The 1153433-nt window shown below is 35.0% G+C and overlaps 2 protein-coding genes across 6 annotated transcripts; both read left to right on the top strand.

Moving 5' to 3' along the window:
* The first annotated feature begins 66909 nt into the window (after positions 1-66909).
* On the top strand, positions 66910-593057 carry LOC150098167 (CREB-regulated transcription coactivator 1-like). Of its 5 annotated transcripts, none has more exons than XM_090405999.1 (15): positions 66910-67022; positions 93803-93910; positions 125744-125830; positions 173014-173133; positions 219305-219369; positions 264425-264513; positions 301836-301903; positions 319005-319063; positions 350844-351109; positions 355938-356173; positions 438116-438265; positions 463939-464151; positions 472077-472419; positions 522027-522104; positions 590621-593057. In XM_090405999.1, exons 1-15 carry the CDS (start codon positions 66912-66914, stop codon positions 590851-590853), a joined length of 2226 nt encoding a protein of 741 aa, XP_090262125.1. In that variant the 5' UTR covers positions 66910-66911; the 3' UTR covers positions 590854-593057. The 5 variants fall into 5 exon arrangements, with proteins under 5 accessions (XP_090262125.1, XP_090262126.1, XP_090262127.1 ...); XM_090406000.1 differs by having other exon boundaries at positions 355938-356125; XM_090406004.1 differs by lacking the exon at positions 66910-67022 and adding an exon at positions 67723-67806.
* Positions 593058-630674: 37617 nt separating this feature from the next.
* Positions 630675-631607, top strand: LOC150098168 (zinc finger BED domain-containing protein 5-like). Its single transcript, XM_090406273.1, has 2 exons — positions 630675-631043; positions 631158-631607. Exons 1-2 carry the CDS (start codon positions 630675-630677, stop codon positions 631605-631607), a joined length of 819 nt encoding a protein of 272 aa, XP_090262399.1.
* Positions 631608-1153433: the final 521826 nt, after the last annotated feature.

Raw genomic sequence — 1153433 nt, forward strand, 5'->3', positions numbered from 1 at the left:
CATTTCTTATAAGTTGAACTCAGTAATTTACTTTGTCAAATAATAATGATAACATGTTTTTTGATTGTAACTTGTGCACAAAGAAGTTCGATCTAATCTAATGCTGGTTGATTCATTTAAAAAATCTGTAATGCTGTTTGTCCGGAAAATTTGTTTAATATATTTTTCTTGTTTCTTTTGAAGTGAACAGCCTTGGAAAACAAGTAGTCATTAGCTGCATAGGGGTGAAAGAGGGGATGAGAGTGGTTAATCCGCTTGGGATCTTTGAAGGCTTCTGGTTCGCGTGGCCACTTTTTTATGTGAAGGTCCATATTTCATTTTGCAGACCTTTCGTAAGGCCTAAATCACTCTGTTAGTTACTTCTCATAAAGACAATCTCTTCCGTGTACTAGTAATAACTTAGATAAAAGTTCGTGTTCTACAAAAATGCTCATTAATAATTTCCTTGTAATTCACAACTAATTTTTATTTAATTAGAATACACTTTTCGATTGTAGGTTCCTTACCTTGGCTGTTATGGCCATGTATGCTTGCAACAGTTGTGCTCATCCCCGTTTCATAGAACTCATCAACATTTATTTTGACTGTCCATTATTCTTATTTCTATATTTGCCACTGGCAATTTTCCAGTTGATAATTTCGTACGTTTATTTGACGTGTATGAGTGCAAATTTCCTAACTTGGAGTTGAGTTGTTGACATTTTAGACATTGTAATCACTCAAAAAAACTGACGTTAAGTGTAGAATAATCCATAATTAAATACTTCGGTTACACAGCAGAACATATTTTATCGGAGTCATCTGGGAAATATTAGATTTAATATTGAATCAAATGCTTCTAATCCTATTCTATAATAATATGTAAAACTCGGCGGTGTATTTGAACTTGTGTTATGATTATCCACATCAAAGGAGTTTACCAATATAGTCAAAACGTTAGGTATAATGGTTTATAAGGTGCCGAGAAGGATACTGATGAATGATAATAGCGGTACTGTTAAGGTTTCATGAGGGAGAGGAGTAGGGCCGACTCTAAGTTTAGGCACAAGAGGCACCGGCCTAGGGACGCAATGGCTTTGAGGCGCCAACATCGTAAAAAAAAAGTAATGGTATTAAAGAGGACTAGAGAGTAGAAGCGTTGGTGGTACGAGCAGTTCCCCCCAAAAATATACGCACTTTTTTGGCAATAACTACAAACTGCTTTTAACAATGAAGAATTTTATTATGTCTTGTCTTACAATGCGTTGATAAAACTGGCCTAGAGGGGCCACATACCCTCGAGCCGGCACTGGAGAGGAGTTTGTGAATGAGCAAAACTTTTATATATAATCTTTATATATAAAAGTTTCATTGATTTATTGTAAAATTAGGTTTCGATCAATCCATGGGACTAGGAAGCTGAAATTTTGCAAGGGAGCTTTTAAAATGCGAGAAAAATAAAATAAAACTTCTAAAGTTTTTGCATTTAAGTAACCTTCAAATTTTATGAATTTTCTAATATTCTTTTCATCTCGAAAACGATCCAAGATATCGGGATTAAACTTTTTTTTTTTTTTTTTTTTTTGTAAAGTTTAAAACGAATAAACGTCATCCTTAGGCTATTTCTGTGCCGGTTTCAAGAAAATGTAATTCAAAATGGGGGAAAGAATGACATTTTTCGAAAATATAAGAACCTGCTCTTACGAAAGATGCATAGAAGTCTGCATTCCTCTAAAAATTATTCATATCGGCTAAGCCGAATAAGAGAAAATCGAGTTCAAAAGGTTCAGCAGTCCTGTAAAGTTTCCCTTGCGATCACCAAGTTTTCCTTTCGTTTTCTACCAAGAGAACGGGAAGAACACTTGAGTATGCATGCGTCTTTATAGCATGTGCATCCACGATGGAGAATCACCGTAAGTATCGACAATATATCCTCTGTTGGAAAGACATAGGTTAGAATCCCCATAGAATACGAAGAAACTTTATAAGTGCTTCTAAACTGCAGTTGAGTTAGCAGGTCTTATAAGGAGGTGGAAGGGGGGGCCTCTCATTGCGCCAAACAGACAAATTCCCCTAAAGAGAATACATGTAATTAACAGACATAATACACTAGCCTCATAGACTTAGTTGCTTCGGCTGTAATTCCAAACAAAAAGGACAAATCCCATTGTACTGGAATATTGCGCGTAGTAACAATACGCAATTTTAAGGTTTCATATTCAGCTTCCCAATTACCAATATCAGCGATGGCGAACTTATCGGATGTATGCAAAAGTAGTGCGCAGGGCAAAGTTTGTTGGCACTCCTCCGAAATATGTAAAGAGCAAGGGTCTGTATTTTAAAGTTTCATGTTTTTAAAGAGAAAACCGTATTAAGATATTCTATAAGGTTTTTATTCTATAAACCCATAACGTTTCCAACACTGAGATTTGTACTATTAGTTGCTAAAGCTTACGTTATGTATCTCATCTTCCTTTTAGATGAGATAAGATACATAACGTAAGCTTTAGCAACTAATAGTAAAAATCTCAAAGTTGGAAATGTACGCTAACGTACCAATTTCCAAAATATAGGGTTAAAAGAGTTTTGCTTATTCTCTATAAAGAATGATAAGGCCCCTAAGGATTAAAAAAAAACAAAAAAACAGTTCTTTATTTTAATATATTTTGTTTCATTATATCTTATTGGTCTATCCTTAGGACCATTAAAGAGTTATCTAATGAATACTGTACTCGTATTTTTTCCTGAATACAATTCTTTAGTTTTTCCAATGAATATCTTTTGAGCTGAGTATGTCAAGCATGTTTCCATTGTTTATTGAATTTCAAAAATGCTAATTGTATGTCAGTATTTACTTCTCATTGTTTATTGTAAATATGTTTTGTATTTATTTTGTTCAGCAGAGATTTCAGTATTTGTTTGGTATTCGAATACACGATTTCAGAATCAGATCATCATTTCGCTGATGCTCAGCCAAGCTTATATCTAATCAAGCTTAGACTCAAAACACTATGGAGATGTTAGACTCTTTCCCTTTGTCACAAAAACCAGAACTCTCTTTCCCCTAATTTATGGACGATCCCTTGTCAGTTCTTATACCACTGCTACTGTTACAAACCTTAAGATAACTAGGTCTTCGTGCCAGAAAAAGTCGAATAAATATCGCTGCTTCTAGGAGTTCTTCACTGAGAATTTGAATAAAATGAATAAATAATGCCACTAATTAATTTTTTTAATTCTCCAAAGGGAGTAGGTGGAACTATTTTAGTCCTAACTTCTGGAAATTGCTGAAAACTGAGCACATATCTATCGATTATTTTAAAGGAATGGAGAGAGAGAATGTAGACAACCTCTGCCATCTCGTGATCCTAATGTTAGTCTGAAATAGAGTAAGTTTTACGATCGATTTTTCTTGAGTTAAAAGCCTTAGCTCCTTGGAGGGAAAAAACCTACTTGTCTGTGCCGAAGATCGAGTAATTCAGAAACAACCGGCTGAAAAGACAACTAGAAAAAAAAAAAAAATTTTCTAGTTGACCACTAGAATCAAATTTGTAACAGCGTTTCTTGTGGCTGTCTTGCATGAGAATAGCATAAAACTGATAATATAAAAATAGCATTTATATGAATAAATTGAGTTTGTTTGCTTGGCTTAAACAAAACTTAGAGCAGAGATAAAATTAAAAAAAAAAAAAATGTGCATTCAGTATGCACAGAACTTCACTGCATTGCGCTATAGCAGAGTAATATCTGTGCAAAACTGAACTGAGCAAATTAATTCTCTCTCTCTCTCTCTCTCACACACACACACACACTCACTCACACTCACACGAACACTGAATTATAATTCATCAGCAATCTTTCCATTTTTCTCTCTACTTCAGAGTCCAGCGAAGCATCTAAAATAAGTTAATTAAACTCAGTTATAAATGCCGTAACCTCCCCCCTTTCCAGTCTGTCCGCATTAGTAAAATGAACACTGGTTTTTTAAATACAAATGATAATAAAAGCAAGTTACTATTTATAATCTGAATTTTTCTCATTTCCCTTGGTTCAGGATCTAATTATGAAACTTTTAAACAAAATTTTTAGCTGATTTTTAATTTTCGGGGAATTTATGATCCGACTCACTGATTCTTTACATATTTAAAGTTCCCACTTTAATATATTTTAACTATCATATCTGGTTAAATATTTTATTAAATACGACTTAAAATTCTAATTAAAATTATTTGCAGAAAACATTTTGTCGTAAATGTTGTTCTTGGTTGCTATTACAGACGAAGCAGCTAAGGCTATGAATCTAATCTACAATAAATAATTAAAATAACAACGAACAGATCAATAAGCAAGCATAAAACATTTTTGTTTACATTATAAATAGTGATTAAAATCATTCGAAATCATCATGTGCTTTATTAGCACCACAGAAACTATAATATTCTCTTTTCTCATCGCAGTTAGTTTACAACTCTTTTCAACTAACCTTGCGGAGGAAAGTCCCGTACGTATTAGCAAACGGAAACTAGTCTCTAGACAGAAGTACTCCAGGGAGAGTACGAACGTCCTAAAATTTTAATTCATTGTTGCACAAAGGAACACGCCTGTATATAGATCTACAGCTACGCCCATATCTCGATGCAAGTGCCTCGTTTGGTAATAATGGCAATGTTTTGTAATCACACGGCAAACACTTTAGGTAGTGTTTTTATTTTGCTATTTAATTCAGGATTACCTTTAATAATGTTATTATCAAATATATATTTATAAATTTGCATTTTATTAATTTAATCATATTTTTATTTTTCATTTTTTTTTTCTTTTTGCAATAAATTATTCTGTCTGTAGATATATGTATAAATGTCTGATGCTGTTTACGTATTTATATTTTAATTAATTATTTGCTTCTCTAATGGGGCACTTACACTTCCAATGGATTGTTAATGATCATGCAATAATTAGAGCAGTGATGAAACAGCCGAGGTAATTCATTATTTATTACTTAGTTCTTTATTCTGTGCAAAGCATAGGAAACAAACAGGCTGTATAAAAGGAAATTTGCGCACGAAAATATGCTGAAACGTGATGATAAATCACCTTATAGCAATTGTTCGCATTCTGCCTCTTGGATACTTCTCATGAAGGAAGCACGATATCATGCGTCTGACAATTTATGATAATTTGCAACTCTTTGAGTTTTCGTATTAACTTTCGGTATGTCACTTTAATTAGGAACCGGAAGTAGATCGATTTTCTTGTTGTGGGTTGAGAAGAAGAGTTTTAACAATAAAATCTCGCAGCTCGATGTCGGAGAGACTACTTTTAGCATCAAGTTTCAAATCTGGTGAAATGGAGAATATGTGTAGTTGAAATATTTGTTCCGATGTGTATTCTGACACAAATATAAAATTTAGAAGGAACAAATTTAGCATTCTGTCTTTCAGGATTGCTCTATGGGATTCGTAAATTCTTTTCTAGTGTGGCAGATTAGATTCAACTGCGTGGCACGCAATATTTATTTTATTCTTGATTGCCTTACAGACGAAACAACTAAGATTTTGAAGCCAGTGTAACATGTCTGCTGAACGCATGTCTTGTGTTGACTAGTTTGCCTGTTTTGTAGGATAAAAAACCCGAGTTTCACGGAGGAAAAGGCCCTTCCACCTAGTATGAAAACTGGCTGGCCCACCATCAGTTTAAAAGACCTTCTGAGATTCAGACACAGTCTTTCCAACCACATGGCATCGTTAATATCAATAAATTAACATCGCTACTTTTCTACTACCAATAGGAAATGGAGAAATCCAGTTAGTCCTAGCACTTATCATAAAGATTTCGACGCGCTCTAAGTGTTTTGTGTACGGTGCATAGGCAGTGAGGAACTCTCAACGAATTATCCTATTTGGATAGGGTAATTCATAACATTTGATAAGCTTTATAAGCCTTTTGTTATAGACAAAAGAATTTTTTAAAATCTTACTTGTTAAAAGGACATACTGTACTTCATATAATTCAATCATCTGAAATACCAAACAACAGGAGTACAAAAATTGTAAAGGGAACACGATTAGCGTCACTAAATTCCACCAAGCTTTTTTTTGGCATTGGGTGTTTTCATTGAGTTTAAGAAACTTATAAACAACTCACTAAAATCATTCCAAGGGAAGTGGATGAACAAAAGTTTACTTAAGGATCGAAAGCTTTCTATAGAAAAAAAAAATCACTTTTATTTGAAACTTACCAGAGCACATTTTATTATTTTTATCCTTCATGAGCAAAACGAATAACGTGAAATCTCATTTCTTCTCACTATCAACATCAATGGACAGAAAACTCATAGAATAAGGATTATTATTAATGATTTGATGTTTATGATATATGAATGCATGTTATGTATAAAAAAAATTGACGTATGAATGAACCAGCCTCCTATAAACACACTTCTTTTAAAAAAAATCTACTTGGATTTATTCACGGTAAGACTAATTGATTCCTAAGGAAATGGATGGAACTGTTTTTAGTATATTCGATGAAATATTCTAAAAATAACTTGGTGTATTTTCTCCATATGACTTCGTGTAGTCACTTTTGCCATTAGTCATATATATATAGATTCTGCGCAGATGCAATAGATAGTTGATACTGTGTTGTGCACATGCTTCTATTTCTTTATCATGTACTAGCAGGAATATGTAGTAACAAGTCTTGCACAATTTGAGGTTACGTACGCTGATTATGAAAACTACTACTCCCCTCCTTCTCATCACAAATTCTTCAAAAAATATCGTATTTAACTAATCGAATAAAATCTTTAATATAGTATTGTATTTTATTTGTTGTTGTTGTTGTTGTATTAGGGTATGGAGGCGCTTAGCATATTAGCTATAGAACATTCTAGACAGAAATAGGATCAACGGCAAATGGCGTGAGTGATTGGAAGACTAAGACGTATCAGTGAATATCGTTTTTTGTTGGAGCACATCGTTTTTGTTTTAATAAATCGAATGTGTAGACACAAGGAATGCATTGCTTGAGGAGGTAGTGAGTTCACCGACAGTAAATGAATTTAAGGAGTCGTACGACACAATTTTTGGTTTCTAAAGCATCCCCCCCCCCCCTTTCTAACAGTCTTTCGACTCGATGGAAGTCCTGGCGACTAATAATAACAACGAAATTATGTGAATTCCTCCCCCTCAAAAAAATATAATTTTTGCAAATTTGCTCTTCAAATGCAAGCCTCGTGAAAATTTTGGATTTGTAGACCTGCGCAATAGATGGATTGTTCCTCCATGGGAAAAGCAATAGTTTCTTTGCACCAAGAAATCAGGGAGAAAAAAAAGTCTGAATTTTCAGTTATATATTTAATTATAACACGCATTAATTTTTTGAAATGTTAGTAATAATATAGTAAATTGTATTAATAAAATAGTAATGTTAAACTGTAGTGTAATATTTCTCAGTTTTTCTTCCCTAATATTTGACAGTTGTCCTCTCCCTCAACTGAAGTCTGTATTCGCGATTGTGGGTGTGTAGCGAAGTTACGCTTTTGTATCCATTTAAACAGTTTGTCGATTACACTTACAATACTTTTATTCTCTTGAAGGGTAAGGTAATATAGGTTTCAGAAGACCAGCGTTGAAGCTACCGTACAGCGAAACGTCCTGCAACGAGATGAACCCATGAGCTCATATTGGGTTACAGCTTGTATTTCATTTCAAAATGTGCACGACCATTGTATCATAAAAAAAAATAAAATAAACTAATCCTGGAATGCATTTTCTAGTTTCCTTAAATAAGGGAAAACAGCATTTTTTTAAAAGATGTTATTAATCCTGATATAACTAGATAAGGATTAATAACATCTTTTTTTAAAAAATATAGACATACTGTAGTTTGTCTGATCTTAGATTATTTTTTTTAATAATAAAATACTAATCCTTGTTTTATTTAAATATGAAAACATAACGCAGAGAACTACGACAGCGATGCAAAGTAACACAGAATTATAACATTTCAATGAATTGGAGCAACATATTGCGATTCATGTCGCAGATTTGTCAGGAAAACAAGTAGCCATTGCGTCAAAATCAATAACATAACGAAACATGCCTTCATAGAAAAAAAAAAAAAAAAAAAAAAAGTAGAATTTCAACCAGAATGCGTGATGGTAATTTCTGCGCATACTTCTTACAAGGGGTTATGGATAGGCATATCCTCTACAATTAGTAAATTAATGCGACTAGAAACCACGAACCAGTTTCCGTGTTAAAAAAAACATTAACATTAACAAGCTATTAATTGAAAATAATTCAGGCAATAGCAGAACCATACCAGAATTATCATGAAAGAGTAATGGTTAATAGAAAGAGGACTGAGAGCTTTCCTATTTCTACTTACGCTTTCAGACTCGTGGGGAATGGGTACGGAATAACTCTTGAAGATTCGATAGGCCAAACCTCATATAAACGATCTCTGCTTTGCATATGAGGTGTTTAATCGAGCAACATTCAGACTGTCCAAAATCACCTGGAGAAATGCAGCACTCGATTGGATTGGCAGCCAGCAGTAGTAAAAACTATAGTCCTAAGAAATGGAATAGAAAAGCATCAAGATTAACGACCACACCCTTGTAAAAAGCGAACGATTTTCAGTACTTTTGTTCCTACATCCAAACTGTTCAATAGAGAAAACAAAGCACATAATTCTTTATTTCCATAAAAGCGTAACTAATATCTGAAAATCCAAACTATTAACCACAAAGACCGAAATTCGTCTGTTTAAAAAAAAAATAATAAAACAAGCGCTATCAAGCCATATTTACATATAGTTTTCAAACATTGAACGTCACTATTTAACGCGCATTTAATACCATGCCTTCGATCAATATTAGGATATACATGGCAAGATCATTCCTAATACTATCATTCTTGAAGAAATCTAGCAAAGATCTCTAATAGAAACAATTCAGAGAAGTCAGCTGTGGTAGTTGGAATAGCAACTTACACCCCCCTCACTTATGTTGAAGCATTCTTGTCCTTCCTCAATCTCCAACATAAGTTGGAGATTGAGGAAGGACAAGAATCTCCAACATAAGTTGGAGATTCTTGTCCTTCCTCAATTGGAGGAATTAAGTTGGAATAGCAACTTGGGGGAGTAAGTTGGAATAGCAACTTACACCCCCCCCCCTCACTTATGTTGAAGCATTCTTGTCCTTCCTCAATCTCCAACATAAGTTGGAGATTGAGGAAGGACAAGAATCTCCAACATAAGTTGGAGAATTCTTGTCCTTCCTCAATTGTCCTTCCTCAATTGTCCTTTCTCAACTTCCTCAGTTGGAGATTCTTGGCCTTCCTCAATCTCCAACATAAGTTGGAGATTGAGGAAGGCCAAGACAGTTTTTGACAATGCATAAGTAAACATTCGATGAGATGTGTGCACCATCTGACGCTTTCCAGTCGCATATAAATTAAAGTTTATCTCCATGATTAGTAGTAACAGTAGTTATATGCATCTGTGTATATTTCCTTATTCATGCCTGAATAAACTATGATGCTGAATGTATTGAACTGGAAGTCAATAAAAACTACTGATACGACGAAGCAGCTATTGGATTGATGAAAAGCGATGTTGTGTATACTGAGGAGAAAAGCTAATTTTTCTGAGTGATAATCGAGTTGAAAGTAAAGTATAATTAATCGAAAAAGCATTAAGTGTAGTTTTTTTTAAAACGAATAACCAATTGCCGTAAGCAGTCTGTAAGCAATATATGAACATATCAAGCTCGATTCAGGTGATTCTCATCGTTTGTAAATGATTTCTGTGCTAATTGACAGCACAGTCACAATATTGGCCGGGAGGTTGGAAAGACCTAGGTTTTCACTTGATGAAAGTGAATTAGTTGGTCTCATATCGGGTGGCAGGGTTTTCCACTACATAAAACAGACACACCGACATGAAGATATACGTGATTGACAGAAAATAATACACTTGTACTATACACAACCCTTGGTACTCTCTCTCTCGGCAATTCGTTGGTTGGCTTTTCGAGAATATAAAGAACGTGAACAATGTCTCCGCTGTAATTAAGACGGGGGTTCGAATCCCACTGCAGAATGGATGTTTGTGAACGTCTGGAAGTAGGAGAAGAATTTGGTCACTCAGTGAGAGCTCGCGTGTTTTCTTGAAGTTGACCTAACCCTCGATTTACACGATTTCAGTTTTGCATGGTCCGAAAAAATGCTACAAATTTTGGTTTAACACGGTTTAAGAATAACAAAAAATATGTGTTATATTAAAAAGCTATGCAGGTGCCCTATACCATTGTTATGGGTTTTGTACTCATCAGTAGCGTACAAAATGAGTATCTTACACCAGTTGTTATTGGACTGTTAGGATAACAATTCGAACGCACGTGTCTGCCAGACGTGCATGCAGTTTTTAGATGTAATAATTAAGCTGTGAAATACTGTATTATATTCTATACAATGTGGATTTTCTATTGTGCTATTTCTATTGTGTACTATTGTGTTATTAACGTAAATTATTTGAAAAATATGAGACGATTGTTCAGGCATTGCTGTACAGCAGTAGTTCTTAACCGGTGTTCCCAGGAATACTCGTGTTCCGCGAACTGGTTGCAAGTGTTCTTCCGGTGAAAGATGTCACATGACACAGTTCTGAGTGTAATTGGCTACTCTGATCCTAACAACTGAAAACTGCTATTGCAGGATATATTATATCTACACATTGTTTTTTGCATAGAGAATCCTTATTTCCAAAAACACTACTGGCAATATTAAAACCTGTACTGACCAAGTTGTAAATGTGGAAAATTATATCAAGTCAAGACCTTTAAAAGCACACCTTTTTAAAAAACTTTGCATATCAATGAAAGCCAAGTACGAATCTTTTGCTTTTCCACTGAAATAAGATGGTTATCCAATCTTATTTCTATGTCAGCTTTTCATAAAAAAGTATCTCTTTGGAAAAACCGCATATCAGAAAAAAATACAATAGATATATTTCCGTCGCTCAATAATAAAAATGTCGAGGGAATTATTTCCGTTATAAGAACAATTAACAATATTGGAAGAAAATATTTCAAGTTACTTTCCTTCCTTAAATACACACAATTATGACTGGATACGAAATCCATTTGGCACAGTTAATACATCGAGTTGTGAATTTTCGTCACAAGAAATTAGTTACCTTGTCAACGGATCGTACTCTAAAAATGAAATTCTCTGAAATAACTCTTGAAGAATTTGGGATTTTTTGTTCAAGCCGAATACCCAGCTCTCTCCACAGGGGCACTGAAAATTTGGTTAGTTTTCAACATCATATTTGTGTAAGCTCAGTTTCTCAATATTAACCAATATAAAAACTAAAAAGCGTGAAAGACTTGCTAATATAGGCAAAGAGATGAGGGTAGCTATATCACATATTAGACCTGATATTGCTGAAATCTGCAAAAGCCTACACTGAAGTATCGCATTAAAATAAGTTCCATTTTTTTTATAAAAGGCAAGTCCATGCATATTTTTATTGTTAGTTTTATGATTCTAATGCTTCTGGTGTTCCCCAAATTTTTCTTATAATCGAAAGTGTTCCATCACTTCGAAAATGTTAAGAACTACTGCTATACAGCATATACTGTACCGTATCTTTAATTACAAATTGTTAAAATGAAAACATTTGTTCAGTTTTACAGCGCGTTTTATTATCCTTAAATGTTTGTTGTTGTGAATTAAAATAAAACATTATATATCAATATATAAAGATCATTTTGGCCTGTTAGTACTGGCCGAATTGGTTTTTGTGCAGAATCGAAACTAAACAAACGAATTCTTCTAGACCAGAAGCAGAAGAGAACTTTGTTTGGAACAATACAGAAAAATATAATCACGTGTTAGATATTTTATTGCTCTACACTTATCAATAGTAAAATTACGGATGAATTAAATCTGACAATCCAACTGCCATCTTTCTCTGTTAAATTTTTTTCCTTTAAATAAATTTGGTCTGGATCTTATAGGATCCAGACCAAATTTTAATGTTATGTTTCTCATAACATAACATTAAACAGAAAATAACACTAAAGACCAAAGTATAGCATTATTATAAAATGCGTAGATTTTTTTTTCTTTCATTATATAAATTCTGGATAAATACCTCAAATAAAAAAAATTAAAAAAAATAAAAAAAACACTTGAAATCGTAATTTAGCAGGTGAGCTATTTTTAAAAAAATAGTTATTTTGAAGCGTCTTCTCTTTCGAGAAATAATAGCAATTTTATTTTTATACATGCCAATTTTACCTCAAGAATCTTTTCCGGGGGGGGGGCTAAGTGGGGACGGAATAGCAATATCATTTGTAAATGAACAATCTTAGACCTTGCACATGGATGACAGCAGTGGTATGGTTTTCATCAATTATTTTGCATAGCGACATATCTGACCGACATATGAAGCTTTTAGGTAAAGGGTGGGGAATATTCAGCCTTCTGTGTCTAGTGAACAGTTTTTTTTTTTTTTTTTTTTGCATACTTGTCTAATCTGGAATGGATGTGGATAATAAAATTGATATACTTTATTATGTCTAAGTAAATTTATTAAATTTCAAATTTTTTTGAAAAAATCATACGATCATTTCTTTATGTATTAAAAAAGTTTTGTTTGTTGTCGAGAAGAAAATCTGTTTCATGGCAGTCTAACGTATTCGGTTCTGCTTGAGTTTCGAACGACATTTGTAATAATCAGTGACCTTGGCGGCCATAAATAATGTTACTGTTGCATATCTCTGAAAAATATCAAGACATATCAAGGAACAAACTTGAGCAGAGGCGTAGCTAGAGGGGGAACGGTAGGGGCGGTCCTCCCCGGGCGGCACTTTGAACATTTTTGAACTTTTGCAGTTAATTCTAAAATACAGTCTCGAGAACTCAGTTCCAACTATTGTAATACTACTGCGAATTTTCCTCACAATTGCTGTAAGTGTTGTGAGAGGAGTTTTTCTAAATAAAATTGATTAAGAATTGCCTACATTGCTATGAAATAGACTTCGACAATGTCATCGACGATTTTGCTAACAGAAAAGCCAGAAAAATAACATTTTAGAATGTTGAAATTAAAGTTTTGCTTCAAAAATAAACATAATATTTTAATTTATTTCCCTATGCGTCATTTTGACTTTTTGTGGTATTTTTGGTGTGTATTGAGAGGGACGGCAAAAGCTCTAGATACACCACTGAACTTGCGGCATTACACCTTTCCCTGGATTCTGAATATAAGTTAAAAATATTCTATTTAAATTCTAGAATAAAAGTAACAGCAAAAAAAAAAAAAAAAAGTAATAACATTCGAGATCCAGATAGAGAGAAAACCTTGGAAATTTCTTGAAGTTGTACAAGTGAACCAAGAGTTGCAATGTACAAATTTGTTGTGCATTTCGTCCATGCGTGGCATGAAAACAATTATTCCAATGAACTTGCCAATCGACTTATAAACAGCTGGAACAGGATCTTGAAGGATACATGGAAATCATCATAAATACAGATGATACACCACTAGTTCTTTCAGGTATTCGGAAACACTATACTGCAGACGGAATTTTCCTAATATGGAAAAAAGATGGTGCTTTTTCCACAAATAGCTGGTAAATGATGCCAAAGGAATATACGCGCTGTAAGGACATGAAAATAATAATAATTATCCAAACTTGTTCAAATTAATTTTTTAGGCCACCTTATTCGTAATGTTACAATTAAAAAAAGTCCTTAGCCCATCCAAAGTACTAATGTACTATACCTTGACAATCTTTCGTGAGTGAGATTCACAAAATAAAATAAAATAAATAAATAAATAAATAAAAATAAAAATTCAGTATATTTCATCTTTCTAACTATTTGCATTTAAAAGAAGCCTTACATCTCTCGTATTCAGCACTGTATCGCAAGATCCTTAAATCGATTTTTATAGCGCTGTTTTTCTCGCTTCGTCAGTTCCAATCCATGTGGATTTAAGATTTTTTATTTAGTGGATACAAATTCTTCGTGTAACATATATTGACTATCATTAGTTTTATCGTCGCTATCATTACCATTCATTTCCTTACTGGAAACAGACCTTCGTTGTCACCTCAGGTGGTTCACCGGAAGTTGACACGCGTCCTTGGTGAACGTAATGGAATAACAGATGCAACTTATATTTTCTAGTAGTATTTTATTGCTGCACTTCTTTCAATTTTCGTTGCGATGCGATGGCGAGATAGTTTCGAAGAGACGATGAAATCCTCCCTGATTATATATTTGTTTCCTTTTTTTTCTTTCCCCCCGCCTCCCCTTCTCTTTATTTTTATTGTTTATTTTAATTACGTAGATGAAGAGCAGCGTTATGATTTTAGTCATGTATACCTCTTGACCTCAGCTTTTAAGTATTCTGTCTGTCGCCTTCATCCATAAAATTGGAATTCCAAATTTTATGGCAGGAGTTCAAGTGCTATTTTAATGTGTGCGTTGTGTTTGCAAATTGTTATTTTCGTATGAACAAAATGCCAGAAATGTTAGATATATACCTACATGCACTGTTTACTTAAAGATTTCACGCCCATAACATTTTAATTTCTTTCAAAACAAAATCCTTCTAGCCTATCCCATGATTATCATACCAACATTTAACTCATTGAGCTAGTCAATGTTTAAGATGAGTTTATAAGTGTATTTAATTTCTTGAATAAAATTCGTTGTCATTTTTGGCATAATACACAACGTAATTATGACTAGCTGGCTCTAATCACACGGTCAACAGCCTGAGATTAAAATGAAGCTAAGTGTCAAGGTGACCTTGAGTTCAAAAGGCTCATAATGGTTAACTAATTTCTGTATATAATAGTGTTGTTTGGTCCAGACGGATGTGACGTAACGTTTCCATGACAACAAATTCTGCTTTCAACAGGATGCATATTGTTAGTTTGCATTCGAGTCAAACTTAGGCTACATAATTTTTTTTTATTTTTAACTTTCATGTTTTCTTGATATTTTAGCTCGCTGTGCGCGTCAAGGGTCAGTTATTAATAGGGTATGTTTTGATAAATTCGATACTGCATAAGAAGTTATCCTTTCTGGATAACTCTTTTTTTTTATAGTACTGCTTAATAAACTAAAGAAGCTATACAAACTTGCCGAGAGTAGACTTTTACAAATCATCATGTCTTATGCGGGATTCGATGCACCCTTTGTAGTACATATCTGTGGTAATCAATAACCTTGACCACCTAAATTACGAAGACTGGCGAATTTTTTATTTAAATTCTCCACATGTTTCGCTACTCGAATATATAATAACTTTATAAGTCCTTATCTAGTTGAGATAATCATAAGCATTGATGCTTTAGTGATCTTGAACCTATAGCATTCGAGAATTTCTTAGCTGTTTGGAGGTTACTGTGTAATAAGCGTAGACAACTATAATTCGTTTATATATTAAACTAAATTGAAGAATTATACGCATTCAGTCGAATGTTGGCACACACCATGTTTCCTCGTCATAAGACTGCTTTCTTCTGCCTGAAGAGTCGTATCAGAAGTGTGGATGAATCATTCCAATTAAAGGGTGGTACTTGTAAATTACTACCACTGTTGCCCCTTTGAAATAGCATTCCTTCGGGATTATAAGCTGCAGACACTGAGTCCATTTCATTATGTGGAACTTAACAACGTATAATAACGAGCTGGTTCCATGTTTTGTTCTGTCATTTTTTTTAAAAATTATAATTTAAATGCTATATCTGTGGATTGAGGATCGGCAGAAGATTAATACGAAAAAAAATTAAGAATTTTTGTGAATTCCATCTGTGAAAGGTCGTAAACTTGTATGTTGGTGTCATAGGCTTCACGGTACTTAAGATGATCTCACGGATTATCCTAGAGACCAAAACATAGCACTTTTATAAGCTACTTCAGACCTCCAGTAAGCAGGGAAACGGTTTCACACTGAGATATGAACTCCATCTTTCTCCTAAAGACCCTTGTCGCAGTAGGCTTCTAACTCACGAGCTGATGGTTGGTGAGCGGAAGCGCTGTATACTCTGCCAACTAGGCTGGTATCTTACTAATCTTCCTTCATTTCCTATGAGAATTTTTTTTTTCTTCCTCTCACAAAACAGAAAACTGGCCAGAAAAACACATGTCGTTAACAGTCACAATATACTATTAATATAGCTTTATTTGCTCCGGCCATAACTCCAGATATCCAATAGTCTTCTCTCAATGGTCTGTCGCGTGCACTGGCAACTGGATTCATAAATCCCTTAATGATTATCACGATTAGGTAGAATAGCTGGTATCAATAATAGTTTGGTTGGAAAGACTGGATTTGAATCTTGTCTATTAGAAGGTGAAGAACATTTAGAAGGTTTTTTTCCCACTGAAGGTGAGATAGCCAGTCTAATACAGAAAGGGTGTGTGTGTGTGGGGGGGGGCTATCCTCTCGAAAACTTGGGTTTTTCATCTTGCAAAATGGGAAGATTAACCAGAAGAACACAAGCAATTAGCAAATATAAAACACTGGCCTCATAGCTTTAGTTGTGTCAGCCATAATTCCAAAACAATAGATCAGTTAATCCTATGTGCAAATAATTGCGTTTATTGTCTGACTTGTTTGTTTTTCTTGTGGAATGAAAAAGTTTTTTTTTTTTTTTAGAAGAAATAAATATCCTCTCCGCGACCGTATGAGACACTAACTCATTTTAAAGTTAATTTTAACTTATTTTTACTGATTTTTTTAGCGTAAGTTATTATAGTGGTGGCCGACATTTTTTGCCAGATAGGATGCCGCAGTTTACAAAGCTCATTCTATTTACTATATAGCTAAATTATTCAGCAAATTATTCTAAATATAAGCTGTTCATGTACTGACAAGCGGAGAAACGGAGAGCATAAAAAAAAAGTGTATTCGACTGTTCTGTTATTCAGAATAATAAGAATAATTTATTCTTGTAAGTGATATCATCGGATAAATTCAGAACTGTTTTTAGGTGTTTTTTGCAAAATTCACAAGCACACGTTTTTCTTGGTTTTCTTGCCAGATTTATTATTATTATTAAAATTCATTATTTGAAATCCTTAAAAAATTGCGAACCATATCCATTTTTATTGACAAAATTAGGCCAAATAAAAGTATGTCTACAGTTACATATGGTAATAATTACTCTAGGCAGTTCGCAGGTAATCATTGTGATAACTAAAGATGCCACTATACAATCCTGCTCTTACACAGAGGATCTTTTTTATGATTCCCAGTAGTATGGGTAGCACTTTGAACCAGATCAAGATAAGATAAAGAATCGTGACGTGAATGTTTGTTGTTATCAGATGTAGATAAGTGACGTCATTTGTTAGTTGTAAATAAGTGACGTCATTGTTTTGAATGGAATACGGAGATATATTAGTGGATAAGGAATTGTGCTGCGATTGGTGGGACACTTTGAAGCAAATCAAGATAAGATAAGGAATCGTGACATGAATGTTTGTTGTTATAGAGTTTGGAATGTTTGGAATTTCGCTGGGGCCCTCGTCTGTCAGGGACATCACGTGGTGTATTTGGTTCGCCTATAGCATTGTGGTTGTATTTAGAGATAAGAATCGTGACGTTATGTGTTTGGAAATTTCTGGGGAACATATGTCTCTCTGTGATATCACATGGTGTTTTGGTTTGGCTATGGAATTGTGGGCGATGTTTTTGAGATAAGATATCTTGGAATTTTCCCAGGGTGACACACCTCCGTCATTGTCATCATGTTTTGTGTTTGGTTGTCTATAGATGGCTGTACTAATTTTCCAATACAGTTTGAGGAATTTCTTTCCTGTTTCTTAGAGTAGAGTAGAGTAGAGTCTAGTGGTGGCCTTGTTTCGAGCTCTTCTGAATAATTTAATTATATGCTGATGTCACTCAAACACACACTTTTTTTACCTCATAGCTCATCCGTATTTTCTTCTATATTCATATTCTAATTCAAATTCGTATTTTATTCATAATTCATCCGAATATTTTGATTTGTCTAAAATTAAGATCTTTAAATTCAATAAATAAACAAATCATGTGTGAATTCACGGTGCTTTCAAAAGTGATCTTACTTAAACATACATAACACATCAACGACACTGTTTGTTCTTTTCAGTTTACATATTTATTTCGCAGATATTATTTACAATGCAATATGCAGAAATAGGAATTTACAGATATCACCAATGCATATGGTGTTTTTCTTGTCGTAACATTTCTTTGATGAGGCATGTTTGATTGTCTGTTTTTAATACTGCTTCCCAGATGATTATGGCAATTTCCGCATACACTAATATTAGCAGTACTGCTATAAAAGCAAGTATTTGCCACTTTTGCAATGGTTCTTGATTTTCACCTGCAAAAAAAAAAATCATTGATAGTAATGGAAAAGTTAGCAGATTACTATAATCCTAATACAGTAGTTAGTTTTGGAAGTATCAAAGCTTTACAGAAACATACAAATTTGCCACATGAAACCATGATAAGTTGGTTAGCCACACAGCCTACTTATGTGAGACATAAACTCATTAGAAGAAAGTTTAAACGCAATCAAATCAATCTCCCGACACTTTTACACACTTTTCAATGTGATTTGGCAGATATGTCATCCCATGCAAAAGAGAATGGTGGTGTGTGTTTCCTTCTTGTATGCATTGATGGTTTTTCCCGATTTGCGTGGGTTCGAACACTGAAGAGGAAATCAGCAGACGCTGTTGTTAATGCTTTCGAGTCTATTTTTAAAGAGGAAGTGCCATGTTGCATAAACACTAATCAAGGAAAAGAGTTTTGCAACAAGAAAGTTCGTGCATTGTTTAAGAACCATAATATTTTATTTCTGCATGACCAGGAGCGAAATGAAAGCACCCATTGCAGAAAGATTTATCAGAACATTGAAAACAAAGATCTACAAATGGATGACGTATACCTAAAAGTAAAAGTTATACGAAGGTTTTGCCGACCCTTGTACATACTTATAACCTCACACCACACCGCACTATCGGTATGGCTCCTTCGGACGTTAACCTTCACAACGAGGATCGTGTTTGGAAATATTTGTACGGAACCCAAGAGGAGACTACTAAACCAAAATTTCAAGTAGGTAATAGTGTGGTTTTAAGTGGTGATACCCACAAATTTAGAAAAGGGTATTGGGGTAACTGGACACGAGAATTGTTCACTATTGCTCAAGTTATTAATAGAAACCCTGTAGTATATAGAGTTCGCAGTCAGGACGGAGAGATAGTGGACGGAACTTTCTATGATCCTCAACTGCAAAAGGCTGATATACCCAATGAACTTCCGGAAGACGTGTATCTAATCGAACAAGTACTTAAACACCGCAAACAGAAAGGAAAGCTTCAGTATTTTGTTAAGTGGCTCGGTTATCCCTCATGTTTTACACTAAAATGTTTCCTACAAACACGCAAACGAAATTTCAAGTGGAATTACCACACGAGATCAGACTTAAAGGTAAATGGGAAGTTGCTCTTGCCGAAATTCATCTTCTGGGAGAATTTAATAACATCGATTCCGGTTACGATGAGTTTCATATGATACGTGCAGTAGGAGGAGGAGTCAACAATATCGACGACAACAACAACATCACAGGAAATAAAGTTTTCGAAAAGTCTAAAGAAGGATTTTACAAAGTGTACAAGATTCCCCATGGCAGTTACAATTCACCCTCTGAACTTCTTCAAGCAGTGTTTGATGTGAGTTCTGTGATTACTGGAAAAAAGAACCCAAACAACACCATTTCTCTGACAGTCCCAAAAGATTACAACTTGTTTCCCAAGGAGGCCTCGGGTTTGGGCCTTCTACTGGGTTTTAATCAGATTGGTGTTAAACTGAAAGGTACAATCACAGGGAAATATCCAGTTGATATAAAGAGGGATGTAGCCTCATATTTTGTTTATTCTGATTTAATCCATTGTTACGAGTTGTTCAGTGCAGCACCAAGTGTTTCTTCGTTTTTGCTCAACCTGATTATTATACGTTACGAAAACAAACATTTCAGTCAATTAGCATTGAAATTCGTTCTGACAGCGGCGAGTTGTTCTACTTTCGTGGCGGCAAGACAATAGTTAAATTACAGTTCCAACAAGTGAAGGATGGCTGGTTATCTTAGATATTACACAATGCAGGCAGATGGGACTCAAATATTCACGGGGTCCCCAATACAGTATGGGTAAGGATTAGGTAGCATTTTCAGAAGTGCCTTCTCCTTTCTAAGTCCACTTTTAAAACCTGCAGCTCAATTTGTCGGTCGTCAAGCCTTAAAAGCCGGTCAGCATATAATAGGAGATGTATTGGAAGGGGTACCTGTACGTCGAGCCTTTATAAACAGAGCATCAGAAGCTGGGAAAACTATTACTGAAAAGGCTCAGAGCCGATTACTTCAGAGAGGTCAAGGAAGCAAGAAGAAAAAAACGAATACTAAAAAGCGCAAGCGAGATGACATCTTTTGCTGAGGATATGATGTCAGAATTAGATCTTTTTTTCCACCCTCGTGTCAACATGTGTGTGGAAACAAGTTCTTATGTCACCTACCAACCAATATCCAGTACTAACAGTGGAGGTCCTGTGGAGTTTTACATACCAGGTACATCTGAAGAATACTTGGATTTGGGAAAATCCTACGTGTTCGTGTGCGCATCACTCACAATGATGGTAAACCTATCGAAGATTCTTCAGTTGGTGTTGTGAATAATTTTTTCCATTACCTGTTCAGTCAAATTGACTTTTTTCTCCAAGATAAACTAGTGAATGTGGCATCAGACACGTATCCTTATAGGGCTTATATTGAAAATCTACTAAATTATGACAGACATGCTAAAAACAGTCAACCGACAAATGAACTATTTGTTAAAGATGATGTGGTTAATGTTAGTGATATGTTTACCAAAAGTGAATGTGGAATGCGTAGATGACAAGCTCGAATTAACCCGAAAAGTATCGAAATGCTTGGGCGAATACACGCTGACATCATGCATCAAGACCGGTACTTGATCATCAACGTTACTGTTCGTGTTCGTATGGTTCGCAGTTCTCCCGAATTTTGTTTACTGACTGCAAATGCTGATTTTAAGGCTAAAGTGCAAACTGAAGAGGTTACACTTTTTATCCGCAAAGTCGAAATAAATCCGAAGATTCAACTGGCTCATCTGTCTGTGTTATACAAGTCAAACATGGTATATCTCATCAATCATGTGCAAGTGTCTTATTTTTCGATTCCCAAGGGTATGAAAGATGCCACACGAGACAATCTGTATCTAGGTGAAATACCATCTAGATTAATTATTGGACTGGTCGCTAGTGATGGATTTAATGGCACTTTCAACAGAAATCCATTTAATTTTCATTATTTCAATCTGAATTTTCTTGAAGTGACAGCTGACGGTATTCAATATCCCTCACAACCTTTGACGCCGAACTTCAAAGAAAGGCATTACAGCAGATGTTACATGTCACTGTTCACATCACTAGGTAAATGGAACAGAGACTGTGGTAATGACATTTCTTATGAGGAATACGTAAAGTGAAACGTTCTCTATGGATTTGACTTATCGCCAGATCAAAAAGCCGTTGCCCCCCATGTCAGTCTATTAAGAAGAGGAAGTGTGCCACTCAAAGTCAAATTTCCTCAACCTCTTCCTGAAAACATCACAGTGGTTCTTTATGCAGAATTTGAGTGTACGTTATCCGTAACAAAGGATCATTCTGTGTTACTGGACTATGAACACTGAACAATTAGTAAGCATACTAGAGTCAGAACCCACCACAAGAAAAGTGGGTTTAGGAGTTTGTGCTCGTGATGAATTGCCACAACAGTCGATGTTCGTCGTGAACACAGATCCGACCTGGTTGCCAGGACAACATTGGCAAGCTATCTATATTAAAGACAAACATGGTGATTTTTTCGATAGCTTCGGTCGTCCACCCGAAAACGATATTGTTAACTTTTTGAACATCAACACTAATAAATGGCATTATAATTATGTAGCTGTACAAGCCAAGGAATCTGTCGCGTGTGGTTTGCATTGTGCATATTTTTTAATATTGAGATGTCGTGGTCTTTCTATGCAAAATATTATTAGCAAATGTTATTCTAAGGATTTGTGGTTAAATGATATTGTAGTAACTTATGCTGTTACAGATCATTTACTGAAAATAAAAAAAAAATTAAAAAATTTGTTTTTTTCACCTACCATTTTTTCTACACCAGTTTCTTATTCCCACGCAGCTTTCGGGGAGATAAAAACACGAATTTGGTACTCCTCCTTCGAGCTCTCTTGCGGGCAGGGATTGGAGTGGAAGCATTTTCCTCACTGGGACTGGCTGACGTTGATGGTTGATGGGAATGGTTCTGGGTATTTATTCGGTTTGTGCAGTGAAGGTTCTGGACGTGGCAGTCTATGTTCCTGTTGCTCTCCTTCTGTGCGAGCCAATTGGTTTTTCAAACCTAAATACTTTTGCAGAACATTTAAATATGCTTTTACTTATTCATCTGCGTGTTTATTTCTTATTTTTAAAATGACACTCATTTCATCATCTAGTGTGTACAGTTCACGCTCCTCTGGTGATTGGAGTAGTGTAAATTTTTTAAACATATTGATTTTCTAATAAGTGAACTCAATAAAGGAACAATGATACTGCCTAATAATGGGAACAGTGCTCCCCCGTGTTGTAAAACAGTTTTCTTCTAGTAATGAAGGGAAGCGATTTGTTACTTAGTGCTCTTATAATTTTTTTTTTCCTTCGTAGGCGTGACTTCTGATTATGTTTTAGTGGAATATTTCCACATAAATCATTTTTACAGATTTCACAGAGTGTGGCGATTTGGCTGGAAGTGCAGTGTTTTAAAGCATCATTTGCTTGTTTGGGAGAGGAATGAGATAAGTACTTGATGAGATATTCATAGCGTTTGAGTCTATCAGCCATTCAGGGATAAACACTATATTGGGTTCTTCTCCTGGCAAAATCCGTGACGTTAAGCGTAAAATATCAGGTGTTTCCTGTCTAAAGTCTAAAACTAAATATGAGTGGGGTTCGCGTGTTGCATCTTTATAAATCTGAACTAACACGTTCATTTGTCCTGGAAATACTTGGGAAGCTAAATGAGAAAACTGCAAAGAGTCTCGGGGATTTTTAAAAGCAATAACATAATGGCTATTGAGAGAAATTGTACGAAAATGTGTACCTTTACAGAATAAATTGTGTGTCAGTAGAATGACACAGGTTACGGTGATGTGAACCTTTTACGAAAACATCAGCTATTTCCGTGCTGGCCTTAACCTGGTGAAACAAATAATCGATTATGAGTACATTTCTCACATTAGAATCAAATTCAGGTAACTTCAAACCATTCACGAATTCTATGTTAGTAATTTCTTTTAAATCTATCCTGATTTTCACTGTAACAGTAAACGATTCGCTCCGGTGGTGGTTTGATTAGTTGATTACAATGTTCTATGAGAAACAACACGAATGTTGTTTTTCTGACTGAGTAGCTCCCGAAATAATGCAGGTAAATGGATGAATGAACATATCGAAAATGATAACATAATTAGACTGTGATTATTTTTATACAATCAGAGATCATGTAAAAACAAATAGATACTTGGTTTTAATATCAAAAAATCTCCCCATCAAGATTTTTTTTTATTTTTATCACAGTCACCATGTAATCATGCCAAGACGAATTTTTTCTTTTTAAATTCTAAGAAAGAAAAAAAAAAGAAGCTATTGTGGAATAATAATAACAACAATGATGTGAAAACTGTACAAGAGAAGGGCGACACTGCAAATTATCGTGTTGGGAAACAATCATGGATTTTTACCTACCAGGTAGAATGCTGTATAGTTTTCTGTCCCATAGATGGCATCTTTTGCTTATGGGGTATGTGAGTGTAAGCAATTATCCTTTAAAATACCCATAGGGAAAAGTGCATGTGTCTGTTAACACTATGCGCTTCGCAAAAGTGTATCCAAATCTTTTTGTTACGGAGGTCGTTTTGAGTTGACAGCTCCATTTGTCTCTATGGACAGAAAATGGTACAGGAATTTGGATGTTTTGTGGCTCACCCCTTACTGCTGCTATCATAGATTCCTGATTAATCTCAGTGGCCGCACGAGAATTTAAAGTAATGCCTTTGCATTTGGTCACAATCTTCCCCCCCCCCCCACCACCCTACGTTCTGTAGGAATAAGATTTGGGGCCTGTGGTAACAAACTCAACTATAAAGTCACCATCAAGTTCGTCGCCTAGCTCCCCAAGGTAGTGGACGGTGAGTAATCGCCCGGCTTTTCACTGAAAATGACAGAATCAGCATCTTTGTATAAAAGCCGTCTTTGAAAAGGTTCCATGACCTCATATAACTTTATCCTACCGTAGGTAGCTACAAATGAGGAGTAGACAGCATTCCCTTTCCTATTTTCAGGCTCACTGCCTTCAGTAGGAGAGTAGGCAAACATCATCTGCTCTTCTGAAACTAACCTGGCATTTTGGATAACTTTACTGTTATCTAAAAAAAGTTCTACGAGGTCTTCATAAGAGGAAATCACCTGGGTCTGAGTTCTTAATATTCTCATGCCAAGCCTTCCCCATAGAGAATTCAAACAAAGCTTAGCAAGTGAACATTTACCAGGGTTTTTACTAATGTGTTCACTATTTAACATAACACCTTCCCTTAGCAAAAACTCGTCCAGATAAGCCTGTCGGTTTTGACCTTCAAGCCATCCAAATGCTTCCTGTTTCAGCTTCAGAAAGGTATCAATGTAGTGAACAAATAAGTTTTCTTCCCCTTCAAATTTTTGAGAAAAATGCCACCCTCGTAAAATTCTATAACTTTATAACCTCGAGCACGTGCTAAATCTAATTCTGGAGTGCACCAATAACCTGTAAAAGATCGGTCAGTATGAGAGCAATGGGGCCATTTTGGAAGCACACTTTCCACATAGGGGGAAGATTAAATTTTCGGTAACTGTGATGGGCAAAACCGGTAAAAAGAGATCGGTAGGTGCTTCCACTTTTGCATGGCAAATACCAAAGTATACCCCAGGAGAATAGTCGAAATTATCGAGAATAACTTCGGGATGCCCCATAGGAAATACTTAGTATTTCATTACCCATGGATAAAGGCTATTGAAGTCCAAATAGCGAATAACCTCCCCTTCTGACTGAATTTTCTGATACATTTTGTAGCATTCAACATGCAACCATGGTGTATTAAAAAAAAAAAAAACCGCTATACCACACATATATATATATATATATATATATATTTTTTTTAATTGTTGGGTTCTCAATAGCTTATCTGTAGAGCATCTTGACAGAGTACCTAACAATTCATACTCCCACGCACTCTTTTCATTGAAGATGCATTGCTATTTCTTTTTTAAATCCTCTTCCCCACTAACACGTATATCTACTTAGTCATTATTCTCTAAAAATGACCAATTAAAACGAAACTGGTTCGCTGCTCCACACCACTTTGCCACTTATTGATGCAAAATAAAAAGTCGTTAACTATAATTGCGCACTACTACAGGAAATATTCCTGCGTGCGTCGTTTTATAGATGTACTCCGAATCTCTTGTTTTAGAGGCAACAGTAAAGAGGCCAGACAAAACAGGAATTTCATGTACACATGGATTTGTACACGAAAATAATTACCAGAATTTAGAGACGAAAATCGCACATTTTTTGCTTGTATTAAACTTCTTTATCAGGAGCTTTAAAATGACATATTTCTTACATTTATGAAGCCAATGGAGTTAGCAATAAGCAAACGCATCCTGCATACTTACCATGTTTGATCGATCTCTGTGCTGCCTGCATTTAGCTGTAAAGAGAGCCACTTGCTATTCATAATAATATTGTTAGTCGCAAAGGGCTAGGTTTGTCGCTATTCGTGTGACGCAGCAGTTTTTAATTTTAACTTCCCTCTATCATCTTGCACACATGCCTTTTAGGCGTTTTTTTCTTTCTTTTTTTCTTTCTTTTTTTTGTGTGTATTAATTCAAAAACATATTGCAGTTTTATTAGACTAGTGAATTCATAACTAGTGCTTTTAGTAGCCGATTTAAATGTACTTTTTGCTTATAGCATTTTACACCATCAGTGCTGGTACAAACAATAAAAACGATAAAAGCATTGCTGGCGTAGCGGGCTACATTAGTAAACAAAGTAATCCCGGGAGAGAGACGTTAGTAAAAGTCAAGTGTAACGAAGTATTGCCTATAACGACATTTTTTATTTTATTCTTTTTTAAATGCATGATTCATGCAATAATGTAAATATAGAAATATTCATCGGTTAGTAATAAAAGCCCTGTTTCATTATTTCCGCTATAATGTATTCTTTTCATTATATCCTGCATTCTGTCCTTTTCCGCATTTGCGCAAAATATTCATCTGCCTATTTGGCACAGTTGCTATTTAATAATTATTAAATGAATAATTTTATTTTAGATTCGGCTACTATTTGAAATTCTGAATTGATTGAGATTTGATTTCAAAATTTCTCTATTACCGCCGTTTACAAGGAAGGAAGAATAAAACCTTTAATATACACATAATTTTAATAAAAAAAATAAGCCTAAATAACTGTTTGGTTTTATTAAGATTAGAATTAAATCTGAAGTTGGTTAGGAAGAAATGTTTTATGAGTCTATAGCGCATTAACTGTCCGACTTGACGTTATCAAGAAGGTTCGAACAAACTGACTTATAAGCTATCTAGGTTAAATTTTCAAATTATTATACTTATGAATTAACGATCATTGCTTAACCAACTGGTTCCACACAGGGGCGCGCCAGTAGTGTCCGGCGCCTTTGTGCAAACTTAGTTGGCGCCCCTATACCCCTTCCCCCAATAAAAAATCACTTTATAAAAACGTATTAGTGAGTAAAAATGAAATACGAAATATATTAATTATAAGTTTATTGAACAAAAAGCAGAAATTACAAAAAAAAAAAAATGTATTAAAAACAATAAACATACAAGAAGGGTACAAAAACAATAAAAATAATTTGGAAAAAAATAAAGTAAATAAATAATAAAATAAATAAAGAATATAGTAACTTACAAGTATATTAAATAAGAACATATTAAACATTATTGGATAAAGAAATAGTTAAATAAATATTTAAACAGAAAGAAAAATCACTTAGTGAATTGAACTTTTCTAGTTTTCATTAATGAAAATTCTCGAGTAATATCATGTATATCAAGTTGATCCAAAATATCTGACTCTGTTGATATAATGGCAAGATTTGAAAGTCTGTCTTGTACCATTGTGGAGCACAAGTAGTTTTTAATAATTTTAAGTTTAGGACCGTTCCGCAGATGCTACAGATACCGGTAACGACAAAAGAATCGAAGAGCAATTGGAAAGTTTGGATAAACTGTGATTAAGTCGTTTGAATAAATATACTGAATTATCTGAAATATATCGTTTTTAAAATTAGAAATAAATGGTTGACAGTGTAAAATTTCTTCGCATAAATCGCCTGCGTCAATGTCTGAATGATTCCCATGTGTTAATTTTTGTCATAACTTTTTACAACAAGATAATAAATATTCTTTATTTTGTGAAGAACTTAACAAATACAAAAACTGAAATGAATTCATATGTTCTTTTAATAAAGTAAATCTTTCCTGCAAAGATTGTAATGTTTGATCTATTATGCAGAGAAAAAAAAATTACTTTGAATGAAATTTTAGGATCTACTATATTTTCATGTTCGTAATCAAATTGTGTTGTCTTTTTACGTCGCCTTAGTGGTCTACTATTCTACTCTACTACAAAATACAGACTCTGCGTCAAATTTTGCTGCAATTAATTTTGAGCTTTCTACAATTTCTTTGAAAGTTTCATCAGACCTAAAATCATTTAAAAATTGATTTAGATCATTCAATGCATCTAAAGCAAGTTGGAGATTCATAGATGAAGACTGCAGTATTTTGCTTACAAAATTCACTTTATTTAAAATATCATATCAAATCTTTGGCGCCTTTACTATCTTGGCGCCTGTGTACGTCGCACACATTGCACATATGGCCGACGCGCCCCTGGTTCCACACAGAGAGCGGAGTAAAACAGGGATGCAATCTGTCACCAAACCTGTTCAATCTTACACTGGAAGAAGCCACCAATAAGGCATTAAACAATGAAGACTCCGGAATCAAAATATATGGGGAAAATGTGACAAATTTAAAATTTGCAGACGAAATTGCATTATTTGCAAGCACAGAAGAAAATCTACAGCGAATTTCTGATAAAATAAAGGAGTGTATAAAATCTGGATTAAACATAAATATAGACAAAACAAAAATTATGCAAATAGGAAAAAGAAGCACCAATCTGAAAATTGAAATTGATAGTAAGAATCTAGAGCAGGTAGAAAACTTCACCTACCTTGAAGGAGTTATTGAGTACAATGGTGAAATTATAAAAGATATAAACAGATGAATCAGTTAAGCATCTTAAACTTTTGGACGACTTAATAAAATATGGAAGTCAAGAGACACCAAACAAGTAACAAAATTAAGAATCTATGAAACAATGGTCCTCCAAATACTCCTCGCTGGAAGTGAATGCTGGAATCTCAAAAAGGCTCAAAAGAAAACATTATTAGTTACTGAAATGGGTTGGCTAAGAAGATTACTTGGAGTATCTCTGCTGGATCGACTAAGAAACGAAGACATAAGGAAACGACTAAAACAAGAAATAACAATAATAGACAAAATCCAAGAAAGAAGACTGCGATGGTTTGGCCATGTGACCAGAATGGAAACAGAAAGGCTACAATCTAAAGCTCTGAATACAACGATGGAAGGTAAAAGATCCAAAGGATGGCACAGAATTAGATGGATAGACAAAATAAAAGAGCACCTGAAAACCAAATCACAACAAGCGACACTAAACTGGACAATTGTTCAGACTCTCCCGGGACAGACAGAAGTGGAAAGAGTTCATTCGGCCTCATCATCATCCACATAGATGATGGAAGAGAGAAGAAGAAGATTATACTTTACCTCCAATAGGTCTTAGGATTCATCGCGGTGAGTCCATGCAAAAGTCAAGGGGAAGATAGCAATAATTTGTCCATGTTTTGAGCCATAGCAATTATAGAAGTGAGAGTGTTAGCATATGGTTGCACCTCTGACACTGATGATGTCCAAATACTATTACTGCATTTTCTATCTAGCAAAGGTGCAGAATCTATAACGCTCTAAGGATGTGTGTAGTGTGGGGCATGTGTGTGTGTGTGTGTGTGGAGGAGGAGGAGGAAGAGGTATATCTAATATTAATAATATGTATAAGAGGTACTTTTATAATATTGGAAACAATGACTAGCCCCTAATCCATAACACTATATATTATTATTGTCTGAAAATATTTCGAATTTGACTGATTGAGCTTAGAGCGGTCTTTCTTTGGGCTGCCTAGCCTAGCACTATGGATGTAAACATCAATTTCTACAGGCTTCATAGGTTCCCAATCATAGTAATTGCTTTTAAAGTTATATACATGGGCGTCCACAGAAAATTTTCCAAGGGGTGGGGGAATGCTTGGAGACAAATAATTACATCAATAATTAATTATTATTATTTTTTTTTCACAAGTAGATCCAAGGGGGGGGGTCAAATGTCCCGTTTGTCCCCCCTCTGCGGACGCCCATGGTTATATACTTAATCTTTTTTCATTTATTGATGAGCTGTAATTATGAGTTACATGATACATACTCTAATTTCTTGCTTTTTATATATTTTATTTATTTTTTAACTAGTGAAGCAGTGGTAGCAGAAATTTATGGAAAGGGATTGTTCAAAATTTATCGACCTAATCGATGTTTTATTGGTCTATATTGAGCAACTGATTTCACTTTCACAAACCTATATACTCAGTACCATATTTATACATAGAACGGTGCAAATTGTGAAAAGGGCCGAATCATAAGTTTTCATTTAAACAGTATTCTTTCCATTGGCACACCCAGAGGGGAGGCCAAAGGCCCTGAGTCCCCCCCCCCAAAGAAAATGGAAAAATACTAGAAAATTTTCCAAAAATCTTTTCCTAATTAAAATTCTTTTTTTTTCCCCTTTTCATTTCTGTTGTGTCGTGTCTTCTATTTCTATACTACTCACGAATTAGCGATCATTGCAGATGCTTAGTCATAGGTCGTATGCGATGCGTAGTGTATATTCTCAAATCGTCTACTCAACTGTCTCCCCCCCCCCCCCCAAGAGATTAACCTTTTGTGGCTACTGATTCTTTCATTCTAGTAATTGTAAATATATTTAATAAGCATTTTAAATTATAGAATAAAATTCACTAAAATGTATTACTTTATGTCCAATGAACAGCTTTATTTGTGATAAAAAAAACAATCCGAAAATTGATTCCTCCTCTTGCAGTCAGAAATTAAATTTTCCCTTCCCATACTACTGGCAATTCATGATACGTAGCCTCTCAACTGTTTTGTTTGTGTGTTTACAGAGTAATCGCCTTGAATTAATGCTGGCAATTAGCGGCTTTTCGCTAAAGGTTTCGTCTGCTTTTATTGAGTGTTGGCCTCGAATTTGAATAGTATTTAGTTATTATTATTATTATTATTATTATTATTATTATTATTATTATTTTAATCAGTGATGAATATACTTGAAAGCTTGTTCTCTGGGTTTAATTGATCGATATTATTTACACTATTTTATAACATTCTAGCGATTCATTATACTTTTTCCATAAAACCTCAACCGTTTATGAATTCCTGAGTGTACATGCCTACTTCGTAGGATGTGTATTTTGTTTACAAATAGGATAGGACTTTTTGGTTTTTAGTGCAATAATTTTTTTCACACTATAGGGGAGAAGAGAAATACACTACCCTGCACATGTTCTGAATTCATTTTTAGTCAGCTATACTAATATTATTATTGTTATTATTATTATTATTATTATTATTGTTCCGGGCAACTCCAATGAGTCGACAGATTCATCGAGGGAGGTCCTAACATCATGTCAAGAACAACTATTCGACATTCACACAGTATCTATCATACCTTGCCTTGAACTCATTCACGGTCGTAGCACCCACAACAGACTCTGGAAGCTTATTCCACTCATTCACTACTCTCCAAGTAAAAAACCTAGCTCTAACACCCTTGTCAACCACGCTCTTGCCCAGCTTCCATTCATGGCCCCTAGTCCTCCCACCACCAGTCATATTTTCAAAAATATCTTCTGGATCAATCTTATAGAAACCCTTCAGTAATTTGAATGTCTCAATCATATCACCCCTCCTTCGCTTATCGACCAATTTCTGCAACCCACAAATCTTCAACCTATTCTCATAAGGTTCATTCCACAGACCTGCTATCATCTTGGTCACTCGTCTCTAGATCCTCTCCACTTCCTCCCCTTCACGAAGAAACCCTGGTGCCCATAACTGGGCACAGTAGTCCAGATGGGGGTCTTATCAAGGCTCGATACAGAGGAACAACAACTTGTTTGTCACTGCATGTTAAAGTATTTTTCAGAAGCCAAGTGATTTGGCGAGCTGTTTTAGTCACTTTTGCAATGTTTTCCCTAAACTTCAATTCCCCATCCACCAACACTCCCAAATCCCTGGCCTCATCAATCTCCTGGAGTACGGTACCACCAATGCGATATACTGCTGCTATTCTTTTCACCCCAAAGTGCATAACCTTACACTTTGGCACATTAAATTGACATCCATTTTTCCTAGCCCAGTCCTCCAAACTATCCAAATCATCCTGTAAAATTTTGACATCCTGTGCACTCATAATTGCTCTACCCAACTTTGCATCATCAGCAAACAAGTGAATACTTCCTCTCAAATCCTTTCCTATATCATTGATGAACAAATTGAAAAGCAGTGGTCCAAGAACAGAGCCCTGTGGCACTCCACTAGTCACAAGCCGTCTTTTAGACTCCACTCCTGAATAAACCACTATCTGGTATCTCTCCTTCAGCCACCCTCCTATCCATCTCAACAACCCTATATCTATCCCCATCTGCTCCAGTTTACTGATTAGGGTTCCATGTGGTATCCTATCAAAAGCCTTGGCAAGGTCCAGTAGTATCACTGTAAACCCATTACCCCTATCTAGTTCAGCCGTCACTGTGTTATAAAACGTGAGCAAGTTACTGAGGCATGATCTACCCTTCACAAAACCATGTTTTCCCCCATACAATATCCCATTTTCATCTATCCAATCCTGTATTCTTTTCTTGACTAATTTCTCTAAGACCCTGACAATGATTCTTGATATGCTAATCGGTCGGTAATTTACAACAACAGTCTTGGAACCACCTTTATGCAGTGGAACTATTTTCCCCTCTTTCCATCCCCTCGGGACTAACCCAGACCCGAGACTCAAATTAAACAAAATGGTCAAGGGTACTGACAATTCTTTAGCTGCTTCTCGTTGCAATTCCCCCATACAATATCCCATTTTCATCTATCCAATCCTGTATTCTTTTCTTGACTAATTTCTCTAAGACCCTGACAATGATTCTTGATATGCTTATCGGTCGGTAATTTACAACAACAGTCTTGGAACCACCTTTATGCAGTGGAACTATTTTCCCCTCTTTCCATCCCCTCGGGACTAACCCAGACCCGAGACTCAAATTAAACAAAATGGTCAAGGGTACTGACAATTCTTTAGCTGCTTCTCGTACAACACGAGCTGGTATACCATCCAATCCCACAGATGTATTGACATTGAGGTTATGCAATAGACTACTCACCTCCACTTCATTCACCACAATTGCCGTATAATCTACTGGTTTATTCGTTTCTGCAATGTCACCACCTGGATGATATATTCTTGCAAAGTGCTCACTCAGTACCTCAACTATATCAACTGATTCAGTTACCTCCCTACCATCGGCATTCTTTAAAATCATTCTGCCATGTACATTTTTCCTTTTACTTGCTACATATCTAAAAAACTGTTTAGGATTCTCTTTAGCCTGCATGGCCAATGTTCTTTCGTAATCCTTTTTTGCTTTTCTTACCACACTCGTCACCCTTCTGGCCTGCGCTTTATACCGTTCGTGTGCCTGCCGGTCACCTTTCTCCTTAAATTCCCTCCATAGTTGTTTCTTTTTTTGCAGCTCAAGTTTAATGGTGTTATTCATCCATTTAACCCCTAGTTGATTTATTATTCGGACTCTAGGTATACAGTCAGCCATTGCTTCATGCAAACACTTCTTAACTACCTCCCATGCACTCTCGACTTCTAGTCCTTGCAGTTGTACATGCCATGGCACTGAACCAATCAAACTCCTAAGCTTATCATACTTTCCAGCCCGATAATTCCACATGTACCCTGTCTTAATTGAAAATTCGACACCTTTAGCCACCTCCCAAGTCAAGACCCTATGATCACTCTCACCGATTGGTGGCAATGTGGTCATATTTGTTACAGCCAAATCCTCAGACTCTCTCTGACCCCTAGTATTTTCCATTACATGCTGTTGCAGATAGTTATCCCTTAATAACCGCATAAAATCCAATTCCTTCCTCCCGTGTGTTCTCTCCTCACTCCAATCAGTGCGACCATAGTTGAAATCTCCCATAATAATCACCCTCCTTCCACTCATTTCTTCTATTTGCTTGTGCATACTGTCACCACCATATTTTCCATCACCTATAGCAGCACCCAATTGTATATTTAGTTCTGCTACCCACAATCTCACACCAAATGGCCTCAAATGTGCTATTTTCTGTATCCTGCAATTCAACTTCTATTCTCCTTGGCTGCAGCTCATCAGCTATCATCAACAATACTCCTCCTCCCATTTTATTCTCCCTGTCATTCCTGAACACCTATACCCATCACATTCAATCCCACTAGCTATATCATCTACAGTCAGCCATGTTTCACTAATACCAATAACCTGTGGTCTGGAAGTGCCAACCATGGCCAAAAACTCTTCCTTCTTGTTCCTAATACTCCTAGCATTAGTGTACATGAATTTAAGATCCCCATTACCCCCAACCGTACCTTGATGCCTTATATTAACTATCCCACACTGATTTGTTGTCCTTATTTGCTCGGGCATATTATATTCATTCTTACATTCAATTGCCTCCCTAAGGACTGTATATCTACTCCCCCCCTTAATAAATCTAGTTTCCCTGAATTTACACATCCACCACATTCAGCAACACTTTCTCAAGTCTTCTTACACCGTATCCATTCAAATGCAAGCCATCCATCTTATATAGATCCTTTCGCCCATCGAACTCACTACACACGTCCACAAATTCCACACCACTCGTCATACATAACCCACGCATAAAGTCATTCGCAATTATGGCCCTCCTTTTAAACATTTCACTGTCATACCGTGGCAAAAGACTAATCATTCTAACTCTCTCACTCTTTTCTTTTGCTACCTCAAATAATTCATTCAGGTCTTCTATCATTTCCATTTTGTCTCCTTTCAATATTAACTGTGAACTGAACATTTCTAACATTGTCTAAAATAACATTCCAACTCAATGGTTTATGCGATCCTCGCTTGTTAGTATTTGTTGTCTTCACTGATATAACCAACATTTTTCATTTTCTCTGAAAAGTTGTATTTTTGAACATTTGGTATTGGTTGGGATTACGACCATATAAGTTTGGTAGATTATGTCTGTTGATTGGTTGGGTTCACCAACAGATTTGTCTGTTTTGAAGAAAGAAATCTCTTGCTGACTCCACATGACACCTGCAAACTCACCTTCAGCTGATAAACCCTTAATAAGTTTTCTCGTTTCCTAGGCAGGATTTGAACCCAGATATTTTCAGAAGAGGAAATGTCCCGACGTCCTCATTGCAAAAAATGAGGTACTGTCAATTTGAGAATTCTACGTTTTTCTTATGTGCAAGAAAGCCCATGAATCTGGAAGACACCTTGTCTTTTTCTTTTTTTTTTTTTTTCATTCACAAGCAGCTGATGCATGCCTTGATACACTGAGGTTGAACTCACACCAGACAATCAACTGGAGCTATTTCGGACATGTACAGTAATATGTCGAGGATTCTCGTAATGTCAAAACTTCACGTTTTCCTGATCTCAAAAATGAATTCGCTGTCTCACTTCGTTAACTGATCTTGTTTCGAAGAATGATCCAACACACCGTTTCCTTCACGCTACAGATATTTAGTAGAAGAGAAAACTTCAGAAATCTATTGGTTTAGATTACATTTAAGTTTTATATAGATTTTTTTTTATGTATTCAAGAGCTTTTTGCCCTCCCTGTATGAAGAAAAAAAAATTTCATTATGTCTCTCGCCCTAGTCTAAGCTCTAATCCAAGTATTACGCTTTGCAACTAGAATGGTAACACCGAGTAATGATCTATCTATTTATCTCTGGATAATCCTCAACTTGTTGGTAAATTTTTAGTCAAAGTTCATGTTTCACTTTCATATGTAATGACCGGAAGTATACAACTGTCGAATATTTTCTTTTAAGACAGATTGGGATGCTTCCCTTGAGTACTTCATGGTGTTTTCCAAAGGCTGTCTAACCAAGTTAAATTCTACCTATATAATTTCTTCTTTACAGTCACCCTCTACTGTGATATTTTGTCTTAGGTAAACATAGGAAATTACTATTAATTTCCTGGTGTTCCCTACTGGCTTTTTTGGTAATGCATTTATTATACATTATTTTTATTTTGTCTTTATTTATATTAAATCCTTTCTATTTTACTTTCTGCATTCAATTCACTGATAATAATTTAGGTGAAATGGCATCTCCTTGTGTAATTCCCTTTTATAATAGAACTTGTATCTCATTTAAAAATGTAATAAGTATAAAAAAAACTGTAAAGTATGAATCTTGAACATTCATTGAAACTGGAAAAGGATTTGGTATAGTCCTGCTGTGCAGAAAAAAAGAAAAAAAAAAGCCTCTTTGCGGTGTGATTTACTAACCCTTGAATGATAATACATTACCTCAAACTACATTGGGCGCTCGACTGTTGGACAGTGCACTCAAGGGAACTTCCAGCACTTAATGTTACCAAACAGGAAATATTTCTGTCAATCGTCGTGTACCCAACATAGATCTGATACAGTGTATTAATAAATTATATATTAATGTCTTTTTAATGGAGGTTCACGACATGTTTCGAACATACTTAAATATTCAGTTGAATGAATTAACAGCCAAGCGCTTACATCATTAAGTAATACAGGTTGCAGAAATACCACCTAATCTATTGTATAATATTCGACAATTAATGAGGGTTTTTTATCATTTTTATCTGTCGTTAAAAGTATCTTTATAATAATATAATTGCAATTAAAATGAGACAGTAAAAGTTTGTATACTTTAATAATGCTTATTATGTGCGGGGTCGGATTTAAGGTCTTTCTGACCCCTAATTCATAACTATCAAGAAGCGCTTCTACTGAGTAAATTTTAGGTTTAACAGCTTTTCGGAGGCCCTTGTAATGATGTGAGCCCCACCTAAGCTGTAGCTTGTCTAGCTTATGCGTAAATCCGGCCGTGTTACTATGGTTATTAAAATGTGGTCAATTAAAGCTATTTTATGGAAGTTTTTTCACTTGGCTATGCTACTAATTATACAGGGTGGCCATAAATTAACTTTCCATCTCTGGAGATATCTGTAGCTAAAACTAATACACGAAATGAGACCACATTTTATATTGAGACTTTCGAAAGCATGGGGAGATGAATCCGCTAAAAAAAAAAAAAAGATTTAGTACCAAACGTCGCCGATAGGGCGAATTTTTGGCGCTGGCGGAGCCGAAAGCAGTCAAATATTTGCAGTAAACGCAGGTAAAAAGGATTATGCAAATTTTACTGTGCGTAGGTGACAGCAGCGCCACCAATTCCATTTAAAAGGGACTGGGAACCTTCAGGCAGTTATTCGAATGACTGACGAATTGTGCTCAACATCCTACCTTGCCTTAGCGTGCTTTGCTTGTTAAGTTGTTTTACTTTAAACAGTGCAATGCTGTAGCGGCCCTTCGGGAATTTAGAAGGCTTCATAACCTGCATTTTACGCCAGCATTTCAGTAATGAGAGGGTTATCAGTCAGTTCTTTCCAACGGCATGGCTGCCTCGATCCCTGGACAAAATTCCATGTGACTTTTGGATGTGGGGGTATTTGAAATCCGTTGTGTATGTTGGTGGCGTTCCCAACTTGCATGTCTTGAAAGAGAACATAAAACGGGCTGTTATGAACATCCAATCCGACTCCTTACGCTCAGCTGTAGAGCATGTCGCACACCGGATGCAATTTGTTGTACACAAGAAAGGTCAGCGCATTGAAAATCGTGTACGTGGTCCAGGGGACCCTGATTCTGATGAATAAAACATTATTTCCTGTGAGTTCAATCACTGCATTAATTTCTGTCTCTCCCGCAAGTTGTTGTTTTAGTTTAAATATTATTATTCTTATTATCATTGTAACGCGCCACATATCCAGCTGGAATGAGTGACGCGGCTGTCGTTTACACTGTCGAAATGTCATCATTCCATTTTATCTGCCTTTAATGTAATTATCCGCTTGTGTTTGGATTCCTACACGTTTTATCAAAGAATTCTCTAATTTTTCTCCAAATTAGAGAATTCTTAGGTAAAACGTGTAGGAATTCTTAACCAAGCAAGATTCTCCGCATCTTGGAGCCATGTCCTGTAAGGATCTAAGAAAGGAATTTATGCTCAGAGGAATATACTTATGTATATTCTAGGGGTCAGAGAGTGCTTGACCTAGTAATTACATCTGAGGATTTGGCTGTAACAAATATGACCACATTGCCACCAATCGGTGAGAGTGATCATAGGGTCTTAACTTGGGAGGTGGCTAAAGGTGTAGAATTTTCAATTAAGACAGGGTACATGTGGAATTATCGGGCTGGAAAGTATGACAAGCTTAGGAGTTTGATTGGTTCAGTGCCATGGCATGTACAACTGCAAGGACTAGAAGTTGATAGTGCATGGGAGGTAGTTAAGAAGTGCTTGCATGAAGCAATGGCTGACTGTATACCTAGAGTCCGAATAATAAATCAAGTAGGGGTTAAATGAATGAATAACACCATTAAGCTTGAGTTGCAAAAAAAGAAACAACTATGGAGGGAATTTAAGGAGAAGGGTGACCGGCAGGCACATGAACGGTATAAAGCGCAGGCCAGAAGGGTGACGAGTGTGGTAAGAAAAGCAAAAAAGGATTACGAAAGAACATTGGCCATGCAGGCTAAAGAGAATCCTAAACAGTTTTTTAGATATGTAGCAAGTAAAAGGAAAAATGTACATGGCAGATTGATTTTAAAGAATGCCGATGGTAGGGAGGTAACTGAATCAGTTGAGATAGTTGAGTTACTGAGTGAGCACTTTGCAAAAGTATATCATCAAGGTGGTGACATTGCAGAAACGAATAAACCAGTAGATTATACGGGAATTGTGGTTAATGAAGTGGAGGTGAGTAGTCTATTGCATAACCTCAATGTCAATACATCTGTGGGATTGGATGGTATACCAGCTCGTGTTGTACGAGAAGCAGCTAAAGAATTGTCAGTACCCTTGACCATTTTGTTTAATTTGAGTCTCGGGTCTGGGTTAGTCCCGAGCGGGTGGAAAGAGGGGAAAATAGTTCCACTGCATAAAGGTGGTTCCAAGACTGCTGTTGTAAATTACCGACCGATTAGCATATCAGGAATCATTGTAAAGGTCTTAGAGAAAATAGTCAAAAGGAAAATACAAGATTGGATTGAAGAAAATGGGATACTGTATCGGGGACAGCATGGTTTTGTGAAGGGTAGGTCATGCCTCAGTAACTTGCTCACGTATTATAACACAGTGACGGCTGAACTGGATAAGGGTAATGGGTTTACGGTGATTCTACTGGACCTTGCCAAGGCCTTTGACAGGATTCCACATGGAATTCTACTCAGTAAATTGCAGCATATGGGAATGGACATAGGGTTGGTGAGATGGATGGGAGGGTGGTTGACGGAGAGATATCAGAGAGTGGTTTACTCGGGAGTAGAGTCCACAAGACGGCCTGTGACTAGTGGTGTGCCACAAGGATCTGTTCTTGGACCAATGCTGTTTAATTTGTTCATAAATGATATAGGAAATGATCTGAGAGGAACAGTTCATTTGTTTGCAGATGATGCGAAGTTGGGTAGGGCAATAGTGAATGCAGATGACGTCAAAATTTTGCAGGATGATTTGGATAGATTGGAGGTCTGGGCTAAGGAGAATGGATGTCAGTTTAATGTGGCAAAATGTAAGGTTATGCATTTTGGGGTGAAAAGATTGGAGGCAGTTTACTGCATTGGTGGAACCCTGCTCCAGGAAATTGATGAGGCACAAGATTTAGGAGTGTTGGTGGATAGGGAATTGAAATTTAGGGGACACATTGCAAAAGTGACCAAAACAGCTCATCAAATCACTTGGTTGCTGAAGAATACGTTGACAAGCAGAGACAAGCAGGTTATTGTTCCTCTCTATCGAGCCTTGATAAGACCCCATCTAGACTACTGTGCTCAGATTTGGTCACCTAGGTTTCTTCTTGATGGGGAGGATGTGGAGAGGATCCAGAGGCGAGTGACCAAGATGATAGCAGGACTGTGGAATGAACCGTATGAGAACAGGTTGAGGATTTGTGGGTTGCAAAAATTGGTTGATAGGCGGAGGAGGGGAGATATGATTGAGACATTCAAATTACTGAAGGGTTTCTATAAAATTAATTCAGAAGATATTTTTGAGAACAGGGCTGGTTGTGAGAGGACTAGGGGACATCCATGGAAACTGGGCAAAAGTGTGGTTAGTAAAGGTGTTAGAGCTGGGTTCTTTACTTTTAGAGTAGTGAATGAGTGGAATGCGTTCCCTGAGTCTGTAGTGGATGCTGTGACAGTGAATGAGTTTAAGGCGAGGTATGATAGATACTGTGTGAATGTCAGATAGTTGTTATGAATATGATTTGGGGCCTCCCTCGATGAGTCTAATGACTCCCTGGAGTTGCCCGTAATAATAGTAATAATAATAATAATAGTATATTGCTTGTTCACCTCGGAGTACTAAAAATAAAGTTAAACTTTTATCTCCCCTCCCTGTTTTATTCAGACCTCATCTCTTGTGATTTCACATTTACTAGAAAAGCAACAGGAAAGAGGAACGATTTTGATATGCAATTGAATATTACACAACAGCTGCATACTATTTCAAATCAGACTCGCCCTCCAAAAATACTTCGAAGGCTATAACACAAAGTCCCATGTGCATTAATTTTCCTACCAAAAAATAAAAAAACGAATCAATTCCTGACATTTCAGTGCCTAACAAATCCTTGATTTTCGCTATGCACTTTCAGAACATACATCTCTAGAATATTTGGTTTCAAAAGTTAACATAGTTGACATATTAAACCAAGTGTTGATAAACGGGCGCAAGTATAATCCTCAACCAAAGCGGCAGCCAGTTCTTGTAATGATGTTGGTATCATTTAACATCGACGTTCTGCCTCTTTCCAAAGATGATCCATGTAGTTTGGCTTCAGTCTCTGTGCAAGCCGATCTAACTTTCTCTCTCTCTTATTTAAAAAAATAAATAAATAAATAAAATAAAATAACAATAACAATATAATAAAAATATCGCCAGCAATTATGAAGTATTGACGGAATAGGGTGATGAGTTGTGCCCGGAGAAAAAGGGAAAATAACAGGAACTAATCTCAGAGTTATTGCTCTGCAGCAGTCGAGACCCCCCCCCCTTTGCTAAGTCATTGCAATATAACATGGTGCTGTATCATGTTGACAAGCAACGCGAGGTTTCCCACCAAACAGATAAGCAGAACCGATTACATAGATAGCACGGAATGTGAATGAAATTTTTAGCCATCATTTTTCAGGACTACGAAAAGGATGAGAATCCAAGTCCGATAAATAACGTTTTCCCGACGTTCACTACACCCAAATACGTTCATTCTGATTAGAAAAGTGTGATTTATCACTCTATGCTAGGGCTTTCTGATATCCTTTCGTCTAATCATGGCAGTATTAGCAAATATTGTTTGGGATTAGTAATAGGCTCGTATGTAGCAGTCTCAATGGAAACCGAAGCTGTGGAGTTCTGTACATAATATTCTGGCCCAAACCTCTGTATATATGACGTCTTAAATTCATTGCTGCGAGAATTCCATAACGTACAGCTAGTCTCAAGAGCTCAGTCGGTTTCAAAGATTCCGTGTGGGATATTCGAAGAATTTTTTCATCAGGGCTTTTAACTGGAGGTGAGATAGTCGGCATCAGTCGGAGGTGGAAGCTTTTCATCCCGGAAATATGGACGTTTCGTTTCGCAACCAGGTAAACTGACCAGTACAATACACGCAAATGATAGACAAAAACACATTATAACCAATAGCTTTATAAGGATTTCATAAGATTTTCTTAAGATGGTGCTTATCTATCGGTATGGACCTCACGGCTTTTGTGTCATAAGTTAAGTAATGTAATCAGATCATGTGCTTTGCTTCAATTTATTTCAGTTATTTGGCCAATATATTTCCATCATTTAAGGATGGAAATCTGATGGTCTAAGCTGCATTTGGACTCTGTTTTAATTCTTCTGTAATTGCCAGCATTGAACGCTTTTTCTCTACATCGTATGTTCTTTGAAGCGGATTTCTCCAGATCGACCCGTTTGTCCAACATGCATAGAAACTTTTTTACACTCCTGGTCGCTTGAGAGGAGAGTGAAGCTATTTTGGTAATCCTACCATCATGAAATTTTTTGTAGTTGATTGAAGGCAACTTTTAAGTTTTAAGCGTATCGCTTGAGTATTTTTGCTATTTTATCTGCAATATTTTTAGGGTAGAGAGAAGAAAAGACTGAAATGAAAAAAATTTATTATTAAAAACAGATAAAACATGTTTTTATAACAAACAGAAGATTTAATAAAAGATCCTTTGTAATTGGCCAAAGGAGATCAAAGCACAAATTACTTTAAAATACTATAATCCCACGTATTTATGCTGTCTTCAAAATTCACAAGGAGAGTGTTCTGCTTAGATCTATGGATGCTAGGCAGTCGCTTACCAGCCTTTCAAGAGGAGACGTCATACTAATATCAAAAGATATTTTTTCCACCGAACACTGTCAGACTCTTCAAACACTGCCTGGAAAACATTTTCTTCACGTTTTAAAACCTTTACTATGAACAAATACAAGGCCTAGTCATGGGAGCGTCAGACTACGAGGACTATTTGTTCAAATGACTTTAATGACATATTCGTCAAATGTGGAGAAAAATGTTCATGAAGTCATTTGAACAAACAGCCCTCAATAGTTATAATACTAAACCTAGTCTTTCACTTAGGTGCGTGGATGCTACTTCATCATGTGACCAGGGTTCGAAGAATCCTGGTCACATGATGGGCACTATAAAACACTCAAAAATCAGAGCATTCGCAATATTCAGAAATGACAACAAAATGCAACAAGCAATTTTGTTGTCACTTCGGAGTACATCTGCATATCCTACAGATGTACTCCGAAAATGGCTACAATCTTAAAATAATACATAACATCAAAAATAGGCCATTACGTATTCCAATGAATATATAAAAGAGAAGAACAGCTACAAAAGTGTCGTTTCTTTACCTTACATTAAAAACCTTACAGATAAAAGGCAAAAACATTCAAGCAATATAACTTAAAAGTTGCCTTCACGCAGCTCCAAACAGTGATCATAGTAGTAAGATCTCCAAAATACATCATTCTCTTCTTCAACGACCAGAAGTGTACAAAATTTTCTGTGCATGCAACATCTGTTGTGTTGGACAAACAGGTTAGTCAGGCTAAATCTGCCTCAGCAAAATGTTGAGAAAATGTGAGCACATAAATCAGAATTGGAGTTTCACACTACGGAAGAAATACATTAATACTATACGTTGAATTCAACAACTACGAGTATGTTCACAGATTTAAAGAAACTGCCGAAATGCTTCCGTGTCCAATCAATATAGTAAAAGATGTCATCATATACTTGCTTTGGTTTAAGATCTGGTATGATTAAGCTTTGATTAAAGATTCGTAACTCTTAAGCTAGAGACATATATCAGAGACCTTAATTAGTTATAAATTAAGCCATGGCCGACGTTGGGCATCGTGTCGGATCAAAGCGCTACGAGGCCGATATCTCAATGCTACATTCAGCACGTAGTTTAAGTTAATTTACTATGTAACAATTGTTCATTTAGAACTCATTCTTTTAATATAGGATGGCCCATGTCGTAGAAATGGCTCTTTGCGAAGTAACTGCATATGTTGTTTTAACATCACCAGATTTTGTTTTATTAATTATGAAAAACCGCATCATGTAAATGCCTTCAGTTTTCTGCTTCACAAAGATGGTCCCTTTGTACTGAATGTATGTCATCTAAGGTTACTTGTGGCGGAATGAACACAGATATTAACACTGTGTTCTCATAACCTTAATTCGTAGGAATTATGATAATCCCGATATCATCAACATGGCCAATAACCAAAGGGGGAATTGGAATGCAATGTTTTCATCAACATGAAACATAGTATCAAATAACCCGTAAATATCTTTTCCAGTCCTGTATACATTGCTTCACAGCTCAATATATACATCATATCATCCGAAATTTTCTATATATATCTATATAAAAAAACAAAACAAAAACACAATCACTGATGAAGGTTTTCAGTTAAGATCATCAAGATCACAGTAATTTTACTGTAATACCAACTCTCATCTAAATGATTTCATCAAGATCACAGTAATTTTACTGTAATACCAACTCTCATCTAAATGATTTCATCAAGATCACAGTAATTTTACTGTAATACCAATTCTCATCTAAATGATTTCTGCTAACCATAAGCGTTACCAGTGCTAAAAAAATGAATTGTCATGTATCCGAATGTTTATCAACTGGTACGTATTCATTGTCAACCACCAACAAGTTACCTCACTCCACTGGGAATGGTGTTAATGTCTGTTTTACCACCTTGAACATTGCTGTGCACTTTTCGTTTCCATCTTCAAAAGAAACCATGACAATGTAAACACATGCTATGGTCGCTATATTTAAAGAATGTTGTTGCTAATCACAATTACTGGCATGTTCTTAAACTGTATTTTGTATTCGTATCAGTAACGTTCTTTCGAGTAATTCCACACTTTTTTAAAATTAATTAGCACGTCATTCGGTACCTTCCCCTTATCAACGTTTTTCTCGATGATCCTCCTGGACGGTATTCAGTACGAATACTGTCTAGAGGAGGCGAAGAATCTTTGAGGACTTTTGATCTGCAAATAAAATATGCAAACTAGCCCCTTCTCATACGGAGGTCACAGGAATTTTCATTTTGAAAAACTGAGTTTTTCTTCCGAAAAAAAAAAAAAAGCTGCAAGAACATACTCAGTAATAAGCGTAATGCATTATCCTCATATACATGGTTGCTTCTGACGTATAACAATATGGTTACTCGTTCCTTCAATCAGTTCGGTTGATCTACTTGGCTTCACAGAACATTCAGACCGTGTAAAGTATTGTCAGCTAAATGTAATACATTTGTCAGTTAAATGCAAATTTTAGCTGAGAAATGTATATTTTAAGGCAGTCTAATGGGCAAATATTTGTTTCTATTCAACAATAATTAAAATAGTCGTGTTAGTAATGTTTGTAGAGATATAGCATTCCACTAGCACCAATCACAGAACTAGACTGCCAAGCATGATCTTAAGGCTCGTGTCTTTTTCTTGAATCATAAATATAAAATGGGAATATTAATTAGCAGGTTCATATTTTATTTATAGATTTTACAAAAGCATATGACAGCATTCACGGAGAAGGTTTTTAGGAAGTATTATATGACCTGGGAATACCTTATAAGATAATACGTTTAATCAGAATTTGCACCGTCAGCCGAAGCATGGTATTGGTTAATGAAATTAGACCTGAAAACTTTTATAGGACCTATATATTAAGACAGGATTAAAGCAAGGAGATGCCTTTTCGCCTATCCTTTTTAATTTAGCTAAAGAGAAATGTATTCGAGAAACATTAACAGAACAGTAAGATTAGAATATGTAGATGATATATGTCTGAATAGAGAAAATACTGAACATTTGGAAACAATTAAAGAAAACTCCAAGCTGCTGCTGAAAAACTAGGATTGCAAATCAATCATTATGAAACTGAATATTTAAAATTATGCAAAAATCAAGTGAAGGGTAAAACGACAAGTTTACCATCGATAACCAGAAATTTAAAAGTGCCACTTCCTTCAAATATCTTGGAAGATTGATTACTTGAGATAATAAAATTAGTATAGAAATACAGTCTAGAATATATGCTTCACTTAATCTTATCATTCACTACACCATTTATGCCTTCCTAAATTCTCTCAAACAGAATAAAACAAAAATATACACGAAAATCATTCAACATATTGTTTTATATGGAGAAGAAACCTGGGGCATAATAAAGATGCAAATGCTAAAAGCTGTGCGGATTTTTGAAAATAAAATCCTCAAAAAAGTCTATGGATCTGTAAGAGATAATACAATAATTGAATGGAGAAGAAGACATAATCAAGCACTGTATGAACTCTACAGATATCCACTTCTATCTGATTAAATCAGAGCTTGAAGATTGAGATTTCTTGGGCGCTTGGAAAGAATGGGTAAAGAGAGAATGGCTTAACAAGCATTCAAGATGAGGCCTAATGGAAAACGACCTAGAAGAAGACCGCAGCGCTGGAGATAGCCGAGATGGAAATCCTAAACTGGACTTAAAGAGCTCAACATAAAAACCGAAACGGAGGAAGTTCGGACTTGCAGCAAACTAAGGAAAAAGAAGTATAAAGACAAGACGTCCAGGCAATAAATAAAGATATGAGGTACGTTACTGTTCTTTTATCAACAATATATCGGTTTCGGTTTTTTTTTCTACCATATTCTAAAAATCATAAAAATTAACTTTCTATTAGTTTCCATTTAACATAATGAATACGTTTAGTTTATTTTATTTTTTATTTTTTTGTCAACAGAAATAAATCCTGAGATTAGCAAAAGCTTTAACATCATGCAACCAGCGTGCTATAATTTTAGTAGAATACTGGCCATACCAAATCATGAGCTATCATATTCTAGAGAGATAAACCAAGGGGTCCGACAGGGATGCCCCCTCTCAGCAACTCTCTTTAATATTTACCTAAATGAAATAATAATAAAATGGAATAAAAATTTCCATCAAAGAATTAAACTTTCTCCTACTGTGAACATTACCTACCATTTACCTACACTCTACTTTTTTGCAGACGACCAAATAATAATTACAAATTCTGAAGATAACTTACAGAAAGCTATTTTAGATCTAAATGAGATAGCCAAAGATTATGGTAAGATAATATCAACAGAAAAATCAAAAACTATGGCCTTTAAAGGACAAGATGCAGCAAGAACTAAAATAGTAATAGATAATAAGATCTTAGAACAGGTGAATTCATTTAACTACCTAGGATGTATGATCACATATGAAAATGAAAAAGATATAAACGTAAAAATTGCAAAATATTTAAAAATAACAGGTGTAATTAACTCCATATTTAAACCAAACCTAGTTCAAAAACAAACCAGATTAAAATTATACAATACATTAGCCCTACCAGTTCTATTGTATGGAAGTGAAATCTGGACAATAAAACAAAAAGACAAACGAAGATTAATAACAGCAGAAAAGAAGTTTATGAGAAAAACTGCTAAGTATACTCTGTTCGATCACAATAGAAACGAAGAAATTATGATAGAATTAAACCAATAGTCAGTAATAGAAAAAATTAAAAAAATAAGCATAAATGGATGGAACACGTTCAAAGAATGAAAATAGAAAGATTACCAAAGCAAACCTTAAAGTACAAGCCATTAAGAAAAAGAAAATCAGGACGTCCTCTTAAAAGATTCAACGATTGACTTCTAAGGCCGGAACAGGCTACGCTAGGGCTAAATCCTTGATATGCAAGATGATGGTACTGGCCATACCAAAGTGTGATATTATTGCCTTATCAGTTTATTGATAAGGGAATCAATTCCGTGATTATGAGTTATAAATTTCACGCTTTCTGTTATACACTAAACGCTTCTTCTGTAGGTTCCGAAGTTGGCTGATTTCTGGAGCAGGCAAGTAGGGATCTTTTGGAAATGGAAACTCGGGTTTCTCTCGCTCTCTCTTGCCGATTAACCTATTCTAAGAATACATATGTTTTAAATATAAATGTGTTTACAAGAAGGCTTAGTGTGGTGTGGGAGAGTAATGACCTCCTGAATACGGGGCCTCCGTGAAAGTGGCATATAATAATAAATTTCTAATCCTTTTATTCTTCTAAGGAAGTAAGCAGGAGAGCCATTGGTCCTAAATTTTGAAAAGAGGTTTACAGTCAGTATGCCAGTATGCAGTCTTCACTTTTAGTGAGCTCAAGCTATTAATGGGTGAAAGATTTCTGGCGGAAGGAAGAGTATTACGACAACTTCCGCTGTCTGGCAGTCCTAAACCCTGACACTCGTACTATTGTCGGTAATAGTACGAGTTCTAAGGTCGATTTTTTATTTATTTATTTTTTTTGAGCTTTTGGGTTAAAATTCGGAGTTTCTGGGAACCAAAAAATGTACTTGCTCGTGTCAAAGATCGACCCACTCGGAAACTAGCCAAAGGAAGGTCCAGAAAAAAGTTTCTTCAGTTGACGAAAATCGAGCGCCGTGGAAGAAAACATTTTCCAGCTACACACACGTAATAGTAATTGATTTATAAAATATTTAAAATCGTCCTTTTAGCGCAGCCTGTAGTGACGATTCCCTTTGCATAGAAAGATTTGGGTCTTTACTATAGCTAAACAATTGCTGATTCATGTAAGTTTGATTTATAAAGCTTTTTAATTGCAACTGATGTTACGCTGAGGTCGCAGGGTATTTCTCTAGGAAACGCGGGTTTTGTTGGCGTACAAACATGATAAAACATCCAGTCGTATCGGATTGCTGTAGTATGATTAATTACCGTACTGGGATTCAAATCAAATTAAAAAAAAAAAAAAAAACTATTATATGACAGTAACAGGCAAATTTGGCTTAATACATAAAGTAAGAAAGAGCGATTTTCCTGCCTCGCAAGTATTTTTCGAAATTGAATTAGAACTGAATATTCAAATTTCATCAATAAGCACTGATCAATTTTGAAATTGTCTGAATTGCTTCTGACAGTTGGAAAACAACATGAATCATTTGCTGATTCATATATCATTATATTCGATCACCAGCTCCAACTTAACCAGACTGTGTAATTCCATCACAGTGAATAGGCTACATCTTTCATTATTTTCCAAGACTCTTAAGAGTTAATAAGACACCAATATAACACGAATTGAGATGATTAAAAGTATTTGCCTTGCGGCCTGGTTCGCCGCGTGGATTACATATCCTCTCCAACCAAGATTTGTTGGTTCGAATTGGATATGAATGTTTATAAATGCCTTGAGATGGTTGATAAATTTCAGTGTCCAGTATGAGACCACCCTGCTTATCGGCTTCGAAGTATCTTGAAAATGCTCCATTTTTTTTTTTTTTTCTAGAGCAAAGATTGCGGATTGCTTTGATGCTAAAGTAAAATAAGTTGAAAACTTTTTTATGGGGTGAAATCCATATAAATTCAGCATAAGAATTAACTCACATTTCTACAAACCTTACATTTTTATTATTCTAGTAAAATGTTATTTAAGAAAAACAAAGCCAATTATTTCAAATACTTGGACACTGTAGAATGTGCCTTTATTTGGTTTGTGGCACTTGGTATGCTACCACACACTAAAACTTCACTTCCATGAAGGCATTTATGATTCACTGCGCATTTTCTGAAGGTATTTTCATGATGTTCTGATAAACTGGTTCCATTCTTGTATGTTCCATAAAGACTAAGTGCATCAACAGCTACTTGTGAACATCTATCTACATTCCAGATTCAACCTACTGAACCAACTTCTTTTCCTATTCTTTTCATTCTAGCCTCACTTTGTCTTCCCCTAAGACTTCAAACCTTCAGCTTTTTGAGAAACATTAACAGATTCATCCTTTCTCCATAACCCCTTACTCAAGGCAACACTGACATGCTATAGGTTTGTAATCTTTCGGGTATGGAACTGATATCTGTAACATCATCCTTTAATATCCCTCTCTTCAAACATGAAAATAAAGGATATTCAGAGATCAAGTAAGCGTGTTGTCTGAATTGATAAAACCAATGTCTTTCATTTTCCTCTTGAAAGAGGTTTCATCTATGTTCTGCTTAACAACAATATGATAGTGAGAAGGAGTGTCATGTTATTAGAATCCAAAATCACAACCATAAATTTTCTAAGGCAGTGTTTCTCAACCGGTGGTCCGCAGGCAGACTAAAATTAATTAAATAAATATATATTTTTTAATTATCCAAACAAAACAAATTAAAATTGAATAAGTAAGTAAAAATTATTGAAATCAAATGGAACCTTCAAAAATCCAACAAATAGCTCCAGAATGTTCAAAGGCGGAAGCAATAAAACTATTGTTTTTCGCTTCGCCCTTCTTTTATTATTCGTCATTCTGCCGCAAAATTTGCAGATGCAGAATGAAGAATAATAATAAAAGAGGGATAAAGTGAAAAACAATATAGTTTCATTGCTTCCGCCTTCCCTTGCTGTTTTGTCAGATTTGAAGTGAACATGTGTTATCAACATTTCAACCAATTGCTTGTTGTGTATAGATTTTTATTATTGAAGGTTTCCTTCAGCCAAGGCTCAATATATCTTCAGAAGTGCTAAGTTGATACTTGAACAAAGTGTGTCGTGAGTTAACCCCAGTGTATTTATATATTTTTCGGAAACGTTTTTTTTAATAATGGAAAAGTGACTTAAAACTAGGACTTTGAAAAGAAGAGCAAATGGAACAGGTAATGCTAACACTAATTGTAATACACGTGTTGTAACGGCCAGTAAATCTGATACTATTAAAGAAGAAGAAATAAGCAATTCAAAGAAAAAATACGGTAGGAAATATAACAGTACATATTTGGAATTCGGGTTTACTTGGTGTGGAGATGAAAGAGAACAGAAACCTCAATGTGTTTTGTGTTATGAAGTGTTGTCGAACGAGTGCATGAAACCTGCGAAACTCGGACGACATTTAGAAACTAAACGTTGTGATGTGAAAAATAAGCCAATTGAATTTTTTCAGCGACGCTTAGGGACATTAAACCATGGGAAAGATATAGTTTCGGCCATGGGTTCCATTAATAGCAAAGCACTGGAAGCAACCTATCTCTTAAGTTTGCGCATAGCTAAAACAGGGAAACCTCATTCTACTGGGGAAAATGTATTACTTCCAGCTATAAAAGATGTGGTAAAAACTATGTTTGTAAACAAGTTACTAAAAGATGTTGATTTGATTCCTCTCTCAAATGACACTGTCGGTCGCAGAATTAATTATATGGCAGGTGACATAGAATCTCAGTTAATTGAAAGAGTTAAGAGCCCTTATTATGCGTTACAAATAGACGAGACTACTGATGTTACAAATGATGTGCAATTAATATGCTACGTAAGATATGCGCATAATAACAACATTCATGATGATATTCTGTTTTGTAGAACTTTGTCATCCCGAACAACTGGAGAAGAAATATTTCACACTCTTAATAATTACATATTATTACACAAAGGGATCCAGTTGGAAAAATGTATAGGCTTCTGTTCGGATGGAGCTCGCGCTCTTACAGGCAGGCAGGCAGGCATAGTGGGGTTGCTTCTAAAGTCAAAGAAGTAGCTCCGGATATGAATTGGGTGCATTGTTTCATACATAGGGAAGCGTTGGCCTCCAAAGGAATGCCACCAGAATTTAAAACTGTGCTATACAATGCTGTCAAGCTGGTTAATTTTATTAAAGTTCGACCGTTAAATAACAGATTATTTTCAGTACTCTGCGATGAAATGGGCAGTGAATATACACAACTTTTGCTTCGTTCTGAAATTCACTGGCTTTCCAATGGCAAAGTACTAACAAGGTCATTTCAATTAAGGCACGAAGTTTTATTATTTGTAAATGAACGTCATTCTAATTTTGCATCATTCCTTGTTGACGAAGTATGGTCATTGGTTATCAACACTATCCTATATTTCAGACATTTTTTCGAAATTAAATGAACTAAATCTATCCCTTCAGGGAAATTTTTTAACTGTTCTTGTTGCCCCCGACAAAATAAAGGCATTCGAACTGGTTTTATGGATTAATTATGTAAAAGACAGACAATTTGCACCTTTTCCAACATTGGAATCCTTTTTAGTGAAAATAATATTTTTGTCGATTCTAAGTTTGTGGAAAAGATTTGTGACCACCTCAAAAATCTGAAACAGAATTTTGAAACATATTTTCCGAATAACTTTTATAACAAATTTCTGTGGGTTCGCGATCCATTTCAGGCTTACAGTCACGAGAACGATCTTTCGTTATCGAAAAAAAAAAAAACAAAAAAAAAACCAGTTAATTGAGCTTTCAAGTAACAGTAGGCTTAAGATGCAATTCTGTGATCTTGGTTTTGCTCGATTTTGGATCTCGTCTTCAGTGAGAAGTGAATTTCCGGAATTATCTGAAGAAGCATTGAAAATCGTACTGCAGTTTTCTATCTTTGTGAGAAAGGATTTTCATCGCTCCTTCAAATAAAAACAAAATACAGAAATCGTCTTTGTGTGTGTGTGTGTGCCGATCTTCGACTGAAGTTGACCAATATTGAGCCAGATACCCAGCAACTCTGCAAGGGTCGAAAAGCTCAACCATTTCATTAAAAGTAAGTAGTAACATAATTATATAATCTTATTTATTTGTTTAATAAAAATTAAAACTTTGTTCAATGATGATACACTTTTAATCGTTTACATCCAATTTAATTAATTATGTAGCCATATCTTTCAAAACATGCTTTTAGATTTATTATATTATAAATGGCAGTTTTTCCGAAATGTTGGTAATTCCTACATGGGTTTAAAAAAAAAAATACAAAAAATCAAAACGACGTATAGGGAAATAAATAAAAAAAAAATAGTATGTTTATTTTTGAAGTAAAACTTTAATTCCAACATTTTAAAATGTTATTTTTCTTGCTTTTCTGTTCGCAAAATCGTCGATCACATTGTCGAAGTTTATTTCATCACTCAGTTGCTGTTTTATAGACAGTAAGGCAAGATTTCATAAACGCCAAAAAAGGTGCCGCCAGGGGCGGATCTTCCCCTAGCTACGCCTCTGTAACTTAGTGGTCCGCAGAATTGTTTTAGGCATTTTACTGGTCCTTGGGCTTAGAAAGTTTGAGAAACGCTGGTCTAAGGTATCATTCGCCTCTGGTAATATCTGGAATAACATTTCTCTACTGCTGTTGAGTGAAAGAAGAGTAGGATCTAGAATTTCATTCAAGCAAACTAACCCTCTAAAACTGATTCAGGAAAATGAGCAACGTGAACATGCAAATAGTTCTTAACAATATACACACACAGTTGAGAAGGAGTTACTATTTTATTCAAGAAATACTGAGTTTCTTTTGATTTCTTCAAAATGCATTCACAGGAACATCACGATTATCTTTAGTAAAGGCGTATAATAATTGGTAGCTTCGTAGAAGTGGCGTTTGTACTCAATGGCGCTAGACCGCACGCAAAAAGGATTTGGTGGTTCAAATCTAGTCGACGACTAGAGAAAATTTTTTAAAGCCTTTTTTTCGACCGGTTCCCGAGTTAGTCGATCTCTGGCACTGGCTAGCGGTTTTTTTTTCTCCCGGAAACTCTGATGTTTCGTCCCGAAACTCAAAAAAATCAACCGTCGAACCCACCCTATTTTCAGACATTAAAAATATTGTGTTAGGGTTAGGGACCACGAGATGGCAACACTAGCTTGACGCCTTCTTCACTGTATACTGATGAATCAGTGACAGCCTTGAGTCAGCTATCTCTCTGATTGGCTACCAGTGGAGATTGAACTGCCCACTCAGTCTCCAAAAAGTTAGATAGGGTAAACGCTCCCCCCCCCACTCCCTATACGGGAACAAATAGGCGTTAGCTGATTAGCTTAATTATTATATGCCTTCAGGCATATAATAATTATGCGCCTTAGAGGTTAATTGTTTTCATTATTCGCTGCAGGAGCATATTATTTTTCAGTTGTAGAGATCCCCTAAGAGTCATTAGAGGATTGATGTTTATTATTTACTATTTTAAAACTAATGTATTTGTTTCTCTAAGATGAAAAGGCGGAGTTCCTTTAGCTCTAACATTTTTACAGCGCAGTTCGGTTTTTTAGTCATTAAATCTATTTTTAATATATATATATATATATATATATATATATATTAAATATGCGGTTAAAAAAAAAAAAACAGTTTCCAGGAGGAAAATCCTACTTGCCCATACCAAAGATCGATTAACTCGGAAACTTGCTAAAGATAGACTTGGAGAAAATAAGAATGTTGTCACCTACTAGAATGAACCTATTACACCAGTTTTTTAAACATTTATCTTGTGAGACAAGTACACTGATTAGATATTATTTCATTTCAGATATATAAATTTAGAGGATATAGGTATTTCTATATACTAAAAGATATACAAGGTGTAAAGTGGTATATTAGAAATATGAGAATACAAGAGATAAAAAAGAGGATAAAGAAGTGTGCGTAAGTGTTCAATAAAAATATAAACAAGTCATAAAGTAACAACATGACGAAAATACAGTAGCGAACAAATTAATCCAATCCGAACACTCGCATTCTAAAGAAAAATTTAAACCTCGCAAGAAAATAAGCATACAAATTAAACTTCAACTTTACATAATAATTTATAAGTGCTCTTCTGTTCCTAATAAGTTCATTAATTCGCTTAAACATGGACTCTACGAATGCAGAATCTTTGTATCAATTTAATCTTCCAAGTATTTTTTTCACCATGGTCACAAATCTTCTATTGCGTTAATGGCAGGAGAGTTACATGGCTACTGGAGCAATTGAATGTTGTGATTTTTGAGGAACACTTTCACTTTTTTTTTTTTTAACTGTGGCATCGAGGGAGATCCCATTGGAAGATGAATTCTTTGTCTTTCTAATATTTTTAGGTGTTGGTCACTTTTCATCATATCTTCAATAGGCACAAGTGATCCTGGACTATCATGTGTAAAACAACCTCAGAACATCTTTTTAGCTGAGTGTTTAGGAGAGCTTGTTGAAAATGAGCGGAAGAAGTCTCAGCCACTGATTTGCGAACATAGGATACTTGCTCTCCTTGGACAAAGAAATGGCTGTCATCTAAGAAATGACTTTCTTCCATTTCTCAACAGTCCAATCTTTGTACACGGAGCCTCTTTTTCTCCATAGCCATCGTCAACATTTGTTTCTTTTTTGGTCTGTGGGCAGTCTCACTGCTTCGAACGATCTTCGACAGACTCTCATGTCAGAAACATTAATTTCATTAGCTGTCAAATCTCCATTTAAGTCTACAGCAGACAATCTTGGAATCATTTTGCTTTTCCTAACTAGCAAAAGATCTTGAGTAAGTGTAGTTTTCCTTTTTCGTCAGGACAAAAGATACCTTCTTCCTAAACCTCTTTAAAATCACATTAGCAGTATCAAAATTAACACCACACTCATTGGCAATTTGTCTTTGGGTCATGGATGTGTACTGAGAAAGATAACATATTTTTGAACACTGTACATTTTATAGCTACATAAAATGAATAAAACACTACGAATGTCAACTTGTTTACATTATTAAAAACGCACAACACTATTAATAAGCATCACAGAGACAATTAAAACAGATGAAATACGCGGCACTCAACCACAATAGTACCAAAACCGAAATCAAAATTATTGTGAACTGAAACAAAAACCAAAAAATTTGACGAAAATTCGGCTTCTTTGGATAACTCGGAAACTTGAGGAACTGTAAATATCTAAAATTAAAAAGGGAAAGAAAAAAGTTGACCTCATTCTATGATTATACAGTGTCTATATTTTCAATTTTTTAAATAGTGGGTGCTCATGTAGCCTATGGAAATGGCATTTATGTCCATAATGATAAACTGCTTGAAGAAAGACTGTTCGATTCTAGTTTCCATCTACAGGAGTGTTTTCTAAACTTTTCTGAGCTGGCTTCTGTTTATCTTTGGCATGGATAAGTAAGGTTTTTCTCGAGGAACTTGTTAACTCTCATCTCAAAAACTCGCCTATAGAATTCACAAGGTTGCAAACAACAGAACTACGGTTAGAGTTAGAGCCAAGAGACAGTGGCGCTTATCTCTCGCTATCTCTCCTCCAAAAGCCTCAATTCAGTGATAGCTTATGCTCACTGTTATTAAAGACTTGAAGGATTGCAACTGGCTGCTAATATATCTCAATACTTAGCTAAAAGAGTTATGCTTACGCCCTCCTGGGAATAAAAGGACTTAAGGGATTTATTTATTTTTTAATTTTGTAACCGTAGAATACCATAAATACTTTCAGTTTATTGCATAAATCCACGCAAGCCAAAAATCGCCATGGCCCACAAATTGTCTATTGCGTTAATGTCAGGAGAATTAAGTGGCTACTGAAGCAATCGGATGTTGTGATTTTTGAGCAACACTTTCCTCAAAAATCAGTAGAGATGAACTAATCGCTATGGCCACATCAAAGTCAGACCCCAAAAATTTATGCCTACCCCCCAAAAGCAAGTAAGCAAATGAATATTCATGCAATCAATATTTAATCGCATTATTAAATTGCAAAGTATGCTTGTTGGATGTGATAGCACTAAGCTACACTGCTTGAAAAGAAGTCAACAGACACCCACACAGTCAAGGTGCATCGCGCCATGTACTAGTCACATGTTTGTAGCTGGGATGAATTGGAGGAATATGATGCTCTAAAGTCAGTGCAACAGTCTTCAGGTGAAATAGCTGCGAGAAGGAAACTGACGGAATTTGAAAGAGGGATTGTGAGTGGATGCCATGTTGCAGGTCTATCTGTTCTGCAAATTGTTGACAAATTAGGCCATCCTAGTTCAACAATCAGTGATGCCATACTGAGATGGAAGTGCATGGAGTCAACTGCAAGTGCTACCCGCAGTGGACGATTCACCACACTCACCGAACGTGACCACAGGTTGCTACTTAGGATAATATTTGCGTATATGAAAACCGTCATTCTTAGGCCGACACGTTGAATACAAAACTCTGGGGATCGATTGGAACGCAAATCTGCACAAAATCATGTAGAACAGAGGCTCACAACATGGATTTCGATGGTAGGACAGCAATATAAAACCACACATTATCCGAACTAACATGCAGCATCGTCTTTAGTGGTACAAAGAGCATTCCACGTTCCTTTGCGTCCACAGAGGAACGTAAAAACTTGGATAGCTGTGTTATGTAGCGAAAAATTACGCCTCACTCTTTACCGAGCGGATAGGTTGGTGTGGAAGATGCCTGCTGAACATCTCTTACCAGAGTGCATAATCCCAACTCTGAAATTCGGAGCTGGCGGTGTTATGTATATCCTGTTTTTTCTGATTTGACTGCGGACCTATTTGTCTAGACACGAACATTGAACTCCGAGGTATCTGAACATTCTGGACAATACAAAGCGTTTCTACAGAACTGACCATTGTCTCTTTCAACAAGATAATACACCATGCCATAAGGCTGCTGCTGTAACCGAGTGGTTGTAGAAATGAACATCACCACACTTAACTGGCCTCCAAGGAGCCATGATCTCAACCCAATGAACATCTATAGGATGAACTGGTGAACAGACATCCCAGGAATTACAGGAATGTAATGAATTCCTGGACAACAGTCTTCATTAAATAGAATTCATTAAATGCTTAGAAGAAGAATAGTCCAAATCCCCATTGATCAATATCGTACTTGTGAAAGTATGTCCCGTAGGATTGCTGCAGTCATCGCAACGAATGAAGGTCCTACATCTTATTCAACATGACAATTTTATCAAAATCAACGAACGCCTGATTCACTAAAATTTAATTTAATATAAAATATTACAATTTATGATATTTGAGTATAGACATTAAAATATTTTATGAATTCCTGTATAATTAAAATTATTAATTAAAAACATGTATTCATATTTTTAATTAATATTTATTATTATTTATTAAGGTGGTCAGGTTCGAGGAGTATACGAATTTTGACTCCTTACTTAAGAGACACGCTGCATGTTCAGATGTGCAATATACCCAGATAATCAAAATAAATAAATAACATTTAGTTATTTATTTGAATTTATTTAAATTATTTAATTTAATTAATTTAAATTTAAAATACAGAATATGAAATTTCATCATCATCCTAAAAGTGAATTCAAAAGCATTATTCAATTAAAATTTAGGCTGATGATGAACCTAAATTTTAATTTAATAATAAATCCACAACTAGTAAAATTGCAGAATATGAAATTTCATCATCATCCTAAAACTGAATTTAAAAGCATTATTAAATTAAAATTTAAGTTCATCATCAGCCTAAATTTTAATTGAATAATGCTTTTGAATTCACTTTTAGGATGATGATGAAATTTCATATTCTGCAATTTTTACTGTCCACTATTATTATTATTATTATTCGTGACACCTCCAAGGTGGTCCGAAGACTCATCGCGGGAAGACGCCTACAACTGTCTCAACCACTACACCGAACCTCCAATACGAATCGACGTCATCTACCGCCCACCTCCACCACTACCACAACTAGTATTTTTTGTCTGTAAATTGCGTGTGTTCTGAAGGGCCGATTTATCTGTATGCGTAATGAAAAACCCGAGTTTATTATTCCGGGAGAAAATATCTGCTACATACGTAGGAGATCGGCTAACTCACCTTCGATTGAAATCGTCCAGATAAAGATTCCTCCCGTCGCGACGAGAATCAAACTTAGGCCTATTCCAATGGAAGGGCGCAATGTACCGTTGTTCTTCCAATTGCGCTACGGAGGCGCGTAATTTAAACTCTGTCAAACAGTTATTGGTTATTAATATTAACATTATTATTAGTATGCTTAAGATTATGAAGAGAGACCTCCATGGAGTCAGGGATAATACACATACTACACGCATGTGTATTATGTGTATAATGAATTTATTATACACATAATATTATCTTGAATTCATTCAAACTGCTCATGGCTTGAAATCGTGGGGGTGCCGCTACTTTCGAAATAACATACACCCTGTAAGTACAGTGTATACGTGTTTGGATAAAATATCAAAATTATGGTAAAGATTAAACATGAAAAAATATTGTTTATTATCGATAAAATTATACAGTTTAGTATAATTCAAAATTACTTACAAATTACTATAACAAATGTTATGTCTTTAATTGTAATGTCCAAATATTTAAGGAGACGGAGTAAACACGATAAACACTACGAACACTTTACTACTGGTGCAAAGTGCACATAAACAACCAGTAGCGCGCCAAGGGTATTTGTCGCCTGGGTGCAAACTTTTATCGGTCGCCCATTAAAAAAATAACTAAAAGAAATTGCATGTAGTATTTGTCAACGTTGCTGCCCCGGTGCAGTGCACCCTCGGGTTGGCGCGGCACTGTAAACAACAGTGGAACTGCGCGACGACAGTGCCGCATTATGCTAATAGCTCGCATCTCATTATGACATGCACATGCTTGCGCGCGCAGCAATGTGAGACTATGGAAAACGCAGTGCTGCTAGCGTCCTTAGCCCTCCTAAGGGCTACACGATGGATTTTTATTATTTTTTTTGTTAAATAAGAGAATTGAATAGGATTGTTAGTGATAAAATTAAATATTACAAGCAAATATAAATAAATAAATTAATAAATATATTTATATATATATATAGAGAGAGAGCCTGTGTAGCTCAGTGGATGTGGCGTTTGCATACCACCGCGCTTGGCCGCACGAAGGAAGGCTTGGTTTCGAGTTAGTCGGCGACTAGAGGAAATTTTTCTAAGCCTTTTTTCGACCGGTTCCCGAGTTAGTCGATCTCTGGCACGGGCAAGCAGGTTTTTCCTCCCGGAAACTAGGGTTTTTCGTCCTGTAAACTCAAGAAAATCGACCGTAGAACCCACATTATTTCAGACATTTAAAAAAAATATATTGTTAGGGTTAGGGACCACGAGATGGCGGCACATTTGAGCCGTCTCTCTTCACTGCGTACCGCTTAATTAGTGATAGCCGTGGGCCATCTGTCTCTGATTGGGTACCAGTGGAGATTGAACTGCCCACTCAGTCTCCAAAAGTTAGATAGGGCTAAATGGCCTCGCCTCGCCTACTCCCGTATACGGGAATAAAAAGGCGTTAGCTGATTTTTTTTAATATATATATATATATAGATAGATAAATTAGGGTTGTTGCAGTTCCACAGAGTCTATGCATGAGCTTCCCCTGTTGAAACTGCTTGCACACACAACATCCAATGGCAATCCATTCCAATCACGCACCACCCTATGACAAAAAAAATCTAGCCCTCACCCCCCCTTCTCAGGGGCATTTATTCCCACTTTCCACGGATGCTCTCTTGTCCTTTCTCCATCATTCATAAATTGAAAAATTCCATCAATTGAATGAGGTCATGCATGAAACTTCTGAAAGGGTCATGCAGTTGACTGCATGACCCTTTCTAAGTCTAAATCATATCACCCCCCCTCTTTCTCCTATTTGCTAGTGTCTGCAGTCTACAAATTCTCAATCTCTCTTCATACATAATCTGTCATCTTTGCTAGATGGACCCTGAACTTCAACTTCTTATTTACTAACACTCCGAGATCTCTGGCCTGATCAGTTTTTTCTAGAACACTCCCACTAATATAAAGGGACATTGGCTACCTAATCACACCAGAGTGCATGGCTTTATCTTTAATGACATTGAACTGACATCCATTTTCCCAAGCCAAAATTCCAGCCTATTAAAATTATTCTGCAAGTACTGCATATCAGCCTCATTCTTGCTTGCATACCTCATATCCTTCCCACTATCATTAATGAACACATTGAATAACACTGATCCTTGTGGTACACCACAAGTTACCATAAATTTTGCAGACTCCATATAACACTTTATGATATATATCAGTCAGCTATCCTATTATTCTCGCTAATATTTTGAAATCCAAATCCATATTCTCCAATTTATGCAACAGTCCTCGATGGTGTATTCTTTCAAAATCCTTAGCAAAATCCAAAAGTATCATGATGTATACATTTCCCTTGTGTAGCCCAAAGGCAACATGTTTAGAGAATGTGAGAAAGTTGCTAATACATGACTTTTCGTTTGTAAACCCATGCTGTTCATTGCAAAGTAGAGCTTTTCTGTCAACCCATTTCTGAATGTGAGCCCTGACTTACTTTTCCAAAATCTTCATCACCACCACTACTGAAATACTGATTGGTCGATTGTTGGAAACATCGCTCTTTGCACTACCCTTGAGCAATGCGATTACCATTATTTTTTTCCACTCCTGTAGAATCTTCCTGTTCTATGACTCAACTCATTAGTTGAACAACCTCTTCTTCATGTGTCACCCTCTCATCATTTGCTTTCAGTAGAGTTATTCCTTCATATTTATTCTTTCTTTTAATTTTGGTATAACGGTAGAATTCTTCGGGGTTATCATTAGCTTGCAGAGCCAGATTCTTTTCATATTCAGACTTAATTTACCATACATCAGTTGTGACTCTTTTGGCCTGTTGTTTATAATTTTTATAACGGATATCATCCTTCTGCACACGTTATTCCTTTCACATCATCATTTTCTTACGAATTTCTTGCCTGATAAAATTACACACCCATTTGACTCCTACACAATTTATACTTCGAACTTTCGGGATACATTCTGATATTGCATTATTTAAGCATTTTTAAAATTCTTCCCATGCACTGTCGATATTCTTCCCATCTAGCAACCGATAAAATTACGCTGAGCTCATTATACTCCTCAGATGGTCATAATTTCCTGCTTTGTAGTTCAGCATGTAATAATCTTTTCTGAATGGAACATTCATAAATCTAGCTACTTCTCACTGTACTGCATGATCACTGTCACCAACCGGAGGCATAATAGTTACATTTTTAACTGAAACACCCTCTGACACTACAAATAAATCTAACATTCTTTGACCTCGAATTCGTTCTGTTTCATGCTGCTTGAAGAAGCTGTCTCATAACAGCTCACTAAATTCAGCTTCATTCGATGGTGAGTTAGCCGATCTCATACGGAGGTAGCAGGGTTTTTTCTCCCGGAAACTCGGGTTTTTCATCCCGCATACATACAAATAGGCCCTTCAGAACACACGCAATTTACAGACAAAAATCACTAGTTGTGGTAGTGTTGGAGGTGGGCGGTAGATGGCGTTGATTCGTAGTAGAGGTAAGATGTAGAGACAGTTGAAGATGTCCTCCCGCGATGAGTCTTCGGACTCCTTGGAGGTATCAGGAATAATAATAATAATAATAATAATAATAATTCTTTTCATACGATTTTCCTGCTACCCAGTCAATGCTTGGATTATTAAAGTCCTCCATTATGATTATTCTTTTCGCGTCCATCGTCTTTATTTAGTGATTCATTTCTTCATCACTAGGAACCGATCCACGAAGTCTGTAACAACTTTTGATCTTGTTAGATTCCACCTCATACCAGATTGCTTCAAACTCACTGTCACATAAAAGAACTGTTACTTGTATTACAGTCATAATATTAATGGAGTTGGAAGACATTCACTGGAATGACAGATTTGTCATAATTTTGAAGAAAAATTACTTCTATGTTCTTTTTGCGTATAGCAGTGATTGTTAATGAGGCCCAAATGTGTGATTAAGGATTTTAATCTGTTCCCCTTCTTGAAGAACATTATTAAAAAAAATTGATCTCTTTATTCATTTATGTTTTTTTTTTTTTTTTTTTTTTTTTTTTTTTTTTGGCTAACCTGTGTAGCTCAGTGGATGTGGTTGCACACCACCGCGCTTGGCCGCACGAAGGAAGGCTTGGTTTCGAGTTAGTCGGCGACTAGAGGAAATTTTTCTAAGCCTTTTTTCGACCGGTTCCCGAGTTAGTCGATCTCTGGCACGGGCAAGCAGGTTTTTCCTCCCGGAAACTCGGGTTTTTCGTCCTGTAAACTCAAGAAAATCGACCGTAGAACCCACATTATTTCAGACATTAAATATATTGTGTTAGGGTTAGGGACCACGAGATGGCGGCACATTTGAGCCGTCTCTCTTCACTGCGTACCGCTTAATTAGTGATAGCTTTGGGCCATCTGTCTCTGATTGGGTACCAGTGGAGATTGAACTGCCCACCCAGTCTCCAAAAGTTAGATAGGGCTAAATGGCCTCGCCTACTCCCGTATACGGGAATAAAAAAGGCGTTAGCTGATTTGTTTTTTTTTATGTTTTTTGGCTCGACGTACATCGATACTGTGAAGTATCGATGTACTTTGAACTTCCAACTCCACCACCAGACTTATTCATCTGATTTGAAGTTTGTAATATGGATCACTGCTTTCTAACTCTCTGCTATCTACTCATGGCAAGGTGTGTATCTCAAAATCAAAATGTGGGGATGAAATAGATGCTTGTGCATCTATTTCACCTTTTGTAAATTAGCTTGGAGTTTGAATACTCAATGTTCTGGTACTCACAGGTCTTCTTTAAAGAATCGATCGATGCAAGACAGAAGAAAAACTTAGTTGTTTATACTCGTTTCAGTTAGTTAATATACATTATCTGACTGTTTCTTTGGTTTCTTTTTGCCATCACCTATCCATCTTTTAAAAATATAAACAAATAATTGACTGCGAATTCTCGAATAGTTTCCCAATTTCAGGAACTGTTGATGACTAACACAACAGCTTATTGAAAAGTCTGTTAATTTTTAACCAGCACCTATTTTCAGTATGTCATAGAAATAGGCATTTAGTGTGCATTGATTTGTTTGCATATCTTATTGTACGATGTCTTGCCATTGATGTAGTGTTCAAGTAAAATGGCATTGCCACGTAAGTTTTGGATTTATACATAATGTCATAATTTATACATGTCAGTATACATAATGTATATTGACTTTCACTACAATGATTCTAAAGAGAACTTCCTGCTTTAGCAAACTAAGTTTTGTGTGCAGATTATTCTTTATATGGAAGCTTGGTTGGGTTGGTTTTGCTAAGGATATGAAAGAGATGTGTTTTGCTTGTAAACTGAGTATTACCTTGTCACTTTCTTGCTTTTGCGGGTCGAAACCTCCAACGAGTTTCGACCTGCATTCTGAGATTCCTCTCAGAATATGTAAGATTCAGAGAGAAAAAGTCCTGCTGGAGACCGGAGAACTCACTCTTAGTTGAAAGCACCTAGAAATGTTTCTCTTATATGATAATCGATCAAAGGGTGTCATTGCTACCGACTGTGCTAAAACCGCTTACAAGGAAATATTCTCATGAGTCATGTTTTTGTTTTTGCTTTCATTTTTCGAATATAATGAGCCGAATAGAAATTCTTGATTTGTGTAAGTTACTACTGCACTAAATTAATAAAAAATCTTTCATATTCCAAGATTTATATATCCTAATAAAGTAAATAGGCTCTGTAGAAGATAACAATATTGTTTGCGGAGCAGCATAAATTGTAAACTTAACTACACCCCCCATCCCCTTGGAAACATGCATGTAAAGTAATTTTTATTAGAAGATGAGTGAATGGAGTTCCACACTACTCGAGAAGAAACAAAACAAAATAAAAACCCTTCACACTTTCCATGGAAGTATGGTATAATCTCATAACAATAGCTACGATTGTTATTTCTAACATAGCTATTTTATGGGATCCCCATACTCTAAGAGTCTTGTAGCTCAGCTGATTTAGATCGATGCCGCCTTTTGGTTGGATAGACCTGTGTTCAAATCTCATCTAGGAGGTGAGGAATCATTACCAGGGCATTTCAGATGAAGGAAAGTTAGCCAGACTCATGCGGAAGAGGAGCGATCATTTCCCCTCCCCACCCTGGAAACTCTGGTGTTTCATCTCGAAAAACAGCAAACCTGCCATGATACACACACAGCTTACAGACATAAAAAAACAGACACAGAGAAGATTAATTGCTCTATCATAAGCACGACTGTGCGATTTTAGCACAGTGATAAGAAGGTAAGTTACTTTGCTGTGACAGGTCATTGAGTCTAAATGGAAGATGGGATGGAACCATACTGCCATTGGAAAGAACCAGGCTGGCATGCGCATACCAGCCAAGTTCTGTGCCAATAAACATATGGCCTAAAATTTTCTTCTTTGGGATAACTTTCCTAAAGAATCCAAAAATATCCGATTACATGATATATATACTTTTATGCAGCACTTTTGTATTTTTGACAATATAGAAGCATAATATACTAGAACCTTTTCTGGATGGAGACCATCTACTTACACAGATAACCTGTGTAAGTAGATGTGATATGAAAAATAATCTTTGAACCACTGAGATTATATTAAAAGTATAGTCCCTGTGGTTCAGAAATAAAAAAGAAATTAAAAAAGTAAATCAGCTAACACCTTTTATTCCCTTATAGGGAGTAGGCGAGGCCTTTTAACCCCTTCTAGCCTTTGGAGACTCAGTGGGAAGTTCAATCTCCACCGGCAGCCAATCAGAGATAGCTGGCCTACGTCTATCTCTAATTAAATACGTCACCAGTGAAGAGACGGGAAAGCAAGTGCTGCCATCTCTTGGTACCTAACCCTAACAGGATATGGTACTATCTGAAATAATGTGGGTTATACAGTCGATATTCTTGAGTTTTCGGGAGAAAAAACCCGCTTGCTCGTTCCAGAGATCGACTAACTCGGGAACTGGCTGAAGATAGATTTATGAGAAGTTCCTCCAGTTTGGCGGAACCTCCAGTTAAGGCGCTTGCAACCTTAGTGCAGAGGTTGCAAGCGCCCTTCCACTGAGCTACATAGATCTCTAAAGAAATTAAATTAAATACTTGATATTTTTTTGAACACTGGATTTTATAATAATTCTTTTCTCTCAAGTTCTCTCCCACAGAATCTAATGCCTGAAGAGTAAAACATCCCTAGATTTTTCAAACTTTCAAAATTAGAATATATAAAACGAAGACGATCGCAAAACGATACAATGTTTGGCCATATAAAAAATTCCGCAAACATCTTTTATTCTCCATAGGGAGCAGGAAAGGCCGTTTCAGCTTTATCTAATTTTTGAAGCCTGAGAAGCAAGCAGACACTGCCATCAGAGATAACTGGCTCAAAACTATCACTTATTATTCTCGTAAGCCGCATCCGTGACGGGAAGCAGAGTAGGCATAATATTATTTTCAAAAATAATTTTTTATGAAATAGAAATTATTATATAAATAACGTTTGGGCATTGTACTATAAGCACTTCAATGAAACTACGCGTTTTGCAGAAGCGATAATATGTAGCTGTTCCAGCAAAAGACTGTTTGGATAATAATGAAGAGATATCCAGTGCATGCCTTCTTATCGTATGGCATTTAAGTAAGTATACGCGAATAAAGCTATTCGCATGTACTTAATTGTAACACTGATTCAGGCCCATGTGATTATCTTTGGATCCAAGATAACCACCCAGACCTTAAGACCTGATTTGATTATATCATCTCCTGAATGTAATGAGTGGTGAAACCACTATTTTTCGGCCACTCTTCTCTGTAATACGCTTTCACTGTATCCTGGGCTCTCTGTTTGACTCCTTCTTCTTCTTATTATTATTATTTGTCCGCTCCACCACTAGTATTTCCACAGACAATCGCAAACATCCATGCCCACGGTGGGATTCGAACCACAGCCTCTTGACTGGAGAGCGGACACGCTAACTACTTGGCCAGCCAGGCTGGGCAAAAACCGCTTGCCCCTGCCAGAGATCGACTAACTCGGGAATCGGTCGAAAAAAGGTTTTGAAAAATTTCCTCTAGTCGCCGACTAGATTCGAAACGAAGTCTTCCTTCGTGTGGTTAAGCGCCATGGTGTGCAAACACCACATCCACTGAGCTACACAGGCTCCTCAACCAATGGTTATGGTAGTATAACAGTGGAATGGCTATCAGCTACAAAATTCAGGCTTGCAAGAATTCGTGATATGATAGCTAGCTCACTGTGGACCACAAGTCTTCATTTGTGATATGCTAAGTTTATGTTGTAGTTGTCATGTGGGAATTGTAAGCGGTATTGCATCACAGAACCATTCCCGTTGCTCTTCTCACTTCTGCCTTTTGTAGAGATCGCGTAAGGATGACATTTTCTGTGCTGCTTCATGGTGGAACTTAGATGGTAAAGGGATATAAAGGAGGATGCGAATAACATTATTACTTTTAATTTTGATCCATCGTTTACTGAATTACAATTTTGTTTATTGAGCAATTGAACAGTATAGGTTAAAAATAAGACCTTTGATCTTGTTCGGTAATGTTAAAATGGAAGATAAATAATCACATCTGATTCTCATTATTTTTAGTTCACTGTCTAAAAGTGTGAAAGGAATTGCTGTGATAAGAAATGTGTCATCACTTTTTTGGAATGAACTTCCTTCAATGCATACTTTAAATTTCGATTATTGTATTTTTGAGTACTAACCTTGTTCGAGACAGATTTTGAGAGGTCTCTTCAATAACGCGCCACCAAACGGAAGTATTTGTTGTTTCAATGGACATTGAATAAAAAAAAATATACATATACTGGGATATAGAGTATGCAGTTAACTAACTGATCTACTATGGCGAATCCAAGGAAGTTTAGTGAGAAAATCGCCCTTCACAACCAAAAGCAAGCTGAAGAAACGGCTGCTTTTGAGCAAATCATGAGGGAAGTTATAGGTGCCACAAGGGTGAGTTCGTCTATAAATAATCCTTGATCAGTGTAGGTAGCAGCGGTTGAAATCGTTGAGTAGTGTTGATTATCAACACTGCATATAGCGAATAATCGTTTTGAGCTGCTGTCATGTTGTATGTACGATGCGTGCAAACTGAGAGGTAGCTTTTATTCTCTCCTTAATTACGTAGAGTTCGGAATTAATTAATAAATTCGATGATAGTGGAGTTGTGAATACCATCTGCAACACTGTTTTGTTCTGTCATTGATGAAGAAACATCTCCTCTGTACGTACGCTGGAAACATTTGATCATGTTTACGTTTCTCCTAAGGGATACCTGTTGTGATGAATCTTGCATATCTAGATTTCTGCATCAAATATTGCAGAAAAGAGGGGAGACTTCTGCCTTTAATCAGATGATTTAACTAATACTAAAACATGTTTTTAGTATTTTCAGCATGGCCATTAAAAAAGAAACCACAATACATCATATTTTTGTAGATATTTTCTTACGAATACTCATCATTTGACAATATTCAAGAACTGCATCTTAGTATTGTATATGAAAATATAATAAGCGTATTCCATGGAACTGAAAATAAACATCCCATGAGAGAGAAAGCAAGAGATGAATCGCGCGTGTTTCGAAACATTTAGCAGTACACTTCATTATGCTTCGATTTTAAATGTTTATATATGTAAACTATATGTGTAAAAATATATATGTAAAATGTATGTTTTATTTTGCTATTTACATTTAAATATACAAGATGTGCGCCGACACTGACAACATTTTATGGTAACAACAGAAATCTACCTGTAATGGCATATATGTAATATAGTTGTAATTTTTTTCAAAAATTTCACGGGAAGCGACGAAGTAATTTGATGTTTTTTGAACTTCGTTGTTATTTGTAGATTTGCTGAATTAAGTAGGCGCATAAGAATTTTAAGGATAGCATTCCCCTCAACCATCTTTATTATAACTGCATTCTTAAATGAAATTTCCCACAGGTAGAAGTTTGGATTTAGAATGTTGACAGATCAGTATTATTGGTCAAAATGTCAGAGAGTTCAGTAGGGATTTCTGTGAGATATTCAAAGGAATTTTGATTGTTCTGTTGTTGAGGGAAATTATTTTTTATGTACATTATTAATTACAAGGCTGATAAACTCCATCCTCTATGATCATAAGCATATCTCTTTACTCAATTTTCATGTGCTGCAAGAATTATTTTTGCAAGGCTCCCAAATAACTTTTTATGAATTATTCTTAGATAAAAGCAAACTGATTTTACAGGTGTGTTTATTTCTAATTCATACAGTTAAGGACTATTTAGGAATTTTATATAATAAAACTAGGGTGACAGTCATTTCATTTCAAATTCAAAACCCTTACATGAAATTAAGCAGAAACAGTATTTTTCATAGCTTGTATTTCTATTTGACTTTAATATGTATATAGACACTTAAAATATGAAAGAAATGATTTTCATTAATGTTTTCAGTGATGGATAGACATTCTGATTTAAAATATTTTCTGTTATCTTCTAGATGTAAAAGTAAAGTTCATACTGGTACAAATGAATGATAATTCAGTGCTGATGACAAATATATATAAAATATCTACAAATTATTTAAAAAAAAAAAAATCAAATCTGTGACAGAACATTATTAGGAACTGCATGTTAGGGAAAAAAAGTAGGAAAAGATCTAGTTCAGAATTATTAGTTTGTAAGATATATTTCAAATCCATTACTTTAGCATAGTTATTATATTTATTCAAATATTATCAGCCGTAAGTTGTGCCATATGTTTCAAACAAATGCCATGCATTAAAAAAAATGATATATTCCATGTTTTCATTTAAATATTTGTCATTTCACTGTTTTATTTATATACCTATTGAAATGGTAGTATATTTGTGGGCCTGACCAAGTGTAATGTGACTAAGTGACCAAGGTAATAGCATACCTGTTCTCCAACAAAAAGGCTGTGAGTTTCAGTGGATGTAGACATTTTGTGAATGTCAAGGTTTTAGATGAATTTCATTGACCAGTGGGAGATCATGTTGTTTTGCCTTGTTTACTGAAAATCTAAAATGGCTTCAAAAAGTTTGATCAGGGGTTCCTGTATTATTGTTATTATTTTACTGATCTCCATGGAGTCATATGACTCAACTTATCTAACTCTTATCCCACTCACTCCGCAACTTATTATGGGCGGAATTTACATAAAGAAACAAGAAAATAAAAAATTACCATTTCCCTCTTCTCTCTTTTGGATTAAAAATGTTAGACCATTAATTACTGGCATTATTATTGATTTAGAACTTACAGTTTTTTTGTAGAAGTTACTATTTTCAATAATTATTTCATCAAGGTTAGTTTCATTGATATTGATAATTGTCAAAGAAATTCCCATGTACCAGTTCGCCTGAACTTGTTGCTGAAATTATATGTAATAATTTAGAAAATCATATGAAATAATGATCTTCTACTTTTGAGATATTTGGGGTAAATCTATAAGCATTCTGGGCTGATGAAATACTTCAATTCTGTTTTTTTTTTCTCTAAATGTTTAGTTTGAGATTATGCATAAAATTTTATATTATTATGCAGCAATATTTGGTGATGAGATTATTATTATTCCTAAGAGCGACCAACTTCCAGGGAGTCAGGGACTCATCGAGGGAGGTCACATACTACATGCCCCATTTGTCATACTTATTCTTGAATTCATTCACACTGCTTGCACACACAATATTTGATGGCAATCCGTTCCAGTCATGCACCATTCTATGAGAGAAAAATGTAGATCTCACTCCTTTTTTGACAGCGTTAATTCTCAGCTTCCAAGGATGCCCTCTCATCCTTTCCCCACCTTCTATAAAATGAAAAATTCCATCAACTAAAATCCTGTGTGACCTTTTCAGAAGTTGGTAAGTCTCACTCACATTATTCTTCTTTTTCCTGTTTGCTATTGTCTGCAGTCTAAATATTCTCAGTATCTTCATAATCACTATTTCTCAATTATTATATCATTAACACTCTCTCTATTGTATCAGAATCACAACAGAAACCAGGAGACCAGATCTGTGCACAATGGTCCAAGTGAGGTCTTACCAAGGTCTTATAAAGAGTCAAAATGACATACTTATCTTTATATGTCAAAGTTCATCTCAATTATCCTCAAGTTGTATTTGCAATCTTTGCTACATGGCCCTTGAACTTCAACTTATAGCAATCCCACCAATATAATACAATATTGGATACCTAATCACACCAAAGTGCATGACTTACTTTGGCGTGATTAGGTATCCATTTACTGACACTGAACTGACATCCATTTTCCCATGCCTACAATTCCAGCCTATTCTAATCATTCTGCAAGTACTGGATATCACCCACATTCTTGATTATCCTATCCATCATCAGCAAATAACTGTAAACACCTGTCAAATCCTTTCCATTGTCATTAATGTACAGATTGAATAACAGTGGACAAAGGACTGATCTTTGTGGTACACCACTAGTTACCCTTAAATTTTGCAGACTCATATCCCCCATATACCACTTTTTGATATCTGTCAGTTAAGCATCCTCTTATTCACACTAATATTTTATAATACAATCCCATCTTCTTCATTTTATGTAATAGTTTTCCATGCTGTATTCTGTCAAAAGCCTTAGCAAAATCCAAAAGTTTCATGGTGTATGTATCCATTTCCCTTGTCTAGCCCAATGATAACATGTTTAGAGAATATGAACCAAGTTGTAAAACATGACTTTCCTTTATAAACTCATGCTGTTCATTGCAAAGTAGAGATTCTCTGTCAATCCATTTCTTAATGCAAGCCCTAACCAACTTTTCCAAAATCTTCACCTCCCTCCTGAGATACTGACTGGTCAGTAGTTGGATACATTGGTCTTTGCACCACCCTTGTGCAGTGGAATTATCATGCATTCTTTCCACTCCTGCAGAATCTTCCCAGTTCTGAGACTCAGTTTATATAGCTTGGTCAAAGGAATAGCCAGTTCAGTTGAAAACTCTTTTAGCATTTGTGCTGATATTCCATCAGTTCCTATCGCTGAATTCTTATTCAGTTTGTGCAACAGCTTTAATACCTCCTCCTCGCACACCTGAGTTTCTTGATCCAGTGAAGAGGTAGCATAGAACCTTTTGGCATTAGTTTAGTCCTACAACTCTTGTATAGATTACCAAATGTCCTCTCATTATTCCACAAACTATAACTATCCACAGTATGCCTCTTCAGAAATTTTACCAGAAGGATATCAAGAAAAATACTCAGTAGTCATGATACCAATAAGTCTCCTGGTCCTGGTGGTTCACCAGAACTTATACCTGTATATTGTACTATCTCTTCAGGCTGTCATTCTCATCTGGTATCTGTCCTGCATTTTGAAAGCAAGCTTTTATTCAGCCAGTTTCAAAAAAAAAAAAAAAAAAAAAGTTAACCATCATACTTTTGTCCTATTTCTTTAACTGCTCTCAAACATAATGGAAAAGGTCATCAACAGGCAACTGCTTCACTACTTAGAGACACCTGCCAATTACTAGTGATCATCAATATGAATTGTCATTCTCATTTCACAACAGATCTCCTAGCCAACCTCACCCACCTTTGCACACAAGCCTTGGAAAAGTTTGGAGAAACTCAAATGGTGGTTCTTGATATTTCCAAGTCATTTGATTGAATCTGGCATCATGGCTGTATTACCTAGCTACTATCTTATGATATTCCTTCTTCCCTTTGTGAATGGATTGACAACTTTCTTGCTAGTCGTTCATTGTGGGTAATGGTGGATGATTATTTTCATCAGATTTTTCAATCAGCGCTGGTGTGCCTCAGTGCTCTTATGATTTCACCTACCCTCTTTCTTCTATATATCAGTGATCTTCTCTCTTTGTCATCCAATCCTATTCACAGCTCTGTTGATGACTCTTTACTCCTCTTTCTCATTTTCCAAACTTTGTAGTGTTCAGGTGATTCATGTTTAAGGAATACTTTAAACATTTACCTCCTTATCATTCTCAGTTGGTGATGAGGATAGCATGGTGAATTTTAATGGTACCAAAACACATTTCTGTCTCATTTCCTGGAAAAGAGATCATGCTTCACTCTCTCCCTCACTTTTGACCTCATTTTGCTCTCCAACCAGAATCGTTTTCTCTTCTTGGGTTGACCTTCACATCTAGCCTGTCATGGCACAAGCACATCAGATCCATATCCTCTTCTGCTTTCAAAAAGCTTGGTATTCTTTTTTGTTCTTGACAATCCTTCTCTCCTGCTCAATTCCTGATACTATAAAGTTCCAATCCACCTGACCCTAGAATATTGTTTCCATATTTTGGCTGGCGCACCTAGGACCTCCCTCAGAATACTTGACTGTATTCAGAAGAAATCAATCTGCTTAATTGATGGCACCACTCTCACTGATTCTCTCCAATCACTTACCCATAGATGCACTGTTGTCAATGGAATAAATAATTACTTTCATCAAAAAACACATTTCATCCTGATTACATAGAACTTTTTTAGGTGTAAAAACAATAATTAGTAGACAAACAGTAAATTAACAAGGTGACAATCACCATAGAGCTATTTCATATTCCAGTGATGCAATGTTGCATTGTTGTGCATGCCTATGCATTCATTTATATGTGTTTGACTAGCTTTGTCTAGTCTCACTGCCAAGGCATCTTGTGGGTCAGCCTGAAGTGAGGACATATGATGAAAAAGCCAAGGGCTCAATTCATTGGTATTCTGTATCTCTGATGTGTTCTTCAACTTGTTACTTAATAGATTTTTTTGTCTGTCCATTCACACCATATTCAGTAAACATTTAGATCTTTTAGTGGACCATGTTGAGGTTTTACAGATTGGAGTAGTGATCTCATCATGATAAAGATGGTGAATACTTTTTTGAATTATATATACATACATAAAAACCTTGCAAACCTTGCCTTATCACAAAAGTCAGGATATCATTCAATTAGCAGCCTGGAAAAATGAGAGGTGGCATGTTCATTTACTTTTCTTAGATAAGACTTGATGCAATCAGAATGAAAAAATGTTTTCAGTTGTTTTTTGCACACAAATTGCTTTACTTTTGATTTCCCCTTAATATATTAATATCGTGATGAACCCCTTTGATATGATCAAACCAGTGCACTTTTATTATGCCATAGAGTTGATATTGATCATTCTGTGAATCACATCCATGAAATATCACAACTTTGTGGTATACAAGTGCCATTTGCAGACTACCTGGTTTTCCTTTTTTTTCCCCCCCAGTCATTTTCAACTGTAGGTGACTTTCTAGGCGTTGCCCACAAAGTATTCCTGATGAGATTTTTACAGGGTAGTTCACCATTGCTTTCCCCAACCTTCCAAGTTTTATCTGGACTCAGGACTGGCATATGGCTGGGATGTATTCATGACTGTAATCCATATGTGTTCACAGGGCCAGTTTGCCTGTTCTGGGGAACAAAAAACCCAAGTTTCTGGGTGAACCTCTCCCACCTACATATGAAACCACTAACTCACCTTTAGTCAAAAGAGACCAGATAAAGGTTCCTCACATCACTGATGGGAGTCAAACCCAGGTCTTTCCTAACAAAGGGCTTCGTCTATACTTACTGAGCTACGGAGGCTCTCTGCAGACTAAGGATTAAGTAATTTATAAAATCTGCTCTAAAAACTACATGGGAAACATTTTCAAACCATAACTTCCAATAAGCAGAATTGTTGTCTTGTGTCACACCAAGTCATAAAATTTTTCTCTTGGGTAAAGATATTCACAAATATCCATGCTCACAAATGTTCTGTTTTATTAACACATCATCAAATTCCTGCCATGTACCTTCAAGGGGTGTACAGGATATGATATTACTACATGAAAAATTTATATCATTACTAACGTCCTATCTATAATTTTCCTCCAAATCAGTCTGTTACTTGTCAAGACTCCAACATTATCAGATCCTATATTTCTATTGTCTAAGGCATTTTGTACCATATCAATCCACCTATATCTTAGTCTTCCTATGGGTTGTTTTGCTGCCAATCTGGCAGAGAACACTTGCTTTGCTAATCTTTCTTCGCCCATTCTGTTTAAGTGACCATACCACCTGAGATTAGCCCTGCTAATGTTTTCCTGGATGCTGACAATGTCAAAGTTCTTTTCTAATATTCTCGTTTTTTAATATGATATTGCCATTGATGCCATCTGTTCATGCCTCTAATCTTTCTCAGGACTCTGCAGTCTCTAGTCTTTGGTCAAGTGTTTTCCTTCTGACCCAGCTCTCAGATCCATAAGTTAAAACTGGTTTGAACACTGTCTTGTATACAGTTAATTTAGTGTTCTGACTAATTTCTCTCTTATTCCTTATGAATTTATTCAATTGACTTCCTATCATACCAGCTTTGTTGATTCTGTTGTCTATTTCCATATTTAATTTACCATCTTCACTAAAAATCATGCCTAAGTAGCTGAAACGTTTTACTTGTTCCACAAGGTCTCCGTTCACAACGCAGTTGACATTTTCAACGATTATGCCTATTTTCATTGTCTTTGTCTTTTTATTGCTGACCTTCATACCATATCTTTTACAACAGTTATTCAATTTAGTCAGGGAATCTTGCATACTTGTTGCAGATTTATTTAGAAGTATAACATCATCTCCATAAAGCAAAGAGCTGACATTAATATCTCCAATTTTGATATCATGTTTAATACCACTTTCCTTCATAATGTGATCCATAAAGATAATGAATAACAGAGCAGATAATGTACATCCTTGTCTCACACCAGATTTAACATTAAACCATCTTCCTGTACTTCCTTCAATTCTAACTGCTGACTTACAACTCAAATAAAGACTAAGTATTGCTTGATATAATGTCCCATTGACACCATATAACTGTAGCGTATTGAATAGCCTCTCTCTCTTGGCACCTTGTCATATGCCTTTTCCAGATCGACAAAACTTAAACACAGATCTTTGTTATATTCCCATGGTTTCATTTTTTTATTTTATTAACACTGTATCAGTAAATCAAAATATGCAATTTTGACAAAGAAAATCTTTTTTTTTTTTTTTAAATTAATGTCATCACACTTTCACTAAACAAGGCACAACAATTCCTCAGTTATTCAACTATAGCAAGAAATAAGGAATATAGGTGAAAAAGGTGTGGAAGTGTTATGGCAAATTATTAATGGAATTTATGAGGCTCAAGAATTACCAGAGGAGTTTAGAAGAACAATTTTTATTCCCATTCCAAAAAAGATAGGAGTTTTGGACTGTAACAATTTTAGAACAATAAGTCTTATAACTCACACACAGCAAAAATTCTGGCACAAATAATTTTGGAGAGAATTAAGAGTAAAATAGAAAAAGAAATGAATGAGGATCATTTTGGATTCTGAACCAACAGAGGAACTAGAGAGGCTATAACTTGTCTAAGAATTATTGGGAAGAAAATACTAAACCATGGTGGAAAGTTGTTTTTGGGATTTCTAGAATTTGAAAAGGCATTTGATACAGTGAAACAAAAAGGCTTTTTGACATTCTAGAAAATATTGATATTAACTCTTATGACTTGGAAATTTTAAAGAGATTATATTGGACACAAACAGCATCATTATGTGTTAATGGAGAGGAAACAGGAGAATTCCCAGTGGAGAGAGGAGTTAGACAAGGATGCAAGTTATCGCCATTATTGTTTAACTTTTATATTGAAGAAATGCTCAGAAAGGCACTTGAGGATATAGAATTAAGATATGCGGATGATGTAGCGGTGATGGCAGAAAGTGAAAATGGATTACAAAAAATTCTTCAAAGAATTGAAAACTCCTGTAAAGAGTACGGACTAAGGATTAACACAAAGAAGACCAAGATAATGATAATGGGCAGAAAAATAGGAGATAATGTAAAGATAAGATGTGGAGGAAAGATTTTAGAAGAAGTGGAAAGATTTCAATATTTAGGTAGCTGGATCTCAGAGAAAGGAACTTCAGAGTTGGACATTAGAAATAGAATAGGCAAAGCTAAATCGGCATTTATGGAAATGAAGAGAATGTTAATAAACAAGAATATTAAAATAGGTGTTAAAGTTGGAATAGTTAATGCAACAGTTTGGAGTATTGCAAGTTATGGAAGTGAGTCATGGACACTCAGAAAGAGAGATATGGAAAGAATTAATGCATTGGAAATGTGGTGTTATAGAAAGATGGAAAAGATTAGCTATACAGAGAGAATATTAAATTAAGAAGTTTTAAGAAGAGTTGGGATGGAAAGAACACTGCTCAAGAATATTATGCAAAGAAAGACCAGATTTGCAGGACATCTTCTGAGAGGTTCTTCAGGACACCTGACAAGAACTATATTACAAGGGAAAGTTGAGGGAAAGAGAAGACATGGAAGACCAACTAGAGAGTAGTTCAATGACATCGTGGAATGGGCTGGTTTAAGATTGATGGAGGTGACAGACCGATAAAAATGGAGAAGAGCTGCTCATCTGCTGCAACCCTCTTGCTAGAGGATGCTACCGATGACGACGAAGGTTTGGATAATTGAGAGACCACTGTAAATCAGAATTTGTTTAAATTTTTTGAAATGTTTAGTTTTTGAATACAATTTACATTTTTCAAAAAAGGGAAACTTTTTTTGAACAGGTGTAAAAAAAATGGTTTCTTTTATTAATTATGAAAAAAATTAAGTTTTTATAAAAGTTTCTACTGAATTAATAAAACACATATGTCATTAATATATGTCACATCATAATTACAACAGCCAAAAGTTTTCTGAAGATTTTCACAGTTATTTTGACTGGCGTTTCTTTTTGTATTGAGGCATCTGTATTGAGCCAGCACGTAGAGATGCCAAGGTGTTTGTCTGGTGCCAGTGATCTCAGACAAGCTTCATATTGTAGTCCTGAAGTTCCATTTTTGGTCTCTTGATTAGGGCACTTGGCTTATATAATCCTTAGCCTACCCACAGTATTAATGTAGAATATGTTTAAAGCTTTAATGAATGCAATTCACATATGGGATTGGAATGGCTATGATGATACTAGATAATCCTAACCATTCTCCAGCACTCTTGATCTTTTCCTCACCACTAGTTCTTTTAGGTGTACTGGGATGTTGTTTGATCTCTGGGCATTTCAGGCCACAGTCTAGTGTGGATTTCTTCTGTGGATCAGCTTTCTGGTAGATTATTGATAATGAAAAATATTTTCCTAGGCACAAAAATAAAAATACTTTATTCTTGTAGTAAATCAGTTCTTTTATATTGATGTGAACTATTGTTCGTTTTAAAGGAAATACAAAGAAGGTACAAAATTCATTAACAAATATCCATGAATATTGTGGCCTCAAATCATGTCTGAAGATCTTTTGGAAAAGAATACATCAGTAAAAAGTTAACCTGGAAATCAGAAAATTACATTTCAGGTAGATTGGAAAGAACATGAAAACATCTGTCATTGAGCTCTAGAACAGAATCCACAAGGAAAAAGAAAGCCTGGCCATCCTAAAAATGCATGGAGTCGATGGACTTTTAATGGAATGTGAAAAGAGTTGCTGAACTAAGACAAATGGTGATAATGAAGAGATGGAAAGCATTCACAAATCCCAGTGTTCCTGATGGAAATTGGGAACAACAAAGACTGGATCAGTATCCACTTAGCTACTATCATCGACACGTTGTGAGGCATTAAAAACAAGCCAAGTGGATGCTTATAATACCCGATTAATAAGAGGTTTGGGATTTCTGTGCTTAATTTCATCAGTTGAATTATTTTCAATATTCTGATCAAAACGTTTTCATTGAATACATCATTGAACCAATTGTTATGAGTAGAGAAAGACATATTCCACTTTTAATCTTTCATCTCTTATTTAAGCCAGCATTTAAGAAGTGTGCCGAGGCTGTACAGGAGTTTATCAAGCATATCACAGTTAGCTCTCATTGAAATCTCCATCTTCCATTTCTGCTTTTACTCATATTGTTGCAAGCATATTATCAAGACAATCAGAAATGATATTGAACAGACTTAGAGCAGAAAATGTGCATCATTTTGTTCAGGTTGATTAATTTCTTATCTATCACCTCTTTAGTTCTGCTGCTTGCCTTTTCTATAAATATATCCATGTTACAGACAAAAACACTGTTGGTGGTGTGTTGGGTGGCAGATGGCATTGATGGTAGTTGTGTGTAGTAAGAGAATTAAGTAGTAGTAGTAGTGGAGATGGATGTGTGTAGTGGAATGGAGTGCCCTCCCACAATGAGTCCTTGGAGGTGTCACATAATAATAGTAATAATAAAAAAAAAACAAAATTGGCATTGGCAATTCTCACCACAACTGCTTCTATCTGTTAATACATGAACTTTGGTTATAAAACACTCTTCTATGCTCACAGAACAAATACTTCATTCATTTCACCACGTTTTATGTGTTTCCTTCATAATGTTGACAAATTTCTTTTTCCTGCTCAGTTATCTATCCATCCAGGTTACTAATGTACTAGAAGATTAAACAGTCTTTCATTTGTGATTACTTTTTAAAAAAAAAACATAAAAGAAAAAAATGTATTCCTAAAAGTATGAATTTCACTTCAAAGGATATTTTCTGCAAATTATTGGTATACCAAAATGACTAGCACACTATTTTCCAAAAATTGTGTTAAGATTACTGAAAAATCCAACTACACAAAGTTGTATCTGAATTTTACAAGTGCAACATATATGAGAAACATGTATTTATTTAAGTGCATATGTGTATGCATATTTTTGTGTATTGTATACATTTTAATGTGGTGTTTTATGCAGTTGAACCCAGTTTATGCAGTGTGTCCATATATTAGTGGGTGTGTATTTGTGTGCTTGTGTTATGTACTTGGTCTGTATTTTGTTTGTGTACATTGATGTCAGTATTTGTTCTGTGCATGTAGTTTTTATTTTTGTGCTGTGTGTTTGTGTATTTCTACTTTGTGCATGTGTGTATTTTAGTGTGTTGTATAATCTGTATATATGTATGTCAATATTTATATTCCCTGTATGTGTGTGTGTTGTTATGTGCCATATTCATTTCTGTGTGTGGCGTTGGTATACACGTGTGTTTGTATTTTTGTGGGTTGTTTGTGTGTGTATTTTTGTGTATGCATGTTTTTTTTATATGGCTCCCACCCACAAAAGGTTATATGCAAACCTATAGTACATTTGTACCTTGGGTGGCCTAAGGAATTTTTTAAAATCAATTTTATACATATATTTGTATTTCTAGACCATGAATGCATCATGGTCTAGAAATCCTGTTCTAGAGACCAAACATGGAACTTTTTCAACCACTTCATGCCTCCAATGAGTGGAGGTGGTGGTCTCACACTGGGCAATGAAATTCATCTCCCATCGAAATGACAATCACAAACATCAATGCCCATGACAGGATTCGAACCCACAGCCTGTTGGTTGGAGAGCAGATATGCTAACTCGGCCATCTGTAAGCTGTGTGTGTGTGTGTGTGTGTGTGTGTGTGTGTGTGTGTGTTGTGTGTGCATGTGTATTTTTGCCATACTGTCAGAAATCTCTGACATTATGGTAAAATATGGTATACCTTATATTCAGAATATCTAGTGTTATTATTTTATTTTTTTTTTTTGTGGAGCAGCATTCACAGTTACTTTTGTCCTGTTCTTATCTAGCATTATAGGAATGCAAAGTGGGATGATATCGATGTTTTCTGTGTGCTGTGTTCAGCTAGGTTGAACTTCTGTTTAAAGTCTTTTGATTCAAATAGTCGCATCAAATGCAGCGCACTGAATGCATCATTAAAACGTTTCTTATAGCATGGAATTATTCACTTTATCATTTGAAATTCTCATGCATTATCTAATCCTCAGTTCCCCAAAAAGTGCCAGGACTATTTACTAAAATAATCAAGTAGAAGAATTATCAATATATCATCTACAACTAATTTTAAAAGCTAAAAGAAAAACTTGCATTATTTCCAAATGTTAGTTATGTTCTATGGTTACTTTCCTGTTGTAACCTTTTTCAACTCTGCTTCCACTTCTTTGCATGTGGATGGTTGGTTCTCTCTATTTTATGATTTTAAAATATGGTAATGTGATATTGTTATTTGTAATTGTTAAAGTTAAAAACAAAAATAAATTTAACTGGAAATTTTTAAGTGACTAGCAGTCTACTCTCTAACAGGTTGTGGGTTCAAATCTCATTTAGGTGGTAGTAGATTATCATTGTCTGGTGTAAGATTACTGCTCTGTTTATTGGGGTCTGATATATGGTATAAGAAAAGTGCTACGTTTTGATATCTAGAGCAGGATTTCTGGATTATCTAACCATTAGATTACTCCCACCCACCCACAATGAAACGTGCCTATGACTGTAAAGTCCTCTCTAGGTAGTGCACCCCTATCATATTTATTTAAATTTGGTTGATTTCTGAGTGCCACCAGATTCCAAAAACAGGTTTCTTTTTTAATTATACTGTGATGCATAGTGGTTTGCTTCCAGAAGAATCTGTAAGTGATACCTACAAGACTAGCTTGACCATATTGATGATTGCAGATGTAATTTTTGTGTTTATCTAAATGGATGGCAGCTGATCTACCTGTCTGTTTGAAGTTGCCAGTTTGCAGGAACAGGGTACTTTATATAATCCAGGCACTGAGAGAGAAAGAGGAGTTAATCTTTGGTAGAATGGATAAAGGTAGCAAGTTTCTTGTGGGGCTTATAAGCTGTGTAGAGGTTGCACTTTTTTAAAGATCTGGCTATATTTCAAAGGCATTTCTGAAATCCAATGGCCATAATCTTTACAGAATTAAAAAAAATAATCTTTCCCCAATCCTTGACCATCCCTTCAGAAGGATTTGGTCAATCTGGTCTTGCAGACCATGTATTGGATACCATTTACATGATCTTCTGGAAGAAAACCACAGTAAATTTAAAAAGGAAAGACTGTTTTTGGAATCTGTAGCTGCACTCAGAAATAACTGAATTTAAACAAATACAAGTGCAAAATTTTCCCAAAATTTGGAGAACATTAATTGTTAGAGGTCCCAATTTACAAATGCCCATAGAGGGCTCACCGCCTAGATAGGACTTATAGCCACGTTTCATTTAGTATTGTGTTGTCTTTGTGTGCGTGTGTGTTACGTGTTATTTGTACTCCCTGACGATTCTTAGTGACCAAGATGGAAATATTGGAGGCATTAAAAATAGGTTTTAATCCTTTCTTAGCACTATCACTACTACACTAAACCCCTCCAACATAATGTCCTCACAGCACTTATGCCTTAATATAAGTCTACAAAGTTTTGTAATATTTTGGCAACTTATTCTCAGATAACATGGTTCATGTAGAATGGAAAATTTTTCTTTCTTTTGTTGCAATGGTTGGAGATGGTAAATAATTATGTATAATAATAATATAATAATTTCAGGATACTTTTGGAAAATATCTATTTTATATTTAATCAGAATTTGTTTAATGTGCTGTGCATTTAGCAGATATTGGCTCTTCTTAATAAGTTTTTGTTACCATGGTTTTGTGAAGGTTAATGTGCTGATTTTTTTCCTAATATCTGCTTGTGAATACAGTCATCCCTCGACTTGTGTCTGTTCAAAGATACGCCCATGATCCCATAAGGAAATAAATAACATTTTTGACTATACTTTTGAACAAGGCACAAACAAGTGTAAAGTAAAAAGGTTTCTATTTAGCAACACTGCATCATGCACAGTGGCAGCAGCGCATTCACCAGCAACCTCCCTTGGCATTCTTCATGTGTCTTCAACGGTTCCTCTGTTGATTTTGTGTTTGAGAAATAGGTTGTGTATTTATCGTTAAATATTTTGCGATGTTTTTTCAACATGGCCAATCAAAAACCTAGTGAAGAATCACAGAAAAAGAGGTGAGCAATTGATCTTGAAATGAAATTGCAAGTTATAAAGCAACATGAAGCTGGTAAGCCTGTCAATGTGATTGCACATTACTTCGGATGGTCTCATTCTACAGTGACAATCATTTTGAAAAATAAGGATAAAATCATAGAGACTGTGAAAAGATCTGTTTCCATTAAATTGACGATAGTGACGAAGCAACGACAAGCCCTATCGGTGATATGGAAAAGCTACTTGCATCATGGAGAGAGGATCTGAACCAAAAACGTATATCCCTTGACATTATGGCCATAACCGCTAAGGCACTAAGTTTCTTCAACATGTTGAAGGAGAAAGCAAGGCCTGATTACAACTATGAATTCAACACTTCTTCCAGTTGGTTCATTTGAAATTCAAGCAGTGTTTTGTGCTGCATAATGTGAAAATGTGTGGTGAATCTGCAAGTGCCGATGAGAAGGCTGCCAAGGAATTTGTGGAAAAATTGAATAAAATTATTACGGTGGAAAATTATTCCACAGTATATTTTTAATATGGATAAGACCTCCTTGTTTTGGGGGGAAAAAAAAAATGCCTGAGTGGACATTCATCCACAAAAAGCTAAAATCTATGCCTGTTTCAAAGCTTTTAAAGACCACATGACTATTCTGTTAGGTTGCAATGTGGCTGAATATAAGCTGTAATCATTTGTGATATGGCACAGTGAGAATTCACGAGCCTTCATAAACATTAGGAAGCATACTCTTCCAGTTCATTATCGTAGATGACTCAAAAATTGTTTGCAGATGTCTTAATCAAACTGTTATGTGAGTGAAATGGAAAGCTATTGTGTGAAAGAAAATGTAGAGTACAAAATTTCATTAATTCTAGGATGATCATCTGTCTTACATTGATGATCTTCACCATAAGTTCAATGTCATGTTTGTCCCTCCAAACATTGCTTCATTGATCCAACTGATAGATCAGGGAGTTCTTGCAGTTTTTAAGGCTTATTAAACACTATATGGAGGACTTTTTTCACAAGCCATTTCTGCCATTGAAGGAAATGACCAGACTCATGCAATTCTGGAAAGCATTCCATCTTTATCATGCTATGAAAAATATTGCTATGGCTTGGGACGAAATGACCTCTCAATGTATTGAGGGGAATAAGACATTAAAACAGTTTATGCATGATTTTGAAAGTTCTGAAAAAAAATGAAGACCTTGAGTGAAGAAATAGCATGGCTAGCAAACAATCTGAATCTTGAAGTGAATGATGATGACATAATTTAGTTCATAAGAGTTGAATTATGTCATTCACTGTGTTGCAAAAGAGGAAGAAAGAGAAAAGAAAGAGGGGAAAAGAGAAAGAAGAGGTAGTTGAACAATTCACAGTGAAGGGTCTTGCAAATGTTCTCTGCAGTTAACAATGTTCTCAAAATGGTTGACGACATGGACCCCAATGTTGAACGCTACATGCTATTAAAAAGGAAAGTATATGATGCATTTGCTTGCTATAAACTAATTTATGATTAAACGAAGAAGAGGAATAAGCAAAGCACATTGGACATTTTCATAAAAAAAAAAAAAAAAGCAGAAGAGCTGCAGCCTGGTCCTTCACATAGGAAAGGTAATGAAGATGCGACTGTGGAGGAAGATTTGGATGATTATTCTCCTGTTTTATAATAGCAGTAACTTTTATAAGGTTTAAAAATTAAACCTTATAAAAGGTTTAATTTTTAGACAGGACGTTCCATCCAGCAGGACGTAAGTTGGTCGGAGACCGACTTGTGTCCTGCCAGATGGAACAGAATCTCAACATAAGTCAAGGGATGACTATCTGGTTAACTAGTATACTTATAAGGCAAGGCTGTCCATTGTTTGAATAAGAAAGGAAAGGCTAGCAATTATTCCTTTCATTTTTCAATATAAATGATAAAATTTACAGATAGTTGCAGTTCTAAAAAGGATTCTGAATTTCCTACATGACACGAAGAGAATGTTTTCATCGTATAATACTGTATAATGGTAAATTACCTACGTCCAGCATTATGTTGGCTGAAATATAAGCTCTTCATTGTCTCAAAAGTAATACAAATCTTATTAATCTAAAAGCAGACAGTGCTGTATTAGTGCAATCAGTATGAAAGAAACAATCAGAAAATTTTATTTCTTTTTGATAGTACAACCTACGAACTCATTGGAATTTGATCAAGACCACTCGAACAGTTTAAATGCATTGCTGGATGAAATCACAAGCTGCAATGTTCATATATTAAAGACAATTAAGAATCCATTACGGAAGAACATATTTCTACAGGTTACCCAGTTGTTGGTTCTTTTAGGAAGGGAATGACAGCTTAGTAAATTATTTTGGGTATTATATCATCTATTTCCTATTCCAAAATCAGATCACTCCAAGTTGTTTGCTGCATAATGAAATGAGACTGAAGTGAAGGAACTAAGCAAGGCTTAAATCATAAATTGTACCATTTGGTTTGTTTAATTGAGTCTCTTTGGGGTTGATGGTCTTAGGATGAGTTTTTCCCTGATATGCAGTTTTATGCATCCATGTTTGGATACATTAAACATAAAATGGATTGAGGTTAGAATAGCTTTTCAAGTTGAAGGCTCTTCAAGGAAAAGTGTTTTGCTTCTGTGAAGCAATGTGACTTTTTTTCTAGAAGATTCTGTTGCAGGTTTGCAAGTTCTGAGCAGCAGTGATGTGGTGTTGAATTTAGTGTTTGTGTTCAACAATTCTGTTGTTGGTCAAGCAGGATAGATTGCATCTGCAGGGTACTTCATAGGTACTATGCAGATCTAGGTATTGTAACTGTGATGAATGAATAAGGGATCCACCACCATCCCATATTTCCTTGGCACTTCAGAAAAATTGGCAAAAATCCTGAAAAAAAAAAAATCTGCCTCACGTGAATCTTGGAGACTCATCCTCATCTCAGTGGCAGAACACATTCAATTAAGCCCACTAGATGGTGCAGTTTAGAACTTCTAGTTTTGCTTTGTTTCTTCTCTTTAGTCTTGCTTACTCGTGCAGTGCTTGCAAGCATGTATCTTTACCTGTGCTGTTTCTGATATTGATGCCAAATTGACTTTGGTGAGAAATAGGAAACAGAAACGAAATAATTTTAGTTATTATATTTAGTTATTTCAAAGGCTTTTGATAGATTGCTGCGTGCGCGCGCGCACACACACACACACACACACACACACAAAATAACTAAATTGAAATAGATTGGATAAGAGACTAAATTAGAGTAGAATAGGTGATTGATTGGCTGTCAGGTAGATATCAGCAAGTTGTGTATAGCAGTGTTATCCCAAAAGGAAAATCACTGATGGTGTGATGCATGGGTCTGTTTTGGGACTATTATTGTTTAACTTGTTTGCTAATGTTATTGGGACATGCTTAATTGGAGATGTGCAGATGATGCAAAGTTGGGAGGAACTTTTTGGAGTAGAGCAGATGTTGTGGTGCCTAACAGAAGGATCTGAATAGATTGTGAGTGGACAAGCGAATAGAGCTGACAGTTTAATATTGCAGAGTACAAAGTCTTGAAATTTGGCAGGCAAAGATGGAGATGCAGAGTATGCAGTTAATGATGTCGTGTTGTTTAAGGAAATTGACCATAGACTAGTTAATAACTAGAAATATTTAATTATTACTTCCTATATTTTGCCAGAATTAAATCGGCATCTTCAGAGATTAATACACTGGTATCAGACACATGCACGCAGGCACATTTCAGTAAAAAAGATGGAACAGGAGAAAGACAGGATGAACCTAAAGTCCTATAATTATGCCACTTTGGCTGGGTGTTCTTGGCTGTTTGGTTGACTGTCTGCCATATTAGGATTTCACATATGAGAGGCAATTTGATACAGCCATATTTGTTTAGGTTGGGATATTTGGTAAGAACTGCAGCAGATTCAAGGAAAAGCCTCTCGAATTTAAATTTGCTTCGGTCGAGTAAAATGGCCTTTTTCCCAGTGGATTCTGTGCTCAGTATCCAGGGCATGGTCTGCTAATCCTGAGTAGCCATAGTGGTGGAAATGGATGTAATCCTGTTGCTCTGATATATGGATATTGGCTGTCCTACCTGTTTGACCATAGTATGAACGGTTGCAGCTGCAGGGTACCTGGTACACTCCAGATAAATCCAGAGGTTGTAGCTGGTCTTTGGAGGATGTTTTGGACGATCCCCTTAGACATCTCGAATGCATCGACTGCCAAGGAATTTGCAAAAGTAGAAATTCGGCACATCAAAATGTTGTGAAACCTAATAAAAAATTTACCAATGCCTCCAAGACTGCCCAAAAACAACGTTGTTAATCTGTCCAACACTATCCTCAAAACAGATGCCATCAATGCACTCAGTTGGGACCAAAACCTCATTATTGCATCCAGACATGTAGTGACTAGAGATTTCATGATCCACATCGAGTGTGGAATCTACAACCTATTCTCCAGTGAAGCTGATAGTATTAGGTTTGATGTCACCGACGTGCTATCACAGGCAAAACCTCCTGCAAGCAACCTGCACAACAAAGAATGCAAAGCCCTTGTATATCTCAGAAATAACAAAAATAAAAATAAAATAATAATAATAATCCTGAAAGTGGACAAGGGCAATACTACTGTCATTTTAAATTGCACAGATTATAATATAAAAAAAAAATGACCGCCCTTCTTAAAGACCAATCCACCCACTGCCAACTAAATTATGACCCCACCTACACACAGATGACAACCATTTATAGACTGTTAAAAATGTCACTTTCTGGCCAGAAGATGTGGCCAACAAACTAAAACCCTGCAGTAGAATTCATTGCCTGAGAGTAAGGCAAGCTTGGAAACTATGAATAAGTTTAAGGCATTCATTTTCGAAATTATGGATTTTACAACCGTGTTATAATTAACTCTTTTTATTATCCTGACGTTTCGATTTTCATATCAAGATCATCATCTAGAGCATACACAAATATACAAGACAAGCTGAGTTACATTAAAAACCATAAGCTAGAGAAACAGTGATTTGATCACATGCTATTCTACTGGCATGACCTCTAGTGGAAAAAAAAAATTATAAATTACATCAAGCTAGATTTAATTTAAAATAACATGAATAAACATTTTTTCTTTTAGATAGTTTTCTTTCAGTAACAGTGATATCCTATTTTTAATATTACAGTTGTTATTGTTATCAGGGTGAAGCTGGTCTTTCTGATCATGCCCTTGAACACCTTACATAGAATTGACTGGAAAAGCACTAGTTGTCTACATCACACCAAAACATGGTATGAATGCAAATTGAAGGAAGCCTGTGAGATCATTATCAACCACCCCAATCTGAACAAAAATGAAGGTCTAAAAATCCCATACATATGGAAGGCATATATTTGACCCACAGAAACCTTCTTCTCTAAGAACAACTATAAACAGTACTGTAGTAAATCCAGGATCCTAAATCAAAAATAACAATTGTAATACTAAAAATAGGATATCACTGTTACTGAAAGTAAACTATCTAAAAGAAAAAATGTTTATTCATGCTATCTTAAATTAAATCTAGCTTGATGTAATTTATAAATAATTTTTTTTTTTTTTTTTTTTTTCACTAAAGGTCATGCCAGTAGAATAACATGTGATCAAATCATTGTTTCTCTAGCTTACGGTTTGTAAGGTAACTCAGCTTGTCTTGTATATTTGTGTATGCTCAAGATGATGATTTTGATATGAAGATCGAAACATTAGGATAATAAAAAGAGGTAATTATAACACGGTTGTAAAATCCAAAATTTCGAAAATGAATGCTGATCACCGTGTAACACTAAAAGAAAAGTTTAAGGCATATTCAAGTGCATATATTTTCTCTGAGGTTTCCACTAGATTTTAATGTATTCATTATGCACTTGGGTTATTTTAGTTGGAATAACAAAATATATAGAAATGTCAAAGGTTTGGCATGAAAAATGTTGGTTTGCTATGTAGTTGGTTATTTACCCCTTTATACTTATAATCCAGAAATCTCCAAATAACAACTATTTTCAACTATACATCCTGTTATCAATTAGCTGCACTTGCATTGTTGAAACTGTGTTTGCCACTTTGTCTCTCTCTCCCTTCCTGAAGAAGTTTTTCTGATGGAGAATCTGTGCAGTTTCCTTGAGATAATTAACAGTTTCTGTCTTTAGGTAAAATTTTCATTGTAGAAAGAAAAAGGATAATTGACTAGTTGATGGAAGTTTTTTCCACTTGGCTATGCTACCAATTATATATTTGGTTTAATCCTTTATCCAAGTGTAAGCAAACAAAGTTTGCACGTGAAGTATTTTCAGGACTCGGGCAACTCGTGGTGAAGGTGGAGTAAAAATGCATAGCATTATACATGTCCACAAGGAGATGTGCTGTGCATTATGGGAGATACTAAGGCAAGTGATCAGAACTTACTCCACCTTTACCATGAGTTGCCCCAGTCCTTAAAATACTTCAGGCACAAACACTGTTTGCTTACACTTGGATAAAGGATTAAACCAAATATATAATTGATAATTGGCTAGCCTTCATATGTTCTTATTTGAACAAACAAATTATGATCTTAGTACATCACAAGCCTACCTTCACAGACTGATATTCTCCTCCCCCTAAAAGAATCAGATCATCCTTCACACACAAAATGATGGTATTGTTAATGTTGTTAAACAGATTCTGCACCATTTGCAGCACAGATTGAGCTTTACTGCATAGAACTCTGTATACATCAAAATGAGTATTTTTTTAAAATTATCTGAAGAATAATAGATAAATAGGTATCATCATAGCTATGCCTCCAATAAAAAGACTTCCCTATCTGCAAATATCAGGTATTTCAGAATGAGTTTGTGTGATTGAGAAAGTTCAAGTTGTCCACTCCTATAAACTTTGCAACAAGTTACCCAATTATTATTTTTTTATTTTTGTCTTCCAAGAGATAGACACACAGGTTCCCTATCTCTGCCTAATGCATATCCTGTGTCATGTGTGAATATAACCTTTTCATATTTTGGCCAGACAGGCCATTTAATAAGATAAGAGGATTAATTAAAATGAAGTCTACATTTGCTGCATCAAACCTCAGAAATCTAAACTGGCTCAGCATTGATGTTGAAACTGAAGAAATGTGAATGGTTATTCAAAGAAAGTTCAGAGGCCTTCTATATTATCCCAACATAAATTATGACAGCAGGTTAAAAGTTTAGGAGATAGCAGTGAAACTGTTTGCTATGTGAAGGAAACGTTGTTGTCACATTGTTTCTGGCATTTGGTACTTGACCTGGAAATGATAGCCAGATGTTGAGTTATTCATCTTTAATTCCTAGTATTGTCTTTCATTTTGCAATATTTCTCTCTTTATTAAATTATCACTAAACTAACTTCGTATTTTTGCTGTAAATATAACGATATTTATATTGTTTATGGATATTCATTTCTGTCATACAGAAATGAATATCCATAAACATTATTTTGGGGACTTTTTACTTCTTTTACAATTGTTTTTAAAGCATTTTTGATATATTTAGAGATTTTTTTTGGTGGGATTTTTTTTTTTAAGTGCAGTGACTGGAATTTTTTTTTTACTGCTTACTGTGGTTACAGGTAAAATAATGGTAAATTTGAAGGGAAGGGTCATGCAGCAGGAAAGGAGAAAAGGAGTTGGGGGTCACCACTCCCACATAGGGAATGTTCAGACTCCAAGTGTGACATCAGACAGCAACCCCCCCCCCCCTTCAAGCTGCCGTACTTGGACTCCCTCTAGGCAAAAATAGGCAGCAACGGTATTGTTTCCTGATGATGCAAACCAATAATCATGCTGCTAATGCAAAGGGTAATTTTGCATTAGCAGCATGATTATTGGTTTTTTTGCATTAGCAGCATTAATCAAGGCAATAATAGAAAGGTTGAAGGATGATTTAAATAGGCTGACAATGTTGTTCCCTCCAAGATGTGCTTGTGCACACCAGTCAAAATTTTGCGCACACAGTTAATAGGCATGTGTGCCCAAAATTTTTGCTTTCAGAATTTCTAATTTACAGTCAATTTTTGAACATACCATAAAAACAAATTATATGATAAATCATATTTGGCATTTATTTTTAGTAATTTCTCCAATTGTCTGCACTCCAAATATTACTCTTAATCCATTTCAACTTAATACACTCTAATTAGTAACCTTTAGCCTCCACCATGTGTGAGTGAACTTATGCTGATGTCAGCAAGTGGCAGAGGCATATTTGTTTGAGTGTTTCCTAGACAGTACAATTCACTTGAACTGTACAAACAAATGGATATTTTTGTAGCTATGCAGATTTAAATGAATCAGTTTTGTGCTCACAGTTTTACAGGTTATAGCTAGACGAAACAAGGGCAATATCAATATGAGAAATATTACACTAGCAGTTTTAGTGCATTAAACCCTCAAAATGCAGCCATCAGAATTAAAGTGCACATGTTTAGTCTGAGAGTGGAAACTAGTGCAGAAAATGTTTTTCATGTGCACATGGGTCAGCAAAAATTGGAGAGCATTGGAGTTCAGATGACATATTGCTAAGGTGGTCAAGATAGCTCATAGGATTACTTGATTATTGAAGAATACACTAAAAAGCAAAGACAAGGAAGTTATCATTCATCCTCTTTATAAGGCCTTGATATGACCATATCTAGATTACTGTTCTCAGGTTTGATCACCATGATTTCCTGGAGATGAGGAAGTGGTGGAGATGATCCAGAGATGAGTGACCAAAATGTGGGTAGTCTGTGGAATGTTTCTGATGGTAGATTGAATATTTGTGCAAAAGTTGGCTGATAGGTGAACAAGAGGGGACGTGATAGAAATATTCCTATAAAATCCATTTAATAAAGTTATTAAATGGATTTTATAGGACTGATGCAGAGGAAATATTCAGCACTTAGCTAGAGAAGGCAGAAGGGGAAATTGAGTAAGAGTATGTTAATAAGGGAGTGAGAAAAATATTTTTTTTCATGTTGAGAGTAATGAATGAGTGGAATGGGTTGCCAGAATCTCTGAGCGCTTTGTCAGTCATTAGGTTCAAGGAGAGGTACAATAGATATTGTGTAGCTGACATGAGTCACCTGCGATGAGTCTTCAGACTCCACAAAGGTACTTGTGTAATAATAGTAATAATCATAAGTGATATGCTTAGCTCTTATTATTTATCTCCCTTTTTTTTGAATTTCATTTTAATTCTTGGTCATTTACACCAACAGAAATTTTTAGGAAAAAATCACTTTATTAAAATGAGAGAGGATACATATTCATTTAATTTATATATCAAACAAGCAGACCAATATGTGGTTTGAAACTTTAAATGTCTCAAGCTATAGTTTACATGTAACCTTCAACATGATTATCTTGGTGTTTCATTACTTAAAAAATGTGAACTTTGCAGAGTATATATATTTGTCTTTTAATATTGTTTTTGATTAAGGATTTCACTTGCCTTACAGCACTGTTTTAAACTCTTGGCTGTCAAGAGTTTAAAGAGAGAGAGAGAGAGAGAGAGAGAGAGAGAGAGAGAGAGATCAGGCTGACAACAAGAATGTCGGTGCATCCTATTCCTGAGATTTTTATTATTATTATTATTTTTTAATATCATTGAGTAATGCAAATCATAAACAGTGAACCTACTAAGATTCTGTATCTGATTGGATAGTGGATGTTAAAGAGAGTGAGCCTGCCTCTATACCTTAGTCATTAATGATGCTGTCCTTTGGTTGGAAAGACCTAGGTCCAGATCTTGTCAAGAACATGTCAAGAATCTTTATATGGGCTTTTTGGCCAAAGGTTGAGTTTGCTGGTAGTCTCATATTTAGGTGATTCAGTTTTCTCTTCCCTTAAAACAGACAAAATTGTCAAAGAGAATACATGCAATTTATGGACCAAATTTCATTACAGCCAGTAGCAGTATATTAGTTTAATAACATAGCATTGCACCTGTCCATTTGGTGGCTGTTGTATCGTCATACACCAAATACATGGTAAAACTTGGTGAATGTTCTTTGGAATTTTATATACCAAGTAGAGAAAAAAAGAAGTTTGAGTGATATATACTTAAAATTAATTTTGTTTATTGATATTTTCACTGCTGAGAAAATAAAGTCACCAAACTCTCCTTATTGACTTATTTACAATTTTCCTTTATAATTTAGTTAAAAAAATATGCAAAACTTTAGGCAAATCGTTTTCAAATTAAACATAATTAAGTTTAATTATGTTTTCTTGAAAATCTTGTTTAGTGTTTTTATACAATACTTGAATGTATGGCACCATCCATCATTCTTTCAAAATTTAGCCATCGTGTGAGATTTTTCAAAATAGAAATATATGATTAGAGCAACACAACATTTGTCAGATATCTGCTCCCCCTCCTGATGAAGTGTTTGAATATACACAGCATTACCTAGTGGAATTTTTATTTTCTTGGTGCAGGTAGAACTAGAATGGAAAGTGTCTTCTTTTCAATCTGAGTGGTTGACCACCATATGATCACACATCCGACCAACCATACATCTTATTTTAGTGATTGGTTTATGAACGTTTTCAACACCCTCTGTTACAAGAGTCTGTTAAAAATCTGTAATTATTTTTTTTACCATGTTTTAACTTTGTACAATGTCTAAAAAAAACAACTGTGTACTACTTCGAGGCCTTATCCTTAACACAAACATTCAGCAGAAGTCATCCTGACTTGTGAACTGCTCTCACATTCTTATTTGTATTCTGTTACACATTAGGCTTTATTGTTGGCTGATTGGTCTATCCATCTCCTTTCCCCTTTCCTGATGGTTTGCAATTTTCATGACTTCTGGTTAGCATTCAGAATTTTTTACTATTACATGCTACACATATTACTACTATCCCTTGGAAGACTTGGACCATGTGGTACATTACTGGTGTGATTTCTTCTGCTATTTGCAGCAGTATAGATATTTTCCTCTAGATAGCACATGTAGACAGAGAAATGCTTGTGTTGAATTGAATTATATTCGTAATAGTTATCAGCACATGCCTGTAAAATTCAAATATGTTTAAAAGATGTTTTGGCAAAGATTTTTTTTAATGCAAAAGCCCTGCTGCTTGAGAATACACCAAATTTAGAAGTGAAAAGATTAATTTTATTAAACGCAGTTTTTGAGTTTTAATTCTTTTGGTTAAAAAGATTTTTATAATTTTCAGTATTTTACTACTTGGTATTTAGGCATAATAAAATTCTCCATTACAAATAATATTAGACATAAATAACTAATTGTTGGAAGTTTTTCCACTTGGTTATACTATAAATTAATTTCTTGATATCTTTAATTTATAGTATAACCAAGTGGAAAAAGTTTCAAACAACTTTCTCTAATCCAGAGTATTTTAATAGTAAGGTGTGACACCTTTTGGCTACTCATATATGAAAATATGACTTTTGCATTACTTCAACCTTAGTATCACCTCTGGGTCTGGCTCCCACTGGTGAGACCTCAATGAAGGTCGAAACCGGTCTTGGTAGTGACCCTTCTCATAATGCATAGTATTATACATGTTTGCAAGATGTGGTTTGCATTATGGGATACTAAAGCAAGCGATGTGAAGTCATTAGCTTCTTTATATGAGTTGTCCAGTCCTGAAAATAGTTCAGGCACAAACTTGTTTACTTATGCTTGGATAAAGGATTAAACCAAGTATATAATTTCTTGGTATCTTTAATTTATATATAACTAATATTATTATTTGAATATTTATATGTCACTGGAACATTAATTTTTGCTGGCTGACATATTTTCTTGTAACTTATTTTAGGGAGCATACCAAAAACATCATTTACATATTACTCAGTCATTGGGATCATACCGAGGAGGGTCATTGCCTAATGTTAATCAGATCGGCAATAATAGCATCGATTTGCAGGTATGTAATAACCATTAATATTTAGTGGATAACTCTTGGAACAAATAAAGTGTATCTGGAAAGATCAAAATTTTTATAAGATTTTTCTTCATTTTTTAACTTTTCTCTTTCATGCTTCATTTTATTCTTTTTTTCACATATTTTAAATGAAATTAATTATTATTATTATTTTAGAATTTTCTTAACCTTAGCATTATATTATCACCTTCTTTTCCAAGGCACATCAAATTAGCTCGACTACATTAAAGTTCCCATTCTAATAATTCCCAGACATTTCCTTCATGGATGATAAGAAAATTTCTTCATTTGCTTATTAAAAAGACAGTTAGGTAAGAGTAGGGTTCTTCTGGTGTACATCAGTACAGTATGAGTACTTTTGTTTCCTAAAAATGCTATTAAATAATAATTATTATTATTAAAACTTCCATGGAGTCAAGACTCATTGGAAGACTGTGTGTAACAGTGGGAGGTCCCACTGTTACACACAGTTTATCATACCATGCCTTAAATATGTTCACTGTCTCTGTACTCACCACAGTCTTAGGCAATGCATTCCAACCACTCCTGACTTTCCATGTAAAAATTTGCTCCTCACCTCCTTGTTCGCACTTTCCTTATATATCTTCCAGGGACGACCTCTTGTTCTCTCCCTATTTTCACCAATTCTATACAAAAACCTACCCCCACATTAATCTTGTAATAACACCTTATATGTCTCAATCATATCCCCTCTCATCCTCCTCCTCCTATCCACCAATTTCTGCAGATTGCATTTTTTCAATCTGTCTTCATACTCAACATTTCAGAGACCAGAAAACACCTTAGTCAATCATCTCTGGACCTTTTCTAATACATCTTCATCTTTTTGAAAGTCAGATGACCAAATCTGCACACACTAATCTATATGTAGCCTGAACAAAGCCTTATACAAGGGAACCAGAACATCCTTACTTCTACAAGTCAGTGTCCTCAACATCATTCCCATTATCCATTGTGTCGTCCTCAAAATTTTAACAATATGTCCCCAGAATTTTAGGTCCTTGTTCACAATCACTCCCAGATCTCTCATCTCCTCTACCTCTTCCAAGATATTTCCACTGATTATGTACTCTACATCCCATCTCTGCTTCCCAAATTTCAAAACCTTACATTTTGCAATATTGGATTGATATTCCCACTCATTTACCCATTCAACTAGTGTGTTCAAGTCCTCTTGCAAAGCTACAGCATCTGCTGTACTCCTGATAGCTCTCCCCAACTTTGCATCATTTGCAAACAGCTTCATATCACCATTCAGACTTTTCCAATATCATTATATACATATTAAACAGCAATTGATTAAAACAGACCCTTAGGGAACCCCCATTAGTAACTTTCCTCCATAGACTTCTCGCTGAAACGTATCAGACAGCCAATCTCCAATCCCACCAATTTCTCTTATTCATTATAAATTTATATCTTTGAATCCCCATCATTCCAGCTTTGTTTATTTTGTTGTGTATTTCTATATTTAATTTGCTATCTGTGATAAAAAAATTGTGACCCACAAGCTTGAAAGTATTTGTGTAGGTTCTCCATTCAGGATGCAATTGATATTTTCCACGTTTCTGTCTATTTTATTATTATGCATGACCTCCAGAGAGTCGGGGACTCATCAAGGGCAGCCACAGATCACCCATACCAGCTGTCATACCTTTACTTGAATTCATTAATGCTAACTGTATTCATAACCTCCAGAGTAAATCCATTCCAATCCTGCACTCTATGAGATAAAAACCTGTATGATCCTTTCAGAAGTTTGTAAGTCTCAATCATATCACCTCTCTTTCTCCTGTTTGAAAATTTGTGGACTGCAGACACTAGCAGTCAGTCTTCATAATCTGTATTGCCCAATCCCAATATGATTTTTAATACCTTCCTTTGCATTCTTCTTCTCCTCAAGGATTAGGCATTTGTCTGTTTCAGCTTCACTGGTCATCTTTCCATCTTACAGATGGTCTTCCCCTCTCTCTCTCTCCCTCCCCCCCATCCCTCCCATATTTATCCACCTCTTTTGGTAGATGATTTCTTTCCATCCTAAATAGATGCTCTTTCCATTTCTCTTTCTATATTCCTTGATCTTTTAATTTAGGTTGAAGGAGGAGGGGAAAAGTTTCTCCTTCATCCCTGTTATAGTTCGCCCACCGATTAGAGATCCCTCGACACTTCTGCGCATGTCAGAAAAAGGCGAATCCATTCCGATAATAGGGTAATCAATCTGTCTTCTGGGATGAGTTTGTTTATTATTACAGGTCGGAAAATTTAGCTTTTCTTTTACGAACATTGCTGTTTTTAAAGTGTAACTATTTTATTTGTGTAACAGTTGGAAAAATGTGTGTAGAGTATTAACAAAATTAAAAAAGGTATAGCATAAAACAAAAATTTAACTAACTTTATTTTTAAGAAAGTTTTCTATAAAATAAAAATAATTATGCAGAAAAACCGCAATTTTTTCAAATGAACTTAGATATTCTAAACTTACAATTGAGAGAACTGAGACACTTTAATGTTCTAAACCAATTAATTATTTATGACTTGTGACTCTTTTAACAAACCCATGCAAAAAAAAATGTTGGAAAAAAAATACCATTATCAAATCCTTTTAATCTTCAGAGTCATCTGAATCGGTGTCCGAATCGCCATCACTTTCACTTAAACCGATCACCAAAGGTTCGCATAATTCTTCGATAATTCCGTCTCTGTCCCAATACATATTTTCCAATGAGGTGACATGAGAGCAATATTTTCCCCAGTTTTGAACTGTAATACTTTCAATCGCCTGTTCTGAAAGCTCAAAAAGTTTCGAGATGTCAATATTCCCAGTTACGTTGCGATGGCAAATGAAACTTTTCACTTCTGCCCAAACATACTCAATAGCATTAATATCGCAATGATATGGTGGTAGCCTCAAAGCTAGAAATCCAGGCTCTTTGAACATCGTGTCGAATTTAAAGAGTTTAGTTGCGGGAGTTTCTTTTGACTAAATTAAGCAATTCAATTTTTCGCATATCTGGGTAATGAGAAATGTTATTTGCAGAGAGCCAATCCATAGGAACTTGCTTCTTATTAGACCAATTTGGAACTTTGTTTAATTGAATAGAGTGATATGAAACGTTATCAATTATAACAACAGCATTTTCAGGAAGGTTTGGAATTAGTTTTTCTTCTGCCCACTTTTTGAAGATCGTAGAATTCATTTGCCCATGGTAATCTCCAGTAGTTGAATTGGCTTTGTATAGTAAGTTTGAATTCAGTAAAAAGCCCATTTCTCCACCCGCACACAAAATTATTATGCGCCACGAGGCATTTCTGGTTTGTAGCACTCCACGTTCTTCTTCAGACTTCCAACGTTTTCCATAAGTTAAGTTACTATCATTCCAAGTTTCATCTAGATACACAATCGGTCTTTTCTCCTCCCTGAAACGTCTTATTGCTCTCAAATGCTGCGTTCTAGATAAAACAATGTCACTTCGCTCCATGATAAGTTTCCTTTTATTCTGGGACTTTTTAAAACAAAATCTGATTTCATGAAATATAAGTATTTTCCTTAAAGTTTCTCGTTTCCAAGGAAAATTAATTTTTTCTTTAAGCACAGGAATCAGTTTCGGAACAGTTGGCACTCTTTTCTCGACCGCGTAAAATTCGTGAATAGTTCTTCTTATAACGTCTACATCAACATCATTCAAAGCTACGGTTTCGATGGTTTTCTTTTTCTGATGCTTTTTTTAGAAGATTTAAATTTTGGCTTACCTTGACCTTTTGATTCCCTACGAATTCTTTTAACAGTCGACCCCGATACGCCGCACTTGCACGTTTTATGACTTGAGAAATGGGAACAAGGAGACAGCTTTCTGACGATTCTTTTTCACAGAATATTCAGTATTCTTTTGCAAGAGCTACTGAAACGTTTAACAACAGAACTTGTTGACTGTACTGGATCCGTCATACAAATTACTAATAAAAAGAAAAGCGACAACAAAAATCAAGCTAGTACTAGTACAGCGACAGACAAGAAAGTACGTGATTTTGCATGTTGGCGACCAGTTCATACATCTTTCATTTCTTTCTCCCCTTCAGCATGAATCGATTATTCTTGGGAAAATGCCAAGGTGAGACCTACAAACGGTGGGCGAACTATACTACTGTATTGTGGAACAGTCTTCCCCTGATGTGCTTCCCAAGAAATACAATATACAGGCTTTTAAATCAGTGTAAACAAGTTTCCCAACCCACCATCCATACACAGTACTAATATACTATAGATCAGTGGTTCTCAACCTTTTTCCACTTGTGTACCCCTTTTAAACCCATTTCTATAAATTGGACCCCCTTGTTTTTAAAATAGCTGTTTTTAAATACTGACACTTTTGTTCAGTGCCTATCTTATTGTAAAATAGTGGAAATGAGGTAATGAGTTGGGAAAGGAAAATTACTACACTAAAAGTACAAACCACAGATTTAATTTTACAATATTTGTAACACAGAAATAAGTATAGCCTCATGTTCATCATCAAATTCCTGCCATGTACCCTCAAGGGGTGTACAGGATATGATAGTACTACATGAAAAAAATTACATCATTATTAATTTCCTACCTACAATTTTTCTCCAAATCAGTCTGTTACTTGTCAAGACTCCAACATTATCAGATCTTATATTTCTATTGTCTAAGGCACTTTGTACCGTATCAATCCACCTATATCTTGTTCTTCCTCTGGGTCGTTTTGCTGCCAACCTGGCAGAGAACACTTGTTTTGCTAATCTTTCCTCGTCCATTCTGTTTAAGTGACCATACCACCTGAGATTAGCTCTGCTAACGCATTCCTGGATGCTGACAATGTCAAGTTCTTTCCTAATATCCTCGTTTTTAATATGATATTGCCATTTATGGCATCTGTTCACGTCTCTAATCTTTCTCAGGACTCTCATATCTGCGGTCTCTAGTCTTTGGTCAAGTGTTTTACTTCTGACCCAGCTCTCAGATCCATAAGTTAAAACTGGTTTGAACACTGTCTTGTAAACAGCTAATTTAGTGTTCCGACTAATTTCTCTTTTATTCCATATGAATTTATTCAATTGACTTCCTACCATACCAGCTTTGTTGATTCTGTTGTCTATTTTCATATTTAATTTACCATCTTCACTAAAAATCATGCCTAAGTAGCTGAAATGTTTTGCTTGTTCCACAGGTTCTCCATTCACAACACAGTTGACATTTTCAATGATTCTGCCTATTTTCATTGTCTTTGTCTTTTTATTGCTGACCTTCATACCATATCTCTTACAACAGCTATTCAATTTAGTCAGAGAATCTTGCAGACTTGTAGCGGATTTATTTAGAAGTATAACATCATCCGCATAAAGCAAGGAGCTGACATTAACATCTCCAATTTTGATATCATGTTTAATACCACTTTCCTTCATAATGTGATCCATATAGATAATGAATAACAGAGGGGATAATGTACATCCTTGTCTCACACCACATTTAACATTAAACCATCTTCCTCTACTTCCTTCAGTTCTAACTGCTGACTTACAACTCAAATAAAGACTAAGTATTGCTTGATATAATGCCCCATTCACACCATATAACTGCAGCGTATTGAATAGCTTCTCCCTTGGCACCTTGTCATATGCCTTTTCAAAATCGACAAAACTTAAATACAGATCTTTGTTATATTCCCGTGCTTTCTCGACTATTTGTCGTAAAGTGAAGATCTGATACTGACAGTCTCTGTTTGGCCTGAATCCAGCTTGTTCTTCACCAAGCTTTTCTTCCACAATTCTTCTCAACCGTTTCTCAAGTATACTTGCATAGATCTTGCCAGGAACACTCAGTAGGGAAATACCTCTATAATTCTCGCATGCAGTTTTATTTCCCTTTTTATATATGGGTACTATGAGAGCTCTACTCCAATCATTGGGAATTCGTCCCTCTGTCCAGGCTTTCTGAACTATGCAGTGCAGCCACTGTAAGACTCTTATACCACCATACTTCAGCATTTCTGGTCGAATATCATCTACTCCTGCTGCCTTTCCACATTTCAAGCCTTTGATGGCTTTTTCTACTTCAAGTATGGATATGTATTCCTGACTGCATGCCTGGTTATTGTTTTTTACCACTGTGCTGTCATCACTGCTTGTTTCATTTAGCAGTTTTTCAAAGTAATTACTCCATACTTCAAGGATATCTTTTTCTCCCATTTTCATGTCACCTTTATCATCTCTAACTCCTTTTACAGCACTCTTTTCTCCATTCCTAAACTTCTTTAACAACCTCAAAAATATTTTGCCACCTTCTTGATATTTATTTTCTATATTTCCAAAGTCTTCCCATGACTTTTTTTTAGCTAGTTTTACACAGTGTTTAGTATTCTTGCATTTGTCTCTGTATTCTCTAAGAGCACAAGCTGACTTATTTGACAGGAACTTTTGATATGCTTTCTTCTTTTCCTTCACTGCCTCTTTAACTTCCTGAGTCCACCAGGGAGTTCTGATTTTTTTATCCTTACAGACAACCTCACCACATGCCTCTCTGGCAAAATCAATCAATGTTTTCTTCAGAGTTTGCCACTGAATCTCCAAGGTTTGATTCCTGTTCTCAAACTCTTTCATTTTTTCTTCAATAATCCTTGTGTATTTTAGTCTACAGTTCACATCTGAGATTTGCTCAACTTTTATTCGCTTTAAAACTTTCTTACATGTTATTCTTTTCGATATGAAATTCAGTTTTATCCTGCTCAAGACTAAATAGTGATCATTTCCAATTTCAAATCCTCTGTACACTCTGGTGTCCTGCACCAGGGAGAAAACATCATTATCAACAATAACATAGTCAATGAGACTTTTCTTATTCCTGGCCTCTTCTCTCCATGTGAATTTGTGCACATTTTTATGTTGGAACATGGTGTTAGTAATAACATGTCCTGAGCAGAAATCCAACAGATATTTGCCATTATTATTAGCTTTGCTCTTTTCTCCAAGTTTTCCCAAAATATTTTTGTATGTCTGACAATCATTTCCTACTCTGCTATTTAGATCCCCAACAAGGACCAACTTTTCATTTTTCACTGTGTCAGTTGCTTTTTCTAAAGCCTGAAAAAATTCCTCCACTTTTATCTTAGTAGAACCTTCTGTGGGACCATAGGCACAAATAAGTCTCACTGTCCAGTTCCCCGTTCTCATATTTGACCACATTACTCTACTTGAGACTGACTGCCATTCAAGAAGATTAACCTTGTATTTTGTGTTGAATACTATGGCTACTCCTTCTTTTCCTTGATTGTCATTGCCTGAATATAACATTTTGTATTTATTGCTCAGAAAGATCTCATCAGTTTTGGTCTTTTTTGTTTCAGTCACTCCTATTATGTCGATCTAGTACTTATCTAATTCCTCAGCTAGCTCCATTTCTTTGCCATTCAGGCTTCTTACATTGATAGTACCGATCTTTAACTCTGGTGATGTTGAGTTGGGTTTTTTTTCCAGATTTGTTCCAGTAGCTAACTTTTCGCTGTTCGCCCTGGTTCCCTGGTGAAAACAATGGGGGCCTTGTTTAACTGGGCGACGCCCCAGCCGGCATGAAATTTTGTCATGTTGTACCATCATTTTTTATTTTGGTTTAACCAATAAGAATACAATTTGGTCGGCTAAATCCCAAATTGCCAGCCAATCCTCGTTCGTTCAGTATCCAAGTAGATACCCAACAGGGTGCACCACGAGAAGGTGAGGATTGGACATTAGATCAGAAGCCCTGGTTGCTTCTTCACATTCCTTGAAAGGCTATGTGGAGGTCTCCTCTCAGTTATACAGCTTTGACCTTTAAGCACCCCCTCATGTTAAATATTGATAATGATGATCAAGTATTTGACAAACTTTTGATTTATTATTATTAATCATTTATTTGTGTTATCTGAAAAGTCTGTTATAATCGGTATATAGATCACCAGCCGATTGAAACATTGGTGAGATCGTTGAGCTTGCTTTGATGCACTTAGTTAGTTGAAGCTTTGTTATTGCAAAGGTCATTTCTAAGTAACATGCGATTGTTTTGGAAAGGAGGATGGGTGACAAAAGTGATGCATGAGCTGTGCATAATGTTTGGTAGAAGAGTGGTTTGGGGTGGGGTTTATAGCCACGACCTCACCAATGATCATTCACTGATCTGAGCTAGTTTTGAAGTGTCTCCATTAGCGGTGATTCAAATGTAACATTTATTGTTCCATAACTAATGTTTTGCATTTTGTTTACTTTACTTGTTTTTCTGCCATTACTGAATATTTTTTGTGTACCCCTGAATGGTTCAGCATGTACTCCTGTGGGAGGGTACGCGTACCACCAGTTGGGAACTCATGTTATAGATTGATTAATCAACCTCTCATGTATCGCTCAACATAAAAATTGCTATCAAAAATCTCATTTCTGCAGCTTGTATTTTTCTTTCATCTTTCTTTTCAACAATCCATATTTCTGAACCATATTATTATTATTATTTGACACCTCCAGGGAGTTCTAAGACTCATCGAGGGAGGGCACCTACTTTACAACTCTCCCCGTCTCCACCACTCAACCTCGTCCACAAACCGCCTCATCTACACCAACGCTATGTGCTGTCCACCATCACCACTATTATTTTCACAGATAATCACAAACATCCATGTCCACGATGGGATTCGAACCCACAGCCTTTTGACTACAGAGCAGATACGCTAACCACTCAGCCAACCAGGTGATAGAGTGGAAGTGGCCATTACTGAATAAAATTTTAGTTGAGTTTCTATTGCTTTTTTAATTCAGTATCCTTTTAATTGTTCCATAGATTTTTTGAAATTTCTTTATTTTTTTCATCTATATCTTTATCTTTTAGATATATTATTATTAAGAGAGACCTCTAGGGAGTCAGGGACTCATCAAGGGATTATTATGCAGCTTAAATTATTACTGTCACCTGTTCGTTTATTTTATTTTCTATGATGTGTTTTTGATCTAGCATCGTCTTGACCTTTAAGTGCAATGACTTTTATTTTCTTTTGTGAAATTTTTAATCATTAACACCCTTAAAATCAGCGCTACAACAATTTGCTCTAACCAGCAAGCCCTGAAACAAGAACTAAAAATCATCAGCGACACATTCATAAATAATGGCTATAACAAAAATACTATTAATAAAGTACTCCATAAAACAACAACAAAAACGAATCTAGATTACAGTAAAACCATAGCCATCCCATACATTAAAGGGTTATCATAAAAAATCAACAGACTCCTACAACATTATAACCTCAATGCAACCTTTAAACCACCTACTAAACTTAAAATCATATTCAACTCCTCTAAGGATCCTCTCCTCCCATTAGCACATCCTGGAGTCTATTGCATCCGCTGCACCTGTAACTTACCGTACATTGGTGAAACAGGATGGACAATCCCTATACGCAAGAAAGAACACATTAGACACATTAAATATAACCATTATGGTGAAGCAGGCCTCTCAGACCATGCGCTCAACACCTTACACCAAATCAACTGGAAAAGCACCCGCTCTTTACACCACACAAAAACCTGGTATGAAAGGAAATTTAAGGAAGCCTGTGAAATCCTGATAAACCACCCAAATATCAACAACAAAGATGGCATGAAAATTCCAATGATCTGGATGGCACACATTCAGTCTATAATTAATATATAAGATCCAGCATAAGTCAGGACTCTAGCCAATCTTCAGCTAGTATTAGAAACCATTCCATACCAACTGGCTGGAATGTACAAGTATAATCATGATGTTAATATATGTATATAGATAGATACTTGTTGTTGCGCCCAATGTATTTCTACAACCAACAGATAGCACTAATAATAGGATTCTAGCGTTGATGTATAATTTTTTTATTTTATTTTTATTTTTTTTTCACCAGAGGTCAGGCCAACAATTGTTGTAGTGGTTGGTCAGTATCTTTAACAAACCAGTTTGGTTGTAGTATAGCCTGTTTCCTGTGTATAGTTTTATGCTCCAGAAGATGACCTTGACATAAAGGGCGAAATGTCGAATGTAGATTTTAGTTATATTAAACTAAAGTTTTTATTCAAACACGGTAGTTGTCTCCATAATTTTCAAAAATGCATTCGGATCACCGTGTAAGCTTAAAAGAAAGGATTTAAATTGTATTGTTGGCTTATTTTGTTTAATTCGTAAACTGATTTTTGAAGGTTATCTTCATTGTCTTGTAATGTAATCTGATCATCTGCATACAGCATTGTATTGACAGCAATGCTTCTGGTTAATTGGATACCTGGTTTTATTGTTGTTTTTCCATATTTTAATCGATCAATATATATATATATAATATATATATATATATATATATATTTTAAATATTGTTGGAGATGAGCTACATCCCTCTCTGACACCCTGATTTATTTCACTCTCTTCTGTTAATTTATTACCTAAGTGTAACTGTATTTTTGTATCTTTATATAAACTTTGTATAGCTTGTATTCCATAGTTTTCCTGTGTATATTTTATCAAAACCTTTCTCGTAATCTATAAAGGCCATATGAGCCTCTAACTCTAAATTCTTGTCTTTTTTTCCATAATTTGTTTTAACACATAAATATTATCTATACATGATCTTCCATGTCTGAAAATATTCTGTTCTTCTGAGAGTAAATTGTTTGCAATATTTCTAAGTCTTTTATTGAGGATTTTACTGTAAATTTTGTATTAAAATTTTGCAATGTGTATTTAATAAATACAGGTTACAAAATTTTAATTATTATAATAAATACTTATTGCTCTGTATTTTCCACAGTCATCTCTGTGTCCTTTCTTAAATATAGATACAATCTTAAGTTTTAACCAATCTGATGGAACCTCACATTTCGTTTGACAGTTATTGATTAATTTTAAGAACCTTATTAAAAATCTTATTAGAGATGATGATGCTGATCCATCAGAAAGTAATGACATTATTACCCCAAACCTTTTACAATGCTCACTTGAAATAGCTGGTACCACAGAACAGAAACAAGACAAAATTTTTGAAGAAACGAAGGGAAATGAAACAATCAAATAAGCTACAGAATAAAATTGAATGCATTGAATTGTGCAGAATGATCAGAAAACGTATCATGCAAGAAATGAGAAAATTCAGTTGTAAATTCATACAACAAACAATTAAAAACAACCAGTCTCAAAAAAGCCAAACAGCAATTGATGAAAAGCAATAAACAGATGGTTGACAAGATGGGACCATAACCAGAGATAGATATGCTATAGCAAAAAGAATTGAAGAATTTTACTCAGTATTATATTAAGATGATGGATTAAATGATGAAGAAGAAGACAACTATGAAATAGCTAACGTACCACAGATTTTACCAGAAGTTATATGGAGCATCCAAAGCTTGCAAAATGGAAAAGCTGCAGATGAGGATGGAGTTATAGCTGAACTTCAGAAAGCAGGTGGAGAAATGATCTACAAAATCTTCAGACATCAGGCAAAACTATTTACCTGATGTCTGAAGAAAAATGATGTACCAAGAACATGGAAGAAGGCTGTCTTAATTCTGATACATAAAAATGGTGAAGTAGAAGACTTGATGAACTACCGATCCATCAGTCTACTATTGGTGATTTACAAAGTGTTTACAAAATTTTGTCTTGGCTTATAGGCTTTGCATAACTCTAGACCTAGCACAACAATTAGCCCAATGGACTATATTCAAGTTGCACAACAGATTATTGAATGGTATAATGAATATCAGTTAGCATTATGTCTTGATTTTATTGATTACGAGAAAGCAGTTGATTCAGTAAAAATTTGTGCAATACTTAAAGCATTACGAAACCAACAAATGAAGGAGTCATATGTTAGGACCATCAGATCAGCATACACCAATGCCACAGCAGCAATTCATTTCAATAGAAACATCTCTGTTGTAGAAATACAGAGAGGTAAGACAATGTGGCACAGTATCTCCAATATTATTCATTGCGTGCCTAGAAGAAATATTCAAACTTCTTGATTAGGAAGGGAAAAGTCTGAAGATAAATGAAAGATATTTAAACCATTTATGCTTTACAGACCTTTTGGGCATGCCACTAGTGACTTTCCTCTTCTGGGATATCACTCCCCTCCATACTTGTTCATACCAATCAGACAGCCAATCTCCAATCCAATGCACTAATCTGTTATCTAACCCCCATCTGTTCCAATTTAACTACAGTTTGTCATGTGGTAATCTATTGAAAGCCTTTGCAAAATCTAAATATACCACTGTATATGCATCCCCAATTTGTCACCTTGTTATAATATTAAGCAGATTGCTAAAACATGATCTTCCTTTAGCAAACTCATGCTGTCCATTAAAGAGAATTCTACTGCTGTCCACCAGTTCTGAATCCTTGTCTTCACTAGTTTCTACAACACCTTGACCACAACTCCAGACAAGCAGATCGGCCAATAATTTGAAGCTTTGGTCTTATCACCTCCTTTATGAAGCAGAACAATTTTGCCATCTTTCCTTTCTTTTGGGACCTGGGCTAATCTAAGACTCATGTTAAAAATGTATGTTAAAGGTATTGTTAACTTCCTGGAACATTCCCTTAAGCCATGCGATGTATACCATCAAATCCCATGCCCTTGTTGACATCAAGTTTATTCAATTCTTCATATACCTCCTGCTCACTCACCATCAGAGATTCCTCCCCAATTCCCACTGATCTCAAGTTCTGCATTATGTTATAATCACAAGTATGGAATACTTTAATGAACTGCTCATTTAACATCTCTACTATATCCTCCTCAGTGTTTATTATTTTTCCATTATCACTGACCAATATCATCCTCCCATAATCATTCTACTTCTACTGGCCTCATATAGAAAAAACTGTAGGATTTCTTTTAGCATCATTTGCTAACAGCTGCTCATACTGCACTTTTGCTATCCTTATTGAGTGAGTCACCTTCTTTACTTGTTCTTTGTACCTTCATATAGCTGATTATCTCCACTCATCTTGTGCTGCCCTTTTTTTTCCACATTGCACACTTCACCTCTTCAGTCATTCATTTTACACCTACCTTATTTAATCTCCCAACCTTTCGAATACACTAAGTCATTGCCTCTGCTAGATAATTCTTGAGTAGAGATTAATCAGTATTGATTTCCTTTCAGTGCAATTCCTCATTCTGTGATATCACTGCATGCTACCTCCTGAGTTTGTCATAATCACCTGCCTTGTAGTTCCACATATAACTCTTTCTCACAGAAGTTCTGATATGGCTGGTCATCACTTGGGTCATGACCAGCTATATGGTCATGGTCAATTTCACCAACTGGAGGAAGATGTGACTCTTTATTTACATTTTCTGATGAGATAATCAAATCCAAGGCCCTCGATCCACGTGCGGCCTCTGTTACATACTGCTTAAGGTAGTTATCCCTTAAAAACTGAAGAAATTCATTCTCTTTGGTTCCTGATGCCATCTCTTCATTCCAGTCTATTGAAATTGCTCATAATGATCACCCTTTTCTTATTAGCCAAACCAATTTTTCTCAACCTTTCCTTCTCGCTGCCTTCCACATTACCAGTTCTATAACAATGCTGCACTAAACATTTCATCCTGTCCATCTCCACTTCACACTGTACTACTTCAAAACCACTATCAGTATTTGCTCCTGGCATCTCCACTCTAGATGGGCACAACTCCTCTGCCATCATCAATAACACTCCTCCTCCATTTTTGCTTTGTCTCTCTTTGTGAAAGACTACATATCTGTCCATCTCTATTCCTGTCAGAAATTCATCCTCATTCAACCATGTCTCACTTATACCAACAATTTTTGGGCAAATGAACTGTTTCCAATTTACAATTTCATTCCCTTTCTCCCAAATACTTCTAGCATTTGTAAACAATACACACTAGCTCATTTCTGTTTCTATAACAAGTCCCACTAACTCCATTTCTTGGACATCATTCCTCTGCACTCTCTCATGCTCTTGCAGCAACAGTTTCTCCAACTGACTCACACCAAATCGATTCAAATGTAGCCCATCTTGTACATCTATCTGTCTCTCAAACTCATCTTACACATTCACAAAAATGAACTCCTTTCTCCTCACACAACTCTGCTAGCATACTATTCATAATATTCCTTCGCCTTTTCAACTCATCATTATCATACCCTAGGCAACATTCTGACTACCTTACCCACCACACTGTTATCTTTCATTCTCCTTAACAGTTTCATGACAACCTTCTTTACATTCTTGTTACCAGTCAAATCATTTGTGCCAGCTACCACTACCAACTGTTTTGTTTGCTTACTCCTCTTGTTTAATTCTTTATCCAGGTGTAAGCAAACAAAATTTGTGTATGAAGTATCTTCACAACCAGATTACTTGTGTATATAGAGGCTAATCATTTCACGTTAATTGCTTTATTATTCCACAGTGCAAAGCATTGTGGATACAATGTTGGTTACATTTGGATAAAGGATTAAGCAAGAATGTAATTTCTTTGCTTCTTTAATTTATTCTATAACCAAGTGGGGGGAAAAAACTTTATAACATTATTATTATTACTACGTAACACCTCCAGGGAGTCCAAAGACTCATCGAGGGAGGGCACCTACTCTACAACTTTATCTCCACCACTCAATCCAAGAACTACAATGAACCACAGCTACCATCATCTTCACCAATGCCATCTACCTCCCATCATCACTAGTATTTTCACATAAAAATCACAAACATCCATGCCTGCAGTGGGATTCGAACCTTCAGCCTCTTGGCTGGAGAGTGGGTATGCTGACCACTCGACCAACCAGGCCGGCTGTACTTCTTACTGTACATTCTTCCTAATTTGTGCTATTTTGTGAGAATTAACTTACAACCATCAGTTAAATGTCGCTATCTCCTGTTAGTGATATAACGAGATTTAATAAGCATCTTTATTCATTCTCCTTCCTCTATGTATTTCATGAATTTTTTCTGAATACCTTCAGTTCTTTTCAAATTAGTTAAAAATTTGAAGAATCAAAATCTTAAACTATAATCTGTGATTGACCATTTACATTAAAAAATATACACTGCTTAGAAAGAAGTCAACAGACATCATAGTGTGAGGAACAAACAGCTATGGTACCCACCTTAATAAGATGTAAGACTTCCTTTCACTGCGATGACTGAAGCAATCTTACGGAGCATACTTTCCATAAGTATTCATATGATCAATGTGAATTTTTAACTATTCTTCCTGTAGGCATGTAATGATGTCCTGGACTGTTGTAGGGCAGACATCCCCTGACCTCACTCAAAGCCCCAGTTCATTCTACAAGTGTTTAACAGGGTTGGGATTAGGGCTTTGTAGAAGCCAGTCAAGTGTGGTGACATTCATGTCTAAAACCACACAGTTACAGCAGCAGCCTTATGACACAGTGCATTGTCTTGCTGAAAGAGACAATGGTCAGTTCCATAGAAACATCACAAAGTAGGAAGCATTGCATTGCCCAGAATGTTCAGATACTTCTCGGAGTTCAGTGTTCGTGGCACCACAAAGAGAGGGCAGAGGCCAAACCAGGAAAACAATGACAATACCATCACAATTCTGCTTCTGAATTTCATAGTTAGGTTTATGCACTCTGGTAAACATTCAACAGACATCTGCCAGACCCACACTCATCCATCTGCTTGGTAGAGAGTGTAGCATAATTCATTGTTCTATTACACCAGTGCTTCCCAAACTTCTGGATGTCAGGGCCCCCTTTGCAAATATATATATATATATAGCGACTAGAAGAAATTTTTCTAAGCCTTTTTTCGACCGGTTCCTGAGTTAGTCGATCTCTGGCATGGGCAAGAGCGGGTTATTTCTCCCGGAAACTTGGGTTTTTCGTCCTGTAAACTCAAGAAAATTGACCGTAGAACCCACGTTACTTCAGACATTAAATATATTGTGTTAGGATTAGGAACCACGAGATGGCAGCACTTGTTGACCTTCTCTATTCACTGCATGCTGTTTAATTAGTAATAGCCTTGGGCCAGCTATCTCTGTTTGGCTGCCAGTGGAGATTGAACTGCCCACTCAGTCTCCAAAAGTTAGATAGGGCTAAACGGCCTAGCCTACTCCCTATAAGGGAATAAAAAGGTGTTAGCTGATTTTGATTTAGCTGATATATATATATATATATATATATATATAACCCATGAATGAGAGATTACAAAACCTGTAGCATCAGTGACTTGTGGGCAAAACCCTGACATAAATTTTCTAACTACTAATGAAGATATACACTCTTACTTCCAACCTTATTGGTTGCAAAATTATTTAAGATATCAATAATTAATTTCTTGGATGACATTATACAATAAAATCCTTCCTTTCAAGGCTTGCAAAACGAAATTCCTTTTTACCATAGTTGTGTTATTCAGAATAATTCCCAAGAAGTATGTTTAATTCATTATTACCTGTTTTGCATCTGTTTCTGTTGTTACTTTTAGCTCTTTTATCATATCCTCGAATTTAACTTTTATGAAATTCTACTGCTGAATTTTGAACTTTATTTCTGAGTCTTTCCAAATTGGTTATAGCAATTTTTTAGTTAATCAATTCTGAAAATTTATAGTTGATTTACATAAGAGGATGTCTGCATGGATTATACATCTGCATTTGCATTGACATCGACTCCATGCGTACTTTGTATTTAGGCTTAAGTGATGGTTCAAACATTTTTTTTTTTTTTTTTTTTTTTTTTTGTTTAATGGAATGAGGATAGCACAGGGAATGAATTAAATGATGGTTTAATGACTCCAGTATTTTGTCTCACGCAGAGGCATCATTGCTGATATGACAGAACAGTTGTGATGTGTACAATACAAGCAACAAAAAACACCAGAAAGAATTCGGTGTAAAGCTTTAAAAGCCAGTGAAAGGTAACGTATCGTGGCAGGTAGCCTTGATTGGTAGGCAGAGGTTTAAGAATTATGGTTTTCCATATGTGGAGTATCTGATGACCATGATTCAGATACACCACATTTTTATTTTTTTTTTTAGGTGACTTATGTATTAAGCAGTCTTAATAAAAGAATCGGAAAGAAATAGGGTAATTAAATGTATATTCCCCCCCCCCCCCCATTTAGTGTAATGTAATAGTTTGTTTTAATACTCAGTTGTTAAAATTTAATTTATCATTATAAGTAAATTCGCTTGTCTTTCTCTCCATAAAAAGAATAAAGAATTGATGTTAATAAATCATTTGTAAAATGTAATTGTTAAAATGAATTGTAGCTTTAGTTTATTTTGTGAAGTATTGCCAACTTTGGCAGCATTTTGTAATGGTGATAGGAGACAAAATGTGGAGTTGACTATACATAGTGAAAGTACTGTACTACATTTTGGTTAATACCAATAGTTTCAAGCTCCTTCGTGCATGTGGAGATTGAAGAGCAGTGTAGACTGTGAGGAAACATAGCTGGGTAACATGGTTGTATAGCCATATTGACAGAAGAAAGAGTTATAGGAACATATTTGTAGACTTGTAGATTTATCTGCAAGTATTGATTTCTTTCAACAAGGTTATTTCAATTAAGTCATGAAGTTTTATTGTTTGTATATGAACATAATTCTGATTTTGCATCACTCCTTGTTCACGAAGCATGGTTATCAACACTAATCTATCTTTCAGACATTTTTTTAGAAATTAAATGAATTAAATCTCTCCCTTCAAGGAAATTCTTTAACTGTTCTTGATGCCTACAACATAATAAAGGCATTTGAGAAAAAAAACTGGTGTTTTGGATTAGTTATGTAAAAAAGGATTCAAAAGTTGTTTATGTTGTGATAAAATATACAGTAGCTCAACTTTGGAAGGAGCTAGTTTTAGTACTAGCTTTCTTTTATTATTATTTATTTCTTCTCTTCTTCATGTAGCTTCCTCAGTGAGAGGGTGCAGCACCATGTCCTTCCAGTTCTCTCTGTTGGTGGCTTTCCTTTTTGTTTCTGCATAGCCATGTGATCCTGTCCTTTGTTTTTTGCCTCTTGATCCTTTTCTCATAATTTTTCCTTCTAAAACTGTATTAAATTTTCTTAATTTTAGCTTTAAATTCTTACCTTGTGTGTGTGTGTGTTTTTAATTTGTTATTGTTAAAGCTTATGATTGTTATCTTTAGTGAATATCCCTATTACTTGATATAATTTCTCACATTTGCTTTCAACCTTTCAGCTCTGTGGCCACTACTTAAATTGCTCACGTGTGCAAAACTTGGTAGACAAAGAAATTTGCTCATGGCCAGAGCCAAATTTCTTTGATACAAATCTGGAATTAACTCCATGTCAGAATATGGAAAAATTTGTTTGTTAAAGCTGCGCCATCCAAATTCTTAGGAGAATCTTCCTTGTCAGGGAGTTAACACTCAGAATGACACACTATTCGATAATTAAAATTAAAATTAAAACAAGCAATTAAAATTCCCAATTACAAAGACTTCGTATATTTTTACTCTTACTGCAGTCGATATCATGTCTCTGCTTAAAAATATTCCCTTTAATACTTAGTGATATAACATCACACGGCTTGTTCTGTTTTTAAATGATCTATTGTTAGTATTCCATCTATTTTTTTTTTAAAACTGTTCTTGTAGTGCCACTGAAGATGGTCTGCTATTCCAGACTAAATATTTGGTTAATTAAATATCTTTCTTGTGCTTACGTACTTATATTATTCAATTCTTACTCAGAGCTAAGACAATCTACCAGTTGATTAAATACTAAAGTCCTGGTTCAGTTTTGTAAGCCCAGTCGCTGAGCATATCTGTACATTATTGCACACTAACTGTTTCTTGCATACAAAGGAATTGAAAAGTTTCTACATTACCAAGCATCAGGATCTCTCTTGCCCTTTTTCTCGATCTTCCGAAAAATTCACAAGGCTTGTTACCCTCTCTTATGGTCAGTTGTCTTCAGGTAGGACAAACTAGTGATTACGATCACCAATCACCTTTTCCGATGTGGGCGAAGCTGCTCTGCCAGGTTCGGTCCAATTGGTTCCACATGCTGATCGGTTTGTGCTGGCTTTTCCGCTGTACCGATGATTATGCACTGCACTGGATCACTGTCTGGCCACATGGTTGCCACTGGACATCGTTCCTTTCGACGGCTTTCACACAATTTATCCGGGAACGACTCGAACAGGAATCCTGAACAAAAAAAAGACCCTGAGTTGGCGTCGCCAAGCTCTCTCTCTCTCTCTCTCTCTATATATATATATATATCCTTTCTGAGCTGTTCTCCCTCTTACGTCACTCTTTTCTGGCTGGCATTTAAAATGATTGCACTTGGTACCGTTCTCTCCTCATTGTGTTCTCCACACGCGCAACTTAGACCTCGCGTGCGTGACCGCCTGGGGTCATTTCTTTAAGCCGATTAGCTCATTGTATACTTAGATTTAACTTTCTCATGTTAACATAACTTTCACTAAAATTCAAACCCTTATCGGTTTTACAAGGACACTTAACATTATAATACATAGGAGAATTTACAATTAAATGATTATCTCTTTACTTCTGTCAACAATTTCACTTATACTTATATACAAGCATTTTCTCCAGGAATTTTTGTGCCTGTTAAATCTGAATGAAATATTTTACAATATAATAAACCTTTCATTCAAGATTTAACAACTGTTAGTATCCTCTGTCCTGCTGAACCTCTCAGTAGAACATCTGTATTTGTCACATGTTCTGTCCATGGGATTTTCAGAGCTCTCCTATAGCACCACATTTCATAGGCCATTATCTGGCCTATGAAATCCAGGTATCACTTCCATATGTGAAAATTGGCCACACTAATATTCTTATCATTATTTTCTTTGTCTCAATACTCACAGAACTTCTGAGCAGATCTTTATTTTTCCAGAATGCATCTTTAGTTATGGCTGTTCTTATTTTTATATCTTTATCTTGCTTTCCATCTGCAGTAAAGTAGGTGCCTAAATATTTGTATTCTGTTGTATGTTCAATTTTCATATTGTTTATGAATATTTCTGGCTCGGATCTGCTTTCTTTTGAGATTTCATAAATTTGGTCTTTTTTTGCATTTATATCTAATCCAAATTCTTTACCTTCTTCAATTAGTAGCTGCAGTAATTTGATTAATTTGTTTTTGTTTTCTGCTATTAGAATGGTATCATCAGCATATCTAAGATTGTTGTGTTTTATACCATTGATACTAATTTTTAATAATACTAAATTCCTATTTTTTGTTTTTCAATCTTTTTCATCACTGTCTCACTATAGATATTAAATAGATTTGGTGAAAGGATACAACCTTGTCTAACTATTCTTTTTATTTTCACTACAGAAGTCTCATTGTTAAACAGCTGAATTTTCTGTTTGGTGTAAATCATTTTTTATAATCTTACATACATGATCTTCTATGTCTAATTTATCTAATATATTGAACATTTTATTATGTTTTACCTGGTCAAAAGCCTTCTCAAAGTCTATGAAGCATATGTAAATGTTCCTATTTCTTTCAAGTGATCTTTCTATTAATATTTTTAGTTCCAGGATAGCATTAATCATTTCCTTCTGAAGCCTTTCTGTTGTTCACTGAATTCACCGCTTATGGCTCTTTCAATTTGTTTGTTAACAATGGTTAAAATAATTTTCGATGCATGGGATATTAGGCTCACAGTTCTGTAATCCTCACAATTTTGTGCATTATGTTTCTTTGGAATTGGTATGCAGATAGATGTTGTAAAAACTTCAGGTAATTGTATTGTTTTATAGATGTCCTGAATGGATTCCACTAAATAGTTGTTATTATTGCCAGTCAAAGCTTTCAGCAGCTCAGCCGGAATATTATCATACCCAGGGGATTTATTATTAGGAAGATTCTTGATTACGTGTTCTGCCTCCTTTCTTGTGGGTAGAATGGTATCTGTTGTTACGTTTAACTTAAGGTGTCATGAATCATCTAACACGTTACCATTATTATCGTCATCATCATAGAGGTCTGATAAGTACTCCACCCATCTTCCGTTTACTTTTCCTTATCAATGAGTATGTTTCCATCTTTGTCCTTGATGTTATTAGACTGTGTACGTTTTGTTTTTCCATTAAGTTCTTTCACCTTCAGGAATGCTTCTCTGGTTTTGTTCCTGTTTTGTAATTCTTCTATCTCAGTGCACTGCCTGTTTATCCAGTTTTCTTTCAATCTTTTACATAACTGTTTGATTCTTTTATCCAAAGTTTTATACCTTAACCTTTCTTCTTCATTTGCTCCTCTTTTCCATGTTCTTTCATCAATAAGGTTGATTTCCTCTTGAGTTATCCATGGTTTTTTCTTTCTTCTTATTTATCGATGTGGTTTTTAGCAGATGTTATGATAGTTGCTTGTAGTCTATTCTACTGAGAGGGTTCATTTTCATTTTGCAGCTGTTCAGACAGCAGTTCTGAAATATTTTCATTGAATTTTGATTTTATTATTGGATTTTGTACCATTTTGTTCCATTTGACTTCTTTTAAATTTTATTGTTTTCAGGCAAATATTCATCTTCATTAAGACCAGTCTATGATCAGATCCACAGTCAGCACTTGGCATCAGCTTTGAGTTCCGTATTCCATTGAAGTAACGTTTACTTCAATGGAATTACTACAATATAGTCTAATTGATTTTTGTATCTTCCATCTGGACTTTTCCATGTGTAATGTGCTGTTGGTTTTTGCTCAAAATAAGTGTTAGTTATGATGAGACTGTGCTTGTTACAGAAATCGATCAGCTTTTATCCTCTCTCATTCCGAATTCCTAGTCCAAATGGACCCACGTGTGTAGATGTTCTCTTTGATTCAACTTTTGCTTTCCAGTCACCCATAACACAAATAACTCGATTTTTCTTGCTTCCAACTTCCTTTATACACCATTCAATTTCATCATACATGATATCTATTTCTGCTTCCTCGTTCTGTTCTGTAGGAGCATATACTTGAATGATCAGCATATCTCTAGGTTTAGATTTCACTAGAATTGCCATTACTCTATCTGATTTTTTGATTATATGGATAGTGTTTTTATTAGTTTTCTTCTCTACAATAAATGCTACACCTCTTCTTGATATTTCACCACCTGACGTATATATTTTATATTTATTTTTATCTTATTTATTTATATTTCATATATTTTTTATATTTTATTATTATTATATTATTACTGTGAAGGGATGTTGGGCAGCAGCTACACGTGTTCCAACGGACTTAATATTAGTGCATATTAGTACTGTCCTTATTCCTCTGTACTCAGATGCAGTTAATTTTAGTTTTAATACTAAGTACTAACATGCACTCACACTAAGTCCGTTGGAACAATAATAGCTGCTGCCCAGCATCCCTTCACAATAATGATAAAATAATAATAAATAATAATAAAATATAAAAAATATATAAAATATAAATTAAAATAATAATAAAAGAAAGCTAGTACTAAAACTTGATCTTTCCAAAGTTGAGCTACTGTATATTTTTTCACAACATAAACAACCTTTGAATCCTTGGTCTAGATTATTTTCTGGTGGTTGTACAACAGTTGAAAGAAATCAATGCTTTGCACTTATTAACATTAAAATTGCAACTTACTCCTTTTTTCTGAGCTAAAAGTCTAAAGGAAGTTAACATCACTCCTTATAATTTTTTCCAGTGGTGTATCAGCAAATATCCAAAGATCCCCATTAATCCATACGAAAATATCATTAACAAACAGAACCTTGGTGCACACCACTGGTTACTTTTCTTATCTAGGACATGCATATCTTGCTGGAATCATTCAGAGATCAACCTCCAGTCCACTGAACCAATCTACTATTCGTTATCCATTATTTTTTATCTCCATTTTCCTCAGCTTGGATACCATCTTGTCATGCGGCAATCTTTCCAATACTTGTGCAGAGTTCAAGAATATCACTGTGTATGAATCTCCATTATTATTATTACATGACATCTCCAAGGACACGTTGCGGGAGGGAACTCTACTCCACTCTGCTACACATCTGTCTCCCCCCACCACTTAATTCTCCTACTACACACAACTACCATCAATGCCATCTACCACCAATCACCACCACCAACAGTATTTTTTGTCTGTAAATTGCGTGTGTTCTGAAGTCCAATTTTCCTGTACACAGGATGAAAAACCTGAGTTTCTGGGAGAAAAATCCTGCCACCTCCATGTGAGATCAGCTAACTCTCCTTCAAGTGAAAAAGTCCATATAAAGATTCCTCTCATAATGATGAGAATCAATCTTAGGCCTTCAAACTAAGGGTGCAATATACCATTGTTCTTCCAGTTGCTACAGAGGCGCTTAACACAACACATTAATCACAAGAATAATAAAATACAAGTAGGTGGTCATTTAAACCTACTCTTTACAAACTAACAAAAGTATTAACAAAATTTAATAAATTGAAAAATCTGGGTCAATCCCTGATCAATTCCTTTGTCATCCCAGTAGAGTACATAAAGGCTGGCATCTGATGAGCGAGATATTTATGCGACTAGTTAACCAGCACAAAATTTTTCATTTCCTTCACATCATTATTTACATCAGTACAATATAGAACTCATAATTTTTCAGTAAATAATTTCACTATGTTCTCTGCCATGACTACTTAATACTCTTCTACTTAATTTATCATTCACCAATGTCACCCTCCCGCAATTACTCTACTCTTGCTTGTTGCGTAGCAGAAGAAATCCCATTCATTTTGATTAGCTTAACTGGCAGTTTTCTCTCATATTAAACTTTCCTCTTTCTTTACCGTGCTTGACATCTTTTAAGCCTGTACCTTATTTAGATCAGATGTATGATTGTTCGGCAGTGATCATACATCTGATCACTGCGACTGTCTTGCATCGCAACTATAACATCTTCTTCTTTTCCTGCACTGCTTGCCTATTTATTTGCCATAGTCTTGGTATGCAGTTGTACACTGTTTGTGCCAGATGCATTTTAATCAGTTCAACATCTTTTCATCACAATTCACCTCCTATAATTATAATTCCATACATACATCCCTGCTTACATTTACCCTTCTCTGCATGACCAGGGAAACTGATTGTTTACTAGCTGGCCACAGTGTTGATAACTTCATTAAGGATGTCACTAAATCCAGCATTCTAAACATCTTGTTGCTTTAGTCACATGCTACTCAAGTAGGTCATCTCTCAGAAACAACAAATCCTTGTTTCTGAGAGATGACCCTCCTTGTTTCCATAACTATCTCTTCTTTCTATTCCACATGTGATAATTAAAATGTCTCTAATTAGGATTATCTTCCTTTTACATGGACAACATGTTTATCTAAACATATCTATATTCTCAGGTCTATAACATTCTATTAATTTCAACCTCACATCGAATAACCTCATATTTTCCTCCATTCTTAGCAAACAGTTCCTCTACTATCATTAACAGTATGCCCCCCCATTTCCTTTCTTCTTCCTTTATCCTTCTGCTATATTGTGTCTCTATTTCTGTTTTCACTAATATATCATCATTTATCTTTGGGCACACTGATTGAGTCAATGCAGCTAAACTCAGCTTCTTCCAACCTGACTGCACTAGTTTCCCTGTTCTTTACTTAGAGATTTTCATTCACATCCTTGTCAACCTTACTCTCATGCATTTTATTTTCTGCCACTAATCATTTTCTCATCCTTGTATCAGTATTATGCCTGTCGTTCCATAATGTTCTTCTCAGTCTCTCTCTCTGATCTTTAGCTGCACTCACTTTATCTTAATTCTGTGCTTCTTGGAAAACAGCAGTTACTCCAAATGTCCAAACTCAACAGCAAACTAGATTGCTCCATTCATTAATACACTGTACACACTTTGCATCACACAGCTCAGCTGTCTTGCTATTGATTATTTCTGTTCTTCTCAGCTCGCTTATCATACCTGGGCAACATGTGAAAAACTTTCCTGACAATACTACTATTCTTCACCTCACATAACTTACTGAAATCCCTTTCTGCATTCTTTCACCTTCTAAGTCATTTATATTCACAACTACCACTAGCTAATGGTCTTTTCATTCCTTCCATGCAATGTCTTAGTAAATCTGTTATCTGTAAATCTTTTATGTACCCAGTTATTTACCACACTTGTAATTGAATCCCCATGAAATGCCACATAAATATCCTGTTACATTTACTTTTTAGTAACTTCTCACTTGTATAATTCAGTGGATTCTTCAGACATTGTTTCAGTTTCCCCATTTACTTCATTTCATTCTTCATTTTTTTATCACCTCTTGCCTAAGTCTTTTCATTACTATCATTATTAGCATTTTAATCTGTTTTTTTTTTTTGGTCATTTTTGATCATGCTATTTTCTCAGTTTTCAAATGCCCCAGTCTTTAATTTATTCTTGCAGTCCAGAAAGGAACCTTTTACATTTTGTAATGTGTACATAAAACAATCTTTGCAGCATATCCACTAGGAACTAGTACAAAACTCAGTCTTCAATTGAAGCTTTGTACATCACTGACTTATGCTGCCTTACAGATGCCATTTGTGAAATATCACCTATCAGTGGTAAATCAAAACAAATACCAGCAAAATTTAAATGTGCTAAATACTACATGGAATTCCTGACAAATAAGTGAGAATAATAAATGAAATGTGTAAAAGAAGTAAAAATTGTGTTATTGCATAGCAAACATAGGAAATGTTAGAGATAAGGATTGGCATGAAACAGGGGTGTGTAATGTATGGTTTACTGTTTAATTTAACATAGTCATTGATTGGATTATGAGAAAAGTGGAAGATCTAAATTGTCATAATTTTGATATAATCAAAATAAACTGATATGTAAGCAAAATTGGAAACATTGTATAAAATACTGAAAAAGTTTATCTTAAAATGATTATGATTAAAACAAAAGTTATTTGAACAGTAAATGCCACAAAGAAATTAAAATTAATTAATATTATTATTATTATTAAGAAAGACCTCCAGTCAGGGACTCATCAAGGAACACCACATATTATCTGCATCAGATATCATACCTGTTCTTGAATTCATTTACACTACTTGCACACACACCACATCCAATGGCAGTCCATTCCAGTCATGCAACACTCTGAGAGAAAAAAATCTAACCCTTATCCCCCCCCTTTTTTTTTTTGACAGAATTCATTCCCAACTTCCAAGGATGCCCTCGAGTCCTTTCCCCACCCTCCATAAAAAGAAAAATTCCACCTGCTGAAATCCTGTATGACCCTTTCAGAAGTTCGTAAGTCTCAATCATGTCATTCCTCTTTCTCCTGTTTGTTAGTGTCTGCAATATACAAATTCTCATCTCTGGCTTAATCAGTATTCCACAATCCTGATATCATGATGATTAATGATATAATTTTTAGCACTCTTCTTTGCACACTCTCTCTTTCTCTCTACTGTATCAGAATCACCATGACCTGCATGCAGTAGTCTAATCTTATCAAGGTCATATAAAGAGGCAAAAATGAATTATCTTTACATGACAAAGTTTGTTTTAGCATTTCAATTATCTCTGAGTTGTATTTGCAGTCTTTAATACATAACCCTTGAACTTTAATTTCCTATCTGCTAAAACTCAAGATTCTTAGCCTGGTCAGTTTCTTCTAGCATAATCCCACTGATATAATATGACATTAGATATTTCATTACACTAAAGTGTGTGACTTCACATTTGGTAATTAATCACACTCCTGATTAATCTTTGCATAATCAATAAATAGCTGTATAGTGCATATCAATTCCTTCCCAGTGTCATCATTAATGTATAGATTGAATAACAATAGACCGAGACTGATCATTATGTTACACCACTGGTTACCTTGAATCTTACAGATTCATCCCCATGTACACCTTTTTGATATCTGTCAGTCAGCCATTCTCTTATTCATGCCAATATTTTATGGTCCAATCCCATATTTTCCAATTTATGCAAGTCTTCCATGTTGTAATCTGTCAGAATTATTAGTGAAATCCAAAAATGTCATGGTGTATCCATTCCCCTTGTCTAATTCAACAGCAACATTATTATAGAATGTGAGCAAGTTGCTGAAACATGACTTCCCTTAGTAAACCCATCTGTTCATTGCAAAGTATAGTTTCTCTGTCAACCCATTTCTGTATGTGATCCCAAACCAATGCTTCCAAAATCTTCACCCTCCATAGATACTAATAGGCAATAGTTGGATACATAAGACTTTGCACCACCCTTGTGCAATGGAATTACCATGCATTCTTTCCAGTATTGTGGAATCTTCCTGTTTTGAGAATCAAATTATCTAGCTATTTTAGCTGAACACTCTTTTAGCATCTGTGCTGATATCCCATCATTTCATATCGCAGAAGTCTTATTCAGTTTGTGCAACAGCTCTAGTACCTAGTCTTCATACACCTGACCTGATTTTCTTCATCCAGTGAAAAGGTAGCAGTGAGCTCAATGTTGTATCACCAGGATGATAGTTTTTAGTAAAATGACCACTCATTAGTTGAACAATCCTTTGCATCTGTCACCAACATACTATCTGCATTTAGTAGAGTTATTCTTTCATATTCATTCTTTTACTTACAGCATTGCAATAGAATTTTTTTGTGTTGCCTTTAGATCTTTCTTCTCATACTCAGACTTAGCTTTCCATACAAGAGTTGTAACTCTTCTAGCCTTCTCCTTATTTTAATAACTGACATTGTGTTTATGATGACAACTGACATGATGTGGAAGGTATTCCTTCCATATCATATTTTTCTTATGAATCTTTTGCTTGATAAGATTATGCATCCATTTCACTCATACTGTGTTTATTTTTTTTGAACTGTATGGAAACATTGCAATCTTGCATCATTTAAGTATTTTTTTAAAAGCTTTACATTCACTGTCCATATCCTTCCCATCCAACACCTGATACCATGATGCAAAACACAGCCTACTCTTCAGGTGGTCATTATTTTCTGCTTTGTAGTTCAGCATGTAACCTTTTCTGAATGAAAAATGCATAAATTTAGCCACTTTTTAACTCAGTACCACATGATCACTGTCACCAACAGGAGGCAGAATAGTTACATCTTTATCTGAAATCCCCTTTAACATTATAATCAGATCTAACACTCTTTAACCTAAGTTCCTTCTGCTACATGCTGCTTGAGGAAGTTGTCTTGCAACAGTTCATTATATTCAGTTTCATTCTTCTCGTGAGATTTCACAGCTACTTAATCAACGTTTGGATAATTAAAGTCTCTCATTATGATTATTTCTTTCTTTTAAGGTTACATGGTGATCAGCATTCATATTTATAAATTTAGGGACACAAAAACACACGTGTTTAACCGATTATTTTATTAATTACTAATAAAATAAAACTTGACGTTTCGACCCCTGTATCGAGGTCATCATTGAAAGGATACAAGTGTATAAGGAACCAAGCTACGTGCTCTAGCCCTGTATACCGGTAAAATAAATCTATGTAGTTTAATCCTTTTCCCTAGCCTGACCTCTAGTGATAAAAAAAAAATAAATAAATAATTTAAAAAAATAAATAAAATAAAATAATTAAAAAAAATAAATAAATACAACTACAATAAACTTCTAAAGTCCTCATGTATTAATATTCCTCTGGATTTGCACAGTTCTGATTGTTATAATATGATTTCTTTCAGTTGCTGTTGAATGTTATAAACACTTCACCAAGTTGTCTTCTTGTAGTGGGATTTTTTTATGACTAGTTTAGGTTGTTATACAGGTTGTAGATGTGTCCTCCACATTCTTGAAATGGTTAGGCCATCATTTTTGTTGAGATTTGGGTTGTGTTTGAGCATTTCACATGACTTTTTAAATTGTCTCTCAAACCAGGTCTTGTGCAGTGTAGGGACTTGGTATTTTTCCAATCAATTCTGTGGTATGTTTGGAGTGCATGGTCAGAAAGGCCGGTTTTTCCAAAATGGAGGTATTTATTGTGTCGTTTGTGTTCGTCTTGTCTGATTGGGATAGTTCGCCTGTTTCCCCTATGTATGGTATGTTACATGTGCATTGTATTTTGTATATCCCTGGGCGGGTTAGGTGTGGAAGAGGATCTTTAGAAGAACTGAGTAGGTGTCTTAACTTATTTGGGGGTTTAAAGGTGGTTTTAATGTTGTATTTGCATAGTGTTCTGTCTATTTTTTTCAGAAATGCCTCTAACATAAGGAATGGCAATAGCATTCCTGAAATTTTTTTTTGTTCTTACTGGTATCTTTATGGAGGATCTTGTGAATAGTTTTTTTACTGTATCCATTTTTTATAAATGTTTGGTTGATGATCTTGTATTCCTGGTTTAGAGCTTGTTCATTAGAACAAATAGTTAGAGCTCTGTGTTTAAGGGTGCTTATGACACCCAGTTTTTGTGTTGGGTGGTGGTAAGAATTTTTGTGTATGTATTGGCCTGTGTGTGTAGGTTTGCGGTAAACTGAGAAGAAGAGACAGCCAGAGGGAAGACATATGACAAGTGTGTCTAGGAAAGGAAGAGAGTTGTTTTTTTCCATTTCAATGGTGAATTGGATACATTTGTGTTGTTTGTTTAGGTGGCTAAGGAATGTATTTATATCTTTGCTGCCGTGGGGCCAAATGGCGAAAATATCGTCGACCTATCTGAGCCAAATTTTAGGCTTTAGACATGCTGTCTCTAGAGCACATTGCTCAAAGTCTTCCATATAAAAGTTAGCTATTGGGGGAGAAAGTGGTGAACCCATGGCTGTACCTTCTTTTTGAAGGTAAAAATTGTTTTGCCACATGAAATATCCGGAGCGGAGTACGTGGGCAAAGAGGGCCATGATGTCATGTGGAAATATGTTCTGTAGGAGCAAGATCGTGTCATTGATTGGGACGTTGGTGAAAAGGGAAGTTATGTCAAAGCTGACTAATAAATCTTGGTCGTTGAGTGTAATGTTTTTAATTTTATTAATGAAATATGTATTTTTTATGTAGGAAGGGGACTGACCTACCAATTTCTTGAGTGTGGCTGCTAATTTTTTGGCTAAGGTGATAATTTGGGCTGTCAATTCCTTCAACAATCGGACGTAGTGGTGTGCCTCGTTTGTGTATTTTTGGCAGGCCATAAATTCTGGGCACATGGGCATAATAAGGTATTAATTTTTAGGACCCATTTACAACCTGTATAACAACCTAAAGTAGCCATAGAAAAATCCCACTACAAGAAGACAACCTGGTGAAGTATTTGTAACATTCAACAGCAACTGAAAGAAATCATATTATAACAATCAGGACTGTACAAATCCAGAAGAATATTAATACATGAGGACTTGAGCAGTTTATTGTAGTTGTATTTATTTATTTTTATATTTATTTTTTATTTTTTATATTTATTTTTTATTTATTTATTTATTTTTTATCACTAGAGGTCAGGCTAGGGAAAAGGATAAATTAACTACGTAGATTTAGTTTACCGGTATACAGGGCTAGAGCATGTAGCTTGGATCCTTATACACTTGTATCCTTCCGATGATGACCTCGATACAAGGGTCGAAATGTCAAGTTTTATTTTATTAGTAATTAATAAAATAATCTGTGCAACACGTGTGTTTTTATGTCCCTAAATTTATAAATATGAATTATGATTATTTGTTTTTCACCCATCCTTATTTGATAATGCATTTCTTTGTCACTAGCAATTGATCCACTAGGTCTGTAACAACACTCCAATGTATTTGGTCTTGTTAAACTGTACCTCACTTTGGATGCTTGAAACTCACTGCTACATGAAAAACTGTTACTAGTATTGCAGTCATTGGTTTCAACTCTGTTATGTCATCTAATATCATTAGATGACATGCTATTCAGAAACTGGTAGTTTAGTTACATATATAGTTTAGTTACATAACTCCTGACTCTTAGACTATTCTATCACTTTCTTTTAGTTATGTTTCTGTGTGTCCGTGCCTTTTTTTTTTTTTTTTTCAAATAAACATAGTTCTGTTGGACTGGCTTCCATCATTTCTTCCATTTGCTCTGTATTTAAAAAAAAAAAATTCTGGTCAGCATGCATTTACTGTTTATCATCCACCTACTGAACTATCTCTTGTGCTTTTCTTTCCTGTTTACTTATATCCTCTGGAAGAGTTTTTCATTCTATTTACCCTATGGACTACAATATGCAGTTGCTCTCAAAACACATCCATACATTCCATCTTTCCTCTTATCTGCTACTTGCCCATACCTAACTAGCACACAAATAGGTTTTGCACCTACCATGTAGTGTTAATGTTATATATATATATATATATAACTTGCATTTCAGATATTATAATTTATTTGCTTTGTTTTATTTATTTATTTTGCTATCATAAAGAATCGTAAAAAAAAGCTATAAAATATGTTGGCATTCGGACTGTGTCACTATATTTTCTATAAATGTAATTTCTTTTTTCTGTTATTGCTACTGCCTAGGAAAGTAAACTGAAGGATTATTGAGTACACTTTGTGTGTGGTTGAGTAGAAGCAGATGTTGTATTAAGGAATATTATAGAAACTATCCCTTATATCAGAGCAGTCTCCTGCTTAATAATGAACCATGGTGCAGTAGATTAAATGCTTGATTTTTAAAAATTGTTTTTATCTGGTCTTCTGCAGTTTAATGCACTTCATCCTAAAAGCAAAATAGATTTTAACATTTCTGTATTTTAGAAGAAAAGTTTAACACCATGTAGGAAACAAGATTTTCTTACGTTATAATAGTTATTTATTTTTTATTTGCTTTAGGAGCAGTATAATAGTGGCTTTCCATCAAATATGGACAACTCTTCTTTCCATAATCTCCTGAAGTTGAGTGATTTCTGTTCGCCAGAGGTAGGGAGGCTAATCATTTCATTGTAGATGTCATCCAGGACAAGTTTTTTTCTTTTTTTTTCCCCCTGCACTTTCATTGTCTAAATGTCACCTTCTTTGTAAAAATTTAAAAAGGTGTTGGTATTTTTTGCTGTCATGGCATGGTTGTTTCCTGTCTGGTTGGTAAATGAAGTAAAACAAAAAAGCATTTTCCATACATATCATTCTTGTTTTGAAATGTTTTTTGAAAAAAAAAGAAAAGAAAAAATTATAGCCAGTGTGTGCTCATTTTTTTAAAATTTTTTTTTATTATTATTAAACTTCAGTACTTGTGAGTTGGTAATTCTACCCAAATATTGTGACATGGAATATATACATTTTACTAATAAAGTAGGGTGGTTATGATTTTTGCATACTGTAATTCTTTTTTAAAGAGAACAGAAATTCATATGTTCAGGTATTTGTAATAAGATATTTTTTCCTTTGAAATTTGAGTGCGCAGTAATAATTTAATTCTTCAATTTAATTAGAAATGGCTAAAAAAATTAAAATTAGGGGCCATTAGTTATAATTTTTTTGAGTTACTTTATTTACAAATCAGTTTTTTTTTTTTTACTTTAAAAAAGAATTCCTTCCCCTTTTTTCTTCATTATAAAGGCAGTGTAAAATGATTTTAGCATACAGATTTTTTTTTTCTTCTGTTTACAGATAAATATTTATAGTTTGCTTATGTTAAATTAATTTGATTGAAACTATTCTTTTTGTATAATTTTTAACAATTTAAATATCTTACAGACATGTCTATATGAACAATTTTCATTAATTTTGGATTTGTTTTTGTTTACCTTGTCTACTTATACTACAACTTACACTGATTTCAGAATCTTGAAGTTTAGGCTTTCTTTTGAAAAATCATGTTTAGTTGTTGTATAGACTTGCATCTACCCTGTTATGCTGTAATCATCAAGAAGTTTGCCCTTTTTATATTTTGGATTCATGTTTCTTCCCAAATGGAGTTTGTGCTTTTAATAGTTGTTCTAGTTATTTTTATCATAGGGGAATAAGGGACAGTTTTCTATAATATATTTATATATCTTTTTCATTTATAAAAAAAATCAAGTGGTTCTTACTGGATTGCACAGATCAGTTAAGAGGAGAATTATGCTTTTTATTCTTTTAACACTGATATAAAGGGTTTGCTGCCTTAAGAATAGAATGTCAGCATTTCTGTATTTCTTTTAGTTCAGTTTAGTCAGCAGTTTTGAGGAAAATATGAATATGAGTGTTTAGTATAAATTTAATTAGTTTCATTTATTGTTTTGATTACTTCAACAAATTAAATTGGACTTAATATTTTTAGATGCATTTTTCAAATGCATAAGCACATTAATAGGTGCTTCAGGTAAGAAAAATATCTGCTTAAATTTCCTTACCCCTTCAGAAAGCAGCTAACAAATTTGGGAAGTATAGATTAGGTAATATTTATCATTAATTTACTAATAATTCTAAAGGAATGATCCTGCTAGTATGAGTGACCAAGTAGATAGCATTGCCACTCTCCAGCCAACATGCCATGAGTTTGATTCACACTGTACAATTGATATTTGTGCATCTTTAGGTGGTAGATGATTTTTGTCACCCATGTGAATTACCTAACCTTAGCCTACCCATAAAACTAAATATATGACAGGATTATGATCTTTTTTGAATGTAGTTGAGATAAAAAAAAAGTGAAGTACAACACATCAATCTATAAAGTATTCAGATATAATGTTAATATGTTCTTCTTTATTCCCATGCTTCCACCCATCTCTATAACACGCCTTTTCGATTTGTAAAAATGCGGTATAGCCTAATATACTGAAATTTAATATTCTAAAAATATTCTAAACACTTCCTGTTCTTGTACTGTCACTCTTCTGTTCTTTTTCCTATTGTTATTGAACATAACTCTTAACTTCCGATGAAATACACTAATGAGATACAATACTCATTGAACAATTCCACTTTATCTTCAGCAGATGTGACTTGTATTCCATCTCCACTAAGGTCTTTTATATTCATTATTTCTTCTATTAGCAATGTAATTGCAGAATTCTCTAGGGTTTTGTTTATTCATGTGTCAGTTTCTCTTTCCTCACTATACCTACCTAGCATGCACCTTATATTTCTCATGCTGTTGATGAGATATTCCGTTCTTTATATCTCCTTCATAACATTTCTTAAAAGCTCCTGCATAATTCCATTATCATCCATTTCATCTCCTTACTTTATTTATTGTTCTAACCTTAGGAATGCCATTTGACACTGCCTTAAGTAACTCATTCTGTACCCAGTCCCAGTTACCTCTGATTTCTCTGATCAGGGTACTGTATGTCACCAATCTGGTTACTTAATTTATCATAGTCCCATGCTCTGCAATTCCATATATCTTTCTTGCTATTAAGCTTATACCTGCCTAGCCATTCCTAGTGTCAAAACAACATGATCACTCTCCCCAGTCAGTGGCATCATAGTGACATCTGTTATTACTGTATATGAGACAGTATTATTAAATCCAACACTTGTGTTCCACATGCTCATAAGGTAGTTATCCCTAAGTAACTCAAGGAATTCAATCTCCTTACTTGTACGTTATTTCCTCTGTCCATTCCATGCTTTCATAGTTAGTCACCCTCCTGCTCCTAGTTCATCTGCAGTCCAGTCCCATTCTTCAGAACATTTCAGAATCATCAATCCTCTGCATTTCCTGGCCTGTAGTAACACTCCACTAAATATCTAAAATTTTTGTTTACCTCAACCTCACATCAGATGGCCTCAAAGCTATTTTCATTACTGCTTTCTTCAAGTTCCATATGGAGAGGACACAACTCTTACGACATCATCAGTAATGCCCCACCTCCTCTTTTATCTTTTCTGTTTTATCTTTTTTTGAAAATAATAAACCATGGTTTTCTATTCCTATGAGTACATCATCTTCATCTCACACTAATAATCATCTTTATCTCACACTAGAATTGGTGTGAGATAAATAAAAACTAGACAGTTCCACATGTCTAGTTTTTATTTTTCTTTATCTCACAAACTATGGCTACAGGAGAGTATGTAGCCATAGTTTTCATTTCCCCAACTATGGCTATATGCTCTCCTCCTGTCATCAACAATCTCTTCAGTTTTATGCTACTGCTCTTAGTTATTTTCACTTATGAATGGCTCAAGAGATGACAATAGTTGGCAATACTTGACTGAAGAGTAGACTCTTAGTAGTAAATTAATACTTAATCATAAGAAGTTTAATATAGCATTAGTTTTTGTGTTTTTAAGCCATGACATTTTTTATACTTAACATATCCATGTTCATCAGTATCCCCCACCCACAAGATATTCCTATTAATAATAAGTATTACATTGAAATTTTATGATCATCCAGTAATATGCCTAGCTTTTAATTTAAAAGACATGATGGTTTTTGGTGGTTTTTTCCCCTTTCAATTGTTTCTGACCCTATGTGATTTTGTAGGCATTGCTCACAAAGTCTTCTTGGTGAGATTTTTTGCAGGGTAGTTCACCATTGCTTCCCTCCCCCCAATTTTATCCGGGCTTGGGACCAGCATATGGCTAGGACATATTCATGACTTTAATCCATGTGTGTTCACTGGGCCAGTTTGCCTGTTCTGTATTAGACCGGCTAACTCACCTTTCATCGAAAGAGACCAGATAAAGGTTTCTCACGTCACTGATGGGAGAAACCTTTATCTGGTCTTTCTGACCAGGTTTATCTGGTCTTTACACCCAGGTCTTTCCGACCAAAGGGCTTTGTCTATACTGACTGAGCTACGGAGACTCTTAATTCAAAGACAGAAACATAAATTAACAGTGGCAGTGAATGACAATGCATTTCCAAATGTATTTTTGACCTTCTTCATAAGCTGGCTTATAATTAATGTTCTTTTACTTTTTTTTTTACTGTATTATTTAAGAGAGAAGCCTCTGATTATGCTATATATTTGTCAGTTTATTTATAGTATTTTATTAAGGTTCTACTGACTTAATCACAATTTTGCTGTGAATTAAAAGTCAGAAAACAGTTGGCACTATTTGGAACTTGTTGATTCTCTTCAGAATCAATGAATTCAAACCCAAAATGCTTGCGGCATCAGATGTTGGAAGTTATAAAAGATTATGATCATTACACTTAAAAGGTTTCATTGAAAATGGTTACAGTGCACTTGATTCCATTCATTGCTAAAATCTCATACTGGAATAATTGAATGCAATATGTTAAATAGAAATAGGGGATTTTTTTTTTTATGTGGTTCCTGCCCATGAAAGGTTATTTGCAAACCTATAGTCCATTTATGTTATGGGGGAGGAACTTAGGATATTCTCCCCCATTTTTATCAATTTTATATATTTTTTGTATTTTTATTTATTTTTTATATAGTCTAGAAATCCTGCTCTAAAGACCAAACAGAACTTATTCAAGCCACTTTAAGTTTCTAATAAGCAGGATATTAAAGATCCAACCTTATTTCTAACCTGAATATATGTAGAAAAATTATGAAAGTTTCAAAAATTTCATCCAGTTCAAAATAGATGTCAGCCCAGTGAATCTTTTATCAAAAGCACTAATGGACAACTGGACAGCACTTGTTCTTTTAAGTAGTGAAAGCTAAGGCATCTCTGATGCCAAGGATTGTATTCTCATACTCTGATCAAAATTTTGAAACTGTCAAAGTTTCTATAAGATTGGATCTTTAATATCTCCTGTTTCTATTTAATTTATATTACTGAAATGAAGCCGCTCGGCTCTTTCTATCATAATATATTATATTTGAGATCCCATTGATCCTATTTATGATAACTAACATGTTTGCAACAGAATTGCCAGATTGTTGGAACTGTAACAAAGCACAAATAAAAGGTGATTATATAGACCGGGGTCGGCGGGCCGCATGAGGCCCCAAAGTACATTTTTGGGGGCCTATAAAAGCTTGACCATACTTATATGGCATGTGGCTATATGTTGAATTATTCAAATAATACATTTTATAATATAAATAATAAATTAAAAATAATTTTATACCTATACTTCGTGATATCGCTGTGCAACTTGGTGTGAGTCAGCCTTGTGAGTCATTTTGAGTGGGATAACAAAGGCGAATCATCTGACGATAACCAAGATTTTGGCACACATTAAAGAACCCATTTTAGTTAAAAAAAAAGTCCAAAAATTTATAGATGCTTACCAAAAAAAGCAGGGAGACACACATATTATGATGCATAGTCGGCATACATAGGAAAAATTAACAAACTCATATTTTATATTTTTTATATTTATATATTTTTTATACTTTCAGATACCCTAAAAGAATATTTTGTAAATAAAGTACATTTAGCTACAATTTCCCATTTTCCCTATGTATGACAACTTTTGGGACACTGTATATTACTTTGTTTTTTACGTGATAATTTTTCATAGAGTTTCATTTTCATTTTTGTTTCATATCTCGCACTCTAATTATTTCTGTTTTTTAAAATTGATAAAATAAGTATTTTTTTCACTCAATTAAACAAATTTATCACATAATTAAACACTTGCAGCCCGATTATTGAAAATAAAAGTTGAATTTGGCCTGCAAGTCTGAAAAGATTGCCGACCTCTGATATAGACCTTTTGAAGAATATCTTTGAGTGCTTTTTTTTTGAAGAATGATTATCATGTTATTTTGCTAATGTCATTTTACTCTTTGCATTGTAAATGAAAGATATTTTTGAATGATGATGGGTTCTTAAGTATATTATGTTTAATTATTCCCTAAACAGAACAGCCCATATTTTGAGCAGATATCGTTTTCACAGGATATCATAATTGCTTTGTAACTTTGATGTCTAGGATAATGCTACAAGTGTGCTGAGTTTCTACTTGCCATTTGGAACTATTAAATTTGAAGTAGTGTTGTTGGGTCAGGTTCATTAAGTGTGAAGAATAATCTCAGCTGTAATACAGAGTATTACATCTGAGATTATGTGGTTGTGGTTAATTGGTTTTAATTAACCTCCCCTCCCAACAATATGGGATTATAAAAACCCTATATAAGAGGTCAAAATGAATCAGTTCAGATAACAATGACCTAACTACTGAACTTAACCATAATCCTTAACACCTTCTTAGCCAGTGGCCCCAAAAATCCAAAAAATATTAAAACCAGTTAAACCCTCCCCCCTTCCTCTTTAGCAGAGATTACTCTAAATCTATCACCATTCCATATATCTGGGGTACATCCGAAAAACTAACAGAAATCCTAAGAAATATGACCTCGCAACTAGTTACAAACCACATAAGAAATTGGCATCTCTTATCTGCTCCACCAAAGACCAGCCACTTTCCTTAGACCTACCTGGAGTATACCAGGTCCCTTGCAGTTGCAAACTATCCTATTTCATCCAAACAGACAGTGCAACCAATATCAGGATATCCGGACACAAGGACTTCATCCAGTTCCACCAAGACATCCACTCAGGACATACTGCCCATGCATTAAGGTGAAAAGGGGCTCACAGCTATTGTATCATCATCATATTCCAAATAAATAAATAATAGAATAACTATTTTTTCTTTGGTACTTTCTGATATGGGTGAATAGATCTCTGTCATTGTTGATTCTGAATGATCTTTCTGCAAACTTTGTTATTACCATTTGTTCATTTATTGCTTTGTACCTTAATAATACTTTTCTGTCTCTTTACTGAGAAGAATTCTGGTCACTGTTTCATGCTTTTACTTTTTCCCCAGATATCATGATTCTTCCACTTGTTATCTCCTGAAAAGTACATCTCTGCTAAATAAAGATGTAGCATGAGTATTGCTCCATCTCTTCGCAAAGCAAGTATTACTTTTCAGGACTCAAAGTATGAATACTTCATTTTATTGCACTTATTTCAGTGGCTGATTTGTTGATCCATCCCTGATTGTTCATTTGAATATGCCTACCTTGGTTATCTAAGATTAGTCTCTTAGATCTGTAGTGACTTCTGCAGATTTCTATGGAAATTCAGTATTGGCAGATTGCACTCTTTCACATAGGATAACTAGAAGACACCGGTATTACATAGACGTTGCTATAGATCTTAAAAACTATTTTTAGAATTGGCATCAGCTATGAAGCACTCCCTCAACAAGTATAGCTGCAGTCATTTGCCAAAAATCTAGGAGACAGCCATTCTCAGGCCATACAGCCTGACTTCTCCAAACTAATTTTATGGTTATCTGGCCTATAAAGGGCACCATGTTAGGACATTTTATTTTCAGTTACAATTTGAATTGTTTCTACAAGGATTTATTTAAGTGCTGGGTGCTTGTCACAGTTGTAATTTGTCCTCTGAAGATGCTAGGTAGAAAACTATTAAATAATTGGTAAGTTCAGTAAATTATTTTAATGAATATAATAAAATCGTATAATCTGCCTTATATCATCTCTACTATGAATTCATGCGCTTTTATGAATAACCAGCAACACATAAACCTTTCTGTATGTGTGAGTACCAGAGTTGGCTGAAGTTTTTTTTCCTTTTTTTTTCTATTTTTATTAATTTTATATTTTTTATTTAGTTTTTACATTATCTTACAATTCCTTCTCTAGAGACTAACATGTAACGTTTACAAGGACTTCAGGCCTTCAATATAGGGGTGGGTTGGTCTCCCAATCTGGTGATAATGCATTTCTCACCTAAAGACAGCTACATCCATGTGCATAGCAAGATTCCAATCCTCAGTCTGTTGGTTGAAGAATTAATATGCTAATCACTTGGCCAATCAAGCCACCAAATCAGTTGCAGCATATTCTGCCAGACTGTGCCTGGAGGTAGGGGAGAGGAGTGGTATGCAGAATATGAAAGACACTGTTTATGCCATTCTGAGGCAAGGAGACTGGTCACTCTCTGTTTAGATGACTTGTCCAAGAGATCTCCTCTCACTGCATGTCCCCACTTCTGCCTTTTCCTGTTTCCATATTAAACCATGAAAAGTACAAGTGATCATAGTTTTACTGCAGTTGAACAAACCAGATATTCTAACAAAAAAAACCTTTCATATCTACTTTGCCATCTGCTGCATAAATGATAGACATCACCAGTTACAGACTTCCAAAATGAGACTTTTTTTTTGCCAGAAACGCAAACTGTAGCTACAACTACAGTCTATCCCAACTGTCCAAATTGCATTTTGCATGATTTCTTTTGCCACATAGTTGGCACCCTTTGTGAGATATTCAGTACTATTTGTCAGAGAATGTCAAATTTAGAATCATGTATTTGACCTCCTGTGTGTAAAGGTCCCTGCCCTTTCAGCAACATTTATCTGCTTTATTTACTGCTTTTTACATTATAGAAACCTCTGACCCCTTCAACTTCTTCTCCCTGAAGATTGACTTTCTGTAATCTAGTTACCCAAATATAAAGTTAACTTTCTAGATGACCTCACTTTCCACAACGCCATGTGTTTTCATTTTCACCAGCTAAGCTATCAGAGATACAGAAGTAGCTTTAAGCAGCAATCTAATGCTAATTGACCATTTCTGTCAACCTGAATACTACAACCCTTTCCTCTCTTCTAATGGCCTTGATTTTTATGAGAGGAGAGATGACCTCTGAAAGAGATCACCTCTCAAAACTTGCATAATCTTGTGCAAGTTTTCTTTCCACAAAATGACCCTTTCAACCTTTTGTCTTTTGGGACTGCAAAGGGTAAAAAATAGGATGCCTCCAGAAATTTTACTATTCTTTTCCATGGTCAGACTAATGCTTCCATTCTTCTGTTCATCCAAGCATCAGCTCTGAGTGAGTTACAAAATTATTCTCCCTGGCATTGAAGGCTTTCATTTCCCATTTTATAGAAAATTCCTTCCCACTTTCCAGACCATGTTTTAATAGCAAGCATACTAAGGCATTTCAGGAACAAAATTCATAAAGCAGGTGACTTGCAACAAGAACTTAAGCTTCATACTCAGCCTACATTGAAGCATGAAACAAATGCAAATCAGCCATTGGTAAAGCTAAATCTAACTTTGAAAGGGCTATCAGCAGGCAACCATGTTCTGTTTAAATGGCAGTTATTCCTTCTGATCGCTTGCAAAGGCTTTGGATGCAACTTCTACCTTTGTTATTCAGGTGATGCTACTGCTATTCATCTAACATTAAAGTCAGACACTGTAGCAGTAATAGTAAAAAAGAATGATGCCATGGAGATCAGCTCTCCCTAGCATCATTCTTCTTTCTTTTTTTTTTTTTTTTTTCAACATAGATAAGGCAGATCATCTTTTATCATATTAAAAAACACCAGAAGAATCTCAACCTAGATACCAAAAAAGCCTTCTGATATGATAGTATGAATAATATATCATCTTTACCTCTTTTATACTTAGCTGGTACTTATGTATTGAAGCAAGTATACATTATCCAACCTAAGTATACATTATCCAACCTAAGTATACATTATCCAACCTATTCCGATAAAGGGAGATAAGTCTGCTTCAAAACTACCTTTCCATTGCTCTCACCTTAGTCTTCTTCCTAATATTGAAGAAGGTCATCAACAGTCACCATCTTCACTAGAGTCCCATCAGTTAATCAGTGACCACCAGTATGATTCTTTCAGATCCATGGAAAATATCTTAGCCTATATCATCCACCTCTGGGCTTGTGCTGTGAAAAGGTTTGGAGACGTATGCTTTTGTCTGCCATCAAGGATTGGTCAGTAAATGATCTCATTTGGTTTACCTTTTGCCCTCTGTAATTAGTCACCCAATTTTTTCTCTAGTGTTATCCACTGCATATTATTGTGTATGGCTTCCTGTCTTCAAGCTTCTCTACTAAGGCAGAGGAATGCCTTAGGGCTTTTTCTGCAATTCACGAATGACCCACTCTCAGGGACCAATAATTCAATCCATAGTTTTACTGATGGCACTATTTTCCTCTTTCTTATTAAACAAATCCTGCAGTATACAAACATCCCATGTTTCAAGATCTTCTACAGCCTTAAATACTGATCTCCATGCCATTGTTCATTGGGATGAGAATAACCTTTGGTGTCTTGCCTTCTTTCCCACAACAAGGAATTTAAACTACCTTTCCCTTATCTTCAGTAATACTTATTACCTGCACAGGATCAGCTCTCTCTCTTTGGAAGTGCATTTACTTCTGGCCTTTCTTGAATTACATAAACATCTCTCAACAATAGCTTTCTCAGCCTGTAAACAAAAAAACTAGATACCTGGTTTTGCTCAAGATTCTATTTTTCACCTGGTACTAATTCTATGTCAATCCCAGGTCTACCATTTTTAGAATACTCTTTGCATGTTTGAGCGGTGTACCAAAATCTCCTTTAAAATTCTTAATGATCTTTGGGGAAGAGTAATTGAACTGATAAATGATTCTTTTCTATTTACTTATTCCAGCTGTCTTTTCTTTTCTTTTCTTTTCTTCAGGTACTTCCATGGATGCTGTTTCACAAAACTGGCATCCATCGTTTTTAGCTTTTTCATTAAATCTGTTAATATGTGAACAGCAGCAGCCCAATTTCCCTTTAAAGTCCAATTGCAAAAACACCAAACCTACTTCTCTTGAATTTCATCTACTTATATCCGGTAAGTGTTCAGCACAGAGTGTTTCCTAACAACTATGTTTTGCAACAACAACTTTACCCTCCATATTTTCAAGAAAAATGGCAATAGGTTCCCAGCCCTATATCAATCCCCTATATTACCTTATTTATATCAGTCCCACACTTCTTGTGTGTTGGATTGTGATATATAAACATTTTGTGGAGAGGTTATTATAAACATATGTGCTATCAGGAAGGGTAATATATTTTGGAGACCTTACTTTAGAGACCAAACATATTACTTTTTCAAGCCACTTCAGGGTCTCCAGTAAGCAGAGTAATCATCTTACACTGAGTCATCATTCACCTAAAGATATTTGCAAACATTCATGTCACTTTGGTATTCAAACTCCTGGTGTTGGTTGGAGAGCAGAAACAATACTTATTCAGCATATAGGTTGACCTTTAATACTTTAATTTATTATACCTGGAGAGTTTAAATTGCCATCTAATAAATGCAGTATACTGTAAAGATATTATTGGTGTCATCACGTAATCCTAAATTCATGTTCATTCTATTGTTGCCCTTCTACGTCTTTATAGTCTTTGTCAATAATTGCCATTTCTTCATCATCCAAAATTAGTTCCATAAAAGGGCCACAAGCAATACTTATGACCTTAATTTTTGGAATTGATTTTTAAAAGATTCCATCTACCTTTTAAGTGAAACATTCCCTCAATATTTTCTTGTTTACTGAGTTTATTTTGCTTTGTTTATTGTAAATATGTCTTATATTTCTTTGTTAAGCTGCTATCCCTGTTTTCATTTGGCATTTGAGTGTTATCTTAGAGTAAGACATATTGGCATGTTAATACCCAAATTTCTTTAAACTATCATTTGGATAACGATCTGAAAATCAAGACTTGAACCTTCACGACTAATTAAATTCCTATGTTGTGAATAGTTGAATTAACTCTAATCATTAGGTAGTAAAGTAACATTTATCTAATAACCCACATTCCTTTAAAAAATGGAAAAAGAAAACTGAAGGCCTTTTAATAGACTAGATTAGTTATTATTCATATGCAGATTTATTTGTTTACAGATTGTGTATCAGAAAAAATAAATGTGCATTAAGGAATATATTTTTAAAACGAGAGAACTTTTTCTTTTAATTCAGCATATTTTTAGATCTTCTCTCTAAGATCTTTCCCCCTCTATTAACACATGATATTATCAAATGAGAACATTCATTCTCAAGAGCATTATGTAATTTATAGATGTAGCCTTAATTAATTTCAGTAAAGTAAGCGGTATCTGAAAGGAAGAAATATGAACAGCAAGACATAATCAACCTCCAAAATTATTATATATGTATATGCTTTCACTGTATTGTTCTTAAATGTTTTTGTCTTTCATAAGTTAGCTTATTAAGTAGACACAATGTAAAAAATCAAAAAAATTCAATGTTGAAGGTGACTATAGTGAAAAGTTTTGGATTGATCTAAAATAACATTTATGTTGCCTTCATGATGATGTTGGATATTGATGTAAATAACATTTGTAATAAAAAATAGTAGCTTGTGGATGCAAAATATGTCATGTTAAAATGCTTTAATGCAAAATTATATGCTGGTTTTCTGTGTAAGATCATTTGTAGTTTTCAGATTGGTAACACTTTGGTAACAGTGTAACTCTTGAAACCCTTCAGCTTATTTAACCTATGGCCAGGCAAGGTTTTGTTGGCTAGTTATTTAGATTATCCCAAAGCATTTTTATGAACTTGAATGTATTATGCATGTTTAATTGCCAGGTTTGCATATTTTGTGGGATGAAAAAACTCGAGTTTCTTAGAATAAAAAAAAAATTATGCATCCACCATGTTTCAGACCACCTCACCTTTAGTTCGATAGCTCTCATAAATGTGGGAAGCTTTCAGTATTAAGACCACATTTTAAGGTAAATAACGGGGGGGGATCATTAGTTTTAAATTTGCTGCTAACACCTGTCTCTGTAGGCATAAGTTAGAAGTTTCAGATATTACTACTACTTCTGCTACTTTCTGACTGTCTGATAGTTATCAGTAGGTTGTGTATGGGGAGTGATATCCCAGAAGAAGAAAGTCACTAGTGGTGTGCTATAGGGGTCTGTTTTTTCACTTAATTTGCATGTAAATGACATTGAAAATGGCTTAAATTGTGATATACAGTTGTGTGGCAGAATGATTATCCATGAATGATAGCAACATTTCCTCCCTGAGTGGATGGAATATGATAAAACTGTTAAACATTTATTTTATTTCTTTAAATATACAGCCAAAAGGATTTAATCTGGCAATTTATATTAATTTAATGAAGAATATAACCGCTGTTTTGAACTGTTTGTTCTCATCAGAGACCAGGCAGAAACCTTAAGGGTGTGAAAACTTTCTGTTTAATACTATAGCAATCCCATCTCACAAAGTCACAGCTGTTAGGCCAGTAAAATCTAAAAGCACTAAAAGATGAATATACCTGGGCAGAGTTCATGTGTGTTTTAAGTAGTGCATACTAAGGCAACTCAACTGCCAAAGGATACATAATAAGCTTTCTGGTAAATTTTGAAACTTTTTAAGTTTCTCTGTCTGATTATGACAAGAATGGATACTTAAGATTCTTCATTAAGTTCATCTCATTTATATTTTTAAAATGAAATTTCAACCAAAAGAGGAAAGCTTTCAAAGTACATTAGTACTGTTGGTGGGCTAATAGTTGGATAATCCAGAAATCTTGCTCTAGAGAGCAGATCAATCATTTTAGGCCTGCCATATGCAGAGTGGTATTACTCTGGATGATGAAATTTATCTATCATCTAAAAATCACAAGTCAAACTATTTTCTACCAAAAAAAATTGATAAAATGATTTGATATTATATGAAAATATTATAAATGCATATAGTGCTCATGCTAAAAACTATCAAATTGCTGTGATAACCAATAACATGACTAGACCAGACTGCTATTGCAAAATGCACCTTATCTCTGATCTGTAGCAGACAATAAAAAAAAAAGTATGTCTAGTGCTTGCTTGCTTGCTTTCTAATGCATTTGATATCAAGAAATGAATTTATACAAGTGTTTAACTGGTTCACACCAAGCAATAAATACTGATACAAATCTCATCACTTTTACTTCACAAACTATTTTGCTTACTTATTTTAAAATTATTATTTATTACTCTTACATAATGAATTATATACAATGCAGATGAGCTTTTGAGGAAAGAGGACTAATGCTAGTGTATTATTAACACATAATATTAGATTACTTACATGGGGGGGGATGAAAACAACCTTTTTATTCATAAAAGTTTTGTCTGGTATATCATATTCATCTTCAGATGAAACCATGTGCATATATTAAAGAAGTATTAATGGTGCAGACATGATAAATTATACTTTGCCAGAAATTATATTCTTTAAGTGTATTCAACCAAAGTTTGCATGTGAAGTAATTTCACAACTAGGTTGCTTGTATATTAGACTGTTGACTTCACATCGATTGTCTCAATATCCTATAATGCAAAGCACATAGCTTTTGGGCAGCTTTGCATTATGGGAAGGGTCACTGCTCATACCAAATTTTACCTTTATTGAGATCTCATTCAGTGGGAGCTAGACCCAGAAAAATACCAGTATTAACTGCTAGCTGTTTTACCATAATGGATTGATTGGAAGTGTCCCTTATCTCTTTGTCAGATCTGCAAAAAAATTGCTGGATTAAGAATGATTATTGAGCCATTATGGATTATTGGCAGTAACTTTTTTTTTAAGTGGATTTTTTGGGATGTTTGTTTTGAGATAATTGTTTGTTATAGTATGCCTCTAGGTAGTAGACTATAACAGACTCTGGGTATTATTGAGCCTCTGCCTTGCCCATTTTGGGCTTTTGGCAGTGGGTTTAACAAATTAACCATTCATTATGGGTTTGGGACATTTGTGTTTTGCAGGGTTATGCTCACTGCAGTCTACTGCTTGGCAGATTAATAGGTTAAGGAAGATACCAAGATTGAATTAATGCAGATGTCATCTGTTTTCTTTATACAGTTATCAAAGAGGTATATGATATGCCTTATTATTAAAATACTCTGGACCTGAGATAGTTATAGAAAGTTTTTTTAGTTGGTTATAAAGGAAATTATGCTTGCAAAGAAGATATATTCTTTTTAAATCCTTTACCTAAGTGTAAGCAAACAAAGATTTCATGAGAAGTATATTCATTACTAGGCTATGTATAGGAGCTGTTGACTTCATATCAGTTACCTCAGTATTACATAAATACACTTCCGTTTCTAGGTCTGACTTTCACTGATGAGACCTTAGTAACGGTCGAAACTAGTTGGGGTAGTGATCCTTCCAATAATACAAAGCAGTCTACATATTTAAAAGAAGATGTGCTTTGCATTATGGGATACTGAGGCAACTGATATGAAATCGACATCCTCTATATACGAGTAACCCAGTTGTGAAGATACTTCCTGCAAACTTTGTGTTGCTATTATTGTTTTTTAATTAAAGTAATTATTAGATCTTATACTGGTTTTACTGCCTTACAGACTTATTTTATTTTTTTATTTATCGATGTACTGGCAAAGTGTGCATGCTAATATATATATATATATATATATCAAATCTATCAGAATTGACTGAGTTGTTTACCTAGATCAATATACTTTAAATACCTTTTTACCAAACTCTTTTTTAGACTGTATACTATGTCATTTTTTTATATCTTTTACTATACCTCATTAAGACTTCCTTAATAATTAGACTGTGCTGCTCCAGTAAAACTTATAATTGCATGCTTGCAATGTAAAGTTTTTTTGCTTGATTACAAAGTAAATGATATTATTATTATTACTTAACACCTCCAGGGAGTTCAAAGACTCATCGAGGGAGGGCACCTACTCTACAACTCTGTCTCCACTAATCCACCAACTGCAACTACCTTCATCATTTACACCAACGGCATCTACCACCACCACCACTAGTATTTTCACAGACAATCACGAACATCCATGCCCATGGTGTGATTAGAACCCACAGCCTTTTGGCTGGAGATCAGATATGCTAACCACTTGGCCAACCAGCCTGTCTTATTTATCTAAAATCTTACTTACATAAGATTTTAGATGTACAAAAGAAACAACCAAGGGGCAACTATTATAGAATATATACAAGTCTGTTGATTTGAAATTATGTCCATCTCCATCTGTTCACTGATCCACAGATGCCGCATGGTCACTTCAATGCTTTTTGATGTGCCACACCAGGCCTTGCCATGTAGTCCTGTTGTATGCTTTTGTGGAGGCTTCAACTCTCTGAAGATCAGTCACTCCACACACACACACCATCCATCCATCTCATTGACGATCTACCTCCCTTCCTCTTTTCCAGGACCTTTACTTTCTATTACTGTTCTGAGAAGTCCTCCTTCCATCCTTTCAATGTGTCCAAAATATTTTAACTTTCTTCTGTCAATATCCTTAAGGAGCCTTAAAGTCTACTGATCTTTTCTAATACACACTCATTTGTGTGCCTTTCAGTATATGATATCCTCAGCAGCCTTCTGTAACACTACATCTCAAAAGCAGCTATCCTTTTCTTATCTGATTTCTTTAGGTTCCAAGTCTCACATCCATAAGTCGCTGTTGGAAAAACAACTGCATCCAAAATCCTCAACTTTGTTCCCATGGAGATAGAGCTATCCCTCCAGATTTTAGAAAAGTCTCTGACTGTTGTTTTAGCCATTCCTAATCTTCTTCTGACATCTTCTAACAGCAATTCTTCACATTAATAATGGATCTCAGGTACTCAAACTTGCTGACTTCCTCACTTCTTTCTCCATTAAGGTACACTTGTTTCTCAAGAGCTTCCCTTTTTGAATTTCTTTTGAGAACCATATCTAGCTATAGCCGGGATACATTCTAATAATTGATACTAGGATTTATATTTAAGCGTATGGGATCTAATGCTGTTTCCAAAGATTCCAAAATTCTTCTCTGCTGTGTTATAACAACAGTGTAACAGTTCAAACTTAGTCCATAAGACTCGATGTGTATCTGTTGCGTCGTCTTGTGGTTCAGCTGAAGAGAGTACGTGTGAAGACAGAGTTGAGGCTTCAGCCCTTTGGTATTCAGTATCTCTGATATGTTCTTCAATGCATTGTTCAATAGATTTTTCAGTCTTTTCATAGTATGGTTTCATGCACCATAGTCAATTATCATCATCAGCCATTGTCAATCCAATGCTAGATGAAGGCCTTTCCAAGATTACTCCAAAATTGTCTGTCCATGGCTATCTTTTTCCACATCACCCCTGCAAATCTGATGAATATCATCAATCCACCGTGATTTAGGTTGGCGTTGTGGTTATTTTTCCTCTCATGCATTGTTAATCCAATCTAGTACTTCTTTTGTCTATCGTTGATCTTGTCTTTAAGCAATATGCCCAGCCCATTGCCACTTCAGATGTTTCACTCTTCCTATGACGTCCGAGACTTTGGGTTTGATTTCTTATCCACATATTCCTTTTGTGATCCAGTCTTGTGATACCAAGTATACTTCTTTCCATACTAAATTGTGTTCCTCTTAAATTTTTGAATTTCCTTTGCATCTAGTGTCCATATGTCAATATAGGAAGAATACATTGGTTAAAAACTTTTCTCTTAGGCATAATGGTAGTTGACTTTTGAATATTGAATGTAAATTTACAAATGCTTTCCACCCAAGCATTGTGCGTCTGTTAATTTTGTCCATGATATTTTGTTCCATTGATATCTGTTGTCCTAAGTATATGCAATGATCTACCTGTTTAATTTCATTATTGGCAATACACACCTGGATATTTTGGAAGGACATGTCAAGGTTTTAAGGATCAAAGTAGTGATCTCATCTTAACCCCCCAACTGGCCACGACGTCTATAGACGTCGAGCTAAATCTGGATACGAAGCTCTAAAACCCATTGAATAACATGGATAAGAAGTGCAATTTGGTGTCACTATTTCATCCACATTGGCCGGTAGGGAGGTTAATAAAGAAGAGAATGAATGCTCTATTGATTTTATGTTTTTAAAGAATTTTTGCAAGTGTACACATACACACGTGCACATTTTGCTGCACCTTATTAAGATTTCATTTATAATTAAACTGAACTGTGCTACTTCACTACAGCTATTTCACATCTGCATTGTTAATCCTTCTGTTGCTTTTCAATTTTCATAATTGAAGTTTCCTACTCATCATTAAAAAAATTATCAATACATTTTTTTTTTTTTTTTTTTGCTTAAGCAATCAATTGTGATTTAGTAATGAGACAGTTTGTGTTTCAGTTTTAAGTTTCTATTTAAACAAAACATGGTTTTCTGTCTTTTTTTTTTCTGACAGTGCCATGAAGGATATCTCCTTCATGGCACTGTCAGAAAAAAAAAAGTACAGCAACTCTAAAATGTAGAATTTAAAAATCTGGAATCCACCAGATCTGGAAACCTTATTACACTTCCACGGTATTTCCAGTCTGTTAAGATTCTTCCTTCTGCATCCCTTTGGATATTACAGAATGACCGAAGGAGGAGGGGGTGGGTGGGAGGAAGAATGATAACTCATACTCCAGCCCTGTTAAATCTTTCAAAACTTCCATAAGAAAGAAGTGGATATCTATCTATTAAAGTGTTTATATCTTTATATCTGCAGAAGTATGTTTCTTGGAGAAACAAAAATCTGATATTATGGTGTAACATAAGTTTCCATGTAGTTTCTTATTTAATTTGCCTCTGGAATCCTTGTACATTTAATGAGGCAATGCAGAAAGGAACAGGCTGCACAAAATTGCTCCTTGACTATGATTAGTCAAGGAGCAATTGTGTAGCCTGCTTCTTATTAACTGTTTTACAGTTGCTTTTTCATTATTTTATTTTCATGTCTATCATTCTTGATTTGGAATTTAGTAGTTTTTTTTTTTTTTTTTTTTTCATGTAGATGATAATCGTACGTAGAAAACTTTATTTTTTCTTTAATTGTATCTCTTGCTTTCCCTTTATTAGTATGAGATGGTTTTTCATAGTCCATAAACTCGTCTGAGCCTGAAGAGTCTTCATTTGACAATTCACAACCTTCTCCATCTTTACATTGTCTTCTTGCTTTTCTGTTTCTTCTCCAGTTTCATGATTTGCATTTTGTCTTGTATCTGTTCAGCTGTTATTGGTAATTTCAACTGATGTTGTTCCATCCTTATATGATTGGGAAAGTGGCTCCTCAGTTCTGGAATTTGGGTGGGTGGGGGGAAGACTGATGAAAGATCAGAGATAGATGAATTAGTAGTATTGAAGCTGTTAATACTACTAATTCATCTACCTCTGTTAGAAGGGCTTGACTCAAATAATACAACAGTTGGACTGAATGCAATATCAGTATGAGTGCTCAAGGAATGTACAAAACAAATGACCTCTAACCTGGTTGTTCAACTTCAGTTTCAGCAATGCAAGATTCCTAATGAGCAGAAGGAGTAGAAGATAATTTCATTATACAAAAGTGGAGATAAGACAGATGCAGTGGATTATAGATCAGTTAGTATCTTTGGTGTGATTATCAAGTTATTAGAAAGGCTTGGTTAGAAATCAATGCCAGCAGACAACAGTGGGATTCTCTGTAGAGGACAGCATGGTTTTGTTAAAGGTAGTTCAGCCTTTATAGTGTGCTCAGGTTCTATAATAGGTAACAGCCAAGTTGGATAAGGGGAATGGATATCACACAGTACTTCTAGGTTTTGTTAAGGCATTTGACTGTCTTCCATATTGAAGGTTGTTAATACAAGCACTTAGGGATGGGTTGCAAAATAAACTTTTGATATGGGTTGAAGAGTGATTGACCAGCAGATATCAGAAAGTGATGTATTGTGGTGAAGAGTCTATGAGGAGGGGGGGGGGGTGATCAGTGTGCTACAGAGTTTTTTACTTAGGCCTTTATTTGACATGTATATTAAGGATATTTGAGTGGGCTATGAGTATGATGTTTGGTTATTTAATGGTGATGCTAACTAATAAGGAATGTAGTTGACACGGAATCCTGTAGGCAAATGAAAGTTATTTGAGTTTTCCCAAATGTAAGTTATGCATTTTGAATGATGGACATACAGTCAAAGTATTATATTAATGTAAAATTGTTGGAAATAGTCAGAAAGCGAGAAACTTGGAGGTTATTGTGGACTGTGAGTTTAGGAGTCGCACTGTTAAGGTGATAAGTCATTGCATTGGATAACAATACTGATAAAAAGTGCAAACTTACAGAATATAAGTTATGTTCAGTATATTCCATGTATCTTAAGAGATGGATTGAGTTAAGTTGGTTGTTTAAAATTTTTAAACATCATAGAATAGATATTTATTTTTTGATCCTTTAAAAATTAATGGTCAAAGAATATATATTTGTGTTAAGTTATTGTGTGAGTTTGATTTGAAAATTTTGTTTGATGTAGTATATGTAGGTGGTCTGAAAAGTTCTTGGCCTCGACCATAGATAGCAACACCATTGGCAAGATTTTTTTTTTTTCTAAGTTGGTACGTCTCTCATAAGCATCCATGTGAAATTGCAAGTCATTCTATCAAGTAGTTTGTTTTATACAGCTGTCTCAAGCAAAAGTGTTGTCTATATCCCTTGAAATGGATAAAATTGAGTATCGTGCGGTTATAAAATTCTTTGTAAAGGAATGTTTAACTCCAAAAGAAATTCATTCGAAGTTCATAAAAGTTTATGGACACTCTTCTCCTTAGTTTTCAACAATTAGGAAATGGGCTGCAGAGTTTAAATGTGGCCATACCAGCCTCGAAGATGATCCACGTGAAGAACGTCCTAAAGTATAACAATGCTAGAAATCATTGATCAAGTGCACAATATGGTATTGGATGACCGGCGAGTCAAAGTGCGTGAAATTGCTGAGACTATAGGCATTTCAAAAGAACGTGTAGGATATATTTTGCACGAAGAATTGCAAATGAAAAAGATTTGTGCAAGATGGGTGCCATTGCTTGCTCACAACAAGCGTTTTAACAAGAATAAAACTGATTTTTTGTGCATTGATTTATTACTATGGATGAGACTTGGATTCACCATTACACGCCAGAATCCAAACAGCAGTCAAAACAGTGGACAGAAGCCAGTTGTTCAGCGCCAAAGAAGACAAAGCCAGTTCCATCAGCAGGAAAGGTCATGGCATTGGTGTTTTGGGATGCTAAAGGTATTTTGTATATTATCTTGAAAAAGGTAAAACAAAACCGGGGGAATATTATTCCAATCTTTTAACCAGACTAGACGAAAAAATTTGTGAGAAAAGACCCGGTTTGCAAGAAAAAAATTATCTTTCATCGGGACAATGCACCTGCCCACAAAGTTGTTTTGGCAACATAAAAATTAAGGGATCTGCACTATAAATTTTTGGAACATCCACCCTATTCCCTCTAACTTCTGTCTGTTCCCAAAACTAAAACTCTTCCTTGCTGGTCAGTGTTTTTCTTCGAATCAAGAGGTGATTGCAGCTTTAGAGGGGTATTTTGCAGATCTTATTGAGAACAGCTATAGGGAAGGCATAATGGCACTGGAGCATCACTGGAATAAATGTATTAGTCTTAAGGGAGATTATGTTGAAAAATAAAAATAATTTTGAAATTAAATTCGTTTTTTCATTGTTAAGTCGAGAACTTTTCAGACCACGCTCATATATATATTTGGTGACTGAATACTATATGGGAAATAGGAGATAGTGGTGCTAGAATTTGCTAGATATGCATGGTAAGATTGAAGCAGATTGAGGAACAGAAATTCAAGTGAGCAAATGAGGTGGTAAATTTTCCATAAGCAAAATCAGTTTTTGTATGAATTATTTCATGATTTTGTTTTTGTATGTTTTTTTTTTGACATCTTCTCTTAATTAGCTTCTCCAATTTGGAGGTTAGTAATCATGGTACGCCAGTGTCCATTCCTCTGCTATCCTTTTAATCTCATAATAGTTCTTGTTACCCATTCATTTCTTTAAATAATTAATCCAAGAATTTCTTGGTCTACCAGGAGATTTTCCATCTAACTTTTCCTCCATTATTTCCAGAGACATTTTTCTACTATTGTTTCCCACAACTTTGGTACCTTTCATTAGTTTCTTCTTCATTCCAATAAATCTACAGTGCTCACCTGAAGCACTACATCTCAAAGGCCGGCAATATTCAGATTATGGATTTTGTGATGTCTATGTCTGACATCCATAATTCAGTGTGTGTGTCATACATAGGATTTTATTATTCTCTTATTTTAGTATGTTTATTTATTCTTGACGGCATTAGTAATTTATTATTCCAGAATGCTTCGTTTGCTTTAGCTGTTTTTGATTTTATTTCTGTAGCTGTTGTTCCATCTTCTGTAATAATTATGCCTAAAATATTATAAGCCTTAAAATTTTGTATGAATCCCATCAATTATATTAATATTTGTTTTGTTGATGTTTTTTACTATGTTTGGATTTAGCTGTATTTAATATGAAATCCATGCAATAGTCATACATAAATCATCTATTTATGTTGTGTATAAATCATATTATTTTTCTGTAATCATTTAATTCATGATTAGAAGGGTTCATAAAAATTTCTGCTTTGGTGTAGGTACTCTTCTTGAGAGATCTTTCTTTATATAGGCAGTTGAATAAAGGTTAATACAGCCTCTAGATTCCAAAAACTTATGGGAAGTGTGAGGAAAAAAAAAGTTATTGCTTAATGCTGATGATGTTAGACTCACAAATAGCAGCTATCCTTTTGAATGCCAATATCACAAAAAATAGTTTAAACTGCTCTGGAAAGAGTCTCTTAAACTAATTTAATACAAATATAATTATCCTCAGAGCAGTTTATAAAGGGAATGCATCAGAAATAATGAATACAAAGCAAAATTACTGATCTTCTGTCCCACTCCTCCACTTAAAAATGGGTATTAATTTTTCTGATCTACTCATAGGCAAACAGTGATTTTTATCAACCAGTTAATTGATAAAATCAATAACAACTGCTTGACTGGTTTGAGAAATTGAAAGAAAAAAGTAAAATCTGTTATATGGTTTGTTAGAGATGTAGAGTTGGCAGGACCTTGCTCATTACCAGATCACGAGGCTTATTTAATCCATTTGAGGCTTTGTAGCATAATTCACAACACCAAAAGAACAAACTAAATAACATAATTATTTTGTTGCAAATATTTTATTGGTTTTTGAACAGCATCTCCTCATTTCAAACAGTATATCACAATACACATGCAGTAACAATCAGTTATTAATTATTGATATAAATTATATTGATTATAAATTAATTATAATTTAAAATTGTAATGGAGAAAAAAGAAAGGAAGTAAGGTTCTAATTTGATGTCCTCTGCTGTTGAATAAAAGAAGTGTTAAGTTAGAGGGAGTCTTAATTTTCACATGTTCACTTAAAATGACTACTATCTTGGAAGACATTTTAAGACCAACTTTCTTGAACTTTAAATATAAATTTTTAATTATGCATTTTTAAAAAAAATTAAATCTTCAACTTGTAAATGAGAATTCATAGTCCTCTACCTCTTCTTGCCACCTTAAATTAATGAGGATAAATTTCAGGCAGTTGAAACATAAATATATGACTTTCTTCAAAATATAGTCACAGAAATATATATCATCATCATCAGTTTCTAATATGTATGTTCAAGAGGCATACAGGATACTAACAGTACTCTGTGATTAAGTTTACATGATTGCTAATATTCTGCAACTATTTCTCTCCAAATTAGTCTTTCACTTGTCAGCTCTCCAGTATGTCATATATTATATTTCTGTTTTCTAGGACACTTCTAACTGCATCAATCCACCTAGATGAAGCATCAAGTTTTGTTAACTTTTCTCTCTCTCATTCCGTTTATGTAACCATACTACCTTAGATAAATTCTCGTAGACAAGCTTATACGTTGGTTATGCATTACTAAATCACTTAAGGAATTGACAACGTAGATAAGAATATAAATTAAATTACACTTTAATAAATAATTAAAAGAAACACATGTATTAACCACAGTGAAAATTATAATTGTAAATATTTCATCCTAAGTATCTTAGGACATCATCAGTACAGTAGTTTTAAACAGTAATAGGAATAACATACAGTTAGGGCGCATGATTACAGTAGAATCTCATTAAACATACATAACGTGCTACAGAAGTAAAAAAAAAAAAAAAAAAAATATTTAACACAATTTAACAAAATCATTTAACACAATTATTTAACACTATTTAGACATTAAACGTGCATGTTATGCACGTTTAATGAGATTCTATTGTAATCATGCGTCCTAACTGTATGTTATTCCTATTATTGTTTAAAACTACTGTACTGATGATGTCCTAAGATACTTAGGATGAAATATTTTCAATTAAATAATTTTCACTGTGATTAATACGTGTGTTTCTTTTAATTATGATCGCACCACACGTTTCGTTATTTAAAAAACTTTAATAAATATTTCCGATATTTTGGCAACGTCACGTTGCCATCTTTAAAAGGAACTTACAAAAAGGCACGTGCACGTAGGTACTACAACACAGTAACTGAGAATGAAGTAATGAAGCTATTGTTCTCCTAAAAGCCCTGCTGGTGCCCCCCCCCCCCCCCCACCCAGCAGGCTAAGTAGGTGTTCTTGGCCGTTGGGCTGAAGGTCTGCTGATATAAGCCTTTCAAATTTGGGGCAGTCTCATACAACCAAATTTGTTGAGGTTTGGAGAGTTTTTTAGGGCTGAGGCTGATTCCATGAATAGTCTTTCGAATTTGTATTTGCTACGGTGTATTACTGTAGCTTTCTTTTGCCGTATTCTGTGGCGTGTATTCAGAGCATGGTCTGCAAGACTAGAGTGGCTGTACTTGTGAAACTGGATGTAGTCCTTGTGTTCAGAAATTCTGATATTTGTTGTCCTGCCTGTTTGGCAAAAGTAAGACAGTTTACAGTTGCAAGGGCCTGGTACACACCAGGTAGGTCTAGGGGAAGTGATTGGTCTTGAGTGGAGCAGACAAGGAAAACCAATTTTCTGTATGGTCTGTAACAGGAGGTCAAGTCATGTTTTTTTAAAATTTTGGTAATTTTTTTTCGAGGTGCCTTGGATGTAGGAAATGGTGATGGATTTAGAGTAATCCTTGTTGTGAAGGGGGGGGGGGTTTGTTGGTTTCAATATTTTTGGATTTTTTTTTTGGGGAAGTAGCCATTGGCTGAGAAAGTGTTGAGGATGTGATTTAGTTCAGTGTTTAGGGCCTTGTCGTTAGAGCAGATTAGCTTAGCCCTGTCGTATAGTGTTTTCACCACTCCATATTGTTGTGAGGGGGGTGGTATTGTTGGTGAATGTACATGCCTGTATGGGTGTGTTTTCTATAAACTGAGAAAACCAAGGTTCCATCAGGGTGGCGGGTGACTAGTGTGTCTAGGAAAGGGAGGCTGTTGTTTTCCTCTTTTTCCAGAGTTAACTTGATTCTGGGGTGTTGGTTGTTTAAGTGTGTTAAGAAGGTGAGGAGTGTATCAGAACCATGTGGCCAAATAGCGAACATATCATCCACGTAGCAAAGCCATATGGTCGGTTTTTGTGGGGCAGAGGCTAGGGCTTTTTCTTCAAAGGTCTCAATAAAGAAATTGGCCCAAGGTGGGGAGAGTGGTGAACCCATGGCTGGCACCTCTATTTGTTTGTAGAATTTTCCCTGCCAAATGAAATAGCCTGAGTTCATTGTGAACTGAAATAGGGATGAGATATCAGGAGAAAATTTAGCTTGGATTAGCTCTAAAATTTTCTTGAGTGGGACATTTGTGAATAAGGAGGAGAAGTCAAAGCTGACCATTATGTCAGCATGTTGGAGTTTAAGGTTTTCTATGCTGGCTTTGAAGTGGGCTGAGTTTTTTGTGTGTGATGGTGTGTTGCCAGTATAGTGTGTGAGCGCTTTGGTCAAATGTTTAGCTAATTTGTATGTGGGGGAATCAATGCCATCCACTATGGGATGTAATGGCACATTTTCTTTATGTATTTTTGGGAGTCCATAAATACAGGGGGGGGGTATAGAGTTAAACGGTTTTAATCTGTTAGTAACTTCTACAGCCAAGAAGTGACTTTTTTAAGGAACCTGTGAAGTTTTGTGATTTATGAGTTGGTGGGATTGTATTTGATAGGGAGGTAAGTAGCCCGATCTAATAGAAGAGCATTAAGCTTACCTGTGTAGTCCTTTTGGTTAAGTACTACAGTTGCATTTCCCTTATCCGCTTTGGTGATAACTATTTCTTTATTTTTCCTCATTTTGTGCAGAGCTTTATATTCCTTATTGGATATGTTGGTTTTTGGTAGTCTTGCTTTGGAGAGGACAGAAGCTACATCCAGTCTTACACTGTTGACAATTTGATTTGGAAGGTGGCAGATTCTGTGTTCGATCTGGATCATAATATCCTCACTAAGTATTTTTCTGGGAGCAGTGGCAAAGTGGCCACGTGAAAGCACGTTGAGTGCTTCAGGGTGACTGAAGAAAGGTTGATTACGGTGTTAGTAGGAAGTTTAGGATTGACGGTAGAGTTCTTTTTTAATTTTTCGAATTTTTTGATCTGTCGACCTCGTATTTTTTCAAATTCTTTGTCTGCTGTGGTACACGAGATTTCATGTAAAATTGACCAAAGCTCGTGATTTAAAGTATACGAAAGCTCTTCTTCAAGAGCACGAATAGCTTTGTTAATGTCAGCTAAGAGAAACCGCGTGGCGGTGATTTGTTCCCAAAGCAAAGCGAAGCTGTCGTGGTTATAGATACAGAGAGCCTTTTGTGAAACAAAACGGTGCTTGAATTTTACACACTTTGGGATTACCTGATTATCACAGCAGCGTTTTAGGAAAGTTAGACAATTTAATTGTCTAGATAACTTCAACTTCATTTTACCGTATTGGCGTGCCTTCTGTGCTATGGCATCTCCGTGGATAATGGTAATTCTCGTAGACAAGCTTATATGTTGGTTATTCATTACTAAATCACTTAAGGAATTGACAACGTAGATAAGAATATAAATTAAATTACACTTTAATAAATAATTAAAAGAAACACATGTATTAACCACAGTGAAAATTATAATTGTAAATATTTCATCCTAAGTATCTTAGGACATTAAAATTGTCTTCCCTTATCCGCTCCACTAAAGACCAACACTTCCCCTAGCCCTACCTGGTGTATACCAGGTCCTTTGTAAACTGTCTTACTTTGGCCAAACAGGCAGGACAACGAATATCAGAATTTCTGAACACAAGGACTACATCCGGTTTCACAAGTACAGCCACTCTAGTCTTGCAGACCATGCTCTGGATACACGCCACAGAATACGGTGGAAGAAAGCTACAGTAATACACCGTAGCAAATACAAATTCGAAAGACTATTCATGGAATCAGCCTCAGCCCTAAGAAACTCTCCAAACCTCAACAAATTTGGTTGCATGAAAATGCCCCAAATTTGGGAGGCTTATATCAGCAGACCTTCAGCTCAGCGGCCAAGAACACCTACTTAGCCCACTAGGGGACAGCACCATCAGGACATTTAGGAAAACAATAACTTCATCACTTTATTCTGAGTTACTGTGTTGTAGTGCCTACGTGCACGTGCCTCTTTTTGCAAGTTCCTTTTGAAGATGGCAATGTGACGTTGCTGAAATATCGGAAATATTTATTAAAGTGTAATTTAATTTATATTCTTATCTACGTTGTCAATTCCTTAAGTGATTTAGTAATACCTTTGATAAGCTCTACTCACACTTCCCTGAATGCTAACATTATCAAGTTCCTTCCTAATATAATTTTTAATATGGTTCTACCATTAATACCATTTGTTCACTCTTAATTTTTCTCTGAACCCTCATATCTGTGTTTTTCAGCCTTTGATCAAGTGTTTTATTTCTAACCCAGCTCCCAAATCTTCAAATTGGTTTGAACACTGATTTACATACAGCTAGTTTAGTGTTTTGTCTAATTTTTCTTATATTCCATTTGAATTTATTTAGCTGGTTCCTTACCAAACTAGATTTGCTTATTCTGTTATCTATTTCTATATTTATTTTGCCATCTAAAAATTGTGTCTAATTATCTGAAATGTTTTACTTGTTTTATCGGTTCTCCATTCAAATTGCATTTGACATTTCTGTGTTCTTTCCTGTTTCATAGTCTTTTTATTAATGATTTTCATACCAAATTTATTACCATAGTTATTCTTTATAGTTATGGAATCCTGCGGACTTATACTTGATTTATTTAAGAGTATATGATCATCTGCATGAAGTAAACAGCTGAAATTAACATCTCCATAAAGCTTAGAAATAACTTGACGAATTGGAATATAAGCCATAAGAATTAAATAAACTTTATTATTATTATTATTTTTATTATCAACAGACCGCCATGGAGTCAAGAGACACATTGTGGGAGATCCCACTCTAGCACAGCTCATCATACCTTGACTTAAATGCATTCACTGTCACTGCACTCGCCACACTCTCAGGCAGTACATTCCAATCACCCACCACTCTACATGAAAAAAATCTGCTCCTCACCCCCCCCTCACACCCACCTAATACAGCTTCCAGGGATAGCCTCTCATTCCCCTCGCTGTCTCCTGATATTCTATGAAAAATCTCATCCACGCTAATCTGGTAATTATCCCTTACCAACTTATATGTCTCGATCATGTCTCCCTTCTTCCTTTGATCCACTAGGCTCTGTAATTTGCATTCTCTTAATCTGTCCTCATATTCCACATTCCAGAGACCAGAAATCAGTTTAGTCAATTGTCTCTGAACCATCTCCAACATCTTATCTACCTTTTGAAATCCTGGTGACCAAATCACAGTAATCCATATTTGGCCTGATCAAAGTCTTATACAATGGAATCAAAACATTCTTACTTCTGCACATCATTCTCATAATCTGCTGTGTCCTCACAATTTTAGCAAAATATCTACTAAATTTCAAGTCTCTATCCACCACAGCCCTGAAATCCTTCATCTCATCCAAAACATCCCCACCAATCCTATACTATACATCCCATTGTTGCTTCCCAAATTTTAAAAACTTACACTTTGCAATATTAAACTGATATTCCCACACACTTGCCCATTTGTCTACTTAGGTCCTCTTTCAAAACTACACCATCTACTTTACTTCTCATAACTCTCCCCAGCTTTGCATCATCTGCAAACAACTGTAATAAATTTAGTTTAATTCTTTATCCAAGTGTATATGCAAACAAAGTTTGCTCCTGAAGTATCTTCAGGACTGAGGAAACTCGTAAAGGTGGACCAAGCTCTCATCATTCCTTTTCTTAGTATCTCCCATAATGCAAAGCACTATAGTGCTTTATATATTTCAGGTGCAAACTTTGTTTACATACACTTGGATAAAGGATTAAACTAAATTTATTATAGTCTAACCAAGTGTGTGTGGGGGGGAAAACTTCTAACATCTTCAAATCTAGAGTAGCTTAATAATAAAGTGAGACACCTTTTGGCAACTTGTATAGGTAAAGATGACTTCTCCATGCTTCCATCTTAGTATCACCACCTCTCGGTGTGGCTCCCACTTTTCTCTTCTCTAGAAAAGTACTATTTCCCATTGAAGTACTGCATCATTGATTAAATATATATTTTTTTAATTAATGATCTCTTGTTCAAGTTATTTTATTATTATTATTACATGACACCTCCAAGGAGTCCAGAGACTCATCACAGGAGGACACTACTCCACTACACACACATCTAATTGTCCAACTGTTTAATTACACATAATTACTATCATTGCTTGTTCTGAAGGCCGATTTGCTTATACGCAGGTTGAAAAACATGAGTTCCCAGCATGAGAACTTAGGTCTTTTCCAATCGAAGAGTATGATATACTGTCATTCTTTCAGTTGCACTGTGAAGGTGCTATTATGTGGAAGTAATTTTTAATTAATGATCTCTTGTTAATTAAAGTTACTTTATTAGACCTTGTCACTCTGTCACGTACGTGTAGTTCACGTTTTCATTGTTGAATCTTCATGTTTGTTCTAGTTTAATGTGAAAGTCATGTTGAAGATACTCCTTAGCATTAGGGAGAAAATTCTGTGCTAATAAAAATTACATAAGTAAAATCCATATTATGTTTATTTAATTAACATCTCCTGTTAGCAGGCCTAATGCTACTTTCTTTCATAATGTGATCCATATAGATGAATAGCAGCACAGACCTGCAGAATTCTTAGGATGAATATGTACAACAACTAAAAATCACAGGTCAAAATCTAAGTCTCACTGCAAACACTTCAGAGCTGAGATAAAAAATAAAATATGTTATCTATCAAACACATGCAGTATGCAGTTTGTTGTTTATCATATAGCTTGTATGTGGTTGATAGCATTGTAAAAATGTAGTGTACAGAAAGGCTCTTAAATGTCAGATATCCTAGTTCCTATTTGGACTGTCATACAAACAAACTACTTTGCTAGACTCTTTGAAGAGATGAGGCTGGTGGTTGTTTCTTAGCTAAGGTGTAGAAACTGAAGACCAATCTGCATTATAATTTTCTATGAAGTGCCCATAGCAGCTTTTGCTTAACTTTCAGAAATCACACTACTAACTTGGAATCAATTTGCACTGAGAGGAAAACAAGATCTACACAACTATGTAGCAAATTTTATACCTCCTGAAGTTTAGGATCAAATCAGATATGCTTTTAACATAAAACTTCACCATAGAAAAAGTGCTCTAAGAATTTGATAACTAAAAAAAATTGGCCATCTATATATGAAAAGGTCTAAACAATATCGAGTTGTCTATACCAAAGGAAAAATGTCGTTATCCACCTTGCTAAACATGATATAAATGACATGTACAGTTGACAATGCAAATTCCTGTAGCAATACACCTGTGTTCATAATGTCACACAACCATAACTAATCATGTTAACACAGCTTGTGAGGTACTCGATGATGTAATCATTGTCGTATTACTGGTGGTCAGTTGGTGCTGCTTTAGTTTAGTATTTGCAGCAAGATAAACCAATATTACATAAATATTACACTGGTGAAAGTTTTTATACAAATATAATTGTATAAATAGGCAAGCGTGCACTGTAATTTAGATGAACATATTTTTTACTATCAAAATTTGTCAGCACACCTATCTCTCTCATAGCACACCATCTGAGAGACACTGATTTAAATCATATAGAAACATTGATTTTAAGTGAGATATTTGGTTTCGGAAATAATACTCTAGCATTCCAAATATTGATATTATGACAGGCACGAAGAAAGCAACAAAATGTTATCATATAACAAAATCAAATGATGCTTGAAGCAGCAGCCATCCTTTTATAAATGCCACTGTCCTGAAAAGTAGTAACTGCATTGGTGCAAGAAACTATTAAAAAAAAAAAAGAACCAGCATAATATAAACATGATTGTTCTTAGAGTGATTAAAGGGAATTTAGTAACCAAAACAGCACAGTCTACAACTCTAAAATTGCTACCCTTTTATGGACTCCTTCTCTACTTCATATTGAACAGGATTGTTTGCTCTACTCATAGGAAAAAGAAATGACTTAGCAGTAACATGATTGGTGGTACTGATGACTAAAAAAAAATCTCTTCATTGAGGATGCACAGTTATTTCTACATTTTGTGGTTTATAAAAAATTAACACAGCTGACATTGCCACTCTGTCTTATAGCGAATACGTGAATTTTCCTATTTTTAGAGGTACCTGCAGCATAGTAAAATTATTAGAAGAATACGTAAGACCACAGTAATAACTTATTAATTAATAAGGTACAGATATTTCATACTAAAACTAATAGTACATCTTCAGTGTCACACAAACAGTTATAGAAATGGAATGCAAGTAATGAACATTCGGTGGATCACTTATTAAAATACAATTGTTGCCATGTGCTAGGAAATGATAGAAAATAATAATTAATATTTAAGATTATTGGTTACATAAAATAAAAGTCTCCCAGACCGTCGAGAGAGAGACAATCATTTTGGTTTAAATTCGTTTTAAAAGTACCAGTTGATTCCCATATGTTCCTATCAACAGAATTTCCTCTTTATTGCCTTCTACAAAAGATAAACTGTCATCTCTATCTTTGGCTGGCGTTTACCAAATACCATATGAATGCGATGTTTCTTATTTTGGACAAACTGGCCGTTCTGTGGAAAAAAGAATTAAAGAACATCAATATTATATTGAATACAATAAACCTTAGAAGTCTGGTATAGCACAACACAGTATTAACACTATTCATAATATCCAGTGAGATAAAGCTATTCTCCTCCATAGATGTAGATCCAAATATGAACGCCTTTTAAAAGAAAGTTGTGAAGCTATTTTACACCGAACCAAATTTAAACCGAAATGATTGTCTCTCGAAAATCTGGGAGACTTTTATTTTATGTAATCAATAAAAAAATCAGTTATCTTAAATATTAATTAACTATTATTTTCTATCATTTCCTAGCACGTGGCAACAATTGTATTTTAATAGGTGATCCACCGAATGTTCTTTACTTGTATTCCATTCATATAACTGTTTGTGTGACACTGAAGTTTGTGTACTATTAGTTTTAGTATGAAATATCTGTACCTTTTTAATTAAAAAGTTATTACTGTGGTCTTACGTGTTCTTCTAATAATAATAATAATGAATTTTCATACTTGCTGGTCCTAGCGAAAACTGTAGAATTACATTGGCTTTACACTTTCAGTAAAATTTCTTCTTGTTGCATTAAAAAAAAAAAATCATGCAAACCAATCTGACATACTAGCTCGTTTGGATGCAGTATCATTATTTGTCAATGTATAGTAGAAGGAGCTATTTCTCATAGTTGTAGAAATTTTTTTGCCTTATTTACAATATATATTATACTAGATAAGAAATTATATTCTTTTTTTAATCCTCTACTCAAGCTTGAGCATAAGAATGAAGTAACTTTGTGACTAGAGCACTTGGGTATAGAGGCTCTTGACTTCACATGGGAGGGTTTACTACCCAGACTGGTTTCGACCTTTATTTAGGTTTCATCAGTGGATGTCAGATATATTGTAACCAAGGTTAAATTAATTCAGCAATCATGTTTTCCATATACAAGTAGAAAAATGTGTTTCATCATATTATCAAATACTCTGAATGAGAGAGAGATAGTTATGAAAAGTTTCTGTGCTTATTTACAATGTATATTATGATTGACAAGGAATTATATTGTTTTAATTAAAACATAATTCCTCAAATTCTCAAATTTTAATTAAAACAAAAAAATTAAAAGATTATACAGAAATTGTGATGAATGAAGTGGAGGTGAGTAGTCTATTGCATAACCTCAATGTCAATACATCTGTGGGATTGGATGGTATACCAGCTTGTGTCATACGTGAAGCGGCTGAAGAATTGTCAGTACCCTTGACCATTTTGTTTAATTTGAGTCTCGGGTCTGGGTTAGTCCCGAGGGGGTGGAAAGAGGGGAAAATAGTTCCACTGCATAAAGGTGGTTCCAAGACTGCTGTTGTAAATTACCAACCGATTAGCATATCAGGAATCATTGTCAAGGTCTTAGAGAAATTAGTCAAGAAAAAAGAATACAGGATTGGATAGATGAAAATAGGATATTGTATGGGGGACAACATGGTTTTGTGAAGGGTAGATCATGCCTCAGTAACTTGCTCACGTTTTATAACACAGTGACCGCTGAACTGGATAAGGGTAATGGGTTTACAGTGATTCTACTGGACCTTGCAAAGGCCTTTGACACATGGAACTCTAATCAGTAAACTGGAGCAGATGGGGATGGATATAGGGTTAGTGAGATGGATAGGAGGGTGGTTGATGGAGAAATACCAGAGAGCAGTTTATTCAGGAGTTTAGTCCAAAAGACGGCTTGTGACTAGTGGTGTGCTGCAGGGCTCTGTCCTTGGACCACTACTTTTCAATTTGTTCATCAATGATATAGGAAAGGATCTGAGAGGAAGTGTTCACTTGTTTGCTGATGATGCAAAGTTGGGTAGAGCAATTGTGAGTGCACAGGATGTCAAAATTTTACATTGGATAGTTTGGAGAACTGGGCTAGGGAAAATGGATGTCAATTTAATGTGGCAAAGTGTAAGGTTATGCATTTTGGGGTGAAAAGAATAGCAGCAGTATATCATTGGTGGAACTGTACTCCAGGAGATTGATGAGGCCAGGGATTTGGGAGTGTTGGTGGATAGGGAATTGAAGTTTAGGGGGCACATTGCAAAAGTGGCTAAATCAGCTCATCAAATCACTTGGCTTCTGAAAAATACTTTAACAAGCAGAGACAAACAAGTTATTGTTCCTCTGTATCGAGCCTTGGTAAGACCCCATCTAGACTACTGTGCCCAGATATGGGTGCCAGGGTTTCTTCTTGATGGGGAGGAGGTGGAAAGGATCCAGAGACGAGTGACCGAGATGATAGCAGGTCTGTGGAATGAACCTTATGAGAACAGGTTGAAGATTTGTGGGTTGCAAAAATTGGTCGATAGGTAGAAAAGGGGTGATATGATTGAGACATTCAAATTACTGAAGGGTTTCTATAAGATTAATTCAGAAGATATTTTTGAGAATAGGACTGGTGGTGGGAGGACTAGGGGACCATACATGGAAGCTGGGCAAGAATGTGGTTAGCAGGGGTGTTAGAGCTAGGTTTTTTACTTGGAGAGTGGTAAATGAGTGGAATAAGCTGCCAGAGTCTGTTGCGGGTGCTACGACTGTGACTGAGTTCAAGGCGAGGTATGATAGATACTGTGTGAATGTCGAATAGTTGTTTTTGACATGATGTTAGGGCCTCCCTCGATGAGTCTGTAGACTCCTTGGAGTTGCCCGGAATAATAATAATAATCCTATTTGCAAGTGTAAGTATATTTGGTTACAATGTATAATATATTTTTTGCTACCAAGCAGAAAAACTGTCCACAACTATCTTTCATCCATTATTTATCAAGTCTGTACAATTACATCCCTTCAGTGTAACCTGCCATGTTCTGCACTTGTTTCCAAATTTGTGGTAGCTGTTGGATACCACCATCAGATTGTTGGTGGTATCCAACAGCAATAGCATGACCTACTGCTTTATGAACCTCTTGCACATCATGAAACCACAAACCTCTGAGGGGTTCTTTCATTTTGAGGAACAAGCCAAAGTTGTAAGGACTCATATTTGGTGAATACAGAGGATTTTCCAATACTTCCCATTGTCACCTCTGACTAATTGCAACACATGACATTATGCATTGTCATACAACAAACATGGTGGAGAATCCATGAAAAAATGTGGTCACTTTCTCCTTAAAGCAGACACAAATAGTGCTCCAGAAATCGTTGATGGTACTATGTGTTAGCAGTTTGCCTTTGTGGCACAGCATGATGAAGAATGAAACCTTGAACATCATAAGCGACTATCAGCATGACTTTAACTTTGCTGGGTTCCTGGAGAAGTTTTTTTGGACAGGATGATCCCGAATGGGCCATTTGTTGGATTGTCTCCTCAGTTCAGGCTCATAAGCTCTTGTCCAAGTTTCATCATTTTCTAAGATATGATTCAGGAATGCATCCCCTTCAGTTTTGTATCGTTCCAGATGGAGGCCACTAACTGCATTTTTGCATCTCAGTCAAGTGATGTGGAACCAAATGAGCTGAAATTTTGCACATACTGAGCTTCTCTTTTAGGATGTCCAAACACTTGGGTGGTTTGTTCCATTTTCCTGGGCTAACTGCATTCAGTCCATCGCCATTCAACCGTGAGGAGTTCCCAAACAAGCTCAAAATGTTCATCTGAAATGGCAGGTCAACTGCACAGTGATTATCATCCGGGTGATCTTGCCATGCATGAAATGCACTGACCCATTTTGCAACAGTCCAGTACAGTAGAGCACTGTCACCACAGGATTCCCTAAGGCCATGATAACAGCTACTTGCAGTTTAAATCTATAGTTATATATATATATATATATATATAGTTATAAATCTATCCAACTACAAACATAATCATATAGAAAGCTTCTACTTCGAGTAAATACTTGAAGTTATTACTTTGCTATATGTTCCAAAAGTAGACATCGTAACTAGTACAGAAAGAACTTCCAAAAATTTGTGTCAGTATTAAATATTATCATCATCAGTTTCCTGATATGTATCCTTGAGGGGTGTTCAGGTTACTATGATAGCACCGCATGATTAAATTTATATTATTACTAATCTCCTGTCAACAATTTTCCTACAAATTAGTCAATTACTTGTCAGCACTACAATATTGTTGTATCTAACATTTCGTTGTTCTAAGGCACTTCTTACTGAAACAATTCATCTATTGGTCTTCTGGATGTTTTTCTTGGCATCAAACGTCTGCTTTGCCAATCTTTCCTCTTCCATTCTATTTAAGTGCCCATACCACCTTAGATTAGTGTGCCCTGTTTACACATTATTGAATTTGAACAATGCCAATTTCCTTCCTAATGTCATCATTTTTAATATGATTCTGCCATTGATGCCATCTGTTCAAGCCCCTAATTTTTCTAAGTACTCTTATAGCTGTGGTCTCTAATCGTTGATCTGTTTTATTTCTAACCACCCAACTCTCAAATTCATAACTTAAAACTGGTTTGAACACTGTCTGCTAGTTAGTGTTTTGGATAATTTCTCTTTTATTCCATACAAATTTATTCAACTGGCTTTCCACCATACCAATTTTGCTTATTCTGTTGTGTGTTTCCAAATTTAATTTGCCATCTTCACTAAAAACTGTGCCTAAATAGCTGAGTGCCTAAAACCTTTTTGGTGCTGAACACTCTCTTGAAGTTGCTTTAACCAATGTTGGATACCATTATCTGAAGGTGAATGTTTTCCATACTGAGTTCTGTAATGGTGCTGCATTGTGATAATGGACTTTGTTTTGAAAACCCAAAGTACTCACATTGCTTTTTCTTGAACAGTCACCATTTTGAAGTATGATGTCATATTATCTTCCAGACATCAATGCAGCAAGTTCAGTATTGCGAAATAAAACTTTTTGAGTTACACTTTCATATTCTGTAAGCAGTTTTATTTTGTTGTTTCTGGTTTGAAAATTATAGGCCACAGAGACCCCGACAATTCTCTCTCTCTGTCTATATATATATATTTATAGAATATATATATATATATATATATATATATATATATATATATATATATATATATAGAATATAAATATGGCCAGACTTGCTGGCCGAGTGGTTAGCATGTCTGCTCTCCAGTCAAGAGGCCGAGGGTTTGACCCCCCCCCCCCCCATGGGCATGGATGTTTGTGATTGTCTGTGGAAATGCTAGTGGTAGTGGTCAGCAGTAGATGGCGTTGGTGTAGTTGTGATTGTGAGTGGTGAAAGCAGAGTTGTAGAGTAGATGCCCTCCCTCAATGAGTCTTTGGACTCCCTGGAGGTGACAAATAATAATAATATTTACCTCTTTTGATTCCATCACTCTGATTTTCAGTTTCTTTTCTTTAAATGTTGATTTTTCTCTAGTCCAGCCACCATGATAGTGAGATCATCTTTTCTGGAGATAGTAATCTTGACAGCTCCAGTTGTCTTACCTTTTCTAACTGCATTGATAATTTATATAACAGGTATACGTGCTGTGGCAATTGCTGTCACTGAACATTCTCCCATAAATAGTTCACATTCCAACTGGATATCATATAATCCTGACACCACTCCCAGACATTCTTGATTTTGTTGTCACCAGTAGTGTACACCATAGTGTATACTACTACTACTTTCATGGAGCAACTCTCACACAGCCACTTTTGTAATGGTTGTTAGAATGACAATTTGGATGAATTCAGATTTCTGTACCTCATTTCTTAGTGGGATTACTGTTTGTTGTCATCTTATTCAGATATTTTCACTGAACTCATTCCTAAAATAATTCTTACCTACAGGGAATTGTTTATTTCCATTGTACTTTAAATTATCAACCTAATTGTAAGTCCAGTTCTCCAAGAAATGTACCAAGACTGTTCAAGAGAGAACTTGAGCATATCGCAATTTACTTTCAGCAAAATTTCTGCTCTGTGTTAAAGGAAGTTATAAGAACATCTGAAACTGATTTTTAAAAGATGAAAGCAGGATTTTTGCATCATATCCAAATGTAGTTGTGCTTGTGGTTTTGCCGAAACTATTACTACATGAATGTATCTATGACATTGTACCCATAGAGGCGGAAAATCAGTTTACTGGCTTCTTACATTTCTTTGAATTTTTTCATTGATGATCTCAGTAAATGGCCTTCTACCATTCCACACTTGTAAGATTTACCTTTTGTTGTTTCAGTGTTATTTGTGCCATAAGGTTTAACAAATTAATATAACACAAGGAAAAGCATGAATAATATATTTAATAGTCAAATATTTCAACCTGAAAATTACAAATCATCATCAGTGGCATCAGGCAGTTTGAATACAAAGTAAAACATGAACAGTTGGTTATTTAAAATAGTAAGAGCTGCATGATGTTACACATAGAACAACACAAATGGATAACATTATAAGGTTTAATGGAATAAACAAAACACAAATAATTAAATGCACATTTAATCAATCCTGTATTTCATGTCACTGAGAAATCTTCAGAGAAACAATATTAAAATTGTAAACAACACACACAGACACACACATGCACAAAACAAGTGTAAAAGATTAGACTGAAAGCCTAAAGTGCTAAAAAGGGCACCGTCTGGTGCAATTGGTTAGCCTGTTGGGTGGGAGACCTAAGAATTAGTTTTTCCAAATCATGGGAAGTGTGGCCTAGGTCAGAACTTAGACTAGGGTGAGAGACATTTTATCATCCATTAAAAGGTCCAAATGGCAATGGGCAGGTCATATTACAAGAAGTAACACTCAAAAAATGCACAAAGTTGATATCTGAATGGTATCCTAAAGATGGAAGGAGTGCGACAGGAAGACCGAGATGGTGGAAGGAACAGGTTAAAGAGATTGCTGGAACTCGGTGGCATAGAAAGGATCAAGATAGGACTAAATGGACTTTGGAGTAGGCCTTTGCCCAGCATTATAACAGAAAATGGGTGAAGAAGAAAAGATGAAAATAAAAGTAGTCATCCAGGAAGAGTTACAACTATTGTATGTAAAGCAACATCTGAGTATGAAAAGAAACTGGCTCTTCAAGCTAAAAACAACACAAAAGAATTCTGTTGTTATGCTGCAAGTAAAAGAAAGAATGTGTATGAAAGAACAACTCTACTGAGTGCAGATGATGACGGAGAAGAGACTGTTCAACTGATCAGTGTCCATTTTACTAAACTGCTAAAAGCTGTCAACCGAGTGTATGCAACATTACAGCCTCTTCTTCACTGGATGTCGAAACTCAGGTATAAGAGTAGGTTCTAGGACTGTTGCACAAACTGAATAAGAATTTGGCAATGGGGGCTGATGAAATCAGCACAAAGCTGAGTGTTCAGCTGAACTGGGCTGTTCCTTTGACCAGGCTGTATAATTTGGGTCTCAGAAGAGGGATGATTCTACAGGAGTGGAAAGAACACGATAACCCCATTGTGCAAGTGTGGTGTAAAGACTGATGTCCAGCTATCAACCTATCAGTATCTCTGGAGCAGTAGTAAATATTTTGGAGAAGTTGGGAAGAGCTCACATACAGAAATAGGTTGACAGAGAATCTATAATTTGCAAACAGTATGGATTTACTAAGGGAGAGTTATGTTTGAGTAATGAGCTTATGTTTTGCAATGCTGTTACAGTTGAATTAGGCAAGGATGGATACACCATGAAAATTTTGGATTTTACTAAGGCTTTTGGATACTGACAGGATACAGCATAGAAGGCTGTTTGCTTAAGTTGGAGGATAGGAGATTGGATTATAAAATATTAGCCTGGATAAGAGGATGGCTGGCTGATGACATCAAAAAATGGGTATATATGTGGGGATGTGAATTTGCACGATTAAGCTGAGCAGTGGTATATCACTGTTTGAGCACATTACTCAAACAGTGGTATATCACTGTTTGAGAACTGACTGCAGCAAAGATGGGCAGAATGATCGGGAATGTGGCTAATATGCAGTACTTAGAGTGATTTGAATAAGTGGAATTGTGGGCATTTGAAAATGTCTGTCAGTTCATTGTTAGTAATCTAAAGTCATGCACTTTATAATGAAGTATCCAGTTTATATTAGAGTTCATACTTCATATATTGGTTGGATTATGCTAGAAGAAACTGTTCAGGATAAGGATCCTGGTTTTTTTGCAAATATGAAGTTGAAGTTCAGAACAGAGATTTCAGATACAACTCAAAGGATTATTGCATTGCTAAGCAAACCTTAATATGTAAGATAAGGAAGACTTTTTGTCTGTTTACATGTCCTTGATACAACCTCACTTGGATTATTATGTGAGGGTTTTGGTCTCCTGGTTTCTGTGATGATGCTAATTAAGATGGCATCAGGATTGTGGAATACAGATTATGAAGACAGATTGAGAATTTATGGGCTGTGAAAATGTCAAAAGCAAATAGGAGAAAGAGGGATGTATGATTGAGATTTACAAATTTCTGAAAGGGTCATATGATACCAGTAGATGGAATTTTTTATTTTATGGAGGTGGCGGGGGGGGGGGGGGGGAGGGACATCCATGGAAGTTAAGAATGAATACCATCAAGAAGGGAATGAGAGCAAACTTTTTCACGATTGACATGAAAAATCTTTTTTCATGAGGGGTCAAATCACATGAGTGATTTGACTCCTCATGAATTTTGTTGCCCATTTAAGACCACTGTTCTGCTTACTGGAAACCTGAAGCTTGCAAAGTTTCATATTTGGTCTCTATAGTAGGATTTCTGTTGTTTAAAAATAAGTAATACAAAAAATAATATAAAAATTAATAAAAATAGAAAAAAATCCTTAACTTATCCACAGTACTAATGTGCAATAGGTTTATAATCCTTCATGGATGAGAGCAACTTAAAATATCATGAAGTGTATGCTCTTTACTCAAATCTTTTCTGTTATCTCCTGTTTGACATTTTGATGGTATCCACTAAAGATAAACCTGATGCATTTAACTAAGCAAATTATCTTTTCCCCTCAAATTCTTTCTTGTCTATGAATAATTTTAAAGTCCTGTGTCTCTTCTTTTCTATAAGTACTTCCTTTTTTTTTTTTTTTTTTTTTTTAACTTCCAAAATGGTCCAATACATAAAATGAACACTCATGCAAAGACAACTAGCACCTTCCATACATCTGAAATTTGAGCTTTTGCTAAATTCTTCCCACAGACAATTTACAGATATGCATTATGTGATATTCTATGATCTTGCAGGCGTAGACTTCTGTGGCTAATTGGTTCAAAAGACATATTTCGGTGATTACATAACATTTTTTTATTATTCCGTTATACAATATACTGAAATAATAGTTCCTGACAAGTTTCGTAAATCGTATGATTTACATCTTCAGGGATAAATAGTATAACTTAAAGTTTAAACAAGAGAAATTAATAAATACAAATCATAACCATCTGGCTATTCATAAACTCAAATAACAGAATGCAGATATAAAACGTTATTGACGTTGAATAATACTGGACGATGTCAGGTGTTCTTGTTCTCGTTCATACAGTCCGAGCTCAGATTGAGGTAGAATTTTTATTAGAGCTGACCACACTTGATGGAGAAATAAATCTTGATTTTTATTGCATTGGGTTGGGTTTTTTTATTAGCATATTAGCAGCTTCTTTAAATTTTCTTATGTAGCAGTTGTTTTTTATGTATGACATTGTCATTTTTTGCCACAGTACATCGTGTCCAGTGGAAGTGGTATGGAAAGCAAATACCCCTTTTTTGCTTTCTATAAAGTTAGACTCCTGGTTTTTTAAGAGGATGAGGTGGTTTTGGTGGATGTAGGAATCTTGAGTTTTTTTCATAGGAAGGAAGGCTACTTTTATGTTGTGTTTGTTCATTAATTTAGCTAGCTTATCTGTAACATTTTTGATATAAGGAAGTGAGATTGTCTTATTGTCCTGTTTTATCCTGTTTTATTGTGTTGTTAGTTGGAGGCATTTTAAGGATTCTCTTGATGGTTTTTGTTTCATACCCATTCTTTTTGAGGATTTGTGTTAAGTATTTTAGTTCTTCATTGCATCTTTCTTGTGTGCTGGAGATATCGTATGCTTTGTCTCAAAGAGTTTTAATTAAGCTTTTTTTTTTTTTTTGTGAAGGGTGGTGGTGGTGTGAGACTGCATTTAGAAATCTTCCTTTGTTGATCAGCTTCCTATATACTGAGAAGGAGAGTTTATTTTCTTCATTAACTTCTAATAGAATATCTAGAAAAGGAAGTTTTCTATTTTCTTCTTGTTCTAAAATGAATTTTATGGCGTTGTGCAAATTGTTGAGATAATCTTTAAAATTCATAATCTTTAAAGTTCATCTGTTGTTCCATTCTATATGATGAAAATATCGTCTACCGGTGATAATAATGAACCCATGACCAGTCCTTCTTTTTGTTCCCAGATTCTGTCTTGATAGGTGATAAAAAGTATTGTTTATACAATGTTTAAAAAGATCTAAGATATCCAGAGGGAAGAGGTCTTCTAGGAGATTCAAAATTTCTTGTCTCGGGATGTTTGTAAACAAGCTGATAATGTCTAGACTTGCTAAGATGTCTGATGGACCAATATGTATATCTTTCACTTTTTCTATGAAACGTGTACTGTTTTTCCTATATGATGCGAGATCATGTTGGTGAGGTATTTCGCCAAGTTGGAAGTCAGTGAATCTCTTCCATCTAATATTGGTCTTCTTGGTATCAAAGAATGTTTTGATTGTAGGTATCCATCCAGAGAGGCACTTTTTTTATGAGATCATTTGTTTTTTTGTGTGTATACCAAGTCGGATGTCTGTCTAAGGGTTTGTAGGTGTTTGTATCCTCCAGGAGACTTCATTTTATTATCGTATTCTGTAACATTTAAAACGACATATAATAAAATTAGTTTAATCCTTTATCCAAGTGTGAGCAAACAAAGTTTGCGCCTGAAGTATCTTCAGGACTAGGGTAAGGTGATACTACACCAGGGCAACTCGTTGCAAAGGTGGAGAAAGCTATCAACACTCCTATCTCAGTATCTCCTATAATGCAAAACACATCTCCTTGTGGATATGTCTAATGTTATGCATTAAAGGAAGGGCCACTACCCAGACTAGTTTCGACCTTTATTGAGGTCTCTTCAGTGGGAGCCAGGCCCTAGTGGAAATACCAGGCAGAAGCATTCGCAGGTCATCTCCACCTATAGGAGTTGCCAAATGGTGTGCCACCCTTTTTTAATAAATTACTCTGGATTAGAGAAAGATGTTGAAAGTTTATTTTTTCACTTGGTTAGAGGCCTGGCTGTGTTATATTTGGTGTGTGTGGTCTGATAGGCCTATTTTACCATAGTGGAGGTATGTTATTTGCCATTTGTGTTCATCTTTCTGATTGGGATGGTGTGTCCTGTTTCTCCTATGTAAGATAGATTACAGGTACATTGAATTTTGTAAATCCCTGGGGGGTAAGGTATGGAAGAGGATCTTTGGAGGAGCTAATTAAATTTCTTAATTTTGCCGGAGGTTTGAAGGTTGCCTTGATGTTGTATTTAAGTAGTGTTCTATCTATTTTTTCTGAAACCCTAATGTAGGGTATGGCATTCTTGTAATATTTTTTGCTTTTAATGGCAATTTTATGGATGATCTTGTGAACTGTTTTTTTATTGTAGCCATTTTTTTACAAATGTTTGGTTAATGATTTCAAATTCTTGGTTCAGAGCTTGTTCATTGGAGCAAATCGTTAAGGCTCTGTGTTTGAGGGTGCTGATGACTCCTAGTTTTTGTGTTGGATGGTGGTATGAATTTTTATGTATTGGCCTGCGTGTGTAGGTTTGCGGTAGACAATGAAGGAGAGGCAGCCTGAGGGAAGACGTGTGATGAGTTTATATGTGTGTAGAAAAGGAAGAGAGTCGTTTTCAATTTCAATGGCGAATTGGATATGTTTGTGTTGTTTGTTCAGGTGGCTTAGGAATATATTTAATGTTTCACAGCCATGGGGTCAAATGTTGAAAATATCATCAACATATCTGAGCCAGACTTTAGGTTTTAGGCTGGCCAAATTTAGAGCTCGTTGCTCTAAGTCTTCCATGTAAAAGTTGGCTATTGGGAGAGAAAGTGGTGAGCCTATGGCCATACCTTCTTTTTGTAGGTAAAAATTATTTTGCCACACGAAATACCCAGAGCAGAGTATGTGGACAAAGAGGGCCATGATATTGAGTTGAAATATATTTTGTAAAAGAAGAATAGTATCATTGATCAGGACATTAGTGAAAAGGGCAGTTATGTCAAAGCTGACTAATAAATCTTTGTTGTTGAATGTGCTGTTTCTAATCTTGTTTATGAAGTGTTGTGTATTTTTTATGAAGGGGAATGAACTACCAGCTCCTTGAGTGTGGCCATTAATTTTTTGGCTAAGTGATAATTAGGGCTGTCGATTCCTTCAACTATCGGTTGTAGTGCCGTGTTTGTTTTGTGTATTTTTGTCAAGCCATAAATTTTGGGAGCATGGTCATAGTGTGGTATAAGTTTTTTGGTTGTTTCCTCTGGCCATGTGATCACTGATATGATTAATTCGGTTGTTTTCTTTTTGATACGGTTTGTAGGGTTGTAATTCACAATTTGATATATGTTGTGGTTGAATACCAGTAGGTTCATTTTTTCCAGGTATGCCATCTGATCAAGGACAACGCTATCATTGCCTTTATCTGCTTTTGTAATCACGATGTCTTGGTTAATTTTTAGGGATTTAAGGGCCAATTTTTCTGTTCTGGTTAGGTTGCAACTTAGTTGTTTATTAGAGTTATACATAATTTGTACGATGTTTCCATTTGTATTTTGTTGGCTAATTTGGAGGGAAGGAATTTTAGACCTCTTTCAATGTGATAAATAAAATCTAATTTGTTAACTGACCTTCGCGTAGTTCAGGCCTTTCTCCAGAAGCAAGAGTTCCCCAGTGTTAAATTTGTAGCTGGATCTGTTGATCACTTGGCCGTGGTCCGTTGGTTGCTTTTAACTTCACTCGTAGGTGATTGGCTGCTCCTTGTATCGTTGGTTTGTAATTGACTGTACCTCTGGATATGGCTTCTGGATTGTCTGTTGCTTTCTTGTTGTTTTAGTGCTTGAAACTTTGCTATTAATTTTTCTTTGTTCTTAAGTAACATGTGCTTTGTTGAGTTGTCTGTAATCCTCTCTAGAATATCCCAAATATCAGGATTTAAGTAGCTCGACAGCTCTGATTTTGTTGTAAAACTCTGGCTTGAGTAACTGCTAAATTTTTGCAGGCCTCGTGGATCTGTTCTCTAAACGAAGCTTTTTCCAAACAGGCTTAAATAAGGATTTTATGGAGGATCTTGTGAAAGAACTAAGTTCCTTCACAGCACCAAAACCTGGTTTGAAAGAAAATTTGAAGAAGCTTGTGAAATTCTGAAACATCATCCAAATCTGAACAAAAATGATGGATTAATTATTCCAAGAATATGGAGGACCCATCTTCAACCCATATAGCAACCAGAACAACCCTAGACAGAAGAAAATCTCAATACGAAAGGACTAGAAATTGTTTAATGTAGTTCCGGTTTTTTTTTCCTCACCAGAGGTCAGGCTAGGATAAATGATTAACAAACATTTAGATTCATTTTACTCTTGTATAGTGCAGCGTCATGTAGCTTGCATATTTACATATGTATGTTTTCCTGACGATGACTTCAATACAGAGGTCGAAACTTCAATTCTTATTTGCTTAATGTTAAGTAAAGTAATTATTCTAACACGTGTGTTGTGTCTCCATAAATTCTTTACTATGAATGCTGACCACTGTGTAACCTTAAAAGAAAGAATTTATCTCTGTTCTTTATAACTTTCAGGTCTCTTGCTTTGACTACTTGTAGCAAATTCCATTAATGTAATATTCTGTCTGCAGTGTTCTCTGCCTGAAATTCATACATGACCTTATGCTTGGCAATGTTGAACTGATATTCATTCTCATTTTCCCATATAACCACATTAACTGCAGAGATTCAATATAATATATGTTCTTATCAGCATCATTAGCAAATAAGTGAATATTACCCTCTCTCATTAGTATACAAGTTAAATAATGGCCATCAGTATCCTATGTCACATCACTGATCACTTCTCTCCACTTTCTGATATGTCAGTAAGCTACTTGCAAATCCATGTTAGAAGTTTATTTTACATACTCATTCCATCTGAGTTTGTATAATAACTTTGCATGTAGAACCCTGTCAAATGCCTTGGCACAATCCTGCAGTTGCATGGTATATTCATTCCTCTTACCCGTAATCTGTTATACTGTGTTATAGCATGTGAGCATGTCCAGAGTGTCTATCTACCCACCTTTGGATGCAATTCTTGACTGGCCTCTCCAGTGTCTTGATGACCACACTAGAGATAAGATCTATAGTTCATTGCATGAACCCTAGCCCCCCCTCTCATATAATGGAATTATCTCGTTCTTCCACTTATTAGGAATCATACATGTTCTGAGACTCAAGTCGAACAACTAGGTCAGGGGTATTGCTAACTCTCATGCACATTTTCAGCACCTGTATCTATCTCATTCCATCAGACCATTCGAATCAAGCTCTCCATTACTCATCCTAATTCATCCACTACCTGTAATTTTTGTCCAGTTCCAGAGAGCTAATGGGTATGCCCAGAATGTATACCCTACTAAAGTGAACACTTAGCAACTCAACTATTTGTAGTATATATCTGACCATTTGCTACTATAAGGTTATTCATCCATGGCCATTCTTCCTTTTACTTTATACCATGGTAAGAAAAGCAAAATAATCTGATTTTGCTTTTCTTACTGTGGCTGTTATACTCCCGAGCCTCATCATCGCTGTTCTCATGATATCCAATCCACCAAATGTTTATTCAGCTCATGCTTCAAAGTGTTATTTATCCATTTAACGCCCATGTTATTCTCTTTACTAACTATGGGATTTAGTCAGATATCGCTTCCTTTACCTTTTGACTACTTTCCATGCATCATTTAATTTCTCTACCATGGCGTTTCTATTTTTAGGTAATTCACTATGAGTAGATTTTTAGATTAACTTAATAAATAGCCAGGTTTTAGACATTTTTTATTAACACTAGAGAAACATTAGGAGAAATAAATCTAGTATTGATATAAAGTCTATGAGTTAAAATCTGGTTATTTATTAACAGTTTCTATGCCAAGACACTACCTCAGGTTGGTATTTTAGTTTGTTATAATCACTTGCCTTATAGTTAAAGCTGTCACAATCATTGTCACTTCCCTGGTGAAAAGTTCAGCTTTGGTGATATGTTGCAGTGCAGTAACTCATTCTTGGGTTCAAGGTTGTGAAATTATTATTTTATTTTTTGATTGATTTCAGAGTGCACTGAACAGCTTGGAGGATATGAAACAAGGAAGAGAAGCTCTTGACAGGGTTCCCAGGGAACGAGGGCGGCATGCATCGCCACACCAGAATCGGAGATTTCCATTTGATAAGAGGGTATGGAAAAAGTTTTTAATTTTTGCGTTATAGTGCACGTTATTGTTTCAAAGCTGTTATATCTTCTTCTCAGAGTTCAGAATGGCAATTTTATGTTAAAGTCAGATATTTCTATTATTTAGTAACTGATCATTTGATTTCTGGTATTGACACTACATATTTAGTAACAAGAGCCTAGTTTTATTAAAACAAACAAACAAACAAAAAAAAACATAATTTTATAAATAAGAATTACACCATCAGGAGCAAAGGAGCAAAAAACTAAAAAAGAATAATTTAGTTTTTCTCTTAATAATTGCATCTAATCATTCTTTCTAGTTTTTTAGAATTACACCATCAGGAGCAAAGGAGCAAAAAACTAAAAAAGAATAATTTAGTTTTTCTCTTAATAATTGCATCTAATCATTCTTTCTAGTTTTTTTTAATCTATTAATACAAAACTGTTCCTGATGATATAAGTCCAATGACTTACGAAATTAGTCTAGTTTTTATTATTTTAATACAACTGAGTTTGTTACTAAATATTTGGTCTCTCTCTATATAGACAGTTGAATGAACAGCATTTTATATTGTTTTGGTTTACACTTTTTTGCCTTTTCTTTTTGTGACAGGGTGATGATAAGCTACAAGTAATTGTTTCTTATAATTTAGAAGTAATAAAAATATTTTTTGAAATAGTTATATATAACATTCAGCTTTCACTGTAGCAAATTCTTAATAAGGGGGGGGGACTTGAAAAGTTTGCTGCAGTTATTTCAGAAAAGTCTTTCTCTTCCAGTCCACCCATATAGGGTCAGTATCTCAGGAATGATTACACTCAGCAGTACTGACATCCAGTGTAGTAAGAAGAAAATCTGTACATATTTGTCAGCCTATGTAATTTCTGCCTACTTGAGTGAGCTACTTGCCACACAACTCCAGTATACATCATACTTGCTTTCATTATGATATATACTGGAGGTGAATGGAACTTTCATATTCAAATTGCTGTAATTGTTTGTAGTATTCATATATGGGGGGGAAAACTCCTAAAGATTAGTATTGTAAAACCTAATTATATTAAATTAAATATATACAAGCCATTTTGCTAGTGTTATTGAGGCATTTGACACACAATCCCCCCCCGCCTCTAGCTCAGTTGGAACAATCTAGGTTGCTCTTCTTTTGAAAAGACCTGAATTCAAATCCTGTGTATATGAAGAAACTTTATAAGAGTTTTTCAACTGGATATGAGGTAGCCAGTCTTGTGGAATGGAAAGGTTTCCCCCCCCCCCCCACACACACACCAGAAATTTAGGGTTTTCATATTGCTAAATACACACACAATTAACAGCCATCATACAGTGGCTTTGTTTGTTTGTTTTGGATTTATATCCAAAGCAACTAAGGCTCTGAGATTAGTGTACTATTTCTGCAAATTGCATCTGTTCTTTGTCTGTTTATCTATTTTTGTCAGAAGATAAATCTAAGTTTTCTGGGAGGGGAAACCCTGCCACCTCCATATGAAATTGTCTGAGAATATGCGGCTCCATATGAGAATTTTTGGGTCATTCCAATAGATCTCCTGGAATCCTTTGGACAGTACACCCTACTAATTGAAACTCCATGTTTTACAATACCAGGTTTCTTATCTTGGAGAAACCGAATGTAATCCATATGTCCGACCTGTCTAGTTAAAATAGGAGAGATTGCAGGAGTATGGAATCTGGTATTCTCCCAGTCAAGCTAAGTAAGGAGGTTTATCTTTCATGGAAGGTAGAATATTCCAGGAGGGAGAATGAACAGGGTGAATGAGGCACTGAATATGAGAAGCAAGCGAGTGGTTGTGGTTGGGACGAATGATTTGGTTGGGCATAGACAGAGAATGTGAGATTGGATATCAAGTGATTATTGAAAGAGTGAAAGAAAACAGTGTAGTAGGAATGGTAGTTTGTGTGTTGCCTATGTATGAAAATGGTGAGGTCTGGCAGAGAGCAGAGATCTTGAAGGGAATGTTAGGGGAAATGTGTGAAGAGAAAGGAGTGCATTTTGTGAATGTGTGGATCAAATTTGAGGGATGAATGGAACCGTATAGGAGTGATGGACTGCATCTGAATGGTTTTGGAATAAGTTATTTGGAAAAGTTGGAAGGAAACATGAGTGATGCAAACAAGGTATCAGTGGAAATCAAAGATGATCTGAATGAGCTGGAAATTGGACTAGGTGAGACTGAGGTAGTTGTGAATGGAGAAGAGAATGTGAGAACAGAAATGCAAGTTGGATAGGGAAATGCAGTGGGCCAGGGAGATCAGGGAGATGTAGTATAATGAGAGTGGATTCTGAAAGTGGTAATGAATGTATGTATGCAGATGGTCAGCATAGGAATGGAATGGTCAAGAATACACAGGAAGGTTGGGTTTGGGGCTATGTGGGGCAGAAGATTGAGCAGACAGGAGTAGGTGAGAGTCATAGATTGGGGGCAGTATGAGTAAGACTAATTATAGACTAAAAATGAATTGTCATATTTATTTATGAATACTACCAGTATCAGAAATAAGGGAGATGAAATTGTTGCAATAGAAAAGGCAAGAAGATAGGGGGGCTACTGATGATAGCAGGGGAATTATGTCTGCACAAGGTTGAGATACAAGGAGAAAAAAGTGGCAGTGGTTTTAAAGAAGTATGGTGTGAAGTGGAGGTTGATGGAATGAGATATTTGGTGGGGTGTTGCTGTAGGCCAGGAAATGTGGTAGGTGGAGACAAAGAAATGTATAGGCAACTTGGCTTATCGAGCAAGCAAAGGGCGATCGTTATGAGTGATTTCAACTATGTTAATATTGATTGGAATGAAGAAATAGCATCAGGGAATAAGAAGAAGAAAGAATTTCTTGAGTTCTTAAGGGACAGCAATCTTAGGCAGTATGTAATGGAGAGCACATGAGTGTTAAGAATCTGATCTGGTTATATCATCAGAGGATGTGATTGTGAATGGAGTTTCTGATCTTCTCCCAATTGGTGAGAGTGACTATGAAGTGATCATCTGGGTTGCAGCCAGTCACATGAGAACTTCTATAAGAAAAAAAGAGATATATGGGGAATTACAAAGCTGGTGATTATGGAAAGCTTAGGAGATGACTGGGAGCTATAGCATGGAAAGAGAAGTTGAGTAGGAAGGATATAGATGTTGCATGGGCATTAATCAAGAGCTATTTAACAGCAGCAATGTCTGAATATATCCCAAAAAAGACTTAAACACAGTAGGAGCAAAATGGATGAATGAAAAGATTAAGCATAAAATCTGGAAGAAGGCACTGTGGAAGTAACAGAAGATGAATGTTGGTAAAGATCAGCTGTATGAAGAGTAGAAAGAGCAGGCTAAGAAGGTAACTTGGTTGGTAAAGGCAGCAAAAGTGCAGTATGAGAAGAAGTTAGCCAGTCTAGAAAGAAATATCCCAAGTTCTTTCGATATGTGGCCAGTAGAAAGGAAAATGAATATAGAAGGATGATGTTATTGGATGACACTGGCAGATTGATAACCAGTGCCTTAGATATATTTGAATTATTCAAGTATCAATTTATTGTGTATTTCATCCTTGTAATGGCAATATCAGGAGAAGCTGGAGTGTAGAAAATATGGCAGAGAAGGGACTGATGGTGAATGAGCAGAAAGTATATGAGGAACTTGATATTTATTAACAATCAGATTTGACAGTATACTGTGACATGTCTTGAGGAAATCTGTATGGAATTAGTGGCACCTTTGGCACAACTCTTTAACATGAGTCTTGCAATAGGGCAAGTCCAAAAGGAGTGGAAGGTGGGAAAAATTATTCCACTTCACAAAGTGAGGGATAAGGCTACAAATTATAGACCAGTGTGTGTCTGGGGTCGCTGTTAAGGTATTAGAGAAGTTGGTGAGGAGTGGATTGATAATAGCAGCATTCTTTATGATGGTTATAGATAGACTGCCACATGACGAGCTAGTGGCTAAAATGAACAAATGAGATTAGATAACAGACCAGTAAGTTGGATAGCTTATTAGCTGTCAGACAAGTATCATCAGGTACTTGTCTGACAGAGGAGTGGTATCTCAAAAGAGGAAAGTCACTAGTAAGGTGCTGCAGGGAATCTGTTTTGGGACAATTATTGTTTAACTTGTACATTAATGGCATTGGGACTGGCTTAACATGAGTCTTGCAATGGGGTAAGTCCAAAAGGAGTGGAAGTGACATGAATGTACATGAATGCTAGGAGTATCAGAAACAAAGGGGTAGAGTTTGTTGCCTTAGTCAAAATGTTGTGACCTCAGATTGTAGGTATTAGTGAGACCTGGCTATCAGAATCAGACCTACTAACTGGTATCGAGTGTTATGGGTACAGTATTTTTAGGAAGGATGGAGAGGAGAGGGCATGCTGCTAATGATATCAGATGACTTAAACCCAGTTAGAGTTGAGACCTATGATTGTAGAAATACTACTAACAATATTTCATTGTGGCAGTAAGTTTGAAGCCATCTGGTGTGAGGTGAAATCTAACAAGACAAATTACGTAGTGGGGTGTTGTTACAGATCTGGTGGATCGGTTGCTAGTGATGAAGAAATGCATCACCAAATAGAAAAGATGAGCGTGAAAAGAGTAATCATAACGGGTGACTTTTAATTATCCAAATACTGATTGAGTAGCAGTAGAATCTCATGAGAAGAATGAAAATGCATTTATTGAGCTGTTGCGGGACAACTTCCTTAAGCAGCATGTGACAGAAGGAACTCGAGGTTAAAGAGTGTTAGATTTGATTATAGTGTCAGAGAGCATATCAGTTAAAGACGTAACTATTCTGCCTCCAGTCAGTGACAGTGATCATGAAGTACTCACTTGGAAAGTGACTAAGTTTATGACTATTTCATTCAGAAAAGGTTGCATGTTGAGTTCACTGGAATGGGATCGGTTGCTGGATGGAAAGAATATTGACAGTGCATAGGAAGCATTTAAACAATACTTAAATGATGCGATATCAAAATGTGTCCCAAGAGTTCAAAGAATAAATAGAGTAGGAGTCAAATGGATATGTAATCTTATTAAGCCAGAGATTTGTAAGAAAAGGACGTTGTGGAAGGAATACCGTGTGCATAAGGGTGATGTCCATTATAAGCAGCAGGCTAGAATAGTCACAATTGTTGTACAGAAAGCAAAGTCTGAGTATGAAAAGAAACTGGCTCTGCATGCTAAAGACAACCCACAAGAGAATATGAAAGAATAACTCTTCTAAATCCAGATGGCAAGAGGGGTTACAGATGCAGAAGAGGTTATTCAGTTAAGGAGTGTCCATTTCATTAAAAGCTATCAACCTGGTGATGCAGCAGTGAGCTCACTGTTACCTCTTCACTAGATGAAGAAATGCAGGTGTGAGACTGAGGTATTAGAGCTGTTGCACACATTGAATAAGAATTCAGCAATAGGGACTGATGGAATATCAGCATGTGTGCTAAAAGAGTGTTCAGCTGAAGTGGCCATTCCTTTGACGAGGATGTTTAACATGAGTCTCAGAACAGGGAAGATTCCGCAGGAATGGAAGGAATGTATGGAAATTCCATTGCATAAGGGCTGTGCAAAGACCGATGTATCCAACTATCGACCAATTAGTTCTCAGGAGTGGTGGTGAAGATTTTGGAAAAATTGGTTAGGGCCCGCATTCAGAAATGGGTTGACAGTGAATCTCTACTTTGCAATGAACAACATGGGTTTACTAAGGGAGGGTCATGTTTTAGCAAATTGCTCACATTCTATAACAATGTTACCATTGAACTAGACAAGGGGAATGGATACACCATGATACTTTTGGATTTGCTAAGGCTTTTGACAGAATACAGCATGGAAGACTGTTGCATAAATTGGAGAAAATGGGTTTGGGTTATACAATATTAACATGGATAAGAGGATGGCTGACTGACAGATATCAAAAAGTGGTATACAGGGGGATCTGAGCCTGCAAGGTTTAAGGTGATCAGTGCTTGGTCCACTGTTATTCAATCTGTACATTAATGATATTGGGAAGATTTGACAAGCGACACAGTTATTTGCTGATGATGCAAAGATAGGTAGGGTAATCAGGAATGCTGCTGATATGCAGTCTTTGCAGAATGATTTGAATAGGCTGGAATTGTGGGCATGGGAAAATGGGTGTTAGTTCAATGTCAGTAAATGAAAGTCATTCACTCCTCGGCATGATTACATATCCAATGTCATATTATATTGGTGGGATTAGGCTAGAAGAAACTGATGAGGCTAGGGATCTTGGAGTGTTAATAGATAGGAAGTTGAAGTTCATCGGCCATGTGGAAAAGTTTGCAAATACAACTCAAAAGATAATTGCAATGCTGAAACGAACGTTCACATGTAAAGATAAGGATGTCATTTTGCCTCTTTACAAAGCCTTGATAAGACCTCACTTGGACTATTGTGCACAGGTCTGGTCTCCTGGTTTCCATTGTGATTCTGATATATTGGAGAGAGTACAAAGAGAGTACTTCATACTGATTATGAAGACAGATTGAGAATTTGTAGACTGCAGACATTAGCAAACAGGAGAAAGAGGTGGTGATATGATTGATCCTTTCAAACTTCTGAAAGGATCATAAAGAATTTTGATTGATAGAATTTTTCAATTTATGGAGGGTTGGGAAAGGATGAAAGGGCATCCTTGGAAGCTGAGAATGAAGGGTGTAAGGGTTAGATTTTTCTCTCAGAGGATAGTGCATGTTTGGAATGGATTGCCTTTGGATGTTTTGAGTGCAAACAGTGTGAATGAATTCAAGAATAAGCATGATAGCTGGTGTGTGTGTGTAGTATGTGGTCTCCCTTGATGAATTTCTGACTTCCTGGAGGTCTTTCTTAATAATAATAATTAACGGGAGATGTGCAGTTGTTCACCGATGATGCAAAGTTGGGAAGGGCTATGAGAAGTGGAGTAGTTGTGGGCTTGCAGGAGGATCTGAATAGGCTACTATGTGAGTGGGCAGATGAGTAGAGCTGTCAATTTAATGTTGTGAAGTGCAAGGTTTTGAAATTTAGTAGGCAGGGTTCAGATGTGGAGTATACAATTGATAGAAAAATTTTGGGGGAAGTAGAGCAGAGACGAGTGTCAACTATCAGGAGTGATAGTTAACAGACACTTGAAGTTTAGGTACTACATCGCTAAAGTTGTAAGAACATCCCAATGGGATGTTCTTATGATCAGTAAGATCATACATTATGAGGAGAACATTGACATGCAGAAGAAAAGAGGTTATGGTACCCTTGTGTAAGGCTTTTAACAGGCCACATATTTTTGGTCACCTGGTTTTCAGGGGAATGAGGATGTACTTTAGAGAAGGTCCAGAGAAGGTTTACTCTCAGGTTTATGGAATGTCAGATATGAGGAAAGATTGATGGAATATAATTTACAGACCTTTTTGAATAGACAAAGAAAAGGGGATATGATTGAGACATATATGAGGATTGTTTGAAAAGTTTGGTAAATTTTCAATAGATGGCAACACAATTCATTCATTCATACTAGTGTCAGCATGTATCATCTTTTTCATAACCCCTGGCAAAACTTTAGCCACATGTGACGTGTAGTTCTCGTTTGGCAAACATTTAAAATGATCATGTTTGCATTTTTCATAAAAATAGAGAAAATTGAGTTTCGTGCAGTGATAAAACACTTTTATTTGAAGAAGTGGATGGCCAGGCAGATCAAAGCCGAGTTAGATGCAGTTCATGGCGACTCTGCACCAACATTAAAGACACTTTATTTTTGGATAAATGAGTTTAAATGTGGTCCTAAGTCCATCAAAGATGAAGCACTCTCCAGATGCCCAACTGAGGTCACCACGAAGGAAATGATTGACAAAACCCATGTATCGTTATGGAAGACCGCCGAGTGAAAGTGCATGAGATTGCTGAGATTGTAGGCATCTCAACTGAATGGGTGTATAATATCCTTCACAAAATATTGCACATGAAAAAGCTGTGTGCACGATGATGCCATGATTGTCGACTGTCAATCAAAAATGCATGCGAAAAGACATTTCAAGTGTTTGGTGACGTTTAATCGCAATTAGCAGGATTTTTTGCATCGATTCGTGACTGTTGAGGAAACTTGGATCTGCCACTACACATCGGAGTCCAAGCAGCAGTCAAAACAATGGACAATGCCTGGTGAAAAACCATCGAAAAAAGCCAAGACCGTTTTGTCAGCTAGGAAGATGATGGCTACTGTTTCTTGGGATTTCCAAGGAATTATCATGATAGACTACTGTATTTTTTGATTGATAACACACACCTAATGTATAACGTGCACCCCCAACATTTTCATCACTCCTTTTGCTGTATAGATAATGCGCATGCGCCAACTAGTGGTAGAGTTAGGAAGTACAGACAGAGAACAGAGGAATTCTTTAAAAACACGTGCGTTGCTAGTAGCAGTGGTTGACATGGAAGACAGAAGTACTTTTCGGAGAAAATCCTCCACAGCGCAGTTCAAGTTTGAAGTGGTAGAAGTAGCAAAGGAAAAAGGGAATCGTGAAGCTGGTAGATTGTTCAGTGTTGGAGAAAGTAGTGTTCATGAATGGTGAAAGGCTGAAACAGTCCTGAAATGTTTACATATGAAAACATGCTATGAGATTTTGAAGGTGCTTGTGGCCAACCATAGGAAAAAAAACTGTTTGATTGGGTGTTAGTGAAAGAGCTAAAGGTATGAGAATATCTACTGTCCGTGTGTTGCAGGAATTGAAAAGAATTGCGCAAAACGATAATATAACCGATTTCAAGACCTACCCATATTGGTTTTTGAATTTATGAAGAGAAACAATTTAAGTGTGTGCTCCTCCACTAGTGTTGGACAAAATTTACCGTGCAACTGGGTAGCAAAAGTAGCTAAATTTCATTTCTTTCTGAAAGAAAACTTGTGTAGGGTTGATGCTTGTCACTTTGGGAATATGGATGAAGTTCCCATAAGTTTTGCCATGTCTAGTTCTAGGACTGTGAATCTGAAGGGAGCAAAAGAGGTTTCAGTTGCTACAATACGGCACGAAAGGTCTAACTTTACTGTGGTTCTCTGCGTAACTTGAGATGGTTCCAAACTGTCACCGATGGTGATTTTCAAAAGAAAGACTGTTCCAAAAGGTCGCGATTCCAAAGGTATTATTGTTAATGATAAAGGTTGGATAAATTCCGAGGTTATGAAATTTTGGTTGGAGAATGTGTGGCAAAAGAGAAAAATGGCATTTTTCAACCCATAATCTTTGTTAGTGTTGGATTCATGTAGGGCACATTACAGCAGAAGTTAAACAATTGTAAGTATTCCAAATTGGCCGTCATTCCAGGTGGTTTAACAAAAAAACTTCAACCCCTTGATCTTGCAGTGAATAAAACATTCAAAGACAATTTGCAGTCTAAGTGGGAAGACTGGATGATGAATGACATCCATGAATATAACAAAACAGGGAAGATGAAAAGAACATCATATAAAGATATAGTTATGTGGATTGTAGAAAGTTTGGCTGCTGTAAGTGAAAATTGTGTTAGAAATGGTTTCATTAAAGCACAAGGGAATGCAGTGGTGTCTGGTGACAATGATTATGAAGCTGAAGAAATACTAAACGAAATTTTTAATGCAATTGATTCTTTCAATATTTAGTCTGAAGAATTTTTTGGATTTGAATAGTGTAATGTTCAATAAATATTAAGTAATACTTTTACCTTAGTTTTGTTATTACATTTACCTCTCATACCTTTCAAATGTATACTGTGCATATTCATTTTTAACGAATTTAGACTTTTTTGTATAGATAATTATAGATAATTGAATGGATATGCAGACATCAGTGAGACAGATGAGTGTAAGAATGTATATAATGTACCCGAGCCAGCACTAAGGACAAAAAATGGGAATGGGTCATTTAGAATAACGTATCAATATAGGGGTGGGACTAAGGGATCACATTTCATGTATACTAATGCCAGGAGTATTAGGAACAAGAAGGAAGAATTTTTGGCCTTGATTGGCTCTTCCTGGCCACAGGTTATTGGCATTAGTGAAACATGGCTGACGGAAGAAGATATAGTTAGTGGGATAGAATGTGTAGGTTATAGTGTGTTTAGGAGGGACAGAGAGAATAAAACGGGGGGAGGGGTATTGTTGATGATAGCTGATGAACTGCAGCCAAGGAGAATTGAAGTTGTATCGCAGGATAGTGAAAGGAGCTCATTTGAGGCTATTTGGTGCGAGATTGAGACTGCAGAATAAAATATACAGTTGGGTGCTGCTATAGACCAGGTGATGGAATAGATGGTGGAGATAATATGCATAGGGAAATTAATGAAATGAGTGGAAGGAGGGTAATTATTATGGGGGATTTCAACTATGGTAACATTGATTGGAAGGAGGAGAGGACACATGTGTGGAAGGAAAAGGATTTTATTCAATTATTAAGGGATAACTATCTGAGACAGCATGTAATTGAAAATACTAGGGGTGTGAGAGTGCTTGACCTGGTAATAGCATCTGAGAATTTGACTGTAACAAATATGACCATGTTGCCACCTATTAGTGAGAGTGATCATAAGGTCTTGACCTGGGAAGTGGCTAAAGGTGTGGAATTTTCGATTTAGACAGGGTATATGTGGAATTACCGTGCTGGCAAGTATGACAAGCTGAGGAGATTGCTTGGATCAGTGCCATGGCATGTACAACTGCAAGGGCTGGACGTTGATAGAGCATGGGAAGTGGTCAAGGAGCATTTACATGAGGTTATGGCTGATTGTATACCTAGGGTCCAAATAGTAAAACAAGTAGGGGTTAAATGGATGAATAACACCATTAAGCTTGAGCTGCAAAGAAAGAAACAACTATGGAGGGAATTTAAAGAAAGGGGTGACCTGCAGGCACATGAACAGTATAAAGTGCAGGCCAGAAAGGTAACAAGTGTGGTAAAAAAAGCAAAAGCGGATTATGAAAGGAAACTAGCTTTGCAAGCAAAAGAGAATCCAAAACAGTTCTTTCAATATGCTGCAAGCAAGAAAAAAACTGTACACGGCAAAATGATTTTAAGGAATGACGATGGTAAGGAGGTCACTGAATCAGTCGATATAGTGGAGTTACTGAGCGCGCACTTTGCAAAAGCATATCATCCAGGTGGTGACATTGAAAAAATAAAGGAACCATTAGTTTATACGGGAATAGTGATGAATGAAGTGGAGGTGACTAGTCTATTACAGAACCTTAATGTGAACACATCTGTGGGATTGGATGGTATACCGGCACGGGTCTTGCATGAAGCGGCTAAAGAATTATCAGTGCTCTTGACCATGTTGTTTAATCTGAGTGTCAGGTCTTGCTTAGTCCCGAAGGTGTGGAAAGAGGGGAAAATAGTTTCACTGCATACAGGAGGATCCAAGACTACGGTTGCAAATTACTGACCGATCAGCATATCAGGAGTCGTTGTCAAGGTCTTAGAGAAAGTAGTTAAGGGGAAAATACAGCAATGGATTGATGAAAACGAGATACTGTACAGGGGACAGCATGGCTTTGTGAAGGGTAGATCATGCTTCAGTAACTTGCTCAAGTTTTATAACAAGGTGACGGCTGAACTGGATAAGGGAAATGGGTTTACAGTGATACTGCTGGACCTGGCAAAGGCGTTTGACAGGATACCACATGGAATACTAATCCGTAAACTACAACATATGGTAATGGATATAGGGTTGGTGAGATGGATAGGTGGTTTGTTGATGGAGAGATATTAAAGAGTGGTTTATTCAGGAGTAGAGTCCAAAAGACGGCCTGTGACTAGTGGTGTGCCGCAGGGTTCTGTTCTTGGACCACTGCTGTTTAATCTGTTCATTAACGATATAGGGAAGGATCTGAGTGGAACAATTCATTTGTTCGCTGATGATGCAAAGTTTGCAAAGTTGGGTAGGGCAATAGTGAAAGCAGAAGATGTCAAAGTCTTGCTGGATGACTTAGATTGGAGTTCTGGGCTAAGGAGAATGGATGTCAATTTAATGTGACAAAATGTAAGGTTATGCATTTTGGGGTGAAAAGATTAGCAGCAGTATACCACATTGGTGGAACTGTACTCCAAGAGATTGATGAGGCCAGGGACTTGGGAGTGTTGGTGGATAAGGAGATGAAGTTTAGGGAGCACGTTGCAAAAGTAGCTAAATCAGCTCATCAACTCACTTGGTTGTTGAAAAATACCTTGACGAGCAGAGACAAGCAAGTTATTGTACCTCTGTTCCGAGCCTTGATAAGACCTCATCTCGATTACTGTGCCCAGATTTGGTTACCTTGGTTCCTTCTTGATGGGGAGGAGGTGGAGAGGATCCAGAGGCGAGTGACTAAGATGATAACAGGTCTATGGAATGAACCATATGAGAACAGGTTGAAGATTTGTGGGTTGCAGAAACTAGTTGATAGGCGGAGGAGGGGAGATATGATTGAGACATTCAAATTGCTAAAGGGATTCTATAGGATTAATTCAGAGGATATTTTTGAGATCAGGACTGGTGGTGGGAGAGCTAGGGGACACCTATGGAAGCTGGGCAAGAGTGTGGTTAGCAGTGGTGTTAGAGCTGGGTTCTTTACTTTTAGAGTGGTAAATGAGTGGAATAAGCTGCCAGAGTCTGTTGTGGGTGCTATGACGGTGAACGAGTTCAAGACAAGGTATGATAGATACTGTGAGAATGTAATCACATAGTTGTGTGGACATGATGTTTAGGGCCTCCCTTGATGAGTCCAAGGACTCCTGGAGTCGCCCGAAATAATAATAATAATAATAATAATAATAATAATAATAATAATGCACGCGGTATCTATCGAAAAATACGGTATTTGATAAAGGGTAAGGAAATTCTTTTGATATCAGATAATTAGCTATTAGGAATAGAATAATTATCTTAGAAGTAACTGGTAATTAGCTTAAGGAATTAACAATGCATGTAACGGATATTAATTAAAGCAAACTTTAATGAATGCCTTCAATATTTCGGCAACGTAACGTTGCCATCTTCAGGAACATACAAATATGGTATGTGCACGCAGGCACTAACAAAAGCAAATGAGGAAGAAGGCAAGAAACTAATATTGTTCCTAAAGTCCTAATGGTGCCCTCTAGTGGGCTAATTTGCTTGTTTTGACCGTTGGGCTGAAGTTCTTATAATGTAGGCTTCCCAAATTTGAGGTAGTTTCATGCACCCAAATTTGTTGAGGTTTGGAACGTTTTTTAGAGCTGCTGATGATTCCATGAATAATCTTTCATACTTGAACTTGCTGCAGTGTATTATTTTAGTTTTCTTCCAACAAATTATAAGGCATGGTTTGTCAGCCCAGAGTGGCTGTACTGGTGATGTAGTCTTTGTGTTCTGAAATCCTGATATTCGTAGTACAGCCACTCTGGGCTGGCAGACCATGCCTTAGATACCTGCCATAGAATTCATTGAAAGAAAACTAAAATAATACACCACAGCAAGTTCAAGTATGAAAGATTATTCATGGAATCATCAGCAGCTCTAAAAAACGTTTCAAACTTCAACAAATTTGGGTGCATGAAACTACCCCAAATTTGGGAAGCCTACATTATGAGAACTTCAGCCCAATGGCCAAGACAACCCAATTAGCCTGCTAAGGGGCACCATTAGGACTTTAGGAACAATATTAGTTTCTTGCCTTCTTCCTCATTTGCTTTTGTAAGTGCCTGTGTGCACATACCATATTTGTATGTTCTTGAAGATGGCAACATGACATTGCCAAAATATTGAAGGTATTCATTAAAGTTTGCTTTAATTAATATCCATTATATGCGTTGTTAATTCCTTAAGCTAATTACCAGTTATGTGTTACCAACGTATAAGCCTTGCTACAAGTGTCTAAGATGTGTTGTTATTTGGATGGAATCTCTTGAATCTTTAAGACAAGAATTAAAATGTATTATCTTTAATACATCTTAATTCTTGTCTGAGAACAGATTTTGCATGTGAGCTGTTCTTGTCAGTAGAACAGATCACATCCCTCTTGGGTAAAGGTCTTGACACGTATGGTAAAGGTCTTGATATTTCCAGATTTGTGTGAAGGATAGTAACTTTGTTTTATTTTGCTGACATAAATTTTATCCTAGGAAAGAGGTTATCAATTTTGATCTAAATCAGTTATGTGAATAAATAATACAGAATGAATGTGTAGATTTATTTAGAAGAATTTAACATAATATTTTGACATGTATCAATATGCGTACCATCATTATAAGAAGTATCAATGTAAAAGTGAAATTGACAGAAGAATTACTCCTTTATTGAAGTAATTGGTGTTACCGAAACAAAGAAGAAAAAAAACTGGTGAAATTCTACTAAATAATAATTAGAAGAAGTTAGACCCAGCCAGAAAGGAATAGGAAAGAATAGCTATAGTCTTCAACACCAAACATGAGAATAATTTTCTGGATAAGTAGAGTAATGTGGACAAACATCAAAATGAGGAATTACTTGATGATACTTAATTTTAGCCTATACTCATATAGAGGATTCAGCTGAGGAGGAAGTGGAGGAATTATTTCAGTTATTAGAAAAAGCAAACATAATGAATATGGAAACATTCGTCCTAATTGGAATTCTAAACAGTAGAGTAGAAAACGAACACCAAACATATAGAAATATGTTGAAAAAAAGAACTACGCTGTTGGATTTGTGTTTAAACTTGAACTAATCTTTACTAAAATCATGTTCCAGCATGCAGATTTACACAAATTCACAAAGAGAGAAGACAAAAGAAATCAGAAAGTTTTCATTAAAATAAAACTTGCTTTCATTACTGGATTTCTCATAGAAATATATGAGGAATTACACGAGACTTAATTTTGCCTATACTCATACAGAGGATTCAGCTGAGGGTTATTTATAACTATTATTTTTGAGGAAATTACAACATGCGTTGAATATTCATTATAATAACTTTAATTAATACTTTCAATATTTTGACAAAGTCAAATTGCCATCATCAGGGAGCACAGAATAATGATGTGCATACAGGCACTAACACTGGGATGTTCTTGACCATTGGGCCGGAGATCTGAGAATGAGCTATTTCCTAATTTGGGGTAGTTTCATCACCCAAATTTGTTGAAGTTTGGAAGGTTTTTCAGAACCAAGCCAGATTTGTTTTTTGAATGTACTCCAGATGTTTCGAATGGTGATAGATTTTGTGTCATCTTATGTTCTGGAGATGGGGAGGGAGAGTTTGTGTTATGGGATTTCAACATTTTTTGGATTTGGTAGGGATTGTAGCCACTGGTAAGCTTGCCTCCCTACTTCCTTTAGAGTATGATCCCACAACATGCAGACCAGAACACTTCAGAGGGTCCTTAAAAAGGTCACCTCTTGGCATGTGGAAGTCACTAGTAAACCAAAACCATATAACTCTAACCCCCCTTCCCCAGATATACAAACTACAAAAAATCCATAAACAAAATGCCCCATTATGTCATGTCCCATTGTGGATGTTACTGATTTACCCACATACAAATTAGCCAAAGTGATCTCACAATATATGACCACATTCCTTCACACATAAAAAAACAGCCCATTTTAATGCCAGTAGAGAAAACTTTACACTTCAGTATACTGACATAATGGTTAGTTTTGATATCTCCTCTTTATCTATTGCATCCGACCTAAAGACATCTTAGATCTTATCCATCTATTTTCTCCCAATATCTCAGCCCTGTTTCAGTTCACTATGAGCTCTTTCTATTTCGTTTGGCAAGGAAATTGTATAGAGAGATGGAGGGACAGCCATGGGGAACCCATGGCTGTCCCTCAACCCATGGCCAACTACTTCATGGACACCTTCGAATAATAAGCTTTGAACTCTGCCCCGCAGCAACCCACTGTTTGGCTATGCTAAATTAGATAATGTTTTCCAATTGACCATATTATTATTATTATCATTATTAGACATCTCCAGGAAGTCCAAGGGCTCATCGAGGGGGGGGGGGGGACTTGCTCTACAACTCTGTCTCTGCCACTCAATCCACCAACTGACCGTAACTACACCAACGGCATCTACTGCCAACCACCACCACTAGTATTTCCAAAGACAATCGCAAACATCCATGCCACCCATGACAGGATTCAAGCCCGCCTTTTATGGCTGGAGAGCGGATATGCTAACCACTCGGCCAGCAAGGCTGGCCTAGAATATCTGAAATGATAGCCATAAAATGTGACAAAAACTCAATAAATGTCCACTGGCTCTACATAATCTCTGAGAGTTGGAAGCTCCATAATATAAAAATTAGGTCATGACTCCGAACAATAGGAAATAACACAGATACACCAAAGACAGAAACACCAAGCAGGCATGACATAGCTTCCACTTCCCTCTGAAGACGACGCACTGTCGAAATGGCTCACACTCCATTACTCCCACCCCTGATCTTATCCTTCCCCTTCCTCCAAAAATTTCTATTTTCAAACCCCCTCCCAAAGTATTCTCTGCCCACCTTTAATAAAAAAAAAAAAAAAAAAAAAAAACCATGTTTTTCAAAAAGTTCACATACCCCTTGCCTCACCAATATAGAATATAGAATCACACCTACTCAGCTCTTCCCTTCATCCTGGCATCACCTTTTATGGCCGATATGTGGATGATATTCTATGCATTGGAGAACCAACGTGCATCACCACTTTACAAGCATCCCTTAATGACTTCAGCAACAGACTGAAATTAACCATAGAAACAGAACAGGATAAATCCATCAATTTCCTAAACCTTGCATTAGTTAGTACAAACAACAAAAATAGCCACAAAAATATTCCACAAACCCACACATATCAAAAACTACCTCCACTTTAACTCGTACCATCCCTATTTTATTAAGAAATGAATCATCCTAGCACAGTTTATAAGTTTTTGACTACATGCAGTTATCTCATCACAGAAATAAAGAAATTAACACAGATTTTTCAAAAGCGAAATAACATAACTCATCTAATAACTTACATCAACAGAATAGCTAAACCCATCAAAACAAACAACCAAAACAAACTTCCCAACACAAAAAAAATCATCAAATTGCTATATGTGCAGAACACATACAAAGCCTACAAATATATTTTAAAACACACCGACTATAAGCTGGTGTTCGCCATGAACCAAAAATTGGCAACACTTCTAAAACCTAAAAAAATCTCACACACACACACACACACACACACACACACACACACACACACACACACACACACACACACACAAAGAAATATTAGAACACAACAATGTGGTTTACAAATTTCCTTGCCAAAAAGATTGTGATGTCACCTACACAGGTTCTGTTATCAGATCTTTATGGGCAAGAATACTTCCATGACTGCAACATCCCTATTCCAGAACATTTAAACAATAAAAAATGCCACAACCAAAAGAAAAACAGAATACAAAGTACTGGGAAAACAGAAATAGCAGTCCACACCCTTGAACAGAAACATACCTTTCAAATTGACACAGCTATAATAATAGCTATAATTATTATTATTATTACTACTACTACTACTACTTGAACCTCCAGGGAGTCCAAAGAGTCATTGAGAGAGGGCATCTACTCTAGAAGATTCAGTCTTCACCACTCCACCAACCGCAACTACCTTCATCATCTACACCAACACCATTTTCCACCGACGACCACCATTAGCATTTTCATAGACAATCACAAACATCCATGCCTACAGCTAGATTCGAACCCACTGCCTTTTGGCTGGAGAGCAGATACACTAACCACTTAGCCAACCAGGCTGGCTGAACACCAACAACAAAACTGTTTTGTTGGTGTAGCTATACAAGAAAATGAAACAATGCTTAGAATATCTGAAATGATAGCCATAAAATGTGACAAAAACTCAATAAATGTCCACTGGCCCTACATAATCTCAGAGTTGGAAGCTCCATAACGTAAAAATTAGGTCATGACTCTGAACAATAGGAAATAACACAGATACACCAAAGACAGAAACACCAAGCCGGCATGACATAGCCTCCACTTCCCCCACAAGCTCTGAAGATGGTGCACTGTCAAAATGGCTCACATTCTGTTACTCCCACCCCTGATCTTATCCCATCATATCTTTTCCCTTCCCCAAAAAATTTCTATTTTCATCCCCCTTCCAAAGTATTCTCTTCCCACCTTTAATAATAATAAAAAAAAAACCCGTGTTTTTCAAAAAGTTTACATACCCCTTGCCTCACCAATAATTCTCCCACATCTCTCCCCAACTTTTTCCAACCTTCCTTCCTTTAACAGCAGATGAATGTATATATTGCCACATGTTGTAATGCCACTGAATAAGAAAACAGCCAGCAACATCCTACAAGGTATGTCTGAATTTTTCCTCCCGTATATTCATATATCTGTCTATATAAAACATCAGTAATGCCCTAAAATTTGAGTAAAAAGCCAATGACATTATAAAGGGACACTTCTAAGCAAAAATAGGCTAAATCGCCATAAAAATAAAATTTTTAGGATGATTTGGATAGATTGACAGACCAGATAAAGGAGAATGGATGTCAGTTTAATGTGGCAAAATGTAGAATTATGGATTTTGGGATGGAAAGATTACCAGCTGTATACCACATTAGTGGAACTGTACTCCAGGAAATTGACGAAGCCAGAGACTTGGAAGTGTTAGTAGATAGGGAGTTAAAGTTTAGGGGGCACATTACAAAAGTGGCTAAAACAGCTCATCGAGCCTTGATAAGACCCCCATCTTGACTACTGTGTGCAGATCTGGGCGCCATGGATTCTTGGTGATGAGGAAGAGGTGGAGAGGATCCAGAGGCGAGTGACCAAGATGGCAGGAGGTCTATGGAATGAACCTTGCGAGAACAGGTTGAAGATTTGTGGGTTACAGAAACTGGTTGATAGGCAGAAAAGGGGTGATATGATTAAGACATACAAATTATTGAGGGATTTTTACAGTTTTAATTCAGAGGAAATTTTTCAGAAGGAGTGTTGGTGGGAGAACTAGAGGCCATTCATGGAAACTGAGTAAGAGTGTTGTTAGCAAGGATGTTAGAACTAGGTTTTTTGCTTAGAGAGTAGTAAGTGAGTGGAATAGGTTGCCAGAGTCTGTTGTGGGTGCCATGACTGTGAATAAGTTGAAAGCAATGTATGATAGATACTGCAAAAACGTTGGATAGTTTTTGACATGATGTTTATGTCCACCCCCTCCCTCGATGAGTCTAAGGACTCCTTGGAGTTGTCCATATTAATAATAATAATAAACCTGGTGTGAGACAAAGGTATACATTGTCTTCACAGTTAATTATTATCATCTGCATGGATCACATTATGAATTGGCATTAAGCATGATATCAAAATTGATAATGCTAATCTTAGCTCTTTTTACCTTATGCAGTTGATAAATAAATCCACTGCAATTCTTCAGAATTCCTTATAAAATAGAATAACTGCTCTAATAAATTTGGTATGAAAATAGGTTATGAACATTTGGTATGAAAATAGGTTATGAACATTTGGTATGAAAATAAAAAGATGAACCATGAAAATAGGCAGGAACTCAGCTGCTGCTTGAGTGGGAAATGTATTCTTTTGTTTTATCTTGCTAAATCTCTGAAGTTCTTTGTTGCATGTATCAGTGTCTTCCACTCTTTTCTGTCTTGCATGCTTCCTGTCCAGAATTCCCATCTCAGCTAAGTTTTTTTGGATGTTATCCTCACAATGTTGCTTTAGTCTTTTTCTAGGTTGCTTTCCATCAGGCTCATCTTGAATAGAAAACCTATAGAACAAGTAAAACATTTCAGCTATTTATTCACAATTTTTAATAAAAATGGCAAATTAAATATAGAAATAGACAACAGAATAAGCAATTGTTGGTTTAGGAGTTATATTGGAGTTGGTTTAGGAGTTATACTGGTTTAAACACTATACAAGACAGTGTTCAAACCAGTATACTGATGTGAGACATGGGTTAGAAATAGAATAGTTGATCAAAGATTGAGGGTCCACAGATATGAGAATTCCAAGAAAAGTTAGGGAGTGAACAGATATCATCAATGGCAGAATTTTTATTAAAAATGAAGATGTGAGGAAGTAACTTGCTATTGCTAGCATTTAGGCATGTGTAAGCAGAACTAATCCAAAGGGGGGGGGGGGATATAGTCACTTTAACAGAGTGGGAGAGAAAAATTAGCAATACAGGTTTTCCATGTCAAGAAAGGAAGAAAGGAACAAGATCTAGGTGGATTGATAAATTTAGAAGTGCTTTAGAAGACAGAAATATAACATTTGACAGATATTGGAGTCCTGACAGATCGCAGACTAATTTGTGGAAAATTGGAGTTAGTAACATTGCAGAGTAATCCTGTACATACAAGGAATTTGATGGTGGTGTTTAGTTGAAAAAAATTGTGTTTATCACAGTTACCCAAAAGTTGCAGAATATATGAAACATTTTTGCTTTTTATTTGGATCATACCCACAAAAGGCTAATACTTATTTCTCTTATTACTGTGATTGGCCTAAGGTTTAGATAACCCAGAAACCATGTTCTAGGGACCAAACATTAAACTTTTTTCAAGCTGTTTCAGCTCTCTAAGAATCAGGGTTGTAGTCTTCCACTGGCCACTGAATTTCATTTATCACTTCATTAATTAGAAGTACTATGTTTATAAACTATAGGGATTTTCAATAATCCATTTGAATTAGAAAATTGATCTGCTGGCTAGTTACCTGTAGAATCTAATTACAGATTTGGTTAACCAGCCTTTTCCAGAATTTATGCTTTATGTATTTACGTACAGTTTGTATGCTAATGAATTTAAGGACTGGTAAGTTGAAGGTCTGGTTGTAAGGGTTTTGTTAATGGTAGATCATCATCATTATTATTTTATTATTATTATTATTATTATTATTATTTGTGACACCTCCAAGGAGTCCGAAGACTCATCACGGGGAGGATACCTACTGTACAACTCTCCGTCTCCATCACTACACCAAACCTCTACTACCAGCCATCTACATCAATGGCATCCACTGGCCGCCACCACCACAACTAGTATTTTTTGTCTATAAATTGATTGAGTGTGTTCTGAAGGGCCGATTTGTCTGTATGCGGGATGAAAAACCTGAATTTCCGGGAGAAAAAACCCTGTTATCTTAGAGCAATATTTTATGCCCATATGAATGTTGGAGCATTCAATGGGGAAGAAAATCTAAAAAATTAAAAATTATGAAATAATTAAGTAAAAGAGATTTTTGTTTCCATAAATTATTTTAATGTCTGTAAGATGGTAGGAATTTTTTTTTTTTTCACTTGGTTAGACTATAATAAATTTAATTTAATCCTTTATCCAAGTGTAAGCAAACAAAGGTTGCACCTGAAGTATCTTCAGGACTGAGGCAACTCGTGGTAAAGGGACCAAGCTCTCATCACTCCTTGTCTTAGTATCTCCCATAATGCAAAGCACGTCTGGCTCCCACTGACGAGACCTCAATAAAGGTTGAAACTGGTCTGGGTTTAATGCATAGCATTATACATGTGTGCAAGAAGATGTGCTTTGCATTATGGGAGATACTAAGACAAGGAGTAATGAGAGCTTGGTCCACCTTTACGAGTTGCCTCAGTCCTGAAGATACTTCAGGTGCAAACTTTGTTTGCTTACAATTGGATAAAAGATTAAATTAAATTTATTATAGTCTGTAAGATGGCTATACATATTAGGAATACTATAGAAATATTTTACTTTAAAATCAGAAATTATATCATCTTATGAATGTTTAATTTTTTTTTTTAACCACTGAGTGAGCATACATTATTTTCATTATATCAAAGAAGTGAAGGTAAAAATTGACTTAATATTTTCATTTCTTAAAATTTCTAATGTTTTTTTTTTAATCCTCAAATAACATTAATTCTGTTTATTTTGTATAATAAATTTAGTTTAATCCTTTATCCAAGTGTGAGCAAACAGAGTTTGCGCCTGAAAGTATCTTCAGGACTGTGTTAGGAACGAGTTGCCCTAGTGGTACAACACTAGGGCAACTCGTTGCAAAGGTGGAGCAAGATACCAGCACTCCTATTTCAGTATCTCCTATAATGCAAAACACATCTCCTTGCGGATATGTCTAATGTTATGCATTAAGGGAAGGGCCACTACCCAGACTAGTTTCGACCTTTATTGAGGTCTCTTCAGTGGGAGCCAAGCCCAAGTGGAGATATCAGGCAGAAGCATTAGCAGGTCATCTCTACCTATAGGAATTGCCAATTGGTGTGCCACCCTTTTTTAATAATTTACTCTGGATTTAGAGAAAGATTGGCTCCCACTGAAGAGACCTCAATAAAGGTCGAAACTAGTCTGGGTAGTGGCCCTTCCCTTAATGCATAACATTAGACATATCTGCAAGGAGATGTGTTTTGCATTATAGGAGATACTGAGATAGTAGCTTGCTCCACCTTTGCAACGAGGTGCCCTAGTGTTGTACCACCTTAACCCAGTCCTGAAGATACTTTCAGGTGCAAACTTGGTTTGCTCACACTTGGATAAAGGATTAAACTAAATTTATTATACTCTAACCAAGTGAAAAATAAACTTTCAACATCTGTTTATTTTGAGAGAAATCACTAGTATAAATTCTGAATCATCGACAGAACATCAACAATTAAAAGAAAAAAAAATTCAACATGAAAACAAAAAAAATGAATAAAGCATTGTATTTGTTTGTGGACTGTTATTAAGCATTCTCAGGGATGTTGTTTCTGGTATATTAAAGATTCAACTGTTTACACATAAGAATAAAGTATAGAACTAGTGTGCTATAAAGGAAATAAAAATGATGAAAAGAAATGCTTTGTGGAAAGGAAACAGTGATAATCAGTTAAATCATGAGGGAGGAAAATTAAGGTGAAGGCCCTATATCAAATTAAAAAATTGCAAAGCAGTTTTTTAATTTGAGATTGAAACTTTCAGGAATAGTTTAAACACGGATTTGTAATTTTGAGGTTTTACAGATATCTTAAATGTCGATGCGCTACATATTGTGCCTATATGAATGTTGGATATTCAATTGGGAAGAAAATCTAAAAGATTAAAAATTATGAACTAATTAAGTAAAAAAGGAATAATATTAATAAAATAAAAATATGACAAAACTGAAATAAGGGTTGGGCTGCAGACTTAGAAAAATTAAATTTCATGAATAAAGTGATCTAGTTGTGAAATGAGTGAACAGAAATAAAGGAAAAATAATAAATGGAGTAAAAAAAAGAAGATAAAGAGAAAAAGAAAAAAAAAAAGAGGTGAGCACTTATTTTGTAGAAAGGGGAGTGATTTTTCCTCATCTTAAGGAGTGAAATAAAAGTTGTATGTTTTGCAAAAAAGGATCAAACCAATATGAGTTAGGAATTTTTGGAAAAATGAGTGCTCTAAAGAGGGATTGCTGTGTAAATTTTTTGGTTTTGCAGGACTGGGCAGGACTATTATTATTCCCTTATAAATATTAGAGCATTCAGAGAAGAAGGAAAAAGTGTAATGGTTTAAAATTCACTAATTAGAAGTCTGAATAAAGTAAATTAAATAGCGAAAATAGCTTTGTACCATTTTAGGCAAGATTCTTGTTTGGGTATATACCATCCCTAGACAAGTACTATTTTGTCTCCCTAAATTCAAGAAAATATGTAAAATAAAATAAAAAAGTTATGTTTTTATGGTTGAGATATAATTTTGCCATCATCCAAACTTGCTGCACCTGGACATTGCTTTTAAATGGCAATAGTTTTTGTCAGTAGCGTGTTTAGCTAGTTTGGAATTGGTCATATTTAATAATTTCAGTATAATAATTTCAAAATTTTATTTTGAGTTGTAAGTTATCAGTTAGAATTAAAGGAGGTACTGGAAGATGGTTTGATATAAATTAGGTGTGAGATAAGGGTATGCATTATTCATCTATAAGGATCACATTACAAAGGAAAATAGCATTTGGCATATTGAAATTTGAGATTTCACTGGGCCAAAGCTTTTTTTAGCAGTGTAAGTAGTTTATTTTAGATGGTGAGGCCTCAGTGAAGCTTTTGATTAATGAAATTAACTTTCTGCCCATTTTGCCTTATGCAGCAGTTTGGAGACAAACAAAAAGGAACATACGTGGAAATGAAAATTTTAAGAACAATGTTGGCATAAACAAGGAAAAAATAGAATAAGAAATATGGGCATTCAGAATGTGCTGAGAGTAAGTGTTAATTTAAATATTTGGAAGTGCAGCTTGAAATGGAATAGTTTGGACATAGTGATTCCAAGAAGAATGTACAAAATGAAAATTAATGGGAAAATGCCAAGAGGAAAAACCACAGGAAACATGGAGAGATTAGATAAGAGATTAAAAAAAAAGAAAAGAAAAAAGGGAATGGTTCCCATATTTTTTCTTCATGAAGAAGAAAGAAAGGATGCGTTTTGATACACCCAACATGACAGTTTCTTCTGGAGCAATTATTTTTTTAATTAATTTATTTTTATTTTATTTTTTCCCTGTAGAATTTTATCATTTTATTATTATTATTATGAGAACCCTCTAGGGAATCTGGCACTCATCAAGGGAGGCCAGATATCACCAGTTGTAGTGTTTCTTGAATTCATTTACTGCTTTCACTCATCATTTTCAAAAGCAGTTCATTCGAATCATGCACTGCTTTTAATGTGGGAAGTTGATGTCAGATAATGGTTGGTAATTTTAAATAAGAATTCATCACATAGATGGTCCCCATTAAGAAACTACTGGATGAATAAAATATCTAGAATTGGTTAGAATTAGAAAATGACTGGGAAAGCCAAAACACCTCTACTGCTTTTGCTTTCTCCATCTGTTGCTATTTACCTTCACTTACCTGTTGGCCTAATCCTCTCTTTTATACTTATATGGATCAAGCTCTTTTACTTGAGGTTGTAATTCTATCTATTATAATGCCTCAATTACAAAAGCTTGCTCATGGATTTCTTTACTGGGTTATTCCAGGTGAAATCAGTATGAGCCTGAAGCTGCATCATTTTTTGATGCAAGTTATTTTATCACCCTATCTTTTACATGGAAGAAAATATTTTTTTGATTTTTTTCCTGACATCTTGTTAATTATGGCAGCCATTTTTATTCTTTTATATAGAACACTAGTGCTGAGTGTGGGAAAGCAGATAAAAAGAAAGAAAAAATTTGTTAATGAGTTTTGAATAGTTGAGATTGTAATTTGGGGGAAGACAGAAAGAAACGCTGTTCAGATAGGGATATATGTGGTGAAGTTGTCTGCAAGTATGGTGGATGTTAAATGGATCTTGCTCTTACAATTCTGGTAGAAGTGGAGGAATGAAAGTGGTTATTTCGACAGAGCATTTAATGTGAAAGTAATACTTGTAGAACAAGGGAGAAATTGAATGTTTGTAAGAGAGTGGCCATCAGTTAATCTGACTGCCTTCTTCTGAATAGTATTATGCAATGCTAATTGAGGTTTTGGGTGCACAATCCCAAATGTGTGAGAAGTATTCCATTTTAGTGTGGAGATGGGATTTATAAAGTATTAGTAGTTGTATGCTTTGGAGTCTAAGTGGCAAACTCTGAACAACACATTGATTAATTCAGATAGGGAGATATGTGGTGAAGTTGTCTGCAAGTATAGAAAAATAAGAACACCATTGTGGGCACAAAAAGTTAAAGAAGCAGTCCTGGAAAAGAAGAAACAGTTACATACCAACAGTTACTAGCAAATAAGTCAACAGATGTCCTAAAAGAATACAGAGAAAAATGTAAGAAACTATGCTATGTATAAAAGTAGCCAAACAAAAGTAATGGGATCACTTTGGTAAGAATATGGAAAATATCAGTTAGGTGGCAAAATGTTCTGGAGGCTACTGAAAAAGCTGAGAAATGGAGAAAAAAGTACTGAAGATAAGGATATCCTGGATGTCTGGAGTAATTACTTTGAAAGACTGTTAAACCAAGCAGTGATAGAACCATATTAGAAAATTTTCAAGAGGAATGCAAAGAGGAGTACATATCAGTACTTGAGATAGAAAAAGCTGTCGAAAACTTGAAATGCAGAAAGGCAGCTTGAATAGATGATATTCAACCAGAAATGCTTAAGTATGGGGGTATAAAAGTTTTACAGTGGCTACACTGCATAATTTAGAAGGCCTGGTCAGAATGTCAAATCCCCGATGATTGGAGCAGAGCTCTCATAGTACCTATTTATAAAAAAGGGAATAAAGCTGAATGTGAGAATACACAGAGGAATTTCTCTACTAAGTGTTCCAGGTAAGATTTATGCAAGCATACTTGAGATCGAGGAAGATTGTGAAAGAGAAACTTGGAGAAGAACAAGCTGGATTCAGGCCAAATAGAGGTTGTCAAGATTCAGATTTTAATTTTAAGACAAATAGTTGAGAAATCATGGGGATATGACAAGGATCTGTATTAAGTTTTGTATATCTGGCAAAGTCATATAACAAGTTGCCCAGAGAAAAGCTTTTCAAAACACTACAATTATATGGGGTGTTGATTAATTTTAATGGTATTGATGAGAACAAAAACTGATAAGAAAATAACTATTTATTAACTTATTGCTTATATTTCATTGGTATTCAATCCAGCATTTTCAGAGCACAAAAACAGTTTGTCACAGTACACGAGACAACAACAATCCAGTATAACAATGGAGCTAATTTGAACAATTGTATACAACACAAGTATGCTTGCATAAATCTTACCTGGAACACTTAGTAGAGAAATTCCTCTATGTATTCTCACATTCAGCTTTATTCCCTTTTTTATAAATAGGTACTATGAGAGCTCTGCTCCAATCATTGGGAATTTGACATTCTGACCAGGCCCTTTTAATTAGGCGTCATCTATGTTGAAGGGGGGGGGGAAAGACAGAAAGTGGGTATTAATTAGGTCTTAAAGATGACTGTCTCCCAAATCCTTGACAAATTTATACAGCCATACTTGTTGAGGTTTAGAGTATGTTTCAAGGCTTTTGTTGATTCCAAGAACAATCTCTCTCCCTCTCTGATTTATAAAAGCTTCTCTGCAGTACTTTTGTTTTTTTCCAATTGATCCTGTGTGCAGGAGTATCCAAGGCTTTCCATAGTGATAGTGCCAGATGTATTTTTTTATGTTCACCGAGGCAGATGTCCACAGTTCTTCCTGTCTGTCCATAGTAAGCTTGATCATATGAACAGGGCACTTCATAGACTCCTTGATGTGATAAAGAAGAGATTCTGTCCTTGGGTGAACAGATGAGAGTTTCAAATTTGACATATGGTTTAAGTACAGTGCATAGTTCATGTTTATTAAGCACTCTAGATATCTTTTCAGATGTGCCTTGAATATATGGGATGGTGACAGTTTTGTTGTAGTCTTCTATTGTAGACAGTGGGGGAGGGATTTCTGGAGAGCATTTAGTATTATGTCTTTCTTATGGGGATTATAGCCGTTGGCTAAGAAGGTGTGACATAAGTGAGTGAGTTCAGCAGTGAGAGCATTGTCATTGGAACAAATTGCTCTAGCTCTGTATACCATACTGTTGGGATGGGTGATGGTGTGATTGTTTCTGCAAATATCTCCCTATGTGTTTGGGCTTTCTATAAACTGAAAATGATAAGGAACCATCTGGAAGATGTGTGATTAGTGTATCCAGTAAGGGCAGAAGTCACTAGCTTCAGTTCAATTGTAAAGTGAATTTTTGGTGTTTGCTATTTAAATGTGCAAAGAATGTATCCAGTGTGCCTTGGGCCATGTGGCCAGATAGCAAGCACATCATCAACATAGCATAGCCAAAGCCTTGGTTTGAGAGTGGCTGTATTGATAGCTAGCTTTTCTAAGTGTTCTATGTAGAAGTTGGCTAAATCGGGAGAGCCCATTGCTGTCCTATCTAATGGTCCCATCCAATCTAATTTCCCAGCAATGGGCATCCCTTCCCCACATTATATGGGGGTGAATGGAACATTATACAGAGCAATACATAGACTATATTTAAGTTGTCAGTCAGCAGTTAGAATTGAAGGAAATGCAGGAAGATGGTATAATATAAAATCATAGGTTTCTTCCAAGACAAGGATGCACATTTTCTCTACTCTTATTCATTATCTATATGGATCACATTATGAAAGAAAGTGGCATTAAGCCTGATATTAGTATTGGAGATGTCAAACTTAGCTTTTTGCTTTATTCAGATAATGTTGTACTCCTAAACACATCTAGTGCAAGTCTCCAGGATTCTGTAACTAAATTGAATAATAGTTGTAACAAATATGGCATGAAAAGCAGCAATAAAAAGACCAAACTATGAAAATAGTCAGGAGCATAGAAAACTTCAGCTGCATTTTGAATGGAGATCCTATAGAACAAGTAAAATATTTCAACTATTTATGTACAGGTTTTAGTGAAGATGGCAAATTAAATCTGGAAATAGACAATAGAATAAGCAAAGCAATATGGAATAAGAGCGAAATTAGTGAAAACACTGAATTAGCAGTATACAAGACAGTATTCAAATCAGTTTTAAGTTATGGATCTGAGAAGTTGGGTTAGAAATAAAACACTTGATCGAAGACTGGAGGCCACAGATATGAGGGTTCTGAGAAAAATTAGGGGAGTAAACTGATGGCATCAATGGCAAAATCATATTAAAAATGAAGATATTAGAAAGGAACTTGACATTATTAGCATTCAAGAATGTGTCAGCAGAGCTAACCTAAGATGGTACTGCCACTTAAATAGAATGGATGAAGAAAGATTAGCACAACAGGTGTTTGATGCCAAGATGACAGGAAAGAGACCCAGAGAAAGACCAAGGTCTAGGTAGATTGATTGTTAGAAGTGCCTTAAAAGCACAAAATGTTACATGTAACAATATTGGAGTTCCCACAGGTAATAGACTGATTTGGAGGAAAATTGTTGGTAGGACTAATAATAATAATGTGAACTTAATTATGTAGTGCTGTCATAGTAACCTGAATATCCATTTACGGGTACAGGAGATTGATGATAATAGTAGTTATATAAATGAAAAGTAGTTTCTTGTGTAGAAACAGAATTTTTTGGTGACTGCAGAAGCTGTGGCTGAGATACATTTGCGCCAGGAAAGATGGAGTGAAAGTCATTCCAAGAAGAGATACCCGATCATGATTTGATATCTGAGTGTTATCAGAAAATTGGTGTTTTAGTAGCATTGAATTCACAAAGCTATCCTCACCCCCATTGAAGAATAGTGAGGAGATCAGAATTTCAGGCTTTTGTTATAGAGTGACTTGAGACTTTTGATGATTGGGCACTAGAAAGTTGGTCAAATGAGAAGGAAGAGGGAGTGTACTGTTATCATCATAACTATGGATAGGATTTAAAGTCAGTGGGAGTAGGCCATTTATGTACAGGAGAAAGAGAGTGGGTGAAAGTACAGTGCCCTTGGGTACTCTTGCATTGGTGGAGAAATCTAGCAAGAGGAAGCCATCTATATCATGTGTTGAGAAACCAGAGAGGAAGCTGGTGATCCATTTGCAAAAGGTTGAAGGCAGACCATAGATGGTAGTTTTCTGAGCAGACCTGTAACAGACCTGATCAAATGCCTTAGAAGTGTCTAGAGCAGTGGTCGGCAACCTTTTTAATAAGAGGGGCGCAATACTGCGGTCGCCATGACACTCGCATGCGCTGTGTTGCCGACTCCTTCTGATTTAAATAATTAAACTTAAAATTACAATTGGCATGAATGGTTTTGAAATGTCTTTCTATATTACTTTTTTTTTTAGAAATAGCCACACTATTATTGCATAATAAACAAATACATTTGCCATTATGATTGATAAAGCAAGGTGCTCACATCTGATCTGAGAGATACATGCTGATTGCGAACATGAATATTCTTTTTGTATTCATTTTTTATTTTTATGATATTTTATATTCATTCATTTGTGACAAAAATATGTTGTAAAAGCGAGGTAAATAAAATAATGTTAAAATTTGAAATCTAATTTTTCTTAAAAACAACTAATCATAGATTATTAAAACACTTAAGGAATTGAACAACATAGTTAAGAATATAAATTAAATTATACTTTAATAGATATTTCGGCAACATCACATTGCCATCTTCTAAAGGAACTTACAAAAAAAAAAAGGCACGTGCACGTAGGCACTACAACACAGCAGTAACTGGGAATGAAGAGATGAAGCTATTGTTCTCCTAAAAGTCCTGATGCTGCCCTCTAGCAGGCTAAGTAGGTGTTCTTGGCTGTTGGGCTGAAGGTCTGCTGATGTTAGCCTCCCAAATTTGGGGCAGTCGCATACAACCAAATTTGTTGAGGTTTGGAGAATTTCTTAGGGCTGAGGCTTCCATAAATAGTCTTTCAAATTTGTATTTGCTATGGTGTATGCATCAGGACTTTTAGGAGAACAATAGCTTCATCTCTTCATTCCCAGTTACTGTGTTGTAGTGCCTACGTGCACGTGCCTTTTTTTGTAAGTTCCTTTAGAAGATGGCAACGTGACGTTGCCGAAATATCGGAAATATTTATTAAAGTATAATTTAATTTATATTCTTAACTACGTTGTTCAATTCCTTAAGTGTTTTAATAATGCATAACCAACGTATAAGCCTATCTATGAGAATCAACTAATCATAGAATTTCTAAGCCTGAAAAAATGCCTGTGTCATGAGCCCTCCGTAATTTTCAAATTTGATATTGCACTCTTCATATTAAAAAAGATTGCTGACCTCTGCAAGATGTGCTTTACATTTATGGAAAATACTAAGGAAAGAGGTCTGGAGCTTGCTCCACCTTTACTAAGAGTTGCCCATAAGGCACTATTTATGCTTGCATCTGCCAAAACTTTTAGTTTCGTTATATTCGGCACGAAATTCTTGTAGTTTCTATATTCGGCTATGAAATAATGTTGGATTCAATATTCACTTAATTTGTACCATCATGTATTATATTTGCAGTGTTTTTTCTTTATGTTTTCTTGCATTTTAGCACATACTAGTAATGAATGTATCTCTCAGATATACTGCGATCTACACTGCAAAATTACTGCTGCGAGCTCCAAAGCAATTTACAATAATTTCTCTGAGGGCGCACTAAAAATTCACTGCAGGTGCCATGGTGCCGCTGGCACTGCGTTGCTGACCTCTGGTTTAGAGCAACCATGTGAGTTTCTTCAAACCTTTTCATTTGAGTCTAGAGATGGGTAATGAATGCTGGATCATTTGTGGATCAAGAGTGGAAGAATTCATGTTGTCAGTCACTAATTAGTTGGTGGACCTCCATGTGGTGCAGAAAGTTGGTTGTTTATGATATCTTTCATAGTTTATGAGAGAATGGAAGTGAGAAGAATTGGATGGTTGTTTGTTGGATGACTTAGAAGATTTAAGAAGCATTATAGGATAGGTGGTAATTTCAAATGAGTTTTAACACAATAGATTGTATGCAATTTAAACCAGATGTTCACATCCAAGTTATTCAAGATTCTTCTGGTTTCTTTCTGGTGGAAAACTGGAGATCTGAAATGAGTAGCTCTTGTTGGAGTGTATGTATGTATGTATGTGTGTGTGTGGGGGGGGACTTTGCCATGGTAATCATTGCAAGAACTGTAAGAGAGGAGTGATGCCCAATAGATTAGGCCTTATCTTTGGGTGATATGGTAATAGTACCCTCTAGATGCAAGAGGGATGAAAGTATTGAGTGGCCACAATGCATCTGATAGTGTTGGCTAGGAACCGGAATGATCGACTGCCATTAGAATGGGAGGCAAGATTGTGGCATTTGGTTTGCCTTTTCAGAATCAGATATTGATTTTGCAGTTGTTTCAAGCTGCAGTATAGCTGAGTGTGAAGCTGAAGTTTTAGTCTCAAACCATTAACGATATGCTGATTTTTTTTTATTTTTATACATTACCTTGCAACAGTTACTGGAGAACCAAGACTAGGATACTGGAAATTTTTGGTGGCGTGGTGGATTAAAGGCTGTCATTCCAGTTTTAATTATTTATTTTATTGAGTCCAATCAGGATAATTGAAGCAATAGTCAGACCATGAAGGGACTTGTAGAAGTCACAGAGGTTTTCCTATTCGGCACCCTGTAATCCTGGAGGACATGAGACTTGAAAATGGATTGTTGGTTGTGTAGTAAAGTGTAGGAAACTTGGATTAGGATGTGATTTGAGTTACCAAGAGGAGAACTGACATTCATGGTGTATTTAGAAGGGGAAGGTGGCTTGTTGGGAAGATTTCAAGGACATTAGCAAGATTGTGGGAGGTATTTTGGTAAGAAGATGGACTGTTTGTGTTAGGTTGTTGCTAATGGAAATATGTCCACATCCATGCCTGCTTGATCAGTGGAACTGGAGAAGGAAAGCTAATTTGAGTTATTGAAATTGAAGTCCCCCAAGGAAGATGATCTTATTATTTGTGTATTTTGACTGCAAAACATCAACCTTTAAAGATAACCACTCTGGCCTCTTCGAGTACTTATCTGAATTTGGGGGAATAATAGACACATCTAATAAATGCAACATCAGTTGGATTTAATTTGAACTGAAAAATTGGAAGGGGGATTCAAGGTTTTGTATTCTGTGACATGAAATGTTATTTTTTATTAATAATAAGAAAATTCACAATCCAAATAACAAACATTAATAAACTTTGTGAGGATTATTAATGTTTGTTTTTCTGGTTGGATTTCTGTTGCTTGTTTTTGATTGGATTTTTATTGTTTCTAATGTTTTTTGAGGGAGATTCCGTGATCCCCAATATAATCATATTTCACTGTATGTCATTGTATGTGAAGAGGAGAGTTAAACAATGAGTGAGAGCATGCAATGGGAGTTGAAAGATTTGCCGGTATATACCACGCACACAGAGGAAAGTATCTTCTGACCATGCATGGCTTCAGAAGTTCCCTTTAGTTCCCTTTACATACCAACCATATTTGGACTCCATCCAGGCATGACCTGCAGGAAAGACATGCATGAAAGACTTGCAGTTAACCACCCAATCTGTTTTCTGACTGTGCACGACCTCAGCAGTTTCCCTTTACATACCAACTGTTATCAGATTGGCTCTATTTTTTATTCTCTATAAAGATTGTTTTTATACTCCAAGCGTTTATTTATTTATGCAAGGGTTCAATTCCAATTGGTGCAATGACTTTAACTATTTCTTTTAGAATCCGGAAAATCACTGACTCAAGACCAAATAAAAAAATACATATATTTAATGAAACTAAAACAATATATACACTTTAAATAAAATTACATAACTACAAAATACTGGATCTAAGGCCTTCTAAAATAAATCTACACTTTAGAGAGTTTCTTATCCAAAAATATTAAATATCATTCATTCTCTGACTCATTCAAATATTGAATTGTTTAGCATATACTTAATCACATCTACCAGACTAAACATGTTTTCACAATAATAAAAAATGTTAATCAGAGTAGGTTTCTTTGTTGAACCTTTTCTGAAAATATAATCATTTTCTTCTTCTTTTCCATGGGATCCTTTCTTATCACCCTTATGTAGCATACAATCGTTTTTTGGTGTCGAGGCTAGCTGGTGAACGGACATGCTATCGGAGAGCTCCTGAGAGATTTGTGTTTTTTGTTGATTTATTGGTGTTTTGGATTCAATTTAATGGACTTAAGTGTTTAATTTTGGTATATTATTGGAGCTTTATTAGCGTGGTTAGTGTACTAAAGTGTTTTATAACATAATCCATGTCGGGAAGTCGCTGCTAGATGAATTCGTAATGTGTAGTGTTCGTGCAAGCTCCAGATAAGATAAGTATCATTTTCAGTAATCGATACAAATTACTTAATATTGTGTAGTTTTGTTTTGTTTGCCTTGAGTATTTTAGTGCGTCTATTTTTGGTGTGTTATAACGTATAATTTGACAAAACACGTTACAGATAAGTATTGCACCGGTGCGAAGGAAAATGGCGGCCAGTAATGAAGGTTCGCCATCGTTATCAAAGAATGGTAGCATAAAAGAAATGAGTCAGTGTACTAGCTGTGAAATATACGCTTTGTGGAGTGCGGTCGGAGTGTGGTTAGATGATAATAAAGGATTGAATCTGTGTAGAAAATGTAGGGAGAATGTGGAATTGAAGTGTATTTCGGATCGTGAGTGTGATATTTTTGTCAACCTTCAAAATGAAGGAAATAGGGATATGACAAGAAACGGCAAGGTTGTACATGAAAATTGTGAGAGTGTGAATGATAGTATAAATGGTTTCTCAGAGAACAAAAAAGATGAGATAGATGCATTGAGTGAGATCACGTTGTTGAATAGTGCGATAGAAAGAGCAAAACAGCAGCTAAAAATGCATGAACAAAAGTAGACTGAATGAACCAACCAATAATAAAAGGTATGACAGGAAAAATAGACGTATGAATGTGAACATGAACAAAATGAAGGATAGAGTGCTGTATGGAGACTCGTTAGTACGAGGTGTGTTAGTAGAGGATTTGACAAAATCGTACCAACCTGGTGCGACCATAAAGGACGTAACTGCGTCTATTAGAGAGCAAAAGGAAAGGGTGAAAGAAATGATTGTTGTGGCAGGTACGAATGATTTGAAAGGAGATAAAATGGAAATGATAGAAGACCTGAATGAATTGTTTGAGGTAGCAAAAGAAAAGAGTGAGAGAGTTAGAATGATTAGTCTTTTGCCACGGTATGACAGTGAAATGTTTAAAAGGAGGGCTATAATTGCAAATGACTTTATGCGTGGGTTATGTATGACGAGTGGTGTGGAATTTGTGGATGTGTGGAGTGAGTTTGATGGGCGAAAGGATCTATATAAGATGGATGGCTTGCATTTGAATGGTTACGGTGTAAGAAGACTTGAGAAAGTGTTGCTGAATGTAGTGGATGTGCAAATTCAGGGAAACTAGATTTGTTAGGGGGGGGGAGTAGAGATACAGTCCTTATGGAGGCAGTTGAATGTAAGAATGAATATAATATGCCAGAGCAAATAAGGACAACAAATCTGAGTGGGATAGTTAATATAAGGCATCAAGGTAGGGTTGGGGCTAATTGGGGTCTTAAATTCATGTACACTAATACTAGGAGTATTAGGAACAAGAGGGAAGAGTTTTTGGCCATGGTTGGCACTTCCAGACCACAGGTTATAGGTATTAGTGAAACATGGCTGACTGTAGATGATATAACTAGTGGGATTGAATGTGATGGGTATAGTGTGTTCAGGAATGACAGAGAGAATAAAACGGGGGGAGGAGTATTGTTGATGATAGCTGATGAACTCCAGCCAAGGAGAATAGAAGTTGAATTGCAGGATAGAGAAAAGAGCACATTTGAGGCCATTTGGTGTGAGATTGTGGCTAGCAGAACTAAATATACAATTGGGTGCTGCTATAGACCAGGTGATGGAAAAGATGGTGGTGACAGTATGCACAAGCAAATAGAAGAAATGGGTGGAAGGAGGGTGATTATTATGGGAGATTTCAACTATGGTCGCATTGATTGGAGTGAGGAGATGACACACGGGAGGAAGGAACTGGATTTTATGCGGTTATTAAGGGATAACTATCTGCGACAGCATGTAATGGAAAATACTAGGGGTCAGAGAGTGCTTGACCTAGTAATTACATCTGAGGATTTGACTGTAACAAATATGACCACATTGCCACCAATCGGTGAGAGTGATCATAGGGTCTTAACTTGGGAGGTGGCTAAAGGTGTAGAATTTTCAATTAAGACAGGGTACATGTGGAATTATCGGGCTGGAAAGTATGACAAGCTTAGGAGTTTGATTGGTTCAGTGCCATGGCATGTACAACTGCAAGGACTAGAAGTTGATAGTGCATGGGAGGTAGTTAAGAAGTGCTTGCATGAAGCAATGGCTGACTGTATACCTAGAGTCCGAATAATAAATCAAGTAGGGGTTAAATGGATGAATAACACCATTAAGCTTGAGTTGCAAAAAAAGAAACAACTATGGAGGGAATTTAAGGAGAAGGGTGACCGGCAGGCACATGAACGGTATAAAGCGCAGGCTAGAAGGGTGACGAGTGTGGTAAGAAAAGCAAAAAAGGATTACGAAAGAACATTGGCCATGCAGGCTAAAGAGAATCCTAAACAGTTTTTTAGATATGTAGCAAGTAAAAGGAAAAATGTACATGGCAGATTGATTTTAAAGAATGCCGATGGTAGGGAGGTAACTGAATCAGTTGAGATAGTTGAGTTACTGAGTGAGCACTTTGCAAAAGTATATCATCCAGGTGGTGACATTGCAGAAACGAATAAACCAGTAGATTATACGGGAATTGTGGTTAATGAAGTGGAGGTGAGTAGTCTATTGCATAACCTCAATGTCAATACATCTGTGGGATTGGATGGTATACCAGCTCGTGTTGTACGAGAAGCAGCTAAAGAATTGTCTGTACCCTTGACCATTTTGTTTAATTTGAGTCTCGGATCTGGGTTAGTCCCGAGCGGGTGGAAAGAGGGGAAAATAGTTCCACTGCATAAAGGTGGTTCCAAGACTGCTGTTGTAAATTACCGACCGATTAGCATATCAGGAATCATTGTCAAGGTCTTACAGAAAATAGTCAAGAGGAAAATACAAGATTGGATAGAAGAAAATGGGATACTGTATCGGGGACAGCATGGTTTTGTGAAGGGTAGGTCATGCCTCAGTAACTTGCTCACGTATTATAACACAGTGACGGCTGAACTGGATAAGGGTAAGGGGTTTACGGTGATTCTACTGGACCTTGCCAAGGCCTTTGACAGGATTCCACATGGAATTCTAATCAGTAAATTGCAGCATATGGGAATGGACATAGGGTTGGTGAGATGGATAGGAGGGTGGTTGACGGAGAGATATCAGAGAGTGGTTTACTCGGGAGTAGAGTCCACAAGACAGCCTGTGACTAGTGGTGTGCCACAAGGATCTGTTCTTGGACCACTGCTGTTTAATTTGTTCATAAATGATATAGGAAATGACCTGAGAGGAACAGTTCATTTGTTTGCGGATGATGCGAATTTGGGTAGGGCAATAGTGAATGCAGATGACGTAAAAATTTTGCAGGATGATTTGGATAGATTGGAGGTCTGGGCTAAGGAGAATGGATGTCAGTTTAATGTGGCAAAATGTAAGGTTATGCATTTTGGGGTGAAAAGATTGGCGGCAGTTTACTGCATTGGTGGAACCGTGCTCCAGGAAATTGATGAGGCACGAGATTTAAGAGTGTTGGTAGATAAGGAATTGAAATTTAGGGGACACATTGCAAAAGTGACCAAAACAGCTCATCAAATCACTTGGTTGCTGAAGAATACGTTGACAAGCAGAGACAAGCAGGTTATTGTTCCTCTGTATCGAGCCTTGATAAGACCCCATCTAGACTACTGTGCTCAGATTTGGTCACCTAGGTTTCTTCTTGATGGGGAGGAGTTGGAGAGGATCCAGAGGCGAGTGACCAAGATGATAGCAGGTCTGTGGAATGAACCGTATGAGAACAGGTTGAGGATTTGTGGGTTGCAAAAATTGGTTGATAGGCGGAGGAGGGGAGATATGATTGAGACATTCAAATTACTGAAGGGTTTCTATAAAATTAATTCAGAAGATATTTTTGAGAACAGGGCTGGTTGTGGGAGGACTAGGGGACATCCATGGAAACTGGGCAAAAGTGTGGTTAGTAAAGGTATTAGAGCTGGGTTCTTTACTTTTAGAGTAGTGAATGAGTGGAATGCGCTCCCTGTGTCTGTGGTGGATGCTGTGACAGTGAATGAGTTTAAGGCGAGGTATGATAGATACTGTATGAATGTCAAATAGTTGTGATGAATATGATTTGGGGCCTCCCTCGATGAGTCTAATCACTCCCTGGAGTTGCCCGTAATAATAGTAATAGTAATAATACAATATTATTCCCTCCTGTCTCGCTCAAGTATAAATATTCTTACCTTGTGCAGTTCAATTTGACGAACAATTTACTAATTTTTGTACTGGAGAAAGAAATAGAAATTTCTTCTACTACTTCATAAACAACAGATCTAAGTAGAGCTCTTCATGCTAAGCCACTTTATAGTTTCAAATTTCACTAATTGCTTTTTCCATAGTAATCCAGCACCCTTAAGACAGAGAATGAAATTTTCCATTCAGCGTTTCCTTGAACATTCAATTAGAATGCCTGCTACAATATCTTCTTTTATTTACTAAATATTTGTTGACAGTGATCAGTATGTATTTTTGACCACAAAATTAATAAGATAACTGAACTGGAATTTTATTGGTCAGAGTTTGATATAATTAGTAACCAACTAGTTTTGCCACATTAACTAGTGGCTTCATCTGGGTTTTTGATGAACATACAAATATAAACCTAAAACAACAAGCTTTCATTATAAATCAGTACATAACTGTAAAGATATTGAATGCATAGGAACCGTTATACAATATGAATATGTGGAGTGTGGATGCTGGCACATGGTCAGTCATTGTTCAGCAGGTGTGCCCTATAGTTAGCCGTGAAATTAAACTCTGGTGTGTTGAGAGATCTTTAAGTGATTTCCAAATGTCACAAAGGATCATCCCTTGGTTTTTGTTCAGGGTACTGTGTGAATGGAATATCGGTCTTGTGTATTTTTGGCGATCCATATAAATGGAGTTAACTTCTGAATCAACTTATGTTTTTGAAAAAAATGTAGGAACAACAATATCATTGCGAATTTTTTAAGAAGTTTTTAAGAGTCTTGAAAGTCTTTTTAAGTCTAGAAGAGCTAGATCTATTTGAAAACGTCATTAGCAATGTTGCACGAAAGAATACAATACACAAGGTATGCCCTAAACCAGGTTAATTCTTCGTGCCTTGATTTACACTGCATTATATCTAACAGCATAGATGCTCACCTATGGTCCTATCTAGACAGCATGATAAATGATACGTACAGTAGAACTTACCGAAGTAGCAAGAGCAGACATATCAAAAAATTTAATGCTTTATTTATGAGAAGAGTTTTAATTCGAGAGCTAGCCTTCCTGATAATAAGGTGGTTTTTAACTTTTCAGATCACAATTTAACACCTGCAGAAGTGAGCATCCTAAAAAGTTTCAATTTTGCAGCCGACCAGAGCACATACCTAAATTAGATATTATGTGTAACGTCAAAAAGGCCCTTTACTTTTTACCTGAACCTGTTGCAAATGATATTAGATTAAAGACTGCGATTCTTCTCTCGTCATCCTAAAAGGAACATTAGCTCCTTAGAAAAAATAGCACTGTCTAATTTAAAGAAGAATAAAGATATCATAATACTTAAGGCTGACAAAGGCGTTCTATCGTTATCTTGAATACGAGGGATTATGTGTCAAAAATTTCAATTTTGATTTCCGACAAATCTACTTACTATCAATTAGATTCTGATCCTACTTGGATGAACCATGTAGAAACCAACAACCTTCTATATAACATGACTATATGGCCCATGGATCTAAAGAAAAAAAACTAAAATCCATGCATCTGTTAACTCCACATTTATATGGATTGCCGAAAGTACACGACCGATATTCCTTTTTGACCGATTATGGATGGTATCAACTCACCAACTTAACTTATCAAAACGTCTTGCTCTTCTACTAAAGGCACACATTACACACACAGATGCATATATCAGAAATACACAACACTTTGTAGAGAAGCTAAGAGAAATCTCCATCTCAAGAACAGACATTCTAGCTAGTTTAGATGTTGTCATTATTTACAAATGTCCCGGTGAACGAAGTTATAGTTCTTGTAAATAATCTGTTTCTTCAAGATATCTCCCAACTCTATAAACAATGTTTCAACTCAAATTTTTTCTGATGGAATAGTAAAATCTACAAACAACTTTCGGGCCTTGCAATAGGAATCCCTCTATCTCCTCCCTGTGTGGACTTGTTCGTGGAAGAGTTCGAAAATGACATCTTGTTATGCACACATCCCATTCAGTGCCACCCTGGGTGGCTGAGTGGTTAGCATCTCCACGCTCAAACCAACAGGTCATGGGTTTGAATCCTGCTCTGGGCATGGATGTTCATGATTGTCTTTAGGTGATAGAAGAATTTCATCATCCAGTGTGAGATCACTTCCCTGCTTATCGGAGGTCAGAAGCAGCTTGAAAAAGTTCCATGTTTGGTCTCTAAAGCACATTTCCAGAATCATGTGAAAAATGAACACACACACACACACACACACAATAAAAGTAGAAAAAGAATCCTAGTCCACCCATAATATGAATATACTATAGGTTTATGACACATTTCAAAAAAAAAAAGCTAACGCCTTTAAATTTTTTTTTTATTTTTTTTATTTTTTTAAAATTTTTATTCTCGTATAGGGAGTAGGCAAGGCCGATTCAGCCCTATCTAATGTTTTGGAGACTGAATGGGAATTCAGTCTCCACTGGTACCCAATCAGAGATAGCTGGTCCAAGGCTATCACTAAGTAAGCGGCACTCAGTGAAGAGAGACAGCTCAACAACCGCCATCTCGTGGTCCCTAACCTAAACACAGTATATTTGATGTCTGAAATAATGTGGGTTCTACAGTCGATTTTTTTGAGTTTACGGGACGAAAAACCAGAGTTTCCAGGAGGAAAAAACCCACTTGATTGTGCCAGAGATTGACTAACTTGGGAACCAGTCGAAAAAAGGCTTAGAAAAATTTCCTCTACTCGCCGAGATTCGAAAGCAAGTCTTCCTTCATGTGGTCAAGCCCTGTGGTGTGTAAATGCCACATCCGCTGAGCTACACAGGCTTTAGTGGTTGACACACAGAATGATAAGAAAATAATATTTAGTAACTTATTTGCTGATATTTCACTGGTATTATATCCAGCATATAGAGTACAAAAACAGTTTGTAACAGTTCGCAAAACAACAACGATTTGGTATAACAGTGGGACTAGTTTAAAAAAAAATGTAACGAACATAAGGTGGCTGCCATAGATGGCACCTAAGTAAGTGCCATCAAAAAGAGAGAAAACAAAATTAATTATATCTTAAAATGACTGTCTCCCAGATTTTTGGTAATTTATGCAGCCATACTTGTTGAGGTTTGGAGTATGTTTTAAAAGCTTCTGTTGATTCCAAAAACAATCTCTCTGACTTATAATGACTTCTATGTAGCACTTTTGTTTTCTTCCAATTGATCCTGTGTGAAGTGGTATCCAAGATCTGCTAGACCAGGCTTACTATGGACATCTGCCTTGGTGAATAGTCAGGTCTGCTAGATCTGACTTGCCATAATGATAGTGGCAAGTCAGATTCACCAAGGCAGATGTCCTTAGTAAGCCTGGTCACAAGAACAGGGCACTTCATAAACTCCTGAATGTGATAAAGAAGAGAATTTGTCTTTAGGTGAATGGATGAGAGTTGACAATTTGACATAAGATTTAAATACGTGCATAACTGATATTTATTGAGCACTCTAGATATCTTTTCAGATATGCCTTGAATGTATGGAATGGTAACAATTTTGCTGCAGTCTTGTGTGATATTCAGTGGAGGGGGATTTCAGGGGAGCATTTAGTATTTTTTCTATCCTATGGAGATGATAACCATTGGCTAAGAAGGTGTGACGTAAGTGAGTGAGTTCAGCAGTAAGAGCATTGTCATTGAAATAAATAGCTTTAGCTCTGTGAGTTAGTGTTTTTAGGATATCGCACTGTTGAGCTGGATGATAGTGTGACTGTTTGTGCAAATATCTCCCCGTATGTCTGGATTTTCTGTAAATAGAAAAATATAAATGAATTAAACTCATTCATTGACAAAGCACTCACAACCACCTTTGGCAACCCATTCAACACCATCCTGTCACATGTATGGAAAAAAAGTGTTCTGTGTCAATCATATAAAACCCCTTTAATAATCTAAATCCTTCTATCATGTCTCCTCTTTTTCACCTATCAGCTAATTTTTAAAGCCTTCAGACCATCAATATATTCTCATAGTGAGCATTCCATAGACCTGCCACAATCTTTGTCACTTGCCTCTAGCTCCTTCATTCCCACTTCTTCATTCCCATGGAATTTGGGTGTCCAGATTTGCATGCAGTAGTTCAGATGTGTCATTATTAAAGCCTTATATAGGGGAACAATAACTTCTCTATCCCTGCTTGTTAATGTGATCTGATACACTGTTTTGGCTGTCTTCTCAATATGCCCTTTGAACTTGAATTCACTGTCCACAATCACCCCCATCCCCCAAGTCCCTGACCTCATCAGTTTCTTGCAGTTCAGTTTCATCAGTATATAGTACACATCTTGTGATCTCTTCTTCCCAAAGTGCATCACCTTACACTTGGCCACATTAAACTGGCAGCCATTTATCTTTGTCTGTACTGCTAGTTGATTGAAGTCTTCTGCTGGATCTCTACATCATCTTTATTTATCATCACTTGTCCAGTTTACATCATCAGCAAACAAGTTAATATTTCATATATCATTGATGTACAAAATAAACAACACAGGACCAAGTATTGGGCTCTGCTGTGGTACACCACTGGTCACCTGTAATATCAGCCACCCACTAATTTAAATCACCAGATTCATATCTATTTCCATTTTATCCAATTTATGCAACAGAGTTTTATGGGAAATCCTGTCAAATGACTGCAAAGTCTAGCAATGCCACTCAGTAGCCATTTCTCTTATCCAACTTTGTCACTTGATTATGAAAAAGTAAGCAAATTACTAAGGCAGGATCTATCCTCCATTAAACCATTTTGTCCCTTATAGAGTACCATATTCCTCTCTACCCAGTCCTGAATCCTTTCACCAATACCTTAAGCACCACTCCTGAGATGCTGATTGGCCTATAATTTGCTGCTTCTGTCTTGGAGCCTCCTTTAATAGGTGTGACTATTTTGTCTTCCTTCCACTCCATTGGTACCTTCCCGTATGGAGGCTTAAGTTACACAGCTCAGTCAGAGGAGTAACTTAAGATATGCATATAATCCCATGGCTATGTTTGCATTGAGGTTCTGCAATATTTTAAACCTCTTTTCTCCCATCAGCCAATGTCACATCTGACAATGGCATAACATTACCATCTAGATTTTACACCTCTGCAAAAATGCTCTCTTTCAACTATTTGGTTTGGTTCTGTTACCTCCTCACTATCAATACTTTTTAAAGTCATCCTTCATAGTCATTCCTCCTTTTATTTGCCACATAGCAAAAGAACTCTTTAGGATTTCTTTTAACCCGATCAGCTAGGTTCCTCTCATAATTAACTTTGGCTTTCCTTACCATACAGGTAACCCTTCTTGGCTGTGCTTTGTACTGCTCACAGACATGCTGGTTTTTTAAAATATTCCCTCCACAACTCTTTCTTTGACTGCAATTCCTACTTAATGATGCTATTTATTTATCTAACTCCTACTTGATTTATCCTTCTGACTCTGGCTATACGTTCTGATACTGCTTTCTTCAAACATGCTTTGATCACCTTCCATGCACCACCATTTCATAATTGTCATAATCACCTGCTTTGTAATTCCACATGTATCCTTTCTTAATAGATAATTCTGCCTGTTCTGCAATCTCCCCCTCCAGATCAGGACTACAAGATCGCTTTCCTCAAGTGGAGGCAGCATATCTAGATTGGTTACTATTACATTTTCTGATACTATGATCAGGTCTGGCACTCTCGAACCTTGTGTTCCCTCCATTGCATGTTGCGTCATGTATTTATCTCTCAGCAGTTGTATAAATTCCATTTCCTTCCCTCTGTGATCATTGCTTTTTTTTTTAAATCTCCCCATAGTTGAAATCTCCCATTATAATTACTTGACCTGCACTTATTGTGCTAATTTGCTGATGCATGAAATTACATTCTCCCTTATAACACCCCCCCCCCCCCATGCATTATAGCAACAATCAGTTGCATTTTCATCCTGTTGGTCTCTATCTCACACAGTCTCAAATGAACTGCCCACTGAATCCCTTTCCTCCTGATGTACTCTGTTTAGCTTCTATTCATTTGCTGTCATTAGTAAAACCCCTCCTCCCATCTTGATATGCGAGCGATATGCAAGCTCCATATCGCTTGCATTCTATTCTTATGACCATATCATCCTTGATCAACTAAGTCTCACTAATGCATATTTTTGGCCAAGTGGAGCTAACCAATGCTGCAATCATGCAGTGGAAATTTCTCATGGCACCAATTGTTTTGCACATTGGTGCCATGAGAAAAAACAATACATCATATAATAAAATGAAAATAAATGCTTTAGAAACCACAAAATTAAGCACATTCATTACCTTTACATTTAATCAAACAAACACTCGTAAATATAATAATGGAAAATTAATGAGTTTATTATTGCTAAATACTTTGAAAAAGAGCTTATCTTTTAATAATGAAAATTGCACCTTTTGCCCTCTCATTTCTTTCTTTTATTTTTATTCTTTCATTTCGAAGTCAGATTACTAATTCAAGCCAGGTAATTTTTCCAACTTCACAACTCTTCCTTTTTTTTTTTTGGTTGCCTTTTTTATTTTTATTTATTTATTTTTTGATTCTTCCTTTTTTTAAGTACATTTTGAGAAATGGCTAGGTACTTTTTACTTTTGCCACTTGTGTTAAAGTGGTAAAAGAACATTATATAAGAACATTAATGGACCGATTAATTTCAGCTGAAACAATAAATATTTGTTTAAATTGATAGATTTGATCTTTTAGAGTTCAACTAAGATTTTTCATGTTTTTTCAGTTTTATTTTAAATGGGACCATTTCAGCAACAGTATTAGGCAAAATGTTAAAGATTAATAGAACTTAATCATAATAGACCCTTAGTCTGTTACAGACTATACACAGACTTTCTCACAGATGCTATGTTTATGCCTAATTTTTCTGTAGGTATTTTCATGGTTGTTTGAGTTCTTGTATGTTGTTAATATTCTATTATAGTTGAGTAGTGAGGTTTATAATGTAATAAACCACTTTGTTGAGATGGAATCTATTAAAATTTGTTAATTAGGATCTCTACTAAGATTTTTGACATTTTAATTTTTGTTTAGATTCTACCATTTTTATGTGCAAAATTATTAAAAACTGTATCAATATGTTATGAATGATACTAAAACTCATGCACACAACTGGATGTGGCTGTAGATTCATTCATAATGATAACAAATTCTTTATCAAATAAGAATGATATTGCAAAATTTGCCTTTTATTTCTTCATTTCACTTTGCATTTGCCTAATCTCTTGCCTCATTTTTACCAACTCGGCTTTCAAATTTTGTGTCCTTTTTTCACTATCATTCACTCTCACGCAATCGCACACACACTTGCTCACCATCAATCCTGCTTGCCACTCTACTGTTAATTGCATTCTGTTTTTCAACATCATTTTTGCCCGCTTTATCATCATTCGAAACTTTTTTTCTTGATGTTGTTTCCACACACTCTCTGAACATTCACACAATCTTCAACTGCCATGTCAGTTATGATGCCATCTACTCATAATTAAACTCATATTTAAGTAACGGCTATTTTAGCCAGTTTTTGTTTAGGAGTGTCCCTTATATTTAATACATTGGCTAACATAAGTATACAACATAAGTATAAAAAAAAAGATCTTTCTTTTTTATTCTGCCATAATTGCTTTCTATACTCGCCCGTAATGCCCTAAAATATATATATACCCCTTTTTGAGTTATGTTAGCCAATGTATTAAATATAAGGGACACTCCTAAACAAAAACTGGCTAAAATAGCCGTTAATTATATTAATAGTATTTAAGAGGAGTAGCATGGGAATTTCCCAGAAACTATACTTAACTCATATTTAAGTAATTCAGAATATCACATTTCCTACATACATCGAAAAAGTAAAATTACTAATGGGATTCTGATAAATTTGTATAATATTCCTTCAGCTTGCATGCATAGAACATTGGCACACTCTTGGTAAACATTTCACCAATAAAAAAAAAATAATAATAATAAAAAAAAAAAATTTCCGAAGCATCCAAATTCGATTTTTTTTTTAAATTTTAATTTTGGTTCTTCTGGTTGACAGAAAATTATATTGCAGGTTTAGTTAATTAGAAATATAAACGAATATAGAATCCCTGAAGTACCTTAATTTCAATAGGTGGATGTATCTCCTTATGGTTCTTCATCATTTTTATCCCCACCTCTGGATACAAGTTGGAGAAGGTAAGAATATATTATGTATTTAAATTATATATATTTAACATTTGTCTATTAACTTATTGTTCCCTTTGCCAGGTAAAAAAAAAGATCTTTTTTTTTGATCCTTTTTTTTTACCTGACAAAGGTAAAAAAAAAGGATCAGAATTATGTACTTTGGTTTTTTGTTTAGCTAGATTGATTAAATAATATTGCACTATTGGTTACAGTAGGAAAACTAGAATAAGGATTTATATTTAGAAATTTTTAACAGTTGTATAAGTAGTTATTCTCAAGTTTCTTAAATCCATAAAAATGTGAGGAAGTGGTGAAGTATACTTAACACATGTAAATATATCCAGCTTTATAGCTATAAAGCAGAATCAGATTGTTTTCTTCCCAATCTGTGATTGGCTTATAATTTTCATTCACTACTGTCATGACAGAGTTACATTTTGCTCAGAATGGTGGCCTCACTTAACTACAAAACATGTTCAAAGATGCTGATTTAGTTATTACTTTATCTGTTAAAATTTTATCTGTTGGGTCCTTACGTGTGAGGTTCATTTTTGCCAACCTATAGTATGTTACTTATTACATATGGGAAAATAATGATGTTTATAATTGATAAAGCACCTGTTCAGTGTCTTCATTTTTCTTGCTCTTTTGTGAGTATTATACTTAGAGGCTCCATTTTGTAGTTTTATTTGCTATTCATATTTCTTGAATTTTGTTTTTAAAATTACCTGCTTTTTGTGTTTTATTTAGTGATTTTATTAAGCACATTTTGGTTTTGATGATAAAAATAAGCCAGACAGAATTCAGCTTTCTATCATAGTTCAGTATTTATATATTGAATTTCTCAGTATGTAATTAACCAAAGCTACAAATTTTAGTAGTCTAGTGAGTGTATATGGTTTAGCATTATGGTGACATAAGGTTTATGACTGGTGATTTCAGATATTAAATATTTTTTTTTTTAATAGTTCTTTTCAAAAACTTACAATACAGAATGATATGTCATTCTCTTATCTTCATCATTTGTGGTGTTTGATGATCTAGTCTGATTTAAAGTATATTTGTATATTTTCATTTTGCTAACCCATCTTCTAAGTTGCTGATATCAATACCATATACTTTGAATAACTTGAGATGAATTTTCATATACTTTACATTTTGTGATTTAACTAGGAAAACTTATGATAATTTTTGGTAGACTGGTTATTGTTAACAATTTCAACAGAAAACAATTTTGGGATATATATATATATATATATATCTTCTTGTGCCTTATCCCATCTATTTGGGGTCAGCCCTTGTGAGGCCTCTTTTTCCGTTCTTTCCTGTCTTGTGCCATTTCTTCAGTTGCTCCACACTCTTCTCACCACTTCTCTCCATGTCTTTCTCTATCTATCTCTTCCCATCCACATTCAGATCCATAGTCCTATTTAAACTTTCAGCTGCTGAGCCCTGTTCAACATGTCCAAACCATCTTAACCTGTTTTTCCTCCCATTTTTTTCGACTACTACCACTCCCAAACTACCTCTGATAAATTTATTTCTAATTTTATCCTTTCTCATTACTCCACACATCCACCTTAACATTCTGATCTCTGCCACATTCATTCTTTGCTCATGTATTTTCTTTACAGCCCAACATGGCTTGTCTCGACTTTAACCATCTAGTGCTAATTCTACCAGTCACATCTTCATCAGTCTTTCTGTACCACTGAACCTAAATACCCAAACTTTTCTTTCTCCTCCAAAATGTAATTTTCGATCATTACTGAGGTATTCTCTTCATCATTTCTTTCTCCACTAAAACAGCACCCCATATATTCTGTTTTTGTCCTACTCAGTCTTAATCCGTTACATTCCAAGGCCTTCCTTCACTCTTCCAATGAATTAACCCTCTCTCTCTCTCTTGCATGCTCAATCAAAACATGACATTGTTTGCAAACATCATACACCATGGTGCTTCTCGCTGCATCAATTCAGTAAGATCGTCTAATATCAATGGAAACAAATATGGGCTAAATGGTGATTCCTGGTGTAGCCTAATTCTCACTAGGAAATATTCATTTTCACCATAGGAACTTCTTATAGACGTTACCACCTCATTGTACATATCTTGAATGGTGCAGATATAGTTAAATGGAACTGATTTTCGTTGAAGTTCTTTCCAGAGCACTTCTCTAGGGACTGTATTGTATGCTTTCTCAAGATCTATGAATATCATGTGCGAGTCTTTTCTTCTTTCTCTATACTTCAACATTAGTTGTTGTATGCAAAAAATTGGTTCAGTTGTTGACCTTTCAGGCATAAAGCCAAACTGATATTCTAATATTGAAGTTTCCATCCTAATTCTTTTCTCTATAACTTTCTCCCAAATCTTCATCATATGTGGTGGCAGCTCATCCATAAGGGCTGCACTGAATGCAGCTCCAGCGTTTAGTATACTAGCCAGTACTACTCGCTAGTAAAGTCAATCTTTTAATATTCATTGCAGCCCTGCAACCCTTATGGACAAGCCACCACTGATCGTATGCCTCATGAGCTTGATACCTCTGTAGTTTGTACAATCTTGAATATTTCTTTATTTTTATAAATTTGTATCAAGTAACTTTGTCTTCAAGAATCTGGCATCTTTCCTTCTTTTAATATTCTATTAAAAAGTTCAACCAGCCAATCAATTCCTGTGTTTCCCATTATCTTCCAAACTTTTGCCAGGCTCCATCTGGCCGTAAAGCCTTGAGGTTTCATTTTCTTTAAGGCTGCCTCTACTTCAAGTGCTGACACTTTGTTAATTACTCCCATATTAGTTATTTCATGTCCCACTTGTTCTCTTGGAAACTCCTCATTCATTAATTTTTTTTTTATTAATCATTAATTATTAATTATTAATCAAGTGTTCATTAAAATAGTTTTCCCCATCTACTTTTTACATCATCTCCCCTGTTAGGGTTTTCTAGTTTTCATCTTTGATGCATTTAACATGTTGGATGTCCCTTATTTATCTTTCTCTTGCTTTTGCCAGCCTATATATATATATATATATATATATATATATATATCCTTTTCTCCCTCCTGGGTTTCTAGTCTATTATATAATCCATCAAGCTTGTTGAACTTTGCTTCACTGATGGCCTTTTTGGATTTCTTCTTAACCATTTTATGTATTTCAAAATCTGTCTCATTTTTAGTTCTATGTAATTGCTCTTTAATTGCCTCTGGAAACAGCCTCACTCCACCCACCACGATAAAATCACTTAAAACAAATCCGAACTTAGTAATAAGAGCCGATAAAGGAAAGCCACCGTTATTTTAAACCATACCACTTATGTAGAAAAAACGAATCTGCTGGTCTCTGATAATAACACATACCAATTAGTTAACTACAACCCAACCAATAGAATAAAAAACAAAACAGAGAAACTACTTAAGTCAATTACCACATGGCCCAAAGATACGGTTAAAAAACTATATCCGCACTATGCGCACTCCCCAAGAATTTACGGGCTACTGAAAATTCACAAAGAAAACACACCACTAAGACCTACAGTTGAAGGAATTGATAGCTCGCTGTATCACTTAGCCAAAAAATTAGCAACAACACTCAAGGAGTTGGTAGGTCATTCCTCCTCCTCCTATATCAAAAAACACACAACACTTCATAAACATCATCAAAGACATTACATTAGAAAAAGATGATTTATTAGTCAGTTTTGACGTCTTTGCCCTCTTTACGAATGTCCTAATCAATGACACAATCCTTCTCCTACAGAACAAATTCCCTCCAGATATCATGGCGCTCTTTGTGCATATATTACGTTCTGGTTATTTTGTATGGCAAAACGCCTTCTACCTACAAAAAAAGAAGGCACAGCCATGGGCTCACCATTATCATCCCCATTGCTAACTTTTACATGGAACATTTTGAGCAACTTGCTTTAGGTTCCTCCCCTCTAAAACCCAAAGTCTAGCTTAGATAAGTTGATAATGTTTTCTCAATCTGGTCCCATGGCCGCCAGACATTAGACACATTCCTTAGCCACCTAAACAAACAACACAAACGTATACAGTTCACAATTGAGATTGAAAAACATTGAAAATCTATTACAAAGAATATATATATATATATATATATATATATATATAATTTTTTTTGCAGTAAAATAAATAAACTAAGTATTGATGAAAAGCCAAACGACTATTTTTCTGGCGAGGCTGATAAGTTAAGGGGATAAAAATCCCTTATTGTTTTTCAGCCAGTAAGCGAAACTAAGATCGAAAACTACGATCTGAACGTTTCATGCCGACAAACTGTCAGCGGATCCAAGCGTAAGTGACCACTTGGTAGTGCCACACCAAGGCAACTCGTTGCAAAGGTGGAGCAAGATCCCTCACTATTCTTGATATTTTCTCATAATGTAAAAACACACAGCTCCTAGGAGATGTAGTACTGCTTTACATAGTACTGCTTTACATCGTATAGCGAAAGTATGTAAGTTCTCTTCACTTAAACTCTGATATTCTAGGTCTAGCTACTCACTGATGAGACCTCAAAAAAGGTTGAAACCGGTCTGGGTAGTGACCTCTCTTCATAATGTAAAGCAGTACTACATCTCCTAGGAGCTGTGTATTTTTACATTATGAGAAAATATCAAGAATAGTGAGGGAGCTTGCTCCACCTTTGCAACGAGTTGCCTTGGTGTGGCACTACCAAGTGGTCACTTACGCTTGGATCTGCTGACAGTTCGTCGGCATGAAACGTTCAGATCGTAGTTTCCGATCTTCGTTCCGCTTACTGGCTGAAAAACAATAAGGGATTTTTATCCCCTTAACTTAAACTAAGTATTGTTTAGGATTTTATAAGGCAGCAGAATACATTATGCTCACTCACACAGACAGGTAAAATTTCATACATTAATAATATAACTACTAACATGGAATATTGAATAGAAGCAAGATCACTCTCACACACTAATAACTTCAGTACTATAAACACAATACTATTTTTAAACTCTGAGTTCAGAATCTTGCATTGGAGGGATTTTACTCTATCGTGGCTATCTTTGTGTGTGTGTGTGTGGGGTACTCCATACATATGCATGAATTTATGCAATCACATCATGATCTGTATTTAAGTTTTGTAGACTTGCAAAATTCATATGACAAGGTGCCAAGAGAAAGGCTATTCAAAACGTTACAGATATATGGTATCAATGGGGCATTATATCAAGCAATATTTAGTCTTTATTTAAGTTGTAAGGTCAGCAATTAGAATCGAAGGAAGTATAGGAAGATGGTTTAATGTTAAATCTGGTGTTAGACATGGATGTACATTTTCCTCTCTGTTATTCATTATCTATATGGATCACATTGTGAAGGAAAGTGGTATTAAACCTGATATCAAAATTGGAGATGTTAATCTCAGCTGTTTACTTTATGCATATGATGTTATACCTCTAAATAAATCCAGTACAAGTTTGCAAGAGTCGCTGACTAAATTGAATAACTATTGTAATAAATTTGATATGAAAATCAGCAACGACAAGACAAAGACAATGAAAATCGACAGAAACATAGAATATATCAACTGCATTGTGAATGTGGGGAACCTATTGAACAAGTAAAACATTTCAGCTTCTTAGGCACAATTTTTAGTGAAGATGGTGAATTGAATATGGAAATAGACAACAGAATCAACAAAGCTGGTATGGTAGGCAGTCAACTGAATAAATTTATATGGAATAAGAGAGAAATTAACAAAACACTAAATTAGCTGTATACAAGACAGTGTTCAAGCCAGTTTTAACTTATGAATCTGAGAGCTGGGTTAGAAATAAAACACTTGACCAAAGACTAGAGATTGCAGATATGAGAGTCCTGAGAAAGATTAGGGGTGAACAGATGGCATCAATGGCCATATCATATTAAAAACGAGGATATTAGGAAATAACTTGACATTGTTAGTATCCAGGAATGTGTTAGCAGAACTAATCTCAGGTGGTATAGTCACTTAAACAGAATGGGAGAGGAAAGATTAGCAAAAAAAGATTTCCTGACAACCTTCTTTGCCAGGTTGTCAGGAAAAAGACACAGAGGAAGACCAAGATATAGGTGGATTGATACAGTAAAAAAGCACCTTAGAAGACAGAAATATAAGATCTGATAATGTTGGAGTCATGACATGTAACAGATTGATTTTTGGATGAAAACTGTAAATAGGAAGTTAGTGGTGATGTAAGTTTTTCATGTAGTGCTATCATATCCTGTACACCTCTTGAGGATATATGTCAGGTATTTGATGATAATGACATCATTCTCGAATCATGACATCTTCCCAGCATCAGAATGGTGTCTTGGGTGAATTTTGATCATTTTGCAGCCTGGTTTGTTGGTAAAGATGTTTGCGAATGAATTGTAGTAGGTGAATTTCATTGCCCACTGTGAGATTATTACCTTGCTTATTTGAATACTGGAAATTATTTGAAAGTGCCATATTTAGTTCTAGAGCTAGAGTTCTCAATTATAATTAGGAATATAATTCTTACTGCTCTTATGGCATTCTAATCTATACTATATAAGTACAGCATTTCATGGTAAGATAGGTTGAGGTAGGGATATCAGCTATTTAAGACCAAAACCTGATTACACATTATTGCACCACCTTCTTACTAACTTCCACAACAGCATAGCTAGGATTTTAGCACTGTTGACAGATTTATAGCCAAGTGTATAATGCCTTGTATATAATGTCTTGTTATAAGGCTTGTTATAATGTCACATTATAACAAGCCTTGTATAATGTGACAATTATGATACTTGTAAAATATCCTGCCACTGACACCATTCTGATGCTGGGACCATTAGCAACTTCTCCGAGTGCTGAAGCCTTCCTACTCCACTGTTTCTTCAGATGTTGTTATGGCTAATTGTATGTAGCAATATAAAATAACTGTGCATAACTTATATCTATTTCATGTTTTTGTTACATACTGATATGGTAGGGACAATTAATTTATATGGAATAAGAAGCAGATTAGTCAAAGCACCAAAGCAACTATATGCAAGACAGTGTTCAAGCTGATTTTAACTTATGGGTCGAAAAGTTGGGTTAAAAATAAAACATTTAGTCAAAGATTGGAGACCACAGATATGAGAGTTCTGAGAAAACTTAGGGGAGTGAATAGCTGGCATTAGTGGCAGTCGTATTAAAAATGGAGATAATAGGAAGGGAAGATAATAGGAACTTAGTTGGCATTAAGGAATGTCTGAGAAGAATCTCAGATGTATGGTCACTTAAACAGAACGAGAGAGAGAGGAAAGGTTAACAAAACAGGTGTTCAATATCAGGTGATAAACCCAGAGGAAAACCAAGATTAGGTGGATTTATACAGTTCGAAGTGCTGGGAAGACCAAAATGTAAGGTATGGGAATGTTGGAGTCCTGACAGATAACAGACTAATTTGGAGGAAGATTGTGGTAAGAAGTTAGTAATGTAAACTTGTCATTGTAAGTGCTATCACAATATCCTAATATATCCTTTAAGGATACATAAGGAATTTTATAACTTTCTTAATAAGAAACGAGAAAAATTTTCGAACTTCTCTCATACTTTAAACAGTATATTTAAAAAAAAATTACATTACTGAATTGCTGATGCTATCCTGCAAATAAATAAATAAATATCTATCTATATCTATCTATATATATAAAGATAATAGGAACTTAGTTGGCAGTAAAGAATGTGTGAGCAGAATCTCAGGTGTATGGTCACTAAAACAGAACAAGAGAAAGGTACCTGATGCTGGACCATGCCTTACTTCATGTAATATACATCCGTTATATTATCTGTAGCCTTGTCCCTCCTCTTCCTTCCTTGTTTGTTTCTTTCTTCTCTTCTTGCTCCTTCCCCCAAGTGCTATTAGAGTATTCAAGGGCTAGGGGTGAATCTTTCCTATTTTGCTGTGTTATTTCGTCTTATGCAAACAGGGTAGTGCTAACAGGGCATTACCAAACAATGTAACATGGTCAGGTCATCAAACAATGGTCATACCACATCGTTCATCGTGCGGGTTACCAAGGGACGTGTTTGGGTTTTAGGCAGAGGGACCTGTTCGAAAAATATGTTACAGCTCCCTTAGACACCACTCCTCAGTACTCTGCTAGAGAAAACCCCATTAATAGGCCCACTACCTATTTGGGGAGGTGTTTAGGGGGAGTGCAAAGAAATAGTTCTGCAAAAGAATGGAAATGGCAACGACAACGGCACCAGACTATGGCTTTAGGCAACTGGAACATCTTCTCTGTGACAGAGAAGGAACTGGTTGAGGAAGCCAAGTGCTACCAACTAGATTTAGTCGGGCTTTCTTTGACCAGGAGGAGAGGCTCTGGAACTGTTGACCTGGATGAGGGGTGGAAGCTTTACTACTCTGGTGTGAGCCTGACAATGTCTGCAAGCCCCCGGATGTCAGACTGTGTTGCTGATTGGATCCCATTGGGGGGACGGGTGTGTGTGTTAAGGCTCCAGATGAAAAACCACAACTTGGTTGTGGTGCAAGCCTATGCACCTAATCTGGACTCAGAATACTCTGCCTTCCTAGAGGAAGTGGATGCTGCTTTTGACAGGGTGGCAGACATGGAATCAGTCCTGCTAATGGGAGACCTCAATGCACATGTTGGAACAGATGACCAGACGTGGAGGGGTGTGGTTGGGAAGAACGAAGACCCTGTCCTTAATGCAAATAGGTTGAAATTATTGGACTTCTGCTGTACTAACAGTTTGTCCATAATGAATACCTTCTTCCAGTACCGAGAAGTCCATAGGTATACCTGGTACAGGGATACACTTGGACAAAGGTCTTTGATTGACTTATTTATAGTCTCAGCAGACCTATTTTCCTCAATGCTGGACATTCATGTGAAGAGAGGGGCAGAACTGTCAACTGATCACCACCTTGTTTGTCTGCACTCTACGGCTTCAGAAACCAGATGCTACCATCAACGCTGGTAGGCCTAAGCAGCTATACCACGTGAAATGGGAGGCAATGGAAAATTAGGCTGTCAGGAAGAATTTTGCAGATGACATTTCCTCCAGGTTCACAGGTTCAGAGAGATTCTGAAGCATACTGCAGATGTTGAAGAGGAGTGGGAGCTGTTCAGAACTGCTGTCACTGCCTCTGCACTCTCATGCTGTGGCAGAAAGCGGCTCGGTGTGGCGACGGGCAGTGAGAAAAGGACACCTTGGTGGAACCAAGAGGTCCAAAAAGCTGTCCAGACAAAAAAGGAGGCCTATCTAACATGGCTTAGGGTCAGGTCACCTGAGATGCATTTCTGGTACACTGAGGCATGAAAAGCTGCTGCTCAGGCAGTAAAGACAGCAAAGCAGAAAGCTTGGGAATCCTTTGGAGAAAGATTGGACTCATCCTATGCAAATACAAACAAAGTATTCTGGCAGACCATCTGCCGCCATTAAGGCAATTAAGGCCTCTGATGGTGCACTTTTAACAACCGAGAAGGATATCCTCCACAGATGGAGGGAATACTTTGAGAGCCTTCTTAACCCAGATGATCCAGCAGTTGTGGACATCCAAGAGACTAGTCTCACAGCAGAAGAGGTCCATTTAGCAATAAAATCGGTAAAATCAGGCAAGGCTGCTGGTGATGATGAAATTCGGACTGAAATGCTAAAAGCCTTAAATAGAGACACCGTTCTTTGGCTTACTCGAGTGTGTCAGGCTGCTTGGATATCTGGGCGAGCACCAAAGCAATGGCAGACAGGCATAATAATACCAGTCTTCAAGAAGGGAGACCAGAGAGATTGCAGCAACTATTGTGGCATCTTTCTGCTCAGCCTGCCCGGGAAAGTATATGCTAAGTGCTTGGAAAGAAGGTGCAGGAGCATAGTTGAGTCAAAGTTACAGGAAGAACAATGTAGTTTTGTCCTGGTAGAAGCACAACTGACCAAATCTTCACTTTAAGGCAAGTCTTCGAGAAATCTTGAGAATATGCCAAGAATGTCTACACATGTTTTGTGGACTTGGAGAAGGCATATGACCGGGTTCCTCGGGATGAGCGTTGGCAATTAGTATAGGAGTATGGAATGGATGGCCAACTATTAGCTGCCATCAAGTCCCCGTATGAATGCCTGGAGTTTTGTGTCAGGATAAAGAGCACAAAGTCTGAACTTTTCACAGTCTCCGTTGACCTCCACCAAGGGTGTGTTCTGTCACCCCTCCTTTTTATAACATTTATGGACTGGATTGATAGGCACAGCCGAGGCAGTGAGTGTGTCAGAATTGGAAGATGTAGCATTGGACGTCTGCTTTTTGCAGATGACTTAGTTCTGCTTAGCTCTTCCACAGATGACCTCTAGCGGACCATGGATAGGTTTGTAGCTGTTTGTGCAGATGCTGGAATGAAGATCAGTGTGTCCAAAACTGAAACATTTGTGGTCTCAAGACAACCATTCCAGTGCACTCTACATGTGAGTGGAGTCCCACTGAGGCAGGTGGAGAAGTTTAAATACCTTACAGGGGTGAATGCTGGTCTTGAAATTCATGCTTGCTCTTGTTATCATTCAGGGAATGAGAGGTGTGATTGAAGTCTGATTAACGGAATAATGAATTACTGACCATTTAAAACTATGTACAGGTAACCCTCGTATAACGCAGATGTTAGGTTCCGCAGAAATGCCGCGTTATATGAATTGCGTTATGCGAGCCTCAGATCACATAGAAAAAAGTAGGGTTATGTTCCGAAATATTTTTTTTAAAATTATATAAACAATAATGACATATCCAACAAAAAATATTTTTATTTAATTCAGGTAATTTATGTAAGTTAAGAAAACATATAAACTATGAAACAAATACATAGTATAAAAGTATAAAAATTACAAATTGTACATAAACTTCATTGCACATAATGCATAAATGTTTTAGGCAAAATAAAATAGTGCATATTTTAATCTTTCATAGCACGAGGATTTGGGGATTGGTTAATAAACACTGGTTTTGTCATGTGATCACCTGATGCATTACTACAAAACAATAGAGTAATTCTATCTTTGGAAACTTTGAATCAAGGAGCTGATCTTTCATTCTTCGAAATATAGGTGCGTTTTTGCATTTTTTCCCCGCAATATAACCTGGATTCATCCACATTGAACGCCTGGTCTGCACTATAAATGTTTATGAACTTTGAGAGCTTTTTGTTTAATAAAATTTTCATCCATAGGAATTTTCTTTTGAGGTGCAATCTTTTATCGAAATCATTAGAAATTTCTCCATTTTTCCATTAGAATATCACATACACGAGGAACGTGCTTTGCACTTATCGTTGACCCAGCAATAAACACTCTCTTGGATTTTATGTTCATTTTGTTTGCTTGTTCGAATTGTTGATTCATTTTAATTTAAAGTCCCTGCAAAAACTCCTGGTTTTTCTCCATTTTTCAACCGATCAAAGATTTTGAATTTTTTTCTTCGAGAGAAATTAATTTTGTTTTCAGTGTTGGTTTTCTCTTTCATTGCAGTTTGTGGCCATTACTATAAAAATAATTTTTTTACACAAAAAAGCAAGCATTACATATTGTATATAATTCACCAGGAAATAAAGTGCTCAACTTGAGATGAACACACTTATGATTTTTAATCTACTTTCCTGGCAGAAACGAGGACAATTTTTAACAATAAACGTTTTATACTAAACAATTGAGGTACATGCATGCTAAAGAATATTTCTCCTAATATAAATTCGCTACTTATAATTACATGTGGGATGCAGGTAGACACAAATTTAGCGAAGATAAAATTTGATTTTTAAGTCGTGCGGTGAAAAACATGAAAAGATAAAGGGCTATACAATTTGTAGACTGCGTTGTATAAGTACCGCATTCAACAAGGGTTACTACAATTTTAGACCACGTTATATTGAAACCGCGTTGTACAAGTACTGCGTTATATGAGGGTTACCTGTATTTAGAAATTTATGCTTAATCATACAAATACAACATTTATTTTACAAATGATATTCTATCTTTTTCAATTCAGCTACTTGAATACAAATTCAACCCTACGATTCTTTTTTATGACCTGGTCAGTAACATCGTCATAAAAAATTGGTTGTAACTTAATTTTCCCAAGCAACATGCACACTTGTAAAGGCTGGCTGAAGCTCACTGGCTAGAGACACTTTGACTGCATATGGCCTGTGTTTAAGCAACAGGGTGAGATAATGTGGAGAGAGTGGAAATGGCTATGTGCACGCATGAAATCACAGTGCTGAAGCGAGGACCTGGATGCTCCCACAACCGAGCAAGCCAAGGTAGCTTGACTAGCGTCGGCCTTCGATACACAACGCAAAGCTCAATTATTGCCGCGCAAGCTTAAAACGTCTTCTGCCTACAAAAATAAAATCCTAAATAGAATGCTTATAAATGCATGCTTTTATTAACAAATAAATATTACTTCTTTCTCAGTTAATGAGCTTGCACAGCAAGCATGGAGAATTCTCCACTGATACCTTGGGTCCATATTCATGAGTGATGGAAAGTGGGACATTGAGCTAGATCCTTGGATTGGCTCAGCATGCACAATATTGCAGGAGTTTAGCCGTTCGGTAGTATTGAAGTGGGAGTTAAGCCAGAAGGCAAAGCTGGCTGTCTTCAATACAGTCTTTGTCCCCATCCTCACCTATGGTCATGAGAGTTGAGTAAATGACTGAAAGAATGCAGACACAAATCCAAGTGGCTGAAATGAGGTTCCTTCAAGGGGTTGCGGGGTGGGCTGACATGACTCAACAGAGTCAGAAGCTCTGCAATTCGGGAAAACCTCAATACTCAACCATTGGTTCTCTGTGTTGAGAGATCACAGTTATGTTGGTACTGGCACCTGGTCAGAATGCCACAAGAAAGGCTCCCCCAGCAGTCCCTCTTTGCCAAGCCAGAGGGTGGGAGGTCACGTGGAAGGCCAAGGACTCGCTGGATAGATTATATCCAAAACCTTGGGTTGACACATTTGGGAGTCCCACCAGAACACCTGAGCTTGGTGGCGGAGGATCGTGACCATTGGAAGTTCCTCTTGCAGCTGCTGCCCCCACAACCCAATTAGGAAAGGTGGGCCTTGAAGATGTATGTATATAAATAAAAGCTAAAAACTTTTTCACTGATAATGTTGGAGTCTTGACAAGTAACAGACTGATTTTGAGGAAAATTGTAGATAGGAAGTTAGTAATGATGTAATTTTTTCATGTAGTACTGTCATATCCTGTACACCCCTTGAGGGTACATGGCAGGAATTTGATGATGATGATGAACTTTTTCACTCCATGAAAAACAAAAACTTACTGTCTTTTAGAGTTGGAGATGAAACTGAGAAGACTTTAATTAGGAAAGCAGAAGGGCAGAAATGACATGCAATGTAATTAATCTAAATCTCTTTTTAATAAACTAGATGGATCACTATGGATTTTGAAAAATCCATAGTAATCCATAGGATTGTAAGACAGGATTTTGTAGCAATCTAAAGTGGCCGGTGTAAAATAACAAATACTATTATCATGTATTGTGAAGTTATATATTTTTCATTTATGACTAAGAGTTAAGGAAAATCTTCCTTAATTCTGTATATATACCCTAAGTGGGTGTATATGATACCACAAGAGTAGTACATAATTAAGCTCACATTATTACTAGCTTCCTGTCAATAAGTACATTCCAAAGATCAGTTCTTTATCATATCTCTGCTATTGCCATTGCTTATGTTTCATTCTTCTAAGTTATTACTAACTGCATCAGTCCACCTAATTTTGGTCTTCACTTGAGTTTTCCTTGCCATCCTCTTATTGAAAACTGCTTTATTTATTTAGGGATTTATAGGTTTATGTAGAAATACAACATAATTTGCATAATAGAAAGTACTGAGATTAATTATCTTCTGTTTGAATATCAGGTTTAATGTCACTTTTCTTAGTAATGTGATCCATATAGATGATGAATAACATTGGAGATAAAGTGTACCCTTGTCTAGAAGTATCTAATTTTACCTCAAACCACTTTACTTGAGATCCTTAAATTCTAAATGGTGACTTACAACTCCAATATAGGTGGTAGATTGTTCAGTTGTTCAGTCCAAAAATAGAAAGTCAACCAGATTAGTTGGCATAAATACAAAGCTTTGGAACTATGGCAGAGAATATTTACATCACAGATTCTTAAAATTAATAAATAACTGTCAAAGGAAATGGGAGGTTCTATCAGATTGGTTAAAAGCTAAGGTTATATTTAAGAAATATATATATATTTCTTAAATATACTCTATATTTAAGAAAGGAAACAGAGATGATTGTGTAAATTACAGAGGAATAAGTTTATTAATTACAGGCTACAAAATGTATAGTAAAATCCCCAATAAAAGACTTAGAAATATTGTAAACAATCTACTATCAGAAGAACAGAATAGCTTTAGACACAGAAGATCATGTATAGACAATATTTATGTGTTAAAACAAATTATTGAAAGAAGACACGAATTTAATTTACAAGAAAGCTTTTGATAAAATACACAGAAAAAAACTATGGAATATAATGAAAAAACAAAGATATCCATTATATTTTGTACAAGCTATACAAAGTTTATATATACAAAAATACAGTTTGTTAATAAATTAACAGAAGAGTTTGAAATAAATCAGATTGTGACTCAGACCGGGATGTAGTTTTTGATCAGATTATTAAAATATGGAAAACAACAATAAAACCAGGTATACAGTTAACCAGAAGAACTGTTATCAATACATTGCTGTATGCAGATGATCAGATTATGTTACAAGACAATGAAGATGACCTTCGAAAATCAGTTTATGAATTAAACAAAATAAATCAACAATACAATTTAAAAATGTCACAAAAGAAAACAAAAGTAATGGCATTTAAAGGTTGAGATCATGTTAGATCAAAATTAGTTATAGAAAATAAAATAATAGAACAGATGACACTAATTATTTAGGGTGCATAATAACATATCTAAACGATCAAGATATAGATGAAAAAATCAAGAAATTTCAGAAAATCTGTGGACTAATTTAAAACACTGAATAAATGAAGACAAGAAACTCAACTAAGATTGTACAGAGTAATGGCTACTCCCACTCTATTATAGGGTTCAGAAACATGGACTGTTGAAAAGAAAGATGAAAGTAAAATACAAGCTGAGAGATGAGATTTTTAAGAGCAATAAAGGGATGCACAAAATTGGACCATATAAGAAATGAAGACATCCGAAAAGAACTAGATATAAATGAAAAGGTCAAGGAATATAGAGAGAAATGGAAAGAACATCTATTGAAAGATACCAGCTACCAGAAGAAGTGGATAGATGTAAACCAAAGGGAGGGGGAAGAGAGAGAGAGAGAGAGAGAGAGAGAGAGAGAGAGAGAGAGAGAAAAATACCAGTGGCAAGATAGAAAGACCAGTAAAGCTGGAACAGGCAAATCCTTGAAAGAGAAGAAGATTGTTCAGTACAGTTTTCCACATATACCATATGAGTGTAGCATTTGAACAGCTTTTCTCTTGGCACATTATCATAGGCCTTGCTAGATCTACAACCTTAAATACAGATCTTGTTATATTCTCATGATTTCCTGACTATTTCTCTTCACATAAAAAAAGCTGATCACAATGACTGAACTTAACTTATTCTTCTCCATGTTTTCTTCCCAAATTTTTCATAGCCACTTACACATGCTTGCATTTACCAAGAACATTCAGTAAGGCAATTCTCAGTTTTTTATTTTTATTTTCATTGTGTAGATTGCTACTATGAGCTCCATTCCAATAATCTGAAATTTGATCTTCTGATTATGCAGTGTGGAACTTTTATATCTATCATAACTGAGCATTTCTGATTGAATATCATCTATTCCAGCTGCCCTTCCATATTTCAGGTTTTCGATGGTTTTTTCAAGTACTGATATGTATATTGCATCCAAAAAAGTTCATGCAGTCTTTCATAATAAAAATTAAACAACTGTAGAGATTTTCATAAAATGTTTTATTCTTTAAAATAAGGACCTTCACAATCTACAACTCTTTTCCAATGAGATACAAGTTTTATGGGAAGTTTTTGGTATTGAGATCACATTGTAATAAATAAGGAGTTTATTAAAAAATAAGCCATTTAAACCTGACACGTTTCATGCGTTGTAAGACCTACATCATCAGGGGGTAAGGGTACATAAAGTTTTACACAAAAAGTCTCTTAATTATACGAGATGTTTTTGATAACTTCCCACCTGTTAAATATTAACAAATGAATACAAACGATAAATTCATTAATGTATGCATGTTGAAACGTTGCTAGTTGTAATGTTCTGTGATATCACACATGCTATATTATTGTTATTATTATCTGAGACCTGCAGGGAGTCAAGGACTCCCAAACCATCTGTCATGCCTTCCCTTAAATTCATTCACACTGGATGCACTCACTACCCCCTAAAGGCAAACTATTCCACTCACTCATTCACTGCTCTCTGGGAGAAAAACCTAACTCTTACCCCTTTCTTGACTGTGAACAAACTTAACTTCCATGGATGCTCCCATGTTCTCTCCCCACCTTCGATATAACAAATTTCATCAGATGATATCCTATAACATTCATTCAAAAGTTTATAGACCTTTATCCTTTCACCCTTCTTTCTCCTGTTAACCAGAATCTGTAATCCACATACTCACAATCTGTCCTCATAATCTAAATCCCATAATCTGGATATAATCATTGTAACTCTTCTTTGCACCCTTTCCACAGCTTCTTTATCCCTTGGAACCCAAGAGACCAAATCTGCAACAATAATTGAGGTGTGTTCTTATCGAAACCTTATAGAGGCAAAATGACTTCCTTGTTCTTACATGTGTTAAATATTTACTTTTTTTCAATAATATTTACTTCCTTGATGAGTTTACCTCTCTACAATAACTACGAGACTTACAAAATTTCCTTGACCTAATATCTGTATCATTTCTTACGTGTTCATTCTATGAGGAAAGTAAATTCTATATCTCTAGCTGATTCCTAATTTTACTCACGTGCTTTCCCTGACTGTTAAAGGTTATTCCTTGCTAAAAGAAGCGAATCCTCTAATTTCTTTCTGGGGCCGTCTCCTCTTCAGATATTGGCAAATTTATTTTTTAAAGCTGCACCAGCCAATATCTTAGAATAGAGGGGACTCTTATTCAGGGAGACCTTTCCAGACTTTTGGTGCACATTGGTGAATAAATTTAGTGCTTAAACTCATAAATTAAATGCTTTACTGTGGCTAAGTAAATTCTGGTTTGCAGTCGTAACCTCTATAACAACATGTTATACCTTTCTGTCAATCCCCCCCCCACTATGGTTCAGATTAATGAGTGGCAGTTTTGATTCATATCAGAGGCACAACTCAGGTATAGAAGAAAAAACATATTTATTGGAATCTAAAGACATATACACTTAGACCAATATCACTTTCAATCAGTTCAATGACATGCTAAACCAAACTGTATAAAACTGATTAATACTCTAATGCATGAACAATAAATCCTTATTTTAAGTTGGAGATTAAACACACATAATATACACATTATACATTTCTAATCAATATTCTACCTACTATGTTAGTCTTGCACATTAAACTAGTCACAATCATCTACAATCATTCGAGACAATTTGTCTTATGGAGATTAGCACTGCTAAATAATCACTTAAAGTTCTTAAATACTGTCCATACTCGATTATTACACTACAATGATCTTTCCCTTTTACCGACTGGGTAATTATACAACAAAATCTGTACTTTACCATTTCTTGGGCAAGATCTCCAGGTCCGTCTGAACTGTCCTCCTTTGTTTGAATTACCTCTTAATACTTCCATAAGCCTGCGTCCACGTGGTGGGTTACTATGGTCATCAGATTAAGCTATGCTCTGCACCTGGTGTTTTTCCCTCGTCTATTCTTGATCTGTTTCAGACCATCATCATTTCTACTGCCAGTTCTGGTATACGTCCGCGATATTATTCCATCGGAACTTTCAGCGAAGGAGCGAAGACAGCATATGCCGACACTCATGCTTTCGTACAAGCAGAAATTCAGACATCGAAGGGAAAGGCGCACTGTCTGATATCGTACTATCACCAAGAAACACCATCAGGAACTTCCGGTCCACGGGAGAAGTCGAATTATCATCATCCAGCAAAATAGGCAAAAAAAGCCTTGAGAAAGGGGTGCAAGCCCTTTTTATTCTCCCTTCACTTCCCCCCCCCCCTTTTTAGCACCCTTTTATTAGCTGTGATAGCGCCCTCTTACTTTTTGTGATCTTTTTCCCGCCCGCTACTTTCTTCGTCCGTGGGAATTTCGGCACATCACGAGATCTCTAGCAGCGTCTTTTGGGAAATGAATGTGCGTCACTTTCCAAGATTGCCAATGCCTCAGGCCCACCGGTGACATTTGGACTGTTGTTTGCATCTAATTTACCCATTCATTGTATACATGATGCATTCATATAATACCAATTTATACACAAAATTCTTTACATGGTATTATAATTCTACTAAAAGGAGGTAATTCTATTTCTATTTACAGTTAGTACTTTATTTCTTCTGCTTGAGGACAAGTTTTTTCTCTCAGCTGATTTTTATGACTTGTTAAATCCTGAATGAATTGTTTCCTTTTAAAGGTTCTTCATTCAGGATGTAACACATGTCAAGGTTTGCTTCAACATCGCAATTATCCTCTGAGTTGTATTTGCAACTTTTGCTATGTGACCTTTAAACTTCATGTTCCTCTCCACCAATATGCCAAGCTCCCTTGCCTCCTCAGTTTCTTGTAGCGTAACCCCATATAATATGCCACTGGAAGTCTAATTACACCAAAGTGCATAACTTTACACTCACTAACATTAAACTGATAGTCATTTTCGTTTGCCTAAATTTCCAGCCTATTCAAATCATTTTATAAGCTGAATATCAGTAGTATCCCTGATTGCCCTATCTTCTCATCATCAGCAAACAATTATGCATCTGATGTGAGACCTTGCCTGATGTCATTAATGTATAGATTGAATAATAATGGTCCAAGAATTGAATCCTTAGGTACACTACTAGTCACCTTAAATCTGGCAGATTCACACCCACTGTATACCAGTTTTTGATATCTGTCTGTCAACCATCACCTGATCTTGGTCAAGAGTTTATATTCCAATCCCATATTCTCCAGTTTATGCAACAGTCTTTTGTGTGGTATCCTATCATATGCCTTAGAAAAATTCAATATTATCATAGTGTATCCATTTCCTTTATCCAACATGGCCGTAACATTTTTATAAAATATGAGCAAATTGCTAAAACATGACCTTCCTTTAGTAAACCCATGCTGCTCTTTGTAGAGTATAGCATGTTTGTCTACCCATTTCTGTATACGAGTTCTTACCAACTTCTCTAAAATCTTCACTACTACCCAAGAGATACTGATAGGTCGGTAGTTAGAAGCATCGGTTTTTACACCACCTTTGTATAATGGAACTATCATACATTCCTTCCATTCCTGTGGTATCATTCCTGAGCTGAGACTCAAGTTATACAAACATGAAAGGCCTAGCAATTTGGCTGAGCATTCCTTTAGCAAACACGCTGATATTCCATCTGTCCCTATAGAGAAATTCTTATCCTGGTAATGCAACAGCTCTTCAACTTCATTTTCATGAACTTCTAACTCATAGCTGACAATCTCCTTAGCTTCTGACATTTGTGTACCATCTGCATTCAATAAAGTTATTCTTCCACATTCATTCTTTCTTTTGCTTGCAACATAACGATAAAATTCTTTTGGATTGCCTTTGGCTTGTATGGCCAATTTCTTTTCATACTCAGATTTAGCATTCTGCACAATACTTGTTACTTTTCTGGCCTGTGCTTTATATATTTCATAACTCTTCTCACTCTTATTCTTACAATATTCTTTCCACATCTTCTTCTTCTTGTGGATCTCTTGCTTAATAAGGTTGCACATCCATTTCACTCCCAAACTATTTATTCTTCGAACACAGGGATACATTCAGATACTGCCTTATTTAAGCACTTTTTCAAAGATTCCCATGTAGTAACTGATACCATGGGACCAAAGATAGTATTCTCTTAAGTCGATTATACCTGTTTCAATCGAATCATCAATACAATTAAATACTTCCCAAGAAAGCACATCATGATGACTGTCATCAATTGGTGGTAAAATAGCCATGTTCTTAACAGAGACTCACTTCTGACGTTATGAGCAAATCCAATACTCTTTGACCTAGAGTTCCTTTTTTCACATGCTGCTTGAGAAAGTTGTCTCGCAACAATTCAATAAATTCCTCTTCTTTCTTATCATGAGATGTCCCTTCTACTCATTTAATGTTTGGAAAATTAAAGTCACTCATTTGGTACCCATATGGCTAAATTGGTGGTGCATTTCTTCATCCCCTGCAATTGAGCTGCCAGATCTGTAGCAACACCCATATTTCATTCTGTTAACCTCCACTTCACACCAGATATCCTAGGTCTGTGGCAGTTAAATATTCCAACATGCATACAGTAACGAATTTATCATTTGTATTCCGGTTTTATTAATGTGCTGGCAATAAGTTTGTCCATATTTGGCTGTAGTCATGAAAATTTTTTCATATAAAGGTAAAAATGTAATTCTTCCTTAGATTTTGGAAATCAGTGTATTTGATTGATTAATTTAAGGTTTTAATTTAATATTTCTTTGGGTTGATCACTCGAATAGTACTTTCAGAGGACAAATCTGATTAGTGTTTTGGCATTTAAAAAGACAACACACAAAAATGGAATCATAGATATATTTTTCTGTAAGATGATAAATATGTTTAAGTAATCCTGGTGTTTGGTATATTTGACACGCACAATTCTAAGCTTTATTAAGCTGTATTCCACACTCTGATTATTTAATCTCTTTCAACTTGTAAGAATGATTCAAGGTCAGAATTAGAAGAGAGCTCAAGATCAAGTGAGTTCTCTCTTCATTAGAAATCGATGAAGGGGAGTAGTAGGATTAATAATTTGTTAGCTTATTGTTAAACATTTTACTCAGGAAACAAGATATGTAGCAAACTCTTCATTACATTAACACGACTGGTAGGGAGGAACAAAAACTGCATACAAATAGTGATTTAAGTTCAATCAAAAGTTGCCCCTGATTGATAAGCAAATATACACCTCTGAATGAAAAAAAATTAGAATAATCAATGAAAATGTGTTGAATGATTTGCAGTTCTAATGTATTGCATAGAAAATAATTATCACCAAATATGAATTAGCATAATCTAAATTTATGTTCTTTATAGATTATTTAACCATGTAAACACATAAAAATGTAATATAAATTATTATTATTATTATTATTATTATTATAAGAAAACTTGGAGCAGGTATTATTTCTGGAAAACTTCCATGTTACTCATCTAAATAAATATTAATTTTTATGGCTATTTTGTCTATTTTTGTTTAGGAGCACCCCTTTTTATAATGTCATTGGTCTTTTACTCAATTTTTAGGGCATTACTGATGTTTTAAAGATATAGATATATGAAGAATATAAGGAAAGAATAATTTTGGACATACCTTTGTAGGATGTTTCTGGTTGTCATCTTATTGATGACATTGATGAATATTCTTCATATATCTATATCTTTAAAACATCAGTAATGCCCTAAAAATTGAGCCAATGGCATTATAAAAAGCATTACTCCTAAACCAAAAATAGGCAAAATAACCATAAAAATTAATATAAGAAAACTGTTATTTGAAAACATTCACAAAATTAGAATAATTTTTAATGTTCAAATGTTCAAAAATTTTAACGTTGTGGTTCAAAATATTAGAATAATGCAAAAATAAATGCACTGAAATTACACTCAAAGAGAAACATAATAATTAGTACTTTTTTTGCATCCCCCTTAGCTTTTATGACTGTTCGTAAATGGTTGGGCATATTATTTACTAGCAGTTCAGTCTTTTTTTTTTTATCAGAACATTCTCATATGGTCTGCAGACTAGAAAGAAGTTCATTTTTATCTCTTTTGGTAGCTTTTTAACAATGTTTCTTCATAATTCCCCACAAATTCTCAGTGGGATTTAAATCTCATGACTTTGCTAGCCAAAGAATTGCATTGATTTGCCTTTCTTTGAACCATCTATAGTGGTCTTGGAAGTGTGAATACAAGAAGCTGAATCTTGCTGAAAAAGGAAATCGCCATCAGGTGAATCTTCCAATGCTGGTAACATAAAGTGCTCAAGAATTTCTTGATACACTCTGCAATTGACTCTTTCTTATACAATACACAGCCTACCTGGACCTTCTGTGGTCATAAAAGCTCATAACCATGACAGAAGTTACAAATTTTGCCGAACGTTTCATGCATTTTTTATCAAATGCTTCTTTCTTAAGATGCCAAACATGTATCCCTTGATGACCATAGGACATATACAAAACATACTTGCATCGCTAAAAAGTACCTTTTTCCAGTCCTCTTGACCCCACAAAGATCTTTGCTTACACCATTGCACTCTAGCTGCCTTTTTGCTTGGAAGTCATAAGCAGCTTCGTCTTAGGCAGATGTGATTTAAAACCCAATTTGTGAAGTCATATCAATGTTGTAGATTTACACATTCACACCTAGTTTTTCCCATCTCCTTTGAAAATACCTTACAGTTCAGAAGCAGTTTTTTTTTCATGATATTCTTCAATCTCCCCTCACCTCTTGATGTAGTTATTACCTTTCGACTGCTACTGCAGCAGTTATTTTGAAAACTCCGGTTATTAGAATACTGTCTCAATACTCTATTCATGCTTGCTTGAGAACATTTCAATTCATTAGCTTTAAACTGTTGAGTTTGGCCTTTTTTGTGTAGAGATGCCATATGAAACTTCTTTGCTTCCGATATGTCACTCGTTTGACCCATGTTTAGCAAATGATTAACTGAAATCTGTGCACAAATGATTCTTCACACACGAGTCAGTCCTGCATCTACTGAAGTATATGCTGTTTCTATGCTCTTGTCAAAACCAATTGGAAAAATTTTAAATATTCTAATATTTTGTACCAGGTTAAAAATTATTCTACTTTTGTGAATGTTTTCAAATAACAGTTTTCTTGTAATTTATATTACATTTTTATGTGTTTACATGGTTATATAATCTACAAAGTACGTAGATTTATATGATGCTACTAATTCATATTTGGTAATCATTGTTTTCTATGCAATAAATTAGAATTGCAAATTTGATTTGGAGGTGTATATACATGTCTATATATACTATATTAATCTGTACACTGATATCATGATTGCAAGTTTGTTGCAGATTATTTTCCCCTCTTCCTAACCTTGGCCCTTTTCATGACTTATGGGAGGTCAAAATGTGGTCAATAGGCATAGCAGTAAAATACAGAAGTTCTGAAAACTGCACATTACAAGTGTATATGATGCGTAAAATTTAGTTGGGGTGGGGAGAGAGAGGATTCATTAAAACCCTGCTCTAGTAGCTCACTAATGCTTACAGTAGCCATGAAGTGGCTTTTAAAGTTTTTCATCAAAAGCTGGATTTCTGAATTATTTAACCTTTATCCCACTCATGGTAGGAAATATGCTGGTATATAACCTTTCATTGGTGGGAAGACACGAAAACAAACAAACAAGCAAACAAACAAAAAAAGCTTCTGGAGATGACTTATCCTACCCATGGGTAGATTCAATTGAAATGCATGGATAATGAAATAGAAAATAGATCTTCCAGAAATAGTTCACGAATAATTTTGCATTCAAAGTTAAGGACTGGCTTTCCAGCAGTCAATACTACTCTCTCGTTATAAGACAAGATCTACAGCTCTGAAAATTGACTCTTGACAGCAGGAATATTAGTGTTGTCAGTTTCCAAACTTAGAAAAGTGCTTTTGTCCAACTAGTGGAACAAAGCATCACCAGAAACTTTTGAAATTTCTAGGTAGAAAGGAACACTGTATTTAAGATAGCGTACACGTTAGACATTGTAAATAACTTAAAATGAGAGTATTATAGCACAAATATTTTGTACTGAAATTAACAGTGCATCATCATTGTGCTGAACAAACAAGCAATTCAAGGACATAGAATACAAGATAAATAAAAACAATCGGCTAACCAATGAAATGGTTGCCATCTGCTGGAAAGATAAACACACACACACACACACACAATTTATGTATCAGGAGTGAATGTTCCGATGTGCTAGGTGTGCGGTGCTTACCTAATTGTTTCCTGTCTTGGCATGATTCCTAAAATTAAACACAATATATTATTGTTTCATGAAGAGGACACTTTTCGACACGTAAGCATTGTATCACATTTGCATTAATATCCTGGGTGTGCGGTCACAAATACTGACACCTTTGAGCCCTTTAAACAGACATGCAGATGGCGCAGTGTGTCAAATTCTTAGTGTTCCAGTGGTTTTAAACAGCCCAGAAGGCAAGGCAGGGTATTCCCTTAGACAATAGCACCAAGAAGTAGTGGCTGTGATTAGTTATTGTATGAAGCAGTTCAATTGAACATTGTCGGGAGTCACTGTTTTTGTTTTCTGAGTTTCATCTGTTTTACGTGTGTGAAGTGTCAACCAACGTGTTTATGACACCAATATAGACATGTTTTTAATATATATTTATAATTTATATAAGTAATTTATAACTTTTTTGCCCATATTTACAATGGGAGACAGTGTTGATGTTTTACTGAATGTATGTCCCATTTTCTGCCAGAGTTTTCGCGGATTGTATGATTATAGTTGAATGAGGTTGGATTTGTATATAATAACTAAGTAAAAAGAATTATTTCAGCCTTTCTTTGCTTCAATCCAGAAAAATAAATTCCAAGTGATTGCTTTTTTCTAATTAGTGTGTGTATTATGTTGCTGCATTTTAAAAAAAATTCAATTATTCATGTCTCACTATAGTATTTGCCAATGATAATCTAATCTCACCATGAAGCGTAACCCCTTTCTTCTCCTCACATAAACAGCATGCGTGAAGCATTGCAATTGTTCATTTGATCATTATGCTTTCCATATTTAAAATCATATTAATTGATAAATTAAAGTATTCAAAGTTATCCTATAATTAATTGCATTGGATCAATGAAGATGAGCTCTGATGTGCTATTTACTCTGAAAACTTTCATACATCAATAAAAATGCAATCATACAGTCAACGTAATTTTATAGTGCGGGTTGCATAAGCAACAGGACAGTACACCCAACCTAAATGGGCATTCTATGCCACTGATATATATATATATATATATATATATATATATATATATATAAAAAATAATTTCTGATATTTATGTTGGATGGGAATCTTCCAAACTTTCAAGGGGGGAAAAAAGATAACCATTCTGATTCAAACTAGCTATATGTAAAGGGGCTTGAGAACTTTTTTTTTTTTGAAGAGATGTTCATATTTAGAACTGCTTCCTTCTATGGAGAAGATGAGCCTCATTCCAAAGGATGCTGTGTTTGGTATCTGTACCATGTTGTTCAAGACTAGACTTTTGAAGTTTAAGATGTTCAGTGTGGTATCGATGTTTGCTAATTCTTTTCTATTTTTTTTGGTCAGTCCAGATCATTTATCAATAATCCCACACATTTTCTTGAAAAAAAAAAAATGAAGACTATTTTAGTGCAACTTCTGATATTTAGTCAGCTTTCACATTGTTTCTTTATTTACTACCATATTCTTGGCTGACGCTTTTTTGCCTTCTATACGATTTCCCTCTTTAGATGGAACTCAAAAACTGTTTCTCACCACTAGAAAAATCTTGAAGAAAAAGACAGTGACATAACAAAATTAACAGGAGAATTACCAAAATGCCAGATGGAAGTGGGCACAAAGATAGAAAGCAAAGAAACTAAAAAAACCTGATAAAAAAGCTTTCAGAAGAGACCATAGTGCTCATGCAGAAATGAAGAAATATGAAGCTCAACAAAGAAAAATCTATCATCTGCAGTAGAGTATGTTGAACTTTGCAAGACTGTACAAAAGTATATTACAGAGAACATTAGAAAATGCAACTGTGAGCTTATTCAGAAAACAGTTGAGGATAACTACAGCTTGCATCAACTCAGAAATGTTAGGAAGCAAATAATTGCCCTTAAAAATGAAGTTACTGAAAATAGAACATTTTGAAGATTGTTGCAGAATTGTGGAAAACTGTACACTAAAGATGATAATGGTACAGTAAAATCATACCTGAGGGAGAAAAAAGCACCATGTCTTTCCTGTAATTTACAAAGTGTTCATGGGAGTGCTTTCACACCACCTGGAGAAAGTGCTTTCATTTGCTCAGCCACATGAACAAGCAGCGTCAGAACCATAGATCACATAGAAGTACTGAGAACTAATACAGACTCCCACTCTGCATGGCATTCATTGACTATGAGAAAGCATTTGATTCTATAAGAACATTGGCAGTCATTAACTCCTTGAAGTCTTGCTCCATAGATGACAGCTAGGTTAGAATTATCACCAATATTTATGAGAATGCTACAACAACATTCAGGCTTTTTGAAGACACAAAGCCGGTCAAAATTGGGAAAGGAGTACACCAAGGTGACACCATATCATGAAAGCATTTTTAATGCAACACTACAATGTTTTTCTAGCAATGAATTGGGAAGGCAGAGGAATCAAAATTAACGGAGGCAGCCTTACCCATTTTCTTTTGTTGATGATGGCAATTTTCTCATGGACTAATTAGCAGTCATGGCCCTTCTTCTCAACTCTGTCTTATCATACTGAGGCAGCATGCTCACAATTTTTACTTCCTTATTCATTTTTGCTTCTTGCAACAACTCTTTTATATCTTCTCTCATTGCTTATTTCTTCCCTTTCAAATCATATGTTCCTGCCATAACAATTATTTCTTTCACTTCTCCCTTTTTGCAAACTAGCAGCATCACTAACATCCCTGATTTTCACAAATGGGAAGCATGCTTTCATCACTTTCTCATTAATTTTACTTCCCGTCATTGAATCTCCATACAATACAGTGTCCTTATTTGCATTTTTTTGCACTTTCATACTTCCTGAATTCAAATTATCTTTCATTCTTCCACCTGCCTTTATCACATAATAACCATTTTTCCATTCGCTCTAGTTCCTGTTTTGACCTGTGAAGAATGAAATGTAAATGCGTTATTTCACTCCTTACTGTAACTTCATCAGCCACTTCTTTCATGCTGTCATTCCGAGCACTATCATTCACTACTTCTGCATTTGCTAGATCACTTTCGCTAGCTTTCCTTACATCATTGACATTCGTTAATTCATTTTCCCATTTTCTGCATGATGTGCATTTCTTGCACTGGCACACTAAACATTTATGACAAATTCTCTCTCTCTTCAGTCACACTTTTGTACCACAACTCGTTCACTCTCTCAGCAATGCATACATAGAACATACACTACATTGTACAAGTTCCTCATGCTAAACCTAGCCACCATTTTACTTGTATGAATCGCTGGCTTGTATTAAAATACTTTCTTAAACAATATCCTGTATTAAATGCCACAAACAAACACACATGCATTCAACTTTAGTCTAAAATAAGTGAGATATAACTAAAAATAATTATTAAAATTACTAATTTCTTAAAGTCTTATCTGTAGAACATATGCAACACACAGCTTATGCTCTACACTACACCAGCATCAGCAATGATATCCTTAATGATATGATAAATCCTAAATGAAGTAGCCAATATGGATCTTCTTCTGATTCTTTCTCATCTTTCTGACGATGGGGTCCCCTATGTAGAAATCTTTGCCATCTGGTTCTATCTGGGCCATTTGTCATCTCCTTCTTAAGCTTGATAATTGTGACATTTCATTCAATGATATTGTGTTTGTGTGTGTGTGTGGGGGGGGGAGACATTTTTCAGTAAACTGTCAGAAAAAGGGGCATATTGGAAAATGGAGAGGTGCATCAGTGCTCACTATGATATGATTATTTAAAACTGTTATTATTTAATCCCCCTCCCCAAAAAACAACAACAACAACGATATGATGTTATCAAAACCCTTGTCAGCAGACCCTCCAACCTCTATTCTACCCAGGCTTCTTTTACAACTGAACTCTTCCTTATTTGACAGACTGTCTAATAGTTACAATGCCAAAAATACCAACAGATTAATTGTTCCTCACTTCCCTCTCAGTATACAGACTATAGTAATGCCATCATTGTTCTATATATATCTGGGGTACTTCAGATATTGAAATAGTCAGAACTCTAAAAACATAATCCCTGCACTGTATTCAAATCTCATCTGTAGCTGGCTACCATTCTCCTGAGGATTGGGTTCCTTCTCTCTCTCTGCTTTAGGTGTTTACAAGGCTTCTTATTCTTGCAACTTATCATATTATGGTCAAGCTGGGTGATTTGCTAACATATTCCCTGAAGAACTTAAGAAATACATTCTGCCATAACTTGGTCAGTCAGGTCTAGCTGACCATGCCTGAGATATGTTACAAAAAAAAAAAAAAAAAAAAAAAAGTTTGTATTTTGTGGCATAGCCCCCCCCCCCCCGTTTGATTCTTTGCAACATATCCCAGACATGGTCACTAGACTTTTTTTTTAGAATCAGCAGCAAATTTAAAGAACTAACCAAGTCTCAATAAATATGGGCATGTTCAACTTGCTAAGATTTGGGAACCTTTAATTCTTAGGCCTCCCACTCAATAGCGAAGGCTAGCCAACAGCACCCATAGAGGCTACCCTTCATAAGAGTTTTGGCTTTGTCTAATTTCCCCCTTATTTTTTTGTGTTTTTACAAATTTAATATTGTATCCCTGATGATGTGTCAGTGACAGATATAGTCGATTAAACTTGTATTTAATTATTTATCTGTGCTATATACATTCCATTAAACCGACTAATGAGTTTAAACCACCACATCAGCTTAAATAGCCATTTAGAAGTTATACTTGTGTGTTTTGTCCAAATTACAAAATCCCAGGAGTAGTAATTAAAGCCTCTGGAAATGTTAATTAAATCAACTAATCCAGAACCATTTAAGATTCTCCAGCTCCATCAAGGGAACTGTCCATAATAAATTTAGTTTAATACTTTATCCAAGTGTGAGCAAACAAAGTTTGCACCTGAAAATATCTTCAGGACTGGGGGTAAGGTAGTACAACACCGGGTAACTCGTAGCAAAGGTGGATCAGGCTCAAACTTTGTTTGCTCACACTTAGATAAAGAATTAAACTAAATTTATTATAGTCTAATCAAGTGAAAAATAAACTTTCACCAAGGGAACTGTCCCTTAACTGTCTGCATCATTTTTTAAGCTTGATTTGTAATGTATATTAAAAAATATTTCTGTGTTAGAACTTTACATTGCAGTTCCATCTATGCAACATTTTATGCTGCATGGATGGAACTGCAGTGTAAGGAATTATTTTGGGAATTTATGGGTAATGATGGACAGAGTTGGATTTTGGACAGAGGACATTTGTAAATCTTAGCAAGTTATCTCAAATGATCACTGGAAAGTTAAGACACTGACAAACATATGATGATAGGAAGTTATTCTTCTTCTTTATAGAATTTTGATACAATACCATATATGGACTGTTTACATAGATTTGGTTGTGGAAGCAATAGGAAGATTCAGAAGCAAGTGACCAAAATGATGACTGGTTTATGGAGTGCTCCTTATGTGGACACCTCTGTAGACTAAAAGTTTATGGGTTGCAAAGTTTAGCTAATGGACAGAAATGTAGGGATATGATAGAAACGTGTGAGTAAAGGAATTTTATTAAGTAGATGAAGAAAATTTTCTTGTATATGACTGGATGGAAGTGAACAAGAAGTCAAACATATGATGATAGGTGTTGAGAATGAAGCTCAATTATGTGAACTTAAATATGTTCAGTTTACCCTTGAACAACACAGGGGCTAGGGGCACCGACCCCCTGCACAGTCAAAAATCATCCATGTATAAATATTGACTCCCCAAAAACTTAACTACTAATAGCCTGCTGACCAGAAGCCTTACCGTAACACAAACAGTCGATTAACACATATTTTGTAGGTATATGTATACTGTATTCTTACAATAAAGTAATCTAGAGAAAAGAAAATGTTATTAAGAAAATCATAAGAAAGAGAAAATACATTTACAGGTACTGCAATGTATTTAACGATATCGTAAGTTTACGTCATCTATTTACAAGGTGAAATGCCTATCTGTCATTACCTACATCAATATTGTCTTATATGATACAAAACATTGTATCATGTTATGCATAATACTAACACTAGACATCAAAAATTAAAAGACAGTGCGAAAAAGAAATTCATATTTATTTACGGGTATAATGATTCATGTATTGATAACGATGAAACAGCAATAGGATTATTTTATGGTAGCCTAGCCTATACACTAATGAATGAATCATTATAAAATTTGTATGCTAATTAATTAAATTTAACTAATTAATGGTTAATTTTTTGCAGTTATGATTTAATATTGCATCTTTACGTTTGTTTACATTTCTTTACTGCGAATGTCACTATGTACATTCTGTAAGTGTTTGTGTGCATAAATTTTGATAAATTTTAACTTTTTGTAATAGATTTGTGTTTATATTTTATGGTAGTAAATTATAAAATAGACTACTATCTACATATGAGATGTGGCTATTAAATAACAAATTTACAAGTGTGTACAATTGTAAAACTTAATTGTTATCCCCTTCAACATGCTCCCCTCATCTATCTTACACCGCTGCATATGTATTTTCCATTGTTGGAAGCAGTGCTGCAAGTCGTTATGTGTTATCTCCTTCAGTAGTGCTGCCGTTTTCTCCTTTACCTCATCCACTGACTGAAAATGGGTGTCCTTCAATGAGGATTTCAACTTTGGAAAAAGTTAAACGTCGCATGGCGTTAAGTCCAGTGAGTAAGGTGGATGGTCCAACACTGGGGTCTTCTTATCAGCCAGATACTGCTTTACAGACCATGCACTGTGGGTTGGAGCATTGTCCTGATGGAAAATCCAAGTATTGTTCTTCCACAGATCAGGTCTCTTCCTCCTCACTTGTACTCTCAGCTTGGCCAGAACCTCAAGGCAATGATGTTGGTTAACTGTCTTACCTTCTGGTGCCCATTCAACCATTATCATGCCATTGATATAAAAAAAAAAAAAAAACGATCAGCATTGCATTCAGTTTTTGATTTGCTTATTCTTGCTTTTTTCATTCTTGGTGGCGTGGGAGTTTTCCAGTGCATCGATTGTCTCTTTGTTTCTGGATTGTACTGGAAAATCCACGTCTCATCACATGTGATGATCTTTTCCTGCAAGTCTGGCTCTGCTGTTTCCTATTTTTAATCGGTGGACGAGGTAAAGGAGAAAATGACCGCTACTGAAGCAGATATCACCTGATGACTTGCAGCACTCCTTCCAACAATGGAAAATTCGTATGCAATGGTGTATAGATAGAGGAGGGGAGTATGTTCAAGGGGATAACAATTAAGTTGCAATTGTAATAATAAGCCACATTTTTGCAACCGGTCTCATTATTTAATAGCCACACCTCGTATATTTTATGCATTCATGACATTCCTTTTTCTTATTTTTTTCGGTATTTCTAAGCTACGCATAGAAATATTGAAGTGAGTTTTTGCAAATTGTCGCAAATTTCCAAAAATGTTTCAATATATTTATTGAAACAAATCCATGTATACATGCACCCATGCAGTTCAAACCTGTGTTGTTTCAAGGGTCAACTGTATATTCAGTAGCCACAAATGAAACATGAATAAAACTGACAAACAAAGAATGATTAATCAAATGGACTATAGATTTTCAAGAATTAAGGAATAAAATTTTGAAACTAATGATTATTTAAATTTAAAATTAACTAAAACAACTAAAGTATGTATAGAACTAACAACATAACGTTGTTCTGGCTGTTTCATGGGGGATCCTTGTGAGATGATAAACATAACAGATATTAGGTGATCTTTATGATAATGCATAGCAAAACTTCTTTTTTGCTATGCATTATGAGAAAAGTCACTAGGAAGACCAGTTTCAACTTTTATTAAGATCTCATCAGTTGAAGCCAGGAAGATACTGAATACTCGTATGTAGAAAACATGTAATTTCCATATATAAGTACAGGTAACCCTCGTATAACGCGGTTTCGATATAATGCGGTCTACAAATTGCAGTAACCCTTGTTCAACGCTGTACTTATACAACACGGTCTACAAATTGTACTAACCCTTTTTTCACCCCGCGAATTAAAAATCAAATTTTATTTTCGTTAAATTTGCATCCACCTGTATTGCGCATGTAGTTATAAGTAGCGAATTTATATTAGGGGAAATATCCTTTAGCATGCATGCACATCAATTGTTTACCGTATAAAGTGTTCAATGTTAAAAATTGTGTTCGTTTTCTGCCAGGAAAGCGTATTAAAATTCATAAGTGTGTTAATCTCAAGCTGAGCACTTTATTATCTGGTGAGTTACATACAATATGTAGCGCTTTTTTATGTAAAAGTTTTATTTTTATAATAATGACCACTTAGAAGGCTTTTGCGATATGATTGAAAACGAAATTAGTGAATTAATTGATGGGAAGATAGATTTAAATTAGGAGGAACTGGTACAATTAATAGATAACATCGAACCAAAAGGCGGGGAAAGTTCTGCCGAAGATTCTGATTGTGATGAGTCCGTTAAAGAATTCAGTTTAAAGAAATTAGCAGGATTGGACTTGGCAAGAAAGTTATTTTACGGATAATGATCCCTCAATGGAGCGCTCCGGAAAATTCACGAGACAATTAGATATTAGTTTAGCTCCATATTATGAACTTAATAAAAAATTGCAGCATAGTGGTAAGGAAGGTCTTATTACTGACTACTTGATAATAAACCAGCCGAAGTATGCAATGAGAATTATACAAATGATGTCCATGAGATTTCAAGTGGTGACGACATCCAGCCACTTGTCAATAAAGAACATCTACGAAATGTTCATTTTGAAGACAGTGATGATGATTAAAATATACACTTTATTTTAGTTTGCCGAAAACATTTATGCATTATGTGCAATGAAGTTTACGTAAAATTTATAATTTTATAAGTTTATGCTACGTATTTGTTTCATAGTTTGTGTTTTCTTAACTTACATGAATTACTTGAAGTAAATAAAAATATATTTTGTTGAGTATGTCATTACTGTTTATATAATTAAAAAAAAAAAAAAAAACAATTTCGGAACATAACCCCACTTTTTCTATGTGATGTAAGTCTCGCATAACGCGATTTATATAACACGGCATTTCTATGGAACCTAACATCCACATTATACGAGGGTTACCTGCAGTTAAATAGTGTATCAGAATACTTTTAAAATACTCTGAATCAGAAATAGGAATATACACATCCAAAAAGCTTTACATTATGGGATAGGCAATTAATATGAAGTCACCAGCCTCTATTTGCAAGTAGTCTAGTCATACAAATACTTCACATAGAAATGTAGTTTGATTATGCTTGGAGATAGGATTAGAAGAAGAATATAATTTCTTATCTGTTTTGAATTACTTGATAATATCCAAGCAAAAAATCTGAAACATTCTTATTAAATATTGTAGGACAAGCATTGATTTTTAGCCAAGTTTCTTTGATTTACATTTATTATATGACGTAACACTTACATGCACACATTTAAACTGTGTAATGGAGAACCTGGTTGAGGGGAATAAATGAATGGTGACTAATTGTGTAATGGGAGATAGAAAAAAAAATTACAGTAAACCTCTACTTTACAATTGGATCTTTTTATGATGACTTCACATCACTTGTCTAAGTAGATGTGAAGTCATTCGTCTCTATATATGAGTTGACCAGTTGTGGAGTTACTTCGCATGCAAACTTTGTTTGCTTACACCTGGATAAAAGATTAAACCAAGACTATAATTTCTTGGCATCTTTAATTTATAGCATAACCAAGTGGAAGAACTTCAACATCTATCACTAATCCAGAGTATTTTAGTCATAAGTTGCGACACCTTTTGTGTACTTGTATATAGAAATATGACTTGTGCATTACTCAACCTTGGTGTCAATTCTGGTTTTGGCTCCCAGTGATGCGACCTCAATAAAAGTCAAAATCAGTCTGGGTAGTGACCCTTCTCATAATGCATAGCATTATATAGGTCGTACAGATATGTGTTTTGCATTATGGGATACTAAGGTAAGTGATGTGAGGTCATCGGCCTCTATATACGAGTTGTCCACTTATGAAATTATTTCATGTGCAAACTCTGTTTGCTTGCACTTGGATAAAGGATATCATTGTTAACACATTTTGCATAAATAAGAAAAAGTATGCTTATTTATGCAAAATGTGTTAACCAAAAATGGATTTGTAGAAAAAAAGCTAAAACTTGGTAATTATTTTTAGCTATTTTATTGTTTCGTGCACATCTTTTGCACATTCACTTGTTTCATCCTGAGGTACCAGGCATTAGCAACATGTCACAGGTTTTTGTCAGTTAGTTTACATTTGATACTCTTGCGGTATGGAGTTGTACTTTATTTGTCCTTTGTGAAAACATTTGTGGTTTTGTACTTTTTTGAAAATTAAGCCTTGTTTTTACATTCTGTTACCCATTACAGTGCAAAAGAAAAACAGAAGGTGATAGTAAGCGTAAATTCAGTGAACAGTGGAAAAATGAGTTCTTATTAATAGCGAATCCATCAGGAAAACCATGTGCATTGTTTGTGAAAACACTTTCTCACATATTAAGACATGATCATAATAGACACTATAAAACACATCAGACTGAAATAGAAGGAAAACTGAAGCTAGTGCTTTGGTCTGAGTTACGAAGAGAGAATCTTGTTTCTATATCAACACGTTCGCTGCCACACTACTCGGGCATAGTTTGTTACCTTACACCAAGCAATTTCACTTCTTCAAGTTCAGTACGGGTAATCTCATTGCTGGTGGTAATCGACATACGAGTATATTCATAGTTGGCTTGTGAGGCTCATATACCATCTATGAGTATACACACTTTTGCTGCTAGCTCTGCATGCCAAGCATTTTCACTTCTTCAAGATCAGTACGGGTAATCTCGTTGCTGGCAGTAAGCTTCATACGAGTATATTCATAGTTGGCTTGTGATGCTCATATACTAACTATGAGTATACTCGTAGTTGGCAGTGAACATGTTAAATCAGTATATTGTGTCTATATTAAATATGTCTATAACATAGTTTTACTGGAATTTTTTAATGGTACAAGAGTTGAATGGTGCACCTGAACTGGTATGTGAAAAAATTGGCGCATGGAACATAAAAGGTTGGCCATCCCTGGATTAAAACCAAGAGTATAATTTCTTGTCATATTTAATTTATATCTTTTCATTTCCTGGATAGCGTTTCTTAGCTTACTTGTTTCATACAGGGTTCTGGCATTCCAGGTTTCTAGTTTTAGTGGGCACACTATTTTGAGCCTGGAGATTCTTCACACGCTTGTCCCATTTAGGGGATGGCAGGAACATGGGGCCATTTGTGTAGATTTGCTTGCCATGGTGGTTAGTCTGCAGAGAGCAGTAGTTTCTCCGTTTGCTTTCTGCTCTGCAGTATTACAGATGTACACAATAAATTGTAAAAATGAGTCCAGTTGTGATATTTGCCCACATCACTGTTTGATATTACCTGCTATGAAGAAAATTATCCTCACATTTAGTGTTGAATACTATAGCTATTCCTTCTTTTCTCTGATAGTTATTGCCTGAATATAACATGCTGTACATGTTACATAAAAGGGTCTTGCATGTTTTTGTAATCTTTGTTTTGGTAACACCCATAATGGTGTTTGGTATTTATCCAGTTCTTCTGTTAGTTACATTTCTAATTCCCCCCACCGCCATTGATGCTTCTTATTAGGTTGATGGTGCTGTTCTTGAGCGCAGCCAATGTTTACTTAAAATTTGTTCCCGTGGCTGTTTTTTTTTTTTTTTTTTTTGCCATTTGTCCTGGTTTCCTAATGAAAACAATGGGCCATTTTTTAACTGGGTATTGCCCCAGCAGGTATGAAATTCTTTCATTTCATTTCATATCACACCTTTATATTATATTGGTTTATGTCAATAAGAATGCAGTTTTTTTGTCTAAATCCCAAATTACTAGCCCATCCTCATTTGTTTAGTATCCAGGTATATACCTAATAATAGGGTGCACCAGAAAGTGAGGATTGGATATTAGGTCAAAAGTCCTGTTTGGTTCTTGTAATTTCTTAATACATGGAGGTCACCTCCCAGTTAACAAGCTTTGATCCTTAAGCACCTCCATGATGGACTCTTCATAATAAAATAAATTTCAATATACAGTTAAAATATGCATTTTATGATCTGATTAGTAATCTACAACATGCACATGTGCTAGCTGATGTAAATATAATTGTTAATTGTTGGAAGTTTTTTCACTTGGTTATGCTATAAATTATACTTCTGCATCACTTTTGGATCTGGCTCCCACCGAAGAGAACTCAATAAAGGTCGAAACTGGTCTGGGTAGTGATCCTTGGCATAATGCATAGCATTATACATGTCCGCAAGGAGATGTGCTTTGCAATATGGGATATTAAGGCAAGTGATGTGGAGTCATACCACTTTTACCACGAGTTGCCTCAGTCCTGAAAATACTTCAGGCCCAAACTTTGTTTGCTTACACTTGGATAAAGGATTAAAAAATTATATAATTTCTCGGTATCTTTAATAATTGTTGATTACATTTGTGTTAGCCAAAACTTGTGTGAGGAAAGTTAGTACAGTAGGAGCATTTGTATTAGCCATATTCATAAGTGGAAAGATTGAGCAACTGATCCCCTCCCCTCAAAAAAAAAAAACTTTTTTTTTTATGTTTTAATATTTAATTTAAATTAAATTATTTTAAATTTCACCTGTTAATGAGGGAATTAATTTAATTATGGGTGAAATATTCGATTTTGGGTGAATTGGAATGAATTACCAAAATGCAGTGAATTATTCTGTTCACAATATGATATTTTAACAATATAATGGGGGTCTTTGGAATGGATTACTATTCTGAAGCAAGGGTTCACCAAAAAAAAAAGAAAAAAAAAAAGCAAATTGCTAACTGAGGGATTTACACTTACAGAAGTTTTTTAGTTTTCAAATGTATTTCAGACTTAATTTGAATAATTGTACAATTAATTAATTTTTTCATTTCAGTCACTTTAAAACTAACAGTCATTTTCTTTAAATTCTTTGGAAACTGGTAGGTGTATTTAGTGAATTTTCATAGCCGACTGGAGCTCCAGTGTGGTAATTACTTTCTGCACAGTGCAATAGATATTAAGTGTAAAAATTTTTGGGATACTGAGAATTCTTCATTTAGATTGAGAAATAAAAAGAAAAGAAAACAAAAGATAGCATATTGGGAAAATGCTTCTTTCCATTGAAAATAGACTAAAAAGGTGCTATATTTATCTGAAACTTTGTTTACAGTTCGAGATTAAATCTTCTTGCCAATGATAGAGTGCATTATTGTCCGAAGCTTCTGACTGCTATCTTTGTTTGCTTGAGAGAAAGCATTTATATGAGAAATGGCATTATATGTTATTTTTGTGATTCCACCCACAAAAGGTTGATAGCATATTGTGGGCGGTTTATTGTGTATTAGCACCATGTACAGGCTAAGGATAATTTCTTTTTTTTTTTTTTTTTTTTTTTTTAATTTTGTATGTATATTACAAAATTAAAAAAAAATTTTTACATTAACTAGAAACACTGTTCTAGAGATCAAACACAGAACTTTTTCAAGCCACTTCATGCCTCCAACAGGGCTGTGTTTCACACCAGGCAGTGAAATTCATTTCTGAAAGACAATTCATTCTCTGTGGGATTTGAATCCACAGCCTTTTTTTTTGGAAAGCAGATGTGTTAACTACTCTATCAACCATGTTAGCAAAAACTACTTTTTTAAATGAAGTAACCAACTGATTATATTTTATAATAAATTTAGTTTAATCCTTTATTAAAGTGTGAGCAAACAAAGTTTACGCCTGAAAGTATCTTCAAGACTGGGGTAAGGTGGTAAAACACGAGGCAACTCGTTGCAAAGATGGAGCAAGCTAACATCACTCCTATCTCATTATCTCCCATAATGCAAAACACATCTCCTTGTGGATATGTATAATGTTATGCATTAAGGGAAGGGCCACTACTCATATTAGTTTCGACCTTTATTGAGGTTTCTTCAGTGGGAGCCAGGTCCAAGTGGAGATACCAGGCTGAAGCATTAGCAAGGTTATCTCTACCTATAGGAGTTGCCAAACAGTGTGCCACCTTTTTAATAAATTAATCTGGATTTAGAGAAAGATGTTGAAAGTTTATTTTTCACTTTTGCAACGAGTTGCCCGGTATTGTACCACTTTACCCCAGTTCTGAAGATACTTTCAGGTGCAAACTTTGTTTGCTCACACTTGGATAATGGATTAAACTAAATTTATTATAGTCTAACCAAGTGAAAAATAAACTATCAACATCTTTCTCTAAATCCAGATTAATTTAATAAAAAGGGGGCACTCCGTTTGGCAGCTCCTATAGGTAGAGATGACCTCCTAGCTAATGCTTCTGCCTGGTATCTCCACTTGGGCCTAGCTCCCACTGAAGAGACCTCAATAAAGGTCGAAACTAGTATGGGTAGTGGCCCTTCCCTTAATGCATAAAACATTATACATGTCCACAAGGAGATGTGTTTTGCATTATGGGAGATACTGAGATAGGAGGGATGTTAGCTTGCTCCTCCTTTGCAACGAGTTGCCTGGTGTTGTTACCACCTTACCCCAGTCCTGAAGATACTTTCTGGCACAAACTTTGTTTGCTCACACTTGGATAAAGGATTAAACTAAATTTATTATAGTCTAACCAAGTGAAAAATAAACTTTCAACATGATTATATTTTAATTTAACAATGATGTTAAATAATGTTGTTTATGTTGTTTATTATTTTAACGGTATAATAGAACACAGAAACTAAGTTAATAATTAATTTATTAACTTGATGCTGATATTTCGCTTGTATTATAACCAGCATCTTCAGAACACAAAAACACTGTTTGTCACAATACGTGAGACTAAAACAACATGGTGTATTTCAACAAAATTGTAGCAGCAACACAAAGACTAGAGTCCTGATTTTGGGGCGCCCTCTATCTGAAAAAAAAAAAAAAAAAAAAAAACGCTATCATATATTACTAGAGTCCTAGAAAAGTGCTAGTTTTTTCTTAATATGACTGTCTCCCAGATCTTCGGCAAGTTAATACAGCCATATTTGTTGAGATTTGGAGTGTGTTTTAGGGCTTCTGTCGCCTCTAAGAACAATCTCTCTGATTTATATGGGTTTCTGTTTAGTACTTTTGTGTTTTTCCAGTTGATCCTGTGTGTAGGGGTATCCAGAGCATGGTCTGCTAGGCCCGACTTCCCATAATGATATTTCCGGACGCATCGTTTATGTTCGCTGATGCGGATATTCACAGTTCTTCCTGTTTGACCGTAGTAGGCTTGATTGCATGAGCAGGGTACTTGGTAGACTCCTGGATGTGATAAAGGAGGAATGCTGTCCTTGGGTGAGCGGATGAGGGTGGCTAATTTGCTACATGGTCTGAATGTAGTGCGTAGTTTATGTTTATTGAGAATTCTTGAGATCTTTTCGGATGTACCTTTAATGTAAGGGATGGTGACTGTTTTGTTGTAGTTCTCTGTGGTGGATGGTGGGAGGGGTTTCTTAGGAGTGTTTAGTATTTTGTTTATTTTTTGTGGATTGTAGCCGTTGGCCAAGAAGGTGTGGCGTAAGTGAGTCAGTTCAGCAGTGAGAGCCTTGTCATTTGAACAGATTGCTCTCGCTCTATGGGTTAGCGTTTTTAATATGCCATATTGTTGAGAAGGATGATGGTGTGATTGTTTGTGTAAGTATCTGCCTGTATGTGTGGGTTTTCTGAAAACTGAAAATGATAAGGAACCATCTGGGAGACGTGTGATGAGTGTATCCAGGAAGGGCAGACAGTTGTTGGCTTCCAGTTCCATAGTAAAGTGGATTTTTGGATGTTGGCTATTTAAATGTGCTAAGAATGTTTTCAATGTCTCAGGGCCATGTGGCCAAATAGCAAGCACATCATCAACATAGCGTAGCCAAAGTGTTGGTTTGAGAGTGGCTGTATTGATTGCTTGTTTTTCCAGGTGTTCTATGTAAAAGTTGGCTAGGGGGGGAGAAAGGGGGGAGCCCATGGCTGTCCCATCAATTTGTTTGTATATTTTCCCTTTCCATGTGAAATATCCTGCATGTATTGTGAATTTGAATAGTTCAAATATATCAGGGGGGAAGTGTGACTTCAGTAGATTGAGGGTTTCTATTAGTGGTACATTTGTGAATAGTGAAGTGATGTCAAAGCTTGCTATTAAGTCTGAGCTTTTTAGGGTGAGGTGTTGTAAGATGCTTTTTAGGTGTGCTGAATTTTTGATAAAGGAGGGAGAATTGTTAGTGAGAGTGGCTAGTAGCTTCGCTAAATGTCTAGCCAGTTTGTATGTGGGACTATTTATACTGTCCACAATTGGGCGTAGGGGTGTGCCTGGTTTGTGAATTTTTGGTGATCCATAGATCCTCGGTGTTTTAACATGGAAGGGTTTGAGTTTGTTAACTGTGTCTTTGGGCCAGGAAGTGACTTTTTTTAATAATTTTCGTGCCTTATTCTTTTGTGTGTTGGTGGGATTGCGATCTATAATTTTGTATGTTGACTGATCTTGTAATAGTGTGTGCATTTTGTTTTCATATTCAGTTGTGTCCATCACCACAGTTGCATTTCCTTTGTCTGCTTTTGTTATGGTAATCTGGCTGTTGTTGTGTAGCTCTTTTATAGCAATGAATTCCTTATGTGGGATATTATTTTTTGGAGGCTTGGACTTGATTAGGATGTTGGCCACATCTAAACGTATGTTGTTAGCTATTGTTGGAGGCAGGTCGTAAATTCCTCGTTCGAGGGACGCCATTATTTCGGCTTTTGGAACTTGCTTGGGAGTTAAGGCAAAGTTGTGCCCTCGACTTAAAGCAGTCGTGGCTTCTTTGCTTAAGGTGAGTGACGTTTTTTTTTTTTTTTTTTTTTTTTTTTTTTTTTTTTTTTTTTTTTTTTTTCAGATAGAGGGCGCCCCAAAATCAGGACTCTAGTCTTTGTGTTGCTGCTACAATTTTGTTGAAATACACCATGTTGTTTTAGTCTCGCGTATTGTGACAAACAGTGTTTTTGTGCTCTGAAGATGCTGGTTATAATATCAGCGAAATATCAGCATCAAGTTAATAAATTAATTATTTACTTAGTTTCTGTGTTCTATTATACCGTTAAAATAATAAACAACATGTTCGACGAACACATAAGTCTGTCCACACAGATGTTAAATAATATTCATTAACCCCAGGATTAGAGTTTTCCTGCAGCACAGACAGCATTCCTTCAGGTTAACAAATCTTCCAATCTTGGATCAGAAAATCAATTATGAATCAGATAATAGTGAATTACTGTAATATTATATTTTTTATAAATATTTCATTTATTTTAAATATTTAAATGTCTATTAATAAAGTTATTAAAACAAAAGTTAAATTCGATTAATACAATTTTTATAATATATATATATATATATATATATATATATATATATATATTTTTTTTTTTTTAATAATTAGACCTCACTTATTTTAAGTATTTATCTTATGAATTTTGAAATCTCTGCATCAAGGATGCAAATGTGATTTATTCTATTCTATGTGATTTATTTATTCTGTTAAGAAGGTTTGTTAATCTCTTAAAGTACAGTCATACCCAGACTTATGCAAATCCGGAGTTACGCAGTTTATTATATGTACGTATTCCCATCCCGCTTCACGCCTCACCACTAGTCATATCTTTCAGGTGCCGGCCACATTCACCAGTGTCGCACATGCCGTGAACAAACACTGACGTGTTTCGCGCAGGCTCCATTCATACAAGATTTTTATAGTCTACAAACCTTGCGATTGTTTAATGTTATGTTCTTAATAAAAATTTTATTACATAAAAAATATTAATGTCATCCAAAAGAAGCAAGTCCGATTCTTCTACAGCTAGCAAGAAAAGAAAAACATTGACTTCGGAAACAAAACTCAACATTATTAAGGATTTTGAAGGCGGAATGAAAATTTGTGAGCTAGCAAAGAAGTTTGATCTACAGGAATCCACAGTAAGAACAATCATAAAAGAAAGGTTTACAGATTTTGGAGGACATAGATTCTAATGAGGAACGAATTGTAGCCACAAGGCAAGGAATAAAAAAATCATTAGCTTGCTATGCAGAAATTTTGCATGACAAGAAAAAGACATTATGCTGTCAGACGAATCTATTAGATTTTATGAAACCACCGAAATCGAAATAACTTTCTTTTTTTTATGCGAAAAACTACAATTATGATTATATTTCTTAAAAAATATAGGTGTTTTTGTAAACCTTTGGTCCCAGTTGCATGTTTGTATATATAAATTACATGCAAATTATACCCCGAGTTACGCGAATTCGACTTATGCGCTTTTTGTTGGTCCCACCTACCGCGTAACTTTGGGGTTTTACTGTAGTAACTATTTTGCTTGTACAACAGTTGGAAAATTTACGTATAAAGCACGTGATTTAGCGTGTTGGTGACCAATTCATGCATCCTTTATTTCTTTCTCCCCTTCGGCCTGAATTGACTATTCTTGTCACATTTCCAAGCTCGGTTCTATGAAGTGTGGGCTTACAATATGTAAAATAATCTTTTATTGCTTGTTGAATTTCTACACCTTAAGAAGCCTTTTGTAATAATGACAATCTAGTTGCATCTGTGTAAATACCAGTGAATTCTATTCATGTTTTCTTTTGGCATTAGGCACATAAACTGTTCCTCATGTCTGTATGATGCACACAGTATCTCCAGAATTTTTCATAGCATGCCAAGAAGAAATATTCAAACTTCTTGATTGGAAAGGGAAAGATCTGAAGATAAACGGAAGATATTTAAGCCATTTATGCTTTGCAGATGACATAGTTATCTTTACTCCAACTACACATGAATTACAGACTCATATCCATGAACTCCAAATTGCTAGCAAAACAGCTGTCCTAAAGATAAACCTAAAGAAGACCCAAGTTATGTTCAATAGCTATGTCTAACCAGAAATAATAAAAATCAATTATAATGAAATTAAACAAATTGATCATTGCTTATACTTAGGACAACAGATATCAATGGAACAAAATATTACAGACGAAATGAAAACATTCATGATGTTTAGGTGGAAAGCATTTGGAAAATTAGTCAGTATTCAAAAGCCACTATCATTATGCCTGAAGAGAAAAGTTTTAACCAATTTATTCTTCCTATATTGACACATGGCTGTGAAACATGGATACTAAATGCAAAGGAAATTCAAAAATTAAGAACAACACAATTTAGTATGGAAAGAAGTATTTGGTATCACAAGACTGGATCACAAAAGGAATATGTGGATAAGAAATCAAACCAGTCTCTGACATCATAGGAAGAGTGAAACATCTGAAGTGGCAATGGGCTGGGTATATTGCTCAAAGTCAAGATCAGTGATGGAGAAAAGAAGTACTGGATTGGATTCCTTGAGAGGAAAAGCATCTAGGATGCCAACCTAAATCACAGTGGATTGATGATATCATCAGATTTGCAGGAGTCATATGGGAAAGGATTGCCAGACAGACAGTTTTGGAGTAATCTTGTGAAGGGCTTCATCCAGCAGTGGATTGACAATGGCTGATAATGATGATGGTCAAATCATACTATAGCAAATATTGCTTTCACAGATTCATTCATAGCAAAACCATTGTTCTGGTTCTTTTGAGTATGCCATACTAATAGTCAACTGTATTTTATTTATTTATCTTTACTTGCTATACTTTCTAACCCTCAGAGATTTTAACCTTTGTATAATGCAAAATCATGATTAACGGAGGGAGAGAGAGAGAGAGAGAGAGAGAGAGAGAGAGATATGCAATCACAGATCTGATGCACAGCTGTTTTTTTGTCATTCTTATTTCTTATTTTAAAATTTTGCATTTTCCTTCTCACTCCCTAAATCATTTATTTATATTTGGTTTTTATAATTGCCTGTCCTCAAGATAAACATTCATCCATAAAGCTTTCACTTCTACCTTAATACATTAAAGTTTTGCAGAAACATTAAGTGATGTTTGCTTTCTAACTCCAGTGAGTTACATGTCGTCTGACCACTTAATATCTTTCCAGTTATTAAGCCTTTTATGATATGTTCTAATGTAATGAAAATCACTTGTTCTAGTGTCTATTATTTACAGTTTTACTGATTATGTGAACATCGAATCCCTATCCTATCTGAAATGTCTGAAAATCTTTGTTTTGATGCATGCTGTTTTCAGTTTTATTGATTATTTTAGCATCAAATCTCAATTTCTCTGATGTTCAATTATTCAAACATTAAATCAATCTTAATATCTGATTATTTCTGACAATTGTCCCCCCCTTCCCTCTCACCCCTTTCCAAGAACATGTTTGTTTCAGTGGGTCAGGCATAATGTAACTCACTGTACACATAGAATTTTAGTGTAATGAAAACTAGATCCTTAGTCATCTGGGTTGGTGATATACATGTATTTTTTATGGTGGTCTAATTAGGAAGGCTTACTTAAACATAGGTTATAAGTGCATTGCAATTTTTATGCAAGAGCACAGTATGTGTTTGCATACATAAAGATACCTCATGAAAATTTAACAAAAGTTTTCCATTTAGTTTATTTTAAAAATTGCAAATACTTTCAATATGCTGTGGGCTGTTGGTTGCACATCTCTGATCTGTAAAGGAGAGTATTTGATTTTGTTTTTGTATTATGTAGAACTAATTCCGATTCAGCTCTACATCAGAGTGCAATGAATCCACAAGAAAATTTCCATGCTGCCAATACTCCTCCTACTCAACGACGTGGTAAGCAAAAAAGAAAAAAAAAAAGTCAAAATTGCTTTAATTTTTCATTTTATTCATATTAATATAAAGTTATATGATTAAGATAGATATATGCTTCTCTCACAAAAAAAATCATAATGTTTAACAAACTTTAAGTATTTCTGCTTTCTACAACTTTTCATCACATTTCTGTAACTTGAAGATATTCTTTAGAAATTGCTTTCTATCCAACACTGTTTACAAATTGTAGTATCTGGTATACAGCCCTATATATCTTTTTTTTTTCTCTTGATCTCTAATTATTCTCTTTTCTCACCATCAGTCATCATTTTGGTATATATGATGTATATCCTCAAGATATATTATATATATGATGTATATCCTCAAGATATATTATATGATGGTCTAATGCAATAACTATTATTAATAGGTGCCTGATTTGATCAGCTCTTACATTTTGATTTTCTAAAACATTCCTAACTTCAATAGCTCACCTATATTTGGGGTTCATTTTGAATTTTGTTTTTCATTGGTGAGGAAGAGATCTACAGTGTTTGGGGAGTAGTTTGGGTTATCTGGTATTCTGGTTTGCATTGAACAAATTGTGTGAGATCGGTGGTGACAGCAAATGTTTCAGCATCTCTGCCTGCAAGATCGGTGCAACTGGAGGAGGAAAGCCAGTTGGTGTTGTGGACATTAAAATCTCCTACATCGATGATTTTGCTATTGGGAAAGTGGGACTGGAGAAAATCAATTTTTTAGGAGAGGAAATTAAAGAGCTCAGAGTGGTTGGTAGCATTAAGGGAGCAATAAAGACAGCAAATGAATTTGACTGAGTGGGAAATAGATATTTTCAACCAAAGAAGGCCAAAGTTTGGCGATTCTAGGTTGGGTGCTCTCTGGTAAGGTGTGTCAGAGTTAAAGAGTGTGTGTGGTTTGGAAGTTTGAGATGAATAGTGCTGGGGGAGGTGAGATTTGAGTTTCTCCCAAAAAAGAGTAGGTGGGGTTTGGTAGACTGAAGATATAGTATAGTATAGTAGAAGCTTGGGATATTTTCTGCAGGTACCCCACAACAACAAACCTAATTGCTTTCAAACGTGCTCAAGCTAGATACATCGGTTGCTGGAGCCAGAATGAATCCTTGATTCATTATCCTTCTATATCAAAATCCACCAACAGCAAAGAAGTATGGGAAAAAAATCTGGAAAATGAAAGGCAGATATATTACCCTCTGGCTCTCTATACTTGAGCACAATAGTTCCACAGTTGCTGATCCAACAACAATTGCTGATGCATTAGGGGAGACTTTTGCAAAAACATTGGCAATATCTTCTTATTCTCCTAAGCTCCTTGCTCCAGAAAGCAAAGTAGAAAAACAACAAATCCGTTTTTTCTTCTAACAGCACAGAATAATACAATCCATTTACCAAAGTGGAACTGAAAGCTGCTTTGCTTAAATGTCATTCAACTGCTGTTGGACCTGATAATATCATTACGTGATGGTAAAACACCTGTGAACATTGGCTATGGATCAACCATTGTACCTTTATAATAGAATTTTCTATGAGAGCATATTTCCACATACCTGTATTGGGCACAATATAGGTATGTGGAATACATTGGGCACAACAACAAGTATCTATCTATATACATATATTAACATCATGTACATTCCAGCCAGTTGGTATACCAACTGGCTGGAATGTACATGATGTTAATATATGTATATAGATAGATACTTGTTGTGCATAATGTATTTCTACAACCAACAGATAACACTAATAATAGGACTCTAGCATTGATGTATAAATTTTTTTTTCCCCACCAGAGGTCAGGCCAACAATTGTTGTATACCAACCAGCTGGAATGTACATGATGTTAATATATGTATATAGATAGATACTTGTTGTTGTGCCCAATATATTTCTACAACCAACAGATAACACTAATAATAGGACTCTAGCATTGATGTATAATTTTTTTTTCCCACCAGAGGTCAGGCCAACAATTGTTGTAGCAGTTGGTCAGTGTCTTTAACAAGTTTTTGTTTTCTGTGTATAGTTGTATGCTCCAGAAGATAACCTTAACATAAAGGTCATCTTCTGGACCATACCAGCTATACACAGAAAATAAAGGTCGAAACGTCGAATGTAGATTTTAGTTATATTAAACTAAATTTTTATTCAAACATGGTAGTTGTCTCCATAATTTTCAAAAATGCATTAATTAAGTTATTTTTACTTTCTTGTAAACTAATATTTAGTATATATTGTTATTTCCTGAAAAATAATCAAGATAAGAGAATGGTTGGACTGATATCAGAGAGCAATATGTGGCAGAGTAGAATTCAGATGAATGCATTTCACCAGTAGTATTCTCTATAGCCGTGTACTTGGGATACTGCTATTTAATTTGTACAATGATGATATCAGTGGTGAATATCCAGTTTGCAAAACTATTGAGGACAGTAGTTAATGAAAGTGATGGAGAGATCCTACAGGCTAGAAGAGAGAGAGAGATTACTTCATTTGGGAAGGGAAGTGAACTTTTGGAAGAATGTTAGTAACATTGAGCCTTATGTTGTTAGTAATATCTGGTGAGTCTGTTATGCACTTTGAGATCAAAAGATAACAAGCCTTGATGGACTCCAGGAAATTAATGAGGGTAGGGAATTTGGAAGTGTTAGTGGACATAAGGTTGGAACTTCAGAGAACATATTGCAGAAGTGGACAAAATAGCACAAGGGATCACTTGGATGTTGAAAAATAAATTGATATCTAGGGATAAGAATGTTGTTACTTCTCTTTATAAGGCTTTTTTTTAGATCACATTTGGACTGCTATTGCATGCATATGGTTGCCCAGATTTATTGGTCATTGAAGTGATATAGTGGATTGAGAGGCATATGGATGGCAACATGTTTACAGAAAACTGTTAGGAGAGGTTGAAACACTTTACAGTACAAAATTTGGTTGATATGTAGAGAAGAGGGAGGGAGGAGGATATGATAAAAATGTATGTTACCAAAGTGGTTTTATAGTGATACCAAGGAATCATTATGATAAAATTATGGGGCCAATTACTATATTGGCCCCATAATTTCATCCATTTCTCCTCCATCTAAGATGGGTTGAGTCCTCTGATTAGGTGCTTTAGGCAATTTAATGCAACTGGTTTGCCATTAAATTTTCTGCTTCATCCCTCTAGGAATAAGTATGGCTGTAACTGTATGTTCACGATGCCAGGTTACCTGCTCTGATGGACGAAAAACCATAGTTTCCGGGATAGGAAACCCTTTAACTCTGTACCAGGCTGGCTAACTTTGAAAAGATCTGATAAAAGGTCCTCATGTCATCATCTGGCACATGCATTAGGAATATATATTCCTAATGGTGACCTAAAAATCTCAAGAATATGGATGGCACACATTCAGCCCACATAATTTCTGTTTCAAGTTCTCCAGCAAACTCTCATTTCAGGACTCTTAAGCACCCTTCAGCTTTCACATATTGGACATCTATAATGTTTTTTATTTTAATCACATGTTAATTTATTTGTTAGTAATCTCTTGCCAAATAGGATAATAGGATTCTAGCTTTGATGTAGGTTTTTTTTTTTTTTTTTTCAACCAGTAGTGTTGATGGTGTTGTTGTATGCATATACACATATATTTTATTATAATGAATGATAATTACTGTAAATGAAAGAAATAATACTGAGGAATGTGTTTCAGTATGTGATGGGAAAGGGAGGCAACAGTAGGTTTCTCCTGCAAGTTGAATAGGAGGGTGGTTGTCAGAATTACTTGAATTATTGTAGCTATAAGAGTGTAAGGACTAGATTAATTTTTGTCTAGAGAATGATGAATGAGTGAAATTGGTTGTACAGAGGCTATCATAACATAAATGCATTGAATGAGTTTAAGGAGAGATATGTGAATAATGATTAGTTTGGTCCTCTGATGAACTATTGGCCTTTTTTTGGAGGTGCATGTGATAATATTAATAATACAATAATAATTTATAAGTACTCTGTTTATTATGTTTCCAATTGGTCAGTATCAATTTGTATTTAAATTTAAAATCAATAAAATTAATAAGTCAAAATTTTATAGTTATAAATATTCAGATTAAATTTGTTATGGAAAGAATTTGTTAAACAAGGAATGGAATTTAATAATTTAATAACATAAATACAATACATTTGAGCTGATGTTTCTTGTTTTTCTTCTTCAAATTAGCATTATCTAAGCATACAAATAATGCTAAACATTAATTGAATACACACAGTGAGATGATCTAATAACAAAGATAATGTTCTTGGTGCAGAGGTGCATTGATTCTGATGTCTTATAATTGGTCCCTTTGGGCTGAAGAGAAATTAGGCATATGCAAAATTTCTCACTGCTGAGCTGTCAGCGTTCTCTTATAGTTAGAAAGATTTTATTGGCATGTACCACTTAAGTGGGAAATGGGAAATTTTCCTTGGGATTTGAATCATGATGTTTGAAGTATTGGGTTTTAACTTTTGAAGTTAACTCTTTCCAGAACATACTAGTATCCAAATTCACTTCTGGTTGCCCATATCTTTTGCATTTTTTTTTTAATGTTCGTTTTACATGACTAGAGCAGTCTATCCTATCTGCCTGAAGAACTGAGTTGATTCTGTAACTCCATGTGTTATGTGGGTAGATTGAAGAGGAAGAAGAGAAGGGGTGGGGCAGTCTTTAAACTTTAAGTGAACAAAAGGTTTGTCATATTTGCAGAATTCTTGATGTTATGTTCTTTAAGATGAGCTAATACATACATCATGTTTGTTATTATGTTGGGAACATGCATGTGGCATGCTTTTCTGGAGTACAGTAATAATTTTGTTGTTGTTGTATCTGTTTTGGTTAAATTTTGTTATGACAGCATTGTTATTTCAGATGCTGTGGTAATTCGAGTAATTTCCTAGAGGCTTTTGAAATGCAATGTTTTGAACAGTGATAATGACATATATCTGCTGATATATAGGTCTACAATAAACCACTTACTGCAAAGTACAGCAGTATCATGGTGTAACCATTTCCTTTATCCGATTCTGCTGTCGCCTTATTATAAAATGTGAATAAATTACTGTAGCGGGACTTACCTTTTACAAAGCCATGCTTCCCCCCCCCCCCCCCATAAAGTATGATATTCCTATCCACCCATTCCTGAATTTTACTTTTAACCAACTTTTTCAATACTTTAACCACAACTCCAGAGATACTAATTGGTCTTTAATTTTCTACTTATGTCTTGGAGCCACGTTTATGTAATGGAACTATCTTACCCCCTCTTTCCACTTCCTTAGAACCTTGCCAGAGCTGAGACTTAGATTAAATAACTTCATCAGAGGCACTGTCAGTTCACTTGCACATTCTTGTAGCACACGAACAGACATACCGATCTGATCACCTTGCTGTTCATCCACTTAATCCCTACTTGGTTTATCTTCCTGATGCTGGTTATGCACTTTGATACTCCCTTGCTCAAACAATCTTTGATCACCTCCCATGCACTAATAACATTCTTTCCAAGTAGTTTCTTATATCATGTCACTGCCCTAAGTTGCTCATAATTGTCAGCTTTGTAGTTAAGCATAAACTCTCTTTCTTGACCGAAATTTCCATATGCTGAGCACTCTCCGAGGACAAGACTGCATACTCACTTTCCCCAATCAGAGGTAGTCTACTGCAGTTATAGATATATCTTTTGATGCTATTACCAGATCCAACACTCTCAAAGCACTGGTATGATATCTGTAATCATGTGCTGTTTCAAGTAATTATCCCTTAGTAACTGTATAAATACCATTTCCATTTTGCATTTGCCCTTTCTTCCTTCCAATCTATATCACCATAGCTGAAGTCATCCATGATAATTGATTAGCACAATGAGTTCCTGCACTCATTGTGCTAATCTTTTGATGCATGTTGTCCACATATTCTCTTGTCCCCTAGATCTATAGCAGCAACCAACAATATATTTTGTCCTGTTAGCTTCTATGTCACACCAGACAGCATCAAATGAACCATTTCCATCAGATCTACAATATTCCTGAACATCTGTTTTTGTTGGTTGAAGTTCTTCAGTTATCATTAATAATACCCCTACTCCTGCCGTATTTCTTCTGTGTTCTCTGAAAGTATAACATCCATTACATTCTATTCCTGTAACTACATTATTCTCTGACAACCAAGTCTCGCTGATGCCGATAATGTTTGGCCAAGTTGAGCTGACCAACTCTATAAATTCTTCTCCTTTATTTCTGATACTTCGGGCATTCGTATACATGCATTTTGACATTCCCTTGTGTCCATAGTTATTCTTACATAATGTCATTGCCTGCCCATTCAGATTCAAAATGTGAATTTTGAATCTGAATGGGCAGATCAAACAATCAAACATGTACCTTATCTATTCCAGGGAATAGATAAGGTACATGTTTGATTGCTTCCTCCATAATATCTCTAGTTTTCCTGGTTGTGTACTTCCAACCTCTCACTGAACAACATTTTCTCCAACCATCTAACTCCAAAAATCATTTAAGTGCATTCTGTCAGGCATATACAGGTCCTTACATCCATCAAATTCACTCCATACATCTATAAACTGCACACAATCTTTTCATGGATTCATTAGCAATCATGGTCCTTCTTCTCAATTCTGTCCTATCATACTGAGGCAGCAATACTCACAATTTTTACTTCCTTACTCTTTATTTTTGCTTCTTCTAAGAACTCTTTCATATCTTCTCTCATTGCATATTTCTCACCTTTCAAATTATTTGTGCCTGCCAAAACAATTAACTAATTTGCTTCTTTCTTCTGCATACTTATAGCTTCACTAACATCCTTTATCTTTGCACCTGGAAAATATTTTTTTCTCATTAAGTATACCTCTTATAATTTAATCCCCATACAATATTATCTTTCTTCCAGTTTCTCACACTTTTATGTTACATCTACATTTGGTGCATCATGCAGCACCCACTAGTGGCGAATTTTGGAACTACTTTTTTCATTCCTCAGATATTGCTTCTGCATGATGCACAATGCATTCCTACAAAGTTTTGCAGCATTTGGATCACTGGATGGCACTCTACGAGGCCTTAAACAGGGATACTTGAATTTTTATCACTGTGTGAGTGAGTGTGAGAGAGAGAGAGAGAGAGACTGACTGACTGACTTTGTCCTTTCTTAATATCCAACCAGAATCAAATTTATAATTTAAGTTACTTCAGTTTTACTCTCATTATGAAGCAGTAGCAAGGAATACACATATTCAGTTGGTTATTGCTGTGTTCACCTGGCTTTTTGAATTGCACTGATATATAAGGTAGAGATGATGAGTCATTTGCTATCACTATAGATCTTGCTGAAATTGTTCATATGCCTACAGTGAATGCAAGATAACCCAAATTACTCTCTAAACGCTCTGATCTTTTCTTCACTAGTCATTTTTCTAAGTATACTGCAGATGTTGCGTTTGACTTCTTGGTAATTTAAACCACATCTACACATCCATGGAGCAGCACGGATGGATCTAATTGCATTGTTATCTACAAGAAAAGCCAGTTTAATGATTTAATTTCTTTCCTCCAATTGTTGTATTGTTGATCTTGTTAAATGTCCTCTATTGTTCCAAACATGCAACTTTTTGGTGCATAATAGTGTTCTTCTGATTGTTCTGAAGGTATATGGTCTATTATTGGCTTCTGTTCTGTATCACCTTTTTATTCTCTCCTATCCCACTGGTGTCTGCCCTGCAGCTTGAAAAGTACCCTGCATTCTCAACCTATTCTTAAGAAAGATGACAGAACATTATCATTGAATTTCTATCACCTTCTAAAATAATGAAAAAAAGAAAAAGTCATTGTTTGATACCCAGCATCTATGCTACATGGAATCTTCTCAACAGTTGAATGATTTCCAATATGGATTCTGCCACTGTTGATGAACTGAAGATCTTCCTGTCTTATACTACTTGCTTTTGGGCAAATACCATGGAAAAATTTGGGGAATCTCAAGCAGTTGTCCTTGATACTGTAAGGCATTTAATCTCATTTTGCACAAAGGCCTGGAAGTAAATTCCTATTATATGGTTATAACATCTGCAACTGGATTTGTCAGCTTTCTCTCTCTCTTATTGAACATTGTGTCATAGTGAATGGATCTTTATCCTCAAACTTTGCATCGGATTTTGGGGAACTGACATCCATTTGACTGCAAATCCAATATACAGTTTTGCCAATGACACTCCTTTTTTCTCATTTGACCAGTGGCAGCCCATACATAAGCACTGCGACACTGCAGCACCCCCAAGGAAAAAATGAAAAAATTAAATTTTGTTTGTGTTTATAAATAATAACAATGCTTACAGCATTATATAAATGCAATACAACATGCTTAAGGTTACAGCTTATGTTTTGACATTGATTATATAATTAATAATTGGAATTGTTCGATTAACGCTTTAGATTATGAAACAAATGCACTGCGATCTAATGCTGATATTTGTTTGCGCTTGTCATTGTACATTACGTCATTTCCACACTGCTCAAATGGCAGAGTATCTTTAGTATGCTTATGCTCGTTATTTCTGTGAGATATGAAACGCTTATTATTGGTGCGTGTGTGTGGCAAACTATTTTTTGTAAATCTTATTTTATTTTGTTAAAATAACATATAATTATTTGTTTATTATAGATACAAGGCTGAATTATGACGAGTGTCACTGTTGAAGATAATTATATTTTTTCAATTATTATTACACGAAACAAATGCACTGCGATGCCCATCTAATATAGATGGGCATTGAAGTGCATATTATCCTTTGATATTCGTTTGCACTTGTCATTGCTATTGATACAATACTTTTATTATTGGTGTTTGTTCATGGTGAGGATGACATATTTTTAATAAAGCAATTTTTAATATGTAAATTTATTTATTAATAAATTCGTTATTGATTAGGAAAAAAAAAAAGTTTTTTTTTGTATATGCAGCACCCCCACTTAAAATTTTCATCGACCGCCACTGCATTTGACAAACTTTGCACTACACTAATACCAAAAACTTCCAGGATATCAATTTCTACAACATTAAATTCTGATCTCTAAACCATTCTTCATTGGTTCTGATAACCTGGTGAATTCCAATAATAGTAAGACTCAGTCCTGTCTTATTATTGGCACCACAGATTCTTTTCTGGTCTTACTTTTGACAAAACTCAAATCTGTGGACAAGATTAGATTGAACTTCTTGGGATAATTTTGGGTGCTTGAGTGTGTCTTGGGGTGTTTAAGGGTCAAAGTTATATAACAGAGGAGACCTCCACATAGCCTTTAAAGGAATGCAGAGAACCAATCAGGGCTTCTGAATGAACGAGGATGGACTAGCAATTTGGGATTTAGCTGACCAAATTATATTCTTTATTGGCTTAAACCAAAATAAAAAATGATCGTACAACATGACAGAATTTCATGCCGGCTGTGGTGTCGCCTGGTTAAACAAGGCCCCCCGTTGTTTTCGCCAGGAAACCAGGGCAAACAGTGAAAAGTCAGCTAGTAGAACAAATCCTAAAACCCACCCCAACCCAATTTTACCAGAGTTCAAGATCGGTACTATCAACATAATAAGCCAGAATGTCAAAGAAATGGAGCTAGCTGAGGAATTGGATAAGTACCAGATCGACATAATAGGGGTGACTGAAACAAAAAAGGCAAAAACTGGTGAGATCTTTCTGAGCAATAAATGCAAAATGTTATATTCAAGCAATGACAATCAGGAAAAGAAGGAGTAGCCATAGTATTCAACACAAAATATGAGGCAAATCTTCTTGAATTGCAGGCAGTCTCAAGTAGAGTGATGTGGGTAAATATGACAATGGGGAACTAGACAATGAGACTTATTTGTGCCTATGGTCCCACAGAAAGTTCTACTAAGGTAGAAGTGGAGGAATTTTCTGAGGCTTTAGAGAAAGCAACTGACACAAAGAAAAAGGAAATGTTGGTCCTGGTTGGAGATCTAAATAGCAGAGTAGGAAATGATTGTCAGATATACAAAAATATTTTGGGAAAATTTGGAGAAAAAAGCAATGCTAATAATAATGGCAAATACCTGTAGGATTTCTGCTCAGGACATGGACTGGTTATTACTAACGCTATGTTCCAACATAAAAATGTGTTGGAGACAAGAGAAGAGACAAGGAATAAGAAAAGTCTCATTGACTATGTTATTGTTGATAGTGATGTTTTCTCCCTGGTACAGGACACCAGAGTGTACAGAGGATTTGAAATTGGAAGTGATTACTATTTAGTCTTGAGCAGGATAAAATTGAATTTCATATTGAAAAGAATAACATGTAAGAAAGTTTTAAAGCGAATAAAAGTTGAGCAGCTCTCAGATGTGAACTGTAGACTAAAATACACAAAGATTATTGAAGAAAAAATGAAAGAGTTTGAGAACAGGAACCAAACCTTGGAAATTCAGTGCAAGCCATGAAGAAAACACTGATTGATTCAGCCAGAGAGGCATGTGGTGAGGTTGTCTGTAAGGATAGAAAAATCAGAACTCCATGGTGGACACAGGAAGTTAAACAGGCAGTAAAAGAAAAGAAGAAAGCATATAAAGTTCCTGGCAAATACATCAGCTTGTGCTCTTGGAGAATACAGAGACAAATGTAAGAAAGCCAAATACACTGTAAAACTAGATAAACAAAAGACATGGGAAGACTTTGGTAAGAACATAGAAAAGAAATATCAAGAAGGTGGCAAGATATTCTGGAGGTTGTTGAAGAAGCTAAGAAATGGAGGAAAGAGTACGGTAAAAGGAATTAGAGATGATAAAGGTGACATGAAAACTGGAGAAAAAGATATTCTTGAAGTATGCAGTAATTACTTCGAAAAATTGCTAAATGAAACAAGCAGTGATGACAGCACAGTGGTAAAAAAACACTGACCAGGCATGCAGTCAGAAATACATATCCATAGTTGAAGTAGAAAAAAGCCATCAAAAGCCTGAAATGTGGAAAGGCAGTAGGAGTAGATGATATTCGACCAGAAATGCTGAAGTATGGTGGTATAAAACTCTTACAGTGGCTGCACTGCATAGTTCAGAAGGCCTGGACAGAGGGACGAATTCCAGATGATTGGAGTTGAGCTCTCATAGTACTCATATATAAAAAGGAAAATAAAACTGAATGTGAGAATTACAGAGTTATTTCATTACTGGATGTTCCCGGTAAGATATTATTATTATTATTATTATTACCTCCAAGGAGTCCGAAGACTCATTGCGGGAGGACACCTACAACTGTCTCTACACCGAACCTCTACTACGAATCATCTCCATCAACGCCATCTACCGCCCACCTCCAACACCACAACTAGTAATTTTTGTCTGTAAATTGCGTGTGTTCTGAAGGGCCGATTTGTATGTATGCGGGATGAAAAACCCTGCTACCTCCGTATGAGATCGGCTAACTCACCTATATATGTAAGTATACTTGAGAAACGGTTGAGAAGGATTATGGAAGACAAGCTTGGTGAAGAACAAGCTCGATTCAGGCCAAATAGAGGTTGTCAGTATCAGATTTTCACTTTATGACAGATAGTTGAGAAATCATGGGAATATTACAAAGATCTGTATTTAAGTTTTGTGATCTTGAAAAGGCATATGACAAGATGCCAAGAGAGAAGCTATTCAAAATGCTACAGTTATATGGTGTCAGTGGGACATTATATCAAGCAATACTTAGTCTTTATTTGAGTTGTAAGACAGCAGTTAGAATTGAAGGAAGTACAGGAAGATGGTTTAATGTTAAATCTGGTGTCAGACAAAAATGTACACTATTCCCTCTGTTATTCATTATCTATATGGATCACATTATGAAGAAAAGTGGTATTAAATCTGATATCAAAATTGGAGATGTGAATGTCAGCTCTTTGCTTTATGCGGATGATGTTATACTTCTAAATAAATCCACTACAAGTCTGCAAGATTCCCTGACTAAATTGAATAACTGTTGTAGTAGATATGGTATGAAAATCAGCATTAAAAAGACAAAGACAATGAAAATAGGCAGAAACATTGAAAATATCAACTGCATTGTGAATGGAGAACCTGTGGAACAAGTAAAACATTTTAGCTACTTAAGCACGATTTTTAGTGAAGATGGTAAATTAAATATGGAAATAGACAACAGAATCAACATAGCTGGTATGGTAGGCAGTCAACTGAATAAATTTATATGGAATAAGAGAGAAATTAACCAAAACACTAAATTAGCTGTATACAAGACAGTGTAAACCAGTATTAACTTATGGATCTGAGAGCTGGGTCAGATGTAAAAAACACATGATCAAAGACTAGAGACTACAGATATGAGAGTCCTGAGAAAGATTAGGGGGTGAACAGATGGCATCAATGACAATATCATATTAAAAACGAGGATATTAGGAAAGAACTTGCCACTGTCAGCATCCTGGAATGTGTTAGCAAAGCTAATCTGAGGTGGTATGCTCACTTAAATAGAAAAGTTGAGGAAAGGTTAGCAATACAAGTGTTCTCTGCCAGGTTGGCAGGAAAAAGACCCAGAGGAAGACCAAGATATAGGTGGATTGATACAGTTAAAAGTGCCTTAGATGATAGAAATATAAGATTTGATAATGTTGGAGTCTTGACAGGTAACAGAATGATCTGGAGGCAAATTGTAGATAGGAAGTTAGTAATGATATAAGTTTTTCATGTAGTACTCTCAAATCCTATATACCCCTTGACGGTATTTGGGATATGAGGAATATCAGGAATTTGATGATGATGATTGGGGGGGGGGGATAATTCTCACTTCGAGTATGTCCTGGTATAAACATATAACTATTCCGTCCTCACCATTCAGATAATTAGATTTTCTCTTTTTCTGAAATCATCACTTTTATCATGTTATTACTGAATGGCTATTAATGTTGTTTTTTAATATGAAAAATCACAATAATTTATTGTGAGATTGTTGTGATTTGTGATCAGATGATCTACCTGTTGATTATGTATTCATATTTGGGGGGTGTCTCTAAGTCCCCTCTCCCAAAAGTACTTGATTTGGTTTAGAAGACAGCAGTTAGAATGATTAATGGCTCATGCTCATAATGAGCACATTCTAAGGGAGGCTTTTTGGTCACTCCTGGATTAGCGTGTAAAATACTATTCTGCAGTTGGGTGGATTTGGAATTTATACAGTATTGAGAGTTGTGGATGAGACTGTGGATGCAAAGACGAAGAGGAAATTATGCATCTTATGTAATTGTGGCAGGAAAAACTTAATAGTGTAAGCTATTTCAAGAAAAATCAGATCCCAACTGGTGATCTGAATATTATCAAAAAGTAAAAGGGGGATGGGGGATGAAATGAGATCGTTTTGGAATCTGTTGTTGATTAGGCTATCTTATCTTGGTATCAGACTGTCTTACTGGAGAATAGTAAGGAGATCAGTGTTTTGGTTATAGAAAATCTTCAAGTTTGAATCATTTGAGTACTTCTTGGTTTGTTAACTCTTTACCCCAAGGTTGGGTTTTTTTTTTACAAATTTTAATACTACTTGATTAACCAGGTATAAAAAGTATTTATTTACAATTTTTATGCAAAAACTGTTGAGGATTTACTAAAGAGAATATTAACTAATACATTTTATTTAATATCCAAATACAAGTGGCACAGTAGCAAGTACTTGGTACAACATTATTTACAACAAATTAGGATACATTACAAATGAGAACAGCTTAAATTTAGTAGGTAAATTATACAGGGAATAATAAGTAAAATATGAAGGAAAAAGAAACTATACGTAAGTTATATACAATAAATATTGTCAGATGTTCCTCCAGAATCTGGAGCAATCAACTGCTCTTTCTGTGTAGGATATAAGGTCCTCTTCGAAGAAGGGGGGGGGGGGCCTAGTGAGGTAGCCTTATTTGATGAGATTTTGTTTGCAGCTTCCTGTCATTCACAGTCTGTTGATGCTTTTCCAAGTAATCCAGTTCAAGTGGGCACCACGTGGAAAATGTTCGGCAGTTGGAATACCTGTGTTATTCTCAGGGTATAGTGCAAGCCGTTGTTGAAGCCTTGTCTGTGGAGGGTTTTTAGGTGGTTCAATGGTTTCTAGGAAGCTATGTTGGGATCTTATTCTTTGGGGCATTGTAGTCTGTCCAAATAGTGGGTGGTGCTCATCATTCATTTGTCTGCTTCTTTCGTCAGCTGAGGATGCAGATCTTTGAATTGAAGGAGGTGCAATACCAGCCAAAGTATACAGGTCTCTTAGTGGTGTTGATTTCAGGCATCCTGTGATTAAGCAGCAGCTTTCATTTAATGCTGGGTCAAGTTTTTCAGCATGGCAGGATCTGGACCATACAGGGCAGGCATATTCAGCAGAAGAATAGCAAAGGGCCAAGGCAGGAGATCTCAGTGTGCTAGGAAGTAAGCTTTCTTAGTATATTGTTTCTTGCATTAACTTTTGCCATTTGTTTTTTCTGTGTGTTTTATATGAAAGAGTGTGATTGAGAGTCACACCGAGGTAGATTGGGTTCCAGGAATGTTCTATATTAGCCTTCCCAAGAAATCTATAGCTTCCTGTTGGATTCCTTATTGTAAAGGTGGAAAAGGCCAGTCTGGGTTTTCAAGGGGGGGTTGGTTTTAATTGATTACTGCTATAATATGTGGTTAGACTATTTAAGACAAGTGATAGAGTAGTTTCAGTGGACTTGAAATTATTTGATTGAGTAGCTATGGCAAGGTCATCAGCATAGATAAAATTTCTAGTTCTTGGAAAGATGGGGAGATTATTGATGTAGATGGGGTCAAGTTTTTCAGCATGGCAGGATCTGGACCATACAGGGCAGGCATATTCAGCAGAAGAATAGCAAAGGGCCAAGGCAGGAGATCTCAGTGTGCTAGGAAGTAAGCTTTCTTAGTATATTGTTTCTTGCATTAACTTTTGCCATTTGATTTTTCTGTGTGTTTTATATGAAAGAGTGCGATTGAGAGTCACACCGAGGTAGATTGGGTTCCAGGAATGTTCTATATTAGCCTTCCCAAGAAATCTATAGCTTCCTGTTGGATTCCTTATTGTTAAGGTGGAAAAGGAGAGTCTGGGTTTTCAAGGGGGGTTTGGTTTTAATTGATTACTGCTATAATATGTGGTTAGACTATTTAAGACAAGTGATAGAGTAGTTTCAGTGGACTTGAAATTATTTGATTGAGTAGCTATGGCAAGGTCATCAGCATAGATAAAATTTCTAGTTCTTGGAAAGATGGGGAGATGTAGATGTTGAAAAGTAATGGTGACAACACACTTCCCTTGGGGGGGGGGAGTTGGCATCCCCAAAAAAACATTCCCCTGTTTTTTTGGGGATGCCAACGGCTTTTCCTATCCCCAGATCAACAAAAGAGCGTCTGTTTTCCAAGAGTGATAGGATCAGGAGGACAAGATATGATAATCTCTAGTTATTCTGTATATTTTATTTCTGAGTGTGAGATGGTTTATAGTATCATATGCTGCATCTGTAGCTAGTTTTTGCTCATAACCATTTTCTATATACTGAGTGAGATTGAGAATTTGTGATGTATAGGATTTGCCTATTCTGTTCAGCCTGCTCAGCAATAAGATGAGGTTCAATTAGAGGTTGTAGCCTTTTCATAATTCATCTTTCATAGAGTTTAAAGAGGTTGCTGAGTAGTGATGTAGGTCTGTAATTTTTTGCTGTGGTTGGAGTTTTCCTTGGTTTCAGAAAGGCCACCACTTTAACATGTCTCCTGATAGTTGGTAACCTTAGGGTTCTGAGGATACCAACTATCCTCAGATAAACTTATACCACAGCAAGTGTCGTATAGGTTTAATAACCACTTTAATTTGTTCATTACAGATATCAAGGCCAGCAGATTTTCTACGTTTCAATAGGATTATGGTAGCGGTGAGTTCAGTGATCGTGAAATGTGAGTTAATCATATTTTGTTCCTCATTTTGGGTTCTAAATATCTTATTTTTTAGGTGCCTTTTTAGGGAATTTTCCATTCAGCAGCAACTGTGAGCAATTTGATTAGCTGTTATCTGTGGATGCTCACATGGCTTAGTGAAATCCTTCCTAATAATTTGATAAAGTTCCATGCCTTTCTGTATGAGTCATATGAAGGGCTTCTATTTCTTTTTTCCATGAGGAATGCCTTTCTTCTGCCATCTTGGAGCATAATTTTTCTCCTGCATGGATAGTCTCCTTTGAGAAGGGGTTGGTGTTGTAAAGTTTTAAGTAATTAGCATACTGGGCTTGTATATCACTGGAAAGGCCTGGAATGTAGTTTGTGTGGCATCCTCGGGGAATGTGTTTGGTGGACATTTTCCTCCATATTTTTATGAACTGAGGATGCTCTCAAGGGTTTGGAGGGACTGGCCCTATGGAGCTGTCAAGCTCTTCTATGAAACCTTTCCGATTAGCTTTTTTGAAATTAAATTGTTGTTTGTAAAGGACGTTGTTAGGCATAATGGCTGGGTTGAATTGAAGCATTATATGTCTGTGTCGAGGGTGTGGAATGGAATTTAAGACCTCTTTAACACAAGTGTTGGATATTTTTGAGCTAACAAATATGAGGTCAGGGTTATATCCCCACTTCCATTTGCCACTGTTGAAAGATGCAGGGAGTTTTGGATTATGTATCAGGTTTAGAGAAATGTTTTCAGCCCATTTTTCAACAAGTTCTCCATCTTCATTGGACTTTGTGTAACCCCAGTTAGTACTATGGTTGTTAAAGTCACCTAATATGATATTAGTCATGTAATTATTATTGAGAAGGATGTTGGGGAAGGAGAAAAAGCTTCTCCTGGTGGTTTATAAACTGAGGTGATTGAGATATTTTAGAATGTGATTGTAATAATGTGAATGTTTCTGTTGTTCGTTGAGTCAATAGACGATGGAATTAAGTTTTCACTACCATATTTATCATGGGGTATCTCTTTGAGTTTCATGCCATGGATGTAAGGTCTGGCAGTGCCTTCCCCTGTGAGTTCCTTGTAGGAAGAGCATATTAGTCATTATCTCTGCAAATATTTGCAATGAGATCTTGCTTGACACTGGAGAGACCTTCAGTGTTAAATGATATTATTTTTAGGCCTGGCACCAGGTGGAATCCTTTAGGGCAGGAATTTGGGAGCATTTTAGTTTGATCATTTGCATTTGGTTGGTAGCAGCTTTAGTTTTAGGGTACTCACAGGGTGCAGGAACGAGAACCTAACTGCTGCTGTGTGCCCCAACTAATAAATGATCTTTATACATACAATAATAACTATAATAACCTACATTCAGTGATATTTCTTCAGAAGTTTCTAATTGCATGGTAGATTTTGAAGCACACAACCCCCTACCTGGAAATTGGGGCACCACATACATGTTTCTTGGCGAACCCTATTTCCAGAAACTGATCTTATGTTACAAATGGCATATTTTCTTCTTGGCTTTGGAGTAGGGGACATTTTGCGCTTCTGCAAACCCAATGTCGAAGCCATTTTTTTTACACTATGTGTGTTTTTCTTACTTTCGGTTCTAGCAGAGTACACAAATTTCTTTTCTCTCAGTGAACAATTGCCCTCTGTGTGTAAGCAAGAAAACTAAATCATAAACGCCCCTAGTGAGGTTATAATGATTGCAAAACGAAAAAGTTTATGGAAACATGCTCAGAGCGTTAGTAATGCTACCAACAAATTACGGACACATGCCCATTGTGTTAGTAATGCTAAAGAAATGACACCAAAACTTGAAAGTAAGCCATGAGATGGTAGGTAGCTTGACAACAAAAAATATCAAGAGCACTCACATAAGTGTTTCCTTGTGTTGTGTGCAGAAGTAGATAAGGTTGGGTTAGAGATCTGTTGTTCAAGAATACTGGAATCTGTTCTCAAAACGTTCATTGAAAATTAAAAATATACAAAAGTTAAAAGTAGCCAAGTTTCACCCCAGATTACTTATGATTTTTTTTAGAGTAAAACAGGTATACATGTATGATTGATAACACAGAATATAAACTAACAAATGAAGCTGTCAAGTACTGTTGTGATATAAATAATGGAAACACTGGGGGCATGAGTCATTCTAGCATTGTTTATAGATGATTAGCCGATAAGTTGAAATCTGGCATTCTAATGATAATAAGATTTCCAATTTTGGATCTTAGATTTTTGTTGACTGAGCCATGTGAAAAAATGGCAGTGGTGGATTCTTTTATCTGACGAGGAAGATTTTTTCCTTGGTAAGGCATGGAGGCTTTGTTCCATTCGATGTCATTATGTGTATGGGAGGAGTGAGACACTAAGCCTGGTCTTTCTTCTCTCTTGTGTGAGAAACATTGCTGAGAGTTCCCCTCCCCCCTTATCTTAAAACTTTTAGAAGTCTGTCCTCTGTAGGAGAGGTCACAGGAACAAGGAATTCTGTAAACATTAAAATATTTGTAATATTTGTAGAGGGGATTATTGTATTTTGGGAGAGTGAAGGAGGCTACATATGGTGAGAATAGATTTCTCAGTGCCAATCATACATTTATACTTATTTTACATTGAAGCCACAAGTAATCTGTGATGAAACTGATTGATTACTTTTAACTTTTGTATATTTTTAACAACAAAGTTAAAACTCAGTTTTTTCTTTATTAGAAGAAGGAGAGATGTCAATGTCTAAATGTAAGCTTTTGTGGTTTAGCAGTTCTGTGGGAAGTTTTTGGTATTGAGACCACATTATTATGTAATTAAAGAGTTTAATAAAAATTAGCAATTAAATCCCGACAAGTTTCGTGAGTCGTAAGATTTACATCATCAGGGGTACTGGTACCTAAAAGTTTTACACAACAAAAGCTTATCAACAATTAATTACACATATTAGATATTTTTGATAACATCACAACTGTAACATGTAATTGAAGAATACAAATGGTAAATTCATTACTGTATGTGTCTTGGAACATCACTAGTTGTTGCTATCACATTCTGTGGTATCACACGTGTTATATTCTAGGTTTGTAGCAGTTAAATTTTTGACGAAAGCAGACCATACTTGATATAAAATTAAGCCTTGATTTTTATTGCATTGTGTAGGGATCCTAAGCATTTGCGAGGCTTCATTCAATTTTCTTATATGACTTTTTTTTTTTTTTTTTTTTTATTGCCAAAGTACTTGATCGCCAGAAGTGGTTGTGTGAAATGCCAGGGCTGATTTATGTTGTCTTCTTTTTTAGATGTCTTTTATGTGTTCAGACATGCAGATCTCTCTGCCCTTCCTGTCTGGCCTACATAATAAATGCCCAAGAGCAATAAATCTCATAAACACCTGGTTTTTTCATGTGGAGGTTTTGGTGGATGTAGGAACTTCATATTTTTTGTAAAGATAAAAAAGCCACTTTTATGTTGTACTTGCGGAGCAATGCAGCCACTTTATCTATGACATTCTTGACATAAGCAAATGCGATTGCATTCTTGAAATCTAGTTAAAGTGAGAGAGTTGCAGGAGATGTATTAAGAAATTTTCTAAACATCTTGGGTTCGAAACCATTAGTGTGAGGTTCCGTTTGAGGTAGTGCAGTTCTTCATTCCTTTTAATTGACATGCTTGATATATTGTATGCCCTGTCTCATAAAGTTTTAATTATGTCTGCTTTTGCAATGGATGGTGGTGTGAAGCGGCATTTAAAAATCTTCCCATTGTGGTAGATTTTCTATGTATGGAAAAGGATAACCTTTTTCCCTCATCGTTTACTTTGACAAGGATATCAATTAACTGCACTTTTTCGTGTTGTTCTACTTCAAGAGTGAATTTTATATTGGGATGCAAGTTGTTCAGATAATCTTTGAAAGCCGTTGAAAGTCATTTGAAAGTCATTTCATCCACTGTTCTCGACCAAATGACGAAAATATCATCTATGTAACGTAACCAATTTTTTTTTTGATTGTTTTTTAATGCATTAGTTTCGAAATTTTCCATAAACAGGTGTGGGCTAAGGCTGGAGAAAGGGGGGGGGGAACTCATGGCAACTCCTTCTTTTGATTTCCAATATTTGTCTTGAAATATGAAAAAAAGTTTTCCATGCAGTGTTTGAATAGTCCTACATTATCTGGTGGGAAAAGATTTACAAGTAGATCCACTATCTCATTTCTGGGTACACTGGTGAAGTGACTGACTACATCTAAACTTGCCAAGCATCCTGAAGATTCTATATTTATATCCATTACTTTTTCAATAAAATGTAAAGTATTTTTTACAAATGATTCTGTTTTTCCTATGTGTTGTGATATCAGGTTTGACAGATATTTTGCTAAGTTTGAGTTTGGAGAATCTATCCCATCTACAACTGGCCGCAATGGAATGTCTTTTTTATGTATTTTTGATGTACCATAAATTCTTGGGACTAATGAATGTTTTGATGAAAAAAGTTTTTTTTTTTTTTTTGAAATTCTTCTGATCAATTAGGTAACTTTTTGATCAAGTTATTGAAAAAAGTAAAAAATATAAATAAAACTTTACGAGACAGGGCATACAGTATATCAAGCATGTCAATTAAAAGGAATGAAGAACTGCACTAACTCAAACAAAACCTCTTACTTAATGGTTTTGAATCCAAGGTGATCAGAAAAATTCTTAATACATCTCCTGCAACTCCCTTATTTAAACAAGATTTCAAGAATGGGCACAGACAAAGTGGCTGCATTGCTTCATGAGTACAATGTAAAAGTGGATACCTTTACAAAAAATATCAAGATTCCTAGATCCACCAAATCCTTCACATAACCCTATGAAAAAAACCAGGCATCTATGCGATTCATTGCTCTTGTGGCATTTGTTATGTAGGCCAGTCAGGAATGTCGGGAGAGATCTGTATGCCTGAATATGTAAAAGATGTTGAAAAAAAGAAGATGCTGATTTAGTACATGTCACACATTTGACTTAACTAAAGTTTAGAAGCATAATATATTCACACCAGTTTTTCTGATGTCAACTTGCATTAACAAGAAATTTTATAAACACCAGCAATAGAGAGATGAAGGAGTTTGTCCTCAGGGGTATTTTTCTATTTTTTCTGATGTACCCTCAGATATATGGAATAATGATAGAATTACTGTAATCCATGGAAGTGCCACAGGATGCAGACTATAGATTAGCTTGGCAAAAAAGTCAATCTGTAATAAAGGAAATGGACAAGGTTATGGCTGGAGTTATGAAGAGGAGACCTTAAGAATACAATCTGCTGGTTTTCAAATAAAATGTTAACATATCGACTGCCATTGGCCTAATGTGTAAACTTGCTATAAATATCATTTCTGGAAAATTTCCATGTCACTCCACTAAAATCCATTCACCATTTCACCAGTACAGCCGCTCTGGACTGGCAGACCATGCCTTAGATACCCACCACAGAATTCATTGGAAGAAAACAAAAATAATACACCGCAGCAAGTTTAAATACGAGAGATTATTCAAGGAATCTTCAGCAGCTCTAAAAAACGTTCCTAACCTCAACAAATTTGGGTGCATGAAACTACCCCAAATCTGGGAGACTTACATTTTGAGAACTTCAGCCCAACTGCCAAGTCAACCAAATTAGCCCACCAGCGGGCACCATTAGGACTTTAGGAACAATATTAGTTTCTTGCTTTCTTCCTCATTTGCTTTTGTTAGTGCCTGCCTGCATGCACATACCATATTTTTATGTTCCTGAAGATGGCAACGTGATTTTGCCGAAATATAGAAGTTATTTATTAAAGTTACCTTTAATTAATATACTTTATATGCATTGTTAATTCCATAAACTAATTACCAGTTATGTATGACCAACGTATAAGCCTTGCTACTAGAAAACTAAAATCCATATTGATACTTATGACTATTTTGCCTACTTCCATAAAGAGTACCCCTTGTATTACATCATTGGCTTTTTTTTACACAAGTTAAAAAAAATATTGATGATGTGTATTTTAAAAACATAACTTAAAAGAAAAGTAATATAAAAGGAATAATTTTTGTCCATACACTCTGGGCAACTGTAAAATTGCAGTTGCTTCAAGAAGAAATGAAGAAATTCAGATGTGATATATTGGTTATTTCAGAAATGAGATGGATATTGTCAGGAGAATCAAATGATGGAAGAGTTCTCTGGTCAGGAAATGAGAGTAAGCATGAAGCAGTTGTAAGTTTCCTGCTAAGTAACAAGGCCTGTCAGGCAATGATAGGATACAAACCAGTTAGTGAAAGAATAATGGTTGCAAGATTCAGTGCCCAACCATTTAATATCACAACCATTCAAATATATGCACCCACTGCAGAGAGTGCAGATGAAAACATTTGGAGATTTTACAGGGATCTACAACTACTAATTGATGAGGTGCCGAAGCAGGATATACTCATCATTGGGGGAGACTGGAATGCAAAGATCGGCAAAAATAACACAGGATGGGAAAAGGTTATGGGAAAATTTGGATATGGAGAAAGAAATGAACATGAAGAGATACTTCTGGAATTCGCCACGGATAACATCCTGATGATTTGCAATACCAAATTTCAACAAAAAGATTGTCGTAAATGGATGTGGTGCTCCTTCGATGGCAAACACAAGAATATGATCGACCTGATATTAATAGACCAGAAATGGAGAACCTCAGTTCAACAGTGCAGATCATTCCAAGGAGCTGATATTGATTCGGACCACAGCTTAGTGATTGCGAATATAAGACTAAAACTGAAACAGAAGTACAAAGGAAAGTTCCAAAAAGCTAGAGACATCTCAAAACTAAATGAAGACAGGCTAAGAACAGCATATCAGAACATATTGGAAACTAAGCTTAAGACCCCAAGTGAAAAACAAAATATAAATACAAGAGCAAAACGACTGACTACAGTGCTAAAAAAAGCAGTAGAGGAAGTAATTCCTGAAAGAGAAAAGATCAACAAGAAATGGATAACTCAAGAAACCCTAAAATTGGTACAAGAGAAAAGAGAACTGAAACTCAAAAGAGATAATTCAGAGGCAACAGATGAGTTATACCATCAAAAATGTAATGAAGTATGGACAGCAGCAAGATCTGATAAAGCCAAATGGTTGGAGGACCAGTGCAAAGACATTGAACAGTACTATGGAGAACACAAAACTAGAGAGGTCTACAAACTTATAAGAAATGTCAATAGGAAGTGGCAAACAAGATCAGTAGCAGTCAAGGATGACAATGGTAAAGTATTGATGGACAAGACAGAAATCATACATAGATGGACAAGATATTGTAGCGAACTATATAAAAATCAACTAAATGATACTGCAACAGAAGTGATCAAAGAACTGAAAGCAATTTCTCCACCAGCAGAGATCTTTGAAAATGACATCTTGGAAGAGGAGGTGAATAAGGCTATAAAACATCTCAAGAACAACAAGAGTCCTAGAGATGACAAAATAATAGGCGAGATGCTAAAATATGGGGGAGAATCAGTTGTAGAAGGAATGCATAAGCTGTGTAATGAAATATGGAGATCAGGGGATGTCCCTGAAGAGTGGAAAAAATCAGTCTTGTTTGTTCTTCATAAGAAAGGCAGTGCTTTAGGATGCACCGATTACAGAACTATTGCATTAATGAGTCATCTTGGCAAAGTGCTGAAGAAAATACTAACAGAACACCTGAAAGGGCATATGGAGGCACATCTTCTGGATGAGCAAGCCGGATTTCGACAAGATTCGAAGATTCTCACTTTGCCTGAGACTAATAGCAGAGAAAGCTCGAAGAAAGAACAAAAAAGATATATTGCTGTTTCGTGGACTTCCAAAAAGCATTTGATAATACTGACCAAAATATAACATGGGCTGTCTTGGAATCCTATGGTGTGGATAATAAATTGATCCACCTGCTGAAAGATATAAACAGCCATGCACAAGCAAAAATCAGAATAGCAGGTGAGACTGGAGATTGGTTTGCCACAAGTTAAGACATCATCTTCATCACACATCTGGGAAGAACACTAGATAAGATTAAAGAAGAAGAAGGTGGAGGTATTTCAATAAATGGCATGAGAATAAACTACCTCTGCTTTGCAGATGACATCGTCCTGATTGAAGAAGACGTAGCAATGCTGGAACAGACATTGCAAACACTATACACAGAAGAAAAAAAAAAGATATGACTAAATGTCAACTTTGAAAAAACTAAAACAATGATATTCGGACAACAGGAGTTACTGAACAGAGTTACGATAGACAGATTTCAATTGGAAAATGTGGAACACTTCACATATCTTGGATGCCACATGACGCATGACTTGGACCTCCTCCCAAAAAAAAAAAGGAGATGAAAATTAGAATAGCCAGAGCAACAACTATTTTAAAAGCCATGGACAAAATATGGAAGAGCCGAGCTATAAAGATGCAAACTAAACTGCACATTGTAGAAACCTGTATCTTCAGCAGCATGCTCTATGGATGTGAGGCCTAGGTACTCCTGAGAGAATCTAAAAGGAGGATATTGGCTTTTGAGAGGTAGTGCTATAGAAAGATCTTGAGAATATGCTGGATACAGAAAGTGAGGAAATCTACAGACGAATACAACCAAAAGAAAACCTGATCCAGAAAATAATCAAAAGGAAACTACGTCTATTTGGCCATATATGTAGAATGAATGATGAGAGAAAATTAAAAGCGTTGCTGTTTGGAATGATCGAAGGAAAGAACAAAGAGGTATACCAAACAGAGAATGTGGCGATGACATCGTCAGATGGTGCAGAAACTCTATACACAAACTGAGTCATCTTGCACAAAATAGAATGCAGTGGAAGAATCATATCAAGATGGCAGCAGACACCTACGGGCACTGGACCCATGGTGGTGGTTGATGATGATGAATTTTTGACATACCTTTTTAGAATCCTCAAGATTAACTTTTTATGGAACAGCATCAGAAATATATCGATAAAGAATATATATATATATATATATATATATATATATATAACTTAAACCATTAAAATGAACTATGAATAATTAACTATAAACCATTCAGGACTATTATTTGAATAAATACATTAGAACTTTTTTCATAAAAAAAAAAGGGGGGGGGATCAAAATAGAGTTAAATACAGGCAGCCCTCGGTTTACGCTTCAGTTCCATTCCTGAAAAACTGGCGTAAAACGAACCCAATTTTAATGGGTGGTATGAAATTATGTTCCATGCAGTCAAAAAATATGCACATGAAGTATGTGTAACATTATTATGTTTAAAGCTTTGATAATACATACATATATATTTGTTAAAATAAAATTATTAATAACGAAAACAGAACAAAATTACTCTCTATATACGAAAAATATGAAACTTTGAAAAGATATTACATATTTCTATGTTGAAGTTGCTGGTTTCGGATCACCTGCTTTTTTTTTGAAAAAAGTATCCAGTGTTAACTGCCTAGATTTTCTTTTTCTTTCTTTATGGAGTTCAGTGTGACGTCAATTAGATCCTTTTACACTCTTTCCCATTTCGCAGAGTTTCTATGGCCGTCTTCATATCTCTTAGAGGACCTTCTTCATTTTCTTTCTCCTCCTTTGGATGTTGACTTAATTGTTCGACTGATTCTTTTAAGTCTTCATTGGAAAGTGGTTTATCATGGCTCTCTAAGACTTCTGTCACATCTTCAGCTGTAATATCGTACAATCCCACCTCTTGCGCAAGCTTGGTAACATCTTCAATAACATTCTCCTCTTGCTCTAATTCCTCGAAGTCGTGCATAAATGCTGGAAGAAGTTTTCACCATGCTCCTTTTAAACACTTTGCTGGTACGTCGTTCCAAGCTGCCTCGATATTGTTTATGCCCTTCAAAATATCGAATTACTGCCAATAGTCTTTAATAGTTTTTCCTGAAGTGTCCAAAAAGTTAATCTCTTACCATTTCCATAAATGTTATATGGAGGTAATAGGCTTTGAAGATTGATCCCCTGATCCATCGGTTGCAAAAGTGACGTTATGTTTGGGGGCATGTAAACAACCTTGACATCCAATGGTGTTCTTACTTCAGCAAGGTTTTGAGGATGTCCAGGGGCATTATCGAAGATAAGCAATGGCTTGGCTGGCAAATCATTTTCTTTACAGAAGCGAAGCACGGTAGGACAAAAATAATTTGTGTACCAATCTATAAAAACGTCTTGTGTAACCCAAGCTTTCTTGTTCCATTTTCCAATAGACTGGCAGCATGGCTTTTAGACCCTTGAAGGTGTGTGGTGTCTGTGAATGGTACAACAACATTGGTTTAAGCTTCAAAGTTCCGGAGACATTTGCACCCAACAAAAGTGTAAGTCTATCTTTTGCAGCTTTAAAACCTGGAGTGGAACATTCTTCACCAGGAAATGAAGGTGCGTGATGGCAATTTTTTTCTGGTAGAGCCCAGTCTCATCAACATTAAAAATGAGATCAGGAGGATAACATCCTTGTTCTACACAGTCTTGAAATTCTTTAGGAAAAGCAGCCGCTGCCACAACATCTGTTCTTACCGCCTCACCACATAATTTGACACTGTGGCACTTACTTCGAGACTTAAATCTCATGAACCAACCTTTGCTTCCTAAAAATATTTCTTTACCTCCATCTGTCTTTTTAAGATCCTCAAAAATTGTTTTTGCTTTCTCAGTTATAACAGCCTGCGTCACAGGAATGTTTTTCTGATTCAAGACATCCACCCATAATGATAATTTTTCCATTTTTTTCATGAAGTTTACCCCTGCTATAACATACTTGTTTTGCATTTAGTGCTGCCGTGGATTGTTTGCTTAGACTGTTTTATTCTATGTGCATTTTTCATAATTGTAGTAACAGTCGATGGAGGCCATCTTCCATTCTTCGAATCACCTCCATCTTCTTTTCAAGTGTGATTGATTTCCACGTCTTCTTAACACCAAGTTCTACTAATTTTTCTGCACTTCTATTATCAGACATGGTATGTAATTTACGTACTTTATCAATTTAAATACGTATGTACTTAAAAAAAATTAAATAGAATAATTAGGTAGATTCAACATTAAAACTAGGTTTGATATATATATATACGTCATAGTAGCTCGGTAAACACTCAAACATTAGAGTGCCTGCTAGTGTCGTTTCTCAGTCAACCACACTACAGTAAGAAAGCACGCACAGGCAACCGGCGTTATTGTGAATCGGCATAAACCGAGGGCTGCCTGTATATATATGGAAACCAAAACCATAAATGCAGAAGTTAAAATATGCAGACTAAAAACCGATAAATACATAGTGATTTCATAACGGTCTTGTATTAAGGATGAACTTCAAAATTAAAAAATGGGAAGATAAAAAATAAAGATAAAACAGATTAAAAAAAAATGGGACAGGATATGAGCTGTTTTGACTAAGTGTTGTCCTTGGAGCTCATGGGCAAAGTGAAGCCTTTCATGTTGCCTTTATATTTGCATTGGATTTTCTGTGTTGCTTTCTATGAGTGGGAACCTTGGCCTAATTTGCATTTTGTGGAGCTTCAAATTCTATGAGATTAAATAGGGACAGTGGACATTTATGGAGTTTTTGGCATTTAATAGCTATAGTTTCTGATATCCTTAGCATTGTTTCATTATTCTGTTTTATGTCTAATACAATGGCTTTTTCAATTTGTGGGGGTATGCTTCTGTTCGAGCATGTGGATTGCAATTTCTGTTTTCCTGATATTTGGTTTTTACTTATTTCTTAAATGTTCTGGAATGGTATATCACAATCATGGAAGTGTTCCTGTAGTCTTGCCCATAATGATCTAATTGTGGAACCTGTGCAGGTGACATCATAGTCGTGCTAGCAAGGAAATTTGTACACCACATTGTGGTATTCGAATATTTCCTTGTATGAGTGAAATTTGGTAGGTTTTAGAAAATTGCCAATTTGTTGACTAGTAATAAACACTAATTTATAGTTGGTGTGCTTAAATATATATTTATAAGCTTTGTATGTATTTTGGATATATGGCAGTTTAATGATTTTTGTGTTGGAAAGTTTTCTTTGGTTATAGGATTGGTTAGACGAGTTTTTGCTGTTGCATAAAATGATACATTTCTTGTTGTTCAGAAGATTAATCCAATTTATAAAGGTTTTTTATTGTGCATCTTTAATATGTTTGTCCATCCAATTTTTTCTCAGTCAGTCTATCTACATAACAAACTCTCTAGGCATGATGTATTAAAAATGCCTGGCTTCTTTGGCAGTGGATGAGATGGCTTTATCTATGTTAAGATAGAGATATTGTACCATTGTTATGTCAACATGTTTGCTGTGGACTTCACATTTTAAATAATATAGCAGTTTATTTATTTTTATTTATTTTTTATATATTTAAAATTTTTAAGCCTATTTTTTTTTTTAATTATCTTCAAGTAACATATTGAAAAGTTTGAAACTAGTCAACTGAAATAAAACTAAAAAAAGTTTTTGTCTTTATACTTGTTATTCATGAAACATGGGAAACCATGTTTCATGAAAACAACACTGACAGATATAGAAAATTTCATGCTACTTGAATTTAGTATCTTTCAGCAGTGGATCAAATTGTTCAACATTTCAATATTTGTATTTGAGCAGTTGCTGAGATCATTCGTGGGCAGAGTTTTCTGGAAGAATAACTGTGGAACAAGGAATGAAATAACTAAATTAAATATTTACATGTAAAGTTTCTTAGGCACATTCTAGCATTATCAAGGCATTGAAACACAAAGTGAAATGATTTAGAATAAGGAAGTTTGCATGTTAGATGCAAGAATTATGCTTCTTGGTAATTCTTCTGTTATTAGTGCATTTGAGCTGAAGGCCATCAGTTATGATGCAGTTTCAAGGTTCTTTTTGAGTTGAGCCACTTCTAATCGTTCTTGCAATCTGAAGCCTAATTTTTGCAGTAATGTAGCTTTCTACTATCTGATTAAGTGATCTTTATGTGATGCACACTGTGATAATCCACTTTTGGGTTATCCATACCATATGCATTTACACAGTGTACCTGTTAAGTAATGAAATAGGTTGTTTACAGGACAGCCCTTTGAATAAAAGTAAGAAACTCAAAAGTTGCACCTGTGATTACAACACACTCTAGTTTTGAGTACTAGAGTGTAATTGCAGGTGTAACTTTCAAGTCGGGTGATGCTGCAGTTTTCGCATGGCAACTGTTGAAATTAGAGTGAGTGGAGCATGTCAGAAGTTGTATCATGCATCAAAGAACTATGATAAAATTTTACTGTAAATTAGGAAAAACTGCTACAGAAGTGTACCAAAACCTAAAAAAAGTTTATGCCAATGACTGAGCCATGTACAGGTGTTCAAGTTTTCAACATTTATAGAGGGGATGGAGTCCCTGCAGGATGCACCATGCTGTGGATGGCAGTTTCTGCATGGACAAATGAAAATGTGGTGAAAGCTAGGGAAATTGTTGCCCATGACAGGCGAATAACCACCAGGCCACTCTCTATACAACTTAGTGTCGGTAAGGAAATGGCCAGATTAATCTTAGAAAGAGATTTGCACGAGAGGAATATTTGTTTGAGGTTTGTGCCGCACATGTTGACACACGAATTGAGATGGCATTGGATTGCATGTTGTCAAAATTTCATCCATGCAGTTGATCAAGACCTAGCAGAAGTCAAGTTGCAAAATCATGTGTCAAGACAATGGTCATTGTTTTTTGATGCGGCTGGAATTATCCATTGTGAATTTCTTCCTAAGGGCACCACAATGAATGGTCAATCTTTAAAGGTACTTGTGTTATGACTATAAACAACAAATTAAACGATAACCACAGTAATTAACTTTAACTTCATTTCATAATCACAGTAATTTTAATTTTATTTCATTAAAAGTTAATTACTGTGGTTATCATGAAATTTGTTCTTTAATGAATGGTCAGTATTATTTAGGAGTAATGTAACATCTATACACCCTCACGTGACATGTCAATAATGAACTTTTCCACAACAATCAGTTTCGGTTGCATGACAATTTGCCTGTGCACTGTGTGCTGCCTATGAAGCAGTTCCTGGCTTCGAAGTCAATCTGTATGATTGGTTATTCCCTCCCCCTCATTTCTTCAGATTTAGCTTCCACAGACTTTTTTTCTCTTCCCAAAGATGAAGTGTGTCTTGATAGGGGAGTGCTTTAGCAACATTGAGGACATCTAACTCAGTGTGATCTAGACGCTGAAGGGGGTTCCTGTTCAGGAATTCCATTGTATCTTCGAACACCTGTACAACAGATGTAGATGTTGTGTGGAGTTTGAGGGAGATTATTTGAATCTATGTAATTGACAATTCCAGATATAGTTCTTTTTAAACAATTTCATATAATAATTGTCTCATTACTTAATCGGCATACAATGTATGTTCCTGTTCATAGTAGTCTTTCCTGTCTGTCTGAAATACTGGATACAACAATGATAATGGGGGGGGGGTGCTCTAAACACATCAGAAGGAAAGAGTTGGTTCTGGTGTCTTTGATCAGTCTCATATGAGTAGAAACTGAGTTGAAACACACAATTTTATCTTTGACTGCAAGCATGTAGTACTTCAGCTTCCATCATCGTCATGCTTTTCAAGGATTTAGGCCTTGAGTGGCCTGTTCCAGCCTTAGAAGTCATCGTTTGATCTCTTTAGAGGATGTCTTGGTTATCTTTTGCTCCCATTCTTCATTAAATACTCTATTCTACACCTTAATTGTTATTTTCTTTGTATTTGGCATATTTGTGAAATCAATTAAAATTAAAAAATTAATAAACTTCTACTTGTTCAATTTGTTATAAAATGACAGTACATGTGACGACACTGCAATACAGCAATACATTTGCAAAACGAAACCATTTTTTCAATCAAGCAATTTCAATCAAACAAAAAAAATTAATAAACAAATTAAAAAACTTCTACTTTATTATTATTATTTGACACCTCCAGGGAGTCCAAAGACTCATCGAGGGAGAGTGTGCCAACAGCATCGAACGATTGTTCTCCTTTCAACTACTAACCGCACTCAAACTTACTTAACTCGGACATCAGTAGCAGAGGCTCTACCAATCGACCAACCTTTGCCGGCAAAGGTTGGTCGATTTGTTCAGTTTGTTTTAAAATGACAATACATGTGACAACACTACAATACAGCAATACATGTGCAAAATGAAACCATTTTTTCAATCAAGCAAATCTTGCACCGAGTGCTTGTAGTGGCCTCTTGTGACAATATAATATGATGTGTATTATATTGTGTATTTCATCCTTATCTAACCATTGAACAATAGATAAGGATGAAATGCCACCCATAGAACAGTGGATAGATTGATGATAGTGGTTGATTTTTTAACATTGGTCTTTAAAAATAAATATAAAGTATGTCAATGTATAATTAAAATATATGCTGTTTGAAGGAATGCATAATTTGTAAACAATGAAGATACATTACGTGTGTAGAGGCTTAAGTGCTGTGAGGACATCATGTTGGAGGCTTAATGGATATTTTTACAACACTTAAAAAGAATTAAAATACACTTTAATGCTTCCTATATTTCGTCCTAGTCACTAGGACATCTACGGGGATTACAAACAAATTAATGTAACATATGCACAAATAACAAACAATACTAAGCCCAACCACGTGGGTGACACTAAAGTCCTATCTAGGTAGAGCGCCCCCTAAGGGCAGTAGTCGGTGGCCTGGAATGTAAGGTGGGAACTCTGGTGATGAGTGTTTCCCAAATCTTCGGAAGCTTAATGCACCCATATTTATTGAGATTTGGTTGGTTTTTGAGAGCTGCTGCTGCTGCTTCTAAGAAAAGTCTCTCTTTCTTGAATTTGCTATGGTGGAGCATGGTGGTTTTCTTCCATGATACTCTGTGGGTGGTGTCCAAAACATGGTCAGCCAAGCCTGAATGGCCATAGTTGTGTTTGAAGATGTAAGACTTGTGTTCCTCTAGACGGATGGATGCTGATCTGCCTGTCTGTCCAAAGTACGCCAGCTTACAGGAACAGGGTACTTTGTAAACTCCAGGCAGAGAGAGAGGAGGGAGCTGATCTTTCGTAGAACGGATAAGGGTAGCCAGTTTGCGGTGGGGCTTGTATGCTGTGTGTAGATTGTATTGTTTTAGTATCTTGGCTATTTTTTCAGATGTGCCACGGATGTAGGGTATGGTGATGGCATTTTTAAAATCTTGTTGACGAGAAGGAAGGGGAATGGGGAAGGAGTTGATTATTTTTTTGATACTGTGATCGCTGTAGCCATTGGAGAGGAAAGTGCTGTGTATGTGGTTAAGCTCATTAGTGAGGGCGGTTCCACTGGAACAAAGATTGTGGGCTCTCTTGGTAAGAGTTTTAATAATGCCATATTGTTGAGAGGGGTGGTGGTGGGAGAGTTTGTGAATGTATCTGCCTGTGTGTGTGGGTTTTCTGTATACAGTGAAGGTAAGTGTATCATTAGGCAGGCGTGTGACTAAGGTGTCTAGGAAGGGTAAACAATTGTTCTTTTCCTTTTCCATAGTGAACTGGATTCTTGGATGTAGACTATTGAGATGACTGAGGAAGGAGTCTAACGTGTCTGGGCCATGAGGCCAAATAGAGAACACATCATCTACATATCTTAGCCAGATAGAAGGTTTGAGTGGGGCTGAGTCTATGGCTCGTTTTTCGAAATCTTCCATATAGAAATTGGCAAGGGGGGGGGTGAGAGGGGGGAACCCATGGCAGTTCCTTCTATCTGCTTGTAGATTTTGTTGTTCCAAGAGAAATATCCAGAGTTAATGGCAAAGGAAAAGAGATCTAAGATGTCAGAGGGAAAAACCTTTTCTAAGAGAGATAAGGTGTCAATTAAGGGAATATTGGTAAACAAAGAGGAGATATCAAAGCTTACCAATATGTCTGTCTTTTTCAAGGTTAAATTTTCTGTGAGGGCTTTAAAGTGGGTCGAGTTTTTTATATAGGAAGGGGACCTTCCGGTGAGGGGGATCAGAGAGTTGGCCAGCTGTTTAGATAGTCTATAGCAAGGTGCATTGGTAGCATCTACTATAGGCCTGAGTGGGGAGTTGGATTTGTGGATTTTTGGTAAACTGTATATTCGGGGGGGACGGGAGCGGAAAGGTTTAAGTTTTTTCGTGACATCTGGGGGCCAGGAAGATACTTTTTTGAGTAAAATTTTTAGTTTTTTAACTTGTGTTTTTGTGGGGTCGTGTTCTAGCGGGATGTAGGTAGCGCGATCGCGGAGGATAATGTTCATTTTACGCTTATATTCGCTGGTATTAAGAACTGCTGTGGCATTACCCTTATCTGCTCTGGTGATGACGATACTTTTTTCTTTACGTAGTTTTAGGAGAGCCGTGCGTTGGGCATATGATAAATTACTTTTTGGCGGAGAAGAATGCGCGAGGATGTTGGCTACGTCAAGCCTGATGTTGTTAGCTATCTCCGACGGTAAGCGACCGATTCCACGTTCAATGTTCACCATTGCGTCAAGCACCGGCACTTCCTTCGGAGCGACGGCAAAATTATGGCCGAGGCAAAGGGCGCTGACGGCATCGTCGTTGAGCCTTTTGGAAGAGAGGTTTATTACTGTCTGGAGAGGTTGAATTTGTGGTTGTGGTTTGTTTTTCACAAGGTTGCTAAATTTCTTGATATGTTTATTTTTAATTTTTTGGAATTCTCTCTGTGCGGAAGTTTCCGAAATGCCAGAAAGAATCGACCAAAGTTCAGGGTTAAGAATGGTGGAGAGCTCTGAATGTAAGGAGCCAATGGCGGCGTTCGTCACTGCGAGGGTAGCACGTGTAGAGGCGATTTGCTGGCACGGCAAGCACTTCATATATATAACCGTGCCAGCCAGGCATTACTCCGTGAGCATTACATTAATTTGTTTGTAATCCCCGTAGATGTCCTAGTGACTAGGACGAAATATAGGAAGCATTAAAGTGTATTTTAATTCTTTTTAAGTGTTGTAAAAATATCCATTAAGCTTCCAACATAATGAAGATACATAATTGAGAAAAGGCTGCAGGTTCCCCTGGCCTAGGAGCAACAGTTGCATAGTTCTATTGGTAGGCCACATAAAACCACAGAGCAGAGATGTTGGAGGTTTATTGGAGTATTAACAGCACTAAAAAAGGATTAAAGACTATTTTAACTCTTCCAATATTTCGTCTGTCACTGAGCCATCTTCAGGGAGTACAAACAACTAACACTTGTAACACATACACAAAGGCAACACAGTGCTGAATGAAGTATAGGGATATGTAGGAAGCATAGGTTGTAATTCATCTATTCATCTGGACAGTTGGGATCTTTGAGGATTAATGTTTTCCAGATTTTGAAAAGTCTTGGATAAGGGTAGTAAGTTTCTGCACAGTGTTTAAGACCCACCTGAAACTTGCTACCCTTATCTGTTCCAGTAAAGATCAGCTTCCTCCTCTTTCAGTTCTTGGAGTATATAAAGTGCTCTGCTCCTGCAAGTTGGCATAATTTGGACAGACAAGTAGATCAGCTATTATCTGCATAGATGCATTCATGACTATGGTCAGTGTGGTCTTGCAGACCATGCATTGGATGAATGTGTGGGCTACAAGATATCATGTATAGGATTTGCTGGAAAAAGATACCATGCTCCAACACAGTAAATTTAAAAAAGAAAGACTGTCTTTGTAATCTGGAGCTGCTCTCAGAAATCAACCGAATTTAAATGAAATACGGATGCAATTAACTTCCTAAAATTTGGAAAGTTACTTGCAATTAATCCTCAGAGATCCCACTTTACACTCTAGGCCTCCTAGAAACATATAGTAGGTGCCCCACCTAGATAGGACTTTATCTAGGTGGGGCACCTAGATAAAGTCTGTTATATCCATGTGTTTTATTTATTATTGTGTTGCTTTTGTGTGTGTGTGTGTGTGTGTGTGTGTGTGTGTGTGTTTGTTTGTTACTAGTGTTAGTTTGCTTTCTGAAAATGTACTTTCTTCCAGTAGTTCATCTATTGGAAGAATTAAAATAATTTTTAATCCTTTCTTAACAATGGTAATACTCCATTAAACCACTTAGCACATAGAGAGAGCTGGACCATTGAGTGCTGAAGTGCTTGGCATGAAAAAATCATCTATCCTCAATTGAAGAACTTGATACTGAGTTGCAAAATGCCTCTGAAAGCAACACGGATACCAACAAGAGCAACAACTGTTTAGTGGTGTATAGTTTGCATAATTGGCTCAAAAGTGGCATAAATGCATTCTCTGGAGAGGTGAATTACACTTTACCATGTGGTAGTCAAATGGGCGAGTGAGTTTGGTGGCTGACAAGAGAATGTTGCTTGCCTGATTTTGTGGTGCAAACTATGAAGTTTGGTGGAGGAGGCATCATCATGGTGAGCTCCCTAGTTCCAGTGATGGGGAATCTTTATGCTGCAGCCTATAGTGACATTCTAGACATTTCTGTTCTTTCAACTTTATGGTAACAGTTTGGCATAGACCTTTCCTGTATCAACATAACAATGTCCTTGTCCACAAAGCGAGATCTGTGTAGGAATGGTTTAATAAGATGGGTGTTGAAGAACTTGACTGGCCTGCACAGAGCCTTGATCTAATCCCGATCAAACACCTCTGGGATGAATTGGAAAACTGATTGTTAGCTAGGCCAAATCACCAACATCAGTGATTATTATGATAATTCTCTTCTATTCTTCCAGAAGAGTATTAGTCAAGTTAATGTACCAAACCTTAGCGGAAAGTCTTCCCAGAAGATTGTAGTCTGTTATGGTAGCAAAGGCTGGACTAACTCCAGTTAATGCTTTTCGTATTAAGGTGAGAGTTTCGATGAGCAGCCATCTTGATATTTTTGATCAGGTAGCATATAGTATGTGAGTGTCTAAATGAATCCTCCCTCAGTGAGTCCTTGGAGAAGCATTCATAATAATATGAATATGCTGAGCATTGCCTTATGGAAAAGTAGGAACATTTAAGAACTATTGCGCATTTTGCTACCACCTAATTTTTGTTGGAATCTACCGCTAAAAACATAGATTTTCATTTGTTTACAGATATTAAAGTACTTTTCAGGCTGGTGTATCTTAGAGACAATTTTTATTAATTTAACTAATTTTTATGGTATTTTAACTAATCTTATCAGAATAACACCAACCAAACATATGACTACAGTGTTACAACAACTGGAAATTCATGTTTAGATGGACTGTCAAGAAAGAAAATTTCTGTTGAAGATGGCACTTTCTCACATCCTCAATGAACACTGAATCGTTGTGGTCCAAGTTCTGACATTCTGATTACATTAATATAGAAAATCAGGATCTGAAGATCATACCTTAACTGCAGACCAGATGATGAAGTGGAAACACATGAACCTCTTACATCAGTGCTCCTTCAAGGTTTGAATATTTGTTTTATGGAATTTTATGATATCTTCCTACATCAGCTAAACTTAAACATGAATGAGTCAGTGTCCATCTCAAGATTATGCAAAGCTATTTACTGCAATAAAAAGGTGCAATTGTTTTTTAAACAATGATTACTATTTTCTTCTGGACATATTCTCACTTATAGAATCTCCTATTTCTCAGCTGAGGTTCATCACATTGTAGTCAAGTGTGCTTAGTTATTATTATTAATTGTTGCTTTCATTTCTGTATAGATCTGTTTCTGCTTAGATTGGATAATGAAGTTTTCAGATGATTTCCTTCTTCATCATGATTTATTATAGTTAACTAGAATTATATATATATATATATTTTTTTATGTATTATTTTCTAGTGTAGAAAATAATTTTTAATAGGAAGCATCTACTTGCATAATAAGAGTTCTGAATTATGTAAGTAACTACTACTCACAAAAGTACCTCATGTGTAAACATTTATTCACTTTAACTAGTAAAATATGGCTGGAATGAATATAATTTTCATCAAGGATACAAGCATAATATCCAACTGAGTGAAACAACTTGCTAACTCAATATGCTTTTTTTTTGTCAGCTACAAAATTTTTCAAAGAAGTGACTGCCAAATATGTGACCGGAGTACTATAGTAGATCTCTCTCTCTCTCACACACAGAGAGAGAGAGAGAGAGAGAGAGAGAACTAACTATAAAATCAAATTGGTGGTTATTAGTTTGCACTCAAACCTTAAAAATTAAACTGATATTAAAATTCATTCGTATGTTTTATGAATAGCCTCATTCAATGATTAAGATGGAATTAAAGTTTATATTTTGGATATATTTTGTTGTTTTATTAACCTTTTCATCCCTTAATGTGTAAATTTTATTTTCTCTAGTGCATGAAATGGATGGCTCTCTTACAATTGAAAATGATCAGATAAAGAATTATTGGGATCCAAAGAAGGTGATATATTACATGTGTTTTAAATCTTAATGAATTATAATCCTTTATCAGACAATAATGGATTAAAAAACACCCATTGAATTGAGTGTGTGTGTGGGTGGGTGGGGGGATCATTGAAAATTGTTGACCACACAACAGTTTGCCAGAAGACAATTTGATAAAAAGATTGTTTAATAAAAAAAATTACAAAAAAAAATTTCAATGAATTGTTAAAAAAAAACATTGATTTTTCTTGTGCAGTATTATTTTACTCAGAAAACAGACACATTAAGAATGGCCATTAGAAACAGTAATGTTGATAGTGGACACATGCTTCAGTACTGGAAAAAATTTTTGAAGTTTGACTTGCAAGTTTGAAAAAGTGAAAATGGTTGGAGAGGAAAGAAGTGTGAAAGAGGAGAGAATGAGATAAGAGAAAAGATTATATTTTTGGCAGTAATGGTGATGAATGCATAAAAAACATGTACATGGAGTCATGAAAAAATGTAGAGGAATGATGGAGAGAATCATCAATAAAATGTGAGAGAGAGAGACTAAATAAATGATTAATGAATGATATGTACATGGATAAAGAAGTTGATGAGCAGGTGCGGTAATGATGATCGGTGCTGCATAGAGATTTTATAATTAGGGATATGAATAATAATGAAAGACAAGGATAGGAAAGTCTTTTCCAAATGCAGTGATGGATGTGACAGAAGCTGTGAAGATGTAGAAAGGATGAGTGAAACAGGTGTTTGTATTAATGAGGTGAATGATTTGAAAAGTTACAAATTTGTTATGAGAGAGAATATGATTAATGAATGAAAATGACAGTTGTACAATATGAGGGAATTAAGAATGCTTATGATGACAAATAATTTATTGTATAGGTCGTGTAAAAGAAATGTTTCATTATATGGATATGAATTTAATTGGAGAAAGGATTGGAATTAGCAGACTTATTTCTTGCAAGAAAGATCACTTTTACCTTTGATAATACTCTTATCTCCAGACAGAATTCTTTTCTTTCTCTTCTTTTCTTAGACTTACACCTCTCTCTCTCTCTCTCTCTCTCTCTCTATATATATATATATATATATATATATATATATATAAATCAATAACCCATAGCCTCCAAACAGTTGTTTTTTTTCTCTTCTATATAAGACACCACTTCTCATTTGTACAACTGTCAATACTGTATACTTCACTATCTGGATATCCTAGAATACTCTATTCACATTAGTTTAGTTGTAGTGCACTAAAATGCTTGATGCAATCCAGACAAGGGCACTCAGGTTAATTGATGACCCCCCCCCCCCACAAACTTTCACAGATTCACTCTATTCTCTTTCTCTTCTTTTGCAGGTATATTTTGTTCTTCCAAACTATCACCCATCCTTCATTTTCCTTTATGCTATTATGAGTACAGACAGCTGCTGCTAGCCAAAATTCATTTACTGTCCAGCTCCAAATTTTCCAAACCAACTTCTCATCTTTCTTGTCTGTCCTTTGAAATAGCCTTCAGTGGCTTATAACTTCCTCCTGTTTGAGAAATACATCAACAGATTCCTACTTTCTCCTTGACCTCTTATTTAAAGTTACATAAATTCAGTGCTTCTGTAGCACATTGGTGAAAACCATTTACATATTTTCATGCTTTTCTAATAGTAGAAATTGAATTTTGTCAATTTGATCTCTCACTTCTTCACTATCTTTTTATTATGTAGCGTATTGGTCTGGTTCTGCCAAATACAAAAACTCATAAAAATCAAATTTATAAACTTCCATAAAAATGTTGATGATTAAAGTTGAGCAGTAATCCAATATTGACCTAATCAGAAATTCATATAATGATATTTTAATAACTTTCTCACATGGGAAGCTTGTTTTAATCAAACCTACAGTCTGCTGAACTTTACTAGTTGTTTACCAATATGGTTGCTGAATTTAAATTCCTGTTATCCAAAATACTGAAATCCATATAATGATTTCTAAGGTCTAACTATTCAACTTATATTAATTTAATACTACCTTCTTATCAAATCATTATACTTAATCTGCTCACATTTAGTTTTAAACTTACTTTGTGTTCCTGTGCCATGCACATTCTTCTGATCTTTTAAGGTGATTCTGTGGATAACTGAGGTCTGAATGATTGACAGCAAGACGAGGTTTTTTCCCTCTAGGAAACAAGGTTTGTCAGGGTTTTTCATCCTGCATATAGCCAAATTGGCAATGGAAACACACACACACCGTTAACAGACAGAAAAATACTGGGGTTGATGGTGATGGGCAGTAGATGGCTTTGACGGGAGTAGTGTCGTTGTGTTGTGTATTTAGAGAATTAAGTTGTAGGGAAGATGGTGAGATGCGTGTGTGTAGTCAAGTAGAGCAGAGTGGAATGCCCTCCTGTGATGAATCCTTGGACTTCTTGGAGGTGTCACATGAAGCTAGATAGAGAGAAGTTTTTTTAATAGAAGTTTTTTTCATAATATTTAACCTAAATCATTTATGAATAAACAAAAGAGTCCAAACTCTAGAGTACCTTCTCTCATTGCATTTGACTTTTAGATGACTCTTGTTTAAACACTTCTTCCTGTCATCTTTCTGTAAACCTGTTTCTTCTATCTCATAAGTAATCATCAGTACTTATTTGACACATTTTAATCAACAAGTTGTTTTGTGGAACTCTCCCAGAAGCTTGGCTGAAATTTAAATAAAATTACATTATAGCTGTTATTGGGGTATTCCCCTTGTGCCCTCTTAATCACCATGCCAGCCTTGACATGTATATACATCAGTAATTACATGGATGCAAGGTGTCCACTGAAGTTAATATAACCTTCCAATATTATAGAAATGATATGGATTTGAAGTGTATATTTTTGATACATTTTACTCTGTGACTATTCGAGTGGTTAATCAAAAGTAAGCAGGTTTGTCCTAATCATTCTTCTTCTAATGAAACCATGCTGCACCTGCTCTACAAGTGACCCTTATTGTGGATTACCTATTGGAAATTGTAGATATAATTTCCATTACTTTGTCTGTAACTCTAAAAAGGCTAACTGGTTTATACTTCTCCACTTTATGCAGTGAACCACACTTATATGAACTGGAATAAATTTTACAGATTTCCAGTGAAGAGATGTTATTCCAATTTCAACTCTTCATTGAAGATGTTCAGAAGATATTACACATGTTTATTGGATTGATTAATTCTAACATGCATATGAGTTTGAAATGATATCTTTATTTCCAACCTCATCAAATAACAAGCTGCATCAATGATTTTCTCCTCTCTTCCTGTACTGACTACAACATTATGCAAATCTTACCTCTCAAGCAATAATTCCTCTAACTAATCGTTGTTCATATATACACTTGTCAAATACTTATTTAAATTTTCTACAACTCCATCTGGATCATTCAAAGTAAAAATTGTTATACTTAACTCATTTCTGTTAACCTTAAAATTCTTTAAATGTCTGTAAAAGCTTTTCAGATTAATTAACATCCCTGGCTAGCTGTAGTTCCACATTTTTCTTTGCTATCATTAATTAATAATTATAGTTTAGTTAATACCAGTTGTTGCATACATTGGTCATGCTTTATAGCTGATTTATTATTATTTATTATTGTTCCGGGCAACTCCAAGGAGTCGACAGACTCATCGAGGGAGGCCCTAACATCATGTCAAGAACAACTATTCGACATTCACACAGTATCTATCATACCTTGCCTTGAACTCATTCACTACTCTCCAAGTAAAAAACCTAGCTCTAACACCCTTGTCAACCACGCTCTTGCCCAGCTTCCATTCATGGCCCCTAGTCCTCCCACCACCAGTCATATTTTCAAAAAATATCTTCTGGATCAATCTTATAGAAACCCTTCAGTAATTTGAATGTCTCAATCATATCACCCCTCCTTCGCCTATCGACCAATTTCTGCAACCCACAAATCTTCAACCTATTCTCATAAGGTTCATTCCACAGACCTGCTATCATCTTGGTCACTCGTCTCTGGATCCTCTCCACTTCCTCCCCATCACGAAGAAACCCTGGTGCCCATAACTGGGCACAGTAGTCTAGATGGGGTCTTATCAAGGCTCGATACAGAGGAACAACAACTTGTTTGCCTCTGCATGTTAAAGTATTTTTCAGAAGCCAAGTGATTTGGTGAGCTGTTTTAGTCACTTTTGCAATGTGCCCCCTAAACTTCAATTCCCTATCCACCAACACTCCCAAATCCCTGGCCTCATCAATCTCATGGAGTACAGTTCCACCAATGCGATATACTACTGCTATTCTTTTCACCCCAAAGTGCATAACCTAACACTTTGGCACATTAAATTGACATCCATTTTTCCTAGCCCAGTCCTCCAAAATATCCAAATCATCCTGTAAAATTTTGACATCCTGTGCACTCATAATAGCTCTACCCAACTTTGCATCATCAGCAAACAAGTGAACATTTCTTCTCAAATCCTTTCCTATATCATTGATGAACAAATTGAAAAGCAGTGGTCCAAGAACAGAGCCCTGTGGCACTCCACTAGTCACAAGCCGTCTTTTAGACTCCACTCCTGAATAAACTACTCTCTGGTATCTCTCCTTCAACCACCCTCCTATTCATCTCACCAACCCTATATCTATCCCCATCTGCTCCAGTTTACTGATTAGGGTTCTATGTGGTATCCTATCAAAAGCCTTGGCAAGGTCCAGTAGTATTACTGTAAACCCATTACCCCTATCCAGTTCAGCCGTCACTGTGTTATAAAACGTGAGCAAGTTACTGAGGCATTATCTACCCTTCACAAAACCATGTTGTCTGCCATACAATATCGCATTTTCATCTATCCAATCCTGTATTCTTTTTTCTTGACTAATTTCTCTAAGACCTTGACAATGATTCCTGATATGCTAATCGGTTGGTAATTTACAACAGCAGTCTTGGAACCACCTTTATGCAGTGGAACTATTTTCCCCTCTTTCCATCCCCTCGGGACTAACCCAGACCCGAGACTCAAATTAAACAAAATGGTCAAAGGTACTGACAATTCTTTAGCTGCTTCTCGTACAACACGAGCTGGTATACCATCCAATCCCACAGATGTATTGACATTGAGGTTATGCAATAGACTACTCACCTCCACTTCATTCACCACAATTCCCGTATAATCTACTGGTACATTCGTTTCTGCAATGTCACCACCTGGATGATATATTCTTGCAAAGTGCTCACTCAGTAACTCAACTATATCAACTGATTCAGTTACCTCCCTACCATCGGCATTCTTTAAAATCATTCTGCCATGTACATTTTTCCTTTTACTTGCTACATATCTAAAAAACTGTTTAGGATTCACTTTAGCCTGCATGGCCAATGTTCTTTTGTAATCTGCTTTTGCTTTTCTTACCACACTCATTACCCTACTGGCCTGTGCTTTATACCGTTCATGTGCCTGCCAGTCACCTTTCTCCTTAAATTCCCTCCATAGTTGTTTTTTTTTTTTTGCAGCTCAAGCTTAATGGTGTTATTCATCCATTTAACCCCTACTTGATTTATTATTCGGACTCTAGGTATACAGCCAGCCATTGCTTCACGCAAACACTTCTTAACTACCTCCCATGCACTATCGACTTCTAGTCCTTGCAGTTGTACATGCCATGGCACTGAACCAATCAAACTCCTAAGCTTGTCATACTTTCCAGCCCGATAATTCCACATGTACCCTGTCTTAATTGAAAATTCTACACCTTTAGCTACCTCCCAAGTCAAGACCCTATGATCACTCTCACCGATTGGTGGCAATGTGGTCATATTTGTTACAGCCAAATCCTCAGATGTAATTACTAGGTCAAGCACTCTCTGATCCCCTAGTATTTTCCATTACATGATGTCGCAGATAGTTATCCCTTAATAACCGCATAAAATCCAATTCCTTCCTCCCGTATGTCCTCTCCTCACTCCAATCAATGTGACCATAGTTGAAATCTCCCATAATAATCACCCTCCTTCCACCCATTTCTTCTATTTGCTTGTGCATACTGTCACCACCATCTTTTCCATCACCTATAGCAGCACCCAATTGTATATTTAGTTCTGCTAGCCACAATCTCATACCAAATGGCCTCAAATGTGCTCTTTTCTCTATCCTGCAATTCAACTTCTATTCTCCTTGGCTGCAGCTCATCAGCTATCATCAACAATACTCCTCCTCCTCCCATTTTATTCTCCCTGTCATTCCTGAACACACTGTACCCATCACATTCAATCCCACTAGCTATATCATCTACAGTCAGCCATGTTTCACTAATACCAATAACCTGTGGTCTGGAAGTGCCAACCATGGCCAAAAACTCTTCCTTCTTGTTCCTAATACTCCTAGCATTAGTGTACATGAATTTAAGACCCCTGTTAGCCCCAATCCTACCTTGATGCCTTATATTAACTATCCCACTCTGATTTGTTCTCCTTATTTGCTCGGGCATATTATATTCATTCTTACATTCAACTGCCTCCCTGAGGATTGTATATCTACCCCCCCCCCCCTAATAAATCTAGTTTCCCTGAATTTGCACATCCACCACATTCAGCAACACTTTTTCATGTCTTCTTACACCGTAACCATTCAAATGCAAGCCATCCATCTTATATAGATCCTTTCGCCCATCGAACTCACTCCACACGTTCGCAAATTCCACACCACTCGTCATACATAACCCACGCATAAAGTCATTCGCAATTATGGCCTTCCTTTTAAACATTTCACTATCATACCGTGGCAAAAGACTAATCATTCTAACTCTCTCATTCTTTTCTTTTGCTACCTCAAACAGTTCATTCAGGTCTTCTATCATTTCAATTTTGTCTCCTTTCAAATCATTCGTACCTGCCACAACAATCATCTCTTTCACCCTTTCCTTTTGCTCTCTAATAGACTCAGTTACATCCTTTATGGTCGCACCAGGTTGGTACGATTTTGTCAAATCCTCTACTAACACACCTCGTACTAACGAGTCTCCATACAGCACTCTATCCTTCATTTTGTTCATGTTCACACTCATACGTCTATTTTTCCTGTCATACTTTTTATTATTGGTTGGTTCATTCAGTCGACTTTTGCTCATATGCTCTAGCTGATGTTTTGCCTTTTGTATCGCACCATTCAACAACGCGATCTAACTCATTGCGTCTATCTCATCTTTTTTATTCTCAGTAAAACCATTAATACTATCATTCACACTTTCTACATTCACACTCTCACAATTCTCTGGTACAACCTCGCCGTTTTTTGTCATATCCCTATTTTCTTCATTCTGAAGTTTGACAAAAATATCACACTCACGATCCGAAATACTCTTCAATTTCTCATTCTCCCTACATTTTCTACACACATTCACTCCTTTATTATCATCTAATCACACTCCGACCGCACCCCGCAAAGTGTACATTTCGCAGCTAGTACTCTGAATCATCTCTTTTATACTACTTACTATTAGAAATGCCATGCATTAAACTAATAATGCAGAAGAAAGGAGAATGATTGAAGAGTTTCTACTCACAACCTTCAAAAAATACAATATGGTCTTTACTGAGGAAATCGCCTTATTGTCCTGCACGGACCTGGTGGAGCATGCTGTTCAGATCACCACAAATAAGCTGGTCCACATTAAGCAATATCAAACACTGGTCAACCAAATGGAGGAACTACAAATTATGCTACAGGAATATGAGAAGGTAGGAAATCGAGAAATCAAGCTCACAATGGAACAGCCCTTATATCCTAGTACGGAAACCGAATGGCGTTCTCAGATTTGTTCTGGACCTGAGGGAAGTAAACAAGATCACTAGGCCTATTGATTTCCCCTTATGTAAGATTGAGGAGCTGCTGATAGGACTTGAGAATGCAAAATACTTCTCGAAACTTGATTTGAACTCAGGTTATTATCAAATCCCTCTAAGAAAGGAGGACAGGAAGTATTTTGTGTTCACAACAAGATGGCAGAAGTATCAACTGTGTTGGCTCCCACAGGAAGCAAGAAACTCTGTCATGTCCTTTCAGTCCCTAATGAATTTGGTCCTCGCCCGGTATTCTGGGAAAAGGCATTTGTTTTCAAGATGACCTACTGGTCTATTCACGAGATCTACTCACTCATAAGGAAATACTAAAGGCTGTATTAGAGAGATTGCGCCAGGCCAAACTCTCTCTAAAATATCCCAAATGTCAGTTCTTTTTGAGGGAGGTGGAATACCTGGGTCACAAGGTGAGTGAGCATGGAATAATCCTCACTCAAGGCAATATATACGCCACCCTGGAAGCAAAGATCCCAAGAACAGTAAGGCAAATTCAGTGGTATATAGGGATGATAAATTTTTATAGAAAATTTATTCCTAATTGCTCTATGTTAATGGAACCAATTGTTAAGCTGACAAAGAAGGAGGTAAAATTTAAGTGGAATGATGAACAGCAAGGCACCCACGATGCTCTGAATCTAGCGCTAACGAGGTACCCAGTCCTTTCTTACCGCAAGTTTGGGGAGATTTTTTTCTTTTGGCAGATGTCTCTCACGATACCATTGCCTCGGTGTTAGAACAAAAGCATGGAGATGACTTCAGGCCTATAGCCTTCATCAGCAGAAAACTTTCGTTCTCCGAGCTGAACTATTCGGTAATAGAGAAGGAGGCTCTGGCAATAGTATTCTCAATTAGGAAGTTCAGATACCTGCTGTTAGTACAAAACATAATACCAAGGTCAGATCACCAGCCTTTGTCCTTCCTATCCTCAATGAAAGATAAAAACCAGAGGATTATCAGGTGGACTCTGGAACTCCAAGAATACAATATTGACACACAATACATTCCTGGTAAGAAAAACGTGGTAGCAGATTATTTATCTAGATCTCTTAGGCCAAATGATGGAAATGATGAGCTGAGTAATACCTATGAAATTCCCAGTCCCATACACAACATTGAGAAGCTAGAAGAAAGCCTAATGGAGAACAAAAATAAACCCCTCCCATCTTCAATCATGGGAGAAAAACCTCATCATAGTAGTCCAGATCCCATATGGAGCACAATATATGACAAGGTTAAGAAGAAGGAGCCACTGCCAAGTGAAGTTTCCTTCCTGAAAAACTTACACGTAGATGATGATGGGCTTCTGTTATCCAAACAGAAGGAAATGGGTAGGTGGAGAGACAAAATACTAGTCCCAGTAGTCATGATTTTACGGGTACTCCACACATTCCATGACTCTGATCTGGCAGGGCACCAGGGGTTTGAGCATACGTGGCAACGTATTTCTGATCGATATTTGTGGAAGGGAATGAGGAGGGATGTAGTGTCATATATTTCCTCCTGCCACATCTGTCAAAAGAAGGCCAGTTTTAGAGGAAAGGCTCCTGTGCAACCATTCCCTGCTCCTGTCCGACCCTTCCAAGTAGTAGCCGTGGACATAATCGGACCCCTTCCCACCACAGAGAAAGGAAACAAATATATTCTAGTAGCAATCGACATGTTCACCAGATTCCCGGAAGTGGTGGCAATGAAGGATCAAACTGCTCAGAATGTAGCCAACAAATTCCTGAAGTTGATAGTGTCTAGATACGGAACACCTCACACTCCTGTCTGACCAGGGAGCAAATTGTACTGTAGAAATAATGTTGCAGCTATGCAAAACACTTAAAATAAAGAAGATTTTTACTACCCCTATCACCCCCAAGGGAATGGAATGTGTGAGAGGCTTAATACCCTAAAGCACACATTAGCCAAACTTGCCAACAACAAAGTGACAAGTTGGGATACCTACTTGCCATAAACTCTGTTCTCCTGCAGAACTGCCATCCATTCAGCAATCAGAGAAAGTCCGGCGGTAGTCCTTTACTGATTTGAGCCAAGCTTTCCCTGCAATTTAAGACACACCCACGTCGACTCCGGCTTCACAGATATAGACGAGTATTTAAACGGTCTATCGAGAGAAATGAAATCACTCATGACTTGATAATGGAGGCGAGCAGACTTAGCTCGCAGAAAACCAGAGAATATATAAACAGGCTCAGAAAATATAAGGAGCTGATCCCGGAGAACTTAGTCCTCCTAGAGCAAAGATCAATTCAGAGGAAAGGAGGAAAATTTGGGAAAAGCGCTCTGGGTCCCTACAAGATTTTAGAAAAGACATCCCCAGTGAACTTTAAGATTTGTGATGTAAAGGACACTGGAAGAATCACAGTAATATATTCTGATAGGATAAAATTGTACAACAGGAGAAGTGACAGAATTGTGTGTTTGGTGATTCCTTGAACTCTTTATTAGAAAAAGGAAGCCCCTACCAGCAAAAGGGGAGAAAGAGAAGTAAATGCTATATTAAACGGAGAAAAAGGGATGATAACATATCCGAGGAGGACGAAGCCCAATACTATAGGTTTGTGAATCAGGAAGTCCTCGACGATGATGAACTCGAGCACCGCAATCCCTTAGGGGAGGGTAATGCAGAGGCTGAAGATCCAAGAAGAACCTGACAACATTTTCAGACACGATATTTTTTAAGGTCAAGGCATAATGTATTAAAATAATGAAGGGAGTGGAGAAGGCGGAGTGCTATACCCCCCCCCCCCCCCCCCAAAGAAACCTCAACCCTGCGACCTAGAAACATGATAATAAAAAAATTTGTCATCCATAATTCAGTGTATGAAATTTTTTTTAAGGGTGGGCCATTGTAAAAATTCGATGCAGCAAGAAGAAATTTTGCATAACAAATACATCGAGTTTTTACAGATAGGCAAAACCCAGAAAATCTTTAAATAATCTTTTCCTTTAGTATTCAGTATTGTGTGTAGCATGTGTACAGCCCAACAGGAATTAGCTTTCTCTTTGAAAAACAAAAGATTTAAAATTGTCAATGCTAAAGGAAACGCCCTACAGTTGGAAAGCCGTTTGAAATTTTGTTTACAAGTTCGACCCTAAGTAACCTCAAGGTCAATGCAGAAAGGGGTGCGACAAGATTCAAACGAGTGTTCCGCTAGCCGACTTAATCTGATTTGAACATGAAGACGGAGAATGAAGGGGATTGGCGAAGGTTCCAGAACCAGGAATCACATGATAACTTAAGGGGTTTGCGTCAGTGGATGCAAGGAATGCACAGGGTTGGAAAAACTGAACCCAGGGTTTCGGAACCGTGGGGGATATAAGACGAGAGGAGGAGACGTAGGAGATGACATAGTAAGAATTTTAGAGTGAAGCTCTTATGTGCTGAGGAGAAAGCCGATGGAGGTCAAAGGGAAAAATGCCGCAAGCCGTCATAATAACCCAGAAGCGAGGATGACCAGGGGACGAACAACCAAGGAGCAGCCAAACTTGTCCGTGAGCAATTCCGCTCTACTGAGTCTGTGAAGGCCCTGACAAATCGCGACCCTTCGCCAGTTTGTTTAGAACGCCGATGAAGAGTCACCCAAGTCCCGCAAGCTGACCTGATGAGCTGCTGATAATCCAAGGACCTAGAAGAAAACAATAACAGGAAAAAAAGAGGATCATAGGAAGTCGCAGCCAGCGGAAATTGAAGGATGCTCCCTAATAGAAGACAGCCCCTGTGAGTTTGAATATTATATTGTTAAGACTGTGTGACAATTTTAAGGATAGGTCAATGAACTGACAATTCAATTAAGAGGGACATTAATAGCCTGAGTATACTTAAAGACTCGTTCTGTCGGGAAATTGTTGATGCATCTATGAATGAGTTTAGCTAATTCCTAGGGAAAGATTTAGGTTATGGCTTAATCTAATGATTATATATATTCATGTGTGGCTTTTCTTAGCTAATTTAAATTGTTGTATTGATCATGATATGTTTTCAACGCTGCTTTTCCACATATTGAGAATTTTTGTTAAAGATTTTTCCTTGAGTTAAACAGATAACATAACGTGTACTTTATTGAAGCAAAGATACATGCATGGTTTGCCTTAGTATTTTGATAATTTTACAGAGGACCATCCCCTGTCTTTTAGTGTAAAATATATGTCTGTTTATTGATTAATTAAAATTTTCGTTGCATTTTATGTGGAGTTTTGCCTGATCTTATTCTTATTGCAATGCATTGATCCCAAAAAAATCGAACCTAAATGGGAAGATTTGGTATAGAGAGTGCGGGAGTAAAGGACCAAGACTGCAAAGCAAAAATTGATTACTTGAGGACGATTAAGTTTTCTTTTATATAGTTGTGAGACATTTTGCGACCTACTGGAAATATCATATTTCTTTTACCATATCAAGGAATGGGTGGCGCAGTCGATAACTTAAACAAATATTCCCATTACTCTCAGGTGAAAGGAATATAGATTTCGGAAGATAGGAATTATATCCAAAATAGATGAAAGGAAAAATATAAGCAACGAGTAAGATGATATTTATAGATAACATATACAACAGAACGGAACATCCTTCAGATGTATGCATTTGTTCACTGTGATGTCATTTGTTAGTGATTGTACTTAGTCTTATCCATTTTATCTCTGTTGTCTAAAAATCTCTGTACTTGTTTAACTGTGCATATTACATCACTAATGACACAATATCTTTTGAATTATTTAATTTCCTTTCTTTAAATTTAATTTTTTTTCCACTACAAATATTGAAATAATCTTTCTTGAAGTTTTTAATGTTTATAACTATTTTCCATTTGTTTATAATTTAATATTCATATAACTACCTTTAACTTTATTTGATATTTAATTATTTAATCAAGGATATATGTATTAATAGTGATAAGACTGTATTTAAATATTATTAAGTTTATTTTATTTATTGCTATATTAATATAAGAACTTGTATTTGATAATTTAACTGCGCATTAATTGAAATGTAAATATTCTCTATTTATTCCTATTTGTAGAAATTTAACGTTATGTAATAGCTCAATTTTATTATGTTTTGTTTTGTTGTCATGGAGATGCATGTAAGTAAGCGAGCGCGAGTTTTGGAAAACCACGTGAGGAGAAGGTTTATTGAAAAGAGTTTTAGAAAGAAATCACGAGAATAATTTAGGCAGGAGGAATGGATATAAAAAGGGAAGAATGCTGAAAATAAGAGGAGAAAGAGGGATTAGATTATTAAGAGAAAGAGAAAGGAGAGGATTGGCATTAGGTTGGAATCGGAGCATTCGGCATTCGAGAATCACAGTGCGATAATAGTGAGTCGGCAAGTCACTCAAGCAGCTAATAAAGTCTACTAGTCGAGAGGCGGTTAGCTAATAAATTGTAGAATAACAATTATAGCTACGGAAGACAGCTGAGTGACTACTAAATAGACTAGCGATATTTGAGTTGAGATTCAATTTCAGGGCCGACCTTTCAAGGACATACAGAACCTTGAAGCAAAGTACAGAGTTATTAGCGAATAGTAGAGGCTGTAAAGTTGAGGTTTACCGTTAGCTGTGCTTAGAAATATATTGCCTAAGGAATTAAATGAATGCAGGAAGAATGAATAGCTGTGCATATAAAACCTCAAGTTAAGGAATTATTGTGTATTGCCTTAATTCATAAGTGATCAGTAGTATTTCATGCAAGAACGTTTGTTTATGTGTATAGTGACCGACGATTAATTCAGTTATTGCTTAGAAGATTTATTTAATGAGTGCCATATACTGTTCAAAGTGTTTACAGTTATAAAAAGCGTTTGTGTGTAAGTTGATGAAGGAAGAAGATTATCAGTAAGAACATTCCAACCATTAATATTCCTATGCAGAGATGTGAGTGTGTTTCATCCTAGAATTTCCTTATGTTAACAGTAACTATTGCGAAGATTAGCTAAGGTGTAAATTTAAAAGTGATTGTTTGTGAAGAGGTATTACTGCAAATTTTTGTTGTAATTGGAACTAAGGAACTGTGAGAAGACTGTATTAGAGATAACAGATTTACATTGTCTGAGTTTGTATGATGGTATTATCAGAAAGGCTGAAGTGTTTATATGAACTTATTTAGTGTTTTGATCTTAAAAGTATAATTTGTGATTCTAAATTAAATGTTTGTTTTTGTTTATCTAAAGTTGTATTTTGCCTGAATCTCTTTTACTGCACCATTCATAAAATATTCGAACCAAAGCCGGTGAATTAAGTAAGTTAAATATACTCGGCCAGTATATATAATAACAACATATTAAGGAGAGATAGTTGAGAGTTGGTTTTTCTTCATTTTCTTGAACTAATTCAGATAGTGGCGCAGTCTTTAAATATAAATTTTCTTTATATTTGAATTAGAAATCAACTTGCAACTTATCAATTAGTTAAGAACATCATAATAGTAATCATGTCAGATCCAAAGTATAGAATGAGAAGAAGTAGGATCCAACAACAGTACTGAATCTGAAACCAGTGATTTTGTTCTTATGCACGCCGGTATACCAGATGAACTAAACTGCTTCTAAATATTCTTAGTCTTTTCTTCACCAATGATTCTTTTAAGTATTCTGTGGATTTTAGTTTTGGCATGAGAACAAATAGAGCTAAGACAAAGACATACTAAATAAATAAATTGAAATGACTAACAATTTATTATCTAGTATTGAAGGCATCTTTTTTCCTAGGTTAATAGGCTAGCATGAATAAAGTGCAACTGACTTGTTTATGTAATAATTTTAAATATTTGTGTTGTTTCTGTATCTCTTTCACAGGTGCTATAACCATTCATTTAAGCACAAAATGAAATTGCTGAACACAGATATTAGGTCAGGAAACTAGTAGTTAGTTTTCTGGCATCCATTATAAAACTGGGTGGTGCATGTATGTACAAACATATGACAATTAAATTCTTGAAATGGCCTTATACTATTGTGCATATGGCCAGTCATGCAGAACCATGTCATCATGCATGTTTGGACATATGCACTATTGTCTGAAATTGTATTAAACATATGAAGCCACTAGTTGACAAGCTGTGATAGAGCTGGCATGTTCATGCTTATTGCTTTAGGCAGAAAACTAATTGAATGGAATTTAGAACATATAGAAAGGCTTAGGTGTTGATGGTTATTATTATTATTTTCTTCAAAACCAGCAGTTTTGAACAGCATATTAACATTAAGTATTGTTAATTAAAGTTAAGCAAAAAAATGCAAGTGAAACTCTAGACATGTTAAGAGTGATTTATGGAAACGATGCCATGAAAAAGCTATTTGAATGGCATAATAGATCCAAATAGACTTTTTGAATACCAGTTATGAGGGACAGGAAATTGTGAGAGAGAGATGATGAAAAAATTTATTGAAGGAATTGATGAAAGCAGATTTTTAACACCTTCCAACTTTTGGCTGTTCCCAAAACAACTGAAGAATGCCTTGAAAGGATGCTGATTTTCTTCATCCAGTGTTATGTGGTGACAGTAATAAAACACACTGCAGAAGATGAGTTGAACAGTGGCAGCATTATCTAACTGCATTGCAGAACAACTGGATTACTTTGAAAGTGATAGCAACTACTGATCTACAGGTAAACAAATATAGTTTTTACCTGTGCATTCTGGGAATTGTAACATTATGCACATGCACTGTACAGTAAATTATGTGTGTATATGCAATATACTGTTATCAGCAGAACTGAAAATTCATAGTTCTGCTGATAACAGTATATCAAACTCCAGCTTATTTGAAATCTAATGAGCTAAACCTGTAGAATATCTATTTGTTTTAAAATTATATTTTTGGTTCAGTTTTTTTCCTTTATTTTTTAAACTTTTCATGGAAGACTGAATCTAAATAACTTTGTGTGTGTGTGTGTGTGTGTGTGTTTGGGGGGGGGGATCTCTAATGTCCAAAATGCAAATATCAATTAAAATGTTTTCAGTTATGTCATATAGAAAATTTCCACTTTTAAACTGATGATGTTTTTTGAGATCTGTGGGGCGTTATATTTGTTACAAGTAATGTTGCATGAGATATTCTTATAGTATATAGCAACTGCTATCCTTTGGGATACAAGTAATATTAATTTGTAATTCAAGAAGTGATTCAAAAGTTTTGCATCTGAATAGTGTGTTGTGAAAATGACAAAAGCATTCCTTCTAAATGACTGTTTATATTGGGCAAAAAAAAGCACTTCAAGCTGAAAATCACTGTTAGTTTTATATTTTGTCATTTTTTTATTATTTTTTATTTTTGTAGCTAAATATTTCATTAATATGTACTTCATATTTATAGCAGTAGATGGCACTTAAAAACAAGAAACATAAATTTTAAAAATATGAAGGTTCATATTTATGGCAGTAGTTATATTGGATTCTCCATTGAATATTTCAGTGGAGAATCCAACAACTCATTGCAGGAGGTCAAAACTAACTCTGTTTGCTCAATGCAATTGTGCCTCTCCTTGAATTCAAACACTTCACAACTGACTTTGGCAAACCTATTTCTCATTCACCACACTACACTTAAAAAAAATCTATCTCCCTTTTCCCCCTCGCATTAGAGAAAAATTTACTCTGCATCGAACCTATAAACCATTTTAGTAACTTGTACATTTCTTCATATTCCTTCTTGTCCATCTATGAGCCTGAGCCAGCTTCAACCCAGATTCTCCCAATCTATCCTTGACAGAAGCATTCTTATCTCTGAACTCTCCATTACTTCATCTCCATCTCCATGAATCCCAGATGTTAGATTTTGTGAAGAGGGCTGATAACTTATCTTTGCTTACTAAGTATACTTTTCAATAACCAGGTAATGCTATAAGCTTCTTTAATCACTTTTGCAATATATATGTCCTTTAAAGTACAACTCTCCATCTACTCCAGATTTATCATTGTATTACAACTTGTGTTCATTTCATGCAGAATTAAATAACTTGATATTTTTTTTCACATTAATGCCACAATCTTTCATTGAAAATTTTTGTGTGTATATTAAAGAATATTCTTTATGTATTTATCAGAATATTTTAAAGTGTTTGCTTTAAAAAACAAAAAAAATTATGATATTAATAAGTGCGCACGCACGCGCACACACACACACACACAAAAATCAATCAATATTTTAAGGTATATTAACTAATGTGCTTTCCTCCCAAATTTATATCTTCTTTTATATAAATGAGATTTATTTTATCCTTTATTTTTATAATCTCTGCAGCAACAGTTATTACCACTTCCACAGTCACGGCCTAAGTCATGTGAAGTTCCTGGCATTAAGTAAGTTAATAAAAAATTAACCACTACCCTATTAGTTTTGCAAATTTGTTTATAACTGAATCATGAAGTATTTTAATAATCATTTCCAATATAACATATATGTAAGCTTTTACACTAACATCTCAACATATTCACTATGTGAACGAATTATATCAGCCATCTTTAAAGTTCATATCCACATTATTTTAGTGATACACTTCCCATCAATATTTTTCATGTCAGAAAACACATCATGGCTGGTAGAGTTGTTAATAATTGAGGATTGAAGATAGAAATCATGTTGAAGGCTTAATGGAGTATTGACAGCACTAAGGAAGGATTAATAACTAATTTTAATGCTTTTAATATTTTGTCTTAATCACCGAAACATCTTCAGGGAGTACAACTAATACTTGTAACATACATACACAACACAATACTCAATAAAACATATGGCTCTAACTCTAAAGTCCTATCTAGGTGGTGCACCCTCTCTGGACATTTATAGGTGGCCTAGGATGTAAATTGGGATCTTGGACGATTCATATTTCCCAAATTTTGGAAGTGTTTTTTGCATTTGTATTTCTTTAAATTCGGTTGATTTCTGAGTGCCATTGCAGATTCCAAAACGATCCTGTGAGTGCTATCCAATACATGGTCTGCAAGACAAGATTGATGAAATCGTGATTGCAAATGTGAACTTTGTTCATCTAAATGGATGGTGGCTGATATACCTGTTTGTCCAAAGTAAGCCAACTTGCAGGAACAGGCACTGGCAGTTTTTTCCAACATAGCCCAGACATAGGGGATGGTGATGTCATTTCTGAAATCCTTCTGAAGGGATGGCTGAGGATTAAGTACTTTTGTAATCCTGTCAGCATAGCCATTGGATAAGAGGTTGTGTATATGGTGGATTTCTGTTCTAAGAGAGGTTTCACTGGAACAAAGGACTTCACTGTATTTGAAAGAGCAGAATCCAGGAGAAATTAGATGACTAACAGTATGCTGTAAGGTTCTGTGCTTAGAGCACTGCAGTTTAATTTGTATATAGAAAATGATTTGAAGGAAAATATTTAGTTCTTTGGTGTTATGCAAAATCAGTGTGATGGATGATTTAAATAGCTGACAGTATTGGTAAAAGATAATGGATGCCAGTTCAATCTTTAAAATTGTGAAGTTACACATTTTGGGATTGAAAGATTACAAGCTATATACTACATAGATGGAACTCTATTCCAGGAAAGTGCAAAGTTAGAGATTTGGGTGTTTTAGTGAATAGATAGTTGAAATTCAGAAGGTGTATTGCAAAAGTGGCCACAATAGCTCATAGAATTACTTGGTTATTGAAGAACACACAAACATTTCCTTTATAAAGAGGAATGATAAGGAAGTTATCATTCTTCTTTATGATGTCTTGATCTGGATTATTAGGCACAAACCTGGTTTCTTGGGATGAGAAAGTAGTGGAAAGGATTCAGAGGCAAGTGACCATGATGGCAAGTGGTCTGTGGAATGCTCTCTGCAACAACAGATTGTGGGTTGGAGAAGTTGGTTGACAGGTAGAAAGGGATGGGTATGATAGAAACATTTAAGTTACTAAAAGGATTTTTATATGCTTGATGCAGCAGAAAATATTCAGCATTTGTCATTAGGTTGGGAGACAAGGGATCATCCCTGGAAATTGGATAAGAGTATGTCTAGCAAGTTTAAGAATCTTCATTTGAAGATGAAGAAGGCTTCATTTGGAGAGTGGTGAATGACTGAACTGGGTTGCCAGGGTTTGTTGTGAGTGTTTTGTTGGTGAATACATTTGAGGAAGAGATGTGATAAATAATGTATGGTTTCCTGTAATGTGTCTTTGGATTCCATGGAAGTTCTTGTTCAGTAATAATTATAAGATGTGGTTCTTGTTTACAACTTCTCTCTCTCTTTTTTTTTTTTTTTTATAATTTTTATTTTTTTCAGTAATATTTTTGTAATTTAAGTTTGCAGTTCACAGCTGAAAGTTGCTGAACTTTATTTTTAAAGCTTTTTATACATCTTTTTCAGTCTGATAATCATTTTGATTCTGCTCAAAACTAAATGCACTTATTTCAAATTCATATATATATATATATATATATATATACTCTTGTTCCCAAACAAATGTAGAAAATATCAACAACAACAACAAAGACTTTTTTTGTTTCTTTGTGTTCTCTCATGTAAATTTATACACATCTTTATGGAACAGCTGTCACTTAATGCCAAGTTCTAAGCAGAAATCCAGGAGGTACTTGCCATTAATACTAGCCTGCTCTTTTCTCCAAATTTCACACTACATTTGTTATTCCTTCTGTTCAGATCTCTAACAATAACCAGTTTTTCATCAGCTGCATTCTCTAACAGTCCAATTATTCACTATGCTTTTTTCTGCATAAATCACATTTTGCAATTTCTCATTTTGAAATTGCCTATCATTCAAGAATTTTATCTTTCTGTTTAGTATTTAATGCTGTAACTAATCATTCTTTTTCCTGATTATTGCCTGAAAAAAATTATCTCAGAGTTCTTATTAAGAACTATCTTAATTTCAGTCTTCTTCATTTCTAGAACCACTTATATAGTGTGAAATGTCAGAGCACAATATAGTGCTCTGAAATTTCTCTGTTACTTCCACTGATTTTTCTTAGTTAATATCTTCAGTTCTCTTAAATTTGAAGTTCTAGTGGCTGGCTTTTAACACTTTGTTCTAGCTCAAGAACAGCTGCGGCTTTGTTAAACTGGTCTGTAACTTTCATGCTATTTGATTGTGCTATATAATTTTTATATGTGATATAAACTGACAATACAGTTTGGTTGATTAGGCTCAAACTTCTGAGATATCCTTGTAAAAACTTACATAATTATGATTTACTTACAATTTGCTTTTTATAGTGTTATATAAATTGAGTGTGAATTTTATAAATAGAAATAAGTTTTGTCATATGATAAAATACTTAAAAAAAAAACTGTTTATTAACATAATTGTACATCTTATTATAACTGGAACTGCCATGTGGTTAAGTGGTAACATAACAAAAGAAACTGAGATATCATCATCATTAATTTCCTGATATGTACCCTCAAGGGGGGGGGGTGTTCAGGTTGTTATGACAGCACTACGTTTACATTATTATTAATCTTCTACAACCATTTTTCTCCAAATCAGACTATTACTTGTGAGCAGTCCAGTATTGTCATATCTAACATTTTGTGCTTCTAAGGCACTTCTGACTGAATCAATCCACCTAGACTTTGGTCTTCCTCTGGGCCTCTTTCCTACCATCTTGGCATCATGGACCTGTTTTGCTAACCTTTCTTTGCACATTCTCTAAGGTGCTTTATTTCTAACCCAACTCTCAGATCCATAACTTAAAACCAGTTATAAGTTGTATACTGCTAGTTTGGTATTTTGGCCAATTTCTCTCTTATTCCATATAAATTTATTCAGCTAGCTACCCACCATTCCATCTTTGTTTATTTCTGTTGCCTGTTTCCAGATTTAACCTGCTACCTTCACTAAAAACTGTGCCTAAATAGCTGAAATATTTTACTTTTTCTGTAGGTTGCAGGTTGCAGCTAAAGTTTTCTATGCTCCTGCCTATTTTGATAGTTTTGGTCTTTTTATTGCTGATTTTCATGCCAAATTTGTTACAGCTATTATTCAATTTGGTTAGAGAATCCTGGAGACTGCTGAATGTGTTTAGGCATGCAACATCATCTGCATAAAACAAAGAGCTAAGTTTGACATCTCCAGCTCTGCTGTCAGGTCTAATGCCACTTTCTTTCATAATGTTATCCATATAGATGATGAATAAGAATAGAGATAATGTGCATCCTTGTCTTATCCTGGATTTTACATGAAACCATCTTCCTATATTTCCTTCAATTCTAATTGTTGACTGACAACTTAAATATAAACTCTGTACTGCTCTGTACAATGTTCCAATCACCCATATAATTGTAGTGTTTTGAAAAGCTTTTCTCTGTGCTGCTTGTCATGCCTTTTCCAGATGTACAAAACTTAAGTATAGATCCTTGTCATATTCAAAATTTCTGAAATATCCTTGTAAAATATCATATAATTATGATTTACTTATCATATTTGCTTTTTATAGTGTTATATAAATAGGAATAAGTTTGTTATATGATAAAATACTTAAACGAACGCTGTGTTTATTGACATAATTGTTCATCTTAGTATATTGGAGCTGCCATTTGGTTGAGTGGCAGCATTACAAAAGAAACTGAGATATATTTAAATAATCAACTTGCTTACCATGATTTTATAATCCTGATAATCCTTAGGGAATTACCTAGGAATAATGTTATGTTTATATATTAGCTTATGTTTATTTATAGTAGTTTTCCTATGCCATGCAACATTGCAATGTGAATTTGCTGTACTAATAGCAGCCATATTATCCAGTTGAGTTTCACTTTGAGTCCTGGTAATGTGCATGCATGTTAGTTTTGAGTTTTTGGAGCAGCTGTTGGTGGAAACAGAAATTCTATCCAACAGGCAAAGAAGAGCTGGAATGGAGAAAAAACTGCTGAGTTAAATTCTGTGATCTTGGAAGAAGTTTTTATATGCTTCTTTATCTGCTTTCCAAGGAGGAACTGTGACATTAACATTGAAGGATTGTATAATATATCAGTCTTTTGTATATCAATGAAAATGTTATGTGCTCAATTATTAAGCAAGTGACATATAATCCATGAAGCTAGATGGAATTTACAGTAAAGTTCTTTTCCTGAAGCACTTTTGAAACCACTTAATTAAATGTACTCCTGTTTTCTGAGTGATTATCTTCATGAACATTTTAGCAAATGAAGGAAAGATGTTTTTCTTGAAACTTAGCATGCTAGAAGAAGATATATGCAAGCATAATAATCAGATGAGATCTTTTAAATTTTATTGTATTCTAATCAGTTTTCATGGTCTGATTGAATGCATGAATGAATAGAAATAATGAGAAAAAAAATGAAGATAAAGAGAACTTACGGAATAAATGCTGTAAAGGAAGTTCCCATATAGTAAATCTACATAACCTTTAGCCGAATGCTGTGTTCATTTTTATTATAGCATTGATGTTATTCCTCAGAAATGATTAACTGTTAGTCAGAGCAGTAGAATTTTCTTTGAGCTCATATTGTAATATTTAGAATGGTCATATAGTTATATTCTCTATCTAATAAGAATTTACATATATAGAATTATTAGAAATGAATTACTAATGTAAATGTACAGAGAATGATTTTTGTCATATTTACTTTGAAGGATAAAGAGAATAATGCATTTTTGAAAATTATGGAGACAACTACTGTGTTTGAATAAAAACTTTAGTTTAATATAACTAAAATCTACATTCGATGTTTCGACCTTTATGTCAAGGTCATCTTCTGGAGCATACAACTATACACAGAAAACAAGCTACACTACAATCAAACCAGTTCGTTAAAGATACTGACCAACCGCTACAACAATTGTTGGCCTTGACCTCTGGTGAAAAAAAAAAAATTATACATCAACGCTAGAGTCCTATTATTACTGTTATCTGTTGGTTGTAGAAATGAATTGGACGCAACAACAAGTATCTATCTATATACGTATATTAACATCATGATTATACTTGTACATTCCAGCCAGTTATGGAATGGTTTCTAATACTAGCTGAAGATTGGCTAGAGTCCTGACTTATGCTGGATCTTATATATTAGGTAGGTGTGCCATCCAGATCCTTGGAATTTTCATGCCATCTTTGTTGTTGATATTTGGGTAGTTTATCAGGATTTCGCAGGCTTCCTTAAATTTCCTTTCATACCAGGTTTTTGTGTGGTGTAAAGAGTAGGTGCTTTTCCAGTTGATTTGGTGTAAGGTGTTGAGCGCGTGGTCTGAGAGGCCTCCTTCCCCATAATGGTTATATTTAATGTGTCTAATGTGTTCTTTCTTGCATATAGGGATTGTCCGTCCTGTTTCACGAATGTATGGTAAGTTACAGGTGCAGCGATGTGCTAATGGGAGGATAGGATCCTTAGAGGAGTTGAATATGGTTTTAAATTTAGTGGGTGGTTTAAAGGTGGCATTGCGGTTATAATGTATTTCTGATAACCCTTTAATGTATGGGATGGCTATGGTTTTGTTGTAATCTAGATTCGTTTTTGTTGTTGTTTTATGGAGTATTTTATTAATAGTATTTTTGTTATAGCCATTATTTATGAATGTGTCGCTGGCGATTTTTAGTTCTTTTTTGAGGGCTTGTTGGTTAGAGCAAATTGTTGTAGCTCTGTTTTTAAAGGTGTTAATGACTCCATATTTTTGTGATGGGTGGTGGTATGAATTAGCATGTATGTATTGGCCAGTGTGTGTCGGTTTTTGGTAGACTGTGAAGGATAGACTGCCTGAAGTGTGACTAGTGTGTCTAGTAATGGGAGCAAATTTTGATTTTCGATTTCGATGGTAAATTGTATGCATTCGTGTTGTTTGTTCAGGTGGCTAAGGAATGTGTTTAGCGTTTGTCACCCGTGCAGCCAGATCACGAACACGGCGTCAACGTATCTAAGCCAGACTGTCAGTCTTAGCGTGGCGGAATCAAGAGCCCTTTGCTCAAAGGTTCACATGTAGAAGTTAGCGATTGGGGGGGGGGATAGTGGTGTGCCCATGGCTGTACCTTCTTTTTGTAGGTAAAATTTGTTTTGCCACATGGAGTAACCGGACTCCATGTGGCAAAGAGGGCCGTAATGTCAGGCGGAAATTTGTTTTGTAGTAGGAGAATTGTGTCATTGATGGAGACATTAGTGAAAAGGGCAGAAACGTCGAAACTGACTAATAAGTTGTGTTTGTCAAGTATGCTTTTAATTTTGTTTATAAAGTGTTGTGTGTTTTTTTTTTTGTAGGAGGGGGGAATGACCTACCAATTCCTTAAGTATTGCCGCTAATTTCTTGGCTAAGTGGTAATTGGGACTGTCTATTCCTTCCACAATTGGTCGAAGGGGCACATTTTGTTTGTGTATTTTCTGGACCCCATATATTTTTTTGGGGGGGGGGGGGGCATAGTGGATTTTCAGTTTTTTAACCGTGTCTGGTGGCCAAGAAGTGATGGACTTGAGTAGTTTCTCTGTTTTATCCTTTTTGTTGGGTTATAATTTACCAGCTTATATGTGTTGTTATCGGCTACTAGTTGATTCATCTGAAGTACTTATGTTGACCTGTCAAGGATGACAGTGGCATTGCCTCAAACCCCCCCACCCCCAGAATATATGGGGTCCCGAAAATACACAAACAAAATGTGCCCCTTCGACCAGTCGTGGCAGTCCCAGTTACCACTTAGCCAAGAAATTAGCAGCAACACTCAAGGAGTTGGTAGGTCATTTCCCCTCCTACAAAAAAACTCACAACACTTTATGAACAAAATTAAAAACATAACACATCGACAAAGACGACTTATTAGTCAGTTTCGATGTTTCTGCCCTTTTCACTAATGTCCCCATCAATGACACAATTCTCCTACTACAAAACAAATTTCTGCCCGACATTACGGCCCTCTTTGCCCACATACTATAGTCCGGTTACTTCGTGTGGCAAAACAAATTTTACCTACAAAAAGAAGGTACAGCCATGGGCTCACCACTATCTCTCCCCCCCCCCCCCCCCCCAATCGCTAACTTCTACATGTGAACCTTTGAGCAAAGGGCTCTTGATTCCGCCACGCTAAGACTGACAGTCTGGCTTAGATACGTTGACAACATGTTTGCGATCTGGCTGCACGGGTGACAAACGCTAAACACATTCCTTAGCCACCTGAACAAACAACACGAACGCATACAATTTACCATCGAAATCGAAAATCAAAATTTGCTCCCATTCCTAGACACACTAGTCACACGTCTTCCTTCAGGCAGTCTGTCCTTCACGGTTTACCGAAAACCGACACACACTGGCCAATACATACATGCTAATTCATACCACCACCCATCACAAAAATATGGAGTCATTAACACCTTTAAAAACAGAGCCACAACAATTTGCTCTAACCAACAAGCCCTCAAAAAAGAACTAAAAATCGTCAGCGACACATTTATAAATAATCATCATCATCATCATCATCATCAAATTCCTGCCATGTACCCTCAAGGGGTGTACAGGATATGACAGTACTACATGAAAAAATTACATCATTACTAACTTCCTATCTACAATTTTCCTCCAAATCAGTCTGTTACTTGTCAAGACTCCAACATTATCAGATCTTATATTTCTATCGTCTAAGGCACTTTGTACCGTATCAATCCACCTATATCTTGGTCTTCCTCTGGGTCGTTTTCCTGCCAACCTGGCAGAGAACACTTGTTTTGCTAATCTTTCCAATCCCATTCTATTTAAGTGACCATACCATCTGAGATTAGCTCTGCTAACACATTCCTGGATGCTGACAATGTCAAGTTCTTTCCTAATATCCTCATTTTTAATATGATATTGCCATTGATGCCATCTGTTCACGCCTCTAATCTTTCTCAGGACTCTCATATCTGCGGTCTCTAGTCTTTGGTCAAGTGTTTTACTTCTGACCCAGCTCTCAGATCCATAAGTTAAAATTGGTTTGAACACAGTCTTGTATACAGCTAATTTAGTGTTCCGACTAATTTCTTTCTTATTCCATATGAATTTATTCAATTGACTTCCCGCGATACCAGCTTTGCTGATTCTGTTGTCTATTTCTATATTTAGTTTACCATCTTCAGTAAAAATTGTGCCTAAGTAGCTGAAATGTTTTACTTGTTCCACAGGTTCTCCATTCACAACACAGTTGACATTTTCAATGATTCTGCCTATTTTCATTGTCTTTGTCTTTTTATTGCTGACCTTCATACCATATCTATTACAACAGCTATTCAATTTAGTCAGAGAATCTTGCAGACTTGTAGCGGATTTATTTAGAAGTATAACATTATCCGCATAAAGCAAAGAGCTGACATTAACATCTCCAATTTTGATATCAGGTTTAATACCACATTCCTTCATAATGTGATCCATATAGATAATGAATAACAGAGGGGATAATGTACATCCTTGTCTCACACCAGATTTAACATTAAACCATCTTCCTGTACTTCCTTCAATTCTAACTGCTGACTCACAACTCAGATAAAGACTAAGTATTGCTTGATATAATGCCCCATTGACACCATATAACTGCAGCGTATTGAATAGCTTCTCTCTTGGCACCTTGTCATATGCCTTTTCCAAATCGACAAAACTTAAATACAGATCTTTGTTATATTCCCATGCTTTCTCGACTATTTGTCGTAAAGTGAAGATCTGATCCTGGCAGCCTCTATTTGGCCTGAATCCAGCTTGTTCTTCACCAAGCTTTTCTTCCACAATTCTTCTCAACCGTTTCTCAAGTATACTTGCATAGATCTTGCCAGGAACACTCAGTAGGGAAATACCTCTGTAATTCTCACATTCAGTTTTATTTCCCTTTTTATATATGGGTACTATGAGAGCTCTACTCCAATCATCGGGAATTCGTCCCTCTGTCCAGGCTTTCTGAACTATGCAGTGCAGCCACTGTAAGACTCTTATACCACCATACTTCAGCATTTCTGGTCGAATATCATCTACTCCTGCTGCCTTTCCACATTTCAAGCCTTTGATGGCTTTTTCTACTTCAAGTATGGATATGTATTCCTGACTGCATGCCTGGTCAGTGTTTTTTATCACTGTGCTGTCATCACTGCTTGTTTCATTTAGCAGTTTTTCAAAGTAATTACTCCATACTTCAAGGATATCTTTTTCTCCTGTTTTCATTTCACCTTTATCATCTCTAATTCCTTTTACAGCACTCTTTCCTCCATTCCTAAGCTTCTTCAACAACCTCCAGAATATTTTGCCACCTTCTTGATATTTATTTTCTATATTCTTGCCAAAGTCCTCCCATGACTTTTGTTTAGCTAGTTTTACACACTGTTTAGCTTTCTTACATTTGTCTCTGTATTCTGTAAGAGTAAAAGCTGACTTATTTGCCAGGAACTTTTGATATGCTTTCTTCTTTTCCTTCACTGCCTCTTTAACTTCCTGTGTCCACCAGGGAGTTCTGATTTTTTTATCTTTGCACACGACCTCACCACATGCCTCTCTGGCAGAATCAATCAATGTTTCCTTCAGAGTTTGCCACTGAATCTCCAAGGTTTGATTCCTGTTCTCAAACTCTTTCATTTTCTTTTCAATAATATTTCTGTATTTTAGTCTACAGTTTACATCTGAGAGCTGCTCAACTTTTATTCGCTTTAAAACTTTCTTACATGTTATTCTTTTCAATATGAAATTCAATTTTATCCTGCTCAAGACTAAATAGTGATCACTTCCAATTTCAAATCCTCTGTACACTCTGGTGTCCTGCACCAGGGAGAAAACATCACTATCAACAATAACATAGTCAATGAGACTTTTCTTATTCCTAGCCTCTTCTCTCCATGTGAATTTGTGCACATTTTTATGTTGGAACATGGTGTTAGTAATAACCAGTCCATGTCCTGAGCAGAAATCCAACAGATATTTGCCATTATTATTAGCTTTGCTCTTTTCTCCAAATTTTCCCAAAATATTTTTGTATGTCTCACAATCATTTCCTACTCTACTATTTAGATCCCCAACAAGGACCAACTTTTCCTTTTTCATTGTGTCAGTTGCTTTTTCTAAAGCCTCAAAAAATTCTTCCACTTCTACCTTAGTAGAACCTTCTGTGGGACCATAGGCACAAATAAGTCTCATTGTCCAGTTCCCCATTCTCATATTTGCCCACATTACTCTACTTGAGACTGACTGCCATTCAAGAAGATTAGCCTCGTATTTTGTGTTGAATACTATGGCTACTCCTTCTTTTCCTTGATTGTTATTGCCTGAATATAACATTTTGTATTTATTGCTCAGAAAGATCTCACCAGTTTTGGTCTTTTTTGTTTCAGTCACCCCTATTATGTCTATCTGGTACTTATCTAATTCCTCAGCTAGCTCCATTTCTTTGCCATTCAGGCTTCTTACGTTGATAGTACCGATCTTCAACTCTGGTGATGTTGAGTTGGGGTTTGTTTTCAGATTTGTTCCAGTAGCTGACTTTTCGCTGTTCACCCTGGTTCCCTGGCGAAAACAACGGGGGCCTTGTTTAACCGGGCGACGCCCCAGCCGGCATGAAATTTTGTCATGTTGTACCATCATTTTTTATTTTGGTTTAACCAATAAGAATACAATTTGGTCGGCTAAATCCCAAATTGCCAGCCCATCCTCGTTCGTTCAGTATCAAAGTAGATACCCAACAGGGTGCACCACGAGAAGGTGAGGATTGGACATTAGGTCAGAAGCCCTGGTCGGTTCTCCGCATTCCTTTAAAGGCTATGTGGAGGTCTCCTCTCAGTTATACAGCTATGACCCTTAAGCACCCCATTTATAAATAATGGCTATAACAAAAATACTATTAATAAAATACTACATAAAACAACAACAAAAAACAAATCTAGATTACAGTAAAACCATAGCCATCCCATACATTAAAGGGTTATCAGAAAAAATCAACTGAATCCTACAACATTATAACCTCAATGCCACCTTTAAACCACCCACTAAACTTAAAACCATATTCAACTCCTCTAAGGATCCTATCCTCCCATTAGCACATCCTGGAGTCTATTGCATCTACTGCACCTGTAACTTACCATACATTCGTGAAACAGGACGGACAATCCCTATATGCAAGAAAGAACACATTAGACACATTAAATATAACCATTATGGGGAAGCAGGCCTCTCAGACCACGTGCTCAACACCTTACACCAAATCAACTGGAAAAGCACCTACTCTTTACACCACACAAAAACCTGGTATGAAAGGAAATTTAAGGAAGCCTGCGAAATCCTGATAAACTACCCAAATATCAACAACAAAGATGGCATGAAAATTCCAAGGATCTGGATGGCACACCTACCTAATTTATAAGATCCAGCTTAAGTCATGACTCTAGCCAAATCTTCAGCTAGTATTAGAAACCATTCCATAACTGGCTGGAATGTACAGTATAATCATGATGTTAATATATGTATATAGATAGATACTTGTTGTTGCGTCCAATGTATTTCTACAACTAACCGATAACACTAATAATAGGACTCTAGCGTTGATGTATAATTTTTTTTTTTTTTTCACCAGAGGTTCAAGCTAACAATTGTTGTAGCGGTTGGTCAGTATCTTTAACTAACCAGTTTGATTGTAGTGTAGCTTGTTTTCTGTGTATAGTTGTATGCTCCAGAAGATGACTTGACATAAAGGTCGAAACATCGAATGTAGATTTTAGTCATATTAAACTAACGTTTTTATTCAAACACGGTAGTTGTCTCCATAATTTTCAAAAATGCATTCGGATCACCGCGTAAGCTTAAAAGAAAGGATAAAAAAAATAACTTAGCATACTGAATTGTATCTATTGTGTGTGTGTGTGTGTGTGTGTGTGTGTGTGTTGGCAGTAAATATTTAATTTTTTTTATACTTGAGTTTCATTTTTTGGAATATGCAGTATGTTGATTTTGAAGTAAATGTACCTTCATGGATCCCAATAAACAAAATCAAAACATGTGTAATACTTAATTTACTTTCTAAGACTGACTTCTAAAATAATAGGTTAAATATAGAGGAAGTGTGTGTGTGTGTGTGGAGATTAGCAATCCTCGTTAGTTTGGTATCCAGGTAGATAACTACAAAGAGAATGTATTATAGATAGGTGAGGATAGAACACTAGATCAGAAGTCCCATTAGATCTCCAGATTTCTGCAATCTGTGGAGGTTTTCACCCAGTTATGTAGCTTTTATTCTTAAGTGACTTCTGAATGAAAAAGAATATTAAATTTCAGGTTGATCACAATAGGTTGACTTTTTTTTTCAGTCCTTTGCTTATTTCTTGTTTTATCAGGCTCAGTCTTTTATTGTATTTTAGATGAAAATCAACAGAAATAAAATAGAAAAAATAAAGAAAATATAGTTCCAATCTTTAAAGGTACCTGTAGCATAATAGAAAACAACAAAAAAAATTATACGATAATCACAGTAATAAACTTTACTGAAAATACAGATATTTCATACTGAAAATAACAGTACAACATTAGTGTCTGGAAGCAACAAGCAAATCAAAGAATAGGAATACAAGATACATACAACAATCAGTTTATTAATTAAAAATGGTTGTCACATGCAAAAAATTAATATTAAAATTAAATAATATTAAAACTATTTTTGATATTTACATAAGATGAGAATCTCTGAAACTTTTTGGAAAGAGAGAGATAGTCGGACATTCAGGTTAGGCTGATGTAAAAAAGGGCTTTGCATCTATCCTTGAAAAGGTGTTCATATTTAATTTTTCGCTTCTGTAATTTTTGTTATAAAGAAAACACAATTCTTCATCACTAATAAAACTATCACATTTCTGTTATGTGTTCTGAAAGATGTACAAGATAATTTGATAGTACTACACAATTAAGTTTACTTTATTACTTGTTTCATTGACAGCTTTCTTCCAAATTAATCTGTTATTTGTCAGGAATCCATTACTGTCATAACATACATTTCAGGAATGTAATATAGTTAGAAATGGCTTACTTCTAAGCCATTTCTAATTGTATTGATTTCCTGATATTCTGTGTAAGTGACTTTCTTAGATCTAATCCTGATAACTGCTATTTGGTCTAAACCTAGCTTGTTCTTTCCCCACATTTCTTCCACAATTTTTTTTAGCCTGTTTTGAAGTATGCTTGCATAAATCTTACATAGAACACTGGATAGGGAAATTCCATTGTATTTCTTACACTCTTATTTTCTTTTTTATTGAGGGGTATTACTAAGAGCTACTCCACTCATTCGGAATTCAATGTTCTAAGCAGGCCTTATCGGGGGTATAAAATTTTACAGTGGCTGCACTGTAAAATTTTTATACCTCCATATTTCAGCTTTCCTGGTCGAATATCACTTACTCCCACTGCCTTTCCACATTTCAACTGATGTTTTTTTCTACTGCAAATATTGATAAATATTCCTGTCTGCATATTTCTTCTGTAGTTTCTAATATGATCTTGTAGCTCTCATTAAATAATCTTTCAAAATAATTATTCCAGACATCCAGAATATGTCTTCAGGGTTTTTGTTACCTTTGGTTGTGATCGTTTTTCACTTTCAGTCATTTCCAACCCTGGGTGACTTTATAGGCATTGCCCACAAAGTGTTCTTAGTGAGATTTTTTACAGGATAGTTCACCATTGCTTTCCCCAACCCCCCTCCAATTTCATCTGGGCTCAGGACCAGCATATGGCTGGGACATATTCATGACTGTAATCCATGTGTGTTCACAGGGCCGGTTTGCCTGTTTTGGGGTATGTAAAACTCGAGTTTCCATGTGAAAAATCCCCTACTTCCGTATGAGACCAGATAAAGGTTCCTCACATCATCAACGGGGAGATCAAACCAAGGTCTTTCTGACCAAAGGACTTCGTCTATACTGACTGAGCTATGGAGGCTCTTTTGTAACCTTTATCAGCTGTTATTCCTTTTCAGTATATTTTCCACCATTTCTAATATTTTTTTCACAGCCTCTAAAACCTTTTGATGCCTACATGATATTTATCTTTTATAATTTTATCCCAGTCTGCCCATGATTTTGGTTTAGCTTCTTTTAGACATAGCTTAACTCTCTTACATTTTCTTTATATTCTCTTTGACATCTGCCAACTTGTGATGTGCTTTCTTCTTTTTTGTGTCTTTAACTTTCTGAGTCAGCAACGAAGTTCTGTTTTTTTTTCAAACAACTTCAACTACATGCTTTCTTGGTTCAATTACTCAACATTTTTTTCATTCAGATATTGCCACTCTTCACTCTCTAAACTTTGATTTTTGTTTTCAAGCTCTTTCACTTTTCTCCCAATAATATTTGTATATTTGAGTTTACAGTTAATCTCTGAGAGCTTCTTGACTGATTCTTTTGAAAATTTATGTACATACTTTTACTTTCATTATGAAGTTCATTTTTATCCTGCCAAAACAAAATGACGATCATCTTCTGTTTCAAATTCCCTATATATTACAGTTACACCCCGAAACATTACTTAAATCTACTAGCGCTATGGACATGTTTGCGGCTTTGCGCAGGTGCATCTTTTACAGCCTTATTGCAGTACAGTGGTAGATTCCTCGCGCGGTTAACTCAGTCACTTGTTATCACTGCTAGTTTCATTGTTTTTTTACCCTTAAAATGGAATGCAAACTCAAAACTGAATGCACTGGTAATAAATCTAAAAAACATAGGTCTGCAATTACTTTAGAAGAAAAGTTGAAAATAATTCTTATGTATGAAGGCAGGAAAATTCTATCAACAATAGCTTGGGAAATAAATCGACCCATTTCGACAGTAAATACAATAGTGAAGGATAAAGTTTGCATTGCTGAAAGCACGAAAGGTGCGGTAGCGTTGAAGGGCATAATTATTACCAAGAAGAATCTGGGTTTGATATTGTAAAAAAATAATGTAAGACAGCGGTATGAGTAGCCATTGAACATTTTATTGTATGTATGTAATTTACAAATTCGACTTAAATAAAATTTGAGTTATGTAGAGGTTTACTGGACGCATTACTTACGTAACTCGGGGTGCAACTGTACTTGTATCCTGAACCAGTTAAGATATCACTTTTGACAATAATGCAGTCAGTAAAATGGTTTTTATTTCATGCGTTTTCTCTCCATGTGAGTTTCTGCACATCTTTATGTTATAACATGCTGGTAGTAATCATTGATCCTAAACAGAAATTCAGCACGTACTAATAATTACTATTTTGGCCTTTTTCTAAATTTTCCTCAAATATTTCTGTATGTTTGAGATTCATTTCCTGTTGGGTTGTTTATAGCTTCATCCAGAATCTGCTGTTTCTTTTTTTTTTTTTTTTTTTTTTTTCATATCAGCCTACTGGTGAAAAATTCCTTTATTCCTTCCTTAGTAAAACCTCCTCTTGGGCCATAGCCACAAATAAGTCTCATTGTTAAATAACCCATTTTGAAATTTGTCCATCTCACTCTACTTGAAAGCGCCTGCCATTCAAGAAGTTTAGTTTTCTATTTATTGTTGAATGGTATTTACTGTTTCTCAAATATAACATCTTATTACTTTTGCAAACTTGTAATCCTAAACAATTTTGCAAACAACTTGAGGTCCTAAACTGTTTGACAATAAGTATTGATGAATAATCTATTTAAAAACATAGTTGTAGAAGGTGTTCTCTGGCTTCATGGTGTATATTATTATTATTATTATTATTATTATTACATGACACCTCCAGGGAGTCCAAAGGCTCATTGAGGGAGGGCACTTACTCTACAGCTCTGTCTCCACCACTCAATTCACCAACTACAATCATCATCTACACCAATGCCATCCACCATCACTAGTATTTTCACTGACAATCACAACATTCCCACGGTGGGATTCGAACTCACAGCCTTTTGGCTAGAAAGCTGGTACACTAACCATGCGGCCAAGCAGGCCGGCGAAAGACACTTGAGACTCTATCTTGAGACTTTTTTTAGGATACTTGGCTGACAGCAGATGATGTAGTTACACAGAGGATAGAGCAAATAGGATGGTAGGAGAGGTTGTACTGCTGATGATATTAGATGAATTCACAGCCAGAAAAAGTAGGAGATCAAGAAGACAGGATATGGATGGCATTTTATTTGGGGCTATGTGGTTTAAGGCTAACAGAATAAAATATACAGTTGAATCTGCTATTGGCTTGGGGGGAGGGGTGCAAGGGATAGGGATGATGTAGCAGGTATGCATCAGGAAGTTAGCATAATGATTTCAAGTCAGGTAATTAGTATTTTAGGGCAGTTATTTCCTCCTTACAGTCGGTGGGGAGACAGATTGTAAGGAGGAAAGATCACATGCAGATTTATTAATTTACTAAGAAAGCAGATTTATTAATTTACTAAGAGATAATTATTTGAAATGGCATTGATGGAAACAACTCAGGGTTTGAGAGTGCTGGATTTGGACATAGAATTAGAAAATATGTCCATAACTGAGGTACAAGCCTCATATTGCCTCCAAATGTTGACGATATATAAGAAGAATGGCGAACAGCAAGCTCACAGATAGTATGAAGCACAGGCAAAAAAATAAAGTCATCAGCCTGGTAAAGAATGCCTTTTTCAAATGACAATGAGATTATGAGAAGAAATTAGCCAAGCATGTCAAAGGAAATCTTGAAGAATCTCTCTGTATGTCAAGTAATAGGAAGAATGACTATGGAAGGATAGTTTTGATGCTGACGGCGGCAAAGTGACAAAAGCAAACAAAATAGTTGAGTTACCGAGCAATCACTTTGCAAGTGTCTCTCATGCACTTGAGTATGTTGCTGTGAGATGAACAGGAACTGATGTGAGAATAGAAATTGATGAATTGGAGGGACTTACAATATTGCTGAATCTCAACACAAATACAGCCATGGGATTAAATGGGGTATTGAGTTTTGTATTACAAATATGTGCAAAGGAATTGATACAGCTTTTAACTAAGCTGTTTAACTTAAGTCTCTGTTCTGATAGGAATGGAACGAGGGAAAGTTAGTTCTATTGTATAAAAGATGCTCCGAGGCTGTGGTGACATTATAGGCCATTGGGAGCAGATACTACATGGAATCCTATTATACAAATAGGAACAAATGGGAATGAATATGAATCTGGTGATATGGATAACAAGGTGGTTGATGGACAGTTATCAGAGTAGTATATGGAGGAGTAGAATTCAGGAGAAATCAGGTAACTAGCAGTAAATTGCAAGGTTCTGTGCCTACGCTGTTTAATTTGTATAGGAAATGATTTGAAGAAAAATATTCAGTAGTTTGATGATGGTAGAAAATTGGATAATAGTTAATCAAGGTGATCGAGTGATGTAGAGAGCTGGAAGGATGATTTTAAATAGTCTGATAGTATGGGAAAATGATAATATGTACTAGTTTAATATGGAAAAGTGTCATATTATTCATTCTTGGATAAAAAAGAGTACAAGTATTATACTATATTGACAGAACCAGACTCCATGAAATTGATGATGCTAGGGATTTGGGAGGTGTTAGTGGATGCAAAGTCAGAGGACATATTGCACAGCTGGCTAAGGTAGCTCAAAGGATTAATTTACTATTGTTCAAACAGCAGAGACGAAGTTATGATTCCTCTTTATAAGCTCCCACCCTACCCCATGTGGCGTATCTATTTGTTGTGCAGACTACCTCCAAGTGATCTTACTGGCCCTCTTAATTCTTTTTCTTTGCATTTCTTCCTCTATTCTTCACTCTGTCTTTCGTGAGTCTTTTTTACTGCCCATCTTCCAGACCACTATCACTGGAATCCAACAACCTGCCACTGTGTTCGCTGTGCTATGCCCCATGGACATCTGGAAAGAGAGATCCTGGCTTAACCTCACACTGCTTTGGCCTCTGCTTCAGCAAGTTGGGCAGTTCTGGATGCCCACTGGGATCACTTGGCTAGTGGGCTTGTATATAAGGGTCAGTGGTGTTGCAGTAAGTTTCTTTCCTGGTGATCTATATATAAGACCCAAAGTCTTGCTTTGGAGTCAGTAGAGCTTCTGGATTAGCCCTGGCATTCTCCTCCCAAGCTCAGTCATTGCATGCTGTTGAGCAGGTTTCTTTGTGGGAGCTCTAGACTTCTCCTTCAAATGAATAATTTTTCATTCCCTTGTATCAGTGGCCCTCAACAAGCATCACCCATGTCCTGAAACCATAGATGCATCAAAAAAAAAAAAAAATCTTTGGCAGCAATAAGCGTACCAACTTCTTTAATAATGCACTTGACTCAAGAATGTATGCTCAAGAAAATTATTAAGTGACACCTCCAGGGAGTCCAGTGACTCATTGAGGAAAGCCTCCTACTCTACAACAAACTACAACTACACCAATACCATTTGCTGCCCACCACCGCTAGTATTTTCACAGAATCATAAACATCCATACCCACAGCAAGATTTGAACCTGCAGTCTTTTGGCTGGAGAGCGGATATACTAACCACTCGGCCAACCAGACTGGCAATGAATGAATAATTAATTCAATGAAAAATGTTACTCTTCATCATCCAGAAGAGTTTGGAAGGATTGGCAGGAACCCCAAAATCAGTGAAGATACTCTGTTCAAGTAACATTCTTGTAGAAACAATAACACATGCAGTTGGAGTATCTCCTTTGTGCAACATCCATTGGAGGCAACATTCCATCTAAGCTGTGCTTGTGTGCACACAGGGAGTGCATACTCCTAACAGCTGTGTAAAGAAAATTCTGCTTTCAGGATTTCTGATTTAGTCAATTTTTGAACATACCATGAAAGCGAATTATATGGCAAATCATACTTGTCACTTACTTTATTTAGTTGCTTCTATATTGACTCTACCGCAATATTACTCTAATCCATTCTAATTAGTTACTTTTCGCGTGTGGGTGAACCGATGTTCATGTCAGCAAGTTGCAGAGGCATATTTGTTTAGAGTGTGTACTGCCTAGAGAGTACAGTCACATCACTTGAATCTATGCAAACAGTGATGGATTTTTGTAGCTACATGGATTTAAGTGCATAAATTTAACATTTGCAATTTTGGACGAAAAAAGAGTAACATTAATATGAGAAATGAGACATGTTAGTGCACATGTTGAGTCTGAAAATGGAAACTTGCACATAAAATGTTTTACATTTGCACATGGGTCAGCTAAAATTAGAGCGAATATTGATTGGGGGAGAATACCAGTTATGGTTTTCTCCCACAACTTTGAACTGCTCTGAAATGAAAAACCAAGGAGTGACATCAATGAGAAGAATACTCGTATGTAGGGATGGTCACCGAGTTCCCACCAAGAAGATGTCACATAACTGCTTTCATCCTTACTTTCAACGTGCCTAAACTGCCAACATCAATGAAAGCAGGATATATGAACCAACTGCCCAATTACTCTACATGCCAAACCCCTTGCGTTGTTTTAAATGTCAAAGGTATTGTCATTCTCAACCTGCCTATCATGATGGCTTTGCCATCTGCACACATTGTGCCAGTGAAGATCATGAAATCAAGGATTGTAAGAGCAAGATGCCCTAATGTGTGGGAGATCACCCTGCATATTCTTGCACATGCCAAAGGCAGAAGGATGAAAAAGAGATCCAAAAAATAAAAACTGAGGATTTGACGAGATAGTATACCAAAAAAGTTGCAACATCCAGTGGTAAACCTTCTTATGTGGAGAAGGCAACTGTAAAGAAAGTGTCAATAGGGACATAGACACATATATCAATCCCACCTTCTCATAACTGCAACATTACTGAACTGTATGATTTGCTTACTATCTTTTTTTTTTAGCTTGCATAAAAAGGAAAAAAAAATATGAGTTTACTTCCAGGGACATGTCAAAAATTGTCCCACTGCAAGATAATCCACTAATTTTATATATATATATAAAACATCTCTACAGAGATTTGGACATGCCTCTGGACCCTTTCATAGATGGCATGGATATCTCCACTCCCTCAGGAGAACATAAAACAATTAATATATCTAGTGCCCCTACAGACAGTCTAATTTGACATATTTTTCCTAATGAAGAAATGATGGACACTGACCATCGACAATTTTTAAAAAAGAAAAAATCTGAAGCTTAATGAAAACAGAACCACCCAACATCTAAAGCCAAATGATATCACCAAAAAGAAATAATGAATTTTTTATTTTATTTATTTTTTAATGTAGTTTACCACGCATGAAAGGTTATTACTAAACCTATAAAACACTTGTATCATGGATGGACTAAGGATTTCTTTTTCCCTATTTTTTGTAATTTTTTTAATAGATTTATTTTTATATTGTCTGGAAACTCTGCTCTAGAGACCAAACATGGAACTTTATCAAGCCACTTCAGGCCTCCAGTAAGCATGGTGGTGGTGGTTGTCTCATACTAGATGATGAAATTCATTTTCTGCCTAAAGACAATCACAAACATTCATGCCCATGGTGGTATTCGAACCACTTCATTATGCTAACCACTCAACCAGCCAGTCTGGCAATAATTGAATTGTTGTGAATTCCGTCAAAACTTAGTAGCACCAAGGCTCTCTTGCAGAAATATAAACCAATATGCACACCTGAAGCCCAGTGATAATCTGGCATTATGATATATAAGCATCATTCATAAGAACAGGAGATGGAATTTTCCACAGAGATGTTGCTATTCTTGTGGGCAACCATAATCCTTTCCAGCAAGATCCACTTAATGCCAACATATAAGCAGTTGCTATCTGACTCTGTCAGAACCCTGATAACAGTATGCCATATCTTCCTTCCTCTTGCCATAAATATCTCTGAAGATGACCTTGATGATGTCATATTGCAGTTACTATTCCCCATTTCTTTTAATGTGGATTTAAATAGATACAACACTCTGTGGGGTAGTGCCCATCAAACATCAGAGGAAGAGTCATTGAGTGTATCCTCAATAACAATAATCTCTCTATTTCTTAATCACAGAAAGCAACACTGTCTTCCATATTGCTACCAATATTCATTACTATTAATTTAGGTGAGTGAGTGAGCATAACTGTATGCTCACTCATCCTACCTTTACCTATGATATCCACTTTGCTGCATGGGCAACCATGTACTACATCACAGATATCATGATGGAAAATTGAGCAGGCCGACTGGCCCATTTTCTCTACTTGAGCAGAATTTGATTCAGCAATCATTTAGTATTGGTTTTCTTTGATATGGAAAAGCATATTAAGTTGCTTGGAGATTTTTCATATTGAAAGACCCACACAACTTTGGTCTCAAAGGGAATTTCCCTCTCTTGATCAAGAACTCTTTAACCAACCGAATCTTCCAAGTCTGAGTGGGAACTGCTCTCTCCATACCATAAACCCAAGAGGAGGGAGTTCAACAGTGTTCAGTTTTAAATGTTATGCTTTTCCACAGTCCAGGTTAACCTGATTAATTGAACAACTTCCTCTGACTGTAAGTAATGCTCTCTATGAGGATGACTTTATCATCTGTCATTCATATAATATGTGAGGAACATTTCTCAAAATATGACAGTAGCAAATGGGTTCAGACTTTCAGCAGCAGACAGTTTGCATGCATTTATGCTATATATGAAGTTTTCACTCTGACTGAAACTCAGACTTGGACAAACTTTAATACCTAGTTGCACTCAAAGCCAACTTCTTAAGGCTCATATTTCATACGATACTCAGTTTTCTTTTCTCACATGTGTCAGTTAAGTGCTGCAAAGCAATGAGCACCCTTCACATCATATCTTTTAACCCTTCGAGTGCTAACAGATGTTCTTTGCTTTGATTGTACAAATGATTGGATTGAAAGTTGATTATGGGTACTTCTTCCAGAGAGTTTCCTGCGATGGCTCACTGCTCACCATCAAGACATAACAATTGCAACTAGAGCTTTTCAAATTTCACTGATCTCTAGGCTGTATGTCAATGCAAATGAATCATCTTTGTTGCTTCAATGTCAGCAACTGCCTCTATTAAACTACAAAAATAAAATCACTGCCAGACCACCTCATGTGGCCAACTGTTTTTCATCCATAATGGGAGAATCTGTGCAACACCTGTCAGGCTGTGATCCTTTATTTTGCGAATAAAAGCTCTCTTACAAGCTCTGGATTTGGGTTAGGCAACATAGCACAGATACCACTAGATACACTTTCACCATAATGTGCATACATAGTACTGTGTAGTTATTTTATTTTATTTTTTTATTATTATTTTTTTTTTTCAGGTTACTGAATGTTTTCACCTCTCCTGTTGCCTACCAGCAGCTCTTTCAAGCTCATAAAATTGAGTAATCTGATTTTGTACCTGTTTACAGTGATAGTTCAAAATCAGAGACCCTAGTGGGATATTTTGCTGTCTCCCAGCACAATATCTGCTCAGATCCCAGTAGAATGTAATAACTTTACTGCTGAGCTCTTTGTGATGGAGCTTACATTAAAATACATAAGATTGCATTGCTACCAAAGGTGCATAATATATTGAGATACTCGAAGTTTTCTACAGGCAATAAGATATCTAGAGCTGCAGAAACATCAAGGGCTGTAATGAATCCAACATGTCCTTTATCAGTTATGGACTATACTTGGATGTACACTTGTGTTGAATTCTGAGCCACATTGGGATTAAGGCAGTGAGGCTGTAGATACTGCAGCTAAGTCAGCTTATTTCTCAAGCATCCACCATCTGCCTGTCCTGTATATTGATTACAGCAGATCATAGCACATAAACTTCTATCCCAGGCTGTCATTGTGGAATAGAGACATGATTAGCCATTAAATTTCAATCCTGAAATTAAATAGTGGCAGTCTCGTCTAGTCTATGTGGGGACTGTAAAGATGAAATTGTTCTTGCTTTTCTCTGTATTGGTCATAGTCATCTTACACACTGCTTCCTATTGATGTATTGTTGGGTGATGACATGCCTTATAGGTGAGTTATGTGACACTGGACTAATTATCATTTATATTTTAATCGACTGTCCTTGTTTCACCAGTTAGTGTAATCATTAGTCAATTTCATAATCTGTCCAAGCCCTAATATGCTCAGGCAGATTTTATTATATTTATCTGAGTTTCATCACTGTTTTTTAATTTTTATAGTTTTAGTATTTATCGTCTTGTATGTATTAGTTTTATTAGGTTAATTTCTTGTGCAATGCTTTTAAAACCTGTTTTTTTTATAAATTTTCTGCACTTTTATTTTAATCTATGCTGTTTTATTTTTGTATTATATAGTTTCCTGCTAAGAACTGGTTCATTTGTTTTGATATACAGATTTTTATACCTATATATGCTGCTTATTTATTACATTGTGTATTCACATGTAATTATTCATGCAGCATGACCATAGCTGTCTTTGTGCCATTAAATCCAAAACACACAAACAGTCCTCTTTATAAGGCCTTGTTGTAGCCTCATCTTTTTTTTTTTTTTGAACTTGAGGATGAGAAAGGTGAAAGGATTCAGAGGTATGTGACCAAGATAGTGAATCTATGGAATGTTCCCTAGAAAGTTAGATTGTGGGTTGCAGAAGTTGGCTGATAGGCAGATAAAAGGGGTATGATCAAAATATTTAAATTACTAAAAGGATGTTTTTAGAATTGATGTAAGAAGGGGATAGAGATTATTATTGGAAATTGAGTAAGAGTGGTTAGCACGAGTGTGAGGAGTAGATATTTTTCGCTTTAAGAGTGGTGAATGAATGGAATGGGTTGTCAGTCTGTTATGATTGCTTTGTTGGTCAGTAACTTCTGGGTAAGATATGATATTGTTTGGATAGTGTGGGTCTCCTGCTATGAGTCTTCAAACACCATGGAGGTTCTCATGTATTAATAACAATAATAAATGTGTTAGTTAATTTGACAGCCTCAAAACAAGCCATTTAAATTACTTATACTAGAACTTAACCCTTTGTAATATCAGTTGGGTTTCTTGCCAGTGATCAGACAAACATGATTTTCTATAATATAAATCTCTGATATGGCTCTGCTCCTTTTTGTCTGATAAGGATAGTTCTAACAATGTTTTGCCAGTGTAGTGAGTGCACCATGCAAAACAGATTTTGTAAACACCAGGGTGGGATAACTGTGGAAGAGTATTTTTAGAATTGAAGAAATTTCTGTTTTTAGGTGGTTGTAGGGGATTTGAGAGTACTTTGAGGTTGTTGTTTTTAATAATAATTAATAATAATCTCCTTTTTTGAACTCCCTTTTGTTTTGTGGATTATAGTTAAATTGTAATCAGTGTTAATTTTGGATAATTTTTTTTTCAAGATTTCGTTGAGTGAACTTCATAATCATTGTTAATGAAAACTCTTTCAATGACTTGTAGTTTATTTTAAGGGCTTACTTAGTAGAGAAGATGACAAAGTAAACCCATAAAATAGGCTTGTTTAAGGGTGTTTGTTTCTGATAAATTGAAAAATACAGATCACCCGATGGAAGGCGTATAATTAAATGGCGAGGAAAGGATTGGAAGCATTGCTTTACAAGCTCAGACATGAAATTCATTAGTTTTTTTTGTTTAAGTAGTGAAAGACAGGATCATGAGGTTTTTATATAACTTGGCCAGATGGCCAATACATCATCAACATATCAGCTATACTTTTGGCTTTAAAGGATAAGTTCAGAGCTATTTGCTCAGAATACTCATTTAAAAATTTGTTATTTGAGGAGGGATATATAAGCTCATAATTGTACCTTCTTTTTATCCTGATTATCCTGATTATTAGACATGGGAGAAGATCAAAGTAATATTTGGTGAAAATTTGTAGAATTGTGTTTGGTAGAGACATTAGTGAACCTGACAGTGATATCAGTTGACCAGTGTGAGTCTGAGATCTTTAGCCTTGTTATTGAAGAGCTGTGTGTGTGTGTGTGTGTGTGTGAATGAGAGAGAGAGGGAGGGAGGGAGGGAGATAGACTCCTAGCTCCTTTTGCTGTCATCTTCTTGTTAATAACAGGTGAGCTCTCTGTACCATCTGCAGTAGAGCAGATTGTTTTATTAATTTGTAACTATTTCAGTTAGTCAGGATGTTACTTCATTATTCTTTCTGTTGGTACTCCATGGAGTCAAAAGACTCATCATGTGGAGGCCCACAATATCCATTAACACAATACCTATCATGCCATCACCTTGAACTTATTCACTGTTGTGGTGCTCACAACCACTTCTGGCAATTCATTCCACTCATTCATCACTCTCCGAGTAAAGAACTTAGTCTACACACCCTTACTAAGCACACTCTTAGACAACTGCCAAGTGTGACCACTTTTTTCCCCTACTCCCCATGTATTGAAAACTTTATTTTGTGTCAATCTCATAGAATCCCTTTAGTAATTTATAAGTTTCTATCATATCCCCTCTCCTCTGCCTGTTAACTAAACTCTGCAACCCACACATCTTCAATCTATCCTCATAGGGAACATTCTACAGACGTCACCAGGTTGGCCACTATTATCTGAATACTCTCCACCACCTCCACGTATCCTAGAAGTGCAGGTGACCAAATATATGCACAGTAGTCAACATGTGACTGAATCATAACCTTATAAAGAGAGATAATAACATCTCTATCTTTACTTGTCAACGTGTTCTTCAACATTGAAGTAATCCTCTGAGCTATTTTGCCAACTCTTACAATATGTCCTCTAAATTTCAAGTCTCTATCCACCATCAGCCCCCAGATCTCTAGCCTTCTCAATTTCCTGTAATCTAGTACATCAATACGATAAAAAGTATGCAACCCTTTCGTTGCAAAGTGCATTACCTATATTTTACAACCTTAAATTGAAAACTATTGTCTTTTGCCCCGCTGCTAATTTATTTAAGTCATCCTGTGAGATATCTACTAGGGTATCTGAAAAGTTCTTGGCCTAACAATGAAAAAACAATGTGACATTAAACACAGAGGGAGAGAGAGAGAGAGAGGAAAGGTTAGATCATTGTTTGATACCGGAATGGCAGGGAGGGGGGGGGGACGAGGAAAACAAATCAGATCTAGGCAGACTGATGCAGTCAGTACTGCCTGTAAAGACTAAAATGTAAGATTAGACAGTATTGGTAAATTGACAAATAACTGATTAATTTGGAAGAATTGATAGGCACCTAGTAATTACATGAATTTAATTATGTGATGGTGAAGTAATTACAAAGGTGGTCTGAAAAGTTCTCAGCCTAACAATGAAAAAACAAATTTATAATTTCAAAATTATTTTTATTTTTCAACATAATCTCCCTTAAGACTAATACATTTATTCCAGCGATGCTCCACCGCCATTATGCCATTCGTGTAGTGGTTCTCAGTAAGATCTGCAAAATACCCCTCAGCTACAATCACCTTTTGATTCGAAGAAAAACTCTGATCAGTTAGGAAGAGTTTTAGTTTTGGGAAGAGATAGAAGTCAGAAGGAGCTAAATTTGGGGAATAGGGTGGATTTTTAAACAATTCATAGTGCAGATCCCTTAAATTTCCCTTTGCCAAAATAGTTTTGTGGGCATTGTCCTGTTGTCCTGATGAAAGATGATTTGTTTCTTCTGCAAACTGGTTTTTTTTTCTCACAAATTTTTTCGTCTAGTCTGGTTAAAAGATCGGAATAATATTCCTCCAGTTTTGTTTTACCCTTTTCAAGATAATTAATAAACAAAATGCTTTTAGCATCCCAAAACACCGATGCCGTGACCCTTCCTGCTGATGGAACCGACTTTGTCTTCTTTGGCACTGAACAACCGGCTTCTGTCCACTGTTTTGACTGCTGTTTGAATTCTGGTGTGTAATGGTGAATCCAAGTCTCATCCATAGTAATAAATCAATGCACAAAAAATCAATTTTATTCTTGTTAAAACGTTCCAAGTACTGTTCAGAGATTTTCATGTGAGTGTTTTTGATCTGCTGTGAGAAAGCATGGCGCCCATCTTGTGCAAAACTTTTCATTTGCAATTCTTCATGCAAAATATATCCTACATGTCCTTTTGAAATGCCTATAGTCTCAGCAATTTCATGCACTTTGACTCGCCGGTCATCAAATACCATATCGTGCACTTGATCAATGATTTCTGGTAATTTCAAAATTATTTTTATTTTTCAACATAATCTCCCTTAAGACTAATACATTTATTCCAGTGATGTGCTCCAGTGCCATTATCCCATCCCTGTAGTGGTTCTCAGTAAGATCTGCAAAATACTCTCTACAGCTGCAATCACCTCTTGATTCAAAGAAAAACACTGACCAGCGAGGAAGAGTTTTAGTTTTGGGAAGAGATACACCCTCTGTCCAAAAAGAAACTGAACTTTTCAAAAATAGAAGAAACTAGTGTTGCCACCTGTTGTATCTTTTTGTTGTCTAAAGCGGCAACCTTCATTAGTGTTGTGTGAACTGTTTATGACATTTGTTTCATTAGAAGCCGAGCTATAGTGCCAAGAGTGACAGTCTGTTTTGACGAACGGTCAGAAAATGAGTTTCAAACAGAGAGCTGTGATTGACTTTTGTGTTAAACTTGGTAAAAGTTTCACCGAAATGCATCAAATGCTTCAAAAAGCATATGGTGATGAATGCTTATCCCGTACTCAAGTTTACGAGGGGTTTAAGCAATTTCAAAGCGGTCGTGAGACGCTTCAGGACGTCGAAAAGCCAGGCCGTCCAAAAACTGGACTGAGCGAAGTTAACATCCAAAAAGTGTGTGATTTCATCAAAGAAAATTTCATCAACCTGAAATCGTCCATGAGATTGATTGAAGATGAATTGGGGATTCCAAAATCAACTGTGCACAACATTTTGACTGAGAGTTTGGGCCTTTGTAAATTGAGTTCTCGATTTTTTCTCCAGAAGTTGACCGACAACCAAAAAATCTATCGAATTGCGCACTGCAAGGACCACATTAGAAACTTATAAGGACTCAAATTTCTTTGAAACGATAGTTACTGGTGACGAAACGTGGTGTTTGGAGTATGAGCATGAAACAAAACGCCAGAATGCTGGGTGAAACCACCAGAAGAGGGGCATCCGAAAAAAAGTCGCTTGGAGAAGTCAAAAGTAAAGACAGTGTTGATTTGTTTCTATGATTCCAAGGGCATTATCCACAAAGAATTCGTTCCGCCTGGACAAACGGCCAATGGTGAGTTTTATCTCGAAGTTTTGAAGCGATTGATAGTGAGAATTCGTCGCATACAGTATGAATATCATGATGCAGGCAGCTGGTTACTTTTGCACGATAATACACCATCTTATCGTTCAAACATTGGAAGACAGTTTTTGAGCAAAAACCAAGTTTATGTGATGGATCACTTGCTGTATTCACCTGATTTAGCACCCTGTGACTTCTTTCTCTTCCCCAGACTTCATTTGCCAATGAAAGGAAAGCGATACGACACCATTGAAAATGTTCAAGTGGCAGTAACCACGACCCTCAACAGTATCCCAAAAACCGATATAAAAACTCATTTAACGAATTAATTGACCTTGCCAAACGCTGTATCGAAGCTGATGGAGAGTATATTGATTAAAATAAATGATTTCTATATTTAATTTACCATCTTCAGTAAAAATCATGCCTAAGTAGCTGAAATGTTTTACTTGTTCCACAGGTTCTCCATTCACAACACAGTTGACATTTTCAATGATTCTGCCTATTTTCATTGTCTTTGTCTTTTTATTGCTGACCTTCATACCATATCTATTACAACAGCTAATCAATTTAGTCAGAGAATCTTGCAGACTTGTAGCAGATTTATTTAGAAGTATAACATCATCCGCATAAAGCAAAGAGCTGACATTAACATCTCCAGTTTTGATATCAGGTTTAATACCACATTCCTTCATAATGTGATCCATATAGATAATGAATAACAGAGGGGATAATGTACATCCTTGTCTCACACCAGATTTAACATTAAACCATCTTCCTGTACTTCCTTCAATTCTAACTGCTGACTTACAACTCAAATAAAGACTAAGTATTGCTTGATATAATGCCCCATTGACACCATATAACTGCAGCGTATTGAATAGCTTCTCTCTTGGCACCTTGTCATATGCCTTTTCCAAATCGACAAAACTTAAATACAGATCTTTGTTATATTCCCATGCTTTCTCGACTATTTGTCGTAAAGTGAAAATCTGATCCTGACAGCCTCTATTTGCCTGAATCCAGCTTGTTCTTCACCAAGCTTTTCTTCCACAATTCTTCTCAACTGTTTCTCAAGTATACTTGCATAGATCTTGCCAGGAACACTCAGTAGGGAAATACTTCTGTAATTCTCACATTCAGTTTTATTTCCCTTTTTATATATGGGTACTATGAGAGCTCTACTCCAATCATCGGGAATTCGTCCCTCTGTCCAGGCTTTCTGAACTATGCAGTGCAGCCACTGTAAGACTCTTATACCACCATACTTCAGCATTTCTGGTCGAATATCATCTACTCCTGCAGCCTTTCCACATTTCAAGCCTTTGATGGCTTTTTCTACTTCAAGTATGGATATGTATTCCTGACTGCATGCCTGGTCAGTGTTTTTTATCACTGTGCTGTCATCACTGCTTGTTTCATTTAGCAGTTTTTCAAAGTAATTACTCCATACTTCAAGGATATCTTTTTCTCCTGTTTTCATGTCACCTTTATCATCTCTAACTCCTTTTACAGCACTCTTTCCTCTATTCCTAAGCTTCTTCAACAACCTCCAGAATATTTTGCCACCTTCTTGATATTTATTTTCTATATTCTTGCCAAAGTCCTCCCATGACTTTTGTTTAGCTAGTTTTACACACTGTTTAGCTTTCTTACATTTGTCTCTGTATTCTGTAAGAGTAAAAGCTGACTTATTTGGCAGGAACTTTTGATATGCTTCCTTCTTTTCCTTCACTGCCTCTTTAACTTCCTGTGTCCACCAGGGAGTTCTGATTTTTTTTATCCTTGCACACAACCTCACTACATGCCTCTCTGGCAGAATCAATCAATGTTTTCTTCAGAGTTTGCCACTGATTCTCCAAGGTTTGATTCCTGTTCTCAAACTCTTTGATTTTCTTTTCAATAATCTTTCTGTATTTTAATCTACAGTTCACATCTGAGAGCTGCTCAACTTTTATTCGCTTTAAAACTTTCTTACATGTTATTCTTTTCAATATGAAATTCAATTTTATCCTGCTCAAGACTAAATAGTGATCACTTCCAATTTCAAATCCTCTGTACACTCTGGTGTCCTGCACCAGGGAGAAAACATCCCTATCAACAATAACATAGTCAATGAGACTTTTCTTATTCCTTGCCTCTTCTCTCCATGTGAATTTGTGCACATTTTTATGTTGGAACATGGTGTTAGTAATAACCAGTCCATGTCCTGAGCAGAAATCCAACAGATATTTGCCATTTTTATTAGCTTTGCTCTTTTCTCCAAATTTTCCCAAAATATTTTTGTATGTCTCACAATCATTTCCTACTCTGCTATTTAAATCCCCAACAAGGACCAACTTTTCATTTTTCATTGTGTCAGTTCCCCATGCAACTTGGGTTTTTTTATCCTACAAGACAAACTTGCCAGAAGGATATTTATAATTAACAAACATGCAGACTTTGCAGATATGATTAATATAGTCAAGTACAACACAATGAAAAACCTGTTTTTGTGATTCCAAAAAATGCATGCATTTGAATATGAATATGAAAAGGTATATGAATCACCTCGAAAGGTGATTCATATACCTGCATACAGAAGGGGTATGCTTTATGAAATAGATTATCTCACAGACTAAGTGCACAGATTTTTTTTTTTTTTTTTTGGTAGATTCAATCTAGATACTTTGGATACTTCTCATATATTTTATTCATGGTAAGAGAAACTAAAACTTAAACTAAATGGCAAGACTTTTAAATGTAACTAACACTTAAATTCTGAAAGGAAATTTCTCCTCCCTCTCACCTCATGTGAATCTACACATATTCATAAATCAATAAAGAAGAACTTCTGTATTAACAGACATAATTTTCAATTAGTTATGTGTATTTTAAAGTTGTATAGAACCACTTATAGCATTTTACTGTTAATATTGGAGTAGGATAAAACTCTATTCCAGTATTTCTGGTAGCAATTACATTTCTGTAATTTGCTTTTTTTCTCTCACCCCTTTTCTTCCCATTTTAGTATCTATCCATCTCAGGAAGAATCCAATGTCGTTCATGTCCCTATAGCAAACAATACAGGTTCCCTCCCAGATTTAACCAACATTCATTTTCCACCTCCTCTGACAACACCACTTGATGTAGAAGATCAGACAGGAGGAACTTCATCGTATAGTCAACAACAGCAAGCACAACAGCAGCAGGCACAACAAAATCCTACTCATTCAAGCTCTTCCACTCTTTCTCCTCCATCTCTAGCTCCTCAGCAACACCACACACATGTTTTAGGTAAGTGGGAATTATTTTACTTATGTAAGTATACATATCTGTATATCCTTACACTTTTATTCAGGTTTGCTGCAACATCTTTTCTCACATGGCATCTGAAATGATTTTGGGAGGTTTTCATGTAAACATAGAATTCTTCAATTACACCTACTAAATCTACACATGGTATATCTTCAGAAGATACAGTTGCTGAGAAGCTTTTTTTTTAAGTATAATCTGTGTATAAAGAATTAGATATAGTAAGTTTAAACAAGAAGTATTGAAAACTACATACAATTAGCACTTCTAAATTTTCTATTATGGTATTTTCATAAACCTTAAATTTATAGATTTTAAGTTATTTAAAAGATGCCAAATTCATTTATAGTAATGTAATATGTTGTTAATGACATCAGTAACTCCACTTATATTAATAAATCATTAAAAACTCCACCAATCAGGATGACAAGTTATGCAGTCTAACAAACTTCTGTACAAAGTGCCTTTTTTGGTCAACTGTTGAAACTGTTGCATATTATTATTACTATTATTATTATTATTCTATTATTATAATAATAGGATTATAATAAAATTTATATTATTATAATAAAAGGGAGTCCTAAGACTCATCGAGAGAGGGCACCTACTCTACATCTCTCTGTCTTCGTCACCATCTACTGCCTACCACCATCACTAGTATTTTCACGGACAATCACAAACATCCATGCCCATGGTGGGATTCGAACCCACAGCCTTTTGGCAACGACATCGGATACACTAACCACCCAAAATATGGTCATAATATCATGACGATCAGCAGAGTTTTCCTTCTGGAAATTCAGATTTGTCATCCTACATACACACATGCAAATTAGCCAAAGAACACACAGTTTATAGACAAAAAAATATTACTATGGGCAATAGATGGCATTATGTGTAGATATGGGGGGAACAGGACTCTAATATTTGTAAGATTTTATTTCTGTCTTCTAATGGCACTTCCTATTGCATCAATTCACCCAGATCTTGGCCTTCCTCTGGGGATTTTTCCTGTTCATCCTGTATTAAACACCTGTTTAGCTAACCTCTCTTCTCCCACCATGCAAATATACATGTCTGCAAGGAGACGTGTTTTGCATTATGGGAGTTACTTAGACAAGGAGTGATGAGAGCTTGGGCCATCTTTTCGAGTTGCCTCAGTTCTGAAGATACTTCAGGCACAAACTTTGTTTGCTTACACTTGGATAAATGATTAAACTAAATTTATTATAGTCTAACCAAGTGGAAAATAAACTTTCTACATCTTTCTCTAAATCCAGAGTAATTTAATAATAAGGTGGTACACCTTTTGGCAACTTGTATAGGTAAATATGACCTCTCCACTGCTTCTGCCTTAGTATCACCACTTCTGGGTCTGGCTACCACTGTTGAGACCCCAATAAAGATCAAAACCGGTCTGGGTAGTGGCCCTTCCCTTAATGCATAGCATTATACATGTCTGCAAGGGGATGTGCTTTGCATTATGGGAGATATTTAGACAAGGAGTGATGAGAGCTTGGTCCACCTTTACGAGTTGCCTCAGTCCTGAAGATACTTCAGGCACAAACTTTGTTTGCTTACACTTGGATAAAGGATTAAACTAAATTTATTATAGTCTAACCAAGTGGAAAATAAACTTCCAACATAATATTACTCTCTTCTCCCATTCTGTTTAGGTGGCCATACTTCCTGACTTTCTCACACATTCTTGACTTAGCAGAACTCAGGAAATTAAATAGACAGAAATGAAAAAGAAAAAAGTACATTGAAAGTCCCTGGCAATTAATTCAACGTTTGCTCTGAGAAAATACAAAGAAAAATGTAGGAAGGCAAAGTAACATGTAAAAGTAACTAAACAAAAGCAATGTAAGACAAGCAAGAATATTGAAGATAAATATCAAGAAGGTGGCAGAATGCTCTGAAGGTCATTGAGAAAGCTTAGCAGTGTATGAAAGATCACCATAAGAGAAATCAGAGATAAGTGTGACATCATATCCAGAATGCCTTACATTCAGTTGTCTGGAGTATTTATGTTGAGAAATTGTTAAATGAACAAGAAGCAGCAGAACAGTGATAGAAAAAATTTCAGAGGAATGTAAGTAGAAGTACGTATGAATACTTGCAGTAGGAAATCCATCAAAAACCTGATGTTTTAAAACAGCTAAAAGAGATAATATTTGATCAGAAATGCTCATATACGGATTTATAATACAGTTGTATAAAAATTTTACAGTGGTTGCACTGCATAATTCAGAAAGCCTCATCAGAGTTGAATTCTGGGTGGCAGAAGTCGAAGTTTCATAGTACCTTCTATTTAAAAAAAGGAAAATAAAATGGAATGTGAGAATTGCAAAGGAATTTCCGTACTGAATGTTTGAGATAAGATTTATGCAAGCACACCTGAGAAGAGGCTAAGAAAAATTGTGGAAGGGAAGATCAAGCTGGCTTCAAACCAAATAAAGGTTGATTTTCATTTTATGACATATAGTTAAGGAACCATGCAAATATAAGGATCTGTATGTAAGTTATGTAGATCTGGAAAATGTATATGACAAGATTCTAGTCTGTAGACATAGTTTTATTTAAGTTGTAAGTTAGCAGTTCGAATTGAAGGTGCAGGAAGAAGGCCTGATGTAAACTCAGGTACAAGACGAGTGCATATTATCTCTACTGTTACTCATCCTGTTTATCAAGACTCAAAAACTATGCAAAATTCTACTTATAAGAAAAAAAAAAAGTACTTCCTAAGACTCCATATCCTTTTAGTGATATATCCCAGTAAGTCAATAGCAGTTCCATAAAGTGATTAAAGGTGCTGTATTGTTGTTTGGAGAACATTTCGTTTTGTATGAGGACCATTCCAAGAAAAAAAAGTCAATAAATAATATGAATAGGAAGAACAGTAAAAACAATATTAATTTTTTTGGAAAATATAATTTATTTTAATTTTTGTTACCAGAATAATTTTTTATATTGTGAATATTCTTCTGTATTTGCAATATATATATATATATATATATATATATATATATTTATTTATTTATTTATTTATTTATAAATAAATAAATAAATAAATAAATAAAGCCCTCCTCGTGGTAGCATGTCAAGAATTCCAATGCGCTGCCCAGCCAATTCACTTTATTCCCACTCCTTTTGTTCTTCAGACGATCTATTACAGAAAGAATTGCAATATATTATTTCCTCTTTTTTATCTAATGGATATGAGAATTCCTTCATCAAAAGAACTTTGAGTAGTTTTGAAGAAATAATGACAGAAGAAATAACGCATATTCCTATTCCTTATGTGCAAGGAATTAGTGAACGCATAGCAAAAGTTTTAAAATCACTGAATATTTTTCTTGCCTTTCATCCATTCAGAAAAATCTCCACCTTTCTCACTTCTCCAAAGGACATGCTTCCACATCTCAGTTATCCAGGTGTCTACCAGATTCCTTGCTCTTGCTCTTGTGGATTATCTTATTTCAGACAAACGGGAAGATCTGCCTTTATTCGACTAGAAGAACACCAGTCTTATATTCAATACCTTGAACCTGAACAGTCTGGGCTTATGGAACATGCCATCAACACTAGACATAGAGTTCGTTGGAACAAGACAAGAGTCCTTCACAAAAGTCGGTTCCTCATGGAACGGCTTTATAAAGAAACATGTGACACTTCACTCTCCTAACTTAAAGATCCGATGGTTTACTTCTATCCCTTTGTGGGAGATAGTTCTTTATAAATCAGCTAATCTTTCCTAACATTTAATTGTGTGTATATATATATATATATATATATATAATTTTTTTTTTTAAGTTAGGAAATTTATTGACCTTTTTTTAGTTATTTTACAATAGCTACTTAGGTGGTGCCTTTTGGAATTGTCCGTTATTGTTTAATTAGCTTTATACATGTACTGAAGATGCCTGTGATACTCAGGCGAAAATTATACTGATAAATAATATTTTACGCGAGTTAATTCCGTTATTATTATTTTAATTATTATGTCTACTCACGATATTTCTTTACTGAATCATTGAATCACTCATTGCGTGTTCTTCATAAACCTCAATAATTAGCCAATGAATTTCAGCTGCTTTAATGTTCCTTGTATTTAAGAAATGGATAACTGACCTAATTTCACATGCGGTGAGCGATTAGATTTTCTTAGACATTATAAACTCACACCACCAAGAAGTGTACGCACTGCGAGAATGTCTGAAAATGGCACCAACGCCTTGCTAAGGAATCAACAAATTCAGCACGCATACACACCATTGCAATTGCAGCGCTGCAGTGAAAATATTTAAAAACAGAACTTACTTTCTGGATGTCCCTCATATTAGAGAAATACTCTTGATAGATGATACTAATGAAATTTCTACAGGTGCGTAATCTTGACCAATATTTGTTGAGTCACCTCAATTTTGGTTCGAGCAAAATGATGTTGCAAATGCCAGCTGTCTACAGTTACAGAAACAACTCTTGATTCAGCTACCATGATAATGAATGATGTCATAATACAAGAATCTCATATTCATATTTTTATATAGGTAATCTGTAAATAGCATTTTTTTTTAAAATCTTATCTTTAATGTTTTAATTGTAGTATAATTCATTGATATCTTGCGAGAAGTTTGGTAATATGAAGATTACATGTTGCTAATTAAAAAGAGGTAAACAAACACACAGCACAGTTTTATCATTTTCTTTATGAGTAATCTGCACAACTAGAGCAATATTTTGTTTCTACATATGTTTTTTCTCTTTACTGACAGCATTGTGTGAGTTATGTTTGTTACTGTTTCAGGGCCTAGTGTCAGTGGAGGGACTTTAATTCAAGCTGGTAGTGGTGGTGGTAGTGGAAGTGGCAGTAGGCATTCAAGTCCAGGACCATCTCCATCTCCCTCTTCTCGGAGGCGGCACCATCATACTCTTACTAATCTTGTCATTGGAAGTGGTAGTCCACGTCATCATCACCATTCAACACAACAGCAAGTACGTTTTATGCCTATTAGGCATGACCCACCCCGGATTACAGTGGAGGTAGGATAGACACCAAAGATGGCTCTTGAGAATGATTTACTCCACACACATTTCTCTCCTCTACCCCAATCTCCCCTAAAACTTGATTCTAACTTCTCATATTTTCTTGGGTGTGCAATCTTTCCTTTATCTAAAAATATCTATGCTTATTTGTGATGCAAGCATCTATCATATGAGCTTCAAATTATGTGTTAACTTAGGAATGCATGCATACTGTTTCTTGAGAGATTTGTGCATTAATTTTAGATATGAGTTTCAGTTATAAATTAAGTCATTAACAAAATAAGTTTGCACCAAATGAACTAGAAAGCTCACAGAGAGAGAGAGATGATTGTTTTGAATTATAGTTGAAGAAATTAAGCTGTGAGACCAGTGTATTATGTTTATTAATTGTGCGTGTTCTGGCCTGTTTGCCTGTTTTGTGTGATGAAAAACCTAATTTCTGGGAGGAAAAAAAAATCCTGCCTCCTCCATATGTGACTAATTCATGAGAGTTAAAATAGGAAAACCATAATCTTGGATTATATATGAATAAATGCTAAGCTTTATTGTTTCACATGTAGCAGGAATAAATATAATGCAAATCACCAATCATTCCCACTGCTGATTCAAAGTTTCAGCATTCTTTCTCCACCTGTAAACTTTTTAGAGTTGAAGTAAGAATCACACAAGAAGTAGTTCTGAATTTTTACATTTTATACATCAACTTGTTATCTTGTCTTCAGTATTTAAAGGAACAATTTACATTCTTTATTCAGTATGCTGTTATCAGAGTAAGCTTTTCATTTTTCAGAAATTGATTGCTTTCCTTTAATTATTATAATCTCTCTCTCTCTCTCACACACACACACACTTTATAAACCCAGAACATTGTTTCTTCATGAATGAAGTAGTTGAATGCTTCAATTTGATTATGAATATTATTAAAAGAAAAGACAATAAATATCCATCATTATTTTATGTCATGCCTTCGACACTTTAAAAGTTTCAAAAAATGATTAAGAGATCATGAAAATAAAATCCATTAGCATTATTATGTAGTGCAATATCATTATCATGATATTGCACTACTTAAAAGAAAAAAGTATTCAAGACCCTGCCCAGAAGCCCTTATATTTACCTTTTATTAGCACTGATTAAGGATTTTACTCATGTAACAGCTCTTTTGAATTTGCAGTTTTCTTCAGGCAGATTTTCTTCAGTCATATATATATATGTAACAGGGCTTGAAGGTTTTTTTTTTTTTTAAACAAGAGATCAGGCTAAGTAGGATCATCACTAGTCGACCAAATTAGTAATGATTGTAATGTATCCTGTTTATATTTATTTTTTGTTGTGTGTGTGTATATGTACATGTGCAATCCATATGATAACCTTAATAAGGTTGAAATGTCATTTAATTAGTTTTTATTTCAAATTGAAGTTATTACTCTGGCATGGTAGCAGTATCTTTTTGCCATAACATTATGTAGTTTTTTACAAGCTGTCCCTAATGTGTTCAGTTTTGTTATTGAGGTTTTTCATTGGCTGTTGACTGTCCCTGTGAGGTGAAATGGTGCCTCTTTATTAGAACAATTTGGACAGATAGTATTTTCTATACCATCATGTCATAGCAGAATTTCTAATAGAACACTATCATTGCTTGTAATGTTATTCAACATATTAAGTTGAATAACATATAAGAACGGAGAGCAAGACTTTTTTTTTTTTCTTTCAGAATATTCCATATGACTAACTGCAGTAGGTGCAGTTCACGGCTGTTGGTTTCAAGAGATACATTGAAAAACTTTCCAAACCCAGTCATCTGTGTTTGCACCAATATCTTGCTCTTTTTTTTGTAGATACTATTCTTGAATTTTATTCACATGTAGAGAGTTTTTTTTTTTTTAGAACTTCCTCTCACTCTTGAACAGTAATCATGGATATTGTGGAATGGAATTTGAGCATATAAAATACTTTCTGGGATTGAAATGCTATTTTGCTACTATATTAACAGTTGCATTTTTAATGGTAACTGGGTGTTATCTCGTATGCTTAAAATGAAGTTCATTTTCAAATAAGCATTTTATTTATTTATTTATTCCCCTCCCCTTCCTAAAAAAAAAAAAACTATTCAAATAGAGTGAGTTCCATTTCTGTATTTATTTTCGGTTTTTGTACATAAAAAATTCAAACAGCTCAGATTATTTGCATTTATATATAGTACCTCTGTTGTGTGTGTGTCTGTGTGCATGCATGTACATCTATTTTCTTGTTAAAATTTTTACCTTTATAAAAATCCTTTCTTCTTTATCAACCATTTTCTGCTGGATAAAAGTCTCCTATATTGTTCCTTTCTGTGCCACTTTTTATATATTTAAAAGTAAAAAATAAACTTTTATAAAGTCAACAAGCTATTATATTGCCATGATAACAAACTAGTTACCATAAATCATTTACACCATTGAACTGTATGTTATGTGATACCACTGGTGTATACTGGATTTTCTGAAGGTGAGAGAGTTATCTTTTTTGTATTTGTTTTCAGTAGGCATGTTTGGTATAATGAAGGCAGTTGCCAAAATCACTCAAAAAAAGTAGTGTATTCTATCATTTTGGGGAACATAATGAAGTATATTTCTTCTTTATACGCAGGTACAGATCTTTTTATCCTTGTTACATGTGCTACTGGCATTTACATTTAAAATTAACTGCTAGGTCAGTAATTTAACTACTTTTATGTATATCATAAATTACTTATTTTACAGCAGGAATTATTTCACCAGTTTAATATCTCCCCATCTTTACATCCTTAATATAATGAAATAACTTTACACAGGCCATATCTTTGTTAAAAACCCAGATTTGTAGACAAAATCAGATGTCTTTTCTTGAGGTGACATACACCTCTTGCATTGACTCATCCATAGTATCCTCAGTCTCCAAAAACTTGTTAGTGCTCAAGACATTGCTTTTCATCTGCACAGCTGCTAATTCTATATTAATACATCCATCATTAAAATGCTCTTCATTATTTTTGGGGTAATTTACCAAAAAACTTCTTAAAAATTCTTGATTTTATTCAGTGGAGGACGTCCAGGTTAATTGACATCCCCATCTCACAATCTCATTCTGACTGCTTATGCACAGACATTCTGTTTCTACCATGTGCCTTTTCTATAGGTATTTTCATGAGTGCAGTTCTACTCAACTGGCTTTCATCATTTCTCAGCTTTTCTCTAAGATTGTTCAAATGCAAGCTGCTACTGACCAATTTTAATTTACAATTGATCTTCACTTCTACTGAACCAACTTCATCATCCTCTTTAATTCTCCCTACTTCAAGAACAGCCTTCCTCGTTTTTTGAACTGTACAACCTCAAATTCTTAGAAAATCATGAATATGTTCATGTCACTCTTTTAGAAAACTTCATATATATCTTACATTCTTCAGTGTGTCAGATTAATGTTAAAAATTGTAATAGAATTAATAAAATATTATTTAAATGTTATATTTCTCATTTATTGCAGAATATATATATATATAATAATTATTATTATTATCTCAAGACCCTATGGAGTTAAAGACTCATCTAGGAGGTCCTTTTGTCATGCACACAGCTCATCATACTATGCCTTAAACACACTCAAATTCTTTGCAGACACCACACTCTCAGGCAAAGCATTCCAATCATTCACAACTCTGCATGTAAAAAACCTGCTTCTCACTCCTCTACTCAGACCCTCCTTATACAGCTTCCAGGGATGTCCTCTGGTTCTTCCCTGATCTCCCACCACATGCTGTAAAACCTCTCCAACATTGATCCTATAACAACCCCCTTACTAACTTGTATGTCTCTATCATATCACCCCCTCCCTTTCTTCTATCCACTAGCCTCTGTAAATTGCATCTTCTCAACCTTTCCTCATATTCGACATTTCAGAGATCAGAAACCAACTTAGTAAGTCATCTCTGAATCTTTTCCAACACTCTTCTTCCTTTTGAAAACCAGGTGACCAAATTTGTGCACAGAAGTCCATGTGTGGCTGAATCAAACCTTATATAATGGAACAAGAATCTCCTTACTTCTACAAGTCTGTGTCCTCTGCATCATTCCCAGAATTCTTTGTGTTGTCCTCACAATTTTGGCAGTGTGTCCCCTAAATTTCAGATCCTTATCCACTATCACCTCCAGATCTCTTATTTCCTCCACCTCCAACAATATATCCCCACCAAGCATAAATTCTGCATCCCATCTTTGTTTCCCAAATATTAAAATCTTACATTTTGCAACATTGAACTCATATCACCATTTCTCTGCCCATTCACTCAATTTATTCACATCTTCTTGTAAGGCCACATCTTCTCTGTTCTTCATAATTTGTCCCAACTTTGCATCATCTGCAGACAACTGAATATCCATATCCAAATCATTGCCAATGTCATTAACATACAGGTTAAACAGCAATGGCCCTAAAATCCTTGAGGCACACCACTAGTGACTTTCCTCTTCCAGGATATTGCCCCTCCATACACAACTTGCTGATACCTATCAGATAGCCAATCTCTGATCCAATGCACTAATCTAATATCCAACCCCATCTGCTCTAGTTTGACTATCAACTTATCATATGGTAATCTATCAAAAGCCTTTGCGAAATCTAAGTATACTACTGTGTAACCTGTGTATCCCCTTTTCTCTGTCCAAGGAAGGCGTCACCTTTTTATAATAAGTAAGTAGGTTACTAAAACATGACCTCCCTTTAGCAAATCCATGCTGTCCATCAAAGATAATTCCATTGTTATCAACTCACTTCTCCAACAACTTAACCACAACACCTGACACACAGATAGGGCTATAATTTGATGCCTGAGTTCTATCACCTCCTCCCTTATGAAGCAGCACAATCTTGCCCTCCTTCCACTCCTTTGGAACTTGACCCAGTTCAAGACTCATATTAAAAAAATATGTCAAATCCCTGGCACATTCCTTCAGAATATGAGATGCTATATTATCAAGTCCCACAGCCTTATTAATATGGTGTTTGCTTAATTCCCCATATACCTCTTCCTCACTCACAGTCAGTCTCTCCTCCTCCTCATCCACTGCTCTCAAACTCTTCATGATATCGCATTCACAAGAATGAAAGACCTTTATGAACTGCTCATTAAGTATCTCCACTATATCTTCTGCAGTAGTTGTCCTTATACCATTTTCTCCAATCATTGTCATCTTTCCATAATCATTCTTTTTTTGCAAGCTACATTTTGAAAGAACTCCCTAGGATTCTTTTTGGCTTCATTAGCTAACTGCTGCTCATACTTCACTTTTGCTACCCTTATCAATCAAGTCATGCTCCTTGCCTGGTCTTCATGATACTCATGGAATTGGTTATAATCACTTCTCTTATGCTACCTCCATAATGCCTTTTTTCTCTGTATCACATGCTTAACCTCTTTATTCATCCATCTCACACCTACCTTATTTAACCTTCTGACCCTTGGAATACATTTAGACATTGCTTATACTAGATAGTTCTTGAATATCCCCCAAGCTGCATTGATCTCTTTTCCAGCTAACTCCTCATTCCATCCTACACCTGCAAGCTGTCTCCTTAGCTCTTCATAATCACCAGCCTTGTAGTTCCACATATACCCTTTTCTCGCAGAGGTCCTCACACTGCTGGCAACCACCCAGGTAATCACTTCATGGTCATTCTCACCAACTGGAGGGTGATTTGACACCTCATTTATAATTACATCCTCTGATGAGATGATGAAATCCAAGACCTTCAATCCTCGTGTGCCCTCTGTTACTTACTGTCTGAGGTAGTTGTACCTCAAAAACTGAAGAAACTCATTTTCTGTACTTCCATTTGCTATCTCATCATCCCACTCTATATTGCCATAGTTAAAATCACCCATAATAATCACTCTTTTCTTATTTGCTTGGCTAATTTGATTAGGCATATAGCACTATCATTCACATTATCAGGTCTATAACAACATCCAACTAAGCATTTCATTCTATTCACCTCTGCCTCACACCACAAAACCACTAGCACTATTTCCCTCTTACATCTCTACTTTGTATGGACATAACTCTTTCTCTATCATCAGTAGCACTCCCTCCCTTTTTACCCTTTCTATTCACGAAACACATCATACCCTTCCATCTCTATTCCTGTGATAAGTTGAAGTTTAGCTGAACTTTTTCTTCTGTCACTAATATGGAGTCTATTAGTAGTTTCACTAAACATTTTCTGAATTCATCTGCTGATAGAATGCATGTTATTAAGGTTAAAAACAAGATATTTTCGAAGAATGATAACCTTCATCAGTTGACCACACTTTGTGATTCTGCTCTGTCTCATTCACATCATTTCAAATCTAAATTTTTATTTTCTAAGGCACTGTTAATTAGACACACTAAATCATTCTTTATATTTGTATTTGTCAAGGTCTTTTTTTTTTGTGCTGTCTGCCTTTTGGAATTAATTTTAAATGGCAGCAAGTAAGACTGACCAATTCTGTATTAAATGGCCAAATTGCAAATATCAACAATGTTAAGTTGGTCTCTAATATCTACATTTTTAATATGCTTCCACAGATGAATAATTTTCTTCAGAACTCTCATAACGCTGGTCTTGTTTGGTGAATAAACCAAAGTTGAAGTTTAGCCATTTCCTAAAGTCTGGCCATCTCTTGAAGTCTAGCCACTCAAATGTCATCTCCTATTCTTTTTCCTCTCTCATATTGAATATGCTGTCTTACACTGCTGCTTAGTGTATTGGTCGAGTTTTCTCTTCCTTTGTATAAATGTATTTGTCTTCCTATCACACTTCCTATTTCGATTCATTTTCATATTACCTATTTTAATTGAAAACATCCTGTACTGAAGCAAAATAATGATCTTTAATTTACTTTAATTAGCAGAGCCACATAGAAATAACATGTATGAACCATGCATGTTCATATATGGTTCTGTTTACACCATTTAATTTCATTGTTTTGAACTTTTATGTTTGATCTCATTATATGGATTTTCAAGATAAACAGAACCTCAATAGGGATCATTATCTTAGTTCTATTTCTTGACTTTTTTGTAATGCAAAAATGCAATCTTGTCTTTCTCTTTAGAAATTGTGTGCATCCTGTCTTAACTTCATTTCATTGAAACCACTTCACATATACTTCATTTATTAGTTCCAGCTTAGAACAACATAGTTGATATCACTATATTGAATAGATATCAGAGAAACAGTTTGAATAATTCTAAGTGCTATAGTGAATTTTGGGAAAAGTATTTTTCCATTCCACTCAAATGCCATCTCTTGTCTAGGAGATTGACAGCCATGATGTGACTCATGGTTGACTACAGGTCTTATGACATGTGATGAGAACCTTATCTCTTCCACCTAAGTATTTTTACTTGGAAATTAATTATCTGGAATAAATACTCCAAAGAAATGTATTTTGAGAGGATAACTATACATTTACAGTCCTCAACAAAAAACATTAAATGCACCTGTTAAGGATAACCAAATATCCTTAGTTACAAAGTTTCATTTGAATTATTAGCCTGTGTGCAATCTTTATACTAGACATTTCTGGTCTTTTTTATGGGCTCTTGTATTGGCAGAAATATAAATATGCTGTAATTTAATTATAAACCAGCTAAAGGCTGCTATTTATGTATCACACAACGGTGAGTAAATTATTGTTTATTGCTTCTGTATTGAATCAAAATTAAAGTTCTCTTTTTATGCTTAATTATGGATAGCCAAATGTACAGAGTCTTCAAATGAAAGAAGACAAATTTTGTATATTTTCTTTTATTGGATATTCTATTTCAAATTGCAGACCAGTCAGTGTGGAAATTACTCTTCTAAAATTAATTTTTCTTGTTCCACTTAGAAATTATTCTTTCTAAGACATTGTTATCACTTCCACATACCTGCTTTTTTTATTGCAAGGTCCAAAAAAGCATTTTATAACTAAAGTAACTGTTTTATCTCCATAAGTAATTTGAATGGGAGCAAGGTTTTGCCTCTCTGACCATTGTATAGAGAATACTGTTCAAAAGAAATGTAAACACAGGAGCACACAGAAATTCCTTACCCTTTTATGTGCTTAATTGCACTAATATAATTGCAGACTTGTAGATACTGTTGTGGAATACATTGGGTAAGTGGGGGGAGGGAGTACCATCAATTATCTGCTTTATATAAATGCTAAGGCCAGAAAAATACTTTTTAAACTATAAAACAGAAATGTTGCACTGTCATGTGCACAATTTTAGTCAAAACTCAGGGCAGGCAACTAAGCACTTTATTTCATTTGAAAGAGTCAAAAATTCTATGGAGGATAGCATATCAATGGAATAAATGAAAATGATAAAACACAGGAGAGAAAAAACAGTTATGTATGTGTGCATGAAATGCTAAAATGTTTAAAACATTCTTGTCTCTTTTCATAGTTTTGGCCTTTTATTGTTATTTTTCATGTCAAATTGGCTCCCGCAGTTATAGAGTTTAATCAAAGAGTTGGATCTGTTTAGAAGTATAACATAGTGTAAAGTAAAAAGGTGGCTTCGATATCATGAATTTCAATATCAGGGTTTGATGCCATTTTGTTTCATAATGTGATTCATGTGGTTGATGAAGAACAGTGATTGCAAGCATTCTTTGTATTAAACCAGATTTTACATCAAACCATTTTTCTATACTTGCTTAAATTCTAACTGCCTATTAGGCTAGATATTGCTCTGTATAATGTCCCATTTGCATATATAAATGTAGCATTTTAAACAATTTTTCCATTGACACTTTATCATATACCTTTTCCCACTATAAAACTAGTTAAATACAGATTCCTGTTATATTCCTCAAAATTTGACAGATTTGTCTTAAAAGGAAAAATCTGGTCCTGACAACCATTACCTGCAACAGAGTTTGCTTGTTCTTTTCCAAGATACTCTTCCATAATTTTTCATATATCTTTTCAAGCATGTTTGTATAAATCTTAACAAGAATACTAGTAGGCAATTCCTTTGTGATTCCCACAGTCAGTTTTATTTCTGTTCCTTATGGACAGGTGTTCTGAGAGCTGTGTTCCAATCATTTGGAATTAGATTGTTACCAGGCTTTCTCAAGTATGTGTTATAGTCACTGTAAACTTTTATGCTTCTGTATTTAAGTATTTTCAATCAAATACCGAGTTCATAAGGATGATGGCAGTTATAAAAAAAATATAAACCACATGTGGAAGTGTTACAACTATTGTATGGAAAGTTAAGTGCGAATATAAGGAGAAAATCTGGCTTTGCAAGCTAAAGAATTTTATTGTAATATTGCAAGTAAAAGAAAGAGTGAATGTGAAAGAATAATTACTGAATGCAGATGGTATGCCGATGGCAGATGCAGAAGAGATTTCAACTAATAAGTGTACATTTTGTTAAAAGCTATCACCCATGCCATATACAATGTAGAGCTCCATGCTAGGATTGTTGTAGGTTATATGCCATCCCTAGGCAAGCACTACTTTGCTATCCCTAACAAAAAATGTTTTTATTGTTGAGATACAATTTTGCTGTTTTTTGTCTGTCTCCAAACTTGCCAGTCCTAGGCATTGCTTTAATTGTTTGATGGGTTAGGACAGGCCTGGTCCACACTACCTTTAGACTAGATGAAGAAACTTGTATGTATGAGAAGAGGGTACTAGAGCTGTTGTATAAACTGAATAAGAATTCTGGAATGAGACTGATGGGATAGCAGTACAAATGGTAAAAATTTGAGTGCTCAGCTGAACTGTGTTTATTGACTTGGCTGTATAATTTGTTCTCAGCACACAGCAGTGGAAAGAATGTACGTTAACAATCCCATTGGCACAAAGACTTATGTTGAATTTTCAACATATCAGTATTTCTCGGGTGGTGGTGGTGGTGGTTGATATAAATTCCTGACTGCATTCCTTGTAGAATATGTTTTTACTGTTTGGTCTCTACTTATCTCATTTCACAATTTTTTTTTTAAGGTAATTCCATACATTCAGTTCTCATCCATTCAAGATGAATTGGGTCCCGTGATTAGGGATTTTTAAAAATTTTATTTTAGCAGTTAATGCAGCCAGCTTACCATTCCTCTTCTGCATAATTTTTTGTCGGGTGTGTTTATGAGGATGATTTCATAATGCTTCATAACTTTAAATTTCTTATGGAACAGCTCTCTATATACACTCTAATGCAAGATATTGGCATTCTTCCAAAGGATTTTATGTTTAGTGGAGATGACACATTCTTCGGGAAACTGACTGTTTTGGTAAATGAAGCTTGATGTACACTTTATTTGCATTCTTTGTGACAAATAGAGTCAGAACTTCCTGATTGTCCAAAATATGATAGTCTATATATATTTTTTTTTAAATAACGAAACCTGTGGTGTGATCATAATTAAAAGAAACACACATATTAACCACAGTGAAAATTATTTAATTGTAAATATTTCATCCTAAGTATCTTAGGACAGTGCTTCCCAAACTTCTGGATGTCAGGGCCCCCTTTGCAAAAATTAAAATATTTCACGGCCCCCCTCGAAAAAAAATCGTAATAGAGATATATTATTATAATATTTATTGTATTTATATTCAATACAAAACATACACAGTGAATATTGCAAAAATCAAATGCATATATTACATTTTTTGCCTCTTACCCTTTGGTTCTGAAGACGATATGGTCTGTTCTGGTAAAATATGAAATACTGTCCTTTTTTTTTTTAGTCTGTTTCTGCTTCTTCTGATTGTTCGCGGGATTTTTTTATTTTTTATCAACCACTTATCCATCTCAGGGTTAAATTTTTTAACGTAGACTAGATCAAATAATATCACCACTTACCAATACTGGCACACCACAGACTGATAACATGAAATTAGTGAATATTACCTGAATAAGGGAATCCCCGGACCAGGAACATTTTTCACTTTTGTGACTTTTCTCCTTTTATGGTAATTAAGCCTAACGCGAAACAGACAGTAAAGGCAGTCTGTTTATTAAAACGTGCATATGATTGGTGCGGTATTAACAAAAGATCGCACAACCGAAAGATAAAAGCATAGCTGACAATTGAGTTGAAATGCTAACTCTCTTCAACCGAATTCCATATGTGAAACTGCCATAACATTCATTATATATATACATATATATTACTTAGTTTCAACACTTTTACGAATTTTAACACGTTCCTTTGAATTTTATTGCTGCCTTGGGAAATCGAACTCACATACATCTAATTAATAACAATAGTTTTAGTTAGATACTGTGTTTGCCCATGCAACATATGGTTTTGTTTCAGTCTATACAGCATAGTTTCTGTATGAGAGGACATGTGGTTCATTAATTAGTGTGTTTTTATCCCAGTTGTCTCTAATTGCACTATTTGTTGAGAAATATATTACACAGACTCCTCATACCTTATTCACTGGCATAATAAAAGTACTTATTTTTATTGCCTCTGCAATATAGTGGCTCTTAGGGAGGGCGTGTTGTTTACCACTGCAAGCGAGTTACTGTATCCCCACATGAACTTGTTTAAGCTTTTTTTTCATGTGTGTAGTATATGCGAAACTTTTATTGGTAACAGAAAACTAGCTCGGATGACAGTGATAATATAAAACGAGTTTTGATATGTATATAAAGTCAATATCAACAGTCCCTGATTACGAACGCGTTAAGAAAGGGACAGAAAGATTTGGAAATTCCCTGGAGAACAATCGAAGTAAATACAATTAACCACTGCTTTGAAATGAAACATATGAATAAGCAATATTTACTAATATTCGTTAAGCGCCGAAATACGCAAAAAACAAAGTTTGTGAACCAACACCAATGTGTGAATTTTTCCATTAAAATATAAAAAATAACAAAAAAGAAATGATAAAAGTTGAATACGTTTCTTTTAAAATAAAAAAATACACTTAGTCTTAAAACATTTTAAATTTGTTTTCATTATTTCATGGCCCCCCTCAACAAAACCTACGGCCCCCAAGGGGGCCGTGGCCCACAGTTTGGGAAGCACTGTCTTAGCACACAGACCAAATTTAAACCACAATGACGTTCTTACTATTCCTAAAGTATGGGAAATCGTCATACAAAATTGTGTTAAATAATTTTTTTTTTTTTTTTTTTTTAACTACTTTAGCACGTTTAATGAGATCCTATTGTAATCATGCGCCCTAACTGTATGTTATTCCTATTATTGTTTAAAACTACAGTACTGAGGATGTCCTAAGATACTTAGGATGAAATATTTACAATTAAATAATTTTCACTGTGGTTAATACGTGTGTTTCTTTTAATTATGATAATCTATAATCACATGGAATCTGGTAGATGCATGGAAAGCTTCATAGAAGAAGTTTGTCTTTGGTAGAAAAAAGAAAGTTAAAATTTTCCTCATTAAATGAAATGCTGCACGAATGTTAAGAGACTTGAGAATTTTAGCAATATGTTCTGATAATCCCTTATATGGAATTGGGATAAGAGTAATTTCTTCTTGAGCAGAATCAGCAGGATCCTGTAACTGGTGAATGCTTTATTGATAAAAGTCACTCTGAAGCTGTTTGTTAAGAATGTTGACTGAACATATTGTAACTCTTGATGCAGTAAGGCATTCATAGAATGTAGAGCATTTTGGTGTTGCTAATTAAGTTTTAATAGATCCATTTTTAACTCTTTTAAGCCCCATGGATGTTGACAGTTCCATTATGAAATTCTAACATCCATTTTGACTACAGAGTTATTCAACACCATTCACCAAATTTTCTTAGAATCTTTCAGATGTATTTGTCTGTGATAATCTCAAACTGAAATTTGAATTGCTCATTAGCCATTTCCAGGCACCTTCTTTTATTGTTATTATGGATCATTTATTCAAGAGGAATTTTTAATATTACCTGAAGGTGCTGTTTTTCTGAAAAATATACCACTGGTAGATTTTTTCCCGCTCTTGTAGACTGAGGCTTGTATGCTATTCCTTAAAGCAGCCTTATATTAAAATATTACAAGAAAATGAAAATTACATTAATGATCCAGGACTAGTCCACTTAGTGTTGCCTCTCATCCAGTTCAGGAATTAGTCTGATTAATGAACTCGTTAGTTTTATCGGTAATGATCCTTGGTTAGGATGACGATGTAAAAATATAAAAATAAATTTGAGTTTTCACTCATACCTTTATACCTTCCTAGGTTTTATGGTCTTCACAAGATCCACAAGCCTGTTATTCCTTTAAGATCAGTTATTGATTGTTGGTTGGTCCACACAGAAACTATCCAAGCATCTGTTAATATTGTTCTCTGCTGTCGCTTTATATATATATATGTGTGTGTGTGTGTGTGTGTGTGTGTGTGTGTGTAAGAGAGGAAGTGTTTAGCATTTAGCTAACTGCCTTCTTCTGAACATTAACAAAAATTTTTAGAGGCTTCAATGCGAGGGTAGTATTAAGTTCTAAGATTGAGTGAATTTTGGATCTGTGGTGCTCTGCAAATAGTTGGACAAATTAAAAGTAACATTTTGAGCAAATAAGGATGCCAAGTTTCTTGAAACAAAGAATTCTTTAGAAGTGTCTTTAAAGACTAGAGGATAAGTATCATTCTGAGAAGTGAGATCTGGTGTTGACTCTTAGGCTGAGCATTATCCAAGTTAAAAAAAAAAACAACAGCAACAAAAAAAAAAAAAACTGAATTTTTTGCAAGTAAAGAAGAGCAAAATTGTATTTTGGAAGCATTATAAGCGAGTGGGTTGTGGTGGTTGTTCCCATTGAAGGGCAGTATGGAGATAAGTGCTTAGGTCACTAAAAATAGATGATCTTCGAATTTAAGATGTTTGAGCATTGTTGTATGAGCAGTAAAAATAGAGGGTTTATTTATTATCAGCAGAACTATGAATAAGGTTTGAGGTCAAGGAGAGGAAGTTTTAACTTATATGATGAAGAAGGTGGATGAAATAACAGCTCTGAGGAGCACCTGCATTTATAGGAAATCCTGGGGGGGGGGGAGAGAGAGAGAAAACACCCTCCACAATTATACATTTGATGAGTTGAGAGAAAACCAATCCATTTACAAAGGATAAAAATTTGTCAGAAGTCTTGATGTCAAATACCTTAGAAATGTCAAGTGCAACAGCAGCACAGGTTTTTCCATGGCTCATATCCAGAGGTGGTGATGTAGACGAGATCTGTAGATCTTGACTGGTAGAATCCATATTGACAGTTGCTAGTTAACAGTTTATTGTGTTTATTTATGGCATCATATACAAAATTAAATGATTTCAAACATATACAGACATGCAAAATATACAAGACTTTTAAAAAGGAATTGAGTTACAGAATAAGAACAAAAATGAAATTTCAGATGTAAATGTTGCAATCACTGAATTGCCTCACAGAAGAAGCACTAAGATCTTGATTGCCACTGAATGCTCTAAGTGGGTACTCTATAATGTAATGAATATTTTGGTTTTCTTCCCCACATGCTGGAGAGGTTCCACATTCCCCATTTGTGCAGCTAGTAATCACATCAGCCATGGCTACTCTATTTAGTGTTACCCAGATGGTATGGGGAAGCTGAAATCCTGCATGATGTTGACCATTGAGAAGAGGCTGATATTTATCATCATTAAATGCCTGATGTGTACCCTTGGGGGCACTTCAGGGTACTAGGACAGCACTACATGATTAAGTTTTATCAACAGTTTTTCTCCAAATCAATCTATTACTTGTCACTACTCCAGTATTGTCTTATCTAACATATCATTCTTTTAAGGCACTTATGACTGAATCAATCCACCTGGACCTTGGTCTTCCTCCGTGTCTTTTTCCTGCCATCTTGGCATCAAACACTTGTTTTGCTAATCTTTCTTCTCCCATTCTGTTTAAGTGACCATACCACCTTAGGTTAGCTCTGCTGACATGGTCTTGAATGTTAATAATGTCAAGTTCCTTCTTTATGGAATCATTTTCAATGCAGAATTATTTTTAACATGATTCTGCCATTGATGCCATCCATTTACTCCTCTAATATTTCTCAGAACTCATATCTGTAGTCTCTAATCTTTGATCAAGCCAATTCTCAGATTTATAACTAAGTTTGGTTGTTTTGGCTAATTTTTCTATTATTTTCTACAATTTTTTTTCTGATATTTATATCATCACGAACAGGATGAGATATCCTTCAATATTTGATTAATCTCTCATGATAAATTTCTGTTTCTCCTTATATGAGGTGGTTCTGTATGATTTAGAACTGGGAGCCAAAATAGAGGCATTTATAATAGTACTGCATACAATTTCACATTGTCAATATAAAACCGTATCAGTTTCTTATATACCAATTGTTCAGTCAGACAGCTGAAAAACAGCACTTGGCTATTGAGTGTACTAATCCCAGTGCAGAATCATGTTGAGTAGATGCATACGCTTTCCAGGATGTACCACACAGCCAGCTCGCTGGGAATATTATTTCTTGTTGTTCATAACATGTTTATTATGTAATAGTTTTATCCAAAATAGTTCCAGGATATTTGGGATGAGGATTAGTAGGTAGAAGTGTCTCATTTAAAGTGAGGCTAATCATCTTATTATGTAAATAGAAGCAGCAGCTTCTATTATTTAAATTGAAGTTCCATTTCCTAAAATATTGGCTCAGCATGTCTCTCTACCCATTCAAGGTATTCTTCAAAACCTCCAGTCATATGTTGTTTTGCAATTGCAAGATTGACAGCATAATCAAACGGCTGAGAACACACTTGAGGAAATCTGCTACATACAAATTAAATACCAGTGGGACAAGAACAGATCCTTGGGGAAGGCTATCATTTACTGTTCTTGGTTTACTACTCTCATTTCCCATCACCACCTAAATAAACCTATTGGAAAGCATCTTGTTCAGTAGCTGAGTCATCTTAGTACATTTGATGATTTTCAGGAACTTGTAAATTACCTCCTTTTTCCAGACTGTCATAGTTAAAGTGAGGTCTATAAAGACAACACTAGTTTTTAAGTACTTCTCAGTCCTGTTCTGATGGATGTAGTGAGTGCAAGAATCTGGTTCTTGCAATTTCTTACCAATCTAAATCAGCTTGATCTCGTGGAAGAGTATGGAAGATCACATTGCTAACTCTTAAGTCTTTCCATCAACTTGTAGAAATTGCTAAGAAGAGATATTGGCCTATGATAGAAGCCTGATGATCGAGCTTTCTGCTCGATCGTCAGGCTTCCCTGGTTCCAAAATGGCTGTGATTTTCATCTGTTTAACATGTTCATTGCCAAGCTGAAAATTGGAATTTTGTGCGGTGGCCAATTTTTTTTTTTAACTTGATAGCGATGTCCACGCGATAACGCGTGATCGGCCGAACGGCGAGAACTCGCATCGCGTGATTGGCAAGGAACGTGTTGACCTTCACTGGTAATCTATCCATGTTTAAAATATCTCTGAAAAAAAGCTGGTCACTTTATTATCTTTTTACCACAATGTATTAAAAATTCTGGATGGACACCATCAAATCCCAGAAACTTTCCGGGTTTTATTTCTTTAACAGCTATCATAAGCCATTCTTTGGTGAATGGTAAAGAGATACTAGGAGAGTTGGCAGCCTGTCTTTTTGAAATAGATAAGATTGTAGAATGTTTATTATCTGATTTAGCTCTAGACATTCTGGAGCAATGTGAAGCACCACCCAGTTTTTTAAGAAGATTCCCTAAAGTTCAAATTTGTAACTGTTTCTTCACCTACTATTTTTAGCCTCCATCTAGTTTACGATACAGCTTACCAACCACATCTGTTTGTCTATACACCTGGTAATCATTATGCAGTTTTTTTGCATTTTCATTCCATCCAGATATGTGCTCTATATGAAATCCTTGTGGGTCATTTTTTTCCCCCTTTCTGTAACTATAATCATATTCACAAGATTTGCCATAGTTTCCATCTTGAGGTAGCATCTACCTAATATTTCTGTCTAGCTCAATAGAAAATTGAGCAATTAGCTTTGGTAAAATTCCAACAAGGTAATAGTGAAGAATGTATCTTGTATTTGGGTGCCAACTTCCAGTAGAGCAGATCATTGTGTGTTAGGAGAGTGGGAAGTGTGAAAGTAATAGGCAGCACCTTTCCAGAAGTGTCTGTTGTAATGAAACAGATTAGGATTAGTTTCTGTACCCCATCTTCCTGATTTAAAAGTTGATACATCTTTGGAGTCAAAAATCAGTTACCCCACACAAAACTTTAAACTTTTATAGAAGAGTAATATCTGAGTGGGACCCCTTGATGTTCCTGATGAAAAAATGTGTTGCAAATGCAAGCAGTGACAGCCCTGAGAAGAATCCTGATATGTAGGGATGGGCATCTGGTTCTGACCAGAAACATCATCCTTACCTTCAACAACATTTTCAAACATGTTGTGGCTCTTCTATCTGTGCCCAATGTGATAGTAAAGAACACGAGAATAATGACTAAAAGCAAAACACCCAAATGCTCTGGGGGGAGATCACCTGGCATACTCCTGAACATGCCAAAGGTGGAAGGATGAAAAGGAGATACAAAAGTTAAAAATGGAAGAATGCATCATATACTAGGATGCAAAGAGGCAGTATACCACAACAGTAGCAACAGCATCTGCTAAACTCTCTTACATTGAGAAGGCAACTGTAAAGAAAGTGTCATTAAGACAATGACAAGGATGTCGATCCTGTCTTTTTGCAACTACAACATACTTGAAAGATATGACTTGCTCGCTATCTCCTTTGAGAAAATGATAGAGTAAAATTGGTATGGACTCACTCTGCCAAAAATGATCTCACTATGAGAAAATCCGCTTATTAACAAATAATGGAACGTTCACCACAGAGTATCAAAGATATGCCTGAAGACTATTGGATGGCCTATCAAGTAATAGTATGGATACCTCTGCTCCCCACAAAGAACATAAAAAGTTAATATACTGAGTGCCTTAGAGGAAATGGAATTTGACATCTTGGATATTTTTCCCAAAGAAGAAGAAATTATGAATACTGACTGTTCACAGTTCTCAAAAAAGAAAAAAAAATTCAAGACTAATGAAAACAAAGTTGCTCAACATAGGAAGCCAAATGATACTGCCAACAAGAAATAATGGAAATATTCCTACAATGAAATTTTAGTAAATTCCAACAAAACAGACATATCAAGGATTTTTTGCAGAAGTATAAACAGTATGCTTCAATAATGTTACCATCATTTGTAACAACAGGGCAACCTGTTGACAGAGGAGTCGGAATCCTTGTGGGCAATTATACCCTCCTCCAACAAATCCAAATTAACACTAATCTAGAAGTAGTTGTCCCCTGACAACTACTTCATGGTCAGAAATGCGATAACATGCTGTATCTGTCTTCCTCCTACCATAGACATTTCTCAAGATGATCTTGTTGATGTCCTATCACATTTTCTACCCCCCCCCCTTTTTTTTTTTTTTAAATGGGAATTTAAATGAGCAAAACATTCTGTGGGGTAGTGCCTGAACGAACATCATAGGAAGCGTTGTTGAGTGCAAGCTTGACAACAGCAATCTCTCTCTCTCTCTCCCCCTCTTAAACACAGGAGGCAACACCTTCTTCCATATGCCTACCTAAACATTCACTGTCATCAAGTTAACTGCTCACCCTCCCTTTTCCCACTGTTTAAATCAAAAACTGATGATAACCTATTTGAAAGCAGTCACTTTAGTGATATCCACTTTTCTGCATGGGTGACTTTGTACTATATCACAGTAGAAAATTGAGCAAACTGACTGTCCACCTTTTTGTTTTTAACAGAATTTGATTTTGCAACAGTCAGTTCATCTCCTATCAGTGATGCAGTGAAGCATGTAGTAGAATATATTATAGCAGCAGCCAAAACTGCAATTACTAAAGCATCTAGTTGGTTCCAATGTTTTCCTAAACTATGGTGGTATGATGATTGCACAGCAGCTTCACAGATATCCCACAACAACCACAAACCTAATTGCTTTCAAATAAGCTTGAGCCTGACACATGAGGTGTCACAGCCAAAAATAATCCTGGATCCAATTTACTTATATATCAAGATTCACCAACAGTAAAGAAGTATGGGAAAAAACTGGAAAATGAAAGGCATCACCCACTGGTTCTCTAGCCTTGAGCATAATGGTTACACAGTTGGACAGTGGTTGCAGATCCAACAGTGATTGCCTCTTTGATATTTTTGCAAAACATCGGCAGCATCTTCTTATCCTTCCAAATTCCTTTTTCCAGAAGGCAAAGTAGAAAATCAACAAATCTAGCAACAACAAGAAGAAATGAAAGCTGCTTTGCTTAAATGTTGTCAAGCTGCTGTTAAACCAGGTAATATCCATTATGAGATGATAAACATCTATCAGCATCAATGGATCAACTGTTGCACCTTTATAACAGAATTTTCTTTGAGCATATTTTCAGATCCCTGGCAGAAAGTAACTATTATTGCCTATCCTAAGCCAGGAAAGGATTCGCAATTGTTAAATTACTACTGCCCAATTGCTCTGAATATTACAGCTGTTTGTGCAATGTTCTAGAAGAAATGGGACACTCATCTTTTATGATTTCTGGAGAGAAACAACTTTTTTTTTTTTTTTTTTCGGAACATGATCTGACTTCTGATCATTCTACTACTGATTTGTCTAGTTGGAGGCACCTATTAGGGGATGCCTTCTTAAAATCTGTGAATCTAGTATTGGTTTTCTCTGATATGGAAAAAGCATATGACACTGCTTGGAGATTTTGAATACATGAAAGACCTACATAATTTTGGTCTTCAAGGGCATCTTTTTGTTTTTATCAAGAACTTCTTATCTAACCAATATAATATATTGGTTAGATAAGAAGTAATGCCCTATATATAGATGACTTCAGCTTCTGTCATTCCTGTAATATGAGGGTCATAGAAAGCCATTGGCCATCCTCAAAATGGGCACTGGCAAATGGTTTGAGATTTTCACAGGAAGACTGTGCACTTTTGCCATAGATATGGTCTTCATCCTGACTTAGAACTCTCTGAGTAGGACAATCACCAGCCCCAGTTGCACCAGAAGCCAAATTCTTGGGACTGATATTTGACAGCAGACTTAGTTTCCTCCCTTACATGTCGGTTATGAGACAAGTTCTATAAAGCAATGAATGTTCTACACATCTTATTTTCCACCTGTTAGGATGGTCATAGATGGGCTTTGCTTCATTTGTATAGAGTAATAATAAGATCAAAACTTGATTATGGGTCCCAAGTCTATGCCTCTTCCAGGGAGAATACTCTGTGATGGCTGGACCCTATTCACCATCAAGTCATCAGATTTGTAACTGGAGTATTTTGCACTGCACCTACCCCTAGTCTGTACATAGGGGTAAATGACCTGTCTTTATTGACAGAACCCTTTGTCACTTTGATGCCAACAGCTATCTTTGTTATACACAGCAAAAATAAAATCCCTGCCAAACTATCTTTCATCTATAATGGGAGAATCTTTACAACACTTGACAGCCATAGAACCCTTTTGTTTGTAGATAAAAGTTCTCCTGTAAAATCTACAGATAGTGATAAATAACATAGATCATATTCCATCAATCACACTTTCACTGTGTGCAGTCATACTTGCCAACATGTAGCTTTTCATTCAGCAGGCTACGGAAAATTTTCATCCCTCCTGTCGTCTATCACTGGCTCTTCATAGCTCAACAGAACTAAATACGCTGATTTTGTGCCTGTCTACACAAACAGCTAAGAATTAGATGACCTAGTGGGATCTTCTGCTGTCTTTTCCAGACAACATTATATCTGCACAAATCCTGCTGGCATGAAACAACTTTACAGCTGAGCTGTGTGATAGAGCTTGCATTAAAATACATCAGATTGCATTGCTACCAAATGTGCACAGCATATTCAGATTCACAAAGTTCTCTTCAGACAGCAAGAAGTCTAGAACTCTAGAAACATCGTGTGCTCTCTTGAATCCAACATCTCATCTTTCAGTTATGGAAGTTACAGTTTGATGTATGCTTCTGTTGGATTCCAAGCCATATTGGGATTAAGGAAAAGAAGGCTGCAGATACTGCAACTAGGTCACATCGTGTGCCAAACATTCATGATCTCTCTGTACCATACACAGATTACTGGCAGATTATCAGACAAAAATTTCTATCCCAGTGGGAGTCATCTTGGAATAGGGAGACTAATAATAAACTCTACCAAAGTAAGCCTGAAATTAAATGTTGGCAATCTAGCCTGCACAGGATTCAAACAGAGGAAATACTTCTTGCACAGCTCTGCATAGGTCATTATCATCTTACACACTCCTTCCTATTGAGGAGTGATGACATGCCCATATGTGAGTTTTGTGACACTGGACTAACCGGCACTCATATTTTAATCAACTATCCTCATTTTGTCAATGAGCCAGTCATTATTTTAGCCACTTGTAAAATTTGGCTGAGCACTGTACACTCAGGCAGATTTTCTCAGACTCGTCATTCGTCACCCTAGCTTTTAAATGTTTACAATGCATTAAACTTCACCATCTCATATAAATTATATATTTATTAGTTTAACTTATTGTATATGTTCTTTTTTTTTTATTTAAAAAAACAGTTTTTATGCACGTTTTATTAATTTGTTTTTTTTAATACCTCTTTTTACATATATTTTACTACTTAGATTTTATACCGTTTTACTTATTTATTACTTGGTATAATTTTAAGAAATGTTTCATTTATGATTATTGTTATTTCGATTTTTATATGTAGTATTTAGTCCCATATGCTATAGTGTGGGCTGTGAATGAAACTCGAATATTTTCCTCAAGCCACTTAATATATGCTGTTTGTTTCCCTTAAACCACCCTTGCACAGTTCTTGGTAACCATGGCTTGGTGGTTATTGGATGGGAATTTATTAACAAAGTGGGGAATGAAAGCCCTTATTCCAATGTGGGTATTTTTATAAGATGGTTACAATCACTATCTAGATGTGAACACAGTCTGATCATGGAAAGGAGTATTAAAAACCTTGGAGATCTTCTCACTTGGCATTTTTGGTCTGCCAAAGGATACAAGGTTGCTTGGGAGGGTGGGGGGGTGGGGGATGATATTTCACTAGAGATGAAACTTGTATGAGATTATGATCAAATGTACCAAAATGAGAGGTCACCTGAGTAGTGTACCTGGAAGGTGAACTGGTTAAGAAATGTTAGGTAAGTGGAGAGGATTGTCTGTATTCTGTTTGATAGATTAATGATTTGCTTTAGGTCATTGCTTACAACAGATATCTAAACTCAGGGCCGGCTCTACCGACGGTGCAAGATGTGCATTTTCACGGGGCGGCAAGTGTTTTTTGGGTGGCAAAGTTGGCATAAACTATGTGAAAAATAAGAGAGAAGGGGTGGCCCTGTCTAAACTTAACTTCCAGTTTGGTCTGTGGCATTTGAAAAAGGGAACCTGTTTGAGTTGCAGTCATTAATCATTCAAGCAATAGCCACTGAGGAAGATTAGTCACTGAGTTTTTCAGATGTGTCTCATCCTATTTTAAGGCTAGTATAGAAAAATCTAACACTCTAACATACTGACATAATGGTCAGTTTGATGTCTCCTCTCTGTTCACTAACATGGACACCTTATCCAAGCAAAATTTCCTTTTGATATCTTATCCATGTTTAAAAAAAGGCAGAGTTCACCATGAACTCTGGCTTTTTTGTTTGGCAAGGAAAGTTCTAAAGACTAATAGAAGGGACAACCATGAGGTCTCCACCTCACCCCACCAACAAATGACTTCATGGAAGCCTTTGAAAATAACACTTTACTCTGAAAACTTTTCTAACACATCTTAATAACCAACACCCCAGGATCCAAGTTGCCTTGGAGAAATAAAAACAAAAACAAAACAGTCTCCCCTTCCTAGACACCTTAATTATGTGGCAACCTGATAGATCTTTGACATTCTCAATTTATCCCCCCCCCCCACACACACACAAGCAGGTATATTCACCAATAGTCATCCAGCAAACAATATAGAATTATTAAAATCCTGTACAAAAGAGTAAAACTGATTATTTTTGATAATAATGCTCTCTCTCCGCTGAACTTGAACACCTTTTAGCCAATGACTACAATCGTCACTAAATCCAAAGAATATTAACCCCGCCCCCCCCTACTCTCCAGAACAGAGAGTACACCAAATCTGTTACCATCTCATATATCTAAAGCACATCTGAAAAACTAATAAAAATTCTGTGGTATCCCTTATTTGTATCCCCAAAGACTAGCCACAGTCTCTAGATCTTCCAAGTGTCTTCCAGGTTTCATGCAGTTGCAAGCTGTGTCCTATTATGGCCAGCCAGGCAGGAGATCCAACATCAGTATTGCTGAACACAGAGAATACTATGGAAAAAGGCCACTTTATTCCACAAGAGCAAATTCAAATATGAAAGACTGTTTTGGAATTTGACTCAGCCTTAAGGTACTACCCTAACCTCAGTAAATATGGTTGTATAAAACTGCCTCAAATCTGGGAAGCACTGATCCTGAGAATTTCATCTCAACAGCCAAGAACACCCATTCCAGCCAACTAAGGGGCATATTTTAAAACTTTCAACTTTCTTTTGTTGTTTCTACTTCAGTCATACTTACCCTAGTAGTCATACTTACCTCACTTGCATGCACATATTAATTTGTTCTTTGTTCCCTGGAGGTGGTAATTTGACTTTGTTGAAATATTGGAAGTATTAATTAAAAGTTTTTTCTAATCAATGTATAGTATACATTGTTAATTTCTTTAAATTAACAATGTCCATAATGCCATTATGGATGACCAGCATATAAGCCTTTCCACCAGAAAAGCTGGTTATATTTTGCAAAAGACATCTTAGAACAGATGTATTTTGCTTGGGAAAAATGCCCCAGCAAATTTGCAAATTATGTGTAAAAATAGTTTGATTCTGTTTTCCTTTGTATATTCTGAAATGCTCAAAATACTGGCCATATAAATACTTGGCCAACCAGGCCAGCATTATGATACTGGTCTGGTTGGTAGAGTGACGAGCATGCTTACACTCCAACCGACAGATTGGAGTGTAAGCATGCTCGATGGTTTGAATCCCACCATGGACATGGATATTTTTGAAAACCTGCTCTCGATGGACATGTGTAGCTCCTTGAGTTTAAAGGGCTTTTCTTTTCTTTTTTTTAATATTTTTATTATTTAAAATATTGAAATAAAAATATCAATAAAGACTTCTTGAACATTAACCTTCTTGTTCAAATTGCAGAACCATGGTATGTTAGTACTGCATGTGGGTTAAAGGTTTGGCACAGAAAAGCAACTTGTCATAATCCTTGAACTTGGAGCAATGAAAGAAATATTTATTAAAAAATCAAATTAGTTTAAAAAATATATATTGTTTATTTATTCCAAAGAATAGAAGTAGAGTGGATGAATAAAGATAAGTCAATTGGAAGTTTCATTTTGTATAAGTATTATCCAGCTGTTGTCTATGTTATGGATGCCAGTTTGGTTGAACAACATCCACAGAAGTACTTATAGAAAATGCAGAAGAGATAAGATAGTGTATGTTGTAAATAATGGAATGATCCTGTAAGAGAGAGGACAGTTATTAGATAGACTTCTCAGGATATCATCAAGGATTTTATTGTCTGATCAAGTCTTTACTTATTAAATTCACTGCCTTTCTCAATTAGTTTTTGCTCAGATCATCACATATGGTGTGCATATGAAGCAGCTATAGAGATTTACTTCACTGGATGAACTAGCGGTACAGAATGATGAATAATTTTTGGGAAGAAAACAAATATTCAGACAATAAATTCTTCTAGAAAAAGAGCATATACACAACACCTGGTTATTGTTGTTCCATTACATCCCATGCAGTATTAAAATAATCTTATTAAGCTACTTATTACACAAAGCAGAAGAGATAAGGAAATTACCCAGCTTCTTATTCAAGATGTTTACTATTAAATGCTATAGCTATTCTTTCCATTCCCTCATCCATATTGCATGAATAAATAATATTTTAATTGTTATTTAGAATAACTTCACCTATTTTGATGTCTCAGTAAAACCACTTATCTTGATATGATATTTTTTTTTGTTGTTGTTCTATATTCCACATCTCTCTCACTCTCTCTTTTCCCCCCCCACCTCTTCTTGTTGGTACTTCATATATTGTTGGTTGCCTGTTTTCAGTTTTTGTTGAGATTGTTCCAATGACTTTTTTTTTTCCTTTTAGTTTCCTGACAGAAATAGCAAAGGTATTATGCATTTTCCCCTATCTGTGATTTTTGAATATATCATGCTTTACAGTATGGACAGCCACCATAAGAACACCTTCAGAGATACTGATAATAGTTGAGAATTTATGTATGTAGTGACTGTGTGTGTACACACGTGCATTAGATGCTTATGTTTTTTTTAGTTTGATTGATTGTTCTTGTGAAGAAATAAGTAGATAGTAGTTCATCACAGTTTTACTTTAGTTACTTGTATGGTGATGATCATAATAAAGAATCATCAAAACAGAAATATTGACTATACAAATTTGAACCACAACATATTTATGTATTTATTTATATACTTACTTAATATACTTTATAATACAGTATGTACAGTTTCTTAATATACATTATAATTCAGTTGAACCTCTTTAATCCAGCAACCTTGGGACCAGTCAGGAGCCATATTAGGGAAATTTCTGGACTATCAAAGGTACTTAAGCCTAGCTTTTCTCTTCATAACATAAAGCCTCGTAGGTACACAGTTATACTGTTCTTAAATTTTGCACTTATGATAATAAACAAATATATGCGTCGATTCTATAAAAGGTCAATTATGAAGTACATAAAATACAGTGTACTGAACTTGCTTACATAACTGACATTTATATATAACTTTGGTTGACTGGCATGACACTCAAGCAAATCAGCCATTCTGAAATTTATTCTCAGATTACAGGAGGCATGCCAGAAAAGGAAGTTGCTAGAAAATAGAATGCTGGACTAAAGAGGCCAAAGATTGCTTTCCTATATGTTTGTAAAATGTGTGTACGCGTGTGTGTGTGTGTGTCTGTATATTTATATATATATATATATATATTGTATTTCAAACTGAAGTTCAAATGATATAATGCTTGCATACTGCTTTTTCATTCAGTCTGCTTTTCCTTGAGCTGGGTTAGCTAACTTGCTAGCTTCATGTTTACTTCAGAGCCATCTTTTGGTTCTTCTTATTTCCATTGCTCTTTTTGCTGCTTCCTATTTTGCATGCCTTCTCATTATTTTCCAGCAGTATTCTTTCTGAAGAAAGTTTTTATTTTTTATTTTTAATAAAGATGCAAAATGAATGATGTGCTTGAATATTTGATATAATATATTCTTTTAATATTACATAAAAGTATAAGTTTTAGAAAAATTAGTAACATTATTTGAGTTGAGAGAAAATACTATAAAGTAATTTTAAGTGGCCAAATTTTGGCTTTAAACTTAATAACTGATTCTTGTGTATTAAGAATGCAGAAAAAGTTATGAAAACATTCAGGCTTAAAACACAGGCTATAGACAAATTATCAGCTTGTAAATAAAAATGACATTACATAATCTGTGAGTGTTGACTGTCCAAATTTTATATAAGTAAGGTTATAAGTTATACAGTTTTCATATGATTATTTTAATTATTTCAGTCATAGTTCCAAAATTATTATATTATGTATGATTATAGTTTTTAGTTAATTTAGTTGGTACAGTGTAGGATAGAGATCCAAAATAATCCTTATCTGGTTAATTATGGACAGTACTGCAGGGAGTCACATGTCATCAGACTTCTTAAACATCTGAAAATTAATTTTTCTGATGTCTGTTGTTTGCAATTTTGCCAGTGAGATGAATATTACACTTCTACCTAACATTGGAGGAAAATTCCAAAAATTGATTGGCTAATGCTTGATACTCTTACAGTTTTGTCTTTTATCTGAATATTTATCTAACATTGGAAAAAAGCCCAAAAAATCAGTCATTCCTATGGCAGATTTTACATACATCCAAACATTGAATCTCCCATCACAACATCCATTTATTTCAGTATACCTCCATTAAACCAAGAGGATTAGATACCATGTATAGTAACTCACTGTGTGATAAAGTACTGTGGCTCTCAATTGACATGCATACAATTGTAAATGATTACTTTTTAAGCATTTCTTACTTTGGCTTGCAAAATAATAATAATAATAATAATGCTGTCTATCTCAGTGTGCATTTGGATATTATATGGTAAAGAATGTTAATCATTTATTGGTATGTACTGTATTAATGTAACGATCATTCTTTATTTTATAAACCTTCAAATTCTACTTGCATAAGAATATGAAAAGAAAGGAAGAACACTGATCCTAGCAACCTTATACTCATATCAAAAATTATTTACCATGTATTGTAAATGTGTTAAATAAAATTGTGTTATCCTGAAACAAGAAACTATTATAAAAATTAACTTTAAAAAAAAAAATAATAAACCACAAAATGCAGCTGCATCAAGTAAATTCATAATGCATTTGACAGCACCAAAGTCCTTTGGTTAAACTGTTTAATTTTCATCATTATGTGCATGTGAATAACATTTTAAGGACTTTTCAGCTAAAGGTGGTTTAGCTCTTCTCATACAGAAGAGAGAGAGGTTTCACCTAGAATCTCAGGTTTTACATTTTAAGTAACATGGAAACTGGCTGGAAAACACGTTTAACACAACTGGCAGATTTGAGAAAAATAAAAGCCTTTTCTATTTTATTACTTATAAATCTTACCAGAAGTTGAGAAATTGATTATCATAAGAAAGATGGAAAGAAAGTAGAAAGCATTGCACAAAGGAAAGGGTTGCGGGTGAGAGGAGAGGCTTTATAATGTGTTTATGCTAACCTGTATCTCATACATGCTGCACATCAGGTGGGAAATTCATATTATATTATGTCTTTTCAGCATTGGGTGTGTGCATTTTTACAAATTTTTCAATATACTTCAATATACTTATGGCATGCCAGTTTCATGCTAGTTATTGTTTTTAGTTTCTCTTTTAGTTTTTCACTATACCGGTAGAATTTTATTCTAATTGTCTCTGTACTATACAATAATTCTACTTTGCTTTACTTGCATCTGTGCAGTATGGGGGTGGGGGAATGTTTTCACTATACTATTTTTTTAATGTGGCTCTCATCCACGAAATGTTACATGCAAACCTGTAGTACATTTGTACCATGGGTGGGCTAAGTTTTTTTTTTTTTAATTTATTTTTTCAATGTTATATATTTTTGTATTTTTTTAAATATATTTATTTTTACATGGTCTGTAAACCCTGCTCTAGAGACTAAATATGGAACTTTTTCAAGCCTTCAGTAAACAGGACAATGGTCTCACAGTAGTTGATGAAATTCATCTCACCGACAATGACATTTTCACTCAGCGTTTGGGAGAAAAAAAACTGACATCATGAATAAAAATCCATTTATTCCTTTCAATAAAGAAAAGAATCTTTCTATGTTTCACAAGTAGTACCATAACCACAAAATATTGGCACATATCAGGATTTTTTACTATGTTAAAAAAGTGTACACTGGTCACTAGTTATTACTGAATAAAAGAAAATTCTCTTCTTAGGAAGAATAAAAAAAGAAGAAAGAATTTCTACTTTCTATAAAAAGTAAAAATAAATACATATATAACAAGCACAACAAATCGTACAGGATTTGCTTGCTCAGTGCTCCATCAAAGCATACATAATTCATTCCATGTTTAGATGAATCATCATAAAATTCCTGACATTTACCCTCAAGGGGTGTACAGGATATGATTATACTACATGAAAAATTTACATCATTACTAACTTCCTGTCTACAATTTTCCTTCAAATCAGTCTATTACCTGTCAAGACTCCAACATTATCAGATCTTATATTTCTATCTTCTAAGGCACTTTTAACCATATCAATCCACCTATATTTTGGTCTTCCTCTGGATCTTTTTCCTGCCAACCTGGCAGAGAACACTTGTTTCCTCTCCCATTCTGTTTAAGTGACATGAGATTAGTTCTGCTAACACATTCCTGGATGCTAACAATGTCAAGTTCTTTCCTAATATCCTCGTTTTTATTGCCATTGGTGACATCTGTTCATGCCCCTAATCTTTCTCAGCACTCTCATAGTCTTTGGTCAAGTGCTTTACTTCTAATTCAGTTCTCAGATCCATAAGTTAAAATTGGTTTGAACACTGTCTTGTATACAGCTCATGTAGTGTTTTGACTAATTTCTCTCTTACTCCATATAAATTTATTCAGTTGACTTCCTACCACACCAGCTTTGTTGATTCTGTTGACTGTTTCCATATTTAATTTACCATCTTCACTAAAAATCGTGCCTGAAATGTTTCACTTGTTCTATAGGTTTTCTATTCACAGTGCAGTTGATATTTTCAATGTTTCTGCCTATTTTCATTGTCTTTGTCTTGTTATTGCTGACCTTCATATCTATAACAACAGTTATTTATTTAGTCAGAGAATCTTGCAGGCTAGTAGCAGATTTATTTAGAAGTATAACATCATCTGCATAAAGTAAAGAGCTGATATTAACATCTCCAATTTTGATATCAGGTTTAATACCACTTTCCTTCATAATGTGATCCATATAGATAATGAATAACAGAGAGGATAATGTACATCCTTGTCTCACACCAGATTTAACATTAAATCATCTTCCCTTACTTTCAATTACATTTTTTTCTGTGCATCTTCCTGTATTTCAATTCTAAACTGCTGACTTACAACTTAAATAAAGACTGAGTATTGCTTGATATAATGCCCCACCGACACCATACAGCTGTGGCATTTTGAATAGCTTCTCTCTTGGCACCTTGTCATATGCCTTTTCCAGATCTATGAAAACTTAAATACATATCTTTGTTATATTCCCATGATTTCTCAACTATTTGTCGTAAAGTGAAGATCTGATCCTGATATCTACTATTTGTCCTGAATCCAGCTTGTTCTTCACCAAGCTTCCCTTCCATAGTCCTTCCAACTGTTTCTCACATATACTGGCATAAATCTTACCAGGAACACTCAGTAGGGAAGTACGTCTGTAATTCTCACATTCAGTTTTATTTCCCTTTTTATATATGGGTACTATGAGAACTCTTCCCCAATCATCTGGAATTCATCTCTCTGTTCAGGCCCTCAGGACTATGCAGTGCAACCACTGTAAGACTTTTATACCTCCGTACTTGAGCATTCCTGGTCCAATATCATCTACTCCTGCTGCCTTTCCACATTTCAGGCCTTTGATCGCTGATGGGGTGGTTTAAGGGGTGGCTGAGGGGTGCTTAAGGGTCAAAGCTGTATAACTGAGAGGAGACCTCCACATAGCCTTTAAAGGAGGGCGGAGAACCGACCAGGGCTTCTGACCTAATGTCCAATCCTCACCTTCTCGTGGTGCACTCGGTTGGTTATCTACCTGGATACTGAACGAACGAGGATGGGCTGGCAATTTGGGATTTAGCCGACCAAATTGTATTCCTATTGGTTAAACAAAAATACAAAATGATGGTACAACATGACAAACTTTCATGTCGGCTGGGACGTCACCCGGTTAAACAAGGCCCCCTGTTGTTTTCGCCAGGGAACCAGGGCGAAAAGTCAGCTACTGGAACAAATCTGAAAACACACTCCAACTCAACATCACCAGAGTTAAAGATCGGTACTATCAACCTAAGAAGCCTGAATGGCAAAGAAATGGAGATAGTGGAGGAATTAGATAAGTACCAGATCGACATAATAAGGGTGACTGAAACAAAAAAGACAAAAACTGGTGAGATCTTTCTGAGCAATAAATACCAAATGTTATGTTCAGGCAATGATAATCAAGGAAAAGAAGGAGTAGCCATAGTATTCAACACAAAATACGAGGCTCATCTTCTTGAATGGCCAGTGTCAAGTAGAGTGATTTGGGCAAATATCAGAATGGGGAACCGGACAATGAGACTTACTTGTGCCTATAGTCCCACAGAAGGTTCTACTAGGGTAGAAGTGGAGGAATTTTTTGAGGCTCTAGAGAAAGCTACTGACACAATGAAAAAGGAAAAGTTGGTCCTTGTTGAGGATATAAATAGCAGAGTAGGAAGTGATTGTCTTCTTCTTCTCTTCTGTCTAAGATGGGTTGAGTCTTCTCTTGAGCAGGATCTTCCAGTCTTCTCTATTCCTTGCTGTTCGAAAAAGTTCCTTATATGTTCTGCATCCTGAGATGTTCTTTATTAGTTTCAGCCAGGTAATTCTTGGTCTTCCAGGTCTTCTTTTTTCAGTTGGAAAAGTATTGATTAGGACGTTAGGAAGTCTGTCTCCATCCATGCGTACAGTGTGTCCAAACCATCTCAGTTGTTGTTTTCTAATTTTTTCTATTGTCTTTTTATACAATAGTTCTTGTCTGACTGTGATGTTTGTTTTCTTTTCTATCCAACTTGTTCTATTTATTTTTCTTAAGCATTTCATTTCAAATGTCAGCAGTTTTTTCTCCTCTGTTTTTTTTTTTTTTTTTTTAACTGTCCACGCTTCTGCTCCATAGATGACTGTTGGTATAATCATCGTTTCATATAATTTGATTTTGGCTTGTTTAGATATCTTGTTTGTTTTCCAGATTTTCTGTAATTTTCCCAAGGTGGTCCATCCTATCGCTATTCTGTGTTTGATTGTTTTGAGTTCATCTATTGTTTCTGTTAGTTTTGATCCAAGGTATATGAAGTTGTCTACTTGTTCTATTTGTTCTCCGTTTAGGGTGGCTGAGATGGTAGTTCTGTTCCTCCCTATTTTCATCACTTTTGTCTTTTGTATATTTATTGTCATGTCATATGTTTTACAGGTTTCTTTTAGCTTGTTGATCAACTTTTGTAGTTCATTTGGGGTTCTTGCAAGAAGGATGAGATCATCTGCATATTCGATATTATTTATGTTTAAACCGTTGACATTGATTCCAGGCTCATTGTCTATTACTTTCTTTACAACTTCTTCTAGATATATGTTGAATAAGCATGGGGATAATGGGCATCCTTGCATTACTCCTTTTTGGATCTCTATGGGTTCTGTTGTGAGTGTGTCCTTTTTAATTATTGCCTTTGTCTTAGAGTAATATTTTATCAGAAACTGTATTATATATTTGTCTATTGCTTTTTCTAGTAGAATTTTGAGAAGGATTTCTCTGTTGATGTTATCGAATGCTTGTTTAAAGTCCACAAAACAACAATATAGTTCTTTATGGTCTTCCCAGCTGAGCTCTGCTAGTTGGTGCGATGTGAAAATTTGGTCTATTGTTGAATAGTTTCCTCGGAAACAAGCTTGTTCTATGTCTATCATTTCTTCGTAGGTGTTTTTTAATCTATTTTGTATAATTCTTATGAATATTTTATAGGTGTGAGGGAGTAAATTGGTTGGTCTGTAATTTCTGCAGTCTCTTTTGTCTCCTTTCTTGTATATTGGGATGATCTTTCCAGTTCTCCAGTCATCTGGGATCTCTCCTGTTTGTAGTATTTTATTGAATAGGGTTGTTAAATATTCTATTGATATGCTACCTCCATATGACCACAGTTCAGTAGGGATAGTATCAATGCCTGGTGCTTTATTGTTTTTCATCTGTTTTATTGCGTATCTAACTTCTTCTCGTAAAATTTTTGGGTGATCATTATTTTCTTCTATTGTTGGCATTGTTGTTTTGTTTCCTTGGTGGAAGATAGTCTTAAAATGGTTTGACCAGATTTTTCTTATATATTCAGTATTCCCGGTTTCAGTCATCTTGTTGTTTATCATTATTACTGCTTTTGTGTGATTATCAGACATACAAAAATGTTTTGGGAAAATTTGGGGAAAAGAGCAAAGCTAATAATAATGACAAATACCTGTTGGATTTCTGCTCAGGACATGGACTGATTATTACTAACACCATGTTCCAACATAAAAATGTGCACAAATTCACATGGAGAGAAGAGGCAAGGAATAAGAAAAGTCTCATTGACTATGTTATTGTTGATAGTGATGTTTTCTCCCTGGTGCAGGACACCAGAGTGTACAGAGGATTTGAAATTGGAAGTGGTCACTATTTAGTCTTGAGCAGAATAAAATTGAATTTCATATTGAAAAGAATGACATGTAAGAAAGTTTTAAAGCGAATAAAAGTTGAGCAGCTCTCAGATGTGAAAAAACACTGTAGACTAAAATACACAAAAATTGTTGAAGGAAAAATGAAAGAGTTTGAAAACAGGAACCAAACCTTGGAGATTCAATGGCAAGCCTTGAAGAAAACCCTGATTGATTCAGCTAGAGAGGCATGTGGTGAAGTTGTCTCCAAGGATAGAAAAATCAGAACTCCATGGTGGACACAGGAAGTTAAAGAGGCAGTGAAGGAAAAGAAGAAAGCATATCAAGAGCTCCTGGCAAATAAGTCAGCTTGTGCTCTTAAAGAATACAGAGACAAATGTAAGAAAGCTAAACAATGTGTAAAACTAGCTAAACAAAAGTCATGGGAGGACTTTGGCAAGAATATAGAAAATAAATATCAAGAAGGTGGCAAAATATTCTGGAAGTTGTTGAAGATGCTTAGGAATGGAGGAAAGAGTGCTGTAAAAGGTGTTAGAGATGATAAAGGTGAAATGAAAACGGGAGAAAAAGATATCCTTGAAGTATGGAGTAATTACTTTGAAAAACTGCTTAATGAAACAAGCAGTGATACAGCACAGTGGTAAAAAAACACTCAACAGGCATGCTGTCAGGAATACATATCCATACTTGAAGTAGAAAAAGCCATCAAAGGCTGGAAATGTGGAAAGACAGCAAGAGTAGATGATATTCTACCAGAAATGCTGAAGTATGGTGGTATAAAGGTCTTACAGTGGCTGCACTTCGTAGTTTAGAATGCCTGGACAGAGGGACGAATTTCCAATGATTGGAGTAGAGCTCTCATAGTACCCATATATAAAAAGGGAAATAAAACTTAATTTGAGAATTACAGAGGTATATCCCTACTGAGTGTTCCTGGTAAGATATATGCAAGTATACTTGAGAAACGGTTGAGAAGAATAGTGGAAGAAATGCTTGGTGAAGAACAAGCTGGATTCAGGCCAAATAGAGGCTGTCAGGATCAGATTTTCACTTTACGACAAGTAGTGGAGAAAGCATGGGAATATAACAAAGATCTGTATTTAAGTTTTGTCGATTTGTAAAAGGCATATGACGAGTTGCCAAGAGAGAAGCTATTCAATATGCTACAGTTATATGGTGTCAGTTGGGCATTATATCAAGCAATACTTAGTTTGATGTATATTATCCCTTGATAATGTACAAGGATGTACATTATCCCCTCTGTTATTCATTATCTATATGGATCACATTAGGAAGGAAAGTGGTATTAAACATGATATCAAAATTGGAGATGTTAATGTCAGCTCTTTGCTTTATTCGGACGATGTTATACTTCTAAATAAATCCGCTACAAGTCTGCAAGATTTTCTTACTAAATTGAATAACTGTTGTAATAGATATGGTATGAAGGTCAGCAATAAAAAGACAAAGACAATGAATATAGGCAGAATCGTTGAAAATGTCAACTGTGTTGTGAATGGAGAACCTGTGGAACAAGTAAAACATTTCAGCTACTTTCATTAAATATGGAAATAGTCAACAGAAATCAACCAAGCTGGTATGGTAGGAAGTCAATTGAATAAATTCATATGGAATAAGAGCGAAATTAGTCGGAACACTAAATTAGCTGTAAACAATACAGTGTTCAAACCAGTTTTAAGTTATGGATCTGAGAGCTGGGTCAGAAGTAAAACCCTTGACCAAAGACTAGAGACCGCAGATATGAGGGTCCTGAGAAATATTAGAGGCATGAACAGATGGCATCAATGGCAATATCATATTAAAAACGAGAATATTAGGAAAGAACTTGACATTGTCAGCATCCAGGAATGCATTAGCAGAGCTAATCTTAGGTAATATGGTCACTTAAACAGAATGGGTGAGGAAAGATTAGCATAACAAGTGTTCTCTGCCAAGTTGGCAGTAAAACGACCCAGAGGAACAACAAGATATAGGTGGATTGATACGGTACAAAGTGCCTTTGATGATAGAAATATATGATCTGGTAATGTTGAAGTCGTGACAAGTAACAGACTGATTTGGAGCAAAATTGTAGATAGGAAGTTAGTAATTATGTAAATTTTTCATGCAGTACTATCATATCCTGTATACCCCTTGAGGGTAAATGGCAGGAATTTGACGATGATGATATATATTCCTAACTGCATGCCTGTTGAGTGTTTTTTATCACTGTGCTGTCATCACTGCTTGTTTCATTTAGCAGTTTTTCAAAGTAGTTACTCCATATTCAAGGATATATTTTTCTCCAGTTTTCATGCCACCTTTATCATCCCTAATTCCTTTTACAGCACTCTTTCCTCCATTTCTGAGCTTCTTCAACAACCTCCAGAATATTTTGCCACCTTCTTGATATTTATTTTCTATGTTCTCACCAAAGTCTTCCCATGACTTTTGTTTATGTAGTTTTACACAGTGTTTAGCTTTTTTACATTTGTCTCTAAGAGCACAACTGACTTATTTGCCATGAACTTTTGCTATGCTTTTTTTCTTTTCTTTAACTGCCTCTTTAATGTCCTGTGTCCAACATGGAGTTCTGATTTTTTTATTCTTGCAGACAAGTTCATCCACATGCCTCTCTGGCTGAATCAGTCAATGTTTTCTTTAGAGCTTGCCACTGAAACTCCAAGGTTTGATCCTGTTCTCAAACTCTTTCATTTTTTCTTGAATAATGTTTGTATATTTTAGTCTACAGTTAACATCTGAGAATTGCTCAACTTTTATTTGCTTTAAAACTTTCTTACATGTTCTTCTTTTCAATATGAAAGTCAGTTCTATCCTGCTCAAGACTAAATGGTGATCACTTCCAAGTTCAAATCCTCTGTACACTCTGGTGTCCTGCACCATGAAACTTTTCTTATTCCTTGCATCTTCTCTCCTTGTGAATTTGTGCACATTTTAAACCTGAATTGACTCAAAATTATGCCATCTTTGGTTACTTTCAACTTATAATCCTTAGCCTGTTCATGATACTGAATGTGTTATATGTTTCTAGCCATTAATGGGCAGGATTGACATAATAGTTATAATAATCGCTGGCCTGCTTGACAGAGTGGATAGCATACCTGCACTTCAACCAACATTTTGCAAGTTTCATTCCCATTATGGGCATGGATATTTATGAATGTCTTCAGGTGGAAGATGAATTTCATTGTTTACTGTGAGACCACTGCACAATTCTATTTGTTAGAGTCCTGAAGTGGCTTTTCAAGCCACTTAAAATCTCTGTAGTAAGTTTCAAGATTATGTAAAAAAAAAAAAAAACCCTTATTCTATCCACAGTATTATAATGCACTACAGGTTTATAGCCTTTCGTGGATGGGATTCACATAAAATATGGATAGATAGACAAAGCAGAACTTGACACATATGCTCGCCCACTCACCATTGGCAAGTAGATGGTGAGTAGCTGCAGAATGGACAAAACAGAATATATTTTTTTTAAATTTAATAAATAATAACTTCTCCAACCACATCATTATTAAACATATTATAAAACTGACTATTGGGTTTTTTAAAAAACAGCAACAATAAAGAAAAAGAATGGTGCAGGCTTGGGCAAGTTTTTGCATGGCATGTAAGGTTTTTCATAATTTGTAGACCTGGATGAAGTGATCAGTAGTTATTGCTTTTTTTGAAAAATTCCTGGCAATCCTCTAACAGACTCTGTTATAAGACTGGCAAGAGGAGAGCCATTTATTGTTATTTATTTTTTAATAGCTCAGAATATATGAAATGCCAATGGGCAATCTTCTTTTATTCCTTTAATATTCGGATTATTTTAAATTGGAATTAAGGTATTTGACTTAAGTCCACTTTAAGTCCATTTTAAGTCAAATACACTGGTCTAAGAAAAAATCTCAGAATGTAAAGTCTTTTATTATATATACTGAGACTTATATTCTATTCGTAACTCATTTTGATGCTTAATAGAATAAATAAATAAATATATATCAGTTATCAAGATTAATCAAGGGTCAGATAATACAGGACTTATTCAAATTAATATAACAAAGCAGTGTAAATGATGTGGCATAAACATGTTAATCATTATTCCAGCTTGTAAACTTCCTTTCTTGTTCATGATTGGAATAGATGACAGTATTGATAGACCATAGAGCAACTTAAAGAGAATGCTATCTGTTGTTTAATTTGTATATCAATGATATAGGAAATGGTTTGACAGGAAATTTTCAGTTGTTTGCTGACAATGATAATGAGGTTGTAGAGATCTTGCAGGAAGACTTAAACAGACTAGCAGTATGGCGAAAGGTAAATGGCTGCCAGTTTAACATCGCCAAGAGTAAGGTGACACACTATAGGAATACGTGTAATATATTGATAGAACTGAACTGTAGGAAACTGATGAGACCAGAGACTTGAGTGTGATGCCGGATAGGGAGTTGAAATTTAGAGGGCATATTGTGAAGGTAACCAAAACAGCATATCAGATTATGTGGACGTTGAAGAACATGCTAACAAGCAAGGAGAGAGAGAGAAGTTATTTTCCCCCATTATAGGGCTTTAATAGCTACATCTGGACTACTGTGTACAAAGCTGGACTTCCAGATTCAGTGGTGTTGAAGTCCTAGAGAGAATCCATAGGTGAGTAACAAAGATTGTGGTAGGTCTGTTGGATGCTCCCCATGAGAATACATTGATGGTCTGTAGCATTAAATTGGTTTTATAGGATTGACACTGAAGACTTTTTTTTTCCAGTACATGAACAAGGGGTCACCAGTGGAAGTTGTGTAAGAGTGTGATTAGCAAGTTTTTGCTTGGAGGGTGTTGAATGGATTGCCAGAGGTGATTGCTTCATCAATAAATGAGTATTTTAAGGAGAAGTATGATGAGTATTGTGTGAATAAATGGATCTCTCACGATGAATCTTCTGACCCCATGGAGATACCTGTATAATATTATTATTATACCTGATTGTTATATTATTATTACTACTTCTACAAAGGCAGACAAAGCATTAGTAGTTCAAGATTGAAATGAATACTATAGAAAATTAATTTTAATGTTACATGACTTCTCTATGTAGCATCCTCGTGCTAATGAACCTACTATAACCCAGATTAGGAAATTAAACGCTATTATAATTAATGTTTCTGATTGGGATGAGGAAACCTAGAATAAACTCAGATGTTACCATGGATATCTTCTTCATTTATATGGACTGCCAAAAATCCATGAAACAAATGTTCTATTATGTCCTGTGGTGAACTTCATTGGTTCTCCATGTTACAAAATTTCAATGCACCTTTCCAAATTGCTTTCGGCATTAACAGGAAATTCCTCTTCATGTGTCAAAAAATATTTTTCATTTTGAAGAAAAGATATCACAGTTTGTTTTTGCCAGGTGATGTCCTTTTCAGCCTATATATTGTGTTCTTATTCACAAATGTTCTTTTAGATGAAACACTTAACTGTCTCAAGCAAGATTTTTCAGCAGATATTGTCAGCCTATTTGACTTTTTCATTCATTCTGATTAATTCACATTCCAAAATAAACCTTACAAACAAATTGAGGGCCCATCAAGGGACAGTCCTCTTTCTCCCACAGTAGTTAACTACTTCATGGATAGATTTGAACAATGTATACTGAATACCATTCTTCCTAAGCCATCCTTATGGTACAGATATTTGGATGATGGTTTGATTTAGGTCCCATACAGGCCTACAAGAGTTTGTCAGTAGATCAACTTTTCATCATCTTATCCATTCTTGAGTTAGAAAAGAATAATCAACAACAAGATTCATCCTCTTTCATACTTATCATAATCATCAAAAATCTGGCACAGTTAAAACTTGAGTACATCGAGGACATGCTCTTTGCTCCACTGAATTGCAGCTCTCCAAAGAAATAAATCACATCAAGTCCACCTATCTTACTAATTGCTTTACAAATTATAAAGCAATTAGTAAGAAAGAATTATTTTTTATTTTGAGAATTATTAATTATCAGCAAGATAATTAGGCTCTGCTAAAGATACTTCTGCCTTTAGTCCACACTGGGGTGTGGACATTTTCCCTTGCCAGTGTGGATTATTGTGTTATATTAGATCTGTAGCCATGCATTGTGGTGAACATTTTAAGTTCCATGAGCCAGAACAATCAGGATTTGTGGAGCATATCACCACCAGACACAATTCTTTGGAAGAAAATTATGGTTCTTTATAAAAGTAATAATATCTTTGTATGATTATACAAAGAGAGTTGTGAGAGCCTGCTACATCAACCGAATCTAAATAGAAATGATGGACTGAAATTATCCCTTTTAATCGAAATAGTTCTTCACAGATTCCAAAATTAACTTAAATTTAAATATATATATATTTTTTTATTAAATCTTGTTTTTACTAGAATTAATATAATTAGACCATAATGCTCTACATCATGTATGTGCAATTCATGTTTCCTTGTTGAATATACTGGTTTCTCTTACATTCCAGTTTGCTGTATGCATTAGAAAACGTCCTCTTAAACGATTCAACAATGACTTCTAAGGCCGGAACAGGCCATGCTAGGCCTAAATCCTTGATATGCATGATGATGATATACTGGTTTCTGTTCTTGTTGAATTTGAAAGTCACACTAAAAATACTCCTGATACTAGGGCAAAAATTGTTATTAATAATGTTATTATACTAGTGTCCTTTTTTAGGAATAACCAAAGAAATAAATCCAAGTTCCCTAATTCAACTAAATAAAATAAATTTTGTATGAAAATCAACAATAAAAAAACAGACTATGAAAATAGGCAGAAACATGGAAAATATCAGCTGCATCCTGAATAGAGAACCTATAAAACAAATAAAACATTTCAGCAATTTTGGAACAATTTTTAGTGAAGAATGTAAATTAAATAAGGAAATAGATAACAGAATAAAGCTGGTATGGTCCGCACAGTTAGCCTAGTGGCTGTGTGCTTCGCAACCATATGCCTGGGGAAGGAGTGTCCTGGGTTCGATTCCCGTTGGTGATGTGAGGAGCTGAAGGATCTTCCTCAGCCATAGCCAAGTTAGCCGGGACAGTAGGGCTTTTCCCCCAGTTTATCCTCCTGGGGTGTTTCATCCCGCAAAGCAGGCAAACCGACCTTGAGAACACTACATGACATAGGATACGCTGGGGCATAGGGCTGACCACCTTATCCTGTGAATGGTTTGAGGTCCGATGATTAATCAACCCTCGACTCCTGATGATTAATCCTTTGATCAACTGCTTTACTTCTAAACCCAGGTCTCTGATTCATAAGTTAATATTGGTTTGACCACTATATTGCATACTGCTAGTTTGATTTTGAGTAATTTCACTCTTAATCCATATAAATTTATGCAGTTGACTCCCGACCATACCAGCTCATCTCGTGAGCTGGTATAGTCAGGAGTCAACTGAATAAATTTATATGGATTAAGAGTGAAATTACTCAAAATCAAACTAGCAGTATGCAATATAGTGGTCAAACCAATATTAAATTATGAATCAGAGACCTGGGTTTAGACGTAAAGCAGTTGATCAAAGACTGGAGAAGACCTATAGACATGAGACTTAATAAAAAAGAGAGCAAGAGAATGAATGAACAGGTGGCTTCAATGTCAGAATCATTAATAATAAAAATATTAGGATGGAACTTGACATTGTCAGCATTCAGGAATGTGCATGTAAGCAGAGCTAATCTCAAGTGGTATGGTCACTTGAACAGAATGAGAGAGGAAAGATTAGCAAAGCAGTTGTTTGCTGATAAGATGATAGGGAAAAGACCTAGAGGAAGACCAAGATCTAAGTAGACTGATGAAAACTGAAGATAGAAGTGCCTTAGAAGGTCAAAATATAAGATCTTACAATATTGAAGATAATTGACTAATTTTGAGGAAAAATTGATGTAGGAAGTTAAAAGAATGTAAACTTTTCATTTAGTACTATCATAATACCTGCACACACCTTCATGGTACATATCAGGAATTTGAAGATGATGATGTTAGCTCTCCTTATAAAATTTAAACAGAAACTTCCATCTGTCAAAGCTCTTCATTTTAAAAATGGGCAAGCTTAGCATTAATATAAGATCAGATTGGCACTATTCATAATCAAGTGACTAGCTTTGTTGCTGGATCATTGGATTTATCATCAACAACAGCTTTCTTCACTCCACTGATGGACGAATGCCTCTTCATGCTTCTTCCATTTTGGCTGATCTTGTTCATCTTTCAACCATAAATGTTGATAACATCTTATCTCATCACCTGATCTTAACACTGGTCTAGTCTACTTGGCTTCTGATAACCAATTCTCAGCATCCATTCTGTTGTTCTCTTTGTCCATCTGTTATCAGATATTCTCATAACATGTCCCACCCATTTGTTGCTTTTTTATTACTAATGCAATATCCATTACCTTTGTTTGCTTCCTTGTCCAGATATTATTATTTTTATCTAACCAGGTTATTCCAAATATGGCTTTTTCCACGTTTCTTTATGTTTTTTAGTCAGACTCCAGGTTTCATTACCGTAGGTCATTGACTAATTGACAACTTTGATAAATTGTATTTAAATATCTTTCTATAATATATTTTTCTATAATATAATACTGAAAGATCATATTGCAAACTTTTGTGAGTGGGACTGACTTTAAAAAAATAAACAGACTTGAGGAATGAACAGGGGAATCGTCTCTGGAAAGAGAGTGAGTGTATAAGAAGCATGTGATATCTAGGTTTTTCTCGTATGTGTGGTGTGAAGTGAAGGATTAAATAATTTGCCTTTAGGAATTATGTTCAAGGAGAAATGTGATAAATGTGATGTTTTTTATTATTATTAGCATATAAGGATAAAGATATCAAAATATTGAGAATTATGTGTCATTTTTCAATATTACTTTCTTTCTATATTGCAATGGTCAGTGGCATCATGCTGTTTGAGCAGAGGTGAGTACTAACCTATATGACAATCATGGCCACTTCATTGCTCCTTTACATCAAGAAAAATTAGCATTCATCATCTCACCATCAAATTGTGTTTGGACAATCACTATAAATTGTTATAAATATGGTATACATTTGCATTCATAGTCATAAACCTTAAAGGCTAGTTGTTATAATGAATTTTTTTAATATCTGTTATTTGCAGCTGTGAGTATAGCATTAATGCTAAGCAATTTTTGCTTGGGACTTTTAAGTAATGTTTTTGGTAGTTCTTAATAGGACACAAAAACAATGATCAGTATAGTGCAGTACTTAAACTATGCTTTCAGATGGCGAATGAAAAAAAAATCTTTATTTTATTATTTTTTTTTTTATGTATATTAAAAATTAAGCAGTATAATAAGTTATTTACGTGTGTACACACATTCAAGTAGATAGTACACCACACTGACACATAACAAACTTAAACATTTGTCATTAATACAATAAATCTTCTTTTTCACATAATGGTTGGAATTATCATCATTGTAGCTTATATTAAACACACATTTAAAGCAATTACTGACTTAACAAAAAGCATAATTGCATTCAGCATAATTCTTACATGCTTTGTGGAATAACAGCTCCAACTAATAATGTTCACAATATTCAGAATATATATATATATATAATTGGCTGCACAACACACCTTCAAGTGCACATTTCCATTGATTTCATGCTGTTAGTATTAAATTATTTTACAATCAGCATTTTTGTGCTGATGTGCAAAATTAAGAAGGGCTATGATGCCAAATGATTTGATGTTCAGGCTGTATGTATATAGGAATAGTTGCAAGTTTATAGATGAATGGAGTGAGTTTGTGGATTTATATGGATTTATATAAGAGGAATGGTCTGCACTTGAAGTGTATTTGATATCACAAGTTTGCAGAAATTATTTATTAGCATGACTTTAATGTGGGTGAGGGATCAAATGGAAACAGATCATGATGGAAGGAATGGTGGAATCAACATGTAATATAAGAGTGACTAAGTTATGCAAGTATAGGTTAATGATATGAATGTGCTTAATTATAGAGGTGATTATGATGAAAGGATGATTGAAATAGAGATCTGCAAGTTGTCTGATACAGACTACAGAGGTGGATATACCAAAAATAAAAATATAATAAATAAAATAAAAGACCTGGAAGTAATTTATTATGTTTATATATGAATGCCAGGAGGATCAGGAACTAAATGTTTATGAACCTATGGCTGGCCTGTGTTTGATGGAAAGAAGGATTTGTATAAAGCAGACAAACTGCATCTAAATGGTTTAGGTGTGTGTGTGTGTGAGAGAGAGAGAGGGGTTTGTTCAGCAAGAATGCTGAAGCACAGATTCAGGAAAACTAAAGCAATTAGGGTGGATGCGGATGAATGTGTATGAAGGCAGAGAGTGAGAATGACCAACAAGTGCAGAATCTGGTCTCTCAAGCAAAAATATTGAATAGGATAGTCAATTCAGGAAGAAAAGGTGGTTGGGGGCCTAAAGTGATGCTGCAGTTTCTATATATATTAATATCAGAAGTATCAGGAACAACAGGAAGGAGTTTTTGGCATTGGGTAGTGCAACCTTGCCAAAAGTTATACGCATTAGTGAGACTTGGCTAACAACAGATGATGTAGTTACAGGGATAGAATGTGAAGGGTTTGGTTTTCAGGGAAGATAGAGAAGATAGAATGGGGGGGGGGGAGGTACTTCTGATGAATTGCAGCCAAAAAGAATAGGAGATAGATGGGACGATGGTTGTTCACTTGAAGCGGTTTGGTGTGAGATCAAGACCAATAAGACAAAATATATAGTTGATTGCTTCTATAGGCTTGGGGGGGGGTACAGGGATGATTTGGAAGAGATGCATCAGCAAATTAGTAAAATGAGTGCAGTTCGAGTGATTGTTATGGGGGACTTCAACTATGGAGATATAGATTGGAAATAAGAATGATTATATGGGATGAAGTAAATTGAATTTTTACACCTACTGACAGATAATTACTAGAGCATCATGTGATGGAAGGGACTCGACCTGCAAGAGTATTGGACCTGGTTGTAGTATCAGAAGAGCTATCCTTAACTGAGGTGACCATATTGCCTTTGGTTTTGCTGACAGATATTCTCTAAAGAAGGGGTATATGTGGAATTATAATGCTAATGCAGGTGATTATTGACAAGCTTAGGAGGAAGCTTGAGACTATGCCATGGCGTAAAACCCTGCAAGGGAAGCAGGGCTGTAGAGCCAGTACATAAAACCTTCCACTCCGATTTTGATTCTGACTCCTCAATTTAAAATACCTTCGAATCTGACTCCTTTATTTATATATAAGTATAGGAAATAAATATACTAATTATTTATTTCCTATGTTGATTGAAAAAACTCAACATATAAGACACTTCATCACTGCCAATGTGAATCATCAGGCTATTTTTTTAGAACTCTAACCTAAAAGCTATAACTATGCCATTGTAGCTTTTTTAATTCTATTTCTTGTAGAGAGGCTTATACGGTGGTTAGACATGATAACTAATAATTAAGGAATTGACAGCGTAGACTAGAAATATAAATTAAATAAACTTTAATATATACTTTCTGATATTTCGGCAAACGTCGTGTTGCCATCTTCTTGGGAACTTAATACAAAGACAAGTGCACGCAAGTACTACATAACAGCAAATGAGAACAGAAGCTAGGAAGCTACCATTTTCCTAAAGTCGTGATGGTGCCCCCTGGCGGGCTATATTGGTAGCTCTTGGCCTTTGGGCTGAAGTTCTTCTGATAAATGTTTCCCAAATTTGGGGCAGTCTCATGCATCCAAATTTGTTGAGGTTTGGCATGTTCCTAAGGGCTGAGGCTGATTCCATGAATAGTCTTTCATATTTGAACTTGCTGTGGTGTATTACTGTGGCTTTCTTCCATCTTATTCTGTGGCGAGTATCCAGAGCATGGTCTGCAAGCCCAGAGTGGCTGTACTTGTGAAATCGGATGTAATCCTTGTGTTCTGAGATTCTGATATTTGCTGTCCTGCCTGTTTGGCCAAAGTAGGATAATATACAGCTGCAAGGGACCTGGTATACACCAGGTAGGTCTAGGGGAAGTGGTTGGTCTTTAGTGGAGTGGATAAGGGATGCCAATTTTCTATGTGGTCTGTAACAGGTGGTCAAGTCATGTTTTTTTAAAATTTTGTTGATTTTTTCCGAGGTGCCTCGGATGTAGGGAATGATGATGGATTTAGAGTAATCTTTTTTGTGAAAGGGGCGGGGAAGGGTGTGTGTGTGGATAACTAGTTTAAGTATTTTTTGGATTCTTTTGGGGGGGTAGCCATTGGCTGAGAAAGTGTCATGGATGTGATTTAGTTTGGTGGTTAGGGCTTGATCATTTGAACAGATTATTTTTGCCCTGTTGAATAGTGTCTTAATAACCCCATATTGTTGTGAGGGGAGAGGGATGGGATTGTTGGTGAATGTATCTGCCTGTATGGGTGGGTTTTCTATAAACTGAGAAAACCAAGGTTCCATCAGGTTGGCGGGTGACTAGTGTGTCTAGGAAGGGGAGGTTATTGTTTTTCTCTTTTTCCAGGGTGAACTTGATTCTAGGGTGTTGGTTGTTTAAGTGTGTTAGGAAGGAGAGGAGTGACTCCGGGCCATGTGGCCAAATAGCGAACACAACATCAACGTAGCGAATAACGAAGAGTAGCATAACGAAGCCGTATGGTAGGTTTTTGTGGGGCTGAGTTTAATTCTATTTATTAATATATATTATTATGTTACTAATAATATATATTATCATAAAATTTATTTTATTTTGAAATTTGCAAAGAACTTGATTTAATATATCCTGGTTTATTAATAAAATATAACCTGGAAAAATAGGTAATCAAATTATTATTTGTGAAATAGAAAATTTTAACATATTATTTATGTTACAATTTAAATTCATTAGGAATCGGGGTCGGTACATTTTTACCAACTCTGACTCCAGTAAACCAAGAATTGCTTCTGACTCCAACTCCACAACTCTGAAGGGAAAGATGTTAGTAGTGCATGGAAGATAGTTAAGGGGCATCTGCAGGAAGCAATATTAAATTGTATACGTAAGCTAAGGAGGGTTAATCAGGTAGGAGGTAGATGAATGAATAATATCCTTAAGCATGAGTTTCATAAAAGGTGACTAGCCAACTCGTACAGTGCAAGGATCAGACATTTACTATACTTATTTTGCCACTTACTATACTGACCAGTATGAACCCAGAAATCCCAGAGAATTCTTTCACTATGTGGCAAGCGAGAGGAAGAATAACCTTAATGAGTAAGATTATTCTTCCTCACAAGGTGGCAGAAGCAGATAAAATGGTTGAGTTACTGATTGACCACTTTGCAAGGGTATATCATACAAGTGAGGTTAATGCTGTGATATATATGATAGAGACTTATGTGGGAACAGAGGTTGATGAATTTAAGGTTCTTGGTATATTGCAGAATTTCAATGTGAATACAGATGTGAAATTGGATGAAATCAGCTTGCATTTTGGGGAATGTGTAAGGAAACTGCCAGTGCCCCTGACTAGGCTCTTTAATTTAAGTCTCAGCTCTGCTAGAGTTCCAAGGGGGGGGAAGAGGGCAAAGTAATTCCCCCACATAAGGGCTGTTCTAAAACTGCAGTAGCAAATTATTGACCAATCAGTATCTCAGGAGGAGTGGTAAAAGTACTTGAAAATTGGCCAAAAAGAGAATTCAGGAATGGGTGGATACAATTATGATACTCTGAGGGCAACATGGCATTGTGAAGAGTTGTCATGCCTTAGTAACGTACCAACTTTTTATAATGGAGTGATAGCTGAGTTGGATAAGGAAAATACGTGATGATTCTGCTGGATTTTGCAAACGTATTTGACTAAATATAACATGGAACTTTTTTACATAGATTAGAAGAAATGGGGATGGATATGACACTGGTCATGTGGATAAGAGGGTGGCTACTGGATAAATATAAAAAAGTAGTATATGGAGGAGCAGAATCCAGGCGAAAGCTGGCATCTAGTGGTGTGCTAGGACCACTACTGTTGTACATAAATGATATATAGGAAGTAACATGAAAGGAAATATTCAGTTGTATGGTGATAATGCAAAATTAGGTATTCATAGTGAAGAATTTATGGGGACACAGCACACTTGCTAGAATTATTACTTTAATTATCATTACAAAGTAACATTTGATGTTTCGACCTCTGTATTGAGATCATTATCAGGAAAATATATAGATGTACAGGATACAAGCTACATGACACTACACAAAAAGTAAGATGAATCTAAATGTTTGTCAATCCTACCCTAGCCTGACCTCTGGTGGGAAAAAAAAAACCTACATTAAACAATTTGTAAAGTCCTCTTGTATTAAGATTTTCTTCTGTTTTGGGTTGTTCTAGATGTTATATGGATTGAGGATGGGTCCTCCAAATTCTTGGAATAATTAATCCCTCATTCTTGTTCAGATTTGGATGATGTTCAGCATTTCACAGGCTTCTTTGAATTTTCTTTCAAACTAGGTTTTGGTACAGTGTAGGGACTTGGTGCCTTTCCAGTCAATTCTGTGACATGTTTGGAGTGCATGGTCTGACAGGCCAGTTCTACCATAGTGGCAATATCTAATGTGGTGTTTGTGTTCATCTTTTCCAATTGTAATATGTAACCTGGTAGTTTACAGGTACATTGAATTTTGTAAACCCCTGGGTGGGTAAGGTATGGAAGAGAATCTTTGGAAGAGCTAAGTAAAATTCTTAATTTTGTAGGGGGTTTGATGGTTGTCTTAATATTGTATTTAATTAGTCTTCTATTTTTTCTGAAATGTCCCTAATGTATGGTATGGCTATGGCATTCATGTCATCTTTTTTTGCTTTTAATGGCATTTTTATGGAGGATCTTATGAACTGTTTTTTTATTATATCCATTTTTTACAAATGTTTTGCTAATAATTTCAAATTCTTGGTTCAGAGCCTGTTCATTGGAGCAAATTGTTAGGGCTCTTTGTTTGAGGGTGCTGATCACCCCTAGTTTTTGTGTTGATGGCAGTATGAATTTTTATGCATGCATTGGCCTGTGTGTGTGTGTGTGTGTCAGTTTGTGGTAGACTGTGAAGGAGAGGCAGCCAGAGGGAAGGCCTGTGACACGTGTCTAGAAAAGGAAGTGAGTTGTTGTTTTTGATCTCAGTGGTGAATTGAATGTGTTATTTGTTCAGGTGGCTTAGGAAAGTATTTAATGTTTCGTGGCTGTGGGGCCAAATAGTGAACATCTCATCAGCATATCTGAGCGACACTTTAGGCTGGCGAATCTAGAGCTCATTGCTCAAAGTCTTCCGTGTTAAAATTAGCTATTGGTGTGTGTGTGTGGGTGGGGGGGGGGGATTCTTTGTAAATTCATTCAATACATTTCCTTCGAACCAGCTCAGAAACAGTCATCCTTCCTACCATCTACAAATGATATATTACCACCACTTTCCTTACCAGGAGTCTATTAAGTGCCCTGATCATGTCATCTTTGCTATTTTGGATAGACTGGCTGTTCTGCCTTGATTAGAATTGAAGTACATCAAGACTGTATTACATTTTTGAAATCTGACCCATCTGGCTTTGCTTCTCATACTATTGACACTAGGCATAGAGTTCTTTGGAACCAGACAAAAGTTATTCATCAGAGCAAGTTCATATTGGATTGTCTTTGAAACATGAAACGCTGCGAAATTGTCCAAACCTGGACCGAAGAATTCTGTGCCTAGTGTGCCATTAAAACTTATAGATTGCATGCCAATATCCAAGTTTCGCGAAGAGATCACTATTAATTGTTCATTTTTTATTTTTTTTTCAATTAATGATTATTTTAAATTATTTTTTTATCTACACAACTTTATTTAATTTTTCCTTTGAGCTCTAATAGTGCAATATCATATACTGCTTGGATGATGATTTATGGTTTTAATGGAAGACAGCAAAGGTCATACTGTGCCATATAAAAGATTATAGCAGTAAACAAGGTAAGACAACCACAAAATCCATGCCCACAGTGGGATTTGAACCTATAATCTGTTGGTTGGAGAGTGGATATGCTAACTACTGCTTGGAAAAGTCAACAGACACTATAGTGTGAGGAACGAATTGCCATTGCGCTCACCTTAATAAGATGTTATGAGATGTATGACCTCCTTTCACTGTGGTGACTGTAGCAATCCTATGGGGCATATTTTCCACAAGCCTACAATAGTGATCAATGGGAATTTTTAACCATTCTTCTTGTAGGCATGTAATGAGGTCATGGACTATTGTGGGGTCCCTCACAGTTCATCAACCTGTGGTATTGATGTTGACACTTCTCATAATCACTCACCTTATAATTCTATGTATATAATTTCTTGACAGCAACTTTTCCTGTTGACCACCTCCCAAATCAGTACCTCATGGGTAGGACTCGACAAATTATGCAAAATCCTACATTGCCCAAGTCCCCCTTCCATTTTTGATGATATGTCCCAATAAGTGCAGCAGTTCCATAAAGTGATTAATGGTGCTTTATCGTTGCTTGAAGAGTAATTCCATATGCGTGAGAACCATTCAAAGAATAATTCAATAAATAATAAGAATAGGAATAACAATGGTAAAAATATATTTTTTTTTTGTTTTGTTTTTGTTTGAAAATATACAAGGCCTCATTTTACATTTCCTCTATTTATGAGGATTCAAATTAGCAAAATTTTAAAATCAACAGCAAAAAATCAAAAATATATAAACAAACCAAAATAAAAGACAAAAACAAAAGTATAAACGCAGCATGTCAGCAAAGTCTGTTTTGTATTCCATGGCATTGTGGGTAGATATTGCCAAAAAGTTTGTTTTGGTCCACTGTGAGCTATGTTATAAGGACTGCAAAAAAAGTGAAAGTTTTACTAATGTTGTCATCTACAGGGTGTTCGGGATAAATTTGACATATTTATAATTAATTATATTTTTCCGTAAGTTACATGTATTAACACACACTTCTCTTCATTTAAAAGTTTGGACCCTTCTTCATTCATATACAAGATGTCAGAAAGGATGGATAGCTGGAACCCACCTGAATCATGGAAGAGAATAACTTGTATCATGATGATTCGTGCCCGCCATCAAAATAAGGATATTACGACTGCTGCCCAATGCTCCCTGAATACAGTAAAAACAATCAGGCATGAACTAGAGACTTGCAATGGTGACTACGAGGATGTAGCAAGAAGAAAGATCCCTAGCAGACGATCTGATTGCGTTCGTACAGCAGAATTCCTCGCAAATCTGCAGGAACAGGTGTTGAAGAACCCTGGCATTGGAATTCGGGCTTTGTTCGTGGAGTTGCTAACTGTAGTCAAGCCCTGGATAACAAGGGTAGCCAATGGTAGGCCGTATGTATGGCAGCAGGATTCGGCCCCTTGCCAACCTCTGGGAAAAGTCAAAAATGGTTGTCTGAAAATTTCTACGACTTCACCAGTCCAAATGTTTGGCCTCCAAACTCCCCAGACCTTAACCCCATGGATTATTATGTATGGGGCGCAGTTGAAAAAGACACCAATCGCACTTCCAGTAATACAAAAGCCCAGTTAATGGATAAAATTAAAACAGTTTTTGCGGCCCTTCCCAGGGAGACTGTAGCATCAGCTTGTTCGAGGTTCCGAAGCAGAATTGTAGCTGTGATCGATGCTAATGGTGGTTATTTTGAGTAAATCTTGTTGATAGTATTGTAATTAACTCTGCCTGTAATGTTTTTTTGTCAATTCATTAAATTTAATAGATACAAAGAAGATTTTCTTTTTCCTTACGAAACTGTCAAATTTATCCCGAACACCCTGTAAATATATGTCATCATTTGCCAGCCTGGTTGGCCGAGGGGATAGTGTACCTGCTCTACGACCCACGGGTCGCAGGTTCAAATCCTGTTACAGACATGGATGTTTGTGATTGATTGTCTTTAGGTGGGAGATGAATGTCATCCCCTGATGACATTCATCTCCCTTGAAAACCTGAAGTTCCATGTTTGGTCTCTAGAGCAGGATTTCCAGACTATGTGCAAAAATACATTAGAAAAATGACAAAAAAAACAACAAAAAAACTACAGGTATCCCTTGATTAATGCTATTAATTAATCCCTCAATGTTACTTGCATATATCAAAATAACATTAATCAAATATAATAATCAATGGTAAAAATTACAATTCATGCATGATCGATTACTGTATTAGTAATTTGTTTTATATGGTACTCTTTTAAGAAAGATAAAAAATGAATGCAGAGTAAATGTTTAATAAATGCTTGTACCTATTAGTTACTGCAATTTTTTATCAAAAAAGTTATTATGAGTCGTTTGAACAGTTTTAGTTTTTTTCTTCTCAGCATAAATTCTATGATAACAAGCAAAATGACTCTCTAGACCTCGGCAAACAAGCATTCTTCAATTAATATCTGGATCCATATCCATTACTTGCTGCTTAAGCAATTCTAAACTGCAAAATGTTCTATCCAGTTCTTTGATTGTTATCTCCTTTGGAACCTCATCTTCACATTCCATTTGTTTGTTGTCTTCATATGTGCGTTGTTGTTCGATTTCAAGAAGATCGTTGTCACTGAAATCTTTTGAATTTGAATCCAATAATTCTTTAACATCTTCTGCATCAACACCATCAAAACCAAGGGCTTCACCAATTGCAGCAAATTCTTCAACCACATTGTTCACAGGATTTTGAAAATCACCTAAGTCATTAGCTCATTCTGGCAAAAGTTTTTTCCAAACAGCTCTCATGCAGCTAGAAGACACTTGCTCCCATGAAGCGTGAATGTTTTCAATTGCGTGTTGAATGTTAAAATTTTCCCAAAATTCTTGGAGCATAATCGCATTTTCTCTCGGTGTTGTTTTTACTGCTTTTGAGAATGTCTTTTTAAGAAAATAGGCTTTGAAAATTGCAATGACGCCCATGTCCATGGGTTGTAGCAATGATGGTGGAAAAAATGAAACTTTCACATTTTCACACACATCATTAAAACAATTTTTTACATGACCAGATGCATTATCTAAAAGCAAAAAACTTTAAAAACGAACTTATTTCTCTTCCAATAAACTTCAACTGCCCAACAAAAATAAAACTTAAACCAATCTTCGAATAGGCTTTGGGTAACCCAAATCTTCTGATTCACCCACCAAATTACAGGTAAAGAGTTCTTGTTATATCCTTTTAAATCCCTTGGGTTCTGAGTTCGATAGACAAACAGGGGCTTCAATTTAAAATCTCAATTAGCATTCCATCCAAGCATAACACTTAAGTGATCTTTTGATACTTTATAGCCAGGCTGCACTGCTTTATATATATATATATATATATCTTGGTTATAATATATAACCAAGTTATAATATATAATAAATATAATAAATTATAATAAATATTAATAATAAAATAATTTTTATTTTATTTTATTTTAAAATTATTATTAATAATAAAATATTAATAATAAATAATAATAAACAAGTTATAATAAATATAATATATAAATAACTTGGTTATCCTAATATATATATATATATATATATATATATATATATATATATATTAGGATAACCAAGTTATTTTATAAACTTGGTGATTTTAACTCCTAATCCCAAGTATGCTCTGATCACCATTCTTAGTATTCTCCCATAATGTAAAGCACATCTCACTAGAAGTTGTATACTGCAATGCATTATGGGTGGGGTCTCTACCCAGACTGGTTTCAACCGTTTTTGAGGTCTCCTCAGTGAGTAGCTAGACCCTAAATACCAAGGTTATAGTAATACTAAGAATAGTGATCAGAGCTTTACCCACCTTTATAATGAGTTGCCCTGGTGTTGCACCATCTTTAGACTTGAACTTTGTTTCAGGCGCAAACTTAATTGTTTTCATACTTGGGATTAGGAGTTAAAATAACCAAGTTTATAAAATAACTTGGCTATCCTGATATAGAATATCCCCAAGTTAAAAAATTTATTACATCTATATCTCCTCCAGAGATTTTTATTAAAAATAAAAACACCTTGTTGCAACTTCTATAAGTAAAGTTGATAAGGCTCCGTATTACTATAACCTTGGTATTTAGGGTCTAGCTACTTACTGAGGAGACCTCAAAAAAGGTTGAAACCGGTCTGGGTAGTGACCCCACCCATAATGCATTGCAGTATACATCTTCTAGTGAGATGTGCTTTACATTATGGGAAAATACTAAGAATAGTGATCAGAGCTTTACCCACCTTTACAATGAGTTGCCCTGGTGTTATACCATCTTTAGACTTGAACTTTGTTTCAGGTGCAAACTTAATTGTTTGCATACTTGGGATTAGGAGTTAAAATAACCAAGTTTATAAAATAACTTGGTTATCCTAATATCCTAATATACAATATCCCCAAGTTAAAAAATTTATTACATATATTACATATATATATATACATATATATATATATATATATATATATATATACACATACACATATAAAAATTTTAGATGGGATATTTTCCCAATAGAGGCCAGTTTCATCTGTGTTGAAAATTTGACGATAATTGTAATCATTTTCTTCGATAATTTTCTGCAGCTCAGCAGGAAATGCAGATGCAACATCTTCATTGACACTTCAGCTTCACCTTTCACATTCTTTAATCCAGTCCTATATTTAAAATTTTCAAGCCAGTTTCAAGCCTTTGCTTGCTGCGAATTTCGAATTGTCTTCTTTATATTTAGTCTCTTTAAATTTAAAGGCCCATTAATTAAATTTATAGGCCCATTAACTGTTGTTGCATGTATAAAGGATTGTCACAATTAATTTTGCTGTGTTAATCAAATTCCACATTAAGCAAAATGAAACCAATGTTCATTACAGCATTTACTTGAAGCACTCAGACTATGCATTGCTCACACAAGGAGTTGTTTTGCACTTTAGATGTCTGAAAACATATTGGTGTTAGTCGGTTTCTTTACTTTTCATCTAATATGACAATCCAGTTCCAGTATTTGCTGATATAATTGTCTTGCTTTCATGTTGTCTTAAATTGCTTTGGACTACATAGAAAAATTGAATGGAAAGCAATTTTAAATGTATTGATTTAGATGGAGTTTTCAATGAAATTTCATTGTAGCATGTATATCCCTTGTATTCTTACTTCCATACAGCCTTTATTAAAAATGATAAAAATTCAATCCTGCAATGAAATTAATATTCTTATTTTACTATAATCACAAAACAATCTTTGTTTATTAATGCCATTATATAAAAACCTGCAGCATCTAATTGTTATTTGTTCATGGATTCAGTTCAGATTTAGTATAGCAAATTTAGGAATTCATGATTAAAGAACTGAGTAAACTAATAACACTTACCTACACAGCGTATGTTGTGTGAAAGGCATTGCCAGCTTAACACAGTGAACAGGTGATGTGTTGCATTGGGGCACTGAAGTGAGTAGAAAAAATAAAATAAAAACACATTTTAATATTAGTGTTTATTAAATGTGGATATGCACTAAATATATTATAATAAATACTCCGACTTTTAATAACATTTAGCAAAAACTGCAACTTCTTTTTTTGCTATGTATAGTATAGAGCTGGTGGAAGCACTAGATGGCAGGCACTCACTCATGGCATTATGTTACAGGGAGTACCTTACACTACCGATTTTATTTTTGACGCTAAATTAATGGGTGCTCAACTTAAAATTGCATCTGGGTGCCAGGAACCCTAGAGCCAGCACTGCTGAAAAGGTTTAACTTTCATTTAGCAATTCACATAATATACTGAGCATGATGATGACAACTTTTCCTTGTTGTTTATGTTTTAATGACTTATCACAGCACAATAGGTATGAGAAGTAATATTTTACCTCCAATTACTAAATCATTTTCAAAGTTAGAGCAGAAAAGCATGCAATAGAGAATGAATAAGGAAATAATCAGCTAGTGTCCTAGTGCCCAGGAGGTTTCAGTCAAAGGTGATTCGTTTTGTTGCTTTTTGGAAAATGATTCTCACAGATATGTAGCAGTTTCATGCAGCTTATTTAATTAGGATGTTTGTTAAGCATATGCCTATTCTTATGACACTTTTAAAGTATCTTTTATGATTCATTTTTCTCTGATTCATAAGTGTAGTTGGTGTTTTTCTCTTCTTTTTGCTGTAGACTTGCCAGTCTATAACAGACAAGTTTATATTGGTAGTGGATTCTGTATCCATAAGGTGACTAGTGTAAGCTACTGGTTTTTACCTGCTATTTATTAATTTTTTTTTCCTTTATTTTTTTATTCAGAAGCATTCCAAACAAAATAGACTACTAAAACTACTTGTTTGTACAACCATTTGTTTGTATATTTTCAGTCAGCATGCCTTTTGTTAGTGAGGAGCTATATGGATGCTTTCATTTTTGCAGAACTATCTTCATTATATGTAGATGCTCACTAGCAAACCTGTAAGAAGAAATAGTTTGTCATAGCACGAGATTTGTCATAGTAAATTTTATTGGGGGGAAAGGACCACTTCCCCTGCTCCATCATCTCCAGGAAATAAATACCTGAGAAATATGATATTTATTCAATATACAGTTTTAAGAGAAGAATGTCATCTTATGGCACCTGTTCATTATCAGTTCTCTGTCCATTTAGGAAGCTGTCATGTTCACACCAACTGTGCAGTTACTTCTTCTTAGGCTGACTAATACAGGCCAGCAATTCATCACTTGTGTCCTTTCCTTTTTTGTGATTATAGGTGTTCATTTATAAAGTTGACTGATTGTTGACATTTACAAGTTTGGTACAGACATCACATATTTTGTTCATGCTGCCCTAACATTCTAAAATTTGTACAATAATTCTGAAATTTAATTTTTATATTTTCATGTTCTTTTAGATCTTATTTTTTCCCCTTATTCTTTGAATTTTGACTAACAGATTATCATTTTCTGTGCTTTATGTACTGTTTCTGCCAATCCTTTTTCCTCTTTCTTTTATTAACCTCAGCCACAGTTTTTAGCTCCAGATTTATCACTCTTTAGTAGAGATCATATTGTCTTGCCTATAACATATTAAGCATTTATTTACTTTTCAAGTAGCAGTGTGCATTGTAAAATGATTGTAGTTAAAACCTTAACTTTCTCCCACTCCAAAATTTTGTCTCCTCGTTTTGTTATAGCAAATAAAATTTTGTTCTCATCCATATTTATATAGTTGTTTCACAACATGAATTTGATTTAGCTTCTGTTAATACGATACATTTTTTTTACAAAATCTTTATGTTCATTATATTAAATAGAATCACAAGATTTTTGGCTGATGCACATCCATGTGAACAAGCAGCCTTCAGAGCTTCATTTCTTGCTTCACTAGATCTTCTAAAATAGAAGATCTGTTGAATTCTACAGTAGATCATATCCATATAACCAAGCAATAGAAAAAGTAAATGAATATCATCTTTCTGCATATTTAGTGTTTGTAGATTTTTTTGGTAAAAAATCTTTTCATTCTTTATATTAGTCAAAATAATAAACAGTGTAATAATAAAGTTAAATAGCGTAAACACTATATATCAGGAATAACAGCGTAAACACTACATATCAGGATTCAGTAGTCATTATGGAGTTGTTATATATACAGCTAATATATATATACACTATGTATAGACAGTTATCTATATACTGTCTTATATACAGCGAATTTAGTGTTTTTGCTAATTTCTCTCTTATTCCATATAAATTTATTCAGTTGATTTCCTACCATACCAGCTTTGTCAATTCTGTTGTCTATTTCCATATTTAATTTACCATCTTCACTAAGAATCATGCTTAAAAATAGCTGAAATGTTTCACTTGTTCGATAGGTTCTCCATTCACAATGCAGTTGATATTTTCGATGCTTCTGCCTATTTTCATTGTCGTGTTATTGCTGATCATCATACGATATCTATTACAACAGTTATTCAATTTATTCAGGGAATCCTGCAGACTTGTAGCGGATTTATTTAGAAGTATAACATCATCCCTCCGTAGCTCGGTCAGTATAGACAAAGCCCTTGGGTTGGAAAGACCTGGGTTCCATTCCCGTCGATGACGTGAGGAACCTTTATCTGATCTTTTTTGACTAAAGGTGAGTTAGCTGGTTATATACGGAAGTAGAGGTTTTTTCCACCCAGAAACTCTGGTTTTTTGTCCCTAAGAACGGGCAAACCGGCCCCGTGAACACACACAGCTACAGTCATGAATACTTACGGCAATATGTGGAAGAGATAGGGTCCTCACCACATTTTTACATCCTTAGTTAACATGAGTAACATCATGGTAGTCAACCTCCTAGATAGGAGACGGCACATGAATGGATGGATAACATCATCCGCATAAAGCAAAGAGCTGAGATTGATATCTCCAATTTTGATATCGGCTTTAATGCCACTTTTCTTCATAATGTGATCCATGTAGATAATTAATAACTGAGGGGATAATGTACATCCTTGTACATCATCTGACATCAGATTTAACATTAAACCATCTTCCTGTACTAACTGCTGACTTACAACTCAAATAAAGACTAAGTATTGCTTGATTATAGTACTCCATTGACACCATATAACTGTAGCATTTTGAATAGCTTCTCTCTTGGCACCTTGTCATATGCCTTTTCTAGATCGACAAAACTTGAATACAGATTTTTGTTATATTCCCACGATTTCTCAACTATTTGTCGTAAAGTGAAGATCTGATCCTGACAGCCTCTATTTGGCCTGAATCCAGCTTGTTCTTTACCATGCTTCTCTTCCACAATCCTTCTCAACCGTTTTTTCAAGTATACTTGCATATATCTTACCAGGAACACTCAGCAGAGAAATACATCTGTAATTTTCACTGAATGTGAGAATTACAGAGTGAGAATTATATATGGGTACTATGAGATCTCTACTCTAATCATTTGGAATTTGTCCCTCTGTCCAGGCCTTCTGAACTATGCAGTCCACCCACTGTAAGACTTTTATACCTCCATACTTGAGCATTTCTTGTTGAATATCATCTAATCCTGCTGCCTTTTCACATTTCAGGCTTTTTATGGCTTTTTCTACTACAAGTATGGATAGGATATGTATTCCTGATTGCATGCCTGGTCAGTGTTTTTTGCAACGCTGCTGTCATCACTGCTTGTTTCATTTAGCAGTTTTTCAATGTAATTACACCATACTTCAAGGTTATCTTTTTCTCCAGTTTTCATGTCATCACATTTATCATCCCTAATTCCTTTTACAGCACTCTTCCTCCATTTCTGAGCTTCTTCAACAACCTCCAGAATATTTTACCACCTTCTTGATATTTATTTTGTATGTTCTTACCAAAGTCTTACCATGACTTTTTGTTTAGCTTTTTTTACATTTGTCTCTATAATCTCTAAGCACACAAGCTGACTTATTTGCCAGGAACTTTTGATATGCTTTCTTCTTTTCTTTCACTGCCTCTTTAACTTCCTGTGTCCACCATGGAGTTCTGATTTTTCTATCCTTACAGACAAATTCATCACATGCCTCTCTGACTGAATCAATCAGTGTTTTCTTCAGGGCTTGCCACTGAAACTCCAAGGTTTGGTTGCCTTTTCTCAAACTCATTCATTTTTTCTTGAATGATGTTTGCGTATTTTAGTCTACAGTTCACATCTGAGAGCTGCTCAACTTTTATTCGCTTTAAAACTTTCTTACATGTTATTCTTTTCAATATGAAATTCAGTTTTATCTTGCTCCAGACTAAATGGTGATCACTTCCAATTTCAAATTCTCTGTACACTCTGGTATCCTGAACTAGGGAGAAAACATCATCATCATGCGTATCAAGGATTTAGGCCTAGCATGGCCTGTTCTGGCCTTAGAAGTCATCGTTGAATCGTTTAAGAGGACGTCCTGGTTTTCTTTTTTCCTAATGGCTTGTACTTTAAATCTTGTTTTGGTAATCTTTCTGTTTTCATTCTTTGAATGTGTTCCATATCACTATCAAAAATAACATAGTCAATGAGACTTTTCTCATTCCTTGCATCTTCTCTCCATGTGAATTTGTGGACATTTTTATGTTGGAACATGTTAGTAATAACCAGTCCATGTCCTGTGCAGAAATCCAACAGGTATTTGCCATTATTATTAGCATTGCTCTTTTCTTCCAAAAATTTTCCTAAAATATTTTTGTATATCTGACAATCATTTCCTACTCTGCGATTTAGATCCTCAACAAGGACCAATTTTTTCCTTTTTCATTTTGTCAGTTGCTTTCTCTTGAGCCTCAAAAAATTCCTCCACTTCAACCTTAGTAGAACCTTCTGTGGGACCATAGGCACAAATAAGTCTCATTGTCCAGTTCCCCATTCTGATATTTACCCACATCACTCTACTTGAGACTGCCTTCCATTCAAGAAAATTAGCCTCATATTTTGTGTTGAATACTATGGCTGCTCCTTCTTTTCCTTGATTGTCATTGCCTGAATATAACATTTTGTATTTATTGCTCAGTAAGATCTCACCAGTTTTTGCCTTTTTTGTTTCAGTCACCCATATTATGTCGATCTGGTACTTATCCAGTTCTTCAGCTAGGTCAATTTTTTGCCATTCAGGCTTCTTATGTTGATAGTACTGAGCTTGAATTCTGGTGATATTGAGTTGGGGTGGGTTTTATGATTTGTTCCAGTAGCTGACTTTTTGCTGTCTGCTGTGGTTCCTTGGAGAAAACCACTAAGGCCTTGTTTAACCAGGCGACGCTCCAGCTGGTATGAAATTCTGTCATGTTGTACCGTCATTTTATGTTTAGGTTTAAGCCAATAAGAATACAATTTGGTCGGCTAAATCCCAAATTGCCAGCCCATCCTCGTTCATTCAGTATCCAGGTAGATTCCTAACAGGGTGCACCACGGGAAGGTGAGGATTGGACATTAGGTCAGAAGCCCTAGTCAGTTCTCTGCATTCCTTTAATGCAGGGGTCTTCAACGCATGACCCACGGGCCACCTGTGGCCCATGGGGCTCTTTGGGTGGCCCTCTGGCCATTTTGAAAAAATAACTACTTAACATTATAGCACGATTAAATAAAAAGTAATTTCAATGAAGCCTGCGGGCCACTAAGCTATACTGCAGTATTTAGAATTGTAACATACTTTCCAGATTCACAAGGAACGCTGTGCATTTCATACTTTACATAAAATACTATAAAAATAAACATGAAATAGACATTCTTCTTCAGCCATCTACTAGCGCCAAGCAGTATTTAAGTACTAGTTTAAGTACATTGAATGAACTTTAAAAAAATGGTCATCCGAATTTACATCATATTCACTTGCTTTAGATGAGAGCACAGATGTGAAGGATACAGCACAACTGGCTATCTTTGTCAGTGGCATTGATCAACAATTCAGTGTGACAGAAGAATTGCTACCACTCATACCTATGAAGGGAACAACGAAAGGCACTGATATTCTTGGATCCCCCAAGAAAACTCTCCAGCGTTTCAACCTCAGCTTAGCCAACCTTGCGGGTGTGGTAACTGATGGTACCCCTGCTATGGTGGGAAGTAATGAAGGGTTTGTTGCACTGCTACGGAAAGAACCGGAACTAGAAGGAGAAGAGTTTGTCCATTACCACTGTTTAATCCACCAGGAGAATTTGTGCACAAAAACTATTGGATTTGAGAATGTCATGAAAGTTATTGTGACTGTCGTCAACATTATTAGGGCAAGAGGATCGAATCATCATCAAATCCAAGAGTTTTTAACCCAAGAGTGCAAAGCAGATCACGGCGATGTGGTTTATTATAGTGATGTGCTTTGGTTGAGCAGAGGGAATGTTCTTAAAAGAGTCTGGAGCGAAATACAGCAGTTTTTGCAATCAAGGGGAATCTAATTGCAGAATTTAACGATCCGAAGTGGATGACAGACTTTGCCTTTGTGACTGACATATCACTGCATATGAATGACCTAAATATGCAGATTCAATCCAAAGATCCAGCTTTAATGTGATCAATCCAGAGTGTGCACAATTGGTGCACACTCTGGTTGATCGCATCAAAGCCTTTGTGGCCAAACTCAAATTTTGGGAGGCACAACTCGCAAAAAAAAAGACTTAACTCATTTTCAGCTTCTCGCTGAGTCCAACTGTTTGTCTCTTGATGAATACGCTACAAAATTAGTTTGTTGCGAAGTGAGTTCGAAGAGAGATTTAGTGATTTTCATAACCAACAGTCTTCTTTAGATTTATTTTCAATGCCATTCAGTGTCAATATTGCCGAAGTGCCATGCTCAGTACAAATGGAGCTGCTTGAACTCCAAAACAACTCTTCTTTGAGAAAAAAATTATTCAATGTGTCCTTGCTTACATTTTACAAAGATTACATTTCTGAGGATGCATTCCCTAATCTTTGCTGGCATGCTTTGAAGATGTGTGCTTTGTTAGGAAGCACATACTTATGTGAGCAGTTCTTCTCCAGAATGTAGCATGTGAAGTCCAAGCCAAGAACTTGGATTACGGTCTAACATCTTGAGAATACTCTGTGCATAGTGATTTCTAACATTGATGCCAACATCGACAAGCTGGTCAAGGAAAAACATTGCCAAGTTGCCTATTGACATTGTAAAAAATGAATGTTTTCTCCATTAAATTTTCTTTTTTCAAGTATTGATTGTATTTACTTATCATGAACCCGGCTCCTATCTACGCTCTTAAAGCTGAGTTTGTTTATATTTATAGGATTTTATGTAAAGTATCAAATGCACATCATTCCTTGTGAATCTGGAAAGCATCTTACAATTCTAAATACCTCATTATAGCTTAGTGGCCCTTGGGCTTCATTGAAATTTTTAATGCAGCCTGCAATAACTGAGAGGAGACTTCCACATAGCCTTTAAAGCAGGGATCTTCAACCTTTCAGACAGTGCAGGCCACATTAAAAATTTCAGTGAAGCCCACTGGCCACTAAGCTATACTGTGGTATTTAGAATTGTAAGATGCTTTCCAGATTCACAAGGAACGCTGTGCATTTGATAGACTTAACTCATTTTCAAGCACATACTTATATGAGCATATGTATCTTGCAGGGGATTACCTCTTGTTTTCTCCCTGTCTTTACCCATTCTATGCAAAACCTCCACATTAACCTGGTAATAATCCCTTAACAACATATATGTCTCAATCATATCCCCTCTCCCTCCTCCTATCCACCAGTTTCTGCATATTGTGTTTTCCCAATCTGTCTTTATACTCAACAGTTCAGAGACCAGAAACCACCTTAGTCCATCATCTCTGGACCTTTTCCACTACATCTTCATCTTTTTGAAAACCAGGTGACCAAATCTGTGCACAGGAATCCATATGTAGCCTGATCAAAGCCTTATGAAACAGAATCATCCTTACTTCTACAAGTCAGTGCCCTCCGCATCATTTCTGTTTTCCACTGTGCAGTCCTCATAATTTTAGCAATATGTCCCCGAAATTTTAGGTCCTTGTCTACAATCATTCCCAGATCTCTCATCTCCTCTACCTCCTTCAAGATATACCCACCATTTGTACTCTACATTCCATTTTCGCTTCCCAAATTTATATTTATTTTTATAAATATAAATAGCTATCTTTATATATGTGATGAATACGATTGATTTGTAATAACCCACCAAAGCAACTAAGATCACAGATGTCAGTGCGATCTTGGGGTACTTGATTATTTACAGTACTTGATTTAATATTATGCAAAGCATTCCACTGACCAACTACCCTCCATGCAAACAACCTACTCCTTATGCCCCATGCTCATACCTTCCTTATACAACTTCCAGGTATCCCATTGTTCCACTTCCTTCATTACCATTACTCTTTACCATTTTAAAGATCTCATTCATATCCCCCTCTTTTCCTCCTATTCTCAAGGTTTTGTGAATTTTCTACACAAAGCTTGATCAAGACTTTATACAGTGGAACCAGAACCTCTTTATTTCTAGAAGTTAAAGTCCTCCTCATCATTGCCATAATCTGATGTGATGTCTTCACAGCTGTGTGACCTCTGAACTTCAGATCCACCACCACTCAAGATCTCTTATCTCAACTTCTTCCAAAAGTTCTCCACCAAGTATATGCTTTGTATCCCATTGCTGCCTACTAAATTTCAGAACCTTACACTTGGCAACATTAAATTGACAGTTCCACACTGTTGCCCACTCATATAATCTATGCAAGTTCTCCTGTAAGTCCACAACATCTGCTTGATTCCTCATCACTCTCTCTCTCTCCAGTTTTTCATCATTAATATACAAATTAAATAACAATGGTCCCAAAACTGATTCTTGCAGCACACCACTAGTAACGTTCTTCTTTTGAGATAGTGCCCCCTTCCCCCACACATACACAATTTGCTGATACTTATCTGATAGCTATTCACCTATCCAACTCACTATCATCCAATCCCATCTGATTCAATTTGGCGACCAACTTATGGTGTGGCACTCTATCAAAAGCCTTTGCAAAATCTAAGTATACCACTCTATATGCATCTCCTTTGTCCAATACATTTGCCATCTTGTTATAGTACATAAGCAAGTTTGTAAAACACTACCTCCCTTTAATAAGCCCATGCTGACAAGCAGAAAGAATACCACTGTTATTGACTCACTTTTGTATTCTGTATCTAATATCTGTAGCCTTTGTAAAGTGGAACAGTTTTGCCTTTCTTCCACTCCTTTGAGATTTGTGCTGTTGCAAGATTCCAGTTCAACAGGTAGGCCCTGGGTGATGCTAACTCCTTGGACCATTCCTTTAAGACACAAGGTGATATGTCGTCAAGTCCTATTTCCTTATTGACATCTAGCTTACTTACTCTTCATATACTTCTTGATTGCTCACCACTAAGTCTTCTCACATTTCATTCTTTACTCTTGAACGTCTGATTTCACACTGAGAATGAACATCCTGATCAACTGCTTACTTTGAACACCTTGAATATGTCCTCTGCAGCAGCTGCCAGGCTCTCACTTTCATCCATATAAGGATGAAAGTGAGATTCACTTTTATGAATACTGATGAATAATAACTATTGTTATTCAAATGAAACATTATAATCAGGCAATGGAAGAAGTGGCAATAATGTTCAATACTAAATGCAGAAATTATCTTCTTGAATGGCAGATGATTTCAGAGTAGAGATGTGAGTAAATTTTAGAATTAGAAATCAGCAATATAATTTGTGTGCCCATGATCCTATATAGCATTCTGGTAGGGGTAGAGGAAATGCTTCATTCATTAGAGTGGATGGCTGATGTTGCCAGCTTGGTTGCTTGAGTTGTTAACAATACCAGTCTCCAAACAATAGATTTGACTGCCACCATTGGCATGAATGTTTATAATTGTCTTTACATGGTAGATGATTTTCATCCCCTAGTGTGATACCTCTGCCCAGCTTATTACAGAACTGCAGTGGCTGGAAAAAGTTCCGTATTTCGTCTTTAGACAAGGATTTCAAGTAAAAAATAAATTAAAAAAATACAATAAATAAATAAATAATGATAAAAAAAATCTGTGCCCACATGCACTGCTAATGTAGTATAGGTTTACAACCTATAGTACATTAGCAGTGTATGAATGGATGAAGCTGCTGATGATATTTTTTTAACTCTTCTACAAATGAGTTAAAAAAAGATCATCAGCAACTCCATCCATTTTCTTATATGTATACTTAAGTTGTTCAGGCTACTATGACAGCACTACATGATTAAGTTTACATTATTATTAATCTCCTATCCACAAATTTCCTCCAGATTAGTCTGTTAACTTGTCCTCAATCCAATGTTGTTGTATCTAACATTTCATTCTTCTAAGGAACTTTTGACTGAATCAGTCTCAATCCACTTAAACCTTGGTCTTCTTCTGAGTATCTTTACCTTCCATTTTGGCATTAAACATCTGTTTTGCTAGCATTTCCTCTCCCATTCTGTTTGAGTGACGACTCAACCTTAGATTAGCTATGCTCACATGTTCTTGATTATTAACAATATCAAGTTCCTTCCTCATGTCTTCAGTTTTAATATGATTGTGCCATTAATGCCATCTCTTCACTCCCCTAATCTTTCTTAGCACTCTCATATCTGTGGTCTCTAGGCTTTGAGCAATGCTTTGTTTCTAACTCATCTCTCAGATCCATAACTTAAAACTGGTTTGAACACTGTTTTGTATACTGCTAGTTTGGTCTTTTGGCTAATTTCCCTCTTACTCTGTTTTATTCAGCTGGCTTCTTACCATTCTACCTTTGCTTATTCTGTTGTCTATTTTCTAGTTTAATTGTCATCTACACCCAACACTGTGACTAAATAGCTGAAATATTTTACGTGTTCTATAGGTTCCCCATTCAGAATGTGGCTGAAGTTTTCCATGTTCTTGCCTAATTTGATATTTTTGGTCTTTTTATTACTGATTTTCATGCCAAATTTCTTACAGCTGTTATTCAGTTTAGTTAGAGAATCCTGGACAGTTGTACTGCCTGTGTTTAGGAGTACAATATTATCTGTATAAAAGCAGAGAGCTAAGTTTGATATATCTGATTCTGTTATCAGGTTTAATGCCAGTTTCTTTCATAATGTGATCATTATATATGAGGAATAAGATAACATGCTTCTTCTTTGGTGCATCAATCCAAAAATTGGTAAACATAGCAGCACATCACAACATCCTATCTTGTGACTTCCTTTTTATCTCTTCATAACTCTTAGCGGCAGTTAGCATCATTATGTTATTTATATATGAAATTCTTGGTCTGCCTCGTGGCCTCTTTCCTTCTACAGTCCCTTCCATCATTTCTCTAATCAGTCCCCCATGCCTCAAATGGTGTCCAATTAGGCTTTTTCTTCTCTTATTGATGTGTTTCATTAATGACCGCTCTTCATGAACTATATTCAGAACTTCTTCATTACTTTTCTTTTCTCTCCAACTAATTTTCATCATCTTTCTCCAGCACCAAATTTCAAATGCCTCTAACTTTTTCATGTCTTGTTTTGTTAGAGTCCAGGCCTCACAACCATATAATGCAATGCTCCATATGTATGTTTTCACTAGCCTTTTTTTGAGCTGGATGCTAAGTCCTTTACTGGTAAAAATGTTTCTTCTGTTATAGAATGCTTTTTAGGCTAGGATTATTCGTGCTTTATATCTGATTGGTTTCTTCCATCTTCTGTGATAAGACTTCCAAGATATTTAAAAGAGGATACCTGTTGTAGTAGGTTATTATTTATTTCCAGGTTTATTTTCATTGGATTTGCTTTACTTGTAATTAATAATTTTGTTTTCTTATAATTAATTTTTAGGCTGTACTGTGTGAAGATTTCTTCCATCTTTGTTAGGGTGGCTTTCAGTTTGTTTTCATAATCAGCTAAAACTGCTATGTCATCTGCAAACCATAGCCAGTTAATATCAATTCCATTTATCTTAGTTCCGGTTTCTATTAGTTCTTTCAGTTTATTTATTGCATCTTCAATGTACAGATTAAACAATATGGGTGAAAGAGAGCACTCCTGTCTTACACCTCTACGTATTTTTGCTATTGCAGTTTTTGTTGTATTGTTGGCTGCTTCTATTAGGGCTTCTTGATGCTTGTAAAGATTAAATATGAGCCTTCTATCTCTCCAATCTATCTTTATTGTTTTTAGGAGGTGAAACATTTGATTCCAGTCAATACTATCAAAGGCTTTCTCCAAGTCAAAAAAGACTATCAGAGTATTTCGATTCTTCTCCAATCTTCTTTCAATAACTGTTCTTAGAGCTGGGATTGCTTCTCTTGTCCCCTGCTGTTTCCTGAATCCAAACTGGTCATTGCCAACATATTCTACAACCTTCTTTGTTAGTCTTTTTTGTATAATTTTGGGTAGTATTTTTGAAGCATGTGATATTAAGCTTATTGTTCAATGATTTTCATACTTGTTTGCATTATTTACTTTAGGAATGGATATGATAGAGCATTGTGCAAAATCTTTGGGGATGATCCCTGTTTCATAAATATCCTTTATGATCTTGAAAAGGTATGACTTAGTTATGTTTCCTGAGTATTTTATTAATTCTGAGGGGATGTTATCAGTGCCTGGTGCCTTGTTGGCTGACAATTCATTCAGTGCCCATTCAAATTCATCTTTTAATATAGTTGGACCAATTTCTTCCATATCAAGTCTTGTTTCATCTTCTATGGCCTTGGCATCTAAATCTTTTCCACTATATAGATCTTCTAAGTACTCCTTCCATCTTTCTGAAATTTCTTCCTTATCTATAAGTATGTTCCCCTGTTTATTTTTGATAATTATACTTCATGTGTTGTTTTGCTGGCTTATTCATTTTATAATGTTATAAGCTTTATCGATTCTTCCAGTTTTTGTTAGATCTTCTATTTCTTTACATTTCTCTGTAAATTTTCTTTTGCTTCTTTACACTTTCTATTTATCATATTTTTTATATGTTTATATTTGTCTTTGCTTTCTTCCTTTAGGGAGGTTTTATATTTTCTTCTTTCATCTATTAGATCTAGAATGTCCTGGGTGATCCATGGTTTTTTTTATTTGCTTCTTCCTTAATCCTATGCAGTCATTGGCAACCTTGATGATTGTATCCTTCAAATGAGTCCATTTTTCCTCTATGTTTTTCTTTTCCCTCTCTCCAGTTTTAATGCTTTCATCAGTTTGCTGTTTATAGTTTCTATGGTTTTCCTCTGTTTTCAGGTTACTTATGTTCCATTTGGACCTTTTCCTTGGTTGTGACAACTTTTTAAATTTCAGATTACATTTTGATAAAACCAAATTGTGGTCACTATCAACATCAGCTCTTGGGTAACTTTTGCATGATTTTACTTGATTTTTAAATCTCAAGTTTTAAATCTCAAATTTAAAAATCAAGTAGATTTAAAAATCAAGTTAAAAACCAAGATAACATGCATCCTTGTCTTATTCCTGATTTTACATCCAGCTATCTTCCTGTATTTCCTTCAATTCTAACTTATGACTTACAACTTAAAACACACTATGTATTGTTCTGTATAATGTTCCATTTGTCCCCAGATAATTATAGTGCTTTGAAAAGCTTTTCACTGGGCACCTTTGTCATATGTCTTTTCCACATCTACAAAACTCAAGTACGGATCCATGTCATATTCCCATGAGTACTGAATTGTTTGTCATAAAGTGAAAATTTGATCTTGACAACCTTTATTTGGCTTGAATCCAGCTTGTTCTAATCCCAGTTTCTCTTCCAAAATGTTTTTGCAAACTCTTTTCAAGTATGCTTGCATAAATCTTACCTAGAACACTAAGTAGAGAAATTCCTAAGTAATTCTCACATTCAATTTTATTTCTTTTTTTTATAGATGGGTACTATGAGAGCTCTACTCCAATAATTGGGAATTCAACCTTCTGACCAGGCCCTCTGAATTATGCAGTGTAGCCACTGCAAAATTTTATAAAAGTTTTATACCTCCATACTTAAGCATTTCTGTTTGAATATCATCTACTCCAGCAGCCTTTCCACATTTCAAGTTTTTGATGACTTTTTCTATCTCAAGTATTAATATGTACTCCTCTCTGTATTCCTCTTGAAAATTTTTTGGTATGGTTCTGTCATTGCTTGTTTTGTTTAACAGTTTTTCAAAGTAATTACTGTAGACATGTAGGATATCCTTATCTTCAGTGCGATGTCACCTTTATCAACTTTGATTCTTTTTACAGTAGTCTTCCCTCCATTTCTAAGTTTTTTCTATACCTTCCAGAATATTTTGTCACCCTCCTGATATTTATCTTCTATATTCTTATTGAAGTCTTTCCATGACTTTGATTTTATCTACTTTCATATATAGCTTAGCTCTTGCATTTTTGTTTGTATTATTTTAAGGCATCTGCGACTTATTTGCCATAGGAACTTTTGGTATGCTTATCTTTTTTCCAGACTGCTTCCTTAACTGCTTGTGTCTGCCATTGTGTTTTAATTTTTTATCTTTGCAGACAACTTGATTACATCTCTCTCTAGGTGAATCAATCAGTGTTGTCTTCAGAGTTTGCTACTAAGAGTCTAAGGTTTGGTTCTTGTTTTTGAACTGTTTCATTTTTTCCAATGTTTGTATAGTTGAGTATGCAGTTTACCTCTATAAGCTGCTCAACTTTAATGTGTTTTAAAACTCTCTTATTATGCACTATTCTTTTCAGTCTGATATTAATTTTTATTCTACTTAGAACTAAGTGATGGTCATTTCCCATTTGAAATCCTCTGTGCACCCTGCTATCCTGAACCAGCATTAAGATATTATTATTATATGGGCATCTCCATGGAATCAGTACACTGATTGCAGGAGACCATTACTATTCACACAATATCTGTCATACCTCTTCTTGAACTCATTAATAGACAAAGCACTCACAACTGAATCAGGCAACTCATTCCAGTCATTCATCATTCGCCAAGCAAAAAATCTAGTCCTCACCCTCATGTTAACCACACGCTTCCTTAATTTCCAGGGATGACCTCTTGTTCTTCCACCACTGTCCCACTGCTGAAATTTCCCCTGCATCAATCTTATAAAAACCTTTTAGCAATTTAGTTTCTATCATATCTCCTCTTCCCTGCCTATCAACCAACTTCTTTTTATCCTCAAACTTTCAATCTATCAATGCAGGAAGCATTCCTTACACCACTCACCAACTTGATCATTTGCTTCTGAATCTTTCCTGCCACTTCCTCATCTCCAAGGTATCCATACAACCAGACCTGAGCACAGTAATCCAGATTTGGACATATCAACATCTTATAAAGAGGAATAATAAGTTCTTTATCTCTGCATGTTAGTGTGTTCTTCAGTAACCAAGTAATCCTATGAGCTATGAAGAATGACATAGTCATTGAAGTATTTCTTGTTTCTTTTCTCCACATGAACTTGTATACATCTTTATGTTGGTATTAGTAATGACTAGTCCTTATCTTATGCAGAAATTCAGCAGATACTTACCATTATTATTAGCCTTGTCCTTTTCTCCAACTTTTCTCCAAATGTTTCTATATGCCTGGTAGAATTCATTTCCTACTCTTCTGTTTAGATCTTCGACGAGGACCACTTGTTCCACTTTTTTTCATGTCAGCTGCTTGCTCTAATGATTTGAAAAATTTCTCCACTTCTTCCTTAGGAAAACCCTCTGTGGGCCATAGGCATAACTAAGTTTTATTGTTGTCCATTTCCCCATTTTGAAGTTTGTCACATAAACTTCTTGATTGGAAGGCCATTTTCAAATAGTAATCTTCATGTTTGGTGTTGAATGCTATGGCTACTCCTTCCTTTCCTTGATTGTTATTGTCTAAATATAAGCAAAGGTTGGTAGAGCCTCCTACTAATGGCTCGCAAAAAGTTAAGCAAGTTTGAGTGCAGTTAGTAGTTGGAAGGGATCAATCGTTTGATGCTGTTGGCACACTCTCCCTCGATGAGTCTTTGGACTCCCTGGAGGTGTCACATAATAATAATAATAATAATAATAATAATAATAACATCCTATACTTAGTATTTAGTAAGATCTCACCTGTTTTTGTCCTCTTTGTCTTATTAATGCCAATTATGTCCACATGGTACTTTTCCAGTTCTTCTACAAGTTTGATTTCCTTTCCATTAATACTCCTGATATTTGTGATTCCTAACTTCAATTTTCCTGACATTGGGTTTGTCCTTGTTCTTCTTCTAGATGTTAAGTTGGAGTTTGTTCCAGTAGCTGACTTTTTACTGTTTGCCCCGGTTCCCTGACAAAAATAGAAGAGGCCTTGTTTAACCTGGCAATACCCCAGCTGGCATTAAATTTCATCATGTTGTACCATCATATGTATTTATGGTTTAAACCAATAGAGAGTACAATTTGGTTGGCTAGTCCCAAATTGCCAGCCTATTCTCGTTCATTCAGTACCCAGTGGATACTTATTAACTGAACATATCATGTCAAGGTGAGGATTATACATTAGGTTGAAAGCTCCAGTTGGTTCTCTGCATTCCTTAAAAGTGATGTGAAGGTCTCCTCCCAGTTGTGCCAGTAGCTGACTTTTTACTATTTGGTTTTGATCCTTAATTGACTACTCTCTTCCCCCCCCCCCCCCCCCAAATACTAAAAAGAAAAAGCTACTTCATGATGGAGACCTAAACACCAGTGTAGGAAATAAATCTAAAAAAAATATTGAAGAATAGAGCAATGCTAATAATAATGGAAGAATCTACTTGATTTCTCTTCAGAATAAGGACTAGTTATTACTAATACATCTTTCAACAAAGATGTTCATAAATGCACACAGAGAGAGAGAGAACCATGAAATAAATAAAAAGTCTTATTGGCTGTGCTTTTGTTTAATTGTGATAGCTTTACACTGATTCAGGAAACAAGTCTATACAGAGGATATGAAATAGGAAGTAATTATCATTTTGTTCTGAGCAGGATAAAAACGGGTATCATATAAAACAAAAATATATATATGGTTTAAAAATAATCATTGAGCAGTCTTAGAAGTGAAACAGACGAAAATGTACAAATATTATTATTATTGTCATCATTCAGATTACAATGAAGTCAAAATACTCATTACAGGAGGGCGACACTCACAAAATAATAATAATAATAATAAATAACATGAAATTCACAGTTTCAGTACTTGCAACATTCTCACATTCTCTGGCAATGCATTTCACTTGCCAGCCAGTCACTCTCTCTAAAGAACTTGCTATCCACTCCCTTGCTTATATCATTTTTTTTATACAATTTCCAGGGATGGTCTCTAGTTGTACTTCCATTCTCTTACTTTCTCTATGAAAACCCTCCACCTTAATCTGGTAAATATTCCTTTGCCAACTTGCATATCTCAAGTCATATTCACTCCTTCTGTTCATAAGCTCTGCAAATATTGTATTTCTCCAATCTGTCTTCATATCCTATATTCCAGAAGCCTAATGCTGTTGCATTGAATATTTTCTCTTTCTGTATGTATCATATATATGCCCTTTAAAATAACCTCCTTCACTTGGAAACCAGGCAGTAGTCCATATGTAGTCATGATCAAGCCTTATACAATGAAAGAATAACATTTCTATTTCTACATATTAAGGGTCTCCTCATTATTGCCAAAATCTTTGTGATGTCTTCACAATTTTAGCAGCATGATCCCTAAACTGGAAGTTTTTGTCCACAACCACTTCCATATCTCTATTATCTCTTCTGCCTCCTTCAGAATTTTCCCATTAATTGTATATTCTGTATCCCATCCTTGCCTACTAGATTTCAAGTCCTTACACTTTGCAACACTAAATTCATAGTTCCTCTCACGCAGTCTATTCAGTTCCTACTCTAAAGCCATAATATGATATATATTCTACTCTGCGTAGTTCTATCCAACATTTTATCATCTGTTAAGAACCAGTTGCATCTGTTCTTAACATCATTAACATAAGTCGTTCAATAATGGTCCCTGCTGTATACCACTAGTAACCTTACTCTTTTGGGATACCACTCTCCCATACACAACCTATTATGTATGGGAGAGTGGTATCCATAATTTGTAACCTTAGTCTTAATGCTCTCTACTCCTTTGGAATTTGTAAATTTGTTAAAAATATGTGGCAAGGAGAATTAACAATGTAGTATTCAGGCTTATGTGCTGGTTTAAACTCGTTAGGTTGATTTAATGAATATGCTGGAATAATACAGCATATAGAAACAATAAAGTACAGTTTTATTGGATCTTATATTTCTTCTCTCACAGAAACATCACCAGGATACAATCTCAAAATTGTAAAAGCATGCTTTTACAATTTTAGTGGAAGACAATAAGTGAAAAAAAAAATAGACAAAAAGCCTGAAGTCCTATGAGTAATGCCCTCTATGGGTGCTCTGGGCAGGAGGCCTAAGAATTAGTTCCCAAATTCTGGTCCTTAACACAACCATATTTATTAAAATTAAGCTGGTTTACCAAATCTGCTGCTCACTCTAAGAAAAGTTTTTTGAGTATATATATATATATATATATATATATATATATGGATGTGTTTCTTGTGTTCTTCTGGGCATGTGTTGGCAGATCTCCCAGTTTGACCATAATAAGATAATCTGCAAGAACCTTGCAAACACTTGGAGCAGAGAGGGGAGGGAGTGCATCTTTACGAGAGCAGATAATGGCATCCAGCTTTAGATGAGGCTTAAAAGTAGTATAGAGATTATATATATATATCCAGGTGTCCTGGATATGGAGAATAGTAGTAGCATTACTGCGGTGTGTTTGTAGAGAAGGATATGAGAAAAAGTGAGGGAAAAACAATTGTTGATCTTTATTAAAAAGCATTGTAACCATTGGACAAGAAGGCCTGGCGAATAAAGGAGAGGTTCAGCTTGAAAGGGAAGCCTAGGTGGAACAGAGGTTGGAAGTTCTGTTGACAAGGGTTTTGATAATACCATATTGTTGATGTGGGGGTGGGGTGGGGGAGTTTATGTATCTATCTGTGGGTAGGTTTTCTGTAAACTGAGAAAGAAAGAATGCCATTTGGAAGATGTGTGATTTGAGTATCTAGAAATTGTAGGCTGTTATTATTTTCTTTTTCTATGGTGAACTGGATATTTGGATGTTGGCTGTTGAGGTGTAGGAGGAAGGAGTCTGATGTGTCCGTGCCATGTGGCCACATCATCAATATATCTTAGCCAAATAGGAGGTTTGAGAATGACATTATCAAGAGCTTGTTTTTGCAGAATATTTCATAAAGAAATTGGCTAGATGGGGAGAGCCCAATGCTGTATCTTATATATATAATATATATATATATATTATGGTATTCTTCCAAGAGAAGTAGCCAGCAAGGATGGCAAAATTGGAAAAAAAAAAGAAAGAAAAAAAAAACAGTGATATGTAGGGTAAGAAGCATTCTTTCAGCAAAGATAAAGTGTTGGAAAGAGGGGGATATTTGTAAATAAAGAGCTGACATCATAGATCATCATCAAATTCCTGATGTAAATTCTCAAGGGGGTGTACAGGATATGATAGTACTACATGAAAAATTTACATCATTACTAACTTCCTATCTACAATTTTCCTCCAAATCAGTATGTTACTTGTCAAGACTCCAACATGATCAGGTCTTATATTTCTGTCGTCTAAGGTACTTTGTACCGTATCAATCCACCTATATCTGGGTCTTCCTCTGGGTTGTTTTCCTGCAAACTGGGCAGAGAACACTTGTTTTGCTAATCTTTCTTCTCCCATTCTGTTTAAGTGACCATACCATCTGAGATTAGCTCTGCTAACACATTCCTGGATGCTAACAATGTCAAGTTATTTCCTAATATCCTTGTTTTTAATATGATATTGCCATTGATGTCATCTGTTCATGCCTCTAATCTTTCTCAGGACTCTCATATCTGCTGTCTCTAGTCTTTGGTCAAGTGCTTTACTTCTGACCCAGCTCTCAGAACCACAAGTTACAATTGGTTTGAACACTGTATTGTATACAGCTAATTTAGTGTTTTGACTAATTTCTCTCTTATTCCATATAAATTTATTCAGTTGCCTTTCGACCATACCAGCTTTGGTGAATCTGTTGTCTATTTCCATATTTAATTTACTATCTTCACTAAAAATCAAGTGTTTTACTTCTGACCCAGCTCACATATTCATAGCTGAAATGTTTTACTTGTTCTATAGGTTCTCCATTTACAATGCAGTTGATATTTTCAGTGCTTCTGCCTATTTTCATTGTCTTTCTCTTGTTACTGCTGTCCTTCATACCCTATCTATTGCAACAGTTATTCAGTTTAGTCAGCGAATCTTGCAGATTTGTAGCAGATTTATTTAGAAGTATATCATCTGTATAAAGTAAAGAGCTGTTATTAACATCTCCAATTTTGATATCAGGTTTAATACCACTTTCCTTTATAATGTGATCCATATAGATAATGAATAACAGAGGGGACAATGTACATCCTTTTCTGACACCAGATTTAACATTAAACCATTTTCCTTTACTTTCTTCAATTCTAACTGCTGACTTGCCCCATTGAATCCATATAACTGTAGCATTTTGAATAGCTTCTCTCTTGGTACCTTGTCATAAGCCTTTTCCAGATTCACAAAAACTTAAATACATATCTTTGTTATATTCCCATGCTTTCTCGACTATTTGTCCTAAAGTGAAGATCTGATCCTGACAGCCTCTATTTGGCCTGAATCCAGCTTATTCTTCACCAAGCTTTTCTTCCACAATTCTTCTCAACCGTTTCTCAAGTATACTTCATAGATCTTGCCAGGAACACTCAGTAGGGAAATACCTCTGTAATTCTCACATTCAATTTTATTTCCCTTTTTATATATGGGTACTAAGAGAGCTCTACTCCAATCATCTGGAATTCGTACCTCTGGCCATGCTTTCTGAACTATGCAGTGCAGCAGCTGTAACACTTTTATACCTCCATATTTAAGCATATCTAGTCGAATATCATCTGCTCCTGGTGCCTTTCCACATTTCAGGCTTTGATGGCTTTTTCTGCCTCAAGTATGGATTTGTATTGCTGACTGCATGCCTTTTGAGTGTTTTCTACCACTGTGCTGTCATCACTGCTTGTTTCATTTAGCAATTTTTCAATGTAATTACACCATACTTCAAGGATATCTTTTTCTCCATTTTTCATGTCAACTTTATCATCCCTAATTCCTTTTACAGCACTCTTTCTACCATTTCTGAACTTCTTCAACAACCTCCAGAATATCTTGCCACCTTCTTGATATTTATTTTCTATGTTCTTACCAAAGTCTTCCCATGACTTTTATTTAGCTAGTTTTACGCAGTGTTTATCCCTTTTTTTTTAATTTGCCTCTGTATTCTCTATGAGCACAAGCTGACTTATTTTCCAGGAACTTTTGATATGCTTTCTTAATAAATTTAGTTTAATCCTTTATCCAAGTGTGAGCAAACAAAGTTTGCAGCTGAAAATATCTTCAGGACTGATGTAAGCTGGTACAACACTAGGAAACTCGCAGCAAAGGTGGACCAAGCTCTCATCTCTCCTTGTCTCAGTATCTCCCATAATGCAAAGCACATCTCCTTGTGGACATGGTTATTACTGAACATGTCCGCAAGGTGTTAAGGGAAGGGCCACTTCCCAGACCGGTTTTGACCTTTATTGAGATCTTGTTAGTGGGAGGCAGACCCAAACGTGGAGATACTAAGGCAGAAGCAATTGGAGAGGTCATATTTAGCTATACGAGTTGCCAATAGGTGTACCACCTTATTATTGAATTACTCTGGATTTAGAGAAATATGTTGGAAATTTATTTTGCACTTGATTAGACTATAATAAATTTAGTTTAATTCTTTATCCAAGTGTAAGCAAAGAAAGTTTGCGACTGAAAATATCTTCAGGTCTGATGTGCTTTCTTCTTTTCTTTCACTTCCTCTTTAACTTCCTGTCCACCATGGAGTTCTGATTTTTCTATCCTTACAGACAACCTCACCACATGTCTCTCTGGCTGAATCAATCAGTGTTTTCTTCAGGGCTTGCCACTGAATCTCCAAGGTTTGGTTCCCTGTTCTCAAACTCTTTCATTTTTTTTGAATGATGTTTTTCCCATGTGGTCTAGTGGTAGGATACTTGGCTTTCACCCAGGAGGCCCGGGTTCAATTCCTGCCATGGGAACTTTTTTGCCATCCTGGCTGGCCGAGTGGTTATCGTATCTGCTCTCCAGCCAAAAGGCTGCATGTTCGAATCCCGCCGTGGGCATGGATGTTTGTGATTGTCTGTGGATATTCTAGTGATGGTGGTCGGCGGTAGATGGCATTGGTGTAGTTGCAGTCAGTTGGTGAATTGAGTGGTGGAGACAGAGTTGTAGAGCAGGTGCCCCTCCCTCGATGAGTCTTTGGACTACCTGGAGGTGTCAAATAATAATAATAACTTGTATATTTTAGTCTACAGTTCACATCTGAAAGCTGATCAACTTTTATTTGCTTTAAAACTTTCTTGCATGTTATTCTTTTCAATATGAAATTCAATTTTATCCTGCTCAAGTCTAAATGGTGATTACTTCCAATTTCAAATTCTCTGTACACTCTGGTCTCCTGCACTAGGGAGAAAATATCACTATCAACAATAACATATTCAACGAGACTTTTCTTATTCCTAGCCTCTTCTCTCCATGTGAATTTATGCACATTTTTATGTTGGAACATGTTAGTAATAACCAGTCCATGTCCTGTGCAGAAATCCAACAGGTATTTGCCATTATTATTAGCTTTGCTCTTTTCTTCCAAAAATTTTCCTAAAATATTTTTGTATGTCTGAGAATCATTTCCTACTCTGCTATTTAGATCCCCAACAAGGACCAACTTTTCCGTTTTCATTGTGTCAGTGCCTTCTCTAAAGTCTCAAAAAATTCCTCCACTTCTACCTTAGTAGAACCTTCTGTGGGACCATAGGCATAAATAAGTCTCATTCTCCAGTTTCCACTCTTCTGATATTTGCCCACATCACTCTGCTTGAGACTGCCTGCCATTTAAGATTAGCTTCATATTTAGTATTGATTACTATGGCTACTCTTTCTTTTCCTTGGTTTCAACCAAAGAAAAGGAGGAGTTCATTGCCTGATAGTCATAGACCACCATGATAATATTATTTAGAACTAAATTTTGAATTAAATATTTGGACTGGGTGGCATTTTTAATATAGGATGAATTATGACCAGTAATTGGGGGTTAAAGATTTAGTTAATTATTTATGTAACTCTTAAAAGAGGGAGAATCAATAGCATCCACTATGGGATGGAGAGGGTTATCAGGTTTGTGAATTTTAGGCAATTCATATATCTGGGATTGGGGAGAAATATCAGGAGGTTATTGAGAAGAGTGAAAGATAATGGTATAGTAGGAAAGATTGTCAATGTATTGCCAAGGTATGACAATGGTGAGTTGAGACAGAGAGCCAGAATCATGAATGGTATGTTAGCAGAGCTGCGTAAGGAGAAGGGAGTATGGTTTGTGGATGTGTGACATGCATTTGATGGGGAAATGGAATTATACAGGTGTGATGAGTTGCATTTGAATGGTTTGGAGTGAGTGTACCGGAGAAGGTGTTGCTGGATGAAAGAGCAGTGTGTGATGCAATGAAGAGATCAGAAATGAGAAATGAAATGAAAGATCGGAAGAGAGGGGTTTGAAGACACAGAAGTGCTTGGCAGTGGCAACAGTAGTGATGTGTGAGATAAAGAGAGCATGGGAAAGCAAGAGGAACAGGGAAACGAGGGGAGGAGGAGCCTGAGTGGACTAGGATGCATGGCATAGGATGAGTGGATGTTGACAGTAGCAGTGAATGTGTGTGTGTGGAGATGATTGGCATGGAGATGGAGTATATTGCAGTGTGGGTGCAGAAGTTGAAACCAAGCAGATATATGTGGTAAGTGGTGATAAAGGTGATTGGGCAAGGGAAGGCAGGGTAGGAAAGTCACAACCAACAAGTGACTAGGATAGGACTGGTTATAGATCTAAAAATGAACTGCTGTTTGTTCCACTGGTTTCACTAATTGAATTTCTTTGCCTCAAAATCATTGGCATAAATAAAACATGGTTGAATGAAGATGATATACTAATGGGAAGGATACAGTATTTTTCACAAGGATAGAAAGGACAAGAACGGAGGGGGAGTTTTGCTAATGATAGCAAGATAATTATGTTCAAATAAGTTATACATGAAAGAGGGAAAAGGTGACACTAGTTATGAGACAGTGTGCGGTAAAGTGGAGGTTGACTGGAAGACATGTTTAGTTGGATGTTGCAATAGGCCAGAGAATGTGGAGAGTGATGAAGAAACGTATAAACAACTTGAATTATTGAACAAAGGAAGGGTAATTGTTATGGACAATTTTAATTATGGTGGTATAGATTGGAATGAAGAGATATAGCATTTGAGAATAAGAAAACGAATTTCTCGAGTTCTTGAGAGATAACTATCTCAGGCAGCATTTAAAGGAGGGCACGCGAGTATCGAGATTTTTAGATCTGATCATTTCAGAGGATGTAGTTGTGAGTCAGGTTTTGCACTTTCTTCCAGTTGGTGAGAGTGATTGTGGAGTGATCACTTGGGTTGTCGCTAGCCACATGCAGACTTCTGTGAGGTAAAGATATATGCAGAAGTATAAGGCTGGTAATTATGACAAACTTAGGAGACAGCTTGGAGCTATAGCATGGAATTCATGCTTTGAAATGAGTTGTCCGGTGTTGTACCACCTTACCTCAGTCCTGAAGATACTTTCAAGCACTAACTTTGTTTGCTCACACTTAGATAAAGGATTAAACTAAATTTATTATAGTGTAACCAAGTGAAAAATAAACTTTCAACATCTTTCTCTAAATCCAGAGTAATTTAATAAAAAGGTGGCACACCGTTTGGCAACTCCTATAAGTAGAGATGACCTTGCTAATGCTTCCGCCTGGTATCTCCTCTTGGGCCTGGCTCCCACTGAAGAGACCTCAATAAAGGTCGAAACTGGTCTGGGTAGTGGCCCTTCCCTTAATGCATAACATTATACATATCTGCAAGGAGATGTGTTTTGCATTATGGGAGATACTGAGATAGGAGTGATGTTAGCTTGCCCCACCTTTGCAACGAGTTGCCGGTGTTATGCCACTTTACCTCAGTTCTGAAGATACTTTCAGGCGCAAACTTTGTTTGCTCACACTTGGATAAAGGATTAAACTAAATTTGTTATAGTCTAACCAAGTGAAAAATAAATTTTCAACACTATCCTGTTAAATACTTCTGAAAATGTGAACTGAATTACAGCAGGTTGAATTTCAGTCCAAATAATTCTTTTAATAAAAAAGGTTTCCATCTCATTACCATACTTTGCTTATGACTTGCAGTATTACTGTGACATGATTTTTTTTCCTCATTAAGTACTTTAGGCATGGAGGTACGTGATCCACGTAAACAGAGTGTTTTAATTAACTTCCCTAACAGAAGCTTCAAAATGTTTTGCTACAAAATAGGAGAATTTTTGCTGCTTCTGTCTCCCAGTATTCATTCTTTTTACCTGGTTAAAATTGGTTGAACAGACTTAGGAAAACCTTGAACTTCTTGATAAAGGGTGCTATAATGAACATAAATAATTTCTGGAAAATTGAAAGTTCTCGGTGTGCATTTCGATGGCAGTTCAGTTATAGTGAGACAGCATTATTGTTAAACATTAATTGATTAATTGCTAAGAATAGAAAGAGAATGATGAATGTTTTAAATATGTTTTCTACAAATTTTCAAGTTGTTTAGATATCATATGCAAAGAAAAAGAATTTTTAAGACCATACCATGAAATTGATAGAAGATAAATGCTTTGAAGGAACACTTATCATAACCAAAGAAGTGGTATTGATTGATATTAAAAAAATTAATACAAGAATTCCTTAAGAACAAAAAAATTCTAGTTTCCAAAGCATATTTGAAAATATATACTCAAGAAATTTGAAAAATTAGATTATAATATCAGCTTCAAAGTAAGAGTATTTCTCTGAGAATGTTGGGGTAATAAATAAAAGCAGAGTGAACACTCTTACCTTGAATCTTATATTACATCTTAATTTTTCAAATTTTTTGAGATATAAAAGAGATAGGAGTTGTCTGGGTTGGCTGAATGTTAGCATAACATGCCCATCTCATACCCAGAAAATGATTTTTCCAACTGTACAAATTATTTTCTGGGTATCAAATGATGAGCATGTCATGCTAGCATTTCGCGATCCCAGACACCTCCTTTTTATATCCTTTATATCTTGGTGCAATCTTTCATTCTGCTTTTTACTTATTACCTCAACATTCTCAGAAAAACAGTCTTCCTTGAAGCTTATATTACAACCTTTTCAATTGGTGATACTATAAATTAAATATTCAAAGAAATCATATTTTTAGTTTAATCCTATATCCAAATGTAAGCAAACAATATTTGCACGTGAAGGATGTTCATGATTGGGCTTCTTGTATATAGAGGCAAATGACTTCATACTAAGGCAATTGATGTGAAGTAATTAGCCTCTATGTACAAGTAGCCTAGTTGAAGATACATGTGCAAACATTGTTTGCATGCACTTGGATAAAGAATTAAACCAAGAATATAATTTCTTGGCAGAATTTTCTATGGCATCTTTAATTTATAGTAAGGTATTCAAGTCTAAAGAGTGTGAAGTTGCAGTAGTTAATTATTATAGAAATGCTGAAATTTGTTAAATATGGTATTGCATAGAATAAAAAAAAACTAAAAAAAAAAAAAAAATTATTATACAATTTGGGTTAAAGATAAATTATATTTAATACAATGAAGTTATTATTATTATTATCATCACATAATAGTATGTTTGTCCTGAATAAGCCAAGGAATCCAGAAACCCTGCTATATAGATCAAACACAGAACTTTTCAAAATTTTTCAAACTTTTGATAAGAATGTAGTGGCACATTGAGTGATGAAATTCATCTGCCAACTAATGATTTTGATAAACATCCGCATCACTGTGAAATTTGAATCCACACCTCTTTGTTGGAGAATGTATATGATATCCATTTGGCTAATCAGAGCAGCATATTTGATTGCTGATTCTTTTACTTTATTATTTGTGAAACATTTCTTTCATTTATGTTTGAAATAAACATAAAATAGGTGATAAATTATTATGGTTTAAATTTTAGGGTTTAACGGTGGACACAAATGCTCTTTCACTCGACAGTTATTCTCAGTCACATCCACAGTTTGGTGTTTACCCTCAGCAACAACAACAAAAAACAACACAGAATTTTACATATGAGCCTACGACTCCCACATCTCCAACAATGCCTCAGGTATGATTAGCTTTCTATTACTTTACTTATGTGATGGGTTCTTTTCAATGCTCCTAATGTTTTGTAATCTGTGCATGAAATACATGTATATATGATATTTTATTAGAAATCATATTTTTTGTTTAATCCTCTATCCAAATGTAAGCAAACAATGTTTGCACGTGAAGGATCTTCACGATTGGGCTACTTGCATATAGAGGCAAATGACTTCATACTAAGGCAATTGATGTGAAGTAATTAGTCTCTATATGTGCACATGTATATATGCACTTATGAAATGTATGCAATGAGCATCAGTGCTCACTATATGCTCTAGTATAAATGAATAATCCATATATCGCTTCAAGTGTGTTATAGTAAATGATTTGTAAGGAACAGTTCTTTTAAAACAAAAAGTCTGTAAGTAGTATATCTTTTTTTAAAATTACCATAGATTGTATAGAATCTATGACACATCATAAGAGATAGACACTATTGCTCATTAAACCATGCCTTAAACTGATTCAGTGTATCAACACACTCAGGCAATGCATTCTACTCACCAACCACTCTCTATGCGAAGAACATTCTCCTTACTCCTCTTCTCATACCCTCCTTTTACTGTAACGACCTCTTGTTCTACTCCTTCTCCTGTTTTATGAAAAATCTCTTCCATATCAGTCTGATAACAACCCCTGACTAGTTTATATGTCTCAATCATATTCTCCCTCCCTCCTCCACCTATTATTACAAGGCTTTGCAATTTACATTTTATAAATCTGTCTTTGTACTCCATATTCCAAAGACCACTGACCACCTTTGTGAATCTTCTCTGGAAGATTCACAAAGGTGGTCAGTTCTTTCTAACATATCCTCGTCATCATGAAAACCCAGTGACCAAATCTGTGCACAATAATATGAAGCCTGATTAAGACCTTATACAATGACATCATAACTCTTTATTTCTGATTGCTAGGGTTATTCTCATCATTGCCATTATCTGATGTTACATCTTCACAACTTGTGCAATGTGGCCTCTGAACTTCAGGTTCTTGTCCACCACCACACCCAAATCTGTCATCTTCTCTACCTCATTATACTTTGCATCCCATCGTTGTTTAATAAATTTCAAAACCTTACACTTTACAACATTGAAACGACATTTCAACTTACCTGTCCATTTATGCAATCTATTCAAAGTATCTTGCAAGGCCATAACAACTGCTTGACTCTTCATTGCTCTCCCAAATTTTGCATCATTTGTAAACAGCTGCATATCACTAGTTCAACTCATCACAGTATTATTAATGTACAAATTGAACAACAGTGGTTCCAAAACTGACTGCTGCAGCACACCACCAGTGGCCTTCCTCTTTCAGGATAACTGCACCCTCATAGACAACTTTCTGATACCCTATCTAACAGCCAGTCACTGATCCAAATCCAAAATCTGTTATTCAATCCCATCTATTTCAATTTGTTTAACAGCTGTCATGTGGCAGTCTATCAAAAGTTTTTGCAAAATCCAAGTACACCACTGTATATGCATTACCTCTCTCCAAGGTATTTGTCACTTTGCTATAGTACATATGTAAGTTAGTAAAACATTATTTCCCTTTAACAAACCAATGCTGATAACCACAGAGAATACTGCTGTTATCAACCCATTTCCATATCCCACTTTTCACCAATCTCTCCAGTACCTTCCACACAAATTGACCTATAATTTGAAGCCACAGCCTTATCACCACCATTATGCAGTGGAACAATTTTACCTTCTTTCCACTCCCTTGGAACCTGTGCTGTTCTAAGACTTATTAGAACAGGCCTGCCAATTCCCTGGAACATTCCCTTAAGATGTGTGGTGATGCGTCAAATCCTATTGATTTCAAAGTTATTTATTTCCTCACATACCTTCTGAACACTTACAATTTAGCCATCCTCTCCTATGTTCTCTACACTTGAGGTTCTCATGATTTCATCCGATGAGGATGAAAGAACCTTATAAATTAATCGCTGAATACCTCAATAATGTCTTCTGCAGCAGTTACCATTCTATCATTTTCATCTATTAACATCATCTTACCATAATCATTCTTCCTTCTACTTGCCACATATCTAAAAAAACTCTTTAGGGTTGTTCTTTGCCTGATTTGTCAATTTCTGCTCATATTACAGTTTTATTTTTCTTACTGAGTCACTCTCCTGGCTTGTTCTTTATACCTCATAACCTTTGCCACTATTTCCCTCTTTCATGTATACTTTATTTGGACATAATTTCCTTGCTATCATCAGCAAAACTCCCTTCTCTTGTCCTTTCTGTCCACATGAAAAATGAGGACAGAAAGGATCCTTCCATTTCCATTCCTGTTAGGATATCATCTGTATATTTTGTGTCGTGTATGGTTTTTTAAATTTTCTTTTTTGTTTACTTCTGTATTCTCCTCTTTCGTTGTTTGTTGTTTCTTCCTTTATCTTTGTATAAATTTTTTTCTTATTCCTACAATATTATCTTTATCCTTATGTCAATTCCTAAATCTTTAACATTGTCTTGTTCCCTCATATACCTCTATTAACTTTAAACTTATGTCCTTCTGTTCCTTATATTTTACCTCCAGTATTCCTATTTTTATGCCAAGGATCTCTAGATATTTATTTGAATTAGTGACTGCGCCTCAGGAGTTCCTTTTATGGCATTAAATATTACTACTTTCGGTAGATATCCTTTCTTGCACTTATATACAGTTGTGGCTATCCCTTTACTTTAATTTTGTACTAGTTATCTATCTTCCCCGCTCACAAGCTCGGTTGATTTTGAGAACAGTGCATCAAAGAATTAAATATCAGGCGACACTCTATTAATATTTAAACAGCAAATTTAATTCACATAAAACAATTTACACTAAGCTTGCAGTAATAGAATAAAGCATCTCAATTGAGATCTTTATAAATCAATTAGTTAAATTCCTGTATTTTAGTCACACAAATTATATTACATATTTAATTAGGTTTCCTATTATAACACAAATCATTTACGCTGAGCATTGGTACATGTTACTTAATTGTTAACTCTTAAATATCGAGCACATAGACCATATCTTTTATACACAAACGCTCCTTCCCTTTTATGCTGGGAATATTCTATAGGCAAATTTCTCCAATTTGGCAAACAGTTACACTCTGATGTATTTCACATACAAATTCCTGACTATTATTTAACTTCTAATCTTCAACTGTTAATTATGCCTATTTTGATCAATCAGCCTCTACTTTACAGTCCACTAATAAAAGGTCCCTTAAAAACTCAAATAAAAATTGGAAAAACAGATACACTCACTTTGGTGGTGACTACCCTCTATTGATCTGGCCTCACACTGGAGCTCTGTTCCTTTTTCTTCTGTGTCAGGTTTTCGCTCCCTGCTTGTGCCAGCGATAGACTTGTTGACGGCCTGCGGAGTCAGTATCTTCCCGGGACACGGGCGGAGGTTCTTCAGTTTACGGAGTAGTTGCATGTGCATAGAAGGCAACGGAGCAATTTCCTTCCGCTTGAAGATTCCTTCTCCTTGGACCATATCTCCCGGCGTAGAGTTGTCATCAGGGGTCTATTCGTTGCCAGGCAGATCAGCTCCTCTCATCCTTCCTTTAGGCCTATGGCATACTTTCTCCAGAAGTCATGTTCCTGATGGCATACATCTGACGGATAACTGCCGACTGACCAATGATCTCTGGGTCACCGATGAAAACTTCTGGAACCGAAATCCATCCATGCCTGCGATCTTTTCACCAACGCCTTTTATTCACTCACTTACGAATCCTTGCACGGAGATATGGGACCCCCCGAACATTTCGATGAAAACCCTTGATCCCTTTCTCTGACTGAGCCTTCCATTGTTTTTCTCCACCTCCCGAAATCCTATTTTTTCTGGCAGCAGACATTTGTTTGAAGCTTTTGTCGGTCCACCTAGCACTGACCTTGAGCGTTTCCATGTAGAATACACACACAAAATTTGATGTCTTTATAAGGAGCTAAAAATACGCTGTTTACTAGTGGCAAGATATTGCCTGAATCCTTCACCTTCTAGAATATTCCCTTATTTGGTAGAGAGCATATACAATTCCCATAGGGATTATTTACATTTAAAAAACATCTATGTACAGGTTACAGTTCTTATTGGGCATTGACGTTGGCAAAATTTCATGTAAAAATGCTTAGTCTTTATGGAGCTACATAAATATTTTTACACATCTTAATTCAACTATTTGATTGATTTTTGATTCTGATTGCTCAGAATCATAAATCAATCAGTTGATTTCTGATTCTGAGCAATCAGTTGATTTCTGATTCTGAGCAATCAGAAATCAACCTAATTTAAACAAATATGAATGCATAAAACTTCCCAAAATTTGGGAAACAATAATTGTCAGAGGTCCCAATTTACATCCTAGGTCACCTGCAAATGTCCATAGAGGGGGGGGGTACTACCTAGATAGGACTTAAGTTATCCACTTGTTTCATTGAGTATTGTTGTCGTGTGTGAGTTACTAGTGTTATTTGTACTTCCTGAAGATGTCTCAGTGTCAGAGATGAAATATTGGAAGCATTAAAATTAGTTTTTAATCTTTTCTTAGTGATGATGTCATCCCAGCACTTAAGACTTAACACACGAATGCTAAGCCTGAAGGGTGAGTGAAATCTACTTTGCCAGAGAATGTATTCAGTTCAGAAATAATGAGTTTGCAGTGTTCATTTGACTTACTATTATAGCAAACACCATTAAAACTACTTAAACTCCCTAACAGTTTTTAATTGTTTTAAAACATTCATTCTTTTTCAGTTTTTTCTTTAAGTAATTTTTTAAAATTCTTCTATAAACATGGCACGTCTTCTATAGCACGTCTCTTTCTAGACATTAAAGTAAAAGAGAAATAGATACAGATCATTATTTAAAGTGCAGGCAAAGTTAAGATTTCTACCAAATTTGTTAAAAAAAAAATAAAATAATAATAATAATTACAAAGTAAACCTGCTGAACAATTTAAATGTATACCAAAAGAGGATTAATAACTATTTAGAAAAAATATAAGAAAATGAAGGCAGGATGGAATTTAAATGACCATCATTTAAATAAACTTTAAATGATGGTCAAGTAGTAAAAACACAAGATGATGAAATTGAATATATATATATTCAATTATATATTCAAATGAGATTACCAAAAGAAAAATGAGAAAGAGACAACTAGAAAACCGGGAAAAATTTATATCATACCTAGAAAATTATATATACAAAATAGCACCTAATGCTTATAAAATACTAAAGTTTATGAAAACAGATATAAAAGAAACTGCAAGTATAAACTACAAAATAGATTTTTAAGAATTCCTAGATTACTTACAGATTGTTGGACAGATAATACTCACATAAAAAGAAGTACACCAAAACTTACAAAATGATTTAGATAATATAATAACAATGAAAATTTCAGGATGGCCTAAGTAAAATAAAAAAATAGCAATTCAGCAGAAGATTTGATAAATTCTCATCATCATCATCAAATTCCTGCCATGTACCCTCAAGAGGTGTACAGGATATTATAATACTACATGAAAAATTTACAGCATTACTAACTTCCTATCTACAATTTTCCTCCAAATCAGTCTGTTACTTGTCAAGACTCCAATATTATTATTATTATCAGATCTTACATTTCTATCGTCTAAGGCACTTTGTACCATACCAATCCACTTATATCTTGGTCTTCCTCTGGGTTGTTTTCCTAACAACCTGATAGAGAACACTTGTTTTGCTAATCTTTCCTCGCCCATTCTGTTTAAGTCACCATACCACCCGAAATTAGCTCTGCTGACGCATTCCTAGATGCTGACAATATCAAGTTATTTCCTACTATCCTCATTTTTAATATTATATTACCATTGATGCCATCTTTTCACGCCTATAATCTTTCTCAGGACTCTCATATCTGCGGTCTCTAGTCTTTGGTCAAGTGTTTTACTTCTGACCCAGCTCTCAGATCCATAAGTTAAAACTGGTTTGACCACTGTCTTGTATACAGCTAATTTAGTGTACCGACTAATTTCTCTCTTATTCCATATGAATTTATTTAATTGACTTCTCACCATACCAGCTTTGCTGATTCTGTTGTCTATTTCTATATTTAATTTACCATCTTCACTAAAAATCATGCCTAAGTAGCTGAAATGTTTTACTTGTTCCACAGGTTCTTCATTCACAATGCAGTTGACATTTTCAACGATTCTGCCTATTTTCATTGTCTTTGTCTTTTTATTGCTAACCTTCATACCATATCTATTACAGCAGTTACTCAATTTAATCAGAGAATCTTGCAAACTTGTAGCGGATTTATTTAGAAGTATAACATCATTCGCATAAAAAGCAAAAAGCTGACATTAACATCTCCAATTTTGATATCATGTTTAATACCACTTTCCTTCATAATGTGAAGGAAAGTGGTATTAATTTCCTCCATATAGATAATGAATAACAGAAGGGATAATGTACATCCTTGTCTCACACCAGATTTAACATTAAACCATCTTCCTATACTTCCTTAAATTCTAACTGCTGACTTACAACTCAAATAAAGACTGCATATTGCTTGATATAATGCCCCATTGACACCATATAACTGTAGCGTATTGAATAGCTTCTCTCTTGGCACCTTGTCATATGCCTTTTTCCAAATCGACAAAACTTAAATACAGATCTCTGTTATATTCCCATGCTTTCTCGCCTATTTGTCGTAAAGTGAAAATCTGAACCTGATAGCCTCTATTTGGCCTGAATCCAGCTTGTTCTTCGCCAAGCTTTTCTTCCACAATTCTTCTCAACCGTTTCTCAAGTATACTTGTATAGATCTTGCCAGGAACACTCAGTAGGGAAATACCTCTATAATACATTCAGTTTTATTTTCCTTTTTATATATGGGTACTATGAGAGCTCTACTCCAATCATTGGGAATTCGTCCCTCTGTCCAGGCTTTCTGAACTATGCAGTGCAGCCACTGTAAGACTTTTATACCACCATACTTCAGCATTTCTGGTCGAATATCATCTACTCCTGCTGCCTTTCCACATTTCAAGCCTTTCATGGCTTTTTCTACTTCAAGTATGGATATGTATTCCTGACTCTATGCCTGTTGAGTGTTTTTTACCACTGTGCTGTCATCACTGCTTGTTTCATTTAGCAATTTTTCAAAGTAATCACTGTATACTTCAAGGATATCTTTTTCTTTCGTTTTCATGTCACCTTTGTCATCTCTACCTCCTTTTACAGCACTCTTTCCTCCATTCCTAAGCTTCTTCAAAAACCTCCAGAATATTTTGCCACCTTCTTGATATTTATTTTCTATATTCTTGCCAAAGTCCTCTCATGACTTTTGTTTAGCTAGTTTTACACACTGTTAGCATTCTTGCATTTGTCTCTATATTCTCTAAGAGAACAAGCTGACTTATTTGACAGGAACTTTTGATATGCTTTCTTCTTTTCCTTCACTGCCTCTTTAACTTCCTGTGTTCACCATGGGGTTCTAATTTTTCTATCCTTGCAGACAACTTCACCACATGCCTCTCTAGCTGAATCAATCAGAATCAATTCTTCAAGGCTTGCTACTGAATCTCCAAGGTTTGATTCCTGTTCTCAAATTCTTTCATTTTTCCTTCAATAATCTTTGTGTATTTTAGTCTACAGTTCACATCTGAGAGTTGCTCAAGTTTTATTCGCTTTAACTTTCTTACATGTTATTCTTTTCAATATGAAATTCAATTTTATCCTGCTCAAGACTAAATAGTGATCACTTCCAATTTCAAATCCTCTGTACACTCTAGTGTACAGAGGATTTGAAATTGGACACTCTGTACACTCTTTCTTCCTGCACCAGGGAGAAAACATCACTATCAACAATAACATAGTCAATGAGACTTTTCTTATTCCTTGCCTCTTCTCTCCATGTGAATTTGTGCACATTTTTATGTTGGAACATGGTGTTAGTAATAACCAGTCCATGTCCTGAGCAGAAATCCAACAGATATTTGCCATTATTATTAGCTTTGCTCTTTTCTCCAAATTTTTTCAAAATATTTTTGTATGTCTCACAATCATTTCCTACTCTGCTATTTAGATCCTCAACAAGGACCAACTTTTCCTTTTTCATTGTGTCAGTTGCTTTTTCTAAAGCATCAAAAAATTCCTCCACTTCTACCTTAGTAGAGTCTTCTGTGGGACCATAGGCACAAATAAGTCTCATTGTCCAGTTCCCCATTCTCACATTTGCCCACATTACTCTACTTGAGACTGACTGCCATTCAAAAAGATTAGCTTCATATTTTGTGTTGAATACTATGGGCTACTCCTTCTTTTCCTTGATTGTCACTGCCTGAATATAACATTTTGTATTTATTGCTCAGAAAGATCTCATCAGTTTTTGTCTTTTTTGTTTCAGTCACCTCTATAATGTCGATTTAGTACTTATCTAATTCCTCACTAGCTCCATTTCTTTGCCATGCAGGCTTCTTATTTTGATAGTACCGATCTTTAACTCTGGTGATGTTGAGTTGTGGTGTGTTTTCAGATTACTTTATAAATCTGCTGGTAAAAGACAGAAAAATAAATATTCTGTTAGCTATAGACTGACTTAGAAATGGGGAAAAGGGTGCTCTAAAAGAAATCAGATATGATAAAGTTGACATGAAAAAAACTGAAATAAAGATGTTCTAGATTGTCTAGAGTAAAAAGATGTTTACTCTAGACAATCTAGAAAAAAGCTGAGTGTTTTCTCTCACCATGGTGAGAGAAAACACTCAACAGAAATACAATCAGGAATACATATTAATACTTGAAGAGTACAACAAAGTCATCAAAACTTTGAAATGTGGAAAGGCGGTGGAATAGTTAATATTTAGCCAGAAATGATGAAGTATGGAGACATAAAAGTTTTTTAAAATGGCTACACACCATAATTCAGAAGAACTGGTCAAATAGTCAAATTCCAGGTGATTGGAATAAAGTTCATAGTATTCATCTATAAAAAGGGAAAAAAAATAAATATAAGAATTACAGAGGAATTTCCTTACTGAGTATTGCTGGTAAGATTTATTTATACTTGAGAAATGGCTGAGAAAAATTCTGGAAGGGAGGGAAGGGAAGCATGGAGAAGAACAAGCTGAATTCAGATAAAATAGAGGTTGTCAGGATCAGATTTCTACAACAAATAATTGAGAAATCATGGGAATATAACAAGGATCTGTATTTAAGTTCAGTATATCTGGAAAAGGCATATGACATGGTGCCAAGAGAAAAGCTGTTCAGAATGCTCAGTTGTATGGTGTAAATGAGACATAATATTGGGCTATACGTACTCTATTTGTGAGTTGTAATTCAGCTATTAGAATTGAAGGAGGTACAGCATGCTAGCTTGATGTTAAACCAAGTGTAAGACAAAGATATATAGATTAACAAAACGTTCTACCAGATGAAGTCTGAAATTAAGTTATGGCTGTCTAGTCGTTGTAGGGATTGTACAGAGGAAGTTGTTCTTGCCGAGGTCTGCATACATCAGTCATCTTACACATTCCTTCCTATTGAGGGGCAACCTATGTGTTAGTTCTGTGGTTCTACATTATCCATCATGTACATCCTAATTGACTTCTCTCATTTTTTCAATAAATGTAATAATTATTTTAGTGCTTATAATAACCTGTCTGAGACCCATACATTCAGACAGATTTTGTCTGATTTCTCTAGTATTCAATTAGTCTTCAAACTTTGAGAGGATTAACATTTAAAATCATAATATAAATTGTATATATAGATTATATTCTTTCTTCTTAAATATTAGGCTTAGTTGATTGCTGTGCCACTGTTTTCAAGACCATCCTGCCATCTTCTCCTCAGTGTTCTCCTGTTTCTTTTATCCTTTGGTACCTGTTCTTTACTTTCTTTGCTCATCTATTAGCAGTATTAGCAAGAATTAGCAGTATTGCAATAAGTCTCCTACCTACATAGTCTGGAGATTGTTCCCAAGACTTGCTGTGGTGCTAATATGATGTCTGGAGTAATCCTCACGTTCCACTTTGGAGCTTGTTTACTGCTTGCTGGATAGCGGGCATCCATATGTGGCTCCATTGTGGATGGAGCTCTGGCACTGAACAAAAAAATCCCTTGAGCATGAATCCTTCATCCTCAGATTTTCAAAGAGCCCCACAAGACCTAACCAAGTACAGATACTATAGATACAGTACATCATTTGATAACAAAAGTAAAAAAAAAAGACATTTGACACAGTATAAATGTATCACTGTTTCTAATCACCCATGCAACAGGTGAAAAGCCAATAGGGAAAATGTCATCCTATTTTATTCAGTAGGGTTTAGAACAGTTAAGAAACTGTTCTGGTAATATTCTTATGAAAGCATGCAGTCAGCAATACATGGAAAAACTACTGAGAGTAACATCAATGAGTAGAATATCAGTTGTGTTAACATCTTATACACCATACTCAACTCTTCTAGAGGTGTGGTATCAGAATGGGCCCTTCTTGGTTTTCCAGATGAGGAGATATGTTCAGAGCTCAAAAATTAAGGAGTGACAGGTACGAGGCAAATCCTGATATGTAAGGATCGTCACCTAGTTTCCACCAGAAACATCATCCTTACTTTTGATACATCCAAACCTTCGACATTCGTATCAGCAGGATATCTCAATTATCCTGTTAGGCTACATCCCTATTCCCCTAAGATGTGCAAGTTGAAAATATGGGCATGCCCAATCTACTTGTCATGGCTGTAGTACCTGTGCCTGATGTAATAGCAATGTGTATGGTGATAAATCTTGCTCAGCAAAAAATGTAGATGTATCTACTGTCAGGGAGAACATCCAGTGTGCATCTACTGTTCATTTTAAAGAAGAAAGGATGAAAAGGAAATACAAAAGAAAAAAAAAAAGAAACGGAACTAAACATATATCAGGATGCAGAAAAGAAACTAGCCACCTGTCCTGAAATCTTATGCTGTGAAAGTAGCAGTTATGAAAATATTAAAAGTGGCTTAAACACATGTATTCCACCATCCAATAATTTCAACATACCTAAACTTTATGATCATGAGTGCTTCTCTATGTAGCACGTAGGTCACATGACCTATTACAGTCAACTCCTGAAACAACTCCCCAATGCTTTGTCTTAATTGTGATGTCCTCGCTTTCAACATGAACTCAATTGCTGAACAGCTTCCTCCTAGAGTAGATGATGCTTTATTTGTCAATGACTTCATAGTATGCTGCCATTCTTGTAATATAAGGGTTTTTCAAATGTAACTTCAAGTAATTGATAATATCTCTTCTTTTGCTCTTAGCAGTTGGCTCAAGTTTTCAGCAGAAAAAAAGTATCTGTGTACACCTCTACCAGAAATGCATTCTTCACCTAGACCTAGAGGTAAGGATGGGACAAACTATTATTGTAGTAGCAACAGAAACCAAGTTCTTGGGACTAATTTTGGCCATGGAACTCTCATTCTGTGTCTGCTAAGAGAAAAGTGCAAAAGAGCACTGAATATTCTTCACACTTTATCCGTTACAGATTAGGGTGCAGATTCATTTTCCTTGCTTTGCCTTTATCACACATTTATTTGATCAAAGCTTGATTATAAGTTGCAAATTTACGTCTCTGCAATGGAGAACACACTCCGCTGGCTAGAACCTATCCATCATCATCATGGTATATGAATAGCTACTGGTGCTTGCTGCATATTGCTCATTTAAAAGTCTTTACATTGAAGTGAATGTCTGCTCTTTCACTTTGATGGAAACAGTTCCCTTAACTATGCCCTAAAAATAGTCTCTTCAAGAACATCCTATGTGGACTAATATTTTTTTCTCTACAGTAGAATGCTCAGAATCACATCAGGCTGTCATATATCCCTTCGATATGTGTATTAACACGTTTGCTGCCAACTACTAGTATACTCATAGTTGGTTTATGAGCCTCACAAGCCAACTACGATATACTCATATGTCGATTACTGCTGGCAACGAGATTACTTGTACTAACCTTGAAGAATTGAAAGTGCTTGGCATGCTGAGCGTAGCAGCGAACGTGCGTCTACTTGTAGTTGGTATATGACCCTCACAAGCCAACTACAAATATACTCATATGTCGATTACTGCCTGCTATAAGATTACTCGTACTGACCTCAAAGAATTGAAAGTGCTTGCTGCAGTAACAAACTATCCCTGAGGACCGTGGCAGCGAATGTATTAAAGTGATTATTAAGTTATTGGCATGAATGTTGAAAACATCACCTGCACCAGATATAATAGCATTCCTCCATTGTAGATTTGCACTCCATCAAGCTACCTCTCACTGTGCCAAATAAGGAAATCTCACACTCCATCTGTCTTTCTGCAGTTATGTGTGGTACTCAGAGCAGAGCACTCTGATTTCCTACCCATCTACACTCACAGTTCAAGAACTGAGACCTATTTTAGTTATGCTGCTATATTTTCTGACTTTATCATATCCAATGAGCCTCCATAGCTCAGTCAGCATTGACGTTACCCTTTGGTCAGAAATACCTGGATTCAATTCCCATCCATGATGTAAGTAACCTTTATCTGGTCTCTTTCAACTAAAGGTGAGTTAGCCGGCCTCATATGGAGACCGGCTAACTCACTTCGGGTTTTTCGTCCCTCAAAACAGGCAAACCGGCCCGTGAACACACACACACACACACACACACACACACACACACACACACACATGAATCTACAGTCATAAAATCCATACTTAATCCCTCATTAGGAGGGCTCAACCTTTCCTAAGAGAGATGGTTGAGGTAAGGGGGGGATCCCACACAAAATAAAATAAATCCCACAGGATCACAGTACCATATTTTCTTGAATATAACTTGTACATTTTTCCTCAAAATTACAGTTAAAAAATCGTGGGATATTTGTGGGGATTTTTGGAAACTAAAGTTTTTCAGGACAAAACTAAATTGACGTTCATAATTAAATCCTCAGTATTCATTATAATTTTAAATGCTCACATAAAGCTCTGCAGCTCAGTTGGTATAGACAAAGCTGTTTTTTCGGAAACACCTGTGTTTGATTCCTGTCCAAGACATGAGGAACCTTTATCTGGTCTCTTTCAACTAAAGGTGAGTTAGCCAGTCTCGTATGGAGGTAGAAGGGTTCTTTCACCTGGAAACTTGGGTGTTTCGTCCCTCAGAACAGGCAAACCAGCCCCATGAACACATGAATTCACAGTCATAAAATACATATACTTAATCACTCATTAAGTGGGCTCAGTCTTTCCTAACGGATGGGGGAGAAAGCTCCATATGGATGACTAAATAAATTGCTCAAATTAGTTTAAATTTAATGCATTTAAATTTTAATTATCAATGTTATTTATGCAATCAGCCACTCACCTTCATCACGCTATATATTTGAATCTTTAGCAACAATGCGTATGTAATTAAGTGAAACAAACAGTTTTGCTATTGCTTATCCTTTTATCATTTCAGAATCATAAGATCACCATGTTTTTTTTTTAAATCTGAAAATGGGTATGACTTACCAAGAATCTCCTATTCACTATCGCTACTTCTGGTCTTGAGAGTAGTTTCTTTGTATGTATTGTCAATCCATCCAAATAGCTTCATATTTATTCTCATCCAGGGCATTAGAAATGCCAGTTTTTAAAAAACTCTTGACAATTATTTCTGGTGAAATCATATCCAAAGTTCTTAAAATCCAGTTTCACAATAGTTCTAATGATGGTCTCTTATTCTTCCCTGCTGTAGTAAGGTCATAGCCGCTGACTGCCATCAACTATATATAGAATTTTTGTATGTAGTCCTTGAATGGTTTGTTGACGTTTTAACCAAGGGCTGTAGACAAGGTGTAAGACCACCAGGAATAATGACCACATCGGTCTTCACATCCAAAAAATTTTTACTATTTCTGCCATTATAACATTCACCTATCTATTTCGTAAAGTTTTAACTTTAAGAAATAGATAGGTGAATGTGTGTGAGGTATATGTGAAACTTTTATTATTATTATTATTATTATTACATGACTCCTCCAGGGAGTCCAAAGACTCATCAAGGGAAGGCACCTACTCTACAACTCTCTGTCTCCACACTCAATCCACCAACTACAACCAACTGCAACTATACTGATGCCATCTAGCTCCCACCACCACCAGTATTTTCACAAACAATCACAAACATCCATGCCCACGGCAGGATGTTTGTGATTTTTAATTTCTTTTTTCATAAAGTAAAATTGGGTGCGAGATATATGCAAGGGCGAGTTATATTTGCGTAAATATGGTAATTATGCAGCTGAGTTGCATGCAATTCAGCTGCATAATCCTTAATTTCAGTGTTCACTTATATTGGATTCTGAGCTGCATTGGAATTAAAGGAAACGAGACTGCAGATGCAACTGCCATATCAGCTCATACTTTTTTTACACTTACTGTTTAGCAGTCTGCTAGAGACTACAGATAGTTTATAAGATCAAAGCTAATTAACTAATAGCAATCATCATGGCAAGACAATTTGCATGAGATTAAGTCTAAAATTAAACACTGACAATCTAGTCAGTGTTAGAAACAGAAGAAAGAAAGTTGTTCTTGATGGGTTCTGCATAGTATGTGAACAGCACAACATGTATTTTGCCATTTGCTAATTTCTGGTGGAGTGTCAGCACTTCACTTGGGAATGGAATAAAATTTTTACTAATCTGACTGGGCCATATACGAGGGTGGTCCGAAAGGTTCTCGGCCTAACAATGGAAAAACAAACTTATTGGGAAGAAATAGAAGTCAGAGGGAGACAAGTCTGGTGAATAGGGTGGATGTTCCAACATTTCATAGTGCAGATCCCTTCATTTTCCCATTGCCAAAACACTTTTGTGGGCAGGTGCATTGTCCTGATGAAAGATGATTTTTTTAATTATGCAAACCGGGTCTTTTCTTACTAATTTTTTTGTCTAGTCTGGTTAAAAGATCGGAATAATATTTCCTGGTTATTGTTTTACCCTTTTCAAGATAATTAATAAACAAAATGCCTTTAGCATCCCAAAACACCGATGCCATGACCTTTCCTGCTGATGGAACCAACTTTGTCTTCTTTGGCAATGAACAACTGTCTTCTGTCCACTGTTTTGACTGCTGTTTAGATTCTGGTGTGTAATGGTGAATCCAAGTCTCATTCATAGTAATAAATTGACACACAAAAAATCAGTTTTGTTCTTGTTAAAATGCTCCAAGCACTGTTCAGAGATTTTCATTCAAGTGCATTTTTGATCTGCTGTGAGCAAGCACGGCACCCATCTTGTGCAAAGTTTTTTCATTTTCAATTCTTCATGCAAGATATATCCTACATGTTCTTTTGAAATGCCTATATTCTCAGTAATTTCACACACTTTGACTCGCCGGTCATCCAATACCATATTGTGCACTTGATCAATGATTACTGGTGTTGTTACACTTTTTGGACGTCCCTCACTTGGATCATCTTCAAGGCTGGTACGGCCACGTTTTGTTAATTTCTTAATTAAGCCCATTTCTTAATTGTCAAAAATGAAGGAGAGGAGTGCCCATAAACTTTTATGAACTTCGAATGAATTTCTTTTGGTGTTGAACCTTCTTTTACGAAGAATTTTATAACTGCACGATACTCAGTTTTATCCATTTCAAGGGATACACTTGATATTGTATCCCTTGAAATGGGATACAATTTCAAGTGTATCCCTTGAATAGAGATACACTTTTGCTCAAACAGCTGTATAAAACAGACTACTTGATAGAATGTCTTGCAATTTCACATGTATGCTTATGACGGATGTTCCAACTTAGAAAAAAATCTCTTGCCAATAGTGTTACTATCTATGGCTGAGGCCGAAAACTTTTCAGACCACCCTCGTACATACTCAGGCAGATCTTATGTGATTCTGACAAATTGTATAAAGTTTTTAACTTTTTAAAAAGAATTAATTTAGGCAAGCATTTGATTATAAATTCTGTGTATGGTTTTTGCTTAACTTCATTTTTTTAAAATTTGCTTTTTTTGTGCAAGCTGTATAACTGAGTGCAGACCTCCACATAGCCTTTAAAGGAATGCGGAGAACCGACCAGGGCTTCTGACCTAATGTCCAATTTTCACCTTCTCGTGGTGCACCCTGTTGGGTATCTACCTGGATACTGAACGAATGAGGATGGGCTGGCAATTTGGGATTTAGCCAACCAAATTGTATTCTTATTGGTTAAACCAAAATAAAAAATGATGATACGACATGACAAAATTTCATGCCGGCTGGGGCGTCGCCCGGTTAAACAAGGCCCCCGTTGTTTTCGCCAGGGAACCAGGGCGAACAGCGAAAAGTCAGCTACTGGAACAAATCTGAAAACAAACCCCAACTCAACATCACCAGAGTTAAAGATCGGTACTATCAACATAAGAAGCCTGAATGGCAAAGAAATGGAGCTAGCTGAGGAATTAGATAAGTACCAGATCGACATAATAGGAGTGACTGAAACAAAAAAGACAAAAACTGGTGAGATCTTTCTGAGCAATAAATACAAAATGTTATATTCAGGCAATGACAATCAAGGAAAAGAAGGAGTAGCCTATAGTATTCAACACAAAATACGAGGCTAATCTTCTTGAATGGCAGTCAGTCTCAAGTAGAGTAATGTGGGCAAATGTGAGAATGGGGAACTGGACAATGAGACTTATTTGTGCCTATGGTCCCACAGAAGGTTCTACTAAGGTAGAAGTGGAGGAATTTTTTGATGCTTTAGAAAAAGCAACTGACACATTGAAAAAGGAAAAGTTGGTCCTTGTTGGAGATCTAAATAGCAGAGTAGGAAAGGATTGTGAGACATACAAAAATATTTTGGGAAAATTTGGAGAAAAGAGCAAAGCTAATAATAATGTCAAATATCTGTTGGATTTCTGCTCAGGACATGGACTGGTTATTACTAACACCATGTTCCAACATAAAAATGTGCACAAATTCACATGGAGAGAAGAGGCAAGGAATAAGAAAAGTCTCATTGACTATGTTATTGTTGATAGTGATGTTTTCTCCCTGGTGCAGGAAGAAAGAGTGTAAAGAGTGTACAGAGTGTCCAATTTCAAATCCTCTGTACACTAGAGTGTACAGAGGATTTGAAATTGGAAGTGATCACTATTTAGTCTTGAGCAGGATAAAATTGAATTTCATATTGAAAAGAATGACATGTAAGAAAGTTTTAAAGCGAATAAAAGTTGAGCAGCTCTCAGATGTGAATTGTAGACTAAAATACACAAAGATTATTGAAGAAAGCATGAAAGAGTTTGAGAACAGGAATCAAACCTTGGAGATTCAGTGGCAAACTCTGAAGGAAACATTGATTGATTCTGCTAGAGAGGCATGTAGTGAGGTTGTCTGCAAGGATAAAAAAATCAGAACTCCCTGGTGGACACAGCAAGTTAAAGAGGCAGTGAAGGAAAAGAAGAAAGCATATCAAAAGTTCCTGTCAAATAAGTCAGCTTGTTCTATTAGAGAATACAGAGACAAGTGCAAAAATGCTAAACACTGTGTAAAACTAGCTAAACAAAAGTCATGGGAGGACTTTGCAAGAATATAGAAAATAAATATCAAGAAGGTGGCAAAATATTCTGGAGGTTGTTGAAGAAGCTTAGGAGTGGAGGAAAGAGTGCTGTAAAAGGAGTTAGAGATGATAAAGGTGACATGAAAACCGGAGAAAAAGATATCCTTGAAGTATGGAGTAATTACTTTGAAAAACTGCTAAATGAAACAAGCAGTGATGACAGCACAGAGGGACGAATTCCCGATGATTGGAGTAGAGCTCTCATAGTACCCATACATAAAAAGGAAAATAAAACTGATTATAGAGGTATTTCCCTACTGAGTGTTCCTGGCAAGATCTATACAAGTATAATTGAGAAACAGTTGAGAAGAATTGTGGAAGAAAAGCTTGGTGAAGAACAAGCTGGATTCAGGCCAAATAGAGGCTGTCAGGATCAGATCTTCACTTTACGACAAATAGTCGAGAAAGCATGGGAATATAACAGAGATCTGTATTTAAGTTTTGTCGATTTGGAAAAGGCATATGACAAGGTGCTGCCAAGAGAGAAGCTATTCAATACGCTACAGTTATATGGTGTCAATGGGGCATTATATCAAGCAATACGTAGTCTTTATTTGAGTTGTAAGTCAGCAGTTAGAATTGAAGGAAGTACAGGAAGATGGTTTAATGTTAAATCTGGTGTCAGACAAGGATGTACATTATCCTCTCTGTTATTCATTATCTATATGGATCACATTATGAAGGAAAGTGGTATTAAACATGATATCAAAATTGGAGATGTTAATGTCAGCTCTTTGCTTTATGCGGATGATGTTATACTTCTAAATAAATCCGCTACAAGTCTGCAAGATTCTCTGACTAAATTGAATAACTGTTGTAATAGATATGGCATGAAGGTCAGCAATAAAAAGACAAAGACAATGAAAATAGGCAGAATCATTGAAAATGTCAAGTGTGTTGTGAATGGAGAACCTGTGGAACAAGTGAAACATTTCAGCTACTTAGGCACGATTTTTACTGAAGATGGTAAATTAAATATAGAAATAGACAACAGAATCAACAAAGCTGGTATGGTAGGAAGTCAATTGAATAAATTCATATGGAATAAGAGAGAAATTAGTCGGAACACTAAATTAGCTGTTTACAAGACAGTGTTCAAACCAGTTTTAATTTATGGATCTGAGAGGTGGGTCAGAAATAAAACACTTGATCAAAGTCTAGAGACTGCAGATATGAGAGTCCTGAGATAGATTATAGGCGTGAACAGATGGCATCAATTGATATCATATTAAAAACAAGGATATTAGGAAAGAACTTGACATTGTCAACATCCAAGAATGCATTAGCAGAGCTAATCTCAGGTGATATGGTCACTTAAACAGAATGGGCGAAGAAAGATTAGCAAAACAAGTGTTCTTAGCCAAGTTGGCAGGAAAACGACCCAGAGGAAGGCCAGGATATAGGTGGATTGATACGGTACAAAGTGCCTTAGATGATAGAAATATAAGATCTGATAATGTTGATCTAATAATGATAACCTTGACAAGTAACAGACTGATTTGGAGGAAAATTGTAGATAAGAAGTTAGTAATGATGTAATTTTTTTCATGTAGTACTATCATATTGTGTACACCCCTTGAGGGTACATGGCAGGAATTTGATGATGATGATGTGCATAACATATTATTTACTAAATAATATATTTATCGCTGCATATTATTACCTTAAATACTGCTGTAACCTTTGGTGTTGTGCACCATGACCTTGCTGTCCTTGTGCCTATAAATCCCTAATCGACCACTTAACTAACCAATCTTCTAAAAAGAGAACTGTCTTTTATTAGCATACCTTTAATTTCCAATGCCTGCAACCTGAACATTATCATCAAAGTAACTGATAATTTTAGCCTTCATCCCAGTTTTCTGCAGAGAATGTTTCTAGAGTCCCCATTCCGTATGTGAAAGGTATATCAGAGAAACACTTCTATACCAGATTAACCTTCATGCTTTCTTCCATCCAGATTATATTCATTCTTACACTCTTCAAAGGAGAAATATTCTCCTCCTCTTTTCTTTCAGTGAATTTATAGAATTCCTAGCTCATTCACTCTTTCATATTATGGGAAGGCAGGTCACTCTGCTCTAGTACATTTGGTAGAACTCCATCGTGCTAATAACTCACATCTTGCCAGTCACACCATATTTAGGAGATATAGAATTCAGTGAAAATTGCCAATGTTTTATAGAAGAGCTAATTTTTATTAGCAAGATTGTATGCAGAAAGCTGAAAAGTGATATATCAGATGAACTTGTACTATGGTGTTTAAAACCTTCACGGTTTTATACTGTGTAATATTGGAGTGATTTAATTCTCCTCCTTTCTTAGATGGGTGAGATTAAATAACTGCAGCTGCTCCCTTCAATAATCCATTTCTCCTCCTGCAGAGTATCATATTCCCATCAACCAGCTCCTAGAATGGGAAACTTGATGGGAAACGTTTCCTGCATCTGTTTTCTGTCTACAGGAAGAAAATCAACACATGTATGTTGGGTTTCTTTCTGATGCACCAATACTACTTCTATCCATCATCATTCCCAAATGTCTAGCATTATAAAAACTTTGGTTCATTTGTGCACATGCATTATGCTCTGCTGAAGTTCTTTTTACATAAGAATGGTTGCATATTAAATTCACTTCCCTTTTGAATGGTTATAATGTAGATTTCATTTCTAGGACAGTAATGAACTGTGGTCTCTACTCTTGTTCTCGTCAAGACCCTAGCACATTTTAGTTTGTTCCTGATGTGAAAGGTTTATCAGAAAAATTGCCCAGGTTTATGCATACTGTGAACCTCTAAGTTGCCTTCCTTACACATCACAAATTAAGAATATTCTTATGCTCCCTGAAAGATCAATGTTTCCTCTGAGTCCACTAAGGAGTATGTAGACTTTGCTATTTACTGTGTTCTTAATTATCTGTGGTGGCACTTATGGGCAGGGATGCACAGTATACAGCCTTTCCCTGTCAAGTCAATCCTGCCTTTCCATCATGTTGCCTGTTTCCACAGAAGGAGCTCTGCTGAATGCAGCAAGCATTCCTATTGCAGAAGGATACCTTTCTAGTTGAAGAAAATGCCATTTAGATCCACTAGGTGGTTGATAACTTTCATCACTTTGTGAAATGCCACCATCTCACTTATTCAGTGGCTGAAGTGACAAATGCTATATTTGGCCTCCAAAGGTGGCATTCTGGTCTCAGTCCTCGCCCTCTTCTTCATGCAGCATGATTGATACCCCTCCCCCTTCAAGGGCATAACGAACATACTTAGAGACCCAGAACCACCATCTCCATTTTGAGGGTACATCAATGAAAATGCTGGTATCACATGCCTCCCACCAGATAGTATAATATAGGTGCAAACCTGTCAGTAACAAGTTGGGAGGCTTCAACTGGCGCATAATCATGCTGCCACATACTCTGTTAGGTTGTGCCTGGAGAGGGAGTCCAAGTAGTGGTATGTGGAAGGCACTGTCTAGGTCATGGAATGGTAATGAGACTGGTTGCTCTCTGTATGGATGTCATGATAATGCATATCGTCATTCTTTCCTTTCATCTGACAATAAACTAAAAATGAAACAGACAAGCAATGATGTCAATGCTGTGATCAAAATAAATTTCTCTTAAACTCATTGAAACAAACCAACCAATGCACAATATTTCAAATGCACCAATCCCCCCCCCCCCCCTCCAAATCACTTAAAACACATCCACTTTACACTTTAAAATATATTCATGGCATAAATCCCAAAATAAATGTCTCTCTCACTTATTTGGCCATTGAAGGTGAAGAGTGGTTGATGTAACTAAATACATCCAACCAGATCTGCTTCTCTTAACAATTGTAGCTACATCAACCTGTCTACTTTCAACCGCCAATTTATACTCTTCCCAATTCATTTGGTTACATGCATGGTACCTGTGCCTTTCTGCAATCTGACATTGCCAAATTTAGTATCCCCTACTTTTGACCTTTTCTGGTTCAAGGTTTCCTTGCCTCACTTGGTAACATTCATCTGCTGCATTTACTGGTCTCTAAACTCTGAAAACTGCTTGGACCTCTTTGCCTTCCTCTCTAGGAAGCTTGACCTGTGACTTCAATCCAGCTATCCAAACACTGAAGTCATTATCATATGTGAACTAAAGGTCTGCAATTTCAACTGGTTCCCTTTCTCCAATGCTACTGATCAAGCTAGATGTGATGTTGAAGTTTTTGCTATAAGCAGTAATACATCTACCTACCAGAATTTCTGATAATCCTCTACACTTTCCCACTTGGTTTACCTTTGGCACTACAAAGGTACCAAGTGGGATGACCTCGAACTAATACTCTATCTTTCCATGGCATGACTGTTGTTTCTGCTCTCTCACCCAGACATCTACACTGAGTCACAGAAATCATTCACATTGGCTGAAGACCTTCATCCTTCATTGTACCCAAAATTCTCATTAATTTTCCAAGACTTGATTTGACAAGAGTTGACAAAAGATCTGTGATGAAAACATTTGAAGAAGAAAAAAAAACAGCCTATTGCAAGTGACTTGCATTAAAAACCCCAGATTCATACCCAGCCTATGCTAAAGCAAGCAATAAATGTAAAATAGCTATCAGTAAATCCAAATTCAACTTAATAAAGGCCAATAGCAGAAACTTGCCTCTTCTCCAAATGGAAGCCATGCCTTTTGGCCCCTCGCAAAAGCCATCGGATACAGCTTTTATTCACCTGTGCTTCCACCTCTCCTCCCCCCCCCCCTTATTCACATGCCACTACTGTTATAGCACCCAAAGATAAAGCTGACCTCCTGACAACACTTCTTTTCCTCTAACTGTTGCATAGATGATGAAGGCAAATCACCTCCTTCCATGCCAATAGCTAAGCACGTCTCTTGTGATCATTCAGCACAAAGACATAAGAAGAATTCTAAATAACCTGGACACTAAAAAGTCTTCTGACCCCAATGGCATCTCTCCTATTCATCAGACTTGCTCCAGAGCTATCACCTGTCCTTCATCATCTCTTCAATTTTCTGTACTCAGCTGAAACCTATCGCATCATATGAAAGTAAGTATATATCCAACCTATTCCAAAAATAGGAGATAAAAGCTTACTTTCCAAATATTGATCAATTGCCATCACCTCTGTCCTCTCCAAACTAATGGCAAAAGTTATCAGTAGTCAACTTCTTCACTATCTTGAAGCTACCGGTATGAATTCTGCCAATCCAGATTCACAGCTAATCTTTTAGCCTACATCATCCACTGCCAAACACATGCTATGGAAAGATTTGGAGATGTGTGCATTTCCAGGGTTTTCGATCATGTTTGGATCGAAAACCCTGGAAATGGAGAGGCCTGTTTTGCAAACTGCCTTTCTTTGGTGTACCTGCCCCTCTATAACTGGATAGCCAGCTTCCTCTGTGGTTGTTCACTTCATGTCATGGTGAATGGCACCCTCTCTGCATACTTTGTCACTAATTCAAGTGTGCCTCAGGGTTCCATTCTATCACCTACCTGCTCTCATACAAATAACTTACTCTCAATCACCTGCAATTCTATCCACAACTTTGCTGACATTAGCACATTCCATTCGTCCTACTCCTTCAACAAACCATGTAGTTCTAAGATATTCCAAGCATCAAAGTCGTCTGCAACCACTGCCTTTAATACTGATCTCCATGCCATTGTTTAGTGGAGCATGGAAAACGTAGTCACCTTCAATCTCACCAAAAAACAGTCCTGTCTTTTCTCTCACAAAAGGAATCTCAGCTTACCTTCCCTAATCCTCAGTAATACACACATTACCAGACAAGATTGGATCTTGTTCTCTCTCTCTCTCTCCTTGTACTGATCAGGTCTCTCCTCCAGCCTATCTTGCCATAAATACATTGCACCAGTGGTTTCCTCAGCCTCTAAAAATCTAGATATTCTTTTCCATTCAAAAAGCTGTTTTACACCCACCCAGCTATTAATCCTATCTTTAACAAACAGCTTGTTAAAGACTACGAGTGAACTTCCTCATAATGTTTACCTCTCTTTATGCTCTCTACATCTTCTTATCCCACACATCTATGGAGTTCCCAAAATTCATAAAGAAAACATCCCTCTTCGCCCAATTATGGAAGGAATTGACTCACCTATGTATAAACTTTCCAAATATCTAGAAAAGTACCTCAAGGGTTTCTCTAATAAATCTTCATCTTTCATCAAAAACACCACAGATTTTGTGTCTCATATAAAATATATTCCCATCAATGAAAATGACATTCTAGCAAGTTTTGACATTATATCTTTATTTACTAATGTTCCTACAGACGAGGTACTTACATGACTAAAGGACAAATTATCCAAAAAAATGTTTACTTTATTAAAACATTGCATTCATTCTGGTTACTTCAGATATCAGGACTCTGTTTACCAACCAAAACAAGGCCTGGCAATGGGCTATCCTTTGTCCCCAGTTCTAGGTAACATCTTCTTTGAAGATTTTGAAACGAAAGCCATATCTTCCTTTTCATTTAAACTAAAAGTTTGGAAACGATATGTTGATGATATTTTTATTATTTGGAATCATGGGCATGCATCTCTGATAGATTTTCTTCATCATCTAAACATCCAACATCCTAATATAAAATTTACTGGTGATCTAGAAAATAATAACTCCTTATGTTTCCTGGATGTCATGCTTACACGATGCTCTGAAAGATTAAAAATCTCTATATACAGAAAACCTACTCATACCAATAGATATCTGCATAATCTTTCTCATCATTTTCCACTACAAAAACTTGGAACTACATCTACCTTAGGGCACAGTGCACGCTCTCTCTTGAATGAATCAGATGAACTACAACAAGAAATAAGTCACCTCGCTCTTATCTTTAAACAAAATTGATACTCTGAAAAAACGATTAAGAAATTTCTCCTGGATCCTCCTAGGCAGTGCACAACAGAAACTATTAATTTTAAAGGTAGCATCTCCATTCCATACATTAGCACAGTCTCTAAAAATTTAAGCTAAAGTCCTTAAAAAATATAATATCAGGATGTTCTTCACCACACTTCCTAAAATCCGTTCTCTAATCAGCTATTCAAAGCCTACTCATCACTACCTAAAATATCCAGGTGTATATAAATTACGGTGCGATTGCAATATCCCTTATTTTGGACAAACTAACAAATCCATTGAACAACGTATAGAAGAGCATAAGAGAGACATCTCTTACAAAAGATCTCATGCAACTGCGTTATCCAGTCGTTCTTTTTTCAGATAATCCTAATGATGATCAACAAAGCCACTCCGTTTGCTGGGATAGATCAGAAAATATTTTTTGCTGTGATGATGAGTTTGAGAGAAAATTTGTAGAATCAAGGGAAATCCTGCTGAACCCTGTCCACTTAAAGAACAATTTGAGTTATAACATCCCAGATAGCCATGCTGCAGTTATTCAATATTGGCGTTCACGTGAGCCTGTTAGAACAACTTGAAAAAATACGTTTTTTATGTATCAATTATGTGTGGCAATTTTTACCTGTAATTTCTAGTTGTTTTAGATACTTCAATGTTTATTACTATTATTTTCCTTTATGAATACCTGAGGAAGGCTGTTATAAGCTGAAACTAGTTGTATTATTCTCATTAAAATCTTTATAAGTTATCTCGGTTTTTTAAGTCATTAAATCTATGTTTTAAAATATATACTTCATGTCTATATAGAAGTAGCTTAACAGTTTTTTTCATATAGTGCATGAAATTTTCTCATAATCAGAAAATAAAGAAGTAATGTTTTAAACAGCTTTTTATTTCTGTTTGGCTCAGAAATGATAAAAAATTATAAATATTTGAATAAAAATTTTTTTTAATTATTTTCTTTCTCTAAATTTTTATTTTAATATCTTTTAGTGACAGAAAATATTTCATAATTTGAATTATAAGTAATATTTGAATGGGTTTTGGGTATGAACTTTTCATTTACTTTGTTTTGCTTACCTAGATTCCTCTTGGTTCCTACCGCAGTACTAGTCCAGCAGATCATTCTTGTAGTGCTCCTACATCTCCTGTATCACATAGCTTGTCTCCTGCCAGTTCTCCAGGTCTTGGTCCTGCTACATCTCTCAGCAAGAGTCCTTTTACTGATACTAATTACTATGTACAACATCAGCAGCAAACTAGTGCTCTACAACATCAGTTAGAACAGTTTAAAATGGTAGTATTTAGAAATTCATTTAGAAAATAATTTATTTTCTAAATGAATTATACATTCCTTCTTTGTTTTAAATCCTGCTCCATGCTCATTCTTTTTCTTTTCATATAAATTCTGCTTTGCTATTTTTTTTAAATTGTTATTTCTAACTTTTAGACATTATAATAGACATATCTTTATTATTTATTTATTTTTTTTAAACTTAACATTTCATATTAGCATAATATATTCCAAATATAAAAATTTTCAAAAGTTTCCTTATGAAGTGAACTCATTATATTCAAAAAATGAATACCAAAGGGATTAAATAATTTATTTTTAATTTGATCTAAAATAACCAAATACTACTTAAGTGGTGATTATTAGGTATGATGTTGATTTCGTGGAAGACAATACTGGTAGTAGCATTGGATCAAAATATTAACTAAATTCAGTGTTTTTCTACATCATGTGAATAGCATCAGGGATTAGAGTGATACTGTTGTCTTAAATAAAGCAAAATATAATCTGGTACTTATACAGTTATGGTATCTATTTGTTGAAAATATACTTAATGTTATGATTGGTCTATCCTTTTTTGCATATCTGTTTGTCGGCCTAGGTTTTTCTGGCTTGATCAGATTTGCACTGTTTATAGCTCTGCTTTTCTGTTTGTTAGAAATCTTCCATTACTTCCACATACTGATCAGGTTCTGCTGGGACAGCAGCAGTAATGGCATATAAAGTTTTGGCAGATTGCAGAAACTATTTGCTATGGTTAAGAAATGTTAGTCATTGAGGTGGCTGATTCAGTGAATATTATCTGACTCTTGAATCTGTTTTTGTGTATTAAGTTTTTAATTTGCTAGTGAGCAGTCCTTTAGCCAATTATTAGCCAGTCAGGTATGGTAAACCATGTAAGTTTACTGCATGGTTTATCATAACCATTTGGCTTTATTTATTAAAAATATGTACTTCCCTTTAAACAGTAATAAAATATCCTGATTTCCTATATCAGGATGTCTTGCAACTGCATGAAATCCAGAGAATGGGAATAGCTGATCTCTTAAGAGAATAGATAAAGGATACTATTTTCTAAAAGGTATTGAAGATATAGTGTTGACTCTAATTTGAACTTTTTCTAACAATTTCCATGTTTGTTATTTTCATATGGCAATACTGTTGTCCTGGTTTTATGGGAAGGAGTTGTTTATCATCATCATCAAATTCCTGACATGTACCCTCAAGGGGTGTACAGGATATTATGATAGTACTACGTTAAAGGCTTACATCATTACTTATTTCCTATTAACAATTTTCCTCCAAATCAATCTGTTATCTGTCAAGACTCCAACATTATCAGATCTTATATTTCAGTCTTCTAAGGCACTTTTTTACTGTATCAATCCACCTATATCTTGGTCTTCCTATGGGTCTTTTCCAGCCAACCTGGCGGAGAACACTTGTTTTTGCTAATCTTTCCTCTTCTTGAATTCTGTTCAAGTGACCATACCACATGAGATTAGCTCTGCTAACACATTCCTGGATGCTAACAATGTCAAGTTCTTTCCTAATATTCTCATTTTTACTATGATATTGCCATTGATGCCATCTGTTCATGCCGCTGATCTTTCTCAGGACTCTCACATCTGTGGGATGGGAGAGTCCTGAGAAAGATCAGGGGTATTTGGGCAAGTGTTTTAATAATAAAACACTTGCCCAAAGACCTAGAAAAATCTTTCTAGTCTTTGGGCAAGTGTTTTATTTCTAAACCAGATCTCAGATTCATAGGTTAAAATAGGTTTGAACACTGCCTTGTATAGCTAATTTAGTGTATACAATCAGCAAAGCTGGTATCCTACCATACCAGCTTTGTTGATTATGTTGTCTATTTCTATACTTAATTTACCAGCCTTGCCTAAGTAGCTGAATGTTTTACTTGTTCTATAGGTTCTCCATTCATAATGCACTTGATGTTTTCAATGTTTCTGCCTATTTTCATTGTTTTTTTTCTTGTTATTGCTGAATTTCATACCAAATTTATTACAACAATTATTCAATTTAATTAGTGAATTTTGCAGACTTGTACTAGATTTATTTAGAAGTATAACATCATATGTGTAAAGTATAGAGCTGAGATTAACATCTTCAATTTTGATATCAGCTTTATCACCACTTTCCTTCATAATGAATAACAGAGCAGATAATGTACATCTTTGTCTGACACCAGATTTAACATTAAACCATCTTCCTATACTTTCTTTAGTTCTAATTGCTGACTTACAACTCAAATAAAGACTAAGTATTGCTTGATATAATGCTCCATTGACACCATATAACTGTAATGTTTTGAATAGCTTTTCTCTTGGCACCTTGTCACATTCCTTTTGCAGGCCTACAAGACTTTTATATTCTTACAGTTCTCAAGTATTTGTTGTAAAGTGAAAATCTACTGACAGCCTCTATCTTTCTATCGATAGATTTTCATATATCTATAAATTTCCTTTTAGTAACATATATGTTTGCTCCTCTCTTTTCCATCTATCAGTTAAACTTCATAATTTGCATATCTCCAGTCTGTAGGGGGGAGTACTCCATAAACTAGCTACACTTTGGTCACTTGTCTCTGAATTCTTTCTTCTACTTCCACATCCAAAGAAATCAAATCTGGGTAGTAGTACATACATGATTACATCACATGTTTATACAGAAGGAAAATCACTTTCTTATCTCTGCTTGTCAGTGTGATTCTTTGAGATATTTTGCAATATATCTTCTACATTTCAACTCTCTTTCTATGATTACCCCTAAATCCCTATCCTCTCAAGTTTCTTGCTGCTCATTGCACAGACTAGTTTTTTCATCTTGAAGTGCATAACTTTACATGTTTTTACATTGAATTGGCAGCCATTATTCTTTGCTCAAGCTACCAGTCTGGTTAGAAATTCCTGAACGATTTCTACGTCACTTTTGCAATATATCCTCTGCATATATAATATATAATAATAACTCTTGCGCTCATCAGGAGCAATAGGAGAGGTCATATTTATCTATAGGAGTTGCCAACAGGTGTACTACCTTTTTATTGAATTACTCTGGATTTAGAGAAAGCTGTTGGAAGTTTATTTTGCACTTGGTTAGACTATAATAAATTTAGTTTAATCCTTTAACCAAGTGTAAGCAAACAAAGCTTGCACCTAAAAATATCTTCAGGACTGAGGTAAGGTGGTACATCCCCTGGCAACTTGAAGCAGAGGTGGGCCAAGTTCTCATCACTCTTTGTCTCAGTATCTCCCATAAACTAAATTTATTATAGTCTAACCAAGTGCAAAATAAACTTCCATCAGCTTTCTCTAAATCCAGAGTAATTTAATAATAAGGTGGTACACCGGTTGGCAACTCGTATAGATAAATATGACCTCTCCATTGCTTCTGCCTTAGTATCACCACTATGGATCTGCCTCCCACTGATGAGACCTCAATAAAGGTCAAACCGGTCTGGGTAGTGGCCCTTCCCTTAATGCATAGCAGTATACATATTCGCAAGGAGATGTGCTTTGCGTTATTGGAGTGATGAGAGCTTGTTCCACCTTTGCTCCGAGTTTCCAGGACATATACCACCTTACCTCAGTCCTGGGGATATTTTCAGGCACAAACTTTGTTTGCTTACACTTGGTTAAAGGATTAAACTAAATTTATCATAATAACTACATATGTTTCAGCAATGCTAAATTACCATCTTCAGGGATCACAAAACAATGATATGTGCATGAAGGTACTCACAATAAGCAAATGAGGCTGAAGAACGGCAACAGAAGTCAGTCCTAGAATCCTATATGACATCCCATAGTGGGCTAAATTGGGTTCTCTTGGCTGTTGGGCTAACAATCTTAAAATGTATGTTGTCCAAATTTGGGGTAGTATAATGCACCCAAATTTGTTGAGGTTTGGAAAAATTTTTCAGAGCTAAAACACTTTTGTACTTGTACTTGCTGCAGTGTAATAAAGTGGCTTTCTTCTGGCATGTTGTGTGGTGGGTATCCAAAGTATGGTCAGCAAGTCCTAAGTTGCTGTATTGATGCAACCAGATGTAGTCTTTGTGCTTGGATATCCTGATATTGGCTGTCCTACTTGTTTGGCCATAGTAGGACAGTTTGGTATACTCCAGGTCGGTCTAGGGGAAGTGGCGTCTTTGGTGGAGCCGATAAGAGATGCCAATTTCTTATGTGGTTTGTAACTAGTTGTGAGGTCATATTTCCTTAGGATTTTTTGTTAATTTTTCAGGTGTATCCTGGATATATGGAATGGTGATAGATTTAGGGTTAATATCTGCTTTGAAGGAGGAGGAGGAGGGTGTGGTTACTTGGTTTTAATATTTTTGGGGATTGTAGCCATTGGCCAAGAAGGTGTTAAAGATATGGTCAAGTTCAATAGCTAGGGCATTGTTAACTGAATCAATCAATTTTTCCCTGTTATATAGGGTTTTTACATATATATTTGGCTTGGATGAAGTGTAAGCTATCTTTTAGTGGGACATTGATGAATAAGGAGGAGACATCAAAACTGACCATTATGCCATTGTGTTGGAGTGTGAGGTTTTCTATACTGACTTTAAAGTGGGCTGAGTTTTTTTGTGCGTGAGGGTGTGTTACCATTATATTGTGTTAGCACTTTGCCTAAATGTTTGTCTAATTTGTATGTGGGGGAATTAATGCCATTCACAATGAGATATAATGGTACATTTTGCTTATGGATTTTTGGTAGTACATATATCCAGGAGGAGGTCTAGAGTTTAAAGGTTTAAAGTCTGCTTGTCACCTCCTCAGGCAAAAAACCTTGTTAAGGAGCCTATGGAGTGTTCTGATTTGTGTGCTGGTGGAATCATATTCTCTATGAGATAGATAGAACAGTCTAAAAGTAAAGAGTAATATGTGTAATCTGATTGGTTTAGACAGTGACATTTCCATTATCTGCTTTAGTAATTATTATTTTTTTGTTGCTTTTCATTTCTTGCAGAGCTTCAAATTCTTTTTTTTTTGATAGTTGCTTTTTGGTAATAATAATTGTATGATGATACACAGCCATGAGTCCCCTTTATGGGGAGGTACGGCACCATCTCAGTCCCCCCAAATTTTATCCGGGCTCCGGAACCGGCATAACTGATGAATCAGATCTATGGCTGGGTCAGTATTCCTGACTGTGATCCATGTGTGTTCACTGGACCGGTTTGCCTGCTTGCAGGATGAAAAACACCAGATAAACTGGTGGAAAAAACCCTGCTGTCCATGCCCAAGATCTGCTAACTTGGCTATGACTGAGGAAGATCCTTAAGCTCCTTGCATCATCGATGGGAATCGAGCCTAGGACACTCCTTACCCAGGCATATGGTTGCGAAGCGCATAGCCACTAGGCTAACCACGCAGACTGCTTTTTGGTGGTTTGGCTTGTGTGAGAACACTGGCCACAGTTGGCAATATGGCAAAGGAGCTTCAGCTTCTTTTTTTGATAGGTTGCGTTTTGGTTGTTTGGCTGGTGCGAGAACACTGGCCACATCCAGTCTGATGTTGTTGGCAATATGGTTGGGAGGCTCCAAATATCTCATTCTACTTGTATCATTATTCCTTCTGCAGGAATCTTTTTAGGTGCTATTCCAAAATTGTGGCACATGCGAGTGTGCCAATTGCTTCAGACTTCAGGGTAAGGGATGATAGGTTTATTACCATGTTAGGAGGTAGTTTAGATTTGGAATCTGATGAGTGCATGCACATATCATTGTTTTGTGATCCCTGAGGATGGTGTTGGATTCTGAATAAAGAGAAATTTAAATTATTAATATTCTCTTCAGAATCCAACATAATCCACCATGGCAAAGGCTACATTTGTAAATACTATTTAATGTAAATCAGTTGTTTATAATTTAATATTCATATAACTACCTTTAATTTTATCTAATATTTAATTATTTAATCAAGAATGTATGTATTAATAGTAGAAAAACTCTGTGATAAAATATTATTAAGCTATTTTATTTATTACTATGTTAATATTATAAGAATTTATATTTGATAAATTAACTACATATTATTTGAAATGTAAATATTCCTTATTTATTCCTGTTTGTAAAGTTTAACGTTATGTAATAGCTCAATTTTATTATAATTTGTTTTGTTGTCATGGAAACGTATGTAAGTGAACGAGCACGTTTTTGGAACAGAATGTGGGGAGAAAGCTGAAAGTTTACTGAAATGGAATTAGTTAAAGAGATCACGAGAAGAATTTAGGCGGGAAAAACAGATATATAAGCGACGAACGCTGGAATTATTTTTTATTAGGAGATTAGAGCATTACAGATTTATTAGAGAGAGAAGGATTGGCATTAGGTTAGAATCGGGCATTCGGCAATCACAGTGCGATAATAGCAAGTCGGCAAGACACTCAAGCAACTAAATAAAGTCTACAAGTTGAGAAGCAGTTAGCTAATAAGTTTCTGAATAACAAATAAAGCAACGGAAGATAGCTGAGTGACTGCTGAATGACTAGCGATATTTTAGTTGAGATTTATTTTCAGGTCCGACCTTTCAAGGACACACTGAAATGTGAAGCATAGTAAGAAGTAACTAGAGAATAAATAGAGGCAACAAGGTTATGTTTAATGATAGCGGTGTTTAGAATTATAGTGCCCTAAAGAATTATCTGAATGCCGGAGGAATGAACATCTGTACATATAAAACCCCAAGTTAAAGAATTATTGTGTATTGCCCTAATTCAAGAGTGATCAGTAGTGCTTCAAACAAGAACATCTGATTATATGTATTGTGCCCGTAAATTAATTCAGTTAATGCTAGAAGATTTATTTTAATGAGTGCTGTTTATTGTTAAAAGTGTTTACAGTTATAAAAAGTGTTTGTGTTTATGTTGATGAAGGAAGAAGATTAACGGTAAGATTATTCCAACTTTAATATTTCTGTTCAGAGAAGTGTGTGAGTTTCAACTTAGAATTCCCTGATTTTAATAGTAACTATTGCAGAGAATTAAAAGAAGAGTAAAATTTAAAGTGTCTGTTTATGAAGAGGTATTACTGCAATTTTTTATTGTATTTGGAACTTAAGGAACTATGAAAAGTGATATAGAGATAACAGATTTATCTTGCCAGAGTTTGATTGTACTTATCGGAGAAGCTGAAGTGATTGTGATATCTTAATTACTGATTTGAAGTTAAGTGTAAAATTTATGATTTTAAAATTAAATGTTTGTTTTTGTTAATCAAAAGTTGAATTTTGCCTGAATCTCTTTTACTGCACCATTCATAAAATATTCGAACCAAAGCGGGAAACTTAAGTAAGTTAAATATATTTGGCCAGTATATATAATAACATCATATAAAAGAGGATAGTTGTGAGTTGGTTTTTCTTCAATTCTTGAACTAATTCAGATATAGAGTAGCGCAGTCTATAAATATAAATTTTCTCTATATTGAATTAGAAATCAACTAGCAACTTATAATTTTGTTTAAGAACATCATAGTGACTAACATGTCGGATCCAAAGTATAAATTAAGAAGTAGGATCCAACAAAAGGTTTATTACCATGTTAGGAGGTAGTTGAGATTTGGAATCTGATGAGTGCATGCACATATCATTGTTTTGTGATCCCTGAGGATGGCAACGTAACGTTGCTGAAATATAGGTAGTTATTAATTAAAGTTTTTATAAATAATAATCTAGTTTATGTTGTCATTTCCTAAAAAATTAGAAGCTATGTCTAACCAATGTATAAACTTGTCTACATGAATTTAAAGCATTTAAAATTATTCAGAATTTATGCATGCTTTTTTTTTTTAATTCAGAATATAAAAATCCTACATAAACTGAAATTTCTGTTCTGTTTGAACCTGTTCATTATCAGCTGAAGCAAATTATTTATTATTGTTATTTTTATTTGTTTTTCAGATGACAGAAAACAGTGTAGTATGTACAAATAGTAACAGTATGGCGCACAATAATACTGCAATGTTTTTGGCAACAATGGACAGTGGAGGTGGTTGTGGACCACCAGATGATTTGGGGTTAGGGAGGGGTGGACTTCATTATACAGATCCTCTCCCACCAGGATTAAGCAGTAGTCAGGATGTAGATAGTGCTGCCATATATTATTCCATCCCATCTTTAGCATCTGATCCTCACTTACAGTCCCCTACTCTTTACTCAAAGTCGACAGTAATTTCCTCAAGTCACCAGACAACACCACAGACCCCTCAGACACCAACTAGTATTCCAGACATTATTCTCACAGGTAAGTTACTTTTTTTTTAATTTCATACTTGTAATAAATTATGTGAATCTTTCCCCCCCCCCCACATCCTCGCCTTTCTTTAATTTTATTTTTACTTTTTTATTTATTCTGTTTTCTGTACAGTTAGTATAAACTAGTAATGTATAGTAATTGTTCAGATGAAGGGAGGAAGTTAAAGTAGAAATGTCAAAGACCTTTTTGAGTTGGTAGGCTATTCTTTTTACATATCATCTTCTGCCATGCTGCTGAATTATGGCATTGACATCAAACAAATGTGGGGATAGAGATCCAGGGCAGCATCTTTGTTATTTGGACCAACCAAACACCCAGTTCATAGAACACCCAGTTCTATGAACTGGGTGTTTGGTTGGGATATATCATAAATAGGCCAATTTTTTAATATTCTATTTCCGACTTGTTCAAATGACCTCTTTAAAATTTACACTACAAGATTTGGATATATTTTATATTTTTGATATTACTCCAGAAGCTTTTTAAAGATTTGTGAAATAACTTTATGGTTTCAAAAATAATTAAGGAAATTCTTCATTATCAGATTTTAGTTTTTTTTAAAACAATTATGGAATCTTCTGAATAGTATAAACTAGTGTATTAAGTTACATTTTGATAAAATTGATTTTAAATATGAGAAGTGTTGCTACAGCCCTATTGAATTATCTGCTAGTGAAACAACATTCATCACCTTCATGACTTATTTTTCACGGTATTAACAACACCACACACACTTTTATCACAAAGATGTTTTATTAACGCTTATATTTCGCTGATTTTCAACTCGGCATCATTAGAGCACAACACACTTGTAAACGCGACAGTGAGTGAGTAAAACAATATAATTGTAAAAGACAAAGATCTAAAGTCCTATTTTTTGGGCGCCCTCTAACGGAAAAAAAAAAAAAAAAAAACAACCAGCAGCTATCCAGGAGATTTTCTTAGGATAACCATCTCCCAAATTTTTGGCAAATTAATGCAACCATATTTGTTAAGGTTGGGAGAATTCTTCAAAGCCATTGCTGACTCAAAAAATAATCTTTCAGATCTATAACGACTCCTAAATAGCAAATTCGTTTTCCTCCATCTAATCGTGTGTGAAGGAGTGCCCAAAGTGTGGTCTGCCAGTCCCAACTTGCCATAGTAATAGTAGCGAATGTATCTTTCATGTTCTTCAAGGCAGATGTTCACTGATCTTCCTCTTTGCCCATAATAGGACAAGTCACAGTCACGGGGCACTTCATGCACTCCTGGGTGTGCTAAAGGGTGAAGTTTATCCTTAGGCGAGCGGATCAGAGTTGCCAGCTTGACATGAGGTTTGAAAGTGGTGCGAAGGCCATGTTTCAGCAATACTTGGGCTATCTTTTCCGATGTACCTCTGATATAGGGAATAGAAATGGTCATGTTGTATTCTTGTGTATTAGGGGAGTGGAGAGTAATGGGCCTATGTAGTATTTTATCTATTTTGTAGAGATTGTAGCTGTTGGCTAAGAACATATGGCACAGGTATTGGAGTTCAGTGGTCGGAGTGTATCGTTAGAACAAATGACTCTGGCTCTGTGTGTAAGTGTTTTTAAAATGCCTTACTGTTGGACTGGATGATGATGTGATTGTTTATGTAGGTATCTTCCTGTGTGTGTAGGCTTTCTGTAAATAGAAAAAGATAGTGATCCATCTGAAAGGCGGGTGACTAATGTGTCAAGAAATGGTAAACAGTTATTTGATTCGTTTTCTACTGTGAAGTGAATTTTGGGGTGTTGGCTGTTTAGGTAGTTGACAAAAGCATCCAAAGTGTCTTGTCCATGGGGGCCAGATGGCAAACACATCATCTACATAGTGTAACCACACTTGTGGCTTGTATGTAGCTGTGGTAAGTACTTTGTTTTCAAATGTTCCATGTAAAAATTTGCTAACGGGGGAGAGAGAGAGAGAGAGAGAGGGGGGGAACCCATAGCAGTTTACCATTAATCTGTTTGTAGAATTTTCCTCCCCATGTAAAGTAACCTGCATTCATGGTAAATTGAAATAATTCAAAAATATCTGGGGGAAATTTAGACTTGATTAAATCAAGAGTGTCTATAAGTGGTACATTGGTAAATAAGGAGGTGACATCGAAACTAACCATTATGTCTGAATCTTTTAGGATTAGGTTTTTAACTAGTGTTTTGAAATGGATTGAATTTTTTACAAAAGTAGAGGAGGTTTTTTTTTTTTTCCCGTTAGAGGGTGCCCTCAAAAAATAGGACTTTAGATCTTTTGTCTTTTACAATTATTTTGTTTCACTCACTCACTGTCGCATTTACAAGTGTTTTGTGCTCTGATGATGCTGAGTTGAAAATCAGCGAAATATAAGCGTTAATAAAACATCTTTGTGATAAAAGTGTGTGTGGTGTTGTTAATACTGTTAAAAATAAGTCATGAATAACCATCAACACCTAAGCTTATCTGTTAGAACATTCATCACCAAATAAACCTAATGAAACTTAATGGGTACTAACTGATTAATCATCATGGCTGGCTTTAATTATCTGAACATTGATAGCAGTGAAATCTCATGGGGAGAATGAAGCTGTTGGATGGCAACTTACTTAACAGCATGTGACAGAAGAATCTTGTAAAAGACATGACTCTTCTGGCTCCTCCAGTCGATCACAGTGATTATGCTGTACTGACCCAGGAAGTGACTAAGTATATGGATATTCTATTTAGAATAGTTTATATGCTGATTTTCAGAATGAAATTATGAGCAACTGTGGAGAATACTAGGTTTGATTCGATGGTATCAGATGCCAGTGCATGGGAAGTATTTGAGATATACATCAATGTGCAATATATGTATCCCTAGAGTTAAAAGAACTCTAGGGAAAGGGTGGGAGTGAAATGGATGTAGAATCATATTAAGCAAGAGGTTCTTATGAAAAGATAATGTGGATGGTTTGCTGTGCACACGAGGATGATATCAGTTATGAAAATTATAAGGAGCAGGCCAGAAAAGTCACAGCTATTGTACGGTTAGCTAAGCTTGAGTATGAGAAAAAGCTGATTCTACAAGCTAAAGACAACCAAAAAGAATTCTGTTGTTATGTTGCAAATAAATGAAAAATGGATGTGAAAGAGTAATTCTTCTGAATGCAGGTAGCACATGCAGGATAGATTGTGCATCTATTGAGTGCCAGTTTTGTTAAAAACTACCAATCTGGTATATAGAACATTGAGCTCAAAGCTACCTCTACACTGGAGTTAAGGAACTCAAATATATGAGAAGGAGATACTAGAACAGTTTCACAAACTGAATAAGAATTGTGCAATAGAGACTAATGAGATATTAGCATGGGTGCTAAAAGAGTGTTCAGCTAAAGCCACTGTTCTTTTGACTAGGCTATATACTTTGAGTCTCACAAGTAGTCTCACTAAGCTATATACTTTGAGTTCCACTGGAGTAGAGAGAGAGAGAATGAATCATAATTCTGTTATTATTTTATCACAACAGCTGTTCCAGTTATTTTAAAAATTCTGTCAGCTACACCATTTATGTTATATCTCTGTAAAGAGAGATTGTTTTTACACCAAGTGCTAAGTAAATACACAAGAGTTCAATCTGATTGGTTCAATAACTTTTAACTCTCTTTTAGAATCTGGAAAATGATTGACTTGAGGTCCCATAAAAATATATATACATTTCATACAACTAAAACACTAGATACATTGTAAATAAAATTAAATTAATACAAAACTAATTGGATCCAAGGCCTTTTAAAATAAGTCTATACTTTAGATATTTCCTTTATCTTTAAAGGATAAAATCATTCACTCTGTGACTCATTCTATTACTGGTTTGTTTGACATGTGCTTAATCATGTCTACTAGACTGAACATTTTGTTTTCACAACAATTTCCTATAAACAATAAATGTTCATTAGAGTCAGTTTTTTTACGACCTTTTCTGAAAATATATAATTTTCTATTCACCCGTTGACAGTGTTAACTTTTCCAGTTAAAGAATTTACCTTGCTATGATTCCTTTTCAGACTCTTGATATGGGGTCTGTAGAATGTGCCCTATGAAGATAGATTGAAGGGTGTGGGTTGCAGAAGTTAGTTGATAGGAGAAAAACAGGGGATATATATGATAGAAGCATTTAAGTTACTTAGAGTTTTATAGGATTGATGCAGGGGAAATGTTTCTGCACTTGGTGGGGGGGGGGGTGGAGAACAAGAGGTCATCCCTGGAAGTTGAGTAAAAGTGTGATTAGTAGGGATGTGAGGAATAGATTTTTCACGTGGAGAGTTGTGAGTAGAATAGGTTGCCAGAGTCTGTTGTGAGCACTTTGTTAATGGGTTCAAGGAGAGGTATGATAGTTTGAGTCTCCTATACTGTGTCTTCAGACTCCATAAAGGTGTCCATGCCTCTTCTCACAGTTACAAACCTCAAAAGTTGGATGTCATTTCACACTAGGAGCAAGAAGCCATCATTTCATTAATGATGAGAATGAACTAACTAAAGAACTCCAGTTTGTGAAAAACGATTTTCTATAAAACAGCTAATTTAACAAATTATCTCAAGAATTCTTAACTAACATGCCATTCAAGGTACTTCGATGATGAGAAAGTCAAAAGTTTTATTATCTTCCCTATATTAGTTCTATTTCTATTAAACCTGTAAAAATCCTTAGAGAATATAAAATCAATTAGTATTCATTCCTTTTATCAGGATAAGATTATTAATCTGATCCATGAAACCTCGACATTGTTCCCTAAATTTACTGAACTATGGTGTGACTGCAGGACACCATACTCTGAACACAGAGAGAGAAAAGTCTGTTGAATGAAGCATTGAAGAACATTGCAGAAATATAAAATACCGAAGAAGTGAGGCCTGAGCTCTTTCATCACATGTACACCTTGACAGAGAGGGATATCAAATCTTATGAAATGTGTCACTGACACACCATTGTTATAATATAACCAAGAGAAGAATTTGGGAATTTCTAGAAATGTCATTGGATTAAAATCACCTGAATATATATTTTAGTATCAACTTGTCAGAATATTTCCTAGTTATAGCTAGCCAAATTCATAACCATTGAACATTTATCAGGTATGCACTGCATGTCTAGACATAATTTAAAATAATCAGAACTCTGTATTATGGTTGTCATCATATTTTACTGTTTCTGCATCTTTTACTCTTTTTTTGTCTGTTAGTCTTTCTTTGTCTGTTTATCTAGGTACTTTCTACCTAGAAGTGTTATGCAAGTAAGACAAAATGTTGTGTTTTAATTAAAGTAATTATTTATTTTGCTATTTCAGTTTACTGTCTTATAAACTGTCATATAATATTTACACATACACTGCTTGGAAAGAAGTCAGTGAACACCATAATGTGAGGAACAAATTGCAGCCATGGCAGCAATCCTACCTGCCATACTTACGATAGTGAACAATGGGAATTTTGAACCATTCTTCTTATAGGTATGTAATGAGGTCCTGGACATTACGTGGCATATGTCCTTGATCTCACCTGATGCTCCAGTTCATCTTACAGATTTTTCACCTGGACAGAGATGTGCCGACATCATATTCCTCCAATTTATACTGGTACAAACATGAAACATGTGACTGGTTACATCACACTGCCATCTCTAAAATTCATAGTTGGGTTATGCAGTCTGGTAAAAGATGTTCACCGGGCATATGCTACACCTGCACCCATTCATCTTCTCGGTAGAGGTTGTATCATGATTCATCACTCCATAATACAACTTTCCAAGCTTTTACAGCCCATCCTGTATTACCCAAACCAACTACATGTTGCAGTCCTACCCTGGAAACCCATGTTGTAAGCTTGGTTCTGAATGTTTTTGTGCAGATTCATGTGAAGTCTATGTCCAGACTTCATACATTCAGCATGTCAGCTGACGCAGGGCAGTTTTTATATATTATCCTTCGTAGCACCCTACGGTCATGTTCGGTGAGCATGGTCAGTTGTCTACTAAGGGTAGCACATGCAGTTGACTCCCTCGCTTCCATCTTAGTATGGTCCTTGTCCTTGGTCCAATTTGTCAAGAATTTGTTGAACTGGCAGGCTTGCAACATGACATTCTATCACAATGCCTCTTTCAAACTCCGTCAGTTCCCTTCTCGCAGCCATTTCACCTGTACAGAAGTGTGCCAACTTGGATGCATCATATTCCTCCAATTTATACTGGTTACATGACAAGATGCACCTTTCCCATGGGGTGTCCATGACTTCTTTCCAAGTAGTATACATGCATGTATTTATGTATTGAGTACAGGAAAACCTCGCTTAACGCGAATAATTAATTCATCAATTAATGCGCACTAATGAAAATCGCGTTAAGCCAATACAATAGGAATAATTACAATTCATCCATCAGTTAGCATAAATATGAAAAAAAAAATATATATAAGTTATATTAGAGGATAAAAATCATCAAAGTTAATAAAAATCAATTGAATAAATTATTTAATGTATAAACATTTGATCGGGCTACTTGTTAAAAAAAAAAATTAAAGATGTTTGAATAGTGCTCGACTTTTTCATCTTGTCATGCAATTTGAGATAGCTGATGATTGCTTTATCAAGATTTCAGTGGACTTTGAAGCTTCGTTTTCCATATCAGGAGCAGCATCAAACAAAATTTCCTTAGCATGCTCAATGTGATTGAAAACTAGCCCAAGTTCTATTGCAGTTAGCTTCTTAGTTGTAACATTCTCTTCTTGTTCACACTCCTTATCTTCTTCTTCTTCATATGCACGCTGTTCTTCTAGTTGAAGATCATTCTCGCTTTACTGTTCTGAATGGGAATCAAGCAAGTTTCTTACATCTTCATTATCCAGAGGTTCCATATCAGGGGTTGAATATGATAAAGCCTTAGAAGTATCTAAATTAAAGCAAAATGAAGGAACAGTGAGCAAGAGAACAGAGTTTGTACATGCACTTGTGATGATAGTTTTGGGTCAACTTCCGAGTGTTGCTGACCACTGCCCACAACACCGCCACTGCCCACTGGCTGCTGTATTGACAAGTGCAGCTGCTTGATTGGTGACAGAATTTCTTGTAACGTAAAAAAATTGTATTAAATTAATCACTTGCTTAAAGCTGGAAATGGTATCATTTCACTCAATCACGCTAACTGATTATCAGGCATATCTAATTTGCATTAAGCGAGGTTTTCTTGTACCTTGCTTAATTAGGACCAAAAACAATGGGGACCAGCTTAATTTGTTTATTTCAATAAAGTTATCAAAATGTTGCAATTATAATTAGTCTGTATTATATATGATGTTCTAATAAAGAATATGTAAAAAGAAAAAACCTTTCATGAGCTTTACTTTTTCTAGCAAATATGTTATTGTAAAAAAATTTTGAAAAATTAAAAAAAATCGAAATGAAATATTTTTGGAAACAGATCAAAAATGAAATATAATTAATACAGAAAGATAAATAAATAAATGCACATAACAAAATTTAAATGGAAAAGCATTTTCTTTTGCAGCCTGTTCTAAAGCAGAACATAACCTTAACTCAGAACAGTGCTGCACTTTTAGGAGACTGGTGGATGCCATTCTCTGTAAGGAAATTCTGAGGTCATTTTCACAGTTGCTTGGAGATCAGAATTGTTCTGTTTATTTTTGGATGGAGAAAGGGAACTTTCCTGCTCTTCTGATGATTGTGTGCAGTAAATAGTGAAACATTTTTGGATGCCTGATATGAAAGAGAGAGATTCTTGACATTCTGAAGGTGAAAAGGAGTAAGTCACATTTGTCTCAAAGAAAAATTGATTTTCTCCTTTTCAGTTTTGGCATCTCATTCACAATAAGCACACACATATGGCCTCAGTTTGAGAAACAATTCCTAAGCAATCCTTTAATGCTCTCATGATCAGGATCATATGAAAATAATAATGATTCTAGTTTGTTGTCTTCATCAACAGTTTCCTTCTGATTTTGCATCATGAATTCTTTTGTGGTGTCTCTATACACATTTTCTGAAGAAAATTCTTCTTGAGTGTTGGAAGTTTCTTATTCAGAAGTCTTTGGAATGAGACTGAACAAACTCCTTCACTTCTTCCAATGTTACCTGAAGGCTAAGATTTGCTTCAAGCTTGCCACTTTTTCAGGTTCTTTTTGATGTTGTCCAGTGAGTTTGAATTCCTTTAAAAGTGGGCACAATTTTGGGTCACAAATTTTTTGATGCTGCTTACAATGATTTCTGACATCCTCTCATATTTTTGCCAGTGATATCTGTAACTTTTCTGATGTTGATATTTTTAGAATTTTTTAATGTTGACTTGCCTTTTTCATCATTTGCCATGAAACATTGCTTTAACAGCTATGGTAATTCATCTTCAAGTTGCAATGAAATGTTGAAAGACTGCTGTTTGAATGAAACAGGGTGGTGATCAGAGACAAAAAAAAAAAAAAAATCGATTTTATGAATCCTGAGGAATGCTCAGTTTAATCTGTGAGCTGATGCATTATCTCTAAATAGGAGAGCCTTCTTTGTTAGGTTCTTAGTCTAAAGATATTGTTTCACTGCTAGCATATAATAATTCACAAATCAGTCTTGAAAAAATTTATGGCTCACTGACATCTTTTATTCGATTACCACATTTAAAAATCACTGGGTAGTTGAAAATTGATGTCTCATTGCTGTTTGTTCCTGTCAGTTCTTCTGATCATTATTATAATGAATGTTTTTATGGGCATCTTTTTCTAAAAGAGACCAGTTTTGTTGAACTCGAACTCTTGGAATAGTGAATAATATTGGATAAGTTCATCAAAATTTCCCATAGATATGTTAGTTGCAGCTTTATCTGCTGATGCTGCTTCTCCATGCCTCATACACTGCTCAAAACAATTAGGGGATATGATTAAAGGGAGATGGTAAATCCCATTTTATTTTATAGCCGGGTACGAAACTCGGATTGAAATTCATAGAGTTTCATGCCGAAAAAACTATCGGCGAGCCCAAGTGTAAGTGATCACTTGGGTAGTACAACACCAGGGCAACTCCAAGCAAAGGTGGAGCAAGATCCGTCACTAACCTTAATATTCACTCATAATGTAAAACACAGCTCCTAAGAGATGTATATATACTGTTTTACATTATGAGAAGAGGTCACTACCCAGACCGGTTTCAACCTTTTTTGAGGTCTCATCAGTGAGTAGGTAGACCTGGAATATCAAGGTTTTAAATGAACCGAACTTACATATACCTCTACTATAGAATTGCTGAACTGGTGTACTCCTATATTGTTACCGGTCTGGGTAGTGACCTCTTCTCATAATGTAAAACAGTTTATATACATCTCTTAGGAGCTGTGTTTTACATTATGAGTGAATATTAAGGTTAGTGACGGATCTTGCTCCACCTTTGCTTGGAGTTGCCCTGGTGTTGTACTACCCAAGTGATCACTTACACTTGGGCTCGCCGATAGTTTTTTCGGCATGAAACTCTATGGATTCGATGGATTTCGATCCGAGTTTCGTACTCGGCTATAAAATAAAACGGGATTTACCATCTCCCTTTAATCTTAACTTATGTCGCCGGTAAAATAGCCTTTTGGTTTATTATAATTAGGGGATATTTTAGTTTCTGTCGGAATAATTATAAATTTTTGCAGATAATTATAACTATTGAGTACTTTATACACGAATAAATATTTCTTACTTATGGATAGGGTATAATTGATGGGATATTGTTTAAATATTCGATATTTATTACAAATCTAACAAATTGTACATTTTAGCGTGATATAATTTTAACAAGAATAACAACAAGAATAGCCAAAAACACTTTTGTTAATTTTTAATAGAGTGTATGGTCTCCATTAACAGCCAAAACAGCAGTACATCTTGATTGCATGGACCGGATAAGATGATCAAACACTTCTCGTGGGATACTTCCCCACTCTTCTGTGAGAGCAATTTCAAGCTCTTGAAGCGATCATTTCGACAAGTCTTAACATGATTTTAATTAAAAGAAACACACGTATTTACCACAGTGAAAATTATTTAATTGTAAATATTTCATCCTAAGTATCTTAGGACATCATCAGTACAGTAGTTTAAAACAATAATAGGAATAACATACAGTTAGGGCACATGATTACAACAGAATCTCATTAAACATGTGTAACGTGTTAGAGAAGTAATAAAATAAAATAATAAAAATTATTTAACACAATTTTTTATGACAATTTCCCATACTTTAGGAATAGTAAGAACGTTATTGCGGTTTAAGTTTGGTCTGTGTAGTAGAGCTTCAGAACTTTCTTTGTATAAACGTTCATGTTTATATCAAGATCTATATAAAAGTTTAGACTTTTCCCAATGGATCCTATGGTTTGGATTTTCAATTCCATGTTGAGAGAGGCCAGATTTCTGTGGTTTAAAAAGATGAATGTGGTCTTGATGTTCCGAGATGCGTTTTGAACAGACCTACCTGTCTGTCCAAAGTAAGACAATTTGCATGAGCATGGAATCTCATAAACGCCAGGCAACATCAAAGGTAAGAGTTTGTCCTTAGGAGAAGGTAACAAGTTGTAAATTTGGTTGATAGGTTTGTAAGTAGTGGCAAAATTGTATTTCTTCATAATTTTAGAAAGACATTCGGAGATACCTTTGACGTAAGGTATGGGAATCCTATGGACTTTTTCCTGTCTGGTTTGATGTGTGGAGAAGTGACTGGTGATTTTTTGAGTTGTTTTAGGATTATATCCATTTGGGATGGCTGTATTTTTGATTACTTCTAATTCCTGGTTTAAAGATTCTTCAGAGGAGCAGAATTTGTGTGCTCTGGAAACTAGATTTAATAATGCCAGATTTCTGAGATGGATGATGAGCGAAGAATTGTGAATGTAGCGATCTGAGAATGTAGGCTTGCGAAAGACAGACGTGGCGATGGAACCGTCTTCTTTTCTTTGGATGTGTAAATCCAAAAAGGAGATACCCTGCGGAGATTCTTTTTCTAACGTAAAGTTGATGCGATGATGAAGAAGGTTAATTTTATCTAGAAACAGTTGCAATTCATGTTCGGGATGATCCCAGACTGCAAATACGTCATCGACATATCTTAACCAAATTTTTGGTTTGGGTTCAAAAGTGAATATTTTTTCCTCAATGTGTTCTAGAAACAAGTTTGCTAGGTTTGGTGATAAAGCAGATCCCATTGCTGTTCCTTCTTGCTTGTAAATTTGACCTTTCTAGGTGAAGTAACCTGATGCAATAACAAACTTGAACAATTCAACTACATCAGACGGAAATTTTTGAGTTAATAATTTTATTTTTTCTTTATGGGGAATGGTTGTAAAGAGGAAGACAATGTCAAAGCTGATTAACAAGTCAGTTTTTGATAGTTGAATGTCTTGTAATTTTTGTGTGAAGCCCAGTAGAATTTTTGATTGAAGAGACTTCACTTTTTGATTTCAAATCTTTGATTTCATCGTGGTTAATACGTGTGTTTCTTTTAATTATGATCGCACCACAGGTTTCTTTATTTAAAAAAAGTTAACATGATTTTGTATGCAGGTGCATGTTCTACACTGTTGTATATTAAGAATATTTTAAAATAAATGTGTTACATTTGTAAATTATTTTTATAACTTTATAATTTTCACAAGAAAACCAAAATATCCCCTAATTGTTTTGAGCAGTGTAGATGGTTTGATCCCAGTTCTGTGCTTAAAACAACTATAACCAGCTTTAAATACAAATGTGCAAATTTGTCTTCTTTTTTTCAGATAAAAAAATATGGTTTATGCCTTATCACAAAATCATTTCTGCTGACACACACGTATTTTTTCATGGCTGCTTGCAAACCACTTAAGCAGTTTCTTTTCAAGAAGTAGGAAAGATACCTGTCCTGGCTTAACCATTTTTATGGAGTCTTGTACAGCCTTTTAAATGGCATTTGTTCTTACTCTTTTGGTTTATTTAACTATGCAAATTGCCATGTGAAACATACAGAATTTATGCTTTATATCCATGTTTTTCAAATCATGTTCAAAATTATTATTTAAATAGCTGCTTTCTAATCATGTATTTATTGATGTATAAACATTTTAAGGCTGTACAGTGGTTAAGGATATGTGGTTTTGTATTCAAATCCATGAACATATTAGCTTCACTAGTTTTGCTTTTGTTTGGAACAGATTCACTAGCATGACTTTTCCATTTTTTTGGGTTCATCATAAGCAGTTTCTTTTCAAGGTGAAGTAACCTGATGCAATGAGTTTTCTTGATTTTCTTTGTGTTTTGTTTTTTTTTTTTTCATAAATAAACCGTTCCCTAATTCAAAGAACTATATTGAATCACTTACACTTGGTTTTTTAATAATAAAAATTGTTCAAATGTTTCAAAATCCTGAAACATCCATGCCTGTATATACACTGGATGCAGCTTTTGACTCGTGCAACACATGACAACAGAAAATTTATTCTCTTCTGACAACACATTTCTGCCAGCACATCTGTATCTTTTCCCATCTCTCTGCAGAGCATTTCCACAGTTTCTTTTCAAGAAGTAGTAAACTTTCCTCCATGAGCTTAACCATTTTTATGTAACTTTCTGCTTGTTTTGCAAGTCTTTATCTTAAGTGTAGCCTCTTGATTGAGAGTGACCACAAAATGTTTTTATTGTGGTTTTTTTTTCTCTTTGTCATTAAAAAAAAAACAGCTAAATATTTATTTGTTCTTTCTCTCTAATTGAAAACACAACAAAATATCGAATTAATGCAATGAATCTGCAAAAGTGGATCAAAATTTGGTGGGCATAAAAAAATATTGAGCATACATTTCTATTTAATATTCATTGTATGGCATGGCATCTTGTGAGTTCACTACTTGCTCTACTCTCAAGTATATACTTGTCACTAACAGGCCATATCAAATTTCATTTGTTTGAAATGGGGGAGGCATGCACAAAAATTCATCATCAAGCAGGATGATTATTTTAAATGTTTTCCAAAAGAAAAATTCTTGTAAACAGAGCATTATATTAAATGTGTATGTATGTTCTTTCTCTTCATAATAATAATTTCCTGATAATCCTTATGTATATACAGTGGAACCTCGGTTGTCGAATGCCTCTGTTCTCGAACAATTCGGTTCCTGAACATATTTTCCGAACAAAAAACACCCCAGTTTCTGAACAAAATTTCGGTTCCGGAACAGGCAAACGGCAACCGCGTGCTGAGCTGTAAGGTGGGAAAGCATCAGTTATGTGGCAGCCTTCGTTCAATGCAGACACCTGCTCGAATGTGCAGTGAGTTTTCTTGATTTTCTATGTGTTTTGTTATTTTTTTTTCATAAATTATTATTAATTAAGCCACCGTGGGGCTGCAGAAGAATGATGATAACAGCAAAGTGAAAAGAAACGTTGTTAGAACCATGATAGAGATGAAAAAAGAAATCATATCCAAACATGAAAACGGCGTTCGTTTCTCTTGGATCTTGCTATGCAGTTCGGTATGGCGAAATCTACAATACTCAAAAATAAAGAGGCGATCAATTTTCGTCTATATTTTATCTATTTATTTGTGTTTATTCTTTTTATGTAAGATTTTATGCATTTTCATTATGTTTGTATATGATCTTATGCATGAAGTACTGTCGTGAAGGTTTAAATAAACAATCATCTGGGGTTCGAGAACGGATTAATCTATTTTATATTAATTCTTATTGGAAAATGGTTTCAGTTTTCGAACAATTCGGTTTCCGAACAGCCTTCGGGAACGAATTAAGTTCGACAACCGAGGTTCCACTGTATTATGTCAAAAATCTATATTTTTATGTTGCACACATAATTTGTGTGAAATATTTAAGTTAATTAAATATTTTAATTAATTTAATATTATATTAAATTAATTAATAAATATATTAATAAAAAATTTAATTAAATAATAAATTAAAATTTTTACAAAAACAGCTTCCCACCACCCATATATATTATGGGTGGCGGGAAGATAATCCAATACCTTGGATTATCTTTTTAGCAAAAATTGAATAAGAATCTGTTTTTTATGTCACACAAAGCCAACTGTATGAAAACTGTTGTTCTTTTGAAACTTCAGTTTTTATTGTTTTTTTTTTTCATTAAAAAACTCTGAGCTATCATGCTCATCTAGAACAGGCTTTTACAACCATTTGTGTCCAAGGTGGGATACAAACTCACAACCTCTTGGTTGGAGAGCAGGAATGCTATGCACGAGCATAACTTATGAGCTTGCTTATCTTTGTCAGTAGTTGATCAGTATATGGTTTGTTTACAAGCATGATCTTGAAATAGAACCTTTGCAGTTCATTATATTATATTATTTATATTTATCTATCATTTTTTTATTTGTATAAAATGATAAATACAGTATACATTGATATAACACTGAATATTAACAGATAATAGAATATGTCAGCCAGAGTGTAGGGCATGTCCATCTTGAATATGACATGCGACGTTTGTTTCCCACAACTGCTTGCAGATGAGGTATGCATCGAATGGCACCAAATTGGCAAAACCACTGAAAGTGAAACTGTAAAGGAGCTTATCATCAGATGACATTATCACAGTTAACATGGGAATGTGGTAACAGTATTCCAGGTGACAGTGTTGCACTTGTACACATACTGGATTAAGAGTTGAAGGCTCACAAGACACCCTCCCTCTTGATTGAAGGTCATTATTTTAGAACAGTTTTAAAACTTGACATACCACTCTCCATAAAAATCCTTTCCTTTTTCTTCTGACACTTTCTTCTATACCTCACAAGTAACCCATAGTGACTTCAGTAAGTCATTCCAAAAATCTTAGCTTAGCTATCAGCTCTGATTTTCTCGGAGTATTCTGATCTGGAAGAACTTGCTAATAACATTAAACATGTAGCATTATCTCATCTTCGATGTAGACATTAGGTCATATCACCTGCAGTCAATGATCACATCAGATGAGATAATATCAATTAGTCTGCATTAGTAATAATCAGGTTTATGAAAAACCATCTGATACTATCTAGTGTGCCGTGTGTGCCATATGCGTGTATTCTGCAACTGATTTGTCTGTTTTGTAGGAATGATATGAGTTTCTAGGAGTGTAAACCCTGTCATCTCTTTATGAGTTAGTAATGTACTTTCAGTTGAAGAATATTATGATGTCTGTATCTCAGATGGGATTGTAACTGAGCTCTTTCTGTCCAAAGTCACACATTGTTCTGATGTTATGTCAGCATTATATTTCATTGTGCTTAGGTAAATTCCTTGTCAACCAGGAAGGTCATACATATATATCAGCAATATTTTAGTAATATATTTATGTACTAATATATAAGTAGTACTAATAGAGATCCACAATAATTATGTAGATAGAAGTATTTTCTTTTTGTCTTGGTTACTTTCTTTAACGTTAGTTTATTATTTTTCTATATAGAAAAATATTTTAACATTAATATGTTTGCAATGTAATGCTGCGCTTTTCCCACTGAATTTTATATTTTTTCCATCTCTACATCCACATGCCTTTAGTACATTCATTCTTCTGGAAGGAAAGCATCTTCACTATTTGACATTTCTCTGCTCATTGCACTTTGCATGTATGTATTCTTTATAGCAGCAGGGTATACTTTCAGTTGATATTATATCAATAATTTAATAAACAAATAGTATCTCATACAAATCTGACTGATTATGAATGCTTATATCTTTAACCTTGCTTAAGAAGTGGTAAAAAATATTATATATTATCTGATGGAGAATCATATCAAGTTTCCTACTAAAATAATAATTCCCCTTCCATCTGCAGATTGTGGTGTATCAGCAAAATGGATAATTTTGCAGAAAAAGAAAGAAAGAAGGGGGGGGGGATCTGCAAGAAAATAGCAAATTCCTTGGCTTCTGAGATTTCTGGGCTTACTCCACTGTGATTACATTTTTACATTTCACCACTACCAAAAAAATGTTTAAATTAAAGATACCAAGAAATTATATACTTGGTGTAATCATTTATCCAAACAAACAAGTTTGCACCTGAACTATTTTCAGGACCAGGGCAACTTGTGATAAAGGTGTATGACTTCACATCACTTGCCTTAGTATCCCATAATGCAAAGCACATGTCCTTATGGGTATGTATAATGCTGTGCATTATGGGAAGGACCACTACTCAGACCAGTTTCAACCTTTATTGAGGCCTCATCAGTGGGAGCTAGACCCAGAATGCCGAAGTCATATGTTTACATGCGAGTTGCCAAAAGGTGTCGCACCTTATTATTAAAAAATACTCTGGATTAGAGATAGTTGTTGAAAGTGTTTCTAGTTGGTTATACTATAACTTAAAAATACCCAGATATTATATACTTGGTTTAATCCTTTATCCAAGTGTAAGCAAACAGTTTCAGTTTTGCACCTGAACTATTTTCAGGACTGGTGCCTACTTGGGAATTTTTTTTTTTTCTTCCTAACCATAACACTCTTATGTACAAGATTAATAAGTTTTTGGTTCTCTGCAGTCAGGCAGGGAGGTTACATGCTCATACTTTTGTTGAGGTATGTTACATCGAAATATCAGTTATAAGGTGAATTACATTTTTTTTTTTTTTTAATTTAAGCCATTAACAGTTATTTTGACATGATACTGTATAAGAACATAAAATATAAGACAATATTATCTATTTACATGAGAGTGACAGCTGATTAATATTCGCACTGTTAAGTACAAAAAAAACTTTCTTTTTTTGGGGGGGGGCGATGTCACTTTTATGCTGGAAAGCGGACTATGATGCAGCCCCCCCCCCGTTCAGCCAGGAAGTTGATTCCGTGGATTCCAGTCTTGGTGGAAAAGATCTAAGGTGTTGTTTTGCTTGTGGTGGTGATGCTCGTGTAGGATCCGACTTCTCACCTTTTGTTTCAAGGCTGCAAGGAGTTGGTCAGCTGCCTCTCTCTGTGAAGTTGCTGTGCTGTCTGGTCTTGTATGTCTGAGGTAGAAGTTATATATTACCTCTTTTGCAGTGATGAAGAGGTAATTGCAGAATTTATTTATTTATTCTTATGGCAAAAGGGACACAGAACAACTGCAGGTCAATGTCCAGTCTGGAAAGCCAATCCAAGGCCTCATCTTGTAGGCCACCACCATGAAATTGGCCCCTTGGGCAATCGTTCAAAATATGAGAAATCATCTGAGCCACGGGAGAACAATTACAATAAGGGTGGTCTAACAGCCCCCATTTATGTAGTAGGTAGCCACATCTGCCCTGGTTAGTTCTGATCCTGTTGAGTGATGACCAGCTCTTCCTAGGAAGAATAAAACCAGGTTGTAGAGCACAGAGACCTTCTACCAGGAATCTGTTTGTTGGGAGATTGTTGGACCAGTATTCTCTCCACATGTCAGGTGTTGATGGCAGGGCAGCTGAAGAGAGTTTGTCCATGGACCTGAGAGGCTTTCTAGATTTTAGGCGAAGAATAGGTGGATTTATGAGAGTCTAGTGCAGGGGCAGGAGTGGGTTGCTCATTACTTTATTACATTCTTTAATCGTGGCTTGTCTTCTCTGTGGGTTTGGTGGAGCAATGCTAGATAGGACAGGCAGCCAGGAGAGAGGGGTGCTTCTCACTGTCCCACTAATTGTGTCCACATGGTAGAGTTTAGCTGGGTGTCTATAACGTTAGTGTGTGCACTTCTTTCCCAGACAGGGGCACAATATTCTGCTGCAGAGAATGCGATGGCTAGTGCAGACAACCTTAGGACTTCTGCACCACAACCCCAGGTTGTTCCAGCAAGCCTTGAAATGATATTGTTTCTCGTTTTAATTTTGTTGGACAGGTTGGTGATATGCCCTTTATAGGTTAGGCTTCTGTCCAGGCTCACTCCAAGGTATTTTGGGTGAGGCTCTTGTTCTGCCATTTTTTCACAAAGGTTGAGGTGTCGATTCACTTCTGCATTGTTCAGGTGAAATACTGTGGACACAGTTTTTGTTGGATTTGGCTTCAAGTACCACTGCTTGAAGTACTCTTCCAGGATGTTCAGGTCTGTGTTCAAGGTTGATTCCAGGTTGACAAAGGAGGTAGATTGATGTAGTATTGCTAGGTAATTAGCGTACATTTACTTGCTTGAGCTGGTATGTGGCAAGTCATATACGTAGATATTAAAAAGTAAAGGGGATAACACAGAGCCCTGAGGAAGACTGTTGTGGAGGAATCTGGGCCTGCTCTTTTTTCCACCAATATGGACCCAAATCTTTCTGTTGGAGAGAATGGATTCAAAAAGCTGGAAAGTTTTTTTTGCACCTTATAATATTCCTAGCTTTAGGAGGAGGTCCCTGATCCAGAATGAATTGCACAATGAATGGTTATTTGACTCTGCATGGACGAGATTGAAATACTCTTCTTCTTCTGTATGAAGACCACCACAGGTGAGAGTTGCTGTTTCTCGAGACAAACTGATTAATTGGGGTGTTGACTGGGCATTCCAAGTAGATATGCTGGACTATTCCTGATCGGTAGCAGAACAGGCAGTTATCTGAGACATCTGAGTTAAATTTTCATAATATAGTTGGAGTGGGTAATACATTGTACCACATTCTCCACTCAATATCTGCGTCAGGTTTGATGGCTCTTGTGCAATATGGGAGGTCCCATTGAAATAGTGTTTGGTGAGATGGTGCAGGATCTTCCAATAAAGCTCTTTGGTTCGACTGTCGTGTTAGAGTGCTGTAGGTTTTGTTGTTGTTGCTGGGTGTAAGTTTCTCCCATGAATTATTAGTTTTTATCAGAAAGATAGGCACCAGATCTTCTGAGTTAAGAGGGCTAAGCCCCTCTTCCGTTATGCTATCAGGCATAGTGGCTTTAAAAGTGGCCTTTACAGTGTGAATCTGCTCAGTCTGATTCCCTTATTCCAAGTTGTTTTTGAGCGATTTTGGAAAGCGCCAGGTGAGGCTTGGAGAAAGAATGTCACTCAAAATCCTCATGCCTCGCCAGCTCCATGGAGGAAAGAAAATCTCTTTCTGGGTGATCAGGTTTCTTACCATCGTGTTGTTGAAGATGGGTTCCATGAGGATTTCAGGAAGGGCTGCTGTCTTCACTGTGTGCTGGAGGTTTAGCTTCTTCCATCTTCGAAGGGCATCTTTGTAGAAGTTTGTTAGATTCACTGGCACGTGCGCTGTTGTCATTCTTAAGGTTGTGGAGAGAGAGACCTCTAGTAGCAGAAGTGAAAATATATTAAGTGGTGCATTTGTGTGCTATTTTCTGTTGTAGGGTATGAAGGAGAAATCGAGTGTGGAACGTTGTTGTTATCCTGCTGTCAATGGAGGTCAAGTTTTTGTCCTTCATCTTTGAGAGAAGTACATAGCTTGGAGTAGGAAAGCTGGTTTGTTTTGTTTCATATGAATCGATAAATGGTTGACTTTATTTGTTTGATGAATTGCACTGGTGGCGTGAGAATCTTTAGTGTATGCCAAAGGACACTGGTGGCTATTTGGTTAACAATTATTGTTCTCCCTCTTGTGGAGGCAGAGGCTCGTATTGCCGCCCACTTTCTTAGTACTTGCTTGAAATGTTTTTAGCATTTCCCCAGTTCTTATCCATATAAGAGGGCATGTTTCCTATGTAAATCCCCAGGTATTTGTTTCCCCTCTGCAGACCAGTGACCCAGAATCGGTTCGGTTTGTCCATTTGCCACACCACAGTCCTGCAGTTTTATGAGCGTTTAGTTTGGCTCCTGAGGCTGCATAGTATTGTTGGTATGCTGTTTGTATGTTATGGAAATCCATTTCTTTGCATGCTATAATTGTAACATCATCAGCAAATGCTGTCAGGATTATGGTTTGGTAGGAAAGTTTAGGACGGAATGCCCTAAGCAGCATGCTAAATCTACACAAAAAGGGCTCATTGGCAATTGTGTAAAGAGGACCGGAAAGTGGACAGCCTTGTTTAATACTTCTGCTGTATGGTACAGTTATGGTAAGTCTTTTGTTTATTTTAATGCAAAAGTGTGCTTTGGCATACAATATCTTAATAGAATCAATGATGCCTGAGCCAAAGCCAAAGGCTTTCAAGCAGCTGAATAGGTATAGGTGTTCAGTGTGGTTGAAAACATTTTCTTGTTCTAGTGTTACAAGATCCATTGTTTCACTGTTGTTGTTGGCTATGCTTATTAGATCCCTTATGAGGTGTAAGTTTTTGTGAATAAATCATCCAGGCATGGAATTGCTCTGATGCCTATCTATTATTTCATTCAGAGCTGGTTTAAGTTTGCTGGCAATGGCTTTGATATTATTTTACAGTCGGTATTTATGATGGAGATGGGTCTCCAGTTTCCTAATTTTGTCGCGTATCCTTTCTTTCGAATAAATTTGATAACAGATGTTGTCATATTGAGTGGGAAGCCATTGGTATTGGCATCGACATATACTCTGTAGAGGATAGGCCCAAGCTGTTCCCAGAATGCCAAGATTTATCTTTAGGTAAGGAGGTGCAGGCAGTTGTCAAATCGTGTAGCATGATGAGGAGTTCTCTGTTACGCCTAGTTGCTGGTGAGAGTCTTTCCACGTCGGAGAGAATTATATTTGTGGCATCCATAGATGTTGAGTTTGCTTGGTATAAATTTTTGTAGTACTGCAAGGTATATAAGAGGATTTCGTCATGATTTTCTATGATGTTTCCATTATCTGTTGTTATAGCAGATATAGTGGTGCACTCGTTGGCATTTTTCCAGTGAGAAGAAATACTTTGTGGGTGCATTTGTGAAGTTAATATGTTTGCGCTGTGCTCTTATTAGTGCTCCTCTTGCAGAGTGCTCTAGGTGTGAGCATATGGTGACTTCTAGGGACTGATATTCCTCAGATTCCGGATGATGTAATTGCTGTTGTTGTTGTTGTTGTTACAGATTTTTAAGGATTGAATGCTTATTCAAATTCCTCTGGTGGCTATATTTTTGGGTAAATACCCTAACTTTGGATTTAAAGAGTGACCACCACTCGGAAATTGATTGGGAAGTAGGTATATCTCTGATGAGAGTTTTGATATGGTTTTTTGAGGTTCTGAGATATTCTGTATCCTGTTATTAAATATCCAGTATGCTCCTCCTTTGTGTCTGGTGTGTCCAGGAATGCAAATGCTCAGAAGGATGGAATCATGGTCTGATGCATGAGATGGATGGTATGTGACTCTCCTTACGTAGGGTATTGTGTGCATAGATGTGTAGTATCTGTTGAGCCATGCCTGATATAGGACACTGGTAGGAACACCTTTGGCCCTCCAGGAGAATACTTTCTCATGTGGGTACAAGTGTCTGAAGGTATCAGTTAGCTCGTAGTCATTTATTACATTCTGGAGAAGCTGAGGTAGTGAGTGTTGATGTTCTTAGCATTGTTGTCTGTCCATTGCAAGATCCAGAGTGCATTTGAAATCCCCTGCCAGTATGAGGTGGTCATTGACCTTGCTGAGGTGGTTTCGGACGACCTCTAGTACTTGCACTGCAAGCGATTCACTTTGTGGCATGTATATATTAATAATATGTATTTTCTTTCCTGTCTGAGTTGTAATGAGTGCATATATTGCATACTCAGGAAACATATTGATTATTCTTAATTTTAGGGTGCTGGTTTTGTGAATTCCAATGCTGACTCCTTATTCATGAAATTGCATGGCAGGACAGTGATGCATGGTATATGGCCAGTTCTTCCAGCGTTGATCTGAAGCTTTGCTGTTGCAATGGAAGTTAGTTTCCTGTAGCATAACTATTTCTGGCCGGTGGGCAAGGATATGCTGCATGACGAGCCTGTTTCGCAGTGATGTGGCACATCTGCTAGCGTTTAGTGAGAGAAGGTCTACTGAGGTGCTCATTATTTTATGGTTTAGTTTCTTTGGCTGGGTAATCCTCACTTCCTTTATGGATAGTTACGCTGCCACTAGGATTCAAGTATATTTTTTTCCTGAGATTGATGGTTTTACTTTCTCTTTTTCCTGCCAGAACAGTTCTTCCAGCTGGGTGATAACGCCACTGATGTTGGCGGTGTAGTCGTATGTCATAAGATCATCAAACTTTTTAAAGAAAGCTTTGAAGCTGCTCATTTGTAAGTGGGCCTTCAGTGTGAGGAAGACATACATTTCCAGTTTGCTCTTCATCATCTGAGGACTCAAGAAGCTCGATCTCTTCAACCCCCCCCCCTCTACAGGCTGTTGGGGGGGGGGGTTTCCAGAATGTTTGGAGGCAAAGACTCTCTGTTGCAGCTGCGCTGGTTCGTCTTTGGCTGTTTTTCCGTTTTTTTTTCTTGCTCCTCTTTGTTATTTTTATCTTTATCAGGGTTGGTTAGTTGTCTTTTTTCTGCTTCCTTTTCTCTAGGATTGCTTTTAATCGATGTTGGTGGAGATTCTTCTGAAAGTTGGGTTTCGTTAGTGCCACCACCACTTGATTTTGTCTCCTTGGTATTCGACTGACAATTGTTTCCATGAGACTTCCCCTCCCTCCCCCCCCTCTACAGGCTGTTTGGGAGGGTTCCAGAATGTTTGGAGGCAAAGATTCTCTGTTGCAGCTGCGCTGGTTCGTCTTTGGCTGTTTTTCCATTTTTTTTTCTTACTCCTCTTCGTTATTTTTATCTTTATCAGGGTTGGTTAGTTGTCTTTTTTCTGTTTCCTTTTCTCTAGGATTGCTTTTAATCGATGTTGGCGGAGGTTCTTCCGAAAGTTGGGTTTCGTTAGTGCCACCACCACTTGATTTTGTCTCCTTGGTATTCGACTGACAATTGTTTCCATGAGACTTGTTGTTTGTTAGGAATGCTCTGTTTTTTTGGGTTTGCTGCTTGCTGCTTCTGGTTCTCTGATCTGCTAGGGTTAGTAGTATGGTCAACCAGTTTCTCATTTTTGGGTATATACGGGCATAACTTCCTTACATGACCTCCTTCGTGGCAGTAAAAGCACTGAGCAGCGACAGTAATATAAAAGGCATAGGGTACTCCATCTATTTCTGTATTGATTATTTTAGGCATGGAGCAATTGTTGTCACCAACACACTTGTTTCCATGAGACTTGTTGTTTGTTAGGAATGCTCTGTTTTTTTGGGTTTGCTGCTTGCTGCTTCTGGTTCTCTGATCTGCTAGGTTAGTAGTATTGTTAACCAGTTTCTTATTTTTGGGTATATACGGGCATAACTTCCTTACATGACCTCCTTCTTGGCAGTAAAAGCACTGAGCAGCGACAGTAATATAAAAGGCGTAAGGTACTACATCTATTTCTGTATCGATTATTTTAGGCATGGAGCCAATTGTGTTGTCACCAAAGTGCATTAGAGCTTGTCTTCTAAAGCTCTTAATGTGAGCAAATTCAGGCCTAGTTGTAGAGGCTTGTAGCTTTCAGATGTTACCTGTCACTGCACCATATTTTGGCAGTAATCTGCAAAGCATTTGATGGCTTATTTCCAGTGGGACATTTGACACTGTTACTTTTGTGGGAGCTAGCGTGATTAGTGAGACATTCACATGGCATGCTCCGATGTTTATTCCCTTTTCAATCAATGGCTCAGACCAAGATGCATTGTTAAAGTACATTTCTACGGTTCCAGCAACTCTTGAAATGTGAGTTATATTTTTTGGTGGAACATGCTGCACTACTGCATCTAGGTACTTTTCTAGTGAGGTATTTTCGATTGCGAAAATTACTATTCCGTTGTCTCGGGAAACATGGTTGGTTAGCTGTACGTTGCACGTGTGGTAGTCGTCGTCCCAGTAGTGATTTGCGTGGAGGTATTAGCTACAATGTTGGCATAAGAGAGAGAGGGTACTGACCTTTGTCTGTTGTTGTCTGGGGGCTGAGACTGATGTGTTTTCTTTCTCTGGAGATGTGGCTGGCGTTTTTTCCTTGATTATCGGAATCCTGTGACCTTGGACCAATTCCTGCTGAGCTCGGGCATGGAATGGCTGGTGGGTGATATACTGGGGATTTTACTAGCCATCGCTTCAGGTGAATCCGGGGAAACGTAAGCTATCACAATTTAACTTTGGAATGTTCCATATGAGGATAGATTGATGAACCGCAGAAGTTGGTCAATAGATGCAAAAGAAGGGATATAATAGAAACATTTTGGGTATACACAGGCATAACTTCCTTACATGATCTCCTTCGTGGCAGTAAAAGCACTGAGCAGCGACAGTAATATAAAAGGCGTAGGGTACTCCATCGTAGGGTACCAATCGACCAACCTTGCCGGCAAAGGTTGGTCGATTGGTAGAGCTTCTGCTACTAATGGCTCATTTAAGTAAGTTTGAGCGTGGTTAGTAGTTGGAAGGGGACCAATTGTTTGATGCTGTTGGCACACTCTCCCTCGATGAGTGTTTGGACTTCCTGGAGGTTTCTAATAATAATAATAATAATAATAATAATAATAATAATAATAATAATAATTAAGTTACTTAAAGGGTTTTATAGGATTGATGTAGGGGAAATGTTTCAGTTCCAAGCTTGAGTGGCAGAACAAGAGGTTATCCCTGGAAATTGAGTATAAGTGTGGTTAGCAAGGATGTGAGGACTAGATTTTTCACTTGGAGAGTTGTGAATGAATGGAATTGGTTATTAAAGTCACTTATTAGTGCTTTTGTCTGTTAATGGGTTCAAGGAGAGGTATGATAGATTGTGTGGATAAACTGGGTCTTCTGCAATGAGTCTTTGGACTCCATGGAGGTGTCCTTACAGTAATAATAATAATAATATGAAGTTTAAAAAAAAAAATTGAAATCCCACTCTAACACTGTGAGGTAGTATGTATAATGAATTCCTTAGGTAGCATCTGGAAGATGCTTTTGAAAGTAGAACAACATTTATGGATCGAAATTTACATTGGACTGTTTGATGCCCATCCAGTTTATAGTTTCCAGAGTAGATGCATCTTCAAGTAGTTGCCCTGGTGTTTAAGAATGGACAGTACAGCTTTCTTTGCTAGGCTGTTAGAAACTGATAGCAGATGAGTAATCTGTCCCAATACTTAGTACATTATATGAATTACATTTAAATAAATATTGAGACATGCTGTTTTATAATGAAACATACTGAAATGTATATTCTCATCATCACATCTGGTTTATTTTTTAAATAAGACATGCAAATGGAGAAGAATTTATGGACTTCAAAAAAGGTGTTATCATAGGATACCATGTTCATGATCCAGATGTTTGTGATTTTAAAAAGGGTGCATCACCCAAAATCCGCTGAGGAAGACTCGCACAGAGGAAGGCTCAAGAATATAGCAAAAAGAGATCAAAGGATAAACCTAAGGGTGGTATGGAGATCTTCTCAGCCTCCTGTGAATGACACTATATAAAGAGCTGAGCAGTCAATTTCTTGTAGACAATTGCATTTAAGCCAAATATCAACCATGGCGGTCAGTAGTACAGTCCTTGCTGGTATAAAGAATATCATGACACATCCATAGAATGTTGGAATTAATATAGTAATAAATTACACTAATTCCCTTTTCAAATCATATGGATGAGTGTGGATGTGGTCAATGTCTCATGTCTGGGTTCATCATCTTAAATGTTAATATTGGTAGCTGAGATGTATGAACATTAACCGGTATTTTTTTTTTTTTCTCCTTATGGCATAGACTCAGACTGTTGGTTGCATTGCCTGGAAGAATGAACACTGATGGATATGCAACACTTCCTGATCATTGCTTCCTACATAAGATAAGTTTTATGGAATAGCTTGACTGGCCTGCACAGAATTTATTCTCAACCAAGTACAACTATTCAAGTGAAATGTTGAGTGCAGGCTACACAGTTCTTTCAACATTGATACATGGACATATTGGAGAAAGAACTGTTCAGAATGAAGTATTATCGCGAAATGGTGAAGCATATGCCTGGAAGGGTTGAAAGTGTGCAGATCCAAAAGACAGTCCATGTGCTAATGCAGTGTTATGCAGTTTAGGTACTTCTGAATACACTGCTGTTCCAGCACTTATTTCTGCAGTTGTGTAGATCAGAAGTTATTATTATTATTATGGACAACTCCAAGGTGTCCTTAGACTCATCAAGGGAGGCTTTAAACAATCTGTCAATAACTATTCAGCATTTGTACAGTATCTATCATACTTTGCTTTGAACTTATTCACAGTCATGGCACCCACAACAGACTCTGGCAACCTATTCCATTCATTCACCACTCTTCAAGCAAAAAACTTAGTTCTGACACCCTTACTGACTACACTCTTGGTCAGTTTCCATGGAGGGCCCTAGTTCTCCCATCACTACACCTTTTCTGAAAAATTTCCTCTGAATTAATCTTGTAAAAACTCCTCAGTAATTTGAATGGCTCAATCATATCACTGCTTTTTCACCTATCAGCCAGTTTCTGTAACCCACAAAACTTCAACCTGTTCTCATAATGTTCATTCCATAGACTTACTACCATCTTGGGGGGGGGGGGGATTCAAGTGAGATCCTTATTATCAGTACTTTTTTTTTTTATTATATATTTCTCTTCATAGAAAGGTTCTTATTTACTAAGCCTTTTGGATAAATATCTTTGTTCACATTTTTAGGGAAGAGATGAATGCATTATATAATATCTTAATTGGAGATGTGCAGATGTTTGGTAATGATGCAAAGTTGAGAAGAGTTATGAGAAGTAAAATAGATGTTGTGACCTTGCTGGAGGATCTGAATAGGATCTGACTATGTGAGTGGGCAAATGAGTGGAGCTGCAAAGTGCAAGGTCTCCTGGTTAATAGATTGGGATGCAGAGTATACAACTAATGAAAAATTTTAAAGGAGTTCGAGGGGATGAGAGATCGTGGAGTAATGGTGGACAGAGACTTGAAGTTTTGGGGTCACTTTGCTAAAATTGTAAGAACATTTCAGTACATTATGACAATAATGAGGAGGACATTGACATGCAGAAGCAAAGCAGTTATGGTTCCCTTGTATAAGGCTTTGATCAGGCCACATATGTACCACTGTGTACAGATTTAGTCACTTGGCTTGCAGTGGGATGAGGATGTATTGGAGAGGATCCAGAGAAGGTTTATTAAGTTAGCTTCAGGTCTATGGAATATCAGATACGAGGAGAGATTGAGGGATGTAATTTACTTACAGAGCCTTGTGAATAGAAGAAGAGCAGATATGATTGAGACATCTAAGTTTGTGATGGGTTGGTACCAGATTAATGCAGAGGAGATATTTCATAGAGTAGAGGGAGGCAAGGATAAAACTAGAGACCATACAGGGAAGCTGAATAAGAAGGGAGTGAGAAGAAGGTTCTTTTCATGGAGAGTGATTGACGAGTGGAATGCATTGCCTGAAAGTGTGGCAGAAATTGTAAATGAGTTTAAGACAAGGCTCAATGATCTTTTTTGCATTAGAGACCATAGACCTCCCACAGTGAACCCTTTGATTCCATGGAGGTTAGATAATAATAATCATAACAACAACATCTGAAACAGTTTAATTATCATTGATATTTTGTTGACGTTATCTTGATGGAACAAGTATATAGACATATAATTATATAGATAAGTATCTAGATTCTAGATAAGTATCTAGATAATAATAATCATAACAACAACATCTGAAACAGTTTAATTATCATTGATATTTTGTTGACGTTATCTTGATGGAACAAGCATATAGACATATATATAATTATATAGATAAGTATCTAGATTTTTTTATATGAATTCCAGCCATGAAAGGTTCTAAACCTATTGCATATTTAATACTGTGAGTGGGTTAAGGATTAGATTGCACTTCAATTGATTTAGCATCAGGTTCTCAGAGAAATTATTTATTGGAATAATACCTAATGCAGACAGTTGGGGAAACTAGATCATCTTGGGAGGAATGCTGAGGATGTGTATGCAAGTTCATCTAGGATGTGCAGATGTAATAGTGATATGAATGTCAATAGCACGTTTATGAATCTGCTGAATAGATGGACTACACTTTGGGTTTGGGCATTTTGAGTATGTGTGTTTGGGGAGATAAAAGAGAAAGTTGCCCAACTTGCTCAAGTAGACTGTAGATTTAAGTATAAGAAAAAGTGAGGGGGGGGAACTTATGTCTATACACAAATGCCTGGAGCATTAGAAATAAATGGAGTTTGTTGCTTTGGTGAATATGTTGTGGCCTGAAATTGTTGGCTTCAATGAAACCTGGTTGTCAGAGCTGGATGTTATAACTGGCAAAGGATATAGTATTTTTAGGAATGATAGGAGAGGAGGGAGTACTACTGATATCAGATGACGAGAGTTCAGTTTGGGTAAAAACACGTGAAAACAATAATGGTAATAATATCCCTTGTAGCACTGAGTTCGAAGCTGTCTGGATGAACTGGAGGCTAACAGGATGAAATATATGGTTGGATGTTGCTACAAACCTGGCAATTCATTTGCTGAGAATGAAGAAATGCATCGCCAAATTACCCTGGTGAGTACTAAATGGATATTTATTATTGGTGACTTGAATTATCCACATATTGATTGGGTATTAGAGAAAAACTCATAATAAGAATGAAGGAGAATTTATTGAACTGTTGCATGACAATTTTTTCAAGAAGTGTATGAAAGAATCATCCAAAGGTGTCTCAGTTATGCAGCAGCTCAATAAATTCTCCTTCATTCTTATCACGAGTTTTTCTCTAATACCCAATCAATATTTGGATAATGAAAGTCACCAATAATAATTATTCATTTAGTACTCATCAGGGTAATTAAAACAGTCACCAACTGGTTATATTGATCAAAATGTACCAACTTGGGAAGTAGCCAACTATATGGATGTTCCAATTTGGATAGGTTATACACTGAACTATAAATCTGGAAATTATGACAAAGTCAGAATAATACTATCTTTGGTTTCCATGGTATAAGTTGTTGAATGGGAAAGATATCAGCAGTGTGTAGGAAACTTTGAAAAGATGCAGTATCTGAATGTGTCCCTAGAGTTCGAAGGAATAGAATGGGGGTAAAATGGATGTACAATCTCATTAAACAAGAAATCACCAAGAGGAAGATATGGAAGAAATGTCGTGAGAATAAGATTGAGAGGAGTTATGAAATATATAAAGCTTGGTCTAGAAAAGTTATGAGTATTGTACGGGAAAAAAAGTTGGAGTATGTAAAGAAATTGGCTGCACTGGCTAATGGCAACCCAAGAATTTTATTGTTATGTTGCAACTAAAAAAAAGAATGCAGATGGTACTTGTAGTATCAGAATCAGATGAAATAGTTCAAATAATGAGTGTTCGCTTCATCAATATCTGTTAACTTGTTGTATGTAACATATTCCACAGTGTTATCACTACATTGGATGATGAGATGGAGATGCATGAGAAGGAGGGGTTACATAGCCTGGATAAGAATTTGACAGTTGGGAGAGATTGGGATATCATGTGTGTTGAAGGAGGTTCAGCTGAACTAGCTATGCCATTGACATTTGTATAATTTGAGTCTTAGCTTGGGAAAGATACCGCAGGAATGGAAAGAACATATGATAATCTCATTGCACAATGGTGGTGCAAACACTGATGTGTTTATTGACCTATCAGTGTTTCTAGAGTAATTGTAAAGATTTTAGAAAAGTTGGTAGGAATTCTTATACAGAAATGGATGTACACACAAGATATACTTTTCAGGGAACAGCATGGGTTTACTAAAGGGGAGGTCATGTCTGAACAATTTGCTCATATTTCATAATAATGTTATGCCCGAGTTGGATATAGGGAATTGATACACTATGATACTGTGGGATTTTGCAAAGGCATTTGATAGGATACCACATGAATGGCTGTTGTATAGACTAGAGAATATGGGATTGGATATTAAAAAAATGTTGACTTGGATAAGTGTATGGTTGACAGACAGGTATCAGAAAGTGGTTATGGGGGATGTGAATCTGCCAGATCTAAGGTGATCAGTGCTGTGTCCCAAGGATCAGTCCTTGGACCATTGTTGTTTAATCTGTACATAATGACATTAGGAGGGATCCAACAGGAGATGTTCAATTGTTTGCTGATAATGCAAAGATAGGCAGGGCAATCTGAGATGTTACTGATATACATCATTTATAGGGTGATTTAAATAGGCTTGTACTGTGAGCAAACAATAATGGCTGTCAGTTCAGTGTTAGTAAATGCAAAGTCATGCACTTTGGCATGATGTGTTATTTCCCTTGCATATTTATATTGGTAGGATTATGCTTGGAGTAACTGACAAGGCTAGAGATCTTAGAGTTATGTTGAATAGAAAGTTGAAGTTCAAACTTCACAAAAAAAAAAAAATTGTAAATGCAACTCAGAGGATAACTGTGATGTTGAAATTAACATTGACATGCAAGGATATAGAAATTGTTTAGTCTCTTTACAAAGCCTTAATATGACTCACCTGGACTATTGTGTTCAGATTTAGTCTCCCAGGTTCCAAAGGGCTAAAGAAACAGGAAAAGCTGCAAAGAGGGGTTACAAAGATGATATCAGGATTATTGAATGTAGATTACAAGGATAGGTGAGGGAATATAGACTGCAGACACTGGTAGGCGGATGAAAGAGACATGTATGATACAGGTCTATAAACTTTTGAGTGGCATTATAGGATATTATTTGATAAAATTTTTCATTATATGGAAGGGGGGAGAAAGGACAAGGGGACATCCATGGAAATTAAGTTTGTGTGAAGTTAAGAAAGGGATAAGAGCTAGTTTTTTTTTCCTCATGAACCGTGATCGAGTGGAACAGTTTGCCTGTTGAAATAGTGAGTGCATCTAATGTGAATGAATTTAAGAAAAAAAAGGAGGCATGACAGCTGGTGTAGGTGATGTATAGTCCCCCCTTGTTGAATCCTTGACTCCTTGGAGGTCTAATAATAATACTGTATTTACTCAAATATAACTCACTTTCACTTATATCTCACACCTGTAACTTTACAAAAAAGGGAAATTAAAAAGTTTCGCATATTTCGCACACTTTTTATGCACACAAAAAAGTTTAAAACTTTAAAAAATAGATAGTGAATATTGTTATGGCAGTTTCAGATATTTTGGAATTTGGTTGAAGAGAATCAGCATTTCAACTTAACAGTCGTCGGCTTGCCTTTGTTGTTGAGTTGCGCGATTTTTTGTTAATACCGCACCAGTCATATGCGAGACTGGAAGTCACAATAGCGAAACGTAAATTCTTGGTAAGTCATACCCATTTTCAGTATTATTAAATCATGGTCTTATGTTTCTGAAATGATAAAAGGACAAGCAATAATGAAACTGTTTGTTTTAATTTAATTATAGAAGCATTGTTGCTAAAGATTCAAATATCTGCCAGTTGCATAAATAACATTACTAATTAAATTTTAAATGCATTCATTTTATATATAATACTGAGAATTTAATTATAAACATCAATATAATTTTTTCCTGAAAAACTAGTTTCTGACAATCCCCGCATATATCTCGCACCATGATTTTTTAACTTTAATTTTTGGGAAAAAAATGTGTTATATTTGAGTAAATATGGTAATAATAATAATCTGGAAGCACAGCTTGAGAGACCAAGCATGCCTCTTTCAAGCTACTTGAGGCCAACAATAATCAGGTGATATTCTTTCACATTGGGTAATGAAATTCATCTACCACTGAAAGACATTCACAGCCATCTATACTTGTTGAGATTTTAATTCATAGCCTGTTAAAGAGAGAGAGAGCTATCTACTCAGCAAACCATAGTATTAGATATACATACACATAGGCCACTACATGGTTAGATAGAAATGAAATAAAGAAAATTATATCCAGTATATTTCCATCTCTTACTTCCTCAAGCAATGCTTGTTGTGCATTTATTTATATATTTGTGTGTCATTCCTTAAAGATAACATTATTGGAGAAACCTATTCTGTTGCTGTTGACATTCCTAAAACATGTGATAAAGACCGTCATAGTAGGCTTCCTAGCAAATCGCCATTATATTGGCTTGCCTTTCTCCTATTTTAATTGGGTTACCAATTTTCTTTTAGGTTGTAATGATTTCAAAAATATAATAACGGAATAACTCGCGTAAAATATTATTTAATAGTATAATTTTTGCCTGTGTATCACAGGCATCTTCAGTACATTTATAAAGTTAATTGAACAATAACTGACAATTCCAAAGGGCGCCACCTAAGTAGCTAATGTAAGATAACTAAATAGGTCAATAAATTACCTAACTTAAAAAAAAAAAAAAAAAAATATATATATATATATATTAGGATAACCAAGTTATTTTATAAACTTGGTTATTTTAACTCCTAATCCCAAGTATGCAAACAATTAAGTTTGTGCCTGAAACAAAGTTCAAGTCTAAAGATGGTAGAACACTAGGGCAACTCATTGTAAAGGTGGATAAAGCTCTGATCACTATTCTTAGTATTTTCCCATAATATAACCCATAATATACATCTTACTAGAAGATGTATACTGCAATACATTATGGGTGGGGTCACTACCCAGACTGGTTTCAACCTTTTTTGAGGTCTCCTTAGTGAGTAGCTAGACCCCAAGGTTATAGTAATACGGAGCCTTATCAACTTTACCTATAGAAGTTGCAACAAGGTGTTTTTATTTTTAATAAAAATCTCTGGAGGAGATATAGATGTAATAAATTTTTTAACTTGGGGATATTGTATATTAGGATAACCAAGTTATTTTATAAACTTGATTATTTTAACTCCTAATCCCAAGTATGCAAACAATAAGTTTGCACCTGAAACAAAGTTCAAGTCTAAAGATGGTACAACACTAGGGCAACTATACATTATCCTAATATACAATATCCCCAAGTTAAAAAATTTATTACATCTATATCTCCTCCAGAGATTTTTATTAAGAATAAAAACACCTTGTTGCAACTTCTATAGGTAAAGTCGATCAGGCTCCGTATTACTATAACCTTGATTTTTAGGGTCTAGCTACTCGCCGAGGAGACCTCAAAAAAAGGTTGAAACCGGTCTGGGTAGTGACCCCACCCATAATGTATTGCAGTATACATCTTCTAGTGAGATGTGCTTTACATTATGGGAAAATACTAAGAATAATGATCAGAGCTTTACCCACCTTTACAATGAGTTGCCCTAGTGTTGCACCATCTTTAGACTTGAACTTTGTTTCAGGCGCAAACTTAATTGTTTGCATACTTGGGATTAGGAGTTAAAATAACCAAGTTTATAAAATAACTTGGTTGTCCTAATATACAATATCCCCAATTTAAAAAATGTATTACACACATATTTATTTTATTTATTTACTTATTTTTATTTTTTTAGGTCAATAAATTTAGGAAATTGACCTATTTAGTTATCTTACCGCGCGGTTAGCCTAGTGGCTTTGACCTTCGCAACCATATGCCTGGGGAAGGAGTGTCCTAGGTTTGATTCCCGTCCATGACGTGAGGAGCTTAAGGATCTTCCTCAGCCATAGCCAAGTTAGCCGGTCTTGGGCGTGGGCAGCAGGGTTTTTTCCGCCAGTTTATCTGGGGTTTTTCATTCCGCAAGCAGGCAAACCGGCCCCATGAACACACAGGTTACAGTCATAAACACTTACGGCAAGGAAGGCAACGGGAAACCACCTTGCTAATAATCATCTCTCCCTAGAATGGTAGCATATAGCTACCCTCCCCCCGGCCGTATGGCAGATGGGAACCAGAAGAAGACATTAGCTACTTAGGTGGTGCCATTTAAAATTGTCAGTTATTGTTCAATTAGCTTTATAAATTATACTATTAAATAATATTCTAGTAGCAAGGCTTATACATTGGATAGACATAACTGGTAATTAGTTTACGCAATTAACAACACAAATGAAGTATATTAATTAGAGGTAACTTTAATGAATCACTTCTATATTTCAGCAACGTCACATTGCCATCTTCAGGAACATAAAGATATGGTATGTGCATGCAGGCACTAACACAAAGCAAATGAGGAAGAAAGCAAGAAACTAATATTGTTCCTAAAGTCCTAATGGTGCCCTCTTGCGGGCTAATTTGGTAGTCTTGGCTGTTGGGCTGAAGTTCTCATAATGTAAGTCTCCCAAATTTGGGGTAGTTTCATGCCCCCAAATTTGTTGAGGTTAGGAACGTTTTTTAGAGCTGCTGAAGATTCTTTGAATAATCTTTCGTATTTAAACTTGCTGCGATGAATTATTTTTGTTTTTTTCCAACGAATTTTATGGTGGGTATCTAAGGCATGGTCTGCCAGCCCAGAGCGGCTGTACTGGTGAAACCAGATGTAGTCTTTGTGTTCTGAAATCCTGATATTAGTTGTTCTGCCTGTTTGGCCAAAGTAGGACAATTTGCAGCTGCAAGGGACCTGCTATATACCAGGTAGGTCTAGGGGAAGTGGTTGGTCTTTGGTAGAGCGGATAAGGGATGCCAACTTTTTATATGGTCTGTAACAGGAAGTAAGGTCATATTTTTTGAGGATATTGGTTATTTTCTCAGAGGTGCCCTGGATGTAGGGGATGGTGATAGACTTGGTGTAATCTTTATTGGGGAGGGGGGTTGTGGTTTACTGGTTTTAGTATTTTTTGGATTTTTTTGGGGTTATAGCCATTGGCTAAGGATGTGGTTTAGTTCAGTAGTCAGGGCTCCGCCCCACAAAAACCCACTATTTTGCTTCGTTATGTGGATGATGTGTTTACTATTTGGCCACATGGCTCAGACACACTCCACTCCTTCCTAACACACTTAAACAACCAGCACCACAGAGTCCAGTTCACCTTAGAATTAGAGGAAAACAACACCCTCCCCTTCTTAGACACTTTAATCACCCGCCAGCTTAATGGATCTTTGGTTTTCTCTGTTTACAGAAAACCCACCCATACTGGCCGATACATTCACCAGCAATCCCCCCCCCCCCCCACAACAATATGGGGTTATAAAAACACTATATAACAGGGCAAAATTAATCTGCTCAGATGACAAGGCCCTGACTACTGAACTAAACCACATCCTCAACACTTTCTTAGCCAATGGCTATAACCCCAAAAAATACTAAAACCAGTAAACCACAATCCCCTCCCCCCCTCTACAATAAAGATTACACCAAGTCTATCACCATCCCCTACATCCAGGGCACCTCTGAGAAAATAACCAATATCCTCAAAAAATATGACCTTACTTCCTGTTACCGACCATATAAAAAGTTGGCATCCCTTATCCGCTCTACCAAAGACCAACCACTTCCCCTAGACCTACCAGGTCCCTTGCAGCTGCAAATTGTCCTACTTTGGCCAAACAGGCAGAACAACTAATATCAGGATTTCAGAACACAAAGACTACATCCGGTTTCACCAGTACAGCCGCTCTGGGCCTTAGATACCCACCATAAAATTCATTGGAAAAAAACAAAAATAATTCATCGCAGCAAGTTTAAATACGAAAGATTATTCAAAGAATCTTCAGCAGCTCTAAAAAACGTTCCTAACCTCAACAAATTTGGGGGCATGAAACTACCCCAAATTTGGGAGACTTACATTATGAGAACTTCAGCCCAACAGCCAAGACTACCAAATTAGCCCACAAGAGGGCACCATTAGGACTTTAGGAACAATATTAGTTTCTTGCCTTCTTCCTCATTTGCTTTGTGTTAGTGCCTGCATGCACATACCATATCTTTATGTTCCTGAAGATGGCAATGTGACGTTGCCGAAATATAGAAGTGATTCATTAAAGTTACTTTTAATTAATATACTTCATTTGCGTTGTTAATTCCATAAACTAATTACCAGTTATATTAAATAATATTTTACGTGAGCAATTCTGTTATTATATTTTTGAATTCATATGTCTGTCACGGTATTTCCTTATTAAAACATGTGTAATGATGTTCTCTCTTGAGATTTCTGTACTAATGCTGGTATTCCTTAGAACTTTATTATATTGTTTATAATTGTTTCTCATATACTTAAAATAACCTTTTCACATTGACCTCCAACCCAGTGTGTGTGTGTGTAGTTTTGCCAGTGATGATAATAATCTTCATTCCTCCTATTCATAATAAGCTTTAACATGTTCTACAGACAGTGATCTATGCACTGAACTTCATACCATCCTTTAATGGAGCGCTGAGAACTCAACATTTTAATACTTTTGCCCCCCCCCCCCCCCCCACACACAAATACCTTTGTTCTTCAAACGTGTAAAAAAGGCTTATGTGTTTGTCGTACGTGTTGTTTAATTTTGACGGTATATAGCAGAACACAGAATTATAAGTAAATAATTATTTATTGATTTATTGCTGATATTTCCCTGGTGTTATAACCAACATCTTCAGAGCACAATTTTATTGTTGCTACAAAAAAAAAAAAAAAAAAAAAAAAAAAAAAAAAAAAAAAAAAAAAAAAAAAACACGGCGAGAGAAATGTTTTAAGATGACTGTCTCCCAAATCTTAGGCAAATTTATACAGCCATATTTGTTGAGATTTGGAGTATGTTTTAAGGCTTCTGTTGCTTCTAAGAACGATCTCTCTGACTTTAAAAGTTTCTGTGCAGTATGTTTTCTTCCAGTTGATGCTGTGTGCAGGGGTATCCTCATTTGACACATGGTCTGAATACAGTCCGTAGTTGATGTTTATTGAGAATTCTAGATTTCTTTTCTGATGTGCCTTTAATGTATGGGATGGTGACTTTTTTGTGGTTTTCCTTGGTGGATAGTAGGAGGGGTTTCTTAGGAGCATTTAGTATTTTGTTTATCTTATGGGGATTATAGCCATTGGCCAGGAAGGTGTGGCATAAATGAGCCAGCTCAGCAGCAAGAGCATTGTCATTGGAACAGATTGCTCTTGCTCTGTGGGTTAGCGTTTTTACGATACCATACTGTTGAGAAGGGTGATGGTGTGATTGTTTTTGTAAATATCTCCCTGTATGTGTGGGTTTTCTAAAAACTGAGAATATGGCTGTATAAATTTGCCTAAGATTTGGGAGACAGTCATCTTAAGACATAATTAGTATCTGCTTTCTTTCTCTGTTTTTTTTTTTTTTTTAGATAGAGGGTGCCTAATTAGGACTTTAGTCTTTGTGTTGTTGCTACAATTTTGTTAAACTAGTACCTTTGTTACACCATGTTGTTCTAGTCTTGCATACTGTGACAAACTGTGTTTTTGTGCTCTGAAGATGCTGGTTATAACATCAGTGAAATATCAGCAATAAGTCAATAGATAATTATTTACTTATAATTCTGTGTTCTGATATATACCATTAAAATTAAACAACCTGTACGACAAACACACAACTTTTCTATACGTTTGAGCATTCTTCACGTAGACAATATCATATGCAAGACACGACAATACAGCAAGTGCAAGTTGAAATTGGCATGGCAACTGAACAGGTTAGCCTTCTTAAAGAGGTGCCAAGACATCAATTTAATACCTAACTGTGTGAAAATTTAAAACAACTTCCACTTGGCCAAAGCCCAATGTATTTATAAACGACCAAGTGTAGTGCTATAACTAGAACAGAATAATGCCACTCACCTTCAGTTATCAAAATTAAATTCAAATCAACTCGCTACGTGAACTACTATGTAATATTTGAAATGTGGAACTTTGGGAGATTCTAGACAACATCACTGATGCAATGGCTAGAAAAGAATTCATCATAGTCAAAAACCGGAACCAGAAAAAGTTTGAACATCTCCAACAACATAGTTCTACACAACAATCACAGTTACAACAAGATTGTGTCGTTGTGAATTTATCATCGCTCACCTTAACCAAAGAAGCCATTAGTGGTTTAAGTCGGGGGCACAATTTTGCCATTACTCCCAAACAAGTTCCAATAACATACATTTAGATATGGCCAACATTCTAATCCAGTCTAAGTCTCCCAGAAATAATATCCCTCATAAGGAAATCATTGCTCTAAAAGAATTACATATAATAACCAGATTATCATAACAAAAGCAGACTAAGGGAACGCAACCATGGTGATGGACACAACAGAATATGAAAACAACGCTCAAAAGAATAAGGTGCATAAATTGCTGAAAAAAATCACTTCCTGGCCTAAAGAAACAGTAAACAAACTCAAGCCCTTCCATGTTAAAACACTCATGATACATGGAGCACCAAAAATTCACAAACAAGGTTACGCCCTTTTGTAATAGTATAAATAGTCCCACATACAAACTGGCTAGACATTTAGCTAAGCTACTAGTCACTCTCACAAACAATTCTCCCTCCTTTGTTAAAATTTCTGCCCACCTAAAAAGTATTTTAGAACACCATACCTTAAAAAGCTCTGACTTATTGTAAGCTTTGATATCACCTTACTATTCACAAATGTACCACTAATTGAAACCCTTAATCTGCTAAAGTCACACTTTACCCCTGATATATTTGAACTATTTAAATTCACAGTACATGCAAGATATTTCACATGGAAAGGGAAAATATACAAACAATTAGATGGGACAGATATGGGCCTCTCCCTTTCTTCCCCCCAGCCAACTTCTACATAGAACACCTGGAAAAACTAGCTATCAATATGGCCACTCTCAAACTGACACTTGGCTATGCTATGTTGACGATGTGCTTGCTATTTGGCCACATGGCCCAGCACATTGGATACATTATTAATGCATTTAAATAGCCAACATCCAAAAATCGACAATGGAACTGGAAGCTAATAACTATCTGCCATTCCTGGATACACTAATCGCACGTCTTCGAGATGGCTCCCTATCATTCTCAGTTTTTAGAAAACCCACACATACAGGGAAGTATTTACACAAACAATCACATCATCATCCTTCTTAACAGTATGATATCTTAAAAATGCTGACCCACAGAGCGAGAGCAATCTGTTCCAATGACAATGCTCTTACTGCTGAGCTGGCTCACTCACGCCACACCTTCTTGGCCAATGGCTATAATCCCCCTATAAAATAAACAAAATACTAAATGCTCCTAAGAAAGCCCTACCACTATCCACCACAGAGAACCACAACAAAACAGTCGCCGTTCCATACATTAAAGGCACATTGGAAAAGATATCTAGAATTCTAAATAAACATCAACTACGCACTGTATTCAGACCATGTATCAAATTAGCAACTCTCATCCATTCACCCAAGGGCAGCATCCTTCCTTGATCACATCCAGGAGTCTATGAAGTACCCTGCTCATGTGATCGAGCTTACTACGGTCAAACAGGAAGGACTGTGGACATCCATATCAGTGAACATAAAAGATACATTAGGCACTATCACTATGGCAAGTCGGGCCTAGCAGACCGTACTTTGGATACCCCTGCACACAGGATCAACTGGAAGAATACAAAATTACTGCATAGAAGCTTTTACAAGAGAGATTGTTCTTAGAAGCAACAGACGCCTTGAAACATGCTCAAAATCTCAACAAATATGGCTGTATAAATTTGCCAAAAATTTGGAAGACAGTCATCTTAAGACATAACTAGTACCTGCTTTCTCTCTCTCTCTCTCTTTTTTTTTTTTAGATTGAGCGCACCTAATTAGGACTTTAGTCTTTGTGTTGTTGCTACAATTTTGTTAAACTAGTCCCTTTGTTACACCATGTTGTTGTAGTCTCGCATACTGTGACAAACTGTGTTTTTGTGCTCTGAAGATATGCTGGTTTTAACACCAGTGAAATATCAGCAATAAGTCAATAAATAATTATTTATTTACTATGTGCTCCCACATAGTGTATTTTGTACAGACACTTCCATGGATGCTGTTCAGCATGATCAGCAACTGCCCAATATCTATTTACAGTTCCATTAGCATTTCCCCATGAAGTATTCTACATAGACTACAATTTCGAGCTCTTTAAAAAGAATACCAGCAATTTCCTTTTTTCTTAACTCTTTGCTAATTATTTACTTATAATTCTGTGTTCTGATATATACCATCAAAATTAAACAACCTTTGTTCTTCACCACCTTACATTTCATTGCACCCAACTCAATAGTCAAGATCTGACCTCTATCCTCTCGTAATACAGACCATCACTTCTATTAGCATCCTCAGCCTCCTTATAGAAAAGTTTTTTTTTTTCTCCCACTGAAGATTACTGTTTAGAATACTACTCTCACATAAGGGATATGCTCAAATGCCTGTCTCATAATTCTTAATACCATTCAGAAGAGGACAGTTGGTTAACTGAAAACTCCTGTTGCAGACACTGCAGCTGTGGTCCCAAAGACACTATGTGCTCCCACATAGTGTATTTTATATAGACACTTCCATGGATGCTGTTCAGCATGATCAGCAACTGCTCAATATCCATTTACAGTTTCATTAGCATTTCCCCATGAAGAATTCTACAGAGACTACAATTTCAAGCTCTTTAAAAAGAGTACCAGCAATTTCCTTTTTTCTTAACCCTTTGCTATACACAGCATCAGTTTGTGGTGTGTAGGCAGGCAGGGGTTAAGCATTAAGGAATTTAAGTCAGTTCAGCATTCTCTTATGTGGGAGTGATACACATATTAGATTTAAACTTTTCTGGAACATGGACATATAGAAATGTTCATATGACTATACAAAACAGTGTCTAATTATTTATGAATAGCACCAATTTCACTTAAATTACATGGGATGTCTTCAGGTGTGAATGAGACATAAAATGTCAAGAGACATACAAATAGTAAAAGGATTAGCATGATGACAATGAATATAGTATTATATTGGATTCAGATAATTTGAATTATTTGTGAGCATGTGCCCATTGTTGTGCTTGTTTGTTGGTATGTGATTAAATGTAGCTAGTAAATATTCAGACAGATTAATTCAAGCATACAGGTTCTAATAACACCTTCACAGACTCCCAAATTTTTTTCTCAGTCTTATCATAACAGCAATGTAAGATTTCTGATATGTTCTATTAAACTGACATCTTTTAGATAAGGCAGTGTTAGTGAATTATAGCTGGTGACCTCACTTCTCTAATATTCTATCTCTAACATGCTATTTGATGCTTAGCTCAGTAGATTTCTCTGTCCACCATCCATAGTACGGGATCTTACAGTTACCATGGGTGATAAACTTCTGGATATTTCACAGGACTGCATGTAATGGATCAAAAGAGTGATTGTATTCTGATAATAGCAGTAAACACTGTTTTAGTTTTTTACTTCTTAAAAATTTTGGCCTAGTTTTATTTAAATAATCATATAGAGAACAGAAATAAACTTTTGACTTCTACTCTAACAGATAAGCTTAGGCGTTAATGGTTATTCATGACTTATTTTTCACGGTATTAACAACACCACAAACACTTTTAACAACAAAGATGTTTTATTAACGCTAATATTTCGCTGATTTTCAAATCGGCATCATCAGAGCACAACACGTGTAAACGCGACAGTGAGTAAGTGAAACAATATAATTGTAAAAGACAAAGATCTAAAGTCCTATTTTTGGCACCCTCTAACGGGGAAAAAAAAAAAAAAAAAGCATTTATCCAGGAGTTTTTCTTAGGATAACCGTCTCCCAAATTTTTGGCAAATTAATGCAACCATATTTGTTAAGGTTGGGAGAATTCTAAAAAGCCATTGCTGACTCAAAAAATAATCTTTCAGATCTATAACGACTCCTAAATAGCACATTTGTTTTCCTCCATCTAATCCTGTGTGAAGGAGTGTCCAAAGTGTGGTCTGCCAGTCCCGACTTGCCATAGTAATAGTAGCGAATGTATCTTTCATGTTCTTCCAGGCGGATGTTCACTGATCTTCCTGTTTGCCCATAATAGGCCAAGTCACAGTCACATGGAACTTCATACACTCCTGGGTGTGCTAAAGGGTGAAGTTTATCCTTTGGCGAGCGGATCAGAGTTGCCAGCTTGACATGAGGTTTGAAAATGGTGCGAAGGCCATGTTTCAACAATACTTTGGCTATCTTTTCCGATGTACCTCTGATATAGGAAATAGAAATGGTCATGTTGTATTCTTGTGTATTAGGGGAGAGCAGAGTAATGGGCCCTATGTAGTATTTTATCTATTTTGTAGGGATTGTAGCCATTGGCTAAGAACGTATGGCGCAGGTACTGGAGTTCAGTGGTCAGAGCTGTATCGTTAGAACAAATGGCTCTGGCTCTGTGTGTAAGTGTTTTTAAAATGCCGTACTGTTGGACTGGATGATGATGCGATTGTTTATGTAGGTATCTTCATGTGTGTGTAGGCTTTCTGTAAATAGAAAAAGATAGTGATCCATCTGAAAGGTGGGTGACTAATGTGTCAAGAAATGGTAAACAGTTATTTGATTCGTTTTCTACTGTGAAGTGAATTTTTGGGTGTTGGCTGTTTAGGTCCAGGAGTTTTTCTTAGGATAACCGTCTCCCAAATTTCTTAGGATAACCATCTCCCAAACTATCTATGTTATCCCCATAGTGGATAGCATAGATAGTCCCACATATAAACTGGCCCGGCATTTAGCTAAGTCGCTTGCCCCTCTTACTGGCAACTCCTCTACTTTTGTAAAAAAAATTCAATCCATTTTAAAACATTGGTTAAAAATCTAATCCTAAAAAATTCAGACAATGGTTAGTTTCGATGTCACCTCCCTATTTACCAATGTACCACTTATAGACACTCTTGAATTAATCAAGTCTAAATTTCCCCCAGATATTTTTGAATTATTTCAATTTACCATGAATGCAGGTTACTTTACATGGGAGGGGAAATTCTACAAACAGATTAATGGTACTGCTATGGGTTCCCCCCTCTCTCCCCCCCCGTTAGCAAATTTTTACATGGAACACTTTGAAAACAAAGTACTTACCACAGCTACATACAAGCCACAAGTGTGGTTGCACTGTGTAGATGATGTATTTGCCATCTGGCCCCATGGACAAGACACTTTGGATGCTTTTGTCACCTACCTAAACAGCCAACACCCAAAAATTCACTTCACAGTAGAAAACGAATCAAATAACTGTTTACCATTTCTTGACACATTAGTCACCCACCTTTCAGATGGATCACTATCTTTTTCTATTTACAGAAAGCCTACACACATGAAGATACCTACATAAACAATCGCATCATCATCCAGTCCAACAGTACGGCATTTTAAAAACACTTGCACACAGAGCCAGAGCCATTTGTTCTAACGATACAGCTCTGACCACTGAACTCCAGTACCTGCGCCATACGTTCTTAGCCAACGGCTACAATCCCTACAAAATAGATAAAATACTACATAGGCCCATTACTCTGCCCTCCCCTAATACACAAGAATACAACATGACCATTTCTATTCCCTATATCAGAGGTACATCGGAAAAGATAGCCAAAGTATTGTTGAAACATGGCCTTCGCACCACCTTCAAACCTCATGTCAAGCTGGCAACTCTGATCCGCTCGCCAAAGGATAAACTTCACCCTTTAGCACACCCAGGAGTGTATGAAGTTCCTTGTGACTGTGACTTGGCCTATTATGGGCAAACAGGAAGATCAGTGAACATCCGCCTGGAAGAACATGAAAGATACATTCGCTACTATTACTATGGCAAGTCGGAACTGGCAGACCACGCTTTGGACACTCCTTCACACAGGATTAGATGGAGGAAAACAAATGTGCTATTTAGGAGTCGTTATAGATCTGAAAGATTATTTTTTGAGTCAGCAATGGCTTTTTAGAATTCTCCCAACCTTAACAAATATGGTTGCATTAATTTGCCAAAAATTTGGGAGACGGTTATCCTAAGAAAAACCCCTGGATAACTGATTTTTTTTTTTCGTTAGAGGGTGCCAGAAATAGGACTTTAGATCTTTTGTCTTTTGCAATTATATTGTTTCACTTACTCACTGTCGCATTTACATGTGTGTTGTGCTCTGATGATGCTGATTTGAAAATCAGCGAAATATTAGCGTTAATAAAACATCTTTGTTGTTAAAAGTGTTTGTAGTGTTGTTAATACCGTGAAAAATAAGTCATGAATTTTGACTTCTACATTGCTGGGAATGTGCAGGGTGTTCTTTGCTTTGAGTGCATTGGCTAGTTTGTTAGAAATTGAAATTTGTTGGCTAACTCTTCTTTATCATTAATAAGACAGCAAGCTGTTATTCTTACTAGTGTTGAGATAATGCCTAATGTTTAGTTTTTGTAATGGCATGAAAAGTAGGAATCCATTATTATGGTTTTGGTTTTCTGAAGATAGATGTTTTCAGACCTTTTAGTAGTTTTAAATTAAAGAAAGTATTGAACCATTAGATTTTAGTTCCCATGAACCTAATATTGGTTGTTGAAGTGGTCTGAACAAAACCTAAAGAGAAAATCTAGAAAATTAAAAATCTATCATCAGAAAATCATCTAATAGACACCCTTAGTCTGCTTCACACCCATTACAAACCCTCCAAAAATAGGAACTCAAAAACTAGGAAGTTTCTCAACACTAGGAATGAGACTCAACCATCCTATTAAGAATGAGAATTAGTCATAGCAGTCAGCGCTGTTAGCCTAGTGTCTGTGCGCTTCGCAACCACGTGCCTGGGGAAGGAGTGTCCTAGGTTCGATTCCCGTCAGAGACGTGAGGAGCTGAAGGATCTTCCTCAGCCATAGCCAAGTTAGCCGGTCTCGGGCGTGGACAGTAGGGCTTTTCTCCCCAGTGTATCTGGGGTTTTTCATCCCGCAAAGCAGGCAAACCAGCCTTGAGAACTCAACACCACTGCGGACGTAGAATACACCAGGGCATATGGCTGACCACCTTATCCTGTGAACGGTTTGAGGTCTGATGATTGATAAACCCTCGACACAGCAAGGTAAAACAGGGAGAAAGGAAAATGAGATGAGAGATTAGTCATAGCGTGTCAATTTTTAACAAACACCATTCTTACAAAATGGCCATAATTAATACATCATTTCTTCACTCCCTACCAGCCAGTGAACTTGGTGCACATCCAGTAATGAGGAAGGCTTGGGTTTTATTTCTCTTTCTTATATTGGCTCTACTTCAGAATGTAGCTAAAATCCTTAAGGAGTATAAATTTGACAATATTTTACCATTGTATCAAAATACAGTCATTATTTTGTAATCCTGGTGTTTAGGATTATACGTTGATTCTCCAGCATCGTATATTGTTTAAGGAAATTAACAATGTAGACTTCATAATAACTGAAAATATTTAATTATTATTTCCTATATTTCATCAACTTCATCAGAAGCAATGCCAGTTCTCTCGCACATTGACACAGTACATCAGCTAACATGCTATCCCATCCCACTGCCATGTTTACATTAATATTTTTCAATATGTTGAACACATCCTCTTCATTTACCTCAATTTTAACACACATCTCTGTCACATTAACAACTGCAAAATCACCACCAGCATGATACATCTTTGCAAAATGATCACTCAACAACTCAACTATTTGTAGAAAGTATTTTTAACTTGGGTATAGTTATGTTAAAGATACCAAGCAATTTTAAACCTGGTTTTACTCCATTTTTTCCAAGTAAGCAAACAGACAATGTCAAGTTTGCGCCTGCAATTTATGCAAGACTAGCTGATCCCACAGGTAGTGCAAGACCAAGGCAACTCGTGGTAAAAGTGGAGCAAGCTCTGATCACTAATCTTAATATTTACCCTTAATGCCAAAACACATCTCCAAGAAGGGGATGTATGATATTTTGTATTAAAGGCAAGGGGCCACTACCCAGGCCGGTTTCGACCTTTATTGAGGTCTCATCAGTGGGAGCCAGGCTAGAAATACCAAGATTTAGTAATGCAGAGCGTGTAAGTATTTTACCAAAACAAGTTACCATAAGGTGTTATAACCTTATTAAATAAAAATCTCAGGAGGAGATATAGATGTAGAAAGCTAGTCTTGCATAAATTGCAGGTGCAAACTTGACATTGTCTGTTTGCTTACTTGGAAAAAATGGAGTAAAACCAGGTTTAAAATTGCTTGGTATCTTTAACATAACTATACCCAAGTTAAAAATACTTTCTACATCTATATCTCCTCCTGAGATTTTTATTTAATAAGGTTATAACACCTTATGGTAACTTGTTTTGGTAAAATACTTACAAGCTCTGCATTACTAAATCTTGGTATTTCTAGCCTGGCTCCCACTGATGAGACCTCAATAAAGGTCAAAACCGGCCTGGGTAGTGGCCCCTTGCCTTTAATACAAAATATCATACATCCCCTTCTTGGAGATGTGTTTTGGCATTAAGGGTAAATATTAAGATTAGTGATCAGAGCTTGCTCCACTTTTACCACGAGTTGCCTTGGTCTTGCACTACCTGTGGGATCAGCTAGTCTTGCATAAATTGCAAGCGCAAACTTGACATTGTCTGTTTGCTTACTTGGAAAAAATGGAGTAAAAACCAGGTTTAAAATTGCTTGGTATCTTTAACATAACTCAACTATTTCTTTTGTTTCTGTCAATTTCCTTCCATGAACATTGTTTAGTCATCCTACCATAGTAATTTTTCCTCTTACTACATAACAAAAAAGTCATTTTGGGTATTTACTTTGGCCTGCTTAGCTAATTTTCTGTTATAATCTGATTTGGCCTTTCTTACGAAACCAGTCACCCTTCTTGCTTGCACTTTGTGCTGCTGGTGAGTATGCTGATCACCTTTTTCTTTATATTTCCTCCACAGTATTTTCTCTGTTTTTTGTGCAGCTCTTGCTTTATATCCCTCTCCTCATCTAAATAATCTCCATTTGGTTTATCCTACTGACCTTGAGTATGCAGTCTGATACTGCTCCTCTCAAACAGTCTGTGACCACTTCCCAAGCACTACTGACATTCTTTCCTTGCAGCTTCTCAAGCCATGACACTACTCCAAGATCTCTAAGTCTGTCATTATTATCAGCTTTATAATTCAACATAAACCCTTTCTCGACAGAGAATTCCATGTGTTTGGCAACTTCCCAGAACAAGACTGCATGGTCACTCTCGCCACAATTGAAGGCAGAGTGTGTCTACCTTGGTTATGGATATATCTTCTGATTCTATTATCAGATCCAACACTCTCAAACTTATTCCCTTGGTAACATTTTGTTTCATGTAATTATTCCTTTACATCTGTATAAATTCCACTTCCATCTTGCCATGTCCCCTTTCTTCCCTTCAATCTATGTCTCTATATAGTTAGTCTTCCATAATGATTGTTTGGCCTACACTCATTGTTCTAGTCTTTCAACACATACTGTCTACATTTTTCTGTGGGACCCCCCCCCCCCCTCAGTCTGTAGCAGAATTCATGTTCGAGGTTTAATGGAATATTAACAACACTGAGAAAGGATTAAAACTAATTTTTAATACTTCCAATATTTCGTCTCCGTCACAGAGACATCTTCGGGGATTACAAAAACCTTTTGTAACAACACACACAAATACAATACAAAGTGAAACTATAGTCCTATCTAGGTGGTGTGCCCTCTGTGGGCATTTGCAGGTGGCCTGGGATGTAAAGAGGGGTCTCTGATAATTAAAGTTTCTCAAATTTTGGGAAGTTTAATGCAACCGTATTTGTTTTAATTAGGTTGATTCCTGAGTGCAGATGCATATTCAAAGAATAGTCTTTCTTTTTTGAATTTACTATGGTGGAGCATGGTAGTTTTTTTCCAGGAGATCCTGTGATCCTCCTTTCTCAGTGCTGTTAATATTCTATTAAACTTCTAACATGAATTTCATAGACTTCCTTAAATTTGCATTCATACCAAGTTTTAGAATGGGGTAAAGAACAGGTTTCTTTCCCATTGATTTAGTGTAGAGTGCTAAGAGTATGATTAGATAGGCCGGATTTACTAAAATTGTTAAATTTGATGAGTCATTTGCATTTTTTTTTCCAGATTGGATTTGTGCATCCTGTTTCACCAATATAAGGTGAGTTACAGGTGCACTGGATTCAGTATACCCTAGTTTGGGCTGAGGATAGGGAGATCCATAGAGGAATTTAATACATTCTTCAGTTTTGCAGGAGTTTAAAGGTAGCATTAAGACTGAAAGTGTATGGCATTTTGATATCCCTTTAATGTATGGAATGGCTATGGTTTTACTGTAATCTGTGTTATTTCCATTTTTAGGTTTAATTTTTGTGAAGAATTTTGTTGATGCTATTTTTGCTATAGCCATTGGTTATAAACGTATTGTTAATAATTTGTAATACGTGCCTAAGAGCTTGCTCATTGGAGCAAATTGTCATTGCTCATGTTTTGTGGGAGTTAATGACTCCAAAGTTTTTGTGAAGGAGTAGTAAGATTTTACATCCATATTGGCCAGTATGTGTGTGCTTACAGTAGACACTGAAGGATAGACTGCCTCTGGGAAGATGTGTGACAAGTGCATTCAGAAATGGAAGTGAGTTTTGGTTTTCATTTTCAATGGTAGATTGTATGCATTCAGTTTTAGCTGAGAAGGGTGTGTAAAGTTTGATGACCTTGTGGCTAGATAATGTAAACATCACTATTGTATCTTAGCCAAACTCTAGGTTTTAAAGTAGAGGCGTCTAGAACTTATGTTATGAGCTTATTTCTGTATAAAAGATGGCAGTATGAGGGAATAGTGGCAAGTGCATGTCAGTATCTTCATTTTGTAGGTACAGATTATTTTACCACATGTAATAACCAGAGTGTAGATGTAATTAACTGATTATACATGTACATTTTGTAATGAAAGAATTTAATGTAACTCACTAACATTTCATGATGAGTATCTCATCACAAAATGTTCTTGAGTTATATGTTAGTGCTACTGACGTTAATGAAGCAAGAATGAACTGAACCAAGTTACAAAGTCTTTCTGTTCTGCCACTCTCCAGCCAGTCATGTGAATACTATTAAGACCATGGAAGCATAGGACTTAAGTCATTAACAATTGTAAGCAAACATAGTTGAAAGGCAATTCTTTTCATATAATTATTCATATTGGCTGGCTGATGTTTGTCATGAATTTTCACAATGCAATTTTTACTTGTCAATGGTCCTGAATAGTTTAGCACCCTTCTCCAAATGCAAATTTATCATGTATACTCATATGTAAAAGCTTGAACACCTTTGTTAGTAGCAGTCAAAAATAGTGATGTTCATCATACAGTACATTTATTCAATTATTATTTGACACTTACTCAAACTGTTTGGTTAACTGAAAATGATTAAAACTTTTATTTCAAAATATAAAACATGCATTAATTTCTGTTGTGATATTTTATTATTAAGCATGGCTTTGATGATAACAGTTTATCATCAAAGCCATGTTTAATAATAATATTTTTTTGTTTCATAATATAAATGCAAATGAGTGGTTATCATGGTAAAAGGAAAAAAAAAATCCATTATAAATTGAAATTGCTAGTTGTAATTTTTTTATTGAAAGAGAATAAACCAGTAGGTATAGTTTCTGTTTTTTTTTTTTTAAATTGGTCACATAATATTTATAAATGAAATCTTTCCTTTATATGGATGTAAGTTATTAAAATTGGAAAAAAAAAATCAGTTGTATGTATTGATTATCTAAAACTTGTTTCTTCTAAGATGTGTATGAGAGCAGAAATCAAGAATCATATTCCACATATGTAATCTTCATATTTTTCCAGCATTATGTAATATGCTGTTAATTTGTGTCCGTATAAACTGAGATTAAAAATTATACTACAGGAACAAGTTGGTGGGAAGGTGAGATGTACAGACAGACAAGGGATAATCCATCATTCATTTGCCCACATTCAGCTCTAGGTAAAGGATATTTGTTGAACATATTAATAAAATAAAAGAAAAGAACTATAAGTTCACCTGTAAAATGAAAAAAAATTATATTATGTTAACCTTCTTTTCACAAGCTAAATCTAGATGAATAGCTATAATAGGTTTTGTAGAATTACCATGTTTATTTTCAGAATTTCTCATCTATCCACTTTTTATTTTATATACTTGACAACTGGTTAGTGAAAAATATCCAGATGAATTTTTTGTGATGAGTAGAATCACATATGCATGACAATAATTAATTTATTTGCAAACATTTCCAAATTGCTGATTATTGTATAAATAACAATCTGTGCTGTGAATAACAACTGAGGATAGCATTACTTTCTCTTCTTAAATTAAATCATATGTCTTTGTTTACTTAAACCCTTTCCTCCATGATATCTTTTGCTTTATGGAAGATTTGTTTATTTTTAGTTCTTTATTTCCTCCTTAGTACAGTCAATATCGGTTATATCTGAATTTCATGGATTTGCCAGTAATAAATGCCAGCTTGGCTGGCTGAGTAGTTAGCATATCTGCTCCCCAGCGGGAAAAAAAGGCTGCGGGGTCGAATTCCGTCTTGGGCTTGGATGTTTGTGATTGTATGCAGAAATACTAGTGGTGGTGTGCAGCAATAGATGGCATTGGTGTAGTTGCGGTCAATTGGTGGATTGTGAGTGGTGGAGACAGAGTTGTAGAGTAGATGCCCTCCCCTCGAAGAGTCTTTAGACTCCCTGGAGATGACAAATAATAATAATAATAATAAAATCTGCTTTACTGAAGTTAGTTATAGCCAAAGTACAATTAGCATACCATATCATTATAAAAGAATGTTAAAATTAATTTTCATTTTAATTGCATACATATATAAGCATACTTTTTTTTTTATCTTAGATTTTCAAAAGTAGGACTGCAGGACTTCAAAAAATAAATTTGAATTTTTTTTTTTTTTTGAAATGAAAGCATGCTTTTGTAGATTTTTCTTACTAGACCACAGATTGGGTATTATTTATCAGAACAGCAATCATCATGTTGCAAGGACAAAGATCAAAATTTAGAATTCCAAAAATTACACATTTACACTGTAAAAGTAATGACACTGTGACAAAATGATAAATTGCTTTTTTATTATTATTATTTTATTTTATTTTTTATCTTGGCCATGTGCTATTTAATCAGACTACTAGCCTTATATTACCCTAATCTGATTTGGTAAAATCTCTATTAATATATGTTAATCCTTTTTTTTTTTTACTATTTTTCATAAAAGAAGGATCTTGATTATTATGCAGGCATCACGGAGTTCGTAGACTTATTGCAAGGGCTGCATGCTATTATTCAAGCAATGTTTATCATATCTACTTTTAAACAAATTCACAGCCACAGCTGCCTCTAGTAACTTATTCTAGTTATTCACCACTTTTCATGCAAAAATCTACTTCTCATTCTTACTACTCAACTTCTAGGGTGAAATCTTGTTCGTTGCCCCCCCCCCCCCCTCTATCATCTGTCATGTGCTGAAAAATTTCTTCTGCATCTATCATGTTAAACTCCTTTTAATAATTTATATGTTATGTCATATTGGCTCTTTTCTACCTATCAACCAAAGTTTAGAACATTCATCAACTTGGTTGCTAAAGAATCCTCTATTCCTTTATCCACCCAGGTCTCAGTAATACCTATATATATATATATATATATATATAAGATTTAACAGTGGTCAAACTAATCGCTGTTAAAAACTCTTAATCTTATTCTTCATGTGTTTGGTATTAGTATGCATGCAGTGCATAATGTGACTGTCTCATTTAGATTTAAAATTTGAGTATTTCTTAGACTTTAAATGTGTAAAGTGTACAACTATAAACTGCCTCAATTAATGAAATTTCACACAATAACATATGGGTTAATTATGAAGTCAGACATGACTTAAGTTTTTAACGGTATTAACAACTCCAAACAATTTAATCAAAAGATATTTTATTAACTGCTCATATTTTGCTGAATTTCAAATCAGCATCATCAGAGCACAACATGACAGTGAGTAAGTAAAACAATAAAATTGCAGTGTACCAAAGATCTAAAGTCCTATTTATGGCACCCTCTAATGGTGGGAAAAAAAATCATTACAGCTATGTGGGAGTTGCTCTTAGGATGACAGTCTCCCAAATTTTTGGCAAATTAATGCAACCATACTTGCTCAGGTTAGGAGAATTCTTCAAAGGCATTGCTAACTCTAAAAAATCATCTTTCAGATCTGTAACAACTCCTAAATAGCACATTTGTTTTCTTCAGTATAATCCTGCATGTAAGGTGATGCACTTTGGGAAGAGATCAGAAGTTGTGTACTAAATTGATGGAACTGAACTGAAGGAAACTGATGAGGTAAGGAACTTGGGTGTGATTGTGGACAGGGAGTTCAAGTTTAGAGGACATACTTGAAGGTAACCAAAACAGCTTGTCAGATTACATGGTTGTTGAAGAACACTCAAGTTGGAATAGAGAGTTATTGTTCCCCTATATATGACTTTCATAAGGCCACATCTGGATCTGTGCACAGCAGATCTGGTCTCCCAGATTCTGTGAGGATGAAGAAGTTCTGGACAAGAGGCCAGTGACAATGATTGTGGTAGGTCTGTGGACTACTTCCTATGAGAATATATTGATGGTCTGAAGGCTTCAAAAATTAGCTAATAGGTGAAAAAGAAAAGGAAGAGACATGATAGAAGTATTTAAGTTATTAAAAAGGTTTTATGTGATTGACATTGAAGATTTTTTTCAGTACATGGCAAGAGAGAGAGAGAGAGAACATGAAGTCACCAGTAGAAGTTGTGTAGGACTGTAGTTAGCAAGGATTTTAGGGCTAGATTTTTTGCTTGGAAGGTGATGAATGGGTGGGCTTGATTGCCAGATGTGGTTGTGGGTGCTTCATCAGTGAATGAGTTTAAGGAGAGGTATAATTGGTATTGCGGGAATAATGGATCTACCAATGAGTCTTCTGACTTCATCAGGATACCTGTATAATAATAATAATATGATCTCCATGCAACTTTAAAACCTCTTTTTGAGCTAGGTACCTTCATGTGTTCTATTAAAGATCAACTTCATCTTTTTGCACATCCTGCAGTGTATAAATTTCTTTATTCCTGCAGTTTAGCCTATGTTGGACAGACTTGTAGATCAGTTAACATTCCCCCTAGAAGAACAACAACAAAAAAAAAAAAAAATATGCGCAATCATCTGTGTGGCAAGTTGGGTTAGTTGACTATGCCCTGGATACTCACCACATGATTAGATGGAAGAATGCATCAATATTACACAGAAGTCATATGTCTCAGAGACTATTTTTAGAACCAACACTAGCTATAAGGCACTCTCCCAATCTGAACAAGTGTGGTTGTATTAATTTGCCAAAGACCTGGGACAGTCATTTTGAGGCCTGATATCCTGATTCTTCCAAATTAACTTTTGTTATCCAGCCCATTATTATTATTATTAACATCTGACCTCTATGGAGTCAGAGCCTCATTGTGGGCGGTACACACTATTGCACACAATGCTCATCCAACCATGCTTTAAACTGATTCGATGTGTTTACACCCACAATACCCTAACGCAATCCATTCCACTCACCAACCACACTCCATGCAAAGAACCTACTCCTCACTCCTGCTCACACTTTCCTTATACAGTTTCCAGCAATAGCCTCTTGTTCTACCTTCCACCCCATTCTATGAAAAATCTCTTTCCATGTCGATCCGATAACAACTCCTGACTAGCTTATATGTCTTGGTCATATCCCCCCCCCCCCCCTTCCTCCTATTCACGAGGCTCTGCAACTTACATTATCTCAATCTGTCCTCATATTCCAAAGACCACTGACCACCTTTGTGAATCTTTTCTTGACACTTTCCAAAATATCGTCTTCACCATGAAAACTCACAGACCAAATCTGTGCACAATAATCCATATGAGGCCTGATCAAGGTCTTATACAATGACATCATAACCTCTATTTCTGCATGTCACAGTCCTCCACATCATTGTGGAGGACCCTGTGATGTCTTCACAACTTGTGCAATGTGGCCCCTGAATTTCAGGTCCTTGTCCACCATCACTTCTAGATCTCTCATCTCCTCTACTTCCTTTAAAGTTTCCTGACCATGTGTATACTTTGCATCCCATGGTTGCTTACCAAATCTCAAAACCTTACACTTTGCAACATTGAACTGACAGTTCTACTTACTAGCCCATTCATGCAATCTCTTCAAGTCCTCTTGTAAGACCAACTTCACTTCACTCTGCATTGCTCTCCCAAGTTTTGCATCATCTGCAAACAGCTGCTGCATATCACTAGTTAAACCCATCAAAATATCATTAACATACAAATTGAACAACAATTGACCCAAAACTGATCCCCTGCAGCACACCCCTAGTGACCTTCCTCTTTTTGGATATTGCATTCCCATATACAGCTTTCTGATACCTATCTGGCAGCAAGTCACAGATCCAACTCAGAAGTCTGTTATCCAATCCCATTTGTTTCAGTTTATTTAAGAGCTTGTCGTCTGGCAGTCTATCAAAAGCCTTTGCAAAATCTTAGTACACTACTGTATATGCATCTCCCCTGTCCAAGGTATTTGTCACCTTGTTCTGGTACATAAGTTAGTGAAACATGATCTTCCCTTAACAAACCCATGCTGATAACCACAGAGAATACTGCTGTTATCAGCCCATTTCTGTATCCTACTTCTCACCAATCTCTCCAGTACCTTCACCACAATTCTAGATATACAGACTTGCCTATAATTCGAAACTAATCTTATCACCACCTTTATGCACTCCCTTGGAACTTGTGCTATTGCAAGACTTTTATTAAACAGGCATGCCAATGCTACTGCCAATTCCCTGGAACATTCCTTAAGATATGTGGTGATATATCATCAAATCCTATTGCCTTATTGACATCAGGTTTATTTATTTCCTCAAATACCTCCTGCTCACTCACAATTAAGCCATAATTTTGTATGTTCTCTACACTTAATTTCCTCATGATTTCACCCTGATCAGGATGAAACACCTACAAATTGATCACTGAATATCTCAATAATGTCTTCTGCAGCAGTTACCATTCTACCACTTTCATCCATTAACTTATCTTACTATGATCATTCTTCCTTCTACTTGCCATATATTTAAAAAAACTCTAGGGTTTTTCTTTGCCTGATTTGCCAATTTCTGTTCATACTCTATTTTTGTTTTCCTTACTAACTAAGTCACTCTCCTGGCTTTTTCTTTATACTCTTCATGTGACTGATTATTACAATTATTCATCATGTACTTCCTCCAAAGTGCTTTCTTTTTCCAGAATTCTTGCCTAAGCTCCACATTCATCCATTTTACGCCTACCTTATTCAGCTACCTACCTTTTGGCCTTCAGAATACATTCACACATTGATGCATTTCTTTGTTCACTTTCCCCATGTAGCATTTATTTCCTTACTGCTCAACTCCTCATTCCATGTTATAGCTCCAAGCTGTCTCCTAAGCTTGTCATAATCACCAGCCTTATAATTCCACATATATCCTTTTCTCACAGACATCCACATATGGCTAGCTACAGCCCAGGTGATCACTTCATGATCACTCTCACCAACTTGAGGAAAGTGTGAAACTGAACTCACAATTACATCCTCTGATGAAATGATGAGATCTAGAACTCTCAATCCTCGCATGCCCTCCTTTACACCTGATCTCTCAAGAAGTTGAGAAATTAATTTTCCTTATTCCCTAATGCAGTCTCTTCATTCCAATCTATACCGCCATAATTAAAATCATCCATAATAATTACCCTTCCTTTGTTTGCTAATCCAAGTTGCTTATACATTTCTTCATCACCATCCTCCAATTCCCAGACCTATAGTTACATCCAACTAAATATGTCTTCCTCTCTCAACCTCTACATTACACCACACTGCCTCATAACCATTGTCACTATTTCCCCCTTTCATGGACTTAATTCCCTTGCTATCATCAGCAGCCCCCCCCCCTTTCCTTTCTATCCTTGTGAAAAATGCTGTATTCTTGCATTTTTATTCCTGTTACGATTTCATTTTCATTCAACTATGTTTCACTTATTCTAATGATTTTGGGGAGGATAAACTCGATCGCTGAAACCATTTCATCCCCGTTAATTCTGATATTTCTGGCATTTGTAAACAAACACAGCAGTTCATTTTTAGGTGTATAGCCAGTCCTGTCCAAGCAATGTGTTGATTGCAATTTCCCCACCACACCTGCCCAATCACCTTTATCACCACTTACCACATATATCTGCTCAGTCTCAACTTCCCCATCCACATTGCAATATACTCCATATTCATACCCACATTCACTGCCACTTTTAGTATCCACTCTTCCTATGCCATATCTCCCTGTCCTCCTGAGGTTCCCCCCCTGTTTCCCTCTTCCTCTTGCATTCCTGTTTTTTTCCTCTCTCTTCATCTCTTACACTGCTACTGTTTCCACTGCCAAGCATTTTGCTCTTCAGTAACACTCCTGCTTTTTCCCATCATCTCTTTCTTCTGATCTCTTGCATGCATCACAGACTGTACTTCCATCCAGTAACACTTTCTCCAGTACACTCACTCCAAAGCCATTTAAATGCAACAAACGGCAATCCCTTCTCATGATTTTGGCTCTCTGTCGCATCTCATCATCAGCATACCTTGGCAACACACTGACAACCTTTCCTACTACACTGTTATCTTTCATTCTTCTCAATAGTATCCTGATATTCGTCCTTACATCCTTCTTATGTCCACTTAGATTATTCATCCACTGTATCATGACTAACTCTCTTGCTCATTTTTTTCTCATATCTAATGCCTTAATTATCCTACTCATTCTCCCATCTGGATAGCAGACCTTATGGATTCTTTCATTAATAAATAGTCCTTGAATTATGGAGTCTCCATATAGAGTACCATGTAGGGACTTTATTTTTGTTTTAGTTACAATTTGAATTATTTGTCTCATTTAGTTAGTTCAGTGCTGTGTGCTTGTCAAAGTTATAATTTGTGCTCTGCAAATGATGTGCCCAGCAAAATACTAGTAAGTTCAATAAATGTATTTTTTCCTCTCTTGGTGTTGTTTATACAATGAAGCACTGTTATCATTGTATAGAAGATAAGGCAGAAATTGAATGTCTGTGTGAGAGAGGGGGATTGAAGTAATTCTTTGTGTGGTGTGTGTGAGAGAGAATCATCATTTAATCTGATAGTTCTCTTCTGAATAGCATCAAACAGCGTTGGTGAGGCTTTGTGTGTACCATCCCAGATATGTGAGCAATATTCTGTGTTCGGGTGGATTTGGGATTTATAACAGTGTTGGCAGTTTTATAGGTGAAAAGTAGTGCCTTGTGGAGAAAAGTACATAGTGTTTTTTGGTTGTTGCAGAGTGCTATAGCTGAGCTGTATTTGTAACAGGAAAGACTGGAGGTGTATGAGAAAACCAAGTAGAGAAATCTGATCATGTGTTGATATTCGAGTGTTTATCAAATGACCTAAAATCTTTCTTTTGGGAAATTCTATAGAATTGTGTTTTAGTAGTGTTAAAGTTTTTCAAGTTATACTGACCTCATTAAAGAAGAGTGAGGAGATCAGAATTTAGGACATTAGTTATGGGATTTCTAATGGTGAGCACTACAAGGTTTTTCAAATGAAAAGGAAGACTGGAGTGTACTGTCTTCAGCATCACTATGGTAAGATTTGAAGTCATTGAGAGCAGGGCATTTATGTACAGAAGGAAGAGAGTGATGAAAGTATAGAGCTTGGAATACTCCTGAATTGTTAGGAAAATCTGAGATGAGGATGAAGGAAAAAAAAAAAAAAAAAAAACTGAGTTTTTGGGAGAACCAATCCTGTCCCCATACATATGAGATCAGCGAACTTACTTTCACTTGAGTAGTCCTGATAACACATCCTAGATGCGATGTAAAATTAATGGTATATACAGAGAAGAGTTTATTAACTATCTCAAAATCTTAATAAATGGCATGAAGTAATAATGGTATCTCCTAATATTTTAGCTGTTGAAATATGCGATTTTTGAATTTCTTAGCGAAAGACTAACTTTTACAGAGTTGATGCCAAGAGTTTTTCAGCCACCACAGTGGCCATTGTAAACCTGTTATATTTTTTATAACTTATGTTTACATGATCATCACTCACATTTTTAAAAATAAGTGAGTTAATTTAGATTTATTTACTACAAACTATTTTTACTTAAATATTTCCTTTATCTGTGATTTTTATGGAATGTGTTTTTTTTTCCTTCTGAAATTTAATTCTTTATATCCTGAAATTTCCTCATTTCTCCTTTTAGTAAGTCTCGATATTGATAATGTTTAATTATCTAACATCTGTATAACATGAAACACATGTACTATATGTTGTTGACATTTTTTACTATAAGGGATTTCTGCTACCATTTAGTGTTGATTATTTCCATCTTTTTGCTAATTTTAGCATTTAATTTTACAATAATTATAATGCCCTTCTTTCAGGAGACCACTCCATATAAAAGTTTCATAATAAATAATTATAAATTAGGCACCATAAATATGTCATTTTTATGATATTGGAAAATTTAAACATTCGGAAAAATATAGAGCTGCAACTTTTAGGTTCTGGTTTCTTCCCCCCCCCCCTTCTCTGTTTTTCTTTTTTATGTGGATGCCACTGGTGAATGAAATGTTGTAAGCCAAAGATTACATAACCCAGAAACTTTGCTATAAGAAGACCAAACATGGAACTTTTTCAAACCTGTTCATGCTTCCAGTAAGCAGAGTAGCATCTCACACTGAACAGTGAAATTTATCTACCATCTAAACACATTCATAAATATCCATGCCCATAATGGGATTTCAGCTTGCAGCCTGTTGGTTGGAGAGCAGGTAGTATGCTATCCACACAACTAACAGCTAGTCTAGCAACTTACTTAGTGAAACAGGTATCCTAGTGCAGTGATTAGACTTGCTAATATGACACAAGTTTTTATACAATAAAGAAAAAGTTTTCTAAAGAGATAGCTTATATGAGGAAAGCCATGGAAAATACTGCTTCCAATAAAAGATGTCTTCAGAGCATGTCTCTGTTAAACATTTTCACGCATAAGTAGAAATAATAGAATATATAATTTGTATGATTAATTCAAAATCTTGAAGTGAGAAATTATTCTTATAATGAGTGAAGTGACTTTTAAAACATCTAAATCTTTTAAACTGGCACTTAATGATAAATTTATACTGCAATTACCTCTGCATTTGTTTTCATCCTTTGCAAATGAATTGTCTTTACATTAATTTATTACTATTTTTCAAATATTTTGTTGAAGTTTTTTTGCAATCAGTCCATTTGGTTTATATATATATATATTTATATATATCATCATCATCATCAAATTCCTGCCATGTACCCTCAAGGGGTGTACAGGATATGACAGTACTACATGAAAAAATTACATCATTACTAACTTCCTATCTACAATTTTCCTCCAAATCAGTCTGTTACTTGTCAAGACTGCAACATTATCAGATCTTATATTTCTATCGTCTAAGGCACTTTGTACCGTATCAATCCACCTATATCTTGGTCTTCCTCTGGGTCGTTTTCCTGCCAACCTGGCAGAGAACACTTGTTTTGCTAATCTTTCCTCTCCCATTCTATTTAAGTGACCATACCATCTGAGATTAGCTCTGCTAACGCATTCCTGGATGCTGACAATGTCAAGTTCTTTCCTAATATCCTCATTTTTAATATGATATTGCCATTGATGCCATCTGTTCACGCCTCTAATCTTTCTCAGGACTCTCATATCTGCGGTCTCTAGTCTTTGGTCAAGTGTTTTACTTCTGACCCAGCTCTCAGATCCATAAGTTAAAATTGGTTTGAACACAGTCTTGTATACAGCTAATTTAGTGTTCGACTAATTTCTTTCTTATTCCATATGAATTTATTCAATTGACTTCCCACGATACCAGCTCTGCTGATTCTGTTGTCTATTTCTATATTTAGTTTACCATCTTCAGTAAAAATTGTGCCTAAGTAGCTGAAATGTTTTACTTGTTCCACAGGTTCTCCATTCACAACACAGTTGACAATTTCAATGATTCTGCCTATTTTCATTGTCTTTGTCTTTTTATTGCTGACCTTCATACCATATCTATTACAACAGCTATTCAATTTAGTCAGAGAATCTTGCAGACTTGTAGCGGATTTATTTAGAAGTATAACATCATCCGCATAAAGCAAAGAGCTGACATTAACATCTCCAATTTTGATATCAGGTTTAATACCACATTCCTTCATATATATATATATGAAGGAATGAATATATATATGAAGAATAAATGTATATATATATATATATATATATATATATATATATATATATATATATATATATATACATTTATAATTATAAAAATATAATATAATATAAATGTATGTATAAATATATATGACTTGCACTACGTGTGGGGTCACCCAGACTTACAATACTTGCAGGCACAAACTTGACTTACTTGTCTGTTTGCTTACTTGGGAAATGGAGTAAAACCAAGTTTAAAATAACTTGGTATCTTTAACATGTATTATACCCAAGGTAAAATACTTTCTACACATATATATATATGTGTGTGTGTGTGTGTATTGGGTTGGCAAATAAGGTCGTTCGGTTTTTCAGAGTGGAATGAAACACATTTTATTTAATATATATAATACATACCAGTCAGTTATATATTGATCCTCTTTATCAATGACCTCTTGCTATCTGTCCACCAACTTCATTATGCTGTGTTCATAAAACTTCTGAGGTTTACTGGCGAAAAACTGATTTAGTTGTCTTTTGAAAGCCTCCTCATTAGTGAAGGTTTTCCCATTCAGAGAATTCTGCAATGATTGGAATAGGTGGTAATCGGAAGGTGCCAGGTCCGGTGAATACGAGGATGCGGTAAAACATCCCAGCCAAGACGTAACAATTTACTCCAGGTTGTTAATGATGTGTGGGAGCTGGCATTGTCATGGTGGAAGATAACTCCTTTCCAATTTGCCAATTCAGGAGGTTTTGTGCTAAATGCATGGGCTAGTTGCCTTAATTGTGAACAATAGACAGTTGAATCAATTGTTCTGCCCGATGGTAACACCTAGTAGTGGACAACACCTTTATAATCTCACCACACAGAGAGCATGATCTTCTTTGGGTGCAATCCAGCTTTCGAGGTTGTTTGCAGTGGGTTGCTCTTGTGCCCCCCCCCCCCCATGATCTTTTGCATACCCTGTCATCGTACATGACTCATTTTTCATCTCTCGTAATCATCCGCTTCAAAAATGGGTCGTTTTCATGGCAACGTCGCAGCGAATCACAGATGGATATGTGGGCAGTCATATTGGTCTCAGTCAATTCATGTGGTACCCAAACATTGAGTTTCGAAACACATCCCAGCTTGTGCAAATGGTTTTCAACTCTTGTATGGGATATGTTCAGTACTGCAGCAATCTCCCGCACTGTTTGTGACGGAGTTTTGTCGAAGATATCCTTCACAACACTCGAATCAACCTCGGTTGGGCGACTGGTGCGAGGCACATCACTGATGTCGAAATCTCCAGAACAGAATTTGGCAAACCACTTTTTGGCATATGCATTCTGTTAAGGCACCATCCCCATATATGCTGCATATTTTTTTATGGGCCTCCGCAGCTCGTTTGCCTTTTTTGAAATAAAAAAAAGCAAAATATGCCGGTAATGTACGTTATTTCCTTTCATTTCTAAAAATATGTTACATACACACGCAACTGAAGTCGGCCGAATGAAAATTCACTGAAAGGTTATGTGAAATGTCACCTTTCAACTGTGCAATAGCATTGCATGGTAGCTCAACAATAGTGACAGACGAAGCGGCGTAAACTTGTACTAATGCATAAACCGAACAAACTTATTTGCCAACCCTATGTATGTATGTGTGTGTGTGTGTGTGTGTGTGTGTGTGTGTGTGTGTGTATATATATATATATATATATATATTTGTAAAATAATGACAATAAGATTTATTATCACATCATTTTGTTGCTGTGGTTTATCTTCTCGCCACTAAGAAAAGTTAAAAAATTATAAATGCAACTAAATTATTATTATTATTATTCAGGCCTCCTTGGAGTCAAAAGACTCATCGTGGGAGGTCCTTCCTAGGAAGCACAAAGTCTATCAGGACACATTGTGGGGAGATCCCTCCTAAGAAACACAGTATCATACCACTCTTTAAACTCATTGACTGTTCTCGCTCTCACCACTCTATCAGGCAATGTATTCCATGGTTCAACCACCCTCCATGCAAAGAAACCACTCCTCACCATCTTGCTTGCAGTTTCCACTCCTTCCCGCTGTTCAACTAAATGAAAGAACTCCCCAGTGTCAACCCTGTAATCATCTCTCGACAGTTTAAAAGTCTCAATTATATCATTTCTCCTTCTTCTATTCACCAAGCTCTGCAGTCCACATTCCCTCAGAGGATCCTCATAACTAACATTGTACAGTCCTGAAACCATCTTTGTTATCCACCTTTGTACCCTTTCCACAGTAATTTATCCCCTTCAAATCCTGTGGACGAAATCAGAGAACAATAGTCTAAATGTGATACAATGGAATGGTAACGCTGTTATCTCTGCAGATCAGCAACTTCTCATTATTGCAGCAATCCACTGTGTTACCTTCACCACCTTTGTAATATTTCTCCTAAATTTCAGGTTTCTATCAATCATTAACCCCAGATCTCTTGTCTCTCCTACTTCCTCCAGTATAACTCCTCCAATAGAGTATGCAGCATCCCATCGATGTGTCCCAAACCTCAAGACCTTACATTTTGCTGCATTAAACCGACCCCCATTCATTTGCCCATCTGTCTAGCTTATTCAAATCCTCTTGCAGGGCTACCACATCTGCACTATATCTATAACCCTTCCCAGCTTCACATCATCTGCAAACAACTGAATATCTCCCTTGCAATCCACTGACAGTGTCATTGATATAAAGTTTAAACTATATAGGTCTCAGTACTGAGTCCTGTTGGACCCCACTTTTAACCTTCTGCCTCCTTGAAACTGTCCCACCATACACAACTCTCTGATACCTATTGGACAGCCAATCCTGAATCCAGTTGACCAACCTGACATCCAAACCCATGTACTGCAACTTAAATATCAGCTTATCAGGTAGCATCCTGTCAAATGCCTTCGCTAAATCCAAGAAAATGGCAGTATATGACTTTCCCTCATCTACTGCTCTTCTAACTTTATTATAAAAGGCTAGCATATTGCTAAAACAAGAGCATCCCTTCACAAATCCATGTTGACTCTCTCACAGATAACATTACCCTCATCTGCCCAGTGCTGTATACGATCCCTCACTAATTTCTCCAAGATCTTAACAGCTACTGATGCCACACAAACTGGCCTATAATTAGACACTTCCAGTCTACTCCCACTCTTATGCAATAGCACTATCTTACCTTCATTCCATTCCCTGAGCACCTTTCCTTTAGCCAGACTTTCATTGAAAAGCCAGGTCAAAGGAGCTGTTAGTTCTTTAGCACATTCTCTCAAAACTCGTGGTGAAATACCATCCAGTCCCACAGTTTTACTGACATCCAGAGTACCCAGTATTTGGAACACACTCTCCTCCTGCACCTCTAAACCTCAAACCTGCCCTATCCCTCTAGTATTAAAATTTACTCCTTCAGGATGAAATACTCTAATAAAGTGTTCATTGAACAATTCCACTATGTCACTCTATTCCCATTTTTATCTCACAATGTCATTCTTCCACAATCATTTCTCCTCCTACTGGCCACATAGCTAAAAATTTACTTAGGATTTTCTTTGGATCTTAGGGCCAATCTCTTCTCATATTCCATTTTCTCCTTCCTTACCATACTAGTCACTCTCCTGCCCTGTGTCTTTTCACCTGTCTCCTTATATCTCTTCCATAGGCTCTTTTTTGCCTGCAGTTCCTGTTTAATATTGTTTGTCATCCACTTTGCTCCAAATTGTGTCCTCTTCTTCACTTGTGGAATACAGCTTACTAATGATATCCCAGCCTTCCAATTCCTCCCTCCATGAAACTTTCCCAAGTTGACTTCTAAGACTATTATAATCACTTACCTCATAATCCCACATATGCTCCCATCTCTTTGATACTCCTGCATGTCTATTCATCTTCCAAGTCAAAACCACATAGTTATGCTCTCCAACTGGTGAGAGAGATGTCATCTCAGTTATTATCAACTCTTCTGATGCTATGACCAAATACAAAACTCTTGAACCTCTTGTTCCCTCTATTACATGTTGCCTAAGACATTTGTCCCTCAAGAATTCTAGAAATTCCATTCCCTTATTGCTACATGCATCTTCCTCTCCCCAATTTATATTACTGTAGTTAAAATCTCCCATAACAATCATTCTTCTTGCACTTGCCAAGCTCAGCTGTCTAGCTGTAGCAACATCCACTAAATATCCTGTCTTGCCCACCTCTACCTTACACCACATGCTTTCAAAATCATTAGTGTCACTGCCTTCCATAGCCTCCACTCTTAGAGGACATAAGTCGTCACTTATCATAAGCAGTACTCCACCACCATGCTTTCCCTTTCTATCCTTCCAAAAAATGGCACTACTTCTATTCCTGTTATTATATCTTCTTCTGTCAATCATGTCTCAGTGATCCCAATAATCTTTGGCCAGGCTGATGCTATCAGTGCCATCAATTCCTCTCCTTTATTCCAGATACTCCTGGCATTAGTATAAAGCATAAAAAGTCAACTGTTTCTATACCCAGCAGTATACCCTCTAGACTCCACTGGGCTCAGCGTTACCTGATGTCGCCCCCCCCCCCCATTCTCCCAAGTACCCATTCCCACAAGAGGCCATCCCTGCTACCATCCACCCTGGGCATTCTAGTTTCCCTGCATTGACAAACTGACTCGTTCAGAACAACAATCTCTCCAGATGCCTACGTCCTTCCTCATTCAAATGCAAGTGGTCTCTCGCATACAATTCCTTTCTCTCCTCAAACGCCCTCCAAGCATCCATATATTCCAATCCTCTCTTCTAACACATTCCAGCTATTATGTTATTCAATATTATTGCTCTTCTGCTCAGCTCATCACTATCATACCTAGGCAACACGCACACTATCTTTCCTCTCTGCAGCTTCCATACAACCTCAAGCAAGAATCTCATATCTCTCACTGTCCAATTTACATTACCTCTCAGGTCATTTGTTCCTACCATCACAATCATCTCATCCACCCTTTCACCCCCTCTTAATTGCTGTAGCCACACTTTCTATCGTTCCTCCAGGCAAACACTCCTCACACATCCTATCTTGAACACCACGGATCATCGAGTCCCCATACATTACACCTCTTTTCCTTGATTACTCATATGCATCCCTCACTCTCTTTCCTCTAACACTTTCTCTATGTGTTCTCCTACTTACCTGACATCACTCTATCCCTGGTTCCAGTGCTCCCTCACATTCTTCTCATTCCCTCTCTTCTGCTGTTTCCATTGTCTCCTCTTCTATCATTCTCATAACTTTCTCTCATTCCCTCTCTTCCACTGTTTCTATTCTCTCCTCTTCTATCATTCCCATATCTCTCTCTCATTCCCTCATGTGATCTTCCCAGATTTGAATATTTTGAATTGAGTATATAGTTCAAAAATTCCTCAAGGATTGCAATTCCTGACCTAGAACTGTACCTTCTTCTTCTTAGCTACTCATGAATCTTTAATTTGTTTCTTAAATAAGAATTGGAAAAATCTATGCAACAAGGAAAATTTACTAATTAAAGATATCACTGTGGTTTTTATGTGTTTCTTTATTATTTTATTATTTAAATTAAAAATATTCATAATTAACAGTTTTCCTTTAGTTGCTATCTATTAGTTGGTGATTTGCAGTTGAAAGTTATTTTTCTGTTAATTTGTCATGCCTTATGTATTGTATGGTAGAGAATTATTTCAAGTAGCTTAGTTGCGAAAGATACTTCACTTGCAAACTTTGTTTGCCTACACTTGGATAAAGAATAAAACAATAATATAATTTCTTGGCAAGTTTAATTTAATTTGCAACCAAGTGAAAAAAACGTTTTACATCTATCTCTAATTCAGAGAATTTTCATAAGATGATTCACCTTATCTGTCTAAAAATCCAGTAGGTAGTCACAAAAATAAATCATGTCCATAGGAAATATATGATTTCCTATATATTAATTGCATTAATTCAGCCTTGGTATCTCTTCTAGGTCTGGCTCCCACTGATGACATTTAAATGTTTGTCTTTAGGCTTGCTTTCTAAGAGTAGGGTGGTTCTGCTTGGATACAGGTTTATGCCTGTCACTGAGTAGAGTTACTGATGAGAGTTCACTGAGTTTAGGAGTGATTATTTGGAATTATTGAGTGAGATTTAGAGTGATCTTGAAGATCAGTGTGGAAGAGCCCCCCCCCCCCCCCCCCATAGTTAAACTGTACTTTAATAAAGGTCAGAACCAATCTGTGTAGTGACCTTCCCTTAATGCTTAGCATTTTCCACACCCAAAAGGATGTGTGCTTTGCATGATGGAATACCACGGCAATTGATGTGAAGTCATCAACCTCTATGTACAAGTAGCCTTGTCATGAAAGATACTTCTTATGCAAGCTGTTTGCCTACACTTGAATAAAGGATAAAACAAGAATGTAATTTCTTGGCAGGTTTAAAGAGAATTATTTGTTTCTTCCAAAAAAAAACAAACAGTTAGTTACAGAAACAAATTGTGTATAAACTATTAAAACTGAAATATTTACATTTTGAAATGTAGTCATATGGATAGAATAAGTGTTCTGATATTTTCAAAAGTTTTTGTTTACAAACAGTTCTTAATTATGTCTGACCATCCTGAGTTAATTTCTTTCTTATAATCCTAAAAATAATTTTGTAATTAAATATGATTGAGCTAATATAAACAAAATGAATTCTTTATATTCTTGATATATTAATATAAAGTGAATTCTTTTGTTCATCAAAAAATTAAGTAGGTAGTCGCAGAAATAAACCATGAAAAAAGAAATGTTTACATTGTGAAATGTAATCATATGGATAGAATGTTTTCTGACAACTTTAAAAGTTTCTATTTATGAACGGTTATTATGTCTACCCATTCTTAATAATAAAAAATGGAAAACAGAGATATAAACACTTATCTTTAATTATAAAATTTTCACTTATGTTTTATGGGCATATTCACTACAGATATGAAGCTATATAAAGATCTTCCATAAGATGTCTGCTTTTATGTAGGATGTTAATCTTATTGCAGAGGATTCTATGAAGCATAAAGATGAAATGTCCAACAAGTCCAAATTGTTCAAACTCATTGTATATGTTATATTATTATTATCTTCAGGCCTCCATGGAGTCAAAGACTCTTTGTGGGAGATCCCTCTATCATACATGCAGCTCATCATGTGGTGACTTAAATTTATTTGCATTCTCTCTCTGGACACAACATTCTTAGGCAATGCATTCCATTTGTTCACCACTCTCTTTCTTACGACATCATCAAAGAACTTGCATTTCATTCCTTTGTTTACAGCTTCCAGGCATGATCTCTTCTCCTTCCATCTCTAACCATTTTTCTCTGAAAAACCTCTTCAACATTAATCTGATAAGAAATCCAACCAACTTATATTGTTTTGTTATATCACCACCTCCTCCTGTTATCCACGAGACTCGGTAAATTATATCTTCTTAACCTTTCTTCATACTCAACATTCCAGAGACCAGAAACCACTTTAGTCAATCACTCCTGAACTGTTTCCAATATCTCTTCATCCATTTGGACCAAATTTTGACCATGTGACCAAATTGGCATCCTCTAATGAGATGTTCAAATCCATGACCCTTGTGCCTTCTGTTACATATTGCTTGAGATAGTTGTTTTTCAAAAACTTGAGAAATTAATTTTCTCTAATTCTGGATGCCATTTTGTCATCCTAATCTATATTGCTATAATTAAAATCACCGATTATGATCACTCTTTTCCTATTTCTAAGCCAATTTGCTTATACTTTTCATGCTCACTACCTTCCACATAACCAGGTCTATAGTAACATCTGAGTGTCTCATTGCATTCACCTCTATCTCACACACCTTACTGTCTCAAAACAACTGCCATTATTTCCCCTTTGTATCTGCAACTTGCATGGGCACAACTGCTTTGCTATCATCAATAGCCATCTCACCTCTCTTTTTACATTTTCTGTCTTCATGAAAAATATCATACCTTTCTGTTCCTATTTCTGTCACTGTCCACCTCATCTAACCATGTCTCACTTATTTCAACATGGGATGAAAAACTCAGTCGATGCTGAAATTTAGTTCCCCTTGTTTTTGATACTTCTAGTGCTGCTCCTCTTGCATCCCTTTCCACTCCATCCCATTCCTTTCTTGTCTACTCACACATTCACTTTCACTTCCTCTTTGAGCATTGACCTTTCTCATGTTGTATTTCTCCTGTCCACCTGGACTCTCCTACTTCCCTGTCTTGCACACTTGTTCTCTCATTCTTCACACTCATACTATCTACTTCTCCCTTCATTGGCACTACTTCAAACTCTCTTTCCTTATTCTTTTGCTCTTCCACATTGCTTCCTATATGTTCAGATTCATTCTCTGCACTCATTACTCTCCCTTTTAGTAACAGCAGTCTCTTCAGATGCCTCACACCTAAACCAATCAAATACAGTCCATCACTCTTATACAGTTCTATTCATCCTTCAAATTCATCCTACACATTCACAAACTACTCTCCTTTCTTTTCACACATTTCTGCTAACATAGCATTCATACAGTAAGTTCATAGCACCGATGCAAAGCAGTGGTGTCCAAAGCATCATTGAGACATCAGAGGGACTTCATTCAGTGCAATGTTCTGCAAGCTGTACTCATTACCAAAGGTGAATGGGCTTTGGTTTGAAAGTGAGAGTGGTGTGTGCTGAAAATGCTACTGTCAGCCTGGTTGGCCGAGTGGTTAGCGTACTTGCTCCCCAACCAACAGGTTTGGGTTCAAATCCCATCGTGGCATAAATGTTTGTGATTGTCTTTAGGTGGAAGATGATCATCACATGGTGTGAGACCACCATCTCATAGAAATTAATGAAGTGGCTGAGAAAGTTCCATGTTTGGTCTCTGGAGCAGGGTTTCCAGACTATGTAAAAATAAAATAATAAAGAAATACTACATAAAAATGGGGGGCAAATTCTTAGCCCACCTTATAGGTTATTACTAAACCTATAGGTACAAACGTACTATAGGCTTAGTAGTAACCTTTTGTGGGTGGTAACCACATAAAAAAAAAAAAAATAATAATAACGAAGAGTTGGCCATAATGAGGGAGATAGTACTGTTACACAGAGTGATACATAGAATGAACCATGAGCTGGAGTGATTGCAGAAATGTCTGGTGAGTGATACAGCTGAGAAGAGAAAGAAGTACGAGAAATGAGGAGTAGAGTAACAGAGATGGATAAAGGAAGTGGCTATATGGTGATTCAGCTGGATTTTGCAAATACATTTGACAGAACATAACATAGAACATGGTTATGCAAATTAGAGCAAATGGGGATGGATATGACACTGGTTTTAAGTAGATTAGAGGGTATCTGCAGGACAAATATCAAAGAGTGGTATATGGATGGGCAGAATCAAGGTTATTTATTTATTTATTTCATGTGCAAACTACAGAAAATGTAAGAGCATACATATAAATGATTAAAAGCATACATTTAAAGCAATAGACATTAAAAGAATAGGAATAAAAAAGCATACATTAAAAGACAAAAATGCCATTTGCATAAAATATTATGCAAAAACATAAAATGTCTCATCCAGTGACTAATATACTTTAAAGCTGTTTCATTACACTGCATTAAGTCTTCTCAGGTACATATATTATTAATATCTATTAGGCAGCATTGCAGAAGGATGTTCCATGGTTTGTGTTTTACCACATGAGCAGCTGTCATTGTCTGTGTAGTCCCATCTGGCCAAATTTTGCTTTGATGTGTCCATTCCGGAACAAAGTCTATTCAGTGTCTTCCATTTTTGCCAGTCTAGATATAAGCCGGAAGGAAGGGATTCGTTTAAGTTCAGAGCCTCTGGAGATTGTTCTTGCGATGTTGTTGACCTTGTAGCTTTTATGGAATCAACCAAATGTTCCACTGAGTGAATAAAACTTTTCATTGATATTAGCCTCCTATGTACTGCAACATGTCGATACAAAGGATGCCATTCATCATTTAGTTGTTGTTTCCTCTCATATCTACTCTGTGTAGTTCTGATGTGAGGAGGTGCAATACCAGACAGTGAGTATAGATGGTCAGTTTTTGTAGGCTTAAAGCAGCCATAATATGCTGACATGTTTCATTAAGAACCTCATCAATAATTTTAATTTTTGATATGTGATGATCTTTCCCAAGCAGGGCCAGCATACTTGGCTGCCGAAAAGCAAAGTGCCAGTGCAGAGATGCGCAGTACTTGTGGGCTTGCACCCCACCAAGACGATGTTAATTGGTGCAGAATATTATTACGTGATTGAGTTTTAGCTGCTGCCTTCTCTATGTATCACTTATAATTTAAGGTCCTATTTAGTGTAGCAGCTTAGGGAAGTTGGATTTGGATAATTGACAAATTTCACACCATTCCATTCTGTATTCAACTCTCTCCTTGCCTCCCTATTATTGAGATGGAAAAGTCACATTTGGGTTTTACTGGGATTTGGTTTCAGTTGGTTTTCCTTATAGTAAAAAGGGTTTCTAGTTCTTGTGTGAGCTGCTTCTCAATGTCATCAAAGGATTATGCTTGATAAGTTATTGCCCAGTCATCTGCATATAAGATCTTGACTGTGGGTTTATAGGTTGGTCATTAGTATATACAGTAGTCCCCCCCATATCCGCGGTTTTGGTATTCGCTGTTTTACTTATTTGCAGTTTGAAAAAAGCACGTGAAATGGTTGAGTGCCATACCAATTGTAACATGCCTGTTTTGTTAGGTGTGTGTTTGTTCATGTTTAGTTTTATTTGAATTGTCGAAGAAAGCAGTCAATTGTCTGTCATTGCAATTAAAAATTGCGTTTAAATTCAAGCAAATAAATTGTGAAAAATTTAAAAATGGCTTCAAAACCGAAGAGAAAATGTGAAGTGCTGGATACGTCATCTGCTCTTTTTTCCTTGAAAATCAACAAAGAATCTCCTCTGAACAGCAGCAACCTACATATTTCCACTAACCGATAGCTGTTTGTCAGGCTGTAAATTTTTACTATAAGCTTCTAAGATTCAGCATGTCATATGCTGCTGTCAAATCTATAAATACAGCTCTTGTTGCTAACCCCACTTTCAAAGCCATCCTCAATAAACTGTGTTAAGTTTAATACTTGTCCAGTGCATGTTCTTTCTGGTCTAAATCTTGCCTGTTCTTTTATCAGCCCTTTCTCCATTTCTGGACTTCGTCTGTTCAAGATTAACCCCTCATACAACTTCAGCGTTGAGCATAGGAGATCTATAGGCCTATAGCTCTTTGGATCCTCAGCAGATTTACCTGGTTTCAGGATAGGTATTACTTTTGTTTGCCTCCATATGCTGGGTATTTTAGCAAATTTCCAACAAAAGTTGAAAAATTCTAACAACCACTCTGTTGCCTTTTCTCCCAGATTCCTCAGTATCTCATTTCTGCTATCATCTATAGCAGAAACTTTTCCTGGTTTTAAGGCTTTTTTTAGGTCCTAGGTCTTTTCCTGGTTTTTAGGGCATTTTCTATGTTCTCTTTAGTAAATAGTGCTTCAAAGATTTATTTTATAATCTTTATTTTCATAAAAAATTATTTTCTGAATCCCTAACTTTTTTAATGTAATCTTTAGGTATTTTTCCTTAGGTACTTTTCATTCAGAGATAGCTGAGTTGCAATTTGGTTTGCATCTACAGGGCGGTTCAAAATTCCACATACAAACTTTGAGGAGAGGTAGAGAATATCAAAATCAACCATATTCACATAGGAAAGCATGATAGGAAATGCCACCCAAAAGTGATAGGTGGCGCAGTTCAGCAGCACTCCAGGTGAGCAATTGGGGCTTCCTCACTCAAGCTTTCGACATCGTACGAAGAACATGTGCTGTTTTACGAATGCAGATGGCAGACATGCACCTCGTTTACCATATTATGTATGCAACTACTATTGAACTGTTCAGTTACACCTAATAAAGTTTTTTACACTACTTACTGCCTTGTGTTATTTCTGTATCTTTGTGTCCCTGTTAGTACCTTCCGGTGGCATTTCTGGTCATGCTTTCCTATGTGAATGTGGTTGATTTTGATGTTCTCTACCTCCCCTCAAAGTTTGTAGTTGGAATTTTGAACCATGCTGTATATTAACTTTGGTTGCTGCTGCTGTTGTGGGATCACAAGATAAATTTTTGAATAAGAGCCAGGCTTTCCTGCTACTGTGTTTCATATCTAAGCTTTTAATTTTATCTGCCCATTGTCGACTTCTTTTTTCAGACAGTGCTGTTATAAGTTCCTCTCTTGTGTCAGTTGTTTCTGATGAAAATGGATCTTTATCATATAGGTCACAATATCTTTCATATATTTCCATGTTCTGTTCTGTAAAACCTGGAATATAATATGTTCTACAACCTTTTGGGATGTGCCTGGTAGCAGACCATCTAATAGCTTTGAGGAACTTTTCCATAGTTTTCTGGTCTGGGTGAAATGTTGGACAAGTTTATGTCTAATTCTCTTGATAACTGTTCTCAGTTAGCTTTTTTAAACTTAAAGCATCTTCTAAGTGGGATCTCCTTAAATTGGACTGGTGGGAAAACTTGCAGCATTATTGGTCTATGTTGTGAACTCGGGATTAGTGCAAGTACCTATTTAGTGCACAGATTAGCTATTCTGTTACTGACAAATCCATAATCTGAGTTATAACCTCTTTTCCATTTTCCACTATTAAATGATGATGGCTGTTTAGGATCGTGTATAGGACTCATTTGTTTTGTTTCATGATTTGTTTCACTATACCCCACTGTGTGCTATGACTATTAAAGTCACCTATAATAATGGCAGATTTCCTTTGCGTTAAATACAGGGACATTTCAAAAGCAAAGGTTATACTAGGTGGTTTATATACTGAGAAAACACTGATGTTACCCAGATCAATTCCAAGGATTTCTATGTTATTTTGGTTTGTGGTTAGACATCCTGTAACCTGGAGCTCCTGCCGAGTGAAAATAGCACTTCCATATTTTTCATGTGGTATTTCTTTTATGAGCTTCATTCCAGCAATTTTTGGTCCGGCTTGTTGAGGTCCTTTGTGTATCCCCTGTAGACATAAAATATCACATTTTTGTTCTTTACACATTTTTGCAATAAGATCTTCTTTTACAGAGAAGAGGCCCTCTATATTGTGTGAGATGATTGTCAGAGTCGGTTCCCAGAAGGGCCATTGAGTTTTAGCCATTATGTCTCTTATGAAGAGGATGCTAGTAGCACTAGAAAACTATAGAAGACTACTATGCTATACTGTAGATCACTGGCAGCAGAATCGAGGTGAAAACAGGTGACTGGTGGTATGCAACAAGGTTCAGTGCAGGGACCTTTGGTGTTTAATTTGTACATAAATAATATAGGAAATAACCTGAAAGGAAATATTCAGTTGTTTGTTGATGATGGAAATTAGGTAGAGTAATAGTTAATCAAGGATGTGGAGAGCTTGCAGGACGATTTAAATAGGCTGTCAGTATGGACAAAAGATAATGGATGTCAGTTCAATGTGGAGAAATGTAAAGTTATGCATTTTGGGATAAATAGGTTACAAGCTGTGTATCACATTGATGGCACTGTACTCCATGAAATAGCATGAAACTAGAGATTTAGGGGTGGTGGTGGGAGAGAGAGTTAAAGTTTAGAGGACGTATTACTAAAGTAGCCCGTAAGGCTACTTGCTATTGAAAAACACACAAGTAGAGATAAGGAAGTTGCTATTCCCTTTTATAAGGCCTTGATATGTCCACATCTGGATTACTGTGCTCAAGTCTGGTGTCCTGAGTTTCTTGGAGATCTGGAAGCAGTGGAGAAGATCCAGAGACAATGATGAAGATTGTGAGTGGTTTGTGGAATGTTCCCTACGAGGATAGATTGATGGTGTGCGGATATCAGAAGTTGGTTGATAGGAGAAAAAGAGGGGATATGATAGAAACATTTAAGTTGCTTAAAGGGTTTTATACGATTGATGCAGGGGAAATGTTTCAGCACTTGGCTGGTCCACAACAAGGGATCATATCTGAAAGTTATAATTATAATGTCTGGAATAATAATATCTGGAAGTTGAATAAAGGTGTGGTTAGTAAGGGTGTGAGGACTAGATTTTTTGCTTGTAAAGTTGTGAATGAGTAGAATGGATTGCCAGAGCGAATTGTGAGTGCTTTGTCTGTTAATGGGTTCAAGCAGAGGTATGATACATTGTGTGGATATTTTGGGTCTTCAGACTCCATGGAGGTGCCTGTATAATAGTAATAATAATAGATGTTAATGATAACAATAATAATTTTATTGTTAAAAATGATAACAAATGTAGCAAAAATGTTTTAATAGTATATATGTAGATACACTGTATACTAACAAATACTGATATCAGATATTGAATTAATAACATTATCAATAATAATGTTATTGGCCTTCCAGAATAGTTACACTTTTTTTTAACACCATAATATAAAAGTTTCATTGCTGAGTACTTTTTTCTTACAGTAAGTAGAATTAATGCATACAATTAATCATAATAATTGTAATAATTGTTTTTTACAATGACAAGGTTTATTATCATACAGAGTATTTACATATGTCATATTTTCTGTACAAAGATTCAGTACAGAACGTGCAGAGTATATTATTTTTTTTATAAATATGAATATACATTTTTTAACCAGCTAAATATTTATACATTGTATACACTATTACAATACAGTAATACAGCACATAATTCAGTATGCAATTCAGTAATAATAATAATAATAGAATAATTTTCTATAAATATCCATAATTTTTTCTACATATTGTCATTTGTATTTATATTTCAATAGTGTTTTTTATATATTATGTATATAATAATCATATAATTTAATAATAATAATAGTAATAATAATTCAATATCAATATTAGTATTTGTTAGTATACAGTATATCTACATATATACTATTAAAACATTTTTGCTACATTTTTATCACAACAAAATTTCAGTTTACAAATTGCTGAGCGTGTTTATCATAGATTTGTATGTTTATTCAGGTGGCATTCCTACTCTCATCCTCAAAGCTTCTGTTGAGCTTATCTGAAGAAGATAGTGTGATTTTGTTTCAGACTCATCATGAGCCAGGTGCAGATTTATCTGTTTATATGTAACTGCTTGGAAATATATTTATGAGGATACACGCATACATATGGGTGAAAGGATTTATATAAGATAGATGGGTTACATTTGAACGGATTTGGTGTATGGAGACTTGAAAATGTGTTGTTGAATGAAGTGGATGTGCAGAATCAGGGAAACTAGAGTTATTAATGGGGGGGGGGGAGTAGATATGCAGACTTTAGGGAGACAGTTGAGTGTATGAATGTAATATGCCCGAGCGAGTATGAAGGACAACAAATCAGAATGGGATAGTTAGTATAAGGCATAAAAATAGGGATGGGACTAATGGGCTTCTGCAATTCATGTATACTAATGCCAGAAGTATTAGAAACAAGAAAGAAGAATTTTTGGCTTTGGTTGGCACATCCAGGCCACAGGTTATTGGCATTAGTGAAACATGGCTGACAGAAGATGATATAGCTAGTGGGATTGAATGTGTAGGGTATAGCGTGTTCAGGAGGGACAGAGAGAATAAAATGGGGGAGGAGTGTTATTGATGATAGCTGATGAGCTACAGCCACGGAGAATAGAAGTGGAACTGCAGGATAAAGAAAAGAGCACATTTGAGGCTATTTGGTGTGAGATTGAGGCTAGCAGAACAAAATATACAGTTGGTGCTGCTATAGGCCAGGTGATGGAATAGATAGTGGAGATAGTATGCATAAGCATATAGAAGAAATGAGTGGAAGGAGGGTAATTATTATGGGAGATTTCAACTATGGTAACATTGAGGAGAGGACAGATGGGAGGAAGGAATTGGATTTTATGCAGTTATTAAGGGATAACTATCTGCGACAGCATGTAATGGAAAATACTAGGGGTCAGAGAGTGCTTGACCTAGTAATTGCACCTGAGAATTTGGCTGTAACGAATATGACCACCACGTTTCCACCAATTAGTGAGAGTAATCATAGGGTCCTTACTTGGGAGGTGGCTAGAGGTGTGGAATTTACAATTAAGACATTGTACATGTGGAATTATCGGGCTGGTAAGTATGACAAGCTTAGGAATTTGATTGGTTCAGTGCCATGGCATGCAAAACTGCAAGGGCTGGATGTTGATAGTGCATGGGAGGCAGTTAAGAAGTGTTTGCATGAGGCAATGGCTGACTGTATATCTAGAGTCCGAATAATAAATCAAGTAGGGGTTAAATGGATGAATAAACCCATTAAGCTTGAGCTGCAAAAAAAAAGAAACAATTGTGGAGGGAATTTAAGGAGAAAGGTGACTGATAGGCACATGAACAGTATAAAGCGCAGGCCAGAAGGGTAACAAGTATGGTAAAAAAAAAAAAAAAAAAAAAAAAAAAAAAAGCAGATTTTGAAAGAACATTAGCCATGCAGGCTAAAGAGAATCCCAGACAGCAGACAGTTTTTTCGATATGTTGCAAATAAAAGAAAAATGTATATGGCAGAATGATTTTAAAGAATGCCAATGGTAGGGAGGTAACCGAATCAGTTGATATAGTTGAATTACTGAGCGAGCACTTTGCAAGAGTATATCATCCAGGTGGTGACATTTCAGGAATGAATGAACCAATAGCTTATACGGGAATTGTGGTGAATAGTCTATTACAAAACCTCAATGTCAATACATCTGTGGGATTGGATGGTATACCAGCTTGTGTCGTACATGAAGTGTTGAAAGAATTGTCAGTGCCTTGACCATTTTGTTTAATTTGAGTTCTCGGATCTGGGTTAGTTCCAAGGGGGTGGAAAGAGGGGAAAATAGTTCCACTGCATAAAGGTGGTTCCAAGACTGCTGTTGTAAATTACCTACCGATTAGCATATCAGGAATTGTTGTCAAGGTCTTAAGAGAAATTAGTCAATTAAAGAATACATGATTGGATAGATGAAAATGGGATATTGTATGGGGGACAACATGGTTTTGTGAAGGGTAGATCATGCCTCAAGTAACTTGCTCACGTTTTATAACACAGTGACGGCTAAACTTGATAAGGGTAATGGGTTTACAGTGATTCTACTGGACCTTGCCAAGGCCTTTGACAGGATACCACATGGAATCCTAATCAGTAAACTGGAGCAGGTGGGGATGCATATAGAGTTGGTGAGATGGATAGGAGGGTGGTTGATGGAAAGATACCAGAGAGTGGTTTATTCAGGAGTTGAGTATAAAGATCGGCTTGTGACTAGTGGTGTGCCACAGGGCTCTGTTCTTGGACCACTACTTTTCAATTTGTTCATCAATGATATAGGAAAGGATCTGAGAGGAAGTGTTCACTTGTTTGCTGATGATGCAAAGTTGAGTTGAGCAATTGTGAGTGCACAGGATGTCAAAATTTTACATGATGATTTGGATAGTTTGGCAGATTGGGCTAAGGAGAATGGATGTCATTTTAATGTGGTAGTGTAAGGTTATGCATTTTGGGATGAAAAGATTAGCAGCAGTATATCACATTGGTGGAACCATACTCCAGGAGATTGACAAGGCCAGGGATTTGGGAGTGTTGGTGGATAGGGAGTTGAGGTTTAGGGGGCACATCGCAAAAGTGGCTAAATCAGTTCATCAAATCACTTGGCTTCTGAAAAATACTTTAACATGCAGAGACAAACAAGTTATTGTTCCTCTGTATCGAGCCTTGATAAAACCCCATCTGGACTACTGTGCCCAGTTATGGGCGCCAGGGTTTCTCCCTGATGGGGAGGAAATGGAGAGGATCCAGAGACGAGTGACCAAGATGATAGCAGATCTGTGGAATGAACCTTATGAGAATAGGTTGAAGATTTGTGGGTTGCAAAAATTGGTCGATAGGCAGAAAAGGGGTGATATGATTGAGGCATTCAAATTGATGAAGGGTTTTTATAAGATTAATTCAGAAGATATTTTTGAGAATAGGACTGGTGGTGGGAGTTCTAGGGGACATCCATGGAAGCCGGGCAAGAGTGTAGTTAGTAAGGGGTAATGAGAGCTAGGTTTACTTTTGGAGTGGTGAATGAGTGGAATAAGCTGCCAGAGTCTGTTGTGGGTGCTATGACAATGAATAAGTTCAAGGCAAAGTATGATAGATACTGTGTGAATGTTGAATAGTTGTTATGGACATGATGTTTAGAGCCATCATTAGGGATCTTCTGTGGTTAGTGCTGACAAGTGAATAGGGTGGTGTGCCAAAATTTGTGTAGGATTACACCTTCAATTCTATTTCAGTTCATTTTATGTAAAACATAAAACTACTTCCAAGATCAGTCTGCGATTTTAAATGGGATCTATGTAGTGCCTAGCTTTCTTCCACTTGACAAAATGACTCTCTTACAAAGCATGTTTTTCTAGTCCACTTTTATGTATATCTTATGTTCTTTTCTTGCTATGCTGTCCAAAATGATGGATCATTTACAGGGAATACTGTAGTTACCTGGGAAGTAGGGAGAGACAGAGAGGATCCTAGTGGTCTCAAGAAGATGGAGACTATTAAGTGGAGTGTTATCAAAGGTAAGGTGATAAGAACTAAGGTCTGTTTCTGCCAGAAAAAAAAGACAAACCTGTGTTTTTGGAAGCATTGATGGTTGATTAGGTTGTTATTGTCTCATTGAAGGATGATGTGCAGATCAGGCACTTATTGCAGATAATCTTGAAACTCGATATTTTGGTCTGTTTGAAGGTTGAGTAGATTGTTCTTGCCTCATTGAAGGATGTGTGCAGATCAGTGTTTAGGGTACATATTGTAGATGATCTTGAAGCTTGAAATGTTTGAGCACTGTAGGGTTTGTCATATGAGTAGGATGAGTGGAGAATGCTATCACCAGTGGAACTGTGAATAGGATTTGAAGTTAGTGAGACCAGGTTGTTTATGTATATTGGGAAGAGGTTGGATGAAATAAAAGCCCTAAGGAACACCTACATTTATAGGAATATCTGAAGAGAGAGAGAATGCCTTCCACTATTACTCATAGTGAATAAGAAAACTGGCAATCCAGTTACTAAAGGGAAGAAAGTAGACATTAAGATAGTAAGTTGTTGAGAAATCCTCAATGCCAAACTCTATTAGATGCCTTAGAAACCTGTTTGTTGTGGGAGGTGAAGAATAATAGTATTGTTGGGAAAGTCATTAGCATGTTGCCCATATATAATAATAGTGAGTTGAAAAGGTGAGTAGAAATAATGAATAGCAAAACGACTAACTTTTTTGAGGCAAAGGGGTTCATTTTCTGAATTTGAAGTTGGAATGGTTTAAAGTTGATAGATTGCATTTGAATGGGTTCATTATTGGTCATTTAGAGAAGCTATTGTTTGCTGAGAAGTCACAGAATTAGGAAGTTACTGTAACTAATGATCAAAGGTTGTATGGCAGGAGGAGGCTGGAATGTGAAGTTGAAATTAACAGACTAGTATATCTGATAGAATGCTTTTATAGACCAGAGAATGTAGGGAATACCAATCGTGAAATGTTTAAGCAAATTGGTTGGTAAGTCAAGGTGATGGAATGCATAAAGGTGAGGATGAGACAGGTATGAATGGTAGTCAGGATCAGGAAAAGGTTAGTGGTCAACCCAATATTCTTTACTCTAGCTGCTATTCCACACCTCTCTCTTTGGTCAACCCAAAGAGAGAGGTGTGGTATAGCAGCTAGAGCAGAGAATGTTGTGTTGTTGGAATGGCTTTAAGGAGAGGGTGATTGTTATGTTTATACAAGTGTTAGGAGTATTTGAAATAAGGGAGCTGAGTTTGTTGCATTGATTGAGTCAGCATGTCCAAAGATAATTAGTGTAAGTGAAACTTTGTTGTCTGAGGATAATGTACTGTTGGAATAGAAATGGAAGGATATAAGTTTCTGGAAGAATAGGAAGGCAAAAAGAAGGAGGTGGGGAGTACTTTTAATGATTGCAGAGGAATTGTGTCCACAAAGGGAAGTTGAAAATGATAGTACACATGCAGATTTTGAATCTGTGTGGTGTAAAGTTGAAATTAACAGACTAGTATATTTGATAGAATGCTTTTAAATGCCAGAGAATGTAGGGAATACTGACCGTGAAATGTTTAAGCAAACATTGGTTGGGCATATTGAATGGGCACAGGAATAGGGATGCCGGTTCAATGTTGCAAAATGTGAGGTTTTAAAATTTCTGAAACAAAAATATGATGTAGAATTTATGCTTGGTGGGGATATATCGTTTGAGGTGGTGGAAATAAGAGATCTTGGGGTGATAGTGGATAGAGATCTTCACCGAATTGGTATCGTCTGTGTTTGTTGTGGGTTACGGGTAGGATTGGATAATCTGGGAACCTACTCTAGAAACAGTCCCCTCAGACTTCAATAAATAATACAGTAGCAGCGTTTAGGTGTTCTTGTATTAATATACCTGTAGTACATTCAATATTTATACCAAAAACAATCATGCCACAGGAAAAAAAAATTAATATTTATTAAATACAGATATTTTTTATTTTTTTTATCATAAATATTATCAATGTAATATGAAAAACAATACTGAAATTTTAATAGAAAAATGTGGGCTTTACAATAGAATATTAAGATATAGTCATTAATAACTAGGATAAAATGCTATGTGTGTGTGTGTGTGTGTGTGTGTGTGTGTGTGTGTGTGTGTGTGTGTGTGTTAAATGATTTAATGCAGTTGAGGATGACAATTTCCCAAATGTTTGGAAGAAAAAGGCAGCCATTACAGTTTAAGTTAGGACAATAGAGTAATGTTTCAGCACTTTCTTTGAATAAACATTCAAATTTAAACATAGTTATGCAAGAATTTGCTATTGTCCTACTGGATCCCATATATAGTTGTCAATACTATGTTGTATTGAACCAGTTTTATGAGGCTTGATAAGCTGGATGTTGCTCTGGTGCTCTGAAAATATTTTTTTTTTCTTTCACTGATCTTCCTATCTGTCCAGAATAAGTAAAGTTGCAATATAGAGGGTGATTATAATTAAAGTTCACATTTTGAAAGACTGTAACTAGGTAACTATTCAGCAGAATGATTTAATATTTAACGTGATGATGTGTGCAGCAATGGAATTTTATTTTGCACAAAAACCAACATTACTTCCATATATTGGGCAATACATGATGCTGCAATACATGTAAATTAAGTGTGATACTCCTGATATGCAACAATGTTGTGACCATATCATTTATGTAAATTTCAAGTGTCTATAAAAGTAGGTGGCTGCAGAATGCATCAGTTCATCACCTGTGAGCAGACTACATGTTAAAGTTGCAATACTGCAATACACCATTACTAAAGGATTGTGCACTTCTCATAAAGTTGTTTTACCAAAATAACAGCTGCCTTGACAGCACTATGAAAGTTCAAAACATTAAAGGGATTAAAAACAGGTCATATGATTGCAAATTTTTATGTCAAACCTGGCAGAGGATGGAAACCCATTGAATGGCAGACAGTGGAGGAAGTAGCCACAGCATTAGAGGAAGAAAGGCTGGCAAATGTCATAGGAAGCAGCAGTGCATGGCATATTGCAGAGTCTTTAGATAAAACCATAAACATGGTTCACAAAGTTGGAAAGCAAATTCTGCACTGTTATCTTTACAAGATTTCCCACGTCCAGTTGCTTAATCCTGTCTGGGATGAACGAGAAATATTTGCTTTGCAGTTTCTTGGTCAGACTGAACTGCCAGTTCTGGAACATTTTCTGTACTGACAAAGCTCATGTTGAGAGGCTTATACGCTGGTTAAACATGATAACTAATATTTAAGGAATTGACAGCGTATACTAGAAATATAGATTAAATAAACTTTAATATATACTTTCCGATATTTTGGCGAACGTCACGTTGCCATCTTCTTGGGAACTTACTACAAAGACACTTGCACACAAGTACTAATAACAGCAAATGAGACTGAAGCTAGGAAGCTAGCGTTTTCCTAAAGTCCTGATGGTGTCCCCTGGCGGGCTATATTGGTAGTTCTTGGCCTTTGGGCTGAAGTTCTTCTGATAAAAGTTTCCCAAATTTGGGGCAGTCTCATGCATCCAAATTTATTGAGGTTTGGCATGTTCCTAAGGGCCGAGGCTGATTCCATGAATAGTCTTTCATACTTGAACTTGCTGCGGTGTATTACTGTGGCTTTCTTCCATCTTATTCTGTGGCGAGTATCCAGAGCATGGTCTGCAAGCCCAGAGTGGCTGTACTGGTGAAATCGGATGTAATCCTTGTGTTCTGGGATTCTGATATTTGCTGTCCTGCCTGTTTGGCCAAAGTAGGACAGTTTACAGCTGCAAGGGACCTGGTATACACCAGGTAGGTCTAGGGGAAGTGGTTGGTCTTTGGTGGAATCGGAAAGTATATATTAAAGTTTATTTAATCTATATTTCTAGTATACGCTGTCAATTCCTTAAATATTAGTTATCATGACAAAGCTCAGTTCCATCTGGATGGTGCTGTGAATATGCACAACTGCGAAGTTTAGGCAACTGCAAACCCACTTGTTGTGTGACAGATTCCACTTGATTCCTTGATAATTCATATCAGATCTTTCTTTTTCAAGGAGCTTGGTTGTGCTGGTCTCGTTACCTACACTGTTAATGACAGTGATATGCATCTCTCTTAGCCAATCAGTGATTTCAACAGCATCAGCACCTAGATTCAACAGTTTTTATGCTGTATGGTGCCTCTTCTCACATTGCCACTCTTGTCAAGCGGTTGCTTTAAACACATTGAGGACAGAATCATCAGCTGCCATTTTCATACAAAGTGGCCAGTGCGCTCACTTGATCTGAACTCCTGCAACTTTTGGCTGTGGGGACATCTCAAAGACATTGTCTGTCATGGACACATAGCCAACTTAATGGACCTTAAGACCAGCATTAGATGCCATATCCACTACATTTCGAGTGAAACTCTATATTCTGTTGTTGAGCATATGTTGCAATTTCAGCATGTTGCTGACAATGGAGGACAGTGTATCGAACATGTTTGTGTGTTGTATCGTTGATGTTAGTGCCATGTATCTCCCTAGTGGTAACTTTAAGAAGTAACATTGGTTTTTACACAAAATATAATTCCATTCCTGCACACATTATCATATTAAATCATTATTATATTAAATCACTGAGTAGTTACTCAGTTATAGTCTTTCAATATCACTTTTAATTATAATCACTCTATAAGGTTGATCGATTGGTAGAGCCTCTGCTACTAATGGCTCACGCAAAAAAGTTAAGCAAGTTTGAGTGCGGTTAGTAGTTGGAAGGGATCAATTGTTCGATGCTGTTGCACACTCTCCCTCGATGAGTCTTTGGACTCCCTTGAGGTGTCAAATAATAATATTAATATGGGTCACTCATTTTATGAATGCTATTATATTTCTTAAATAGCTTTAGTTTCAATTTGTTGCTGAAATACAAAAATTTAAATATTGTGACTTTCTTCTTGTTTTGTATAAAATGAGGTTCATTTCATTTTGGCTTTTCCTTTTAAGAGAGGAGGGGAGAATAACTGGATCTCGAAATAAATATAAAAATAATTTATTTTCGCATAATAACTTACCCAAATAGAATTTTTTGTATGTATATATGTATTTCATCTATGTACAAAGTATAAATTTCCATTGTTATTGTTGTTAATAACTTTCCAAGAAATCAACATGCTCATGACAGGGGAACCTCATTTAATCAGCAACATATCTATCATACTGAATTTTAAGCCAGTTCATATTCTTAGTTGAAAACATCTAGCAGCATGTTCTGCTTATTTGAAACTCACCATATTAAGCTTTATAAACTTTCAAGGATGTCATTTCTTCACCCCTCTCTCTCTCACATACTAATCCTGTTAAAACCTACTTACTAACTTATGTTTGATTTATCTGGATACATATCTTGGAAAAACATGATTATGCTTCATGTTAGCTTCATTATTTTTTGTGATTATTTATTATTAATAGTAGTGCTTGAAAGATAATTATTAAATTGAAAATTAGCTTGCTTAAGTTGGTAAACATTATTATAATGGAAAATTATGTTTATTATTTTAGCAAATATCTTTGATTCTTTATCTTTTTTCTTAAGTCTTTAGTAAATGGGAGAAATTTCAAAATGTTTGACATTTTTCCATCATTGAAATCAGATGGGAAAAGTATCTGATTTTTCATCTCTTATCACAACAAATAAAATGGCTGGATATCGGCTGTCTGTGAATTATACCAAACTAGATGAATAACATTATTATTATTTACAAACCCCTCCTTGGATTTGTAAATCCAAGGAGGGGTTTGTAAATAATATGAGGGAAATGATATTAATAAAATGTAGCACCTCAAGTTAACTTTAGTGGGCTAAGTAACACAAGGTATAAAGGAGGTTGTGGGATGAAGTGGGTATTGCAGTTTATGTATACTAATGCCACAAGCATTTGAAATAAGGTTGAGGTTTTTGACATTGGTTAGCACAACTTGGCCAAAAATTATAGTCCTTAGTGAAATGTGGTTGACTGAGGATGATATGGTCATAGGAATAAAATGCAAGGGGTATAGTATCTTCACAGAGGACAAAAGGAATAGGATAAAGAGTAGAAGTACATCAGAGGGACAGGAATTCAGAGGGCATTCCATTTGAGGCTATCTGATGTGAGATAGAGGACTGAATATGTAATTGCTGCTGCTATAATCCAAGAAGTATATGGGAGAGAATGTAGATGGCATGCACTTCCAAATTAGCATGAATACAGATCAAGTAATTATTATGGGACATTTCAACTATAGGGACATAGATTGGGAGGAGGAATGTGTACAGGCAAGGAAGGAAAGGGAATTTATACAGCTGCTGAGAGATAATTAACTGAGGCAATATGTAATGGAAGGGACAAGAGTGCTGGATCTGATTATTGCATCAGAGAACTTAACATTGACTATGTTTCCTCCTCTTGGAGAAAGTGATCATGTAGTTTTGACCTGGGAGATTGCCAGACATGCAAAAGTTTCTATTAAGAAGGGATATATGTGGAATTGCAAAGCAGGTGATTATGAAAATCTGAGGAGTCCACTTTCAGCAGAGCCATGGCATAAGAATTTGGAGGAGGAAGATATTTGTGGTGCATGGGAGGTGGTCAAGGGGTGTTTGAAGAAAGTAATATTTGAAGCATACTTAGAGAGGCAGAAGGATAAATCAGGTAAGAGTTAGATGGATGAATAGCTTCATTAAGCAGGAGTTACACACATAGAAAAGGTTGTAGGGATTATAAAGAAAAAGGTGATCAGCATGCTTATGAATAATTTAAGGCATGACTGGTATATTAAGGAAGACTAGGTTGTAGGGATTATAAAGAAAAAGGTGATCAGCATGCTTATGAATAATTTAAGGCATGACTGGTATAGTAAGGAAGACTAAAGCTAACTAAGGAAAACTAAATGGCTAGTCAGTGATACTGCTAGACTTTGCAAAAGCATTTGACAAGATTCCACATAGAACTCTGTTTCATTAATTGGAGCAAATGTGGATGGATATAAATCTGGTGGTTTGAATTAGAGGTGACTGATGGACAGATCAGTCACCTATGGGGGAGTTGAGCCTAGGAGAAAGCAAGTGATTAGTGGTGTACTGCAGGCTCTGTACTTGGTCCTCTGTTGTTTAATTTGTATATCAATAATATAGGAAATATTCAGTTGTTTGCTGATGATGCTAAACTGGGGAGAGCAATGGTAAATGAAGGTGATGCAGAAACCCTGCAAGAAGACTTAAACAGACTAGCAGCATGGGCAAAGATATGTGGTTGCCAGTTTAATGTGTCCCAGAGCAAGGTGATGATGATGTACTTTGGGAAGAGGTCACAAGCTGTGCACTATATTGATAAAACTGAACTGCAAGAAACTGATGAGCCCAAGTCCCTGGCCTCTACTTCAACTCTCTGTCCCTGTTGTGGACAGAGATTTGAAGTTTAGATGACATATTGTGAAGGTAACGAAAACAGCACATCAGATTACATAATGAAGAGCGCACAAGGAGATAGAGATGTTATTGTTCCCCTATATGAGGCTTTAATAAGGCCACATTCTGGACTATTGTGCACAGATCTGGACTCCCAGATTCTATATGGATGATGAAGTTGTGGAGAGGATCCAGAGGCAAGTGACCACACATGTCCCGAAGATACCATTAAAAAATTAATTCAGCACTACACTCGTTCCCCGAGAATTTACGATCTACCAAAGATTTGCAACATCACTCCAGCCGATAGTCGAAGGTATAGACAGCTCCAATTATCACCTAGCCAAGAAACTAGCATCAATACTCAAGGAGTTGGTAGGTCATTCTCCCTCCTATATTAAAAACTCACAACACTTTGTGAACAAAATCAAAGACATAACACTGGAAAAGGATGATTTGTTAATGTTGAAAGTTTATTTTTCACTTGGTTAGAGTATAATAAATTTAGTTTAATCCTTTATCCAAGTGTGAGCAAACAAAGTTTGCGCCTGAAAGTATCTTCAGGACTGAGGTAAGGTGGTACAACACTAGGGCAACTCATTGCAAAGGTGGAGCAAGCTACCAATACTCCTGTCTCAGTATCTCCTATAATGCAAAACACATCTCCTTACGGATATGTCTAATGTTCTGCATTAAGGGAAGGGCCACTACCCAGACTAGTTTCGACCTTTATTGAGGTCTCTTCAGTGGGAGCCAATCTTTCTCTAAATCCAGAGTAAATTATTAAAAAAGGGTGGCACACCAATTGGCAATTCCTATAGGTAGAGATGACCTGCTAATGCTTCTGCCTGATATCTCCACTTGGGCTTGGCTCCCACTGAAGAGACCTCAATAAAGGTCGAAACTAGTCTGGGTAGTGGCCCTTCCCTTAATGCATAACATTAGACATATCTGCAAGGAGATGTGTTTTGCATTATAGGAGATACTGAAATAGGAGTGCTGGTAGCTTGCTCCACCTTTGCAACGAGTTGCCCTAGTGTTGTACCACTAGGGCAACTCGTTCCTAACCCAGTCCTGAAGATACTTTCAGGCGCAAACTTTGTTTGCTCACACTTGGATAAAGGATTAAACTAAATTTATAAGATGATTTGTTAGTCAGTTTTGACATCTCTGCCCTCTTCATAAATGTCCCAGTCAGTGACACAATCCTTCTATTACAGGACAAATTCCCTCCTGACATCACAGCACTCTTTGCGCATGTACTATGTTCTGGCTATTTTGTGTAGCAAAACACTTTCTACCTACAAAAAGAAGGCTCACCATTATCCCATCCCCTTATTGCTAACTTTTACATGGAACATTTTGAACAATGCGCTCTAGATTCCTCTCCTTTAAAACCCAAAGTCCGGCTTCGCTACATTGATGATGTTTTCGCTATCTGGGCCCATGGCCGCCAGACACTAGACACTTTTCTAAACAAACAACACAAATGCATGCAATTCACAACCGAGATTAAAAAGCAGCACACAATTCTGTTTCTAGATACACTTGTCATACATCTTCTTTCTGGCAGTCTTTCCTTCACTATTTGCTGGATATGGTGCATACTGGCCAATATGTACACAACAACTCCTACCACCACCCAACACAAAAACTAGGGGTCATTAATAAATTAAAAAAGGGTTTTGAAGATTTGTTCCAATGAACAAGCACCTAAATATGAATTAACAGTTATCAGCAATATCTTCCTAAAAAATGGTTACAGCCAAAATACTATCATCAAAATTCTGTACAAGACCTCACTTAAAAACAAAAATAAACAAGACTATAATAAAACTGTAACCATTACATACATTAAACGGATATGAGACAAAATAGAATACTACAAAAATACAACCTTAAAGCCACCTTTAAACCTCCTGCAAAATTAAAGAACTTACTCAACACATCCAAGGATCCAATCCCCCTACTGGCCAACCCTGGGGTATATTGTATTCATTGCACCTGTAATTTGCCCTATATAGGGGAAACAGGATGCATAATTATTATCAGAAAAAAGTAACATAAACAACACATTAAATATAATAACTATGGTCAAGCTGGTCTTTCTGATCATCCCCTGAACACTTTACATAGAATTGACTGGAAAAGCCTGTTGTTTACATCACACCAAAACATGGTATGAATGTAAATTTAAGGAGGCCTGAGATTCTTATCAATTCGCCCTAATCTTAACAATAATGATGGTCTAAAAATCCCAAACATACGGAAGGCACATATTCTACCCACTTGACCTTTCTCCCTAAGAGTTAATTGTAAACAGAACCATAGGTAATCTAGGATCCTAAATCTAAAATAACAGTGGGCATGTTATATTAGGACATAATTTTTGCTGTAACAAAACTATCTATATGAAAGAAAAAATGTGCCATTACGTCCCATAGTGGATGGCATTGATTCCCCCACATACAAATTAGCTAAACATTTGGCCAAAGAGCTCACACATTATACTGGCAACACACCATCACACATAAAAAAACTCAGCCCACTTCAAAGCCAGCATAGAAAACCTTATGCTCCAACATACTGACATAATGGTCAGCTTTGACGTCTCCTCCTTATTCACAAATGTCTCACTCAAGGAAACTTTAGAGCTAATCCAAGCTAAATTTTCTCCAGATATCTCAGCCCTATTTCAGTTCACAATGAACTCAGGCTATTTCGTTTGGCAGGGAAAATTCTACAAACAAATAGAGGGGGACAGCCATGGGTTCACCACTCTTCCCACCCTTGGCCAATTTCTTTATGGAGGCCTTTGAAGAAAAAGCCCTAGCCTCTGCCCCACAAAAACCAACCATATGGCTTCGCTACGTTGATGATGTGTTCGCTATTTGGCCACATGGCTCTGAAACACTCCTCTCCTTCCTTAAACACTTAAACAACCAACACGCCAGAATCAAGTTCACCCTGGAAAAAGAGGAAAACAACATCCTCCCTTTCCTAGACACACTAGCCTGATGGAACCTTGGTTTTCTCAGTTTATAGAAAGCCCACCCATACAGGCAGATACATTCACCAACAATCCCCCCCCCCCCCCCTCACAACAATATAGAGTGGTGATAACACTATACAACAGGGCTAAACTGATCTGTTCTAACGACATGGCCCTAAACACTGAACTAAATCTCCTCGACACTTTCTCAGCCAATGGCTACCCCCCCCCCCCCCCCAATCTAAAAAATATTAAAAGCTACAAACCACAGCGCCCCCCCCCCCTCCACAACAAAGATTACTCTAAATCCATCACCATTCCCTACATCTGAGGCACCTCGGAAAAAATTACCAAAATTTTAAAAAAACATGACCTCACCTCCTGTTACAGGCCTTACAGAAAATTGGCATCCCTTATCCGCTCCACCAAAGACCAACCACTTCCTCCTAGACCTACCTGGTGTATACCAGGTCCCTTGCAGTTGTAAACTGTTGTACTTTTGCCAAACAGGCAGGACAGTGAATATCAGAATTTCTGAACACAAGGACTACATCCGATTCTGGTCTTGCAGACCATGCTCTGGATACGTGCCACAGAATATGGTGGAAGAAAGCTACAGTAATACACCGTAGCAAATACAAATCCGAAAGACTATTTATGGAATCAGCCTCAGCCCTAAGAAACTCTCCAAACCTCAACAAATTTGGTTGTATGCGACTGTCCCAAATTTAGGAGGCATACATCAGCAGACCTTCAGCCCAATGGCCAAGAACACCTACTTAGCCCGCTAGAGGGCACGATCAGGACTTCTAGGAGTACGGTAGCTTCATATCTTCATTCTCAGTTACTGTATTGTAGTGCCTGCATGCACGTGCCTTTTTGTAAGTTCCTTTTGAAAATGGCAACGTGACATTGCCGAAATATCGGAAATATTTATTAAAGTATAATCTAATTTATATTCGAATCTATGTTGTTCAATTCCCTAAGTGATTTAGAAATGCATAACCAACGTATAAGCCTGTCTACGAGAATCAGTATATGAAAGAAGGTTTCTCTGATGTTGTTTTAAATAGAATATAGCTTTGATGTAGTTAATTTATTTATTGTAATTTTATTTTATTTTCGCAAGAGGTCAGGCCAGTAGAATAACCGTTGATCAAATCATTGTCTCTTCAGCATATTATGTGAAATGTAATTTAGCTTGTCTCTGTATATATATGTGTATACTCCAGATTGATGACCTGGATATGAAGGTCGATACGTCCGGAAATTAAAATAATTATTTATAACACGGTTGTAGAGTCATTATTTGTGTAAAATGAATGCTGATCACCATGTAACACTAAAGGACAAAGATTGTGGCAGGTCTGTGGAATGTTCTCTTTGTGAATAGATTGGAGGTCTGCTGGGCTTCAGAAGAGGTTAGCAAAAATCCTTTCATCTTCACATCAGATGTTTGATGTGAAGATGAAAGGAAAGAGATCTAGAACAAGATCAAGGTCTGGGTAGATTAATTCAGTCAGAAATGCCTTAGAAGCATGAAATGTTAGATACTATACTATTAGAGTGCTCACAAGTAATACACTAATTTGGAGGAAAATTGTTGACAGGAGATTAATAATAATGTAAACTTAATCATGTGGTACTATAATAGTAGCTTGAACATTGAGGGTACGTATCAGGAAAGTGATAAGAAATCAGTAAAAATGTTATGTGTATACTCCAGATTGATGACCTGGATATGAAGGTCAATACGTCCGGAAATTAAAATAATTATTTATAACACGGTTGTAGAGTCATTATTTGTGTAAAATGAATGCTGATCACCATGTAACACTAAAGGAAAGGACAAAGATTGTGGCAGGTCTGTGGAATGTTCTCTTTGTGAATAGATTGGAGGTCTGCTGGGCTTCAGAATTAGCTGAGAGGTGAAAAAAAGGAGACACGATAGAAGCTTTTAAGTTATTCAAGAGGTTTTATAGGATTGCGCTTAAGAATTTTTTTCAGTACATGGCAAGAAGGGTGAGAACAAGTGGTCACTGGTGGAAGTTGTGTAAAAGTGTGGTTAGATGGTTAACAAGGGTGTTTGGACTAGATTTTTTGCTTGGAAGGTGGTGAATGGGTGGAATGGGTTGCCAGAAGTGGTTGCTTGTTGCTTTATCAGTGAACGAGTTTATGGAGACATATGATAGGTATTGTGTGAATAATGGATCTCCCACTATGAGTCTTCTGACTTCATGGAGATAACTGTATAATGATAGTAATCTTTCTCGTAGCCAGCTCTTTATATTGCTTAAGAGTCCTGTCATCACTCTTTTCACAATAATGGATCCACAATATTCTCTTATATGCAGCTTTTCCTTTAACAAGATCATACCAGACTGTTCATGCTTTATTTCATACTTGGCACGAGAGTCATCTCAGCATGAATGTATCAGTTCTGTTTAACCATTTAATTCATATGCACTAATTTTCCTAACTCTATGGATGCAGTCATTATATTTCCTTTGACTAAATCCCATGCATTGCTTATTATGCTACCCAGTTTTTCATGTCTGGATACTGCCGTATGTTGACTTCTCAGTTTATTATGATGCTTGCCATATAGTTCCAAGTATGTTCTCTAGTCAGAGGCCTTACATACATTGTAATCCTTAGCCCATTTCAAAACTGTATGGTCACTCTTACAATTAGTAATCATAATGTCAATTCATTTATAGAAAGATTCTCAGATGCTGTTACTGGATTCAGTTCTATAATTCATTTCTCCTCATCTTACATGCATTCTCATCCCTCTAGTTTCTATTCCCCATATAGTTAAAATCACCTGTAATGATAGCTCACCTTGTATCCATAAGATTTATCTGGAACTGATGAATTCATAAGATCAGTTCACAATTCTCTTCAGATGCTGCTGTTGTGTAGCAGCATCCAGCTGTGTATCTGTTAACTTCTATCTTTGAGCAGATAGTCTCAGACCAGTTTTGTATATTACTCATACTCCACCACCATTGGAGATTTCTGGTTGGATTTAATTCATCTGTAATCATTAGTGGTACTCCTCCATCTTTCCTATCTTGACTGTCCTCTCTGAGGAACAAGGACAGTGGAGTACTACTAATTTATAAGACAGTATCAGAAAGCTGTCCTAATTCCAAAGATCTGCTATCTGTAGTATTTGAGAATTGCAGCTAAATCCTTTCTCGCCCAGATTCGCAATAAATAATTTAAATAAATTTGAAGATAATCTGCATGACACAAGTATGCATAATGCAAGTGGTTTTTGAAAGTTGCTTTATTCTAAGTTTTTTTAGCATAGAATTTGTCAATAAAATGATTTTTCTATTTGATTACACCTAGAGCATTTTCATGATAGTGTAGTATATTTATTTTTTTGAATGTTCTATGAATGTGATATTATATAGGTAACCCTTGTATAACGCGGATGTTAGGTTCCATAGAAATGCCGCATTATATAAATCGCGTTATACGAGACTTATATTTAATATTACTTACTTAGATCACATTTTTCTATGTGATCTAAGTAATTTAATAAAATTACTTAGATCACATAGAAAAAGTAGGGTTAGGTTTCGAAATCGTTTTTTTTAAATTATATAAACAACAATGACATATCCAACAAAAACAATATTTTTATTTAACATGTAAGTTAAGAAAACATAAACGATGAAACAAATATGTAGTATAAAATTATAAAAATTACAAATTGTACATAAATTTCATTGCACATAATGCATAAATTTTTTTTAGGCACAATAAAATAAAGCGCATATTTTAATCGGCATCACTGTCTTCAGAAATAACATTTTGTAGATGTTCTTTAAGTGGCCGGAGGTCGTCACCACTTGAAATCCCTTGGACATCATTTGTATAATTCTCATTACATACTTCGACTGGTTTAGTCATCAAGAAGTCAGTAATAAGACTTTGCTTTCCACTATGCTGCAATTTTTTATTAAGTTCATAATATGGCACTAAACAAATATCCAGTTGTCTCGTGAATTTTCCCGAGAGCTCCATTGAGGGATCATTATCCATAAAATAACTTTCTAACTTTCTTACCAAGTCCAATCCTTCTGCTAATTTCTTTAAACTGAATTCTTTAACGGATTCATCACAATCGGAATCTTCGGCAGAACTTTCCCCGCCATTTATTAATTGTACCAGTTCCTCCTCATTTAAATCTGTTTCTCCATCAATTAGTTCACTAATTTCATTTTCAACCATATCACAAAAGCCCTCTCCACCAGAAATGTGGGCGACATTTATTATACGACGTAGCTCGGTATGGCGTCCACTGGAGGTACAAAATTTTGTTCCAGAACGTCTTCAGGCCATATTTTTTTCCAGCAAGCATTCAGCATAGAGGGTTGTAATTCCTTAATGGACAGAGAAATAATTTTTACACAATTCAATATTGAAAGCTCTTTCCACGCTTGAGGCAGTGTCATGTTTGGATTAGATTCCATTTTTTCCAAAATTAATTGAAATGTTTGCCGAATATAATATGACTTAAATGTTGATATTATTCCTTGGTCGAGTGGTTGAATAAGTGAAGTGGTATTAGGCGGAAAAAAAGTTATTTTAATATTCGGATGGCTTAAATTTGTTGGATGGTCTTGGTGTGTTATCTAAAATTAGTAGAATTTTGAAGTCCATATTCTTTTTCTTTGTGTAACTTTCTACATCGGGTACAAAACACTTGAAAAACCAATTTTCAAACATACTAGCTGTAACCCATGTTTTTTTTGTTGGCCCACCAATAAACAGGTAGAATGGACTTGTCGAGCCCTTTCATCGCACAAGGATTTGCAGATCGGTTAATAAACATTGGTTTTGTCATGTAATCACGTGATGCATTACTACAAAACAGTAGAGTAATTCTATCTTTGGAAACTTTGAATCCAGGAGCTGATCTTTCATTTTTCGAAATATAGGTGCGTTTTGGCATTTTTTCCAATATAACCCAGATTCATCCGCATTGAACACCTGGTCTTCACTGTAACTACCTTCTTTAATGATTTTTAAAAGTTCTGCTGGGTATTTCTGGGCAACTTCAACGTCTGGTGATGCTTATTCTCTCTTGATTTTAAGATTATACAAAGAAAACCACTTTTTAAAGTTTTCGAACCAACCCTTATTGGCACAAAATCCATGCTGAGAGATTTCTTCTGAAGAATCATGATCAAGTTCTTTTAAATGTTTATAAACTTTGAGAGCTTTTCGCTTAATAAGGTGTCCATCCAAATTTTCTTTTGAGTGCAATCTTCTATCAAAATCATTAGAGATTTCTCCATTTTTTCTATTAGAATATTGCGAACACGAGCCACACGCTTTGCACTTACCATTGACCAGCAATAACACTTTCTCGGATTTTATGTTCATTTTGTTTGATTGTTTGAATTGTTGATTCATTTAAATTCAGAGTCCTTGCAACAACTCCTTGTTTTTCTCCAATTTTCAACCGATCCAAGATTTTAACTTTTTCTTCGAGAGAAACGAATTTCCTCTTCAATGTTGTTTTTTTTCCCTTTCGTTGCAATTTTAGTGGCCATTACAATAAAAATAAACTTTTACATAAAAAAAAAGCATTACATATGTATGTAACTCACCAGAAAATAAACTGCTCAGCTTGAGAATAACACACTTATGATTTTAAATGTGCTTTCCTGGCAGAACATGAAGACAATTTTTAACAATAAACACTTTATACAGTAAACCCTAGATGGCGAACCTATGGCACTCATGCCAGAGGTGGCACGTCTCTGAGAATTTTGCTGGCATGTCAACGATTTACAGGTGATATCCTTTTATACACTTATAAATTATTCAAGTTTTTTTTTTTTTTAATTGTTACAATATGTACAAGCTGAATTTTGTTTTACACAAGACAGCAGCTATAAAGATGTGCATATGATTGTTGCGGTATTAACAAAAGATACCGCAACCCAAAGACAAAAGCAACCGACAAGTGTTGAGTTGAAATGCTAATTCTCTTCAATCGAATTCCATAACATCTGAAACTGTCATAACAACATTCAGTATTAGTTTTAACACATTCACAACAGGGTGTCATTTATCCTTCCGATGGAACTTCTCATTACTGACTGGCTCAATTCACGCAAACGTTTCGACCCTTGGTTGAATTTTATGGCTTCTTGGTAGGCGAACTCACACATTCATTATATGGCATGTTTCAATTCTTGGTAGTCTTTTTTTAAGTTAGCCTTTGTGATCTGTCATAATGACATTGAGAATTTCAAATGCAATGAAACAAACACTTATTTCATAATTGAAAAATTGGACAAGAGTTTTTAGTTAGATACTGTGTTTCGGTGCAACATATGGTTTTGCTTAAGTCTATACAGCATAGTTTCTGTTTGAGAGGATGTGATTTATTAGTTAGCGCTGTTTTTATTCCATCTGTCTCTAATTTCACTATTTGTTGAGAATGACACAGACTGCAAAAGCTTCTGTACAGTACCTTATTCAGTGATACAATAAAACTAAATTCATAAATTATAACTATTTGCACGATATGGGCAGACACAAATTTAACAAAGATAAAATTTGATTTTTAAGTCCCGGGGTGAAAAATATGAAAAAATAAATAAAGGGTTACTAGAAATTGTGGACTGCGTTGAATGAGGGATACTACAATTTGTAGACCGCGTTATATTGAAACTGCGTTGTATAAGTATCGCGTTATACAAGGGTTACCTGTATATCATATTTGAAGAATAAATACATTTTGTAAAAGTTTAGAAAAATCATTTTATACTTAGCCTTTTTTTTATCTGAAGAAAATGGGAAAAAAAAAAGCACTCATAATGAAAACAGATTTTCTCTATAAGAAAAATATAACATGAAATCATCCATGTGTAATAATTTCAACTGTTTACTATTCTTTAAACAATGAATACCCCCTCATACTCCCCCCCCCCCCACACACACTGGAACAATCAATTTGTAAAGGAATGGTCAAGTTTACAAAGCACTCATAACAGAATTATTACTTTATTTATTATTAATGCTAAAATGAATTAATGTATTTTGGATACAAAAATCTCAAATACTGTCTCTGAAAAATTTCAAATCAGTAGTAATTTGAAAACTATATGATATGTTTCATTTTACAGTGGTTAAGCACTGGATATTATTATTTCAATCATAATATCCATCTTATATATAATGAACTCTCAGTTATCTAATGTTCATCTAACCAAATCTTCAGTTAACCGAACTTGAATGAACATTTTGTACTGTAAAGGCTAGCAAACTAAGAGTATATGTAAATATACTCTCAGTATGTTTTATTTGCTAGTCTTTTAATTCTCCAATCAGTGAATAGATTTTATGCAGTGGTTGGATAATTGAGGAGTTGTATACGTGCAGTAAACCCTCCACTTTTACAACCTAATTGTTTCTTATAAAACTGTCATTAAGCAAGCCATTGTAAATCGAATCCTAATTTCTCATAGGCTCAGTGTCATGAATTGGAGTTAAAGTTCCTGGAAATAAAGTTTAAAATTCTATAATATAAAGTATATACTACTATTATTATCATCAGAGACATCCAGGACTCATCGAGGAGAGTCATGTATTGCCCACACCAGCCATTATACCGTCTCTTAAACTCATTCACATTAGATTCACTTACCACTTCAACAGGCAAACCGTCCTATTCCCTTACTGCTCTGAGAGCACTGAGTGAGTAGAACATTGAGATCCCTAGCTCTTCTCCCTTTCTTAATCACACACAAACTCCACTCATGTCTCCCCACTTTATATATAACAAAAAAAAATTCCATTAACTGGTATTCCATATTACTCCTCTTTCTCTTGTTTTCCTATTTTCATGATCTCATCACATATGCTGATATCAGCTTTATAAATCTTTGTACTCTCTCTGCAGCTCATTCATCACCTCAGAACCCAGGAATCCAAATCTGCATGCAGTATTCTAGGTATGGTCATATTAAGGCCTTGTGAAGAGACAAAATGACTTCCTTTTCTTTTTCAGCATCACAGTTGAATTGTATTTGCAATTTTTGTTATGTGATCTTTGAACTTCATCTTCTTGTCCACCATAACTCCAAGGGCTCTAGCCTCATCACCAAGCATTATCCCACCGTTATAATGTGGTGTGGTAAATCTCATCATGCCAAAATGTATATCTTTACACCTGCTAACATTGAATTAACACCATTATCATTTTCTCACGGTTCCAACCTATTCAAGTCATTCTGTAAGTTCCGCATATTAGTAACATCCCTGATTGTCCTGCCTATCCTTGCATTATCAACAAGCAGATGAACCTCTCTTGTTAGGTCCTTCCCATTATCATTAATGTACAGATTAAACAACTTTGATCCAAGGACTGTTCTTGGGGTACACTACTGGTCACCTTAATCCTCCAGATTCAGTCATTCTGTAAGTGCCGCATATTAGTAACATCCCTGATTGTCCTGCCTATCTTTGCATTATCAACAAGCAGATGAACCTCTCCTGTTAGGTCCTTCCCATTATCATTAATGTACAGATTAAACAACTTTGATCCAAGGACTCTTCTTGGGATACACTACTGTCACCTTAAATCCTCCAGATTCACCCTGCCCTCATATACCACTTTCTGATATCTATTCAAGTCAATCCATTGTTTCCCTGTTTATATAACAGATTGTCATGTGATATCCTATCATATACTTTAACAAAGTCCAACAGTATCATGGTGTACTCATTCCTTCTATCCAACTCACTCATAACATTATTATGGAACATAGCAAATTTCTCAGATATAACTCTCTTTAATGAACCCATGCTATTACTTGCTAACCCATTTCTGTATGTGAGTTCTTATTAAGTTTTCTAAAATCCACCACTCCAGAGATACTGATAGTTTAATAGTTACCAGTCCTTTTTTGGAAGGTACAAAAATGGTATGGTGTACCAACACCTTTATTAATATTGACATAAATGTGACATTTAGATGATGCTATACATTTAGAAATTTGTAATATTCAGTAATTTTTTACACATTTACCTAGAATGCAACAAGTAATATAATGAAATTTGTATGTTTTATAAATTTTTTATTCAAAATTATCATAATGCATTTTACTTTCTTACATACTTGTACAATAAATTTATGCTTAATCAACTGTGTGGTATATAACTATTTTGATGTTCTTATTCTGAAAACATTAACACACTAGGAAGTAAAAATGTCAATAAATAATTAATTTTTTTTTTCATATCCTTTTAATTTTTAGTTTTTCTTGCTTGCAAAAAATGAGTATCAGCAGCTATTGGGACTGTCGTGCATTTATATGTTCTTTCCACTCCTGTGGAAGCTTTCTTGAGCTTTGAAACTCAAATTATATAATCAAGTCAAGGACCTAATCTGACCTGAATGCTTTAGCATACCTGCTGATATTCCATATGTCCCTGTTGCTGAATTATTATCCAAATTATGCAACAGCTCTAGAACTTCATTTTCATGCACCTCTACCTCTTTATCCAATGTTGTAGTTACACTGTTTGCCATGTTACATACAGACGAAGTTGACAAATCTAAGTGAGCACACATTATTTAAGCACTCGCATTTGCTTCTGATACTTGTGCTGTCTGCATTCATTAAAGTTTACTCTTCTGCATTTGTCTTTTTTTTTTACTTACAACATAACAATAATATTATTGCGGTTTCCTTTAGTATGCACAGCTAATTTCTTTTCATATCCTGATTTTGATTTCTATGTAAGACTCATAAGATTTTATGGCTTTTACTTCATATATTTCATAACTCCTCTCATCTTTATTCTCATGAGATTCCTTACACATCGTCTTGTTATGGATTTCTTAATAAAGTTGCACATCCATTTAACTTCCACTCTATATGTTCTTCGACCTTTAAGAACACATTCAGTTACTGCATCATTTAAGCATCTTTTGGTATGTCGTTTTCAGTCCTGATATATTTTTAAAACTGATACCATGGGACTGAACATAGTATTCTTTTTATTGTAATTCCCAGCTTTAGAGTTCAGACTGTAATGTTTTCTAATTGAAACACCATATACTTTGCTATTTCTTAATGAATGTTGAAAGTTTTTCCACTTGGTTATGTTATAAATTAAAGATGCCAAGAAATTATATTCTTGGTTTAATCCTTGATCCAAGTGTAAGCAAACAATGCTTGTCCGTGAAGTAATTTCATGACTGGACAACTCATATATACAGGCTAATAACTTCGCATGACTTGCTTTAGTATCCCATAATGCAAAGCACATATCCTTATGGACATACATAATGCTATGCATTATGAGAAGGATCACTACCCAGACCAGTTTTGACCTTTATTGAGGTCAAAACTGGTCAGTGGGACCAGTTTTGACCTCAATAAACTCATCAGTGGGAGCCAGATCCAGAAGTGATACCATGGTTGAAGTGATGCAGAAGTCATATTCACTCACATTGAGATAATTCTTAAAACAGCATTCACAACCTAGCAATTTATCACCTTATCTTTCTCATATGAATGTAGTTATGAAAACTAGAATATCTGAGTGCACCTAATTCTGCCACCCACACATTCACCTTGGTCATGATGGCCATGTAGCCTTATGGACTGTTCTCTGCAATAAGAACACATGAACACCTTGGTCACTCAGGATCCAGTGCTCACTGCTGGCACAGCTTCATCTGTAACTCTCACAGAAGACCAAAACAGATCTAAGTTTGGCTCTTTAACTATTTAAAGGATTAAACAATATTTCAAGTTTAGAAAAAATAATTTTTTTCTAAATCAAAAGAAAATTGTAGCAAACTAAGAAAATACAAGGAAATTCGTCCCAGTCCTGAAAATAGTTCAAGTGCAAACATATTTGCTTACATTTCGATAAAGGATTAAACCAAATTTATAATTTCTTAGTATCTTTATTTTACAGTATAACCAAGTGGAAAAACTTCCAATAACTTTCTCTAATTCAGGGTATTTTAATAATAAGCTGTGACACCTTTTGGCTACTCATATATAGAAATATGACTTCTGCATTACTTCAATCTTGGTATCACCTCTGAGTCTGGTTCCACTGATGAGACCTTGATGAAGATCGAAACTGGTCTGGATAGTGATCCTTCACATAATGCATAGCATTATACATGTCTGCAAGGATATGTACTTTGCATTATGGGATATTGGAAGTTTATTTTTCACTTGGTTAGACTATAATAAATGTAGTTTAATCCTTTATCCAAGTGTGAGCAAACAAAGTTTGCACCTGAAAATATCTTCAGGACTGGGGTAAGGTAGTGCAACAACAGGCAACTCTGAGTAAAGGTGGACCAAGCTCTCATCACTCCTTGTCTCAGTATCTCCCATAATGCAAAGCACATCTCCTTGCAGACATGTATACTGCTATGCATTAAGGGAAGGGCCACTACCCAGACCGGTTTCAACCTTTATCGTCAGTGGGAGGCAGACCCAAACGTGGAGATACTAAGGCAGAAGCAGTAGGAGAGGTCATATTTATCTATAGGAGTTGCCAACAGGTGTACCACCTTTTTTATTGAATTACTCTGGATTTAGAGAAAGATGTTGGAAGTTTATTTTTCATTTGGTTAGACTATAATAAATTTAATTTAATCCAAGTGTAAGCAAACAAAGTTTGCACCTGAAAATATCTTCAGGACTGGGGTAAGGTAGTGCAACTTTGAGCAAAGGTGGACCAAGCTCTCTTCACTCCTTGTCTCAGTATCTCCCATAATGCAAAGCACATCTCCTTGCAGACATGTATACTGCTATGCATTAAGGGAAGGGCCACTACCCAGACCGGTTTTAACCTTTATTGAGGTCTCGTCAGTGGGAGGCAGACCCAACGTGGAGATACGAAGGCAGAAGCAATAGGAGAGGTCATATTTACCTATAGCAGTTTCCAACAGGTGTACCACCTTTTTATTGAATTACTCTGGATTTAGAGAAAGATGTTGGAAGTTTATTTTTCACTTGGTTAGACTGTAATAAATTTGCACTATCTTACCCCAGTCCTGAAGATATTTTCGGGCACAAACTTTGTTTGCTTACACTTGGATAAAGGATTAAACTAAATTTATTATAGTCTAACCAAGTGAAAAATAAACTTCCAACATCTTTCTCTAAATCAAGAGTAATTCAATAAAAAGGTGGTACACCTGTTGGCAACTCCTATAGATAAATATGACCTCTCCTATTGCTTCTGGCTAAGTATTTCCGATGGTATCAATCGACCGTGAGATGCGGTGATTGATTCATTCGATCCAATACCCTTGGAGGGTAATGGATAGCAATACTGTAGCTAATGAAGCTCTAACTGAGGCTCAGCTATTGCTGTTACCCTCCTGCCATGATCAGAGCTTTAATAATAGCTCAATAACCTTATCCCTACACTGTCCGCTACAGATAACGGGGAATATGAAAAGCATTCTTGCTTCGCCCCTTTAAGCCAGTCCTTATAAGGATAAGGATAAGGCCTAAGTATCTCCACTATCTGCCTCCCAGTGACGAGACCTCAATAAAGGTTGAAACTGGTTTGGGTAGTGGCCCTTCCCTTAATGCAAAGTAGTATACATGCCTGCAAGGAGCTGTGTTTTGCATTATGGGAGATTCTGAGACAAGGAGTGATGAGAGTTTGGTCCACCTTTGCTTGAAGTTGCCTGATGTTGCTCTACCTTACCCCAGTCCTGAAGATATTTTCAGGCACAAACTTTGTTTGCTTACACTTGGATAAAGGATTAAACTAAATTTATTATAGCATTATGGGATACTAAGGCAAGTGATGAGAAGTCATTAGTTTCTTTATACAAGTTGCCCCAGTCCTGAAAATTAAAAAAAAAATAATAATAATAATAAAAAAAAGGCACAAACTTGTTTGCTTACACATGGATAAAGGATTAAACCAATTATATAATTTCTTGGTATCTTTAATTTATAGTATAACTAAGTGGAAAAACTTCCAACAACGATTTATAAAGTAACTTTATGGCTTACACATGTAGCAAAAAAAATTATATAGAATTTTATTTAAAAACTCCACTATATTTCATCCAACATTACATTGACTTCATCGGAGAGACAGACTTTTAATTAACTACATTCGAAAGATGAATCACAATAATCTGTCATAAATCATGTGTATGTTAGCTGGTATCTTGGTTGCAGCTGAAGTATGATATTACACTATTAGAGTTCAAAGAAACAATTATAAAAAGTTGTGTACATAAAAATTAATAAATTATGAACAGTTAATAGTTATCACCTTCCAAAACTTGAATATTGGCATGCAGACTGATCAGTTCAGGTTTGGATGATTTTTATTATATTTTGTGGTAACTATGACAACAGTTGCATTACCTTTGTCACTCTTCGTGATAACAATATTGCTCAAATTCTGTGGCAACAACCTTCTTTAAATATACCCTTCTCAGAAGTGCAAGCTCTTATGTTCCCTTTGAGAGACCACCAGTGTTGTCTTCACAAAGGATGGCAAAAGTAATGCTACTGATGTCATGGTTACCACAGAATATAATCGTAAAATTAATGTCTTATAAAGAGATAAGTCAACATACAGTGTTATCAGCAGGGATCCAGCAAAAGTCAAATCAATAAATTAAACAAATTATGAGACAATGTACAATCATGGGATACCACTACTGTTGAGAAACTACAAATTCATCATGCCTGTCCACCTTGTCTCTATGGTCTTCCAAAAATACATATGAATGGCAAGCTACTATGACCTATTCTGGACCATATTAGATCTCCCACTTACTACCTTGCAAAACATCTCTCTCTCTCGTCATCTTCAGATCTCACTAGCCATACCAGTTCTTATATCAAAAACAGTCTTGACTTTAAAGACAAAATAATTGATCGGTCTGATAATGAGATTATGGTTTCTTTCGATGTAGTTTCAATTTTTGCCAACATACCACTACAAGAGACTCTTTAGTTTTTAGAATCTGATTTTATTATTATTATTACTTGACATCTCCAGGGAGTCCAAAAACTCATCGAGGGAGGGTATCTACTATACAACTCTATCTCCACCACCCACAATCCACAGTGAACCACAACTACACCAATGCCATCTACTGCCCACCACTACCACTAATATTTTCACAGATAATCACACACATCCAAGCCCACGGTGGATTCGAACCCGCAGTCTTTTCGCCGGAGAGCAGATACGCTAACCACTTGGCCAACCAGGCTGGCAAATTTCCTAGAAGATATCATTAACCCATTTAAATTCACCATTGATGCAGGCTATTTTGAGTGGAATAATAAGTTGTTCAAGCAAATACAAGGAACAGCGATGGACATTCCTATCTCACCAGCCATTGTAGATTATTTTATAGGGTATCTAGAAAAAGAACTCTTTGATACTATATTCTCTCAGCCACATATATGGGTTACATTTTGTTGATATATTTGCAGTCTGGTCCTACACCAATTCATAATTACTTCAATTCATATAGAAAATAACTCCTTGTTTTCCTACATCCAATTCACTATTGAATGTGAATCCAATAATTAAGTACCATTTTTGGATACCTTAATTTGTAATCACACAGATCATGTTGATTTTTCATTTTATCATAAGTCAAGCTTTACTGGCAGATACATTCACTCATCCTCCCACCATAATTCATCACAAAAAAAAAAATGGGTATTATCAAGACTCTTATACATAGAATTCATACAGCTTGCTCTTCTGATCCTCCTTTTGTTAGATGAACTAAATAAATTTAAAAACAGTCTGATATGTAATGGATACAACAAAACTACCATTCCAAAAAGTATTGATAATTATTGTTCTTCCACCAGACGACAATCTGATGTGAAAAGAATTTCAATATCCTGCTTTAATGGAACATAAATTAAAGATGCCAAGAAATTATATTCTTGGTTTAATCCTTTATCCAAGTGTAAGCAAACAAAGTTTGTGCCTGAAGTATTTTCAGGATAGGGCAATTCATATATAGAGGCTGATAACTTCACATCACCTTGCCTTAGTATCCCATAATGCAAAGCACATATCCTTATGGACATGTATAATGCTATGCATTATGGGAAGGGTCATTACCCAGACCAGTTTTGATTGTTGGAAAATCTTCCAACAATCCACAATATCCATCTCTGATCCAGAGTATTTTAATAATAAGCTGTGACACCTTTTGGCTACTCGTATATGGAAATATGACTGCATTACTTCACTCTTGGTATCGCTTCTGAATATGGCTCCCACTGATGAGACCTCAATAAAGGTTGAAACCGGTCTGGGTAGTGACTCGTCCCATAATGCACAGCATTATACATGTTCCTAAGGATATATGCTTTGCATTATGGGATACTAAGGCAAGTGATGTGAAGTCATTAGCTTCTATATATGAGTTGCCCAGTCCTGAAGTTACTTCAGGTGCAAACTTTGTTTGCTTACACTTGGATAAAGAATTTAACCAAGAATAATTTCTTGGCATCTTTAATTTATAGTATAACCAATGGAAAAATTTCCAAAAATATTAGAGCAAAGTTCCACTAATGCCAGCAGTTTGAGCTACAGCATATTTACCAAGACAACAAACTCAACCCTTTGTTCCTGATACTTCTGGTATTTGTATATAGATGTAATAAGTTTCCTCTTATCTTTTTCATATACTTACATCTGCAGTCTGCTTGGCTCGGTTGAATAACTTTCTCTTTCCTACACCTACCAATGCATAAAGGTCCATCCACTCCTTCATCAGATTCTTAACCACTTATTGTTATTCATAACAATAAGTGGTTAAGAATCTGAGATCAACTTCATCAAAACACTCTGAAGTTGACATCATAGTGCTTTGATGTCACTTATTTTTCTTATCATGTCTGAGTTTTTTTGTAAACATTTCTGAACTTTCAAATTCCCTTTTGATTGTCTGCTAATTTGCTTTAACCAAGAAATTTCATGTATAAAATTATTTTCTACATCTTTATTGGTATCCTTAATATTGATGGTGTAATGTTTTTTTTTTTTTTCTTTTGTTCAGTAAAGCTGAGGTTCTTATCTCCATCATCTGGATTAGCTTTGATATTGTTCTTTATTCACACCCCCTTTGGCACTATTTTTAGCTGCACTTTAACACACACACACACACAACTGAATGACTGTCCATGATCGTCTTCCTGAATCTGCATTAGGTCTAAAACAATAAATAATTTTTTCACAATCTCTGATGCCAAATCCATTCAAGGTGCAGACACAAGTCTTACACAAGTCTTTTCTGCCATCAAAGTCACTCCACTCATTTAAAAAAAAACTACATATTTCTTCTGCTCAGTTTGTGCATAGAATCATTTGCTATCATAATCCTCCTTAATTTGGTAATAGAGTAATCATTTTCACTGTCTTACCCTACTCCATGAATTATTTCTTATCCTCTTCAGACTGTGTTTATCACTACTTAGATCTTTTTTACTCATTATCATCTCTTATGCTTTTTTCTCCCTGGTTCTCAGCTGCATTTGTCACATTCTTAATTTTCTCTCCTTGGAAGCTAATAGTTGTGACTCTCCCATCAGGCACAAATTTAATGAGTGAATAATTGTACTATGTTATTTCTTTTTTCTTAAGTTCTGCTTGGCTTACGTTGTTATTATTATTTATTTATATTTTGCTAACTTCAGTGCTTTGATGTCACTTATTTTTCTTATCATGTCTGAGTTTTTTTGTAAACATTTCTGAACTTTCAAATTCCCTGTTGATTGTCTGCTAATTTGCTTTAACCAAGAAATTTCATGTATAAAATTATTTTCTACATCTTCATTGGTATCCTTAATATTGATGTTGTAATGTTTTTTTTTTTTTTTTTTTGTTCAGTAGATCTGAGATTCTTATCTCCATCATCTGTATTAGCTTTGATATTGTTCTTTATTCACACCTCCTTTGACGCTATTTTTACACAGTATTTAAGTTAGCAGTTTATTTACAAATGTATTAATAAATCACCAAAAACAATGAATACATTAAAATAGTATAGTTGCATATATGCAACAGTTCACTTTAACCATAGGCTTCTCCTCTGCACCTCTGAAATGATCTGAACACATTACTCATATTAATGGTTTCTTCTAAACTATTACTGTTCTGTATAAAAATCATTCTCAAAATCTGAAAGAAAGTAATACAGTTTAACATATGTTGTTTGTAAAAAAATAGAACAAAACACATCTAAAATTCTAAGCATGATGACAACTATGTATCTGTGTATTGAATTTTTAAAGGAAAGAAGAAAAAAATATGATTTGAGAATTACTCTTTTATTTTAATAAATATTATTATTTTCCTTACTTCCATGGAGTCACAAGACTCATTGTGGGAGGTCAACACCAGTCAACAAAGTCTATCATACTACTCCATAAAATCATCTGTAATCATGGCATTCATCACCCTTTCAGGCAATGCATTCCATGTTTTATTACTCCATTCAAAAAACTTAATTCTTACCCTTTTACTCACCACCTTCTTTTGAAACCTCCAGGAATGTCCCTTTGTTCTTGTTCCTTTCCCTCATTCTATCATATGAAAAATCTCCTCAGTGTTATTAAAATAATAACCCTTCAACAGCTTAAATGTCTTGACTATATCCCCCTTTGCTTTCTATTTACCAAACTCTGCAGTTTGCATACTATCAGTGTATCCTCATAATCAACATTGTACAGTCCTGATATTTTTGTTCTCTGTCTCCACACTCTCTCCAAGGTTACTTCATCCTCTTCAAATCCAGATGACCAGATCTGAGCACAGAAATCCAGATGTGGTCTTATCAAATCTTTATACAATGGGACCAGTACACTTTTATCTCTTGTGGTCAGTGTGCTCCTTAATATTGCTGCAATTCTCTGAGATATCTTCACAACCTTTGCAGTATCTCCTTGGAACTTCAAATACTAAATTTAAGGTATTTTAAAACCTTACATTTAGTTGCATTAAATTGACATTCCCATTTGATGAGAGTGACCATGTAGTCCTGACTTGGAGGATGAATAGGCATGTGGAGGTATCAAAACAGAAGGTAGTTTCATGTGAATTATAAGGCAGGCAACTAAAAGTGAGCAAATGACATTCATTTGCTCACCTTTCCAGCTTATTCAAATCCTCTTGAAGAGCCAATACATCAACACTATTACTCATAACCCTTCTAAGCCTCACATCATGTGCAAACAACTGAAGTCCTGTGATGGTATCATAGACATATAGATTGAATAGCAATAGGCCCAGAACTGTACGTTGTGGAAAACTACTAGTAACTTTCCTATTCCCTGATACTACTCTCCCATAATCAACTTTCTAATATCTGTCAATGAGCCAATCACCAATCCATTTCACTAACCTGATAACCATACCCACATGATGCAACTTAAAAATCAACTCATTATGTGGCACTGTGCCAAATGCCTTGAAAAAATCCAAAAAAAAATTACGGTCTATGCCTTATCCTCATCCAGTGCTCTTATCATCTCTTGTAAAAGGTAACCAGATTACTAAAACAAGAGTGCTCTTTAACAAATCCATGCTGGCCTGCATAAATAATATTACCCTCCTCTGTCCAATTCTGTATACGAGTTCTCACCAGTTTTTCCAAAATCTTAATAAGTACAGAAGAAATACAAACAGGCCTATAGTTTGATACCTCCATTCTACAACCTCCCTAATGTAATAGTATTATCTTACTCTCATTCCACTCTCCAGAAACCTGACTCATTGTAAGACTTTCAGTAAACAACCAAGTTAATGGCACAGGCAGTTCCATAGCACATTCCCCTAAAACATGTGGTGAAATTCCTCTAGTTCCCCCCCCCCCCTGCCTTATTGTCATTTAGTGTACTCAGTATTTGGAATACATTCACTTCCAACACTCACCATTCATCATCCTTCTAGGAATAAAGCCTGTAGTACCAGGATGAAACACTAATAAAATGATCATTAAATAGCTCAACTGTCATCTGCTTTGGCAAGTATGTCATCTCAGTCACAATCAGATCCTTGGATGCCATGATCCAATCCAAAACTCTTGATCTGCGTGTTCCCTTCACCACATGCTGCCTGAGACATTGGTCTCTCAAGAAATTCAAAAATTCAGTTCCGTTATTACTGCATGCTTTCTCCTCTGCCCAGTTTATATCACTGTAGTTGAAGTCCCCTATAATAATCACTCGCTTTTCACTTGCCAAACTAATTTACCTAAACATTTCCTGCTCATCACCGTCTATACTCCCATCCCACTAAATATCTTATAAACATCTCTCTCACACCATATATTTCAAAAGGCCATTAGTGCTATTTCCACTGAGATTCTCTGCTCTGAGAGTGCATAATTCATCTCTTCATGAGTAACACTCCACCACCATGTTCACCTTCCCTGTCCTGCGAAATATGCTAAACCCTTTGATTTCTATCCCTGTTAAAACATTCTCCTCAGTTAACCAAGTTTCACTGATACATTCTCAGTATCTTCAACAACTGCTGAAGAGACTGAGTTGATCGATACCACAAACTCATTCTGTTTATTCATAATGCTCCTAGCATCTGCATACAGAAAAACCATTGCATTGCCAGTATTCTTATATCCATTATTACTCCCCTCATATTCCAGCTAATATAGTGTACACCCCTCATTTCTCATGCCACTATTCCCACGAGGCCATCCCTGCAACATTCTGCCTGTGAAATTCTAGTTTCCCTGTCCCAACACTCACTCTCACTTTCCCAGGAAACAACAGTCTCTCCAAATGCCTGCACCCTCCTGCATTCAAATACGATCTATCCCTTGCATACAGCTCTCTTTTCTCCTCAAACATACTCCATGCATCCTCATGTTCCAGACCTCTTTTCTTGCATATTCTTGCTATCATCTCATCTGTCATCACTGCTCTTCCACTCCAAATTATCATTCTAGTGCATCATGCTCACTATCTTTCTTGGATACATTTTTGCGGCACTATGTCTAACATTAATCTCAAATCTCATGCTACACAACTCGCACCTCCTCTCAGGTCATTTGTCTCACCCATTACTATCATTTCCTCCACACTTTAAACCCTCTTCACTGCCATTGCCACACTCTCTATCATTCCACCATTCAAGCATTCCTCTAGCACTACTCTACCCCACCCACCCCCGAATCATTGAATCTTTATACATGACACTCCAAACAGATTCATTCATCCTTCTCTCCCTGACTGTTATGGCTTGTAATCTTCTCTCCTCTCTCTCTCTCCCTCCTCCATCTTGCTTCTCAATCTCTTGCTTCCACACTCATCTTTCTGCAGTTTCTTCTCTTCCATCATCTTTCCCATTCTCTCGCCTTCCTCTCTGATGCGAGAAGGCAAGAGAAATCACCTTCTCTTGTCCCTCTCACACTAGCCAACCTTTCTACCCTCCCAAGATCTTCATTCACCCTCCTTAACTAGTCTTCATTCCTTCCATCTACTTTCTCAGGAGTTCTATTTCTCTTTCCACACACTCTGCTTTCAGTTGACATTCACAAACAAAATCATGACCATCAGACAAATAAACATCATTTTTTCATAAATCTTTAACATAATTATTTTCAATGTAAGCTTTTGAAAGTCATGCAGAAATAATTTCTACAATCTTTTCAGTAATGTAAAAGAACTGAATAAAATACCTTCTTCCACTGCACTCATTTAAAAATGAAAGAATACTGATATTTCCAGTAATAAATTTATTGCTGGGATTGATCTGATCTCACATTTTGAAGTTGATATGATTTAGTAAGTTTTTTCACACATCTTCCGTAGTACATTTTTGTTTTATCTTTTGTGAACAAACAAAAATAAATAAAATGACTGCTAAGGAAATCAAACAGGATGATGATGATTTATGGTTTTAATGGCACAAGGACAGCAAAAGTCATTATGTGCCATGTCAATGGTTATGGCAGCACACAAGGTAAGACGATCATAAACATCTATGCCTGTAGTGGGATTTGAACCTGGGACTTATTGGTTGAAGAGTGGGTATGCTGACCACTCGGCCAACCAGGCTGGCATCAAACGGGAATTGCAGAACAGTTGTGAATAACATTTGCATGTGGAATATAAAGCTCAAGCTGGAAAAGCAACTAATATAGTAAAGAGATTAAAATTAGAATTTGAGATATGACCAGCATTGCAATTCAAGGAGAATCCCACAATTTTTTTCTCTCACCAACTGAGAAGAAATGGTTGTTTATGAATGCTGGATGGAGATGATGCAGGTAACTGATGTAGATGACATAGTAAATCTCCTTAATAATAATAATGGTAAATTCAGTCCTAGAGGATCTGAAGGGTTTTTAGGATTAAAATGAATTAAGAGGATGTACCTTGAATACTAAGCATTCTAAATGTCTATCAGTGCCAAAATTCAATCAGTGGGACTAGATTGAATTTTGGCACATGCTTTAAGGGAATGTCTTAAGGAACTGCCCATGCCACTGACCTTGCCATTTAATGAAATTCTTGTAATGGAGCAAGTTCTTGGGAACTAGGGAGTGGGAAGGTGAGATTATGCCATTGCATAAGGGTGGTGGTAGAATGGTGGTATGTGACTATAGACTGGTTTGTATTTCTTCTGTTGTTAAGATTTTGAAAAAAATGTTTAGAGCTCATGCACACAATTGGGCAGATGAGAGTAATATTATTTGTGAAGGCCAGGGTGGATATATTGCTGGGTGCTCTTGTTTTAGTAATCTGGTTGCCTTTTACAATGATGGTGTGGTGTGGAGTTAGTGGATGTCTGGAGCGAGTTTGATGGACGAAAGGATTTGTACAAGATGGATGGCTTACATTTGAATGGATTTGGTGTGCGAAGACTGGAAAAAGTGTTGTTGAGTGAAGTGAGAGTGGATGTGCAAAATCAGGGAAACTAGAACTATTAAGGAGGGAAGGAAGTGGATATACAGACATCAGTGAGGCAGTTGAGTGTAAGAATGTATATAATGAGCCCGAGCCAGTATGAAGGACAGGAAATCAGAATGGGATAGTTAGTATAACACATCAAGATAGGGGTGGGACAAATGGACAACTGCATTTCATGTATACTAATGCCAGGAGTATTAGGAACAAGAAGGAAGAATTTTTGGCCTTGGTTGCTCTTCCTGGCCACAGGTTATTGGCATTAGTGAAATATGGCTGACAGAAGATGATATTGTTAGTGGGATAGAATGTGTAGGGTATAGCATGTTCAGGAGGGACAGAGAGAATAAAATTGGGGAGGAGTGTTATTGATGATAGCTGATGAACTGCAGAAAAGGAGAATAGAAGTTGTATTGCAGGATAGTGAAAAGAGTTCATTTGAGGCTATTTGGTGTGAGATTGAGACTAACAGAACAAAATGTACAGTTGGTGCTGCTATAGACCAGGTGATGGAATAGATGGTGGAGATAGTATGCATAAATAAATTGATGAAATGAGTGGAATGGGGGTAATTATTATGGGGGGATTTCAACTATGGTAACATTTATTGGAAGGAGGAGAGGACACATGTGAGGAAGGAAATGGATTTTATTCAATTATTAAGGGATAACTATCTGAGACAGCATGTAATTGAAAATACTAGGGGTGTGAGAGTGCTTGACCTGGTAATAGCATCTGAGAATTTGACTGTAATGACATACTGCCACCTATTGCTGAGAGTGATCATAAGGTCTTGACCTGGGAGGTGGCTAAAGGTGTGGAATTTTCGACTAAGACAGGGTATATGTGGAATTACCGTGCTGGCAAGTATGACAAGCTTAGGAGATTGCTTGGATCAGTGCCAATGCATGTACAACTGCAAGGGCTGGATGTCGATAGAGCATGGGAAGTGGTCAAGGAGCATTTACAGGATGTTATGGCTGATTGTATACCTAGGGTTCGAATAGTAAAACAAGTAGGGGTTAAATGGATGAATAACACCATTAAGCTTGAGCTGCAAAAAAAGAAACAACTGTGGAGGGAATTTAAAGAAAGAGGGGACCTGCAGGCACATGAACAGTATAAAGTGCAGGCCACAAGGGTAACGACGTGGTAAAAAAAGCAAAAGCGGATTATGAAAGGAAACTAGCTATGCAAGCTAAAGAGAATCCCATAACAGTTCTTTCAATATGCTGCAAGCAAGAAAAAACTGTACACGGCAGAATGATTTTAAGGAATGCCGATGGTAGGGAGGTCACTGAATCAGTCGATATAGTGAAATTATTGAGTGAGCACTTTGCAAGAGTATATCATCCAGGTGGTGACATTGAAAGAATGAAGGAACCATTAGTTTATATGGGAATTGTGGTGAATGAAGTGGAGGTGAATAGTCTATTACAGAACATTAATGTGAATCTGTGGGATTGGATGGTATACCAGCACAGGTCTTACGTGCAGCAGCTAAAGAATAGTCTCTGCCCTTGACCATATTGTTTAATCTGAGTCTCGGGTCTGGTTTAGTCCCGAAGGGGTGGAAAGAGGGGAAAATAGTTCCACTGCATGAAGGAGGATCCAAGACTACTGTTGCAAAGTATTGACCGATCAGCATATCAGGAGTCGTTGTCAAGGTCTTGGAGAAAGTAGTCAAGGGAAAAATACAGGAATGGATTGATTTAAATGAGATACTGTATGGGGGACAGCATGGTTTTGTGATGGGTAGATCATACCTCAGTAACTTGCTCAGGTTTTATAACACAGTGATGGCTAAACTGGATTAGGGTAAATGGTATACAGTAATACTGCTGGACCTGGCAAAGGCCTTTGACAGGATTACCACATGAAATTCTAAACCATAAACTGCAACATATGGGAATGGATATAGGGTTGGTGAGATGGATAGGAGGGTGATTGATGGAGAGATACCAGAGAGTAGTTTACTCAGGAGTAGAGTCCAAAAGACAGCCTATGACTAGTGATGTGCCAAAGGGTTCTGTTCTTGGACCACTGCTGTTTAATTTGTTCCTTAACGATATAGGGAAGGAACAGAGAGGAACGGTTCATTTGTTCGCTGATGATGCAAAGTTGGGTAGGGCAATAGTGAATGCAGAAGATGTCAAAATTTTTCAGGATGATTTGGATAGATTGGAGGTCTGGGCTAAGGAGAATGGATGTCAATTTAATTTGGCAAAATGTGAGGTTGTGCATTTTGAGGTGAAAAGATTAGCACCAGTATATCACATTGGTGGAACTGTACTCCAGGAGATTGATGAGGCCAGGGACTTGCGAGTGTTGGTGGATAGGGAGTTGAAGTTTAGGGAACACATTGTAAAAGTGGCTAAATCAGCTTATCAAATCAGTTGAATGCTGAAGAATACTTTGATGAGAAGAGATAAGCAAGTTATTGTTCCTCTGTATCGAGCCTTGATAAGACCCCATCTTGACTACTGTGCCCAGATCTGGTCACCTAAGTTTCTTCTTGATGGGGAGGAGGTTGAGAGGATCCAGAGGCGAGTGACGAAGATGATAGCAGGTCTATGCAATGAACCTTATGAAAACAGGTTGAAGATTTGTGGGTTGCAGAAATTGGTTGATAGGCAGAAAAGGGGAGATATGATTGAGACATTCAAATTGCTGAAGGGTTTCTATAGGATTAATTCAGAGGATATTTTTGAGAACAGGACTGGTGGTGGTGGGAGGACTAGGGGATATCCATGGAAGCTGAGCAAGTGTGTGGTTAGTAAGGGTGTTAGAGCTGGGTTTTTTACTTTTAGAGTGGTGAATGAGTGGAATAAGCTGCCAAAGTCTGTTGTGGATGCTATGACAGTGAATGAGTTCAAGGCAAAGTATGATGGATACTGTGTGAATGTCGAGTAGTTGTGATGGATATGATGTTTAGTGCCTCCCTCGATGAGTCTAAGGACTCCTTGGAGTCACCTGTAATAATAATTATTAAAACAAAGGAAAGCTATATAGTCACTTTCATGAATTTTGCAGAGGCATTTGATAGGATGTCACATAATAAGTTTATATTTTAGTTGTCACATATGTTTAAGATATTGGTTAGTGGATTGGTTTGGAAATTGGCTTCATTGTAGGGCTGTGCATAGGGAAGTTACTGGAACTGTTACTGTTCAATTTATTTATGTCAGTGATTTTGTCACTGAATTATAGCAAGAGATTCAGTTGTTTGCAGATGATTTGAAGATGTTGGAAAAGTAGGCTGATAATAAAGATACCAGTTTAATACAACTACATGTAAGGTTTTGAAATTTGGGTTCACCAGATATGAGGCTGCATACTCTCTCTTGGTTGAACTATACTGGAAGAAGGGAAGCAAGCAAGGGATTTTATGGTGATGGTAGATGGAAATTTGAAGCTGAGAGGACATATTGCAAAGATTATGAAGACTACTCAGCAGATGCTGCTATACTGAGAAGAATCTTAACTGGCAGAAATAAGACTGTAGTAATTTCATTGTATTAAGCTCTGATCAAACTGCATATGAATTACTGTGCTCAGATCTGGTTATTGGAATTTGATAGTATGATGGTATATAGAAGGATAACAAAAGTGATATCAGGACTGCAGAACATTATGAGACTGAGGACATGCATTCAACTGTGTCTAGTGGATAAAAAATGGAAGAGGCTCTCCTGGGAAGTTGCAAAAGGAAATAGTAAGAATGAAAAGCAGTGGAGAGTCATAGGTACAAAGCATGCATTACCTGAGAGAGTTGTGAGAATGCAGACAGCGAACAGGTGTAGGAATGGTATGGATCAGTTATGATGAACTGTGTATTTTCTATGATAGACCTCTCACAATGAGTTTTTTTATGACTCCATGGAGATCCAGAATAATAGTGAAATGTAAAGTTACAATACTAAAGGACTGTTTCTGATACAGAATATTCCAAGTGGAAAAAAAAAAAAAAACTTTGTCATGTGATCTCATAAAGGTTGCATTGCAGTTAATCCAGTAATGATTTATCATTAAAGTACAAGCTGAATAGGATAAATGCAAGATAAGACAGAAAACCATTGGTGGTTTTATATTTGAAACATCACAATTGAGTTTGGTATGTTTGATCCACTTCACCCAGTGGAGAGGTTAATTTGGTATAGAGAACATATATATTTATTTATCATGATACAATAAATAATGAAAATATGATTTGAAGACAAATTCCAACAACTTTTGGGTCATCATTATATATTCAGCTCTCTCTCTCACACACATATATACAACACTGATATACTATAGGTTCCTGCAACCTTTTTTGTATGGATCGATATAAAATATGCAGCATTTGAAATACTTGTAAGCTTATATTGGAAATTGTGTAGGAAACATTTCTGTTAATGATCACTGGCTTTCTTGCCATTATATCATTAAAATGAATGAATCTTTAATCATTTTAAAATATTATTTTACCCACTGTACTATAGCATGTTTGCATGTGTTGAGGCTTAAGTGCTGCTGTGAAGAATTCGTGTTGGAGGTTTAATGGAATATTATCAGCACTGAGAAAGGATTAAAACTAATTTTAATACTTCCAATAGTTCGTCTCCATCACAGAGAGATCTTCATGGATTACAAAAAAACTTTTTGTAATAACAAACACACAAAAATAATACAATAGTGAGTGAAACTAAAGTCCTATCTAGGTGGTGTGCCCTCTATGGTATCCGGAGAGTTCATTGAATGAACAATTCATCGAACGACAATTCGTCGCAAATGCAGTTCATCGAAAAAACAGTTCACCGAAAATTTAAAATGTTAGAAAATGTTATGAGAAAATTGATCCATTTGGAACAAAACCTAAACCATGAATAAAGAGATTACAATGCTATTTTAATAGTGGAATAATTATAGAACAATATGGTTTCTTATAGTCTTTCTTATCCGATAACTGTTTCATGTCTGTTCATGGGACTTATTTGCCTGTTTCTGGAAGAAAGCCCAGCCATATCTGTATTATGCCTGCTAACTTACCTTTAGCAGAACAGGACTGATAAAAATTATGCGTAAATGGGATCCAACTACCCAGGTCTTTCTAACTGAACGGCTTCGTTTTTACCGACTGAACTACGCAGGTTCCATTATTATTATTGTTGCTAGTAGTAATATGTGACTTCAATACAGCAATTATTATGGGATGAATTTTACTTAGCTTCACTATGTGAAACGTTTACAAGAAAATGTCGAACCGTTCCAGTTTTCAGTTCAGCTATATTCGGGGCGACAAAGAAATAATGTGTCCAAATTATGTACTGTATTACAAAACCTCTCTGACTTAAATGACTTAGCAGAAGTTGTTGGTACAAGAAGCTGTCTGCATGGTTCAGTTTTTGTTCTAAATGGATTACTTTTACCCTAACATTATTGAAAATTTAAAATTTTTGGTGAATTGTTTTTCGATGAATTGCATTTCGACGAATTGTTCATTCGATAAATTGCCTTTTGGATGAATTGTCTTTCGATGAATTTGCTTTTCGATGAATTTTCCTGTAACCACCCTCTATGGGCATTTGCAGGTGGCCTAGTATGTAAAGAGGAATCTCTGATAATTAATGTTTCCCAAATTTTGGGAAGTTTAATGCAACCGTATTTGTTTAAATTTGGTTGATTTCTGAGTGCAGATGCAGATTCAAAGAATAGTCTTTCTTTTTTGAGTTTACTATGGTGGAGCATGGTGGTTTTTTTTTTTTTCAGGAGATCCTGTGGGTTGTATCCAAAACATGGTCTGCAAGGCCAGATTGACCATAATTGTGATTGCAGATGTATGACTTGTGTTCTTGTAACTGGATGGTTGCTGATCTGTCTGTCTGTCTGTCTGAAGTAAGCCAGTGTTTACAGGCACAAGGTACTTTATATACACCAGGCACTGAGAGAGATGGGAGCTGGTCTTTGGTGGAACCGATAAGGGTAGCAAGTTTATGCTGGGGCTTAAAAGCTGTATGGAGGTTGTACTCTTTTAAAGATCTGGCTATTTTTTCTGATGTACCACAGATGTAACGTATGGTGATTGCATTTCTGAAGTCCTTCTGAATGGGGAAGGACTTGATTATTTTTTTAATTCTGTAGTCACTGTAGCCATTAGAAAGGAAGGTGTTGTGTATGTGTTGGAGTTCAGTTAAAAGGGCAGTTTCACTGGAACAAAGATTGTAGGCTCTATTGGTAAGAGTTTTAATAATGCCATATTGCTGAGATAGGTGGTGGTGTAAGAGTTTGTGAATGTATTCTGTATGAGTAGGTTTTCTATATACAGAGAAAGAAAGGCTACCATTAGCTTTTCTCTGTGTATAGAAAACATACTTTGGGCAAACAGGCAGTTCAGCAACTATCTGGTTAGAAGAACACAAGTCATACATCTGCAACCACGATTATGGTCAATCTGGCCATGCAGACCATGTTTTGGATACAACCCACAGGATCTCCTGGGAAAAAACCACCATGTTCCACTATAGTAAATTCAAAAAAGAAAGACTATTCTTTGAATCTGCATCTGCACTCAGGAATCAACCGAATTTAAACAAATACGGTTGCATTAAACTTCCCAAAATTTGGGAAACATTAATTATCAGAGATCCTTTTTTACAACCTAGGCCACCTGCAAATGCCCATAGAGGGCGCACCACCAGATAGGACTTTAGTTTCACTCACTATTGTATTATTTTTGTGTGTGTGTTATTACAAAAAGTTTTTTTGTAATCCTGAAGATGCCTCTGTGATGGAGACGAAATATTGAAGTATTAAAATTAGTTTTAATCCTTTCTCAATGCTGATAATATTCCATTAAACCTCCAACATGCATGTTTGAATTTCATGAATGTATGTTAGATTTTATAACTGCTGTATCAACATTAACACTTCATGAATTTTAGTTACTAGCTTGTTTTATGGGACAATTTTTTCCATTCAGATTTTTAATGTTAGATAACTGTTATTTTCTTTGATTCTCTAAACAAAAGGAATTGTGGTAAAAGATAACTTATTGATTGAACACCGGTTTTAATTTTTTTTTTTTTTTTTAATTTGAAAACCATAAAATAGAAAATATTTTAATTTTTCTTTGTAATAATATCTTATTTTATTATTTTTTATAGCACCAGGAGCAGATGAACCTATTATGAGGCAGCAAGACTTTGCAAAGGATTTGGGTTCAGCAATGGCAAGTATGTCAGGCTCTTTTGATTCTGACATTTTTCCTGCAGATGAAGCATTACGTGCAGGATTAGATCCCATAGACTTTGATGGACTTCAAATTCTTACTGATCCTGATATCCCAGTAATCAGTGATCCTGCAACAGAAGAAACATTTCGTCTAGATCGTTCATAGTGATAGCCATCTTAAAGTTAATGAAGTGGACCTGGATCTGTGCATACCAGCATTTACCACACACCCAAGTGGAATCCGTGGGTACTGTTTGCTGGTTTCTTATCCCATGATTTCAGTGCCCATGTAGGTGTTTTGCTGGTGATTACTTCATCTTTAAACCAAACAGTCAAGACTTTTTTGATTGTTTTATATGCCAGTATATCTATCTGGTATACTGCTAATTTGCCATGATGGCATTGGTGGCCAAAGCACAGAGAGTGAGAGCTAAGAAAACCCGGTTATACATAGTGGTGGTGCATGAAACAAAAATAATAATAAAAATAAACATCAGCGTTCAGGAAACCCAAAGGGTTTTCAACATTCTTGTTAATGTACATATCTGCAATATGGATCATCAGTTGTGAAGTTCTCAGATACCTGGAAACAGCCATAGCTGATACGCATGCTCCAGTATTAGAATATCTCTTTGAGAGATATACCAGGTCTGAGCAGATACATCAAATCACCTGTACAAAATTCGTGCCTGTAGACAACAGGTACATTCAATCCAGATCACAATATATGTAATAATATTGTAAGCAGTATTTCTTTTCTTCAATAGATTGTAAAATGTTCACGTTTACCTCCGAATAAGAACTGTTGACACTTCATTTCTCTCGGTCATTTGTATTCTATGATGATGATGATGATGCATGGAATTCATTGGAAAGAGTAGGTGGCAGTGTCCATCAACAAGCAACATCGTAATACGGTCCAAAACAAAATACTTTCAACATAATTTAAACTCTTTGTCAAAGTTTAAACTAAGAACTGTTAACTGTTGTTTTGTACTTAATATTAAACTCTTTTATCTCACATCTTATGTATTTGGTAAATTTATTTTTAGCAACCATAAACATTTCCTTTAATGTTATCCTTAAGTGTATAGGATTCTTTTATTCAAACCTAATCAGTTTGCTCCAAAACACAATTTCCAGTCTGTAAGAAGTCGATAAAGCACTTGTTTGTTTCACTGTTCGCATGTACATATATTTGAATGGCACAGATATTTAAAACTATTTTAGAATTATTTGTATAAATAATGGAAAGAAAATGTAAATTTTTGACTAAATATTTTAGAATAAAGGCACTATTACTAATTTCTTTCCTTATCATTAAATGTCATTATAATGGAGTGCTTTCTTTGCAGTTAACTTTGTACAATATGTTTTATGTTTCACACTCATGCACACTTGCAACTTTGAGATGGTCTTTATTTTGCCTGTTTTGGACCGTAAGGGCTGTTGATGGTCTTTCATGCCACATATGCATAGTGTTTTGATGTTATTGATGTTGTGTTACATTTTACTTATCCCATCATATCCATTACTATCCTAATTCTCAGATCCATTTCATTGCTCGTCTTTCACTTTCTGACCATTTTTTGGACTTACAATATAAGCTTTATGTGATGTGTACAGCCATTTGAAGAAAATTTTTATTGGTCATTTCCTGTGGTAGAAGTTTTGATTGTTGTATATTTCTTGTTTGTTGCCCTATCAGAGTTTCATATTTCCTAACAACATTTGCTAGCTTTCCTCTATTTCTAGCAATTTATAAGGAACCACAATGTCTTTACCTTCACACTCTAATGCATTTTGAAACTATTGTACTGTCACTAGAAAAGAAAAAAAAATGCTAAATTGTTATTTTGTTGTATGTTTGAAATCTTTTATGAAACATGTTATGTAATAAATGTTTTGGGGATATTTTTCTTTAAGTATACAAAAGTCAGTCAGCTTTGTTAAAAATTATTGCCATTTGTAGATATCAAAAGAATGATAGTATTTAATTTTCAATTTCAGCTCAAAATTTTGTTTTCTTCATTGACTTACTGCATTTGTTAAACTTTTAGACTGGTGAATGCATATCCACAACAAGTAAGAAATATTAACAACAAAAACATCATTTTGTTTTAACTTGATTAAGATTTCAATTTAGTTATCTTGATAGCTGTATCATTATCCAGACTAAATTTGAAGTATTATATCTTTAAACCATGTCATTTTTATTTTGAAAAGTAATTTATAATAAATTCAAAACTTGATTCACTAAAGAAGTGAAAGTATGTGAACTCCATCTAATGTAATACTAGAAAAGAATTCTGTCGGTTGTTTACTTTTTATATGAATGCCGTGGCTATTAAAATTTTTATTTCACTTTTACCATATTACTCATCAGCTTATTACCTATATGTATGTGCACACATACACACACAGAGAGAGAGAATGGTAATGAAATTGAAATATCATTATTGAATTATCATTATTTGCAATTTTTTTTTCATATTTGTTTGGAGAGGAGATAACCTTCATTATTTTAGATATAGTATTATAATCAAAATAATACAAATTCATATTCAAATTTATCTTGTTGCTAAATAATTAAACTGACTTTAATTATAGATCTTTTGAAGATAGCATATTTTACTTATTCATCTAAAGAAGTCAAATAAAATGATATCTTCAGAGAATCTTTGTTACCCCCCCCCCCCCCCTCTGTAATCAGGATACTTTGAAGGTATACAGTTAAAAGTTATGTGTCATTTCTTAATAAAAAAAAAACTGCATTAATATTTTACAATTATTTCTTGCCCTAAATGGTAGTCACTTGACATGCTGCAAATGTGATGTGCCATTCATTTATAACAAGAATAAAACTGTAATTTATAAGATTTGATATTACATCATTATGACCATAGCACTATCAAGATGATGTTAATCAGATTAATAAGAGAAGTCTTTATGTCTAATATTGAACTACTGAGATTGGGCACAATTTTTCATGCATGGTCTGAGATTTGACCCAACATAATGCCAATGTCTGGTATTCATTTTGTTGCTTTTTGGCTACTTCTGAAAATGAAGTAAGGAAATGAATTTTTGTTTAAAGTTGGTTGGTTGGTTGATTGATTATAGCTTGTATGGATTTTCTTTGAATAATTTCTTGGTATCTTTAATTTCTTTGAATAGTCTCATAAACCTGATTTGGTTCTGTGGATAGTTTTCTTTTCCCAGAGGTTATTTTTGATTGCATCTTGATCTAATCCTAACTTGTCATATTGTAAGAATCTTATCTATTCCCTATGTTTCATGTATCTGATTTGCTGCTGAACAGCTTTTTTGATTCATAATAAAAACATTATATCATATTTGACAAGATCATATTCTTGTCAAAAATGATCTTACTTTGTTTGCTTACCTTTACTCAGGTAAGCAAACAAAGTTTTCACATGAAATATCTTTAACTAGGCTACTCGTATATGAATTATATCACATAAATTGCCTCAGTATCTTATAATACAAATAATTTTCCTTTTGATGTGCATTTTGCTATGAACTATGGGAAGGATTCTTTTCAACATAATAAGAACATGGCAGCATGGTAAGTCATTAATTGAGATCTAAACCAAATAAATACTTTTTTGAAACTGATAATTTCTTCTGGTGACCTATAGAGACATACAAACCTTATCTTCAGAAAGAAAGTACAGCTACAGGTTTCTTCTGTTATCTACATGCTGATTTTAACAAGATCAGCAGTCTTTCTATAAAATTCACTTATTATATCAAAATTGTATCATTAAGATATGTAGATAATTCCTTTGCCATTAATTTCATAGTACATTCGATTCATTCCCAAACTAAAAAAAAAAAAGCTAAAATAGCATATGATAATTAGTAGTAAAAGTGAGAAAAATATTGCATTCTTTTATTTGTGTATGTTTGTGATTAGCCAACCATGAATGAATTCCCTTTCATAGTAGTAATCTTTGGACATGTATATTGCTATGTATTATGGAAAGCATTATTTTCTACATAATAAGAATATTGCAGCATGGTAAGGCATTAATAGTATAGTGTAGTGTACTACACAGATCATTTACTTACAAAAAAAAATGCTTCCACCACTTTTGCTGAGAAATATTCATTATTAGAACTTGAGCATCTAGGAATAGTATCTCCTCAAACAATAGCATCACATGAATTAATAATATAGGATTCTTTTGTTAGCAGCTATTAATACCAAGTCATTAAAAAGGCATTGCCCCAGAAAGAGATAAGTCACTGATACTGGAAATAATTACTATAGTTGGATTACTTTAACTTGCATTAAAAATATTCCTGAAAGATTCTACTTTTTTTTAAAAAAATAGGGCAACCAAATTATTATTTAATCACATTAAGAAACTGCAGTTTTCTTAACAATAAGTGTGAGGTCCCTTTTCAAGTGCTTAAAGGAGCTGCATCCATTATAATATTCTGTTCAGTAGTGATTAGATGAAAGAAACAAAACTGCAGATATATATATGTAGACACAGAGAGAGAGAGAGAGAACAAGCTTTTTCACTGTCTTAGCAAGTAAATTATACTTGACAGGAAAATATATTCTTTTTTTTTTAATCCTTTACTGAAATTGAGCAATTGATGCTTCTCCATAATGGCTGACAATATACGGAATACTGGGTAATGAGAGATTTGAAGTAAACCACTTCTGTATTCAAGTAGTATAGTAGTTGAAGATACTTTGTGTGCAAACTTTAATTTGCCTGTCTTGATTAAAGGATAAAAACAAGAATATAATTTCTTGTCAAGTATAATTTAAAAGGAGTATATATGTATATATATATTTAACTTTTAGCATGCAAGCCAAAATTAGCTAATACCTCCAAAAGTTTCCACAGAATCAAAAATATAGGTTTGAGAGTATAGCTCTTGCAGATTCAAAGAATCTGCAAAAGTCAACCAAATGCGATTAAACAAAACTGGATGCATTGGTATATTAAAATTTTGGAACATGTTCCTGCAGAAAGAAGCATGGAAAACAACAAGGTTTATATAATTAATGTTTTGTTTTATTTCCATTGTTCAGTTTACTTATTTTTTTATATTAGATATTTATGTAATTGTATGTTTAATATTAGGTTCATAGCTGAGAATTCCTCAAAGATTTTTAATGCATTTCTTAGTGTTTATTACAAAATCAGATTAGTGTGTGATAAAAGATATACTGAAAAGAATCCATTCCTTGTTTATTCCACCTATTTTATGAGTAGGCTTTATTTTTTTCATTAATATATTTTAGAATATTATTTGCTGTAAAATTAAAACCTACTTTAACACAAGAGAAAGAACACAATATCCTCATTCATTTATTTATAGAACTGATTGGCATACATGCAAAGATGCATGTATGCCTATACATTCATCTGAATCAAAAGGTGGTGTCTGGCAAGAACAGTTTATCATCCATCCATCCATTTCTCCCCCCTCTCCTCCCCTAAACAAACTGTAAAAGTGAATGCATAACAAATTAAAATAAAACTAATATATATTGTTCCTAATATTTCTCTTCAAAAAGGAAAAGAAAGAATTTACAGCATGTGAAAAGCTTTTACAGAATAAAATTTTGATTACTGTAATAGTTATATATTTTATGAGATTATATTGTAATACACTAGTGTGCATCATAGGGCCACAAACTCTTTCAGAGATTTCAAGAGGAAGAGTTTTTGAGGTGAATAATATTTTCTGTATGTGGCTTGAAATGAAGATACTAGTCACGTGAAGATAGTATGAGTCTTTACATCTTTCATTGTTTTAGACTTCTTCACTGATCCAGTTATGACATTTCTGTCTTTTGAGAATAATATATATTTGTATAATTGAAGACTAGTAAAGTAATGATATGATTACTAGTAAGTTCCATTACTAAATATAATAATACAGAAGGAAATTTGCACATTTCATGCAGCATTTTATCTTACTTCAACAGGTGTAACAAAAAATATTGTTAATGATATAATTTATAAGCACGAGCTTATAATTAAATTTACATTATTACTCTCTGTGAACTGATTGTGAAGGCTTCAGAATTGTCTGCCAGATGTTCAAAGTGAAACATGCAGCCTCTTGGTAATCATTCCTTGCTTCTTAATTTCAGTTACTTCCTTGACTTTTTTTTTTTTTTGCAAAGATTTCCTTCTGAAGCAATGAAATAAGGTTGTCCGAAGTTTGCTTGATGATCATCATTTATTTCATAGTATGTTAAATCTAACATGCCTGGATGTTACTGAAGGGCTCTTCTTTGAAAATGAAATGTATTGGCGATCATTCTCTGCTTCTTAATTTCAGTTGCTTCTGTAATTCTTTTTTTTTTTTCATAAATTTTCTTCTTAAGTGATGAAATATGATTATAAATTATACTAGCCAAGAATTATATTCTTGTTTTAATGGTTTATCCAGGGATAAGCAAAGTTTGTTTATGAAGTATTTTCACAACTAGGAGGGTTTTTTTGACTTCATATCAGTTACCTCAGTATTTCCATAATGCACAGCATATCTCCTTTCTAATGTCTATATTGGTATGCATTATGAGAAGACTCGCTTCCCAGTCCAGTTTTGACCTTTATTAAGATCTCATCACTGGAAGCTAGACACATGAAGATAATACTGAAAGCTAAATCAATGTAGAAGTCATATATTCTCCATATATATATATATATATAGTAAAATGGAAAATGAATTCCGTATACAAGTAGTAAAATGGTTTGTATAGAAATTGAGTCTTGCATTGATTTTGCTGGGATTGTTGGGATTAACTTCCAGTTGAGACCATAGTTCAAAAAAATAAAAAAATAAGCAACTCTTCCTATAATGCATTACAATATACATGTTTAAAAGGAAGCAAGCAAGCTGGGCATCATAGGATACTGAGGCAATCAATGTGCAGTCAGCACCAGCACCCTCTATATATCGTTAACTCCTAGTCATCAGGATACTTCACATAAAAGCTTTATTTGCTTATCCCTGGGATTAAAACTGGAATATAGTTTATTGTCTAGTATAATTTACTTTTTAACAAGTGGAAAAACTTTCTATGAAATAAGATTACATGAAGTTTGCTAAAGTTTAATTGTGTAGAGTTTATTGGATGATCTGCTAATCCTCATTGTTTAGATGATGGTGGTGGCAAATGTCACTGAAATATAATTCTCTTTGGCAATGAGAAATTGTTTCACCAATGTATGATACACTATTTTTGTACTGTGTATATCAGGAATTATAACTGGATCATAAGTGTCCTTGAAAGAGCTTAACTTAACAGATTGCTATTTGACATGATGCATGTTCCTATGCAAGACAAAAAAATATGTCTGTAATGAATGTATTCAAATACAAATGTTTCTGTGAAATATGACAAGTTGAATATCATATGTGTTGTTATTCATAGAAAACTGGAACTTTAATCTTGGTTCAAGTATCCTAATCCTGTGGCTTCCTCTCTTTGAGAGGGTTGCAGCTCATGTTCAAGTATATTTACATTAAAAAAAATATTTTGTCCATCAGTCCAAGTGTCACACAGCATGCATGTTATCAGTGGAAGCATTGGATATTGTGACACTCATCTGTTTAATTTAATTATTGGTGAAAAGGGGAAAAAAATAATGACTGGAAGATGAGAGATATAAAAAAAAAAATACTATTAATTATTTGAGCACACAACTAATTTCGTTTTCTTAGAAAACTTCAAGTGCATAACATGAAAAGAGAAACACACACACACTACAAGAGGCAGCTCTGGCTGGTGTTGTTGGGCACGTTCTTGCAGGCATGATCTCGTATATATCTAAGTTGGATAACTGAAGAGTGACATTCAGATAGGTTATAGCTACGGTTAGTGTTAAGATGTACTGGATCCACAATTATTCTCTCCAGTTCATCGTAGCATTTAAAAATGTTTTCTAATTTGTTCCAGATCACTGGATGAATGACAGAATCTTCCATGTGTAGATGAGAGAATGAAGAATATGATTAGATAGTGCACTGGATCTAGTTCTGCAACATGTAATGTCTCTCACATGTTATTTTGAACATGAAACATCAGGAGTTTCCTGAACCATCTGAACAATCAACACCCAAGAATGCAATTTGTCTCGGAATTGAAAGTTAATGGTTCTCTCCTATTTTTGGGTATAAAACTTGCTTGTGTGTCGGGAAAAATGGAAGGCCTCTCTATTTATAGAAAACCCACACATACCAACAGATACCTTCATGCACCTGCCCCAAAAGCTTGGCATCATTTCTACTTTGGGTAAATTTGCTTGCTCCCTCCTCAGCGAAGAAGAAGAGATCACCAAATAACTACAGTTTCTTCTTACAACCTTTCAGAAAAATGGTTATCCTAAACAGACAATTCGTAAACTACTTTTTAATCCACTTGCACTTTCTGACCAAAGGATTATAGACAAAGCCCTTTGGTCAGAAAGACCTGGGTTCAATTCCTTTCAGTGACGTGAGGAACCTTTATCTGGTCTCTTTCGATGAAAGGTGAGTTAGCCGGTCTCGTATGGAAGTAGAGAGTTTCTCATTCCCCCAGAACAGGCAAACTGGCCCTGTGAACACATGCATGTACAGACATAGGACACACACACACACTGGGAGGCATAGGGCTAGCCACCTTATCCTTGAGGTTGCAGTTGCGAAGTCCAAGAATACTCGGAAAGGTCGTGGGCGCTTAAGTGCCTGTTAGGACCACTGATAGGATTGGAAAAGGCTTTATATCTTTACTGTATATCAGCTCTATTTTAGCAAAGTTAATTAAAATTCTCAAGAAATTTAAGATCTTCATTTCTTTTTCTCCTCTTTTCAGACTCCATTCTTCCTTACTCGGTACATCTTAACATTACAACCTAAAGTATCCAGTAATTTATTGTCTCTGGTCTAACTGAAATTTGCTCTGTTTTGGTCAGATAGAGAAATCCATTTTATTCTTCCATACATAACTAAATGGATTTCTATCTTACCAAAACAGAGTATATTTCATTTGCACCAAAGATAATAAACTCCCGGATACTTTAGGTTGTCATGTTTCAGTTCAGGTGTACCAAGTAAGGAATGGAGTCTGGAAAGAGGAGTAAAAGAAGTGCAGATTTTAAATTTCTTGAGAATTTTTTGAGACATGTGAGAGACATTACATATGGCAGAACTAGAACCAGCACATTATATAATCATGTTCTTAATTCTGCTTGCCCTGTTGAGGAAGATTCTGTCACTCAACCAGTGATTTGGAACAAATCAGACAACAGTTTTAGATGCTATGATAAACTGGAGAAAATAATTGTGGAATCAACAGAAATTGTCCTCAGTTTGATGCATCTTAATACTAACCTTAGCTATAACTGATCTGAATATCCTTCAGCTATTCAACTTTGGTGTACATGAGATTCATGACAACGTGAACATTCCCAACAATACTATAGCATCTAGAATGACTTCGAATATCAGCAATACATTTGTAAGTTCATTTATAGCTGCCTCATCTAATTTATATTTTTTCTATTTTTCTTTTCATGCTATGCGCTTCATGAAGTTTTCTTTAAGCAAATGAAACTAGTCGTGCTCTCAGTAAATAAAATTATTTCTATTTTGATATCTCTTGGCTTCTAGTCATTAAATTGTTATTTTTTTAATTGCGTTATATAGCTGAGTAAATCCATTGCATCAAAAAAAAAAAATATTATTATTATTATTATTGTTACGGGCGACTCCAGGGAGTCCTTAGACTCATCGAGGGAGGCCCTAAACATCATGTCCACACAACTATATGACATTCTCACAGTATCTATCATACCTTGCCTTGAACTCACTCACCATCATAGCACAACAGACTCTGGCAGCTTATTCCACTCATTTACCACTCTAAAAGTAAAGAACCCAGCTCTAAGGCCCCTGCTAACCACAATATTGCCCAGCTTCCATAGGTGTCCCCTAGTTCTCCCACCACCAGTCCTGATCTCAAAAATATCCTCTGAATTAATCCTATAGAAACCATTTTGCAATTTGAATGTCTCAATCATATCTCCCCTTTTCCGCCTATCAACCAATTTCTGCAACCCACAAATCTTCAACCTGTTCTCATATGGTTCATTCCATAGACCTGCTATCATCTTAGTCTTAGTTTCCTCTTAGTTTTATATATATATATATATATATAAAAGAATGATGGAAGCAGATTTCCTGAATTGAGCACTCTTACTCTATCATGCCAGAATTAAGCTTTAAGTTAGCTATTTAGAGCCCTACATTACTAGTAACTTCAGAATAAATAAATCAGGTTGATCTCAGGAAGCATGAACTTGCTTAGGTCTTTTGACGGTTTTTTTTTTATGTTCTATATCTCCAGTACAAGGTCAACAGTAAGGGTGGATAAGTGCAGAAATTTTCATGTCAGTGAATCAGAGTTGCCTGATTTTGCAAAATTTAATTCAAGATGGTGCTGATTTACATATTTCATTTTAAAAATAATTAATTATAAAAAGGTCATTGAAAAGGAACTAAATTATTTTTTGTTCCCTCATGTTTGTCTCTGAAAGTAGCATCAAATTTTCTCCAGTATATGAAGTGTTAATTAGTTATAAATTAACAATAATTTTAAATTGTTGATTTGAAATATTTTTGTTGATGACTGTTGATTATATTCTTGATTGGTGACTATTGAATATATATATATATATATATATATATTGATCTCTCAATTATCTCGCCCTCAAATGAATGCACCTTCAATTAGCTGCAGTGGCGGCCCGTGAAGTTTTAAATGGGGGTGCTGCCTATACAAAATAATTTTTTTAAATTATTAATTTATTAATAATTTTAAAATTATTAATAATTTTATTTATTTATTAATAAATAAATAAAATTATTTATTTATTAATAAATAACAATTTATTAATAAATAAATTATTAATATTTTTTATTATTAATAAATAAATTTACAGATTTATTTATTAATAAATTGGTTACTAATTAGGGAAAAAAAGATTTTTTTAAAAATTATTTTGTATAGGCAGCACCCCTATTTAAAACTTCACAGGCTGCCACTGATTAGCTGGCTGAGTTAGCATGTCAACTGACTTCTTGTGCAGTATCTTGTAATTGATTGTACCTTCAGTTATATGACCCAAAAATTTCTCTTCCACTGTGGTTGGATAATTGAAGATGTACTGCATTTGGTTGTTATTAAATACAAGATCAGTATTTTTGCACCATGTTAGAGAATAGAGCAACTTAAATTTGACTCTCACTCCACAGAACTCATAGGGACCAAAGAGTAAGTAGAAGTGCGTGATTTTTCTAGCCTAGCATTGATTACTGTGAGATTTTGGCTAAGACTTTTTTCAATTTCAACTCAATTGTTATAGTGTAGTTAACTATAATGCCATCTTCTGTAATGAGAGTTCACTGTACTTTATTCAGCAGTGCTCTTCTGGTCACTATGCCTAATACAAATATATGAATCTTGTGTTCAGTATTGGTTACACTGATATTAAGATTTATTATTAATAAGGACCAGTGCTAATGTTTTTAATCAGAATCACATTTTTTTCTCAGACATTTTAAGGATCCAAATTTTGAAATGAAACTTCAAATTTTAAATCTACTAATATGATTTTAACAATATAATCTGTAGGTTGACTTAAGTTCAACCTTAGTTCAAAAGCCACTTTAAAATTGTTTTGACCATCCAAAATAAATGACTTAAAATTGCATTCCATTCAAAGTTATTCTTTGAATTTTTATTTTTTCTCAGTAATTTATGGTCTCCAACTTTGTCATTACTTTTTTTGATTTGCCATTATTGCCATCTGTTGATATTCTGTGTACATCTAAATGGGTATTCCACAGAAGTCTGTTTTTATTTTGTATAACTAATATTATTTTATAGCTACCATTAATAAATAAAGATAACAATTGAAGTATGCTTGGGCTTTGATTTTCATGGCTGCCATATACTGGCAGCTTTAGTCTCAACTTTGTGAATCATTATTATTCTTATCAGAGTCCTTCAGGAAGCAAAGGACCCATCAAGGAAGACCATTCAGTAAGTGCACTCACCACTTTAGTAGACAGACTCTTCCCACCCACTCACTGCTCTATGAGAGAAAAATGTTGCTGTCAGCCTTTTCTTAAGTTACAAACTCACCTTCCATAGATGCTCCCTTGTCCTCTCCTCACCTTCCACATAACAAAATTCCATCTGTTGATATTCTGTTTACCAGCTATTTCTCCAGGCATTATCCCACCAATATAATATGGTGTTAGATATCTCATCATGCTAAAATGCATAACTTTACACTTACTAATAGTGAATTGCCATTATCATTTGCTTATAGTATCAGCCTGATTAGGTCATTAAGTAAGTGCTGCACAGTAGTATCCCTGATTGCCATGCTTATCTTTGCATTGCTAGCAAACATTTGAATATCACCTGTCAGGTCCTTCTCAGTATCTGTAATGTATATATTGAACAGCAATGGTTTAAGGACTAATCTGGCAGATTCACATCCCCACATACCTCTTTCTGATACCTGTCCATTAGTCACTAACCTTCCACGTCAGTAGCTTATGTTTCATTCCCATATCCTCCACTTTATGCAATAGCCATACATGCTATCTTGTCAAATGCGTCATTTACCACCGTCCAACAGTATCATGGTATATCCAATCACCCATAGTATTATTGTAAAATATGAACAAATTGCTTAGATGTGATAGCCCTGTAGTAAACCCATGAAGCTCCTTGCAAATTCTAGCTTGTCTTACAATCTGTATGAGTTCCCTGAATTCTTTATCACCACTCCAGATATACTGACATATTGGTAGTTAGACACAGCAGTTTTTGAACCCCTCCCCTCTCCCATGTACAATGGGACTGTTGTACATTCTTTCCATTCCTGTGGGATCATTGTTGAGCTGAAACTAAAATTATGCAGTCATGTCAAGGGCATGACCTGACCTGAATGTTCCTTTAGCTGATATTCCGTCTGTCCATATTGTTGAATTCTTATCCAGGTTATGCAGTGGCTTTAGAACCTTCTTCTCATTCACCTCTATCTCTTTATTCAATGCAATTTTCCAACTTATTATTTGAAAACTCACATCTGCTTGTGATACAAGAGTACCATGTACATTGTTAATATAAAAAAAAAAAAAATAAAGGTAAGAACACTTATTTGTTGATTAGTTTTAATATCATCTGGTAACTAAATTACATTATCATGTAGTGCATGTGATATCTGTATTTGGTATATAAGTGCTAACCTTCAAAAATGGGTTTACTTTTTGTATTTGAATTCAGAAATTCCTACACTGCATTTAAAAATGTATTTAAATTTTCATAATCAACTCAATTATCAGTCACTTACTTATTTGAAATCTATTACATGTATGGCAGAATGTCAAAAATATTGATACCAAACTAGTAATGAAACTTTATGATAATTTGTATTATCATAGTTGATGCTGCACTTCCCTGATTCAGAAAATCCCTTGTCCTTGTAATTTAATCCTTAATATTTCCACCAATTGATGGTATATAGTGGCAATATGATTCATATTTTTTGTTTTTGTGGCTTTTTTTTTTTTTTTTTTTTTTTTAATTTCTCACTTTTGATCTTGTTACTGGCAATGAACTGCATTCATTCTGCCATAGTTTATAGTCTTAACTCATATACCTGTTGGCTGTCACTCTTTTTTTTGGATGCTTAGAATTGGTCATTTTATTATAACTACATGTCAAGGGCATAATCTGACCTGAACGTTCCTTTAGCTGATATTCCATCTGTCCATATTGTTGAATTCTTATCCAGAGAGTTCAAGCCCTATAGTAGTAGTAGTATTAATGCTGTTATAGGCAGAGAAGGAATTGATATTATTATTTTTTGAATAGGTTAACCTTATAATCCATGAAAAACATTCCATGAATTTCCCAACTATATATATATATATAAAGTTAGGAAAGATTAGCATAGTTAAAAAGTACCATCTCCCATGATGGAGATAGATGTAGGCCATCAGACCTGTTTATTTAATCTTTGGATTTAATTAATTCACCTTCTTATCAAATGGGTTTAATGATTTTTTTATAAAAAAAGTATTTAGCAGTTGTGAAATCTCTGCCTCTTCTAATGCAGAAGTAACTTGCAGTCCTATCCTTTATGTGCAAGGCATTTCTGAATGCATAGTGAACATTTTAAAACCACTGAACTTTTTTGTTGCCTTTTGAACAATCACAGAAATCTCCATCTTTCTTGCTTCTCCCAAGATAAGATTTTGCCTCTAGATTTTCCAGGCATCTTCTAGATTCCTTGCTCTTGCAGCTTATCTTATTTTGGACAAACTGAAATATCTGTTTTTATTTGTCTTGAAGAACATAAGTCATATTAAATATCATAAGCATGAACAGTCTGGACTTGCTGAGCATGTAATCTGCATTAAACATAGCTCACTGAAACAAGATAAGAGTTTTTCATGAAAGTTAATTTCCTCATAGAATGTCTTTATAAAGAAACATGTGAAGCATTACTCTGTTGTCCTAACTTAGATCCACTGGTCTACATTTATTCCCTTTATGGAAGATGTATAGATCTGTTAATCTTTCCTAACTTTATATATATATATATATATATATATATATATTTTTTTTTTTTTTTTTCTTTTTATTATTTATTGTTAGTTAGGAAATTATCAACCATTTTAGTTATCTTACATTAGCAACGTAGGTGGCACTTTTTTAGAATTGTCTGTTATTGTTTGTTTGCGGTTCTGTAATTCTGTACTGGTTTATTATTATTATCAACTCATAGTATTTCAATATTGAAATAAAAGTGGAGGAATGATGGATGCAATTTTTGCAGAACTGCACTCGTGGGGAGGGGGGGGGATAGAAAAACTTTAAGTTGAAGTAGACTGATTAAGTTGAAGCAAATTTCTGAGCTGGAGGAGGCAGTTATCAGTTAGTTGAACTGCTTTCATCTGGACAGTAAAAAACTTTTAAGGTTTTTGGTGTACCCCTCCAAATGTGAGAACAGTATTTTGAGGCTGTGTGGATTTGAATCATGCTCGTGCAGGGTTATTAGATTAGTGGCTGGACAGATAATAATAATAATATTATTATTATCCCAAGACACCATGAAGTCAAAGACTCATCTAGGAGGTCCTTTTGTCATACACACAGCTCATCACATCACACCTTAAACACACTCAAATTCTCTGCAGACGACACCTTCTCAGGTAAGGCATTCCAATCATAACTCTGCATGCAAAAAACTTGCTTCCCACTGCCCTGCTCACACACTCCTTATACAGCTTCCAGGGATGAACTCTAGTTCTCCCCTGATCTGCCACTGTTTTCTGTAAAACCTCTCCAACATTGATTCTTTAACAATCCGTTACTAACTTGTAGGTCTCTTTTTATACAATGAAACCTGTGGTGAATTCATCACTAAAAAACACACGTACTAATCACAGTGATAAGTTTTAATACGTCAATATTCATCCCAAGTATCTTGGGACATCCTCAGTACAGTAATTCAAACAATACTAGGAATAACATACAGTTAAGGCACATGGTTACAATGGAATCTCAATATGCGTGCAGTAACGTGTTATAGAAGTAAATTAAAATATAACTGATCAAAAATAATATATATATATATATATATAAAGAGATTATTTTACACAATTTTGTATGACAATTTCCCATTCTTTAGGAATAGTAAGAACGTTGTTGCGGTTTAAATTTGGTCTGTGTAGTAGGGCTTCAGCACTTTCTTTATATAAATGTTCATGTTTATATAAAGATCTATGTAAAAGTTTCGACTTTTCCCTATGGATCCTAAGGACAAACTCTCACCTCTGATGTTACCTGGCGTGTATGAGATCCAATGCTCCTGCAAGTTGTCTTACTTTGGACAGACAGGTAGATCTGTTCAGAAATGCATCTCGGAACATCAAGACTACATTCGTCTTTTCAAACCGCAGAAATCTGGTCTCTCTCAACACGGAGTTAAAAACCCAAACCATAGGATCCATTGGGAAAAGTCGAAACTTTTACATAGATCTTTATATAAACATGAACATTTATATAAAGAAAATGCTGAAGCCCTACTACACAGACCAAATTTAAACTGCAACAATGTTCTTACTATTCCTGAAGCATGGGAAATTGTCATACAAAATTCTGTAAAATAATCTCTTTATATATATATATATATATATATATATATATATATATATATATATTTTTTTTTTTGTTCAGTTATATTTTAATTTACTTCTATAACATGTTACCCCACACATATTGAGATTCCATTGTAATCATGTGCCCTGACTTTATGTTATTCCTAGTATTGTTTGAATTACTGTACTGAGGATGGCCCAAAGTACTTGGGATGAAATATTTATGTATTAAAACTTATCACTATGGTTAGTATGTGCATTTTGTAGGTCTCTATCATACCACCCCTCTTCCTCCTATCCACTAGACTCTGTAAATTGCATCTTCTCAACCTTTCCTCATATTTGACATTCCAGAGATCAGAAACTACCTTAGTTAGTCACCTTTGGATCCTTTCCAATATATATCTTTGTCCTTTTGAAAACCAGGTGATCAAATCTGTGCCATGTGTGGCCTAATCAGAGCCTTATACAATGGAACAAGAATCTCCTTACTTCTACAAGTCAGTGTCCTTCGCATAATTCCCAGAATTCTTTGTGTTGTCCTCACAATTTTGGCATTGTGCCCCCTAAATTTCAGATCCTTATCCACTATCACCCCAAGATCTCTTATTTTCTCCATCTCCAACAATATATCCTCACCAAGTGTAAATTCTACATCCCATCTTTGTTTCCCAAATTTTAAAACCTTACATTTTGCAACATTGAACTTTCATCCCCACTCCCATGCCCATTCAGTCAATCTATTCAAGTCTTCTTGTAAGGCCACAACATCTTCTCTACTCATTTAAAAACTCCTCTACTCATAAAAACTAATTTTTTTTCAGTGCAACAGTACATGGTGCTTTGAAGGCTGAGGAAGATGTGGATGTCGTTTGTGACAGGAAAAGCTAGAGATAAGAGATCTCTGAAGAATCCGGATATTATTAGAGATAAGGAATTATTAGATAATACGGGAATATAAACTGAAATTTTTATTTTTTTGTACGAAAAACGATGGAACTGTATTTTAATTTCATTGATGGTTACTGGAATGTTTCTCTCTCTCTCATGCATATATTACCCATGAAGGGTTTGGACACCTATCAGATATTATTACCTTAGGTGAACTGAGGGTTAGATAATCTGATTTTTCTGCATAAAAGGAACATGACAATTTTCTAACCCACTTCAGATTTCCATTAAGCAAGATGGGCAGTCAAATTCATCTTTTATCTAAAGATATTCACAAAGATCCATGCTAATAATGGGATTCAAATCTGTGGCCTGGTTGGAGAACAAAAACATTATATGTTTGGCAAACCATGCTAGCAATTGAAGAATGATATGGAGGTCTCTTTGTCTTTGGGCAAAAAAGACAAGTTCTGCATAAAAACTTTTAGTTTCCTCATGGGAAGATTATAATAAGGAGAACTGTGAAGTAATATTGCTATATCATTCTAATTTCCACACTGTGGGAGATAGTGTTCCAATAAAGCTGCTTGTTTCAATTGATGGATGAATTTTTTTTTCTTTAAATATCACATCATTATGATTTTAGTAGGATCAAAGTGTGCTGTTTTGTTTTTTGAAATTATGATCTTATATTATTGAATTTTCTGTTGTTTGCATGCACTTGTATTCCAATTCAGGAAGATGCCCTTTTATACCTTGGACAAAAATTTTATATTAACATGTTGACTGCCATAATCTTAAAAATATTTGAAAAATGTGCCAATCAAAGGCATGCTTACATTGGAAGCTAATCTCAGTGTGTCAAAGCTTTACATCTGGAATTCACTTATGTTCTATTATAATATTATAATACACTTGCCCCACTGGTGAGTAATGTGACAGTTATATAATTTTGATGGCATCTTCTTGTTGCTGATATGCTCATCAGTGTGCTAAATAATTTTCCTATTTACATAAGTTATCATTTGCTAATTCTTTTTTAAAACCATGGTATTGATGATTGTTACCAATTTTCATATCCTTTACTCATAAAACAATAAATTTTAAGTCAAATAAAACTTGAAACTTACACCAGGAGCATTATTGCTACAGAACGTTTGTTCTGTAGCAATAATTGCATAATCTGCAAGACCTTGATTTAAAAGAACCTCGCTAGAATATTTTCTATTTTAAAATAGGTATGAAGCTATCACTCTCAAATCTCTGTTCACACTTCATGCAATTTAAAAAATACATATTTTAATCACCTGTAAAAGTTAAGATTCAGTAGGTTACAAGCTGGTTGAATATTATTCATGTTCTTGCATACAGTTTACAATTGAATTTGGTTATAGTTATTATTAAACTTGACTAGGAATGATCTTTATGATGTCACTTTTTTTTTTTTTTTTTATCTTTCCTTCAATCTGTCACAAGAGAATGCCTAATGTCTAATTGTATCCAACGTCAAATATAAAAAAAATTAAATAATTTTCTATGAAAATTGAAAATTTTTCTTTTACAATTATCCAGTAAATCTCTTTCTGTATTTATAATTTCAGTACTTATAATTATTGAAATTAAAGAACTTTGTTAGAATACCTTCTACTTTAAAATAGGTACATAAGCTATCACTCTCAACTCTCTGTCCACAGTTCATGTAATTAAAAAATACATATTTTAATCACATTATTTGAACACGAAAATAATTTTCTTTTCATGTTCAAATCTTCGCATCTGTTTGCACCTTTTTAATCTTCATAAAATTAATATTTATCATTTAATAAAATATTATGCTGCCTCGTTTCTGATTGGAAAAATTCCAACTTTTCTTTAAGAAGATGCTTCAACTTTGTGATACAGTATTCCAGACATATTCTATGCTATCCCTTAACCTTTTAACTGCCGAGATACTAAATAACCAGTATGACCCTCCTTGCTGAGTTATTTTCACAATTATAAAATATTTTATAATAATATGAATAGTTACTATAATGTATTACACATTTTTGCACTGTTTTCTTGTATAAATTGAAGTCACTGAACAAAACTGTTATATAGGACTTTTATTTTCAAGTTAGGGATGTCCAAAATTTATCTTGAAATTTATTTGTTTATTCCATGTCAAATAATGTCACACACAACTTCAAGTGAGAAACATTTCTCAAAAATACTTCAATACTTTAGTAGTGTGTGGTAAATTTGAAAGCTGGGGCGTACACATAAGGCTATGCTACACTTGGCAGACATATACTAGCTCTCTTTTCTTTTTCTTTGCCTCAATGTGGTATTTGAACACACATGACAATGCCTAGTGGGATTTGCTTTCAAATCACCATGGAATCACATCATGTGATCTCTTGGCTCCTGTTGTCAAGGACGGCTCTGATAACATTGTGCATGGTCTCACAATTTTTTACGAAGATATCGCCACAAAGCAGACAGAAGCTTGAAAATTAGTTCCTTCTAATCCTAAGAGATGGCGCTATAAGCCCACTCAATTCAAATGCTTTCACAAACTAAATTAAATGAGTATTACACATTGAAAGTTCAAATCGAGTTAATTCAATCGTCGTAAGGTCACCATTTTTTTCCGCGCTCGAGTTGACTCGATCATAGCAGTTAAAGGGTTAAAGAGAATGCCCTTTAATCAACCCAAATCTGGATCTTGATCCTCTCCAACACTTTAATGATATCTAACACATGAATTGGCCTATAATTTGAAGCTAGAGTCTTCAGTTACTTATCCTATGAAGTGGTAGCCTTACCCTCCTTTCACTCCTTTAGATCTTGACCCAGTGTAAAACTCATATTAAAATAATATGTTAAGGAAGATGTCAACTTCCTGGCACATTCCCTCAAAACATGCAGTGATAGATTATCAAGTCCAACTTTATTAACATTAAGATTACTCAATTCTTCATATACTTTACCTTCTCCTCCTGCTCCTTTTACATTGGAGTCAAAAATCTCTGATGTTACAATTCATGAGTATATAACACCTTTATGAACTGCTCATTTAATATCTAAACTATTTCCATCACAGTATTTGTTTTATTTACCATTTTCACTCATCAGGATCATCTTTCCATAGCCATTCTTTCTTTTACTGGCTACATATTAAGAGCTGCCTTGGTTTTTTGGCTTCATTAGCTAAGTGTTGCTCATATTGCATTTGAGTCATCTTTCTTTCTGTACTCTACATGGATCACTCACTGATCTTATGCTGTCCTCCATAATGCCTTCTTCCTCTATATTATATGTTAATCTCTTCATTCACACATTTCACACCTTCCTTATTTAACCTGTTGATCCTTAGAATACATTTAAACATTGATTCTGCTAGATAGGTTCTTGAATAGCACCTAAGCTATTTAAGAACTATATTTTTTTTTATTGATTTCTTTCCACCCAATTCCTTACTCCACGATAGCTACACGCTATCTCCTTAACTTTTCATAATCACCAGCCTTGTTGTACCATGTATATTCTTTTTTCACAGAAGTCCTCATATAGCTGACAACCACCCAGGTAAGTACTTCTTCGTCACTCTCACCAACCAGAGTGACGAAGAAGTAATTACCTGGGTATCCATCATGAAAATGTTATACTATTACTAACTTCTGATTAAAAAATGTCCTCCAAATTAATCTGTTATCCATCAAGATTCCAATATTATCAGATCTTATATTTCTGTCTTTTAAGGTGCTTTTTACTGTCAATCCATCTACATCTTGGTCTCCATGTGGGTCTTTTCCTTGTCAACCTGGCAGAAAAACACTTGTTTTGCTAATCTTTCCTCTCCCATTCTGTTTAAGTGACTATACCACCTGAAATTAGATCTACTAACACATTCCTGAATGCTCACATCACCATAATCACATAAGCAAGTTCATTCTTCATATCCTCATTTTTAATGTGATACTGCCATTGATGCCATCTGTTCTTTCTCAGAACTCATATATCAGAGGTCTCCACTCTATGATCAAGTGTTTTATTTCTAACTCAGCTCCCAGATCCATAAGTTAATATTGGTTTGAGCACCATCTTGTATCAGCTGATTTAGTCTTTTGACTAATTTCTTTCTTATTCTATATAAATTTATTCAGGCTGACATCCTACCATACCAACCAGCTTTACTAATTCTGTTGTCTATTTCCATATTTAATTTACTATCTTCACTAAAAATTGTGCCTAAATAGCTGAAATGTTTTATTTGTTCTATAGGTTCGCTGCCAGCCTAATTAGCTGAGTGGTTACCATATCCTCTCTCCAGCAAAGTGGCTGTGGGTTTGAATCCCATCAGGGGCATGGATGTTTGTGAGTGTTCTGCTAACTGTTTACCATATGTACTTCTGTAACCTGTGTCCTGGTGCAGTATGACCTTTGATGGCATTGCATCATAAAAATCAAAAATAACTATAGTTCATCATTCAGGATACTTTATTGGTGACATTATTGTTGTTTCTGACTATTTTCATTGTCTTTGTCTTTTTATTGTTGATTTTCATACCAAATTTATTACAACCGTCATTCAGTTTAGTCAGGGATCTTGCATACTTGTACTGGATTTATTCAGAAGTTTAATATCATCTGCATAAAGTAAAGAGCTAAGATTAACATCATCAATTTTGATATCAGATTTAATACCACTATCCTTCACAATGTGATCCATACAGATAATAAATAACAGTGGAGATAATGTGCACCCTTGTTGCACACCTGATTTTACCTCAAACCATCTTCCTCCTTCATACCCCCTTCAATTCTAACTGCTGACTTACAGCTTAAATAGAGACTATGTATTGCATGATCTAATGTGCCATATAACTGTAGCGTTTTTTTGAAGCGGTTTCCTCTTGGCACCTTGTCATATGCTTTTTCCACATCATCATCATCATCAAATTACTGCTATGTACCCTCAAGGGGTGTACAGGATATGACAGTACTACATGAAAAAATTACATCATTACTAACTTCCTATCTACAATTTTCCTCCAAATCAGTCTGTCACTTGTCAAGACTCCAACATTATCAGATCTTATATTTCTATCATCTAAGGCACTTTGTACCGTATCAATCCACCTATATCTTGGTCTTCCTCTGGATCGTTTTCCTGCCAACCTGGCAGAGAACACTTGTTTTGCTAATCTTTCCTCTCCCATTCTATTTAAGTGACCATACCACCTGAGATTAGCTCTGCTAATGCATTCCTGGATGCTGACAATGTCAAGTTCTTTCCTAATATCCTCATTTTTAATATGATATTGCCATTGATGCCATCTGTTTACGCCTCTAATCTTTCTCAGGACTCTCATATCTGCGGTCTCTAGTCTTTGATCAGCTCTCAGATCCATAAGTTAAAACTGGTTTGAACACTGTCTTGTATACAGCTAATTTAGTGCTCCGACTAATTTCTCTCTTATTCCATATGAATTTATTCAATTGACTTCCCACCATACCAGCTTTGCTGATTCTGTTGTCTATTTCTATATTTAATTTACCATCTTCGGTAAAAATTGTGCCTAAGTAGCTGAAATGTTTTACTTGTTCCACAGGTTCTCCATTCACAACACAGTTGACATTTTCAATGATTCTGCCTATTTTCATTGTCTTTGTCTTTTTATTGCTGACCTTCATACCATATCTATTACAACAGCTATTCAATTTAGTCAGAGAATCTTGCAGACTTGTAGCGGATTTATTTAGAAGTATAACATCATCCGCATAATGCAAAGAGCTGACATTAACATCTCCAATTTTGATATCAAGTTTAATACCACTTTCCTTCATAATGTGATCCATATAGATAATGAATAACAGAGGGGATAATGTACATCCTTGTCTCACACCAGATTTAACATTAAACCATCTTCCTGTACTTCCTTCAATTCTAACTGCTGACTTACAACTCAAATAAAGACTAAGTATTGCTTGATATAATGCTACATTGACACCATATAACTGCAGCATATTGAATAGCTTTTCTCTTGGCACCTTGTCATATGCCTTTTCCAAATCGACAAAACTTAAATACAGATCTTTGTTATATTCCCATGCTTTCTCGACTATTTGTCGTAAAGTGAAGATCTGATCCTGACAGCCTCTATTTGGCCTGAATCCAGCTTGTTCTTTACCAAGCTTTTCTTCCACAATTCTTCTCAACCGTTTCTCAAGTATACTGGCATAGATCTTGCCAGGAACACTCAGTAGGGAAATACCTCTGTAATTCTCACATTCAGTTTTATTTCCTTTTTATATATGGGTACTATGAGAGTTCTACTCCAATCATTGGGAATTCGTCCCTCTGTCCAGGCTTTCTGAACTATGCAGTGCAGCCACTGTAAGACTTTTATACCACCATACTTCAGCATTTCTGGTCGAATATCATCTACTCCTGCTGCCTTTCCACATTTCAAGCCTTTCATGGCTTTTTCTACTTCAAGTATGGATATGTATTCCTGACTGCATGCCTGGTCAGTGTTTTTTACCACTGTGCTGTCATTACTGCTTGTTTCATTTAGCAGTTTTTCAAAGTAATTACTCCATACTTCAAGGATATCTTTTTCTCCCATTTTCATGTCACCTTTATCATCTCTAACTCCTTTTACAGCACTCTTTCCTTCATTCCTAAGCTTCTTCAACAATCTCCAGAATATTTTGCCACCTTCTTGATATTTATTTTCTATATTCTTGCCAAAGTCCTCCCATGACTTTTGTTTAGCTTTCTTACATTTGTCTCTGTATTCTGTAAGAGTAAAAGCTGACTTATTTGGCAGGAACTTTTGATATGCTTCCTTCTTTTCCTTCACTGCCTCTTTAACTTCCTGTGTCCACCAGGGAGTTCTGATTTTTTTATTCTTGCACACAACCTCACCACATGCCTCTCTGGCAGAATCAATCAATGTTTTCTTCAGAGTTTGCCACTGAATCTCCGAGGTTTGATTCCTGTTCTCAAACTCTTTCATTTTCTTTTCAATAATCTTTCTGTATTTTAGTCTACAGTTCACATCTGAGAGCTGCTCAACTTTTATTCGCTTTAAAACTTTCTTACATGTTATTCTTTTCAATATGAAATTCAATTTTATCCTGCTCAAGACTAAATAGTGATCACTTCCAATTTCAAATCCTCTGTACACTCTGGTGTCCTGCACCAGGGAGAAGACATCACTATCAACAATAACATAGTCAATGAGACTTTTCTTATTCCTAGCCTCTTCTCTCCATGTGAATTTGTGGACATTTTTATGTTGGAACATGGTGTTAGTAATAACCAGTCCATGTCCTGAGCAGAAATCCAACAGATATTTGCCATTATTATTAGCTTTGCTCTTTTCTCCAAATTTTCCCAAAATATTTTTGTATGTCTCGCAATCATTTCCTACTCTGCTATTTAGATCCCCAATAAGGACCAGCTTTTCCTTTTTCATTGTGTCAGTTGCTTTTTCTAGAGCGTCAAAAAATTCCTCCACTTCTACCTTAGTAGAACCTTCTCTGGGACCATAAGCACAAATAAGTCTCATTGTCCAGTTCCCCATTCTCATATTTGCCCACATTACTCTACTTGAGACTGACTGCCATTCAAGAAGATTAGCCTCGTATTTTGTGTTGAATACTATGGCTACTCCTTCTTTTCCTTGATTGTCATTGCCTGAATATAGCATTTTGTATTTATTGCTCAGAAAGATCTCACCAGTTTTGGTCTTTTTTGTTTCAGTCACCCCTATTATGTCAATCTGGTACTTATCTAATTCCTCAGCTAGCTCCATTTCTTTGCCATTCAGGCTTCTTACGTTGATAGTACCGATCTTTAACTCTGGTGATGTTGAGTTGGAGTGTATTTTCAGATTTGTTCCAGTAGCTGACTTTTCGCCCTGGTTTCCTGGCGAAAACAACGGGGGCCTTCTTTAACCGGGCGATGCCCCAGCTGGCATGAAATTTTGTCATGTTGTACCATCATTTTTTATTTTGGTTTAACCAATAAGAATACAATTTGGTCGGCTAAATCCCAAATTGCCAGCCCATCCTCGTTTGTTCAGTATCAAAGTAGATACCCAACAGGGTGCACTACGAGAAGGTGAGGATTGGACATTAGGTCAGAAGCCCTGGTCGGTTCTCCGCATTCCTTTAAAGGCTATGTGGAGGTCTCCTCTCAGTTATACAGCTTTGACCCTTAAGCACCCCGATCAACAAAACTTAAATACAAATCCTTGTTATATTCCCAAGATTTCTCAACTGTTTGTCTTAAAGTGAAAATCTGATCCTGACAACCCCTATTTGGCCTGAATCCAGCTTGTTCCTCACCAAGCTTTCCTTCTACAATTTTTCTTAGCTGTTTCTCAAGTATACTTGCATAAATCTTACAGGAACACTCAGAGAAATACCTCTGTAATTCTTGTTTGTTTTTATTTTTCTTTTTTATAGTTGGGTTCTATGAGAGCTCTTCTCCAATCCTCTGGAATTCGACCCTCTGACCAGGCCTTCTGAATTATGCAGTCTAGCCACTAAAACTTTTCTTCCACCATATTTGACCATTTCTGGCTGAATTTCATCTGCTCCAGCTGTCTTTCCACATTTTAGGTTTTGATGACTTTTTCTTCTTCAAGTATGGATATATATATATTCCTTGAAAAAGGGAGAAATATAAGATCTGATAATATTGAAGGAAAATTGTCGATAGGAAGTTAGTAATGATGTAACTTTTGTGTGTGTGTATGTGTGTGTGTGTAGTGCTGTCATAATATCCTCTATACCCCCCTCCCCCAAATTGTACATGTCAACCATTTGATGATGATGATGATGAACTCAATGTAACAATTTCATTCCCCATATTTCTGATACTTTGGGCATTCATATACAAACATAACAGCTCATTTCTAATCTGTAACAAGTTCCACTGATACCACTTCTTAGATTGATTGCTCCATGCCTTCCTCTAGCTATTCCTCTCTCTCTCTCTCCATTATTACCCATTCCAGAACTCTCTCTACACCATAAATGTTACCTCCACATCCCAGGCCATCTCATCTCTTACTTTTCTTGTCTACTCACATTCACTTCTTCTTCCAACATTGACCTTTCTCATGCTGTGTTCCCTGTCCACGTGACCCCCCCCTCTCCCCATGTTTCCTGTCTTGAATTTCTGTTCTCTCATGCTACTCACTTCACCATTCATAAAACTCTCCTTCAATCTCTCCTATAATACTCTTTTGCTCTTCCGCATCACTTTAGATTTACTCAGATCCATTCTCTGTAGTCATTATACTTCCTTCCAGCAACAGCCTCTCAAGATGACTCACACAAAAACTATTCAAATTCACTCCATTACTCTTATATAGTTTCATTTGTTCCATCAGACTCATCCCAGACATTCAGATTAAATATGTATACAATAATTTATGACAGAAATCTTAGTTATAGGATGAAAAATTAAACAATGCTGATTTATTTATTACCCAACATTATGCTGGTTAAAATATTTTATTCTTATTTGTATATATATACTGTGGGCTCTGGTGACAATCTGCTGTTAAAGTATGCACATCCTGATTGTCCCATTTCTGTGTCCTAGCATTTCATACTATCATGATAGAAAGTATTTATCAGTCATAAAAGCATTTTAAGCAAGCAGTTGTTTAGTAGGGATCTACAATAATAACACGATGTTTCAACTTTTATATTGAGGTCATCATCAAATGTACACGTGTGTTCATTTCATGAAACAAGCCACAATGCAATTCACTACACTGTGCTGTAGCATTGCTAATTTGGTCAATCATTGACTATAATCTAACATCTAATGAGGGACAAATAAAATTAAAAATATAAAGTAACTATACATACACAAAATCTTTTGCTCTTCCACATCACTTTTGATTTACTCAGATCCATTCTCTGTAGTCATTATTCTTCCTTCCAGCAACAGCCTCTCCAGATGACTCACACGAAAACCAAAATTACGACTCAGCAACAAAAAAGCTATTAAATGATGTTAATCAAATCGAATGCAATGTGTTCCATATTTTTTTTTTCACTTCAATTCAAAATTACTATTAAAAGTATGGTAATTTTTAATGCACTATAACAAATAATAAATAAAACTATATTAAAAAATATTAAATATAATTACTGACGTTTCTCTTGAGTCCTGTTATTTTAGAGCAATATTGCCTTGTTTGAATACCAAATACTGGAACTCTGAATTGTTGGAAATCTATATATACAGTTCTGTTCTTTTATTTGTGGCTTGGTTGACTTAAGGGTATGCTGTTATTATTATTAATAATAGCATACTCTTAAGTCAACATGAGGATCTGTGAACAACATGAGGCTACAAACTCATCTAGGAGGGCCCTTTTTTCATATACACACAGCTCATCATACCATGCCTTAAACACATTCAAATTCTCTGCTGACACCATGCTCTCAGGCAATGCATTCCAATCATTTACAACTCTCCATGCAAAAAACCTGCTTCTCACTCCCCTGCTCACACCCTCCTTATACTGCTACCGGGGATGACCTCTTGTTCTCCCACCATTTTATGAATAACCTCTTCAATGTTAATCCATTAACAACCCCTTACCAACTTTTATGTCTTTGTCATATCACTCTTCTTCTTCCTGTCCTCTAGACTCTGCAAATTGCATCATCTCAACTTTTCTTCATATTCAGCATTCCAGAGATCAGAAGCTATTTTGGTCAATCACCTCTGGACCTCCTCCAACATCTCTTCATCCGTTTGAAAACAAAGTGACCAAATTTGTGCACAGTAATCCATATGTGGCCTAATCATAGCCTTATACAATGGAATTTCCTTGCTTCTACAAGCCAATGTCCTCCATATCATTCCTAGAATTCATTGTTTTGTCCTCACATTGTGGCAATATGTCTTCTAAATTTTAGATCCTTATCCACCATCACCCCAAGATCTCTTATTTCCTCCACCTCAAACAATATATCCCCACCGAGAATAAATTCTACACACCATCTTTGTTTTTCAGGATAAACAGCAATGGCCCTAAAACAGACCCCTGAGGCACCACTAGTGACTTTCCTCTTCTGGGATATTACTCTCCCATACAACTTGTGGATACCTATCAGCCAGCCAATCTCCAATCCAGTACACTAGCATAATATCCAACTCTATCTGCTCTATTTTGACTATCAACTTATTTGGTAATCTGTCAAAAGCCTTTGCAAAGTCTAAGTATAGTATACTACTGTGTATTCATCTCCCACGTTCAATGCTGCTCTCCGCTTATCATAACAAGTAAGTAGATTAATAAAACATGACCCCCCCTCTTGAGCAAATCCATGCTGTCAATCAAAGATAAACCATTGTTGTGAACCCAATTCTGGATCCTGATTCTCACTAGTCTTTCCAACACTTGACACACAATTGGCCTATAAGACCTATAATTTGAAGCTTGAATTCTGTCATCTTGTTTATGAAGCAGTACAGTCTTGCCTTCCTTCCTTCCACACCTTTGGAACTTGAACCAGTGTAAGACCCATATTAAACAAATATGTCAAGGCAGATGTAAGCTCCCTGGCACATTCTTTCAAAATATGTGGTGATATATCATCAAGTCCCACAGCCTTATTAATATCAAGTTTGCTTAATTACCCATATACCTCTTCCTCACTCACAGTAAGTCTCTCCTTCACATTATCAACTGCTCTCAAACTCTCCATAATGTCACATTCCTAAGGATAAAAAACCTTTATGAACTGCTCATTAAATATCTCAATGATATCCTCTGCAGCAGTTGTCCTTATTCCAGTTTCTCCAGTCATTGCCATCCTGCCATAATCATTCTTATTTTTGCTGGTTATATAACAAAATAATTCCTCAGGATTTTATTTTATTTTTTTTTTTTTGGCTTCATTAGTTAACTACTGCTCATATTGAACCTTTGCTACCCTTACCAACTAAGTCATCCTCCTTGCCTATTCTTTGTATTCCTCATTTTTATTTAGTTGTGACACATTATTTTTAATGTTGTATACTACAGATTCACCACTGTTTCCATGTCATTATGCAAGAGCTGTAATAGAAAAATAATGCTATCATCTTTGTCATTAAGTGATGGCATATTGCTGTAAAAGAGAAATGTAGGTAAGCAAGAGTTGCACCAAACCAAATAGGTACCATTTGGTAGAAAGTAGTAAATGTATTTATGTAAGAGCAGAATTTTATGCATTTGATCCTGAGTCACACCCTCCTTGCCTGTTTTTTGTATTCCTCATGGAATTAATTATTACCACGCTTATGTTGCCTCCATAATGCCTCTTTTCTCAGCATTTCATGCTTAATCTCTTAATTCATCCATTTCACACCTACCTTGTTTAATCTTATGACCTTTGAAATACATTTACACATTGCTCTACTAGATTGTTCTTGAATATCACTGAAGCAGCATTGATCTCCTTTCCATCTAACTCCTGATTTCATTTCATAGCTGCAAGCTGTCTCTTGAGCTTCTCATTATCACTGGGCTTATAGATCCACATATACCCTTTCCTCACAGAAGTTCTCACATGGTTGGCAGTCATCCAAATAATTATTTCATGGTCACTCTCACCAACTGGAGGAAGTTTTGACACCTCATTTATAATATCATCCTTCAATGAGATGATGAAATCCAAGACCCTCAATCCTCATGCCCATTGTTACATACTGTTTGAGGCAGTTATCTTTCAATAACTCAAGAAATTAATTTTCTTTATTTCCATTTGCTATCTTGTTATCCCAGTCTATATTGCTGTAATTAAAATCAACCATAATGATCACCCTTTTCCCATTTGCTTATACATTTCCTGGTCACATTATCAGGTCTATAGCATCATCCAACTAAGTATTTCATTCTCTTCACTGTATCTCACACCATACTGCCTTAAAATCCCTACCACTATTTCCCCCCCCCCCCCCTTACATCTCTACCCTGTATGGACATAACTCTTTTTCTATCATCAATAGCACTTCACCTCCCTTTTTTATCTACCTATCTCCATGAAATACATCATACCCTTCCATCTCTGTTCCTGTCAGGATGTTATCTTCATCCAACCATGTCTCACTTATTGTAACAATTTTTGGGCGAATGAACTCAATCAATGCAACCATTTCCCTTGTTTCTGATACTTCTAGCATTTAAAGTGGACAATAGTGGCATTGTAAAACAGAATGCAATTAACAGTAAAGTGGTGAGTGGGGTTGATGGCGAACAATTGTGTGTGACTGGCGATAAAATAGTGAGGGTGAATGATGGCAAAAAAAGATGCAACATTTGAAAGCTGAGTTGGTGAAGATGAGGTGGATGACGAGCGAAATGAAGAGAATTGGAGATATGTATGGAAGAGTGAAGAATTGAAAACAAATGATGTTGGTATGAAAAAGGTAATGAAAGACCCGCGAGTGACATTGTATGGCAATTCGATTATTAGAGGTGTGTGGTAAATGAGAAGATGCATTTAAGGTTCGTTTTCTGGGAGGTAAAATGAATAGAGTGATTGAGGCATTGGATATGAGGAATAAGTGAGCAAACGAGTTGGTAGTGGTATTAGGAACAAATGACTCGTCTGGGAACAAGGAGAATATAAGATTGGATATTAGAATTTCGTTGAAAAGGAAAAAGATAATAGTTTGATAGGAAAGGTATTCAGTATATTTCCCAGGTATGATGAGATGAGGCAGAGAGCAAGAATTATGAAAAATGTGTTAGCAGAAATGTGTGAAGAGAAAGGAGTGCAGTTTTTCAATGTGTGGAATGAGTTTGAAGGAGAATTGTATAAGAGTGATGGATTGCATTTGAATGGTTTGGTGTGAGTCATTTGGAGAGACTGCTGCTAGAAGGTTGAGTAATGAGTGCAGAGAATTAATTTGAGTACGTAAGAAAGAAGCGATGTGAAAGAGAAAGCGAGAGTAAAGCAGTAGAGATTGAAGTGGTGCTTATAAATGAAGAAGTGTTTAGCATGAGTGTAGATAATGAGAGAACAAGTGTGAAAGACAAATAGGGAGCTCAGGGTGGGCAGCGGAACACAGTATCAGAAAGGTTGATGCTCCAAGAGAATGTGAATGCATGTGTAGACAAAAAAGGGAAGGAGATGACTTGGGATGTAGGGAAAACAGTTGTATTTGAAGAAGGTCCTGGGATGAGTAAGGAGAAAAAAGAAATGGTTTGAGGAAAATATGGAGAAGCCACATCTAATAAGTGGTATCAGTGAAACTTATTATTGATCCAGGAATGAACTGTTATGTTTGTATACAAATGCTAGACACAGGGGAAATAAAATGGTTATGTTGATTAAGTTTGTTCACCCAAAAATTGTTGGAATGAGTGAGACATGGTTGGATGAGGATGATATTATGTACCAGATGTTATGTAGGTTGTAAATTGGATATTCCAAGACTATCATTTATCTTGGGAGTTGGGTGATTAGCATCTCACAAGTTTCACAGAAAATCTGCTAATACCAGGTGTTAATGTGATGTAATGAATAAGTATGGTTTCATAAATATTTCCTATAATTATTACGAGAAATAATTATTTCCCATAATTATTGAATTTGATGTGATTATTGTTTGTGTTCTTTACTGATTGAAATTGTGTATTAATATTTCACCTGTATATGGTAAGTGGCAACTGATTGATTAAATTTAATCAATCAGTTGTATTATTAATATTATTATTAACTTCTGACCTCCCTAGAGTCAGAGAATCATTGTGGGAGATGCACACTATCACACACAAAAGCTCATTCAACCGTGCTTTAAACTGATTCAGTGTGTCCACATTTACAACACACTCAGGGAATGCATTCCACTCACCAACTGCTCTTCATGTAAAGAACCTGCTCCTCACTCCCCTGTTCACATACTCCTTATATAGTTTCCAGAGATGGTTTCTTGTTCTATCCCCACTCCCATTCTATGCAAAATCTCTTCCATGTAAACCTGATAACAGACCATGAGGCTTTGCAATTAAAATCCATATTCCAATGAATCTTCTCTGGATAACTTAACAATTTTCTAGCTTCCTCTAAAACTTCACCTTTCATACTCTGGTACTAGAAGAGTATAGTATCAAACCACTTGTATAATGGGCGAATGTGATATAAAGTAAATTGCGTTTTGAATAGATCGAAATATTGAGACATGAGCAGATGACATAATAATAAAATTATAAAGTAACGAAATGACATTCACATTAGGCAAAGTTATTTAATATTTGTAGAGTTACTAAATGGTAATCACTTCCTGTTTTGTATTCCCTATGTCCTGAACTCTTGTTTCCTGAATCAGCATTGAAGATATTACTATCAATAATAACATAGTCATTGAGACTTTTCTTATGTCTTTTCTGCATGCAAATTTGTGCAGACCTTTATGTTGGAACATGGCATTAGTAATGACTTCTCCACGTTCTGAAAGAAGTATGCACGAAATAATAATACTTCACAGAACAAACATCTTAATTTTTAAGACTGCTTAAATTGCATGTTGTCTTTCATGTTTAACTTAAAGTGATTTCACATTTTATAAATAATAAACACACATGGTTATTCTTAAGTTCTGTCATTATTCTATAGACCAGTGATGGCAAACCTATGACACGTCAATGGTGACATGCATGCCATGACGTTTTGGGTGACACGCTAGCATTCACCAACACCTGACAACAATAAATTTCAGTAAATGATTGCTTTGGCAGAAGATTTAATCAATTTAGAATTTTAGAACAGATGATTAAAACAATTGAGTATCCAGATGTAGTAGTATACACTACTGTGGAATTAAATGATTTCCAGTGGCTACAAATTGAAGGATTAGAGCTTCAGTTAGAAGTATTCCAGGCCAGCATCTGGACTCAAGTGTTTGTTGACCTGAGGTCTCAATTTGAGGATATAGAAAGAAATCTTCTGCAGAATGAAGAGTGCTTCTGCAAACAAGAACTTTTAAATGCTTGGAACCGAATACCGGAAACTTTTAGCACCCTTAAAAATCTAGAATGGCTTTACTCACAAATTTTCCCTCTAAATACTCTAGCAAGACCTTATTCTTGGCATTAAACAACATTAAAATGGACAAAAGAAATTAACTGACAGATCAAGTTAGTGCTGCTGCTTGCTTGGGCTTGAAGTTTGATTTTCACAAAGTGCCTACCTTCAGTTTCAGACTTATCCGTTAAAACTCAACAACAAAAATGTTAATAAATGATGTTAATCAAATCAAATGCAATGTGTTCCATTTTTTTTTTCACTTCAATTCAAAATTACTATTAACTGTATGGTAATTTTTAATGCACTATTTTAAACCCAGTTATCAGTGTGCATATCATTTTCTCTATTGTAAATCACATATTTTTTATTATTATTATTTTATATTATTTTACGTGTCTGAGTTTGTTTTACACATATTTCATTTTTAATTATTTGATTATGTGGTGTTAGGCATTATTTTTAATAATGCATAATTGGACAATAATGCATTAAAATACAGTCCAATCTCACATAGGGGACCAATCATTCGATGCTGTTGGCACACTCTCCCTCGATGAGTCTTTGGATTCCCTGGAGGTGTCAAATAATAATAATAATATGCAAAAAAATGTTTCTCTTTTGTTTGAGGAGGGGGGGGGGGGCATGCCAGCAGTCAAGTTAGGCATTTTTAGAATTTTTGACATGCTGAGCCAAAACGGTTCACCATCACTGCTATAGACTATTGCATAAGTTTTGCGTGTATGTGTTGGGGGGGGGGAGATGTTGAGCAATACTGTTCTATAATAGTACTTCTCAACTTTTTTTTTTAAACATTTCTTTTTCTTGATAAACATAAAAACCTTCCTTCAAACATTTTCCTCAATAATTTTATATGAATTTCAAAATAAATGAAAAACATCAAATAAAAACATTCAAGCATACCAAATTTAGGTTATTTTATTTATTTATTTATTTTATTTTTTTTTTATCTACAGACATACACTGTTAACTTAGTCAGTATGAGCATTGAGACTGCTTACAAGATTTAGGATCATGCCAAGATAAAGCTCATTGTGCTTAATCTTTGACACTACCCAGAATTTATTGACTTTATCACTATCACTTTGGACACTTGCAGGAAAGCAATAGATATAATTATTTCCATTTTCTGAATTCAAAACGTGGTGGAGTGTACACTGAAATCTGTGGCATTTCTACCAAGGGAATTATAAGTACATTTTTAGTGTGTAGGCCTGAATGAAAAGAAAAAAAGGCAACAGCAGTGATCTAACAGTGTTAGATCACTGCTGTTGCCTGTTATATTATCTGAGATCAGCTGATAACTGATATTGTTTGTGATATATTGTGGATATCTTTATGTTCTATAATGTATATAATGCTATCTCTTATTATTATACTCATTATAGATAGCATTATGTCTGTAATGTTATCTATAATGCTAGCCACATAAATATTGCAGCATGTTAAAATTCAGATATCTGAATTTTAACCTGACTGCTCTCAAGGCATAGGTTCTGTTTGCTGTAAGTGGAAAAATATACAAGTGTAATGTCCCTTTAGAACCAAGTCAATTGATGCGAAAAATATTATTTTTCATAATGAGAATTCTGTGAATGAGTTGCATTATGTCAAACTTTTCATTTTGAAACATGGCTACTGCTGGACATTATAATTCTTGTTGTCATGATGGTTTGGCTGCCTTAGGTAAACGTTACTGATAACCTACTGAATATTTCAATGTTAAATTGTTATCACAAACTGGCTGGGGTCATTTTGAAAACACTGAATTTTTTTTTTGAAACAAAAAAAAAAAAGCATATAGTGAAGTTTTATATTTAAGCTTTTTTTTTTTTTATCAGAGTAGCATTTGCTAATTTTTTGCCTTTCAAATATTAAATTTTATGATCATTTGTCATTTGTTCTAAAGATGGAGAAAGGGAACATATACAGTTAAAAACAGTTATCACATCAGAAACATATTATATATAGAAGGGCATAAATGTGGAAAAACTGTCAGGTGGTACAATATTCTGCAAGGAAATGATAAGGAATGTATCAAAAAAATAATAATTAAAAGAAGTTGAATACCACTGTTGTAGAGTAAGGAACTGAATTGTTAATCAAACACTTTTGGTCAATTTGTTTTTGCTTTTGATCTACTCAGGTGCATGCTGGTGTTTTTTTTTTTGGTTTCTTGGGAATTATTATTTCAAACCCACAGGAGAAGATTAAGAAAAGTATAGTGATGATATTCATGCACAACAACATTAGAGCATTGAGATTTATTCCACATGAAGCTGAGTTTTTTTTATGACAATAATAGATTTTGTAGCTGGCTGTTTTGTTATCATGACACATCATCTAGGCATATGGAACAAAATATCTGTTGTGAAGATGTGTGCTATAAGTTTATATGAGACTGAATAACACTATTTTAAATCATTATTATTTGAAACCATTTGCCAAGAATAAACATACTGGTCTGGTTGGTCGAATGGTTAGCATATCCACTCTCCAGCCAAAAGGCTGCGGGTTTGAATCCTGCTGTGGGCATTGATGTTTGTGATTGTCTAGTGGTGATGGACAGTAGATGGTGTTGGTGTCGATGATGCAGTTCGCTGTAGTTGGTGGATATGAGTGGTGGAGACAGAGAGTTGTAGATTAGGTGCCCTCCCACGATGAGTCTTTGGACTTCTTGGAGGTGTCACATAATAATAATAATAATAAACATGTTTCCAGCCATCATAAATTATTTTATCAAAAATATTTATGATTTTTTCAAATCATGACCAGTTTGCTAAAACTAGTTCAAGATGCCACAGTGAAGTTCAGTTGAGTTACAAAGTGTATCACCTGTGATGAATGATTATGAGAAATGGAAGAAAAGGAAAGGAATTAAAAGAAGAGCAAAGAATTTAGTGGATCATCAATTGCAACAGTGAGTAAGTCAAGGCAAACATAAACAATTACACCTAATGCAATAGTAGATGAAAGCTGCTCCTGAAAGTAAAACTTATAGTATCACATATGTCAGAATCTACTAAACAGTACCCCACCAAATACATTCCCTCCATAGTGCACTCAAAAGAATAAGGCATTATTTTTTTCAAAAAAACCTGGGGTCAGGATCATGTCTAAGACAAGGAAAGATTAATAGGTTTCATTTGAAGGTGAGTTAACTACTCTTTTGTGAAACAGTAAAGATTTTACCTTCCTGAAATTCATGTGTTTCTTTAACACAGAAGAGAGAGAGAGATCTGTCAGAAATGACATTTGACATAATACATTCATCTCATGGCCTTAGCTGTTTCATTGTGGTTCCCTTTGGTTGGAAAGATCTTGGTTTATTTCTGTGGCGGTGGTAACCTAGCTGGTCTCATATAAAGATGACAATATTTTTTGCTTTAGAAAACTGGTTTTTCTTAATGCAAAATTGACCATTACACATACATGCTATATATAATTTATTGGACCATAATCTCGTTGCTTCAGCCATAATTCCAACTAAATCAGTCCAAATCAAATTTTTAGTCCTAAACATGATTAATAATAACAGCCTAACCAACAAAATGTGTATGCAGAGAATGTAATTTTTAAATGTGTGCTATATTGTTCACTTCTATGAATTTTTTTAACATGTTATATTTTACATAATTTGTTTCTTGTAAAATTAATTAAAATTACTTTCAGAACTTACTCCATTAACTCTTTGTAACACACTCAAAAATCTGAGATGACATCTTATTCATAACTGGACTTTCGGCTGTATATATATATATTTTTTTCTCTAAATTAATTTTAAAAATGCTTGTGCCAGTTAGCTTTTTCTGTCCTTAGTGGATCATAGTACCAATATAAAAATAAATCAATTATTTTTTTGACAGCTGATATGCAACTAGTATTCAGATTTTAATTATAGTGCAAAATTATTATCATTTTGCCAATAAAAATGATCTACTCGAAGCACGTTCATTGTCAATCACGCGATATCGCGTGATGTGAGGTCTCGCCTTCTGGCTGGTCACGCGTTATCGCGTGGACGCCGCTATCAAGTAAAAAAAAATTTGGCCACCGCACGAAATTCCAATTTTCAGCTTGGCAATGAATGTGTTAAACCAAACTTGAATTTTATTATTATTATTATGTGACACCTACAGGGAGTCCAAAGACTGTCGAGTGAGGGCACCCATTCTACAACTCTCCATCTCCACCACTCAGTCCACCAATTACAACGAACCGCAACTACCTTCGCCATCTACTGGCCACCGCCACCACTAGTATTTTCTCAGCCAATCACAAACATCCATGCCCATGGCAGGATTCAAACCCACAGCCTTTTGGCTGGAGAGTGGATACACTAACAACCGGCCAACCAGATTGGTGATTTCATGGATGTATTCTTAGATAAATCTTCAGTTCCTTCCTAATTTTATTAAATTCATCTTGTGAGAGGAATAAATTATGGCAATACATGATTTCGTCATGTTTTGCACCTTTGTGCCCTTGTAAGGGCTTTGATGCTTTTTGTCAAAAAGACCCATGCCATGTCTTATAAGCAATGAGTGTTGTTAAGGGCTTTTCAGTATGAGTTTGAAGTGTCATGCAGGAGTGGTAGTAGACAGGAAACATATTTGGTAGTAGGATTAACTGGCCTGTTGCAGCATAAATTACTTTTATCTAAAGCCAATTTATTTTGGCTGTTACTGACTCAGGGCTAATACCATAATTTAAGATTAGATCCATGTATTGTTATGAATAGTGAATTAAAAAAAAAAAACAAAGCTTAGATTTGTAAATGTTGAGTAGTACAACAAATAGACAAATCTAGAACACGGTGAATAATTTTTATTGTTCAATTTTGCATCCATAAAGTTCAGTGAATTCAAATGACCAGCAGTATGGGATAATGCATTCTTAGCTGACAATATTTGACCTAACATGCTAAAAATGTTACATTTCATATCATTCATTTTGAAATTTAAAACAAACTTCAAGAATTTTTTCAAGAAAAAACAAAAAGTCATGCTTAGTAAGATACTCATCAAAATTATCATAATTCAATCAAAAGCTGTTTTAGTAATGGATATGGTAAACCTTCATAACTAAATTATAAACATAATTGTCTGTCTTCCCAGTGCATTTGACAATAGCTACTGATTGTGTACTGCAAAGGTTTTGGATTTGAATCTTGTGTAAGGCATGGATTACAATAAGATTTTACAGTAAGATTTGTAAAAGTCTGCTCTGGATAAGTTTGTTGAGTTTATAAGGCTTTTTCTTTTTAATTATAAATTTTATAACTCTTAAAAAACCACTCTTGCCAGCCTGGCTGGCCGAGTGGATAATGTATTTGCTCTCCAGCCAAAAGGCTGCATGTTTGAATCCCACCGTGGGCATGGATATTTGTGATTGTCCTTGGAAATACTAGTGGTGGTGGGAGGCGGTAGATGGTGTAGTTGCGGTCAGTTGGTGGATTGAGTGGCGGAGACAGAGTTGTAGAGCAGGTGCCCTCCTTCGATGAGTCTTTGGACTCCCTGGAGGTGTCTAATAATAATAATTAAAGGGAAAGGAGATACAAAAATTGAGAGAACTTATTCAGGAGGTCATCTTGATTTAGTATGTTACTTAATTTTTCTTTGCTAAAATTAGATAGTTGAAAATTGAAGAATTATTTGATGGGTAATAGATTAGAGTATTAATATATCAGTCTAGACAATCTGGATGAAAACTTTCAGGAAATTTTTGAAATCAGTATACATGAAAAAAAATTCAGCCTATAGAGTACATTATAGCATGCAGAAACAGCATTAGATTACACACTTCCTGCATGTTGAATGTTCTAACAGTATCAGTGATACTAGTAACTCACTAAACTGAATAGTTGACTGCCCATAAAGAAATATAGTATAATAACTTTTAGTATAATAAGATAGTACATGCTTTCATGCCAATTTTTTTTCTATATGTATTTGCATTATTGTTATCATGATTATTATTACATTATGCCTCTTGGAGTCTAAGGATTCATTTGCAGGAGCCACTACACAATCTGCTATCATCTACATAATCTATCATCCACACTGTACCATCTACCAGTCACTTTGTAGTACTCTTGCCTGTCAATTGTATATATTCTCTGACCAGTTTGTCTATTATGCAGAATGAAAAAAATCTTTGCTATCCCAATATGAGATCTGCTAACTTACTTCAATTGAAAAAGTGCATATAAATCCCTAATCCTTTTAACATAATTTGTATTACTTAGACATATTGACATACGGTTGCAGTTAAATGAATAGAAAACTCTTCGCAAAAAAAAATAATTTCCTTAGTACTTATTAATTTGTCTAATATATTTTATAGTATTTTCACTTGTTTTGGTACATTTAAATTATTTTAAAACCACTAATTATAATGTATTAATTTCTTCCTATTTATTATATATTACCATATAGCAGTGATTTTCAACCGGCGTGTCGTGGCACATTGGTATGCCGCGAGATTTGTGAAAACAAATTAATTGAAAGAAATAATGTCGTAATTTGTGCATTTATATATTAGTGTCTGGTCTTCCATCTGCACCTGAAGCTCCCTTATTTATATTTTACAAAATTTACAGTTGGTGAATTGGTTTAAAATTGCATGTTAATTAGCTTTAATATTTTGATAAGTGTGTTCACAAATAACCTCATTTAACTCACTTATTTTTAAGGTAACTGGTAAGAGTTCCTTTATTTATTTATTTTTTTTATTCAGTTAATTTTATTCACTAGTATTCCTTTAACATGGATAAATTTGTAATAAAAAAACGAAAATTTGAAGACAATGAAGAAAGTGAAGCTAGTTTTGCCCAGCACATCAGCAGCTGATACCATATCTAGTACTGGTTCTTCTAAAACTAAATTAGAAACTAACAGTCAAAAAGATCCGCCACTTCTTACATGTGTAATTTGTGGCAAAAAATTAGCAAACAACGCTATAGTTCCAAGTAAATTAAAAAGACAATTACAGTCGAAACATGCTCACTTGAACGAAAAACTTGCTGAATATTTTAAAAGACTTGTACCAGATAAAACTATTCAAGCAAAAAGATGGACTAAATTTGTAATTGTATCCAAAAAAGCCCAAGAAGCCAGTTATGCAATCACAGAAATTGTTGCTAAAACAATGAAATCTCACACAATTGCAGAATCTGTAATTCTGCCAGCATGCTGTAAAATTGTTAATATCATGTTTGGCGAGGAATATGAAAAGGTGATTTTAAAAATTTCTATGTCAGATAACAACACCATTTATCGATGTATTCAGGATTTGGCCAAAGCTGTTGAGTTCCAAGTGGTATCTCACATTAAAGAAGCAGATATGTTTGCTATTCAGTTGGACCAATCAACTGATGTAACTGGTAAAACTCAACTTCTAGCCTTCAGTAGAGTTATTCATAAGGAAGATATTATAGAACAGTTTTTATTTTGTCAACCACTCCCAGAAACAACGAAGGGCCAAGATATCTTTGATGTTGTTGATAATTACTTTAATTGCCATAACTTGTCCTGGGATTCTTGCATCAGTATTTGCACAGACGGTGCCTGCTCGATGGTAGGAAATGTAAAAGGATTTGATACACTGGCTCAAAATAAGAATCCTAGAATTATTTTTACACATCGTTTTCTCCACAGAGAAGTACTAGCGTCAAAATCATTGGTATGTGAGCTTAAAAAAGTACTAGACGAAACACTATCAAAATTGTCAATTATATAAAAGCCAGGCCGTTACAATCGAGATTGTTTGCAGCACTATGCTTCTCAATGGAAGCTTCTTACATGCAGTTGTTAATACATACAGAAGTGAGATGGTTATCTCGTGGACAAAGTTTCATCAAGATTTTATGAACTAAAAGAGGAAATTCTAATTTAATTTTTTGACAACTCAACAATCTGAGTTATCAGATTTTCTTAGTGACGAACTGTGGTGCAGTAAGGTTGCATTTCTTGCTGATTTATTTCAATCTTTAAATACACTTAATAAAAGTATGCAGGGAGACTGTGAAAACATTCTTACTTCCGCTGACAAAATTAATGCATTCAAGGAAAAACTAATGCTTTGGGAAGAAAGAATCAGAAAAGAAAATGCAGTAAATAAGTTTGAATTAACGAAAAAGTGCAAACTGCATGAAAATCTAATAGATCTAATTTTACAAACCTTAAGATTACTAAATACAAATATTGAAAAATATTTTCCCTCACTTGACATATCATCCTTTGATTGGATAAGAGATCCATTTGTCTTGCATATTTAAATTGGGAAATTTAAAGATTACAGAACAGGATGGATTAACAGATAAAAGAAATGACAGAGGTTTAAAACTAAAACATTCAGCAATAGATACTACTTCGTTTTGGTTATCTCTAAGAAGTGAATTTCCCAATAATACCAAAAAAAGCAATAGAAGTACTTCTTCCATTCTCCACATATATTTGTGCTAATCAAGCTTTTCCGCAATGAATATTATTAAGAACAAAAATAGATCACGGCTGGAAGCCTTGGAAGATGAATTAAGAGTATGCCTATCTAAAATTTGACCTCGCACAAAAGACATTCTGAAACAACATCAAACTAAGATATCTCATTAAAATTAACTGCAAGTATGTATATTATTTAATACAGTTAATATTCATTTGAAAAAATCAATGAAAAGTTTTAAAAATAATTTTGAGTATTGTTTTTCTTACTCAAAATGTCAAAAATATAGTTTACATTTTTTTGGAGCAAAAAGGATAGGTAATTACTATTATTAATATCTTATTTGTGTAAATCAATGAAAATTATGCCTATTTTTTGCCAGATCATCAAAAAAATTAAAATAATATATTTTTAGTGTGCTGCAGAATTTTAATAATTAGTCTGTGTGCCATATTATGAAAAAGAATTATAGATACATAAACACAACATTATTTTAATATTTGCCAAATATTTCAGTCTGAAAATAACAGACTATCTTCAGTGGCTACACAGGAACAGTTTTTAACAAGGTGGAATACCAACAATTGATCATTCAAAAGTAGAACAAGCCGCTTGATGTTACATTGCTACGTATTAAAGAGAGGAAAAATTTCATCAGAGTGATGATTAAACTATAGGTATTAATTTACAATTTCATGTAATAATCTTAATTTATAAGTAGCATTAGACTAATGTAGGAATTACAAGTCTCAATTTAAAAAAAACAAAAAAACTACTAATGTGTTATCCTGATTAAACTTTCCCATATTTTTGATAAGAAAATAGTCATTTCGATTCAAGTTTGGGCACTGAATTCCTACATTAGTCTAATGTTACTTATAAATTAAGATTATCACATGAAATTGTAAATTAATACCTATAGTTTAGTCATCACTGATGAAATTTTTCCTCTCTTTAATACTTAGCAATGTAACATCATGCGGCTCGTTCTACTTTTGAATGATCAATTGTTGGTATTCCACCTTGTTAAAAACTGTTCCTATGTAGCCACTGAAGATAGTCTGTTATTTTCAGACTGAAATATTTGGCAAATATTAAAATAGTCTTGTGTTTATGTGTCTATAATTCTTAGTCATAATGTCACAAGTGTCTCTAAAAAGTAGAATGTTATGAAAAAGGTTGAAAATCCGTGCCATATAGTATAGTACAAATGATAGTACAAAAACAAAATGCACTGTTAACAACTAGGTTGTATGGAAATCTCATTTTCTTTTAATCATTGGCGACAGGCTTTTCATTGTCAGTTAAGTTTAGCAAACTAATGATTTTGAATCTCTCCAACCCCATGATTATATTAGTAGGTAAAGATAAAATACATTGGTTACTGTGCAATGAAATGGTAATTGAAACCATGATGTGACATGCAGAAAACACTAAGTCATATATAGTAAACATACAGTCTAATTTCAGTAATACCCTGATATCCAAAATATGATCATATTTCCTTCCTTGGACTGACCCACACCTCCAACCTTTCCGAGCAAAAACACTCAACCAAGTTTTTGTGCTAGTGAAGGTGTACTCTTCCACTCAAGACACTGCTTCACATCTTTATGGCTACAAACTATACAATCCCAAATCCATCTAAACATGGAATACCGCTCACATAGATGGGGTGGTACATGAAAATCCTCTCAAAGATTGTTTGATGCTATCCAAAAGAGGGCAGTCGGGTTGATTAATGATGCCTCTCAAATGGATCCATTTCAGTCCCTCTTTCATGGAAGTTTCTGCCTTCAGATCTACAGATGCCTTCATGGACTTTACTGAATTGGCCACTATCATTTTCCGCTTTTTTATAAAATCATAAAAACAAGAGCTACTGTTAACCAACACCCATTTATAGTCCAGCTTGAAACTTTCCAAACCAACTTCCTTACATCCACTTTTATTCCATCCACTTCTGTTCTGTGAAACCAACCTCTCCCCATTCTGTCTTCCCCAAGGAATACACCTTCAGCTGTTCAAAAAAGAAAAAAGAAATTTCTCTTTTCTTCTTGCCCACATGGCACTGATATGCTGTAGGTCAGATTTTTTTTTTTTTTTTTATCTCTTACCACATATCCCAACTCTATCCTTCCTTCCATCTGACCACAAACAAACTTATGATAAATCATACAAACAGAGACAGTGACACTGCACACAAAATGAATCAACCTCAAAAACCATTTAAAAAAAAAATATGCCAGCTACAATAAAGAAATCATCCCAGAATCTCAACAATAAAAATGCACTTTCACATCCACTTTATTAACATCTGTGGCATTAACATATCTTACTCTTGACAGAAACTCAAATTGCAGCTACATCCACTACTGTTTACCTTGAGTGCCCAAATTACACACTTTGCTTCATGACTTGATCTTCTCTGGTTCAAGGTTTCCTTGCCCTATTTAATATCATTTATTTGACGCATTTACCCTCTGCAACTCCGATAAGCACTCAGACTTCTTTACCTTCCTCACTATGAAACTCCATCTCTTCCACAAATACAACTTGTTCCCCTTTTTCCACACCAATGACCAAGCTGGATGAGATGCAGAAATCTTTAATATAAGCAGTGACCTAAAGTCTTCTAGTCCTGATGGCATCTCTCCAACTGTAATAAAGCATTGTGCTCTCCATAGCTATATCTGTATCATCTCTGCAATCTTTTATACTTAGCTGGTACTTATCCCAGTGCCTGAAAGCAATCATATGTATATAGCCTATTCCAAAAAAGGGAGGTGGCAGTCTACTGTCAAATAACAATTACCATCACCATAATATTCTCCAAAATAACAAAGAAAGTCATTAATAGCCAACTTCTCTGCTACTTAGAGACCCATCAGAATGGATTCTGCCATTCAAGATCCATGGTTGACCTTAGCTTGCATTTTCCACCACTGGACACATGCCATGGAAAGGTTCGGAGAAGCATATACTGTGGCTTTTGACATTTCCAGAGCTTTTGATAATGGCTGGCATCTAGTCTTACAAATTACCATTCTTTGGTCTACTTGCCACTATCTGTAATTTGGTAGCCAATTTTCTCTCTGGCATGTTATGGTGGATGGCTTCCTCTCTTTGAGCTTTGCCTCCAATGCAGGAGTGCCAGTTCTATCACCCACTCTTTCTCCTGTACATAAATGACCTATTCTCAGTAACTGCCAATCTTATTCACAACTTTGTGGATGATAGTACTTTCTATTCATCCTATTCATTACACAAACCATGCAGCACTCAGACATCCCAAGCTTCAAGATCATCTCTAAACCATTGCCTTAAACATTGATCTGCATATAACTTTTAATGGGGTGAGGACAATCTGGTAACCTGGACTGCCACTAAAATGCAATCTTGCCTTTTCTCTTACAAAAGAGATCTCAGCTCACCTTCCCTTGCCCTCAGTAATACACAAATCACCAGACAGGATCAGATCTCTCTACTTGGACTAACATTTACCTTTAGCCTTGCCCGGCATAAACAGATCTCATCGATCACTTTCCTGGTATCTAAAAAAACTGGACATTCTCTTCTGCTTAAGATGTTTTTCACCAACCCAGCTACTAACCAGAAACAAATCCCAAATGCATCCATCCTTGCACTGCTCATATTTTTGGGATAATGCACCTAAAACCTCACTAAAAATTCTCAGTGCGGTCCAGAAGAGAGCAGTTCAGCTCCTAGATGACTCCTCTCTTCATCCCCTATCTCAGGGAATGCAGAGTATATTTCAGCACTGTGTCTGTTCTGCAGTTACTTCAATCATCACTACTCCACAGAACTGACAACAATCATTCCTTCACTTTCTGTTGGGCCTGCTAAAAAAGAGTAGCTGCTATCCAGCATTTCCTTTTAGAGCAACTGAAAACACACCAAACCTGCTTCTTCTCTTCCTCTTTTATTCTGTTAAATAGATTCTGATTTATTCCAAATAGATACAACCTGCAAGAAGTCTTCAAGAAAAATGTCAATAAACTTCTGCTTCAAATCCTCACCTGCATCTCTCACACGTGGCACTGATGTGCTTATAGGTCCAGTGACCTCTCATGTATGGAATCAGTATATCTTTATTTAAAAAAGGAAAAAAAAAATTTTGTTTTCTTTTTTTGAACGGCTATTTGTTTATATAGGTGCACACGAAATGTTTCTGTGCTTTTCACATAATAGGAGAAAGTGAAGAAAACTGCTTCTTCCAAAGAAATACATTTTACGTTGTGATCCAGTATTTTAGTATTGGGAAAAAAAAAGAAAAAAAAAGGAAAATTATTCATTATTGTTTTGTATTTGGTCACTTAACATTAAAACTTGAGTTTTTTTCTTGGTTTTATTCATTGACCATATATTAATAAATGATACACACAAATGATATATATATATATATTTTTTCTTTTTTGAACGGCTATTTGTTTATGTAGGTGCACACGAAATATTTCTGTGCTTTTCACATAATAGGAAAAAGTGAAGAAAACTGCTTCTTCCAAAGAAATACATTTTACGTTGTGATCCAGTATTTTAGTATTGGGAAAAAAAAAGAAAAAAAAAAGGAAAATTATTCATTATTGTTTTGTATTTGGTCACTTAACATTAAAACTTGAGTTTTTTCTTGGTTTTATTCATTGACCATATATTAATAAATGATATACACAAATTGTCAACAAGTTTCACCAGCTATTCTGTCTGGCTTTTTCAGGACAAGTATGATAGTACAATAACATTTGCTGGTAAAAAAGAAGAATGGGGTAACACAGTCAAATAAATTAAAATTAAAACTGATGTGTAACATCATAAGTATGGAGCGTGGTGTCTCAGTCATTGTTTATTGAGTGCTTTGTTTAGTTTTTGGCGAAATGAAATTCTGGTAAGCTGAGTGAATTTATTAGACTTTTCCAGATGTCTTTTAGAATCATTCCTTGATTCTAAAAGTGATTTCTGTTTAGATTTTCTCTCGAACGACTGCTTCTTTCAAGTTTCTACATCTAAAATCTTCTTCTATATAAGGCATGGAACTGCTATCCCAATCGTTGGTCATATATTAATAAATGATATACACAATCGTTATTGTGTATATCATTTATTAATATATGAACAACGAATAAAACCAAGAAAAAACTCAAGTTTTAAAGGAAAACTACATTGAGTGCTTGGTTGTAATCTTAATTATAGAAATTTAATGTTTAAAAGGCGAATCTTTGTTTATCTTTCTATCTGTAATTATGTCTTCTAGCAAGAGAGGCAATCTAGTTGATATATAAATAATTGTGAAGCAGGCTTTTTGTAATTAGCTTTATTATTTATACAGTAATCTCTCAATCATCTGACCATTGTGAGAAAGCAGGTTGCTGGTTAGATAATTGAATGGTCATTTAACCGAAGGTGCACCTTTTGGTGCTCTATCAGAAGTCAGATTTCATTAATGCATTTAAGAATTGTTTACTTTACTTTAAGGTTAGATTATTTGAAGGATCACTAAGTAATTTAATACTTTTCATAAAGTTAATCAAGTTTTTTTTTTTTTTCATTATATTTTAGGTCTGAAATGGGTTGAAAAGATGTCAGCCAAAAAATTCTTTATGTGAAAAGAATTAATTTAAAATAATTAATCAAATTATTAATGCAAAATAAAACATTTAGTTCAATCCCTGTGCTAAAATAAATTATCAGTGATACAACAAGATGATGTAGGGGAGGGGTGGATGATGTAGGGGAAGGGTGTTATTGATGATAGCTGATGAACTGCAGCCAAGGAGAATTGAAGTTGTATCGCAGGATAGTGAAAACAGCTCATTTGAGGCTATTTGATGTAAGATTGAGACTGGCAGAATAAAATATACAGTTGGGTGCTGCTTATAGACCAGGTGATGGAATAGATGGTGGAGATAGTATGCATAAATAAATTGATGAAATGAGTGGAAGGGAGGTAATTATTATGGGGGATTTCAACTATGGTAACATTTATTGGATGGAGGAGAGGACACATGTGAGGAAGGAAATGGATTTTATTCAATTATTAAGGGATAACTATCTGAGACAGCATGTAATTGAAAATACTAGGGGTGTGAGAGTGCTTGACCTGGTAATAGCATCTGAGAATTTGACTAATGAATATGACATACTGCCACCTATTGGTGAGAGTGATCATAAGGTCTTGACCTGGTAGGTGGCAAAAGGTGTAGAATTTTCGATTAAGACGGGGTATATGTGGAATTACCATGCTGGCAAGTATGACAAGCTTAGGAGATTGCTTGGATCAGTGCCATGGCATGTACAACTGCAAGGGCTGGATGTCGATAGAGCATGGGAAGTGGTCAAGGAGCATTTACAGGAGGTTATGGCTGATTGTATACGTAGGGTCCCAATAGTAAAACAAGTAGGGGTTAAATGGATGAATAACACCATTAAGCTTGAGCTGCAAAAAAAGAAACAACTGTGGAGGGAATTTAAAGAAAGAGGGGACCTGTAGGCACATGAACAGTATAAAGTGCAGGCCACAAGGGTAACGACGTGGTAAAAAAAGCAAAAGCGGATTATGAAAGGAAACTAGCTATGCAAGCTAAAGAGAATCCCAAACAGTTCTTTCAATATGCTGCAAGCAAGAAAAAACTGTACACGGCAAAATGATTTTAAGGAATGACGATGGTAAGGAGATCACTGAATCAGTCGATATAGTGGAATTACTGAGCGAGCACTTTGCAAAAGTATATCATCCAGGTGGTGACATTGAAAAAATGAAGGAACCATTAGTTTATACGGGAATTGTGATGAATGAAGTGGCTATTTGGTGTAAGATTGAGACTGGCAGAATAAAATATACAGTTGGGTGCTGCTTATAGACCAGGTGATGGAATAGATGGTGGAGATAGTATGCATAAATAAATTGATGAAATGAGTGGAAGGGAGGTAATTATTATGGACATTGAAAAAATGAAGGAACCATTAGTTTATACGGGAATTGTGATGAATGAAGTGGAGGTGAATAGTCTATTACAGAACCTTAATGTGAATACATCTGTGGGATTGGATGGTATACTGGCATGGGTCTTGCGTGAAGCAGCTAAAAAATTATCAGTGCCCTTGACCATGTTGTTTAATCTGAGTCTCGGGTCTGGTTTAGTCCCGAAGGTGTGGAAAGAAGGGAAAATAGTTCCAATGCATAAAGGAGGATCCAAGACTACGGTTGCAAATTACTGACCGATCAGCATATCAGGAGTCGTTGTCAAGGTCTTGGAGAAAGTAGTCAAGGGAAAAATACAGGAATCATTGATGAAAATGAGATACTGTACAGGGGACAGCATGGCTTTGTGAAGGGTAGATCATGCCTGAGTAACTTGCTCAAGTTTTATAACAAGGTGACGGCTGAACTGGATAAGGGTAATGGGTTTACAGTGATACTGCTGGACCTTGCAAAGGCGACAGGATACCACATGGAATTCTAATCCATAAACTACAACATAAGGGAATGGATATAGGGTTGGTGAGATGGATAGGAGGGTGGTTGATGGAGAGATACCAGAGATTAGTTTACTCAGGAGTAGAGTCCAAAAGACGGCCTGTGACTAGTGGTGTGCCGCAGGGTTCTGTTCTTGGACCACTGCTGTTTAATTTGTTCATTAACGATATAGGGAAGGAACAGAGAGGAACGGTTCATTTGTTCGCTGATGATGCAAAGTTCGGTAGGGCGATAGTGAATGCAGAAGATGTCAAAATCTTGCAGGACGACTTGGATAGATTGGAGTTCTGGGCTAAGGAAAATGGATGTCAATTTAATGTGCCAAAATGTAAAGTTATGCATTTTTAGATGAAAAGATTAGCAGCAGTATACCACATTGGTGGAACTGTACTCCAGGAGATTGATGAGGCCAGGGACTTGGGAGTGTTGGTGGATAGGGAGATGAAGTTTAGGGGGTACATTGCAAAAGTAGCTAAATCAGCTCATCAACTCACTTAGTTGTTGAAAAATACTTTGACGAGAAGAGATAAGCAAGTTATTGTTCCTCTGTATCGAGCCTTGATAAGACCTCATCTCGACTACTGTGCCCAGATTTGTTCACCTAGGTCACTTCTTTGAGGAGGTGGAAAGGATCCAGAGGCGAGTGACTAAGATGATAGCAGGTCTATGGAATGAACCATATGAGAACAGGTTGAAGATTTGTGGGTTGCAGAAATTAGTTGATAGGCAGAAAAGGGGAGATATGATTGAGACATTCAAATTGCTATTTGAATGTCTCAATCATATTTGTATATGATTAATTTGAATTAATCCTATAGAAATAATTCAGAGGATATTTTTGAGATCAGGACTGGTGGTGGGAGAACTAGGGGACACCTATGGAAGCTGGGCAAGAGTGTGGTCAGCAGGGGGTGTTAGAGCTGGGTTCTTTACTTTTAGAGTGGTAAATGAGTGGAATAAGCTGCCAGAGTCTGTTGTGGGTGCTATGATGGTGAGTGAGTTCAAGGCAAGGTGTGATAGATACTGTGAGAATGTCATATAGTTGTGTGGACATGATGTTTAGGGCCTCCCTCGATGAGTCTGAGGACTCCCTGGAGTTGCCCGTAATAATAACAATAATGATGAAAGTCATCATCATTAATCCAAAAGCCTTTTTCTTTGGGCTTCTATTTCATAAGTTGACTTTTCATTCCCAGTGAAAAGTAATGATTTGCTTACTGATTATTAACCTTTTGAGCAGTAAAGCAGTATATATATATATATATATGTGTGTGTGTGTGTCACCATGTTTCTATTCCATAAACAGTATTGATCTATATGTATCTTAATGAAATTGCTATAATAGAGCCATAAAGTTATGTTATTTGAGTTTCTGCATTGAGGCATTGCTATCTCTTAGCAAAGTTTCCAATGTTTTTTATGTATTTATATGTCATAGAATGTGAGATATGTATTTTTAATTTACCTCTCAAAGGCTTAATAGTAATTCAGCACATTTGACAAATGCTTATTGAATAATATTGTCGCTGTCAGGATTGGCAACTAATCGTGTATTCTTAATTTAGCACATTAAATTAAGTTTGCAAATAATCTCTCTCTCTCTCTGCACTTTTCTCATTAATACTCCATTATTAGATATCAAATCATTATGATTAACTTTTTTAATGGACTCTTGAATGGCATATATTTTTCATAATCACTATTTTTTATAGTTATCACTCTCTCTCTATACTTTTTTAACTGAGTACTTCTGTGCTATCATTAGTATAATACATCCCTTTCAATTTAAGATGAGTCACTGATCTCATATGGAGGATGGAAGAACATTTTCCTCCCCAAAACTCCAGTCTATCCACTATAAGTCATATAAAGGAACTGATGAATGTGCAGTTTAACAGACAAATATGTACTTACTTATGACATTATCTTTCTCAGCATTAACTGTAAATATGAATAGTTAAATATTATTTAAAACTTGCTCATATGCATAAAAACTGTTGATACATATATATTGACTTCAAAATTTCATAGTTTTGTATTGTTTCTTGATTAATTGATGTTTTAGTCAAGTTTTCTCTTAATTGTTCATCACATGAGCCATTCCAAATGCAGTGGCAAACACTTTATGGTCCATTGGCCTAGGGTTGACCGTTTTGTATTAGTTTCATGGATATCATTCCATCAGATATCAACCCTGAGTACATAGAAACATCTTATATATAGCTTCCTTCTATATTCATTCAATTTTATTTTTATTATAATTTTTCTTGTGACCAATTTATCCATCTTGGTTATCTCTATTTTCCTGTTTTTTAAGTTTGTACATATCCATGAAAAGGACAGAATCTTCTTAAGTTAATTTTTCATATTTTGATCTGTTGATAACGTTAATATTTTTCATCTTGTGGAACTTAAAATAATTTATTAGTTACCTTTGATTTAAAAAATGCTTTCCTAATATTCCAAGATTTCTTTAATATTATTATGTAAGTATCTTCATGGAATCAGAAGACTCATCACAGGAGACCCACACTAACCTTTATACACACAAAATCTATCTTGCCTCTCCTGAAATTCATTCATTCTCAGGGCACTCACAACAACTTCTGGCAATGCATTCCACTCATTCACTACCCTCCAAGCTGACAATCTGCCTGCACATTCTTACTAAACACACTCTGCAAAATTATAAAAGGATGTTTATTAACTATGTTATATTTCTCTGGATTTCAAACCATTGCAAAACAACATATTTTAATTATTCAAAAAAAAAAAAACTTCTACACTGAGCGCTTTGAGAACAAAGTAATTACCACAGCTACTTTCAGACTCCGAGTGTGGTTATGCTTTGTCGATGATGTGTTTGCCATTTAACCCTATGGATTCTTTGAATTCTTTCATAACTTATCTTAACAGCCAACACCCCAAAATTCACTGCACAGTAAAAAAAAAAAAAAAAAAAAAAAAAAAGAACGAAGTAACTATTTGCTTTTTCTTGACACATTAGTCACTTGCCTTTCACCTGGTTCACAATCCTTTAGTTCTGGGAAGGGGTAGAAAGAAGGGGAAATAGTTCTGTTGCATGAAGAAGGCTCGAAGACTGATGTAACAAATTACTGACCCATTGTATATCAGGAGTTGTCAAGATACTGGAGAAGTTGGTCAAGAGCAGAATACAGGAATGAATAGATGGAAATGGGATACTGTATGTGATGGGGTAGATCGTGTCTCAGTAACTTGCTCAAGTTTTATAATACAGTGACATCTGAATTGGATAAAGGTAATGGGTTAACAGTGATACTTCTGGACTTTGCAAAAGCCTTTGACAGGATATCACATGTGAATAAACTGCTGCACATGTGGATGGATATAGGGTTGGTGAGGTGGATAAGAGATGGTTGATGGAGAGATATTACAGAGTGGTTTACTCGGGAGTAGAGTCCAGAAGAATGCCTGTGACTAGTGGCATGCCACAGGGCTCTGTTCTTGGGCTGCTACTATTTAATTTGTACATTAGTGATATAGGAAAGGATCTGAGAGGAAATGTTCAGTTGTTTGCCAACGATATAAAATTGGGTAAAGCAATAGTTAATATCGATAATGTTAAATTTTCAGGATGATTTGGATAGACTGTCAGTCTGGGCAAAGGAGAATGGATTTCATTTTAATGTGGCAAAGTGTAAGGTTGTGCATTTTGGGGTGAAAAGATTACCAGCTACATACCACATTGATGGAATTGTACTTGAGGAAATTGACAAAGCCAGAGATTTGGGATTGTTAGTGAATGGGAGTTGAAGTTTAGAGGGCACATAGCAAAAGTGGCTAAAGTAGCTCATCAGATTGCTAGGTTACTGAAGAATACTTGACATATCTAAAACATGAAAAAACACATTACGTTAATAGTGGGACGAGGGTTAACTAGGAATCATGTTATAGAAACCAAATATCGTTTTCTGATTCAGATCTCCAATAAAGCAAGGTGGTGAGGGTCTTACCGGCAGAAGAAAATAGTCGGCCTCCTACTAAATTTTTTCCCTTTTCAAATATTGAAACTTCGTATGCAAAGGGGATAATTAAAGTTAATTTAGTACGTCATGACGAGCAGAAACAAGCAGGTTATTATTCCTCTTTATCAAGCCTTGATAAGACCCATCATGATTACTGTGTGCAAATCTGGTCATCTGGATTTTTTGGCAATGAGAAAGAGGTGGAGAGAATCCAGAGATGAGTGACTAAAATGGTAGCAGGTCTATGGAATGAACTTTACGAGAACAGGTTGAAGATTGTGGGTTACAGAAATTGATGGACAGGCAGGAGAGGGATGATGTGATTGAGACATACATTTTACTGAGGGGTTTTTACAAGATTTATACTAAGGACACACCATCCTCAAGCACATCCTGAAGTGTAAGAAATACATTTGCGACCATTATTTCAACAAGTCAGGCCATGCATTGGAGATATGCCTTCACTCAGAATTAGATGGAATAAAAAATGAGAAGTTGTTATAGGTCAGAGAGAGACTATTTTTAGAGTCAGCAATGGCTATGAAGCGTTCTGCTAACCTTATCAAGTATGGCTGCATTAATCTACCAAATATTTGGGTAATAGTCATCTTAAGATCAGCTCTTACACAACTGTGTAGGAGCCAATACTTCCTTCATATAACATTAGAGGGCACCAAATTAAGATTTTTGAACTTTTGTCCATTACAATTTGAATGTTTCACTTACTCATTGCTGTGTGTAAACTGTAATATATTGTTTTTGCTGCTAGTTTAAAATCTAGCAAAATATAATTTGCTATTTGTGTGGTATTACAACACCAAACAAATTAAGTTAAATCTGTCAACTAGACTAAATCTTCTGATTTCTTAAATTTCAGCTGAATGTTTGCTGATGAAGGGGGGGGGGAGAAGTACTTGCATTTAGTATTCTCTTGGTAGTATTTCAATGCTTTTTGCACATAACCTTCCTTTCCTAACCCATACATGTGTATATTAGGGTGCAGTGTTATTTCTGAATTATTAACGTTTTAACATTTCATGAATTGTTATTGCAAGGAAGGGCATATTCATTCATCTGTTCTCACTTTTACTCTTTATGATATTTTATATGCCATGGTATGAGATTAAAAAAAAACTTAATCTTCAAAGTTTGGGAAACTGCAGAAATATTAAACAGCAAATAGATTAGATTTCAATGAAATAAATATACTGATTTTATCACCAGTTGATTCCCAAGAAAAGCAAATTATTTACCACTGTAACAGTTTCCACTGACATATTGTGGATTCATATGAATGTGCAGTTTGCTGCATAGCATTTCACTCTGCAAATTACATTAAAGTAGGGGCATGCAGCTTTTGTTTACAGGTTTAGTTCTGACTGTAGTGTTTTCAGTTCTTTTTTCCAGCACATGTAGATTGAAAAATTATTCAGTAGAGAACTTTATTTATATTTTGGAAAATAGAAGTACATATAACATTTTCACAATAGGTACAAATAAATTCATTGTAGTTCATGCAGCTAGACATATCAAATAATCATATTTTTATATGAATCCCATACGTGAAATGCTGTCAGTCAGTAGTGTATTAGCATTATCACAATGGGTCACCTGAGAGTTAAATAATCCAAAACTCCTGCTTACAGACCAAACATGGAACTTTTTCAAGCCACTTAATGCCTCTAATAAACAAGATGGTTGTTTCATGATAGGAGATGAAATCTGTCACCTAGAGACATGCACAAAACATCCCTGCTTGCAGTGGGATTCAAAACCACAGCCTGTTGGTAGGATAGAAGTTACGTTAACCGTTTTGGTCAACCAGCATTTAAATTATACATAATGAAAAATGTTTAATTCTAAGCTAATATTATTTCAAAATGAATGTATGTTCCAATAATCCTAACTTTGAGGCTCAGGAAGAGACACTGCCATAGAGTACTTTTTAGAGATTCCCTGTCTATGTGGTCTGATTTTAAGATCTATATTTAGATAGATCAATGTAATGTTTCCATATATTTATGTGAAATATATAAGTAAATCTTTATACCATGGGAGCCAGCAAGAAGCACTCATGTGCTTCTTGCTGGTTTAGTACCAACAAATATCAGCATATTTTATATGTTGGCATTGTTTGTTGATACTGCTGCAATCTGATTTCTGTTACTTACTCATTCTTAAAAGATAAGATTCATTAAAAACAAATAGCATAAATGTAGACTATTTTGTGTTGAGCAGCCACAGTTATTGCTGAGGAATGTAAAAAGTTGGTAATTTTTTATAGTCAAATAGTGATATAAAATGTGAGTAAATGCTATGCATAATTTAGTCAAGTATATGTAATTGCATAATTAGTAAATGGTTCCAAATACTGATGTTTTGTTTTGTGAAAGTTGTGTCTTGCATTATGCATATATAGATTAAAAAAAAAGTAACAGAAACAAGATTAAACATTTTTCTACGTATAGTGGTTGGTCAATTCTGTGGAATAGCGTAGAATTAGTTTATATTTTTTATAATTCTAAATCTTTATATATTAAGTCTATAAAAAATCATTTTAAAATAATTTCTTTGCTTTTCCTAGATGTAATGTGATATATTAACATTAGGTATTCTGAAGCCTAAAAACTGATAATCAAAACCCCAACTCCAATAAATAACATTTATGTCCAGGAATATAAGAATATCCATAAAATAATGGTAGGTTGTGTGGAATGGAGTGTATCCCTGCATTGAGTCCTTGGAGGCAACATATAATAGTTATCATTTTATTCTAATAATATAAAAAAGCTCTTGCTTTTTTGATATTGTTGAAAAAAAAAACAACAATAAAAATTAAGAAGTATCATATAATATCATGCACTATATAAAAAGCAGAGATATGGTTGTGGTGGCTTCATTGTTTAAAGCTTTGATCATACCACATCTGGACCCGCCCTGTGCAGACTGACATCTATATTTCAAGAGGATGAGGAAACTTTAAAGTCAAATAACACAGATAATATCATATCTGTGGAATGTTGAATACAAGGGGAGACTGAGAAAATGTGATCTAGAATTTGATAGATATACAAGGAATCACCCCTGGAAATTATGTATTGCGTGAAAAATAGGTTTTTCTATAGTTTGGGGGTGCATGGAATACATTTGCCTTAGATGGTGGTCATGTAAAAACAGTCAATGATTTCAAGGTTTGTGAGGATTATCTTTGTGGGACATGCAGTATTCCTCCTGTGATGAGTTTCTCTTAACTCCATAAATGTCCACTGATGGTGAGATATTATTATTATTTGACATCTCCAGAGAGGGCACCTACTCTACAACTCTGTCTCCACCACTCAATCCACCAACTACAGTGTATCGCATCATCTATACCAATGTCATCTGCCACCCACCACCACCACCACTACTAGTATTTCCACAGACAATCGCAAACATCCATGCCACAGCAGGATTCAAACCTGCAGCCTTTTGGTTGGAGAGCGGATATGCTAACACTCAGTCAACCAGGCCGGCAATAAAGGAAACCTTCCGTCAATGCGGATTTGAACCACCGACTTATGGATGTTTGAGATGCAGACCACTACAGTTCACTGCTCTGCCAGCTATGCTACCAACGGATAAAGATTAAGGTTGTCATTATTGCATGATAACTTCTTGATTTTAAATTGAAATGAATGATTAAAGAATAAGAAAAAAATACAGTTAACATTTGGGACAGAAGAACAATTCTTATCTTTCAAAGAGATGTACGTTTATGACATACTGTTATTTTCGGTATGAAATATTTCTCAATTTTTTTAAAGTAATTCTTAGAAATTATGGACACTTGAGAAATCTGGTTGGCATTCTATGGAAAAACTGATTTGGAAAAAACTGTATCCAGCCAGTATTTCTTTGTAGAAAATGATATCAAGGAAAAGCACACAAAAGATTGACAGCACTTAATTGTAATGATTTTCTTAACATTATTATTATGATTGTATGAATGTCTCCCAGGACTCAGTGTGGAAGAAGCACCCAACCCATACTCCACCTATCTTACCATTCCTTCAAGTCATTCACAAATGATGCACTACTTGCTACTCCTGTGGGCAATTTATTCCACTTTCTCACCAAGAGAAAAATTTATGTTTTCACAAATTTACTAGTCATATTCCTATTCAATTTTCAGGAAAGATCCCCCCCCCCCAGCTCCTTGTTCTTTCATGTTTCAAAAGATTTCACCTATCCCTGTTTTATAAAATCTACTATTATCACTTCTCTTCTGCTTTTTCATATTAGTAGCTCACATTCTCTTAATTTGTCCTTATCATGCAATTTTATTATTCTTTGTTTGTCATTGACTTTATTCTCTTTATAATACTATGTGATTAAGAAATGCTGTTGTAATTTAAATAAAGAATATATTATACTAAGATAAATATCAAATGCAAAGTTTGTTTGCTTCCATGAATACAGAAAATGCTCTGATTTTTATCCCTCATTTGAGCATTCATAATCACATCCTGATTATGTTTATATGATATTATAAACTTTAAGTGAAGTATCAGTGTTTAAAATATATTATATTAGACAAGAAATTATATTCTTGTTTTAATCATAATTCATGCATAACATTTGAGTGTGATGTCTCCGTACAGCTAGCATCTTGTATATAATTATTATTATTACTGTTAAGAACATCACAATGGATTATGGCAATAATAATAATTATTATTATTACTATTGCATGGGCACTTCCATTGAGTCCTAAGGCTCATCGTGGGAGTCCCATACTATCAGCACAGTATCTATCATACCTCTCCTTGATACCATTAGCACACAAAGCACTCACAACTGACTCAGGCAACCCATTCCATTCATTCACCACTCCTAGTGAAAAATCTAGTCCTTACTTCCTTGCTAACCGCATTCTTATCCAACTTCTAGTGGTGATCTCTTGTTCTGCTTCCTCTAGCCAAGCGCTGAAATATTTCCTTTGCATTAATTTTATATAAAGAATTTAGACTCAACATCAATTGCCTCAGTATCCCAATAATGCACACCACACTTCCTTTCAGATGTATATTACTATGCATTATGAAAGCTATAACCAGGAAGTTATTTAAGTTAAATCAATGCAGGCACATCGGATATTTTCTTTATACAATTAGTAAAATGGTGTATCACCATATCATTAAAATACTCTGAATCAGAGATAGCTGTAGGAAGTTTTCTGCTTGGCTGCAAAGTGAATTGTATGGTATTCTAGGCAAGAAATGATATTCTTCATTTGTATATAGAAAATATTTGACTTCTACATTGATTTAACCTTTCAGGGTGTAGCTCCTGCTGATAACTTACAATAGTAGTGTAGGTAGCGACATCCCATAATAATATACATGTCCAAAAGGAAGTGTGATGTGCATTGTGGATTAGGAGGTAATAATTGAAGTCAGCAGCCTATATATATGAATAGCCTACTCATGAAGATACTTCATGTCAAACTTTGTTTGCTTATGTATAAATTACTTTCCAACCACGTAGAAACTTTCTATAATGCTTAAAATATTGAGAAGTTGTTGAGATCCCAAACTATTTGTGCAAAAAATAAGTTGTGCATTAAAGGTGAGTAAAGCATCTACAAGATAGGTATCAGTAATACCATATAAATAATCGATAATTATCATCATCAGACCTCCACCATGTAAAAAACACTCATCATAGGAGGTCCCACCTTCATACATGTAGCTCATCAAACCATGCCTTGAATGTATTGGAAGTCTCTACAAGCAAAAAACTTATTTCTCATCCCCCCCCCCCCCCCCCCCAACACACACCCACACTCATACTGTCCTTATACAGTTTCTAGGGATGGCCTCTTGTTCTCCTCACTGTCTCCACCCGTTCTGTGAAAAATCTCTTTCATATTAATCTGGTAATAATTCCTTACCAACTTTCTCAATTATATAGCCCCTTTCCCTTCCTATCTACTAGACCCTTTGAGTTATGTTTCCTCAATCTTTCTTCATACTCTGTGAACCAGCAACCATAAATCACCTGTCATTCATCTCTAAACCTTTTTCCAATATTTCTTCATCCTTTTGAAAATTAGTGTACTGCACAATAATCCATATGTGGCCTAATCAAGCCCTTATACAAGCCCTTAATCTCCTTACTTTTACACATAGATCCTTATCCACCATTGTCCTAGATCCCTTATTTTCTTCAATTCTTCTAAGATATCTTCACCAATTGGCTCTATGTCCCATCTCTTCCTGAATTTAAAACCTTACTCTACAATACCGAATTGGTAACCCCACTTACTTGCCCATTCACCCAGTATATTCAGTTCCTCTTATAAAAGAGACATCTGTTCTACTCATAGCCTTTCTCAGCTTGGCACATCATCTGCAAACAACCATTCAAACCTTTCTCACTATCATTAACATAAAAATTAAATAGCAACAGCCTCGAAGTTTTGGTGCTGTTGCTATTTAACTCCTCATGCAACTGATTTCTGGGATATTGCCTCCTCCCTTAATCATTCCTTACTATCATGACCCATTCCACAACCCTCCCCCATACCCATATATCCACTCCCCTATGTCATAGGCCTTCCCATTCCTTTCTTGTCTTCTCTTTCATTATATAACCTGGATAAGCCCTTATAAGTCATTTTGACTTGACTTGGATATTTTTACTAAAATATGAAGTAAAACAGTGAAAGTCATGGAACATTTTTGATTTTTAAGACACTTCGGGTACAATTATGTGAAGAAAAATAATGATTTTTCTTAAATTGTTTTTTTTTTTTTAGTTATTATTTTTTTTAAAATTAGGTTTATACTTTTTTTAAAAAATACATGTCAGTAAAAGTCAGTATACTTTTTTTCAAAAATACATGTCAGTATACTTTTTTTAAAAAATACATGTCAGTAAAAAACATGTCAGTTTAAAAGCAGCTCTATGTATTCTACATTTTTTTTTTTTTTATTTCGTGCTGATTGGATATAATAAGATAGATGCATTATGCATCTTTATTTCTGGATGGAAGATTGCCATTAGAGAAATCATGAAAGGGGAATTATGCTCTTCATTTAAGATTATTCGCCAGGCTATTGTGTATCAGTGTAAATCTTTGTTTATGTTAGCTCCTTGGGACTTTTTTTTTTTTGGCCTAGACACATTTTCCAAATTGAAAAATTTTATCCTTAAAATAAAAAAGTTTCTCTGCTGGTTAAGGTGCTAAAAAGATGCAAAAAAAAAAGGATATGGAAACTCGAGTAAAATTCATATACTACTGCATGTATTATACATGTTATTCCTAATATATTTAATTTTCAAAGTGATTATGTAAAAAAATAAAAGTGTTAAATGTTTTAATCTTCTGCTTTATATAAACCAACATATGCTTTTAATCAGTCAACCTATATGAAAAATGAAAATTAAAAAAATCAATGAATGAAGTAGATGCTGCTATATTTATGCTCTCCAGGAGCAGGTATGCATCAATAAACTCTCCCCCCCTCCCCCTCTCCCAGAAAAATAAATTTCTTCACCTTCTCTTCATTGGTCACACATACTGTGAAACTTAAAGCTGTCATTTTTGGAATAGCTTTGATGCAGTTATGGTTTAGGAATGTAATGATAGTATCGTATCTAAATCACAAGAAATGCTAAAGAAAGTCTTTGAAGGAGGAAAAATCATTTAAATCATAATTTTCTGCAATATGCCTTCAAATGGTACACAAGAATTGCAATGCAGTTAACATTTCATTACTGGTTTCATGTAATTAATTTTCTTCTAAAGTACTCTTTTAAAGTATTTGCTGAATCACTGCTGTTTTAAAATAGAGAATTATTATTAATATATCAAAAAGTTAACAGTAAGGTTAGAATGACATGATTTCTAACCTTAGTGTTAGAAAAATTAGTATATTTATATAATTAGTATAAATCTGAACTCCAGGTTTATATAAATATACTAAACTTTGTGTGTGTGTGTGTGTGTGTGTGTGTGTGTGTGTGTGTGTGTGTGTATTTAGCTTTTAAGTGCTGGTTGAAGCTAATTTTTTTTGGTTTAATGGAAAGAAGGCTGTACTAAAAATTAATTAGGAAAAAAAACTCCAATACCAATACTTCATTTCTGTTACAGAGACATCTTAACATAAAAAATAAGTGCAGAAGATTAGATTGAAAGCCTAAAATCTTAATAGTGATATGGTGGTAGTAGTGTGAGGTCTAAGAATTATGGTTTTTCCATATATTGAAGCATTTCATGCAGCTATATATATTGAGGTTGGGTTGGTTTTTATGATCCACTGTTAATTCCAAAAAAAAAAAAAAAAAAACCTTTTGTGTTTGTACTTACTGCAGTGAAGGTGAAGCACAATAATTTGTTTCCATTTGATTCCGTGTGGTATGCCCAAGGTATTGTCTGCCAGACCTGACTGACCATAACTGTGGTGGCAGATGTATTTCTTATGTTCTTCTATACAGATGTCAGCAGATCTTCCAGTTTGTAATAACACATATTGCAAGTACAATATGTGTATTAGCAAACTTCTAAACAGTACTGACACTGACTTAGACTGAAGGCATACAGCATGACTTATTACATAGCCTAGAAATTAGAAGGCATTCAGTAGTTAGATTAGAACCTTACATACCCCTAATTATGAAGTGAAGGAGTTGGTCTTCAGAGGTAACAGATAAGAACAGCCAGTTTGATATGGTGTTTGAAAGCAGTTTGCTGTGGTGTTTGCTGTGTTGAAAACTGACATGCTGGGAAAGGAGGTACCTAAGTTCCTGGGGAAATAAAAATTGGATTTTATATGCCTTTAGTTTTAATCTTTAATAATCAAACCTCTTCAGTGCACTGGTGTGAGGAATGCACATGTGCATGATTCTGTACAATGTCTGAAGATAATGCAAGAGTAAAAATTATGGGGATTAACGATTAACTTTGAAGATAATTTAGAGATCATTCTTAATTTGAATTTACAGAATTTGGCATGTTTTTTTTGTATGTGTATGATAGCTATTGAATATTTGTAATTACTGTTATAATTTTTTGTTTGTTTTTCTGTAACTGTTATTGACATGCATTTTATTAATTGTTTGGAGTACCTATTCATTACAGCATATGATTACTGCTATTTTCAAAGAGTGTTAAAGATTATTTTTATCGGTACATTGGTAGTGTGAATTTTTATAAATACACTTTGAAATGCAGATAGGTTTATTCACACAGCTTAGTGTATTTGTAAAGATTTAGAGAAGCATAAAGAGCTTGGCAAAAGAAAAGTAATAAGTGAATCCAAGAAAAGTAATATATTTATTGTTTTTCTCTTTTGTTGGTGAATTAGGTACATTTCTGTTGTTTGGTTAATCTAATTACTGAATGCCTTCTAATTTCTAGGCTATGTAATAAGTCATGCTATATGCCCTCAGTCTGAGTCAGTGTCAGTACTGTTTAGAAGTTTGCTAAATGTGCTGCACTTACTTGCCTAGAATTTTCTATATGATTTATTTTTCTGGTCTGCTTCTCTCACTTTCAACAGAAGTTTTTATCTTACCAGGGATTTATAAATTTTTTGTCACTGCAGACATTTTCACCATATTCTTTTCTTGTCTCATCTTCCTTGACTAGCACTAGCCTGATTGGATAATCATCACTGATTTCCAGCCAAGGTTATGGATTTGAATCTTATTGGAGCATGAATGTTTGTAATGTCTTTTGGTAACAGATGATTTTATTTTGATCAGTTGGTGGAAAATCACCATCATGCTTACTGGAGACCTGAAGCAGCTTGAAAATTTTTAGTCTCTAGAGCAATGTTCTTAGATTATTTAACCCTAAGCCAATCCATGGTATGGTAGTAAGGTGATAAGGTTATCAAAACCCTTTGTGGGTAGGATTATCACTTTAAAAAAAAAAAAAAGTGTACATTTTTCTTTTTATGATACATCATTTTTATTATGTTGATAACTAGATAGTGATCGCTTCCTATTCAAATCTCAAGTATACTCCTGTGTTCTTGACCTATGAAGATATTGCTATTAACAGTAATGTAATCAACTATTTTCGCCCTTTGCTGACACTTGCAAAATTCTAGTCATTATATAATAATAATAATATAATATAATAATGATATTATTATTTTTTTCATTTTTCCACTTACCTATTTGATACCATATGTATTCATATATGTACTAGATCTGCAGAATGGTGATAGTAATAACAAAATATGTTGGACTTAATGTTAGAGACTGAATGGAGTGAAACAGCTCTGAGAAAGGATTAAAAATATTATTTAATCCTTCCAATCATCATCTCAGTCGTTGAGCTATCATCAGGGAGTACAATATGAGATTGTAATACACACACAAAGGTAACACAAAACTAAGTGAAACGTGGACGAAAGACTAAAGTCCTAATTAGGTGGGCACCTGTTGGCAGCCTAGGATGTAAACTGGGATCTCTAAATATTAGTGTTTCCCATATTTTGGGGAGTTAAATGCAACTATATTTACTTAAATTAAGTTGATTTCTCAAAGCAGCTGCAGATTCCAAAGGTAATCTTTCTCTTCTAAATTTACTGTGATAGACCATGGCAGTCTTATTCCAATTGATTTGATGAGCCATATCTAAAGCATGGTCCTCAATCCTTTTTCAGTGCTGCTTCACTCCATTAAGCCTCTAACATGAGATTCTCCCATCACTAAAGCCTTAACACAAAGATTATCCTGAACTTTTTCTTCTTATTATTATTATTGTTTTCCTGATCTCCATGGAGTCACAAGACTCATTGTGAGAGGTCAACACAAAGTCTATCACACCACTCCTTAAACTCATCCACAATCTGCACGTTCCCCACCCTCTTGGGCAATGCATGGAATGCATTGCCTGAGAGACTTAATTCTTATCCTTTTACTCACCTTCTTTTGAAACTTCCAGGGATGAGTCCTTTGTCCTTGCCATTGTTCTACCATATGAAAAATCTCCTCAGTGTTAATATGATAATGGCTCTTAAACAGTTTAAATGTCTCAATCATATCTTCTCTTTGCCTTCTATCTGCTAAACTCTGCAGTCATATCTTCACTCTATCCTCATAATCAACACTGATATCATTTTTGTTATCCATCTCTGCACCTTCTCTGAGGTTACTTCATTCCCTTCTCACCCCATTGACCAGATCTGAGCACAGAAATTCAGATGTGGTCTGATCAAAGCTTTATACAATGGGACCAGCATACTTTTATCTCTCATAGTCAATGTTCTCATCAACTTTGCTGCAATTCTCTGAGATATCTTCACAACCTTTGCATTATGTCCGCAGAACATCTAATCTCCATGTACAATCACTCCATGATCCCTTGCTTCCTTCTCTTCTTTCATTATAACTCCATCAAGTAAGTATGAAGCATCCTATCTGTGGATCCCAAATTTTTAAACCTTATATTTAGTTCCATTAAACTGACATCTTAATTTTCCTAATTTTATGCGTGGCTTATGAAGAGCCAAACATCAGCACTATTACTAATAACCCTCCCAAGCTTCACATCGTATGCAAACAACCAAACATTCCTTGTAGTCCTGTGACAGTATTATTGACATAAAGATTGAATAGTAATGGTCCCAGGATTGAACTCTGTGGGACTCCACTTGTAACTTTTCTACTCCCTGATACTGCTCCCCTATATTCAACTCTCTGATATCTATCAGCGAGCCAATCACCAATCCACTAACCTGATATCCAAATGTATATGATGCAACTTAAAAATAAACTTGTCATGTCATGTTTATTTGCTGTTATTTTGCATATTATCTATTTTTTGTGTGACTCCCACCCATGAAAGGGTATATGACTCACTAAGCTTTTTTGCTCTTTTTAATAATAATTAAAACTTTAATGAATTATTTATCCTATATAATTAATTACAAATAATTATTTTTAATTTCTAATAAAAAATGACATACATAAATTTCTGTATTTTGTCTTTATTTTTTACATGATATAGAAACTACTCCAGAGAACAAACATGAAACTTTTTTTCAGACGTCCAATAAGCAGGATAGTGGTCTCACACCAGGTGAGCCAAGCTGAGAAAGGAAAGCGGTTTGAGTAGAATGCATTTTCTTGAGGATGTGTGTGTCAACAGTAAATGAGTTTAAAGACTATCCACTCAGTCTGGTTGGCTGAGTGGATAGTCTTTCTCATGTTAGAAGTTTCTAAGTATAAAATACACTTAGAAAATTTAGACATATGCAGAAAAAAAATCTTTTTTTTTACCTTATTTATTTTCTTTTTTTTTTTTCTAAATAGCAGTTTTCTCAAATTTCAAAAAAATAATGTCAATTTGCATCTATCTACAACATCAGGAAGATGTAAAAAGAAAATACAAGCTAGCTTGCAAATATGATAATTTGCCATTTGTTGGTTTAATTCAATCTTGTAACCTAACATGACCTGGACATGGCAAATCATGGTGCTGTAACTGGAACTAACCTAACTTAACTTTATCCTGACCTGATCTAGTATAACTATGTGATATGATTGAGACATAAATGCCAATAAGGGTTGTTACCATATTAATGCAGAAGAGATTGTTCTTATATTGGAAAGATAGAGGTTGTATGTTAGGAAGTATGTTTTTTATATGGAGAGTAGTTTGAGTGGAATGCATTTTCTGAGAGTATGGCAACAGTAAATGAGTTTAAAGCATGGTGTGATGATTATGCACAGAGGACTTCTCACAATGAGTCCTTGGCTCTGTGGTGGTCTGAAGATAATAATATAACCTAATAGAACCTCTAAATGTGATGGCCTAGTTAGCTATCCTCTCTCCAGCCAAAAGGCTGCAGGTTCGAATCCCACCGTAGGCATGGATGTTTGTGATTGTCTGTGAGAATACTAGTGGTGGCTAGTAGATGCCATTGGTGTAGATGATGTGGTTCGCTGTAGTTGGTGGATTGAGTGATGGAGTGGATAAAGCAATGAATGTGTTGGATAAGGGAGATTCGTATATAGTGATATTCTTGGACTTTGCAGAGCTATTTGATAATTACCACATGACACTTTGTACAAGTTGAAGAAGATGGGCTTGATTAGCAGATTAATTAGATGACTTGAAGATTGACTTTTTGAGCAATACCAGCAAGTTGTGATGGAGCATTGTCTCAGAAAAGGAAGGTAACCAATGGCATGCCTCAGGGTTCTGTTCTTGAGTCCCTGCCATTTAACTTATTTGTTAATGATATTTCTTGTGGATTGACTGGAGATCTTCAAATGTTTGCTGATGATAGAAAGTTGAGGAGAAATGCTGGTGTTAATTCTGTGAAGATTTTTAGAGGAGTAGATTTTTTTCATGGAGAGTAGTGGGTGAATGGAACACATTGCCATAATGCATTGCAAATGTGGAGAGTGTAAATGATATCAAGGTTCAATATGATAGATATGTGGCTAGTTAATTGGTCCTCCTACAATGAGTTTGCTGACTCCATGGAAGTTATTGTAATAATAATAATATTTTACATTAGCATTCTTTACATAGTTTAAAATTCAACATTGATTATATTCTGAGTAGTGCATTTTGTAAATTTATTGATACTGAATATATATATACTTGCTAAAAATGAAATTTAATATTAAATTTTTGTTTTGTGTTAAATGACAGTTTTATTTCTAGATTATTTAAAATAAAATTGTAAAAAAAAAAAAAATAGAAAATATATTACAAAACTACTATAACAGATGATTATTTGCCACTTATTAACATTAGTTTTTAAGATGCAGTACTGAAAGAAAATTGGTGATACAAAACATTCTGGGAAGCTGGTACTTTAAAAAACAGTGATGTGGTAATTTTAACCCCAAATACTTGTTTATGTGAGGATTACATAGAGACTGTGCAAAAGAAGTCACAGTACATTGCAGGAAAGCAAATCCAGGAATGGCAAATTGGAGTTTGCTCTCCCTCTCAATATTATTATAGAAGTTTATAAAATAAAATTGCTTTTAGGTTCTCTAAATAATTTTAAAATCATTGGCAATTATATTAAACTTTTCATCTTTCCATATTGATCAGTACTCAAAAATAGTGATTTCAGTCAATTTCATAAAATGAAAGTAAAGTCAAAAATCTCTCAACTCCTAGTTAGGAATTATCAAAAACTCTTGATACCCTTTTTGTTGGATATTCCTTATTCAACATATGTATAATTAAAAATCATTCAATATCACTTTTTTTTTGTATCATAGAATAGGTTACCTATGGTATGAATCAAATGACCAGGCAATTGCTAAACAATTATCATTTAGTGATAGAAATGTAAAGTATTCTTATGAAGTGATAAGTATGTTGTTTCTCCACATACAGTATATATTTATCATCTGTCCAGGCATTAATAGATGTATTGTTTTCTAATATCTAACTTCTAAGTTTAAAATGCAGTTAGGCTGCTAATAATATATAGGGTAATTTTTTATTTTATTTATTTATTATTTTATTTTTTTGTATTTAGATTTTGCTGATATTAATACTAGTAAAATTAAAATACAAAAAATTAACTCCTATATACTCTTAGCAGCACATAATTGCATTGCTAACTTAAGTATATAAAATGCTGATATGTTTTAAATTTAATATTGTTTCCTTTTGGATTCCTTAAAACATAAAATTTTGTGGAGTAACTTACATTTATTTATACTCTCTGTTAACTTACATTATTAGGTGACATGCCAGTTTGTTTGTCTCTTCCTTTTAGCAGTTAACAAGCCTCTTGTTACATATGCTTCATTATATGGAGACTGACCTTTATCAATACAAGGTCAACACTTTTACAAGAGACTTCATAATAGAATGAAAATTATTTATCCTGGTCTCTATTAGTTACCTTCCCATCAAATAATGCTTAAATAAAGGTAAAAATGATATCATTGTCATCTTAAGTTTTAAAATACATTCGGTCTCAAAAACAGAAGTTTCGTTGAATTAATTAAGCGATCATCAGTAAACTTTGCTGTAAGAACTGTCTAAATTATAACGAAAAAAAAAAATTCCAGTAATTATTTGAGCTTTATATGTGATTAGTCATTGTGCAGTTGAATATACCATATACCTACTCAGAGAAGGTGACCAGTTTGTCTAAGAGTGAAATTTCATTCAAAAAAAGATAGTTAAATTTTTGATTTTTTTCTGATAGGCTCAACTGTTTACTATACATTATTTGTATAGAAATAGGTGGAATTGAAGTATTATTAAAACATGTAAATAAATTGGGAAGGAGATATTTATGTGATGACTCCTTGAAATTAAAATTATATTTTGATTAAAAAAAAAAAGTTTAATAATTTGCCCCTGTTACCTCCCTTGATAGAATAACTATACAATTCCAATATAGTATTGGTAAATTTGTTTTGTTTTCTATTTCAAGTTGAACTCGCAAACAAAATTTCCTTTCGGAACCATTAACAAATCAGAATTACTAACCATAAACAAACCAAAAGTATCAAAATTTCTGTTTTCTTTGCCATTCACAACACAATTTAAATAACTTTTGTAAACACTGAGCATGGTATGCTGTTGCATTTATTTACTTTTGATGCTATATTAATTATATTCTTCACTGTGGTATTATTCTAATTATTCTATTTGAATATCTTCATGCCTTAAAAAAAAATTGTAATCTGTAAGCCAGTTTGTTTTAAGGTGGCATTAACATAACTTTATTTTAATAGCGGTTCCATTTAGTTTAAATAAGAATGTAATATTAGTAAAATAATAATAATAAAAAAATCAGATACCAACTTGTTGATAACAGTTGTTTATTTATAGATTAGTACTTTTACTGTTAATAAATTCCCCCTTCCCCACTCCATAAAGTGAGCCTTAAATTTAGAGAGATTTATCAAATATATGTAAGCCACTCTTAAATATTTCATATTTTCAGCTGTTAAGGTAAGATATCACAGATGTGGTATTTTGAAAATCATGCCTATGTTGTTCATATTCACTTTGCAAACTGAGTTGGATTAAATTTCATTTAGAATTCAAATATCATAATTTTAATTATTTGAAAGTTATGATAAACATTGCAACTAAACATGTAATTTTATTAATAAACAATATTATATATATATTACGTATATGCAGTATTTTTTCTTCTTTTTTGGTGACAAAATTCATTATTTCCATATGGATTTAATGCTATAAGTATTTATAATTAATTCTTCTTTGATAGTTCATCGGAATCGTTAAATTTGTAAGTAAATATGTAGGAATCTTCATTGCTATTCATTTTTATGTGATCTGGAATATTTTAGTTCAACTTGACTTTTTTTTTATTTTTAATGATAATAAAACAAAACCATATTAAAAATTTCTTTTAAAATCTGATCTTTCATAAATTCCATATTGCATTTTTCGAAGAGTAGTTGTTTTATTTATACAAAAGAGTTTATACAGAAAAGTTATTCTGTATAAATACAATATTCAGATTATTAAATTATTACTGTTATTATATATCAGATTGTATCATACATATACAGTAATATTTTCATTGTAGCATTTGAAGGGATTTGTTATATTTCTTTCAAAGATTACATACAGTGTTAAACAATTTTTTAATTTATTTCAAAATATCTTTGTTGCAGTTGTATGCATTTATGTGCACACAGTTTTGCCTTTGCTCTTCCACCTATATCAAAAATGTGACATTTGTGATAACTGTAAATGAATATTTCCTGTAGTACTAGTAAGTTGTGAAACAACATATCTTTGACATATTTAATATATATATATATATATATATATATATATGATTATTGCTCTTATTATTTTATATAAAAATGAATAGGAACTATGCATATTATATTGAAGTCTTCAGTAGCTAATAACTTGTTATTAGTGTTAAATTATAAAATATGGATCTCAAAACATGCAATTGGCCATATCAGTAATAGATGAAAAATTTTAAATGATTTTTTTTTTTAGATTGAATCCAGGTGGTTGGATCTGACTATGAGAAATTGATTACTTAATTCAGCTTTTCAAAGATTAAAAGTATGAGAATAATCCAGATTAATATATTTAATTCTTTAATGTTTATATTAAAAAATATTAAAAGTTGATTTAGCATTGATTTTAATATTTACAGTGTTTAGTTATAATTCTTTCATGACATTAAGTTTGTATTAAGAATTCTTCATTTATTAAAAATTGTACTGATGTTATGTTATGGTGGAAGGGCATAAGTGTCATCTTCATGAATATTCATTTAGTACCAGTTAACAATGATTGTAAAGAACCAAAAACCTATAAAAGATAGTGATATTCTCAGATGTTACAAAGTTGTGTGTGTGTTGTAAATATTTGATATAATAATGAGAGATTCTAATATTGAAGACGTGGTTTTCTTAATGAGTGTATATTGGTGCTAATAAGAAAAAAGTATTTTCCAAAAATTTTACTCTTAAAAGTTAAGTTGTAAGTTCAAAGTTTATTTCTTAAACCAATGTTACCTGAATCTTGTATATTTCAGAGCATAATATCTTACTTGCTGAATAGTCCAAAATAGAAAATTAGAATGTGATTCACAGAATTGTCTTTTGGTGTTTAAAAAATGAGAATGAGAAATATACTAGATATTTTAGATAATAGTTTAAAAAAAGTGTACAAAGTGGTTGTAGACTCTCTTGAAAACCTGTATATTTTGTAATTTGCACAATTCCTGTATTAAACTGCCATAGACTGTTTTGAAAGAAACAGTCATATCACCTCAGCCAAATTAAAGATAAACTTTTTTTTTTCCTTTTTTGTCTAGTCTGAATGTTGGTCAGCTTTATCTCATAAGACAGAGCACTGCTCTCAGTATAGTTTTATATGGATCCAACTGGTGATAGTCATGTTTTAGTTGCTCACAAAGGGGGGGGGGGAGTCAATTCAAGGAAAAGCAGATTTATCCAAAGTTGTTTTATTTAAAAAACAGAATAGCTTATGAGGAAGTGTTTCATATGAACTATTATCATTTGTTGGAAATGTGTATCAGTTAAATCACTTTTTTTTTCTAATCTTGTGATGGGAATGGGAAAGTGGAACACTTCATGGTCCTCCTCTAAGGATTGTGTACGTGTGTTATTTAAAGTTATTGTTGGCTTGTTCATGGAATGTTGTTTACCCTGTGAAATTCTATAATAAAATTGTATTCGTATAGTAAAAGTATTCTTATTAATTGTTTTGCTCCTTTTATTATCCATTAAAACTGCAGACTTGATACATTTGTTATATTATAATCCATTTCATTGTTTATCTCCTCTCTTCCCCCCCCCCCACCCTCATTTATCTTTCAATTTTGTTCAAAGATGTTCAAAATTAAAATAATTTGCAATGCAATTAGTAGAAGTAAAAATCTAATACAGTGTATGTACCATACACACACATATAAAAAGCTTTAAATATTTAGATGAAAAGAAATGATTTTAAAACATAAAATTAACAAGGTAGACTGATTAGATGTTTATTTATGAACAAAAGAAAAGTGTTTCAAGAACATTCTTTGCAGTGCTTTTTATGGTTATTCATCTTCTAACATTTATTCCTATTATCAAAATATATTGCATGAAAATCTTAGAAATTACTTAGCTAGTGTCACAGAATTAAATAATACCTAACCTGTCAGTCATTAGCTAGTCTCACAAACGTAACATAACCTTTGAATGTAACTACATAAATTTCAATATCAGTATCTAATATATAAAACACATGCATATTTAATTGCTTAAGTTTTTACTTTAAAGTGCAGCTTGAATCATACATGCTTTTCATATTTTGGCATACTGCCAGAGTTACAGATACATGGTGGCTGACTACATCTGATAGCATAAATTATCTTCCTCCTCCACACAAAATTTCAATGGGTCTGGTATAAGCTCTTTTGGTTTCAAGTTCAAGATGTAGTTCTAACTGGTGACTAATATTTTCAGTAAAGCTGCAAGAAATAGTAAATTGCCCTCAAAAATAAATCCATTAAAGAAATCAGGAAGCAAGAGACATGTACAGATGACTTTTTCTTTGATCCTAAAGAATGCTTAGAAAAGTAAATGATTAGTCATACCTCAGTTGAAATTAGTAAGATAAACATTAATCATTTTCACTGCATAACACACGATGAACTGTAGTATGTCTCTTGCTTCACTGAGAAAATTATATCCAGAAATGGAATCAATTGATTAATAACTGATTGAAGCAATATGAGGGGGGACTGAAAAGTTCTGATAAACATCAGAACAAAAAATCACACACACAAAAAAAAAAAAAAAAAAAAAAAAAACATATCTTAAAACCCTTTAACCCCTATGTTTCATCAAATTGTAATAATTTTGATTATGTGACACCTTCAAGGAGTCCAAAGACTCATCTCTCCACTATTTAAGTAGAGGTTAAGGTGGAGGGTTATCACTCCACCACTTAATCCATGAATTACATTAAGCTGCCATTGATGGCAGCTTGATGTAATTCATGGATTTACACCACTAGTATTTTTTGTCTGTAAATTGCATGTGTTCTTCTAGGCCGATTTGTCTGTATGCAGGATGAAAAACCTGAGTTTCCAGGGAAAAAAAAACATTGCTACCTCCATATGAGATCGTCTAACTCATCTTCAATTGAAAAATACCCATATGAAGATTCCTCTTGTCATGACGAGAATTGAACTTAGGCCTTTTCCAATTGAAGGGCACAATGTACCATCATTTTTCCAATTGCGCTATGGAGATACTTAATTTTAAATTAATAATTTATTTTTTTCTTTTATGATATATAAGAAGATATGTCAAAAGTTTTGAAGAAATTTGAACTTGTCACAATTTCTCAGCACACTCTCATATATATAGAACTCAATAGTTTACTAAATTTTTACAACTAGCATTATGAAGAGTATACATATACAAAAAATTTCTCTACGACAATCATTTATGGTATTTGCATGCTCTGTAGTAATGAGATGCCTTAGTTAAACATATGCTTTCTAAGAATGGACAAAATTGTATTCGAGAGGCAACTTTCTATGGCATTCTAAAAGCTTTGAATCTTTTTACACTTAAAGTGAATAGCATATTCTTAGTAATTTCATTTAATCATCTCTGTTTACTTACTGAGATATTCAGCTAATTCAGCGGCCTCAAAAACTTTTAATATTATTAACATCTGACCTCCATGGAGTCAAACTCATCATGGGGACACACTATCACACAATGCTCATCCAACTGTGCCTTAAACTGATTCAGTGCATCTACATTCACAATACACTCAGGCAATGCATTCGACTCACCAACCGCTCTCCATGTGAAGAACCTGCTCCTCACTCCTCAGCTCACACTGTCCTTATACAATTTCCAGCGATGGCCTCTTGTTCAACTCTCCTCGCCCCCCCTTTCATTCTATGAAAAAGCTCCTTTTTGTCAACCTGATAACAACCCCGGACTAGCTTATATGTATCCATCATATCCCTCCTATTCACGAGGCTTTGCAATTTATATTCTTTCAATCTGTCCTCATACTCCCAAGACCACTGACAACCTTTGTGAATCTTCTCTAGACCCTTTCTAATATATCCTCATTGCCATGAAAACCCTGACAATCAAATCTGTGCACAGTACTCCCTATGATTCCTGATCAAGGCCTTATACAGTGGCATCATAACCTCTTTGTTTCTACATGTCAGAATCCTCTGCATCATTGCCATTATCTGATGTGACATCTTCAGAACTTGTGCAATGTGGCACCTGAATTTCAGGTCCTTGTCCACCACCACTCCCAAATCTCTCATCTCCTCTACCTTCTTTAAAGTTTCTCCACCAAATGTATACTTTGCATCCCATCGTTGCTTACCAAATTTCAAAACCTTCATGCAACATTATGCAACACTGAACTAACAAGGTATATGACATCTTGGTAAAATGCATAAGTAAGTTAGTAAAACATGATCTCTCTTAACAAACTCGTGCTAATAACCACAAAGAATACTGCTATTAACCCATTTCTGTGTTCCCACTTCTCACTAATCTCTCCAGTACCTTCACCACAACAACTCCAGATATATAGAATAGTGTATAATTTGTAGTCACAGCCTTATCACCACCTTTATGCTTCAAACAATTTTACTCTCTTTCCACTCCCTTGGAACCTGTGCTTGTATTTATTGTACTTGGATTTTGCAAAAACTTTTGATAGGTTCCCACATGACAAACTATTAAATTAATTGAAACAGATGGGATTGGATAACAGATTTCTGAGTGAAATCAGTGACCTACTGTCAGGTAGGTATCAGAAAGTTGTATATGGAGGTGCAGTATTCTGTAAGAGGAAGATCATTAGTGGTATCGCAAGGATTAGTTTTGTGACCATTGTTGTTCAATTTGCATATTAATGATATTGGGATGGGTTTGACTAGTGATATGCAGCTGTTTGCAGACAATGCAAAATTTGAGAGAGCAATGCCAAGGCAAACAGATGTTATGGCTTTGCAGGGACTTGGACAGATTGCATGAATGGGCAGGTAAATAGAACTATCAGTTCAGTGTTGCACAGTGTAAGGTTTTGAAATTTGGTAAGCAACGATGGGATGCAAAGTATACATTTGGTGGAGAAACTTTAAAGGAGGTAGAGGAAATGAGAGATCTGGGAGTAGTGGTGGACAAGGACCTGAAATTCAGGGGTCACATTACACAAGTTGTGAAGACATCACATCAGATAATGGCAATGATGCAGAGGACCTTAACATGCAGAAATAAAGAGGCTATGATACCATTGTAAAGGACCTTAATTATGCCTCATGGGGATTATTTGTGTACAGGTCTGGTCATTGGGTTTTCATGGTGATGAGGATATGTTGGAAAGGGTCCAGAGAAGATTCACAAAGGTTAAAGGTTGTTAGTGGTCTTTGGAATGTGGAGTATGAGGACAGATTGAGAGAACTGAAACAATTGCAAAGTCTTGTGAATAGGAGGGAGAGGGGGGGGGTATGATTGAGACATAGAAGGTAGTCGGGGGTTGTTATCAGGTTGACATTGAAGATATTTTTCATAGAATGAGAGAGAGATGGTAGAACAAGAGGCCATCCCTGGAAACTGTATAAAGAGGGTGTGAGGAGAAGGTTCTTTACATGGGGAGTGGTTGGTGAGTGGAATGCATTTACAGCATGGTTGGATGAGCATTGTGTGCAATAGTGTGTTCCTCTCACGATGAATCTCTGATTCCATGGAAGTTGGATGTTAATTATAATAATAATAATTGTTTTCTAACTGAAGGGAAAATTTAATACTAGGATGGAAACTTAATTTTGAACAAGAAAGTCCAAAACCACATGTTGTGATGAATATATCATCAATGTATATGAGCCATATTTTGGTTTTAATTAATGAGGTTTTATTGTGGGCATCTGGAATGCTTCCATGTTTAATTTGGGAGAGAGGGGGACCCATTACTACTTTTTTTTTTTTTTGTTGTTGTTGTTGTTGGTAGAGCTTTCCATTAAATATGTCTTGAAGAATCAGAAAACATAGGCAAGAATAAAGCACTTATATCAGATGAATAACTATTTTTAGTCTCTGAAAGCGAAACATTAATGAATAAAGAACAGATCAAAACTAAGATGTCATTTTTTTTTCAAGTTTTAAGTTTTGGATAGTATTTTAAAAGTGACTAGTGTTTTTTATGTTGATTCTGTATTTTTGATATGGCTCTTAAGATCATTGTCGAAGGCTAAACTATCTCAAGTGGTTCAATTATTTCTTCATTCATTGGTCTCAAGGAGGAATTATGTTTGTATTTTTGGAAAAGAGTAATTAGTTTTTGTATACGCGGTTTCAAGTAGTCAGTTTATAAAGCTCTAGCTGTTACTGTTCATATTTGCAGTGTTATGTACGCTTAATAATGTTAGTGAAATATACTTCTATGTATATTGATTAATCAGTTATTAATGTTTCATTAATAACTGATAAAAAATAGAAGTTTTGATACTGGATATTTTTATATTTTTTTCAATGTGATTGTTTCTATAAACCATAGTATTCCTTTTGCCAAGCTGATTCATTATGTAAGAGAAATTACTGCAGTTGAAAAACCTTTGTGCTTTACCAGAAGTTCCATCTATTTGTAAGAACTTTGGCCGGTAATGGTTTATGACTTTTTTGTGGTGGGATTTGCATATAAAAGTGTTTTATTAAGCACATGCTATATTGCTAAATAGATTAGTTTACTTTAAAAAAGTGCAGAAAAAAATTTAATATTAGGACTGAGGACATGTAGACTGCAGAGTTGGTCAATAGTATAAGGAGAAGTGATATGATTCAGACATTTAAACTGTTAAGAGGTGGTTACAGTGTTGAAAATGGAGAGGTCTTTCATATGGTAGATCAGAAAGGAAGGAACAAGAACAAGAGGCCATCCCTGGAAGTTACAAATGGAAGTGGCTTTTTTGCATTTAGAGTGGTTGGACCTTAGAATGCATTGTGTGATAGGATAGTGAGAGCACAAACAGTAAATGAGTTTAAGGAATGGTGTGACAGGCTTTGTGTTGTTTAAGATGGGCCTTCCATGATGAATCTAATGAATAATAATAATTAGATCAACCATAAAACACAAACAGTCTAGATATTATTATTATTTGGTAATCTCCGTGGGGTCCACAGACTCATTGTGGGCAGTCCACTCAACTTGTAACATGTCTATCATAATGAGCTTTCAAGTTATAGTGCTTGCACTCACAATGCACTCCACTCATTAACAACTCTGAATGTAAAAAATCTACTCTGCATGTAAAAAATCTACTCTACATGTAAAAAATCTACTCTACACTAAAAAATCTAATATAGAAGCAAGACTTTTTTTTTCAAATTTTCTGTAACAATAATGACAGAAATTTGTCATTATTGTTACAGAAAATTACCAGAAGCGAAGATCTTAGCTACTAACAAAGATGTTCAGATCTGGAAACAGTATATCAACAATGGGGAATTCTCCAAAACACTTCTCAAGGACAAAGTACTTGTGAATCTCTCTCTAAAATTAAGACTTAATTGCTATAGCTCCTGAAACTATGCTAAGAAACACACATATTGACTAACATAGAAATAACAATTGAAAATTGCCAAGTGGCCATGTGACTGATACCATTAGGCTTAAAACAGCAGCTATCTTAAACAACATCTAACTCCAAGGAAACAGTTTAATCCAGAAAAAGAAAATAACTACTCAACTCGCCCCCCCCCCCAAAAGTTAAATCCTGAGCGCTCGGCCCCCTCCAAGATTAAATCCTGAGTGCGCCACTGCCTCAGGTTACTTTATATCTAATAAAGAATTGCCATCTGCCAACAATGAAGGTAGAGCAAATAAGTATTTGACTTCCATTTCTCCTTCCATTGCTATTCTAAATGTATATATATAGAATAAAAAAATAATAAATATTTATTTATTTTTAATTGATCCCATACATGTGCTTATAGGTCCTTCGACCTCTCATCAGTGGCATGTCAGCATGTAAGAAATACATGATGACTTGGATAGAAGTTTATTGACATATTTTGTTTTGAAGTGTTGCAGGTGGAAATACTTCTTGTGGTAGGCTGTTCCAGAGGTAGGTGGAATAAAAGAGGAGGAAGGAAAGCAAGTTCAGTGTGCTTGCAGTTGCAAACAACTGCAAGCACACTGAACCACAGTAAAGGGGGTGCTGGGCAGCTGCTGCTTGTGTATTAACAGGTGCAACAGAAAGTGGATGAATGATGGTTACCAGTTCAGGGGTGCAATGACCATTGAAGTACCTGTAGAATAGAGACAGAGCCAAAACACTGAATCTGTAAGATAAAGGTTGAAGTGAATCTGTAAGAATGAGATTTCTGTGAGGTGAATTGCTCTCCTGTGAACAGCATCAAGAATTTTTAGAGACATTTTAGGTGCTATACCCCAAACTTGTGAGCGGTATTCTAAGCATGGGCAGATTTGGGATTTATACATGGTGCATGTCAAATAGCATCTTGAATGAAAGGGAAAGCTTAGTTTTTTTCTTTTTTTATTCTGAGGAAGCTGCTGATGTGATGTGTTTGTACCAGGAGAGAGAGACTGCAGGTGAGTGTTAGTCCAAGCTGAGAGGTCTGATGATTTATGTATTACTAAGAGTAAGGGAATGTGAGCTGAGATTTCTTTAGCAAGAGAAGACTTGAGTATATATATATAACCTATTTGGAAGTTTTCATGGTCAATTCAAACCCAACGTGTGGTCCAGATATGTTGACAATATATCTGCCATCTGGCCATATTATTCAGACACTTTATTTGAAATAAGTTTCTATCCCCCATGTTAAACTGACTGAATCAGATTTCTTTGAGAATACCTAGCTGAGGCAGAGTTTGAGTTTACTGAAACCATATGTATTGAAGGAGATAAACACTCACCAACAAGACCAAAGAAATCACTACTCCAGTCCAGCATTTTGAGAAGAATTAAGTGTGCTAGTCACTACCATTGAACAAAATGGTTCCAACAAAAAATCTTTTAATCAGATATTAAAAAAAAAAGAAGTTACAAACCACTCATATCCTCCTTCAAAAACCAGTTTGTTGACTTGTGATGCTCTGCAGTTGCAAAAGTTGTAATGAAAAATTAGTGAAGATTTTAAGACATCACATCAAAACTGTTCACTGAAAATAACTTTGTCAGCTGACACTAAATTATTGTATAGATCAGATTTATTTGTTTATTTTGAGGCTGCTGAAGCATTGAAATATCCCAGTAATGCCAACAAAAGGATGATGGGATGAAATTACTAAGAATGTATTAATCTAAGGTCATTTCTTCAAAAGAAACCAGTCGCAGCAAAACAGTTTTTTGTCCACCCTTAGAAAACAGATATTTAAATAATGATTATGCCATGCTGTCTTTGGCTGTTTGTGTGTGTTGGTGTATTTATGGTGTGTATATGTCTTGATAATGCTAATTATTATTATCATTATGTAACACCTCCAGGGAGTCCAAAGACTCATTGAGGGAGGGCACCTACTCTACAACAATCCATCTCCACCAACCGCAACTATCTTCTCATCTACCACTGACCACCACCACTAGTATTTTCACAGACAATCACAAACATCTATGCCCACAGTGGGATTCAAACCTGCAGCCTTTTGGCTGGAGAACGGATACACTAACCACTCGACCAACCAGGCCAGCGATTCACTAATGCTAGTGAAAATCTAGCAACAGAGTTTTGTATATTTGCTGAGTTTTGTATATTTTGCTGTAATTAGTTATTAAATTAATTTTATTGTACTTGTTTTTAAGTGGTTTCATTTGCAGATATATTTCTTTCAGTATGAATGTATTTTTAGACTATATACAGCATATACAGCAAGGCTGCATGTATTATTTATCCAGAAATTGAGAAGTTGCTCCTCTTTATGCATTTTATAAATGTTTAAAAAAAAATATTGCAATTACACATGTGAGCACACAAATATGAAGGATATTATTACACATAATATAGTTAAGAGATGGATGCTCTGTGTATGAGGGAGGGGAGAGACATAAAAAAATCAGTTTTCTCACACTACATGCACCTCTCTTTACCTCTTCTCCAACAAAAGTGAAACAAATAACTATAATTATAGATACTGCAGATATAAAAATATTCCCTCAAAAAAACTATAATAAAAATCATAAACACAACTCACTTCATTAGCCATATATATTAAACACAAACATAAATACCTGCATTACCACTTACAGGCATCCGTGGCCATCCTCCTTTTACCAATGTCCGGACTACACTTTTATGATTGTTTCTGTCACAAAGGTAGTATGGATTTTGTGATAAGATGTGTAGTACTTGTTCATTCATGCATCCAACCTTTTACTCTAGAAATTGCCAAACCTATGGTCTCCTTGCCCAACCTCTATCTTTCATGCTGGTAGTTAAAGAGACAGTTAAGAGTTGGATTGTTGAATGCTTGTTGGATGCTTGTTATAGGTGCTTGCTTTTGTTTATACTTGCTGTCTCAGTTTAGTGAACATAATATGTCTAATTTCTAAAGGTACTTGTAGCATGACTATAAACAATAAATTTCATTTCATTCAATTTATTTTATTCGTTTCATTAATGTTAATTACTGTGGTTATCATGTAATTTATTGAACATAATATGGAATCTTCTTTTTGATATTTTTGGTTCAGAATTTCTGTGCCACAATTACTTGCTCTATCTGTTTTCTTCCAAATTCTGAAAATGAATCTCTCTGATTTCCAGCAGTCCTGCTATACAAATAGTAATGTCATATTTCTTGGTAACCTTAATGTCCACTATTGGTTTCCCTGTTTTACAAAGATAACATCTTTGACTAACCTAATCTAGTTTGACCATTTATTTACTGGTCCTGTGACCAGATAATATTTGTCGTGCATTTAGTGTTGATCTTTTCCTAAACATTCCCCCACTTCAGATGTCAGTATCCCACCAGGTAACTTGGATCATAACTTCAAATTTCCTCTCCTGTGGATCTGTTAAATTTGTGATCTTTGTAAACCTCATAAGAGAATTTACTTGATCACAAATTAACAAGTAGAAACTTTAATAAGAAAATCGTGCTTGCACCTAAGTATAAAATGAAATAAATATATTGAAAAGAATAATTGTTAACTCGTATAAGAACACTGATTGTACAATATTAGAAAAATGAGATAATTAATTTACAGTATTTAGTTATAAGAATTTTGCATGTAAAAGGCTTACTTGTTATACACTTGAAACAAGAGATTGTAAGTTATGCTAATTCTTAGAAAAAATAGGTGAGCTGATAGAGTTAGATAAAGCTGACTCATGGGTTACCTAGAACCAAAGTAAAATCCAAGGTCACGGTTCCCGATTTAGACACTGCTGCGGGTCAGTCGCGTGCACACGACCCAGATGGAAAAGATGGAAAGTTCAGCAGGGAGACGCCACCCTAACAGGTTACGATAAACGTATCCTAATGTCGGGTGAAAAAAATTAATTGCAGGTGGTGCCAGTAGGGTCATAATATAAAAGGGTTAGGAACTCTTCCCACGTGGTCTTTTGCCAGTTTTCGTTTGGAGGTTACCTTATGCAGTTTCCTGAGTGACAAGAATGGGACCATTTATGTTGTGTTCCATTCTTGTTTATTTATATATTTTACTTATACTTTCCTTTCCTTTATATTCTTATCCCTTTACTTCGGGTATCGTCACCTCAGTACAAGAAATCTAAGCTCTTGCTCCTCTTAGTATCCTAAAACATTTATTTTTTAAAGCTGCGGCATTTAGGATATTTAGTTCATAAAGAAATTTAAAACAAGAAGCAAAATCCTAAATAAGTCTAGAGGTGAATTAATCATGCAGTCGTAACCTTGATCTCGTAACTTAACTTTTTCTTCCCCACGCCTAGGTTCGTACGTTATAACAAGCGGTGTATCGAATGGCAATTTCAGACAACTGAATATTTGATAAGCAATAGTTTATTAAACTCATAAATACAATACATTAAATTCTAAAAACTCCAATTCAATACTAAATTAATACAATGTTAATAAGTCTAGCAAAATACAAAAATGGAAAATTTACACTAGCACGTGGGATAAACTGTTATGCTTCCACAAAGGACTCTACATACACAAGATAAAGGGGCTTTCCCATCAATGATTAAGTTGTCTTAAATCCTTCAACTGTTTAAGCTCAATAATATGATATAATAACTCAATTAGACACAACTGGATTACACACATTAATTTACAAGAGTTATGTGGGTTTAGCAATCCCGTTGCTACAATGAACACCACATTCAATCCTTTTGACCTTTCTCAGTTAAGGGTAAATTACATATACTAGTATCGATACACACTACGCTCATTCAGTAATGCTGATAAAGTAGTTCCCTCTTTCTCTATACTATTAAGTGAGCTAAAGTCCTAGTTCAACTTTCATTCAAGTCTTTCAATTGCTTAATAATATGAACTACAATTGCAGCCATATTAATTTAACAGAATTAACATGCAATCTTTCACAATACCGTTTGATGAAGCTCTTCTACTAGATACTACTTGTCTGTGATTCCTGAAGAAATATTCCTTCTGTAGTGGGACATATTTGGGGTACTTCGGATCATGAGAGCCATCTCAGTTGCAGCATATCAGGCTGCTTCTAAGGAAACACGATCTATCTGCTGTTCTGCAGTCATCAGATTCGCCATGAGGATATCCACAATTTCCACTGATAGTCTCCTTCCTTTAGACCAGGGTTGGCTTGGTATACAGTAAATACCTTTCTTCCCGACCATGTGGCGTTCTTTGTTCTCAATGGTAGGAAAACGGGACCTAAATCCCACTTACTAATATTCCATGTTGCGGCGGACGGAGGGGACTACTGATCATCACTCAGGAAACTGCATAAGGTAACCTCCAAACGAAAACTGGCAAAAGACCACGTTGCAGTGGGGGGGGGGGGGTCCTAACCCTTTTATATTATGACCCTACCGGCACCACCTGCAAAACCTGTTAGGGTGGTGTCTCCCTGCTGAACTTTCCATCTTTTCTGGGCAGTGTGCACGTGACTGACCTGCGGCAGTGTCTAAATCGGGAACCGTGACCTTGGACTTTACTTCGGTTCTAGGTAATCCTATGAGTCAGCTTTATCAAACTCTATCAGCTCACCTATTTTTTCTAAGAATTAGCATAACTTACAATCTCTTGTTTCAAGTGTATAACAAGCAAGCCTTTTACATGCAAAATTCTTATAACTAAATACTGTAAATTAATTATCTCATTTTTCTAATATTGTACAATCAATGTTCTTATACGAGTTAACAATTATTCTTTTCAATATATTTATTTCATTTTATGTTCAGATGCAAGCACGATTTTCTTATTAAGGTTTCTACTTGTTAAATTGTAGATCAAGTAAATTCTCTTATGAAGTTTACAAAGATCACAAATTTAACAGAACATTCTTCCTTTGACTACATTGATGCTGAATAGATGACCTTTATAAATCCCCTCCACACGAGGCACCTGTTTGTGGTGGTGGAAATATCCCAGTGATGGTATTGGCTCCTTTTTTATTCTTATTTTGTTCCATGTTTTTCTTCAGGTATTCTTCACTCTATCTACTTCTCCCGAGTCCTTTTTAGTGTTCTATCTTCCATACTAACATCACTGGAATCTGATGCCTCGCTGTCATGTTTCCTATGTGGTGCACCTCATGGATATCCAGAAGGAGGGGGGGGAATCCTGATAGTCTTGCATTATTTTGGCCTATGCTTCAAGATGGGCAGCCCTGTCAAGTTCAGTTGGGTTGTGGGCTTGCTGGAAAGCTCAGCAGTGTTGTAATAGGTCTCTCTCTCCATAGTTTGAGAACAGTGTTAAGGCATGTTGTGGTATTCTACTCTTGAGTGCGGTCATTGTTTGCTCATGAGTGGGTGTCCATATGTGGTGGCACTATGGTAGTCAAGTTTATTGGGGTTCTCACCAAGTCCAGAAACTATAGAAACTTCATCTGAAAACAAAATAAAGAAGCAAAATACATCAGAGGCAGCAATAAACACACCAATACTACACTCAATTGAAGAATGTTCACCCCTGGAAAATGTCACCCTTCATCATCCAGAAGGGTTTGGAAGGGTTGGTAGGATGTCAAAAATTAGTGAAGAAACTCTGTTCAGGGGACATTCTTGTAGAAAGAACAGACACAATCAGAGCATCTTCTTTGCACAACATACATCAGGGAAATACTAATCATGGTTGATTCCCCCCCCCCCCCCACAAAACTTTGAACTGCTCTCAAGGAGTAATATCGGGGTGGGATTTCCTCGATGTCTCAGACAAAGATATCTGCTCTGAAATGAAAGACTGAGGAGTGACAGGAATGAGGAGAATAGTCATATGTAGGGATGGTCACCTGGTTCCCATTAAGAATATCATCCTTACTTTCGATAAACCTAAAATCCCAATATATGTGAAAGTGGGATGTCTAAGCTGCCCAATTAGGCTCTACATTCCAAACACTTTGTGCTGCTTTAAATGTCTAAAGTATAGTTATTCTAATACTGCCTGTCTTAGCTCTGCTGCCTGTGCTGCCTGATGTGTAAAGACCATGAGAAATGACTGTAACAGCAAAACACCAAAATTCCCTAATTGTGAGAGAGATCACCTAGTGTACTCCTAAGCATGCCAAAAGTGGAAGGATGAAAAGGAGATCCAAAATATAAAAACTGAACAGAGAATCACATACTAGGTATCAAAGAGGCAGTTACCCACAGAAGTTTCAGAAACATATGGTAAACCATCTTACACTGAGAAGGCCACAAGAAATTGTTAGTAGGTTCAATCTTGGCTTTTCATATTTTTCTACAATATCTTTAAATGGTGTGATTTCCTTGCTGTCTCTCAAGAGTGTATAAGAGAGAAAAAAAAATGGACTCACTCCTGGATACATGCCAAAAGTGGTCCTGTTACACAAGAATCCATTAATTAAAAAAATAATGGAACATGAGCCATAGAGGTTCAGAGACATGCTTACAGACCTCTTAATAGATGCTCGTTAACAGAACACCATGGATGTATTTGTCCTCCCACAAGAAGATAAAATAATGAATATACCAGTTACCCCAAAGAGAGTGCAATTTGAGAACATCCGCAATCTCAAAAAAAAAAAAAAAAAATCCCTGGCTAATGAAAACAAAGCCTCTCCACATAGGAAGCCAGATGATACCATCAAAAAGAAATAATGAAAATATTTCTATAATGGAATTGTCATGGATTCCAACAAAACATCAGTGACATTAAGGCTCTCTTTCAGAAATGTAAAACAATCTGCTTTTTGTAAGTACAGAACAGGGGATAGTTCTGTACTTAGACCTGCTCAGTAGCTATTTTTCTCAATGATCTCATAACAATATGCTGCATTTACTTATATCTTGTTTCAAATCTCTCTCTCTCAGGATGACCTTCATTATGTCACACTGTAATTATCATCCCCCTTTACTTTTAATGAGGTATTTAAATGGACACAACAGTGTGAGGTAGAATTAACATCACAGGAAGAGTTATTGAGGATATACTCAACAATAATACCTTCTCTGTCTTGAACACAGGAAGCAGCACCTTTGGTATGTCTCCCCAAACATTTGCTGTCATTGACTTAACTGTCTGCTTAACCTCCCTCTTCCTGCTGTTCAAGTGGGAAAGTGAAGACAACTTATATGAGAGTGATAATTTCCCTGTGATATCCACTTTGTTGCACCAGCAAACCATGTACTACTCAGATATTACAATGGAAAGGTAAGCAAGCTGACTGGTCCATTTTCTCTACTTTAGCAGAATACAATTTTGCAGTCAGCTTGTTTTCTATCCATGATCACAGTGAACTACACAGTAGTTCACTGAAATGTATTATACAAGCTGCAGCAACTCCAATTCCTAAAACATCTAGTCTGTTTCCACATTTACCTAAACCATGATGAAATGCTGATTATATGGTAGTTAAGGAAACTCTTAGTATCTTTTGTGGATGCCCTTCAACAATGGATCCCTGCTTTCAAATATGCCTGAGCAAGTTATATCTGTCATCAGATTCAAAAAGAAACCTTGATCCAATATACACCTTCCATAACAAGAGCAGCCAACAGAAAAGAAATCTGGAACAAAATTCAGTAAAGGAAAAGATGGTTGGTGATGTATCTGCCTTTCATTTTCCAAATAATTTTCCAGATCTCTCCATCCTGGAACATAATGGATGTGCAGTTGTGACCCAACATTACTGACACTCTCAGGGAGTAGTATTTTATTATCTTCCCTCACCTTAAAATTCCTTACCCAGAAATAAAAAGTAGAAATCTCTTACAAGTTGCATAATGGAATAGGCAAGATAGCATGTTATACCACTAAATACACTTCCACCATGGCATTCATACAAACCACCATGCAGCTTTTCTTTCTACAGGCTACCCAAACCATCCCCACCTCCACATTGTCTACTAGCAACTATTTCTAGCATATAAAAGGGAATAGTCTGATTTCGTGCCTATCTATATAGATGGCTGAAAATTAGAGGATCTAGTAAGATCTTCTGCTGTCCCAGATAGCATTATACGAGGGTGGTCTGAAAAGTTCTTGGCCTAACAATGAAAAAAATGAATTTATAATTTCAAAATTATTTTTATTTTTCAACATAATCTCCCTTAAGACTAATACATTTATTCCAGCGATGCTCCAGTGCCATTATCCCATCCCTAAAGCTGCAATCACCTCTTGATTTGAAGAAAAATGCTGACCAGTGAGGAAGAGTTTTAGTTTTCGGAAGAGATAGAAGTCAGAGGGAGCCAAATCTGGGGAATAGGGTGGATGTTCCAACACTTTGCAATTGCCAAAACACCTCTGTGGGCAGGTGCATTGTCCTGATGAAAGATGATTTTTATCTTCTGCAAACTGGGTCTTTTCTCACATATTTTTTCATTTAGTCTGGTTAAAATATCAGAATAATATTCGCCAGTTATTGTTTTACCCTTTTCAAGATAATAAACAAAATGCCTTTAGCATCCCAAAACACCTATGCCATGACCTTTCCTGCTGATGGAACTGCCTTTGTCTTCTTTGGCACTGAACAGCAGGCTTCTGTCCACCGTTTTGACTGCTGTTTGGGTTCTGGTATGTAATGGTGAATCTAAGTCTCATCCATAGTAATAATTCGATGCACAAAATCAGTTTTATTCTTGTTAAAATGCTCCAAGCCCTGTTCAGAGATTTTCATGCGAGTGCGTTTTTGATCTGCTGTGAGCAAGCATGGCACCCATCTTGCACAAATCTTTTTCATTTGCAATTCTTCATGCAAAATATATCCTACACGTTCTTTTGAAACGCCTATAGTCTCAGCAATTTCACGCACTTTGACTCGCCGGTCATCCAATACCATATCGTGCCCTTGATCAATGATTTCTGGTGTTATACTTTTTGGACGTCCTTCACGTTAATCATCTTCAAGGCTGGTACGGCCACGTTTAAATTCAGCAGCCCATTTCTTAATTGTCGAAAACGAAGGAGAAGAGTGCCCATGAACTTCGAGTGAATTTCTTTTGCCGTTAAACCTTCTTTTACAAAGAATTTTATAACCGCACAATACTCAATTTTATCCATTTCAAGGGATACAGACAACAATTTTGCTTCAGACAGCTGTATAAAACAAAGTACTTGATAGAACGGCTTGCGGTTTCATATGGATGCTTATGACAGATGTACCAACTTAAAAAAAAATCTTGCCGATAATGTTGTCATCTATGGCCGAGGCCAAGAACTTTTCAAATGACCTTCATATCGGTTCAGGTCCCAGTGGAATGTAACAACTTCACTGCTGAGCTGCGTGCAGTAGAGCTCGCTTTAAACTACATTAGACTGCAATACTGCCAAAGGTGCATTTTATACACTCAAGGGACAAAACATTAGCGATGTCTATCTAATAGCATGTTGGTCCTCCTCTAGTGCGAATAACAGCCTGTACTCTCCAAGGCATTGACTCCATCAGATGCCAGAGGTAATTCCAGCTATGGCTGTTGCAGCATTGTTCAGAACTGCACCTTAGACATTAGTCCTGGATATATGGATCTTATGTCTCGCTCCACAGCATCCCAGAGAAATTTGATTGGATATTTAAATTTGGGGATCTTGGGGGCCATCCAGTGGCCCCCAAGATCCCCAAATTCAGGTGGTTGTGGCCTGGCACATTGTCCTGCTGAAACAGACCATCAGCTGCAGTATGCGTAAAGGCTATGAAACTGTAGGCAATCAGCCAGCATATTCTGGTAGCTTGCAGAATTTAATGGAACTCTCCAGACACACTAAGGGACCTAATGTGTTACATGAAAAGGCTCTGCAAACCATCACAGAGTTACCACCACCTTGAATAGAGCTGACCTGAAACGACAATGGCCTTGTGCTGTCAATACTAAATCTGCACCCTCCCATCAGCTCAGTACAAGTGATAATGGGATTCATCTGACCACACAACTCTGGCTCACTCTTCAGCGGTCCAGTTTTAATGGTTCCAACACCAGGCAAGATGCAATGCTTGATGATCAGCTGTCAACAATGGTTAGAGCATTGACTCCCATAGCCCATGGTATGCAGGGTACATAGTACCGTTTGCTTGCTGTCACTGCTTTAACCTCCAACATTGGAGCTGGATGTGATTTGTGCCATTGTTGATCTGTATGAGTCTGGACAGTCTATCAACTCCGTGGGGTCGGCCACCACTTGCTCGATGGGCACTGGTACATCCATTGATGGTATACTCGCAGTAGATCCTTGATATGGTTTCTCTCAAGAACCCTAAGTTAGTACAGGAGAAAAGAATGTTGAAGATAAGAATGGATACATCAGAACAAATAGAGGAGCAATATAGAAGAAAGTGTAATGAGGTAAAAAAAGTAGTCAGAATGGATAAGATGAAATGGTTAGAAGCCCAATGCAATGATATAGAACAGCACTATGGAGGGCATAAAACTAGGGAGATGTACAAAATGATTAGATCCATTAATAGAATGTGGCAATACAAACAGACAACAATTAAAGATGAAAAAGACAAAGTATTGATGAATAAAGATAAAATTGTAAGTGGTGGACAAGACTGTAGTGAGTTATATGAAAAAGAACTAGATTTAGATAATTGAGAAACTGACTGACGAATTGCACCACCAGGTAATGAGCATGATATGGACATTTTAAGAGAAGAGGTAGAAAAAGCAATAGGACGGCAAAAACACAACAACAGCCCTGGTGATGATAACATCACTGGAGAAATGATTAAATATAAATATGGTAGCGAAAGTATGGTTATAGAAATGCACCAACTATCTAATATGGTATAGAAAGAAGGGAAAATGCCACAGGGGTGGGTGCAATCGATATTAGTGACATTATACAAGAAAGTAAATAGGCTAGAATGTAAAAATTATAGAACAATTGCCTTGACAAATCATTTTGGTAAGATGATGATATTGACAGAAAGATTGAGAACACAATTGGAAGCATACCCTGCAGACGAACAAGCAGGATTTAGGAAAGATCTACAATTCAACAGATTTTGATAATGTGGTTAATAGCAGAGAAAGCTAGGAGAAAAAACAAAAACAGGTTTGCTTGCTTTATTGATTTTCAGAAGGCATTTGACAGTATCAACCAGAAAGTGACATTAGCAGTACTAGAATCCCATGGAATTGATGAAAAACTAATAGCTATATTAGAAGATGTTTATAAGAATGCAGTTGCAGCAGTTAGAATAGGTGATGATTTGGGGAAATGGTTTAAAACAAGCAGAGGTATACTAGACAGGGGGACCCAATATCACCAAGCATTTTCACACATTTAGAAAGAGCAATGGATAAAATGAAGGAAGATGCAAAAGGAATATCAGTGCATGGGATGAGAACTAACAATCTGAGGTTTGCAGATGACATTGTTATTATTGAAGAAATCGAAAGAGAACTACAAAAACAATGAAACTGTTAAATGAGGAAGGGAAAAGATTTGGACTTGTTATGAACTTGGAAAAAACAAAGACAATGGTATTTGTTGAGAACATGAAACAAAAGATACAAGTGGATGGAATTGATATAGAAAATGTAGAACAATTCACATATTTAGGAAGTAAAATGACATATGATTTGGACTGTAAAAAAGAAATAAAGATCAGGATTGCAAAGGGAAGAACAAATCTGAAGGCCATGAATAACATCTGGAAAAGTAAAGTGATCAGCCTGCAAACAAAACTAAGAGTACTGGAAACATGCATCTTTAGCAGTGTACTGTACAGATCTGAAACGTGGATAATAAATAAGGAGTCAAGAAAAGAATTTTGGCATATGAAAGAACTTGTTACAGGAAGATTCTAAGAATAGGATGGGTACAGAAAATCACAAATGAAGAGCTCTCTTGGAAGATACAACTAAAGGAGAATCTAATGCAAATTATAAAATGCAAGCTGCAATTATTTGGACACATCTGCAGAATGAGTGAGGACTGGAAGATAAAGACATTTATGTTTGGTATTATGGATGTGTAAACAGAAGAGGTAGACCTTACAGAGAATGGACAGACGACATAAAGGACTGGTGTGGAATGGGTGCACAAAAACTGTGACACTGCACTGGACAAAGAAAGGTGGAAGAAAGTGAAGGAGGCATTGGATTGGACACCAATGGGCAGAGAGTCCATGGTTCGTGATGATGAAGAACCCTAAGGTTCTTACCACTTGGGCAATAGAATGACCCTTCTGCCTTGTGCCGATAATATGTCCATGATCAAAGTCACTAAGATTGCCACATTTACCCATGTTTGTCGATTGTGATAGACTTTTGGGAAGCCCTGATGTGTGCCTATTTACTGTCTGCATTTGGTTCGGGTATGTTTCACTCTGCACTGGGGATGCCAATGTCAACTTCCCATCTCCTGAAGTTCTCTACAAGCAATAAGATGTCTAGAGCTGTAGACACATTTTGGGCTCTCTCTCAAATTTAGCACATTCTCTCTTAGTTATGGAAGCTACACTTGGATATATGCTTCTGTTGGATTCCAAGCCACATTGCAATGAATGGAAACGAGGGTGCAGATATTTCAGTTAGGTTAGCTTGTTTCTTAAGCTTCCACCATTTGCCTGTCCCATACAACAGTTAATTAACAGTTTTAATCAACTGCCCTTGTTTCATCAATGAAAGTCACTATTTTAGTCTCTAAATAAATAATTTATTTAGAGTAATTTATCAACCAGTGTTTATTGAAAACCTACCTTTTCTGGCAGATACATTCACCAAAAGTCTGCTCATCACACCTCTCAAAATATTGGTGTTATCAAGTCTTTAATTAATAGAGCACATAAAGTGTGTTGCTCTCCTCCCAAGCTTACAACAAGAACTTTTCACTATCAAAACGTTAATGGAATTTAATGGTTACAAACCTAATCAAATCCAGCAGATAATTGACTCCTATGTTCCAACACTTCAGGATTCACCAACAGACCACAGGGTTCCAATCCTTTATATTTCTTGTAGCTCAGAACCGATTGGCAGAGTTTTGAAGAAGTATCATCTCATTCCCACATATTTTCCTATGAACAAAATTTCTCACCTGTTGCCATCTACAAAAGACAAACTGGCACCTCTATATTAGCTGGCATTTACCAGATACCTAGTGTGAATGTAATTTAACATACTTTAGACAAACAGGCCGTTCTATGGAAAAAAGAATGAATGAACATCAATATTAGATCGAATACATAAAACCTCAAAAATCTGGTCTGGCACAACATAGTATTGACACTAAACACAATATTATTATTATCCCGGGCAACTCCAAGGAGTCGACAGACTCATCGAGGGAGGCCCTAACATCATGCCAAGAACAACTATTCGACATTCACACAGTATCTATCATACCTTGCCTTGAACTCATTCACGGTCGTAGAACCCACAACAGACTCTAGCAACTTATTCCACTCATTCACCACTCTCCAAGTAAAAAACCTAGCTCTAACACCCTTGTTAACCACATTCTTACCCAGCTTCCATGCATGGCCCCTAGTCCTCCCACAACCAGTCCTATTTTCAAAAATATCTTCTGGATTAATCTTATAAAAACCCTTCAGTAATTTGAATGTCTCAATCACATCACCCCTTTTCTGCCTATTGACCAATTTTTGCAACCCACAAATCTTCAACCAATTCTCATAAGGTTCATTCCACAGACCTGCTATCATCTTGGTCACTCGTCTCTGGATCCTCTCCATCACGAAGAAACCCTGGCACCCATAACTGGGCACAGTAGTCCAGATGGGGTCTTATCAAGGCTTGATACAGAGGAACAATAACTTGTTTGTCTCTGAATGTTAAAGTATTTTTCAGAAGCCAAGTGATTTGATGAGCTGATTTAGCCACTTTTGCAATGTGTCCCCTAGACTCCAATTCCCAATCCACCAACACACCCAAATCCCTGGCCTCATCAATCTCCTGGAATACAGTTCCACCAATGCGATATACTGCTGCTATTCTTTTCACCCAAAAATGCATAACCTTACACTTTGCCACATTAAATTGATTTTTTCTAGCCCAGTACTCCAAACTATCCAAATCATCCTGTAAAATTTTGACATCCTGTGCACTCACAACTACTCTACCCAACTTTGCATCATCAGCAAACAAGTGGACACTTCCTCTCAGATCCTTTCCTATATCATTGATGAACAAATTGAAAAGTAGTGGTCCAAGAACAGAGCCCTGTGGCACACCACTAGTCACAAGCTGTCTTTTAGACTCAACTCCTGAATAAACCACTCTCTGGTATCTTTCCATTAACCACCCTCCTATCCATCTCACCAACCCTATATCCATGCCCACCTGCTCCAGTTTACTGATTAGGGTTCCATGTGGTATCTTGTCAAAGGCCTTGGCAAGGTCCAGTAGAATCACTGCAAACCCATTACGCTTATCAAGTTCAGCCGTCACTGTGTTATAAAACGTGAGCAAGTTACTTGAGGCATGATCTACCCTTCACAAAACCATGTTGTCCCCCATACAATATCCAATTTTCATCTATCCAATCGTGTATTCTTTTATTGACTAATTTCTCTAAGACCTTGACAACGATTCCTGATATGGTAACCGGTCAGTAATTTACAACAGCAGTCTTGGAACCACCTTTATGCAGTGGAACTATTTTCCCCTCTTTCCACCCTCTCGGGACTAACCCAGACCCGAGACTCAAAATTAAACAAAATGGTCAAGGGTACTGACAATTCTTTAGCTGCTTCTCGTACAACACAAGCTGGTATACCATCCAATCCCACAGATGTATTGACATTGAGGTTATGCAATAGACTACTCACCTCCACTTCATTCACCACAATTCCTGTATAATCTACTGGTTCATTCATTTCTGCAATGTCACCACCTGGATGATATATTCTTGCAAAGTGCTCACTCAGTAACTCAACTATATCAACTGATTCAGTTACCTCCCTACCATCGGCATTCTTTAAAATCATTCTGCCATATACATTTTTCCTTTTATTTGCAACATATCGAAAAAACTGTTTAGGATTCTCTTTAGCCTGCATGGCCAATGTTCTTTCGTAATCCTTTTTTTCTTTTCTTACAACACTTGTTACCCTTCTGGCCTGCGCTTTATACCGTTCATGAGCCTGCCAGTCACCTTTCTCCTTAAATTCCCTCCATAGCTGTTTCTTTTTTTGCAGCTCAAACTTAATGGTGTTATTCATCTATTTAACCCCTACTTGATTTATTATTCGGACTCTAGGTATACAGTCAGCCATTGCTTCATGCAAACACTTCTTAACTGCCTCCCATGCATTATCATCTTCTAGTCCTTGCAGTTGTACATGCTATGGCACTGAACCAATCAAACTCCTAAGCTTGTCATACTTTCCAGCCCGATAATTCCACGTACCCTGTCTTAATTGTAAATTCCACACCTTTAGCCACCTCCCAAGTCAAGACTCTATGATCACTCTCACCAATTGGTGGCAATGTGGTCATATTTGTTAGTCAAATCCTCAGATGTAATTACTAGGTCAAGCACTCTCTGACCCCTAGTATTTTTCATTCCATGCTGTCGCAGATAGTTATCCCTTAATAACCACATAAAATCCAATTCCTTCCTCCCATGTGTCCTCTCTTCATTCCAATGAATGTGACCGTAGTTGAAATCTTCCATAATAATTACCCTCCTTCCACTCATTTCTTCTATTTGCTTGTGCATACTGTCTCTACCATCTTTTCCATCACCTGGTCTATAGCAGCACCCAATTGTATATTTTGTTCTGCTAGCCACAATCTCACACCAAATGGCCTCAAATGTGCTCTTTTCTCTATCCTGCAATTCATCTTCTATTCTCTTTGGCTGCAGCTCATCAGCTATCATCAACAATACTCCTCCCCCATTTTATTCTCCCTGTCATTCCTGTACCCATCACATTCAATCCCACTAGCTATATCATCTACAGTCAGCCATGATTCACTAATGCCAATAATCTGTGGTCTGGAAGTGCCATCCATGGCCAAAAACTTTTCCTTCTTGTTCCTAATACTCCTAGCATTAGTGTGCATGAATTTAGGACCCCCATTAGCCCCATCCCTACCTTGATGCCTTATATTAACTATCCCATTCTGATTTGTTGTCCTTATTTGCTCGGGCATATTATACTCATTCATACATTCAACTGCCTCCCTAAGTCTGTATATCTATTCCCCCCCCCCCCCTTAATAAATCTAGTTTCCCTGATTTTGCACATCCACTACATTCAGCAACACTTTTTCAAGTCTCCTTATACCGTATCCATTCAAATGCAAGCCATCCATCTTATGTAGATCCTTTTGCCCATCGAACTCACTCCAGATGTCCACAAATTCCACACCACTCGTCATACATAATGTCTAATGGGATAAAGCTCATCTTCTCCATAGATGCAAGTTTAAATACGAATGCCTTTTCAAAGAAAGTTGAGAAGCCTTTTTACATTGGCCAACAAGAAACAAAATAATTCTCTCTCTCTCTCTCTTTCTCAAAAGTTGGGGGATTCTTTTCTTATGTAAACATCGAAGAAATAGTTTTTAAGAATTATTTAATAATATTTTATTAATATTAATTTTAGCATGCAGCAACAGTATTTAATTGGTAATCCACTTACTGTTATGTACTTTGTATTCCATTCTTTTGAATTGCTTGTTGTCTACACTGATGCTGTTAATTTCACTACGAAATATTTGTACCTTTATTTCATTTAAGTTAATTACTGTGGTTATCCTTATTTATAGTTATGCCACAGGTACCCTTAAGGAGTATTTTAGTCTCTGTCAGAGCCCTATACACTCAGTCAGAATTTATCAGATTCATTAAGTGTTATTTCTGTTTTTAAATTTTTACATAACGTTAACCTTTATTACCATACATAGATTATGTACATATTGTACATATTAGTTTTATCAGTTCAACTTACTAATCCTTTTATCCTTTTAACACCTGGTTTATTTCTGCATTTTATTTCATTGGCTTATTTGTTTTTATGAATTTTTACACTTATTTTTCTATACCTTCTGCATTTGTTTTTCTATACTGATTTTTATGAGGGTGTGCTGAAAAGTGATAATCACCATGAAGGAATTGAGGTAAAACCATGTAACATACACATTATTCTTCATATTTCCCACGAAGTGTTATACACTTGTTACAATACTGCTGCATCATTTGCAATTCTCTGAGAAAAAAGTCTTTCCCTTTTTGCACAAACCTGTCATTTTTGTTCTAGGTGTTTATCAGAACTTATCAGCCTACTATGTATATCATAGTGTCCAGTGGGATAAAGCAGTTCTCCTCCATAGATGCAGATTTAAATATGAACGCTTATTCAAAGAAAGTTGTGAAACTATCTTACACTGACCGAATTAAAATAGAAATGACTGTATGTCTCTCTCTCAAAGATCTGGGAGACTTTTATCTTATGTAAAAAACCATCTATCTTAATAGATTAAATTTGTTATTTCTATTATTTCCTAGCACATAGTAACAATTATATTTTAATAAGTGATCCACCGAATGTTTGCCTGCATTCCATTCCTATTACAGACACTGCAGATGTACTATTATTTTTAGTACGAAATATCTGTCTTTTTACTAATTAAAGATTTCACTGTGGTTTTTAGGTGTTACTTTATTATTTAATTACTATGTCACAGGTTCCACTAAAAATCAGAATCATCATCCTTCACGGGGAAGAGTTTACTAAACTAACAGGAAAATTAGGAAATTTATCGGTTCTACAAGGTAAGCTTCGAGCATGGATTGCTTTTCCTCAAAAAGTGCCGTGATACTAAAGTTATTCCCACTTTCGCTAGATTTAAAGAAACAATTCGGTCTCCTGGAGTCCACTCTATTTATATAGAGTGGGCTCCAATTAAGCAAGGTTTTCCTTAATTCGTAATCAACTTCATACTGCCAAAAAAGATTTAGCTTCTAATATCAATTCTATATCAGTTCTCGAAGAAGACATTTCAGCTGTTCTTAATGAACAATTATTGGATATTGTTCTTCGCTTATCAAAACAATCCTTATCCCGGTCTTATGAGAGAAATCTTCAAAATCTTATGCAAAAATGCAACTCTTTATATAACAAGCAAAAGAAAAACCTTACCTCTGACAGTACGTCTACAAATAAATGGATTGTAAACATTTCCGATCGCCCATTATCCACCACTGAAACCAGTGCTTTAGCAAAGGATCTTGATTTTGCTGTTATTCCTTCACGCATTCCTTATCTTGATTTCTTACATAATATAGAACGCAATTTGTCAGGACTTCCTAGTAAAGTCCTGACAAATTTGAAGTTGCGACTTCATTATTCAAAAAGCAAATTACCTCCATGCAATTTATCAAATGCTGAAATTAAAGGTCTAACTTCTTTAAGAAAATATAATACAATATCCATTTCTAAGGCTGATAAAGGAAAAGCTATTGTAATTATGAATAAGACTGACTATGAGACAAAAGTATCCAGCCTATTAGAAGACACCACGACCTACCAAGAGATCACACGTAATCCTACTAATTCGCAAATTAAACAGCTAAATAAATAGCTGTTTAATTTGCGAAAAGTTTGGATCCGAACTACGTGGATAAAATACGCACCTACTTTGGAAGAACGCCTCGTCTTTATGGACTCCCAAAAATCCATAAGGAAGGCTGTCCTGTACGACCTATCATAAATTGCATTGACTCTCCAACTTATCGGATTGCAAAAGTAGTATCACATTCCTTAAGTGCTCTCACTGGTCATTCCAGATCCTATATAAAAAACTCAACAGATTTTCTTGAAAAAATCAAGGATATAAAAATTACAGATTCTGAAATATTAGTCAGTTCTGACATCATTTCTCTGTTCACCAATATCCCATTAACTGACAGAGTCAATTCATTATATGAATTGACTCTGTTGGTTACCCTCCAGATATCGCAAGGATATTCGAATATGTCATCCACTCAGGTTATTTCAGTTGGAAAACAAAATCTACAAACAAATTGAAGGTACTGCCATGGGTAGCCCTCTGTCTCCACTTTTGGCAAACTACTATTTGAAACAATTCGAAGATACTATGTTCTCATCCAGGGCTGGCGGAAGCGGGCATGCAGAGCAGGCGGGCACCGCTACGAAGAGGGCGCCGCCGCTGGGGCACCGTTCATAAGTTCATTTTTAAGAAACAAAATTTTTATCATGAAAACAAAAAATTCTTAGAATGATCAATATTAAAATAAATAAGGTCGGATACACGGAATAAAAATTTTTAAATATATTGCCGCCTCTTTGATCAGCCAGCTGTTTACAATTTTGCAGCGAGAGCAGGCTAAATGCTTGCTTGCAGAATGTTGTGTCCACTGCAGTCTGTCTAAAGTGAAATGGTGAACGGTTTCTATGTGCAGAAACGAATTTTCATACAAAACATTTGTTGCTAGTTAACCAGTCATATGGTATGCATCTCAGTAGGCTACTGACAGTAGGGCAGTGCGGACTATTATTTCGTCTCTGTGTCGTGTTGTGTAATAATTTCTTGTGGGTATAAAATAGAAATGGAATCAAAAATTAAAAAAAAAAGTTATCCAGTGCACAAAATCGTAAGCGTCATGCTGCGAAAGAAGCAGATGTTAAGAAACAAACTGGGGCACTTAATAAATTTGTTAAAAAATTAAAATATTCTGATGCAGATTGTAACCAACTCGATACATCAGAAATCAGAGTTGAAGAACTGTGCACATCATCCAGTTTGCATGAAAGTACTATTGCACTATTGAACAAGATAACAAGACACATGGTTTAAGTGAAAAGCAGTTAGGAGAAGACTTAGTTGTAGTTGACCACGAAACTAACACATTGTTAGTCTCTGTAAATTTAGAAGATCCAGGTGAATGGGGAAATATTGATGAAAAATTATGAGTTGTTTTAATTGAAATGGGACCTGTTCAAAAGAAAAATATAATATATCCCAGAGATACATATGGTCGTAAATTTGGCGACACGTATTATAATAGAAAAATGGAAAACGGTGACCTCGTGCCAAGAACATGGCTCATTTATTCCGAAACTTTAAATTATTTTTTTTGCTTTTGTTGCAAACCTTTCGCACCTACCGAATCAAGTAGTCTTGTACAAGGTTATAACGATTGGAGAAATGCAAGTACAACTTTGCATATACATGAGACTAGTTTAACTCACATGAAAAATTTCTTAAAATGGAAGTTGATAAAAATTTAAAAAACAAAACTACTATTGAGAGACTCAATGGAAAAGAAACATTGGATGAATGTTTTTGAACGCTTGATTGAAATTATAAAATTCCTTGGTGGCCAAAATTTAGCTTTTTGCGGATCATCTGATAAATTATATGAAAGGAATAACGGCAATTTTTAAAAATTAGTCGAACTGTTTGCGAAGTTTGATCCCGTTATGGAAAATCATGTTGAAAGGACCCTATAACGAAACAATAGAGTACACTATTTGAATAAAGACAGTCAAAATGAAATATTGGAAACTTTAATTAACGCAATCAGGGATACAATTTTATTATCAATTCGAAAATCTAAATATTCCATAATTTTAGACTGCACACCTGATGGAAGTAAAACAGAACAAATGACCATTATTATTTGCTTTGTTTCCTGTGACAATGGAATTGTCAAGATCAGGGAAAACTTTTTAGGTTTTGCAGATATATCAGATTCTACAGGACGTGGTTTATGTGCAAGAATAATGGAACAACTGGAACATTCCCATTGAAGACGTGAGGTCAAGGGTATGACAATGGGGCAAATATGAAAGGGAAGAAATATGGGCTCCAAAATTTGCTTTTGAACAAAAATCCTCGAGCTTTTTACGTTCCATGTGCTGCTTATACTCTAAATTTAATCATTAATGATGCAGCCAAAATGAATGCAGATATAATTAGTTTCTTTGCAATTATTCAAGAAATATACAATTTCTTTTCGTTCTCTTACAAACATTGGGCAATCCTTTTAAAGTTTGTAAAAAAATTAACATTGAAACAGCCATCAGATACGCGACGGGAAAGTAAAATTAATTCAATCTGCCCTCTACAATATTAGTTACGAGAAATTTACGATGCATTTTTTAAAATTTTAAATAATGAAAATTTTAATAAAGAAACTCAGCATGAAGCACAAACATTATGTGCTAAAGTAAAGGACTACAAATTTATTTGCTCTCTTATAACTGGACATGATTTACTTAACAGAATAAACCCTGTGAGTAAAATGCTTCAAGACAAAAATATGAACATTACACTTGCTTTAGAATCTATCGAAAACTTAAAAATATTCTTACAAGAGTATCGATCAGATACAAATTTTAAAGAAGTTCTAAAACGCAAAAGAACTGAGTGAAGAGGTGGATGGAGAACAAGAATTTAAAACTGGTATGGAAGTCCAACGACGAAAGAAGACACGACAAATACGAGCATCATGACGAAACGCCACAATCACCAGAAGATAAATTTAGAGTGAATGTGTTTTATACACTTCTAGACGTTGCAATGTGTTCGTTAATAGAATGTTTTGAGCTTTTTAAACCGACTTCTCAATTTGGAATTTTTAAAAGATCTAGCATTAATGATTGATATCCTACAGGAATTATCATATCAGTAGCTCTACAAAGTCGCAATATAAGCATTAATAAGGGCTAAGTTAGGCCGTTTTTTTTTGTTTTTGTTTTTTTTGCTCGACAATGTGAGCCCTTTGTTAAAATTTCCATAGCTCACCACTGATGCTATGCATTATGGGAAGGGTAACTACCCAAACTGGTTTCAACCCCTGTTGAGGTCTCTTCAGTGGGAGCTAGACCCAGAGGTGATACCAAGGTTGAAGCAATACAGAAGTCATATTTCCATATACGAATTGCCAAAAGGTGTCACACATTATGATTAAATTACTCTGGGTTAGAGAAAGATGGAAGTTTTTTCATTTGGTTATACTATAAATTATATATTTTGGTTTAATCCTTTATCTCAATCCTTTACATATAATTTATAGTATAACCAAGTGAAAAAACTTCCAACATCTTTCTCTAATCCAGAGTAATTTAATAATAAGGTGTGACATCTTTTGGCAACTCTTATATGGAAACATGACTTCTGCATTGCTTCAACCTTGGTATCACCTGATGATGGAGAGAGAGGGAAGATCAAGTCCTTTTTATGACTTCCAGGGTAACAAATGGCAATGCTGTAGCCAATGAAGTTTTAACTGAGGCTCGGCTATTGCCGTTACCCAGCCATGACTAGAGCCTTTAGCTCAATAACACCCCATCCACACAGATTTTCTTCATTCAGATGATGGGATAAAGAGTCAAGGACTCAGTCCATCTCCCAGTTCTTTTAAGAACTTTGTATCACCTCTGGGTCTGGCTTCCACTGAAGAGACCTCCTATTGAGGTCTCTTCAGTGGGACATTGCAGACATGTATAATGCATAGCATTATACATGTCTGCAATGAGATGTGCTTTGCATTATGGGATACTAAAGCAAGTGATGTGAAGTCAGTCCACCTTTGACACGAGTTGCCCCAGTCCTAAAGATACTAATATCTTCAGGACTGGGGTTAAAGGATTAAACCAAATATATAATTTATAGTATATAATCAAGTGAAAAAACTTCCAACAAAGCATACTTTAATAAATTCCACTCTTACCAAAATAATTATTTGTTGAAATGACAGTCTTTATGTCCTTCAATAGAATATTCAAAATCCCTAATTACTACCTCATCCCTTAATTTACCAACAAATGCAGGAAGAAATTAAAATCAGCATAGTCACAAGAGGCAAGTAACTCCAGCATCACTTGCAGCTTACATTGAATCCTGCATCAAATGAAAAGAACAAGTTTATTTTGGGTTTTGAAAGGGTCAAATGCATATGCTATCTTTGTACTAAATGGTACCTGTTTGGTTTAGTACAATTTTTATTCACCTACACTTCTCTGTTTTACAGGTAACATCAGTATAGCATTAAAGAACGACAACGCTGATAGTATTATTTTTCGGTTCCAGCTCTTCATAATTTCGTGCCAACAGTGGTGAATCTATAGTAGACAACATTAAAAATAGTGTGCCACAACTTCATAAAAATGAGAAATACAAAGAACAGGCAAGGAGGGTGATTTGGTTGGTAAGGATAGCAAAATTTCAATATGAGCAGAAGTAAGCTAATGAAGCCAAAACAAATCTTAGTGAGTTCCTTCGATATGTGACACCAGTCAAAATAAGAATGATTATAACAGGATGGCACTGACTGGAGAAAATGGTTTAAGCACAACTGCTGCAGAGCATATTATTATTATTATTATTAATACAATAATAGACGAAGAAGTAGTCGACCACGAAATAAGAAATACCAACTGGGAACACATGGCATCAGATTCAGCAGATATCTTATAAAACAACATTAAACTCACACTGGAGGAAATATATAAGAAAGCTGCAAAGAAAATCAGAATTCGCTCAAAAACAACCCAAAATCCTTGGATAAACACAAAAATAATCCTAGAAATACACAGAAAGAACGCTCTATGGAAAGAATTAAAGCGATATCCAAATAACAGAGCATTAAAAACCAAATATAAGATAACAAGGAATCGTCTTACAACACAAATAAGAAATGCAAAAAGAAACCACTACAGAGACAAATTGACTTCTGCACAAAACAACATGAAACAAACCTGGCATCTGATCAACGAGATGCTAGATTGTGCTCCCAACACCACCGCCTTCGAATCCATAAAACACAGCTTCATGAAAGATGCAAAATCTATCCAACAACTAGCAAATGACTTCAACCAATACTTTGCAAACCATACAAGAACTACACAGAAATATTCCCCCAATCACAAAACGTGATCCTCCGCTTGGACCACAATCAAAACAGACATTATGGTTCCCACTGATAAAAGAAGCAGAACTTTTCTCTGCAATACTTCAAATCAAACCAAACAAAGGCCCAGCAATTGATGGTATAAAACCTAAGGACATCAAGCAACTTGCTTAGGCCCTATCCTATTAAAATTAATAAATAAAATATTTAAAACAGGACAGATACCAAGTATGCTAAAGACTTCCATAATCACACCCATATACAAGCATGGAAAAAGAAATTTAATCAGCAATTACAGACCCATAGTAACATTATCAATTATCAATCAAATTATGGAGCAGATCGTACTAAGAAACTCACAGCATATACAGAGACCTTTCATATTATCCCCAAAACACAATATGGTTTTCAGAAAATTAAAGGAACAACATCTCTCTTGGAAGACTTTACAGATGTAATTAATACCGCCATAGACAAAAACAAAATTGCTATGGTAGTCTTTATTGATCTAACTAAAACATTTGATACACTCACACATCAAACCTTGTTATTAAAGCTGAGGTATGTTGGAATAGACGGGCCTCTGCACAGGTGGTTTACAACTTACCTCCAAAATAGAAAGCATATCACACGTATCAGGTCAAACCAAAGTAGAGAGCTATCAGTAACCTGTGGAATGCCACAGGGAGCTGTACTCTCCCCAACTCTATACAACATTTACATGCACGATATTAATCAGCTACCCCTCAAAGGTAAGATACTCCAATACACAGACGATACAGCTATAATATCCATCCATAATAATGCAAGCATAGCCCAAACAAATATGCAACATGGCATAAATCTGATCACAGACTGGCTCATGAAAAACTCATACACCTAAACTCAGATAAGATAAAATTAATGATATTCAGAAATCCACTGACTCGACCAGTTGATAACAAATATATAACCATCCAACATCCACTCTCCAACGTAAACACACAGAAAACCACTACAATCACTCAGATTGATACAATACGATATCTTGGAATTTACTTCGATGCAGATATGAACTGGAATAGCCACATAAATCATCTACACAACAAACTCCGAACAATAACTGGCAAACTCTACAGGTTAAAAGACATAGTTCCTACGCGCCTAAAAATACTAATATACAAAGCACTATGGCAAAATATACTAAGATATGCTATAACAACGTATGCTTTCTATGCACCCTACAAACAAAATAGATTAATCTCGTTACAGTACAAAATGATAAAACTGATGTTTTGGGAACAAAGAGACAATAACGACTTTATATACACTGCAATGTCAGAACACAAAATACTGACAGCAAAACATTTATGTCACTATGCAGCTTTGCTAAAACATTATTTCCATGCCAACTACAGGACAGTCAGAAATACATACCATATAACAAGACCTCAGACAACTAATTATATCACAAATAAATGCAATAATCACTATGGAAAGGCCACACAAAACTTCTGCATCCCAGAAATGATAAACAAATTACCTTTTGAATACAGAAACCTTACAAACTACAATAGGCTGAAAAGAGCTCTAAGGACATACTATGAACAAGAAACACACATCCAAAATACCATACAAACTTAGTGAAACACAATATATTCGCTCAGGCTTCTGGTTCAGCGACACATCAATACATTCCAATTCGTAGCTTCCTAACACAGCAAACAAACCAATAAATACTAACCAACTGGTATCATCCTCAGATAAGCTTACAAATAAGCTTCGAGGATGAAAGTTGAGAAATTACATCTCATCCAAACAAAAAAAAAGTATGTATCATGTGTAACCACATGCATGTAGAGTACGTATCACATGAAAACCAATGTATGTATTATATGTAAACAAATGTATGTAATGTATGTATCATATGTAAACAAATGTACGTAATGTAAGTATCATATGTAAACAAATGTAAATAATGTTGTATCATATGTAATCAAATGTATGTAATAACTGTAACAAATGTATGTAATGTAATAAAAAAAATGAAAAAATATGTAAAAAAATATATATATATTATTATTATTATTTGTTGTTAATTTAGAAATAGAAATGTAATAGATAAAATGTAAAAAAAAACTAGTATATATATTTAAACAAATTTAATCCATAACCAATATTGTCAAAATGAAAGAGATTACTCTTAGCATATTATATTAATCATTGTAAATATGTATGTGAAAAAAAAACGTAAAATACAGTGTTATTATTAATAAAAAAAAAATATTAGTATTATTTTCAATTTAAAAATAGCATTGCGAAAAAGTGAAATGAATCCATTCAGCATTCCCTGCTGATACCAAAAAAGAAACTATGAATATAATTTGAGAATTACCTGAACTGCAGATGAAATAAAAATGTAAATGACAAAATGCTGAAAAAAAATTATGTATATTTATCTTAAAAAAAAAAAAATATTCCACAACAAATATCGTTAATATGAAAAATCTTTCTCTCTTAACACATGAAACGAATAATTGTAAATATGTATGGAAAAATGGAAAATACATTGTTAGTTATTATTATTTATGTATTTAAATAAGATATTCACTTAACATTAAATACTGAATATTTGTAGTGAACAAAAATATAATAGTAATACTTCAATTGTATATTTGTAAATATTTTGTATAAATAAAGAGGATAATAAACTTTGTCAAAAAAAAAAAAAATCTGATCTCAATGGAGTCAGATACTCATTGTGGGAGGTACATACTATTGCACACAATGCTCATCCAACCATGCCTTAAAATGATTCAATGTGTGTACATTCACAACACACTCAGGCAATGCATTCCACTCAGCAACCACTCTCCATGCAAAGAACCAGCACCTCACTCCTCTGCTCATACCCTCTTTATACAGTTTCCAGTGATGGCCTCTTGTTCTACCCACCCCTCCCATTTTATGAAAAATCTCTTCCAAGACAACCTGATAACAACTCCTGACTAGCTTATATGTTTTAATCATTTCCCCCCACTCCTCCTATTCACGAGGCTTTGCAATTTATGTTCTCTCAATCGGTCCTCATACTCCACATTCCAAAGACCGCTGACAACGTATGTGAATCTTCTCTAGACCCTTTCCAACATATCCTTGTCACCATGAAAACCCAGCGACCAGATCTGTGTACAATAATCCATGAGGCCTGATTAAGGCCTCATGGCATTATATGGCTTATAACCTCTTTATTTCTGGATGTCAGGGTCCATTGCATCATTTGTATGATCTGATGTGATATCTTCACAACTTGTGCAATGTGGCCCCTGAATTTCAGGTCTTTGTCCACCACCACTCCCAGATCTCTCATTTTCTCTACCTCCTTTAAAGTTTCTCCACCAAATGTATACTTTGCATCCCATCGTTGTTTACCAAATTTTAAAACTTACTATGCAACACTGAACTGACAGTTCCACTTACCTGCCCATTCATGCAATCTATTCAAGTCCTCCTGCAAGGCCATAACATCTGCTTGACTCTGCATTGTTTTCCCCAATTTTGCATCATTTGCAAACAGCTACATGTCACTAGTTAAACCCATCCCAATATCATTAATATACAAATTGATCAAGAATGATCCCAAAACTTAACTCTGTGGTACACCACTACTGACCTTCCTCTTATGGGATACCATACCACCATATACAACTTTCTGATACCTATCTAACAGTCAGTCACTGATTCAACTCAGAAATCTGTTATTTAATCCCATCTGTTTCAATTTATTTAATAGTTTGTCTTGTGGGAGGTTATCAAAAACTTTTGCAAAATCCAAGTACACCACTGTGTATGCATGTCCCCTGTCTAAGGTATTTGGCATCTTGTTATAGTACATAAGTTAATAAAACGTGATCTCTAGTTAACAAACCCATGCTGATAACCACAAAGAATACAACTGTTTTCAGCCCAATTCTGTATCCTACTTCTAACCAATCTCCACTTCCTTCATGACTCCAAATACAGAGATTGGCCATTAATTTGAAGCCACAGCCTTATCACCACTTTATGCAGTGTAACAATTTTACCGTCTTTCCACTCCATTGGAACCTGTGCTGTTGTAAGACTCTTATTAAACAAGCATGCCATGCTATGCCAATTCTCTGAAACATTCCCTTAATAGGTGTGGTGATATGTCATCAACTCCTATCGCCATATCGATATCAAGGTTATTTATTTCCCCAAATACCTCCTGCTCACTCACAATTAAGCCATCCTCTCCTTATGTCCTATACACTTAAGTTCCTCATGATTCCATCCTGATCAGGTTGAAACACCCTTATAATTTGATCACTGAATACCTCAACAATATCTTCTGCAGCAGTTACCATTCTACCATTTTCATCCATTAACATCATGTTACCATGATAATTCTTTATCTACTTGCCACATATATAAACAAAAACTACCTAGGGTTTTTCTGCACCTAATTTGCTAATTTCTGATCATATTGCACTTTTGTTTTCCTTACTGATTCAATCTCCTGGATTGTTCTTTATACTCTTCAAGAAACTGCTTATTACCATTATTTATATTGTACTGCCTCCAAAGTACATTCTTTTTCCAGATTTCATGCTTAAGCCCCTGATTCATTCATTATACACCTACCTTCTTCAGCCTTTTGGCCTTCGGAATATATTCACACATTGATGCTGTTATGTATTTCTTTGTCAGTTCTCAAGCAGCATTTATTTCCTTACCGCTGAACTCCTCATTCCATGCTATAGCTCCAAGCTGTCTCCTGAGTTTGTCATAATCACCAGCCTTATAATTCCAGATATATCCTTTTCTCACAGAGGTCTGCATATGGCTAGCCACAATCCAGGTGATCACTTCATGATCACTCTCACCAACTGGATGAAATGATATGATCAGATCTAAAACTCTTGATCCTCGCGTGCCTACCCTCCTTTACATGCTGCCTGAGATAGTTATCTCTGAAGAACTCAAGAAATTCATTTTTTTTATTCCCAAATGCTATTTCTTCATTCCATTCTGTACCATTATAATTAAAATCACCCGTAATAATTACCCTTCCTTTGTTCGCTAATCCAAGTTTTCATACATTTTTTCATCACCACCCTGCACATTCTCTGGTCTACAGCAACATTCAACTAAGTATGTCTTCCTGTCAACTTTCACGTTACACTACACTGCCTCATAATCAGTGCCGCTATTTCCCTCTTTGATGTGTTCCCCTGCTATCATCATCAGCAGCAGCACTTCCCCTCCCTTCTTTCCCTTTCTATCCTCGAAAAAATACTGTATCCTTCCATTTCTATTCATGTTATGATACACTCTTCATTCAATGATGTTTCACTTATTCCAGTGATTTTGGGGTGAATAAACTCAATCAGTGAAACCATTTCATCTCCCTTATTTCTGATACTTCTGACATTTGTAAACAAACACGGCAGTTCATTTTTAGGTGTATAAGCAGTCCTATCCAAGCCACTGGTTGGTTGTGGTTTCCCCACCACACCTGCTCAGTCACCTTTATCACCACTTACCCCATATGTCTGCTCAGTCTCAACTTTCTCAGATCGCAGTATACTTCATTCCATACATACATTCGCTGCTGCTTTCAACATTCACTCTCCCTATGCCATGTTTTTCATTCTCTTCATTGCATCACGCACCATTCTTTCATCTAGCAACACCTCCAGTACACTCACTCCAAAGCCATTTAAATGCAACCCATCCTGCCTACATAATTCTATTCTTCTCTCAAACACATGCTATACATCCACAAACTGTACTCCCTTCTCCTCACACAATTCTACTAGCATGCCATTCATGATTCCAGTTCTCCATCTCAACTCATCATTGTCATACCTCGGCAGCACACTGACAACCTTTCCCATTACACTGTTTTCTTTCACACTTCTCAATAACCTCCTGATATTCACTCTTACATACTCTTTATGTCCACTTAAAAAAATTATTTGTCCCCATGTCCACCACTAGTTCTCTTGCACATTTCTTCCTCATGGCCAACACCTGAATTATCCTGTTCATTCTTCCTCCTAGATAGCAGACCTTATGGATTCTCTAACTATGGAATCTCCATACACTGCTATCCTGGAGTCACTCGTCACCTCTTTTACCCTGTTTTCTTTCTATTTTCATTCTATTCTTTTGCACATTTTCATTAGTTTCTACTAAACATCTCATCCCATATATTATTAATTTCATTTTTCATTTTCAGCAACTCTTTCATCAAAACTTGCAATCTGACAGTTTAACTCTCTGTCACTCCTGTAGCCTCGCAAACTCTTATTTTGCCACACCATACTTCTGTTTCCTCATTCATAGTTTCTTTCACTTCCTTATCACAAACTTTCACTTCTGCATTCTTGTTTTTGCTAACTTTCCTTTCTACATTCTTGCATTCTTTCACTTCCTCAGTTTCACCATCTTTCATTTCATTTCTGTTTCTTTCATTTATGCCATCTTTTATATTTTTAGTCTGTTTTGTATTCATTGCCTCATGATCTAATAATATATCTCACTTCCTCCAAATCTATACCTTCCCTCATCTCCCATCCATTCTCTCCAAATATAGTTGAGATATTTAATGAGCAGTTCATAAAAGTCTTTCATCCTTGTGAATGTGACATCATGGAGAGTTTGAGAGCCGTGGATGATGAAAAGGAGAGACTGACTGTGAGTGAGAAAGAGGTATATGGGAAATTAAGCAAACTTGATATTAATAAGGCTGTGGGACTTGATGATATATCACCAAGTATTTTGAAGAAATGTGCCAAGGAGCTTACATCTGCCTTGACATATTTGTTTAATATGGTCTTACATTGGATCAAGTTCCAAAGGAGTGGAAGGAAGGCAAGACTGTTCGTAAACAAGGTGACAGAATTCAAGCATCAAATTATAGGCCTTATAGGCCAACTGTGTGTCAGCATGTTGGAAAGACTGGTGAGAATCAGGATCCAGAGTTGGGTTGACAACAATGGTATTATCTTTGATGGACAGCATGGATTTGCTAAGGGAGGTCATTTTAGTAATCTACTTACTTATTACAATATGGTGAGAGCAGCATTGGACATGGGAGATGGATATACAGTAAGTATACTTAGACTTTGTAAAGGCTTTTGATAGATTACCGCATGATAAGTTGATAGCCAAACTCGAGCGGACAAGGTTGGATGTTAGACTAGTGCATTGCATTGGATTGGAGATTGGCTGTCAGATATCAACAAGTTGTGTACACAGGAGCAATATTCCAGATGAGGACAGTCACTAGTGATGTGCTTCAGGAGTCTGTTTTAGGGCCATTGCTGTTTAGCCTGTATGTTAATGATATTGGGGAAGATTTGAATGGGGGATATACAGTTATTTGCAGATGATGCTAAGTTAGGTTGAACTATGAATAGTAGAGCAGATGTTGTGGCCTTACAAGAAGACTTGAATAAACTGAGTTAATGAGCAAGAGAGTGGGAATACTAGTTCAATGTTGTAAGTATAAGGTTTTAAGATTTGGAAAACCAAGATGGGATGTAGAATTTACTCTTGGTGGGGGATATATTGTTCAAGGTGAAAGAAATAGGAGATCTTAGGGTGATGGTGGATAAGGATCTAAAATTTGGAAGAATTGCAAATTGTGAGGATAACATAATGAATTCTGGTAATGATGTGGAGGACATTGACTTGTAGAAGTAAGGAGATTCTGGTTCCATTGTATAAGACTCTGACTAGATCAATATAGACTACTGTGCACAGATTTTTTCACTTGGTTTTCAAAAGGATGAAGAGAGGGAGATGTTCGAGAGGGTCCAGAGGCGATTGACCAAAATAGTTTCCGATTTCTGGAATGTTAAATATAAAGAAAGGTTGATGCAATGCAATTTTCAGAGTCTAGTGGATAGAAGGAAGAGGGGTGATGCGATAGAGATATACAAGTTGGTAAGGATTGTTATAGGATTAATGTTGCAGAGGTTTTTCATAAATGTTGGGAGATTGTGAGAGAACAAGAGATCATCCACGGAAACTGTATAAGGAGAGTGTGAGCAAGGGAGTGAAAAGCAGGGTTTTTTTATATGGAGAGTTGTGAATGATTGGAATGTGTTGCCTGAGAGAATGGTGCAGAGAATTTGAATATATGTTTAAGGCATGGTATGATGAGCTGTGTGTCCATGGAGTCTTAGGATGATAATAATAATAAAATAACCAGTAGAAATTTATATCTATATTTGAAATAGAATATAATGTGACATATTTTTTAATGCTGGTAAACAATTAATGGTTTTCTAGGTTCAGGGTACCTAATATAGTCAAATCCCAATTTAGCATTCTCTGATCTCATACTGAAACTGTGAAGATGATGGAAGATTTTTTTTTGTATTAATATATAAACACAAATGCACAGTAGCACACCCAGGGGGCCTCTTAGGGAAAAAAAGCACTAGAAAATTTTCCAAAAATCTTTTCCTAATTAATTAAAAATTAAATTTAAAAAATAATTAAAATTAAAAAAAAGAATTAAAATTTTATTTTAATTTATTTATGTTGTGTCATGTCTTATATTTCTATACTACTTATGAATTAGCAAACATTGCAGATACTCAGTCATTGGTCGTATGTAATGTATAGTGTGTATTCTCAAATCGTCTACTTAACTCGTCTCCCCCCCCCTCCAAGATTAAATCCTGAGTGCGCTACTGCAAATGCATAATAAAATATTACTTACTGATCACTTAACTTCAGATATTTCAGAAAGAATAACTAATTTGTGTTCAGTGACTCAGGATCAGTGATTCTGGTTTAAAGAAGGGTAGTGAGAATGCATAATACACTGCTGTTCAAGCTGTTTGCAAACCAGTGATATTTGTATAAGAGAAAAGAATCTATCAGTGCAGCACAAAACACAATGAAGCTTAAAATGAAAAGGTTGCATATTAAAATAACATAATAAATTATCAGATTATTAATGGCTACTTAAGTTTCTCACAATGTTGTGTGACTGGCATGAATGAAATACTATACCAATTCATAATAGGGCAGTGTAATGGGTCTCTGAACTTTCTTTGAATAAGGATTCATGCCAGAAATGGCTTCTATGGAGAAGCTTCACTTTATTCCAGAGGATTCTATGTTCACATCATTACTGTGTTGTGCTAAGCTAAATCATGCTTGTGCTATTCACCATACTAGCTGCAGGTTTGGTGTTTACTAATCTTCTCAGCAGAAAGAAAAGGTATCTTACCCAAAGAGTAAGAGATAACAGTTACAAAGGATCTAAGGACATCATGTAAACAAAGAGCTATGGATAACTTGAGTGTGGTTAAAAAAAAGTTTGTTAAAAGATAAAAGTGGAGGCAAGCTGAAACTTATCTTCAAAATCCTGGCAAACTGCTCAGATATGTCTGAATTAGTAAACATAATAAGAAACTGGCCTTCATAAGAAAGAGAATAATAAAATTACAGGCATCTCTGATTATTATTATTTTAGGGATTATATTCATTTTGTTGCTCAAAACTGGAACTGAAGAAGTTCCTGTTATAAAGTAGTATCGATGAAATCAGGAGTGTGAACTCTGCTAAGTAGAGTTTTCACAGCACTCTCTTGGAAAGGATATTGAGCAGAGATTTTATATACCTATTTGTTAGTGAAAGTTGGTTTATGGTACATAAATATGGTTAGAGGGCTAGTGGAAGTTCAAGTCAGTAGGATGTCTAGGAAAGTAAATTTACATCTCTTTCTCCACAGTGAACTTAACACAAGCGTGGAGATAATTTTTTGAAAAAAAAAAAAATGCTCTCAGCTTCTGAGTATGGCCATGTGGTGAACATATCAACATAGTGAACCTAAATTGGTGTCCGAGGTTGTATATTTGATGATCTAGATAGTAATTTTCCAGAGTGCGCTACAGCAAATGCAATAGGTGCAAAAAGGTGAGAGAGAAAGAGTTTTCCAGAACAGTGCTTTCAGTCAGTGTGTGGATTTTGTTTTTCCAACCAAATTGGACAAAGGTTTCAATGACATCGATAAGGAGGAAAGTCTTTGGATAAAGGATACAATGTGTCCTTCAAGGGGGGATGTTAATAAACAGAGATGATATCTACACTGACTATTGGATCTGTCATTTTGTTGGAGTTTTTTAGTAATTCTTTACTCTGGTAAGCAAATGTGCCAGAATTGTAATGTGGAAAAAAAAAAAGGTAAATTAGCTTATATGAGCATTTTTTATTATTATGTGACATCAAGGAATCATTGCACGAAGGCACCTTACACCATTACTCATTACTCAGGGGTGCGCCAATAGTGTCTGGTGCAAAACTTTAGCTGGCACCCCTATACCCAGTAGCGCACCAGTAGTCCGGCGCCTGTGTGCAAAACTTTAGTTGGCACCCCTATCCCCCTCTGCCCAATAAAAAATCACTTTAAAAACACGTTTTTTTTCAAGTATTTCCTCCTCTTTGGCACCTTTATTATCCTGGCGCCTGTGTGCATTGCACACATTACACACTGTGTTGGCACACCCCTGCCATTACTTAATCCTCCCTCTTCACATTAGGCCACTATCTGAGTATTACATCATCTGAGCATTTCAAGAAAATAGCTGCAATCCAATCATTAGCCAGATAAAGAAACTGAACTCCTTACTGGATAAGGTCATGACATGGGATCAGAATGCCATCAAAAATGTTGCAGAACTATCTCCGAAGAATACAAGGTTTCTATTGTCAGCCAAAATTTCATAAAATATGGCTGCTGTTTGAGACTGATAGTTAAGTGTATTGATGTACCCGAATATAAAATTGCCAAATTGTTATCATTACTGCTAAGTATAGGCTAGTCTTCTTCCTTCACTAAAACTTTCAGTGTATTTTCTTATTAGGCCACATTATCCTACAACCAACAGATTGGATGGTTAATTTTGATATTATGTGTCTTTGTTTACTAATGTCTCCTTCTCTATCACATTGCATCTGTTATGGTTTTGGCAGAAAAGACAACAGAGGAATTCTCAGTACCTTAGCTACTCAAATCTTTTCTATCACTAATAGTACTACTGACTTAACTGTGCACAAAACTTGCATTCCTGGAACTAACACCTGTCGTATCATTTCTGTAATATTTGATACTCAACTAGAAACAAACCTTTATTTAGCCCAATCAAAAAAAGATAAACATCTACCCTGAAATTACTAATCCACTGCATTCCTCCCAGTTATACCTAAAATGGAGAAGGTCATCAACAGTCAACTTAATCACCACCTGAAATTACTTTAAAACCAATTAACCAGCAGTGATGAATTGGTGGTGGATACCAGTGGATCCTCCATTCTCAATCCAGAGCTAACATTCTTGCTGTGTCACATACTTCCAGAGTAGTTAGTAAGATCTTGAAGAAAGTAGTGAAGGACCGTATACAGCATTGGGCAGATGAGGATAATGTTATCCGTGAGAGTCGACATGGATTTGTGAAGGGGCGCTCTTGTTTTAGCAATATGCTAGCATTTTATGATAAAGTTGCAAGAGCATTAGATGATGGAAAGGCATATACTGCCATTTTCTTAGACTTAGCAAAGGTATTTGACAGGGTGCCACATGATAAGCTGATATTTAAGTTGCAGCACATGGGTCTGGATGTCAGATTGGGCAACTGGATTCAGGATTGGCTGTCTGATAGGTATCAGAGAGTTGTGTATAGTGGGGCAGTTTCAAGGAAGCAGAGGGTTACAAGTGGGGTTCCACAGGGCTCAGTACTGGGACGTATATTGTTTAACCTTTATATCAATGACATTGTCAGTGGATTGCAAGGGGATATTCAGTTGTTTACAGATGATGCAAAGCTGGGAAGGATTATTAGTAATAATGCATATGCGGCAGCCCTGCAAGAGAATTTGAATAAACTAGATGGATAGGCAAATGAATGGGGGTCAGTTTAATGCAGCAAAATGTAAGGTCTTGAGGTTTGGGAAACATCGATGGGACAATGCATACTCTATGGGAGGAGTTATACTGGAGAAAGTAGGACAGACAAGAGATCTGGGGTTGATGATGGATAGAAACCTGAAATTTAGGGAACATATTGCAAAGGTGGCTAAGGTAACACAGAGGATTGCTGCAATAATGAGAAGGACACTGACCTGCAGAGATAAAACAGTTATCATTCCGTTGTATAAGACCCTGATCATACCACACTTGGACTATTGTTCTCAGATTTGGTCCCCAGGATTTGAAGGGGATAAATTAACTGTGGAAAGGGTACAAAGGCAGATAACAAAGATGGTTTCAGGACTGTACAATGATAGTTATGAGGATTGGCTAAGGGAATGTGGACTGCAGAGTTTGGTGGATAGAAGAAGGGGAGGTGATATGATTGAGACTTTTAAACTGTTGAGAGGTGGTTACAGGGTTGATACTGGGGAGTTCTTTCGCTTGGTTGAACAGCGGGAAGGAGTGATGACAAGAGGCCATCCCTGGAAGTTACAAAAGGAAACTGTGAGCAAGAGGGTGAGGAGCGGTTTCTTTGCATGGAGGGTGGTTGAACCATGGAATGCATTGCCTGATGGAGTGGTGAATGTGAGAACAGTCAATGAGTTCATGGAGTGGTATGATACTTTGTGTTTCTTAGGGGGGGGGGACCTCCCCTCGATGAGTCTTGATTGACTGTGTTTCTTAGGAAGGACCTCCCACAATGAGTCTTTTGACTCCATGGAGGCCTGAATAATAATAATAATACCAGATATTTATCTCTTTCAAATCCTGGCAAACGAATCAGAGAACAATAATCCATGTGGTCTATCATGTTGGCTAAGGCTTCCAACTTCGAAGCAATGGTTAGCTTTTATGAAATGAAGAGAATGGAATTAACATACTCCATTTATGTTGTTTGGTACTTTTTTATGGACGTAATGTAGGCATTGGATACTGCACTTTTTTGTGATTTGGAAAGTGTATATGATTTGCAAAACGAAAATGAACCCTCTAAATGGAATAGACTACAAGCAGCTATCATAACATCTGCTAAAAACCACATCAATAAACAAGAAGAAAGAAAGAAAAAACCATGGATAACTCAAGAGGTAATCAACCTTATTGATGAAAGAAGAACATGGAAAAGAGGAGCAAATGAAGAAGGTTAAGATATAAAACTTTGGATAAAAGAATCGAACAGTTATGTAAAAGATTGAAAGAAAACTGGATAAATAGGCAGTGCACTGAGATAGAAGAATTACAAAATAGGAACAAAACCAGAGAAGCATTCCTGAAAGTGAAAGAACTTAATGGAAAAACAAAACACACACAGTCTAATAACATCAAGGACAAAGATGGAAACATATTCATTGATAAGGAAAAGTTAAATGGAAGATGGGTGGAGTATTTATCAGATCTCTATGAAGATGATAATGGTAACATGTTGGATGATTCATGACACCTTAAGTTAAACGTAACAGATACCGCTCTACCCACAAGAAAGGAGGTAGAACATATAATTAAGAATCTTCCTAATAATAAATCCCCTGGGTGTAATAATATTCCAGCTGAGCTGCTGAAAGCTTTAACTGGCAATAATAACTATTTAGTGGAATCCATTCAGGACATCTATAAAACAATACAATTACCTGAAGTTTTTACATCTATCTGAATACCAATTCCAAAGAAACATAATGCACAAATTTGTGAGGATTACAGAACTGTAAGCCTAATATCCCATGCATCTAAAATTATATTTTAACCTTCGTTAACAAACAAATTGAAAGAGCCATAAGCAGTGAATTGAGTGAACAACAGAAGGGCTTCAGAAGAGGATTGGGAACCATTAATGCTATCCTGGAACTAAAAATACTAATAGAAAGATCACTTGAAAGAAATAGGAACATTTACATATGCTTCATAGACTTTCAGAAGGCTTTTGACTGGGTAAAACGATAAAATGTTCAATATATTAGATAAATTAGACATAAAAGATCATATACTTAAGATTATAAAAATGATTTACACCAAACAGAAAATGCAGCTGTTTAACTCTAAGACTTCTGAAGTGAAAATAAAAAGAGGAGTTAGACAAGGTTGTATCCTTTCACGAAATCTATTTAATATCTATAGTGAGACAGTGATGAAAAAGATTGAAAAACAAAAAAACAGGAATTAGTATTAATGGTATAAAATACAAAAATCTTAGATATGCTGATGATACCATTCTAATAGCAGAAAACAGAAACAAATTAATCAAATTACTGCAGCTACTAATTGAAGAAGGTAAAGAATTTGGATTAGATATTAATGAAAAAAAAAATTTATGGAAATCTCAAAAGAAAGCAGATCCGAGTCAGAAATATTAATAAACAATATGGAAATATTTGACATCACCGGAAGTGATGTCAAACGCGTCATCACGCCGTTCTCCACCACCCATTTTCACATGAAAACACTGCTATCTACTCTGGTTGTCACATCACACCTATCTTTCCAGCTCAAAATTACCTTGATTCGCGGGTGGAAGACCAGCGAGTCGGTGTATTTTTGAGAAGACGATGAAGACTAAAAAATCGAATACTTGCTAATTAATCAATGATTCCATAAAGAACACAAAAATGTATCCTAGTACAGACATTGCTTCTGATCATAATCTACTGGTGAGAGAGTTAAAACTTAGACTAAAAGCTATACTTAAGAAACAACAACAACAAAAAAAAAGGATTCATCCAGGAAAGTTAAAAAACTAAGAGGCAAGAAAAAAACTGAGTCAAGATCTGAATCAAGATCCGATAGCACTCATCAAGATGATAACGTCATGAGGGTTGATGAATCATGGAACAAATTAAAATCTGTGTTCATAGAGAAATGTGCAAAACTTTGTATTCTGATAGAGCAGTAAAAAAAGAAAAATTGGATAAGTGATGAAATTCTTTATCTCACGTATCAACTCAGATCATATAAAAATCATAGTCCATCAAAATATAGAGGTTCAGGAAATTATTAAAGACAAGATCAAAGAAGCAAAATAAATCTGGATGAATAAAAAAAAAAGAAATAAAATCTCCACAAGAAAAACATAGCGGTTTAATCTACACAAAAGACTGAAAGAGACCTCAGATATATTTAAGAAAAAACTGTATTCCTTGAAACAAAAAGGGAGGAATAATATCTGAAAAGGGTGATAAAATACAAGAATGGGTGAAGATTAGAATGTAAGCGCCTCCGTAGCGCAATTGGAAGAACGACGGTACATTGCGCCCTTCGATTGGAATAGGCCTAAGTTCGATTCTCGTCGCGACGGGAGGAATCTTTATCTGGTCGATTTCAATCGAAGGTGAGTTAGCCGATCTCATACGGAGGTAGCAGGGTTTTTTCTCCCGGAAACTCGGGTTTTTCATCCCGCATACATACAAATCGGCCCTTTAGAACACACGCAATTTACAGACAAAAATTACTAGTTGTGGTGGTGTTGGAGGTGGGCGGCAGATGGCGTTGATAGAGATGATTCGTAGTAGAGGTTAGGTGCAGAGACAGTTGTAGATGTCCTCCCACGATGAGTCTTCGGACTCCTTGGAGGTATCAGGAATAATAATAATAATAATAATAATAATAATAATAACTCTACTGATAACAGATAAAGCCCAGAAAATACTTATTAACAGATGGAAGATCCATGCATTCTAAGATCAGAGGTAGAATATGCACTGAACTCAGCTAAAAATGGTAAAGCCTTAGGCTCTGAGAGAATACCAGCAGAAATAGTAAAGTTATTAGAAAGCGACAACGAAGAAAAAACCTGAACTGAACTGAAAAATCTGGTATTTACTATATGAACTGTAAAGTCTACGTTGAAGCACAAACTAGCATTTTGATGTACATTCTGATAGACAATAGCAACATTTGATGGCGGCTGAAACTGACAGATGATTTTCCACTTGCTGATTAATAATTACAAATACTCAACTTGCACATGTTTCGAAAAGATAAACACAAAGGCAGCATTTCTGGAATAGAGTTTATAAATTCTGTGAGCTAGTTGCTTCAGCAATTTCAACACATGAAATATATTATGTCAAGATGAAGACAAAGTCTCCGTTTATGCTTCACCCATACCACCCCAAAGCAGCTTGCATTGTGATTAAGCTGCTAGAGTTCTTTCAACACCTGAAATGTGTTATATGTTAAGATGATAAAAAGTCTTCATGTATTTTCCAAGATCAGCAATTTTGTACATTAAAGAAGGCATTATTTATATCGGAACTAATTGTTAATGATGACGGAATTGAGGATATTTTATGAAAAATATTTTACTGAAATACATTATTGTTTCGAAATTCAATTTCTTAAATAGGAAATATACACATATGCAATACATTAATGACAATATCTACTAGTTTATTAATTTTTTGATATCAAGAATAAGAAGGGGTGTCATGAATAAATCTGAGATGTATTTGATAACGAACACCAGAAGTGTGAAGTTTTATTTATTTATATTTTATTATTAACTAACATAGTATGTGCGTTGCTTTGCAAAGGGTAGCCTTCGTATCAGTTGGTAAGAACGATTCCCCTTGTTCGAATTCTGTCTTAGAAAAGTCTCTTATAAGGTTTTTTTCAGCTGAGGGTAAGCCAATCGGGTTTATACGAATGTGGAAGGGTTTGTTTTCCAAGAAAAGTGGAGTTTTATCCCCCAAAACAGACAAACCTTAGAAGAACCGTAGTTAACAGACAACCGACTGATTTCATGGCCGTTGTTGTTCTTGAAGTAAATCCAAACAAAAGTTTAGTGCAAAATTCTCTCAATATATTCGAATTGGGTATGCATCTCGCTGTCAGTCGTACGCTTGCTATTATAATAGTGAAGAGCCTATCTGTGCAGGTTTTAGACGTTAAAAGTTTCTTTGTTAACAGGGAAGAACATTTTTGACCAAATAACCGAACTACTGTATATCACTCTGTATATCGTTGGGGTGCTATGCCCACACACACTAAGGGTCTGTTCCCACATTTGACGACTGGCCAATAAATAAAATTCGATGATGATACCTTATCCCAAAAAATGGTTTTTGATAAATATCAAGTGGATGCATGCTAGAAAAGACTCACTTTGAATGAAGCTAAATTCGAAATCAGTTTTGCTCTTTTCTTCGAGCTTCATCACGTTAATCTAGATATTGTTATGAACACACTTTATTATTCTCGAAAAGTTGATATACTTTGTTACATACCACCTTTAAAGGTAAAAGTAGTAAGAAGGCTTTATTATTATTTCCCCCCATTTCACCTACAGTTTATATTCTCCCAATGTAAATCTGACTTTCTGGATAAAGTTTCTTCACACCCTAGGAAAGGTATATTTGGTTAAATTGTTGAATTCCATTTGTAGAGTGACTTCTGAATATCTGCAGTGGTCTGAGTGGTAATCTATAGTGCAGAACGTGGTATCAACATGTACCGTGTAAGTTCTTATTTATGAAACTTCAGTCATTGGATTACGACTCGTTGACTGCCGATGAGTTTTTCCAAGAGGAGATGAGCAGATGCATTTTTATTTCTTCAGTTGCGAATAATGCAAGATTCAACTGGAATTGTCTGAAACCGCATGAGAAAGATTTAATCTATGTCAATAGTTCCATAGGACAAAATGCATATATTGCAGGCTACACATGATTCATGCTCATATTCTGCTCATATTCACAATATCTCCAGGATATGAGTTATTCATCTCATATCCTGGAGCACTCACGTCGATTTGTGAGTGCTCCAGACAATTAAAACACTCTCCTCTACCTTCACTCAAATTGTAAGCTTGTCATAGTCACATGTAATGGGTTGGAAAAGTTTGAATTCGTATTTGAGTTGGCGAACCTTACGTGCTTTGCAACTGAACATGGATTAGTCGTTCTAATATGTAGCTGGAGAAGATTTGTTTTGTTGGTTGTGTTCCAAACAGGTTCCAAACAACTCAACCCACCTAGTAGCAACGTGCAGTATTACTGATGGAAGTCATACTAACACATTTTCGTGCACAGCTTTCGATTTTTCTACATCATTAGTGCCACTGGTGTTGCCTTTATTGTCGTATTTTCATCCCAAATACAAACAAATAGTTTGATACTCCTCTTCCCCACAGTCGGAGTATTTTTCTACTGAAGTGCTTCACGCCATATTACTCCACCATTGCATTTTTAGAATAGAGTTAATTAACTGTAGCATGCTATTAATTTACCCTTTTACTGTACAAAAATTATTTTTATACAAGCACTCCGGTATGGCTACATTGCGTGATTAATTCTAAAATTAAACTCAATTTGGAAATTAATATGAAATAGTATTCATCATCATCATCAGCATGCGTATCAAGGATTTTAGGCCTAGCATGGCCTGTTCCGGCCTTAGAAGTCATCGTTGAATCGATTAAGAGGAGGTCCTGGTTTTCTTTTTCCTATGAAATATTATTTTATTCGTTTATTTTTTTGTCTTTGTATATTTTCTCTCAATGACGTTTATATCGAAATATGTCACAACTAGTTAACATTCTTTTCAAATTCAATTATTTATAATTTTGCTTAGTGTGTGTTCGAAAGATATACTTAATTGCCAACAAACTTTCTTTTCTTTCAATGGTTATTCGAATTGTGTCTTTCTCCTTAAGTATAATCTCAATATTGTTCGATTTCAAAGCTCCACCTGTAGTTCTTATTTACATTGAAAGTCACATTACGTATATACATAATATGATGAGAGTAAGTTAGATGTTCGTTATTCTTGAGTGAGTAGTAGATGTATTTTGTTAGTGTGGTGTTCGTAGATTTTTTTTTTTCCATTTCACGATAACACGTCAATTCTTGTGATTGATTAAATAAGGAGGATTATCGCAGAGGCTAAAAAAATGTTAAAACTTTTGGTTGATGAAATAGTACGATTGTTGTCTTCAATACTGATTCATGTAAGGTGAAGTGAAGGCGGATATTTTTGTCAGTGGTGGTCTCCTTAAACATGTATGTATTATTTATATATTCCTATTTATGACTGCACTTTGAGAATTGATAGTCCCATTTTCTATAATTTGTTTTATTTTATATTCATCATGTAACTCTTTTCTATTTAATTGTATCGAGAGAGAACTTCTGTTGTGTGTTTTAGACAGTCTATAAATGCTGCTTTACCATTTCGGCAGCATTTATACGATGATAATAAATAACCGAAAGAATATTTAGGGGTGGTTTTAAATATTAACAAATTATTGAATTGTGTTATTATGACAGGGTGACATTGTGGCTCGATTAATGCTACAGGGATTGCGAGGACCTTGTGGGATTACCAAACCATACTCGTCACGCAAAACATGGACTCGCTGAGACCTTTCCTTCCCCCATTTCTTTCGATATGTCTCAGTAGGTCGATAGGAGTTACACGCAATGATTAATAATGCTGTATCGTGGTTGGAGAATTTTTTCCCCATTTAATAAAATATATTCTATTTTATTTACTCTGCAGCTACTTGCCATGGGCGAGCGTATTTGTCAAGCCCCGGTTAGAATGTTTTTTAAATATTGGAATGTTTAAAAAACTACTTGCAGAGGGTAGAGAACTGTCGGAAAACAAACGTCGCATTTTCCAGTGAAATTCTGGAAGCTGCTGTTACCAGCATACGAAATAATTTAGGTCATCACATAGATGAAAAAAAAAAAAAAATCTGAAACATGGATAGTTGCCTACATAAAGATAAATCTGCATTATTATTAATAGTGCAAGATGTTTTGGTGTATTGAAATCAAAAGAAAGTAAAATATAACAACTTCAATGTACAAAGCGTCTATGTTGTGATCAGGTGAAATTTTTCATGACTCCCGCCAACCCAACGGCAAATCAACCCAATTCGGCAAATCAATTGGGTTGATTTGCCGAATCACCTATGATGAGTTCATAAAGAGCAAGAACCTTAATGCTTAATTTCTAGCTGTATTTTTGTCATTTGACCTTACAGATTCCGACCTCTGGCTTAATGCCTTCATTTGTAGGATAGGTTTTTTTTTTATTCATCGCCTATCGTGATTATTTTTTTGCACGTCAGTTCTGACGCCGATGTAAAGAATCACTTAGGTGGTTTTATAATTTATTCATGCCAGTGTGAAGTGGTAGAGGTAGACTGTTTCGGTAAGCTTCGCATTTGTTGGTGTGATCCTTTGAATATGGCGTTTATAATTGTTTTCATCAAGTATCTAATAGTTATTTTACTGAACAAAATGATGGGTTAATTTACGGTTATATTTGATATTTGTTAGCTGTTGTGGATTTTCAATTATTATTTTATTCCGAACAAAATGCTTCATTGAATTTAAAGGAGAGCTTGGAATAATTAGAATAGTTCGTTTTTCTAATGAACTGCTTAAAAGTTGAATTCGCTTCAACAGCTAAGGACATCAGTAAAGATGTCTGCGAATTACTCCTCGTACACTACAGATTTTTACATAATGACATCTGTTTAATGATCTTTCTCCGAAGTGGATAATCCGATATTTACGTGGAAATCGATTATTAACGATTCGTTTCACAAATTACGTGGAAAGTTTTGAACGTAGAAATATTACTCAGGTTTGCTCATTTATATTAAAATTTTCTTTCAGGTAAATGACGCTGTAATCTTTCAAGTTTATATTAATCTCGCTCACGAAAGGACGTGAGCCTATAGTGTATTAGTACTGCAGATGGGTTAAATAATCCGAAAACCCCTCTATTAGGTATTAAACATTTTTAAGCCGCTTCATGACATGTAAATGAGCAGGATGGTTGCCCCATGGCGGTGAAAGTCATGCACAACCTGAAGACGTTAGCTTTACGAACAGAAGAGCATGAAAATCAAGTGTTTCTTCATCCAAAAATATAAATACTTCCACAATTTTTTGCTGAAAATTGTCGCCTGTGGATAAAGGAGCTAATTTAGAATGAAAATATCCATGGCGACAGTGGAATTTAAACCCCATAGTCTTTGTCGGAGAGTGGATGCGCTATCCAGTCGATGAAGTCGGCATTTTTAAAAAAGTGCTTAGTAAGCAAATATTCTGATATACATTTTTTTTTTTTTAATGTACACACGTAAATCACAAAATCGTTTGAGTTGCGTAGTTATTCTCTTTCCCTTAAACCCTGTAGGAGAGCCTAGCAGCACGTTAAGCTAAACTAGAATTATGGAAAACGGCTGCTGTTTACCGAGATCAGTAAATGTTGTGGTTCCCCGACCTGTTTTATTGGGGATGGGGCGTGCTATCTTATAAGCGACCAGTTCATTCACCTTAAGTTAAAGTTCCTCATAAAGATTAATTTCTTCTGATTTGAATGCCGCCTCGCCATCGCAACTGCTATAGAGACACATTCCTGGGCAGCGGAAACAAACTATCTCCGCTCGGGAAATACTTCATGGCAAACGCAGGAAGGAAATTAGTTTAGTGAAAATGTATAGAACCTATTCGCGACCTCACGAGTACCCATTCATTGACGTTAGCTTAACAAAGCTACCATAGAAGAGCATGGAAGCCGTAATTACTATGTAGAGATCGATACTGTTGCTTCATCCAAGAATACAGATACTTCCAGAAACTGTTGAATTGTCACCTTTGAATAAAGGGGTTAATTTAGAGACTTAATGAAGGTAAAGTTGTTGAAGCTTCAGTAATACTCTTCACGTTTCTAATCGATTGCAGCGAAGTGTGCAAATGTTTTGTTTCATCAAGAAAATTCCATCATAACAGCTTAAGTACTCTCAAGGAAGGAGGCATTTGATATTGGATTGTCTTCAGTTTATTTTATTATCTTTATTAATTTAGCACTTTGGGCTTGGTAAATCTTCGTTCATTAGACTAAAATCGATGGTATTCATGGAACATATTTATGGTTAATAGAGCATTTAAAGGCCACCGAATGTTTGAATTTTTTTCTTTAACACCCAAATTGTCAATAGTTTTCGGTCGAGTCGTAAATTCTTTCAGGCTATTTGGAGTTGACTATCTGCATTTATTTTAAGTGAATGAAGTCTATTTGTCCTGATTTTGTTCTAATTGCCCAATTTGAATAATTGACCGTATATTAATCCTTATCAATTTCAGCTTTTTTTTGGTAATTATGTATCAGTAGCCCGAACAAAAACTGATAACATCAAAACTGATGTTATCAGTTTTTGTTCGACGTTGTTGGCACACTCCTTCGATGAGTCTTCGGACTCCCTGGAGGCGTCACATAATAATAATAATATATTTAACGATTTGTTGTAAACAAACTACGGATAAGAAACGCAGAAAATAAAATTCTTCTCCTGATGAAGAATTAAACTACCAGCTGTCTATGTTGATAAATTGGCATAATTTTGGACGAAACCAATCTAAAAACTCATCGTTCATACTGTGCACACAAAATGTGTGTATAGTATTTTATCATATAAAGCCACTGGATGGAGGGGGAGTATATCAGCTGCCATCTATAGCAACCATATTTGAATACTGTATTTAAAAAAAAAAAAAAAACCGCTGAGACGTTTCTAATGCATTGAAAAAAGATGACTGATATTTTTCGGTTGTAAGGAAGACCCTTCATACAACTTTTGGGTCTTTGCCAATCTGGTATGGGGAAGCTGGATTTTCGCTCACACTCGGTCGATTTCTTTAATCCATAAAATCATCTCTTTGACAACATGGCTTAGTCGCTATTGGTTATTCCGAGCCAAATGCGTTCAGTTGACAATACGGTACCATGGCTGGCTGGAGGTCATGGTACTCGGATTAACGATTTGTTTCATTCTGTTTCTGCCGGAGTGGAAACAGCGTTGTACAAGGGAACTAAATCTAAATGCTGATTTACATGCCATTGGAGATGGAAAAGCAGCAATTCCATCTCAGTGCTGTACCATCCAGGACAGGGTTTGCACAACCCCCATCAACTTCTCTGACGTATGGAATTTTTATTTCCACTATTCATTCAGTTTTTCTTTATTTTTCCTTTGCATTTATTTATTTTGAATTAGTCTTTATCATGAATCTTTTTAATTTTTTAGTTTTCATCCTACAGGAAACGTGAATACGAAAATCAGCGTTTGTTCTTTTTAATCGCATTTTCTAAACAGTTTTTAAATTGCAAGCAAACTGCGCAGAAACGTCAGATGTTTGAGCTTTAAAAAATATGAAATATTATATATAAAGTTCTATGCATTTGTTATTACTCTTTCCTCACCTTTCCTTATCATTTACGTGATGGTACTTAAAATATAATTACCGTCGTTAAGTCTTACCAGTTATCCAGATATTTTCGTAATGAAAGACTGTTGCGTCACGTTCAAGAGTATTGCCTGCTCACACAGCATGGGGAATTTATGGTGAGAAAGTTTTTAATGCCTGCTCAGAAAAGAGTAAGTCAAATGACTACGCATACGTCAGAACGCATTGGTTTAAGATTCTAATAATACAAATAAAAACTGGATGATTGTTAAACTAATTACAACACTTGGGAATAGTTCCTTATTGCTAATCGATCATTTAACGAAAGCCAAAAGAGGATGAAGAAGAAAGAACGATCTACATAAAAGCAAAGATCACTTAAAAGCAATCGGCTACTTTACATGAAGATGTCCGATTTGCATTTCAAATGGGGAGAGAACGATTCTTAAATCGCCTGGTATTTCACCTTCGCTTTATTATTAAAAGAAGTGAGATTCTTTCAACGAATTCCCTCTCTAGGCCATAATCCTATAGCAGTAGTTGAGAAGCGATTAGTACAAAAAAGCTGAGTTCTAATTAACGATTCTACCTAGAAAGGGTCTAAAATAATGAACATTAAAAAACGAAACTTTCTTGTAGTAGCCTGAGGTAATTGAGGAGCTTGTTTCGGTAAGCTGTTCCTTGACTTTAAATTATTCTTTGCTACACTTAGATCATTCTCTGGGAGATGTGATTCTTTAATTTACAGTTTAACTAAATTAATCGTTAAAAATAACCGATTCTCGAAAGAGAACTCCGTTTGGGACCCCCCCTCTCCTTTCCTCAAACACAGGAGCGTTCACAGACGCACCTGACCCTTTAATAAGGGACGTCGCCAGGAGCTTAAAGAAAATGCATGAAAAAAAAATACTTTCATTGATTTAAAAAGGGGAATAAAAACTATTAAAACACCAGAAGTGTTAATTGTTGACCGTTCGAAATATCTAATGCATGAAGAGTACATTTACAGGAATACCGACAGTCTTCTCTCCCCTTCCTCCAAGTTAACCCCCCAAATGTCAGAATTTATTATCAAATTTAAAATTTCATTCGACTTTTTAACACAAATGAGTTAGTATACGCTCAAGACGGCGTTTAGTTGAACTGCATGCTACCTGGTTTCTAAATGAGAATTAAAACCAAAGGTTGCACTTCCCTCTAATTCCTACGATATGTTTTTTTGATAATCGACAGTCAAATGCCTTCTGTACGTCTATGAAAATAGCTGATGTTTTACTACTGTTGGGAATGCTCGTATATGAGCTCAGGAAATTTCGCTTGTTTTTCGAGGAAACTGATTTTTATGGAAGTCGACTGAATTTAGAAAATTAACAAGTCTTTCATTGTCAGTTCAAGGATTTTTGAGAGAACTGGTAGAATAGAGATTGGTCGTATAATTGTTGTTGCCTTTTTTAGAGTTGGATGGACTTATTATTGACTGACCAAATTGCTGGAGTGTTGATTAAAAAAAAAAATGACTGGGCGAAGTATAATTGGCTAAATTATCAAAATGATATAATGTGCATTATGTAAGCAAATTGGGACCCTTGGAGTGGTAAAGAAGATGGTTACGGTGCTTTCTAAGTAATGGTTAAAAAACGAAGTTACTTAAACACGTACTAAAGTTAAACGAAAAAGATAAAATTCGTAAATTTCCGAAATGCCTAACTGAAAAGACGGTTTTTAGAAAAATTGAAGCATTTGACGAATGTTCTAATTTATATGCTTTTCCAATAAATTTACGCTTCATAAATTATATACAGTACCTAATTTGATCTCATTTCAAAAATATTAACACATTATTGAGGCAGCAATATCAGCAAATATTTCGAATTTTTTTTTTTTTTTTACTAGCAATGAATAAGCATCGAAATTTTTATTTTTAGCAAAAGCAGCACAGATTATCATAATGATGTTATATACCTCTCTAAAGGATTTTCTGATTTTCCACTATTAGGAAATAGAAAATTGTTATTGTGAGCATTGTTAGACATTTTCCCGATCTACCTCTACTCCTAGTAGTTTGTTCTATGGTCAAGAGATGGCGCTGCTGTTTTCGAAGATTTTGTTCGTTAGGCTGTCATTGAGTCACTTCGAATGTTGTATCCTAAAGAATAACATTTATATTAAAATGTTATATAATTTAGTGTTATTCTACACAGTTCTGAAAAAATGACGTTAAACCAGATTTTTGTGAACCCCATCCTTGGTGGACGGAGGAGGGGACTGTAAACATATCAAAGTCAAGCTATAACCATGCTCAAGTAGCAGCAAATATTTGTAGTGATTCTTGGAGTCAGTTTATTTACTCCAAGAATCGCTGTATATTTTGCATACGTATCGAGTTAAATTAAGATCTGTTTATTGTAATTTTTTTCTATTAAAGAATCATTTCCTTCTGTTAATTTAACGAAGTTTCTTGATATTTTAAAATTAATTAGGTTCATAATATTTGTTTTTAAATCAGAAGAAATACATTGTTAGACGAATTCAGTGCACTATAAATAATATTCTAGTATGCAATGAAACCGACCCAGAAGTGCTGTTAAAATCACGGTATACTTTGAAGAGTATCTTTGGCTCGATTTCAGTATAGACAAAATTATTGTTTGTGCACCAACGACAATTACCATTTCTAGCTCCTGAGAAATGTCTACTGTGCAATAATGATTTCCTGACAAATATAAAATTTATCGGGATTATAACCCAGTTAGTGGTCATAAGTAGTTAGTATACTGGCGTAGGAATACTCGCCTGTTACATACACTTCCAGCCATATATACAAATTTTGTAGAATACAAGATGAAATGTTGCTATGTTCAGATATTTATTCTGTAATTCTTTGAGAGTATCTGATATTTCCACAGTAACAATGAATTCTGATTATGGCGGAGTTGACTATGTCGTGGTCAAGAACGAAATATGCGTGGCGTCCTTGATCAGTTTTCAAAAACTGAATAAATATTTACGCCAAATACTCGTTTGCAGAGTAGGGTGGTGACAACAAACAGATGTTTTCGTCTTGTATTCAGAATGTCTTTATTATGCTATCGACTCTTTCATTATTTGCATATTAGGTATTATTAATGCGCGTGGAATAGCTTATGTATTTCCCTACTGAATTCCTGTGTAGCTTTGTGGCAGCGGTTACATAATGGTAGACCATCAGAAGAAAGACCTTTAAGTTCGATTCCAGTCGCCAATTATAGGTTTCTTTTTCATTTACTTTAAAAGTTACTCGATTTTCGGCTCAGCCAAATAGGTTTTCCCCCTCGTAACTCCGAAAATTACGGTTTTAAACAATAAGTTAGGGTTTAAGATCACAAATTTGTGGCATCTTTTCATACTTTATTCTCGCGGTTAAGTCTTTAAAATCATCGGTAGCCATCCTGGAATTCATCTTGTAATTAAGAGTGAATGTCATCTTTTTTAAAATAAAAGTGAACAATTAGTGGATCAAAGGTGAAAATCGGCTGTCTAACGAATTCCGAAAGTTAAAATTAAAAAACGTTCGGCATACTACTTTTGAGGAAGAAAAATCTTTTGAGGATTTTATATCACGTGTCATTAGGAGTCAGATTTCAAAGTTAACGATTAAATGTTCAGCAGAGTTCTACTTTAATTGTCCGATACACATTCGAATATAACCAGCACCAATTTCGAGGCACCTGGATGAATGGAATCTTTATTTCGGTCTATCTGAATCTGTTCAAGTTAATATGACGATTTGTTTCAAAAGTACGGATTCTAGTATCAGATAAGCCATTATTTGAGTTCTACTGAATAGAACTCAGTTTAAATCGTCAACTTTAATGTTCTACTTTCGTTGATGTAAGCTAGAATTTAATGTTAATACCGCTTCGTGAAGACATCGGAGATTTCTCGCTGTGTACTCCTCTCGTTACGGTTCATTTATTCTTGCGTAAGTTGGGCACGAAAATTTTCCACTTTGGTGCGCAACTTGAGCACCAAGCAGTTAATTAGATTTAGTTGTAGCAAGTTCATAATAAGTGCACTCCATTGGATTGATTTCATCATTTTGCATGCATGGCTGAAATGTTTGGGACTTTTTCTGTTGTTCGTTCTGTAATACAGTGTTGTGGACAAGAATGTCGACACTGTAAACACAGTGTCGATATTCTTGGTTTAAGCATGCGGATGTTTGATTAATCATCTTGTAGAAATTGCTTGCAAATAAAACTGAAGCCTGGATAATTTTAGTAGCAGTAGATAATGCTTCAAATTCCGAGTTCATAAATTCTGTATTATCTCCACCCTCTCAGGCTTTTCTTTGTGTGTCAAATTGCTGATACAGAATTCAATGATTTTATCATTCGTTGTATTCCGTGAGAATAGAATGTTTAAGGATATCAAAGCCATTCTTTCTTTCCAACTTATGGATATCGTCGGTTGGGGACAGTTTTGTATTTTAACATATAAAATTCCTAAAGGAATTCTATATTAAAATTTTGAACGTTATATCACTTAACTACCAGAGAAAGAAGCAAAAGGTATTCCATTAAGAGCAGCTCATATCTTCAATGTAACATCGATAACGCCCGTGGTTTGAAAAAGGACTATGAAAGTTTAAAAAGATACGGCGAGAATGTTTACAAAATGGGGGAACAAAAAAGCATGCGATAGTATATTGAATTCTGAACATTTTTAATAAGGTGCATATTCGAAATGGTCTGCTTGCTTTTGCCTGAGATGGACGAATGTTTTGACCCAGACACATTCTGTATTGCAAGGATGGCCAGCTCAATCGGACACGCGATTTACGTTTTTTTTTTCTTTTATAAACGAACCACGACTATTATTTTTATTCGTTGTACACGATTAAAATTAAATTACAGAGCAATGTTCTTGTTAATGTTAAAATATAATTCTTTTAATTTATATTTAGTCGGCGCGGTTAGTCGAGTGGCTATGCGCTTCGCAACCATATGCCTGTGAAAGGAGTGTCCTGGGCTCGACTCCCGTCGCCGACGTGAGGTGATTAAGGATCTTTCTCAGACATAGCCAAGTTAGCCGGTATTGGGCGTGGACAGCAGGGTTTTTCTCCGCAGTTTATCTGAGGCTTTTCCTCCCGCAAGCAGGCAAACCGTCCCCGTGAACACACGCATCTGCAGACATAGGACACACCAGGAGGTGTGTCCTATGTCTGCAGATGCATGTCTGCTAGCTCTATGCAACCTTATCCTCGGGACGGGTACTGCTTAGAATGGCTAAGGATATCCCCGTAACAGGCCACTAGGCTTAATACGTGAAGGGAATTTATATTAACTAATGAAGTTTGTTTTCATCTCATTTGCCAAGCTTCCAAAATCGGTGACACACTGAATAAGCCAATACGATTGCAAATCTGTAAGAATGGGAAAAAAAAAAAAAGAAAAAAAAGAAGCTTCATTTGTGTCGCATACGAAAAAGGCCTATTCGCAAAAGAAGGTTGTTGGAAGACAAAAATATTCAGTTGATGTTTAACGTCAATGCAGGAAAGATATGATGAAAAAGTATATCACAAATCGTTGATTAAATAGATTATAAAAAAAAAATTTCATACAATACTGAAATGAAATAGTTGAATTAATTCCGTTTTTTTTTTAATATAAAAATTCGTTTTCAGGGAGAATAAAGTATTTAGAAAGGATTTTGTTCCAATGTATCAGCTGAATATCCATTTAAAGCCGACTTAGACATGAAACATTACTAGGGAAATGTGATGCATTTTTCACAAAGAATTTATTCTAACATTTTCAGTGCCACTTTTCGTAACCTTTTCTGAAATGTATCACAAACTATCAAGTTTAAGTCGTAATAATTAAAAGATAATGGAATCTCAAATTCGAAGTATTTTTACTTTCCATTTGAGACCCGATGCGCTTCCACGAATATGTTCAACTTTAAACCCAGACGTTGAACAAAATTTGATGCACTCATTTTGCAACTACAGACCCCTATGGCAATGGGAATGCGTAACATGAATTTTGTTGGTTTTCTTCAGCATACTGCATAGAAACTAAACATGCGATATTAGAAATAACGGACTGAGCATCAAAAATGGCACCGATTGCTAAATGATAAGGTAATAGCATTTAAAGGATGCTTTAGTATGTATGAGTGAGATGTAGGCTTATTTACAGAGTTTCTTGACAAACTCTGTGTGCTTACATCATTTCGTACAGCAACGATTGGAAGTATTTATTTTTGAAATGGATAGTATTTTTTGTTTACAGCATATTAGCCAACTTGGAATACATTTTACGTATAAAAATCTTAATTCTTGCATGCACACACGATTATTAATTTATCCAACCTACTTTGTTCCAGCGAAGATATAACAACCCTACATTTTTTTATTATTAAATTAACTTGAGTTATGTTTACAATTTTGAAAATCCTTTTCGAACTTAAAGGAGAAATGAATAAAAAAACTCATTGCTTTCTCATTGCGGTGCTGGTAATTTCTCATTAACCTGTTGTGTCAATATTATTTTGAAACTTAAACCACCTATATGAAACAAATAATTAAACACAGAAATCATCAAAGAACCTAGCGAAATTAAACCTTATTCTTTTCAAACAGTTTTCAAAACATATCTGAGTCTGAAGATACAGGGTGTTCGGGATAAATTTGACATATTTATAATTAATTATATTTTTCCGTAAGTTACATGTATTAACACACACTTCTCTTCATTTAAAAGTTTGGACCCTTCTTCATTCATATACAAGATGTCAGAAAGGATGGATAGCTGGAACCCACCTGAATCATGGAAGAGAATAACTTGTATCATGATGATTCGTGCCCGCCATCAAAATAAGGATATTACGACTGCTGCCCAATGCTCCCTGAATACAGTAAAAACAATCAGGCATGAACTAGAGACTTGCAATGGTGACTACGAGGATGTAGCAAGAAGAAAGATCCCTAGCAGACGATCTGATTGCGTTCGTACAGCAGAATTCCTCGCAAATCTGCAGGAACAGGTGTTGAAGAACCCTGGCATTGGAATTCGGGCTTTGTTCGTGGAGTTGCTAACTGTAGTCAAGCCCTGGATAACAAGGGTAGCCAATGGTAGGCCGTATGTATGGCAGCAGGATTCGGCCCCTTGCCACACCTCTGGGAAAAGTCAAAAATGGTTGTCTGAAAATTTCTACGACTTCACCAGTCCAAATGTTTGGCCTCCAAACTCCCCAGACCTTAACCCCATGGATTATTTTGTATGGGGCGCAGTTGAAAAAGACACCAATCGCACTTCCAGTAATACAAAAGCCCAGTTAATGGATAAAATTAAAACAGTTTTTGCGGCCCTTCCCAGGGAGACTGTAGCATCAGCTTGTTCGAGGTTCCGAAGCAGAATTGAAGCTGTGCTCGATGCTAATGGTGGTTATTTTGAGTAAATCTTGTTGATAGTATTGTAATTAACTCTGCCTGTAATGTTTTTTTGTCAATTCATTAAATTTAATAGATACAAAGAAGATTTTCTTTTTCCTTACGAAACTGTCAAATTTATCCCGAACACCCTGTATTTTTTTTCTAAAGTGGTCCTGGAAGACGTTCGTCTTTAAGCTCATTTCGAAGTTTATTTTTGATTTACTTCACTTTCGAAGATGCAAACTCGCACGTGTTTGTAACTTCCGTAGATCTTTCAAAACTTTATTTTCCCCTTTGATTCTTGTATTTCTCCTAGACGAGAGATTCTGATTGCGACCGACATCAAAAATCGATCTATTTTTATTCTTTACTCTCAGGAAAAGCCATTATTAGGCCGCATCAGGACTCAAGGCCGTGGTGAGAAAGAATTTGACATCCCAGCAGTGGTCATCTGTGTAACGCAGTCGGTAATACTGATGCCTATGGTTAAAAAAAAAAACAAAAAAAAAACAGTCGATTTTTTCGTAATAAGAGAGGATGGAACCTTTACACAGTATTGCGTACATGACAACAAGGAATGTTGTTTCCATTACCGAACTTGTGGGTTTTTTATCTTCGCATTCCCCGAAAGAGAAATGCAGGTTACATCTGAAGGAATGACAAATATTTGAGCTCTTCTTTGTGCATCAAAGAACGGCTATGCGTCCAAGTTTGAATTAGTGATTTAGCCGTTCTTTTACGGATGTCAGGATTTTGTTTTCCCAAACAGACTGGTTTAAGAACATGCGCAGTTTTCAGACATTGAAGCACTTGCCAGCTTATTGAATTTCATGCAATACAACTGGTCAATCATAATTTTTTGTTTTTCAAAATGATTGCAATCTGGAAAAAAAAATACATCATTGCTTACTTGAAAAGCAGTATCTTTTCTATTTTAAATTTGACCATGTTCATGGAAGTTTATTTTCTGCTTTTATTTTGCTCTTTATTTTCTGTCACATCCGATGTCTTCTCAACTATTTGTTCCGTTTCCTGGGAAGAAATTAATTGGCGAAGTCTTGCATATATTGGGGGGGGAGGGATAAATCTGGTGTTTACACTGTTGTGAGTTACGCATATCTTGGAGACGATCTTTTCGAATCTTACCCTCAATTTTTTTGTAATGTTCCAACTTGGAGCTCAGTTAATGGTAACACCAGTTATAAATTTTAAATAGACTATTCCATTCACTTTCCTCTAAACATTGCCCAAGTTTCCTTTGCAGACGCCTACAGGTCAACGAAACAGTACTGATATCTGTACTGTCGCCACTAAAGAACTTTTATTCACAGTTAATTGTTATTCAATTGAACTTATTCTCGAATATAGGAAATCAATCTCCACATACTATTTCATCTACTGGTTTCACGTCTGTAATTTTGTTATTGTAGAACCAAACAGTTTCGGTTCTACAATAACCAAATTATAGATGCCATCTTACTATTTTTACTCCGAACCTGCTATTAGTGGTCGGAAGAATTCAATTTCAGATTCAATCCGATTTTAGCTCAGTACTGTTGTCAGCCCAATCCAGAATAGTGTTATCAGAATGTCATGATATATCACAGGAGCGAGACTTTATGGTGCTTACAGCAAGATTGCGTTTTAATTTTTTTGTTTAAATTTTTCTAGTACACTAGAAAAAGCTATATTAATAAAGAAAAAAAAATCTACATTTGCAAATTCATATTATACTATTTGAGTTTACTTATAAATTTTGCGCATTATTAAATAATGCGATGTATAATTCTGATGATAAATTGCTTATTAGAGGGCACTAACAGCGGGATATATCTCGACTGAGACTGAAATGTGAATATTCCAAAAAACGAAGATTTCAAAGTGTAATATTTTCTTTTTGTTCTCTTAGTGCTTATCCTTTTTAACGAGCAAAGAAAGGCTGGAGGGTAGTGGCCAGAGTTCCCTACACACATGCAAAAAAGAATATCCGTTAGTAATTTTGTTATCAGTAATTCAAAGCTTTCAAGTAAAGTGCACTTTTAAGCGCAACTTTGCATAATTTTCGTTACTAAGTAACGTAATAGAAATGATATATTTCCCCGTCCCCTGTCCTGAATTGAGATATTTACCATTACGTGCATTATGCGACATGTAGCAGGCAACAGTTATAAGGTATGCTGAGAATAATTTTATTATCGGAGACAATTTCTACCTTTTTCCGTGCTCTTTAATAAGCTGATATATGAAATGACATTAATGTGAAATAATGAAAACATAAATCGGTTATTTCGTTCTGCAGTGAGGGAAGAAAAACTTTGTAATGTGGTTAGTTAGTTGATTTATGGTCGGTAATTAGTCAAACGAGCCATTTTATCTTAAAGCAACAGACGATATTCACAACATTTCAAGGTCGAATTTCTTTCAACCACCATTAATCATTTTTATTAAATTAGCAGACGAAACTAACTTAATACATCAACATCGGCTTCTTTGCAAGAAGACATCAGATGACAAATTCTTCTTTTAATAGAAAGAAAGACTGAAAAAAAAATTTTTTTTTTAACAGTTGGATTGTGCAACTGTTTACAATGCTGCTCTTAAGAAATCTTTTTTTAGAAACATACATTTCTGTAAAACAAAATTATGATTTCAAGAAATACTCCAAAAATTATTGAAATCCTAAAAAAAAACAGTTACCTAAATTCCATATCCTTTTACGCGCCTGATTAGTACGAGTTCAGATTCTGTACTCACACAGATTATTAACAATTCAATATGGAAAAAGGGTTATTGGAGTTTCAAAAAAGCTGTTTATAATAGGATAAATAAAGGAACGTGCACTTAAAGCCATTTTTTTTGTAGTGTATCTAAAGCATTCGACTGTGTTCATGACTTACTACGTCTGAAAATGTGTAGATACTGCATTAGAGGAGTTATCAAATGATTGGTTCGAATCGTATTTGAATAATAGAAACTATATCATCTATGGCACATTCAACAGCACAACAAAAATAATAAAATACGGAGTACCACAGGGTTCGGTGCTAGGACCGATCCTATTTTTAATATGTGCAAATGATCTGTATGAGTAAAAACGTTTTGGTGAAATATCGTCCGCTGATGATACCGCATTACTGAAACTACCCTTGAGGATTTATAAAAAAGGTTAACCGTGATGTGCTGAAATTAAGTGGTTTGGCAGTAATGGCCTTAAAATTAATATATATATATATATATATATATATATATATATACACACACACTTCACGTTAGCAGATAACCTATAATCATAACATAAATATAAATTGGAATGAAACGAAATTTAGTGCTATCCAAAATAATTGGATAGCACTAAATATAGACAGCACTTAATTGTAATAATTAAGCTTAGTCAAAGTCAAGTATCTGAGCCTCCATATCGGCGGCAAACCGAAACAATCTGCATATGTAATTTTTAACAAATAAGTTGAAGCACGTAATTAACAAAATATGTGATGTTAAAAAATTGTAAATGCTGCATTTTAAGATGCTTATACTATTCTTGGGTAATTTCTTCGCTGCAACATGGTATCACCTGTTGGGATTTCTACAAGAATCTGCTTCTTTTGATACAAATACAAAGTAGAATAATTACAGCTCAAGTCAGTAATGGCTATAGCCATATTCAACCAATAACTTGTTTGTCATTCATAATATTTTGCAATTATAGAAACCATCTTTATTATTGTATATTATAAGTAAGAAATGACATTGTGAAGTTTCTATATATAATGCAGACTATGGTTTATTCTGTGGCCGGAACTTGGTAGTTCCCTAGGAAAAGAAAGAAATATTTCATAAATCCTTCGAATACCCAGCTGCAATTAACTGCCAAATTAAACAGTAACTTTAGAATATGCTTTCAGAAAAAGATTGAGACTATCTCATGATTAACTATTCACTTATAATTGTCTAATTATGATTAATAGTTATGATTAAGTATATTCCAATTTACGTGAGCCTTCATAGTCATTTGATTTTGTAGTGACTTTATCACCTAAATTTAATTTTTCTAGTAACCATTATGGCTACGGATCTTGGTAACACAAACTACAGTTCCTTACTTTTTTTATTATCATGCCTTTTCCTTAACATAACAGTATCTACATTACTGGTCAAGTGCTGATATTATATTTATAATACAGAGTATTTTTTCTGGTTTCCATTGTCGCTTGGCTACAAACAGGCATCACTATTGTAATATGTTATCATTTGGGTCACTTATTTAGTCAGTAAATTAAAAATAAGTACGAAAACAGATTCTTTCCCTAATTAACGTTAGCTAACAGAAACGGTTATCTGAAAAATCAGTTGATATCGTCTCATATAAAGTTTGGCTGCACTTTCAAAAAGAATACCCAGTTAAATATTTTCCTAAGATTATCTCTATGCTATAAAAACAAAATGGTAGTAGGTGAGGTAACCTTGAGTTTCATTCACAATGTATAATTCACCCACTTAATTGCTATTGTGACTCCAGCCAACCATAATAGTGCGCAATGGACCGAATGAAACCTAATTTTAAAAAAATCAAATGATTAATGCCCGTCCACTGATCGTTATTCGTTACTTTGGTATCGAGGCCATGGTGTAGTCTTTTTCATCACCCTCCCCGTAGGACAAATGAAAGTACAAGTTATCTACTTGTACAGCTATTATCGTGAAATCTCTTTCGTAAAAATTGTCAATTTTTTGTTTTCATTTTCACAACATTGTCACCGTACATGTTACGTGCTGTTCTTGAAACATTTTCTGAGGCTTTTTGTTCTTTTTCTAAACCCAGAAATGCATATAAGTAAGTGAAGAAGGATGAAAATATTTACCTTTCTGGCTTGCCTTAATTTATACTGATATCGGATTATAGTGGGTTAACTGATATTGATGTCAGAATACATAGTAATTTCAGATGCTGAATAAGAAATCCATGGAAACGATGAATTATTTTTATGCATGTTTTTATAAATTGATGAGCTGATTCAATATTTGGAATAAAAAAAGAGAATAAATAATACTGAGAATTAGCATCTATACTGAGAATGAAATTGTAACCCTTCAGAATTACTCTACAGCAAATTTGGATGAATTCTAGTTGGAAGGAATAACTTCACATTTGTGTATGGTGCGTTGTTTTCAAAATTTTATTTTATTTTATTTTTTGCTCGAAACTCGTAACTCATTTTTTTGTTTAATTGAAAAATTCAAGTTCAGAAACTTGAGTTTTTCAGTTAAAATCCTTTTCAAAAATTATTTATCAGGTTAGCGAAGACTTCTACTTGTTTTCCAGGCAAAGTACTCGAGAATTCTTATAGCGTGTGCGAAGTACATTATCGTAATTGTTGCTGTGATTAAAATCATCTTATAAAAGGTATTGAAAAAGGCTATTACTGTTGAACAACTTAAAGAAACACTCTTCTAATCTAAATGCACACTTTGAATGAATGCCATCAGAAACTTCTGTAACCATCTGTTTCCACTTAGTGGTTCTTTATCTGTGTGTGTGCTGTTTGTAAACACAGTTGTAAATTTACTCGATAGACACCACAGTGTCATTATTTCTACTTCAAATAACCAATTAATACTTCTACAGTTATGCAGGCATACAATTAGGCTTAATTCTCAGAAGCCATAGATAAAATTATAAAAAGTCTTCGCTCTCATTAATTGTATTTCAAGAGACGCAGATCGCGATTTCTGTGCAGAATTTGACTATCCATTTGCAGGTTAACTTAAAACCATAAAAGCCATTGCTGGCAATAGATAGAAATAATTAATTTGTTCTACGTACTCAGAGCTACACACGTGTATAGCGTTTGTACAAGAACTTGAATTATTTATGCAGATTGCGATTTGATTGGTAATTTAATGACAATGTTTCGTAATCTTTTGTGTTACTTAATGTGCATACTTTTACGTCTCGGTAGATGTTTAGACTTCACTGATTTTTCTTAGAAGCAAATAACCAGAAAGGAGATTGGGTGAAAGGGTGCATTGGAATGGTAGGAATATTTTGCTTTATAGATAATAACCATAGCACAAATGTTATTGATTCAAATTGTGTAATGAATGATATTTCTAACTGCTGTCGTCTATAAAATATCCAAGGAAACAGGGGTGGCAACTTCGAAGTATATTCTTAGCGATTCTTTTATTTGTGATCCACTAAACATTTTGGGTCATGCGATAAAGATTAAGGTATAATACGTATAGAGCGCTATTACCACTAAACAGAAAATAAATATTTTTTATTTATTTTTTGTCCATTATAAAAGATAGCCTAATTTTCTTAAATTTCTGGTTCGCTGAATTCAGACAGATTTAAGAATTTGAACTGTTTAAGGAAAGCGGAATAAAAATTTTATATGCATATAAGTTCTGTAAGTTAAATTGTCTACTTCGTAAAATTATTTTATTTTATGTAAGCATCCTCGTTGGCGAGTGAGATAGAAAGGCTGTGGATTCCAATCCCGCCTGTGATTGGCCTAACTCTTTGTGGAAAGTGCATCTGCGACTCTCTCACTTCTAGATGGCGGCTTCAGTTCCAAAACCCAATGAGGTATGGGAGTGACCATACGGCTTCAAAATGAAGTCACATGTCAATGACTAAGTATGTAAGCATCTTCTGAAGCTTCTCTAATAGAAGATAGCAATATTCAAAGCATACTGGCATTTTCCCCCGATAGCAATTCAAACCTTAAAAAATTATAAACTTATAGCAATTTTTGTGCAGTGGATTATTGGAGGAGTTATTTGAACAAAGAACATATCACTTTTCAAGGCCTCCAGTAACATGGTGGCGATGAAAATTATCCGCCACAAAAAATATTCACTAACATCCATGTTACGTCTGGATTTTTGTAGGCTGAGAAACTCAACTTCTGGTCTCGACCAAAAAGACTGACCTGTGATCATATTTTGACCGAAACGTTTCAATGCACATCTCTTAGATGGGTACTGAAAAGACTATGAATTCTCTCTGATTTAGTTAGTCCGTGAAGAAATCCAAATGAAAATCATAAAATGTGTGTTTAACAATATATTACAGTCCATGGTTTTATTACCCAAGAGGTATGGGAAGAAGTTTTTCAGAAGTAAAGGTATCTTGTATGCAAACGTAGAAACTTTTGTTACGTGTGGACTCGTTTGCAAGTAGTTCAGATGTTTACTGTTTAATGTTCTACTCATTAAAGATGAAAGAAAGAAAAAAATAAAGTTTAATTCGACTAATTTCTTTAAAATGGCTACTAGGAGTTGTTACTAAATCATGTACGTAAACAAATTATAAAAGTTCTGTTTTATTTATCGACAGTTTCTAATTGTGTATCTCAATTTTTAAAACAATTCAACAATAGAGCTGCTTTCAAACCAATCGATACCTTTAAGAATTTTCTTTGTTCACATTTTAAAAACAGGCGTTCCTTTGAACTCGGGACAGAAGACTCCATGTTCCTGCGGCAAAGGATGCACCAAAATGAGAGAAGTTTTGAAATCAGTAAAAAAAAAAAAAAAAAAAAAAAAAAAAAAAAAAAAAAAAGTGATATCGACTATAAAACGGAAAGATAAAAGTGGCCTTACTTTACATTTTCTCAGAACTTCATGAATGTATAGATATTGAATTAATATAGGAAGTCAAATTTATAAGTGAAATAGTGCATCACTTAAGGTTTGACGATCTCCATTAGTATTCGTGTTCAGTAGCGAAACGTGCGCGAGCAATGTGATTGCACAAACACCTGGAGCGTCAGTGATATCTGTAGGGTACAAAGTATTGATTCTTTCGATCAGCCTTTACATAAGATTGCTGTTGCAAAAAAAAAAAAAAAAAAATCATCGAAAGGATGAAAAGTGCCACTTAAGACCCCAACAAACTTACGTGGCATTCTTTCTTGATAAATTATATTCAGGTCACACTCGTGGATGGGTTTGCTAATTTGAGAAATCTTCCCGTATTTTGTTAACTATCTCGCGTATATATCTGCAAAAGTTGAAGTAAAAATAAATTTGGTTAGGGTCGATACGTGCATTCTTCATCATAATAGCTAACATATGATTTTGTTTTGCATTTGTGACTATTTAAATCTTTAAAGATTTAGCTTATCTTACTCAATGATAATATTCTGCGTTAGAAAACGATAGCCTTGGAGAGATGAAGTTAGAACAGTTATTAGGTCGGACTGAGATAGCAATGTTGATTTATTGCCATGCCTTTTTATAGGGAGCGCATCAGGTGTCCGAAGCCACCTAACCTAATTATTTTCAGCTCAAACATGTATATCGATTTATCGCCTTGTGTTGAACAAAATGCAGCTGTCCAATGGTAATAGTTTTAAATTGGCCATTTGTGACATTTTAAAATTCCATTTTGAGCAATGGATGATTGTTTAATTCATTTGACTTTTTTTTAAGCTTCTTCGCTTTCTTTTATCACCGGAAAACGAATGTAATTCGTTTTCCATTGGTTATTATGAAATCTCATAACCGTTCTGTTTTTGTTAATATTTAATACATCAGCTTCCTGTATTTCCCTCAAACATGGCTCATGCAAAGAAAATAGGCTTTATATACGATTATCAGGGTTGTGGAACGACTCATTGAAATGATTTTAATAACGAGATTTTCTTTTCCATGTTATTATTTACACAACAGAAAAGTAGTATTATACAAGTTAACTTTACTTTACTGAAACCGAAAGGAATTATCGTTTTTTAAGATTCGGTCTAAATCAGTATGAAGTTGGAATCTAAGTAGCGGTAATTAATAAATGCAGTCATCGACTACAATTAACTCTTTATAAAAAGACTGCTAGTCTTCTTCTGCAGCTTGTGCCACTTAAGTGGGGGTGGCTGTTTTTGGTGAGTCTCCTCCACATCCAAATTCTTCATCCTCAAGTCCTCTTCCACCAGCTCCCTCAATCTCTTCTTTAGCCGCCCGCGCTTCCTCCTCCCCTGCATATCATCCATCTGCATGACTTTTCTTCCCACATACTTGTCCTCCCTCCTCATCACATGACCAAACCATCTCAAGCTTGCTTCCTGTATCTTTGCTTCTAAGTTCATAACTTTCACTGTTACCCTCACAGTTATTTCTCAGACGATCCTTTCTGGTCACACCGCACATCTACCCAAGCATTCTCATCTCGGCTACCTACCTCCTGCTGATGTTATTTTTCCTCAGGGCCACAGTTTCCATAGCATACATCATAGCTGGTCTCACTATTGTCCTATAGATTTTGCCTTTCAGATTGATCGGCACCCTCTTATCGCATAGCACTCCAGCCATCTCTCTCAAGTTCCTCCATCCCGCTTGTATCCTGCATCCCACTTCCTTCTTAGTCTCTCCATCCTCTTCCACTGTTGAACCTAAGTATCTAAAGTCCTTAACCTCCCTGATGACATTTCCTTCCAGCTCCAGATCTGTCTCCTGGCCGCCGTCCATTTTGCAGTACATACAGTCTTACTTCTGCTCAGTCTCATACCTCTCTTCCAGTACTTTTCTCCATCTTTCCAGTTTAGCTTCCATATCTTCTGTTGACATCTGCACACAGCAAGATGTCATCTTCATACAACATCGTCCTAGGCACCACCTCCATCACAATGCTGACCCTTGATGCAAGTCAACTGTCACTTGAAAATCTTCTCTCTGTGCCATGCAGGTCCGATCCCTTGTCTTCACATTTCTGTACATCTTCTGCACCACCCTGACACATTTCTCAGGTACCTTTTCCCTCGGACACCTCCAGACTTCTTGCCTTGGCGCTCTATCGTACGCTTTCTCCAGATCAATAAGCACCAGACGTAGATTCCATCATCTGCCTTAACCTAAAGATAGCATCGGCCGTTGATCGACCAGGAATGAAGCCAAATTGATCCTTTGCAATCTCCATCTCCTTCCTCAATCTTCCATCGAAAACCCTTTCTAGGATTTTCATTGTATGGGACATCAACTTTATTCCTCTGAAATTCTTAGTCTTGTGCATCCCCTTTACTCTTTTAGATGGGGACAAGAGTACTTTCCCTCCATTACTCGGATATATTTTCTTGTTGGCAAACTTTCATGAACAGGTTCCACAGCAGGTCAATCCCCCCCCCCCCGAGTCTTCCATTCCTCCACTGGAATCCTGTCAGGGCCAACCGATTTCCATTCTTCATTCTCTTCATGGCCTCCTTCACTTCCACCCTACTGATGTTCTGCACCATCCCCTCATAAGACTGCCCATCTTCTGTGAGTCATTGCATTTTCCTCATTCAGAAGTCCTTCAAAGTATATTCTCCATATGTTTCTTATATCCACATCCCTCCATAATACTCTTCCACCAGAGTCTTTGATCTGCCTCACATGTAAGATGTCCTTTGATGCCTTATTTCTACATTTTTCTAGTCGGTAAATTTTTCTGTCTTTCCTTTGTTTCTAATTAATCATAAAGGTCTTTATATGCCTCGCCTGCGGCACAACTCTCTTGGCTTCTTGCTTTCTCTCTCTGTACGCCTCTCTGTCCTCTTCCAATCTTGACTCATCCCACTTCTGCTTTGCCTTCCTCTTAGCCGTCACTGCTTCTTGTACTACTACTGCTCTCCAATCTTTCCAGATGTCTCACCAAGCACCTCGATTGCACAGCTCAGAATTGCTTTGAATTATGTCTCCACCAATCTTGTACACTTTCTAGTCCATCCGAAATCCTCTCTAATACCCTCTCCCTAAAACGGTTCATCACACTCTTCTTTTAAGCAAAACCACTTAACTGTCTTCATCTCATGGCTTCCAAAGGTTCTTATCTTCGATCTTATTTTAAAGTCTGCGCACAGCAGCTGGTGTTGCTGCGCCACTTGATCTGTTGGGATTACCTTACAATTTGTCACTTCCTTAGATGTTTTCTTCTAGTCAAAATGTCAATTTGGGAACTGTTGTTACCACTCGTATATGTTATCAAATGTTCTTTCCTCTTGTAGAAAAACGAGTTCACAATTGCTTGATCAAACGCCACTGCAAAGTCCACAATCCTCTCACTTTCCTGGTTCATCATTCCCACTCCATGGCTGCCTTTCATAGTCCCTATTCTGTTATCCTATGTGTCCTTTCAAGTCTCCTCCGACAATTACCATCTCGTTTTCTTCCATTTCCCTCATTTTTTCATCTAGCACGTTCCAGAACTTTCTCCTCTGCTGTACAGCCAACTTGCGGGGCGTATACACATAAGACGATCACTTACTCTTCTCCAAGTCCCAGTTTCATTCGCATGATCCTGATCTTGTCGTTCCTCCTACCGACTTCTAGTATTTTGTCTTTCATTCTACCACACACCACAATTCCGACACCATTTCTTTCCTCTTTATTCGCTCTAGAGTAGAACAATTTATACCCGTCTCCTAGTTCCTTTGCCTTTCCCCCCCTTCCACCTTGTCTCCTGCACGCACAAAATGTCCGACTTCCTCTTCCTCATCATGTCTGCCACCTCTCTTCCCCTTCCAGTCATGCTTCCAACATTCAGTGTTCCCCACCCTTGCAACATTCTCTCCACCTACTAGGCTCTCTTCTTTAACCGCATCCGCGCTTGATGCGGTAGCCCTCGTCCACTTCCCGCAGCTGTAGGGCGATGTTGATGCGCGTCACTTAAGGGGTCCTCCCTAGCCCTTGTATCCCTTCCTTTTCGACTCATTAGATTATAGCTAGAACTAGCAGTGAAGTTTTACGACCGGATGCCCTTCCTGACGTCAAACCTCGCAATTTATCTGGGTTTGAGACCGGCACCTACTGAGGCTAGCTTGCCCCTTCGGTGGCTGCATAAGACGAAATAACATAGCAAAATAGGAAAGATTCACCTCTAGCCCTCGAATACGCTAATAACATTGGGGGGAAGAAGCAGGAAACAAAGAAAGAATGAGAGGACCAGTCTACAAATAATATAAGATGTATATTACATGAAGTAAGGCATGGTCCAGCGTCAGGTACCTCGGGTTTGCCATGCCCGTACTCACTAAAGTGAGCCCTTGATGGGAAAACAAAAGACGGTTAGTACGAGAACAAAATTGTCTTAGCGATAATATTAAAACCTGCCAAGGTTTCGTCTCTGTTACTATGGAAACGGATAAAACTGTTTTTCTTTTTTTCCCCCGCTGGAATCAAATGATTAGGGAAGATAAATTGTAAGATCTTGTAGAAATATATCAGTGATAAGTAATAATTCTAATAGGTAAGTTAAATGGCAAAACATTACACGATCAACAAGCAGGAAGGATAAAAAAACAACTGATATTTTAAGATATATCTTTGCTTAAAAGCACTCGATAATGCACAAGCAATTTACTATTCTATCTTCATTTTTTGTTACTTTATTTCGGATAGTAAAGGCGATGGAAGGAAACGGATTGTTGCTGGTTGTAGGAGACTTCAGAAAACAACGTAACACTGTTTATTTGACCGAAATTCCCATTCGGTTTACATCTTTTAGAGATTTGAAGTTTCACATTTGTACAAACTTTCTTGCTGTTAAGCACAGCATTTCTTCATATCCGTCGTTAGCTAGCTGCGTGCGTTTATCTGAGACGTCATTCCCCTTCCCCCACCTCAGGTCTTTCATTGACAGTCAGATTCACGCTTTGTGTACATCATATACACCCGTTGAGAACTAGTACTTGGAAAAGTTGCAAAATTCCCTGCTCCTTTCCATTTGTGTAATTGTTGTTTTCGATCGGTTGACACCTCGGAATCAGAAAAAATATCGATTTGGAGAATGCTTTGGTGCGCATTTCATTATGCAAATGTTTATAAAATTTTCATTTCCATATTTCCGTTTGTGTTTGACAAAGAGATAAAAATGTGGTCTAGAATGCATTAGGCGAATAACGTCTGAGTCACTGTTTGCATAGCAAATGATTTTAGTGGAATTGCATATTGAAAGAAGACCAGTTTAAAGTTCTACCCCCCCCCCCAAATATCGATAGTATTGAGTAGCAAGAATTAAGGAATATCAGAAGAAAATATGCATTCTTACCATAACATAAACTTGTATATGCTTTCATGATTATAGTAATTAAAGTTTGACATTAACATCGAAAAATTGAATTATATTCTAAAACAAGCTTGTATAGAATATTTCTCAACTGCCACTCACTAAAATTTGGATCCGCCATAAAAAAAAAAAATCTTGGTCGTGTATAATTCCTTACGTTTCATTTATAACAGCTCTGTTTTATATAACAGATTTTTTGTATACTCGTACTTCAATGTTTCCCATTTTAACTATGAACTGTCTTAGTTGCTTATGCCATAATTATATACCATTCAGCAGCTTCATTATTAATTAAACTATTGAACATAACTCATCTTTCTCTCATTCTCTTTTGTTAGAAATTCCCAGCACGTAAAGAGATGCGTGTTTGGTTTCAGTAAAATATTCAGGAATTCTAACAAATTTAATGGCTGATAATTCCAACCAACCTAAAACTAGTTTTTTTTACGTTAAAAGAAGAAAGAGTCACAAGTGTCATTAAAAACAAACGTTTACCCCATTTTTAAAGTGCACATTTTATTTAAATTCTCAACTTGACACTTCTAAAACGAAGTGAGGTAGAAAGAAAGAATAAGAATATCAGACCAATAGAATTTCATAGTGGAATAATAAAGAAAAAAAATTATATAAACTGATTTTTAAATGGTATGGTCATCTAAAGAAAACGGCTCTCTATTAAACTTTTCAGATGCACGTCCTTAAATGAGAATTTACAATTAAAATACTCATTTTCGTATTTTAGGAAAAACTAAACCGACCCAAAACTAGTGATATCCACCAAACCAGGACAAAAGCCTTCACCTTCTAGCTAATTGTATGAAGATATACTTTTGCATTTGGTGAACCATCTGTCTTCATATGTATCCGATTCCTCCCATCAAAGTTTACATTGTTTATTTGGATAGAACCTGCGGTATATTTAGTACCCGAATTAAGACTACATAATCCGGAAATCTAACAGGATTTAAGGACTGCATAGTTTTAATTTCTTTGTCTTGTCAATTTCCAGATTAGAGATGTAATGAACTTTTGTTTTTCAAACCATTCCAGGCTTCCGCTAAGCAGGTTGGCGGTTGCGCACTCCGTGATATTGATCAGCCACCTAAATATATGTTCGTAATGAGATTCTACCCATTGCTTGGTGAGTTGGAAACGATATTTCTTCGGCCAACTATGCCGCAGTGTCCATACGAGAACAGATGAGCCGATGTCTTGTGATCAGTTGTGCGTGTTAACAAGTAAATTTTCACTTTGAAATGTAAAGTTTTATTTTACTTAATTTTTCACATCTCTAATTTCAACAAGGAAACAACGATATATTTAATGTATTCGAAATTGCTGTTCTAGACCTCATCGAATCTCTTTTCAGCTAATACAGTATTTCATCCGTTTTGGTTTCATAAATGTATTTTTTTTATCTATTTATATACCCATAAATTGAAGATATTTCCACCATCACTGATGCATCTTAATATCGAATAATGTAAAATTGATTTCCATAAACACTTTATGGAATTCACATACAGGTTACATATGTGATTGGAATGCAATATTCCATGTGGGTTTCGTATGCATCTTGTACGTCTAGACTATTATTGACATTTTGAATGGATTCCATGCAATTTCTGACCGTTTAATAGACATCAAATAATGCATGATTTTCATGAATGAAAATGTTAAATTCATACCAATGTGGAGGGTTCGGAGTGAATTATATTGAAATAAAAATAAATTAACTCTTCAATTGAGAGAAGAGGCAGATAATATTAAATTTTAAAACTTATTCGATTCTAGTCATTAAAACTTAAGACAATTTCATTAAGTATTTCTGATGCTTCTAACATTTTGTACAGAGTGGGCCAAAAGTGGTCTGAAGTTTTAAAAACTTTTTTAATTAAATTAAAAAATTTTTCTTTATAGATTTTATAAAGAAGACCTTGGAGATTAGCCATGGAAAATTCATGGCCGAACAACGAACACAAATTGTTAAATTTCACTATCAAAATCAAGGATCAATAATTCTGACCCCCAACAAGCATATTGTCACCATTAACGGCGAGAGAGAGAGATTCTCCAAGAGAATCAATGATTAGACGTTTGATTGGTCATTTCGAGGAATAGGGGTCAGTAAGCGACCTTCCACGAACAGGCAGACCATGCTCGTTAGGAACGAAGCCACAGTTGAGCGTGTAAGGGAGTGTTGCAGAAGACCAGAGTGCATCAACTCGAAGGCGGTCTGGACAGGTTGGAGTCTCTCGGACGTCACTCCGGCATATTCTGAAAACCGTTAACCTGTTTCTGTATAAAATCCAGTTGGTGCAACAGCTGAAGCCACCAGATTTCGCTCACAGATTTCAATATGTAGTCAGATTTCAAGAATTAGTAAGGAGAGATCACAAATTTGTCCACAAGCTGATGATGTCAGATGAAGCACATTTTCATTTGAATGGCTTTATTAACAAACAAAACTGCAGGATTTGTGGTTTGGAATATCCTACGGCAATTCACCAAAGGGAACTGCACCCCTTAAGTGTACGGTGGGGTGATGTCGGAAGAAGTGATCGGACCTTACTTTTTCGAAGACTACGTTGGGAACCCTGTCAGTGTTGCAGGAGATGAATATCGGTTCACGATAGAAAATTTTTTTTCTCTCAGCAGTTAAAGATAAACATGACATGTGTTTCTAACAGGACACAGTGAGAGCTCACACAGAAAGGGCCACAATTCAATTGTTCAGGCAAATTTCTCAGGGAAGAATAATTTCCCGCGGTTGCGACATAAGCTGGTCATCGCATTCTCCAGATATGACGACTCCTATGGGACTATCTCAAAGAAAAAGTATGCTAACAATCCTCAGCCCCTCCAACAGCCGACGAACAATATTCTGGCCGAAATCAGAGCACTGGAACCTGAAACACTAAGAGGTGTCATGAAAAATGCCTTAAAAAGGGCACGTTTGTGCGAAGCAGAAAATGGACGCCATTTACAAGATTTTATTTTTCACATCTAGTAAATTTATTTCCTATATATAATGTATATGATGCTATGGTATTGTAAATTTGAAACAAAAAATAAAGGAGTTAATAAATATTGAAACCCTTTCGTGACTTTTGGCTCGCCCTGTACAAGAATAATACTTCCCTGCTCTTTATTCTCAACAGGAAATTACAATACAGGATTTTAACATTCTTCGCAATCCTTAAATATCATTCTAACATACTCGTTTGTTTGACGATTTAGTCTCCTAGAACAAAAGATTCATTGATAGTACTCATTAGTATCTATCACCTGATGACTTTAAGAATGTCATTTTTCAGTTACTTCAAGAAACGTAAACCTGCTGACGAAATCAAGCAGATTTCAGAAGTCTTCTCAAAATGTGTTTTTGAACAGTAAAATATTTGATATTATGAAATCATTGCAAATTATTTTCTGCTCTTTTTTTGATTCGAAACTAACTTAAATTTAATGTTGCAGATAGCATAATAGAAAAGTTGATTATTTCATACGCTTAAGTAATTTTAACGCCTTTTCCGATTTCAGAACGTAAAGTAGATCTTTGTAATTCTGAATCTCTTACGTCAACCAAAACCATGAATAAATTGTCTTCTAAAATATGCAAAGGCAACGTTTTCACAAAAAACCTAGATTCTTCCCCCCGTCCATCCTGAACTGCATTAACTGTATTGTGGTGGTATTTTTGGTACACTGAGAAATCGATCCTAAGCAGCGCTTTTATGATGTATGCTGGATGATTTTTTAAAACTTTTTTTATGATGATTCATATTTTTCCTCTGGATGTAGCTTAATAGAACTGTAACATTGCTCTGTTTCGATTGCTCTCCCAGTAGATACTTTAGTTTAGCTCGCATTTAAATCAGTCTGTTCCTGGGTATATATATTCAGTTTTTTTTTTCCTTGCTAAAAACCAAGGCTTTTAAGGAAGAGGCGAAGCCAGATCACAATTGAACAAAAATCCTTTATATACCATGCTTTTACGGAAGCTAAAATGTTTCTCTTTTATTGTTATAGAACTCATGTTCGTGAAAAGAAAATATATGTAGAATCTTCCCAACAAAATACGAAATTCAACGAAGTTATGTGTTTTGTTATATATGTTGAATTTCTTCATATTCTGTTGTTTACAAGACCAAACCAAAAGATAGTCAAGTTCATTTTCTTGAAATTAGGCTTCAGTTTTCAATACTGAAAATTAAATATTGAATTGTAAAATAATTAAAGCAAATAATGAGTAGCGTTATTTTAAAGTTGGTCTTGTAACCGATTTCTTGTTTTAACGGAAGTATTTTCTTAGCCAATCTATTAGCAAGAATTAAATACGCTTTAGTTCGGAGCTGTCACAATGTATTAGTAATTGCATTATATTCCAAAAATCATACTGTTATCTTAGCTAAGATCATTGCACCATTCAGTTTTTCATCTGTATTCTTCATGAAGTAAAAAAATAATCAATCACCTTCAATATTCTGGGTAGAAAACGGGCTGGTAGCGAATCTTTGGCTCAGCACATGCAAAACTTTCCAAATTTTATGAACAATTTTATGTTTTTATGCAGACTATCCTTAGGTAAGGAAAACCTTTGAAGATTAGATAATTTAAATCCAGATTAATCTTAAACACGTTTGTCTTGTAACTCTTGTTCAGAGCAAGAAAATTGAATATTTCGGAAAATGATTCGTCTCGCCGTAGTAAACTATAATAAATATTATGACGTGCTTGTCAACTGCATAAGTTGTGGCAAGACAAATTCATCAACTCAGCATTTGTTGAGGTACCAAGTGAAATGCTACGCAGTAAACAAAATATATTTTAAATATTTAAAAAAACATTTACCACGTTTAATACTAAGCAAGAAATCAGTCATGCAATTCTGCTTTCGTAGCCTTTCAGAAGTTGTGAAGTGCTGGGATCTTCCTATATTGCTGACTATAGATAGAATAATTAACAGCAAAGAAGTACTGTTACAGACGTTTTACAAAATGATAGGAAAATTTATGGTGATCTACACAAAACTGGGGATTTTAGAGATTCAAACCACACATTTGGATCATCCGCATAAAAACCACAGTGCTAGTGTACAGTGTGATCATTATTCACGGTAATGATCACACTGTACACTATGTATGGCAATTGGGATAAAAAGAAATTTTAACGTTCCGTATGATGAACACACTATTGTTCACACGGGAAAAGTTATTCTAAAGGACAACATAGGGATGAAACAGAGTGAAGTTTTGTATATTTGAGAGTATCAGTTGGCGGTGACTAGTTGTTCTAAATCTTTACAGATTTAGAAGCAATCTCGGGAAGGAGCTGATTCCTTTGTCTGCCGCAAAATCACAGTCATGGAAACACACGACTATGGTTTTATATGCATGCATTAAAACCTGTACTTATGCTACAAGCTAGATGAAGGATTTGGAATGACAGGCAGATATATATTTTGAGCACCATCGCAAATAACCTAGATTGTCTTTGTGAGCAAGAATGCCGTACAACCATCTTGATAGAAAAGAGTTGAATACAATATTGAGTAAAATTTATAGCCATTAGCTTTAGCAATTAGTCATAAACCACCTTTTACTCTTTGGACATGATATAAAGTTTTCAGGCTATTGTTATTTTCTTTTTCCTTTATATGAATCCATCCAAGAAAGTTCAAATACGGGTAGAGATCGGGAAAATGACGCTGCCATGCAGACCAAACAGTTTTCAACTTCAAGCCACTTCAGGCCTCAAATAAGCTTTGAAGCAGGATACGAAAGATGCTGTTTGGTTACAAACACTCGGGTTTCAATTTTATTTAGGGTATGGATATTTATAAAGGTTTTCAATGATGAGTACCCGTTCATGGAATGAATGCTCGTGGGAGTACACATACTGGCCACTGAATTAGAGTGTGAGTAAACGGCACTTACTCAGCGTATATGCAAAAGACTTGGTCACATGCGTCACCCAGTGTTCTAGGCAACTATTTAAAAATGATGTTGGTCAGTAATCGTCAGTAGTGTTAATCACAATAGGAAAAACAAAGGATATTTTGGAGTTCGATAAAGGGCTTATTGTGGGTGCTCGTCTGCTGGAGCCACGATTTTGAAAACTGCAGAGCTGACTGGTCTCAAGAGATGAGAAACCAGCATTTAAATATAAAAAATAACCCACATTACTTGTCTGAGAGACGTAACTGTGGTCCTAAGACACGTCAGGAACGAAATCGCCATCGTCTGAGAAGGCGTATACGAATAAACGCCGTGTGCAGCAATTGACCGAAACATTGGGGACGATCGGTATTGGAAGTCACATGCATATATGGAAACCACTGATTTCTGCGAAGTTTCTATTTCAGTGGCTGGTAATTGTAGCATGATTACCCCACCGTTTTCAAAAGCAAACCAACTGAATAAAAAAAAAAAAGATACAGTACAATTATTTCATTTGTCTCTCATAGACAGATAAATGAAATAATTATAAACTCATTGACAGATAGTACAGTCACCTCAAATTATCAGAATTGTAAGAAACGCAAACCGGCACTGATTTTATGATTATCTTAAAATCATTTTAAGATCATAAAATCATGCTCTACACCAGAGCCTAACTAAAAGTGTACCGTATATGACAGCAGCTGACATATATCAGCTGCTATGTGTAGTTAGATTATTTCACGCATTAAATGTTACCAAATATTGTCATTTGATCATGATTCAGTATCAATACTTTTTTTGGTCGTCTCAGTATTGTTCCCCCAATTTAACCATATAGAAAGTGCTCAAAATGGACGAAGCATAGAGAAAAGAGGTATTGCAATATATTTTCTATAAGATCTTATATATATATATATTATTTTTTTTTTAAATTTAAGGTTTATACTAAACTCAACTGGATTTTGTATCAGTTGGGCATTTTTGCAGCAGAGTTAGAGGCACAGCAAATTCATGACTGATCTACATTATCCAATAACCCTTCTAGGAAGCGTTATTAAGAAATCAAATTTTTGTGGTTCTGTTATCTTTTCCATACTTATTTTTTCTGATATAGAATTAACAGCTGTATTTTTATCGCTTATATGTGATTACGATTTCAAAAAGACTTTCCATCTGTGCATATATAGTGAAATTTAGACAACATACATTTGAAATTGTTTGGAGTAAATAAAACTTGGATTCCAAGAATTTCACTAGCCAACGAACTACTCTATGGAGCTACGTGTTCTGACAATAGCATACTCTAAGTTAGCAATAAGACAATTGAAAACGCTAATGCTAATGACAGATACTGGAAAATAGGTGAGCATATCTAAAATGATCTGGAACTAAGTTTGTGATCAGATCGAAAATGATAATTTGGTTGAAGACTGGTTACAAAACATACATGCTCTGGGTATGTGTAGTACCGAAATGTTTATTTAGATGTACAATTTGTAACTAAAATTCTGTCAGATATTCTTTCGATGCTATTTTGTGGCGTAATTAATTTTATACAAAATAATAAAAATACAAAATTTTTATAGCATCGGAAGAAATATCTGAAAGAATAGTAGCTAAAAAAATTCGTATACTACACCCACCCAGAGCATTTTTTTTAAAACCAGTCTTCAACCAAATTATCATTTTCGATCTGATCACAAACTTAGTTCCAGATCATTTTAGATATGCTCACCTATTTTCCAGTTTCTCTGTCATCGGCATTTGCGTTTTCAATTGTCTTATTGCTAACTTAGACTAACGACAAAAGAATTTGTGAATTCTACTCTAATTAATAGAATTTTTACTCTTCGTGGATAGTCGTTAATTTTCCTCCGTTTCTTAAACATTATGTGGAAACAGAAACCTCATGATTCGCAGAGGAAGAGAAGTAACGTGTTTTGTTTCGACTGCAGAGCCCAGTCAGTTTTACAGTAGTTTCAGGCTTGAATTTAAATTTATACAAAATTTAATTTAAGAAAAGCTTAATTAGTATTTCTAACGTGTAGGTAGATTAAAGACCAGTTTGGATATCTGAATAATTTCTCTTGAGAATTGATGTTCTGTCTAGTCTTTGATTAGCAGTTGAAAAGTTTGTTTCAGCTACACCTGCCTGTATATTAATGATTTTACAGAAAGATGAACATTAACTGAGTGGTCATTTGTAGTGTTTATATATTGGCGATAGCTAAGACTACCGAAAATTATGAACCGTTTATTGCACACTAAGAACAGACGACTTTTAGACGTGACCAACAAATGTTGGGGACTTAGCAGTACTGGGGAGTCTTGCATTTCCAGTTCATGCGATCTCTCCAACATGAGTCATACTGCAAGGGAGAAGAGATGAATACGCAAAATCGCTTGATTCTCTGCAAAATCATACGAGAAGGAAGATTATGTAGAGCGCAGCTTGAAATAACGGTAGTAAAATACTTGTTTACAATGATATTTTCCACAAAGGATTGTGGAATTAGTGAGAATAAAGAAAGAGCTTTGTTAAAAAAAAATATATTCCTAATATGAGACATGTATAGTCAGTTTATTCAAATTCCGTAAAGATTTATATTTTTATTACGCAACGGCAAATTAGAAAGTTTTTTGTTTTATTTTTTCAGGATTAGGGGAATACCGACGAGTCCATCACGCTTAAATCAAAGATCTTTCACAGAACTAGCAGATTACAGGTAGGTTGTTTTTGGTAGTTAAGCATTGTATCAGTAAAGATCTTGAATTTAGTGAAGTAAGATCACTTGAAAATGTTGATTCCAACTATCTTTCAGTCGTACAGCGTTTACATAATGAATTTCTTGATGCTACTTTTAGAAAAATTATAATGGTGGTGCCATTTCTTAAGATGTTCATATTTATAAAATTCGAAATTATATAAAAATTATTCAAAAGAGCTAAGATTTCACTTTTTTGCATAAATGTCAAATTTCAAATAATCCTACAGAACGACATCTCCGGTAACATTCAAACTTATCTTTCGAACTCGCAACAGTACAGATGTTGATCATTACGGCACGTTATGGTTTAGCTCGATTAAAGTATGATTTTTCCCCATTCAAAGTAACCATCCTATTAGGAAGTTAAATGGTCTTTATTTGGAGTTAGTATATAAGATGTCCTTGACTAATAGGGCAAGGACATTGGGAATTACACAACTAATGTAGAGAAAGTAATTTTTATTTGCCAATATCAGATAAGCTGTTGGGAATGGTAAAAAAGTGTGTCAAAAATAGTGACATATTTCGTTTGTCACGGTAACTCAAACTTTTATCTGGGAGGCAACATCTTTTCTAAAATTTATTGCATGGCTACCAGCCTGATAATTCTCATCATATATAAACGATAGCTAAAAGCGAACTGAGCTTCTTTGAATATGATATCTTGCATGATAAAGTGCTATGACGTTTTTCGTATTTTGGATGCAGATAAGTTATGAAGTATCATTGTACTATCTGGTCCATAAATGTTTGTATAATTAATTCTAAGTTAGGGTAGCCCTATTTAAACTTAAAGGCAATTTGTTAATTGCTTTGTTATCGTTTTGGAGTAGCTTATACATGTCAAGAAGGATACGAACATCGAATTATATAGTATATGAAGACAGTCGTCTTATTATAGTTTTCATGAGGATTTATGAAGATTGATTTAGACATAACGTTATGTACGTCTTGATAAGAAATACAAATACGATTTTCTCATTAATGAACTCAATTGAGAATGCTAAAAAATTCTAAATCTTTGACTATAATTTGTGATTGCATTATAATGTTTTATTATTGTTGTAGTGCCTGATATTTATTGAATGAAATTTTCTATCTAATAATTATTCTTTAAAGTTTACAAGTGATAAGCATAAGGTTAAATCAGCTTCCCAGATTTTTTTATCTGATATATATTACTGCGATGTACGATTTAGAATATACATGTAAAGAAAGAATGCGTACTGCCTTTTGACATAACTTTTAAGTTAAGTGTGGCTGATTGACTGTCCAAAGCTATTCACATTCGCCGTGCTGACAGTTTAATGTGGATATCGTCAGCTGTGTGTTGTTGAAGTTCTAGAGGCCAGATCACTGAAATCACTCCAGCCCTGCCAATTATAATCAGTGACAAATATTTCTGCCCTGGACTGTTCGCCGATAAATATTACTTGGTGCGACATTTAGAACCACATTCATATGTCGCTACATTATTCTGAATATCAACAGAACTGATGCTAATTTCTAATACAGTAACAGATAGTGCAGTATTGCACAGTGCACCGGATTTGAAAAATCATAGCCATAAATCATTTAGCACATATATGATTTTAGCAACAATAAGCAGATCTCTCGTTTCTCACATATAAACTATTAATATTGTGCGTTATGATAATATGTTGTATGTGACTGGCATAATGTCGTGTCTGGCATACTTGCATTACTGGTTAATAAGTTCGAAAGTATGTCAAAAGAAACTTAGGTGCGTTGCATAACCATAATATTCATAGTTAACTCAGAGTACACTGGTTTGTTAGCACTCTACTAGTACAATTTGTAGACTATTCATTCTTTTTAGTGTTTATCCTATACCATATTATATTATTAACATATGAGAATAAAGTAGAACTCTACTCTCACACGCAAGTTTCTCACAACTTTATTCTCACAGTAAACAATTTTAGATTACAAGAGTAACAAAGCAGGTGTATTTGAAGATATTGGGTGAAAGTATCTTGGTTGTTTTTTTCGGTTAGTTCAGAAAATGCGCATGTTATTCTGTTTACTGTAATTAAATCAAAACACCGCGTTGACAGGTTCATTTGTCTAAACAACAAACTATAAAAGGCTATGATTTTTTAATATACGAAGTGCAGGCTATGAAGTAATGGTAAATAAATGAAATGGCATTTATGCCTTAAAGTTTAGTAAGAGTTCTACGATTTTCATTTCGGTTGGAATAATTCACAAAAATTAATTGAATTTCGAACTTCCGTTGATTTTTGCGTTATGTTAAATTAATTTCACACTCGAGAGGTTGCTTATAAAACATCAGTATTTTGTCTAGGCAAATAGTTAAAACTACTTACTAATGCGTTTCTTGAGCAGTTGCATTCCTTTCGAGAAACAAAGAACGAGTCGAAAAAGACCGTTTTCCCATTTCACCCATTTTTTAAATATACCCCCCCCCTCCCCACACACACAATCAAGACCTAAACACGACTGTGCTGTATGTGAGGAATTAATTGGAGAGAAGAAAGGAGTCTGTTAATGTATATACTTCATACAGTTGGGAAAGGGTGAATTCATTGAAGAGTATACAGTAGTATGCTGAAGACCTAGCAGACGGCATGAATGTAGGATGAGGTTGGTTCAGTGGGTTTGAGCTAATCCGTATTTGGATGTTGATCACAGGTTGCCCGTGTTTGTGCAAGATTAGAAGAAAATGGGGGAATTAGTGATGGCCAGTTTAGCGGAGTAATGTCCATGGAAATACCTTTTTGTTAGTTCTTGAGCACAGCTCTTAGTACAACTGGAGAGACACCATTTGGGGCCAACCGATTTGTAATTAGTAAGGCTGAGTATTTTTTTGATATATTACGGCGAAAGATAAGGGTTATACCCAGTGGTTTGAGGAATAGGAGAAATTGTTTCCGTGATTAAAACTCGGGTCTTTTCAGCCAGATATTCCATTGCTATGGAGAAAGTGCCAAACCCCTGCTTTCCATTCAAATATTCATTAGATAACAAAAAAAAAAACTATCTTTTTGTTTCTCGTATCTAACTTGTCTAGTTTCTAATTAGACGCAATTTGCGTTTTTTAAGATTCTTGTCACATTTTGATAAATTGTACATTAGATAATAACCGCTGGGATTTCCCTTACAAGTATGAAGGACACAAGAGTCTAGAAGAGTCTTCAAAACCATGAATGAGATTTGAATATTTTAGGTGCTTCATAAATATGTCATGAAATGTGCTGAGAAACTTCAGCGCTGTTTTTTTTTATTTTTTTATATAAAGATAAAGCAACAGCCAATGTTATCCAACTCAGAACAAGAAACTTGTCGATTCAGGTGTTATGGACAGGAGATTTCATGTGGTCTATAAATATGTGGCACGGTCGTTTTAGGAATTCATGGTTTAGGGGAGGAAATCAATTCTAGGAGTCGGTAGAAACTGTGTGAGAAACTATCAAGTATACCTTCCCCCACTTCCGAATCTTATGTGAAGATATTTGGATAGCAGCAGGATGATTGAAAACCATCCTGTTTTAAATCCTTTCGTAGTAAAGCTGTCAAGTAAAGAAAGCAAACTGTAAATTATTGTTTTTCTGCGCGCAGCAAAAAAAAATCGAAAACCTATTTTCGTGTTTTCCCATGATAGCACAGAAGACTCGTCTTATTATACAGCTGGCTTTGTTTTTCAGTGATTCCGAAATTAAGTTGAAACCTGAAAATACGAAAAGTTTACTCAAAAGTAATAAATACTTGAAAATTAACTTCTTTATTCATCGACTTTTTTTTTTTTTTTGCAATTTAAGCCGAGATCTTTGTGGTGTTCAGGTGACAGTTGTAACCAAGAGGCGTATTGACAAATATTGGTTCTGTTGCATCTCTTAACTAAACTGAAGAAATTCCAGCGACACTGTTTAAGGCGAGATTACTGAAGTGCACGCTGTCAGCGTGTCTCATGGCAGTTATTTCCTACTACTTGTTGGTGAACAAAGTGAACTTGTTAGTGTACTTCTGAGTAAATGGAAAGAAAGGTAGTTGAGGATAAAAATGTGGACGGTTTCTCTGAAATGCGAGAAATTTCAAATTTGTTTATTTTACACATTACGATAATTAAAATTTTAAATAGCAATGATTGATATTTCAATGTTTACACGTCATCGTTAATTCCATGTATCTGGAATATTATAAAATCAGAACATGAGAATACTTGATATACTTCAGTAGTTTCTTACCTTAATTTTTTGTAATAAGTGCTGCATAATGAAGAGATTTGGTGAAAGAAATTAATTTGGATCTTTTATAAATGCAGTTTTTGTTATCGCACTTATAGATTGATTTTAATGCATAACCGTTTTATCTTTATTAGTCTTTGTTAGAAATAAGTTAGGTTTAGACGTGTCGAAATATTTTGTATCCATTCGTTTCGGTTATATCAGTCCTCTGTCTGAATTGAGTCTTGAATTTGAACAATCATCCGCACTTGGTAAAAAATGATCTACCTGATAATTGAGGTGCATAAGATGAAAGAGGAATCTGGTTGTGTGGATGTAGAGCAGAACAACATAAGTATGGATATTGACCAGTTACTTTGCAATTAATTATAAACCTAGTCATATCTTCTATCCAAACATCAGGCTACGGCTTGGCTTCGAATCCTAGGGTTAGGCACCCGAGGATAGGTGAATTTCATCTGATGTGACCACTGTCCTGGCTTTAAGTGGCCCGACAAAGTTCTATGTTGGTCTCTGAGGTTTCCGGATTATGTAAATAAAATCCGGAAAAAAAAATTAATGATAGGGAAGAAACCCTTAGGCCACCCACAGTACTAAGGTATATGTTTACAAACTTTCACCGGTGAGAGTCTCATAAATATACATTTCATTCAAGTGTATTTGCTACACTCACATGCAGAAGATCGTATTGAATTTTATTATAAAGTACGAGGTGAAATAAAGTACATCTAGTAGGGAAATGCTTATTATAATGGGCGATTTTTAAGGTAAAGGTTGATACGAGATGTCACACGTCATAAGAAATTCAGACGTAAACTTGCTGCAAATACTACGATTTTCGACAGACCAGAGTATATACAGATATGCATGGTCCTCCCCACACTCTACTTTATTGATTACATATTGATATGGAAAACTTCAGTGAAGAATGTTACAACCATTCGAGGTACTGAATGAACTACTCTTAGCTAAGATAGAGATTAAATTAAAATAAAGAAATAAAAGGTGAGATTCTAGGTTTATTCAAACTTCATAACTTTAAAGTCACATGTACAGAAATATGAAAAAAAAAAGGAAATTTTTTAAGAATTGGAAACATGATATTGTGACTACTGCCAGACAATTAAGAAACTAATCTTTGAAAACTAATGAAATTTGGAAATTTGATAAGAAAAATATTCTAAATATTAATTAAATATAATGAGAATCAAAGGAAAGTGGATTATACGTTTACAAACTTTTGAGATACTGTGAGAAACCCGAAGCTGCACTGCTAGCATATGCAGCAGAAATTGTACAGAGCAGACATGCAAAGCATAACTATAAAAATCATTACGAAACAGTAAACAGGTATAAATTTGCGCCAATTATCAAAGAAAAATACGATACACAAGTTATCCGGTATAGCGATTTTTTTTTTGGAAGCGTTCCGAGAAAGAGAGTCGAATCTTCCGAGATCCTCAAAGATCAAGGCATCAGGGTAGAAGTAAATCGATCAATTAATCAAAGTAAGCTTAAAGACCAGGAAGTGATCTCGTCAGAGCTCTTCATGGAGAATAAACCCGCGAAGATCTTTCATTGTTTTTATCCCTAATGATTGACGATATGAAAAAAATCCCACTTCATAAGAGAAGCAGCAGACAAGAATGCAATAATAGCCCGCCAGTTACCCTACTGTTATATAAAATTTTTGTTAGAATTATGCAAAATCAAACAATGTATGAGCTCATATTAATCGGAATGCATTCAGGCAGACTGGTTCATTATGTCCTTGATAAAGAGATGGAAGAATCGCAATCCAGAGTTAGCTCACGTTAATATGGTTATCAATATAACAAACAAAAACTTTGTTGGCCAGAAGATAAGAAATCTAGCATAAGACAGTAGGAAATGATGAATCACTATTGATGAGAGGCTCAACCTGTCCTAGAACGGAGGAGATAACAGGAAGAAATAAAGCTCTAAGACTCGCTCCCCTACAATCTCCTAGTTTTACGTGATGGTATATTTATTTTCGTGTTGACGAAGTCTTGCAGAAAAAATTGGGACGTAAGCATATTTTAATATTAATATTCGACAAATTGAATTTTATTAAGGAAGCCAAGACTTTCAAAGTTATATAGTGGTCAAACATCATGCATACTTTGGGAATCCACTCGGCAAATATCCAAAACGATATTTTGATTTCTTCTTCTTACAGAACAAAAACCCCGCAAAGTATTCGTGCGTTATTTCTTTCCAAAAGAATTAAAATTTTAGCTTGTTTAACCAGTTGAACAGGTTAAATATATGAAGAGATAAAATTAGATTAAGACATTAAACCGCCAGGATCAATTTGAGTGATTGATTAGTAGGTAAAGTTACAAAAAAAAGTAATTTGGCAACGGAATCCAACGAAATCTCTCGTCTGATTTGTAATTAGTACACTATCAGAAAAGTGTTGACTTGACGGCAAGATTTCATTTTCGTGAGAGTTAACGGCGATTATCCTCAATGTTTCTCGAAATTTCAACTAATTGGTGATTGTGCTTTTTATACAAAATATACGTTCTATCAACAACCACAAGAACACTACAATGAGCATCTGATATTCCCTATTAAATTACGTTAGTTATATCTACATGACTAATATTAATGTAATAATTAGTGCGTAAACATACAAAAAATTTACTCCTGCAGAAAAGTGGACATGAAACATATATACATAAACCTGTTTGATCACAAATATCTTTAATAACCTGCTCATCTCCAAGAAACGAAAAACCGACATAACTAGAAGAATAAGATATCAGAGTACTTGACCTTTTAAGAATGCTGTTTATTTGCATTTAGAAATGAGTTAATGACATGTCTAGTGAATTTGCTCTTGTCAGGCGTGCATTTATTCCCTGTATTTTGTAATCGTGCTGATGTGTGCATTCTGCTACCCGAATGTAGTTTATGCTTTTTAGCTCGTACATATCTTGATTGGAAGTTTAAAATTTGAATCTAACGATATCAGTATTCAACAAATTTAAATAATATAACGTCATATAATTCATATTTGATATTAGTTGGCAAGAAGGTTAATTAAATCTCTTTTTTGCAAGCAGGCAGCCAACGAGTATGATTATTTCAACAGCCATATTTCTGATTAAGCTGGGAGAAAATGTTTTGGATTAAATAGGAAGGGAAAGAATATAATGCGATGGAATGCCTTTGGAATGTTTTCAGTCTTTGTAATATCTATGAAATCATAATATGGCATTTTTACTCAGCAGCCCTCAATTTACACAGATGTTTTAATTAAAATTTTTAAAGGTAGCCAACTCGCTTTCCTTTGATTTATTCTTTTAAGACGAAAGCTTACCAAATAATTGTTTTGTCGTAATTATTCGAACAAAACATTAAAGGATCAGAGAATAACGAACATGAATGTTAACATCACCTCACACTGGCGCTATCACATTAAATGACCATTTAATATGTCATGATATCCCACCCACCCACTGCAGACATAGGAAAAGAAGCTAAAATAAAAAAGGCCGTTAGAGAAGGGTGTGGACTTTCTTCATGATATTTTAATATTTACATCGAAGAGGCTCTGAAGGAATTGCAAGGAAAAAATCAATGGTAGGCTTTATAATTCAATACGATTTTCAGACGACATAGTCTCAGCAGCAGCGAATGAGCTACAACTTGCAGAGACGAATAAACTTCAAAACAAATGATGCAAGATGAAAATCAGTGGAAAAAAAAACGAGTAATGAAATGTACCAGGGTTGAAGAGCAAATCATAAATGTTACAATAAATGGCAAAACGTTATTGCAAGTAAAAGAATCTACCTACCTAGGAAGTCTATTAACATGAAATGAGAGAAGTGGATGGGATGTGAGAGCAAGATTATAGCACCAGCAAAATAGGTTTTTGCTGGTGCTATAATAAAAACCTATAACAAGAAAAGAAAAGAACACTCTTAATATCAAAGAGTGCGTCATTGAGAACAAAGCACTATATTAAAAGCTTTGCTGGAGTGTGGCCTTGTACTGATCAGAGACAAGGACTCTCTCAAAAAAAAAAAAAAAAAAAGAAAAAAAGACAAATCAAGACTGCTAGCATTGGAGATGTGGTGTTGGCGCCGAATATTTTCAACGGTCTGCTCATGTTGATTTATAATACAATACAGTAACACTCTATAATTTCTAATAAGATTTTAGTTTGCATAATTAGAACAAAGATTTTAGGGTAAAGATAATTTAAGTAAAAAAAACATCATTTAGTGTTAATTCATTACAGTGAGTAGAGGAGGGGAAGAATGCTTATCCTCGAAACATTTTTTTTAAAATTCTGATAGATTTTCAATTAAAAATGACATGCAATATTAATTATACTATTTTTCCGCTTAGTTGCAATTTATTCGTTACAAAAAGGAAAATCTAAAAAAACAATATAGAAAGAAGAGAAGAAAGCAAGGACAAATAAGCTCACAAAAGTTTATATTTGTAGAGTCAAACATCAGCCTTCCTGGCCAATTCTCGACGTCAATCCGAATGAGAACAGATTACTGAGCCATTGTGCTGCAGAGTGCTGGATTCGTACACTGTAGCTTTGAGAGCTCCTGGTCATGAAGGAATGCTTAGTATTTTAGTGGTAAGCAGGACCCTGAGCCACGTGTACTTTATGTCAATACATACAGTCATACCCCGACTTACGCGAATCCGGAGTTACGCAGTTTCTTATATGTACGCATTCCCGTCCCGCTTCACGCCTTTACCACTAGTCGTATCTTTCAGGCGCCGGCCGCATTCGCCAGTGTCGCACATGCTGTGAACAAGCACTGACGTGTTTCGCGCGGTCTACATTCATACACGATTTTTATAGTCTACAAACCTTGCAATTGTTTAATGTTATGTTCTTCATAAAAAATTTTATCACATAAAAAATAATAATGTCATTCAAAAGAAGTAAGTCCGATTCTTCTACTGCTAGCAAGAAAAGAAAGATTTTGTCTTTGGAAACAAAACTCAACATTATTAAGGATTTTGAAGGCGGAATGAAAATTTGTGAGCTAGCAAAGAAGTTCGATCTACAGGAATCCACAGTAAAACAATCATAAAAGAAAGGTTTACAGATTTAAACGAATCTATTAGATTTTATAAAACCATTGACATTGAAATAACTTTCTTTTTTTATTTACGAAAAACTACAATTATTATTATATTTCTTAAAAAATATAGGTGTTTTTGTAAACCTTTGGTCCCAATTGTATGTTTGTATATATAAATTACATGCAAAATTATACCCCGAGTTACGCGAATTTGACTTACGCGCTTTTTGTTGGTCCCACCTACCGCGTAACTTCGGGGTTTTACTGTATTTTACTGTAGGTGTCCTGGTTTCCCAGTGGGAGGTGCATTGTCCTGATGAAAGATGATTTTTTTTCTTCTGCAAACCTTTTCTCACGAATATTTTCATCTAGTCTGTTAAAAGATCGGAATAATATTCCCCGGTTATTATTTTATCCTTTTCAAGATAATTAATAGACAAAATGCCTTTAGCATCACAAAACACCAATGCCATGACCTTGTCTTCTTTGGTGCTCAAAAAGCGGCTTCTGTCCACCGTGTTGACTGCTGTTTAGATTCTGGTGTCTACTGGTGAATGCCAGTCTCATCCACAGTAATAAATCGACGCACCAAATCAGTTTTATTCGTGTTAAAACGCTCCAAGCACTGTTCAGAGATTTTCACGCGAGTGCGTTTTTGATCTGCTGTGAGCAAGCGCAGCACCTATCTTGCGCAAAGCTTTTTCTTTATGAAAAATATATCCTACACGTTTTTTTGAAATGCCTATAGTCTCAGCACTTTGACTCGCCGGTCATCTAATATCATATCGTGCACTTGATCAATGATGTCTGGTGGTGGTATACTTTTTGGACGTCCTTCACGTGGATTATCTTCAAGGTTGATACGGCCACATTCAAACTCGGCAGCCCATTTCTTAATTGTCGAAAACGAAGGAGAAGAGCGCCCATAAACTTTTATGAACTTCGAATGAATTTCTTTTGGCGTTAAACCTTCTTTTACAAAGAATTTTATAACCGCGCGATACGCAATTGTTTCCATTTCAAAGGATACAGACAAAACTTTTGCTTCAGACAGCTGTATAAACTACCTGATAGAATGACTTGCAAAATTTTATACGGATGTTTATGAGAGATGTACCAACTTAGAGAAAAAAAATCGTGCCCGATAGTGTTGCCATCTATGGTTGAGGCCGAGAACTTTTCAGACCACCCTCGTATGTAGCAAGACGTAACATTAAGTTCATTTTATTATTGTCAGTGTCTTTGAGAGACCTGCGCTTTAGGCATTAAATATTTAGGTTATTCTTTTACCGTTCTCAATTAGCTCAGATTATATCAGAAAAAACTTTTCGTCAAAAGTTCTTTCTTCTACTCGAAAATTTCAGCTTCTTTTTGATGCTGGATGCGAAGTCATCGTATCACTTACATTACTCGTGTTTGCTGCTGTCTAAAATTTCACGTGTTTTTTCTTACCAGGTTTTTATATCCATACTGAAATTATTAATAACGACTAGAAATATATAATAAAATAAAATTTATATTAATGAAGCAACACCGTTACAAACAAGAAAAATTACTACAAAACTACAATCATTTTTGCAGTTTGGAAATATTCAGTTTTCTTTAAAATATACGCGTAATGAAAATAAAGAAAAAAGTTTCTTGAGACCTCAGTCGTGATGTTAAATAGATGGGTATAATGCTGTTTCTTATGTGCATCACGTTTTTGCATTATTATTATTTGACACCTCCAGGGAGTCCAAAGACTCATCGAGGGAGAGTGTGCCAACCGCATCGAGTCCAGTATAAACTAGATCAGAGTTTAAAAAAAAAAAAAAAAAAAAAAAAAAAAACTTTAGTTCGGTAATAAAAGGATATTTGACTTCTATCTGTATAGAACTAATGCAGTTTGTAGGAATGAAGCTAGTTCGAATGTTTAATTTTTGAAGTATATTCACTTGTAAAGCCGTTGAAAAATTATTTTTTCTGCGATTCGAAGTTTTTCTTAGTGATTTTTAATAGTAATCGACAGTGGATGTCTTTTGTAATCATTCAGAGGAAAGAATTTATTTTTAAAGCTTCTTGGTTTATCAGTAGCGATTTTTTAAAGTCTGAAATTAATTGTAATTACTGCATACTTTTTATTGACTTGATTTGGACTGTTGTATTAAACCTTCAACGAAGGTGGAATGCTAAGACGCAGTTTCATTAAGGATAGAAAAGTTTGCTTTCAAGTAGATGTATATCAATAGCTCATATACAGTTAATATTAAGTATTTATATGGAGACTAGACAAGTCCCTCATTATTTTATTCACTATGCACGAATGCGAGGCTGAATGTAGAATAAGGTAGAAATAAATATCTTCATCTAGTGTAGAAAAATTTTATAGCGCTTAAAATTTTATTTAATTTGCATAACGGACCTAACGAAAATAAATATGTATAATGTGTATATATTATATTAAATATAAGCCTTTACTAAATGCTAGTAATATATTAACTACTTATGGGCTGGACTAAACTATATTTCGAGTATGAATATGAACTATACCATACTTTGAGTAGTCTACTCCTGTTTGTCGGTGAAATCGAAATGCGACTCTTCAGTTTGTATTAAATGCCTCGCGATGTTTACCTAATTACTACAAAAATTTCGCTCACATGCGGTTATCGGATAACTTTTGATAAAACACAATCATTCGTAATAATTAGCATTTATTTTTATTATTTTTAGTATATTTTATCGAGTGTGTGCGTGTATGTATGTGTGTATATATATATACTAAGAGATGGAAAGAAAAAACCAATTTACTGCGGTATTTGGTAGTCACTTCCCCAGGGAATTCCATTTGGCTATATGGAAATTTCTCTTTCCCTCTATATGTAGATTGTCATATTTTTGGTTTCAATTTCAAGAATGAAATGCTGCTAAACCTCTGAGCTTGACCTTGGTGAACTGACGCAATAAATGTTGAGCTGATCTGAAGAAAATGATGGTTCCACTCATCTCTCCCATACTGACAGCAACGCATGAATGTCTTTAAATAGTTCCGAGTATATCAAAGGCAATGTTTAATACTCCATCAACGTCTTCAAAGATGAGGGAAATCAACACTTCTAAAGCCCCATTAATCAAGAGTTTTAGAAATACACCGAATCTGTTGTTTCTTTGTCTTACTATAACTAAGGTTTTACTTGAATTTCAAATGCTTCAGTTAAATTTATTCTATCAAAACAGTCTTGCCGAATGCAAGGTGACAAATAAAACTTTGTAAGAAATAACAGAATTCTTATTCAAACTGATATTTAATGGCCAATCTGAGCTAAAATTGTATTTACGTCAGGTTTCTTCAAACCATAATATCATTTAAATAAAATCTGAGAAATCTGAAACGATAGAAAAAAATACTGAACTGTGTATTCATTTTATGGAATGACATTTCAATCATTTTAACATATAAATCGAATCCATTTACCGATATACAGCGCATGGATTTTCCATTAGATAAAATATATTTTGCATTAGCTGTCGTTTGCATCTTTCATACTGACGATTCCATTTATTGTGGTGTCATACTCAATAAGAGCCAACGAAGTTCTATCGATAAAATAAATGGAATGATACTCAAGTACCTAGGAAACCGAAGAGAAATTCCATCCAAAAATAGATATTGGTCATACATAAAAATACTAATTTACTTAAATTATAGTGTAAAGTTTAATTTGTATTTTGTAGACGTTAGTAATTTTTTACAGATGGCATTTTACTGCTTCTCAACATTTTCCTTTGTTTATATTAATGAGTAGAAAATAGGACAATATTCAGTTAAGATAAAAAGCCAAATGGCTAGTTTTCTGGCACCTTAATATAGAAAATAAGGGGATAAACATCCTTTGTTGTTTTATAGCCAGTGAGCGAAACTAAAGATCGATAACTACGATCTATAAGAATCGCCGATAGTTTTTCGGCTTGAAACTTATAGATCGTAGTTATCGATCTTTAGTTTCGCTTACTGGCTATAAAACAACAAAGGATGTTTATCCCCTTATTTTCCAGGACAATATTCAGTTGGTTTAATTGTTTGTAACTGTAGGCAGAAGTTACCTAAGGGGAGACCCGTTGGACCTGATTTTTTTTAACGGAGTATAACTTGATTTAAAGGAATCTTTTCTTCCTGTTATCTATTAATATGCTGTCGGCTAAACAAAAACTGAAATGGTGAAACGTACCAAAATTGGGATAATAAATAGAGAAGCACAAATCCTCGAGGAAATAAGTCCAGGCTTTGATTTCATTGTGTCTGCTACTTATGTATATTATTACTTTTGAATTCTTTGAATATTTAATGAATCTAAATGTTTTGGTAACTACATTTTTTTCCTCAAGAATGATTACACGTCATAGTTGACAAGATTTATGAGCGAGACCGCGAGTGTGTTGGATAATCGTCAGAAATATCCCATAATATTAGAATAGTTTGAGTTTTTTTTTTAAATATCAATGTAGGGATACTGAGTACTCAAACTGGAGCCTGCGTAGCTATTTAGACGATTCTCTTTGGTTAAAGGGACTGGATTCGAATGTAATGCCACCTGGGAATTTATATTAGGAAAACCCAGTGGCTGCTCGTGGCTTGAAATCGTGGAGGGGGGGGGGGGGTGTTGCAACTTTCGAAATATACATGCACACTGTAAGTACAGTGTATACATGTTTGGATAAAATATCAAAATTATGGTAAAAATTAAAAAAAAAATTAAACATGAAAAAATATTGTTTATTATCGATAAAATTATACAGTTTAGTATAATTCTAAATTACTTCAAAATAAAATCCATTCCTTTAATTGTAATTAAAGGAATGCATTTACAATTTTTTGATATTATAATTAAATCCTTTAATTGTAATGTCCAAATATTTAAAGAGACGGAGTAAACACGATAAGCACTACGAACACTGTACCACTGGCGCAAACTGCATATAAACAACTGCGCGACTCACTATGACGTGCATATGCTTGCGCGCGTAGCAATATGACACTGTGATAAACACAGTGCTGCTAGTCCTTCGCCTACAAGATGGATTTTTATTATTTTTTACACAAAATAAGAGAATTGTATAGGACTGTTGATGATAAAATTAAATATGACAAGCAAATATAAATAAATTAATAAATATATTTATATATCGAGAAAAATTGGAAGTTCCGCAGAGCCTATGCACGAGCCGCTCCTGGGAAAATCTTGATCAGGGATTTTAAGATGAAGGCGTATTAGCCTGCTTCATGAGAAGGTGGTAGAATTTTTCCTTCCGGAAACTCGGTTTTTTTCCGCAAAACAGCAAACTGGCTGGAACAGAAGCAATCGACAGTCATAATACCTCATGCAGTGGGATAGACCTCCTTATCAGCATTAATTAGGTTTTAAAGAAACTTATTCACGACACGCCATTATGCGTAACACCAATGGGAAAATGGGATGATTATTTGCTGATTTCTTAAATGCCTTGAGTTTCAAGAAATTTGAGTTCTAATCCCTTTATGCATAGAAGGATCGAGTATGAAGTCAGTATCAAACAAGCTACGTCAGAGTCGCAAAAACTATTAGCATGTACCTCTCTTCAGAAGAAAGAAAGAAAACTTTTATGAATTTATGATGGTACGGTATTAGTTGCTTTAACACTATTTCATAATTTATATTACGTAATCAGAACTTTATTATGCAACAAAAAGTCAATAAGATAAGTAAAATTCTTCCTTGCTTCTTTCATGATTTCTAAGTTTAATCTTAAAAAATACACATAGCAATTCTAATACATTGTAAGAGTCGATATTCCTCATGTAATATTATTGATATCATAGGTTAGAGGAAATAAACGGTTTTTTTTTTTCAATTATTTGAATGTTCCTTCTTCAGGACCACAATTCAGTCGTAGTCATTTTCTTCAACTTTGCCATTTCCAAGAAATAACTTTTAAGAACGTGGAAACGAATTTTAAATTGAAGTATTTACTGTGAAATCCAAGCGATTTCGTTGTGCTGTAATTATCTAACGAAATACTGTTCAAACAAAAGAATTTCGTATTTCACTTAAGAAGTATATTTAGCACACCAAATCTCACAGAAGTTCATCTAATTTTCTTGTTCTGATTTTATCCTCACCTCGTGTTGCCAGGGGGTTAATCTCAGTAAGCTTCCATTAAACTTCACCGATTAAATTACGGGTCAAAGTAAATTTAACCGAACGATAGGTAATTAATTAAATCTTTACGAAATGTTACCAAAGAAGGGGAGAAGAACGCGGCGTCTGACAGCACTGGTCGAAACACCAAATATTTTTTGTGCACTCATTTGAATTTCTTAACGAACTTGGAATCATTATTAAAATTTCTTTAGCCGTCTCAAGTTGTTTAAATTGGAGAACTTACTGGAGTTAGACTCCAGTAAGTTCTCCATTACAGATAATCACTGTGATTATCTCTAATCATTTCCTTAAATTGTGTTGACTGATAATTGGATATTGCGTTATCACTGGCGTGCAAATTAAATTATTTATAATAACCATTTTAAATGGTCTACATAATGTTTTTTCATGAACACCTTTTTTTGACAATTCGATTGGGGAAATTAAGAGTGAAATGTGGGAATGAAAAGGAAATTGCATCAGACAGATTTCCATGAAAACATAGCTATAAGAAATTATCTGGTGAGAAAATGTGATTCTGTTGGTGACAAATACTTTTATCTACACTTTTTCTTTAATTCATTTTTTTTACTCTTGTTCTTTTAAGTTTCTTATGGGAATAATTCGTGTATAAGGTTAGCAGCGACATAAGATCACTGTCGCAGTAAAGGATGCAGGTTTTCAGTTTTATTTGCACTCTGTCTCAGTTTATCACTTTTATTGTGAAAACATGAGCTCGTGATAAAGTGATCTGCTCATTGCTGCAGGTTTTCTAATAGTAAATTTGATTTAGTGGATTGGGAGGGAAATGGCTAGTTTGAATATCAATGATTTAATAAAACCAAATCGCTATTTAATAGGTATTATGAATTCTGTTTAATGCATTTGGATTTTCTATGCAAAAAACAAACGAGTGATATGGTAAACAAACTCAGAATCTGCATTAGGACTAGTTCCCCAGTCTCTAGAATCTTCCAACACATTTTCCTTTACGGCAAGATCTTGTGATACCGATGGATGATTAACAGTTTTTTATATAAGAAGTATCGTCCTCACATGAAATCATTTATGAAATTATCAAGAAATCTCATTGAATGGTCCGAGTGGCTATGCGCTTTCCAACCGTATACCCGGGAAAGGAGTGTCCTGGTTCGATTCTCGTCGCCGACGTTGAGGAACTTAAGGATCTTTCTCAGACAAAGCAAGTTAGCCGATCTTGGGCATGAACAGTAGGGTTTTTCTCCCCAGTTTAACTGGAGTTTTTACTCACGCAAGCAGGCAAATCGGCCCCGTGAACACACGGATTATAGTCAGGAATATTTAAGACCCAACCTGATTCATCAACTATCCCGAAGCCGAATAAAATTTGGGGGATTGAGATGGTGCCGTACTTCCCCTTAAAAGGAGACTCACGGCCATTATATTATCAGACGAATAAAAACTTCTCATTGAATAGAAGGAATCAAATAAATTTAGTCATAGATCTGAATTTATTTAAATAGTTTGAACTGCTTCCATCTCATCTTCAATCATTTCCTATCACCAAGGATACAAATTCCTGTTCTTAGAGTAATAGTCATAATTGCATCATTGAAGACTAGCTTAAACGGTTTTATTTTGGCGAGGTAAAAAAAAAAAAAAGAGAAACAAGGGATTTTACAAATCACCCTCCTCCCCTCTTCATAGCCATATGAAGTCGCACTTTCTATGTTTCATTTCTTCTGGCCATGAAATGGTGGGAGAGAGAGATTTGTAATAATCCCCGTTTCTGTGATAGTTTCATACTCTGATAATACAAAAGTAAGAATTACTCTCCGCCTTGCGTAGGTGATGTTTTCAGAGAAATTAAATTCGTCAGCCGAAAGAGTGGTATTGTTTGCTTTTTGTCAACCCAAATACATGAAATAAACACAAAACATATTCTGATTATAAGGCCATCGGTTTAATACACATATGCAAGTGAACTAGTCGACGTACAAGAACGTCGACTAGTTTCATTAGCATACTGTCTAGCTTTGTCAAGACTAAAAAGGTGATGGAAAATAATAAATTGCAAAAAAAAAAAAAAAAAAAAAAAAAAACAGTAAACCTTTAACCAACCTTTAGGCAACCAAATTTGATCGCTCCCGTGACAATATATGCATGAAGCGAGATGCTTCAGTTATTATTATGAATTCGCGTTACATAATTTTTGGCGTACTGTAGTTTCGCTATACTTAATGAATTAATCGGATTTTTCCATGTATCTTTCAATACTGCTCCTTGATTTCTGTTCAAGTTATTACCTGTTCGTAGGACCACTGCTGCTTCTTTGAAAACATTAGATGCCGAATTTTCAAAGAGGCAGCAGTGGTCCTACCCCAATGATTGTTAATTATTGGGGTAGACAAGAATGGAGCCAAGAAATTGTGTAATAGCGTTTTATTAGTTAAAATTAACTTAAAGTTAAAATAATCATTTCTCGGACAAGTTTCTTCAGTTTTAAGTTTAGGAAGATATACATGCAGAGACGATAACTGAAATCCAATTAAAATAAGGTGGGTAGAAATATATATTTCAACCCACAATCCATCCGGTTCATTTTGGCGGAAAATCACATCACCGTATACACATTAAAGAAGGAAAAAGTATCACAAGCTGTATTTTAATGATAATGGCAACGTGGAATTGATTTTACAAGATGTTTGAATTAAACCCATAAAATGGAAAAAATTACATTTCTAATGTTTCCGGAAATTAAAATTTCAAGATCTAAGATACCAGAAGATGTAGATATCGATTGACTGAACATTGTGTTGCTGTACATTTTCTAGTTTAGAAAATTATTTTTTCTGTATCTCAACCAAAACGTTTTTATTTCAATAAGCAGCGAGAATTTCATTGAAGCGTACATTACAAAATTAAATATTTGAGAGAAAGCATTTAAGAAATGATTGTTTTCTAACATAATCGATATTTTCCCCAAATAAAATGCAGTCAAGGTTCTATAAGCCACAGATGAGTTAGTTACTTGGAATTAAAATAAAGTATAATTCATTCCAAACAGAAAGTATTGCTGGAGTTTAATATTTGTCCTGCTGTATGAAAATCGACTGCATTCTCTTTCTTTCTCTTCGAAGATGATGTTTTCGATATTTTCTAAGTTCTGGATACGAAAATAAATAAGTTGAATATACCGGATAACGAGTATCGTGTTCTATAGTAGCCATCTGCCTGACTTAGTTGAAATAGATTTTTCATTAGTGATGCTAAAAACAAACTTAGTTGACGCAAGAAAATTTCATGAGTTCGACACTCATTTATTATTCTGGTTTATAATCTCATTTATTATCCATATGTTTATGCAAAATGATTATCTTCAATTTAGAAATTCAGTGGTAAAATAAAGAGTGCAAAATTTAATATGTGGATACCTCTCCTTTTACATTAGTATATTAATTGCGAAAAGAGTGAATAATTTAGTCAAAAATCAGCGGATGGAACAAAAAAGCCTTTTGGATTTTTGTTCCATCCGTTTTCCATTGGCTTTCCAGTTCATTAAATACTTAAAAGACAGATTACTAGAACTATATTTCTAACGAAGTAGATATCGCCATCGTCTGAAAAAGGTAAATCAAGAATACAAAATGAATTCCATTCGCCAGTTTCGCAAATAGTGCACTTTCCCCCGATATAGTGGTCTAAATAATACATAATATTTAGAAACTACAGAAGTTTCATGGTTCTAAGATCGTGGTATTCTCAAGTAACCTGCAGTAAATTAAAAGAAAACTTTTAAAGACAGAATGATTGATTTTATTCTTTAAAATGAGTTTAATTTGTTTTAATAGAATTTCTTCAAAATAAAAGTACGGCTTTATGCATCTGGAGAATTATCTGAATGAAATTTAGTTGATTTTATTTTCTGCTATTGAAGGAGCAGCGTTACCTTTAATAACATCCACATCGTACATAAATGTACTACCTTCGCATATGAAATATAATCATGTGTTAGCTTAGTCGTATATACCATTACAATCACTTAAAATCAGAGTGGATAGTAGAATGCTCGGCAATATACAGGGTAGTTCAAATTTAAAGCACCCCTATTCACAGTAATCTGTAGAAGAAATACCCTCAAACTTAGTGGATGCCCTAAACTGATCATGAAGAGATTTCGACCAAAAAAAATCGCTTAGAAGCGAGACTGACTTCAGTTATTCAATCTGTGCTATGAGTCTTGCTTTGCCTGAACCCTCTCTTACTTGAAGTGTTTCTATAGAAATCGGGAAACTGTTGCAGTAGCACTTCGAGCACAGAAAAAGTCCAATGACGCCAAATGCAGTGCGTCGCATCGTTCGTCGATGTGAAGACGGAAGATTTTGTAAGTGCAGTTGTTGAGCAGTGCAATGAGAATGATGTAGGCTCATGCAGTGCCGTAGTAAGACTATTAGATTTGTCATATATGACGGTACGAAGACCTTTGGAGGAGCATTGCAGCGCTACTCCTATAAACTTGTCACAGCCAAGAGTTGCAAATGGGAGATGACAGCGTCCGAGAGACGTTTGTGTTGACATTTCTGGCACGCATGGAAATGGACGAGGATTGGCCTTGGAACATCCTAAGGAGTGATGAAGCACAGTTTCGTGTTTGGAAAACAGTGAACACTCAAAACTGCCGCATATGGGTTACGAACTTTACTGTAAACCTTATCCACACTGAATTTCGGCAAGTTCCCTTACATTCGCTGAAGGTCACAGTATGGATAGGATTTATGGCTAAGTTTTATTATCAGGCCGTTTTTTCTGCGAAGAAATCCTTATCGAACCGGGACTGTCACCTGCATAGTCACGGCCGCGCGTTATCGGGATATGCTCAGCATTTTGGTCATCTCACAAATGCAACAAAGAGAAGTGTCTAAACACAACAGTGTTGATGCAAGATGGAGCATCTCTTTGCAGAGGACTGAAGTTCTGCAACTCTTTTGATAGTTGCTGAATATCATCGCTTATTTTTTCAAATGGCCATCGCGTTCATCACACCATAACCCCCCCCCCCCGTGACTTTTGGCTTTGACCTTAATTTAAAGGCATGGTGTGTGTCAGGGCAAAGTTCCTCGCTTGGCTGATTTGAAAGACACGTGCGAAACCTTTCGGCAGATCACTTCGATTTATGACGATCAGCTATTGGTCTGCACAAAGTCCAACACATTGAACGTCACCCCCATTAATCATCTGGGATCTCTTTGACAGTTTCCTGCAGCATGCCAGCTGTATGTGATATGTTTATTCTTATTATTTTATTTTTGTATTGCATTATTTTATGAAATGAGCGAAATGAACATCGAATAACTTTGCTTGCCATTGACTCTGAACAATTTCACAATCACAATCCATCCGGTTCATATTAATGTAATTTTCTCCCACTTAGAGCCATATTTCCCTTATCGGTCATTTTGAACTTTTTTATTTTTATTTACAAAATGTGCTCCCCATGATCTGATTAGGGTACCCATCAAGTTTGAGGATATTTTGTTTACTGGTTCTCCCTGTACGGATTACTCCAAATGGGGTGCTTTAATTTGAATTACCCTGCTATGCATAAACTGTACATATTAATTGAGCAAGCCTTAATAGTAGTTGAGACTTCTTTAAATGCCCAACAATCAATTCGCTGTCCACACGTTTCAGTCCAAGGTCGGAAACATTGCCGAATTGGACAACCACATTAAGAAGCGTATCAAGAACGCATACTGTACTAAATATCATAGTTTGAAACTTACGGTACCGTTTTCTCTCCACTGCTAGACGAAGGCTCTGCCAGATTTCTCCATTTCCTATCGTGAGCTTTTCTACGCCACTTAGTTTCCAGCCATCTTTTTAATCTCGTATTTCTTTGAAAATGAAATACCTATGAATAAATTCATTTATAGTCTGTTTTTATTTAATTTACCCTTATTGGAATTTCCTTTGTAATTATTTTGTATTTCCTTTGATAATTATTCTTAGTAATTTTTCGTACACATTTAGATCCTTTAAATTTATGTAATTCAGTGAATTGTATTTTAACTCCTTCAGAACTAATTATCGATTATTACTCGCTGACAAACATCCGATTTTATTCAGAACGCAAGCCGATGTAGTTCAGTTTGCCTGTATGTAACTTGTTCTTATTTGGGAATAACGTGCGCTAAAAGAACAGTTGAGTAAGCATGATCAATTAATTAAAGAAATAATGTTTGAGTAGTCACCATTTTTGAAAGTCACATTTACGGTACCCGACTCTTACAAAGAAAAGCAATTCTCTGTTCTTGTAAAGGTAAATAGTGATGGAAAATCGAATCTTCAAAAGAGCAAAAGGGGTCGTTAAGAAAGAGAAGCAAAAGTTTTCGAAATCACTGTTAAGCATGATGGATAGAACCTAAGTGGATTTTCGACATTGCTTCGAATTACTTGCAAGGCGATGTCAGTGTTAATCACGTGTTTAATGGCGTGGCGTGGTGTGAAAGTTCATTTAAATTTCCAGTCCTTGATGTACTCATTACTTAAGCGGAGATACGTGTAATGTCTTTAAGTGAAACACGTTTATTAGGAACCTTGGGAGGGGAGGAAATTACAATACAATTGTAATTTCAGAATACAATTGTATTCTGAAATTGTAATTTTCCGCAAATGAAAAGAAGCTCGTTTCATTTGGTAACATACGGAAATCACGTGATCTTCAGCGCCATCTGTTTTTTTGTATTAATATTTTTCAGCAGGAAGTTTCTAATTAGTTTTAGGAGCTATAACAAACCACAATTTAAATAAATTAACAAAGATATATTGACTACTTTTTTTAAAGCCTGTTTTAATAAGTTCTAATTCTAACAACCGAATAATGATATACTAAAACGGGGACGTTACATCAAAACTTTTTGTCTTATAAAGTGTAAGAATTATATTACAAAGTTTATAATTCTTATTATAAATATTCTTATTATAAATATTACAAATATTCTTGATATTTTGGCTTGAACACATACCGGGATATTCTTGAAGAAGAATTACCATTTGTGGAATTTTCAAATTTAATTACTTCGAATTTTTTTAGTATGAAACTTATGATAGGGTCAAAGCAATAATGAAAATAATGCTGAAATTGAAGACCCAAAGAAATGCTTGACGGAACAACTTCAAGGTAGTAAGATGCAATAGCAAGAATGGGAGTCTAATCCAGTGAGAATACAAAAATAAAAGAGACGTGTAAAAAGCCGTCAATATTAATAACGATATGCAGAGTTCAGAATATCCCTCCATTTATAGCAGAAAGAAATAAAATAGTTATGAAGTGACCACATACTAGTTGGAGTTTGATTAATCTTGACTTTGGTTTTTATGTTATGCATTTTTTGTATTCACATCTATTTTATAATTTAATAATATTATATTGGATTGCATTCTTATTCTTGGTGTTCCATGTTTTTAATTTATGTAAATTTATTCCTTCATACGTCACTTGGTTCTTCATTTTCCCCAGTATTTTCAGTTTTATGCTGTTTTTGGTCTTAGGATAAACTGCGTTAAAATAATAAAGAAAGCCTTTAAATAATTTGAAGATTCCATATTCGCTATTCATCTTTCCTTTCATGATATCTATATGTCTGTCAATATCAAGAATGTTCGTTAAAGATACCAAGCAATTCTATACTTAGTTTTAATCATTTTCCCAAGGAAGCAAGACAATGTTTTGCGCGTGAAATATATTCATGACTGAGCTACTTGTATACAGAGGCTAATGACTTCATGTCACTTACCTTAGTATGTATCCCATAATGCAAAGCACACCGCCTTTCGAAGTGTATAATACTATGCAGCGGCCCTTCCTATTGTGCACAGTATTATACATCCGAAAGGGGGTGTGCTTTGCATTATGGGATACACACTAAGGCAGGTGATATGAAGTCATTAGCCTCTATATACAAGTGGCTCAGACGTCGATATATTTCACGTACAAAATATTGTTTTGCTTCCTTGGGAAAATTATTAAAACTAAGTATATACATTCTTGGTATCTTTAACGAATAATAAACGCAAGGTGGAAAACAAATTCTACATCAAGAATGTTCAGTTACGTTTTCTTTTCAATATCCTTCAAATATTAACCTAAATTCGTAATTTTAAAAAATAGCTAGATGTATTACCAATGCAGATTGGTAATATGATGGCTATTCCACTAAAATTTGTTTTTCATTAGTTTCTTATAAAGACTAGAACCACGTGAGGTAGTCTTCACGAGTCGTTTAATTATTGTGAAATGTTTACATTATTGTTGATATAAAATGGGTATCAGTTTATTAGAAGTATTGCTATGAGTTTGTCAGTTCTTAGTTTGAAGATTTTTCTTGAAAAGTATTTTTGCACTGATTATTTAAAAATCTCTCTTCCGCAAATGACCATCTACCAATTAATGAACAAAATTCAATAGATGGGAGAAGCTGTATGAAGACACTAAGTTAACTTTATAGTCGAAGAAACCTTTTTAGCATAGCTAAGCCAGGGCTTGTCTTAATCAAGAGAAGTTTTAATAATGAAACGAAGAAAAAGTGTTATCCAACTACTGTTATTATCCAACTTCTTTTGCAAGTGACGTGATACGGTGCATTGCTAAATTTCAACGTCATTTATATCAACCTAATTTATCTGCACTGATGAATAATTTGATTATAATCCAGTATTTTATCATATTTTAATTTCGAGTTCTAAGTTTTCAAAACAGCTTTATTGATAGATTTCAATTTATTGGTTGCAGAAATTCATTTGCACGAGTTTCAACTGAAAATATTAGCATTATTAGAATATTACGGTAATGCAATGAAGTGTGCTCGTCCAGTAGGGTGAATAACTCGAAACAAGTCAGGCAGAAATCACCTGCTCTGTGGACTACAGTTTCCAACACAAACTTTGTTTGGTAAACGCGTTCAATAACCCTTCGCTTTTGTAGTTTTAAAACAGAACGAAAAGCCCTCTCTTCACTATGTGGATAGCTCGCGACTCAAAATAACCGCAGAGTATGTGCGAAGAAGATCGTGAACGAAATGATGCTTACCTAACATACTAGAAAAACATTCCTTGGAATTTCTACAAAACTGAAACATCTGTGATGTTTGTGTTTTCAGTGACCCAACTCATTGGATCTACGGGCATATGACGAGAGAAGTAGGTTGTTTCGCAATACCGATTTATAGAATTGAGTAACCAATACCATCCTTAGTCTGCTTCTGCACGTGTGTGCGTTCACTAACGGTTGGATGGATCCTTAAAATTTATGAACTAAAGCCGGCGTTTGAAGATACATTTGTTGCTTGTATTTTCACAGCTAAATAATTCACTGAATTCTTGAAATGAACCGAATATTACGCAACTTTATCGCAGCATCTATGCAGGAACGTTTTAAATTAGTGAAAACTTTCAAATGTTTATATTAAGAAAGTGAAAATTCAGATAGCTCAGTTCTTGCTTCAAAACCAATTTCTTTCCTTTCATTAATCGACGTTAAAGATTTCGCTGAATGAAAATTGTTGCGGGTTTTAATGGACTCATCATGTAACATCAAGAAACATTATTCTGAAATGATGCCTATTTGATGTATTTCTCAAATTGTTGAAAATTAATTGAGAACTGCAAACCGTTACATGGCGAGAGGTTGAACAGTTAAGAATTTTTTTTTTTTAAAAAGCAAATTCATATTGTTAGAACTTATTGGAATACGTACACTGGTTTCGATATGTTAAGGAAAAAGGAAAGTAGTGATAACTCGGGGGGGGGGATGAAAGTCAAGAACCGTATTGTAAAAAGTGACTGTCTAGTTGTATACAAATGAGTGGAGCTGCTAGCGGTATATGCGAATCAAAGTAGGCGTTTGCCATTTCGTTTCTGGAATGAAAACAAAATAACTCGTGATAGCAAAATTCTTGGACATGGCTGCAAGAGATCATTTAATTGATGAATTCAGATGGCGAGCCACAGTAACACTAGACACCATCCTAAGTTGGACGGAGGTAGCTAGAAGAGTGTATGTGAGTGGTTTTGTGGTGCACAAACTGTGGAATCAATTCCAACAGGCACAAATAGCATCCCGAATATAATGAAGAAAGTGGGGACCAATATCTCCAATTATCTGCTCTCCGAAAAAGGATGCTATCCGAATCAACTACGATCTGACCTCTCGTCGGGTACAGAACACTGTCGCATAGGAGAACGTTTGAAATGGGTCAGGCTCCAAATCAACCACTCCAAGACCAATAGGGGGATTTTTTATTGTTTCCAGATGAGTCTCGATTTGTTCTACAAAACGATACTAGGCGTGCTCTGACCTGGAGAGAACGAGACATGTTATGTCTCAAATATTTGTGAAAGGGATACTTATGGTGGAGGTAGTGTGTTGGTTTGAGGCGGCATCTCGTTGGATGAACACACGATTGCTTTATTTCCTTGCGTTATGGGCTGAGATGTCTCAGCACTCTACCTGAAGCTATATTTTTTGTACTTGGGGCGAGGTAAATGTTACCATGTATTTCGACGAAGTTATGAATAAAATAAGTGTAAGGAAAGATAAAGTTAGCTTGTAGAGAAAATGAGCTTCAAGGGAAAAGAGAGTTATTAAAATTATTCGGGATCAACAAATAAGTTCTTTCCGAGGGAGACTGGCAAGGATTTCGTTGCTCCCCCTGTATGTGCTTCAATGGACCCATGAATGCTGTAACTTAGACAGGGTCTGACAATCCCTGTGTTCGTCCGCATGCAGTTGCAATAAGGAAGGCGTTTATCCTAATATGGAGAACAATAGTCGTCCTATTCGAGAGAAGCTCGTGTACCAGTATCTTCAAGAAGAGACTATCATACGTATGGACGGGTCAGCTAGGTCTCCTGACCTTAATTCAATTTAGCATGTCTGAGATATTCTAAGTAGACGCGTTGCTTCTCTGTCACGCTCCTCAAAACGTCGAGGGGCTTAGAGTTTTTAGGAGATTATTACCAACTGAGCTCCTGCATCTAACTATAAATAGTATGAAACATTGTTGAGAGCACTGTATTGCTGTGAGGAATAACCACATTCCCTACAGAGGCATTTTGACCTCTTGTTTTTGACATTGTCTTCATACTCATTTTCCACTGAATTAAAGTATTCATGTTTAATTTTGTGGGTGTTTTCTTTCCCATACCGTATACTGCTTTTCACTGAATTGGATAGAACTTCATTATGCAGTTGAGATCTTGATTTTTCTCTGTTCCTTAATTTATGGACACCAGTGTATATCTTATTACGTATTTGAAATGAACTAAGCCTCTCCTTTTGTTTTTTGTGTAATCTCATAAATACAAAAAAAAGTCGCGTACATTTATTTCTTATGACATCGGGGAATAATGAAGTTTGAGAAACCTTAACTCATGTAAAAGGTTCATCCTACTACCTACGGGTTTCTTTGTTTTTCTCGAAGATATAATTTTATTTCTATATATAGAAACACGGTGCATATATACTTCGATGATCGTTTTATTTATTTTAGAATTAGGTTTTATAAATTGAAATTTCTTTAAATTATCTTTGAACTTTCAGGTCACTTATGCTCCATATTTCAGAATATACGCAATTCTTTTAAAATAAAATATTCATAATCTACGACCAAGCAGTTGTAGAAGATCTGGTATTACAATATACTTGTACGAATATATATTCTCTTACTCTTTTATATATATATATTACGAGTATATATTAGGTATATATACTCGCAATATACCTAAACTATTTTTGGTAACTGCAAATGGGTCGGTTTATTTAGATAAGTGCATTTTTACGAAAAAACAAACAGTCCGAATTAATAATGTTCTCTTGGAAATTTGGTATTGCTGTATCAGGATTATTTGCAGATCATGAATAAATTAAAACAATTCATGAATGATTCAGACGAACAGGAGACACAACATAAGCAGCATTTTTTTTTTTTTTTTTTTTTTTTTGGAAAGAACAGAGAAGCTTATGCTTCAGTAGTTTAGTCATCTTAAAAGGATGCAGGAAAATCAAATGCGAAGAAAAATTTGGTTAGAAAGTAGGCGATCTGCCGTAGATCAAATAGTTGATGGAAGAATAAATGAAAGAGGGTGGCAGCATAAGAGGATTGATGTGAACACCATGGAGCAAAGTTTGCGGCTGGATATATATAGATATGGAAAGATTGATTCACAATCTAACTACAGTTGGTTGTGAAGAGGACTGCAATATTGATTAAGAATTTGGTATAGTATCAAGATATACCAAAGCAAGGTTCCCATTACTTTTTTATTACTGCCATGTTATCTAACTTCCATCTGTTTTCCCATAGAGACGTCAACATTCCCTACATCACATCTCTCCTTCATGACCTAGCTGAAACGTTCTTCATCAAGACAATCATCCGAACCCACTGATCAAACAAGCTTCAGACTATAATGAAGCAGATTTCTACAAATACAAGAGACCCAAATCAATTCTATGCTCAGCTGAACACAGTTAATCTCACTGCCCTTTCAGGGCGAGCTTAAAGCTTAATAATTCTCCACCCAAAGAACTTTCCTTTTCAGATGGAGGGGAATATGAGAAAGCATTTATGCTTCATCCATCAAAACAGTATCGTTCTGCATTCCATCTGTTTTCCAGAAAGTGAAACGGTACGCCATTTAAAAGAAATATAGCTTATATTCTTTGCTTGTCCTTCGGGCTGATGACAGCATGTCATCTAATCGTTCCTTACATTTCCTTGATTGGGTTTCTGTAAAAGTACTCTAAATAAACATGATATTAATGATTAAGAACATTTAATTATGTTCATACTCATTAATATTACTTATGATTAATAACTTAACACGTATAAAACCAACAGTAATAACTTTAATGAATTAAAGGTACAAATATTTCGTACTGAAAGTAACAGTACATCATTAGTGTAGAACAAACAGTTAAAAAGAATGAAGGAACATCAGTATTATATCGAATACATGAAACCTCATACGTCTGGTCTAGTACAACATAGCATTGACACTAAACATAATATCCAGCGGGATAAAGCTTGTCTTCTCAACAGATGCAAGTTTAAATACGAACGCCTTTTCAAAAAAAGTTGCGAAGCCCTTTTACATCGGCCGAATTTGAATCAAAATGACCGTCTCTCTCTCTCTCTCTCTCCCCCCCCCCAAAAAAAAGTTTGGGAGATACTTATCTTATGCAACCATCAATGAAATAGTTTTTAAGAATTATTTAATAATTTATTACTATTAATTTTCTGGCACGCGGCAACAATTTTCATTGGTAATCCACCGACTGTTCTGTACTTTGTATTCCATTCATTTAACTGTTTGTTCTACACTGATGTACTGTTACTTTCAGTACGAAATATTTGTACCTTTAATTCATTAAAGTTATTATTGTTGGTTTTCTACGTGTTAAGTTATTGATTTTAATTATGCCACAGGTACCTCTAAAGATTAATATTACTTATGAATTAATAGGCGCTCACGCAAACAAAAATAAGCAAGAAATTTTAAACGTTAAAATATTTTGTTACTTGGAAAAACAACTAATATTAATACACTAGTATATAGTTACAATATGGCAATGTATTCATTTATGTAATACACTGTAAATCTTCAATTCAGAAATATTTTAACTTCATAATTCATCGTTTATAATGTAATTTGAAACTGTTTGCTGTAACGTTTTGCTCAAAAGTACCATATAAAAACAAATCGGAAATCCAAACCATTCAAAGCTTTGATTCTGTTGCTGGAAAGTCACAAACTCCATTTTTTTAAAAAAATGTTTCCTTTCTTTCCATCAGAGTTCCATTTTGATTAAGAAATCTCCTGACCTCTAAGCTTCCACTGTTATCATAAAAAATATCAGCGAATTTATTGCATCGAAAGAAAAATGTAATTCCATAAAAGTGAGGCTTGTAATTTAAGCTGCAAGATGTTTAAAAATTAACCCGATGCATAAAAAATTTAGGCATTTTATTTATTTCATATTCTTTAGAAAATTCCTAACGTAATTTAAAAAACAGAAACCTGCATGTTTAACTTCAGACCCATTCGTAGATTTAATTTTGCTACTGAAGCCCCCCCCCCCCTCTAGATGTTTGATATGTTTAACACAAAAAAGCGCTATCTCAGAAATACGAAAAATACATGAAAATAATTTCTCCTAATTGAATGAATTTTACATTCACTTAAACCAGTTTAAAATTTAGATTGCAAGAGATACAGAAATACAATCCTGTCAGCATAATGGAAATAAAAACAGGTTCTCGAATTTTTTAATCAAATTTCTACATTCTTATTCCGCTTAATACGGCAGATATCTAACTTTTATTTAAAGTTACTGTTTGAGCAGCTGCAGTGATCATTTTATGCACCGTCTAAATATGGATAAGCTGGAGAATAGATAATTGAGGAAATAGTATTCTAGAGACCAAAGATGAAAATTATGTCACTTCTCGCCTCCAATACGCATTGAATGGTAGTCTTATTTGAATGAATTTATTCAAAGTTGTGTTCTTTAGCTCATCTCACATAGAGATTGTAAAGACCAGATATAATTTAAGATTTTTGATGTATGATTTCTCTAATATATTTAGTAGCAAGGGAAAGAGCACATCGATAAACAATGCCATTGTGTTAACATATAAAGGGTCAATTTTTATATTAATATAAAATTTATTAATATAACGCGTCAATTCAAAACAAAGTGTCAATTTTTTCCACCAATTATATGCTAAGAAATGTATTTATTTTTTTTATTTCATTTAGCCACTCTGTTTTCCATACAGTTGACTACATAAAATCAGAAGCCATTCACGTTACCTTTTTCTTAAATCAATATTATCAATTTATATGTTGGATCAATAATTTCTAGATACAATATATGCAGTGTTTGCTCCACATTTGAAAAAAAAAAAGCGGAGAAACCTTGCATGAAATGAGTGAGAGAAGTCATTAATTTTGGAGCTGAAAGTGCGCTAGATAATATTAAACTAAATCAGGAGTAAAAAAGTTAATCCCATCGTAGCTTCTACAAGACCTACAACACCTCTCAAAGTAATTCCAATCTACTGTATTACGATAAAAATTTAGTATATTCAGATCATTAACTGATGCTGCTGTCTTATGTGCTATTTCAACATCACACATAAAAGAAAGTATAGACACAGTATAGGGTTTGTTTTGAAAACAATTTTCAGAAAAGAAATTATTCGAAATAAATTTATCCATTTTAATAAGCATGTGAAATGAAGCACAGCATTGAGCAACACATCTAGAATATTTTATTCAATATAATCTTAATCTCTAAATTCCAACGATAGAATAAATTTCATTCATGTATTACTACATTACCGATTTTGCTCATTCATTATTTTCCAAATTTTTGTTTTAAATACTTCTTTTACTTTCCCGAAATAGTGCAATGAATTTTCTGTAGATCCAAAACATCTGCATCTAAACTAGTAATCTACAAATACATTGCAGTATTGTGATGAAAAATAAACCTTTCCACAATACATTTTCTGATATTTAGACATGAACTGTTGGTTTAGTTTAATATTGCTTTCTCTAATGCACGTGTTTTAATTTCAAATTCCTCTGCTAACTGCGAACAAAGGTTTTAAGTTTTTGCTGTTCAACTGGAACAGGTTTGGATTCTAACGTGAATTTACGACTTTTCTTCTACCACTTGAATGAATTTTTGCCCCTGTGGCAAAAAAGCAGACGAACAAGGGCAGTTTAAAGAAAGAATTGACCTTTCGATACCGGATAGATATTTAAAATTTTTATATCCCTTGGGACCATGCTCGGAATTTATTTGAACTTGTTTTCTTTAGGTTATAAGATTTTCTCCAGAGCAAGCATAAGAAATAACTTTCTGAAATAAGAATATGTATTAAGTAATTTTTTTTTCACCTTCTGTGGAATATATATTCATCTTTCGGCTATTTTCTTCCTACATTGATCAACTGAACTAGCTCAAGGATTCCTTCCTAATTGCAATATCTGATTCCCAATCAAACGGCCAAACGTTTTAACGTATACCCGGGTTGATTTCAGTCTAATAATCTGAATAGAGAATTTAACGTCTTTGGCAATTTTTTATCTGTAAACTTATTTTTGGTATTATGACATGTAAAATACATTGGTCACACTTTTATGTAAGTCAACAAGCGGTTGTCTCTCCCCTCCTCCTCTGGTTTCGTTACTAATAAAATCCAACTGCGTATGCTATGAAAGTGAGTAGTTCAAAATAATAGTTGCAATGAAAATAAATACTAATAAAAATTAGCTTCCAGAAAAACGCCAGTGCAAATAATTTAGGCATGCCATAAGTGGCCGGACACGCGCACACACAAGGTTCACGCTAGCCTACGCTTCAGCTTGTAACAGAAAAAATTCGACTTCATGATTTTTTTTTTTTTTTGTAAGAAAACAAATAATCAGGAAATCTGATTCTTATTCACTGGAAGCATTTGCTTTGGTTCCACGATTTTTCCTCTCAAATACCTAGATAGGGTAATGTTGCGTTGCTACTAAGATAAGACAAAACAATCCTTTTTTTTTGATCATACATACACTACGTGAATAACAATGTTTAAAAGAACTGTGGAATTAAAGCGCCCTTCATTAAAATTTTTCTTCAAGTCTTAGACTATCGAAACCTTCAGCGTAATCCTGTTAAGAAATGAGATGATCATAAAATTTATTCTGCAATTTGTCGAATAGGACAAGGAAATGGAGAGAAATTGGCAGTGTTGAACAGGAGTACGCTGGAGAAGATCTCGACAGTCTCTAAGACTTGAAGAAAAAGTTTAATGAAGGGTTCTTTAAAACATTGTTTTTCACGTAGTGTATGTATGTATATATACTGTAGAAGACTCATAGTAGCTCTGTAGTTACGACACTGATGAATGGCTTTTTTTTTCAGTGTCTGGCTTTAATATTTTTTGTACGGCATCATGATTTCTGATCAATGTGTCAGCTGTAATGAAGTTTTTGTGTTTCTTTTTACCTTTATCAGATCTCTAAGTTAGATGAATGTCTCTCAGAGGAAAACTTTGAAATGAACATCAATTGAAAAATCTCATTACTTACGTTTTGCAGACGACACTGTTCTTTTAGCAAAATAGAGAAAGAAAAAGCTCAGGAAATGCAAAATCACCTTGGCAGAGAAAGTAAGAAAAAACGTTTAAAGATTAATCTAACTAAAACCAAACTAATGACAAATTCAGCTCAAATCCAACTAAAATTAATGGATAATCGTATTGAAATTGTGGAGGACTCTACTTATCTTGGTCAGTTAGCTTTAAGGAAAATCAAGATAAAGAAATAGAAAAGAATTGAATTCACACACAAGTAAAGAAAGCATTTTGGCTGTAAGTTAGACTTTATCTGCACTAATTATGTAATATGAGATAGATGAAATCGGCTATCAGAGACGAACCTTGAGATCGAGCGAAGAATGCATTGCTTGTTATGGTGTCAGCGGACACCATAATGTGAGGAACAAACAGCCATGGCGCCCGCCTTGAGATGTAGGACTTCTTTTCAGTGTGATGATTGCAGCACTTCTACGGGACATACTTTCCAAAAGCGTACAATAGCGATCAATTAATTTTGAACCATTCCTCATGTAGGCATTTAATTGAGGTCCTGGACTGTTGTGAGGCGGATATCCCTTGACCTTACCCCGACGGTCCAGTTCATCCCACATATGCTCAGTAGGGTTGAGATCAGGGCTCTGTGTTGGCCAGTCAAATGTGGTAACATTCACGTTCACAAACAATGCAAGTTACAGCAACAGTTTTTATGACACTATGCATTGTCTTGCTGAAAGAAACAATGGTCAGTTTCATAGAAACACCACAAAGTAGGAAGCATTGCATCGTCCAGAATGTTCAGATACCTATTGGAGTTCAGTGTCGTGGCATCCCAGAGGTCCGAGGCCAAAAACAGGACCACGCATCAAGTCGGGGCCAGTTGTAAGCGCATAATCTATAGCTTGACATTATCTCTCTTTATTATTAGTGGGAGCAGATGGCATTCTTCAGCTCCAACTTTTTGGAGCTAAAGAATGCTAAACAAATGACATGCAGTCCCCACGTTTTGATTCGCCAGTAGATTGGCACGATCTCTTCGGTGCGCATAGACGAGAATGCATGAGTATATACCATATAACGACTACCACTTTCTGGTATTAAACCTACAATTTATTTGGCCAAAATCGTACTTAACTGCGCGAAAGTTTGACTAACGCTGAACTTGATGAAAAAGCCTAGAAAAAAAAATCATGTTTGAGTAGAATCGAATCTATAACGGCCATACTTCTGGTGTCAATGAGGTTACTACAAGGTTACATGGGCACACATCAATAATTAATGTTTCTTCATAATGAATTTATCTTAACACATTTATTCTGTATTTTGTATTATTCTTAGTGTTTTCCTTTTTAATGAATTTGTATGTTAATCTTCATTTCGGCTTGATCATAGTTTTTTATTCTTTTCATGAGTTTTATCAGTTTTTTCTGTTATCAAATATCTCTTTTTAAATAACCAACAAAGCTAGTTCCCACCCCCTTTCCTTGACAACCTAAACTACTACTTCAGAATGCATGTTTGTTTTTACAATACTGACATTTTATTTAAAATGTCAACATTTTAAATCTTGCTGTTTGTTTAGAGAATCACAGAATAAGATAAGATAATGTGCTCTGCCACGCTTGTTTGTGCAGTTCTGGCGATTTAGTTTAAATCCCACAGATGTTGGAGAAATGTTGTCAGTCGCATAGCAAACTATAACTTCTATGACAGAACTTCTGTTCTGTAAAACAAGTAAAGTCTTTCTTATACAGCATTTAAAACATAATCAGTAAATACATGCTATTTTTCCGTTGTTATCACTAATGTTTTTGCCTCTTTGTGAACGTATTCTCTAAATGCAAGGATTAATTACATATGATTAATATTTCTATGCAATTTAGAAATATGAAGAAGAAAAAGTAAGAAACTTTATTACTGATATATATGATTATCATATAAATGCATTTTGTAAAAATTAGTTGACCTCGAGAGTTTTCTTTGAAAGGTTAGATTTAATGGCATACATTCATATAAGTTATCTACATTTTATCTCAATTTCTCATGTAGATGACATATTTTGCAACGTTTTTTCAACAACACAAAAACTACTCATTCTTATTACTTCGTTAACATTAGTCACAAAAATAATAAGCAAATACTGTCCGACCCTAATTCTGAAAGTGGGAAAAAAACCCAATTGATTTGTGTAATATATAGAAACTTGTTGTAGGGGAAAAATGGAAAACATCTTGTTCTGCGGCTTCGTTGGTTATTTCCGGCCATTGGAAGGAGGAATGATTGAAAAGTGTATTTACAGCTACCTGATATTCTGCGGTTTTTAATGTTAAGATTCTTTTTTTTTTGGGGTGGGGGGGGGTTGTTCCTGAGAGAACTTATGAGAACGCATATAACATTTCATTTACGGCTAGATCGTTCTAGATTGCGGTGTTTGTTTGATATTTGGACAGTCTGCTTGTAAAGTAATGTAGAAACCGGATCAGATATTAGTTTCTTACAGATATGTTCAGGTGATATTTTATTAGAAATCTCGAGCTAAATTCTAGTAGCTGTTGGTTACCGCGGCAGGGTTCTCTAAATGAAGGAAGTCGCCTTATCCCTGTATTCTTTGTATGTATGCCCATAGTATTACTTACGTAGTCTTAGTACATATTCCATTTTTGTGGCTGAGAGTTTCATTTGACCTAGAGTTGCAAGCAGAAAAAAAACACATTCAGACCTTTTTAAAAAACAGATTTTCGCAATTACGTAGATGGAAGGCACGGCTTTTCGTTTAACTCTGATTTGAGCATAACCGGAAACCGAACATGTGAAATGCGACTTCACTACTTCTAATTTTATTAGAAGAAAGTTGAATATCTCTATTACGAAGATTCAGAGTTGTTCTCAAGATTCAATTTCATTAGGTCAAATGTTTTGTCTAACACATACGTAGATAAAACAGTATATCACATTGCGAGGAGTGAGGAGATTTCTTGGTCGTATAAAATGTTATCCGTATGCAAAACATGCTCTTAATGACGCAGTAGCTTAATCTCTCACAGACAAGCAAAAAACTTTTAGCCTTGATTTGAATAAGAAAGTACTCCATTAAATGCAAGTAACAAAAAAATTCGCCTGATATTAGCATTCCGCTGCTTCACTGCTAAATTAAGTGTATTCTGATTTTCTATGCTTGTTGTAGGAGCGATTGTTTTGTTGGTTTTGAACAATGAGTGCTTTCACAGCATCAAGAACATTATTTATCAACTTGGAATGTGTAAAGTCATTAACACTGGCAAAGCATGCATAAAAAGTAACGTTTAAGTTTGTGAAAAAAAAATACTAACTTGTTTTTTTTAAAGTGACGTGGACATCTTCAGTAACATTGCCAGCCAGGAATGTAGGAAGTTAAATATGTGACTGAGGCAGTATAAAAATTGTGAAAAAAAATAATCGGCTATTTATTTATTATTTTTTTGAAATAAAAATTGTAAACATACTAGGGCTATGTATGAAGTGTACGCTATTAATAATGTCCGTCTCAGTTTTTCTGCTGTTGTACCTGACACCACTAAAATTTTCTCGCCTGTTATTTCGTTTGTTTTTACTATGTTTAACACTGTAGTGAGAACTTCATTGAATATGGATCTATACGAATGTCATGGAACATATTTAATATCTAAGTAGAACATAGCAATAAAGCTGTTCATTGGGGAAGTGTTTTCAGCTTCCATTGGCACAATTGAAACATCACAGTTCCGAGATAATTTTTGATGCAAAAAGAAAAGAATGAGACTGGTAGAGAAGGCCTCTTTGATCCACACAATGAACATTATCATTACGCAACAAAACAAAGTACAAAACTTTGTTCTCTGGCAGAAAGGTTTAGTCAGAATTGCTTTAGAAGGAGCCACAGTTCGGTTATTTGCACCTCTAGGTAATTACAAATTTCTAATAATGGGCTGAAAACTTTGTTTCGAACACCAAACACATCGTTTATTTCCAGTAAATAAAGTCCCAGCAGTTCACCTTTCGCGCTTCTTATCTATTACCCAGAGTAGTTCAGATTTCGTGTCTTTTAATGACAGATTCTCATCAGATAACCTGGAACGCATACGATCTCTTCGATTGCAATATTGCACTTTGCCTAGTGTAATCATCACCTTGACTATAATAAGGAACACGAATCTTTCGAAACAAAGACCTGAACACTTACTGAAGCAGATTCATTGAATATCAGTTGAACCGTAAATGGATGTTGAAAAGAACCTGCTCATGTTATTGATGGAGTTAACTTGTAACAGGGATCGTCAATTATTTGGATTATTCTTTTTTTTTTTTTCTTGGAAGATCAGCTCACACGATCTGTGAAATCTTAGCAACAAATCTGAATATCGACTTTAAAAGGGTCAAATTCAGAAATCTTGCCTCCTGCTCAAGCGGCACTATAGCCTTTCTAAGGCTATCGACCGCAACATCAGCACTTTTGCCACTATCATATCAGATAGTACTACTTTATCATCTAAAACAGGAGTCGGGAACCTTTTTGAACCAAAGAGCCATTCCACGAAAAAATTAATTCAAACAACATTTTGGTAGCCGCAACTTGAATTCGATTTTTCCTGGTGACTCAAAGCTGCAGTTAGTTCAAACGTACGTAAATTTGTTTTTAATTCAGTACTTTCAGATATCAAATACCACTTTTATGCTTGCATATAAAATTTTTAAATGTTCAATAAATAAAACATTAAGTTTGAATAAGTTTGTAATCACAAAACATGTTTAAGTATAATATTGCAAAAAAGTCAGAATTTGTATTGCAAAAAGAATTAGTCCGAACAAAAACACAATATTATGTATTTTAATAGATATTCGATTGTTTTAATTTAAAATTCACTAATGAGACTTTTGATTTTGCATCTTCTCAGCCAATTTAGTTAAATCTGGATTGTATGTCGTGCACTTTAATAGTAATTCGACTTTCAAACTTTCAGTCAGTTTGTTCCTATACTTATTTTTCAATGTAATTTATTGAAGAGAAAAATTATTCGCAATTGTACGTTGAACCGAAAAAGAGTCAAAATTCCAAAAGCAAGTCGCCTGGTATTTGAATAATTAGTTGGGAAAGAATTCCAATATTTAAATATAATTGCTTCCATAGTATCCTCATTTTCGTCAATTTGTGCTACCATTTCCTGAAGGTTTTGTACCCAGATGCTTTTATTCTGAATTTCCAGAAGCTCCATTTGTTGTTTCTGTAATTGGTATTCCGGGAAAAGCTTGAATACCTTTTTTTTAAATTGCAATTCAACGGATGTAATATAAATTTCATCTCCTGTTGTTTTTTTTAAATCCTGAAATTTGCTTGTAAATGAATCTAAAATTACAGTAATTATTTCAGCGAATATTTTGCAATCAACTTTTTATTGATTTAAATTCAATCTATAATTTTTTAGATTTTCAAAATATATAAATTTTTCTTTAGTAACATCTTCAAAAAAACACTCTTAGTTTCTGGTCAAATGTAAGGACTTCCTATAGTAATTGTAACGCTGTCTTTCCCTTCTCTTGCAACTTCAAGTTTAGCTTGTTAAAATGTTCTGTCATCGAGCAAAAAATAAACATTTTGTATCCATTAGGAATTACTGAGTAGTTCCACATTATTTACGTTATAATTTTCAGTGGTTAAGAAACTTACTACTTTTAAGCACTAAAAAAAAAAACGTTTTAATGCTTTTCCTGTTGATAACCATCGTAGAGATATAAATGTCACTAAATCTTTGTTGACTACCTAGTTCCTCTAAAAATGTTCCCAAAAAAAGTCATTAAACGCCTGAAATCGGATGAAATTGATCATTGGCACAGCAACATCCATCACTCTTTTTAGTTGTAATAATCCTAAAGAATTTGCAACTAAAGCTTCTTGATGCAAAATGCTATGAAATGAAATAACTCCATGTGGAATATGAGTGGAGAATAATTTAACTAATCCCTTATTTTTCACAATCATAGGATGCTCGCCATATGCCGCAATGCATACTATATTATTGTATTTTTATTTTATTTTGTATACTTGTTAGAAGGTTTTCTGAAATATCTTGACCTGTAGCATGTCCTTTAAGTGTTAGCAGATCAAGAAGTTCTTCTCGAATACCGGAAGATGTGATATATTTAACCATCACCCAGCATTGTGCCATATCGGAAATATCATTTGATTCATCAACCACATTAGATAGATATAAAATAGGCAGAATTAATATCCATAATTTGCATATTTGAAGCTTCTGCAGAAATTGTTACAATCCGTTCCTTGACAGTTCTAGCCGAAAGAGGTAAATCTTCAATTTTTTTTACGTATCTCGTCCTTATTTTTCATATCTTTAAATAGAATTTCAGAGACATTATACATGCAATGTTTTAGAAATTCACCATCGGTAAAAGGTTTTCCCGCATTTGCTATTTCAATGGATAACAAAAAATTTGCTTCAGTAGTATTCGACGAAGATTTCGTCTAAGTTGACAAATTTCTTTGCTGAAGCGATGTTTTCTTTTGTAATTTTTAATAGCTTTTTTTTGTCTATTATCACCCTCAGGATATTTTTTTCTGAAGTCTAAATGTTTTCCTCGAAAATGTCGTTCGACATTACTTGATTTGTTATTTTGAAGTCGTAGATAGCAAATTAAACATTGCGGATTTCCATTTACTCCTATTAATGCAAATTTATCTTTCCACATTTTATTGAATCATCTGTTTTCTTCGATTATTTTTCTTTTTCTTGAACTCATATTAGGAGGGTTATAATCACAAATTTACCTGCAAGTAAAAACACAAATTCAACACAATAACATAATAAAAATTAATTTGTGCATAATATTACCTTACGCTAAATAGGTTAACTAACAGAATATTTATTTTGACAGTTAAAATCCGTATTGTCAAACACCACGTCTAAAAACCGTGGTGTTTGACAGGACAGCTGATCTATCAGTTCAAATTTTCGCCGTGGCGCTAGTTACCTTAGGCATACATCACATGCATAGTACTAATTAATTTGTTTGTATTAATTATGTATATTTTAATTCAATATAAAAGGGCTGCACTTTGTTCAGCCAAGAGCCGCATGCGGCTCCGGAGACGCTGGTTCCCGACCCCTGATCTAAAGGCTGACTTCTTGAAATCAGATTTTCTCCAACTCTTATACAGACGACCAAGACGCATTATCTCTCTCCACAGTAACTTATGAAGAACATCTTACTGCATTCGCCCCCCCCCCCCCATCTTTCACTGGAAAAACTTAGAAATCCTTACAGATTTCGATACGAAAGTCTTCTGGTGTCTAGATAGTATACCGTTTATTCTAAAAGTGTTTCTTTCCGTAATTAACTCATATAGGGCTGGCCAAGCTATCATAGTCATTTAAATTCTGCTCGATAGCATGGAAGCAAGCCTCAAGTCAATCATAACACTATTCTTCCATTCTTCTTTAGTTCTTTCGAATACGATAGAGAAGTTCATTAGCAGCCAACGTATTATATTGGCTATTTGGAATTATGGAGGAAGCAGCTAAGGCTGTGAAGCCAGTGCGTTATTTCTATTAATTGTATACATTCCTCTAGCTGCTTCATTTTGCTGGATAAAATACCTAAATGTCCCTAAACAAACTTGCCATCTCTTTATAAAATTAGCTAACTTCTTAATTATCTGTGGCCCACAATCGATCACCAGTATGGATTGTCACTCTCATTATACAGAAGATAACCTGTTCACTCTTATTTGTCTTCAGATATAATCGACAGAAAGGCTTGTAGAAACTCAAGCGATCAGTCTTGTTTCCAAAGGATCTGACGGATTCTAGTTTTTAAAAAAATAGGCCTACTTTACCAAGCTGCCATTTTTAGGTCTGCCATCTGGTATGAGGCCGACATGGTACCTATTGGAGATTTGAAGTCACTAGAAAAAGTTCCATGCCTATCACACTCACTCCACCAACTTTATAACTGCTAATGAGTGGAATTCACATAAAAATGTATTTCATTAGTCTATTCAACTTTTGTTAGTTGTCTAGCGAATCTTTTATGGATTCTGTAGGCACTTCAGCTCTCAACGATATTTACAATGTAGTAGTGCAATGTAATTGCAATGCTGTCCATTTTATGTTCTCTTCTTTTCAGTTAGGACTTTAATGTTCAGTTTTATAACTGTTGGAACACTTTAGTGTTTTTTTCTTTTTAATTCTGCCATATTCCTTGTACCAAAATTCATGTTACTTTTATTCAGGCGGGCGGTAGATTAGCTGCATTACTCTGTATGATCATCCCACTTAATTGTGGCTTGAAGTGGTTTAAATTAAAAATATTCCGTGTTTGGTCTTTACTGGAGCAGGTTTCTGGACTGCATAAAAATAAATAACAATCCAAATAAATGATAAAAATTCGTAGCTTGTCTAGGGTACTAATGCATTGTAGATTTAGAACCTTTTCATGGGTGAAAGATACATATATAGCTTATTGGATGATCTGGTTTATCCGTTTGTAAGTTTTTCTTTGAGTTTTATGTAAGTGGGGTACCAGCCCACACTATTCAGCCACCATCTTTTTTAAGACACCGATGAGCTCGTAGTATTCTTTACTATCATTATTGATCTGTCAAACTTACTACCTCTATCATAAATTGAAACTCATGCCCTCCAATAGCTCAATTCATCGATTTTATTCAGTGTTTGTGAGCAGATAAATGCTCTTGTCAAGGTACCAATATTAAAGAGAGTTAACTGGAGAATTCTAGAAAATATATGCCTTATTTCTAAGTAAACAAGGCATATTAATCACAGTATAGAGAAATGACTTGCTATATCAAGATGAATTTAATGACAGCATTTGGAATATTTAGAATTGGGGAGATTTCTTCTCGCTGCATCATTCACTCGCCGAGTGAATGATGCAGCGAGAAAAAATGAACTAACCTTTTCACACACACACACGCACACACACACGCACACACATATATAAGCTTTCTAAATCATCGAAACTTAAATATTATAAAGTTTAAGAAATCATTCCTAAATATAGAAACAGTTTATTAAAATATAATTTCATTAAAAGTTTTATTTAAGTATGAATTCTTGTGCGACTACAGTTAGTATTCAGATTCTCCGAAAATTCTTCAGACATAACTTTCTTCCATCCAATTCCTGCTTGCAACATTTCACCTGAGGCAGCTGCTATAAAAAGCGTTTGCAATCAATAGAAAACTGAAGGTGAAGAAAGGCACGGGAAATGTCTTTTTTTTTTTCACCTTCAAATTTTGAATAAGTGTAATGGGCACAATTTCAGGAAGGTCAAATGTACTGAAAACGAAATACTCGCTTTATCAACGATTCTCTTAATGAGTTCGACTATTCTGTCGAGTGCTTGAAAGAAGAATGATATTCAGCGATACTAGAAAAATAAAGGCACTTTTGAGAAAGAATTCAGAGAGATAGTTCGGGTGAAATGTCGATAGATATAACACGTCTGTTATTTTAAGTGGATACTTAAAATGATGTATACATTCTTTTCAGTATCCACTGAAAGGATCCACTGGACAAAGATATATTACTCTTTGTAAAATTTCTTGTTTCGATTTTGATTTGATATGGTTGATAGTGATAAATACTAGAAGAAATTGAAAAAAATATTTCCTTAGAAAATTGTATCCCATGAATTACAAATTCACACATGCAGTGATCAATGCATACGAAATTTGTATGCATTGATCACTGCACTACAATCAGCGTAGGTTGATTGCAGATACTACTACGTTCGTGCACAATTTCAGTTTTATACTGTATAATAGTTTCAGCAGGATAGCTGGAATTGAATGTCAGATTCGAATAGACGCCAAAATTTCAATACTTGCTCTTTAATCTGGATGGAAATATTCTAAGAACTACTATATTTTGTATCCAAACTAATGGTAGGCCTACACAACTTTAATTCCCTTTTTCAAAATACATTTTTAAGCATTACTGATTTGCAAAATTTTTTAACCATTTCTGTGTGATTCATGTTATCTATACAGCCTGCACTCGAAGAGACTAGGCTAATTCGTAATATCGAAAATTTGGTTGATAACGAAATTTAACAAGAAAATTAATTGGCAAAATTGGGGATCATTGAGATTATTGATGTCGAAAGTGGCTTATCCTCTTCCAAAAGTTATTAGTTAATAGATACAGTAATTATGCAAAGTGATCAGCCTATATTTCAAGAACATTTTGGGTTTATGCCAACTATTCTAAAAGATCAAAACCATAGCTGATTATATATTGAGTGATATAGTTATTAAATCGACGCCTTTCGCTAGTGAATCACCACATATACTTTTTTTTTTGCTTGTGAATGTATGCAAGCAGGAGCATGTGCCAACTATTCTGAACGGTCAGCTATAGCTGCTGAACACTTAGATGAGCGTTCTTTTTTGGTAGCCAACTTAAAAACTTTGACGGCTTTGAAGCTGGATGCCACTCCTGAGAAGATATGATTTTGTTTTGCACCACTAAATGAAATCTCTTTAAAGATGTTTTGGATGCGGCCTTCAAAAACATTTTGACTCATCTTCCATAAAAATATTCCGCAGCTGAATCCATTCGCTTTTCTTATATCGATTAAATGAATGGAGACCTGAATTTAAACGCCCTATTTTATTTATTTGTTGTCGTTGAATAAGCGGTAAAAGCTTTAGCTATTTGAACAACTTCATGTGGTGGCTGAACTTAAAGGTCGATGATAGTTTTGAAACTGAGATGTTCGCTCCACTCGCACCTGTACGTTTTCCCACAGGCAATCCTAGCACATACCTTGTCAGGATTAAGAATTTTTTTTCCTCTCTCGTTGCTCACAAAATCTATTCAAGGACGGTTTGAAACCAATTCCTTGTTGTATCTTGTATACTGTAATCTGCATAAAAAGATGCAAGCTGAGAAACTGCAATTATAATTGCTGTGAAATTAATGTGTACGCAGAATGCAGAATAAAAAAATATATATTAAGAATTATATTAATTAAATATTCCACATAGTTCATCACTGCTTAGTCTTGTAACATTTCAAACATAATGAAGTTTAAAAATTTTGCAGCGTAACGCCGAGACGCAAATGAGACGCGGTTTGAGACATCAGTTAATAAGCAGCTACTGAACGTGTGACATTCGAGTGCGAAATCAGTTCCAACAACTTAATGCGCTTGTTACATATACTGTTAATCGTCTATCTACCATTTGTAGTAGGTGCTCTTTCTAGAGTAGTTACTTTAAGCATACTGAAAGATTCGATCAACCATTTACGAAAACATATTGTAAATTGTTAAGCCCTGATTTTTGTTTAAGGCCATGCGAGCATATCATCTATTTTTTCTTTAAATAGGACTGATTTGAAGTTATTTTCATCAGGACTAAGGAAGCTGTAGATCATTTACTGGTCATGGTTTTCACTTGTCTAATACATGCACAGTCACGGCAGATATTTCTTTACTTTTGACTGATGTCACAAATACTTTTGTCCCGAATTTCAGAACTTATTTCTGTTTAGCCGAACTGCCTTTCATCAGTTGAAGCCATATGCCTTAGAAATAAGTATGGTGTGCTTTTTTAATGTAATTTATTATCTTGTGGAATGATGTCTTGTAGGTTTCGTTGATTTGGTTCAACAATATTTGTATCGTTGCGTAGGAAAGAGGTTCTTATTTAATTTCTTTATATAGGGAATAACTACCTATAAGCTTCGCTGTGTGACATTTTGGGACTGAAAAAACAAAACAAAACACGCACACTTTTTTTGTTTCTTTCTCTAGCCTTGATTCATACTCTGTTTGAAATGCCTTAGCCTCAGTGAACCATCCCTACACTTGTACTGCTCTTCTTTAGCTTTCATTTGTATATTCTTGAATGGCATGAGTAATGCATGTCAAATAAAACACTTTTTGATTTAACTTCGTAAATTCGTTTTCAGTCTGCTGTTATGATCTTTATGCTTCTTACTATCCACTACCTGAAATGCATTTGTAACATTTTCACATTATATTCCTCTTATGTATAAAACCATGTTGGACGTTGATAAACATTCTATCATAAAATCGTATTCGAATGACCTGAGTCATAAAATATTTTAAAATATCAAATAACTGACTATCGATTCTGCTACAAAAAGACATGAATCTTTTGGAAATTTTCCAAGCCTCGAACTAACTTTAAGGGAAGGAAATAAATCGAGAAAGATAACAGAACTTGAATTCTTTCCACGTCTGTCAGCACTCATATGCTCATTTTTGCCTTTAAGGAAGAAAGTGGAACTATTTCTGTTTTCTTTTGTTCACTATGGAAAAGCCATCACAAGCATCTCAGTAACAAATCTCGCTGAAATTTGCTCTGACATTTAATGGCACCAAGTAGCATTCTGACGAATGCTAGTCGTGTAAAGTGATTACCTTCAATGATGCTTGAAGTATTGTAATAAGAAACATTTATAATTAATACAGTAGTGAAGCTACAGAAAGAGCAGATAGAGAATCCTAGAATAAAGCGTTTTTCGTTGTATATTTGTTATGTCTGACATAACAAGAATTTGAACAAGTATAAGAGCATAGTTTTCCCTAAGGGTTTAATCTATCCTTATCCTAATATAAATTAGGCTTTCATACAGTATGGGAAACTGTCTTCATGAAGATTTTCGTATAATTCCATTAACATTGGTTCTGGCACACTATAGGATTTTCAACTTCCTCGAGTAGAATATCTAGTAGAGTGTGTGTAAGGCGCCTGTTTTTTAACAAGAATAATATTTGTTAAAAGAGGAAAGAGAGAGCTAGCAAAACTAGCCTGTTAAGAAAGCAAGATTTCTTTTCCCTTGGTTATCTTCTGTGGTGAGTCAGCGGGTCTCGTACGAAAGATAGTACGGGTTTTTCTTCTCGAAACTTGCGTTTTTACCCCCCCCCCCCTCCGTCTCCAAACAGACAAACTGGCTAGAAGAATACACCCAATTTGTAGATTGGTCTCATAGACTTGCTTCGGCCGTAATCCGAATCAAGCCAGTTCAGCGGAAAGAGAGCAGTTTGATTTGGTATGTGTATTGGAATTCATTAATGAACTTTTCACTGTAAATAACGGTACGAAATTAGTTTGAATCGTCTTGCCCGTCGGGATTAGTGTGAAAAATTTATTTTCTTATCAGAGAACTACATATGAATAATATATAGCTTAATTTTGCAAGTATGTTTTTTTATTACAGAGGAAAGTTTTTAATCACATTGTAATTTCGAGTAAATGTTTTTCTGGATTTTATTACGTGCAGACATTACATTGTTGTATGTTATGGAAAGAAAGAGCTGATTACGAAAAGTTATATTACTGAAATTGTAATTCAGTTTAAATCAATATTCTACTTCTCACATTTCAGAAATTATCGATGCAGTTAGCTTTTCGTTGTTTTATTAACACTAATTAAATAGATTGCACCCGATTTCATCGTTTATTTTATCTTCAAATTCTTCAAAGATTTCCCATTGTAATTGTAGCAGAGTGAGTGGTTGGTTTCCATTTAACGTAAGCTGGTCAACTGGCTTCTCAGTTCTGGTTATAACAAAAGCGACTTTTCAACTGTTTTATGGGCATTATGTTGGCTACTGATTCAGTCTTCATCTAGGATACGGTTCTTTCGTTTCAGGTCTATAGAACCTCTTCTGCAGGTTGAAGTCTTCGTCTTTGCGGTGTAGTTGAAAATTATTATTCTACTAAAGAAGGTAAAAGTTCTAAAGAATTGACCAATCTACAACGAGAAGAAACTTTAAACATTTGAAAGTTTTATTATATAGACAAGTAAGAGCTAACATGATGCTTGCGAACTGACAGGATGTTTCATTAATAGTCGTAAACAATCTTCAGACCTTGTTACACGCATGCGTAGCGCTTCTTCCGACAATACGAGATTTGAAAGTAGTAACAACAAATTCTCTGTAGACAGGAATAGAGATGAAACGATCGAGTAATTAAACGAAAAAAATTGATTAATTTATTTGATTATAATACAGTACAGGATATGATGTGATGAAAGTATGGTGAATCTGTTTGTGAATATGACACTAGAAAATTAAATTATCTTAAATCTCTAGTGGATTAGTTTTAAAATGTAACTTAATGTAAGTAAAGAAAACCTACAAAATTAGTTTTCAATTAATTATTCGTAAATTATTTTTAAAATATTTAGATTTTGAAATAAAGAATTTTTTCTATTAGGGACAGGACAGGCAGTCCGAAAGAAAAGTTGTTCGCGATAATTCTGTACACATTCGGAAATTCCATTAATGTCTGCAAGTTAACTTTTAGAAATGCTGTCTTTGAATTAAAAACACGTGCACTGGATTGTCTTGTTTTGCATATGAGACAGCGTCTGGTAGGAGCGTGCTAATAATGACTTTGATTTTCTTAACTTTTCTGATTGCGAAGTGATGCTCACTCACTAACTTATACTCGAACACTTTTCGCTTTTTTCATTACTGTTAGACTGGCGTACCTACTAAGGTGGCAAATTTATAACGTCTATTTTATATGCACACACAGACTACTTTCTGGTATCTGCAATGAGTGCATGTCTCAAGAAACTTGCAGTTACCTAGTTTATATTCGTATTAGTAACAAGATTGATTTTCGAACTTGATGGGAATTCCGGCTAACTCTAAAAAAAAATAGTTGAGAATATTGCATCTCTCATTTGGCTAATTTTTGTAATTAAATATACACAAATTCAATTGAAATCATTCGAATGTTATCGAAGCAAGTTGGATAAACATGCGAACTTTCATACATTTGTCAAAATATCTCTATTCGGACGCAATTCACATTCACTAGAGCTTTTTAACTGAACGTTAGTCAGTTTCATACAGTGATGACAACAGTATTGTCTTTCTAAAATGTTGGCTGCCTCCTCGCGACAAACTAGTTGCATAATTGCAAACATTACAGGATATTTTCACCATTATAAATGCACTTAGGTATGGGTCTAAGCAACAACATTTGTAAAAAAAAAAAAAAAAAAAAAAAAATAAAATAAAAAAAAAAAAAATTGAACGTAAAAGGATTCTCTACTTTTTCGACGAACATTTAATTTATTCACGTTTTTGCATTTCTTTAATATTAGCAGTGTTTGGTAGTTTGGTGTGGGCCTCTTAGTCTAAAAACTGTTGGGTCATTAAACACAGATTTGGCTTTTAGATTATAAAGAACCAGAAGAAGTACAATTCCATTTTAAATTCAAATTTCTTTTCATAATTTGAATCGATATTTGTTGCATAGCCAGCTGGGAACGGAAGTCCTCCCGTTTCAAAAGACAAGATTTTTTGTAGGCACTAACAAAAACTAACGAAAAAGAAAGCCAGCAACAAAGAGAACTGGAACGACATGGTGCTGTACCCTCTCACTGAGGAAGCTACATGAAGAAGTAGGCACTAACCCTCAACGGTTTTTTAATAACCTTCTCCTTGATTCTGTTTTTCCAATTTGGGTTTTTTTTTATTTTCTTCTTTAGAACATAACTTTCAATGGGATGTTTTCACAAATTCCACAACTTCACTTTCCCCATTGGTTATGCGCGACTTCCGTCATTTACTCGCTGAGTATTGCGTTTGTTGTCACTTTTATATGCAATTTCATTATAAACACTACTTGGACACTTTGTTCGGAACATGCCGCAAGCTATTACATGGTAATTAGATTTAAAATTCTGTAGCGCAAACATCAAGAAATAGGACTTGAGTTTAGCAGAAACGATTCGAGGAATAGGAGTAATTTCTCTCTTTCTGATTGTTAGTCTGCTCAATTCCTTGATATTTATCCCCTATTGAACGTTTTTTGAGTTGCGAATAAACACTGGGATGTGTTTATTCACTCCATCCAGCATCAAGAGTTGGTTTCGTCACGAGCTAATGCTATTACTGAATCTTTCTATTTGTGTAGTACTGTGGCTAAATTAAATTTCTCATAAAAATTCTGAATGTATTTTCTATTATATTAATAGTGGAAGCAACTTAACCTGAACATAACAATTAAATCAAAGTAATAATAAAATGATAATCTGCAGTATATACTGGCTCTTTAACCCCAAACCTGCTGACTTTTGGTAACCATGTTTCACGATAAGGTGTTAAGCCTAAATGCCTAATTTTTTGTATAAGTACTTATTCTCCTGGGTGATTCGCTGGTTGAGGAGAAAAATCTAATTTTACAGGAGGGGAAAGAAACCTTCCACATGTTTGAGACCAATGATTTAAATGTAGTTGTGTACTGCAAAAATAAGCCGAACAGACCTGAATATTGCATATTTTAAAACTATCTTTAGTCCACTTTTGGCCGCTATTATAGACACTATAAATAACTGTCGTTTCATGTGATATCTTCTTCAACCGCACTTAAGCTCTTCACAGAAGTTATGAGCAGGTTCAGGTCCTACGGTGCTTTTATGTAAAGAACCTAGCTGAGTGCCAACATGATATTGTCACTGCAACCGCTCTGCAGTGGATATGATGTTATTTCCTCCCATCATATCGTTCCGGAGCGTCATTGCGATGTGACATGACACTGTATATTACTCGGCAACATTCGTTGTTCACCTTTCTTGGAGAGTAGATAATGTTTGGTTCTGTATACTGAAATTATTTCGTTAAAACCGAAGCTTTAGAACGTAATGTTCTGGCGCAGACCTCTGGTTGTAGACGCCTTGTACCAAAATAAGACTTCACTGACACACAAGAGCAACAACAGCACACACACAACTTTCAGCATCATTAATCTTTTTCTCCAATTTAGTTTTACCATTATTTTTTATTTTAATGTTTTTCATCTCAGATTCTCTGAAATATGTTGCAGTTGCAGCAAGCGATGATTATTATTACAGCACTCCAATAATTCGCAGAAAGTCAATTAACAGGAAACCTACTATTATGCATCCTTAGTCATTTAGCTTGCATTTCTTTGACTATTTTCCGCGTCCATTAACGTTGTTGTGCAGTATTTGAGAAAAATACGAAATAGCCACGATTTATTAACTTTAATGGCTTAATAACTCGGTTTCCTAACCCCTCAGTTCCTTATGAGATTTTTTAAATCTATGCTTGCCTCATCAATTTTGAATTTCGACAGGACAATATATACAGTTGACCCTGGAACAACGCGGGGGGTTAGGGGCACCGATCTCCCCGCGTTGTTCGACAATCCGCGTATAACTTTTGACTCCCCCAAAACTTGACTAATAACTTACTGTTGACCAAAAGCCTTACCGATAACATAAACAGTTGATTAATGCATGTTATGTATAAAATACTGCATTCTTACAATACATTAAGCTAAAGAAAATGTTATTAAAGAAAATCCTATTGTCGTTATAGCCTTTCGACTTTAGGGGAAGCTATATATATATGTCACCATTTAGGGAAACGACTATGAGCAAGGTGGTTTCCCGTTGCTTTCTTTGCCGTAATATAACCTATGATTGTAGCTTGTGTGTTCACGAGCCGGTTTGTCTGCTTGTGGGATGAAAAATCCCAAATAAACTGGGGAAAAAAAATCTGCTGTCCACGCCCAAGACCGGCTAACTTGGCTATGGCTGAGAAAGACCCTTAAGCTCTTCACGCCGTCGACGGGAATCGAACTTAGGACACTTTCCCCAGGTATATGGTTGCGAAGCGCATAGCCACAAGGTTAACCCCGCGGACAAAGAAAATCATAAGGAGGACAAAATATATTTACAGTACTGTACTGTATTTATCGATACCGTAAGTTTACGACGTCTGTTTTCAAGGTGAACCGTGTCTGTCAGTACTTCCATCAATATTGTCATCTGTGTACAACAGATGTTATACGTATTATTAATACTAGACATCCAAAATGAAAAGATAATGTGAAAAAGAAATTTATATTTATTTACAGGTATAACGATTCATGCAATTGCTTTATGGTAGCCTAGCCTATACACTAATGTATGAATCGTTAACATTTTTTTATTTTATGCTAATTAAACTAATTAATAGTTAATTTTATGCAGTTAATTTAATACTGCATCTTTACGTTTGTTTGCATTTTTCTGGACTGTGAATGGCGCCATGTACGGCCTTATAAGTGTTGATAAATTGCAACTTTTTGCAATAGATTTGTACATATTTTATGCATTCAGGACATACGGAACTTCTTACGTTTTTCGATATTTTTAAGCTACGCGGTTCTTTCTGCGTGCTTTTTCAAATTGTCTCAAATCGCCAAAACATTTTCCAAAAAAAAAAAAAATAGTGAAATGAAAACTACCAGAGAGGCAAAACTTACACTAATTAACAAATTATTAAAAAAATTAAAAGTAAAATCAATGGAAGAAAAACTATAACAGAAAAGAATAAAATATTTAAACAAATGACGAATACCTCATAAATGAATAAATTCTAAATTGTAAACCCAGTGAGAAAATAAATAATAAATATAAATACGGAAATAAACAATAAAATAAATAATAAACTGCACAAACCTCAAAACAAATCATTGAATAAAAAAACCTATCAAATGATTCATATTCGAAATTTATCTTTTGCTATCGATGAAAACGCTGGTTTAAAAATCTTAAGATTATGACAAACTTGAAATGTGTGATTCTCACATCTGTGAGAATCATCCATTTTATTTTCGCTCTGATTAGGAATAAATCTGAAAAGCGCTATAACATGTTGCTATAAACAGAGTATTTCATAAGAAGGCAACCACATATTTGGATATTGTACTGAATTTTTCAAAACAATCGCTGGAAAATTGATAACCAACTCGAAAATAACATAGGACAATAATTACCTGTAGATTGATGAGAGAATGCGTCTTGCTAAACAAAACATGTAAAAATATATTTCAGATGTTATTCAAAGATTATAAAACAAAATTTATTACTTCTAATTACCTGAGGTTCTTTGGTCATTTGCGTGTCTGTTTAAGAACTAGAAATAATTAACACACCTTCTTCTGAGTAATCGATCTTGTCCGTCTTCAAATTTCTGATGACGTGAGAGCTCAGTGTAAATGGGTGAAAAAAAAACCAAGTTAATAAGGTATTAAATGAGATGATAATAAAGATTACAGTAACGAGATGTAGATGAATTGATTAAGTTAATCTTTTAACTAGTATTGAACCGAGTGGATGCATGAAAAAAAGTTGGTCTAGCGAGAAAAAAAATCAGGTTAATTGAGAACATTATGAGGGGGGAAATATCGCAGTTAAATTAAAAACAGAAGAAAAACTTGAACACTTTAAAATATGCTGAGAAAGAATTAAAAAGATTATTTATTTTAGGTAATTATTCATAGTGTACAAAGAAAACAGTTCCGGCTAACTCGAAAAAAAAAAAGAGCTCTTGCTTCCGGAGTTATCAACAATTTTTTTCTAGTGAGAGCGACATCAATTATTCGTGATGAAAATGAATTCCTAACAGACAGTTATAGAGATTAGGAGAAAACAGAATAACAAATTAGGTGTTTAATTAGGTTACAATCTCTGTATGTATATACACACTTTAGATAAAAAGATTAAAATATCTTTACCTTGGAGACGTTTTAATTCTTACATATAATATGCTACGATGCCAAGAAACGTTTGCAAGACATCTTATACAAATTAAACGAGTGGGTTTAGAGGTTACAATCTCTGTATGTATATACACACTTTAGATAAAAATATTAAAATATTTTTACCTTGGAGAAGTTATAATTCTTATATATAATATGCTACGATGCCAAGAAACGTTTGCAAGACATCTTATACTAATTAATCGAGTGGGTTAGAGGTTACAATCTCTGTATGTATATACACACTTTAGATAAAAATATTAAAATATTTTTACCTTGGAGACGTTATAATTCTTACATATAATATGCTACGATGCCAAGAAACGTTTGCAAGACATCTTATACAAATTAAACGAGTGGGTTTAGAGGTTACAATCTCTGTATGTATATACACACTTTAGATAAAAATATTAAAATATTTTTACCTTGGAGAAGTTATAATTCTTATATATAATATGCTACGATGCCAAGAAACGTTTGCAAGACATCTTATACTAATTAATCGAGTGGGTTAAAGGTTACAATCTCTGTATGTATATACACACTTTAGATACAAATATTAAAATATTTTTACCTTGGAGACGTTATAATTCTTACATATAATATGCTACGATGCCAAGAAACGTTTGCAAGACATCTTATACAAATTAAACGAGTGGGTTTAGAGGTTACAATCTCTGTATGTATATACACACTTTAGATAAAAATATTAAAATATTTTTACCTTGGAGACGTTATAATTCTTACATATAATATGCTACGATGCCAAGAAACGTTTGCAAGACATCTTATACAAATTAAACGAGTGGGTTTAGAGGTTACAATCTCTGAATGTATATACACACTTTAGATAAAAATATTAAAATATATATACCTTGGAGACGTTATAATTCTTACATATAATATGCTACGATGCCAAGAAACGTTTGCAAGACATCTTATACAAATTAAACGAGTGGGTTTAGAGGTTACAATCTCTGTATGTATATACACACTTTAGATAAAAATATTAAAATACTTTTACCTTGGAGACGTTATAATTCTTACATATAATATGCTACGATGCCAAGAAACGTTTGCAAGACATCTTATACAAATTAAACGAGTGGGTTTAGAGGTTACAATCTCTGTATGTATATACACACTTTAGATAAAAATATTAAAATATTTTTACCTTTGAGACGTTATAATTCTTACATATAATATGCTTCGATGCCAAGAAACGTTTGCAAGACATCTTATACAAATTAAACGAGTGGGTTTAGAGGTTACAATCTCTGAATGTATATACACACTTTAGATAAAAATATTAAAATATATTTACCTTGGAGACGTTTTAATTCTTACATATAATATGCTACGATGCCAAGAAACGTTTCAAAGACATCTTATACAAATTAAACGAGTGGGTTTAGAGGTTACAATCTCTGTATGTATATACACACTTTAGATAAAAATATTAAAATATTTTTTCCTTGGAGACGTTATAATTCTTACATATAATATGCTACGATGCCAAGAAACGTTTGCAAGATATCTTATACTAATTAACGAGTGAGTTTAGAGGTTACAATCTCTGAATGTATATACACACTTTAGATAAAAATATTAAAATATATTTACCTTGGAGACGTTTTAATTCTTACATATAATATGCTACGATGCCAAGAAACGTTTGCAAGACATCTTATACAAATTAAACGAGTGGGTTTAGAGGTTACAATCTCTGTATGTATATACACACTTTAGATAAAAATATTAAAATATATTTACTTTGGAGACGTTATAATTCTTACATATAATATGCTATGATGCCAAGAAACGTTTCAAGACATCTTATACAAATTAAACGAGTGGGTTTAGAGGTTACAATCTCTGTATGTATATACACACTTTAGATAAAAATATTAAAATATATTTACCTTGGAGACGTTATAATTCTTACATATAATATGCTACGATGCCAAGAAACGTTTGCAAGACATCTTATACAAATTAAACGATTGGGTTTAGAGGTTACAATCTCTGTATGTATATACACACTTTAGATAAAAATATAAAAATATTTCTACCTTGGAGACGTTATAATTCTTACATATAATATGCTACGATGCCAAGAAACGTTTGCAAGACATCTTATACAAATTAAACGAGTGGGTTTAGAGGTTACAATCTCTGTATGTATATACACACTTTAGATAAAAATATTAAAATATTTTTACCTTGGAGACGTTATAATTCTTACATATAATATGCTACGATGCCAAGAAACGTTTGCAAGACATCTTATACAAATTAAACGAGTGGGTTTAGAGGTTACAATCTCTGTATGTATATACACACTTTAGATAAAAATATTAAAATATTTTTACCTTGGAGACGTTATAATTCTTACATATAATATGCTACGATGCCAAGAAACGTTTGCAAGACATCTTATACAAATTAAACGAGTGGGTTTAGAGGTTACAATCTCTGAATGTATATACACACTTTAGATAAAAATATTAAAATATATTTACCTTGGAGACGTTATAATTCTTACATATAATATGCTACGATGCCAAGAAACGTTTGCAAGACATCTTATACGAATTAAATGAGTGGGTTTAGAGGTTACAATCTCTGTATGTATATACACACTTTAGATAAAAATATTAAAATAGTTTTACCTTGGAGACGTTATAATTCTTACGTATAATATGCTACGATGCCAAGAAACGTTTGCAAGATATCTTATACAAATTAAACGATTGGGTTTAGAGGTTACAATCTCTGTATGTATATACACACTTTAGATAAAAATATTAAAATATTTTTACCTTGGAGACGTTATAATTCTTATATATAATATGCAACGATGCCAAGAAACGTTTGCAAGACATCTTATACAAATTAAACGAGTGGGTTTAGAGGTTACAATCTCTGAATGTATATACACACTTTAGATAAAAATATTAAAATATATTTACCTTGGATACGTTATAATTCTTACATATAGTATGCTACGATGCCAAGAAACGTTTGCAAGACATCTTATACAAATTAAACGAGTGGGTTTAGAGGTTACAATCTCTGTATGTATATACACACTTTAGATAAAAATATTAAAATATTTTTACCTTGGAGACGTTATAATTCTTACATATAATATGCTACGATGCCAAGAAACGTTTGCAAGACATCTTATACAAATTAAACGAGTGGGTTTAGAGGTTACAATCTCTGTATGTATATACACACTTTAGATAAAAATATTAAAATATTTTTACCTTGGAGACGTTATAATTCTTACATATAATATGCTACGATGCCAAGAAACATTTGCAAGACATCTTATACGAATTAAATGAGTGGGTTTAGAGGTTACAATCTCTGTATGTATATACACACTTTAGATAAAAATATTAAAATAGTTTTACCTTGGAGACGTTATAATTCTTACGTATAATATGCTACGATGCCAAGAAACGTTTGCAAGATATCTTATACAAATTAAACGATTGGGTTTAGAGGTTACAATCTCTGTATGTATATACACACTTTAGATAAAAATATTAAAATATTTTTACCTTGGAGACGTTATAATTCTTATATATAATATGCAACGATGCCAAGAAACGTTTGCAAGACATCTTATACAAATTAAACGAGTGGGTTTAGAGGTTACAATCTCTGAATGTATATACACACTTTAGATAAAAATATTAAAATATATTTACCTTGGTACGTTATAATTCTTACATATAGTATGCTACGATGCCAAGAAACGTTTGCAAGACATCTTATACAAATTAAACGAGTGGGTTTAGAGGTTACAATCTCTGAATGTATATACACACTTTAGATAAAAATATTAAAATATTTTTACCTTGGAGACGTTATAATTCTTACATATAATATGCTACGATGCCAAGAAACGTTTGCAAGACATCTTATACGAATTAAATGAGTGGGTTTAGAGGTTACAATCTCTGTATGTATATACACACTTTAGATAAAAATATTAAAATATTTTTACCTTGGTGATGTTATAATTCTTACATATAATATGCTGAGATGCCAAGAAACTTTTGCAAGACACCTTATACTAATTAAATGAGTTTGTTTGCGAAGGTTATCATCTCTTTATGTCTATACACCTTTAGGTAAGAATATCCAGATATCTTTTTTCTTGGAGAGGTTATAATTTTTATGTTTGCAAGACACTTGATAAGCAATTTAATGAGTGTCTTCATGCTAACATCTCTGTATCTGTGTACACACTTGAGGTAATGATATTCAAATAGTTTTCTTTGAGATGTACTGTTTTTCAAGTCCGCAAACGTTTTTAGAATAGCTTATGCCAATTTTCTGAGTATTTAAAAAATTGTTTGCTATTTTTATGTTTGTATACAGAAGCACTCTAGATAATATTTATACTAATATGTTTGGTTTTCAGAACTTATTTTTTGTTTCATTTGCTACTATCCTTCATTATCAATTCTTACTTATCATGTAACGCTTTCTCTAAGCTGTGTTCGTTACTCTTCTGTTTATTTAGTTCAATATCCTTTGACTATATTATGTTGTTTGTATTAGCTAGATGTCTCCTGCTTTGGATACTCTTATCATACCAATGACGTTTTTTTTCCTTTCAAACTTTTCAAAATTAGCGTTTTCAGTTTTCTTACTTCTACCGAACAGCTTATTCAACTATGGCCTGGTCCTTTTTCTTTTTCGTTCCTCGTTTCATCATGGGATTGTTGCAGTCGTAGAAACTGAACACTTGTTGCCATCTTTCATGTAATAGCGGAAGCACTCATATAATGATTTGGGCTCCAGATGAGGTCTTAAGATGCGTGTTGTTGTTATTAATCTCGCAGATATAAGTTCTTTGTACAAATTTTGTACACATCGAAATATGACGAGAAGATCCATTATTATCACTTGACATTTTTATAAACTTAATTCTCTTGCATATCTACGATTTTACCCTAACTACGCTTTAAAAACGTACTCGTGTCTAATGCATTTCAGATTGTTTACTGACAACGCTATTTGGTCAGTTTTTTTTTTTTTATCAGATCATCACGCTATATCAGATTAATCCTTGTTAGATCTGTGCTTTTAACCGAATGTGATAAACTAATAGAAATATTTACATGTGTCAAAAGATGACCAATAAACTGACTGTAATTAATTTTCTACCTGAACTGCATTTGATAACAAAAATGCAATATTGCATTTGTAATTAACGTAGTATTTATAAAATCTCAAATAGCACTGAAAATATTTTAAAAGATCATTCTTAGTGTACTTACGGCTGAACCTGCTTCTTATATCTGTAAAAATAAGAATGCTTCGTTTGTCACTGTTTTCTTCTTTCCCCTTTTCTTTTAGCAAGACCTAAGAAACATGCTCTTTTTATTATGATTGACTTCAAAATAATTGCAATGAACGGGAATAGTATTTGATATTTTAATATTATGAATGTTAAACTATTTCTGTTATTTCAACTTCAACGATCTTCCGTCTATTTCTATGCCTTTAAGTGACTTAACTCCCTCTACCCCCTCCATTGAATCTTATTGGGAACGAGGGTTACGTTTTTCTGAAGCTCATTCAAACTAGGCTGAATTAATCAGCCTTAGGCGCGGGTAGTAAGTTTAAGAAAAATATCTGTAAATTAATGCGAGTTTATTCAGTTTCTTCGTTATATTTTTTATTGAGTTGCGAGTGCAACCACAGCAGTCCATCGGTCCCATCAGAACCGAATATTTCTGCATAATTAATTCAGCCTCTTAACTCATGTAATATTTAAGGTTACACTGAAGTCGCTTGACTTTCAAGTAGCATATTGTAACCCGTTTGAAAATAAAAATTATTTGTTCCGTAGATTTCATTAAAAAAAAAAAAAGACCTTGTCGCATCATATAAAGTAGATCAATTCATTCACCAATTTTTCAAAGTGGAAATAAGAAATAATTCCCTTAATACTATAATTAAAGCTATTTATGTAGGAAAGTTTTATTAGCGCGAACGTTTTAAATAATGCAAATTATTTTCTAATTCCGTAAACCAAAATTGAGATTCTTAGTCAGTTTTAAACAGTTATTACTTCCTAAGTTAAAGTAATAACACTGGAAACTCACTCTGTTTGTCACATTATAGTTCGAAAGCTCTAAACGTTGAAAAAGTAAACAGTTAAGAATTAAATAGACATATTAAGTTTTAGTATAAACTGATTCACTTGCTGGAGACAACTAAGCTCGTAACAAATACTGAGTGCAAAAGGACCATCATTCTGTCTGGTATTGTTCGATATCGACAACAATCACTAATGAGTGATTGTTATTAATTACCTATTGTTGCAGAATAAAGTGAAAATATGATACCGTTTTGTGGCAAAAATAACTTTTTTTATTCATGGCGTAAATTTTAAATGGAATATTTTAAGCACTTTCTACATGTTATTAAAATAATAACGTGGACATTGTATTTTTGAGTTTTCATTAGCCATCATCCTGAATTGTCTTTCAGGTCATAACGTTAATCTCCTTAGTATTATCTTCATTCTCAAGCGTGTATTTCCCTCCCTTATGTTTTTACTGATTTTAGTTCCAATATTGCGATAATTTCATTACATTTGATGTTGCAAAAATTGTCATTACTATCAGATACTTAACAAACAAACAGAATATCAGTTAGGTCACAATATCGATATCTTTATTAACATTGGATTAGAACTAAAGTATAATATTACATTAAACAACAAAAAAGCCTAATCACTTTTATGTGGGCAGAATAATTGCGTTTGTTTGTGCCAAGAAAGTTTTTGCGAATGATCGCGATAATTCAGTTTGCAGTGTTTGCTATCTTTCTACAGTTTGTGGGCGAACTCATATTGGGTAGTGCTATAACATTCCTACTTATCTTCCATTGCTCTTGATTTATTCTCCCAGAATTTGTAATCATTTGTGATTTTATCCACTGACATTTCTGAAACATTTTCGTATTTTAATGTTTTTTAAGTTGCCACAGACATTTCCTTGAGTAACGAAGTATCCCATTCATCTGCATGATGCACCACATCTTGCCCATTATTCTTAATACTCTCCCTTCCCAACTTTAAGATTTGTTTAATTTTAAAATGCTTTTAATTTAAGCATCTAAAGCAGTGAGTTTCAAGACGGTTCAGCATTGGGTCATTTGTTTTTAACTCATCGACGATGCAGATCGTGAAATTAAAAAGTATGAATGTCGTAGGAGATTCAATCAATTCTACTCGTCCTTCTATTCCTTAAGTGTTTCTCCCATCCACAATGCCAGATTTTATTTCTCCCAAAAGGGAAGTCATTTGTCCATCGTAGTCGTCACAGTATTACAAAACATGCAGTTTGCTAAACAGGACATGCTTTTAACAAGACCGAGACAAGATTTCTTCATAATGTTACAGCTGAAATATTACTGTATTCTAACCTCCACAACACATTATTTTACCCGTTGCAAATTAACGAAATAACATTCGCCCTTCTGCAGTCAACAGAATAGAACTGCTTCGCCTGAGTCTTATGTACTTTCGTACTTGGCAGATTTCATCTTAGTTCATTCACAGTTAAGTAAACGGATTAAGAATATCTTTAATTCCACGATGAGTATTTATGTTGAACTGTGTTTAAGTTCAAAATATGAAGAATTGAAGAGTATTAACTTTATTTCGAGTTTGGGCAAAAGCTCAAAATTTGCAAAAACCCAAAACAGTAGGAGAGAGGATGAAACAACGGTGTGTGTTCAGGCCTAGCCATCTTGTTCCGATGGAATAGGGTGGGTAGTCCTGAACACACTTCCGTATAAGACTAACTTAAATTCAAATGAAAATCCCTTATAAAGGCTATTCTAGCTCTAGACGGGTTTCGAACCTCGATCTTTTCACTCAGAGGGCAACCTCGAAACCGACTGCGCTACGGAGATAACCCAGAATTATATCGAATGAGTGTTCGGCTTATTGAATAACTGGAAATTCAGCAGTTGAAACACTCTCCGTTAGCGATGTCACCGACCTTCATGAAATACAGAAAGAAAGTCACGAAAAGGGTTGTCCATAAGACTTCGTCGATCACGTCTTACAATTGTTATCATCTTGAACTGTGGTTCGAACTCATTCTTGGGAGAGGCACATTTGCACTTCATTGCGAAACGTTACATTTTGCAGTGACGTGCTATTATTGCATCGTGATCGTAATGGGTCCTGAGGTATCACTTGTTTTTCTTTTTTAATATGATTATTCCCATTAAAACACTATTGAATTTTCCCATGAATGGAGTCGCCGTACCACATAAGGAAGCATCTAATAAAGTCTCCTTTATTTTAACCATTAATTGTACAGCTAAGCCCTGTTAATGTCTGTTTGAAAAATTCTCTGAAAAGCTAAATGATCACCTCAGTTGTATTCCTTCTGGCTTGCTCAATTATTATTCTGTCATAAGTAGCTTACAGTAGAATAGTGATTATGTTACAGTCCTATCATAATTGGTAACACAGTCATAGAAATAAACGGATATGTTCAAGTACAGTGAACATATTTGTGTAACGAATTCAGATTGTCCAACTAGGATTTTAATATTCTGATATGAAATAAATATTCTTTGGTATACTAAGAATTTCATCTCACCTTGCATAGCCCCACTCTAATTGAAACCTATTTATTTGTCACCTACTTTCCAGATTTGCCAGTGTCATACTTTGTCTGTAAACACGTTTGCTCTTAGTCAATTAGTAGGCAGTAACTTTCGCGTAGAAAGACTTTCTGAGGAGAATCAAATTTGCAATTGCAACTACTATTAGTTAGTTTCTTATGATGATACAACGGCCGTGAGTCCCTTTTAAGGGAAGGTACGGCGCAATCTCAAACCCCCAAATTTTATCCCGACTCGGGACCGTCATCGCTGACGAATCAGGCCTATGGCTTGGTCAGTATTCCTGACTGTAATCCGTGTGTGTGTGTGTTCACGGGGTCGGGTTGCCTGCTTGCGGAATGAAAACCCCCAGATAAACTGGCGGAAAAAAACTCTGCTCTCCACACTCAAGACCGGCTAACTTGGCTATGGCTGAGGAAGATCCTTAAGCTCCTCACCTCGTCGACGAGAATCGAACCTAGGACACTCCTTCCCCAGGCATATGGTTGCGAAGCGCAAAACGATTAGGATAACCGCGTGGACCGCAACTACGAGGATATATAATTAAACGAATCAAAACATGTTAGACTGTTTTTAATAAATCCATATTTAAGAGCATCCGGTTTAAAAATATACCTAGAAGTCATTATAAAGAAATGCAATATATCCCACCCCGCCTTCTTGGAATGTGTTATTGTTGTATTTGCTTGATTATGAAATGTTGCTCAGAAATATCTTTGCTGCTTTCGAATTTTCAGTGTAGTTTTGTTTGATTAGCATCTCTTAGGAATCACATTTTATATTTTTGTATGTTTGTTAAAATATAATATTTGTCAAAAATATTTTAAAACTCACAGTACTAAGGTCAATTGGTATATTTAGGATACTAATCTTAATTTGTATTACTTCAAATTGTTTTGGTCATAAAATATCTCGATCGTCGCTAAATACGGATATTATTTAATTTTACAAAAGAAAAAAATCAAATTTCATTTAAATTTGTCAAATTATGCAGTTGACCCCTTGAACAACGCGGGGGGGGGGCTGATTCCTTGAGTTCGAAAATCCGCGTATAACTTTTAACTCCCCAAAACGCTTAACTATTAATAGCCTGCTGTTGACCAGAAGCCTTACCGATAATATAAACATCGATTAACACATAATTTTTATGGTGTGTATGTATTTTATACGATATTCTTACAATAAAGTAAGCAAGAGAAAAGAAACTTTTATTAAAGAAAATCACAAGCAAATGGCCATGGACGGTCTGCAACTGTTTTTGTGTGCGTATAAGTGTTAAGTTTTAACTTTTATAAGAGATTTATGAATATTTTATGGTGGTAAATGATAAAATAGACTACTATTATACCTACATATATTTTATGCATTCGTGACACACTGCCTAACGTTTTCTTAATTATTTTGATATTTCTAGCTGTGCTGTTCGTGTGCGAGTTTTTTTATTTTTTTTAATAGTTGTTGCAGATTTCCAAAATTTTTTGCAATATACTAAAAAAAAAAAAAAACGTGTATAAGTGGAACCACAGTTATACAAAGCCACGTTCCTCAAAGGTCCACATTTTGTGATATATTTTTCTGACATCCGTTTTCAAGTTAAGAGTATTTTTAGATATTTTTTTGTTCATTTACGAAAGAAACGGGGGTCACTAATGATTTTGAGCAGGTCAATTTTTCCAACTGCTACTTCGCAGTTGGAAAGATTTTAAAGTTTGACTACTATTTCTCTGCTTTATTTTTGTCTTATACGCAGCCAAATTTTCTTTTTCTCCCTCAAAACAAACCGGCTAAATAAATCATGGAAGCAACAGACCCCGCGATATTTTATAACAAGACTCATCAATGTCTTAATGATTTCGGAATACTTCATTGCCTGATGGCGGCTTAATTTCCGATTCATCCTATGACATAAAGGCATTTTCTATGCTTTCCTATTCTTAAGTATAAGGACTGTTAATTGATATACCAAAGTGGAAAAGTTTCTTTGGGCGGGGGGGCATCAACTACTGGTACGGAAAAATTTTATACAACAAAAGCTTATTAACAATTACACATTAGATGTTTGTGATAACTTCACAATTGTAACATATAATTGATAAAACAGAAAATAAATGGTAAATTCGTTACTGAATGAGTGTTGGAACATTGGTTGTTGCTGTCTCGTTCTCTGGTATCGCGCGTGTTATATCCTAGGTCCGCGGCAGTTAAATTTTTGATGAAAGCAGACCATACTCGATGTAAAATTAAGCCTTCCGACCTTTCTGTCTGCATAGGCCTATATAACACATGCCATAAGATCAAGGAATCTCATCAACGCCTGGTATTTTTCAAGGGATAATGTGGAAGTTTTGGATGAAGGAATCTTGAGATTTTTTGTAAAGGTAAAAAAGCCACTTTTATGTTGTACTAGCGGAGCAATGTAGTCACTTTGTCCGTGACATTTTTGATGTAAGGCAGCGTGATTGCATTTTTGAAATCTTGTTTAAGGGAGTTGCAGGATTGTACATTAAGAACTTTTGTGATCGTCTTAGGTTCATAACCATTAAGTGCGAGGTTCTGTTTCAGGTAGTGCAGTTCTTTATTCCTTTTAATTGACGTGCTTGATATATTGTATGCCCTGTCACTAAAATTTTTATTATGGCTATCTTTTGTAATGGATGGTGATGTAAAGCGGCATTTAAAAATCTTCTCGTTGTGTATTTCTGTACCAATATCCCCGATGTCTTACGACTTACGAAACATGTCGGGTTTTTATTATTTACTTTTTTTATTTTTTATTTACTTTTTATTAAACTCTTTATTTACATGTTAATGTGGTCTTAATACCGAAACTCCCCCCAGAACTGCTAAACCACAGTACGCTTACATAGGCGAGTTGTTTTAATAAAATATATTGCCTTCTTACATAAACTGGCTTGAAGTTCAGAAATGCATTCATATCAGCCTCCTACAAGGTATTGAAAATGAAACTGAGAGATATATTGCATTCCCTTTCACTGCCTCGATTTTAATCAAAACTAACCGAAACAACATCGAAGGAATGAAAATCCACTATGAAGTTCTTTAATATTCAAGTTTGATGTTTCTTAATATTTGGAAGTTATTGCATTTTTATCGCTGAACGATTTAATTTAAATCTTCGATCTGCATAATTCAATACTAAAACAGTTTGCAATGGGTGGTTGTTCGGCAGATGTCTGTGTGAATGGTGTGTATTCTCTGATCGTTACTGTTCCCCACGCCCCCGTCAAAAAATCTCCGAGACCGCTAAGTCGCGCTCAATAAAGAATCTTCGCATTCTCTACGGTATTCGAGCTCGAGTCTTTCCCACCCAAAGGATCGTCGTTATGGGCTGAACTACAAAATCGCATGGGGAAAAGGAGAGTAACATAATTTTTTTTTTCGCTCCCTTCTTTTCCTTCCCCGAAGGAGCAAGGGGAGGTTCGGTTTAGTCCTGATGTTCTCGAAATCAGTAGAATCCGGTCTTTACATTTTTACATTGCCGTAGTTAGTGCATTTTTACGAAGTGCTAGACAGAGGTGGCATTCCCAAATCTAACTAGAACATATTCGTGTGTACTGTTGTATATGTGTTTCGACAAGCCGCGTGATTAAAATCCAGAGTTTCTTACGGAAAAATTCTCGCAAAGTCTAGCTTCTTCTGGAAACATTTAACTGCAACCGCTGGTTTTTCAGGAGTGTCGTCAATAGTAAGTTTTATATAGTCGGTTACTCAGGTGGGGTGCTTAAGGGTCAAAGCTGTATAACTGAGAGGAGACCTCCACATAGCCTTTAAAGGAATGCAGAGAACTGACCAGGGCTTCTGACCTAATGTCCAGTCCTCACCTTCTCGTGATGTTAGGTATCTATCTGGATGCTGAACGAACGAGGATGGGTTGGCAATTTTGGGATTTAGCCGACCAAATTGTATTCTTATTGGCTTAAACCAAAATTTCAAATGATGGTACAACATGATAGAATTTCATGCTGGCTTAGGTGTCGCCCGATTAAACAAGGTCCCCGTTGTTATCGGCAGGGAACCAGGGCAGCTACTGGAACAAATCCTAAAATGCACCTCAACTCAACGTCACCAGAGTTCAAGTTCAGTATTATCAAAATAAAAAGCTTGAATGGCAAAGAAATGGAGCTAGCTCAGGAATTGAATAAGTACCAGATCGACATAATAGGGGTGACTGAAACCAAAGAGACAAAAACTGGTGAGATCTTTCTGAGCAATAAATACAAAATGTTATATTCAGGCAATGATAATCAACATGTACTTGTAATTTGCATTTCTATTAGCCAGGATTCAGCAGACGATCTAAGTTTCTAAGATCCAAGAGAATTTTAAATGTTCAGCTGAAAGTTAACTATTTTATACCGAAGTGAAATTTTACATCGGAAAGTTTCATACTAAAGTCGAAAGTTGTGTTTAACTCTGGGCGGTTACTCATACGTAAACAAGCAACACGTTTAAGGAAAGCGAGCAATTGCTAGACATCTTCGGCTCATGGAATTAATAGTAATTCAAACGAATAACAGTATACGTCTACTTACATGGCTAAAGATTAGGAAGCATTCTGTAAATAGATTTAATTTCATCTCCAAGAAAGCCCACTACCATCATGTGGGGAAGCAAACCATTAGCCGTTTTACGATCTGTTTCATGATAAATTTGTTAATAGCACCTGCGTTGTATAGAAGAGATGAAGGTATCTGGTAGTTATGAAATGATGTTCCTGTGAAATGTTCGGATGGATATTGCATTACTTAGTATATTGAATAGTTATTAAAGGATACATTACGGGAAGTTCTATAGTAATAAAACACTTTGAACGTGTTTTGTTTGGATGTGGGAACAGATATAATAAATGCATAATATTAACAAAAATAACTAAATATCGTGATGACTACAACGTAAAATTTCTAAACCATCCCATTTAGGTGTATTTTTATATTTCGTTTGTGATGTGATTGCATATTAAAAGTTATTTCACAAAATACGTTACACTAAACGAAGAATAAAAATGACTATCCAACATATGTATATTCTTTGTATATCTTCATCCAGAAGATATACAAAGAATAAAATCGAAGGAACAGACGAAATAAACACCAAATGTACTACAGGTGACTTATTAATACGTTAAGGGATGTTCTGGGATGAATTTATTAGCGTAATTCATCTCAATTTCAATTGCAAATCAGATCCGTATTGAAATTCACAACAAAGGACTGCAATTCAGGTGCAGATGTCAGAGAACCAGAAGTGCTCTTCTTTATGAATATAATGAAAGAGTGCGCTTGTTATAACCGATAAATATCCCTATATATAATATTTGGTTACCCGTGCATGCAGAATCCGTTGTAAACATGGATCTCGTGATAGGCACTACTTGTTTGGCTCTTATAGCTTTAATGGAGCATGTGTACTAGACAAACATTTGATGGTTCACCCATGTAAAAAAAAAAATGTAGACTTTTTTTTTTTAATTCCAAAACTCCAATATATTTCATTCAACCTTACATGAACATCACGGAGACAGACCAGTAACTGCATTCAAAACTTGAATCACAGAATGAGTCAAAGCATACGTGCCTAATAGGTCGTGTATCGGTCGCAGTTGAGGTGATATTATTACAGTACAAAGGAACAATGCATTGATTTAGATATATTTGCATAATACCCACTAAGCTGATGCTTTAAGGATACGTGTGACATAAAGACTGAATAATATATGCACGTAAACACAAGAAAGATATTTAATTAACCAAATATTTCGGTCTGAAAATAGCAGACCATCTTCAGTGGCACTACAAGAACAGTTTAAAAAAACAAGGTGGAATACTAATATATCACGCGGCTTGTTCTATTTTTAAATGATCTATTGTTAGTATTCCACCTTGTGTTTTAAAACTATTCTTGTAATACCGCTGAAGATGGTCTGCTATTTCCAGACCGAAATATTTGGTTAATTAAATATCTTTCTTGTGTTTACGTGCATATATTATTCACCTACTAAGCTGACTGTGTTATATCAGGACTACGGACTTTTTGTGGTTCTGATGTAATCTTATACCTGCACTTTTGAAGTCAGTTATAAAAGAAATAGGTCTAAGGAGGTCCCTGAATGTTTTTTTTGTAAAATGCCTTTGTCTCCTTTAGTAGGTAGTTGCCTTACGTCTGTTGCCTTGAACTTTGGCAAACTTAATGAGTTGCTTTTTTTCCCTTGGGATTCAATAACTAAAAATCCTAAGACATTGTATTCATGTTAGCCTATCGTTTTTAGAAGCATTCACTGTACACTGAAGTTGCTGTACTCAATTAGACACTTATTTAATACCTCTTGTTGCTCAAAATAAGAGGACAAAATATCATATCAACACATTTGATTTTTCATACTTAAATGCTGTTCGGAAGCCGTACACAAAGAATTATTATTCTACAATAGAATCTTAAATAGGAAAAGATAACGCGGAAGTCGTCAGATTAGGCGAGTTTTATTTATTTATTTTTTACTTCTGCAACAAATTGAGTTACTTTGTCTCATTGGTGTAATTCAATTTTGTTCAAATATATATAAATGTTTATGCAATATTCATTATACAAAAATGGAGTTGGAGGAAGGAAGACGAAGTGAGGAGGCTGGAGAAGATAAGCAAGACATTGCAAAGTCGTGAATAGAATTCTTTGAATGGTAATCAATTCCTTGGTGAGTTTGCAAATGAGATACCGACAAAGAAAACTGTGGTAGAAAACAATATGTTCACATTATATTTAGTGCTTCATGTGTGAGAGTAAATGAGCAATTATTCTAGCACTAATTTTGTTGCCATTCGCTTTTTAAAGTGCCACAAAGTATGAACCCACGTTGATATGAGCTGATATAGCATTTTATATTTTATTTCGAGGTTGTTCAACTTGATAGCATCTTCAAAACAAGAAGGATAATTTCACTTCTCCAGGCTAGCCAATAACGTTCGAAAACTGCGGTTTGTTCATAATCTATGTGGTTATGGAGGCCGTAATATAACCCAACTTCTCTTTATTACGAACTTTGGCAATGGTTAATCGTTTATTGTTCTCAACGAGGCTATAGTTTTCATCACAGAAACAGGCAAACCGATCATAAGAACACTCAGTTAACAGAAGCAATACGTTGGCCGAATGGCTTCAATTGCTTTGTCCGCAATTTCAAACAGCGCACGTCGCTCGTAGAGATTTTCTAATAACCATTAAGACACTTGTTTCTCCAAACTGTTTGTTATGCTCTACCAGAAATCTAGAGCATAACAGACCAGAAAAATAAGCCTTACAGACCTTTAGAAAAGTCTTTTGGAACAGTGAGATAAATCAACAGAAGAATGGAGAAAGTAATCAAGAATTAATGACTACATGATGAAATCAGAGTTTGCAGACTGAGAGAATGCTTAAATAAGAGTAAACGCTGAGATGATGGAAGGCACCTTAGAGGAAGATCACAACTATGCTGGAAGAATAATATCAGAAAGGACTCGGCTAGGATGGAAATCATCGGTTGGACACGAAGAGTTCAAGATAGAAAAGGGTGGAAGAAGATAGCAATTTCAGCAAAGAAAATTAGAGGTTTAGTATGCAAGAATATTTAAAGTCTTAGAAGTTTTCTTATTACTTAATAATGGGAATATATAACGTATATATACAAGTAGCCTATTCTTTGAAATACTTCACGCACAAACGTTGCTTATTTAAACTTGGATAAAGGAATAACCAAAAGTGAAATTTGGCCTCTAAAGAAGCAGAGAAAAAAAAATTAAAGCTTTCAAACTGTGGACTATCAGAAGAAAGGTGAAAATATCATGGACAGAAAAAATTAAAACCGAAGGTGTTTTAAAGAAAGCAAAAATGAAAAGAACATTCATTAAAGAACGAAGATGATAACATTAATTTTTCCTTCTAATATTAATTCAGAAATTAATATTAGAAGGGGAAACCTGGATGGAAAAAGAACGAGAGGTAGCCTTGAAGAATGTGGTTTGAAGACATTAACGACTTGAATTACCATTGCATTAATTCAACCTTCGTATCTTCTTAGATCTGGCTCTCACTGATGAGACCGAAATAAAGGTCAAAAAAGGACTTGGTAGTGACCCCCTCCCCTAATTCATAGTATTATGCACTTTTGAAAGGAAGTGCGCTTTGCATTATGGGATACAAAGTCGGTTGATGCCAGGTCATAGCCTCTATATACGAGTAGCCTAGTTATGAAGATACTTCATTCGCAGACGATGTTTGCTTACACTTAAAGGATTATACAAGAATATACTTTCTGGGCAAGTATAATTAAAATATGTAAAATTGCTTCTGTACTAATTCTCAGTTCGTGTATAGAACGCCATTAAAGATTAATATGGGAACGAAAGCTGTGCGAGTTCCTTGAACACTTGGAATCAACGATTCATACCGGTGATTTAAAGGTGGAATATTTACGCCTGTCTCGCTAATGCGAGGGGGGGGGGGGGAGAGAGATCAAACATGCATTTTGTTAAGCAATTATTCAGAACATATCAGACGAACTACATAGCACTTCTGCATAGAAGTAATAAATAGGTTATTCTACTATTTATTAGGAAAGTTAACTCCAGCGAGAGGCAATTAACCTTAAATTATTTATTACCGTTTTCAGTGCAGGCGATCGTCTGGATTGTAGAAATTAAATTATTTATGATGCCATTTAGTAATATGCTCGCCTTCTATAATTTGCTTATGAAATTTATAATTTACAAAAATTATTAAGTAAATGAATTACATAAAAGCTTATGAATCAAACATAACTTACAAAGCGGCCTCCTCACGTTGTTCGGTGTGAGAGATTGGTATTTGAATCAACTTTCGTTCCTGAAAACAGCACGTGATAGCTACATAGTCATCCAGTGCAGCCACATAACGCTGTCATGCCTTTTCTTGAATTCATTCGCATGACTTTCACTCCCTACCTCTAAAGGCAAGTAATTCAATCGCGAACCTCGGATATAAAAATCTAGCTCTCAACCCTTCCTCGACCGCATTAATTCTCAACTTCCACGGATATCTTCTCCCCACCCTCCATAATATGAAAAATTCAATCTATTGGTATCCTATACGATTCTTTCAGACATTTGTAGGTCACTCTCATATCATGCCTCCCCCTTCTTTCTCCTGTCTCACTCCCCAAATCCCCATCTTTTACTGAGCGATAATCGGGTTATTCATTTTGTATAAGTTAAACTATTTGTAACTTATACAGAATCAATGGAATTGATAATATAAGTGGTACTCTTAGACAAACGCTTTTGCATTTTCGCTCCCAGTTGTAGATCACATAGAACCACCACATATATATATAAAAAATCTTCCAGAAGAGTCCAATAAAATATTAAAGGATGCATCTCTTCTTATTCACATGACATTAATATCGGATTCGGTCGATTGTAATCAAGGTTTCTATCTGTTAAATATGCTATGAAATTTGCTTCTGGCATCTACAGTGAGCTAGCCCCATGGCACTCGGAGTGGACTGACAGCGGGCTCCTGTGGCGTGGCAGCCTCGCTTCAGTAGTCACATCCTGTTGAATCAGGGCCGCTTTTATACTTTTTGAGACCCTAGGCGCAACATCATAATGAGGCCCCAAAAGAACAAGTCTATTTCAGTTAATCAAATTCATACGCTTTTCTTTTTTTAGTTTATGGAAAATAAAAGTCGACATTTCCATAATAACTCATTTTAATAAACTAAAAATAACACAACATTGGTATACATATATTTACATTAAAAATATATAAATCAGTTCAAATTTAAATTAAAAAAGAAAAAATAATAACCAAAAGTTTTTTCTTCTGGCTTTGGTTTTAACAAATATATCTAAAGTGATATCATAATTAATCGAGTCTATTACATCTGATTCAATGCATAATAACGATAGGTTTACTTGTTTTATTTTGGTGCAAGTTGCTTCTTAAATTTTTTATCGTTTCAACACTGAAAATGAGCGATTGGCACTTGCATTTGAAATAAGCATCCTCAAAAATATTTTTAGAATTGTTTCTACGTTCGGAAAAGTAGACCTTAACACATCGTTTATAAATTTGTACATATTTTAATTGAAAAAGTTTCTTCCTTTATCATTATCAAAAATTGCTTAACTTCACGAATAAATTTTTCTGAATCAATATCAGCCCCATAAGATTGTAAAATGTAAGATTTTTCGGCATGAAACTTATAGATCGTAGTTATCGATCTTTAGTTTCGCTTACTGGCTATAAAACAACAAAGGATGTTTATCCCCTTATTTTCTATTGTAAAATATTGTTAATACAAGTGTTGTACTTGTCATGAGCTATATCTTTCTTCAAAAAAATGCCAAACATATCTGTCTAAATAGCTTTTTGCTCTTTCATTAATTTAAAATTAGCTTATCGCAAAGACATTAAAAGTATTAAGAACGAAATTTTCTTTCCCATATATATAATAATATACGAGTAATCTCATCGTCATATTGTGAAATTTCGTGAGACTTTTTTTTCCCCGTTTTTTCACTCTTTCCTTCTCATCTTTAACATTTTTCTCATCTGTTAATAAATTCGCTTCTTAATTTAAAGCAACAAAAACTATTTCTTATATCTAAAATAAAACCAACTAAAGACTGTAACAAATTATTAGCTAAAAATAAATCCATATCTGGATCTTTTAGAAATTTACTAGTAGTATTTATTCGTTGTAAAATTTTGTCCCACACAACTGTTAAAATTGCTGTTTCCGAATCGTCAAAATGATCAGCAAATGATGAGCTCTAATTTAGAAATAGGTTTTACATGAGGACAAATAGATAGTTCAAGTAATGCGTCTTTAATTTGTTTATATCCACAGTCTCAAAGCAATACAGTGTCAGCTCTTGTGGACCAACTCGTTTCACTTAATCTTTTAACTTAAAGATTTTTTTTTCTAAATGTTTAAGGAGTATACTCCATCTTCTTGTTGAAGATGAAAAGTAATTATATACGTTTTGAATAAAACAAAAATAATGCACTGCTTCCGGACAAGATTCCGCGGCATAGTTGTTGCCAATTCAATTTTAATCGATCAAAACTTCATCTGCATTCTACTTTTTATCATGCAATTATCCCCTTCGTCGTTAATCCCTGAACGGCGATTTTAGAGCCGTTAACCGATTAACTGTGGTGGAACAACCTTTGACTTCACGTGTACTGTGTTACTTGGAATTTCCTTTACTGTCTTACGATATTTGATTTTTTTTTCCTGCACGACTGCCTTTTCCCAAAAACGAATTTCACATGTGCGAAAATAATCAATCCAGAGATCAGCTTTTGCAATGAATCTATTTAGTCATAGTAAATTTGCTGCCTTTTATTCTTCAAAACAGTGTCACGGAACAAGACAATATAGATTTTTTTCGCGAATTTTCAAATGTTTGTTTCATTTAAAATACTGTCTCAAATATTTATATTTTTTAAATAACATTTATTGAAATAAATATGACATTTTGCTTTCTTTCCTTGCAAAATACCGTTATATGGATCGTAACATTTCAATTTTAGGAACAATTTTTTTAATGTTTTTTTTTTATGAACAACAAATGATGTTAAACTGCATTACTCGGGGTTTTCGATTGTGAGTCATTTTAATATCAAAAATTTATATCCAATGGTATTTTATCAGACTCTTCGTCTTTTGCTTAAATCTGCAACAGATTTTTTTTTAGGATCCTCATTACTATAATATCCAGTGTAACCACTGTATATATGCTGAAAATATAACATGAAGGATATCATATACGTAATAATTCTAAATTTATGTCATTTTGAAGATTTTCTACTGCATCTACCACCCTTTTCCTCTCCTGCAACTCAATTGCATAACCACTTTAAATTTTTACTGGTTTGAAATCTTTCAGACAGTATTTAAAATCTGTTACTTCAGTTTAGTGTTTATCAGAAGCCATCGAAGCTTCTAATTCTGCACTATTTCTTTGCAATCTGAAATCAGTTGTTCAGCAGTCTGCTGAAATTTTAGTAGTGTTATTTTTATTATTTATTTATTTTTTTTAAATTCTAAATATTACTACCTCTTCGAAATACTCTATAATAATAATCCTCTTAGCTAGAGGAAAAGCCAGACTTAGATTACTCTCACTGCTGTTGAGAAAGACGAGAGAGAGTTTCCCCAGAAATCACACTAAAGTGCCTAGCTGTAGTGCAGAATACATCAAGAATGTCTTGTTTCGTTTTCCATTGTTGATTACAGACATCCTAACACAGAAATACTGACATATTTTTTACAGACTGATACAACAATTATACCAAAATGATTTCTTAATTTATAGTAGTGATCAATTTAATTTTTATTATCAAAAAATTATAAATTAATACAATTATCTTGAAAAAAAAAAGATTTGAATTATTTAAAAGAAAAGGCGCATATGTATTGCATAATATTTTTTTTTTTTTTGGGGAGGGGAGTTGTAGACTTATTCCTTTCTGCTCGAGTAACAGTCTGTAAGCTAACGAAAATTATTGAAAGTGAGAAACGACGCACTAAAAAGTCCCTAACAATAGCCAAATACACAGAAATTTATTTTATTTATTATTATATTTTTCACCTTTCTGATTGCATTACAGATGTTCAAAACATTTTATTCTGATATTGCTTATAGGATGACACTGTTTTTTAAACATTAATTTTCCCAATATTACATAATTTAATGATTTATACTTATCAGGAAATAATATAAATGAAAAATATACAAAATTTGCTAATTTATAATAATCACAATTTAATTTCGGTATCAGAATATTAAAAGTTCTCTGTACAATCACTTTAGAAAAATAACGAATTCAAACAAAAACAAAGTGCACATACGTTATCTTGCAGTATTTTGTGTGTGTGGTGATACTTTTTTTTTGGGGGGGGGGGATTAATTCTGTTATGAAAATTTTGGAAACGAAACTTCATTTTGACGCATGCACACATTTCGAAAGATAAACTGTACGGAAAATATCGCTACTTCAAAACCGCGGCATAATACCGAAAATATGTACATGACAGTTGACTTCATAACTGCCGTTTAGTTCGATTTGTAGGGAGTGATTAGGGGGAAACCAAGAAAGTTGAAATGCGAAAACCTACAGATTACGTTATAAAAAAGTATGCATTACATGATATGATTCAAGATTTACGTATGATAACTAACCTTTGAACTAAGATTATGAATAAAATAGGAAACTTAATTTGGAACAGATGGAGGCTGTATTCATTTTTAGATTCGGATTTTCATGAATTTATAAAATAATTGTTTGACAAAAATAATTATCTTCAATCAACTTCTTGGAGAATTTTAAAATGTATTGGCGATTAAAATAATTAGCAAAAAAATTGATAGTGACATTGATCTTCCAAAGCGAATATGAAGTGAAGAAAGTATGAAAGGATTTCTTATGTTTGCGCTGGCATTAAAAACTATAATTATACGATAAAAACAAGCAGCAAAATGGATGTAACTCACAGGTATTTAGTCTGATATTCTGGTTAACGAGCAAACAGCAAGCAACTGCGTTTTTTGCTGTAGGCAACTGAACATAGCTACTACAGACGCCAAGTAATCTAGTTAAGTGTTCTTTTCAGTGTGAAGGATTATTGCCCCTTCTAATGGACATGACGGTCAAACTGCACTTCTTATCCATGTTCTTTCAGAAGGTGGACAGAATATTATCCAGGCTTGCTGGACGTGTATATACATCCAGCACAGTAATTGTACACTTACATACATGAATTTGATGGAATAAAGGAGTTCCTGTTAGTTTTATATTCGAAGGAAAGAACAGTGTATTTCAAATGGAAGCGGGAGAGCTCACAAATTTTTCAGCGACCTCTAGTTTTTATATTATGAATTAATATTTAAAAATAAGCTACGCTGTTTTTTTTTTATTGTTCTTTGTGAGGAGTAAGGTTTTAAAATGTGGCCCCCATAGAGAGTGAGGCCTCATGCGCCTAATGGTAAATGCGGCCCTGTGTTGAATGTGAACTTCTCCCTAACATCTGGATTACCCTCAACAGAGTACGGATCAGCCATGATCAATGCGGTTATTCGCTCCACAGATGGGAAATGAGGATTTCTCCAGCATGCGATTTTGAATCAGATAACCAGACTATCACATTATCGATGAGCCCACTTAGAGTATTCAGAGACATTAAAGAAGACTTTCTTACTGCTACTTCTGAAGCAATTCAGCGGATTCAGTATTTAAACCTGAAACTTTGACGTGGTCTTATTTTCTAATTTAATTTCCCTTTAAATCTTGTAAGTTTTGTATGCAAGTGATGTTTGAAATCACATAATTGTGTATGTGATGCCATAAGCTAAGTAAATAAAGAGAATCAATCTAATCTCATAACCTACATTTCATACTTATATCATTCTTTAACACACCCCTTTTGCACCTTATCCACTACATCTGCATCACGTCGGAGACCAGACCTGTGCATAGTAGTATAGATCATATCAAGGCCTTTTAAAAGAGTGATAAAAAGATATCTTTATGCCAATGTTCGTTTCAGCGGTGTAGTTATTCTCAGACTTGTATTTAATATATTTCCCATATATTAAATATTTTTTGCGTACCTCACGCAGTGTAATGTTTTTCTGTAAACCTATAATATGAGTACCGTGGGTGGGCTAAGGATTTTTTCTATTTTTATTAATTTCTACCGTATATTTTTTGGTATTTATTTTTGCATAGTGCGGAAATCCTGCTCATGGTCCTCAACTTCCTTTCAACTAAAACTCGAAGATCTTTGCCTGATCAGTGTATTCTGTCGCAACTCCTCAGTATACAGTAATATGCTGTTCTATATCTGATCAAATAAAAGGGCATAACTTTATATCACTGACAGTGAACTGACTAACATTAATATAACATTACTAACATTATTGAGAAAAAGATATGCATCTTGAGTCTTTCATTTCACTTCTTTTGACGACATAATTAATTCGATCTTTAAACATACATACGTATTATTGCCTAATTCCTCAATGTTTTTGATTTAAGATTTTATGCAACAGCTCTGTAGCGTTAGAAAGATCGGAGAGAATCTATTCACTGGTATCAGGAACCATTGCAAGGACTTGCAGTTGAAGGTGTGTGTTAGTCGGGCTCAAATGATGCTAGCAGGGTTTTTCCTGGGGGAGGGGGATTTCATCCCTCTAGATAAACTGGTCAGAAGACAATACTCAATTATCAGTTATGAAAGAACGAAATATAAATTAACATATAAATCATTCGATCAGCATTCTTCACTCTGTTCTTTCTAATGTAGTAATGAAGAAATCCATGAATTGTTTTCTAGTCTGAAAAAGATGAAATCGGATTAAAAATTGGAATCCCCCAAGGATCGCGAGGTATGGCTCATTGCATGGGAATGCAGAAATCAAGTGCTGGAAGATTATCTGTGAGGCATTTTCGATTCAATCTATCCGAAAAGCGCTGGAGAATATAGTTATATTTTCCAGTTATATTATAGCCCGATCCATGGTTTTACCTTGCGAGAAACAAGTCCCCATGCAAACGATCCTGCGAGAAAAGCGACTAGCGTTGCATTTTACCCAGTCTCCAGCAGAAACTTCATATGAAATTCGATGTATTGGTCATTCAACGCATCGAATTTCTCAATGTAGTACATGGGCAAATATTCTTGCAGATTAGATTAAATATCATGATCTGCTCAAGCTGCCTTATTCAACATTTTAAATATATCACCAGATTTTTGCGGAGCGGTCAGCGTAACCAATCTGAAACCAACCTGCAGGGAAAAAAGTTATGGATGTATTTCATGAATTCCCACAAAGTATTCCTGATGAGATTTTTATAGGGTAGTTCACCATTGCTTTCCCCAAGCCCCCAATTTTATCCGGGCTCGGGACCGGCATATGGCCGGGACGTATTCATGACTGTAATCCGTGTGTGCTCACGGGGCCGGTTTGCCTGTTCTGGGAGACGAAAAACCCGATTTTCCGGGTGAAAATCCTCCCTACCTCCGTATGTGACCGGCTAACTCACCTTTAGTCGAAAGAGTCCAGATAAAAGTTCCTTACGTCACTGACGGGAATTGAACTCAGGTCTTTCCGACCAAAGGGGCTTCGTCTATACTGACCGAGTTACGAATGCTCTAAGATCTTCACTACAGAAGAGAAATTAAAGCTGCACACTTTCTTGCAGCAGTACCGCTCATTTACGATATGATTTTATTATCTTGTTTGTAGGTAGAAAGCAATGCAAAGCTTTTCATACTCGTATAAGATGGCGCAAATTCATTAAAATATCATTCTCTAGTATTATATCTATTATCCTCTATCGTGACGTGTGAAGTAGAGTTGCGTCTTTACTAGACTCTTGCTTGAGAGTTCATTGTCATTTTTGAGTTCCTTAATTTTATTTTTTAAAGTATCACTCATTTTTATGTAAGTATACTAGCCACTGCGCAGTTTATTCTGAGATAAACCAAAATTCTTCTATATTTGATCTATAGGAATTTTCTTACTTAAAATAATTTGCTCTTCCTAATAAAAGGAAAGAATGTTTGTGTAAATTAATGTACACATTGAAAGAAATGTTAACGTTATGATATAATCGATATGATTTCCTCTAATTGAAAGTGAATACATCGAGAATGAGTATTCGGCGTGCATTCTGTTCCCCGTGGATTTCTTAACTTTCAAGTATTCTTTTCATGGTTAGGTCTTTTGTTGATAAATTGCTCTTTAAATAGTTTCTTTATCAAAAGAATTTCAAACATCAGCAGCTTGTAATTTACAAAACAAAAACATGTTCGGAAGCTGACGTAAATAAATATGAGAACAGACAATGGAGAAAGACAAATGTTGTTTCAAGTTGTTGCATTCCTATTCTCCCGATCTTTTTTTCCGCGATGGATTAAATAACTATTCAGTGATGCATCAACAAGAACCTTGTGGTTAGCAGAATTAAGATTTATGACCCGATTTTTTCGAGTGGATAAATCTTTTCAGCAGCATGTCAAGCGTGAAGAGGACTATTTGGTATTTCTGTGTCAGTAACAAATACCATCTCTCGCTGCACGTGCAGCTGTAATTTTTTGTGGGAAATATTTCATTTTTCTACTATGGTATGCCAGTCACGTAAAGCGCTTCTTGATAAGGAATATTTTGATCTTTCAAAAGTGCGTGCACCGTAGTCAGTTCATGCTAAATGATGCAAAAAGAAAAAAAGTAAAGAAAAAAAGAAAATTACCCTTCATGCGGATGCAAGTTGATAGTTTATTTCGTCCCATTTCTCCAGTATCAGTTGAGAAAGCCATTAAAGATATCATTTCCTTAGAAAAATTCATATTCTGAGCATAAATGAAGTAAATTACGAAGAATTAGTGGATAAAAGTGTAATATGTTTAAACCCTTCGGAGCATTAATTGAAGACCGCGTGGACTAAAGTGTAGTAAAGGCATTTTAGAGGAGTTCAATATCATGCCCTACAAAGCACAGAAGGGAAAATAAATCCACTTAAAATGTATATTGTGATTTTAGAAGACTCCTGTGTTTTGAAAGAGAAAGTGGACACGAATATTGCCCGATTAATTAGGCAGAGAATCTCCGGTTTCTAAGAACTTTTCGGTGAAGTAATTTCATTTCGGACAATCGTCTTTCGGATTTCATTTTCTCTTGTGGCCGTTGTATACAAAATTAGTTGATCGTCATAATTATCCATAATTAACAAATAAATTATCCATTTAATGTATTTTAGAATCTTTCATTTTTGAATTTTTCTTTTTGTAAACGTAAATGAATTTTTTGAATATCGATTTGGTGTTAGGAATGATAATTAAGATATTTTAAACTTTTTTTTTTGAATGAATACTTTTGAGAAAATGCGTATGTTGCCTGAATTGTATTAAAAATTATTGGATTTAATTACGAACAACAATGGCTGAAAAGTGATTGCTTTACATTTGAAACTGAAGATAACGAAATATTTCTTAGTTGCATGCATAATAATATTAGCCCTTACTAACTGGGGAATGTTGACTTGTTTGATGAAATGAAAAAACGAGAAACGTTCTCTTGCATTCATGAGTTTAAGCGATGATTCTTTTCACTCCGATGATTGATTTACGTTACTTTATGTTTTCCCATTGCCTATTTTGCATTTTTGTTTTTAAACTGAAAATTATATGTAGTCACAGATGATGTCGATAAGTTTCTCCATAATCTGCTATTACTGAAACGATTGCATTGGATTCGGCTCGGTTGTTTTCACTTAAAGCCAGTGTATTATGACTGTGAGCTGCGTATATTCTAATCGATTGAGCTGTTTGTTGTGACTTCATTTGAAAAGCTCTTGTAAAGATTTTTGACGTCTAAGGTCAAGATTCAATTCAAAGCGTTGGGAGACTTGTATTTCATATCATAATAATTTAGCGAGAAGCATAATTTTAAAATGGGCTTAAAGTACTTTATAAATAAGAATTTTGTACTACATTTGCTTTCTCACATTCCGTTTTCGTAAAGTAAATCAGTAGAATAAAAAGCGTTTTATGGACGGACTTCATGAAGGGATTGCTGTTGTTCAGGGAATCTCACAGAAAAGGAGGAAATGTTAATTGAATTGAAAAACAGCATTTATGGGAAATGTTCCAGGTGCCTGGTGTTCGGTTTGCTTGGTTGTGATAGCCGATCCATTAATCTTTGGCAGTATGATTCGAGGTAATCTTACACAAACCCTGGCCATAGTTTGTGTCGGAGAGATATTTACGTACACAGCTTAAGGCGAGTTATGGAGTGGCAAAGACAAACATTGTACCAGAAAAAAAAGTTAAATGATAGAATGAAACGAAATTTAAATCTTTTCTCCAAGTTTACTTTATGTATATTATTGTGAATGACTGAAGAAAGGAAGGACGGTCAACGAGAGATGAAACTTGGATAAAATTACCGTCTGAATTACCAACAGGAGAAGCCATCTGAACAGAGTACTTGCAAGGAGAATTAGTTACGAAGAGATAGTGAGTGAAGAGGATTGTAAGGAATTCTGTAGAGAGAGATAATCCGTTTTAAGTCATTTCTTAGCAAAATTCTCTGCCTCTTTTCCAGCCTGGTTTGTATTTGGAATTTTATAGTCAAGTATTCAAATATGAAAAAAAAAAAAATTCTGAACAGGCATTTATTTGTTTAAGTTATGTAATCGCGCATTTATTTTTGGTTGCCTTAACTATTCGATTATTCGAAAGTGTATAATGCACTATAATGTGTGCAGCGGAGAATAGAGGATGTGATATAAACCTTACTGTTAAAAACGGCATGAATTTTTGCGAGTATTCCTTTTTATTACACCACAATCAAAATGGTGATACACATCCTGTATCTTGGCTATTTCCATATGCGACCTTAACATTAAGAATATAAAGTTTGAATAATTCGGATATTAATTTCCTATCAATTTCATCTTCCTTTACTTGGAATAATATTCTTAATATTCTGATTTTTAAACAAATCATTCTAATTCCCATTCCCTCTATTGATCGTTGTAAGATTTCTAGCAGGTCAGCATTTGCGCCTCATTTATTACAAATTCTCGTGGATTTAGATGTTATTTTTACAAAGTATTATGGCTGATTATTTGTATATAAATAATTTATTAGAACAAAGTGACTTTAAAACATTACATATTAAAGTATAAACAGCATCTTATATGAAACGTGGAAATAAATTAATTCATTAACAGATTCAAACATTTAAAATGGTGTTCAGGATTAGTGTAATTGTGGTTTCTGAAAGTAAGCCAAAGACAATATTGAGGTGTTTATAAGCGACAGTGTGATTCGTTGTGTGTGTGTGTGGATAGGGATCGCAAGCAATTTTGAAGCCCGACGCGATTCATTAAATTCTTCCTCTACTGATTTGCATAATGAACTGCCTGCTCCTTTCGTGGCAAACATATGCTATCGAAGTGATCTTAGAAGCTATTTAGAATTCCGAACATTGTAAGCTGTACCTGAACATTGTAAGATATCCTTAAATGTTTTCACACGAATGTGTGAAAACATTTAAGGATATCGTGCGAGTATTTGGATATGCATTCCAAGGTTTACAGTTATTGGACCTTTTGCAGTGCTCATCTTATAGGTGCACTAAGAATCGAACAAAAATGGTCGAGTTTAGATATGTTAATATTAACCAAGTATCTAGACGAGAATGTAATAATTGATGAGTTCACGTGGGTTTGCCTTTAAGACAGAGCGTCTTATAAGATTCAGGAATATTTCCGTTTCCTGTACTAGAATACTTAAATTCACGATCGTCTAAAACACATACTGTATTGCTGCTCTGGGAAATGATCGCATCTTTCCACTTGACAAATTGGTTGTGTTTTAGTATCACTGAAGTCTGAAATCCATCTGATATAAATTTGTGCTATCCAAAAAAAAAAACAAAACAAAAACGCCTAATAATCAATGTAAATATTATTAGTTGACTGAATAATTTTATGAGTAGACACTCAGAATTGTTATTGCTTTACAAAATAAATAATTTTGCATTTTAAAAATTTCTTGCTTATTTAGAATTTCAGATTCTGCCCGGATAGTCGAGTTAAGTCTCTATCCACTAATCCGAAAGATGCGGTTTGATTCTCACTGGAATATGACTTTGGAAGTGTCTTTAGATGGTATATGATTTTATTGCCTAGGGTGAGACTGCCGCCCTACTTAATGAAGAAGGGAAGTGGCTTGAAATGTACCATGTCATCTCTAGAAGAGAGGATTTCTAATTTACCTAATTCGAAGTAATGTGCTGTAGAATACAGCATTTATCTGTCATATAGAGACATTATATCACAAGAAATCGTGAGTTATTTTTTCAAATTATCCCACTATCCTTTGGTAAAAATAAAATGGGAAAGCAGATTAATGAAGGATGAAACTTCTCAAGACATATATCGGGATAATTGCAATTTCTATTAGAGAATGCAAAATATCAAACCCATTTCACTGCATGATGCACTGAGCATCAAATTTACAAGTTGACACAGTTAGCGTGAAATTAATGTGTGTGTGTGTGTGTGTGTGTGTGTGTGTGTGTGTGTATATATATATATATATATATATATATATGAGTATATATATATATATGAGTATATATAGTAAACATATATTGTATATAGCATTTATGAATTATACAGTGTTTCCTAGATTACGACAGTTTTACGGTTAAGATCCAAATATCTTTCAGTAGATCTAATGCAACATGGTTCGAGAAAAGTAATGTGGAATAACTTGACTATATAGAAATCCTGCGGAAATTTTTGGGATAAACCAGAACGCAAGATGTGCACCTGAGCAATCCATCTAACAACCGTACACTAACTGCTGGTTATATTGAATGACGAATTGCCTTGGTATTCCACATTGATGCAGAACTTGCATGAAAAGGTGAATTTTGTTATCAGGAACCCAAAGAAGTCGCACAAGCAATTGAGGTATGTGGCAATTGTATTTCTTTAAAATATAGAGATTTTGTATTTTAATTATTTTGATTTGTGTTTCTCTAAAATATAGAAATTAGTATTTCAGTACTGACTTGAGCATTTGCTATGTGTGTATATATATTCTGCGATACACGGGTGTTAGAGAAATCCTTCATTTTCAGAAACTAGTGGTTCTCATTTGTGAATCCCTTTGTTGATATTTTTGGTTGACCTTTCTTAAATTTTGATAAGCGGAGATGGATGTTTTATTCCATTGCAGCACTAAAAGACCCCCCCCCCTCCCCCGGCCTCTTTCCATAATTGAATTTCGACATGCTTATCTCGTTGCCAGTCTATAATTTAATTCTTCTCATAGATAGTCTAAAGGGGTCATATTAGAACTTGGTGAAAGTAAACTCTTTGCCCTTCCATTCCTTATCTGGTGCAATAACCCCCGCAGTTTAAACATGACTGTATACTTTATTCTAAAAAAGAGGACTCCCTAATACTTATTTCGGCAATGGGTGTTTTGCCTATAATTTTTAAAATTCAGATAACTTAGATATTTGAACGAATTACATTCGCTTGTTTTTATTTAGCAATGTGTGTTATTATAAACTGGAAGTTCGAAATCTGAGGAGAGTTTTTAAAGTTTTTCGAATGTTTTTAAAGTCTCTCTAAAATGGCATGATTTGTTAGTTGTAGTTAATAATTTCAAGCTAAAATCATATTTCAACTTAGGAATTTTCTGTTTAATGCAGCATACAGTGAAATGTCCTTGCTAAGTTTGCGTTATCTAACAGAAATTGTGATTATCACGAAAAACCTTAATAAGTTTGGCATCTTTGAATGTTGTAATTTGGTGTACATTTCCATCCCACTTTGCCGGAGGAAAGTGGAGTATAGACGATTATTGATATGCCTGATGTATACTCGCCAAACGATTGCATTCTTGTAACACACACACACACACACACACCAATACTTTCGATGAGATTAGGGATAGATAATCCGAAACATACTCTGCTAGAGATTGCACATGATAATTTTCAAACCTCTTCACCGATGCATTCAAGAGTTCAAGCCTCACCGTATACCCTAGTAAATCACTTATCATCTAAAGACTCCTTATGACATTCTCCTGGGATTTAAATCGATAGCTTTTTGTTTTAAGTGGACACTTAACTCAGTCAATCAGGTCGACTCTTAATCCTTTAAAAAATGAGAATACGTTTTTCTCATAGATGATTATAAAATGGCGTGATATGAAATCAACACCGTACGCCAATGGGAGTGTAAAACCTTTACACTCCCATTTCTCATCTGGGTTGCTAACCCTTAAAGTTTAAACGTGGACTATTATGTTGTTGATATTGAACTTCACCGGCTTGATTTGATTTTGTGCTTAGTCAACAGGCTGTAGTTATGAGTTCGATCTAAATTATGTTTGCGAATGTCTTCAATAGATATGAATATCATGTTTGGTGAGGCCACTATTCTGCTTAATCCTGCGTGAGAACCGAGACTGTGGAGTTCAAGATTCTCTCACAAATATTTCTGTAGCTTTGGACGTTCTGAATATATGATTGACATGAGGTATACTCACCAAACCATTGTATTCGCGGACAAACTTTATAAGTAAATGATCTACTCTAAAAACTAGTGATTTTTCAGATCACTAATCTGAATGAGATGAGCGATCTGAAGGATCATTTAACTCATTGCTTAGCAGTGGTTCTACTCAGTGACATGCCCACCCTACCACCGAGTAGAACCCTCAGCGGTAGCTCTACTCAGTGACAGGTCCCACTCTCTTTCACCGAGCAGAGCTCCTCATCTCCCACTGAAAAGCAACCATCGAAGGACCCGATAAAGGACAAGTCAAGGAAAGCCATACCATAGGCAAGCATCTAATGGAATGCAGTGATCGAGAACATTTCATCTGACACATCCGCAAAAGCTTAAGAGAGCAGATTCATCTAATACTAAAGCAATCCAGTGTCACAGAAATGTATTTTTCAAAAGTGAACTCTCGGTAGGTGCATAAAAGTAATGATAGCTGAGAATCTTGAATAATGTAATGTAAATGCAAGAAAATAATTTAAACGAACGAAAGGAGGGTAATAAAACATTGAATAATTCGAACACAAAGGAAGCAAATGCATAGGTTATGATGTGGTGGTGTGGTAGTTTTTTTTAAATAAAATGTGAACATTACCCATGAAAAGATGTAAACATACAGTATACGAGTACCCTGATGGGAAGGGTTATTCGAATATCTTTATCTAGAGAATACACAACTGAGGACATTTTTGAGGACAAGATATTCAGTAAAGTTTTAAAGTAAATACATTTATTAATGAATTTCTTTAAAGACTTCAACGTGGTCTTGATTTCTCGAAAGTTCCAAACTCTGGAAGAAGTACTGGTTAAAAACTTCCCATCTATGAAAAAGGAAATAAAGATGACTGCAATTGATTATAGGAGAATTAATCTGCTCAATACAGGGTACAACTATATATATATGCAGCAATATTAAAAGAGAAACCGAACAGTATTGTAGAGGACAAACTACAGACGAGCATCGATTCTGGAAAAGACCGATCTCGCGTAGTTTTGACTCTCAAACAGCAGAGATTAAATTTCTCAGAAACAGCTGGATATACCAAGTGGGACCATAAAACAAATGGAGAAATTTTAAAATCCCCGAATATAAAACAAAATAACCATTGTACAAGTAAATATAAACGAAAATGGTTAGAACATCTACATTGAATGGACAACAGCAGACTGACAAAAATACTATACGGATATAAAATGAAAAAGAAGAGTTGGAAGACTAAGAACGAAAGTGGCCTGTTCCGGCTTGGGAGCGGAACAGGCCACTCGGCCCCAATTACATGAGAGAAGAAGAAAACTTATTAATGACCGAAAGTACTTTGAGGGCACAAGTGATTTTTTTTTAGGTGGGAACTGTAAACTCTAGGGTGAATGGGATATTTGGATTTATAAAATATTGGATCTAAAATTACGTGATTATATTTTATTTTTTTTGAGCCGAACGCATTTTTAAAAACAAATTATGCACCTTTTTCTTCAATGAATTAGTGGACTATGGCAGAGCTTGCTAGATTATGTACCATTTTTCAAGATTATCATATTGTTAGTGTATTCTATTTTCTTAAAGATTGCTATTTTTTGTGGAATACTACTCTTTGGAGATATGAATTTTGTCAGAATAATGGCCACACACAAACTAATATTTTTGGCCTCTGTGGAAGAGATCCCACATTCAGTACTCATCAAAATTTCGAAAATGGACAGTTACATAAGTATAATATGATAGTAAAGTGATAACCTCTATCGAGGATAAGTGGCTGATGCTTTCTGCAAGTCATTAAAACTAAAGTTTAAATTGAGTGTTAAAGATGAATACCTATTCAGCAGTCCCATTAGAGATTATCAATAAGTGGGTTTGTTTTTTAATAAACATTTAACCCTCAACAATAAACAAGTCCATTTAAAAATAGTCAGAGAAACGTCAGTGCGACATCGGTAAGGTATAAATGCATTTTATTCATTCGATGTGTAATTTTGGCGTGATCTATTTCGTAAAATAGATCACTCAGTTTGTATAGCCGAGCTCCTAAGTTAAAAAGGCTGAGTTAGCCTGTTTGATACGGAGGTAGAGGATCTTTTCCCCAGAAAATCAGGTTTTTCGTCCCTCAGAACAGGCAAATTGACCCCGCGAACACACAGTTCTACAAACATAAAATACTTACCCCAGGTTGGATGCAGCAGAGGAATGGCGATCCAGCTGCATTAAATTGCCTAAGTCAGGGGACTTGATCCTTCTTGAAGGGTGAAAAATGCAGGGTTTTTCATAAAATAATAGAAAGTACAGCAGAAATGTGAAATACATATATACAGGAATTTAGAGTGAGAGAATATAATGCACAGGACGTACACAATTTCCAAATATTGTTGATTGCGATAATGGGGTTTGCAACCATTACAACTTGGCATACAGCAGAACTTCTCCGCTAAAGAGACATTTGCTTAAGTATTCACATTACGAAAGCAATCCGTGAATCAACAGAATCATTCGGCGTCATAAGAGAGTAACAAGTGATTAGTATTATTGAAGCACTTGTGTCCCTGAACTAAGCATTTGTACGTAATAATGAAGTTCTCTAGAAAACCAGCACTCCAAATGACATCCCTCTTAGATGGTATAAATGAGTTATTTCCTTCTTAACTAAAAAAACAAACACTTGCAATCAATTTATTTCAGTGCAATTTCTTGCTTACAAATTCTTGTAAGATTTTAGTTCATAACGCCATATACCTTTCCACATGACACCTGCATTGTTCCCAGTCAACATCAGTTCGGCTTAGCATGTAATACACGATCTCACATTAACTTTCCTGAAGACTTGTAGGAAGCAATCTTGAATGTACAGTCGGTATCGCTCTTGTCGTTATTGCACGATGTCTAGTGTTTGACGACCAAACACTAGGGAAATACATTTCGTCGTGAAGCATCAATCGAATTACGAAACGAGAATTGTCCGTTGGATCGGAAGGGATTGCAACTGTTTATCTAGAAACTAAATGACAGAATTCCGTTCATCATTAACACAGTAATGTGATACAACTGAATGGAAATCATATCTGATCGTGAAAGTATTCGAAAATTATATCAAACCATTGAAATTTCGTGGTAAGGAATAAAATTTTAGGTAACAATTTAAACAATATATATATATATATATATATATATATATATATATATATATAATATGAGTGACCCTATTTATAATCTCTTTCAACGTGAATAGATGTTTTCAGGTGAAAAAGCAATGAATAAATTGTCTAGTAGCGACGACGCCCTTTAGTTGGAAAACGTATGCGTTCGAATCCTCTAGGACTCTAGAAACACTTTATAAGGGATATTAAATGCTGAAGTTGAATTATACGGTCTCATGCAGTAGCATACGATGAAGTTTTTCATTCTGGTAACTCATCGTTTACCTTGACCACAAAACAAACTGACCATAGAATATGGATGCTTTGAAAGACATAATTACGTGTGTGTGCGCGCGCGCGCATCATTCACCAACCTCTAATTACCAGAATTAGGTATAAATAAGCAACTAACATAATTTATTGGCTGTAACAGATTTATGGATCTAATACATAAAGAGGATGTTTGGAATTACCACGGAAACAATTAGAACACTGTGTAGTACACAGTTATTTATTGTTTTCAAGCGTTGTAATCGCTGAAAAGAATCGGTCTGTAGGTGTGTTTAAAAATGCCTTTCTTCAAGTCCTGAGTTAATCATTGGATGAAAGTCTATAACTTTTATTATTATAAAAATAAATGTATTTTGATTTTTAATTGTACCCATTTTATATTTCCTTAATTGTTTTATTATTTATATCGACTTCTGTGTGGAAATAAAGTTCTTAAATTAGTTAGCTAAGAATTTATATTTATGATTATCGTTGCTGTTTCTTTTCATTTAGAAAAGTTCGCTAAAATATAAAGACTGCAATGCACGTGGCTTCGCGTTGTTTTTGTGTCTGTAGTTGGAAGATGATAAACGAAGGGGTGTGGGTTGCCTTGCACTGCGCTACGTTTGTGCGTTTTACGCCATATTTATTAGCAATATGAACTTGTTTACAAGGCAGTTTCGATATCTAAATTGAGGATAAACGACGAAACTAATTATACGTCTCATAAACACAGTTACCTCTGGGAAAAAAATAAACTATTAGCTAAGTGCTGTTGCTGTATTCGACGCATGAATGTCTGGATCGGAAGTATATATCAGTTTGAATTATTGACTATTACAATGCTTAAAATATTTCTTGTAATCATTGAGGATTTCTTTGAAGAAATCTGTCTTGAACTACTAATCTTTTCTCGCTATTAAGTTCTTATTTCTTTTCTACCGAATAGCAGTTATCTTGCGACAGAATAAAGAAATATTTTTGTAAGTCATCATGAAGAATTTAATTAATAGCTTTAATTACCTTAAATGTCTTGAACTGTAATTAATGCAATGTTAACTACAGAAGGTAAACTACTTTTAATTTCACCGTTTGTGTTAATTTTTTTGTTTTATTTTGTTCTTCCTTGTCACTCATTTTTTTTTTCTCTTTAAAATTATGCATCCTTTATGATTGGATAGGCATATAGGCAAACAGTCTTTAATTGATTATTATTAATTAATTTAATTATATTTATTCCAGAGTATTTAATGTATTGTAATATAGAGTAATTGAAGAGTATTCTCATGAATATTTGTATGCATTTTTGAATGATCTCTTTACAGCAGATGCTATTTATCCAAAGCTTCTCTTTTCGATATTTCTTTCCCGAAGGGGAAAAATCCACTCTTACGTTTGCCTTTTTTATGTTAAATTTTAGTATACTTATAACTTTTGGGAATTAGATATCTTTTCCTCTTTTTATGAAAATCATGAAGCGCTTTCGGAAAGAGTACATGAAAGATGTTTATTCTTCTTTTTATCTTAGCACGATTTCTTCACAAGATTGCTTTAGCAGCAACAAGAGAAGATTTTTACCGACTATAAATGGAAATGTTAACTGTTGAGAAATCTGGTAGGCGTTTTCTGGTTGCATTCGACTATGAATGACAAATGAATCAAACAAAAACCACGCATCAGATTTCTTATCCTAAAATCGTTTCATTCGCATGTGATGCGAAGCATTAATATATTCAGTAACTTTTTTTTTTTACTTTGTCGAACATTTTGTGATAAATGGATCGAATCATTCTTTCTATTTTATTTTGTTAAGAGCATATTCTGCCCCTATTTATTTGCATAATTTACTGTGAATAAAACTGAACACAGACGCACAGTAACCGAGAAAATGGTGATAATAGCTGAAGAGAAGCATCGTGAAAAGAAATCACTTTTACAGCAATTTATAGCATCAGATTTAAGAGTTATTCAGAAGAAATAACTTCTTCCCGGTAAAGGTATAAACTTAATTTATTGAAGATTACAAACTAAAACTATTTTAGAGTTCTCCCATTATCATTACTTTTTTAATAACAAAAACGTAGAGTTAAGATTAGCTATATATGTTTATATATATAGATATTGGTGATAGAAATAAATAGTTCCTGAATAGATAGATATGCACCAGCAACTGATTATTATCATACTCGGGTATCTGCCGAAGACTCAGAAAATAGTGAACCTAATAATTCTTAATTCTCTGCTTTTACTCAAGTTTACAAAAACATTTTTATGTATCTAAGTGATTTTCTATACTACGGTATTTAGCTCTCTAACAAGAACCCCTTTTTTTCTTTTTTTCTATCACTTCTCCTTCCTAATGACTCAGACTTCTTTTTCCTTCCTAGAATCATGAATGAGGCTGGTAGATAGACAAAATTTCATTGTAGAGCAACTCTTTCTGAAATTTTCAACATCATCATACCTAAAACGGGCTCTCATTACAAATAATTGTGTTCATGTTGAATTTGTCTAGTTAATTCCCAGATTCATAATACGTGAATAAATCTATTATTTATTGTTCAAGATATCACTTATCTGGCCTTCGTAATAGTAATACAAATTTCGTTGATATATTTCTCTAATTCCTCAGCTATAACCCCACTTCTTTTCCGTCGATGTGTCCTATGTGATGACATCTTTACTCAATTCTGTTGAAGTCTCTTCCCTCAATTTAAACAGATTTAATCTCAATTTAAAATATCTTGCATCTGATTTTATCAGACCGTCTTCCAGTAGGCCATTCAATTTTAATTTCCGACTTATAACTTGAATATAGTTTATATATTACCCTGTATAATGTTCAACATTGTCACCTTTAAGTTATTTTGGTCCGAGGTATTTTAGCAAAAATTTATAAAACAAACTACTTTCTAAACATTTTTATATACATTATATAGTAGAAGAAAACACGTTATCGAAACGAGCAATAAAACTGACAATTACACCAATGATGCTAATGCTTTCAAAATAGATTTTATATAAATTTACATTATCTAAAATATGTGGAAAAGAGAGATTGCGGAGCATACAAAATTTTATTCTTAATTCTTAACCTTTTGCTTACATTTTACTAAAATTATGTTAAAGAGTTCCACAAATCTACACCTTTTATATTTTGATAGCTAAACAGGTAAATTTAAATACTACCGTTATTTATACACGTTTAGATGCTACTATTGAAAGGCATATATGGATAAAATATAGGTGATTATGGACATTTGAGTTAACGGATGTCTTACACCATCATTAGGAGTAGTTATACATGTAACGCAGTTACAGAATGTAATAAATATTATTCATAGATATGGATCGGAAATGTTTTGAGGAACCAAAACATTTCCGCAAAATGTTTGAAGAACACCAAAAAATCTCATAGCCTAGAGAGTTTAGTACTAATCCCATATCCTTAAGATAAAAACCTAAATTTCATCGAATCGGAAAAGGAAGAAACTTCATTTCAATGTACCATTTTGAAGAGCTTTTCTTTCGGCATCTTATAAATGTTATCAGGATCTACTAAACTTAAATACTGATCTCTTGTATATCCCGTTGACTGTTTGCCTTAAAGTAAAAAAAAAAAAAACTTCCTAACAACCCATCCAATTTTTCAGAAGCCCGCTTGTTTTTCCACCTTATTTCTCTCTTTGTTCTTACACTCTTTTCAAGAATGATTGCCTTTATCATACCTGGAATACTCGCAAATAGTGATGATACTGAAATTCCCACTTTCAACTTTTCCATCTTTTATAAATTGATTTTTTGAAAATAAATGGCGAGCTCTGTTCTAATAATTCGGAATTCGACCAGGCCTACTGAATTACGCAATGCAGCCATTTGAAAACATTTATATTCATATCTGAGCATTTCGTTTCCCATATAATCTGTTTCAATACCTTTCCACATTTCAAACTTCTAAAAGCTTTTACTACAATCAGCACCGAAGTTTATTTATAGTTCGGGATATTTAAAAATTAATTTTTAAATAATTACATTTAAATTTAATTAAACTTTCTAAAGCAATTACTGGCCTTGGTGAGCCAGTGGTTATCCTCTCCGTCCTCCAACCAGCGAGAAACAAGTTCGAGTCTTGCCATAGATATGGATAATTATGATTATCTATAGGTGGGAGATCACCTCCCCTCTTATTGGTAGTCTGAAGTATATCATTCAAGTTTCGTGTTGGTCTTTATTTGATATTCATCTTCGACACGCTTGCTAAATCCTATCCATGGTTTTACGAGTAGTTAAGCTACTTTTACATAATTATTTTGTTAAAATTTTTTCGGACACATGCTGACTTGTCAGCAGCATTTGTTATAATTTCTTGTTTTCCAGGACTGCCTCTTTACTTTCGTCCGTTGAACACGAAGTTGTTGTTATTATTATTATTAAGAGAGACCTCCAGGGAGTCAGGGATTCATCGAAGGAGGCCACATACTACACACACCATCTATCATACTTATTCTTGAATAAGTATGATAGATGGTGTGTATTCAAATTCCAATTGAAATCCCGTCTGACTATTTCAGAAGTTTGTAAGTCTCAATCATATCGCCCATCTTTCTCCTGTTTACTAGTGTCTGTAGTCTACAAATTCCCAATCTTTATTCATAATCAGTATTCCACAAACGTGATAACGGAGACCAGACCTGCGCACAATAGTCCAAGTGAGGTCTTATTAAGGCCATGTAAAGAGGCAAAACGACATCCTTATCTTTACATGTCAAATTTAGGTGCGATTAGTTTAGAAGAAACTGATGAGGATAGGGATCTTGAAGTGTTAGTAGATAGGAAGTTATATATATATATTTTATTATTATTATTTTTTTTATATTCATCTTTGTAATGTTTATGGGCAGTACTACCCTTACATTACGTAGAATTGATATAGGCCTAAGCTTTTCAAGTCTATGCTGTTCTAGTTATCATTGTAGTCATTCTCTAGTGGCAACGCCATGCCACCAGTGTGCCCTGTAGGGCCCTCAAGGAAAGAACCTTTATATGATTCTACGTAAGCCCAAGCTGTTTTACGTCTTTATAACTGTCTGCGCTCCATACGCCTTGTAAAGAGATGGTGGCGCTGGTAAACCTCGGAGTTGCTCCATGCTCCTCCCGTATCTTACTAACAAGATCTTGGTTATTCTTATAATAGTTTACCTTATTATTATGGTAAACACTATTCCTCCCTTTATAATTTAGTTTCCGGACTCTGTGTTAGGTATTATACCAGTTATTATTTTTTCTAGACTCCTGATACCAAACGCATTCGGGTGTAGGCCATCCCTCTTTCTATCATTTCTCTATTCTTGCAGATAACTTCTGTGGCTGCATCACGCGATGTTTTCTTCAAACATTTCCATTGGAACTCTGTTTGGATTCTTGATTTCAAATTCGTTTTGTTTTTTTCAGCAGTAATGTTTGTATATTCGAGTGAACATTTCACCTACTATGGCCACTTTTATATTTTGGGAAACTTTAATATGTCATTTTTTCAATACAGTACTCATTTTTATACTACTCAAAACTAAACTGCAGTCATTTCCTCTTTCAAATATCTTGCATGCTTTTATTCCTGAATCTCACATGAATATACGAATTCATGCACAATAGTCTTAGAAATCTTGTATTGGTAATGGCTAATCGTATATGATATCAACGATATAACTCGAGCACTCACCAAATGTCAATCGCTTAAGTCGATCACTGTAATTGCTAGTATAATTACTTTCACTTGATTCTTTTCTTTGTTTTATTCGTAATTCATGATATCAAAATGGATTCCGTAGTATTATATGAAATATTTTTCTTGGAGTTATAACTTGAGTCAAAACAACGTAGTTGTTTCGAGTTTGTTCTCCAGTATTTGTATTTTACCAAAGTTTTTTTTTTTTTACTGAAGGTGTCTTTCGTATTAATTTCTGTTTAACTATGGGACTGTTTTTAAATAGTTTTCAGTAAATCCCATTCTATTGCGTATAATACCATGAATGTACATCGGTACCTCAAATGAATGCACAACTGAAGCACTTAGTTCGAATATGATGAATAATATCATTATTATTAAATGAATCTCCGCTAATTTAAGCTAGATTTATGCATAAGTACTTAACTTCCAGCAACATAGAGATGCACAATGTTTATGAAGAATTTCACCAGTGAAGATCTAATAAAGATTGCCAAGGATTCGTGTAAATCGCATTTATCTTCCGCTCACAGGTTTCGTCTCCCTTTCATTCTGAGGCATCATCTGGACCTCCTAATGTACGTAACTTATAAAATTACTTCATGGTGCAAACTGATTGAGTCATTCTACCCGTAAGCTTCGAAGCAGCAAACTCTTTCCCTCGGTTTCAGGCCAAGTTAAAATCCACTGCATGTTGGTGTTATGTTGATGATTTTCTGGTCGGTTAAGCACACACGACACAGGAATTAATCAACAGTTTCTAGTGTATCTTAACCAAGATCATTCTTGAACTAAACGGACTATGGACCCAAGAAGAAATAAACCCTTTTTTCCTTGATATGATTGCAAACACAGAAATAGTGGTCAGACATACTACACAGAAGCCATTTACCGTACATTTGATCATCCTAACCAGAATCTCTGGGTTATTAGTATATTTAATGTCTTGGCAATATCCTTGTTACGATGAGGAAGGAGAAAATTAAGCTTGGGGTAATTGAATACATACGAGTGGTTCGTTTTACCAGGTCCCCATTAAAAAGGCCTCCATTAACAACGTAATGATTGCTTTTTAATGAGGATATAAAAATTTCTTATATTTCAGGAAGTAAATTTGATTTTGAAATGGATATTATTAAGAATGTTAAAGGAAGTTAGACTGTTCATGACGAAGGTTAATGGTCTCTCTTCTTTCTTTCTTTTCTTTTTTTACATATTTTCCCTTTCCTATATTTTTATTTTCTTTGCTTTCTTAATGACGCAGTCTAAAAACTCCAGTTTTGGTGCTGATCTAGAATGTGTAACGATATAAAAATATTAAAAGAAAAATACTAAAGATTCATTTTTTTGTTGGGGGGGGATTGATGCTGAAGTAATAGAGTAACGGGAACTGTCGACAATACCCGATAATGGTGCAACTAATGAAACTTTTTATTATAAAATTTTTATACTAGTAAGCAAATATTGACAACACTCAAACTTTGCTATACTATGGAATATTCTGTGCCAGTTTCAGTATTCAAATAGGTTTAAATTTAAAAACGTTTAAATTTAAGCAAAATAGAGGATACAAGGATTGGTGAGATTTTTCTACAAGAGAGCCAGCATACTTCAGTGCGAAAAAAAAAAGTTGCATGTGTTCGCTGCCCATTTCTTCACACAAGGTTTTATGCATGAAATATTCCAAACAATTAAATTACTACATATTTTATACTTTGGCTCTTCACCTTTGTCCAATTTCTTTTTGATTTTTCACCTTTTTACTGAAAGTAACTTTTGTGGGCTATGTAAACTCACGCTAGTAACAAACAGATGGCAATTTATGAGAAGTAACTCAAGTTCTGGAATTATAATTTTTTTAATAAATATTTCTGTTATTGTTAAATTTACTGCAGTGTACTACAGTAAATAACCATGGTAATGGATTAGTTGGTACATCTTGAAGAATGATTACTCACAGCATTATTAGAAGTTACATTACATCATGTGCGATATATTATTTTCTATATATCATTGTTTCTCAAACTTTTATGGCCATGATAAACGTAATTCAGCAGCCCATACACCACCCCTTACTGACGGGTAATATTTTTCACCAGAGTTGATCCTTTATATGCTGTTCCTAATTGCAAAAATGTGGAGTAGATTCTCAGTGGAAATTAAGTCCGAAGAAAATTAGGATAAGAACGAACTATATTGTGAATTATACCAAAAATCAAAACATTCGTTAAGTATTTGTTTCAGTTCAAGCATTCAAAAGTTTCTATCAAAAAGTACAAAATATCGAATATAGTAATGTAAAGGAATGACACTGCATTTGTTCAGATATCAGTAAACATATGTCAAATTCCAAGTTGGAGAGTTTGTCTCACGTCCGACTCCACGTTTAGCTGGTTTTTTACAAAGCAAAGTTCAAACCATTCAGGATAAGGAAAATATCGGCTACACATGATAATCTTGTTCGATATCATGCGTGCAATCGGGTGGTGAAGCCGAAATTAGATCAACATCTGAAATAGAATTTTTTTCCCCCTTTCGGATTCTTGGATTTATTCTGCAAAACAGACAGGAACATACAGGCCATAGAACATACAGCAAAATGGAATCAGTGAAGACTGTCAGTGAAGGCTGCTGAAGTAAGGATCTCAGACCAGTATACAGGATGGATTGTATAAAGTAGGACCTGTAATTCCGGCCAAAATATTTGGCTTATGGATTTTGAGTTTGTAAAATATCGGAATGAAGAGTAGGAAGGTACGCCCGGATCATGAATCTACAACTGTGGGACGCTAGATGTAATCTCAACGTCAAATCGCCATCTGGTGGCATATAAGAAAACCTTATATTTTTTTTTTGTCAACTTCTTATTTCAAACTTCTTTTTTTTGTCCAAGAAGAAAGAGGAGTAATTTGATATGCACACTGACGTGTTCCAAACTCTGGGAAATTAAGTTTTTGTATTATTGCATTGCACATAGACATTTAGAAAAATGTTTTATCCTACCTCTTGTAAACGTAACTATGTTTTCATTATCTTAATGGCATGTTTTTGTTTCAAAGAATGCGACCATTAAAAGCAATACTGAAGGAAAAGAACACTAATTCTCTAGACAGGAGATATTCAGGATTGTGTTTGACCAATGAGATAATCGCAAACTTCTTTTAATTATCTCTAGTTATAGTAAAAGAAACAAACACCATAAAAAAAAATCGGTAATCGTACCATCATGCACCCAGCGAGTTTGTCTAATTGAATTGAAGATTCCTAGTTTAGAAACTTCTGCCTTTGAACACACAAGTTTTATTTTTATTCTCAGCAGCTCGCACTGCATAATCAAATACATGAAAATGTTGTTTATAACTAATTTAGGATATTTATTTTATTTTGATTGAGGTTGTTCCTAAATGATTCTCCATGCATACGAATTTTAATGATATACCATAGTTTTATTTTTTCTAAGTAAGAAAAACATGAAAAAGTTATTTACTATTACTGAAAAGTATAGAAGTCTCCATAGTTATCAAGAAAATATACAAAACCCATATTTGCTTTAAAACTGTTTCCGGTAGCAGAAGAGTTATATATAGTCTTACCTGGTTTCTTGATGAAATATGAATAATTTATAACTTGGCCCTACTGTTCTGAAGTGACTAAAAACGAAACCCCGGGTTCTTAAAAACTGCCATTTTGAATAATGTTTATATTCGAATACAAAAACACTCAAACGAAGAATGGTTTAGAAGAGATGAATAAAACACTCGAGATAAAACAATAGGGGATTATTTTATATATTATCTGAGCAATTCGCAGCATATCAAAACAGTTCTGATATAAATTACTGATTTAGTATTTTTTTGTTACGTAATTCTTTTCGATTTTGAGAGCTTTGTTAAGCTTTTATCGCGCATGGTTCATTAGTAAAGAGACCCTTATTTATTCTGTGCTCCAAACATTCCTCATCAAAAACGAGTCTCTTCATATTATGTTGTGGTCTTGTTAAATAGAGCAGTCCAAGTAACTTCCACATAGTAGAGGTCACATCTAAATAGGAGAGAAAATCAGGATTCGAGGATTCGATCGCTACACCGAGACGAAGTCGTACTTTAGTTTCATTTTAGCTCTACACTGGAAGAAATAAAGAATGAATTTTAATGTTATTAATGTACAATCGCCATGAATTTCAATCTTCAAATGCGCAGTACAGAGGAAGCCTAAATCGCAAAGTAAGGATCTTTAACAAAATTGACGACCCTTTGATGTTAAAGATCTTTTCTAGCTTGTTTTAGTAAATTCTTCAAAACAGTTAACTAGCTCAGTGCGAGTAGTAACCAGAGTCCAAAAATATGTAAGTGAATTTGCATGATCAGTTAACCCAGTACTTGTTCAGTGTGGTTTCTCAGTTATTTAACTTTTGAATAGTTTATAATAGTTACAAAGCGAGTGTGGAATTATTGATAAGTTTATAAACATTATTTCTGAAAATAATGGAAACCTTAATACTCCTAACATTTGGTAAGAAAATGCAAGCGAAAAAGAATAAAATAAAAGCTTTCTTGACACAGATAAGTAGCTAAAATATGGATAAACATCAGTAAAATATTGGGTTATTCTCGCAAGCATTTTCTTTTCGCAATATATTTCTTGGGAGACCTCATTCCTCTTCTTTATTATGTCAAATTATGTCTTTATCATGTCTCATACATTAAAATTCACATTACAGTTGAACGCATTTAATTCCCTTTTCTGTGAACTTGCTTTTTTATTTATCTTCTATTAGGAACATGCGTAAAATGAAAATCTAAGATTTTTATCCTTTTTAGAATTTAATGTGATAAAATAAAGGTGAAATTTAAATTAAGGGGATAAAAATCCCTTATTTATTTAGCCAGTCTGCGAAACTCTGAGATCGAAAACTACGATCTAAGAGTTTCATGCCGAAGAACTATCGGCGAATCCAAGCGTTAAGTGAACACCCGGTAGTACAACACCAAGGCCAAGTAACCCAAGTAAAAAAGTTAACACAAAATGTTAACTTTTTTACTTTAAATTATTATTACAACAGGATTGTCATCAGTCAGATTAAGATTAAAAATTTGATTTGGATTAGATAATAAACAGCAATTTTCCCTATCAATATTTCATTAGACGGCGAAAATATAGAACATCATATTTGCTACTGGGATATCGCTAGCAGTGAATGAAATTAACACTCCCTAATACAGCGTGTTTAGCAGGTTCTCAGGCTATTTTATTTTTCATCCTTATATTGAGCAGCAAAACATAAACAGCATACGTCATTATGGTTAAAAATAATCAATTATTTTCATATAGTACTTTCTGATTGAGACATACGATAATGTATTTCCGATTATACATCTTTCAAAAGCGTTGGGAAAATTATCCTAAACTGAGCAGTAGGAAAAAATCATCTACCAGTGAATTTTGAATCCCCTATCTCGGATAACGGGATCGAAATTGAACTCGACCAATCAGGCTAGAAACTTGAAATATTCTGTTCCGATTTCGTCTCAAGGATGTGCATAACACTCAACATCATTTGCACTGATTTTGGAATGAAGATTTGCCAAAACTTCTGTAACATTTCCACAGTGATATCGCTTGATTATTTCCACCATTTCTAATTTAAGTAGTACTTAAATGCATCACTGTTCTCGAAAATATCAGGAATTAGTTGATCTTTACTCAAAAGTGAACTGATGTCTTTCTGATATTACACCATATATCTTCGATGCTTGTCTTTAACTTCATTTTTATTTTACATACTAAAATGTTTGTAAATGCTAATGTCCATTATGGTATTAAGACATTTTTTTATACTCACTCGATGTCAATAAACTCGTTTGAAGATATGCATTGCTGTCATTATCTATCTTCAGTAGTACTCATTCGGCCCTTGGATTTCGATCTGGCTGCAAGCGAACAAACGAAGGGGAAAAATGCAGTGTCAGTAAATTAATCAGATGATTTAAGTAAAACATTTGAGCATTGACCAGATTAAATTGCAACTCATAAGTCTGTAATAAAATTTCTCCTTTTTTCGTCTCTTCCATTAGAAAATCCATTATAAGATTAAAGAAAGAAATAAGAAATTTCGCATTAGAAATACATCTGCGCTTCAGTGACAGATTAATTACTCTGTTTTCCGAAGCTGAAAAGGCCAATTTTAAAGTGAATCCAAATATCACATCGCGATGAAAAGCTCAAGAAAGGAATGAGGCTAAAAGATAAAGGTATTCGAAACAGTTGTGATTATTACTCTTGTTGGATGTTCTCCATCTTTGTATGCAAACGTAGCAATATCATTTGGATCAGATATGATGAGGACTAGGGTTTCTTTAATTCAATTCTTGGCCTCGCAAACTCAAGGAGAAGAAAAAGAACTGTTTATATTTATAATATAGTCAATATTCCGATCTTCAATTAACGACCAATATGAATGTGGGAACAATTTCTCTTTTCCTTAGGAAAGGAAAAATCTACATTTAATAATAATCCAAAGGAAGAGTAACTAAAGGAAAAACCAACACACTTTTCTTATGTAGCCTACTGGGTAAGATTGAGTGAATGCAGAGTCTCTTTTTAGTACACTAATATATGAAAAACGGAGATTGTCATGGACCGAACCCAAACACAATTTTGTTTAATTGCAACCAGTACAAGTCGGAATCTCCGACTTCTACTGATTGAGTTTTTTCGAACAAATGACTATTATTTCTCAAAATAGTTTCGCATTTCATGCGGATCTTGCTTTTGATTGTTAGCAAATGAACAGATTGGATTGCGTGGTTTTGTCCGTCATTTTTTTATGTATTAACATAGCAATTTAATATCCTGCTTAGGGTAATTAAGAGCCTCTAATTAAGTACAAAGTAATATAGCCAAAAATTGTTTGTCAGCACTTTTACATTAAAATCGCCGCTTCCTCTAGTAATTAATTACAATGAAATCACGAAACAAATGTCAGTATTGTAATCTGCGGTAAATTTAATGGGATGAGAATGTCAGGTCAAGAGTATATTATATTTCAGTTCTCATGAGATCTTGTACACAACACAGTACATTTTTTATGTTTTGTTATGCCATTTTTGTTTCATGAAATAATGCCTGTTTTCTCGTTCACTGAAGGAACACTGGTGGTTCCAATTTCATTCTCCAGTCACTCTTCTTTGTATTGGATGTTTGAAAAGTTATAGAACAACTTCAAACTTAAGGTCACAAATTAAGTCCATTTTTAAATTAATCCAGATGAGCGTCAAAAAGTTAGAAAATAATATTTTTACACTGTTACAAATATACGTTATAACACTGATAACATATGAACTGGAAGCTGAAATAAGAGCTGCTCTAGTTTTACCATTACGGTGAAAGCAGTTAAACATCCTGGGTCAATGTATGTTGTCTAATAATGTCGTGTAGTGCGTGGTTTTCTTACACGCACTTCACGACTTATCCTTCTGCCTGTTTTGCAGAAGGATAAACCCAAATTTTGTGAAGGAAAAACCTTCCACCTAAATTAGGGCCAGTTACTAATGTAATCCTGTAAGCAATTGTTTAATTTCTTTTAATTTATTTCAAGTATTTAAAACCTAATATTTTGAGGAATATATTATTTTATTGACTGTTTATTCCTTTAGAAAAAAATTCCTTAAGTTTAAATATAAAGATATTAAAGACCAACACAGGTAAAACCAATTCCATGCATTCATACTTTATTGAATGTTTTAACGGCTTGAAAAATTCTAATTGGTCTCCTCTTTCTCGTCTGTTTTATATCGAGAAATGGAAACCTTAGAAGCATACAATACCGACATGTTTTGGCATTTTCCAGAAAGTCTGTTTCCGCAAAATGCTGCATGTTGATATCTTATAATCAAATACTCCAAAAACGGTTTCATTTTCAGCCACACTGCTGAAATTGACATTTTTGTTACCTGGATAAAAACATGCTGCCCCTATCATGTGCAAGCTCACGGAGACTTTGAATCAGAGATGATAATGTCAAAAGGAGCTTTATGCGGAACTTTTCATCGAGCTGGGTAGGAATATTTTAAAACCCGTCATGCTGGCTCAGATAGTTTTTCAGAAAGCTCTTCATATTCTCCTTCAATTCGCCCACTTATCGAAGTAATATTATTAGGTATTTCATTTGCGCTTTGGAGGGGGTGGGTGGGGGAGGGGCGTTTTACCACAGTAAAATGCCTTCAATCTCAAGTCAGTTTTAAAGGATGATTTGTGTACTCGTTTACTTTATTATGCTATTTTTATATTAAAAAAAATGTTACTTAAGTTGTAGTTAACGAAGTACTGCTGCTCATATTTGAGCTCGTATTTATATGAGCACACGACTAAATTATGATGACGGATTACTAGTAATTGTATTAATTTGTTAACTACAAATACTCTAATTGTTAATAATCAATAAATAAGAATCAAGTATACGATGCTCTATTATTTTTTAAGAGGTATGAACTGGAGACATTCTTCTAATTTCGCATTAGATCAGTTTTTAATTAATATTAAAATAAATGTGAAAACTATCATTAAACCTTCACTGTGCAGATGAGTGTGTAGATTATAGTATAATTGCCGAAATCAGAATATTGCGTTTTGCAGGGAGGAATAAACTATATTTCTGTAAGTTCTTTCATTTCAGTACAAGATTGGCTAAGTAATTTCATCTTCAAAGCGCATGCACATTTTCAGAAAGGCGTGTATATCCTTATAAAGGCCTCCTGACGTCCTGGAAGCGGTTCGAACCAACCCAGATGTTTTCCAGTACGAGATGTATCGAATATATCCGAATGAGTCAGTCGCCAGTGCGAAGAGATGGAGGAGGGAATGCTTCCAAATAATATCGAAAGAATAACGAAAACCTTACTTTGTTTTAATAATACCAAAACTTTGCTGATGTAACAAAAGTGCTAAGTTTGTTTTTTAAAGAGTCGTTGAAGTCCTCCTCCAATATCTGTGTTTGCAAATAATTTGCTTTTCAGTGATTAAAGTGATTTTATTCAATTGATAAACAGCGACTTGAAGGGGAAAATACTTCATAGCACAGATCTTTAATAAAGATGAGCATGTGCTAATATTAGCAGAATGTATAACACTTCAATTTATATTAAAATTCTTTGGCTGGTACTACAGCGCGTAAACGTTTCTATCATTGTACTGAAGGAATGAAATTTACTCGTAGGACTAATTAACGGGTCATTGCTGATGTGAGAAACAATTACCATCATCATCCTCTTTTTAGCGAGATACAAATGATCTTATTTTTCGTACTGAAGGATTAAATCTGTAGTCAGCTCCCCTCCTTTCTGGTCTTATTGTTACGTAATGTACATACACCCAGAGGAAGCAGTCCGATCTGATATAGGCAAGCGCATTTTCTTACATATCGTACCACAGAACACTGTTTACGATTAAATAAATGAACTATGCTTTTTAAAGGAAACTACCTGAAGATATCCTTTGCTGAAAATAAATAAAAGAAAATGCAATATTTAGGTACGATGTCAGGTTGAAAGTATCTACAATATGAACTTTATTATTAATTATAAGCGGGCAAATTTAGTCTCTTTAGATCGTGTTGTACACTAATCGTTGAGGTTGTCTGAAAGCTCATTTATTTAGATTACAGAATTTGAAATATAATTTAGTAATATAAAGGTGCTGCGCCTCATTTGAATTTCAGATGTTTCGTTTGCAAAAACTGAATGATCTTTTTATCTAATGAATCGCAAATTAGAAATTATGTGTTCAGTTTTAATTCTAAATAAATTGCCTTACACATATAAAATGAATATTACTCTTAATTCATTATAAAGGACTGCTAAATTAGGCAATTATTGAATGACAGGACATCGAATTAAATCCAAAAAAAAAAAAGGCATTTATGTTCCTTTAAATTTAACTCATATACAGTTGAATACTTAGTTACTGAAATACCAGTAATATCCTCACTTTTTCAAGGCTTCAATTTTATGTTATTAACGTACGTAATTGTGTTGATTACACGGGATTAAATTGATAATTTATGGCATAAAACTGAAGGTTTCTTTCAGTAGATTCAAAAAAAAGTGAACTCCAAATCATGTAGGCATTCTTGCTTACTGAACAATACGCATTAATACAATTTCCTTAAGAATAGTAAAGTCTGTTGAATGCGTAGGTTTCTGTGGTTCAGTAGTTCTGTAGAAAATTTCCGGTATAAGAGTTTAATCGAATAAACAAATATAGCCTTACAAGTTTCTTAGTCGTCGGACTTGCATCTTCAGGGAATACTAACAAAACTTACAAAAAAAGACTAGAAACAGCTAATTACGAATAGATGTTATCAGAACTTCACTATTAGTATATACAAATAACCCGAATAAGAAACGTTAAATAAATTGCTATATACGGGAATAATGCTATTTGTTGCAGTCACCTTCTGTAGCATGACTCATGTTGCATACTAGGTTCGCAGTAATTCGATTTTTAATGAAAGCAGACCAAACTTGGTAGAGGATTCATTGTGTGAGGATTTCAGAGGATTTCTTGTAAAGCAATTAGGATCAGTATATGGCATTTTTGTTTGATTCCAAACTACGTAATGGCCTGTTAGTTGTGTGGGATATCAAACCTAATTTATGCTGTTTCCTTTCATCTTTTTTTTTTTTTTTTCCCCGATGTCTTTTACGTGTTCAGACATGCGAACTTCCCGTCAGGCTTACATAGCAAATGCCATAAGAGCAATGAATCTCAAATATCTGGTTGCTTCATGGGATGATGTGAAGGTTTTGATGGATTTTGTAAGAATCTGGAGATTTTATGCAATGAAAAAAAAAGACCCGCTATAAATCCGTACTCAATGAGCAACTTTGCCAGTTTGTCTGTAACATTCTTGATGTAAGAAAGTGCGATTGCATTCTTAAAATATGTTTAGGTAAAATGAGCTGTCGGAGGTGTATTAAGAATTTTGTTGAACATCTTAGACTCATCCACTGAGGACGAGAGTATGCCTCAAGTAGCCCAGTTCTTCATTCCTGTTAACTGACATATTGAAAATGTATGCTCTATCTTACATTTTTTTTTTGTTAATGTGGTGGTTTAGAACGAAGAAAATGATCTTTTGTACAGTTTGTCTATCATTTAGCAGTAATGGAATATCAGCCCTTTAAGGAAATGCTTGCGAACAGCCAAGTTAGTATTAAAACAAACCTGACTTTTTTGGCGACTCTCCTAAAGAAAGTATTGTGTACGTTTTGTTATCTGATGATTTGCTTATATTAGGCGTCATCTTATATGTTGATGTGGCGGTTGAGGCTTTCCCATGAGATACTATAGATGCATTTCTGATGATCTGGCTGTAAATTTGTGATTCATTTTCTTCCCAAGTGTAAATTTGATCAAGGCGTTCTCAATTTTTCTTTTGTCTTTTTAGGTATTACTGTGATTCTTAAATAAGATTTTGTTCAATGCAGTGTTATTCAAAACTTGCGGTACCCGCGTATCCCTTTTAAAATTTTAAACTCCGGCGTAATCGCTCTCTCAAGTAAGAAGATATATTTTATTAATATTTCATGCGAACACGAATAATTATAAAGATATTTACTTTTTTTTACTATTTACGGTATAATTTACAAATATGTAAAAAAAAACTTTTAAAAGAAATAGTAAATACATTTTAGTTATACGAATCTAATATAGGTATAGCAGAAACAAAAACTATGAATTTTAAATTTCATGATTTTCAGTAATAATAATAAACTTGAATGGGACGAATGAAATTGGTTTCTGTCGGGACGAAGATTGAAATCTTCTGTTTGTTATTTTTAGTCGTACATGGAGGTCAAAAAGGCGGTTTCATTTTATTTTGAGGTTCAAATTCGCAGAAAATATCATTTCGTGCGTATATCCTGTATATCCGACATAACTTGACACAAATTCAAGTGAACATGTATGGATGTCTGCAGGGGTGGTGAAACAATCAATGAGAACCATTAAATTTAATATGCGAATATGTCCGAAATTTAGTGAAGAATTCCGATCGCGAAGTTCGAACTATTTGAATTCGAAGACTGCAGTTCGAACTACACCATTGGAATATATCTGAAATTCTGCCCTTTCCTGGGGGTAGTACGACTTGATGTCTTTCTTTATTATGATTGTATGCTGGGTAACGTCATGGTAGCTTGTAGCACTTGAATACATAAATTTTAATTTTTTGATTTATTGTGTTTCTATTATTGTAATGAGTGATCTGACAAACAGCTTGCGTAAAGTCTATAAAACTATAGACTTCTTAGGAATTCTTATTAGTATGCCAGATTGTTAAGAAACAGTATTGCTTAGGCGTGCATTTAGGCAGGTACACGTTCTCTCAGCATTGTGCACCATGTTGCACAACAGTTATCCAAGAACTATATGGATGTGGTTTTCTTGTTTTTCCAAACCTCGCCATGTCTCCCTGTTCGTTTTATTGCGAAATCTGAAACCGGATGAATGAACGTATTTGATGCTTTTTGAGATTCCCACCGAATTGGCATTCCGTGTTAATGATATCAATGAAAGATTTCCAGTGGTGTTTCCATTAGTGGCAAGAAACCTTAGAGGTCGGTGCATAAATTCACAAAGAAAGGGAAGGCAGTGTTCAGTGATATATAGATATTGCAACTTTGTCTGAAATTTCTATTTAGCTAGTTGGAAACTTAACGTATTCCCTTCACTCGAATCCAATGAAGACAAATTCTTCCTCCTTTTTAAATCAAGTGAAGTAGAGAAACGAATTCCTTATTTCTACACGTCTCCATGCTATGAGAGAGCGTACAGATCAGCTGAAAAAAGAAAATAAACCGGGATTGCTTATTTTCTTAAAAAGAGAATTAAGGGGACTTTGTATTCCCTTCATTGGAAATAGTAAACAGCAGTATGATGTTCGGTTGTTTTTAGACAAAATACTAATAACTAAATGTTTAAGAAAAACATTTCCTTTTTTAACTTTTCATGGAGAAGCTTTATTCAGGCCGACTTCTTCAGAGTTCAAAAGAGACTGCCAATGGCTTTTACAGTTTCACACAATAAGAATATTTCTACCTTTCCAGGTTTTGATGCTGGTTTCAGACTATTTCATCGAAAAAGATACAATGCTGATATTATGCTCATAAATTTTAGACAACTGAAAGTAGTTTCGCCCTTCACATTTACCAGAAATAGACCATAAAACCGTACAATAAAAACGGTAGTACTAAAATACCATTGTTTTTATGGTACTGCCCATATAATAGCTTGGAAGAATTCAATTAGGTAGATGAACATAATGATATTACAATGTATACTCTGCATTTTCAGGCGTCATACTGTTTCCAGCGAATGCTTTTAGGGTTAATATTAATTACTGTTAAAATGATAATTGTCACATAATGTTCAAAATATCCTTCACTAGTCAGGAATAAGCAGCATATTCTATACATACCAGCAGCAATGAAGTCGTCGCTTACTTCTTATAACTGCAGTTTGCAATACTACAAAAGGTCACCGAAAAAATTTTTAAGTTTTTTTTTGTTGTTGTTTAATACGATTAGACAGCACATCTGACTGATTCAGTTGTGCTATTATAGTAGTCGGAGGCTCTCAATGTCAAAAGAAGCATAAAAATTATGAAACAATATATTGTCTACATTTTATATATTATATAGACAGCTTGAGATCAGTGTATCAGAAACCCTATGGAAAATGTAGCTTTCTTCACTGAAAGAAAAATGAATATATTTTGCATTTTTCTCTTCGAAATGCATCATTCGGAGTTTCTCAGTCTGATGCATCTATATGCAGTAAGATGCTTTTAAATATAATCTGATACTTCCATAGAAGGAAGTAGCCGAAATGACTCTGTGCTGACTTATAAGCTACAATAGTCGAAGTAAGATCTCTCTGAGTATCCATTAAAAGAAACTTAAAAGGTGGATTTGGTGCATGAAAGTCTAGTCTAGAGTCTCAGTATATGCGTGTAAACTGAATGTAAAAATACTTTGTTAGTTGCGAACGTCAGCCTTCTAAGCTGCAGTCCATTAATGTATAAACAAAGATTATAACAGTGGTTTATTATTTTTGAAGAAAATCGACAAACCTTCCGAAGTAATCCCAAGTAATTCCCCCCCCACACACACACTGTTTTTATTGAAAGCTACTTTATAGGATTTATGGCCGAGCAAATGAATCTATTCAGTTGCTCGACCGCATTTACACACAATACACTGTAGCCAGTGTGTTGTGTGTAAATACAGTCAGTGTTCTTCTGTCTGTTTATGTGCTTTGCGGAATTAAAAATCCGAGTCTCCAGGCATATTTTGGAAGTTGCTAAAGTTATTTTGCAATTTGAAAAATTTATATTAGATCTCGCAGAAATTCTTTAAACAAGGCTTATTTCGTTTACGATATTTAAAAACATGAAAACTTAAAACTAAAGATAATCTTGTTAATCTCCATAATGATCCTCCAAATACTGAGTAAGAGTACAATTAGCAAGGTTTTGGTACTTAATTTTTTTCTTGGAGAGAGAGAGAGAGAGAGAGACATCAGCAGAATGGTGGGTTGGGAAAGAAGGTACTTGTTCACATTTGATTTAAAAGTGTATATTGCATTCCTTGGGAAATGCATCCTCCTCCTTCATCCCTGCAACTGCTGTTCCATAGTACAACAGTTGCAGGGATGAAGGAGGAGAAGAAACTTGTTCTGTGCGTTTCAAGGTGCACTGTGTAGGGATGTTGAGCAGCAGCTGCACGTGTTCCAACGAGCTCAGTACTAAGTGGGGGAATTATTGATATTTCAGATGAACAATTTCCATGGAAATATTTGTAGAATACACATGCTGCATAAACCAAAGGCCTGTGCGAAAGTGGGCGGAGTGAGTTGGTAAGAGATGAATTGCTCTTGTCTGATTGCTCTCTGTATTGAGTGAAGCATTTTGAGGGAGCTTTTGGGGGCCCCATCTCATATGTGAGAGCAGTATTCGATGGTTGAGCGGATCTTTAATTGGTATAAGGTTAACAGCTGTTCAGGGGTGAAGTAACGTCTTGAGCGAAAGAGAAATCCTAATTTTTTTAAAAGCCGAGGATGCAATGGTTGTGATGTATTTATGCCAGGAGAGGCTTGATATCAGGATAATTCCAAGAAGAGAAATCTCAAATTGTGCGGAAATTTGAGTGTTGCCAAAAATAATACTGGGAGAAAATGGTTCTTTTTTATGAGAAATAAGACAGAACTGGTTTTATTAGCATTGCAATTGACTAGGTTATCTTAACCATCATTGGAGGATGGCTTGGAGGTCTGAGCTGAAGCCAGTGGTGGTTTCTGTTCTAAAGGGTGAGGTGAGTTGTGGGGAGTAAGGTTTATCAAAAAGAAAGGGAGGAGTGCAATGTGCTGTCATCTGCAAAATTTTATATTGAGTTGGAAGTAAGCTGAAGTAGTCATTGATATATTGTAGGAAGAGGGTTGGTGAGAGGACTAAACCTTCAGGAACTCCGGCATTAGTTGAATGGTGAGAGGATAAGATGCCATCCACCACCACACATAGTGTGCGTCCAGAAAGCTGGCAATCCGACTACATAGGTATTGAGATATCCCTTAGATAAAATTCTTCAAGAACTGGTTTTTAAAATTGGAAGCATGCATGAAAAATAATCTCTCAGTATTACCGAGAAACAGTAGTATGGACAAGTACTGTACATCGGAAATAAAGCCGCGTATCCTTTCGACTGTTTCAATAGCAGCCGACTATCAGCAACACGTCAAGGGAAAAAAAATCACAGACTAATGCATTTTATTATTTCCATTATTTTAAGTTACACATAATTTAACGTAAAATAATGGAGAATAACCGAATTTCTTAAAGAATTATTGCTGAGCTGAGAAAAAGCTCTCGCAACTTGACAACTTTCTTCTATGTTAGATTGAACTCCAATATCCGCTGTAAAGTTACGTTCACGGACAATACATGAACGAGATCAATACTATATAATATAATATTAATACTATATAGTATTGATCTGTTTTTTTTCTTTCTCTTCTTTCTAGACTTAATGGAACTGCTTTTATAGGCTTGGAACGGAAGACAATTTTTCAGAGAATACAATTAGTAAAACCTTAATTGAGGAATTTCTTATCTAAATTTCTATTTATTACAAATTGAATTTTATGGACAGTCTTAAATTCTTCCTTCTAAACGTGTAAAATACCAAACTAATATTTATTACAAATAATCAAACATTTCTGGAGTTGAATAGATTTAAACAAGGACTGCATCTTTCCTAATATGCATTCTATCAAAATAAATAACAATTTCAAGTTGCGCTGCATTGCAGTATAATCAAAGTGACTTACAGTGATTACCGCCTTCCACACTCCAATATTCAATGAACTCTAATCAATCCTGGAGGTCTCTTTCCATTTATAGGATGAAGAATCATGATAAGCCAGTTGCACTACCTCATATACAGCTTATCTGCTGTTATCACAGCATAAAGAATGTTACATGAAAACGAAATTTTAACTAAAAATGAAATGAAAACCTGAATTGTAGAAATAGTATTTTCCAGTTTTCACCTAGATGATTTTTTTTTACTTAAAATCAATCACTTAAAGATCAAATGAAATCATGAAGATTGTTGCGCTCTATTTTACCAAATCTTAACCCAGTACATATAATAATTTTTAAAGCAGAATGCATTACAATTTTCATATTCCTTAGTGATTATATTATTTCCAAAGCAACATTCCAATTCGGGTATTGATCGTCTGTAAGTTAGATGTATTTCACATATTTTGGAAATGAGGAATTTTGTTTGTCCATTCATTCACCTAACAATACTTCTTTGAATACACTGATTTCGATGATATTTAGAATCTAAAATGTTCACTAAATGTTGACGGTGGTTTAAATCAGAGCCCCTTTTTGTGGCAAAAATAGCGATTTTAGAATGTTGTTACAGAAGAAAATAAAAACTGTTTCTTTATGAAAGTCAGAAACGGCTAGCTGTAAGTTCAGTAGTTGTAATAATCTTATAAAAGAAGGAAATAATTAACATTTTATTCCTTATTGACAGGTGGAGCCGAGCTGTATTATTTTAAAGTTGTCAATCTTCTATCCAAACAAATATGCTTGTATCCGCGATAAACCAAAGTCCTTAATGCGAAGAAAATTCCTGTGAATTTTATATATAAAAATACGATGGTGATCTGAAACGTTCTCGGCCTAACAATGAAAAACCAAATTTATAATTTTTTTTTAATTTTTTTTTTTTCGAAGAAAAAAATGATTGGAGATGAGGGAGAATTTTAGTTTTGGGAAGAGATAGATGTCAGACGGAGCCAAATCTGGAGAATAGGGTGGATGTTAGAACAATTCATATTGCAGATCCCTTAATTTTACCATTGCCAAAACACCTTTTTGGCAGGTGCATTGTCTTGATGAAAGATGATTTTTTTCTTCTGCAAACCGGGCCTTTCTCACGAATATTTTCGTCTAATCTGGTTAAAGGATCGGAATAATATTCCCCGGTTATTGTTTTACCCTTTTCAAGATAATTAATAAACAAAATGCCTTTAGCATCCCAAAACACCGATGCCATGACCTTGTCTTCTTTGGTGCTGAACAATCGGCTTCTGTCCACCGTGTTGACTGCTGTTTGGATCCTGGTGCGTAAAGGTGAATCCAAGTCTCATCCATAGTAATAACTCGAAGCACAAAACCAGTTTTATTCTTGTTAAAACGCTCCAGGCACTGTTCAGAGATTTTCATGCGAGTGCGTTTTTGATCTGCTGTGAGCAAGCGCGGTACCCATCTTGCGCAAAGCTTTTTCATTTGCAATTCTTCGTGCAAAATGTATCTTATCTTTTGAAATGGCTATAGTCTCAGCAATTTCACACACTTTGACTCGCCGGTCATCCATACCATATCGTGCACTCAATGATTTCTGGTGATGTTACACTTTTTGGACGCCCTTCACGTGGATCATCTTCAAGGCTGGTACGGCCACGTTTAAACTCGATAGCCCATTTCTTAATTGTCGAAAACGAAGGAGAAGGGTTGTCCATAAACTTTTATGAACCTAGAATGAATTTCGTTTGGCGTTAAACCCTCTTTTACAAAGAATTTTATAACCGCATGATATTCATTTTATACATTTCAAGGGATACAGACAACAATTTTGCTTCAGAAAGCTGCATAAAACAAACTACTTGATAGAATGACTTGCAATTTCACATGGATTCTTATGACAGATGTACCAATTTAGAAAAAAAATCTTGCTGATAGTGTTGCCATCTATGGTCGAGGTCTAGAATGTTTCATGAACATATATATATTTCACTGACAGATATATTCATCTGTTCTTTATTTTACAACAGAAAATATGCTACACAAGACCTGCTAAGTGAAGAGCTGTAATACGTTCCGCATATAGTGGACTGGATTATAACCATGGCCTTTTCAAACAAAGAACATCGTTGTCATCGCCGCGGTATGCAAACGCTGGAAACTAGACATTTAGGTGTAGAAATAAAAATATGAAACGGGAATCATTAAAGTTTGACAATTCTCTGCAAATAGCTCTCTCTCTCTCTCTCTCTCTCTATATATATATATATATATATATATATAATTTCCCCTCGCTGCACAGATATACTCTGCCCGCCTCATCCAGCCCATATGTTTGAGGTAGATTCTGTTCATGTATTATGCTTTTGATAACTGATTATTCACAGCACAGCATAGTTGCCGGACTATGTTTCGCTCCTGTGGGTGGAAATTTCAGAGTCTAAATAATCTATACTTTGTTTATAATGATTTTTGGAAATGATGTAAGCCAGTCCCATATTAAGACGGTAGTTTTTTTTTTTCATCGTTAAAATAATGATGAAAAAAACCCTCATCGAGGAAGACACATTATTAACATATATAACATGCTCTGTCCCTTTTTAAATTTACTTTATTCAGTATTCTTGAAATTCAAACTAAATTGTATTTTTTATTATATATATTTATATATATATCCTATCATCAAATAAGACAGCCTGACTTATTTAAGTAGGTATGCGGTATTTCTTTTCTGGATATGTTGTCATTGCTAAGAAATTGGAATTTAGTGGGAAATCTACTCGTTATTCCTGTTTTCTAAGTTTCGCTTTCTATTTTAGATTGTGCATTATCTTGAAAATAAAACTTATTTCCATTTCTACACCTGAATGTCTAGTTTCCAGCGTTTACATAGCGCGGCGATGGCAACGATATTCTTTGTTTGAAACGGCCATGGTTATAATCCAGTCGAGTATACGCGAAACTTATGAGAGCTCTTCATTTAGCTGGTCTCGTGTAGTAGCATATTTTTCTGTTGTAAAATAAAGAACAGGTGAATATATCTGTCTGCGATAGAACACAAGTGCTTTAAAACGTAATGTAACAAGCAATCGTATGTGAATGACTGTTCTGATATGTTGACTTTAGTATGAATCGTTTTCCCCCATGGAGTCGCCAAAGATTATTATTATTATTTCGGGCGACTCCAGGGAGTCCTTAGACTCATCGAGGGAGGCCCTAAACATCATGTCCACACAACTATACAACATTCTCACAGTATCTATCATACCTATCTAAGATGCTTGCGCAATTGCTCCTTCTTGACAACAAGGTATTCATTCCGGCGTCCAAGATATCAGCCAAGTGTCTATGACCGGAAACGACATGAGTTGCATGTCCTTGCTGACTGCAAATCGCTTGTCCACTTGACGTCCATTCAAAGAGATGAAATCATTGACTGCAAAATCAAGATTTTGTAGCGGTGGTTCTGACCCTTCCATTTATATGGCTGTATCCATTTGGGCAGTGTGTCACAAGACATTATTCTGTGACACGAAGTTTTTCAACTAACCTCCAGAACGAATTGCTAGAACTGATTACGTTCTTAAGTAGTGTTCAAAACTCCATAAGAATCATTATGATACCCAAGCACCATCGTTGTTTTTTGTAGGTATATGATGCTGCAGTATTAATAAATTTCAGCCAGTTCAGCACTCTTAACATGAAGAAATCGGATCAAGCTGAGTATCCGCTGACAGTTCCCAGTCGTCCTTCTATCACGCACTAATGGTAAAATCGTACAACGCCTATGTGATGCCATCTTGTGGACTTTGGGGAAATAAACAATGCAAATACGGTATTCTCCTTACTTACCCCCCCCCACAGGTAAACTGCTTGTTTTCACGAGTGATACGCTTTTGTCTTTTTTTTTTTTTTGAAAAACCTTTTTTATGCTTAGCTGATGGGCTTAGTTTCAATTTCAATAAAGAAATATCTCCAGTAAACAGATGTGGCAAAAATATATTCACACAGTATCTACAATTAAATAAAAAAAGAAATACTTTTGTCTTTTTTCATTTGAATTGTTTGTTTATTCTTTATATAAAATTGAATGGTAAATTTATGCTACGAAACAAATCCTGTCTAGCATTGCAAAGAATTTATTAAAGACTGAAGGTGAGTAAGCCAATTTTATGTGGATAGTTTAGGGATTTTGATCAGGGAAACTCCATGTTTTATTCCGCAAGGCAAGTCAGCTGAACAGCACGCAAACATAATGATAATACAATAATATATCTACTAGCCTAATGGTTTTAATTTCATATCATATCATTTTAATTTCATAATAATCAGTTATAACTTCCCAAAATAATTGTCGTGTAATTTCAGTATTATTGTTATATAGTAATATTTGGATTTTCTGAAAGAAAAGGTATAATGCATTTTTATTCAGATCAGACTGAGATATCAGATTCCTATTATATACGTATTGTTCCATCAGATTTTTATTTCATAATGGCTTTTATTTATAACCGTTGATCTTTTGGAGTGATACATGGAGAATAGCAATATAATGACGATCCAATCTGAAAAAAAAAATCGAATCGATTGAATTATTGATATGGCGATTCAATGCACGGTAGTGATATAGACACTTGTTCACACAATATTTTATTTGTATTAAGAAATTATATTTTCTTAAGATGTTAAAATTCTAAAGGACAGTCTTACACGTTACTGTAAACCAAGCTCAGATCTTTTAGTAGAAATGGCTGCTCACATTTATTCAAGCAACACAAAAGAATCGTTTTATTTTAGACTGAGTAAAAACATCTTGTGCGATGCAGTAACTTTAATGCTGATTTCAATAAAATAACGATAATCCCGAGCGACAAGTTAATGGTGATAGACAATGGTCTACCGTTATGGTCTCAGCGAGCTGTAATGGTCCCAAAATAGCTGCTGTATCTTCAAAGCTGAAAGCATTGTCAAATGAATGGGCTATTTTTCATTCCCCATGTTATGTTTATGGAAATTTCTTTCATTCTTATTGGGACTGTGTTTCGTTGTGTAGTTATAATTGGAAAACATGACATTAATGAAACGACTCTGAGCTTTAAGAGTAGCTCAGTTCATCCCATTATGTCAGATTATATATGTAAAAATGTAATTTTAATTTAATGTAAAATAAGCAATATGTGGAAATACAAGACAGGTGATTATGACAAGCTTAATAGGAAGCTCAAAGCTGTGCCATGGCATAAAACACTGCATGGGAAGAATGTTAGAAGTGCGTGGTAGATGGTTAACAGGCATCAAGAATAAGCTATATCAAAATGTATAGCTAAGGAGGATTAATGCGGTAGGAGTTAAATGGATGAGTAATATCATTAAGCATGATTTGCAGAAGAAGAAAATGGTGTGGAGGGTATATAAGGAAAAAGGTGAGACCAGAAACTCATGAACAGTACAAGGGTCAGGCAAAAATGATCAGCGTGAGAAGGAAGGCAAAATCTGTGACAGACTAGTTCTTTACGAGAAGAATCGAGCCAAACAGGCCAATTGAAATCCCAAAGGGTTCTTTTGTTATGTGGTCAGTAAGAGCAATGAATACGGAAGAGTAACCTTAATGAATGCTGATGGTGACAGAAGCAGATACAACTCTTTACAAGGGCATATCATACGAGTGAGGTTACTGCTGTGACATATGTGACACAGGTTCTTGGAATATTGCAGAATCTACATGCAAATACATCTGTGGGAGTAGATGGGATATCAGATCGAGTTTTTTGGGATTGTGCAAGAGAACTGGCAATGTCTCTGACTAGTTTTTTGTCTCATCTCTGGTAGAATTTCAAGGGAATGGAAAGAGGACAACATTATTCCCTTGAATAAAGGAGCTTCCCAGACTGCAGTAGCAAATTATAGACAATCAGTATCTCAGGAGTGGTGGTAAAAATACTAGGGAAAATTGCTCAAAAAATTCAAGAATGGGTGAATAAAACCACGATACTCTGAGGAGCAACATGGCTTTCTGGACAGTCGGTCATACCTTAGTAATTTACTACCTTTTTTATAATAGCGACTACTAAGTTGAATAAAGGAAATAGCTGCACAAAATTCAGATGGTGACTTGTGGCGTGCTGCAAGGTTCAGTGCTAGGACCACTACTGTTTAGCGGTTCATAAATGATATAGGAAATAACCTGGAGGGAAATATTCAGTTGTTTGCTGATTGTGGCAAATTAGGTAGAGTAATAGTTAATCAAGGCGATGTTGGAAGACTTGTAGGACAGTTTAAATAGGCTATCGGTACCGGCAAAATATAATGGATATTCGTTTATGATGGAAAAATGTAAAGTTATGCATTTTGAGATAAGTAGACCAGAAAGCTGTGTATTCCACATTGATGAAACTACCCTAGGAAATAGGTGAAGTTATAGATTTGGGGGGGGGGGGTAAAGTTGAAATTTAGAAGTCATATTGCTAAGGTAACTGACAAGATTAGTTGGCTGTTGAAGAACACGCAAACGAGTAGAGATAAGTAAGTTATTCCCTTTTAAGAGGCATTGATACGCCCACATCTGGATTACTTTGCCCAAGTCTGGTCCCCTGGGTTTCTTGGGGAAGAGGAAGTGGTGGAGAGGATTCAGAGGCAAGTGACAAAGATGGTGAGTGGTCTGTCGAATGTTCCCTGTGAGGATAGATTGAAGATGTGTATGTTGCAGAAGTTGGTTGACAGGAGAAAAATAGGGGACATGATAATCATTTGTTACTATAGGAATTTTTTATATTTTTATTATATATTTTATATAATAACGAAAAAATAATAAATAATATATTAAATATTTAAAACTTTTCGTGACTAATATAAATACTAACAGGCCAGTATAAATACTAACATTCTCAAGTCCAAATCTGTAAGATTTGTGAAGTCTGCAGAACATGTAACCATATTGGCAATTTGCAGTCGCTCAAGAACCTTTGGTACTTGAGCGACTGCAAAGTACCAAAGGTTCTTTTGGTACTTATGTCTACTGTGTTTTCATATGTATCGATATGAAAACACAGTAAACATAGTTATGTCTACTGTGTTTTCTTTTGAAACTGTTAAAAATTAAGTTATTATAGGATTGCTCTTAGATTTGACAAGATCACATCCTTAGAAAAGTAAATTATATTTAACTGGTAATTACCTGTTATTTTTTATTACCTAACTATGCAAAATCGGTTAAGATAGAACAAAACGTTTTTTATAAACACTTCAATCTACAGTGTAATCTTTACGAAGCCTATCGATATGAAATTACATTGCCCACATGCTGTTACGTGTGTAAAAGTAAAAAAAAAATACATTTAATGTTTTATTCTACTTTTAAATTGATGTTAGTTACAAGTAAAACTCTCAACGTGGTCTGCTTAACTTAATAAGGGAATGTACCTTAACTTACTGCTTAACTTAATAAGGGAATGTAATTTAATAATGTAAAGGTAAATATGCCGAAAGACTCAAAAAAAAAAAAAAAAGCACGCTTCTTCATCTTCAGAAGACAAAAGTAAAATATCAGAATGGGACGCATTTTGCTTTATAGCTACTCATTCTATCTACCTAGCTATCAAAAATATTTCATAAATTTAAAATTTTTATTTCTTTTCACCATAAATTTGCTTCACATTCAGCCATTTTGAGGCAATATTTGTATTTCTATTTATTTATTCACTTACTTTTGAAGAAGAAAAGCTTCTGTTATGGTGATTTTGAACAAATGATATTCCATGACATATACACATAACTCAACAATTTGACTTGTGAATTCAACCTAAGGTCCGAAGGTTAGAGTACAAAATGGAGGGGGGGAGAGCACTCGAAACGGCTAAAACAGAAGGATTTGATCTTAAAAAATGTATGTCTGATGTTCATACGAAAAAAAAAAAAAAGAACATACCTTATGCATTAAAACAATAAAATCAGAAATTGGCCATTTGGAAAAGAAGTTGCGATTCATTTATTATTATTATCATTATTAGGTGATGTTTTCAAGGAGTCGAAGGACTCATCGCAGGAGCGCACTCAACTTTTTTGCGCAACAGACATCTCTCTGTCTCCCCTGCTACGTAATTCTTGACCTATCCACAACGACACTACTATCACCAGAGCTTTCTACTGCCAATCTTTATCAACAACAGTATTTTGTGTCTGTAAAATGCACGCGCATTCTCTCTCTCTCTCTCTCACACACACATACATTCATCTAAACGATAGGTTGAAAAAATAACTCGCTTTTCTCAAAATCAAAAATTATACATCTTCAATTCCCTCACGATGTCACTTGGATTGATCCATTTCTTAAAAAAAAAGTTCCAATCCGTGTTGGAACTGTTCAACACGAATCCAAGACGGTCATTTTTTAAGAAAATTTAAACTGCAAAAAAGTAGTCGATTTATTACAATTAGTTGATTTATTTAATGTTAGATCTAAATGTCATCTCCGAGATTCTAATTATCAAACGAAAAAGTATTTATTTTCTTATGTAGACTGATAATTAGTTAACTGTTTGTAGCTTTTGAGTTTAAAAATGGCCGCTTCTACCCAAAATAGTTTACAGCGTATGCATATATAATACAATAATCCGGAATTTGTATTCACCGAATGTTATTTTCTCTCAATTTCCGGTTCATTGCTCCAAAGAAATTGCTATTTCTATGTTCGCTCTCATCTAATTTCAAGAAATATTGGTTGCTAGCTTAATTATCAAGATTAGCTCTAAAATTAATACAAAATGTTTTAAAAGAATGGTTGTTGGTATGAAATGATCGAGAAAGAAATTAATGTAGTGGTGATGAAATTAAAAATCGAGATAGGAGTTTCTAATACAGGGTGTCCCAAAATTCAAGCAAGAAGTAATTTTGATAGAAAACACAGGTTTTTAATTAAAAATTATAATTTCTTATTGATTAAGTATACAGTATAGGGTTATGCATGGAATAGCATATCGGGTAGATGGCCTCCACGGCGTTGCTGGCACATACGCATTCTTTTGTCGAAATTTTCCAACCGTTTTGCATAAATGTGGCTGAATTTCGTTGATACAGCGCTCAATTTCCTCCTTCAAGGCGTGGGTGGTCGTGGGCTTGTTGGCATAAACCTTAAACTTCAAAAAAACCCAAAGAAAAAAGTCAAACGGCGTTAAGTCACATGAACTGGGCGGCCAATTCTGATCACCAAAACGGGAAATTACACGACCAGGAAATGACTCATGCAGTAATTGAATTGTTTCTCGGGCTGTATGGCATGCGGCACCATCTTGTTGAAACCACATGTCGTCCACATCCATATCTTGCAATTTAGGCACAAAAAACTGGATTATCATGTCGCGATAGCGAGCACCATTAACTGTTATTGCCTTACCAGCCGTATTTTCGAAGAAGAATGGTGATGCCTCCAGCCCAAAATCCGCACCAAACAGTGGCACGTTGTGGATGCATTTGTTTCTCAACAAGGTTTTCTGAACCCCAAATGCGACAATTTTGTCGATTAACGAAGCCATCAAGATGAAAATGAGCCTCATCGCTGAAGATGATTTTGTTCGAAAAATAAGCATCCACTTGTTGTTCCATAATCCATTCAACGAACTCTCTTCGCTGTGTGTGGTCATTTTTAATAACCCTGAACTGTCAGCTGTCACGCTGTCTTTTTTTTTCTCGTTGGCAACATTTTACCGCACAAATGGTGCTAAATTTAAATCTTGCGTGAATTTTGGGACACCCTGTATAAACAGTCTTAATGATGCTATTCTATTTATGCTTGGAATGACAACCAATTTAGATTCTATTCTTTATCCAGTTCAGAAATAATAAATGAAGATTGAAGAAATTTATGCATAACAAACCACCGATGTTCATTATTTTATCTATTGACAAAATCAAGTGGATTAAGCTAACTGCAAATAACAAATTCTAGTACTTGTTATTACAATTTTTTGCGATTTTCATGGATAAAATACGATATTCGTCTCTCATGAATTAGTTCTGCGATCATAATTTATGTTTGTCGCAGAAAGGCATTAAAAAATAACCTGTCCTAGACTATTGATTTATGGCTTTCTGTCTTCATGCTCTCGTCGGTTGAGGTGTGTGATATACGGCACCTGCCTACACTGTCGTTCTTTTATCTTACAGAAATGTCAACTACAGACTTGTAAAGTGGACATTTATCATCGAAGTGGTGTATTTAACTCTTTAAAAGTATAATGAAAAATGTGTTTTAGAAAAGTGACTTACAATTACCCTCGAAAAATCGAAAATGATGAATAAAAAATTCATTTTCCTGTTTAATCAAAGAATGCTATTCGATCAAGGAATTAATTTTTTTAAAAAATATACTAGACATTGGATATTTTATTAATTAACAGTTTAAGTTATCGCATTAAATTTAGAGCTGTATACGTAACTATAACTAATTAATTAAACAGCTACGTAACCAGCTATAATTACTGAGCGTAAATAATCCTTCAGTATTAAGGAAATAAATAAATAAATGAAAAATAATTTCACAAAATTTAATACTAAACTACTGTACTTGATTCTTGGAACGGACCGATTCCTGACTTGGAATAAATTAAACTGGAACGGAAGAATATATAACGCAAGATTATCTAAATGAATAGATAATGTAGGATTAATTATTATCCAAATACCCTACTAAGTGTAGTTTCTCCATCCAAATTCGTGTAAGCTTGTTGGTAGGTAAGTGAATACGCGATTAGTAGCAAACAGTGCGACAGATGTTTCATCATGTTACGAATCAAATTCCCTCGTTCATTTCAACACACCAGTTCTAGAAGCCACACAGAAAGCTTCCACTTAAGAATGCACTGATTATGAACTTGAAAGGGAGCTTTGCCGTTTGCATGCAGAAAACGAATGTCATCTGTTTCTCAAATTTTCTAGTCATGCCACTTTAGTTATTCCCGTCGTAATTCCATTCAAACCAAAGCTATAAAATTAACGTTGCGTTAATTGTATGTGTATTGTTATAGGTGTTTTTTCATTTTGCAGAATATTAGTTCTAGTTTTCATAAGCAAACGTTTTCTGCCTATGAAGATCTAACTCACCTTCGCTTGATACCAAGTGTTTCAGTTTTGCAATCATTTTGTTTTGATTGTTAAGTGTACCTATACGAACAGCACACGTTTTCATTGCTTGCAGCAGTTGCTATCATATATGAAATCATTAAAGCACCTAATATATATTTTTAGCAACTATTTGCCTCATTCCGTGCAATTTGGCTCATGTATATTAATATTTCTTTTTGTTCTACATTAAATTGCTTATTTTGACTATGTTTCCATTTTTGTCATGAAACTGGGAGATAAAGCATCACTCTGTTTTTACTTACCTGTAAGAGAATGTGTTTAATGTGTGCCTTTCATGTTATTTGTTCCATATCTATACAGAGTAAATATAATCAACATTGATTTTTTTTCTCTTCGATTATAAATCATTCGTTTTAGGATCTCAACCTACTTAATATTTATTCTCTCCTCTTAGTATTTCGCTTCGCTAGAAGCTTTTCTTTTGTCAACAACAGTAAGAGTATACCATTCCTGTTGACAATGGCATTTATGTAGGAATTTGCAATGACATGCTAAGGTTAAAAGACACATGATTTAAGTTACATCATATAGCCAAGATAACTCGTAAGTCACATAATTTCATTTTTTTAAAATTCAATTCAGTATTTTTCATAAAATTTTATTGTCCAGTTGTATCATACATACAGACATACACGCATGAGCTAAAACATTGATTACCTACCAAGTAGCGTGTTTGGATTTCCTTGCCGAGATAACAGCTTACACTGGTCTTGGCATTGATTCTACCAAAACAACGGAAGGTATCCTAAAGGTTGTTGGACCAACTAGAGAGGATAACATTCTGGAGATCAGCGACCGAGCCAAGCATTGGCATCGAGTGGCGGATGCAAGTGTTCCTCATGATCCCTCAAATGTTCGAGGGGATTCAAATCAGGAGAATTAGGTATTCAAGGAGGCACACGAGGCTCATAAGAATGAAAAGGTGTGAAAGTTATATAGTAGAATGATTTTGGTACCCTTTTCATGCAGAAGTCTACAGTGCAGAAAATTGTCTTCAATAATCCATAGATTGTGTACGGACATGACGAACGTTTTATTGTCCAATTAATAATGATGATTCAGGAAGGGTCGCTGGTAATTTTGAGGATTCCCAGGGATTCTCGCCATAATAAACAAAAATGAATATATACTCTTCGAACTATGCTTGCGTGTCTTGTGACTTAGGCCGTTGTCTTGCTTGAAGAGTCCAGATCCATCTGGATGCATTGCGAATATATGGGGCCTTACCTGATCCGAAACAATTTCCAAGTAATAATTAGTGCTCAAGATGTGTTCAATGGACATACATGCGTCTGTTGCCTCCCAAAGGTTCACTTTGATTGGCGCTGTAGCAGGCTGGGTGATCATAATAATTTGGCTTATGAGTTTCTATAATACTTTTTTTTTTTCCATTACAAATTTAAGCCAGCCAGTGAAGATTCAATGCAGCTACATCCAGTATTTTTATAAGCTTTTACCAATCGACAACCAATTTTATTAAAATATAAAAAAATCAAATTTTTTAAATTTTTTATAAATGTCATTGTGGTCCAATTATTCAGTAAGTTTGGAGATCTTCAGAAATCTAAACGCTCATTTATATTTCTAAATTCGCAATACCAAATATGTTTCTATTTGGTATTGTGTATTTAGAAAGTTTTCTTTCCTTAATTTGCTTACACGGTATCGACTTACATAATTTATCTTTCAAGATAAGGTAGATTCTTTCAGCTAAACATTAAACATTTCCTTCTTGTCTATTGTAACCCAGAAATGAATGTCCTTTGTTTTAAATGCGTATCATTGGATTGGCATATTTCTTACTTTCTTGTTATCCTTATAAGTAATGGACTTCTTTATGGTAGGTTTACATCTAATGTAATCAGTTATCATTTAGATGACATGTTTTAAATTTCTGTATGAAAACCTGTTGCGAAGAGAAAGGAAATAAAAGAACTGCTTGTTAGTCTAAAAATATCATCAGCATAACGCTAATTACGGGTGACGATACTGGTCTGTTCCGGTCTCATTATCCATTCAATATCCTTTTTTGAGGAAGTGCATGGCTTTCTCTTTCCAATTGCTTTATAATTTAGCATTTGTTTGGGATATCGGGTGTTGGCCCTTCGGTTTACATGTTCTATCCATTTTTGTTTATCATTGATTAGTTTTTTTTCTATTAATTTTGTTTTTAGTTATTTTAAAATATTTTCGTTCCTTTTGTTTTTAAGTCTAAAATATATAAGATGATACTTCTTTGATACCTTGCTTTCATGTGTGCATTCGCTGTTTCTACAGCTCGCATTGTACCCTCTTCTAAACGACATTATTTAGGCATAACGAATGAAAGTATTTCCACTTTTCCATTTGGAAAAGAACATCATCCGTACCTTACAAGCAATGATCATTGTAATTAAAGGGTAATGAAAGGACATCTGTTATCCATTTCTAAACGTTAACCACCAATTAACTAATCAAAAAGGGAAATCAATTGTCTATTTTTTCAAGTTATTGGTGCTCTAGAAATAATCTTATCTCCCCAATATGAGAGAGATCTAAATTTTGGGTTTGTTTTCCCCTTTTTTCCAGCATTATAAACATGCTTGGCCTGCTCGTTTATAGTTCAAATCAAAATGAAATAACTTTTTGAAAATTACTATTGACACCAAACTCATAATAACCAAAATAATAATGGCAGTTTTCTATTTCTTTTGCTCAATATTAGTTAAATACGGGTTGTTGCAATTTAGGAAAATAATTATAATGGAAAAAATTTCAGAGTAAAAAATACAGATCAATCATTTTTAATTAATGCACTTATTTCATTCCATAATATAATTGCATAATTCCTGAACTGCACAAATACATCACTTGTTAGAGCGGGCAGAAATTACAAAAATTATTATTAAATTAGGTAAATGTTATATAATTCGCATACAAGTGCAGCATGTTAAAAGAAATACTAATTTTGTCATGTATATAAATGGCTAAATTGATTAAATGGAGATTAGCTATTTAATCAGTGTAAGACGCATATAAATTCATAATTTATATGCATTAGAGACTGAGTAGAAAAGGGCTTCCTTCTTAGGTATGGCATAAATTGTAGAAACAAGTGATCGTTAGAGAAATTCAAGATTAAAATGGTATTCATTAGTTTGAATCTTCCCCTAGAAATCTGCTGTGTTTGTATATTTTGCATACTGATTAAGGAGTTTCCGATATCAGTTTTCATTTTGACATGTATATATCAAACAACATTGGACTAAAATCACACCAGTTATATTAAACTTAACGTATCTCTAACGTAGTGTTATTCAGTTCCGTACTTTTCAATGTGATTCGCAAATATCTCTCGCATTTCCATATAGTTTTAAAATGCTATTAGCGTGTGCAGTACGGAACATAATTCTTCATTCAAAGAATATTTTAATTTGCGAATCTTTAATGACAAATATGTTTATAGCCCCCCCACACACAAAAAGAAAAAAAAAACAACTAAAGATTCGCAAATTAAAGTATTCTGTTTGGATGGTGAATTATCTCAACTATAGTTGACTGACTTCTAAAATTAAAAAAAAAATCATTGTTAGCAATTTTAAACTTTGCGTAAGGATACGGTAGAGGTTAATAAAGAATTAATTTTGAGAAACTGCAATAAGCAAACTTGAAGTCAATTCTTTAAAAGGCTTATAATTTTATAATTACACTCGGCAGTGAGCATCATAACTTTCAGTAAATGATGATTGCCGTTCTTGTGATTTTTACAATTTTATATTCACATTGCTAAATTTTATTTTACATTTTTGTCTGTTTTATGTTCAGTCTCGGTTGTAAGAGTCGAAGAAATTATACGCATGAAGGTACTCTTATCACTAAATAGGGAAGAAATTTATATTCTCGAGTCAGGTGACTAATGTTTTTAAATATGAGAAGATATCCGAAAATGAATATATTACCTCATTAAGCATATAATATTAACGGCTACAAAGAACCCTCTCTTAATTACGACGATTATATTCACAAAGTAGGTGTGTGTATGGAGTAAATCTTCCACTTTTTATTTCGGTTATTGCTTTTATTTCTATTTTTTATTTCCCCTTTTATTTCTATTTTTTATTTCCCCTTTTATTTTAATTTTGAATTGCACTTAATAAAATATACTCTATTTTCTTTCTTGCGTATTAATTTTTATTTGTTTCAAATTCATCTGATATCAATCCCATCTTAGATAATTCGAGTCTTCTGCAATAGTAGAATGCAGGAAAAGTGGTGATCTCATCCGGTGATGAAAATCATCTTAAAAAAATTCCCAAACATTCATGTTATACATCGGATTCAACTTCTTGGCTATAGGTAGGGAAACGGAGGTGATATACACAGCAACTTTATCTGATATGTGTGAACACCAAAATTTCTATGCCAGTTTTCACTTCTTCAGTTCGGCTGTAGTGATACAGCTACAACAGAGCAGCAGGCTGTTGATTCAAATGTTTTAAGCTTTTTATCATGAATACCAGTGAGATACGGATTGAAAATGTAGCAACAATTAAATTTCCAAAGTCACAAGCCTTTTCTAAAATTTTCAGAAAAGTTTGTATATTTGGAAATTTATTAGTTCCTAGTTTTTTAAATCGCTAACTAGTATTTACGATACGAAGCTTAAAAGATTTCCAGTCTAAAGTTTGTTTGCTCTTTGAGTTCTCATACTAACAAATATTAATACACATGCTCCTTTAGTTTCAACTGATAACTGTTCGTTTCTAATATAGTGTCTGCAAAATGAGAACAAATGAGATATTTTTCTGGTTTTAATGGTTACCTGCTTTTTTTTTCATTCAATATTTTAACGGAATGCAAGTTTTGATACAAAGCATATAAAAAGAGTGCTGCAAGCCTGGGGGGGGGTAAATACTACATAAGAAGCTAATAACAACCATGACGACACATCATATATTTATCTCCATGAACAGCTTTAGTCAGTAGCAAACATCATCTCATTAGCAAGGAATAACAAAAGACAATAAAGGAAAATGTCTCTTGCTCATGTTGTTTACTTGCTTTGAAAGATAAAAATTCTTTCTTGTGCAGGCTTTTGAGTTAAGAGAAAGGAACTTCACTCGCTCACAAAACAATAGAAATAAATAAGCTAACATTTTGGAAACGGAGTAGAAGAAAAAAATAAACTTCAAAAAAAAAAAAAGAGCAGTTAAAATGCACATGTGATGAAAGTTACACAGATTAGTTAGAGAAAGCACAAAAACAGAAAAAATATTTCTGGACTAGTGGAGCAAGCTATGTAATCGAGGACCACATGAAGTCTCTTTATGCTTCACTGGAAAGTGTCGGTGTACATTATAAAACTGTCAGCAATGCAGTATATTCATTATTACTCATATCTAGTATCCATGTAGGAACTTTAATTTAGAAGGTGAAGAAAAATAACAAATTAAAAAGAAATGCTATCCTCATGTTTATTCGTATGCAACAATGATTGTGTTCAGTGGTGCAATATATGTTACATCACCTGCAGACAAACTCCCTTTTCATTTCTACATGTAACGTTGGTAAATCCTACATTATGTATTTTCTAAAGAGAACAACTTGCGGGATTTTGAATTTAATGTTAAATTAAATTTCCCACTTTTCTATATCTTTCCTCCCATTCCTGGTATAGTAATCTAATAATCGAACAACATCGCATGTACAATGGGATTTCTCAACTTACTTGGCATTGTCTCATAGAGGTTTAACGTTAGCTCTTCTTGACCACTAGTTTGGCAGGAAAATCAAAAAGAAAACTTTCAAGAATTCTAGAAATAATTTTGTGTTAGTACGACAATCATACGATCCAAATTTTGCATGTTTCTCGTACTATGCCTAATTACACGCCTCAAATATAGTACATGAAGATGTAAGTATATTGTCTTGTTTATTCTTGAAGCTGACTGACTTTTGTTAAGTAACTAAGTAATCTTTAGACCAATCTTCATTAAGAAATAAGAAAATCTCATTTCCTGTGAGATATGGTATTGTCAGCGGATGGTACCGTTTTATTATTTTAAAATTACTCAGTTTTAATACTGATTCTAATGCCAAACTGACTGATTGACAGTAACAATGGATTTAAACAATTGTAATATTTTCATTTATTTAAGAATAATTTATTATATGAAAAAGATTAACCTTGAAACGTGTTACAGAGAGTAAATGTTTCGTAATTATATACGAATCGAGTTTCATTTCAGTGAATAATAACGCTATATTTTATTACCTATGTGCTTCAATGCTTCCTAATTATGTTTATTTGCCAAGATATATAAAAAAACGAAGGCTTTTTATTAACTGCAATGTAAACAGTTTTTTTTATTTAGATGAGGTGCAACTTTGTTTTGCTTGTTCATACTTAAAGTGAAATGCTCCCCGCATAAACAGAAAAAATCAAACTGACACTCAGGATAAATAAGATTGATACGAACCCAAACTACTTATTAGTATCATGCCATTGGTCCTGATGAATTTTACGTAATGGAAGATGTGATGAGATGACATTATTTAAAACATGGGAAATCTGCCTTGCAAATGAGGATTGAAATTCATCTTCGCCATTGGATGTTTGTGAAAGTATTTAAATGGCATATAATTTTTGTTTCTCGGTCTAAGATGACAGCGCTGCTTAATGGAGGAATTGACATTTGACCATTGGTCGTTCCAACCAATGGTTAATTCACATTTAACCATTGGTTGGAAAGACCCGAGTTTGAATCCAGTCTAGGAAGCCAGGAATTATTATAAGGATTTGTTAACTAATTTACTCAGTATCAGATGGAGGTGGAAGTTTTCCCTCTGGACACTCAATATTTTCATCTAAAAATCGCTAAAAGTAGTTTCTTGAAACTGCGGAACCTTACATAAAACTTTCTTTTTCACCCTTATAGAAATATTTATTAAAAATGAATGGAAAGAAAATCACGACAATGCACGAGAAGCTACGTACATATGAAATTTAATAAAAAATATTCTTATACTTTTGTTCGTGTTTTAAAAATAAATCTAACTTACTATGTGTACGCATATCCATAAATAATTAGTAATATTAATGCCTTCACTACGCTTTAATAACTCATGTTATCCCCATTCCCCCCAGAGCAGCGATGGCGACTATCCTCGCACAGTTTTGCCAGACGGTATTTTCTCCATTCACTGAGGTGATTGGAGAAATGGTATTTTCTTCATTCTTTCTGTGGGTATTTGCCTCGTTTGTCAGCGGAAGCGTACGCCTACCAGAGAGAGAGAGAGAGAGAGAGAGAGAGGCTTTCAGATTATTTTCAGGGTTCGGCTTATTCAGCTGTTATTTTACTCAAGTTACTTTTACATCAGTAAACAAAATTGTTTAATTGGAATTCTTGAATGTAAGTCAAAATGACGAAGTCAACTCTTTCGTTAATCAACATAGGACAAACGAATACCAGATCTGACTAAATTGTAATTTTGCTTATTAAGTAAACTGCATTGCCCATAAAATAGATCTTGCAGTGTTTTACATGAATTTTATTGCTTGCGTAGTCAAACCTTATCGTAATATCCTTCAGCCTTTCAAGAATTTTTATCTCGTCACAGTTCATGATCTCCAACAATCAAAAATAACGGGTGTCTGCATTTTTTGTACAATTTTTCAATCGTCTCTTTTGAAGTAGACTCTTTAGTTCCCTCGAAGTAGACTTCTTGTACAGACGAAGAAGGGTTCTACTTTGAGATTAACCCCCCATTCTTTGAGAGTAGAATAATTTTGAGGTTACGCAATTTTTGAATGTATTAAAATATACTTTTGTAATCTGTTGAACACCTTTTTTATAGGTTAGTTCAGTTTTGAATTGTCAATTGTTACTAAAACCGGAGAGATACAAATTTGGTCGTTAATATAACACCATACAACGACATCGAGTTGTCTAACGCGAGAAGATGGCTAACTTCATTACAGCAATTATCAATCTGTAAAATATCGAGGCAGATTTTGCCTTATGCATCTTTCGCACTTAACGGCTTGTGACTTTGTCTATTTTTAGGCATCAACCATCTCGTAACCTGTAAGAAAAAATATCTCTGCCCTGTTCTCAGTAATTTATAAGATACCGTTATTTTCAATGAAATATCAATAACATGCGCCACAAATATAAACAGATGATGGTATAATGACATATCCTGTTGAGGACAGATAGTATAATATTGCTTGCAATTTTTTTGGCTAGTATTGGATGCATTTGCGATTAATTTTCGGAAAAATTGTTCACTGAAAACAACGTTCATTCTGATTTAAATGCGGTTTTATAGTACCATTTCATCAAATTTCGGAAAAATAACGGAAACTATTAATATCGTACATGACTACTTGTAAGTAGATCGTGGGAAGAGTGAAAAGGAAAAAATACTTGGTGTCGAAGACAAGGATGTCTAGCGCTTACAGAATCCACCCATCGTTCCCAATTCTGTTCCTGCACACAGCTATCTGATTCCGATCTGAAGATCGGTATATGTGAAGCTGCTGCGACAGTTCTCATGCTGTGAAAGTGTCATCAGGCAGGAAAATTCAAATAGTATGTCTGTTTATAATAAATAAATCTGTGGATATTTTTTCTATTACTGAAGAGGATCATTGTGTGGAAAATGAGAATACATGAATGGACAGAAAATGAGTTGGTCCAAAAGGTATCACTAAAATATAAATAGTAATCTGACGTTTCCTAATTTTCAATGAGAAAAGGCAAACAATGAACCAGAAAATTTGCTTGCTTCGGCCTTCTTATCAAATTCAATTAACACTTTCATTGCCAAGCTGAAAATTGGAATTTCGTGTGGTGGCTTTCAATCTATTAAGTTAACGACATTCACGCGATATCGCGTGTTTGGTAATGAACATGTTAAATGCATTTGTAATGGAAGTAACTATTGCTGAATTTATTTTGCAATTAATTTACTTTATGCGGCTTTGTAAGCTGAAAATTAATTATAGGCAGAAAATTAAGCTGAAGGCACTGATGCATCTAGTTTATTCTTATCTCTAATAGTCTTCTGAAATTGATTACTTTGAACAAAAAAGAATTTAAGCAGTATATGCATAATTAATGACGCCAGTCGAGAAAATTCAACGTTCGATTAATACCATCGGATTTCACATCAAGGCCAGTCGCAGAAATACTTGGTACTACAGACGAAATTAAATATCATTATTTTCTTTATACGATTTCAGACATTCGTTTTATTCCAGATTAAACTTCGTAATGTTCAGTCTCTCTGTGATTTGAAATACAAGAAACTGCTTTTAATGAAATTAAAGAGAAATACTTCACAAACATTCAAGCTTGCTTTGGTCTTCGTTCTCTATCTCTCTCTCTCTATATATATATATTATATAATTTACAAAAACATTTTTTACGAGAAAGGGTGAGTGCATAATTCACAATTCTGACGGTGTTCATAATCTTATTTAATAAATTAAATTTATTTTATAAATGGATTACAATTAAAATTAATTTATTTTAATTAATCTATTAGAATTTAATTAGTATAAAATATGCCATTTTAACATTTCAAACATTCAAACGAAATGATAAAACAGTTTAGGCAAAAATTGTTATTTAATGTGTCTTTTGTGTTCTCTTTAACAATTTTGGTGAAGCAGGCCTCTCAGATCACGCTCTCAACACCCTACACCAAATTGATTGGAAAAGTACTTGCTCTTTACATCATACAAAAACCTAGTATGAAAGAAAATTTAAAGAAGCCTGTGAAATTCTAATCTCAACAATAATGATGGCATAAAAATTCCAATAATTTGAATGGCACATATTGAGCCAACTTAGTTTCCAGCATACTTCAGGAATTTAACCCCTTAACGTACCAATTAAAAATCAGAAAGCGGTCGTTTTTCTGCCAATTTTCTGGGCGAGGGTGATTTACCGGATCAAATTCATCATTATTTGAAAAATAATGATGAATTTGTGCAAACGCAAACGAAATAGCCGATACACGCCGTTGGCAACTTTTCTCCGCTGAAAGGAAATAGGCACAAGATTGTCTAGCGTCTATATTCGGTTGTATTTATATGTGAAACCAAAATTCAAAATCAATTTTGGTGCAGTAAACAAAAGACATATCAGCCGTCTTTGTATGTTAACCCTTATTCCGGTAGTATTCTATCCTGTATTGCGTGTGCTCCTTGAGCCGATTTGCATGCTTCCAGGAAATATCCCTGCCACTTTGTGACCAGATGACTGAACGTCAGATGAAATGCCATGATAAAGGCCCTTCACGTCCTAGACGGAGTTCGAACCCAGTTCTTTCAAAATGTAGGGCATCGTCGAAAATACCATTGAGTTATGTCAGGAGGTGTCTGAGAAGGAAATGTTTGCTTCCTATTCATTTTAGTTCGATGGACCTCTTTTCTCAGGAATCGTTTAGCAGTCTAAGCAACAAATATATGGGGTTTGGATTTGCAAAGGAAGTGGCTATTTATTGTAGCATACAAAACGTAAGAAATTGCTATATATTCTAAATTTAGTCAAAATTGGTTGAATAAGGCTTTCTTCAGAATTATATGCAGACAAAGCCTCCCCCCCCCCTCCGGTAACTTCATTTTAGTTGAATTAGAATGAATGTACCTATATTTATCTAACAACTATACTCCAGATTTGGATGAAATTTGAAACAGTTATTTGGCGTTTTGAGGTATTGGTGGTGGAGGAAATAAAAAAAAAAAAAGGAAAGAAAAACCCACGATGTTGGTAAGCTTTTCTCTAATTTTCAAGTATGCTATTTTTTTTAAAATTGGAATTGACGTCTCAAACTCTGGATTCTCCCTGTTTCAATCTCCACCGAAAAAAACTTGGCAGATCTGGCTAATCATAAGCTTGCCAGAGAAACCATCACCATAATGTACTTGTGCATTTTATGAATGTAAAGAAGGAAATTTGGTACTCTAAATTATATAAATTATATATTCGCAGACGAAGAAATTCTTCAAGACCTCGCCGGTTGTTTTTCAGTGTTCTTATTTCTACTATATGTCAGGCCTAGATTAGGAGGTGTAGGAATATTTCACCCTGGACATGCTAATAAAATGATCATAAAAGCTTATTTAAGGACAGCTAAAACAAATAGCTAGCTCCATTTTAGGCTCCAGTGTAGTTCCATTTTAGCTCCACGTTCTTTTTATTGGCATCAATTTCTAAATATGATCCATTTATTGTATCAAACCATTGCCTAGTTCATTTCTAAAAACAATGACTTACACTATAAATAATCATAACACTCGGCAATGTCAGATGGTCGTCAGTTTCATTCGAATTTGTATCCTGATTGTGTCTGCGGAATGAGTGAAATGTTCTGGTGGCTGGAAATTATAGGAATAGTAAGTTGCTGGAAGCAATATTAATAATTTGAGGTATCCAGATGATACCATCTTGCTAGCAGAATGCAAAGAAGATTTGGAAGAACTTATGAAAGTTAAAAAAGAAAGTGCTAAATATGGCCTTAAACTTAACCTCAAAAAGGCAAAGTTATGGCAACATGTGAACTTAATGATTTTGAAGTAGATGGGGAGAAAATGGAAGAAGTTAAAAATTTCGTGCTCCTAGGATCCCGAGATAAAGATGGGAATTGTACTGAAGAAGTTAGACTACACTGCTCAAAACAATTAGGGGATATTTTAGGGTCTGTCGGATAATTGTAAATTTATGCAAATAATTATAACTATATGAATAAATATTTTACTTATGGATAGGATATAATCGATGCGATATTGTTTAAATATTCGATATTTATTACAAATTTAACAAATTATACATTTTAGCGTGAAGTAAATTTAACAAGAATAGCCAAAACACTTTTGTTAATTTTTTAATAGGGCATATGGTCTCCATTAACGGCCAAAACAGCGATACATCTTGATTGCATGGACCAGATAAGATGATCAAACAGTTCTTGTTGGATATTTCCCCACTCTTCTGTGAGAGCAATTTCGAGCTCTTGAAGCGGTCGTGGTGGCAGCAGTCGAGCAGAAACGCGCCTACCTAAAGCATCCCCAGGGATTGGATTACAATCCGGTGAACAGGCAGGCCAATTCATTCGTTGAATATCTTCTTCCTCAAATCCAATCCATAAAAATGAATTCTGGCCAATTGCAGCAGCATATGGACGAACTATAGGTTCTAAAATCTCATCGCGATACCTTTTGTGTTGTTATGGAACCGTTTCTGATAAAATAGAGATCAGTATGGCCACCTATACTTATTCCAGCCCATACCATCAAACTCCCACCTTGATGTTGGGGTCTTTCACGAACAAACTGTGATCATTTCTTGTTCCACTTTCATGCCATATCAAGTACATCGGTTATCTGGTTGCATGAAACTGGACCCGTTACTAAAAGGTACACGACCTCAATCCTCATTTGACCAATTGCAGTGCTCCTGTTCCCAAATTCTTCGGACTCTTTTGTGATTTGCAGTAAGTGAAATGCAAACCATTGGTCTTCGAGTATATACACCTATGGCATGAAGACGATTTCGTACTGTCTGTTTCGATACCAGCCTCCCTGTTGCTGCGGCAAGCTCGCGTAGAAGTTGCGTTGCGTTAAGTGTTCGATTTCGTCTGGCAAGTAATGACAAATATAGATCGTCTCTTGGAGTTGTTAATAATGGTCGACCTTGTCTTTGGCAAACATTTCCCTTCTCCAGAAAGCGAATCCAAAGTCGCTAAATTACGCTTTGAGATAGCCGATACGCTTGAGCGACAACTTGCTGCATTTGTACAGCTTCTAATCGACCAATGGCTTGTAGAGCCATTGGTGGATTAGAATCTACACTACAATCTACAAGCTATGGATTCCGGGATATCATGTTACTCTGCCAGTTTTAACAAAATAATGGGTGGTGGGTAACACAAATTTACAATTGAAGCGATAATTATACACTGTGGAAATGAGCGCAACAAGCCACGCTTTTATACCCCTTACATGCTAATACGCCCAAGACACGTTTCAACAAGTCTTAACATGATTTCGTACGCAGTTGCTTGTTCTACACTGTTGTATATTAAGAATATTTTAAAATAAATGTGCTGCATTTGTAAATTATTTTTATAACTTTATAATTTACAAGGAAACCAAAATATCCCCTAATTGTTTTGAGCAGTGTATTACTCGGAAAGAAAGCAATAACAAATTTAAGGAAGATCTTTAAAGATATTAGCCTCGCAAAAATTCAGAATCGTGAAAGCAATATGGATGTGAAAGTTGGACCCTGAGAAAGAGTGAAAGAAGAAGATAGATGCATTTGAATTATGCGTTTGGAGAACGTTTACTAAGAATGCCATGGACTGCAAAGCAAACCGATAAATCAGTGATAGACAGAATAAAGCCAGATTACTCCCTTGAAGCTATGATCATCAAGCAAAAATTGTCATACTTTGGACATATTATATGAGCAAATGACAGTCCGGAGAAGATGATGATGGTTGCTAAAATTGATGGAAGGAGGAGAAGAGGAAGACCAAGAATTAGATGGGTGGAGAATTAAAGAAGCAACTGGAATGCGCCTGAAAATTCTGAAAGATATGGCCAGAGACAGATCTGAATGGAGAGTGTATGTTCATAGAATCACCAGGAGTCGAAACGACTTGATGGAACATAACAGCAACAAAAGTTGATGGATGGAAATTCGGTCTTCACACTTCATTAATGTGAAATGTTTCCTTCGTATTTTTCTAATAAAACAGCGTAATTGCAGGCTGCAATTTTCCTTATGAGAAAAAGGAGATCCTCAGCTTACCAAAGCTAAGTGCTAGTTCTTGAATAGCAACTAACACAATATTTCCAGACTATTGATTAAGCCAACGGTGTCTAACGAGGGGAAGATTTTAACTCCATTTTCATGTAGAGCCATTAGATTATGTTATTACCCACTGGGTGTCCATTATTGAAAGTGAAATTTCGTATTAAATGTTAACAGCAACGGCGTAATATAACCGACTTTTTTAAACGTCACAAGTGTAGATGAGTGTCTATTAACAAAACGGTATTCAATTATATAATATTAAATTTTATATATGCTTAAATCATCTTTCCATCTGTCGACTTAGAAATATCACGAATAACATCATCAAATCCATATTTTCTAAAATATTGATGATGCGCGGATGTGACATAAGATTTCCGTTTATTCTTATTTTTCATTATTAATTGAAGTGTGAAAGCACGCAGTCACTACTCACATTTGTAACCAATATTCTGAGAAAAATTCTGATGCGATTTCCATATAGAGACTTTAATTGATATACGCCTTACAGCCTTAGTTGCTTCCACCATAACACCAAACTACTGTCCAAAACTCGAGGTCTCGCGAAGAATGAGGAGAACAGCCAGAGATTACATGCCATTAACAGACATAATTCTCTGGCTTTATGGCTTCAGTTGCAATCACTATCAATGAGTGATGCGTATCTGATGAGCTATTGGTCTAAACAGTTCTATTGCGGTTAGCTTTCTATTGGTCACAGTAAAATCTAAGTTTAGCGCTACCTCGCATAATATATGTATTTCAAAACCTTTATTTGCAAGAAGTACCTGCCATATGTCTTCTCCCAAATATTTTCAGAGGATCCGATATCCTGGAAGGTAAATTAACCTATTTCTCTTTCGGTTTTCTAGATGGATCAACTTGGCAATGCCTCCTTTTATAATACAGTGAAATAATACAGTGAAGTCAAAACCTTGATTTTTTTTTGCATAATCTTAACAGCCAAGCAACCGTTGCTACCGAAATGTCTAAAATATGAAATATTTCTTGTTACGTTTCCTACGCAAGCATTTCAACTACGGAAGGTGAATTTTATTCAGGAAGTAATTTAACTCCGTATTATTCTACACACGTGACGTACATTCTTTCCAGTTACATATTCAAATTACTCACGCTGAATATCACTGCGTTTGATCGCAGAATCTTTCTGTTTATAAAGGGATAGATGAAGTCGTGTTTTCGAATGTACTCTCAAATGACTACGACAAGAAAAATATACGTTTTCCAGCGCTAAGCCTTCGATATGAGAAGTGAGTAAGCTGTCTCAGCCATCACATCTGTATGCAAATTCCCTGCACTATATTTCGCATTCGATGAAACCGCAATATGTTACCCGATAATGGATGGGAAAACCAGCTGTGACGCTTTGTAATTGCTATTTTGTTGTCCAGTGTAGTATGTCCGAGCGTAATAGAACTTGGTCGCAATTACTTGGTCATAGCGGAAAATAAAGCCTGAAAATCCTAGTTTACCTTCTAAGATTATTTTATAATAAATTAGCGCTATTTGTGAGTAATGGAATGGTGATCATTATTATTTTAAGTTAATTTCGTTTTAATTTCATACCGGCTTAGGTATAGGTGTTTTCTTCCTTGCACTTCAAAACTAGATACACTTCAAACAGACGTAAAAGTTTACGAAAGCGGTAAATGCAATGAACCAAGACTTTGACTAGAATGACGGCCCACTATGTTCCAGTCGTTGTAGCGAATTACTTCATAGATTCATTCTCTTCAGATAAACGATTCCGACATGAGCACCCTCTTACGTTATGCGACGTGGAAGTTAACAGTGATTATTATTTAAGTATTTGCAGTATCCCCATGCTAATATGCCATGTTAATAACATATCCCCATGAAGAATGTTTTTCCCATACATTATCTTCCCTTATGATACACGCATGACACTGATCGGTGAACATCACAGATATCCTTCAGCATTTTAAAGTAAGCACAGACATCAGGCATGAATTAACTCATCGATCGAAATCCCATTCTATAATTATCGCTAAATTCAAATGAATTTTCTATGAACCAGTTGATCTCCATATGAATTATATCATAGAAAGAATATTCCAGATATTCCTCAGATGAGTATAATGGCAACAATAAATACCCTATGTAGAAGCTATCAGGAAGACACAGATAAATTAAAATATTTACAACAACGCTAATGTAAAGAAGCGTAAATAATTCAGGTCGCATCAGTCTTTCGAAGCAGTACAGATTTCGTTTGATCTTCAGTTAATGGCAACACCTTTTTGTTCTTTACAAGGCAACAAAATCTTAGTGATAACACTAATTCATTTTTGCTCCATGTATTTCATTAGCTTCCCTGTCCTCTAACCTTTCTTCTTTCTTACTTTAGTTCAATTAGATTCATATTTCATTATTTTTCTAAAAAAACGGATCTTTTATTTATTTATGCTTATTATTTATCAAATACAGAGAAAATAGCTGGAGAGGAAAAGGGAAGCAATATTGTTAATTTTTTTCTTTTGAATTGCTTATTGTTTTGAGCTTATCTTCTGCTTTTATTGTATCATTTATTTCGGTATTTATTAGCATTATGTTCAGTTTTTCATTTTTTTTTTTACTTCCTAATACAGAAAACTGTTCTCCAATTTATCCAATATATTTCATCCGTCCTGTTCAGCGTTTTTATAGCAAAAGTGTTCCCATTTCATTTTCTTTAATTAAACACCGTTGATTTAAAGAAAACAAATGACTTGGCTATATTAAGTAAAATCAACCCCTCTCGGGAAAGCATGTTTAATTCAAGATATTTAAATGAATTATCCATTATTAGTTTGATTGCCATTGCCACACAGTAGGTGGCGCACCTGCTGATAATTGTGATTTGGCAATTAATGAAGGTACTTAGTAATATTGAAGAATTTCTTGGGCGCAAAGTTTATCATTTAAATTACCGCGTTTGTAATTGAATAAATAGGAAAGATATTTGAAATTTTAATTTTGATATCGACCAATGGAGTTAAGAACTAAGCGTAATAGGAATTACGAACTGTACTCATTTTATAAATATGATTTCTTAGAATAGTGTTTTGAATAATTGTTGTACTACTTAAAGGATTATTAACAATAAGTTGTTTATTTTAACTTTTTGGCCTCCTTGTTTTAAGTAGCCGAGGCTGACATTGATTAAAAGAAAACCAACCAAAACAAACTGAGGTATATCAAAACGGGAGTAACAAAAACTACACAAAAACTCTCGAAGAAATATTTTTAATGCTCCTCTTAGGAATTACAAGTCAAACATTTCTGACAGCTGATGTTAATCTCACATTCTAGCCTAATAATCGTTTTACATACTTGACTAAGCAAGATTCGTAAAAAACAGCAGCTGTTTATCTCTTTAAAGTGAATGTTTCTTATAGCAAATGGTTGTAAAAGATAGTTCAGATTTGGTTATATTTTTATATTTAACTATCTCTTAGGTAGGGAAAATAACATTTCTTTAATAATTGTATAATTTCGAAAATGTATTCAGAATTCTATTTTAGAAATCATAATTACCAAAAAGAAATTAATTCAAATATTAATATGTAATGAAAACATTTAGGAGTTCTTGTTATTCTTGTGCTGCCTAAAATCGCAATTTTCAATGTTGAAAGAGGAGGAGAGAATCAGCCACTTTCGGAGAAGAAAAAAATCAGAATTAGTTCTGCTTCAAAAACTTTTTCCTCTTCTTATCCAAAAATATCTTGTTTCTGATTGTCTTCAAAATGAGACAAGATCTATTTCTGAAAAGTAGTGATGTATGGAACCCAACTTGAAGCAGACTAGACATCGTAGAATAAATACAGAATCTACCTAAGTGCACACTTAACCAGATAAATATAAACCAAGTCATAAAACGCTAACTGATATGTCATAAGCTGCCACTAAAAATTGATTCACTCTTCGCATTAAAAAAATGGGGTAATGTTTTAATTTCCGGTTTTACGTTATTGTTATAATACTTTTAACTTTATTACTTTTATTCCTTATTAGCCCAGTTCAAAATAAAAACTTTTAACTAATTCTTCTTCCTTTCCAGGCTTATAGGCCAAGTGGCCTGTTCCGGACTCAATTCCATCTTTTTAAGGGTCTTCCTCTGCATCGAGTACCTTTTGGGTGGTAATTTAGAATTTGTTTAGGTATTCTGCTTCTATTCATTCTTAGTATGTGTTCTTTACATTTTTCTCTAGAGCAAATAACTGTTTCATTTAGGGAGTTTGTAATTCCAAGTTTTTTTCCGATTTCGCTGCTTTTCATTTTGTCCATTATTGTGACTCCTTCAGTTCTGCGCAGAAATTTCATTTCGGATGATTCAATTCTTCTTTCATCTGCTTTTTTTATTGTCCATATCTCACTGCCATAAAGTAAGGTTGGTTTAGCTACTGTATTGCAGATTCTTATTCGTGTGTGTTTTTGTACATAATTGGGCTTTAAAAATTTTATTTATAATGCCTGTTACTTTTAAAAAGTTTGATATCTTTGGTTCTATATCAGCTTCATTTTCATATGACATTGCGCAACCTAAATATTTGAATGCATTTACTTGCTCTATTATTTTGTTGTTTATTACTATTTTGCTTCTTATTGGATTAGCATCTTTGAAGGCCATGACTTTTGTTTTTTTAGTTGATATTTCCATACCATATGTTTTTATCAGATTATTTAGACTCCATAATGATTTTTGTAGTTCATCTTCATTATTTCCAAGGATTATTTGCTCATCAGCAAAAAGAAGAGTAGCTACTCTGGTGTTACGGTTTATCTTGAATCCTCCTTCATTAGTTATCTTCCATTCTTTTATGATTTTATCTATGTATATATTAAATAAAATTGGTGAGAGAGGGCAACCCTGACGTACTCCTTGATTTATTGGTTTCCAGCTTCATGTTGAATTATTGTACTTCACAGATATTTTATTATCTTGATAAATATTATATAAGGCTCTAAAGAGTTGGGTTGGTATTTCATATTATTATAGTATTTCCCATAGTTTTTCTCTGATAATTTTATCAAATTATTTGGTGTAATCTATAAAAGCTATGTGTGTTTCTATGTTCATTTCTCTGTGTTTTTCAATTAAAAATTTTAACGTAAATGCAGAGTCTATGCAAGACCTGCCTTTTCTGAATCTTTTAACTAATGAAGGATGTAAATAGAAAATGTAATACTGTGAGTTTTCTCCTCCAACAGAATATAGGCTTACTGGCATCCTCCATCTTCCATACAGAAAAGTTTAGTCTTATAGAGTTGATTGAAAGTTGCACTCACAGTAACATATAAAATGAACTATGCTCTTACCGTAGGAAATTAAATTTATGGGATATGAACACTTGAATGTTGTTTAAATATTCAGTAGAAATGGTTGATTCATTTAGATTTTAGAAAGAATACTCTCTCTCTGTATAAAAGTTTTATTTAGACAGGAAGAAAAGAGGAATATCTAGTATAAGCGGATACATCTGTTGTCAGTGCAATTTTCACTATGCACTTGAATATAATCTTTATTTTCTGTATATTAAATCCGAATAGCGCTGTAAATACTGTCCAAAATCTTCAACTGTGATAATGATGAAATATTTATTCTTATAAGCGTCTCCATTGTGCAAGGGGAAAAATGATTATCCCCTCAGCTGAAAAGGCGTAAATTAAAATGAATTTCCACGAAATATGAATGCGACTTTCACAAGATGATGACACGTTTTCTTTTTTTCTGTCCTCAAAAATACAGCTGAAATGCATCTGTGGTATTGCGTTTTAAATTTAATTATTATATGAGAATATTTTTATTACATTAGAAGTAAACAAGGTATTTTGCAATCGCTGCTATTGCTTGCTTAGGTGGACAGATTTGTCATCTTTTATACCCCACTCTTCCTTCATTTTGTGAAAAGGAAGGGTGGAGCATAACATAAGATAATTTCTTCATTCATTCATCAAACAAATATTTAGCTTATTTATATTTAACTAACACTTCAGTCCCAATTGTATAAAAAGCAAAGCAAGCTGAGCTTCCTTTCATCTTCATTCGCGTTTTGCATCAATGCCTGGGCATCTGCTATCACTTTTTCATCAAGTGTGCCTGCAGGGATTCTTTGTATGACAGATTTTGATAAAATGTAATTTATTTTAAAATTGAAAACATTTGTTATTCAAATGCAAGCATAAAAATCGTAAAATATCACTGTATTATGCAAACATCGTTATAGTAACCGTTGTTAAAGACTATATTTCTAGGGAACACTTTTGTTTTCCTCTCATAAGCATTTGTTACCGTTTATTTGTTTCTTTTGCATGAAAATGGTTGTCAAGATATATCAGATAAGGAATTTATAGTGAATAAAAATTTTCCATTCCAAGAATACACGAGATTGACAGAACACAAAGTATGTAGATTGGATTAACTGAAGACATTTATTATTGGATGTCTGGCTGAAAGCGTTAGGACTGCCATGTCCTAACACTTTCATGAAGATGCTGTGACATTCATTTGAAATAAAGATAACAATGATGAAATGGGTAAGAGGATGAAGATAGGGCTAACTAGACGAATGAACGTTTTTTTTTTGTTGTTGTTGTGGAGAATGGTAACTTTGATTATACAAATTATGCCTAGGTGCAGTGGGATTGAATGGAAACTGTTTTAATTTAAATAAACTTAGCGCTAAATAAAGAATGTGAAGTGATCTTTTACAAAACCAACCTTCGTTGATTACCGTTTTCTGAAAGGATTACTAATTTTTAAGTAAAAATTTGCAACTTAATACACACACAGTAGCACACCATATATAGAATAAACAAGCACAGTTTGGATTACAAAGTAGGATATTTTAACAAGGAAAAAAGTAATTGAATGTTTATTGGAAAACATTTGTTTAGTGTAATTGGTTCGAGGATCTAATTTAACATGTAGTGCAGTAAATTCTTATAAATAAAAAAAAAGTGAGTAAATGAGATGGTTGAAAAACAGTTAAGTTACAGAAAAGTATTTTCAGTGATATGACCAATGTATGACATAAAGACTAATCACACAATGAACTTTACTTTGACCTTCTTATGCTGTATTAGTTTAGTTACTCCCGCGCCAGTGAATGAAGGGATTCGGAAAATGCTTACGAAATGCAACTAGTGAATCTTGTATTCGGTAGACACGCTTCAGGCTTCAAGAACTGCGATCTGTGTTCTGCCACAAAATGAAGGAATTATGATCTGTAAAGAAAACAACAACAACAAAAAAGAATACTTGGTGGTTACCAGTTATTAAATTATTATATTACTTTTGCTAGGGTTGCTGTAAGAGTTTTTACATGATCCAGGAAACTTTGATTACCTATTTCGTCTAATTAGTAGTTAGTTAATCTATTATTTAATATGCATGGGCATAATAAATAACAAAAAAATTGTTTTAATTTTTTGTATGTGGCAAAGCACATATAAGATGCCAGTAATATGAACTACTCACTGGTTTTTAATGAGGATATGAGAGAAGTACTAGTTTCGAGAACAGTCAAAAAACATACCAATGCGATCTTTTTCTTGTGCGTTAAAAAAAAAAAAAAAATATATATATATATATATATATTTTATACATATATATATATCGTGTAACATCGTGTAAATGTCTTTTTCTAACCAGAAAGCAACTCCAATCTCTCACGGCACCAGGAAATTTTTTTTTCTTCGTTTTGAATTCGGATCTTAAGAGTGATGAAAACAGCTTCTGTGCAGACGAAATGGGTAGTTTGACTCATTGTGTTTAGCAAAAAGTTGGTACGATGCATTTAAGCCGTTTATTTTTGTTCTTGTTTTGGCAAAATAAGAATTCTGAACTGAATATGTGATGAAGGTGCGCAGGTCATTGAGAATAATTCCAGCGAAGTACACTTATATTTTAAGAGTGAGAGCAATAGTTTCCATAGAGGAAATATTTTTTTTTACTGTATTGATGAGTCTTCCGATTTCTTTATGAAATCGTATCATTTGTTTTCATTATGAAAACAAATGACACGAAGATAATAATTGATGCGACACAGTTTAATGGGGAAGGAAATCAAAATAACATACGATCTTCATAATATCTATTCTGTCACTTATAGTTTGTCACAAAATGATAAAGTTAATTTTTTTGTTTTGTAATATGAACAGTTTGAGATCATAACTTTAACCAGAAAACCGGTTAAATGCTGTCGTACACTTAGACTAATAATAGGGATCAAAATATGAACATCCCACCATCTATATTTTGCCATTTCTGCAGCATTATTTTTATAAACTCCCTTGAAATTAATATTCTGCCTGCACTGCTGGAAAAATATAAAGCAACTGGCAATGAATTCACGAAATCATAACGAAATATTTATGTGGAAAAGGGTACTTTTTTTCACAATGCAATAGTATTTAAAAATGTCTGTTATTGGTTATCTTTCCCCCCCCCCTCTCTCTCTCTCTCTAGAGATAACCAAAACAACTCATTTAAACATTTTTTAGTTAAATCACTATATAAAATAGAAATCTTATTTGGCTGACTTGTTTCTCTTCATTTCAACTTGTTTCACTCGACATCTGTCATTGATGATGCAACGAAAGAAATCTCACCGATGTCCAACATACTTATTTCTTTTCGTTTCCTTTAGTTTAGAGAGGCTTGTTCTTTTATATTAATTTTTTTCTGTAAACTAAAAGTTACCATTTTTAATGGAACATTTCACTCGGCGAAAAATGATATTCTGTGCGAAACTTCGAGGGGAGTTTTTAAACTATTTAGCGAATTTTAGCATGGGCCACTTAAAACGGTTCACCACTCTTTCCCTAGTAGATATCCTGTTTGCTTTCCAGCCAGCAGACTGGCGGGTTAATTGGGATCATGGCCTAAGCAACTGAAGCCATGAGGTTGGTGTATTATGGCTACTATTCGCATACGTTCTTATGGCTGGTTTGCCTATTGCTTGATGAAGAACCATGATGATAAAGAAACGTCTCTAAATAATTTGGAGACTTGGAGGATAAATGTCAACGTGCTTTTGTTAGTAAAATATTACTCAAGTATCAGAAAAATATAAGCATGATTAGTTCATGAGAAGGCAAACCAAACTTCTCATTTGCTGCGAGCTTCATTTTCTTAGATGCAGTTAATGAGTTTCACTTTTCATAGCAACGTTTTGCTAATTAATGGTTATGAATTTGAAGAGGAAAGAAAAAACATGGAATCAACTGCAAAATCTGATATATGGACCCATTATCTACTATGTTAAAACACTGACTAGCCGTTTATGCTTTAACACATTATGATGTATTTGATGTATATTCTGATCAATAAGGCCGACATTTAAACCGCAGCTGAAACTGACAGGTGATTTTTCCACTCGTTGTTGAATAAATTGAATAATTACTTAATGATTAACTTGACCGTGTTTCCGAAAGCAAACAGAAATTTCACAGTTCCGGAACAGAGTTTACATGCTCTATGAGCAAGCTGCTTTTTTTAAATTTTAATCCGTGAAATATGTTATATGTCAAGATGATGAAAAAAAGTCTTCATGCATGCTCCAACCATACCGTTCTGAAGCATCTTGGCTTGCTCGGTGAGCAAGCAACTACAGTTCTTTCAACGTGTGAAATGTCTTATGTGTTAAGCTGATGAAGTAGTCTCCGTTTGTTACAAGATCAACAATTTTATATAATCTTGATTAGGGTTGTAACAAGTTTATTTGTTAAATACAGCCACGTTTTCTCCTTAGCGTCTTCCGGTTTTCTTCTGTGTATAATTTAAAGATTATATTTCTATCATCACTTTGTTTTAGTGATGAGGAAAGCAAACTCTATACATGCATTTTATGAAAAAATATCTTACTGTAAGACATTTTAAATTATTAGCATTTTAAATGCAGTTGCTTAAATAGCACAAAATCGATATGTAATACTGGAAATGTCTACAAGTGTGTACTTTATTAATTTTTCTGATACCAAGTGTATGAAAAGTTGTGATCAAATTTGAAGCGTGTTTGATAATAAATATTAGAAGTACGAGTATCTTAATAATAATAATAAATGAGTTCATATAAAGTATTTTCATTAACTAATATATTATGTAAATTGCTCAGGAAGCAAATATTCGTAGCTTCAGTAAGAAGGATGTTCATTAGTTTGAAAGGCCTTGGGTTCAAATTCCTGTTTCAGATCCGACGAACTAAATTTAAGTTCCTTTCAGATGATGAGTTCGCCAGTTTTATATGAAAGTGGAGGGATTTTTCTATTACTTCTATTTTTATCCGGCAAATCAGACATATCTCAGAATAACACACGAAGTTTAAAGCTTGATGCTTCATTGCCGTCGTTGCTTCGCCAGTAATTCCAAACAACTCGGTCTAGTCCACAAAAATCTTGTTAAGTATACGTGAACTGTTCGCATTTCTATGTCAATCGCCTGCTCGCGATTTTAATAAGACTGCTGAACCGGAGGTTTAACAAGTAAAGTCATTAGTCCTTGGTTGCCGTTGTGGCAAAGTATGCTGGGAAAAGTCAATTAAGATCTTCTGAATTTGAATATATATATTGATGTCGCTAAGTAAACTACGCAATGTTAAAAAAGCATGCCGTTATCCGGACCCCTAGCCTCTTGTAATGAGAAAACGTTGGATAAAAATAGTGAGCAATTATTTTTTTAATAATTCACTGTATATGGGATTTAAACGTTGGAATGCTCATAAGTTTCTGCGACTGATTTTTAATATTGGGGTTCCAGAAAAGTTTCTTTACTAACAGAGAACGTTTCTGACCAAAACGTAACAACGCAAAGCACCCTCCATATTCTGGCTTCGTGAGATTGATTAATTCCCCCCCCCCTCCCGAAAAAAGTCTGTTCCCGGATTTGATGAACGTCAATAGGCAACAGTCTACGAAGATACCGCATTCTGAAAATGGTTTTCGATGAGTGTTGCCAAAAGTGGCAGACAGAATTGCCAAAGTGAGTTGCGCGAAGAGGATTGCTTTGAAGGAGACTAAATTAGAAATTTAATTTTCTCCTATTCTTCAGGAATCTACATTAATTCACATGTGGTTTAAACACACCTTATTTACAATCGTTGATAATCTAGTTACGCTTGAAACCTTATCTTTATTTTATTAATTTCATGTAGTGGAAGTTGAGCAGTTGCATTTTTATTTCTTCGCTTGTGACAATTGTGAGATTAAATTAACGCATTATCTGAAACCAGCTGAGAAGGATTTCATTTAATGAAAAGTTCCATAATCTAAAATTCATACATTCCCAGGCTACACATAAAGATGCTCATATTCTGCAATGTGCTTGCTCTCTTAACCCAGCATAGCTTATGTTTGAGTCCATGAATGTTCTGATTAATTTTTTCGTGTAGCATCTTCTGAATATCCGTAAAAATTGTCTGATCTATGGTGTGTGATATGCGATATGAACATGTACATTACTCTATCTCTTGGTAGATCTATATCTGGTAGATGAGTAGTTCATTGTCACTGTTTTTCCTGTAGAGGTGAACATCTGCATTTTTATTTCAACTGTCGAACTATTTGAGAAAGATTTGTGGAAAATTCCATATAGTGAAATGCTTACATTCCACAGGTTACATGTAAATTATTGTATTATTCTGCAATGTTAAGACCCAACATAACTTAACCCCCGGTCTGCGAGTGTTTTAGGATTGCGAACATATTCCAGACCACTGAAAAACTATCGTATAAAAAGTTGAAACCTAAACTGTGAATTTGTCATATTCACGTGCAGTCGATCGGTTGGAAATATTTAGAGTCGAATCCGGGGTCACCCAATGCATTCTTATGACTTTTCATCTGAAGGTGAGTTCGCCAGCTCATTCATTGGTTTCTTCTCTGGGTTTGTTTTCCATTCCAACCAGCCTAGTAACCACGTGCAATATTACTGTTTTAACTCCAGAGTTTCCATGTTCAGATTTTTCGACACCGGTAATATCACTACTTTTGCCTCAATTTTCTTATTTTCATTGGGTGAAATCTATTGTCTATAAATATCCTGAATTTATTTTTACTTCTTCTTTAGTCCCAATATTTTTCTACTAAAGTGGTGCTTGAGCGACAATTATTTATTTATTTTTTTTACCTTAGCTGATTATTGTGTGTTTGCATCAGTGCCCAGCATGTGTCCTTTTCCCTTACTTTTTTCACCCGAGAGGTCGCGATTTTCATCAGTGGAAGTTGATTTGGTATAACTATAAAACAGTAGCCTGCTTCCCGATAGTCAAGACGTAAGCTATTCTCCGTGACCTAGGAGAGGTACGTTGAAGTTACTGAAATTGTCCTCAGGCGATAGGCGCCTGAGGGACATTCACCAATGGATGTTACCATGAGAACAAAAACAATGTACAGAATGCGGCTCACACCAAAGAATACAGGAAAACAATTATTAACAAACTTACAAGATATCTATTTTTCCTTGAAGCAACAAAGTTGAAATTTCCTTAACTTTATTTCGAACTATGCTTTGTATTGTTTACATGAATCAAATTCAAATAATCAAAAGTAAAAAAAGTTGAGAAACTTAGACTTGCTGATGAAAGGTAAAATTCCATTTTGTAAATTTTTCTGTTACAATGATTTTTTGTTAACCTGAATAAAGTCATTGATGATCTCACTGGTGGTGTTTCTGCACTTCCAGTAATGGAACTTGATATCCAGTTTCCCTTAATGTGCAACGTGGCGTTTCCATTGATGTAGAAATATATATATATATATATATATATCACTTTGGGAGGGAAGCTCAACAATTTTTGCTAATATAATTTTATATATATAAATAAAAAAGAACTCTACTCACTTCACTTTATTTGAACCCAAAACGATCTAAAATGTGTTTTGTGCTTGGTAGTACTCGTGTTAAATTCTTGTATTGTTTTTTTTTTTCATATTTTTGGGTGAATGTTTGCTTGTGTTGCGGGTAGTGATTTGTTTGTTTCATGACTTTATGCCTTCGACCCTTAATATGATTATTTATAAAAGGTAAGAGAGAAGAAACTAGCTCTTTTTGCGAGAAAGTCTTTATTTTAGAACCAGTGCGGGTGACAGGGTTGTCATAACCCTATTGAAGGATGGTATGGAGATCAGAGTTTAGGGCAATGATATATTGTATATTATCTTGAAGCATGATGTTTGAACAGTGAAGAGTTGGTTGTCGGAGCAGAAAGAATAGAGACGGCTAACGTTATGGTTCATTGAGAGATGATCGTTAATATGTATGAAAGGGTCGGTGAAAGAACATATCCCTGAGCAATATCTGCATTTGTGAGAAAATTTGAGACAGCAACCTCTACCACTGAGAAGAGCATGTTCAAATCAATTTAATTCCTCGGAAATGTCGAGTGCAACATTTACAAATTTCTCCAAACCTTTCATCGCATCTACGCATAGGTAATTCATGTAGGCGAGTGGGTCTGTGGTGGATCTTAAATGGCTTGATCCGCATTGGTGGTCACTGATGAGTTGACAGTTTGTGTTGAAACCAATTTTTTACGACACCTTGTTACTTGATGAACAACAGTTACCCACAAAACAGTTAAGCATGTGAATAAAGTTGGAATTTGTCTCAAGCTACTTCAATTTTTTTTATCGCCCTGGCACTTCCTGGGGAAAAGAAAAGAATACATTTCTTGAATATTATTGTAATTTATTACTTTAATTTAATTTTCGCTTTTAATTTTGATTTCTTTTATTATTTTTTTTTATCAAATTAGTTACTCCTTAGACGATCGATATTTGGGAGACATCTCTAATAATTCTTAAAAAGCAATTAATATTAGCTTTCGAAATGGAAATTTATTTATTCGATAAATAAATTTGCATTTATTTATCAAATTCATATCAATTTCTAGGGAATGTAGCTTTGATTTACAATTCTAACAATTTTGTCACAGCTGGTATTTTCGTTTATTGCTTACACAACAACATTTATTTTTCAGTAATTAATTTTTCCTCTTGACTTTAAAGAAACGCCATTCTGGATGTTATGTTCAGTCTCCATACAGAAATTTCTCCTTGCGCTTTGAAGAAATTTGTGCTGTAATTACAGAATTCATTTCCATAAACACGGAATAGTAATTAACTTCAAACGATATGTGAAGAAAAGCAAAGAAATATATAAATAAAAAGTGAATATTAAAATTTCATCTTCTCTTAATGTATCTTCGCGAATATAAGCAAAAATAAGCATAATCAATATAAAATAACATTTTTTTCGAAGTTCAGATTATTTATCAAGTGCATATGTTAAGTAAACACGAAATAGTGACTATGTAATGAGAAAGTGAATTTTGTCTGTAGATATTTAGATATTTCTGTAGTATGTATTTTGTCGTATGTACGCATCGTTTTGAGAATGTTTCATTTGGCCATACTTACTTTGAAAAAAAAAAATTTAATTCTAATATTAAGAATACAAAAGTCAGTTCGTGGAACTGATGTCATGTCGCCATGACAACGGCCCATGAAGCAGTAATGACACTGGCATTGTTTTGATTTCACAGTCACTTCAAGAATCTTATTCTGTCTTCTCAGTTAAACACTGGGGGGGGGGGGGGGTAGGCATCCTCAAGTAGCGTTCAGGGCAGCTTTCGGATATGCGAATCAAACAGTAGAAAGAAAAAAAAGCTAGTAGGAGCTTAGCCCCCCTTGGATTTTCTGTTCTTCAATCTAACCTTTAGGACTGTGAAACGAATGATTAAAATACTTCTGTGAAATAAACGGTGATTTTTAAGGTTTTAGTACCTTTGTGAATTTTATAATTATTCGTTTTTTCCGATTTGAACAATAGTAGTTATCTGATCACCGGAGATCAGAAATTTATTTTTTTCTTAGACGACTTGATACTGTATGCGAACACATGCTGGCACTATCTGCACTCTAGCGCAGATAGTGCCAGCATTTGTGGGCATCTATAACTATCAGAAAAGAAGTGTGTGCAAGCAGACGCAACAGAATTACCAGGTCATCATGTTAACTGAACTATCGACACAAAACAAACGTTTATATTTCGGATAATTCAATGAAAGGTTTTCTTATAATTTTAAATAAATTTTGATAATTCAGAATTGTACAGCGAGATTGTTGTATTTTATTTTTCAAAATTTAATAAATACTGAGACATCAGCTAGATAAGAGTTTTATTCTTAGTTTGGAGTATTATTTCGTTATGCATTTGCTCTCTTAAATGAGATTTCTTTATTCTAAAGTTTTGCATTGAAATTGGAAATATTTATTCAACAGCTACTTTCAATGGAAACTTAACATGCACTTATCTGTATATTACTCCTCGAACACTACATAATTTTATATAATCACCATACACTTAAGAAGTTTTCGCAAAGTAGTCAATCCGATATTTTCGTTCCTTAATGATAAAATCGATCGACGATTTGTTTCGCAAATTAGGTGGAAAACTGTAAACTTAGAATTAATGGCTCTAGTTGTTGCTCATTTATAATTAAATTGATTTTTTTTCGGTAAACGATGCTGCGATTTGGCCTTTCTAAAATGTTTAATCCAACCCACGAATAGTAGTGGAACTATAGGCATTAGTATTGGTGCTGTTGATGGGTTAATTAACCAGATGTTTTGCTGTGGAGAACAAACATGGAATTTTATCAAACCAATTGACGCCGTCAAATAAATAAGCAGGGTGATTGTTTCACAGCAGGGATGAAATTCATCTATCACTTGGACATTTATTAAATATCCATGCTGACTGAGGAATTCGAACCCCACAGCCTGTTCGAGGGGAGGGAAAGAGAGAGATAGAGAACGTTAACTGCACGGCCAAGCAAGCCAGAATAAAAAACGGATTTAGTATTTACTAAGGAAAATTTAAAATTGCATTCGTAAATCTCGAGGAATACTTTGGTTGAGAGGCCGTCTTCTCTCTTAAACAGTGCATGCTAATTTAGATGAGCAATCCCAACCCTGCTTTGAATTATCGTCGAATTACGGAACAAGACTGCTGTGGCTTAGATCAGTAACCATTGTGCTTTTATCTGGCTTGTTTTATGGGAGGAAAAATCCTGCCTCACCCATAAGCGATCGGTTCACTCTTCTTAAGGGGAAAACCCTTCATAAAGGTGTTTCTCTTCTAATTCGAATGTCGCCTCACCTTCGCGACTGTGCTTGGAATGTGCATCTCTGAGCAGTGATAACGATTCCATGACATTTCCAAACATGAAGGAAATTAATTTAGTGGAAACAGTACAGAAATTATTCGCGGCTTCATGAGTGCTCTCTCATTGAGGATAGCTGAACAAACTACCATAGAAGAGTAGGATAACGCTAATTACTAGGCAGAAATCAATAGTTTCTTCGTCTGAGATACGGCCAGAATTTGTTGTGGAAAATTGTCACTTGTGAATAAAGGTGCTAATTTAGATACTCGATAGGATACACCCATGAGGTTACACAAGCTTTACTTTAATTGCTCGCAGCGAACCGTTCAATGTTTACTTCTCTGTTCTCAAGGAAACTTTTCATCATTACAGCTTAAGTACTTAGTCACTCACTCATGGAATGAGGCCTATAACCTTTTAATAATGGCCTCTCTCTCTCTCCCCCCCCCCCCCACCTCCCTCCAAGTCTTAAAAGCAATGAAGTTATTTGGAATGAGCATTTTGAGATATGAGCATTTACTTAAAGAAAAGGAAGTCTCTGTTTGTTCTGATTTTGTTGCATAATTTGAATAATTGAAACAATATATTGAAGATATTGAAAAAAAATGCAGATGATGTGAGTATCCATTTTTATAACAGCTATCGACCTGGTATACACAACATTGAATTCTGGATGAAGAAATTCAGGTGTATGAGAACAGTGGCGCACTCAGGATTTAATCTTGGAGGGGGCCGAGCGCTCAGGATTTGACCTTTGGGGGGGCCGAGTTGAGTAGACGTTTTGCGAATACACACTACACATCGCATACGACCTATAACTGAACATCTGCAGTGATCGCTAATTCATAAGTAGCACACAACATAAATAAAAAAAAAAAAAAGAATTTTAATTAGGAAAAGATTTTTGGAAATTTTTCTAGTGTTTTTTCCTTTTCTTTGGGGGGTGCCTGGGCCCCTTGCCCCCCCCCTCTGGGTGCGCCACTGTATGAGAAGGTATTGGACTTAATATAAATGTGGTACAATGAACTTCAAGAAAACAGACGCGAAGTGCTGATGGCTAAAGTAAAACAAACCCACAAAATGGCGGGCATTGTTTAATACACTACTTTCGTCTAGGACTAAGAGCTCTGCGCACGCGCCTGTTGTTTTGATCGGTGCATGCGCTCCGTTTTGTGGAGTGGTTGAGTCATCACTTTGTCGCAGTGATAAAGATTCTATGATCATTTGACTCGTAAATATCAGGCATTTGCACATAAGTCCAAGTTGCTGTCATGCAACTATGTACAACGGTACGTACAATGCACTGAGATGTATGTACTGTTGTACAAGAGTAGTTGATTGCTTTGCTGTTTAATAAGCGTTTGCTAACAGTTTTGATTAATGTGTTTCCTAAGTCCGTTGTAATAGGGACAAACAATTCCTGTTTAGCTACTAGGATAGCTTGTTTTCTTGCGGCTTTAGTTGTATCAATTATTCCACCTTCTATCACCAACGAAGTCGACACTCAGCCACCCAGAATAACCTGGACTAGTAATTGATTCGTTTCCTGAATTTACGAATTCTGGCAAAAAGGCCTTTAACGCTGGTTATTCACAACGTATTCTTCAATGTTTAGTGGCTGTTTGCAATATAACATTCACGAGTAATTTCTAATCAAATGAAGTATTTATATTAATTGTTCTTTTGTGTTATTGAGACTTCTGATTCTACTTTGATAGGTAGAATCAGTCACTCGTCTGATATTAATCGAAAATTATAAGAAGTTGAAATTAAAATACATTTTTATTTAATTTCTACATTATTTAAAAACATTTTAATTTTAAATAGTATTTTTAAATGACAATGTAGGGAAATGAATGCTGCTTTTATCGGATTTACAAATGATATAAAGCGTTATCTACAAATGATAAGTAATCAACTTAAATGCAAAACACTTAACAAAAACTGATAATACATTATAAGTGAGTTGCGTCATCTTCTTCCATTACAAAAAAGTAAACACGAGGATCTTGAAGTTTAGATAGTCACTACGCCAAACGTTTCTTTACTATCATGATAGCCATTCTTCGCATAAACGAAATAGAAAAAAAAAAAAAAAAGATGCTTACATTTTCTTTTTAGCTTCTGGAAGACTGGCTGTGGTTACTAAAATTCTCTACTCAACTATCGGCAGCATTGACGATCTGCTTAAAATAATAAAATTTAACCTAAATCCCACACAATAGCGATAACTGTACTTGTAAAAAGGTCATAATTCCAGCATGCCTATTCTTGTCTTTTAAAGTTTTTCCCGATAAAAGTCCACTTTGACAAAGGATGGTTCAGTTCTCATAGATAGGCATTCGTTCAAATGAAGAATCCTCTTTCATGGTGTTCAACGCGGATGGCAGGAACAAGTTATTACGAGGACAGTATGAACCCACTGTACAACGTAGAAGTGATGATGCGGTATACATTATTTGGCTGGTAGAGCTTCTGAATTCTACGGTGCACCTGAACGTTACTGCGAAAGAGCGCTGCCCTTCATGCCCAGTTATTCATAAATTAATACCAACTTCCGGCTGATAATGGGTCATTTCAGGGGTTCAGTGTTCAAGAATGGTTCAGGGCGAGGTGACTTAATTTACTTGCTAGCTCAAGCGCCAGCTCCTAAGGCAATATTGAGCATCCGTGAAATGAGAAATTAGCGACAGGGAACCATCGCCTCCCGATTTGAGTCAACACTGTAGATATCTAGATAGGCCCATTGGATGCTTTTGTCATCTAATGGATTAGGAAGAATTGAGGTTGTTCTGAGTTTTAGGGAGGTGATACTCGGTATTAGTTGCATCACAATTTACACAGTTGCACAAACGATTATGAATCTCTATACCTCAGCGGACTACTGTGAGTATGTTAATAGTACCTGTACTCTAACTCGACTAGTTTTGACTTCTTCAGATACTATAAATAGCATCCGGCATGAAAATCACTGAAGTGAATATAACTAGTGCAATACTAAAAAAAAAAAAAAAAAAAAAAAAAAAAAACTGCACATTTGCTTGCATAATTTATGTAGCATGGAGCGGTCACGGCGCAATTAAATAACCATATTTAATGGATTAATGAAAATTCCGTGAATTATAGTTTTCTGTCTCCTGATAACTAATCGACATAAAAGTTCCAATGCCGTCAGTACATCGGCATCTAGTTACCATATCTGCCTTTCTTTTCCGTTTAATTATAGTGTGGAAGGGGAGATATGGCTTAATGAGAAGAGCCACAGAAAAAGCCGTCCTCCTGACTTCCTACTTCTCCAACTCTTGCATAGATAATCATGATAAATGGCCCTCAAACACCCAACACTCAATGCAGCGTTTGATCTTTCGCCAGAAAGAGATCAGAAAAATTTTGTACAAATTGGATAACAAAAAATCTCCCGGCATTCAATTCCCTTCAGAGCACCAGTCACCACAACTTCCACTACCTTAAATTCAGATCTTCAAAGCGTTCGTCAATGAGTTTGGATAACATTATCGACTTCAATGACAACGCTGCATTATTTCCCAGAAAAATTAACCCTGCTCTTCCATTCTAAACCTTGACACTCAAATCTTTGTTCAACACGAGATTCATCTTCTCGGAATAAGTCTAACCTTAAATCTCTCTTGGTACAAACATATCAGAACTATTGCCGCCTCTGCATCCAAAAATTAAGCTTTCTCTTTCGCTCGAGGCGTTAGTTACTTTAACTCGAACAGCTCTTAACCTTATACAAATCACAATTCCTCCAGAACATTGAATACTCGTACTGCACTTCTATAAATACTTCTATTGTTGCTGTTGTTCGTCAGAATTGATATCAATACGTCCACCACCCTCTTCAAAATCCGTCCATACGTGCTGCAGTTAACCAACACCTCACCCAAACCCAGAACAAATTTCTCCGCTTCTTCGTTTATCCCTTCCATTGCTACCCCCATGGAACAGTCTTCGACCACATGCGTTTTCCAAGGAATTCAACCCACAGCTTTTCAAAGTCAGAAATAAGTTCTATAATATAAGTGAATAAGTTCTTTATCGCTCATCCGCGGTACTATTAATGTACTATAGACTGACCAACTTCTCGTCCGTAAAAAGAAAAAAAAAGCCATTTTTAGATAAATTAAAGATTTTTGTAATTTGTTAGGGCTGCTATATGGAAGACGCAGCTTTTGACTTATTAATTTTGGGGAACAAATTTGAATGTTTGAATGCAAGTATAAAGCAGCGTACGTTGCCATTGGAATTTATTTTCTGAGTGTTGGTTATAAATTTAATAAAATTGTTTAATATTTTTTTCTTAAGTCGCAATTAAAATAATATTTCTATGAAATAGTGTTCGATTTTTTTTAATTTATTTTCAATACCACACACTTAATAAATAACCTCATGCAATGGTAGTAATTCATTCATCATCGCTGCAATTTAAACATTCTAGCGAGCGTGTGTACAGTTTTGGCAGTAAGTCTATTATTACAACGAATCGCGTTTTGTTGTAATAGTTTTGCGCAGTTGGAAGGATAACGTGACATTTATTCTTCGGTTGGAATATTAAGGGTTCGAATCCCACAATGTAATTCCACAATGACTTTTCTACTTCGAGAAAACTCGAAGAAAAATTACTCTGTACGCACTTATCGTCTCCGTAACACTAAGAAATATACTTTGTCAGAAAACAAGGAATTAAAACCAGAAAAAAAAAAAAAACCGCAACGATGCGAACATCTTACTATATTCATTCCTTCCGAAGACTGAACGTGCCACTGTTTAGCTGCATGTTCAAATCTAAATTCCCACTCTGCGCAGTTTCAATAGGTAACCATTCACTAGCTTAACCAATTATAGGCATGCGCAAAGCTAACGACTATCTTTAACACTTATTTCACGAATTCTGCTATAAATATCTGATAACTTAGGCATTGGCATATGCTTATTGGATGGTGGCTTCAAACGTAATTGATATAATCCAATCTTTGGTTATTATGCTTCGTCCTCCTTGACAGGGCCGGTCCGAGAGTATCTGATGCCCCTAGGCAAAGAAAATTTAGGTGTCCATATACATTGTCTCTCTCTATATATATTTTGTCATACTCACACAAGCACATGTACACCTACACATGTGAATATTTATAAAAATAATATTATGTACATTAAAAAAATTCAAAAATCAAAACCAATACATGTGTATGCTTACTTCTAATATCTGTATAGCAAGAAAAGTATTATATCTTAAATACAAAAATTATAAAAAAATTGATCTTTCGGGCTTTTGCTTTGGAAAAAGTTTTGAATTAATTCATCTATACCGATTGTAGATTCAATTTTATGCTCTATAGATATTATTGCTAGACCAGTGAGTCGTTCCTGAGCCATCGTAGAGCTTAGCGCTAGAAGTGTTATCGCCCCTAGGCGATTTGCCTAGGTTCGCCTAATGATAAAACAGGCCCTGGTACTTGATTAATAGTTCCCACTTCAAGCGTCGATATTTAGTTCCTAATTCCAGAGGACTGTATCGATACTCTTGCGCTGGAGATGTTGGGTAGTGTAGTTTTTACTTACTATACATGATTGGTTTTGTGTTTAAATTCTTGGTAGTCTGGCAATCTAGAATATACATTTTGCTATAACAAATACTTAAGTGGGGATTTGCCCAGAGCTTTGCCTTCAAAAAGGGATAACCATGACTCGTTATGAATTTTGTTTGTATTGAATTTTGCTTGCATCTAGTCGGTTTATTTCAAGATACGATGGTTTGTTTTGCAACTTCTAACTGCTTTCACAATCGGAGTGAATCTTGTTTAGGTCTGTATGTAGTGCGCTATTGTGTACTCAATTCTTCCTTGTTTCCTCTTTTGTATTTAGGAAAGATTGCAAAACCTGTAGCACATCAGCGCTGTGCCGGCAAGAAAGAAAAATGTATATCTCAACTGTTCGCTTTTCACCCAGTTCATCAGAACATTTGATAGGGTTGGTTCAAGATAATTATTTTTTTCCATTATTTATTTTTGTTCTCCTTCTTAGAGCAATCCTACATTCATATTGGTGCTTTTTTATTATCTCAACATACTATTGTAATATAGCCTTATGTGCTATAACTATGTATATTCCAAGCTTTATAATGGTTATCCATAGCGTGTGGATGTGACACGCTCTAATAATCCTAGCTTAATTTTCTATATTCATCAGCCGAAGCCCTAATCTCATGCTACATCAGCAAAACTAAGCCTGCACGAGACCATTTTATATTCTTGATTTTAAGAGGAAAAATAGTACGGAATTAAGCTCTGACATTTTCATACTAAACGGTAATTGCTTGCCCTGAAAATTTTAAAATGCGTTAAAAAGTTTTAGGAAATTGTTCTATAATGCAGAAAATTTAAGCAATAAAGTAAATTAAAAAAATGTATTGGACTGCATCCTGTCAAATGGGAGGAGAGTTTTCGATTTCTTGTATTAAACAAATCTCTAAGAGTTATTCGTCTTTTTACTGACTCCCACCCAGGAAAAGTTCCAGACCAAGGGTATATTTGAGGAATAGAAATAGAGGATTATTTTACTCCTATTTATCTGTAAATATATTACTTGCAATTATGTGTCAATATCAAATTTAAGCATTCAATGTGTAATGGATTTCTAATCTAATTGTCTCCTAAACAACAGTAAGTGGACTAGCACCGATTTGGCATCACTTAAATCAAATCTTTATCTTTCTCTGAAGCAGTTCAATCTAATATTCCCTGCTGAATTGCAAAAGTAAAGGTAGAATTCTACTTTGATTTCTGCTGTTATGTGTGTGTGCTAGAACGCATTTTAAAGTGTCAAACTTAATGTGTGTTTTCGATGATGAAAGTAAAACAGAATTTAGCGTTATTCGCGCTCGTTGAGTATCAGAAATTCATCAACATGCACGTCTCTCGTTACGGTTCATTTATTCCATTTTAGTTTGACACGAACATTTTCTGCTTTGGTGCGTAACTCGAGTACCAGCATTTAATCCGATTAGGTTGTATCGAGTACACAATACACGAACACTCCCATGAGATTCATTTTGCATGCACGTTTGAAGTGTTCTGGATATCTTTTTCTTTTGCTGTTCTCCCTGTGAGTGTAGTGTTTGTTCACTTGGTTAGCATAGGAATGCTTGATTAATCATGTTGTGGAAGCCCTGATTTTTAGGATCAATAGATAGTGCTACAGATTTTCATTTCAAATTCTGTTGATTAATCCCTTAACTTTTCTTTGTCTGCGAAGTCACTCCTGCATTCTTCAGAATTCAATATAATTAAATCATTCTATTGTAAGTTCAGAATGTTTTAAGATTTACTCAGCCATTCCTTTATTTCATATTACGTACATCGTCTGTTGGTGGTCGTATTGTTTTCAAGATACAAAATTCCAAAAGAAATTCTATATTGAAATTTGAATTATTTAACTTACCTAACCAGAGAAACAAGCAAAAATATTCAGTTTAAGAACAGTTCATAGGTTAAATGCAACAGTCACGAATGACTATAAATGTTTTAAAAGCAACGGCGAGAATACCAGCATGAGGGAGAAAAACAAAAGGTAAGTTGTTGTTCATATTGAATTTTGAACAGTTTAATATGATCTACATTCATAAGTCTTTATATTGCAGCTGTAACCGATTTATTTTGCCATGCAATTTTTTAACGAGCTGTGGCTACCATTTCTGTTCACTGCATAAGAGTCTAAAGTAACTCAGCATGCAAAATATAATTTCAAAATTAAATATAATTAAAATTATTATCTTGAATATAAATTTAAGTAATTGTTAGACGATATGAAGACCCTTATTTATCAATATTCCAAAACCTGTGCTATACAGTGATAAGGTCAATCTTTAAATGATCTATGTGCAAATCTGTAGAATGAAACGACAAACGTAATGTCCTACATTCTTTTTTCTGAACGTCTTTATGAAGATCACAGTGGAATTTCGTTTTCATAGTTTTGTCGATGTAAAACATTCACATTTTTCCAATGATGTTTCGTATCCAAGTCGGCTTTATTTATTATAAATTCTTCTTCTTTGGCACTACAGCTCCATGTAGGGCCTTGGCCTCCCATTTTGGTTTCATAACTCACTACGAGGTGGGTTCGTTACCCCCACGCTAATTTATTATAAATAGATAAAAAATATATTCAGCACTTCTTTTTTTAGTTGGCTTTAATATCTCTCACGATTCTCCCCACATTAAAGCTGCGATGGTCATCACTACTGCAGTATTAGAATATGATCTTTTCTAAATATTTCTTTCCTCCCTCAAAGTACGGAGTTGGGATTTTTTACGTTAATAAAATAAGACAATTACCGTATTTGCTGGAGTATAAGACCCACTTTTTTTCCCTAAAATTTGTTTCTAAAACAGAATTTTGATAAGTCAAAATTTGTTATTTTGTGCTTTTGCATCATTCGTTTGTCATACGTGATTTCGAGTTAAATATGTAAAAATTTAAAAATATAGATAACTGTAACTAATTAAAGAAGATGGCCGATATGTTCTGTACAGTGAAATGTACCTTAATATGTCCGGTTTAATTTAAAACACAGCTCACGCCGCTCGCCATCTTGCACTTACGCAGTTTCATGAAGACAACTGAGAAGTCAAGCGTCTAACGGTCTTTCAAGTGCAATAAAATCAGTGATTTTCTAGTGCTTAAACAAAAGCAACATAGACATTGCTATAATATTAATTTTAGACTTAGCATCATTGCATGTACAAAGGAAAATGGTAATAGAGCAGCAGCACGGTTTTTTTGGCCGCCGCTAACCTAAAAACGATACTTGGAGAAAACAAGAACAAGACATATGAGACTAAACTTAATAAATTATATTCGTTATTGTAATCCTACATTTTTTCCTTGATACATAATTGTTTTACGTATACTATAAATAACACCTAATCTTCACTTTTTAAGTGAAAAATGTCATATTATGGATAATTTTAGTTGCATACATATTTATAATAAGGGCGTTTATTTTTATTTTTTTCAAAGCTGAAAATTTAATTCATCAGAGGAGGCATAAAAATCTGCTGCAGATTTTTTTAATAAGGTAGAAATGTGCATCCTGCATTCACTCAAATTGAAATATTTTTTAACGAATAATGAAATCGAAGTCCTATTTAAAAAGTATGTCATTTTGCAGGTGCTAGTTTTTTCCATTGAAATAATGTTTCAGAATACATTTTTAATCCTTAAAATAGAATCCTTTAAACCAGTGGTCGCCAGAGTGGTCGATATAACATTGTTAGGGGCAGATTCGGGCTCAGGGGTCGGTTGGGGATCGATAGAAAAATATAAGACATCATTGTACGGGTAATATTTAATTCGGTTAATTTGAATTATCTCATCCTGAATGACAACGCAATTAAGAGTGAATCGTGGGAACAGTGACTTGAATAGGACCTGTAAGATGGAGCAAGGTCATGAAAATAGTTACGGAGGCCAATCAAGTAGGCCAAAATGACGTATTTACCAATAAACGGATGTGTGGTTCATCGGCGGGAGCGAGATGGCAACACGTGCGCGGTTGCTTATTTACTTACACGTATTCGATCCCAGTCTCATTTTTGCGCATCGACATACAAGTGAGCGTTAATGTTCTAAAATTCATCAACATACATATTATAATTCAATCGTTATTCATTCACGAACTAAACTTCTCTATGTTGAACAGTTGAGCAGGGCTGGTAGAAATACCAGTGATATTAATACCAGTAGTTTATTAATATTAATATCACTAGTAATACCAGTGATATTACTAGTGATAGTAGTAGTAATAGTAATATAATAATATATACTATATTATACATACAATACACACTGTAACTATGAAATAAAAAATCTAAAAACTCAAATAAGCATCTTTTTCGCTTGTCCTATTATAATTACGTCATAGTAAAATAGAGGGGGTCGATAAAACGTGAAGAAACTCTTGAAGGGGTCGACGGTCAAAGAAGTTTGGCGACCCCTGCTTTAAACTAATCCACTACAACAAACAAATTATGAAGCGTAGAAAATGGTAAAAGAATCTGGCTAATGTAAACATACTTGAAAATCGAAGACATTTGATTTAAAATGCTCTCATGTAGTTTTCAAGCTTATTTCAAAATATATTATTGATTTGCATCGCGTTTGAATTTACAAACTCGCACGTGCATGCAATCTTCACAAATCACAGCAGACATGTTTCGCAAAACTGTAGTTTCCCATTCGCGATCCTGTTGCATTTCTACGACAGATGTCCGCCTGTGTTATACTACAGAAATCGATTGTCATTTTAATCTTCTTTCCGAGGAAAAGCAGTCATTAGAAATGAAGGCTCGCATCGACCCCAGTGTGCAAGAATTTGATCCCCCCCGCAATGACTATCTCCATAGGGGAGTCAATAACGCTGGTGTCCTATGTCTGGAATAAACTGAGTTCTGTTTTTGTTGTAATAAATTTTTCTTGTGTCGAATATTGTTTCTATCACTATATTTCTGTGTTTACATCTTCTTATTCCTAAAGAAAACAAATCTAAGTTATACTCCTACATTTAGGAATAACGTTTGTTTGCCGTATTCTTTGTACACCAAATAAGTTGTGCAAGTTAATTTTATTTTCAAATTTTGAATATGAAAAATAAGGCGACTTCACTTCTTGAGACAAAGTTCAGAATATTAGTACGATTTTATTTTGTCATAAGAATGGTATAGAATTAAATTCTATTTTTTCACTGTATACAGCTTAAGTTATTTATCACACTTAGTGATAATATTACAATAAATGTTATTTCGATATAAATGTGTTTAAAAGTCTTGGCAATTGTTATTTTACAAATATAATATTCTCTGTTGAAGTTGTTAATGCGTAAAAACCCATATATCCTCCATATCATTATGCCTAGATGGTTGAGATATCGCACCTAATGCGATATTAATAACATACAAACCAGTCAGTGAACAGTTGGTCCACACATTTACGTGGTTTATCTTTTAGCCTCGGCATAATCTTAAACAACCATCTATTCCATCACCTCAGAAAGTGTGTTATTGTGGTTATTTTCTTGTCTTTATCTTCATATAATTACACTACAGTTCGTACTTTGAAAATAAAGTATATTCTACTAAAATACATTGCTACCAATTTACCGTATATTCTAAAATGGAGTTTATTCAATTTGTTGAAGCATTCAGTAGAAATGCACTGCTTCTTCTAGTACTTTAAATATTACTTTAAGAAGTTCCATCGTTTACAGGTAGCGTTGCATTCATTTAATGGAGTAAGTATTTGAAGAAATCCTTGCGTGATAATCACCGGTGAAGTAAACTAGTTAAGAAAGAAAAGTGTTCACTACTGAATTATTATTGAGCACTGCTGTAATTTGATTGCTTCGGAAACCGGCTGTTATTGAGGAGAAAACGTAATCAGATATTCAGGAAATGGCGGTGTATTCTCTGTTGCGCAACATCACGGTGGTAGGGCAAAATGCCGAACATTTTGCATTTATATTTAATAAAATTTTCTTGTATATCATAATTAAGAATTCTTTAATATTCCTAATGGAAAAAAATCTTCAGGTCGCATCTCCAATTTGCAGATGCCACCTAACAGACATCTTCATCTGAATAACAGCTAAACAGCCACTTTCCTCAAGAGGTCTCATCGGCCATTTAGTCTACTTGTGCTTCAGTATAAATTTCGTTCTCTTATCAATTTAATTGATAAAATCGTGTTTCTTTCGTCTCTTTCCTGTTCTCAAGGAAAGAAGGATTTTCAGAGTATATGCGCTCGTTTGACAAAAATAAATAAATAAATGCTTCAGAAGTATTTATTTACGGCTTAGTTCAACACACCTTTATTAAATTCGGTCACTTCCAGGAATACAGCTATTACTCTAAACCAGGGATCTCCAAACTACGGCCCGCGTGTCAGTGCGGCCCGCGATGTGATTTTATCCGGCCCGCCAATTGGACTAATTTTTCAATAAGAATCCGCAAAAAAAAAAAAAAAACCCGGGGTGTTGATAGATTTCAAATGCATTAATTAAAATTGTGTTCAAAATATATTCCCGAATAGCAAAACGTAACCGTCATCCAAGTTACGGTCTTTCTGACTGTAAAAGGTCGGTTAGAATGGACTAACGAAGGAAAAAAAAATTGAATTTCAGAAAATTTTACAAGGAAATTTGAAGAAATTTACTTGTAAATTTATCTCTATTTTTGGGACAACGTATCTTTGCAAACAAACTTTTCCCGAATGAAATATATGAAGTCAAAATACAGGGCAAATTTATCTGATGAACATTTGAAATCGCTACTTGTAATTAGCACTTCAAAATTTGAACCTGAGTTTAATAAGATTTTAAAAACACAAACACAGTTGCATCATTCATATTAATGGTTTTATTATAATTTGTGATAAAAATATGAGACTTTGCTGATAGTGTTCGTTGTCATTAATATACGATAATTTAATCTCACATACTCTGTAATCAGTTTTTATCTGCTATCAGTAAAACTCATATATCTAGTTGTAGAAGTTTTTTTTTTTTTTTTTTTTTTTTTTTTAATGCGGTCCTCTGAACAGTGCTGAAGTACCCAATATGGCCATCACGGAGAAAAGTTTGGAGACCACTTCTAAACGAACCGTTTGGCTTTTATTCTTAATTTGCTTTCATTGGTACCACTTCTATTACTTTGACTGTGAAGCTAGTGTATTAATGGCTGTGAATTTTGTTTTCTTCTGGCCGGTTCGTGTCGTTTCGGGGACATTCATCTTCTCTGATTAATCTATCCAAGTTGTATGTTAGAATGTCATATTCAACGAGTGTTTTATTTTAGTATTTACTTTGTTAATCCTCAGACTTTTTTTTATTTGGTTCTATTCTACCATGTTCGTTTGTATGATGTTACTATTAAAAATCAGTTTTTTAGGTTTAGATTTTGCTATAAGGTAGTATCGTGTGTTATATCTGATTATTGCAAATGAAGATACTGCCTCCATTTTATTTATGACATTTTCTATTACATCCCCTCGTGTTAATGCTTGGCGTTTTCGTTAAGCAATTCTAATGAATGATAGAGGTTGTTGACCAGAATTCGCATATCTTTCACCTCATTGTTATTTTTACAATGAACTGTGGAATATTTCCTCTTACATAATCAAGATCAATCTTTTTGTCTAATTTTTATCTGGTTCTTATTTATTTAGGTAGAGCCGCTTTCATGTTCTTTCATCTGTAATTCATGAATTATGTCATACTTAATAATTTCGAAACCAGTTTTGGTGCATCTGTTCTCGAAGTAGTTTTTTTACTACACACCGAACTTTCATAAAACAAAATTTATAAAGAAATTACAAGATGACACATGGCTGGTTTTCTTGCTCATAACAGTTAATTAACCAAGAGTGTAATATTCGTGGAAAGATGATAGTTGGACCAACTAAAGATGTAATAATGGACAAATTTGGTCATAATCATAAATTCTCTTTTGTTGAACGATAATTGCAGTGTCATATTCTGCTCGAAATACAAGTACATGAAGAGTAGAAAGAAATTGTCTGAAATTTCTTATTATTACCCTTTAGTCAAAGTATGATGCAATGTTATTGTACAGTGGGCCGGTGTCGAATAGAAGGAAGATAATCGTAAATAATTTCCTGAAGACCTACAGAATTGAGTGTCTGATTTAGGATGTCCTTTTCTCGAGTAGATGCTTCTTTGTTCTTCGAGGAAGCATGAAATCTTATTTCTTCCTAATGGGAGTTTGTTAGTGATATCTTAAGAGGCGGACAACCGGTTTCTTCAGCAGATCTCACACGAGAATCTGTCAATTCTTTCAAATAACTTCAGAAGCTATTAAAGTTGTCACTGTCGAAACTGATTTAAAAGGTATTAACATTTAAGTAGCAGAAACCACATCCGATCTTTATCTTGGTTAAAAGGATGCAATCAAATGAGTACACAAATGAGTTAACTAGATATTACATTCCGAAATAATTAAATCTCCTTTTCTCCTCCTCCCCTGCAAAAAAAGACTACAGTATGTGAGTTTAGTGTTGGTATAGGATTTTTCGAAAACAAATTTAGTTTTCCTTCATGCGAAAAATTTACTAGCAATGGATTTAAGATGACTGAATAAGAGAATTTGCTGCCCGGAAATATTTAAAAAAAATGTTTTTATATGTTGTTTTTTTAAATAAATTATTTCACTGATATATTTAGCTCTTGTAATGACGTTTTTCCTTTCTCTGTGTTTTTTGGCATATTTTATTTAAAACTTATTTACTATAGAGTAGTTTCAAGTGTATGTCTAGTCTCCATACTAGTTTCGAGTAAAACGTATAGCATTTGGTTGTCCTCGCCTTCGATATTGTATTCTGTAATGACACAAGAGTCCTAACCTGTTAAAAATATGGTTTTTCGCATGATCAATATTTTAAAAAAATATTTGAAAGTCGCATCAGACAGCGGGGTAGTATTGATCTAAAATTCAGGTATTTCATAGAAATCTGATGAAAATTAACTAGGACCTTTCAGCCATTAGAAAACCGAAAAGACCCACTAATGCTAGAGGAGGTTTAGTATAAAAGAAAAATCAAAATTTTGTAACTACTATTGAACACAACACTTACAACAAAGAATACAAGAAGAACGTCCTTGAGTATTTATCGTGTACTCAGTATTCTGTAAGGAAGCTCTGAGATTTCTGGCCTGCTATAGGAGAACTTTAAAAAAATACGAAATTGAATACGCATATTCCCTTTTCTGTGTGTCGTAAAAACAGAAGACTGAGGGGGGGGGAGATGTTGGAGTTCATTGGTAACTCCATGCACGGCGAGGTATTGGTAAGCGGTAGTAATGGAATGATTATATCCCTAGTATACACACACACTTTTAGAAATATGGCAAACATGATATTTTTTTAACTTTAAATGTAATTCTTGTTTTAATTTGTCGAATCACAACCGTATCATTATTCGTGTACTGGCTGTCTCGATGAGTTACGATGTTGTGAAGCGTTTTAGATGTTAATCCTAAAGTACACATTTAAATTGCAGAGTGCCGTGCTGAGCTTGTAGTTAGACGCATAATTTACGGACCATGAATGTTCGAGTAGTAAGTGTGATTAATTGTACAAAGGGAACATCAGCCTTGATTACGAATGGTTAAATTTGGAATTCATTGCGTTAATCAAAGTAATGAACGGGAAGTGCTAAATAAGTGCCAATCAGTTACTACATATTCTTTATGCGGTGTTTAATTTTGATGCATCAATTGCTTGTTAGAGGACACCTCGACTCCGACTGAACACTAGTATCCGTTCTAATAACTGAAATAATCTTAGTAATGTAATTATTCAACTTTCTACTCGATATCAATAACCGGGACGTATTCATGGCTCTAATCCATGTGTTCACGGGGCCGGTTTGCCTGTTCTGTGGGACGAAAAACCTGAGTTTCCGTGTGAAAAATCCCCCCTACCTCCGTATGAGACCGGCTAATTCACCTTTAGTCGAAAGAGACAAGACAAAGGTTCCTCACGTCACTGACGGGAAACTAACCAGCTCTTTCTGACCAAAAGGCTTCGTCTATACTGAATGAGCTATGGAGGCTCGTACCCCAATGACTAGAGTTCCCTATTCACACGTAAGAAAAGAATTCCCACTAGTCATTTTGTTATCAGTAATTCAAAACTTTGAAGTAAAGCGTATTTTTAATCACAGCTTTTTAATTGCACTCGTTTTCATTGCGTTTTGGGGGTTAGGAAATTAAGAAAGAGAAACACCAGCTTTTTAATCCACTAAACAATATATCATAACACAAATACTATCCCCCACTATTCTGTCTGCTGTTCAATATACAAATATTTACCATTAAGTGCATTACACATCATAGAACAGGCAGCAGTTCTTACTGAGATGCTGAGGGATACAACGCTCTCTGAGGCATTTACCTACTTTTTGTGCCCCCTTAGAGTCATATGAAACGGCATATTCATGTAAATTAATGTAAACATCGATTGGCTTCTTCATTCTGGATGGAAGAAAAGCTTGAAGTAGTTATTTGATTTATGATCCAAAATTTTTGATAAAACGGCTCGTTTGATTAATGAAGTTAACAAATCATATCATCCACAACATTTGCAATATATATAATGTAATTTCTTCCTGCCAGGAAACTTTCATAATTTTTATGAAAGTAGCAGACGAAACTACTTTAATAAATCAACATTGCATCGTTTCAAAATGAGATCAGATGAAAAATTAACTATCAGTTTTTTAAAATAAAGAACGAAATAAATTATTCTGCTCATTTTTGTAAAAGTAAATACCGATCTTAATAAAAATAATTGATTGTTATTTCAGTTACTTAGAATGAAACTGTTTTTATATAAAACTGTCTGAAAAATTATTCCCCTGAAGAAATAAATCGTCTGAATTACATATAATTTTAGTTATTAACTTTAAAAATATTTTTTAGCCCTTGCGTTTGTTTTGTGAGCACATGCTCTTTTTCTGGTTTCTTAGTAATAAATAGGATTATTTTCCTCTATCGCAGAAAGTTTAATCGATTTAATTCTTTGAATCCTTAGTTTAATTATTTGAAATGGAGAAAACTAGGATCAAAACTGGAAGAATATGTTTACTGTTTATGGAAAACTAAAGATGATGCGAATTATTTTGTTCACATTTTTATAAATTAGCGTTTGTTCATATCGCAAGGGGAAGACATTTGCTGTCAACCCCATAATACATTAGTACATCGGCCTTAACTAATAATGAAATAAAACAATTACGTCATTAAAAAAGAAATATTGATTTTAGAATACTAAACGTTCAAAAGAAAATAGCTAAAATAAAATGTATAAAAAAAAAGATAGTAATACTTCAGAAGTATAGTGAGAGTAAGTGTTGCCTTTATAAAGGGCTTGCAGTCCACTTATCAATCTTTTTTATATAATTACAAATTCTGTGGAATACTTTTTGTATGATTTGTGAGAACATGCAAACCAGCCCCGTGAACACACGGATCTACAGACATAGGACACACCGAAAGGCATAGGGCTAACCACCTTATCCTCGGGACGGGTACGGTTTGGAAGAGCTAAGGACAGCTCCGTAACAGGCCACTAGGCCTAATACGTAAAAAGGAAGAAGGTGATTTCTCAACCACTTATTTTTATTTGCATGCCTGTACTTTCATAATTTATTTAACATCTTTGGAAATATAAGTTTACGAATAATTTCTAAATCTATCGAATGAATCGAAACATGAATCACGAAATTTCAAGCAAAATGGAGAAAGAAGAAAAAGATGAATGACGTTATATTCTTAAAAGCAAAAATATAAAATGATTAAGAGGATAGATGCAGGAAGTTGCATGCGATATGAAGAAAAGTGAAGTAATTTCAGTAGACCATAATGTTGTAAAGAGGAAGTCAAGGGTCAGGGATGTCATTTCATCATAGTTTCAGTTTTCAACGCTAACAGTTATCAGATACCGAAAAGAAATGGAGGTATATAGTTGGTAAATGCTCAGAGAAATAGTCATATCACAAAATTTACTGAGTACTTTGTCTCCAATATGGAATTGTATTCCTGATTCTACCTTCCAAAATTTCTTGAAACCGTATTAACACTTTCATTGCCAAGCTGAAAATTGGAATTTCGTGTGGTGGCCAAATTTTTTTTATTTTTTATTTTTATTTAGTTAGCGACGTCCACGCGATAACGCGTGATCGGCCGCTTGGTGAGAACTCGCATCACGCGATATCGCTTGATTGGCAATGAACATGTTAAAGAAGTATAGAATTCATGCAAGCAGGAAGAAATAACGTCTGGTTTATTCGAGATAATCGCAGTTGCCATTATTATACGAATAAAATTATTTCGAGAATTCATTAATCTCGAATAACGAAATTGAGGATAATGTCATGGTAGTTGTGGTAGGCTTGTTTTAGCGTTAGCTGATGATGAGTTACTCATTCGCATTCGGAGACCACAGTTCTTTACCTTCTTGAAGCCGGGATTGAATTTATGAAACTGAGGTACAGTAAACAAAGTCCTTAGTAGGATTCGTTTGCTTATAGCTACACAAGTATGAAAAGATGAAATTGGATAGTAGGAGTGAAAGGCATAAAAAGCATCCTTTTCCGTGCTTTCGGGGACATATCCTGTGATGAGAATCCTCTGCCACCTGAAACATTTAGAAATATCAGTGCTCGTAATGAGATTCGACCTGTTGCTTGGAGAGTGGAAACGGTAATTACTTTGCCAGCTATTCTGCAAGGATCATTTGTAAGCACGTGGGATGTCTTGTACCAACCTTATCAATTGATATTAGCGAGTGAATTCTCATATAGAAACCGAATGTCTGAAATTTCATTTAAATTTTCGCATCTCTAATTTCATGTAAGAATCTAAAATATTTTAATATGGATTCGAAATCACTGTGTTACAAATATATTCAATTGAATCTGTCAGCTGATTTAGTGCTCCATCTTCTTTTTCCCAAGTAAATGTATTTCTTTTTTAAAAAAAGTTACTTGTTATTGCTTAAATGAGTATTAAATAAATACTCATATAAAGTATTAAGTTTATATCAGTGTGGAGTTTAGAGTGCAGTACACTGAAATCTACTGTTTCAATTTAGAGAAGGTATCAGTCATGTTAATTTTGAGCTTAAAATTTATTCGCTTCTATAGCTGTTAACCTTAAAAGCAGCTTCGACATGGAGACAATACCAAACTCCTGCTTTGCACTCAAATATTCTTTACATGACACAATGAACCTTTTCAGTGTTTCATATTGCTTCGTTACGTTAATATACGTCATTAATAAAGTCTGCAGCTTTTTCTTTAACAAAATCTAAAGAAACAGGACATTCACGAAGAAGCTTTGAATCACGATTGAGATTTGAATATTTCACATTCTTCCTAAATTTCTAATAAAATATCATGAAATCGAGCTCTGTTTCCCCCCCCCCCTTTTTTTTAATGAAAAAAAAATACAGCAGCAGACAATATTATTCAACAATTAACAAATTCAGCTTAGCTCATTTATTCATTTGTTATGACAGGAAGTTTCGTGCGGTGTACAAATATGTAGCTGTCGTTTTAGAAAATCTTGGTTTAGGGGAGAAAATCAATTTCAGAATAATGCAGCGAAACGGTGAACATATTCATGACTGTAATTCGTGTGTGTGTTCACTGGGCTGGTTTGCTTGTTCTGGAGGAAGAAAAAAAAACCCAAGTTTTCTGGTGGAAAAAATCCCCATTTCCGTATGAGATCGGCTAACTCACCTTTTGTCGAAAGAAACCAGACATCGGTTTCCTGAAGTCACGTACAAACGTTGTATTACTACTAAATAATACTGACCATTCACTGTGATGTCCTCCGGAACAAACACAGACAGGAATCGAATCGAGGTCTTTCTAATCAAAGGGCTTCGTCTATACTGACTGAACTACGGAAGCTCTTCATATTATGAGGAACATTTATATCGGCATTTCACATATAAATGTGAAATTTAAATGTGTAGCTCACATTTTACAGCTAAAATATGAGTTAGTTAATATCATATGGAGGCAGCTTTCTCTAAGCATCCCCCTCCCCCAAAGCCAAGCAGACCAGTTTGAGAAAAAAATGCAATTGACAAAATAACAATACGATTAATAAGCGAAGGGCGCTGTGATTGTGAGATTGGTTCAAAATTGGTTCCTAAAACTACTTGGAATTAGTTAATTATTATTAACTGAATTTTAACCCCTTAGATAATGCAGATTAATACACAGTGTGCCCTTTAATTAATGAGACAATCATTATATCAAATCAAAGAACTATATTTGGAATTGTCAATTATACCGATTCAAAATAATCTCCCTCCAACTCTACACAACGTTTACATCTGCCTTACTGGTGTTCGAAGGCACGGTGGAAGTCCTGAATGGGAACCTCCTTCAGTGTCTGTGTTATACCGCGTTGGACGTCCTCAATATTGCCGAAGCGCTCCCCTTTCAATGCACATTTCATTTTCGGGAAGAGGAGAAGTCTGCGGGAGCCAAATCTGGCGAATATGAGGGAAAGGAGGGAGGGATTTTTTACTTCGGAGTTGATCTGTGTGAAAGAACATCTCTTCCCCGCTATTGCTTGCAACAGAAACTAATTGTTATTTTGAAACAATTCTTTCCTGACACGTTGCATACGCTCGTACAAACGTTGCATTACTACTAAATAATACTGACCGTTCACTGTGATGCCCTCAGGAACAAATTCGCGGTGGATAATTCCAGCAGAATTGAAGAAAACAATGACCATTGTCGTGACATTCCATGCTCAGGCGTTTCGTTTTCGAATCAAACTGAAAACATCAACATGCATGACACAAACCCTGAACAAATATTTCTTCTTCCTTACCGAAACCAAGCTGTACACCAACTAGCCTAGTGATTATTCGTCAATCATGGGCAATATTTTTCGTAGCTTTCACATTTTCATTTGTCCGTGCAGAAACTTGCAATTCACAGCGTGGTTCATCCTCCAGCGACTTCATCCCCTCTTTAAACGTTGTTAATCAGCGGAACACCTGTGCACTGCTTAGACAGTCATCGCTGTAAACTTTTTTTTTAGGTCTTGGTACACTCTGTAGGAGTTCGTCGTAATTACAGCAAAAATTTTATCGCTGTTCTTTGCTCCATGACGCAACTTCTGACACGCTCAACTCACACACTCTTACTTCAACGGTTGCTACAGGAAAACTGCTGCGACATCGGACTCGAAAGTTGCACCTGCGATTACAACACACTCTAGCCGTCAAAACTTTTAAAACGTTTGTTACTTTATTCAAAAGACTATCCTTTAAAAAAACCAATCTCATTACTTAACGGACACACTCTGTATAACTTTGAAAGGAGAAATTCTCGGGAGATGGTAGTAAATTGAAAAAGCATTAAGTGAATGAGAAATAGGGAAAGATACTGGATTAGTGGAATACTAATGTTATAAGTACGAAACAAGTATGAACTGAGCGTGCACGATCGTCGCCACGGTTAATTTATCAATCCCTGTAGATGTTCACTTTCGATGGCCGTTTTCTTCTTTATATTTTAAATTAAAAATTCCATTGAGTATTTTCAGTAAAACAGTTTCTAACGCACTCATCAATTCTTCAATTATTGCAGTGGAAGAGTCTCGAACACTGGGCATCTATTGAGCAGTTGGAGGAGCGACACCTAATATTTAGTTGGAAAACCATGAGTTCAGTTTCTGTGCTACTAGAATATTTAATTAATTTATAGCATATAATTGAGCCAAACGGTACCAGATATTAATTGTCTCTATTCTTCTCCTGTGAAAATAGAAACGATTATCATAACGCAGTTAGTGTAGTTGATAACTCGAAATAATAGTGGCCCAATCCACATTGTAATGCACATACGTTGTTCGCATTTTGTAGAGCGCGGAATGAACAAAAAGAACAGATTTTTAAAGTTGAACGAGGACAATTGAGATATGTTGAAATGTGGCTGATAGACGTTATTGCATGATGTGTACTATGATATATCTGGTCTTAAACCTTGATACGGTTTTAGACAAATTTGTCTAGAATTTATATTGAGGAGAGTTATCCGATTAGCTCTTCAAATCATGACAGTTAATTGATTTCACACGGAGGTGAATAAATGGCTTTTCCTCCGGGAAACGTGGATTTTTCATCATGCGAACAATCGCCAGATACATCATTCCAGTCTATAACAGCAATGAGGGAGGTAGTTCACTACCGCTTTTGATCAGCTCTCATTCAAATCCCTTTATCTTATCGCTTGTTTGTTAAATCATTATATGCTTCATGATTTTTTCATGTCTTATTCTTCACACACAAATCCTTTTTTATTCCAGACAATTCAACTAATATTTCTCACATTTTACTATTCTTGAATGTTAACTGCAGCAGTCAGAACCCGTTAAGTGCACTTTTATTAATCTTGACATTTCGCGACTTAAAAGTTAACGTTTCTGGATTATTATGGTGTTGTTTTCATTCCGCTTCTTTACCAAGTAATCCGATACACTACATTTATTTCATTAACGACGAACCCGATGTAGAAATTTATTAGTCAACTCCTTTCATTACCGAGAGTTGCTTAACCATGAAATTTCGTTGCCGCTTTTCGCTGAAGTATTATTTAACCAAAAAAAAAAGCATAATGCGCTATTTAATTAATGAACTTAAGTTATTCTGCATATGTATCATTGCACCCAATAAGGCAATACATATCTTTAAGACGTCTTTATAATATTCAACGACATCAATTATTTTATTAAGAAAGCCAAGTCTGAGTTATTTAAATGATAAGTCACATTTTTAATTGATTTAGAGAATCCAGGCGGCAACTATCCAAAACAATATTTGTATTTCTATCTCGCCTGGAAAAAACGAGTACGAGTATTCCTTTTTCTTTCTAACTAATTAAAATTATAGTTTGTTGATCGTTGATGAACAGATGAATATAGACTTGTACTCATTAAACCGTAAAGATCAATTTGTTTGCTTCATAAATAGTTAGTATCAACGCATTAATTTGCTTAGTGAATCAAACAGAAAATCATTGTTCTCATCGTGAATTATGACACTGACACAAAACGTCTGGTCTGTTGCGAGGTGCAACAAATTTTCGTGGCGGATCCTAAAAGTTTCTGAAGTTTATGTCGTAACTGTTGATTATCTTTTAGTGATCTGATCTACATTTCTGCATACATCTCTTGACTTCTAATTTCTCTACATAAAAATAAGTAATATGTTAATAAATACAGAGACACTACAATGGGCTGAAAATGCGCTCTATAAAATAACTAAGTATATTATATACGATTTAGTGATTTAGATTATCAGTATAGGTACCGATTACTAATACAGATCAGAATAATATAAACATACAGGAATAAGGTTCAAAGAAAGACATTATTTTAAAATAAAATCTATTAAACAAGCATCCCACCTATAGAATGAAAAACAATAGTGGACCCTATCTTTAAAAAGGTAGTAGAGATTACCATAAATTATTATAGAGGTATAAGTATAATAAATTCCTGTTACAAAATATATAGCAGAATTTTAAATAAACTAATAAAATATTAGTTTGTTATTATTACTATTTGTATGATTTCATTAACTAATATAGACCAGACCTTTGGCCTAAAATTAATAATAGAGAAAAGAATTGAATATAATTTAGAAACACATATTGAATTTATTGACTTTAAAAAGTATTTGATAAAGTTAAAAATACTTCTATTTTATTTAACATATTAAAAGAAAGACAAATACCAAATAATATTCTAAAAAGCTATCATAAGTATATGTGAAAGTAATCAAATACAAATAAGATTAAATTATGAACTATCATATCCGAGAGAGATAAACCAAGGAGTCTGATAGGGATGTCTCCTTTCAGAAACACATTTTACATTTATTTAAATGCAATAATAATAAAATGGAATAAAAATTTCCATCAAGGTATTAAACTTTCTCCTACCGTGAACTTAAACTCTCCTTTTTTGTTGATGACAAATAATTACAAATTCTGAAGATAACTTACAGAAAGGTATTTTAAATTTAAACGAGATAACCAAAGATTATGATATGGTAATATCAACAGATCATCAAAAACGATGGCCTTTAAAGGACAAGATGCAGTAAAAACTAAAATAGTAATAGATAACAAGATTTTAGTACAGGGGAATTCATTTAATTACCTAGGATGTATGATTACATATGAAAAAGATATAAACTTAAAACTTGCAAAATATTTAATAATTACACCTTTTATTTTTAAATATTAACTCTACATTTAAACCTAACCTAGTTCAAAAACAAACCAGACTAAAAGCATACCGTACATTAGCCTTACCTGTCCTATTGCATGAAAGTGAAATCTGGACAATAAAACAAAACGACAAAATTAAGATTAATAACAGTAGAAATGAAGTTTATGAGAAAAACTGCAAAATATACTCTATTTGATCACAAAAGAAACGAAGAAATTATGAAAGAATTAAATCAAGAATCAGTAATAGAAAATATTAAAAAATATAAACATAAATGAAAGAACACATTCAAAGAATGAAAATAGAAAGATTACCAAAACAAGCCTTCAAGTACAAGCCATTAGGAAAAAGATAACCAGGACGTCCTCTTAAGCGATGACATCTAAGGCCGGAACAGGCCAATTTAGGCCTAAATCCTTGATAAGGATGATGATGATACTAATACAGGTAAAATATAATACACTATGTTTATGTTTAGACAATCGTTAAACTGCCTTCTGCAATTAAAAGCAGCATACGCTTTTCGTTCTATAATTTTGAATATCCTATTCTTCTTAGTATGAAATGAAGCTTATATAAAAAGAGCAGGAAAATGATCAGGTACTTGAACTTCTATAAAAGTACTGATAACTACTAAGTGTATACTTAGAAATAACTAATCCCATACTAATGATCAGCTGGTTTTCAAGCTTTTCTTGTGAAGTATATTTATCCTCTGTGTGGTGATGTTTTAAACGTATTGTATAGAATGGTTATATATTATGTAACCATGCTGAACTTGACTGTTGATTTATACTTTTTTTTAATTTTCAAAATATAATGTGAAGTTTAAAATTTCATTATAACAATATCCATATTCAGTGAATTGGAATGTGAATAGCTAGTAAAATCATAATTAAATGTTATCTGTTACCATTAACAACGCAACCAACCGACATGTTTCTTTCAATAGCCACATTTCTAATTAAACTTGAAGAAAATATAAAGTAATCCGCTATTTCTTTATTCCTAAAGGGAGTAGGCAAGTCCATTTAAACCTAATTAAGCTAATGTTTGGAAAGTGGAGAGAAGCCCATTTCAATCCTTACCAATCGCAGATAGCTGGCCCAAGAATATCAGTGATTTTAATTGGCATCTGGGGAAGAGAGTAGTACGAAAGACAACTACTACCATCTCGTGGTCTCTAACACTATATATTTCTGAAATAGTGCTAGTTCTGTGGTCCACTTGGAGCTGTGAGACGAGTTCTGTCAAATTTGATGTGAAACAGTAATCAGCATTCACTCGAACTTACTAATGCCGTTTATCTAACAAAGCTAACTTAGATTAATTATAAAACATCACATGCTTGTTTCATACTGTAACGTCAGTATTGAAGTATATAAGCGTTCCTAAGCTTTAAATATATTTTTAATTTAAATACTGAATTTATAGGAAACCCGTTTTATAGCAGACCTGTTTCAAACTGTAATTTGCATTATTCGTAAACAGCGGAAATAATAACCGTTCATTATTAAATTATGTTTCTACTTCGACATTTTCTGGCGATGTTAAAATTTCGGATATAAGCGCAGTTGATCCTTTGTTCTCTGAATGAAAGTTTGTGCAAATTTCTGCGCTCTCATTCTGATTCCTTCGAACATCAGCAAAGAAGCTGAAATCGTCTTGGATGCACCAATATATCATAATCTTCAATAGAATATTTTCAAGAGAGATCGACGCAAGTTCATTTTTTGCCGATAAATAGCTGCATTAATTACTATCCTCGATTTTGCTATTTTACGTTGTCATTGTCGGGATGTTTTACTTCAGCCATAATACTGTGAGTTTATTTGGATTTGCTTTATGTTACTTTATGGCTTCTTCCTGTGCTGTTTTTCAGGACTTTCCTTTTTGCAACAAATAACTGAAGCCAAAGGAAAAAAAAAAAGAAATGTATACTTAATATTGGATAAAGACAAGTCTTTATTTAATATCGCTTTTAATTAAAAACCAGTATCAGAGTTCTTAAAATGCGATATTCTCATTTTTTCTATTCGTTAAATTTTCATTTATTAATGTTTTTTGTTTTTTGGCCCACGCGGTTAGCCTAGTGGCTGTGCGCTTCGCAACCATATGCCTGGGGAGGGAGTGTCCTTGGTTCGATTCCCGTCGACGACGTGAGGAGTTTAAGGATCTTCCTCAGCCATAGCCAAGTTAGCCGGACGTGGAAAGTAGGGTTTTTCCCCTAGTTTATCTGGTTTTTTTTTTTATCCCGCAAGCAGGCAAACCCGGCCTTCAGAACTCAACATTACGGACATAGGATACACCGGGGCATAGGGCTGACCACCCTTATCCTGTGAACGGTTTGAGGTCCGATGATTAACTAACCCTCGACACCGCAAGGTAAAAGAGGGTAAAAGGAAGATAATGATGATGTTTTTTGTTTCGGTCTTTTCCGGCAAGGTTGACGAGCGATACCCATGGTATGTTTACCAGAAATCCTTGCTTAATTATGCAAACTAAACTTATTAAAAAGATTTAGAACGCCAGAATATAAATAAGTGTGCATGCGCAGAACACGGTTGAATGAAATGTATTTAAGAATCAGGAACGCAAAAATACGAGCCCAAATCTCTTCAATGCATTATCAGCAACCAGAGATGCGAAAGCAAATTTGAGAAATATAAATATCGACTGGAAACAGATATGAGGTAAGAAGAATTAGTGACTCAAGCTTAATCGGTGAGAGCAGTAACTGTTTCGGAGTGGTATATTTTTAGGAATTAACCAGTTGTTTAGCGGGGGGGGGGAAGGAGGTACGAGCATGCAGTTATGTTTTTATTGTTTCGAAATACTGAAAAGTACAGAATTTCAGACTTTATAATGATATCTCTTCAAGGAAAGGAGAGATAGAGGAGTTCAAACGTAACCCTTTCTCCTAGGGAGGGAGAGCGATATTATTACTCAATTTTTAAAATTAGATCAACAAGCATGATTTTATTTGTTGAGCTGGCTGTTATTCAACATTAGATTAAGAGGTTGTTAGTCAGTCTGTCCTAAAATTAAAATAACTCATTCCTTGATATGATTAATAGTTATTTAAACGATAAATATTAATTCTTGAAGAATACTTGCTCATCTGAAATCCTTACCGATGGAATGTGGGGAAGATCTCGCGATATCTAAAGAGTTTTTGTAAGGAATTTATTTACAGAAAGCTCAGTTGATAGTACTCATAATATTGTGTACGAAAATATTTTTAAGGTAGTGAACAAAATCAATGTAATAGAGCAATCTTGGAAAGTCAATCCCTTAACTATTTGGCGTGCTGTGTATGCCCTTTTAGGATCTGAGATAAAGTGCTCTCATTAGAATCGCATATTGTATATCAGATATAATAATTTTGGCAGTGCTTGTCCATTCGATTTTAGTGTTCTCTTCATTTTTGTTTAGTTATGTTAATTTCCTTTTCTTCAGTTGAACCTTTGCGTTGGAAAATGATTATTTTTCTGAAAGAAACGAAGGATTTTAATATCCCTATGCCGAACAAAATCGATCATAGAACACACAAATGAATGCATAAGCGAGAGTAGATATTTTATTTGTAATTAGGAACATCACCTCCTATCTAGCACACCGTGGGAATGCACTGAACTTCAGCGATAGTGAGAGAGGAAGACTGGCTGCTTATTCAACTACCCTCTCCTTTTCCCAAAATTTCTTAAACATGTAGTTATTCCACTTAATGAATAAAGCGGTGTTTTTACATTTATCTCGCCTGTTACTGTACGCTGTTTGGTCACTCTAGTACCTCAGTGTTATAGGTGTGATGTCTCTGTTAGAAGTTGTAAGATTGCAGAGATGTCCTCTCCGCATAGAATTAGTCTGAAAATCACAAACTATGGTGACATGGATGTTTATGAATGTATTTTCATGAAATTTATTTCTTACCATATTATGATTTTATTTCTCGATTCCTGTTTTCATTTAAATCAAACCAACAATGTAAAATGATGTTACACGCGACAAACTATCTACTGACGTAAACAAGGATCAGAGATGAATAAACTTGGTTTACTGATGCCAGTTCGAGGATACTTGACTTGTTTCAGGGTAAATAGTTTAAAGAAATGAAGCACGCTCAAGTGTTTGCCTACATTTCTGCAGTTCATTCATGTGAAGCTTATAAATGTTTTTGCGGTTCGAAAGAATTTTTGAGAGTAATTCATGGTGTGTGTCTTCTGTAATCATTCGGAGCAAAGTGTTTTCTTTAAAAAAATTCTTCGTGTTTATCTGTGACGGTACTATAAAATCTGAGGCTAATTTTAATTACCGCGCAGTTTATAAAGGAATTCGTTAAAGGTGTTTTTAATTCACCGCTACAAACAAAGGCAAAACACTAAGACGCAATTTCAAAGTTGATTTAAATGGATCAAACAAAGTTGGTTTTCAAGCAGAGAGAAAGAGAGATGAATAGCAGCATCTAAATTTAATGTTTACTACTGGCATGGTGACTTTAGAACGCAAGTCCTTTAGTACCTTTGTTCATTATAATCGAATGCAAGGCTGTATTAAGAATAGGTTGAAATATGTAACAAATTTTACGTCTACAAAATTTTTATAGCCGCCTAAAATTGTTTTATTTAATTTCCATCAAAAGTTAAAAAAAGATGATATATATGAAATAACGTGAAAATTAAATACTTATCGCATTGTAGCCCTTAAGGACATTGTATGCTGCAGCCAGATGTATTTTTAACATGCTGACATTCAACCATTAGAGAATGTTTGATAAAACGTGATTTTCTATTGTATTTGGCTGCATTTTACACTCCATTTTAAAATTATTTGACCTCATTTTCCATAAGGAGCGTTGCTTTGTTTTATATACAGCAATCATGAAAGTTGATATACGTAAACTATGCAGAATAAATGGATATCCATCTTCAGAAATTTTTTTTTTAAAAAAAGAAAAATCCAAATTAACGTTTGAAAACACAAAATAGTACCTAACAAGTATTAAACCTAATAAGTATTAAATATTAAATCGCACATCGCAGTTTTTGGAGCTGGTGAGCGCAGACATTGCGTGAATTCAAGAGAATGTGTTTTATTTTTTGACAGGTAGTGTGAGCGACATACAGCATCCTTCGACGAATCCCTGACTTCCTGCGGTCTCGTGTAATAATTATAATGATAATACTGTTGCCGATCCTGTACTTATACTGTAAATATGTAGTTAAAATTTCTTGATTAACATGTGTGGCGAAGGTTGATGCAGATTGCCACGAACGGAAGAGAATGGATAAAAATACTAAAGTGTAGAAGCCTTTTGCAATTGATTCTTGTGCTGAACAAAACTAATCGCTCATTTCCCCACGGTCATAAAAACGAAATTTTTACACAAATATTTGTGAAAGAAGTTTAAGGACGTTACGTACGAAAGTGGTCTGAAGCGTTCTCGGCCTAAGAATGAAAAAACGAATTTATTTTTTCAAAATTATTTTCATTTTTATTTTTAACATAATCTCACTGAAGAATAATACATTTATTCCAGCGATGCTCCAGCGCCATTATCCCATCTCTGTCGTGGTTATCAGCAAGATTTGCAAAATACCCTCTACAGCTGCAATCGCCTCTTGATTCGAAGAAAAACGCTGAACGCGAGGAAGAGTTTTAGTTTTGGGAACAGATAGAAGTCACAGGGAGCCAAATCAGGGGAAGAGGGTGGATGTTCCAACAATTAATAGTACAGATCCCTTCATTTTCCCATTACCAAAACACTTTTGTAGGCAGGTACATTGTCCTGATGAAAGATGATTTTTTAATTCTGCAAACCGGGTCTTTTCGTACGAATTTTTTCGTCTAATCTGGTTAAAAAATCAGAATAATATCCCCCGGTTACTGTTTTACCCTTTTCAAGATACGCCTTTAGCATCCCAAAACACCGATGCCGTGACCTTTCCTGTTGATGGAACCGACTGTCTTCTTTGATGCAGAACAATCGGTTTCTGTCCACTGTTTTGAGTGCTGTTGGATTATGGTGTGTAATGGTGAATCCAAGTCTCATCCATAGTAATAAATCGACGCACAAAATTAGTTTTATTCTTGTTAAAACGTTCCAAGCACTGTTCAGAGATTTTCATGCAAGTGCGTTTTTGATCTGCTGTGAGCACCCATCTTGCGCGTCACCCGTCTTGCACAAAGCTTTTTCATATGTAATTCTTCATGCAAAATATATCCTACATGTTATTTTGAAATGCCTATAGTCTTAGCAATTTCACGCACTTTGATTTTCCGATCATCCAATAACATATCGTGCACTTGATCAATGATTTCTGGTGTTGTTACAATTTTTGGACTTCCTACACCTTGATCATCTTCAAGGCTGGTACGGCTATGTTTAAACTCGGCAGCCTATTTCTTAATTGTCGAAAACGAAGGAGAAGAGTGCCCATAAAATTTTATGAACTTCGAATGAATTTATGTTGGCGTTAAACTTCTTTTACAAAGAATTTTATAACCACACGATATTCAATTTTATCCATTTCAAGGGATACAGACAACAATTTTGCTTCAGACAGCTGTATAAAACAAACTACTTGATAGAATGACTTTCAATTTTCACATGGATGCCTATGACAGATGTACAAACTTAGAAATAAAAATCTTGTCGATAGTGTTGCCATCTATGGTCGAGGCCGAGAACGTTTTAGACCACCCTCGTATAACAGCTGCCAAATTTGTTCGCAGCAACTTACAGCTGCATTTTTTCCCCTTAAAGAATATCAGTAATGAACATAAGATTCATTGTTATTCATGGTAAAGATCCGTTTGCTTACTACACAAGATAAATGATCAACTCTGATTAATCCAAAAATAAGACGGGCTTCGAAAACAACTATCCCGCACCCCGTGGCATTGCTATGCTGGCTGAAAACGATTTATCCCTTAGTTTTTGTTCGTAGACTGGCTTTATACTGCTTTACTGTGGATTTTTGACATAGAAATGTTTCACTGACTTCACGTGTACCTGTTGCTTAATTAAGGATAAGCGTCTTGCTTAGAAGGCAATTATGCGTCAGCACATCGCGTACACTCCCTTCAAGTTACTATGAGTACTTTCAGCTGTTTCTTCACCTTAACATCACTTATCATTATGAAGTCCTTACGTGCGTTATTCTCCCCCTCATTTCCTTACAGAATGAAGATTCTTCCAGACACGCCCAACTTTAAATGAACTCACAAATTCCAGTTTTCTTCCGATCAAAATCTTTCACTATTTTCTCTGAATTTTTAATTTCCAATTGTCTAGATACCAAATATACAGTTACGAATATTCTTGAACCGTGGAGAATTTTTTCCGTATTAGCAAAAAACAAATGGATTGCTGTGTACTCAGGGTAACCTGTCCAAACGTGTTTAATACCGCTAAAGTTCCACGCATCAAATAACACGTCCAATCTATAATATATGAACACTTACATAATAACTTTTAAATTACTATTAATGTATTAGCGTGTGGTAATTTCTAGATTTTCGACGTGAACTTGTTAGTGTAAAACTTTCTCGTACGCAGTTTATACAATAGAACTTCCAAGGATAATCCATAAGAACAGTTTATCATAATTGATCACATTTTTATTTTCTTTAATAAAGACAATTTCAAATTATGATGAACACAAATTATCATTATCAAATCATTATCCAAAGAATTCCTTGGAAATCTTATATTAAGTACTGTTACTTATTTGGTTGCAGTGTGTAAATATTTCGTTATTAGCAAATTTTTATTAGCAAATGTTCTTCAATATTTGTTCTTTGTACACTGCAACTGAAGTAATACTACTTACTGTGAAATTCAGAATCATTCTATAGGAAAGATTTCCAGAATTGTGATATACGTTTTTTGAAAAAAAAAAAGGTTATTGGCATTAGTTTATAGTCGATGGATTCCAAAAAACAGGAAACTAAACCGAAATTGCATAAAACTATTTGATGACATAAATAGATCGAATTGAAATATGAGAAGAAAATTAGTGATATAAGGATGTCTGTCCTGCTATTCCTACAAAACTATCAATAATTATTGGTAAGTTCAATTTTCTTTTCACTTCTAAGAGAAGAGGGTAACGATGAAATAGCATAACATGACACATGTATTGGTTAAGTACGAAGAGAAGTTATCTACCATTATGTGCAGTGTTACCAGAGCAAACTGAGTCGAAATAGTTCTGTTGGTGAAAATTTGGTGAACAGGTCTTGATGCCTTGTCTAATTGTGTGCTCTGGAAATGTCAAGAGCAACAAGTGTTTCTGCAAATCCTTTTGTGATATGCGTTGAAATGAAGGTAATGTGCGCTAAAGGATCTACGTTTGATCTGTAGTAGTGGAATCCACACTGCTAGTCAATTACGTGGATATCCAAGCAGTGAAGAAGTTGACTCTTGGTGACTTACAATTATTTTAGTGAATACTGACGAGGATTCAATGAATAAGTGGACTAATGACACTTATGTCCTTTTTGGAACAAGCTGAATATTGGCTTTCTTCCATATTTTAGGTAGATGTTAGCTGATTGTTAGAAGGGTGGGAAGATGATGCAAGGTAGTCGTGAATTCTGGACACAACTTTGGAGCGTAAGCAATTATGTTTTTAATATATAGTTATTTAAGGTTTTTATGATGGATTTTTGGAGAAAGACCACAGAAGGAATATGATGAATTATGTCTGGTACAGTAAAAGGTGATTTGCCTTAGATGTTGACGCTAGTTAGTGGAAAAGAACGGTTAAGTCTTATCAACAGATAAGAAAAGTTGAACTTAAAGTTCAACTTTTCGTCAACGAAAATTTTAAATTAATGGGCATATTAATTCTTTCTGGAAGTGTCATGGTTGCATAAAATGGGTCCAAAATGAATGATCATCGCGCTGCTGATAAACCCATAATTTCGCATTCCACTTGGAAATTTCAACCTACATTCGTTCAATCTTCATTAGGAACTTACGAGCTCGATTTTATGATTTCAGTTCTGATGATTATTTATTACTTAGAAATGAACTTGAATGTTTCATTTGCACAGTATGTGGGATTCCTAAATTACCAATAACTTCCTAATCATTAGTAATTGAAAAATTTATATAATTGTCGAAAAATGAATTTTCTATTTATCGGTTATGTGGGAAAAATAGTGGAGAAAACTGAATAAATACAAGAAAACTTTAAGCTGGACGTCAAAACTCTGACTGCCAACAATTCAAGTTTAAATGAAAAAAATATATTTTAATTAATTCTCAAATTACAGACCAACTCATACTGCCTATACAATTGACATTTCAGTAATCTTAAAATATAAATAGAATCCATGTTTTTAGAGATAAACAGCATTACAAAGTTGCTGAAGCATCGAATTTTGAATATTGCTTGTTCCTTTCAAACCATTTGCTAGTTTCCTGTACGATCAAATAATATTATTGACTGGTAAGAGATGGGTAATAAATTAAATTCACTGGCATTTAGTAGTCACGTTTCGAGTGAATGTTTTCTCTATACGAAAACGTTTCTTCCTCTCTGTAGAAGTACGGTGTCATATTATGACGAACTGTCGCAATAAATACCGTAAGCTGCTCTTCAGAAAGTAATGGCTCTGCTTATCTTTCACACGCTGACAAAAATGAATGGATGATTTTAAATATTTCTGAGAGTATCAGAAACAACTTTAGCACTCTGTCAACGTCTTCAAAGATGAAGGAAATCATCAACACTTCTAAAACCCATGAATCCACAGTTGCCTTTAAGACAGGATTGCGCAGTTTATCAAACCAACTGATAATTTGTTCGGAAGGCGCATCTACTGTTATTGTTACTAAGTAGTTTGTCTCGAATTTCAAATAATCCATTTAAATTTATCGCTTCAAAACACACGCATTTAGTCGTGCATGGGAGTTTGTTTTGTGGATTCTTGCTCGGGATTTAGTTAAATGAAAATACTTTGAATAAGAATAGTTTTAGACCTTATATATTACTATTGGATGTGTAATCTAATAAACTCAAACAATATTGACATTCATTTCAAACGATAATGTTTAAGTTAAATCGACTGAGAAATCTAAAATTACTTGCATGGTACATTTCTTCTATACAATTGACATTTCAGTAATCTTAAAATATAAATCGAATCGATTTGCCAATATAGCGGGCATGGATTTTCCATTACACGCTAAAATATTCCCCATTAGCAATCGCTTGCTCGTTTAATGATTATTAATACCGTTTATTTGTGTCATTTGCATCTACGTAATAAGAGTGGATAAAGTTCTATTGATAAAAAGTATACTTGAGAAGTAAGAAAACTGAACTGAAATTGTATACGGATATTGATTTTGCATAGAAATAAAGCATTTGATACAAACACAAAAATCACTTTATTTTAATTTAGATAGGTAGAAAAACTATAGTTCAGCTCATTAGTACCGTGCTTGTAAGGATTTTGTTTTTCTGATTTTTATTTTATATTTATTGGGTATTTCTATTTTTATGTAGTCCGATGACCCTATATATATATAGGTCAGCTGCAACCCTCTCAAAGAGAGGAAGCCACAGGATCAGATCATATATGCACACACACATATAAAATCACGGAACTTATCAAGTCACTCCACGCGAGGAGATTCATCTCTCATCTAAAGACCATCGCAAACATCCATGCACACAGTGCGATTCGAACCTTGTTAGCTTGTTTTGAGATGGATACACTAACGAGTCCGCCAAATAACGCGGATTGGTAATCATTTTCTGTTATTTCAGAGATGACAATTTTTTTTTTTTAAATAATGAGTTACCCCTAGGTGTAACTGTAAGATAAGCAAGACAAACTCACGACTTTGACATCTTCATTTATTATTCTGGTTTTATCCATATTTAAAGGAAACGACAGAACAATGAAACTCGTTCGATAAAATGAAAAACAAAATCACTTTAGAAGTTCAATGGTTCATAGGTGTTGTGTAATTTAAATATGTGGATATCTTCATATTTAGATTAGTGCCTGTATTACGAAAGAAATGCTGCATATTTAGTGGAAAATCAGCAGATTCAAAAAACAGCCTTTGCTAATTGGCTCTTCTGTTAACTTAAGTACTTAATGGCAGATTATGAAAACAAAGGAGGCTGCTACTGTATTTAGCTAAGCGGATTTAGCCATCATTTGAAAAAGGAAATGTTTACGAATTTAGCGGACAGAATTTATTCTTCGTTGCCGAGAATAAATCCCGTCCAGTAATTTCACAAACATTTCATTCCTCTCTCGAGTGACTATAAACAGTTTATTTAAAACTCTGTATCATTTCTAAATATTTAGTAACAGAGCAGAATGTTCTGGTAAAAGCCTCATTGGTTACCATCTAGACCAGGGGTCTTCAATGCATGGCCCGCGGAGCTCTTTGCCGTGGCCCGCCGGCCATTTTGAAAAAATAACTACTTAACATTAAAACACGATTAAATAAAAATTAATTTCAATGAAGCTCGCGGGCCACTAAGCTATACTGCGGTATTTAGAATTGTAAGATGCTTTCCAGATTCACAAGGAACGCTGGGCATTTGATACTTTACATAAAATCCTATAAAAATAAATATTAAATAGACATGCTCCTTCAGCCATCTACCAGCCCCAAGCGGTACTAAGTACTAGTACTAACGTCGCAGGTAGATGGCTGAAGCAGTAGTTCGAGCGCGTTGTCTAGTGCCTTCTAGATACATCTCGAAGGTTCTCGGTATTTCGTTATTTTCATAAAATACAAGAGAATCTCATCCACGGTCAGTCGTGAACAGTGTGGTATTCGTGTATAAGCGCACGCAGGTTCGTCATGTCAGCCATAGCCTATTGTAGTTTTATATTGCCAGACTTTTTTCATTAGTGTGAGACGTATTCAGTGGATAATAACCTTTACAAGGCTATTTTGAATAAATTTTTGGGTTCACCTTCCACCCCTATGGCTTCCACAAGTAAAAAGCGTAAATCAAGCGATTCTTATCGGGTTTTTAATGAAAAGTGGACCAATTTGTACTTTTTTGTGCAGATCGACGATAAGCCAGTGCGTTTAATTTGTCGTGAGTCAGTATCAGTATCAAAAGAATACAATATAAAACGACACTATGAGACAAAGCATGCATCCAATTTCAAACATCTTCAAGAGCGGCTTCGTGTAGACAAAGTGAACCTTCTCCAAATTGATTTAAAATGCCAGCAGGGTATGTTTAAAAGGCAGAGGGAAGAGAGCGAAGCGTGCGTCAAAGTAAGGTATGTAATAGCTGAAACAATTGCTAAAAAATCAAACGCCTTCTTGGACGGCGAGTTTGTGAAAGAGTGTCTCATCGCTGCTGGGGATATTCTGTGTCCAAATAATAAGGAAGTGTTTAAAAAACCGAGTTTGTTTGTCTGGGGTAACTGTAGCGCGACGTGTCGAAGAACTTGCCAATGACATTGAAAGAACTTAAAAAAAAAAAAAAAAAAAACGGTCTTCCGAATTTACGTCATATTCACTTGCTTTAGATGAGAGCACAGATGTGAAGGACACAGCACAACTGGCTATCTTTTTCAGTGGCATTGATCAACAATTCAATGCGACAGAAGAGCTGCTAGCGCTCGTACCTAAGAAGGGAATGACGAAAGGCACTGCTATTCTTGAAGCCACCAAGAAAGCGCTCCAGCGTTTCGACTTCAGCTTAACCAACCTCGAGGGTGTGGTAACTGATGGTGCCCCTGCTATGGTGGGAAAGAACGAAGGGTTTGTTACGCTGCTACGGAAAGAACCGGCACTAAAAGGAAAAGATTTCGTCCATTACCACTGTTTAATCCACCAGGAGAATTTGTGCGCGAAACTATTGGATTTGAGAATGTCATGAAAGTTATTGTGACTGTCGTCAACATTATTAGGGGCAAGACGATTGAATCATCGTCAATTCCAAGAGTTTTTGTCCCAAGAGTATGAAGCGGATCACGGCGATTATAGTGATATGCGTTGGTTGAGCAGAGGGAAGGCTTTTTAAAGAGTCTTTGACTTAAGGAGCGAAATACAGCAGTTCATGCAAACCAAGGGGAATCCGATTGCGGAATTTAACGATTCGAAGTGGATGATAGACTTTGCCTTTGTGACCGACATTTCGTTGCTACATTCCAAAGATCAACTCGTGCACACTCTGTTTGATCACATCAAAGCTTTTGTGGCCAAGTTCAAACTTTGGGAGGCACAACTCGCAAAAAAAGATTTAACTCATTTTCAGGTTCTCGCTGAGTTCAACTTTTCGTCTCTTGATGAATACGCTACAAAATAAGCCGTGTTGCGAAGTGAGTTTGAAGAGAGATTTAGTGATTTTCGTAACGAACAGTCTTCTTTAGATTTATTTTCAACCATTCAGTGACAATGCTGCCGAAATGCCAGGCTCAGTACAAATGGAGCTGCTTGAACTCCAAAACAACTCTTCTTTGAGAGAAAAATTATTCAATGTGCTATTGCTTACATTTTACAAAGACTACATTTCTGAGGACGCATTCCCTAATCTTCGCCGGCACGCTTTGAAGATGTGCACTTTGTTAGGAAGTACATACTTATGTGAGCAGTTCTCCAGAATGAAGCATGTGAAATCCAAGACAAGAACTCAGATTACGGACCAACATCTCGAGAATACTCTGCGCATAGCGACTTCAAACATTGATGCAAACATTGACAAGTTGGACAAGGAAAAACATTGCCAAGTTGCCCATTGACATTGTAAAAAATGAATGTTTTCTTCATTAAATTATCTTTTTTCAAGTATTGATTGTATTTACTTATCATGAATTCGACTCCTACTTACGTTCTTAAAGCTGAGTTTGTTTATTTTTATAGGATTTTATGTAAAGTATCAAATGCACAGCGTTCCTTGTGAATCTGGAAAGCATCTTACAGTTCTGAATACCACAGTATAGCTTAGTGGCCTGAGGGCTTCATTGAAATTTTTAATGCAGCCCGCACTGTCTGAAAGATTGAAGACCCCTTGTCTAGACAATGAATAAATCAGTGCTATTCTATTGTAAAGTAACCACAGTATCGTTTTTTTTTCGATGTATAGTTAATATTAGAACGCCTCGATAATGCAGTGAATAGGAGCGTACTTTAGATGGCAACATATGGATTTTAATATCATCTCGACTGCGAAGAAAATTTCTAAGCACTTTTTCAGTTGATGCTAAGTTAGGTGAATTCGTATGAAAGCAGACTTTTCTTTCTAACTCCGGTTTTTCTATTCGCAAAAGAAAGCAGATATTTATCCGAATACAAAATATGGAGAAGTAAATGAGTATGCACTTGCTAAGTGATGAGATACTAGACCATAAGTCCCATTAGGCCTAACATGTAATGGAAATAATCGAAGATATTAAGTAATACGAATGAGGAAAGTCTATTGACTGTAGATTCGTCGTGTTTGTTTTTTGTAAAATAGATATTCAATACGTTGTTTTTTCTTGTCCAATGTTTATACTCCTCGAATCGCAAGGTTGATCATCTTGGAAAATATTTCTCATTGTATGCAGGATTTATTTCATTATAAATGTTATTTATTGCAACATTCTCTGAAATTAAAAAAAAAAACTCCAAAACCCTAATACCTTTTTGTTCCTATCCAATGCCGTAATAACTAATGGTATGTTACCAGCTGTGTGTTAAAACACACATTCAGATTCATTCACATTAAAAAAAAACATGCAGTATTCATTTCTCAATTTCATGTTCTTACATATTTATTCTAACATTCTTGATAAAAAAAAATATTGCGAAGAGTTTTTCGATTTACCTTCTTATGTTATGATTTTGTTTTTCCATTCTCCACTGAACAAGTTTTTATTCGTATCGTTTCGAAAATATTTCAAAGTTGCAGTAAGAAAAATATTTGGATATTGTATTGCTCTGCTGTCACAGAAACATCCATTACTATTGTATTTTATTTCTTTTGATAATCTTTGCTATGGTATTTTAGTAATGTTACTTCTAGGCAACTGACAGTTTGCATTAATGCATGGTGAATGGTTATCTCTGAAGATCTTAGTTTTATGTTCATCGGCTTGCTAAAAATATTCCATTCCTATGCGGCTTCCAGCAAACAATCTCTTCTCAGCATCTTGTGATATACTTGTAAAATATATATTTTGGACATGTTTCATTTTCATACTTTATATTTTATAAAAGATAGCAAAGGGTACAAAAGAATTCATATCAATAATGAAATTATTTTCTAAATATTTTTTCTAAATGAGCGGATTTATCGTTAATAAATCATTTCAGACATAATTAAAAATCTTTCTATGTGAAGTATACAACATGAAATTCCATGATGATGATAAGCATAGCTATGTGTTTGTATTTACATAAAATCACAAAATAGCAGGCAGTATGTTCCACATAAACGTAAAGGTTTGGATAGAAACTGATATATGTGTGGGACATACTGCCAACATAAGTAGTAATAATATAAGATGTAATATCGTAATAAAATACCTAGTCTAGCTATCATCTTCAATGCAAGTTTTGTATTGTAAAATTTGTTAATGCGGTTTCTAGGTTGTCTTTTTATTGCTGCTGTTTAGCTAATGAAATAAGCAGAGGTCAGATTATACGGTGCCAAGAATATTTCATGGTAGATATGAAAAATAGTACGAATGTACCACTCATCTTATTGTAACATTAGAACGTTACATTTAGCTGAATTGCTCTATTGATATTAATAATGGATACTTCTCTGTGCTTGCAGCTGCTACATAATAGCAGCAGTAGGCGAGGAGAGGTATTCTTTGTAGAATTTACTGCAGCACAAATGTACATAAACTGGCATTATGTGTTTGTACTTTGATACTTGCAAATTGAATGAATATAACTCAGCTGTTTTTCGTATCTTTCCGGTCTTGACATTAACAAAAAACAGGTTACAGCTAAGATCTGTTTGGGTTCCGAGAAACTAGGCTTATATAGGCTTTTCAACTGCACATGAGTTATGAGTTAATGAGTATCATATAGATGTGATGTAGCGCTGCTAATCTCGATCTGCTAATCATTCTGTGAACAGAAAAATCTTCAATATTATGGTTTCGTAGCACCCAAAGTATAAGCTTCAAAATAAATGGAGCTCATGCATTTATAGTCAAGTATCGAAAATGCACAAAAATAGAGGCGGAGAAACAGGTTTTACATATCTTGGAACGGAGTTAATAGAATGAGGTGATGCTTGTTCTCAAACTAGGGAGAGCAATATATCATATTATCACTGGAAAGTGAATCGGTAGGATCTACATCAGAGATGTTAGGGAGCATGAAGATGGATTCTCCAGTTATGTGAGAAAATTGATGCTGTCACTCAACTAATACGGTAGAATGGTTATACGTCTTAGCGTGTGCAATCCATCATTGTAGGATTAGGGGAGAGAGAGAGAAGGGAACATATTGATTGCGGTATTTCGTAGGGTAATGTGGGGAGGTCAGACAGGTGGCGCTTGCACATTTCTACTGTCAAATTCATTCATCTTAATTCAAGTTGATAATTAATAAACATCAATTAATCTAACTAATCGTAAAAATCATTGGAAGTACTGAAAACATTTTTCTGAAATATCTGGGCACCCAACATTAATGGGTTGTTCATACACAGTATAAGATCCCTCAACCCCTTTCCCCCCATCCATGCTATGACCTGTTTTTATGGTCTCTGGCGAGCCAGTATTTTCACCATATAAGAATATCTTATCTAGTTGGAGGAAATTCCAACTAGGCTTGTAGGTATTAAGGTAACTACGTGAAACAGCACTTCACTGTTTATTTCAGGAGTGAAGTGGCTACCACCATGCTACTTCTTCACAGTAGGGTCCCAGATTCTTTCCATTTGAGGGTATAGCAGCAAAATGGCTTCCGTAGGCTGGCTGTTAGACGGCACATGGGACTGAAACTGGTGATGATGCGTCGGGGGGATTAATAACCAGCTGGCGTATAATCTTTCTGTTGCTTACCCTGCCATTTCGTGTCTGGAGGGAACTTGGATATTCAGTGGCAGCAAGTTAGAGGCACTTTCGTGGTCGCACTTGGACTGCAAGTATAGTTGCTGCATATAAGCATAATTTCAACCATGAAAGATAACTAAATAAATACTATTGTCATTACGGCTATAAAAATCCCAACTCCTCCACAAAACTACAAAAAATATAAGAAATGCAACTCGAAGTTGCAAAAGGTAACAAATATACTATGCCAACATAATATCAAAATTTCATCTAATAAAACATTCCAACATTCGAAGCATCAGTACAAACATTTGTGATATTGAAACACTTATAGGCATCAAAACCCCTATATGCTTTCTTACCGAATCCTACTGGCAACCACCATGACTAGTTCATACCAGCCGTCCCAACTACGATATTCACGATATATTCTGTAAGAAGTGCGGAACATGCGTTTTTGTCGGATCAGATATTTTCCTTGTCAAAAGGTTATTAAACACGGAATCCCACTGCACGATCTGCTCTGGTTGAAGATTTCCCTGCCTCTCTTTGTGAGGCGATGCTTAAAATAAGTTCACAGTGAATTAATGACGGAAACTGAAGTGAAAAGTTTTCAACAAGCTAATTAACCAAGAAGGTTTGCAAACTAAATTTCCCTACAGACCTTGCGTACTCTTCCTAAAAAGGAAGTTATTTCCTGTAGGAAATATATTTTAATCGCTTTTTCCATTTAAGTTAGGGAATGAAATATATGAAGAACCGTTTTCATAATGATGTCGGAAATATGAAGATTCATCAGAATAAATCTGTGTAATCAATAAGCATTATTAATGAATTATGACTTCCAATTTTTGCTTTAAGATTTAAAAAGAGCATTCCATCGAAAAAAAAAGGGAATGATGGCAACATGTAATCGGTTATTTAATAAAAGATACATATCTATTAATAACTTAGGAAGTATTGCCAGAACAAGATTTCAATTCTAGCGAATTGAAAAATTTTTAAAATTATGTTTCCTGTTAATTAAACTGAATGATCTGTTAATCGTACATTTTATTACCAAAAATATGCTATCATGTTCATTGGGTATTAAATGAAGAAGTTCATAAATAACACCGCATCCAGGATGTTGCTAGCCTTAGGAAAAATCTTAGTTCTGAATTATATTTTAAACATGGTTAAAAGTTTAATAGAAAATGCTAAGAAAGACAAAAAATAAAATGAATGAATATATTGAGCTTAATAAAGTAGATAACTCAACTAAAAGTTTTAAATAAGTCAGTGAAACAGTGTATTTAACTCGATGTATATGTAATCCTGCACTTTTTATTTAGACGTTTATTTTGTTTTGCGTCCACATAAATCTGTAGAAGTTTAAAAACGTTCTTTCCATTAGAAAAGAAGTTTAGAGTAACGATCGATTAATATTTTTCGACAAACGTATGCTTACACACGTCCATCTGAATTTCCGATCGATGCAAGTTTGGGATGAGTTTGTGATGAGATAAGAAAAACCATTTTCTTTAATGCGTACTAAAGGGCATGCTAAGAAATGTTCGAAATTGGATAACACTGATGACTTTACCGAATCTCCTCTTCCTCTTTAAATTGGGAGCGCAGCTTCTTGGATGAATTGTTTGCACTTCGACGTCGTGTTGTGTGATCCAATGAATTCATTAAATGCGCCAAAGACTCCCCCTAATTAACAAATACTATAAAACTGTTTAAAATAAAAATCAAGAAACTTATGCGGAAGAGGTAATTCTTTTTTTTTTTGCTTTGGTAAAGAAATATTTTACTTTTTATATTACGAGAAAAATACCGGCTCTACAACAAATGCATTTTAGTTAAATTCCTCTCCGCGTTATATGACAGAGTTTTACTCTGTCGACCAACAAAGAATCAACAGAAATGAGATGTGCGATTGGAATTTTGTTGCTGCGTAATATTATGGACTCGCAAGATGAACAAGGGATTACGGATTCCAAACTATTTTGAGTAATTTCTTAATTAAACAAGCGAATATTTAAATCTCTTTTAACAAATTAAGCAATTTTTTGTTCCTAATCTTGTAAAGCGTGTAGGAATCACCCCAAAAATTTGTTTTTACTGTAAGGAATATTTGAAGGTGGAATTAAGATCTAACAAATCTATCATCGATATTTATAAGTTAACTCTGGAACAACATAAGTTTGAATCCAGTCCAGAAAGATATCTTCATAAGTCTTTTTTGAACTAAATATGACTTGGCCGGCCTCATAGGCTTGTGCCAGATGCTTCCTCTCCTTTCGATAACTCAGGATTTAATATGATGTAAAACAGGAAACAAAAATCGATTGAACACGTAATTAACAGATATAATATGTTCATTTCATAGCTTCAGTTGTTTCCTCCTAAATTTTAACTAACTCCATACTTCATACATGTTCGAAAACTAGCCATCTGAAGGACATAAAAGAAACACATATTAATATATCGAAACCGGAAATTGTCCATATTGCATGGTATATTGATATTTTGTCTTCCAACTTCATTATAAAATTGAAATAAAGGTATCAAACATTTCATTGTCTAGCACAATCACTTTAAAATTGCTTATAAAACGGAATCATTCTATACATTGTATGTTGTAACATGTATATCAACGGCATACCTCCGCCTGTGCTCCTCCTCCTCCCACCCGTACACCTGCTTCATATTAGACTGAAAAAGCACATTTTGCGTTGTTGCTGACAAAGCAACAAATGCTATACCAGATGGAGGTGCCCTTAAACTGATTATATATATGATAGCTTCAGTTGTTAAACTGATAACTGGATGTACCGTCACTGGTACATCCAGTATGCAACACGCTTTCGTTTAACGTGGAAGTATGACGCTTTGGTTGGAAAGTTCCGTCAACGATTAGGAAAATATTTGCTAGGCTTTTTTCTGACTGATAAAATAAATAGTATCTCCAGTCACTAATCATTTGAATGTTGATTCTCATCCGGTTATGGATTAGAGTAATTTCCTCTGTCTTTAGGTAGCAGATGATTTTTTATCTCCCATTGTGAGAACGTTACTGTTTATCGAATGTCTGAAGCGACTTGAAAAACCTAGGGTCATAATGGTCTTCTGATCAGACTTTATGGATTAGGTAATCCATAGCCTACGGAGTATACTAATATGATATAGAAAATATCCAAGCAGTCGTGGGTAAAGTGAAATTTTCTAATTGAACTTTTATGGTTTTTGATATGTTTTAAGCTAAGCCGAGAAACAGAAAACTAATCATTTATGAACTCAAAAAAAACCAGTTGAAACAGAATAAAATACGGCGGCGTATATTCGTCTTGGTTTATTGGAAATAAACAAATAAATCTTCAAACGAGGCCAAATAAATTTTGGGTTTAGGCTTACGCATACTAAAATATACAAATTAGAGAGGATTGTTCTAAACATGACTTGAGATTAAAAGATGTTAATGCAATAAACTATATCTGTACTTTAATATTCGATTAAACTATATATATGCAAGAATAAATTGATCAAGCCTAACTATATATTATTTGAAATTATTCATTAAATAGCGAAAAATCAAATATCCAATCACAGTTCTCAGTCCGTAGTCGGAACCTTTCCGATCTTGGACTGATTAAGTGGACGCTTAATAAAAAAAATTCTTACCATATTAAATATCGTAGTTCTAAACATAATAAATGTATAAACTCCAACGTGGAACATTTAAGTATTTTATATTTCATTTGTAGTCTGATTTTATTTAATTCTCCTTTAATTTTAAATACATGCTCACTCAGTTTATCCAAAAAATACGAAACTACTATTAAATTCTTAGATATTCTTACTATTTTTCAATATATTCGGTTCCTTATTTATGTAACAGATAATTGTAATTTAATTCCTTCCAATATCATAGAACAAAATCAACGATGAAGGTGGAGATCTCCCATTTTCCTTAAACACCAATGCCAAAAGAGTGTGTTACTTCATTTAGAAAATGAAACACAGTTATAAATGTTCTCTCTCTGTGGAGGTCACTCTCCTTAACCGATGTTTGCTTTCTAAAGACTCTATATGTCAGTTTCCAAAATCAAAGTACAAGAATACGGTAGGAATTGTATACCACTGGTATATAATTATATTAGTTATATGGGTATTATATACTTATATAACTAATACTTGTGATTAAAAACTGCTGAACACTCTAATTTTGTAATGCCATCATGTCATTGTTTTCTTGTAATAGGATATTATGCATTGTGGTGCTGTGAATGAAGTGGATTCAATCCGTAGAATCTCTGCATGAATACAGAGTTATTCATAGTGGCAATATAAAGGTGTATTTTCGGGCATGTGGCATAGAGCTCTAGTTCAAGCCAGAAGTATCATACTCTACCACATCTCATATGTAACCTGCTCTAAAAAATAATATTCTCTTAGCTGCAATGTTTGCATTTTTAAAACTTCTCTGGCTGATCTCCTACGAGACGACAGTTTATTTATCTCTTAAAAATTGACAAATATTCTGTCATACGAAACTATTGAGCAAAGAAGCAATCGCGTGATGTTGACAATTCCATTAGTGAATATTCTTGTTCATCGTTATTTTCTTAGATATATTTGCTTATTTACAGTTTTTCCCCTTAGAAGTAATAGCAATTTCAGGATGTAGTGGAAATTATACTTGGTTATTTAATGATTAGAAATATATAAAATAAGCCGTGCCTTCGATTAATAAAATTAATTTAGTTTGTATAATATTGCAGTTCCATTTATCAACAACTGGAAAACAAACGATCTTACGAAGAGAACTTGAATGTTTGAATTTCTAAAACTGAGAGAAGATTTTCTGAAGATAATTAGGAAGAAATGTCGACCATAGAGTCGCTTTTGCATCATTAATCCAAGGATAAAAATCTTATAAAAAAAGGATTGACATTGCACTGGTTTAAGATTATAGAAATTAAAGCTCAAGGGTTTGAATCCCTTTCCTCAAAAGGAAACAAAAAGGGAAACTTAGTCATCATTCTCTAATGTTTATATTAGATCTTTGAAAGTGTTTTTGTTCAATATAAAAGTGATCTACATGCAATCTGATTTATTTTCTGATGATTTCTGTAATTTTTAGGCAAAAAATATATTTTATGCAAACTAGATGAAAAGCAATAGGAAAAACCTGTTCCAAATATTTACAAATATAAAATATATTTCGGTGTAAATATATTCAAATATATTTACAAACAATTCAGTATTCTTCGAAGATGGTTTTTCAGACATTAACTTACATCTGTTTCTCTCTCCGTTATCACCGAATTGCCATATTTCATCTGAAGAAGCTGCTGATATATGAAATAAATAGAAAAAATAAAGATTAAGAGAGATGAAATGAACTATTCATTTTATCTCTCTTGAGAAATTTCGTCTCGTATCGATATTTTTTTTTTTTTGCTACCAATTGATAGCAGAGCGATAAACACTAATTGACAAAAAGTTTGAAAAAAATGTATACTTAGAAACGTGAATATCCCACGGATCATCACTTCATAGTATTGATTGATATATAATTATTATTATTACATATAATAATATATTATAACGCATATAAATAGTTGTGGAACTAACATGTGTTTGCTTTTCAGCTGTAATGAGGCTACGCCAGAGTATGTCCTCTAAATAAGCATCGGGAATTACTACGACTGGAGAATTCGGATAGATTGATAACTTGGAGATGAATGAAGATATTATATATTCTTCGCCACACCATCATCTGTGTATACTACCAATGTCTACTGCACATAGTACTACCACATTTCGGTACATTTTTGTGTCATACTGTTATGACATTTTCTGCTGGAGAACTTTGAATGTCTGATCCGAATACCGTTATGATCGACGACGCAAAATGCAAGCCGCTTTCAGACAGGCTAAAAGTATTCTCTAATCATTCATGTTACCCAAACCAAAGGTAGGTCTTATATATCATTAAGTTCTTTATTAAAATACACATTTTTAAACATTACCGGTGTTCAAATGTTTTCATGGGGTGTGTGATATTTTATCTGTACAGTATGTGCTCACAGGAAACTCCACGTTAATAATTATAAAATTCAATTACAAAACTTTACAAGCACATATGTTGGCAAATGTGAATATTGGTGAGAGTATAGATGTCGAAAATCGTTGCTCATTTTATGCTCCGCATGTTATTGATTGATATATAAGTACGAATTCGGGGATCCTATATTTCACGACGTCTTTTGGCTGAAGTTATGTGTGTTGTATATTTTAAACAAGTTATGTGCGAGGAAATATTACTATTTAATTATTAATTCCAGGGTCTTCTTCCACTAGTAAATCACTTTGTATTTCACAAACTTCTTTTATGTACTTCAAGTAATTCTAATCAAAGGTATAGTCGGTATATATAATTCAGTATATATAAAGTTGTATATATACGAGTATTAAAATATTTTGTCGAATGTCCAGGGTTCCGTGGAACATAATTTTCATATCAGTGACTTATAGGATCAGTTTAAGTAGGTTTTTTTTTTTTTAATAATCCACAACAAGTATATTGCAGAATTAATAAAATACATTATTATTATTGCAAGCATCTTTTGGAATTAAGACCCATCGAGGGAGACTCATAGAAAAACAAAAGTTCTTATTAAAGATATGGAATATTTTACATCGATAAGACGAATATATTGGATATAAACCTATCATTAAACAATCTAGAAGAAGAAGAGGGCCATAAGCAAACAATTTTTCAACACCCGTGAAATTATCGACTAATTAGTGAATCCCAGTATGGATTCCGTAAGCTTTGATCCGTAGATCGCCTGTTTATACATCATCCGCCTCTGATTAGTACTGATGCTATTCTACTTAACATTTCCAAAGTATTTGATAAGATCTGGCTTTCAGGACTCAGAAACTGACATTTTCCAGTTGAATTTCCAATTTTCCTTCAAACTGTCCACTATGTGGCATTACAAAGAGTTTTCTTTCTTTGGAATCTTCACCTCAGACTCAGTTTTATTTATTTTTTTTATGGTAGCGCTCTGTACTCTTAGTACTCATATGACAAACTTTGTTGCGCTGAAACATTAAGGATCGAGATAATCTACTATCAGGACCTTAAATACTTATCAATTCAATGGGATAGTAACAACTTAGTCAACTTTACTGTTTCTAAACACGACGGGTCTCATTATTTTATATATTTTTTTATTTCTTTGGCAAAAATACCTTTGTTCTACTTCCTTAACCAAATTTGATGCTCAATGCCCAAGAGACCACTTCTCGTTTTTTTTTTTTTTTTTTTACTGACTCTTATTCTTAACCTTTTCCTTGCATAACCGCATCACTCCTATAGCATACTCTGGTTCAAAACAACTTTGATGTTTAACATTATTGTCCCGCTACTAATAACATATAAATTCGCTCAACATTGGAATAGTGCTCTGATATTTTTGGTGGTGAAAAGACTTCTTGTGACCAAAAGAAGGCAGTTCGGATAACTAAGGATATCTCTTAAAGACGTCTCCAACCACTCTTTCACAAATGATCAGTTTATCTTGTACAAACATTTCCATGGTCGCCGCCTAGTAGAACTGACTGCGATCGTTTCCATTTCTGCAAAACCGGCACAAGAAAGATGAAGCAACTAAGTGTTTCCCAAGGACAACCTCCACCTCTTCATAAAGAATATCAACATATTACTTCTCTCTCTTAACCGTTTCTTACATTAGACATTGATTTTCTATATATTTTGCAGCCTTTCGTATGTGTAGGTATCATAAACGAAAACAGATAGAAATTCTCATGGTATCTGCACTGAATGAATTTGTTCAAATTCAAATAAATGAGATGATGAAGCATGCGTTCTGAAAAAGAAGAGATAGAGATAGATGAAGAGAGAGATTCAAATCACATTAAAGAAAAAAATCTGTGCAAAGATAGACCAAGTTATCAATCTTACGCAAGTTTTCTTTTTTGATCTTCCATCTTTTTCTTCAAGTAAACAGAAAAGCGGTCTCTTACATTTTGTGAGGAAATCAAAACAGGGATTCAAGGGTAAAAAAAAGTAATAACTTGTCTATGATGGATAACCCTGCTTTTGCTGACAGTATAGAATTTCTTTTCCTTAATAGGATTCTGATCTATACCGTTTCAAAGAGTGCACGAGAAATGAAGGAAATAATTCGTAACGAACAGAGTGACATTCAATTCCTGCATTCAAACGAACTTTTTTTCCAGTGCATCTTTATTCAAACTAACTCGGACATCAACATTTTTTTTTCAAGACTATGAAAGGAATTTTGTTTTCTTCATCTCTTATGTAAAGACCTTTTCAAATTTAATAATTGAAGCTTTAAATGCAATCAAAATGTTCTTATTTTCATATAAAACAAAGGTAATTTCAAAAGTTCTGTAACGAACAAGCCTCAGAATTTTCCTTTGTGAAAAGCTCCAGAATAAATTCACGTAAGTCAGTAAAAATTAAATAAAATAAGACGTTGATTTATCGGAAGTTCTTATAAGTATCTTTTCCCTGCAAAGGAATATCTTGATAGTAAACGTAACTAATATTGACCGAATTGCAGTTACCGAATTACAATTGCAGTTACTGGATTAGCCAGTGTTATACCTCACATCCACATAAAGGAAACAGTAAAATAAGATTTTATTGCTTCAATTTGATGGTTCCCAAGTGCCCTCTATCTCTGACCTTCTGTTGATTACTAGTCAATAATATTGACTTCCGTGCTACCGCTGTCTTGTTCGATAACGTACCGTGAAAACTACTAGAGTGCAATAGTTCACACAATATGTTATACTTTATCTCCAGAATCAAGTCGTTCTTGAGAACGAACAGCTACAGCTTTATGATTAACTTCTCACAGTTGAGTGCGTACTGTATTCGCATTAATTAATGATGTACATTTAGATGCATGGTATTGAAAGTGATGCATTTCAAATTGCAGATGCACATTGGCGAATTGAAGTAAATATCATCCGAAAATAAGCGGTCTGATTCAAAGCAATTATTATTTTGTTTTATGTATCATCTCTTAGTAATTTATTTTTTCGTTTATACAGTATGGCGGGAAAAAAATAAAACAGTGATGAATAACCAGAACTATATATGTGTTATGGAGTAAACGGGTTTATTAACAAAGAAACATATGTATATCATATGTTTATAAACATGTGATATGTACATATCATATGTTTATAAACATATGTATATCATATGTTTATAAACATGTGATATGTACATATCATATGTTTATAAACATATGTATATCATATGTTTATAAACATATGATATGTACATATCATATGTTTATACATATATATATAAACATATGTACACCTGATGATATATACATGACAACTGTCGGTGGAACCTTGGTCGAATAAAGCGTTAATCACGGTGGATTATATGCTCGAAATGGGCACTTGACTTTCAAGACAGGTTTCGTAGCGCATGCGAAGGTTTTCTCTATCGTCTTGGAGAACGATGGTTGGGACAGTTGCTGAACATTGTGTAATTTTATCCCTTAGTTCATCAAGGTTTGAAGGCGGGTCATGGTGGAATACCCATTCCTTCAACCTACCCCAAACGAAGGCATCAAGTGATGTGAGATTAGGAGAACGTGAAAGGTGAGGGAATTCTGTGAACTTCGAAATGAGCCTCCGGATAAGTGTTCTGATAAATAGGCTCTAGAACCAAGTGATGTGTGACAGGTTGCTCCGTCCTGTTTCAATACCTGTGCACGAAATGAAATGTGTTTTGCACGACTCATCCTATGCATATCCTTGGTGAACGGAATCGAATCATTCTCCATCTAGAATTCGCTATTCAAGGACACGGTTAAACGACCCTCTTCAATGAAGTAGGGCACAATTATGCCGTGGCTGAAAACCGCACACCATGTGGTGATCGTCTCCCTGTGAAGAGGTGTCCCTCTTTGACAAATTCTGGTCTTGAGAAACCAAGAAACCTGCAGGTTCTTCTGTTTAGATGACCTTTATAATGTCGTGTTATCCCGGACGAAGCGCATTTCCTAATGCGCTTCGTCCGGGATAACACGACATTATGTAGGAAGAACGGAACTTCATAGGCATTGGCCAGCATGCTTGCACAGTATTCCCGCCATGTAGCGTAATCAGTTGCTTTTAAACACTGACTCACCTGAATACCTACGAAAAGGCACCTAGCACCTAGCTCTGTATCCAAAATTTTACCGCTGTTCGGCGTTGATTGCGTTTCCAGCACACTCCTGTGTTAAGACCTCGAACGCCTTTTATATTGCGGCAAAACACTCCGATACATCGGAACCTCTCGATTAAGGCAATGATTACACTATTGCTTAGAGAATGCTTACGGAAACGACGAACAACCTGCTCACAAATATGTCATAGGCTTGGGCCGTTTGCTCTACCAACTCCGTGTGAACGAAAATAATGCTCAACAATAAACGTCTTTTCTTTCTAACGTCAACACCATTTCTACAGCTAAATGTAATGGCGTAGACAACACGTGCTCTTCTATTAATGTGCATACAGTCCAACGGCACATCTCTTAATGCGTGTACTGAAGGAGGGGGTGTCGAAGTTTAGTACTGTTCATTTTCACGCCATACTGTGTGAATAAATCAGTAACGAATAATTTTGAAAATTCAAAACCGACATTAAATTAAAATAAAATTATCACCAGAGAAATAAATTATAAAATCTTTAGGAACTTAATGATAAGCTTAGGAATGAATTGAATTTAAGTAATAGATTCATATATTTTGATATATTACGTATTAGCATGCTAATATGTAATTAATTACCTCCTATGGACAGAAAAAATAAAGTAAACGATACAGTGAAGCAAAGATTCGAAATACAGAAAGAAAAGTAAATCACTGGACAATGATACAAGGAAATGTTTCGAATATGATAGAAATTCAAAGCATACATGAAAAGTAAGGATAGCTGAAACTCATTGTTATGAAACAAAGATAATTGCCATGTATAAAATCCAGTTTTTTTTTTTAATCGGTTGTGAACACGGCCATCATGTGTAAAACTATGTGTGGATGGAACGATTACTGCCTTTCTCCCCAAAACTCAAATTGCCTTTCGTCATATATTGATATATAATTAAGGAGTAGTAATTGCGCAGTAGATTCGGTGGAAGACGTTTCATCATCGCACCGTAGATCTGATAAAAAAATATAACAGGAAGAAATATAAATTCATGTGTTTATTAGAGATGTTGCAAAAAAATAATCCGAAAACGAAATGTCTAATACTTGGCTACCTAGTGAACTTCAAACCATACTCATGTATGGCTTCGTTTTAAAACTTGAATCTTCCTACCATCAACCCCATCCGCTCTAGTGATTTTGGTTTACTTCACGTAAGAGCTCCAATTTACTATGCTATCTGAAAGCTTGCTAAAAAGACAGAAATAGGCCAGAAGTGAACAGAGATCTTCAGTATAAAATGACAACTGCAACAACAACAACAACGTATCTCCCTGAACGACAACATGACATTCAATTAACCTGCAATATAATCGTAGCTTTACCCATTACTTTAAAACACTGTGTGGTTGGTAGTTTGTAAAAACTCGCCAAGCAGAAGAAAATTGTAGAATCCATTTTAATTCCACTAAGCTACTACAAAGTTTAAGAACAAAGCACAATTTTGAAATGTGTTACAAGCCTGAAGATTAGAAGGGCGACTGCCAGATGGCGCGAGCGAAACAGATATCATCTAACTAAGATTTGCCCATCTGCTGACATAATTAATAATATCTAGTTTGTACATCCAATATATGGTTATCCGAAAAGACTACGTTACTGTATTACTCCTCTCGATTTGTGAAAAAAAGTTTGAAATTAATGAGAAAGAAAAATGTAATTGAGTGGATTCGTGTGATAAGTAGGTTTTACGTTGTCAAAGCTTATTATAAATAAAACCACTAGGGTAAGCATAATTTTACTGTTAGGAATAGCTTCATAAAATAAGTTTGCATATCTATTGGGGTGCATCATAATATGTTATGTTAGTTGCTATTAACATTTTTAGACAGCACTAAATAAATTAATGAATTGCAGAATCTTCAGCGATTTGAAAACGCAAAAAATATTAACCTGCTAAATCGCAGAGTATCTACTGTTCTACAAAAATTAGATCATTTTTGTAGAACAGTAGATACTCTGTGATTTACTGCATTACTACACATTTCTTAGTATGCATTTTAATCGAACAATTGTATATACGTTTTCTGCTACCAAGAAAGAACATTATCATCGTGTGTTTCAAGCTCCTCTTTCATCCAGTTGTCGTAATTCCTTAGACTGGCTCAGTTCCCTTAATTAAGAGTTTAAACAAGTCAATGAAGCCAGGCTTCCTTTGCCCTGTTGCATCCCCTCTAAGGGTAAGTATTTATGTCTCTATATAAAGCATATGAGATTCTACCCAGAAGTTCAGGGAAGTTGTGAGGGGATTTTATTCTTAACAGTTCGGGTTTTCATCTTACAAAAAGCAAAACCGGCGGTCTCATGGCTACTGCCTCCGGCTTTATCCCAATCACACACACACATACAGGCTTTTCAGTATTTCCAGTAGGAATAATGCTCAGATTCTGGAAGCGTGCGGCACTATATAACTTAAGTCTCGATCCACGACTGTTCTAGATTTACGAACATGTTCTAGTCCTCCTTAAAATTACTTTCGTCACCTACACTGTTATTGATCATAGTCACATGCAGTTTTTCTTCAGTTGGAGACATTTAGATTTGAATCTGAGGTGAAACCATTGAAGGACTTTTCATGTCAAGGTGAGTTAGCTGATCTCATATGTAATTGGAGATTTATTTTTTCATCCTGCCAAACAGACAAACCCGGTCGGAGAACATACGAAGTTAAATGATATATTAGGCTCACTGCATTAGTTGTGTCTGAAATATCACAACCTACCCAATAACAACATGCAATATTGCTGATGTAAGTCATATACGGATTGCCATCTGCACGCATGGATTTAGAAATTTCGATACCGATAATGCTACTACTTTTGAACCATTCTCGTATATTCTTTCCAAATATCAATAAATAAATATCTTGGGTTTTTATTTATTTATTTTTTTTTTTACAGTTTCCATATTTTTAACTGAAGTGGGCTATTCAGTTGCTGTTACTCAGCCCCCCCCCCCATTACATTTTCAGATAGAGTTAATTGTATGATATTAATTTACTTTTTTTTACTGTGCGAGTATAAAACTATTTTATACCAACGCTGCATTGTTTGCCGAATTGCCTAATAAATTATAAAATTACAATTCGTTTAGAAATTACTGAGAAAAACTATTTTATTTATTTAATTTGGCTTAAGCATATTTCCGCTCGATGACATTTATATCAAAATATGTCAAAGCTAGTTAACTTTTCCAATTTAATTATTTCTAATTTTGACAGTTATCTGTTCGTAATAAATGCTTAATTGGCAAAAAAAGTTTTCTTTTCTTCAAACGTCAGCATCTAATTATTTCTTTTACTCACTCATAAATTTGCTTATCGTTTGATTTCACAGCAACATACCCATAGTTCTTATGTGGGCTGAAGTCACATTACGTATGTATTAGTGGTCACGAGAGTGACTTCTCATTCCCGAACCAATGATTTTAGCTCTAGTAGGCGTACTGTCGAATTGCAATATATTGCTCTACTCCCTCAGGTACGTGTTTATACTTTTTGCCTAATACACAATAACACGAAGGAATTCTTATAATATAATTAAATTCTTATAATAAAATTTAATTATTAGTCCAGGAAACATACCGATATATCCAGGCTGCATTAATTGGCTCGCATAAGAGGCAAGCCAAATTATGAACTGAAAAATAAATATAACTTGTCGTGAACGAACGGACGAATAAAATAATACAGAAATAAATGTAATATACATGAAATACTGTAGTATTATGGAGACAATGAAATGAATTTAAATGTCATATTAATGAATTTGCAATAGTAGTCTTTAAAGAGAAGGGTGGGGTGGAACGAGGAGGCTAACACAGGATTGAAGAGAGATTCGCCGTCTTCTACTGACTCGAATAACGCTGTTTTATAGATATATGACATTATTTCATATCAATCTGAGTACCGCTGAGTCGATCGTTTTTCCACAAACTATAATTTTCTTCAGTAATATGAAATTTGATTAAGCAACAAACGAAATCCTTTGGATTAGATAGACTGAGTGCAAACACTCCATTTGATAAAATTTTGAAAGCATTCATTGTGGTAAAAATATTAAGTGCAAGTACTTCTCTCTTTCCACATTTTCGGCTGGTCTATAATTACCAGCCAGGTCTATAATTAATATAATTACTAATGATTTTAATAACTTTCAGAAAGACGAGATCAGTTCGAAATCAATAGGCAAAATATAGCAAAGCTGCTTTTATAAGGCAAGGAATTTTAGATGACTTCGTGAGGTTTATATTATTATTTTTAATCCTAATTTTGAAGTAATTCTAAACATGCTTTCTTAAGAGGTTCCTAATGGATGAAGACATAATATAAACTACTATGATCTGAACATTAAAATGAACATTTATAGACCACAAAAAAATACTGCAAAAAAGTGAGAATATACGAAACATTGAAGTACACATTTCTGCTTTTCAGTTTGAATTAGAATCATATACAAACGTAGGACAATTATTTACGTATATCAATCAATTGATGTTAATTTCGTCAGATTTGAATTGGCCATTTCTCAGCGAAATTTCAATGTTACTGATTCTGTGTGAGATATACTTTCCATTGTCAACTAAGAAAAGTCAAGTTAGAGAGGTTAAAAATAAACATATACGCATCATTAAAGCAACAAATGAAATTTCTTTGGTAATGTCTGCATAAGATGCATTGACTAGTATATCTATGGCTGTTAAGCTACCATGGAAGTAAATCTAAATGCTGCATTTACTCACCAGTAGAAAGGAGAAAAGCAGCAGTACACTGCTCCTCCCTCCCGCCGAAAGGGTTTGCATAATTTTAGTAGCATTAGCTCTCGTCACAAGTAGGGGTAGCTAGGAATTTCTCATACTTGGCTAAGTCTTAGCTACACAATTTTTTATTTTTTTTTATCCTGCTACAGGCACTCTTAGCAACTGTCGCAATAGCATAGTGTTCTAACGCCTCTGTATACCTGTATTTACATTCAAGGAATTAAGGCGTCTTTATTTCATGAATTAGTGTTTATCATGGACCCATTTATTTCATTTTCATCCTTCAGAAAACTGTAATGAGCATTGTTCGTTTTAATTGCATTTTTTCAACCGTTTTAAATCTTTTTTGAATGGTAAGCGATCTGAGAAGAAATACCAGATGCTTCAGCTTTATAAGATATGAAATCTTACATATAAATGTAGAGATGTATTTGACATTTTCCCCCAACCGTATATTACCCACGACATAGTGATTTCATAAAATATTCATATTTCATCAAAGGGTTTTAAAGAATGTTTACTTAGAGTCAGTCAAATGTGCCTCTGCCTTCAACGTAATCTTCAGAACTGCAGATTTGCGTTTACGAGTATATGGTAATAACTCAGAACTACAAAAGAGGGCCTGATAATTGTTAAAAAGGAAAAAAAACGTTTATGCTTAAAGCAAAGATAATTTAAAAGCAATCAGCCTAGTTACCCGATTTGCATTTCAGAGACCGATTCTCAAATTGCCTGATATTTTGTACTCTCTTTGCAGGTAAAGAGAATTAAGAAGCTATAACGAATTTCCTCTCCAGGCAATAAACGTAGTTGAGTGAGGATACTTTTTTGCAGTATCGTTGCCGTAAGAAAACAGTTTTGTCGATGAGTTGTTCTAGGGATCGGCTTTAAATTATTATTTTCTACACTTCGATCCTTCTTTGGAAGACTTGCTTTTTTTTAGTCTACAGTTCGATTACTTTAAGTGCAAAACAAAGTAGACGACTCTTGATAGAATATTCTACTTGGTATGCTCCCCCATATTTTTTCCCTCCAATCGAAGGGGAATGTTTTCACACAGGCACAGCTTTGTATGTATGTTGTTCCTTAAGGATGCCTTCGAGAGTTTAAAATTTCATGATCACAAGTTTTTTCATAAATGAAAAATGAATGAAAAGTATTAAAATATTGTATAATATATAGCTCGTACATTACACACGCGCGCGCGCGCACACACACACACACCTTGTAATATATCGCTTGTACATTGTGCTCGCTCGCACATACACACTCATTAAGATATTTAATGAGTGGAAGAAATGTTCCAACTCCTCACTGTTCAAAATCTCTGACGCATGGAGAGTACACTCACTGCCAAGAATCGCCTTCTATTTAAATTTTATAATTGCTTTGTTTCTGTGTCCACTTGGTTCACAATGTATATCTTGGATATCATGCTCATTAAATTAAATTTTTCGCGAAATTTTCTTTCTATTTCAGAGTAGTCAGACTCCTTAACTAAGGAATCTGACTACCATTTAAGGTAAGCCAAGTAGTTCAGAATGCGGAGCAAAAAGCTAAACAGTTATACGTTGGCTGTAATCTTTCCTTGTTCTGTTTTTTTTTTTCCCACATGATAAACATTTATCTTGTTCATTTCGTGGATTAATTTTCTAACAGATAGAATAGTAAGCTACGAAATGTCTTATATTTTCTTTTATCTCTTAATTTATTTTGAAATATAAGTGAACGCCATAGACATCCTGCATTGACAAAAAAAAAAAAAAAAAAAAAAGAAGAAAAAAAAAAGAAACAAAGTTGATTAGTCCTAAGATGTGAGACAAAAATCAATTATTAAAGAACCATCAGACTGGAAAATAGTTAGTATAAAATCAATTTGAGAACCACAGCATATCGCTTTGCTACTAAACTAATAAAACTCAGTTAAATCACAAACTGTGTAAAAGAAGGACTTTGTATGACAAATGAAACTTTGTTCGGTATAAATGATAATTATCCTACTGTGTTTGATATCGTTAACACAGTAGCAAACAAATAAGAAATTTTCAATGGAGGATGAGTTAACTAGTCTAGTAATAATTATTACTTTAATATGTAGATAAGTCATTTGTGAGATAACACAATCGTTTTATTATCTTAACAGTTTTGGTAATTTGGGTTTTTCGATCCCATTTTGCTAGATCACAATATTTGGGAGAGAAAATAAACACACATCATACAAACAAGAACACATGGTATTACTATATTGCTGGTTGACTACCTTTCGTTGCTGGAATTCTGGTTGTACTATTCTACATCATCAGATAATTCTAATTTACAATGTATGTTTTGTTGGCTAGTATCCCTATTTTACTTTTACTTTTTTGTAGTAATGCATTTCGGAGACTTTTTTTTTCTTTCTTGTTTCTTCTTACAAAATCAGTCGCAAAGCACGCTTTTATATATAAATATTTTATATAATTCTCATTTATAAATCTAATATTGGCATTAATATTACCAAATTGGTGTTTATATAGTATGCAGCTCCCTAATGATAACTAATTACAACATCTTTTATCGAAATCTTTTTAAAACTGCTCTTCATTTCCCTTCAGCTCTAATTCTTGATTCATACTCGCTTTAGAAACAAGCGTATTCTGGGTCTGTAGAAACATTTTTAGGTTGAATTGAATCGAGAGGATAATTAGTCTTCTCAGAGTAGTATTTATTTATTTTTTTTAATTTTATACAACAGACACGTAATACATAAAAACAGCTCATAAAGAAAGAAATATTATTAAGGGCTTGTTTTCCTTGCACGTGGAATGCATTATTGCAAAGATGATAGTAATTCTAGTTAAAGAGATAATAATGGACAAACTGGGTCAATGATATTCCTCCTTCGTTAGCAACAGGGATGCTAACAGCCGTTGCATCCCTGTTGCATGTATACTCATATTCTTGTCCGAAATTTCACATTATTGCGATTTCGACTAAAAGTATGATGTAGAGGTTTTGTACTGTTGTGGGTGGGTGTCGAATTGGAGGAAGGTGACGGTAAATCGTTTATTAAAGACTCACACTATTGATAACTGATGTTCTCTTCTCGAGTAGACGCCTGATTTTTGAATACGGCTCTACCTCCGAAAACCGTCAAGGAAGAGATTTTTTTTAATTATTCCTCCTTTTAAATAGAAGATTTATCTGACTTCATGTATATCCCTTTAACAGAGACAGTTAGCATTGACAAACAAGCAGCAAGTCGTCCGCAATCGTTTAAATTACTTCAGACGCTGTTAGAGATGTTATTGGCGAAAACGAACAATTTCACAGAAGTTGATATTTAGCTAGTAGCAATATGATCGGATATATTCAATACTTCCCGATTGAAAGGATTGAATGTAGATGACGATGACAGTACCACGTTCGCTAGATATTACATGTTGGATATCATTCGAATTATGGGTTTTACCGATATAGTTGCAACCTCTCTCTTATCTACACAAAGGAATTCCGAGTTCCTTTGTGTAGGTAAGGGAGATTTAGGATTTTCAGAAAAATTAATTACATTGATATTAAAATTTTGAAAGCTGCATGCCGGACCTTGCTACTAAATATAACAACAAACTGTTTTAAAGTGAACATTTTAATTTGTCGTTTTCTCACGTCTTTTTTACTGGGGGGGGGGATTACAAGAGGCGCACCGGAGCACGACGGGTAACTTGGAATTCAAGAACTACGAATCTCTAAACTATAGCAAGAAGCTAGATTATTTCCCTGGTATCGAAATACTTTCGTAGACATGAATGAAACACAGCATCAAACTCAATTAATACAATGCCTGATTGGGTTGTTTTAGTTTGAATTGAATTTATGGCCCAAGTAACCCAAGCCAATTTATTATGACTGATAAATGCCGTGCATTCTTCTAGATTTTACTTGCTTTCCTTATGTATTAAGTATACACTAAGTATATTAAAATGTGGTTAATTTTAGGTTTATGTTCACGAAGTCATTCTTTAATATAAAATATACTAACGCTGTGCTCCGAAAGATTACACTCAGACGATACTACAAAATTTTTTCATAGTAGTTTTAGGTTTTTTAGAATTACCATAATCCTGTGAGACTCTTGTAATTATGTATATTAATTGCATGTACTCGCATCAGATTCCACCAAATCCTGAAATTAGTGTCATACATCTGCATAACACTGACCTACAATCCTTTATATGAAATCCCTTTAATGGTTTCGCTTCGAATCAGTGTTTTCATTATCATCATAAGGACAAATGTCTCTCTCCCTCCTTGCGAATGCACTATGGAGTGCATCCAATGAAACTCTAATTCTTACTTGCGAAAATAAACCTGCATATTATCATATGCCACACATAATCAATTTATTGCATAAAATTGCTACTGTTCCACTGCATAAGAAAACTATCTTCAATCGTCACTACCTGTGAGATTTTAACATTGATGTCGTGTTTAAGTTCCGATGAACACGTGTAATGGATTTAATTTCCCAATCTCATCTTTATCCCAAAGTCAGGAATTGCTTTGTAACTTTTCTCTAGGAAGCATATGTGAAGCCAGTTTTCTAGTAATAATACTGTTCACAGGATAAAGATGTGTCCAAAAATTGACCTCTAGACATAATCTAGCCATAAATTAAAAAAAAAAAAAAACTTCCTGTATTGATCCCGAGAGACAGTTTGCAGTAGTCCAGCTTTTTCTGTTTACTTGGAGAAAAATTCTTGCATCCACTGTGCTCCCTACTACTTTCTTTTTTTGCTATAAAATTATACTTCGCTGCGGGGAAAAATCCTCTCCGTTAGTTCTACACAAACATGTATCCGATAAGCTATGCTTGTTTTTCCACAATTATGCTTGCTACGCTGGAAGGACAGCGTAGCATGCATAATTGCTAGAGGGCACGTTTCAAACCATTAGCTCATCCGCTATTCGTGTACTATTGAATTACAACTTTCCATATACCGATTTACATAAAACATGTACCGATTTTAAAAAACCTCACTATTTCCTCTTATTCTTAATTATTAAAGATTCATCTCAGTTTCTATAACACCAATCCTATTCCGTCTAATATCCCAATTACTCTTAATATGAGTCGCGATATCCAATATCTGTTTGTTTGAAATAACTGTTTATATTTTCAATTAACTTAAATGTTGTTTTTCAGCTTTTTAAGCGCTGTTCCAAGTGATAGCACTGGGGATTGTTAAAAACCTCGCATTTTATTTACTCTAAGGCTTACCAGTCAGGATAAATTGATTAGAGTTAAAACTTTCTAAAGTGTGTGTGTGTGTGTGTGTGTGGAGTCTCCGTAGCTCTTCCAGTTAACAATGATGCCCTTTGGTAGTGGAAGCTTGAATTCTAATCCCATCTGGTTTCAGTTAGGGATTCAGCCCCTGATATGGAGGCCTCAGGATTTTCTTCTCCAGAACACAATAAAAATGCTTGTTATTTATACACATGATGTGCCTTCGAGATTTCGTTGATTTGAAAGAGAAATAAATCTCAAACGTGCTTCGTTTCCTTGAAATACAATGTCTTGTCTACCTTAAAGTGTCGTGAAAAAAAAACATCGTTTAAATACTTCTTAAATTTTGAAAATTCATAAAAACACTTCGGTTCTGAAATGACACAAATCCAGTGCTAATTTTGTGTGCAAAATACTTCAGTATAAACAGACTTCAACTAAATGGAGTATGTATCGGACAATATGAAAAGAGGATATTGTTTTTTCATACTGTCGATCGTATATTTCGACAACTGCTGTTTTCCCGGTAATGGGAGTAGATATTTTATTGAACCAAAAACGGACACTTTCCGTAAATTTGTTTCTTGCAATTTTAATGAATTTGTTCTAAACCTTGTATTTCGAACGCTTTCGTGAACTTTTAGATAGTCACGTTAATAATGTCATTAGAATCTGAAGTTTTTCATTATTAAATGTGATGCTCCTCTCACCTATTATTTTAAGATTGGAAGAAGATGAGCTAAACGGTGTCAAGTCTTTCTTATATTGGGGAGATAAACCTGTTCCTTTCCCTGTGAGAGAGGAAATCTTCGCATGCTACGAGGAACTTTATGAATCCTGCTCAAATGTTTACAGTATGGCTTTCGCAATGGTGTTGTCAGTACCCAAATTCTGGACGAGTTTCTCCATACTCCTAGAAAGCAGTGGTAAAATGTGCATCGTGAACGCATACAGATCAAAAGCAAATACTACTGAAGTGCAAACAACTTTCATTCATAATTGCTCGGTTGAGTTCCTCTGTAATTTAGAAATTCAATCACTTCATGGTATTTCATCCACTATTTTCTGTTTTTGCCTTTATAAGATAATTGCACAAGAGCTTTGCAAATACATTTCTAACTATTAACCTATCAGTACCGTATTCTGAAGCAAGGGTTTACTAAGAAAAGGACATCTCTGAGCAAATCCTGTTCACATTTTATAATGCCACTGTCGAATTAGATAAGGGGGTGGGGGGGTGGATACGCAATGGCAGTTAATGTTTTTCTTTTTAATGTTTTTGGCAGGGTACAGCATGAAAGGCTCTTGAACATGTAGTTTATATTCCAGTCTTATATCCTCTATTGGCCTGGATAAGAGGTAGCCCAGGAATCAGTTCTTGATCCATTGTTATTCATTATACTATGAAAATCATATTCATAACTTCCAGGAAATTCCAAATTATTAATCAACTTAATAGGAGTTAGAACCGTAGCTCGCAATGGCGGTGGTGTAAAAAACATGTAAAAAATTGTGCTGAAAATACTAAATTTGTTTCTTTAGTATTTACATTGTACTTATTTTGGAATGAAATTTTACACAATTAGAGAACTTTCAAGGTGCTGATTTTCTTGTAAATTAGGTATCGTTGAAGACATTACTATCAAGAAACCTGCAACAGTTACAACTATCAGGCTGTTTCATAAAGTTTAAAATCTTAGCAGCATCTATTTCATTTCCTGAACAACTTTATAAAGGAACTGTATTGCTTGATTAACAAAGAATCGCATGAATAGTTGAACTTCGAGTTTCGGGCCTGTTGTAAATTTTTCGAAAGCCTTCTACTGAATATCTTCGGATATGTTTGATTTAACGTAAGGATTTTATAATCTTATCTCATTCTGTATTACACACACATTGCATGGCTAGCCTCTAGTTACGTGACAAGCAATAAAAAGTTTTGCAGACTGAATCGCAGAAACTTAGAATGTGAGGATGTGATATAATTTAACGTGTTCCATAAAAGGCCGTTTTAGTTAGACAAAAATTTGGCAAGCTTAATATTGTTGATTTATTTATTATTTATGCTTATTTATTATGCCTTGCATGCATAGGCATAATCCATTATTATAATGGAAGCATAACCTCACATCCATCATAGTAAAAAAACATCTTCATATATTAAGTATAGCATAAGAAGATAGTGCTTCCTGTATCAGACTTTTGATATTGAAAGAAAAATTGAAGAAAAAAATCCTTTTGTCACGTTGTTTTCTAATACACTAAAGTTGTATTACATAAAGAAAATGGCCATTTTATGAATGGTTACTTTATATAAACGTTTGTAGCATTATTTAATAACTCTAGAATTCTGATGCTTGTTAATGGGCGCTGACGGCACGAGATTCTGCCAAAATGGAAATACTGTATTTCTTCCAACAATCGAATAACACTTCATGTTAGTTTATGTTCGTGTAATCATTCTCTATATTTTTGTAATCATATATTTTGCTTTTTGTTTTGTTTTTGACATTATCTTAGCGTTTATTCTCTTAACAATCAAGAAATGTTGCAGGCCAATCACCGCAATTCCCTACTCACATGCAAAAAAAAAAAAATATCCATCGGTCATTTTGTTATCAGTAATTCAAAGCTTTCGAGCAAAGTGTACTTTTAAGAATAACTTTTTAATCTCACTGTTTCATTTTGTTTCGGAACTCCGATTAATTAAAAATATAAAACGGCATTTGAAATGCACTAACCATACATCGTAACTGAGTTATTTGCAAAAGTACTATTTCTCCCTTCACATATGCTGTCCTAAATTGATATCTACCATTTGCTTGCTTACCGGCCTTTTTTTTTTTTTTTTGGAAAACATACATCGGATATTTCATTTTGTAGTGAGGGGGAAAACAAAGAAAAGGGATTGGTTGATTAATGATTGGGAGTTAATCAAACGAGCCATTTTATCATAAGAACAGGCGATATCATTCACAACAATTCCAATGTAAAAAGTATTTTTTTTCCTTCAAGTCAAAATTAATCATTTCATAAAAATAGCAGACAAGACTACCTTAATAAACCAACATCTGCCTCTTTTCACGGCGATGTCAGATGAATTATATATTATTTTAATAAAAATAAAAAAACGGTGAAATAAATGACCCCTGCTCATTTTTGTTAAGTTTACATATTTTTAGCAAAAATAAATCATTTTAATAGGACGATTACGCAGCGTTTTTATAATGCAGCATTTAAAAATATACTGTTCATTTAGAAATTTTATAACCTTATGAAAAACAATTATTGCCGTCAATAAATAATACAATCTTGTTACCATTAATGCTCTGTTATTAAGACTGGTTATTACGTTTCAAGTCTGACGGTGTAGTGGGTAATCTTCTTTGAATATTATCAAGAAAGATCACACTGGGATTATTTTATTGAACTACAGAGCTCTAATGATTTATCTATAAATCCATAGCTTATTTATTTATTTCGTATCCAAACACAAGTGGTACAGTAGTAAGTGGCACAACGTTCTTTACAACAAATTAGGATAGATTACAAATGAGAACAGCTTAAATTTGATAGGCGAATTATATTATGGGAATAATAAGTAAAATATGAAAAAAGAAGCTATACATAAGTTATATACAATAAATATGGTGAGATGTTCCTCCAGTATCTTGCACAATCAACTGCTCTTTCTGTGCAGGATATAAGGACATCTTTTGAGGTGATTGAAGAAAGGGACAAGAAAGAAGGTGTTCCATAGACGGGGTTTCCCACAATCACAGTTATCTGTTTCAGTGAGGTAGCCCCATTTGATGAGGTTTTATTTGCAGCGTTCTGTTGTTCGAAGTCTGTTGAGGCTTTTCCAAGTATTCCAGTCCAAATGGGCACCACATGGAAGATATTTGGCTGTTGGAACACCAGTATTATTCTCAGGGAATAGTGTAAGCGATTGTTGAAGTCTTGTCTCCGGAGGGTTTTTAGGTAGGGCAACAGTTGATAGGAAGCTATGTCGTTTTTGGGGCACTGTGGTTTGGCCGAATAGTGGGTGGCGTTCACATTCATTTGCCTGCTTCTTTCGTCAGCTGAAAATGCAGATATTCGAATTGAAGAGGATGCAATACCAGCCAAAGTATACAGGTCTTTTAGTGGTGTTAGTTTCAGGCATCCTGTAATTAAGCGGCAGCTTTCATTCGATGCTGAGTCTAGTTTTACAGCATGGCAGGATCTGGACCATACCGGGCAGGCATATTCAGCAGAAGAATAGCAAAGAGCCAAGGCAGAAGATCTCAGTGTACTAGGGTCTGCACCCCATTTGGAGGCTGTAAGCTTTCTTAATATGTTGTTTCTTACGTTCACTTTTGCCTTCGTTTTTTCTATGTGTGCTTCCTATGAAAGGGTGCGATCGAGAGTCACACCGAGGTAGATTGGGTTCCAGGAATGTTATAAATCAGAGCCTTCCCAAGAAATTTTCGCTTCCTTATTGCTAAGGTGGATAAGGCCAGTCTGGGTTTTCAAGGGAGTTTGGTTTTAATTGATTGCTGCTATAATATATGGTCAGACTATTTAAGGCAAGTGATAGAGTAGTTTCAATGGACTTGAAATTTTTTGATTGAGTAGCTATTGTAAGGTCATCAGTATAGATAACATATTTAGTTCCTGGAAAGATGGGGAGATCATTGACGTAAATGTTGAAAAGTAATGGTGATAACACACTTCCCTAGGGGAGGCCATTTATTTGAGGATGCCGGCGGCTCTTCGTACCCCACCCCCAGACCCACAAAAAAAGCATCCATTTTCCAAGAGTGATTAGATCAGGAGAACAAGGTGATGGTCTCTAATTATTCTGTATATTTTATTTCTGAGTGTGAGTGTAATTTATGGTCATATGCTGCAGTTAGACGTCTAAAAAGACTGCTCCTGTAGCTAGGTTTTACTCATAACCGTTTTCTATATATTGAGTGAGGTTGAAAATTTGTGATGTATAAGGTTTGCCTGGTCTAAAACCAGCCTTCTCAGCAATAAAATGGGGTACAATTAGGGATTGTGGCCTATTCAAAATTAATCGTTCATAGAGTTTGAAGAGGTTGCTGAGTAGTGATATAGGTCTGTAATTTTTTGCTTTGGTTGGAGTTTTCCCAGGTTTCAGAAAGGCCACTACTTTAGCATGCCTCCAGATCGTTGGTATCCTTAGGGTTCTGAGGCAGGTGTTGTATAGTTTTAATAACCATTCTTTAGTCCTGGATCCAAAATGTTTAATTTATTCATTACATATCAAATCCTGCAGATTTTCTAGGTTTTAATAGGTTTATTGCAGCATTGAGTTCAGTGATGGTGAAATCTGAGTTAATCGTATTTTGTTCCTCACTTGTGGTTCAAAGTATTTTATTTTTCGGGCGCTTTTTAGGGAATTTTCCATTCAGCAGCAGCTGGTGAGCAATTTGCTTAGCTGTTACCTGTGCATGCTCATATGGCTTAGTGAAATCCAAAACTATTTTTGTTAACTGATAAAAACCATTACGAATGATATATTCAACAGCTCGGTTTCGATCTGTAGAAGAGTATCTAGTTGAACAACTAGATAGAAGAAAATTTTCGATGAGTATCAGAAAAATTTACTTATTCAAAATTGTGCAGTTTTTCTCTAGATGCACATAAATGTCAGATATGAATTTTGTTATAGGAAGCATTATACAAAAATAAAGTAGGAATTATCTAAAAAACTATTAATACTATTTCGGATTTATACTCTCTTTTCCGAGTGATATTTTAGATTTCACTTTTCTGTTTTAATAAAAGAAATCCGCTCATTCCTCTTTTCTTACCCGAATATTCATCTAATCGCCATGTTGGTGTATAATTGGGTTACTGATAATCAAATTAAAGTTTCGATGAAAATGAAAATAAAATATCCTTATAGTAAATATCCATAAGATTATTAAGAACACAGGGGAGGGGGAACTGTTAAATGAAAAAAACATCTATTAATGAAAAACACCAGTGAAAAGCTATTCAAAATGTTATCGCATTTTTCAGTTGCTTTGAATACCTCCGATGGATTCTCTTTTGAACAATTACGATGGATGGGACAAGAAAATCTGAAAGCTCTGCTCTAGAAAGCAAACGAGAAAAAGTCTTCATTTTAAACTTGGCTTCTCCACAGGGTATTTCTGTGATTTTAATATTTAAATAAGTGTTGGTTTTCATCATCTTTTCCTCTTATGCCATCGGCTAAAGGTCTCGAAAATTACTTTAAGAACGCGATCTCGGTGATTTTAACAGCATTAATGAATTGCAGGCGTAAACTTCTGTGGCAATTTGGTTCAAAAGACATATTTCGGTGATTACATCACAGTTCTTATTATTCAGTTATATAAAACATTGAAATAATAGTTCCCGACAAGTTTCGTAAATCGTAGGATTTACATCTTCAGGGGTAAATAGTATAACTTAAAGTTTAAACAAGAGAATTAATAAATACAAATCATAACCGTCTAGCTATTCATAAAACTCAAATAACAGAATGCAGATATATAACGTTATTGACGTTGAACAATACTGGACGATGTCACGTGTTCTTGTTCTCGTTCATACAGTCCGAGCCGAGCTCAGATTGAGGTAGATTTTTTATTAGAGCTGACCACACTTGATGCAGAATTAAACCATTTGTATTGCATTGGGTTGGTTTTTTTTAGCATATTAGCAGCTTCTTTAAATTTTCTTACATAACTGTTGTTTTCTATGTATGACATCGTCGTTTTTTGTCAGAGTACATCGTGTCCAGTGGAAGTGGTATGGACAGCAAAACCCGTTTTTGTTCTCTTTTGTATTGTACGTCTTTTTGGTGTTCAGCCATGCGTATTTCTACAGATCTTCCTCTGTCCTACGTAGCAAATCCAGGAAGAGCAATGGATTTTGTAGACTCCTGGTTTTTTAAGAGGATGATGAGGCGGTTTTGGTGGATGTAGGAATCTTGAGATTTTTTCCATAGGAAGGAAGGCTACTTTTATGTTGTGTTGGTTCATTAATTTGGCTAGCTTGTCTGTAACATTTTTTATATAAGGAAGCGAGATTGCGTTTTTGTAATCTTGTTTTATTGTGTTGTTAGCTGGAGGAATTTTATTGTGTGCTGGAGATATTGTATGCTCTGTCTCGAAGAGTTTTAATTAAGCTTATTTTTTGTGAAGGATGGTGGTGTGAGGTTGCATTTAGAAATCTTCCAGTGTTTATTTATCATTTTATGATAAATCTCCAGAATTTATCATAAAATGGAACTAGCTTTTCTAAGAGAAAGAATTAGTCACTAAACTGAATTAGCATTAATTAGTAATAACACTTTTTCTCTTCATAATGAACTGGCCACATCTCTTCCATCCTACCTATGGAACAACATCGATAGTGTTACATTTAACAAAGAAATAGCGATCTCAGAACAGAAGAAACATACATTAATTAATAAGTTCAACGTATACTCCTTCAGAAAAAGGAAATACATAAAAAAACAAATAGATCATTCAAAAGTAGTTATTAATCTTTCTTCGAGAGTCCTAACAGAAGAGGAGAATAATCTTTTACTCAAGGGTTTTAACTTCGCCTTAACCCCACGTTTCCTTCCAAAAATTGATATCATAGCACAAATAGAAAAAGGAATTAGAAATCTACCGGACAACACGGCAGATCTTATCCGTATAGAAAGTATAGAAACCTACCTTACAATGAATACGTTTGCCTTAAAAAGTTAAAGGATGACAAAAATATTGTCATAATAAAAGCGGATAAATGCAACGCAACTGTCGTTTTAAATGCTACAGAATATGTTAACAAAATGAAAAGTCTCCTGGAAGATACCAACACCTACAAACCCATAGACAGATACCCGACTTGGCCTACCCACAAAAAAAAAACAAATGATCTAATAAAAAAAGTACCTCTCTCGACGGAAGAACTTAAAAAATACTTACAATCAAAACATCCTTTGATACCAAGAACATATGGTGTTCCAAAGATCCATAAGACAGATATACCTTTAAGACCAATAGTAGATGGAAGAGATTCACCGACTTCCAACTTGGCGAAATACCTCACCAACATGATCTCACACCATATAGGAAAAACATCTTCCTTCATAAAAAATAGTAAACATTTCATAGAAAAAGTCAAAGATATACATATTGGTCCAACAGACATCTTAGTAAGTCTCGACATTATCAGCTTGTTTACTAACGTCCCGAGACAAGCAATTTTGAATCTTCTAGAAGACCTCTTCCCTCTGGACACCTTGAATCTTTTTAAGCATTGTATAAACAATACTTTTTTTTTGCGCCTATAAAGATAGAATCTGGGAACAAAAAGGACTGGCCACGGGCTCATCATTATCACCGGTATTAGCAAACCTATTTATGAAAAAAATTTAAAACAATGATCTTAAGAATTACCATAAACAACCAAAAATATGGCTACGATATATGGACGATATTTTCCTCATATTCAGTGGAACAACAGATGAACTTATCTATTTCAAAGATTATCTCAACAATTTCCACAACACCATAAAATTCACTTTAGAACAAGAAAGAAAAACTTCCTTTTCTGGATATTCTATTAGTAGTTAATGAAGAAAGTAAACTCTCCTTCTCAGTATATAGGAAGCCAACAAACACTGGAAGATTTCTAAATGCAACCTCGCACCACCATCCTTCACAAAAAATAAGCTTAATTAAAACTCTTCGAGACAGAGCATGCAATATCTCCAGCACACAAGAAAGATGTAATGAAGAACTAAAATACTTAACATAAATCCTCTAACAGAATGGATATGAAACAAAAACCATCAAGTGAATCCATAAAATGCCTCCAGCTAACAACACAATAAAACAAGATTACAAAAACGCAATCTCGCTTCCTTATATCAAAAATGTTACAGACAAGCTAGCCAAATTAATGAACAAACACAACATAAAAGTAGCCTTCCTTCCTATGGAAAAAATCTCAAAATTCCTACATCCACCAAAACCACCTCATCATCCTCTTAAAAAACCAGGATCTACAAAATCCATTGCTCTTGCGGGATTTGCTACGTAGGACAGACAGGAAGATCTGGGGAAATACGCATGGCTAAACACCAAAAAGACGTACAATACAAAAGAGAACAAAAAACCGGTTTTGCTGTCCATACCACTTCCACTGGACACGATGTACTCTGGCAAAAAACGACGATGTCATACATAGAAAACAACAGTTATATAAGAAAATTTAAAGAAGCTACTAATATGCTAAAAAACCCAACCCAATACAATACAAATGGTTTAATTTTCCATCAAGTGTGGTAAGCTCTAATAAAAAATCTACCTCAATCTGAGCTTGGCTCGGACTGTATGAACAAGAACACGTGACATCATCCAGTATTGTTCAACGTCAATAACGTTATATATCTGCATTCTGTTATTTGAGTTTTACGAATAGCCAGACGGTTATGATTTGTATTTATTAATTCTCTTGTTTAAACTTTACGTTATACTATTTACCCCTGAAGATGTAAATCCTACGATTTACGAAACTTGTCGGGAACTATTATTTCAGTGTTTTATATAACTGAATAATAAAAAATGTGGTGTAATCAACAAAATATGTCTTTTGAGCATTAATGAAGTTTCAAAATATATAAAATACTGTTTTAAGCATTTATTACATATATCTGACTGAATCTGCAGCCGCGGCACCATATGAAAACGGTCTCTCTAGCGACACCTTACTCTGCACCTTCCTATTAAAGATTAGTATTTTACGTCCCTGCTGTATGAGTTTCAGATAAGTCATTCATAGATCAGCTTCTACATATTACAATCTTTCAAACTGAGGTCACATCTGTAGCAGGGTAGGCAGATTCCTGCTTCAGGTCTCGGGTCTGGTCAAATAAAAATTACTTTATAGCATTCGCATTTCCTACAGCAAACAGCGTTAATGAAGGTTCATAAGATATAAAATACTGTTTTAAGCATTTATTACAAATATCTGACTTGTCTAATTTATATCTAATTTACTCGATTCACACGAGGTTTAACTAATTCCACTTCAATTCAAGCTTGATTCTGAAAGACCAACTCTTATCTGTTATGTTATTCAGGAGAGGGCATGAAATAGTCTGAAATTCTGAATGGGCAAAGTTTGAACAGTTTTTAGAAATGCAATAGTTACATTGGCGAAGCTAATTAAGTTCAAAAAATGTATTAATAAAAAATTCATTTATGGCTTTATGCTGAACATAATGGAGCTGTCTAATGGTAGTACGTTTCGTTGACATTTTCTCATAAATCTTAAAACTAGATTTTGAATAGTCGATAAGTGTTTCGATTTCTTTGGTCTTTTTTTTTCAATCAGCCTTTTAGTGATTTTGCTTACTTCATTTCTCAGAGAAAAAGAATATTCGTTCTCAATTGGCTATCAGACTGCTCAGACTGTGTTAAATTTAAAAAGTGCAACTTCGTATATTTCTACTGTGATTTGCTATGGCATGAAAAAAAATCACAAACGAGACAGAGCATGTCATGCATAGAATCATACGAATTACAAGGTTGTAGAATCCAGGTTACTATGTACCAGCAACCGCTTCAAAAGTCGGGAATTTTTCCCAGGTACTATTTATAAAACTGAAAACAAACAGCGTTATAAAAATTACTATTTCATTTCTGGTACCCAAAGGAATTATCGGTTTGAGAGTCTGTAACATGTGCTGTACGTAAAATTATAAGCTAAGCAGGGATAATATATTATGAAGGCAGTCATTCGGCTAATATACTCTGCTCGAAGAACAAAAAATAAAAATGCAAATATGAAAACGAAAAAGAAGGGTCTTTGTAATAACATTAAATCCTGACAAAGCTTTCCGATGTTACTATGGAGACAGGTAAACACATTTTTAAAATTTTTTTCCTCAAAGATCACTTCGCCAGTGAAAATAAATCATAAGATGCTGGTGGTAAAAATTTATAAAAAAGAATCCCATTAGGAAACTTAAAATATAAATGGCACAAAACACTGTCAACAAGTAGGATAAGTAAACAAGTGAGGTTTATGGCATATATCCTTGCTTAAAAGCAAATCGATAATGCAGCAAGTAATTTACTATTTCGCCTTCATCGTTGCATATTTTATTCCTCTACTGCACATATTAAAGTCATTGGAATGAAACGGATTGTTGCTGATATTGTGCAAGATTTCAGAAAAAGAATGAAAACCAATACTTTGTTTATCTGATAGAAATTGTCACTCAGTTTTACATCTTTCACAGATTTAAAATTTCCAATTCGTACAAACCTTTTCACTAACGTAATATAGCAATAATAATATAGCAATCTCAATAAGATTTTAGAAGTATAACCTAAAATAAGAGATATATTAAATATTTAAAAAATAAATCTAAATTGCCACCCAGATGTTAAGAGGATATCGTATAACGTTAGCGTTGAGAACTAATTCGATTCTAGTGTTATCAAATGAAGACTATTTCATTAAATATCTGATACTTATCTAAAGAGCGTTTCCTAAATAAGATTTTTTTAGGCATTCATAATATTAAAAATCCATCCATTTTCTGGTTTGTGCATATCACCTAGTCTAGCTTGACGTACGTATCATTTCTCCTCGTACAAAGAAATGATATTTATCCGTACGAGGTTGCTATGTAATCGCTCCCATTCTCCCGACTTTGCCCTTTCATAATATAAAGTAGATCTTCGGAGTTCTAGATGCATAACGAATTTAACATTTACCAATATACATACTAATATGATTGAATGTATTCCATTAATTCGAATAAATTTCATAGGCTATTACATAAGCAAAGACAACGGAAGATTTCACTGTGGAAATTTAGTTTGCACACATTTTCTTCGAAATAATTTCGACTTCCATCAGTGTTCGTAAATGTGAAATGCCTCGGTGGTTATGATCTATTTCACACATTTCTAATGTACAAACAAGGAATCGGTGCGTAGTATTATTTAGCATGCTACCAACTTCATTAATCGTATATTTTATGCACCGAGATGTCTATCATAAAATGTATTTAGTAATATAGAATTAGAAAATTATGGGTCGTTTGAAACGCTGTTAGAACAGAACATTACTATGTCCTAATAATAACGAATCATTGATTTATAATTGCCAATTGCTGTGATTGTTGTAAAAAAATAGTCTTTGAAACTGATGTTCATCGCTCTAAGTAGTCATTCTTGAATCCCGTTTAGTAATTAATTTTGAGTGAATTATTCTCTAAGATTTCGTTTAATGCATTCTTTTCACTATATTTTCGCATCGAATTCTGAAGCAGAATGAAGTAAACAGTTTTCTCTATAGTATTTTGAGAATGGCATAAAGCATTCGATTTTTGATAAGAAATCGTTGATAGACAACTAGAAAGAAAATGAGTAAACAGTTCATATAAGCAGTTTTAAATATGAAAATAATTTAAAGATAAATTTTTATTTACGAAAGGAGTCATTCCATCTTTAATTTCTAATCTTCCTTCAATGGAGGAAACAAGACAATTCTGACTTCCCTCCCCCTCCCCCAAGAAGTTACAGACTATAAGACAATATAAATTTAGTTCTGTCTGGAATTAAACAGCAAATGTTTTCAAGGCGTACATTAAGTATTTTAATTAGTCAACTACAAAAATGTATTTCAAGTTACTTTCAGTGCTTTTATGGTTTTATTTGTCCGATGTAGTTTTTGTTACTGTGATTCGTATTTTCTTTTTTCTGAAGCATCGTAATAGCATTCCAAGATTTTGTAGTTTCGATTGCTCTCCCAATAAAAAGAATCTAGTTTACTTCGCCTTTCGAGCTTGGATGCCACATAAAACAAAGTCATTCGTGGATATTATGTTCAGAGAATACTATTTTCTTGCTTTTCTAAGAAGAAAGCCTTTTAAGAATGAAGCAAAGGCACATCGCTGTTGATAACATATTCTTTTCATTCCATTCTTTAATATAACCTGAAACGAAACTCTTTTGTTTTTTATAAAACACTTGTTTGTGTAAAGGAAAATTGAAGTGATCTAAATCACTTCAAGATGCCCAGCCGTTGCTCTTCCCAGAGATATGCAAAACCCAGCACTGAGCAAAACTATTCTTCTCCCAGGAAGCCCAAATGGCAAACATTATTAAAACGTCACCACTTGTAGCCAGAGCCAGGAAGATACCACGGTTAAATCAATGCAAAGGACATATTTTCTACTTACAAATAGTAAATTGGTGTTTCACCATATCACTAAATTCTTCCGATAAAAGCAGTTTATAGTTTGGGTGCTGGATTAAAAAGTAATATACGTGACCAGAAATTATATTGCTTCATAAAGTGAATAGATATATTAATAAATAGAAAATACAGAAAAATGTTTCTTTATTTTATATTTCTATAGAATAGAATTCTATTTTATCATAGAATATGCATTTTACTTTATCAAAACTTAAATATTTTTGTAATAGTTTTTTAAATAAGAAATCGTTGAGCTGGATCTTCCATTTTCTGTCCATTCTTCGCATTCTTGTTGAACTTATTTAGATGAGAGTATTTCGAGTGGCTTCTCCTATTAATGCTAGTATCTTCTTAAATCGGCGACTCTTTCCAGGAAGCAAATAAAACCATAAAATTTCTTTATCCCGATTTTATTTATCTGCCCTAGGGGTATCTATCATAGAGAAAATTCATTCATACTGACTAGCAGTTAGAATATTAATCTTCATCTCAGCGAAGTTTAGAGGAAGTAGAAGATTTTGTGTGAATTTATTAAATACAATAACCAAGGGAAGATTACATAAACAAATTGCAGAACCTGGAATAATCACCTTATACACTTACTTTGTAAAGGCTTACAACAACGATTCCATGCCAAGGAGAAGAATCTCTATTAGTTGTAATGGGAGGAACAGAAACTATGCTGGTCCGCAACTAGATTAAAATTATCCTCATCATTGAAGATGAAATCCCGGATGATATTTCAGCAATAGGAACCTGCAGTTAGATGAATCGAAACTACTACAGGAACGTTTATAGAGAACTGAACGTATCGTAGGATTTTATAGTATTGCAAGCACATTGAACCATGCTAGTGCTGTATAAATATAATCCTGCACAGTATTACTGTAAGTGCATGGAACTGGAGGTGAGGGAAATGAAATTTCTTAACATTTGATGTGAAGTGTTAGTGTCACCATTTAAGAAATATACAGGAAAATTGTTACCAAGAAGGTGAGAAACATGGGTGAAGAGATTGAGTGAATGAATTCGCTCTGACTTTGCAGCGGTCATTCAATGCTGGATAGTTACTCCACCACTCTTTAAGATTTAAACGCAATTCAGTAGTTGTTGCCGTTTTTCTTCTGAAAAAATGGTCCAACTGACAATAACAATCTAGTTACCTCTGAAGTCAATCTTCCAAATAACCAACAGAAGCTACAGAAACGTTACGTTAATACAATTTCACTGTGTGACCCTTTTTCTTCCCTTTGTATATATTCTAGATTAGGAAAAATCCAAGATGACCAGGCTAATTTTTGAAATTTAAATTTCAAATACTGAAACGATATTTCATAACACTTCATATATCGAAATGATTATCAGTTGTTGTGTGTGTAGTGTGTTTTCAGTTAAGTTCTAGAGCATCAGATCACAAAAAAGACACATTTTCAGGCTTTTGTGTTTCCCACTTAACTCAAAAATAGCTGAGCCTGAAGTGATGGTATTTTATCTATAAATAGTATTCTCCAACAGGTTTGTTTTTGAAAGGAATGGGGTAATCATGTCATCTGCGCCTTCAACCAAATTTTGCTTAGTTGACTGAAAACTTAAATATTTATGCTTTATACGAAATTGTAATTTCGGTGTCGTTCAAGCCTCAAAGTGAGTTTGCTAATATTTAGAAATGATCATTCTAAATAGGCAACTAGTGAAAGAATGGAAATATAAATCAGTTTTACAGCCTTCTAAATGACTAAGAATGTAATTATTATAAATTATTATGGAAAAATAAAAATCCTAGAATGCTCTGACGGAAATGTATAGAATTATAATCAAACATGTATATTTTTTTAAAATTCGCATTCCCAACAGACATGCTGATCATTACAATGCCTTATGGTTTGTTAGCTATTCATACCGATTTTCATATCCAAATAGCCGTTATCCACTTATATAGCAGGTAGAGATCTTGCCACAGCATAATTTGTAATTATGCTGTGGCAAGCTCTCTGCCCAGTAGTATATCGATATTGGAGATCACTTGAAGTCTTGAATTCGCTTGATTCTCTTGATCGGATTACGATGAATAGGATAACGTTCTATATGTTTAGGTATTGATATTTATTTCTTAACAAAACTGTAATTTATGCTATTTAGTTTATCAGAACAAAACTTATTTTATCATTCTTCTTAGCAAAATATGAAAAGAACAGTCAAACGATTACTAAAACCTTTCTTTTATGCCACAGTAACCAAACCTTTTCGTCTGGGAAGCGATTTTTTTCTAAAATTCTTCTCTGGCCACTCGCTTCAGATTTTTCATATCTAAAAGCGATTTGTTTTCAATACGGTAATATTTTTCATGTCAAAACGTTTCATGACTTTGTTTTACATTTTGGTTGCAGAATAATTTAAGACATATCATGTTACGCCATTTTCCATAAGTAGAAATGGCTTTCTGCAATTGATTCTAAAATCAGATAGTTGTAGATACTTATTTAAGCTGATGTTTGTTAACTCTGTGATATTAATCGGCTTGAAATAGTTTATACATATTATAAATCTTATAAACATCTACGTGGATTGTATATTCATGAGATTTTAGTTTTTGACTACTTATGTAAGATTGATTTTGACATGATCGTTTTGATAAGAAATAGTTTTCTCACTTTTTACTATTGCAATTTGAGCTTTCGATTGTAAAGTAATAATTTATCATGGAGGTTGTGCTAGATGCTTTTGGAATAAATTTTCTATACGACCATTCTCAGATTCGTATCAGTAGTAATAAAACAGAGGTTCGTGCAGTCTTTACCAGCATTTTTATTTGAAGTGTATTACTTCGGTAATACACTTCAAATAAAATTACACAATTAAATAAATGTGTAATTGAGGGTTTCAAGAAATTGGGAAAGCACTCTTCTTTCATTTTAAAATATTTGAATGAAAGAAGAGTGCTTTCCCAATTTCTTGAAACCCTCAATTACACATTTATTTTATAGCTGAATATGATTGGTTGTTCACAAATCTGTTACTTTCCACCGTTTTGTAAAGCATACCGAAGTGACTAGTCTTAGGCGTGGTTCGCTACGGAATGTGAAAGGATATCAACAATATTCTTGATTTTCATTTTAGAGTATTTTGAATGGTAACATCCAAGGTAGCTTTGTAAGTAGCTGAGCTGTCAAGTTCTTGAGAGACCAGACCTCTCCATATCATAGAAATCGCTCCAATCTTGGTTGAATTAATCGTACCCTAAGGATTTTTCAGTACATCACGAATATTTTTCCCTGGACTATTTGTCGATAAATATCACACGGTGTGACTGGTTGCACTACTCATTTGCATACTTATTCTGAATGCCAGTAAGAAAGAGGAAATTTTGTAATACCATTACAGAAATAGATTATTGCACACTGAACTAGATTGGGGAGTTAAACCATAAATCATTTGGCTAATTTTTTTGTTAAGAAAAATTACTTACAAATATGCACTGCCAATAAATAAATAATCGAGCCAGGTCATGAAATTAAAAATCATTTCGAAATCAGCAATTTGATAATGAATATTATTATTATTTTCATAATGATATTTTTTGTGTGAAAATCACTTTTTTTCTTCATTCCTGTTTTCTAATATAAGAAGTTTCATTAATAGCTTTTCGTTAAAGTTGTTGATTTCTTCTTCAAAAATCATTTCGAGTTTTGGATACGTACGAGGGTGGTCTGAAAGGTTCTCGGCCTAACAATGAAAAAACGAATTTATAATTTCAAAATCATTTTTATTTTTCAATATAATATCCCATAAGGCTAATATATTTATTCCAGCGCCATTATCCCGTCCCTGTAGTGGTTGTCAGTAAGATCTGCATAATACCTTTCTACAGATGCAATCACCTCTTGATTCGAAGAAAAACGCTGACCATCGAGGACGAGTTTTAGTTTTGGGAACAGATTGAAGTCAGAGGGAGCCAAATCTGGGGAATTGGGTGGATGTTCCGACAACTCATAATGCAGATCCCTTAATTTTCCCATTGCCAAAACACCTTTGTGGGCAGGTGTATTGTCTTGATGATTTTTTTCTTCTGCAAACCGGGTCTTTTCTAACAATTATTTTTTTTCGTCTAGTCTGGTTAAAAGATCGGAATAATATTACCCGGTTATTGTTTTACCCTTTTCAAGATAATTAATAAATAAAGTGCCTTTAGCATCCCAAAACACCGATGCCATGACGATTCCTGTTGACGGAACCGACTTTGTCTTCTTTGGCACCGAACAACCGGTTTCTGTCCACTGTTTTGACTGCTGTTGAATTACGGTGTGTAATGATGAATCCAAGTCTCATCGATAGTAATAAATCGACGCACAAAATCAGTTTATTCTTGTTAAAACGCTCCAAGCACTGTTCAGAGATTTTCATGCGAGTGCGTTTTTGATTTGCTGTGAGCAAGCGCGGCACCCATCTTGCGCAAAGCTTTTTCATATGCAGTTCTTCATACAAAATATATCCCACACGTTCCTTTGAAATGCCTGTAGTCTCAGCAATTTCACGCACTTTAATTCGCCGGTCATCCATTACCATATCGTGCATTTGATCAATGATTTCTGGTGGTGTTACACTTTTTGGACAGCCTTCACGTGGATCATCTTTAAGGCTGGTACGGACACGTTTAAACTCGGCAGCTCATTTGTTATTTGTCGAAAATGAAGGGAAAGAGTGCTCATAAGCTTTTGTAAGCTTCAAATGAATTTTTTGGCGTTAAACCTTCTTTTACAAAGAATTTTATAAGCGCACGATACTCAATTGTATCCATTTCAAGGGATACAGGCAACACTTTTGATGCAGACAACTGTATAAAACAAATTTCACGTGGATGCTTATGACAAATATACCAACAAAAAAACTATCTTGCCGATAGTGTTGCCATCTATGGCCGAGACCGTTTCAGACCACCCTCGTACATGAAACATGTGGAAAACACTGGGGATTGATCGACTGTGAGTTAGAGATATTAGTCATTTATTCAAAGTAGTTCGATCAGGCATATGTTTTCATTAATTATCATGCTTACCTTAATCTACACAGCCTTAACGCTCCTGTTGATTTATTGGTTTTAGCATGTTAAATAGATCTCTCGTTCCTCACATATCTCAATATGTTAATATGCATCTTTCCGATAGCATGTTTGTGTTTACAACTAACATAGTTGTATTGCTTGGTTAGTTTGCTCACATGTTAAATGATTGGTTATTATATAACACCGGTTTTAGCCTTCTTGAACTACTGCAGACCAGTCATTATTTCCAGTGCTTTTCATAGGTGGTATTATGTGTTGCAGCATGTGAGAATAACTTTTAAAAAAACATTTATAGAATAGCAAATCAGCTGTGTGTGTGTACATACATTTAAAAGTGAAGTGGCTGATTTTTTCCACAAGGCGAGGAACTTTGCCAACTGCACTGTCATTCTCTTCTTTGGGCTTTCCTGAAATAATAATCAAGCAAGGAATTGTGTTGACAGTAATGAGATGCGTAAGACATTTCAACCAACTATAAAGGGTTATATATTATATATTCAATTATGAATTATTATAATTATTATATTATATATACAATTGTAAATAAATTGAATTTCGTTTATGTGAAATCTGCAAAAAATTGTAAATGTAAATTGTAAAAATTCACCATCTAAAAAATCAGATCCGCTAAAAGATTTTATTTCCCAAAGAGAGTCGGCCCATTTTAGCGCTATCTATCTTCTGGAGACTGACAGGCTGGTTTGTCTCCATCCTTGGTGAATTAGAAATGCCTTCCCCAAACCGTCAGTGATCTTCAACAGCATCTGCTGAAGAGAGTACGGCAGATAATATCCTAATTATCCTTTCATGCGATCGACTAACTCGGAAACTAGTAGAAGTCTTAAAGTACCTCTAGTCGGCGACTAGAATCGAAAATATATCGCCGGAAAAGAGCGTGTTCTAACGCTATGAATGCAACTCAATTTCAATAGGCCTTTGAATCTCAAAGTCGCGTTTATTTTTTGTTATATAAAATTAACTTAATGCATGAGTGGTTGATAAATGTGCAACATATCAGTCCATTGTGATTTCTTAATCGCTGTGAGTTTTTCTTCTTAGGAAAAGAAGCATGAAGAATTATTCCATCGTTTTTATATCAAACCCCATACACCAAACATTTCGCCACCTATTACACTGTATTGTATGCGAACAAGTGATTAGGAGTGTTAATATTTCCTGTGAAGTTGTGGGGAGTTTAATGTATTGTAGAAAAACGGTGTGGAGGAAGACTTCCAAAGGACACGTATATGGAATGATGACATTGAAGTTACTTCGGTGAGTTTTGAGCGAAATTGCATGTTGATCATCAGCTGCCCACATCAGTACTTTATGAAACGAAAGCGTAGTAATCCTGGTGACAATCAATGAAGCAGCGTCCATGGAAATATTTACAGTAAAAAGATAATGCAGAAACACTGCATGGTAAAACGGTGGAAGGTAGTTAGATGTCATCTGTTAAGTGAAGCGCTGTTACGGATACAGTCTACAATTCTGAGGGATGTTTTTGGTCCGTTAACCTGGATGCGAGAACAGTATTCTAAATTGTTAGAATATGAACAGAATTATTATTTGGAATGAAGAAAAATACCAAGCTTTTTGGAGGATGATGTGACGATGTGAAAGGTAGCTCAAGAATAGAAACTGATTAAGAAAATAAGTGAGCATCTTCTGGAAAATAAGGCAGGCGATTTGGTAGCACTATCATTCGCTAAAATATCCTCAGAAATGTCAGAAGATTGACTTTCAAGACGTTGACTAAAGAAGTTTTTGATGCATGAATCGTCTGAGCACCCGGCGTAAAGAAAGAGGAATGGAGTATACATTAATCGATGAAACTATGGATTAGGTTGTACGTTGGCGATCATTTATGTATAGCAGGAAGAGCAGAAAGCACACACCCCTATGATATTCTGTAATTGATGATAAAATCAGACAAGGAGAGCCATCTTAATACCTAATGAAAACTCGAGGAAATTAGCAATCTTCTCAATTGCGGAGAGAGAGACTGTACGATGGAAACTTGGTAAGAAGGCCGAGATGCCAGATGAAATGCTTTGGAAATATCAAGAACAAGTACATGAGTTTCTCCAACTCTTTCGACGGTTTGTGTCCAAAGTTAATAGGTTAGTTAAGAGGTCGTATTATTAATTAACTATTTGATGAATCCAAGAATTGAGAGCATTGTGATCGAGGGCAATGGAACGAGTTTGATATATCCTCCCTTTTAGTGATTGATGGGATAACGGTTTGCTTTGCTTGATGTACAATGTCATTTCCCTCTGACATGTATCCTGCATCTTGGCACAGCCAATTTATTAGTAGCAAGGCTGTTGAATATTTTTATGATATATTTTGGGGAAAGATCTGAGGGATTATACTGGATCGTTGGAGAAGATGAATGACAAGGGATCCCCCTCTGATGAACGATCTTGCCATTATCTTTCGATAATGCACGCGATATGAGTTTTTAATAATATATCACTGGTCCTTTACTATTTTGGTATTATCTTCTAATAATTTGTCAGGTTATTCCAAACAGCATGGCCTGTTAAAAATAGAATTTTCTTAAGTTTTTGGAGGTTAATTTTCAGTTTTAACCAAATAGTATATTTCCGTCTGTTTTTTTTTTTTTTCTGTTTCCCAAAGGATAATCCTGGTTTCCAATAGAGGAAATCTGGTATCTTTATTATTAAACTACGTAATTCAATCTTTCCTTCAGTTGTCATAAATATTAACGATATTCAAATTCGGGATTTATCAGTCAAACCTCTTCACTATGAAGACGAAACCAAACCAAGCTGCACGCTTTGCATTTCTTATATGTAAAGTGTGCAGATCTAAGTTTCACACTTTAGATAATAAATAGATTTCACAGGGTTACTTATTACCACTTTACATTGATATATATGCCATTAATATCATAAAATAAATAGTAAGATACGACCGCATTTATTTATTTCGCCATAATATTATATTAGCCTTTTTTCTTACTTTATTATTTATTTTTCTTTACTTATTCATTTTATTATTTTTAGCAACTTTCTGTAGTTCCCAATCAGATGTAATGCGTTTTAGGATTCATGTAACATTTTGATTAATCTGAATATCACAAAATAAGTATTGTTATTTCCCTGACAAATCTGAAAGACACACCAGATAAAGACCGAATCTTCGAAACGATTTGAAATTGAAAAATTCAAATATGTAATAACGTATGACAACAAACTTTATCTGTTCAAGTGCTTTTGACAGGAACAGATTCTTCGGTCTATAAATATGTTGTTCAGCGTGAAAAGCTGCTATCAAGTATATCCTCTTGCGAAACTTCAGTGGGGGATTGGTAGATACCTAGGAGATGATGCAGACGTTGCTTTTAACCCATCTGTAGTAAAACTGTCAAATAAAGAAAGGCAGGCTGTAAGCAGGTCTTTTTTTTTTCTGTTGCGGCAAGATTAAAAACATACGAAAATGGGTCGTGTGTTTCTTCACGACAGCATGAAAAATGTCTTATTTTACAGCTGTCAGCTGGTCTCGTTTTTCACTGATTCTGAAATCTTAATATATGAAAGCTGCCAAAAACAGAGTTTTATTTTATTTAGGTTTTTAGTTTTAAATTCAAACCTAAATCTTTGTCGCCTACATATAATTTGTTACTACATATAATTTGTTACTAAATATAAGTTTTAACAAGAAGCGTATTGACAGGATATTGGTGATTCTTCCTTTCTAAGCTGCAGATGTTCCTATGTTTGTTATGGAGATATGTTTGTTTGTTATGGAGATATTATATTACGGAAATGCTCAATTGTCTCTCCAGGCTGTTAAGGATATAAAGTGCAAGAAACAGAGTTAAGGATAGCTGAGAACAAAATTCTAGAAATATGAGTCATAAAGTTCGAAATTTGTATTTGGTATATTCAGCATAAGGATATCTATTTTGGTACTTCCATGTCATTATTGATTCCAAACATAGGAATACTGGAAAATGTGAACACTTTGCATAAAAAATGGATAGGCACAGTTCCTGTGATTTTGCTCAGGAAAAATACTGCTAAGATATTTAACGAATAAGCCCCATAGTTCACGTAGGGGTTTAAAATGTGAATAATTCATGACTAATAAAAAAACAATCTCCAGGTTCTGTTTTTATTTCATTATAAAAATAAATAATAAAGTTATTAAACATTTAAACACCTTCATGACTTATGGGCCACCTTACATTTGTTTGCTTTTATAATATCTTGCAGAGTTGCTGCAGAATATGTACTACATTAAGAGGTTGTAAAGAGCGAAGAAAATTCAGATTCAGAACACAACCGAAGGTTGTTATAGTTATCTGGAACGGTCCTTCCATATTAAATGATGAAGACTATTCCACATAATTTAGGTTAATAAGATGAAAGAGGATGAGCCTCTGATTCAATGGGCTTATAATAGCAGAACAACAAATGTGCATGAATGTTGACCAGATCATAAGCTTTAGTGGAAAATGGAGGAATGTGAATGAAATTTTTAACTAAAACGGCTTCCATTGTAATGTCTGCGGAATATCAGTGAGGAGAGGGTATTCATATAGCTCAATTTCCTTTTAGAACAGAATTAATGTGACTTTATTCAAAGGTCTGGGGTAATATTGCTCTGGCTTGCTGAGTAGTTAGCGTATCTGCTAACTACTCCTCCCTACGGATCTGGGTGTTATGAAATTAAGGGGGGATAAGTAAGTTTTTGAAAAAAGTGTGTCAGCATTAACTTTACCAGGGTCCATCAATGTAGAAGAATGCTGATGATTCAGTATTTAAGGCACTAATTGTGAGAGAACGCCAAACATATTGCATCCTGTCTACTGTTCCTTCACTAAAGTTGTCCCATCTGAATTACTACATTCAATTCAATTAAATTGGAAGAAGTTATAAGAAACGTATGACTTAGTATCGACAGCCTAAGCAAAACCTCTTGACTAGAGGAAATTTTAATTTTTTGGGTTAAAGCCTTATCTAAATCCATGATTTAGCAGAAGGATCGCTAGCCAGCTATTATAAGCCATAACTCCCATGCACGTTTGTTAAACCTAAACGAAAAATAACGCTACTGCGAACAGGAAAGTTGACCCGCCTGATCCATCCTATCCAAGAGGAGCCAAATGCGAAATATGCTCTGTGGGCTGCAAAATCAATCTCCTTTATTACAACGATGAACATCTGCACTTTGCTGAAACTAGGAAAATTATCTAGTAGAAAATGAACTAAGTTCTCACTAAATATTGTGAGTTTTGTGTGTCTACTGAAACACGAGAAAGATGCATGTTTATAACATTCAACGACTCGGATTATTTTATTAGGAAATTCAAGCATCTTAAAGTTATATCGTTGTCGAGTAACATTCGTTCTAAACTATCTCTTCCTTCAGTATATTATTTTGAGAGTATTCAGAAAGAACTCCTTAGAGTATTCCTATGTTATTATTTTTTCTAACAAATTAATTCTTTTAACTTAAAAAAGCAGAACGTATATGAAGACATGAATATGAAAAAATTGTAATCAAACCGTAAAACTCTATTTGAGTATATCATAAGTAGCTAGACACAATGAAGTGGTTTGGTCTCAGAATCAAAAGAGAAAACGAAAATTTCATCTAACTTTGGATTATCTCACTACTTCAAAAGTTTTAGCAATTTGCCAACGCAACATTTCAAATTTCATTTTCGTGGATGTTAATTCAGATGTATCCTGAAGCTAATATTTCTGAAAATTTAAAAATATAACTGGGTAATGTATTTTGGCCTGATCGCTAACTTTGTGTATTCATCGGTTTAATTTCTAGACAAAAATTAACTTGCATTCTATCAATATATACGCTACAAAGAGCTGCAAATGCATCTTATTAAATTACAAATGCATCTTATATTCAGCGTCCATTGCTTTGTGTGTAGAGAGCAAGGGTACTGAATTAAAATGTAATGGATGTCCACCTAGACGCCTCAACCACTTCAGCTGACGTTTCTAATTTTTATTATTGTTTTTTTTTTTGTTTATATCAGAAGAATTGACGAGCTCTGTACTCTCCATTCACTATATCAGAATATCTTTGTAAAAACGAAGTTACTGAAAATATTACATTAAACGTGCAGTCGTTTAGCTTAATATTTCATTCTGTTCTGTTTTAGTACTTAGTTTTACTGCTTTTGACTACAACATAATCAATGATATATGCAATTTTATATTAATTATCTAGAATAGTTTTGGTAACTATAATTGTCAGTCGATTAGTACATTCTATCTGCAAAGCAAAGGAGGGGTTTAGGTGATTTGTCCTCCAGAATTTTAAGTGTCAATCCGTATCCACTTCATAAGAGGTTGAAAAATGTAGTCAAATGCAATAATAAAATTATCCTTGATCCCATTCAATACTCTATTTTGTTTCTCAAATGATATCCCGTTGTTCTGTAAATCGATCTTGAATGGGCCTAGTCTTGCTCCTAAAGCTTTAACTTATAAGTTACAAGGCATAGACTTTATAATATTCAGTGAGTGAGTATTACAAAATGATATCTTGCATATTCAGTATTTTAATTTATGTACAAATGAATACGCGATAATGTGTAGGATTTGAATAACATCCTTATAAATTGGAATGGTGTAACAAAATGACCTTTGTGATGAATAATGAACTTCAACTTATATCCTATCAAATTATAAATTAAATGTAATTTTTATCATTAGAAATCATTGCCAAAAACGAAATCAAGTTTACTCTCTTATAGGCCTTTAAAATGAACTTGGATTCTGACGCTGATATCTCCCACGTATGTTATGGAGTTTTCAAAAGCATATTATAGGGATACAAGAAAACATTATGAATATGTCCATATGTTCTTTATTTATTTTGATTTTTTAAGCAAGCATTTCATACTCAAGCATCTCTTAAGACAAGAGGTAACAATATTTGTTTACCCCGTCCTACATTCTGATCAGTGGTGATGTTACTATTACGTTATTAATTTCATTTTATTTAATATTACAGCAAACACCGAGACAAATGAATAAATATATGGTAAGCTCATATACAGTATATGTGAAAGAATCTGCAATTTATTCAGATAATTTATTGTAATGTGGAATACCATTTTTTATAATAATATCAGAATGGTAATGAACCTACAGAAGTAATCGCATATCTCCCCAAGAAATTTGAACAAATATTTTGCAATTTCAGCTTAATATCAAAAATAAATGTATTTCATACACTCAGCACTTTGTAAAGCACTCCACAAGTGTAACCAGGACAGAAAGTTTTGAAACCACGTGTACATCTCGGAATTTCACTGCTGTGTACATCACACGCAGCAGCGACTAAACTAATTTTGAATATATATCCTGAGGAAATCTATCAAGGTCTATTGTTAATAAAACGGCTGAAAAGCAAAACCCCATTACTAGCAAGTAAACACAAACATAATCTTTCCAGACTCCAATTCATGGGTTCCAATTCAGCTAATCTCTACTGGAAATTCCTGTGAATGTGCATTTACTCATATCATTTGGCACTTCTCTACCACAGATCTACAAGAAAATATACCACTTCGCGAAAATTGTTCCTACATTCACCACCAGAATATTTTTCGTGCCCATAAGATCCAATTTCCAGCTGGAGGTTTCTTGAGAACATGGAGTAGAAGTAAACAGCTGCACAGTAGAACCTGGAACTGCAGCAAAGTATATTGACAACCAAATTCCACAAGTACTAAATCATATCTGCAAGCGTTATGGCGAGCACACAATCTGATTTACTGACGCTGCTTCTAGCACCAGCCGAATACTCAGCCGTGCAAACAAATATTTATTTCAGATAAGATCAGATGATTCAGAATATCTGTCTTCACTACAAAAAGATATTACAGTTTCGAATACATTCAAGAGAAGGTCATCTTCCACCAATCGCAGGAAAAAAAATCTTATATAAAACTTATGTAATGAACTACACAACAGACTCTTCCATTACACGAAATGAGACGAGAATCTAGCTCGGATTTCTGGAATACAACCCAGCTGACACGCTTATTAGCATTTGAACAGTGAGTTTTCGGTTAGACGTTTTCATCTCACTGAAAAAGTCACTTAAAATGTTCGGTTGGAACACAGAAAAACCTCTTCTTTAGCAGAAAGAATTATTCTGTTTCAGAATTAAATTCCTTTCTATTCTACAAAGAAAGACGAATTCATCCACCACCAGCACTCTCTTTACTGGACTGAAATGTAGTAAAAGAATTCCACGTGTCTCCATATTTCTGGTTTATTCTAAACATCATCCATAACACTAATGCCCTATAGTTACGCAATATTTTGCTTTAGATTCATGGAATAAATTACCGAAAAATAAATGGTTTTGTGTTCGTGGGTTATATATTTTAACATAAGTACATTGTGTGTGTGTGCGCGCGCTCGCGTTTATGCACACAATTTAATTTGGTAATGCTGTCTTTACCAAATTAAAACTCCGTCCATGTCTCTATTTTTCTCTTTCATGTATATATTTACATTTCAATTACAATGTATTTTAATCAACCCAAATAATTATTACTGAAAACTAAAGTAAAATTTTATTAATAAACAAAATGGTTCGTATTTTGTTTTTAATACTTTTCCCTTCTCTTTCAATCTTGGATTAGTTATAGATAAGCAATAGAAGCAACATGCTATTTTCAAATAGCGTTCTTGTTATTGACCTACGGTATTTTAGCATAATGTAGAATCCGGAGCCATTTTTGTTACCATTTGCAACATAATTTTGTTGTTTTGCCTATTCGAATTAAAAGTGTGAATCCTAAGCAACATTTAGTTATTAGTTTCTGATCAGTACTTTTTAAGGGTTTATGATATAACTACATAATTAAGCTGGTTTGCTATTAACGCTTTAATAATTGTGCTAAAAATCCCAAATATATTTCCAGCCAGATCAGAATTCTTATATGCTGTGGACGAAGAAAACGAATCTAATATGCTCGCACGTTGCGAAACATATCTGTGATCTATAGGGGTTTACTTTTTAGAAATACGGATGATAACATTCAGAGAAAAAATACAGTTGAGTGAAACGTCAGAAAAGAAACTTTGATGCTTTGAATTTTATTACCATTTATCAGAAGAGATTTTTACAGTTGGCAAAACTGGAATTATTTTCGACGTTGCATCTTCGTACATGGCAAGTTGACAGGCTGTAGTCTGATGGTTTTTGTATGTTTATTCACAAACACGTCTTTGTTTAGTGCGACATTTTCGTAAACAAAGACTACGTCTTCCTTGATCAATTTTATGCCATGGTTTATCTCTCGTTTGTCACCTTGACTGCATCAATCATTTTCAATAGAGAATTTTCAACAGAATTTCACAAAAGTTCATTTTTTGTGAATAAACAGCCGTATTACTATTCACAGTATTGTTATTGCATAAGCATCGAATCATTTGAGTTTTTTCCAAGATAATGAAAGTAAAAAACAATAATTGAATCCTTAGGTATTGCTATGTGATTTCATACTTAGCAATACTGAAGTTATTTCAAAAAATATTTTTATATGTGTAGTATAACTGATATTGCATAAAGTCATATTCTTTATTGCTTGTGATTTTAACTGATTCCTTAGATTTCTCTAGAATTCTTTGGATTTTGATTTTTGCTCATTTTTCTGTTTTTACCACTTCCTCTCCATTTTTCCTTTACGTTTCACAAGCTGTGTGTTTATGTAAAACACAAACGTATGACATTTAAAATATATCATTTATGATGATTTAAGAAAATATAGCTGCCTGGTATTTACTTCGGTTTTCCAAAGATTAGAGCCATGTCGTCAAATTTGTTACGTGATAGCCATCCCTTAATTTTTAGTATCCATAGATTAGTCGGCATTAACGATATCCTTTCGTTTAAAGGAGATTAGCTTTGATTATTCCCTTCTACGTGAGAAAGAATCTATCACGGCTTTTCAGCTGAAGAGGTGTTAGTCTATCTCACATGGGGATGGGAGGGTGTTTTCTTGCCACATCAGTCAAACTGGCACAAGCAATACCCGCCATTAACACACTTTTGTACATTGGATTCATACCCTTGATGGTTTCAGCCATAATTTCATACACAACCCTTACATACACTTGGAATGATTCCGTTTGAGATGGGTATCGCTTTAGTTATGCCTCATAAGTTCTTCACTTTCCAGTCGACATTCGAACTCATGTTTATTTACTGACGAGAGGGAATTCTCGGCAAAACTAGAATTTGTTTTCAAGATGGAGGGGTTACGCCGGAATTGCTAAAATTTTAAAAGGAATACGCGGATACTGAACGTTTAGGAAACTGTTGACGAAACGGATCAGAGTGACCTGTATACTATTAATAACGAAGGCCACATTAACAAGGAATCCTGTAAACTCCAGAATGAGAAAGAGAAGGATATTTGTCTTTCAGAGAGACTAGGAAGTTTTCGAAGTGGACCGAAATGCTGAATGCGTGCGCAAACATAAACATGAAACCACTTCGTCGTCATAAATTATTCATCGCTTATGTGGTTTCATATAAGCATTCAATGCTTATATTCATCTTTGATAAGTGCTCAATGGAGATACTAAATTCATGAGGAAATTCTACAAGTTGAGCTAATATTCAAGCACCTCACTTTGAATAATTATTATCGCTATATGTACATTCAGCAGTAAGATGGAATAAAAAAAAAGTATTTTATGCATGTGGATAGATCGCAATACTTCAATAACGTTGCAGATATCCAGCGTTATGTTGTTTCCATTTTGATGATTACCTAACTGTGAGTGGTTTAAAATTAAAGATATCATCTGCCCAAAGCTAAATGATTGTAATCAGTGTTTACATACTTTTCTGTCCTTACTTGAAATGTAAGAATTTATTTGGCTGCACACAAAGTAAAATTATTATTGTTACCTTACCACAGATGATAACAGAAGCTTTTCACCGTCATTTTCTCCGTTTTTGCAATAAGATTTTTAATATATATGCTGTGTATGTATTTATCTACTATTCCTATATGAGCGCTACAACTGGATAGAACAATATCGTGTATTTGTTTTTCTCATTGTTCTTTCATTCTTATTTAGGAAGATTTCAGAAATATATCGGAAAGAGTTTTACTCATTATTCGTTATATGGTTGCAAAGTTCTATATAAAATTTCTGTTCTCATTTTTTTCAGAAGTAAATAAATTCCCAATACCTTGACTCGGAAAGGAAATTAATGCGGTCATACTTTTCTCTGAGGTTGAAATGAAGAAACTGTAGAATTCGAAATACTTAACGAACCTTCTTTGGCTTTAGAATAAATACGAATATTTTTGTTTGTGTCAACATCTATATGTATACGAGTGACATCTGGTAGAAAAGGTTCCCTTTTCTACCAGATGGCGCTGAAGAAATTTATCTAGTTTTCGTTTAATAACTAAAAAGGCACAATGATTTAAAAATATGATACAATACGCCTTTAAAAATATTTCAAGAAGAAATATCCCTCTTGTAAATGATTACAGAACTTCACATCCCTTTCTTCATAGTTCATTTATGTAGAATAATTCCCTGCGACTTAACGCAGTTAATACAAATAACATTATTCATATGTGCCTGTTTTGTTTTTAATAAACTAATCAAACACTTCTGATTAAAGACTTTCCCTCTCTATCGACTACAGTACGACTCCTACAGGATATCCTTCAGAAATATATTAGCTCCCAACTCTGTTCGGCAAAATGCTTTTTTATGTATCTCTATAATCCGAATAAGGGATAGTATTCAAACAAAGAAAGCATCCCAATATGACATTACGTAATCTTTATGTGCGATCCCCCTTTTCCTTCCCACCTCGAATTCTTGGGATTAATGATCACACAATTTTAAACTAAAATACCACATTGCTCTTTCGGAGCATTTCAGATCACTTTAAATCTTATAAATCATATAATAGCACATATAATCACAATAATCTCATTATACTTATGTTTGGATATAATACAAAGTTATACTTAGAGAGAGAAAGAATATAAGTGTATGAAGAGAGAGGATAGACAGAGGGGGGGTCTTATTAATGAGAGCAAACGAACGACTATCAGCAATAATAGAAATGGAAGACAGGCCGCCATCTGGTGTGAGATTGAAACGAACACGACAAAATTTATAGTTATTATTATAGGACAAAGAATGCAAAGGAATTGCATGATATGGATCAGAAAATTAGTTTAATTGGTGGAAATTACGAAATTATATCATCTATGGCAACGCAAATCGTAACAAGGAAAGTACACAGATATTAAGGAATAATATCCAGCGCCACCATCTGATATCATCAAATGGTTTGTCTATAACCAAAATCGCCACACTGCCTCCTACAATTTGGTGCGATTACAAGTTTGACTTGAAAGGTTCTAAATATGGATTTTCATTGAAGAAGGATGTATATGTATAATTACAGAGCCTCATAATTAGGACAGACTCAGAAGACTGCTTTGAGGAATACTATAACATGAAACACTGCAGGGGGAAGGATGTTAGTGCATGAAAAATGATCCAAGGATCCAGGGATGTTTGCAGGTAGTAACAGCAGCAGCAGACTGCGTGCCTTGAATTATTAGCATATGCGAAGTATTAAATAGACGATTAGCGTCATTAAGGAGGGACTTCAAAAACGTTTGGAGAGAATTTAAACGGAGAGTTATCAACAAGCTCATGAACAGTACAGCAGAGGAATGAGAGCTATATGATAAAGAAGGCCGAATTAGAGTAATAAAGAAAATTAGTGGAGCAAGCCAAGAGTAATTCCAAAGAGTGCGCAAATAAAAAGAGATGGCCATGGTAGAATACAAAACATTCTAGAGCACAGAGGGCATCAGTTTGGTAATTTTTAAACGAATGAACGAAACGTACGTTTCGAATATTGCCGAAGATTATGTGATTAAACCTACGGCTCAGGAATGCGTTGGCTTGCACTCTTCAAGACTCTGCCAAGGAGCCCATAAAGTTGCCTGTCATTAATGGATTGATTATTTCATTGGCCTGGCAGCTGTTTCAAACTGCTGGCTCTATTCCAATCATTTTCTCTTTCTTTTGAACTTATATAACTTTCAATTCACACTAGGCTACATGCATATTCAAATACTTTTTGAATATGCATGTAGTATGCATAAAACAAAAAAAAATAATGTAAGATTATAGAATTCCATATTACTGAAAAGAAAACACTTGGGGTTCTGGACAAATGCTCTTTTCCAGACCACAAGATCAGACGAATCGCATGCAACGAAAAGTATTTTGTCATTGGCTACTGTTTTCAGTGGTCAAATAACAGTGGTTCACTGCATATATTTGTTTATATCCGCTGGCTTGACTCCTTCATTTATATTGGTGCCCTACGCTGAAATTTGAAATTTTGCTGACTTGAATGACACACACATACACACAGGAATCATCTTGAATTTTTCAATTTTGAGGCATACTGCTCGGAAGACTTATATTATGCACTGTTCACAGGTGTTCTTGCTCTGTGTAGTACGACAAAACTTATCAACAGAGGGAGAAAAAGATAAAAAATTTCGTTGATGAAAAAAGTTAAAACTATTACACAGATGAATGCCTTCTGGACATTTCGTGGCTGCATAACATAAACTGTACCCAAACCGAATACGAGCACAATGCTATAGATAATAAATCCATAATTTCGCACTGCACTTTAGAACTTTCACCTACGTTCACATCCAATGCACATTAATGTAATGAATATTCAGAGAGCTCCTCCGATTTTCATGAACATCTTGCCAGCTTGATTTTATCATTTCACCTTTATGATGATTATTAATTGCCTAAAAATTAACTTTGATGTTTAATTTGTACAGTAAATATGATGCCTGCGTATTTATCCATTATTGCTCTTCGTAATAATGGATAAATATATGTAGTAGCAATAACCGATATTTTCAATCTTCTTTAATAGCCCATGAATAGTTGGCTGCATAACCATGAAACATTGACTACTAAGAAATGAAGAGAGAAATTTACTGTGATAATTGAACAATATGAACATCTCCATCTGCGTGTAACTCATATTTTTGGTTTCAGATTTAAAACTAAAATACTGCTTCGGTGCTGGGCTTCACATTTGTGAACTTTCGCAATAAATCCCATGAGTTGATTTGCAGCTTGATTTGCACTATTTGGATGACTTCAAATCTTGCTAAGAATACCAGACGTCAATTGTAGCACCCCATCACCGTCTTCAAATATGGAGGAAATCATCGTCACTTTTAAAAACTATTAATCCCGTCTCTATTAACTATTAAAAACTATAAATCTCGTCTAAAAGATTTACCCTTTTAGACGAGATTTCAGGCACCTTCTGTTAACTGTGGACATCGCAAATATCAATGTACACGAATTGCACTTTGCTGATATCTTAAATACTTAAGAGTTGTTCCAGTCTCCTTTTATATAAGAGTGAAACAGTTTCAAAGCTGAATTAAAACAGGTTTGTTGATCAGAGAGCCGCAAAAACTGCTACTTACAACTTGTTTCCGGTTATCCCTCAAAATGGTGTGGTAACTGCAGCATTAGTTAGTTTATTACAAATAAAAAAAAATGTTTAAATTAAGGTGATATTAAACACATTGTTTTAAAACCAAATAAGAAACTCAAAAATTGGAATCAGAGAGTTTCATGCCGAATATAGTATAGTAAACTATAAAAGTATCGGCGACTACTAGCGTGAGCTAATGTACGTAGTCCAAGCACGTAGCACAAACTCGGGCAACTCGCAGCAAAGGTGGTAAAGTTCTGATCGCTATTCTTGATATTTTCCATAATGTAAAACACATTTCCCAGGAAATGTATGCTGTTATTACATTATGGTGGGAGGTCACTACCCACACCGGTTTGAGCCTTTATTGAGGCTTCATCAGTGAGTAGCTAGACCAAATTAATACCAAAGGGTATAGCGAAAAGAATTTATAAACTCTGCTATACGAGTTGTCAAAAAGGTGCACCCATTAAGTTACTTAAATATAAAGAGCGATAGGCTTCATTTCGACGATATAAACATTATTTAAATTATAGCAGAATATATATGGTCTTTTCGCTATACCCTTTGGTATTAATTTGGTCTAGCTACTCACTGATGAAGCCTCAATAAAAGCTCAAACCGGTCTGGGTAGTGACCTCCCACCATAATGTAATAACAGCATACATTTCCTAGGAAATGTGTTTTTACATTATGGAAAATACCAAGAATAGCGATCAGAACTTTACCACCTTTGCTACGAGTTGCCCGAGTTTGTACTACGTACTTGGACTACGTGCATTAGCTCACGCTAGTAGTCGCCGATACTTTTATAGTTTACTATACTATATCCGGCAAGAAACTCCCTGGTTCCAATCTTCGAGTTTCTTATTCGGTTTTAAAACAATGTGGGATTTAATATTCCCTTAATTTAAATAATGTTTATATCGCCGAAATTAAGCCTATTGGCTCTTTATATTTATGTAAAAAAATTGTATTCCGTAATCAAATCTTCATTACACAAGAAAAATTCAGTAAGACAACTGAAGCCTTTCATGCTTTTAATACTTTCTGAGTTAAATCATATAATTCCGTATCCTAAAAAATTAATGATAGGTATTGTTAATTATTTCGTGATCCTTCGTGATAGGCCATACTTAAAAGCTTACATTCAAAAATTATCTAACGAAACACTTCCTGTAAAACAAAAGAATTGCGCATTCCACTTAAGAAATGCATTTAACAAAACAACTCCCAAAAGTTCCTTTCATCTAACAGCTTTCGTCTTTGTGATGATATTTATACCTGTTGCGTGCTGCGACTAGATTAAGCTCAGGACACGTGCTTTAATTTACCCGATTAAATGACAGCTCAAGTGAATTTAATTAAAAGAGGACATTAATGAAATCTTCACGAAATAATGCTTAGCATAGGGAAAGAACCGTCAAGTTCTAAAGCACTGGCCTAAACATCAAATATCATACTGCAAAATGTGCTATAAGTGTTGGAAGTTGGGATCATTATTAAAATTTCGCTAGCTACATCAAGTTTAACTCGAAGAATATAAATCAGAGTAAGGAATGCAAAGTGCTGCTGCTGTACAATTATCTCGAATTATTTCCTTGAATTACTTTTGCTGTTAATTAAATATGGTTATTCACTTGAACTTATGCAATCAATATATTGATATATATATATATATATATATATATATTAGGATAACCAAGCAATTTTATATGCTTGGTTATTTTAGCACCTAATCCCAAGTATGCAAACAATTGTTTGCATACTTGGGATTAGGTGCTAAAATAACCAAGCATATAAAATTGCTTGGTTATCCTAATATACAATATACCCAAGTTAAAAATTTATTCCCATATATATATATATATATTTTTTTTTTTTTTTTTTTTTTTTTTTTTTCAATAAACTAGGAAGGGAATAATTATTAGGATACAAATCAATAAATGAAAGAAGAATAATGGAGAAGAATATATATATATATATATATAACTGTCAACTGCTTTTTAAGCGCCTGAACAAAATATTTTTGATTCAGAATTCAAAGATTTTCAGGAAATATTAGGAATTAAAGGTGCTGAAATTATAATCGCTGTTTCAGTTGGTAAACTAGGATGGGTAAGAAATACTTATGAAATAACTCTTGAGTAGGGTTTGGTAGCGTTTGTTGTGTGACATATGAACTAAAAGAATGATTACGAAGTCCTAGAACTGTTTAATAAACTTTGAGTTCATATAATTCATGAAGATATAAACAGCATTGATTTACAATATGAAAAATTGTGGATGAAGCGAGAATTTCATAGTAAGTAAAAGGAGGAAATGAAATGGAAATTAGATTAGTGATGATTTTAAGGGTTTCACCCCCCCCCCCCCCCGGGAGAACGTACTCTGGTGGTGGATACGGAAATGCCTCTGTTATGAGTAATAGGAGGGAAATATACCTGCTGTAGACGAAATAGCGACATATATTCCATAGTAGGCAGCTAAATAGCATCTGTTTCCCCATATTAGGTGCGGCTGAACGAACTGTTATGGTTGGTCAGATGAATGTGAATATTCGATGCATGACGGTAAAAACGAAACAAAAAGAACGATTGCTACCTTGGTGTCGTATGAAAGTATATGTCGGCGCTGATATCGCCGGGATAAACTAGGTCTATGTACTCAATTTAAGCGATCGAGGTCTGATGGACAAGTCAGATGAAGCATTAGAAATGGGATGGGCAGTCAAGAGGCATGAAGAGTGGAAGAATCATTTGGTCTGGGTGTAGTACAAAACATAACGCAGGAATTACATTTCTGTTCAATAAATAAGTAGGAAGGGAATAATTATTAGGATACAAACCAATAAATGAAAGAAGAATAATGGCAAGATTTTCAGCAAAAAAATTTAAATTCCCAGGAAAAGAATAATAGGCAAATATGAACATGGGAAAAACGGTGAAGGAGGAAGAAAAATGAATTTGACTTAAAGAATGACAATTTGTAACACAATTCCAGCAGAAGTATTTCATAAAATATTGTGGGTAACTTTAATTATGGGGATATAGATTGGAAGGAGAAAAGGCCATATAGGCACAAGGAAATGAAATTTATACAACTTCTTAGGGGAAAATTACCTAAAGCAGCATGTAATGGAAGGCACAAGGGGATCGAGAGTGCTGGACTTTGCGATTACATCTGAGGATTTCTGTATAAACAGGAAGGATTATGGCCGTCAGTCGACGAGAGTATGTGGAGTTCTCATGTGCGATTATAAGGTTGGGAACTTTGAGAAATTTAAATTTAGAAAATTGAATAATCGCTTTGACGGTAAAAAAAAATTGAAATCTTGATGCAGTATGAAAGGATAAACAAGGTCTATCTTGAAATGACAAATTATTTTGCAAGAGGAGCGTCCTCACGGAAAAGACTTTAGTAGTGCATGGGAAGTGGTAAAGGGTTGTTTGAAGGAAAAGTATCTAACTGCATACTAAGAGTTAAAGAGAATTAATAAACTAGAAATTAAATTGATAAGTTACAGCATTAAGCAGGAGTTAAAACGAAAGAGAAGCGTGTGGAAGAGATTCGTAGATAGAGGTCACTAGCAAACCCACGAGCAGTATGAAACATATGCCAGAAGAGAGAGAGACAGGTACGGTAAGGAAGGCAAAATCGGTGTATGAAAAGAGATTAACCGAACGACTAAATTAATCTGAAAGAGTTCTTTCAGTATGTGGCAATCAAAAGAACGACCACAGTAGAATGATTTTGAATGAAGCAGACGGTGATGTTATTACAGTAATAGATATGTCCGGGATTAATATCTAAGGATAGACAGAGAGTCGAGGTACATAGGATCTGGAAGTCAAATACAGCTATGGGATTGGATATCAGCTAGTGTATTAGGAGAATGTCCTAGGAAACTGGTAAGACCTTTGATTGTATTGTTTATTCTGAGTCTCACCTCGCGTCGAGCTTCAAAAACATGGAAAGAAGTGAAAATAGTTCCTTTGCATAAAGGTACTTCTAAGACAGAAATAACTAATTATAAACTAATTAGTATTTCAGGAGTGGTGCTCAAAGCATTGTAGTAGTTGGCTAAAGACAAACTTCAGCACTGGGTAGAAGAAATGGAATATTGTATGCGAGACATTATCACGGCTTTTTGAAGGGTAGGATGCTCCAGTAACTTACTTTCTATAATAAGGTGACAGCTGAATTGGATAATGGTAAAGGCTACTGGTAATACTGTTATACTCCGCGAAGGGGTTTCATAGGATACTACATGTATCCTGATACATAAGTTGCATAAAAAGTTTATGGATATGAAGCTAGTGTTGGAGATGAGCGGTTGATGGAGAAATCAGATAGTTTTGCACAGATAGTATGCAAGTGCATAGTCCTACAGGATTATGAGGACTATGCCGTTAGTCACGGGCCTGTGACTAACGGCACGTCACAGTGTTATGTACTTCCATCACTACTGTTTATTTTGCTCATTAAAGATGTAGGAAATAATCTGGGAAGAAATATTCATTTATTTGGAGAAGATGCAAAATATATTCCTACTGCTTTAGTATGAATATACTTTTCATTTGTCTTGCTAAAACTATCTTTATATTAGTTAAGTAAGAATATCTCGCGATTTTAAAGTGCCAGTTATTACTCAGTCGGCAAAGTCGACAAAATAATTAGATTCAGTGGTTAATAAAAACTGTACGATATTTTACATATCTTTCCTTTTATATTAGTATATTAATTATGAAAGAGATATCGAATAAGTTAGTCGAAAATCTGTAGATGGAAAGTGCTGTCATATAGAAACATAACAAATAAACAGCACCCTCCTTTGTCTGTTTTAACAATGGATTTAGCCATCGTCTGAATGTTAGGCAGTGATATTTTTTATATATAAAATAAACTCCAACCACTAATTTTGCAAAAATGTTTTCACCTGAGCAACTGTGGCAGTGAATTTAATGAGCAATTACTTGCTAGTTCAGAATATTTAGGAATTGCTGATGACACTTGAATAAGCGACACTTAAAACTTATTAATATTTCATTGTTTTATGAAATGGTCGGAGAGCAGTAGAGTCCTCACCTCTGTGTATGAACAGGGCACGCTTCTGAACTGAGAAAAATATTTTGGATCGTTTGAAATACTTAAGTGTTCCCCCTCTCAATTCTTGATTAAAACACAAAACAAATGGCATAGTTAGCTGAGCATCAATTGCAACACTATTGCTATTCAGCTACGAGTATGTAATGCAATTTATTATATTTTCCTTGGAATATTCTCGATTTTACTTTTGTTTCCTGTTACTCGATCTGTCATTTTTTGAGAATATTGAAATGTAGGAATGTCAAACTCACTGCAGTGTGTTTAATAAAGCTTTAATCCAATACAGCAATTAAGAAAAAAACCCCATAAAGGTACGTGTCATTACGCTCCATGTCGAAACTAAGAATGGCTAAAATTTGGTTCAGAATGTAATTAGATTAACTATTCTGGGTGTAATCTTCAACCTGAAAGTTTTATGTATTGCTGGACTCAAATTCCTAAAATTAGCATGCGATTTTGGAATGAATTCTAAAAACACCTTAAACTTCAAAAGGCATTTGCTGCATTCAGAAGCATTTGAAGAAATGCTTCTGAATGCAGTGTCCTCATTTCCCTCTTCCACAGTGAAACTAATTTGAGGATGGATATTAATGAGCAAATGTAAAAAAAAAAAAAAAAACACGTTAGAGAGCCTGTTGTCCATGCAGCCAAATGGCAAAGTAATCATCTGTATATTTCAAACATACGTCGGGCTTCAGATAGGACCAAATTAAGTGTCAGAAATTCAAACGATTCCGTGTATATATACGCTAGCAATGGGAGGTGTGAAAGTAGGGAACCCATTGCTACACCTTGAATTTATTTAAAGAGTTGGTTATTCCAGCTAAAATATCCTGATTTAAGTGTTTAAAGAGTTCGCAACTATCAGATGGATACATTTTAGATAGGACAAGTAGTTTATCTTAAACTGGAACATTTGTATAAAAAAATAATGAAAAAGACAACACATCGAAGCTCACTAACCGATAGTTCGCTTCTAATTGAAATTTTGTACAGTGATTTTTAAAGCGCCTGGATTTTTTTACGCAAGACTATTGTTGAGTTCGAATGGCAAATGTTTAACCGTTTATAGGTGGAACAGTTTATGGCATCCAGGATGAGTGCAACGGGGTCCATAAACCTAAGGTCTAGGTATGTAACCTTCATCTCTCGGTTGAAACACCATCTTCCTGCTTATGTGAGACCTAAGGCTGCTACTGCAGTGCCTACTTTCTGCTAATTATAAAGGAGAGCAGTAAAGTGGGTCTCAGGAACGCGAGAACAAATCTGATGGTAACGCGTTTGAAGGCTTCTCAAACGCGTTACCATCTGCTTACGCTAGAAGATCATGCATGAAGAGAATCTGAATATGGCAGGATAACGTCGAGGTCGCTCCTAGCCGAGAGTATGCACTCCGTGGGTAGAATTGTAAAGTCCTTCATGCTTGGCAGCTGCTGTAATTTCCGGCATTAATTCAATCATGAAATATAATCGAATAAATACTTGTGTCGCTGCGATTATAAAATATCTCCCACATAAGACAATAATATAAAAATGCAATAAATTGCAAAAACATAACTCCGGAAGCTAAAATATCAGAAATCTAGTACAATAAAAAGCACACTTCCTCATCCACTTCACTGGCATCTAGTGCATAAGCATTACTAATATTCACCAATGCAGGTTCGCCAAAAGGCTGCGGATTCGAATACCGCCATGGATCTTTGTGATTGTAGTAACTGTTATGTTGTACATTATGCGACCTTCCGTGTTTGCAATTCATAGGATAAAAGAAAAATCGGTTAGCTCTGTTTTATTCAAAACATTGCTAAAATTGTACGAAATTAGTGAAAATGAAGCTGCAAAAAATTGTTCAGCAACTAGTTTCATTCGTCCTTCGTTATATTTGTTCAGCTGCTGTATAATGAATTTGAATGAGCTGCCTAGAACAGTGTTAGAAGCAAGAAATTATGCAGAATATCAGTTATGGACGTTAGTCTAGTATACCAAATTATGATAATTGAAATTGCACGTGCCTATGATCTGCCTGATTTGTACACTACTTTATAGGACCAAATATTTTTCCGAATATTTTTCAAAAGGACGCGCGCTTTCTCGACTAACCTTTTGTTTGTACGAAGTCTAATGCCGTTATAGGGCAGGCCTTCTTTTCTCGTTTCGTAAGAAAATTCAAACCGCCGTGTAAAAGTTTTATTATATTATTATTTCACGAAACGAATATCTAATTAAACTTAGTCAAACTAAATTCCATATTAGGATACTCTAGCAGATTATCTATAACAACTACCGTTTTTTAGCCTGCTCAAATTATCAATACTTTCAAGTATTTATTTCCCTTAGCAATGCTGACATTAAAAATTCATTTGAGTACTTAGATTCGTATTCAATACAGAATGAATGCTTCAGATTCGAGAACCTTGTAGTTAATTAAATCTTTATACTTTTACATATAAAATTGGCTGCAACATCGAGCAATGCTCAAGTGTCCGAGAGCACACCAATCATTGGATTAAATGTGATTTATTGCTTCCAGGCTTAAAAGTGTAAATTCTAATAAATTATACCTTTATCTATTGTCACCGGAATATTTTATTTTCTTGCATAACAAATCGAATCGCTTTAGGTTGAAATGTGCATAACTCAGAGCATACTTAACAATGGTCTGCTTAACTGCAAACTTTTAGTGGAAGCAGAATACTAAATACAAACGGAATAATATCGTGTAACATGATCGATGAGCTGAGATTTCTAATGGATAATAAAGCTGTTCATAAGCTCCATTCCAGAACAATGGCATATGCTGCTGCAGACGAATTCTACTGTATATAGATAAGATAAATCATTCATTGCATAATTTAAATTGTGTTTCTACTTTGTGTTATTGTTTAACAATGTTTACTTTTTGGTTTCTCTTTCACTAGCCGGCGAGAAATTTGTTCAAATTCATAACAGTCTTATGTTAAAATAAAGTTTCTTATTTTAACAGAGGCTTTTAAACAACAGAAACAAGACAATCGATATTAGTAAAGCAAATCAACTATGTCAGGTGAGTACGTTTTATGATAATTATTAATTACATATTAAAGTTTCTATTTAGCGTTAAATATAGTGTTTTGTTTTATTGTTATTTTAATTAATTTGTCAAGTGGTTTCGAAACGCTTCGCATTGAACAAAGATTAATGACAATACCGATTTAGTTGAGAAGGAAAACATGTTTTTTTGATTGTCTTGGGAAAAATCTAAGCCACCGTAAGCTTTATGGTGCGATTTCTGCTGATTGACAGACCATCTGCTTGGATTGTATCAAATTTTTGCTCGATTGCAGTACATATGATTAAGCCATACGTAAAAACAAGCCAGGCGTAACTGAATGATTGGATTTCTCTAGATCTGCGTGTGTTTGGGGCGGAGGAATCAAACGCTGACTCTATCTCGATTCATGTAATCCTACGAGAGGTTTTATAAGATTTAGATCTGGCGAATTACGTGGCGAAGGCAAACCTGAAATTTTCTCCTATCGGGGAAAAAACACCATGAAGGGGGGGGGGGCGCTTAATTGACCACAATGAATACCTATCGCACTGTTTTCAGAATACCTAATCTATAGCAATGTTTCCTTTATCAGATTTGTAATAGATTACCGGAAAAACAACCCCATTCCATAACGCTGCGGCGTCTTGCTGATTTCTGCTGGACCATGGCATTGGAGATGTTTTCCACTCCCCAGGGTTTGGAAAGAATAGTCGAAAACCTGCGGAGAATAATTAGCCATCATGACATAGCTGGGAATGAGAATGATCCGAAAAAACAATTTTTGTGTTTACCATCTTCAAAGATCCGATGATATCTCTGAAATTGAAGTCTCACTACCTTGACTAGCGGCCTGCTTTGGAGGTCCGCACGGAAGACGAGAGTACCGTATGTTTAATTATGGCATAAGAAAAACAGCAGTTCGTTCTATGGTTAAATTCCATGATCAACAGTTTTATCAGTTGATCATAGAATTTAACCAGAAAACGAATTTTTTGTTTTTCTTTTTTGTGTATGGGCTTGCACAAGGCCGAACAACCTCTATTTATTTTCATTGATTAGATGTAGGTGCGTGCCATTGCCCCGACGATATTCTGTCTAGTATCCTTCCACTCTTTGTGGATACCTTAAAAGCACACCACGACCATCCCACAATACAGTACTTTCCTGATAATGCAAACCTTCAACAGGTACTCCAAAGTCATGCCGTTTTACTTCCGTCAATTAGAAGTAGGTGCTGGCCATTGGTCCGACGATTGCTATTATGCCTGGTATCCTTCCACATCCAGTATTAAGAAAGAGATTCGAAAGAAACGGATGATGTGGAAGGAATTCTGCATAAGGATGATGTCCGTTATGAAAATTATAAACAGCAGACCAGAAGAGTTACAACTGTTGTACGAATGCTTAGCCTGCGTATGAAAACAAACTGGCTCGGCAAGCTAAAGACAGCTAACGAGACTTCTATCGATATGCTGAAAGTAAAAGAAAGAAAGAATGAATATGAAAGAAAAACTCTTCTGAATATAGTTGGCGTGAGGGTGACCGATGCAGAAGAGGTTGTTCAACTACTCAGTGCCAATTTTGCTAAAGCTACCAACCCGGTGTATGTAACATTGAGTTCTGTGCTACCTCTTCTTAAGAAACCCAGGTGTATGAAGAGGAGCTATTAGAGCTGTTGCACAAACTGAATAAACATTAAGCAATAGGGACTGATGGATATCAGCATGGGTGCTAAAAGAGTGTTCAGCTGGACGGCTATTCATTTGACCTGGATATATAATTTGAGTCTGAACAGGGAAGATTCTGCAGGAATGAAAAGAATGTATGGTAATCCCATTGCATTAGAGTGGTGCAATGATCGATGCATCCAACTATCGACCAATCAGTATTTCAAGAGTGGTGGTGACGATTTTGGAAAAATTAGTTAGGGCTCGCATTCAGAAACCGGTTGACAGTGAATCTCTACTTTGAAATGAACAGCATGAGTCAATAAGGGAAGGGCAACATTTAGCAACTTGCTCGCATTCTATAATAACGTTATTACCATTGAACTAGATAAGGGGAATGAATGCACTATGATATTTTGGATTTTACTAAGGCTTGTGACAAAAAAGAAGACAGCAAGTTGGAATGTTACATAAATTAGTTAACATGGACTTGGAATATAAAATATTAGCGTGAATAAGGGGATGGCGGGTTGAAAGATATCAAAAAGTGGTATATGGAGGATGTGAGTCTGCAAGATTTACGGTAACCAGTGGTGTACTACAAGGAACAGTGCTTGGTCTACTTTATTCAATCTGTACATTAATGATATTGGGAAAGATTTGACAAGCGACATATAGCTGTTTTCTGAAGATGCAAAGATAAGTAGGATGATCAGGAATGCTGATGATATGCAGTACTTGAAGAATGATTTGAATAGGCTGAACTGTGGGCACGGGAAAATGGATGTCATTCAATGCCAGTAAATATAAAGTTATGCACGTTGACGTGATTAGATATCCATTGTCATTATATTGGTGGGATTATGCTAGAGGAAACTGATAAGGCTAGGGATCTTGGAATGTTAGTAGATAGCAAGTTGAAGTTCGGGGGGTGGGTCTTGTAGCAAAGATTGCAAATACAACTCAAAAGATTGTATTGTATTGTTGTATTTGCAATCTTTGCTACAAGACCTCCCCCCCCCCCCGAACTTTAACATGTAAAGGTATCACTTACGAGGTAATAAGACCTCGTAAAAGAGGTCTTGATAAGATCTCATTTGGATTATTGTACGCAGGTCTATTCTTTTGGTTTCCGTTGTGATTCTGATAGAGTGAGGAGAGAGAGAGAGTGCAAATGAGTGTTAAAATGATATCAGGATTGTGGAATATCATTACGAAGACAGATTAAAAATTTGTAGACTGTATGCTGTCTAGTAAACATGAGAAAGAGGAATGATATGATCGAGACTTACAAACTTCTGAAAGGGTCATACAGGATTTCAACTGATGGAATTTTTCCTTTCATGGGGAATGGACGAGCGGGCATCCTTGGTAGCATAGAATAATTTGAATTCCTCTAAGAAGGGGGTGAGGGCTAGATTTTTCTTTCATAGGGTGGTGCGTGATTGGAATGGATTGCAATTGGAAGTGGTATGCGCTGAATGAATTCAAGAATAAGTATGATAGCTAGTGCGTGTAGTATGTGGCCTCTCTTGATGAGTCCTACACGCCCTGTAGGTCTCTCTTAATAATACCAATGCAATCTTTTGACTGTTGATTGGCATCGGATGAATTCACGTTACTCGCGATCAGTATCAGGTATACCGATTTTCACAATGGTGGTCAATTTTGATCGGAAGCTGCCATAATATCCTGACTGCAAGGTATTCATGCTGCAGAATGAAAACTGGAAACGTGGAGATATTGATTAAATTAATTACTGGAAGCGGTAATGTGTATTTGATTTCCTTTAGAGGGAAAACGTGAGGCAGTCAGTCGCTTTATTGGTTACCTATCACACTTAAATAAGGGAAGTATTTATCATTCATGTTGTTAAAGATGCATTTTCTTTCTTGTAAATTTTCTTTCCAAACGAAGTGGTACTGCATACTCACGAACATTTCTAGAGGTTCCATCGAATTAGACTTAAATGCCTTTCTTTTAGTATTGGATAGTTAAACATGAACATACTCTTGAATACCCATTTAATCTAAAGTCTATTTCCACTTGGCAATTTAAATTTCCGATTACTTTAAAGGTTTATGCTAACCGTTTAATACATAAAAAAATAAGAAAAAAATCAAGTATTTTAATAAACCTTGTAAAATCCGTAGCATGTCACATCCGTAGCATTATTAAATCCTTCCTGAATTACTATCATAAATTCCCTTGAATTAAAGAAGCCTTTCGACGTGCTCTTAGAGAGATGACATTAAGCTATTTTCTAATTATAATTAAACAACTGTGATTAACAAACAGGACAGATAAATTTAGTGTACTACTGTTTTCATGAATAATTTAACTTGCATTAAAGGAAGCTTAAAGACCTGAAATTATAAAACGCTAAAATTTTCTGCTCCTTTTAATGGATCTAAAGAAAGCAGAACATGACAGGTGATTATAAACCATTTAAGCGATTTTGTTTTGTGTTGATTAACTTAGGAGATAGAATTCATCTTCTAGAATAATGTTTCTGAAATCTGGCAATTAATAGCCAGATGTTCAAAGTACAAGGCTGAAAATTAGTTCGGTTTTGACTAATGCAATTTTTTTTATAACGGGTCTGCTTGGGAATTCCCAAGCGGAGCAATTATTTTATACATCCTAATTGGAAACGCATGGCTATTCATTACATTATCTCATCAAAATTATTTTCAATAATTTCGTGTCGGAACATTTTTCAGAGATCTGCGACAATTTGAAGAAACTCGCAGACAAACTGAGTAGCTTAGAAATATCGAAAAATCAAGAAAAAGTTATGTTATGAATGCATAAAATATGTAGATACTAGTCTATTTTATCATTTACTGCCATAAAATATACGCAAATCTTATAAAAAGTTAAAATTTAACGACACTTTTACGCACACAAACACTTACAGACCGTCCATGGTTATTTGCAAGAGAAATGCAAACAAACGTAAAGATGCAATATTATATCATAACTGCACAAAATTAACAGTTATTAATTAGTTAAATTAATTAGTATGAAATCAGAACTTTATAACGATTGATTCATTAGTGTATAGGCTAGGCTACCATAAAGCATTCATACTGCTGCTTCTTCGTTATCAATGCATGAATCGTTATATCTGTAAATAAATATGAATTTCTTTTTCACATTCTCTTTTCATTTTTGATGTCTAATGTTATTGATACGTATAACATCTACAGTGTTTTGTCTCCTATAATACAATATTGACGTAGGTACTGACAGACACACGATTATCTTGTAAACAGACAACGTAAACTTACCATATCGATAAATACAGTACTGTAAATGTGTTTATTTGCACTCCTTATGGTTTCTTTAATAATATTTTCTTTTCCCTAGTTTACTTTATTGTAAGACTACAATATATATATATACATACATATCATATAAAATGTGTTAATCGACTGTTTGTATTATGGTAAGGCTTCCAGTCAACAGCAGGCTATCAGTAGTTAAGTTTTGGGGGAGTCAAAAGTTATACGCGGATTTTCGAACAACGCGAGAGGGCGGCGCCCCTAACCTCCGCGTTGTTCAAGGGTCAACTGTATTTCCAGGTAGCTTGCATTTTTTATTTTAAAATAATACCATTAATAATTATACAGTCCCGTTATATTTCAATGATTAACGACTGAAGTAAACGAAGACATGCTATCATGACGACTTGCGAAATTATGGAATTAAAATGAATTAGTCATTCATATTTTCATAAGGATCATCTGTCTATTGCTGAAACGAATAACTGAAATTGGTCGTAAGAATGGCTCAAACAAGAAACTGGTGCAGGTTCAGTTTATAAAATTCATTTAACTTGATTTTTTTTTAATGTAATCAGCCTTCATAAAATCACATACTACGGTTGTGTTACGGGTTGCAAGACAAAGAACAAGTATTCCTCGTCTCTCTCTCCTGAATAAACCGGGACTGTTGGCCATCCTACAGTTACCTCGTATAAATACGAACTGCTAAGAAACAGGACAGAACTTGGAAATCTTCGTTACACACACGAATACATTGGCAAGACAGGAAGAAATCGTTCTACTCTGAGTTTCACAGAGGTTTATGATGGAGTAGGTGAAGTGATATATATATATATATACATATATATATATATACATACTTTTCCAGAGATCTATCCGATTTCTTACATGATCTTTCATTTGTCCAATTAGGTTGTTAATAGAGAACCATAAGTGATATATTAACCGCTGTGTTGAATTTTTGTGAATGATAAAACCGAACGATTCGTGCCTAAACCATCTTTCCTTTGCAGGTGCTTTAACCCTTATTTCGGGATACTTAGATATAACAGTGTTGACACGGAATTTCAATAAAACTAACATGCTCTTACTTTAAGTGAGTATCCACTATTGAAAGAACCGCGGAACATAGGAAATTTCTGCTGCTGGGCAAACGTACGTCAACCATTCTTAATTCCCCTGTAGAGGATATTTTCTGGATTTTGGCAGTTTACTTTCCAACAGTACATCATAGTAAATGACTTCAATTATGGCATACTGATTATTGTTCTTATGGTAACACCCTTCATTCCGTTGTGATTATTACCTGTAAGTATTTTTAATTTATCAGAACCGAATTCCTGACTACTATAATTAGGTTTGCGTTATCTATCTATCGACAATTTCCTTCCAATTCTGTCATTTTTCAGTTGGAAAGGCAGAAATGTAACCATATCGGTTCACCTAGACCCTGGTCATCTTCTCGCTCTTTTCTCTGTCGTCTTGGCATCGAACTCCTGTTATCATTTCCACTCCCATTCTGTTAAATTGAGCATTCCATCTAAGTTTCGATATGTACACTTTCTTGAGTGATTATAATTTCAAGTACCTTTCCAGTGGACCTTATTTTTCCCGTGATTCCACAGATGACAGCTAGTTATTCTTCGTTTCCTCTGAACACTTATGTGGTCTCTATCTTTGGTCAACAATTTTATTTCTAACCCAACTCTGAAAATCACGATCTATAAGGGAAAATCGGTTTGAAACCAGTATTATACAATCTGGATTCAGTGTTTTGGCTACGTCCATTGTTTCAGATAAATTTATGTGACTGACTCTTGCCCCACCAGATTCATTTATTATGCTATCATTTTCCATAATTAATTTGCTGTCTTTACGAAAATTATAAATTTTACATTGTGAATGCAGATATATATTCTATCATGTGTGTGTGTGTGTGTGTGTAATGTATATATATAATGATAAAATGGATTTACTCTCCTGAAGGACATTTTGAAGTAGATTAAATGACGGGAAGCCGAGAGATAAAAATATAAACAATATTTTTTTATTTAATTACAGCGCACAACTAGTTTCGTTTTCTTAGAAGACTTCATCGGGTGCCTTACATGAAAAAGAGAAATAGAAAAATAAATAAATATCGCAAGAGAATAGCTATAAATTAAATACTTAAGGCATTCCCGATACAGTATTGTTGGGCACGTACATGCGGTCGTGTTCTCGTGAACTCCAAAATTGGATAGAAGCGCAGTGACCATCAGAACTTCTTTTTTTTCATGTAAATCTCCTAAAAAGATGAAACTAGTTGTTCGCTATAATTAAATAAACGAAAATACTATTTCTATCTTTATCTCTCGGCTTCCAGTTATTTAATTTACTTCTCTCTCTCTCTCTCTCTCTCACACACACACACACACACACACACACACACAGTGCTTACGAACACCAAAGTGTGCGCGGATTAGAGAGCCATGGTGCCAACATTAATATGGTGTAGGACTTTCTTTCGTTGCGATAACTGCAGCAATCCTACGGGGAACAAGCGTACGACAGCGATCAGTAGGAATTTTGGACCATTCCTCTTATTGGCATACAACGAGGGCCTGAACTGCTGTGGTGCGGACGTCCATTGAGCTCACCAAGCTCAATTTCCGTAGAAATTGAGCTTGGTGAGCTCAATGCTCCATTTCCGTAGAAACGCCACTAGCAGAATTGAATTGACCAGAATGTCAGATACTTCCCGAAGTTCAACACCACAAACAGAGGTTCGAGGCCAATACAGAAATTTAATTTAACCTGGACAGTTGCACTGACTTGGAAGCGCAATATTCCACCAATTTATCCTGTTACAAACACTTGACGCATTGTATGGCGCGATGCAACGCGTCAGCTGAGAAGCTGAGCGACAACAAAATACAAAGAAGCTATTGCTAACATTTCAAGGCGTTCTCAATGCCATAGTAGTATTGGGTACATTTACGCGGTTATGATCATGTGTACTCCAACGTTGAATAGCTGAAGTGTAACTATCAGTGGGGTTCTACCTAAGATTAGTATTAAGATGGACCGGAATTGAACAGAAGATATGTTGATTCCACAATTCTTCTCTCAGATTCATCGTATGATCTAAAAATGTTTTCTGATTTATTCAAGATCACCAGGATGAGTAATCTTCATTTACGTGTCTACTTTGGTATCTCTTAGCTTCTAGTCATTAAATTTCTTCAATTATATATCATTGGGTGCATAACATGAAAGACGAAATGCAAATATATATTATAAGAGAACAACGGCTATATATTAAGTTGAATGCGATATATATATATAAAGGGAAGAATCCGGTCGCGAAGAATTCGACATAAGCCCTTAGCTTGGAGAGACAAAGGCTCGACTCTAGTCTAGGATGTGGAGAATTTATTTTATTCATCTGTTTAGTGTAGCAGATATGATCTTCATAAAAATAAAAAAAAATGTTATTAAGTCACTGCACCATATTGTAAATTTTTCGAAATAACGTTCATTAATGTCGGCTGCATTTAAGGTTGTACATATTTTGGGGTGCCATTTCTGACACCGTGATATAGGTTGACGATTACTGAATTATATGTTTCGACAACTATATACACAGAATGCCAGAATACAGTGTAAATATAATTTTATATTTCTGTTTATTTTATTTTATTTTGTTTTATTTTTCATTAGAGAGAAATTAGGAAATTCACGTAGCCAGGAACCATAACTGTAGTGATTTCACGGCACCAAATCATTGATTCACACTAAAAGTTACTGAGCCTTTGATATAAAATTTCCTTTCAGCATTTTGGGCATGGGAAAAGATGTGAAAACTCACAAACTGCTAACATACCAATAGAGCCGTTAGTGACCATTTAGCAGAATTTTGGCTTTAGTTTTCTTATTAGGATATTGCCGGATTCTTTAATAATGAATGCTTATTTGTTTTCTAACCATGATAGAATTTATCACGGAGTTTCAGTTCTTGGCATATGACATGACACACTAAGTCGTGGGAACTTCGATAGAAGTTTCATAATGTGATGGCGAATATGCGAAACTTACTAAACCTTTTGGCTGGAGATGCGCTGGAAAAAATAAACGTATAGCCTTTCTTAATATTTAGAATAATGGTTTGACTGAAATCACTAAACACTTCTAAAGTTTTACTTCCTCTTAGAAGCTGGTTAGAAACCCAGAATACTTAAACAAATTTCTGAAAGTTATGCGTCTATGAACTAGACGTGTAGAAATACTCCGCATTTTAGAAAACTACCGAAAATTGAACTTATTATGACAATCCATTCCACTCACGCAACATAATGTGAGAAAAATCTTGCTCTTACCGCCTTCTTCATTGCTTTATAAACTTCTTCCATGGAAGCGCACTAATTCTCTCCCGTCCCTCCATAAAGAAAGATTCCACCTACTGGTTTCCAACATGACCCTTACATAAATGCAAGTCTCAATCACATCGCTCTTTTTTCTCTCCAGTTTGCTACTGTTTGCAGTCCAAAAAGTCTCTATCAGTCTACTGTATCAGCATCACCACGGAGATTAAGACGTGCGCACAATACTTCAAGCGAGGTGGTATCAAGGTTTCTTAAAGAGGCAAAATGATTTCATTAGTGTTTGCTAATATGACCATCAAACTAACTTCCTCTCTAAGAAAATTCCAAAATCCTTAGCCTGGTTAGTTTCTTCTAGAATAATCCTAGTAATATTATGAGCTTGTATATCTGATATGGGCATGACTTCACGTTAAATATCATTAAACTGACAGCTATTTTCGCTTGCAGACAAATGCAGCATATTTAAACTGTTCTGCAAGACCTACGTGTCACCATCAGCACAAATTATAAAGCTGGCCAAAGGAACAGCCGGTTCAGCTGAACACTTTAACATTCATGCTGATTCCCATCAGCACTTATTGGCGAATTCTTACACAGTTTGTGCTGCAGCAGCAGCTCTGTTATCTACTATTCACATGGATTTCTTCATCCAGTGAGGAGGTAACAATTAACTGAAGGCTGCATTACACCAAACTGCTTTTAGAAAAATGGGCACTTCTTAGTCGAACAATATCTTCTGCATCTGTCGCACACATATTAGACGGAGATTAGCCGACTTGCAGATTATACGAGTCGGCAGAGGTTTTCTTTTTTGATCATTATTTCTTTAGTTTGCAGCATAAAGATACAATTATATTGGGTTTTTTCTTTAGTTTACAAAACCAGTTTACTTTTGATACTCATATTTTGGTTAGGCTGACATACTCCTTACAAGTTTCTTAACTGACATCGGGCTTGTACACACGCCATTCCTTCCACATATTTTTCTTACGAAGCTGTTGTTTAAAAACATTATACATTCTTTTACTTGTGCAAAATTTACTCTGCAAAACGTAGTGACCCATCCGATATTGGATTATTTAAGTAGTTTATGCTTCCCATTCACAGCTGAAATCTTCCTAACTAGTAAGCGTTTCAATGGGATAGAACCTAGTATACTAATCAGTTGGTCACAATTTCTTTCTTGATAGTTTAGCAGCGATTTCATTTGGCCTCTCTGGATGAAAAAAATCACAAACTTAGCCACTTCCTAAGTCAGTACATCATGATCACTCACTAACCGAAGGCAGAATAGTTATGTATTTAAGTGAAACTCCCTCTGACATTATAATTAGATCGAAGTGATTGAGCTGTCTCGCAACAGCTCAATAAACTCGTTCTCATTCTTATTAGATTTCATCGCTAGCTAAAAAGTGTTCGTATCATGATAGTCGCCCATGATAATTACTTCTTTTGCACCATTTTTGTTTATTTCGTAATTTCGTCGGCGACTGATCCACTAGGTCAGTAACATCGCCACACTATGTATTTGATCTTGTTAGCCTACACCTCACACCACATGGCTTCAAACTCACTGATGCGTGGAAAATTATTACTGTTATTGCAGTCATATCTATCTGACATAACTGGATTTAGATAATTCACTGTCATTAGCAGCAGAATCATTAGTAAACAAATGTTTGTCTCCTATCAGATCCTTTCCAATTTCGTTAACGTAAAGATTGAAAATATCAATGGACTGAGCCCTATGGTATACCAGTGCTGTTCTACGTGTCTGTCGAATTTATAATAGTAGACGTATCTATCTATAGCTTGCGTATAGTATTATCCTTTCTTAGTGAGTTTTAATCCATCTAGTACTTTTAAAATGAGAGAATGCATGAAAACATTCTTTCAGTTGCAACTCAGATGATGATTACAATACTGAAACGAACCTTGACATGTGAAATAAGCAAGCCATTTTGTCTCTTTACGAGGCCTTGATAAGACTTCACTTGGAATGCTGGTGTTCACCTGGTTTCCGTGGCGATTCTGATGCAGTGGAGAGGGGTGAGAAACGAGAGGATTAAAATTATATCAGTTTTGGGAAATATTGATTATTTATGAAGACAGACTGGGAATTTGTAGACTGCAGACACTAACATAACAGGAGGAAGAGAGGTGGTGTGATGGAGACAAATTTCTGAGTCATACAGGATATCAGTATGGAATTATCCATTTTTTGGAAGGTGGGAAAGAAAGAGGGGAATCCTTATAAGTTGAGAATTAATGTCTTCATGAATGGGGAGAGTTTACCATTCTCTCGTAGAGTGGTGCGTTATTGGAATAGAGAGCCATTGCAGAGAAGTACAGGCAGTATGAATGAATTCAAGAACAAGTATGGCAGCTGGTGTCGGTGGTATGAGGCCCTTTCTCGGTGAGAACTTTAACACTCTTGAGGTCTCTCTCTCTCTCTTAATAACATATTGTATAATTATCATAGTAGAAAGACATGTTATTTTGTCATGTCTTTAATAACAAGCCATATTTGATATACCTGTATGTTTGTTATAGCGGAATTCTACTGTTCTTAAAGCTGACAGTTTAATTATTCTATATTGGAAACACTGTCTTATCCTCAGAGAGAGAGAGAGAGAGATCTGATTAGCTGAAGTACGGTTTACCGGTGAATGGCGGGACTGTTTTCTCTGTTCTAGGCATATATTCGCCCCAATAATTCACTAACATCGAATCGCATTAAAATATTAGAATAAATCAGATTTCAAACCATGTTACAGGAAATTCATGGTTCGTTATTTTCTTATGAGATATTAACCCCGTAAGTTATAAAAATAAAGCATGTTACCCCGCCTTGGAAATAAATATTCCGCTTCTGGAATAATAAATTGATCATTGAGACAAGCACATTCGGTGTTTGCAGTTGCACTGAAACGGATTGTTGGGCGGCTGCTGCTGCTGTTGTGTGTTAACAGATGCAGCAGGTACTATAGTACGCCCACAGATACGAGACCCTTCGACACTTCTGTGTATGTCAGAAGAAGGAGAATCCATTCCGATAATAGGGTAATCAATCCGTATTGTTGGTTGAGTTGTTTATTATTACACGTCGGAAAAGTAATTTCTCTTTTATGAATATTATAGTTTTTAAAGTGGTAACTATTTTACTTGTATAACAGTTGGAAAATTTTACTTATAAAGCACGTGGTTTTGCGTGTTGGTGACCAATTCGTACATCACCTTATTTCTTTGTCCCCTTCAACATGAATTGACTCTTCTTGGCAGTCTGCCAACGATAGCTCTCCTTTCTGTGATCGGATTATAACCATTGTAAAATAGACACAGCGCTGAAACATTGCGTCTATGAGACAGAAATTGAAGTCAATCTCATCTATGAGTTGAATTACTCTCCACTGGACATCAAAGATTTTGGTTTAATTTTAGGTACACTCCCAAACATGAGAGCAGTATTCTAAGGATGTGTAAATTTGAATCGAGTTAAGAGCTAGGTCGATGTAAAATGGAATATTCACCGAATGATAATTGCTATTTTTTTTTTTTTTGGAGATATCTATTTTTATAATAGCACGTGAGGTAATATGTTTTTCGAGTGAAAAAGTAAACAAAATGAGGTTCAATTCCATGTAGGGCACGAGAACTGTTTGAGAAATTTTCAACTAAATATGAATTAGTCATTCTTGTATACACATATGACAAGGTATTTCATTTCCTAAAATAGATAAGGAGGCTGGCGGAAACACACAATTAGTAATCGCAATAAAGTGGTATCATACATTTCATTGTTTTGTCAATAACTAGAGAAAAGCTAAACGTGTCAAAACGTTTCCTAGTGCAGTAAACTGCTGTTTATCAGAGAAAAATTAAAACATTCCAATGAGTTACATAAGAAATCAAGAAGTTTCTTCATTTTATTATACCGAAAATCCATTCTAAGATTCTTCTATTAAATATGATGTATACATGAGATAGTATTAAGCCTTTTTAAGTTGAATATTATCTTTTGTATGTACGTTAGCGGCTCTTATGCGAAATATGTTAATTGTTTTATGGATATTTTCTTGTTCTGTTGGTTTTTTAGTGTTTTCTTAAAAACTCTTGCTTTTAAGAAACTTAACAAATTCAAAGCAAACGAGCAGTCTTTCTTAAGGATATACACAACCAGTTCATTTGATGTTGATCTCCATATCATTCTACAGCGTATTTTTTTTTGGGGGGGGGGTAGATCATTTTAACTCTTTAGAAATCTCGCCCAAGATATTAGTGTTCGAGGTACAAACTTGGCTTCTGTGACTAACAAAAACAATTAATCCGTATTGAAGTTTTTGTAGCTTAAGATTTCATCAGAACAAACTGAGCAGTAATTACTTTCAGCGAAGAAATCTCCGCTGAAATCAGAAACTGAAATCTCCCTGTTTGAACTTTGTAATTTAACGGTATAAATGAGAAAGCCTCAGTCAACCGACGTATGGAGAACAGTTCGCAGAGAATTAGCCATGGAAAATTGCGTGAAAAGCTTTGTTCGAGGAAGCAATAACAGTCTGCAACCTAAATTTCCCTATGGACCTTGCCCACCATCTACCTAAAAAGGAAGTTGCTCTTCTTTACTCCTCTATAGAATATAATTATTATTACGATAAGTCCTTGGACTCCAGGGAGTCCAAGGACTTATCACGGGAGGGCACTATACTTCGCTAAATATATCTCACCCTCTTCACTACGACGCTACTACAATCAGCCCCATCTACCTCCCATCATCACCAACAACAGTATTTTTTGTCTGTAAATTCTGTGTGTTCTGAAGGCTGATTTGTCTGTACCTTAAATGCCTTTTCCATGGATGCTAGGAGATCTATGAAATACCAAGAACAACTTTTTATTTTTACTTCTCGGAATGGAATAATTTATTTTATTTATTTAATTTTTTCAATAATTTTTTGAATAAATTATTCAATAATTTATTCAATAAATTATTCAATATTGAAGAGAAAAACTGTTCTCAGATTTCGGAAATAATCATAAGATTTGTCAGGATAAATCTATATAAAGTAGAATGGATTATAAGTCACGATCTTGCATTTTTCCATTTATTTAAGGAAAGAGCCTGATCAGAAACCAAAGAATGGTCGCAACTGTTAATCAGTTATTGTTAAATCAAAGGAAAACATTAATCAATTATTTAATGAAATAGAAATTATTAGTTGCATATTCATTCACAATTCTGCATGTTATGTAGACATTAACAAGAAGAAACAAAATAAAAAAAAATATAAACAAATTCGAAGTAAATTCGAGTGTATATTTCTTCATTAAGAATATGACTTGACGCGTGTATCTGAATTTTGAAACGAAGCAAGTTTTGAAACTAGAGTTTGTGATAAATAAAATTAGGAAAACCATTTCCTTTCGTTTTTTTTTTTTTTTTTTTTGAAAGTTTTTTTTTTTTTTTATTCGATTCAGGAGAACAACTTCTTGGATAAACTGTTTGTTCTTTACGCCGTGGTGTAACTGCACTGCATGAATTCATTAATCGCATTAAAGAGTTTCACTAATTAGCAAACACCACAAAGAATCTTTTATGCTGAGAATAATTTAGTTCTTCTTTGTTTTGTTAAAGAAGTAGTTTTTTTATTACGGAAAAAAACTGCTCTTCTACAAATGCATTTTAATTAGCTTTCCATCGTCTTTTGCATTGTGTTACTGAAGAACAATAAATCGAGAGAAATAGGATGCACAATTTTGTTCAACAATATACGGCAAGATAAATATATGGTTATGGATTCCGAATTACTTTAATTTGGTAAACAAACAAGTAAATATTTAAATAGATTTCTACTGCATAAAAAGTCTATAGATTCCAAGATTTCTGTAATATTTATGATAGTGCTGTTTAGCATGCGGAATATTTGTATTTTGCATATGTGAACGTAGTAATTTGTGATTTAGATCGTTAATAAAAGATTGGTCTTGCCAACTTAGCAGTTGGAAGCTTTCATGACTTGTTCTTAAAATTGAGCTTGTTACCTCGAAGAAAATGTTCTTGGAGTTTAACAATTGCATTAAAGAAATTTGTTTATTATTATTATTACGTGTTTAATAATTTTTTTGTTTTCATGAAGAAATGTAATATGAGATTGCTGTAGGTTTACAGTTTAATTAAGAGTCTAAATTTTCTTAGTTTTGATCATTTTCGTTTGTTTCGCAAATAAATATGAACAAATTCTGATTCTCTTTTAAAGAATTGCGATAGAAAGAATAAATAAACAAAATTTGGAAAATGCATAGTAAACACTCGTTTTTTTTTTTTCTTGAATCTACCAACGTTAAATTTGAAAAACTCATATTGAAGTAACTCATCTCATTTTTCTTTCCGTAATAACTAAGCGATGAATAGCAACAAGATATTACGTATATCTTATGCAAATAAATATTTAGCCACTAATTTAGTACTTAACTAAAAGGCTGAACATCACAAAATCATAATGCGCCCAATTTAGCTCAAACAATTTGGGTTCGAATTCTGACTAAAACAAAGCCTTCGTAGGAGCTTTTCGACTAGTGAGTTAGTCAGTCTCATTCAGATATCAGGTTATTGAGGTGAAGTTCTGTTTTTCATGAGAAATTTGAGAAGCGTCTTTTAATAGCTTTTGCATGCTATTTTAACCAACATTAGACATAAGTTCTAAATCAGCTATCCTAAAGATCACAAAAACGAAAAACATATTATTACTTGAGACGTCCAAGTAGTCAATGACTCATTGGGGGAAACCGTTCATTAGTACACCAGTTGTCACGTCTTCTCTTAAACCCATTTACATTAGATGCACTCACCACTTCAACAGGCAAAACTGTTCCACTCACTGCTATCTCGAGAGAAACTTAGCTCTCTTACATCTTTCTTAACCGTGCACAAATTTAACTTTCATAGATGCTCTCGTGTCCTCTCCATACTTTCCATTATAACGAAACTTTCATCAGACGATGTTCTCTAACAACTGTTCAGAACTTAATAGACCTGTATTATCACACCCTCTTTCTTCTGTTTGCCAGCTGTTGCAGTCCACATATGCAGCATCTTTTCCGCAGCATACTTTATCCTCTCCAATCCCAGGAGACCAAATCTGCGCCAGCAGTCCAGGTGCTGGCGAATGAAGTCCTTGTAAACGGGTAAATTGAGATATTTATCCTTCTGGCAATGTTTGTTTCAACATTGAAATTATACCCAGCTGCGTTTGCATTTTTTGCTTTGTGACATTTGAACTTCAAATTCCTATCTACCATAACTCTGCCTTCTTTAATCTCCTCAGTTTCTTAGAATAACTTTGTATATCGCATCCCTCCAAAGTACATAACTTTACACTTACCACTGAACTGAAAGCTATTATTGTTTACCCATACTTCCAGCCTATTCAAATCATTCTATAAGTGTGAAATGCCAGTAGCATCCATGATTATCCTGCCTGTCTTAGCTTCAGCAGTAAACAGTTGGATATCTTCTGTTAGATCCATCCTAATATCATGAATGTATACATTTGAATAACAATGGTCCAAGAACTGATACATATCCGTCATCCATCCACTTCTCCAAATGAAGATTTCATATCTCTGTCTCACATTTTCCAATTTATCCGTTTATGCAATATCTTAAATGTAGTATTCTATCAAATGCCTTAGCAAATTCCAGAAGTATTATAGTGTATCCATTCCTTTATACAACTTAGCCGTTTACTCATTGTAAACCCATGTTGTTTCTTACAGAGTATAGCTTGCCAACCCATTTCTCTATACAAGTTCCTATAAACTTCACTAAACGTCATCACTCCAGAGATAACGATAGCTATTTGTACATTGGTTTTTGTACAACCCTTGTACAACGGAACTATTATAAATTATTTTTATTCCTGTGGTATCTTTCTTGAGCTGAAATACAAATTATCCAAATATGTCAATCCAAATATACCTAGCCAATTCGGCTGATGAACATTCCGTTAACATACATGCTGTTATTCTGTCTGTCCCTATTGCCGAATCATTATCCAGGTTTATGCAACAGCTCTTCATCTTCATCCTCATCACCTTTATCTCTTCATCCAGTAAAGCGGTAGCACTGAGCACTGCGCTATAAATACACCTGGTTGATATATCTTAACTAAGTGAGCACTGAACAATCATATCATTAACTGAATAATGTTATCAGCCTGTGACAAGGCTACTATCTATATTCAATGAACGTTTTTCGTCTGGACTATGATCAAAACTACATTCATTCTTCCTTTTACTTGCGACATAATGATAAAATTATTTGAGATTACCTTTAGCCTGCACAATCAATTTTTCGTTCTCTGATTTATCGTTTCATACATTACTCGTAAGGTTTTTGGCTTGTGCTTTATATATTTCCTAATTCACCTCATTCTTATTCTGTCTATATTACTTCCGCATCATCTTCTTATGAGTCTATTGCTTCATACGTTTGCATATCCATTTCACTTCGCCTTATTGGTTGCTCGAACTCTAGGGATACATCCGGACAATGTCTACATTCATATTTAAGCAATTGTTTTTCAAAGCTTCCCATCCGTTGCTGATATCTTTCACAATAAGTATCTGATGTCGTGGAAGGAAAGATAGTATTCTCCTGAGATTTTCATAATTTCCAGCTTTGTAGTTGTAATCTGTCCTAATCGGAACCTCTATGCAATTATCTAATTCCCAGGCAAGTACGACATGAGCACTATCACGAACTGATGATTGATCAAATAACTTCTTTACTGCGACCCTTTCTGGGGCTATGAACAAAACTAACACGTTGATTCCGTGTTACTTATTTCACACAATGCTTGAGGAAGATTTGTCCCATCAATGCAAATTCTCCTTCATTCTTCTCATGGGATTTCTCTTCTACCCAATCAATGTTTGAATACTTTGTTACCCGTAATGATGTTACTACATTAAACCCTAAATTGTTCATACTATATTTTTTATTCTACTATAATTTTCTTTCAACGTTAGTAGAAAAAATCAACCAAAAGGCTTCAAATATTTCAGGGTCTTAACCTAATCACTTCCATAAGAAGGAATCTCTCTAAACGTTGCTTTTGTTAAAATGTAACTACATCAAGAGCATAATACCACTTATCTCTTTTCTCCCCGTCCATATTCTTCGCTTATATTCACTAAAATGCATAGTGGATACTACAGTGACAAAGTAGCGATATTATGCCTGATGGAGGTATGCTTAAACTTAACTGAGTGTTCATCATTGAGTATGCAGAATGTTCGCGTTGAACAGAAAAGAAAGATATTATGCTTTGATTTGTTAATTAATATTTGATACTAATAAGTTACTTGTTCTTCAATAGCATGATAACGATGCTTTCCTTTTAAAAAATGGGGCTTCTCGACTTATTCGCATAGTTGAAAATTTTTGCATGCATATCCTTTTATATTCACATTTATAGTCTGTTTTAATTTTATTTCCGTTAATCTAATTTTCTATGTGGCACTTGATTTTTAAATGTATACTCTCACTCAATTCGTCCAGAAAATACAAATCTAGTATTAAATTCAGAAATAATTATTTTTGATCTTTACAATATGTACTGGAATCGTTTTAAATGTGTGTTAATTGCATATAACTGTATTTTAATTTTCCGAATCACTCATCTCATTTAGTTTCGAAAATCAGCCGTTTACAGTAGAAATGCAAGCGGTGTGTAAATTGCTTTAATCTGAACTAAAAGAGCAATTGAATAAGTATGCCCAACCAGCTAAAGAAATGGTGTTTAACGAGTAATCCGATTTTTTGAAAGTATTTAGGGTACCAAATCTTAAAAGAAAACAATTCTTCGCCCTAGTAAAAGTAAATAGTGATGGAATATCGAAGACCAAAGAAGAACAAAGATTTCGTTAGGAAAGAGAGAGAGAGAGAGAGAGAGAGAGAGGAACCAAAGTTTCTGAAATCGCTATTAAGCATACTGGATCAAACTTAAGTGGTTTTCCTATAGAAACCACCGAGGTTACCGATGCCAGTGAGATACCGGAACTCACTGATCCTGCGTTCAAATCGTTAAATCATTGCATTCCGAAATTGTGCAGTTTTTGTAGTCTCGGTTCATTTGGTAATATAGGAAGAAAATCAAATGATCAGCAGTGCCATCTGTTTTGTTTTTTTTAACCTTTTCAGAAAAGAATTTGCTTTAGGAATTAGATTAATTTCAAGAAATGGTATTAAAGTAATTAACATACTGGATTTTTCTATTAATTTTTTAAATAAGTTTTATATTATTTTCCTATATTATAAATAATATATTCAAATGGTTTATTTATGTGAAACTAGCGAATGTCTTAAGAAGTGTACGAATTAAAGGACAAAGTTGGATTTTATGCTAAATACCCACTTGATTGATTGAGTAGTTAGGGAAAATAGCTTTCCAACCAACATGCTGAAGACCGGTGCAAGTCCGAAATAGGCATGGATGTTTGTGAATGTGTTCAGACGTAGATTCATTTCTTTTCCCTGAGACACCATCACCACCTTGCCTGAAATCCAGGCCTTAAGATGCTTCAAAATATTTCATATTAGGTATCTACGGGTGCACTTCCGTTAAAAAAAAAAGAAATACAAAGAAATAATAAATTCAATTGGTTGCTCACCTTTAAATGTGAGGAACATTTTTGGCTTTTTGACTCTAAGGTTTCAGGCATCATCAAAGTAAGAATACTTCTCTTTTCTCTGTTTACTTCAAAATGAAAAACCGACCTTTAAACACAGCTGATACGTCAACCGGTGGCATTGCATTACTGGATGTTTATTCCAACTAATCTGATCTAAATAATACAATACTAAGAAAAAATGGCACTGCAAATAGTTTTTAATGCAGTGAATTTTGTTCTACACACAAGAAGGTAAACTATGCATTATGGAAGGTAACATTAAAGCACGTCCTGATGCCAACTTCTACCTTTTACATTCGCTCAAAAGATGCATAGTTTTCAGTGGAGTTCACCAAGGCTGGAGTAAGCCTGTGCATTTAAAGGTAACCGAAGACCTACGGCATTCTCTTCTTTGTATCAGAATCGGTACCATCCTTGCTCAGCTGTAAGGCAAAAGAGAAGCTAGCTAATCTGGTATTGCTAGTTTTCAAGCTGACTTTTTAACTGAATTTACATTGTCCAAGTGAGTATTTCTTACTCCAAATTCTATATCGGGATAAAGAAGCTAATGAAAACAGTCGATCTTAGAAGCAGGTGCGTTTTCTCCCTTCTTCAGGAATGCATAAAATGTTTAATTCCTCAGCTAAATATAATAAATACAAGAACATATATGAACGCATTTTCAATAAATAGTATATAAAATTAGAAATATCACTTTCCTTCTGATATTCCGCAGAAATTTTCATTGATAACAAAAAGCGAAGACGGGCTTCCAAATGATTTCAAAAAAGGAAAAAAAAATAGAGAGAGAGAGAGAGAGTAGTGCCTCCGTCATCAAAAGTAGATTTGCTTTTGTGAAGTTTTAAAGATTTTTTTTTATTATAAAGCTCATGATAGAGTAACAAATATAAGAATGAAAACAATGTGGAAATAAAAGCAATTGTATGAGGAAACAATTGTATTTATATAATATATAATTTATTTATATAATAAATTAAAAATATGCAACAGAAAGAATAATTTTACTATCCAATAAACTATTATTATGAAATAAGTGAATACGAAAATATAGAAAAACGTATAAAAAACAAGAAAGGCGTCGTAATCTCTAACTAGCAATATTAATAACAATATACTCACTATTTCGTCTTCAGATTAAAGCAGAAAGAAAAATCTCTTATGAGATGACACTGCACATTAGGTGGAGTTTGTTTGGTTTTGAGTGTGTTTAGTGATATGCATTTTTTGTATTCAAATTTATTTTTTTTTCTTTCAATAAGTACCTGAATAGGATTACATTTTTATTCTTGATGTTTCATATTTGTAACTTACTGTATATAAATGTGTTTCTTCGTACATTACGTGGATTTCTGCATTACTTTTTGTCTTTTCTGTTTTTTGGTTTTAGCATAATTGTAATAATACAACAGTTTGCAATCATCTTTGCTTTCAGCACACTATCCGCATACGTATAGGACGGTAAACACTATAGCAGTCGATGAATGATTTGAACAACTTAAGTTTAAAATCACTTTTCTGATGTATCTGACATTTTCAGTTAGACATGTACCCGGAAAAGTAAAGATTATCATATGTTACGCTTTCGCGTAGGCCTACACATTTTACCGCGTAACCAATTCGCGGTAAAATGTCCCGCTGAATAGGTTGGTTACTCCTTATTCCCCATAGTATCCCATGTCTTTCGAAGCATATGTTCATGGGGCCGGTTTTCTGCTTTGCGGGAGCAAAAATCCCAGAATAAACAGGGGAAAAAAACCCTGCTGTCCATGCCCAAGATCGCTTACTTTGCTATGGCTGAGGAAGATCCTTAAGCTCCTCACTTCGTCGACAGGAATCGAACCTAGGATACTCCTTCCCCAGGCATATGGTTGCGAAGCGCATAGCCACTTGGACAAAGTAAAGATAAAGAACAAAAACAAAGGAATTGTCCCTGATTACGTTTCATAATGCGAATTCAAGCATGATTATTTGTAAAAATTTATATTTATAATTTATAATTATATAATAAAAATAATAATTATGAAATAGACATTTGATATTAGAAATTTAGAATGCGGCTAATCTGAACAAAGAAAAATAAGCATTGTTTTCGTCAATTTGAAAAAAGTGAGTTCCTATGCCATCATTACAAAGAGTAAACTAGGTCGCCAAGAAAAGAAGGGGGTCGCCAACAAATGCAAATCTCATCATCTACTACCTACTTTGTTCTTAAAAATGTAACTTGTATAAATATAAATAGGTGTATATATTCCACATAGTATTAGTTTATTTTATATTTTTAGAATTAGGTTTCGTATATTTAAATTATCTTTGAATTTGGGTTATATTTTGAGATACACACAGCCTTTATGATAAAAATATATATCTACGAATTCCGAACAAGTAGTGGTAGAAGTCCCGGAGCCAAGTTGCAGTATTTTTTGTAACCTGGGAATGAGTTAATTTTTCTAGGTAAGATCGTTTTGATGGTGAAAAAAAAACAAGCAGTATTTCTTTTGAAATTTGATTGTTTGAAGAAGATCACGAATAAAATAAAACTAACAATATATAACAAGCTTGTACGGTTTATTAGAAAGCATAAATAGGATAAAACTTAAGTAGTGTGCTTATCTTAAATGACGGAGGAAAACTTGAATGCTAAAAAAATTTTTGAAATTAGAAATGGAATGTAGGCGATCTTCAGAAGTCCAAATAATTAATGGAAGGACAGAAGGAAAGATAATTCATCTGGAATAACTTGGTGAAAGTAGACACGGTTGGATTTGTAGAAGTGGAAATAATTGATTCATTACTCCACCCATAGGTGATTGGGGAAAGGACAGATTATATTGATTCAAAATTTGGTACGTTAAGATGTGCAAAGAAAGAACAATTTACTTAGGAATATCAAGCACCTAGAAAGTTAATTTTTGGACTTTCACAACGATCATCTTTACCACTTCTTGTTATTGGTAGTTGTTTATCCAGCATGTACTCCATTCTGTGAGCCTACGTAGCTCAGTCAGTATAGACGAAACCTTCTGTTCGGAAAGACTTGGGTTCGATTCCCGTCCATGAAGTGAGGAACCTTTATCTGGTCTCTTTCGACTAAAGGTGAGTTAGTATAAAGAATTAATTACACTATATCAAAATATATTCATTTGTGTAATGCAATGTATATCTTCAGTTCAAGAATATTTTTTTAAATTCAGAGTGTCACATAATTTGAAACTGTTTCCTCTATTTGTTTGCTCATAAGGACCATATAAAAACAAATCAGATATCAAATCATTTCAATTCACCTCTGATTGTGCTGCCAGAAAGCGACAAACTCCACCACATTTTTTAAAATGATTCCGTACTTTATAGAAGATCAAAAGGGGAATGTTGCGCTCTGCCAATTACTTATTTTGTTCTATTTTGGTTTCCTTTTTCTGGTAGTGCAGACCAGCAACTTCAGTGTGTAGGAGTGTATGCAGTAAAGAGGAAGACGGAATATAATTATTAATTTGAATATCATTACGTTGTTCCGAAAATCATGGAGAAGTTATTCAAAACACTGACAGTAGTGGGCATGGTGAAAAGTTCGTGTAGTGCAGAAATTCTGCATCTGCGTTAGAAATAAATCGGCCAGCAGCTGCATGTATCTTAACAGCGCTACAGGAATGCGGTGTGTTCAAATTCTTCTGCATGTACTTGAAAAGTACATGCAGAAGAATATGAAAATACGGTTTCTGTATTTTTTTTATCGACTGGAGTAAGTAGAAGGGAGGGCGCTCCTCAAAGGCATGCGACAAGTACCTTCTATTTTTGAATTAATATATACGAGTTTCTTACACATGCGAAACAAGCAGGTCTTATACGAATTGCTAAATGTAATATACTTGGCGTCCACAAAAATCGTTCTGAATTTTAAGAATCGATATTTCCATAAATATGAAATACACGTATATCAACGAAGAAAATTATGGAAATAAAAGATACTCTCAAAGTTTGTTAGTAAATTTTCACGTTTGTCGTTTCTGATACGGCAGATATATAGTCCGTGTTCGGTTTCGGCTACTGCTTCTGAAATGCTGAAGTGCAACATTTTCTCACGGTCTACATGCTCTCTGTATAAATATAGAGAGTTAAACTTATTCAAAGAATGCACCAGGCTTTCCTTTATTTTTTCTAAAATACGAATTTTCATAAAAACGTTTCATCTTCGATAGTCAAGATCAAGGCCCAGTGAGAACTGATCAATAGCAGTATTCTCATACTTATTTACATAATCTTATAAGACAAATATTATTTATCCGTCGCCTATTTTCAGCTTGTTAATTTAATTTATTTTATTTAGTTGTCATTTGCATAGGTATGTAAGGTCCATGTGAGTTATCTAAATTGGTTACTTTTCATTGAATAGGATTTTCACCCTTTTTATGTTTATATTACTTCCTAACTAATAAACATAAATAGTATAAATAAAAATATGTAATGCACATAAAACTTCACTTCCATCTTTAAAAAGTTTTAAAAAAATCAATCATTACGTTTGAATCAGAATAACCAGATGTTTCCATATACCAATTTTTAAAATTAAGTGATAGTATTTATTAATCTGGAAGGGTATGTAATAATGGTATTGATCCATTTTCTTTAAGATTCGCTAAGTATTATTATTAATTAAAAGGAGTTATCATGATGAACTTACACTGCTTGGATAGAAGTCATCTCTTCTCCTTTAGATGAGTTTGCCAAAAGACACGCTACGTCCAGGGCTCATTTTTATGCCATTGGATTGTAAAGTTAAATATTTTGTTTTTTATACTTACGAAACTCTACATGGAAGATGTAGAATTTGGTAAGTAGAGGAGCAACAACGACAAATTATCATATATGCACTCAAAAAGAGTGCATATATGATAATTTGTCATATATGCACTCTTTGGCATATATCATCCCAATAACGCATATGTCATATATGCGTTATTGGGATAATATATGCCATCTCAATAACGAAGTGAAAAGAACACAAACTTCATTACATGGAGACAACTTGATCAGAAGTATGATCTTATGATAATTCATTAAAATGTTAAAGCCAGAGTTTGATTATAAAAATTTCGTCAGTGTTACAACTGTAGAGCTGTATATTACAACCGTATGCCCTTTTCCATACATTAAGTAGTGAAGGAAAAGTTAGTACGTCCTGAAGAATGGAGGATTTCAAGTGTCATGCACACTCTTAGAATTTTTCTTCGTCATAGACTTGCAAAACATTCGCACTGAATAGAAAATTGTTGAATAGGAAACAAGTAAATGAAGTTAAACTGGGATAGAAAAAAGGTTAAGACAACAAAGACCTTGAACAAAAAGATCACAGAAATCGGAACTAGTACTTTAATAGTACTTAAGAAAAACAAAACTGTCTGCGAAAAAAACGATTATATTTGCATATGAATAAAACAAGTGGAGGAATGGAACGTATTACTTATTTACTGCAGCAATAAACACAAAATACAATTCTTGACATCAATTATTAGTACACCACTAATAACACGACTATCCAGCACCCAATGATTTCTTTTAATTATTATTTTTGATTTAAGATTTCACTACTGACGGCTATGCATAACCTACTTAACCCTTTCTTGTGTTCCTTTCCGAAATCTCTTATCGCTCTTTTTTTTTTTTTTTTTTTTTATATTCACCACAGGGTGTAGGCAGCACTGCCGGTTGCTATGGGTCCCATTCTTCGCCATTAATCTGCAGACTGGGACGACGTCTATTTCAAGAACAGACGAAGGTCCATGAGAATATGCCATATAACTGCTGCCACCTTGTGGTCTTAACCGTAAACTAGCATTATTGTTCTACTGTTGTAATCCTGATTTTTTATTTATTTATTTTTTATTTTTTTTTAGGAAAACAGTACTTACTTGCACGAAAGTTGCACTAACTGTAAAGTACATGATACCGCCTGGAAATATTCAAGATTATGAGTAGAATTGAATTCTGTAACTGCCTTCCTTTTAATTGAATTTAGCATCATGGAGTTTACCGCACGACTACACAAACACCAATCCATAATTTAATAATCTTAATTTTATTAACTGATTTGTTCTGTCCATCTCATTATTTGTAATATTGTTTAATTTCTTAGTATTATAAATATCAAAAACCTTTCTGTTTTTAAAAAGTATGAACTTGTTTCTACCCAAACGACTAGCATTACACTCCACTTATACCCTATATTTTATTCTTTATTTCTGAAACTCTTTTTTGAAATGTTTACTACTGCTTCCTCATTTGTTTGATCAGATTTCTCTCGAAGTTTTCCTCTTGTTAGTTTTTAAATAACGAAAGGAATCGTGGTTTTATTTCCACTTTCAAGTAAAAAATGAAACAATTTCTTTAGATTGTTTTCAGTTTTTTAAATTTCTAAAATAATATTTTAACTTTCACTGTTTGTTTAGACGACCACAGAATTCGATGGGATGGTGTGGTGTACCACTTGTTTGCAGAGCTGACTGGTTAGAATTTAAATCCCCAGATGCTGGAGAAATATTGTCAGTAGAAGAGAGCAAAGTGAAAAAAAAAGTTTCCTGCTAGAATCTTCGGAAGGAGTAGAACGATTTTAGATTACAGCATTTCATGGGATACTTAGTATAAACCACTGCAAAGTAATACCTTAAATTGTTTACATTGTTCTAAGTTGTGCTACCTTTCTCTTTGCTTGTTAGGATAAAACTTATTTTTTTCAAGTAGGAAAAATCCGAAACGTCTCCATTGTTAATATATGACGTCATATAATTAACTGATATTTGTACAGTGAATATTATCAAATTATGTAAAATAACTGAAACGTGGATGTTAAACAAAAAGATAGTTAACAATGTCCAGGTCTTCCTAAACTAGTGTTTAAGAATGATACTGGAAATATATTGGCCAAAACAAATATCAAACGAAGAACTATGGCGGCGAACAAACCAGAAACCCATGTTGCAACAGATACGTGAAAGGAAATGGAGATTGTTGGGGCATGTGTTGAGGAAAGAAGATAAAATAATAGTAAAACAAGCTAGATTGGAAACCACAGTGTAAAAGAAGACGAGGAAGGCCAAGAGAAACATGTAAAAGAACAATACTGAAAGAAATAACAAATATTAATAAAACCGGGAACAAAATAAAAGCAGAAGCAAAAAACAGAGTCCGGTGGAAAATGGTAATGGAAGACCTATGCTCCCAGGTGGAGTGAAGAGGATTAAATAAAATAACTGGTCATAATAAGTACATTTTATAAAATATTTTTTACCTGTAGGTTTTTCTTTGAAATGTCGTATTTAATAGCATATATATTCACATTCATATATTTTCAATTGTATAAAGAGTACGCATTCGGAAGTTCTCTTTATTTAGAAGAAACGCACTGCAAAAATTAATTTTAACCAGTTATAAGCTTCGCGTGATTTGTCACTAGCTTGTTGTGTTTCTGCAAATTTCAACATCACAATAGGTCATACTGAATAGGTTAAGGATTGGATAAGCCAGATATCTCAGAAAACCGGTGTTATGCATTAGACATAATCTATCCTCAGAAAGGTAAGTGTTCATCACACCATAACTTTTTGGAAATTTCGTCACGCAGAGAGAGCTTTATTGCACTATCAATTGGTATTATTTTTCGTTTCCGATTCTTACGACTACATCCATGTTTCATAATGCAGGAATCAACATAAAAACATCCATGTGGTATTGATTCATGTGTGTACCCTCGAGTTCGTTGGAAGGGATTATGTTGTTTAAGCATTCTCATGATTACCATTCATGAAAAGTTTTGTGAAGGTTCTTAGCAACTTTGATGGGATTTAAAACCAGGTCTTTCCGGCGAATGAGCTGGAGTTTATGATTCAATTCATGTTGCTGTGAAGTACCCAGCATACTATACGATTTTGCATATTTGAAAGTTACCCTTGAAAAAGTGGAGAGCCACGTGGATTTTCCGAGCTGCTCTAAATCCAGACCTGCTTACAAACCTCTGTCATTTCTTAGTAAGGATTTCACGTTGCATACCGGTTTCAAGTTTTGCGGAAAGCAAAATGTTAGGATCGACTCGTATAAATATACATCCAATACATATCCGGAAGAAAACGTAATATTTACTGTATTTCCTACTTTAGTTATACAGCGGACTATCCAAATATCAAACACTGCAGTCTAGACAGTTCTAACCATAAACGCAATAGGAGCTCTCATAATACGTTTACTCTGGAACACTCATAAAAAAAAATGGAATCTTATAAGCGGTAGAATATCAGGATGGCTGTAAACACACTCCTCAACTGAGCCGGAAATAACCAATAAAGCCATTGGACAACATGAAAAACCTCTTATCCCTATCCACGAGTTTCAGGTATTAATCTCTCTGTCTCGCACTCACGCAGACACACAAATCTGAGTTTTTCCGCTTTCATGAGGCCAGTCAATATTTGCCTATTCTTTCTGGGATTGATCTAAACTTATTATAAAACATGGATGTAGTCGTAAGAATCGGAAATGAAAAATAATACCAATTGAAGGTGCAATAAAGTTCTGCACGACTGACGAAATTTCCGAAAAGACATGGTGTGATGAACACTACCTTCCTGAGGATAGGATATGTTACCAATGCATAGTAACACCGGTTTTCTGGAGTATGACCCATTCTAATGTTAAAATTTGCAGAAACACAACTAGTCAATGACAAATCACGCAAAGTTTTAACTGGCTAAAATTATTATTTTTTTTGCCGTGCGATCAGCTTTGAATGTTCCTTCTAAATAAAGAGAACTTCAGAATCGGTAAAAATGGACATGTTAACTTTCTTCGTGTCCTTTCATTCAAAGAAAACGTAGGCGCCTTATTTAGTATAATTTAGCATTTCGTCAAATTTAAAATACATAAACCTATGATATTTAAAAATGACGTTTTATTCCTACTGAAGATTAACGAATCGGGATACAAATTTAAATGCGTGTTATACTATTATTCTCTTTAATACTAATGAACCAAAAAGGGTGATATCAAACAATGCAAATCCCATTGCAACTTGAAGTAAAAGCGTTGCATCTTCAGGTGTTTAAGACTAAAAGATGGAATTTGTATGGAAGTTACTGTGCAGAAAATGAGAACAGAAATCACAATTCTTTGCCTGTCTGTAATTGAGTAAGAAAATAATTCATGTAACAAAAATACATATTTTTTCATTTCGTTCTCCGTACACCTCTGCAAATAGAATGCACTTAAAATGAAGTGCATTTTACATATTTGGGTTCTATTGTTTAGTAGGTTTTAAATTTGAATAGCAACCTATAAATTGCAACACAATGTTCTACGTGAACAAAGACATAGTACACTATATATCCTACATATGTAATGTTTTTATTAATAGGAAATTGGGATAGATTAGTGCATGCTTGCGCTAATAACGGATTTCATCTTGAGCATAACTCATTTCATGTTCCATAAGCTCGCCGAAGTTTATTTTTTCTCGAGAGAATTTGTTTTCGATAAAATATATAGTTAGGCGAAATAGACATAGTTAAAGCAATGAAACGACTACTTAGTCCTATAAAGTCTGTCCTCGGTATGCAAAATATTCTGGTAATGAATGCAGTAGCTTCATCGCTCATTTCCGTTTCAACATCAAAAATCCACGCACTCCAGCAAAAAGTAGAGTTATCGAAATTTTTCAATCTTGATTTAAATGAAAGCAAAAAAATGACGTATTACCATTCAGCTTGTCCCACTGCTAAATTGCGCTAATTTCTTCAGTAAGTTAAATCTTGTGTTTCCTGATTTGTCAAAGGGGAATGTACAAAGTTATTTAATGTGACTGAGACATGTGCAAAACATAGAAACTTTAAATTGGGGATGAAAGAAATAATTAATTAGTACTTTAAAAAGTGACTGCTGTTGGCAACCAACATTATCTGTCAACTTGAAATGCAAAGTTTTATTAATGTAGCAGAGCTACGTAGAAAAAGTTAAGAAAAAAGAAATAATTAATCAGCGTATTTTTTGTTTTTTCTTTCAGAACACATAACTACTGACTGCATTCATCGCAGCAATTAAGTGATGGGCACGTAACACCACTTAATTTTCTCTCCGTTATTTCATTTTTCTAGGTTTAACGCTGTAGTAAGAATCCTGAACTGTACAGAGTTTCAAAGAATGTATTTAATATTTTAGTAGAATATACCAATTAAATTTCCCTCGATTAGCGAAGTGTTTACAGCTACCATTAGCGAAATTAAAACATCTGATTTCTAAGATGAAACATTACTGATTCGAAAAGATAAAAAAATCAGTCAGACGGTTAGGAAAAAACCGCAAAAAAAATCATAAAATTTTCTTTTGCGGCTACAAGAGAAGCTAAAGGTCGGTTAAGTGCTCTTCTAGGTAGTTACCACTTTTCTGATGATGGCCTCGAAACTTTGTTTCGAACAACAAAACATCGTTTCTTTCCGTTAATAAACCAATTCACACAGCAATACAGTTTTCGCACTTCTTTGCTATCACCAAGATTAGTAGAGATTTTATGTATTTTAAGAACAACTCATCATTTGAAAACTTGACGCCAACATGATCTGTTGAACTGCAGTATTGTTAACATTGAGGAAATTCCAGTATAATTACGACCTTAATTAAGACAATGAACAACACATTGCATGCCTTTGGAATTGACAGACTTCAAGAGACTAGTTTTCTTTTCTCACTTTTGCGACTCCGCATTTAGTTAAATAAGGGAAAAATCTAGCCCTCACTCTCTTCTTGACAGCATTCATTCTCAACTTTGAAGGATGCCTGCCGTCATGTTTTTTCTCCCCCATCCATAAAATTAAAAATTCAATCTACTGAAATTCTGTATAACCCTTTAAGAAGTTTAGTAAGTCTCAATCATATCGCCACTCTTTCTCCTGTTTGCTAGAGTCTGCAGAATCCAAATACTTCATGTCTTCATAATCAGTATTTCACAAGCCTGATATCATTCGTGACGCTTTCCTTTGCATGCTCCCCACTGTATCAGAATCGCAAGAGACTAGACCTTCGCGCAATCCTCCAAGTGAGGTATTTTCAAGGTCTTGTAAATAGGCAAACATGATTCCTTATGAATTCATTACTTTTCCATGTCAAGGTTCGTTTTATCATTGCAATTATTCTCTGAGTTGCATTCACAATTTTTGCTATGTGACTCTTGAACTTCAACTTCCTGTCTACTAAAACTCCAAGATCCCTAGCCTCATCAGTTTCCTCTAGCATAATCCTATCAATACAATACGACATCGGATATCATATCACACCGAAAACTGCATGACCTTACATTTATTAACATTAAAATGATCGCCGTGTTCATATGCCCATGATTCCAGCCCATTCAAATCATTTTGCAAGTACTGCTGCTAATTTGCAGTTCTGCAAGTACTGCATATAGCAGCATTCCTGATCACCCTACCTATCTTTGCGTCATCCGCAAATAGCAGCATGTCGCCTGTCAATTCCTTCCCAATGTTACAGATTAAATAACAATGTACTAAAGACTGATCTTTGAGGCTCACCAATCGTCACCTTGAATCTTGCAGATTCACACCCCCCCACAAACGACTTTTTTTGATATGTCATCAGCCATCCTCTTATCCGTGCCAATAGTCCATAATGCAATACCATAGTCTTCAATTTATGGAACAGTATTCCATGCTGTATTCTGTCAAAAGCTTTAGCAAAATCTAAAATTATCATGGTGTATCCATTCACCTTATCGAACTCAGTGGTAACATTATTATAGAATATGAGCAAGTTGCTAAAATATGAGCTTCCCTTTGTGAACGCAAACTGTTCGTTGGACAAATTCTCTGTCAACTATGAAGATGAACTTAATGTCAACGTGTCAAATAAAAGTATTAAGATGAGGGAGTTTTCTTCTTCGTATCAGTAACTCATTAAATTATGAAAAAAGAGAATCAACGTTTCCTATCTCCAGAATTTCGAAAAGCAATGGAACTAAAACATAAGTTAAGAAATCATTCGTAAATATAGACTGAGGATAAGTTTAATTATTATATTTTGTTGTTTTAAGAAACTTTAGTTGGGAATAAGTTATTGTGTTATTGTAACCAGTAATTCAATGCATCTGCAAAGATAAAGTTCTTCAGTTATGAACATAACTTTCCCTCTCCTCCACCGACCATTGCAATTTTTCATCTGAAGCATCTGCTATAAAACGCATTTGCTATCAACAGAAAACGGAAGGCACATGTCTTTCATCACCTTCAGTAGTGTACAATACAGTATTTCTGGCAGGTCAGATGTATTGAAAATGAAATTTTCGCACTTTCGATGCTTCTCTTGAAGTGAATGTTCTCTTCTGTCGAGTACGTTAGATGATCGGCATTCAGCGATGAGTGAAAAATAGAGGCAATCTCGAGAAATCATTCAGTTGTGCAAGATAGATCCGTAAAATGTCGAGTGTATAAAGTATGTAATATTCCTCCTTTATATCTCTTGACATTTTACGGATCTAACTTGCACAACTGAATAATTTCTCGAGATTGCCTCTATTTTTCACGCCATTTTTTTATTTTAAAAATACTAATAAGCGAACGCGATGATCTATTGTTGTTAGCGGAAAATTTCATCTCGTTACAAGTTGATAGCATGCTAGTAAAAAAAAAAGAATAAAATTGCATCTGCTTAAAACTTTTTATATTATGGAATGATATTGTGTTTGCCTTTTAGCTGCAAAGAGGTCAGGTCACAGTACAGTATGTCATTTAAATAAGCACTGCATAAGTTTAGGACTGGAGAATTCCGAGTGGACTAATAGTCTGTTCGTCCGGAGATAATTGGTTTTAACTGAACGAACAGTTTTGGGCAGGACACCTGTGATATCAGATCTGAATAGTGTTATCGAATAAGTTAAACGTCAAATTCTGAATATTTACTTCTTCAGCTGGCCAAAATTATGCTTCACAGCATCATTAATGTTACACAGACCAAAGATAGTCCACTCAATAGTAATTTCATTACTAAAATTAAATATTTGTAAACATTACTGGTGTTCATGTTTACACCGAATCGTTTGTGATATATTCATCGTATCTGTACAGTATGTACTCGCGGGAATCTCCCTTAATTACAATATAATCTTAAAATGATTTAGAGAAATGATGAAATTTGACAATCAATCAGGCTGGTAGATGCGTGAGGATCATTAAGATTATAGATTTCGAAATGGCTACTCCTTTCAATTTTGATTATATATATATATCAATTTTGATTACATATAATTATGAAATAAGGACCTTTTGCAAGAGAATCGCGCCTATATTTCACAAAATTTTTATGGTCGTTAAGTCTTCTGAACGATTAAAGAGCAAGATTTATGGTCGATTAAGCATCAATATTTAATTATTAATTCAGTCTTCTTCTGCAAGATAATCATCTTATATTTCATCATCTTATTTTTATATATGCCATCTATTCTAATCAGTCGACTAACTACAGTCGATTATATATTGTTTGTTGTAGCTAGTTATTAATTCTGGCTTCCGACATTGAGTCATCCTTTTCAGATACATTTGTGTGTAAATCGTCCTAAAGGATCAGTGTTGCAGCCACACACTTGATGAGATTCCTTTCGGTAGTCTTTCTTAAAAAAAGTTTGATTTTGAAACCGAGTGAACAACTGATGAGTGAAACGCTTTTATCCTACACCGTGAAATGACAATTTTGTAGTTTATGTGGATTCCGAATATATGTCGGTGCATATTCCGTAATAAAATTATTCCTCAGCTATCGAACAATAAAAAGCTAATAAAACATTGTTTACATAAAATTATATTTGCATCATCGAGTTAAAATTCATGTTTGCAGAATCCATTCGCTTCTTTGTATTAAACGAAAGCCACTGAAATGTATTGGTTTCCTTTATTTTTATGTGAATTAAGTGGTAAAAGTTTTAGCTGTTGTACAGCAAAAAAATTGATTATGGTTTTGAAACTGAGATGGTATTTGCCCCACTCACACCTGTCCGTTTCCCATACGCAACACTAGCACACGAGCTAGTCCAGAGTAAGAAAGGATTTTTTTTTCTCTACTCACAAAAACTCATAGGAAGAATGCGATTATGAAATGCTTTGCATAGTTTACCATTACTTGTAGCATTTCAGAAATTATTAAATTTTACAAGGAACACATCAATGCAAATGTTTTAAGGGTTGACATATCAATAAATAAACTGCTGTTAGCTGCTCAACTTCAAATATTCGAGTGTGAGATCAGTCTTATCCACTTGTCAACTTTGTTATCGATTAATTCGATTGCAACGAATTCAGTTGAAGATTGGGTTATCGATTCCAGAAAAACATTATTTAACATTGATACTAACTTGAGTTATTTCAAGTAAAACAGAAGCAGCAGCAGACCATTCTGGGTTGCTCACATTTGTTGGGCTGAGTAGCCGAATGGTTGACATATCCAATATCCCATCAGCAAAAGGTGGATTCAAATCCCGCATAGGTAATTGTTTTTTGATGGAACCGTTCGTGGGTAGAAGACACATAAAAATAACATGCACAATCACGTCGGCTGTTTCTTTTTCTAATTTGATCAATGTCAACGATTTGCTTCCGAGTTTCATAACTGCTTAGTTTTTCCCTGAACTGTGTGTTTTATTAGAGAAGCGGTGTGCTTAGAAACAGTTATGGTTTGTAAGTGCTTTAAGACAATGGTTCTCATGGAATGATGTCTTATAGGAATATGCAAAGTTTTAAGTTGGGATCAGTATATAAAACCTGTTTTAGATAAAATGTTTATAAAGAATTCAATCTTTTCTTCACTTTGTTTTCTTGTAATATCCGCTTCTTTGGAGTACATTAACACTTCCAAACTCATTGTAAATTTTAATCTCCTTGTAATAGTTATATCTGAACATGTTGCAATAGTAACCAGGAGGACTTGGATTTATTATTTAATCCATACCAAATGAACATTCTAGTAGATTTACTATAATCTCTTCCGCAAATTTTATCCGAGAAACTCGGGTTTTTCATCCCGCAACTAGGCAAAGCAGCCAGGAGAACATACGCAATTTTAAACACAGGAATTTATATTTAGGCGTAAGACTAAGCCATATTATCGATAATTAATGTTAAGAAAGCTAATCTTGGAGGTTCTGAACCTTAAAGGCATATAAATACCGTGGTTTAATTTTCGTTGTAATCACGGGAAATACAGCGTAATACATGAAACCAGTCCTCGGTTTAATGATAGTGACACTTGATAATTTAGAGGGGGAAAGAAGGAAATGCACTGTGAATGGCTGTTATGAATTAATGGAAAGTGACATTCTTAGCAACGACGACTGCAAGAATGTACCGGTTAAGGTTCATTTTGACATTGCTTTTGTAGTTTTGTTGGTTAAGAGACTAAAAATCAGCTGTTTTGAGGAAATATTTCCCTAAATCAAAAAGCGTTAGTTACTCAAAAATGTGTTTTAAAACTAAGAAAATATTTTCCTTAAAACAAGAATTTCTTACCTTTGTTCAATAATTAGTACGAATTTATGTCCGTACGTTACTTTCCTTATTTCAGACAACTTTTCAAGCGAACTACGTATTTTTTTAACATTCCTTTCATTTTTATCAATAGTATTGTGGTTCCACCAGTAGAATGTAAATGGAGAGGTCTTTACCAACCCAGCTGCATTTTCTAACATTTTATTACTGTGATCATTTAGGAATATTCTTGATATTTTACGTATAATGTATGTATGTTTTTATGTATATCATATATGGATGAAACAGCCTGTAACTTCCTCCCACTGCTGGGTGAACTATCACATTATCGGAGGGTTGGGTCTACCTCTCTCATGGACACTTCATTTTGGGAGAGTGTATACATATTTGTCTGGATGAACGTATGATCTCTCTCTCTCTCTCTCTCTCTCTCTCTCTCACACACACACACACACACACACACAGAGTTATAAAAGTTGCATCCGTATTAGTATTTATTATTATTATTTCTCACCTCCAGGGAGTCGAAAGACTCATCGAGGGAGGGCATGCACTCTACAACCTTGTCTCCACCACTCACAATTTACCAACTGACTGCAACTACACCAATGCCATCTATCGCCGACCACCACCAGCATTTCCACAGATAATCAAAAACATCCATGCCCACGGCGGGATTCGAACCCGCAGCCTCCCGAGCATGGGGAGCGGATGCGCTGGCCAAGTGGTTATATATCGGTAAAGACTATAATGAATGCAAGACTCTTTTTAAATTTGAAGTTCATTTTTCTTTGTCTCGTACTACACATTGAATTCAAGAATGAAACACTGGAAATGACTTACCAGCACATTGGTATGGGGATGACCTTCGAAGTCATTTCTGATGTTTTTAATTCTTAAATTATTATTACGATGAAAGATAGTGTAGGGAAATAAAACAGGACGTATTATGAATATACAGATTATCACTGTGTTCCTAGAACTTTCTGGCAGTGGTGAGTGTACACTGTTGTTACTTGTCTGGATAATTTAAACGTGGAATTCCTTGTCTGCGCCAGAGGAACGATGAAGAGGTTCACGATGTAGGATTAGTTTGAATACGAAGATAAATGTTTGTCACACTGGATGACAAATTGGTGGTGGGTGCAGTTCAATCATAAGCTGACTGCTGTCAAGAATGTGGAAGGTCTGGTCTGTCAAGAAATCCAGACTGTATTTACTGATGAAACGCTTTTTTATTTATCAAGCGCCAAAATGATTTCGACCATATTTTTTCTTCCATGGTCCCCACTGCCATTGCTACATTTATCAGAAGTAGAAACTAGTTGATCGGTTTTATATGGAGGTAACAAAATTTTTGCTAAAAAAAACTCGGAATTTTTATTCCATAAAATGGCTAAACCGACAAGCCAAACACATGCTAAATAACACAAAATGACACATTCAACAGTACTTTGACTGCTGGAAGGGAAAGCACTTTACATTCATAAGAGGTGATTTACTTATTAGCATCGCTATGTATCTGAGACCGTTGTTTCTCTAGTCTAGACTCGAGTTCTATGTTTGGAATGCATTAAAGACAATGTGCTATCTTTCACGTGTGCTGTTCTTCACCTTGTTTATCCTTAATTTTTCATAACAGCAAAGCATGTTAAATAAACGTTTTCTATTTACCATTTTCTATCTACCGTTTTCTATTTTGCAGCAAGCTCAAAACCTATTTACCTTCGTAAATAGGTTTTGAGTTTGCTGCAAAAGTTATGCTTCTTATCGTCCACTAACCTAAGCGTATCAGTCAAGTTTCCAGCGAAATATCTCCAGTAGATGAAACTTACTGATAGGGGACTTATGGCAAAATGTCACATTGAGAAAAGGAGGAGTTTTACATTCGTGTTTAAGCACCTCTTACGTGGAAAACCTCCTTTGACATTGTAAACACACTGGCGTTAAAATCTTACTTGTATTGGTATGATTCACACCACACACACACACACACACACACACACACACACACACACACACACACACACACACCTTAAAGTATCAAATATAAATACCCACCAATGTTGCTACAAGAAGCCAATGAATCGTACAGAAACATTCCAATCCTTGAATTGATTTACTTGCTTTGCTTAAAATCAATTCTAATAATAATAAAAAAATATAATCGAACTCGAACTGTTTTCGCATTCTGTTTCCCCTTACTCTTAAGGAAAAAATTTGAACGATTTCTACTTTCTTCCTTATCTTTCTTTTACTTCAGCCAACCAAATCTCAGTGACAAATCTCACTGGAGAATTGCTCTGACATTTAACGGCACATAAGCAGCTTCTGCCGAATGTTAACCTTGTTAGGAGATTATCTTCAATAGTCATTAAATAAGTATTTTCATCACAATCAAATTATCGTTAATAGTAAAGTTACAGAACGTGTCCAGAAACGCATACAGATGAAAAATTATTCCTGCTATTTATTATGTTAATTCGCCTTAAAAAGATTTGAACGAGTAGAGCACCTGTTATTTATTTACTTATTCAAATATAAACTAGACCTTCGTACAGAATGGAAAACAATATATCGAAATTAAGACGATTTTCTGTTTGGGGTATTAAATAATTATCCTTCTGATTTGAAAGATCAGTTTATATATTTATTTTAATCTTATTAATTTAAAGAAAGCCATTTCTACAGAATTTTAAAAAGCGATGGGATAATTATAAGTCCATAAATTTGTTTTGATTCCATAATCAAATACATTTCTTATGCTGATAATCGTTACCTTAGTAATTGTCTTTATTACTATACAAACTACATTTAATAAAGATAAAGTTTATGGATCAAAATAGGTGTGTATTACAAGGATGTATCGTTAACCATCCAGCTTAGCTTTGAATTATATCCCGGTTCAGGTGGATAATTTTAAATATCCAGGCATCAACATTAAAAACTACAATGACATGTATCGAGAGATTGAGGAAATATTTGAGAAAATTTCAGTCGTGGATATTTTATAATCTTGCCAGTCCTAAAATTTTCAATACTCTCAGGAAAGTCCAAATAAAAACTTACTTTATTAATTTTTGTTATTAATTTAGATTCGTGGTATACGGTCCACAGCAGAGAAAGAGAGAGAATAGTAAAACTATTACGTTTGAATAAATTTATCTTATTATTTAAGATACTGGACTACAAACGAAGGCCTAATGAGCTATGAAGCCGGTGTCGAACACCTCACATTCTATCATTTTTAAGAATTTAGAATTGAATAGTTTAGTTTGGTGGTAAATGGCTTTCCTCGTCAAATAAGTCTTCTCTATCCTGATTATTGAGGCCTAAAGTGGCTATTCCCATGTTTCGTATCAGGAGTAGGATCTGAAGGTTATCTTCTTTCTTCCACTGTCTCCACACGTGCAGTGCAAGTGCCTTTTATAGGCATGTTTAACATTTCTCAATTACCGAGGAAGCACTTCTTCCATTCGAAGTTTTAGTAGTAAAGCAGTTTAGAGAATCTAGTCACTGTATAGTACACGAAACGAACCTAATGTATTGAATCAGAGGGAATCCCGACAGCTGGAAAATAATGTTCCTGGGCACTTACCGTGTGTGATGTTAGTGATTCTTTCATTCCATCCCAATTAAATCTGGGATGCTACAGTTAAATCTTCTGCAAAAAAAAAAATCTCAAACATACAGCATTAAGAAAATTGACGTCCCCTCAAAGAAAATGACGTGCATCACTCATTGCATGCATGCATCTAAACTTGATCTATCATTCTTTACTAAACCCAAACTTGCATTCTCTACAACTATTCTAAGAAAAAGAGAACGGGTTGAGCATCATTAAGGGGCTCCAGTCGTCTATTAATCTTGGCTATCGCAGTACTGGTATATCAGAAGTTTTAATCCTGCATTCATGAGATTATTATGGCATATAAAATAGAAATGCGTCCTCCTCTATTTCCTAAATAGTTTATGATCAGTACTAGCACGGTAGAGGTTTATAATAGAAACTAAGCATAGAGTATGTATGTAAGACGCTTTTCTTAGCAATACTAATAATATTTTGATATTACAATCTTCGTAAAAGACACTTCTTTTCTCAATACATTTTTCAGTTACAGCAGCAAATCCACTGACCAGGCACCTGTAAAAAGATAAAATGATCGTCGAAATGCTTTTAACAAGTGGATATTGTATAAAGTTTCAGCACTGTTATATTTTTGAGCGTTTTTTGTTTCTTACGAGCTAAATTTCTTAGATTGTATTGAACATAAACGAAAAAAAATATAGAACAGTACATAATAGGATGAAAGAACTAATAATTTTACAGTTCAATTATTCGTAAACTATTTCCTGGGAGTCTGCATTGTCATGTCTCCCGATAAACTTGACACTAGAAAAACAAATTATCTTCGTTCTCCAGATACCGTTGATTAATTTTAAATTTCAGCTTAACGCCAAGTAAAAGAATGCGGTTAGGATTTGTCTCAAGTATACTATATTTTTAAAATACCAACATTTTGGAATGAGATTTTGTTTTTCATCAGGACAGTCTGAAATGAACGGAATAAATTTGTCGGCATTCGGATATTCCATGAATTCATATCACCAAGTTTAACCTAGCAAACTAATTACTATTTAGAAATGCTGCCTTCCAATTATTAATGCGTGCTTTGACTGCACATCTCATGCCTTATTTTAGAAAGCTCGAGACACATCCAGGTGGACTTGCTAATAATGTCACTCACTGACTTCAACATTTTTCACTTGTCAGTTTTTAAAATAAGGCATGAGATGTGCAGTCAAAGCACGCATTAATAATAAATGTGCAGTTCATTTAGACATGTATGATAATACGCGTGCACACAAATTATTTGACATTTCTGAGAACAAATTTAAAAATATCATCCATCACTTAAAATTCTGTCTTCTGATTGAAAAATAATATGCTAGTTTCTTACAGTCCGAAATATTTTTAAATATTATCCGAAAATAATATTTTAAACAAAACTGTGAAAATTCTAATCAGTTAAATAACACTCAAAATCTCACGATATAAATCAATCTCACAAGAGAAATTTTCATGAAGTAAAAATTAATATGGCTTAAATGTTGGACATTTCCCCAACATTGTAAATTCTTATAAATGCGTGCTTAGACATATCCCTTTCATTTTAATGTAAACCGAATTTTCATTTTAATGATACCTGGATTTCTGATAAATATACAAGCTTATATCTCACTATTCGATACTCCTCAAATTATTTAATAGGATTTATTTGTATTATGTTTGTCTTTTAGGTGGGTTCATATCCTCTTAACCATTTCCCTTGTGATTTTCCGTGAATACTGTATATAACTCACCTGAAGTCGTTAAATTTACAAGCGACGTATGTACGTTACTTACACCAATTTGAAGACCACATTTGTAGCTACAATATTACCTGTTTGCTTCAACTTCGTGCTTTATTTCACTTTAGCTGACTGATTTTATGCATTCAGTTTCCTTGATAATTGCACGAGTACATCTAGCAAAGACTAACATACTTCGCTAAAGGTCAATTATTTCTTGCTTTGGTTTAATATCGCTTTGAATGTGCTGCTCTTGGACATGGCTTTCTTCGATGTACTTTATGCAGGATGGAACATCTGATTGTTGATTCATCTGATCGATGATCCATGGATCATCGATGGTAATCTACCTGATAAACTGGTAACATATGTGCATCAAGAACTGTCAGACAGCAGTGTCCTGTTGCAAATTACTAACAGAATGGCCGCATTTATTAAATCAAAGATCAGATCGAATGAACATGCTGCCACTTCATGACCGTGTCATGAAATAAGGATGTATTGTAGCACACGAGCCCGCAAATTTCCGTTACTGTCAGAAAGAAACTAGTTCTCTGATATACGGAGCACAGGAACTGTCATTTCAAGAACTTGACAGGATGGCCGGGGATGCATGGGGAGTAGATGAGTAGGATATATATATGTATGTATGTATGTATATATATATATATATATATATGTAAAGGGTTATATGAGCAATTGATAAACGTCCTAGTTCCACCGAATTCTTCTTCCATTTGTTTCGCATTGACTTTACAGTCATGCGTGCACGCACACATATACACAGATTTTCGAAACAATTTTGTTTTACTAAACTTCTAATAGAATTAAAATGGAAATACAGAAGACAGTTATTTTACACATTGTTTTGGATGGAGAAGTAACCTTAGAACCTAACAAATGAAGATGAACAGCTTTACACCCTTACAGATAATTGAAAATAAACCCTTTGAAAAGTTTTTGGAACTGCAAGAGATAAGAAAACAGGAGAATGCAGAACCATGCTATTGCCGACTCAGACGACTTAGCCATGTGTAAAGAATATGCAAGAAGAGAATGGTTAAATCAGCATTAAAGATAAGACTTCGTGGCGAGCAGTCTAGAAGAAGACTATACTGATAGAGTAACTTGGCTGAGACGAGAACCGTCGTTTAGACTGGAAAATCTCAGAAGAGATGAGAATGGAAGAGCTGGTCCCTGCTGTAGAGACACCTTGTAGATTCAGTACACTAGTAGGGGAAGATTTAAAAACTCTTACACATCTTATCTGATTTTCTACGATAATTTCAAATATGATATCCACCCAGATCATAAAAGATTTTCACAAATCCTAGCAACAGTATGAAGTATGAATTTTTGATAAAATTCTGGTGTTTTTAATGATTTTTAAAACACTAAGAAAAGGCCACCACATATCTCATTATGGATTTCTGAACTACAAATAAAAAATAAAGATATTAAGAACAACAGAACAATCCTGATAGTATATCCAAAAAATGCTACCGCCAGTTATATTTACATCGACACCCATCATGCTTGTTTCTTGTAAGTCGAGAATGTTATTATATCATTGTCTTATTATATCATTACCATATAACATCCTTCCCCACCAAATAATAGCATATATTTTGACTTAAATATCTGAAATGTGTATGAAGTGTAAGAAAAGATCTGCACATGTTAGAGAAAAAATAGTTTACTTTCAATTTCTGTTAGACGAGAGATAAAACTTCTCAGACCTCTAAAAACTAACTCGTACCATTAATGTGGCTGTTCTTTCTGAATTACGGCATGTTGAATTACCCACTACTTCCTTATGAATATTAGTGTGGATGTAACGTAGGTTGAACATACTGTGTATCTCCAGAGTATTGTTTGGCACACACGACAATATTTTACATCTTCGGGATCCCAACTGATTTAGTAAATAATAATAATTATAATTTTGATTATTAAGAGATACCTCCAGGGAGTCAGGGACTCCTTGAGGGAAGCCACATACTACAGGCACCAGCTATCATACTTATTCTGGAATTCATCATTCTGCTTGCATTCAACATCCAATGGCCACCATTCCAATCACGCTCCACCCTATGGGAGGAAAATCTAGCCCTCGCCAGCGACATTCATTCTCAACTTCAAAGCATGCCCTATTATCCTTTCCCCACAATAAATTGAAAAATTCTATCAACTGAAATCCTGTATGATCTTTTTAGAGGTTTGTAAGTCTCAATAATAGACCACTCTTTCTCCTGTTTGCTGGTGTCTGCAGTCCACAAATTCTCCGTCTGTCTTCATAATCAGTATTCCACAATACTGATATCATCTTTAACATTCTACTATGCACCCTCTTCAATATATCAGAGTCACAACGGAGACCAGACCTGCCACAATAGTCCAAGTTAGGTTCTTATCAAAGCCTTGTAAAAGGCAAAATGACAACCTTATATTTAGATGTGAACATTCGTTTCAGCATTGCAATTAATTTTAATGTTGTATATGCGATCTCTGCTGCGTAGCCCATGAACTTCAACTTCCTATATACTAATACTCCAAGATCCCTAGCCTCACATGTTTCTTCAAGCATAATTCCACCAATATAATACGACATTGGATATAATCACTCCGAAGTGCATGATTTTACATTTACTAACATTGAACTCATATCCATTTTCCCATGCCAACAATTCCAGCCTATTCAAATCATTCTGCAAGTACTGCATATCAGCAGCATTCCTAGTTACCCCTATCCTTATCTTTGCATCATCAGAAAATAGCTGTAAGCCGCTTGTCAAATCCTTCCCAATATCATTAATGTACAGATTGAATAACAGTGGATCAAGCACTGATCCTTGTGGTACACCACTGGTTACCTTAAATCTTGCATACTCAAATCCCACATATATCACTTTTTAATATATATATGCCAGTAAGCGATCCTCTTATCCACGCTAACATTCTACAACCCAAACCCATATTCTCCAATTTATGCAACACACTACCATGCTGAATTCTGTCAAAAGCCTTAGCAAAATCCAAAATTATTACGGTATATCCGTTCCCCTTGTCTAGTTCAATGGTAATATTGTTATAGAATGTGAGCAAGTTGCTAAGTTGCAAGGTTCTATCGATGCGTATCGATAGAACCTTCCCAGTTTTCTGAAACTCATTAAACAGCCTGGTCAAAGGAATAGTCAGTTCAGCTGAATATCTTTACACATGTTGATATCCCATCAGACCTTATTGTTGAATTCTTATTCAGTTTGGTCAACAGCTCTCATACCTCGTCCTCAGACACCTGAATTTCTTCATTCAGTGAAGAGGTAACAGTGAGCTCAATGTCGCATACACTAGGTTGATAGCTCTTAACAAAATATGCCCTCATTAAATGAACAACCTCTTCTGCATCTGTAACTCTCACGCTATTTGCATTTAGAAGAGTTATTTTTTCTTTTATTTGCAGCATATCGATAGAATTCTTGTGGGTTGTCTTTAATACGTAGAGCCAGTTTCTTTTCACAATCTGACTTTGCTTTCCATACAACCGTTGACGATTCTAGCCTGCTGCTTATAACTTTCATAACGGACATCATTCTTATGCACATGGTATTCCTTCCATATCATCCTTTTCTTACGAATCTCTTTCTTAACATTACAAACGCATTTGAGTCCTATCCTATCCTATTTATTATTCGAACTCTCTGGACACATTCTGATATCGCATCATTTAAGTATTTTTAAATGCTTCTCATGCACTCCGTATTTTTCCCATCCAGCACCCGATGTCTTATAACGATATAATGAATTCAGTATAACTCTTCAGTTGGTCATAATTTCCTGCTTTGTAGTTCAGCATGTAACCTTTTCTAAATAGAACATTCACAAACTTCCGAAGTGAGTACTGCATGATCACTGTCACCAACCGGAGGAAGAATACTTACGTCTTTAACTGAAACACCCTCTGACACTATAATCAAATCTAACACTATTTGACCTGGACTTCCTTAAGGAAGTTGTCCCGCAACAGCTCAATAACTGCATTTTCGTCTTTGTCATGAGATTCTACCAAATCAATATTTGGATAATTAAAGTCCACCCCACTTATGATTACTCTTTTTCTGCTCATCGTTTCTATTTGGTGATGCATTTCTTCATCTTTAGCAACAGATCTACCAGGTCTGTAATAATACCGCGTTATGTAATTAATCTTGATATATGCCGACTCACACCTGGTCGCTTCAAACTCACTGCCAGTAATAGTACTACAATCATAGGCCTCAACTCCACCTGGATTCAAGCCATCCAATATCATTAGCAGCATGCCCTTCCTCTCTTATCTTCTCTACCCTTACTAAAAAGACTGTACCCCTTTTCATTCGATTCCAGTCAGTATGTGTTATAGCCAGGTCTCACTGATGCCTACAATCTGAGGTTCCAACATATTGACTAAGGTAACAAACTATACTACAGACATACTGTAGACAAACTACAGCCATAATAATCTACCAGCTTGTTCCTTTGTATACTCTTGTTTGCAGTCTACATGACACAATTGGACAACTTTCAGATCTCTATTCTTCTCTAGTGACTTATACATGTAGACATGATTGCACACGTTCTTTGGGTCCGAACCGGACGAACACAAAGACAAAATCGTATTCTCCTCATCAGCATTTCTATGACAAAGCCCATTCCCATCATTAGCACAGTTACATAACATCGTCGCTCTTACCCTCACATTCTCCCCATTCCTCCCTTTATAATTTAGTTACTTACTCTCTGTGTTAGGTGCCATACTAGTTATTTTAGTTTTTCTAGACTCTTGATACCAAACACATTCAGGTGTAGACCGTCCCTCTTATACAAATTCAATCTTCCCTCATACTCACTCCACACATCCTACGCATGGAATCCTTTGCCATCATAGTCCTTCTTAATTCATTTTTATCATATCGAGGTAAAATACTGACGATTTTCACTTTCTCACTCTTCACTCTTCCAACAACCCTTTCATGTTCTCTCTTATAAGGAACATAATGGTTAGTTAAGTCGTTAGTACCTACTTCAATTACATTCTTGTTTACTCTTCTTTTCTATTTTTCAATTTCTTTCTTTATATTTTTAATTTTCGCTCCAGGAATACTCGAAGTTATAACTCGTTCATCAATAGCATGCTTTATTATAGAGTCACCTTTCCTTTTACGTCACTTACCTGTTTCCGTGCTTTGTTGTTTCTTATTTTGCTGCTTAATTTTCATTTTCTCTCTATGCTCATTTAAACACCTCTCGACTTTTTGCAATTCCTGCGTAGTCTCTACGATGATCTGCTTTCATTTTGCTATTTTGGAGGTTAATTAATTTTCATTAACCTCCTCCATATCTCCAATAACCTCGTTAGCGGGGCTAGCCTTCTTGTTCTCGTCTGCGGTGCTCTTCTTAGCATTACGTTTCTTTTGCGTTTTTTTGGGCCTTTCATTAAAGGCCATGCGCAAGGTAATGACAGATATTAGAAGATGCCCCATATAATTTTTTTCCACCGCGGCCTTGACGGATTGAATAATTATCCTCGTCTTGGCTTTTAAGTGCATTCTCATGTTGCAGGTATCTCACAAAAGAAAACTTTTCTCATTATGGTTAATTTAATGTAGATGCGTACAGAATTTTCTCAGGCTATTGATTCAGGCTTTAAAATGATAAGATTCGTAGTTTCTATCAGACTGTCATCAGTTTAACCTAACACATTTATAGTAAATTGATCAAAGCTCGAATAATCGCATCTGTAGTGTGTGGACGATTTATGACACTAAATCCCAGCTTATTTGCTGATTGCCTGAAAATAATGCAGCATTACTTTAAGTTGCAGCCTCCGTTACTTAGTCGGTGCCTACTATGTCACACGATAGGAAAGACCTGCACCATCGCGCACACAGCTTTTTCATCTGCAATTTTTCTTGCAGGATATACATCCGTTCAGTTGAGATGCCTACAATCTTAGCAATCTCAGGCACTTTCACTCGGCGGTCTTCCATAACGATACCATGGATTTTGCCAATCATTTCCTTCGCAGTGACCTCCGTTGGGCGTCCGGACATCATCTTCGATGGACTTACCACTTTTAAACTCATTTATCCAAAAATAAATAGTCTTTAATGCTGGTTCAGAGTCCCCATGAACTGCATCTAACTCGCCTTTGATTTATTCAGTCCCTATTAATATCTTTATGAAATTTAATGATGTTCTTTTAATTTATTTCTTGCAAAAATATATTAAATTACTTTAACACGTTTATATGGTAATTCCAAATACAAGAAAATATTCCCCAAATAATATTCCTTAGCACCGGTAGGTCGGACGAAACGTTGTTCCAAAGGACGGAGTAAAAGTAATCGAAAAATAAGAAATTTGTTATTTTAAACTGCAAATGAGAAATGACTAGTTTGCTACACGTGTCATATCAGGTTTCAAAGAAACTGGAGAAATTACCTAAAGCAGTTCAGAACAGTGGCAACGACTATAGAAGATGAGCTTGTCAAAAACATGTCTCCGAAAGAAAGCGAAGGTGAATTATAGATAACTAATAATCAGCATCGTTTTCTCCTGTATTGTGTCACACTTAGGAGGCTTACAAGTCTAACGACTGCTGGTAGAATAATACGATTGGATAAATTTACGAATTATAATAAGGTTTCCTTTTCAGTGGTAATAAAAGATGATAGCAAAATCCCATTTCCTTAATTCAGAGCAGAGATATTTTTGATGTTGTTTATGCGTAAAAAAATACTGGAAGTTCCTTAGACCAAGAAGACAACTTTAACAGATCTATTAAAATATGTAATAATTCAACTTCTAGATCCGTAGAGAGAAAACTATTCTCACTTGTAACGAAAGGCTTTTTCGTTTCATATTATGGAATCAGTTTGATTAAATAGGTGCGTTTTTATTTGAAACCATAATCTTTCTCTGGCTAACACCTTTCGAGAAAATAACAGGGACCTCACTTTATTATCTCTAATCTTGATTATTAGTGATTCTTCGCACCGAGATTACTCTGAAAGTTAAATTTAGAATTGTTTTCTCTCATGTGGAGATTGATGAGGCGCAAAACAAATTTACACGTTGCAGTACTATTTTCACTGTTAAACTAAACAAATAATTTGGTTTCTTTTATCAACTAAATAGTTCAGCATAGATCAAGTTCCAAATAATCACCTAACACTTGCAAGATTTACGCATAGCCAATCCAGTAACGCCAAATGTGAATTTTGAAGTTGTGTTTGCGTTGATGTGCTCCTGATTTTCTGCCCCAACTCATAAAAGGAGAATTATTCAGTGTTGCATCAACAAGTATTTTTTTTTAACAACGTGCGAAACATAAAGAGGATTATTTGTTGTTTTGAAGATGAAGTGGAAACCTGATATTTTATTTGGGCCCATTTCTTTCAGTTTTATTCGAGAAATGATGAACTCGAATATCGTTTCTTTACAAAATTTCACTCCAATCGAATAAATGAAGTAAATTCCGAATTATTAGATAAGGGTGCATATAATTAAACGTGGGAAGGAGTGACTAGTTCACACAAGTAATTCAGAATTAAGAAAATAAGAGAGAATTGACATTAAAAGAAAGTTTAAACAACAGGAAAAATCCACTTAAAATACATATTTTCGAATATTTTTTTGTCTTCAAAAAGACAGAAACAGACCTAAATATTGTATAATTATGCAGTGATACTCTGGAATTCCAAGGTTATTTATTTTTACATGAAGTAATTTTATTACGTTATGTAAAATAAAAGTAATCCGTGACTTATTTCATGTCATAATAATTTAACCAGAAATGCAATTTTAAAATAAACTCAAAATTTTGAAATAAAATTTTTACTGCTGTTGCTTTCTTACATTCCACTGTGATTTCCCTTATTGCACTATCTTTTTTTTTATTATTGAAGAAATTCAGTTTTCGAAAGTAAATCGATGCAAGAAGGAACATTTGTTGGACTAGTTTCATAAAGAGGTTTTTGTAATTACGCGAATCTCACGAAAGGAGAATTAAACTGAATAACACTATTTCTGGGAAATGTTACAGGTGCTTCGTATTGCGATCGCAAAGATAATTAGCACACAAAATTAACATCGAAGCTCTAGTTGGAAACTAAATTTAAAGTGCTTCTTGCTGGTCAGATTTGGTCTTGTACTTTATATCATTATGTATATCGTACTTCAGACACAATAGATAATGCTTTGTTTTATGTATATGTGTGTCTTCGTAACCCTCTCTCCACTTTTGCATGAATGAATACTATTTAGCAAAGGTGTTACTACGAAACGTTGCAATGCAATGGTGACTTAAATGAGGCAAATAAGAGCTCTAGAGGACCTAATAAATTCTCCGAATCGTAAAGTTTGCGCTGAAAGAATATTGCTAGTTACGCTAAAAACAGAAGTTATTGATACATATATCAGTTGCATGATATTTTGCTCTGATATTCTTGCTTAATAAAAAAACAATAACACGAATGCCTGACCATGATCAAAATTTGGGCTACAATGTTAATTTTTCTTGTAGCATCCCCTTCTTAACCGTGATACTCTGTTGAAGAGAAAATTGTCTCTGAAAACATGCAACCATTATAATGTCACTTTTGAAGTTTGAAAATTAACCTGTTTGTTGATGACAAATATATTCTTATATTTTTGGGTATTTTATAGTACGGAACGATACTAGTTTATTGAAGGTATGGCCAAGGTAAGATCATTCCTTGTATGGATGAAATAATGAAAAAAAAAACCCTATAAATCCAATAAGATGCCAGACGTGTGCAAAAGTATAGGGTTACGATATTATCTCTATTGATTAGTACAAAACTGGAATAGCTTGTTAGAGATCAGTATGTCTGCATTTGGTTAATATAGTTTATTATTGATTTTCAGAGCTGCAGAAATTCTAGAGACAAGATATTTTGAGAAAGAGAGAGAGACGAAATAAAATTGTTTAGATTGGTGTGTCGAAGTAGTAGATATACTAAGACCGAATTGTTGGTTTGTTTCTGAGATGAAACCACAGCGTTTCTGGGGTGAAAAACCCTACCAGATCCATTACCGACTTTGACCAGATAACTCGTCAGCAGATGAAAACCTGTGGGAACGTTGTTGGCATTGCTGAGAAGACTAGCCCCTCGTCTTTCTTCTAACCTCGAAGCTCATTGTCCAAGGAAGTACGGAGAAGATTAATTGAAGTGAATAATCTTATGCTTGCAATGCCGTACCCCTGTGGATATTGTATAAGTAAATGCATATTGTTTAGAAATGTATCTGCCTTATTTCCAAAGACATATTATATTCTCGTTAGTCATTTAAATTGTTTTAAATATAACCTCTAAGACATTAGTCTGGCATACTGCTCGTACGTGATGTTAAAATGAGTAAAAATACTCTTAAGAAGACTTGGAATTTGGTCTTCTCTTCAAATTACCGGTAACTGATTCACAAAGAGATAACGCTTATAAACCCATTAACATAGTAGTTATTATTATTATTTTTTGTTTGTTTCTTAAAGTTTTCTTTAAATTGCTCATTAAAAATCGTGTTCTGAATAATTTTTAATGAGCAATTTAAAGAGCAATTCTCATCCAATATTCATCGCATCTTGGAAGAGGTTTCTCAAGAACTCTCGTATACGTGTTGCATTTTCGAGAAGTCATTAGTACATGCAATTTAAATGACACCTGGGGTCAATTCCTGAAGTAAAATTTACCTTCACTGTAAGCATAGTTCCCTACAAAAACTATAATCAATTCACTTTTCTGCATAATTAAAACTAACAACATATACATAGTAGAATTAAACAAACGACTGAATTTCAATTTTGAAGTTTTCTTAATTTACTTAATGAATGAAATCAAGTTACAGAATATCTGAACATTCTCATTAATATTCCAAACATCTCAGAGCACTACACAAACATTAAACTACAACTAAGAACAAGTTAATCGTGCAATTCTTGGTCTATTCATATATGTGGGTAATTTTATTAAACATCTTTAAATTCCGTGGGATATTTCGAAAAGTCTTAAGTTATATTCAATTAATGTGATTAATAAATCCAACATCATCCAAATGTTACAGGTACGCCCTTTTTATGATAAAGTGTTATTTTCAAATTTAGAGCAAGTTAATAATTCGCATATATATTAAAACCAACTTTAATACCCTTCCTCGTGATATTTCCTCTCTATTAATTTGGAGAAATTTTAGATTTATGAAACAAATTAACTGTATTGGATCTCATGTCGCCAAATCGTTCGTAGTTCAAAATTATATTATTTTAGTTTTTAAATTTAAACAACTAATTTCTTTAAAAGGCATTTATTGTGCTCTGAAAATTATCAATTTTGTGTATCACTAATTGCTAATTCAATCCTTTTCTTTATTTTTGTTTCAAAGAGTTGTAAGAAAATGACCTTGCCATTCTCCATCCAATATTAATGAAATACAGCGTAAGCACTATGATCTATCTTGTAGGTTTTTCTAGAATTATTATGTTTTACCTATTTTGTCTCAATCTTCTAATAGCTTTACAGTTCTTTTCTTTGTTTTTTGTGAACAAAGTTCCAGTGAAATAGTTTTTCCGAAATCCCCCCCCCCCCTCATATTTGAAATTTCGTAGTAAAATATTCGAATGCATGTGCAAACATATGAAAAGAAATGCATCATATTCATTTACAATTATATTGATCGCGCAGTTAGCCTAGTGACTGTGCGCTTCGCAACTATGTGCACGAGGTAGGAGTGTCCTAGGTTTGAATCCCGTCGACGACGTGAGGAGCTTAAGGATCTTCCTCATCCATAGCCAAGTTAGCCGGTCTTGGGCGTGGACAGCAGGGTTTTCCCTCAGTTTATCTGGGGGTTTTCTTCCCGCAAGCAGGCAAACCGGCCCGTGAACACACGGATACAGTCAGGAATACTTAAGACAATCCCTCCAGCCAAAGGTCTCAATTGTCAGCTGTGTGCGTCCCGAGCCCGGATAAATATAGGGGGGGGGAATGAGGTGGTGCCGTACCTCCCCGTAAAAAGGGGCTCACGGCAGTTGAATCACCATACGAAATGAAACAATTATATTTATTAAACACTTATATTTTATTTATCGTAACTATTCCATTATTTCACGATTAGTTTAATTCAGCATTTAACAGGGAAAGAATGCTCTCGTTACATAATTCTGTTCGCACAGATTGTGCATTATACATCACAATCGTGTGGGCTCAAAAGAATAACTGCGAAGGAAAGGGGGAAGAGAGAGAGAAATGAAATTAAGTTTCAAATAATCTTTCATATAGTAATGTAAAATATACGATGCCACATGAACCTTATTCTTAAACTTTATTAATATATCACCACTATTAAAATGGTGATATATCTTAGCTGTATCTTATGCGAACTTAACAATAAGAAACTAATAAACATTAGCTGCTTATAAGTCAGATATAACTGAATAAATAATTCAGAGATTAATTTCCTATTCTAATTCTTCTCCGTTATATTTATTGGTGGCAATTTTAGTTTTACTCTAAATTAAAGCTCTGTCTCATTTACTGTAAATCGTGTTGCGGACTTCGGTAGTATTTCTATTATATATGGATAATATTTTTATTTATGTATTACATATAGATGACATGTTTGTAATGTATTAGGGTTTAATTGTATCTGAATAATTTATTAGCGAAAAATTATAACTGATAAAGAACCTTATTTCTTTATAACTGTTTTACTCTTAGTTGAAAAGCTTAGTTGAAACTTTATTTAATTTCTCTCTCTCTTTTCTCCACAGTTCCTTTTGAGCCTATGCGATTATTGCACGAAATAATTCATTATAGAATAAAACCGTGCGATATCATTAATTATTGCATTGCCTTCCTTGAAATTGCTTTTGCCAATGTTCAAATCCATACCCAATTTATTTTATAAAGAAAAATATTGATATTAATTGTTAAAGGGAAATTTTAGTTATGAAATACGATTAGTACTATTAAGATTACAGTAATTGGATGTAAATTTGAAATGAAAAATTTCTTGAGAGAAATACCAAATTTTACTACATAAAATTCACGAAATAAAATTATTTTTGGTCTCTATTTAGTATACGTTTAGACTGACCTTTCCGCTGTGGATGGCCTCAGCGGATTTTGTTAATAATTTTGTTAATTTCAGTAATATCAGCGCATGTTCATCTTTATTGAAACTCTACACTAGAAGAGTACGTTGATGTTAAAATAAATTGACTGAAATCATCGAAGACATAGAAAAGCAAATTTCCAGCGAGCCCAGAGTATGGGCTGAGTCCTTCAACGAATCTAAGCATAAAATAACTGAGCTCTTTTGTCGCAATGAGTCACTTTATCCCTTTTTATTAAATTAAAAGTAAAATTACTTTTTAATTTTTCGATATTATTAGGAAGCATTCATTCTTCCACCCACATGTGACCATTTCGAAAATATTCGATGTGTTCCTCTATTTGAAACACCAGGATTCGAAGGGATTTATATCATTGAAGCCCGGAGAAGTCTTTATAATCACTTTACATAGAAAGGTGAGTTAGCTATCTCAAACGTACAAGTGATCTGGCTCAGATCAGCTGTACATTTTCTCCATCGCGATGCATTTATAAAGAAATAATAGATAATGTCCATAATAAACCTGAGAGATATATTTTCGAAAAGAATTTTTCAGTCCTCCTCATAAAGCGAATGACAGCTGTCATTATAACTGTTTTACTTCTTACTTTATAAAGTGGATCACGCCAATCCAATGATAAAAATTATTTGTGCGTGGACACACAAACCAGAATAATACTTCGGGGTTCTAAATTATTAATGTACTTGGACTAGTATCAGAAAATCTCTCTTCCTCAGTTTAACTATTAACCACTCGGTTTATTATAAAAAAATTAGGAATTTTATCTGTGACAAATATAAATTAGGTTTCTTTACTAATTTAACATATAACCACCGCAGCTCAAATTCATCACAATTTTTTATATTTTAAATTTGAAACTATTCTCACAACATGAAAGAAAAAGCTGATAGCTGATGTCTTGCGACTTGATGAACCGTAATAGGTAGATTATCAATTACATTAACATCTAGGCTGTCTTATTTTTTCTTTTAGTGTTTTCTTTGGAAAATATCTAGTCTTCAAAACAAAACTTCAAATTCTTGATCGCTTTTATTGCATTACTTCCAGTGAAGTCCACTGTTATTTCTCACACAGTATAAAATTTGTCTGTGTTTAATGTGTGTTAGATAATAGAATTTAACTCCGTACTACATCCAGAAAGAGAATGCCGTTTCTTATTCACTTCGCACTTCCTTCTAAAAAGAATCTGAATTTATTTATATGCCCTGAAGTCTTCTCATAAGCTGTAAGACTCTTTAAGCATCTTAAGAGGCCTTTCAATTTCTCCCTACAAATTTCTTGTATCCTTTTCCTTTCAGTTCTATTTTTAATTACTTTTTTCATCTAGCTTCCATCAACGAAAGGTTCTTTACAAACCTAGAGTGTATTTTTGTACTGTGGGTGGAACGTCATTCTATTTTTTTAAAATAAATTTTATGTATTTTGAATTTAATTTTGAATTTGATATTTTTAACCCTACTCTAAAGTACTTTATTCCCATGCTCACGGCGGGATTCGAGCGTGTTGGTTGTAGAGCGGATACGCTAACCACTCGGCAAACCAAGTCATCACTTGCCTTCCGCACACACAATTATGGTAGGGAAAAGGCTGTATCCGTATAGCTCAGGCATGGGCAACCTTTCCTAGTTCGGGGACTAAATTATCATTCTGTCTCCGAGTCAAGGGCGGGACCAAATTATTAAATAAAATAAACTAATATTAAAGGAATTAAAACAAGTTGCTACTTCATATTTCATTTATTTATAATGTAATGCTTTGGTATAAAGCTCTACATAAATTTTATAATATAATGAACGACATAACAATTTAATGTGAAGATTGGCCTTGTACTTCAACTACGAGACAATCAATATTGACGTTAATATTGATAGTCTTTTAACGGCCGAAGCGCCAATAATTCTTCTGTAATGTTGAAATCCACACCATCTCCTCGAATAAATATTACTAGTTGTGCTGTATAGGAGGCATCGGTGCTGTCATCCAAAGCAATTGAAAATGCTTCCAATTCTAGCAATCTTCTCTTTTAAACTTTTTTTTTTTTTTTTTTTTGATATCAGCCATAATTTCTATCTGTCGGACGACAGTACGTCTCGACAAACGAATATTCTCGAAGTCTTTTTTCTTTTCAGGACATTTTATACTTGCAACATCCAGCAGACATTCTTTGATAAATTCTCCTTCACCAAATGACTTAGAATGCTTAGCGATTTTTTCGCTTACCACAAACCTGGCTTTGACAATGCTGCGTTCTTTGCTTGTTCAACATTTGCTGCTGGGTATCCAAGTTCTTCTTCAAATTCTGTATTTCATCTTTTCGTAGTAATCCATCAATGTTTGGGTGATCCGCATGTCTCGAAGTAAAGTGTCTCTTCAAGTTGTATTCTTTGTTGACGGATACGGATTCGTTGCACTGGAAACATACAGGCAAACCTTTATTCAGAATAAAATAATAATCCTCCGTTCAGCTGTCTTGAAATTGACGATTCTCTGCATCTACCTTTCTTTTTTTTTGCAATACACCTGACATTGTCCCAAATTTATAAGCGATATTTAGAACTGTCAAACCAAACTGTCTTCTACGCTGCAGGCACCGAACAGAACATAACATCAATACAGGTATTGAACAAAGAACAACACCAATGCAAGTACCGAACTGACATGTTGTAACACGTTTACACACGCCGCTAGTCAAAGTGAGAAAGAGGAGACCTTGGTTGGAGAAAACATAGTGTGTTTTGCGCAAGTCATATGACGTCAGCTTAATGTGAGTTAGTAGAACACACCATGTTTTCTCCCACCATGAATCAGACAAACTTCGCTGAAATAAATTAGGGCCAGATCCGGCCCACGGGCCAGGGGTTGCCCATATGTGGTATAGCACTAATACATTAGTTTATATTTCTACTGTTGTACATGTATTATTATGTATAGTTACTGTGCATTGCTATAAATGTTTTAATGGAATTTAGTGAAGTTGAGCTTGTAGAGCCCGACCTCAGCTGAATTTAACTTCACAAGAGTTTTATATTCTTCTTCATAGAGTTTAGATTTAATTTCGTTGTAATAACGGGTGAAGTAACGAATATGAAACCAGGATATTACGTGATTTATGCGTGTGATCGGGTTGCCTGTTTTCAAAAAACCGTAAGAGAGTAATTAATTCAGCTTTGCGTGATGCATTATAACACGATGCATTATATGTTTAAAACAAATTACTGCGGCATTTCCATAGAAATGCCGCAGCTTAGCAAAATGGATCACATTAGCAATCCAAGTTAATTTTCCGTTCTGTTCAAAACAAAGAGAAACTTCACGTATAATAATACCAGCACCATATCATGTGTAACAGATGCGATGATGCACTTTAATAAATAGGGTGCTCTCGCATCCTCCATAGACAAACATATTTTATTGCATATATTGTCGAGCATGTCAATGTGTTCAAAAGAAAATGTAGCCTTTTCTTGATTTCATGACTTCCAGTTAAAATGGAAAATCAAGTAACCAGATATCGAATAATGATGTATTACTAAAATACACAGGGTGGCCCGTAAATCACGAAGTGCTTTAAAATCTGAATACCTCACAATAATAATAAAAAAAAACCTCTGGATTCTGTGTTTAATTATAAGGAAAAAAAAGCAGAATAATATAAAAGAAATATAATAAATAAAAAAAGTTATTAAATGTTTAAATTCATTCGTGACTTCTTCATTCCGATCTAGATAATATTTGTACAAAATTGTTTAGACAGACACGAGCAACATTCGTTAACAGTAATAACGGTTCGGAAAGATTTCTGTGCATTTTTGTTGATTGTTTTCTTCAGCTTCTGATCGTGGCGCTAAATGTTCACTAAATCATCATTAGAAATTCGCTTTGAAAATTATCTCAGGAATTTGCATGTCGCCTTAGAAGAAACGGACTACTTTATCGGCCTCGGTTGCCGATAAAGTTCTTTCTCATGCAGACATGCTTCTTATTATCTTCAACGTTATAATGGGTTTCCTAATGAAAGAGAGGAAAAAACCTAGAAATTTCAATCAATACTTCCTTAATAGAAAATCACTGTCATTTTCCTTACTTAAGCAATCTGCTTTCATTAAAGAACTCTGCATTATGTTTTCTTTTAACGTTCATTTCCAGATCCGTAAAAGTCCAAGGGTCTATTAGAGTTGATGTTCATAAGGAGTACTGAAGGCGATTTATTTTACGATAGGCAGATATTACCGAAAATATATACTTAACGAAAGTGTATAAAAGCAAGTTATTTATAACTAGTGATTAGCAGAAAATGTCTAGAACACCTTAATATCAGACAGCATTGTCATTTACAAAACTTATTTTTTTTTTTGAAGGGGCGGGGTATAAAATAAAATTTAATTTTAAGAGAAAAATACCAGAAAGTCAGTTCAGTTTCGAATAACCTAAACTTTAACTCATCCACGGTAACAACGCCGATGTACTATAGACTAAGAAAAATCATGTGTGATTAGGATTAATAGGTGAAGCTGGTCAACACAACCTAACTTGTAGTTTTTCATAAACAAACAACGAGTTTCGTCTTACAAGATGGTACTTCTTCAGGTACTAAAGAAACAAAGCATCTAGACAGGGGCGTACAAACAGTAAAAGTTTAGTATAGCAAAAATCCTAAATAATTATGTAGTTGCTGTAGCCATGCTAATCTTTTAATGTTGGTAAGTCTGTTTTGATATTTGTTTCTCTCACACCTGAAGTTATATATTGAATAACAATCCATCCAATAATAACGAAGTTATTGGATGGACAATGGATTTCGGGATGGAAGTGCTGCTGAAATGATTTGTCATATAAAGCACGATTCGCATTTTTGTTGTGCATTATGCCATTTAATTATACCATTATGTTATCTTTAAGATGACTGTTTCACGCTCACTATTAAAGGAATAATAAACAGGATTAATTCAGTGCAATGTACTGAATCATATCTATTTTGGATCCATGGTATTTTCGCAATAAAATTGGAATTTTGAAAGAGAGATTCGGAGTTAATTTTAAAACAGAATGCAATACACCAGCTCCATATATATACTGTTCATAGCCACCGTGGGACACCATTATCTTTAATTGTCCTATCCTGCAGATGAAAAAAAAATAGCCAAGCTATCTCCAAAGATGATGTTATGTCCAAGAAAAATCGTACGTGGCATTATAATGTTACTCGATGACTTCGATGCAACGGTCGCACATTATTAATGGAAAGTAACTTTATTATGGGAAGAATGGGAATAATGGGAAGAATTAATATCATTGAAAGTTAGCAAAATAATTCAGTTTTGGATTATTATTATATTGGCACTCCCATGGATTCCGAAGACTCATCACGGGAGACCCAATATATTCGCTTCACTCAATCTATTATACTTCTGCTTAATGGGTTCAAGGAGAAGTATCCACACAATCTATCATGCTTCTCCTTGAACCCATTAACAGAAAAAAGCACTCAACTGACTGTGGTAACTCATTCCACTTATTGACCAGTCTCCTAGCAAAAAATCAAGTCCTCACACTCCTACTCACCCACACCTTTATTCAACTTCCAGGGACGACTCCTTGTTCTGGTCCCTCTATCCAATTGCTGAAATATTTCTCCTGCATTTATCCTATAAAACCCTTTAAGCAATTTAAATGTTTCATATTCCTTCTTTTTCTTTTATCAACCGAATTCTGCAATCCACACCTTCAATCTATCTTCATAGGCACATTCCACAGGCCACTCACCATTTTGGTCACTCGCCACTGAATTTTCTCCCCCAACTTCAACATCCCCAGGAAACCAGACTTGAGCAGTCTAATCGAGATATGGGCGTATCAAAGCTTTATAAAGAGGAATTACAACTTTTTTAATCTCTACTTGTTAATATGTTCTTCACTAGCCACGTAATCTTATGTGCTACCTTAGTAGTATGTCCTCAAAACTTGAACTCTGTCTACCACCACCCCTAAATCTCTAGTTTCATCTATTTCCTGGAATACAGTGCCATCAATGTGACAAACGGTTTGTAATCTATTTATCCCAAAGTGCATCCTTTACATTTCTCGACATTAAACTGACACTTAAATTTTGCCCATACTGTCAGCCTACATAAATCGTCCTGCAAGCTCTTGGCATCGCCTTGATTAACTATTACTCTACCTAATTTCGCATCATCATCAAATAACTGAATATTTCCTATAGCGTTTATGCACGAATTAAACAGCAATGAAGCCACACCACTAGTCACCCGTTTTCGCCACGAGTTTTTCCCTCCATATACCACTTTTATATATTTATCCAGCAGCCACCCTCATATCCATTTAAGCAGAGTCATATCCATCCCCATTTATTCTAATTTGCGTAACAGTGTTCCATGTGGTATTCTGTCAGTTGCCTTTGCAAAATCATCGTGTGACCATTTTCTTTATCCAACTCAGCTAATAGTCTATTATAAAAAAGTTAGTAAATTATTAAGGCATGACCGACCTTTCAAATTGCCATGCCTGTTACGCAAATTAGAACAAATGGGGATGGATATGACTCTGCTTAAGTGGACAAGAGGGTGGCTGCTGGATCGATATATAAAAGTGGTATATGGAGGGGAAAACTCGTGGCGAAAACGGGTGACTAGTGGTGTGCCTTCATTGCTGTTTAATTCGTACATAAACGATATAAGAAATATTCAGTTATTTGCTGATCGTGCGAAATTAGGTAGAGTAATAGTTAATCAAGGCGATGCCGAGAGCTTGATACAGCTGATCAGAGCCAGATCAGTTGTAGTTTGAGATAGCTAACTCACCTTTATACGTAAAGTGCTTATAAAGATTTCTCCAGACTTCGAATCCCTTCTAATCCTCGTGTTTCAAACTGAGGAACACATCGAATATTTTCGAAATGGTCACATGTGGGTGGAAGAATGAATGCTTCCTAATAATATCGAAAAAATAAAAAGTAATGTTACTTTTGATTTAATAACAAAGGATAAAGTGACTCATTGTGACAAAAGAGCTCAGTTATTTTATTCTTAGAGTCGTTCAAGGCCTCAGCCCATACCCTGGACTCGTTTGGTAATTTGCTTTTCTATGTCTTCGATGATTTCAGTCAATTTATTTTAACATCAACGTGCAAAATACTCTTCTAGTGTAGAGTTTCAATAAAGATGAATATGCGCTGATAGTACTGAAATTAACAGCATACTTAAGATTTATTTACACCAAATTAGCTTCAGTCTGGTACTACGTAACATAAACATTCAATCACTATATTAAAGGAGTTTTATTTTATTTATTAAATTGTTTTATTTATTGTTTTACTTTGTTTTCTGCGCAGATACAAATACTTCACATAATATATTTTCAAAATGACTGGATCTATAAAAGTTAGTTATCTAACGATTATCTAACGAAATAATGGAAATCAGTCATAAAATTTCAGACTCTTTCTGCTAATTACTTCCAGATTGAAAACTGGAATTCTCCTAAAGAAATGAACAACCAGGTTGCTGAAAATAGCTTAGTGCCATTTTTCTCTCCCAGACAAGAATGGCAATGCATTTAAGAATCCGTAATCATAACTGAGGGAGTTAATTAAATAATTTCCTCGCTGTGAAGGAACAAGCGAATACTTCTTTGTTACCTGGAAAGAAGAGATGATTGTAGGGGAGAGAGAAAGAGAGAGAGAGAAAGAGAAATATTGTAGGAATCATAACATATTATTTTTCGAATAATTTTCTGTCTCTCTCTGGTAAGTCAAGATCCTCATTATTATCCTTCAGATGAAGAGAAGTAAATTTATTACCCTGGTAAGAAGAATTCTTAACTCGCAAAAAAAAACAAAATACATGCGAATAAATAATAGTTGGGATCAGGAATATTGCCTCTTATTTGCATGCTGTGAGAATGCATTGAACGTTGGTGATTGTGAGAAGTGAAGACCACTGTTATTGATTTCAAAAGGTTAATGATTAGGTTTCACCTAATCCCTTTGAAGAAGGAAAAATGCGTGAGATTTATTTATGTGAAAGATTTTGTAATCGCACGATTATTTTCCTGTTTTGCCATCAAGTTGCAAACTGCTTACAGAAGAATGAAAATTGTAAATCTTCATCGTTTTATGAGTCCTTTTGTATTTATGCAGTGATACTAAGCAGTGTCGGCAAGAGTGTTGGTTCCGAAAACTTTTTCTTCATTAAAAAAAACGGAGGCTAAAAGAGACGCCGTAACGTTCACGCCATTGACCTAACCGCTTTGAAATTAATTGCAAACTACAGCACCAGGAAATACAATTTTCGGTTGGGAATTCCGACATTTTAGTCGGAAGTACGAAGTTAGCAACAGAACATTAGACTCGAGTCCTTAAGCTAAATTAAAACAACACAATGGCAGATAGTTTCATTAATCCACATGAAGTGTGCAGAATTGATATTTTCTTCAGTCTACCATTTCCACTCCATTCTCATCACGATATTTAATAAATAAAAAATAACGAATCGCATCTTTTTTTGGTTGTTCAAGCTCTCTGTTGAACATATTAGAGTGTACTGAAGTTGTTGGTGGAATCATATAATTCAGTCTGCAACTATGGCTGGAATCAAGTTGTCTTCTACGAGTTCACCATTGACTTAACTGCTTCGAAGTTAATTGCAAACTACAACAGCAGGAAAGAACATTTCCGCTTGGTAACTCCATTTCAATGTACGAAGTAAGCAACATTGCATTATAAAGGATAGGAGAAAAACGATTTATTATAAAAAAAGCAACAACAAAGAAAAGGATGTTATCATAATAAAACAGTTTCCTTTTGTTTTTACTCTCATTTACAAGATATAGGCATCTCTTATAAGCATCAAAAATTTACTTGCTCAGACTTTAAGTAGGTTATCATGTTTTTCAATGTTTTACGAAGGTTTTTTTTTCGTATGCTATTTAGTTTATTTTAATTAATTTTTCTTTAGTTATTTTATTTCCATTTTTCTTTTCTGTCTTTATTTGCTTATATTAGTTTTACTTTTCATATTTGCAAATCTAAATGTAAATTCCAAAGTTACTTATTGCATCTGAATGTAAATCTTAAAATGATTTCCCCGCGTAGTAGTCATACATCACCCCCTCCCCTCTGAACCATGTGCATACAACGATTGCTCACTAAAACCAATGACACTCAATACCTCAGCAAGATTCTGTTGCAGTCATATGGTTGGCATAATTAACGTGGCGACTACGTTAGTACAGTGGCGATAGTCATGCGGCATTTTCTTCTTGGTTGGAATGACGAAGATTCGAATTCAGTTACGAAAAGTCTTTACAAAGACTTTTCAACTTTGGGCTGGTTTCATACAGTGGCGGGCGATTTCTTCTAAAAAACACTAAGTTTTCATCCACGAGAAAAACAAATCAGCTGGTAAACAAGAGAGATAACATGCTCGCCTCATAGCTGTATTTCCCTTCATACTATACTGAAATATAAGCATACCATAAAACTACTATAATCTTCATTAATATATAATAGAAGAGTGCATTTCTCGAGTGCCTTATTCTTACTTAATACATGAGAGGCGAAACCATTCGGTATTCATGTGCTTTCTCTGGTAATTGAAAGAGCATTGTTTTTAATTACCTTTGTATTTTAATTAAATTTTGTTTTTAATTTTAGTTGTAAACACAGTTTTATTCATAGAATTAATGATATATATTTCGATAACATTTTATGTTGATGACTTAAAAAAATAGCTCTCCCCTTACGGTATCAATAAATAATCGACTTTATTCATTTAAAACGTTTTTGTTATCCGAAGGTTTGGAATCACTCGCTTATGATTTTTTTTTCCTGCCAAGTTGGCAGTACGGATATCGCCCATCATAGGATCCTGTTCCACTGTTGTGACGCACGTCTGTTAGTGAAAGTAATAAGGAAGTAGAGGAATTTTATCACCTTTTTGGTGAATTCCTGGAGTGGCTTCCAGTTCATGTCTGATCTCTCAGAATTACTGGAATATTCTGGGGAAGCAGCCTTGTCAGTTACACTTGAGAATAACATGTGCGTTTGTGTGTGCATACGTAGCGATTTATTTTTTGTGTGCATTTTCTTGTACATCTGCTGTCCATGATTAAATTGTGCTGTGATAGTATGGTACAGTTTAAAAGCATATGCTCTACCTTTAGAATTTTAAACTGTTTAACATAAATAATATTTACTCACGAGAGTATAGTGCACCTATAATTCATAGTATGTCCAACTCTCCCCACGCATTTTAAATCAATAATGACCCAACAGATTGGGGTTTAATATCATTCTGCCATTTCTTCGACACAGGAATATAACAGAAGCATAATTTCCATTGGCAAAAGAACAAACGTTGTCTCTTAAATTGCTATAGAAATCAAAATAATATTTTCCTCTTTCTCCTCATCTTCTGAATCTAAAGGTTATATCATTCATCAGATATAGACCAAATATCGAATGGCTGTTATTTCTTACGTTGCTGAAGATCCTCTGAAAACTTCGAAATAGTCGAACTGAAATGGAACCAAGTACAGGGGATAACGTTCTTATCAAAACTTATAAAAAATCGTATTGTTCTACTGATTTCGTATTTCTTTGTTGATCTACTGACGTCGACTATATTTGAAACCTATTTGCTTTTCAAATTACTTAGGGTACTCTGGGAAATGCATTCCAATAGCGATAAAATAAGATGGGAATCGATCGCTTTTTCTTTACACATCTCTACAGATGGTCGTATTGTTCAATCATTTTTCTAACACATTCAAAATGTAGATTCTATTACGTTGCTTTGATCCTCCTGAAATTAATCCTCAAATATGTTTTCTAAAAATGATTTCTCATAGCTGAAAAAGAGCCAAGTAAGTACAAAAGAAAATAGGTTATGATTACCAGATATTATGGTTTTCATTGTTGAGAATGTAAATTTCCCAATGAAATTCAAGTGACTGTATAATCCATGGTACTTAGGAACATAGACCCACGGCTTAGATTGATTTTCTTAACTGTAAATTTAAGATAAGATGTTCGAAACCATGCCACACCGTATTAGACTGGCTAATTCGCTGATAAAGTCCTGATCAAGATTCTTCGCTTACTGGACAGGATTCGAATCTAGCTCTTTCCGACCAAAGGGAACCCTCAAAACCGATTGAGCTTAGGAATCCCAATGTCAAATGAAGTTGCTTCAAATTTCAGGCAATTTCCTATATCCTCAGTAATCCTTTCACTCTCTGACACAGAAAATGTATTTTTATGAGGCAAATATAGTCGATGTTTAATGCAGCCTTTGTATGACTGGATAACATTTTAAACAATGTGAATTAATATAATCAACTAGTAGTATCATTAATCGCGTTCATGATTACCGAAACACATGCGCGTGAAGAATGCTCAAGTATTATATGTGTGAGAAACTCTTAGACCTTTTCGTCACAAAATACAAGAAAATGTAAATTTTTATAATAAAGTGCGCAATAAAGCTTTATTTTAACCAATGGATACTGAACGATAAAAGTAGATTTCAGTTCTTAAAAAATCCTGTATAAAAGTATTAAATAAAAATGTAGCTTTCTTCAGCGCAGTGAAAGAGAAACACTGAATTTATTTTGCATTTTCTCATCAAGATGTATCACCCTGAAGCATTTCTCAATGTAGTGCATCCATATGCAACGAGAGAATGCTTTTAAGTATATTCGGATACTTCCGTAGGAGGCAGTAGCCGAAATGATTATGCACGGCAATAAGCTAGAATTAAGGAAACAACACTGCCATAAAATGTTTCCCATATGCATTAAAAGAAATTGAAAAAAAAAAGATGGATTACTTTAAAGAAATGGACTGGGAGCATCGTCGCTCTCCTAAGTCTGTCAATATCTAAAAATTGAAGATTATTACAATGTTTTTGATTATGATTTTTCGAAAAGAATACTCAGCATGTTTTAATGCAATCTATAGTCTTTTTTTTCTTTTCTTTCCTGTTTTTGGAGATGCACTGTCTTTTAAGTACTAACGTGTAATTGAAAAAGTTCATTGTATATCTAGTAGCAATATGATCTGATAAAAGAAATATTAAGTGCAGAATGAAACCTAAACTTCACAACCTGTGTCAAGATCTGATGTTGGGAAATTGTGAAGTGTGTCCTATGTTATGCTTCATGCAGGATGTTATGAAATTGCCATTATTAGAAGGAAAAAAAGGCAGTGAAATATTATAAAAAAAGTCACCATTTACTGTCGTATTTGGTATTTTTAATAAGAATATGCGTATACCGATATCTCGCGCCTATGTGACTATTTCTACGGGACAACATTAATTCAAGTTTAATTCTTTCATTAATTCTTCTTCTTTTCTTGCCTGTTTTTGGAAATTAATTAATTCTATTATTTAAAACCTTTATCGTAGTGTTTAATGTCTTTATTTAATTCTATATTTCATTTAAGTGTATTTTGAAATGAATCAGTCTGTTCCGTTTTCAATTTATGAGTATGCAATGTCACTTTGAAGAAAGTCACTTTGAAGTCACAATCGCAACATGCAGTTAGTGAATACATCCCTTTGTTATATCTTCTATTCCTCATAAAATTGGAGTATTTTCGAGGACTAAATATTTTACTACTCGAATTTTCTTTTAATGTGACGTGTTTTCTTTTAAAATTTCAGGTTTAATTATGGCTGATCACAATAATTTTCCTATTTAAGAACAGGTCATTGTCAGTTGTTGGATGTATCTAAAACAAGTGAAAGGGCATCAAGCTGATTTACAACAATGATGTTAATGAGAATTTCCTTACTGGGAATTATTCTAGGGTAAAGATATGCGTATTACATCTCTAATACAGAGACTTGGCCTCTCCTTTACCAAGGAGAGGCTAAGTCTCTGTAAAGATGTCTCGAAGAGTCACATCCTTCCAGAGATGCTCCCCCCCCGTTTTCACATAAACGTGCAGATCTAGACTGGAAAGTCGAAAAATATTCCAGAGGAAGCAATGATGGCAAACCACCTCTGTACCTTTCCGAGAATATTCTATGAACATGCCAAAAAATGAAAAAGTACGATATGATGTGCTGGATGGTAAGACCCCCCCCCCGGGTCCAAAGGTGTCCAACATGCAACTGGGGAAGAAGAGAGGGCTTCCACAAGTAGAACTAGTTATTATGATGTGTACAGGTCAAACCCGGAAGGGTTTGACCTGTCGAACTTGGTCGCAGATGTTGCTGGTTGGAAAAGGAGGCTCCTTGTTTGACAAGAACCCACAACATTGGAACTTGGAATGTTAGAAGTATGAATCTAGGTAAGCAGGAAATAATAAAGATGGAAATGGAACGCAAAAAGCTGGATATATTGGGAATAAATGAACTTAGATGGACAGGAATGGGCCATTTTTAGTCAGAAAGAAGATAGATGCATTTGAATTAAATTATAGGTCGTTTGGAGACGCTTACAAAGAATACCATGGACTGTAAAGCAAATCAATAAATCAGTGATAGACAGAATAAAGCCAGATGGCTCTCTCGAAGTTATGATCATCAAGCAAAGATTGGCATACTTTGGGTATGTTATGCGAGAAGATGACAGTCTGGAGAAGATGATGATGCTTGCTAAAGTTGATGGAAGCAGGAAAAGAGGAAGACCAAGATTTCGATGAGTGGATAGAGTTAAAGAAGCAACTGGAATTCTCCGGGAAATTCTGAAAGATATGGCCAGGGAGAGATCTGAATGCAGAGAATGCATAAAAACAACGACAAAGCACTTTTTCTGTGAAAGAGAAAAAAAATCTCTTTAGCATGCAAGTGTAAAACATAATTAAACCTTTATACTAAGAGAAGAGAACAGTTCAGTTTTTTTCAATTCTGCCACTCTTTTAAAACATCTTCATTTGAAAGATAGCGAAATTATTCAAGAGAAGAATTTCTTTTACGTCAATCTGTTACTTTGTTTACATTCATCTATTGGACAAAAGCGAAAGTTTTGAATGTGTCTTAATATCTGCTTTAGACAAAAACGAAACGTTGTCAAATTACAAAAATATTACATTATGAAAATACTAGAAAATGTATTTTTACAGCATCTGTAATTTTATATTGAATATTTCATTGAACACACGTATGTGTGTGTGTGTGTGTGTGTGATTATAGGAAAGTAATAATTTGTTATATTTTTATGCACTTTGTATAATCAGAAAAGTCGGTGAAATGAAAGTATTTCAATTTACAGTTAGTGAGTAACGTCAGTGTTGAAACCATGCAGGGTCATTATTTCATTTGCTATAAAAATCTAATTTGTCAACAAATATTTAAGAGATCCTTAATAAGTTCATTGTATAGATAGGTGATCATGATGATTTGTCTAATTCATGTATAAGAGGCCAACTTACTTGAGCTCAGTAAGGAAAGGAAAATAGGATGTAACGCTGTATGAATTTCTATTTAGAATTGAAATCATTGGATACTGCTGAACAAGACGATATTTGAATATTTTGAAATTTTGAAAGTAAAAGTTAATATTATTTCTCGAAGAGTTTATATAACGTTATGATGTATGCTATCTCATGAATGAAAAACAGCAAAGTAAATAAAGATACTCATCGAACCTCAAAAGAAAACCGATAGAGCAATAACGACTACACCTCTCCAGGGAGGTTAGTTTCTATACTGTTATCGATGTCAGAAAAATTTTGAACAACTCGCTGAGTAAGAGAAACTCTATCACGTGTTCGGTCACCAAACTCGGTGGTTTATCCCAAGGGAATTTTTAAAGAAATTCTCAGCATTCGAAGCCGGTTATCCATATTCCTATTGAACCAAGCACAGTTACTTAGGTGAATAGAAATACGACTGTTATTATTCAAAAATAACTTTTCTTTCGAAAGGAGATTCTGTTTTGCCATAATAGCTTACATAAAATACGGTTACTTTTATTAAAAAATTATACTATTTTAGCATATAATCAATTTTATACTTTATGGACTTAGTTCAGTTGGTATACCATATAACTTTAAATTAAGAAAATGCTATTAAATGAATGATGCCTGGATAATTTTAACGCCGATATGTTTGGAAAATCGAGACTGTATATAACCTGTATAAAACCATACTTGTATATAGATAGACATTTAATATTCATCGCTGGCCAAATATTTATTAGCGACATATACGAAAAACCGTAGTTAGATGAATATGAAAAGTAACTGGTAAACAACGATATTATAGAGATCTCTGTTTGCGAAAGATATTTTAATTACTGTTGGTTCACGTGTTTACTGCTTTAGTCGAATTCGTAGGAAAAAAATATAAACAGTAGAGGAGAAAATATAAATTCGTAGGAGAAAATGTAAATTCGTAGGAGAATAAATTATGAAAGCTTCACTCAAGCAACTGCTTGAGTGAAGCTTTCAATTATTTCCCAAACTGCATTTCGCCAGCAATCATACACGTTCTTCGAGTTCTGAAAAAAATCGAATACTTCCCTCAAACATGGTACGGATCTATTCCAATCCATGTATATATCATTTAGAAGAACAATGTCCAATGCGAAGTTTTTTGCTGGACGCAACGCCACTGCAGGAGGGATGCTTTTCCCTCCTGCCGTGAATCGCTCTCATGGCGATAAAACTTGTTTCCATGGGTAATCACTGAGGTCACTAATGGTTTCGCTTCGTGAAAAGCACCGTTTGCACGACTGTGTAACGTTCAAGAGTAGCGTCCAACAGTTTTTGCTGATTGTGGATCGAACAAATACCACAGCACCATAACGACGCACGGCGTCAAACACTAGAAGAAAGCGAGTACGATAATGATTGTTATCCGAAGAGTCTGGGTGCGCTCTTCCAGTATAAGCTCTGTCTGACCTCCGTAGTTGCAAATGACCCCGAAACCTTCTTTCATTAAGAAGATCTAGAAAAATATCTGCACAAATCATTATTTCAGCATTAAAGATAAATTCAGAAAATAACTAATAACAAAATCTAAGCATTTCGGTTAACCAGCAATGTACTTCATTATTTTAATATATACGAGGATTAATATATATCTTACAGGGTCAGTTCATGTTTTATTTGCTTTAATATTTGAGAAATACTTTCTTTTTAATCATAATGGTTTTGTATTAAATTCTGAAAGTAAGATTAACTTCTGAAATATGAAATTTCATGTCAGTAAAGCGTGTGTTACGGTTTAATACATCCTGCAAATTCCTACTTGGTCCGAGTTTTTATTTTATTTATTTTTTCATTTAATTCAGATGGCCAGAAGAGAACTCTAATTTCATCATGTTCCCTAAACTACTAATACCAAGATTTGATGAGATGGATACAATTGTTTTTTTGACAGCAACCATCACCCCCTGACAATCCTGCAAACGTACAGGATTTATGTAATTTAAAGTGCAATTTAAATACCGCAGCATTTATTGTCCAAACAGGCTTAGCTATCCTATCTATAACTGTTCTTCAGCTTATTATTTCACCAACTACAGCTTTACTACCGGACGTGCAACATGGATGACTTCTTGTATTACTTACCCTGTGGTCAAGCAATTCAGAATACTGTGCAAATATGGATTTATTTTTTCAAAGACATGCTAAACATCAAATAATGCAGTTTGAGACCGTTGATAGCGCACTTGAAAACTTTGAAGCAGAGTTCGATTTCATTTTTTATCTGCTTCAACAACAACTGAAAGAACATGGTAACATTTACGAACTTTGTATTTACGTGCACCTGTTCGAAGCCAACTTAGATTCGTCTCAGCATCAAGTCGAAGATTTCAGTCAACTGCAGAAGTAGATCGTCAGTTTAACCTCTAAATTTCGTTTCGAGATATTTGGTCATATTGTACAAATTCTTCTCCTTCTTTCACTCATATTTGAGAGACATCAACGATAATATACAGCCATTTTGGCTCTTAAAGCTGCGTAATTTCTGTAAAACACTGATAGTCCTGGGATGCACTGTTCAGATTTTATTAAACTTATCGCGATCACTTTAGCCTGAAATATGTATATTTCAATTCTTACTGTAGGAAAAAAAAAACTGTTCTACAATGACAATAAAAAATGTGTTGATATATATTAATCGAAGAATAATAATTCTCCAGAATAGATAAAATATTTGTGGAATAGTTCAAAAGCCTAAGAATTGTTAGAAAATATTGTTCGTATTTGATGAAACAGCGACTGTCTGCCGTGCGAACTGCCCAATATATAAATACGTAATTCACGTAATTACAACGGTTTGAAAAAGTTATAGCAATGTTTCTCGGTTCTGTAAAAGTACAGAGTTTACTTCCACTCTGAGGATTAAATGAAAACTTAAATAGTTTAATTAGAGAAGTCAACCTTTGAGTGACTGCAAAGCAGCTGTTCATTCAAATGTACAATTGATGTGATATTTACCTTCAGCAATTATTAGAAATATTTTCAGAATTTGATTTATATAAATATTCACCCGACTTCTACTCGTCTATAACAATCTTAGATTATTTATTATATTAAAGAAGGAATCTATATGAGATGATCTTCCGTCCAAATGGTCTTCATATGTCTTCATACTCGTCCGGTGAGTATGAAGACGAGCGAAAAGCAGTTCTATTGAGCGTATGGTTCTCTTTTCTCTTTGCTACTATGTCTTTCTCAGTGGTAATCTTTGTCCGTGCATTGGAAAATCTATAATTGAAGGAAAAACCTGCAACTGTTCTCTGTTGGCAGAACTCAGAAGTAGCTTCAAAGGTGACAACACTGTGACAACTTAATACTACTGTGCCGGAAGTTTTTCTCAGAGGGCGAAGATTATTCACATAAGCTTTTGTTGGTTCGACGGATTCCGTATTCTTTTATTTAATTTTCATCTTCCTTTATTTTTACCATAAATGGAGAACATTGTTACTCCTTAATCTAATAATTATCGGCAGTAATTATTATAACTGAGCCTATCATTGTTTATGTCCTGATGTAGTACTTTTCTTAGTATATGCAATAAATCTTGAATTACCCCCAGAGGAATTCGGCATATCGATAATTATCCATTACAGTGTGCATATCTGAACAGCAGTGTATAGCTGTTTATATCAAAGAGATGAACCTCCGTAGTAGTTCAGTCAGTATAGACGAAGCCCTTTGGTCGGAAAGACCTGGGTTCGATTCCCGTCAGTGACGTCAGGAACTTTTATCTGGTCTCTTTCGACTAAAGTTGAGCTAACCTGTCTCATACGGAGGTGAAGGTTTACCCCGATAACTCGGGTTTTTTCATCCCCCAAAACAGGCAAACCGTCCCACGAACACACACGGCTACAGTCATAAAATATACGACGGCAAGGAAGGCAACGGGAAACTATCTCATAATCATCTCCCTAGTATGGTGGCATATAGCTACCCCCTACCAGTCGTATGGCTGAGGAAATAGGATCAAAGAGTTCATATCGTGGTGTTTAGCCACATTAAATGCGTGTTGATACATTATACAAGATTGCAACATCACATGAATAATAGAAGTATATCAGCTAAAGCTCTGAATCTATTATATTGCATGAATACATCTATTAATGCACAAATACCAGCTGTAAAGTTCAAGGAGTCGCATGTGGTCATAAATTATCTAAAATATGTAATTTTCATTTTTCTTATCTTGGTGTTTGTAGAAGAAAGACTTGCAGTTTCGATTACCTTAGCAGCCTAGAGGAACTTTTTCTAAGTCTTTCCAGCGTATGCAGATTCAGCATATTTCGCACAGACTTTTTAGTCGAAACCTCGAGTTTTTAATCTCACATTTGGAAAATAAGTAGAGCACTCATAGTTACATGATACTGATAAGGGGGATGGTCTTCTGTGTAAGACACACTGGAGACACCATTTACCGCTTTCCAAAAAATAGGCTAAACAATGACGTCACTTCCGAGGAATGGAAAAACGTACAGAGGAGACGGATGCTCAGGGCATGTTTCGTAAACAAATTAACTAACATGTAATATGCTTGCAGTGGTATCTGAGCTGTATTTTTCTTGTGTATTCAGTTTTGATTTAGAGAACTTACCTGTTTGGATTACTGAGGAGTTTATAGGAATAATCTACTCCAAATTAAGCGGATAAAAATCCTATGTTGTTATATAGCCAGTAAGTGAAACTCAAGATCGAGAACTTGAGTTTCACTTACTGGCTATATAACAACATAGGATTTTTATCCGCTTAATTTCTATTAAGTTGCCAGAAAACTAGCCGTTTGGCTTTTCATTTTAATTACAATAATCTACTCCCTTAGAGATAAGGGACTGCCCCCCCCCCCCTTTTTTCTTTTTAAAACAGTTCTACCTAAGAAATGTAAATTTATATGTTATGGCTGAGTTAAAGATAGAAAATCGGGAAGCTTGCACTACGTCAAACTTGATCTTTTTTTCAAGCCTTCGCTAGTTAAAATGGTTTCATCGTGTGATGACAATCTACCACATAATGACTTTCACAAGCATTCGTGCATTATTGGAACGTGAACCTACAGGGATGGTAGAGTAGAAGCGCTATTCATCTCTACTCCCCAGGCTGAAGCATTCGCTTCAGCCTGGGGAGTAAAGATGAATTTCGAGTGCAATAGTTGAACATTTTCTCATATAAATGAAATAGCATTATTTTCCGCAGCCAGTTGTGATGATACTCTTGCTGATTAGATGACAGGACTATTGCTCTCCAGCTTATCTCCAAATCAAATCTGCGTTATACGCTATAAGGTTACGACCTTTTGTTGAGAGGGTTTTTATTAAAACGTCTTCTGTATTTAAAAATGCAAGCAAAATTGTGCTGCTGGCACTGATATGATAATCAGACCAGACAATAGGTCAAACAAATAAACAATAAACAAATCCAAAGCAAATTACAACAACAAAAAGAAGAATATGAATATGCAAATATAAACGTCCAAATCTTAAGGTTTTATAGAACATAAAACTGCTTCTTCAACATAGTAACATAATATAACTTACTGAAAAAAAAGAGAGCCAAAGGCTTCACTTTGGCGATGCAAAATTATTCAAATTAAGTGGATATTGAATCCAACATTATTTCAAAGCCGAATAGAGAAACTACAAGAGTTTCTTGCCGAAACTCTTGTAGTTTCGGCACGAATTTGAATAACATAACTTAATTCAAACTTAATTTGAGTAATATAACTTAGTTTAGCAATGATTCCTGCTACCGGTTATTACTAATTTTTTGTGGAATAGGATTAACAAAAAAAGGAATTTCGAGATCAAATGAACTGCTCACTACTTACATAAACAGATAACGGTAAATTTTGTAAAACTTTTTTATGCATTGACAATAATCCTTCAAGCGAACGAATTTGTTCACTATATATTTCCTTTCATTTTTCCAGTTGCAGAGGATCAATGAAAATAAATATGCATAGCGAACAAACATGAGACAATTGTACGTCATATGATGATATGTATGGTCCACAAATGACTTCCTGTAAAATATTGATACGCCTAAATCATTCATGAAAAAAACTTCTTAACATGAACGCTAGGGAAAACTTTGCGTTTCTGATATTTCCTTTCGAAATATATATCAGCATTAAATGGCTGCTTTGATGTATTAAATTGTTTATTGTGGAAAACACCTCGTACAACCAAATGTTTTCTCTTATTCGCATTGCAGATTCCGGGACTTGGTTTTTAGATACGAAGTCATTTTTGGTAAACAACCATCGGCGATGGATATGAGTAATAAAAATATACGAATCAGATGGCGCGTGTGATGAATATTTAAAGCAGTAAAACAGCACCTGTACAGTCTGTAGAAATAAGGTTTCAAAATGAATGAGAGATATTGTAACAGAAAATAGATCGCTGTTTATTCCCAAGGAAGGTGAATTTCTGAAACGGCGTGCAGCAGTATATACTCCGATCGACTGAAAGAACGATAATAGCCAAATAGGAATGTATTCCGAGTGAAACGTTTTTAGAGAGTATCTACCCATACTATAATCCCCTGCAGTTTAAAATGACTGTCTAAATAAAAGACGTATATCCGAGTTTTATTTTTTTATTTTATTAAGCACTCATTTGAACACTTTATTCTAATTTGTTATAACATCAATATCTCTATATTACATTTTCCATTCGCATAGTTCTTATAGAATTACCGAAAATGCTAAAAACATTATTTTGGAAAGTATATCGTAACGCAAATCCAGTTATCCTTTAAACAAGAGGGAATTAGGTAGAAGTGAATCATAAATTAAAATCAGTCCATTCGTGGCCTTCTGGAAAAGCTTTTGTTTAAAAATATTTCATTAAAATTCAGAGTGTAATATTAGTTGCTTTCCACTTTTTAAATTAATTTTCTTTCTGATTTACTTTCTAGTTTTATATTTTTCAGCTTCTTATTTACTTGCTATTTAAAGATACAAATTGCTTGTAAAGAAGTCAACGGACACCCCCATGGGCAAAGTGCATCGTGACATGTAGCGAATTACATGTTTATGTTTACAGGAGGAATATGATGCTCCCTAGTCAGTATAAGTATGTCTGGGTGAAATAACTGCGCGAAGGAACTGACGGAGTTTAAAAGCGGCCATAAAAGCTGTCATAGAATGCCATTTTGCAATACTATCTGTTTGGCAAATTGTTGACAAATTCGGCTACCCCAGGTTAACAATCATCGATACCATACTTGAGATGGAAGCGAAGGGAGTCAACTGCAAGTGCTAACGGGATAAGATGTAAAACCTCAATTCCGCTGTCAAGACTTTGAATGTGGAGCTCCAGGCATCGATTGGAACACAAATCTTCACGAAAGCATTCAGAACCTGAATGGTTTGGAGGCTCACAACATGGGTTTCCATTGTACGACGCAATATGCAAGCCTCATATTACCCGAACCAACATGCAGCCTTGGCTTCAGTGGGTGACTTCACTGCATGAAGGGTAACATTTTTGTTTAGTTTTTATTTCTTTATATGACATTAATTAACATATAAAGCATTCATACCAGTATCGATGTGTTAATTAAAGACAAGACCAAACATGAGCTTTTTCAAATAACTTCAGACCTCAAATAAGCGTGGGAATCTCACACAACACAATGTAATTAATCTATCTGGAGAATTGGTGTCTTAGATAAAACCTTCGCCCTAGAGAAAAATTCACGTTAGAAACAAATATAATGAACTCCTGTCTCTCTTGGATCCACTGATAGAGTGAAGTGGATGGCACTCAATTCTTCAGTTTTTGTTTCATTCAGTTTCAGTTCTGGTAATGCGTGTGTTCATTCTGATGTTGTGATGAGATGCTCATCATGAAATATTAGGGTTTCACATTAAATTGTTAGGTACTCAATTGTAAATTAATTTAATTATAAACTCATAAACTAATTTAATTATAAGTTAGCATTGCCCCTATCAGTATTTAAAAGATTTTTAACCCAATATTTTACCAAAATTTGACATTATTTGCAACAAAAAATCCTGCCTAATTTTTCCGAGATGTTCATTGAAATTGGAGAAAAGAAACGTAATTCGGACTCTTGTGTAGGGAAAACGGAAGATATGAAACGACAAGCAGTGTTTGGATAAAATATCGACCATATGTTCGATATGCAAGCGTTGTTTTAAAGGGAGTGTGCTAGCGATTAGTAAGTTATCTCTATTTTATCCTAAAGTTAGTTACATATTAAATTCATTTTTTATTTCAAATGTTTGCATAAGCATTAAAATGATCTGAGCTAATTATAAAAAGTCCTATAATGATCACGCACAAATATAAATATACATATAAATCAATCAATTATTATCACTGCGATTCGAACCTGAAGCAATTTTTAAACGTGTTTCGTTAAACGCGTAAACTTGTTAGATTTAATATGTCCCTCAGTTTGATTGTATTCATTAAACCTCCTTTCTGAGTAAACTAATTTATCGGATTAAAGTCTATAAATTGTTACCGAATGTGCAGCCACATCGATTTTGTTAAAATGGACCATTTTGATGCAATTGTAACCGATTCCAAATGTTAAAATTATTGCTAGAGATAGAAATTTCGCGAAAGTGATATTTTCTTAAAATCTCGTATCCTATATCTATGAAATTTCATGATTTCTCCATTTGAATTTAATTTTGATCGAATAACATCTCCTCTCTAGACTGGTGGAATTTAATAAAATTTGAAATTTATGATCCCTACTAAAATTGCTCAGGACGCACATAGCCGTACAAGTTTTGAACCAAGCCCTTTTGATTCGAAGGAACTCAGGTTCCAATCCCGTTAAGGAAGCAAAGAATCTTTATAAGCGCATTTCAAATGAAAGTAAGTTAGCTAGTTTAATAATGATGTGGAAGGTCCCCCCCCCTGGGAATTTTCATCCTGTAACCAGGCAAACCGGCTAGGAAAATACGCGCAATTTACGTACCAGAATATATATTTCCACATAAGGCTAACTACGTTATCATAATAATTATGTTTACGAAAGAAAATCTGACCAAGTCACAGGTTTAAATAATATTTTAGATTATATAAACCAAGTGGATATTACATCCAGTATTATTTCAAAGCCGAATACAGAAACTATAAAAGTTTCGTATTATTTAATTTTTCGTATTAAATAAATCGAACATTTATTGGTTCATTTTGATAACGTTTAACTGGCCTGACAGCTGTTTCCACTTGATTTATAGAATTATGCATCGCCAAAATGAAGCCTTTGGCTCTTTATTTTAGTAAATACTGAAGATTATTATTAATAAAATTTGGCACATGCATCATTTTAGTGACTATGTTAAGAAACCGATAGGAAATGATATAAAATTATGTGATACAAATTACTACGCCAGTAACCCCTCATCAAGAGGGGACTCAATGAGGGGTTACAGGCGTATTAATGCAGCCGGATCGCCACTCCTCTGCTGTATCCCTAAGGGCGATATTCATGACTGAATCTGTCTGTGTTTACGGGTCAGTTTGCCTGCTTGCGGGAGGAAAACCCCCAGATAAACTAGGAATAACCCTGCTGTCCATGCCCAAGACCGGCTAACTTGGCTATGGCTGAGGAATATCCTTAAGCCCCTCACGTCGTCGACGGGAATCGAACCTAGGACACTCCTTCCACAGGCATATGGTTGGAAAGCGCATAGCCACTAGGCTAACCACGCAGACCAAATTACTATAAATAAACTATATACAGTATATAATCCAAATGTGGATCTGGATTCATTTACTTTTGATAATATTTACGTCCTTGTTTTGTCTTAAGCTTTTTTACGAACTATTGAGATTCTTTAGCTGTGGACTTCAAAACCGAACGTTTCGAAGTTATTGTTGGCCCTATGCCTCTCGGTGACCTATGTCTGTCAACAAATGTTTTCACGGGGCCGGTTTGCCTGTTCTGGGGAAAAAAAACCCCGAGTTTCTGAGTGAAAAAAACACATACCTCCGCATGAGACCGGCTAAATCACCTTTAGTGGAAAGAGAGCAGATAAAGGTTCTTCATGTCACTGATGGAGCTAAGGAGGATGCTCATTTACGTCCTTGTTCAATGATGTATTTCTTTATCCTCCTCACTCTAAAATGTTTTATTTCTTATATGTTTCTTTTGTGTATTTTCAAAGTGATATAATTAGTTAATCAAAATTGACGATGCACAAATCTTAATAAGGAACAAATCTTATGAGGATTCCCAAATTTCTGTTCTTTTTTGAAATAGATCTTAACGTGGGGTCAGCTTGTAAATCATTTATAGTAAACCTCATATTATCCTTATTGCAATGTGCCGTTCAGTTTATCGGACAGACGCGCTACTGAGTGAAATATAAATAGAACTTACCCAGAATGATACTTTCGTGATCGAAGGAAATTAAGCGTCAGTAGGTTTTTTGTTTCTTACTTTACAAGCTTTATTTTCTTAGGACAGTAAAGTTGATTATTTCCGTTGTAATCGATACTTAGTTTAGTTAGTTTCAAAGAAAGTATATGCATAAGTTTCTTATGCTGACATCAATTCCTCAAGGAATGCTTACTTTTATCTCGAAGTACTATACATTGAAGTAAATTAGACACCATAGACATCAGATTTCAGTCTCTTGGGCAGGGAGTTGTGGATCAAGTTTTTGAGGAAACTTCGATCATAAATTTCAGAGAAAAATCGAATAAAATATGTTAACTAGACGTTCTTATATTTCAGGATATTTCATTTTCTGTTTTTTTTTCTATTATTCATAAAAGGCTTTTTTATGAATAATAAAACTTTTTTTTACTCTTGTGAAGGTACCTACAGATATAATAACAAAATTGTCACATTTTTAGTTCATTTGTACTTTATTCACAAAACTACAATTCCATTATTTGCTATGGTCTCTGTTTTTAATTCCCCCAACACTAGAATGTATGGGTGATAAGTTGTGAAATAAGTTTCAACTCACACTGAAGTCTCTTGATTTTAACTTTTATTAGGTACAGTTGTGTGAAAAGAAAAGAAAAATGTACCTTCTCTCTCTTTTGTTTTGAAAGCAGCATAAAGGTTTTCTGCCTATTTCTTTTTGTTACCTTTCTATGAACATTCATTTATCCTGTCTTCTCATTCCCCAAACTTGTGTTACCTGCACAGTATTCGACACCTTTTTTATTTTATCATCATCATCATCAAATTCCTGACATGTACCCTCAAGGGGTGTACAGGATATGACAGTACTACATGAAAAAATTACATCACTACTAACTTCCTATCTACAATTTTCCTCCAAATCAGTCTGTTACTTGTCAAGACTCCAACATTATCAGATCTTATATTTCTATCGTCTAAGGCACTTTGTGCCGTATCAATCCACCTATATCTTGGTCTTCCTCTGGGTCGTTTTCCTGCCAACCTGGCAGAGAACACTTGTTTTGCTAATCTTTCCTCTCCCATTCTATTTAAGTGACCATACCATCTGAGATTAGCTCTGCTTACGCATTCCTGGATGCTGACAATGTCAATTTTTTATTTTAAGAGTTAAAATATCTACTGTCTCTCTGTAAAATAACCAAATTCTTACACTCTTGCTGTTAGAATTTGGTACGAGTGTTTTCTTCTAGTCTGTTGGAACTGTCTACAGATCTAGTAACAAACTTGTCACATTTCAGTTCATTTGTACTTTATTCACAAAAATACAATTCTGTTATTTGCTATGGTCTCTGTTTTTAATTCCCCCATCACTAGAATGTATGGGTGGTAAAGTTGTGAAATACATTTTGACTCACACTCAAGTCACTTGATTTTAACTTTTATCATCTACAGTTGTGTGAAAAGAAAAGAAAAATATACCTTCTCTTTATTTTTGAAACAGCATAATTGTTTTCTGTATATTTCTTCTTTATCCTGTTTTCTCACATCCCAATATTTGTATTTTTGCTTTCTGCACACAGTGCGATACCTGTTTATTTTCTATACCAAACTTTTTAAGAGTTTTAGTAATGTAATGGGTTAAAATATATACTGTCTCTCTGTAAAATAACCAAATTCTGACCAGTGCGGTGGCATGGGTAGGAGGCACCCTTGTGCAAAATGTTTTTCAGCACCACCATAAAATGTTTCCATGAAAAATATTTTCGAAAAATTTTATTTTGTTAAAAGCACAAAACTGTTTATATGCATATATAAAAATAAATTTTATTTAACAGTAGTAGAACACTGTAATCACTGAAATTCATTAATAAGGAATTTTTGAATAAACATTTTCAAAAATGTTTATTCCTTAATATATAAAGACAACAGAATATATATATATATATATATATAAACAAAAATTACTTTTATTTTAATATAAAAATAAATATTACATAACAAAGATAATTTGGAGATATGCTTTTAACTAAATAATTATTATAAATGTAGATTTGTTTTACATATTTATCTCTTGCTTTAGCTGCCACAAAATTTTTAATAATATCTTTAATGTCTAATGAATTCATAATATTATTTTCAATTGATATAATTGATAAATCCATTAGACGCTCTCCAGACATTGTTGACCACAAATAATTTCTATTAGTTTCAGTTTTGAAAAACTTCTTTCCCCTGATGCTACGGATATTGGTAATATTACATAAATAAGCATCACAATCGCAGTATTCGGAAACGTGTCGGTTAATTTATTTTCGTATATATAATTAAAACATCCTGAAGAACCAACTCTTTTTTAATAAAACATTGCAAAAGTTTTTGATTTCTCAAATAAAGTCATACCATCAATATCGCGATTGTTTCTAAGTTTTAAGTGCAAATCTTTACAATGTTTCATTAAATCTTCATTGCTCCAATATCTTTTAATTTGCTAATGTCTCTCATAACTTTAAAGTCCTCGCTATTTTGATTTAAGAGTATGAATATTTCCATGACTGAAGTTATTGTCGTGTCTAAAATCGCGAAGAAAAATTTATTTTAAAATTTTGTTTAGAATCATGCATTGTCTCATCTGATGCTTCGTAACCAAACATTTTTGTTTTTGCTCTTTTGCGAATGTCTGGAAAAATAGGATCAATATTAAGATTGCTTGCTACTTCTTTTGCAGTTCTAATAATATTTTCAAAATATTGGTCTTTTAAGCAAGTATTTGATTCTTGTATAACATAATCAAGATTTTCTGTAATTTTTCCTATATCAGATGTCGGATTCTGCATTATTTTGCTTGCAACATTTATGGGACTTAAGATTTTGTACAAAACATGAACAGAGCAAATAAATTTAAACGAATAAATCTAAATTAAGTTGTCTGCCTGAACTCTAGAATCGATATCTTTAGTGTCATCTTCCGTAACATCAAAAAGAGCCTGGTAAATTTCCTTGATATTATTTTTAAGTGGCTTTATTGCTTCTACTCTACTTTCCCACCTAGTAGCAGATAGTAGTTTCAAATTTAAAACGAATATGTTTTTTTAATATAGCCCAACATTTCACAGATATTGAAAAAAAACTATATAATTCCTGTATTACCCCCAAAAAATGTACAGTTTCACAGGATATCTTAGCTGCATCATTAACTACCAAATTTAATGAATGAGCAGCACACAGAATAAAAAAAACCTTGAATTTATTTCATGGATTTTTTTTCTGCAGTCCATTATGTTTGCCTCGCATATTTGAACCATTATCATAAGCTTGGACGTGTAAATCCGAAATGTTAATAGTCAATAATTTTAAATAATTTTTTATAAATTGAAATAGTCCTTGCCCAGTGGTATCGTCTACAGATTAAAACCCCAAAAAATGTTCATGAATTTCTGCTATATTTGTATCTTTATTTTGATTAATAAATCTAATAACAATAGATAATTGTTCTGTTTGGCTCATATCCAGAGTGGTGTCAAGAATTAATAAATAATATTTCGCCTCTTTAACCATTTCTAAAATTTTTTGTTTTATAGCTTCAGAAATTATACGGATAATTTCATTTTGTATTTTATCACCTAAATAATGAGCAGTGTTTTCCTTTTTTGTGATGTTTGGATGCGATGCAAGTGTTCTGCCATTAGCGAATCAAATTTAGTGACAATTTCTACTAACTTTAAAAAATTGCCGTTATCATTTTCAAAAAGTTTTTTGTGAAGAACCTCTAAAAGCTATACACTGTCTTGATAAATATTGTATTATGTAGATTAACCGTTCTATAACAGATTGCCAATATTTTTTCTCAGTTTCGTATAATCTTTGTTGTGTACAATCAATAGTGCATTTCTCAATCAATGACATTTTAAGTTCGCTGTATTTTTAACAGTTTTTAATGTGTGCGGAACTTGTCTCGTGTATCTTTAGTATATGACTCAAATGTTGCCAATCGTTACAACTATTCATTAGTAAGTTAGGAATTTTGCCCTACCAAATATTTTGCAATAATAACAGAAAACCAAATTTCGCGATTCTGAATAAACTAAATAACTTCGTAAAAGTGTTTCTCCATTTACTAAAGTTCGATAATAGTGTGAAGCGGAAAACTTACGGCCAGATTCATCTTTGGGAAATTCTTTATTAATTACTTGACGTGGGAAATGTTCAACTAAACAATTTCTAACTTTGGTAGTTATATGATTCGGCCAAGCACCTGGATCATTAACATTAAAATTTGAAGTTTCGTGTTTCGCTGAATCGGAATCCAATATTTCTTCTGCTGCAACTTCTGTAGACAGTCCAGTCAGACCAGTTTTATTTTCGCATATAACATTTATTTCTTCAAAGTTATCTTGTGTCCTCTCTTTTTCTGTAGTAGAGCTACATGGAGTACTTGCTTCGTCAGAACTTTCTGTTTTTCGTTTTTTATGTGGTCCTGAAGTTAAACATTTATTCAGCGATCCAGCCAGTTCATGTTCCAGTTGTACTCGCTGCAATTGTCTTTTCCTGTTTTGTGCACCAGATAACGTCTTTGGCTTTTTTCCGATATCTAGGGGTTAACACACTTGGTTAGAGTTTAAAATAAGAAGAGCGTTAAAAGTTGTCCACCAAAATAAATAGTAATTTCTGAAATTTTCCCTTAAACTTATTTTTAACCCCTTAACCGACTATTATTTTTAAGGTGAATGGCCCAAGACTGACTATTTTTTTATTACAGAATTTGATTTTTCAGATGTTTTGAATAATAAATATGCTTACATTTTAGGTATTTTTTGAAAATTAACATGTAGAGATATTAGCCACTGAATGATTTCTCAGTGATATTTATGTAATATTTTTTACATTCTGGTAATTATTTAATAATGAAGAAATTTCCAGAATATTAAAATTATTTATTAAAGAAATTAGTAAAAGTACCCCAACCCCAATGTCCTCCAACCAGAACCAGAACAAATATATAAATAAATCTCTTATTGAAAAGTATTTATTTTCTAGATGTCTACCCAACATAAGATAAAAAATCTTTTGTTTTCAAATTAAGATAATTAACTAAAATGAAACAATTTAACTGATTTTCAAACTTAGCAAAGATATAATAGATGTACTAACTTTACGTGAATAATAATCCAAATTCACAAAAAAATTACTAAACAACAATAAATATATTTTATGAAACAAAAGGCAACTGCACAGTAACGCACAAAATTAAAGGATGCAAACATATACCAAACAAGTATCAAGAAAGGGCCAATTGCAGTATGTGTAAACAAAGAGATCATCTAAAGAGTTTTATAGCTCATAAATAACCTATGTTTATTAATTTAATTCGATCAGTGTCAGTATGACGTGCAGATAGTCTACCCCACATATATACAGGATTTTCAGCTGTGGTCCCTCAGCTGATTAATATGTTTATAATTTATAAACTATTATCTTTAAAATTTAATTTGCCTATCAAAAATCCAAAAATAAGTACACAATTAAAATCAAAGTCAAAAATTGTCCAAAGTCACTTAAACACAGAATACACAATACACTCAATATGTTTCACATTCAAAATTGAAATGACGCTGAATAAAATGTAAGTGCATATTTGGATAGACGCTATTTCGTCTATTCAAATTCTAAGCGGAATTTAAGAAAACGAACATTGTAATATTCACCTATGTTTCAGACTAAATATTTTTGGATAGATCAGTGTTTCTGAAACTTCAGATATCCTTGTACCCCTTCTTTAATTTTCATTATTACGAAGTATCTTTTCAAAGTACCCTTATCAAAATAATAATAATAAGAAGAAATAAAAATATATTTCATTGTAAATGTCTGTTTTATTTGAATTTAGATGTACATTTAAACAAAAAAATTATTTATTTTTAATAGAACAAAATTTATAAAGATTCTATATATTTGTACTTAATATAAATAATTTATCATCAATGAAAGGATTGAAATTGCTTATTTCTATATCTGCTCTTTTGTGCGTTTTATAAATCCAGTCTTTAACCAATGATTCATACGTAACAATTTTAAAGCTAAAAAAATTACCGTATTTACTCGACTATAACTCACACTTTTTCCCTAAAATTAAAGCTAAAAAATCGTGCTGCGAGATATATGCAGGGATTTTCGGAAACTAAAGTTTTCAGAAAAACAAACAAACTGAAAATGGGTATGACTTACCAAGAAGCTTCTATTCTCCATCACTTCTGGCCTCCAGAGCGGTTTCCTTGTGTGCAATCAAAGTTATCTACCCAAACAGAGTCATATTCGTTCCCATTATATCAAGCAAAAATTACCAGTAATTTAAGACTTCAGATAGGTAATGAACAATTCTTGACAAATTACCCATGAAGATATGTGCGATTGTAGGCCAATAGAGAAAAAGCAGCTACTAAGAAGTGCATATGATTGGTGCGATATTAACAAAAGATCGAGCAACCCAAACAAAACAAGCTGACAATTGAATTGAAATGCTAATTCTCTTAAACTGATTTCCATAATATCTAAAATGCATTCACTATATATTTCTTACTTTTAACACGTTCATGACGGGGGGGGGGGGGAGTAGTGTCAAGCAAAACCATATGTTGCACCTGCAACATGTGGTTTGCTTGAGTGTACTGTATATGGCACTTTCTGATGGAAGGAAGATGGATTCATTAGTTAGTGCAATTACAGACAACTGGGAATATAAACACTATTTGTTGAGAAATATATTACACAGTCTCAAATGTCTGTGAACTTTATCCAGTGACATGATAAAACTAATTGGTTTTCCTATTTCTGCAGTATAATGGCTGTTGCGGATAGCGTATTGTTTACTGCAGGGAGTGAATTATCGCTCCAATGTGAAATTCGGCGATAGAGACTCCCAATTTGAGTAGGAGAATTCATGCATAATATAATTTAATATATATATATATATATATATATATATATATATAGACCATAAAAGTTTATGAAATTTACATCGTGTGATACTTTATGGGTTGTTTCCTTAAGTGGCTTCTAAAATGTTTAGTTTTATTATGTATATGACTATAATTTTTTTATTAATAAAATATAATAAGCACATATTTCACTGTCAATGGGAAATGGCACCTTTTTATTTGCTAACTAAGGCTGTATTTTTGTAAAATATCTTGTTGCCGTAATACGGCTGAACGAGCACCCTTATTAAGCAGTACCGTAAGTCAGGCTGCCTCTATGCTACATTCTGTCGATGTTACTGGACAAAGCACAGCGTATGAATGAATTCATCATCTGTCTTAAATTTTATAAATATTCTCGATTGTTTATTAATAATAAACAATCGAGAATATTCATGAAATTTTTCGCTGAGTCGATGCTTACTCTGTGAAATAAAATCTGTGGTAATATTGATAACCTTTCACTTCAGACAAATTATAATAAAACTGCTGATGTATTAAGTTAAAAATGTTGTTAGATTATTAAGAATTCATAATAATTTGACTGATTTAAAATTTCATTTTATTGCATTAACTATAATTTGTAATTGTGTAATTTATATAGCACGATATAATTCAAAAATAAGAAAATTTAATATTTTTTTTATTATTTCCCGTGGTGAAATGGCGCCCCTATCTTCAAGCGCCCTTGTGGGGCACACAATCTGCACAACTGCATGGCTCGGCCTTGATTCTGATAGTCGTGCTGTCAGAATTTGGTACGAGTGTTTTCTTCTAGTCTGGTATAGCTATCTACAGATATAATAACAAAATTGTCACTTTTCACTTCACTTGTACTTTATTCAAATAACTACAATTCTGTTATTTGCTATGACCTATGTTTTTAATTACCCTACACTAAAATAGTATGGGTGGTAAGTTGTGAAATAAGTTTCGACTCACAGTCACTTGATTTTAAAGTTTTATCATGTCCATATGTGTGAGAAGAAAAGAAACTGTATCTTCTCTTTATTTTGAAAACATCATAAACGTTTTCTCTCTATTTCTTCTTGTTACCTTATATGAACATTAATTTATCCTGTCTTCTCAATTCCCAAAATTTGTATTTGTGCTATCTGGCACACATCTTTGTTCATTTAAGATTATAATGCATATTTTAATTTGCTGAAATATTATTTATAGAGAAAAAAATGGAAACATGTAATTACCTAAAAATATTCAAAGATGTTTGTGGTTCACTCATTATTTTACTTTACTGGACACAAAACACCACAACACAATACGATAGCTGCACTGGATGAATGAATTGCAGTAACTGAAAAGGCACTGAACTTGATTGTTTTTCCTTATAGTACTGTTTACCTGACCGTTCCTTCCTAAATGAAACTTTCATGCAGATCACTCACAGACATGTTTCCACATGCTGTTGGATATGATGTTGATGTGAGATTATATTACTTTGTGATATCATTGGACAAATCTTATCACTATGGTTCGAAGGGTATTCTATATTATTAGCCCTTATTACATTAAGTATTTTATCCTCAAACAGCGTTTTTGATGTTAGAGCATGTGAATAGTTCTCACATTCATATGTCCGAAATTGTTGGGATGGAAAAAAATTAGCATTAGGTGGAGGTGAAAGGGTGACAGTGGTCTTCCCTGCACTGCTCCACCACCCACCACCCATCCCCTAATCCCTCACCCTACTCTCCTCCAGAATATGTCTGCTCAGGATGTAAGACCATGTGACTAGTTCTCTCACTAATATGTCCGAAATTGTTGGGATGGAAAATTTAGAATATGGGGCGTGGGGAGCATTGCAGGGAAGACCACTGTCACTCTCTCACTACCCTTTCACCTCCACCACCAAATGCTATTTCATTTTTTTTTTCCATCCCAACAATTTCGGACATATGAGTGAGAGAACTAGTCACATGGTCTTACATCCTGAGCAGACATATTCTGAAGGAGAGTAGGGTGAGGGATTAGGGGATGTGTGGGGGAGGATTGCAGGGAAAACCACTGTCACCCTCTTGCCTACCCTTTCACCTCCACCACCTAATGCTATTTTTTTTCCCATCCCAACAATTTCGGACATATGAGTGTAAGAACTAGTCACATGCTCTAACATCAAAAACGCTGTTTGAGGATAAAATACTTAACATAATAAGGACAAATAAGGAAAAGTAAAACCATTACAATCACTCAGGTTGAAACAATACGATACCTTGGAAAACCTCGATACAGATATGAACTGGAATAGCCACATAAACCATCTACACAACAAACTCCGAATAATAACTGGCAAACTCTACAGGTTAAAAGACATAGTTCCCACACGCCTAAAAACACTTACATACAAAGCACTATGCCAAAATATACTAAGATACGCTTTAATAACATATGCTATCTGTGCACCCTGCAAACTAAATAGATTAATGTCGTTACAGTACAAAATGATAAAACTGATCTTTTGGGAACAAAGAGACAATATCGACTTTATATACACTGCAATGTCAATTATTTATTTAATTATTTATTTTAAAATTATTTATATATTATTATTTATAAAATTATTTAATTCGCAAAAAATGCGAATTTGTTCAAAGAAAAGACCATAGATTGGAGAATCTATTCTAGTAATAATAAAGTGCTGTAAGACGTCACATTGTGATTTAAATGAATGATTAGGGTCAAGGCTAAAAGCTTCCTTACTGGAATATTAGCAGTAAGTTATGAAACCAAGTGATCTCTGGAGAAATTCAAGTTGGGCACTATTAATGACCTCGAATCTTCACTGAGAGGTCTGCTTTGTGTTTATATTTTGCATATTAATTAACGAAAATTCTATGTGAAAATTCATGTCGGCATCTGTGTGTATATGTACAGGTAATGGACAAAAAATGACACGTTTCGATTAATATCACGTTGGTCCACTGTGGGCTTCTATTACAGCCTGTATTCTTCGAGGGAAAGACTTTTTCAGTACGTGGAACTTAACAGGTGGAATTTTACACATTCGTCCGACAGAAACTGGATCAATTAGTCTTTGTTCTTTGGAGGTGGGAAACGCTGCCTGGGAGCTTTCTCCAAAATGTCCCATAAATGTACTTTAGGATTTACGTCTGGTGATTGAGATGGCCATGCCAGACAGGACACCTCACCGCTATGTTCCGCAAACCACTGAATGACCACATTTGCTCGATGAATGGGAGCATTATCCTGTTGAAACGTGGCTGGCTGCATAGGAGAAAAGTGTGTAAACATGGGATGAAGATGATCACTCTTGATTGAAATATAACGTTCAGCATCCACATTGCTTTCAAATACAACAAGTGGACTCAAACCATGGCATGAGAATGCGCTTCAAACCATTAAACAACCACCGAAATCTTTGATAGCTGTAAACAAGCACTCTGACTGGTAATCTTCCTTCGGTTGACACCGCACACGTATTCGTATGTTTGCAGCAAAAAGTGTGAAGGTGGATTAATCGGGCTATATCACATCCCTCCACTGTTGTGTAGTCCACTGCCTGTGATCTTTGCAACATTGGACGAGACAACGTGCGTCGACAGGAGTGATAAAAGGCTTATGTAAGACAACCCAACCGTGATATCCAACTCTGTTGTTCTTGGGGCAAAGTTTTTGTTGAAGTGGGTTTCTCCCCACCGGTGTTGAATTTTTCACAAAATTGTTCAGCATTAGCACGCCTATGTTTCGTGGTACAGCGCACTAATGCCCGAACGTCCCTCTCTTGCAGTAAGCGCTTTCGTCCACTATTGCATTTCGCTAATGATGTTTGACCTGGCGACTGCCATGCTGACATAACCTTAGAGACAGTTCCTCGACTTGTGCAATTACAGATGTTCTAGTCACAGATGCACTCGGCAGCTTAGTTCCAACAATTACACCCTTTCAGACTCACTGAGATCCTCTCTAGATTCCATTCTCATGTGCAATAAACGGCAGTGGCAGGTCTCCGTTTGCTTTTATACTCACGTCCCTAGGATTGTCGGGAGTAAATGTGCATACCAGCTGCATCTGTGTTTGGTGCATCGCACACGCTGCATTGCAACTGCCGATACCGTGACCCGATAGCTTAGTGTTTCCATTTTTTATCCATTACCTGTACGTTGTTATCGAACAACATCTGACAAAACTACACATTAACATAACATAACAAACTCCTTTAGGGGTTTATTGTGTTAATGTGTTGCATATCTTTACAATTGCATTATTTAATTCAATACATTCCAAGATGATTAGTTCAATTTTAAGATACAAATAACTTTCTTTTTAGTACCGTGTTTAATATACAAATTACCACTCAAACAAAATAAGCAAAATACTTTAATTTTCGAATCTTTAGTGACTTTTTTCGGACTAACAATATAGTAAAATATATTTTTAATACGGAAATAAAAAACATTATTAGCAAGTTTAAGTTTTGCTTTAACGATACGGAAGAGGATATTAATGAATTAATTTTGGGAAAGAAACAGCCACAAATTTGAATGCAGTCCTTCAAAAGCTTCTAATTTTACATCACTATATGTTGTAGTGAGAATGCCTCCACGGTTATAGGCTAGAAAGCGTAGATGATAACAATTTTCTAGCGTGATATCTCAGGCCTGCAAATGTATCATGTTTATTTTACTTTTGTTTTAATTTCGGTAACGTTTGTCAACTTCATTGGCCGAGTGGTTTCAAACCTTTGTTACAGAGTGACTGTAGTCCAAACCATACCCATCCCTTTTCAGAAGAGCTAGTACCGTTGGAAATGAATTACCTTCTAATTTACCTTCTAATTTTTATAATCTGTACCGGATAAGTATTCACGATACAAAGCTTATAAGATTCCCACCAATTTACTGATTGTTTGTTCTTAGTGTTGTAGCAACAAATATTGATACAAAAAGCTGTCTATTATTGTCTCTGTTATTCTTTTGAGATCAGATGTTATTAAATCCACCTACCTATCTATCTGTATCAGGTACAAGCAGCAGACAATTCCTAGTTAATAGTTATAAAGTTGTTCGTTAAGAGAAATGTTGGTTCTTCGTTGTTATTAGCTGCGGAGCATTTGTTTTCCCCTCAAACTTAAATTGCTATTTTTATGTGCCTTGTTTAAAAACTTGCATTCCTTTATCAAATATTTAATTGAAACGAAGCAGGCAATCTTTAAAACTAGAAAAAATATTTTAAAAAAAATTTTATTTTGAAGAGACGCTGTATTAGATATTACCGATTGCCAGTTTCAATAAATGGCTGTCTTTCATCTTGTTAATTACCACTGGCTTAAAAGATAACATTCTTTGTTGTACAGACTTTTAAGTTACTAGAAAGGAACTTCACGCTCTTAATAAACAATAATAATAAATAATCTAACACTCGGTATCCGAGGTAGCAGAAAGAATAAAAAAAACTACAAAAACAGCAGTTACAAATTCAAATGGCATGAGAGTAACACAGCTGATCAGTCAGAGAAAAAGAGAAAATGCACACATTGTTTCCGGACCAAAGAGCAATCTATGTAAACGAGTATACACGAGAAACTTCGAGTATACAAATTTGAAGATGAATAATAAATAATGGAGTTCATTATTTATTATTCATTTCCAGGGTACTTTAATTTGGAAGGAAAACAGAGATAATTAAAGAGAAATTATTATTATTACGTGACACCTCCAGGGAGTCGAAAGACTCATTACCTACTCTACATCTCTCTCTGTCTCAACCATTCAAATCCACCAACTACACCACCGCCACCACTAGAATTTCCATAGACAATTAAATAATCCATGCTCACGGCGGGATTCGAACCCGCAACCTTTTGGCTGGAGAGAAATACTATAGAGAGCGGATACTCTAACCGCTCGGCCAGCCTGGTTGACCGAGCGGTTATATCCTGAAGTTCGTCCGTATGCAATAAATATCATTCAGAGATATATGATTCAGTATTTAGCATATATATATATATATATATATATATGCACCTGCGCGCGCGCACACACACACGCACGCACACATGCATATACAAAAAAGTGTGAGCGACAGTGGGTGGGGTAAAAACGCTAACAAAAATAAGATGGGTTGAAAGGTAATTTGTATGGTCTGACTGAAATTACTCCGAAGAAACTAATGCTGAAATCCATACATCTGTTAATTATGTATTCATTTTCTTCATCTAGTTTGAATGTCTTGCTGTCAAAATTAAATTATTAATTGCCAAGATCTCATTTGAGATCTTGATCTCTGTACTCGTAAGTGCCCTATGGAGATTCTGGGGATGTTCGTAATAACAGAGAAAACACTCTAAAGTAAACTCTTTTGATCCATGAGGTCTTTGAACTTAAAACGTGAAGAGTCAAGGAAGAAAGAAAGACAGGATCATCGGAAGGCAGTCCGCGAGGTTAGCGTAGTGGCTTTGCGCTTCGCAACCATATGCCTGGAGAAGGTGTGTCCTAGGTTCGATTTCCGTCAACGACGAGGAGCTCAAGGATCTTCCTCAGCCATAGCCAAGTCAGCCGGTCTTGGGCGTGGACAGCAGGGTTTTTTCCGCCAGTTTATCTGGCGTTTTTCATCCTGAAAGCAGGCAAACCGGTCCGAGGACACACACGGACTACAGTCAGGAATACTGACCCAGCCATTGGTCTGATTCGTCAGTCTATGCCGGTTCCGGAGCCCGGATAAAATTTGGGTGGGACTAGATGGTACCGTGAACTCCCGTATAAAGGGGGAACGCTGTATCATCACACGGAATTTATTTATTTATTTATCGGAAGGCAGATAAATCTTGGACCACAATGAACAAGGGACAGTGTAACACACAATTAAAAAAATGTACAGTTAAATAGTTTGGGTAGTAACGTATGTTTTATATTTTGTTTACTATATAGTTGTCCGCTATGAAAGATATAATATTAAAAATTAAGTTTTCCTGTTCATTGAAATGGAATCTTAAAATTCATGCATTTAGTTATAGGCTTTTTGTTTCACGGATGTTTAAGATGGTTATTTCCTCTGGTCCATACATAGTTTGCCAATGTATACAATTACATTTGTGTCCAAAATCTAAGAACAAACTACATTTTGAACAAATATATGAAAATATTTTCATGACTACCACCCACTGTAAATAAATTTATTGCTAGCATTGTTGTAATGATCTTATAACGCAGAGAAGTATTTGAATAGCGAAATATTCTCATTGGTTAATACCATTCGGATTGTGTGACTACGGGATCAGGGGGAAAGAGAAGGTTAGCGAACAATTAGAAGGGGAGAAAAAAAAAGAAAAATCATGCTTTTGTCACTGAATGCGACATATGGGAAGGTGGGAGAAGAGAAAAATATTAAACTCATATGTTTGACTCTCATATATATATATATATATATATATATATATAAAACACAAAATTCGTAGAAATTAAATTGCAACACATTTTTGGGAAAAGTTACAAATTTCCGAAAGATATTGTTAATGAATTAATGTACAGTTCTTACAGTAAACTATGCGGAGAGACATTTCATCATGAAATATGTTAACCCTGTATGTAATTCTCACAACGCCCTGCAAATATGCTCAATACCAAGTGACTCAGGAGTTCACGAGAAACTTCTGAGTCACTCTAGTGCGTCCCAAACACGTTTGGTACTCAATAGAATGCAATTGAGATCTGGCGAGCGTGCTGGCCACTCGATTCGATTATTATCCTCGGTCTCCAGAAGTATCTCCACTGCTCGTGTACGATTTGATGTACCATTGTCATCCATAAAATTGAATTCTTCATCTAGTCACCACGAAACAATCGAAGATGACGTTAATGAACTTCATTTCAATATCCTTCACCAGTCACTCCCTTTTTTTAGCACTTGTAGCTGGGTGCGTCCGTTAAGTATAATGTCTCCCCACACCCTGACCCCAACACTGAGGTATTTATCCCTTTCAAGAATATTCTGGCGATGGTAACCACTTTCACAACAAATCAATTTCGTCTAGAATCGGAGAAAAGAATAAAACTAGTCATCTGTAAGGAGTACATTAATCCATTGGTATCTTGTTCAATTTCTATGGATACAACACACACTGTGATAAGACAACTTCGATGTCTTGCCATAGTTTGTCAACCGCTTACCTGCTCTTCAATGGAGCCGACGTGCATGGCGCATTCATTACGTTTTCCTGTTATAACCAAACATTTGTCTTCATGCTGCGTTGTAGAGTGAGGGTGAACTCTTAGGAAGCATCTGAAGCACATTCCGCCGGTTGGAAACGCTGCCCAGTGCCTGGATTTAACAATATGAGGCTGCAAACTCTTTGGTAATCAATAATTCTGCGGCCTTTTTCAAGCTTTCCAATAATTTTTCCCCGCGTGAAATCTAGTGATGCCTTGACAGTACAAGAAATCCAAGTTTGCAACTCTTTATTCTTTTAGAAAAATAGCTTCTTTCACAAACAAATCCGTTACTACAGCCTTTTGCCTTTTATCCTGTTGAGTACTACTACTACGTTACCCCTTTGAGAGTGATTCGAAAATTGAAATGTGTGCCTGCTTTCCAATCGAAATCGTCAGTTATATAAATGGCCACAAGCCGATTCGTCTGAATTTGCGGTTGTAATATTCAGAAATAGTGTTCGTCCGTAGGTTTGGACACTAGGATTAGTCACTGACCTGCCTTAGGTATAGTTTTTAAGTGTAGTTAATGACTACTGATGATATTCACTCAGTGAGTATATTAATCGAGTAGAATTGATTTGCCAAATAAACCGATTTCTTGTTGAAGATGGGAAATGAATGTAGACATTCAAGAATGGGTTACTGAATACTTTCATGAGTTACTAAATGCTGGTTGCTGAATATTTTCATACTTAATTGTAGTAAGTTTGTGTACGTAAGGTAGCTTTTTTTTCATTGTGAATCAAACCTCTTCAAATTGAAAGTTTCTTTGCAAAGTTATTGGCTGTTATAACTTTTTCCTCCCTTTTGCTTCCAATTATTTAGTATCGAGATGGTTATATTGCGTTATGACTAATAAAAAAATCAATCAACTTCTCCTTCCGCTAATACCCGGTTCCAAGAGAGCTTTGCTCTTTCACCTGCTGTCTCCTTTTTCATATCAGTGACTTCCTTCTGTTGACTGTCATCAGTAAAACTGGTTAAAATTTCAAGTCAGCTGATGCAAGGTTTAAAAAATTCGAAAAAAACGAGTACAGATGAAACTAATTATGGTATATCCATCTATAAAATTCCACACTTTAGTGACAATGCGGTTTTTAAGTGCGTTTTGATAAACGCATTAATTTCAATGCGAGAACATCTGAGTTCTGTGATGCATAGTGCAAAATATTATTATGCTATTTCAAATGAAAGAAATCAGTATTTTTTAAATATAGGTATTTTAGTATTGACAAATATCCAAATCTCTACATTAGAAGGAATTTTTCTTATAACGAAGTATCAAAACAAATAATAATAATGGACAATAATTAAATAGAGCAAGTGCATAAGAGCAAAGAATTTATGGACATTGGAGGAGCTTTTCTATTAGATAAATATATGAATAAGTAAAAATAATTTAGTTTGGCTGGATAGATTTTGGAAAACTGAAAAAAATTCCTGTATATAGTCAAATAAACCCTGAAAATGGAGAAAAACTTTCCATCCGCTATATCACCCAGATTGGCAAACAAATACTAGACAGAATGAAAGAAATTAGCGTAAAATGGAGAGAACCATTATAAACATCACACAATAAAACAAACTAAAGAATAAAAATATAGTTAAAAAATAAAGATGAAGTTTATCACGGACGATATTTTAAACTTTAAACTGAATGGGCTGGACATATTTTACGAATGAAAGAGTAATCAATAAATAAAACAATCACCCATTGACACCCAAATGAACAAAGACGAATGCCTGGAAGTCGTGACAGAGAAGATGGAAGGATCTAGTGGAGACGGTCAAAAAAATTCGAATCGGAAAACTTTCAACAGGCGAAAACAGAAACGAATGGTAGAATCTATAACTTAAAATGGTTATAAAATGAGTTTAGAAAAAGAAATGCGGATAAGTATAACTTTTTTGTCATAAACCTGACAAAAATGTCACATCCTTAAGCATCTTTCTTAAGCATAAGAAATAAGGATTTCTCATTCCAATAGTCATTACTTTCTCTCAGTTAATCCCACAGAAATCGCTAATCCAGCTTTTGAATACTGTTCTCAAGTATGCAACTATATCACTGAGTCTCTAAAATTCTGGACTCTACTTAAAAGGAATCGGGTTGATTAATGATTGGTGTTTCACCTGTTCCTTCCACTCCCTTTCAGACATACGTTAATTTTTTGTTGGTGCATTTCTATCGACATTTCCTTGCACACAATCTAAATCTCCTAGTGCTCTCAATGAGGTTCTAATCAGCTCAAATCGAAATTAACAGATCACGTTTTCCTTTTCATTTCATACGAAGGTGGCAAGGTTTCACCACCCGGAAACTTAGGATTTTATGCCATGAAACAGGTAGAATAAAGCACTGAATTAAGTGACATAATATACTTATCTCATAGCCTCAACTCATTTGTCCACAATACTCACCAAACACCAAACTTTTTTACTTCATTTAGAGTACATACAACTTGCAGGCCTTCAAATTTAATGCTAACTGTTCTTCTCCAGAACGTTCTGTCCTTTGCTAGTAAAAATTATATATTAGATACCTATTCATTAGTAGTCAATATAAAATAGCATAGGTTTCTCCACTGATTTGACATCCATTCTTATAGAGAAGAATCACTTTAACTATTCTTGTTTAACATAACTACTTTAATTTAAATACTCTAGTTTAGCATAACTACTCTAATTTAGCACAAAAATCGAAACAGAAGCTTCTAAGAATTCCAGAAAGGTTTTCTGTGTTAAAGTACATTCAAATGTACATTATATTAAGTGAAGATACGTGTCTGTTATGCTTGCTTTGTCTGAGTGACTACTTTCACGTAACTAGTCCAAGAATGTTATAAATGAATAAACTTTAGACCAATTTTCATTTAGAGAATATGATCTTTCATTTCCTATAAGATTTGGATTTAGAGGAGAAAGGCATTCTTTCAGCATTTTAAAATGACGTATTTTAATACCGATTCGAATGTCGATCTGAAACATAACAGTGGAGTATTTTTGCTCATTTATATAAGAACAATTTATTATCTGAAAAATAAAACAAACTTAAAAATGTGCATTAATTGGGATGCATATTTCCTAGATTAAATGAAATCTACTTTCATTTAAGAGAATTTTAACTCCACATTTTTCTTTCCGATGGTCTTCAATGCTTTGTAGTTATATTTGCTATTTTGCCAGGCATAAGAAAACGAATACTTTTCTATTAATCGCAACGCTAACATAGTTTTGTATTTATATAACGTATAGCTTTGTTATATGAGATTAACTCACTCTTAAAGAAAATTAGCTTTTAAGCAGGAACTTTAAGCAGGAGCGATATTTATTATATTTTGTCATTCACATGAATAAGAATTTTTTAATTTATTCAACTTATTATTTTCCTTTTTTATACCGAAATTAGTTTTCAAGGCTTGTTCTGAGAAAAACGACTGAATGATAATCATCGGAATGTGAAAATCTTTCCTGGAATTAAAAAAGTTTATAAATTTCCTGTGCAATTTTTCGCCATACCGCTCTTTCAATACGAAAATATTCTATTCTGTTCGTGTCGTAAATTTATTTTCTAATGGCTATAAGAAAGGGTAGAGATTTACTCCTCGTTTCATGCGGAGTGAATGGCTGCATTTAATAACTTCTGAAGGCTCGCCTCACTGAACTATCTTAAATAGTTTGCTCCTAACAGAAAATTAAATCATCTGTCGCATACTTTTACGTTCATACTTTGTTCAGAGAGTGTAATAAACTGGTTACATTCAGGTTACATATTCACACTGTTACACTTCTATTATAGTATGCATTTTCGATGTTGCACAGCACAATCGAGTTTACTTACACGGGATTAAAACTTCTAAAAAATTATGTAAACATAGACGAAAGGCTGATCTTTGATTGGAAAGATCAGGTTTCGAACTATTTAATCACGTGCGGAGATGGGATTCTTCTTCCTCAAAATGCTCTGTTTTTTTTTTTTTTTTTCTCAAACAGACAACTTGGCCTGTTCGAAACTTATCCGCAGAAACAGCAAGATACGAATTTAGGATTAACTGAATACTTCAGCATATATTAGATTTATATGACGTCAATCATTCAGTACTAACATCTCAAATGACTTGTAAATAAATATGGACCGAATCTGAGAGATGATTTCACAAAGAACAAGACAATAAAGGGGTTGCGCTTTTTGGTATTTTGTTTACAATTAAATTACACTTATAACCTTTAAGACTGTCTAGTCTTTGTGAGTGAGTTATAGGCAGAAAAGGAAGCTAAGAGAAGTGATTCATCTTGTTTATTCTCATCTTTAACAGTGTTCTTTTGAAAGCATCATGTATACAGTTGACTCGAGAATATTCAGTGTTTGATGAACATCATAAGATCGGGCACAAAAATATCTGTTATCACAAATATTGAAATATTCATGTTAATCTGAATTCAATCTTGGTAATTTTCAGTCTGTAGTGCTTCTACATTAGCATGCATCCCTAATGGATACTGTAACCATACAAGGTTTGTTGAGTTTGGTGTTTTGAATTATCTTTATGTATCTAACCAAGAGGTTTTATATCAGAAATATTCCAGGTTATGGATAATTTTAGTTGTGCAAACTTATTTTTTTCCCTTCGAAATTTAATTTTAAACATATATTGATCACTATTTTATATAGTATAAAATACGTTCAACATTTTTATAATTTTTTATATTTTTTCTAAATATTTTCTACATTTTAAAATAAAAACATTTTTATTAAAGAATTCGTTGCTGACTTAGAAAAGAGCAAATATAGACGGTAAATTATGAGGACATTTTGGTTCTTTATAACAATTTCAGTATATTCTCTGCATTTGAAATGGCAGTACAACGTGCTGTCATTTCAAATGCATGGAATATAATGGTTTTCTGAGAGTTTCAGTATATTTTCTTATAGCTGACTGACGTAAGAAAATATTCCATATAGCACTCGATTACGGAAACACAATGCAATGCTCAGATCTTTATTTTGAAGTTCGCCTTTTTCTTTTTTTCATTCTTTTCATTCTTGGAAATCGGAGAGGTGCTCTACGAAAGAAGAAATCAGCAACATTTGCGATTATTTATACAGAAGCGATCAGATGTCAAAATTATACGTATGTGGAACTGCAGGATTAGGAATGATTAATATGGAGATTATGTGATATTGAGGTATGATTTCCGATTAAAAATACTTCCGTCGTTCCATTATTTGGATTATTACAACGGAGAGCGAAACGAGAAAATTCAGAGAAAGAAGAAATAAAATACGCGATATGTATGAGAGAAAAAGGAAATCAAGTAAAATAAAAAACATTAGAATAGGAGCATTATCGAAAATGTAAATAAATTTATGAACAGGATTACAGTGAGTGCGTTCTGAAACATTTTCTAGATAACATCACAGTTGAAGTATAATTTCTGATATTTTTCCAGAGAAAATGCCATTACAGAATACAAACAATGCTTTGATTCATTATTTGAATATTATATTAAATATATAATTATCCACGTTTTACAAAATACACTGAAATTTTTTTTTCAGATGTGACGAATTTTATTTGAAAAATATCATATTGTTCATGTCAGTGCATTCAATTGTCAACTTGTTTCATAGTACAAAACTATGACAAGGTCAGTCAGTGCTTTGTCTTGGGTCAATAATTAAATAATTATTCATATAATCTCACGGTTCAAAAGGAAACTAATTTCATCTTCCTAACTTCACTCTTACGGTCAAGGCTTAATTTTTAGTTTGTCAAATTACGTAAGAAAACTTTTGTAGTTTGAACAGGCAAACAGGTGTGCCTGTTCAAACTACAAACGTTTCCCCAGGAATTGAAAGCTTGCGAGAATCCAGTCTTAGTCTCTTGTATTTCCTTAATATTTCACTAATTAAAAGCATGGACTTTCATTAGTTTCCTTGTAGTTGATTAAACGTTCATTGGGTTGGTATCTGCTGCTATGTCTGATCTAGGTTTCTCCGATTTAGGTGAGACTCATCGCTCAATGAAACCATTTCCAGTCATCCACAGGCCAGCAGTACTGCAAATGTTGCTGACTGAATTGTTATTACGCTCGAAGCCATAAACCACCGTTCAAATTGAAGGTGGGGCTTAGTAGTCTCCATTATATACCTATTTTCCTGGAGGACAATTACAATTTACGGAGCCGGTGTTTCTCGTGCTGTATAGATATTTTTTCGAGGTTAAGGTGCGAGCTTAAAAAGGGGATCCAACAATTATTTAATGATAACGATACAAATCATAAATTCATGCCAAAAAAGTATATTCGTAATTGATATGATCCAAATGCAAACAACGGTCTTTATGTTTGTTTATATCCTGTAAGCTGAAGCGATTTTCCCAGTGTAATAACCAGTTCACTTATGGATTTGTCTTTTTATTTTATTAATTAACAAATTCAGTTCTGTTTAAGTTTATATTGATTGTTACACCAAACATTTATGACACCACAAACCTTTACTAGGGAAATGCATTTTGTTCTTATAATAAATTTCTTCAGTATTTGAAACTCGCTCGAATTTGGGAAATCACTTTGGCACTTAGTAAAGAGTAAACTTTCCTCGAGAGTGCTGGCATAATCGCTTTTATGTTAGGTAGGGTTTATTGTAAACGCCAGAAAGTTTGCATCATAAGCGATGCCAGAAGTACCAATTTAATGTAAATATGCATCTGGTGAATATAAACTACGAAGGTACATATTTTATTTTATTGTGTTAGGTATTGGTAGACGAAAAGCTCCCGCAAGAATCTGCTATAGTTCGCACACCGATTTGAGGTCCCTTGACACTTCTGCGCATGTCAGAAAAAGGAGAATCCATTCCGATAAATAGGGTAACCAGTCTGTCTTCTGGGATGTAATATTAAACAAACTGAGTTTGTTTATTATCACAGGTCGGAAAATTTAGCTTTTCTTTTACGAACATTGCTGTTTTTAAAGTGTAACTATTTGCAGTTGGAAAAATGTACGTAGAGTGTTAATGCGTGCAAATACTGCGTTCTACATAAAACAATGTCACTTCGCTCCATGATAACTTTCCTTTTATTCTGGGACTTTTTGAAACAAAATCCGATTTCATGAAGTATTTTCCTTAAAGTTTCTCTTTTCCAAGGAAATTTAATTTTTTCTTTAAGCACAGCAATCAATTTCGGAACAGTTGGCACTCTTTTCTCGACCAGGTAAATTTCGTGAATAGTTCTTCTTATAACGTCTACATCAAAATCATTCAAAGCTACGGTTTCGATGGTTTTCTTTCTCTGGCGCTTTTTTTTTTAGGAGATTTAAATTTTGGCTTACCTTCACCTTTTGATTCCCTACGAATTCTTTTAACCGTCGACCCCGATACGCCCGCAATTGCACTTGCACGTTTTATGACTTGAGAAAGGGGAACAAGAAGACGGCCTTCTGACGATTCTTTTTCGCAGAATGTCAGCACATTATTCAATATTCTTTTGCAGGAGCTACTGAAACGTGTAACAATAGAACTTGTTGACTGTACTGGATCCATCATACAAATTAATAATAAAAAATAATGCAAAAAGAGAACAACAAAAATCAAGCTAGTACTAGTACAGCGACAGACAAGAAAGCACGTGATTTCGCATGTTGGCGACCAATTCGTACATCCTTCATTTCTTTCTCCCCTTCAGCATGAATTGACTATTCTTAGCATCAAGCCAAGAAGGGATCTAGAAATGGTGGGAGAACTATAGTTACTTTTCAGATTTTTCCTCTCCTAGTTCCATTTATATCACTGACAGGCCCAAATTGCAAGATAATGTGTTTCATCCGGCATGCGCTTATAAATCGAGCACAGAAAACACTTCTCAGAAAAAGCTAAAACAAACAGCTCCACTAGTTGAACTTACCATGATTCCCAGTCAACAGAACAATTCCCTCATTTCGCACATGGATTTATCTTGGTAATTAAAATGAAATCGACACAATTACCCTTGTACATTAAAGATATACTGTGTGATATACAAAAATGAAAGTAACGATCATAAACCTTGACGATTAAAACGATATTTTATAATAATTATTTGGAAAAACCTGTAGCTTTTCATAATTCCTGCATCCATGTATAAAAGACTGCAGGAAATTTTGAAATTTTCCAGCAACCTGCCAGTGTGCTGGGGAGGTTAGCTACCTGAACACGTCTGCACTCTCCAGCCTACAGAGCGGTGGATTGGAATCCAAGTAGGTTTTGTAAAAATGACAGTTGATGGCATTTTTCTGAAAGACCAGCTGTAACTTAATCGGTATTTGAAATTAAAAAAATACATTAATAAAAACTATGTCGAGTCTATAACGCGGCATTGCGGAATAATCGAACTCATCCCAAGCGCGGTGCTGTAATTCTATATCTGAAGGGTTGAGGGTGAAAAAAATGTCAATTATATCTAATGCATACACAAACCTAATTCTGATTAAAACTGAGATTTTAACTTTGTATCATACAATATAAAATCCTTCTGAAAGTGCATATATTCAAATATTATTATAGTTAACGGATTCAAGTATTTGCTGCCTCAACAAAGGAAATGAGCAATGTAGCAAATAATATATGTATATGAATATGATCAGTAATGATTTATTTCTTATAAATTTTCTACTAGTTTCGAAAAAACTTCTCTTTTATATTTTCGTGATCTATTCATTTTTAGATCGTGTTTCAGAGCGTGATGAAATCTCTTGAATCGTTTCTTTGCTTGAGGAGTTACGTCATTCCCAAAGGAAGCAATTGCATTAAGGCTGGTCAGGAGAAAGGAAAAGATAAATCAGTTCCTTAGCATCACATAAAAATGTCTGGTATTGATTACAAGTTATTCGTCAGAAAATTATTTATTGCGAATTCTAAACATTGTTTTCTAGCTGAGAAATATTTTGATGGCAATAGATTATTTCTCGCAACCGACATTACGTTGTCTATCATACATAACATATGAAGTCTCTGTGTCATAAAAATTGCAACTGAAATGACCTATTTGGGGAAGGTTTATACACTAATGGCAACCGCCTGGTATATTGTACTTGTTTTCATAGCTAGTTTGTCCGTGCTCACGAGATAATTGTCTTACCCAACTCAGTTTGCGCGTAACTAACCCTACTACAAGGATGACATGTTCCCTACGTTTCGTATCAACTTATTTCATTTTGAACAAGAGCGCACCAGAAAAACCTAACTCAAAGTGTGTATCTGCAGTTACATTGCGTATTTACATTGAAAACGTAATGGTCTTTGCCATTCCCTACTACGAAAGGTTGTAAAACTATAAAGCAGTAGTACTATTAATAGACAGCTTGCTAGCTAATTCGGAAACCTTGCTTTAGACTCTAAACTCTTTAGGAACTAAACAGTCTCCATGTTAATAAAGAAACCAAAGTGTTTCTATTGCTATCCAGGGTTAATACCGATAAATAATTGCTATATTGGAGGTGTGTTATTTGATTCACTTATTTCCATTTTAAATTGCCTATGTTCGTATTTTAGTCCTTTAATATATACTGCTGAAAACGCTAGGGGATATTTTGTTTTTCTTGTAGATTATAAAGTTTTAAAAATAATTTACAATTGCATCACATTTATTTTAAAATATTCTTAATATACAACAGTGTAGAACACGCAACTGAGTACAAAATCATGTTAAGACTTGTCGAAATGTGTCTTAGCCGTATTAGCATGTGGAGTAGTGTAAAAGCGTGGCTTATTGCGCTCACTTCCACAGTGCATAATTATCACTTCAATTGTAAACTTATGTCATTCGCCACCCATTATTTTGTTAAAAATGGCAGAGAAACATGATATCCCGGAATCCATAGCTTGGAGAGCCATTGGTTGATTAGAAGCTGGACAAATGCAGCAAGTTGTCGCTCAAACGTCTCGTGTATCTCAAAGCGTAATTTCGCGACTTCGGATTCGCTTTCTGGAGACGGGAAATGTTCGAAATCATTTCCATGTCATAGTTTATATGCTCAGAGACCAATGGTTTGCATTTCACTTACTGCAGATCACAAAACAGCCCACAGGAACACCGCAATTGGACAAATGAGGATTGGGCTCGTGTACTTTTTAGTGACGAGTCCAAGTTCAGTCTGCAACTAGGTGACCGACGTATCTTCATATGATATGAAAGTGGAACAAGAAATAATCCACAGTTTGTTCGTGAAAGGCATCACGAACAAAGTTCTCAGCATCAAGATGGGTGTTTGATGGTATAAGCTGGAATAAGGAACCATATCTGATCTCTATTTTATCAGATATGGTTCCTTGATCATATCTGCTGCAATTGGTCAGAAATCATTTTTATGGACGACTATGCTCGTCCACACCGCACAAAGTTGGTACAAGAGTTGTTTGAGGAAGAAGGTCTTGAACTAATGGACTGGCCTGCCTGTTCACCGGATTGTAATCCAATTGAACATGCCTGGGATACTTCAGGTAGGCGTGTTTCTGTTTGACTGGTGCCACGCAGATAGCTTCAAGAGCTCGAAATTTCTCTCACAGAAGAGTGAGGAAATATCCCACAAGAACTGTTTCATCATCTTATCCGGTCCATACAATGAAGATGTACCGCTGTTTTGGCGCTAGTGTCCTATTAAAAATAAGCATTTAGGGCTATTCTTTTTATTCCTGATAAAAATATTTCACGCTAAAATACATAATTTGTTAAATTTGTAATAAATATCGATTACTTAAACAATATCCATATGTAAGAAATATTTCTTACTAATCCATAAGTAAGAAATATTTATTCATGTATAAAGTACCCAATAGTTGTAATTATTTTCATAAATTTATAATTATCCCACAGAAACTAAAATATCCCTTAATTGTTTTGAGCAGTGTAGTTAGTTTTATTTTATTTAATTTTATCGCGTTGGTACAACTCGATAAAATGTGAATTGTGTACAACTTGAAAATGTGATGCCGGGGGGGGGGAAGGGAAGGGAAGGCTGGAGTAGGAGTGATTCTATGTGTGCTAGAAATAATTCAGCTAGTTGTCCGCTGATGTTTTGGCTCATGGGGAGTCCGAAGATTTGAATGTACATGTTGTTGTTGAACTTGAAAAAGTTTGCCGAGATTATTAGTTTTATTAAGTAAATAATGTCATTGGGCATTAGTTTAGTACGATAGTGTAGGGTGTGGTCTTCTGTGAGTAGTGTGTGTACGATGTCTAAAGTTCTGGGGACGTCCACGTTGGTATACACCAACGTGGACGTCCCCAAAGAGGCCGCATCCAATGAAGTGAGGATGTCTTCCTGGGATAGGGTTAGGTTTTTTATTTTTTTGAAAAGGTCGTCCGTGTTTTTTATCATGAAGTTAGAAGTTGAAATTGATGGTTTGAGAAGTTTCGCAACGAATTTTGATAAAGGTGCTGTGGTGGTGTTTTTGTAGGAGACTATTGGCCTCATCGGGAATCCGTATTTGTGGGATTTTATTTGTCCGAACATACAAGGGCTGTGTGTGTGGTGCGGGGGGGTTTTGTTTTTCATTGTGGTTTTGTCTTTTTTTTTTTTTTTTCATTTTTAGGGTACTGTTGATTTGTTTAATTTGTCTATTTTTTTCCATTTTTTAGGATGTGTAGGGTACTGTTGATTTGTATAATGAGGTCGGGGGTGGGATCAATTTGAATTTTTTGGTAGGTTGGTTAAGATAGCTGTTATTTTGCTGTGGTAATCGGTTTGGTTTGTAATGGCTACTGTATCACCTTTGTCAACTTTATTGATAATGATGTTCGGGTTCCTTTTTAGGGATAATAGTGCTTTTTTTTTAAGTTGGGAGTGATGTTTGGTTTTATTATTATTTTACTGTTTATGATGATGTTAATTTTGTGGAATATTGTTTCTTTGTTAGGATCATACTCTAATTTCGCTTGAATTTGTAATGATGTCTCTGTTTTGTATGCATTTTGGGGATACGCCAAAGTTTAGTCCTTTGCTCAGGATGGTGATTTCGTGTCGGGTGTGAGTTTGTGCTGCGATAGATTGATGACGGAATTGTTTTTTGTGGGTTTTAAGGTGGTAATATCCGAAGGTTTGGAAGCAGCTAGATTGTTGTATTGGGTGTTTGTTATTGCGTACCATTTCTCGGCGTGTCGAGCTTCTAATAATAGCATGTAATTGTTGATGTGAGATTGGGTAATATCCCAAAAGACTGCCCATTCGTTTGGGGTCAGTAGCGTTTTCAATCGGTTTTTTGTTTTGTGAATGTATGAATATGCTTGTTGCTTCTTTTTAAATCTATTGTTTATGGCTTGTTTTATGAGAGCACGGGATGGCCGGTAGAAAATTTTTTTGTTTCCGCGAATTGTGCTGTTGCCGCGTACTACTGCGAATTTTGGTGTGATGTTGTGATCGAGGCATTTCTTGAGGAAAGTTATGTGTAATTTTTGTACGGTGTAAGTTTTTTTGGTATGTACTTTTTGTAAAGTTTATGCACTCATTGAATGTGTGACGTGCAACCATGACATATGCTTGTGTTGGTATGTGCATTAAGCAAATGCCATTTTTAAAGGTGTTTTTGTGATCAGGGGGGGAGGCGAAGCAGGCAAAATAGCCATAAATATAATAGTTTGTTAAGAGGAGTAACATGGGAGTTTTCTCAGAAATAATATCCATAATTTACTTAAGACATTTGTCTATGAAACTGTTGATTGGTAAAGTTTCAAGCATTTCAGGGCAATAGTGATTTCAATCTTCGATTAATAGCAATATCTTCTTTTCTTTTTTTTTTTTTTGGATTCTATAAAAACAAAGAAACAATCTTTGTGCCTTATTCGTTCTCCCTTCAATAGACCATAATCAAAGGAAAATGAATAAGAAATATCAGAGGACACGCGGGCCCACGATGCGCCGTCTGTCCTCCGATATTTATTTCATATTTTTTTAACTTTGATGAGATTTGTATCATTTTCAATTATTCGTATTTTTATTAAAAAGAGAAAGGATTTTCTTTGACCCAGGGTGTGTAATTCTTGTGTGTCGTTATTAATATCTGCGTGTGTGTGTCGGAGACACTCACAAAAAGAGAGAGGGGGGTATATATTTCATTTCATACTCTACTTCTCCATATTATGTTCTGGGATTTCTTATTTGTTACTTCGGATTATCGTAATCATTTATTCTCTTTTATTTATTCTATTGTGCCTTATTATTCTCATTCATTTCGGTATTTCTTATCATGCCCAATTTTTCTGTTTATTCTGTATAATCTCTTTAATTTTTCTTATCAACTGAAATGGCCTTCATTTTCGCATGCATTCGTTCAGTGTATTCAATCCATTTCTCCTGTTCGGAATTCCTTTTAGAAGAGGAGTACCAATGCTTTAATTAAAGGAACTGAATGATTTAATTACACAATAACGAAAAGCCAACTAGGGAAACTGTGCATAATTAATTTTAATATCGTGAATTAAAGGAAACTAACATGCTTTATTTCATTGCCATAGCGATATTGATTTTTAATATCGCTTGAAATTAATGACAATTTCGCAATATCCAAGAATGCCTGAGGTGCGAAACGTATAATTTAAAATAAATCTGAAACTGCAGAAATGGGAGAAATAATCTTAACTTTGTAATTCTGATATACACCCATTTGTCAAATAAAAGTGAGTTCATGACTAACGCTGATGTGAATTATTATTAATCGTTCTGGGAACAACTGGCAGTTTCTATCATCAGCGTTTATTAGAATCATATATTTGAATCTTGCGACTAACTTATAAAAGCACACAAACTGAAGGTTATATAAATTGGAGTAGTATAAATTGCACTGTAACTCTCAAGGACATACAGTAGTTTGCAATTAACCCTTGCAGGTTAACTGATACTTCCCAACAGCTTTAACAGTCTTTTAGTATAAGAACATTTTCACATACACGATTAAGATACGAAGAAAAAAAATAGCTATGTATCTCACTCTAAAGTAGATATTTCTTTTAGCGAGAATAGCTAAAAGAAATATTCCTTTTAGAGGATAGCGAGTGGTTTTTAAAATATTAAAGATAAAAAATAAGTCTGAATTAACTGTTAAGTAACGGCATTCTCTTTAGTATGCGATGTATCATTTCGAAATTTTATTCTGAAATATATTTTACAAATTATAAATATTTATTAAAAAATAGTTCTTCATATATTAGCATTATGATACCACTTATCTGAGTGTATATAATCCCTGTATCAAAAACCGTAGTTCTTAACTTTAAAGGTTATGAATCTTAATCTTAAGAGGAAGGAGAAGGTCAATAATACATTTAGAGACAATCTCGTGATTGTCTCACATAAGTCAAATCCAAGTAAACTAATAAACTGGCAACAAAAAGATTATTATTTGGTAAAATATCCACATTAGCAAAAAAAGTATGATCTTTTTATCTTTTGTTTTAAGTAGTAGGGTAGGCTGTTTGAACAAGATCAAGATAAGATAAGGAAACGTGACGTCATTGGTTGATAAGGTGATGACGTCATGAGTTTGGAATTTCCCTGGGGGTCTATGTGTCAGTGACGTCAGTTCTTATGTATGGAATTATGGGTGATGGTAGAGATAAGGATTTGTGTTGTGGTTGGTGGGCCACTTCTGATCAGATCAAGATAAGATAAGGAATCGTGACGTGGATGTGCGTTGATTTCAAACGAAGATAGGTGACACCATTTGTTAGTTGTAAATAAGTGACGTAATTGTTTTCAATGGAAAAGGTTGGGTATTTCTTTCCAGTTAAAAGACAATGGGAATTCTTTGAGTAGAGTCTAGTGGCGGCAGCGTTTTAGGCTTTTTTGAATCATTTAATTATATGCTCGTGTCCTTCAAACACACACTTTTTTCCATAGCTCATACATATTTTATGCTATATTCATATTCTAAAGACTGTGATACATTAGACATGAAAATTCGCTATAATAATAATAATAATAATAATAATTAATAACTATTTATTTGTGGTGCCAAATGAAGTAATGTAAGAAGAAGAATGAAGGAAAACGATATGCAAAATATACAGTGGGTGAAAAATACGAATTTTCGGTTATCATTGGTATAATTGATGTACAATTTTATTTGAACAAGACTTCAAATTTATTTCCTAAAGAAATTTGTATTTCTGATGGAATTATTGTAAGATATGCATTGACAAAATCACCTTGTAGTTGGAAAGAATTACCTAAAAGAGTTAAAAAAACAGAATTCTTGGTTAATAAAATATAACCATCAGCTGTAGTGGGAAATTGGTTCACTATCTCTGGACAAACTAAGAAATTGGATGATAGAATCAAGATGCAAATATCAAATATTTCTCGCCAAAGGAAGAGCAAAATCAAAAACATTAACGAGGTTAATTGGGAAACCTCTTCCTGATTTTAATTAAATTGGATGCCCAAAACGTAAAAACATAACATGTACTTTTAAATGCTTTTGGAAACATAATGAAAGATTCTGTGTTTTTAATAATGCTCAGAAATATATGTATTGGTTTCAAAAAAAAAATAAATATGCAACCCTTAATTTTATTACAGTAATAAATTCCCAACGATCACCAAATGAAAATTAACTTTCAGATGAGAGTCACATTGTCAAAAACCACATGATGGCAATTCCACAAGCATGGGAAGAACTTTTAACAACCACACAAATTTAACAATAAGAAGATTAAGGAACAAAAAATAGATTGTATTTTTCACTTTATTTATTTTCTGTATGCTAGATTCAGTAAATACAATTTGTAAATAATATTTCACTCAAATAAAATGTATAAATTTAAATGAACAAATTGGGTGCATTGATGTGTTATACAAAGTAAGACCATAACATTTTTTTTCCTTGTGAAATTTCATGCCACAAACTAATTTGTCTTATTTGTTCATGCAAACCCTCAAATATTTCAAGAAACTGTGTCAACCTTGGAAGCAAAAGGAATTGGGTATTAAATTAATAGGCCAGAATGTTAGCGGAGAATATTTCACCTGAAAAGTGACAAAAGAATAAAAAGATATCGTAGCATGCAGATAACAAGTGAATCAATATGCATATATCAAAAAATACTTGCTATTGGAAGAGAAAAATCTAAAAACATTAACGAACTTAATAGCCAGACCCGTTCTTCATTTAAAGGATACCAAATGGTGAAAACAATGTGTGCATGAATTTCAAAACTTTGAATTTCTTGGTTGTTGTCCAGATAAAGAAAGCCAATGTCCCATTTTAGTTGGTGATTGTTTTTAATTAATCAAGATTTCAGCTTTTATAACTTTTTCAGGTAATTCATTCCACCTACAAGGTGTTTCGATCATGGTATATCTTACAATAATTCCACCTGAAATAAAAATTTCTTAAGAAATAAAGATGAATCTTCACCATAAAGAAATTGTATGTCTATAATGATAGTAATTTCTGAAATTTAGTATTTTTTCCATCTATAAGCGTATGATTTTCTATATTCTTCATTTTTATCATGTTACATGTTTTTCCAACACAAATCGATATTATTATTATTTCAACTGAATATTAGTTCTGGTACTATACTTTGCATCTTAAATTCTGTTCTATTCTAAGTTCCAAACATTTAGAATTTATACCATTGAGTGATATCTTTATGCGAGGGTAAAAGTCAATGATGTCTAAAGCATGACTCATAAGCTGCAAACATTAACTGATGTCCTCTTCTAATGGATATGAAGCATTAATCCTTCAATTCCACATCGCCATACTAATTGCGATTATCAGTGGTTCTGGTTTTAGAGCAAATGGATGAATTTCTAACAATAGGGTATGTGTACCAACCTCTGCAACTTGACATGATGTAACCATTGAGCACTTTGCTTATTGGATGTCACATGTTATCCATTATCCCATTGTTGATAACTCTTGCTTTTATTTAGTTACAGGGTTTTTCATTATTATTTTTATCTACAACTAATTTGGGATCTCTATGTGCAGTCAGAATTTCGTTAGTTCCAAGATGAGCCATTCTGGAGAGAATGTTTTTTTATGTGTAGATTAAGCATAGCAATGGTAATTTCAAATATTTTAATTTCAGTTTAGCTTTTTTTACCAAACAGGTTTTATATCATATACAGCCAAAACAGGATATATTTGTTGAATGTAGTTACTTTATATATTTGCCCTTTCAACTAACACTGGTCGTATTGTATTGAAACCTAATTCTAATAATGGATAGTTTCTCAGAAGTCTAATCAATAGGAATCACCGCAGAGTGGGCTACTCTAGGGATTTTAAATTAATAAGTGTTTGGAAATTTACTAATATATGGTAATGTATAAGATGATTTTTGCAACCAAAAACTTAGGTTTATGAAAATATTTTAAAACTTTTGTGTTGTTAATGGGAATATCCACAAGTCACTATATTTTTCTTTGATAGGGTGGGAAGGGAAAGGGGGTTGAATAGTAAAAATTGTGTCAGAGAACAGATCGCGTAGTGTAGAATATTACAAAATGAACCTATGCGATGAGCATTTATTTTCTAAAAGTTATCCCCCCCCTTAAACCAAGAATGTCATTTTTAATTAGCTATCATCTGTAATTTGGTATACGTTGATGGTGACAGCATTTCTATGACTATGCTCCACTAATTTTAGAAGTTGATTTGTCAGAAACACAGCAAGAGAATGTAAAAACCTCAGACACTGGTGAGTTTCATCCAGTAAATGTCGCTGGTGTGGCTGGAGGGGGGGGGATCCCTCCCAAAAATTTTACATCCACTTTCTGGATATGAATATAATATCTCTCTTCTACTGATACCTCACTCTATGGTTATTTTTATACAGTTTCAGTGGGTTAATCACAATTCTCTATAAAATACCAAACCTGTCAAATGTAATACCAAATTAAATTTTGTTACCTCGAACTCCTCCCACCAGTGTCATTTTTTTATGTTTCCTGAGATGCTTAATGAGATCATTCATTGTTTGTCTGCCATTGAAAATGTTTTACATGTACAGTTGGCTGTCAGTGCCACCACTTTAGAGAACAACCTAAATTAACATTTATGCAGCTCTCTGAAGTAACTAATAAACGCATTTTTGATTCATTTTATGCTGTCAGTCAGTTGGAACATGACTTCCTGATGGCAGACGATCTTTCAGTCAATGTGATTCTAATAAATATTAGTAATCAAGGCAATGAGAGAACCGATCTGCAATGAAGAACTTTGCTTAACCTGGATGAATTTCCAAACATCAAAAGAGCTGTTGTGGCAATTACCTACAAAGACAATATTTGCATTGCCAAGACACATATTCTGGGTGTTTCGTGACAGATTGATGACACAGACAAGTGCAATCAGATCATAAAGAGAAACAAACAATGAGGGCTTTAACACTCCACAAAATTGCAGGGGTTCATCTCAGTGCATGTGGTATTCACGAGGCAGCTCTATTTCAGAGGCATTTGACTTTAGAATACCAAATCGTAATGTTTCAGCAGATGATGAATTTTTTGTGGTGTTTTGGGGAGAAAATGCAAATAAACAGATCTGTCTTTTATATCACAAAAACAGTCTATCATTTCCCTAGTTGCTTGAAAACCTTCAAAAACTCACTCGAATTACAACTCCATAGTTGTTTAAACCTATATAACCACTGTTGCACAGGGCGATTGTGTGACATCACACACCATCACACAAAAGCTCCTGCATCATAAATAACAGGATCTCCTTTTGTGAAATTCATGTAATAACAGATTTTTCTATAGCAAAGAATGTTTGAATTTTCACCTAAAATATAATATTTGCCCAAAATTCTGTTGTTGCTGGTGTAGTTTGGCTACTTTCTCAACAGATAAAAGCCACGTCTCTTTCACCTGAAAATTACGGTCATCATTGCAAAATTGCACACAATAAAGAACAATGTTTTGGAGGTCCCCAAAATCAGGTTTTCAGGTTTTGATTATCTATTTTGAAGCAGAAGCGATCGTTCCACAACATCGTCATGTCCCAGTATTGTGTGTTGTTGATTTTGGCAGTCAGGCATGTGAGTTCTGGGGTGAAAACTGCATGCATCAATTTCTAGATTAGTTGTTTTCTGTCAAAAATATCATGAAACAGGCTAAAGATGGTAGGATTCCTTCGGACTATCAAACCAAAATCAAAAAATAATTGTGTAATTGCTCCCAATTTTCACGGTTTTGAGGGATGTTTTATTTTGAAATACCTCTTTGCAAAAATTTTCATCCTTGTCTAGTGTTTGATGGATCAAAGATACTTGCTATCTTTTATGACCTGTTAAACATTGTTTTTATTGACAGCTTTTCATAGCTTAGTGTACCTCTAAGGATCAAACATGTTTGAATTGCCATAACTTTGTGAGGCTTTCTTTTCTCATAAGTTCCATACATCGGATTTGCTGGGTTATCATGGAGCCATTCCTGAAAAATCATATTTACAGCCAGAATTTTTGAACAAAGAAACTTGTAGAGTTCGAGAATTGGTACAAAAATCAGTTAGACACTGATACTCTCTGCAACAGGAACTACTAGCTTACAGGAAGGACGTGCATATGTATGTTTTGCATGATGCTTACAATAATTTCCATCGTCTGTTCATTGGGCTCACCCAGATTGACCCATTTCTTCGTGAGATAACAATCACAGAGGTATGTTTGAGATTATTTATCCTGAACTGTTTAAAACCCAACACTTTGGTCATATTCCTGCTCAGAATTACAGGGGAACAAACCTACACAGTTGAAAGGCATTGACATCGCTCAAATAGTCAGAACAGAACAACATATCCATACAACATGCATGTTCTGAGGAGGGCGAAGTCCACATCAGACCATATTTTGTCAATGGGAAAAGTGGAAAATTTTTATATATATTCTATGCCTGTTTTTAGCATGGTTGTCAAAAATGCTACACACCAAATAATTTTCAGACAACAGAAATACAAACATGACCACCCTCTTTGAGGAAACAAAGAATCATGAATGCTATTTTCGTAGTAAAGGGTTTGATATGATCTCAATTTGGGAATGCCAGCTAAATACAAACATTTCTGAAAACATAGTCATGAAAAATTTTATTACTGCTCTTAGAATTCCAGATCGCATTTCGATGCTCTGCATGGTGGTATAAAACTGACTGCTATAAAAGGCATCACAATACTCAATCAGTAGGTAAGTACTTTGATATTTGGACTCTGTTTACCGGTTTTTCCCATCACTGTGAATGAAAAATTAATCTTCCCCTTATGTGGTTCTGAATTGGCACACCACTATTGGCATGTAGGACAGTCATTTACAGGAATTTGGTGCACTCCAGAACTCGATCTTGCTCGTGCTCATGGTTGTAAAAGTTTTAGAAATTTATGAGGTGTGACAAGGTTAGGAAAACCTCTTTGCTCATTATATCAATACATTTCTGAAGCTAAAACAGGAATCATCTGGATGGCCTGAGGGTAAAAAGCAACAAGATTATCTGGATTACTATTTGCTAAGGGAAGGTATTATGTTAGATAGTGAACCCATTAGCAATAATCCCAGAAAGCTTTGTTTGAATTCCCTATGGGAAAGGCTTGGAATGAGAACCTTGAGAAATCAAACCAAAGTGGTTTCCTATTATGAAGCCCTGAAAGAACTATTCCTACATAAGAGAAAGTTATAAAAGATGCCAGGTTAGTTTCAGAACAGCAGATGATGGTTACCTACTCTCCTGTTCAAGGCAGTGAGCCTGAAAATAGGAGTGGGAATGCTATTATCTCTTCATTTGCTACTCTGGGGAACTAGGTGATGAACTGAATGGTGACGTCATTCTTGAATTTGTTACTACTCATTCCAAGCCTTATTGCTAGAGGGGGGGGGGTTAAGATTGTGAACAAGTGCGAAGGTATTACTGTAAACACTCATGTGCCACAGTTATTAATCTGTAATCTATGATAGCAGCAGTAAGGGGTGAGTTACCATTCAAATTCCTGTCACTTTCTGTCCCGGGACAAGTGGAGTTATCAACTGAAAATGACTTCTGCAACAAAAGGATTCGAATACACTTTTGTGAAGCACATTTTGTTAACTGACACATGCACTTTTCCCTATGGATAGTTTAAAGCAGTGCTTCCAAAACTTATGGATCTAAAGGCCCCTTTCAAAAAATTTAAATATTTCACTGCCCTTATCGAAAAAAAATCATAATACAGACATATATTATTATAATATTTATTGTTTTTGTATTCAATACAAAACATACATATTACGTGATACGTAATATTATGACTTGGTCACAATATTACGTAATATTTGACTTAGTCTTAAAATATTTTAAATTTCTTTTCATTATTTCATGGCCCCTCAAAAAAACTAACGGGCCCCAGTTTGGGAAGCACTGATTTGGAGGATAAATTCCTTATACTCATATACCCCATCTAGGGGGGGGGGCAGTAAACTAAACATCAATCAATCTACACGGTAGGTAAAAAAAATCCATGGTTGTTTCCCACACATTAATCTGCAGTGTTGCTCTTTACTTGTGCAATATATACATGATTGTTATTGTTATAATTAGTCCATGATAGCGCTTTTTTTTAGAATTAAAAAAGTTCACTTTGGAATAATTACATGGTGGCAGTGATAAAGAACAGCTTCATGGGGAGATTTAACTGGTATTAAAAAAGAACAATTATGTATCTATTTTTAATGATCTCTGATTACTTGCATTATTTCAGGAGCTACTCAGTCAGGAAAAACAACATTCGTGTTGTCTCTCATAGTACGTTGTAAACATTTAATCATGCCACCACTTGAGCGAATCGTATACTGTTACAGTGAAAATCAGGATACATTTAAAAAAAATTACAAACAGAATTCATAAATGGGTTAAAGTTACCTAAATGTGATCCGTGTGTGAAATATTTACTCATAATCAATGATTTTGTTCACCAGGTTAAGTGCAGCACAGAAATAGTTGATATTTTCATAAAAGGTTCACATCACCACAACTTCGGCGTCATTCTGCTGACACAAAATTTATTCTGGGAAGGAATTTTTTTTCGGACAATTTCTCTCAATATCCACTATCTTATTGCATTTAAAAATCCCCAAGTGTGATTAAAATTTCTCATTTTGCTGCTCAAGTGTTTCCAGGTCAATTCGGTAACTAGTAGATATTTATAAAGATGCTACCATGGAAATCCACTCATATTTAATTTTAGACTTTAGACAGGAAACAGCGGATAATTTACGCTTACGTTCATCTAATTTCTTGAATAGGAACTGAATGTAGTGTGTGTCCCAGAATGGTTGATCGACTCAAATGATCTGCCATAATTTCTGAATAACTCTTAATAGTGTCGCACATGTATCTTCAACTATCTGCTCTCGGATTAAATCAGAATAACGAAATATGCAGATACACCCTCTTTATATCATTTGGATATTTCCCAGTGACTGTGCCTTTCAGCCTTACACCAATCTGATTAAAACCTATTAGAAGTCCCAACCCTAGGGAATCCTTGGGAAACAAAAGGTTATAATATTTTGGGACTCTCAGAGAAATGGTGTTATTTGGGTTCTTTTTTTCCAGTAATCACGGAACACGACAAACATTGCTTGAAGTAGTTCAGAGGGTGATTTTTAACTGTCATGGGGAATCTTGTACACTTTGTAAAATCCTTCTTTGACTTTTCTTAAACATAAATTCTTTTGTTGTTGATGATATTGATTCCTACTCCCCATATCATATGAAACTCATCATAACCGGAATCGATGTTATTAAATTCTCCAGGAAGATGAATTTCGGCAAGCGCAACTTCCCATTTACCATTAAGTCTGATCTGGTGTGGTAATTCTTGCCGGAATTACCACACGAGATCAGGAAACATCTTCATACTGGTAAAGGTTAAGTAAAACATCTTCGCCATGAACCCAAGGATTATATGAGTAGGGATAACCAAGCCACTTAACAAAATACTGAAGCTTTCCTTCGTGCTTTCGTTGCTTAAGTACTCGCTCGATTAGATACACGTCTTCAGGAAGTTCATTGGCTATATCAGCCTTTTTTGAAGTTGGGGTTCATAGGAAGTAAGTTCCCTCCACCATCTCTCTCTGTCCCGACCACGAACTCTATATACTACTGGGTTTCCTTTAATAACCTATGCAATAGTGAACAATTCTCGTGTCCAGTTATCCCAAAATTCTTTTCTAAATTTTTGAGTATCATCACTTAAAACCATGCTATCACCTAAGTGAAATTTTGGTTTTGTAGATTCCTCCTGGGTTCCGTATAAATACTTCCAGACACTACCCTCTTTGTGAACGTCAACTTCCGAAGGAGCTATAGCAATCGTGCGATGCGGAGTGAGTTTATAAGTACATACAAGGGTTGGCAATACTTTCGTATAACTTTTGCTTATAGTGTACGCATCCATTTGTAGATCTTCATTTTCAATGTTCTAATAAACCTTTCTGCAATAGGTGCTTTCGATTCGCTCCTGGTTGTGTAGAAATGAATATTATGTTTCTTAAATAATGCACGAACTTTCTTCTTGCAAAACTCCTCTCCTTGATCTATGTTTATGTTACATGGCACTTCTTTAAAAATAGACTCGAATGCATTAATAACAGCGTCTGCTGATTGCTTCTTCAATGTTTGAACCCACGCAAATTGGGAACAACAATTAATGTAAACAAGAAGGAAACAGACACCCTCATTCTCTTTTGCATGGGATGACATATCTGCCAAATCGCATTGAAAAGTGTCGGGACTTTGATTTAATTACTTTAAAATTTTCTTCTAATGGGTTTATGTATTAATAAGAATGCTAGTTGTTAACCAGTGTTTTATGGTTTCATGTGGTAATTTTGTATGTTTCCGTAAAAACCTGATAGTGCCAAAACTACCTACTGTATTAGGGTTATAGTAATCTTCTAACTTTCCATCACTAACAATAAGAGTTTTTTCTTTTCAGGTGAAAATCAAGAACCTTATCTAAAACACCAGCTGATTGTTTTTATAGTACTACTGCTCATGTTTGTGTGATGTGAATATGTGAATTCTTGTATGGGAAGCAGTATCAAAACCAACCAATCGAACATGCCTCATCGGTGAAATGTTACCACAAAAAAAAAAAAAAAAAACCACGAGCATTGGTGACCTAAAAAAAAACCCAACTTTCTGTATGTCCGAATCTGAAAAAATACAGTAATATTTAAATAATTTCAGTCAAATAAAATATGTATTTGTAAACTTAAATGAACAAATTTTGGTTTCATTGATGTGTTCTCCATATTTAAGTAACACAACATCTAATTCTGAAGTAACAGCGAATTCCCACACTTTTTTTTGCTCAGTTATTCTGCTTAGAATTTGAAATAAACTTAACATTTATTTAGAAAAAAAGGGATACTCTTTTAAGATCTTAAAAATGACATATAAGCACTTGTTGATTATAGAAAAATCAAAATATTTGGATGAGTTATCTACCCTATAGATATAAAATGATAAGCCTTTTTATGAAACGTTTTTGTATCACGTTTTTTGTCAAGTTATTTGAAACGTTTTGAAACTCAAGGGCTACCCTGAGTGTTGAGTCTTCAAAATTCGAGTCATCAGAATTCAAGGAGAACCATCCTACCAGTCCGGAACTCGGGAGGTTGGGCGCCAGTGGGGGGGCAGAACCCCTTAGTATATATATAAGATTATTGGAAACATATAGATTTATGCTTAATTATGTGCATAAAATAATAACGATTGCAAAAAACCAAATCGTAGCACCATTGTGTTATCACTACTGAGAAATTAATGCGGGGTAAGAAAAGAAAGTGGGGAAACACTGATATCCAGTAATTAATTATTTTTGAAAAATGTGCACTGCTACCTATTGACAAGAAAACGTGAATATAAAAAATTTGTGATCGCATCTCTTGACATTAAAATAAATACAGTCATTAAGGACGAAATGTCACACACTTAAAATACCAGATCTTACTGCCATCCGTTCACACTACAGTGAAATTAATGCAGGGAATGAAAAAAATTGTGTGTTTGGGGAGATGAAGACACCACTGATATCTATTAATTAATTACTTTAGAAAAATTGACAAGAAAACATGAATGTAACAAGAAAAAAAAAACACTGCTGGCGCCATTTTTTGACTCTAAAAATTCCCAGTTTCGAAATTAGGAATGCAATACCACACGCTTATATTATTGGAAACCTCGTGCTGCCACCTATATGCAAATATTCTCCCATAATTCTACACTCAAGCCAAAGACCCCAACAGGTGTCCAAATATCCTCACCCAGAATTCTACTCTCTGACCATTATCTATAATGCCACTCTCAAACCAAAGGCCCATCTGACGTCACCATGTCACATCCCATAATTTCACACTAACTATTACCTACACTCGAACCAAAGACACAACGTGACGTCATAGGCAGATGGGGTTCTCCAGGGAAATTCCAAGGATTCCATACTCTAAACATCACCCAGAATTCCATACTTGAACCATTACCCATAATGCATCACTACAAAAAAGGGCGCTTACACAATTCATAATGCACCAAACAAAAAAGAGGGTGCTCATGCAACTCATCCCGGATACAAATTAAGTCACCGAGAGCTGAAGCCAACTGCAATGGCGTCACTAAAGTAATCTCAAAATGAACGTTACAGATCGTGAGTTGGAATATGTTTGTTCGTTTATAAATAATGATATGTTGCGATTTTTTATATAAAAATAATGATGGCAGAATCTGATTAAAAAAAAAAACTTGAGTGGGTATGGTGATTTAAGGGATACCATTCAGGTTGAGGCCATTAGGGGGTCGAGAGAGAGAGAGAGAGAGAGAGAGAGAGAGAGAGAGAGTGTGTGTGTGTGTGTGTGTGTTATGTCATGTCTCACGTTTATGTACGGTTCTTGTTAATGTTTTTTTTTTCTCCGGAGGACAAGAAATTCGTTGCTAACAGGAAAATTGGGTTGTTTTCGTATAAGACTAACGACACTTCCACCTGAAAAGTCTGTATAAATGATGTAGAGTCCCAAAGGGATTTCGTCACCAGGTTATCTTCCATAAAAACTTATCAACATCTGATAAGAACAGACAGGGATGACAGTGAGGTCACATCCCATTTACTCTACCCTACTTGATTCCTAGTGACTACATTTTAAATATAATTATTATTAATATTTATTATTTGAGGAGGAAGTAGCAAAGTATTATCCTGCAATCGCTATTTGTCTCTGCTGCCTAAAGATCTTTCATACCACACCTCCCTTCCTTTTATTTGTTGTTCGTTTTGTTTAGTTCAGTAATTCTTCAATTCGCAAATAAAGCCCTTTTCTCCTAAAAACATAATTGGCGTATTAACAGTATTGTGATATGTTCTCTTATTCGCAATGATATGCATGTGTAGTCCATTCCTTTTTTTGCAAACCTTTGTATTATTCTTAAATGACATTACACTTTTACTAACAAGTGATCATCACAGTAACATACTTACTCGTATTTAAGAACAGACTGGCTGTTATTTTTTCACAAAAATATATCACCACTTTAGAAAACAAAGTTAACCACTGTGCAACAAATACCTGCCGGTTTTGGCGTTCTTGTTTCGTCTTCTTATAATTTTGGTGTGGAGGTGTTAACTTCCTTATTCCTAACAAGTCCAGCGATCTCACTCTCCCTTCCCTATTTCTCCGAGCATTTCGCCCGAGGGCACCAACTCGATTAACCAACCATACCACATTTAGAATATTTTTTTTGTTCAAGCCAGGATAATTTAGCACAGTCTGTATCCTCCTATCGTAACCCATACTGCCTGTTTCAAATGTTATTGATGTAGTCAGTACCTACCATTTGTTTCTCGCACGTGTTGTTATAGACATCAGTTGCTTTGCCTCATTTAATAAATCCTTGTCGTAAATCGTGCAGGTGACTTTTCTCATATTCCACAGCAATAATCCAGCGTAATTACATTCTTTATGCGTCGGACTAAGAGTTACTAAAGGTGCTGGTGCAGGACCAGTTATCTGTAAACTTCCCGAGAAGTTTACTTATCTGTAAACTTCTCTGGAAAGAAGAAGAACACAAGTTACTACTGTATAATCGAAGATGAAAAGAGCACGAAAATGGTATTGATTGTAAAGCGCCTTTTATTCCTATTAGATCAAAAGCCTTAAGCTATAAAAATAACAATTATTTCATAGGATATCTCAAATCCGTTTTCGGATTTACTTTAAGCTCAGAAACGTAAAATAAAAACAATGAATGCACTAGACGATCACTCTGACTTAAAATACATGAAGAGTTGGTTGCAATAACGCATTAAATATTAGTAAATTGGAGGCATAAGCAGTGTTCACGGATTATATAAAAATAAATAAAAAATAATAATAATAAACACCCAAACAAATCCTTAGCACACAGTGTACTATAGATTTATAAAAACAGATCGTGAGTTGGAATATGTTTGTTCGTTTATAAATAATGATATGTTGCGATTTTTTATATAAAAATAATGATGGCAGAATCTGATTAAAAAAAAAAAACTTGAGTGGGTATGGTGATTTAAGGGATACCATTCAGGTTGAGGCCATTAGGGGGTCGAGAGAGAGAGAGAGAGAGAGAGAGTGTGTGTGTGTGTGTGTGTGTTATGTCATGTCTCACGTTTATGTACGGTTCTTGTTAATGTTTTTTTTTTCTCCGGAGGACAAGAAATTCGTTGCTAACAGGAAAATTGGGTTGTTTTCGTATAAGACTAACGACACTTCCACCTGAAAAGTCTGTATAAATGATGTAGAGTCCCAAAGGGATTTCGTCACCAGGTTATCTTCCATAAAAAATGACACACGGTCCATTCTATTTCGCCATGCTTCCAATAGCGCACGAAGTATTTAGTCAAAAACCCTTAGTTATTCGCGTCGTATACAGGATTCTAGCACGTCTTCCCAACTCTTGCTGTTGTCGTTACCGACTGCGTTTTCATATGAACACACCCAATTAATTACTTGTCTTCAGAGCACCTTAATTTAATCGCCGTAATTTAAGTCACATGGTTAAAAACTTTCTTTTTCAAATTAAAACTAAAAATTCACTTAATTCCATTTAAGTTCTAAACACTGTTAAATTGAAAAGTCTAAACACCGTTAAATGTTTGCGTCCGAGACAAGTAAATATGGTTTAATTCACTACGACTTTGCTTCTAGGAAATGTTATTCTATGCTATCGTTCTCTAACTGAAACATACACGACAACAGGAATTACAATATTAAACCTGCCATTAGTTAAATTAAGAACGTGATATAATAACTAGGATTAGATTGAATGAAAATGACTTTGTAATTACAATAAAGATGAGGATGCGAAATTGATGTTTAAATCCCAAAGTAAATAAACACCAAATTTCCAGTAAAATGTACACTGAAGATTATACTCGAATCTGAAGAACATTTAATATAATTCTGTTTGAACGTGTTATTAAGGAACCGAAGTTTAATGCACATTTTCTCAATAAATACTTAACCTAATCGATAGTCCTGCAAATTAGTACATTATACAAAGAATTCCCAATATTCTATCTGGAGAATATAAAGAAATGACAATCAAGATACGGACTGTGTCGTAGGAGTATTCAAGTAAATTATCTGCGATAAGGTTTCTTATGGTTTCAGTATGTAATTCGCACGGGCAATTAGCCCTGTGTATAGTGATGTAACTCAAATTTCAGTCTTCAGAATTAGAAAACCAAGCCTCCGGGTATTGAAAATAGGTGGCCAAAATCCTATTTTCGTCCTAAGTTGCATTTTGTCGAGGATTTATTCATATTATAAAATCTGGTATTTCACTATAGAAATTCTTCAATTAAAACAATAGAGTATATTTAATTAATAGACAGTTTATAAATTATTAATTAATGACCGATAAAAAAACATTCATAACTGTTATCGATGCTCTTCACAATCTCGTTGTATGAAAGAAATCAACGCATATATCAGCACATTTGTTGAGCTAATTTAAAGAAAAATATTACGGAGTAACTAATAATCAATACATTTTCTGATACAAAAATGGACTCGATGGAACTGTAGAGAAAAAAAGGAAAATAAATGAATGGCGCATTTAAGCTATGATATAGCAAAAGAAAGTATTCCTTGATCAGAACTGAAATATCGCGACAACTGGGTATGTCGTATTCCACGATATGGAAAGTCTTACGCAAAATTATTATACTTTATCCATACAGTATCAGCCACGTACAGACGACGCTACCGAAGATTATGATAAACGATTGACATTTGTTCTGATGTTTCTGATCAGAGAGAGAGAGAGGAGAAGCATTTTTATCTGAACGGAACTGTAAACACCCAAAATGATTAGGGCTTCCGAATCATCCCATGCGCTCCAGCAACTACTATTCCATTCACTGAAAATCCTATTTACAAACTTTTATTTTGTGTTCCATTACAGCAAAGAAAGATCGCGAAATGCTAAACAGTTTCGTAATTTCGCAACTTCAGCAAAGACGATATGTTGACGAGACCATTTTAATGCAAGATGTAGCACGCACTAACCCCACCAAATTGCACGACCGATACAGCAGCTTCTATGGCATCACTTCATAGGAATAAAGAGTGATCAATGGCTTCTTCCAATCGCATGGACACCCCACTCTCCTGATATCACTATATGCAATTTTTGGTTGTGGAGTCGCCTGAAGGCCAACATCTATCCTGGCTGTGTCTCGAACTTGGCAGCCTTGAAAGATAACGAATCCCGGACTGTGACGAACATTCCTTCAGCCATGTTACGTTTAGCTGTTAAGAATGCTGTGTTCAGGATGCAATTTCTGGTCCATGAGAACGGTGGCCACATTGAACCACGTTCTCCTTCGCATGGGTGAACTCAATGTGCAACATGGTTTTGACAAAACCTACTCTCCAATAACTGTAATACCGTAATTACTGTGCTAAATTAAATTGATATTAAATGATTTATTGCTATGTTGTCATAAGTACAACAAATGAGGGTAATCTTTCATCCTAGTTTAGTCTGTTATTCATTTGTCTGTCCATTTTAATGCTTTTTTTTACATTGTTCATCTCTATATTCCCCAATCAGCTGCAAGAGTTTTAAAATGAACTTCCAGTAGGGGAAGCCCCAATTCTTCCATACAGACCGAGAGTATCTAACATGATTGCAGCTTTAAAGTCCTTGTACAGGTTCTTTTGTTTATCAGATGGAATTCAGCTCAAATAAAGCGCGTCATAATTTCCAGCTAAGATACGGAGAGGAGTTTAAGAAGTACATAATGCAGTGCCCTACCTGTAGATGTTCTATAAAAATGAATGTTATTAAGAAATTCTCTCTACTTAATTTCTAAAGCCATATACTCTCGGTATTATTTAATCATCGTTTGAACCGGATTTATCATAATTTCTGAGATATTAAATTGTCATACCGATTTGTAAATTGATATTAAAATCAGTGAGCACATTTAATAATCTCCTGAGCAAGGTGCAGAATTTCACTTGCCATTTAATTTTCTGATTACCGATTTAGAGAGTGCCTAAGAAATCGTTAACGCGAAAGTGATTTATTCAAATTTTTAAATTTTCTTTATGATTTATTTAATATATTGCATAAGGATGAGAAAACGCCAGATGTTATTTATTATCTGGACGCTTCATTGATATTCCAAAGAGAGAGAGAGAGAGAGAGAGAGATGAGTTCTCGAAGCACGTCCCGTGAGAAGAAATACAGCTAACCAAGTTGTTTGGTTATGCAATTATTAGTTTGGTCTTTACATAACAATGAACTGTTTGATTGAAAGATTCTTAGTGTGTGTGAAAGATTATTTGAATGGTCCCAAATTCCATCTAAGTAACAATAACGGTCACCGTTATTGTTAATTAATTGTTATTGTTAATTACCGATAATTAAACCAATATCATGCAAATGTAGTCTGCATCTCATTTTTCTGAAACAAATTGCTAATTTTTCAATATAGGATAAGTTAATCATTTGCATATATATTAATGTCAACTATCATACCCTCCCTAGACGCTGTTTCCCCTGTAATTTATTTCGACTGATATCTGCAGAATGTTATATTGTAAGCTGGTGTTCATCCTTCCAATTGTCGTCGGTCTACAATTGGTCGAGTCCCGTGATTAAGGGTTTTGGGTAATTTATTGCATTATTCTACTACATCACTCTAAGGGTAGGTATTTTATCTCAGTAGATGTGTATTCAAGGGGGCGATAAACTCAAGTTTCCGAGTGGCAAACACGTCCAATTCACCTCCATATGAAATGGGTTACCTCAACTTAAGTTGAAATGTACTGATAAATGATCTTCGTCTCAAAGTTTTAGTCACAGGGTTTTGTTTATACTCTGTGAGGTAAGGAGATTCTCTTGGGTTGGAGTAAGAGCAGTATTGGAGTTATGTATTAACATGAGGATACTCTATGGGGGGGGGGGATAGTCACTTTCACTTCGAATCTTGGCCCGTTGATAAATGAACCAACTTTGTCATTCATATAAAGATTGAAGTTCTTTGCATTAATAACAATGAAAAACGGCGTGTATCAGAAGAATTCAGCAGTTTTCTGATAATGCTGTGATAGGCATGGTAGTCAGGAATGTCGATGGCATGTGTGTTTTGCAAAATTATATCGTATGAATTGACTGAAATTGTGGGTATGCGAAAATGGATGCCGGTATATTAATTTTAAATTAATATTAATATATTATTAATATTAATTTTAAAATTTTAAAATCTTCTTTGTTCGTGTGCTTATTGTTACAACGGTATGCCTTCGAGTACCGGGAATTTGTGATAGCTTGCGTTTCCCCTTATTCGCCCGAAGCAATGGCCAGTATAAACCACAGCATATCACCACCAGCAGCAGCCGGTCCACGCCCGAGCTCAGCAGGAATCGGTCAAAGGTCGCAGAATTCCGATCAAGGAAAAGACACCAGCCACATCGCCAGAGAAGAAAAAGACATCAGTCTCAGCCCCCCGGACAACAACGGACAAAGGTCAGTACTCTCTGTCTCCTATGCTAACATTGTAGCTAATACTTCAGCGCGAATTAATACCACTGCCACAACGCGTACAAACGTTCACCCAGCCAACCGCTTTTCCCGAGATAACGGAATTGTAATTTTCGCAATCGAAAATACCCCACTGGAAAAGTATCTAGATGCAGTAGCTCAACATGTTCCCCCCAAAAATATAACTCACATATCAAGAGTTGCCGGAACCGTACAAATGTACTTTAACAACGCATCTTGGTCTGAGACATTAATTGAAAAGGGAATAGACATCGGAGCATGCCACGTGAATATCTCACCAATCGCAATTGCTCCCACAAAAGTAACAGTGTCAAATGTTCCACCGGAAATAAGCCATCAAATGCTTCGCGGATTACTATCAAAATACGGCGCAGTGACAGGTAAAATCCGAACGCTACGCGCCTCTACAACTAGGCCTGAATTCGCTCACATCAAGAGCTTTAGAAGACAGGCTCTAATGCACTTTGGCGACAATACAATCGGCTCCATACCCAAAATAATCAACACAGAAATAGATGGAGTACCCTACACCTTTTATATTACTGTTGCTGCTCAGTGCTTTTACTGCCACGAAGAAGGCCATGTAAGGAAGTTATGCCCGTATATACCCAGAAATGAGAAACCGGTTAACAACACTACTAACCCTAGCGAATCAGAGAATCAGAAGCAGCAAGCAGCCAACCCCAAAAAACAGAGCATCCCTAACAAACAACAAAGATCTCAAGGAAACAGCTCTCAGCCCAGTACCGAGGAGACAAAATCAAGTGGTAGCACTAAAGAAACCCAACTTTCGAAAGAACCTCCACCAACATCGATTAAAAGCAATCCTAGAGAAAAGGAAACGGAACACAGACAACTAACTAACTCTGATAAAGATACAAATAACGAAGAGGAGCAAGAAACAAAAACGGAAAAAAAGCCAAAGACAAACCAGCGCAGCTGCAGCAGGGAACCTTTGCCTCCAAGCACTCTGGAACCCTCCCAGCAGCCTGTAGAGGGGGATGAAGAGATCGAGCTTCTTGAGTCCTCAGATGATGAAGAGGAAACTGGAAATGCAAGTCTTCCTCACACAGAAGGCCCACTCACAAGTGAGCAGCTTCAGAGCTTTCTTAAAAAAGTTCGAGGCTCTTCACAAAAACTGCTGACAGCCTATGACTACACCGCTGACAACAGTGGTCTTATCACCCAGCTGGAAGAGTTAAGAACTATTCTGGCAGGAAAAAGAGGGAGAAAAACCACCAATCTCAGGAAAAGGATATACTACCTGATAAACGGGCTTGAATCCCAGCGGCAGCGTAACTATCCATAAAGGAAGTGAGGATTACCGCACCAAATAAAACTAAACCATAAAAATAATGAGCACCTCAATAAACCTTCTCTCACTAAACGCTAGAGGATGTGCCACACCACTGCGAAACATGCTGGTCCTGCAGCATATCCTTGCCCAACGGCCAGAAATAGTTATGCTGCAGGAAACAAACTTCCATTGCAATAGCAAAGCTTCACATCAACACTGGAAGAACTGGCCTTATACCATGCACCACTGTCCTGCCATACAACTTCATGGATCGGGAGTCAGCATTGGAATTCACCAAAACAGCGCTCTAAAAGTAGAAATAATCGATACCTTTCCTGGGTGTGCAATATATGCACTCATTACAACTCAGACAGGAAAGAAAATATATATCATTAACATATACATCCCACAAAATGACCAGCTTGCAGTGCAGGTACTGGAGTTTGTGCGAAACCACCTCAGCAAGGTCAATGACCACATCATACTGGCAGGGGATTTCAACTGCACTCTGGATCCTGCAATGGACAGACAGCAATGCCAAGAACATCGACACTCACTAGTTCAGCTTCTCCAGGATGTAATAAATGACTTCGAGCTGACTGACACCTTCAGACACTTGCACCCACATGAGAAAATGTTCTCCTGGAGAGCCAAAGGTGGTCCTACCAGTGTCTTATACCAGGCACGGCTCGACAGATACTACACATCGATGCACACAATACCCTACATCAGGAGAGTCACATACCATCCATCTCATGCATCAGACCATGATTCCATCCTTCTTAACATTTGCTTTCCTGGACACACCAGATACAAAGGAGGAGCATACTGGATATTTAACAACAGCCTACTAAAGGATACAGAATATCTCAGAACCTCTAAAATCTATATCGAAACTCTCATCAGAGATATACCTACTTCACAATCAATTTCCGAGTGGTGGTCACTTTTTAAATCCAAAGTTAAGGTATTCACCCAAAAATATAGTCACCGAAGAAATTTGAACAAGCATTCAGCCCTTAAAAATTTGCAACAACAACAGCAATTGCATCATCCAGAATCTGAGGAATACCAGTCCCTAGAAGCCACCATACGCTCACACCTAGAGCACTCTGCAAGAGGAGCACTAATAAGAGCACGACGCAAACATATTAACTTCGCAGATGCCCCTACAAAGTTTTTCTTTTCACTAGAAAAACGCCAACAAGAGTGCACCACTATATCTGCTATTAAAACAGATAATGGAAACATCATAGAAAATAATGACGAAATCCTCTTATATACCTTGCAGTACTACAAAAATTTGTACCAAGCCAACCCAACATCTATGGAGGCCACGAATAAAATTCTCTCCGATGTGAAAAGACTCTCACCAACAACAAGGAGTAACACAGAACTCCCTATCACGTTACACGATCTGAAAACTGCCTGCACCTCCTTACCTAAAGATAAATCTCCTGGCATAGACGGGCTCACCACTGAATTTTATCAGTCCTTCTGGGAACAGCTTGGACCTATCCTCTACAGAGTATTTGTCGAAGCGAATACCAATGGCTTTCCACTCAATATGACAACATCAGTTATCAAACTCATTCCAAAGAAAGGAGACGCGACGAAACTAGGAAACTGGAGACCCATCTCTATCACAAACACCGACTGCAAAATTATATCCAAAGCCATTGCCAACAAACTTAAACCCGCTCTGAGCGAAATAATAAATAGGCATCAGAGCTATTCCATCCCTGGAAGATCTATCCACGAAAACTTACATCTCATAAGGGATCTCATAAGCATAGCGAACAACAACAGTGAAACAATGGGTCTTGTAACACTAGACCAAGAAAAAGCTTTCGACCGCGTTGAACACCTTTACCTCTTCAACTGCTTGAAAGCATTTGGCTTTGGCTCAGGCATCATTCACTCTATTAAAATGTTGTATGCCAAGGCACAGTTTTGCATGAAAATAAACAACAGGCTTACCATAACTGCACCATACAGCAGAGGTATTAAACAAGGCTGTCCACTCTCCGGTCCTCTTTACACAATTGCCATCGAACCCTTTCTGTGTAGACTCAGCATGCTGCTCAAAGCATGCCGCCCTAAACTTCCCTACCAAACCATAACCCTGACAGCATATGCTGATGATGTTACAATCATAGCCCGCAAAGAAGAGGACTTTCATAACATACAAGTGGCATACCAACAATATCAGGCAGCCTCAGGAGCCAAACTAAACACACATAAAACCATAGGACTGTGGTGTGGCAAATGGAAAAACCGAACCGATTCCCCAATGTCTGGTACCTGGTCCACAGAGGGAAACAAATACCTAGGGATTTACCTAGGAAACACACCCTCTTATGTGGATAAGAACTGGGAAACACTAAACAAGCGTTTCAAGCAAGTTCTAGGAAAGTGGGCAGCAATACGAGCCTCTGCCTCCACAAGAGGGAGAACAATAATCGTTAACCAAATAGCCACCAGTGTCCTCTGGCATACACTAAAGATCCTTACGCCACCAGTTCAATTCATCAAACAAATAAAGTCAACCATATATCGATTCATATGGAATAAAACAAACTGGCTTTCCTACTCCCAGCTATGTACTTCTCTCAAAGATGGAGGACAAAAGTTGGTCTCCATTGACAACAGGATAACAACGTTCCGCGCTCGATTTCTCATAAATGCCCTACAACAGGAAATATCACACAAGTGCACCACTGAGTATATTTTCACTTCTGCCACTAGAGGTCTCTCTCTCTCCACCACCTTAAGAATGACAACAGCTCAAGTGCCTGTAAATTTAACAAACTTCTACAAAGACGCCCTTCGACGATGGAAGAAGCTAAACCTCCAGCACACAGTGAAGACAGCATCCCTACCTGAAATCCTCATGGAACCCATCTTTCACAACACGATGGTAAGAAGCCCGATCACTCAGAAAGAATTTTTCTTTCCTCCATGGAGCTGGCGAAACGTGAGGATCTTGGGTGACATTCTTTCTCCAAGCCTCACCTGGCGCTTTCCAAATTCGCTCGAAAACCTGGAATATGGGAATGAGTCTGAGCAGATAGACACCGTAAAGGCCGCTTTTCAAGCCGCTATGCCTGATAGCATAACAGAAGTGGGGCTTACTCCTCCAAACTCAGAAGTTTTGGCGCCTATCTTTCTGATAAAAACCAATAACTCATGGGAGAAACTTACACCCAGCAACACCAACAAGATCTACAGCACCCTAACACAACAGTCAAACCAAAGCACTTTGATGGAAAATCCTGCATCATCTGATCAAACACTATTTCAATGGGATCTACCATATCGCACAAGAGCCATCAAACCTGACGCAGATATTCAGTGGAGAATGTGGCATAATATATTACCTACTCCTACTATATTACGAAAATTTAACTCAAACGTCTCAGATAACTGCCTCTTCTGCTACCAATTAGGAACGGTCCGGCATGTCTACTTGGAATGCCCAGTCAACACTAAATTAATCAGTTTGACTCGGGAAATGGCAGCTCTTACCTGTGGTAATCTTCATACAGAAGAGGAATATTTCAATCTCGTCCATGTGGAGCCAAATAACCATTCATTCTGCAATTACCTTTTCATCACCGCAAAAGCGGTAATATACAACTTCTACCTCAGACATACAAGACCAGACAGCACAGCAACTTCACAGAGAGAGGCAACTGACCAACTCACTGCAGCCTTCCAACAAAAGGTGAGATGTCGGATCCTACACGAACATCACTACCATAGGCAAAACAACACCTTAGATCTTTTCCACCAAGAATGGAATCCACGGAATCAACTCCTGGCTGAGCAGGGCGACTGCATTATAATCCAATTTCCAGCATAGAAGTGACACCTTTACCCCCCCCCCCCCAAAAAAAAAAGAAAGGGGGAAGAAAGAAGGATTGTTGTGCTTAACAGTGCGAAAGTTAATCAGCTGGCACTCTCATGTTAATAGATAATATTGTGCAATAGTAACTTCTATGTTCTTCCACATTTATGTTCTTATGTTAAAACAAGATCTTATGTTATCATGTTAAAATAACTCTTAATGGCTTTAATTTATTTAAAAAAAAAAAAAAATGTAATTAGCCTTATAAGTGACTTCGATGTAACATACCTCAACAAGAGTATGTAACCTCTCTGTCTGACTGCAGAGAACCAAAAACCGGTTAATCCTGTATATAAGATTGTTATGTTTACAATAAAAAAAAAAAAAAAAAAAAAAAAATATATATATATATATATATATATAGATATATATTGCACTTTTTCAATCCACTTCAATCGTCGTCCAACAAACAGATGGTTGTTTTCCCACCTGGCGATAAAATGCTTCGGTTACGTAAAGACAAACTATATAAATAATCCAGAAAGTAAGTAACCCGTACAGTCCGGGGATATCAATCTTCAATCTATTGGTTGGGAGCGGATTTAATAAAACTTACACATATATGGCTAATTTATCTAACTGGGAACAATCTAATTTAAGTTTATTAAGGGCATATGTAAGATAAAATAGCAGAAGCCTGCTGCATTTTACTGAAAACGAAGTTTCAATAAAGAACAAAATAAAAAAAAAAAGGTAGTTAGGAAAGTGTGAAAACAAATATACTATATTGATTTTTACTGTACAGCAAATACCGTATGTACAGTGTTTTCAGCAATTGTGATAGAAGTAGCAATATTTTTGTATATTTAAGAAAGAATCGAATAACTGCAAAACAGGACATGTCTACTTTTGCCAACTTGACACGAATCACCATAAAGTTTATGTAAATTGATCTGTTGTAAATTTTTCATTACTAAACTACTTTATCAATTTTCTAGTCTAATATCTTTACAATCCATCCCCAAAATCTATGGTATTGGTATTCTTCAAATTAATAAGTTGTAAAATATTTCAATAAAATCTTATTTGAAAAGAAAAAAATAGGACATGTACCTTTCTACAGATAGCGATTCACACGGATTGTGGCTTTTTCCTAGTATTTTTATATTTTTGGCCCTAGTGGTGACGGTGAATATTTGTATGCGATTTATTATTAATTTGAATGTCTAAAACTAAAACCCTGCGTATTAATATTAATACGCAGGGTTTTAGTTTTAGACATTCAAATGTCTAAATTATTTGCTTAATCATTCTCTCTTCGTCCATTCTTTCCTCATGTCCAAGCCATCTCAAGTAAGCTCTGATTTCATTAGATAATGGTGGATCTATAAGCTCGTTAGCTCTTGATTATCACTATCTTCGCTATTCTACTGTTGTTCTGTCGCTTAGAGTTCCACATACATTAATGATTTATTTTTAAAAATTGAATGCTTTTCACCGTGGTCATATACGCACATATTTACTGTAGTTATAACACAATAGCAATAGGTCTAATGGCTGTCTTGTATATTTCACTTTTAATTCTAGTGAAAAGAATCTTGGAGAAACAAGTTTTAATAGTTAATCAAATCTGTGTGTTTGTGTGTGTATGCGCTGTTTAGATAGCCGATGAAATTAGTTATAAAGTGTAGGTATTATATCGGTTAAGCCTGAGGTATTTTCCCAACTGTACAGTATGTAAATTAGAGCTGCTTTGAGAAAGTGATTGATCCTTTTTTCTCAAAATTCATTTGGAAGAGAAATTTTATAAAGTTACTGATTTTATAACCACAGGAGGTATTAAGAATAAAATATATATAATACATATTTTAAAGGGAATCGGCTAGCGCGGATAAGTATAATTACCTTTCTTGTGCTGAGAATAAAGATATCGACAAGGAAAGTCTAGATAAGTCTTGAAATTTTAATCGAGATAAATATAAATTTGGTTTCAGGCAGTATATCTGTTCATGCATGGAGCGTTTTAAGATGAATGCTAAGAAAATTAGGTACACAATTACTGTTCGCTTACCGTCACAGTAAACACTCCTATGTAGAAAGTTCCCTATAGAAAGTTGACAAAATTAATTTTCTGGATGGCGAAGTTATCAACGAAAGGCACAGTTCTTAATTATAAAAGGCCTTTTCTGTTTGGAATCAAAGAAAAAAAATATTCCTTCTGTGTATGTGCATTATTATTTTTCTTTCTTCTTAATGAAAACACCTTCGAAATGAAAGCAACTGATAAATATTAATCAATATTTCCAGAAATTTACTGCCAGAATTTTCTTTTTCGATAACTCAGATGCAGAGCCACTAAACTTTTCACTAACATCCAAATAATTTCTTCACCTCTTTACAACGTGATTCTTAACTTCGTTTTCGGCCTCAGTTCGTTTTCCACTCTTCCAAATCCAACAGTTTTGAATAAGGAGTATCATAAGTATATCTGAACAATTAATTCTATTACACCACAGAGGCAAAAAGCTCTTCAACTTTGTTGCTAAAAGAAATCAATCGACTTCACAATGTTATCATTGCCTGTCCAATAACAGGACGTCAAATAATATTTTTTTGCGTTTGGCATCCATACATCACTAAGTTCGGAAGTTTATCAAATGAGTTGGCAGAAGTTTCCTTTTTATTTAGGCAATACGAGTACTGGAAGTATCAAAAGGTGCGAATTGAGTGCAGCAACTCTAGCACACAGTGAAGTTAAGCTTCTTGAAAAGGGGGCTAGCAAGAATACAATGTCATAGTATTTTTCTTAATGGAATGCCATAACTTCTTATAGAGGTTTATGGAATTCCAGACACAACCTTTGACGTATTTTCTATAACTGGCTCCAAAAGTCATGTGTAACGTGATGTGTAACACTCTCGAAATCAACGTACCATAGAAGTCTGATGTAATTACTGTCTATAATGATGTCCATATTTACAAGGGATTCTGTATGCACAGGAAATGTAATAATAAATATAGGAATATTTTTTCAGTTATATTTTAGGAAATGTAATAATAAATATAGGAATATTTTTTCAGTTATATCGTGCAAAGTATTTCATTATATTCACTAAGAGAAGAACATGGATCTGATTTGCAATCGGAGTAACATGGAACGATCTAATGTATCCCTTTGGAACCGTCTCTTAATCGCATTCATAACCAACCACATCTAATAATTTCCGTATGTTTATTTCGACTCTTCATACATTTTTTTCTTTACATATGACCATACATTGTTACTGAATTTATGTTTGTTAATCATCCTCCTCCAGATTTTTTAATTCTTTCATTAATGTGACGTGATTTTTGAAATAATTCTAGCTCTTAATTTCAAATGCGTGAAAATAAATCTCTAGCCAGACGTAGGTTGAAACAGTTTACTCCCAGAAATGATTCGTAATGTATCACCATAGCGATGCATACGTCTCTGATATTCTATATTTTATAATGTATTTCCCACATAGAAATGCTGCAGATATCTCGGCAGTCATCCATACAGTGTTCCTTCAATACTACAGATGGCTGTCTAGGTTGGTTGGTTGGAATGACGACTGGAGCATAAGTGCAATGTATTGAATGTATTGTTAACTTAACCAGTGTTTTGTCCCGTTTGTCTGTTTTGGGGAATGATATTGATATTAGAAATACGAGATGCTGAGGTTTAATATGCTTCTTGTTTCTCTGTGTATGTACTTCAGCAGATTTATATAGTTTGCGGGATGAAAAAGAAAAAAAGAAAGACTTTCCTGACGGAAGAGAAAACTCTTCCAACTCAGTATAAAATGGCTACCTCACCGTCAGAAGAATGAAACTGCTATAAATGACCTAGTTCTAGATGCGATGCGAACTGGTCTCTCCAACCAAAGGGCATCATCGATAACAGCTGATTTACGAAAGACTCATACTCTGAAGGCACCTATTGAAAACCCCAGTAAAGAGATTTTTCGTTATGAGTTCAATTACGACAACAACACGATTTCCACAATGAAGTACTGATATCTCTGTCCGTACTAATCATTAACTGTCAATATTCATTATCATAAAACGTAGTCATTTGCTCCTTTAGCAGGTGGTATACCATTTTTAGGGATATCTATTTTTTATATCTGTTATTTCTAATTTTCAAATGACTTATATTACCTTTAGAGTTTATCAAAGCATTATAAACAAAATACTGGGTATCCAACTATATAAAAATAATCTGGGCATTCATGTATACGCAGCGGCTATAAATAAAGGATACAAACAGAAATATGATTTTGTTCCCAGAAGTAATGGTTTTAGCCGCGCAGATAATCGAAATGTAGGAATACGCACACACAAAAATTAAATACAACTACATTCTTAGTTAAGATTGGAACATCGCCTCTGCCTAGCGCTTCTTAGAAACATAACGAGCTGTGATGACGAAGAAAGGTGGAGAAGGGCTGTGTACCGATTTCCAAAATGATAAAGCTTAACAGAATCCGCTCTTCTACCTTGGTAATGAAAAACACGAGACAAAGAGAGCTTATTTTTCAAATGAGCGAACTTTACCTTTTCCTATCAGTTTTTTGTTTCTGAATCAGTCAGTAAGAACGATGCAGTTTGTTTCGAAAAACTCCGATTTTAATCCTACAGAGGACGCGAAGAACTTTTATAAAGATTCTCAACAGAAATGAATTAAACATTCTTATACAGAGAGAGGAGAGGGTTGTTTTCTTCCCGGTAACTGGTTTTCATCTAAAAGACCTGTCCATATACGCAATTCAAGCACCGACTTTTGCATATAATATTAACCGCCATTAAGTGCTATTAATTAGGTATCGGTGAGCGTAATTTACTTGGCCATGACTGCCCTCTAAACCCAACTAGTAGAAGGAAGATTAATTTCCTCATTTGACTAGTCATTAGTCAAGGAAAATTTGGAGGAGCTCCTTAATGAAATCCGGTACATCGTATTCCAATTTACCTGAAATCATAATTTTTATATCAACAAATCTGAAAGCACTGCCACATTTAGAGACATTCTCTCTGGATATCCTCAGCTAGATACTGCTATGCCTTGCATCTGATATCTTCAAGTTTTGTAGTTGTAGATGCAGATCGAAGCTGTGAAATCCAAATCGCTAGTGGCAGAAGTGTACTCACTGCCGAGTATCGAATAATATCATTTTGTCAAATTGTTTGCACAATAAACAACTTTGTCGTGAGTGATTTGTACTTTACTTGAAGCGGTTTCAATTATTTTAATTATTTAGAATTAAAATCGAAGCAATAAAGCGAATGTAGTGTCTGTCAGCTACAGGTTCAATGGCTTAAAGGAGGTAGCATATTTCCATGCATTCGTTTTGATATTCAGCCACTTATTATAATATCATAACACGGCAATATATTTTATTAAACAACTGTTTGATGTTAATTTGATACTAAGAGATTGTATTTTTTTTTTTTACAAAGCAGCCTCTTCAATTCAAAAAGCTGAATCCTCTTACTTTCTTGATAAGTGTCCTGAATTCATAAAAAATCTTGAATAACAAGACGAACAAAAATTGAGAATTTTAGAAAAAAAAAGTCTCAATTATAAACCGATTTGAAGAATAGACCGAATAAAACCGAAATATAAACCGAATTAGCAGTCATTAAATTTATAAGTTATTTCGACTGCAGTAATTTTCTTTCTCGCCATTTAAAAAATACAGGTGTTAGATATAAACTAAAACTATTAAGTTAAGGGGATAATAAATCCCTCATTATTTTAAAGCCGAATACTTTAAATGGATCTTGCTCCACCTTTGCTCCGAGTGGCCATAGAATTTTTAATTCTTGTTGTACTACCCAGGTGTTGACTTACGCTTGGACTCGCCGATAGTTCTCCGGCATGACACTCTTAGATTTCGATCTCCGAGTTTCATATCCGGCTTTAAAATAATGAGGGATTTATTATTCCCTTAACCCGCCGGGAATATGATTTCCACTTTTTTACATATTTGGCTCTTTATCAAACTAAAACTATATTTCTAGTCAGCCTACGGTCCTTTACCGCAGGAACACAAGAAATACCCGGACTGCTTATAGATCGATTGCTTTCTTACAATTGGAAAGTTGCTTTTCTTGATCATAAAACGCAAAATATGTAGTGATGTATTACTACATATGAGCGATTTTAGGCGGAATAATGATTAGATTGGTAATATTTTACAAATGCCATTTCTATCGAGGAATATTTTTCATGTAGATTCCGAATTCATTCTATATCAGAATTATTTCTTCTTTAATGCTAAATTTGCTAATACGTTTAACGTACCACCCCCCCTTTTATTTTTGCAGATAACTTACAAATGATTTTTTTTCACCGGTAATTCTATTCCATATTAGTTTTTATTCTGTTTTAAATATCACAGTGAACAATAGATTTCACAATGCAAAAAAAAGAAGTGAAATCCTTTCCCCTCCATCTATATATTGTCATGGTATGAAATACCAGCCAATTAGATAAAGATAATGATTGTGCGATTGCATAAAGTAGTGCATTCAACAAAAATTGTTTTACGATATGTAAAAAAAGCCAAGAAAAAGAGGAAACAAACTTTCGTCCTAAAACATTCATTAAATGGTGCCCTTCATTACTAACGCATTGCGAACATCAAAATAATAACAGTGTTCATTATAATCCACTGGATTTCCACTTTTTTACATGTCCCATTCAGTAATTACGTAATAACATTTTTTGAAAAACTTTTACCGTATTTTTCTGCTCATTTAAAGTCTTCTCTACATCTGGAATTCCTCTAATTACCTTTGTTATACTTCTAAACAAAACAAGTTGTTTCGGATGCCTAGAACTGGGAAAGAAGAAGCGACTGTAAATTTCAAAACTTTCAAAACTTTTTCAAAGTTTCACGCCATTGATTCAAAGCGTATATTATCAAAAACAATTTTTCTAAAATTATAATCGCTCCGTCTGATCGATTGTTTCCATACTCGTGGAGATTAATCGTTTCCTTCACCAAGAACGTACAATTCTACTTTTTCGCATGTCCCAATAATGTTGAAATGTGAACCGCATCCGATTCATTCAAAAACAGTCCGAATTATCTTCAACTAATTGATCTGAAAAATACACAGATGGGGGTATCATAGGCGTATGCATGACAGCTATGATTAGGGACGTAATTTATCAGGGATGTAGTGCTTAATATGTTCGCATATTTCTCAAAGCTGAAACCTGAAGAAATAAAATGCAGTTTTTATTTCCTAACTCCAATAATCTCATAATAAATTTCGAGATACAATATCGTTGTATCTGAATATTTATTGCATGACAACTGGGGCATGGGTATTTTTAATTCAAGAGGAGAGGAAGAAATTTCGGCAGAACAGAAAACGAAATTGCGATCCAGAATGTGCTCGAGATTTTAAGTATCACGTATAAAACCAAACTGCCCAAATTTCGATCTCTGGATAATCAGCCATAAGAGTATTTGCATTTCCAAGGCATCAAAGCATTTTCGATAGCATAACACAAAAATTCAGAATGGGTAATATACCTTACAAATTGGTTCCTGAATTTGTATGTTAATCCTAAGGAAGCAATCGAGTATTAAGTGGTAAAAAATGTTTACATATAATCGAGATGTATATGTTCAGAAGTGTAGACTTCATTAAACAATAAAAGAAATTAAAATAATAATCACTGTGATACACAATCTAAGTCATTTTTTTTATCCGCTGAACGTATTCTGAGGCAGGTGTGTGTGTGTGTGTGTGTGTGTGAAGAATTCAAATTCCCACCAAAGAAATCTTCCGCCGCCGTATGAAGTATGGAAATAGTTTGTACACAACAGTAGGGCCTAGAAAATACCTTCCTGTCACAGATGAATTGGAAGTCAAACAATTCAGAAGAGTGAATTATTTTGAAATTAGTAAGTCATTAATTATTCCTATTTTCAAGTAAGGAAAATTAGATTTAGTTTGAATTAGTATAATTAACTAAGGTTGATTCGACCGTAAGTCAACTTTGTCAGGGCACTGTGTCTTAATTGAATTCTGAGCGGTTCATCTGCGCGGTTTGAAACATAAATGTTATTTTTGCAATGTGCTGTAGAGGTTCTACAAAATTAACAATGATCGGGACAGGTGATTAATGGCCTCGTTTTTTTTCGTAACCAGAACAACAACTATCTCAAAATACTCTTAACCGAAAATGAATATGAGAAAACTGGGTAAATGGCACGAAACATCTAACGATTCTGTTTGACCGTAAACTTAGGATATTGCCAAGAGTTATAAACTGCCCATACGACCGATGTAATACAATATTTTGTTTTTAAAAATTCAACAACAACAAAAAAAAACACGTAATAACATTACTTCACTCCTACTTGAAATGGAGAAGGGGAGAATGTCTTACTATCAAAGATAGGGTGAACAATAAAAGCTTTAGAGTGAGTGAGTTTCAGAGCAGACTGAGTTAAATCAGCCTGTTCAGAAAGTGAATAGACTACTTTATTGTTGTTATTGTTAATCAGATGGAAATGATAATATGGGCTAATGATCAGGAAAATTAGCACACTATCCAAGCAGAAATGGAAATCATTTTACTCTTCGTAGAACCGTATATACAATACGTGACTCCTATTTCTTGAATCGCATAACATCCTTCTGAAGTTCCAAATAAAGTGGCCAACGAGTGTATATAATGAAGTAATACGTATCCATGTTGATAGAAAAAGCGATAATCGATTATGTCAGAAGTGAATGTTAAAACTTGAATGGTAGAAAATAGATGCAAATCGTATGACTAAAAGTGGAAATGAGGTTGTGGAATTTGTGAGGGCAAACTGAAAGTTGCATGCTAAAGAAAAAGCAAATGCTGGACAGAACAAGACATTTAACAGAAGGTTATTGGAAATCATTATGAGAATTAACAGCCACAAAATGGTGTGTCCTTTCAAGCAAGGGTTCTTAAGTACACATCTAGGGATGTAAAAAAGATGCAACTGAACTATTTGACTGATACTATTCAGGAATGCAAAAGCTGGAACAAAATAAATACTCATAGAAAACTAGAGAATTTTTTAAAGTGAAAGATTTGCAATTCCATTTAAATGAAAACTGTCCGGTGAGAAATACCAGCTTGGTTTTTGTTGAAGACTTATGCTAAACATCACTATTTGTTTATAGAAAGGTGAGATCACTTCAAAGTTCTAGAAGTGTTATTTCAAGAAAAAAATACTTAAAAAAATATCAACTTAGAAATTTAGAGCAAATTTAAGAAAGAATAATATACATATATATCTATTTATTAACTCAGCACAGAAATGCAAATTAACCGTGCTACAGTGAGAAAAATAATATCAAAATTGATGTACCTTTCCAATAATTTGCTTTTTTACAAATGTCAATTTCTTTGCTTAGTTAAGCTATTAATCTTCAATTGGTAACGGGCTTGCAAGCTGGGCGACTTTTGCACGATCCGCGAATCGTATTTAATATTTCTAGCTAGCCTCTGAAGAAAAATTTAAAAAGTTTGAAAGGTGTCAAAACTTCAAAACTGAAGTTTTGAAGACAAAAAATGATCAAGGACTTGAAAAGTTTAGCACTCTAACATGAGTTGTTTACTGATGCACTACTTTCCAAAATGTCAGTTACTTTCGCCTTTTATTGAAAAATTTGAATATCCTTTTTCAAGAATGTTTAAAAGCTGACATCCATGTCTCAAAATTACACTAACATTCAAAATATTATTAGTGCTCTTAGAGCAAATTAGTAACTTAAAACCAAACTCCAGAACTCTTATGTTTGAATACAAAACAAATTCTGATTTATATCGTACAATATTTATTTGTAAATATTGCTGATAATATGTTCAGGAAGTTACGAATTTTGATCTGGGAGCGTGCTTTGTTTAGAAACCCAAAGTATATAAGTATATACCAAAAAATATACATATATATACATATATATATATATATATATATATATATATGTATATTTTTTTTTCTTTAGTTGATCAGCTTCCTGTTTGTTTTTCCTCTGAGAACCATGATCTTTGTCTTTCTCGAATTGAGTTGAAATCCTCTGTTATTACTGATCTTCTTAACTTTGCCAAGAATTAGGCCTAGTTCTTGCATGTCATTACAAAGGAATACTATATCATCAGCGTACCTCAGATTACTGATCAATCTACCTCCTATCGTAATTCCTGTCCTGAGCTCCTCCAATGCTTCACGCATGATGTCCTCTGCATATATACTAAACAAGTGAGAAGAAAGTAAACAACCTTGTCTAACTCCTTTTCCAACTTGAAGCCAGTCAGTCAATCCAACACCTGTTCTTACTGTGGATTCTTGCTCCTTATACAAGTTGCCTATCAACCTATAGTGTGTTGAGGAAAACCCATTGTTTTCATTACTTTCCACAGTTTCACATGCTCAACACAGTCAAAAGCTTTAGAGTAGTCTAAGAAACACATTACCAGAGGGAGTTCTGAATTCTTTATATTTTTCTATGATCTGTCTAAGCCAAAGGATCTGATCTCTGGTGCCCCTACCTTTCCTAAAACCTGCTTGTTTCTCGGACATCTTTGCCTCAACTTTGGCCTCAATCCTATTTAGCATGATCTTTAATAAAATTTTGCTTGCATGAGATATCAAACTAATAGTTCTATAATTCTTGCACGCCTTCTTATCACCTTTCTTGTGTAGTGGTATGAAAACTGACTTCTTCCAGTCTTTAGGCCATGATCCTGTCTCCTATATCCTTGTAATCAATCTATGAAACTCTTATCCCTCCATTCCCTGTGTCCTTAATTAACTCTGCTGGGATTTCATCTTCCCCTGGGGCCTTATTGCTGTTGAGCTGCTTAACTGCTCTTTCAACTTCATGCCTAAGTGGAGGAGGTCCCAAATCAAAATTTTCTTGGTGGGAGGACTCCACATTTTCTTTATCTACTCTGCTGTACAGTTCCTCACGGTATTCTTTCCATCTGTTTTTGATTTCCAACTCTTCTGTTAGTAATGATCCATTCCTGTCTTTGATGACATTCAATTTAGGCTTAAACTTATGCTTTAAGTCACGAACTAAATAAAACATCCTTTTATAATTATGCCTTCTCATCTGGAACATTTATTAGTATAGAACTTTTCCTTGTCCTGCTTGATGGCTCTTCTGATTTCTCTATGTAATCTCTTGTATTCTTCGGTCCCTGTGTCTCTTTGTTTTTCCAACTGCCTTCTTTTGATTAGTTCCCATGTTGAATCTGATATCCATGGGTCTCTTGGTTTTCTTATTGTGCCGAGATACGTCTTCGCTGTATCCTATATTTCTGGTGAGGTTTCCTCATTGGTCTCCAAAAAATCATCCAGCCGAGTTGATGTTTCTTCTGTGAATCCACTAGGAATTACTCTAACATTCAATCTAGTGGAATGTGCCTGACCTGGAAGTTTTCGGAGTCTTAGTCTTACTTTGGCTCTTACCAGCTGATGGTCTGTACCACAATCTGCTCCAGGACAAGTATGCACATCAGAGATGCTTGTCTTCCACCGCTGGAGAGCCAGAATGTAATCAATCTGGTGCCTTGACCTATCAATGTTAGATATCCAAGTATAGGTCCGGTGTGGATGTTTCTGGAAGCAGGTATTGGTAATAACTAATCTGTTAGCACGGCAAATTCCAACAGTCTTTCACAATGGGTGTTACGTTCACCCAGACCAAACATGCCACACTCCGGCCTGACTCTCATACTCTTTTCCACTTTTGCATTTAAGTCTCCTATGATGTACAGTATGTCTCTCCTTGGTAGGCAGTCCAAGAGAGACTTGGTAGCCAGTCTCTCTTCTTCAGGCCTATCTGGGTGGGGTGCATAAAATACCACAATTGATACATTGGAAGGCTGAACCTTAAATCTAATGGAGAGTATCCTATCATTAATGGGGTTATAACCTTCTTGGATATAAAATCCTGAGCTGTCTTCAGTATCACAGCTACCCCATGATGTTTTGAGTCACCACCTGAGTAAATAACCAGCTTACTATCCTGTCTTTTGAAATTACCTTCTCCATTCCATCTGGTCTCTGTAATTCCCAAGATGTCAATTTTATACCTATCCATCTCTTTACAGACAATCTCAAGAGTACCCATCTGTAAACCCGGACATTCTATGTGCCTATGTAAAATTCCTTTCTAAGATTAATCTTATACATTCTGTCTTGCTCATTCACAGTATCACTGATTTTTGATGGATACTGTAATATACTTCTCGAACAGGACCCTCTGCCTAAGCCCTAAAGGCGGCTCTGATTATTCTGCGCGACAGCCGATGCAGCATAAGATGCGTTATTAGGCACAATCATAGTAGCGTTTTGAAGTGAAGTCACTGCAAGAAGAAAGTGGTAGGGTTGCAGAGGCTAAAACAACAGTCAGAGACCTGTCTAAAATCTACAAGGATGGATCTATCTCCATGGGAACAAAGTTGAGGATTTTAGATGCAGTTGTTTTTCCAACAGCGACTTATGGATATAAGACTTGGAACCTAAAGAAGTCAGATAAGAAACGGTTATCTGCTTTTGAGATGTGGTGTTACAGAAGGCTGTTGAGGATATCATATACTGAAAGGCGTACAAATGAATGGGTGTTAGAAAAGATCAGTAGAACTTTAAGGCTCCTTAAGGATATTGACAGAAGAAAGTTAAAATATTTTGGACACATAGAAAGGATGGAAGGAGTTCTCAGAACAGTAATAGAAGATAAAGTTCCTGTAAAAAGAGGCAGGGGTAGACCATCAATGAGATGGATGGATGGCGTGTGTGGAGTGACTGATCTTCAGAGAGTTGAGGCTGCCAGAAAAGCAAGCAACAGGACTACATGGCGAGGCCTGGTGTGGAACATCATCGAGCATCGGCGTGACCATACGGCATCTGTAGATGCCCATGAACATAGAGAGATCAGCTTCCTGAAGACACTATCAGTGATCATATATGAAGTTTGTTATTATTAAATATGCCGGTGAATATCGCAATATTTTGTCGTTCTTCTACTTCACATTAAGAATTAGGCATTTGCGTGTTTCAACTACACTGGTCTTTCTCTCTCTCTTTCTCACACTCCTTACCTTTGGTTTATATTTATACATTTCTATTGGTTATCGATATCTTTCTATCCTAAATATATATTCCTTTTTATTTCCCTATGTATCCCTTTATATTATCATTTATGTTGTAAATATCTAGCTTTCTTCTGATATCTTCATACTTTATATAGTATAATTTTGTGTATCTTTTTATTTTGTAGTTAATACTTAAATTCGTAATTTTCCTAACACATATATTTTATCTGAAAAAGATAACTTCGTCACTTTTTTTAAAGTAGTTTACTCAGCTTCTGAACACGAACTAACCAAAAATGCAGGGGCCTAAAATGTTCAAAGGCAAAGAAACATCATTCGGTTACTTAGTATAAAATAATAATAGATATGTATTAACCTTCTTTTAAATACGATTTACTGGAAGTCATTTTAGACTGTTTTTTTTATTGTGACTAATATTCTAAGCTGTAGTTCATTTACAAAATACATATTTCAAATACACGTACGAGCCATTCTGGTACTTTATTGTTGTATATTTTCCCTGCGTATCAATGTTTACTACTTTCCCTGATTTTCAGCTATAGACAAAAAATGAACTTCTACAAATGAATAGCAGGACAAGGAGTCAATTAAATATCTTGACCTTACTCTATTAGGGACTCACAACAGTCGTACCTGGGAAGGTTTCTACCCTAATACACTTTACAAAAATCGTGTCGTTATCAAATACATTTAGAGAAGCACAAAAAATAGAAATCATTTTGCGTTATGTTTGCAAGGAAGAAACAGTCAAATATAATAATTGCATTGAAAATAGCTTACCCAACTAATAATTCATCTAATAAAGAAAGATATTATAAACAGAATTCTATCTGTTTTGATTCCAAAAATAAAGGAAAGGTTAAAAGAGGCGTGGGTTGATCCCTTGATACGAGATATCTGTCCATGTTTGTTATAAATATCTAAGATGCCCGATTGCTGAAAAACATCAGATTCATTAATAATTAGAAAAACATTAGCTAGTTGCTCAAGAAGACATGTCGCCCAGAAGAGAATAGCCTAGATAATACAGGCCCCTCTTTCACATACTCTCAACTATGTACTGTCCCAGGGAATGTAAAGTGATCTGTTTCTTCGTTGCTTCTGTGCATGCATATTTCCGTGGACAATATCCCTCAGACCAGACATCCAGTATTCGTTCCCCAAACATTTGCTAAACAAGCCATAATACGGGCAGCTGCTGTCTAACATCTTTAGAGTTCGTCTATTATACAAATAATCCAAATAATCTGCTCTGCTTAACCAACTGCTCTTCCATTCATCTGCTTTTATTCTTTGAAATACCCTTTCCAACTAAACATTCTTCAATCATTTCAAAGGCCATAAGTCAACCTTCTTTTCTTAAGTTCTGCTTACTTATTACACAGTTCGAATTTGCTATAAATTCGGAGACCTCCAGTATTCGCAATATACGTGTGCTCGTGCGTGTGTGTATGAAGAAATTGGATATGCAACCTTATTAAGTATGATTTTCTTAAAGATAATGTGGAAAGAATGCAGTGTGCACAGGGATGAAAGTTATGAAAATTATATCATACAATGGTATGCTGGTGATATATGCAGAAGAAACTGTTCAACCAACAGGTGCCCATTTTGATATTTTTCTGTGGTTGTTGCTCAACTACGTCTATGACTTAAGACTAAAATTAAGACTTAGCAATACTCAATATATACATAATTACATGTAAAGGTACAACTGTGCCTTTTGCTTTCTGTTTTGGCGCCTACTTAGTCGTTCGCTGCCTCTGTTAAGAATGCGAATGTTTCGTACGTCTAGGTCATCGCTACAAATCGGAATACTGCAAATTAAGTTTTCCATAGAATTTTCGTGATTAGAAATAGAGATTACTATCTAAAATGAAGGGAACTTCTTGTTTAACCAAACAAGAAGAAAGAAATTAGGATTTAGTTCCATATGTAAACAAAGGTGTAAAAAAAAAAAAAAATTATATTTTAGTTTAATTTGTCTCCCTACATAAAGAGCGTCCTAAATCCCAACAAGCAATCCAGTTGCCTGTTTGAGCTATTTACGTCACTCATAATTATGAGAAATCGAAATGTTTGGATATGTTTTATTATTAACATGTATAAATATAAGCAAAATGAAAGGGAATACGAAATAGAAACAACATTAATTTTTATTGATATTAACTAATTCTGGCTGTTTTTGCATACTTTGTGTACGTTCTCTATATAAGTTTGGTTGTTGTTCAGGATTCGATGTTTTTGACGAAAAACATCGAATAAAACATCGCGATAAAAACTGCAAAGTAACAAAGAAAACCGGTCGCTTGGAATCTGTCTGTCCCAAAGGCATGTAATGCGACGTTAAAGGTTCAGTCTGTTTGATTCACAGTATTTTTTATTTTTTTTTGTTCATAGTCAACGTCTTAATTACATTGAGCGAAGTCCAGTGTAACCCACACTACAATTAAAGAGATCGTATGAGCGTCAGGCTATCTGATGAAAAAAAAAATGTCATTAAAAGACATGAAATCCAAGCTCCTCTTGGTAACAGCTAAGAAGTGCGAAAGATGAAACGCTATAGTTCTTTGTTTACTAAGAGTAACGGTCCATGCTTTGGAGCTCAAAAAGTATCGAGCCCGTAATTAGAAAAGTGATTACCGCCAAGAGGCTTAAATTAACCGAGCTACTGCTTCCCAATAAAAAAGTTTCTGGCAAAGAAGTCGGTTTTAAACTTTTTAGTGGTTGATGATATTCAATCTGTGGAAGAAAGTAGTTTTTTTCCCTTTTTGATTCAATATTATTCTATCTGATTAGAAGCCTGGTGTTTCAATTTTGTGAATATTAAATACATTCCTTGAAACTCTGTACAGTTACGTATTCTATTAATTCTGACACTGTTAAACACAACAAGGCAAACAAAATTCCTAGAAAAGTTTAGTTTTGTCGCGTTTACAATGTGCTGCTGTCATTGGTGATACGGTCTACTTTGTGCACTGGCATAGTCATGTTTTGTTTTCAAAAAAGTATGGATTAATTTCCATTTTTCTGACTTTTTATATGTGCTTGAGATACGTGAAATAACTTTGCGTATTCCAGGTAATTAATACTACTGCACAGTATTGTTAACAGCGGTCACTTGTGTTTTTTTAAAAAAAGCGTACTGGTTAATTATATATTTTTCCTGTTTTAATAGTTATTCTTTTCATATGGACTATGTACCTCATCCAGATTAAATAATATTTAAATTTAAGTTAATAATAAATGTAGTAATATTTGATGTTCAATGATTATATGCCACCGGCTACTTGAACATTGTTACAGAATCAAGTAGATCCTTTATGAATGCTCCATTAAAGGTGGAGAACATTTGGGAAGATCAGTACGGGGCAGGTTTACCGTAGTTCCTATAGTAATCATCACATCTATGACACGAAATGAAGTATGCGTAGTCCAGATTTCAAGATTATAATCTGAAGCAAGTGAAGGGTGCCACAGAAGTCGCCAACATACGTGTAATTACCAGCATACTCATAACACCTTTCCGCTTGCTGTGGATGATTACCTTTAGGACTTAAAATTTAACAGTTGGTATATTCGTATTAGGTAAAATAATCCGGAAACTAACCCTTCAGACTAAACATGGAACTGTTTCATGCCACTTCAGATATCCGATTCAGAAGAGAACAGCGGTCTTGCACCGACAGGGAAATTCGTCCTGCAAACAAAGATATTCATTAAAACACTATGTCCATAGTAGGGTTGAATCACACAGAAGAGTGCTAACCACTCGGTCAACCAGATTAGCAATTTAAATATAATAGAATGATACGATTTAACAAATCCGTTGTTAATTACTAATAACTGATTTTAATGTTATGATACAGAAATGTTTTTTTTTTTTTTAAGGTAAGTATATCCGTCTCTCTATTAAACTATATAAGAACTAACCGTATTTAACAAATTTCAATGATATTCGATACTAGAGAAGACAGTTCTTAAAACTAATTAGAAAGTAAGTTTAAATTGTACAGCAAATAACACTGTCGGAGTATTTGTGTATCCCACATGAGTCCACTTTCCAAATCTTTTCATCTTAAAACATGAATAATAGATGTTTCTCGTTTCTTCGATGTTTTTACTTTTGCACGCAAGGAAAGTGATATCCATAAAGCATCAACGGTTTAAATAAGTTTTCTTATTCCAATGTTTGACAGAGCTAGACAAGAGAATTCCAATGAGTAAACCTATACTATATTTATATTGCATGAAATTTCTCATCTAGTATTATCTATAAGTATACGTCTCTAATGTACACTAAATACATTAAGGATTGGATAACTTAAGGCTTCTAGTAATAAGCAAAGTGATGGTGTGATGTATGAAATCATCTCATCTACCGCTTAAGAATTCCCAGAACTATGCCAGAGTAGGATTTGAAACCACAAGCAAAAAGAGAAGATGCCACTTACTCTGTCAAACTCTAATGAAATCTTCCAATAAGAGATCAATAAACATAAAAATGACAAATCGATAACGTTGTACTTTATTGTATACACTGTATTTTCATGTTGCATTATCCCAGTGTAATCACATCTACAGAAATTTTCCCAACTCTGTAGAAATTAACAAAAGAATACCAATAAAAGACATTAAGGGGAATAAATTTTCTTGTATAGAGACAATACATTCCTCCGAGCGATACATTTTAACAAAAAATGTGAAACCTCAGAGGGATTCAGATCGGGAGAGTAGTACAGATCCTCCTATATCTCTAAGTTCCATCGGTCAAAAGTCAGTTGATAAAATTTTCAATATTTTTCAGGTACTATAACACAATAACTAAAGATAGCATTTAAAACCACTCCATCCGACGTTTGCAGATGTTAGGCTTATGTGCATTTGCGGAACCATGGAACCTATTTTCTTCAGCTCCCCACGAATAACGGTGGTGCTGGCGTTGCTTGTAGAGTCATTTAGAAGTCAACAGTGAATGTTTAAACTCAGGACAGGCTAGGCGTTTCCACTTCACAGATCGGTGAACCCGCAGCAGGGGCAGAAATTTCCAAAAGTGAGTTGCTGCAAAGGAAGCAGCATCCTATGACAGTGCTATGTCGAAAGCCACTGAGCTCTTCAGCAGAAAATTTCCCAACTCTGTAGAAATTAACAGAAGAATACCAATAGAAGTTTTATACGCATTTTACCATGGGTGTTTGTCTATGAAGATAGCAAGATTATACTGTATGCTTCCTCTTTTTTATTCCAGTATGAGCAATGATAGTCGTACTGCATACCCAATCATATTTTATAAGCTAAAAAAAGATGCACTGTGAGTAAAAGGATTCATTTATCACAAGGAAATAAGAAGAAAGAGAAGCAAACATTTGAAAGACAAATGCATTAAGAACGATGCTAACAGAAATAATAAAGAAATGCACAACATATGAGTAAAGATAAAAATCATTATGAAAAGAGATTACAGACTTTCGATTGCTGCTTGTATTACTGTCAATATTACTTATCTCTCTGTGGTTACCTTGCTGTAACCAGTGATGCTAAATCAGCAAAACAGGGCTATTATCGACATGAATTTTTCTATAATGTTTCTTCCATTTCAAACTTACTTTCTCGCAGATAGGCAGATTCAAAAAAGGTTCTTCATCAACTCAGAAAAACCTACTTGAAAAATCAATAACACTAGTTTAACGTTAAGACCAAGAGCTGACGACAGTTATGTGGCATGTGCTCACGCACTTTCGTTTACACTCAGCGATGGGGGCTGTCACAATCTACTAGTGAACTTCAAAGATGGGGATCGCATACCAAACGATCGTTAGATTTTGTTAAATGATAGTGTTAATCATCCTTGCTAGTTTGACACTTCTAATTTAAATAGTATGTTACCTAATTGACTATCTGCATAACTTACTTCTAATACATCTGGTGCGTTTTATTTTTAGTGGGATTGAATAGGAATAATCTTCCTATCGAAAAACTTCCAGGTTAAAAAAATATTTCATAGCTTCGTCTTACATTAAAAACAAGATAACTATAATTTTATATACCTTTACCTTTTCTTTTGCATTTCTATACCTTTCTTTTAACTGATATCGTTGACCTGCAATTTTCCGCAGCGGTTGACCGAACAATTTCTTAAAGTGATCGAGAAAAGTTCCAAATTGTTATTAGGATCAACTTGTTATCGTGAAAAGAAACCATCAAAATCTTTGAAAGCTTTTATCACAGTTAACATGCAATTCAAAGAATACGCACAGCGTCGCATTTTACTTTAAACGAGACAGATAGTTTATTCCAATATATCATAAATGATGTATTTTAGATGAAGTTTATTTTTTAATCATAATATTCTGAAGGGCAATTAATGGATTAGAAGTAGATATTTTCGGTCTTCGGATATTTCATTGCGAAATTTTTGGAAGCGATTTACGCAGTTTGAAAGATAGTTAAATGTATAGAAATTATTGAAATTACTAATACTGATTTTACAAAAAAATGAACATTAATAAGATAAGTCTCTGCTAATAAATGTGTTCAATTATATGAAAAATGGTGGATGGATCAAATCAGTAATATGAAATTTCAAGGCAAATAAATAAAAAAATCCCCTTTTGTTTACCCATGAACATTTTCATAAATTTTATAAACATTTCGTTATACATGACATTTAAAAACACATTCATCACTTGGTGGAAGATCAGACAACGAGAGTCTTATTGGATTGGAGTAATTTCATGTTCGGGTCGAGAATAGTTTTCTTAATTATTTATCCTTAACATTACCTAAAGAACTATAACTTTACAGCTTTTATGGGAGAAATTGTCACAAATATTTGTGATTTTCAGAATTTCTGAGCATAATGTTAATATAACTGCTTTGAATAAAATATATAAGTTGCAAAGCTCAAAGGAACGTGGAGGGAACTCCAATATTACTTACCTCAAGGCCAGTAAATAAAAAATAAATATATTAAGGTATGCATATCGATATGAGGGCATACCTGGTAGTTCCGATTCGAAAATACTGATAAATCTAGTGGTTTTTCACAGTTTTTACTTACACCTTTCACAACATCTTTTAACTTAACATTACTATACACCAAATTTAGCATTAAACATTAATATACCCTTAACATTACTATACACTGGATATTCCCTGAGTTTAGCTTTGCTAATGCAAAGCTAAACGCTAGGTTCCGAAAATGTTAAATACAAATGATACCTGATGAAAATAATAAAGGAAACATTTAAAAATGTCGTGGATTTAGTCATTTTCAATCAGCGGAATTAGTTGGTCAGTTTTAATGATTTGATGTGTTTGTTTGTTATACCGTACTTCTGAAAAAAAAAGGAAAAAAAAAACATTTGGAAACATGTTTGAATTATATCATGAGATGAACTGTGATGTTATGAAAATATTTTCGAACGGCAGCTTTACAGTGTAAGTAAAATTAACGAGTAAAAACGTTCTTAATTTTATACGTAGGTAAAATTCTTCTATAATATTGAAATTCATTTACAAAATGTTATTTTTCTACTAAAATCTTCAGTTTTTAGGATATAAGTTAAAACTCAACATTAGTTTTTATTTAGAGTAATTTTACTGTAAGCCCATCCAGGAAAAGTAAGGAACTTATACAATGCGCAGTGAGGAAAATGCAACAATGAATTCTGTTCAATAATATTCAGCCACACATCATCTCTTCCTTCAACACATTCACATCCTCTTTCATCCTTTGATCAGTGCAGATCGCTTACTTTCCATTTTAAGAACTTTTAAGAAGCTTAAACTATTGCAGACTTCTGGCCTGTTCTTCTTGTTATTTATCCTGTTCTTTTTAAATTAAATCCTAATATATTTAAATTTGTTCATGATTTTCTACAAAAAGATGACCACAGGTGTAAATCCCTGGTCCATTGTTATACAATCATTACATTAATGATATAGAAGGATTCAACAGGAGAATACAGCCAGATAAGTATCTGATGATGCAAGGGTACACTAGGTGATCAGAAATTAAACTGATATTCATCACTTGCAGAATGATTCTCACATGTGCACAATTAGTTGGAATTGTGCACATGTGAGAATAGCGGTTATTTCAATGTCACCAAGTGCAATGTTATGCGCTTTCTGTAATGAGATATCCATTGTCATATTATATTGTTGGAACTATGCTAGAAGGAATTGATCAGGCTAGGCATCTTAGAGACTTGGCAGAAGGGAAGTGAAGTTTAAATGCTGGGTAGTAAGATTGCGAACACAACTCAGAGAAATTTTTCAATGCCGAAACGAACAGTGAAATGTAAAAATAAGGAAGTCACATTTTGTTCACGTACAACACCTTTGATATGACTTCATCAGGAATGTGCGCCGATCTGGTTTCCGAGATGATGCAAATCCAGAGAACAGGGTGCAAAGGAGAATGTTAAATATGATTTCGAGACTCGCAGTGTAAAATATTAGAAGATATCGAAAATTATGGTCTCCAGATGCTATCAAACCGAAAAGGGAGAAGTAATACGATATGGCCCTACAAACTTTTGAAGGGATTGCATAGGATACCACTAGATAGAATTTTTTCCCCTAGGGGGTAGGGAAAAGACGAGAGGATAAACATGGAAGTTGAGAATGAATGCTGTCAAAGGGGTGAGAGCTAGAATTTTCTCTCGTCGAGAAGTCTGTAACTAGAATGATAATTTGCCTTTGGAGGTTGTGAATGCAGATAGTGTGAATGAAGTGAATTTCAGAGAAAGAATGGCATATGGTGTGAGTGATATGTGGTCTTTCTTGATATATCCTTAACTCTAGAGATCTTGTAATAATAATAATAATCAATACCAATTTCTAAGGCACTACAGGTTGCTTTTTCTGTGTTTTTACATAAAAATGTACTTCAGTAGATAAATGGACTCTTCTGCAACTTACAAAGACACAAAAACGCCGGAGTTTCTATAACTATTTGTTCGCAGTTCATGGCTGTGTTAAAAATGCAACACAAACAAGTTGACCTATAAGTTAAAATATAAGTTAAAACTACTAAAACCTACAGGGAAAACCTAAAAACAAAGACTAATTACTGTGTGGAATATATATACCATGCTTATATATATACTAGGAAAATTACATCTTCAATAAAAAAGGGGGGGGGTAATAGATGATGTTTGCAATAGCTTAATACTTTCCCCTTCTTGACAACGTAATTAGCGCTTAAGTCTATTATATTCTGAACATATACCAAGTAGACTTTCATAATATTGACTTCTTTTCAAGACAACGAAAATAATGCTTATTTTTTCTTTTTTTATTCGCAAGTGTAGAATACTGAATTTGCAATGCCCATTGTTTAATTCCTACTTATGCTAGTAAAGATATACATTTTCCACATCCTTTTAAGATGCAATAGTAGAAGTAATCACCTGTCGGGTTAGCAGAATGGTTAGCATATTTGCTCTCAAATAATAACAATAACATATATATATATATATATATATATATATATACACAGTGGGGGGGCTACGCCCCTCTGGCGCCTACGGCGCCCAACCCCCCGAGTTCCGGACTAGCAGGCCGGTTCTCCTTGAATTCTGATGACTTGAATTTTGAAGACTCGACGCTCAGGGTAGCCCCTGAGTTTCAAAACGTTTCAAAAAATGTGACATAAAAAGGCTTATTTTATATATATAGGGTAGATATAATAATAAAAAAGCAGACTGCAAGTTCGAATCCCGCTGGACGTGGGCGTTTAGGATTCACTGTAAATGATATATGAAGTTCACTGTCCGCTGGAGATCACTGTCGGCTTATTGGACGCATGAAGTCCAATGTTATTTTTATTGTACTTGTCTAAGAACGAATATGAAATTCATAGGGAAAGCGTGGACTAATTTAGCAAGCAATTTAAAAACTTTTCAGATCAATCTAATCGTCTAAGGTTATGTACCGCTCTACGTGATTCTCTTTCATTGTGATATATGTAGCAAAATAAAATTGAGTTAGTAATGAAAACTCGAACGTTTGATCGCTTTCAGAGAAATTCAGTTGATGGTGAAGCTAATACTGATTCGGATACTTGACCATTACAGTACGTAGTAATATAAAAAAACTGACATTTTGATATAAGTTTGCAAGAGGAACCTAATTCCGGAACTAACCATACAAGTGTATGTGTGTGGGGGGTGAGATCGCCAAGGAAGAGAAAATCAATTCATTTATATATGAACAAACCATTGGATAATACCACATGAGGGAGATCTTTGGGACAAATTAGCATGAAAGAGAAGAAAATGATCAAGTCATTATTTGGTTGGCCGTAAATGGATTCCAATAAAAACCTCAGTAAAAACTGAACATCTGTGGGATGAACTGGAGTCAAAGAACGTCTGGTCCACAACAGTTCATGACCTCGTATCATGCCTATAGGAAGAATGGTCCAAAATTCATTCCCACTGAACGCTATGGTATGCTTGAGGAAAATATGCTAATGGATTTACTTCAGTCATCGCAGCGATAGGAGGTTTTACATCTTGTTAAGGTTGGCGTCATGACTGTTTGTTCCTCACAGTATGGTGTCTTTTGACTTTCCAAGCAATATATATTCTATCTAGAGCTTCCAGTCATTAATTTCATTTCATAGAACTTTTTCAATGTAATTATTAAAAGTAAATATTAATTTCCACTTCGCATTATTGTTGTTTTATTTAGCGCATTAGACTGCTTTTGATTGCTTTTAAATAAAACAGTAATAAAAAGAGGGGTGAAAACTTGAGTTTGCTACATCGATACAACGATTTGGAACAATGGCAAAAATACATGTTCTTTATTATCAACATCTACCAATGAGAAGTCTCAGTTTAATTATCCCCAAAGGAAATCGGACTATGGAACGAAAGCAGCTAACAGACATAATACACTGGCCTCACAGAATTAATTATTTTGATCGTAATACTAACCCATCACACTCTTACGTATGTAATGATCGATGATGCTTGTGATATTTCTTTTAATAGAAGAATTAATGATATTATTATAATAACTGTAATAGAAGAACGATGACATTAAAACAACCTTGAAGGAATTATGTTGTCATGGATAATGTTCTCAAGTATCATTCCTGTTATTCTATTAATTACACATAGAATTCTATCAATGATCTTAATTAACTGTGTTGGAAACCCTTTTAATGAGCCATATGACTCTAATTGAATCATTTCGAGACAGCGAAGTTAACGAACAAAAGCAGTTTGTTATCTCTATCGAATAAAAACGAGGTCCTCTTTCATGCGCTTTGTCTTCTCGAAATATAATTTAAATTAAGACTTGCTTGAGCAATGCAACTTTAGGGATCTGCTTTGATGTGAAACTCAATCTATCATTGCAGATGCGAGATGACCTTGGCAGAGGACATAGGCGATACAAAAAACATGAATAGCTAGAGTTTATTATCAAAGACCTGATCCAGGATATGCTGTGAGGTAACCGGAGTGATCTCCGGTTACCTCAAAGTCTGAAGACTTAACAGAGATTTGTCGTACTCTCTGTAATCTGGAATGCCTTTGAAGCGAAACTTAAAGGTAGAGGATGGCATCAGAAGCTGCAAGCATGTTATGATGCCTTCTGCAATATAATTTATCTGGCAAAATAATTTATTGCTTTAAAAAGATTTGTGTTATAATCTGTTCTTCGTATTACGTATTTTTGTCAAGTGATGTAAATTTTTTCAACTCTCTAAGGTTACTTTATGCATTCTGGGGGGAGTGAAAAATTGAAAGTCAGTTATCTTCTTAAGGTCACCGTGCGGTTAGCCTAGTGGCTTTGCGCTTCGCAACCATATGCTTGGGGAAGGAGTGTCCCAGGTTCGATTCCCGTTGTAAACGTGAGGAATTTGAGGATCTTCCTCAGGCATAGCCAAGTTAGCCGGTCTTGGGCGCGGTCAGTAGGGTTTTTTCAGCCAGTTCATCTGGCGTTTTTCATCCCGCAAACAGGCAAACCGGCCCGTGAACATACGCCTCTTCAGTCAAAAAA

The sequence above is a fragment of the Typopeltis vanoorti genome, chromosome 16 (assembly GCF_054136105.1).
Source record: "Typopeltis vanoorti isolate ZY-2024b chromosome 16, IOZ_Tvanoo_1.0, whole genome shotgun sequence".
Taxonomy (NCBI): Eukaryota; Metazoa; Arthropoda; class Arachnida; order Uropygi; family Thelyphonidae; genus Typopeltis; species Typopeltis vanoorti.

What these genes read in the sequence shown, in the direction of transcription:
- LOC150098167 (XM_090405999.1), top strand. Translation starts at nt 66,912, where the DNA reads ATGGCGAATCCAAGGAAGTTTAGTGAGAAAATCGCCCTTCACAACCAA. An exon ending in ATAATAGCATCGATTTGCAG is followed by an intron (nt 93,911 to 125,743) that starts GTATGTAATAAC and finishes TATTTGCTTTAG; the next exon opens with GAGCAGTATAATAGTGGCTT. An exon ending in GTGATTTCTGTTCGCCAGAG is followed by an intron (nt 125,831 to 173,013) that starts GTAGGGAGGCTA and finishes GATTGATTTCAG; the next exon opens with AGTGCACTGAACAGCTTGGA.
- LOC150098168 (XM_090406273.1), top strand. Translation starts at nt 630,675, where the DNA reads ATGAAGAAAGTGAAGCTAGTTTTGCCCAGCACATCAGCAGCTGATACC. An exon ending in CTCACACAATTGCAGAATCT is followed by an intron (nt 631,044 to 631,157) that starts GTAATTCTGCCA and finishes CGATGTATTCAG; the next exon opens with GATTTGGCCAAAGCTGTTGA.